The following is a 1,142,384-nucleotide window of genomic DNA, read 5'->3' as shown; positions in this document are numbered from 1 at the left end:
GCACAAAAAAGATTTTGAAAATACCTATGTGCATATACATCAATTGAAAGGGCCATAAAGACCGTGGATCCGAATTTATCGTAGGTGTCAAATTCCATTTGCACCCTTCTCAAAGTTTCCTTTAGAATTTGAACATCTACTGAACGTTCCAAAACGGTTCAAAACCATCATCAATCCACTAGGGAGGTCAAAAATAGGAGTTTGAGTTTTGGAATTGAAGATGGATACTATGCACTAGTCACAAAGTCAAATTGAACGTAATTTTTTTAATTTTACAGTTACTTTGGAGGGGGACTTGAACATTATGGATTCTTATTGTTTTTGTGCTGAAATTTTAAAGTAACTGAAATTTTTATTTCTGTTCAATTAAGTATGAAAAAAAAAGAGATAGAAACCCATTATACTATGGGGTATAATAATTACATTTAAGTTTCATAAATGAACACGATTTAATCGTCCACGTTCAACTTTCGTATATGTGTCACATTAATTACCAAAAAACAGCTATAGTCGGCCGAAAATTACAATTTTTCGGACGAAATAATGACATGTAGGTTGGCGTTTTGAGTTATTTATAAATTCAAGCTGGATTTTGTTGTAATCTTTCGATAAATTTAATGACGAGGGAAGGAACTTCCACCCTCATCGTCTACATTACTTGTTTAAATTTTACACAGATAGGTACCTACTTACCTTACTTAATTAATTTTACAGGTAGGTATATAATTTAAGAAAGCATATATTTTTGATGTCCACTTAAACACAAAGTACTTACCCTACCCAATCATGCAAAAAATTTACTAGTAGAGCTAGAGGCAACTAATTACGAAAACATTCTTTGCATATTAGTCTTTCACTCGTTGATTTTAAAATAATAGATAGGCTATCTAAATGAAAACATAGCACGTAGATTATTGTTACATTTATCTTACTTATAGGATCTTCAATTCTTCAGCTTGCGTCAATACATACCTTTAAGTGATAAAGCTTGAATAATATAAACATTTAAAGGATGGAGCGACTGCGTCGGTACGTGAGTATAATGAAAATATCCTAAGTAAGTATTCGTACCCAGCTAATTGAATAAGTCAATACTTTTCTTTTCCGTTTCGATATTTGGACACGTGCGTCATCCTTTTGACTTTTCGAGCACCGCGTAGTCATGTGGAAAAATATTGTTTTCGTCGTAAAAATCCATACAGAGATTTCGACGATTATACACGTTTCAAGTACCTATTAGAAGGCCATCATCGTTTCCTTTAGAATACATGTATGTAAGGTGAGGTAAGATTGCGAAGAGCCTGAAAAAGTTTCGATTCGGAAAAAAAACTGTATGAAGAAGTGCTGAGCATGTTTCAAAACATCAAAGGAGCTCTTTTTGAGGAAAATATATTTCAAACATCAAAGCTTATGTTAGTTGACTTCAAATTTTGATACCTATGTACTTCTTAATCTCATTCGGTGGGTTGTACTGCTGAGTGAATTTCTCGGTAGAACTTCACCCATAGGCGAAAAAATTCTTTTAGTAGTATTACTCTTATACGTTCAAAACTGACCCGATGATCTATCCATCCTTATGGATTTCTGCATATAAAACGTTAGCTTAAAATTAACAGAACGAGATAATAGACCTATAGTTTGTTTGGTACGTGACTTTATACACGTGTTTAATGGATTTTCGATACACTAAGCCTATACAATGATTAGGATCTATTCTAGTTCGCCATAGGTAACTGACCAACCGGAGCACCGCGCTACAAGCAACAAAAACCATATTTTTATCCGGTTTTTTAACTTTTTTTTCTAAAAAGCCTAATCTATTTTTCTTATTTTTAGACGCTCAGTTAACCGGTTCGTTGCATACATGCACGTAGATATTAAAACTAGCGTGATGGTGGGCTGTAAATGCATTTAAATTATTAAATTCGATACGTATATTTCAAGTGTCACATTTATTTTGAAAATGTCCACAGTGAAATTTATCAAAAGATAGAACAAGATAGGATTTCCACCTGCTAGAATTAAAATACCGTAATCTAAAGGCGAATTCGAGAATAGACACTCGGTTAATTCGTTCTGAGCGCATGAAAAAAATAAGAATCAATTTTCAGCAAACTACTGAATTATTATTGCGATACTCTTGTGCGAAGAATTTTAATCGCTGTCAATAATTAATCTATCGATTGGTTTCTCAATGTCGATCCTTGAAATTCCAATATTTTTTACTGAGTTCCTCGCAAACCAATCGTGAAGTTTTTTTGAAGTCATCCAAATTGAAAGTATATAGGCTCGTTTTTATTTTAGCATACTTAGATAGGTGTATAAAAAGTACATACAATCTTGGAGTGGTTCCAATGATGCATACAATTTTTGAAGCGAATAGGTACATTTGATATGATATAACACAATTTTACCAATAATTCGCAATCATTAGCATTTATTTGCCTTCGAGTCATCATTAATCTGTCATTCAAATGTTATGAATAATGCATTATAACGGTTTTTTTGGAGCAATGGAAGATTCCTGTAACGTAGATATCTAATTCAAAGTATTGCAGAACATTCAACCTAGGTAAATATATTCGGAACCTCCAGCAAAAATTTCAAATGCTGAAATTCATTTTTTGATACCTATTTGTCTTTTGAGAATTTTTGAACATTTAAATTTGGCTTATTTCTTATGAAAAAAATTGATCAAATGTCCATAAAAAGCTGAAATTTGGTTTGTAACGTATTCTCGACCTCCCGAGTGAATTATCTAGTGAATGGTTTCGAATCATTCTGGAGCATTAAGCAAATTTTTGTATTCTTCATATTTTCGAAAAAATGCTGAAAATAGCGTGAAAATAAAATTCAACGCCTATAAGTGAATTTGAATTACCAGCAACACTTGGCCAAATTTCAGCAAAAATTTCATAAAATTTGAAAAAAAAAACTTAAAAAATTGTATGAAAATATTAAAATATCAATTACCTACATTTTTAAAAAGCATTAAAATCATTTCAGACAATCAAAAATCATTGACGAAATTCCATTGAATTTTGGAAGAATTTTTTTTTGGGTGTTTGTAATTACTTGATTATTACACCCGTCGTATGAGATTTAAATCGAGTTGGTAAGGTAAAGTTTTTTAATTAGGTCTAAGAATTTTTTAATTTCGGAAGGGTCGTCTGGTATGAATAGGGATCTTTCAATTGCATAGAAATCGTTAACATGGTTACACAACTGCACATCTACCAATTAATTTTTACCTCTTCGTTCCCTGTAGTGTTCAGTTTTTAATGAAATTGAAAATCTGTAAAAATTTTGCCTATGTTGCATCAAAGAAAAAGTTAGATTGGTAAGTAATTTTGAATTAAAATCCAGGAATTTTTCAACTTGGAAATTTTTTGATATTTTTTCAAATTTTTTGAAATAGATTAGAGTGATTGAGAAGAAGATGAAGGCAAGTATTTTGATACCTACATTTTTTCAACTTTGAGTGACGATAGGCAATTTTTGGTGGAAAAAATTAAAATACAAAATGAGCAGAATACTAAAAAGAATGTAAGTATCAGAAAAATCAAAATAAGCATTTTAAAAAGCACAGCCATCGCGTGTTATAGTTGTCCTGAAACTTCTCAAAGAAATTCTCGAGAAATGAGAGGGAGGATGAAATCTGAAGAATACTCGTACTTCCGAATTGAATTTTCAAAAGTCCATTTTTTAGAAAGTTGTAAGTAAAAAAAATCACGTTGGCGAAAGAATAGCGATGAAGAAGGAAAGCTTAATCAGATGTCCAAATAAATTTCAAAAGTAAATCGAGGATATTTCAATTTTTCTGGAAGCTCTGGATAGATTGAGAATGATTAAATTTAGGGTTCTGTGTTGAGTGACCGATATTAGCGAGTGGGGAAAAAACAAATTTTCATTAATTCGGCTACATCTTATGGATATAACGACTTTTAGAACTCAGATGTCCGCAAATTCATCAAAAATAAAAAATTAAAAACATCCTGGACATCGGAAGGTCCTATCTTTTCAGAAATTCAATTTTTCTTAAAACCCTAGCTGGACATTTCAAGTGTTTCCCAGATGAGTAAACCAGTCACCGCATCCACACAAACTAGACTTCAGAACAATGCTTAATTGAGTTCCAAAAAATACGAAGTCCATCAACACAAACTCCAAGTCAACTCAACTACGTATTCAATTGTCTTCAAGGTTTTGTGTGTTTGGTGCAAGTTCAGTGCCACACGTATCCAGCAAAAATACTCGAATAGCCGAATGGGTACATACATACAAAACGATCGCAGATTCTATCGCCTCATTAACTTCCAGTTTCAAATTTTCATGTACCAACATCATGTAGGGCATGCTTAATTGCTTAAGTATGCGAAACTGAACAAAAAATTTTTTTTACATCTACGCCTAAAACAAAACCAGGAAATTTGGCTATAAAATTACTCGAGGAAATATTTTTTTTTCGTTGTTTGCAAAGCAACTTGCCGCAAAACATCTCGTTTACACATCTTTAACCTTAATCACGAAATCGTGTTTTGGAGAAATATCTTAAGTGCTTTTTGTGTTCAGAAGTTGTGTTTTTTTTCTACATGTACAAAATGGTACATATTTGTTAAATACATTTTTTAATGCTATAAAATAATAATAGGCATAGACGCGAGTATACTCGTACCTATCTAAATAAATTTGTAAACTTTGAGCCACGTTGGTTGAAAATTTTTTAGATTTTCTTATTCAGGATAATGGCGTAAAAAGCGAAATAAAAAATGAAAAAAAAATATTAATTGTTTTACGAATAATTAAAATCATCCGCAGTAGGTTGAAAAAAGCGCAAGGTGAACTACACAGTCGAAATATTTTCATCATAAATACTCGATGAGTCTAAATAATTTTTTTTTTCTTAATTACGATGTTCGAATCTCCACGTGTGATACAAATTCAACGTAAGGGCAAGCTTGAAAACGTATAAGATCTTCAACGAATCTGGCGGGAAAAAAGTGAAGTAGACTCGTAGTGAGATGAAACAGCTGAAGTACCTACCTACCGTAATATCTACATAGTCAAGATTGCAATCATTTCCACGAAGTTATGTAAGTTATCAAAAAAATACAAGAGAGCGAGAAGCTTAAAAAATATACCTATAGATGCTCGATGCTTAATCCAGCTAATCGAGCAAACGATAATAATTTCATTGGTGAAATAATTTCTGAATGAGAACAGGCTTTAAAATTAACTCCATTAAACTACCTACCTATTATTTCTCAAGTTTTTGAACGTGTTCGAAGTAGGTACACGCTGATGCTGCACATGCGCGTGTCACGCCACTGTATAAAAGAAATAAATCTCAGGTTTTGAAAATTTTTGAATTAAAAAGGCAAATTAATATTCAAGCCACACGCGGGCAACAGATTATGACGTTGATATGGGATTTCAGCGCGCAGAACTAGTTATTCGGCATTAAATATAAAAAAGACGTAGCGGCGGAGCTGCTAATTTTTGGAATCAGTTTGGCCGAAACCCGAAACGTTCGCATTACAAGGTCATGCGAACGATTATCGCATTTCTGCGCGGAATCATAAGAAATACCTATCTAGCAATCGATGGCTTATAGGTACTTACAATTAATACATATTAAGGATGTTGTAATGTGAAAAGGTGCAAGATATTTGCGGTGTGTCGATTGACGTCATTAATTTGAATATTTTTTACAAACGCGGAATTATCAATACACAGAAGCCTACTCGTACATGTGTTTTATAACCTCGTCTGCTCGCGATCAGATGTGCGAATTTCATATTAATTATAACAAACAGGAATGAGGGCATTTTTGTGAGGTCAATAAATTTTTTCGCGGAATTTTTTAGTAACGCCTTCTGGAAGAAATTGATAATTGTAATAAAGAGTCAATTCAATCTATCAAGGAACCTTCTGAGGTGTCCGTTTCAGATGGCCTGAAATATCATAATCAATGTTTCAGCTTCGCAAATTGATTTTTGCAATTTTTGACGAATTTTTGAAAATCAGAAATCAAACATTTTAGGCGATTTAAGTTCGTAATTTGAAAAAAAATGTTAGGGTGGATCGCCAAAAAAAAGTCAGCGGATGCTTACCAAATTCAGCAGAGACCTCTATTTTGAGTTGAATATTACTCAGAAGAAATTTCAGCTCTGGATGTGCCCCTGCAAGGGAACTGATCCGGTCCCTCAAAGTTTTTTCGCTCTTGTCGCTTCCCAACCATTTTTGGGGAAAATGGTCCTGTTTCAAATGAAAGTAATTGAGGTTCAGCGTCAACCTATGTTATTTACCGTCAAAATCCAAGACCTTTTTTAAGGCTCTATGAACAGTTGAAAATTTGAAAATCACTTACTTTTTGAGAATATTCTCTTCGAAAATGTTGCATTAATTTAGTAAAACATATTGTATTGAAGTAGGTAATATCATTCCTGAAACTAAGAAAAAATTTTGGAACGCAATGGTACCAATTTTTCCCCAACTGCTAATTTTAAAATAAAGGGAAAATTTTGCAAGTTATTAGATATTTTTTCGATTTTTTGAAATTGGCAGCAATGTCAAAAAATTTGGTACCACTGAGTTCCAAAATATTTTCTCACTATAAGGGATAATACTTATCTTTCAATTATTTTGGCTAAATTAATGTGAAATATTTTCGAATAAACATTTTTTAAAACACAAATTTTTCTAAAAATAATAGTCCGGCATATGACAATAGGAGTAATGGCACCCCCCCTCGCCGATCGTCCGGGACAACTTTTTTCTTAAAGGAGACATCCTAAGGAACATTTTAAAGCAAACTTGCCCGAAAAAAAGTTGGCCTTACTTACAAAATGGCGGCCATTTTGATTGACAGGTCAGCCGAAATCGCAGATTTTGCGTTTCAACATAGGACTTGCACGAAATTTTTCAAACCTTACAAAGGTAGATCAAAAGATCATGCAAAAATTTATCGCCTGTCAAAATTTCAAGTGCTTAAGTGCGTTTTTCGATTTTTGGTGAATTTTTGAAAATACAATTTAGGCCAAAAATGAGGGAAAAAATCAAAATTTTACCAAATTGACCAAGAAAGCTGAAATTTGGGATATACTCTATATTCGACATGCCAAATCGATTGAAAACAGTTTCAACCCGTTTCGAGCAGTTCTGGAGCCTCCAGCAGATTTTTGAAATTCAAAATTCCCACAAAATTTCATCAAATAGGAGTTGTAAAGCTGAAATCTATTCTAAAAACTAATTTCAATACGCTACGAAGTACTGCGGGCGAATTTCAAGTCGTTTTGGAGCCTCCAACGACTTTTTGAAAATTCCTAAAGCCTCCAGCAGATTTTTGAAGCTTTAAATTTTCACAAAATTTCATCAAATGGAGATGGAAAGCTGAAATTTACTCTACATTCCAACTTTAACAACCTCTGAAGACGACTTCAGGTGGGTTCAAGTCATTATGGTGTTTTTTGGGAAAATTGAAATTTCTTAAAAGTAGCTGAAAGCTTCAAAACCATTTGAAACCACCATGTAATCTGCGAAGCAAATTTCAGCTTGTCAACTCCATTTGATAAATTAATGTTGCGGGAATTTCAAGTTTCAAAAATTTGCTGGAGGCTTCAGGAATTTTCAAAAAGTCGTTGGAGGCTCCAAAACGACTTGAAATTTGCCTGCAGCACTTCGTAGCGTATTGAAATTAGTTTTTAGAATAAATTTCAGCTTTACAACTCCAATTTGATGGAATTTTGAATTTCAAAAATCTACTGGAGGCTCCAGAACTGCTCGAAACGGGTTGAAACTGTTTTCAATCGATTTGGCATGTCGAAAATGGAGTATATCCCAAATTTCAGCTTTCTTGGTTAATTTGGTAAAATTTTGATTTTTTCCCTCATTTTTGGCCTAAATTGGATTTTCAAAAATTCACCAAAAATCGAAAAACTCACTTAAGCACTTGAAATTTTGACAGGCGATAAATTTTTGCATGATATTTCAATCTATTTTTGTAAGGTTTGAAAAATTTCGTGCAAGTCCTATGAATTTAAACGCAAAATCTGCGATGTCGGCTGACCTGTCAATCAAAATGGCCGCCATTTTGTAAGTAAGGCCAGCTTTTTTTGGGAAAGTTTGCTTTAAAATGTTCCTTAGGATGTCCCCTTTAAGAAAAAAGTTGTCCCGGTGGATCGGCGGGGGGGGGGGGGTGCAATTACTCTTATTGTCATATGCCGGACTATAAGTGATTTGCTAATTTTTTAACCACTCGGTAGAACCCTAAAAGTGGTCTTAAATTTTGCCTGCTGCATCATAGATCGACGTCAAATCCCAAATACTTTCATTTTTGAGACTGGGCCATTTTTCTTAACATAGGTTAGGTAGCAACAGGAGCGGAAAACCCGCGATTTTTTCGAGAATGTCTCTTTTTGAGGGCCCATTTCTTCCTTCTAGGGCATCCCCGAATCTAAAAATTTTTCTGAATACTCAACTTCCATCTCAAAATGAAGATCTTTACTGAATTTGGTCAATATCTCCGTCTCTTGTTATTTGGCGATCCAGCACCATTTATTCAGTGAAAATGATAGAATTGATCCTGAAACATCAACTATATCTTCGGTTTATCTATAACGAATTTATCCGCATTTGGACCGATTTCCAGGAGGAGACCTTAGTGGGATTTTTTATTAGGTACTTTGAAAAAAAATACACGCTTATTTTCGCTTACGTTTAAATTACAGCCAATCAACTTTAAAGGCTCAATTTTGAGACAAGTACGGATTAACATAAGATAGGTACGTAATTTTTGGACAATTTTTGAAAATTCAAATCGTCACTGGATTCTCAACGTTCCATTTTAGGGGCTGAAATTTTTTACGAGGTAAACTACAACTCTTCATCCATACTATGTGATAAGAAGAATGAGCAAAATGGGTGACTGGATGACCAAGACATTCCCTTGTTAGGTTGGGTACTTAAGGTTACCTACATTGAAAAATTCAGTTGTGGATGTCATTTTTGAGTAAACCAAATATGAAAGAAATAAACTATACCTAACTCTAAAAAACTCCTTTTTTTTTGAATACGCGAATGTAAAGACCAATCCTGTAGAAATAAATTAAAATTAGAACTTAGCTGGGCTGACTGAATTTGTTAATTTACTGCCATGTTTCGTCGCTGACTGGCAATTTCAGCAAATTCTTGTGCGATTTTTTTATCTACCTGCATCATACGAATATTACCTACAAAAATATACATTCACATGGAAATCTATATGTTAAGTAGACCAATATACTGCATATATCTACCAAGTACCCACGGAAGGACAGTACACCTGGTTTTGGGAATGTTTTCATTTTAGAAGCACGTACCTATTTATTTGATTGCTAAAACTGTTAAATTATAATGTACCGCCAAAATCACGGAACAATTGGAAATTCAATTCATACCTCATCGCGAACTTGATAACCCTGAATTATTGCTCGTGTACGATATAAAGTGTTGATGTTCTTTTTGATTTAAAAATTTACACGTCTATATTTTGTCTACTGGTACCTGTAATTTAGAGTAAAATGTGTGAAAAAATGGGTTGCTTTATAGTGATAGACACCTAATATCTATGCTTCCTCTTGAAAACCCGTTACCAGCTATTATTACGATCATGCACACGAAGGTGCCTAAATCTATAGAGAAATATAAACAAAACCGAACTCTTGCCATGTGAGGAAGTTTGAATCTGGTCAGGTGCTCGCTTCGTAGGTTATGAAAAAATTTCTATTCTTGCAACCACCAGCCTGCTGAGAGAAGAGGCAGTGTAACGTGTCGTGAAATGTAAGTGATCAAATCGAATGTATCTACATTTATGATAGGTAGGTAATGAGTAGTCAGGACATAACTTATAGAATCTTAAACAATTCGCCTTTAGAATAATAAAGGTTGTTTACTACTTCTACGACTAATGTGCTATATGTCTTCGTCTGCAAAAGTTGGCTTAGATTAAATCATTTCTTATTTTTATTTATTTTTTCTGATTGTACAACGAATGGAGGTTACAAGAATAATTACGAAAGAAGACTGAAGATACGATACCACAATATGTCATGTTAACGAATTGCGAAAATTCTGTGAGAAATGCAGTAAAAATTAAATAAACTTGATGCCATTATTGTAATGTTTAGAAGTCAGCTCGGTACCAACTTATATTAATTATTTTTAACTTGGGTGCCTCATTATTAACGCGTTTTGAGTAGGTAATCGAGCGAGGTGAGAATTTTTTTTTGAGTGGGCACTCGGGCAGGTTGTTGATCTTTTTTTTTTGGAATGTGGTAGAGGGATAAATCGAATAATATTTTTGTTGGGTTTTCCTCTAGTCATCCATTAATAGGAAAAATATTACTCGGGAAGGTATACGACACCATTAGCACTTCTTCGTAAACTTTTACCGCATCCTCATCCCCAGCCCAGTTACTTGCATCTTTTGCATACCCCCTTTATTTTCAGATGATTCACAAATACACGTAGGTATCTACATAGGTAACTTGATAATATGTAAACATTTCGATGAAAACACTTATTCATAGGAAGTCTAAAAGTAGCAGGATAGGTTATAGAGGTACTAAATTTAATACGACTGTATCAAGTTTATGCGGAGTGATTGCGGTGGGCGAACATAAAGATATTTTCATTTTTTTTTTTCAAGACATTCGTCAATGTGACCCTAACAATCGCTAAGAATAATGTTTACTTCGCCTTAATGGAGACGAACATATAGTAAATACGAGTTCAGTCAGAAATACTACTTCTATAATACCTCTAGTAAGTAAACATTGACAAAATAAAAATTATCGTAGGTTCATATTAGGTACCTATGTATCTACCGCTCGAAGATTCGAGTGAGGTGCATCAGCATAACATGTTCACATCAGATTAAACATTAAGTAGTAGGTAGCCGGGTAGTTGTGAAGCATAATATACAAAATAATGTGATTCAATATCCAGCCACCAAAAGACGTTGGACGTTAATCATTCAAATATTTAACCGCAGGTGTGTGCATCGCGGTAATTATGTTTCCTTGACTGTGACCGTGGGAAATCATGGAGCCAATACAGACTGCTAGGTACGTGACCCATGAGACAAACTTACGTCTAGATAAAAAATCGATTTTTTTCATCAGTTATGGCTCGAATTTTGTGATTTTTTGGACAGTTTTTGTGTAGCTAATTCTCAAAAAAAAAAATTAACCTACGAATGGCTATATTTTAATCTCGACTAAAAATACTCACGACTCACGTAAAAACAAAATTGCTAAAATTCACTTTATTCCGTGATTTCAACCCATGAAAAAAATCGAAATTTTAAAAATTGAGGTGAAAATTGGAAAACTTTCTCAATGTAGTTACTTAAGTATTTGAATTTTTGACCATCCAAACCGTTGATGGTTTTGAGAAATTGTGTTCCTTTCTTCGTCGATTTTTGGGATTCCCATTTCTAGAAAAATATTACCTCAAAAAGAGCTGAAATGAAAGTCTACTTGCATATAAGCTCGGATCACCTATCGTTGTGACTTTCTCATTCAACATCTGTCCCTGCCAGTTTGATTTCAAAATTTTTTTCGGAGATGCTTTACGAAAAAATGAATTTTCAGAATCGAAAGAATGCGATAGGACAGTTGAAAACTATCACCGTGAGTCATACACGTGTAAAATTTGAGTTTTAGCCAATTGTACGTCAATGCATTCTTGAGTGGTATTTTTTTTTAAGGTGACTTAAGAAAGAGCTGTTTTTGAAAATTTACACCCAAATCAATCAAGAAGATTACCTATTCACAATAACCGTTTATTCAGACTTATCCATTGTGAATTTGGTTTTTGTCCTTTCTATGGCAATTCATTTGAAGCTGGAAAATTTAATAATCTACTGGAGGCTCAGAAATGACTCCAAACCTTTTCCATATGAAAAGTACATAAACCGCGAAGTTCGTGAAAAATGCAACAAATAAAATTCAACTTCTAAAAATTTGCATGCAGGGGAAGTACTTCAACTGTCAGAAAGTGAATTTTTGGAAATCAAAGATCTAAAAATGCAATACAATCAACATTTTACCAAATTAACCTAGAAAGCTGAAATTTGTTATGCATCCTATTTTTGATCCTCCAAATCGACTAGAATTAGTTTGGAATTGTGTTGAACAGTTCATGGAACTTCCAGCAGATTTTTGTAGGTAGGTAAATTGAGATTTCCACAACCACAAAATTTTACCAAATCAAGTAGAGAAAACTGAAATTTCTCCTGAATTCTAAAACATTAGAGTAAGGTATAAAGTTAATTTTACCTTTCAAACTTCGGTAACATTTAATGGAAATTTAAACTTTTAAAAATCCAGACTGGAGGCTCCAGAACTGCTCAAAACATTTCAAAATAATTTCCAGACGATTTCGAATGGTTCAAAATAATATACCTACATTTCAAATTTCACCTTTCTACGTCAATTTGTTAAAATTTTGATTTTTTTTCATTTTTGTCCTAGATTTTTAAAAATTTACAAAAAGTCAAAAAAATGCACTCGAGTACCTAAAATTTTGACTGGTGATGTGATTTTGAGTGCTTTTTTGATTCAACTATGACTGGTTCAAAAATTTTTCGGCCCTTTGTGATACCTCTCTCAAGGGTGCTCGATGAGAATGTGTGTAAATCCACATTATTTTACTGGAATATATTTCTGTACTTCCCTCAGTAGGTACCTTAAATTTGCCTTCGAATGCCTCTTCGACATACATAGAAAAAGCTCCTAATTTGCCAATTTATAATGGTTTTTCGGTAGCATTGGAAAAAAAATTCAAATTCAGGGGCATCATAATCGAACGTTCTAAAAATCAATAATTTTGCATTTTCCGAATTGAGAACAAGGTGGAAAAGCGAATAGATTCATAATTCACGATAATCACTACCTATAACTTGACAGAATAACGGTCAATAGACGAACAGACGTTGAATGAAGAAAAAGAAGCGATTCCCATAATTATAGAAATGTACCTAAAATTATGGGAACCGCGACGTCGTCGTTATACCTACTCTATGAATAGAATAACTGTCAAAAATATGTAGGTATGTGTACAACAAGAATACCTGAAATTCACTTTTCAATTAGAATCAGTAGGTTTTCATGATTTTAACTAATTACCCCAATCAACGTCGTCCCTTTCCTCTACCTTTGTTCCAAAAATAAATAAAAAAATAATCGAGTAAAGTCATCAGGTACTCGTACATACATAGAAGAAACAAATTTCGAGAGGAAACAGAGAGAGTGTGTACGGAATGCCAGTGAACTTGAAACTAGTTTAAATACGTTTAACGATGGTGTGTCCAGTTTAGTCTCTTCTTCGGTGTGTAGAAAACGCGAAGTACATAATTCTTTCTATGTAGCGTGAACAGGTTCGCCGTTGTTGTTAACTTTACTTCTGTGCTCGCATTTAGGTCACCGATCATCTTTATCTCGGCCATTTCACTTACCTTCCGCAATCAGGTGAGATTTTTTACAGTTTTTCCAATTTTTTTGTAAAAAAAATGACCAATATTTTGTTATTGTTCGCGAGTTCACCGAGTGTTGGGTGTTTGGTACCTGAAAGATAAGTACCTATATTTGATTTTGATGTCGACGCATGTCATCCAATAAAATGCTTGTTTTCATTTTCTTTTTGTTCATTTTTTTTTTTTTTTTTTGAGAGAGAGAATATTGCTTATTTTATTAAATAATTAGAAGTTCTATGAGGTTGAAATGAACTAGCGTGGTAAATTTCCCGGTTCTTAATTTTTTTTTTTTTTTTTTTTTTTTGTTTACCTACCTACTATGATTTTTGCTTCTTTAAACTGTTATTTTCATCTCCCCAACAAGCAGAAAAATTTTTAAAATCGACGAAGCTAGATCGAAAAAGCATGCAAAAATATACTACCAGCTAAATTTCAGGCGGCAAAGTACATTTTTCGACCTTTGGTAAACTTTTGAAAATCAAATTAGAGCAAAGTTGAAATGATAAATACTCTACTCTAGACCCACCAAATCGATTGGGAATTGATTACGGTCATTTTGAGTACTTCTGGAGTCTCTAGCAGCATTTTGGAAATTCCAGTTTTTCCAAAAACGCCCTACAATCTGACCAAATTGACTTCAGCACGTACCTAAGTATGATCTCCGGTGGTGCTTGTTAGTGACCCACACTTGCCATTTTTTCAAAATCGGCATCTGCCAGTTCAAAACCATTTTTTGTCCAGCAATTTTATAATTGAAAATTAGAAAAATTTACTGTGCCTGCGCTGTTTAACATAAAAAGCTGAAATTCAGTGTACTTTTGATATAACGAGTCGTATGCAGGTGGTTTCAAACCGTTTTGCAGGGTGCAGTGATTTTTTGTAAATTTCAGCTTTCAATTATAAAATTGCTGGACGAAAATATGGTTGCGAGCAGTTAATTCGGATGGATTCGAAGGCGTTTCTTTGGAAACTGGAATTTTCAAAATTCTGCTGAAGTCTCTAAAATGGTTTGAAAGCATCGCCAGTCAACTCAGCACGTTGAAATTGGGGTGCAGTGTGAATTTCAGCTTTCCATCTTTGTTTTCTGAAATTAATTGGAAATTTCGAGTACCAAAAATCTGCTGGAGACTCCAGAATTTTTCAAAATGGCTGGAAACCGCGTTTCCAATCGATTGGCTAGATCTTGAGTAGGGTATTTATGCCAAATTTCATCTTTCCAAGTCAAATAAGTAAAATTTTGAATTTTTCCCATTTTGGGTCAAAATTGTGATTTTTAGAAATTCACCAAAGGTCGAATAAGTAATGCACTTCAGCGTTTGAAATTTTGACTGGTGGTATACTTTTGCATGCTCTTTCAATCTAGCACTGTCAAGTTCAAAAATGTTTGGAATGCCTCCCTTGTTAGCATTGATAATGGCACATTTAAGAACCTTCCTATAGTACATAGGTAGCTACATAATACTCTATTGAAAATTCTCTACCATAATCTCATAATGAGTCATGTTTGCAATCAACTTAATTTTATAGTGAACGATAATTAAAATATGGCTTACCTACGTATACGTGAACTGTGCTTGGAAATATGATGAGCCATTAAATGAAATTGAAAAATTTTATGATGGAAAATACACGCTAATTTATTTATGGTCACACCCTTGTCCTGTCGTTTCAAGTGTCATCACTTGACATAAATTGAGTTGTATTTTAATTTTCAATCTGGTATTAAGTATCAATTTTAATTTCAGGAATTGAAAATATTTCAAAATGGGTTTCACATTGAAGTCATGCTTCATAAGCTTATTCATCACAGTTCACCTTGCAATGGGCCAACAAAAATCTCAGAGGGAATTGAGTAAGTAATTTTACTTTTTAATTTCGCTTTTTCAAATAATTAGTATGTACTATACCTACCAAAGATTGATCTAATTTAAGATACTCGTAAGTGGCTTTTTCTTGAGAAGTGGACAAAACTCATGTAGATGGAAATGAAGGCAAAGACAACAAACTAATCTGACTGAATAATAAGTAGGAGTATAATGCAGTTGAGATATAGAGTTAAAATGGAATTGCGATCAGATGAAGTATGTAGGTATCATCATCTTTCTCATAAGCTTCTAGAACCGCTATTGTAATGTGAAAATTAAACCGGTTCCCTGATTAAAACATTTTGCCAAATCAAAGTGCCGCCGCTGCTTTCCGCATAACTGTAATTAGTAATGATATCTTTATAGACAATTTACTTTCACTTCCTGAGAAGTACCAAGAGTGGCCACAATTAGAAAAGTTATTTTCTTATAGTATTTCATTGCACATATGATACAAATAAACTGCTGGTAGCGTGATTAAAGCACCATTATATGTACTTACTTAATCGTAATTTTTGTATTGTTTGTAGGTCAAATTATACTCACTTGTCATAAAAATGATCCAAAATTGAACGAATGTCTGACTCATTCAGCTAATCACTTGGCAACTCAATTCAGACGAGGTAAGTAAGCAGTTTTTTGCAGTAAATTTTTATTTTATTTTTTTACCAACCAAAGAATGGAATGGCTGGAGCAAATGTTCTCTGTAAAAAAAAAATTGAAAAACTGAACAGTGAACAGACTAACTTACATCTGTGTTCCTCAGACCAGTTTGAAAATAGCATTAGCTATATGATGATTAGATGTATGCACTCAATTTACACATCAGTAATAATGTCAATAGAGCATAAGCCAACATTGATAGGTACCTACCTATTTATTTCAAGATTCCAGACAGAATTTTATGTTATATAATACATAATGAGGATGTCGTTGAAAAATTCATGCTAATTAACCGTTCAACATTATGCAAAAATGATTGCAGCAAAAGCAGAAATGAGTGGGTAGGTATAAACTACGATGTAAAGTTCACAAAATTGAAAAGTTCATCCTGCAAAACATTTGATAATGTTAATCATGATACACATGGCTTTCAACTCCAATGCTCTTTGGGTATCATTGTACATACTGTGACTCAATTCTAAAAGAAACAAAACCCAATTCCCGTTATACTGATAAGGTTACATGCTCTTCAACTTGGAATCATTGAAGAACCAAATAGATTCTAGCAGTACCTTACCTAGCTACCTAGTTTCTCATTAACAAATTATGTGTTATGAAACTACAAGTATAATCTTACTCTTGATAAACAGGTCTAAAGGTGTTGTGGGGGAAAGGTCTCTGAAGCTTCTCTAATAATGATGCTGTCACTGTTCAGTTTGTAATAAGTTCATTACCGGGTACTCATAACTGTATAGGAATAATACATTGTCCTATTCAAATGTCTATACAGGTATTCCAGAATTAGGAATTGGTGATGTTGAACCTGTAACAATTGATGAAATTCATTTATCTCTCGGATCTGGACCAAATGGATACAGAGCAACTTTCAGAGATATTGAAGCCTATGGCGTTAGTAATTTAACAGTTAATTCTGTCAGGTAAATATTATCTATAAATTTGTGTGTGGTTGCCATCATACTGTTTTTTCCTACTTCTCAATGTGGTGATAGTTGTCATCTCAAAAAAGTCCATAAAATACCATTTCAAATAAATTGAATAAGTATATTTTTTCCAAAGTTTATCTATTATAGATACCTCATGTGAGTAAATTTTTAAAAATGCCCGAAATTGAAGAAATAAATAAGCCTTAAAAAAACAACTTTCTCATGAAAATTGAGAGGGTATTTGTAGGTACCTATACCTATCTACTTTTATAAATTCCATTTTCAGTTTTTGAGAAAAGTGCATACTCTGAGCCAAATTACCCTGATTTTCACTCTTTTTGCAATGATTTAACTAAATCTTGAATGTCCCTAGATGTATCACAATGTTTTTTCTTCTTTTTTTTTTGTGTGTTTATGTGTCATTTTAATTCATTTTCAACATGTTTTCATGCAAGTTTTTCCAAAATTTCATCAATTTTGGTGATTTTTTAAAGTGATTTTTATCAATTTTTTAATGATATTTCCATGTTATTTCAATTTTTAATACTTCTAGGTACCTATTTAAATTTTGTGAGGTGTAGCCTATATTCAAGATTTTTGTTCAAAACATTGAATTTTTGTTGTTCACCTCTTTAATAATAAATTTGATTAGACAGAAATAACACTCCCATACTTACCATGAAATTGTTTTGTTACAGATCAGATTTAAATACAATGCAATTCCAGTTGAGTTTTACTATTCCTAAAATATCAGCCCTTGCTAAATATCGTAGTTCTGGTGTTTTAATCATGGTTCAAGCTTCAGGTGGTGGAGATTACTGGGGAGAATATGGTAATTATACAAAGAAAATTTGATTTACTTACTTGAAAAATGTTTTTTTGCTATTTTCATATCTCATCTTTAAAAAATGCATTATTTGATCAATTTTAGATGGTGTGCGAGCCAAAGTCTACATCAAGGGAAATACTGTTGCTAGAAATGGGTACAGATATCTCGAATTGGATGACCTGAAAATGGATTTCAGTGTAAAAGATATCCAAATGGGTATTAAAAATATTCACAATGGAAACACAATTATTGGTAAGAAAAATATTCCTTTGACCTGTGAATACACATGTATGTATTATCCACAAATTTAGCCCAATCATAAACCAATCATTGTAATTTCTATTCTACAGAGGCTGCTTTGAACTTATTTATCAACTCTAATTCTCAAGAATTGTTGAAGGAAATGAAACCATCAATTAAAAAGAAATTAGTTGCTCAAATGAAACACTTTGTCAGTAATCTTTTCTCTCAAGTACCTGTTGACTATTGGATTGAAGGATAAAAATTTCTCACAGGTGTTTCCTAGTTGTGTGAATATGGCTAATCAAAAAAAAAAAAAAATTTGATGCATTTGTTATTATATATTTGGCTCCAAGAAGATAATGCCTATAAAATTTATTTATAAGAATAAGAACTCAGAAATTGAGATATATGAGCATTTATGGCAGTATAAATCAACTCTAGTAGCCTAACACTATGTCTTCACATTCAAAAGGCTGATATTTTGGAAACAAATTTCTGAAATAATGCTATCCAAAATTTGTTTTGTAAATTTATAAAATTATTATGTACTATACTTATTATTTAATTTTTTTTTACTCACAAATTCGAAATTTCTCATTATTAATAAGGTGTTATTTATTAAGACCTATTATTACTTTTATGGAGTTGTGAATCTCCAAAAACTGAACATCAGTTGTTAGTAGATGCATTTCCCAATTTTGTAAACATTTTAATTAATGAAATGTAATTATAAGGATCAATAATACTTATGGTTCCTGCAGTTTAATATTACAAGTAAGTAGTACATATTATTAGGGAGTTTTATCAGTGATACAAATATAACAATGATGTTGTTGTAAAAAATTTGTAAATTTTTGTAGCCTTGATGACGTGTTTCTCTATTTATTACGTACCTTTTTTTTTTTTTTTTTTTTTAATATCACGTTAATTTTTACTTATGATTGAAGAAATAAATTTTTGTTTTCCTAAATCATTGCAATATTACAACTTTTTGTTCTTTTTTGCATTTTAAAAATTAAAATATAGGTATCGTTTCAAATAATAATCAGATAGAAAAGAGGAGAAGGATCCAGACTCAGACACTGAAATTTATTGACCTCTTCATAAAATTCAATAGTAGAAAAAAAAAAGAGATTGTAATGAAGAAAGACACATATCACAGTAGCCTAGTAAAATAAATGAGTAGGCAACTCATCTGACACATCTGTTATGAGAGCAGTGTCAGTCTATTTAGAGTTAATTTTTTAAACATTTGTTGATTTAAAAAGAAATACACTTTTACCTATGTACACAAAATAAAATGAACTTATGCAAAAATTTCCTTGAAGGATAGGTTTTTGATAATTCTATTGACCATTTCTAAAATTATGGAAGCTGCCACTTTATTAATGAACAGTTGAACACCTTGTCATACATATGGTTAACAATTTGCCTATATTTTTGGCGAATTTTTGGAAATTCAAATTTGGCTTATTTCTGATTTTTTAAAGAAAATTAAAATTTAATCGAATTGATAGGTACAAAAAGCCAAAATTTAGTTTTTATCTTATTTTTAACATTCCGAGTCGACTGGTGATGGTTTTGAACCATTTTGGAGCCCTTGAAGAATTTCCGGATTCTCCAGTCTTTGAAAAAAATGCTGTAGATAAGTAGAGCAAAAATGAAATTCAGCACCCATAAACTTATTATAAATATTTACCATCTACGTATGTGACCCTTTTGATCGATTAAGGCTCGTATTTTTAAAATCCTTTCACGTCAAATCAAGTCAAAAATTTTTGTCATTTGATTAAGTGAAAAATATGAAAAAGTTGATTGTTTACAGACGAGTGAACTAAAAAAAAAAAAATGAAATTTGGTTCAATTTTTGACCCCTCCCCTTCTTTCTAGGTAATTGCGGTACCATAATACTTATTTGTCGAAAGGTCACAAGCATGGTAGGTAACTTAAATCTGATTTTATAACAATTATGCTGAATTTATTTTCACTCCACGCCAGCGCTTTTGTTTTTTTTTGTTTTTTTTTCAAAAACTGGAGAATTCTAAAATCTCTTGAAGGCTTCAGACAGGTTCGAAACAATCACCAATTGACAAATTTACTCGAGAGGTGGAAAATAGAAAACAAACCCCTTGCTTGCTAATTTAATGACATTTTAGTTTTTTTAAATGCATAATGAGCCTTTAAATTTTCAAAGATTTGCCAATAAAATCAAAAATAAATTTCAGCTTTTGAGACTTTTACTGGCCGTTCATTTTGGGATGTTATTTCGATAACCCCTTACCCAGTTCAAAAATGTTGCGCCAATAGAGATACTTCTTTTGTGAGGAGAAACAAAATAAAAAATAAAAATAAATAAAAAAAAACTCAAAATGACGAATTTTCAAAGAAAATCTTTATCAGTTTGTTGTTTGGGATGCTATTTCGATGACCCATTACCCAGTTCAAAAATGTTGTGCCAATAGAGATACTTCTTTTGTAAGGAGAAACAAAATCAAAAAAAAAAAAAAAAAACTCAAAATGATGAATTTTCAAAGAAAATCTTTATCAGTTTGTTGTGAGGAAATGAATCCTCAATTTCCAAAACAAGTAAGTATAATGACTCAAATTCAATTATTTTTTTTTTTAAAATCACAATCCAGTTTTCAATATGAAAATTTTAGGAATTTATTCATTAAACTATTTCAGGGTATTACGGTGAAATTATAATTTCCAATTGATTTATGTAATTTTTGCGTGACAGAAAATAAAAAAATTAATCTTCAGCATTTGCAATAATCCAAACATTCGGGGATCTCATTGCTAGGTAATTTTTTATATCAAATTTTCATTAAGAGGGATGAAATTGACCTATTTAAGATCTGAAAAACGATGCTCACTGGTATCATGACGAATTCGTGATTCATAGTTGCAGATAGGTTATTTCTATAAGGAACTTATTCGTGTGCTGGTAGCTGGTTTTACTAGGTAGGTAGGTACCTAGTATAATCTTCTTGTCACGCTCTATAAATTGATGAATATTTTGTAACTAACTATACCTACTTGTAAATTTAATATTGAAAACGAAAAGATTCGTTTTCAAACATGTAGGTACATCATATTATATTAAGTATTACCCACTTAGTTTAATTTCTTAGAAACTTGCCATTTTTTTCCAATGTTCAATATTCTTTCATTTGCCCTTTGATAACCTAAACTAGAATTTCAAGATCATGCACTTGACCAGCCGTGAGGGTGCCTATGTAAATAGCACAAAGAACTAAATGTAAAACGGGTGCAATTGAGTATCGCGACGCGACAAAGAAGAATGGATAGTCATATTTTTCTTATAAATAAATAGTAAATTTCACTCGTCGTCCTTGTGGCGAACATCCTTTAAGACAATTCAAAAAGTTTTAAATTGTGCTGTAACACCATGGAACGAAGGAAACCTATTTTCCCCAGTTCGCATGCTAAGGCTATTAGCTCCCGATATGCTTCTAAGGTACCTACGTGCTCATGTGTCTGTGTACCTACTTACAATGGAGATAAATGATAAAATAAAAACTGTTCCATCATGTGTGAGACTTGTGACCTTACAAAACGTAGTTTACACTCTACACATCAACGATTCGTGAAGGTGTACTCTGTCTATAGGCCACTCTTTTTCCTAATTTTTTCATTGTAATGTGTTCTGACTGGTATTAGGTAGGCTACCTAGGTGTATAGAGGTATATGTGAGCCTTAATTGCGTTATTTTGATAATGGATTCAATTAAGTAAATTTCCACCATGATACGAGCACACGATATGTACCTATTACCAAAATAAAAACTAAGTATTAATTGGAAACAATGTTGTTACTATAAGAAAAAAACGTCTATACCTACATGTATCTCAAACCTATCGTACTGTACACACACACCATATGCAAGCCTACAATATTGGATTTCAACCGCGACAATGTATAGAATGAAATCGTTCTTATATTTCTCAATCGTACACGTTTGTAGTGTGAGTTCTGGCCACTAGATGGGTGGGTAAGTAGAGGTAGGACGAGTAACAAAAAGCATTTTTGCTGCGTTTGAAAAGCATCGTACATACGAGTATGCGTATAAATACGATAAAAATGCGGTCAGTTTCACAAATTGTTTTTGTGAATGGGAAAATTATAAATTTAATAGGTCAGCCATACGTGTTGACGAGGATGAAAAAAGATATACGAGTAGTAAGCCGAACCACAACCAGTAACGTTATATTATTACTTATGAGGTTTCGGAGATGTCCAGTACAGTACTGCAAGCAGTAGGGACAGCGAGCTGAACGCGAGCTTACATGTGCAAAACGTTGGTTGTCATTTTTATGCAACCGATAACCGGTTACCCATAGGCTATATAGGTATAAGCCATAAGCCATAAGCATTATGGAACTCGCACTCGAGTAGATGTTCATTAAAATGAATCGCAGAGTGCACATGCTCCGTTTTACCTTGAACTATCCGCCAACCCATAGACAACGCTACTGTGTTGCTATTTTCTTTTTATTGTCTGCGATTCAACGACCGAGTTGTTTTTCGCGTTCTTGGAAAATTTAGATGACGACGCTCGTAGCGGTAGGAGTGGTTTTTCAACTGAATAGTGAATAATAAAACGGTACTTGTTACGTAAGAATTACGAGATGCGACGCGGTTTGCCTACTCGAGTATCAAACACAAAAATAATCTCTGCCTCTACCTCGACTACCTCTACTTACGTATCTACGAGTACCTGTATCTGCATGTACGTCTATGTTGGTAGTTAGTACTTTTACTTTTTCTTTAAAAGGGAAATTACAAAAACTAATCGTAAGTCTCGATAGTGATTATTCTGTCTGTGGCAAGCGATACGCATTTTCTTTATCAATAAAATTATACAGTGTACGTGCGGACTACGGAGTACCTACAGGATTTTTGTCATCATCGTATGTGTGTATTTGAGAGGTCGTTAAATTCTTAGGAAATTTCCTAATTGGATGCGTACCTCTCCCCCCCTCCTCCCACAAAAAAAAAACAGTCAGTTAATGAGAAGGTTCGGATTTCACTATTTTGGAAAAATAAGTGCGGAATTTCATGCATTGAAACAATTAGCACCATAACAAAACTTTGACCTTGTGAAACTTTTCCCTATTCCAATTGGCAGAAAAATTTTTGAACTTGGCTACGAAAAATCAAAACAAAGGTATCCAAAATACCTACGTCACCGAGCCAATTTTTAAATGCACAATTTTATTTTCGCCAAATTTTCAAAAATTTCAGTTTTTTATTTCTTTGCTATGAAAAAAAATCAAAATTTGGTGTCGATGAATGAATGAATGAATGAATTATTTATTTAAGGACGTTTCAGCATCTAGGCTTTTTTGTTGTTGGTTTCGAGCAGTTCTGTAATATTTAGTGGATTTTTGAGTTGCCATGCAGGTTCAGAAGAATTGTTTTGAAAGGAGTCGAAATTGAGTTCTGTCTCCATAAAATTAGATCAACAGTTTTTGTGATTCTTACTTACTTTTTACTTTTTTCCATTAACGTGCCTTTACTGCAACAAAGGCTAGAGGCACGGAAATTCTTTTGGATCAATTTAGCCCGAATTTTCAACATCCGTCTTCACGGATTCAATTCCGAGATTGGTTCAAGATTTTTTCTACTGAATGAACCCAAGAACGGGTAAAGGCAACAGAAGAGTTGAAAATCATCACTGGGGGTTGAAAATAGAGTTAAATCTAAAAGTTCGTTCGGTAAAATTTGATGGAAATTGGAATTTTCAGAAAATTTCTGGAGACTCCAAAGCTTTTTAACAAGGCTCGAAACCATTCCCAAGCCGATTTCAGTAGTTTAAAATAAGGTAACTACTACCTACCTACATAGTAGGTACATATACATACCAAATTTCAGCTTTCCAGTTTTTTGATCCGAAGTTTTTGAAAAATTTACTAAAAATGAAAATTTGTATTTTTTTGTGGTTTACGTAACAGTTTTTTTTTGGAAGAAAAATACCCCAACCGATTTTTTTTTTCAATTGGGCAACGGTTGATTGAGTGGTCATGCAAAAAAAACCACCGCGAAATTTCACGCGAAATTTCATGGTGCTATAAGATCCATTTTTGAAACTTTGGGAAAGTTTCAAAAATCAAATTTGACTCCAAAAAAACAAAAAAATCAAAATTTTATCCGATTGATCAAGGAAAGCTTGAATTTCCTATGTGCTGTATTTTAAACTACCACAGTTGAGTAGAAACGGTTTTGAGCTACATATTTTGAACGCTTCTGAAGCCTTCACGACATTTTTAGAATTTAACATCTGCCCAAAATTTTAGTCCTTAAAGTTGGAAACCGGAAATTTAGTTTATTCATATGTATAGTCCGGCATATGACAATAGGAGTAATTGCACCCCCTCCCCCGCCGATCCTCCGGGACAACTTTTTTCTTAAAGGGGACATCCTAAGGAACATTTTAAAGCAAACTTGCCCAAAAAAAAGTTGGCCTTACTTACAAAATGGCGGCCATTTTGATTGACAGATCAGCCGAAATTGCAGATTTTGCGTTTCAACATGGGACTTGCATGAAATTTTTCAAAATTTAAAAAGAAGATCGAAAGATCATGCAAAAATTTATCACCTGTCAAAATTTCAAGTGCTAAAGTGCGTTTTTCGATTTTTAGTGAATTTTTGAAAATCGAATTTAGGCAAAAAATGAGGGAAAAAATCAAAATTTCACCAAATTGACCAAGAAAGCTGAAATTTGGGATATGCCCTATTTTCGACATGCCAAATCGATTGGAGACGGTTTCAACCAGTTTTGAAAATTTCATCAAACGAAGATGGAAATCTGAAATTTACTCTACACTCCAATTTTAATACCCTCTGAAGACGACTTCAGGTGGGTTCAATTCATTTTAGGGCCTTCAGCGACTTTTTTGAAAATTACTGGAGCCTCCAGTAGATTTTTAAGCTTGAAATTTCCCCAACAATAATTTTATCAAATGGAGCTGGTAAGCTGAAATTTACTTCGCAGACTACATGGTGGTTTCAAATGGTTTTGAAGCTTCCCGCTGCTTTTAGGAAATTTCAATTTTCCAAAAAAACGTCATGCAACCTATAAAAAAGTTGCTGGAGGCTCCAAAACGACTTGAAATCCACCAGTAGTCAACTTCGTAGCGTATTGAAATTAGTTTGTAGAATGAATTTCGACTCTCCACCTCAGTTTGATGAAATTTTGGGGAAATTTCAAGTTTCAAAAATCTACTTGGGCTCCAGTAATTTTCAAAAAGTCACTGGAGGCTCCAAAAAGACTTGAAATTCGCCTGCAGTACTTCGTAGCGTATTGAAATTAGTTTTTAGAATAAATTTTAGCTTTACAACTCCAATTTGATAAAATTTTGTGGGAATTTCGAGTTTCAAAAATCTGCTGGAGGCTCCAGAACTGTTCAAAACGGGTTGAAACCGTTTCCAATCGATTTGGTATGTCGAAAATAGGGTATATCCCAAATTTCAGCTTTCTTGGTCAATTTGGTAAAATTTTGATTTTTTCCCTCATTTTTGGCCTAAATTGGATTTTCAAAAATTCACCAAAAATCGAAAAACTCACTTTAGCACTTGAAATTTCGACAGGTGATAAATGTTTGCATGATCTTTTGACATACCTTTGTAAGGTTTGAAAAATTTCGTGCAAGTCCTATGTTGGAACGCAAAATCTGCGATTTCGACTGACCTGTCAATCAAAATTGCCGCCAGTTTGTAAATAAGGCCAACTTTTTTTGGGAAAGTTTGCTTCAAAATGTTCCTTAGGATGCCCCCTTTAAGAAAAAAGTTGTCCCGGAGGATCGGCGGGGGTGCAATTACTCCTATTGTCATATGCCGGACTATACATATTTGTGATATTGTGAGTTGACTGCCGATAATTTTAAGACTTCTACAATTTCAGTTACACTTCGTGAATTTCAGTTTTTTACAAAATGCTCTAAAATCCTACTTTTCTAATATTGATTTCATGTCAGTTCAATACCATATTTCTCCAGATGTCATTATTGAATAATCATTAGTGTATCCTGAGTCGACTGGAGGTGATCATGGTTCCAAAAATTCACTGGGAAAACTTCTTTGGATTCTTTGTTTTTTGAAATCTGAAATTTCCAAGATGTTGCTAAAGGCTTAAAAACGACTTAAAACCACTTTCAGTTGACGAATTTTCTGAAGGCTTTACAAATGCTCAAAATAGTTGGAAACCCTTTCTAATCGACGCAGGAGACCAAAAACAGAGTGCATACCATCTTTCAGCTTTTTTGATTAGTTAAGTAACATTTCGATTTTTCACATTTTTGACCCTATGGGTTTTGGGAAAAAAATGACTGCTTGACGAAAGTCAAAAAATCCTTGTACCCCGCCATCAATAAAAGCATCAAACGTAAGATAAAACAGATAACAAATATACTATCAAGAGATGACTTTCGCAATTAAAATAACCTTCCCTATCATCTTAAGCAAGAACACTTACTTTCTGTCGCTCCCTCGCTTGGCGTAAAAAATTATCATCTCTCACGTAGGTGGTTCTATTTTAGAAAAAAAAAAAAAAAATGAAAATAAATAAGAATCTTTCAACGTCTTATCTCCACCTATAAATCACACGAGTCGTACATGTAAACAAGCGCAAGTAACGAATTTAACAGTTTAAAAGAAACGCTTGAAAAATTACATGACCCTTTGCAACCGGGTCAAAACCTTGTCCTAGTCCATCAAACATTTCTAGTTTATTTTATAAGTAATTGATACCACCTCGATTGGCCACCGTGTTGTTAACAAACATGTGCACGTTAGCTTATAATGAGTAAGCGAGAGATATAATTATATCTATGTCCCACCCGGCATCGTACAACCCCACCATCAGCAGCACTAGGCTCTTTCCGATAGTTAAAAGAAATGCTAATCCTGTTTCCAATAACTGCAAACGTTCGGAAGTGTTCCTTCGCAGTCAACAGTCCGTCAGAGAATTTCCTCCGTTTGTATTGAGAATTTGTCGTCACAGGTAATATTTTTTTAAAACGTATTTTCTCATAGCTTAAATTAATTGTTTAGAAAATCGATTTTTGTTTTTCCTTTTTATTGTCAAAGAGAGAACTCGTCGTATTTGTAATAAAAATTTATTAATTTGAGTTCGAAAAAAGTTCGTGAAGAGTGCTCGGCAAATTTTTCATTCTCAGAAAAAAAGTGAAATTATTTTTTGAAGTTCGTTTTCAGTATAGAATTAGTGTTAGTAGCTTGTTTTGTTCAATTTTCTTTCTTTGCGGAAAAATTAATTTCGGTGTGCACTTTTACACATTTTGCTCGTACCTATTCATTTTCAAAGGATGAGCAACTGTAGGTAAATAACGTGGACAAAATTTTGAAAAAAGTTCAGTTACCAAGTCTTCGGCCGCCTTGGTGTTACATGGATTTTCTCTTTTAGTGATTTCTCAAAACCTGCTGATGTGAATTTCTTTCCCAACTCATCTCAAAAAATACAACAAAATACTTGGATTGAGCAAATTTGAAAAAAATTGAAAAATAGATTTGAAAAATGGTTTGTTGAATCGTGATCTGACAATGAAGGAACCTTTTAAACTGGCATTTTCTGATTTGAAGGAAACCCAGGTAGATCTAAATAACATGGTCTAAAACCCTAGTAACCAAAATTTTGGGCGCCAAAATTCATTTTTGGATTTGATTTTTGGCAAATTTTTGATAATTTAAAAAATTTACAAAAGCTGTTTTGAGGCTAATGCCGATTTTTAAGCTTTCTCATGAAATCATGAAGTACAAATTTTTTCACTAAAATACGAGTAAATCAATGTGAATTATTCTTTCAATTGAACTCCCACACATTAACAACTACATAGTTTTGGACCATTCTGGAGCCTCCAGTGATTTTAACATTTTTTATGGAAACGTCAAATCACTTTGAAAAAACCAAAAATGGATTTCAGCATAACTTTGGTCAGTGTTTGTTGGACCCCTTTGAACCGTTTTAGATTAACTAGGTATCTTTAAAATGTGCTTTTTTTCAGTTCCTTGGAATTCGTAAATTGGTTTAAAATTCACTTTTGAACGAGCACTCTTGAAAAAACATTCGAGAATGTACCCAATAAGCTCCAACCAAAGTTATACAATTCAAAGTTCATTTTACCCTCCCCCCGGGGGGGGGGGGGGAATAAATTGAAGTATTCCCAGAAAATTGTTTAAAAAATCGGAGGTTTCAGGATGGTCCAAAACTAGTAGGTAGTTGTTGATGTGTGAGTATTGAATTGAAGGAATTAATCACAGTGGTTCACTTTGTTCAAAAAATATATATGTAGGTAGGTACCTGTGCCTATATTTCGTAAAAACACTCACAGGTACCTACTTAAAACATTTCTTCTGAACTTTTTATATTTTCTATAAAATCACCAAAACTCTCACACGACGATTATAATAATCATTTGATCATTACAAACATCCCCCCCAAAAAAAAATGGAAAAAAATTCCAACACTTATCAAAAAAATCGACCTGTCAAACCATATCTAGACTAACTTCTCGAAACTGGGCTCAAAAATCTTGGTAATTATACAAATTCAGAATTTATAAAAAAATGTAAAAAAATTGACAAAATTGTCACTGGCTGTATTTACTCTTTTTCGCCATTTTGTAAATTCTAGCAGTTTCAACGTCATTCGAGAAGTCAACGAACTTATAATACCTAACAGATGATAGTTCTCAAAATAGGAATTTTCGATCAGCTAGTAGGAGGTATCTTTATATGTTTTTAATTTTTGTAATTGCATTTCCAAACGTTGGAAAAATTGCCAAAAAGTGCCCTTGGTATTGTCCAATATCCACAGAAGTTTGAAAAAATATAGATACAAACTGCCAAAAGTAAAATTTTCAAACACAAGTTACTACTTACCTAGCTTACGCCCATCGGAAAGGTTGAGGAGAGGCAGTGATAAAAAAATATTAACCGGGGGGGGGGTAGACTAGACCATAAGGAAAGCAACTGCTACATTGACTTTGATGAATAAATTTTGACCAATATAATTTCAGAAAAATTAATTTTCTCAAGCAGAATAGTTCGAGTGAAACATGAGTTATTTTACAAAAACTTTGGAATAAATTAACACAATATTTCTCTAAATGGCAAAAATGGGGGGAAATGAATAATCTTGCAATTGGTAAGATTTTTCTCATCTATCGACCTTGTCTAAAATTACTTCAGAAATAATCTAATCGATTGAACGTCAAATGATAGAGTATTTGCACCTTAATCCACTGTAAATGGAAAAATGTACCGAATGAAATTATTCAAAACGAAATACCTAGGTAGTTATCTAAGTACTTAAGACATTTTTAGAAATATATGGAAGGTCGCGTAAAGCAAAACTTGGACAGCTCACACATAGAATATAGAACCTGTTCGAATAAACTAGATGTTACATAATCGATTATATCCTACGAATGCATATTAATTAGGGGAGGATTATCTCAAAGGTATATTCGAGTAGGTAAAATGTATTAAAATAAGCGATCATTTGTGATATGAATTTCTGAAAAAAAACCTTTAAATTTGCGAGCGATTAAAACGCATTGGGCCGGCTACAAGAATTGCTGCTTGATAATGTGGAGGGCGGCAGAGAAGACGTGGCGCAGGTAATCAACGACCTGTAGCTCTTAATAAATGAATGGAGTTTATTCGCGAAGGTAATGCTTTCTTTGAACACGTGTAAAAATCAAGTCTACTTACGAGTACCTACCTTATACCTATCTATGTACAATCTGCGAATGTAGTATACGGTGTTGTTATATATATGTTTGTCTCGGCGCTTCTTTATTGATACGCTTTATTTAATTAAAGGTGCAATAGGATGCAGTTTGTGCAACGCTTGTCCGTCATCTTAATTGTTTCATTCGCTGTACAAGATTACTGCGCGGACGCTAAGAGATTACGTAAGTACGATTACGCGTGCCTATTTAACCATTACGTAAAACAGGCTACGCTATAATGAATTTAATAATAGCATAGGAAGGAAACTCGCAAACTGATACACTAATTTTTTTTCACTATTTTTTTGCCAACAAAATGGAACTGTAACGATATTCTTCGTGATGTAATTGCGTTGTGATTCGATGATAAAAGATGCCTACCTGGGCTAATAAGCGCGTGTCGTGGACGGCCGGTTTAATTTTAAGTATATTTTGTAGCATAGCTAAAGGTTCCTTTCAAAGTGATAAGTAGATGCCTATTAATGAATTATGGGTATAGGTACCTGAGTATTTGGTATATATTGATAGGTTCACTGGTGGTAGGTTCGAAGTACGCGAATAGTCGGTGAATGAAAGGAGGGAGGGAGGGAGGAAGTAGAAATTTGGCAGATAGGTACTTTATTATTGTTTTTGTGAAGTTTGTCAAAAATATGGTAATTTTTTTTAAAAAGTGTTAACAGAATAGAAGTGAAGTTGAACACAGTACAAAATTGAGGTTATATATAGAAGGTGAAAGCAAAGAATAAAAATTTTGATTACATATTAAATTCTGCTTTGTTTAGAAATTTGCCAATAAAAAAAATTGCCATTTTATGATAATTTTTCAATTATGTTTGTAATTTTTTTTTTTTTTTTTTTTGGAAAACAATCAGTGAGATTTATTAGGTACTGCTTTATTCAAATCTCTAATCTAAAAACTACCAGTTTTAGGCCATTCTGGTGATTTCAGCAAGTTTTTAAATTTTCACCAGAAAGGAGGAGTTGCGATAAGGCCATTTTTTGGCACCAGCTAGTTATGTATCGACTCAACCACTCTTAAAATATTGTAATAAATGTACGAAATACAAATCCGTGGTTAGTTAACCCAAAATGACTATTTTTTGGGTTCCAGGGGTTCCCAAAGTTGCGAATAAAAACATAATTTTAGGTACCACTTAGTATTATTTTCAAAAACTTTTTTAGCATAAAATATCTGCTTGAACCAAACAAACATTACGGGAGGTTATTTTCTTACTTTAGACCCTCGGGGGCAAAAATTGGGGGTTTCAATTTTTTGAAAATTTTGGAACCACCATTTCGGACCTATCCCTGCGAACCCCGCTAAAAAGATTTTCACAGTTTATTAGTATCTGAAAGAAGTGAAAGACCTCCATCCTACCAAATTTTGAGCTCAATAAAATTTTTCGCTGGTACTCAAGAACCCAATTTTCCAATTTTTCATAATTTCGATATTTTGAGAACCCCTGGAAAACTAGAAATCTGAAATTTGCGCCAAACGTAACGTTTTGAGGTGTATATTAAATTATCCAAATGAAAAAGTTTAATTAAGCTCCCTGCATATTCGTAATTTTGAACCCTTTTTTTAGAGCCCCCCATTTTAGGCACCCCTAAAAATGGCGTTTGTGCATATTTTTTAAAATGAATTGAAGAATTTATATTTGAAACACACTAGCAAATGCCCGATAATTTTTCGTAGGATTCTTCCACTAACTTTCAAAATTGAGTTATTTTGAATCAAATTCTGAGATTTAACTATTCGACAAGACGTGAAAATAACGTTTTCATGATTTCAACGAAGTAAAAATTCCAGAATTTGACCTAAAATAGCTCAATTTTGAAAGTTACAGTAAAAATCAAATGAAAAATTAAAGAGCACATGCAAGTGTGTTTCAAACGTGAATTCTTCAATTTATTTGAAAAAATATGCACTCCTCCTTTCAAATCGTTCTGGAACTTTAGTTGGGTGAATAAAACGTGCATTTTTTGATTCTAGATAAATTTTTGAAAACAAAGAACAAAAAAACAGAATTTTACCTACCATTTTCGATGACTGAAATCGATTTGGAATGGTTTCAAATAATTTTGAGCACTTCTAGAGCCCCTAGAAAATTTTTGAAAATTCAAAATTTAATCAAAGTTTCCCCAAGTTGGAATAAAACTAAGAATAATTTTTTAAAAATGCTAATTTCTATTTTTGTTTATTGGAATATCCTCTAATATGCGTGGATGACTTCTAGACTCAAAAACCACTTTTGGTATGCCATTTAAAAAAAAAAATTCATTTTTTTAAAAAAAATTATTTTTGAACTAACATCCCTGGAATTTTGAAATAACTTCCTAAAACGATCTAAAGGGTTCCAAATAGGCAACATTCAAAATTACAGGTGCCAAAGTTGATTTTTGGCCCTTTCACACTTACACAGCAGTTTGAATTTTTCATGGGAAATTAAAATGTTACTAGTGACTCCAAAATGATCTAAAACTCGTAGTTTTCCAATTAAAAAGTCGAAATAAAATACTTAATTATTTACGCTGAACTGCTGAAGTATTCGTTTTGTTTTAAAAAAAGTTGAAATTTCAGGGAAAAGTTGAAAAATTCTTATTAAAAAAGCTTTTTTGAATGTCTTTAAAAATTCTCCAAAAATTAACTTTAGCTTCTAAAAATTCAGCTATTGGTACATATGGGCTTTAGTACGTATTCTTTCGATCTATAGCTTTAGTTCAAGCAAGATTAGAGTGCGTCAGTTGAAAAGCGTTTTTTGTAAGAAATCCAAGGACATGGAAAAAATCCCTCCGTGCAGGGAGATATTTCAATTTCTCAAAATCAAGCATACGAGTATAATTCGATTACGTTGCCTGAAAATAACTAAAGACTATTTAATGATTGTATTTTTTCAGCGAGTTATGTCAAAACATGTCGCAGAAAAGAGCCAGATTTAGCCAAATGCTTAGTGGAAGAAACAATGGAGTCTGTTCGACCATATTTACCAGTTGGTTCGTAAATTCCTCCAATTTTAACTAAGTACATTATTGCACTTGATAGATACTTCAATTAAGCATAATGTGACGTCAATTGTGTGCACGAAAATACATCAAATCCCCTATCACAATTTTTTTGACTGAATCTAAGCGGATAAGAAAATGTCGTGGAAGACCTCACAATTTTGTGCAGTATTTAGTTTGAAATTTTCGAAATCAACTCCAAAACATTTGCACTTGAACTGAATAATGATAAAAAAATGGCAAAAATTCAAAGAAAAAGTTTTTTTTTTTTAAAAAGTAAATTCATTTGCCCCCCCCCCAACTGAGGATTTCAACTCCGTCCAATAGTCTTTTTTTGTTTTGTCGAACTTTAAAATATTGAATTTGTATGTAGGTAAACTCTCCCTCGAACTCATAGTTTTCAAACATTTCTCACCCATTCCAAAAATGAACACGAAACTCAAAATTAAGGATTTGTGTTTCAACTTGGTTATTCTATTCTTACAGGTATCCCTAAAATGAAAATACCAGCACTGGAACCCTTAGTCATACCGAATTTAGAAATCAACAGACGTCAGGAAGCTCTAGATTTGAAATTGATCGTAAAAGATATTAAGGCTTGGGGTGGAACTAATTTCGTCGTTAAAAATGTCAAGTAAGCGGAAGTTTACCATTTTCTACGCAAAATTTGTAGGTAACTCGAGATAACGATTTGTGAAAATTTTGATTCACAGAGTAAGCTATGAAAAATTACAAGCCGAAGGTACCATTATTTTGCCTTTGATTCATACGACGTGCGAATACGACATTGATGGACGAATGTTAGTCATACCTTTGAAAGGAAAAGGAGTATTCAAAGGAAACATCAGTAAGTATAGAATTTTTCAGTGACTCGAATGCTGCATGGTATAGGATCGTGAATAAAATCGAAAATTATTTTCTTATTTTAGCGAATATAAGAGCCGATGTAAGCGGATCGGGAGAACTTACTACTGACAAAAAAGGACGTCAAATTGCTCAAATTAAAACCGTAGTCGTTAAACTGAAAATTGGAGACGCTACCGGTACCGCTACCAATACCGATGGTAACAGGAACAACGATGTCATAAGTGAGTTGATCTTCATTTCTCTTTCTTTTAGATACGCTATTTACCTCTGTGTTCTAATTATTACCGTCAAAAAACTCGCGGAATTTACCTTACGGAACCTTTGCGAAAATAAATAATCACGTACCGATGTAATATTTTCACAACTGAACTGGCTCAAGGTCACTTAGGCGAGTAAATTGGCGAGGAAAACATCTACTTACCCATTAACAACAACTAACAATGAAGATGTTTATCACGCACCTATAAGCTACATACTTCTCTGTTACTCGTATTTCCTCTAATTAAAACTGCAATATAATTACTCGTATAATACAAGCACTTAGAGAATCACAAAAATGACGACAAGTTGTAACTATAAGCGTCTCTTATGATAATTAATGTCCAAAATAACATAGTGTAGCATTTGATTTCGGTGTTAATTTGTTTTTTTTTCTTCGCAGCTGAAACGGCAATTAATTTCTACACGAATAACCGTCGCCAAGTATTAGATATCGCAACTCCGATAGCCGAAGAAATTGCTGCCGAATTTATAATCCAGTTTGGCAATCAAATCTTAGGCGCTGTGTTATTGGATGAAATATTACCAGATAATTAATACGCGAAATTTATTATTTCGTCTCATTGGTCTCATTATTTTTGACTCTCGTAGTAATAGGTGTTATTTGGTTACCTACACTTTTTCTAAAAACGCCCTCCTACTTATAATTTTTGCAAACAAAAACAAGTGCCCAAAACATACCTAACGGGAAACAATTTGTTTTTTTTTCTTCCGATTTTGTCACATGGTGACATTTTTCCACCAGTTCAGCGTGTTCGCCTGTGTGACTGATAAGCTATAATTATTAAGACTCGATGTACGTCGTTAAGATATAGGCTATGTAATTCATTTTTCATTTTTTTTTCATAATATTTTTCTGCGTGTGCGTTTATTATACTCGTACTTGTATGTGTGAGGAGCTAGCGAGAGCTTCGCCGAGAAATAGTGTTTTTCAACTTTTCTGTCGCAACTGATTCATTATTATTATTTTACTAGGTTGCATTGGTATGTAATACCTGTAATTACTTTTATTTATGTAAAGGTCTCACTGAATGCATTCTGTATTATTAGTTGTTAAGTTTTATTCTATTTTTTTAAACAAAAACCTTTTTGATAAGTATAGGTATTCGTATTATCGTGTAAGTTTAAATTTTCGTTGTAAAGATGTTCAATTTTTTTACTATTTTGCACATTATACGTATTTTAAAAAAGAAATATAGAAATTGTTGAAAAATAAAATTTAAAAGATAAATTCTATGTCCAGTTATTTAATTTTCTTCTCGATTTTTTGAATTTCGAACGATGGCCAGATGTCACATTAGCAGCCAAAATGGACACAAATTTTTTAATTCAATTGACAGGCTCATCAAAGTGTGCTGAGAAACTGTATTTTAAAATACATAAAATTTAAACATAATTTTGTAATTCGTACAGTCACCTAATCTTACATTTACTCTCTTAAATCACACGAAATTGAACCAGCTGAGCTTTCATAATTGCATACTTGAATTTGTGCTAAATAAAAAGTAAAAATTGCTTCCTTCAAAAAAAAGAAGAAGAATGAGATTCAGTATAAAGTTTTTTTATATTTTGTTGAAAAAAAGTATGTACTGTGGCTCTCCACATAAATAGCAATATAAATTACAGTCTAGTCTACCTACTAATTTTTGTCATAAACCAATCACAAATTTCTCTTGAACTGAACAATTTTTAGATGCACACTAGATAATATTGAATGCCTTTCAGGGCTGAAATATGCAACCCATACAAACATTCTAGTTAATCTGGATGCAGCTACAAACTGCTTCAGGAATAAAATGAAGGAGGTGTAAATACGAAACGATGATTTATGTATCATGTTAATGATTCTCCTGCGGAAATATGATCGGCAACACCATTGACATGTTTTCTGCTCACTAGCCATTCAATAATGAGACTAGATAAAACTCGGAAATGCAGAGATACATAAAATATTCAACGTAAAGAAGAAAAGAGGAGAGCGATTTCATTCCAGTTAAAATTGGTGAAACTGCAGTTTGAATTGAAAGGATTCAAACAGGCTACTCAATGATACAAGAAAAGATGTACCTACCGTCCTAAATGAAAATGAATTTGTTGTTTTAAAATTTGAATAAAATTTTAAAAAAATGTTTTAAAAGACAAAAAAAAATCAAAATTGGAATAAAGTTTCAAAAAGTTCTCAATTTGTAAAAGAATACCTATTTAGACATTTTCAAAAACAACAACAACAACAGAAAAGATCTTAAGGTTTTTGTTGAAAATTCTTCAACATTTTACATCATTTTTTCACAAATAAATCCTCTCAAGGTGTGTTAAACCCCTATATCACCAAAATTTCAGCTGACTAACAAGATTTTTCGATTTCTGGTGAATTTGTGAAAATTTAAAATTGATCTTAAAATAAATTATGTAACTTTAGTTATATTTATTCGCTACAAGTGATGAAAATTACTCCTAAACGTGATACCAACTCCGCCGAATCAAATTTCATTAGGTATTTCCAGTCAGTTTGCAGCCTTCAGCACGACTTTTAATTTCTTCGGAATTTTAAAATTTCTCGCAAGACCTGGACGTCAATTTGGGGCACTAAAAATCGAGCTGTACATACAGCTCATTTTCAATCTGTTTGGAAAATTTATTCACATTTGAGTCGATTTCCAGGTGGACATATCAAGAATATTTTTATTTTTGACCATCAATATCTTTAGTGATATTACTGGAGAATGCTGATCAAAAAAACATACTCGAGATTTTCGCCTGGAAATTGAACCAAATGTGAATAAACTCGTTAAATAGGTGGGGAATAAGCTGAAACTCGATATTTAGCTACCAAAATAAATTTCCATCCTCTCTGGAAACAATTTTAAAATGTTGGAGAAATCCTTAATCACGCTAGAGGCTCTAAAATGGCTTGAGATGGTGAAATTCGAACTGACGGGGGAGGGGTAGAGATTTCTAAAGAGATATACAGTCACCTGCACAAATTTCAAAAATTTCTTTACGGACAGGACATTTTTGTTTTTTTGAACTTTTTTTATAAATTCAGAAAAAGTCAAAAATCCTGCCGAAGTCTCCAGAATGACCGAAAGGCAAAAATGATGAAATTAATTGGATCAAGGTAGTTCGTATTAGTTGTAAGACTACGTACATCGGTAATTGACATCATTTTTTCTGTGAAAACTTACTAGGGAGGATCACCAAAAAAAATCGGCGGATTTTTATCATTCAGCAGAGACCTTCATCTTGATTTCAAAGTTATTCTGAAAAAAATTTAGCTCCGGAGGTGCCTGGATGGGTCTTCAAAGAAGGGATACTTTCGAAAAAATCGTGGTTTTTTCGCTCCTGTTGCTACCTAACCTGTTTTTGGAAAATTGGCCCAGTCCCAAATGAAAGTACATACTATACATACCTATTTGAGATTCTGCTTCGATCTATGCTTGTATTTCCGTCGGAAGTCAGAATCCAAGATCACTTTTAGGGTTCTACTGAGCAGTTGAAGATTTGCAAATCGCTTATTTTTCAATAAATTAGTTCGTGTTTTTAAATATTTTTTTTTTGCAAACTTGATCAATACTACCAATTTTAAAAAATATAAAAAATGTTTTAAGTTTTTGGAAATTTTTCTCAATTTTTTGAAGCTTTAAAAGTTTTTTGGAATCACTTTGAAATTCAAAATGAAGGTCTCTGCTCAATTTGATCCAAATCCGCCGACTTTTTTTGGCGATGAGCCCTAATACCTGCACAAAAATATTTTTTCCTTGAAAAGTAGGCTGCTCAAGCCTATACTTAAATCACCGAAAATAATAAATTTTGAATTTCAAAAATTTCTCAAAAATCGAACAATCTGCTCAGGCAGATGAAATTCCAGGAAATGGGGAGGGGGGTTAGATCACGTTCTTTTCAAAAATAGGAGTCCCGTTCAAATAGAAAGCAGACGTCTACCCTTCTTTGCTTGTTTTTTCTGAGATTGTGGTAAAAATACTCGTAAGTTGCATTTGTATCAAGTCATTAAAAAAAATTTTATCAAATCAAAATTTATTACTTACTTAATTTATGTTTACCACAGATTAATGATCGTTTTTTTCATAATGTAGGTAAGGATCTACCTGCACAGACGAACAGCTTATCAAAATATCACTAAAAAAAATTTGCAAATGATTTTCAGATATTTTTTCATTATGTACAAGCACCTAAACATGATTTTATTTTTGTTTATTTTTCTGCAACTTTTAATTTGTTTATATGTTCTCGCTTAAAAAGGTTGCCTACGCGTGCGTAACTTTTTTTTCGAATTGGTGATCAATTTCAAATACTTATGTAAAGAGGCGCAAAAATTTTGAAAAAATTGACTCGAGGCAGATAGATAGCTACTCTTTTGCCTTCGAAACTACAAAATAATAGTAATTATTGGAAACGAGTTGGTATTTTTTGGGAACGTGATTCATAATGGTGCGGAAATTTCGTACGTATTTTCGATAATTTCGCATCGTAGGTAAATAATATCTTTTCGTTCTGACCTTCTGATAGTTTGCTCTGGATAGCTAAAGGGGATCTAAATATAGTTTTTTAATTCTCCATAATTATTTGGAATGAAAAATTGAGAATTTTCGAATAAATGCGAATCTATCGGTTGCGTGGAAATTTTTCGCGATGATTTGAATTTAGTGCGATTAATTGATTGTTAACTCGCGTTGTTTACGTCCACTTTTCACTTTTGGTATACCTAGTTCTTGTTTCTATACGCAGACTTGAGTAGGTATATTATTTTAAAAATCTGCTGGATCAACATCTTTGAAATCTGTAGGTACCTCTACCTGAAATCACTTAAAAACTATATCCAACTCGATATCTTTGCAAGGCTGAACTTAGATTACGTAGGTAGTACGTAGATACTGGGTATATACGTAATAAACAATTCTTAGAATAGTCTAATTCAAACTCGATAGGTATAGGTGAAGTAAAAAAACACAAACAAATCTGAATATACATAGGTATGGTATGCTTGAAAGTTGAAGACTCATACTCATACTCGTATACATTTCAATACAAACTTGTGGTAAACGTGTGTCCTAGAGTTGACTTTTAATCATTTCACGTCTTACCTATATAATTTTTCCAATTGACATGAGAAATTAAGAAATGTCTTCGGTTTAAAAAATAATGATTATCGGGAAGAAAGTCTTGTCGCTTCCGTTTTCATTTTATATTATTTTCATTCGACAATCGTTGACGTTGGAAATGCTGTAATCATCCATTTCCAAGGCCAGTAAAACTATTTATTATCGAACGCGTACATATTCGAAAAAATTTCGTACATTTACTACTAACTCGGCGAATTAATCTGCATTTTCAATTATACCCGGCGTAGATATATATTTTATTATGAACTTGCGAACGAGAAGTGGAGGTCGCTGATCGCATAAAACGATACCTATATTTTCAAGCGTCACAACAAAATTGAAAAAAAGATGATTCAGGTATATTTTTTTTTTTTTTTTTTTTTTTTTTGGGGTGTTTATAATTACAAGATTATTACACCCGTAAGGGGGGGGGGGTTAGATTTGGTTTGTGAGGCCGATGTTTTCTACTAGGGAGATGAATTTTTGTATTTCTGAGGGATCGTCAGGGATAGTAGGTGGGTTTTCTTTTATCTGTAGTGTAAGTCTGTTTTGTTTTAGTTGGGGACAGTTGAAAAGTATGTGTTGGATGGATATGGGTTCGTTTCTGCAAAATTGGCATGAGGGTTTTGGTTCTTTTTGGTATATTTGTTTGAAACATAGGCAACAATATAATTTTACGATTTTCCAGGAAAGGCGTTTCTGACGTCATTTGGGCGATGGAAAATTTTGGCAAATAAACTAAATTTACAACTTTGTTGTGTGATGTAGGTAATCGTGCCATAGTAATATACTAATTAGACACCTGTATCAAAAAGATGTAAAAATATATATCTAGACCCATCCAGCATCATCCACCCAAAATATATGTAGTTATCATCGTTCTGTCGAAATTCGATTTTTTTTTTTGTCTTTGTATGCGTTGGAAGGAACGTATATTGTAGTTGGAAACGATTTTACAATCAAACAACTTGATTGTCTACAATTTATGTAAACTTTAATTTAAGTGTATATTTTTAATATCAAGGTTACGCATTCATTGTATGATTAAAGCGATTGAAATACGTTTTTGAACATGAACTATCCATTAGACGACTTAGCATTTACACCATACCTACATCCAACCTAGGTACAGATAATTTCACACCAGTGTACCTAGCTACAGGTTGGTACCTATGTATGTACTTACATTTACAACAGCGAATTTCCTAGCTCGGGCTGTTGTCGAAACGTAAGTACAAGTACTCGATTTAAGCTTGGCAATCTTCATCTTATAATCTGGCCAAGCAAGTATGATAACCATTTTTGCAAGCCCGGGTATTCGAGAAGTACCACCAGCAACAGTTTTCTACCATTTTTATTTATTCGAGTCCTAGGTTAAATAGCTCACAAAATGCCAGCACCTGAATACTCGAAGGTTGGCCAACTCCAGCAGAAAGTTGCATTTTTCTGACAACGAGACACTTGAAGAACACGTGATTTTTCTGTCGAGTTGAAATCAATATCAAGGTAAGAATTTAGCAAAGGTCGGAAGACAATTTGAATGGGCAGGTTTTCCTTATTTTTACTCGATTGGTTGGAAGTAGTCGTCTCTACAACGAAAGTACAGAGTATTTTGCCAATATAGGGGCAATTAAAAATAAGTAAAAATTTTTGCAAAAAAAAAAAAAAAGTTGTTTTACAATAATCTTAACTACTTACTCTAAAGCTTACTTCTGCGTCAGCTGTCTTAAATTCTTCACACTGACTGATATTTTTAAGTCGGTTATTCAAATATGTTGAATATGTTTTATGATCGGTGCCAACAATGTAGTCGGAGAAATGGATTTTTTTTGTCAATTGTCACTCGTGGCCTTGAAATTATCCTTGATTTTTTAAAAACATTTTACAAAGCGTAGTTTTCAGTTTTAAAATACCTAGTCGATAAATGTCGACGGATGAACAAACAAACAAGTCATCGCGATCATGACTTTGTCGTTTTCAAGTAGGTATATTATATTATGTACTCGTATACCTACTCAGCACCTACTATTCGTGAAATGCGACGATGGAAATTACCCAAGATGTGTGCTTGACCAGAGTAGGCAGATTGATTGTTTGTTCAACTACCTATTGCCATTTGTTTGGACTCGAGTTGAATCTCTGAAATGGAATTTTCCCATATTCAGGTTAGATCAGGAAGCTGCTTTTCAAACGTTTGGAACTTTTTATTCCTCTTTCTGATTTCGCGAGCCCCATCACGATTTCACGAAAAGTTCATACTTACATAAAAATTATAAAAATCTATATTTCCTGGATTTTTTGATTTTTCCAAATTTTTAAATTATGGTACCAAAATTTGACAAGATTTTGAAAATGGAGCTTTCAAAAAATCTCAACTTCGAAGTTTTGAAATTTTTGAAACTATTCTCAATCACTCTTAAGAGGCCAGCGACACGTAATGATTTTTCTTCTTTTTCCTAATTTTAGTATCCACAAAAAAATGTCGACCAAAATTGGAGGATTTTATCCTAGAAACAGCTCGCAGAATTCAACCCCTTCAAATCGTAGGCTTGGTAAACATGCATACGGGTGCTTGGCATGGTTTGCTAGGTAATCTTACTGGTGAGATATTTTTTTTCCTGTGGCAGGACACCCTGTATGTATGCTTCATGAAAGTGTTACAAATTTGACATACCGTAGGATTGATCAGTGGTCAGGTCCAATTAGATCTGATAAGAACTGATCAAACACAATAATGGGAGATCTAATTGGGTCAGACATTATCTGGCCAGTTATAAATTATAATCAGATCCGATCATTTTTCCTCGATTATTTTCTCCCCTAGAAACAAACTTCTACAATTGAATATCGAATCCGATCACATTCAAGTTTGACATCACGAACCTATCAGATCAGAGTGGAAATTTTTCACAAATTGAATTTTGGCGAAAGTTTACTGAAAACTTGCATTTTCCCTCCGGAAGTCTACCCTATACTCGCAACTATTAGTATTTTCGAGTCAATGTGCAACCTCTAGCAGGAGTATAAAAGTTGGTCAGAAATAGTCATTCCGGTATCTGCTAAAAAAAAAATGCATCTTGCCATCTTCGTTTCGGTGGAATGGAAACGATTTAACTGGAACACGCTGACGTTAGTCAAGGTCGTCTCGGTCTCGGTAATGGTCAGTGTTGTTGATTGTTTGATGAGTAGTCCGGGAAGGAAATACATAATATTCAAACGACGAGTAAGTAAATCTGGAAACAAGGAAGCATGAGCGAGACCCGGAGTGTGGTTTTTACGTACACCAATAGTGCTATAGTGCCTATTGCCTACCTATAAACGTACTCGTACATAGGTATTCTCGTATTCAACGAGTTGCCGCCGCCGTCTTCGTCCTACCTATCATTCCAAAGGTTACGAAACGCTATAGGCTATATCTATGTAATTTTCTGCTAGTTCGGTATCGGTTCGCCTTTAAGACTGATCAACCATTCGGGAATGTTGACTGTTGAATGCGTAAACTTGAATACGAGTATTTACCATCGACTGGTTATAATTATACGCGAATGGCTGATGATTCTGTAGGATTAGGTAGCTCTGTAGCCTATCAAGTACAAAATGAACACGATGCCATTATACTGAAACCGTATCGAAGGCACGAGTACTTTTTCCGACTGCTTGTACTCTTACTTTTTACCAAGTTGAATCATACGAGAAGTTGCATTCATTTTGTAAGTACGAGTACCTCTACGTAGCATGAATCTAGAGGGAAAATTCACACTTATCGCCTTCGTCTATGGCTCCGACTAGAAACGTCTTTGTTCTGAGACATTCCTTACATTACCACCCTAAATGGCTAATCTTCAGTACTTAATTACCTATCCAGATAGGTATGGTACATCTTCATCATTTTGGTAACCAGTTAATAACCATACTTACCTACCTATGCACATCCTAAAGTCTAGTTACCACAGCACAACAACCATTATAGGTACGTACGAGTACTTATATGTCTGCAAAGATGCATATAATGGACTATGGTCGCGATCATTTTACCATAAGGTACAATAATGCAAACAAAGAGACCCGATGCTGGTGTTGCATTATACACGTGCAATCGGTCGGTAATGACCCGCAAGGTCGGAACGTAAATCAAAACCGTCGTCGACGACGACGACGTTTTGTTACCAAATTTCAAGCTCGCGATTCTCGTTTCTTCGTCGTCGCGCCGGTAATATTCCGAAAAATCCGACGTCCCACACCCGCACCTCGTCCTCGCCGTAATTATCATTTTATTGTTTACCGAATGGGCAGGGGTATCTCGCGCGTAATAATATTGCTAATGAAATGACAGCAGGCTCGGTAAAAATTATCGCCGTCTTTTCAATTGTAACTGAAATCAATTTTTCAAATAATTAAAGCGGTTTTCGCGATAATATGTAATTAATTTGATAAAATATTCCAGACTCATTGCCAGCGCCATGCTGTCTATCTGTGCCTGTGCAGTGCGTACTGTGTAGGTAGAGGTACCCCAGGCTTGCTGTGATGTCATTAAACGCCAAATATGCCATTCGAGTTGTTTTTCTTCGCTTGATCAAAGATCTGAACGTGAAATTGCTAGATCTACGTACATTTCAAGGAAAGTAAGTGCCTACTTGAGCCGAGTTTTTCATCGAATGAACTAAAAATAAAAAAATCTCACTTCACCGTGAGAACCTGCGAGCAAGAAAAAAGCGTGACTTGACTCGAATCGAATTCGAATCACAAGTATCTGGGTAATTCTCAAAAAAAGTTTAAAAATCATGTAACCGGTGGTTTACTTGAATACTATTGACAATTGAAATTTTTTTCAGTGGTATTGTGTAGATACCAACTCGGGCATCATATGCATATAGTTTAACGGCCCCCAATCCCCCTCCACTATGGGTCAAGTCCCCCCAAACCCTGAAAACTCCATCGTCGTGGCCTGTAACCACTTAAATTTTTCAACGTCATCTTCAAAAATGAATTACACTATCACTTTTTTTGAAAAAAAAAAAGGTACATATTATTATATGATATGAGAGTAAATGACAGAACTGAATATAAATTTTTGGAATGATACTTATACCCTGAAACCGAGGTCATAAAGTGATGTAACCAGTTTTTGGTCCATCGCCCTGGCCAATTTTTGTTAATTTTTTTCTGGCTCTCCTATTCGATTTTTTTAGAGGTGAAATGGGTACACCGTATCGTTTTAGTGATAGTAGTGCTGCGCCTATTTCAAATCCATCAAGCAAATACAGTTAACCAGTCTGCAAATTGTAATCTGTGAAAATTGTACTGATTTCCTTTTTTCGGATCCATCGCCGTGGCTTATCATTCTCACGTTTAAAAGAGACATTTTTTTTCTTGAAAAAAAAAGAAAATATTCAAATAGTAAGTACTTGATGACCACAACTTTGAAAATTGAAAAATTATTGATTCTATTACCAGTAAAACAAATTTTAGTTCTTTTTTTCTTACGTCGTGGATAGTACAGTTTGGTATTTCGTCGTGGCTATCGTGATTTTTTTGTCCACGGCGAAGGAAAGTACCTACCTTATCATGTTTGAATACTCCCATTAAAATGAACCTGGTACCTACTTGATGAACTTTTTGTGAGCTAAAGGGTACTAATAACTGCTACAGTTATACCTATACCTACCCAAAAGTAGTGAACAGCCTTTTTTTCAACATTTGGCACCAATTTTTTTAAGGCCCCTTCCCCGCCCCTATTGAAGATGACTTGGGCCTGAAGTCATTTTTGGGGTCCTGGGTATGCTTAGAATCAAGTCCCTTTTGAAAAAAATTCAAAAAAAGGTTTTCATTTTCGAAAAATTTTAGTACTGAAATTTAAACTTTTTTTTGAGAATTACCCACCTACTTACTCAATTAACTATACTATAAAATCAAAAAAAAAAAACAACTATATTTTTCAGTCTGTTTTCAACCGATTGACTTGAAATTTTTTAAGAAAGTAAATGCGCCACCTTCCGATTTCAACGACACTAAACTGGATCGGAAAAGCATTTTCTAAATTCATTGTCACCAAAATTTTGAATGCTCAAGTTCCTTTTATCTCGATTTACAGTGAATTTTAAATAATTGAAAGAATTCGAGAATTCCCTACGTCATGATCTGAATTCTGATTAGGTCAAAATTGAATCCAAAAATGATCAAATTTGGACAAAAATATTGCAAAAAATATATAGAAAAGTTAGTTAAAGTGGCTTTAATTAAAACATGAATACCTACTTCAAGTAGGTACTAGGTACTTACTAAAAACACAAAAAAAAAAATGACGGAATTTCAGTATTAAAATGTAACAAAAATGTCACTGAGACCTCTTCTAAATACAATTATACGAAAGCATTAGAAAACACAAAACGTTACTTAAAAACTGATAAAATCTCCGTATTTTAGGAAAATTCAGAAAATTTGCATTGTTAAAAATAAATCATGTTTATGAATAAAAAAACACGAAAATCAATGAAAATTTCCAAAAACGCTTCAAAAACTGAAGTTTTTATTTCTTTAATAAGGGCGCGCAGGTAGAAGTCAATTCATCCGAAATTTTAGTTACAAAGGTTTTAGGACATGTTCTTTCGTAAGAGATAAAAAAAAAAAAAAAAAAAAAAAAAAAAAAACATTAAAAAAACACAAATTGCCAAAAATTCTCAATTATGAGTTTCATGATTTTCCTAAAAATTGTGATCCAGTTCAAATCAGAGGAGGAACTTTCAAGGTGTTCACTAGTGAACATTTTTTCCCTCGATGTTTTCTCTATCAAAATTGATACAAAAGTAGGGGAGAGGGAGGATGTTTTGGACACTTTTCTTTGATTTGAAATTGCGAGCGATAGGAAACACCTAGAAAGGTGGGGTTGGTCTCATTTGAAAGAGGATCTCAATGCGCCAGGCACATTTTGACGTACTCGAAAAATTTTTAAGTTGCAAATTGAACAAACCATTGGACTTTGAAAAAAAACACCATTTTGGGTGGATGCAATTACGTTTTTTTGAAGGCTTATTTTTGGAAATCGCAAATTTCAATCAATTAGGAATCAATTGTCAGTATCTGTCCACAATTTCAGTTGACTCGGATTGTTTTTAATATTAGTAAAGCAATATTGAAGAGTCGACTTTTTTATGCCATACTTATTTTTCAGCCAGTGCTGGCCTGCTCGAATCGACATATTTTCAGGAGGCAACTTCAAACGTTCTTGATTAGAATTTATCATTCCAGACTTATTAAAAGTCTTTTCTGGATTTCTCGGATAAAACTGAGGCATTCTTACACCTATAACATATCAAATTAACACGAATTTATGGCAGTGTCCAAATAAACATCCCCACTATGCCATTTCTACTTCGACTGGCTGTGGTAAAAAAGTATCAGCTTTTCACGAAAAGGTGATTAGTGATTATTGACGAGAAGGAATCAGAGATTTCATTTTACTTGGGCTCTTGACGAAATTCCTGACGGTTATTTCCCAGGAGCTAAAAATGTGAGACGAAAATTTTTTCCAAAAACAGCACTTCAAAACAAAAGCTGAAATAATTCTATCTCACGATTTGGTATCCGGTTAATGTTGTCAAATATCAGTTTGTTGTGGTACGACATTGCCACATAATAGTGAAAACCCCGTCAAAAAAAAGCAAACCAACTCCTCAAACCAGCAACTGTCCAAAACATCCTCCCTCTCCCCTAGGTATACGAGTACGTAGGTACTTTGTATTAAAAACTGGCCATCATCAAAAATTTCGTAGAACGTTTCCTTTCAAATTTGTAAAATCAAAAATCAACGCACAGTTTCATATACCTAGCTCTCGTGAGAAGTCGCCATGAAAGTAGGGTACCCATATAAAAATCGACAACCGTATCACCGGTGCAATTTAATGCTGCATGAGCTAAGTATGTGCTACATAGCGACGCCCTAGGTTTATAATAAAATACCTAAAGAACCAATCCTTATGTAAGACTGAGATAGTCTAATTCTCCGGTCGTTTTACTGTTATATTGTGATAAGAATTTTTTTACGTTTTTATTCCGAATGAGAAAGCTTTGAAAAGCTTTTAAAATCGAGTTACATTTTGAAAATAATTTTGCAATCAATTTCGGACCATCATCCCCTCACACCTAATCATTTTTTGTCGTAGGTGAGTCGAGAAAATTGTGCTATGGAAATGAGAAGAAAATGAGCATTTCGCACCAAAAATGAAATTTGGTGCCTCAAAATCACAAAAAGACTAAAATTTGGAAGGTCAACGGAATCTAAAGTGAAAACATCAACTTTGATACGTTGCATTCGCTCTTTCCTTTTCCTGTTTCCTGGCCAATTGAAATATCTTTCGAGGATGAAAAAGAAAAAATGCAAATAAATTGGGTGGAAGGAAAGGGAGTTGAAAGTGAATTTTATGGAAATGAAATACGACAGGGCGCAGTGGTACTTCGTCTTCTGATGAAATAACTCGGATATAATGAATGGTATTAGGATAATAATGATGAATAGGTCACCTATTCCTAAAACAAGAACGAAAGAGCACGTTGAAATATGTTGAAAATAGTTTGCATCAAGGAAATTATAAAAAAAAAAAAAAAAAAAAAAACATGGAAAAGAATTCTACGAGCTAAGCCGAGCACGAGCCATCGATGAATAGTTAAGCTAATAGAATCTGGCTGGATACACTGCATATACATACGTAGGTTAGGTTTGGTTGTGTATCTACTCGAGATTAGATGATAGTTTTGTAACTTAACTTGCAACTATTGAAAAATGTGAACCAAGCCGCGAGTTTACCTTGCCTGCGATTGCAGAATCGACAAACGGGCAGAGAGCGCCGGTGACGACAATGATGATAACTAGATGTTGAGCAAAGGTGGGATAAGATTGGTGTTTATATTCAGAACCTAAAGAGTGATATCGAATCCGCGAATAAACGTTTCGTTCGTAAGTGAGACAGGTTCAGTAGCATCTTTCTTCGGATACATCAACTGTCAGGGTTGTGCGATCAGTTATTCTTCGCCATCGCCGCCGCCGTCTTCGGTACCTACATACCTATACCTACCATACACAACAGCAACAGACAACACATCACAACCTTACCACCATCATTCCTCTTCTCGGTCTAGCAAACCTAACATATGCATACACATGTTGTCTTCTGGCTATATCGATATCTTCGCGAATGTTAGGCAATAATATTATACAAATCGAACTTCGAGAGTGAAAGTATTTTATCATTTTTTTTCATTTTAAATTTTCGTAATTTTGTGATAATATTGCATAGTTGTGCACTTTTTGGGTAAACTCGCCCAATATGTATTCTTATTCGATTAATGCCCAAAGATCGATATTTTTTATCGTTGTGTGCCTTTTTTCATCGATTAATGCCGGTCTTGCGAAATCACGTGAGTTTTACCTACTAGTAGTCAATATTTTATTTTATTTTTACTTTATTTATTTATTTATTTCTTTTTGGTTTTTTATTCGAGTGATTCATCTTAGGTATACCTATTTATTCTATTTTGTTCATTTACCTACCTATCAGATTTTTTAAATCGTTTTTGCTAACTTCCGTGTGCTCATCCAAATTTCCAATCATTTTGTGTAAATTTTACAATATTTCATCGATTTATTTAAGCAGGCCAATTATTTACCTATTGATAAATTTTGGCTCTTTCTTTTTGAGGTACCCAAAAAATCCACAAAATTTTGCATTTCCCAAATGCTTGGTTTGAAAGATGGATGTGAAGAGAGGGTGGGAGGGGAAATTGAAATATAGTAGTTTGCGGAAGTATGCACTGTTCAAAAAACAGTCCAATAAATATTTGGTCCAAAGTGACCTTCATCTTGAATACATACTTTGGAACGAAATTGTGGTTTGGTTTTTTCCCTTTCCTTTGCAAAAATGCCAAGTTACACGTGCTGAATATAAATTTTAAAAAAAGAAGGAAGAGAAGAAAAATGACGAAAGTGGTAATCAAAATAGTACCGAAGTAAGTGGTGCTCTCGCTATCTTCTTCCCTACTATTCGCTTCGTGTTTTTTCAACCTCATTTCAGGAATATTTTCTTCTCGAATGAGTTGTACCTACCGCTGCAAAAAAGCACCTCTCGCTATCTTAGTTGAAGTTACGAAAGCTCGACTGGTGTTTAGATGCCTGTAATAGTTAGGTAGACCTGTCACGATGATGCGGTTAAATGACGTGCATCGTGCATTCGATAATATACGTATAAAAAATAAGCAATTTTCCTCTCGTCGAATGTAGAAAAAAAAAAGTTCAATGAAACACGCCGGTTTAAAGCGAATACAGTTAAATATCAAACGTACATAGCTACATACCTATCTAGGTAAAATCTAACATTTGTATTTCGACATTTCAGGTACCTACTTATCGACGTGTAAACAATCTGACCCACAGTTTAATGAATGCGTGAAAAATGAAGCCTCAGCGGCGGGAGTATACCTAGCCAAAGGCAAGTATTCTTCGTTTTCGTTGTAACATTGCAATATGCATACCTAGACCTAGACAACCGTATATGGTAATTCTCTAAACGTCGTTGATAAATTCTTACATTCGTAATGTTGCGATTACTAATTTTGTTGCTACAGGTGTGCCCGAGCTGAATATACCCGCCATCGAACCGTTGATCATTCCAAAAATTAGTCTAGAACAAGGAACCCAAGCTATTAATTATAAAGCAACGTTGACGAATTTGAAAATTCACGGTCTCAGCAGTTACAGGATCGACGATTTATTGTAAGATTATTTTTCAAATATTCGAATATGGATTTATAGATTAGGAAATTGGATGTAATTGAGTTTTGTTCTCAGTATTAACATGGAAACCAAGAAATTGGATGCCAAAATCACTTTCCCAGTTCTATACCTGGAATCAGATTACGATATCAAAGGCAGAGCGTTAGTTGTACCGATTCAAGGAACTGGGCCATTTACTGCTAATTTGAGTAAGAATGAATTTACTTCTTATTAAGTTTCAGTTCCCTTGAGAAAATCTCTCTGGCCAAGTGATCAGCCACAAAATTTTTCTAGCTCGATTTGGGAGTTTGAGAAAAAAATTAAAAAATGATGAATTCAAAATTTTTTCCTCCGCATTCTCTTTATTCTTATTCACCTTCCTGCAGTTTGGTGAAATTTGATCAACGTTTGAACATTCTCTCGATGCTTCAAATTTCTCTTCAAAAGCTTCCCTATTATGGTAACTGTTTTCTAAAAGTTCCTCAAAGATTAGCAAAGAGCAAAACAAAATATCAAAATTACTAAATAGGATGTAGAAGAAGGTTTTGGAGGACATTGGAAAAAAAACTATTTTTAAAACAGTTTCGTTATTTTTTGATAGAGTTAGATAATTTGTAAGAATCTTCAGAAACTAGATAACAGCTGAAAACAAAAATACTGAAATAGCTTCGTACCTAGCTACCTACGAGTAATTTTTCATTCTGAAGAGTAAAGAACGAGTACATACCTATAACTCTTTTATTTTTTTCCATAATGTGCTTACATATGTAACTCAATATTTAAAAAATGAGCGAGGATTGATTTCTTGCCAAAATTTAATGATCGTTTCGTTTTCAAAAATTATGAAATATTGATTAGAAAATGAAATTATATATTTTTTTAAAATTAAGTAAATTATAAAATATTATTTTCTGTTACACTTTGAAATAATTCGTTTGAAATTACGAGTACCTAACGCTAGTTTCTAAAAGGCAAAACTTTTCCACCAAATTCACACTCGTTGGTACCTCAGATGAAAATTGATCGTAAAAAATTCTCGTATATTGATTAAAATAAAACGACAATAAAACTATGTCCACGATACGTGGATATAATCTAAACTTCAATAGATAGATACCTATAGCTTGTGTAGGTGACTCACATCGCATATTAATAGGCCTAATGATCAGCAAAATACTAATGGATAATAATTTTTCCGATTCTCATCAACACAGTGGCATATTTTAAGGACAAACAATACCAGCTAACCGCAAAAATTACCACATTTATACCAAAACAAAATCATAATCTAAGCTATATGGCGTAAAAATGCAAACAAAACCGGATCATCGATGATATCTTACACGAAACCGAATTCTTTAATAAATTGCACCTAATAACTCGTTAATTAATAACTTTGGAGGATAAAATACTCAGACATTTTGTGCGCTATGCGGGTTAATTGCTACGCCTGCATTCTTACCGAAAATCACTTTCTAAGGAACCCTCGATTGAAATTGGAAACAGAGGAGGGGGGGGGGGAGTGGAAAAATTCGAAATGAAAAAATGTAAAAAAAAAACTTCTTACAAAAAGGACATTTTGTATGTAGGTACCCACCTACTTAAATCTTCTCGCGTGTATTTATAAATTTGGTAATTTATGATCGAAGGTGACCTTGTATTCTGGTTTTTTTCTTTTTGTTTATTTAATCTAATGCTATCGTTAATGCGATATTACCTCCCCGAATAATGTGGTAGGTAAATCTGTTGGTTTAAATGATTAAAGGAAATTGGCGAATTTCCTATTAATATCCGGGATATTGAAATGGCGCCGATGACGGCCGGCAGATGATTTTGTAATAGGTACCCACTACCCATGCATGATCGGTTAACCTTGAACTTGAAATTAATTTATAAATTTAAATTTCAGCTGACGTGAAAGCCGATGCACATATGAAAGGTAAACTATTCAAGAGGAAAGGTTTAGAATACGTCGAAGTTAAAGACACAGCTGTCAAATTAACGGTGAAAGGTGCATTCGCGCATTTCGGAAACTTATTCAATGGTGATCCTACCCTAAGTAAGTAATTGTATTAATTTCTTCCTTCTGTCTATTTGGAAAAAATTCTAATCAATCGATTAATACATTTTTTCGATTTGTTGTATAGGTCGTGCTACGAACGAGTTCCTAAATCAGAATTCTAAAGATATTATCGACGAAGTCATGCCTGCTATCGAAGAAGTAACCAGTACGCTTTTAGATGACATATGCAATAAAGCTTTCAAAGCCACACCGTGGGATAAACTGACGCCAAAATGATTTTGAAGTTGTATATATTGAAAATGCTGCACTCTGTGTGACGAGTGAAACGACTACACATGAAAAAAATCACACCGATGTATAAAAAATAAGAACTTTATAAGAAAAAATTATTCATAGCTTAAAATAAACGGAAATATCAGTTTAATAAGCTCGTATTAGGCATTTAAAGTGGTGTGAAGTACTTGGATTTTTTTATTATTTCCGATGACAACTTACGTGAGCTTTTTTTTTCGTGTGCAAAAGATTTATTTTCATACTTTAAAATGCTAACCATCTGTGATAGATAAAACTTACGGGAACGAATTCCGGTTTAACGAAAGTTGAAAACATGTTGTAAATATTGCAAAATGTACGAGTAACTTAATATTTCATTTATAATAAATGTATTTTTACGTTTAATTCGGAATATTTTATTTTCAACGAGCAAATCGTCTGTAAAGATTTGGTGGAATGAAACTTCAGTCTACATACTTACATATAAACCGACAGGTATTTCATTGTGAGCTTTGTTTTTTTAATAGGTAGGTACTTTCGTCATGATGCGAAGAAGAAATAAATCTCAGATTCAAAAGAAAGCATTTAGTGTATTTCACAAATACTCGTAGGTATAATAGATGGCGTTTAAAAAATTAACATTCCGGCTGGTTGACGCGGTTACGTAAATAACCCAATAACTATGTTGTTAATGACACCATTCGATCTCCTGCAGACAAGGTTAGACTGGTGATCATTAGACAAAAATGCACCGGTATTCATTTTGAATAATATAGATTCCTGAAAAATAACTGTTTCCATCTACGATGCAGATGCATTAATTTCAACTGAAGCAGGAAGTACAGATTTTTTCAGCGTCACGTACATAATTAGATCGTAACCTATTGTATTTTCAAGTAGGCAGATAAAAATGTAGGTTAATTTTGAAGTTGTGATAAATAAATAATTATCGAGGAAACACTGAAATTATATTTAAAATACATCGATTGAGAAACGTTTGAGTAAATTTTCACTCATGTGTGATATTTTTGAGAAAAATATAGCGTACTGTTTTGTGGCAATTACTTGTTGTTCAGAGTATGAGACTTCCATCTCTTTTTACTCCTTAAATTATCAACGATGCAACTTTTTCATCACTTGTGATGACTTTGGCCCTGACTATTCGACAAGGAGCTCTAAATTCTATTAAAATAAATTTATACCTAAAAAAATTTGTTTTAAAAAAAAATGGTCGAGCTCAGTGGGCAAAGTCCCAGGCTACAATCGTCTGAAAGACTTAAGTAGAAAATTGAGAGCCATCGAGCATTCGACGATTGTCGATTGTGCACATTTAATCTTACTTTCTTCATTTAAACGTTGATTGGTCAAAAAAAATTACTCTCAAGTAGGTAAATACTTTCAAAAAGTTACTTTCCGGACCGTCAAAATGGGTCGAAGTTTCACAATAAATTTAAATATTTCAAAGAAAATTATTATTATTTATTTTATGAGCCATATTATACAGCATCTTGAGGAATATGTTTTTTGAGAATTTTTGAAAAATTTTGAGCACAAAATTGCAGGGTTTTGATTTTTTGGATTTCTGAAAAAGTGATCATTCAACCGATCAAAATGAGTTGCCTACAATTTTGCGAAAAATTCAAAAATTTCAACGAAAATGTCTTTTGAGCATTTTAAAAGAATTTTGAGCCCAAAGCTTGGTGTGATTTCTTCAATTTTTGAAAAAAATGTCAAGCGATCTATCGAAATGGGTTGAAAATAAAAAACTTGCCAACTTCAAAACATTTTTGAAGCACTTTCTGATAAATTTTGAGGATAAAAATGAGTCAATTTTCGGGGTAGTTGTGAAAAAGTGTCATGACACGTCTGTCAAAATGAGTCTCCTAAAGAGAAAGTCAATATCCAACCCTATCACAGTAGATGGTCTTTACCTTTTTGCCTATTAAATAATTTTTTATGTATTCTCTCTCACGCTAATCCAAAGAAATTGAAAATTATTTCATCATCTAACTAAAATTCAGATTTCCTGCACGCACTTTTTATGGATGATGAGGAATAAGTTGCCTATACGACTCGTGCACAGGAACATATGTACGAGTATTTAAAGTTCAGTTCCAATGCAAATTTTTGAAAATATGTACCAACTAATTATTTCTGAATGAGTACTGTTTATGTTTGTTGAACTTGAATTTCAAGTAAAATATGTATGTATGTTAATTTAGTCAAATTTTGATAACATTTTATCCACTTTTTGGTAGTTTTAAATAATTTCAATACTTTCTAAAACGTTTCTATGTGATTTGAAGAAATATGTTTTATCGATGATTTATGCACTTCCATAACTTCGTGTAAATTTTGGTGAAATTTCATCAGTGTTTGGTAATTTTCAATGATTTTAATTGTAGGTATTTTCGTAATTTTATTTAATTTTTTTTCAGGTTTTTCACTATGATTTAAGCCTATTGGCAAATTTCACCGAAATCTCATCAATTTTCTGTAATTTTTAATGCAGTATGATTAAAAAGTTACAAGAGGGACGAATTAATAATTTTCATCACGTGTGGCGAGTTAGTTGGAATCAAACTTGAAAAGGTTCACACTATACTTGACAAAAATTGTTCCTTGAGATGTTGAGACGAAAACCATAAAATTTACGTTTATTTTTCCTAGGAAATGTGGTGTACTTACCACAAAACTCCCTTGTAAATTCATATTATGTGTGTAATCATTTTCCAGGAAACAGAATGAAGAAATTATATAATAAGTATCGACGTTAATTGCGAATAAAATTCATCGTTTAGTTTCGTCACTTTATAATTTAAGAATACATCAGCAAGTCTTGAAACATTTTGCTGCATTTTTCTCTTTCTTTTTCAACATTTTTAAATAAATGAGGTAGAAGTAATGTAAACAATTGATCACAATTGAATTCGGATGATTTTTCCCAACATGAAAATTATTCACATAAATTAATATTGAAAGTAGAACAAAATATACATGCAAGTAATATAAAATGATACAAAACTTCCCTCTTAATGTAGGTACTCACTTTCAAATTAAATAAGCAGGTAGGTACATATTAAATTAAAAATAAAACAACTGACATTATTATTATATAAAATATCACTTTTAAAATTTTTTTGTAGCATTTCACCACAACGATATGTAAGTATCTCAATTTGGTATCAAGTCTTCCAAACTGTATAAGTCTAGGAAACCTTTGATAATTTGCATCATTACTTCGCCTATGGTGTCTTCGATGAGCGGATTAATTTCTTGTAAGATATCTCTCCAGTTTTCGTTGATAAATACATTAGTTGTTTCACCTGGATAAACATTATAAAAATGAATTAATACCTAATGAAATAGATAACTATTCATTGCTCATCATTAGAGTGGATTGTAAAGAGGGGAAAAAATGGAGCCTTTCATTTTGAGTTGAAAAGTGACTCAGAAAAATTTTTAGCTCCGAAGGTACCCTTGAAAAGGAGATATGCGTCCTCAAGAGGGTTCTTTTCAACAAAAAAAATCAGGGGGTTTTCACCCTAATATGTTTTGAGAAAAGTTGCCCAGTTTCAAAATATGGTAGGTATATTTTCGAGATTTTTAGAGATCTACTGAGAGGTTGAAAATTTGTAGTTATGCTCATATTTTGAAAATGTTTTTTTCTGAAATATTTTGCATTAGGTATAATTAAGGCTAAAACACCGAAAGATATCATTTCTGAAAACTGAGGACAAATTTTAGAATGCAAAACAAAAAAAAAATATATAAGTTCTCGATTATGTTTTTCAATTTTTTTAATACACACCTAGTTCACCAGAATTTCGGGTGTAGAAATTAATTTTTAAGATTTTTGACGAATTTTTGAAACTTTCAAAAAAGTAATTTAAAGAGCGATTTTTAAGCTTTTTCATGAAATATAAATTTTTTGGAGCAAAATTCTTTCAATTATTCAATTCCCAACATATCAACAACCAGTAGCTTTGAGTGATGGTTATTCTGGAGCCTACCCTCATTTCTTAAATTTTCTACAAAATTTGCAGTTGATTTAACCAGAGAATTGTACTTACTTAATTGTTTATTTCCATTGAATAAATTACTAAAATGAACTTTAAGAGATCCTATTTTGAAATTGATTTTCCTTTCTTTAATTCCGAGGAACGTTGAATCGGCTTTTTTGTTGTATTTTCCCAGAAATTTGACGTTGGCAAAAATATTTGCTGAAAAGTTCAGAGATTAAAAAAAAACATCGATTAAAATTGCACACAGGTAGGTATTCTTTTGTTTTAAATTCACGTTGATTCGTTGAAATTTGACTTACTGAAATTTCCTTCGAATTTTCCATTTCCTTTAATAGGTACAACGAGCACTTTGCCGGTAATATTATAATCACTGAATACTCTAATAGCTGGGAATCCAACATCAATCGAAAGACTCGGTTCGTCAAAATTAATTCTGCAAAAATAGGCGACACGTTGCGAATTTAGGTGTTCGTGCGAGTTGAAAAAGTTGCCTATTCAGTTTGCCGTAATAACGACACCGTGTTAAACTTACTTGGCGCTGGTCAAGTTGAAGTTCCTGGCACCGTGAGCTATGATGTTTTTGAAATTAGCTCGGAAATTTACCGATGCGCTACCTTGGTCTAAAACAACCTGAGGCACGTGGAATGGATCTAAAGGTGGAATTCTCATTTCTGGTATTCCTTTGGCGAGGTTAGGTCTTATGCTGTCGATTACTTCGATTAAGCATTTTTCCAGATTCGGGTCGCTTCTTTTACACGGTTTTATGAAAGAAGCTGTCAAAGAAAAAAGGTAGGTATGTGAGAATTAATTTGATAGGTAAATAGGTACTACATAATTTTACAGTGATGAGTTCTGGCTTACGTAGAGATCTGCCATAAACTGCTGCTAGCAATGAACACAAAATTATTAAACTGCTACGTTGGAGCACCATTGTAATCAGTCTAAAATCATAGAATAGAATACCAAAGGTGTTAAATATTTTCACGAAATGAATTACCTGGATTTTCAAACAATTTTTAGAACTTCTTGAATGGTGGGATTTTTAATTAAACGATCAAAAAAGACGTGATTCGATAACATTTTTTGCATTAGAAACTGCCCATTTTGGTCGATTTTTTTTTTCACCATCACATTTCGATTCGGGTAATTGATCACAATTTCAACTTTTGTCTCGTTTTGCGAAGATTTGACCAATTTTTAAACGTTATATCCGAAACATTAAATTCCAAAAGGAGTGAAAATTGCTGTAATTTGATTCGCTGAATACTGTAACGATAAACATTAAATTTTACCAAAAGTTATAGCATAATGTGGGTGTTCCTAAAATTTACAAATTGATCTCAAATTTTCAGCCTCCCAAATTGACGTTTTAATTTTTGCAAATTTTCAAAAATCCGAAAATTAAAGTTTTCTAAAATGTTTTTTTGTTTTTAAAAATGCACTTTTTTCTAAAAATGATGAAAATCAGATCTGAAAGTAGTGTTGACCCGCCCCCCCCCCCCACTGAATTCCAGCATTTTCAGAAAATCTGGATCCTCCAGTGCAGCGTCATTTTAGATTTTTCCTGAATTTTAAAAATTATTGGTCAAAAAAACACTCTCGAAGTGTCTTTTAAAATACTAGAAAATTTTAAAATTGTGTTGTAGGCTGCAAAATGATTAAAAGTGGTAAAATTCTTATCCTGAGGGGGGCGAGAGTGGCTTTAATGTTATTTTAAAAGAACAAAAAATTTCATATTTTTGAATTTTATGTAAAAAACACACTCAAGATGTGCAAGGTTGAGAATAAGCTTAAACTTGATTTTCAGCTTCCTAAGTTGATTTCGGCACCTACCTGAAGGAATTCAAAAATCCTAAAAAGATCAAAAATCTCGTTGGAGACTCCAGAATGGATGGAAGTGGTAAGAAGGGGGGGTGATAAATATTAGCTGCAGATTAATGCACGTTATTCGCGTTTAAGAAATTGAAAACATGAATTTCAGAAAATTGAGTATCAAAAAATTTGTCAATAATTGAAAAACTTATTTGGCAAGCTGAAATTTTGATTTCCAGGATTTTGAACCATTTTTGAATTTTGAAATCACAAGTCAGCCCATCCAAAAATACCAGCAGTGGAACGAATTGCCCTTCTTTCTTCACTTCAACATTATATAAATAAATTTGAGGCATCGAATCACTGAAAATCAAGAAACTAAAATTCCATCTTTTATGGGCGAATGAAAAAATCTAAATCTCAAAAATTAAGTAAATTCGATTACAAACCTGCGTAAATAAATCAGTACCGGTATTTAGACCAACTTTATCGTCGCGAAATGCTTACTATAAGTTGAATAAAATTCTAAAAAATTAACTTTCGTAAACAAAAATTCGTAAAAACCGAACTAATTAGCAAAATTTCGATTTTGACGAAGAGCAAACGCGAACTTAACCCGCTCCAAGTTGGAGAGAAATATATAATGAAATTTTCTCGGAAGAGATTCCTTTTTGTCTAGGAAATATTAGAATTGTTCTAGATGATATACCATTTTGATGGTTACCGCAGAACGGTGGTAATCCTGCAAACTGCATTTTAATGAAAATTCTCCATCGTAAACGCGAGGCAAATAAACTAGAATATTGTTGACCTTCGTATTTAGCTATTCACACCACTCAAGTGGATGGGTAGGCAGGTAGTTGTAGTTGGTAAATTCTGTAAGTAAGTACTTTGTACTTATAGGTATTTGTAGCAGAGTTGTATCAGATTTGAACTCGTGTTAAGTAAAAAAGCAGCTCACGCGTATTTTCAAGTGCAGACAGAGACGTTGTTAAAATTTTGGGACAGGTATATCGTGTAAGATATTATGTTATACAAAAATATACTCCGAGTTTCGCTAATGAATGTGGAATATTACTTGTGTTTTGTTAGGTACACTTTGTAACAGGTAGTTAATTACCTACCTAATTTTTATTACGAGTACAATTATGCAGGTATGCAATTTATCAAATGCATTATCTCATCTCTCTGCCAAGGTTTACACATGTATATTTGATATATATTACAAAAAAAAAAAAACAATATTAGGTTTAAATTGATTTTTCCTCCTAGGCTGTATTATTATGAGTTGTAAGACGTGTTAAAGTCCTTGTCTTGGCAGGTTCCATCGATAAACTAATCGACGGAGTACCGATGTTTTGAAAATATGTACATAATATAATGCTATAGCCACACACATGCACTGATTCAAAGAACACGTTAGGTAGATCGTGACAGTGGCAAAATTCACTTACACGTATTTAAACATTATTGATAAATAAAATACCAATTTACATAAAACAAACCATCGAAAAATAATCGAGTAAATAAACAATAAAACGATAATCTGATTTTACTATCGATTCATTAAGCAATCTTGTAGTAAAAAATTTTCATTCGTTTGAAATTCGAGTTTATACGTTGTTTATTTTTGTATCTCCGAGCAGTAAAATCTCTCAAAATGAAACTATTACTTTGCTGTGTTTTTTTGATGTGCCTGATTTTTATGGCTCAAGCAGCCAGAGACATTAGTAAGTTCATAATTTGTTATTATGTTATTGAATTTCCCGAGTTAGGTACAGAATTTACGACCTGAGGTGAAATCTTCAGATACAGGGTTTTGTGAATGATCTTTTATTTATGTCTTTTCAAAAAAAATTCTTCCGCTCTTCCATTTGGTGGTTTTCATAGATGAAAATTCCTCGGAAATTTTTAGCTTTCTAACTGAAAATCAAGTGGTGTTGGGAGGACTTCGAGTTTGAATTTTAGGGGGGAGGGGGGGTTTATAATTACAAGATTATTACACCCGTAAAGGGGGGTAGATTTGGTTTGAGAGGTTGATGTTTTTTATTAGGGTGATGAATTTTTGTATTTCAGGGGGTTCGTCAGGGATGATAAGTGGGGTTTCTTTTATCTGTAGTGTAAGTCTGTTTTGTTTTAGTTGGGGACAGTTGAAAAGTATGTGTTGAATGGATGTGGGTTTGTTTCTGCAAAATTGGCATGGGGGTTTTGGTTCTTTTTGGTATAAGTGGTTGTGAGTTATTTTTTGTGTGGCCTATTCTTAGTCTAGTAACAAGGATTTCTTGTTTTCTGTTTAGGTGGCCTAGATTTTTCCAGGGGAGGGTTGTTTTTTTATGTTGGAAGAGTTTGTTTGAAGTTTGTTGTGACCAAAAGTTCTGCCAGATGGTAAATGTGTTACGAGTGTTTAGAGATTTAATATCATCAGGAGTGAGAGAGGTAAGAGGGGAGGGGGCTGCGGCTGTTTTTGCCATATCAACAGTTTCGTTTCTAGTGATACCTATGTGGCTGGGAACATACATGAAGCTAATTGAGTAATCATAATTTTGGAGGTTAAAAAGGGACTTATGTATGTCTTGGACTATGGGATGGTCAGAAAAAATGTTTTGAATGGATAGCAGTGAACTTAGTGAGTCGCTTTGGATTAAGATTTTTTCATTTTCTGATTGAATGGAAATTATATCTATTAGGCAATGTTTTATGGCAGTGAGTTCAGCAGTAAAAATTGAGGCACAGTTGTGAATTTTGAAACTGAGAACGTTGTCATTAATTGAGTAAGCACAACCAGTATGAATGTTGGAAATTTTTGAACCATCTGTGAAGCATAAGTTATATTCTGTATAGTTTGATAACAGTTCTAAGTAATGACTCTTGATTAATAATGGGGAGTGATCATGTTTTGGGTAGTTTCTTAAGTAGAATTCTATCTGTATAGGTTTGAGAGACCAAGGGGGATAAGATATTGGTTTATGGATTAGGTTTTCTTGGTCAATTTGTAGGTTGTTCATACTTTTGATAAATTCTGGGATTGGATCTGAAGTATGAAGGAAATGCTGAGAGCTGTAGTTGAGTGATTTTTGAAGAGGGTGAGATGGATTATTTGCAACAGTTGTTAAGAATTTGTTTGTCATGAGCATTTTCCTAAAATATCAGAGGAAGCTCTACAGCTTCACAATAAACGCTATTAATTGGAGACGAATAGAGAGCACCTATACAGATGCGCAAGGAGGAATTTTGAACAGTTTTGAGAATGTTAGTAGTTTTATTTGAGAGGTTTGTAAAGCGTGGACTTCCTTATTCAATTTTACTACGTTACATCAGAGCTTTGTACAAGTGAAGTAATAGTTGGCGTGATGGGTTACACTTTGGATTTTTAACAATTTTTAGTAAATTTAGACGTTTGTTAAGTTGAGCTTTTATGTTGAGAAAATGAGGAGTCCAAGTAAGTTTTTTATCGAAAGTAAGTCCGAGGAATTGGGTAGTTGGTTTAAAAACTAAAGGATGTCCTTTGAATTCAAGGATATGTTCTGGGTAAGTTTTATTTCTCTTAGTAAAAAGTATACAGTGAGTTTAAGATTCAAAAAATGTTAGTCCATTTGATTCAGCCCATTTTTCGATACAATTGAGAGTTTTTTAGATCATTTCTGAGGCTTGTTTGATGTTATTTGAGCGTATTGAAATGTTTATATCATCTGCAAAAATTTGTAAGGAAACAGGTTGGGGAATAATACTACAGATATCATCAATTAGGAGTATAAATAGGATGGTGCTAAGCACAGAGCCTTGAGGGACTCCATTTTCAATATCAAAAAGTTCAGAGTACGTATTTTCAATTCTGACTCTAAAAGTACGATTTGATAAAAAGTTTTGAATAAAGTAAGCTAAATGCCCTCGAATTCCTATAGAATGTATTTTTTGAAGTATTTAAAAAAATTTACCACCTTCTATAAACTCTCAATTTGCACGTGAGACAATTCATCACTTTATGGCTTTTTTTTACTCTCCCTTTGGGACCGTTCACTAATGTTGGTCTTCATTTTTGTACAGAGCCCTTCGAAATTAACAAAAATAAATGCAAGGAAACTCGTTCCATTTTTATAAAACTTTTCACTTTACGTGTTCGAATTTCCCTAAATGATCCCGATTTCGAGGAAACAATTTCTTTGACCCTCGAAGTAATTTTCGTTCCTCCTTACGGAACATCCCTCCTCCGTCCCACAATCAAAAAACACTGAAACAAATAAAGCAAAAAAATTCGAAGATTTTGAGCGACTTCTATATGAGAAAAACCCTCTCTGGTCCAAATCGATTTTTCTTCGCCGTTCTCCAAAAAAAAAAAAAAAAACTTGCGAGGAGCTAGGTTCATATTAGGCTACACTTTTCATCCAACTTTTAAAAAACCAAGATGGAAAATTACCAAACGTTTAGCCCCTCACCCTCGCTTCTTTCCCTACAATAGTGATTTGGCGATAGACCTGTATGAGTGAAAAATATTTGAACACGCTCGCGTCCAAATACTTGCAAAATATTCGCACAGTGATCTTCATAATCGAGTATTTATTCGTGATTTTGATATAAGTGAGTATCTACTTAGGTACCTACCAGCATTATTAATTATCACTACAATATATGTAATTACCTATCTTAAAAGATGGTTTCATGGTGAGAAAGAACCTTGCAGATAGATGGACTCTGCAGCGAGTATACCTAAGTACATTATAAACACGTCTAGATAATAGCTACAGCTCGTTTTTGATAGCTACCTTTAAAATTTATTCAGTAAATTTTCGGTAAATACTCGGTACTCTATTAATTAAACTCGAAACATTCGAAGGAACGCGTGAAATTAGAGCGAAAATTACGTGTAAAAAATCGGGCGGAACTGGCGCTCGCGTGTAGGATATATTTACAAAAATAATTACGTAAATATATAAACAGAAATTAGCTACATGTAACTGATATACCCACCTAAGACCTAAACCAAGTATACAAGTACATTACACGTAAGTAACCATTTTTTAGGGAAACGTAAGTACCTTTATCTATTCACTGGCGAGGTCTCAATTAAAGTGTAAATTTTCGCGTACGAGTATTTTTATTTAATAATAATTATTTCGATTTAAAAAATAGGTTAGACTAGTCAAATTCGAGAGAATTATTTGCTCCTAAATACCATTAGGTAAGTAGGTACCTAAGTGTTTATTTTGCGCACATTATATGGAAACTTGCGGCAAAAACAAGTAGATAGGCATTGTTGGGTACCTATATCTACGTATAGCGTGATTCTTTTACAAGCCTAAATTCATCATCACCCGAACGAAATTTTTTTCAAACAATATATCTACATTGAAGGTGGTTTGATTTTTTTCTTTTCAAAAAAGTATAAAAAATTGTACTTGTAAACACGACTAACTATAAGAATGGCGGACTCGATATGATTACGACGAGTTTAACATCTTTTAAAGCGTGTAATTATATTCAAACTGCTTCCATAACACAGTAGTCTGATGTTTGAAACTATTTTTTCTTACTTTTTTGTAACGAATAGGTGTTTGTAAGTAAGTGAATAAAGTCAAACCGGATTTGAATTAATTTTAATCTGTGTAATAAAATGTTCTAGGTAAATCGTGAACAAAAATAAAGATGATAATGAGATTTCCTCATTTTCCATAGCGTTGAAAAAAATTCGGGTATTGTTTTTACGACTAGGTATCTTCGTATGACCTCGCGTTTTGTTCGAGTTGAAGTGCAAAAATGGCGATGAATTTTATTTTGGAAATTCTCACTCGTTGTAGATGTCGAGGAAGTAATCAGAAGAAGTTGAGGAAGTTGAAAGGGAGGCCAACTTTTTTCAGTAAAATGAAAAATATTAACTTACGTATAGGTAGAGTTATCGTACGGATATTTTAATTACCGATGCATTCGTGTGTATCAGACACGTGCAAGATGGTACAAGAATGATGCACTTTTAAGTTGGTCTGCATGGGTTATAAATTTTAAAACTGACAGTGACAGTGAAGATAATATGATCTTGAAACCATAAACAATGTGCATCGTTGAAATATGTATATCAAAATGGAAATCACTTGAATTTTTTTGCACAAAATGCAAGTTGGTTTTTGCGAGTACACGAGGGACTTGTGTTTAAATTAATGGAAAAATTTTCTTTCGTTAATAACGTGATAAGTTTACGGATGTTTGCGATTGATAAAAATGACTCATTCTTTAAGTTTATCATGAAATTAAAATTTTGATCGACGAATACTTCAACTGTAAAGGGTGTAATTTAGTAGGTAAAATCCACTCGGTGCAAATCATTTTAAAAAATGAAAATTACTCAAATTTCAAAAAAGTAAAAAATTAATCAAGAAGTGGATGACTTTAAAAAAGAAACAAAAAAAACATGTAAATTCAAAATTGAAAAAAAAACTATAGAATCGAAGGAAAAAATAATTGAAAAAAATACATACCTGAACTTAAATTACGGATAGATAGGTAAATACAGAACAATATCCGTCACCTTTGGTTAAAAAATTACTTAATACTTATGTATATTGTACAACAACAAATGTAAACATAGACCTAATAACTGTTGACAGAATCATGTTACATGGCTGACTGGCAATAAATCGAATATTTTTGGATAATTTTTAATTTACATCGCGCTCGATGGTCGTTAATCGATCGACAACGGTCTAGTGTGTGCAGCTATAGTCGTATAGTATAATTCAAATACAATGTCAAAAATATAGGTATCTCGGGTAGGATATACCTACATATGCAAGGTTGCCTATTGAGCTTCGAGCACTTGGAATTGTATTGTTTCAACCATTAACGCGAATGACATTTGTGTAATCAAAATCACACTCGGTTGGCTCTTTCAAGATTATACCAACGTCATTTAGAATTACGCTTCAATTCGCCGCCGCGCTTTCAGAGGAGGTGACAGCTGATTAGTCACGATTATTGCGCACAAATACCCAAATATGTAGGTTTATGTCTCATCTTCTGAATCTGACAGAGGCTGTGTACTACTTGTACATATTTATGTGAAGCTGTGCACATGTTGTTATCAACTTTCAAAAAATAATTATTTTTTTCGATTTAGGCATTCGTAGGACCTATGGGGTGGCTTGTGGGTCTTAACAAAAGAAACGGTACCATATACTCTTCAAAACTGCTCGATACTGTTGGAAACCATTTACAATTAGTGGAGGGAGGGAGCAGAAGGTGGTGCTCAAAACTAGAGTTGTATACCAAATATGGTTTTTCTGGCTCAATTTGACAACATTTTGATTTTTTTTCACTTTTTGCTTACATTGAAAAATGTACTAGGATGATGATATATTTTTGCACGTTTTTTCAATTAAGATTTGCACAGTTCAGACTCCCTGTGTAAAGTGTGCCCGTGCCGAGAAGATTCTAAAAAATCAAAAAATCCAATTTATTGAAAATTCATGATTCTTGAATTTCTCGTTTTCAGAAACTAACGTCTCGAACCATTTTGGTCCCCTTGTAATTGTAGCTCCTAAATTCGGGGAAAAATTCAATATTGTTTTATATCGTTTTATTATTTTTTTAAATTCTCATTTCTGTGTCAAGACCTCAAAGTTTAAAAAAACACCAAAGATTAAAAATTGGAGCTTGTAAAAAAAATGCTGAATTTTACCAAACACCGCCTGTCAGTGCCCTGTACAAGCTCCAAACCTCTTAGGAAAAAAATGTGATGTGACATATTGATTGATTTTTACCAAACTTGGGAATTCAAGTTTCAAAACTGATATGTTTTTTTAACTCGTCGTTTTCAGCCTCACATGACCTCATCTCATCCTCGTTGAAAAAAATTTTCATGAACCACACGAAAAAAAGATTGAAAGAATAGGTATCTCAAAATAGGTTGGAAAATTTTCAAATAGGTATTCCGATTTTGTCCATTTTTATGAGAAAATACATTACAAAATTTGAATGATGAAATTTGGATAGAAAGCTGAAACTTGATTAATAGTCCGGCATATGACAATAGGAGTAATTGCACCTCCCCGCCGATCCTCCGGGACAACTTTTTTCTTAAAGGGGACATTCTAAGGAACATTTTAAAGCAAACTTGCCCAAAAAAAAGTTGGCCTTACTTACAAAATGGCGGCCATTTTGATTGACAGGTCAGCCGAAATCGCAGATTTTACGTTACAACATAGGACTTGCACGAAATTTTTCAAACCTTACAAAAGTAGATCGAAAGATCATGCAAAAATGTATCACCTGTCAAAATTTCAAGTGCTGAAGTGCGTTTTTCGATTTTTGGTGAATTTTTGAAAATCCAATTTAGGCCAAAAATGAGCGAAAAAATTAAAATTTTACCAAATTGACCAAGAAAGCTGAAATTTAGGATATACCCTATTTTCGACATGCCAAATCGATTGGAAACGATTTTAACCCGTTTTGAGCAGTTCTAGAGCCTCCAGCAGATTTTTGAAACTCGAAATTCCCACAAAATTCCATCAAATTGGAGTTGTAAAGCTGAAATTTATTCTAAAAACTAATTTCAATACGCTACTAAGTGGACTGCTGGTGGATTTCAAGTCATTTTAGAGCCTCCAGCGACTTTTTGAAAATTCCTGCAGCCTCCAGCAGATTTTTGAAACTTTAAATTTTCACAAAATTTCATCAAATGGAGATAGTAATGTGAAATTTACTCTACATTCCAATTTTAACACCCTCTGAAGACGACTTCAGATGGGTTCAAGTCATTTTAGAGCCTCCAGCGATTTTTTTGAAAATTACTGGAGCCTCCAGTAGATTTTTGAAACTTGAAATTTCCCCATTTCATCAAACTGAGATGGAGAGTCGAAATTCATTCTGCAAACTAATTTCAATACGCTACAAAGTGGACTGCTGGTGGATTTCAAGTCGTTTTGCAGCATCCAGCGACTTTTTGAAAGATTGTATGGCGTTTTTTTGGAAAATTGAAATTTCTTAAAAGTACGTAGCTGGAAGCTTCAAGACCATTTGAAACCACCATCTAGTCTACGAAGTAAATTTCAGCTTGCTAACTCCATTTGATAAATTAATGTTGCCGGAACTTCAAGTTTTAAAGATTCAAAAATCTGCTGGAGGCTTCAGGAATTTTCAAAAAGTCGCTGGAGGCTCCAAAACGACTTGAAATCCACCAGCAGTCCAATTCGTAGCGTATTGAAATTAGTTTTTAGAATAAATTTCAGCTTTACAACTCCAATTTGATGGAATTTTGTGGGAATTTCGAGTTTCAAAAATCTGCTGGAGGCTCCAGAACTGCTCAAAACGGGTTAAAACCGTTTCCAATCGATTTGGCATTTCGAAAATAGGGTATATCCCAAATTTCAGCTTTCTTGGTCAATTTGGTAAAATTTTAATTTTTTCCTTCATTTTTGGCCTAAATTGGATTTTTAAAAATTCACCAAAAATCGAAAAGGGCACTTTAGCACTTGAAATTTTGAGTAAGGTTTGAAAAATTTCGTGCAAGTCCTATGTTGAAACGTAAAATCTGTGATTTCGGCTGACCTGCCAATCAAAATGGCCGTCATTTTGTAAGTAAAGTCAACTTTTTTCTGGGCAAGTATGCTTCAAAATGTTCCTTAGGATGTCCCCTTTAAGAAAAAAGTTGTCCCGGAGGATCGGTGAGGGGGGTGCAATTACTCCTATCGTCATATGCCGGACTATAATACTTACTTAAACTTTTTAAACCTTCTGAATCGATCAGCGATAGTTTTAAACTATGAAGCTTGAAGCATCCACTACAGATATCTACATTTTTTTTTGCAATATTTGGGTCATTTTGGACACCTGAAAATTCTGTAGAACCTTTAGTATTCATGTTGGTAATTTTAATTTTTTGGGAAGCTGCCCTAGTAAGTCCGCATTTTATGAAAAAAATGAACAGATACCTACATTTTCTGATCCTTTGAGTGCCTACTCTGCTTTTGTAAATGATCCCAATCTCATCTTAATAATAGATATGTGTTCAATTTGTACTTCCCTACTTGATTCATATTATCTATACCTACTAAAATATGTATTCATATTTTAACTTTGTTACAGCAACGTTCCTAAAAGTTTGCCATCAAAGTGATCCTCTTTTGGACAAATGTATGAAAGAAAGCTTAGAACGATTAAGACCATTCTTAAAAACCGGTAAGACAGTTTTTACTTTCATTTAATTACGATAATTACGTATAGGTAAACTATACTAACGTAGAATAAAACACGCAGCAATGACCTAGTCTAACTCTGATCCTACTACCTCGTGTATCTATACTACCCATATTACACGTAAATTAAATTTTAGCCTATAATAAAAGCTGTCAGGCTTTCCAACATTGTATGTATATAAATGCGATCACTGTGTCGCTACTCAACGTCAAGATCAGATAATTAAATATACTCGAACCCATCTAAACGTGAACTACAGCTTATCGTACATTGTATTAACCTGTAGGCATTCCGGAATTATCGATTCCATCATTCGAGCCACTGGTTATACCTGAAATAACAATGAATCAAGGCAAAGGTTCCCTCAATTTGCAAACCACATTCAACAATCTTCACCTATGGGGTCTTAGTAATTTTGACGTGAAAGATTTCCGGTAGGTAAATTAATATAGACGAAGGCAAAAATTAAATTTAGATATGTGTTCAATCTAAATCAACTAATATCCGATTTATCATTTACGCACTTGAAATTATTTTTTTTTAGCTCGAAATTGGAAGATAATCTTTTCAAATTCAGAGTATTCTTTCCTTATTTAACGTCTAAATCGATGTACCGAGTTCATGGCCGTATACTCATGTTACCTATCGAAGGAAGCGGTTTAGCCGAAGGAAATTACAGTAAGTTTTGAATAATTATTCGATCCGGAGTAACTTCTTCCTTTTTTTTTTTCACTCAAAATTCTACCATTTTACTCACGCTTTTTTTTTCTCGTCTATATAGCCAATGTCGAGGGCATCGTTCAAATTCAAGGAAGTCAAAGAACAGAAGATAGTAAAACTTATTTCCACGTCGATAATGTTGTTATTAATTTGGATGTATCGCACGTTGGCGTTTATTTCGATAATTTGTTCAACGGAGATAAAGAATTAGGTTTGTTAAATTTCGTGTCAAATGACTGAAAAAAAGTGTCTCAGAATCAGGCAAACGTATACCTACTTAAATGTTTGTGCAATTTTGCAGGAGACGCCATGAACGCATTTCTGAATGACAACTGGAAACACGTAATGAAAGATATGAGGCCAGTTTTGGAAGAATCGATTGGAGCTGTAATGAAAGACCTTTTCAACTCGATGTATAATAAAATCCCCCTCGACGAAATTCTGCCGCTGTGATAGAAAAAGGAGCAGTTTCATTTGCATTTTCACATCTTCACGAAATGGAAAAGTCATCAAAAAAATGTCACGTCATTTCAATAAATAACGAGACTTTACGATAAGACTTTATTAAAAATGAGCACGCTGAATGTTTTTTTTCTTCTTATTTTTTTTTTTTTTGTAGTGTTAAAAACATTTGTATTTTGTATTTTCATTTAAGCTGCCAAAATACTCAGCTACATGTGTAGTTGTGTATCTTTTCGCTTAATTTTGTTATTCATGCTTCGTTTGACTGCACATTTTGTCTCTTGCGCGAATAAAAGTTTATTTCGTGTAAAAGAAATTATTTTTGATGAAATCGAACAAGTCAATCGGTTTTAAAAAACGAAAAACACGTTTCAGTCGCTTTTTGCACCCCATCGAGTTTAGAATAGATTCCTTTAGTGTACCGGGTGCTTTTGCTTTGGAAATTTTCCACTGTTTTCAAACTGAGTTTTGGGTTGAAAATCGAGATGAAGGATTTGATTTTTTACTTTTTCTTGCTGTGTAATATTTTTGAGTTCGGGTCGGCTATTCGAATAGGTAAGTACTAAGTAAAATTAATTTTTGCTATATGATCATTGAAGCTTAAGATAATTTTTTCAGATTTTTCAAAATAGATAGGTAATAATAAGTAGATCGATCAAATATTCATTATTTTCCATTTTTTCCCATTAAAACTTTTAAAAATAATAAAATATGTACCTACGTAATCAAAATTCAATCTTTTTGGAGGTCAAAAATATGCCATAACTTGACTTTTAGCTGCCCAAATTAATTTTTACACTTTCTGGAAACATTTTAAAATTCTAGAGAAATTGATAAATCGCGCTGGAGGCTCCAGAATGGTCAGAAATGGTGAAATTCCGTTCAAAGGAGTTGATATTCGATTCAGGACTAATTTTCATCATTTTTACTGAATAAATAGCTGGGTATATATACATTTTTTTAAAAGCATACATCACCAAAAACGTTCAATTTTGAATTTTCGAAAATTCGTCAACATCAAAAAATCAATTGGTCAGCTAAAATTTTGATTATGGAGGCCAAAATTGCGGGCCTTTTTGAGAAGTTTCCTTGTTGGATTTTTATGGCAATGACTTAGGTTGACGCAGAATCTATCTGAAATTCCATTTTCTGGAACGATGCCAGATTTCTCCCAAATGAGGTTAGGTAGAGGCTAGAGCAAAAAAAGTACAATTTTCTCTAAAATGACCCCTCTTTGATTTTCATCTCAAGGGACGCCTCCTGCCTTATTGGATAAAATTTTTTCCAGGTAACTTTCAAAATAAAAATTAAGGTCTCGTCTCCCCTGAATTTGGTCAAAATTCTGTAACATTTTTTTCCCACATTTCACAATGCATAAATGTTAGTCTCATCCCCTAGAAACCAAAATTCTTCATCAGATCCATAACATAGCTAATTATGTAGGTACATCTAAATAATTGAGTTACAATTTACAGATAAATAAGCAATAGAGTATCGCATTTTTTGAAAATTAACGAAATATATATACAATTATTTTTTTTATTTTTATGAAGGAGACATTTTGAAAGTTTGTCACCAGAAAGATCCAAAATTGAATAAATGCATAAAAGAAAACCTGGAAAGCTTAAGACCGTTTTTAAAAACAGGTAAAATACACCTATGCATAAATATTGATATCACCAAGGCATCTAATGCCAAAATTTTGAAAAATCGGAATTTTAAACAACGGTCCCATTTTAGGAATTCCAGAATTATCAATTCCATCATTCACGGAGCTACACATCCCTGAGATTGTAATTAGTCAATACACATCGTTTTTCATAGGATATGTGGAGATTAAATTCAGCAATCTTCATTTAACTGGTCTGGATGGATTTCAAATTGCAGATTTAAAGTAAGAAGATTCAACGTGATCAGCTAACTACTTTTTTTCTGTCACACGAAGATTTATGTTTGGCAGGCTGCGCTATCAACTAAGCAGAGAAAAAAGGGGGGAAATGATTTTTTAACGAAATTAGATTATACCTACTTGTTTAAAATAAAGTAGGTGGATTAGTTCTCGTTTGGTTCTTTCTGTTTTTACCCTATTCATGAGCTCGATTATCCAACTGCATGATTTCCACTCGACAAAATTATATCATCGAATGATAATTCATTTTATATCATGATGAGAGAAGATTTACGGTCAGATGTCAAATTCAGATACCTTCTTTGCTCTGCGAATATATAGCATACCTACCTATCGAATAATTATTAAGTATTTTGTAGGTATGTTTATGTATTTTACTAATTCACGTGTTATTTATTGCAGAGCTGATCTGGATAATAACGAATTGTATTTGAAACTTTGGTATTTGAGACTGAATTCGAAGTCCACCTTCCGCTACAGTAAAACAATCGTTATTAATTTCAACGGTGGTGGATCAACGGAAGGAGATTATGGTTAGTACGACAAGATTAAAAATTCTAAAAAAAAAAAAAAAAAAAAAAAAAAATAGGAAATCAGATTCGGTTCCTAACTGAATTAATTTCCTTTTAATTTACCTATCTAATGTATTTCCTCCCCTTTTTCTTGCTTCACAGCCGACATCGGTGGCACCATTCATATCAAAGGAACTCGAAATCATACGAATGAAGATGGTAATACGTATTTTTACATTCACAGCGCGCAATTAAGCTTGGATTTTTCGCAGACAACGGGCACTTTCAAAAATGCTCTAGATCCTTCCTCCGATGGTTTGCTTTCTTATTTTCAACATATAGGTACTTTTTTGGTTCTATTCTTTCAACTCAGTAATATATAGTGTGGTGTTTTTACAGTTAAAGGAAAGGCAGAAGAATTCGTGGTGACTCATTGGAAAGATGTTATGGAAAATATGAAACCGACTTTAGAAAAACACACCAGTGAAGTGATCACACAACTTTTCCAAGCTATTTTCAAACAAATTCCTCTCGAAGTATTTTTACCATCGTAGAGATGAAATGGTGATTAATTGCTCATGGCCTATGTAAGTTTGAGTTTTCGCTCTTCTCATCGTACAAGTCGTCACTAAATAGTAAATTTTTTTGAAAAAAAGTTTATAATTCCAAAAAAAAAATGAATCGATTTGAAATTAAATTGTGTTTTACGTTTAGATATATTTAACAGATAATTGAAATAATGTAGGGGAGCTCTTCTAAGTATATTAGAATAAATTCATTTATTCATTAAGAGAATTTATATTTTTTTAAGAGAAATTATATAAATAGGTACGAGTACCTACTTATCGATTGTAGTAATATTTTTATTTTATTTTTTAAAAGAAATCCCCGAATTGTTGTTTATACGAACCCGATCACATTAAAAAATCAGATAAAAGAGAAATCTATAAATGTTCTTATTTTGTCGAATATGCCCTTTCCTAGAATTTTTTTCAAACGTTGCGATAGGCCTGTTATACATCTGCCTATAGTAGGGAGAAAATTTTTATTATCTGATATTGATCCTCCTAATTTCTGATGTTGCGCTATTTCTTAGGGACTCGAAACCAAATTTTAAGCTGCTGAAGTTTGCTTTTCGATTTTTGGCGAATTTTTGAAAAAAGTAGGTACCTAATAGCCACATTTTGGAAAAATGAAATAAAAAATAAACAAATTCATCCAATTTTGTTATTAAACTGAAAAAATGTAACAAAAATCAAAATATTTTATACAATTCCTTAAATCTTAATTTATAATTTCAAAAGAAACCTACAAAATGGCACAAGATATGAGAATTTTTACACAATCGAGGTAAAAAATATACCTGAAAAAATAAATAAATATGCTTAAATGATAAATAGGTATAAGTACTTGGTATCAAAAACGAAGTCACGCTCTACTTTCAACCAACAATGGAGCATTTTCTTCCGTCAAATCGGTATCGGAACTATATAATAAATTTAATACTCTAGAGCTACCAATTCCAACATTGTTCTGATAAATATTTGGAAGGTTATCTTTGAACGTTGAACCATCTTTAGATATGCTTAGATTTTGATTACTTCTGTTCAACTTTTCGGAAAGAAATGCCTCAATACTGGAGGAAGTTGTGAGTTGTTGTTTTCTTGGAATATTACTTAAGCTTAAGAGTTCAATTATCACCTGGAAAATAAAATAGGTAAGGGTTGATTTTGAAAAAATATGCATGAAAATTTTCAATGAAAAGGAGGCAAAGTGAGCAACTTTTGAGTAGTCTCCAAAATGTTTCTTGTTTTCATCTATATTTCTCTGAACTAATGGTTTTTAAATTTTCCACTTTTCAAGTCTTTATAGCAAATAGGTAGACATAATTTTGAGAAATCTCAAAAATAATGGGGTCGAAATAATTTTTTTTACGAATAACGGAAACATCTGAATTAAATTTGATCTCACACTTAACGCAGTATAGAAATGTACTTTCGCTCATATTCCCATTACTTTACTAATTGGCTGTGTGTAAGTGTAAGTAACCATAAAAATATCTCAAAGGTTATCAAACAACTGATAAGTATACACCATAACTTCGATAATATTTCGTGCTCTTTTAATAATGAAGTTATTACGCCGACACTATACGGATTCGTTTTTATTCAGAGAACGTGTCGATGAGATTATTTTCAATTTTATACTTACCTATTTGAATCATCAGTTACGAAATCAACGTAAAAAATACTCACCATGACAAAGACTAGTATGATTAAAAATAAAGAGGCGTTTGCGAATGTGTATTGATCATACAGCACCCCAGAGACGGTGGGTCCAATGAAGGCCCCCAAGGCGAACGATGATGTCCATAATCCGGACACCATGCCGTAAGTTTCTATATCGTTTGGTAGACCGGATGATCTAGGAGCAAATTCAAATTAATAATGAATCTATTTTAAGTATCAGCAACGAATATGATGAAGATGAGATAACTTACATGGCAGTTTGTAAAGCGTCAGCGAAAGACGACACTAAACGAGCACCGATCCCTAAACCGTGTAGAAACAGGCCTACTATCACGAGGAGTAATGACCTGCAAGGGGAAGGGAGGAGTGATACAGTTTAATAAACTAAAAATTGCTACAAGTTAAATATTAGGTAGGTAAATAAATGATGGATGAAAAAAATCTTACCCTTGGAATGGCATAAAGGGTGCCGGTCCAACCAGACTTACTCCGACAATCAAGATCAATCCGCCAATAACAGCGACAGTCTTTGGTTTGAGGTATTTGTCACACAGCCAACCCCACCATGGCGCTGAAGAGCCATATGTGGCTCCAGTCACTATAAATACCAATCCTACTACCACCCGAGTTAGATCGTACTATAAAATATATAATTCACTGAGTCAATCTATTTTTGATAGCTCTTATCATGTTTACCTATTCGTTTTTAAATTCTTAATCAAACTCACCTGTCTGATGTGCGGCTCCAATGTGGCTTGAAAGAAACTAATTGTTGTAGACGTGCTCAAAATTGTAGCTGCGCAAACTGGAATACCTTCTACGTGGAGAATTTGTAGTAATTTACCTGCAGAAAAGCATTGTTTTTGTAAAGTGAAAACGTGTAGCTATAAATTATTCTAGATACTGGCAATAATGTTGGTGAAAAATTCGTTTTTTTTTTTCAATTTTTCAAAAGTCAATATTCTCAAAACTAGGTATCGATTTGAACGATTAGTTCTTCCTTTCTTTCTGCTATATGCCCCACATCCCTTACTTTTTTCCAGAAAAATTACGACAAATAGGGTTAACAAAAAAGTTTACACAGGTAAAATGAAAACTGCGTTGATGAACAAATTGAAATACATAATACCTACCTATGACTTTAAAAAACAAGAAATCTATATTTTCTGGTCACTTCGGAAATTTGGAGCTACTCAAATTTTATAATCGAGACGTTGGAACTTACATAGTGGATCCCTTGGATCCCTTTAATTGAAAAATAGGATGAAATTGATTAAACCTCCAAATTTGAGTGCACTACTTACCAGTAGTTTTTGTAGTCGTTTGGATTTCTTCATGGCTTGGTAAAACTACTTTTGTCAAGATTGCTGTAATAAATAGCAATGCACCAAGAGAGACAAAAGGTGTTGTATAGCCTCCCAGCTAGAAAACAAAACAAAACTTTCAATGTAGGGGTTGGGAAACTTCAAGAAACTAACAAATTTTCTAAAAACTTATAACTCATACTTCGTATAAAACACCGCCAAGTGATGGTCCTGCGATCAATCCTAAACCGAAAAATGTTTCCAAAGAGGCCTGAGAATAAAAATGATTCACCGTTACTTCATCAGTAGGTACATATTTTTGATTTGGAATAATTCAAAATTTTAAAGTTTAAAAAGATGCTTACAAAAGTCGTTGCTATATTTTCTGGAAATTCGTTTGCAATTATAGCAAAACTTGCAGTTAAAAAAGCTGCATTGCCCATCGCTTCTATGATACGAATCAGGAATGCGAAACTGATGAACCATATATGCTCGTCAATGAAATCCAATAAGCTGGAAGGAAAAATGATCAGTCTTTATTTCTAGCTCGGTGAAAAAAAAGAAAGAAATCGAACCAGGAACTGAGTAAGAAATAGTCAAACGTACCCAAAAAGTATTGAACAAACACCAGATATGCAAATTCCACTAAAAAACATTCGTTTCGGACCGATGTTCTTCACCTAAAAAGGAATATAAATAGGCAGGTACTTATTGTATAGGTTTCAATAGAAAAACTTAACTATAGGTACTTGTATAATGCATTTGAGAAATTAATGAAGCGAGGGGTAAAAAAAACCATCAATAAATTTAAGTTAGATAAGTACATATGAATAAGTCAGATAGGTATGATAGGTACTCACATGTTTACCATACCATGGACTAACTAAAAACACGACCAATTCAAATACCCCAAATACGAATCCATACTCAGTCGCAGAAGCTCCTTTGCGCTCTGCCTAAACATTTTTGAAAATAATATACATATAAGACATACAAGTAGGCCGGTAGGTACCTACCTACCTACCTATATTATTTTTAATCTACTCACCTCATCTGGAAAAAATGGTGCTTGCAACGACACACAAATAGCATTGCAAAAGTCAGCTGCTCCAAAAGCTGCTAATGTCAATATTTGTCTTCTGGTAAATTGTGAGAACTGCATGGCTCTTATTGAAATACTACCTTCAGTAGACTCTGATCATTTGGTTAATCAAACATTGATGCCAATAATAAGTCATATTTCGTTTCTTCACATCAAGATTTTGGATAGCTACAAGAATTTTGATCGCGCACACTTCAGACTAAAAATACACACAAATAAAATAATACCCAGTTAAATGTTTACCTACACTATAATTAGAAAATCGAATATGTTTTCAACACCTACCGCGAGTCACTCGTCACTACGTTTTAAAAAACCAGCACATTTTGCAAGTTTATTAGTTCAAAACACACCAGTCACACACTCTCGTCTCGATATACACTATCAATTAGTTCTCCTATAGTTAAATGCGTACAATATATTTGCTCTCTTATCTCTCCGGTTTAAGGTCCAAACTATCGATTCCTTCTCAGACTGTAAAGAAGAAATTACCTACATACGTACGAGTATAACGATAGACGAAAAGAAGAGCGAAAGAAAAATTATCAACTGTATAAACCTTCATTTTTCAATGTGCAATTCATCGACTCTTTTTCAAAAATATTGGGGTACTGAAATCTTTGGTTAAAAAGTCGAGACTTTCTCGCATTTCTTTGAATTTTTTCGAACTTTGACTGAATAATCGAAAGTTCTTTTTTCTGACAAAAATCATTCCTTAAAATCTTGAAAAATAATCAGAATTTTCTTCACCTGGCCAAAAAAACCGAAACTCTTAAATTTCTGGCAGAAAATGTTGACTTTTCTGAAAATTCGACAAAAATCAGAACTTTTTTCAATTTCTAGCGAGAAATCAGGATTTTAAAAAATCCTTGGTTAGAAAATGGAAGCTTTTTCAAATTCCTGGTAAAAATCAGGATTTTGGGCAAAAAATCAGGTTTTGTTTGCAATTTTGACAAAAATGTAGAATTTTTTACTCCAAAATTTGACTTCTAAGGTGAATATGCCCGGAGGAATAAAACAGGTTATCTTAGCTTTTGCTCTATATCTTCCTTCAACAAACATGAAATGCATTCATAAACCCTACAATATAGGTAAAGCAGATCACTTCAGGAACATTGTATCTGCAAATGAAATATTCGATGTGTTTTCAAACATGTTTTTCGAGAACGTGACGACATTTATGAAACTTTCATCGTCTATTTAAGTAGGTATGTTTATCAGCAGTCGATGAGTTGGAATTGACATTTGAAAGAATAATTCGACACATGCGTAGCCAGCCTTCCATATACTAAATGCAATGTACGTACATATCACACACAGTGTAACGCATCGTTAAAAGTGTATGAAAATAAAATCAATCAGTACAAAATGAATTTACTCGTGAGTCCAAAATTGATTCAATTACGTACTAAATGCAAAGCTTTCACGGATAAATGGTGATACTGTAGCTAGAAAACCCTGATAAATCATATCAAATTGGAATAAACGACGAAGATTTAATCGCAAATTTGCCAAATAAATCAAGGCTACAAAAGGTTACTGACGAGATACACTTCGTCATAATATTTTTCGCACGTTTGATTCGATTCATCCGCGATGGCGTAATCAAGTAGCACCCAGCATCAGTAATTCATATTTTATGTATATACCTATAGTTTACCTGCCCAATAGGTATCCGCAGTGAATTAATCTCTCTTAGTACATAGTTATGACTTAATTGCGTTACCACGTGTCGGCAGTAGGTACTTCTTCTAAGAAGATGAGCGCATACTTACCTCTTGCAAATCATACACGCACGATGAAAAAGCTACCAACTATATGTACATCCATTTGTTTTCATTGAAGCGAGTGATAAAAAGACGATTTAATATTATTAGTACTCGTATTACGAGTATCCATTGATATTTGCAATAGGTAAGAGGTAAAATGATATTTGTAAACATGCGGTGAAATTATTTAATCGTGCAACAATTACTCGTATTTTTTGTACGTACCTCTAACTCAATTTCTCATTATACGCGAAGAAAAATTGTTTATTCGATGCGAGCCAACAACGGAGCCATTGATAAAATTTATTTAAATGTTGACTATAAAAATACTGCTATAATGTTATCCGCAAATTGGATAAATAATAGATAAAAAGTGGCTCCATTAGTTTTCACGCTGATTTCATATCGATTACGTCTGCGAAAACCATCGACGTAAAAACTACATCAAGTTAATACTTTTGCCTATGTTTCTGTTGAAGGCTCAAAGACACCATAAGTGAACCACTGATGATGTTATGGGTATTGTGAAACAACATGTCAGATGAGAACAGGACCATCTAGAGATGCGGAGGGCAAAGAGGGTAGTTTGCCCTGGCTCGCCCTTTCTGAGGGACTTGGCAAAAGAAGGGCATGTGACGAAAGAATATCCTGTTGTTTTTTTTTTACAAATTCAAAAGCTTTTGCTCTCTCTTTTTCAAAGTAGAAATTTCTGAAAAAAAATCATTACCTACCTAGCTTTCAAAGTTTTAAAGTGAAAAAAAAACTACTCGTATGAAACGTATCATTTTCAGGTCTCTCCAAATACAAATTTTTGAGAGCTTTTGCCCTCACTTGGGTCTGTTCTCTTTTCTTTTTCAAAATAATTGACATCCTAAAAAGAATCTTGCAAATTCTAAAATTTTAAAAGCCAAAAACCAAAAAATAAATTCCTCGCATAAAAATACATCGTTTTTAGTTCTCTCAAAATACAAATTCTCAAAATTTTTTGGCTTCGCTTCGCTCAGCTCAGTCTTCTTTTTTTTCAAAATCAACTTCTTTAAAAAAAAAATCGTTTTTGGGCCTCTCGAATAATTTTTAAAAATTCTTACCTTTGCTTCGCTTGGGCCAATTTATTTCTTGTTTCAAAATTACATCTTACCAGAATCGCGGTTCTAACTTCTGAATGTAGCATTATTTGCCAGGGTATCATTGGCCAGTAGAAGTCGAAGATATTGCACCGTTACACTTTACCTTGTAGACCACAAGACCAGGTAGGTACTCTAATAATTATGAAGTACATCGTAGAATACACCTGTTTTACCGAAATATGTAGGTATGAATAAATAAATAAGAACTCAAAGCATTTCACCAATAACTTTGTAATTAAAAGATTCTAACGCGTTACCGAACACTGCATATTTTACCAAAGATACCAGATCACACGAGCCTACATTGGCGTTCGCATGATCTCAGAGATGAAAATCAAATGCTGTAACTTTAGAATAAGTGCATCGTGCATTACATGCACTTCACGGTCAAGGGCTGGGGGGACTATTCACATTGGCAGTATGGCCAGGTCCTACTCTTTACATGCTCCTCTGTACTTTTCTCCCGAAGATTCAGGAGAATTTCTGGAGGAAGGCACAGATAGAAGTTCGGTAAAATATGTACACACTCCCTGTGGACTTACTACTGCCCCACAGTGGTTTGCTATAGAATGGTAAGATGGAATAATTCTTTTTCGAGAACATTTCAAGTTTTTTCTTTCCGTGACGAGCCCAAAGAAAGTCGGAAGCAAGGCAACCTCAACGACAAGACCCTTCACTAAAATCACCGGAAAGGGTCAAATAGCAACGGTCTGATGTTGAGTGCCCCTCTGACCTTGACACAAACCGAAACGACATAAAACTGACTACCACTCCAACGAATTTTGCCCTCGACGACGTGAGAATTTACTAGAGCCAAAATTTCGTGCACAGCAACACTCATCAATGTGTGCTCAGTGACCTGGCACATAAAATATGCAGCGAACGGTAAGCGGAAAAACACATTACAAAAAATGGTCCGAGCATGCCAAAAATAATAAAATGATATTACGTTGAAAAAAGCAAAGAAAAACTTTTTATAAGGCCTAATGAGTCATTTGTCCTTGATCTTTACGCGGTTGATGTTGAGGGGAAAGAACAAAATATGACAATCATTTTGTTAAAGGGGTTTAACGAGAACAGCTGGTGGGTTGATTACTATTGGGTGGCTAGGTCATGCTCGGAAAATACATATAAATATTACTAATTTAACAAAGGAAAAAAATTAATCACGTTTCTATTATTAATACAAAATAATACAAACATATCGACAAGTAAGTAAAGAAAACCAACATAAGTGTTTGTCACAAAATTACACAAAATTCACAGGCACAATAATTATGGTTGAAACAAAAATTGTACTTACATACAAATCTACAAAAAAAAAGAAAAATTTACACTCGGAATGTTATTTAGTACATGTCATGACAATAATGGGAAATTACGAACACACAAACAAGAAATACCTATCTGAGATAATTCGTACACTTTTTGGCCAAATCTATCTTATTAATATACATAATTTTTTATTTTTTTTTCGAATTAATTATTTATACTTATAATGAACTGAACATACATAAAATCAATAACCTAAAAGGTAAAATAAAGAACACCACTTTACTATTTTAAATTTTTTTTTTTTTCAAATTATTTATTTAAGGAACTGAACATAAAACCAATGACCTAATCATCAAGGTAATTTTTTTTTCTAATTATTTAGGTATTTAAAAAGAACTGAACATAAAATCAATAAATGGTTAAAAATAAATGATTTGTCTTGAAATTTACGATAAAATAAACTTGAAAAAACTTCAAAATTTGTGAGTCGTTAATTGCAAGAAATTTCATCAACGTTAGTAGAGTTGCCTATCTCAAGTGTTGTCTGGCGCACATTGCGTTAATTTTTTTAAACCAAAATTCTATCTATAGGTGTCTTTATCTTCATTCAAATATTTAAAATTCCGGTAATGTTTAATTTATTTTGGTACCTATTTATTCAGACTTCATTGTTGTACCTATCTGATATAAAACAATCGGTTGCTTTAATTTAATTTAATTTCGTTTTACGCAACAAGTGTTTTATTTCACAACTAACTCTCGGTACCTACTCTATGATACGAGTATGTACCTATTTTTTTCCGATGTATGTACTATATCTTTATCGAATGCAGTAATAATATGCTGATATTCGCGATACAATACATACGTAATTATTATTCATTTCTTCTCCGATAACACCACAACTAATACTAATAGATACATATCCCATATGGTGACCTTGCGATACTGAAATTAAATAGTTTATCCAACAATGCGATCAATAAGGCCACCATATATTATTCGGTATGTATTTTATGCTTAAAAAAGTATATACCTAAGTAGTAGGTACTCTATTTTACATTTTGATTTTCGTCACTTCATTTTACTTATGGTATCTCAAAATTGAACAATACAGAGATACCTACTTGTGTAATTATTTGGTATTTTTATTAAATCGGAACGAAACGAAATCACCCTTGTCTCGTTATCGCAAGCAGCTTGAGATGTTATAATTACGATAATTAGTTTAATCGAAGTTTCATCGACTGAAAACGAAATTTCTTCATCGTTTCATCTTTATAGCTGTACTTCACTGGATATTTTTAGATTGTCGATGAAATAAATATATTTAGATGTACATACTCTTTTTTTTTCTAATGACGGCTAATCTTATCTTTACTTTTCATTTATTTTTATTTTTATATATTTTTACAATGTAAGAAATAATTCGGACGTAAGTATTAGAGGTAATTAATTAGATAAAAGACTTCATTACAATATGTAGATATATCTACCTATCTTATGTATGAAAAACTGGTCTGCTATTCTGATACGAATACGAATACCTATTGAGTAAGTATAGTAAACGATAATTTGGTAGGTAGTAGGAAATTATGGTAGGTAATTATCTTTCACAGAGATAAAATACGTATGTGCTTGAAATAAATGTGTTTTCAATGTTTCGCATTTCAAAGTTTATTTTCATGGATTTGGTTCACATTATGTCAATCAAATAGATACACTTTCTGACGAGCGAGGGAACCTTTTCCTCCGATTTGAACGAAACTAAACTAGGTCGAAAGAGCTGTTCCAAAAATTTAAACTTTTGACAATATATTTTAAAATTTTAAAAATTCAAAAAAATATTTATGAGGGTGATTTTTAAATTTGTTTACGAAATGTAAATTTTTTTAACGAAGTGAACCAATGTGAAAATAATGGGATATCTGGAGCCCACAGCAAATTTTCAAATTTCTTCAGAAATTTCAAATTGTTCTGGAAGGTCCGAAAATGAATTTTAGAGCGATGCCTAATGGACACCCTCTTGACCCTTTTATGAGTTCATTTTTGGCCCCTCCAGCAGGGATGGAAAGCTATAGCTGAAAGCTAAAAGCTGAAAGCCGAGGAAGTTTGGAGTTTTTGAAAGCTAAAAGCTTTATTCATTCATCTTCTTTCAGATTTTTTGCAAATTCATTTGGTTCAGTTTCTGTTTGAGTTATTTTCCAATTTTCACATTTTACTTTTCTCCTTTTTGCAGTTTTTTTTTTTTTCGTTGTGGTTGTAAATTTTTATTGAATAAGTCTCTAAAGTGATAGAAAAACAGTAAAATGAACAGAGGTAAAGGTAAGATATGGACCAATTATACTTCAAATCATTATGTATAAATCAAAATCATTTGTGTTTCGTCTAAAGGTAAGATACCAATTTATATTTCAAATTACTTATATTAAAATCATTTATTTTGTGTTTCATCTTCAACAAAATCTGCTAATTTGTGAAAATGTGAAATGTACACAATCAGCAGAACTTCAGCAGCTTTGGCTTTTATTTTGTTCAGGGGCGAAACAAGGGGGGTGGATGTACGGTACCTCTTGGCAGGTTTGAAAAATTAATTACGAGAACGAAATTTCAAAAATGATAACTTTTCAAGTAATCATTAGTTAAAAAGTCGGCGCTTTTGACTCACAATTAAAGCTAATTTAACAACTGATAAGGTATTCTTGATGTGTCAACTGAGAAATTGAGAACTTACAAATCGTCAACTTTATTTTTTACTTATTTATTTGAAAAGTTGACAATTTTCAATTGTTAAAATTAAATTCGATTTGCCAACTACGAGGATACACAATTTCAAATGTACGTATAGGTATATTGTACAGGAATGGGAAGCTAGCTGATAGCTAAAAGCTGAAGGCTGAGGAAGTTTTGGGATTTTTGAAAGCTAAAAGCTGTAGCCAAAAACTTTATGTATTCAGCTTTTTTTCCAGCTTTTTTACAAAATTTGGTTCAGTTTCTGTTTGAGTTCTCTTTTGATTTTCACATTTTACTTTTCTCATTTTTTCAGTTTTCTCGTTTTTTTGTTTTGTTGTTGTTTTTTTTTTTTTTCGTTGTCGTTGTGAGTTTCCATTTTCCTTTCTATTCAACCTTTCAGCTTGATCTTACAAGCATACAAAGACAATATTATCTTTTTTAAAAAACACTCGTTATATCCCTTCTTTGTAGATTTGATTTTTTCAAAGTTCATAAATAAATAGAAAGGTAGGTATGTAATAGGTATTTCGTTCAATTTCAAAAATGAAAAATTTGAAATAAAAAATGAAATTCTTGATAGTTAATTTTTGATTGTTTTAAAGGTTCAACTGCTCAGTTTTTACGAATTGTAAAATCCCCAAAATAGGTACGAGTACTTTTTCATCCGCATTAGGAAACATTTTTTAAAAATAAAACAGATAAAGTTGACGATAGAGTGGGGACTTTTGCACAAAGATTAATAGTTACCTACTTGGACTTATGATCTATTTTAGTAGGCATAAAAATAAAACAGAGGGGCGTTAATTAATTTTGTAAGTATTCTTTTACCGTTATCGTGATATCAACACAAAAGATAAGAGGTCTTCAGCTTTTTTCTACAATGCAGCGGATCATTTACGTTATCTTTTTTACTCGAGGATAATATGGCGAATATACCAAATGGAGTATGCGTTGTATACATTACATATCGACATACTGTACTCGTCTCATTGTACTTGTTGCATTCTCAGAATCAGAATGATACGTGCTCGGTCGAATGTCTGGTAAGTGTAGAGTGCCATGCGGTGGTGGTTTTTAGCTCGAGAATTAGTACGGTTGCCATTTCGACGCGCGGAAGGTAAAAAAATGCTAATTATCGGTAGGTTCGCGATCGTATTAGAAAATTGTTTCGAAACGTTGATAAAGAATACTAAAGTTGAGTGCTACGTCGTCGGTAATTTCGATAATCAAATTACAAGTACGAAATAACAGTTTATAATGGAAAGCAGAAAAAACCCCATCGCATACACGTATTAGCGGGTCAAAAGTTAACAAAGGTACGTAGTCTTAGTAAGTAGGTATTACTTATTTGTAATTCGAGTATCGAGTATATAATCTTGTATGTTGCACCTTCGGTTTATTTAAAGACACGTGAATTTTTTATACGAAATATAAATAAACACGGCGATTTTTTAATCAGATGAGAATTAATCGCATCCAAAATGTATACAACGAGTTTGATTATTCGGAACTTAAGTACGTAGGTATAAATTGTTTGCGCCTTGAACAATAACGCGATGATTCGTCGTACACTGTGGAATCGTCCTTATCAAGAATCGAAGGAAAATTATGAAAAAAATTACAATCTCGTTATCATTATTATCGACCATTCAACGAGAACGGAGATATCCGATTTAATAATTTCACTTCATAGCTCATTTTAACCATGCAAAGGTTAATACTCGGTTGCGCGTTAAAAAACCGTCCATTTTTTCGAAAAATGCTTGAAATTCGTTTCGATTTTACAGCCTGCTCGTCGTACAATTTCATCAGCGGATTCCAAATTTGCGCTTTCAATCATCGAATAGGCTTGTTCAAAAATTAGCGTCGTCAGTTTGCCCAACAATTTCAAGCAAACGAGTTATCACTTTCCGGTAGTTCAAAAGTGAGTATTGTTTTTACGAAGAATTTTACCTACCTATCTAATACCAATTTATAATATGAAAATATTCGTGTGTTTTTTCTCCCTTATTTGTCTTCGGGGTGGAATTCGTTCGAGGAATTTTCCAAATTTGTGGCAATTGAATTTGAAAAATCGTTCGATACTAGGAAACAATTACCCAGTTTAAAAAATTTTCAATATTGACTTTTGAACGGTTTTTATTGAAGGGAAAATTTTGAAATTTGATTGTACCGTACGAAGATGATTTAATTTTAGGAAACGAACGAATCGAAGATAATTAGGTAAACGCTATCATTAATGAGCGCCATTCATTCTTTTTACGTAGGTAGGTATACTTTAATTTTGCAATACAGAATAAGCCGATAACTCGGTAAATTTACATCGACTTGATAAGGGCTTGAAAATTACACGAATATGGCAATTTTTCAAATCATAGTTACCTAACTACGTAGATAGGTACTTATCTTATGAAACATTGTATCAATTATTCAATTCCAGAATATTGAAAGTTCGCGTTTATTGCTGTATCTATCGATTGGATCGATTACGCCACCGTATCATCGAAGAGGATTTTCCAAGGAAATGCATTGCACGTGCTGAAGACAATGGCCAAAGTTAAGCTTTCGAGACGTCAATTATTGACTTTATTTATCGTAGCATGCGTGAATTTCTTCTGTTCCGCGTGTGTTTCGCTGCAAGCTCCTTTTTACCCGAAAGAGGTGAGCAATTTTTTCGTTTTTTTTCTCACTCGTGTTGATTTTTGATTTTTTTTTTCATTTTTGTAAGTGATCATTTTTATCGACTTTTTAGGCTGAAAATAAAGGAGCAACGGCCACCGAATATGGTCTAGTGTTTGGAAGTTTCGAATTGGTGGGATTCTTGACTAGTCCATTGTTTGGTAAAATTGTAAATAATTACGTTTTTATTGCAATATTTAATTTAGTTGAATATTTTTCGATATAATTGGCTGATCTGTGCTGATAAGTTGTCTTCGAGGCGATTTCTCAAGCTTATTTGTTGCATTTTTGAGTGATCTGCGGATATTTTATCGAGTCCTTACTAATCCCATTAGATAGATTAGGTAACTATGTAATGTAGGTAACTTTTGGGTACTTTTTGCTAAAAATCACGAAACCATAATATTCTCAGTCAAATTTTTAAATGAAACGTTCTTTGAAATTCGAATAGGTATCAATAAGTGATAGTTCAGTCAAGTTCAAAGTTTTCAAAAGCCCACAAAACGTTTTTCTTCGGCAGAAATTTAGAAAGGAACTTCCTACATGTGTAGGCAAGTACTTGGAGAAGAGCTCAATATTTTATAAATAATTCAGTAGTGCCAACTAGTAGGTAACCAAAAAACTATCATACAAATAGATGATTCCAAACGAAATTGTAGATAGGTAGATACTATAAAAATTTGGAAAATAGGTACATACTTTTTTGTTTCCTTCTTATTCTTGAGAAGATTGTGAAATCCATTCTTCGCTTCATTACGTTATGGCTCATTTTTTCATTGAACTGAAAAACAAAAACGAAGCAGAAAATGATCTAAAGTTTTAAATACATAGGTAGGCACCTTTTTCGAGTAAAAAAATCCGCACAATGTTTTAAAATGTTCCTAGGCCTGGTATTTTATTCTCTGATGGATGACAAAAAATTTTGAACGACAAATGATCAACTTTTAATGTTCAGAAACTCTTCGTGAATTTTTTTTGAATCTTGTTTATTTTTGGAAAGATTACGAACGATTGTTTGGGAACCATTGAATTAGGTTAAAACAGTATGTTTCGTGATGATTGTTCCACTGCATTTGTATAGAAATTGTAAGTTTTTCCTCGCCATGTCAAAACTTTCTCAAAAAAGCTCATTTAAAAGATATCTGAACACTTCGTAGATGAAATATCAATTTCGAAAACTAAAATTGAAACGATTAGACAAACAAAAATTTTGAAAAACAAGTATTTCATCATCTTCACATGCATGCTTTCAAGTCGTTACGGAAAGGTACAAGACTTTAGGAACATACTGTACTCTCATACGCGTAAATATTTCATCACCGACGTTGAACTTTTCACATTCTTTATCAATATCTATAGAAAAATCTCGCATTTTGTTTACTTTTTAGGGTACAAAATACTTACCTTCTTGCGTGTGTTTTGCTACATATAAATGTTCTAACGATAAACAGAATCTCTGATAGGTACCTACCGACTTCATTTTGCGGATTTTGAAACGAAAATTTAATTCTATCTGCTTACATTTTAAAAATACTCGGGTACTTATAATCTTTATCACTCGTTTCAATGTTGTTTGAATGGCAATGAAACATGAACCGTGTGCTATGAAATGAAATTCTGTCGCACGTGCCTTCTCTCCTCTCTCTGGAAATTATACCTACCTGTCACCTATCTATGGAATAACTATATATAACCTTTCGAATTCGCTATGTGATCTAATAAGTTTGCCAATCGCATTCGTCCGGCTATTTGTTTCCTAGACAAACTGAAAGAATTAAAGCAGATAATTTTACTGATCTACCATTTACGACTTTTATTTTACTCATCACTTATAGGTGGATAGAGTTGGAGCGAAGTTTCTTTTAAGCGTTGGATTAATCGTCAGTTCCACTTCGACCATATTATTCGGGTTAGTATTCGAAAAATATGATAGGTACCTACTTATTTGTATGCTCGAATAAATATAAAGTATAATGATTAATGAAGCTTATAAAAAATGCTATTGATAATGTACTGCATAATTTATATTCTTGCCTATCAATCAATGCAGGTTATTGGACTTGATATCGGGTCGAGCTTTATTCATCTCTCTGTCGTTTTTGCTGAGAATATGCGAATCTTTAGGCGCCACTGCAGCCATCGTCTCTGGATTCTCATTAATCGGTAGCATGTTTCCGGATAATGTGGCCACCATTTTTGTAAGTACCTACCATAGTATATCTACTCATTGCTATTCTTTTTATAGTACCTACCAAATTTTCCATTACGAGATTACATCATCAACCCAATGCTTGCAAACTTATAGCTTACTTAGGTATGCGAGATTTCGTTGAAAAATTTTATCAATACCAGAAGTATAGTAGGTAACTTTCCTACTCGAATGAATTTTCGTATCGTAATGATTACGTTTGGGTATATGATTAGCTCACACCAGTTAGTGATGATAATTACCATCGAATTATCACATTTTCACGCTAGACCAGCTCACGTGTAATTAGAAGTGGCAATGTTAATTATATTGTCCACTCGCATCAGTGTTACCATTATGAAAATTTTAATTTTTGAAAATTTGTCATTTTTTTCTAATAATAAGTTTTGTTTGTTGATTTCAGGCAACGCTGGAAACATTTTATGGATTTGGATATATCGTTGGACCGACTATAGGAGGACTTTTATACAACGTAGGTATCGTGAGACATTTTTTTTTTGATGATTTAGGGTGGTCCTTATGGGAATCTTTTGAACGAAACCTCGAGCTAGATCGAAATAGCATGTCTTAAAAATGTTAAAATCTCCATAATCAAAATTTCAAGTCTCGCAGTTCAATTTTGGGTTTTTGGTGAATTTTTTGGAAATTATAAAAATTCAAGCTGCATTATTTATGGGCAATTTACTTACCTATCAACTTTTTCATGAGATTATATTTTTTGGAACGAATGAGCCAATGTGAATAATTCCTTAAATTCAGTTCCCTCAATAACTACCAATTTTGGGGCCCTCTGGAGCCTCCAACGATTTTTTAATTTTTTCCACAAATATCATATTGCTGTGAAGGACCAATAGTGAACTTTATAGTAGGTAGCTATAACTTTGATCGGTGCTTATTAGGTTTCTTTTCGACGATTTCAGGTGGCTATCGCAAAATACCAATGCCTACTTTGAGACTTTGAGTTCAAAAGAGAATTTTTGACCAATTTGTAGGTAGGTAGGTAGGTAGGTAGGTATTCCAGAAAAAAGAGAAAAATCAAATTTTCAAAATGTTACATAACGAGCAGTTTTTTTCGATCAGATATCATCTGGTGGTGTCTTCGAGATCATCCGGCTCGAGAAAAATCGTATTTTTACCTTTTTGAAGCCGTCTGCGAGTCATTCAAATCTCTCCAGAAATCTCCAATCACTCCGATGAAAGAGCTAAAACTAAATTTTATCAATTGCAGCTTTGGTTAATGATTTTGGACATTCTCTCTCTCAACACGTTTCGTTGTCTACCTACTTTGATTTTTTTTTCACTTTTGGCCAAATTTATAAAGTGGTCAAAAAATAACTTTTGAACTCGCTTTCCTAGAATTTTGCTATATCACCTTGCTTCACTTTGATCGGGAAAAATTGTACTTGGATTGTAGGTGTTTGTGGCAAAATGTCAGTAGTATGAATTCAAAAATAAATTTTGGAAAATTGTAAAATTTGAGGCTCAAAAATGGCACAAAACTACCAAGTATGGTGATGTGTGAGAGATGAATTGAAAGGAATTAGATATTCACATTCGCTTTTCTCACAATAATTTGTATTATAATGAAACAGTTCATGAGAACTATAATCTTTGAAAAGTTTTTTGACTCCTTAAATTTTCAAAAATTCACCCAATCCAAAAATCTTTACCAAATGAAATTCTATTGGAGGGGGGGGGGGTGAGAGTTTTGAGTCTGGACTTTTGATTTAGCTTCATTTCCTTCAAATAGAATAATGTTAGGTGAAAAAATGTTCTCTCGAATCAATATTCTTTGAATAGATATTTCTAAAAATATTCTACGAGTACAACTAAAAATGTTCACTCAATATTTCACAACATTTTTTCACTTCTCATACCCAGTTTTTTTTTAAGAATACAAACAAAGTTCCATTCTAAACTACCATTTTTTGTTGAATTGATGAGTTATTTGGGAGGGGGGGGGGGTAAGGCAATATTCCAGCTCTTAAATCTCTCATTTTAGGGTTACGCTAGTTCGGCTTGATTTGTATAGAAATCATATTGAGTCTACGCCTTTGATTTTACTCCTACTTTCTCAGATGAGTAAGATGAATTTCAAAGTCCAGAAGTTCCTCAGAATAATCCTGTTTTTTTTTTCTTAGGTGGGTGGATTCCCGTTACCATTTTCGTGCGTAGGAATTCTAACTGCAATGGTAGCAGTTTCATTGCTGATATTTGTTCCTAATATAACAGAAGGATATGGCTGTATAAGAAAAGAAGGTGAGTAGGTATAGCTAGCCTAGTTATCAATCACATCTATTTATTGTTAGTTTTTATCAAAAATACCCGAATAATTTTCATATTTTTTGTCTACAGGTGCATTTTTAACAGCTTTCAAAGATTCATCCATAGCTATCGATACCATCAGCGTGATGGCATTTGCGATAAGCGCAGGATTTTATAATGCAACTTTAGAGCCTCATATCAGAGTGGTGAGTTATATTTAAGAAGAATTTTTACTGTGGATTTGAATAAAATGCGAGGAATTAACTAATTTTACTCTCGTTGCGAATTTAGTTTCAAATTTCACCAGTATTAACCGGTTTCATGTTCGTCATAAGTGGAGGAACGTACGCCATCGTGTCACCCATTTTCGGCAGGATTGTCGATAGAGTTCTGAAACCCAAAAGTCTATTAATCGTGGGCTGCGTATTGAATATTATTAGTTTTTCGATAATAGGACCATTGCCATTTTTACCCATTCCATCGTAAGTACTTATCTTTACGGGTATGTGTGCGGCTGCTCACTTATCTGTTGCCTATCAATGATTACTTTGGCTTCTTTCATAAATGCGTTGAACATTTTACCAACTTGTACCTACACAAAGATGATTTTTTTTTTTTGTTGTTTTCATAGGACTTTGGGTATTTGTATATTGGCTTTGTTTATTCACGGATTCGCTCTGGCAGCCGGAAACGTAGCTACATTTATCGATTCCATCAGATCCGCCATGTAAGTTTTAATACGTATGAAAATAGGTACTCTCGTAATTTTGCGAAGCAACTCGCAGGAATAATTTCAACCATTTTTTTTTGTTCTTCTCTCAGTGAAGCCGGATTTCCTGAGAATATTTCCACGTATGGGTTAATGTCCGGTATTTGGACGTCAGCGTATGCATTAGGAGCTTTTATAGGACCCTCGGTGGCTGGATTTTTGTACGATTTTGTCGGATTTCGTTACGCAACCATTTTCGTTATAGTTATTCACGCGTTATTGGTAAGTTACGGTTGCGTTTATACAAAAATTACTGAAAATAGGTACGTTAAAAATTAGTGAAATGGGTAAGGTATAATCCTACTTACCCTGTATGATCGTTAACTAATTAGTTCGTGTATTTGTTAATTTTTTAATCGATTTTTTTAATACCAAGCTAGAGCTAGATACTTTAGTTTAAAAAAACTATTTCATGCCATGCTCAGATTATTTTGAAACGAGTTTTTAATTTCAATCTCACATATTGGTGATTTTTCTTCTGTTTCAGGCGGTCGTTTTAATTGTATATAAAATACAAAGACGAGGTAAAAAAGGTCGCAATTTAAATAACAATGTAATCCTCCAAGATAAAGATAGTATTGTTGAAGAAAGCGATACCAAAGGTTACAACGCGTTCGCGTCTACAATGTGTCTGATAACTGAAGCAAACCCTAGATTTGAAACACATGTCACTGAAAAGATTTCCACAGTGAATGGCAACTGTAAAAATCATTCTTACGGAAGTGTTTAATTACGAGTCATTTGTTCGTTCCTTGTTTGTATACCTAGTTTTATAATTGTGTAATATTTTGTTAATAAATTTTATTCATTTTTTATTCATCGACTTGATAGTTTTCAAATCAGCTCGATTTCAGATTTAGATTCTTTGATTTTGTTCAATTTTTTTTTTCATAAGTTCCTCGCATGAGCAAAGAAGAAAAACTCTACCCGAATCACCCTCGGAAAAGGTGGGATGAGTTATTTTTGGTTTTTTGTTTTTTTTTCAACAGTTGTATCTAATTTCTTATTATAATGTCCAAACAGCCACACTTGTCAGTTCTTCGATAGCCTCTGATGGTAGGTACTCGCGAACACCGAGTGCGTTTTTATGGTAACTTCTTTCTCGACTAATTAAATTTTGTTGCCAATGGTAAATTTTAATCAACGTCCCGATTTATTTCGAATATTTTTATCGAAGCTGATCCAGTTAATTTCGAGTAGGTAGACATATTTATTCAGCATTCATCATTTGTGACGATTGTTCGCTTATTTGTAAAAAAACAAAACATGTAAAAAAATGTACTAGTCCGATATATGAGAGCACTCATGTTGATAATAACCATACTGGTATAGTTTTGCAGGTATACTTAACGTTGTTTTTATGAAACCGGTGTTTTGATAATTATGTTTTCATAAAAGAAGTAGAATTGTAACGCGTGTTTGAGTTTTAATAAAAACACTGGAGCAATATGTAGAACATTACACCCAAATTTAATATTTATTACAAGCTAGGTAAAAACCGAAATTTTCGGCCAAACTAGATCGCCTTCATCCATCAGTAGCGAATGGAAACTGAAAACAATGTTAGTAAATACTTTTTTTTTTTTAGCAGTGTTTTTATTGTAGTATAGGTACATATGTGTAATACCCATAAGAAAGTACATAATAGGGTAATACCTATAAGAAAATAATGTAACCACCATTAATAATAACTTTTAGTAATCGTGAAAGATTATCTAGGTAGGTAATTAAGTGGTAAGAAATCAGAAATGTCACACCTATATAGCCATATAAATAGACCTACCTATAAGTATTCTAATGTGAAGACAAACGACATAGCACAGGTACGGTATGTTATGTACGTATTAGTAAAAGCGTAAGCAGTAAAAGCATGAACGTATGAATAACGAGCATATTGGAAGAACACTCGAAGGTATGTACCAATAATGGAGAGTTCACTGGTCAAATGTCTTCTCAGTGGTCTGGAGGAGCTGCGTCCATTTCCAGATAAGTAGATAAATATTAACATAGCGGTGAATTTTTAAAAAACAAAAAAAAATGCCCTACGCTAATTGATCGTTTAAAAAATCTAAAAAAAATCAGGTGACATGAAGGGTCAAGATGTCTTTATATTTGAGGGTTTTCAGGATGAAACTACCAAAAACCAAAAAAATTTCATTCAACTTTGGCAGAATTCACAAAAAGTTGCATTGATCGTTTTTAAAGCACAAGAAAATGGCATTAAATAAAACTGCCTAAAAACGTTAAAATTATTAAAAGTTGAAAAAATCTGCTGGAAAAACAGAAAAATGTAGAAAATTTTAACAAAGATTGTACCACAAATAATGTAGTGGCTCGGAGCAGGATAGTACATAAGTTACATAGTTTTAAAGGGCGACTAATAACTATCGGTAGGTAGTTTTAAAATACCTAATACGAATCTGGTCTGATTTTTTGTCCCTTTTTAGCGCATTTCACGTTTCAATATCCATAACTAAATTCACAAAATACTTTAGAACTCCAGGAGTTCGAGGGTTGCGTTTTATTGCTTCTATTTTTATTATTTTATTTATTTTTTGTGCCCTTCGTATACAAGACAATTTCTCATTATGCATATTTTATTCATATGGCAAGGTCAGGCTATATAGTTTTGAAAGATAATTATAATAAATCATTCAACTCAACAGACACTCGGAAGTTTCTAAAATTGAAACATAATGAAAACAAAAGAGAAATCGTCATGATGACCAATGATGTTTGAGGGGGTTGGTGCCCGAATTGGCCACCACAATCACTAATATTAAATCAGCACCACTATGTATGTAAGTACATACTAAAAATAAGTAAGCTTCAGTCGCAGGTATTCGCAATTCATATTTTCGGTTCCCATACGGATACGGAGTATCATTTTATAATTTAATCGAGTGATGATAAAATTGGCAAGGTTTGATTGACAACGGTTCGCGTCATTAAATAATAAATAGCCAAGATATAAGTAAGTAAGAGTTGAATCAGTGGGAACAGAAAGGGACCAAGTCAATTTTTTTTTCACGGATATTGGGGTTTCAAAGTACGGCGGATCGACTGCTGATGTCAGATTTCCGTAAAACTGCCGGGAAAGTGGTATTTGGGCGCAGAAAAAGGGCGGATCCGCATTTATGACTTTTTTGTAAAAATTTTTAAATTCTTTGAAAAATAACTAACATTTTTGAGAAGACCATTTTTTGAAATTTAAGTTAATCTCTGAACTGAAAAATGATGAAAAAATTAACAGCTTCGGCAAAAAGTCTTATACCTCAAGGGGTTTTTGGTCAATTTAAACGAGATAGCACTCTAAATGATGTACTTAGATGTAGAATCAAGCCCCATTCGTGCCCGAGCAATTTCAAAAGAAATTTTTTCGATTGGGTGCAGAAAGGGTCTAAGTCGACTAAGTCCCATTTGTTTAGGCAGCAACAGCGCCGGCGCACGTGAATATTTTTTTTCTAAACAATGCTAAAAATTGTGTCTTGGGGTCCTCTTTCAATGACCTTAAGCATGTTTACCAAAAATTTTTGATTTTCAAATAAATCAGTTTTTTGTTATTCCTGAAAAGTGCGAAAATGGACTTAGCCCCTTTCTGTTCCCACCAATTCAGTTGTTGTTTTATTCGGTCTATCGGCCTCCATTTGTCGCGAATTGATCGATATTTTCAAATACTTCCCGTAAGTAACTAATTCTGTATTGTGAAGAATAAGTTTCCAACTCCTGCAGTTCCATTCCATCCAAGCAAGGCTCTCTCTCCCTCTCTAGATTTCATACTCCACGAAGTGAAATCATCTTAATTATTGGTTGTTGGTTATGTAAGTTTGAATGTTCTGAATTATGTATTTACACCATCTTGATTTTTTCAAAAAAATATCAAGAGATTAAGGGTAGGTAAGACCACTATTTTCATCAGTTTTCCAATTTTCAAAAATTATTCACCGATGTAGGTAATTGCAATTGCACCTCTCTTACACCTGAAGCACAATTTAAAAAAAAAAGAGTGATCGAATTCGAAAAAAATAAATTCAAAGTATTTACAGGTACTGGTAGGTAGGTAGGTACTCCTCAACCATTTAACGTCCTAACCTCCTACAGAAGTTCAAAAGGCCAGTAAGAGAAAATTCATTGGCTCGAAACTGTACCTGGCATCATTCAATTTTTTGACAATTTCGATAGCTTTTGAGGGAAACTTTTCACATCATGACAATTGGGAGAAATTTCATTTCAGAACCTTCGGAATTTCGGTCAAAGAATAAAAACCTTACCTGCTCGGTATTTTTATGCAGCATCAAAATTTTTCAACCGGTTAAAATTTTCGTTTTGGAACACTACCAAACTTTTTTGATGATTTTTATACTTATTTAATTTTTGGAAGTTTTTTTGAAAATTTGGTGCTGAAGTAATTTTGAAGTTTTTACATTGAAATGAGATGCTTACATCTCATTTTCTCCTTCAAATTTCAAGATGACATTTCAATAAATACTATAAGGTGCTTCGCTTCCTGGGCTGCTCGCTTGGTGGGGCCATACCTGTGGGTAAAGTGGGGTTCGAAAACTGTCACTTTTATGTATTGCAAAATTACAACCAAAAAAAAACAATTAAATTTTCAATTAAAAATTCAAGTCTGCAATTGAAACGATAAATCGAATCAAAAAGTTTTCCATTTGTTTTTCATTTTCATGATTTCATTGTTTTTTTATTCAGAGATAAGTTTTTTCGCGATCAATTTCATTTCCAGATTCTAAAGTTAATGAGGATATAGAAATTTCGTTCATTTCGGAAAAAAAAAGAAGTTGGTACGCGAAGGAGATGAACATAGAGAGAAATAGCAAACAAAAACACAAATCCATAACGTAAAAGAAATGAAGCTTGCAAGGGCAAAAGCGATCGAAAATTTATATTTTGAGAAAAAAATTATATTTTTTGTTGAGGAGATTATTATTTTTACATCAAAATTTTAGAATTTGAATGTCGACTTAAAAAAAAATTAATCTGAAAAAGAATAGCGAACAGGTGCTTTCGAAAATTCGTATACTATGAGAAGCAAAAAAACGACATTTTTTTATGCAAAAAGTTTATTTTTTTGAAATTCAATATTTCCTAAATTTGAATATTAGGTACATAGGTAAATAGCTTAATTTTTAGAAATTTCAGTTTTGAATAAGAAGAGCAAACGAGGCCGAGCGAAGTAGAGGCAGAATGCTTTCACGCAATCAGTTAGAGGCCTAGGTACCTAATTCAGCAACATTTTCAGCGACCCGAATTTCCCTAAATTTTCCAAATTATTGAATTTAGATTTTTTAATTCATAAATTTGCCGACTTCAACATTTGACGATATTTTTCGAATGTAATCAATTTTTAAACTTTTTTCAAAACATTTGCACTATTTTTCAAAATTTTGGCAACATTTCGTCACAATTACAAAATTTGCCGATTTCTGTAGTAAATTTTTCGAAATTTTTTGGAAAAATTTCCCCGCAGTTGTCAACATTTCAAGATTCATGGTTTTTAAATTTTTCGAAAAATTTCACCCAATCGTAAAATTTGCCTATTTTGAAGGAAATGTGATCAATTTTTGGAAATTTTCCGACTTTTTGACCAGCCTGGTCGTCTTGTGCCTGCCACGTACCTAACCTATGTAGTTACTGTTTTATAAAATATAAAATAAATGTACTAGGCCTACATATGTACTATCATTCCGAAAGAGAAATAAATTAAAACGATTTGAGTATTTATAACTTTAAGCTTCTGAGAAGCATTAACGTATTTACTGAGATTAATGACCAAAATACTTAATGGACACTATGTCCATGTTTTGCACTTTAAACAACTTCAAATTTCGTAAATCTCTGTTGAATTATTCTAGGCATATTATACTTACATACCGCTACAAACAAATCTCAAATTTCAGTACTTACATGGAATATAGGTATCTGAGGAAAATCTTGGCTCAACCACATATATACATCTTCACGCGGATGGACTCCTATCCATCATTTGGATACTGACACTCTCCCAGCTCGGGGTTAAAGCTGTTAAATCCAAGGATTGAAGAACCGAATTTTAAAATAATTAAATTCGTCGAGAAATTAAACGCGAATTCAAAATTTACTTCACACTTTACTTAAGTGTAAATCGAAACGTCACTTCGAGAAATATTTAAATACAAATCATCAACTTCAAAGAAAAGAAAGTCCGAAGCCAATTCGACCTAATTTATCTACCACCAGAAAAAAAGTACCAGGTAAGCACTTACGTAGACGGTATAAGTAGTATAGGTACTGGAAAAGTACACAGGTGTGATTTAACGTACATACCTAAATGTGAGATATCGTAGCCCAGCGCCCTCGAATAAGTTATTTGAAGCCCCGCCATTTTTTTTTACCGAGTGGTGGGAACGTATAGGAGCAGTCAAGAGAACAGAACTTGGTAAACGTCGAATTGTATTTGAATTTCATTGGGCAATGCAACAATCATGGCTGTCATTGTCAACTTTTCAAACTGTAATCTTCACCTATGACTAACTAGTGGATTAGAGGAGAGAGCTTTTATTTATGAATACACGTACCTAGTACCTTGTGGTGCCCGGGTCTTTTATGGTAATTGTGGTGCCCGCGTACATAGAGGATCATATATATATGTATGATAAAGGTGTTTTGGAACAGTTTATTTTTTGGGGGGTTTTTAGTCATAGTGGTGCCCGTTATATAAACTTGGTACTTGTGGTGCCTGCCTCAAAAATTTTTTTTCACCTTAGAGTGCATTTCATCAAATTCTACATCGTTTTATATAAAAAGACCTTGTGGTGCCCGATTTGGGCGCCACAAGCCCAAAAACGGGCACCACAATGACTACGTATACTTAAAACGGGCACCACAATGACTAAGTTCAAATCTATAAGTATGTATTTAATACCAGCTAAAGTTGTCAGGTTTTACGAGAAAAATTTCTTCAACCATGTTATTGAAAATAAGTCGTGCCAGGAAGCCCCCCCCCCTCCGCAAGTTCTCAAAATATATCAGAAATTTGTAAATTAGAAATTTTCACGTTATTTACTTTCTACTCGTAATCCTTATTAGATTTAGTTCATTTTCATTAGAAATAGATACTTATACCTACTAAGTATTAAACATTTTTGACCCCTCTAGCTGCACACTGAAAAAAGTGAAAACTAGCCCCGTTCTCAAGAAAAGAGAAAAATGAAATTATGTTCTTACATTAAAAAAATAATCCTCGGATTTGGACTAGTCTATGAGGACCAAGCTATTGATTTCAGTAATTGACCACTTTCGGCGTAAATTGCCAATTATTGCCATAGTGAATTTTTTTTTTTTGGTGTTTATAATTTAAAAGATTATTGCACCCGAAAGGGGGGAAGGTTAGATTAGGAAGGTACCTATTGGGAAAGTTTAATTTTTAATTTTTTCAACTTTGCAGATCTTTGTGTAGGTTATGAACATTGTTGGGGAGGGGGAGACTGAGGGAAGGCTTTTCTTGAGGAAAAAAATCATCTAGAAGTATTCTGCTCATAGATGAAAATTTAATCTTATTCGATATTTTTCAACTTTGGGAGGTTCATACAAGGGAACCAACATCATTTGGAGAACCAATAAGAAACTTTTTCTTCAAAGTGTGGTTAATTCAAAAGTACAAGTATACTCTGCTTAGGAATAGAACATTTTCAAAAAATTCGTACAGAAATGAATTTTTTATTTTTTTGACTTGGAAGGGCTTTATATAAGGGAACAAACATCATTTGAGATCCGCAGGAAACTTTTTCTTGAAAATGTGCTTACTTAGGCCTATTCAGAAAGACTGTGCCCATTGCCCATAAATGAATAATTTTAAAAGAATTTCTACAGACATGGATTTTTCAAAGTCAGTCTTGTTTCCGAAAAAAAGGACAAAAAACGTGCTAAGTACAGGAAACCACTTATCTGTAGGAAAAGATAAAGAAGCCTTGACGTGAGATCTATACGAATCTATTTGTACCTACGTAAATACATATTATAAAAATGTCTCTTACCAATAGGACAAACCTATCATATCTTCATTGACGCTTGAGATAAGAGAAATGTGCATGTGTTGACTGTTGTGTGGTCTAGTGTTTACTCTTATTTTTAGTAAGTACCTATGTAGGTATGTAATGTACCTATTTGAAGATGGAACTGTGTACCGACGTTCCTTATGCTATCTTGGGCTCTACGTTTGTCAATACTGCATTTCTTATAACGAGTGCTGCACTTGCCATGCAGGTAGGACTGCACGTACCACAGCGAAAGAAAAGTTCATCTACACGGTACAGGATTTGGAAACTCAAAATTCGGGCTATACTCGGTTTTTTGTGCCATTTGTCATGCTGAAAATTTGACTACCTCCCCTCTCAGGCTCTCAATTGTGTCTTCTCGTTTTGTAGGAAATAAATTCTAAAAGATTACCTACATAAGTTTTTGGCTGTTTTTTTAGATTTTTTTTCAAAATTCTTTACCTAACCCTGAACTATTCTGTACCTATCTATCTAATAAAGTTTTTCCTCAATTCGCGAATGAAATAGATTACTTAGATTATAAATGTGCTTAAAGTAGATTTTATAAGTAGGTAGGTACTTTTATTGTAGATGATTAAAAGGGTAGGCTTATCTATGTACCTTATGTAACTTGATTATATGTAGTCAGGGTTGGGCAACGAGTTTTTTTTCAACTTCAACTCAGTTCTCTTTGTGCGATTCTTTTTCAGAAAAAGTTAAAAAGACCGATGAATCACATTCTTATTTTTCCAAACTCTTTTCAACTTGTAACTTTTTTTCACTACCCGGCCTAATGAATACTTATTGAATTTATTCAACATGAAATTCTCATATTTCATCCGCCCCCCCCCTTTTATTGTAAATTATCTATTTAATGAGCATTCTGTAAATTAGGACCAAGGCACTTTTCAGAAAAAAAAATCAGTTGAAAAGAATCAAACTCTTCAGAAAGAGTTATCAGCGTTCAAATTATTCTTTTGTAAGAAGAGTTTTAAAAGAGTCAAGTTACAAATTCTTTTCCGAATAAGTTGATTCGTTTTCAAAAAAAAGTTTGCCCAACCATGGGTATAATTTCAAGTTTATTAAAGCAGTAGGTATCTTCTAATCAGTAATCAGAATATATTTATTAAAAAATTAATAAATTCTCTAAGCTCTGATTATAATCTTGAGTTTAATGAAGGAGCACATTTGAAACGTTCGTATCAATATAGTCATTAAAAAATTTTGTAAATTCTTTAGGGAGTTTAATTAAGACCACAAGAACGGAGTCACAGTTGTAAAACACAGTTCATGATGGTCATACTTTTTCGATCATAAAAAATATCAAACTGAAAGTTGCGTTCTTTCAATTAAATTTCTAAAGTACAAATGACTTACCCTTCAACTTTCATGTTAACTTTTTGTTTGCATAAAAAAAGTTTGTTTTCGAGAGTTTCGTGTTTCTGTAGTTTTGTGATAAATGAAATGTGAACCAAAGAAAGTGTTCAATGTTGTTTCAACAATTATCAGCTTACAAACAAAATGTGTAGGTAACCACTGGACAAGAACCGACTCCATGCTACCCTATATACCCATGAGAACAAGAGATCCTTACAGAATTATCAAAGTGATGACTGATGAAAGAATCGATGGAAATTCCCTTCTGCGACGGGCCAATCCTTTCAATCTATAGTGTACCCATGAATACGATGTTTTCATCGTCAGTAACAGATATGGATATTTAACAATTGCAAAATTTGATAAAACTAAAATAAATGAAGAGATAGGTATTTGCCGAAGTTCCCAAATAAGAAGATAAAAGATACCTACCGTTGAAAGTCATCTAGTAGATTATGATTCGGAAAAAAATTATTTTTTAAAATCTCAACTTTCCTGTGAGAAACGTATTTGAAAACGTGTTTCAATTACATGGCAGACAAAAAAAAAAAAAAAAATGCAATGATTGCTATGACGACACAGCTATAGACAGGACACAACTGAGCAATTTCAAATTCCTGGCATATACCTAAATACTTCTGGGAGGACAGTATCTAATTCACTTACTACCTATACTGATGAAATATCTAAACAACTTAAAGGCATTTTTAAAGGATAATTCGTCCAATCCTGCATGAGATATCGACCTGCTCACTTCCAACCTTGACATAAACGTTGCGGCTGAAATAAAATGCACCAAAACAACTACATCTGTGGTGGAAAGAAAACAGTTAATTGGTTACAAATTCGAAAAGTATCGAGGACCATTCATGAAAGCGCTGTAAAATCCAGAAAAAATGAATTTCCTTGGACTCCGATTATGAGATATTAGGCAATTGCGATAGCAAAGACTTGAAATTATGGAGCTGGATATACCTACCGTATTACGATGGACAACTACAGACAAAGCATTAGAATATGACATTTATTTCAAGCAGCATTTAGGAAAAAATTTGGGAAAACTACAATGAGTTGACAATTCAGTGCACATCCATGATCTAAACCATCAAGGTCATGGTTGCCAAACGTTTTTTCCTTTGAGTGCCTACTTGTACAATTGTACATACATATATTTGAAGGATGGAAGCGGCGATCATTATCTCATCTATATTCAAAAGCACCTAATCTTATTAGGTAATATGTAGTTGTAATTTCATCTACAGTACCTATTGCATTATCAATAAACATTAACCATCCTCGCTCAATATAAGAATAAAATTGAAAGAATTTCTTTAAATTGATTGTACATTTTTTAAAATACCTGGAATATAAACTGGGGCTAAAGTCCCACATTTCTGGGAAAATTGAGCTTAAGAAAAAGTTGCAACATTTTTACCCATTTTTCAAAATAAATTGATAGTGGCATTATGTAGAGGCAATCTTTGGCTTCAAAACGTACTTACCTTAAGAGAGCTTCCAATGACGTTTAGAAAATGACGTGGAATTTTTTTTTCATCGGGTACAAAAAGGGCATTTTGCGATAGGATAAAAAATTTACCCTGGGATCTTGACACTTTTCTGCTCTCATTCAATTTGTAGCTATTTTTACAGACGGGTACCAGATGATCAGATCGGATATCAAAAATTTGTGATTCAAGAAGTAAAGTAAAAACCAACGGTTTTTGGTAATTTTTTCATTTTCCCAACTTACACAACATCTTTCCAACTTTTTTCAACTCACCTAACTTTCTCACCTAACTTTTCCCCAAAATTTTTCTGTGATGGTGGTTGTGGAGGGGGGGGGGTCTAATTTCAACATTTTACGACTGCAGGTGCGTTAAAGCCATTTTGGAGTCTCAAGCAAATTTTTTGGAATTACTGGAACCTCCAGCAGATTTTCGAAACTTGAAATGTTCGTAACATTTTTCGAAATGGAGTTGGAAATCAGAAATTCACTCTAAACTCTCAACTCCGAGTTCATGTTCAACGCCACGCTTTCAAGTCAACTGCAGGTGGGTTTCAAGTCGTTTCGAAGTCTCCGGTTTCTTTTTGGAAATTCCAGCTATCCAAGATGGTTGAGCTTAAAGCTCTGAAAAATGTTTTGTACCTAACCCTTGGAGGAGATGAAATAAGAACACATGAACATTTACGACGACGTCAGTATGAGAACTGTTTTTATATAATTTTTAAAGTATGAGAAAATATCAGTACATGCATTTCCACACAACCATATGTGTACATACGAGTACAAAGGAGATACAAAATCACCGCAAACCTCGACCCATTCCATCTCACCCTCGATTCTCGATGATTGGAATGTGTTCGCAGGCTAGTGTCTGTTTAAAACTAATTAATAGTAAGAAAACATGACGAGCATTAATAACTGCAACATAACTCATATTGACATAACTTATATTCCAGAAGTCGCAGGCTCGCATTTAGTTTTTTTTTGTTGTTAAAATAATGCATTATGTAAAGACCACAGACCCCCCCCCCCCCCAAACGGCGATAATTCGGATTCAAACCTCATCGATGTACAATGTGTCGATTAATTTATTTTCGAGGTCGTAGAATTCGAATCTGTACTTATTTTTTTGTAGGTGTGGGGGGTGAGGCGTGGGGAGTGGGAAAATTTCAAATTTTGCTTTCATTGTTGTGTAATATTATATCGCTTAATATGTTTTTGAGGTCGTAGAGTTCGAATCTGGAGTCATTTTTTTAGTAGGGGTGGGGGTGAGACGTGGGGAGGGAGGAATTTCAAATTTTCCATAATTATACTTATTATTGTGTAATATGTCGATTGATATGTTTTCGAGGTTGTAGAGTTCGAATCTGGAGTTGGTTTTTTGGTAGGGGTGGGAGGTGAGGGGTGGGGAACTGAAAAATTCCAAATTTACTTTTTGATGTTTTCTTATAAGTAAGTCCCGCTTATTAGAATCACGTATAATAGAACAATTCGGTTAATGGAATGAAATGCGGGACAGAACATTTGAAGGGTTTAATTCCAAGTCGGCCTAAGTCCATTTTTATCATTTTTGAGTTAGCAGCGCCATCTGGTGGTACAGGTCGGTTAACACCTTTATCACCTTGTCCCAACACCTGGCGTTACTTTTTTCGCTCAGGAGCGCTGTTTTGCCGGCTCAAAAAAACAGCTGATTATTCCAAAGTGGCCTAAATCATACATTTTTTAAGAGTATTTGTATAGAAGTGCGGTTGTGCCGGTTTTTTTCAAGTTTTTCAACGATTTTCGAGAGACGAAATTTGAAGGTGTTTCGAATGAAATTGTTTCAGAAATGTATTAAATTAATGATTTGTGAATTTTTTTTTGAAAAAACGCGTTTTTCAGCTCTTTTTCGAAATTTTTAACATCAGATAATTCCAAATGGGCCTAAGTCCACTTTTTCTGACTGTTTGACGCGCTCTGGAGCTGAAAATACGCAAAATTAAAAAAATACCAATGCGGAACTTTAAAGCAGAAAGATCAAGCTTCACAACCATATAATCACATCATTTATTATTGAAGCGGAAGGGCGAGAAAAACACTTATTTGTGTTTTTCTCGAAACGGAAAAAATGGACTTAGGCCGACTTGGAATTAAACCCTTCATTTGTATGTATCAAATGTTTCCGTTTATTGGAATAAAAAGAGCATTTTATTCGGTTAATAGAATTTAAAAATCTTCAAAAATGGGAAAAAATCATGAATTTTGACAAAATTCAACAACAATTGAATGAAAACATGTAAAAATGGCATAAAAACGCGAAAATGCATATTTTAAATTGGTGAAAATTAGTATAAGATGATGGAATTTTTTTTTAATTTTATAAAAATCGTACAAAAAATACGTGTTCAAAACATATTAAATTAAAAGGCTAAACGTAACTAAAATTCGAAAAAGTATTGGAATTAACTTTAAAACACATCAAAAAGTGATAAAATCTCAACATAATTTGGAATTCTGCATTTTTTTATTTAAAACATGAAAAAAAGTTTTGATTGGTAAAGTTGACCCATTTGACCCCTATTTTTACGTATATCTGTTGAAAAGGTTGAAAACCCCCTTTCACTCGATAAAATAAACTCATCACAAAAAAATCAAAATTCGGAAAAATTCAAAAAATTAACAAATTTTAATTTTTTTGCTGTGAGTGTGATTTTTATAAACTTTTTCATGAAATACATCAGAAAGAGGTCAAAATAAGACGACTGAATAAATTTAAACTTTTTTTGATGTTTGCATGGAATTAAAAATAGAATTTTTTCAAATTTTGTTTTTTTTGTGATGAGTTCATTTTATCGAGTGAAAGAGGTTTTTCAAATTTTTCAATAGATAGGTACGTACAAATAGGGGTCAAATGGGTCAACTTTACCAATCAAAACTTTTTTTTCATGTTTTAAATCAAAAAATCGCATTTTTTCGCAAACTTAAAATTTTTTTGAATCGACTTTGCGACAAGTTACCATCCCAATTTTTTAATATTATGTTGTTCTTGTTCAGCATGAACAGTTGTCCATAAAATATTTTTTCAGAATTTTCGAGAGTCGGAATGATATGAAAACTACGAATTGAAACTTTTTGAGCTGATTTTTTGAACCAAAAAAAAGTGGCAACACTGATTTTTATGATATCACCAAAAAGCCTTTCAAAACCCCTAACTATGGGGTAAAGTTTTATTTTGGTATTAGGTATCGCGGTTATCGAGTAATCCACTGCAGAAATGGATGATATTTTAGGTTCACTGAAAATTTTGACACCCCCTGGCTGCCGTTAAAAATGGGCTAGAGGGCTGCGATTTGAGCCATTGGTCATCCCTTCGGAAGGTCTTTCCACAGGAAAAATTTCTAAAAAATCGCCAAACCCACTTACCACTTCTTGGTCCAATTGACGTGGAATGACCCGCACATGAACTTTGAACCCTACCATAATAAAATCTATTTTTAAATCCTAATATTCTTAATCGTATTTCTACGTTTTTTTTTTTTTTTTGTTAAAATATTGCATTAAGCATCAACACAAGAAACGCCATAAAAGTTGTTATGGTGCAATCTGCCTCCACCTGCTTGGTGATTATTCTTAGGGTTACCTTTTACGCGATGTGATTTATCTTTATTGGGTAATAAAAGGTACCGAGTACGTGGGAAAGTATTCAGATATTAGGGTGTGAAAGACATCTGTCAATCGCCAAGGAGGCACGAGCTTCTGGTGATCGGAGTGTCTCTTCACTTGGTTTTTGCAATCGGCCGTGGCAAGATCCTCGTCGAAGTATGTGGTCAGGGAGTAATCTGTATACGAAGACAGGCTCCGGCCTAAGTAGTATTATTTCGTTGTTTTACCCACCTCGCGTGTGGACTAGATTAAATTAAAGTCTAATCATACTCGTCGGTTAATAATTCTAATGGTATTAATCCGACGATTATACCTAATTTTACGGTCTACTCGAGATGTACCTAGGCATTGAGAGAGCCGCTTTCATAACGTGAATTTCCTTGAAGTAAAGCAGCCACCGACAGCCACTATTATTGGGGTAGGCTAAGGGAAAGAGGTGGTGAGATGGTCAGCAGTGTTAGGTAAGTGGGTACTTACATGGTGGTGTCTCCACTATATTAACTATAAGTATATCGTAGTTAATAGATGAAGTCAATCGTCGTAAGGGATGGAGCAGAGATTCCTCACTTACGCATAAATTCATATAATTCGCTTACATGGTTGTTGTACATTGCGCAGCCAGTATGGTCTCAATTCCTTGTATAATTGGCATGATTCGCCCAGGAGAAGTACCATAAGTACTACCCTATTTGTTTAGATAGAGCACATTCGTCGAAGTAATAACATATCTCAATATGTTATAAATGTAGCCAATGTAGTGAATATCTTCTCAAAATAAACCATGTGTACATAAATAGTATTTAAATGTTGATTATTTATGTACTTGATGACTTAGAAGTATAGTGATTACTCTTCGCAACTCCCATCTGAGCTAGCTAGGAGTCGAATAAATGTCCCCCCTTAGGTGATATTTATGAGATGGACCATTAACTCGCTTGTTATAGAACCTACCATCATCTGCTAATCCCTATCATTTCTAAGATAACATTTTGGCGCCCAACGTGGGGCTTACTTTACTTAGCTTACTTCGTGCAAATTAAGTAGTGAGTTAGTCTCGAATCCAATGTAAAAATAATATTCTTCTTAAAATATCTTAGATGTGAATTTTTGAATATTTTGGTATTTTTCTAATATTTTTCGAACATAAAATACTTCGACTACGAGTGTTTCTTCGAGTGTAGAAATATTTTAAAAATACGTAAAATCTTCTTTTGTGTGTATTTGGCTGCGCTGGCAACGAAATACATAATAGGCAACCCTAATTCTTCATTTTCGATTAGTTACGCCTAAACATCTTCATAGTTGTGCTTTAGTATAGAAACCCTTTCCTTTATACTTACGTGCATGTACTATTTGATATCTTTAAAAATCCTTAACTGTGTAGTGAGTAGGAAATTGTGATTGACTATGTAGTATGAGACAGACGTCGTTATATTGGGCAAGATTTATAATCTGACGAGTCCCATAAATGATGGTCACCTCAGAACAATGGAAAATATTGCAGTGTACTATTCATTACACCCTTCTTTTTATTTCTGATAAAATTATGTGATGAGTGGTGACTTGTGACGTATATCATGAGTCACCAGGGAAAGCTGTATTTGATTGAGCAAGATTGTTGTGTAGAGTACAGTAGGCCTTCTCTCATTGAATTTCATATGGATAAAAATATTCACAGAGAAACTAATGCACTCTCATTAGGATTTCGTTGGTTACGATCACGAAATCATCTCAAGGGAATATTTTACCATATGAAAAGTCTGTGGTCTGTCTATATTTTTGGAGAAGTAAATATTCTCAGAGAAACCAATGCACTCTCATTGGGATTTTTGTTGGTTACGATCGCAAAAATCATCTCTTGTCAATATTTTACCATCTGGAAATGTTGAACCAGACTAGCAAAATGAGAAGAGATTATACATACTCGAAAGATAAATCTGACTAGCCTCACAGACACTTGCCAACCCTGAGAATCATGATGAAATCACAGTATGTCACGAATTACGTAATTTCAAAATTTCCTAGCAATATTAAAAATTAGCCAAATTTCTATGTAGGAAAAGATGAATTTTTTGTACCAGTCTGTAACTAAAAATTGCGTTCTGAGACAGAAAATTCAAATAAATGGGTGAGATTATTTGGTTTTTCACAAAAATGAAAATCTCCATAATTATAATCTTTCTCTACATTCATATCATTTTAATGACGCGAATGTAGGAAAAAGTAGATCCTTTGTCAATCTGGAAATTCTAAGGGAATAATTTTTCCACAGAAAAATTAATTTTTGGATGATTTCGAGAGAAACACTGGAAAAATGAAATTTTGGATTGTGAAAAATTGAAGATGATCACCACCATTCGTTAGATAGTTCCTACACAGACCACTAACTATTTGATTTTCCGATCTAAAAAATTTTTTTTTTTTTTCTTTACAAATCTCTGTAATTCTGTAATTCTGTAACTAAAAAACGAAAATTTAGAATCACAAAAAGTTAGGCTAACGAATTCGTTTCAAGCTGTCCATCTTTTCTACAAAAATGACGATTCTAAAAATTATTCAGGATTATTTTGGATTTATAAAAACGTCATACTTTGCGAGTTTCTAAACAGCAAAACAGACGATTTATAGATCCAAAACTATAAAAATTTAGGTTCTCAGATGGGAAGTCTCCTAAAAATCAGTGTACTTCTTATAGTCAGAACTATCAACATTTAACTCGTACCTATTAAATTAATTTTTAATCGATATTAATTAATCATGGAAATTAAAATAGGTAGATATCCAATCTCTCAATGTGTCGCGATTTTTGAACCTAGAAATTCAATGTATCTTTTTCACACACGAGGTGACTACCGAAAGGATATGCCACACGTGCCGAAAAAGATACCTACCTATTAGAGGTCAACAAAAGGTTCTCCTTTGTGTTAAAAATCACGTCGCATTCGATACTTATCTCGTGACTACGTACGGGATACAATATAAAGATCATTTGTACTATACCAATGCTCTTCACCCTCTCAGATCTATTAGCGTTTTCGAACCATTAAATGACTACGTAAGGGATATGTGTATGTACCGATGTACCTACACATGCCAGGTGTACTTAGCCTTCTTTCCAGATATATGGAAGACTACGTACGGGCTTCGAAAACATGCTAATTTAATAGACTTTGATTTAGTCTACACGATTCTATTATTCTTTCCAAGAACAGGGAAAAGACCCTCTTTTTTACGATGCCAGGTGAAATGTCAACTCGTAGATCTCTGCAATCGTTAAAGAATAGCGAAGGGTCAAATAAATATTTTTATGATAATTAAGGTGGAATTTGCTCGTAAAACGGCAAGAGGCTTCGCCCTCGTATATTACGTACTTCGGTAATGTAATGTATACCTCCACCACCCCGCCATCCGCCAGTACAAATTAACAATAGATCTGTCGGCGGTATGCTACAAAATCTTACGATTTAAACATCGTGTTCTCACGATTATTTTGGCAATAAAAATAAACGCCACATTTAATTTAAACCTTTCGTGTAAATTGTCGCGTGCCCAGGCAGATGATTGAACCCTCGCATTTGAACAAAGATTCTCACGCATTTCGATCATCGTAAAACCAAGGCGCCTATGATGACAATACACTTTTACTTTTTACCCTTTTTTATTACTTTTGGAAACCGACAATGCTTTGGTAAATTCCGACAGTCTCATTATTCATGTAACTCTCGCGAGTATCGGAAGTCTCTCGTTCGGAAGTATCTTCGTTCGGACTTAGGCACTTTTTTATGTATACTCCTCCAGCCCTGAATACACACAGTCGAGTAAGTAACCACAAATCGTTACATACTTTGGATATCGGCAATATAGATCGAAAATCCAATCGCGGTAAAGCTTCTAAAAACGTTACGATGAATAATGGTCAAGAAAATGAAAATTCGGAACACTCTTTCTTTAGCGATAATTACCAATTGCAAGACAATGATTGCGCAGTTGAAGTAGAAATTCACCACACACCTGATGAAGGTGTAGGTACTCAGGAAAATTCTAGACCTTTTGATCCGGAGATTTTTCGAGATATTGCTAATGATAATGTTTTCGTAACTTTTCAAAAGACTTGGGACTGGAATGAATCCATCCAAAATGCAGTCGTTCAAAATTTAGAAACAACTAAAAAAGAAATTTCCAACATTGATAAATTGGTAAAGGAAACGAAAAGAGCAACTATTCATTTATCCGATAGAATTACTGATGTAGCTAGCGAATCTGAAAGAAATATGCTGCACAGTACTGCATGGTATGACGAATTATCAGGTCTACTTCGCGAAACTAATATTTCTGTTGAAGATACGAAAAATGAAACCATGCATAACTCGTCTAAAATTCGTACTATTTCTGATGCTGTGACAAAATTAGATCACGATACAAAGGTTCGTGATTTAGGTACTAAAAGGATGGCAGAGGAAATGAACCGTATTAAGGAAATGATGCGTCGCAATCCTCAGATAGCTACTGTTACAAAATCCAAAACTATGGCTATTGATTCGGGATCAGTTATAAATGCTGGTGTCTATTTTAGCGACGACAAGTTATTCTTTCCGCACGAATTTTTAAATCATTTCGAGGACTATTTTTCTGAGACAAATGCTGCAGAAAAACACAAAATTATTGCATTTAAAGGCGTAATTACAACCTCAGACCGTGATGATTTTCTTGAGACAGTTAATGACGTTCGTAAATTCGATGAAATGAAACAGAAATTCCTAGAATTCTATTGGGATAGACATGCTCAAAATGAAGCGATGAAATTCTGCAAACTAAATTTCTCTGCATCGAAAAATGTAAAAAGCATGGCCAACAGTATGATTCGATGGGCTAGGACGCTCAGTCATCATCCACACGGGTACGATGATGATATTATCGAATTATTGATCGGCAAGGCTCCGGAACAATTTGAAACCAAATTGTGGGAAGAAGGTCAAACCCTAGATCAGTTTATCAAAAAGTTAACAATGTTAGCAAAAACTCAACGTGATCCGGAGAACGAGGTACCTATTGTCATTCGTAATAAACAGAAACGTAGATATAATGATACCAATACTATACCTACACCTGGACAATACACCTCCCCGACTCCTTCTCACGACACCTTGCTGAATTTTTGGAATATCATGAACCAAAAAGCCAGGCAGCCTGTTAAGAAAAATTTATATAACGATGCAGCTGAACGTTTAGGATTTCTTCAAAAAGAAAGCAAATTGCCTAACGAAAAGGTTACGACGACAGATTCTGCAAAAGATAGGTTAGACCAGCCGAAAGTAGCTCAGCCGCCTTCTTTTCCTAAACCGAATCAAAATTCACCCACGTCAAATACGAAACCTTTCAATCTAGACAAATTTGGCAATTTGGTTACAAACAAATTTAACAGCAATAATAATGCCAACTATAAACCTAAAAATCCATTAAATATACCTCCCGCAGCAGTGCAGACGGTTCAATTTGATGAAGATCAGGATAAATATGTTATTATTGATACTCCCCAGGAAGACTTGGTAGCGCAAGTCGACTTATGCAATATGCTCAATACGATGTTCACCGGTGACTTAGCGGACATGGATCTGCAAACGATCACAGGGGCTGTACAATTAGTGACGTCACAAATCTCAGATGCTAATGACAATGGAGATTTGACACCGGGAAACGAGACTCACTAGGCAGCCAAGGGGCAACTCCTAGTGTAATGAACGCCCCATTAGATGACGTATTGAGTGAATACATATGGGTCGGTGATGGTTTATCCCATTACATGGCTCGCAGTGAGGTCATATTGTCAACTCAGCTACCTGAGTATCTCAGAGACCAAATCCCTCTCGAGAAAATTTATAACAGATTGATAAATGTCCAATTTCCACCAGGATCGAAATACATTCTGTCAGCAGGACAGCTAGAATTTAACTATTCACGTAAACCTTACCGCGTGATAGAAGAACAAATTCATAAAATTATCGATCTGTTACAGGAAAAATATGCTGAGTGCATAATTTTACTTTTCCCTCTCGTAAAACCTAGAAGCCCTGAGGAGCCAGTAGTGAAACTATATCGATACATAGATTTCAAGAACATATACATAAAGATAGCTTCAGATAGAAACATCAAATTCTGGAAAAATCCATCTTTGAAATTTATACACTTAGAACACGTCAACTACGATGGTAAATGGATTGTTAGACCTAAAATAGGCTCTCGTACTGAAATTCAACCAATCGAGTCAAAATTTCACTACATACCGTCGATCCGTAGATATTTTCCTTCCATATTAGAATATCGTGATATTCGGAATGCCATAATTTCAGAACTGATAATACAGCAAAATTTTGATGCTAGGATGGCACTAGAGCCCACCGACATCATGCCAGTTCAAAACGTAGATAGGCATTATAATACGAAGTGGAGGGAATATACTCCGGAAAAAGTATTAAAACTCGCGTTAGATGAAATTTATTATGACCCGATTGTGATGTCTGATTCACCAATGAACCAAAATCTTGGCGAATTATTTATCGAAAAAGTTAATAACGTACAGACGAGTCGTAATTTATTTAGAAATAAAAATAGAAAAAACCACATTAAATCGATAGACGTGATCGATAATGCCGCGCTATTCAGCAATGAGGAACCCGATGCAAGTACTTCTTTTCAATTAGTGACGCAGCACACGAACGATCCTGCATGCGTCATACCAGTAATCATTGGTACTCGTAAATTTGCACTCCAATTGGACTCTGGGGCATTGCCCAATGTTCTATCTCGTATCATGGTCAAAACCTTTTTAGAAGAAGCTCCTCAATGGGTGAAATTCATTAAGTTGAGACGCAAGGTCCAGCTTAAATTAGCAGATAACTCATTGATATGTGCAGCTACTCATATCATCGAACTCCAAATGATACTAGGTTCTCAAGCGATAAAAGTACCATTTTACATAATAGATGCTCCAGGACAAACATTCATAATGGGTAGGATCTCTATGGACTACCTACACATGACTTTGAGTATTCACAAACGACGTGCAAAATGCGAACCGACTTTTTGTAAAGAATTCACCATTCCTTTTATGCATCCGGATGAATTCCAAAATGCACTGACTGTCTTCTCAATTTCAACAGATAGTGAAGAAGACACAAATGTAAGATATTATCAATATTCTTTAGATATGAGTGACACTAGGTACACTGATATTGATCGAGAAATCCATGAAGAACGTAAAAAAGCTACTCGTATTTTTAAAGAAAATTTAAAACTCGACCTCAATGAAGCTGTAAAATATGGCTCAATCACGAGAGAACAAGCTAAAGATGGATATGCTCGATTAGAACAATTCTCCGATATTTTCAGTCTCAATCCAGGAAAATATACTGGAGAGCAGGTTAAGTTCGATTTTATACCAGGAACCGACCATCTTAAACCTTGGAGAGGAGAAAAATTCCGCCCAAGCAAGAAACTTCTTCCAGCCTTAAGGAAAGCTATTGCGAAGATGTTGTCTTTAGGTATAATCAGATATTCGACCTCGAACTATATAAATACCCTAGCTCCTGTAGTTAAGAAAAACGGTGATATTCGTCTATGTTTAGATCCTGATGAATTAAACAAATTCCTTATGAATGTCCTAACTGAGCCTAATACGATATCAAGCTTGCTATACGACAATGCTGGTGATAGGTTATTTTGCACCTTAGATTTCACAGCAAGTTTTTGGCAACTTGTACTCGATCCAGAATCGTGCAAGTTCGTAGCATTTCAAGTAGAAGGTCAAATATATGAATTTACTAGACTTCCTTATGGTCTAAAAGTTTCCTCAGGTCTTTTCGTCCATATGATCAATCAAATAATAGATAATGAAGATGGAATCACGAAATATGTAGACGATATTAAGATTTCTGGCACTAATTTTGAGGAGACTATGAGTAGATTAGAGAAAGTTTTCCACTTAATTCGTGAGCACGGACTCACACTCAATCCAACAAAATCTCAGTTTTTTCGCAACAGAGCAGATCATTTAGGATTTGTCATTTCTGATCAAGGAATCGGAAAACAAAGCGAAAAAATTAAGAAACTGGACGATTTCGAGAAGAAACATACTAAAAGAGGAAAATTTTCGATAAATACCAAAAATGATATTCTGGCTTTGATAGGCAATACTGGTTTATATAGGGATTTTATTCCTGAGTATTCACAAATTGTAAATCCTATTTACGAACTCACAAAGGGCAATGTTCCTGTTGAATGGACAGAGATCCAACAACAAGCTTTTGAAAAATTAAAAGCTGAGTTTCGTAAGGATTTTAAGTTGCAACAAGTTCCAAAAGTGGGTGATCTATTTCTAGATACGAAATTATCGACAGACGCGATGAATGGAGTCCTCTTTTATATGGAGGAAGAACAGAAACGTATTATACTGTTCGTATCAATCGCCTTTAAAGACCATCAAAAAGATTTCACGCTTTTCGACCGTGAAATGATGAGTCTAGTTGAATGCGTACAAAAACTCCAAATCTGGTTACATGGCAGACGCGTACACGTAAGGTCAAACCTCTTACCTATCGTTAATCGTTATAGAGAGATAGCTCAAACCCACAGGAAGGCAGCACATTGGATAACTGTCTTGAACTGTTACGATTTAATTTATGATTTGCACTACTCTAATAAACAGTTGTATGATATCAAAGCGCCAGAACTCGAAATTAATAAAGTCAATGCTGAAATTTTAGATAGCGAGAGTGAATCCCACTCCTCTGAGTCAGAAGAGGAAGACGATTTTCGAACTTCAATAGAGCCATTCGAGCTGAAGTTTTTAAGCGAAAATATTCCTGAACTTCATCAGAGACTCAGAGATATCGCTTTCTATCAGAAAAAAGACATGACTTGTAGGAGAATCACAGAAATTCTTGAGGAAAAAGTTCCTCCGAATAACAAAAAACAGAGAGATATACAAAAGAAAAAGAGGCGAAAATTCGAACTCATATACAATGAGGAAGGAGACAAGGTTCTCCACCGAATATGGGATGACGAATCGAAAGTTCCATGTCTGCCGAATGAATTATTTTTCGACACGGTAGATTATTTGCACTGTGCTTACGGACATGTTGGATCCAACAAGCTAGATGCAATCTTTCGACGAATTTTCTACCACATAAATTCTCTTGTATATATTCGTGATATCTGTGGTTCTTGCATAATCTGCAAAGTCAATAAAAACTATGCTAATCCTAAAACAATTGAATACGCTCACATAGAGGCATTTTCGCTAGGGGATGTATTATCTGTAGACCTTTTTGGGCCTTTACCAGCCCTGAAAAATGACCCAAAATACCTCCTAGTCGTAAAGGATGTCTTTACGAATCGTGTATGGCTGAAAACACTATTCAATATTAAAAAGAGATCAGTCTGTATTCAAATGGAGAACGTACTCGATGAAATTAGGAGCCGCAGGGTTAAAATTTGAAAAGTTATCACTGACAACGGTTGTCAATTTATTTCTGATTCGTGGAATAACCTACTTGAGTCCTATCGTATACAGGTAGCACACACGAATGCATACAACCCTCAATCCTCATCAGTCGAAAGGACGATGAGGGGTATAGGTGATAAAATTCGCGTAAAATTGAATCAGAGCTATGATCCTCAACGATCCCACTCAGGATGGCACAAGGTCATCGAAGATGTTGAGAATGAATTAAACAATACACCGACCTCATTTGGCTTCAAACCCAATGAAGCATGGGGTATTGAAGATACTATTAGCTTACAAATTCCACACGAAAGTATGAAATTCAACTTCAGACGAGAACTCATACGTATTCGTGAGAAAATGACTAAACAGGAAATTCCTTCCGTCACTTCAGCTACCTGCATGGAAAGAAAATTAGATCCAAAAGATGACCTAATTATCGATGCTGACGATTACATCAGAGTAACAGCCGACGGTGCATGCTCGAAAAATGGCGATGCATCAGCCATAGCAGGTATAGGGATCTGTTTCGCACCTGACTCCCTATTAAACATTTCGGAACGAATAACTGAGTCAGAATATCCAATTTCGAATAATTTAGCTGAGCTGACTGCTATCCACACAGCTCTCAAAATCTTGAAGAAAAATAACATCAAAAAGGTAAAATTATTGAGCGACTCTAACTATGCGATTAAAGCCCTCAATAATACAATTTCATGCTGGCAGACAAATAACTGGAAAAATTCTCGTAATAAACCAGTCCACCATGAACACCTCTTTAAAGAAATTATCGAATTAAAGAAAGATTTTGAGAAAGTGGAATTTATTCATGTCTTTGCTAGAAGACACGAGTATACGAATATTATCGCAGACACTCTCGCTAAACAAGCAGTCTATAACATAGAAGAAAGAACCTTAGAGATTTTGGATATGTCTGATAAGCAAATTATAGAAACTTTTATCAGAGATAAACGCAGGCTTCAGCGCATTGAGGAAGAATGCAACTTCAATAAAAGCCACCCAGATCCAACATTCTTTCGGGAGGGAGACTGGGTACTTATGACGAACCATAAACAATCGTCATACGAAAAGCGTACATCCGGAAAGTTCTATCAAAAGAAAGTAGGTCCATTTAAAGTAATAAAACGAAATGGCCATAATTGCTATTTATTAGCACCAACTGATGGTACTGATCAAGACAGGGTATCGAATATTAGACAATTAACTCTCTTCATTACGAAAGATAATCTACAAAAACTGAAAGACGAGGTTTGTCTAAAATCCCATATTGATTCACGTACATTAGAACAACGTATAAAAGAGTTTCTGACAGAAAATCAACAGGAATCGGATGACGAAAGTGAAGAGGAAGTCCTCCCCTCACAAAATCGACAAACTGAAATCGTAATTACAAAGAAAGATTTCAAAAGAGCATCCGAAGCTGTTCTAACAGAAATAAATAAAACAGCACGCGAATATCGTGCACTTACCCGCGCACTACGTGCTGAGGAATCTGAATTAGAATCCTCCGACCTAGATGAGCGTATTCCAGCAGGTTCTACACTCGCTAATCCCGAAGCTTCCACTTCGAGAGGGGCAAGTGGTGACCCCCCTCAATCTCAAAAGAAAAGAGGGAGACCACCTAAGAATAGATCTGAAACTGAGCCTTCGAATATGCAAAACACATCTAATTCTTCTGAACCAAGCGATGAATCACCCCCTACTACTGAAAAACGTAGGGGAAGACCTCGAAAAAATAGGTCTGATTCCGAGTTCGTTAACTTAACCCAAGACTCAGATGAGACAGAAACACCTCAATCTCAAAATAAGAAAAGAGGTAGACCACCTAAGAATCGAGAACAATCCGATTCTCCAGACTCCATAGTACTCACTGACTCTGAATTAACTCTTGAAGATATCTGCCCGGAGCACATATCGCAGGAATATATTGATAACGTACTCGAATCTCCTCAATCTCAATCGAAAAAGAGAGGTAGACCTACTAAGGAAAGAGATTCATATGACTCATATGACTCAATCGAAAATATTATTATTGACGAAACAACAGATAATACCTGCTCAGAGCAGATATTACCTGAAATGAGTCATGATTCAACGAATTCTCCTCCTCATAAAATGACAAAACCCGATGACTCGCAGGAAATTTTGTCAGATTCGGCGATAGGTGACTCCCTTCCCTTTGAATCCCAGTCACAAAATACACCACAAACTGGGGCAAAAATTGCGAGACCCACGTCACTACCCTCGAGGAAAAAATCCGATCGAGTTCAAGCAAGATTAAAAAGAATGGGTCCAGATTTTAAATGGAATAAATTTATGGATATGAAGAAGGTTGAATATACGTCCGATGATGATAAACCTCCATACCCTCGATTCTATGATATGGAACCTGACGAAAAATCAGATTCTGAAGACCCCAAAGAATGTTCGATACATTGAACTTAAAAATCATTAGTATCTAACCATAACAATGTACTATCTAACCAAATTGTACCTATACGATTGTCCCAATTAGGTAGTACATTCACTTAATATAAGTACATATAAAAACATTAAATTAGAGTTATCATTGAATAACCATATACACCCCAGTGAAATGGACAATTAGATCCACACAGGGTATAATTGAGTAGGCAACTAGACCTACCACACAAACGCATTGCACGATAAACAGTTTTCGGACGATCGTCCAAAATGAAAACAAGCAATACGTAAACATATTACTTACTCAATTGCACTTAGAGCAATTGCCCTAATACGTAGGTAATATGATCATAATAGAAACACAATTACCTACCTAATTGCACTGATACGGTTGCCCCAAATGGTAGGTAATATATAGAAACGTGAATGTAAAATTCAGAAAACTACTTACAAAATTTCATATTTGGAGACTACCACTCTGGATAAAGCAAATGGAAATGCTTGACAAACATGTGTTTGTAGGACCGCATGCTAACTTAAACATGGCGAGCCCTCAACATGAGAATCGCATTAAAAAGTCATAAAAATTATGAACATTTACCCAAAGGTCGTCATCATAAATGATAAAAATTAAACCTCTTTTCTCGACAAATTTTCGCACAATCTCTATCACATCTTGGAAATTTCTCACTTTAAACAAAAAACATCCTTGATGTGGACATCATCAGCATTCAATCGAACACTCTCTTCAGACATTCCCGATGGTTAGAAATTTGAAAAGTCAGGTTGATTTGGACACGGACAGATCTAAACGAGCAACACTTTTTCAGTTCTTCGTATTTGTATATCATTCCAAATCAATAGGCTATGTCCCCTCCAATGTGGAAATCTATGATTTAATTCTTTATCTGGTTTTGATCTAGATTGAATGAAACCCAAAAGAGAGCTGGTATGAGACAAGGAAAACGTATTTGATGAGTTTAGATTGCAAGACATCATCGAGTCAACAACCCCTACGGTATTGTTTTTGCAGGTGTTGCTTTACATTCAGAAATTGAAATTTTTATAAAATTTCAAGAACATCGATATTGTCTTTGTAGAAATTACCCATCAATACGAAGTTCCACGTTGCTGATCCAGAATCTTCTATTTACTTAGAAGATCGACGATATCTTTGAGACAACCGTTACACGTTGTCAATTTGATATTCTCAGATATTTAATTTTTCTCGTTTTTCGGAAGGATGTCGTACACACATATCCGTACCCCTTTTCTGGGCCTTTACTTTAATAGAATGCCCACCACGTACATCAAACGGTAATTTCTTCAAAAATCAAAAAGTTAAGAATGTAAGAAATGAGTAAAAGGTGCAAAAGGTCGAGAAAATAATAATAATAATAATAAAAATAAAAAAAAAAAAAACAAATGTCAGTAGAACATCCAAGGCTCAATCCATGGAAGACACATACATTACACTATATCACTGTCCCTGAACGTGTTCCATTGGATGAACTTTAAATTTTAAATAAAAATAAAGACACGTAAACTTGGACAATGTAGATCCATCCCGTATCGTGGTAAAACATCCAGCACTGTCGCATTATGTCGTTAATTACCTGACAGTGCAAGAGAAAGCCGAAAACGGGTTCACCACGTTAGGCACAAGATCAGTGGATGGGCATATGGACCCACCACACACAGACACTACCTACCCAATTGTACAAAGATACAATTGCCTCGTGTAGATAGTATCAATAAATTTACGAAAAACAGTAATTAGAGTTATGATACATAACCATAAAGACATAAAACGCTAATACCATAGGAAGAGGGCATTGACCCATCAATACTATGTCCACATGATCCATGAATATGACTCTACAATTGAACACGAATTGTTATAATTATACATCACAGGATCATGATAATAAGAAATATAAACTATAAATTAAATAACTCGAAAATGGACAATACAGATCCATATCGACATATTACAGAGAGATTAGGAAATTAGACCTATCACTCGGAAATATGCTACCTACTTGATCACATTCAAGACAATTGCCCTAAATAGGTAGCATTAAAAACCTAGATAGTACTCCAAAATTCGACTAGGATTTTATTTTTTTTATCAATAGAAATCTTCTGGTTTTATTCTGTGTTGGATGGTGCAGAAGGCAATTTAGATCTATAGCACACTCACACTGCCTACACAGTTACACACAAAGACAGTTGTCCCATGTAGATGACGTAAATAAAACAATAAAAAGATGATCACTTATCAAATCCCTGAAAATATAGACAAAGATCTTAAAATCTCAGGCTTCGATAGGTGACTATAAACATAGAAACAGTAAATAGGCAAAATAGACCTATTACATACCCGTATTACTCAAATAATTGCACGCAAAAAGCAGTTGTCCAAATAGGAATAATACGGGTAAAAATAAAAATAATAATAGTAATAAGTAAATGGATAAAATAGCTTACTTACATAAGCCATGATAAAATCCAATAAACTCCGTGGATTCATTGACCCACATAGAGCTGAAGATACACCATTCAATATAGCACCGTTCCATAAATTCATAATGAAGATACACGAACGACACATTGGTGAATAATGAATAGGTTGACTAGTTTAAACTACATGAGAAGATTATTCCAAAGAACACAGATTCTGAGAATAATTAACACATTACGAGCACAATGATGCACTAATGTACTAAAAATTGAAAAACACCCTTAGTAAGGTCAGTTTTTAGAACGACGTCAGAAAGTTTTACTTGTTCTTCAGAGCTAAGACGATCGTAATCTTGGTTGTAAAGGACATTAGATCCTTAAGAAACACACCAATTTTCCCAACCTGTTGACTGGTTCAAAACTCTGCTCTCTTTCCAGGAGCCAACAAGATACTTAACTTTCCTACTGAGTCGGGAAGATTAAATCTGCTAACTTCTTATCTATGTAGGATACAGAACTACCGCTATCTAATAATCCCCTAACTATTATTGCTCAGTGCAGTCTCATTAAGCCTCTTAATGCACGACTCAGCCAATAAGTAACGTACAAAGATATGCTACTTATAATAAAACAAACGAAATAATGTATATTATCTGCTGGAGGAAACAACATAAAAATTGCTTACATTTTTACTCATGGAGTTCAAAGAAATTCCATGGACAGGTTGTGCCACTCCAGAACACCTCCCATAGCACTAACACATGATCTGAGAAAGACACCCCTATTGTGTAGAAAAGCTAATCCTTCGTCGATTACACTCTTCAAAGCAGTACCAGTAAGGCAAAATAGCGAAATGCTTTTAAAGAGGGTGTTTTTACAATCTTGTAGTATGTAACCTCATTTCACTTAACTGCCACAGGTGACCTGACCAAGGTCTTTTAGGTCGAAGTTTGCACAAGCAATCGCTAGCATTCTCTGAGCGTGGTTAAGTACTTATAGTGGAACAAGTCCCAAAGTGAGTCTATCGCTGTCAATCTCGTTTCACCTTGATGATATGACTGATTCCAGCACAAAATTTTCTCACTTCTCCCATCAGTTTCAATTTTTCGACTCGTTTACCATTTTTTAAATCTTAAAGTGATAATCACTTCATGTCATGCTTATTAATCAAATCCTTTTTTGTTTCAGGAAATATTAACAGAAAATATAAAAGCAACATTAGATTGCAAAAATAACAATCATAGGAATACATAATGGATCGATACACAATTTAATTAAAATTTCGTAGATCAAAAGGCAATGACCTCTTGACATGAAAGAGTGATGATCCAATTAAATTGCAAAGACAATTCATAATAATCACCGTAACAATCTTTAGACTGTTACATGCAACAGTTATGAGACTCTCGTATCTGTCTCACTTAATCGTCTTCCTGAGACGTGATTATTTATTAAAATATTTAAAAATAATATGATATTAAAATACTGCTAGAGAACATTAAATTACGGGTCCGGACAAAGATCTGGACCCCAGGTAATTATGTACCCTCTCAGAAAACAGCAGAATATTTATTAGCATTAACCCTACAATAGATAGTATACAAATTATACGTAAATATTGAAAAATCACACGCTCGAGCATTGGACTTGAGCCACGTGTGCATACACTTAAGGTGAACAGAAAACCCTAGGTGTTTAAAACTTTATTAGCTTACTCTGAAAAGCAGCCCTCGTATCGTCTATTTTTGTATTCAAAGAAATACAATAGCTAAAATGCCATTTAGAGCATACGCAACAAAATAGCACACGAGCATAAGGCACACAGATGCCGATATACCACGAGTCAAACCAAAACCACTTGTGGTAAATAGATAATAATAATATAATACGATCCTTTAATAGGCAGAACGCCAAGAGCGTTACATATGTCCACAAGGAAAAAGGGATAATTTTTTCGTAATAGGTATCGAAATACGGGATCACCTATCAATCCTCAACGACCACAACGATGTCGATAGAGAAGAATGGACAGAATCTTACGACTCTTCACCTATAAGAGCAACCAGTAGTAAAGGGCGCATCGTGTAAGTCACAACAGAGACAATATATCTAACAATATGTGGTAATAGTTCGACTCGCCACCAACCACTTCAATCCATTCAATCACAGTACTTTCCGACCCCTATTCAACCAATTTAAAATACCTACACCTTGTAACCGATGTTTACACACAATATAATACCCCTTCAAATCACTTTCCCTTCCTATCCTTTCTCATTTCCCTAAACCTTTCCTATTATCGCATAAAGACACCAATTTTGTCTCTACCGTTATGATACATTTGCGCCCTCACACAGGTATATTATTTAAATGGAAACATATACTCGCCTCTATTATTTGCCCTATACAGAAAGGGGACAATGAAAATGCAGATGTACCGCAATTTTATAGGCAAAGAAATAGGCTCATTATTTTTTCCCAGAAAATCAAGGAAACCACGAAAATCTCGATCCAAAAAGACAGTTAAATAAGAGTCACATTCGCATCCTCTCGATCATATGAACTGTGTCGTTTGTGCTGAGCAGACCTTCTCCCTGGACTTGGAACTTAGAAGCCAAAATTGAGGAAGCCTTAGGCATCAGATCCAGTCACATACGATCATCATTGTAACGAATCACTGACACTACCAAGAGACCTCAACTACTATTTGGTAATGTAATTCGTATTTCAGTTACTAATCGCGAGTGGCTTTTTAAAGTATTTTTTTTTCTTTTGCTTTGCATGAATCTTTAAAAAAAAAAATTCTTTTTTGCTTCACTGTCGCAAGTGGATTCCTGTAACACAGTACGCTATATTACAGAATCAAGGGACTAATTAATTTTTTTTTTTAAATATACTTTCTTTATTTTTCGCAATCGTATATATCTAATCGCGTCGCGAACCCTGATAGAATGAACCATTACGAGTTAGTTTGCGATAAATGCACGAGGCCCTTAACCCTTGTTGGTCCGTATACTGAACCCGGAAAGGACAAAATTTACGTGACTTCTTGCAAACACCTCTATCATCTTAGCTGTCTAAATAGACATCTTTCTGAAAGTCTCGAAATAAATTCTCGCAATGTAAAAATTGCAACTTGTGTTCATCACAACTGTCATTCAAAAATTACTGAAGCTGATTTTTCGATGGTTGATCACTCGACTAGAATGATCCAATACGTAAATCCTGATACTCGAGCACAGGATCCACAAAACCAATTAACAATGCAACGAGACTTCAATACTCGTATGCAAGCTTCAATGGTCACTATGTCACGCGAAAACTCGTCTCTACGTGCTAAACTAGACGATGCACAACGCGAAATTGCCAACCTTCAGGCAAAATACAATATGGCGCTAGACCAACAGATGACCAACATGTTTTCAAGCTTTCGATCCCATAATCTACCTTCAACCCCAACTCTAGAGTCCTCGATCGTGCAGCCTCATTCGCCAATCTATCAACCGTATCCGCAGCCGCACTATTCGACGGCACCTTCACTATTTTCATATGAAAATCCTCACCCAAATACCCCTTTTTCTACAACTTCGACCCCGACGTCTTCGGCATATTTGCCAATGAAACAGCAACCTTTGTTGTTTTGTGGCACTTTTTCGCCCGGATCGTGCTCAACTGAAACCTTATTCAAAAGACCAGAGCCAGTGAGTACACCTATTCCAACGGTATACCCACCATATCCGAACCCTTATCATTTTTCATCTTCTCTACTGAATTTGTCAATAGAAAGTAGTAGTCAAAAACGTCCAAGTGTAGATTCAGGTGATGACACTGAACCAAAGGAATTTTGGAATCCAAGTGGATTAGGATCTAGACGAGGCAAACCATGCTCTCGTGGCCGCTCTTCCAATAGCCCAAAACGTGCCAAACGACCGCAAACTCCAAAAAGGAGAAATACGCCGGCCGAATCTTGGACAAACCATAGACGCTATAAGAAACGCTTCGGTACAGAGTCTACGGAGCTCTTACCATTTTATCCATTAAACTACTACCCGCAGTACTACACTGCAGCAGGTCTTGAAGTTTTCGAGGAAAATTACGTCGCCGTAATTTTTGCTCACAATATTCTATCCATGGGCGACGGCCATATGCATGGTATTATCCAATACCTCACTGACCGCAAACCCTATGAAAACCTCATAAGCACAGAGCTATATAGACAAGACCTCCTACTACTTGACTTAGTCAATTATCTAAAAAGCTTCCAAATCCTCCCAAAAAGGATCATGATGGCCATTGGTACACATGACATAGTCCGAGGCACTCCTTATTCAGATTTCTTTGACAACATGCAGAAATTATGTACATTCTTTAAGGAGAGAGGTGTAATTGAACTAATCTTATTACCTCTCATTCCCCATAAGTCCCTGGATAAGACGCATTTTGAATTAATCGAACGAGCCCTGGCCTATGAGTGGGACAGGATTTTAGGAGCTAAAGTCACACGTATGCCGGAAGTATTCGAGGCAATCCATATGGAGATATCACAATGGAACGATTCTGGACCATACTATCTCTCACCCCAATATACTGATATCATTCGTGAAATCAAAAAACGTTTCATACCCGATCCCAAGAAAGATGACATAATCTTTGTCGATGTAGACGACACAGGTGATTCGGACGTCCCATATTCTGCTACAAAAGCGGACGATTTTAAACAAAAACAAATCAACCCTTTAAAGTTCGACAACCTACCTGGCATAGATATGGTGAAAGGCGAACCGATTCCCTCTACTTCTTCCGCACCCATCAACAGTATAGAGACTCCGCGTTCGAGCGAACCCCTTAGTCAGTTGACAACAATGGTCGAATCTATCTCGACCACCCTACCTAAACCAGTTCAACCACCTCGGTCAGGAGAATTGTTACGTGAACTTCTCCTCCCTGTAGCTATTATCGAACCTAATCTGTCTCGTTTAGTTATTAATGAACAGCAGAACGAGTCCAATGAACCAAATTCTTCGACGCCGCCTGCTACAAATCAAAGTTCATGGGCTGACGAAATAGAACGTAACACAGTGCGAGAACCTGAGAGTAGATCAGCTGATCAAATCCTGGACGATTATATAAACCAACCATCTCCAGACTCACCAGCAGATCGAGAGGAATAAAAATAGTAACAGTATCATAATACGCTACTAACTTATTAGAATTTTACGAAAAAATAATCCAATATAAAACGCATGTATATATTGGATTATAATAAATAACTTATACTAATGACTCATTTATGTTCAGTAGTACGTACGAGAGACATATGATCATCGTAGATATCGTCGTAGAGGAGCTGCATTACAACGGTGGTACAGTGAGACCGTGTCTCCAGCCACGAAGCCATCCATCAACGACAACCCATCAAAAACAAAGTAACTGATCCAGAAAACGTTTTGCATCTTTTACAACACAATCCATTTTTGTAAATATTTCTTCCTTTTATTGTTTCTTTATTTTTTCATTCCTGTTTATTTTTTGAAAAACTATAACGACCCGACCCTATGATGTGTCCCATTAATCGTTATAATGATATTTCAAAAATTGACACCTTATTTTTCCATTCACTATAATTTTGTACATATGTGTGTCACTAGTATTGTTTTAGTACTCTTAGTAATAGTTTAGATTATGCATTTTTTCTACTCAAGTACCTAACACTGCATGGCACCTGTATACGGAATTTCATCAAAAAATTTAACACACAGGATGACGCAACACGATTTACTAAATTAGGATATTTTTCACTCGTTTTAATTTTTTCGAAACCCTCATGATCGTCACACCTGCTCTGAAATTACGCGAATACCAAAAACAATATATGACGTAAAAAATCAAAATTTTAAGAACTGGCAAAAATACTAGGATTCTTAAATCATCATATACAATAGTTAGGAACTTTCATTTTTCAAAATTTTAGGCTAAATTTAGCAGATTATTACTATACCACATACTTGGATAGAGAACCAGCCTTATATACGTATTCTTATGAATAACGTGTTTTCTGATATCAGATAGCTATCACGTACAGTGGGCAATATACCTCCACACGTTAGGATTGTTCAATCATCGAACAAAACTATTCAAAACCTATAAGATACGTACTCGATTGCCACAATCAAGTGAATATTTTTCTGATTAGTTCTCCTCTTGAGTATACCCAAGTTTTGATAATCATTTGGCCTTTTTTACTTTTCAAAATTATTTTTTCAATCTCGAAAACCGAGATCTTCAACATTCTTCATCTATTAATTCATTTTTCTTTACTTTTCATTTTAAATCTCCTTGATAAAAATTCAAAAATTCAACCAAAACCTAAAAGCTTTCTTAAGCATACTCAATAAACATCGTTACCTCTTAGTTTAGCTCAAATACCTACCTTTCGATCCTCTTGTAATGTGATTGACATTTCTACTGCATCTCTTTTGGTATTGATTAAAACTCAGTGTTTCCATTTTCGGATGGATCTCTGATGGAAATTGATACCAGAGAATGCAGAAACTGTGTTCAATGCATTACTTGCCAAAATAATCCCGCCTCCGAACCATCTCATGGAAACTGTTTTACCCAGAAATAGTTCTGCACATCGCAGCAAAAGTACGGAGGGGCAGTGGTATCGCTAGGGCTAAGGAATAGGTAGAGGGGGCAGAGGGGGCAGATTTAGCTCATATTTCTTTCATGATCCGTGCTTTTTCTCCGTCTGATAAGCTCTCCCCCTGAGTAAAACCCACGAAGGGGCAATTGTTATGGTGCAATCTGCCTCCACCTGCTTGGTGATTATTCTTAGGGTTACCTTTTACGCGATGTGATTTATCTTTATTGGGTAATAAAAGGTACCGAGTACGTGGGAAAGTATTCAGATATTAGGGTGTGAAAGACATCTGTCAATCGCCAAGGAGGCACGAGCTTCTGGTGATCGGAGTGTCTCTTCACTTGGTTTTTGCAATCGGCCGTGGCAAGATCCTCGTCGAAGTATGTGGTCAGGGAGTAATCTGTATACGAAGACAGGCTCCGGCCTAAGTAGTATTATTTCGTTGTTTTACCCACCTCGCGTGTGGACTAGATTAAATTAAAGTCTAATCATACTCGTCGGTTAATAATTCTAATGGTATTAATCCGACGATTATACCTAATTTTACGGTCTACTCGAGATGTACCTAGGCATTGAGAGAGCCGCTTTCATAACGTGAATTTCCTTGAAGTAAAGCAGCCACCGACAGCCACTATTATTGGGGTAGGCTAAGGGAAAGAGGTGGTGAGATGGTCAGCAGTGTTAGGTAAGTGGGTACTTACATGGTGGTGTCTCCACTATATTAACTATAAGTATATCGTAGTTAATAGATGAAGTCAATCGTCGTAAGGGATGGAGCAGAGATTCCTCACTTACGCATAAATTCATATAATTCGCTTACATGGTTGTTGTACATTGCGCAGCCAGTATGGTCTCAATTCCTTGTATAATTGGCATGATTCACCCAGGAGAAGTACCTTAAGTACTACCCTATTTGTTTAGATAGAGCACATTCGTCGAAGTAATAACATATCTCAATATGTTATAAATGTAGCCAATGTAGTGAATATCTTCTCAAAATAAACCATGTGTACATAAATAGTATTTAAATGTTGATTATTTATGTACTTGATGACTTAGAAGTATAGTGATTACTCTTCGCAACTCCCATCTGAGCTAGCTAGGAGTCGAATAAATGTCCCCCCTTAGGTGATATTTATGAGATGGACCATTAACTCGCTTGTTATAGAACCTACCATCATCTGCTAATCCCTATCATTTCTAAGATAACAAAGTTATTCAAATTAAGTTATGTTTAGGTAAGTTGGAGGTGATTTTTCCAAAATCGGGTGTTCCGGTTCGGAACCATTTTTGAAGTGTAGTCGGTCTATAGTGGGTCAGTTGGCTCACTAAAGTAGATTTGGCAGATTTTAATGCCTTTTTTTTGAGAAACTGGAATTTAAAAAAAAACTAACAATTAAGTAATGACTGAATAAATGCCAAAATAAATGAAATATTGCTGGAATTTTAAATATTTGAGTGATTAAAAAGAAGAGAAAAATTCAATGGACGTTTAAAAATAAAAACTTGGCAAAAAAAAATGAACGCCATGCGCCAGACAACTTTTGAAATGGCAACTCTATTAACTTGGATGAAATTTCTTGCAGTTAACCTAACCTGTTATTGTTATTATCGTAGGCGAGAAGTAATACCATAAGAGTTCACGTTCTCTCTGAAGCCTGAAGCTATTGAGAAACAATCCGACAGAGAAGTTTTTTCATTGATGAAGAATATTAATGCCAAAATATAAATTAAACAAAAATAATTGACATTATCGTCATTAAAATTTACGATAAGGTATGAAATTCAAAAATAAAATAAATGCGAGAATAGTCTCATTTTCTCGACTTTAAGCTTTTGAAATTTTTGGCAAGTATTCTTGAAACTATCTCAGTTGTATCCTATGCCACATTGGGATTTTCATCAAGGTCATTGACCTTGCCAGAAGTGGGAAAAAGTCGAAAAACGTGAACATGGGCCACTCCAGACTTTGAAAGTGGTTCGTAAAACTTGATTCGAGTTGGATTTATTTTGTTCGAAAAAGTTTTCAAAAAATTCTAGTTCCTCGAATGCAAAACAGACAAATATTAACAAATTATCCTTCATGATTTGTAAAAATGAAAAAAAAAAAATCAGAACACCGACGCGACGTTAGATACCAACTGCCGCAAAAATTGAACGCCTGATAAAAACAGAGCCAGGCAACTCGATTAACACGTAAAAATGAAAGAATCGGGAATAGCAAACGTAATGATCGCAGGCGTCTTCATCGAATTAACAAGGATCTCGATCGGCGCAAGGATTCGGACAGCACACATTTACCACAGGACACGGAGGTGGCTTTTCGATACGAATAATCGGCTTCATGAGTTTGATTTTTTGCACATCAGAGCATATTTTAGGAATGCAAACTTCCATCGGTTTAGGACAAAACCTAGGACATTCCAAAGTAACTTGAGGCAATTCGGGCTTCGGTACGCAACATTTGACTGTCTGGCATTTAATTTTTGGAATAGTGATTGGACACGGCTCGCAACACATTTTGGGTGGTGTGATTTTTGGTAAACACGGTTTAGGTAGTTTCACATCCAATCTGCGTACTTTTGATTTGATAACTTCGCACGGTTGGTATTCGAAGCATAACTTGGGCACTGGACATTGCACAGGTTTCGGGCATGGTTGAGGTATATCGACCGATTTGTATTTCGTACAGGGCTTCGGCACTTTGCACGGTTCGCAGTGTATTTCAGGCCTTTGAACGCGAACGCATTGGCTTTTGCATTGCACTCTGGGCACGCGAACGGTTCCGGTGCGACAAGGTGTCGTCAAGTCGACCATTTCAGGATTACAACATAGTTGAGGAATTTCGACGATGGCCGGCGATTGTCGACGCAAATATCGACAAGACGACGATGGAGAGCAAGGACACGGTTGAGATGGCGAACAGCATTTGTGCTTATTTGAGGTATGTTTCTTTCTCGAAGACATGATTTGTGTGTGATTGCCCTCGCGTCCACAGATGTAGGTACCTATACGAGCGGGCGCGATTTAGTAGCATATTATTTTGCAGAAATTTGCGATTTTCTAAGCAATTTGAATTCAACGAAGGCGCGTGACGAATAACGTAAAACGATGAAAGTGTGAGGTACCACCTATGAAACATTGCTCAAAAATCAGAAATAGATTTATTAATAAAAAAAAAAATTTCAAACTTTCAAAAAGTTGAATCCTACGACCGTTTTTACAAGATGAAATCCAACTTACTTTTACACTTTGAGAGTTGAATAGCCTATTCTATGTGATCGCATCATGCCGCGAATCTACTGGACCAATTTCTTTGAAATTTTGAAAAAAGTTTGAAAAATTCCACCTTTTGAAAAAAATTGAAATGAAATTTGTGCACAGACTAGAATTAATTTTTGAGCGAATCTGAGCAGTATCGCAAATGGCTGAGCATTTTCAAATTTGTTTTTATCAGCCAACGTTATCATTCACGTGAAAATTTAATCAAAACCAAAAAAATAAAAGTAAAAACAAACATAGCAAATTTAAAGATCTCAAAACGAAAACCAAGAAAATATTATCCTCAAAAACTAGAAATGAAATCAAAATATTCTGAAAACAAAATCAATGTTACAAAAAAAATTAAAAACAAATCAATTCTGAAAAAAGCTTAATTGAAAAGATAAAAATTATGAAAATGAAATGGAAAGATGAAAAAAATAAAAAATATAAAAATGAAAAAAATGAAATATTTTCCTCCCAAAAAAACGTACCTAATTAAATAAAATAGAATAAAGAATAAAATTTTAATAACAAAAAAAATATAAAATAAATTTAAAACGATAAAGGAAAAAAATTATAAATAAAATAAGATAAAAATGGATAAAAAATTATGAAAAACAAAATGAAAAAATCAATTAGGTACCTAATTTTTTTCAGAAATGATAACGGAAACTAAAAACCAAAAAATAACTAAAAACAAACCCTGAAAAGTAAAAACTAAGTAAAAGACCTCAAAATGAACATGAAAAATCATCCTCACAACATGGAATCTGCAAATGAAATTGGTCGTGAAAAAACTGACTCTGAAATAAAAAAACAATGAGAAAATGAAAAACAAATGGACAAATTGTGTTTATTCATTTATTTCTACATTTTTTAGAACGGGTTACTCTCGCTTGTTTAGGATAGGTAAATCGCAATAATTAGAGTAAACATCAACAAAGCAGCTATTCAAAACGAGAGCTCCATTCACCAAACCAAAGTGGTTATTAACGAGGTGATTAATTTACACCAGCGTCCATACCTATACGAGTACCTACATAAATAAGTTTACCTTATACTCAGGTACACAAGCATATAGGTCTAGACATGGTCTAGATACTCAAGCATTTCAATAAGTACGCAGATAATATGCATTAGCATCATCTTGATATCGATAAATTTTAAATCGTGTAAATCGTATCGCGATATGACTATGGCTGATTAGCCTAATGCAGAAGTTCACTTCCTCATATGGGAAATGAATTTTCTGTTACATATTTGTCTTGCGAATTTGTTTGTAAATAGGTGCTTAATGCGAGTACATTATGTGACATACTGTGAGTATTCGCTTGATTACTTACTTAAACCGTCCATCGGCACGTATTATTACACGCGATAAAATGAACATTTTCCCTTCGTACATGAGAAGAATTTTTTAGCAGAGTTGAAAAATACTTACCAGTTGACGTTTATTTTTGTTGTTTATTTTTTTATTAACGCTTGCAATTAGACCTTGGTTGATTCTTACGCGACGTTCGCATGTTCGTGTTATATTTATATTACATCGTCGATGTCGATGAACTCGCCAATTTGTGGATTTCCTCGATTACCTAGTACATATAGGCTTAAAACGTTGCCGAAACCATAAAGAATTTTAATAATTTTTAAACGATCGATGATACCAAGATGATCCGATCAAACTGACTTGAGACTTCTTTCAAAATTTATCCTAATGGCGATGCAAAAAATGTTTTGAATTGTTTGCAATACGCTCGTCCAAGAAAAATCAAATTGATATGAATTCTCAATACAGCATTAACAGACTTGATGATAAGGTATTCGTGCTTATGAAAATAAGGTTTGACATTCATGTGAATTTCCACTAATTGAAGGTCATCGATAACATCACTACCTACATACTTTTTTTTTTGGGGGGGGGAGGGATTTTTAACCTAGTCAAATAGCGGAAAAAATGGGTGAGCACAAACATAATTTCCCCAACATTAACTTATCAAATGGAGTTGGCAAGCTGAAATTTACTTCGCAGACTACATAGTGGTTTCAAATGGTTTCGAAGCTTCCAGCTACTTTTAGGAAATTTCAATTTTCCAAAAAAAGTCATGCAAGCTTTCAAAAAGTTGCTGGAGGCTCCCAAACGACTTGAAATTCACCAGCAGTCAACTTCGTAGCGTATTGAAATTAGTTTGCAGAATGAATTTCGACTCTCCATCTTAGTTTGATGAAATTTTAAGTTTCAAAAATCTGCTGGAGGCTCCAGGAATTTTCAAAAAGTCGCTGGAGGATCCAAAACGACTTGAAATTCACCTGCAGTACTTCGTAGCGTATTGAAATTAGTTTTTAGAATAAATTTCAGCTTTACAACTCCAATTTGATGGAATTTTATGGGAATTTCCAGTTTCAAAAATCTGCTGGAGACTTCAGAACTGCTCAAAACGGGTTGAAACCGTTTCCAATTGATTTGGCATGTCGAAATTAGGGTATATCCCAAATTTCAGCTTTCTTGGTCAATTTGGTAAAATTTTGATTTTATCCCTCATTTTTGGCCTAAATTCGATTTTCAAAAATTCGCCAAAAATCGAAAAACGCACTTTAGCACTTGAAATTTTGACAGGTGATAAATTTTGGCATGATCTTTCGATCTACTTTTTTTCGGCAAGTTTGCTTTAAAATGTTCCTCAGGATGTCCCCTTTAAGAAAAAAGTTGTCGCGGAGGATCGGTGGGGGGAGGGGTGCAATTACTCCTATTGTCATATGCCGGACTATACCTATTGTCTAGGATAGTGTATAGTGAAGAACATACTGAAATCCCTCGCCCTTCCCCCAACAGTGGGTCAAAGCCCCCTCCCCAATCAGTTTTTTTTTATCAATTTTGAGTAGAATGGGCTTATAGATCATTTCATATCCTCTCAAATGCCTATCAAATGAGCTATCGATCAATTTCCTAGCCCATGGATGGAGGCGCTATGACCTGACCCCCTAAGATGTGATGTTAATAAATTTACATTTTATGAGTTGGGATTTAGAACCTGTTCTATTGATCAAATGATGTCAAACTCGGGTAATGGGATTCCTTCGGGAGTTAAGCTTGAACCCCGGAGTAGGGAGGGTCAAAGTTGAAAATTACAAACATTTTTTTAAAGGGCATAACATGGCCTCAAATGGATTAAAAGAGTCCAAATTCATACCATTGGTCAGTACACCTATTGTGATCAACAGATTTTCGCGCCATTTTCAACGGTTTTTATAACCAGGCTATTGTTCTGTTGCTGAAGCTTGCTCAAACTGATCTGCAGAGCTAAAATTTGGCAAACAGATTCTAGAGGTTGCCTAAGTAGGACATTAGGAGTTCTGTTCTAAGTATTCTGACTAGCAAACTCCCTGCTTAGTGCTTATCCCATTCCAAATTTGAAAATGTGGATTTTCGCGCCTTTTTTTAAAACAGTTTTTAACTTTGTGTTATTCTGATTTGAATTTATGACACGAGAACATATCCCAGCTTCCCAGGTCTATTTTCGACTGTTTACCATCAAAACTGGCCAAGTGGCCATGATAAGTGTAAGATGGCCATCATGATTTGTGAAAATGAATCGTTATCATGGGAATTTCATTCAAGATATCAAATTGGGTGAAACAATTTGAAAATTCTACACGCCATGACATTTTGACAAAAAAGGGAGCAAAATCAGTTCATTTAGAAAGGCTCTTGTATTGTGATAACAAATTTTTCAAACACAGAGCATCATCCAGAACCAGAGCCAGAACCAAATAATGAGTAACTAATAGCTAAATTCCTGAATAGAAACATTTCACCTTATTTTTCGTGACAATCGAGAGGTTCTGATTTTGACTCAGTTCATCGATTTCTTTTTACGAGGGGAAATCGTGAAATTTGTTGAGTTCTATGGAGAAATAATTCCGTATTTTTTTTTTATTTACCTAACTACTAAGTTGGCATTTTTTTACAATTTCAATTTACTTAAAAATTGTCCATTTCTGTTTCAGAATTCTTATGAATAATCCTGTTTTTCAACAAAAAAATCCTGCCCTGAAACTATTATGGCCTTTTTCTATGGACCCCTCTCAATTTGGAAAAATTGTACAAAAATTAAATTAATCAAAGTCAGCAGAAAAAGTATGAAAATTTCACATTTTGGGTCAGAATTTTTTAGATTTTTTTTTCAAATTGAAGTGTTAGTATTTTGGTGGTCTGGAGAAGTTTTTTCATAAAAATGAGGCTACTCACAGTTGAAAGGATTCCGATTAGAAATTGCAACTTTTGAAATCTTTTTTCCTGACTTCAATTTTTTATTTTTTTATTTTTCAACTTTGATGGTTCCATACAAAGGTCCCAACATTTTTTCAGAGAACTTGGGAGGTTTTCATTAAGAAGAGGGTCGTTCAGAAGAACTCGTGTCACAAAAAAGAGATAATTTTAAATGAATTGGATTTTTTTAAACTTGTTTTATGCAATTTTTGAACAGTTGTATTAAATTCCATCATTTTCGGCGATTTTCTCTAAGTAATTTCATTCGTCTTTTTCCCCGCGTGCTTAGGTACATAATTTCATGTGTTTTCGACACTCTTCATGCAATTTTAGCCTAATTTTACCAAATGTTTGTTGATTTTTCCATTTAAGGTACCTATTTAAATCATTTTCACGATGTTTTTTTTTTGATAATTTTTGATAAATAATAGGTATATATAATTATATATTTGAAATATTACTGCATTTTTGGAAATTTGTATGTATCTTTAACTTTTTTGGTGTTTCTGGATGAGAAGCGTGGGCTTCCCGACACGATTCAATTTCAAGTCGTACGTATACAGCCGAAATTTTCAAAAAAAATTTATTTTTATAAAATCGCATAAATGTAGGTAAGTTAAGGACAGGAGCAAAAAAAATGATGGAAAAATATTTACAATACCTACATGCAAACAGTAGGTAGGTAACTATTGTGAGATACCCAGGACATTTCATTCTTAGTTGAAGGCTTAGAGTTGCACTTACTGCTGATAATAAAAGGACATTGTAATTAATTACAATTTGAAACAAATGCAGTAAATAAATCATAATAAAAATAAACTCAGTCGACAATACTCGTATGTACAACAAAAATGCAGAAATGCATTATGCAAACAATGTGCACTCACCTCGGAGTCTTCTATGGTGCAATAATATATACCTACTACGAGTAATATACGTAATCCAAATACAAAATATACCCATTCTAACTTTCCTTTCATTATTACTCTATTAAAAGCTTTTTTAATTCAATTTTTTCTTCTTTATTTTTAATAAAACATAAAAATATGCATCATGTTGACTTGAATGTACTTCAGCTTCAAGGTAACTTGAAAAATAAAAACAAAAAAGACCAATATAGCACGAGTATAATTTTAAATCGAAGAAAAATGGTTTCTTCACTTTTCATTCTAGGTACTTCAAAATTTTCAATATCCACTAGGGCATTGCGGATTTTTGTCGATATTCTTCTTAATGGGTCAAGGGGGCTGAAACTGACTCAATCCACCCTCTCCCTGTTGATCATTGACCTTGAATCAAGTCCACTATCGCCAGAAAAATCGGTGCTACCTCGTACTTGGATTTGAAAATTATATCACGTCACGAACCCGAACGTGCGACTAGTAGACTTGCAGTTGGCCTTTCCAAATCGTTGAGGGAAATGGCTGCACTGCTGTGATCCGCACTCCGCGCAAACCGGTCTCACTCGCGGACACGGTGTGATCAGATGACAGCGAATTGCAACTTACTGCGTTACTTTGTAGTGGTGTTATCGCGGTGTGCGTGCGAATTGTGAATTTTGAATTTTTTACTCGTTTTTTAAAAAAAATTATAACGCATTAATCGTTGTTAACGTACGTATTTTTCTGTTAAAAAATTACTCCGTTTGGTAACTAAAAATATTGGAATTTTGTGCTCGGTAGTGTGTCTGATTTTAATTTTAATTTTTTTGTTTTCATCAGTGATCGAAGGTTTCCAGTTGGTGTTTGTGTCTATTTTTGGATTTCTCGAAAGGTAAGAGTTTATTTTTTCGAAATAATGCGTAATTTCTTAGCTAAAAAGGTGATTTTTATGAAATTTTCCATAATGGTTGGTTTGAGAGCGAAGAGGAGGGCGAAGGAAAGAATTTCAGATGCTTGGTGGAAAATTTTCAGCTTGTTGTAGAATGTTTGATGTTTTTCAGCTAGTTTAATTCTATTCTTTGATTGTGCATTTCATTGTGTTTTGAGTTGAATCGTTCGCAGTATAGAATTTCCATTTCTGAATCAATCAAATCGATGTGTTGCTAATGCAAGTTTGTTTTATTTGCTCGCTTGTGTTTGGGCCTTGCGCCTGTGCTTCGGGTTCTTATGAGCGAAGCAGTGTAGAGAAAATCCGGTCCTGGGGGCTGGGGAAAAATAAAGAGAACCGTCCAATTTTTGATCTTCATTTTAATTCGTTATTTTACTTTCTCAGATGGTCCGTCATTTTCTATAGGAGGATCGATATGTGGCCCCCTGAAAAAGTGTGAGTTTTGAGAAAATTATCCTCCCTTTTCCTCTAGCATTGGCTGAGTCTGCTGATAAGTGAATGAAATTAGTAAAAAAATTTGACTGAAATTGGTGAACTTGAAACTAGATTGGTCATTTGAAAATTTTTGATAATCAAGCACGTCTCCCTTGAAATGGAATTGATCACTTCTACGTTTGCACGCTGAGCTTTTTGCACTTGAAGCAATCCACGGATTTTTAAAAAATATTTTTTTGCTGCTAGAACTCGATGAGAGATGACGAATGGCATAAATCGTAGTCCTCAAAAAGCGTTGTCAAGAGAAATAGGGGTGCTCAAAGTTTTGAAAAAATGATTATGGCGGTAAGGTGTTCGATGCAAAGTTGATTAAAAAACCTCCAAAAGTGGTAAAAAATTGCTACTTTTGTTCGTTTGCAGATCCATAAAAACGCTTTTTGGAGACTTGGTGAAAATCAGTGCTGTCAACTTTTTTAAGCTACAAAAATAATTTTCGGGAAAATTTACTCCAAATACAACTTTTTATATTGATCAACATTTACCGAAAAAATTGGGTGACTTTTTTCCTATTTTCGATTTTAAAAATTCCAAAGATTAAGTGCGAGAAAAATAAAAAAAATAAAAATTTATTATATAAAATTTGACATGGGATGGCCTGACCCCTATTGTACGTTTCGGCTTGAATTATTATTTATGAAAATGTACAGTACTTGCTACAATTTCGTTCCGTAAGAATATTTTTCGAAAATTTGTCAAATCTGTACCTTTTTTTGGAAAAGCAATGAATTAGGAAGGAAGGAACTCATTCGAAAATCCCTCCCCAGTCTCCATAGAAGATAATAATTTTCAAAATAATATACGTCAACATTCGAACTATCGAAGTAGGCGCGCTGGTATTACGCAATCAACGATGATTAGAAATTGACAAATAAACATATAGCACACCTGCCCGCAGTGCAATTAATCTCGGGTAATAACACAATTTTATGAATGAACTATCGTAAAGAAAACACATCTAGCATTCCGAACGATAAACAAACAAATTCCACTGCGATAAATTCCTGTAGAAAACCAGAACCAAAGATCCCCGCGTAGTTTGCCTCGATTAACTCGTGATAATAGTCTGGTCAAAAGAAATTCGTATTCGTAATATCGAAGCTTTCTTCGATCTGCATCCACCGGAGCAACACAGACAAGCGAGCAGGAAAAAAACAAACCGGTTCAAATGGACCAAAATTGTATCGAGCAGTTTTCCTTCCAAGTCTTTTAAAAAAGAATTATGCATCGCACCGGGCACCGCAGCTGTAAGAGCAAGAAATTGCATAATGATAACGAGAGTAACGCACATAATACTCGTATGGTGCAGTGCAGAGGCACAGGGGCACGAGCAGTGGGCAGGGGCACAGTAGGCACATATGAGCTGTATAACGAGAATCAGAATACGAGCACTGGATTTACAAATACAAATACTCGGTCGCATTACAACGCTTCATTTATTTACGTACTCGTACTTTTTAATGACAACTTGCACACCTCTTTATGTCTCGTGTGGACTATTCGGGTGTGGTCGTTCCGTATGCGAGGAATGCGGTGAATGTAGAGAACAGCAACGCTTTCCAGGCAAGTTCCTCAGAGCATTCGGCATATAAACTAGCAATATGTACTTACCTTTACCTGGTAGTAGTGGTACACGACTGTATAACCGATAATGTACTTACTTATAATAATAAAAGTGCACCGCATTATGCCAATGTCAAGTTGAGCCCGCGTACAATTGGCGGCCGAATCAATTTACCTCTATTGTTCCAAGTCTTGGTATGGCCAATGCGGCGGCGCGAGCTTCGAACGAAAGTGTGCAATTAACACGATGGTAGGTAGTTTTTCGCCAAAATGAAATTTTATGTTGCCAGGAATTCAAAAATTTGGTTATCATAAAGCGGGATAAAATCTCAAAAATTTCAGCATCATATTTTATGGGGCAGGGAATTGGGGCAGAAAATGGATGGTGGTATTTTTTCAACTATCTGAGTTTCGCCACAGAGTTCAAAAATACCATATGATGTCTACTGTCAGATATTGATCGGCATCGAAATTATCGCCCCCTCCTCCCCCTTGCGTGGGACGCAGCCCTCTAAATTTTGTATCTGGAAGACGTTGAGAGTCGAAAATGTACTTTGGTAGTCAATTTTTTGGTTTCCTCCCTCCTCTACCCCCCCCCCCCCGTCTAATTGATCTTGAAACTGGAAAGCAATATTTATTGAAGGCCATATACCTACGCAGCACGAAAAATTATGGCCCCCCTCCCCCTTGACGCACCCCCATCCAACCAGTACTTGCAAGAAAATTATACTGGTCAAAGGTACTATTTTGAGGCACTCGTCCGATGTCTGTTCGATGGCCAAACCACGTGCGTTTCCAGACTTGCGAATCTGCTCCGATTGTACGAATGATGTAACCGGTTACAAAATAAGTTATCATTTCAACTAAGACGCGAACGCGATGGATGAGTTGGAGTTGCAGAAGAAGAAAAAACTGCATAAAATATTCATCACGCTGAGACACCATCGCGCATCGTCGTCAGCACGATGATGACGGCGGCGCTTCGCACTTGTACGAAGCGCCAAGCGCCAGTGCGGCGGTTTTTCATTTTTTTTCATAACCTTACCCGTCACACATGATGAATGGCCGGGAGACGAAAAAAGAAACGTTACAGTTGTTAATAATAATGATAATGATAACAACCGCGATACATAATATAACGACAGCAATAGCATAGCATCGCAGCTCGGTGCGTAGCGGCATGACATGGCAAGGTAGATGAGCGTACATATAGGTAGACCTGTACAGTGTACGTAGTATACACTATACACTACAGCCGCATCACTAAATAAGATGAGTTGAATGAAACGTGAAGACAGGGACAGGAAGTGACGGGTGGCGACGAGTGACTGAAACGCTGGGTTGCAATCTATTCGAATTGGTCAACCCGAAGATATTATTTACTCATTGTTCGGAACCCATGCTTTGTATGTGGCAACGCAGCCAGGTATATTGCTGTTTCGTATTATTCATTATAATCAGGTGTTTGTGGCATTTTTTCCAGCAGCGAGAAGCATAGCGTGGCCGAGCACTCGTTCTAAGTACGTTTGCCTAATGTCCGATTGTCCAGTTCACCGAGTCGTCTCGTTGAGGTAGAAAGATCCGAAAGAAATTGAACGAAATTCTTTTAGATAGGATGATATTTTTATCTGCTGAAGAATGAATTTTGGAAATTTTTCAGTTTGGTTCCTTTGAATCAAATTCTCCTCCACGTGGAACAGGTTCTTTTCATTTTCTTTTCGTATCGATTTGACAATATCGAAGTTTTGATCTAATTGAGCTGATCAGGTCCAATCAGGTTTCCCCATTAGAGTGATTGGATCTGAATAGATCTGCTCAGACCACGTTTGATCAAATCAAATCAGATCAGATCAATCAAATTTGAGTTTTGATGAGATCAGATTTGATTGAATCCAAACATCCTCTGATCTAATTTTATCCAACTATGAACCTCGCGATTATGCAGTGACCAATTTTACTCTCAATTTTTAAAAAAAGTAAGATAACTTCAAGGGTAGTTCGCCACAAAATTTATAGCTGCCCAATAGCAAAACTACAGACTGGTGTGTAAAGGTATCAAAATCACGATTTTTTGGAGAATTCCACCAAAAAAAAAATGGAAAATGTGCAAAAAAAGAAGTAAAATAGGGTCATTCCACGTCAATTGAACCAAGAAGTGGTAAGTGGGTTCGGAGATTTTTTGAAATTTTTCCTGTGGTAAAACCTTCCGAAGGGATGACCATCAATGGCGCAAATCGCAGCCCTCTAGCCCATTTTTAAATGCAGCCAGGGGGTGTCAAAGTTTTCAGTGATGCTAAAATATCATCCATTTCAGCAGTGGATTACTCGATAACCGCGATACCTACCAAAATGAAACTTTTTCCCATAGTTAGAGGTTCTTAAAGGATTTTGGGTGATAATCATCAAAATCAGTGTTGCCACTTTTTTTCGTACAAAAAATTAGCTCAAAAAGATTCAAAACGTAGTTTTCATATCGTTCCGACTCTCAAAAGTTCTGAAAAAAATATATTATGGACAACTGTTCATGCTGAACAACATATTAAAAAATTGGGATGGTAACTTGTCGCAAAGTTGATTTAAAAAAATTTAAACTTTGCGAAAAAGTTGACCCATTTGACCACTATTTTTACGTATACGTTGAAAAAGTTGAAAAACCCCTTTCACTTGGTGAAATTAACTCATCACAAAAAAATCAAAATTCGAAAAAATTTAAAAAATAAACAAATTTTTATTTTTTTGCTGCGAGTGTGATTATTATCAACTTTTTCATGAAATACGTCAGAAAGAGGTCAAAATAAGACAACTGAATAAATTTAAACTTTTTTTGATGTTTGGAATTAAAAATTGAATTTTTTCGAATTTTGATTTTTTTTGTGATGAGTTTATTTTGTCGAGTGAAGGGATTTTTCAACTTTTCCAATGGATACGTAAAAATAGTGTTCAAATGGGTCACCTTCACCTATCAAAACTTTTTTTAATGTTTTAAATCAAAAAACCGCATTTTTTCGCAAAGTTTAAATTTTTTAAAATTGACTTTGCGACAAGTTACCATCCCAATTTTTTGATATGTTGTTCAGCATGAACAGTTGTCCATAATATATTTTTTTCAGATTTTTGAGAGTCGGAACAATATGAAAACTACGTTTTAAAACTTTTTGAGCTAATTTTTTGTACGAAAAAAAGTGGCAACACTGATTTTTTTTGATATCACCAAAAAGCCTTTCAAAACCTCTAACTATTGGAAAAAGTTCCATTTTGGTAGGTATCGCGGTTATCGAGTAATCCACTGCTGAAATGGATGATATTTTAGGTTCACTGAAAACTTTGACACCCCCTGGCTGCCGTTAAAAATGGGCTAGAGGGCTGCGATTTGCGTCATTGGTCATCCCTTCGGAAGGTCTTTCCACAGGAAAAATTTCAAAAAAATCGCCGAACCCTCCTACCACTGCTTGGTCCAATTGACGTGGAATGACCCAATAGTGATCCTTGTGACATATCAAGCGTTGAAAAATCATAGGGTTCCTAAAGTAGAGACTAAAGGGGCCCAATAATTCTGAAAAATATGATTGCTGGGCACTTGGGCAGCTATATGTACGTACAAATTCGAGAACCAACTTTTCTAACCACAAGTTGAGTTTCGTGGAGTTTGGGATTGGGGGCAACTTCAAGTTTGTGCATTCAAAACTTTCGAAAGAGTACTTTTTGGGCTAAAAAATTTCCCAAAAATGATCGAAAAATACGATTGCGCAGCTACAACTTTGGGGATGGTCTTTTCTAGTCACAAGTCGAGTTTCGTAGGGTTGGGGGCAACTTCAATTCTGCACATTTGAAAGGGTATTTTTTGGGCTCAAAATTTTCAAAAAAAATTGCACCCAAAATACCCTTTTGAATAAGCATAATTATTCGAAATTGGGCCCAAACTCCACGATACTCGACTTGTGACGAGAAAAGACGATTTCCAAAGTTTTAGTTGCCCAATATTGCATTTTTGACCACTTTTGTGAACATTTTTCGAAAATTTGCATTCTTTAAAAAATCGACTGAGTAGTTACTTACTTACTAAATAATTGAAAACTTTCGATTTTATACGAGTATCTGGGTAACTTTTCAAAGTCTCTATTACCCATTTTCTCACATTTTTCAGACTTAATCTGTCTAATACTCCAACGAAATAAAATCGATGGTATTATAACGCGGAAGTAATGAATTCGGTAGCACTACAAGATGAAAAATTCACCGCCTAGATCGAATCTTAAAGCCATAAATTAAACCGTATAATCGTTTAAATATGGCGAATGAGATAACGAATACCGAACCAGTTGGAATCATCTTCGGAACGGGTTTAATAGATTTTTTTTAAACCGTAGCTATCTCGTATACGATAAGACATGACGTCGTTTTAAACTTACTTTCGTTGAAATCCATATCGTAGAATACTTTATAGATTTTATCACGATGGTATAGGTTTTTTTTTTTAGTAAGTTCAACGTATATAACTTGTGTGAGTACACTGAGTAGGTATATATGTGGAGACTCATCTGCCAAATCTCGGTAACCGGTTTGCAACTGTATCTCCTTGGATTGGCAATTCTTTACCTATTTCGAGTCTCGAGATGTGACGACGATTTTATAAACACTTGAAAATTGTTATCATTACAATAGCTATAAACTTTTAATGCACGATTTCTCGTTCTCATCAGGTGGCTGTTCAAGTTGGAAGTCAGGTAGCTTGGTACATACTTACACGTACCTATCTCGGGTCCACATCCACGTGTCTGCAATAACATTACTCTCAAGAAGTTTACTCTAGGTACTCTACAATAACAATTCGAGTTCTCAAAACAAAGAACACCCATCTCCCGTATATACTTACATACAAGATGATGTGTCGAAAAAAAGTCCGTAGAATTTTTTTTTCTAAATAAAAAGAGGTGATCGTCTATATTTTCAAGGTCTTCGACAACCCGCATTCGAAACCAAATACAGAAGATGATGGTCGATCGCGCGATGATCTTAGTTGCCGGATTTTTCATCTTCGCTCTCTATTGGTAGTTTAAGAATGCTGTCGCTTGCAGCCATAGGTGCTTAAGTAGCGTGTTCTTTATTTGAAATTTCCTCTTGGGAGCTTGAAATGGCGCGCTAATACCGACTCGTCCAAATTTATCGATCACGATACGAGTATTTTCGGTCAGTAACCCTCATCATCGTGCCGCGACCGCGCGTTCATGAGACAAAACAATAGAGACACGTTGAATGACGACGATGAGGACGTCATAAAAGGTGGTGCGTGCACGTGTTTTTATAGTATATTCTTTCTTAGAGGTACCTGTAAAAGTACATACATACAAGGCACAAAGGTGGACGAAATAAGTAACTTCTTTTTCTTATATTACTACTGCTGTATGTATACTACGAGTACAACCATCGCATGGTAATCGTAAGTCAACAGTTTCCGGCCTGTAAGACAGGTGTCTTGGGATTTTAAATAATACCAGATTTTTCTTTCTTCAACTCCTAGTCTAGGTCTGGGCCTGGGCGTCTACCGAACCAGAGGGTAGGTTATCCGTTGTACTCATACACCTATTACCTTATACATGATTACCTACACAGTACACATAATATGTAAACTCACACCAGCACCAGCATCTAGAACTTGTTCTCAACATTTTCAATTCCTTCTCCCTGTATAATGTACTTACTTACTTATGTAGGTATACGTAATACATACTGTTGTCTTACTGCTGCCTCTGAAATTGTGAATTTTATTAAACCAGTTTGGCGAGAGTAAAATTTATGAGCAATACGTTGGCAACGTCGCGTCACCAATACCGTCAACAGTGTCCTTTAGGTGTCTTTGAATAAAACATATGGGTGAATTTCAATCCGAGCTCATTCAATAAAATACACTGATAAATCTACCAATCTGCTTCAAACTAAAAGTTGGAAAGAAACGATCGACCGTGCAGCAAATGCCTCATTAGAACTCATCGAGGCATTTAGCTCGTAACACTGTGGGTCGATTACATCATTCATTACAGCTTAGCAGGCACTTGCATGGGTCATTTTAAAGAATTTAAAAAGCTCCGACCCGGTTGATACGAAGGTAGAGGTACTAGAGGGCAATGACCTTTATTGGACCACATCGGATCTAGACATTCTCTGACGTGAATTCGATTAGATCTGACCAGATTTGATCCGAGTTTTGATCGGACTAGATCTCTTCTTTCCTGATCATATCAAATCATTATCCTCTGATAAATCAAAACAACAAAAAAAAAAATACAAAAAACAAAAAATGCACAAAATGTCTCGATGATTGGAAAATTTTGTTGAAAATCTTAAAAAATGAAATCTCGCAATTAAAGTACTTATAATAAAAACTATAAAATCGGCATTAGAAAACTCTCCTCAATTGGCAGGAAATGAGAACTATGAAAAATTGATCAAATTTCATCATCATCAAATTAAATCTTTCAATAAAAGTGAATAAAATTTAACAGAAAACTAGCGTAAAATCACTTAAAAGTAGGTGAAAATGTATGAAATTTCTCATAAATTGGTTTCGTTACTTTTTGTCATAATTACTAGATAAGAATTTTATGAATTTTCAAGCTTTTCCAAGATTTTGATTGTGTTTTATTACGTTTTTTTTAAAATTTTGTCACTTTATGATCAATTTATTCGCCTAATTCATCAAATTTTGGTTATTTTTGGTATTTTTTATGCCACCTGTGTTTTTTATTATGTAGGTAAATACACTGTAAGTAAGTGCGATCCTTCGGGGCGCCCCTATAGATCCTACTGCACACTACTCGTTTCTCCGAGGATCGAGACTCCGTTCAGAGGTTTAACGAATCAGCCAGAATAACTTTAATGGTTGAGAAATAAACTTCATATTTCTCTACCGCCCTGTAGTTCGTGAGATTTCAATAGAATTGATCGTAACATACACACTTTATGCAAGTTTTGCAAGATTTCATTCGATGTGGATCGATATATATATATACTTTCCCCTTTCCAATATTTATCATCATTTTGATCTTTTTTGAAGCAAGTATAGCAAAATTTTAATTTTTTACACGAAAACTGATCCACTAATCTTGGACCTTGGTGTAATTTCTTTCACCTATTAGTCCGGCATATGACAATAGGCGTAATTGCACCCCCTCCCCCCCCCCCACCCACCGATCCTCCGGGACAAATTTTTCAACATAGGACTTGCACGAAATTTCTCAAACCTTACAAAGGTAGATCGAAACATCATGCAAAAATTTATCACCTGTCAAAATTTCAAGTGCCAAAGTGCGTTTTTCGATTTTTGGTGAATTTTTGAAAATTCAATTTAGGCCAAAAATAAGGGAAAAAATCAAAATTTTACCAAATTGACCAAGAACGCTGAAATTTGGGATATACCCTATTCTCGACATGCCAAATCGATTGGAAACGGTTTCAACCCGTTTTGAGCAGTTCTGGAGCCTCCAGCAGATTTTTGAAGCTCGAAATTCCCACAAAATTCCATTAAGTTGGACTTGTAAAGCTGAAATTTATTCTAAAAACTAATTCAATGTACTACGAAGTACTGCAGGTGAACGAAGTTGACTGCTGGTGGATTTCAAGTAGTTTTGGAGTCTCCAGCGACTTTATGAAAGGTTGTATGGCGTTTTTTTGGAAAATTGAAATTTAATAAAAGTAGCTGGAAGCTTCAAAACCATTTGAAACCACCATGTAGTCTGCGAAGTGAATTTCAGCTTGCCAACTCTATTTGATAAATTATTGTTGCGGGAATTTCAAGTTTCAAAAATCTACTGGAAGCTCCAGTCATTTTCAAAAAAGTCGCTGGAACCTCTAAAATGACTTGAACCCACCTGAAGTCGTCTTCAGAGGGTGTTAAAATTGGAGTGTACAGTAAATTTCAGCTTTCCATCTCCATTTGATGAAATTTTGTGAAAATTTAAAGTTTCAAAACTCTACTGAAAGCTCTAGTAATTTTCAAAAAAGTCGCTGGAGGCTCTAAAATGACTTGAACCCACTAGCAGCCAACTTCGTAGCGTATTTAAATTAGTTTGCAGAATGAATTTCGACTCTCCATCTCAGTTTGATGAAATTTTAGGGGAAATTTCAAGTTTCAAAAATCTACTGGAGGCTCCAGTAATTTTCAAAAATGTCACTGGAGAATCCAAAATGACTTGAAATTTACCTTCAGTACTTCGTAGTACCTACCCTGAATTCAGTTTTTAGAATAAATTTCAGCTTTACAAGTCCAATTTAATGGAATTTTGTGGGAATTTCGAGTTTCAAAAATCTGCCGGAGGCTCCAGAACTGCTCAAAACGGGTTGAAACCGTTTCCAATCGATTTGACATGTCAAAAAAAGGGTATATCCCAAATTTCAGCTTTCTTGGTCAATTTGGTAAAATTTTGATTTTTTCCCTTATTTTTGGCCTAAATTGAATTTTCAAAAATTCACCAAAAATCGAAAAACGCACTTTAGCACTTGAAATTTTGACAGGTGATAAATTTTTGCATGATCTTTCGATCTACCTTATTTGTAAGATTTGAAAAATTTTGTGTAAGTTCTATGTTGGAACACAAAATCTGCGATTTCGGCTGACCTGTCAATCAAAATAGCCGCCATTTTGTAAGTTAGGCCAACTTTTTTTTGGGCAAGTTTGCTTTAAAATGTTCCTTAGGATGTCCTCTTTAAGAGAAAAGTTGTCCCGGAGGATCGGCTGGGGGGAGGGGTGCAATTACTCCTATTGTCATATGCCGGACTATATCATAAGTAGTATAGATACAAATTTCTGCTATTTTATATTTCGAAAAATATTGATTTGATAGTCATTTTGAAAACGAGTACCTACCATGCGTAGTCAAATTTGGGTTCAGTGATCCGTATCATGCGAAAAAATCTGTTTTTATAAATGGGTACGAAGTTACGAACTTGGTTTTATATTAAAACGGTACCTGCCAAGTCTGCCTAATTTTATGAAATTTTCAAACAAATGAACAGCTTTTTAAGTTAGTAGCTACCATCTAATTCGAGCCAGCTCTCACATTTTTCCACCGTGTATTCATCATTAACGGATTACTGGAGTAAAGAAACCTCACACATATTATAATACACGTAGGTAACCTATAATTTGAAAATTGCCAGCACTTGAGCGCATACCTGCATTCGATTTAGTAAAACATCGTGGCAAAGGGAAGCTGCAAACAGTGCAAAGATTTTAACCAAAGTAACCAAATACCCGGTCCGTTAAATTCGCACGAATGCGCGAAATTATTCACATTCGCCGAGTCAACAAACTATAACGAAATAATCGATCCAGCGATCCGATTAATTTTTGAAATTCTGAGCGAGCTATGCAGAAGGGCATTCGAGCAAGACGAGCACATGTTCGACTTCAAACCGTTAATTTGTGGCAGATGATAGAACAATCAATTTAAGTAATCAAATCGATGAAAAATTCTTGGTGTATAGTTTACCTACTACAACAAACCATTCGTAACGCAAATTAGGAAGAACTGCTCGGTATTTGTTGATATTTTTTTTCTTTTTCCGTAATTACGTAATAATGGAAATGAAAATCGTACTGGTATATAGTGGAAGAACAACAGAGACATAGGGAAAGAAAGAACTATTACCTTGCACCCGAACAGCGCCGCGTATAAGGTCAGTGCGAATAATTTAAACAAAAGTGTATGTACTCGGCGCACAATGAAACGAAGGTCAAGAATAGAATAATACACACTTACGATGAAGAGTATTATTATTATTATAGAGCTTATAAAACGGCTGGACGCTTTATATAAACCAGTAAAAGATAGCCAGGTAGCGTAATTTACAGAATGGCGAGTATATACGAGTAAATTGAAATTTTGACGCAGGTAATTAATATTTGGAAACGACGTCGAGACAACGTGTCGACTGGCACTGGCAAAATTTATTGAAAAATGAAATAATAAGCTCTTCCCAGAAGTTAGTAAGGTACGAATTTTTTTTCAAAACGATTAGCGTAATTGCCAGCTAGTTTATTACTATTTGAATGCTGCTGTGGCGATATTATAACTTCCTTTCTGATAAATGAGCACGCTAATTGCGGTTTGCCAGTCCACATGACGCGGAGAACATCTTGCTGTTGATCTCCTCTGCATTTCGCCCAGCTCTCTTCAAAGTCATAACGAAGAACTGGTGCTTAGATGAGCGATTCTTACCTTTGAAATTCCACTTCTTCTACTATACGAGTATACTTAGTGGATCTTGAACGCCTGTAATTGTTGCTGAGGGGATTAAGTTTTCATAATAAGCGTTCTATCGCATATGATTGCGCGCCAGTAGCTCTACTTGGAGGTAATTTAATCAGCGAATTATTAAAACAGGTGTCTACAGCATACCTCGATCTCGATCGCCACCAATTGCATTCGTGATTGCAACATCAGCAGCATAAGGTGGTTGGTTAGGTATAGGTAAAGGTACTACGAACATCAACATCACAGTTGTTGAAGCATGTAGTATAATATTAATGTACCTATAGACCTACCTATCTGAATCTTTACTCGTATGCCTAGCTACTGTATTACGCTGCTCGTTCGTAAAATGCAAATTCTTACCCAGTTTAGAAACGTGAAACTATTTTCAGGGCTTACACAGTTTTTAACTAGAACCAACGCGACGTCATCAAACCTTAAGGTTGCGTTTTCATTACTCCAATTACGAGTATTTCATAGCTGCCGAGCTCACTTATAAAATACTTATATAAAATTCACCTATACGACTGCAAAATGTAGGTATGGGTATAGGTACTCGTATTTACCGTTAACCAGTTTCGCGAGACGGAGAAAAAAGTTGAAAAATTATCAAATTAAATATCGATTAATACGATAAATAAATAAAGAACCGTTAAAGTTCCTCGGTGACAAGATCATGGATCGGTCAAACATACTTACATTTCCAGCATTTAAGGCCATTCGGTATTCGGTTCCATTCCTACGTCGACAGACGACAATGACATCAATATTTATATGATCTCCTCTCAAAGGTCAACTACTCGGTATATGCGCGATTATTCCTTCAAAGGGCACCCTGACCATATTAAAAATACACAAATAGGCTTACTACAATTCACAAAGTTTCAACTTTTTCAACTTCTTGATTCGCAATTCTCAAAATGGACCGAAATACCTACGTAAGAAACGATGTCTGGCATTCAACGTACAAAAAGACGAATGAAGAACCACTTGAAGTGTCTGGTTCCAAGTTCAGCGAAAATAGATGATGTTTAATAAATTGAGTCCTGCCAATTTTTAAAATGCCTTTCTGAATAATACATCACTCCAGTGGATTTCAATCGAACAATTTAAACGAGATTTCTTCATACATGCAATTTTTATAAAATATTACACTTTTGCCAGGGAAAAAAATAGTAAATTCCAATTTCTTTTTTGATTTTCGAATTTTATTTTTTGAAAATTGTCAGAAATTGAAAAAATTGATTAGAAAAGCTGGAATTATGATATGTAATAAGAGTTTTGAAGGACGCTACTTTATAGTCCGGCATATGACAATAGGAGTAATTGCACCCCCCCCCCCACGATCCCCACGATCCTCGGGACAACTTTTTTCTTAAAGGAAACATCCTAAGGAACATTTTAAAGGAAACTTGCACAAAAAAAGTTGGCCTTCCTTACGAAATGGCGGCCATTTTGATTAACAGGTCAGCCGAAATCGCAGATTTTGCATTTCAACATAGGACTTGCACGAAATTTTTCAAACCTTACAAAGGTAGATCGAAAGATCATGCAAAACTTGATCACCTGTCAAAATTTCAAGTGCAAAAGTGCGTATTTCGATTTTTGGTGAATTTTTGAAAATCCAATTTAGGCCAAAATATCAAAATTTTACCAAATTGACCAAGAAAGCTGAAATTTGGGATATACCCTATTTTCGTCATGCCAAATCGATTGGAAGCGGTTTCAATCCGTTTTGAGCAGTTCTGGAGCCTCCAGCAGATTTTTGAAACTTTAAATTTTCACAAAATTTCATCAAATGGAGATGGAAAGCTGAAATTTACTCTACACTGCAATTTTAACACCCTCCGAAGACGACGTCAGGTGGGTTCAAGTCATTTTAAAGCCTCCAGCAGATTTTTGAAACTTTAAATTCCCACTACATTAATTTATTGAATGGAGTTGGCAAGCTGAAATTTACTTCACAGACTACAGGGTGGTTTCAAATGGTTTTGAAGCTTCCAGCTTCTTTTAGGAAATTTCAATTTTCCAAAAAAAAAACGCCATTTATAACCTTTTAAAAAGTCACTGGAGGCTCCAAAACGACTTGAAATTCACCAGCGGTCAACTTCTTAGAGTATTAAAATTAGTTAGTACAATGAATTGCGACTATCCATCTCAGTTTGATGAAATTTTGGAGAAATTTCAAATTTCAAAAATCTACTGGAGGCTCTAAAATGACTTGAACCCACCTGAAGTCGTCTTCGGAGGATGTTAAAATTGCAGTGTAGAGTAAATTTCAGCTTTCCATCTCTATTTGATGAAATTTTGTGAAAATTCAAAGTTTCAAAAATCTGCTGGAGGCTTCAAGAATTTTCGAAAAGTCACTGGAGGCTCCAAAACGACTTGAACTTCACCTGCAGTACTTCGTAGCGTACTGAAATTAGTTTTTAGAATAAATTACAGCTTTTCAACTCCAATTTGATGGAATTTTGTGGGAATTTCGAGTTTCAAAAATCTGCTGGAGGCTCCAGAACAGCTCAAAACGAATTGAAACCGTTTCCAATCGATTTGGCATGTCGAAAATAGAATATATTCCAAATTTCAGCTTTCTTGGTCAATTTGGTAAAATTTTGATTTTTTTCCTCACTTTTGGCCTAAATTGGATTTTCAAAAATTCACCAAAAATCGAAAAACGCACTTTAGCACTTTAAATTTTGACAGGTGATAAATTTTTGCATGATTTTTCGATCTACCTTTGTAAGGTTTGAAAAATTTCGTGCAAGTCCTATGTTGAAACGCAAAATCTGCGATTTCGGCTGACCTGTCAATCAAAATGGCCGCCATTTTGTAAGTAAGGCCAACTTTTTTTGGGCAAGTTTGCTTTAATATGTTCCTTAGGATGTCCCCTTCAAGAAAAAAGTTGGCCCGGAGGATCGGGGGGGGGGGGGGTGCAATTACTCCTATTGTCATATGCCGGACTATTAAAAAAATGCTGCTTTCATCTGAGTCGGAGCTCAGTTACTTCATCGCCGATTTTGCTAGCATGAGATCACATAGAACGTGGCTCTTGAAATGCAGACGTGAGACATTCAGATGGGAAGAGAAATGTTTCAACCGGACGCATCTAAAATACAACACCAGCTAAAAAGTCAGATGCTACGCTATATTCCTCAATTTTTGGCGAATTTCTGAACATCTTTATGTTAGGTTAAAAAATGGTAAAAAAACAACAAAATTTCACCAAATTGACCCAAAGAGCTGAAAATTGGTATTTCATTTTTGACCTCACAAATCGATTGGAATGCACATGTTTTGAACCATTTTGAGGGGAAAGCCTTTTGCAAATTTTCGAAAATTGAAATTTCCTTGAAGTTTTATTCAACGAAATTGGAAAGCTAAAATTTACATTATACCCTGATTTGAACATATTGAAGAGATTTCAAGTCGTTCTGGAGCCTCCGGCGGTATTGTGAAAATTCCAGATTTTCTAAAAAAGCCAGACTTTCAACTCACATCTCAAGAATGAAGGTCTTTATACGAGTAGTACTGAATTTAATCAAAATAAGGTAGGTACTTACTCGGAAAATCTTTCCCTCCGATTAGCTTCTAAAGCAAACCGTGTTAGCAACAATATTGTTGTAAATTTACTGATGCAATGATACCGTTATGCAGGTATCCAATTTCAAATATCTACCTGTTCCTGTTGTACGATTAGTATAGCATGGAAACGCATGGACCATCGTATATATTATGTTGATGTCGTATACCTAAGGTATTCAATACTATAATAGAGATTCGAGAGAAGACGAATAGAATCTTTTAAAAGGCCCAGAGAAAGGTGCTTCTTGTGGCCAGCTCTCGTACCTGTACCTATAGCTACAACACAATGCCAATGGTGTAGATAGTTAGAAAGAAGGTACCTACCAAATCGCGCGTATTAATCGGCTATTAGAAAGTGAACTGGAGGAATTCGGCGCAGGGTGTTATTGGAGGGTTTTTCTTCTTCATAGGTAACGAAGAAGATGTACGCTATAAAACTACAAATGTCGATTTGTCAATGTAATACCGAACAGCCTACTACATTAAGTATTACATAATCAATTTTACTATACATATAATCACATATCTATATACTCACTTATGTACCTAATACCTATGTATAGCTCGTTCTCTTACTATTTATATTATAAAGCGACGACATATTAATACATAACGTCAACCTTGTTAACAACACGTTGCTATGCATCGATGTCGTTTGCATTAATTATCGATACGATGAGAGTATTTTTAATACACCACGAACAACCTCCCTATCCACTCTGAGCCACATCGATAGAATAAACACACGTAGATATAATACGTAATCGAGAACCCGAAGAAATGGCTATAACGACGAACGAATTTTCAATGGAATCTACGCAGTGATCTGTTTGTATACAAGAGAAGGCGAATTTGTCGTGACTTTGAGAAATTTTCATCTATTTGAAATGCAACTCGAGCTGCATGAAAGTCGTAAAATTGGTTTTATAATAATTCCTGTAGGTGAGTAATGGTATGTTTCGTGCGGTATGCAGCTTTGCGTTCGGTGGAAAGGTTAAGTAGTAAGTATATGGTTTCCGCGAGTGAAGGTTACGTCGATGCTGCGCATTTCCATCCTTGAATTTTTTCGAACGAGTTCGAGCTATTTTTAGGCAAAAATTCTAGGTTCATCGTTTGGTTCTGAGTAGCCCAAACATAAACAAGTTTAAATAGGCGCCAAGTAAGGTGTTTATTCCGCAATTATAATTTCCATTTCCGATCAGCACTCTTCAAGTACAAGACTTCAGACGACGATGAATGTACCTGAAATAATTTAACACGTTGTGGGAAAAAATTGCGCACCATAAAAATAACTTGTTGATTATTTTCGCGACGTGAACAATCACACGTGCAAAGATAAGGCTTCCTCTGAATGGAACAAATGACCAGTAGGTACCTAATTTTTGACTGTTGATTTCGAATTTGAAACGTACAAAAATTGGTATTCAATTCACACACGGAGTTATTTTTAGTAATATTCCGAGTGCTTGGTACCTAGGTATGTACTTCAAAATGTACTTGGACTTTGGACATTGCGTATCAAAAGTGTACCACACGATTCCGTTCGATAACCCTGAAAAAGTGCAATGGCTCGTATCGTATGGTACTTGACTAGGAAATTCATCGTATCATTCGACACTTTTGATTATTCGGTTCCCAAGCATTTCAACAATCACGTTTTCAAATGAGAACCTATGAAATTAAACGTGCTCGCCGATATCTCGTGCAAAGAAAGTGGGCACATCTGGCGATGGATGGCGTCTCGCGCAGCGGAATCATCCGTGATTTATTCTTATATATTTAATACCATCTTAATATACGATGGTCATCTTTTAATCACGTTGCACTTTAGCAACTACGAGGTACCTACCTACTTTCTAATTGTAGCGTTTAAAATAAAAGGCAGAAGCTTTAAATATGAAAAACGGACGGTTTTTTTGAGATACCGATAGGTAGGTACACGATGAAAGGTGATGATTGTCTCGACTTTTTACCTGGAAATTAATAGTAAATACCAACACCATGGCCATTCACCTAGACATTCGCTCGTTACTCTTGAATACGATAAATCATCGTTTTGATTCTCCAAATCTTTCGCGTATCTAAGTATATTATGAAGTTCTGTAGGTACCATACTTGATAAACTCTTGCTGGCATCAGCACGAATAACTTTTGACCAGGAGGAGGTGGCGGAGTAATTTCAATTTTCATCACGTTGTTAAATTTCTAACGATGCTGCTAAAAGCCCACGATCCTTGACATTTCAAGGGGTCAGAAAAAAATCACAGAAAGTAGTGTATAAATTTCAGTTGAACGGTTTCGAGTAGAGAGTATTGATTGAGAAGAAATTTTTAGAGCCATCTCAATTGATCATTTCTTAACAGGTACCTATTTTGAATTTTTCCTCAAAAATTTGAAGTCCAGTCAAAAATTCACATTTGAGGAGTCCTGTTCGGCTAAATTTCCATGTTTTTAGAAAAATTCTGGAATTAATTTTGGGAGAAAATAATCAGTTTTGAAAAATTTTGTTATTATCAGGTACAAGAGTTGATGAGCTGTTTATGATTAAATATCATACATCACGATGTGTTTTATTTTTAAATACCTACGCTCACATCGTCAAATACCATACTTTGCTAATGTTAATTACATTTACGTTGAATGTCGATAGGTACGAGTATTTCGTTGCTACTGTATGTTGATATACAAGGTTTGAAGTACTCGTTCGTTTCTTGCATAGGTGTCTAATCTATACATATATCCACCAGGTATATTGAAACAAGTAATTAAGTAAGTAACACAAATATTTCGTATCTAGGTACACGTTCCACGATTTGAATGATGAGAAAATGTAGAGAATTTTCAACCAAACAAACTACTCAACGATAGCAGCGGTGCTAAGAAGTTGCTCTGATACATTTTTAATTACCGAGTTTGGTTCACTGTAACTTCACTTTAATGGATAGTATTCGTAGATTTTTTCCTTTTTTTCGCTTTGTTCGTCGGTTTTCTCATTTCTTGACATCGTTTTGAGCAATATCTATGATGAAGAATGGACAATCGAAGGATCGAGAAATTAGTCCGGAAATCGTTCGGTTTCCAACTTCGATAAGTCATAGGTACCTAGGTACTTCATTTTGCTTTCTCTCTTGTCTCCACCGGATTGCGGTGGTTTTTTGTGAATGGAAATTTGACCTTGTTGGTCGAAATTGAAATATCCTGATCTATTGTGATCTTGCGATACAATTGGGTTTATATGTACCTACGTTTTGGATTGAAATATACTTAGGTACATTTTAATTGAACGATCACTTCGGCGTTGTTGAGAATGTATCCGTAACCTCGTTATAATTATACATGTACCAAGATATACTGCCAATTACGTAGTTATTAATGTAAATAATATTACACCCATAGATATGCCATGCTGCGGCCTTTCGCTCTTGAAACACCAACTCGTATCGTTTGACATTTTTGGAACTTGTTGAATCACGATAAGTGCAATTGTCCTTTAAAAATTTGCTCCTTAAAAAAATACAAAATATTGATTCGAATGCTGTTATCATAATCTTATATGTAATATATATATATTGTTTAAGTTAGTAGGTAGATAGGTATGAGCGAAAGTAACAAAGTAGAGCGCGTACTTCTTTCTTTAACATCGGAATAAAATTATTACAAAATATCGGACGAATTGAAAAATATTTGTTGTATTAGGTCAAATACGATAAATACCTCTTATTACATCATTGGAAAGATTTACTATAAATCAATAATAACTCGTGCAATGGCAGTATAGGTAATAGGTATAGCGGTAGCAGCGGTACTACTTTAAATCGCCCAAAGGATTAATCAAGTTTACACGGTGCGCCACACAACCCACCTCCATCACCCAATACCCAATACCCATCGGTTGTAGATTCTTTGAAGAATTACTCAAAAAATACGCGTTACTAAATAATTCGTGGAAACAACTAGCGGACTTCTTATTGGTCAGATTTTGTAATTCCCAAACTCGAGCGTGCTCCGAGCATGCAAATATTCTTCGTATAGTGTGTCCTACGTCGTTGGAAATTTTCTGCGAATTGTTCTAGTAATTATTAGGATATGTAGTTTACAGACAATCATCCCATCAGAAAAAGGGGTATTCGCGTTTATGTTTGAAAAAAAACGCTTTACTTAGAGGTACCATGTGTACTTCAACTTATAACATACGAGTAGGTAACGTGTTTTTCACTTACAACAGCGTAAAAATACCGATTTCCGGACTGGTTTTTATGCATGTACTCGTACCTACCTACACGACATATAGGTTAAGGATAAGAAAGGTGGTATTTTTTTTTCGTACGCAGATTAAGGCGATATTTCCATAGAATATTGAACGGAACGTGCATGAAAGAGAAGTGAACCGGTTAACATAGTAATAGGTAGCTCTTAATGCACTAGGTATGAACGAACATATCTATCTACTATAACTACGCTTATATTATATATATATATTATATAGTGTAATATTTTTTTTCTTACCAATAACCTATACCAAGGCGAATACCCTTGCGGTTGAAGCATTGAACAAGAAAATCGTCCAACGAATATGTGATAGTTGTAACGCCAGCACGTAGACTCGAACAGTTACCGTAGACTGGACCATCTTCAATGTTTGGTAAATGGTAAAATATCGTATGAAATCGCGAAGGTCCATGGAGTTCATTCACACTGTTAGTTATTCGACTCAACCATGAAATTCATGCGACGATATGTGGAAAAAGATTTTCAAAATGAACTCTTATGCAATGCAACAAAAATGAGATAGATACTACGGATGCTAAATGATTTTTCAAACATCGGATATCTTTAATTGCTCACTGTCTCTAATAAGCCCAAATCACCTCGACTTTTGAATATGAATTAAAAAAATTTTAGACCTATCTTCGAAAATTCCAAATTGGAGGGACTTTGGATTCGAATTTCAATGTCTATGAAGAAAGTTCCTCCCCCTCTCCTCGAGTTGATAAAAATAAAATTAGGGCTAATTCATCCAAAACAAACTTCATTTTTGCATCAGAATTTCGAGTATTCTAAATGACGCCTTTTTGTTTGAATGGGTTCTCAAAATTTGACCCCCCCCCCAAAAAAAAAAAGAGAAAAAATTAGTGTAATCGTTAGACTTGGAGGGATTACCTAGAGGTCAATATGTGTCGAATGATCTCCTTAATAAGTAATTTGGTCAATAAATATCCCTTTAGCGGGGAGATTTATAGAGTACCTAGCTAGCTCTGATAGGCATTAGTCTCGAATAATCTAACCAATGGGTCATTCCATGTCAACTCAACCAAAAAAAAGGCGATTTTGAAAGTCATATGTCTTTCGATTTCGCTCAAATTTGTGTTTACAATATATACCCATCCAGTAAGTAAGAACCCCGCAATTAGTTTGGTCCCAGCCCCCTCAGGGGCGGTTGGGGGGGCTTCCATTATTTTCACATTGTCTCGAGGTACTCAACTTCAGCAGCCCATTCCTCTGAAACTATGATACTTTGAACAAAACTGATTTTACAGTTCGAAAGGGCATTGCATTTACAACTTTTAAAGCATTTTTAAATTTCCAAAAGTTGAAAGTTGAACTTTCAAATTGAAAGTTCAAATTTCAAAATGGCGCTGTAAGTGAGAGCTACCATTTAAAATTTTGAAAAAATTTCCATAGATGTACCTTTTGATGTTTTTTCGAAATATTCAAGTTTCGAGATGGGATCTCTTAATGGAGGGGGAGCACCCCACCCCCCAATTTCGGGCGAAACTTTGGAAAGAAAATCTGGGGCATGTGATATAGGTATCGAATTGTATGTTTTTGGTGACGCTGAACACGAATATGACGTCAGATTTTTGATAGGACCCATCCATGGCCCCCAGCACCTCTCCAAAGGGGGTAAAAGTCCAAAAAAGTGTTTTGTTCGTACGACACATGGAATGGTATGTTTTATTAGAATAACCACTAAAAAATCACAAATATTGCTGAGGGCAGAGGAAATTTTTTTCTTCTCAGAAAGAGTTAGGTACTAAAAAGTTCTGTCCAAAAAATAAAAATTTACAAAAAATTTTACAAAAACTTTTCTTTATAACTTTGGCAAGTGACGATTTGAGTGACGAAGTGACGATGCTGTTTTTCTGAATGTAAAAAAATGAAAGTAAGTACTTTTTTTTTTCAAATTTTTAAATCGTAGCCCTGAAAATCAGCGAGCTTTTGAAAATTTAATTTTCAAAAAAGCTCATTTTCCAGAAATTGTTATCATTCTACTTACTCGAATTTCTGAAAGAAGCGACAGACTCCATAAATAGTACACATAGCTTTGCTGCAAGCTCGGAAAGAATTTTCCGAATGCGGAATCGAATAAAATCTCGCGAGTCTCGAAGGTGTGATTTATTGAATTGAATTTGCAAGTAAAGTGTATCTACTTACTCTAGGTTGATGTCATCCAATAGAGTAAAAAGGTAAAATGTAAGTGCGTACCTACCATATCTTTTGCAAAGACGATTGATAAATTATCGTTATCGAGCGCTTTGATAAGTGTGCGCGTGGTATGGAGCTTAATCAGTATCTCTACCGCAATCGTCGATTCCATAATTGAGTTGGCTTTCAACGTTCAACATCTGAGAATGAGATGGTGATGGCGATGAAATGGTGTGCGACGTAGGTAGTAGATAGCTTGATACATGTGTACGTACATGGCAGCGTAAGAAGAGTGTAAGTGTATTATATGTACAGCTATAATGTGCATACAATTTACCGATGATATATTATTAAAACGAATGAATATTACGACAAAACATAAGAAAAAGTACTACAGGTACCTACATAGTACATACCACATAGGTATAAGTAAAGGCATGCGTTATATCCATGGTACTGTATATTAGCATTCTTCCTTATAAAGTTATCGGCGAATAATCATCGCGATTGTAGATAAATTGTTATTGTTAGATAAATCGCACTGCGAGCTGGTTGATTTACCTAACGTATGTGTACTCGTACGTCCGTTAATTAATGATGCTAATGTCGCCAACAATAGCTGACACGAGTAGCTGATAGGAAAATTGAAGCCGAAGCCGAAGCCGAAGCCGACCATCGTTCGGTTATAATTCATTGGGAAAAATTCTGAGAATCGGACAGAGACAAGGTACCCCGGTACCCGGTATCCGGTACCAATGACTGTACGATGAAGCCGCACCAACCATCGTGCAATGTACCGCAAGCGCACCAAAGAGGTTCGTTGTACTCGCGACCACCACAACCAAGTCCAAATCCGCAGATATTCCTCTCGTATGTACTTTTGCGAACTAGCAACCAGCAATCGACGACGATGACAATGTGTAGGCGTCCGGCACTACCTTGCAGTTATCCAGCCAACGGTCGAGCACCTTTATTATTATGAGAAGTCGAGTCGTTGGTCGGCGTCATCGTCCAACATATACGAGTATATATGCTGCATGCATAGATTGCAACAGCAGCGTACCTACCTATAAGAATGCGCGAACCCTTTTGCCTTTGGCCACACGTACTCGATACCTATTTGTACCTCTACTTATACCTTTGTCCAGTACATCTGGAGATAAGGACCCCCTTTCCCCATCCCCTTTCCTATAGTGTCGCTCATATTTTTTAAAAAAACTCAATTAATTTTTCAAGGATCGTCTCGAACGAATCATCGATGTGGTTTGGACTTGGTCTTTTGATGTCGAGCACGCGTATTAGTCAATGCCAATGATGGTTATTTTTTCCGCTTCTTCGCCAATGCATTCATTGTTGACGATCGGTTTTCAACGCCGGTTCCATTGTGTATAGAAAACTTGCATGAAAACATATTGTCGAGAAGAGTTCCGATGAAATATATTGCTATAAAAGAAGACTGATGATTTCTGTTGGTTGGTAGTTCATTTTTACTGTCTATCGATATTACGAGTACAGCGAGGAGGTATGAGTCATAAGAATGCGATGTAGAGTGTAGACCATAGCATCGAGTGGAAATCTCCAACTAACGTCACTGTGGTCAATCCATACATGAGGATACAGTCAGATGTCTTCCTCGTCGAATGGAATGAGTTGTGCTCAAGGGGGTGACTGACCATCACCAGAGTTGGGAATAATTCGGATCACGATTCGATTTGAATCACGATTCACGATTCTGACCAAAAATGTGGTGATTTCATTCGTGATTCGAATACTTTTCTTGCTATTGGGTTTCTTCAAATATCAACTTTGAATAATGCTAACATATTGAACGAATATTTCAGCTGACTGAGTTGATTTTTCGATTTTAAACATTTTTTGGAAATTCAAATTTGACTAATGCGGACAACTCGTGCTTTTCTTTCAAAATTCGTATTTCACTGTTTCGAGGTATTCTGGAGCCTACAACGTGATTATCGATCCCTCCAAAATGGGTACTATTAGTCCGGCATATGACAATAGGAGTAATTGCACCCCCCCCCCCGATCCGCCGGGACAACTTTTCTCTTAAAAGGAACATCCTAAGGAACATTTTAAAGCAAGCATGCCCAAAAAAAAGTTGGCCTTACTTACAAAAGGCGGCCATTTTGATTGACAGGTCAGCCGAAATCGCAGATTTTGCGTTTCAACATAGGACTTGCTCGAAATTTTTCAAACCTTACAAAGGTAGATCGAAATATCATGCAAAAATTCATAACCTGTCAAAATTTCAAGTGCTAAAGTGCGTTTTTCGATTTTTGGTGAATTTTTGAAAATCCAATTTAGGCCAAAAGTGAGGGGGAAAAAATCAAAATTTTACCAAATTGACCAAGAAAGTTGAAATTTGGGATATATGTAGTAGATTTTTGAAACTTGAAATTTCCCCAAAATTTCATCAAACTGAGATGGAGAGTCGAAATTCATTCTGCAAACTAATTTCAATACGCTACGAAGTTGACTGCTGGTGGATTTCAAGTTGTTTTGGAGCCTCCAGCGACTTTTTGAAAGGTTTTATAGCATTTTTTTGGAAAATTGAAATTTCCTGAAAGCATACTTAGCTGGAAGCTTCAAAACCATCTGAAACCACCATGTAGTCTGCGAAGTCAGCTTGCCAACTCCATTTGATAAATTAATGTTGCGGGAATTTCAAGTTTCAAAAATCTACTGGAGGCTCCAGTAATTTTCAAAAAAGTCGCTGGAGGCTCTAAAATGACTTGAACCCACCTGAAGTCGTCTTCAGAGGGTGTTAAAATTGGAGTGTAGAGTAAATTTCAGCTTTCCATCTCCATTTTGATGAAATTTTGTGAAAATTTAAAGTTTCAAAAATCTGCTGGAGGCTTCTGGAATTTTCAAAAAGTCGCTGGAGGCTCCAAAACGACTTGGAATTTACCTGCAGTACTTCGTAGCGTATTGAAATTAGTTTTTAGAATAAATTTCAGCTTTACAACTCCAATTTGATGGAATTTTGTGGGAATTTCGAGTTTCAAAAATATGCTGGAGGCTCCAGAACTGCTCGAAACGGGTTGAAACCGTTTCCAATCAATTCGGCACGTCGAAAATAGAGTATATCCCAAATTTCAGCTTTCTTGGTCAATTTGGTAAAATTTTGATTTTTTCCCTCACTTTTGGCCTAAATTGGATTTTCAAAAATTCACCAAAAATCGAAAAACGCACTTTAGCACTTGAAATTTTGACAGGTGATAAATTTTTGCATGATATTTCGATCTACCTTTGTAAGGTTTGAAAAATTTCGTGCAAGTCCTATGTTGAAATGCAAAATCTGCGATTTCGGCTGACCTGTCAATCAAAATGGCCGCCATTTTGTAAGTAAGGTCAACTTTTTTTTGGGCAAGTTTGCTTTAAAATGTTTCTTAGGATGTTCCCTTTAAGAAAATAATTGTCCTGGAGGATCGGCGGGGGGGGGGGGAGTGCAATTTCTCCTATTGTCATATGGCGGACTATGTGGGTTCAGATGGTTGGTTTTAGTCTACGAACTGCGATCCCTGCGAATTCCGAAAATTTTATTATCAGGATCTGCCAGTTCATTAACGTATACTTAAATCTGTTCAGACTCCCCCGGAACAGATTTCGGCCACTTTCGAGACAAGCTGAAGCCAACAGCAGAAATTATTGTTTCTCCAGCACACATGGAATTATTGCTTTCAACTTCGGCAGCTGAAAATTTGCATCTGAGGTGTTGGTGACATGAACTTTCTGCGAGTCAAATTTCAACTAAATCGAAGGTGACAAATTGACGAGTTTCCATTGTAAGTTTTGCATCTCAAAATTCCCAATAAAATACCTACCTCGAGTTTTCAATTTTCAAAAATTTGTGAGAAATCGAATCTCGACATCTGAAATATTTAATCGAGAAAATTCAAAAGCATTGTTAGTAGGTAATATCGGATTTCTAAAAGTTTTCTGAGCCTGTAGGTTCAATAATACTCGAACTTTCACAATCTTGATTTTTTGTTTCCCCAATCTTCATCCACTGCGATTGGGAATCAAGCCTACAAAGTTGGCTGTCACCTTCTTCCTCAAGTCCAAAAGCAAGCTAGTAGACCACTCACCAATGTACGTAGCTACGTACTACGTATCTGCGTACATAGTATTATTATAAAATTAGCTGCTCGCTAATTATTAGGATACGTTGTAACCTGTTATATTACAATATTGGACATTGTCTCATTATAGCCAAGTCAACCTGTCACCTTTCCAAGTATTACAACAATAGAAAGTGTTAACCTAACGTATAGGATTATCGCATATATATATAGCCTAATAACGTAATAAGCGTCGCGTCGTTAACTCGTTATTAATTTTTAATCGAACCAAGCATACCGAATTTTGATGCAATTGTAATGACGGCGTCCAATATACAAATACTCGTACACAGGTCGAACTAGGTAGACATGCACATATAAGCAAAGGTGGCTTATGGATATGTAACTCACAATACTTCACTTTTACTCGCCACAATAAACCATCGAAAGTCTCCCCCATTGACGCTGCGCCGTTTTCATTCTTTACTTTTTTTTTTTTTTTTTAATCATCTACCTATAAGTATCTTATCGTTTTATAAACACTAAACAGCAAGACGTATCCGACACGGTTTATAATAAAATTGCATTAAAAGTTAAGTAATACAATATAGAATGACAGCATTTTAGGTAGGAAGTACTGTCGTATGTGTAGGTATATTGTGTACATTACATTACTACATACGAGTGCTATATATACTCGTAAGTACGTACATAGAGGTACATAAAAGTGTCTGTGTACTCTGCACACTGCACAGCGACCAACGCAACGTAACAAAGTGACTGGTGATGGCTGATTAGGCAGTCGTTGGCGGGCCGCATCGATCCAAATATAGAAATCCGTACGTATTTCCTGCCAGATCAATCAATAGGTACCTTTTTCCTATAGGCAGATCAATTGCATCGTGTTGCACTGCGCCGCCGCGCCGTAGGTAACCAAGGTATCGATTAACGGTAGTGATTTCGCTGATAACTGATCAGCACATCGAGAAAGACATTCGTCCACATAACGATGGGGTTCTTCAAGTTTCAAATGTCCATTTGCAGCCGATTGTAAAATTTAAAACAACATCAAATCATGTGTAATATGTTAGGTATAGTATAGGTACATAAATGGTGCACGTATGACTGTAGAATTTTCAGTTTGTTTTGAGCAGTCTCTTCAATTAGGCACCTTTTACCTTACTTCGTTACCTATATGGCTGGTCAAATTACAGCAATTTTAATCGCTAATAAATTGAAAATTGAAAGACGTAAGAATTCACCCAGAAATTAATCAGCTTCTAATTACGGATCAAGAGTTCAACAGCTCGACAAACCGTTTTTGTCTGCACTACTTCACCGCAATCAATACAATATAAACCTACGGAAGACGAAAAAGTGTTCAGCGAATATTCATGGTACATAACCACAAGAAACCGATTCAGACGCTATTTTTACAATCAGTTACGAATTATACGGAGACTCGCGGCGCGGCGCGGCGTTTGTAAATAATTAATGATAGAAATAATTTCCGAATGAACCATTAAACCAGTTTCAAAGTTAACGGCCTTGCCGAGTATTAAAAGCGTTTTGTCATATACCTAAACGAATTACCAGTAGGCTGCATATGTGACTTGGAAAAATAAACTCGCTCTGAAACGTGTGTACGATTCACGATTGTTAAACGAAATACGAATAAAAAAAAATTATTCAACATTCCAACAAATTTCGCTTTCGTCGAAAGCGTTAACCGGTTTTGATGGGTGTTCATTCGACAGAGAAAGAAACGATCCGGTGTCGTGGTTGCGCTGCAGATGATTAGAAATTCGGGTTCGATAAAATTCGCTTATTAAAATTTACAAATTCACGAGATAATATCAGAGATACCTACATAATTTGTATGAAATGTTCGTAGGTACCTACCAATGCATAGGAGCGTAGGTGTCTTTATGACTTTCTTTGTTAGAATCTGGGAAAATTTTCCGAATGATTTTGAAAGTTATTACTTACTTACTCGTATTTTAGATAAATTGATTGAAAAAACTAAAGGCGAACTAAAGGCAATGAAGGATGAAGTTTTGTTTTGAAAGTGCATAGAAGGAAAGAGCATGTCTTAAAACGTCCGTAACCAGATTTCAGGAGCCATAAGTTCACTTTTGAATTTCGGTGAATTTTTGAAAAACATTCAAAAAAAGCTGTTTCAGGGGAGATTTTTAAACGTTTTCATGAAACATGAATTTTTTGACCAAAGTGAACCAATATGATTTTTTTCTCAATTCAACTCTTACATTTCAGCAACTATAGCGGTTTTGGGCCATTCTAGCTAGAGCCTCCTGCCACTTTTCAATTTTCTCCATGAATATCAAAATTGCTCTAAAATGGTTAAAAATTAACTTTAATAAAAACCTATATTCAATCGAGTTATAATGTGTCATTTCGAATTTTATTTTACCTATTTTGAAAAATTAACTTTAGCATCTGTAAGTTTAAAAATGAATTTCTGATCTATTTGGACAGTTTTTGTGGTACATATATACCTACTTTTAAAAAATCTGAAATTTCCAAAATTTAGCTGGAGGCTGCGCATTAAACCTGATTGACAACACCAGCAATCGACTCGACATCTTGAAATTAGGATACGCATCAGATAATTTAGGATTGTCAACTTTGTTGGGTAAAATATTGACAAAACTTGCAAATTTCAAACACCTATGCCAGAGGCTCCAAAACTCTTTCAAATTGATTTGGGTAATATAAATTGGTTTCGTAAAATCGTAATTTTTTCTCATTTTTGGTCTAAATTTGAGTATAAGTATCAAAAATTCCCCAAAAAGGAGGAGTTGCGATAAGGCCATTTTTTGGCACCAGCTAGTTATCGACTCAACCACTCTTAAAATGTTGTAATAAATGTACAAAACACGGATCCGTGGTTAGGTAACCCAAAATGACCATTTTTTTGGGCTCCAGGGGATCCCAAAGTTGCGAATATAAAAATGATTTTAGGAACCACTGAGTATTATTTTCAAAAGGTTTTTCAGCATAAAATATCTGTTTGAACCAAATAAACGTTATTTCAATTTTTTGAAAATTTTGGAACCATCATTTTGGACCTACCCCTTCGAACCCCGCTAAAAAGCTTTTCACAGTTTATTAGTATTTGAAAGACCTCCATCCTATAAAATTTTGAGCTCAATAAAAATTTTCGCTGGTACTCAAAAATCCATATTTCCAATTTTTCGTAATTTCGATATTTTGGGAACCCCTGGAAAAATAGAAACCTGCGATTTGCGCCAAACGTAACGTTTTGATCTGTATATTCGAGTATTCAGATGAAAAAGTTGGATTAAGCTCCCTGTATATTCGTAATTTTGAACCCTTTTTTTAGAGCCCCCTATTTTAGGCACCCCTAAAAATGGCATTTGTGCATATTTTTTCAAATAAATTGAAGAATTTACATTTGAAACGCACTAGCAAAAGCTCGATAATTTTTGATATGATTTTTCCAGTAATTTTCAAAATTGAGCTATTTCGGATCAAATTCTGTGATTTAACTATATTCAAAAATACGTTAAAATAACGTTTTCATGATTTCATTTCAATTTTCAACGAAGTAAAAATGCCAGAATTTGACCTAAAATAGCTCAGTTTCGAAGGTTACAGGAAAAATTAAATGAAAAATTATCGAGCACTTGCTTGTGTGTTTCAAACGTAAATTATTCAATTTATTTGAAAAAATATGCACAAACGTCTTTTTTAGGGGTGCCTAAAGTGTGGGGCTCTAATAAAAAGTTCCAAAATTATGAATATGCAGGGCGCTTAATTCAACCTTTTCATCCAGATTATTGAATATATACATCAAAACGTTACGTTTGGGGCAAATTGTAGGTTACTAGTTTACCTGGGGTTCCCAAAATATCGAAATTACGAAAAATTGGTTTGGATTTTTGAGTACCAGCGAAAATTTTTATTTAGCTCAAAATTTTGTAGAATGGAGGTCTTTCAAATGCTAATAAAGTGTGAAAAGCTTTTTAGAGAGGTTCGAAGGGGTAGGTCCAAAATGGTGGTTCCAAAATTTTCAAAAAATTGAAACCCCCCAATTTTTGCCCCCCCCCCCGAGGGTCGAAACTAAGAAAATCACCTCGCATAACGTTTATTTGGTTCAAACAAATATTTTATGCTAAAAAACTTATTGAAAATAATACTCAGTGGTTCCTAAACTTATGTTTTTATTCGCAACTTTGGGAACCCCTGGAGCCCAAAAAATGGTCATTTTGAGTTATCCAACCACGGATTCGTATTTGGGATATTTATTACAACATTTTAAAAGTGGTTGAGTCGATAACTAGCTGGTGCCAAAAATTGGACTTATCGCAACTCCTCCTTTAAAAATGTTCTCGAGCACCTGAAATGTTGGCTGGTGATGTATTTTTACATGCTCTTTCGATTTAGTTTTGTCTGGCTCAAAAACTTCTCTGGCATTGAGCTGCCTCCCTTATTAGACTTCTTTTTGTACATTTTATAACAAATTTTGCATCAACAAGGGAAAGGAGACCGCAAAAAGAGGCGACTCGCCCCTTTGCCCTTCCCTTGGTTAGACCGACGCCTTCAAGTTTTAAGTTTTTCCGATCAATCAGAAAAGATTCCTAGACGGAGCCTTTCTAAAAACGATTCTCAGACCTTTGAAGGAGTGATTCGAGCGTCTGTCTTTGAACATCTCATCTTATCTTTTCGGCAATCCATAAAACGGACCACTCCTCTTCCTGATTTTTTTCACCTCTTTTCACTCGGACGTAGAACAATTCGAATATTAATAAAACATGTTGCAACCCTGAATCGTAGCTGTTGCAAAATACCTGTCCACTCTTATATTACCTACTGTGCAAACCGTAGGATGATTTTCATTTAGGCACGAAGCAGACTGCAGACTGTCTACAAGTCCATTATAAAAGTAGACGAAGAGATTTACGAAGATATACGATATATACGAGAGGTATATAGTGTGTGTTTTATATTCGTTTTTTTTTTTTTTTTTTTTTTTTGTTCGTCGATATGTACGAGGAGTATCTGTATCTGAACGTAGAGATGGGTATCAATTTGTAACCTGCGGCGGTTTTCACTTTTCTCATGTGTCTTTGCTATAGCAGCTATACCTAGTCGAATTCATGAATGAAGAATACGATGTAGCTTCTAGCTCGCTATTGTCCGCGATGTGCACACATACAAACGCACCCGTAAAAGTATTTTACTCAGTTCCGTTGGAACAGAATAAGAAAAATCGAGGAACGTGTTTAAATTTTTTTAGCACGTTTTGTATGAGATGAGCTGCTCATTAAGATGGTCTATTCATTAGAAATACCTAAACCTATACTATACCTACAAAGTACCAAGTACCTACATATACTCGCCGTAACGAATGATTCTCAAATACGTTCTCGGCTTTAAAGAAAGCGCGCCAACTCCAGCTATGCGCTTTGAATAGCGAATAGACGATATTTTTCCAAGTACTCGCCAACAAGTGGAGTTTAAATTAATCATGAAATCGAGCTGATGAAGTTGAACTGTTGTTCGTCATTCTATAATACCGAATACGAGTACCTATATGAAATAACCAAAGATCTGTTGATTCACCAGAAAACTTGCAATGATCAATCTTACGACTTGATACCGTAGTAAAGGTCGAATTCGAAGGTGTGGTCGTGTCTTACCCGTCATATTTTCTCATCGCCACGAAATTCCACGTTGATTAATTCTATGTAGACGAGTTGCAAACAGTATCCCACGCGTAGGGATCGCGCAGGTACCTTGATGGAGAACGATTCAATTTCCAATAGAGCAGAAAATGCTGAGTTGCAATAGAGTTCAACGATTTTTCAAAGAGCAAAATACGAATTCAGCTTCGAATAATGTTCGAACAACCATTTGTTGAAATTTTGGCTGAGAAGATTTACGTTTTAAAGGGTTCTTCATTCAGTCCCTTCAATCGAACTAGGTATGCAAATATATTAGCTTCCAAGTCGAAGTGCAACTCGCAACGGTATCAGAAAACTCTTCCCCTCCACACCGTTTCCCGACCAAAAAACCAGCAACCGATCGCGAGAGCACTATTCCAAAGCTTACGAGTCCAAATAGAAAAATACTGCTTCAAATAGGTAATGAAATTAGAGCTCCCTTATAAATTACCATAAAAAAGCTTCAATTTTGAATTTGCTAAAATTCGTAAAAAATCAATTTGGGCAGCTAAAATTTTGGTTATTGGACGAGTTTTTAGACCATTCCCTTCTGTTAAAACCGGAGGTGAACATCTCGAGAGGTTCTCTCGTTAGCATTTTATTAAATAAAAATCCAAATGAAACCATTGAAACCACAGGCATCGAAGAACGATTAAAATATACACCCAGTTCCGCAGAATGTGGTGGCTTTTGTTCCGCTCAATGGGCAATTCTTATAGACGAGTTTCACTTTGAGAACGTGTTTACATTTGATGCTAAAAAGTGAACCTTTAAGAGTGTCAAGTTTATGGGCGAAATAGTATACCTGAAATGGAATTACGCTACGGTTACAGATAATGCACATTGAGCATATCACACATTGCAGCTTCTTTGTTGGAAGTTTTTTTTTTTTTAATTTCATTTGTTTGTATTGAAGTCAAATATAGGTACGAGTACAGTACAAGCTCAGCTTATCATATTCTGAATATAAGTAAGTGTAGGTCATATGGTGTCGACGTATAGGTATCGCACTCATAAAAATGGTCTGGTTGAAGAATTTCTATATCGAAATTTCTCACCAAAGACCATTTACGACTATCGTGTGATTCGTGGGTAAGTAACAGAACAGAACGGCGCGGCGGCACGTAATACGTAATCGTTGTCATTTCAATTCCGAAATGACTTGCACTAATATGCATGGATGACTTTCGACCTTGACTCGAGCTGACGATAAAGCGATCTTCGAATGTGACATAATAAGGTTGAAAATTGTGCCAACCCGAGAATTTCCAGATCGTTCACGATGCATTATGTTCTGCATTTAATCAAAAAATATTACGGGTACTGAGAAGTTCAACATTTAATAAGGAGCTTTATTTTATGACTGCTTCGGAAAATTAAATCGATGCTTTAATTGAAAACAAAACTCCCAACTCCGTTCAATATGTATCAATATCGATACCTCTACCTATCTTCATTTAGACGTAGATATCGCCAATGCCAGCAGCTGATTTCGTTGAAATATGATTCACGCCAATAATTTCGCTGTAGCGATCGCTTCTTCATACCTTGTGATTTAGATGGAATAATTTTTTTCACGCAAATTACTCAGAATGCATTGTAGGTTGTACCCAGGTACGACTGACTGCGAATAATTACGAGTAAATATTCATTTTAACTTCGTTTTCCCGCGGCGACTATTTTTCATATTTTTACAACGCACGGGTTCTAAGGGAATCCCATAAAAAATACCTTGATATCACGAATCGAGAATCATCTAAAAAAAAAGTAGGTAGGTAATAGGTATCGCCCATGGTAAGACGATACTAGGAAACTCGCGTCCGGGAAATTTCGAAATTTTTTAACCTCGTGTAATCCAGCATAATAATCGAGTGACCGAAATTAATACCTAAATAGGTACTTTATGAAATTATGATGGCCAAAAGAATCGAGTGAGAGGGTTTCGTCAATTGACAAAGTAATTGCTTAAGGTGTCTGGATGTCTAGTGTCTGGGTTATTCGATGGTTTTGAAAATCGAATTTTGTTTAAGGAACGTGTTCCAAAACATCAGGTATTTCATGTATATACTTCCGAAATGGATTTGTAAACTTTGGATAAATTTTTAAAAACTAAAAAAATTGAATGTTTTTGAAATTTTATTGAATTCTGTTCTGATGAAAGTGGGATAAAATTTATTTTCCAACATCAGCATGGTTAATCTGGCACCTCTCTTGAGATTTCGATTTAAGTGCAACCACGTGACTATGAATTTTCAAGAATCAAAGCTGAATTACGATTGAACGAACTTTTATTGCTTCGATCAATAGTATGTAAAATTTCAATTTTTATCATTACACCCCCCCCCCCAATCATTGGAGTGACTTTTAATAGTACCTAGTTTGTGGAAGCTTTTTTTTGCGAATTTTGTTGTACCCCCTTCCGAAGTAGGTGACTGATTATTTTTTTTAATCTCTGAAAATTTTATTGTTCCAGCTTGAAATTAAGGAGTGAGCTTACATTGGAAAAATCATCAAATTAAAAAAAAGAAAAAAATTTGATTTATCCAAAAATTTCCCAATTTTTTCTCAAAGTTATTTTCAATAATGCTCTTTTCAAGGAAAAATATGCTGTTCATTTTTTGTGGAGCCTCCCCCCCCCCATCAAAAAAAAGTTTGGATTGAACGTCATAACTGATCAAAAAATTTTTGCTGAGAAATTTATGAGTTTTTTTGGTTTTTTAGAAAATTCTCCCCAAAGTTTTGAAAAGTGAGAATTTTTTTCCTTTAAAAAGCTAAAATGTTTGTGACAACTTTTTTAAGGTCATTGGATTTTTCGAACTGTGGCAAACTTCTCCTTCTCCCCTCCCAGTTCATCGATTAGAAACGGTTTGAATAGTTTTTCGCAGTACTGGGGAGCTTCCAGCATAGGTCTATTTTCATAATATGCTGACAATGAGTCCATTGAATGCGTTTATAAGTTCTTCTGGAGCCTCCAGCTGGATTTTGGAAATTCCAAATTTTGGGGGGAAAAGTTTTAAAATCTTCCAATTTTACTTTAGCACTTATAAAAATGGGATTTGTGCTTGTTAGTTACGTATTTGAAAAATTACCCCCTCCCCTCCATCATTCCAAAATAAGTTGGCTGAAATTTTGTAAGAATGTTAAGTTTCAAAAACCTTCCAGAGGCATTCACAACTTTTCAGCAATAGTTTGTAATCGTTTACATTCGATTCCGGGTGTTGGAAATTGGGTACATTCCAAATTTCAGCGTTCTGAGTTAATTTGGTGAAATCTTGATTTTTTTCCATTTTCAGTCCAAATTTGATTTTCAAAAATTCACCAAAAATTGAAAAAACGTTTGAGCATTTAAAATTCTGTCTGCTGGTTATGTAGGTACGTATAATTTTCCATGCTCTTTTGATTTCGTTTTGATGAGTTAAAAATTTTTCTGCAGGTTGGAATACCTCCTTAGTCAGGTTTTCACTGATTTCCATGAATTTTTGAGCCCTCTGGGAATTTGGTTCTTCAAAAAAAAATTACGTTTTCCGTAAAACATGGCGAGAAAATTGTCAACTACCTACATCTGTATGATTTTGGGGCTCGTGGGGAAATTCTTCTTATCCCTCTTGAACCATTCATTCGTGGGGAAGATTCAGAAAAATATATTTAGGTACTCTTCGAAAGACTGTACACCCTGCCATTTCACGTGAAAGTGACAATATTACCAGTGTCCTTTTCTGGCGACTCGTAAATCAAATTTAAACTTCAATCAAATTTCGACGACAGCATTAATACATACAACTGTCGGCAGTTGTGTAAATTCAAACATTCGACATACCTCGAGATTAATTTTCGAATGATTTGAGAATATAAATCTTTAATCCTGATACTCGCTTATTCGCTCGACTTGGCTACGTTTTACGATTGTTTTTCAGAAGGAAATTTAATGTTTTCGATATGATTTAATTACACGTAAGTACAATTACGAAGTGATGCTGGTAATGTCGCGGCTAAATAATTAATGTACCTACCTGCGCAAACATATTGCGGTCTGCTTAGTATAATTTTTACGAGTATGACTTAATAGGCATGGCGTATTGTGTGAAATTTCGTTTTGGTAATTATTGAATGACGTGACCGACAACCAGTTCACTTATCTTTCACCCGAGAATGCACACCATGGGCACGAAAAATAGCCCCCTGTTCTCGTGTGATCGAGATCGGAGCGTTTTATCGTAAATTCTGCACCGCAATCGCGATAATTATCAAAAAATCTTGACCGATACCTACTTTAATAGTGCTGTAGCAGATATAATCGTAGGGTTTGGAAAAAGGGCTGGTTTTTCGCACATTCTTAAACATCCATCCGGCCACGAAACCAGGAGGTAATTAAGGAAGTTTGAAGATTCGATAAATTACTTCATACGAGATTATGTGGATGTGATGGAATAATGAAGACAGAGAAAGAAAGATCTGAAATCATATGTGGTGCAGTTGAACGTGTTGTTCGAGTAGTATAAGGGCGTTAATGTACGGCGTCTTTTATAAAAGATGCGTGGTTCTTTTGAACAGGAATTCGTAAATTGTGCTGGGATGAGTTTTCCCATGAAAACTAGTTTTTTGCTTTTTCACATAAATATTTATACAAATAGGCAAGAGATGGATGAGGATCCTGTACCTGAGGTATGTAGAAGTACTCGCGAGTATTATATGCATAATACGAGTATGTAGATAATGTAATTCGCTTCCGATGCTAAATAAGTATCAACGTGTGTGCTTAAAAAACAAAGAAATCGACCAGGTAATTAAACAAATTCACGTCGAGTTGGTATACTACATAATTCGGAAAGTTTACAAGGTGCTTGCAATGGTTAATTAGATACCTACCAACAGTACCTATTCTGGCAATGTAGGTACAAAAGAATGCTTTGTACAGGCAGAAGGTTTGTATACGTACTTTTACAACTACACACCAATTACCTGCAGTAGGTGCAAAACAAAGCAGTGTATTCGGATCGGATTGGATTGGAATGGAATTGCAGCGAGTGTGGCGATGAAAAATTTCGGCATGTTAACTCGATTTTATTGATCGATGATTTCATTGCTGCTGCAGCCATCGAAGCATATTCAGTCACGGATGGTTTCATCCGGCATGGGCAACGTGTACCGTACTCGTAAGCCAATATTTACCTACTCGTATTTTGTCAGTGTCAGCGCTCGGTGCTCCATGCTCGGTGCTCGGTGTTTGGTGCAGAATTGGCATTCGATTTGTTTACAAAATCCACACTAAAATACTATAAGCTCTAGCACGTACTACACCGCAACGGTTTCATTTCATTTCACCTCCTTTATTTTCGCGCCAGCTTGAGCGATTCTCGCGTTGCTATGGCGCTGTGTCTGGTGTCCAGCGCTCAGTGCCCATCGCTAGTCGTCTTTTGTCTTGGTTTAAATTGAAATTTTTATCGATCGGCGATTTTTTTGTGACTCGTACCTATGAAAAAACAACCGAGTGACCAGTGTGAGGTAGTGACCACCCTCTAAGCGTAGTCGAGAGCCGCCGTCTACCAATCTACCATACAATATCCGGTGCTCGTTTGTTTCTTACGAATAAAGGTAGAAAAGGGGGAAAACACCTTGTAAACCTGTTCGTTTCCATCAGCAGCACTTCAGCCTAGGTAAATTGTAGAGGAAGTTGCAAACATAAAAACAACTCATTGTATTCCGTTGGCGAGGTACTTCGGTACTCACTTACACACTCTTAGGATATAAATTTGAACGTAGAGTTAGAGTATTCGAATGCGAATAATCGTACGTTAATTAAAGTAACTTATTTAATTATCGAACCAACAACAACTCTCTAAAGCGAATGTATTATTTTCTATTTCAGAATCGTTATTGCAACCAATTTGGAAGCCGGTTACTCGCGTAGAAAGCGAACACATTGCCAATTTGCTCCCGTTTAGGTAAGTTTTCGAAATTTTTAATTTCCATCGCTCATCTACTTGCATTTGGTGAATTCGCCAACGCATCGCAACCAACACCATTAGATATAATCATCATCGCCATGATCGCTATAAATCGTCATCGTAAATACTCGTACCTACGCTGCGCTACCAGTACCACCAGCGTATAGGGGATAATTACTCGAATAAGTCGAGTGCCACAATTAAAGGATAATTACCTATAGCTATATTTTGGACGATGATGAGTCTCCTTCATCAAAATGTAAATCACTTGCAGGAAATTACGCTAGAGTATAACTAAATTCGGTTTTAAAAATACTTGCCGTGGTACCATCTCTATGCTAAAAAGCTACATTATAGATGTAGCTTCGTAGTAGGTACTTACAAACTATACGCAGGTAGCAGGTAGTCATCTGTATACGTTTCAACCTTGACAATGTCTTTCTAATAGGCACCCTATGCCAGTGCAGGCTACTATAAGTGTCGTGTTGTGTTGAAAAACAACTCGTCATTATCATTAAAAATGTAGATACCAAAAAAATACATAGAGCTGACTAACTTAATACATTTGCAACATAGCTGTACCTTTTTTTTTTTTTTTTTTTTTTTTTCAAAAAAATGTTATATTATTCAATATTGGCTGAACAATCACTTTACCGTGGGGGGTTTATAGCAACTAGACAGCTTAACATATTGAAAATACAAAATGTGATGAAAAATACATATAAATGCAAGAAGAACACCGATTGGAAAACCTTATAAATTCGACAATGTAGAAACATATTTACGTGAACATTGAAAACGTTGAGAAAAATTAAATAAAAATAAAATGAACAGGTAACAATTTATACAACAATTATAGCTTGGGTAGAATAAGAGAATAAGAACAATATGAACATATCAAGATAGGATGATAAATTCGATTTCTCAGTAATATTTTAGTAGCAGATTAATGGCATAGTTGAATGTTATAATCGATTTATTTGAGATGTTGGGCCTGTTTGTCGAGAGTTTTCAGCTTTCCACATTTTCTTTACAGTTTGGCGAAGGTATTTTAGATGGTTTACATCCAAAACATTAATCGGAAGGTATGGGCGATCTGCAGCGTGAAGGGGGCAGGTTTGAAAAACGTGTTCAGGTTTTTCCAGTTCACCACATTCGCAATGTGGATGAGTTGATCGGCCAAACTTATGGAGGAGATAACGAAACGTTCCGTGGCCACTAAGGGCCTGTCCCAGGTAGAAGTCGATTTCCGATAGGGGAACGGTTTTGGTTACGTTTGAAATTAGATGATGAGTCCACTGACTGCATTCAGCCTTATTCCAGATATTTTGCCAGGAGTTCTTCGTACAAGTATTAAGAGTAGAACGTAATGTAGAGCCTTTACCTCCAGGCCACTCCACTTCAGGGAAATGGCAGAAATTATGCACAGGCAAGCCATTTTTGAGTAGCCAAAATACACTGCGCTCAGCTATGTGTAAATGCAGAGGTGGTATACCGGCTATGACTCCAGCGGCTTCGACACTGCTGGTTCGATAGAGTCTTGCGATGTTAATGGCCATTTTTCTGCGTATTCTTTGCAAAGTCAGTTGGTTATCGTGTAAATAAAGACGGTGATAGAACAGGGATGAACAGTATTTGAGTGTGGCAATAACTGTACCAAACCACATAATACGCCTAGCTTTGTTTGAATAGCCGATAATGTTTTTACAAATGTTCAGTAAAAGAGGCACGTATTTCATAGATTTGGCAGTTATGTAATCTATATGTGGCTGCCAGCATCTAGTGGGATCCAACATGACCCCTAGGTACTTGATGGACGATGATGGTTGAATCTTTTGGTTTCCAATGAATAATGGTTTAATAGGAGAGTTGACTTGAATCTTCTTCTTAGCGTAATCTATAACAATATATTCAGTCTTGGTGGTGTTCAAGGTAAGTCCACCTACTATAACTGACCATTAGCAGGTATTAAATTCTTTGGCGAGTTGAGAGAAAGGGGAATAAAATGACACATGGGAGCAATGCATCTAATAAGCATGATTGGTCACTTGAGCTGAGCTACTTATGTATTGCACATAGAGATAGCCCTAATACTAATAGTAACTGTTATAATGTCTGTGTTTTGATTTTCATTCTCTACGACTATAAGCTACGGTAAATTATTCGGTGTAAAATTTTAATACGCATATTAAATCGGAAAAATAGCGTTCACTTTTTTCGTAGGCAGGTATACTGCTCATCTTCAGAATTTCAAGGATTTTATTTCCGAGTCACCCGTCGCGTTTACGTAATATCTACCACGATAAATTCGTAATATCTATCTGAATCTTTGTCAGCTGGCTGCGCAGCCAGACAGCTGAATGGCTAGCGACTGATGTTGAAGTAATTAGTAGGTATCTATTTAAGGGGAGAGGGGAGGATTTTTGCACGATTCTGGAATTTAGCATTATCTTATATATTACGAGATGATACAGGTTCATTTCGCCTCTAAATATCGGGTACTTTTGCCTAATTACGAGTGCGCAACTAAAAAATTAAAGATAGACTTTGTAAAAAATTGTTGGAACATTTTAATTTCTGGTCAGAATCCTTCTGAAAAACTCGTTAACTATACGTACTTATTTAAAAAAACAACAACAACAACAACAACAACAACAACAAACAAACAAACAATATTGGTTTTATAGCACGTACTCCTCCCCCCCCCACGGTCAAACAAATTGAATAACAATAAAATTGAAGTCAATAAAATTTGTTAAAAATATATAGTGTTACTTATTCTGGTCAAAATATTGCTATAGAACCCCCTTTATAGTCCGGCATATGACAATAGGAAGGAGTAATTGCACCCCCCCTCCCCGGCCGATCCTTCGGGACGACTTTTTTCCTAAAGGGGACATCCTAAGGAACATTTTAAAGCAAACTTGCCCCAAAAACAGTTGGCCTTACTTACAAAATGGTGGCCATTTTGATTGACAGGTCGGCCGAAATCGCAGATTTTGCGTTTCAACATAGGACTTGCACAAAATTTTTCAAAATTTACAAAGGTAGATCGAAAGATCATGCTAAAATTTATCACCTGTCAAAATTTCAAGTGCTAAAGTGCGTTTTTCGATTTTTGGTGAATTTTTGAAAATTCAATTTAGGCCAAAAATAAAGGAAGAAATCAAAATTTTACCAAATTGACCAAGAAAGCTGAAATTTGGGATATACCCTTTTTTCGACATGTCAAATCGATTGGAAACGGTTTCAACCCGTTTTGAGCTGTTCTGGAGCCTCCAGCAGATTTTTGAAACTCGAAATTCCTATAGAAAATTCCATCAAATTGTAGTTGTAAAGCTGAAATTTATTCTAAAAACTAATTTCAATACGCTACGAAGTACTGCAGGTGAACTTCAAGTCGTTTTGGAGCCTCCAGCGACTTTTTGAAAATTCCTGAAGCCTCCAGCAGATTTTTGAAAGTTTAAATTTTCACAAAATTTCATCAAATGGAGATGGAAAGCTGAAATTTACTCTACACTCCAATTTGAACACCCTCTGAAGACGACTTCAGGTAGGTTCAAGTCATTTTAGGGCCTCCAGCGACTTTTTTGAAAATTACCGGAGCCTCCAGCAGATTTTTGAAACTTTAAATTTTCATAAAATTTCATCAAATGGAGATGGAAAGCTGAAATTTACTCTACACTCCAATTTTAACATCCTCTGAAGATGACTTCGGGTGGGTTCACGTCATTTTAGAGCCTCCAGCGACTTTTTTGAAAATTACTAGAGCCTCCAGTAGATTTTTGAAACTTGAAATTTCCTCAACATTAATTTATCAAATGGAATTGGCAAGCTGAAATTTACTTCGCAGACTACATGGTGGTTACAAATGGTTTTGAAGCTTCCAGCTACTTTTAGGAAACTTCAATTTTCCAAAAAAAGAAAAAACGCCATACAACCTTTTAAAAAGTCGCTGGAGGCTCCAAAACGACTTGAAATTCACCTGCAGTACTTCGTAGCGTATTGAAATTAGTTTTTAGAATAAATTTTAGCTTTACAACTCCAATTAGTTTCAAAAATCTGCTGGAGGCTCCAGAACAGCTCAAAACGGGTTGAAACCGTTTTCAGTCGATTTGGCATGTTGAAAATAGGGTATATCCCAAATTTCAGCTTTCTTGGTCAATTTGGTAAAATTTTGATTTTTTCCCTCATTTTTGGCCTGAATTCGATTTTCAAAAATTCACCAAAAATCGAAAAGCGCAATTTAGCACTTGGAATTTTGACGGGTAATAAATTTTAGCATGATCTTTCGATCTACCTTTGTAAAGTTTGAAAAATTTCGTGCAAGTCCTACTATGTTGAAACGTAAAATCTGCGATTTCGGCTGACCTACCCATCAAAATGGCCGCCATTTTGTAAGTAAGGCCAACTTTTTTTGGGCAAGTTTGCTTTAAAATGTTCCTTAAGATGTCCCCTTTAAGAAAAAAGTTGTCCCGTAGGATCGGCGGGGGGGTGCAATTACTCCTATTGTCATATGCCGGACTATTAAGAATTGACAAAATCTCTCTCTGCGCCTTAGTGAAAAAAACTGAAAATAAAATTGAGAATTCCGAATTAAAAACATAAGAAAAAAATTAAAAACTCTTAATATAAAATGATGAAAAAGAGACTTCTTGAAAATGGAATTTATGATTCTGATTACTTATTAAATTCTACACATGAGACACGAATGAAAACTGAGAATAGTAAAAACTAAAATTATGCGTTTGGGAACTTCGATGATGAAATTTAAAACTGAGAATGAAATAAAAAGCGAAATCTCAAAATTAAGAATCATTGATTAAAAATCAAAATCATCAAATGAATGTTTGAAATTTGCCACATGAATCATTCGCGAACGAAATGAGTATTCAGGAAAAATTCAGAAAATATCCGAACAGATTTTCATGGATCCAGAGCACTTGATGAGCGATTTTCAAGTACCTAAGCGAATCATTCGCGAACGAAAATTCAGAAATTGTCCTACAATGTTTTCGCCTCTACATAATATATACAAATAGGTATTTTAGAAAATGCAAAACGCTTACTAACAAGTCGATTAAATCGTTCGCAAACTCCGGCAATTTTTGTGATCGAATCATTAGCGAACGAAATAAAAATAATGCTGAGTAAAGATTCGTTAATTTTGCGAATTCTGCGATCAAAAATTGTCTAGTTTTCGAAAGAAAATTCTAAAGATGTGCTAATCAAATAAGTTTTTAAATTTCAACAGAAATTCGAACTGTCAAAATTGTTTTTAAAAAAAGGGATTGAATGAAATTTTGCCTCTAGGTTGAAAAATGTAATATTGTACCTAATCGCGCTTTGCATCCTTCATTGCTTAAACAAGTGGTACCTGTACTTGGCAAAAGCTACATACGAGTAGATACAGACAGTCAGTTGTGAATTGGCAGTGTAATAGAATTCCAAAAACAATTAGCAAAAACCTTTGCAATGAGTATACCTAATAGGAAGAATGAAGATGGAAGGACGTTGTCGTTAACTAAATGGGTTTTCTCAAACTTCCCCGCATAATTACGAGCTTTTTTATGAAAATAGGTACTCGAATATGTAGATGTACGAGTGTGCCTACCTATTTACCATCGCATACCTATCTATACTTTATTGTTTTGAAATGCTTACTTACTCCATTGTCAAATGAACTGAATTCCGCATAGCGCTCTTCCAAAAGTTTGCTTTGTATACACACACAGTTGGACCGGACCACCAAAGAATCTATACAAATATCTCAATAAGATACCCAGTACCTGTACTTAGAGACGTACTCAACTACTTCCGATTAACCTTGATCATCACGCGTGATGATTGTAATTTTTAAATAGATTTACTCCATAAACATACGCGTATCAATTAACAACTGATTTATCTGAATAGGTAGTACAATTTCCTTGTGGTACATAATATGAACTATTTATAAAGAAGTCCTAGTCCTAGGTGTATAATAAACACAGATGATCCTTCTTGATAAATTTCATGCTTCCTGCGAATGTTTAAATTGTTTCTTTCCCATATAGGCGCGTATACGCGTAAGTAATCTTAGGTAGGTAAACGATAAGATGAATTGAATTTCCCTCCGGAAGATGACATTTTTGAATTTTGATAACATGATTTATCTAGTTTCAAATTTTCCACCTAATTTCTCCTAAAACTTGAACACCCTCCTCGACTGAAAAATCAGAAAGATCAGAAAAAATTTAATTAAATTGAAAAAAATTTCATTTTTTCATTTTTTTTTTTTGCCCAAAATTACCAATTTAAAATTAACTTGCTTGAAAATTGAAATTATTTGGGTTTTTAATTAGTGTATCTATTATCCAATCTAAACATAACCATACAATAAAAGTTCCATAGACATTTGAATGACTCGAATCCCTCCACACCATGGTTAAGATGTACACAAATGACAGGTTAAAGATTTTTCCATCAAACAAATTGTTCACACAACGTTTTGACTGCTATGAGTCAGAGCACATGGTTTTTGTTTCAACTTCAGTTCCTCGAAGTGCTCGAAAACTGTTTTTAACGCATAAAGCAGCACGGCGTCTGTAATTTTTTTTTTTTAAATGGCATAAGTAGGTAAACAAAAATGAAGAATAAAAAAATTGATAAGTATTTGGTAGTGATGGAATATTTAAAGAACCAACATTAATTGTGCGCAATATGTAAGTAAGTAGGTTTTACTAGCGATTTTTAAAAAAAATAGATACAATAACTTACTAAAAAACAGAGAAAACAAAAATTCGTCATCGCTTTTGAAGGTACAATCTTTGAAATATGTGAGTTGGAAGTAATTTAAAATGAATGAAATCTGGCTAATCAGGGTCCCAAAAATAAGACCTCGTATCAACCATAATGCGGGTATCAGAAGCGATGGGTTTTTCTGAAAAATTTCAAAGAACATGAAGAAATTGGGTGAAAAATTACGTCGCATATTACATAGAGGTAAATTAGGTAAGGTAAGGTACTGATAAAAAAAAATAATGATAAAGTGACAGCATTTTAATAATTTCCACAAAATTCATAATAGGTAAACTCACTTGTTCAACTCCAAGTAGTCCGATGAAGCCAGAAAATCCCAAAATTATTATGAAAGATACTGCTATCCAAAAACGCGGTTTGGAAATCGAACCTTGAAAAAAAAAGTAGAAAAATTTAAATTCAAACGTAGGTACATACTTATGGAAAAAATAGGATTTCACAATTAGATAATTTTAAAATGAGTCGTACATATAAGTATTTATTAAGGTAAGATTTACTTAAATTGGCGAATGTGGCTATGATGCAGAACTGAATGAGGAACATCTATCGCAAATACGAAAAACAACTTGATAATTTACTCAATATACGTACATCCCAGTTGACCAAATGCTAGCAAATTTTGTGCTAGCGTAAATGGTGCCGGAATTTGAGACACTTTTTTAAAAAAATGCTAGCAAATCAGTTGCGATTAGGTCACATTAGAGTAGCAGAATTGCGCACAAATAGCTAGCACGTAGCTGGCACAAAGCTAGCAAAAAGCTAGCATTTTGTTGGCACTTTGCTCTGCATTCTGCTACGTACATGCGACTAAATCGCGACTGATTTGCTAGCAATTTTTGCAAAAAGTGTCTCATATTCCGGCACCATTTACGCTAGCGCAAATTATGCTAGCAAGAAGCTAGCATTTTGCTAGCGTAGAAAAACTTTGATCAGTAAAATAATTACTATTAGTTAATTTTTAAAAATTCTGGGTGTTTACCTTTAACAGGTGGTAGTTTTCCAGGAAATTCCAAAAATTAGGCGACTGTCCCAGCTCAGAGCTAGCATAACGCTAGCATCTTGGGACAGTATAAGAAGAGTGATGTCACTCTTCTTACTTTTCAACAAGATACCACCTTGAGCTTATATTCAACTTGATGACACACTTTATCTAAGAGTAGCAAACTATACCATGAGAGAGATCGACGCTAGCAATTCGCTAGCATTATGCTAGCGCTTAGGTTGAAAAATCTCTTTATTAAATAAAAAATGACGTTTTTTTTGAAATAGAAAAATTGTCAAAATTTAAAATTTGAAAATGAAGTATCAAACAAACCATCAAAATTAAAAATTTCAAAAACATTTGAACAACATTTTAGTCCACGGCAATGGGAGTAATTGCACCCCCGCCGATCCTCCGGGACAACTTTTTCCTTAAAGCGGACATCCTAAGGAACATTTTAAAGCAAACTTGCTGAAAAAAATTGGCCTTACTTACAAAATGGCGGCCATTTTGATTGAAAGGTCAGCCGAAATCGCAGATTTTGCGTTTCAACATACTCGTAGGACGTGCACGAAAATTTTCAAACCTCACAAACGTAGATCGAAAGATCATGCAAAAATTCATCACCTGTCAAAATTTCAAGTGGTAAAGTACCTTTTTCGATTTTTGGTGAATTTTCAAAAATCAAATTTTGGCCAAAATGTGAGAAAAAATCAAAATTTTACCAAATTGACCAAGAAACCTGAAATTTGGGATATACCCTATTTTCGACATGCCAAATCGATGGGAAACGGTTTCAACTTGTTTTGAGCAGTTCTGGAGCCTCCATCAGATTTTTGAAACTCAAATTGAAGTTGTAAAGCTCAAATTTATTCTGAAAACTAATTTCAATACGCTACGAAGTACTGCAGGTGAATTTCAAGTCGTTTTAGAGCCTCCAGCGACTCTTTGAAAATTCCTGAAGCCTCCAGCAGATTTTTGAAACTTTAAATTTTCACAAAATTTCATCAAACTGAGATGGAGAGTCGAAATTCATTCTGCAAACTAATTTTAATACGCTACGAAGTCGACTGCTTGTGGATTTCAAGTCGTTTTGGAGCCTCCAGCGACTTTTCGAAGGTTGTATGGCGTGTTTTGGAAAATTGGAATTTCCTTAAAGTAGCTGGAAGCTTCAAAACCATTTGAAACCTGCGAAGTAAATTTCAGCTTGCCAACTCCAATTGATAAATTAATGTTGTGGGAATTTAAAGTTTCAAAAGCCTACTGGAGGCTCTAAAATGACTTGAACCCACCTGAAGTCGTCTTCAGAGGGTGTTAAAATTGGAGTGTAGAGTAAATTACAGCTTTCCATGTCCATTTGATGAAATTTTGTTGTCCCCTTTAAGAAAAAAGTTGCCCCGGAAGATCGGCGGGGGGGGGGGTGCAATTACTCCTATTGTCATATGCAGGAATATTTTTAATGATTTTTGTATGCGCGCTGAGGGATGTAAAAGATACCTGCTCGCATTTTGCTACAATAAATAACGCAGAAAAAGGTTTATTGGTGAGAAATGCGTATAAGATCTGGTAGCACGTTCCTATCATTTGACTACAAAAAAAACGCCAAGTCACCAGATGCAGAAACTAGAGATATGCTTACATTTTTCTAGAGCCAGATGGCTAAGTAAATGCTAGCTCAGAGATGCAAGAATATTACCTGAAGTTTCCTATCATCTGTGAGCAGGTACAATGGTACATATTAGTCAGTGATACGCTGGCATTAAGCGAGCAGGTATAGAGTGAGGCAAAAGCTAGCTGAGATATGCGAGAATATTGCTTGAACTTTCTTGGCATAGAATTGCAAGCAAATATCCATCAGTAATACGCTAGCATCAGGCGAGCATGTATGAAGTGAAGTAAAAGCTAGCTGAGATATGCGAGAAAATTGCTTGAACTGTCCTAGCATAGAATTGCGAGCAAGTATCCGCCAGTAATACGCTAGCATAAGGCGAGCAAGTTAAAGTGAAGTAAAAGCTAGCTGAGAGTCGCTGGAAAACAGCTCGAAAATTGCTAGAATTGAATTTGCTAGCGAAAAACTGCAAGAAAATCGCTTACTTTTAGCGAGACAATTATTGCTGGCCACAAAAAGCGAGTAAATTGCTAGCAACTTATCAAAACGCGAATAAAACGCTAGCTTTTTGCTAGCATGTGGTCAACTGGGCACATAGTTACCTATAGGTGTAGCACGAAATGTAAAATCAACGTAGATAAACCTACCACAGGAACACTCAAAATTATAATTGCGCCGGTTCTTTGAGAAAATATGCAACAAAACTTCTCGGTCATTTTTTAATTTTTTGGAATTAGCACTCGACGAAGTACTTAATATTCACTGCCACAAACGACAATATCAACACTAAACCTTAAAGAATGAAAGAGATACGAGTAAATACCTAAAACTATGCTGCTCAAGTGCTATGTTCAGTGTTGTGTGCACTGAGGTGTAACGATTAGGTATAATCGATGTTGCAATGTTGCATCGATTATTTCGTCCCAAAATAATCGGAGATAATCGATTAATCGGCCAAAAAATCTGCTGTTCCATGATTGATTGGAATTGAGTGACGTCAGTCATCGTCATCAATGTTTTCTGAACCATTTTTCATTTTTATTTTTTCACTCAAAAAGTAATTGTAATGAAAGGGTTGAAGAGATAATGAAAACATTTGAAACATCAAATAACAAATTAAAACCAAAAGGAAGACATAAAATCAACATTTGGATTAATTAAAAAAAAATTAGCCAAAGGTCCGATTAAAACCGATTACGGACGATTGAAATTCATCGGCGATTATTAATCGGGATAATAATCGATTATAATCGTAATCGTTACACCTCCGGTTGTACACACTACTCACTCGTTGTAGGTATTTTAAAATTGTAAACAGCTGCATATTCGAGCACTTATCGGTACCAACTCACATAATATGTAGGTGTAGGTACCTGGTACATTCAAACCAGGTAAATAATAAAAGTTCGTTCATTCCACCATCAGTAAAAAAAAAACTAGGTCTACTGGAAAAATATCCGTTTATATTTCCAGCAGTATTCACTCATCCAGGAAAAACTTTATAGTAGGTATTTATTTTGAGATTAGGTACATTATCAATTCCTTTTCAGAAAAATACGCACCTACTTACATATACTCGTACATATTCAGAAAGGGCCCGTTTGGGAAGTTTTTTGGCTCATACAGGCACGTAACCTTAGGTAAACGATAAGATGAATTTCAATTTCTGTACAGAAGATAAAATTTTGTGGATTTTGATGACACGATTTAATTTCAAATTCTCCACCTAATTTCTCTTAACACTTCAACATATATACGTCGACTGAAAAGTCAGAAGGTATTGGAAAAAATTCAATTACTCGTAGATTGAAAAAACTTTTATTTTTTCTAATTTTTTTGCCCAAAATTATTTAAAATTACGATAGTTTAACTTGTTTGGAAGTATTTTGGTTGTGCCATCAACATTAATTTAATGGCTCGAATCACCCGACACTACGGTTAAGATGTGTACAAATGGTACCTAATACCTATGTACAATAAGAATACAGGTACCTACAATAATATCTTCTTTATCGCAAATGCATTTCTTACACAATGCTTTGAATTAGATCAGATGATTTTTGTTTTAAATTCGATTCCTCGAGGGCGGCGAGATCTGCATTCAACTCATCTGCACTCAACTTATGCATCATGGCGTCTGTCAACACAAAGTTTTGAGTCACATCACCTGATTCTTGGTGTAACTTGACTTCCCTTCGGAGGGCGAGCTCTGCATCATACGCATGCCTCAGCATGGCGTCTGTCAACGCATATTTTCTAGCCACATCGCGTGATTTTTGATGTAACGTTAGTTCCTTTTCGAGGACGAAATCTGCATTAAACGCGTGCACCAGCGTCGCCTCTGTCGACGCAAATTTTCTAGCCACATCACTTTTATGTAACTGCAGTTCCTCGAAGTGGTTGAAAACTGTAGTAGACGCATTCATCAGCATGGCGTCTGTAAATTTAAAAAAAAAATCGGCATGGATAAACAAAAATAAAGAATACAAAAATTAATATCTGGTAAGGATGGAATTTAAGGCGAATAATTGTTTGCGCTTCTGATTGTTATTACTAGAAGCGCAAACGATTGAAAATGAACACATTTTAAGAATTAGGTATTGTATCAGAAATGGACACTTCTTGACTATTTTGTCGAAAATTTACGCTTTTATTTTTGCTAAAAAAAATTGACGCTTTTTGACAACTCTTCCAACAATGGACGCTTTTGATAACTTTTCTAAAAATTGACATTTTCTGACTTGGGAAAATTTGAAGAAAAAAAAACAGAACTTTGCGAGAAGAACAAAATTTTCAAAACACGAATTTATCATGAAATAAGTGATTTGCAAATTTTTAACTGCTCAATAGAACCCATAAAAGTCCCAAAACAGATTGGGTAGCCACAGGAGTAAAAAAATTACATTTTTTTCAAAAATGTCCCCTCTTTGAGAGTATTATTTCTCTCCTTCAGGGGCACCTCCGGACTCACCGGAGCTACAATGTCTTGAGTAACTTTCAACTCAAAGTGAAGGTCTCATGCAGGATTTAGTCAAGATCTACTGACTTTTTTGGGGGATGATCCACCCAAATGTAGGTATTTACGAGATACTGTTGGAGGTGCCAATGTAAAGAAAATGCCTCGTCCGCATGAATTAGTATTACCGACCGTGCTTGCGAATATATTACTCACAACTGGGATCTGGGAAGCCCTGCTTTCTAAAAACGCAATCGACGAAAAGCTCAAACATGTACCTACGAGTAGTTAATAGTCGCATTCACAGATAAGATTAAGAAGTAGCCTATCAGTTAGCGATTTAAAAAAATAGGTATCCTACCATATGGGATTAGGTATACTTACTAAAAACAACGAAATAGAGACATTGCCCAGTGCTTGTAAAGGTATTTTGGAAATTTGTGAGTTGGAAGTAGTTTAAGAAGTATAAAATCTGGCAAATCCCGTTCGAAATAATGAAAATGATCATCAAACATAATACGGGTAACAGAAACGATGGGTTTTTCTGAAAAATTACAAGGAACATGAAGAAATTGCGTGAACAATTACGTTGCATATTACACATTTATATAGGTACATTACATATGTATGTAGGGACCAATACCCAAAGTCGCAGCATTTTAATAATTCCCACAAATTCATAGGTAATACTTCTTACTTGTTCAACTCCAAGTAGTCCAATGATGCAAAAAATACCCAAAATTATTCCGAGAAGTATTATTTTCCAGACACCCGGTTCGGAAATCGACTCTTGAAAGAAAAAGTAGACAAATTTTAACTCAATGTTACGAGTATACTTACGTACACAACTATAACACATTATGGGGAAAATAGGATATCACAATTAATTTTAAGATGAGTCGTATTAGGAGATATTTATTGTGGTAGGATTTACCTGAACTGCTGATGAATAAGGCTAAGATGGAGGCTTGTAAAATGAGCATCTATCGCAAATACGAAGTACAACTTGATAATTTACTCAATATGGGTACCTCCCATAAAATGTAAAACTATTTTAGAAAACTTACCACAGGAAAACTCAAAATTATAATTGTGCCAGTTCTTTGAGAAAATATGCCACAAAACTTCTCGCCCATTTTCAAAAATTTTTGCAGTTAGCACTCGAAGTAATACTCGCACTGCCACAAACGACAATATCGACACTAAACCTTAAAGAATGAAAAAGTTGAATATTTAAACCTAAGTTATGCTGTTCAAATGCTGTTGTGCACGCTTTTCACTCGCTGTACTTCAAAATTGTAAAAACAGCTGCATATTCGAGCAGTTATCGGTACCAACTCACATAATATACATATGTATGTAGGTACCATACGTGGCATAGTTATGAATCATAGACATATGTAGAATGAATGACGTAGGTAGAGGTACCTGGTATACATATGTACAATTACAAACCAGGTAAATAATAAAAGTTCGTTTATTCCACAAGCGATAAAGAAAGCTAAGTCCAATGAAAAAATACCAGTTTATATTTTTCCAGAAGTATTCACTCATCCAGTAGGGTATAAAAACTCAAACTTCAATTTCCGAATGAGACTTCGCATATTCTACACGTCAAACCTCCAAACACAAAAAAGTGCTCTAAAAACCGAAAACAATTGACTTTTTTTGAGGACAAAATAACTAGTAGGCTTTTCCTTAGTATATCTTATCAACATTCAAAAAAATGGACATTTCAGATTTTTTGCCCGGCGCAATAGGGAGCTGGAGCCTCAAAACCCCCATTTTTCAAAGTTGACGGGAACAATTTTTTAGCTCAAAATTTTCATGAAATGCTCGAAAACAATTTTTATAGTGATTTTCGTTTTTCTCGCCAAATTTTAACCTTCTTTGATGGGTAACAGGGCCACGTTATCGAAATGTCATAAATGTACATAGGTACATTCTATATTTTTTTTGAAGAAATGGCCCGGATGCGTAACTTTGAAAATCACTACGGGCCATTATGCCGGCCGTTTTCCACAAAGTGGGTCTCTATCAGCGTGGGATGAATGGATGCAATCATGAAGGTGCGTATTTTTTCTCCCGAAGGTCGTATTGCTTCCGGAGAGCCGTTTCAGTGTGAAAAAGAGCCACAATTGGCAAAAAATTGTCTTTATACCTATATGCTCTGGAACGCAACTGTGTCAAGCAAAAAATCCGAAATGTCCATTTTCTTGAATGTTGATGAAATACTGACGAAAATTCTACTCTCTTTTTTTTGTCCTCAAAAACAACCCACTCATTTGACACTTTTTCGCACTTGGACTGTAAACTATGAATAGGTATACCTAAAATTTGTAAAAATATGAAGTCACAATAAGTATTCGAATAATCATTCATTTTGTTAAAAATTTTCAATTGCGCATTCTTCACCAGTTCGTAGATAAGATTAGGTATAACTTCAACTTTTACTTTTCTGTGTTTGTGTACCCACCTAAGCTGTATATATTCATAGGTAGGTAGAGGTACTTACTCGTAATATGTATTTTGCAAAGGAACGATCGACCTATGAATGAGACTTATGTTCTTTGGAGAGAGAATTGCCCAAAACAGCCTTAATAATTTTTTTTATTTTGGGAGAATTTTCAAAATTAATTTGAAAGAAAAAATGCGATGATGTTGGTAAGCGTCTTATTATTTAAATTTAAATATCGAGAATTTACAATTAACACGCCACGATTCACAGTTAAGGTGTATCCACCGAACACAGAAGGTAGGAACAATACAAATTGGAACAATATTCTTTTTATCAAACTAATCTCTTACACAACGTTTTGAGTCCGATCACACGATTTTTGTTGTAACTCCAATTCCTTGTAGTGGGAGCGAACTGTATGATGCGCATACATCAGCATGGGGACTGTAAAAATAAAAAAATGGGCATAGGTGAACAAAATAAAGAATAAGAAAATAATTTTTGGTACGGATGGAATTTAAAGAACATTTGTTCCTTTTGAGAAAATCCTGCACAGATAAGTAGGTGGCACAATTGGCGTTTTAAAAAATTAGTACTTACCAAGAGTCAGTGCATACAGACAATTTTTTCCTGATGTAAAGCCACTTTTCATATTTGTGATATGAAAGTAGTTTAAAATCCATAAAATCTGGTTCATCAAGATGCCATTAGCTGAATTGTAAATCACCCATATTGCCGGTTTCATATACGACGGATTTTTCTGAAAAATTTCAAGGAACACGATGAAATTGCGTGAACTATTTACATGGCATATACTACGCAGCGAACAGGAACTATAATTAAGTCACAGCATTTTAATAATTTCTACAAATTCATAGGTAAACTCACTTGTTCAACTCCAAGTAGTGCGACGATGAAAATAAAAACCCAAATTATTGTTACCACACAGACCACAGGAATGGAAATCAACCCTTTCACGTACGCACATAAATGAAAAAAAAAATAAAATAAAATAAAGTATCATAATTTACGTGTCAATGACAAAGTCGTTTAAGTATTCATTGTAGTAGGTTTTACCTGAGCTGAAGTATAAGGCGTCAAACTGGACCTCGATGACAGATATCTATCGCAAATACGAAAAACAACTTGATACCTAATTTACTCAATAGTAGGTTCCCCAAAATCTAAAACTAACATAGTAGAAAACTTACCATAAGAAAACTCAAAATTAAAATTGCACCAGTTCTTTGAGAAAAAAACCAACAAAACTTTTCAACCATTTTCAAAAAAAATTTAGAAGTATAACTCGAAATAATACTCACACCCAAAAACGACAAAATCAACTAAACCACTAAGAATGAAAAATTTAAATATCTAAACCTGTCCACCGAGGGGAACCCTATTAAAATCGCTCAGGATCATCATCGTCATCATATCTTTACAGTTTTTCAGCACCTAGGTATGTACTTATGTAGATACCAGTGCTATCTGGTACCGTGAACAGAAAACTACTATTCCCGTGAATTATCAGCTTCGATTGGCCGTATCAAACAAATCGATCATAATTAGACATGTGCGCCGCCGATTTCACGCCGGCGCGCCGCCCCCGATAATTTAAATTTTGACGCGCCGATGTCTTATCGGCGTGAAACGGCGCGGAAAATGGTCTTTAAAAATTATCTTAGAGCCCTTAAAACCCCACATTTTGGTACTAATGTCGAATTTTTAAAAAAATTTCAATTCTCTCCTTTTAGGTTTTTAGATTTTTGGTCAAATAGTGATCAAAAACTTCAAAGTTGAAAATGGGGCCCTCAAAAACATCCATTACCAAATTTTCTCTTTTTTTTGGGCAAAACTAAAACTATGGTGTACGCCGTACGCCATGTTCACGCCGCCGCGCCGCCGTCAATTTAGAATCGGCGTGAAATTCGGCGCACGCCGTTAAAACGCCGCCGCGCTGATAAAAATTGACCTCACGCCGCCGCTGTGCAATTTCCTAACGGCGCACATGTCTAATCATAATTATGCTGTTCAAGTGATGTTGCACGTTTCTCACTTGTTGTAGAGCATTGGGAAATCTTACAAATAGTATTCGCTGCGCCGTACGTCCATGTCAAATAAACATCAACAAACCACTTCGTCCTGCGCTGATTGGGTGGCGACATTAGCGCTCCAAGCGGATGCCCGGCGAATAACAGAATTTTGCTCCGACCATACTCAGTTGCAAGTTCGTTAGTTGCTCCGTGGTTTGTTAGTGGTGATTTGACATGAATGTACGGCGCAGCGAATACTATTTGTAAGATTTCCCAATGCTCTATCCGCAAATAACATCAAGTGTAAATTCAACTTTTCTGTGGTTGTGTATGTTGTATAAATATATGGGTACCTAATATTTTGCAAAAGGGACGATCGACCTATAAATGAGATTTTGATTTTTGGAGAGAGCATTGTCTAAATTTAAGCATTTGGGAAATGTTCTTTCGGGAATTCGAATTCTGGAAAATGACCGTGAATCCAAAATTTCAGGTGCCCTAATAAATTTTCATATTTTGGGAAGAATTTTCTGAAATATGTAATTTGAAGGATAAAATGTGACGATGTAAGCGTCTCATTTAATTTAAATATTAAGAAATTGCCTAATTTTCAGAATAATATTCTAAAAATGAACTATCAAAGCGACCCCCCCCCCACGAATCGATTGTTACCATTGGCAGGTTGATCTGGATCCTCTAGCAAGAGTTGACTTTTCTCTAGCAACTTCAAAGCGCCCCAGAAATAATTGTTGTAATTAATTTTTGTTGCTGAAAATTTAATTCTGACGTAAGTTCAACATTCCGAATCGAATAAGCAAAGGAGAACCGCAAATATGAGATGACGAGTTTAAAAGTTTATGCAACAAGTATTTTTTACAAGTTGTAAAATCTCAAATTTGAAAAAAATTTCAAAATAGTGAATTTTTAAAATAAATTTCTTGAAACGCCTTTCACCCCCCCCCCCACCCTTCCCGCTACCGAAGTTGACCCTACGACTCGATTATCACTATTTTCGGGTTGATCGGGATTCTCTAGTAAAAGTTCACTTCTCTCTAGCAATTTAAAATCGCTTTAGAAGGCATTATAATTAATTTAAGTACCTAGCTGAATATTTAATCCTTCCATAAATTCGATTTCCCGGATCGATAAGGGCAGTGAATCGCAATTCCGAGGTGGTTAGTTAAAAAACGTAAGCAGGTACCTATTACCAATCTATTTTTTTACAAGTTGGAAAATCTCAAATTTGAAAAATTCCAAAATCGTAAATTTTTGCAGCGAGTGTAAAAATTTGCCCTTGAGTCATGCCATTTTTGGGGCGGAGGTGTGTTACTTCAGGGAGAGGGAGTGCAGAAATATTCGTAGATTTGGGGACAAAAATTAACAACGTTGATTTTTCTTCTTTTTTTTTCATTTGAGATTTTCTAACATCTAACTTGTAAAGAAATACACAATTTTCAACTCTTCACCTCGAATTTGTAATTCCCCTTGTCCAATCGAATTGAAAATGTTGTATTTGTATTAATGCCTTATCTCATTCTCAAAAATTTTATCAGTATACATACATTTTTCAGTATTTTCAATGATATAGGTATGTCTGAAGATCGCTTCAGTTTGGTTAAACCAAAACAAAACTGAAACAAACAATTATTTAAAAAAAGTCCCCCACCAACTTTGAAAAATGAGGGTTTTGAGGCTCCTGCTCCCTATTGTGCCAGGCAAAAAATCCAAAATGTTCATTTTCTCGAATATAGGTAGGTACTCTTTTTTTTTGTGTCCCCAAAAACGGCTCACTCATTGACTCTTTTCCGCGCTATGGACTGCAGACTATGAATAACTGAATAAGTATGTATCTAAAATTGTAATGTATATCGCACCTTGGGAGTATAATAATGGTTACATTTCAAAAAAGTGAAATTTTACAGGACAGTGATTTTCTTTTTTTTTTTTTTAAACTTGATTCATTATTTTTATCAACTTATAATTAATTGTGAGGAATGAATAGCACCTAAAATCTTAAAGAGGAAATATTCAATGTTTGGAAAACATTTTGAGTTATAACCTTTCATTAAAGTTGATGTGGAGGCGAAAGGAAGCGTCCAAAAAAAAATTCATATTAACAAAGTTGTAGAGAATTAAATTTCCAATCGACATAATGTCGTTTTTTTTTCTAGAGTGCTTAGTTTTTTGAGTTCTTCTCAAAAAACTAAAATTTCATTGCATGTGCAAATTCATTTTTCTGAAAAGTGATCAATTAAAATTTTTTTTCCATTCGGTACAAACCAATAAAAAATGCACTTTTTGTGACTATTTCTATCTGACAAACATTCAAAACAATCAAAACTGTTTGTTTACACTTTGTATGTACGAAATTTGCTAAAAAAAAAAAAAAAAAGTGGCGTTTTTTGAGATGTAATACCCTTATAACTCCAAACAACTTGCAATGTTGTTGGGATTTTGAGTTAGGCCATTTGCGTTTTTTACAAGATCTAGATAATGTACCAACCTCAAAGTGTTATTTTTGGTTGAGGGGGGTCATATACAAACCCCAAAAATGCAATAATGTCAAATTGATTTTTTTTAGACGTAACCTTATTACTCCCGAGGTGCGATATGAAGTCACAATATTCGAATAATCATTAATTTTGTTAAAAATTTTCGATTGCGCGTTCTTCGCCAGTCCTTAGCCGTGTAGATGAGATTAGGTATAAATTCAACTTTCCTGTGTTTGTGTAGGTAAGCTGTACCTACCTATAAATGCATAGGTAGGTACCTAATATTTTTCAAGGGAACGATCGATCTATCAACGAGACTTGCAGTTCTTAGGAGAGAGAATTGTGCAAAACATCTAAGTGAGTAAATACAATCAAAATGTCAGCTGACTTGACCAATTTTTTTATTTTTGGGCGAATTTTCGAAAATAATTTGAAGGAAAAAAATGTAACGATGTAAACGTCTTATTTAAATTTATAAATATTGAGCAATTTCCTGCTTTACAATTAACACGCCACGATTCACGGTTAAGATGTAAGTACTGTACACAAAAGGTATGGTACATACAATACAAATTGGTTCATACAGTATCTTTTTATCAATCGAATTTCTTACACGACGTTTTGATCAATTGATTTTTTTGGTAATTTAAGTTCTTCGTAGTGAGCGTGAACCGTGTGATACGCATAAATCAGCATGGCTTCTGTAAAAATGCAAATAAATGGAAATAATTAAAATACAAAATTGGCACTGGTAAACTAAAATAAATACCTAATAAAAAAAATTATTTCTGGTATGGATGGAATAATTTAAAGAACATTTGGTTCTTTTGAGAAACTCGTGTACAGATAAGTAGGTACTTAGGTATAAGTACAGCGTTTTAAAAAATTAGTACTTACCAAGAATCAGTGAATACAGACATTCCTCGATTGTAAAGGTAGATTTTATATTTGTGAGTTGAAAGACGTTTAAAATGCAGAAAATCTGGTTAATCAAGATGAAACTAAATGGAGTGAGAATCAACGTTAATGCGGGTTTCATATACGACGATTTTTTCTGAAAAATTTCAAGTAACATGAAAAAGTTGCGTGAACTATTACGTTACATTGTATAATACACATGGACTAATAAAGTCACAGCATTTCAGTAATTTCCACAAATTCATAGGTAAACTCACTCGTTCAACTCCAAGTAGTGCGAGGATGCAAAAATAAACCCAAATTATTGTACTCGTAAGCATTACCCAGACACCAAGTTCGGAAATCATCCCTTTACTTGAGCCGTAGTATACGACTATTACGATGCAGAGCTGGATGACAAACATCTATTGCAAATACGAAAAACAACTCGATGATTTACTCGATAGTAGATACCACGAAATCTAAAACTAACGCAGAAAACTTACCATAAGAGAACTCAAAATTATAATCGAGCCGGTTCTTTGAGAAAACATGCAACAAAACTTTTCCGCCATTTTCACTATTTTTTGGAAGTAGCACTCGAAGTAATATGTACTTACTCACAGACACAAACGACAGTATCAACTAAACCACGAAGAATGAAAATGAAAAAGTTGAATATCTAAACCGAAGCTGTTCAAGATGATGTTGGTGTTGCACGCTTCTCACTTATTGTTGTACTTTGAACTTGTAAATTGGAGCAGTTATCGGTATCAGCTCGTATGATTTGTGCTTCGCAGAATGAATGGCGTAACTTACATACAAACTAGGTAAATAATAAAAGTTTGTTCAACTAGGCCACTAGGCTCAATGAAAAAATGCCATTCATATTTCCAGAAGTATTCCCTCAATCTGTAAAAACTGCTTACTATTCATTTTGAAACTGCATTAAGTATCCATTACTTTTCAGAAAAATACGCACGACTTACAATCTTACATGGATAAGTATTTAAAAAAGGCCCACTTGAGAAGTTTAATTGCTTGTTAAACGGACAAGAATTGCCTTTTTCTTAAATAGGGCAACCGTGAGTTTCATTCAAAACAAAATTTCTGGACTTAGACCTCTGAATAGATATCTAAAATTGTAAATATAACGTCACAATTCGAATATGTAATCATTCACCTTGTTAAAAATTTTCAATTGAGCATTCACTGCCAATCAGTAGATAACACTAGAAGTAAATTTAACTTTTATGTGGTTGTGTAGGCCTTGGCTGTATAAATATGTAGGTAGTAGGTACCTATATTATTTTGTAAAAGGAACGATCGACCTATGTATGAGATTACGATTTTTGAAGAAAGAATTCGGATTCGGGAAAATGGCCGTGAAACCAAAATGTCAGGTGCCCTAACAAATTTTTCTATTTTATAAGAATTTTTGAAAATAATTTGAAGGATAAAAAGTGACGATGTAAGCGTCTTATTGAAATTTAAATATTGAGAAATTGCTTAGTTTTCAAAATAAAATTCTAAAAATAAACTAGGTATCCAAGCGACCCTCCCACCGAGTCGATTGTTACCCTTTGTCAGGTTGATCTGGACCCTCCAGCGAAAGTTGACTTTTCTCTAGCAGCTTCAAATTGTACCAGAAATTGTTGTAATCAACTTCTGTTGTAAGTCCGACATTCTGAATCGAATGAGCAAAAGAGAATCACAAATACGAGATGGCGATGAGTTAAAAAGTTTTCAGTATTTTTTATACACGTTGTAAAATCTAAAATTTGAAAAAAATCCAAAATTGTCAATTTTTGAAAAAAATTTCTGAAAACTCTTCCCACCGCCCGAAGTCGACCACATGAATCAAATTGTCACTGATCTGGATTCTCTATAGTAAGAGTTGACTTATTTCTTCAGCAATTTAAAATCGCTTTAAACGGAATTATGATGAATTTAAGTTGCTGAAAATTTAATCCTCTCATAAATTTGACCATGCCAAGTCGATAATGGAAGTGAATCGCAATTCCGAGGTGGTCAGTTGAGAAACGTGAGTCCTATAGGTAGAGGTACCTATCTTTTTACAAGTTGAAAAAACTCAAATTTCAAAAAATTCCAAAATTGTAAATTTTAGCAGCAAATGTAAAAATTTACTTTTGAGGGAGAGGAGAGGTGTGTTGACTTTAAGGGGTGGAAGAAATATTCAGAGATCAGGAGCAAAAATTTACAATTTTGTTTTGTTTTTTTTTCATTTGGGATTTTCAGACTTGTAAAAAAAATACACGTTTCAACTCTTCACCTCGGATTTGTGATCCCCCTTCCCTTATTTTCATCTCTATATTTACTCTTTTGTAGAGAATTTAATTGGCAAAACTTCCTCCATTTTCAAAAATTTGCTTCAGATCGACAAATCAACTTCGGTTTTTCAAAATTCGATTCAAGGTCTGGGTATGTTTAGCATAAGTTCAAAATTGTTTCGAACAAAAAGGGATTGAATGTGAATGGTATTGAAGCTTTACATTTTCGCTTCTTGAGTTCAATATTGACAATAATTTGCAATTTTCCAAATTTTTCTTCATCTGACGTGAAACGATAAAGCACCCGACTCCGGTAACATATCTCAATGACACGACATTTTACAAATTTTCGAAATAATTTGGCTTATTGGAAATTGATTGTTTTTTAATGAGCTCGTTGCCAACTCGTTAGAAAAAATTTCCAATGTCCAAATAAACATACCTAATTCAAATAAATATAGTCGTTAATTTTTTTTTAAAAAAAAGAAGAAAAAAGACAAACATATTTGTAATTAAGTTCAGCGGGTGGAAGGAGTATAAGTAATTTTTGAGTCCTTCAAAATTTCAAAGCCTGCCGCATTGGCCATTTCGCTTAATAAGAAATTACAAGCGGTTTAAAAATACCTGCTACTTTTAAATGCTCAAATTATGTAAATGAATGATGCGATGGCCACGTCGGTCGCAAGTCGCAACTTCAAAACAAATAACTTACGTATTATACTTGGATATCATTACGTATCAATGTATTAGCTTTGACTATATATACAGTCAAAGTGTATTAGGGAATGGAAATATTATTAATTATCGGTATTGTCCATTCTCCTTTCGTCTGATTAATATAGTTCCCAGCCAAATTCAAATGTCTGATGGAGATTATTTTTCAAAAAAAAAAAAGTCTGCGCGTTATCATTATCAATTATACCTTGTAGGTACTTAGGAGCATATGAATGAGAAATTCATAATTTAACAGCTGAGCTGATAATTCGATAAGATGTTGGTATCGCATTCTGCGTCGGTGTAGAGTGGCAAATTTTTATTTCTGCGAATTGCAAATTGATTACGGTCTGGAAAAATTGTTAGACAGGAATGTGTGGGTGGAGCGAGACGCGTAGAGCAATCAGCCTGTTAATTATCGTATCAGTTTTCAATATCATTATTTCAAATCAGCATTTTTTCTATTTATAAAAGGGAAGGTTTGTGTGGTGAGTCATTATCGAAGTACAAATGATAACTCGTGATTCGGTATGGTATAGAGTATAGATATGTAGCAGAGTCCTGCACGGTATAGTTAAAAGTTATCTGCGTTAGTTGCGCCTCGAGGGCGGATAGCTATAGTTAGTAGTCATCCTAACGGCAGGTTATAATCGCACCGGCCGGTGCGATTAATATTTGTAACTCAGATAACGTAACCATTGACTAACTTGTAGTTAAAATAACTACACTACCTGCGATTATACCGCGTTCTTATCGGAAAAATAACGTTTGCTTCTTTCTTATCTGTTTGATGAGTCACCAAAATGTATTGATGAGACATCAACAGAACCGAAGCTAACTTACCGCTGCATCGGCAGGTAGTTATAGTTAGTTATTTGTCGGTTGCGCGCGCCGACAAAACTAACTACAGTTCGTAACGTGTAGTTGAATTAGCCGATAGCTCCGGCGGTTATTCGGCTATTTTAACTATACCGTGCAGGACTCTGATATGTAGCAGTGTCTGTGAAGCAGTTGCCTGCATGGTAGGAGTATGTGCCACCTTATTGATCAGGAATTATATTAATTTCAATTTTCAACAAATTTTTACCAGCGGTCTGTAGGTACGGTTTGTATCTGTATGAAGATGAACGCCGATTTTTATAGAAGATATGATGAATACTTATCTACCTATAGCATGTCCTATTGAGCTACCAATGTACCCATAACACATACACATACAGTTAACCAATCTTGTACTTGTACGAGTACATAGCAATAGCATGACTTATGCGTGCGTATTTGTAGGTTATGAAATATGACATTAAGGACAAAGTGCCTACGTAACGGCAGGATGTGGTTTGTTTTTTAATCGCTTATAAAAGAATGATTGTATCCATTCCTTTTGTTTTAATTAAGTCTTTTTGAATGCGCGATGTATCATTTTTGCTTCATTGAATAGAATCTCTATTTTAGTTCACGCGTTCACTATTACAGATGCCTCGTTAGTATGACTATGAGCCACTTCATTCATAACAATGGTCGATTAAGATGAAAACCTTAACCGAGAGTCCTCTGCTGAATTAGGTGCTCATATACTACGACTATAGATACCTGGTAGGTTTCTATTTCCGTCAATAAGGCGACGATTTAGCAAAGTGGCGCAAGTCAAAGAAAGATCGAGGAGATCGTAATTCCATTCAGAAAGCTTTTTGTAAATTTTATGCCAGATCTTAATAAGTACATTCGAAGACGATAAAATTATTATTCAGGGTATCCTTCTACCTTAAAAAAGTTTACCACAAATTAAAAACCCTCGGAGGAGACAAAATCTTCTAAAAGGCCAATGACGAGTGATGGAAAGGCTCAATAAGTCGTACGATCTTTCGTTTAGCCAAATCTAACTATATGTACTATAGTACGAGTACCTACCTATGTTTTTACACAGAAGGTTGGGTAGCTCACTGGTGGTGTTTTTTTTTTTTGGTAAATGAGAACTTTTAATAAGACTTTACCTCCTACCCTCAATAAGCTATAAATCATTTCAACGAACAAAGTGTAAATAAATAAGTACCTACGTAATTAGGTGTATTTTGCTGATGGTGAAAAAATCCCCCTACGCTAAGTATGTAATAAGTGCGAGTTCGAGAAGACGCGAAATAATAGGTATATCAAGTACATTAACACCTAGATTACAAACAGAGATTTCATATCATTAATTATATTGACAGATCGTTATTAAATTATTTTCGTCTATAACGTGCTACGATAAAAAGAGCGTTGACCTTCGCGAGTTTGTGAAGTGATGAGAATTATCGTTCTTTCATCGCATCAACCCAATGAATCTTCTTTTATTTTGGATGATGGACTGTCAAAAAAAAAAAAAAAAAAATGGGAGGCTACTTTTTCACGTTGTTTTCGCATAACGATAGGTGTAAATTTGCGAGACATTGATTAACGAAGTTGCTGCTGTTGTTGTTGTTTTTTGCTATTTAACAAATCACAAACATCCAACAAACTTCTTTACACCGAATAAAACATCGTTCTCGTTTGCTTCTCCAGTAAGGAAATGTCAGATTTTCATGGATTTAAAACGTTAGAAATTATCCTGAAAACCTGAAAAAGGTCAGGAAATTTTGTTCTTCTAAAACGTCAAGAAATTTGCAATTTTCATTACAAAAATTGTGAAATTTTCAAATGCTTTCTTCACATGGCCTTATTAATAAAGAATGAACTACGTACCTTATGCTGATGGTATTTATGAACAATTCGTTTCTTTTTCTTCTCCTTTTCGAGGTTCGATTAATAGAATCCTCTCAATTGCATGTTCGTTCCATTTTGACTAAAAAAAATTACACATTTTTAACCCCTAAAACTCGCAAATTCGTGGTCCTTATGCATAGACCCAATTGGGGAGATTCTGATATCTAAATTTGATTGATATGCTTACTTCATTTTTTTAGTGGGTGGAGGAGGGTAAAAATTTCTTAAAATGAAATGATTTAGGCATATTTGGGTTTGGGATTTACTCATAAAAAGTCACCCCAACCCCTCTTCTCGATCATACGTTGATATTAACATCTAGAAAATCACCATCAAGGACATTTGAAAAAATGTGAGACAGATCTTACTCTTTTCTGTGCAGTTGGAAAATAAACACATTGATTTTCTCCCTAAATAAGGAGGTGTCTTTGAATCGAACAGTGCCAAATCGAAAGAACATGAAACAACACATCATTAGTAAAAATTTCAGATGCTAAAGTGCATTTTTCGATTTTTGATGAATTTTCAGAAATCAAGTTTGAGTTAAAATTTTGAAAAAACCAACATTTTACCAAATTGATAAATAAAATAAAATTTCTCGAGCTCTCTATTTTAACCGCCCTTCCACCTTTAAATTGATTGTAAACTGTTTCAAATCATTTTGGAGCAGTTTCTGGAGCCTCCTAAAATTTTACACAATGAAGTTTAAAAGCTCAAAATATGCTTTAGACACCCCAGTTTCAACCTCTGAGTCGATTAGGAATGGTTTCAAGCCATTCTGAAGCCCCCAGCTACACTTCAAAAATTCCAAATATTCAAAACCGTTCAAATCCACTTTATAACGCATTCACGTAATTAATGCTTGCCAGTGACCCACTTGATCAAATTACCTACAGCACGCCATTTTTTCAATTTTCAAAATATGACTGCAGGTTTCAGAACGACTTGAGACCACCTCCCATCAAGGAAGTACCTATGTTGGAATTGAAGTATTCACTTATTCAATATTCCTATTTGAGCTTTTTTAACGTCACTGGGTATTTTTTTTGAAAATTTCAACTTTCAGAAATATGTACTGAAGACTCCAGGACTGCTCAAAACGGTTTGAAATTACATATTTCTAATCGATAAGGAGGCGAGTCAAAAATAGATTAAGTGCCAAATTTAAGCTTTTATAATCAATTCGGTGAAAATTTTGATTTTTCTTTAAATCTGGCTTTTTATATTTTCAAAAATTCATCTAAAATCAAAAAATTCACTTTGGGCATATGAAATGTTGGCTCGTGGTGCATTTTTGTATGTTCTTTCAATTTAGTTTCATCCAGTTCACAAAATTTTCTGATAATCGAGTACCTCTTTTGATTCATCAATACATCTCATTGTCAGTATTATTACAAGTGCATCGATGAATTGAAGATCTGTGTGGGTAGGAGATAAAAACCTACTAATATAATGAATGTAAGTATGTTGCAGGTTGTTCAACTCAAAAATTAGGAGATATAGGTACGAGCGAGGCACCAAGAATATAAATCCCGCAATAATAATGAAATTATGTATATATTCACCACTTTCACATCCTTCGCGTGTTCGATCAAAAAATAAAGAATTAATATTTGATTAGGGCGATGCGATGCAACGTTTTGCATCGAAGATGAAATCGGAATCGGCAAATCACACGTGGGAGGACATCGTAGTCTGCCCAAGTGCAGATTTCGCTGATTCCAGAAGACAACTGCAATTTCTTTTTTGGTGTGGTCTATATGGTGAGGAGGAAGGAGGGAGAGGGTATAGCATAGTATTTCGATAGATCGGATCACAATGTAATGCAACGACCCAACAGCAACAGAACAGCAACCATCAAGTCTGAAATGCGAACGAAAGCAGCCTTTGGCAAATTTACAGTACCTACGTTCAAGGTCTCACGGTCAACGTATTGTTGTACGCAGAAGTACAAGAACTATCGTGAACGTGAATACGAATATTCGTGTAGTAAGTTTTGCCATCGCGAAAGGCATAAGGCGTCGGTGGTTTTGAAAACCGACTCGACTGATTAATTAAGATTGGAAAGACGAGAGGGAAAGTTAAACGTACGAATGATTACGCTTGAGTCGTGGAACGCGACGCATACTTCTGGTTAACCTTGAACCTCGCCTCGTCCGAGACATTCGGATGTCTAGAAAATCCGACTATTACGATATTTCCCACGCACGTAGTAATTTTTCGTGCATTTTGCAAAGGATGAGGATGAAATTATGAGAGAATTTCACGATGGAGTGATATCATTTTTTATTACATGTACCATGGAAAGGAACTACTGCATCAGATAGGCACCTAAACATGGGTATTCGGCTATTCGCATGACTGGAACAACAGGAGTTGATGAGTAGATGCATCTATGTTATCCCTAAGTAATACGAATACTCTAATAAAGCCTAAAGAAAGAGGAGTAAATGGCGATTTTGGTTAATTAGACTTATAACATTGCAATTCCAACAAAATTATTTGTCTCGATCTCTCAAATGACGATTAGTTAACTCAGCCTAATTGCATCAACTGGACTATGAGAATGATTAGATCTGGTAAATTTATCAATTTGTATAGGAAAACAACAAAAGATAAACTTTTTCAGACAATAAAAATATGTTGAAAAATCAAATTTTTTTCAATTTTTTTTAAATTGGCAATAAAGCATGATAAAAAAAATTGGCTGGAGTGAAGCAAATAGCGTTCATTCGCTGACTTATTCCTTCCCAGCAATCTCTTGAATCACAACATTGGTTATTCAACGAACGATTAAAATACGAGCTGAGATACGAGACGATGAGACGAGGGCGTCGTATAAATACACATACATATAATAAACCTACTTTTAAATTGGTTTCACAACAAAATGCGTTGATATGTGTGCCTAACTGCCTATGCTGTGGCGAAGACGGCGTCCAGGCTGCGCCACGCGCACTACCTTTTACGAAAGACACGCGTTAGTGTTTTACTTTACATAATTGAATGTTGATATGTATGCTCGTAGCATTGCTTGATGAAATGACGACTTTACCTCTTACGAGACGACTGCAGTAGTAAGTAGTAAGTTAGAACTCGGACCACGTGTGACCATTAGAATTACGCCTGAAGAATGCTCTTTCGAATGCAGAATGTTGGACATGGGCATGGCCATTGCCGCCGGAGTAGCTTTATTATATAATCGGCTCGAAGAACGCGTTGCTATTTCATAAATAGACGAATGATTCGAAATTTTCGCAGCTCGTGAATATCGTTAGGTACCTACTACCTACCTAATCTGGTATTTAAAAAAAACAAAAAAAATTGAGACAAGGCTGAAAAATGTCAAAATGACCAGTTCTACATAGACAATGAACGATTCCTTTTTTAGGAAAACAGCCGGTGGAATTTTGCCAAAATGATAAAAAATCAACAATGAATCGGTCATACGATTATTTTGGAATCGATTTCGAAATTGTTACGTATAAATTAACGGTTAACGGTTATTCGACGGAACGCAAACGCGTCGAAATTCGCCTACGCTTTAATTTTTACTCATGACCACACATACACGCTCGATGCACACCACAATAATGACAGCCAACGTTGCACCCTACGTCCCCGAAATCATCCGCGATACGCATCGACTAGAGCTAATTAATTTTACTCATTCGAGTCCGATAAGCGAGCCAAAATTAAGCAATATGCTGTTATTGTTGATGTTTACATAGAAAATACAAATAGGTACTTAGATAGAGATACCTATGTTTACCAGCAAAGATATAGGTACGGATGAAAATTTCATTTCGAAAAATTCGAGTTGAAAACCAAACTGTAGGATTGGGCAATGTTTTTGCTCGCATATTTTTAGATATCCTTTCATGAGAAGGCTAAAAAATTACGAATCCGGGCATAAAAAATCAAAAAAAGGTCCAGAAGTAGGTACACATTGCAAAATATTTACGAGAATTATTTTTATAATTTGATTCGATTGACATAGAAAGCTTAAAATCTTTTCATTCATGAACGAATTGACCAATAATTGTTGGTGAATCATTCACGCGAAAGATTGATTTGTGTACTTAAATGACTCGTTCACGAACGAATCAGTTCATTTAATTAATTTTTGGTAAATCATTATTTTTTGGTAAATCATTCTCAAACGAATTGAATAATGTTTTGTACATGGTTTGCGATTGCGAATGAATTGATTCGTGCGAGTGACTCGTTCCCGAACGAATCGATTCATTTGATAAATTTTTGGTAAATCATTCACGAACGATATGAATAATTTACTCGCAAACGAGCTGATTCGTATAAGTGACTCGATCGCGAAAGGTGAAGTCGACCCCTTTGACCCCTATTTTTACATAACTGTCGAAAAAGTTTAAAAAAATCCTTTCACTCAATGAAATGAACTCCTCACAAAAAAATCAAAATTCGAAAAAATTCAATTTTCAATTTCAATTATCAAAAAAAGTTTAAAAATTTATTCAGTTGTCTTATACTTTGACCTTTTTCTGACGTATTTCATGAAAAAGTTGGCAAAAATTACACTCCCAACAAAAAAATAAAAATTTGTTCATTTTTTGAATATTTTCGAATTTTTATTTTTTTGTGAGGAATTCATTTCATCGAGTGAAAGGGTTCTTTCAACTTTTTCGACAGATACGTAAAAATAGGGGTTAAATGGGTCGACTTCACCTATCAAAACTTTTTTTCATGTTTTAAATCAAAAAATCTCATTTTTTCGTAAACTTTTAATTTTTTGAGAGTCGGAACTAGATATATAAAAAATATGTTTCTCAACTTTTTGAGCTAATTTTTTGTACGAAAAAAAGTGGCAACACTGATTTTTATGATATCACCAAAAAGCCTTTCAATACCTCTAATTATGGAGAAAAGTTCCATTTTGGTAGGTATCGCGGTTATTGAGTAATCCACTGCTGAAATGGATGATAAGATCACTGAAAACTTTGACACCCCCTGGCTGCCTTTAAAAATGAGCTAGAGGGCTGCGATTTGCGCCATTGGTCATCCTCTCGGAAGGTCTTACCACAGGAAAAATCTCGAAAAAATCGCCGAACCCCCCCCCCCCACCACTTCTTGGTCCAATTGACGTGGAATGACCCCTCTGGTACTATCGTTCATTGAAACGAAGAAAAAAAACCATCGACAAACTACGTGGTGTTTGTAGGTATTATTATCAATTATGAATATTTTGCGTGTTCTACGTGAGCATAATCTGTACTTATGGCTACAGTTAGGCAGGTACGAGTATGAATCAAGCGAAACCTAAATGGTGTTGGTTGCGAAGGTACAGCTCCATTTTTAATAATATGTATACGAGTATGCTACCATATGCATTTACACTAAATGAAGGACGTTCAGTATACGCATATCTAACATAGCTGCACTTACGTTTACCTAAATACACATCTCTACATAATACGCGGCGCTAAATAAATAATATTTACCAAATATTAAATTTATAATTTTCAAACCATTTACACGAGTTAATAAGCGGTTATATGGTGGAAATAGTCGTATTTTCTAATTTAAAATTTAAAAAAAAAACTATACCTACTCTGCAATAATACCCTACCTAATATTTCTGGTTGGTAATTTTTGTTTTCAGATGAATTTTAAGCTAGAAATTCGAGTGCCTGATAGTTGAAGCAAAACACCCGAACACGACATGAAACCAAGATCGTGATACTACAATTTGAGAAATATGAGTCTGCTAGAATAAGTAATAAATAATTTTCGAAAAAAAATAAAGGAATTCATTCGTAAATCTCACCATGAAGGACCATACGTCGATTTCTTTGGAAAACGAATCAACAAAATCACCCGATGAATCAGATTCGGTGACGTCGAATCAAAAAAATGGTAAGATCTTCGAGTACGAGTAGGACCTACGCGGTCACATGGTTTTTGTTTGAGTAATACCTGATAGCGGTTTGTTTTTGTTTGCCGATATTAGGTACAGACAGCTCTAGAGTCGAGCAATGCCCCATGGGTGATGATACAGAAAAAGATGCCCGAGGCAGTCCTGTATCGATTAACGAAGGTACGCTGAAAATGAGTGATAAAGTCGAATTGCTGGCTTCGTCGGGTAAGTTTGAAACTGAATGTGGATACCTATTACCTATTATAATACGTATTGGTATTACGAAACGTCTAAATAGCTACGAAATTATACTTACTAATGTATCTAACTAAACGTTTGCAGAAAAATCAACGGTACCTGGTATAGACAACCCTGCTTTCGAAGGTGATCACCATTTACAAAACGGTGGCACGCCAGCGCCAGGTACGGATCACGTAATGGGCAACGGTCTCCATTTGAATCACAATGGAAAAGAATACCACAACCAGAAGGACGATTCGGACTATAAAACGACCGAAGAGATGGCCGAAGCGGTCAATTTAGAATTATTAAATATGGGCTCGAACGTAACGAATGGTCTTAATGGTATTCCAGTCAAGAGTCCTAATTCAACTGTGATAAATATGTCTAACCCTTACGACGAATATTTCATACCAGTCAACGAGCATCGCAAATATATAAGGTGCCTATTTACTTATAATTTTTTTTTCTTAGGAAGATATCTTCTGCATGAGTGGTTTGCAACGTGAAACCGCACATCAGTACCTACATATAAATTCTCGTCATAGGTACCTACCTACCTACCTATTAATCATATTGTTAACTAACACTATTGTAGTTATTCTTTGCGTAGAGGTGAGAAATTATACGTCACCAAGACTAAAAGAGATTTGGAAAATTCGAAAAAAAATTGTTGCGTTTGGTTGGTCGGACTTGTTACCGTATTAGTTGCCATATGTTTAGCCATTTTAATTGCTAGTGAGTATATATTTTTCATACCACATATCAATAAATCACCCACCAATTGATTTTTGTTATTTTATTCGATTTGAAAACATTCGTTTCTACGTATATTTTCAGGTAAATTTTTAGATCCCATGTCGGACGATAAAGACAGAAGATTTCCAAGTGAAGATGTACTCGGTGCTGGTGTAAATTATCAAGGCGAAATGCCCTCTTCAACAACCATGCCGCCTTCTAAAGCTCCTGATATTGTACGACCGCAGTCTTTACCCGGACCTGATGCAATTTCTCCGGCTCATCGTAAGTTATCAGTGCGACCCATCCTCATCATTTCGTCGTATCACTTCATTTTAAACATTCTATCGTCATTTTCATTAATATCATTCTGATACTTCGCAGTGAAAGGAGCAGTCGAAGGAGAGTTTACTCTTTCAGAACTGAAATTCTCGCCTGCCTTTCATGACCACGATTCCGAAGAATTTAAAACACTAGCTGGAGCCATTGAAAACGAGGTGGGGAAAATAGTTTTAAAAATTTCATGCCCTGGTATCTATTTTTCAGTTGTTTAATTCAAAATGTAATATTTCAGCTAAAGCACGGTCTTTTCGATCAGTCAACTTTACAATATGGAGCCTCCGATATCCACATCAGAGTGATTAATCTAACGTAAGTTATTCGTTTCAAAAGTGCAGGCATTTTCATTCGCCAATTCATTTTTTCTAGATTTTTTCCTCAAAAAGTTTTTGTCTCACCCAGTATTAGGGATTTTTTCGAAAAGTTCTAGGTATGTTGAGTACATTGTCCGATTTGAAGATGAACTTGGTCATAAATGCGAATAGGTTCATTACTTCATCTTTCTCCAATCCTTTTTTACTAATAATGCTCTTCAGCTGTGTACTTACATCAACACTTTAGTTAATTTGAATAAAAAATAAATTGGTTACCTAGCCAACTGCAATGTAGGTAAATAAATAATGCTAATGAAAATTATTTTAAAAGGGTGCCATTTATCGGCACGACAGATTAAATGATTTGAACGACAAAAAAAAAGTGTTTTGCACGACAGATGCTAACGTCCCAAAACCACTTTTCTAACGACGGAAACAGTTTTCAACCATTGAACGACAACAAAAATTCAAGTGCACGCCAAAAAAATCAAATGAACGCCAGCGTATGCACGACAAATTGAATGAAATGCATCGACGACTTTAGGCAATGAACGACGACATAATGATACAAGCGACGAATTTATTCACAAAATTAAAATGTCCAAAAACGATTAATTATTAAAGATATCAACGTAAAATAAGAACAGTATGAATAATTATATGAGAAGCGCCTTGTTTGGCCTACCCCTCTTCTTCTTCTGCCCTATAGAGGCACATTTTTTACTTCTATTGCAAGGTGTCCACTCATTTCTGAAAACGATTTTCCCTAACTTTTCCAGGTTTTCTAGATCAATTTTTCCATTTTTCCAGACCATTTTTTCAGATTTTCTATGCTTACCCCATACTTAAATTAAAGAAGAAGTTTTTTGGGGGGGGGGAGGTGTAATTTTTTTCAAAGGCGTCTCTTTGGACGGGATAGGTACTTCCTCGGATATAAAGAATAGCTAAACTTTGATTATCAACTTTTTAAATTAAAAATAAAATAAATAAATAAAACATGCATCAAGTTTGACCAATTGATACAATATTCATACGACTCATGAAAAGTTTTGTTTTCTTTTTCGGATTTTTGGAGGCCTCAAAATGTGAAATTTGTTTATCTTAAAATGAGAAACAAACTGAGCAGAGTGAAACAAGGGCGAGAACTTCTGAAAATTTTCATTTTGAGATGCCTAAAAACGAGTTATTTTTTAATGCGAAGAGTTTATTTTTTGGTTTTTTAAATTTTAGAATTGGAACGATGTTTTTTTGAAGGAAGTTACTTTTGAAAAAAAAGAAAGTTTCCGAAAATTTGCATTTCAAGAAGCATAAAAACGAGTTTTTTATGTGAGGACAAGAAGAGAACAGGAATCTTCTACAGCCCATTGATATGACTTTGTCCAAATTGGTAGTGAGATGGCCACCTCACTCGAAAAAGGGACACAATTCAATCGGGCAATTGAAATAATTTCGTCGGGCTTTCCCATGTTCGTCGTGCATTCCCTTTCTCGCGGCGTGAATTTTCTATGCTTGTCGTTGGAGGTCTGTCATTCAATTCTGTCGTTTTAATGACCAAAACTGTCGTTAAATCGCTGTCGTTCAAAAACACGATTTCGTCGTGGGATTTTTCTGTCGTGCAATTCACTTAATCTGTCGTTCAATTAAAGTTTTCCCATTTTAAAATAATTCCAACAGGCCAGAAAAAGTCGTGCAATACAGAATATCATGGGTATTCAAAAGAGGAATTCAAAATCCTCCAGATCCGATAAACACGAACAGCCTAAAAGAAAGACTTACAGAATACATCAGAGTAAATAACGGTTCAATTAACGAGTACGAAGTTCCATTGGATAAAATATATTCCAAATGTAAGTTACAGGAATTCTAACGTACCTACCTACTAAATTATCAATTTATTTACCATAAGGTAATGTGATATTTACGTACCTATTAACATTTGGAAATTTTTCATTGCTTCTGCAGACATGATCAACGACTGTTCGATTAACAATGGAAATTGTTCTCACATTTGCCGTTTTGATTACTCAAAGATGCTGGATTTCTTATGCGATTGTCCGCCTAATATGAAACTAGATGAGACTCAGTTCAACTGCGAAGGTATTTCTTATTTTACTCTCAATCAGGCCAAGTATTTGGCGAAACGAGAATTATTAAAAACGTAGTACCTACCTAACAAATTCTCAGAATTTGAAAAAAAAATTCTTCTAAAATTTCGAAAGAATGAAGTTCCGGAATTTTTACGATCATTTGAAACCGATTTTAAATATACTTACACTTTATTTTACTTCACCAATTTTGAGCTCCTCGTTCCGGTTTCATATCAAAAGTAGTCGAAATTGGACTGTTTGTATTGAGCCATTCCTTGACAAATCAGCCCAACTTTGGGCTCAAGTTTTTCATTTTAGAAGATTAAAAACAAAAAACAAACCTCCATCATTGTTCCCTTGACTCACTTTGGTGTAAGTTGGGGGTTGTTTTTTTCAGCAGTTGAAATTTCTGGTCACAGAGCCCAACTTTGGAGAGAATATGTTTGCAGTGTTTTGGAGGCAGACCTAACTGAGAGTGGTATCACAAATATTCGCCAACAATTTTAAAAATTCTAAGTTGTTTTTTTTTGGAAACTGAATTTTTCAAAGGTTGCCACATTTCAAAACTTTAGATAAGTAGGTAATTTAAACATTTGAAAAAAAAATCAGGAAACAAAAACATTTTTATGAATTTACGATATATTTATAACTACGGAGCAGCAGTTCTGAGCAATTGAGTCGAAATTTAGGCATCATGATGAGAAATTTCAACTGCTGAAAAGAAGATCTACCCCACCTGCTCAAGGGGGTTTGGGGGCCAATGATGACGATTTTATAACTGCAATCATTGGAAAATTGAGAAAAATTGAATATAAGTTCCGGCACACAAAGACTTGCTCTATAACCAAATTTTCTATGCCTTATAAGTATTTTGAATAATTGTTTGATTTTTCTCAACTAGATACCTACTCGAAATTCAGAATTTTTGAGATTTAAACAGACAGACACTTTCGATTTGTTTTGATGATTGTTCCCTATATTGCCAAAACGTACTTGAGAGCATGCTTGGAAAAAACATAATAAATAACTTACATCTACTTGAAATTTGCAGATGACTTGACAAAACCAGAGCCAGAGCCAGAACCTACCACAGCACCTGAACCAGAACCTAGTCCTAGTCCCGAACCACAACCTAGTCCTGAGCCAGAGCCTAGTGCCGAACCAGAACCAACTACTTCACCCGAACCTAAAGCTGAACCAGAACCAACTGCTTCACCAGAACCTAAAGCTGAGCCAGAGCCTAGCGCTGAGCCAGAACCAACCTCCGAGCCAGAACCCAAAACAGTACCAGAACCTACATCTGAGCCAGAACCATCTGTAGCAGTATCTTCATCTACTCATGAACCTCTAGCTTCAGCTGAACCAGAACCAAATTCAAAAACGCAATCTCCTCTTCAGGTGCAACCATCGTCTACTTTAGAGCCAACTCCAAAACCAGTACTTATCTCCCAAGCTGAATCTAAAGCCGAGCCAGAGCCAGAACCAGAACCTAAATCTAAACCAGAACCAAATGCTGAGCCTGAGCCTGAACCCACATCAGCACCAAACCCTGAACCATCATCTCGGGAGCCAAAATCTGAACTGGAGCCAAATTCTGAACCGGAACCAAAGTCTGAACCTGAGCCAAAATCTGAACCGGAGCCAAAATCTGAACCGGAGCCAAAATCTGAACCGGAGCCAAAATCTGAACCTGAGCCAAAATCTGAACCTGAGTCCAAATCTGAACCTGAGCCAAAATCAGAACCAGAGCCAAAATCTGAACCGGAACCAAAATCAGAACCAGAGCCAAAATCTGAACCCGATTCTAAACCAGAGCCTTTAACTGACCAAGAACCAAAATCAGAACCCGAACCATCATCATCACAATCACCTCAACCTGAACCAACGCCCTCACCAACCTCTTTAGACCCTAAACAAGAAACGTCTGCAACTTCTGAACCTGAACTTGGATCAAAATCTAAACCAGAGGCCACTGCGGAACCACAAATTCAACCACAGGCTATACCAGAAGCAGTGCTCTCAACAGATTTTGGAATCACAATCGCACCAGAAAACCCAGCTCCGGAACCAGAACCAAATTCTGACAATCGTGAGAACAAATCCATAAAAAATACTGTTGAGGAACCTATTCAAACAGCCATCAACCAAAACAGTATCGGTTCAACTGACACAAACATTAGCATGAGTGAAAATTTACCTTCAAACACGATTAAACCAGAAGTTGCTGATATGCCCTACTCCACTATTATTCCAACCGAGGTACCAGAATCTTCACAAGAGGTAAAAAATCCATCTTCAACTTCAACCACCGAATATCCATACACTTTTCCGAGATTCCGCGAATATGATTCGTCGTATTCTGACTCTACAGTCCGTAGCAGCTCCGAAGAGATAAATCCCGGCACCATAGCACCAGAATTTATCTTGAATCAGATGAACAAAGGTTCTGCTGAATCTGCTGATGAAAATCTATCTGCATTAAATCGAAATAACGAGGCAACTACAATTTTGCCGGTATCGGCACCTGCGGATGATTTGAAAGCAATGGAAAACTCCAATTCTCCCCTCAATACCGAATCAACCACTCCAGTTTCATTGGTTAACGACATTAGCACTTCCACCATCACCCCAGGCATACCTTTATCAAATCAAAATTCCATAAATTTGCCATCCGGTACCTTTGACGAGGAAGATTCGCTAAAAAATACACTCCCTTCCACCTCGACTCTGGTCCCACGAGTAGATGAACAGGATGATGATAATGAATTTGACCCGGAAGAGGAAAGCAAGCAAAAAAGCGGATCAAACAACGAACTTCTCGACAATGCTCTCAACTCCGGTAAAAATTTCTCAGTTCCAAATACCGATTTGAATCCGAAACGTAATACATCAAAACGAGAAAGTAGAAAACTTGTTGAATCTGATAATATGCTTGTAAGCGGCGAGGTCAAACAAAATTCCAGGGAAAATTTTGCTAATATCAAGCCTGCTGCGTTAATTGCGCCCAAAAAGCATCACGAAAATCGAAATTTCAAAGATTTGGTCGGATTCATTGATAGAAAAGTGAGACCACATTTTTAGTTTATTTAGATAGTGTTTCATTTTTTGTTGTGTTTTTTCTATTTCTTTCTTACTCCAACGAACAGTGAATAACTTTTTGTTACCACTGTGATTATTCGAGTCACCTATATTACTCTTTTTAGTCTTCGTTACTTTGAATACCGATTTTAATAGGTACCTACCTAATAAAAATGATCTTTCGAATTATATGTATATTTGTCAATTAATTACCTACCCATGTACTACCATAAAGTTTTTAATTTTTTTTTTTTTTTCATAATTTACCCATTACAAAAATATAACATGGGATAAACTTATTTCAAGTCTTCACACCTATTCATGTTTAATATCTTTTCCTTTACCTACCAGTCATTAAATTTTCGTGTGTTTTGATATTAATTCTAATTACTTTTTAAAAAAAATAGGTAATTATTATACTTATTGTTTATGTATGTATCTCAATAGATACTTATCTAGATTATTTTGTTTGCATTTTATTTCTTTTTCAATTTTCATTCACCGTGCATGATGTAAAATCGAGCTGTACCTATTTATGTTAAGTTGCTTCTACCTTCTAGAACGTTTACTTTATTATTATAAAATCGTATGTACATAGATGTTTGTAAATATTCTCGTTATTTTATGTATTTGTTATTGTAGCATATTTTGTGGCTGTAACTTTATACGGAGTCTTCAAGCAACAATGACTGCTGTGATGCTTGTTCGTATTTTGTATGTAATATTTTATGAATCTAACTTACTAGGTACTTGTATTTATCATTATTTTGGGCGAGTACTACGTATTTTTTTATTACTTACGATGAAAAAAATTAGTAACAAAATTATGCGAACGAAGCCAATTTCTATAATTTTGAGAAGTCGATGAAATTCCATTCAGCAAGCTTCTGAATTTTGAATTCTCTCATAACTGACCGTACCTATTGCATTTCGCAAAAGTATATTGATCAATAGGTAGCTAGCTACCTAACCCATTTGTTTTAAGTGCCATTTCGTTTATTTCGTCCCTTTTTATTTTTATTTTTGTAAAATATCTACTGAATTGTTGAAATTGTACTACATTGGTATAATTTATTGTTTCTTTTTAGTACTTATTACTAAAATTATTTATGTATTTTATTTTGTGAAATAAATTTTCAATTTTGAACTCTTGGGTTATTAGTTTTTTTCAACTTATTCAATCATTTCGCAGTTGAACAAATTTCACCAAAAAGAGCTTAACTGAGTAAAAAAACTATATTTTGAGGAAACCATGGTCGAAAATTCGGCACAACTTGTTTTTTTAATTTTAGGGTGAATTGATTCTTCAAGTATACCAATCAATTGATGTACGAAATATTATGTACTCTTGTAAGAAGGGTACCTAAACCTATCTCAACTCGCATAAAATTTTTGAATCGAACAAAGCTATGACTGAAAGAAGTGCAAAAATATATCACAAACCAAAATTTCAGGTGCCAAAATGCTTCTTTCGATTTTTGGTGAATTTTCAAAAATTAAAATTGTCGCATTTCAGAAATTACATAATTATATATTTTTTGATGTTTTTCAAAACACAAAGAGCCTTTCAGGATAAGATATAATTACAGTGAAATCCGCACTTTCTCCTATTTTTAAGAAACTTACCCAAATGTTAGTTTTGATGTAAAACTATTACAAACAACTTTCGAGTCGACGCTCCCCCACCGCCACAACTTGAAAAATGCGCCCATATGTGCTCAAATTCGTATCGAGAGTGAACGCAACCTGAGAGATGAGCTTTAAAAAAATGAAAATTTGGCGGCCACTTGTCCACGCTTTCCTTATATTTGGCTATGAAATCCAGCTGTACATAAACACTCATTCGGAATTTATTTTCGTTTCACCGAAAAGTAAACAATTACGGCCACAATTTTCATACATACGCAGCTCAAGCACTCAAGCTAATTTTCTAATGGGTTTCTCTTTCCTCAACTTACATTTTTGTATAGATACCGAGCCGCAACAAATGAATTAGTACGGTTTGAAAACACGCCAAACTTATTTTTGCAGATGGAAATCATCTTTAGACCTGAGGCACAAGTACTTAATATTCGCCTAATACAAATGTAAATTCAGAAATTAGGAAAATATACGAGTATCTCGAAGAATTTTGACGAATTGAAATGAGCCTCTGCAATTGGGATCTAAGTGTAATTCTATTTACAGGTGGGTATGTCAAATGAATGGGAAATGATTCATGTATTCCATCTCATCGTTATCTATTCAGTATTCATATAAAAATCTTTGTAGGTATTGTGATTACTGTTCTATAAAGTCAACCATTTGCTGTAAATTTGAACCGTAGGTTTCATTCGTATTGCTGTCTTGCAAAATGATCGCTTTGTAACTCCCAAATGTTCGTCTGTAGGAAAGGACAATAAAACCATTCGTTGTGGACATCTTGATATTCGCGATCCTCGTCATCCTAATCAGGCTTGGATAATTCCGGATGATCTTGGTGAAAGCATCGAAGTATGTATATTTACATACGATTAGGTCTAGGTACCGTACCTAGACCTACGAGGGGATACCAACACGTTTGTCTGTAGCTCACAAATGACTGATTTTTCTACAGACTCCCATCATATCGCCAGAGCCTCCGAAAACCATTTCATATCATATTACTGCTGAACGACTGCTGTTATACCCTAAGTTACGTCGTTTGGCCATCTCAAATAACAATTTCATGCACAGGTCCGGCTGTGATCGACAAATCTACGCTAACGTATTCAAAAACTTGACCTCGTTAGAAGTTTTGGAATTCTATTCTTCAGATTTAGAAGATGATTGCGTTATAGCATTGCCAAAAAATCTCAAAAAGATTGATCTCACTAACAATGGCTACACGCAAGTGGATCTGCACTGGTGTCCACAATTAGAAGAGATCAATCTCGAGTATAACTTTTTTATGAGTAGCATGCCTAAACTTTATGATCCACTTCCCCCCTTGAAGAAGTTGAGTTTGACAGCAAATATAATGGAAAATATGACGATTCTTGATATAGCTCCATTATGCAACTTGACAACGTTAGAAATGAATGAGGTTCCCGGTTTTCATTCGAACTCTTATGGAGAAGTCGTCATTACAATTAAAACCCATGATTATTATTGCTTATGTGATATGTTTACAAATTGGGCGAAAGAATATAATATTTCAGGAGTATCGCTCGATTGTAACCGAACTGATGATCTCGAAGGTACCTACATAGATAGATAAGTATAGTTTCCATCTACAACTGATTTGTTTAATGTATTTCACCATACTTCGAACGTTTATCAGTATTGCTCCAGGAAACGCCAACTGCTCGCATACGAATAAAACTTTCGAAGAGGCTAAAAAAATGCGCCAAGAACGATGCACTCTTAAACAGAGTTCAGCAATACCATCAACTTCTAATGTAATCAAAATTGCGTTCCTCGTCTTACTCGCTTTGTTGCTGATAGCTTCGCTTTTGTACATGTTTAGTCGTCTGGTTTTGAGGAAAAAACCAGCTGGTGAGTTTTAATTCAATGTAAACCAAATTAGGTGTAAGATGTAGGTAAAGGTAACTACAGATTAAAATTAGGTAATTTTTTCATTTTGAGCACCTTGTCTTTATTTGATTCAAATCTTCAAGATGAATATATGGTCAATGAAGAAGGTGAAGGCGAAGAAGAACTATTGGATGAACCATCTGATCTACCTGAGTGAACTGATTCGAGGTACGCGGGGCAAGAAGACGAATCAGCGGATGAACCATCTTTCTATACGAAGAACAAATTCGAAGTACCTATGCGGGTTAAAAACAACAGTAGAAATTGGATAAAAATGGACTTTAAAAAAAAGCAAAGACGTATCCAAGAGCCTGCTGATGTTTTCGAATTGCTTAAAGCTTTGAAAGAAATTTGAGTTTGAGGTGCCATTCGGAGAAAAGAAAGAAATAATTTATTTACCCACCCAAGCAGAAAAATATAATTGTGCTTTTGGCTAGAAATTTTTGGTGTTTGTTAAGTACAATTTTCATTTATTTTTTTGCGTTTTGCCAGACATGAATTTCTAATTGATTTCTACCTGATTGTAAAAAAAAAACAAAAAAAAAACAGTAGGCAAAGACATTTTGATTTTGACGAAGTGTAAAAGAACTGAGACGAAGATAAATGTTCAATACATATAGTTGCTTACTTATTGTAAAGCCTCAATTTTTAATGGTAGGTACCTAATAATTTAAAAAAAGTAAAATTAATCATGTTAAGGGGGTGCTCTACCTTTTGTTTGTTTACTTTTTAGCATACCCGCAGGCAGAGATTAGATATTTTTCAAACGCATTTTTTTATTAGTTGGAGAGAATGAAAGTGAATAATTATGAGTGAAAACGTTATTACTGTATTGAAACGATATAATAAAACTTTGAAACAAGCTAAACGATTAAAATATAATGAATTCAGACGATTCTCTATATTCGAGCATTCATTGTCAGTCATCAGACACTTGACACATGATTATTCTGAAACTACTGAACAGAATTTGATGAAATTTGAATATGTTGTGCAGAAACGAATTCCCGACAACTTGACGTTGCCCTTTTTTTGATTAATTTTGTTAAATCAAAGTTATAGCCATTTGAAATTTTCAAATGGCAATATCTCCAAAAATACAAAGAAATTTGAAAAAAGGGCAACGTCAACCTCTCTGGACCATTTTTATGCACAATATATCCAAATTTCATCAAATTCTCTTCAGTAGTTTCAGAATTATGGTGTGATGACTGACAATGAATATTTTAGGTGGTTAGTACCTCGAAATTCAAGGAATGCCAATTCAAAAATAAATTTTCAAAGAATAATTTGCAACAAAATTATAGGAACAAAAAAAAATTGGAAAAAATAAAAATATTCAATTTTCAAAAAAAGGCGTAACATTGAGCGGTTTTTGATGGGTTTTTGGTGGAATATCGAAGTAGTATAAGTGATATTATTGGCTATAAAAAGAATTGGCGTTCCTTCAAACTAGTACATCGTGATTAATGAGATAGACATTGATAAACATTCATCTGGAGTCCAAGTTACAAAATTCAGATTCGAATTATCTCGTGTGCCTCAAGTTTATATTTCATTTCCATCACATCAATCAGTATCGATAATTTTGTTTTAGCGTTTCGTGCTCTTGGTGCTGCATAAATTACTCACGTATGTACTATGTAGTATGTACCCATCATTTTCGTAGATTGTGTAGGCCTATATCAAGTCTTTTTTTGATAGAATTTTTGATTTTGAATAGGTAAGTAGTTCTTTGCCAGTAATTAGGTAAGTACTTTTTCACCAATTTCTTATGAATCCAGAATCGTATTCAACAAATCGTACGAATGGCCTGCGATTAGTGTAAACGTCAATTGCAAATCTAGAATCATTATAATTTTTGTTCTAAAATCATAAATAAGGTACGAGTTTTCAAAAGGAAAAATTTATGACCTCTTGCGGTATTTTGCTTTGAACTAGCTGACCGAATCATTGATTTTATCATCATTTGATTTTGATACAGAAAATCTCTCATATTATAGCACAATACATAATGGTTTTTTTGCATTTTATTTCTTTCAGAGTTGCCTTATTGTGTCACCTGTAGGTACAATCGACCACAAGAAAATGGCGAGATATTCCATCGCTGTACTAATAATATTGATTGCATTTCTCACGCATTCCCTTGGTAGGTAGATCAAAACGTTAATGCATATTAATGTGTTGAAATTTCTCAATGGGTATTTGCTTGAGATTTTTTCAAATCTTATTTTTCGAATTCCCTGTGCATATGTATTTAGAGTGGGCGGGGGCAAGGGTACGTGGTGGGGCAAAACGCGAGAGTAGGCCTACTATACGCTCTTATGTTTCATAGATCATTTAATGCCTGAAAAAAATAATTGTTTCAATTTTAAGAAAAAATTGTCATTTTTCATCATCGCCAAGGATGATGATGAATTGATGATGAATGCATGACATCCCTTACATCTTCATAACCTAAAATATGATTTTTATAGGTGTGCATGTTTCATACAAAAATGAATCTTCTGTGGTATTTCACTTAAGAGAAAACATCACTCTGAGCTGTACTGGAGAAGATGAAGTCGTATGGAGAGTTCGGAGCATATCCACAGTAAGCTCCCAGTTACTTTTACATATAGGTACCTCACTTTAATCAAACGTATAAGAGCACGCAAACGTATCTAATGCTTATTATTTTTGTGAATTCAGAATTATAGTGTAAAGGTGGAGACCCCTTACAGGAAAATAATTGAAATAAGAAATGCCACAGTTGAAAACATTGGATTTTACGATTGTTATTCAAAGGGGAATCAGGATGACTTGATGAGGCTTGGGCTGGTGCCTCGTAAGGCAACCGAATTACATATCATTATCTATTTTATTTTCTACCTTTTTAGTCTACATTCCAATCACCAAAAAGTGTCCAGTTGGCTCGCGTGATTTTTGGAAGTTTTGAAAAAATGACTCGCGACTCATTCAACTAGTTAAATTCTCAAGAAGAAATCAAAAATTTCTATCGAAAATTTTCTCGAGCAGTTTCTACAAAATTCTAGCTGAAGTACCCAAACATAAGTATTCGAAGTGATGAAAGTGTCTATAGAAGTAACCCGTAAACATTTATTTGCATTAGAGCCACTTTGAAAATAAAGAGAGTTTTAAAGCTCCACCTTCACATTGTGCAACTGTAAAAATCTAAAATGGGTGCGTCTTTTCTGATATTATAGACCCATACCTATCTACATAGCAAAAGTAAACTTAATTTTTTGAGTCGCAAAAATGCGAGCCAGATTCGATTTCTAGAGCACTTTTTGCAGTTGGACTGTACACTATACTTTTTACGAAAAGGAAATGATTTCTCATTTAGTTTTAGCTTTGGTTGAAGAAACTCATCAGTAAGCCTATACTGAATGTCACCAATGATTTTTTTTCAGATGTATACGCGTACTTAGAGATGGGGTATAAAATCCATGGGGAATCACAACGTCCCGTCGTGATTCCTCCGTGATCAATGATGAATCAATTAAAATTCAGCATACATTACAAGATTCTTATTTGATGTACCTACTACCTAGTACCTACCTACCTAACCTAACTACCTAAAATTCAAACTTTTTGAAAATCTGTTATAAATCTGAAAAATAGAATTTTGCTTAACATACACGATGTTACGGTGTTATTCTAATTTGTATTTTGATTTCATGTAGGTATGCATGCCTATTCAATCTTTAACAATGATACCTATTCGTTGAAAAATTGTCTTCGATTTTTTGACTAAAACCAATTTATACAAATGAAAATAACGGTTCAAAACCATTTCAAATTGATTTAGGTGGTCGAAAATAAGATGAATAATACATATGTATACTATACCAACGATTAATTCAGATCGATTCAACGAATTTTGATTTTTTTTTTTTGCTTTTTTGAGCCCAAAATGTACTTTAGCAATTTAGCATCTCATATTCAGGCTGGTGATACATTTTTCCATGCTATTTTTTTCTTGAAAAGGAGATTATTTAGAAAAATTCTGGCGCAGAAACGAAGAACTTTCATAAATTACATTTTTTTTCATTTTTTTGATTGTTTTTCAACTTGGGGAGGCCACCGGCACCATTCTTTTTACGGATCTTAGGAGAAAAATAAAAAATAGGGAATTATTTTTTCACCCGAGATAACAACTTTGGATGGTGGATGAGGAAAATTCCAGCAACGTTTCAAATAACGCGACTAAAAAAGTAACAAAAACGTTCGATTGGATAGCAAAATAGCACTTTTAATGATGCTTTTCACCAGCAAAATATACATAAAAAAGAATTACAGTAGCAATATGATGGATTTTGAATACCTAATAAAACTAAACGTAAAAAAAAGTACATACAACAATACGCCGCTTATCGACAGGCGAACGTCCTACACTATTTTTTCCAACAATACATAAATTATTCAGTAGGGGCTGCATCGGGTTTGTCCGCAGGAGGTACTTCACTTCCATTCGCAGGAGCTGTATTAGGTTCGGAAGGTGTTTCAGGAGGAGCTAAATATAAAAACAGAAGAATAATTAGGACACTAGTTTACTCGTAAAAGAGGAACAAAGAGGTTTTGCGCGATCACGAAGTTTGATTGAATCGTAATCTAAAAAAAAAAATCACAAAAAACTGAACCAGAAGGGTTTTGGCAGAGCTGATTTTTGAAATAAAAGAAGAAAAACTCGGATCGAAATTTTTCTAGCCTCTAAAATATATTCGTGAGCTTTTAATGTACAACTATTAGTAGAACAATTATTCAGAAATATCAGTATTTTTTGGAAGGGAAATGAACCCTTAGAATAGGAAGTCTTGAAAAAAAAGAAATCTCCGATCAATTTTTGCCAAAAACGGTTTAGATTATAATTCACTCATAAACGATTGAGAATTATCGCGTAGTACTAGAACTTACGTTGCTGCGGATTAGGTTCCGGCACAGCTTCCGTTGGTGGTATATTGCCTGACGGACTACGTCGATCCATAACTTGGGGATGGGGAACCATATTCGGAGCCTGCGTATAAGCACCTTCTTCGGGAGGCATTCCCGGCTAAATAAACATAAGTAAAAAACAAACACGTGTAGTAAATTGTATAAATATACAAAGCAGTGGCAGCATAAGGAAGCAGCAAATGATTTATCAACTCTCTTTTTAAATGTTGAATTTGCTGAATTGATTTGAGACCAAGTATTTGGTAAAAACGTGAGAAATAAACGTAAAATATATACCTGAGGAGCGGCAGAATGTTCCATTCCAGATGGAGACATATGAGGCGGATAATGAGCATGAGGTCTAGCCGGCGCCATATGACCAGGAGCGTTATACGGAGGATAGGGATTTTGATAATACGCATGAGGCGGATATTGAGGATACGGGGGTTGAGGATAATTATACGGATGCGGAGGTCTCGGAGGGAGCGGCTGTGTCGCGCCTGGATACTGATACGGTGCCGGATATCCAGCTTGAGATTGAGGGGGCGGTGGCGGCGGTCCAGCCATAGGCGGATGCGGATGAATGGCTGACGGGTGTATCGGCTGCGGAGGAGGAGTTTGACCGGTTGGGTGCATCGGAGGCACTGCTGGCTGCACGGCTGGCATTTGACCGTGTACCGGACCATGCGGATGACTAGCGTACGGTGGACCGCTATGTCCAGTTGGCGAATAAGAATGTCCGGTTTGGGGTGGCATCGGACCCGGAGACGGCGCTTGCGGGTGGAATGCCGGTTGAGGAGGATACGGATGCGTCATAGGTGGTGGCGGTGCGGCCACAGTTGGAACAGCAGCCGGAGGCTCGATTTTGGGTGTCGTTTGTAATGGAGTGGTTTCTGGCGGGGTGACTGTTTCTGTAGTCATCGAAGGAGGTTCGGTTTCCGGTACGGCCGGCTTGATGTCTTTATTTTCAGGCGCCATAGGTGGCGGCGTCGGGGCCGGCGTTGATGCCGCCGAATTTGTATTAGCCTGCAAAAAACGAACCATCGATGTAATCACGAATACAGAAACGGCGAATTTGAAATAAATTATCGTCGTACTCGATCATCCAACGATGCCGGAGGTGGCGGAGTAGGTACCGGAGTTTCGACCGGAGCAGATTCCACAGCAGCTCCGCCGCCTGCGCCGTTCGTAGTGACAGTCGTTTGAACTGTAGGAGCACTGGCCACAGTCTGAGGAGGAAGTCTTTCGTCATTGCTTGTTACCGACGATGGAGGAGTCGGAGGCAACGGATTTTGTTCTCGAGTGCGATCGCGACGTAATACTTCCAATTGCTGTTGGACCATTTTTTCAAACATTTCTTCGTCGATGTGTTTCTCGCAGTGCTAATTAAGTATATAAGAAAAAAAAATGGAAATTATCAAATTCAAATATTTGAAAGACATGAAAAAAGTACATAAATTACGGAAGTATAGAAATTACTTTTTTCAATTCGCCGTTGAAAGTTTCGCTACTTTCGATGAATTTTCTTTTCTTCACTTCAAACTTGTCCTCGATCATGAGCAATTCTCCTTCCAACTTTTTCTACACAGACACATTTAAATTACTAACATTTCCAAAGGTTCAGGATTAATCACAATATGAGCACATACCAAATGCATGGTCAAGCTTTGGACTTGACGTTTCAAAACCTGCATACGGGTCGTAGTCACCACCGATCGTACATCCGGTACCACGGAATCCGAAAATATTTCACTAATCAAACGATGATTACGCATATATCTTGCATACGCTACGTGCTTGGCGCTCAAACCGTCGTCCATATCTGAAAATAGAAAATTTAGAGATAAGTAAACTCGCTACACAAAAGTTGAAGAAATACGACATCCAACAGTACAGCAGAGTAAAGACAGGCAAGGAGACCTCTCGAGATGCCCCCTCCGATTTGAAGGAGGCCGCGACCTTCGGAAGGAGCATGATCTGAAACCACCATAAGCGAAATTTCAGCTGCTCAAATTGAGTTTTCGATTTTTTGGAGAATATTTGAAAGGTCAAAATTGACAATTTTTGCTTTTGACGATTTGTTTTTTTTTTTCGAGTATTTGTTGGATAAAAAATGTAAATTTAGTTTCATCGCAAATTTTCATGATTCGTACCTTAATAAATATTTTTTTGAAAAAAAAAATAGAATTTTGAATTTTCAAGAATTTGCTCAAATTTAGATGGGGAGGGGGGTTCACACCATCCTCTTTCCAGAAATTACGTTCCCCTTCAAATCAAAGCCGGGCAGCTCACGACGTTTCTTTGTGAGAAATAATTCATTATTTCATCTTTCCAGAATGTTACTTTAGAACAAAATTCAAAGCAACAAAATATTTCATATTCACCTTCCTCATCCTCGGCTGGCTGAATGTCGATTCTACGATCCACCGCTGATTGCTTTCCACTCGAGGATGAACGATCGTGACCGTCTTTTTCATCAGATACTTGAGCTAAAAAACAGTTTAGGTAAATTTTCAATGCTAAACTTTGAACCAAAAAATATAATGCGTACAAAAACGTTGACCGAAATCACAAATACGTACAATCTTTCGATTTGCCTTTCGTTTTAGTCGCTAAATATGCTAAATATGCGGGCGAATTTTCATAAATTTTCATCTTCTTTTCATATTCCAACTAGAAAAAGAAACACCGATTCAATAGTAAAAAAAAAAGAGAGAGAAACAGCAGCAGACTATACGAAAAACTACCTTTTCAGCTTCGTATTCTTCGCAATATTCAGTTTTAACTTCTTCAGGCAATTCTCTCCACATCTGACCGATAACGCGACCAATTTCCCAAATTTTTTTATCCGGATTTTCGGTTTTCACCTGATCCCACATTTTACGACTGTATCGCATGTAAGGCATAAGTGGTTTTTCCGGCGGTTTCGGAGGTTTTGGACCCCTGCTGTCATTCTAAAAAAAGCACACATATTTCATTATTATTACAATTTTCCAAGAATAATAATCACATCTGGTTGAACATCGCTATTAAAATGTTATTTACCGCATTTCGATTAATTTTCTGCGGATGGAATGAAGGATTACCATGAGGATTGATCACAAATGGATTTTGATTCGCTGATTCTCTCTGTAAGAATGAAACATTTCAAATTATTCGTCTAGCAGTAAGATATTTTTTGTGTAATTTTTCATCGGTAACAAAAGTGAATCTTGATTCGGACTCGTACGTCGTACATATAAACTCACTCACCGATGATCCTGATCCTGCTCCACCACTCGCACGCAGACGTTCTGAAAAATATGAATAATTGTTGAAAAATTACATGAAAATAATATTCTTAACACATTGAGACAGTATAACAAATTAGTTCAAGTACATAAATGAAAAGCACAAAAGCACCGTGAACAGATACTTACGTGGAGAATTAGGTACTTTCTAACCAAAACACCACAATTATTAATAAGTAATGTAAGACATTAAACTAGTTTTCATGTACGAATGCAACTAATCATGTGAAATAAAAGCTGGAAAATAAAACATGCTTTTTGACATGAATAATTACGAGTAAAATATCTCGAAGCAATAAAGGAACGATTTAAGCACCCATGAAGCCGGCGAACGAAGCACGATTGAAACCAAGTTCGAGTGTACAAAAATTTATAACTTGTCGTCCGATGCATAACACAACAAAAACACCTTATTCCAAATTATTAATACGATTTTTCGATTCAAAACACCTATTCAAAGATATTTCAGTGTGATTATTAATCGAATGAAGATTACACGAATACATACATCATACTGCATTGACGATGTATGTATTTGAAAACCAATTCCAAATACTCATGCATTTTTTAGAAGACTGATTTCAAGCATTATTATTCAAAACACTTACAAACGTCAAAGCGAAATATGTATTATGGTTGAGATGCGACACTATAGTAAAATAATACACAATACTGTATCTATCGAAGTTAAACTTTTCAATTTGTAAGTGCTTTTGCAATAATATAGGCTATCATTAGTGGTATGAATTAATTACGCCCTTCAACCAACAGCGTGAAAAGTGCAAACTAAAAAGTAGCTCACCTTTCAAAATGTTGAACGATGGAGAAGGGCCCGCATAATGCGTTTCTAAAAAATTGCAAAATTCAAATCACAAAATAAAACAAAACTCAAGCATAAGCGAGTAACATTCTCAAGCATAAATATCATCAATTTATAAGTATCAAAGAGCTTTTCTTCGAAAATTTTTCAAATTGCCGCATATAAACTACTGCAAAAAAAAATCGACATTTTTTTAGATGTTTTGAGCTAAACTGAATTATAACACAATCGATTACACATAACCAATAATCAAACTAACGAAATTTACTAATTCGTTTCGGATTCTCCATGATTACGCCAATATTTAGCAAGCGTTAATAACAATTCAAAATAATACACAAAATTTCAACAAAAAAAAATGTACATAGATGTTTGTGAATTCACTCACGATTCGATGGTCCTGGTGAAGGAGTTATCTGCCGATAGTTTTGAGGTAAAGCCATCTTCTGCAAAAACAATGTTTTTCGGTTAGACGATTATCACAAAATACAAGTCAAACAGAATTAACTAATGCAAGATTTGGTCGTTTTCGGAGCAGTTAAATATGTCAAGTACAGCAAAACACCGAAGATGATACGTTTATATGGAATATCTTAGGGTATACTTGCCGGTATTAAAATTTGATGACTGAAAGTGATCGCAGCTAGAAATGGAAATCCAAACTACCTGAGTAACAATAGAACGAATTACTTCAATATTCACTAATTAATTCGTTAAAAACTGTCGCTTTTCTATCAATTTATGAACAAAAAAGCTTGAGAAAATTGATTACAGCTCCTCCATTTTTTTAAAACTTTGAAAAATCAACAACAACAACAACAAAATAGATTACCAAATTCGATCCACGATTATAACTTTGCTTATTGTTGACTTTGTATTCACCTTAAAGTAGAATTTGCTTTTTCTATTTTTCAACTCATTGAAGTATCGTAGTCTTCCAATGCCTTCAAAAGTGCAATTGATGCTGTCGTAATATTAACAATGGTATGCCAACAATAATAAACTTTCAAAATAAAAATTCAAAAATTTTTGTAAAATTTTCCGAAAAGTGAAAAGTTGAAAAGTTTTCCATTTCTTTGCAAGTTTCATAATTTTAAATCAAAAGTTTGTTCTCATTCAAAGTAATTTGATACTGTACACGAAGAGGAACAACATAAACCAATAACCGTAACTCATCGATCATTACAAGTAAGATTCTTCGATGATTTCAGTGATTCAATGTTATCAATATTATCATACTTTCGTTTCATAATTTTCTAAATTAGCACTTTTTTTTTAAAGAAAATCATGGACGTTGAAAACATCCAATCGTTGGATCTGCTCGAACAGCGACTCACTCGCTTAGAACAGAAGATGCTGGGTAAAGGTAGCATAAACGATGTCGATATAACCAAAGTGAAACCTGTAACGAATGTCCTGCACGAAGTTGATACAGTTTTGATATCTAGTATCTCCGGCAGGGAAAAAATTAACACGTTATTGAAAAAGGTCGACGTATTACACCAGTTATTAGATCCATCGTATCTAGATTCCTTCAATAACGTAGATGCTAAAATAGAAGCGGTTCTGGAATCGGAGAAAGACATCTACAACTACGTAAACCAACTAGATCGTCTGGAAGCTGCTTATTCGATTTTAAACGATGAAACCATCGAACAACTACCTAATTTATCCGATAGAATTAATAATTTGATTTCTAATGTATTGAAAAACAAAGAACAATGTGATAAGCAAACTGCAGAACTAATTGAAATTTCAAATAGCTATAAGAACTGCGTGATCCAGATTTCTGCGTTGCTGGTGCAAATGGATTCATTCATTACTCAGTTGGAAATCAATTCTCAGCCAAAGACTCCTACAGATTAAAGCTTCCTTATAATGCAAATGTATTTGTGTACGATTCGTATAGGTAATTAGTGGATTTGTTGGTTTGTTTTATAAAGAATTTTTCAGTGCATTTTTATTTTGTAAAACACATTTCGATGTTGTCAATGCGGGTATTAAGTTGGAGTTTTGAGTTATCAATTTTGTTAACTAATGATTAATAATCGTAATAATATTTTTAATTTTTACTCCATTTCAATAAAATATTTTCAATTTTTCAAGACTTTTTTTCTTTCAAAGCATTGACGTATTGGGATATTGGGATTTGTCTCTTATGAGTGTGGATGGAAAGGAGTTTTCAAGGTGTTTTTTTTGGAACGGTTGTACTTTGAATCATAATTAAAGTAAATATGCTAACCATGGAACAGTCAGGCACCGTTCTTCAACTTCGAGAGTTCGTGCTCAAATAATATTGTAATTAATTCCCTTCATTACGTATCTTTTTATAAGGTAGGTAAATTTGAAAATTCAAGTTTGTCATCGAAATAAAATTAAAACTCGAGAAAAATAGGAAGGGAATTGAAAAAAATATAATTTTCAAAGCTTTCGGTTTGGATTTCCAAGCCCAAGAAGGGCATTAGAAATTACCAAAATAGCTTTTCAAGTGGTATGAATGAATAATGTTGCTCTAAAATCCTAAAATCTAACGTATACGTCACTGCTTTAAAAAAAATTTAGCTAATCAAATATACATATAACCGGAAAATAATTAAGTAGTTATAATTTGTTTTTCTTTTTGTAACTTATTACTTTTTTTCAAATTTGGATTTTTTATGCATCTAGGTATACTTGAAGAATTACCAACGGCGATGGCATCGAATTGAATCGTAAATTATTATTCCCTTTCCGGTATCAGTTTCGCCAGTTTTCAAGATTTCGCGAATAAGTGGTGCACTGCGAGAAAATCCGCCGAAATGCGCAATGTTAAGGGCACCGCCCATCCATTTCGAACTTGCAGCTTATCCTTTCTAATCTGTCGATATTTTGGTCGGGAGAAAAAAGGAGGAAGAATTCGTTACATTTTATTATGTTTAGGTATACTAACGAAAAATGTATCTACAATCCGCATCTAGACTCATTTTACTCATCAATTTATTTTGTAAAAATTATGCCATTTTACAGGGACTGGATATGACTTTTTAAAAGTTGGTCCTTTTCGGTGAAGATGATGTTTTGTGGTACACGTGTAATTTCGTAACCTGTGAAGATGTGCCAAATTTCGCTCATAAGTAGGTACGTACTACGTAACGAATATCGTGAAATATTTTCAAACGTTGTTGTTGTTGTACTGAATTTGCAATTTGTGATTGGCCACATGACTTCGGATTGTAATTCGATTGAAATTTGCATCTAGGTGTCTTAGATGAACGGACGATGGAAATACTAACCTGTAAAATGGGCGAAGAAAAGCTAAACCTACCAAGATAGCGAAGATATAAGGGTAACATTTGAAGCTGAAAGTTTCAGTTGAAAGCCCATATAAAGTTTTTTTTCCGAGCACGATCTCTTAAATGAAGGCATTACGCTTGCGTAAACTCGCGTTTTCATTGAGGGAATAGACGTGTCCTTTTCTCGCTAACTAATCAATACGTTGGAAAGCGAATGACGTCAAACGCTTTTCAGGACTTTTTATTGGTCGCGAAACCATCGTACGGTTTGGACGAATTCGCATGAATGAGCGGAAAACGCGTTGCTGCAAAAAAAAGTAGTAAAAAGGGAAGAAGAAGATTGAAATCGTCGCGCGCGGTTGTACACTTCCGTCGTCGTTACAATTTTATACATATTTCGAAAGTTTGTAGCAGCAAAGAGAGAAAAAAAAGAAGACCCGAATCGTGAGTATAGACATTTTCGCGAAATAAGCCATCGCTTGGCTTTTGATCTTGGAGTGTTTGTGAAAAAAAAAAAAACGCGCGTTTGTTGGTGTCGGTTTAGAGACTAGAACGTCGCGCGATTCGCGTAAAAAATGTAGCGCGTGTTGTCGCGCTTTTCCTAACAAAATGGATGACTCGTCGCGTTATTATGTTCATTATCGTTGAAAATTGGCCGTTCAATTTGGTACTGTACAGCTTTGAAAATGATTTGGTGTCGTGTTTCGAGCGAATTATCGTCATCGTTTTATGTTGTAATCTTTTAATACGCGAACGTTCGTCGTTTGCCGTACTAATCCGACGATACAGTATGGAAACCGAAATGCCCGATTTATCGCATCTCACTCCGGAAGAACGTAGGGTCATCGAAAACGTATTGATGAGGCAGAGGCAAGAAGAAGAACAAGAGAGGCTTATAGTCGAGTAAGTTCATCCGCAAATACGAGTTTCGCTTCTCTTTCTCCTTATTATGTATTTGTATTTCTCATTTTTTTCCTCCACTTTTTACATACACGTGTCATCGTATATACCTTTCTACACCATTTTCACCTGTATCGTTTTTTCATAATGTTGGCATAGTTGCAATATAGGTCAATGTTAATCAACGTATTTGATTGTCATCGCATATGTACCATGAACGTCGATCTAATTCCAAAATTTAGCACTAATTATCCGGTGGTCGATATTCCAAGTCACCTACATACGGTACCTAGACCTACAGTGTTATGGGAAGGGGCGGAAGGTGTGATTCGTGTGTGATCATACTACAAGCGTTTTCTTATCTATGAATGTTACGAAACATTCTCGATGTTATCCTTCAATTCTCAAGTACCTATCTAAATACTTACAACGCTAAAAAAAAAATGTAATTTCAAAGTAAGTACGAGTATGTTCTAAACCAAGGGTTTTTTACCCACTCTATCGCCTCCAAAAGTTTGACGAAAATGACTCAGGGAATGAAATTTACCTATTTGAATTTCAAATATGAAGTATATCTCGTGCGCAATGCTCTTAAACGTTCTTCCTGAGCAGTGGTCGAGTGGATTTCTAAATACAGAATCGTCGGTATCGGTCCTCATGGGTTACTGACAATCAGACAGAATAAAATTCCCTTGTCCATATCTTACATTCTTACCCTTGATTTTTATCCATCGATCTGGGTATTTTAGATATACTGACTGCTTAAAGGCTCTACAAGGATTAATAAATAAACTAATAAACCCAATGAGTGAGATCTAGTTGGAATTCTGGAAAAATTTTTTGGTTTCGAAAAAAAAAATGAAAAACTTAATCAGAGTGATTAATGAATAGATAGGTACACATTGTTCCTTTAGAAAATTAATCTTTTCAAAATGATCTCAAAAACAATAAAGAATTGATTTTTTTACTCGCACAATGCTAACCTTTGGAAATTTTTTTGGATGAGATGGGTACTCACGCCCAATTACCTATGTATACAAGTTTCATTCAACCTTTATATGGCGGGTTTAAAACTTACAGGAACGGTTATAGATGAATTTTTCGAGTTCTCAACCCCCCATCCCTCCCTCCCTCCCTCCGGCTTCTTTTCTCCTTCAGTAGATAATACAAAGCAAAGGTGGAAAACAAGAAAATCTAAATGAAAAAAAAATCAATTAAATTCTATCCGTTGTATGCCCAAATAATCTTTTTTTTCAGTGAAAAATAAGAAAAATAAAAAAAGTACATCGAACTACAGCTGTTCACTTCATCTTTGATTTTGGAACTCTTTTTTTCTTCCTAAAATACGAGTATATCACACTTTGTCCAAAATTGAAAAGGTTGTGACGTGTGTTCATTTATCTGTGGAAATATGGAAGATAAGTCGATAAGTTACCAAAATTCCTGACTAGTTTTTAGTGTTCTGTAGGTACATACCAACATTTGACTACTTCAAAATGAAAAATGAATAAAAATTACGTTACTGGCGTTTTGTCTTTCCAAGTAGGTATACTCTCCGCAGTGTGAAATTTTGCTCATGAAAAGAGACAGGGTGGGGCACTTTTGGCGTTTTTGCAACTTTCAAATTGCATAAAAAAAATGGCCAGAGTGACTCTTGTAATTTCTAGAAGTATTTTGGCTTAAAAATTGTTGCTAGAGAGGCTCAATCAATTTATAAACTGATATAAAAAGTCGTTGATTGATTTGTGTGTTTTTTTTTTTTTAGTAAATAGGTATGTGTAGAAGATCCGGTTGTAAATGATAAATTCTTTTCTTGTAAGATGTTCAGAAAATTTACAAATATGCATTTGGGGTGTCTGAGTCAGTTTCAAAAATCTTCAAAATCACTTCTGATTTTATAGGGTTTCTAGAAACAAACTCTGAGAAACGAAAAACATTGATGTAAATATCCAATTCAATAGTGTTTCGCTATGTTTTGATTCGAACGAACTCAATCTTGAAAAATATAAAGAATATGAAAAATAAGTACATCTCCCGTACTCGTCATTCAAAGGAATCACTGAATTAATGCAATCAAATTTGAACAAAATGAGCTACTTAGATAGAAAAATGGTTTCTAAAATGATGGGTTGGTCGAGTTCATTTTAAATTTTTATCAAATTTTTGGAAATTTGAAAAAAGCAAGAAAAAGTATTTAATGAAAAATTGTTGTATTTTACCCCCCCCCCCCCCCAAAAAAAAAAAACTGAAAAAATATCCACTTTTGCCGGCCATTATGCAGCCTCTAGTGAGTTTCAAATTTTCTGTAGAAGCCAATTTTACCTTGTTCTATGGTTATCAAATTGAAAATTCAACGCCAAAAAACATTCATTTCAAAATCTCTCGTAATCTTCAACTTTTCACTTCCACCCACTAATTGAATCTTGAGTGGTTCGGTACCCTACTTAAAAGCATCGAGATGTTCCCTGAAAAAACCAAACATCTCGCTGAAGGCTCCAGAATGGTCAAATGTACGGTTATTTTCGATGGCGAAAGGACGGGGAGGGGTGAAATGACATAATTTACCCACAAAATTGGATAAAGGGAAAAAACTGGATTTTTTCGAAAATGCTTCCCCTTTGAAAGCACATCGCACCTTCGGAGTATAAAGTTACATCTCAAAAAAAACCTGATTTTTGACTTTTTTGCATTTTTGGGGTTTGTAGGTATGACCCCCTGTAACAAAAAATTACACAATGAGTTGGGTTTGGGTACACTACCTAGATCTTGTAAAAACGCCAATGGTATAAGTTACTCAAAATTCCAAACAACTTCGCAAGTTATTTGGAGTTTAAAGGATTTATTTTTTTTTTTAAAAACTCCCTTTTTTTTTAGTAAATTTCATGCATACAAAGTGTTGAAAAACAAATAGTCACAAGAACAGTATTTTTTATTGGTTGATAGCAAAACACAAAAAAATTTTAATGAAATCCCCGTCATAATTAAATTTTAATTTTTTGAGAAAAACTCAAAAACATTCGCATTCTAGAAAAAAACTAATGGCATTATGACGATTGGAATTTTAATTTTTTAAAGTATTCTTATTCTGAATGAAGGTACGATATGCAATCTTTAAAATGAGTTGCTATTCATTCCTCTTATTTAATTATAAGTTGATGAAAATAACGAATCAAGCTTTTAAAAAAAATCACTCTCCTGTAAACTTTCACTTTTTTGAAATGTAACCTTATTACCCCAAAGGTGCGATATCTCCTCTATGACTTTCTACCCATAATAAACATCATGATTTTGCATGCTTTAGCAATGTCATAATACTTAGGAAAGCTCACTCAGAATTTTAGGTGGTAATTTTTGATTATTTTCACCTCTTTTTTATCTTCCTCTTACGTTGTATGTTACTTATTCGAATATTTCAATTAATACAAAACAGTAATGATGTTTTTTATTTTTGCTTTAATTTCATAGGAAAAAACGCGAAGAAATGAAGATCCTGGAAGAAACGATTCAAAAACAAAGAAACGAAATGCACAAAAAAGCCGGCTCAGACATGGAGGCTACTTGTCACATATGCATGAAGACGAAATTCGCCGATGGCATAGGTCACATCTGCAATTACTGCAATATACGTTGTTGTGCCAGATGCGGTGGGAAAGTTACTTTACGCTCAAACAAAGTGAGTACTATATCAATATCAGCCAGTGTTACCTATTTTCTTAAATTTATTGCGGTAGTTTTTATAATTTAATATGATACGAATTACGATTCAAATGATTTCGATGTCTAATCGATTAATATCACGACCACTGAATGCACGCATCATAGTACACATTTTGTCCCAGTATTATTGACTGTGGAACTATTTTAAACATTTGTTACCCAAATACTTACAAACTTTTTTACGAAATAAAATTTGATGACCAAGTGAACCAATGCGACTAATTTCTTTAATTCAACTGCCACAAATCAACAGGTCAGTCACTAGTTTTGGACTTTGGTCCATTCTGGATCTTCGAGCGATTTTTAATTTTCTCCAGAAATTTCAAATTGCTGTGGAAAGGATAAAATTGAACTATATGTGCCGTTCACTTTGATTAGTGTTTATTGGCCTCTCTCAACCGTTGTAGATGGTTACCGCAAAATTCCACAAGTCTGAGCTCAAAAGTGAATTTTCAAAAAAAAATATTTAAATTTCAGAACAACTGAGAAAAAAATTAAATTTTTAAACAAGGTGCATAATTAGCTGGTTTTTTCAGAAAATATCGTCAGGTTTGCCTGAACGATCACTTTCCGAAAATAATCACAATTTGATCTTTTCAGCCTCTCGAGTGCGCGTTTTGAGAGTTCTGGAAAAATTTGAACACTCGAAGGAGGCTCCAGAATTTCAAATTGCGATTGTTTTCGAATCGATTGATCGTTTTTAGACACATCTGATGATAATTTGCCAAAAACCCAGTTCGTTATGTACCTTCTTTGAAAAGTTTATTTTTCACTTTTTCTGTAGAATTTATAACAAATGGCTGGTCTTTCCAGAGCGATAATTGGAGTTTCTGGAGATGATTGAAAACTCACTGGAGGCTTCAGAATAGCCCCCAAAACTCGTAGCTGTTGAAATGTTTACATGTGGGAGTTGAATTGAAGAAATTGAACGCATTGGTTCACTTTTCTCAAAAAATTTTCCATTACATGAAAAATTCTGAAAATCAACGTCGAATCAAGTTTTTGGATTTTGAAAATTTTTCAAAATTCTTCAAAAATAAATGTCAGCTTTTGAAAATTTGGTTGTAGGAGGTTTAGGATATACTTACTTTTTTATTCTAGCTTGGTTTCCTTCGAACCGCAAAGTGTGAGTTGAAAAGGTTACCTTGTGAGATGTGTCACCAAAAAAGTCAAATTTTACCTTTGATGTGGCTAAAAAAATTTATTTTTTGGTGCATTCCTGCAGACACTGCATTGCAAGTGCCCATCGTAATCAGAAGAAACAACAGTTCTCCTACCTTCGATCTTTCGTTTTGAATTCCAAACAATAAAGTTTCAAAATCGACCAATTTTTTCCTCCATTTAGTCCTGTAAGTCCTGCAGTTGTCTGTTTGTATCACTTTTCAGTTTTTTTTTCAATCAGACTTCAAACTTTCAATTCATTTTTCCCATTTCTGGAATTTTGAAAAAATTTTGTTGAAAAGGGCTCATTTCCTGACTGTTTCAGAACTTGAATTACACGTTTTTGAGAGCTTTTGCCTGGCTTCGCTCGGGCTATATTTGCTCTTCTTTTTCCAAATAAAAAACGTACTGTTCAAATTCAAGAAATGTTCAAAGTTTCAATCAGAAAAACGAACTCCTCCCTGCATAAATATATATTTTTTTTACTTGAAACATGAATTTTTGGAAAATTTTGGACTCGTTCCACTCGGACTCGTCTGTTTTTCTTTTTCAAAGTAATTTTTTTTTTTGGAAATCATCATTCAAATTTTAAGATTTTGAAGCAAAACAATAAATTCATAATTCTTTACACAAGACAACTTCGTTTATATACGAGTACCTATGTACCTCTCGAAATGCTATAATTTTCAAGAGCTTTCATCTCTCTTCGCTCGGGCTCTTTTGCTTTTCTTTTAAATTTTGAAATTTAAAAAAAAATCATCATTCCAATTTTAAAATTTTGAAGAAAAATAATAAACTTCTTGTAAATGACTCATCACACGAAAATACATTATTTTGTATACCTCTCGAAATACTGATTTTCCAGAGCTTAGAGCCAGTTTGTTTCTCTTTTCCAGCTTTTATTTGTATACGTTTTACTAAAAATATCAGGAAATCAATTAGCAAGAATCTTGAAGGTGAAAATAAAATTGAAAATTGAAATGATGAATTGTATTTTCAACATCCGTTTACTTGAAAAAAATCTCGAGATATTGGAAGCCACCTACAAAAGCGAAAAATTTGAATATATAATTTTGCCTCGCCCACCCCTCCCTGCCTTCTGAAAAATTTCTTGTGTTCAAAAAATGACCTGCTAAACGTCCTGCTAAAGTCTTGCTTCTTTATATTACTCGTGTTTTGAAGTTTTGTTAAATACCCTGTGTCCGTGTGCGAAATTCGCAAAAACACCGCAAGTTACCTACATTTTACTAAATTGTGTTTCCAATATTTATACCACTCGTATTCGGGCAGAAGGTTTAAATTTCTTTAAACGCGATGCCAATGGTTACGAGTATTACTGGAATTTTCCTCATCGTGTTTGGAAGAACGAGCTTATTCAGTTTATCACGATGAAAAAGTTGGACTTTGAGGTGCGGACTGCGGGGGTGGAGACCTTGCTTCGTCGTTGCGTATACACGCAGCTTTCGTCTCGAATTTATACATACCTACTCGTATATAGGTACACATTTGGAGCGTAAATAAATATTATTATGTATTAAAATAATATGACCCAAACAAAGCGGAGTGGAAAATCGTTAATTTCTACCTACTGAAAGTTCGCATTCGAAAGTTTGACGTCATCGATACGGTACTTTTTTTCTTCTTATCTGTGCGCTGTGTGGCCGCGTGTGTATAGTGGGTCCTGTGTATATCTATAATACTGTATAGAGTATACCCTATACCCCATACCACATACCCTGTACCAAGACCTACCTACGGAATGCGGAGTGTGCGAGCGAGCGAGCGAGCGTCGTCATCGTCATCGTCATCGTCATGTGGTTCGCTCAAAATACGAGAAGAGGGCGCGAAAAAATACGCATTTTTGGTTATTTTTTCTCTTCTGTGCTGGCTGCTGGCTGCTGGCGGTTCACGTACTCGTAGCATTTTGCTACAGCTCGTATAATTTTACGCACCTAAGTACATTTGGCGCCAGGTTTGTTCGTCGATGTGAAATTTTGACCTTCAAGACGACCCGACTTTTGCGATCGAATGATACGTAGACGTACAGTGCCCTACGTAGCAACTGCTGCGAAAGATGGGGGAGGGGGGTCGATATGATGAGGCAGTGAGAAGAATTTCGTTTTGTGTAATTTTTCAAAACTAGAGCGTAGTATTAGTAGAATTCATTTTGAAGAAGAACTACTGTGAAAATGAAAGAAGTTGTAGATGATGCGGTGGACGGTTGTGCACCTTGTACTTATATATTTTTCAATGGGTCGTTGTTTTGCGTTTTGGAAAGAATATCGAAGAAGAAATGCGAGTATAGTCGAGTGAAAAAATAATGAGAAAATATTACGGATATTTTTTCAGTACAGAATTTGTTTGCCATCCTTTACCCTGAGGTCGTTGATTGGGGGGGGGGGCAGTAGATATGCCGAATTGAAGCAGTCAATTCGAAATGCGGTGGTATCGATGTACTAGAAGTGTACATTAACGCGGTTTGATTTAGTTATTTAATGAAGAGTTGAAATAGTATATAGTGCCAGACTGTAACGGTATATTTGACGACAATTGCCTGTACCTACTTCGTCTCACCGAGCGTCATTTCGTTTTAGAAAATCAGGTCATCGCGAGTATACGCGGCGGCGAGGTAGGAGAGAGAAACGGAGAGACAGGGAGACAGGGAGACAGGGAGTGAGAGAGAGAGAAACAAAAACGAAAGAAGAAAAATTCTAGCGAGAAAGCTACGAAAAGTTAGGGCGCGGTTATATGTATTTTCCAGCGACAAAAGCAAACCTTCGGTGTTTTGAAGACGCGAGAGAGCGCGAGCGCAGGGGCGAAAAGGTGGCGCGGAGGAGAGCTGCAGGGCAGGAGGACAAAATGAAAATTTGCGAAGGAACGAGGATGGGCGACGAAGCAACGGGATTCCGTGTCCTGAATACCGGCTCGGTCGATCGATATCTACGTCATTATTTCTCATAGAATGGTGACGTCATTGTAACCTCATACTACAGCACACATTTTCACATAGCACATAGCACATAGTACATAGCCAAGCGCCGAGCGAAAGCCATAGCTGTGGCCTGCCAAGTCGCCTCGACTTGGAGTTGGTGGAGCTTTCGACTTTCGTCCCAGCGACCCGCATCGTCGTCGCCGCTGCCGCCGCCGCCGCCGTCGCTTCCTGCGTTGCGTTGGGGGTCTTATGGGTCGGGTCGCCGCAGCGTAGTGTGATTTCACCCTGTTACACCTCTTCTATTTTGCAATCGGATCCGCCCGGTTATGCGAGAGAGGTCGTTGCACCGATCGCGCACTGTCGGTATTTATACGCGCGATTTTGCCGCGATGAGAAATTTTTTTCACTCTCTTACACGGCCTCCTCCGCGACCGCGGCCGCGGCCGCGACTGCGACTACGACTGCGACTGCGGTACGAGCCAACTTCTCCGCGGCGTTAGGCTATATGCCTATTGCCTATGCGGACGAGCGATCCACTCCTCTCGACAGAGGTATGGCCTCCTAGCGTTTTCATCCCTCTCCTCTCTGCCTGCCCCCTTCTGCGTCGTCTCCTCAACCTCTGCACAACCTGCCACCACCTTTCTTCGGCCCCCGAATTACCCCTGCCCCTACCAGCCGACCACCGATCCGACCATCGCTGTATCTGCTGCGTATATGTGGCGCGGTGACCTTTTGCGTGTACGTACACGTAGGTACATCTACCGTACCTCTACCTCTACCTCTACAACCTTCGTTACGCTACGTAAAATCAGCCCGAATTACCTCTTTCAAGTGCGAAGTACGTAGACCTACTACATATCTTTGTACATGCAGATTTTCCCAAAACATATCTCCCCTTCCTCCCTCCTCCCGCCAGAATGGTCATTTATTGAAAATTCCAGTGATTCGATGACCAAGTACATGTACGAGTGTGTGTACGAAAACAATCGTCATACTTTTTTTGGAACGGAATTTTTCAAAAAACCAAGTCTCAAGTTTGATTATTAATCTTTTCTTTTGACCGCCTTTGGCACTGGGTCAAAGACTCGAAGTGTGGCACTGTGACGACGCGGTGCAAGCGCCATTTATTCAAAATTGAAATACATACTTAATCTTGATTTTATTAGGGGAATCGAAAGAGCTCTCTAAAACACACCCCAACGATCATTTCAGGTGCTGAAGAATTTGGCCCATTTTTTATGAGAAAAAAGTCCAATTTTGATCAAACTGAGGTAAATGGCTGAAATTTGGTTTGTATTCTATTTTCAACCTCTTGAATCGATTGGCGATGGTTTCGAACTGTTCTGGCGCCTTCAGCAAATTTGCAAATTCTTCAGTTTTTGAAAAAAAAATCATTTTTCGACTCATTCGATCGATTTAGGCACATACGTACATATTTTCAAAATCCTTTTGTACTGGTTAAAATCTTGACGAATCTGAGTTTATAGGAGCTGAATTATTTCATTTCACCCTACTCGCAGCATTTCATCAAAAAATGTAGAAACCGAAAATCCGTTGGAGGCTCTAGAGAGGTTCGAAACCATCGTCTTGTGATTTGAATGGTCAAAAATTGGACACAAACTCAGCTTTTTATTTTTTTTTTCAAATTCACCAAGCAAGTGTCGTCAGGTGTCATGGTAATAGCGTGCTATATAGTCCGGCATGTGGCAATAGGAGTAATTGCACCCCCCTCCCCCGCCGATCCAGCGGGACAACTTTTTTCATAAAGAGGACATCTTAAGGAACATTTTAAAGGGAACTTTCCCAAAAAAAAGTTGGCCTTATTTACAAAATGGCGGCTATTTTGATTGACAGGTCAGCCGAAATTGTAGATTTTGCATTTCAACATAGGACTTGCACGAAATTTTTCAAACCATACAAAAGTAGATCGAAAGATCATGCAAAAATTTGCCACCTGTCAAAATTTCAAGTGCTATAAAGTGCGTTTTCCGATTTTTGGTGAATTTTTGAAAATCCAATTTAGGTCAAAAATGAGGAAAAAAATCAAAATTTTACCAAATTGACCGAGAAAGCTGAAATTTGGGATATATTCTATTTTCGACATGCCAAATCGATTGGAAACGGTTTCAACCCGTTTTGAGCAGTTCTGGAGCCTAGCCTCCAGAAGATTTTTGAAACTCGAAATTCCCACAAAATTCCATTCAATTGGAGTTGTAAAGCTGAAATTTATTCTAAAAACTAATTTCAATACGCTACGAAGTACTGCAGGTGAATTTCAAGTCGTTTCGGAGCCTCCACCGACTTTTTGAAAATTCCTGAAGCCTCCAGTAGATTTTTGAAACTTGAAATTTTCCCAAAATTTCATCAAACTGAGATGGAGAGTCGAAATTCATGCTGCAAACTAATTTCAATACGCTACGAAGTTGACTGCTGGTGGATTTCAAGTCGTTTTGGAGCCTCCAGCGGCTTTTTGAATAGTTAATATGGCGTTTTTTTTTGGAAAATTGAAATTTCCTAAAAGTAGCTGGAAGCTTCAAAACCATTTGAAACTACCATGTAGTCTGCGAAGTAGATTTCAGCTTGCGAACTCCATTTGATAAATCAATGGTGCGGGAATTTCAAGTTTCAAAAATGTACCGGAGGCTCCAGTAATTTTCAAAAAAGTCGCTGGAGGCTCTAAATGACTTGAACCCACCTGCAGTCGTCTTCAGAGGGTGTTAAAATTGGAGTGTAGAGTAAATTTTAGTTTTCCATCTCCATTTGATGAAATTTTGTGAAAATGTAAAGTTTCAAAAATCTGCTGGAGGCTTCAGGAATTTTCAAAAAGTCGCTGGAGGCTCCAAAACGACTTGAAATTCACCTGCAGTACTTCGTAGCGTATTTAAATTAGTTTTTAGAATAAATTCAGCTTCACATCTCCATTTGATGAAATTTTGTGAGAATTTAAAGTTTCAAAAATCTGCTGGAGGCTAAGGGATTTTCAAAAAGTCGCTGGAGGCTCTAAAATGACTTGAACCCACCTGAAGTCGTCTTCAGAGGGTGTTAAAATTGAAGTGTAGAGTAAATTTCAGCTTTCCATCTCCCTTTGATGAAATTTTGTGAGAATTTAAAGTTTCAAAAATCTGCTGGAGGTTTAAGGAATTTTCAAAAAGTCGCTGGGGGCTCCGAAACGACTTGAAATTCACCTGCAGTACTTCGTAGCGTATTGAAATTAGTTTTTAGAATAAATTTCAGCTTTACAACTCCAATTTGATGGCATTTTGTTGGAATTTCGAGTTTCAAAAATCTGCTGGAGGCTCCAGAACTGCTCAAAACAAGTTGAAACCGTATCCAATCGATTTGGCATGTCGAAAATAGGGTATATCCCAAATTTCAACTTTCTCGATCGATTTGGAAAAATTTTGATGTTTCCCGATTTTTGGCCTAAATTGGATTTTCAAAAATTCACCAAAAATCGGAAAACGCACTTTAGCACTTGAAATTTTGACAGGTGACAAATTTTTGGATGATCTTTCGATTAACTTTGTAAAGTTTGAAGAATTTCGTGCAAGTCTTATGTTGAAACGCAAAATCTGCGATTTTGGCTGACCTGTCCATCAAAATGGCCGCCATTTTGTAAGTAAGGCCAATTTTTTTTTGGGCAAGTTTGCTTTAAAATGTTCCTTAGGATGTCCCCTTTAAGAAAAAAGTTGTCCCGGATGATCGGCGGGGGGTGGGGGTGCAATTACTCCTATTGTCATATTATAAAGTAATAACTTTTCAATGCAATTTGGCGAAATGTAACTAATAAAAATTGCGTAAAACATCTTCAAAATGACTTATTTATTTCAAATTTCTGTGCAAGAACTCCTCTGCATACCCCAGGACATTCAAATATTTTTAAAATTTCAGGAGAGCCGATTTCCACATTTTCATCATCTAAGTGAATGGGAACTGAAAATATTGCTTATTAAATATGGGAGTATTTTTCTGATGAAAATGGGCCAAATCCGAGGAAGAATATAAAAACATATTTTCATTTTGACCTTTTTTGATTTTTTTTTTCAATTTTTCCAACGAGGCTCAAATTCCACGTTTTCATCGTGTGTGTGTGTGTGTGGGGGGGGGGGGGATACTACTTGATGATTTTTTTCAGTGAAAAAGAACCAAATCCGAGGATATTTTTGGTTTTCGATTAAAAATAAATTTTTCTCCAAAACATATTTTTCTTATTTTGAACGAATTCGTCAACGATTTTGATACGATTTTATGTAATTTTTTGAACATGTGTGGGACATACTTTATTTTTGTATCAATTTCCGTACGATTTTTACGAAGATTGCGCCTATTTTATTTTAGTAGATTTTTCCGCGATCATTTCTAACAGAATTTTGCGCTTATTTGTGGGAAAAGAAGGTGTGATAATTGTTTAAATCTACATTCCGACCAATTTTTTTCATACTTTAAAATGTTGTTTTCAATCCGTATGTGTAAAATTACAAATAAGTATGTTTGTTTTTTTTTTGTTGCGCAGGTGATCTGGGTATGTATATTGTGTCGAAAAAAGCAGGAGCTTCTGGGTAAAACCGGCCAATGGATAAATCAACGAATGTCTTCCAACGAACCGGTCTCGAAACCCGAACAAGATCGCGATCTATCCGTGCTTTCGGACAAACGAGCCAAACTGGAGCGTACCCAAAGCGCGGCCGAAAAGGAAAACCAACCACTAGAGCGTAGCGGCAGCTTACTCAGACGTCAGTATTCGCACCAAGAACAGAGCAGCCGATCGTCCGACTCGATGACCAGAATGGAGAAGAACCGCAGCCGTGAAGAAGAGATGAGACAGCGCAAAGAAATGGAAGCCAGACAGTCGACCGGCAGGCACATGCGTCGCGGAGAAATCAGCGGCTACAAAAGCGACTCGTATACATCCGAGAAATCTTTAGATCGACTAGAAAATCCACCCCAAAGATCGGGATCCTCTACTGTGATATACCCTTCTCCTTCTCGAAAACATAGACGAAGTTCGAAAGGAGAACCACCTCTTCGTAAAGATAACCAAATGGGAATCAAATCCCAAAAGAATTTACCACATCAGTCTTTCTCAAGTTCGGACGATGAACTGAAATCGTTATCGGAGTGTACCAGCGAAGAACGCGATTACGACAAAAGTAAGATTTTTTTTCACTTATTTTATCAAATTTACTTACCTCCGTTACTCCTTCCCCATCCATGATCCATCCAGTCCTTATTCGTGTCTTCGAACACATTTTCCCCCTTTCCTTCGTGCTGTTGGACTTTTGTACCCTGATTTTTTTTTTCTTTTTTCGCAGTTTCTTTTTACCCTTTCGTCGTTTTGAATTTAGTGGTTTTCTATAGACTACTTACGTAATTATTTGATCGTTTCACTTAGTTACCTCGTACCTATAATGAACGTGCTGTTATAAATTATGCGGTTATCACCTTATCGTTAATAATGTTTCCTTGAAAGTATCAAATTCTTGATCTACGAGCTATTCTCATAAACCATATACTTAACCATAAGTACTTTGTTTTAGGTACTAAAATAAAACGAATGTAGGTTAGGTAATATCTATTAGAGGATTATTAATTTATTAGGTATTATTTAGGTATACGCAACGCGAGTACTTATTTTATGATGATATCCATTTTTGAAATTTCTTTCGGATGATTTTCAACATTTTCAAGAAAATCAATGTTTATAAAAATAGGTAAATGTGCTGAAAATAACTCAAAAGCAGAGTTTTCTCAAGAAAAAACCAATCGCATTTTTTTCAGGATATTGTTAGTCTAACAAGGTCTTGAGGTGTCCGCCTCCGATTTGAACGGGACCACGATTTTTGGAAAGAGCATGTTCTAAAACTCCCAAATCCAAATTTTCAGCTACCCAAGTTCATTTTTCGATTTTTGGCGAATTTTTGAAAATCCAAAATTGACTATTTTGGTGATTTATGCTTTTTTAAAAAAAAGTACATACCTTGATCAGTAAAAATGTTCAACATAAGTCCTAAAACTGATATTAACCCCCCAAATCCAAATTTCGCCATTTATAGCCATTCTGGAGCCTCCAGCGCGATTTTTCAATTTCTCCAGAATTTTCAATTTGCTCCAGAAGGCGTGAATATAAAGTTGGGCAAATAAAAATCGAGTTGTGTGTTATACTCGAATTGCTTAACGAATTTATTCACGTTTGAGCCGATTCTGGAGGGGACACTTCAAGAGTGGGTTTTTGACCAGCTTTTTTCATCATAAAAATATCCAAAAATTAAAGGGAGGCCCAGGAAAGGCTGGAAATGGCGAAATTCGCTCTCGTGTGGTTAATTAATGACGAAATACAGCGATTCGCGCAAATTTCGAAAATTTTCTCGCAAACGGGAAATTTTTGAGTTTTGAATAACTTATTTTTATTTTGAAAAAAAGCTGGTCAAAAAACTACTCTTGAGGTGTCCGCTCCAGAATCGGCTCAAATGTGGATAAATTCGTTAAACAGGTCGATTATAACACACAACTCGATTTTTAGTTGCCCAACTTCATATTCACGCCTTCTGGAGCAAATTGAAAATTCTGGAGAAATTGAAAAATCGCGCTGGAGGCTCCAGAATGGCTATAAATGGCGAAATTTGGGTTTGGGGGGTTAATATCAGTTTTAGGACTTATGTTGAACATTTTTACTGATCAAGTACGTACTTTTTTGAAAAAAGCATAAATCACCAAAATAATCAATTCTGGATTTTCAAAAATTCGCCAAAAATCGAAAAATGAACTTGGGCAGCTGAAAATTTGGATTTGGGGGTTTTAGAACATGCTTCTTCCAAAAATCGCGGTTCCGTTCAAATCGGAGTCAGACACCCCAAGAGGTTCCCTTGTAAGCTCTATAATTTTTCTTCTCTTCATTCTTCCTTGTTTTCCTAGGATTCTGGCCAAGCAGACTTTGAATCCTGTCGATTCCGATCTTGCTGTTTGGCTCAGTGAAAGAGCATGTCACTCACGCCTCAAAACCCAATATTTCGAGTTGATTTTTCGATTTTTGTCAAACTTTTGAAAACGAGGGAATTTATAAATAGGAAACTCGAGCTCCTCGAGATAATATTAAATTTATATACCAACTTTATACCCAAATTTTAATATGTTGAGTCAATTGGTGGTGGTTTCAAACCGTTCTGTAGTTTCCAGACATGGTCAATTTGGACCACTTTTTAAAAAACTGGAATTTTCAAAATTTGATTGAAAATTTCAGATTGACTCGAAGCAACTTTTAAACAACTCAGTGCGTCAAAATTGTGGTATAAAGTAAATTATAGCTTTTCAGCCTCATTAGGTAAAATTTTGAGAAAATTTCGACTTTCAAAAATCTGCTGGAGGTTTCAGAACTGCTCCAAATGGTTCGAAAACGTTTCCAATCGATTCAGCTGATCTAAAATAGAATATAGTCAAAATTTTAGCTTTCTAGATTAGTGTGGTAAAATTTTGATTTTTTCATCATTTTTACATAAAACTTGATTTCAAAAATTCGCTGAAAATCAAAAAATGCACTTTGGTCCCGAACATTTGACTGGTAATTATTCTTGTATAATGTTTTAATTTAGCGTTATTTGGTTGAAAATGTTTTCTTCTGGCTGCAATACCATTTCTTGTTAGTTTTTCACCAATAAGTAGGTAGATAGATTTTTTGTGATGAAAAATTTCATTTTTTTTTTTTTTGCATTAAAAAAATCTATTATCAACGGAAAAAAAGGGAGATAAACGTCTAAAAATTGAGCCAGTAAAAAATTACACAATTTTCAAATTTAGAGAAAACATTTTTTTTTTGGCATTGAAATTTTTTAGCATACCTATTTTTACCGTTTCATTTTTTGATAGTATCTGTTTCTTTCTCTTTTTTATGTTTCTCTCTAAAAATTTGCTGCAAGTTGTCCTGATCCTTCCTTTGCCTCTTTGCCTCCTTCATCAGTTTCGAGTTGGTTTAAAAGTTGAAAATCTATCGTTTCGAAGCTTTTTGCATTAGCTCTGTCTGAAATAGAAAAATTATTGTTAACGACACGAGCTATTTTTGAAGTTGAAAAGGAAAAAATTCCACCACATCCTGTGAAAGCTTTTCTAGTCAAAGTTTTTATTGCGAAAGTCCAAGTTCATGGACAACATTATCGACCGTTTCAAAATCGTTTCACCTAAATTACGTATAAAATAAGTACTCGTGTGTTATTATTATTTATGCACAAAAATAAAGTAACAGGAAAATCCTTCTCAGGGAAAGGTCTCCCCGCGAAATTCTTCCATTATCAAATTCTTCTCGTACAAAATTCTTTACCGGTATAAGCACAAACATTCGAGAGATATATTTTCAAGGTCCTTTTTTTTTCGATAGTCAAAGTATAAATCAAGCCGCTACATCTTTACGTATTTGAATCTGAAATGTGAATTTTTCAAGCATTTTTGAGCCCACTTTCGATAACTTTGAATATTTTTATCATCAGCATCATCGAAATCCATCTCAAGCTTATAAGGACCTAAATTGAGGAAGTTGATAATATTCAAGATTTTTTAAAAATTTTAATGTGGGTGCTTTCGGTTGCTGATTTCAGGTTTTGCATTAATTTTTTCTCCAACCTGAAAATTGCCCCCTCCAAAAGGCGAATAAAATATATGTACCTAATACGTAATATGTACTTCACGAAGATAATCGTGACGATAATGTGGAAACAATTTTATTGCGGAAGAATTTTCATACTAATTTGTACCAGGAAGAATTTCATTGGGAAACATTTGTTTATAGGAAGAATTTTATAAGGCAAGAATTTCACCGGGAGAACTTTCTTTGAAAAGAATTTTCCCCGAAACGAAAATAAATCTACGAGTAAATTATAATGAGGGATATGGATTTAGGTTTAAGATAACTTACTATTCGCGATGTCGGTTACCTTGAAGTTGAATCATGCTAATGTAGCGGCAAAAGTTTACATAATTGATTTTATATACTCGAGATACTATATTTTTACGATTACAAGCCAGGCGAAATGTAAAAAAAAAAAAAAAAAAGGAATCTACGCTAATTGCGATGTACCCGTATTCGCTTTTTTGATTTTTTTGGACGTTTTATCATGTCCCTTTAATGCGTGTTTATGGTTAAAATAACCTACGTGTGCCTAAAATGTTTATAAATTTTTCCTTTCGCCAACATCTACGCTCTTAGTAGTCTCCTTATGGAAAAACAAAACTGAGTAATTTAAGCTCAGAAAATTTCTTATTTTCGAAAAAAATTTCGTTTTGACGAAATGAAATGCGATCGAGTGTTTTTCTCGAGGTATTTTGTTAACCTTGGCCGCAAATTCGAGGTTCCTTATAGATATAGGTAATTGGCAAAGCATACGACCTTTAACAAAATGTATTGATATTACGAGTAGAAACGCTTTCCGGTATTATAGCAGTCAAACGTATATTGGTAGTGATGTAACAAGGGGGATTGGATAATAATGATTGGCGTGTTCCGTTTGACTCAAAAAAAAAAAAAAAAAAAAATCAGCTGGGTTTCCATTTTAGTCATGTTAGGTACCTATTTTGTTCATTTTCTTCGCATTTTATATTTTACTTTATATAAATTTAGAACTATAAGGTAGTCAGGATCAGGATCAGGAATTCTGCGTATACAGCTATACGAAGACGATTTTCTTTCAAAATGAAAAATATCGTTTTCGTCAGCGAGAGTATAGAATTAGAGATATGGTTTGTTTTTTAATAGTTTGAATTTAGGATTTAGTCGTAATACTGTAGTTAAGTATGTAGTACCGCGAGTACGATTAGTTTAGTCCAAAATGAGTAGGTACCTATTTATTCTTTCACAGAATTACCTACTCACGGGTTGCAATAACCTATTGGCTATCGCATAATAGGTTACCTACCTATGTACCTATTTATGAGTACATTATTAGATATTTAGGTAATATTTGTTTATGTGAGGTAAAAATAACGGCGAGAGGTAAGTGTAATAATTTTTTGTATTCTTCGATTTGTTATTTAAAAAGGTAAAAAATTGTATATTTCATAATATCTCTTACGACCAGGTGCAATCGATCGATCAGTAACTGATGATACACGTAAGAAGGAAGCGATTTTAAATGAGAAAATTAGAAAGTTCTTAGCGGTACGTTCACGAGTTTTAATGGTTTCCTATTTCTTTTTTTTTCTCTTATTTTTTCCTTTCATTTTATTTTTTTCATTTTTTTTGGTGTTGGTGAATGAAGCATGTTGTTTCTTGATGAATTTTTTTTGTACCTTAATTTTTCGTTTATGTTTGTTTACGTATTGTTTGGCTGTATAATGGTCCTTTTTTTTTCTTTTTTAACCCGAAGATGTTACCTCACGTTGAACATTACCTTTTGCGATAACTATCCGAGAATGAATTATCAGCTACGAATTGATTGTTGTCAATAATTTGCAATAATTTATATTTCCTATTTAATATAAAATACGTACAGTAAATCTAAGTATCTAAAGAGTATACTAATACATAAATATTTGTGATTGGTACGATTATAAAGTGTCCAAGTTGACACTGTCGTATAAAAGAGGGTGGTTACGATGCTCATAATTTTTCTGAGCAGTCTCCCACTGAAAGTGAACTAAGTACCTCAACCTCACCAATTTTCGTTCAAATCCAGGAATTTTTGTTGGACAAATCTGAATCCAAAAAATATGCAAAAATAAGTACGCCGCCAACTAAAATTTCAGGTGACAAAGTGCATTAGTGGATTTTCGGCGAATTTATAAAAATCACATTTTGACTAAAAATGAGAAAAAAAAATCAAAATTTTACCAAAATGACCAGGAAAGTTGATGTTCTTGATTGATTGGAAATGGCTCAAAATCGTTTTGAGCAGTTCTGGAGTCTACAGTAGATTTTCGAGAATTGAGATTTCTACAAAATTTTACCCAGTGAGGTTGGGAAGCTAAAATTCACATCGGGTACCCCCTAACTTTCAACCTACTGAGTCTACTGAAAATTATTTCAAGCCAGTCATTCTAGAACCTCCAGCTGCTGGAAATTTCAGGTTTTCAATATTAATTTTAGCTTTCCAACTTCATGGGATAAAATTTTGTCAATTTTCGAAAATCTTCCTGAAGCAGAACTGTTCAAAACGCTTCGAAATCGTTTCCATTCGATTTGGAGGGTCCATGATAGGATTCAAGTATAATTCCAGCTCTCCGAGTAAATTTGATAAGATTTTAATTTTTTTCCCATTTTTGGTCCCAAATCTGATTTTTAAAAGTTCACCAAAAATCGAAAAATATATTTCGATACCTGAAATTTCACTTGTGATGTGTTTTAGCATGCTTTTTGATTTAGCTTTGGTCAGTTCAAAAATGTTCTTTCACTTGGAATATGTACCTCTCTTTCACTTTCAATCCAAAATTTATAAAAACAGAGAAAATTTCTGTATAATTAAAGGCTGTCTTTGTCTGAAATTTGAAGTACGCTGATGTTTCGAATGTGTTACAAGGGTGTTGGAACAGTCTGTAGGAATGGTGGAGTGCAATCCTCAAAACGTTGGAAACCAGTATTTCCTCCAAGTAGATATGGGTATTTGTCAAAAGAAGTGACTCAACATCGATCCAAATTTTCACCCTACAAAATTACATAAATGTTGTCTATATGGGTATTTACTTACTATTCAGGTAATACTAGATAGATAATTGTTATGAAATGGAATTTGATTGGCTCAATTTTTTGGTTGCCAATACATACGAAGTGTTGAAAATACGTAAAAAGAAAACTGACTACGCGTGTTGCTGCTCATTTTCAGATTCCATTTTATAAACTAAAAATACTTATATAATATAATGTAATTAGAATAACAACATCGTCTAATGTAATATTATGTTACTTTAACGATATAGAGGTAATTTAAAAAATTTAAAAAAACTGTATAAATTACCTACACCAAAATCCCCAACATGTATGGCTAATTTTAGGGGAGCATTATCCACGTTTACCGATCTTATTCATTTATGCATGCGCATTGTGCATTCGTAAATAATATTTTTCTTTCTGTTTTCGCACACAGCGTCGCAGTTTTTTTCTTCTATCAAGTATCTACCTTTATCATTCGTTCCCTTTCCATTGTTTTTTTTTTTTTATTATTTTAAAATTAGTTACATATTTATAGTTTTTTTCTTTGGTGCAATTTTTTATTTTTTTTTCTGTTTCTTTTTGCGATCATTACGCAGATATTCATTATGAAAATAGTTTATCTCGCGACAGCGACGTGAATTTGCATCTGATATCGTCGGAAATTAGTGAGAATTTACGAAGGGAGGCGAAAACTGCTTTTGTAGCATTAGCGGAGGCACGCAGACTCAAGAAAATGGTTAGGTTTGACGGGTCCAGACAATCTACCAAAGATTCTGGTATTGATATGGGAAGTTCTATTTGTACGTCTATTGAAGACTCTAACAGTTTTTTTAAGGTATTCCTACTAACTTAAATACAAATACTAAGTACCACGTACGTTTGTAAATAACAGTTTTTATTATTTTTTTTTTCAAATTAATTTTTTGGTATTGGAAACTCGATTGAATTTCGTTTTGGTATCGTTTGTGATGTAATGATGTATAAACGAGCAATTGTGTCGTATTTTATAAGTTTGACCAGTATTGACGTCTTTTACATAGTCAACGCCAGCATTTCATTGGTAGCTTTTCAGTAGGTTTTTTTTTAAAAAAAAATGTTGCAGAGATGCCGAAATTTTACTTTCCTTTGTCTCCTTTTTCTTCGATCTTTATCTATACTCGTATGAGTAATTATCTTGGTTATAATTTTGTCGTTAGGAATTCTCTCTCAGAAATATTTCCAATTCAGGGTATTGTTTTAATGATCTAACTAAGCAGGTAACCTTACTATGGTTTTTTGATTCTGTGTGAGAGATTTTTGATTACCTACATCGGAAGTATACATACGTATCATGTAGATAGTAATAAAAATGCTTTGAAAACAATGCGATAACACGTGGCGATTCATTTGCAACAATATTCAAACGCGATTTTCGCTTCACAATGTAGGTAGGTACTCGTATTTTTTATAATACATATGTAGAACTGGTTTTGAAGGTATTCAGACCATGCTCTTTTCGAAAAATTACGTTCATGTCCAAAATCGGAGGTTATAAAACTTCGAATCGAGTGGTTTATTTTCTATTATTTTTTAAAATTGATTACTTTTCCAGTAAAATTGATAAATATTTGTAAAATTTGTTTTTTGACTCGTATCGACCTCCCCTCTTCCCCTCACAAAGTGAAAATGAGCAGAATGAAATTAAACTAAAACTGAATAGTGCTCCCAAAAATATAATAAACCATAAGTCTTACGATTTTTTTTTCAATTTTCTTAAAATTGGGGGAACCACAGGGCTTTTTTTAGGGGAGGGGGGGTTGAATTAAAAAAATAAGTTTATATTCGTATTCGGTGATTTCGAAAATGTGTCAAGCAATATTTCACTTGATATTTTACATTTTGTCCAGAATTTTGAGGCTCCGTCTCCTCCCCCCTCAATCCCATTTCACGAAAAATTCACAGTTGTAAATACATAATATCGTACTTTTTGGTGTTTTTTTGTCAAATTTTCAAATAGCCTCAAAATTTGTCAAAGTTTTGCAAATTGAGCTTTTTAAAAAAGGCTCGATAGTTGGAATTTTTCAAATTGTTGGTAAATTTTTTTGGCAAAATCGTAGGACCTAAAATCAAAAACGGCAAATTTGACGTGGAATCGATCCACTGAAAATAAATTGAAATATAATGAAGTAAGATAAAAATAAACTATATTAAGTGCATCAAAATCGATTAAAAACAATTGAATAAAATTTAAAAAATAAATAAATAAAAACGTGAAAAATGACAGAAATAGGTAACCAAAAATTTAAGAAAAAAGAAAGTTTTCAAAAAGTAATAAATTGTAAATTTGACAAAATGTCTCAAAAATGGGCGAAACGTCGTAAAAGTCACTGAAAACTTCAATAAAGTATGTATCAAAACTACTGCAAATCATCAAAATACGTAACGATAAATTTGAATGAAAGTTCACAAAAAAACTTCATAAAAAGTATCAAAAATGCATTAATAACAATACAAAAGTAGTAAAATTAATGTAAACTGCTAAAAAGCAATAAAGTTTTTACGAAGTTGGAAAAAATGTAACAAAATTTTCAATTTGACTTTAAAATGTGAAAAAATTCAAATCGCTGCAGGTTATAAGAAAAAAAAAGATGAAATTTCGGTGAAATATGATAAAATGTACAAAAAATTGTGTAAAACAACATCGAATCAAAACTAAACTCGAATAAATTTAATTCATTTGAAAATGAATCGAAATAATAAGGTAATACATATCAGGAACATATTTTTTCCTCTTTTCAAATTTATGACAAACTGTCGAAAATTCATTGCAATTTTTTACCAAGTTTTTCAAAATCAGACTCGGTATTTTATAGTCTAACATATGTACGAACTTGAAATTATTTTTTTTTTTTTCAATTTCAAGTTTTCCTCGCACAAATTTTGAGCAGACAGCTAATGCAAAAAACATATCCATGTCGAAAGGCAAAAAATTTGAGGATATTTTTTAGCTATAAACGCGATGGTGTCGAGTATTTGAATCAATTTTCTAAATCGAAAGCTCTCATTCGAACAGTATTGTATTTTTTTTTATTTTTGTGTTTTTCAAAGTACCCTGATCCTGTCAGTTGTTTAAATCAAAAAAAAACTACTCGAACAGTTCGAAGTTCAGAATTTTTGGAAAAAGTCGAACTTATGTAGGTACTTGGCTTGGATTTTGTTACGTTTGAAAAAAAAAAAAAAAAATCAAATCGAGTGATTCTTTTATCGATTGTATTACTAATTCGTTATACAGGGTGTTCCAGAATAACCTTTCACATTTTGGTGAGCACTGATCTGCGTTCAAATGGTGTTAGGGGAATGGTAAAAGCGGTTCCAGGTAGCCAACACATGCCGAATTATGTTTCAGTATTAATTTTTTACCATGGAGAAGTGGACGGCTGTGCAGCGCGCTTTTATTGTAAAGGCCTTTTTCAAAAATAATGACTCTTACATTAGTGCAATTCGTGCCTTCCGCAAACATTTTAAACTTACCGGTAAAAGTGAAGTGCCATCGAGGCCAACAGTGAAATTATGGGTAAAAAACTTCGAGAAAACCGCTCATGCTTGTAAAAATAAGCCTACAGGTCGGAAAAGATCAGTAAGAACGCCAGAAACAACGGACCGAGTAAGGCATTCAGTACAGACTACCCCTACCACTTCAATACGTAAACGAGCGTTAAATTTAAAAATCAAACCAACTTCTCTGCAACGAATTTTATCTGAAGACCTCAGTTTCCATCCATATAAGATTTTAATCATTCAAAAGTTACAAAAAACTGATTTTGTGAGAAGAAAATCATTTGCCGAGGATATGCTTACAAGAATTGATACTGGTGAGATTCCATTGAACTCGTTACTCTTTACTGATGAAGCTCATTTTTATCTAAACGGTGATGTGAATAAACAAAATATGCGCTACTGGTCGACAGAGAATCCGATGATAATACACGAGAAACCTCTACACTCCGCTAAGTTGACTGTTTGGATGGGCGTGGCTAAATTCGGTATTCGGCGTTAACATCTCGTGGCGGCGCCACCATCGACTTGCTGAAAGGGGGACTTTTTGCAGAGAATCACATTCATTCGCATCTCGACAAGTCGTGTGTGCGCGTGTGTAAGCGTGCGTGAGTATGGAAATGTCCCCCTTTCAGCATGATAACATGTGTTTCATGCATTTCACCGCCAGAGTGCAACACATGTTCGTTGACTCCGAATAGTGGGACCGTATGTGTTTGATGAAACGGTGAACGGTGAGAGGTATCGCAAAATGATAGACGAGTTTCTCATTCCTGAATTGAAACGCAGACACAAGTATAGAGTTACTTGGTTCCAACAGGATGGCGCTACCTGTCATTCCGCAACGGACACGATTTCTTTATTGCGTGAGCATTTTGGTCATCGAATAATTTCGCTGAACACAGAAATTTCATGGCCACCTCGATCCCCTGATTTTTCAGTATGTGATTTTTTTTTATGGGGTTACCTCAAGTCAAAAGTATATCAAGATGATCCTAGGACTCTGAAACAGCTCCTAGATAATATTATTCGTGAATCAAGACTGATTAGAAGAGAAATGCTCAACAAAGTGTTCAATAATTTTAAAAAACGTTTGGTCGATTGTGTCAAAAATGATGGAAAACATCTTGGTGGAATAATTTTTAAAACTTAATTTATAATGAAAACTCAAATATATGGTCTAAAAACGGCACATTTCTACTTCATTTTGGTTATAAAAAAATTTCCGTAACCATTTTTCTCTCAGAGCTACTAATAAAACAAAAGTGAAAGGTTATTCTGGAACACCCTGTAAATGATGCGTATATATTGAATAAACAGCACACGCATAAGCTGCGATACATTATTAAAACATGCTCACCGTTGTATATACATTATATTGATTTAGCTGTAAATTATTATGAAGCGCACATCGACGGCTCGAAGTCGAAATTTCACGTCAGTGTTAATTTGAAACAAAATTGCTGCCAACGAGTCGTATTCAGTCAGTGTTGTCTCGTGTATACCCCATAGACATAATCTCGTCAAAAAAAAAAAAAAAAGAAAAGAAAATGTCTATAAAAATACATCAATACTAAACCGAGATCATGCTGGGTAAAAAATTCTTTTCCATTTTGGACTTTTTTTTCTTCGTCGTGAAAATGGTAGGTAGGTACCTACCTAAGAAAAAAAAAAGCGTTTCTATTGTTTTAGGTAGGTACCGCATCATTTACCCATTGGAAAAATCTCTCATCGCTACTAAGTCGCAAAATTGATTACTTTACTACTACAGCATCTGATGCTACACATACCTACTTACCTACCTACTTAGAAAGGTGTACTTGTATGTAGAATTAGATTTAGAATACCAACTATATAGACGTTTGTATAGATGGTCGTATTCGTTGTATTATTAGGTTAGGTACTAATAATCGTATATTTTTCGTATTCGCGTTAGATATACTCGTACATTAGGTGATTTTTTTTCCAATTTTCGTTTTAGTTTGTTCTTTTCTTTTTCATTTTCTCCCCGATGAGATTATTCTCTCTGTTCAAAGCTAATTTACTACTAGATACGATACGTAGGTACTTCACTTACGTATACCTATCAAACTCAAAGTGGTTTTATTTTCTAATCATATCGCTTTAACGCTTCTTACTCACATTGTGTTCCTATACTGTATACTTAGTAGGTACTTTACTTTACCTTTGAGTGTTTACATACGACGTGTACTTGAAACGTAGAAAGTTAGCCTTTTAGCATGTTGCAGTTTGTGGTACGCTAACTGCATTCACTTTTCATCTACCGCTTGAGCTTTATTGTGAGCAAACTTTTAGCATGTGAAACACATTTACCTAAGTGGATTGTGGGTAGTGATGCATGGCATGATGGTGTTCTTTGGAGGAGCTTTCTTTGATTACTCGTATTATTATTATGGTAAACTAATTATCTATAGGTACAGAGATTTATCTACCTGAAAAGTACCTTCTATTATGTATATACGAGTATCTATTAGGTATAGGTACCTCAACACCTACCATAAATTTATGTGTATACTGTATAGCCTGTTTGTATGCAGTCGTTACGTAGCTCAATAATCTATTCGAAAAATCGTGTTGATATTTACCTACCTATCTATTTAATACACATATGTATTATGCATAGGTAGACATTTATTAATACATTGAAGGTAAGTTTATGTAAATCGCGATCATTCGTTTCGATCAACTAATTAAGTCGTTGCCGAATATTGAGGTTATTTATTTACAGCTCGATTTTATTCAATTTGAGTTCTTTCTAGGTACTCGCTCTAGGTAATGCAATTAAAAATTAATAAAACGGTGTTTGAGGAATGAAATTATGAAAAAAATGAGACCCGCTCAAATCGTAAAATTGCGCTCACGCCCTCTGATTTGAACGAAGTGAAGTTACATTGAAAGAGTATGTCGTACAGCTTCTGCAACCAAAATTGAAAGTGCCGAAGTTCATTTCTTAATGTTTGCCGACTTTTTTGAAAATTTTGAAAATTTTAAAAAAGTTGTAAGTGGGGTAATTTTTGAAATTTTTTAAACAAAGCGAACCAATGCGAATAATTTATCAAATTTAATTACCAAAGATCAACAATGACTAGTTCTGGGCCATTTTGGAGCTTTCGACGAGTTTGTAATTTTCTTCGGAAATTTCAAATCGCTTTGTAAAGGCCAAAAATGAACTTTAGCACCTGTATCCTTGGTCGCGGGGCTTATCGGGCTCCCTCTCTATTGTTTTAGCTTGGCATCGCGAAATTCTAAGAGGATGAACTTGAAAAAGAATTTTTGACCAAATTTAAATTGCATTTTTAGAGCCTCCGGCAAATTTTCAAATTTCTCCAGAAATTTTAAATCGCTGTGGAAGGAATAAACACGAACGTCCCTAAAACAATCAAGTTGTCTAATCTAAAGTTCATTTTTGGCCCTTCCAGACTGGTTTAAAATTTTCAAAGATATTTGAAAACTCGCTGGAAGCTCTAGAATGACCAAAAACTAGCCATTGCCGATGCTTGAGAGTTGAATTGCCGGAATAATTCTTTACCTATACATTTCATGAAAAGTTTGAAACATTGTCCTGGAAAACGTGCTTTTTTGAATTTCTTAAATTTTCAAAAATTCACTAAAAATCCACAAAATGAACTAGACTCTTTCGATCTAGGTGGTTTGGTTTCGATCAAATCAAAGAGTGTAAGTTGAAAAGGTTCTCTTCTTAGTAAAAAATTTTGTTTGGGGATCATTCCACGTCAATTGGACCAAGAAGTGGTAGGGGGGTTCGGAGATTTTTTTGAAATTTTTCCTGTGGAGAGACCTTCCGAAGGGATGACCAATGGCGCAAATCGCAGCTGTCTAGCCCATTTTTAAAGACAACCAGGGGGTGTCAAAACCGCGATACCTACCAAAATGGAACTTTTCCCCATAGTTAGGGGGTTTGAAAGGCTTTTTGGTGATGTCATAAAAATCAGTGTTGCCACTTTTTTTGTACAAAAAATTGGCTCAAAAAATTTCGAAACGTAGTTTTCATATCGTTCCGACTCTCAAAAATTCTGAAAAAAATATATTATGGACAACTTTTCATGCTGAACAACATATTAAAAAATTGTGAGGGTAACATGTTGCAAAGTCGATTTGAAAAAATTTTAAGTTTGCGAAAAAATTCAATTTTTTTATTTGAAACATGAAAAAAAGTGTTGACTGGTGAAGTTGACCTAGTTGACCCCTATTTGTACGTATCTGTTGAAAAAGTTGAAAAACCCCTCTCATTCGATGAAACGAACTCCTCACAAAAAAATCAAAATTCGAAATAATTAAATTTTCTATTTCAAACATCAAAAAAAGTTCAAATTTATTCAGTTGTCCGATTTTGACCTCTTTCTGAAGTATTTTATGAAAAAGTTGTTAAAAATTAGCCTACACTAACACCAAAAAAATAAAAATTTGTTCATTTTTTGAATCTTTTCGAATTTTGATTTTTTTGGTGAGGAGTTCATTTCATCGAGTGAGAGGGTTTTTTCAACTTTTTCAACAGATACGTACAAAAGGGGTCAAATGGGTCAACTTTACCTATCAAAACTTTTTTTCATGTTTTAAATCAAAAAATCGCATTTTTTCGCAAACTTTCAATTTTTTTAAATGATTTTTTCAACATGTTACCATCCCAATTTTTTAATATGTTGTTCAGCATGAAAAGTTGTTCATAATAGGTATATTTTTTTCAGAATTTTTGAGAGTCGGGACGATGTGAAAACTACGTTTTGAAACTTTATGAGCTAATTTTTTGTACAAAAAAAAGTGGCAACTCTGATTTTTATGATTATCACCAAAAAGAATTTCAAACTCCCTAACTATGGGGAAAAGTTCCATTTTGGTAGGTATCGCGGTTATCAAGTAATCCACTGCTGAAATGGGTGATATCTTACGTAGGTTCACTGAAAACGTTGACACCCCCTGGCTGTCTTTAAAAATGGGCTAGACAGCTGCGATTTGCGCTATTGGTCATCCCTTCGGAAGGGGTCTCCACAGGAAAAATTTCAAAAAAATCTCCGAACCCCCCTACCACTTCTTGGTCCAATTGACGTGGAATGACCCTTGGTGGACGGAATAATTACTCCATTCACTAGGGAAGCTTTCGATCACTCAGTCACTGATTTTGCTCGTTTTTATTACTAGCTCGTGTGGACTCGTGGAACAGCTTTCAAAAAAATTCAGCTGCTCGAGCGAAAAATTGAGAATTCTTTGGCACAATTTGTGTAGCCCTAGTTTGAGATGGGTCTTGTCTTTTTCCTAATTTAATCTCTGTGAAAATATTTTTGACCATTCGTACCTTTAAGAAGGCAAAAATGTCACCATCTCGTATTGGTCCCCAGTACTGCTACATGAAGACCTAGCTATTTAACGCATTTAAAGACTGTTTGAACATTTCACGGTACCTGTGCGTGTATGTGTGCATAAAGTAAGCACTACAGATGTGAAAAAACAACCACGATGACGAAAAGGGTAAATAAACGGAGGAAAAAATATTTTTTCTTTCTTTTTGAAGTAAAAAAAAAAGACGATGAAAGTTAGTGAGTTTCCACGAAGTTTATGAAGAGGAAGAGGAGTTGAAGAAAATGGTGTAGAAGTTGGGAGGTTGCATGCGAAGACGTTGGGATCGATAAAAGAGCGATTTGTACTCGCTGCCCTTTGTGTGTCGAGTAATGCAAGTTTGAAATTAAACGACGTGCCCAACAAGGGTGGAAACGCACCTCTGTGAAATCGTTCTGTTCGCAATTTTTAACGACGACGACGACGACGACGCAACTTTGGCTGGTTTTTTGTTCATTATTAACGAAAACAACTCGTGGCAGAAAATAAACTGCATTGAGGAGGGAAGAGGCAGCTTTGAAGGATAAAAACCAAAAGTAGTGGGTATTTGTAAGTTACTATAGCGTAGGTATGTATGTGCGAGTATGTAGTGTGTGTTTACATTTATACAGTGAACCTAACTTTGAAACAAATTGGCATTTCGTGGGTTTTTTGGGATCGAGTATAGTTGTGAGGTGTGCTTTCTTTCAAAATAATTGACGAAGGTTTTTTGTTTTGTTTTGTTTACGAATACTTCTGACGAAAAATCAAACTTGTTGGTACATTTTTCCAAATTGTCAACTTGGAACTGGAACCTGGAAAGTAAAACTTGATCTGTATTTGTGTACGACGATGTGGGTATGATGTGTGAGCGTAGCCGAGCTGACGACTTGGCTGGATAATTTCATTTATGGAAGATACCTACATGTTTGTGCACGTCCGCACACGTAAATCGAGTGGAAAATGGCGGCTCGGCGCCTCGGGTCGAACAGCAGGAAGGGTTGATGTTTTCTTATAATGATCTTTGCTTGAAATATTACCGCGCCCACATGAAAATAAGAACTAGGTTAAATGGGTTTGGCGTTAAAGCAGCGCTGGTGAGACGGCCGCGTGTTGTTTTGCACGGAGCGCCGCACCATGCCATGCCACACCGTGCCACCGCAACCGTCACCTTTGCCTGCCATTCGTACCGTACGAGCAATTCGATTCGTGTACCTACTCGTACTACGTGTGATCGTGCTGGAAAAATCGTACCTTTATGCCATCAAAATACCTCCAAAATTTCGAAAAATTTTCAATTTTGGTATAGAAATTTAGACCAGATTAATTGCTTTCAAAACTCAATGAAGTTTGACAAAAATCATTGACGAGTTAACGTATGTATACCTAATACAAGTATTGGTGAAAATCGGCTTTGCCAGTATTCAATACCTTTTTCTTCTATCAGAATCTCAAAGATTCAAATTTTGGGAATATTTTTATTGGAAATTAGATTTCCTTAACCAGTGGTTGTTAATATTTTTACCAGGAAGAATTTGCGGTAATTTTTTTACGTGTGCGTAAGGGAGGGAAGGAAGGAATGGCCATTGAAGTTGCTTTTGTTTTAGTTTTTTGTTCTCTAAGGTTCTTAGGGAGGGGGGGGGGATACAAAAAATTTTTGGGAAAATTTCAATCAATCAATGTAGCGATTTTTAACACTTTTTTTAAAAAAGATGTTCGTAACATGTTTTTATCGAAGATGAAAAATTTTGTTCATTCATTTTCACAAATTATTTTAATAACCACCTATGTATTTTTTTCCAATAATAATCGTGTTTTTCAGAAACATTTTTTCGTTAAAAGTTTTTGCATCAACTAGTGACTATTCAGTGGTCAGTTTGTTTAAAAGTTAGGTTGTATATTTTCGACTATTGCAAAGATTTTTCCCCCTATGATGTATTTTATTGGTTAAAATTATCAGAAAAATTGTGAAGGGTATTTTACATTCATTTTTCATACAGCTGCGGTGATGTTGGTTGTTCGATTTTTCTCGCCTTTGAACCCTCTTTCACTCTCGTATACCGCGTCGTTCATTCGACCTACCTACTGCCATTACCTTTTTCGAGATGGATTTTTTCGTTTCATCTTCATTTCATGGTTGCCCTTATTTGGCCCATTTCTTCCACATTCTACATTTTACAGAATCAGCGCGATGTATCATTTTAGAAATAATTTTCCCCATTTTCTGCCTGTGAGAGTGAGACCCAATTTCGAGTTCATTTTTCTAGGGTATTTTTATGGTATCGAGTGGTCAAACTGAACTGAAAATTTCCACAACAGGTGTGTAGAAGAGTGACGAATTCCCCTGACTTCCTCTTCGAGTGCATCCCGCGTCTATTTTTTATTTCATGTAGCAAGTACGTATTAAGGTACCTGTTCGTAGATGGTGGTGGTGGTACGAATAATTTGAATTTATCGGTTTAAAAATAGAATTAAAAATTTTCTCACAAGTGCATCCCAAATTGTAGCTACGAAATGACGACATACAGTATATTTACTTATAAGAGAAGATGATATTATAGACTACCAAATGACAAATGTCTGTGTCCGTGTACTACATTCTATCGAAACATTATATTTAAGAGTTGTTATTTGGCTCAGTTAGTGCGACTTGGTACGAACGCTACGCTGATCTTTCGTACTAGTAATTTCAAAAAAAAAAAAAAAAAAATTGGTCGTTTGCGAGTCGTAGTGTAATAATAAATATCAATGTTGACTTGTAGAATCCATTATCGTGGAAAACTAGTCCGGACGGAAAACATTTAGTCGGTCATATGATATTGAAGAAAAGTGGCTGGGATGCGGACGGTGGTAGTTCTAGCGCTACCATGTTAGGTTTGAAAATCGTCGGAGGAAAATTATTGGAGAACGGTAGACGCGGAGCTATTATTGAAAGAGTTAAAAGAGGCAGCGTTGCCGACTTGGAAGGACAATTAAAACCGGGTAAATGATACGATGTTTGGCGAGCGCTTCTACGAGTATTTTTCTTCTATGGAAACAGAATACTTATTTGTCTCAAAAGCTGCTGATCGTACGAGTAGTCCGATTAATTTGAAATGGCGTCAAAAATCTAACCCTTGTACTCTTTGCCCATGTCATGTGCATTGTTTTATTTCAAAATTGATTTATATATACGATATTTGTGATTCTATTCTGATGTAGGTACTCGTCGTTCAACTCTTTGAGACCCGAGAAGAATTGGAAAATTTTCACGTCATGAAAAATTCAAACTTTTGTGCAGAAGCTTTTTGTGAAAAACTTTCAAAATTTATGGAATCCTATTTTGGGAATACAAATAATATTACACCAAATTCAGCCAAAATGTGTACTGGTTTCAGAATTTTTTAGTCCATCTCCTCCAAAATTCCAGAATGAAATGTGATTCAATCTAGTAAATTTTCACACGTTAAAAAGTTTGAACTTTTGTGTACGAACTTTTTGTGAAAATTTTCCAAAATTTATAAGTGCTTATAGTCCGGCATATGACAATAGGAGTAATTGCACCCCGCCCCCCCCCCGCCGATTCACCGGGACAACTTTTTTCTTAAAGGGGACATCCTAAGGAACATTTTAAAGTAAACTTGCCCCAAAAAAAGTTAGCCTTACATACAAAATGGCGGCAATTTTGATTGACAGGTCAGCCGAAATCGCAGATTTTGTATTTCAACATAGGACTTGCACGAAATTTTTCAAACCTTACAAAGGTAGATCGAAAGATCATGCAAAAATTTATCACCTGTCGAAATTTCAAGTGCTGAAGTGCGTTTTTCGATTTTTGGTGAATTTTTAAAAATCCAATTTAGGCCAAAAATAAGGGAACAAATCAAAATTTTACCAAACTGACCAAGAAAGCTGAAATTTGGGATACACCCTATTTTCGACATGCCAAATCAATTGGATACGGTTGCAACCCGTTTTGAACAGTTCTGGAGCCTCCGGCAGATTTTTGAAACTCGAAATTCCTACAAAATTCCATCAAATTGGAGTTGTAAAGCTGAAATTTATTCTAAAAACTAATTTCAATACGCTACGAAGTACTGCAGGTGAATTTCAAGTCGTTTTCGAGCCTCCAGCGACTTTTTGAAAATTCCTTAAGCCTCCAGCAGATTTTTGAAACTTTGAATTTTTACAAAATTTCATCAAAATGGAGATGGAAAGCTGAAATTTACTCTACACTCCAATTTTAACATCCTCTGAAGACGACTACAGGTGGGTTCAAGTCATTTTAGAGCTTCCAGCGACTTTTTTGAAAATTGCTGGAGCCAGATTTTTGAAGCTTGAAATTCCCGCAACATTAATTTATCAAAGTGCAGTTGACAAGCTGAAATTTACTTCGCAGACTACATGGTGGTTTCAAATGGTTTTGAAGCTTCCAGTTACTTCTAGAAAATTTCAATTTTCCAAAAAAAACGCCGTACAACTTATCAAAAAGTCGCTGGAGGCTCCAAAACGACTTTAAATTCACCAGCAGTCAACTTCGCAGCGTATTGAAATTAGTTTGCAGAATGAATTTCGACTCTCCATCTCAGTTTGATGAAATTTTGGGGAAATTTCAAATTTCAAAAATCTACTGGAGGCTCCAGTAATTTTCAAAAAAGTCGCTGGAGGCTCTAAAATGACTTGAATCCACCTGCAGTCGTCGTCAAAGGGTGTTAAAATTGGAGTGTAGAGTAAATTTCAGCTTTCCATCTCCGTTTGATGAAATTTTGTGGGAATTTCGAGTTTCAAAAATCTGCTGGAGGCTCCAGAACTGTTCAAAACGGGTTTAAACCGTTTCCAATTGATTTGGCATGTCGAAAATAGGGTATATCCCAAATTTCAGCTTTCTTGGTCAATTTGGTAAAATTATTTTTTCCCTCATTTTCGGACTAAATTGGATTTTCAAAAATTCACCAAAAATCGAAAAACGCACTTTAGCACTTGAAATTTTGACAGGTGATAAATTTTTGCATGATCTTCGGTCTACCGTGTTGTAAGGTTTGAAAAATTTCGTGCAATCCAATGTTGAAACGCAAAATCTGCGATTTCGGCTGACCTGTCAATCAAAATGGCCGCCATTTTGTAAGTGAGGCCAACTTTTTTTTAGGCAAGTTTGCTTTAAAATTTTCCTTAGGATGCCCCCTTTAAGAAAAAAGTCGTCCCGGAGGATTTCGGGATTTAATGCGTATAAACGCAACGAGTTGGTCCAATGTTGGTATCGAGGTGAGTTCAATAGTATCTTACATCGACTCAAAATTCCAAAATGAAATTTGACCCCAGTGAGTGGCTTTCACATTATAGATTCTTTGAACTTTTATATCATAGCTTTCTGGGAAAATTTTTTAAGATTTATGGAATCTCATTTTCATGAAAAAATAATATTTTTCATGAATCGACCTTGAAAACTCCATTTCCAAAATAATTTTTTTTTTCAAAAAAAATCCCCACCGTCAATCGTTGTATTTTTGACCTACATTTTTTTTGATTTTAAAATTACCTATGTCACTCCCTCATTTGTATTAATTATCACAACTTGTGCAGAAAATCGTTTTTCATTTTTTTTTTTTTCAAAATTTCGGATATTGGATTCAAAAGTGTTTGATATAAAGTACATATTCAAAATTATCTGGTTCGTAAGCTGGAGTTATACGCAGAGAAACTTTTCAGAAAATTTTCGCATCCCTGCATCGAAAATTTATTTTGAAAATCGGGATAGGAATGAATGTCAATTTTGAGTATTTCCTGAAATTCCAAAATAAAATTTTAAAAATCTGCTCACCTAATGAAGTCACGTATACTCCTTCCCATATAATGAAATTTTTCAATTTTAATCCGCCAAATTTTTCTCAGGTCTCAAAGAGTTAAATTTGACTTGCGATTAATTTTTCTATCGTGTTCTGCACTGACGAATAAGTAAGATTCTCAGCTACGACGACACTGATCGAGAATCGTCTGCGTGTTCTTTTTCCATAGCAGAAAAAAATCGTCATCAGCCAACTATGCTGGTCGCCCTAATAAACGCCACTGAAAATGGTATTTTTTTCCAGGTGACGAAGTGCTAGAATGGAATGGTCGTTCGCTTCAACAAAAAAGTTACCAAGATGTTCACGATATTATCGCCGAATCGAAGCAGGAACCGCAGGTTGAGTTAATGGTATTGAGAAAGATACAACCGCAAAAATCACTAGCAAAGCAACCCTACCCTCATCGACGAGGTAAATAGGGTTATCATTTTATGGTTTGCCTACCTCACTTTATTACTCTTTTAATTGGCCGGTTTTCGTCTAATAACTTACCGCCAAAGCGCACTCGTCATTTGTATGTCCACTCGGGTATTATACAAATTCTTACTTATCATCATAAATATTCTCACACACACACACACACAATCGCATCACATTCAACTACACTCGCAACATAATTTTCTTTTCCTTCACTTTTGAGCATCTACAATAATTTCCTTATACCTACCTACTTTTGATTTGATACCTTACTTACCTATCTTACACTATTTCTATTTCTTTCGCTCTTCACGGTCTATTGTGTCCATTTATAATGTCGATATTATCTGTACTTTATACTCTTAAGAATAGGTAGCCTATACATATTATGTAGGTATACCTTTATTACATACCATATTTGTAAGCATATACTTGCGCACATTAAGCATTATTCTTAGAGTAGCTGTGTAGTTGCTATGTACAGTAGGCTTAACATCATCGTACTATATCTACATTTTTATTCGTATACTTAATTTGGTAATTATGAGTTATGCGGTTCATTGCCCGTTTTAGCCATCGCAGCCAAAAGCAAAGAAGCTCATTTCGTTATAGTATGGTTTTGCAAGTAGATTCAAGTACGAGTAGGTAGGTACTTACCTGAATAGTTGTTACTCATCCAGATGGTGCCTGCTTACTTTTCTTATTTTTTATTTATTTTTTCTTAATCGGTTCCATTTTTAATACTTGGTAATTTGTTCATCGTTACCTATAATAAAATCATATCGCATCGATATTTTTTTTCAAATACCCCTTCCTCTTGGTCTCTGGAAAAAATCCCATCAACATTCTGCTTATACACTCTTCTAAATTCTAAATGAAGGGTTCAAATTGAGAATGAAATTATAAAATTTGTTGTTTAACCGTATGCGTGCGTATCAACTACTGATCGATAACCTCGTGTCGCGTCACGTCGTAAGAGATAGATAATGGCTAAAAAATAAATCAGGTTGAGATATGTGTATTATTTTTCTATATTATGTATTATGTACTTTTCATTTTATTACGCAATTTACGTGTGTCGTGTACCTACTTAATTTATTCACTCTTGTATCTATAAGTTCTACAAATAATTTAATCAGATCGATTGATTTGTAATACGAGTAAATACCGTATAATTATTTATAATGTAGCTAAACGATAAAAATTAAGTACCTACTACAACCTATGAAATTATTACAATAATGTAAGGTATTCTCGCAAATTCAATTTAAAAGTACAGAAAAATCGGTATCGCAGTGAGAAAAAAATAGGATCAACCACTCGAGCATCCAAATACGAGTTACTCGTAGAAAAATGGTATTTTTTACGAGTTGAAAATCTCAAATTTAAAAAAAAAATCAGAATCATCCATTTTTCAGACAGTTTTTCAAGATTTTCTTCGCCTCCAAAAATCAACTTCTCGAATCAAATGCGATTATTTTCGAGGGAATGCAAAGACTTATATGTAAATATAAATTGACTTTCCTGCAGCGCTTTCAAATTGTTCAAAAGAGCCTCTCAAATTTAAAAAAAAAATCAACAAATTATCTAAATTTCCCTTATCCCTCCTTCCAATCAACCTCCCAAGTCGAGTGCGACCATTTTCAAACCAACTTGGAGCCTCCAGAAAAACTTTAATTTTCTCCAGCGATTTCAAAACTCTTCAGGGCCACTAATGAAAATTTAACCCTGTGACTAGTTTTGAAGCAGTTGCGATAGGATTGAATTTTCTATTGTCGAAGTTCATTAAAACGTCTCCTAGAGCAATATGAAATTGCTAGAGGCTGGAGGGAAATGCAGCTTTTTCTGGAAGCTCTAGGTCGACTCGAAAATTATTGCAACCAATAAAGGGAGAGGGGCTGACTCGGAAACACGAGCCAATTTTTAGATTTTCATCTCGAGATTTAATATTTTTGCAAAAAATCAGCGAAGGCTATTTTGTTCATTTTCTAAAATTTCTTAGGGAGCTCAAAATTTGGTTCTAGGTGTGTGTCATTCTTCTCTCAAGTGGTTCCTTCCTAAAGTTGAGAAAATGCGAGAATAAAAAACAATTTTGTTACTGTGCGATGCTTATTTATACCTATACATTAAGTGTTTCGATGTATCTTCTACCTACCTATTTATTTCAACTCTATACCTATTCACACTAACCTTTTCCTATTAAAAACCGAGCATCCAAACTGCATTTTACCTTACTACAGATGACGAATATACTCGTAAAAATTAAAATTGAAAAATTACCCGATATTCGCGATTCACTTATTGTAAAAAATTGCCTTCTTCTTGTTACAGATTCGCTGGACAGGCGTGATAAAATGAAACCTAGTGTGATGATTACGTCACCGGGTAGTCCGGACATAAACACCATTTATAGATCTCGTAATTCTAGATTTATGCAAGGTGCAAATTCCAGCATCGGCGGACGTATTCAGGTTAATATAATTACTCGCTTAAAACGACAATTAAAAAAAAAAAAAAAAAAACGATGAAACATTTGTTAATTTTAATTATGAAAACTATAGATGAAGTTGTGGTTCGATTCGAGTACGTTGAATTTAGTAGTTACCGTAGTCTGCGCTGTAGGATTAATTCCAAGAAGCAACGGCCAACCCAGAAATACGTATGCTAAATTATATCTACTGCCGGATAGAAGGTTCGAATCGTTGCTGTATTATTATTTCCGACGAAAAGAAAGTTTTTTTTAGGAATAACGACTATGTTTTCTTGTGTTCTGCAGTGAAAAATCTAAACGAAGAACGAAAACATTGGCGAATACGAACGAGCCGAGGTGGAATCAAAATTTCATTTATTCTTCCGTTCGTAGATCAGACTTGAAAGTAAAAATGATCGAGATCTCTGTATGGGATTATATGAAAAATAGTTTCAATGATTTTTTAGGAGAGGTACGTGCCAGGTTCTCGTTTAATTTTAAATGCGACTTCTTTCATAATAATAATACAACCACGAAGAAATGTACAAGATGAACTAAGTAACAAATATTTTCGCTGATACATAAATTCTGTTTCACAGGCTAGGATAGAATTAGCTATAGCGCCATTGAACAACGAAGCCGAATGGATTCACTTAGGTCCACACGAAGAATTGGTTATGCCAAGAGTACGTGTTTTTTGCTATTAATTTTCTTCATTTTGTTGACTTTATTTACAAATGTCTATTAATTTTTTTTTTTTTAATCCCTCGTAGAATGATTTTGGATCGTATATTCCTTCGGATCATTTATCACCCCCTTCGACTACATCTCGTCTTTCGGATTCTGACACCTCGGATTTCGATGACTCAAATAGAAGAGTTGCTGACGGTGCTTCTATTAGTAGTTTAGGAAGTTCGACGAGGTAATTGTTATCAATTTTTTCATTTCATGTGTTCGATGCTCTTATACGGGTTGGCAAAATGGGCAGGCCAATTGTAATATTTTTAATCCTCTCGTATGTTTTACAGTCCGCCTCCTGATTACGAGAAAAATGAAAGAAGGAAATCTCGTCGAGATACCATTTCGCCACAAGATTACAATAAAACGTCATCGTACAAAGGATCGTTATACAAACATCAATCATTGGAAAGAGATGTTTATACGAAGGTATCTCAATTTAATTCGAAATTGTTCGCTTTAGTCGTTATTAGTGGAAATTAGAATTTTTTGACGATTTATGTGCTTTGAATTTTTCAGACGAGCTACAGCGGATACCCTCAAAGATCAAGATCAGCAGCGCCTACAGATACACCAAGTTTGCATTATCGTTCGCGGTCAAAAAGTCCGACTAGAGTTTACGAAAGAAGTCTTTCACCTACCAGTCACAGGTACCTACTTAATTCGAGTTTGGTTTACGAATAGAAAATTTACCCTACAGTTGTATATCATTCTATTTTACTCATGAACGAAATTCGAAACTGCCCAAAAATTAGGGAATAAATAAATAGATGGTAGAAATCAGCGACTTTGAATTAAGTAGTAGAAATCGACATGTCACCCCACGTTTCATTCCTTCCATCTTTTATTTATTTATTTATTTATTTATTTATTTATTTATTTATTTTTTTGTAAATTGAAGAGGAGTTTGAAGGGCTTAAAAATTTTTTATCAAAATTAGAAGCATTTAATCCCCCCCACCCTCGGTATCAAAATCCCCATACAAAAATTTATTTTTTAAAAACAGCGATAGTAAATAGGTAATCTTTGCTATTTTATTTTTTTCAAAATTTTAAATGGCAGATTTCAATTTTCGAACTTATCATGAAAAGCGTAGCTTTTGCCTCGAAAGTCCAATTCTGACTTTTTTTAGAGACTCATAACAAAATTCAAATCTCCAACCAGTTTTCTTTAAAATCCCGCAAACAGATTTGCTCGAAATTCAACCAGTCTTGAGATACGAGCATTCAAAATACGGGAATAGTTTCTCAAGAAATCGCCTGTACAAAGAGATGTTAATAAAATTGCATATTCGGTTCGCCGTAAATAATCCGCTCTGTATTTACGGCAAACTGAGTATGCAATTCTATTAACACCTTCAAAAGGGTTCCAAACCTGTTCCATTTTAACTGGAGCTACGTAAAAACAGGGGTGGGTGGTACGATTTTGCTCGGATTTTTTCATGAATTTTCTACGATTGTCTGTTCTGCGAAAATTTCTGTCCCAGATCTTCGGTTGGTGACGGGACAGAGAGGGAAAATAGCCATTGTAATAATTGGTCTTGCAAAATTCGAAAAGTCAGCATATTAATTTTAAAAATGTGATCTCAAGATTTCTGTTGAGGGAATAAACCGCCCCCTCCGTCATCTATTTCGATCAAAATGCGAAAAATTACAAAAGTGAAGTGGCATATCGATTGCTACTGATTTGGAGGTACTGAGTTCGGATATGGACTTATGTTCCAGTACAATTTGAACATGATAAGAATGTCAATAAATCCAAATTGCTTTGTGACGAGTCGTTTTTCATGCTTTTGAGGGCGTTGAACTGAAATTTTCACTCATTTTTTTGGATTTGTACCCTCGGTGTCTCTCTTAGGTGTCCTCCTAATTTTGAGAATTGAAATTTGATAATTTTTTGGCAATTTTCAGTTCATTTTTAGTATCTACATATGTATTTTACAGTTTTTATTATGCCTCGTGTTATTTTCGCTAAATTTTATTCTACGTTGATGAATTTGAGTAATTTTTGTACCCTTTACTCTATAATACAGTTTTCACGAAATTTCACTCAAAATCTAAGATATTTCATCAATTTTAGTATTCTGGTCGATTTTAATTGTTTTTAATGTAATTTTAACAAGCTTTAATGTTGTTCTATGCAATGTTTGCTGAATGTGCTAACGTACATAAGATGTAATCAATGTTTTGGTAATTTTCAGCAATTTTTATATCGACTTTATGCTCTTTTTTCTCATAATTCATGTAATTTTTCCGAATTTCACTTATGTACTCGTATTTTACTCTTTCAGTCGCGTCTTTTTAACAACATTTAAGTAACTTTTGCAAATTTTCCTAGTTTTTCATGAATTTATGGTAATTTTTATAATCCGACAAATTAGCTTAACAAATTTTGTGCGATATTTTGTTCAATTCCGACAAGTTTTCATGCTATTTTGAGAATATTTAATCAAATTTATGTAATCTGGAGAGTTGTATCATGATTTTACTCAATTTAGTTACAATTTGGGATGTTTATTTGTTATTCTGACCAGTTTTAACGATTTTTAAACAATTTTTTAAATGTTATGCACAATTTATCATTAGCTTTCAAGTGGTTTTTATTCCAATTTTAAAGTTTCTATAATGCTTCAGATGATTTTTTTTCATAATTTCGTTCAATAATTTTAAAGCAATAATTTTAGTGAGATTCTATTTTATAATTCTGATTGCTGATTTCTTATCTACATTATATTTATGGTGACTTTCAATAACCGGTAGGGAGGTCGATTTAGCAATTTTTGTTGTTTTTTCTACATTTTTGGCAAATGATTATTCAGTTTTGAGAATGTTTAATTACCTTTCAATAATTTTCAAAAAATTTCTCCCAAATTTTGAAACATCAGTGCATAAAAATGCACGCATCCAACGCGTTGCTATGTGATGTTGATTTCCCATCATTAAATGCTAAACGTGACGGTATGATTTTTTTTTTTTGCAGAGCTCAGTCGTATGGATCAGTTTACCCAGTTCCAGCTTACGGACCAAAGATGTATACTACACGTTCGGCAACGTCGACTCCGATATCATCGCCAAAAAGAAGACTACTCCCAAAAATTCCCGTTAGTGTGTCACCAGCATTACGTGAACGAATCGCTCATGTAAGTTTGGCGTTTTCAAATTAGCCAAAGTAGATACTTATTCAATTAAGTACTGTATACTCATCTCTAGTATCCTAAAATTTCTAAAAAATTATTCAGTTGATCGTGTTTATTTATTTCAATCTTATTGAAAAATGGATTTTCTCATGTAAAATAGTTCTTAATAATTGTGTAACATAATTTTTAATTTCCTCCTTTTTACCCTAATTAATACCTACTTACCTAATTACATTATCCTTGAAATAATTTGTCTCGTCGTGTTACGTTGAAATGTGTTGATTTTTAAACATTTAGGATCTAGAAAATCGAGGTTTATATTTTAAGAATCGAATGAGACAAACTCGTCCGAGTGGAGGAAGATTTTCGGGATGGAGCCGTCACCACTACAGCGGTCTGAGCGACGGTGACTTGCCGCACCAGCACAGATCTCTATCTCCTCCCAGCGCTCGTGAATTGGGTTTTCTTTGTGGACCAAAAAAAGAGGGCGATGTCGAAGATAGTTATAGCATAGACAGCAGCACATTTTCCACGCAGTCGGAGCAGCCGCAAAAAAGTCGTTTCGAGTTGGTGTTTTGATTTCTATAGTAAAGGTGGTTAGGTGTTACGTGCTATCGAGTGCGTTTAAAAAGGCTTTCTACATTTTACAGCGATTACGGAGCTAGAAGAGGTAGCTCGCATCAATCTCCTTCAACTTCGGGACCAGCCATGGAATCATTAGAAAGAAGTCTATCGCACAGCGACATGCCAAGTGATAAAAATATAGGTTAGTATAACGTGTTTTTGCCTGTGTAGATACCTGTGTTTATTTGAAAATCTCGCATTATTGCGGTTTTTTAAAACTGCGTTTTCACGTCTGTTTTTGATTTCACAGAGAGTAGTCTGAGTGATTTAACGTTACATAGTCTGCCCCCTTCGAATGAGAGCCAGCGTAATAAATGCAGTCCGAACACCAGTGAAAGAGGCAGCGTTAAAAGTATTCCTGGGGCCAGAGGAAGCCCCGACTCATTAAGCAGTCTGCCAAAAAAAAGTAATTCTACTTCTCAACTTTCCGCCACTGGTAAGTACTCGAACATTAGTTCGATTTTCATATTCGTGTTTTTCGATAGGCTATTTTTTGTGGAATTACCTACTATTACTTATTTATGTATTTTCTTCATTCGCTCGCGAATTACGAGTCCAAGAGTGACAACACAAATTCAGTTTTTTTTTTTTTTTTTTTTTTTTTGTTAGGGAAGGGAAGAGAAAGTCTGTGATTAATTTGTACAATCAGCATAGATGTCTACTACATATTCGTTTCAATTTTGACCAATGACTTATGGGTAAAATACTTCGTAGGTTCTTTTATACTACCTGCTTTGCAACAATATCGATTCGATATATTTTTTCAAAAAAAAGACGTTTGAAATACTAATTAACACAGACACACACCAAAACTAACTGATGTTGAAATTATGGTACCTAGAGGGTTTAAAAAAAAACGAAATAGGTATAATTTTGAACAAGATTATGGTAATAAGTCACTCGATGTAAATTTAATAATCATGGTTTTCCAATTTTCGGAGGGGTGGTGAGTTGGAGAGAAGTCCGTCGGAGTGTTTTTAACTTTTAATAGGATGAGAGGTAAGCTGAAACTACAAAAAGTTGAAACTACAAAATCAAGCCATTGCAGTTCACAAAATTGAAAATTAAATTGAATTGGCATCGATTGAATCCTATTAAACAGATGTACCCACACACTTTTACGATTAGATACTTCAATATATTAGTCCGGCATATGACAATAGGAGTAATTGCACCCCCCCCCCCCAACGACTTGAAATCCACCAGCAGTCCACTTTGTAGCGTATTGAAATTAGTTTTTAGTATAAATTTCAGCTTTACAGCTCCGATTTGGTGGAATTTTGTGGGAATTTCGAGTTTCAAAAATCTGCTGGAGGCTCCAATAATTTTCAAAAAAGTAGCTGGAGGCTCTAAAATGACTTGAACCCACCTGAAGTCGTCTTCAGAGGGTGTTAAAATTGGAGTGTAGAGTAAATTTCAGCTTTCCATCTCCCTTTGATGAAATTTTGTGAGAATTTAAAGTTTCAAAAATCTGCTGGAGGCTTAAGGAATTTTCAAAAAGTCGCTGGAGGCTCTAAAATGACTTGAACCCACCTGAAGTCGTCTTCAGAGGGTGTTAAAATTGGAGTGTAGAGTAAATTTCAGCTTTCCATCTCCCTTTGATAAAATTTTGTGAGAATTTAAAGTTTCAAAAATCGGGAGTTGGTGAGTTGATTCCCAAAATGAAAAAACTGTCCGAATTGATTCCCACCTTTTCTTTTGACATGTCCGAATTGATTCCCACCTTTTCTTTTGACATGTACGAATTGATTCCCACCTTTTCTTTTGACATGTACGAATTGATTCCCACATTGCTGGGATGGGAGGAATAGAAATCGGAATTCAGTTTAGAATGGAAACTTTTACAGGAATTGGTCGTCCGATTGATGGTTGCAGCATACTGAGCCCAAAGTGCTGGCAGGAATTGAGATGATGTTGAGATGTAGTTGTCGTAAACATACCTATGTCTCAAATTCACACATCTTATCATCGTTCGTTTTCTGTTTATGAATCTCAGTTATATTTTTGAAACATTCAGCCACATCTTCAGGTGGGAGGAATGAGCGAATACTGAATGAGAGAATGCTGAATGAAAGGGCAGTGAATGAGAAAACTGAATAAAAGTATTGCTGCGCCATTCGGAGATAAGAGTTATCTAGTTTGAAATTGATTCATACATTGTCGATGGATACGAATTTGTTCATGTAATAAAGTGCATTTGCATAACAGATAAATAGGTAAATACCTATATGCGTACTTCAGCACAAACTCTGACATGAAATGTAATCAATTCATTCATACGCAATAAAAAAGTACATGGGAATTAATTCGTACACTCGAAAATAAAATGTGGGAATCAATTCGTACATGTGAAAAGAAAAGGTGGGAATCAATTCGGACACCTTCATTTCAAAAAAAATCAAACGGGAATCAACTCACCTACAGCCCAAAAATCTGTTGAAGGCTTTAGGAATTTTCAAAAAGTAGCTGGAGGCTCCAAAATGAATTGAAATTCACCTGCAGTACTTCGTAGCTTATTGAAATTAGTTTTTAGAATAAATTTCAGCCTTACAACTCCAATTTGATGGAATTTTGTGGGAATTTCGAGTTTCAAAAATCTGCTGGAGGCTCCAGAACTGCTCAAAACAAGTTGAAACCGTAACCAATTGATTTGGCATGTCGAAAATAGGGTGTATTCATAATTTCAGCTTTCTTGGTCAGTTTGGTAAAATTTTGATTTTTTTCCTCATTTTTGGCCTAAATTGGATTTTTAAAAATTCACCAAAAATCGAAAAACGCACTTTAGCACTTGAAATTTTGACAGGTGATAAATTTTTGCATGATCTTTCGATCTACCTTTGTAAGGTTTGAAAAATTTCGTGCAAGTCCTATGTTGAAACGATAAATCTGCGATTTCGGCTGACCTGTCGATCAAAATGCCCGCCATTTTGTAAGTAAGACCAACTTTTTTTTAGGCAAGTTTGCTTTAGAATGTTCCTTAGGATGTCCCCTTTAAGAAAACAGTTGTCCTGGAGGATCGGAGGGGGGGGGTGCAATTACTCCTATTGTCATATGCCGAACTATATGCATAGGGAGGATTTCCTCCCAAAAAAGTGTCTGCGGATCTTGATCAAATTCACCAGAGACCTTTATTTTGGTTAAAATTTACCGAATTTTTTCCTTCGCGATCTACCCTAATAGACAATAGATAGGTACCTATCCTTGGTATTTACGTGTCTATTAATCGGAAGATAGGGAACTATGGGTACCTCTTGTATGTATTGTATCAAGATTAATCAACGATAAATTAGGTATACAAAATGCTTCAAAAAATTAATGCAAAATAAACATCGGAATAATAAGTAATACCTAATCCATCTTCTAAATAAAAACCACAACTAATATTAAACCGATTCAATAAAACCGGCGATTCGGTGATTACTTTGTACTAAATATATGTAAAAATATTTTTTCGGAAACACGATGGTAAATTACGAAGTGTTAGATCAATTTAGAAGCCTCTGCATGTGATCGTATAATGTGAGAACAAAACCAAATGATAGATAAGATATACCTAATTACTAGGAAAAAATTCACTTTGATTTCAGAGGTTTTACACACCTAATTGATCTTACACTTTGCTCAATTATTATTCATTATGTGTGATTGTGCGAGGGAATAATTTTTACGATAAATATTGACAAAAACGCTTCAGTCAAATAGTATTATAAATAACCTCATCATCAGGTATTTGTACCGCAGTAATTTAAAAAAAAAAAAAAACCTAAAAACTTTGATATTTTAAAAATATAAACGAGTACACTGATACTTTTACCTACGAATATCATTGTTCTGTGGGTATTCTTAAGAAACAAACTAAAGGTACAAATAAAAAAAATACGGCGCTAAGTAGACGTTAATTTGTTTTGTGTATTTTCAGCATCATTTTGGCATTTCACAAATACGTACTACCATTAAAATATTATAATATCTATTACCTACCTACCTACCTACCTACCTACGTAATTGAAATTAATAATATCGTTGAAATAGAGCACTTCTTTTTTCGAATTACTCATACCTATAGAGCTATAGATGTATTGCAATCGCACAGTCAACTTCATTCAAGCTCTCGCATACTTCTTTTGTTTGTTATTTTTTTTAGCCTCAAAATACTTACATAAATGTGCGGTTATATGTGGTGTGCAATTGTTTATGATTTTTATGCTTCTTTTTCGTACCATGTGTTTTCTCATCTAAGTCTGTAATCATTTGTGTTCAAAAAGGATTTTTTTTTCTTCGTCAACGTAAGTTTCCTGAAAGATTAACGCGAACGAGACGATTCACATGGTGTATGGAAATACTCGATTAATCGTTTTTATTTTATTTTTTTTTGTTTTTTTTTTCTTTTGGTGGTGCATTTTATTTTATTTTGCGATAGAGCCGATATTCATTTTTGTAATCGCAAACAATTACGATTCGTGTTGTTTATGTTCTAAGTCGATGTGTTTTTAATTTTTTTTTTTCGTTTTCACAAGCCTTTAAAAAAATTGAAAAATGTTTAACAATTTTTTTAAATTGCTGTTCGCTAATTTTTTTCTTTTTTTTAATTCATCATTGGAATGCAATACCATCGCCTGTAATAATGATTTACTATTTTTTCGACGCATGATTTCACAAATTTCTCGAACCATTATTAATTTTTAAAATTTTGATCCTTGAGAACACTTTTTTTTTAAACGCACTCAACGATATTAATATTATAGGTAGAGAGAGAATCACCAAAAAAAAAAAAAGTAAAAATTTTAAACCAGACAAAAAGAAAACTTACCTGATGATGAGGATAAAGATTACGATAGAATATGATTACCTATCTACGTATTTAATTGCACGCCACTCGACGGTGGAATTTTCCACTAATTTGAGTTTTCGTTTTCTAATATTCCTTCACACCATTTTGTGTGTAGATAAATTTCGAAGAAGAAGGAAATGAATATTTCGGAAAATTCAGGGCCACGTGCTGCCGATATTGAAACCTAGAAAAACGAAGGGCTCTATTTCATTATACTAATTTTTCGCTTGGCTTTCTTTTTTTCTATTTGATAGCTTACGAAGCGTTTAAGTCTAAGTTATTTTTCTCTTTCGACTGTTATTTTTTTTTTTTACTTCGTTCGTTTGATTTTGATTTATTCTTTAATATTGTTTTTCTTCTCTTTTTTTGGCTTTGTATTTTTACATGTTTATTGTTTATCTTACTTACCTACTCTTACCTGGTTACCTTATTAAAGCACGCTTTTTACAAAATCCCGCCCACACAACATATCAAAATGCAAACTGGTTACCCATGAATTGTCAATTTTGATGGCAGATTTTCTATGCGATAGGATATTTCCAAGTTTTCATTAAAGTTTAAGGTTTTGGTTCAAAGTTGAGTGTGTGACTCGGATACGAAGAACGAGATGGCTCGAGTGACAATTATTTCGAGGTTGTTTGAATTGAACGTTTCGAAGAAAATCGCGAGAATAATTCTAATGATTGTTTCGATGATTGATACGTCTACGTTTTATAGAATTGTGTACCTACCTTGCTACTTTGAAAATTTGTTTGAAAAGAGTCATTTGCACAAATTTTTATCTACCTACGTCATCCTTATTATTTCCTCATCGATTATCTTCAACTTAAAAGTTACCTACTGTTATTTGTAGGCGATTTGGAAATTAATTAAACATGTTTAGGTAATTTTCTGCATTACGAAATTTGCCACTTGTAATGCTGTTTCACTCTTCGAGCAAATATTCAAAAAACCTAACTAACGCGAGAGGTACTTTTTATTTGGTTGTTTGAACTGCGTACGCATTTCACCTTAAATAATAAATTTCGATTCGTTTGAAACCCAGAAAGACTGTTTCGCATTTATTTCGTTCTTAAACGAAAATAGTATAACGTTATTAACGTTGGATTGATCGTAACGACATCGAGTATAAGTATTAGTTTAGTCAGAAAAATTTTCTATTGATGCATTTGTTGCTCTCGAACGCAAAAATGACGAGTCTCCGAGTCGACTCATCGAATACGAAGTGATTTTGAGTTACCAACTTCGACAATTTTTTCGAAGATTTCCCGCAGTAGGAAAATAGACCTAGATAGATGTTTTATCCTGATCATGATGAAAAAATGAAAAAAGGTTCGTGAATTACGTAAACTATTTACTTTTTGCTAGTGGAGAACAAAATTACAATAAAGCCCGCCGAGTTACCTATTTTTTTTTTCGTAGTTTGCATTTAACTACCTATTTTATACCTAATATTCTTTTTATTATTTTTCAATTTATTTACCTATAGCTACGTAGTTGCATTTTATTTCTTCTTTCTGAAAATTAATTAAATTACGTATTAGATATTACCTGTTTAGATATTATATAGCTTTTATACGTTCACTGCCAAATCTATTCTAGATCAATCACTGCCTTATATTTTTGTAGCACACGAATAATAATTACATAATAGAAGCTTTTTATTTTTACTTACCTTTTTTTTTTGCAATAGAATTTTAATTTTCAGTAAGCAATAAGGTAGAAATTCTTTTGACACTTTTACTCTGTGATGAGCATTTCGACTAACTCTTTTTACTATTTTTAATACGTTTATTCGATCTCTTTAAAGTTTTTTTGGGCTTTAATGATTTTTTTAAATTACCTAATTAATTGTTAAACGCTTTTATGTTATATTCGTTTCTTTGTTCTTGGCGAATTTAAATGCTAACGATGATCAACTTTGCGCAAAGTTTGTGTGTTGAAAAAAAAATCCAACTGGAATCGAATCGAATCGAATCGACAAAATAAACACATGGCAAAAAAAATTTGCGATTTTTCCCGCTCCCACCCCCTAAAGTGGCGACCTCGGGTGAGAAAATAATTCCCTATTTTTTATTTTTTCCATTTTCAAAAAATTCGGGCTGCGGTGGACCCCTCAATTTTCCAAAATTTGAAAAAACCTACTTCAAAGAAAAATTTTTAAAATTTCAAAATTTCGAGTTCCATCATCTCTAGAAGGTCCTTTTTGAGTAAAAAAGACTTTTATGACGATATTAGCCACCTCCCATGAAAACCAAGCTGACCCCTCCAGGATAGCTGAAATTCGTATGTGGGATGTCCTAAAATTAGTTGTTTTTGGTCTTTCCTCCTCCCAACCCCACAAAGTGGTGTCTTTTGGTGAGAAAATGATTTTTTATTTTTTCCATTTTCAAAAAATTCGGGTTGCGGTGGGCCCCTCAATTTTCAAAAATTTGAAAAAAAACCAATTCAAAAAATTTTTTTTTTTAATTCCAAAATTTTGAGTTCCATTGTCTCTAAAAGGTCCCTCTTGAGAGTCTTTCTTGAGTAAAATAGACTCTCATCACGATTTTAGCCCCCTCCCATGAAAACTAAGCTTACCCCACCAGAAAAGCTAAAATACAAATTTCAGTTATTCTGGTGGGGTCAGCTTGGTTTTCATGTGAGGGGGCTAAAATCGTCATGAGAGTCTATTTTACTCAAGAGAGACCTTTTAGAGACGATGGAACTCGAAATCTTCGAATTTTAAAAAATTTTCTTTGAATTGTTTTTTTCAAATTTTTCAAATTTTTCTTTGAAGTGGGTTTTTTCAAATTTTTGAAAATTGAGGGGCCCACCGCAGCCCGAATTTTTCGAAAATGGAAAAAATAAAAAATAGGGAATCATTTTCTCACCCGAGGTCACCACTTTAGGGGGTGGAAGCGGAAAAAATCCCAACTTCAAAAAAAGGACCACCCTACCACCCTCCCATTTTCTGGAGGATATCACTGAAATTCGGGAAGACCATCGACAGGTGCTTGTCGAAAAATCTGACCACGGCTCCAGTTTACATGGAGTAGGTTTAAAAATGATGTTGTGTTAATAGAATTGCATACTCAGTTCGCCGTAAACACGAGTACAGCGCGGATTATGTATGTATTTACGGCGAACCGAGTAGGCAATTTTATTAACACCTTTTATTTTATGCGATTTCTTGAAGAACTAGGTATCGAACTTTAAATGCTCCTGTCTCGAGACCGGTTGAACTTTGAGCAAATCTGTTTACGGAGTTTTAAAGAAAATAGATTGGAGTTTTAAATATTGTCATAATAATTTATTGGAAAGCTTGCAAATGAACTTTCAACGTGAAAGTTCAACTTTTGATGATAAGTGCAAACATTAGGTAAGTGGCTATCATTTAAAAATTTGAAAAATTACTGAGAAGACCATATTTCAATCTCGTTTTTTAACCTGGAGAGGAAGAGAAGGATACAAAAGCCCTAATTTTGGTCAAAATTTAAAAAAAAAAAAATCATTTTTTTTTAGGAAAAAATCAACCAATGGCTGAGCTTGATCGTCGTTTTATATTGTTTTAAAATTAATTTAGATATCAATTAATATATTTATGTCTACTAATAATTAATAAGCGTGCGAATGACGCATTTTTTAAACAAAAATAGATTATTTCATGCTACTTGTATTTCAAGTTTTTTTTTCAATATTTATGTCATATTTACAAATAGATGTGTATCTACTACCTAATCTGCTAAAATTTATGCTATATGAATTAAATTCATAGCCACATTGAAATCAGTACTTACATTTACTCGAATAACTATGAACACATTAAAGATTCAATTTTGAAAAACGTTCGTTCTAAAACTTTATATTGGTAGCCTACACTAGACACTACCTAATAACGAAGTACTGTACTTACTCGTTTTTAAATCTATCGCATTTTTCATTTGTATGTTTTTCAATTGTTCTTTTTTTCTTTTTTTTTCAAGGATAATTACTTAATATTATTATGGTTGTACGAGGAATTCACACTATTGACTTGAAAGTTTACTTAGTCGGCTTAAAAATTATTACTTACTAATTTTTTTCTAGTTTTTCTACTTACCTAAGGTATACATTACATGATTTACTACCTATTTTAAAATGGACTTTTTTTTGGACACTTTGCCCTTTTTTTGCTTTATATTTCAGCGCTATAATATACTTGTACGTATATATAGATAAAAAATAAATATTTATTTTGTTTACAATAAAAAATACTATTATTAACGATGAGTGTTGATGTGTTGAAACACGGTCGCGAACCAGTCGAAGGACGCGGATTGTATACCTACCTACGTGTGTATTTTAGTTGATTAAAATTGAAGTTTATACCTGCGATCGTGAATTTATTTGCTTTTTAATGACGATTGTCGACTGTCGAGTGCCCCATTCGTGAACCTTTGCGATGATGACCCACTGTACGATGATTAATTAAACGTAATTACTCGACAAGAATGATTTTTGAATTATTATCGTACGAGTACTATACTACCTACATGTACATATTCGTAATTGTACCTTGCGTCTATTTGCACGTTTTTTAGTTTGCGAGTTCGAACGAATCGATGCCTGGTTTTAATTTGCTTTTCTTTTCTCGTCGTCGTGGTTTGTGTTTTTTTAAAAAAATTAGTTGTATACGAGTAATTATACTCTTTTGTTGTTGGTAGATTTTTTTTTCTTATAGGTTACCTATCTTAAATGATGAAAATGGTAGTACGTATTTTTTATCGCCTTATGTGCTAGTACGTAGGCTACTTTTAGTACACCATCGCCGGTGATACGATGTACATAGCCACATACGATGAACGAAAAGAATAAGTCTACGGATGTTGAGCGTGTTATGTTGGGTAATGTTAATCATTCGTAATACCTACCAATTTAAAGTACAAGTATCTAAAAGAAAATATAGACTACGTACATTTTTTTTTTTTATAATGAATTAGAATATGCCCCTCCACCCCCTCAACCTCTTCAGAAATTTTAATATCAAAATACGAGCTGACACTGCGACGTTACATTTGCCCAATAATTTAAAATTTAATACACAACACATAATATCACGATAGTTAGGTAATCTTACAACTCGCACACATCGATATAATAATTCGAACATATAGAGGCCTACTTGAATACTTTTATTCAATTCGACACAAAAACAAATAACATATTTTATATATTTAGGTATAGGTACATAATGTATGGCATATTACATAACCTATAATAAGTACCTACCTATTGCTAATAATAATTAGGTATAACTAACAGCAGCAGAAATATAGAAATAATCCCTTACACACCCTATATTTATTACTATAATTATTTATTTACTCTTAAAGGTCGAAAACGTAGATTAGGTTTCGGTTCAAGTATAAAAAGTTCATTCACTGTACAAAGAAGTGAGGAAATATTTCCAGACGAAGTACGCCATTTGGTTAAGCAAACTTCCAGTATATCTAGTGATGGGGATGGCTCGCAGGATGGCGACAGGTTCTGGTTTATTAAAAATTTCTTTTTATTGATTAAAAAAAAACATACACGAACAAAAACATATTAACAAAAAACAAAACAAAACAAGAATATCAGAAGACCAAATATGAAGTGTCGTCGTCGTTCGAAAATGATACCTTTGTTGTGTGTGCAAGTGTAGGTATATTGTAATGGTATTTCGTTGTCGAGCTTTTATTTATCATTTTTAAAGTACCTTCGCCGCGACGGCCAATTGAAAATTGGTACGACGAAAGCTTTGACGCTTCGTGAATTGAGTATAAAAATTAATTAGACAGCGAGCAACAATTTCTCCTTATGTATCGAGTACCAGAAGGGCTAAATTTATTTTGTATTTTATACTCGTAAGATATCGCTTTTCGTGAATTATTGTCTAACCCTGCTTAGGTAAATTTATTGGTAGGAACGTAAACGTATAATATTATTATGGTAGTGAACCAACTGCTATATTTACTTGTACTTGTCCAGTCAATGTATTAATTAATATCATATACCTTTGCTTAAAACTACAACATAATGGGGGTAAAAATGAAGGCTTCCATTAGGTATCATCACCTTATTCAAAACTATACAACTTTCAGATAGGTACCTATCTGATTCAGATTTTTATTTTAGATTACATAGACGGTTACTTTAGTAATTAATTAATTAATCCTTATTACCATTATCAAGGGAACATTCAAAAATATCCGAATTATAATATTCGTATGTACTTAATTAAATAACAGAAAATAAACAATGTTTCGCGATTAAATAAACTACAACCTAATTTATAAAAATAAAATTCTAATTTTTAATAATATGTATGAATCAATTGAGACGAGTAGGTATCATTGCTCATGATTACATATACATAATAATATGGGCTATTGGGCTATATTTTTTTAATTTTTTATTTATTTGTAAATAAATCTTATTCAAGCCGATGGCGAACAAAAAACTTCGCCATAAAAAAACTACATATTATAGCACATTATTGCAAGGTGTCCACTGTCTGAAAAAGTTGGAAAACTCGAGAAAGTGAGCGGATTTCGCCCCATTATGTCGACTCTCCCTGACCAGATACCAGTATTTTCAATCATTCTGAGCATCTAGCAAAATTTTGATTTTTTCAGTTCGTATCTATTTTTAAATTTGCTCGCGAGGGAAATATCTCAGCTGGCAGAACATTTTTTGAACCAGATAAAGCTAAAGTGAAAGAGCATGCTACAATGTATCACCAGTCAATATTTTAGGAGCTAAAGTACCATTTTTGATTATTGATGAATTTTTAAAAATGAAAGGTCTAAAATGGAGAAAAATCAAAATTTTACTAAATTTTGACTAAGAAAGCTAAAATTTGATATGCACCCTATCAGAAAAATGAACATCTTGGAAGTTGAACTACCTACATGAAATGTTTTCACCGAGAACTGTTCGCATTTGTTCTCTATTCTTGTAAACGTTAGTTCTAATCCCTCCCCCAACCCCCCCTCCTCAAAAAAAATTCCGTGAAAGTTTTCCTATCAAGTAGAAAAGTTGTGAAGTAGCTTCATTTTTTTGTCATTTTTTTTGCATCCTTTGAAAAAAATACTCCAACTTATGTCCAGAAAAATAAAAAAACATCAACGTACTTAAGTAGGTAGGTAGTTGTACAGTATTCTTGAGACCAAAAGACCAAAAAACAAAAACGTGATATTTACTCGTACTTATTGTTGTAAAAGTATTCGTGTATATAATTTGTTTTATACGTAATCTAATTTGTTGATTTGACCGAAGTAAATTTACGATTGTAAACGTTTTAATGAATGAATTAGGTATTTTGGCCTTCTTAGATGAACGTAGTGGCACGTCACGTAGAAAGCGTAGTTCACCTTGCAGTCTATCCACGATTGTAAGATCTCAAGAAGTAAATCCGACATTATCAGGCAGTAACAGCAGCATAAATTCAGACATATCCCGGTCGTAAGTAACGACTATCTCAAACAAATTTCTTTTCTTCTTTCTAGAATTTTTCAAAATCCTGCACGCATGAATTTTGATCACCCTATTCCTATCTTTATTTTTTTCATTTTCTGTTTATTCATAATTTTGTTTTCTTTCGACTGTTTATAGTTTTTGATTTCTTTCGTTTCGTTTCGTTTCGTTTTTTTTTTTTTTTTTTTTTATTTCATTCTTACCTAGAAAAAAGCTTGTAAAAAGGTTTGAAAATCTTTTCTTTGTAGATCTTTAGTAGAATTCATCATCGTGATTAAGGCTGTTCGATGTGTTTTTTTTTTTTCAAAAAATCCCTCTTATATACGTATTTATTTTTTTTATTTTTTCGAAAAATCTCCGAGTACCTATTTTGTACTTTTAAAAAAAAACTAGCCTGTTCATTTGAAAAATTGAAACATTTACCTAAATTTATTTGAAATTGAGAGTGATTTTAGTTTAGTTCAATTTATCCTGTTTGAATTATGAATTTCACCTTCTTTTGAAACGCCTTCGAGTAAGATGTTGGATGCTGTGTACCTAACGTGTATTATCGTGCCAAACATTACGATACCTGCGTATTTCCCTAGAATAATTGTTAATTTTTGAAACTGTTCAATACCTGTATCATTTGCCTACCTTTAACCTACATTGCACTTTTCTTTATATTAATTAAGTACCTACCTATACCACTTACCTGTATTTTTTTCTCTCTTTTTAGAATAGTTATCACACATCTTGTCATTCATCTATAGGTACATACCATTACCTATATTTTTTTTTCTATTTTTCCTTTATAGTTTCTAAGTTGCATAAACGGAATAAATATTTTTGCCCATCGTAACACCTTCTTTTAGGCCAACTTTTGAAATAGACGCGGGAAATTACACACGTATCTCTCTATATCGAGCCTGGTTTAAGCAAATGACTATTATTTTTTTGTACCGTTGCTCTATTATACTAATTAATGCATGTGCGCTTTATTCTTTTCTGTCGTGTATCATATTAGGTACTATATGTTTAGATATAGAACGACACCTTTCGAAACGCGTGGGAAATTTGCTCTCATTCATTTTATCTAACAATTTTCTTGAGTTTTTCATTTCATATTTGGTCTTCAGAATTTCTCATACATATTTCATAGATACACTGGTCGTTATTACCTTTACCTATTTAGTATTTGGGTGAATTTTAAGTCGAATTTTATTGGCTGTAAATTAATCATTGTTAATATGTATTAAATATACAGCGCTGTCGCGTTGAAGATGGCCGAAGAAGAAAAATATCAAAATTTTATCGGAACTTTGGGACCAGGCCAATTAGTTGGTCGCCAGGTACTTGGTACTCCACCGTTGGGTGAAGTCGAGGTATCCATTTCGACGCAAAAAGGCAGACTCGAGGTGGAGGTGGTACGAGTAAAAGGACTGCAACAAAATCCAGCTTTTAAAAATCTTCCAAGTGAGTATGAACGAAGCATAGGTGCATAGGTACCAGTTTCTGGCCGAACTTGGTCGTCTAATTGATTGATCGCTTGTTTCAGCTCCTTATGCCAAGCTGTACCTTGTCAAAGGAAAGAAATGTTTAGAGAAAATGAAAACTAAATCAAGTCAACCTACATTGGAACCGATTTATCAATCCAGATTTTTGTTTAAAACTAATCCGGAAGGTTGTGTTTTGCAGGTAAGCATGTTTTATATGAAATAAGCACAAATAAAAGCAATAAAAACACTGTAAATTATCAAATAATGATAATATTTTTGTAAAATTCGTGAAAAGTGAATGAAAAGTGTTGAAAACACGGGAAAGTAGTGTAAAAACTCTCATAGTAGTGTTAAAACCTTGGAAAATTGTCAACAATTATGAAACTGTTGTGAAATTTGTCAAAAATGCATGAAAAGGGTTATAAAATCTTGTACAATACTAAAAAAAAACATCAAATCAATAAAAAATGGCAAAAAAGTAATGCAAATTCTCTGAATTTTGTCAAAAATGCATGAAAAAGTACCGAAAAAAGTGTTAAAATGATGTAAAAAGACTTTTGAAACAAATATTGAAATCATTAAAAATTAGAAAAAGTAATGAAATTGTAACAAAATTAACTGAAATGAAAACTAAAGGAGGAGTTGCGATAAGACCATTTTTTGGCACCAGCTAGTTATAGACTCAACCACTATTAAAATGTTGTAATGAATGTACGAAATACGAATCCGTGGTTGATTAATCCAAAATGACCATTTTTTGGGCTCCAGGGGTTCTCAAAGTTATGAATAAAAAAATAATTTTAGGAACCACTGAGTATTATTTTCGAAAACTTTTTTAGCGTAAAATATCTGTTTGAACCCGATAAACGTTATGCGGGGAGATTTTTCCATTTTCTACCCTTGGGAGCAGAAATGGGGGGGGGGGTCAATTTTTTGAAAATTTTGGAACCACCATTTTAGACCTACCCCCTCGAACCCTGCTAGAAAGCTTTTTACAGTTTATTAGTATCTGAAGGACCTCCATCCTACCAAATTTTGAGCTCAATAAAAATTTTCGCTGGTACTCAAAAATCCAATTTTCCAATTTTTCGTAATTTCGATATTTTGGGAACCCCTGGAAAACTAGAAAACTGCGATTTGCGCCAAACGTAACGTTTTGAGGTATATATTCAATAATCTGGGTGAAAAAGTTAAATTAAGTTCCCTGTATATTCGTAATTTTGGAACTTTTTTTAGAGCCCCCCACTTTAGGCACCCCTAAAAAAGGCGTTTATGCATATTTTTTCAAATAAATTGAAGAATTCACGTTTGAAACACGCTAGCAAGTGCTCGATAATTTTTCATCTGATTTTTCCTGTAACTTTCAAAATTGAGCTATTTTAGGTCAGATTCTGGCATTTTTACTTCGTTGAAATCGTGAACACGTTATTTTCACGTCTTTTCGAATAGTTAAATCTCAGAATTTGATTCAAAATAGCTCAATTTTGAAATTTACTGGAAAAATCCTACGAAAAATTATCGAGCACTTGCTAGTGTGTTTCAAATGTGAATTCTTCAATTCATTTGAAAAAATATGCACAAACGCCATTTTTAGGGGTGCCTAAAATGGGATTGGGGGCTCTGAAAAAAGGGTTCAAAATTACGAATCTGCAGGGAGCTTAATTCAATTTTTTCATCTAAATAATCGAATATACACCTCAGAACGTTACGTTTGGCGCAAATTGCAGGTTTCTAGTTCTCCAGGGGTTCTCAAAATATCGAAATTACGAAAAATTGGAAAATTGGATTCTTCAATACCAGCGAAAATTTTTATTGAGCTCAAAATTTGGCACGATGGAGGTCTTTCAGATACTAATAAACTGTAAAAATCTTTTTAGCGTGGTTCGAAGGGGGTCCAAAATAGTGGTTCCAAAATTTTCAAAAAATTGAAACCCCCATTTTTGCCCCCGAGGGTCTAAAGTAAGAAAATAACCTCTCATAATGTTTGTTTGGTTCAAACAGATATATGTTATGCTAAAAATGTTTTTGAAAATAATACTAAGTGGTTCCTAAAATTATGTTTTTATTCGCAACTTTGGGAACCCGTGGAGCCCAAAAAATGGTCATTTTGGGTTAACTAACCACTGATTCGTATTTCGTACATTTATTACAACATTTTAAGAGTGGTTGAGTCGATAACTAGCTGGTGCCAAAAAATGGCCTTATCTCAACTACTCCTTTTTATTCAATCAGTTTTTCCATGCCTGCTAATTTTTTTCAATAAATAAGAAGTTTTTATTTCTAAAAATCAGGTAAGAATTATAATTTTAATAATTTCTTAAAAGAGGTACCTAATTTTCAGTTTTTAATTTTTTTTTAATTTTCTTACTCTTGGCCTGTTGAAATGTCTTCCTGCTTTTTTCAAATTTGGAAAACAAGTTATGCTCAATTTTTTAAAACTTTTCATCCATTGTTCGGTTTTCTAATTTTGTTCCACCATTTTTTAGAGTTAAATTAGTACATAGGCTATGCGATTAATTTTTAATTTTGTTGAATTTAATTTATACCTACCTGTCTAACGGTTTGTTTTTTATTTACAGATAACGTTGTGGGGCGATTATGGAAGATTAGACGCCAGAAAAGTGTTCATGGGTATCACTCAAATAGCTTTGAGTAATTTAGATTTAAATAAACGCACCATAGGCTGGTATAAACTTTTCAAAACTTGTATGTTGGTGAGTAGTGGAAGTGGGCCGTTACAAATCAGTTCATCGTTGTGATACTAACGTAAAGTGTACTATTATTCATGCCGGAAAAATTTTGTCTGTTTCAGTGATTTTATGTTTGTTGTACGGATAATGTTGTTGTATATGTTGTACATTCTTGTATTACGCTTTGTATCCAACTTTCAGATATGCACCGAAGTGCATTCGTTTCATTTTCTGTTCTAATGACTTGGGTTTAATTTTCATTTTTTTTTTGTCTCCTTTCCGTACAAAACAACAACCAAAATATCGTCGTATATAGTTATTATTAATTTTTTATTCGGAAGTTTTTTTAACGACTTATATACCTTACTTAATACCTACTCGTATTATACAATATTGTGTGAAATGTTGGACGTGACGTGATTGATCGACGACGATCGCTGCTACAGACATCAAAATTTACCTACCTAGGCGCACTACTGATTCTCGAGTAAGGCGTTTTACTACATGGCGTTTTTTAGGCCCTTTCTGCGATATAGAGGCGCATACGTATTTTATTTTTCCACTTCGTATGTACTCGACCGACGGCTCTATAGCTTCGCTGTCTGTGCTGCTTGTTCATTCGTAGACGTACTAAAATTACGGAATATACTCGATACCTACCCAAGTACTCGTTATAAGACAACTACATTCTCGATACCTATGTAAGTGTACCTAACCTATATATTTTTTAAATGTATAACGATGACAACTGGATCGCGCCAATTTAAAATAACTACGTACCTATCTATATAGGAAAATTTGTCAACTTTAAAGTTTATTTTTATTTATATTGAATCTTGGTTACCACAACAATTATTATGTAATTATTTATACGAGACATTTCTATAAAAATTCTATATTTGAGGGTACCTACTTTCTTTTTTATACTGCGTTTATATTATTTACTATTATGTAAATGTTGTAAAATTGTATCAATGTTACTAATAAAATTGGAATTCGTGTCGTTAAGTTAACATTTCTATTGACAGTTTACTTTTTAGAAGAACACCGTGTATATAAATGGTGAAAAATATAGTAATTATTTGTGATGACTTTAATTATTGTTCCACGTGTTAATTTGTTTTTCTCTCTCTCTTTCATTTCGTTTCTATACAATGTGCCTATAAGGTTATCTACGTGAAACAAATTTATACGACTGTGAATGCGATTAATTTATGTATCATGAGAAATGCATACTCTGTATATGTTGTGGCCACCGAGCCTAACCACGATGCTCCTCCACTTTTTTGGTGAGCTTTTTCAACGGTATCTGTCGTCAAAACCAAGGCAGATTTCGGTCTCATATTGAATCCGGTATGCGTTGTCGGCAACATATCGCTAAAAATATTCGTAAAAAGTAAATATTAGATTTGCGTTAGCTCTTCCATATAGAAATAATAACGTGCTCGAAAGTCAACAAACCCAGTTTCATATTCTGAATTAACGCTCGCAATGTGTACTGATAATGAGCTGGGTAAGTGTTTGATGTGATTTTGAAGGATAACCTGCTCTTGTTCTGAACCTAAATTGATTAGAACTGCGTACGAGCTAGAATCTTGCAATTCTCTGGAATTATACGTAAATACAAATAGAAGTTTCTAAAGTAATTCTTTAAAGTTCCTTCTATATCATAGGTAGGTACATAGGTAGCTTTTTCAAATTTCTGGCAAAAATCATATTCTTAAATTTTGCAAAAACCAATAATATTTTTGAAATTTTGGCAAAAATCATGAGGAGCACCTCAGATTTGTGGAAATTGTTTTGTGCCGGGTCAAATCCAAAAAATTTTTCAGCAAATACTTAGATATGTACTTACATATAATATTTTGAAAAAAAAAAATTAAAAATTCATCTTTTGCAAACTTGTAAACAAAAGAGACTAAAATTGGGTCTGGGTCAGTACCATATTTTTGACCTTCCAAGTTGATTGGTGATGATTTCTAATTGTTCGGGGACTCCCAGCACATTTTAGGATCCTCCAATTTTTGGAAAAACGCTGTCAGTAGTGTAAAAATGAAATTCGGCACCCATAAATTTAGATTCACCGATCACCACCTTGTGGGTCTTCCAACTGATTCAGATAAATATTTTCAAAATCCTTCTATGCCGGTTTAAATCCAAAAATTTTTCAACTTTTCAATTTTTTGAAAAATAATCGATGGAGAAAATTTTGGATTTGGACCGGAAAAAAGTTGTCACATAATATCTGCCTAAATCGATCGAAAGAATCACAAAGATGGTAAATTTCAGTTTATAGGTGTTCTGAATCTCGTTTCGACCCTATAGGTAGGTACTTACAGCATTTTTTTAAATACTGGAGAATCCTAAAATCTGTAAGAGGCTTTCGAACGGTTTGAAACTAAAAAATTAACGCCTGGAATCTTTGTTGGGGTGCACTTTTAAGTTGTCTATTAATTCCACTTTGTCCTGCCCGAAAATTCTCACGTCAATTGTGACATTTCCCTGGTAAGGTGCATAGAATAGATGGGTATAATTTAAGCTAAAAACTAAAAAGTAAAATACCTGGTGAATGCCAAAAGCCATTCCGAAATGATAAATATTTTAAAATCGCCACGTTGAAAAGTAGGATGAGATCGTAATTTAACCAACTGCTTAAAGACGCTATAATGACTCCTGATAGATTTCTGTTGGTCCATTAAATTCAGTCTCCAATAATTCGGATTCACTGGTAACCACGGTTTCGAATTTGTAGTGAAACCTGCATTTTTTTTAGAGGTACTTGAATTAGGTTATTCGAAGCGCAGTTTAACAGAAATATTCAACTTTAAATTGGTAGGGTTTAAAATGTACCCGCATTTGGAGACGAATCCCACTGGAAAGGGGTCCGTTCAGGATCGCGAGTGTATTGGCGAAAATGTTTGAGACCAGCATTCAAAGCTTGCGGATCTAGAGTTTGATCCCATCTAACTTTGCCATCCGACATACCAATTTCTTCTCCATTGTATGTGATCGCAGTTCCAGGTAGGAGTAAATTAATCATATTCATTCCGTCGACCAATTCTTGACAAAATCTGTTAGCTACTCTGCTGTTATCGTGGTTTCCTATCTACGAAAATTCTCATGTTACGTACGATCGTTACGAAGTTTTTTTTTTGTTTCCTTAAAAAAATGTTTGTTTATACCACCCAATTTGGCCAGCCATTTTTCGGCATGCCATTGAGCCATTTGAGAATAACGTCAGAAAATTCTTTCGCACTGGAATGATCATCGATATCTGTGATTAGCAGGAAATTAAATGGCATATGTCTTCCTTGAGTTTCACCGTAAAATTTCATCGTATCAGCAAACGTCGTGTACGCTTCATGGATAATAACTCTGAAAAAAAAATGAAAAAAAAATCTACGATATTTATCCTATTTTTATTTTATTGAATGCGTATCTGAGCCATCTGATAAAGAAATACATTACTAGAAATATATTTCTGGGTTTAAATTAGTGCTAATTTTATCACAGGTAGGCACCCATCCAACTTACCGCTGTTTGCCATCTTTTTCGGAATATCGTTCCACAATATCTTGAAAATATTTGGTCAACACGTAGTTCTCGGGCCAATCTTTAGAGAAAGTGTGAATTAAAGAATCATGAGCTTGGACGTTTGAGGAAAAATTCTCGTTGATTGGTTCACTGGGAAATTCTGGATGCTCGAGCATATACGCAACAGAATCCATTCTGAAACCATCAGCACCTTGATCCAGCCAGAAAATGAATATACGCTGGCGAAAAAAAGAAAATGGATTGAAAATTTGATAAGTTGACGAGTAGGCTCTAAAGGAATAGGTACATTGAATTGGTACCTCCATTTCTTCTATTAAATCATCGCACCGAAAATTTAAATCTGGCTGCTGTTCAGCGAATTGATGCAAATAAAATTGCTTTCGATTATCGTTATATTTCCAAGCTGGCCCATGAAATAAGCTAACCTACACGTAAATCGAATGGTAAAGCAGATTTTATGGGGTAATTTTCAAAATAGACTTAATTACGTTGCATTATATTTTAAAAGAGATGCGAAAGAAGAAAAATTCACCCAGTTGTTCGGTGGAATAGGTACTGAACCATTCCAACCGGCAGGATCTTTCCATATGTAGAAGTCTGTATAGGGATCTATCCTTTTGATGGATTTTTGAAACCAATCTGATTGATCACTGGTATGATTTGGGACAAAATCCAATAACAATTTCATACCTAAATAAAAAGTAATTGAATTGGTACCTCCTATCAAATTTTGAATAACTGAGTAAATATTTATATTGCTCACCTAATGCGTCCAATTTCTGCTTGAGTGATTTAAAATCATCGAGTGTTCCAAAAACCGACGCAATTTTGTAGTAATCTTTAACATCATAGCCAAAGTCTACCATAGGAGATTCGAAAATAGGAGATAACCAAACCGCAGAGATACCCAAATCTTTCAAGTATTCGGCTTTTTCTTCAATTCCTGAAAAAAAATTATAAACAAATTTCTCTAATACCTAATTACCTAATTGTGCGCGTAAATGCCTAAATACAGTAGTTGAGTACCTGTTTCATTTTTGATTTTAAAAAAAAATCAAAAGGTCACATTGAAATTTTTATCAATGTATCTACCTACCTAATTTTAAGTACCTAGTTTTACTACATAAAAATACTGAATCCGCTCACCTTTCAAGTCACCTATGCCATCACCATTGCTATCTTTGAAAGATCTTGGAAATATCTGATATATAACACCAGTTTGCCACCATTCCAATGGAGATTCTTCAGTCACACCAAAAGCGATTACTAATGGTGAAAATAACACCCAAAATGCAACGATTACCCGTCTGCATTCCATATCCAATTAATGAATAATGACTAACTATTGTGAACGCGACACGACGATCCATATCGCGGTTTAATTCTTTACTTATTGTTAGGTAATACTCGAGTACCTGGTTAGATAAACTTACACACTTATGTACCTATAATGTGCTGCGATAGACCAAGTACACAGACACTTAACGTTATCAAAGTTAAAATAAATTTAACAATCTTACTCGTAATTTGGTAAAGTCTAAAAAAATTTAAAAAACGGAATTAATGAGCGGCGAGGGACATGGAGGAGAGTATAGGTACACAGCAGACTCCTAGAGCAAGTTAGTACCCTGGTGTTATTTCAAAGCAAGTAAGTAAACAACGTCACGCTTCTTTGAAAGCCTTTTTCACTTTTTTTTGTGGGAGGAGGGGGTATGCGAAAGTTGATATTTAAGGTACCTGCCAAATTTTTCAAAAATTCTTCACGTCTGATGTCATACTTACGCTGTGTTATTTTTATGAAATCACTGCTCAAGTGAAACGAAATCGAGTTTTCAATCAGTGGGTGTTTTGAGACCCAAGTTAGGACCAGTGTATGAAACAGACACTGTTTTGAATCAGTGTTTGAAACAGACACTGATTTTGAATCCGGTTTTGAAACAGACACTTTTTTCAATCGGGTAAATCAAATTCTAATTCATTGGGAGGCGGCGATTGTTTTATTTTCCTGTTTGACTAGGTATGCCAGTATGCCACTGGTCCTTACTCTTCCAATGTTTTCGGCGAAAAAAATTGATGCGAACTTGAAAATTTTTCATTCTTGGCTTATGACGGAATTTCTCAAAACGTCTGCCTCCGATTTATTTCAGAAAGAGCATGGTCTGAAACTCCCATAATCAAAATTTTAGCAGCCCAAGTTAAGTTTTCAATTTTTGGCGAATTTTTAAAAATCCAAATTTGACTAATTCAGACGATTTATGCTTCTTTAAAAAAATGATCATTGTAATGGTAAAACCTTAACTTTCTCTTAAGAGTCCTCAGACTACTTGTACCATCTGGCTCTGAGGCCACTTACTCGATAAGGCCGTTTAGACCAAAAGTCCCAAGGTATAGAAATACCTATCTCAGTTCTACCACACACAATAGTACTATCATAAATACCAAACGCAATAAATGGCCAAAGCAATTTACTCTGAATATTTATTCAAGCACTTAAAACGATATACAGTACATGTTGCTACAATGTACAATCATTACCATTCATATAACAACGAAAGATTCTGCTTAAAGGCATGAACGTTCTCCAAGCTAGCGTAAAAGCTCTATCTTGCTCGTTAGAAGAAGATTGGAAAACTGCGAAGCAACTCTGTAACTTACTCTCGGCCGTCAGCTTCCCTGAACCAGTCCACCAGATGGCGTTGCATCTGGTTCAGTGCAGCCTCCGGCCTGGGCATCAAATTACCACTGTAGAGTGGTAACATGGAGTCCCAAGTACCCTCTACATCATTTATTCAGTAGGTAGGTTCCTAAGAATACAATGAAACTTAGTCCTGAAACTAACATATCAATTCCTCGAATGCGAATTCCATGCACGATTTTCAATTCTTCTAGAATTTTGAAATGGCTCCAGAATGACAAAGGAACTGTGAAATAGTCAATGAGCATTGCTCCAGTTTTAAAAAATTTCTTGCGAATAGAAAATTTTTGATTCTTTTACTTTTTTTCTTGGCATAAAAATTCTGGTCAAGGAAATCGGTCTAAATGTGAGTAAAATCGTTAAACAGGTCGAGTATGAGTCACAAGCTCACAACTCGATTCTCGGCTACCCAAATTAATTTCCAACTTTGTGGAGAAATTTCAAAATTTTGGAAAAATTGAAAATCGCGCTTGAGACTCCAAATCTAGTTCCAGAACTGAGTAATTTAGTCATTTTCACCATTTTGTCCGAAATTTTTTTTTTTTTTTTTGACATTTTTTTTTATACTGGGCGTGTATAATTGCCAGGATTTTTACGCCCAGTTTCGAGGGGTTAGTCTAGATTTGGTTGAAAGATTGATTTCTTTGATGTACCTATTTATGAATGTTTTCCATCTGTTTGATGTTGTCAGGAATTGTAGAGTTGAGGTCTGAAATGTTTAAGGATTGGCGTTTTGTTTTGAGGGAGGGACAGTAGAATAGAAGGTGTTGGGTGGAGATTATTTCAGAATTACAGAATTGACAGGTGGGTTTAGGAGCTTTGGTGTACAAATGGCTGTGAGTTAATTTGGTATGACCAATTCGGAGGCGGGTGATTATAATTTCTTCTGATCTGTTTAGGTGACTAAGGTGCTTCCAAGGGAGGATTGATTTTTTGTGGAAATGTTTTATTTTTTTAAAGCATAGGTACTTAATCGTATTTCAAAAATTGGCGAGAAATCGAAAAATCGAAAAATCGACTTGGGCAGTTGGAATTTGGGATAATGACGGTTCCAGACCATGCTCTCTACGAAAATCGCGTCCCTGTTCAAATTAAAGGTACCTAGGCACCACGAAAGGTTTCCTCAAGTTGAAAATCAAATCATCGAGTGGATTTTGTGCTCGAAGAAGAAAAAAAATGTGGAAAATACAGAGTTGTAAGTGCTATGTAGATGTAAGTACCATTATGACCCTTCCAAATTTGAAGAAAGTGCATCGAGATTCGAGAAAGGAATTTTTATGAAATAGGATCCATTGATTAGTTCTCGTCGATTATTCCCAACGTTCACTTAAAAAGTCTACTTCGCCTCGAGGTTCGAATTTTAAATCGCTCTTGCGTTAGATTACCTAGAATTCCTTTAGTTCGAATGAGTCATCCTCTGTGTATGTTATCTACCCCGCTTGATGGCGTCATAACAATATGACATCCTCTTCAGACCTCCACCACGTCCACGTTAGTTCTCCGTCAGTCCTTACCGTCGGGCGTCGGTCGTCGATTGTGTATATTATTCTTATCTTATCTTTTCCATCTACCATGCATCTTGCTTAGGAGTCCATCTTGACCGGAATCGGAGCACCTTATCGATGACGTCATAACACTATTTCTCGATGTTTTTTTTTTCAAAGTCTCATTAGAGAAGTGTTTAAATTTTAATAGGATAGACATTTTTCAACTTCTTGTAGAAATAAATGAATTATGTAAATTTTGATAAATTTCTCGTCGAATGGTGTGAACAATTTTTGTTTTCGTGTAGAAACAAACTACTTTACGGATTGCTATGACTATGAATGAGTAATGTAAGTCGAGTACACTTTGATTTGAGTTGAGTATGTAATTTTAATTTCTCAAAATTTTTAATGAGCACGTAAGTGTTTCAAAATGTTTACAATTTTATTATTTTTATTCTGTTCAAAATGGGTTTTTGATTTTTATACCCAAAGGCTCGCCGACTCGCCGTTTAGTTCACTTTTCAAAATTCATTAAAGCTCTAAGTTCAAAGTTGTAAAAACCTGTGATGCAGAGTAAAAATCTAAAAATCAAATCAAACTTTGAGGCTTGAGCTTTAATAAATTCTAAATGGTAAACGCTATAAAATTCTGAACATTTTGGTATCACCTTGGTATGTGATGTGTGTTCACTAAAAATTTCGAGATTTCGTAATTTCAATTCAAAATATACTTACATAACAATCTGTGAACAAACCATTTGACGAGAAATTTCATTTCAATTGAGAAAAGTCCTCATCAAAATTTACGTAAATTCACTTATTCCAGTCGAAAAACAATTTTCTCCCATACAAGTGATGAAGCGAAAAATAAAACAGAAACAAATTTTTTAAAAACATTGAGAAATAGTGTTATGGCTCCAAAAAACTTCTAATTCTAATGAAACTTTGAAAAAAAACATCGAGAAATAGTGTTATGACGTCATCGATAAGGTGCTCCGATTCCGGTCAAGATGGACTCCTTCTTGAGTTGCTTTTTTGCACGTTTTCGTTCATGTTCAATTGTTCATGTCAATAAAATTCCAATTTTTCGTTTTCATTCGGAGATGTACCTATTGCGTGATAATGTGCGAACTGTACCTACGTTAAATTTTCTGTTCTCTTCGTTTGGTGTTCGTGTTGATCTGGTTCTTACAGTCGATGATTTTTTACTTTAGAAACAACTGAAAGAAGTGAACCAAAGCAATTCAAGATTCGAGTTTCTTGTCTCCGGACTTCCAGAGTACTTATTATTTGTAGATTAACGTCCTTTGCTCGTGTTATTGTTGTTATAAAACATAAATTCGTGATGAGTGGTGAATTCTCGTAATGATGGAATTTTTATGAAATTTCGTCATCATCGCGTTCGAAAGACCTTCGTTCAAATAATTCATCTGAGTACGTTTGTATCATCACATCAATGTGTTACACCACTGCTTCATTCTCCAGAGGTGAGTTTCCTGAAAGCTGAATTTTATTTGTATCGGTTTCTGTTTTTTACGTGATTAAGGCCGGATCGAGGTCCATGCCAATGGGTTCGGGCTTCGGGCACACTGTACCAGATTATAATTAACATTTATGATTCGTAAATTTCTATACGTAGCCCATTGCACAGTGCACTTCGTTACGTCGAGAGTTTAAATTAAATGAAATCCTTGAATTGATATTTTGATAGTATACGTTGGAATTTGAGGATTGCAACCTAAATGCGGAGAGTCTTTCCAAATTTGAAGTTAGAAATATTGCCCTCACAACCTGAAGGAACTCATTTTGATGTAAAATTTGACATCGCAAAAAGTTGAGTTGTGACCTTCCGAAATGCTAAAACAATTAGTAATGCCGACGGTAGGGTAAGGGTACTATAGAGGGTATGATCATTGTCCGCCATTTTGGTTACGGTGATAACAGTTTTCAACGGACTGCTACCCTCCCCTTCATCCCTTCTTTACCTTACCAGTGGTTGTTTATCTCACTTCACCCAGAAATAACCAAAATGCCGGACAATTATCATCCGACGGCCCTATATGGATCCTAATATTCGAAAAATTTTAAAATGGAACAAATGCCCTAATCAGTTGAAAATATATCTCCATGATCTTACATACGAGTTTATAGCTTAGGTACTTATTCTTTCGTTCTTGAGTGTTGGTCTGAGACGTTTTGAATTGTTTGTATGATGCCCTTATTCATGCCTTATTCTGAACTTTGTAGGGCATTTCATGGCTTTAACAGTGGATTGAAAAATAGTGTGGTAATTTGCTGTTTATTTCAACTGAATATAACATTGAAATGCATCTCGACTCGAACTCCTCTAAACCTCTAATTTTAAATTATAGGTAGTTTATAGAATCGGATTGTAGATTTCGGACCACTTTGAGCCTTCATCTGTGGAACATTCTCAACGTTAGTTGCTTTATCGTAAAATTACAAATAAAACTACGAGTATGAGTGTGTTCTTGTATTAAGTATAAATGTACAAGTACATATTTAGGCAATTGAGGAATATATTATGATTTTTATTTTGAATAGATATCTACTGATTTACTTTGAGCAGTCGAGTGAATCTAAAAGTATGCTTCAAATCGATTGCAGTACGATGGCCGATTTTGGTCGCATTCTAAATAATTTGCATGACGCATTCAACTTATCCCTGTAAAACCATACAGACATCAATTATTATAGTTTGTAGTGTATCGACTAGATAGATAACGTTTGTTGTCTATGTGCGATTAAGTTTTAATATCTTCTGAGACAATAAATAGGTAATAATTTAATCGTTCATAGATATTGCCATCGAGGTAATTCCATGTCGTATCGCTGAGCTTTTTGTGCTTTGCTTCTGGTCCACGACGATTTTTAAAAATTTTTCACTTGAATAGAACTCGATGAAAAATTGAAGAGATGGTGATGCTCAAAGTTTTGAGGAAAATATCCGAAAATTAGCTGTAAAAGTGTAAAAAGAGATGTTTTTCCCCATTGTGCCCATACTAAAAGAATTGTGAAAAAATCACCGAAGTACTACTTTGCGTCCTGATTAATGATATTATATCAAAAAATAGAGGTGAAGTACTCTCAATTTTTAAAAATTCCATTAGGGCAAATCAAGAAAAAAATGTCGGAGAATTGTAACCGAATTCAGTGAAGGTCTTCAATCTGAGTTTAAAATTGCTCAGAAAAAATTACAGCCCCGGAGATATCCCCGGAGGGAGATATGGGTCCTCAAACAGAGGACATTTTCGAGAACAGACGATTTTTCGCTAATGCGCCTATATCCAACTTGTTTCGGAGAAAATGACTCAATTTTAAAATACATTTTGAGATTCTGTTTCAATCTAGGCTATTGACATAATGATCCGAAACCACTTTTAGGGTTCTACTGAGCGGTTAAAATTTGCGACTCGCTAATTATTTTTAGATAAATTCGTGTTTTGAAACATTCCTCATTAATTTGGTCAAAATACGCGTAAGATTTCATCTATCATTATAATTCTGAAACTGGGAAAATATTTTGAAACACAAAGATGCCAATTTTTTGGCCATAGGTAATTTCCAATTTAGAAAATCGAGAAAAATGATCAACAACTCGTCAATTTTTTGAATGAATTTTGAGAACTGTGTTTTGCGCCATTCGTAGTCTCTCATCAAGGTTTACCCACACAAAAAATATTGAAAAATTCGTCGAATTCAAGTACAGAAAGCTCGGAGGTTTGACATGAAATGGTCATTCAACCACTTGACTAATCATGAAATCTGGAACTTACCCCACTTCGTATTCAGAATTTTCACTAACCAAGACAATCTCGAAATTCCCATTTATTTCTTCTGAAATAATATTCTCGATATCAACTGACTCCTCTTCATTATTAACATTCATAATGATCACATAAACATCGTTCGGCAGACCTCTGCACAAAAGGAAAACGTGAGTTGAATTCGATCTTTTTTTTGGTAACTCGAGAACGTAACAATTATTTTGCATTTTGGTATACTTAGGTGTGTGTGTATGTACTTGAAAACTTACCGCTTGAATGCAAAAATTCGCTCTGAAACATTGTACATTTTGAAATCACCTCGGCGAAAAGCTTCCCTCGATCGTAATTTAATCAAGTTTCTGTAAATATTGTAATGACTTCTAAGGTCATACTTTTGAGCTTGAACATTAATTCTGTAATAATTTGGATTCACTGGCAACCAAGTTGTCCCATCTATCGCGGAAAACCCTATAGAATATTTACAAAAAGTGATTGATGTTTTTTAGCAATACGTAGGTATAACAATACCTAATATTATGAAAGTGGTAAGAAAGAACTTAAAACTTAAAAGTCGTTAACACCAACCTGCATGATGTGAAGAATTCCATTGAAATGGAGTTCTTTCCGGATCTCTATTCACAGTCTCATACAGAAGTGGACCCAGACCTAGTGCACACACATCAGTAGTTTGCTCCCATCTGATTTTTGTATCTTCCATTCCAATTTCTTCTCCTTCACAAGCGATAGGTGTTCCAGGTAATAATAACAAGAGCACGTTAATAGAATCTACACTACTTGAATCAAATCTGTTCGGAATTCTCGATGTGTCGTGATTTCCAAACTGTAGAATTCAAAGCAATAAGGTATATGTAAGATGGTAAAATACGTATTGCAATTTTCGATCTGAGATTGTAATAATTAGATAGGTACCATCCAGTTGGGGTGTTCTCCCTGGGGCATGTTTTCCATCCATGTATTAATGGAATTTTGATAATCTTCAGCACTTGAGGCGTCATTTAGAGCATGAGCATTCAAAAGAACGTAGTTGAGTGGAATATGAGCTATTGGGTGAGATTTGTTTCCATAAAATTTCATCATGTTTTCCATCGTGGGCAATGTACCAATTCCTACCATAAGAATTCTGTTGAGTTTTATCAAAAAAGAAAACCATCTGATTATCAATGATTTAAGTACATTACTTACTACTTAGGTTTTTTTTAGGTGGGTACCTACTTGAGAACTTATCAATTTCTTTCTACTTTTTTATTTCTTCAATTTTTCTATCAAAATTACTTAGACGCTAGATTCATTTCAAAATGTTTTCTTCTTACTTTGCTACTAGTCAGAAAGAATTTCTCACCTCGTTTGTCCATCTTTTTGCTTGTAAGAATCTACCACTTCTCGAAATCGGCGTAACATTTCATATGTTTCTGGGAGACATTGCGTATATATGTGATCAAAAGCTTTGTAAGCAGGTTTCCCATTGATCGTTTGATCTGAAGTGATTGGCTCATCTAAAAATCTGTTATCCTCCAGCAGATAAATTGTTGCACTCGTTCTAAGTCCATCTACCCCTTTGTCTAACCAAAAACGGATTAAATTCTGTTGGAATAAGGTTGCACATTTTACATAAATGGTACTTAGGTATTATGATTATTTTATTCCAAACATTTTGTTTAAAAAGTACGAGCGAGATAACCTACCATCATTTCTTCGACCAATTCTTTGGAACGATAGTTTAAATCTGGCTGTTTTTCAGCAAACTGATGCAAATAAAATTGCTTTCTTTTTGGGTGGTACGTCCACATAGATTGTTCAAATGGACCTACCTGCGCAACCGCAACTTATGCAATTAGATGGGATGTCTTGAAATCTACTTTTTTGCGAACATGTGTTATTTATTTTGTTTTTCATAAAATAGGTATTATGTATTGTGAACGTGAATATCAATTATGATGGTTTACTGTACCCAGTTGCTTGGAGGAACAGGTGTAGTTTCATTAATCCAAGCTTTTGGATCTTGCCAAACGTAGTAATCTGTATATGGTTCAATTCTCTGCACTGATTTGATGAACCAGTTGTGTTCGTCACTGCTGTGATTTGGTACGAAATCCAGAATCAATTTTATTCCTTTTGTTTGAATAATTTATGTTATTTCCATCAGTACACATAAGTAATTAATATGTATGTTAGGAATTCGAGTTATTAGTGAAGTACATAAATTAAAATACTTAATTTTCAACTGTCGTTTTGTGGTTTTAGAAATAAAAATTTTCCAATGAAGTGCTCACTAAAAAGTAAACAAGCGTACCATCATTTAAATAAGTTTTAAAGATTTTGATTTTTTTTTTTTTTTGAAAACAAATTGAACAAAATTGGAATTTATTAACGCTACCATTTAAGTTTGAATCAATATTATGCAGAATTCCTCAAAATTCATTTACTCTGAGAGTCGTGGAAAATTAAGCTTTCAAAAATGGGTTTTTCAGAAATCCTGTACTAATACCTAGATGATTCAATTTCAATTCTTTATTGCATACGTGAGCGCCTTTCGACTTTCAGATTGGAACCATAATTTACTTACCAAAAGAATGCAATTTGTCCCGCAATGATTCAAAATCAGCCATCGTTCCAAAAACAGGATCTATTGATTTGAAATCTGAAACATCAAATCCCATATCCACCATTGGCGATTTAAATATTGGAGATAGCCATATTGCACCCACACCTAAATCTTTGAAGTATTCTGCTTTTTCCTCAATCCCTATGTGAAAACATTGAATTTATTTTGAATTTAGTTTCGTTTTGAATATTAATATCTGCTAGGTTGCTACTGAAATTATTGCTCACCTTTCAAGTCACCAATTCCGTTGGAATCACTATCCTTGAAGGACCTGGGATAAATCTGATAGATGACAGATTTCTGCCACCAATCCAATTCATCTTCTGACGATAATGTGCTAACATGAGTTGTTCCAGATGTACAAAATATCACCAAAAATATACTGAAGAAATACATTTCATCAATTTACCGAATCCACCTGTACACTTTTTAAATAGGTAGATAACTAGATACTAGATACAACGTTGAGTGAGTTCGTGAATGGTGTTGTTTGAAAACTGAAGCGAGCATTGAAAGCAATATAGACAGTTACAATTTGAAAGAATACTCTTATTACCTATACCTATTCGCTAAAGAAAATTTGTTTTGTACATAATTAACATGTTACGGTATGGTAATGAAGTTTTAAATGTAGAACATCTGACGCGACAACCGAAACTTACGTTAATTTAGATATGTATGTAGTGCCTACATTCAATTTTTTTGTTTTCAGTAGCTATTATGCAAGTGCTTAAAATAAAATTGTAAGCTAAAATATACGAGAAACGAAGAAAATTAATTAGCTCGTGCAAAAATAATTATGATGAAGTAGGTACACGTAGGTAATGGAAAGGAATTACAATCTTGAACAAAAGCTAAACATTCCTTGGTTAGTTGGAAAATATGTATTACGAGTATAAGGTAATTTGTTAGTAGGAAACTGATGCAGTTTTTGTGGTCGCATACACAAGTGGATGGAATACGTAGCATAGAGCGGATATTTTAATTTTAGATGATAAAACTGGATTTTTTATCTTGAATTTTGAGTATAGAAAATTTTTTGGTTTTAATTTGAAAAAAAAATCAAAAAAGCTGTTTTATGAGTGATTTATCCAATCTAAGTAATGCGAATGATTTTTCAATTAAACTCCTATCCAATAACCCACTAACAATTCCATCAATTTTAAAATTTTCTCCAAAAAAATTCAAATCGCTCTGGAAGAGCTAAAAATGAATTTAAGCACCTAATATCTTTGGTTGATGCTTATTGGGCACGTTCTTGGCCATAAGTAATTTTCAAAAAATGCGTGTGATACATGTAAACAGTTGAGAGGATGCTCAAAAAACAATGCCCAAAATTCTGGGTATTGAAGTTCTTTTCTGTACTTTCCAACTGAATTGAAAATGGAGTGAGTACATATAGTTTGAAAACTTGTTGGAGGTTTCAAAAAGGCCAAATTGAGATTGTTTTCGAATCGAATGATGGCGTTAGGACACGCCAGAATATATCTAGTGATAAAACAGCTCCTCTGTTATTATCTGTTGTTTAAAAATGTGATTGTTTTACTTTTTCTGGACCGTTTAAAATGATTACGTGCATTATTTATGGGTAGCAATTTTACAGAATGAAGATGTTGCACAACTCGAGATTTTTTATTCAAGGATATATTTTCAGTTAGGTTTATAGGTGCTATAAATTAAAGATAAGTCATTACTTTCACATAATAAGTATATAAAGTAACAATCACCATCATCTGGATATTGATATCAGAAAGAATGTTTCAGATGGATTTCTGAGCTTCAAGTTGACTTTAAAATGATGGAAGATTTTGGCCTCATTCTAAAGACCCCACTTGATGCATTCAGTTCATCACTGTAACACCACACAAAACATCAAATTATTATCAAGTTGATAGCTGTTCATAGTACTTTGTTCATTTCTTACTTAGGTATACTGTTCTTGTGTGATAAAAAGAACCTGAATAAGTAGCCATTATGACTAGCATTGATGTCCCATGAAGGTACAAAATATTTCATCATCTCAAGCAGTGATCTTACTTACCATCTTACCTACTTGACTGTTTTTGAAAAATTCAACTTACCCCACTTCATATTCAGAATTTTCGCTAACTAAGATAATCTCGAAGTTGCCATTGGTTTCATTTGCTATGGCATTCTTGATGTCTACTGACTCCTCTTCATTATTAAGATTCATTATGATCACATAAACCTCATTAGACAGATTTCTGTTGAAAGGGGAGAATGCGGAGAATTTATCAATTTGTAGTGACGGAAATTCGATGGAAATTCTTTTTATTTTGATGTAAGTACTTGGACATTTACCGTTTAAATGCGAACACTCTGTCTGAAATTGTGTACATTTTGAAATCACCTCGATAAAAAGCTTCCTTCGATCGTAATTCGATCAACTTTTTATAAATGTTGTAATGACTCTTTAGATTGTACTTTTGGGCCTGAACATTAATTCTGTAATAATTTGGGTTCACTGGTAACCAAGTTTTCCCATCAATTCCGGAAAAACCTGCAAAAAATATGCAAACAAATTGTTATTAATGAAATAAAAGTGGAAAATATTACCGACGTGCCCTAATTGTTCATAAAAATAAGACTAACCCGCATGGTGTGAAGAATTCCATTGAAAAGGTGTTCTTTCTGGATCCCTGCTAAAACTTTCATACAGCAATGGCCCAACATCTAATGCGTATACATCAGTTGTTTGCTCCCATCTAATCTTGGCATCCTCCATTCCAATTTCTTCTCCATTGTAAGCAAAAGGCGTTCCAGGTAATAATAATAAAAGCATGTTCATCATGTCCACACTACTCGAGTCAAATCTTTTGGAAATCCTGAAATGGTCGTGATTTCCCAACTGGAACATATGGATCAGTTTAGTTTGGATATTACAAATTCAACAACTGGGGCACACATGCGCTTTCATTAGCCAATTTCAATAATTACCACCCAGTTAGGCCATTGTCCAGCAGGCATATTTTCTATCCATTTATTGAGGTGATTTTGGTAATCATGGGCACTGGAGATGTCATTCAGACTGTCCAAAAGATGATAGTTAAGGGGAATATGAGCGATTGGATGAGATTTGTTTCCATAAAATTTCATTGTATTCTCTATTGTTGGTGTAGTACCAATTCCTAGCATGAGAAGCCTGTTGATGTCATTCCAAAAAGCCAGAACTTGACTCATTATTGATGATTGGTACTTGTAATTATTAATATGAGTAACTAAGTATGAGTTGATATCTTTTAGTTAAGTTTTTCAAGTACATATAGGTACACTAGATTCATTTCAAAAAAATTTCCTCACACAAAGCTACTAGATTGGAAAATTTCTCACCTGGTTTGTCCATCTTTTTGCTTATAAGAATCTGCCACTTCTCGAAATCGTCGTAACATTTCATACGTTTCAGGTTGACATTGTGTATATATGTGATCAAATGCATTGTGAGTAGGCTTCCCATTGATTGTTTGATTTGAAATCACTGGTTCGTCCAAAAAACTTTCATTTTCCAACAGGAAAACTATAGCACTCATACTAAGTCCATCTACCCCTTTATCTAACCAAAAACGGATTAAATTCTGTGGAAACAAACGTTCCACAATCCATCATCATTCAAGAATTCCGAGCTGGGTATAAGGTACATAATTATATGTACAAGATGCATAGTGTAACTACATAGTAATATACCTACCAACATTTCTTCAACTAATTCTTTTGAGCGATAATTTAAATCTGGTTGCTTATCAGCAAACTGATGCAGATAGAATTGTTTTCTTGTAGGATGATACGTCCACATAGATTGTTCAAATGAGCTGATCTACATGAAAATGAATTATGAAATTAGATTCAGTACCTTGAAATCAACTTAGCTCTTTACATATGTATAAGAAACTACATCTAACCTTTTAAAAAAAGAAATGTAAGTATTTTTAGTGGTACCTAGACCTACATACACATAGATAAGTATAAGTATGTACTTTACCCAGTTATTCGGAGGAACTGGTGTAGTTTCATTGAGCCAAGCTTTTGGATCTTTCCAAACATAATAATCTGTGTAAGGGTCAATTCTCTGCACTGATTTGATGAACCATTCGTGTTCGTCACTGCTGTGATTTGGTACGAAATCCAATGTCAATTTTATTCCTACAAATTGAATATTTTACATGATTTTCATTAGTAGGTAGTAGGTACCTATGTGTTATAAATTTAGTTGTTCTTCGAAGAAGACCATATGCCAACATGGGCGAGGTAAAAAATCATTGAAAAATATCGGCCAATGCGCTAGACATATTTAATTTTTTCAAATTTTTTCTGGAAGTTATACACAGGAATGTGTTTTCAGAATTGTTTTTTCACATTCACTTACCTAACGAATGTAGTTTATCCCGTAATGATTCAAAATCAGCCATTGTTCCGAATAGAGGATCTATTGCTTTGTAATCAGAAACGTCATACCCCATATCCGTCATGGGTGATTTAAAGATTGCAGATAACCATATTGCATCAACACCTAAATCTTTGAGGTATTCTGCTTTTTCTTCTATCCCTATGTTGGTAAAAATAATAGGTACGTATAACTTTTTAAACTGTTGTTTCCTGTTGAAATTATTATACCTACCTAATGTATGTAATTACTAATTAGGTAGGTACAATTTGAATCAATATGCATGCTCACCTTTCAGATCACCAATACCATTGGAATTACTATCTTTAAATGATCTAGGATAAATTTGATAAATTACAGCTTTTTGCCACCAGTCCAATTCATCTTCAATTGAAAAAGTACCGCTCTGAATTGTTGCAAATGTACAAAATATTACCAAAAGAATACTCAATAAATACATTTTTCATCAATTCAATCCACTGAATTCACCGAGAGTCAACACGAGAAATTTAAGATTAGAAAATTTGAAATTGCTTTTTTGAAACAAAAAATAAGATGCTCTATTAAATCACGTTTGATGCAAGTAAATGAAAACCTGCTGTACTTATTACCAAATTCTGAACATAACTGCATATAACAAGCAGAGATTTGGGAAAAAATTCAAATACTCGTTGCGGTATTAAAAAATATGCGTGGAAAACCACTAAATTGTGAACAAAAGCTATTGATTACTTGATTAGTTACAAAGCATCATTATTTTGTTAGAAAACTAGTTCGCGTCTGTTTGAGAATGTGAATAGTGAAATCTATAGATTTGCTCAATTAATTTTCATTATTATGAAAAATAGATCCATTTTTCACGATTTCATACTAGATGACAGATAAATATGGGTCAGTTGTGGGATTTAATGTGACACGACAGAATCAAGTTGGTAGAAAATTTCACTGCGTAGTTTACAGGAGAATTTTCAGCTACCCGACCGAAAAAATTAATTTAGAATCAGCTGCCAATTCTGATGTTTTTATAAATTGATAATTTCCAAGTTGATTCTGTGTACAAAGTCCAAGAAGCTCAATTGAGATATTCATGTTTTTCATGGTGTTTCAAAGTGAAAAATGAAAAAACGGATTCAGCGGATTGAAATTTTGATTCTCTGGTTTTGGAGCCCACTGAAATGCAACTGCTGGAGATTTTTTTGCTCAACTTTTCGACAGTTTTGATGTAGAAGAAAACGTGGTGTCTCAGAAATATTTTCAGTTTTTGGTTGAGTATCTACGTGTCTATATACGTAAGTACCTATTACCTAATTTTCGAAATCGAATCATTAAACAGCTAAGAAGACTGAAATACATTTGAAAAAGACCGAGTATTATTAATTTATTATTTAAGCAGTTCAGTTGAATTTTAAAATATTTTTTTCCACAAAACTAACATAAGAGTCTGTTGTAGGAAGGAACTTTGAAAAATTTGTAGAAGTACAAATTTTTCGAGTAAGTACGAGTACATTGAAAAAAAAAATCTTTAGTTTTTTTCTTAACTTGAAAGTTGAAGAAAATATAGGAGTAGATTTTGAAAAAGTGTGTGGTTCGAAAAATGACCATGATCTAGAACATCACTGCAAATTTTTGCTCGTCAGCACTATTGCAACTAGTAGAAGGATTTTTGAACAGAAGAAAGTTTAATCAAAAAAACATGCAAAAACACACCATCAGCCAAAATTTTGTGCAAAACGCGGGTATTTTCTGGTTTTTAGTGAATTTTTATTAATCACATTTTTCCTCAAAAGTGGAGAAAAAATAAAATTTTACTAAATGGAACTAAAAAGCTGAAATGTAGTAGATACGTACCTTATTTTTGACCATTCTTTTGATAGGAATGGTTTTGAGCTTTTTATAGCAGTTCTGGAGCCACCTGCAGATTTCTGAATGTTGAAATTTTCGCCAAATTCACTTTATGCTATAAATTCAACATGTTTAGTTGATTAGAAGTGGTTTCAGTTAGTTCTGGAGCCGCCAGCCATATTTTTGGCTGGGAATTCCAGGTTATCAAAAAATGGTACAAAATGTGTCGAAATAAATTTACTTAAGCACTTATGAATGCGTTCAATGCACGGGAGTGACAAACTTCACCAATTAAACGTCAATTTTCTAAAATTGGGTCTCACCAGTTCAGAATCATAAATGCTTTTAAATCTTCTATTTTGAAATTGACGGAGAAATATATGTAGGCTACGTTTCCGAACATGGCAGAAACAGATTTTGGAAAAACGACACTTATACATCGCGGGAAAATTAATTAATTTTGGCGTTGAAAAGGTATCTACACTTGGTTCACAGAATAAAGGTACCTACTGTATTACACAATTTGAAATTTTATTAAATTCGAGGACATACATAATATTTTCAGTTCATTATGAATGCATAGATAATAATAAAACTAGGAATAAACTTTTGGTAGGTAGAGGTACTAAGTATAAGAATACATTTGAAGGGCGGTTTTCCAAAAAGCGATAAGTCAAAAATTATGATTTCGAGATAAATGATGTTTTTGGTGCCCATTCCAAGGCGCGATGCACTTGGAGTATGCCACCTATCCTGCATGTTGTATTGGATCTACCTCAACACCTACATGTTGGTTTCGTGGTGTAACTCAAGTTTGCAGCGCTTCTGCGGCAGAAAAAGTAAACTGACTTATCGCCTTTTGGAAAAACGATTTTTCACGTTTTCACTTATATGATGGAACCAGTGTTGCAAATCGATGTAAGTCAACTCTAATTCACAATACAAAAGTATATGACCAAAAAAATTGATTACAAAAAATTTTACCTGTATTTTAAACAAAAATTAAGTACCTATTACAACATTATAAATTGAAAAAAAGATTTTTGATTAAAAAAAAAATCTTACCACTATTTCTGCAATAAATTTAAGAAAAAAAAGTTTTTTTATTGAAAAAAAAATTTTTTACCTCCATTTTGGCGATAAAATTGACAAAAATTAAGTATTTATCTGCAGCACTATCATTAAAAAAAACTTTTATCTGCATTTTGGCAATAAAATAAAAATGAAAATTAAGTACATATTACAGTACTATCTATTAAAAAAACCATATTCGCAGCTCTATTTTGGATATAAAAGTAACAAAAACGAAGTAATCATGACTTATTGCGTTTTGGAAAAACGACTGCAATCCGCAGCTTACAGAAAAGCTGGATTGTGCGTAGATAAATAGGTATTTTGGGTAGGTTAGGCATTAAATAGGTGAGATACGACCTATAGAACACAATGGCGTGAAAAACTCAATTTTCAAAAAAGTTGACTTATCCACTTTTGGAAAACCGCCCTTCATTTATACGAATACCTCGCTTCCACATAATAATTAGTATATACGTATCTAAAGTACAAATTATCACACTTGGATGATTTGGACATTGATTATTATTAAAGAACAGAGTTTCAGCGGAATTTAAGTGCTTCAAATCGACTGTAAAACGATGGCAGATTTTGGTCTCATTCTAAATACCTCGCTTGATGTATTCAGTTTATCCCTGCAAAACCCCAGAAAATATCCAATTATTTGCGAGTGTATGATTAAAAGAACACACATGGCGACTTCATATCGCACCTCGGGAGTAATAAGGTCACATCTCAAAAAAAATTGATTTTGATGTTTTTGCATTTTTGGGGTTTGTATGACCCCTCCTCAACCAAAAATTACACTTTGAGTTGGGTACATTATCTACATCTTGTAAAAAACGCAAATGGCCTAACTCAAAATCTCAACAACATTGCAAGTTGTTTGGAGTTATAAGGGCATATCTCAAAAAACTCCACCTTTTTTGAGCAAATTTCGTACATACAAAGTGTTAACAAATAGTTTTGATTGTTTTAAATGTTTGTCAGTTAGAAATAGTCACAAGGAGTGAATTTTTTATTGGTTTGTACCAAATGGAAATTTTTTTTTAAATTGATCACTTTTCAAAAAAATGAATTTGCACATATCATGAAATTTTAGTTTTTTGAGAAAAACTCAAAAACTAAGCACTCTAGAAAAAAAACTAACGACATTATGTCGATTGGAAATTTAATTCTCTACAACTTTGTTGACATGAAAATTTTTTTGGACGCTTCCTTTCGCCTCCACATCAACTTTAATGAAAGGTTCTAACTCAAAATGTTTTCCAAACATTGAAATATTTCCTCTTTAAGATTTTATTTTTCTAATTGTTCTTATGCTAAATGAAGGTAGGATACCATATCTTTAAAATGAGGTGCTATTCATTCCTCACAATTAATTATAAGTTGATAAAAATAATGAATCAAGTTTTTAAAAAAAAGAAAATCACTCTCCTGTAAAATTTCACTTTTTTGAGATGTCACCTTATTACTCCCGAGGTGCGATATGGTCAGAGTCAATGTCTCAAGAAGGGACTTTAATTTATCATTTCAAATTGTGGTCTTACATTAATACTATTTTACCATTTTTGAAATTGCAACTTACCCCACTTCGTATTCAGAGTTTTCACTAACCAAGATGATCTCAAAGTTACCATTGGTTTCATTTGCTATGGTATTCTTGATGTCTACCGACTCCTCTTCATTATTGAGATTCATTATGATCGCATAAATCTCGTTCGATAGATTTCTGCTCAAAAAGAAATACCCGTTACATTTGCAGATTTTTGATGGCTCCTGCATTCAGCGAAAAATCGTTCTATTTCAACGTATTGTAGTTGGACATTTACCGTTTAAATGCGAAAATTCTGTCTGAAATGGTGTACATTTTGAAATCACCTCGACGAAAAGCTTCTCTCGATCTTAATTTAATCAAGTTCTTGTAAATGTTATAATGACTCCTTAGGTTATACTTTTGGGCTTGAACATTAATTCTATAGTAATTTGGGTTCACAGGTAACCAAGTTTTTCCATCTATGCTGGAAAAACCTTTGGAACATTTGTAGAAAAAATATTGATGTTGATAAAATAGAAATGTTGAGTACCTACTTATTATATGATAAGGTACTACGAGATAAGTCCTCGAATTACTCATGAATACAACACTGACCCGCGTGATGTGATGCATTCCATTGAAATGGAGTTCTTTCCGGATCTCTGCTAAACGTTTCATACCATAGTGGTCCAACACCTAATGCATATACATCGGTTGTTTGATCCCATCTAATTTTTGCATCTTCCATTCCAATTTCTTCTCCATTGTAAGCGATAGGGGTTCCGGGTAGTAATAATAAAAACATGTTCATCATATCCACACTACTTGGGTCAAATCTGCTGGCAATTCTAAAGTTGTCGTGGTTGCCTAACTGAAAAAAAGTTTGGATATATTGTACCTACCTACGAGTATGTGAGAATATTATTCAATTCAAATTGAAAATTAAGAATTCTATTTATTATAATAATCACCACCCAGTTGGGCCATTGCCCTTGCGGCATATTATCCATCCATTTGTTAATAGAAGTTTGAAAATCTTGCGCACTAGAGGTGTCCCTTAAGTCGTCCAAAGGGTAGAAATTGAATGGAATGTGAGCAATTGGGTGAGATTTATTTCCATAAAATTTCATCGTATTTTCTATCGTGGGCATGGTACCGATTTCTAGCATGACAAGTCTGTTGGTTTTAAAAGAGTGAAAAAAGAGGATTCATCAGTATTCTGATGATTATTTATGGTCACTTGGTCGCTATTCAAATTTATGACTGGGCAGTGAAAACTATTCAGTTAGTTCACTATTGACTGGGGGAACTTTTTACCTTGTTTGCCCATCCTTTTGTTTGTATGAATCAGCAACTTCTCGAAATCGGCGGAACATTTCGTAGGTTTCTGGGAGACATTGTGTATATATGTGATCGAAAGCTTTGTAAGCAGGTTTTCCATTAATGGTTTGATTTGAAATTACTGGTTCATCCAAAAATCTATCGTCTTCTACCAAATGAATGATAGCATCCATTCTAAAACCATCTACTCCTTTGTCCAACCAAAAACGGATTACATTCTGTGAAAATTATGTAGTAAATTCACATTTATCCAGGCTCAGATACTATACTAAGAACTTTATAAATTTTGTTGAAGAAGCTTGAGCAATTGAATTACATGATGATAGCTTGAAAGAATACTTCTGAATACTTACAATCATTTCTTCAACTAATTCTTTAGAACGATAATTCAAATCTGGCTGCTTTTCGGCAAACTGGTGCAAATAAAATTGTTTTCTCGTGGAGTGGTATGTCCACATAGATTGTTCGAATGGACCAATCTGTCGAAGAATGGGCTTGTAAAGTTTGGATTGGTACATATTTAAAATGGCTTACAATTTTTGAAGGTGGTAACTTTACCCAGTTATTTGGAGGAACTGGTGTAGTTTCATTTATCCAAGCTTTTGGATCTTGCCAAACGTAATAATCTGTATATGGGTCAATTCTTTGCACTGACTTGATGAACCATTCGTGTTCGTCACTGCTGTGATTTGGCACGAAATCCAGAGTCAATTTTATTCCTTGTTTGTGAATGGTTTTCATCAGATTCATTAGTATGTGTAGTAGGTATGTGTTATGTGTCGAGTTATTGTTCAATTGTCATGATCAAAAATATTGACCTATTTTAAAGATCAGAGGTGCTCACATAGTTGGTTGAAAAAATCATCCAAAAATACCCACCCACATACGCGTGTTCCATTTAAAAAAATTTTTTTGACGATTATAGGAAATTTGCCCTTTAGAAATAGGCCTACGTTTTTCAGTTGTTATAGAAAGGAAGTAAAAGACATAATATCTGTTTTATTTGCTCACCTAACGAATGCAGCTTATCCCGTAATGATTCAAAATCAGTCATTGTTCCAAAAAGAGGATCTATTGCTTTGAAATCCGAAACATCATATCCCATATCCGCCATTGGCGATTTGAATATAGGAGATATCCATATTGCATCGATACCCAAATCTTTGAGGTATTCTGCTTTCTCTTCAATACCTGCGGAAGAACATTCGACTTTTGAAAATTTTGTTTCTCATTATTGAAGTTCATAAATTACATTTTTATGCTTACCTTTCAAGTCGCCAATACCATTGGAATTACTATCCTTGAATGATCTAGGATAAATCTGATAAATCACAGCTGTCTGCCACCAGTCCAATTCACCTTCCGTTGAAAAGGTACTGCTGCGTGTTATTGCAAATGTACAAAATATCACAATTATCACCAAAAGAATACTCAATGAATACATTTCATCGATTCACTAAATTCGCAGCGAATAAATGGTCAAAATTTCGGATCACGTTATTTGAAATAGGTATGTTATTTTTTATTTTTCAACCAGACGAACTTTTAAAATACATACTCGTAGATAGGTGTAGATATTGCAAGTTAATTCACAGATAATATTTTTTGAAAACTGACATAAGTTTCCACCTATTTCTACGTTTTGAACGTTTCAAGTAAGTAGGTATAGCGATTTGAAAAAAGTTCATGCATCCATTGCCCGCCACAGAAAATTATTTTGTAAATGAGCGTGTTAAAGTTAATGAAGTTTTAAATGTAGAACGTTCCGACGCGATGACCTACATTAATGATGACAGATTATTGCGTTTTTTGTTTCTACTAGTAGGTACCTACCTATTAGATATGTGCTCGAAATGATTGAAGGGCCTCGCACGTGTGGAAAACAACTAAATTTGTGAACAAGAGCTATTGATCACTTGATTAGTTACAAAGTACGAGTATCGTTATTTGTTAGGAAACTGGTTCGCGTCTGAACTGAGAAATTTACTTCATTAGCTTGAAAAATTATTCTGTTTGTCCATGATTTTAATACTGAGTGACCGATAAATTGTAAACCAGTACATAGTGAGATTTTATGCGAGAGTCAATGTTGATGGGGAATGCCATTGCTTAGTTTACAGTTAGGGCATTTCAGCTATACTTGCCTATCGAATCAAAAAAAATAATTTTTAATCTGTAAATTGTTGATGTTTCTATATTTATGTAGTAAATAAAGTTGAATTTTGGTCTTATGTGAAAAGCTGTGGTGCTAATTCAATTTTTTATGTTGATATCTATTTTCATGATCATATTTTTAAAAATTGTACAATTCATTTTTTTAAAATGTTTGACACCCTTCGGGATTTATTGATGAAGTAGAAATCTTGTAATTCAATGCTCGTGTTATACAGTAGGTAATTAGGTATGTTCTTCTCATCCTATGGTTCAAAATTGATTTCGACTTTTGCTTCTCAAAAACATAATTTCCTCCTGCAAAATTATGGACAACATATTCATCCAAGATTCATCCATCAACTGATGAACCTCTAGCTCGAGTACGGTACGAAACTTCCATAATCAAAATTTTGGCTTCCAAATTGATTTTTCGATTTTTGGCTAGCTCTTGAAAATCTGAAGCTGCCTTCTATTTAGGGTAGCTTAAAATCAACTCAAGTTGTATTCGGAGCTTATGCTTGATCTATTCGACGAGTTAATCCACATTTGAACCGATTTTTAGGTGGACACTTTCGGTGTTTTTTGTTTTTTGTTTACCAAAACACTTGGGTATTTATACTTACTCGTATTTGAGGAAAAATTCAAAAAATTAAAATTCTTCTGTTGTAGGGAAAATTAAAATGTTTACGAATGGCTGTATCTAGTCTAAAATCATGCTCTCGAACTGGAATTAGGTATATAATTTCAAGCCATTCCGGAGCATCCAGTGTGGTTCTCGATTTCATTAGAATTGAAAAATTTCTTCAGAATGCGTGCAAATTAATTAGTGCAAGTTCTAAAACTCGAGCTGAAGCTTCGTATACTTAGACATATTTAACGAGCATATTTTCAATCATACATAGATAAAAGTAGGAAACTCTAGTCTATAAAACGTCCTCTCGAGACTGTGTCCTCCTAATAGAAATTCACAACACGCCTGATTTTTTATTCCCGAGGCTTATAATATAGATTTATTCATAAAATGATTAGATAAGTATTCTTATTGTTGGAAGAGGTTTTATTTTGAAAAATTATAAAATTGTATAACATTTACCTACACGAAAGATGAAAGACTTGTGAAATGATCACATCTATAAATTGTCAAGTCGGTACCTCTGCCTATCTGTGCTTTCAGATGGAGAAGGAACCATTTTTGCAATTCCAAAAGGAATGCCATCTTTATTACTTACGCATATTTCGTGAACAGAAACGATGCCTCGAGTAGAATTTAAACAGCTTGTAGAACAATGCTAGATTTCGGGCTCATCCCGAATTTGCTGTTTGAAATATTCAGTTCATCGCTGTAAACGTTATGATAAATAGTATAGTGGAAAATTTGGTATAAATTGATAAAAACACTTTTTTGTCTTCAACGCCCCAAAGCATTTCATTTGATAACATGCCATGCTCACTCATAATTAAGTTGAAAATTTAAACTTACCCAACTTCGAATCGCGAGTTTTGACTGGCCAAAGCAATTTTGAAAACTTCATTGGGTACATCAGTCACTGTATTTTTGATATCAACGAATTCTTCTTCGTTATTGAGATTCATCACTATTAGGTAAATTTCGTTATGTAGGTTTCTGTGCCAGTAAAAATGAACATATTATATTATTGATTTGGTTTCGAATTTAGAAGTAGACAGGATATATTAGTAGGCAAGTATGTAGGTTGATAAAATATTCGTGAAACATTTTGTACTTACCGTTTAAAGGCGAAAATTCTTTCCGAAATGATGTAGGATTTGAAACCTCCCAGACGAAAAACGTCTTTCGATCGTAATTTAGTCAAATTCTTGTAAATGTTGAGGTGACTTTTCGGATCATTTTTTTGTGCCTCTACATTCAGTTTGTAGTAATTCGGATTCACTGGTAGCCATGTTTTATTCTTCGTATCGGAAAATCCTGAAAATTATTTCAGATTAAGAAATTACCTATTGTTTCTGAAATTTGGGGCGATTGATAGGTAGGTATGTAGGTCTAGGTCTGGTACACATTTGCGAGTAGGTATTTCCAGTACAGACCTGCATGAATTGAAGAATTCCACTGAAGAGGAGCTCTTTCTGGATCTCTGCTCATATTGTTGTACAAAAGTGGGCCGACATTTAATGCTCCTACATCGGTTGTTTGGTCCCATCTGATTTTCATGCCTTCCATTCCGATTTCTTCTCCGTTATAAGTGATTGGTGTTCCAGGTAATAAAAGTAAGAGCGTGTTTAAAGAGTCCACGCTACTGGGATCGAATTTTTCGGCAATTCTACGATTATCGTGATTTCCTAGCTGTAACGTTCAATAATGAGCGCAGACTTGCAGGTTTATTTGATTTGTTTTGTTTTTATACATTTAGGAAAGGTAAATTCTGACGGGTAATTACCACCCAGTTTGGCCATTCTCCTTGCGGCATGTTATTCATCCAGTCGTTTATGGCGTTTTGAAAATCTGACGCGTTCGATTCATCCTTCAGCCGGGTCAAAAGGAAGAAATTGAACGGAATGTGAGCTATCGGTTGAGTTTTGGTCCCAAAAAATCTCATCGTGTTGTTAAGCGTCGCGTAAGCTTCTACCATCATCAGTCTGTTAATTAAACCATTTTGGGAATTTAATTTTTAAATGCCTTTGTTACATTTTGATAAATTTTAGTAATTTCTAGATGGGCACAACTTTCAATTCGAAATCTAATTCAAAGTTTCCAAATGAGTCACAAAATGTCGAAATTCGGCGTCCAGTCATGTTGAAATATGTATTGGGGTCATTCCACGTCAATTGGACCAAGAAGTGGTAGGAGGGTTCGGCGATTTTTTTGAAATTTTTCCTATGGAAAGACCTTCAGCAGAAGGGATGACCAATGGCGCAAATCGCAGCCCTCTACCTCATTTTTAAAGGCAGCCAGGGGGTGTCAAGTGATCCTAAAATATCATCCATTTCAGCAGTGGATTATCCAATAATCGCGATACTTACTAAAATGGAACTTTTTCTCATAGTTAGGGGTTTTGAAAGGCGTTTTGGTGATATCATAAAAATCAGTGTTGCCACTTTTTTTCGTACAAAAAATTAGCTCAAAAAGTTTTGAAACGTAGTTTTCATATCGTTCCAACCTTCCAACTCTCAAAGATTCTAAAAAAAATGCATTATGGACAACTTTTCATGCTGAACAACATATTAAAAAATTGGGATGGTAACATGTCGCAAAGTCGATTTAAAAAAATTCAAAGTTTGCGAAAAAATGTGATTTTTTGATTTAAAACATGAAAAAAAGTTTTTATAGGTGAAGTTGACCCATTTGAACCCTATTTTTATATATCTGTCGAAAAAGTTGAAAAACCGCTTTCACTCGATAAAATAAACTCCGCACAAAAAAATCAAAATTCGAAAAAATTCTATTTTCAATTTCAATTATCAAAAAAAGTTTGAATTTATTCAGTTGTCTTATTTTGACCTCTTTCTGGCGTATTTCATGAAAAAATTGATAAAAATTACACTCACAACAAAAAAATAAAAATTCGTTCATTTTTTGAATCTTAGAATTTTGATTTTTCTGTGAGGAATTCATTTCATCGAGTGAAAGGGTTTTTTCAACTTTTTTGACAGATACGTAAATATAGGGGTCAAATGGGTCAACTTCTCCTATCAAAACTTTTTTTCATGTTTTAAATCAAGAAATCGCATTTTTTCTCAAACTTGAAATTTTTTTAAGTCCACTTTGCGACAAGTTACAATCCCAATTTTTTAATATGTTGTTCAGCATACAAAGTTGTCCATAATATATTTTTTTCAGAATTTTTGAGAGTCGGAACGATGTGAAAACTACGTTTTGAAACTTTTTGAGCTAATTTTTTGTACGAAAAAAAGTGGCAACACTGATTTTTATGATATCACCAAAAAGCCTTTTAAAACCCCTAACTATGAGAAAAAGTTCCATTTTGGTAGGTATCGCGGTTATCGAGTAATCCACTGCTGAAATGGATGATATTTTAAGATCACTGAAAACTTTGACACCCCTGGCTGCCTTTAAAAATGGGCTGCGATTTGCGCCATTGGTCATCCCTTCGGAAGGTCTTTCCACAGAAATAATTTCAAAAAAATCGCCGAACCCCCCACCACTTCTTGGTGCAATTGACGTGGGATGACCCTTTTACCTAGTTTTTCCATCTTTTTGCTTATAAGAATCCAACACTTCGCGAAATTGTCGAAGTATATCGTAGGTTCCCTGAAGACACTGCGTGTATTTGTGATCTACCGCATCAAATGCTGGAATTCCGTGAATGGTAAATTCTGGATTAATGATTGGCTCGTCTAAAAATTGATCATCTTCTATCAAAAAAGGAACTGCGTCCATTCTAAAACCATCTACTCCTCGGTCAAGCCAAAAACGGATCACGTTCTACCGAAAAAAAAATCACAATTAATCTAGTAAGGTATGTTGGTTGTCAATTTTTTTGGAAAATGTTTGGATCATGAATAAAATACTTGCCTTCATTTCTTCGAGCAGCTCGTTCGAACGATAATTCAAGTCTGGTTGTTTTCTGGCGAACTGATGTAAATAATACTGTTTTCTTTCCGGTACGTATGTCCAGGCCGATCCTTGAAAAGCGCTTATCTACAAAATGAACGTGAAAGATTTGACAACATACTCACTAATTTGGAATTCTTCGACAATTATTCATCATACCCAATTATTTGGAGGCACCGGTGTAGTTTCATTGATCCAAGCTTTTGGATCTTTCCAAACATAATAATTAGTGTACGGATCAATTTTTTGCACGGATTTCTTGAACCATTCGTGTTCATCGCTGCTATGATTTGGCACAAAATCCAGCGTCAAATACATACCTGTCAGAGAGTATTCGGTCAATTAGGTATTAGGCGTATTAATTGTGCAGTGTATTGCTGCGTAGGTAGAGGCACTAGGTAGACACAGTATCTACTTATATAATGAAGAGCTACTTCGATTTTTATATTGAACTTTTCATTCATAAGTTACAAAATATAATCTGTGGAATTTTTACAGGTTTTTAAGATGGTAGGTACTATTGGCAAAATTCACCACCAATTTCATTCATTTTCACGTTACCGTTTAATATCGACAGGTTTCGAACCTAATCAAGTTTTATACAACTTTTATAATGTTTAGGAAAATTTCAAAAATATTGAAAAATTGCTATAAAGCCGAAAAAATGTCAAAATGTGGGGGGGGGGTGAATTTTGTCAAAAGAATAAACTTTTAAGCAAATTCTGTTAGAAACAGGACTTTCGTTTGGCAAACTTTGAAACAAAAAGAAGACTTTTTATTCAGCCAAGGCAAAAAGCAATGCTTTTTTGAACGTTTTGACTAAATAAGCGCACATTTCTTAGCAATTCTAGCAAAAATTACGACCATTTGATTATTTTATCAAAAAACTAATTCCGGAGAATTTTGAAGAAAAAACATAACAATTTTTTGTCAACTCGACAAAAATGGAAACTTTCTGACAATTTTGAAAAAAAAAATGGGAATTTTTTGACAATGTTGACAAAAGTATGAATTTTTTAAAACAATTTTGGAACAAAAAGTGGACTGCCCAAAAAGACGAGACGAAAAAAATGCTTTTTGGAGGGGGAAAAAATTTACGGACTTACAACTTTAGAGAATTAGCGATTACCCTGAAAAAGTCGTGACAAAAAAATACCTTAGCCTACGCATTTTGTAGTTAACAAGCGATTTCTGGAAGTTTTGCGGTAAATGCCAAAACGATCAAGAGGCGGCCAATGAGCACTGCAGACCAATGTTAAGTTACAAGTGCTGAATTCCATTTTTAAATTTTCAAAAATTCTCCAAAAATTGGAAAATGCTGTTTTGATTTAGCTTTGTTTCGTTGAATTCGGAGAGTCTCAACTTCAAAAGGTTCTCTTGTGAGTTCTACATACAAATTTTGGGCTTCTTGCCAAAACGAAAGTGCAGTAAACAAAATGATTTTTGGTATCGGTGGGAGTAATTTAATTTATTTGCTGTTTGTAATATTTTTTCAAAATTTTTACATCTTGTCTAAAATTTTAATTCTATCAACGAAAAAAAAAAAAAAAAATTATAAAAAAATTCAAAACAAGCGAGTGAAAAATAATAATTTCAACGAGGTACTCACCTAGCGAATGCACTTTATCCCGTAACGATTCAAAATCAGCCATAGTTCCAAAAATGGGATCTATGTCTTTGAAATCTGAAATGTCGTACCCCATATCATCCATTGGCGATTTGAAAATAGGTGATAGCCATACTGTTCCTACGCCTAAATCTTTTAGATACTCTGCTTTTTCTTCGATGCCTGCGGAATTAAAGTGATTTCGATATTTATGCAATTTTATTTTTTTAGTCCATGTATCAAACTCCTGAAACGTTTTACATACCTTTTAAATCTCCAATTCCATCGGAATTACTGTCTTTGAATGAGCGTGGATAGATTTGATAAATTACTGTTGTCTGCCACCAATCTAATGTAGTATCCATAGCTATGAAATCAGTTTTCCAAAACGCGAAAAATATCAACAAGAAGGTGTTCCACGACCGCATATCACTATAAAAATGAATTGAATTCGTGAAGTATAATATTTAATAATATTGTTTAATTTCCTTACGTTTTGTAAACACTATTATCGCGCACTTGACACTTGGCTTAAACTGCTTAAAGTAATGCCGAGAACGTAGTTGCACACCTATAAGTTTATGTACGTTGTACAATGTACACTCTAGTTTGTCGTTTATCCATTGAAAGGAGCCTAATTATATTATTCGGCAGAGTATACATTTATACAATATAAATGTTGTGTTTGAAGAAAAACTTGGTATTGTGCCAAAAAAATATTTGTTCTGTAAACCAGTGTCGTATTGGTATGTAAATGAAGTTTTAAATGTAAAAAACGTCCAACGAATGTTAATTTTCAGGATTAAATGCGTACAAGATGATAGGTACTATAGGCGGTTTAAATTTGCGTCCAATTCGTATATTTTTCTCGCGTTGAAATTATATTGAGTAGATCGATGAGCTTAATTAATTCATTTTGTAAAAAATTGCGGATGACAAATTTCCGGCGGTTTATTTTTCTATTTTATTTGCGAGTTTAATTTTCAAGGAGATTTTTCAAAAGTGCAAGAAATTTATTACTATTTATTGCTTAGGATATCTTTTTTGTTGCAAAAACAAACCACTGAAATTATCAACTGTTCTGTGTATTTCAAAGTTTTGAGTCTCTTAGGCATCTAATCGACTCATTTTTCAGTTCTTTGATATCGATATCTCCGGAGATGAAGAATGATACACAAATTCACCAGAAATGGTTGTACCGACTGGATAAAAACAAACAGTATCGAGCAGGGTCATATTTTTCAGAATTTCCTCAAAAGCATTCAAATCATTATTTTTAGAATTGAAAAAAAAGAAAACTTGAATTATTATTTTTAAAAAGAAAAGTAATTAAGGCGTTGCGTATGCAGCCGAAATAACTCGTGTATAGTAAAATTTTACCGATGAATTGTTTAAGGAATTACAGCCTATTAGCATTAGTAGGTGAGAAATAGATAATTATTTTTGCAGACAATACTCACATTTGATAATAGAATCCCAAGTGAATCCGAAAACCGAACAGTGATGTAGACTAAATGAAATGAAAAATAACGGATTTCAATTTCTCAACTTTCACTCGCAATCGAATGTGTAAAATAAAAACTGATTTGCGAACACAAGTTATTTATTTGTTAAAAACAATTATCACTCGCAAGATGATTAACAGTTGCGTGAAAATATGAACCGGAAAGTTTTAATGATAAGCGCGGTAATTATTAGTTTGAAATTTGCGATGATAACGCATCGCTAGCTATATCAAGGGAAAATCATTACGAGTATAATACATATTTAAGATGTGGTAAAATTCCTCATAACCCATAAGCGTAGGTATGGGAAAAACTGCTTTTCCTGAAAAATTCATGTGGGCTGAATAACTTATTTTTTCGAATAGACTAGACTAGTCAAGTACTCATACCTACGTATTACGTATGCGTTTACTGAACAGGTTCTGTGTGGGATTGAATTGTTTTCACTCCTATTTAAATGGATAAATTTCGAGATATTAAATCGCGTGTCAAATGTTACTCGTGTTTTTTCCCGTAATTTTTGGTTTGAGAATCAGTGTTGCGTAAAACATAAAAAAGAGGTGTGAAATTGCAGGAAAATGTTTTACAAATGTCATATGTAAGATAGGATCTGTAGAGATGCAGTACCTACCAAGTGTAGCTTAACATTTAAATTGCTTTAATTTTGAAAATTAAAATTTTAAATAATTGACCGGTAATACGTATGTATTCATCTACATTGTAGGATAGATAATTAGGTATACATATATGAAGTGTAATGTAATCGTGAATTTTTTGCTCTAATTCTCGAAGCACAGCTGTAGAAAATTGAATTTCAGATTCATTCCACTCGTAATATTACATATTTCATGCATTTTTGAGAATTTTTTTCCAGACTAACAATGAGGTAACTGGTATTTGCTGAATGGAAAGAGCATGCGAAAATACATCATCATCACCCAAAAGTTCGAGGGCTAAAATGGATTTTTCAATTTTTGGCGAATACGTATTTGAAAATCAAAGGGTAAAAAATGCGAAAAATCCAAATTTTACCAAAATGGTCAAAAAGCTGAAACTTGATAATGTGCCTACCTAGGTACCTTACTTTTGACTACTAAATATTTGTAGATTAGAAACGGTTTTGAACAATCAGCCATTCTGAATTCTGGAGCCTCCAGCAGATTTTTCAAAGTTGAAATCACAGAATTTACCCATTGAGAAATCTAAATTTTAGTTGGGTAGGGGTAGGTGCTTTACACCTAAACATAACTTTAACATCTGAGTTCATCGAAGGTGGTTTTAAGCCATTCTGGGCCCTCCAGACATATCCTGGACATATTTTTCAACATGAGCATTTATTTTAGGAAAGAACAAATCTCATCTTCCCGGAGTAAGGTTACATCTCAAAACAAATTGATTTTGACATTTTTGCATTTTTGGGGTTTGCATGACCCAGTGCAACAAAAACAACACTTTGACATCTTCCCTAATAGTTTTGAATTTGGTCTCTTATTCCACCTTACGAGATGAGTTGAGGAGCTCATTGCAAAAGTAGCCCTTGTCACATGAACTTTTAGACACGTTTTACTCGATTGCACCTATTGCCAACTGCGGAGATCATGTTGTAATGATGAAATGACCGTCAAGTTAGTCTACCCTGAGTAGCCCTGAGAGGAATTGCTTTATAGAGTTTACATTCATGATACTGGGTACGCTCAAGGGAGAGCTTTGGAGATTGCATAGGTTCATGTGACAAGGGCTACTTTTGCAATGAGCTCCTCAGTTACAATATTTGAAAAATATTTTTGCTCAAAATAACATGAAAAAGGACATTTGAAAATACCTCAGAACTTCAGTAAATACATATTAAAAATATAATAGGATACTTATCTATGTTTTCACTTTAAAAATGTTTGTATAATACAGATATCATTCTGTTAGCAGAAAAATTCATTGAAAATTATTTTACATTTTATTTCAATCGCAAAAATATTTTTACACAAAATATATACCTATTTCTTTAACTTTACTCGAATGCAACAAATTCACGTTATCGATAAATAATGACTTGAATAATTCATGATAAGAAATAATAATATCTAGGTATCTAATAATAAATCACACTTGAAAGAAATATCAGGTAAAAACAAACAGGTAGGAAATAAAAATACAAACAACAATGGTAACATCAAGAAAAATACGTATTTACAACAAAATGAAAAGTAAACTCAATTCCGCTTATTTATTTGAGAGAGTAGAAGAAATCATAGGAAATGGTGGAGTATACCAGAAAGTAATAATACTGATACAAGTGAAAATTGAGATATTGATGAAGCCGCACCTGTACTTTGTGGTGATGAAGTTTCTTTTTTCAGAATTCCTTGTAATACTAAAGCAGATTTTGGCCTCATATAAAATCCAGCGTCATTGGTATTGATCTGATCACTATGGGTAATTCGGATGATTAAATTAGTAGATATTAAACAATTTTCAGTAGAAGTTTGTGTGATACAATAGCTTACGTATAGGTACTGATTTTTTTTTTCAATCTAGGTTTACCTACCCAATGTTGTACTCGGAATTTTTACTAGCAATGTACACGTTCAATTTTCCAGGTAGGTCTGGCATACAAGTATTCAAGTTTACATGTTCTCCTTCGTTATTCAAGTTCAGTATAATGATGCACATTTCTTCTTCAGGTATACTTCTGCAAAATGTTGATTCAATCAAAAACTCAAAAAATGATGAAATTGGTATTTTTAGAATGGCTCAGTGCAGAAAACTGCTTGAGTCATAATATTTTGTACTTCTCATTTTATTACCTTTTGAAGGCAAAAACTCTCTCGGATACAACATAGGTGTTAATATCTCCATGCTGAAATACAGTATTCGATCTCAGTTTGACTAATTTTTTGTAAATGTTGTAATGACTTTTGGGATCCTTTTTCTGGGCTTCGAGATTCAAAGTGTAATAATTTGGATTTACTGGCAGCCACGTGTTTCCGCTTATAGTTGAGAAACCTTGATAAATATTTCAAAAATTGGGTATTAATTGATCATGCGATGCTACACTTTTTAGGTTGGGTTTTTAAATGCAAATTGTTTGAGTTACCAGCATGAGGAGAAGAACTCCATTGGAAAGGTGTTCGTTCCGGATCTCTGGAAGGTGATTCTATATCTGAAGATTGGTCTTGCCTTACTTTGGTATCCTCCATTCCAATTTCTTCGCCTTGATATGTAATTGCAGTACCGGGTAGTAATTGAACTAGCATATTTATTCCATCAACGGCGCTAGGTTCGAATCGAGTTGATACTCTTGAGTTATCGTGGTTTCCAATCTAAGAAATAGTTCAGTGATTTTTTGTTCATAAAGATTGAGAATGAATATGAATACATACAGATGTAGTAAGCTTGTGGATGATACTTACTACCCAGTTGGGCCATCTACCCTTAGGCATATTGTCTAGCCATAAATGAATTGTATCGTTGAAAGCTTTCGCATTAGATGAGTCATTTAGTTCTGTTAGTAGGTAGAAGTTGAATGGAATTTGAGCTATTGGGCTTTCTTGAGTACCATAAGATTCGATTGTATGTTTGATATCAGTGTATGCTTCAGTTAGCAGCAATCTAAAAAAAAAATTTGAATGAACTGCATAAGATCATTCATTTTTTATGATCGAGTGCTTCTTGAATGCATATTTTATGGAGAGGTTAGTCAGAATGTTTACAAATTGATAAATAATCAAACCACAATGTTTCTCTCAAAAAGTCCAAACAAGAATAAGAAATTTTGAAAAGTAGCCCTATTATTTATCTAATCACTTCAAAAAGATTGTACTTTGGCAAGAAAATCCGAAAAATTGAGTAAAGCCTAAGAATTAAAAGCTTTAAAAATCATTGAAAATTATCAAAATTTTTGTAAATGTTGCATTAAAAAGTACCTATTAAAAACAGTGCCTTTTTATGCACTGATTTAGATATATTTACCTTGTTGGACCTCCTTTTTGAGTGTACGAATCCAGCACTTCTCTGAATTGACGCAAAATTTTCAGGGATTCTGGTTGATCTTTAGTGTAGATATGGCTTAATGCGTCGTAATCTTTTTTGCCAATTAATCGCACAGCAGATGTTTTATTGTAGGGAGGCTCATCTAGAAACTTGTCATCTTCGACTAGATATGGAACGGAGTCTGTACGAATACCATGAACTCCTTTGTCTAACCAGAATTTCAATACATTCTGCGAACATATATTGTAATGACATAATTTATGTTACTACGAGAGGTACTAGGTAGGTACTGCAATGTACTGGGAAAGCACATTCAAAGAAAATTATTTTTCGCATGTTTGGTTACAAACCTTCATCTCTTCCACCAGCTCTTTGCTACGATAGTTCAGATCTGGCTGTGCTTCGCCAAATTGGTGTAAATAGAACTGTTTTCTTTCTTCATTGTATTTCCAAGCTGATCCGCCAAATAAGCTTACCTGCAAATAATGAAAAGGTACTAAATTTTATAAAATTTTTGAATGGATATTCTACCCATAAAATTGACTGTAAGATGTAAAATAAGCTTCTCTTTCAAGCTTGGAGATCAGAAATTCCCCATTTTAAAATCATTTTTGTTTTCATTGAAGTACCCCTTAAAAAGCATGGAGTTGTCAAAATTCGATTTTGTTCTCTTCAGTTTCAATATATTATTATTCACGTTACAATTCCACAGTGATGAATGATTTGTGGTTTACGAATGGTGCTAGGCTGTGTGATAGGAACTTTGCATCGCATAAGCGAGGGTAATTATTGGTTTGAAATTATTATAACGCGTTTGCGAAAGTAAATTACATATTTACGCGATAACACGTGATAAATTACTGCCTCATGGCAATGAAAAGTAAATGACAATTCAACTAACGTGTATGTGTCACGTCGCATCACGTCGCATCGTATGTACTTGTATTTCTGCTTCTGCCTATCTCCTACACATGTGGATCTAACTGTTATGAGGAAAAATGTTTTCTATTTTTTGATCTGGTATGATCTGCACACCAAGTACATTATACACATACCCAGTTATTAGGAGGTGCTGGAGCAGTTTCATTGAGCCAGCCTTTCGGATCCCTCCAAACGTAGTAGTTTGTGTACGGATTGACTTTTTTGACGGATTTTTTGAACCATTCGTGCTGGTCACTCGAGTGATTCGGTACAAAATCTAGGATCAGCTTGATTCCTGCATCAGACAATAACAGAGCAACGTATGGAATATAACAAGGTCTTCAGGTTTCTGATGGCATTTTTGCAATAAGTGTAAAACTTTCAATTTTTTTTCTCGAAAATGAAAACAAAACACCAGTCCAATTTTTTGATATGTTATTCTACATGAAAAGGACTAATGTCCGGTTTGCGTCATTCGTCATTGTTTGATGACCTCTACACATGATCTGATTTTGAAAAAAATCGAAGACCCCCTCGTGCAAAAATCCAGGTGTGAATTTGGATGAAAAAATTCATCGCATAAATCACAAACGATAATAAGGGCTCAATTTGACTAAACGTATACATGTGTGTAAAAGAAGAATACGACAGCAGGGTACTCATTGGTACTCGTACCTCTACCTATACATTTAGCGGCAAATTTACTTATTATATAATGAAGGTTGCTCGCCGTCACACATAGATGAGCCCGTATGAACTTGTGTGTTGGGCGCCATCGACGGTGGACAGCGATGACAAGCGACGCCGATACAAATCTATAATTATCACACATTTTTAACCAGTTCACGTGCTCGAAAGTTGAACGTAATTAAAATTACAACCTTGAACTAGATTTGTGCAAATTTCCTAAAAGTACATTACATAGTATTGGCTTCGCGTAGACGGTATTCCTGATTTCACGATGACTCACCCAACGAATCCAATTTCTTCTGTAACGAGACGAAGTCCTCCATGGTACCGAAGATCGGATCGATTGCGGTAAAATCGGATATATCGTATCCCATATCGATCATTGGGGATTTGTTAATTGGCGAGAGCCATACAGCACCGATTCCTGTATCTTTGAAGTAGCTGGCTTGCTCTTCGATCCCTGTAATGATTGATGGAAAAATATTTTTCATTACATTTTTGTTGAACTATTATGAAGAAATAAATTATATTTGTTTTGAGGAGCCCTGCTTCTCGATGTTGATATACCTACATGTTTATATTTTCACAGTTTGATGAAATTATTTTACGAAATATTTTGTGCAATGCCATAATGCCCAAAAAATATCGAAAAAGCAAATTTCAGAATTTTTCCCTCTCATTCTATGAATTTTTTTCATAGAACTCTATTTTTTAAGTCTTTTTTTTCAAAATTCAAGTAATTTTCGAAATGTTTAATTCTGTTTTTCGCTTGTCTAGTTTTTTTTTATTGAGTTCAGTTCATTTTCCCACAATTTTCCCAAAACTCTTTCTTCGATTTTCGACGACATTTCATGGAGTTTCTATACATTTCTGCATCTTTTTTAGTCATTTTTTCACCACTTTTCCATTTTGAAGCAGAAGCGTTTTTTAATTTGCAAAGAATTTGTAAAACATATTGCGCCTTTAGATGGTCCTCCGAAATTTTTTTTACGATTCTTCTTCCTCCTAACCTCAGAGTTATGGTTTTTAATGGGGATTGTTTTTTTTTTTAACAGAAAATATTGAGACAATTTTGACTCATTGTCAGAAGTAAAACTTAATAACGTTTTTGGAAAAATTTTAGGTACGTATTCTTGTTTTTTTGATTTTTTGATTTTTTGATTTTTTATTGTGCAGGAAAACCAACAATTGTTTCAAAAACCGAAAATTTTTTTATTTATTCATTTTTTGAAGAGATGTACACATTTTTTTCATCACTTTTTTTTCATTTTTTCAACTTTGAAGGGCTATTGATACCACTTTTGGACTTACGAGAAAATGAAAAAAATAAGGAATTATTTCCTTAGGTATGAAATTGGACAACTTGGAAAAGAGGGACATGAAAAAACTATACTTTCACGAAAGAACCATCTCTAAATTCGTTTGATTTTTTTCCTCAATCAAAATTATTTTCTTTATCTGTAGGCAGATAGTTCAAATTATATTATATACCTAGGTATTTTTATGCTTTGCCTCGTCACGATAGTTCTTGATTTGATCTCGAACTGGCTTATATATTTTTTTACATTGTTTACGTTTTGGATCGTCAGTTTGTCACAATCAGCGTCAAAATTCTTGAAAATGAATGTTTGGAAAATTTTTAAAAATTCAGATTTGTGCCAAAAATGGCGAAAAATTAATATTTAACCAAGTTGACCTAAAAAAAGCTGACATTTGGTTTGTTTTCTACTTTCGAACTGCCAAGTGGATAGGAGCTGATGGTTTCGAACCATTTTAGAGCCTTCAACGGATTTTGATTTTTTTTCATTGTTTTTTAAAAAATCACTGGAGAAAATGGATTTGAACCAGGGCAAATGAATTTTGAAAATCGGTGTCTGAATCGATCGAAAGTATCTCGAAGGTGGTAAATCTGAGCTTATAGGCGCTGAATTTAATTTTAATCCTGTTTACAGTGCTTTAACGAAAACTGAAGAATAAAAAAAATCTGCTGGAGGCTCCAGAATGGTTCGAAATTATCAAAAATCGCTTCGAATTGTCAAAAATAGGGTAATAGAAATTCAATTTCAGCTTTTTATGTCAATTTGGTAAAATTCGTCGATAATCAAAAAACGAATTTCAACACTTCGAAATGAATTTTGGATGATGATGTATTTTGGGGTCCTCTATCGACTTTTTTTTAGTCAGGTTCAACGGTTCAAGAAGTGTGTATTAAAGTCAAAATTTTGTACATTAAAGTAAGAAATTTCAAGCTTATTAGTGAACAAGTCACATTTTTGTACTTGGAATTGGTCACCAAGTTTCCAAGTAGGCATAGGTAGAGGTACCTATGATACAAAGCACGAGTATGAGTTCGAGTAGGTATTTGTAATGTACTGATAGTTTCCGCTTATTATTCATTCTTCCACATTATGTATGTGTAATTATGAAGTACAAATAATAAAGTTACTCATGATACTTGAACGTAATTTTTGCTTACCTACATATAAGTACCAAAAATCTTGTCTCAGTTTGTATTTGTACTGAATCACCTAGTGAACGGTGGATTGTAAATATTTGCACTAGAAACGCTATTTCCGTCGGTACCTATAACATTTTTAGGGGGGTGTTCCTACCTTAAACGTCCAGCTGAACGTTATTTGACGTGTGATGGTGACGAATTGATTGTTTCTCCGTAACTCCCTTGACCGTAACATTGTTTCGACCTTCCCCTTTGAAAGTTTCCACGATTGAATTTAAACTCGGATTTAATTTCACGGTATCTCAAATTTTCATTTCAATTGTCAATTTAAATTTCAAGATACATAATTAATACAAAGTGCGAATAATTGAAGGATTTTCAGCGAACGTGCTGCTCATTTTTTATTTTTTCAACGTTTAACCTAATGCTCGAATATTTTAAAATTCGGTGTTCAATGTTGTTTATCAATAATTATATGAATTGAATTATTATTTTGAAATTTATTGTTTCGGATCATAAAAGCTTAATTTCATTTGTATTTGCACCCAGATATTTTAAAATTTACTATCCTTGATCCGAATGGACCAAATTTCCTTTTGTAATGAGTTCCTGTTCCTATCTATTCTATATCTTTATTGTATTTTTAAAACTGTCTCACCTCTTTTGACCAAATATTTTAAAATACATATGAATCAGTGAGAACAGAAAGGGACCAAGTCACATTCTGGGAAATTTTTTTTATGGATAGGGGGGTTTCAAAGTACGGCGGATCGACTGGTGATGTCAGATTTTTGCAAAACTGCCGGGAAAGTGGTATTTGGGTGCAGAAAAAAGTCGGATCCGCATTTATGACTTTTTTGTAAAATTTTTTGAATTCCTTGAAAAATAACTAACATTTTTGAGAAGACCATTTTTTTAAATTTAATTTTATCTCTGTACTGAAAAAATACGAAAAAATTAACAACTTTGGCAAAAACTCTTATACCTCAAGGAGTTGTTGGTCAATTTAAACAAGATAGCAGTCTAAGTGATGTACTTAGATGTAGAATCAAGCCCCATTCGTGCCCGAGCAATATCAAGAGAAATTTTGGCGATTGGGTGCAGAAAGGGTCTAAGTCCCCTTTGTTTAGGCAGCAACAGCGCCGACGTATATGAATATTTTTTTTTCTAAACAGTGCTAAAAGTTGTGTCTTGGGGTCCTCTTTCAATGACCTTAAGCATGTTTACCAAAAATTTTTGATTTTCAAATAAATCAGTTTTTTGTTATTCCTGAAAAGTGCGAAAATGGACTTAGCCCCTTTCTGTTCTCACCGATTCATGTATAGGTATATGGTAAATGGTTGTTGGGGTTAATGTGATTATTTCTCACTTTACCTCCTTATCTTTTGTATTTTTTTGTATTTTTCTTTTCAGTTTATAAAGTGATATTTATATTTAGTTTTTATTCTCCCTTAGTTAGTTATAATCGATCTCTCTTGTAATTGGCTTCTGGCTGTTGGAGAGACCTAAATTGTATAAATAAATAAAAATAAATAAATAATTTTTTGGTAAATTACCGGTGGTTTTTTGTAAATTACCGGTAGTTTTTGGTAGATTACCAGAAGTTTTTGGTAAATTACCGTTAATTTTGGGTAACTTTTTTTTTAAAATTACTTGATAATTTTGTAAAATTACTTGGTAATTTTGTAAAATTACTAGTAATTCTTGGTACAATCAGTCTGTTAGGGAAAAGTCGGTTGATCTTGCGCGCCGCGCAAGATTTTTTTATGTTGGAAGAGTTTGTTTGAAGTTTGTTGTGACCAAAAGTTCTGCCATTTTGAAAAATGTTTCAAAAAAAGTGAATCAATTTGTTCGTAGAAAATTTTTATTTTAAGAAAAGTCGGTCTTCTCAGTTCTCACGCTAAATGCATGAGTGTTTTTCATGAATTTTATCGTTTCATTTCATTACGTATATTCGTTTTTATAAAATTTGAACTCATATGCATAGCATTTGCAATGCATTCACATAATACTACATATTACAATTACATATGCGCTCTTTTGCCGAACTCTGACGTCATCACGCTCATAGGTCTTTACACCACACAAGGCATGATGTTCCGGGGAACTGACGGGGAGGTAAACCACTTTACGCAGCAATGAAACGCAAACTAGTTATCAGTGCTCAACCTTGCTTGTTCGTGTGGACCCTATGTTTCAAGTAAACTCTTGAATCGTACATATGAATTGGTATCTGTCCTCTGTAGTTGTTAATGTACCTAAACACCTATACTAAGTAAGTCTAAGTATACATAAATTGCTATGTTATGATGTTCAGATTTCAGATACCCGTATATGTGATACCTAAATCTACCTACTAGTTATATGTTTTTTCCAACTAAGTATTTATTTATTGTGATTCATTGTTTTTCTTCGTAGGTACGTGTTCGTTTTCGCTTTTAAATTAGTCGACAGTGATTATCTGCAGATCGTGAAAACTTTTATTTTCGTTTGGTAGAAGCTGTGCTGTTGAATGAGTAGACTGACGCCAGTTATGTGCTGAATAAGTAAGCATCTTGAAATCATTCTACGTAAGTTCTCTTTTATCTTGTGTACTTGGTTGTATTTGGTTCATTCAACGAGGTCGCAGAAGAGGGAAAAGCACATGTAGACTCGTTGGTTTTTTTCCGGGATCGACTTCAAGTTGAGAAAGGTTATTTTCAGAGTCGATTGTGTGCTGATTAGAGAGCTTTTGCGAATGCCAGACACGAAGATTCATCGCATAATGGATGTATGTATGTACTTAAACTTATGTAGTATGTACTCGAAATTCGTATGACTCGAGTGTGACTATTCGTAGGCGTAGTCATCATTTGCTAAAATAATTCTGAAGAATTCCCGTCGAGAGGATGTGAAATAGCAGAAAGCGTATCCGTATAGGTATTTCATCGTTCAATGTGACCCATCATCCTTTGTCAGCCAGAGATTGCGGCTATCTTACTAGGGATTTCTTCTGATCCTTAAAAGAGAATTAACATTGTGTAGGGAGTCCGAAAAAATAATTCTCTTGAAGAGGAAATCGTACTTGGTGCAATTGTGACAGAGAAATGAAACTTGAAAAACCGAGGGAGATTTTTTTTGGAAATGAGCAGGCATTTGGTCATTTTATTTTTAATCACTCGGAAAAAATGCGTTTGTAGGGTTTTAAAGGAGATTGAGGTTAGTTTTAAAAGTTTTCAAGACTCCAAGTCGAGCTTTTTCTGTAGATAAACTTGATCTTCAAAAGGTTGCCAAATTTCAGAGCTATTTACAAATAGAAACTTGAAAAAAATTCAGGTAGGTAACATACATTTTTATGATGCTTCAGATATTAACTCTTTTTTTTTTAAATTTATTTGACCCCCTTCAACGTCCCTCACTGGCCCCCTAAACTAATTGAGAACAGTTTCAAAAATATTTGCCAAAAATTTCCTCTTTTTTTCGAACACTCTGATCTTAAAAGCTTCTAAAAAATCGAGAAAACATTTTTAATGAGAAATTTTATATTTACGTATAACTGAAAAAGTTTGAAAAAGTAGCGAAAACATTACAAGAAAAGCTCGATCAAGACTTGTTTACAAAAAACAGAACTTTTTGAGAAATTGACAAAAAAAAGACACCTGGTCGAAATTTTTGTCCAAATGATTTCAGTTGCACTATACAGATATTGTGGTACGTCGGACTTCGGACCAGAGGAAAACTAATGAACTTGCAACAATCTAGTTACTTATAGTAATTATGCATCTGGCTAAAATTACTGATTTTGTTCAGGTTTCGGTTACAGTTTTCGGTTTTTTGCGGTTACGGTTAGCACCCCTGGTTTTATAATCTTGATGTGTTTTCATCGCTTTCTCATTTCTGGATATTTTTGATCGAGTTTTTCAAAATTTACTAAAAATGTTTAAAATTTTATTCAGGTAATTTTGTAACCATGATATTTTTTGGTGAGGAAGTAGGTACCGGGTAGATATTTCTTCCGTAATCCCTCTTTCTGGTCTTGAGATTTTGTGGGACATCCTGCAATGAATAATTAATGAATTTCCTAAACAGCCTCGCTACTTGGTATGATAAAAATGGTGACAGCTTATGAATTTTTTGAAAAATCTAATGAAACTGTGTTCGCAAAATCACTAATCCAATCCTTTCAATTCTAGGTTCAAATGTAAGTTCAACAACACCAAGAATTAGAAATGACCGAAGTCACGTCATCGTCACAAGTGTACGATATTTTCCATCCCACTCCAGTATCGCTGCAACAACTATCTGCAATCGCCGTGAGCCTGGAAATATGGCGACGTAGACTGAATGAATACCGCACAGGTAGAAAATTGCAAAAATTATATGACTCATGGCTATGGATTGTGCCAAATACCTGTAGTCCAGTAGAATTAGCAGAAAAAACAGGGCCTATATGGAAAGACTTCCGGGCAAGCTGAATTTTGGAATATAGGGGTATTTTGATGTGCTGAACACGAATCCGGCGCGTCCGGTCCTCTCCAGGCTGTGCGTTTTCCCCCACTGTGGATCCAAGCCCCCCAAAACACGTTTTTGGCTTCTATCTTCGCAAATAAAGGACGTAGCGCGTAAATGAGGGCAAAATAGTAATCTACGTTGAATTTCCTATCAGGAAACATTTGATTTGTTGCGCCAACCCCCAGGGGGGGTGAGCCTAATGTCACTCAAAAGGAACAACTTTTGAATTTGAGTCATAATGAAATGAGCATGAAAAATGTGTCGCAATGTACCATAAACAGAGATGAAGTGCGTAGAAATCAATACTGACCCCCTTTCAAGTTCCCTTGCGGACTCAGAGACTTGCCCCCTCCCCCGCCCCCTCCTCCTCATAAAAGTTACTCTATCACTAGGAGTCAAAACTAAGCTCAATTGAATAAATGACAGCGAAAATGTGAAATTAAAATAAGTTATCACATTGTCGTCGTCGTTTCCTTATAAGCGGTAGGCCTATTGGCCTGTCTGCTGCGGTGTGGAACCTGTTGAGGATCACATTGCTGACCAAAAATGTTGGCGCCATTTTTACCAATTCTCCCCTTTTGTGGATCACTGACCCCAAATATCGTTTTTGGCGTCTATCTCCTTTACTATCGCTTTAATCGAAAAAATACCTCAGTACAATTATTTCGTATGTAAAATTTTCTTTCATATGAGCTATATAACATGTCCCCAACCCCCCGCGGGGGGGGTGGACCCTCGAAATTTTAAGTTTGGGAATTTTTGGTCGCAATTATTCAAAAAACGTAGAATTTATGCTACGAAATGTACGAGTGAATGCATTTTTTTAAATTTTTAAACAACACAAGATAAATTTATCACATAATCACAAGTATTACCTATCAAAATGAAATTATTGGATATAAAAATGGTAATTATTGTTTAAAAAAAAGACAATTAAAAAAAAAAAACTTGATGTTACTGTAATAGACGTCATCATCGGTATAGCAGTAACTTTTCCTGAAAAATCAGAAGCTTATAGCATATTCATTTGATGGATTATTTTGCAGGAGATATAATACATAAATTGAGCCATTTTTTTTTCTCGAAATCAATCTCGCGGATACCGTAATGTTTTTGGTACCATATGGAAAAAATTTTTATCCCCTTTCCAGTGGTATCTATAGTTATTTTCAAGATCCGCATATGTGATCCCATTTATAAACAAAGGAAAATTTGGGACAGTTTGCCCCCCCCCCCAAACGATTCTCAGGATAGTATAAAAGTTATGGCAAGTTATACGTAGATCAAATTGCACATAAAATGGCTTTCTATCCGAATTTTCGGCTCGTAAAATTATAATTTTCTCAAAGATGCGGATCTTGAAAATAATTGATACCTCTAGAAAGATGATTAAACTTCCTTCCATGGTATCTAATAGAATATTTTTTTGAAAATATGTATCACAACTTTTTCACGATATTTTTAACTATGTACTTTTTTTCAACCAAACTTTCAGAAAGTTCTCCAAATCTCCGCAGTTTCATTCTCACTGTTAGAACACTCCTTTCTTCACAAAATACTCCTATTCACTCGAAAATGATCCGCAACAGTTTTAAAAAGCAATGTACACCTTGTACAAGTACATAAAACAGATGATAATGATCATAACCTGGATTCAAAAACATTTTACGCATTTCTGTCATGGTTGTGCTTGTGCTCGAATTCTCAAATTTAAAATTTCGAGGGTCCACCCCCCCCCGGGGGGTTGGGGACATGTTATATAGCTCATATGAAAGAAAATTTTACATACGAAATAATTGTACTGAGGTATTTTTTCGATTAAAGCGATAGTAAAGGAGATAGACGCCAAAAACGATATTTGGGGTCAGTGATCCACAAAAGGGGAGAATTGGTAAAAATGGCGCCAACATTTTTGGTCAGCAATGTGATAACTTATTTTAATTTCACATTTTCGCTGTCATTTATTCAATTGAGCTTAGTTTTGACTCCTAGTGATAGAGTAACTTTTATGAGGAGGAGGGGCGGGGGAGGGGGCAAGTCTCCGAGTCCGCAAGGGAACTTGAAAGGGGGTCAGTATTGATTTCTACGCACTTCATCTCTGTTTATGGTACATTGCGACACATTTTTCATGCTCATTTCATTATGACTCAAATTCAAAAGTTGTTCCTTTTGAGTGACATTAGGCTCACCCCCCTGGGGGTTGGCGCAACAAATCAAATGTTTCCTGATAGGAAATTCAACGTAGATTACTATTTTGCCCTCATTTACGCGCTACGTCCTTTATTTGCGAAGATAGAAGCCAAAAACGTGTTTTGGGGGGCTTGGATCCACAATGGGGGAAAACGCACAGCCTGGAGAGGACCGGACGCGCCGGATTCGTGTTCAGCACATCGAAATACCCCTATAAACCAAAATTCAGCTTGCCCGGCAGTCTTTCCCTATTCGATGGCTAATTCTACTGGACTACTGGTTAAAAAATATGCTTCCTGATTTACCGTCCACGATTTACAAGGCGATAGAAAAAGTTGTCTCAAGATTTGAACAATCTATAAAAATTTGGCAAACTGACCATTATGATAGAGGATTTTGTCATCAGTACGGTCATGAGAGCGATGTTTTAAAAGACTTCGATGATTTTGTGTGCGATTGTGACGGCTCTATTCATTACCTCAGGACAGCCGAACGTATGATGCGTTGCACGAGGTTCACTCCAAGGATGAAGTTGACAATTGCTTGTTTGTATTTCTTGGAAGACGATATCAGACGAATTTGGCCTTCTGTGTCAGCAAACATGAACGTGGATTTGATAGATTTCTACAAATGCCCACAACTGTATTATTGGATATGCCGTCTCACGAATAAATTAGACAAAATACCAACTGGGGACAATGAAACTATCGATGAAAAAATGTTTGAGAAGAGCATGCCCTACAACGGACCTTCGATCGAGTATTTTTGGAATCGTATACCTCTGGAAACACGAGCGCGAAGAGCGGTCGGTTATGAATTCATTAGGTTCGTACTGTCAAAAATGGATGACGAAGAGCTCGATAAAATCGTGAATAATAGTAATGGAGTCAATAGAGATGGCTTGTATTGCTCATTTCTGCAACTTCATTGCGACGAATGGATTTTCATGGGAACTTGGTTTCACATTAGGAACATTATAAAGGAAAGTAATTTTATAAATCTTATCAAATATATGTTTGAGATTGAGGATGGCTATGCTGAAGAGGATGAGCTCTTTTCATCGGACATGTGGCAGTATTTGTGTTGTCAGATATGGAAGCATACGCCGCTGAATTTGAAACGATCGGTGATCAGAGTTATGTCATCTGACAGCAGGTGGTTCGGTTCTATCGATATTGAACATCTTCATTTCGTTGGCGGAGATGCTTTCAATAAGATAAACGTCGGGTTGCTATGGACTATTCTGCAAGATGCATCGTCGGAAGAAAGAAACTTATTCTGGCGTAATTGCTGGAGTTTTTTAATTGAAGTAGTTCGAATCAAAGATTTGCAACAAGTAATAGAATTTTGCTTGGAGAACGCAGATGAAATTGAGCAATTCAAGCAGGAAGTCCTAGTTAAAAGCGAACGTGTCTTTCAGTTCTGTGTGGAATTATTGGAAGATTCTTGTCTCAAAGAATTGAATGCATTAGTGAGTTTCTGTTGTGCCGAATTACGAACATCGAGAAATCTTAAACAACGAATACTGCAGTCGGTTTTCCTCGACGGAGATTGCGAATTTAGATCTTACATTATCGAGGTGCCCAATATTGGGCACCTCGATGAATTTGTCAATGATGCTTTCGACAACGTTGATGTATCCACCGATTTTAAAAATCTGCTGATATCGTCATCTTCAGTAATGAAACGTTTATCCTGTTTGATTTGGGACCAGCGAGTTTCTTTTGAAAAACTCGTCGAATTTGTTGATACCTTTGCTTCAACGGAAGAAGCTCTGAAGCAGTGCAAGGTGAGTTTGATTGATTCGTTGAAAGAGGATGTGAATACAAGATACAAAGGTTATACATTTGAATTGGATACGATCTTACTATGGTGCTTCGGAAATATTGAAGGAGTAGAAAAATTCAAAGTGAGCTGCGCTATGTAGTGGAGCCACATGGCCATATAAATCAAAGTCAGATCGAATTTGTCATTTTTTTTCTACCTAAATCCAAATTATGTTACGAGTTTTTTTACGCACTTATTTCTTTTTTAAATCAGCTTTTACTTTAATGATGTTTTGAAATTTTTTCTGAATAATTTCTTACTGCCGGTTTTATACTTTCCAATGTTTTATAGGGAATCAATTTCGGTGAATTTTCAAAATTTTTGTTGCTATTTTTACGATCCGTTTCACAATAAGTTAGTAGGTATTTATGTTTCACGTATTTCTGTAAGGTCAAGTTTTTTGTCATTTGTTTTCTATTTATTCTTCATTTATAATCGTGAGTTCTCTGGTTACTCAGTTGGCTATATTTTAACAATGTTGCGAACTGATTTTTCACAAGTTTCAAGTACGATATTGTCTCATATTCTTGAGTAATTATTATTTTGCAGTTATTCTCGATAAGTTTAGCTTATTTGTCAAGTTTGAATTGTCATCAACTTGAACTTTTCTTTGCTTTATTTTCTAATTCTCCTATTGAAATTAAAAAGTTTTACTGATAGCCTAAATTTGATTGATTTTTTTCTGAATATCTACTTAGGGTTGTCAGATATCTTAAATGTTATGATTATAAAGAAATTGATTAAATTACATAATTTTCGAAATATATTTCCATGATATCGTCAACGATTTTACGTTTATTATAATAAATTATCTCTCTGAATAACGTTTGAAATTTTGAAATGAAACATTTGAAAATGAGTTGTTCTTTTTTGCTAGGTATCGTGTGATATGATGCCTGACTGAGTGAGTATTAGATGCTTCTCTTACGATATCAATGATTATCAGATGTCCAACCTGTGCATTCTATTGCAAATTGAGACAAAAACGAGTTCTAATTGAATGATAAACCCAAAGTCAACCTCCCCAGGCTTCGAACAGACGAACATTACACTCCGAGAGAAAAAAATATGCCCACAATAAATTTTTTTCAAGTCTTCGGCTACTTCTTTTATTTTCGCAATTATCACCAAAAAAATTGACACCTCTGCGTTTCGAAATGCTCGTATTTCCAAATTTCCTAAAGATCTCAACCCTCCAAGTCTCGTTTAACTAAAAATTAAAATACTAGAAAAAAAAATAGCTTTTAAGACAAAAATTGCAAAAAAGGTGTCATTTTTTTGCCAGTGGGTTGGTATGTAAGTAACGTAATTTGCAATAAATCCCGCTTTTTGCTAAAATACAGTTTGAATTTTTCTTTTTGCCAAAAATTCTCACTCGTCAGGAAAATTGCTGAAAAATCACACCTTTTTCTTTTCCAAACATTGCCCAACAGTCTTGCTTTATTGCCAGAAATTTCCAATATGTAAGGTACAGTCTCGTCGTTTTTCCGAAAATTTTAAAAGGACCCCGGTTTTTCGACAAAAATTGCAAAAAAAAACAAAGTCTTGCCTTTCTCCCCAAAAATCCCAAGTCTCGATTTTTTTCCAGAAATGCCGAGAAGTATCCTGCTTTTGCCCATACGTAATTGCCAGTATGTGCTGCTCCTTGCTAATTAAAATTGCCGGGTGTCTTCTTTTTAAAAATTTTAGGCGTAGAAATAATGTTTTTTTCAAAAATTGAAGAAAACTTTTCGTGTTTCGTAAAAATTTCCAGGAAGTAAGATTTTAATATTTTTCAAAGATCGCCCAAAAGTAGTACTTTTTTGGCAATCATTGCCAACAAATATTGGTTTTGCTAAAATTATCAAAATGTCAATTTTTTTCTTGAATGAACAAAAATTCTTCGCTTTCTAGCAAAATTGCGAAGTCTTACTTTTTAGCCATCATTTTTTTACAAAAATTTGGTTAAAAAGTCATCCGCAGTTGGTACTTGGGCGAAGCCCAATGGGGGGGGACCAAGTCCCCTCCCCCCCAACACAGACGAAGCACAGGAGCGAAGCAAGGGTGCGAGTAGTTCAAGCGAAGACCAGAACTCGAAAAAAAGACATCCGCAGCTGCGCAGGAGGTAATTGGGTGAAGCCCAAGCGGGTGCAGGTGCAGGGGGGACTCCCCAGAGACAGACGAAGCACGTGAGCGAAGCGAGGGTGCGAGTAGTTCAAGATCCCTCAATGTTTCTGGCACAAAAATTTGGCTCTTATGTATAGTGGCAGACTGCTACGACTTTTTTTTACTGCACTATAAGGAAGTAGAAAGCTTAACTCTTAGTTCATTGGGTGTAAGTTTTTAACTCAAAATTTCGAGTAACTAAACCCAGATGGATCTAGTTTCAAATATTCATCGTCTTGATATGTTTTTTCAAATTGCTTCATCGGATTTGTTTGCATTTCGAATGAATTTACGCTTCGTTATGGCACATTTAATGCGTTGGTATTTTAAATTAAACTTTAAAGTTGGGATGTAAGTACAATCTATGGTGGCAGTATCACGAAGACGTTTTGTATGTATGGGTATGAGTATCTACATAGATGTGACGAAGTCTCTAAAAAACACTTGTTCAAACTTTCATTCGGCTGGCTTAGTAATCAACCATAAGCTCGGCATTGAAGTATCATTGATGTGTATAAAATATATAGATACCTATATATATTTTTTTTTTCAAAAAATTACTCGTCATGTCAGAGCAGGTGTTTGCTGTATATTTGGGCCATGTTGCCGAAAAACCGCCAGCAAACGTTTCTGCATGGAAAAAATTTTCAATTAAAATCGATTAATTCGAAATTTATTTTAGTACCTATTCGAAAATTGAATGAAAGAAAGGAGAAGAAGAAGAAAGCTTAATTTGCGGTTACGAAAACCACTGACTGAAATATCTCCGAGGAAACAATTTTAAAAGAAAAACATTTTACGTGTGCGAACGTTTAGACGACAATTTGTGCGTTAATAAAGGGCGGAATTTCGCTTACCTATACCTGTGTAATTTTTATTTACATGAACATGCGAAAAATGAGATGGATGTTTCTGAAAAATGAAACTCATTACGTGCAAATAATGTATAATTGAACCGAAAAATTGCATAATTGACGTGGAAAAATCTTCTACACGTTTATTAGGAAGAAAAATTCCGTCCTTTAGTTACCTGGACATATACCTGTACTTACCTGCTTTGTAATTGGGGTACACTTTGCTTTTTTTCTAGACGCGTCTACCTTAATTAACTCGTTATAGTTAATTGTTTTAAAATAATTTTGCATTCGAGTTTACGTAATTTTCTATAAGCTAGTCGGAAATGACGATTAAAAAATCTTCGACATAATTTGTACGCCAAAAAGTGGCAAAATACGAATTTATTACGAGTATTATAAGAGATATAATAATGATGGTGACTGACGAGAGAATTTATAAATATTTACGAGGAATTGAATTATTCTTAATGGGTGCTAAAATTGCTTCGAATTTGTGAGATTTTTCTGCATCGAAAGTACGATCAGTGAGATTATGTGTGATGACGAAATAAATGAGTCATTTTGTGTGATAAAAAATATGCGATGTATAGGTACCTAAATCAATTGTGTTGCCTATATCTACACTACATATTACAGGGTGCCCAAAAATATCGAGTACCCCTAAGAAAGTTTTTCATTAAAAATATAGGTTGGCAACGTGAAATAGATGCATAAATGATCGGTGGAATGTTATCTTTCCAGACCATCAACCAATCATGTGCTATCATTATTACTCGTATCATTCACTGTGACCAACCAAAGTATTGTAGTAGAAAACTTTTTTAGGGGTACTCGATATTTCTGGGCACCCTGTATGTATTAGAGTAGGTACATAATTCACAAAAGTGATGTTTATTGGATGCATAATTATTAGTTAAGTAGGTAGGTATCGGTTTTTTTGTCAAGGTTTTTAAATGTTTGTTTAAAAAATTGTTCAAAATCTTCCTTCTTGAGTAATTTTTTTAAAATTTACTCTGCTTATAACCAATTTTTCAATTTTACCGACTTTGCCGTGAAACGGAAAAGTAAGGTATTGTATTTGTCATGATGGTTGAGGATTTGGGTGGGGGTGGGTTTTCTTGACGTTTTGGAGTGCGCTGATCACGATAAGACATATGGCGCAAAACGAGATAAGTTTATATCAGGGGTGGCCAAAAGTCGCGCCCATACTTGAAAAAAAAAATTTAGTACCGTAGCGTGACCGTGCATACGTAACGAAACGCAAATGTGCTTGGTAATCGAACACGATGTTCTACACGAGATGATAACACAACTACCTGGTTGCAAACACCAACCTACACCAACCAGTCCGAATAGAACCGAATCGAGCCGATGTAGGACGAAGTTATGCGCACTCGCGCTCGTTGCCAATGCTACGTTCCGCGTACGTGTTCCGAAGGCATTCTAACTTTTAGGGGGGCGCGACTTTTGGCCACCTCTGTATATAGATTTATTTATATATTTACTAGGGAATGGTTAGAAATGTTGGTTGCCGTTTGGACCGAGCGGTTGCCTACATGTAGCATATGAAGGGGCTACCTACACGGTATATTCACTTTTTCTGAAACGAGCCTTGTTTTAAAAATTCAGGGTTGCCAATGTTAAAAATTTAAATTTTTTTCAATTTCGAAAATTTCAAATTTTTTCAAAACTTATTAGCGATTTGGATAGAGGACATCAAGACGATCAAAAAATGTTATTCATACTTTTTGCCTAACTCTAGAACTGAAGGGGCTTCGTAAATTTGAAAAAATGTACTGTCGTTCATTTAATTTCTTATGGTAAAATAATTTTTTTCAAATTTACGAAGCCCCTTCAGTTCTAGAGTTAGGCAAAAAGTATGAATAACATTTTTTGATCGTCTTCATGTCCTCTATCCAAATCGCTAATGAGTTTTAAAAAAATTTGAAATTTTCGAAATTGAAAAAAATTTAAATTTTGACATTGGCAACCCTGAATTTTCAAAACAAGGCTCGTTTCAGAAAAAGTGAATATACCGTGTAGGTAGCCCCTTCATATGCTACATGTAGGCAACCGCTCGGTCCAAACGGCAACCAACACTTCTGACCATTCCCTAGTTAGATATGCAAATGGTACCTCTACGTCACCTTTTATATACTCACGCGTTCTCTTGGTCACCGAAATCGGTGACGGAGGCGTTTTGCCGGTGACGAAGACGTTTCCCTGTGTATAACAAGTCCAAACAGTTTGTTTTCCCCTGAAACGTAAAAGGGCAAAACTTTGTCCGGTGACGAAAAGGTCATGTATACACCTACTGTATACAGATTTTAAAAATTTTGTTCCATCAACACTAACATACCCTCGACGTCACCGCATATAAACAGTACCTTTTGGTCACCGCTTTTTAAATGCTTCCAGTTGTGTTATATTTTCGTATTCGTAGCCAGCGTAGTTGTAATCTATTAGGCAAGGCAGCAGGTGACAATTTGGTATAGTCAATATCTTTTTAAATACACAAGGTCACGAAAGAGATCAGTTTATAGTCGGAGGCAAATTGGTACCATTCTCGTAAATTTTTTTTGTATAAACTTAAAGCATGTAAATCAAGTGGGGAAAAGAGTATAAGCACTATTACAACTGTGCTGGTTACGAATATGAAGTAAATACACCTCCGGAGGCATTTAAAAGCCTGGTGACCAAAAGGTACTGTTTATGTACGGTGACGTCGAGGATACTTAGGTCCATATATTTATATATAGCCGCATACAGGTAAACTCATAACGTTTTGTATAAAATACAAACTCACATCCCACCTATAACTTCGTTGCTGTGCATGCGCTCGACGCGTCACCCCATAGGCCTGATAGTACTCGATGTTAGGCCGCGTTATATTCGTTAACTTGATTAGGTCACCTGTGGAAAGGTATTTCATTGCCAAAACATCAATTTTTCAGAAAAGCTTTTTTTTAAAAGTCTCATACGTCTCTGTTTTTCGCAAATGCTTTTTTAACAAAGCATCCTACAGAAAAATAACCAGCTCTAAGCAGAAAGGAAATTTAATTCTCTACGATTTCCTTCATTGCATTTTTTTCCTTGGATGCATACTTTTCCCATAAAATCAATGTTTAGATTGAAAAACACGAAAATTTGGACCTGTATAATCAACTTAAAATTAAAATTCAACAGTCAAAAATTTATTTTAGACGATTTTTGACCACGCCATGTGAAAGAGGACATCTTGAACCACCAAAATCACCAAAAAGAACGTAAAAAACGTAAAAAATGATTCTTGGCAATAAAAACCTTTTCCTCATATCCTCATACCTGTTAATTAGGCTATGTACTCATTTGAAAATTGAGTCAAAAGTGAAATTGTATAAACAGCAATCTCACGTCCCTGCTCAAACTTTGCCAGTAGACTCCCCACACCTTGTAGATTCATATGGCACCTCATCGAAAAGTCACGTCCTAAAAAGGTTACGAGTTTGTCAAAACGTTATGAGTTTGCTGGTTAATCTATAAAAAAGTTACGAGTTTACCCCCTAGAATATTTATATATCAATTTATGTATAAATTTGTGTCACGCTGAACTCAAAAGCTCCGAACTTTAAGTCGAACCTGATGATGGCAAAATATTGCTTTGATACTGAACTAGAGAAATTTTTAATTTGGTCGAAATCGGTTCAGCCGTTTACGAGATATGAACGTTTAAGTGTGTTTCAACGTTATGGATAAGCAGAAATTTGTGTAAACCCTTATATCTCGCAAACGGCTCACCCCCAACAAACAGATGGGGTGGTTAGGGTGTGTAGGTTGCAGATTGGTACGCCGAAGGTCGGGTGTTCGAATCCCGCGCGAGTCAAGAGGAGAAAATTTTTTGTTGATTTTTTTGTTAATTTTTTTGTTAATTTTATCCGTCCAAAATTTTTTTGCCATAAAAAATCAAAATTTTTCAAAAATTTCTAGTGTAATTTTTGTTTTAACAAAAAACATTAAGTTTTTGGTAAATAGCCAGTAAATTTTGATAATTTTTTTTTTTTTTTGTTAATTAATAGTAATTTTTAGTAAATAAAATGATTAGTTATTTTTGGTGAATTACTCGTAATTAAAGTTGGTCGAAAATTTTGGTAAATTGCTTGGGTAATTTTTGGTAAATTGGTAAAGTTTGGTAAATTGGTAAAAACCTTTGACAGTAAATTACTGGGGTAATTAAAATTCGGTAAAAAAATTGGTAAATTAGTGAGGAAATGTCTCGTAAATTACTGAGGCGAATGTTGGTAAATTGCTGGGGTAATTTTTGGTAAAATGGAAAATTGGTAAATTAATGGGTAATGTCTGGTAAATTACTGAGGTAAATGTTAGTAAATTGCTGGGGTAATTTTTGGTAAATTCGTAAATTTTGGTAAAGTGGTAAATTTTGGTAAATTGATAAATTTGGGTAAATTCGTAAATTTTGGTAAATTTGTAAATTTTGGTAAATCGGTAAATTTTGGTAAATTGGTAAATTTTAGTAAATTGGTAAATTTTGGTAAATTGGTAAATTTTAGTGAATTGGTAAATTTTAGTGAATTGGTAAATTTTGGTAAATTGGTAAATTTTGGTAAATTGGTAAATTTTGGTAAATGGTAAATTTTGGTAAATTGATAAATTTTGATAAATTCGTAAATTTTAGTAAATTGGTAAATTTTGGTAAATCAGTAAATTTTGGTAAATCGGTAAATATTGGTAAATTGGTAAATTTTGGTAAATTGGTAAATTTTGGTAAATTGGTAAATTTTGGTAAATTGGTAAATTTCAGTAAATAGCTAAATTTCAATTCTGGATAAAAATTAAGCCATTAAAAACCTCTAAATTTTGGTAAATCGGTAAATTTAGGTAAATTGGTAAATTTTGGTAAATAGGTAAATTTTGGTAAATAGATAAATTTTGGTAAATAGGTAAATTTTGGTAAATTGGTAAATTTTGGTAAATCGGTAAATTTTGGTAAATCGGTAAATTTTGGTAAATTGGTAAATTTCGGTAAATTGGTAAATAGGTAAATTTTGGTAAATAGGTAAATTTTGGTAAATAGGTAAATTTCAGTAAATAGGTAAATTTTGGTAAATACGTAAATTGGTAAATTTTGGTAAATTGGTAAATTTCGGTAATAATTTTGTTTTTTGTCAACAATTTTCCTGATATATTATTCCACTTGTAATATGACGGTTACGTCTTCATAAGTACGCTAATTTTTATTTGAAAATCAATTTCATAAAAGTGTAATATGATGGCTACTTATGATTGACTATTTTATTTTGTCGATGTTTTCGACTTTTCGTATTCATTAAATCGGTAAATTTGGGTACTTCCGCGCATTTTGATAAATTGGTAAATTTTTAAGTAATGTCTGGTAAATTACTGAGATAAATGTTGGTAAATTACTGGGGTATATTTAGAGCAAAGTCGGTTGATCTTGCGAACTGCGCAAGATGTTTTTTATTTTAAATTTTACTTAAAATTCGAGTAACATTGATTTCACAGAAATTTAAATACTTAGGTAGGGAAGTGATGTTGTAGAGAGGTACTCAAAGAACGTTTAGCCGGCTGATTGAGAAATATTCTGAAGAGCTTCAAAGATTGGAAATTGAAACTATCAAAACTAAGAAATAATAATGATAAAGTTCAGTAAAATGATTAAGTTTTTTTTTGTTGCTCAATGAAATGGATTAGGTATGTGGTGAAATTCTAAAACATGATGTAACATTTTCAAAACCATAAAAATTGAGAAAATTACCTTTTAAATCGCCAATACCATCTGTATTACTATCTTTGAACGATCTAGGATATATCTGATAAATCACACTCGTCTGCCACCAATCCAATTGCGGATTTTCGTTGTTTTCGGCGCCGATGAGCACCGAGAGTACAAATAAAATTGGTACCTTCCACAACATGTTCGAACGCCGACCACTTCTCAAAACGCGAAAGGAAATAAATTCAGTCGAATGTTATGGTTTGGAAAAATTGAAACAGATGTCACCTGTCTTCACGCATTGCATCGCCGGATTTCGTTCCCGAACGATTTTCGGTGTTCACCTTGAACCTCGGTAGCGTCATTCCAATTTAGTCGCATGTAAAGTGTGTGTAGATTTATGAACGGTTGTGCTCATTTCGCAAAATGATTTGAAAAAAAAAATAATAATAATAAAAAATAGTCAGCCAAGCTAGGCTTAGCTCTGACATGTGCGTATAGCTTTGGCCACAATTTTTTTTTTGAGAGGATGGAACATTTTGATAGATAAATGTTGAGTGAGTATAGGTACCTACGTGCAATTTAAACTGCGAAAAAAGATGAAATTTCAGAAACATAATATGTGGCGAAATTCAATGAAAATCGCATAAAATAGTGTTAAATCATAATACATATTAGTTGAAATCATTGAAAATCACCAAACGGTTCAGGTCGATTCTAAAATTATAACAATCGATTATTTTTTTTTGGGGGGGGGGGGCAATTTGGAATCTGTTGCGAAGACTGATTTTCAGATTTTTTTCTCCTTCTCGAGATTCGAATTCTTTTTGCAGACATGAAATTGATGAGAAATTTTGGCCATTTTGGAAAATTGTCAGAAATTGAAAAATGAACTATGACAGCTCAAAATCAGGTTCTGAGGTTTGGTAGAACATGCTAAACTTGAAATTTAATTCAGTTTTTTAAAACGCCAGAATTCAAGTTGAAAAACTTTGCTTTTTTTTTTAATTGGAAAAATTACAGACTGAGAAGAAACATTTTAATTTAAAAATGTTTCTCAGCTATTTTCAACGGTGATTTATCCAATTTTTTCAACACTCTTCTAAATTTTAGTAGGTAAATTTAATTAATTAAAATGATTTTTTCAACGTTTTTTCCAACATGTTTTTGACACTTAAGTGACTTTTTCATTTGCGTAATTTTCGCCAAATTTTACTTAGAATTTTGTGAGTATTTTTGGTGATTTACAATGCTCTTGCTTGAGTTGGAAGGGGCTTCAATATTGTTGGTATATTTATGAAATTTTTACTCAATTGAGGCTCATAACTGCACGAAATCGAAGGCAAGTTGAAACTATCGATATGGATACTTTTTCGTGTGAATCGAATACCTGTATCCAAAGTACATACCCTACATATTTTATTAAAAATATCCGAGTGTTCAAAAAACAGTTTTTTAAATTTTTTAAATTTTCAAAAATTCGCCAAAATTCTCGAAATTTCAGTAATTTGTACATGCTCTTGATTCGATCTACCTTGGTTTCGTTCAAATCAAAGTGTACCTATACGTTTAAAAGGCTCTCCAGTATGTAATTTCTCAATAAGTAGATAAAATATTTGTAAAAATCAGATAAACTCGAAGTATTCGCAATTGGATCTCCATTTTAATAGTTTTTAAAAGTCTTGTCTTATCATTATGAGCTCCTTCAGATCGGTGTGAATAATGCACAAATAATAACAAAATCACAAAGTTATGTAAATCAAAAAGATAATTTATTCTTCAAACGTAATTCGTAAAATTTATACAGCGATTTACACTTTATGAACATAGCCTTACGAAAATAAATGGTAAGCTAATAGAAATAAATAATCGCGCAATTTTTTCTGTTTTCTATTCATCGAAATATATCAATTATATACAAAAAAAAATCTTCACGCATCTGTAAACCAATCAAATAGATACGTGTAAAAAATTGAAACTGGTTTCGTTGAAAATGTTCATAGGGATTTACTTCCTTTGGTACATTGACTAAGAAAAGAAAAAAAATACATTGTAGCATAAAAAATGAAAGATCGTTATTACGACGCCATGAAAAAATTTCATCGAGATGTGTTACTTTTCAAAAAATAAAAAAATTTCAGAGAGGAGAGGACTCGAACGATTTAAAATTCGTAGACAGAAATATTTGATAGATTTAATAAATTATAGCGTAACGAATAATAATACAATCACACGAACATTTACTAAAATTAAATTTTTGAAATAATTTAAGCACGAAAGAATATACGAGAAAATTGGTGTACTTGTTTTTGTCATCTCCTTTGATTGCCCTGTACCTAGATACGTAATTAGGTATTAATATAAGGTAGTTACATGTCCGTAGTCGTAAATGAAGCGTCGTATCATATGCATACATGAGATAAGTACCTACTTATAAAAGTCATAAAACATAAGTATCACGTATAATCCAAAAAAAAAAAACACAAGTGCCCCGTCAAAATAATTTAAAAGAAAAACACGTAAAGGTCTAATAAGTAATAAATTAAAAAAACCTACAACCGAACAGGAGAACAAACAACAAAACAAAAAACTATATAGTAAACAGGTAGCTTTACGTAGTAGATATTATTGTTACTTGAAAAAGGACGACTCGATTTTACAGAAGTAATGGTTCGTTTGTATTTGTGTTTTGATTATAAAAAGGGAAATGTTTTGTACAATTAGGAAAACCCCTAATATACGAATAAATAGACCATAGACCACCGCGGCGCTGCGGCGTAAAAAGATATTAACACATTACACATATAAATTTGACTACTTGGCAGAGATTATGTACAAAAAGTAACAGAAATAGTAGGTATTAAAAATAAATAAAACAAAAAAAGGGTAACCCCCACTTCACACATAACAGAGGTAAATAGGCGAACAAAGAAAGGAAATAAAATCGCGATTAAACGCGTAATGACTAAAAAAACTTTCACGTTCCATGTTCATAAGACGAATAAGAGACAATCGACCATTCTAGATTTGGGCGAAAGGCGAATTTTTGCAAAAATGTGCTGAAGACGGAGAAGCGCCGACCTCAGCATAAATTTGGTTATAAGGGTCTCCACGGAACGGATAAAAAGTGCGGTTGCGAAGTGGGGGAGTTATCTCAGTAGGCGGTAGCGGCTCCGTGATGATGATTGTGCATCAAATGATGATGATGATTGAGATGATGGTTGAGCGAATGCGCGTGATAATCGGACGCCGATGGCGGCGGCGGCATGTTCGTATACCAATCGGGTAAATTGGTGGCGGGCGGAGGCGGACCGCTGATGCCGAGCGTCGTTATCGAACTCGGCGACTGTATGCTGGTGGTCGATGGTATGCCTCCGGCCGAATTGGTAACCTGAACTGGTTGCGATTCTGTAACGTTTGTCGAGCAAGTCGACGAACTGTTCGAATCTTCGGTGTCGTCGTATCCGACCGGCGACGTTTTTCCGTTTCCGTGTACCTGTAACGTGAAAACGTGAAAAATATAGTAGGACTGTCAAAGACTCGAAGACTCGATAATTATTAGCTTTTACACGAGTAAAGTAATTAAAATTAGTTTAAAGTGGACTCGCATCGAACTTCTGCAGATATGTTCGCCTAGCTGTTCGGGGTGTGGAAAATTAGCGGCCAAAATAAGTGAGGAAATGTCGAGGAATTTCACAAAGTCGAATTTTCAACTCTCAAACTGGGTAGGAGTTGGAGTGTCCTACAGTTTTGAAAATCTCAGATTTTGCTTGCACGAAATTTTTCAAACTTTACAAAGGTAGATCGAAAGATATAGGTACCTTATTTTCGACCTGTCCAATCGATTGGAATCGGTTTCAACCCGTTTTGAGCAGTTCTGGAACCTCCAGCAGATTTTTGAAACTCGAAATTTCCACAAAATTTCACCAAAATGGAGATGGAAAGCTGAAATTTACTCTACACTCCAATTTTAACACCCACCTGAAGACGACTTTAGGTGGGTTCAAGTCATTTTAGAGCCTCCAGCGACTTTTTTGAAAATTACTGGAGCCTCCAGTAGATTTTGAAATTTCCCCAAAATTTTATCAAACTGAGATGGAGAGTCGAAATTCATTCTGCAAACTAATTTCAATACGCTACGAAGTTGACTGCTGGTGGATTTTAAGTCGTTTTGGAGCCTCCAGCGACTTTTTGAAAGGTTGTATGGCATTTTTTTGGAAAATTTAAATTTCCGAAAAGTTGGTGGAAGCTTCAAAACCACTTGAAACCACCATGTAGTCTGCGAAGTAAATTTCAGCTTGCCAACTGCATTTGATAAATCAATGTTGCGGGAATTTCAAGTTTCAAAAATCTACTGGAGGCTCCAGTAATTTAAAAAAAAAATCGCTGGAGGCTCCAGAATGACTTGAACCCACCTGCAGTCGACTAGATTACGTGTTGAAATTGAAGTGCAGAGTGAATTTTCGATGTTCAACACTTTTTGGTGAAATTTTATGAGAACTTCAAGCATTGAAAGAACTGCTGGAGGCTGCAGTAATTTCCAAAAGGTCGCTGGAGGCTTCAAAAAGACTTTAAATCTACCTGTAGTCGACTTCATGGAGTAATGAAATTAGTTTACAAAATAAATTTCGGCTTTCCAACTGCATTTGACAAAATTTGAAGTTTCAAAAATCTGCTGGAGGCTTTAGGAATTTTCAAAAAGTTGCTGGAGGCTCTAAAACGACATGAACCCACCTGTAGTCGACTAGATTATGTGTTGAAATTGGAGTTTAGAGTAAATTTTCGATGTTCAACTCTGTTTGGTGAAATTTTATGGGAATTTCGAGCACTGAAAAATCTGCTGGAAGCTCCAGTAATTTCCAAAAGGTCACTTTAGGCTCCAAAACGAATTGAAATCTACCTGCAGCCGATTTCATAGCACGTTGAAATTAATTTACAGAATGCGTTTCGGTTTTCCAACTGCATTTGACGAAATTTCAAGTTTCCAAAATTTACTGGAGGTTTCGAGAATTTTCAAAAAGTCGCCGGAGGCTCCAGAATGACTTTAATTCTCCAACAATTGACTTGACAGCCAGTTGAAGTTGGAGTGCAGCTCGAATTTCGGATTTCCAACTTTATTTGATAAAATTTTATGGAAATTTCGAGTTTCAAAAATCTGCTGGAGGCTCCAGAACTGCTCAAAACGAGTTGAAACCGTTTCCAATTGATTTGGCATGTCGAAAATAGGGTATATCCCGAATTTCAGCTTTCTTGGTCTATTTGGTAAAATTTTGATTTTTTCCCTCATTTTTGGCCTAAATTGGAAAATTCACCAAAAATCGAAAAACGCACTTTAGGACTTGAAATTTTGACAGGTGATAAATTTTTGCATGATCTTTCGATCTACTTTTGTGAAGTTTGAAAAATTTCGTGCAAGTCCTATGTTGAAACGCAAAATCTGCGATCTCGGCTGACCTGTCAATCAAAATGGCCGCCATTTTGTAAGTAAGGCCAACTTTTTTTTTAGCAAGTTTGCTTTAAAATGTTCCTTAGGATGTCTCCTTTAAGAAAAAAGTTGTCCGGGAGGATCGGCGGGGGGGGCTGCATTTACTCCTATTGTCTTATGCCGGACTATTACGATTACAAAATATCGACGCACCACCCATGAAAATTAATTTTTCGAAAAACAGTTGAAAAAGTATTTTTTTGTAACCCAAAAGAATAACACTTAGGGGTGAACAACTCGAAATTTAAATAAAAAGAAACTTGAACCACCCTAGTGGAGGCTCTAGAACGGCTTAAAACCATATCGAATCGACTCAACGAGTGTAAATTGAAATGTAAAGTAAATTTTAGCTTTCCAATTTCATTTGGTGAGATTTTGTGAAAATTTCAACTTTCAAAAATCTGCCGAGAACTCCAGAACATGCTCAAAGCAGTTCGGAATCGTTTCTAATAGTTTTTTTTTGTGGAGAGGTGGGAGGGAGAGGTGTCCACAATAGAATACATAGCAAATTTCAGCTTCCGAACCCATTTGGTAGAATTTTGGGTTTTCCCTATTGATTTTCAACAATTTCCAAAAATCGATAAAATGCGTTCGAGCACTCAAAATTTTGGCTCGTGATGTATTTTTGCTTTTTCTTTTGATTTAGATTTGTCTAGCTCGAAAATTTTTAAAAATAATCGCCAAATCTGGAAACAAAAGTGCAGACGGTGTACCAAACTTGAAATTTACACGTCAATAGGTACATGAAAAAACAAAATATCTATTGGACGAATGAGTTGCCTATTTCAAGAAATTGAAGGAGTTGATGTAAAATTGATTAAAATGCATTTTCAACAGCGAAACGAAGTGAAGGTGACGTAGAGTTGGGTGAATTTTTAATTTACAGCGATGATTTTTGATTTTTTCAGTCTTTCGGCTTTTGAAAAAAAAACAAAAAAAAGAGCATCATCATCATTTAATTTCCGATTTTGCTTGAGCGAAGTGAAGACTAAAGCTTCAGAAAATATACAATTTGTGAGATGCAAAAAAATCATTTTCGATAAGTTTCAACGCCAAAATTTTATGCCTTTTGACTATTCCATTGAAAAGACATTTTTTATTTTTTGGAGAGAATTTGAAAGTGAAACAACGTTATTTTTGAAGTGAGAATTCAATTTTTCATACTCTCAAACTTTGGTTGGATGAAGGAAAAGAAAAATGATCTAGCCCGAGTGAAGTAAGAGTAAAAACTTTTGAAAAGTTAATATACAAGAGGCTTCCCAACTTTCTCAACTTTTCGCCTAATCTTTCTATAGAGGCAGGGGTGACATATACTCCCCGTTCTACACGCCACTTATGATAATATGTAGATGAAAAGATATCGCATATTTACCTTCATATGTTTTCTTAATGAACTAGGATGGGTATAAGATTTATCACAGCCAGATATCCGACAATTGTAAGGTTTATCCGATGTATGAACGTGGGAATGTTTCTTTCTATCAGAACTATTTGCAAACCTCCTGTCGCATCCTTCGAATTCACATCTGAATGGTTTTTCTCCTGTCAAACAAAAAAAAAAGTAATATTTAGCATTATTATAATCATATCGATTTCATTGTTTTAACTCTATACGTCAAAGTGAACGTCATCTTAAGATACTTTAACTCTCTTATATATGTAGAGTATTTTAAAATATTCATCAAACATTTACACGTACTCGTACAGTAAATAAACATCTTATATAAAACACTACCTATAATGTATCGTTGAGATGGATGAAGAGAAGAAAAAAAATAAAGAAGAATTTGCCTGCAGGATTATTACTACTCGTATATGCTTTGCTTACGCATAACACGTCAATATTGAATAAAAATAAAAACAAAAAAACCTCGTAGACCGCATAGTATAAATACGTTTGTATAACCTCGTCGAGTCGTCGGTATATTGGAAGTACTCGCGGTGAAGGGAGTAAAATAAAAAAAAAAAGAGAAGAAGAAGAAGGCGCTTTTCATTAAATAGAAGTCGGCGAAATTCGAAATGTACATTGTCACGAACAACCTATCAAATACACGCGGCCAGACACCTTGTGATTGCCTTCGGTTAGATGAAACCTTTCGCTGTCTAATTCCACACACGTACGAGTATTTGTATGTCTATGTAGAATATCGGAGTAATACGTACGTCGTCGTCGTTTATTTTCTCTCTTTCTCACTCGCTCTCATACTTATATACTCGTATAGCTTGATTCTGTGGAGACCCCGATCTACTCCACACACCGAGAGAGATGAGACGAGGCTGTCTTATATGCGTGTAAACGAGTCCACACGACGAGCTAGTATACCTGAGAAAGATTTTTTACAAAAGCCCGAGATAGGTTATCATTTACGTTATGTACGCTTGAATTAAAAAGTCGCTTATTTTCACATATCGAAATTGTAGACAGTTCATTATAATACTAGTCACACAAAAGGACGCGTTTTACGCTTTTTTTTCCCATTTTATTTACCGAAATTCCTCGAATAGTACCACATTTCTCGAAGGGTATTATTTTTAAAATGATTTTTACGCTTAATTACATTCGCGTCCGTTTGATGATTAACCTTCCAAGTTGGCGTCCGAGTTGGACGTTGGTTTAGGTTCAGGTATTGATCAAATACTCGCCATTCGAATGTGAACGAAAACGTGATATGAGAGTTACAAGGTAAACTAATTTAATGTATTGACTGAACTCGATTGTACCTTTGAAAATATCCTGTCTTCTTTTGAAATGGTACAAGAAGCAAGGTTTTTTCTTATTTTGCCTTTTGTTGTCATTTTTAAAAAAAAGAATGGAGAACAATGGGAAGGGTAAGAGATAATTCTATGAACGTAGTTTTGATTGTGGTCTCCTAACAATTAATTTTTTTTGTAGGAATTGTTTATTCATTCTGGTATTTCATTCTTTCATCTCATTTGTAACGATTTGCTAATATTCTGTTGATTTTAAAATTTGGAGTAGTTTTCTAGTTACATTTCGGAATGATTTTAGAATCATTTTGATGCTTTACTGGTGATATTAAAGAATTTACAAATCAAGATTTGAAGACACAATGCGCAATATTACACAATATTTCTGCATTAGGTACGTATTTCATAAGTTTATCAAATTTTTAAAATTTTTATACGCCAATAAAATTTGATTTTTTTATATTTTTGGCTTAAATTTGATATTTTGAAATTTGAAATTTACTATAAATCGAAAAATGTTAAGCATCTTAAATGGTTTGTGATGTATTTTTGCATGATTAGAGTTGGCTTTGTCTAGTTTGAAAATTGATTATTTTCCACTTAGGAATATCTACTAGAAATCGACACGCCATGCTGTATTTTCGTAATTTCTCGATTTTATTTTCAAAATTGGTAGCTATGCTTGAATAAGGGTCGTTAAAAGTGGTTGCATCAAAAAAAAAATTTAAAAAAATTACGGAATATTTGAGCTCAGCACCCTCAAAAACATAATGAAGTCTACTGAAAGATGACCTTCAAATTCTTTCTATCATGCTAAGGAACGTTTCATTAGGGGGGAGGGGCAGAAGAAAAAACAATATTACAATTTAGCAATATTCGAACCGAATTTAATGATAATCATTTTGCGGCTTTATTTTTACATTTTTTAGGGGCTTTCGGAAAAAAAGATCTACTCTGGACTATCTTTTCAGTCTTACACAGGAAATCAATACTGCCTTTCAAAATAAAGAATTTGTACTCTCAGTCTTCTTTGATCTTGAAAAAGCTTTTGACAAAGCATGGAGATACAGCTAATACTTCAAAAAATACATTCTATAGGAATTCGGGGGCATTTAGCTTACTTGATTCAAAACTTTTTATCAAATCGTACCTTTAGAGTCAGAATTGAAAATACATATTCTGAACTTTTTGATATTGAAAATAGAGTCCCTCAAGGCTCTGTGCTTAGCACCATCCTATTTATACTCCTAATTGATGATATCTGTAGTATTATTCCCCAACCTCTTTCCTTAAGAATTTTTGCAGATGATACAAACATTTCAATACGCTCAAATAACATCAAACTAGCCTCAGAAATGATCCAAAAACCTCTCAATTGTATCGAAAAATGGGCTGAATCAAATGGACTAACATTTTCTGAATCTAAAACTCACTGTATACTTTTTACTAAGAGAAATAAAACTTACCCAGAACCTATCCTTGAATTCAAATGACATCCTTTAGTTTTTAAACCAACCACCAAATTCCTCAGACTTACTTTTGATAAAAAACTTACTTGGACTCCTCATTTTCTCAACATAAAAGCTACGTCTAAATTCACTTAAAATTGTTAAAAATCCAAAGTATAACCCATCACGCCAACTATTACTCCACTTGTATAAAGCTCTGATACGTAGTAAAATTGAATAAGGAAGTCCATGCTTTATAAAACTCTCATAAAACTACATACTAACATTTTCAAAACTGTTCAAAATTTCTCCTTGCGCATCTGCATAGGTGCTGTCTATTCGTCTCCAATTAATAGCATTTATTGTGAAGCTGCAGAGCTTCCTCTGATATTTTAGGAAAATTCTCATGACAAACAAATTCTCAACAACTGTTGCAAATAATCCACCTCACCATCTTCAAAAATCAGTCAATGTCTACAGCTCTCAGCATTTCCTCCATACTTCAGGTCCAATCCCAGAATTTATCAAAAATATGAACAACCTACAAATTGACTTAGAAAACCTAATTCATAAACCAATATCTTATCGCCCTTGGTCTCTCAAACCTATACAGATGGAATTCTACTTAAGAAACTACCCAAAACATGATCACTCCCCATTATTAATCAAGAGTCATTACTTAGAACTGTTATCAAACTATACAGAATATAACTTATGCTTCACAGATGGTTTAAAAATTTCTAACATTCATACTGCTTAGTGCTTATGCTTACTCGATTAATGACAAAGTTCTCAGTTTCAAAATTCACAACTGTACCTCAATTTTTACTGCTGAACTCACTGCAATAAAACATTGCCTAATAAATATAATTTCCATTCAATCAGAAAATAAAAAATTCTTAATCCAAAGTGACTCACTAAGTTCACTGCTATCCATTCGAAACATTTTTTCTGACCATCCCATAGTCCAAGACATACATAAGTCCCTTTCTAACCTCCAAAATTATGATTACTCAATTAACTTCATGTATGTTCCCAGCCACATGGGTATCACTGGAAACGAAACTGTTGATAGATTAGCAAAAACAGCCGCTGCCCCCTCCCCTCTTACCTCTCTCACTCCTGATGATATTAAATCTCTGATCACTCGCAACACATTTACCAACTGGCAGAACTTTTGGTCACAGCAAACTTCAAACAAACTCTTCCAACATAAAAAAACAACCCTCCCCTGGAAAAATCTAGGCCACCTGAACAGAAAAGAAGAAATCCTTATTACTAGACTAAGAATAGGCCACACAAAAATTACTCATAACCACTTATACCAAAAAGAACCAAAAACCCCCATGCCAATTTTGCAGAAACAAACCCACATCCATTCAACACATACTTTTCAACTGTCCCCAACTAAAACAAAACATACTTACACTACAGATAAAATAAAACCCACCTTTCCCTGACGAACCCCCTGAAATACAAAAATTCATCTCCCTAATAAAAAACATCAACCTCACAAACCAAATCTAACCCCCTCCCCTTTACGGGTGTAATAATCTTGTAATTATAAACACCAGGGAAAAAAACATTTTTCACGAAGTGGGCAAATGTGTCTTAAGAAGGGGGAGGGGGTGTTGAAAGATCTTATTTTATTAGCTTTCATTTTTGAAGTTGAAATTCGCGAGTTTCAAATTTTGAATGAGTAGGTAAATTATACCTAGGTATAAAATTTCTCCTTATTTTAATCATTTTCAAAACCTCGAAAACATATTTACTCAAAATCCAACCATTTTTGAAATAAATGAACGTGCAATTAAGTCGAGGTTTCGGAAAAGGAATTTGGCTAAAATCGAAGCCCCGGATTTGATTTTTGATTTGAGCTAATGTGGGATAAAGTTCATTGGTAACACATTATAACAATATCGATTGAGAGGACGAAATTAAATTGATCGAAATGGAAAAATTAATAATAATCAAACTCCAGAAAAATACCGCGTCGAAAAATAATTATTCGTCAACGATGAATTTGTAAAATTCGTTTCTAGAACGTGATCATGATCAGTGGTTTCACACGTTGCGATAAACGATAAACGGTAATCTCGGCGTTGAAATTCGCCTTCAACGTAACAGAGAACGCAACCCGCCGAGTGATATGTTAATAAAATTGCCTACTCGGTTCGCCGTAAATACGCTAAAATACGAGTACGATGTCGGCCGCGTTTCGAAGATGCTGCGAGTGGTATTACGAGTTCGAGGTGACTGTTGGAGGTAAAATTGGTGTGTTTACGTGGTTATAAGATTGTAAGACGACAAGACGACAGTGTTGTTACGATTACCGTAATGAGAAAGCAACAATACGACGAAGTGAGGAGAAGAAGAGAGCGGAGCAGTGCGAGTTTTATATTATAATATGCGCGTATACATTTATTTATACGAGTATAGTATGCCACAAAAATATGTAAATATTAATAATATACGAGCTCGACTCGGCAGCAGCTTTGCTCAACAAACTAGTCATACGAGTAGGCCATTTTTTCGCGAAGGCGTGGCTAATAAGATGGAAAAATGTCACGAAATAAATGTGAAATCCAATTATTCGTGCGTATAATGTATTTACGAACGTATTGCAGCAGGTACGAGTACAGGTACATGATACCGTACGCATTCGAGCGAGAAGAGCGGAAAATGAGCAGAAGTGGGCGAGGGAGGGTTATACCAGGTGTCATTATGCTTGTACGAGTATAATGTGTACGCCTATAAAATGCGTATGCGTATGCGTATACGTAAATGAAATGCCGTAAGAATTAATTAAAACTCGCCGCGTACGTGCTGAAGAAATTATTATTATTCGTTCGTGTAATCCGCGCGGAATTAGAGTACATGGGTTTGGGTAAGTATATACCGTTGCCATGGCCCGTACGTACGATACGTACTATACAAAGTATATAGATGAATTCATTAGAGTATACGAGTACTATGAATATCGAACCAATTACCTTCGAGTTAGAAACGTTTAATTGGACGAATTAGACAAGTTGGATATGCTCGACATAAATACACGTATAAAAAACATCTACCCAGTCAATGTCCGTCTGACATCCCGCCATCATCGCCATAGCAGAAGGAAGTTGAAACGCGTTAATTTGTACAGGTTTTTTGAACGTGGATACGAAGCACACAGCACTACAACAATCATACCCTACCTAGTATACCTACTACACAGTCGTTTATATAACTTTTTACTTATATAGTTTTTTTTTCGGCTACGCAGGAAGCAATAACTAAAGCGAGATGAAAATTGTCCAATTGAGATTCGGGTGTCGTGTCGTGTCGTGTTAATTTAATTATACGGCTATTAAGAAATTACTGTAGAAGGACCACCTACTAGCTCGGGGTGTTGTAAACAATTAGTCGCCAGTAGTTCGTCTTCTTTGTGCTGGACTGCTGGACGAATTTCGTGGACGGAAATTTATTGTTTTTTTACCAGTCTGACGTATTGTTTGTAATTTTCTGATACAAAGTAAAATTAGCGGTATCTTTTATACCTATATATATATATTTTTTTGTTATTCCGAATGGAGAATAATTTTTTACCTTTTTTTATTGTTTTAGGTGTGGTGGAGTATAATCGTTGCTGCGGTAAGTGAGCATTGATTTATGTTGACTCGTGTGTGTTTAATTTTTTTTATACAACTAGCGATGGTATCAGAAAGATGACAGAAAATCATTTTAAAGGCGTGATATCGAATTACTTGGAGGTTGATAATGAATTTCCTCGAAGGTTCTTTCGAGTGTTTTATTTTATTATTTTTTTTTTTTCGGAACTTCCAACTTATGATTTTTTTTTCTTCTTAAGAATGTGGCTCCATTTGCATCTCTTCGTGAACGACTTTAAAAAATCAAAAAATATACATAGTCAACATTTTGAGCGTCAAATTGTAGGTATACACATTTCGAAAATTGGCAAAAATGGACAACAAATTGGTATTACCAAGTTCCAAAAAATATTCGCCGAGTTTCAGAAGTGATAGCTCGATATTCGAGAAGAAAATATTTTCAAGCCTAGAATTTCAGCAAAACCCTAAAAGTGGTCTTGGATTTTGACAGAAAGAACTAGACCGATGACGCATAATCTCAAATTTCATTTTTTGGAGTTGAACCATATTTTCCAAAATCGCCTGGATAAAGTCTAGAGCGAAAAAACCACGAGATTATTTTTAAAATTTCTCTTTTTAGAGAGTTTATAATTATCTTCTCTATTAGGTATACTTTACGGGGTTAAAAAAATATGCAGGATGTCTTTCAACTCAAAATGAAAAATTTCCACTTAATTTGATCAAAATTATTCACCTTTTTTTTTTTTCGTGATCCGAATGCTATAGGACTGTTTGACAATTTTACCAAAAATTGACATTTCTTAAATAGGTACCTTTATTTTGTCAACAATTATTGCTTTTTAACAACTTTTCCAAAAATTGGCACTTTTCAACTTGGGAAAATTTGGCAAAAAAAAAAACAAAACCTTAAGTAGGTAAACACGTTTGGCAAAAAAAACAAAACCGATTGTTTGGCAATTTTGAAACAAAAAGAGGTCTTTTTAAACAAGTGATGAGGCGAAAATCAATCATATTTGCATGTTTTGGATGAGAGGGGTTACAAAAAATTATGGACTTACAATTAGTATCAAGAATTGGCATGCCCCCAAAAAAGAAGTAACAGAAAAAGGCCTGAATAGGTAGATGCCTTATTATAGGTACCTAAAAAATTGGTCATTTTTTTCCAAATTGTTCTAGGAGTCTGATTTTTGGATATGTTGCGAAAATTTTGATTTCCTATCGATTGGTTTGTAGTTTAACTCTTTTGGTCTTTTTCTCCCCCTATGCTTCCTCCCAAAAATTTGGACATCCCCAAATATTGACCCAAGGTCATTATTCCCACTCAAACCCTTTAATTCGTACGTCAAACTAAGCCTAAATAATACCAAATTTGAGGGAATTTCGTTAACATCCCCATTTCACTAACAATAAGATGATTCTATGTTCCAGCGAAAAAAATATAAGTATACTTATCAGATATGCGATCGAAATATCGATGGAAATGGATTCCTGGGGATCCCAAAAGGGATTTTGTGATTAATCCCACCCCCGATTCTGGAATCACGATAGGATGTAAATAATAGCCCTATTTTTCCTTTGTCTTAAGGAAAATCAGGCTTAAAAAACTATACAAGGGTGAGAGAGGATTTGGCAGTTATTGGGAGTTTTGCAAAAATTAAAAATTATGTAGACGTGAAAACATGAAATACGCGAGTTTTTTACTTCTAGAATTCATTTCCGATGTAATTTCCGACTGAAAAATAGACCCTCGTGATTTAGGGGGGAGGAGACAAAAACCAAATTATTTCAATGTTGGCGAGTGAAGTAGGTACATGTTGTATTCAACGTTGCTGATTTCGCGTCAAACATGTTCAAGAGAGAGAGGATCCAACCTACCTTTATAAATTTGATTACAATTACGAGTATAGCCAATAATTTATGCACAGGCACAGTGCATACATATCTTGGATCAATTCTACCTGTACTATCGTAGTGCGTTTGTGGTACGTGTGTTTTACATAGGTATTATACTGTACAGTATATGTAACTTGGTACATATCTCTAATATTTTTGATTGATTAACTGAGAGTTGGAAATGCGATTAGAATTTCGATCGGGGCGTGTCTTAATTAACGGTATACAATGACTGTACAATTTTTCAAGTTTTGACATGCGATATTTCGCCTGATTAACCTTTCACGTGTTTATCGATCTATTCGGTTTTATATTACTTACGATATAATAGATAGATGTAGGAGAAAGAGAGAGAGCCTTCACGTTTGCTCGTTTGATAATAGTTCGATATAGGTACTATAAGTCATCGCTATTGTTGCGGGAAGTTATTAAATATATTTAGATACCGTATACTATAATATCCTAACCCAGATCTACCCCCGTCCTTCCAGCTCTGCGTATTTATGTACTATTTACAAAAATGAAAGAGAAGATTAGAAGAAGACGTGCTAAGAGGTTTTTAAAATTGCGTGTTGCATATACTCGAACGTTGAAGGAGAAATTTTATGAAAGTGCTGTTTTTCTAACGAGTATCAGTACCTAAAATATAGGTTTGCTTCTGTATACCTACTTCACATCTTTCACCACTTCACCACTCTGTCTACAAAGAGGATATATGTATCTATGTATATAGCCGTAGCCAGAGGAAAAATATAATAATTTAACTAAACTTGATTCAATTATATCGGTGTGTCGAAGTGGCAGTCGGAGAACAGAGCATTTCCTTTCCTTCGTCGAATCGTACACTAATTTCATACATATCGACTGAAAATTACAACGATGCGTGTCATTTCATATTTTTTTAATCCGGCCGACGACGCGACGTAATATATTTCACACATTCGATGGAAATATACCTTTACCTACGATAAAAATGTACCTAGGTATCCGTGTAACACATGTGCGGTTTAAGATAAAAATTCATCGAGAACTAATAACCACAGCTAACTACGCAGCGCAGCACCAGGTGAACAATCGAATATAGATGTATTTTTCCGCATTTCGAATTGTAGGTAGGTATACTGTGGAAAAAATAGATTGGTTTATTAAACGCGTTCTCGATAGTGACGGTGAAAAATTCGATAAATTTGTAACGCAATAAGTACATCTGTTAAAGAGTCGTATTCCGGTAAAGATCTTGAACGGTTTGATAAGCGAATCACTCGACGAACAATAGAATCGTATAATAAGATTACGGTTTTAGAAGTTTTTTTTTTCATTTCTTTTTCGTTTTGTCTCTTTCTTATTAGATGTATGCGTTATCCCGATGAAGAGATGATAATATTTCAGATACCTTTATGTACATATAGGTGCTTTTAGACTCTAGGTGGTTTTTACACGATGATACTTAATCTCATTTGAGCACTAACAAAAGAGATATAATTTCCATTGATGGAAACATTTTTGAGTCAGATAAGATAAAGCTAAATCGAAAGAGCATGCAAAGTACATATGTCTTAAGCCAAAATTTAAGATGCTAATGCATTTTTTGATTTTTGGAAAATTTTTTTAAATCAAAAATATTAACATATTAAATATTTTGAGCACTTCTGCGCTTACAGTGAAATTTTTGAAAAGGGTCGTTCCACGTCAATTGGACTAAGAAGTGGTAGGGGGGTTCGGCGATTTTTTTGAAAATTTTCCTGTGGAAAGACCTACCGAAGGAATGACCAATGGCGCAAATCGCAGCCCTCTAGCCCATTTTTAAAGGCAGCCAGGGGGTGTCAAAGTTTTCAGTGAACCAAAAATATCATCTATTTCAGAAGTGGATTACTCGATAACCGCGATACCTACCAAAATGGAACATTTTCCCATAGTTAGGGGTTTTGAAAGGCTTTTTGGTGATATCATAAAAATCAGCGTTGCCAGTTTTTTTCGTACAAAAAATTAGCTCAAAAAGTTTGGAAACGTAGTTTTCATATCGTTGCGACTCTTAGAAATTTTGAAAAAAATATATAACAGACAACTTTTCATGCTGAACAACATATTAAAAAATTGGGATGGTAACATGTTGCAAAGTTGATTTAAAAAAATTTCAAGTTATTTGCGAAAAAATGTGATTTTTTTATTTAAAACATGAAAAAAAGTTTTGATAAGTGAAGTTGACCCATTTGACACCTATTTTTACGTATCTGTTGAAAAAGTTGAAAAACCCCCTTTCACTCGATGAAATGAACTCCTCACAAAAAAATCAAAATTCAAAAAAATTCAAAAAATGAATGAATTTTTATTTTTTTGTTGTGAGTGTAATTTTCATCAACTTTTTTCATGAAATACGTCAGAAAGAGGGCAAAATAAGACAACTGAATAAATTGAAACTTCTTTTGATGTTTGAAATTGAAAATTGAATTTCGAATTTTGATTTTTTGAGGAGTTCATTTCATCGAGTGAAAGGTTTTTTTTTCGTAAGTATCCAAAATTGAAATAATATTTTCTAAATTTTCACCACTTTTCAGTCAGACATTACTACTTTTTCACTACATTCACTACCTGTTAGATACCCTGTGTAGTGCTTAGATTGTTTTGATAGCACTTGTTGAAATTCTAGGATTTCCGAAAAACCGCTGTGCAGGCTTTAGAACTGCTCAAAACTGGTTGAAACCATTTTAAAACAATTTGTGGAGGTCAATTTTCTGATTTCTGGGGCAATTTTGTAAAATTTTGATTTTGAGAATTTTTGGCGTTTGATTTTTTTTTAAATTCAAAACGAAAAAACAGCTTTTAGGGTACTTAGTGTGCATTAATAGTTTATGTTATATGCACGCAACAATACGCGTGTGGGGTGCTCATTTAATTAATTGTATTAGGTAATGGCTTTTATTATTATAAGTACCTACCTAAGTATTAATTTTCCCCCTAGTAATTTTTTGATAATCATCATTAGTAGGTAATGAAAAAGAACGAGAATAATCTTGACCGTCCTATCCTAATCATATCAAAAAAATTAAAATGGAAATCAGATGAGATATATTTGTGTGAGTGCTAAAAAGTGAAAATCACCTATATCTGTGATGTCTACGTTACAAATCAAAATATTTCTTAATTAATTCAAAAACTTATCAAAATTTTTTGGACCCCCCCCCTCCCAAAAAACCGCAAGCTTAGTGCATCATCTCGGAACTTTGAAAAAAAAATACGAGTAAAATAAACATTCGTCCAATTCAGCACCTCGTGGATAACTGATGATGGCAAATTCCCTATAGGATGAGACCATTCATAGACTAGTATATCTACAGTAAAGATAACGTGAACGTAATAGGCAACTATAAATTGAATCGACCAACTTGACAGGAAATGAAAACGCGGTTCGGCACTGCGGCCGCCGTCGTGGTTTCCATTATGGTCGCTTACATAACATTTACACTTGATACGAGTGTAATAGGAGCATATTAGCGCAAACTCTCGAGTACAGAATGATAATGAAAAAACGGTCGGACTCGCGACGCGAATCGTATTGTAAAATTTCCATCCTTTGCGCCCTTTCGCATTCGCGGTATTGACAAGGTCTCTCATTGGTACATCCCCACCGATTTAAGGGTATATTTCGCGCCGAAGCAGGGCGAACGCTATCATATACTTAGTTCGGGTTCGGGTTCGCGAACAAACATACAAAAATATACTGACGCGAGTATGCTACACTCATACACTGCAAACGAGCGATCGAGTATAAAATGATAAAAAGGCTATTTTAAAATATTCATCGCAGTTTAACGCGACTCGTACGAAAGGTACCGGTTCCGCCTCTAATGCTATTGTACGAATTGATACTCTACGAGTAGGTATCTTTTTGTATAGTGATGCTAACCACTTCACCTAACACACCTCGTACTTCACCTCGCCATCGTATTTCCACATATTATAACACCATTCGCCGTGCAGTAGCCCATGCCCGCGCGTACAAAAAAGCCACCAAAAGAGCATCGTCGTTGTGCTAATTCCACTCGAAGAGATTCATTGTAAGGCGACGAATATTTACCATACACTAAAATATACACACTACACATCGCAATCGCATGGTCTACGGATGAGCAGGAGCACGATTTGGCCGAAGGGATCGCGTCGTCGTCGACTCGATCGCCTCAATGTTATTTCGTACATCGTTGACCAATAAATAGGGTGCTGTCGAGTATAAACCATAACTAACAACGAATTTGACCCCCGAGTGAATGGCGAAAAATTTCACGCTAATGCTCCGTTTATTGCCGAGCATTCGTCCGTCCTCTCGAGTAACTTATTATAATATCTGCTTGGTTTTGTATGTATGTACATACGCGTATTATTAACTGTTACTGCGCGTAATACGCCATGAAAACCCCTCGCACATCCAATGAGCGTGTAATAAACTTGGATATACCCCGAAGATGAATATTATATACTAATTTGGCATATATTTGATTTTGCTGCAGTGTGCTTGCTTGTAGTGATAACGCACCATTCTTCAAATCTGAATCAGACCTATTCAGGTATGGTATGATTCAAGCAAGTATCTCCTATTGAATGTGATTAGGTCTAAATAGATCTGATCGATCAAAACTTAGATTTGACCTGACGTCTTATCAGGTTAATTTAGATCCAGGAAATTTCCAGATCTGATCATAAGTATAGACTCGTATTTGATCAAATCCAATCATTTTCCGTTGAAAGATCTGTATTGACTCGATCAGATCCGAACATTTCCTGGATCCTAACTGATAAGACTTGATCAGTCCCAATAAGGGAGACCTTGATAGGATCTAACAAAATCTGAATATCTACATCTGATGAGGCTAGATTGATCAAGGCTAGATCAGGTTTGATTAATCAGACCAGATCAGAGATCTGTACATTTTCTGGATGCAATTATTACATCTGCTTGATCCTGATTAGATTCTGTATATGATGCCTAATTAAATCAGTCCGGATCTTTTTTTTTTTTTTTGAATAAAAATATCTACCCTTATAGTCCGACATATGACAATAGGAGTAATTGCACCCCCCCCCCTCGCCAATCTTCCGGGACAACATTTCTCTTAAAGGGGATATCCTAAGGAACATTTTAAAATCCAATTTAGACCAAAAATGAGGGAAAAAATCAAAATTTTACCAAATTGACCAAGAAAGCTGAAATTTGGGATATACCATATTTTCGACATGCCAAATCGATTGGAGACGGTTTCAACCAGTTTTGAGCAGTTCTGGAGCCTCCAGCAGATTTTTGAAACTCGAAATTCCAAATTCCATCAAATTGGAGTTTATTTATTCTAAAAACTAATTCCAATACGCTACGATGTACTGCAGGTAAATTTCAAGTCGTTTTGGAGCCTCCAGCGACTTTTTGAAAATTCCTAAAGCCTACAGCAGATTTTTGAAACTTTAAATTTTCACAAAATTTCATCAAATGGAGATGGAAAGCTAAAATTTACTCTACACTCCAATTTTAACACCCTCTGAAGACTACTTCAGGTGGGTTCAAGTCATTTTAGAGCCTCCAGCGACTTTTTTAAAAATTACTGGAGCCTCCAGTAGATTTTTGAAATTTGAAATTTCCCCAAAATTTCATCAAACTGACATGGAGAGTCGAAATTCATTCTGCAAACTGATTTCAATACGCTACGAAATTGACTGCTGGTGGATTTCAAGTCTTTTTAGAGCCTCCAGCGACTTTTTGAAAGGTTGTATAGCGTTTTTTTGGAAAATTGAAACTTCCTAAAAGTAGCTATAGAAGCTTCAAAACTATTTGAAACCATCATGTAGTCTGCGAAGTAAATTTCAGCTTGCCAACTCCATTTGATAAATTAATGTTGCAGGAATTTCAGGTTTCAAAAATCTGCTGGAGGCTCTAGTAATTTTCAAAAAGTCGCTGGAGGCTCCAAAACGACTTAAAGACTAGGTACCTGTAGCTGACTTCGTAGCGTATTGAAATTAGTTTTCAGAATAAATTTCGGGTTACCATCTCCATTTGATGAAATTTTGTGTGAATTCCGAGTTTCAAAAATCTGCTGGAGGCTCCAGATCTGCTCAAAATGAGTTGAAACCGTTTCCAATTGATTTGACATGTCGAAAATAGGGTATATCCCAAATTTCAGCTTTCTTGGTCAATTTGGTAAAATTTTGATTTTTTCCCTCATTTTTGGTCTAAATTGGATTTTCAAAAATTCACCAAAAATCGAAAAACGCACTTTAGCACTTGAAATTTTGATAGGTGATAAATTTTTGCATGATCTTTCGATCTACCTTTGTAAGGTTTGAAAAATTTCGTGCAAGTCCTATGTTGAAACGCAAAATCTGCGATTTCGGCTGACCTGTCAATCAAAATGTCCGCCATTTTGTAAGTAAGGCCAATTTTTTTTGGGGAAAGTTTGCTTTAAAATGTTCCTTAGGATGTCCCCTTTAAGAAAAAAGTTATCCCGGATGATCGGTGGGGGGGGGGTGCAATTACTCCTATTGTCATATGCCAGACTATTATTTACCTAATTCGATCTGAGTTGATCTGATCAAACCTGACTGGATCCCATCATTTTCCTCTGAATTTTTTTGTTTTAGAGTTCATTAGTTCATTAAAACAATAACACTTTCGAAATGTCTATTTTTTCCCCTAAAATATGGTCCATAATCTTCTCTTAATTTTAAGCCGATTTCAAAAATGTGAAAACACATTTTCCGAACTACTTGTAGTAGAGTCTGAAGTCGAAGGGTTGACAGTATACACGCATACCTTACTTCTTAAACTAATTTAAATGATGTAATCTTTCAAATTTATCAGATTTTTTCAATGGTCGACTACGAGTAATTCGTGTAAAACAAGACAGCTTTTTCTTTTTGGTTGATTACGTAATTCGGTGACAACGAATGCTATGTAATAATTCCTGGCGATCGTGTTCGATATTCTTACGTCGTGTATTTGGGGTAAAAAAACAACTACCTAATCGAAAGATAAAACAACCACCTCCCGAAAAAAAAGTCATCTTTAGACACCGAGGAACATCTCCGGTGCGGTAGTCGGATGTGTGTCGACCAAAATCGCGGCCGCTTGTCGGTGACAAATCAGACGTGTATACCAGCAGTTAAGATAAACATCGATAACCTGCCCACCGTCGCCCGGCCGAGTCCGCGTCCGACTCGCAATCAAAGAAACGTAAACGTTCGTAGTACAGCGGGTATTAGATGAAAAATAACAAGATTAAAATGCGAGTTATACCTCTATATCCTATAAGACAGTCTTATGGTCGTCTCCTTTAACTTATACATATCGGTGTATAGAGATGCTATCGCACTATACTACAGTATACCAATACCTCCTCACCATACCGCAACTTCGGAGAGCTCAGACCTGTAAGATCCATTACAAATGACACCTTAAAACCCTTCCAACCATATACCAAAATCAGCTTCGAATGATTTTGTACTTTTCGTAGATCGCTATAACGTCTCCGGTCTTCGTATTATTTCACCGTGAGGATATCACTGTAGCACTAGCAGAGATATACATACAAACTAATATACGATATACATAGGTACAATACTTCTTTAAAAGTGCCCTTCTCGCTTTTGTCTACCTCTTATAGTTTTAAAAAGGTACCACTTACAAGAAAACACGTCATTTAGAATGTTTGTATTTGCGTGTGCCTTTCATTTCATTTCATTTCATCGATGCAGTTCCCAATTGTCGCGTGTAATTGCCGAATAATCCGTATCGTGATTTTATAATCATTTGCCAAGTCATCGTGATTTTGCATTCTTTCATTTTCCCTCAGGTTTTGCCCCGTTGCCCTTCTTTTTGTTAATACTATCGTGTTTCTCGTCGTATAGGTGCACTACGAGCTCGTTACCGTTACCTACCTATGTGCTTTTTATGCAGGTGGAGGTTTATTCATTTCCGAAATCCAAACGATCATTAATTTCTGCGCAACGTACGCGTAACGATCAAAAATATTTCAAAAGTAGGTATATGCTTGAAAAGATCTCGTCATTTTATTGATATGAAAGTAAAATAGTACATCTTTCATCATTTTATTTTTCATAAATTTCCGGTCCCAAACAAATACCCATTGCTGAATACTCCCAATTTTTGTTCAACCCCGAGACAGAAAAATCAGATACAAACCTAAAATTTATTTTAACAACTCTAATTTGATGGAATTTTGTGGAAATTTCGAGTTTCAAAAATCTGCTGGAAGCTCCAGAACTTCTCAAAACGGGTTGAAACCGTTTCCAATCGATTTGGCATGTCGAAAATAGGGTATATTCCAAATTTCAGCTTTCTTGGTCAATTTGATAGCATTTTGATTTTTTCCCGCATTTTTGGCCTGAATTCGATTTTCAAAAACTCACCAAAAATCGAAAAACACACTTTAGCACTTGAGATTTTGACAAGTGATAAATTTTAGCATGATCTTTCGAGCTACCGTTGTAAAGTTTGAAAAATGTTGTGCAAGTCCTATGTTGAAGTGCAAAATCTGCGATTTCGGCTGACCTGTCAATCAAAATGGCCGCCATTTTGTAAGTAAGGCCAACTTTTTTTGGGCAAGTTTGCTTTAAATGTTCCTTAGGATGTCCCTTTTAAGAATAAAGTTGTCTCGGATGATTGGCGGGGGGAGGGGGTGCAATTACTCCTATTGTCATATGCCGGACTATTACTAGCGTACGAAAATAAATAAATGCGTATTTGAAACTGTTTGTTTAGCAGGGCTGATTAGATCAGATACAATCCTGGATTCAATTTTATCTGATCAAGTCAAAGTTTTGATCCAGTCACACCGTATTAGATCTAAAATTTTCTCATGGGACGAATTTTGAATTCGAAATGCAGATTTTCAAAACTATATCGTCATAAATGTAGGTATGTAGGTAGATAGAACGAACGAATAAAGAATATAATCTCAGCAAAATTTGGAAAATTTTACGAGCAAACTAATTTACAAAAAATAATAACTGGTTTCTTCATTCGTATTTTAGACCGAGTTCAACGCAATATTTCAAAGTTTTATAGCTTGTGGTGATTACTTTTTGAAAATTTATTTTCACATTACGACACTAAAAATCAAACACAGGTACCATATACTTTACCTCGACCGAGATCACACAAACGTATTACAAAAAATCATCCAGTTGGTGTAGTTATTTTTGATTTACAGTGTTGAACGGAGACCTTGTTTTGTGAAGCAAGCACAATATACTTTAAAGGAGTTGATAGAAAATGATAAATTCTTGATCCGAATCATCTCTGTGATGAAAATAAACAAACAGTAGTAGAAATTGACTCGGAAGAGGAGGGCTAGTGGATGACAATGAACTTTTTTGTAGGGTTTTGAACAGATGTGACGTCACAGAGATTATTGAAATCAAAATTTCGTGGTTTAGAGAGCCCTCCTCGGGGAAATTTTCTTTCAAAACGAAAGCAGAAATGGACAAACTTCAATTGAAATTGAGGAACCGCAGCCTCTGGCTATAATTTAATCAAAAATTGAAGAGCTGGAGCTGCAAGCTCCACCGGAGAAGAATTTCGCAGGGCCTTTGGGATTTTTTAAAAGCTTCCTAGTCCCCGGAGGATCGTGAAAAAAAGGCCTTTGAAGATTGAGGATGGAGCCACTTTCTAATAAGCTTCTTCGCAGCTTCTCTGGACTCTGTTTTAGGAGCCATTGAGTCATGTCGTGTACCACATGAAATTCAATTTCACGTTGTTAGGTACAGTTTTTTTTTTTAATTATGCAAGTTTGGCCAAAATCTGGTACGATTACGTTTTCAACGGCTAGATTTTGCTAGTCATGCTGATCTTGATTCAACTATACACATTTTCTATAGTCAAAACTTGCACGAATCTTTTGAAAGATTCGATTCGAGATCAAAGATTTATTAGCCTCACGTACTCAAATAAGCTTATATGTAGGTAGGTAAAGGTATCGATACAGAGAGCTCTGCTCATACTACAAGTACCTAACGCATTATGTAGGTATTGTAACTATTTACTCAAAATTCGATAAGCTCGTTTGGCGTTTAAAACGACCGTTTGTACGAGAAGATGGTATTATAGATGGACGTGTCCGAGAGACGGCGGATGATCCGGTAGGTTATTATTAATGATGGATATATCATTTAATACCACCTCTTTGTGATAACAATAATCGTAAAAATGAAACAGCTTGCGCTGGAACGCGATAAAGTCAAGACTGATACTGATAGTTATCTCGTCGAAACAAAGTGCTTTTCATCTCTATTGTGTTTTACGATACGATGAGATGAATACTTTCGTAGATAAGTTGCGTTTTTCCTCTCTCTTTCACTTTACCATATTATACTGATAGGTATAGATAGTTAGATACCGAGAGTCTAGATGCTAATTCTTTTCCTCGTTATTTTCTTATACAGTGATTATTTCCCATCTATCTATTTCTATTTTACTTTTCTTCTTTTTTTGGGATTGGTAAAACATTTGGCGTCGTCGAAACAGAAAAAGAAAAAACCTCGTACCACTCTTCTACTTATCCAAAATGGCGACGTTCGGATCATTTTTCATTCTAACGATTATTAATTATCAATCGACGACCCAGTCGGCGCGTATCCAGTGGTAGTTGTTATAGGTAAGTATACGACGACGACGACGACGTACAAATACAATTTGAAGGATTGATTTTGTTTTTACTAAGTAGATATCTGCTGTACGTATGTTGTAGTTGTATGCACCGAGCTGGCGTGCACCACTGTCAATTCTATAGCCAGCTCCGAGTATTGTACGTGCATTAATCATAGTCCAATTTACTTGCCAGTATATGGCATCAATGTACAGACTACAGACGATGTCCATTTCTCTAATCGATCACGATTTGCACCTTGTATAATATTTTACCAATTCGGACCGTAGACGTAGCCTATGCAATGAGTACCTAAACGTTGTAAACTGTAAAACCTCAACAATATATGTACTATAGGTTGGTAGGAGTATTTGAGCTAGGAAGAAAAGTAAAGCACTTCCGATCGGTAGGTACCAAAATGTGTCCGCGCGAGATAAAAATTTCTCTACGCATTCTTTGTAGGTATATAGGAGGGTATTCAAATTGTAAAACTGGCAGCAACAGTAGGATGGAAAATGGAAATACTCGACGACGAACTGACGAAGGCGAAGGTGTCTCAATTATGGTACGAATAACACGAGCACACTGTTGGGCAAGTGGGCAAAGAGGGAGGCTGCGATCACATCAATACAAATTACCATTTAACAGGTTAGCTAGCGTACATAAGTAGTTTATATAAAATGAACTCGAAAATGCACGCTGCCGTACCCTCGGCCTTATAATCGTACGTACGTACGAGTAAAGAGAGCCACAGACCACGGTTACACGAGCACAATAGTGCCAACAGTAATCACTCCTCCCTACAACTCTTGACACAGTTATTCGCCACTTCCATGAAAAGAGGATTATTCGGGGGTGTTTCTTTGTAAAAAGCAGTTTTCTCGCTGCCGCGAAAGCGATGAATCCTATGTATATAACCACCTGGCTTCAACCACGCATACTATACACCCGATCCCGAAAACTTTGCACTGCAGCCAGCTCTGCATGCAACTTCATACATATACTCGTATACGGATACTGTACACTGTACCATACTATACTATGTGTCTAGTGTCTATGTACGCGTGCATTTGTGTGGGTAATGTGTATAAACGCAGTTGCGCATTTTATCTGCATTATCTATTATATTCCTCAGTGGGATGCACTTCAAAAGCCTTCTCGAGCGTAGCCGTATAGCCTACTATTTCGCTATTTTCTCTCTTTAGCCGCCTTTAATGACCCAGTCAAACCTTCTCTCGCCTTCTTCCCTTTTCTCCGGGAGTCCGGGGTTAATACGCAATCATTACATATATCTATTATGCGACTGTATACCGCCCGTCGTAGATCATATTCGGCGATGAAAAAAACAACAACAACAAATAGTGATCGGGTTGCTGGAAATCAAATTGACGTAATTTTGTTCGAACATTCTTTCATCGTATTACTTATAATACTAATTCGTTTGTGGGGGATGATGTTTCCTATACCTATTCGTACAGATGTATAATGGAATTGAATTTGATGGAAAAGGGTCAAGTCAGAGAATGTGAATTTGGCAAGTGAACATGAAAAATGAAACACTCTTAAATTTTCAACATTTTTTTATCAAAATTTGAAAAAAAATATTAATTCCTGAAATTTTGAGAAACACTTTAAATAGATTTTCCAATACATAATTGAGTAAGTATAGGTGATGCTTTTTTAAGCATTAAAAAAAAGTAAAAAAATTGCTAAAATTCTTCAACATTGATTTTGGTGAATTAAGTAGGTACCTACTGATAATTTTCGATGACTTGGTAGGTAATCATTGGGAGATTATCAGTAATTTAATTTTCAACAAATCCAGCAATTTTTGATAAATTAACTGATATTTTTTTTAGAAAATTACCGGTAATTTGTTGGCATAGGTATTTTTGATGTTCTTTTGATGATTTTTTGTGAACTACCAATATGGTAATTTTTTGATAAATTACCTACGTTCAATGTTTTGAAAGATTACTGATAATTTTTTGAAAAATAAGGTAGGTACCTACCTATTGGTAATTTTTGGGAAAACTACTTGTGACTTTTTTTTTTTGGAAAATGACTGGTAATTTTTTGTACATTTTTGGCAATGTTTTGGTGAATTAGTGGTAATGTTTTGGAAAATGATTGGTAATTTTTTAGAATGTTATCAGGGTCATTCCACGTCAATTGGACCAAGAAGTGGTGGGGTGGTTCGGTGATTTTTTTGAAATTTTTCCTGTGGAAAGACCTTTTGAAGGGATGACCAATGTCACAAATCGCAGCCCTCTAGCCCATTTTTAAAGGCAGCCAGGGGGTGTCAAAACTTTCAGTGAACCTAAAATATCCATTTCAGCAGTGGATTACTCGATAACCGCGGTACCGACCGAAATAGAACATTTTCCCATAGTTAGGGGTTTTGAAAGAATTTTTGGTGATATCATAAAAATCAGTGTTGCCACTTTTTTTCGTACAAAAAATTAGCTCAAAAAGTTTCGAAACGTAGTTTTCACATCGTTCCGACTCTCAAAAATTCTGAAAAAAATATATTATGGACAACTGTTCATTCTGACAACATATTTAAAAAACGGGATGGTAAAATGTTGCATTGATTTTAAAAAATTTTAAGTTTGCAAAAAAATGCGATTTTTTTGTTTAAAACATGAAATAAAGTTTTGATAGGTGAAGTTGACCCCTTTGACCCCTATTTGTACGTATCTGTTGAAAAAGTTGAATAAAAACTTTCACTCGATGAAATAAACTCCCCACAAAAAATCAAAACTCGAAAAAATTCAATTTTCAATTTCAAACATCAAAAAAAGTTTAAAATTCAGTTGTCTTATTTTGACCTCTTTCTGACGTATTTCATGAAAAAGTTGATAAAAATTACTTACACTCACAACAAAAAAATAAAAATTCGTTCATTTTTTGAGTCTTTTCGAATTTTGATTTTTTTTGTGAGGAGTTCATTTCATCGAGTGAAAGGGTTATTTTCAACTTTTTCAACACATACGTAAAAATATGGATCAAATGGCTCAAAATTACCTATCAAAACTTTGTTTTATGTTTTAAATCAAAAAATTGCATTTTTCTTGCAAACTTAAAATTTTTTTAAATCAACATTGCAGAATGTTACCATCTCAATTTTTTAATATGTATAGTTCAGAATGAACAGTTGTCCATAATATATTTTTTTCAGAATTTTTGAGAGTCGGAACGATGTGAAAACTACGTTTCGAAACTTTTTGAGCTAATTTTTTGTACAAAAAAAAGTGGCAACTTCACTGATTTTTATGATATCACCAAAAAGCCTTTCAAAACCCGTAACTATGGGAAAATGTTCTTTTTTGGTCGGTACCGCGGTTATCGAGTAATCCACTGCTGAAATGGATGATATTTTAAGTTCACTGAAAGTTTTGACACCCCCTGGCTGCCTTTAAAAATGAGCTAGAGGGCTGCGATTTGTGCCATTGGTCATCCCTTCGAATGGTCTTTCCACAGGAAAAATTTCAAAAAAATCACCGAACCCCCCTACCACTTCTTGGTCCAATTGACGTGGAATGACCCATCAGTAATATTTTTGAGAATTACTGGAAATTTTTGGTGAATTACTTACTAGCAATTTCTGTTGGAAAAATTACTGATAATTGTTGGTAAAATACTATAGTTGTTGATTTTTTGGAAATTTCTGGAAATTCACTGGTAGTTGATATGCTGAAAAGTTTTTGTTAATTATCTGCGACAGAAGCTTTGAAAAAAATGTTATCTGACTAGAGACTGAAAAAAACGACGAATTCTTGACATTATTAAGAATTTTAAAAACTTTTAAAAAATTGTGTAAATAGAGTTCCCATCATTTACTTCCATTCATCAAGTTGAAAGCAGAATACTTACACCTACCTAAATATCATCCTTGATTCAAAGTTTTGCTTGCAAAGGAGACTTGACCCTTTTTTTTGTATAGTGTAAAAATTTCCATCACTTTTGTGTTCAAAATTTTGCACTTTTAAACGATCTTGTACGACCTACGAGTACGTTCTCTTTGGCAGTGAAATTTCCCTAATTTATCAATGATTTCATTTCGGCGCAGTGATATTACAACCAGAATCTATTGATCAACTTGATCTGTAAATACTGATTCAAGTCTAAAGGATGTAGCTCAAGTATTCAATTTATCTCTTATTCATAATTATTTAAAAAACAATTGGTACTTAAATTCTTCGATTTTCTCATCTTATCGAAGATTATTAGTACTGCAAAGTTCTATCACAAATTGGAGACACGTTGCGCACATATGTGAATTGTGAAATACTCGACTCAATTCGCACAGCCTCATTCAAAACCAAAACACATTATAACTTTCTCTAGGGAACAGTTTGCTAAGAACACGTGCGATCATTTTTATACGATTTTTTTTCCACAAAATGCGAATCAAGTAAAAGCCTAGGTAACATTAAAAAATGAATGAAAAACATTTCGAACAAACGTGCGATAGTTTACATTTAAACATTAATTTCATATTTACTCGTCATCAGCTTACGACCAATGATCCATCCATCGTCCATGGCATGTCGGCGAAAAAAATGCAATTACGTACAACTTGTAGATTGTAGAATACAACTTATACATTGTTGGAATTGTGCGATGATCATCGATCGATACGCGACTACTTCGCTTTTACGTGATCATCGAGTGGATTCTGATTGGTGTGTAGTGGTTTTTTATTCGCTTGTTGGGTTTGAGATGCGATCGAGATGGAGTTTTTATTAATATGCGTAAACCAGTTCTAATCGTATTTCAATAATGGTTCGACGAATCGACGCATGCGATTGGTTGTCGATTAATTGAATCGATAGGTAACGCGAACCGGAGCGATGCCTGATTGCGTTTTTTTTTTTACTCTTTATACAGTGTAACTTGCTCTATGACGTTTCTGTGAACTGGAAAAACCTTTTCTGAACAGCGTCAAGCGTGGTTGCCTATACGGTAGATGTAGGTCGTAATTTTTCAGACAAATGAAGTGGAGATGAGGGTATAGGAATCGATAATGAAAACAAACCTGGCATTAGCAAATTTAATTTGCGCTAGAAAAAAATTGAAAAATCGTAAATTTTATTCCAGATTATGATAAATTATCGGATAATTTATTCATACCGACGAGATGTTTATGTTAATTTGAGCTACAAAGTAGATGCGATCATCTTATCTGTTTTATAAGATGAATAGCTAATTTTTAGTGGGTATTTTCTCATATTGTGCTATGTATATGTATACGATCGTGTAACGATGAGAAACTAAACTACAATTTTACAGTTACATTTCGCGTAGTAAATATGTACCGAATGACGAGCACGATATATCTAGGTAAAAGCGTGTAAAGTGTAAGTAAATTGCTGTAGAAGAGCGAATGTTGAAAAGTAATTCATTTTACAGCAGCGATGTTGCGTTGTTTTTCTCGTTTTCCTCTTGTACCGTTTTTAATAGCTAGACGATATGATATGAGTAAGTTTGTTTGTGGTATTCGGTATTATTAGCTATGTATTTGCAGGTAGGTATGTAAGTATATGTAATGTATGTACTCGTATCTACGAAGTCTGGAGCAAGCGTTGGAAAAAATGACGTCTATGTGAAGATAACATTTCACTTTTTATGTCAACTTGTTTTTAGACTATATTGACGAGAAGATGAAGTGAAAGAGAAGATTGGTAGAGGTTCGTGTCGTAAATCACATTTCAAGCTCATTCTCAGCGGTACGCGAATAATGTATTGAGCAAGATATAGGCGTCTACGTACAACCTAAGCCAGAAGCGCCGAATAATTTGGCATATTGTTCACATTTTTTATTAGACAGAACACGTGGCGAATGATTTGACAACCTTGATGAGATGTATTACTCTTGAGAACATCATCAATTGGGCAGGAAGCTCAGCTTCACAGGTGCTTCAGTCTGTTATAGGATCGTGAAAATTGTCAAAGAGCATTGAAAAGTGAAACGAATAACCAAAATGAACTCTTGGATAGAAATTACGAGTATTTCACGAAGTAAAATTTTGTGAAAATTTCAAATTTCAATTTGGTGAAGGCTTTAGAGCTGCTTAAAACGGTTCGAATTCGTTTCCAATCAATTTGATGGGATCAGAAATCAGATTCGAAGCAAATTTCAGCTGTCTAGGTTAATTTGATGAAACTTGGACTTTTCTCTGCAGTTTTTGGCACCTTGAACTTGGAAAATTCACTTTAAAAATTGAAAAATACACTTCAGCACTTGAAACTTTGGTTGGTGACGTATTTTTTCATGTTTTCGATTTAACTTTCGTTAGGTTCAAAAAATTGTCTGCAGGTTGCGTGATGCACCTCCCAGTACAGCTTCAGTTTGGGGGGGAGGGAGTATCTCAGGCTAAAATTGGTATAAGTTGATTTTACCTAAGTAGGGACTTGACGGAGGTGTTAGAACTACAAAGTTCGCAATTTCAAAGGTTCTATCTGATACTTCGATTTTTCACTCGTATTTTGTAAAATAGGGGAGGAGCTCACCGGCACCAATTATTTTTCACCGAGGGAGGGGGGCTGAAAATGTCATGGCGTGATTTTCTCACTTGAGGTAACAACTTAAGGGTGTGGGAGCGGAAAAAATGAGAAAAAAATTGTCCACCGTACATAAATAAGGTACATCACCCTATAATGCTCATCGCCACCAAACCTTCGGTAGGTGGCCTAGGGGCACACGAGTACCAAGTTCAATTCATAACAAGGCACAAGCATTGGCCAGTGTGGGCGTCCTACACTAAGGCATGCGATACAGCCAAAAAAAAAACAATCCTGAAAAAAGATTCTAGTGCAATAAAAATAAGATATTACGTAGGTAAGGTACCAGGTATCTTGGTATGTATAACATCCATTCCACGAGGACCATTCAGTTCACAGAAAACCTCGTCGTAGATAATATTTGCAAATAAAAAAACAAAAAGAAAAAAAATAGTCGTCACTGGCAACATTAGTCCAGCCAGGTACCTCTTCTCGGCGTGGTATAAAAATTAATAACATTCCGGCGGCTGAATTATACGCTGGTTCTTTCAAATACTTAACTGGTAGTTAGCTCGTTCATAATTTTATGCGCTCATCCTCATCCAACAAGAATAGCAAGAAAGTCTACCGTAATTCATCTTCGCATATATAGCTTGTTATAATATGTAAGTCCACGTAGGTACCTATACTATTCGTACAAGTACACCAGTAGTATGAGCAGATATCTTGTTTCTGGGTATTTGCCATTGCCAAGCAACGCCATCGCCACCGTTTATCCATCTATTACTAAATATGTGTAAAAGGCACTATCACGAACCATCTTCGATGCAGATCCAACCGACCACTGCAACGTCTTCTTTGCAATATTCACTATAAATGTACGAGTACGTATTTATACTCGAGTGTGGGAATAATAGATAGGAGAAAGAAAAAAATTAAGCTTTTGTTACACTCGATTGCATATTGAAACGTACATTCCTCGATAAATTAAGCTCGTCCTCTCCCTCGCACATCGCATCAGCCACCCATCGCCCATCGCCCATTTCTATTCGACTAGTAGCCTACTTATATTACAGTTTAAACGATGTGTTAACGCAGCCGCGATAAATATTCGAAAAATGCAAATCTCGCGGGCGGCTATTTCATAAAATGATTTAACGTGACCAATGTTGCCTTCGTAGGTAAGGTACTTTTCAACCTCGGCGACGTAATCCGACATCCAACAACCTTTTCTCGTGTAATTAACATTCGAACGAGACTGAGAAAATGATAAAACAGCTCGCAGGTACCGACTTATATATACGTATAAAAAAGCGAAATGAAAAAAACAACAACAACAACTCATTTTCATATACTTACGTAGAATTAATCTGATTTTTTTCTCTCTCGAATTTCATTTCAATTCTTCGTCGTCTCGATATATTTTAATCATACAACACACGGCGAACGAGGAATTAGTTTTAATTCATTTTTACCTCGTTCGATGAGTAGATAAATGTGAAGTGGATTTTTTCGCACATTTACATCGATTATCAGAGTCACAAAAAAAAAAAAAAACGTAAAAGCTTTAGACAAACTAACACAGGTACATATTCGGTACCAAAAAGGCTTTTGGATTTATCTTCTGAAAATTCCCATTCAATCGCAATTCAGTTAGCTAGGTACACACAATGTTAACCTAACTAATCCCTTGTTCCATCTCTCACCCTTCCTCTATCAAAAAAAAAGTCCAATATGTATCAAATCTGCTCGTGAACAAAATTTTAATAAAAAAATGAAACTCATTGCCTATACTTTTAACAACACTCATCTAAGTAAACAATAATTGCCATTCTTCGGTAAAAGTGTTTCCATTTTATTAAATTTGCTTCGATGGTTTTATTCAATTTTCTCTCCATCTAAACTACTCCATTCTAAAGTACACATCACTTTGACGAACCTACAACTTTATCTAGCTTAATACGTTGGTAGGTACCTACGTAATTTGATTTTCGAGACAAAATGGCTCGATGCAGAAGCGTAACGAAATATGATCTCTAGAAGTAAGTAAGTACATCATCCTCGAGTCGAGCTAGTTTCAATTTTATTTGGGTTTGATGTCGAATGTCGACCCAACCTTGGATCATGAATTTCTAAATGTTGAATTTCGGAAGTCGCACGTAGGAGTGATCGTGAGATGTGGTATGACAACCTTCTGTGGGCAATATGCTTGTAATCTGTCTTCTATAATTCTATTCTTCACACGTATAGGATGAGTTCGTTCAAATTCTAGGAGATATCCATATTCCATACTCGGGCAACGTTGAATTTGAGGATTGAGGATGATAAAAAGATGAGCTCTGCATTAATTACGTGTTTTTGGTACTTACGAGTACAAGTATATCGAACGATTGATCTACTTTCTCGAATTTTGTTAACCTTATTTTATTGCGTTCTCTCCAAATTCCTCCTCTTCAAAAACGTAAGATATGAATGATGGTGGAATTGATGAAAAAAATTGATAAAATATTCTCCCTACTGCCAGCCTTTTCATTTCAGAATGAAACAAATCAGAATTTTATTTCCAAAGTAAATTTTTAGACTGATTTTGTATCATCACGAGTAGGTATACCTACTCGTGATGATACATATTTATCAATATTGGCCATGGAGCAAACGTGTAACTCTCAATTGGAGATAAATAAATATGATGATGGATATTCTGAACCAGCATACAATTAGAAGTTCAAATCAAATCATTGATGGAAAATTTGAAACTTTCTGATATACTTATTTTTCCTAGAACCACGATTTTTGGTGACGAGTTGCTTTACTTATTCTCGAGCACGTACAAAAGTGTGTGCTTCCTCGTTTATATTGAGGATCGAGAGCATGTTTCCATTGTTTCCGTTGGTATTTGGTTAATAAAAATAGTGCAAACAAAAGACAGCTATTTAGCATGTTTTTGAAGAAACATGGGACCAGAAGGCGCGCATTCGTGATTTGAACGCAATCGAACGAACGTTTATATACCTATCTACTCTGAGAATAGAGAAAGAGTACACCATATAACCAAACTACATACATCCAGAGATATATCGCTGCCGCAGATAAAAACACAACAAAACGTACTCACTCGCATAAAATTCGATTTAGTGACACGCATTATGCACTAAAACCAATTCCAAGAACGAAGAAGGTGGAGGAAGAGGAGAAGAAGAAGCTCTGGCAGTAGCACCAGCACCAACATCAGCATCAGCAGCGAGTAAACTAATAATTGGTTCGTGAAATGTGAAAATTCATTGTCGAAGACGACGATGACGATGACGATAGATATACATACGGGAGATGAGTCTGAGTTTAAAATGGTCCAGCGTAGCGGATAATGAAGCCGAGTTATAGGATAAAGGGGAGCGGGGGAGCTAGTATAGGTATAAGGTTGAGAATTGTGAAAAAAAGAGCATTTCCTCGCTGGACCGCGGACTGGGGGTATGAAAAACGCAAGCGCGAACTCCTATAGCCTATTCCTGACCACCCTCGTAAGATGATTGCGTACACCCTCGCACAGATACACGTTTATATAGACAAGACACACACACACACACGAGCTAGTACAATGGATAAAGGTCGAAAAGTCATATATCTCGCCTGTCAAAGAATAACAGCGTTGATGCCACCTGGAACTATTAACTAGCATTTTACAAATGCTATTCAATTCCGAATAGTATAAGATTGAATTATTAGATAGATAAAGTCCCCCCCCATCCCCCTTTTTTCTCCCCTTTTCATCATCTCTCCGTCTCTTTCCATCACTCTATCCTGCGTGTCGTGCGAAATAGCAATGCTGGCGTAGGATACAACTATCTAGGCACAGATAACTTTTCAAATGGGTTTTATGTTTTTATCGCCTTATCCTATCTATAAGCTGTATCCTTCGCGGATCGCGATCCGATAAAATGTTTAATTTTCCTATTTTTTTTCTTTTTTTTACCGCCACGGACCTTTTTTTTAGTATTCGAAATTATCACCGCCTGGGCGATTAATGATTCGTCGAACACGATCGCCGTGTAATGGGATAATCGTGGATGACAATTTGAATCTTTTTTTTTCATCTCGGAACGTGTTTATATGCCATACCTAAGTATATTGTATGTTGGAGTTTATTGGTTCAATTAATCGGAATGCGTGCGTAAAGGATAAGTCCGAGTGTACCTGCTTGGGATAGGATACATTGGATATAGGTAGTTTATTTTGATAATATTGTGTGAAAACGAAAAGAAATCTCGACGTTAATTTAATTTCTGCCTACGTCCGGCGCCCCAGTTTTGTTAATCTTTCTTTTTATGTATGGTAGTGGTGGTGTTGCGTGAAAGAAAAATCTTTCCTGGAAGGTTTTCGAATTCCTTTGAAGAAGGTTGCATCGATGCGGTCACTACCGGTTCGTTTCCTCGTATTTGACCTACCCTACTCGGCAGTCATTCTTATACATTGTACATCCCTTTCGTGGGTATTTTTCTTGGAAAAGTGTACAAAGAAATCCTGTATTTGGAGTAATTTCGAGATGATCTAATCGCAGATTGACGCTGGTCTACATTCTCGTGCACGAGAAATTGAGCAAATCAAAAATCAATCGTCGATATTATTGCTGGTGAACTGAAAAGAAAGATGGGGGTGGGGGAAACAAACAATTTCGAATTCGCTGTTTTGATTTTTTAGATCAGTTGGCAGATTGGCAGATTTATAGTTTCCATTCAAAATTGTAAAAATTAGTTGGACATGTTGAAAAAAAAAAAAAAAAATGAAAATGATGAAAAAGTTGACTGAAAAATTATTCCCAAAAATATACAAAAAATCCATTTATAGACATTTTTTTTCAATGTTTTCTTTCAAAAGAATAATTTCTTCAATTATAACGTCATGGTACTTTTTTGTTCTCCCCCCCCCCAAAAAAATGATGACAGAACCGTTTTTAAAAAATTCAAAATTTCATCCTTGATAATTTTTGAAAATTTTGAAAATGTTGCCCCTTCAATTTCTAAAATAAACATTTTTTACAACAACTGAATTTGGAGTTAAAGTGACTCCATCGAAGAAACTCGATTCCGAATGTACGAGTACTTACTTTGTTACAATTTTTTTTCCATATTCGTAGAAACTTCTCAAATATCAAAAAAAAAAAAAAATTTGGCACCCAGGGCTTTAATTTTCAATTCCAACTTGTATTACGAATAATCAGTCGTGTTTGAAGTTAGGCACAAGCTTCGATTTGGACACGAAGTGAATGTGATGTCAAGCGTGAAAGTCTAATAGTAGTTGGTAGAAATACGATAAAATTAACACGAAGTGAGCTTATCGCTTACCTATCCTAGTAGGACGCTTATCGAGCTAAAGTATCGTACATTTTCATTTCGTATAACGTTATAACGTGGAACTTACCTAGAAACAGAAAAAAACAAAATCGAATTAGTAAATAATGAACGATCCGATCGACTAGAAAATTGTAAAGTGTCTCGAATAATAATAATATGGTTTGCGGTTTACGACTAAGTGCACTTGACTTGGTATACGAGTAAATGGTGAGCAAGTCACGTGACTAAAAACTACTATCATTTATCGGGTATTCATTGCGACGATGTGGACGTATGCTCTATAGCTGAGGTCTACCATATAATATTCGCAATGAATACTACATACAAAATAAAAACGCAAACGACTCGACTCGTTTTTATTAAGGCGCGTTAAATGTAATATATCACGGTTAATCCGTTTAATAAGACTAAATAAGAAGGAGAAAGAAAGCCCTACGATGCGTTAGCGGTAGCGGTAGCGGTAGCGGTGGCACGTAATAAAAATATAATTTTATTAAGTATACTATAAGGGCAAAAATACTCGTATACGGCGCGTTGTTGTTTTTTTTTCTACATTATTTCGAAAGAGAATGGTAACGGGACGGGGCAGCGTACGTAACTCTTGTAATTAATATGCGTATATACGAAAAAGGGACCGATAATTTATTCGATAGAGAGAAGGCTGAGAGCGAAGTGCGGGTGTGAGACGGATTCGAGGTGCACGCGACAACACGTATGTGTCGATGGCAGCCGCAGCTCTGCACTCTTTGCACATGAGAAGACCGCTCACTGAGCCGAGCCTTAGCTTTTGCTTTAGCCACCGTCGTCGTCGCTTCATCCGACCGGTTAAAAGTTATGAATTAAAAAGTAAGCGAGCGTGCGCTTTTATTACTCGTATTTACTCTCTATCCTATGTATTTGGTCGGATTATACGTGTAAGCTGAAAATGTGTTATACGTGTGAGCTAATGTGTTATGAAAAGTAGGCAATTTCGCTGCCTTATGTAAACAAAATTTGGGCAAAATGAGCTCGGTCGATGTATTTTATTGATATTGACTGTCGAGGTTGCTGGTGTCGCGATATTTTATCAATTTTTTAACAAAAAGGGGAAACAACGTATCTGTGCATTATTTCGACGTTAGAATGTGACATAATTCCCTCTCCCTCTCCACCTGATGAAATCGATTAAAAATTGAAAATATTGGCTGAAAAATGTTCGAAATTGTAATTTTTTATATCTATACTGAATTGAAAAAAATACTTTTCAATTTGGAGTAATGAAAAGAAAAAAATTGACAAATTGAGAGAGATGTGAAGCAACAAAAATAGGATGTTTAGGAAGATCATGTTTCGAAACAAATGTAGGTGTCCCAAACTTCAGAAAATAAACAAGGTAACCAATTTTTTGGAAAATTCAAGCTCAAGAGATCAAAACTGTCGAAAGGGCCAGCTTGAGGCTTGAGAACAGGTCGAATTACGATTTGATTTTAATCAAGATTCGAATCCAAAATTACGCGATTCCATTTCGAATTATTTTTTTGGCATCGATTCGTGGTTCATAAAAATAATGATATCAACTTTGAATGTTTCAAACAACTTTTGCCAAATTCACCTTAATTTTACTAAAATTTCATCAATTTTTGGAAATTTTCAGTTACAGGGTGTCTACAGATACCTATTTATTGGCCAAAAAATCGCCATTTTTTCACAACCCGTTAAAAAAATTCAGCTTTCAAATTATTTTTGCTCCCCCCCCCCAGATCGTTTTTTCTCCCTTTTTTTTGATAACTTTGGGGAGTTTTTATACCTAATATTTGATGCATTATTCAATTTCTGATGCTTTTGTTTTCATTTTTCACATTTTTAACTTTATTTTGTAAAATTTGGGTAAAGATCTGTTCCATCTTCAGAAAAATAAATCGTGGAAAATTCTTGGATTGTTATTTTCATAAATCTACTTTTACTGATGAATTCAAATTTGTGATCTGTCTCGAGAAAACCAACCTAGTGTCCAAAACGTAAATTTTACAGGAAGGGCATTTGAAGTTTTGAGTCTAATGTATCAGGCGATCTAAAATTTGTAGGTCCGTGAAACTTGCACCACTTTTGCCCCCCATGAGTACCAACATAACCCGATATATATTTTTTTTTTTTCAGAATCATCACATTCAAGGTTGCCAAGTCCATTAATCGAAATTTCCCAAAATCAATTGTTTTGATTTTTTTGAATTTTTCGCCAAAAATGTTGCAAAGACTACCCAAGTATGAATTATTAATGAAGAATGAGTCATTATTATTAAATTTATCACGTTTCTTAACAAATTTGTTCAAGGTAAAAAGAGTTGATTTTTCCAGCTCAAGCCTTACTCAAATTTCAAAATATGGCACAAATCCTACAAATGTGGGCCGATTGTTGTAAAAATTTGCATTTCGACTCCCCAGAACATACCATTCAAGAAAATCAAAAAAAAAAAATCAATTTTTACTGTAGTTGATATATTTTTTTGACCTCAGATTTAGGGTCAAGAGAATCGTTCGCGAACGTTTCAACCCCCACGGTCGGATTCAGCATTCAAAGTACTACTAATATCCACCATAAAAAAGATATCGATTTTTTGGACACTAAGCTGATTTTCTCGTGACAGATCTCATTTAAAAGATTAAAATAATTATAGTAGGTGTCTATCAATTTTTTTATTAATTAATTTTTTGTCAGAATTTCAACTATAATATGATGAAACTTGGGCTAAAAAAATCTCATCATTACGTCAATGAACTTGATTCCTATGAAAGCCACAACACCCTCAATCCTTCTCCGTTCATAAGTGTAGGTATAATTTGTAAAACCTACATACTCGTATTGGTAATGAAAGATAAGCTGAGTTAAAGTAACATCGTTAGTTGTTTTTTTTCGCTCAAGTATTGTAGAATATTGTGCTTTAAAGAAAAAAAAAAAAAGAAGTCGACGATAAGCATCTTTCAAGCTGTGCAGCAGAAATTGGTACGTTTAAAAAAAAATTAAGACGTTTTAAAAACAAATAAAATTTCTTATCGGTTAACTCGAACGTGAAATGTATGTAAATAAACGCGTGTAAGCGCCGTTTAATGGACGAATCGACTCGAGGAATACGAAAAGAGATGATATCGGATTTGTAGGTATTTCATTGAAAAACTGTCGAATCCTATACCGGTTAAAGCTCGTATACTCGTATATGACCGACTAAGCGAGAAAGAAAACTAAACTCGGCGCGGCGCTTCTCGCAGCCGAATTCATGAAAAGAGGAAAAAGTTGAAAGGAAATGATAATTTCATTGGTAATAAATTGTATACGATGTCGCGCTTAATTACGTATTCAAATTAAACTTCTTTTTTTTTTTCGTCTCTCGTCAAGAGATGAGATTTGACGTGATGGTGCAGAGGGTTTAATATACCTACTTGTAGGTATACTTCAGAGTGAGAGAGACAGGGGGATAGAGAGAAGCAGCGCAACATATTATACGACTCGCCATCGCCAGCCAGATTAAATAGATAATATTTTTCCATCAATAAAAGCGACTGTATAAGCCTAAGACAGGCAATATAGTGAATCGCGAAACATTATACGGAGTACATATAATAATATTTAGAAGAGACGACGACGACGATTAAAAAATGTTTAAATATTAATCGAATATAGCCGCGAGATGAGATGAGTCGAACAGACGACGAATACGTACGTATATAAGACCACGAAAATACGCTACATTTATTATTATTTTTTTTTCTTTACTCGATTCAAGAATATTTCCAGCTGCTTTACGCGTACCTATCGCGTATATACAAATAATGCCCATAATATCTACATAAGTTTACCTATACCCACAGACACCTGATAAACTTGAAAAACGAGTTAACGTATATATTTAAGGTTATAAGAGCCGTATAGGAAGTGCTTTTCTGTATTGGTTATGGAGCTTGTTGTGCAAGCCAATCAATACGAGACGTACTCCTCAACTCATCGAAATGTGTTGATTAATCGCGCCCTAAGCGTTAACCAATAAAATTCATCGATTGGAAAACACTCTCGAATGGTTTTTCTCGTGCTTATATAGGCAGTCTAGTTTTTTTTAATACCTATTGCCTATGCCAACTTGTACTACGAGTATTTCTTTCTTTCTTTTTTTGGACTGTTTTGGCGAAATGGAAATTGAATTCTTCAGCGATTTGCATACTTGCAACATACGCGTGTTTATGTACGCTCCACGCATATTAAGACAGATGTAAATTTCATTTCGAATACATATTTGAAGAAAAAATAAAACACACCACTTGGAAATGATATATGAACGTTCATAAATAAAATGTGTGTACTTTGTATAGGCTGCACGATGTGACGAAATTATTGCGTGTGAAGTTCGCAAACTGTGGAATGTCGAAGAAGGATTCGAGCATTTGCTTCGATTTGAGTCTGGAAGAATTTCACGCGTGTTTGAGGATAAGCGAATATGTAGGTACTCGTATTTGCCAAACAGTTTGAAAAATACGCAACAGTAGCTATATCTACACGTGATTACCTATACTACGAGTACGTACGTGAAGGTATTTTCGAAATTTTTATCACATTTTCGTCGTGCTGTTTACGAGCAAAATAGCCAACATTATTCGACTTTACTAAAAACACGTACGTACCTAGTTGTGGAAAAAGAAACAAGATTTTTTAAACCAAGATAAACTTATTGGGCTAGTTTTTCTTTATCGATTCGTGTTACTCGAAGGCATCGCATGGGGTTGTACGATCCACCTGGATTTCTTATCACGACCTATTTTGTATGTTTTTCATTTTTTTCAAATACTGATAATCATTTCCAAGTGTCACATTTGATCAACAAGTATAGTTATTGACGGACGAAAAAGGTCGTGCCGGTGAAATTCAAGGTTTCGAAATCGTTTTCAATATTTTATGCTAAAAGTGATAAGTATACTTTTTAAAAAAATGTCTACTTTAAAATTAGAAAAAAAAATCTTCCAAAGTTTCCATAAGTTAAGGGGCTCGAACATGAACAGCAATATTATTTGAAATAGGTAAGTTGATATTGAAAATTTTGGCCTCGAATGTTCTCGAGGAAGCATTTAATTTTAAAAAATGGAATATTTGGATTTATACCTATATTGATATTCTCACCAAGATTGATTATAATCAACTGTATTAATAGTTGAACTGTATCACCCTTCACATACATACCTACATACTTATCTATAATATTTCCTTCTTTAAACTTCCAATATACACTTTGTTGACCTGCTTGACAATCCCCTTTTCTAACACATGTCCCTTTGATATCTTAATATAAATGCAAATTAAAACCCAATAACCCAAAGTAGGGTCTGAACTTGAATTACACAATGTAGATATAAGTCTGCCCACGCCATCCATATGATAGTCTACCTTCTACCTATGTTTGTATTTCAAACATGGTGGACGTTCTACAGGTGACTCTAATGCTAGTGATAGTATTCGTCATAAACAACGACACTGACACTTTCTCCGAAAAATGTGTATATTCTCGAGTTGATGACAATATTACCTACTCCACTCCTCGTATAACTTCATCGAAGATGATGATAATGATGGCAATAATAATAAATGAAAAGATATGATAATTAAGCATATCCAACATCTGTGCGTACGATGATATGATGGAAGGGTAGGGGGGAGGGGAGACGAACAAATAAGAAATGCGAAAAAAAATGAAAATTATCTCTCTCATGTACCTATATGTAACATGGGAAATTAAACACCGTTTTTCGATTACTTTACCTACTACCTTCGTAATATGAATGAAAAAAACCATACAGAAGAAAGATGATCGTGTATAGTGTAATGATATCTGTGTGAAAGGGAATACCTATTTTGTCCAACTTGATTACTACATCAGCGCTCATATGTGGCGCACATTGAGTCTGAATTCAGAAGTGAAGGCAAGAGGGGACGATGATCGGTAGGTAAGGTAAGCATTTTTCTTTCTAACAAGTTGATGCGCGGCTTGTCCCGAGTGCACCCGTATTGTTATAAAAATAAAAACTCGAAAATTTACAGATGAAATACATATTAATAACCCGTAGGTTTTAAGCTGATTATGGCAGGTATAGGTATATTATGCTTCGAAATGGAAGCGAGTCGCCGGATAATTTTTCATTTTCGAGTGTCTTTTTTCGTATTATTTATAATTTTATGGTATCGTATTTTTATTCGGTGCAGTAAAGTGTACTGTGACTGAGTATTCTTGTATTTTTTCAGTTCAGTTGTATTATTGAAGATGGCAATAAGCTAATCCCCAATTGATCTTATCTTTTTGTTTTAGGTGAATTGGCAAGGTGTCCAATTATTGCAACGAAAGAAGATGAAAATTGGTAAGTTTATTTTTTTATTGATAAGTTGTCGAAAGTGTTTGAAAGCCCCGATTGACTATTTAAGTAATAGGTACACTATAAGTAAAGTAAAACTTTATTCTCTCGCTATTGAGAAAATTTTGGAAGTACATAGATACAGTGGAATTCGATTAATAATCCGTTTGATAAAGTCATCATTTGTTTAATACCTACTCGTATTAAGTATTGAAATGTCTTGGTCTCGATTTCCTACGTACTTTTAACCTATAGGTGATTAGGTACCTAATGTTGAAATTCATCGTTTAATGAATCATCAAGACTTGAAGGGACGTGGTTTCAAACTCTCGTGTGTACTCAAAAAGTGAGACCCTCAAAATCATTTTTCAATTTTTGACAAATTTGTAAAAAAAATTTTAAAATAAAAAAAGTTGTTTTAAATGCAATTTTTAAACTTTTTCATTAAATTAATTTTTTTTAGCTAAGTGAGCCAATGTGATGATTACTTCAATTCTACACTTTAAAAAGACCTGACTTTGAGCTATTCCGGAGCCTCCAGTAAATTTTCAAATTTGTTCAGAAATTTAAGATCGTTGTGAGGAGAGGGGGGAGTCAAAAATGAATTTTGGCATCTATAACTTTGATGGGTGCTTATTGGATACCCTTTTCTATTGTTTTTGGTGATTATCGAGAAATTCCAGTTACTTATTAAATTTTTTTGTTTTTTTTTTTGAGAGAAGACAAACCTTAAGAGAGGTTTGGAGCGTCCATGTCGCAGAGGCCGGACTCATATGTGGCAGGCTGGAAGCTGAGGATGAGGCTAAGACCAAACCTAACACCTTGGCGTGTGCACAGTGTCAAAGCTGCAACCTCAATGGGCTACAACATCAAGCAGTCTCAGGACGTAGGGGAGAGGAGAAAACAATAGCAAAATATCCCTGAAGCAGCAGCAGGAAGAGCAGCGAAGCTTGCAACCCCGATACTCAAGAGTCATAAATACTGCTAGTGCTAGACACGAATCCTGTACAAAAGCGAGAATTTGGTGCTATAACCCGAACTTTGGGAAAGTTGGCTTGATGGCGCAGAGGGCAGCCATCCTCATCAAGCTATACTTCCTTGGGCTAGAAACCCATAGAAGTGAAAAAAAAAAACAATTTCTCGAGAAAACAAAAATAAGAAGAAACCAGCTGGAAAATCAGGGAACCCTGTTGGGCAGCAGGTAAAAAAGTCCACGCTATGGAAGATACATCATGGAGCAATTCTTCTACATTTTCCCAGATGGGCTGAACAGATCACCGGGTCAAAGTTCAATGATGATGACAATATTGACCAAAATTGGCAGTATTCCAAAATATTTCACCTGCTTCAGCGAAGAAATCTTTCCATGTTTTGGCTCAATTAATGCGAAATATTTGAGATTGAAAAATTTTCAAAATACAAATTTATCCAAAAATGAGCAGTTTGCAAATCTTCAACCACTCAGTAGAATCCTCAGAGTGGTCTTGGATTTTGATGGCAATGGCCTAGGTCGACACAGAATCTCAAATACTACCGTTTGGAACTAGGCACTTTTCCCCAAACCAAGTTGAGTAGGGGATAGAGCGAAAAAATTACAATTTTATCGAAAATACCCTCTCTTCGAGGACCCACATCTCCTCACAGGGGGCACCTCCAGTGTTAAAATTTTTCTTAGTCACTTTTAAATCAAAATGAAGGTTTCCGGTGAATTTGGTCAAAATTTTACAACATTTTTTCTTTTCACGATCCTTCTGGATGTTTAAGTTTGTTTGGTGATATCAAATTACAGAGAGGATCTGATCGTCAAAACTGGTCTCTCTTGAATCCAATCTTCTGGAATCCTTTGGAGGCCTCCCTGAATGACCAGGAAGTTGCTTATCATTTTCAATGTGGCTGTGCAGTGTGTAGTCGCTCATTTCTGCGACAATTTTCAACCCTTAGATGATTTTAACTACATCATTTCGCTAAATCGTTCAGAATTATGTGTACAGTTTGATCAACGGAGTTGAGGGGAAAACGAGCCAAAAAGATGGAAAATTCGCCGACCAACAGTACTCGTAGTCGTAGACATAGGCAAAGCCGAAGTGAGGAGGGTGGCGCGTAGAACTGTCATCATCAAATGTTAGTCATCTGCCGTTGTCAGCCGATAATAATAACGCACCCACGTTCCATGTTCGTTTGTCGACGCACAGACTATGTCGCAGTCGTTTTAAACGACGCACACCCCTTGCAGGACATGGAGGATGGTAGTATGTTTTTCACCGGTGAAATTGACGGAGGCAGGGTGAAAGGACAAAATACACTGACTAACGAGTACATACACTATACACTGTACAGTATATACGAGGCGATTGTCTATCTTGCCTCTTGGATTTGGCGTCGCGTCGCTGAGGGCTGGGGTAGGAGCAGGACGGAAGGGGGTACTCTTCGGCGAGTAAATGATCGCTTAATTTTTGTCGTAAACGAGGAGGGTTTTCGATGGGCTTTGCTCTCGTGCTGTCGAAAAAGTTTTTCCTGTTTAACTGCGATAATCGACGTGTGGTTTGTTTATTTATTGGCGTAACGTCGCTCGCTCGTTCAGTCATTCAGCTTGCTTCACAATACCTCTACCCGGCCACCTCGCTTCTCTATGTACAAATACAAAAAGCCATAGTGAAAAACGAAAATATATATATTGGAATAACAAAAAAAAGGGGGGAAATGGAAATACTGGCACCGTACAGCACGGTACGTACGCGGGTCCAGGTCCAATAATATATGTATGTATCTACTGTACGATTCTTTAATCGACTTCTTGAACGGTGGTCAACCGGTTTTGCGCATTCCTAACATTCCGTTTATACCTGCAACAAATTTATTTAACCAACGATCCTAATTTCCTTTACGATTGTACAATAGCTTCGGGGTTTCGTAAACATTTTTCAAAATTATATTCCTGAAATACGCGTAGGTAGGCAACGCAGGTATTACGTAAGCAAATGTACGAATAACTTTAGTCTATATTTTGTGAACTCTCCGCAGACAGCGATGATAATTTACAGGTTTGCATATTCCTCTATTGTTCGAATGGCAGAGAATTTGCATCATTCCAAGATCAGGGAGTTTGTGGTCTGTGATAACTTTTGATTCGAGTTTGCTGTTTCGATAAAGATGTCTATAGGATTTATTTCTAGTTCCTTTCCTAGATCGATACAAATTCTGTTTGTGCTGGGCTGGAGTAACCATTGATAATTCTCAGAAATATTTTACTCAAAAGCAATTGTATCACGATAATTTTTGTGACCTCTTCCACCCCTTTCTAAGGCAACAGTATCGGTACTGATCCGCACCTCTCTCCAAGCCCCTTTCATCAATGTGATCATTTAGCTACCCAGCTTTCGTATAACTTCGACTGTTCTATCGTTGAAATACGTAGAGGTTTCAAACAATTTGGATCATATTTTGAATGACTTTTTTTTGAAGATTTTCAACAATTTCCTGAAATTTTTTATTCGTTTTGTAAACATTGGTGTTTCTGTTCAACGATCAATATCAACTCTATAATAAAAGACGTCGATCGAATGGTGTGAAATTTAATTTAAATGTGTGACTCGATTTGGCTTATTGACGATTAGAATAAGCAACGCGTCAATGTAAACAAATCGTTTTTACCACCACCCTATCTGACTGCTGCTGTTGCTCTTTCTCAGTTTCTATTACGATTACGAATAGGGTGAAAGATTTTTTTTATTCCGTTCTATTTGAAGTCTTGTACAGTATGTGCGATAAATTACCGTAGCGTATGTTGCTCGTCACGTAATAATCGAATAAATACGCGAAACGGAATCCCCCTAAGCTAATGCATTTCAATAATACTTACTCGTATGGTCGCAATGAAAAGGGACGCTTTGCCGCAGCAATTCGAGAAAAAAAAGTATATCATATCGTATGTTTTTTTGCCAACTAGGTATTTACTTATTGCGGCGAATAACTATTTGTCGATTGAAGGATGCAGTAACAGGTATTTTTCAATTTTCATCCAACAAGCTATACGCTGGAAAGGTCAGCTCGATGGACTATTACACCGATACACCGCACAAAGAACAGAGAACACAATCTACAGATAGTTGTATTTTGGGATTTTGGGTTGTTAAACCTTCTCTATAAATGTTTGTCTCATAGGTACATATGTTCCTATGTATACTTACAAGTCGCAGATTGTAAAAATTCTTGTAGTTTTGCCCCGTAGATTGATATGACACCTTTTATATTGCTAGACAAGGTTTCGCGTTTTGACAGCAGCGATGTGTTCGGTGCGGTTAAGATTATAGAAAAGTGAACAGAATAATGAGTATTGGACGGAAATTCGTCCTTTTAAGTGGCGGGTTATTTTTGAAAGGCCACCCAAAAATATGACACACAAATGCTTATAGTCTATTTGGTATATTAACGGTATTAACCGCGTAAAAGAACACGACACTACACGATTGCAGTTCATTTGCAAGATTGCGATAATCGTCAGAGTTCAAGAATACTTCTTAATCCTTCTATACATATAAGGGGAAGAAGATGGGATCTGATCAGGAAGTTGACCTTATTTGAGCAGATCTGATCTACGATCAGTTTGATCTGGCCAGACGTGATCAGATCCAATCATATTTTCCTAGGTTGATGGATATGTGGCACTATAAAGTAAGTACTGCCGAGAAGACTATCGCAACAATGATTCTGAATTGTCAATTTTGCATGGGTAATGGGTATTCAATACTGTGGTAAATGATTCATACCCGAGGGTAATTTTTCATACTCGAGGAAACACGTTTGCGTCATCAGAGAGTGCGATTAGTAGATAGGTACTCGTGTTATAATTTAACATTGTTTAGTCCATGATTACGGAAAATACCAACCTGTTCGATTACAAAACAACTGGAAAAATTCATATACATGCGATTTTTTTCTATTTTCGGATTATTTAGAGAGAGTATAATACTCGCGGCTTATAGGAATGCAAATTTTTTTCATAATTTGAAAAAAAAATCAATTTTTCCATTTTTATTTTCCATGTTGTGAAATCGTTACTGCAAAAATACGACTTGTCACTGTCCTCCTTGTGTAAATTTTATTTTAAACTAGGTACGCGTTAGAAGTGGATTTTAGCCAAAGCCAATTATCGTGTAAAATTTATTCGTGATATAAATTAAGTTTTCAACGAACGTTAAATACTGGTATTTATATACAAAAATGGACACCTATGTGGAAGGTAAATAAAACTAACAATGAATTTGGAAGGTTAATTTGAATAATCTTGAAATACGTGCGCGCGCGCCGAACTACGAACTGAACCGCCAACGCATTATTTGTGGCGAATTTTTCTCGAGAAAGACACCAATTGTTGATGGTATTATACGTGTTAAGCAGTCTACATTCAGAAGTAGGATTAGATAGCTGTGGACGATTTTGCGAATATTATTTTTTTCATTTATGGTATTGGAAATTAGGATGATGATGAGCTACCAATCATTCAGATCGGAGTAAGCCGGGCAGGGGTGAGGAGTCGTGATTTGATTCGCTATTGCACCCCCCCCCCCCGGCTGATCCTCCGGGACAACTTTTTTCTTAAAGGGGAAGTCAAAAGGAACATTTCTAGCCCTTTTCCTTAAAAAAAGTGGCCCTAATTTCAAAATGGCGGCCATTTTGATTGACAGGTCAGCCAAAATCGCAGATTTTGCGTTCCAACATAGGACTTGCATGAAATTTTTTAAACCGTACAAAAGTAGATCGAAAGATCAGGCAAAAATTCATCACCTGTCAAAATTTCAAGTGCTAAAATGCCTTTTTCGATTTTTGGTGAATTTTTGAAAATCAAAATTTTACCAAATTGACCAAGAAAGCTGAAATTTGGGATATACCCTATTTTCGACACGCCAAATCGATTGGATACGGTTTCAACGCGTTTTGAGGAGTTCTGGAGCTTCCAGAAGATTTTTGAAACTAGAGATTTCCACAAAATTTCATTAAATGGAGTTGGAAAGCCGAAATTCATTCTGCAAAGTAATTTCAATACGCTACGAAGTCGACTGCAGGTAGATTTCAAGTCGTTTTGGAACCTCCAGTAACTTTTTCAAAATTACTGGAGCCTCCAGTACATTTTTGAAACTCGAAATTTCCCAAAATTTCATCAAATGGAGATGGAAAGCCGAAATTAATTTCGCAAACTAATTTCGATACGCCACAAAGTCAACAGCAAGTGGATTTCAAGTCGTTTTGGAGCCTCCAGCGACTTTTTGAAAATTACTGGAGCCTCCAGTGGATTTTTGAACCTTGAAATTTCACAAAATTTCATCAAATAATGGAGATGGAAAGCCGAAATTCATTCAGTAAACTACTTTCAATACGCTACAAAGTCGACTGATGGTGGGTTTAAAGTCGCTTAGGAGCCTCCAGCGACTTTGTGAAAGGTTGTATGGCATTTTTTAGAAAATTGAAATTTCCAAAAAGTAGCTGGAAGCTTCAAAACCATATGAAACCACCGCGCAGCCGACTTCATCTCGTATTGAAATTAGTTTGCGAAGTAAATTTCAGCTTTCTAATTCCATTTAATAAAATGTTGTGGGAATTTCAAGTTTCAAAAATCATACTGGAGACTCCAGTAATTTTCAAAAAGTCGCTGGAGGCTCCAAAACGACTTGAAATCTACCTGCAGTCGACTTCGTAGCGTATTGAAATTAGTTCGCAGAATGAATTTTGGCTTTCATTTCCATTTGATGAAATTTTGGGAAATTTCTAATTTCAAAAATCTGCTGGAGGCTCCAGAACTGCTCAAAACAGTTTTCAATCGATTTAGCGTGTCGAAAATAGGGTATATCCCAAATTTCAGCTTTCTCGGTCAATTTGGTAACATTTTGATTTTTTCCCCTCATTTTTGGCCTAAATTTGATTTTCAAAAATTAACCAAAAATCGAAAAAGGCTTTCTGGCACTTGAAATTTTGACAGGTGAAATTTTTGCCTGATCTTTTGATCAATCACATCGTCTTACATTTTTAATATTGAACAGTTGATTTTTAATTTTTTTAAAATGATGATTCTGAAGGATTTTTATGAAAAATAGGTACTGACAATTTCCTAAAATTTCGCACTTTTTCTTTTTTACACAACAAATCTTCTAAGAAAAGTGACGAAAGTCACTTTTTTTGGCCATTTCCGCCGAAATAGTGACAAAAAGTGACTTGCAAGTGAAATAGTGACAAAGTCACTTTTTGAGTGACCAAATTTCATGCCTATTCGTTGCTTTTCGAAACGCGAATCATTAATTCATGAAAATGAGTCGAATTGCTTTTTTTCGTGATTTTACTCAATCTTGGCTGCATTTGAAATTCTTCAAAATAGTAAATTGCGGGCCTTTTTTGTCACTGGGGGGGGGGAGGACGTTAATTCTCGAAAGTTGATACTTTTTGTACCTCCCCCCTCCCACCATCAATCCCAAACATTCGAAGAGAATTGATTTTTGGCTTATCTGTTTGAAAAGTCCTCTTTTTGTTTCAAAATTGTCAAACAAAAGTCTTGATTTTTTACCGAATTTGCCCAAGTTAGAAAGTGTCAATTTTCGGAGGAGAACAAAAAAGGTCAAAAAGCGTAAATTTTTAACAAAATAGTCGAGAAGTGACCATTTTTGGCACAATTGTCAAAAAGGGTTAATTTTTGCTAAAATTGTCAAACAGTCTTGTTCTTGCCTCTAGATTGCCCGAAAAATCCTTTTTCTGCCAAAATTGTCGATATATCACGATTGAAATTAGTCGATAACAAAACCAATTCGCATAATGAGGGAACCATTGATCCAAAATGTCACATAGAGACAGAGAGTTGACGGAGAGAAAATAAGCAAAAATGGCTATCAATGCTGCTGACTGTGCCATCGCCATCGAATATTGCAACCCGATCTACCGTTGTAATAGAGACAGAGCTGAGCCGAATGCACAGAATATAAACTGAGCAAAGACGTTGGATTACACACAGTCACAGACCCATACATCATTATACGAGTGTACTATAATTCCCAGCTATATGGCTTAGGATCAGATCACTATGTACAAACGAGCTGTCATATGAAAACAGGATCTTAATTCAAATTCTTCGCTGTAGTATCTCCTCGTACCTCGTACCTCGCCTCATCGATGGTCTAGTAGTTGGTAGTACGCGATGAGGGAGCGGGTGTTGGAAAAAATAGGAGGCAAAAACAATAACTTATACGTTAAAAGCTATAAGTAATAAGTACTCAACTTATGTATATTATGCAGATGTACCTAGACCTATACTAATGCAAAGAGCTACAGTACACGGGCGTCTGTTTGATGCGAATCGATCGAATGATTCGTTATATGATGATGTGTTCACGGTACAACTTGGCGTAGAATTGTGCAGAAATAAAACCACATTCGCGCGGATCTCATCGTCAGACTAGAGAAGTAGATTGCTCGTAATTAAAATATATAAACGAGGTAATAATAACGATAACGATAATCACGATTATCGTTATAATATCTCCGGTATGAATCGCCATAAAACGCAGTGGGTCTGGTTTCGGTTTCAGCGAGAGCTAATGAGATTGTGTGCATTGGTGTAGGAACTCGTATTATAGCCGAAGCAGTGACCAGTCAAGTTCAACCGAGCGATAAACAGCGTAAGACCTCATCACTGTGCGATGTGCATTGTACAATGTCGATGGAATTTCACCATTTTTTTTTCCTCTCTGGGTCTTCATTTTCATACAAATTCATCTACATAGGTATACGTACGAGTATGTAAAAGTAAACGGCGCGAGCGAGTGTTTACGAGTATTTGTGTGTTATGTAGGTACCTACCTCGTATATAAGGTAAAGTACGTGTAGAGGTACTGGTTATACCGGAAACAGGTGAGTACATTACATACGCAGATACGTATACGCGAAGGTTATGCAGTATATTGTACACGTTCCTCGAGTATTAAGTATGATATAGGAATTGGTGGGGATAAATTTGCAAAAAATTAATATCAGAATCGATGCCAGCCAGCACGTAGGTATCACATCATCGAATAATTATCCGTTTATTGAAACGATCGAAAAAATACGTCTAAACCAAAACCAAACAAACGGGAAGAAAGAGACGAAAAACTTGTATCTGTAATCTGTAGTGTATAGCCTACGAGACAAAATTTTTTCCCCAACGCAGCTCGATGTACGAGTAAATTGACGTCGCGCGTGTACGAAGATTGAGAATATATTATGTACTCGATGCTGCCAGCGACAAATTAATTAATTAAAAGCTGCGGATCAGCGTTCACATCCATCCGGTTCAGACGGCAGCAGAGGCTGTCGATTGGACGCGACTTGAGATAGGAAACGATGGCGAGACTGACGATGATCGAGTTGTAGGAGTGGATGATTTTCGCATTAACCCGCAGCTATTTGGATTGGAAAACTATCGATCAATTCGACGATTAGGAGTGATTTCGGTACCTATGCACAGAAGTCCATGGCGTATATAAGAATGCTGGCTTCGTCGTGTAGCCTATTAGATGGAGAAGCGCGATCGCGCCGGGGTCAATATGTCAATTGGGTATTATAGTGTGCTCTAAAATGTTGTACAAGTTGGCATTATATCATCGCGTATGAGTAAATGTATAGCCTGTGTGTATGCATAACGCCACAATGTACATGTTACCTGTACATGAGTACAGTAAGTATATATGGTGTAGGAGTGAGAAAGAAAATAATAAAATAACTAGATAGATGTTCCATATAGTAGGTAAGCACTAAGCATATGTACATATTATAGAGAACTGAGTAGTGGGCACACAATCATTAATCAAGCCGGAGAACCGTATTAAAATTACGAAGACGACTGAGGCGCTGCTCGGTGCGGGGTTAGGTATAAAAAGAGATTTAGGTAGGTAATGTTACTTGTCGTAGATATACGTGTAACTACAGCCAGCTCGTTTGTAATAATGGGATTTACACCTTGGTTTTTGTTCTCTACTAAATAGAAAACAACCGTCGAGATAACTTTTTTATGTAAAACAATTTCCAACCTTATCAAAGGCTTTTAATTTGTACCAACGCGAACGTTCACATTCGATAGAAGGATCACGCATAGAACCAACAATAACGGCGCTGCGCTGAGGGAACCGGACCCAGCTGTGGGGATTTCCGATCGGATTTTTCGCCAATATAAACCAATCGTCGTACAATAATATGTCAACGAATCGATCATCCGCAGTTGACGGATGTTGGCTAATAATTTACGAACATAGATATTATTGTACCCAAGTACATAGTTAATTTTATAATGTACCTACGGAGCAAGGGCTGCCTCTCAGTGTGAGCGTAGCTGCTGCGTTCTTTTTTAACCTGACCCCGATTTTCTTTTGAGCTATTCATCAACTCTTTTGTTTACCTTTGTAAATTACCAGTTAATTGCGGCAATAACCATTCGCTTTCTATTCTTGTGTTTTACTTGTATTCGGACGGACGACGCAGAGCGGTGTTGTATCGTTTGCCTTTTTATACGCATACCGAATACCCATCTCGGCATATCCGCTTTTGTTTTCTAGTCGACGCTTTCTTTCCAAGCTTTTATTCATCGCGGTAGCGCTCATTCGGGTACCCGAAGCTAAGGCTGCCTTAGCTCGCGCTTCTACCTCGAGTCTCGTCGTAGAAAAGCAGAAAAGCTATTATCTAATTAAGCTTACAACAAACCAGCCATGCTAACATCGTCTGTTCTGTTTGTTCCATACCTACTGGTGTTATTGTCTATAGGCTATACGTAGACATAGGTATACGTAACGAAAGTTTCATCGTAATGCAGTTCAGGCTTCAAGCTGTTGGTATTCGCACTTTAATCATAGCTGTCGTAGCTGTGACGGATTGGCTCTGGTTGATGAAAAAATTGATTTTTTCCCCATTGTTTTTGTAAGTACATTATAGCAAAAAAAAAAAAACACATTTCCAAATGCTAAGATTTTCGTTTTTCGTTTTTCAATGAATTTTTGAGACATTAGGTAAGTATCGAAAACAAATGAAAGAATTTGAGAGGAAAAATGAAATTTGACAAAAAGAGAGAAGATTTTAAGCAATTTTGTAAAAAAAAAAAAAACAGGGCTTTTGATTGGCAAACTTGAGTATTTTTAGGCAGGAAAAGCAAAAATCAAAAACACAACAAATTTCTTAGAAATTTTAACAAAAATTACGACCATTTGACTATTCTATCAAAAACCTACTTCCTGAGAATTTTGACAAAAAAACGTTCCATAGGTAAGTACAAATTTTCGTCAACTAACCAAAAATTGACATTCTGACAATTTTCACAAAAGACGGGAATTTTCGACAATTTTGGCAAAAACAGGATTTTTTGTGCAATCTTGGCTATAGAAAAGGATTGTTTGAAAATTTCAGCAAAAATTCGCCCTTTTTAACAATCTCACCAAAAACAGTCACTTTTTGAAAATTGTGGCAAAAATGAAAACTTTTTGACTATTTTGGCAAAAATTGACGCTTTATGGCCTTTTTTCTCACCCTTTTTGACTCGAGCAAATTTGCAAACAAAAAAAAGAGAAAAAAACATTGTAAAAAAGTTTGACAAAAAACTAGACTTTTGTTTGGAAATTGTTTTTGAAAAAGGATACGACGAAAATCAATTTTTTGGCAACCAGTCTCTTGAAATAAATTTCGTCATTTCGAGTCCATCTATGACGTCCTGTTTGAATTTTCATTTCACCCGTGTTTTTCATGATTTTATCAAAAACTGGAAATTAATTTTAGCCTTTGAGAATGTCGTAAGTTTGCTTATCCGGAACATGTTCAAGTTCAATTCGAAAATCAACGATGGCAGCGGACTCCTGATGTAGGTCATTTCGAAGGGAAATAATTGGATCTGATCAGGTATAAACTGCAGGTGTAATACGATCAAAATTCTGATTCGATTATAGATCTTTTCAGATCTACGTAATTAGATTTTAGAAAAAAATCCAAATTTGATTACCGCATCGGTCTCGTCAGATCTAGTCACCCCCCCCCCACCCTCCCACCCAACCTTGGTTTAATACGATGAAGTCTAGATAGATGCAGTTGATAAAAATTCTGATCTTGATTACATCATGGTCAGATTTAATCCGTGAAGAATGTACGGATCTGAACAAGTCTAGTGAGATCCAATCGAGAGTCTTCTCATTTTGAATAATGATCAAACCGAACACATCTAGTCCGATTGAAACCTTGATCTGACCGAATGTGACTATAAATCTGATGCGGTCAGATCTGGTATCTGGTCTCATCAATCAGGTCTTTTCTGTTTAATTTATGATCAGGTTAAAATAGTTCTGGTCTGATCAGACGTGGTCAGATCTTGGAATGAACAGATTTGATCAGATACAATAAATTCTCTCCAATTTGTAATGTGATCAGGCATGAAAAGTTCCAATTCGATCAAAACTTTGATCTGACCAGATGTGATTAGATCTGGTCGTCAGATCAAACTGGAATCTATGCAATGCAAGGATCTGATCAAGTTATGATCTGGCATCTGGCATCATCGATCAGGTCTCTCGTATCGAATATATTATGACCACATCTGATCAGATCCAATCATTTTTTTCCCTACGATGTAATTGAAAATTGGGGAAAATCCAACTTTTTCTAATTGCCTATTACGTAAAAGAAAAAATTGCAAAACTAATTTCTTCTCTCATGACACAGTTATCATCAATTTGAAGTCAACTTCAATCCAGAAGACCAAATTCTCAAAATATACGTTTTTAGACAATTTATTTATTTTTAAAATAATTTTTCCACGAAGGATCAGTAGGTAAGTACTCGTACTTGACGTACGTAGTGATGACTATGCTGATTGGATCGTTACTTACAAAAACTTTGCTTATCTCTTTCGAACAACTTTGCCCTCTGGTAAAATATTTTTTGAAAAATCCATCAATTTGGCACTGGCGTAAGCGAAGAAATTGTACCCACGATAAACTTTCTAATACTATTAGATAATTTTTATGTTTTTGTACCTATATGTGCGATAAAAATGGCCAAGTCTTAGGTACATAGATGGATACGTAAGTGGAGGTACTATCGTGTACATGGGTAATATCGCATTTTTCGTGAAATGACGTTGTTTGAAATTATCGAACGCTAGGTATTGGTAAATCCAAAATGATTGCGCGCATTGACTTTTCCACATCGTCAAAAACAAAATGTTATAAGGTATACCTACGTTCAAGGTAAACTTATCGTACGTACAAGTACAAACGAAATAAAGATAAGTATTGAACAAGCTTGAGGGACTACCGAATGGTCATTGGTCAATGGTCAACCATAAAATCGAAAATTTTTGAATTGACCGTTGGGCATCGTTTTGAGGTTTTATAGGTAGTAGGTAGTAGGTACCCGAGGGGTCGTTCAAGACTCGAGTAGGTAATTGAGTATCGGGTTAGATGAATATAACGAGTAAAGACTCGACGATGAGGTAGGTAGTAGGTACAATGTGCGGTCTGACAACAATCTCACAAAAAAAAAAAGAAAAAAAGATTCTTTGTAAGAGACGAAAATTAAGATAAGAAGGGATATCGCGCAAATAAGATAGATATCTTCTTTCCCGGTTAGTACACACACACGGTATACTCGTATACGGTATGTGTATAGATGTCTATTTGTATACTCTATGGTGGATGCTGATGCTGTTGCACAGCACAGGTAATCATTATACGTGCATTGCGGTGTACAGTATGACCGATGTTATAGTGTTTGAATAGAGCGAAGATTATACTTGTCTACCACAATGTTGAAAGGCGTTCTAAAAGATATTCAGATAAACCTTTTGATGCGCTATATCCGCCACTCCCCGCTCATTCCAGCTCGTAGTATATTTATGCTCATTCAACCGGTCCTTTATTTTGTTTTTTCTGCTTGCTCTGCGCGTGCGTGTGTTTGTACATTTTGGCCAAGTTGCCCCGTAAAGCAAAGATCTCTCAGGACATAGGAGTATAGGTAGTACACAGTGCGGAGAGCTGAAGAAGAAGAAGAAGAAGAAAAAAAAAAGGAACCAGAATCCCTTTTTATATGTATACGACGATGAGTACTTCCCCTTCGATCGAAATGTTTTGGTCTCTTCTTCGAATCGCTATTTATATAAATATCGGTTTAAAGTGGATGGATCTGTGCGTGCGTATGTGTGGATTGTGGATATTCCTTTTGTAATTGAGTCCTTTCTTTCACCTCTTCCCTTTTTTCCTCGCGATAAAAACGTTTATACATATTACACAATGCCAACGGTACCTTGTACACACGTATCTCGACTATGCAATGTGAATGTGCTGTACTTTTCTACAGATTTGTAAAGCCGCACGATTCGTACCTCTACCTATATGTATACAAAGTCTTCGATGAGAGAATTTGCTTTATTTTCGGCCATATAATAATGTATATATACGAAAGAAGCGTTATAAATCGCGGATTACCGCAATAAGCATGCGATCCCGCCCTCGCCATCTTTTCTCTTCACACATCACGTACACGGCGCAGGTCGATCTCTTTTTGTTCGAAATTTGACCGAGTAACCCTAAACTTTAGATGTTGTGAAAATTCACATAGGCGAAGGTCTAAATTTCCGCTGGAGAATTTTTCAACCCGCGCGCGCTTCGCATTCCGTTCTATTTGAAATGTATTCGAGACAAATGTAAATCATTCTCCGGTCCAGTACGCGTATTTCTTCTTCTTTTTTTTGTTTTTGTTTCTTTTCTTAATCATAGCGCGCAGCATCGTTGATCTGGAATTCCAGATAAGCCTAAACTCGCGTGCCTTTGCTTATCGTGCCGCTTACGTATACGATTAGACAAACGAGGGTGAGTGCGTGAGCAAAGAGTATGCGTACGCGAGAGCGCAGTTTTTGTTTTGTTTTTACGCTGCTCTTCGGTAGGATACCGCGAAGAATATACCGAGGAAAAAAATTTATCAAAGAATTTTGGTGCACATCTCCAACACATAGGTACATATTTAAACCGGTTTCGAGAAGAATATTAATTTTTAAATCGCGCTAATACTGATTGGTATTTCGGACTCGATCTTTTAACTGCAGACCTAAGTGTATCAACTAATCAACAATACTATACTAACATCATATTTTGGTATTGGTACTTGATGGAAATACTGAATTGTGAGGTACCTAATCGTGAACATGCACTATGGACTAAACAAATGTCAGATGTGTTCATCTGTAACCACAAACACATGTCACATCGGTTTCGAATGTCTTTACTCCTACTTATGTACCTATTAAATTATAAATTAGCTCAGAAAATTAGAAAGTGGTCAAATTAAATTGCTAAAATGTTGCTGACTGAAGCTGGAAAAATTACTTTATAAAACTCGTGGAAATTATTTTAAATTCGAGAAAGAAAATGTCCAAAAAAAAGTTGTCAAAAATGGAGGGGAAAAAAGTCAGCAGAACCGTAGAAGTGGTCTTGGATTTTGACGACAATAGCATCCCAAAACAGGTTGGTTACGATAGGAGCAAAAAACTGCTCTTTGAAGACCTGTTTCTTCCCCTTCAGGTGCACCTCATCCAGAGCTGAAATTTTTTCTGAATAAGTAACTAACAACCCAACATAAAGGTCGCTCTGCTGGATTTGATGAAAATTCGTAGGTTTTTTTGGGCGATCCACCACAACCATCATTCCTGATTAAATCAGAGATCCAATCATTTCAATCTGGATGAACATTAGGATGGATGTCGCCGAAAAAAAAAAATACCGCAGGATTTTTGACCAAATTCATCGAAGGCCTTTATTTCGAGTTAACAGTCGTTAAACGAAAAATTGTGAAAGGGAGATACCTAATATTGGTCCTCTAAGAGAGAGTATTTCCAAAAAAATTCACGATTTTTTGCTCTAGCCCCTGTCTAAGTCTAACCTGTTTTCGGAAAATTTGTCAAGTTCCAAAAAATAGAATTTATTTGAGAATCTGCGTTGTCCGAGGCCATCGGCATTGAAATCCAAGACCACTTCAAGGATTCTACTGAATGGTTGAAAATTTACAAATTTCTTATTTTTGGGTAAATTCGTTGTTTTGAAAATTTTTTAATCTCAAATATTTCGCATTAATTAAGCCAAAACATGGAAAGATTTCATTGTTGAGACTAGGGAAATATTTAGAATGTACAGGGGTGCCAATTTTTGGTCAATGTTTCCAAATTTCGAAAAATGAAAAAAAACAAAAAAGTTGATAAGGTTTTGGCTGTTTTTTTTTTTTTTGAAATTGGTCATAATAATTTTTAAAAAAGTGGCACCAATGCGTTCCAAATATCTCCTTTCTACTAATCGGCTGAAAATTTGTAAATCACTTATTTTGGGTTTTGTGTTCTGAAAATAGTTTCTTCTCAAATACTTCACATAATTAAGTATGCAAAAACATCAAAAACATTTTAGAATACAGTGGTGCCAATTTTTCGGTCATTATTTCCAATTTTTTAAAATAAAGTACTATTTGATAGAGGTAAGTTTCATGGGCACTTTTCTCTATTTTTTGAAATTTGAAAAAATTACGACAAAATTGGCACCACTGTATTCTAAAATTTTGTTCTAGTTTCGGGAATGATATCTTTCGATGGTTTAGCATAATTAATGCAAAATTTTTGAGAAGAAAATATTTTCAGAAGAAGACTGAAGACTTTACCCAAAAAAGAGCAATTTGCAAGAAGTAAAAAACCGTGTTTTTTCTCGAAAATTTCACCCATATCCAAATTTCAATTCGGTGACTTATTCTGCAAAAGTGGAAAGAAACAAGTCGAAAAAAAATCTACAAACTGCTCTACTTCACATAGTAGGTACTCGTACCAAACCAAGCTATTACAGCAGACAGCGGCGAGCGTGGCGACAACACTCCAAACCAGAATTTAATCAAAAATTTACATCGAGTAGCGGGCATATCGCGTATACTTTACATATTAAACATAATACCGGTATTTTATTCCTATATTATTATCTAGAAAATGCGACTGTTTAAATAATGTCCACAATTTACAACGTTTTTATTATTACAGCGTTATTTAAAAGCAGAAAAAAATTAAACGTCTCCGATAAAACGCGTGTACACGAAATGAAATTAAACAAAAAAGACAGGCGCAGGCGGAGGGAGAGCTAACTATACGAGAAGATGAATCTTGAAACTGTAGACCAGAGACTGGAATTATCATACGTATATTTTGGTCATTTAATTCGAGCCAGCGAGCAGGGTACCAATGTACCATACGCTGCAGCTCATTGCCAGCCATATTACGAGGTCGTACATATATAAATTTAATTTCGTAGATAGGTATACTATACGAATGTAACGTACTTATCTAAATGTTTGGTTGTCTCATAGGCTGCTCGCATGTACTCGTGTTATATTGCTTACATTATGTACCTTCGACCATATTATACGCGCCATTAGAAAAATAATGTAAATTCATATTTTAATATTTTTTATGTTATTAGAACTGCAGTTTTCGTATTGAGGAAAAATAGTAAATCGAGTTGAAAAGAGCAAAGGCGTAGAGAGCGAGTTGGAAGATACTCGTATACCTATACCTACCTAATATTAAGCAAGTGAATTCTAAATATTTGACCCTACGATGACCTAAAACGAGCCCTCATTTAGTATTCGGTAGAAATTAATTATTCTACCCGAGGTAGAATCGAGAATCACTGGTGATCTTCCTTCCAGCACTCTCGGTAGTCACTTGTCCTCTGTTTAGCTGCGATGATGTGGGTGCTGAGACGTCTCCTAGCTCGCTATCTTGTTCCTTCTGTGTTCTCTTGGCACATGTTTTGAACACAGGTATTTCACCTTTGCAAGATGGAATTTGCCCTTCTGATCCTTCCCTCGTCTCTTATGCTTGTATAGAAGATGATCGTACGGTGATTGTTTTTGGCTTCTGAGTCATGGTCAAGTCAAAGGAAAAATATTTTCGAAAGGACGATGAAGTTCACTGCACCTACTTTTTATCATTATAGACTACGGACAAAAACGAGGAAAAATAAAAAGGGGATGAGAGCGATATTATAGAGAAAAGCGAAATACGGAAACATACGTACTCGTAATACAAATTTTTATCCAGATAAAATGTGGGAGTTGTCTTTTAACCGTAGTTTGAAATGGGTGTAACCGATATGATGATGCACGTCTCGACCAGGAAATTTACGAAATTGTGATTGACAGCGCGCCTTCAAAGGGTGCGGATGCGGAATCGGCGACGCTCGAGCCCGAGCTCGACGCAACGCATCGCGTATATTAACAGGGGGATGCGGATTCGCCGCAGCGTTTTTGGGGTCGTTTTCAAAATTATTACCCATCGTTATGAAGAGTGTTTTTGAAATGCTCGACACAAAGATGATATTATGTTTTCTTATTCGAGGCGAGTTATGAATATCCTCCTTCCTCCAACGAACGATGAAGCAGATGAACGAGAGATTTTTTTCCAGCAACAGAAATATATGTATCTACTCGATTAATGGAATAGTAAAATTTTTAACGATGTGATTCGGCGTAAACTTGTATGGTACAAGCACCCCTTGCTGACTCGGGTGTCTGTCTGCGGATGTAAAAATTAAACCGACGGAATTTCGTCGTAAAAATATGAATTGTAAAATTTTAAAAAATTAATGGCAGGTAGAAATAAGTATATATACCAGATCATAAAAAATAGAATGATTTCTGTTAGCATGATAAGAAGGTGGTAAGATGAAAAGATGAATAAAACAAAGACGTAGTCGCGTATTCGCCCTGTAGAAAATATCAAACATGTCCAAAACGATTAAATTTGATCAAAATTTTAATCAATATTACTCGTACTTATGTGCTGATAACATAATATGTTAAAATCTGATATGGTTCAATCAGATATGATCAAACCGGTCTGAGCAAAACTTTACTCAAAATTGCATTCTTGAAATAGGGTCATTCCATGTCAATTGGACCAAGAAGTGGTAGGGGGTTCGGCGATTTTTTTTTGAAATTTTTCCTGTGCAAAGACCTTCCGAAGAGATGACCAAGGGCGCAAATCGCACCCCTCTAGCCCATTTTTGAAGGCAGCCAGGGGGTGTCAAAGTTTTCAGTGAACCAAAAATATCATCTATTTCAGCAGTGGATTACTCGATAACCGCGATATACCTACCAAAATGGAACTTTTTCCCATGGTTAGAGGTTTTGAAAGGCTTTTTGGTGATATCATAAAAATCAGTGTTGCCACTTTTTTTCGTACAAAAAATTAGCTCAAAAAGTTTCGAAACGTAGTTTTCACATCGTTCCGACTCTCAAAAATTCTGAAAAATATATAATGGACAACTATTCACGCTGAACAACATATTAAAAAATTGGGATGGTAACATGTTGCAATGTTTATTTTAAAAAATTCTAAGTTTGCGAAAAAATACGATTTTTTTATTTAAAACACGAAAAAAAGTTTTGATAGGTGAAGTTGACCCATTTGACCCCTATTTTTACATATCTATTGAAAAAGTTGAAAAAAATCTTTCACTCTCGATGAAAATGAACTCCTCACAAAAAAATCAAAATTCGAAAAAATTCAGTTTTTAATTTCAAACATCAAAAAAAGTTTAAATTTATTCAGTTGTCTTATTTTGACCTCTTTCTGACGTATTTCATGAAAAAGTTGATAAAAATTACAATAACAACAAAAAAATAAAAATTCGTTCATTTTTTGAATTTTTTTGAATTTTAATTATTTTTGAGGAGTTTATTTCATCGAGTGAAAGGGTATTTTCAACTTTTTCAACAGATACGTAAAAATAGAGGTCAAATAGGTCAACTTCACCTATCAAAACTTTTTTTCATGTTTTATATCAAAAAATCGCATTTTTTCGCAAACTTTAAATTTTTTCAAATGAACTTTGCAACATGTTACCATCCTAATTTTTTAATATGTTGTTCAGAATAAAAAGTTGTCCATAATATTATATTTTTTTCAGAATTTTTGAGAGTCGGAACGATGTGAAAACTACGTTTCGAAACTTTTTGAGCTAATTTTTTGTACGAAAAAAAGTGGCAACACTGATTTTTATGATATCACCAAAAAGCATTTCAAAACCCTTAACTATGGGAAAATGTTCCATTTTGGTAGGTATCGCAGTTATTGAGTAATCCACTGCTGAAATGGATGATATTTTTGGTTCACTGAAAACTTTGACACCCCCTGGCTGCCTTCAAAAATGGGCTAGAGGGCTGCGATTTGCGCCCATGGTCATCTCTATTTCAAAAAAATCGCTGAACCCCCCCCCACCTTTTCTTGGTCCAATTAACGTGGAATGACCCAATACTCAATTCTGATACGATCCAATCTGAGATCGTATCACGAAAGTCTAACAAAGCATGATTGATCTGATCAAACTTTGATTAAATTTGAATCCAAATGTACGGAAAATTTATTGGATACTCTTGATGGGATTAGATCTGATTAGATCTGTTTGCTCAGATTATATCTGAATCCAGACATTGCTGGGATTCAACTTTGATCAAAGTCTTGATCAGATCAGATCTAACTGAGAGTTGATATGTGTATTGTGTACGTTGCCAAGAAGTCGCGATACATCCACTAATTTCTAGTTAGGTGGTTTACAGTTTTGTAAATGCCCAAAAAGCCACATAGTAGACGGCATCATCAAGTCGCGTCAAGTCTACAGTTCATTGAAATGAAAAGTGCTAAACTGCTGGACAAATTTCTCAGAAAATATAGAGGCCTATACATTTTGCACTCTCAGACTTGAAAGCATAGTCTAGGACGAGTGCATACCTAAAATACTTTCAAGGTATGGTATGCACTTTCGGAAGCGAACAAAAAGTTTATTTTAATAGTCTAATACGTTTGTATGCACAATTATAGTGTTTCTTTTCTCTTCCTACTTTCCTTTCATTGGCATTTTCTTTTTGTTCAATTCTTTTTTAAAGAAGACAAATGCGTTTTTATACGCGCAAGTGTGGTAGAATGGTAGTCTGGGAAATTTAAATGGTTAGTTTGACGAAATGGTTGTGTGACAGTGATTAACGATCGTCGGCTTAATTTAATAACGAATTGCAAATATAGTTGGTATTATCTTGGTTTAATTTAACATCGATGTTTTTGCTCTGTAATCTACCCCTTTATATCGCGCCAACTTGACTTCTCTCCGCAGAATAATTTTCTAGGTCATTCGTACAGGGTTTCGTAATCGTAATGAAATTTGTCGAGCAACGATGATGCTGCCGGGTGAATAAAAATCAATTCGAGAAATAGAAAAAAGCTTTGGTAGGGTCTGTGGGTTAATGATCTCAGTAAATCCTTTCTTCCTTTCATTTTACGGTACAATTTCTTTAAGGAGAATATCATCTATATCTTTATACGGATATTCAGACATTCAGACTTGAGACTTGGAAATTCCTGACGCATTCTCGACACTCGACAAATGCACGAATCAAGTTGTACTTTAGCACACCAGATTAGAGTTGATTGGCTGATGACAATACATCAAAGAAATGCGACAAACAACACTTCACACGCGACACAACAACCCAACAGAACAGAATCAGATTCTAGTATCTATGTACCTATACGAGTATCTCGGGTATCTCGAATAAAAATAGTACAACCAACACTCGACAGCTCTCAGCTACCCAGCGGCCGTGTGGTTCGGTGTTCATCAAAGTGTACCGCTCCGTGGCAGCGATTTTATAAAAATGTTACAAATTTAAAATCTCGTTGCCGGTAGCGTTATGGTACTTTCGGGGTGCGACAACCGACTTTAATGTGGACCAACTCTCGAGACCAGCACAAGAGAACCGTCAACGAGGAAAATCCATTGAAACGATGTGAGGATTACCTTCGGCTTAAAAGTATTTAACGAACACTCGTTTTTTTTTTTCGCCGCTTATCCTCTTTTATTAGCCCATGTACAGATTCTCTCACCCCATTGTGAATTTTCTTTGCAAGTTCATTGATGAAAATATTGCTCATTTTAGTATACTACATATGAAGATGCGAGGTTTGTACTTTATACCTGCCTACGCCTATAGTAGATTTGGAAGGAATTTTTTCCGACTAATTTATACTCATCTCAATATTCTTAACACGAGTATAAAGATACATCATTAAATATAACAGTGACAATGGAGTCAAAAGCTTAACAATTGTTCGGCCTACTCGCTTTATGTATTTTTGAAAAAAAAAAAAAAAATGCTTTGGTACTTCGAAGTAGGTATTACAGAAAAATATGCTTTTGTGCGTCGATTTATTTGCGAGTTTTTCTGCGGAACAGAAAAGATTAATGAGAAGTCTGGCTAGTCTTTTTTGACAACGTGTCGTCTGAGGTTGAGAAACCTTTTTTGAAAAGTTTGGTGTTTGGCATTCAAATTTAGAGACTTAATTATAAGTTATTTATTTTTATTTGTTAACAGATCTTTTCAAATTTCCTATTGAATTTTTGCTTTTGAATGATGGGTGGGTAAGTCTGTTTCTGGAAATTTCTGTTCAGTTTACAAAATTTTAAAAATGATGCGAAGGATGCTTTTCTTATCATTAATTATTACGACCACATCAACGTAGTTTCAACATTAAGTAAGCTGCATTTGTTTTTGAAAGAAACGATTTTATTTCGAAAAAATAAAAATGCTTTTCATTATTGTAATATCGTATAATGACTCCTACGAAAGCCAACTATGGAAAATCCTACTAGATACCTATTAGGTAAGTTGAAAGTTGAAATTGAAAACACTTAGCTTTATTCATTCGTGTACCTTCTTACCCAATACAAAGTTATCGAAATGGACATGAGCTGCAGAAAGAAGACTTAATAGTTACCGAGCCATCTTGTATAAATTATGAAATGTTTATACGCAAACTTGAAACACGTTTTAGCTTCGACAGGACGCGCACAAAATAAAATACCTACTCGGTGGACTCTCACCGTGAAAAATTTCGCGCTTATTACTCGCATCGCTCTGTCTTGTACCCAACGAACCATGAATTTACAGGAATTTCAACGAATAACGCGAGCCTTCGTCGTACTCTTCATTGAAAACCAGCAACAATAACAACAACGATAGAGAGAATAGCCGTGTAACCGCGAATTCTCTGCAATAATGGAGAATTCACCTATGAATAATGAATAATAAGCTTTGGTGTATAAAGTGATTTTTTTTGTCGAATTCTGAAAAATTTTCTTTGAAAATGTTGTATTAGTTACCAGGAAAAAAAGATATTGAGAATTCAATTCAATATGCTGCAAAAATGATTTGTGAAAGGCACTATAGTAATTAATCACTGCATTTTTTTTTTTTTTTTTTCAAAATCCAATGTAGGTATAAATTAGAATAGAAAACTAGGTGAATTTCTCAGAAAACTTCTTGTTCACTAATCGAAAAAGTTTTGTGTTAGACAAAAATTCCTATTATTTTTAATACATTTTCGTCATCATTTCGGAATCAAAATAAGGCAAAAATCATTGATCTCTTATAGTTTAGTTCTTCAGAATGCCTTTCGAAAATTTATTCAAAGAATTCAGGAAGCATCCATACCTAAAAAGTTGGCCAATAGGTAGTGAAAACCGAACCTCTTTTGACTTGAAAAAAATATTTATATTATAGTAGGTATAGATTGCAAAGGGGGAGGGATGTCGGAGAATATTGACCAAATTCAGCGGAAACCTTCATTCTGAGTTGAAAGTCCCTCAGAAAATTTTTTAGCTCCGGAGTATGCAAAAACATTTGAATATATCAGTTTTGAAACGTGGAAAATGTTTTTGAACGCAAGAGTGCCAATTTTTTGCACATTTTTTCCAATTTCAAAAAATTTAAGAAATAGTCGAGGAATTTATCAATTTTTTTTAATTTTTTGAAATTGGCAATAATTGTCAAAATATTGACACTCTTGCATTCAAAAACATTTTCCACGTTTCGGAAGAGATACCTATTGATATTTCGGCATAATTAATGCGAAATATTGGAGAAGACTACACAATACACATAATTACTTATTTTCAAATCACAAATTTACCCAAAAATAAAAGATTTGCAATTTTAAACCGCTCAGCAGAACTCTGAAAGTGGTCTTGGTTTTTGATGGATATGGCCTGAGGATCGAAGCAGAATTTCAAATACACACTGTATTTTGGAACTGAGTCCCCCCCCCCCCCCAAAAAAAACAGGAACTATACCTTTTGGGATATTTATTTTGGTTTGAACTCGTCAAAAAATGTCTTGAAAGATATGGGGCTTCCATTCAAAATTATTAATATGCGCCAACATTTTGAGAGAAACAGTCAAAATTATATAATTTCAACGAAAATTGTCACTAGAAAGCTGGAAGCCTTTTTTTAAACAACAACGTTGGGCGATCTTTTGTGGCTAATAGCCGAACCTAACCTAACATAATCTAACCTTAGCGTAGTCACAAATTTTATTTTTATTTTTTTAGTTTGTTTTGACTGTTGAGAAACAGTTATTAATCGATCTAGAAAAGCGAACCTATAGAAAATTTTTTTGAAGACCTCAATTGTAAAGCTTCACAACTTTTTCACAAAAAATCTCAAATTGAAAAAAAATTGATTCCATCTTAATGTTCAAATTAATTTTTTTCATAATTCATAAAAAAATAATTGAACTTGCAAGTTTGAAATCAAGTATCTCTCGATACTTTTCCTCGCTCTATCCGCTCAACTGCAACTTCTGGAATTGAAAAATAAATTCGCAGATACAAAATGAAACGTGACTCGTGGTGAGTGTGGGGTTTCGCGGCCCCCTTGAATTTTCGAATCTATTACGAGTACATGCAATGACAACGTTGTTGGTTTCAACGTTTTCATCGCAATCGCGATAATTTCACCCCACTCGACGTCGACGAAGAGGACGAACAAAACAACACGAATACACGCGTTGTCGTCGATGCTGCGAGTGCGAGATGAAGAAGGACAAGGGCTGGGCGGAGTAGGCCATCGAGCAGGAAAATGGTAAAATGTTTTTTGTGCAAAGGGATAAACGCGCCCGCGGATCAATAAAAAGGGTGTAATAAGGGATAGTATCGCAGTGTCCGCCTATAGGCCGTAGGGTAGCCGGAAACGACGCAACAGATACAGCCAAAGCCAGACAGACAAAACAGTTTAAGCTCTGCGTGGTTACATTCACACTGACCAACTGATACCTACGTCTATACCTACTTACTGGACTCGAAAGTTCGGTTTGCGAAAATTTTTTCATAATTATTATTCCATCCCCGTACCGAATGTTTATTGAAAAATTTCGATCAGTGATCTTTGCAGATGGCTGAATTTTGTTACATATTTTGAGATTATACCTATACTTTTAATGGCGCCTCGAGTAAGAATTATTTGGTAACATTCAACGACACACGAACGCATTTCATTTGTCGCACATTTATGATTTAATATACTGGCAATATGGCCGTCGCTACCCTTCTGTTTTTTTCTGCCTCGATGCACCCCTGCACCCCTATATATGTATAGTATAAAACATGTAGATACAGTCGCACTATAGCAGGGGTAGGTAAATTAGACGCGCGAGAATAACGCAATCACGATGTAATTAATCAGAAAATTATAAACAACGGCAGCCCAGCCCAGCATTGTAGAATATTTTGTGGTTGAGCCGCAGACGCCGAAGCCGACGCCGACGGCGGCGGTAGTTTTGCGGTTAAGATGACACGCGATACGTCATCGATTTCACTTTAATCGTATAAACTAACACTATCGTCTATCGTATTTTGCATAGGACGACGTAAAGATATAGAGTACGAAAGTACGATTGTCGTCAGCAGTATTTGCTCGTGTCCTATTCCCATCTTATCCTTTCGTGTACATAAATTGTGAGTAGGTATAACGTTGAGTTTGAAAGAAAATTTACGAGTTTCGCCGCATCAACGCAGACACATGGTAACGTTGAACCTTATATGTCGAATAAACTGTAGTATAGGTAAGGTACCTCTACCTATACGTTGTATATATAGACATATACAAGTTGAAGTTAAACACTGGCAAATTACTCAGTAGACTGTGGTGTGGTGTACCTCTATAGGTACATATTAAGTATACTTATTTGCAAGTAGGTACGACGTATACATAAATACATATATACAAAATGTTGTGTATGTCCAGAATCATCGTACAAACGTGCCGTAACGAATTGAAAACTGGGCCGATATGACGTGCACATTGAGCGACTCCATTACAAGAAACCGTTTCAACTTATACAATGTAATGTAGGTAGTTTACGTTTATACGCATTCTCGACGTGTTTTCATTCGAAAATTTTCTTCGTTGGAAAGCAAAATAAAAAAAAACAGTCGTTTCGTATTCTCAGGTCACGTGACCGATTGTATGATGACGAACTCGTGAAATGAAGATTTGAGTTGCATGAGGAACAGACGTGCAAACTTTTGCCCATTATTGGTCCCTTCCAAATTCGGTGCAACTTTTGAAAAATGAAAGAGAATGGCTTGAAATGATCCCCCCCCCCAAATTGATTGGCAACGATTTCAAATCACCCTACGCAGTTCTGAAGGGATTTGTTATTATCACATACAGTTAGCAACCTACGCGAACGAATAAACTCGAAACGTTCACTGTTCACTCACTTATCAGTTATCTTTACGATTACAATATATAAAATTATAAATAAGTATAGCTAATTTCGTTGGAGATTATAGTCCGACATATGACAATAGGAGTAATTGCACCCCCCCCCAGCCGATCATCCGGGACAACTTTTTATCCTAAGGAACATTTTAAAGCAAACTTGCCTAAAAAAAAGTTGGCCTTACTTACAAAATGGCGGCCATTTTGAACATAGGACTTGCACAAAATTTTTAAAACCTTACAAAGATAGATCGAAAGATAATGCAAAAATTTATCACCTGTCAAAACAATTTTTGGTGAATTTTTGAAAATCCAATTTAGGCCAAAAATGAGGAAAAAAATCAAAATTTCACCAAATTCACCAAGAAAGCTGAAATTTGGTATATACCCTATTTTCGACATGCCAAATCGATTGGAAACGGTTTCAACCCGTTTTGAGCAGTTCTGGAGCCTCCAGCAGATTTTTGAAACTCGAAATTCCCACAAATTTTCATCAAATTGGATTTGTAAAGCTGAAATTTATTCTAAAAACTAATTTCAATACGCCACGAAGCTGACTGTTGGTAGATTTCAAGTCGTTTTGGAGCCTCCAGCGACTTTTTGAAAGGTTATATGGCGTTTTTTTGGAAAATTGAAATTTCCTAAAAGTAGTTGGAAGCTTCAAAACCGTTTTAAACCACCATGTAGTCTGCGAAAAGAATTTCAGCTTGCCAACTCCATTTGATAAATCAATGTTGCGGGAATTTCAAGTTTCAAAAATTTACTGGAGGCTCCAGTCACTTTCAAAAAGTCGCTGGAGGCTCCAAAACGACTTGAAATTTACCTGCAGTACTTCGTAGCGTATTGAAATTAGTTTTTAGAATAAATTTCAGCTTTACAACTCCAATTTGATGGAAATTTGTGGAAATTTCGAGTTTCAAAAATCTGCTGGAGGCTCCAGAACTGCTCAAAACGGGTTGAAACAGTTTCCAATCGATTTGGCATGTCGAAAATAGGGTATATACCAAATTTCAGCTTTCTTGGTCGATTTGGTAAAATTTTGATTTTTTCCCCTCATTTTTGGCATAAATTGGATTTTCAAAAATTCACCAAAAATCGAAAAACGCACTTTGGCACTTGAAATTTTGACAGGTGATAAATTTTTGCATGATCATTCGATCTACCTTTGTAAGGTTTGAAAAATTTTGTGCAAGTCCTATGTTGAAGCGCAAAATCTAGTCAAAGTGGCCGCCATTTTGTAAGTAAGACCAACTTTTTTTTGGGCAAGTTTGCTTTAAAATGTTTCTTAGGATGTCCCTTTTAAGAAAAAAGTTGTCCCGGATGATCGGGGGGGGGTGCAATTACTTCTATTGTCATATGCCGGACTAGTAGGAGAAAGAATAAAGTTATTGATTAATGCTTGTCAGTGATCCAATTATAGCTTTCGAACTTCATTGAGTAAAATTTTATGAAAATGTCAACTTTTAAAATCTGCTGGAGCCTCCACAGTTGCTCGAAACTGCTCGAGACCGTCTCCAATTGATTTGTAAATCTCAAATTTCTAGGTCAATTTTATAAAATTTTGATTATTTTTTTTTTTGTAATTTTACGGATGAAATTTGATTTTCAAAAGTTTACCTGAAAGTCAAAAATTTGCCCAATTTAGCCCCTGAAAATTTGGCTGAGGTATATTTTTTCGTGTTCTTTCAATTTAACTTTGTCCGGTTCAATTTTTCTGCCAGCTGTGATTCTTGCTTTTTGGCATCTTGCGAAATTCGCTGTAAGGTCATCGAACTTCTTGCATTTGGAGTCAGCGATTTATTCGATATTTTTCATGTTGTGAAAAAATTGAAAATTCAAATTTACAATCGTTTTTTTTTTGTCACCAATTTTTTTAACGGGTGGCAACTCTGGTTTTTACTACATCTTATGAAAAAAGCTTCTATGTATGAACCCGCGCAGATTGGCAAGAATTTCAAATTATGTAGTACCAACCATTTTGTAGTTTTCAAGTTGATTTCGTTCGAACTTAACGAAATCTGTATTTTCCTCAAAACTTCGAGCATCCCTGTCTCACCTGCAAAAATACACTTTGAGATCTGCAGTTTGCGCCATTCGTCATCTCTCATCGAGCTCTATCCGATGAAAAATTGAACAAAAAATCGCCGATCCAAAGTGCAAAAAGTTGGACGATTTGACTCGGAATGACCCCTATATATATACTCATTGATGTCAACTTGTCCAGTGTTTTTGTTGACTCTGCTCCAAAATCAACGTTCTTCATGAACCATATTTCAAGCTTAGGGTGACCTTGAGTGGAGCTTTGAGCAAACAAGCAACTTCAGTGCTCGTATTTGGAAGCGATGAAAAAAAAAAACATGGAGATTCATCTATCGTAGCTCAACTGCCCATTCTGTACGAATCATAGGTACCTACACGGTTATATGTACTCTGGTATTGTTCGTCGAACAAAACACAACGAAACACGAAACAAAAAAAAAACGAAACGAAATGAAATGAAAAAAAAAGAACGACAAAATCGTAATGGGAGATAGGCAATCTCGCGAGGTGTATAAATATAACTATCAAAAAACCGGTACTGTTCTTAATATATGCGACAAATGAAACCGTATATGTTGTCATAAAAGAATTATTGTCGCAAACAGTTATTCTGCTCTGTAGTAAAGCTGGATGCTGGTGTCGAGAGGTGTGGTGTGGCACGCTGCAAACCAAACCAGCGAGTGGTTCTTAAGAGGATCGAGATTCGAGCTGTGAATCTTGGCGATATGCGATACAGTGTGATGGATGTTGCGAAAATGATCGATTATGCGCGAATTAAATGCTCACCGCGTAGCCTTTTAATATTCATTTCGCTTCTTATTGCTATTTGCAGAATTCGGGAGCTGTATCCGGAAAGAGTTGTAAAATTGTGGGATGTCCAGTTGTTGGCTCCAGAGTTGGAAATTGGTGATATTTTGGAGCCCCGAGAGATGAGATGGCCTTGCAGGATTCCTTGGAATCGGTTCATTGTGCAATTCTATTGCAAATTTGAGACTGAATTTAAACTATTGGTGGTTTTCTTGAATTAACGAGATGGAAAGGTTGTTGAATCTGCGACGACGTATACTATAGGTACCAGCATACGTACGAGTATTACCATTATCGGCATCGAGTTGTTGGATGAAATAAATTCCATCCGGCGGAATTAACATTTTTACCTTATAAAAATTAGAGTTTGATGAGACGAAGATAAGCTAGAAAAGCGGGGCTTCGCTGGCACCATTGCGACGAAGCACGCGTGGCATGAGGATGGCGCTATACGCGCGCAGTGCACTCACACTGACACCGAGATGCGGATCACGTTTATCATTTCGCGTAAATCTTAACGCCAGCTTCAGCGCCGCCGATATAAACTGGACGAGTTGAAATTATAACGAATTATGATTATTGTCGTCGATGTCGCCCCAACATTTTACAGGTACCCTGTGTACTCATCCGCAATCCACACTTGTATTTATGTAATTTCACTTATTCGGGTACTGGTATTGGAGACTCTTTTGCTAGAGCCTGGTGGCGGTGGCATCCACGAAGAAATTTGAGAACCACCGTAGAACAGCTTAAAAGTTATATTCTTATCAAGATATTTGTTAGACGGTTGTTGCCCTATTGTCTAGTCAACATTTCTGCTTCGAAGTTGTAATCTTTTTTTACATTTTCGTTTTCTGTTTTTTTTTTTTTTTTTTTTTTTTTTTTATTGGTACAGATTCACTTGTAGCAACTTTTGTTATGCCCACCAATCGTTAGAACTGCTTCATCACTTGGCCCCGGATTTTTCTTCTTTTTATTTACCTACCTATTTCATTTATGCTGGAATTGTATCTTCAAATATTTACGACTTGGAAGAGATATTGCTCGCGTTTAGTGCTGGTTTTTATTAGCGTTATTTTGAAATAATTGCCCATTAAAGTTGGGTGAAAAAATTCCCGATGGAATGCGCATCGAAGACGTCGCGATCGCGTCACAGCACTGATTTCATCCATCCTCCGTACCATATATTACGAGTCAAATGCGGAAAATTCGCTGAAAATTGATAAACTACATAGACAGCTTCGTTGTTTTCCAGTCACCATTTGTTCGTGTATTGGTCGTAAATGGCACATGACTGATCAACGCGATCAATTCGAGAGTGATCATTCGGACGTGTTTCTGTTTAGAGTAGTGCACGTCTAGAGATGCTATAGGTAAATATATCGTGTGAAGTCGGAACTCGATGAAGTGAAAATCATTCCACAAGTGCGAGAAAATGATTGGCATCGATAATGCAATGAACCAGACAACGTACTGGTAGATATAAATACATAGTATATCGAAGATGCCATTCGTATACTTTCTCAAATACAGATGAAGATATATCTACACTAAATCAGTAAAAGACTGCTGCCTATCGCTTGTCACCTCTTGTAAATGAAAGAGATACATCCATGATTATGATAAGATCGTTCGACGAATCGCTATACGTACCTATTTATGTAGCTCGCAGGCTCGATGATCGACCATTGATGGGTTTCACATCTTACGATCTCTACGGTCTACTAATTTAAGTGGAATGTACGAGTACGAGTAACTTTGACAACCAACGACTATCCATCCGCTGTTGTAAAAGTTGCTGAGGAGAATTTAATGTGCCCTCTTCTCCCCCCCCCCTTGTGTAAAATGAACAATAATGATTAAGCATAGAGTACCTACGAGTATATTCTATTTGCAGATGATCCGTTCTGTTTGAATGAACTTCGGTTCGCACTAAACTCGAGCTATTACGAGTAACTAAGTATAATTATTATACAAATTCAAAACCGCTCTAATTTATTCCATTTCCAATAGTCCTACCTATCGTTGGACGAGGTTCAATGGCTGCTGTATTAGTTGTGCGAACAATCCACCCTACCCCCTTCGATCGGTTCTTTTTTCCTCACCTTATATTATGGATAGTGTATAGATAGATAGATAGATGGCTACACATATAGCACGATTATTACGATTAAGGGTACCTACATGAGCATATAGGGGAGCCTCGAGCTATGTGTTGTAACCTACAGTGAGTGGTAAAAACGAACTGTGTACCACGACTACGAGTGTAGTATACCCTTTTTGGGCGAGATAATTTATATTTATCAAACACTTTAAACGCATCCGATTCGAGAATGGAAAACAATGAAAACTGTACTTGACGAGGAAGATGAACGCGTCGAGTTTCGTTCACATTTTCCAGTATGATCGAGCCATCCAATGGCTAACTTTGTGTAGGCTGAGCTGCTGCGGAAGTTCATAAAAAAGTGTGGGCGTGAGGGGAATTCCCTTTTCCCCTCCCATGATGAGTGCTATTTTTGAGCTATTAATTCAGTTAGCAGTAAAGTAACTGAAGAAATTTTAGATTCTGGTAACCGAATACTACTCACGGAGACAGTACGAATATTAGGGTGTATCGTCTCCCCCCTCTCAAAAAAGTCGACGGATTTTGACTAAATTCAGCAGAGACCTTCATTTTGAGTTGAAAGTTACTCAGAATTTTTTTTAGCCCCGGAGATGCCCCTGGAGAGGAAATATGGACGCCCTCAAAAAGGGGGTAGTTTCGAAAAATCGTATTTTTTTTTTGTTTTTTTCCCTAATACTTACTCGACATGTTTTATGAAAAATTGCCCAACTCCAAAGTCGATATTATTTTAAGAGTACGTAAATAATTTCAAATCACAACCACCTCCCTACTCCTTTTTGGTCAGGACTCCTTGGCCAAAACAGATGACGACGAAGGTGTTCAATTTTCATAAGTTTGGGAACCCCCGAATCGGTTTTGCAATTGGATCTCAAAAATGTGATGGTGGTTTCGGGATCAGAAAATGGTACTCTTTAGAGGGAATATTGCAAAAATTTTATATCCTTCGAGTTCTACCGTTTGGCGATTTTGAAACGATAGAGCTACTCGGTGCCCTTGCAACACGATGACAAGAAATGTTGCAAATTTTATGCAAAATAATTTTCATTCCACGAATTTTGTAGTAGGTTGCTTGGTTTTCGAACTATAGCGAAAAATATGCGATTTCAGCTGACTCGTCAATGAAAATGGTCGCCATTTTGTTAGTTAGACCATATTTTTTTGGGGGGGGGGGGAAAGTTTGCTTCAAAATGCTCCTTTTAGGATTTCCTCTTTAAGAATAAAGTTATCCCGGAGGAGAAGATTAGAAGGGGGAGTTACTCCATAAATACCATGTGCCGGACTACGTATAAACGATTTGCAAATTTTCAATTGGTCACTAGAACCCTGAAAGTAGTTTTAGATATTGGTGGCAGCAATGGCCTAGTTCGACGCAGAATCTCAAATACTTTTTTTTTCGAAAGCGGGTAATTTTTCTTTAATCAGGTTATAACTCTCTTCCAGGGACACTTCGAAAGCTGAAAAATTTTCCAAATTACTTTCAACTCAAAATGAAGGACTCGCTTGAATTTGGTGAAAATCTTGCGAAATTATTTATAGAATTTGAACCGAGGTACACCTCAGATCAGCTCCAAAGTACGAACGATACGAACAGATTGAACTTTTCATTTCATGTAGTGGGAAGTGTGAAGAAGAAGTTTATTGAATGGATTTAAAGGGGTGCCATTACTCGAAGGGAGGGTGTGTATCTGTGTGTTGTTGTACCTACTACTGTAATGCGCTATACTATCCGGCGGCCGGGCGAGGCTGGGCGGCAAAGCGAAGGGTGAATTTGAGGCCGAGGGCCGAGAGACAAGGGTAAAGGGATGCTACGTATAAGTGAGATAGAGAAAGAGGACGAACAAGCCGAAATGCCCGGCTTTGTCGCGTAATAGCTGCGGATAATTCCCGCTCATGTTGCTGCTGCCCCCGCGCTTTAATATATAATACTCGTACAATGCCTAAAAATAGCGTATAAATCTGGCTTTGTCTGCGGCCTTAAAAAGGGGATGTGCCGCGTGAAAAACAAACGTTTTGCCATTTTTACGCATTCAATAAAATTCTTCCTCGCGTTTAACCCTTATACACAGTATAAATATATATACGCGCGTACTTGAAAATTAGATTTTCCGCAAAAGAGATTATTGTTATACTAAAGTTGTGTGGTATCTTTCGTATACTCGTAGATATACTTACATACAGATGAACCCAAGATTGTAAAGGGATTCCCCATTCAATTTAACGTTGAATCGGCAGCAAGCAACGACGAAGTAGCGACGATGAGGCTTAAAGTAAAGAAATTTTCCCTGGGAAATGTTTGCTGTTTTAGAAGTGCTGACCAGAGGAGGGTGAAAGGGGGAAATTACGCGAGGTTAATGTTCAGATTACGCGGGCTGTTGTAATATCGAGCGTAACGTTTAAACTAATGTTTTTATACAATATTTATGAGAGTGAATACCTACATTGTACTGATGTGGTCGAATGTACCTAGTTTTTTTTTTTCTATGTGGTTATTTTGAACGTGTAGGTATACGAATGCGACGTGGGGCAATAATTAGAGGTAATGGGTAGAAAACTTGGTATATATTGTACAAGGTAGGTCTAGGAATATAGAAGCCAACACCTAAAGTAAGCGTAGTATCTAAGGCGAATATTGAAACAGTTGGGCTACTGCTCTCTCGAGTATTAATTAATTAAGCGAGTAGTTTAGTAGGTATGTGCAACGCTTTACGAGCAATTTATAGCCGACTGCAATAAACTTTGCGTATAAGCATTAAGTACTTACACTGTATGTACTACACGTATCTACAGTATGTTCCTAAAGTCCTTATCAGTTGTGATTAATTTTTGAAAATTTCAACTCCACTAATAAAACTGTGCCTTGTGAGGCGATGTTGCCTCTGTTGAACTTTGGTTGAGATACACCTTCAGAGACATATTTTCATCCCACCAATCACGTTTTATGATTTTCGAGACACCGGCCAAATTTTTGCATCGGTGCTGAAATCATCTCCCGAATGAAATCTACAACACTGATAAAATTATTTCTTAGCGTTTATCCATTTGATTTTTTGTAACTGACGAGGACTTTTCAGACATACAGTATGCCTCTCCAATAAGACTTATGTAGTCTTTTTTTTGTAGGTATCTAAGGATAGCAAAATATGTATTTATCTATTGCCAAGTTTTCATGTCGTAATAGTTTCATTTAGAGCACTCGAGTTGTATATAGTAATTTTTATTTTATTTTTTTTACCGTTCACCATCTCCTCGCGACGATCAATAAGTTGGATTCCCCTCTCGGCTCTCTCTCTATCACTCCCATTCTGCCATTCTGCCATTACATGTACTATATGGGTACAAGAGCTGGGAATGATGTGTAGTTGTTATGGTTAGGATTGGAAAGCGATGCGAGAACAGCACAACAAGAGTAGCATTTTGTACACACGTGATGGTAAAAAAATACTCGTATAGTTTATACAAATACACGCGAATGCAAAAGCAAACGCAGACTTGAGAGACTTTCGTATCATACTCGCAGTCCAAGTGTCATCTCGCTAGGCAGCTTTGACAAATCGTGACTAGTTTAGCCGGCGAGATACATACGAAGAAACGCAACTCAATCTCCACCAATCATGCAGCTTCTCAAACTAATAAAAACGGCGCCATCCGTGGTCGCCGCCGCGTAGTGGCGTAGTATTTTGTGTACAAGGCGTACAAATAATTAAAAGAAATAAACACTCCTGTTAACGCGTTTAAATTATTATTTTACGCGTGATTTTGAAACGATCGTGTCGCGTATTTTCATTACATCTACTATCTGTATTCTGTATAGTGAGCTTCACGAGCTGGGAAATTCTTCGAAGGTAATAAGTACACCTATACTTCTTGTGCTATTACGAGTTCTTGCACTTGGTAATTTGTGAGCTGGTTTGTTTCACTTTGGATGAGATAAGGAATTAGTCTGTTCGACGAGAATCTTATTTAATTTGCCACTATTGGGTACATCTACCTACCATATTATACAGCATGCGGAGAAAATGTCATATGTAGTTTTTGACAACACCAACGCTGATTTCTCGATTGGATTACCTAACAAAGGAAATATCCCAATCGGCACAACAATTTTGAACTGGATAAAGAGAAACCGAAGGAAGACCCACCCCAAAATATTCCACCAGCCAAAATTTCACGAGCTCAAAATCATTTTTTCGATTTTTGGGAATTTCGAGAATTCAAATTTGGGCCAAAATTAGAAATAATGAAAATTTTAGCAAAATTAACCTAGAAAGCTGAAATTTGCGTTGTATTCTGTTTTTGATTTCCCGAGTCGATTGGTGACGCCGAACTTATTTCGAACCGTTTTGGAGCCTCCAGCGGATTTTCGGTTTCTCCAGTTTTCGAAAAAACCCTCCAAACAGGGCTGAAATTGAAATTCAGCGTCCATAAACTCAACTCAAATTTGCCATCTTTGCTACCCTTTCGAATAATTTAGGCACGTATATCAAAATAATTTTGTGCCGGTTTGAATACAAAATTTTCTCCAGTGATTATTTTTGAAAAAAATATAAAAAGTAAAAAAAATGCCAAAATCATAAAAAAAAAACTAAAATTTGGTTTGCACCCTTTTTTTGACCTATCGAGTCGAGTGGTGATGCTTTCAAACTGTTCTGGAGCCTCCAGCAAATTTTCAGATTCATCCAATTTTGAAAAGATACAGTAAATAGGCTAGTGTGAAAATGAAATTCAATACCCATTATCTCGAAGTTTCTACCTTTGTGATTCATTCGAGTGATTTAGGCTCGTATTTTCAAAATCTTTTAGGGCTCGTTCAAATCCAAGATTTTCTCTAGTGATTTCATTTCTGAATAAGTTAAAAAATCATAATCAGCTGAAGGTCTCAGAACGGTTTAAAACCGTGACCAATATCGACTCGACAGATCAAAAAATGGGTAGAGCTTACTTTCAAACCAAATTCCAACTTAGTCTATACATCAATTTGCCAAAATTTTCATTTTTTCTAATTTTGGGCCAAATTAATCAAGTTTTTAGAAATTCGCCAAAAATTGAAAAATGCAGAATTTCAGATCCGGAAATTTTGGATGGTGGTATGTTTTGGGGTCCTCTTTCGATTTTCTCTTCTCTGGTTCGAATTTTTGTACCGGTTGGAATACTTCCCTGGTAAGGGGGCTGATGTAGCTGATCCTCGATGGGATTCAATTTCACCTGATCAGACCTAATTGCCAAAGTTTTGATCGGGCAAAATTTGTTCAAACCAGATCAGACGTGATCAGGCCTGACCATCAAAATTTTGATCGAATTAGGTATATCTGATCAGATTGATCAGACCCAATAGGGGAGACCTTATTGGATCTGGCCAGATCCTCAGACCTGATCTGATCCATTTATTTTTCCTTGGGTACCATATTCAGTACCAAAATGATGAAATACAAACGTTTTCAATTCCGTTGTTCAATTCGAACACATAATTCGACAAATCCCACAAATTTTCGACCTAATAAATCAGCTTTGAGGGTGGACGATTCATTGAAAGGCTCATATCTGAGCATTTGAAAACCTGGCATTTACACTTGATCTTCAAGAACAACCCTCATCTGATCTTCAATTTCTGAAACTCGTCCGCGTAAACTATATCAAAATTCTATTCATCTTAGTGGCTGTGATCGCCTATGATAAACTCACCATCAAAGAAATCATAAGAGATAAGTACCTAGGTATATAGATAAAGATCTACACATTTTTAAACGATTCGTGCATCTCGAGGTGTAAATTAATTGTAAAAGGTTAAACGCGTCCGAGTACGGGTAAATCGATACAAATTGTCGGGATTATACCATCGGATTATAATGCATAAAAGGATAATTTTAACGCTGTGTCAACAAATTCGATACGCGTTATCGATAACAACTTAATACTGTTGGCGCAGGATGTAAATAGATACGCGCTTGTTCGCGTCTTGCGCCTTCCGGATTCCGGATTAACCCTTGTTTATACTCGCTATACCTATTTGTATAGGTATAATATTATTATTATTATCGATCGAACTAAACGAGCCGATAAATCGGTTTCCACTATTAGTACCAAAAATTCCTAATGCGGTAAAAAATAAAAGCAGCACGTATCGAGTTACTCGACGCGACGACGTTTTTTTCTCCTTCTTGTGTTTCTTTGCTTATTTCTTTCTTTCAATAAGGTTACCCACAGCAAAAATCTCCATTCAGAACGATTGTAAATATAGAAAATTTGTTAGTATGGGATTAGATATCCGGTTTGCGTGGACTGCATGAGAATGAAATAATTAGTTCGCGGTTTGTGACATTATTGTCGATTTTCAAAACAGAGGAAAGGTTATATAGGGATACCTATATACCTAAAAGTAGGTAATATATAAAATCAAAAGGGGATAGGTACGCGAAGCTTGGGTTTACTTACGTTTTTTTATACACGCATTATTTACTGAACCTCGAACATGCATCGATGTTTACCTTATAGGTAAATCTACAGACAAATTTGCGAACATGTTTTGTCATATATGTATGCTGCACGTTCATACAGAACAGACTTGCCTAGACCTACGACGAGTACATTATTGCAGTAAGCATAGGGAACCAGTTAACCGAAGGGGGAGGATGAAAGAAGAAGAAAAAAAAGGGGAAAAATCAATAAATTGTTCTCGGCTGTCCAGCTTTCTGCGAGTACTACGATAATGCAAATAAATGGTTCACATGGTCATTTGTTAGAGTGAAATAGAAGGCTAGTCGATATTTCAAAATGACAAACGTTATGGCAACTTTTTCTTATTGGTGTACACATACGAGATACACAACGTGTACGTATGTAGAATAACAGTAATACCTCAAACTGGTATACGTACGACCTACTGTACATTTATATAAGTAGTAGGTACCTACTACCTATACTTATGCATAATTTCTCAACATCATTCACCCTTTGAATTTAAATCAGTCAAAACTGTACGTTTAGTAGTTAATAAACTGCTATAATCTCTGAGAAAATGGCGAGTACCGAGATAATTTTTTTGGTCAAATCACAAATGAAACATTCAGAGATCGTAATAGATTTTTGGAATATTATTTTGCTAGTCTGTAGGTACAAATAGATCGTTGAGAGCATCGATTCAAATATCAAGAGTAAGTATAGATATGTAATCAGTTGAAATATGCCCTGAAAAATATACCTGTACCGTTATCACCGAGTTGTTTGAAAAACACTTTCTTTTTGGTGATTTTTAATATGTAATTGGCGATAAGTATTCTCTACAAATTACGAGTACTTGTGAGATGTACATATTTATGCGTACAATGTCTGTGACTGAATGGCCTGCGTCAGCCTGCAAACTAGAATACAATCGGAACTCGAGCGACGACGTAGCAGGCTATCCATTTTCTGTGTGGTAGAAGGAAAAACCTCATATATTTGTATTTTGTACGGTTTACGTGTATGCAATGAATTATCGATTAGTGAGAAATATTGTCGTGAACAATCGAGTTCTTACTAGTCACGCGTTTCTTTTTCTTTTCCTTATTCGCCATGTACTTTCAGCTTTTTTGCACAAATAAATATACGTGCGTGTACTCGATCTTTTACCTACTGCCTAGAACCTGAATATTTGTATTTTATTTTCACGTATTCTTGGTTTTTAGCCAAATCACTTATTTCCATTGCCCGTGATCGTAGTAATTTTTTTTTCGGGCATAAGAACCTTGGGTATTAATTTATCATTCTGTTTCCATGATTGAAATACCTATCTTACTGAAAAAGTATTATTTTCTTCATTCTTCGATGTTTCAATAAAAAATCACAAGTTTATCAATTTTTCAATTTTCGCTGTAATTTTTCATCTAAAAATTTGTTTGATAGGTATCCATTTAATTTAAAAAATGAGTTCCATTTTTAAAGTAGGTAAATATTAATAAATATGGGCAATTCGGCATTGAAATGGATCGTGAAATGGAAAAAATGTCCAGAGATTTTAACTGAATTCATTGGTAACCTTCATTTTGACTTAAAAGTAACTCAAAAAATTTTTAGCTGTAGAGGTGATTTTGGAGCTGAGGTATAGGTCTTTAAAAAGATGATCTTTTTGAAAAAATAGTGATTTTTTGAGATTCTGTGTCAACCTAAGCCATTGCTATCAAAATCCGAGACCATTTTTAGGGTTTTATCGGGATCATTTTAGAAAAATTGGGATTCAATTGAGAAATCTTTAAAAGAAAACATTATTTTTGTACGTTTTATGTCAAATTTTCATCTGCTAGGGGGCAAGTACCACTTATGTCTTCCCTTTGAGCTTCTGTATCAGATCACTTTAACGATTAAAATGGAAAATTACCTCGATTCTCTGTTAGGTACCCTACCTATTTTATTTTAAAAATGATAATTTTAGTAATTTTTAGAATGTTTCAATTTTTTATTTTAAGCACACTGATCTACCGATCTATAATTAAAAATGGTTTTCAATTTCTGTTTGTTTAACTTATACTATAATAGATATTAATTGGAAATTGTTATTTGTTGCCAAAATAGGGCTGTTGGTATTAGAAAAATCAATGATTTTAAATTAGAAAACATTTAAGTTATGAAGTTCTCTTCAACTACCTATAGTTACCTACAAATGAACAAATGAATGAAACAGAAACATGAAAAAACGTTTTTTTTTTCAAAATTAGAACTAAGTATTTCATAATTTTAAAAATTTTAATCACGGATTTTTATAAGAAAACATTCTTTAAAAACGTCTTTTGCATAGAATAAGTAAATAGAGCAAAATAAAACCGAATTGAAAAAAAAATGGTCACGAACTAAAGTGTACCTGTTTACCTATACCTTAGTTTTACTCCAATTAAAATTTTCAGGGATATTCACCTAGTGTAGGTACATTATTTTTGAAAAAAGCGGAAAAAGTGATTGAAAAATCCTAATAGGTACCTAAATCGAAATTCAGGTATTTATAAGCGAATTTGTAATATCTACCTGAATGATATTTTTCAAATATTGATTTCAGGGAAAATGTATTTTTATAACTCTTTTAATGCAAAAAAAAAAAAAAAAGTTTTAGGATCTGATTCTGTGAATGTTTTCTATAAATTTTCAATTTTTGGCCGAAAGAAGTAAATTTTGATCATAGGGCAACTTGAGATATGTACGAATGAAAAGTTGCTAAAATTGAATTTCCAATCGTCTACATGATTGTCATTGTAGGTACTTATTTCTTGAAAGCTTCATTTCCGAAACATTTGCAAAAAAAATGCAGGTTTTGAATTTTTAAAAGAGATTCTCAGAATTTTGATGAAGCTCTCTGGAGGCTGAGTAAAGAGTTGGTATTGTCAAAAAGAAACATTAAAACATGAATCCAAAAATGAAAAAAACCATCAAAAAATTGACTTTTGGTAATCGGCATACTCAATCGAAAAGTATCTGTAAGTAAATATGTACTTACAAGTGATAAGAAGATGACTTCGGTGGCAGTAAAAGGCACAAGTAACTATAGCGCAGGGGTTAAAAATACACAAGGCACTAGGCAGCCTAAAGCGATGGATGGCGTTGTTAAATATTTACCTAGTCCAGATTTAAAGACGATTCGTAAATATTTGTTTTTGGTAGCTTGTTAACACCCTATTATTAAATCCTTAAGGGTTCTCGAAACCGTTCCAAGTACACTTGAAAACACGCCTCCTACATAATAGGGGATTTGTAAGTGTGGAGCGGCATTTTAAAAAGTACCTATGCACTTTGTGTAACATATCGAGCATTTATTGTAATGATGAATAAAATGTCCCTAGTTATTTTTATGGAATAGGTACGTACTTACCTAATTATTATTTTACTATAATTTTTTATAGCATGTACTTCAAAAGTTGTTTTTAAATGAGTGTGCTTTGGATTGATAAGTTATCCTTAGATGATTACAAAGTAGGCCTAAATCAAATTACGTACGTACCTAGGTGTCTACTCGTAAGTTGATTTTTTTTTTCAATTTTAAAATTCAATCTCGAAAAAAATTTCTTCAAAAATTACTTCGAGCTCTGCTAAAATTATACAAGTGATTTAAAAAAATTCAAGTTCAAGGTTTTTGGCCTCAATACGTTGATTGAGTTTGTACGTAAAACAAGGGGAAGTGAATTTTTTTTTAGATCTGCCTATTTCACGACAAAAAAGGAGTGAAACGAGGTTAGTTATTCTCAGTGGGAGGAGGGGGGGGGGTGAATAACTGTCATTTTGGAACTCTGAAATTCAGAAATTTGAAATTTTTAGAAATTGTCGACAGTTAGTAAAATTTTAATATTTTCGAAATTGAAAAAAAAAGGTGGAGAGCGAAGGATTCCAAGATTTAAAAAATTATTTTGCAGAAATATAATTTTGGAATCCGAACAGCACAAAGAGATATTACTTAAGCATCTCGTCATTTCGATGCGAAAATTGAGAAATTATCAAATTCAAATTTTTAAAATTAAACTTCAAAAATGAATGATTGAAGTGATAAATAATTTTATATTTTTTTTTACAACTCAAGAAGTATGTATCTCGAAAAGAAAATTTTTGTTTGTTTTTTTAATTTTAAAAAAATATTGAATTATAGCCCACGGGGACATAATATTGAAATTCCAACTCAACTTGTTTTTTCCAAACGTTTTAAAATTGTTTAAAATTACGTTTTTTTAAACATTACTACCCTTCATCCTCCAAGTTGAATTTTTTCATGGATTTTAAAATAAATTTTGAGCACATTTGGGTGACACGCTAATGTTGAAAAACTGCGTCAAGTAGGTAGATTATAGTAATTTTAATCAAAAATTAGATAATATTGATTCTTTAAAATTTTTCAGTATTTTTTATTTTTTAAATCGGCATAACCCATTTTTTCCTTCATTCTGAGTATCAACCATAGACTTTATCTGATTGTGAGTGCAAATCCCCAATTCATCGAGGATAAATTATGAAATTTTTAAAAAATCATAAAATTTTTTTTCTATTTTTGTAATGAAAAACTTGTAAAAAAAAATGTAATTGGTAGGTGTTCAAAATGAACACACATTTTGATTATTAGGTAAGTATTGTAAGGGGACAATATGCCTTCACTGGCTAGACAGGGATATTCATCGTATCTCTCTCAGTGGGTTTATAAATCTTTCATCTAAAGGAAGTACTGGAGAATCCAATCAATAGTTCGATTCTACAGTACTTTACGTAGATGAAAGCATATACTCGATGCACTTAGGTAAGGTGTTAAGTACGTGGGAACCACCCAAGAGGTGTTTTCACATCGTTCCATTAAGGGCAGATGTGAAAAGCTCACAAGTTCGTAAAGCTCAATTCCTTCTCGACTCGAGGCTAGAAGCCAAGTTGAGATGGAATTGATCTTCACTTGTCGATTCGCGCTTCGTCTGGTAGGTCTGACCGCGGAAAAGTAATAAGGCCACTCACTCCTACGTAAGAGTTGTGCTTGAGTCCCAAGTCCTCTGCCTTAACGTTCGTGTTTAAGGGAGAGTATTCGCGTTTAAACTTAAGTCCTAAATTCGCTACCCAACGCGGGCAATTTGATAGTTACACGTAGGTGGGTAAAAGCGATCCTACTTACGCCACTATTTGGTGGAATATATATTGGTTATACGCGTAGAGTTTTATATGTTTTAGACTTAAGTTTCGTGTTGTAATTTTATTCCAAAATTATAATACACTTTTCGTGTTTATCGTGTGTTCTTATTTCGCGTGCGGTTCGAATTAATACAAGGTAAACTCGACTAAATCTGTTTAAATTTATACATATTGGTGTTGTAAAAGCTGAGCTAGCAGCGGGTAAGTACTATTTTAAAAGGTGATATATTACATCTCTTAGGGAGTTAGATTCATCCTGACCTACTAGGGAAATATTCTTATCCTCCTATCATTGGCAACGCCTCTATATATCTATTTAACATTGGCGCCCAAACGTTCCTTTCTGTGAAAAGATTTACGACATTGACTGCTTGTTTAAAGTGACAGTTTACTCAAAACGTCATAGTAAACCTTTCCTGAAGGGTAGCACGTACTTTGCGAGACGTAATTCTATGCTAAAGGCTCGTAGGCCACACATTTAGCAAAGAATCGTAACTTTATTATTTAAAATAAAGGTACTTCGAAATTTTCAATAAAATTCGAAAATCCAAAAGTCTGATAATTTAAGAGTTTGAAGATTTGTTGGACTCGAAGAAATTTCGAAAACCCAATTAATTTCTGTGTATTTGAACTGAAAAGTACAAATATTCACGAAAATAATTATTCCAATACTCAATGCATTTTTTATAAAGTGCTTTATTAACGTTTTTTGCTACTCGTTTTTTCTACCTACTCAAGGCTCTACTTAAAGTGAGTAACTTCAGATCAACATTTAGTTGAACTGAAAGGTAGAAAAGTTCCTCGAGAATCGAAAAGTGCGGACGACCTAGCAGAATCGATAATATTCACATAGAAAATACTCACGAGCATCCAGTTTTTCTTCTCAAAATAGCTCATTGTGAAGAAAAATTGTGACTAAATTAATCTAGTCATAAAAATCTATTGTGTAATTGAACTAACTGGGTACAATTATTCAATAAATTTATCCTCTCCTCTCTATCTAGTGGAAATTTTTTCGAAAAAATCTACCAGATAGCTTCCTATCAAAATTATTTCTTTCCTGTGCTTTTTACCTACGTCAAAATAGGTAACCTCCACCCTTTTTGTCAAAACGTAATTTTATACACTGTTATTTTTGTTTTAATTTGTTATTTGATTCGTAATCTATTTGATTACTTAATCTCAATTCAAAATTTCTAAAAGGGATTTGCAAATTTTCAAAATTTCTAAAAGGGATTTAAAATTTTGAGTGTGCTGTATCGTGGATATTTTTTTGTTTTTTATTTAAATTAAAATTCGAAAAATAGGTTATTGTTAAAATATTGTTACGTATTCACATTAACCGCCACGCGCCCCTACCGCCACCCAGAATCGTGTAGTTTTTGTCAAACTACCTGCGACGTTGTATACAACAAACCACCCTCTCGAACAAGGGTGAAACGAACGTGTTTCTTAAGTGCTTGTTGACAGTCGCGAAGTACCCTGCAGAGTTGATAGACTAATTGATTCTTGAAAAACCTTAAAGGTTAACAAATCAATACTAAGATAGCACACGAAGTCTGCTCATTAATTTTTATATTTATTTAAATACAGACACGAGTCTGGAAACCTTTTTCTCACCCTTACGTGTAGTTATATGAATCAGGACGGTCCTGCTTTTAATACCAGAAGAAAAAAGGGAGAAAAGAAGGCGAGTAGCATTCTGGAAGCTAAAAGTTTAATACCTACGAAGATTTTAATTTCGAATAAAATCGAAAAAAGTACAGAAAGTACTCCAGAACAAGGAAAAATGTCGGACATTGAAGATTATATGCCACACATTTCTCACGAGTCATTTTTTGAAAGCCAGGTTAGTGACAATCAAAATGCAAGTACTTGTCAAATGGATACTCAAGAAGTATTTGACAAAGAAAATGATCCACTAAATTTAAGTTTTGAAAAGATAATAGAAGAAGAACCTGAAAGGCTTCAACGACCTTTTCAACCTGGTGAATATAAGGAAACATTAGATGATAAGACTTACGAATGTTTTTATAAAACTTGGGAATGGCAGGATGATATGCAGAAGGAAATAAAAATAAATTATGAACTTCAAGATAAACGCATCTTAAGAAATGCAAGATTAGCAGGAGAGGCTAAAAGCCAAGCTGAAGCAGCTATAAAAAAAACTGAGGCAGCCACAACCAAGACAAATAAAGTCATTCAAGACGTCAGTTTATGGTACGACGATATTGACCATAAATTGAAAAAGAGTGAGAAAATCGCCAAAGAAATTTCAGCAGATTTATGTTCTACGAAAACTAAAATTAGGGATTCTTTGAGAGTCAGAGATGAGGGATGCCAGAGGATGTTGGAAGAAATTAAAACTATTCAACAAAGAATGACAGCACCTGCATCTGTTCGCGGCGATTTACAATTTATACCTCAAAAGTATAAAATGATCGACCCAAATTGTGTCAAAAATTCGGGAATTTATTTCTCCGACGAAATGAGACACTTTCCTCACGAATTCTTAAAGGAATTTGAGGATTTCTTTGAAGGAGTGGGATGCTCTGAAGCTCAGAAAATTATGGCTTTCAGAGCTGTGATTTTAACTAAAAATAAAACACAGTTCAAAGAAACCATAAAAAATATGAGCACCTATCAGGAAGTCAGAGATCAATTTTTATCATTCTATTGGAATATTGAAGCGCAAAATGACGCAATGATAGAATGTAGGTACAATAATGTACACGTCGATGACATAAAAAGCATGGCGGTACATATGATAAGATGGGCGAGAACTTTGAGCTATCGCACATATCATTATGATTCTGAGGTCATTCGTGTTCTAACGAATAAAGCCCCATTAGAATACAGATCAATGATTACTCAACCAGGTCAAACTATCGATCAATTTATTGAAAAACTTAGAGTTTTATCAAAAATTGACGTAGATCCCAAAAATGAGGTACCCTACGTAATAGGAAAAAGACCTCAGGTAACGGTTCAACAGCAGAAGCTGCCATGGACCCCAGCAGCTCAAAGTGCTCAAAACCCAACAAATACAAATAAAATTCGTGTACCTGTATATGCGAAAACTCCAGAAAAACCTTCAACTTCTACGAGCGAAGAAAGCTCAAAAACAGCTGAAATTAAAACTGAATCTGGAGTCCAAAAAGGGCCTAATGGTGAAATTATAAAGAAAAAATTTAAACCTAAGAGTCCTTCGACAGGTCAAGTTATACCAGTGCACCACTTAGAATACGATCCAGAAACTGATCAATATTACGAGTTGAGTGACACTGAGGAAGAAATTCCACCTATGAACGTCCAGGCATTGGGTATTTTAACGGATATTTTAAGTAACCCCAATGCTGACCCCCTGGACATGCAAATGCTAACAGGGGCACTTGTGAATTTGGCTAAAGCCAATTCGCAGGCGGGAAACGGGAGCCATTAGAGGACAGCGGGGCATCTTCTAATGACTTTTGGGCCCCCAGTAATATGTTCGAAAATTACATATGGGCTGGAGATGGCATAGCGCATTTTTTAAAAAGGGGCCAAGTACAATTTCAAGAGCAAATACCTGGTTACTTAAGAGATCAATTGTGCTATGAGGATTTATTCGATAGATTAAAAAATGTGAATTTTCCGAAAAATAAGAGATTCATATTATCTTCAGGTCAAGTAGAAATTAACTACTCAAGAAAACCTTATAACGTACTTGAACAATTATTACGAAAAATAATTGCAATGCTTATAAATGAAAAAGAAGCAGAGTGCGTAATTTTACTTTTTCCTATAGTAAAGCCTAGAGCCGTAGCAGAACAGGAAGTCACTATGGCTAGATATATCGCTTTTCGAGAAATTTACTCGAGAGTATGTAATGATACTAGGGTCTTTATTTGGAAAAAACCAGCTTACAGATACCTAGAAATGGAGACTTATCTCAACTCTCACGGTATAGAACGCTCAAGACCAAAAATGAGCGAATCTGGATTTGTGATGCCAAATGTGGATAAATTCCATTATGTAAAATCACTAAAGCGCTATTTTCCATTAATAGCGACGTATCACGAGCTATTTGTGCTAATGTCTGAAGAAATTTATAAATTTGAAGAAATTAGAGCACAACTTACAGCTACAGATGGACGAAGGAGCATAACTGGACCCCTAAAGGACATTTATGAGCCTGAAACAGCTCCATATATTGACCCAGGTCATAAAGAAACGGAGTTAGATCAAGAAGACGAGCTTTCAGAAGAAATGAAAAAATTAAATCACGAGGAGAAAAATTCCTCAATGACTTTTCTTCAACCTGTAAGCGTATTAAAACGCAAACTTGAGAAAAAACCAGTAAACGTGGTAAAAAAGCAACGTGTATCCTGGGCAAAGCAACTCAACTTGGTAAAATGTTTCGAAAAGGATGAACCCCTGAGGGCACTAGATGCGGTTGATAACGCATTAATTGACCCAGAGCAAATTTGCAGACATGTGGGGCCACAATTAGTGACCCAAACTGTGAACGACCCTACTTGTGTCATTCCAATACACATAGGCAAAAAGACCTTTGCTCTACAATTGGACTCAGGGGCCCTACCCAATGCAATTTCGAAAAAATTATTGACAACTTTGTTAAGGGAGTCACCTGAATCCATCAGATTTATTCCCCTCCGACGTACAGTCCAACTAAGGTTGGCTGATAATACAGTCATAAGGTCAATGAGCCATTTAGCTGTAATTCAACTTGAATTCGGCACTGAGCTCATTGGAGTGCCATTTTATGTACTCGAATCGTCAGGAAGTACATTCATTATGGGGAGAATATCATTAGAATACATAAAAATTCTGATTGATATTCCAGAAAGAGTAGCCACCTGTAGGATGGACCCCAATAATGAATACGTAATTCCTTTTATGAATGCTGACGAAGCTCATGAAGCTTTTACCATATTCTCACTGACCCAAACCAGCAGGCAGGGTCACAGAATGGTTATAGATATGGCCAAGCATACAAAATTGGCTGATATCCATAAAGAAATTAAATTAGAAGAAGAAAAAGCTCGAAAACTTTTTCTTGAAAATTTGAATAAAGACCTATGTGATGCTGTGAAAAATAAATCAATCACACCAGAACAGGCTAAATTGGCAGAAGAAAAATTATGCCAATATAAAGACATCTTCAGCTTGAATCCGGGATGCTACAAAGGTGAAGAAGTGGACTTTAAGTTCAAACCTGGTAATGAACACCTGAAACCTTGGAGAGGTGAAAAGTTCAGACCAAGTAAAAAACTTTTACCTGGCATCAGAAAAGCTGTAGAAAAAATGCTTGCGCTTGATATAATTCGACCTTCTCACTCGACCTATATTAACACGCTCGCACCTGTTGTTAAAAAAAACGGGGATATTCGGCTCTGCTTGGATGCAGATGAATTAAATAAACACTTAGAAAATGTACTAACAGAGCCGGATACAATTGAAAGTATGATTTTTGACAATCCTGGGGATATCCTATTTTGTACTCTCGATTTTACTGCTGGATTTTTACAAAGATTATTGAATAAAAAATCCAGGCAATTTACTGCTTTCCAATTAGAAGGGCAAGTTTATGAGTTCACAAGACTACCTTATGGTACAAAAGTATCAAGTGGACTTTTTATACTTATGATCAATGCAATCATTGCAAACAAAAAGGGCCGTACCAAGTACGTAGATGATTTAAAAATTTCAGGAGAAACTTTTGAAGAGTGCTTGGACAACTTAATTGAAGTTTTTGAACTCATTCGTGAGAGTGGCTTAAAGCTCAACCCAACGAAAACTCAATTTTTCAGGAATCGAGCTGATCATCTCGGCTTTGTCCTCAGTGACAAAGGCATTGAGAAACAAAGTGAAAAACTGAAAAAATTGGAAGAGTTTGAAAAGAAAAATACCAAAAAGGGTAAATTTTCTTTGAAAAAGAAAAATGACATTTTAGCCCTAGTTGGACTGACGGGATTATATAGGAATTTTATTCCCGAATATTCCCAAATTGTGAAGCCCATTTATGAGCTCACAAAAGGTGAATCTCAAAACGTAGAGTGGGGAGAAGAGCAGCAAAAAGCTTTTGAAAAGCTCAAGGAATTATATAATAAAGATTTCAAATTGCAGCAACCCCCCCGAGAAGGAGATTTATATTTAGATACCCAAATATCGCACGATGCGATGAATGGAGTATTATTTTTCAGACGTGATGAGGAAAAACAAATCATCATGTTCGTCTCAAATGCTTTCAAAGAGCATCAGAAAGAATTTACATTATTTGATAAAGAAATAATGTGTCTCGTAAAAAGCATTTTAAAATTGCAAATGTGGTTACATGGAAGAACTGTTCATGTGAGATCAAATTTATTGCCAATAGTCAATAGGTTTAGAGAAATTTCGCAAACTCACAGAAAAGCAGCTCACTGGATTACAGTGCTCAACAGTTTCGACTTAGTATACGACATGATCCACTCAAATAGGTCACTTTATAAAATTAAAGCACCTGAATTGGAAATTAAAGCCTTAGAGCTTGACAGTTATGAAGCTGATATTGAAAGTTCGGACACTGACTTGGGAAATTCAGATACTGATATCGAAAATTTTGGTTCTGATCTCGAACCCATTTCAGTAAATTTTATGCAAGAACATATTTCACAATTGCATAGAAAATTAGAACAAATTGGTAAAATTCAAAGCTTTGATGTTACGTGTCAAAAAATTATGAGAATTTTAGAAGAAAAAGTTCCCATAAATAATAAGAAACAGCGTGACATTCAAAAATTGAAAATGATGAAATTTGAAATTCAAAATTCCAAAAACAATGAAAAAGTTCTACACAGAATTTTGGAGAATGGACTGAAAGTTCCATGCCTCCCGGACGAACTTTTTTATGACACCATAGATTATTTACACGATTCTTATGGTCATGTAGGGGCTGCGAAATTGGATATGATTTTTCGCAGAATTTACTACCATCAATGCTCATTGGCATACATCAAGGAAATTTGCAATACATGTATCGTATGTAAAGTCAATAAAAGCTATACAAATAGCAAAACAATAGAATATGCTCAAATTGAGGCATACGCTATTGGCGATGTACTCTCAGCGGACATTTATGGACCCCTACCTGCTTTAAAAAATCAACCAAAATACCTCTTGGTTGTGAAAGATATTTTTTCAAATAAAACCTGGTTGCGCACCTTATTTCAAATTAAAAAGAAAGAAGTGTGTCAACAAATGGCTACAATCATAGAGTACATAAGTAATAAAAATATTGAGATCAAAAAGGTCATAACAGATAATGGGTCACAATTTATCTCAGACTCATGGTATAATCTATTAGAAAACCATGGCATAAAAGTGGCGCACACAAATGTGTATAACCCACAATCATCATCTGTGGAAAGGACGATGAGGTCAATTGGAGATAAAATTAGGGTCAAATTAAATAAAAATCACGATCCCTATAAAACTCATCTGGGATGGCACCTACTCATTACTGAGGTTGAATTGGAGTTGAACAACACTCCAACCTCCTTCGGTTTTAAACCTAATGAGGCATGGGGAATTAAAGATAAAATTTGTGAAACCCTACCTCAACAATCAATGAAATTTGATTTTAAATTTGAATTGACAAAAATTAGAAAAAAGATGTCTGAGAAAGAAATTCCCTCGACGACATTTTTAAAATGCATGGAAAATAAATTGGATCCAGAAAAGGACTTAATTTATGACACTGATGGCTACGTCAGGGTGACAGCTGACGGGGCTTGCTCCAAAAATGGCGATATAAATGCCATAGCTGGAATTGGAATCTGTTTCGCTCCAGACTCCAAAATGAACATTTCTGAAAGAATTGTCAATAAGCATTATGCCACTTCTAACAATTTGGCAGAATTAATGGCGATTCATGTGGCACTTAGAGTACTAAAAGAGAATAATATTAAAAAAGTAAAACTTTTGAGTGACAGCAATTATGCTGTAAAAGCTCTAAATTATAGCATATCAACATGGCAAACGAATAACTGGAAAAATGCTAAAAACAAACCAGTTCATCATGAAATGCTATTCAAGAAAATTCTAGAATTAAAAATGGAATTTGAAAGCGTAGAATTTATTCATGTTTACGCCAGAAAACATGAATACACGAATATAATTGCTGATAACCTTGCGAAAAAGGCTGTCTACACAGTCGAGCAAAAACAGCAATGTATAAGTGAAATGTCTGAAAGACAAGTGATTGAAAATTTCATAAGAGAGAAAAGGCGATTAAAAAGAATTGAAGAAGAATATGCTTTCAATAAATCGCACTTAGACCCCATCTTATTAAAACCAGGAGATTGGGTCCTTATGACAAATCATAAACAATCGAATGCGGAACGAAAAACTACATCAAAATTGTATGAAAAAAGGACAGGTCCTTTCGTAATAATTCAGAGAAACGGGCATAATTGTTACTTATTACAGCCTAAGGATGGAAGTACAGTCAATAGGGTGGCCAACATACGCCAACTCACCCCATTCATTTCCAAAGAAAATTTGGAAAAACTGAAAAACGACACCTGTCTAAAATCAAAATTAGACTCTCGAACTTTAGAACAGAAAATTAAAGATTTTTTGACTGAATATGAGAAGGAACTTCAAAACGAAATTGATGAAGAATTTGATGAGTTTTCAACCCCAAATTTCGAGCCAATTTCAAAAAGCGATCTTAAAAACGCTTCAAATAATGTTTTGAAGGAGCTCAGTGCCAATGCGCGTGCACAACGTGCAGCGGAAAGGGAGGCTAAGAAAGCTGAAGGTAATCTGAAAACTTCAACTCCTGAAAACACTGAAAAAGCTCCAAAATTGGATCTCCCTGAACAGCCAGAAATTGCTGGGGCAGTCCAAGAAACCCCAACCCTAAAAAAAGGGAGGGGGAGACCCAGGAAAATAGACTTTGGTAAAGTCGAAAAAACTCCTGAAATAATTGAAAATAAAAAAAGTACTATTGATACCAATAAAATTCTAGAAGAAATTATTCAACTAGAACCCACTCAGGATGACAAAATTTTGGAAAAATTAGGCCCAACAGACCCAAAGAAAGTCCAAAATTTTGAAAATTCTAAAGACTTAAGTACAGGGGCACTACTTGAGGATTCCTCACTCATAAAAAGACCTAGAGGAAGACCCAAAAAGTGTACTCCCCGTGAGCCCACTGGTGAACCCACTAGTGAGCCCAATATCACTGTAAACTTGGCTGATTCGGAACCAAAAGATGAAAATGAAAATCTCTTTGGAGAATTACCAAGTCTTGAAACTGACGAGGAATTGAGCGACTCAACCTCAGAAAAATCAGTAATCAATCAAGCTATCACAAAATCTGATTTTAAAAAGTCAAATAATGACAAAGTCACTTCAACCCCAAAGCGTTCAAAACGCATATTGGAAAGAAAAATGCGCCTAGGGGAGGACCCCAAAGCCATTAAAAGACCAAGATTGGAGTTGAAAAAACTGGACTATGGTTCGGATAGCGATGAAGACCCTTACTCATTATTCTTTGAGGCAGTTATGGAAGCCTACAACGAAGAATATCAGAGCCTAAATTCTATGACAGTTTTGGAAAATCAGGATACTGACCAAAATGCCATAGAAGTCGTGGTAAATCCATTCAGGACAACGGACGACGAAGATTCAGAAAGTTCAAATGACTCTGAATTTTATGAAAGAATAAGTGAAACCATAGAATTGGTCAGAAACGCGACTGAAGAAAATTCACCTGATAGGAACTCTGAAAGCTCAGTGGTCACTGTCATAGAAAATGATCAAAGCACAATCATTTTCTTTGAGACAGAGACAACTCAGGAGGACGCTAGAATAAGCGTTCAACCAACTAAAAGGTTGATACCAATTTTTGCTTCGGCAATATTTATTGTAATTGTATTTAGCATATTTCATGCATTTTTAAATAAAAAATCTTATGATGAATAAAAATATATACTTGTCTACTTATTTCAACTTTTTCAGCACAATTCTCACTCTCTTTTCGAAAAAGACAGGAATGAAGAAAAAATGAAAAAGGGGAAAGAAGAGACAGGTATGAAAAGGAAAAATTCTAATTTGTTAAAAACAATAAAAACGCATTCGCTCCATAAAAATTATTAAAATTCTGAAACCTTTTCTCAGGTACTATTTTGGGAACTTTAGAAATAAAATTTACAAAAATTAGTGAAGGAAATGAGGAGCAGAAAATAAAAAAAAGGGGGGCGAATGAAAAATCAAAATTCAATTAGGATTTCGACTATTTCTAGGAAATGTAAAAACCATATAAAAATGGCCCATTTCCGATTCTTCGCAAATTACAACAAAAAATGATAAAATTACCCTTTTGTTGTGTTTTCGTTTTTTACTCCCTATAGAATTTTGGACAAAATTCACCAATAGGAATATCTCAAAAAACTCTAAAGTTTTCACTTTTTTGACCAAAAAGGCAAAAAGAGAAAATCAAAACTTGTTCTCAAAAATAAAGATAAAATTTTTTTTGGGAAGAATATTTTGACAAAACTTTTCTGATCAACTTTGAAATCATTTTTCAGAAAGAAAAATTTCAGAGTAACTTCTTAAGAATACTGAGGCTAAAAACTAAAAAATTTCAAATTCATAAGAATGGAACCTCAAAATCGAAAATTTTGAAAAAGTCTCTGGATTTTCAAATTTAGAAGAGTCAAAAAACTAAAATTTTATGCAGCTTCTCGAAACAAAATTTGAAAAACCCAACAGAATGCTGATTATTGACGTAAAAATACCAAAAAATACATTCTAAAAGAAAACAATATTTTTTTGAGAGAATTCAAAAAATGGGAAAACTTTCAGAAAAAGCTGATCGAAATTAGCGTCCCAAAATATTTTTTCAATTTTTCAAATTGATCCTAAGTTATAAAAACAAGACATTTGCCTCACTCTTCAGACGAAAAACTGAAGAATTTGCCAAAAAAATTTGGCACAAGCATTCAGAGTTGTCTACCTAATGAAAACTCAGACCTCGGAGACAAAAAGAGCTCACCTAAACATTTGCTCTAAATTGTCAAAACAAAAATCAGAAAGCAAAGAAGAATTTGCTAAAAAATTCATCATCTTTGCCCATTTTTCTTCATTTCGGAAATAAAGAGAAACCTCTCTGAATGGGGGACACCACATCCGCCCTCAATTCGCCCCAATAGTTGCCTTAAAAATTAGCCTACGTTTGTACCTCTGACAACTTCAGAAAAAAGAGAAACTTCAAAAATGAAAATTTTGAAATGAAATTTTAAAAAGTCAAAACACCCCATATTACGTTTGCTCCACAAAAATTAAAATTGTCAATTTTTGAAAAAACCGTCCAAATTTTGAAAAAATTGCTAATCAGAGTTAATAAAAAATAATCATTAAAAAATTGAATTGAAAATTCATACTGGGTTAACGGAGATTTTCTCTTGGCAAATTCATAATTTTTTTAAAAAGGAGAACTATGGGATACATTGGAATGGCTCGAAAAATTCAAAATTTTTCCAAACAATCCAAACAGCAGGGGGAAAACTCAAAATAAAAACCTCTGTATAAGGAATGAAGAAAACTGCATCCAAAATGCTGAAAAACTCATTCAAAAAACCACTTTTTTCTCACTTTTGGAAATTTTTTCTCGAAGGGCCCAGAGAGTGGCTTTTTCTGGTAGAAAGGCCACCCTCTCGACACTTCGATGAAAAAACCAAAAACTCATAACCTGAAAAGAGTTGAAAAAATCTACAAGTATTTATTGTATTTAAAAAATTACATTAAATATGAATAGGCATGGAAAAAATTTCGTACCTCAAACCCCCAACCCTCCAGATCATAAATGGATGAAGTTAAAGCAATTTTTTGAAAAAATTGAAAATTCAAAAAATTTGAAGAATTTGAAAAAATTTGACAAAAATAAGTATACGTTGAAATCACGAAACCCAGGGAAGAATGGAAAATATCCAATTCTCACATACACCCATACCCATAGAAAGACAAAAATTTGACAAAAAACTCATTTTTCAAAAATCAAAATTTTTCTTGGAAAATGAAAATGTTCAAAAATGGTCGAATGTAGAAATTCATTACGATCTAACATAATGTGAACAGTCAGGAAAATAAAAAGCCTTCAAAAAATGAAAATTTGAAAAATTGAAAATTTTTCCAAAAAATGAAAATTATAAAAAAGGGCTAAAATGGACGGATATAGGCTAATAATTAAAAACGATCGATCATAAAGTTGAAGAAATAAATTCTCTTCGATTTCCTTTCCTCTACCCATACCAAAAATGCACTCTAAAGGGGTCAAAAATCACTTTTCGCTTTCTAACCCATCAAAAACTGAATTTTCATGGGAAAATAATTACTCTAAAAATCTCCCCTGAAATTAATGCTAATAGTCAATTATATTGACATGGCAAAAAGACACCTGCCTATGAGCAAAATAAGAGGAGATTAAAAGTAGATTGAAAATTATCAATTTATCTACCAGCCATCGGACGACAATGTTATCTGCAACGTCGCCGAGGCCGATAATTTCCTCGAATTTTGCAAGTTCTAAAAGAAGATATCGCAGATAAGAAAAAAGTTTAGCCAAAACCGGATGGGTTGAAACCTAATCACAATAAAATAAAATAATAATACCCCCGACTGACGCAATATTGGATATAGATTTGAGTGATTACTTGACAAACGTTCGAAGACTGTGGTTTAAAAAGCATCTTGTGCATGAAAAAGCAAAGTTTGAAAGTGTTTTGTGAATCGTGAAGTTATTAAACGTAATTTTCATCGTGGGTATCCTGCTACAATTTCAAGAGCAGTCCTATTTAATTGAAAATTGTTCGATTGATAATCTACTGTAAGTATTATTATCACTCATACATACCTATACCTGTTATGTACTATTTATTTTGCATTATATGTACCTATACGTGTATGTGATAGTATAGATAGGGTAGTAGGATGAACGAATCACAAGCCAGCCGGAAGTATTCGATCATCCTACTAAGCCAAAATTGAGATTTGCCATTCTCGGCATGAGGTAATTTTTCTGCTCATTAATACGAGCAGAAAAATTTACACCCATTCAGAACCCTCAAAAAATGTTTCAAAAACGGAATTGTGAAACACTCCAAAAATGGGAAACTATGGCTGACTTACCCCCAACCATATCAAAAAACTTCCCAAGTACTCTGCTAGAGTACAAAAATCTGAAACGATTTCGATAAAATGACACAAAATCTGATAGATTCGATCATTTTGAAACTAATTAATTCAGAAAAGTCGTCACTTAGTATTTACGACAAAAAAGTGAAGTGGTCCCTGAAAAACTTCGAACAAATTCAAATCAGAACCAAATTTCAATCTTCATTTGTCTTGAAAATAATTAAAATTAGTAAAAAATCATCCAAAAGGCGATTGGCCAAAAACTAAATTTGAAAATTTAGGAAAATAACCTAAAAATCAGTTAAATCTGAATAAGTAGGTACTACCTACCAAACCAAAACTATCTTACTAAGTAGAAAATTTTCTTAAACTAATTTTGCCTCGAAATTTTAGTATTGAATTACTCAAAAAATAATCCTATTTTGAACCTAGGGCTAAAATAAAAATCCAAATAGGTACCTACCAAACAGATTTTTTTTTTTCTCTTTTCAAGTTTTATTAAAATTACTCCTTTTTTTTTTGACTCGAACATGATAAAAAAATACCTGATAGGTAAGATTTGGAATTGAGAAACTAAAAAATTTACAAACAAGTAGGTACCTACCTACTTCAATCATTTGGCAAATTTACCAAAAATTTTCTGTTTATTTTCTCCAAATGAAATAAAAATTAGAATTTGTTTAAAATACCTTATTCTATACACACGAAGACAACTTTTCACAACAGTTCAGAAATAAAATTATTTTCACCAAATAGGTACCTATTAAAAGAAATTCTGAAACACTTTATCTCAAAATTATTAACTTTTCACCAAAATGAATAATATGGACAATTTTGAGGAAATTTTAATACTAAAAAGTTTAAATCCAAATGAAATTTCAGTTAGGTAGGTATACCTATCTACATCACACAAAATCCGTCTGTTTATTTCACCGATCTAAACGATAAAACTTCGTGAAATATTTTTTATAACTACATGAATTTTGAAAATTAAAATGATTCAAACAAACAAAAATCCGAAAAAACCTAATAAGTAGGTACCTACTCAATACAAAATTTTGAACTTTTTACGATCTTCTTTTTCTAAAACTACTGAAAGTAGAATTCAAAATGAAACATTAACAAATTCTAAGAAAATTCGAAAGATTAAAATGAATTTTTTTTTTCAAAATCAAAGGAATAGGTATACGTACCTACCTACTTCCTAACTCGAAACTAAATATTCATGAAATGAATAAAAAGGGACCACAAAACTTTAAGTCAATAAAATTAAAGTCGTATTGAACTGACTAAGTTAATTAAAACCCTTCGATTCCCCCCCTTTTTTCTTTTCTTTTTTCTTAGATGCCGAAAAAAGGTGAAAAACAGCAGATCGACTCGAAAGAATGGAAGGTCAAAGTGAACTTACCTCCCACGCCCAAAAATCCGATCACAATAAAGGGACGCCCAACATCGAAATTCATGGGCCTCGTCTTGGCTGGATATTGGTTATATGACTTGGGGAAGACATACATAACCACGAGAAAAGAGGATAAAAAAGAATGATTTATTCGAGTTACTTTGGTGTTCTTTGTAGTTGTTATTTTTTGTTTTCTTTTTTCGGTGACTCGCACCATATTGTGTATACTCATACCCAGTATCTTTTCCTAAGTTTATGTTAAAATAAAGCTAAAAAATACGTATGAACAACGTGTCGCCTACTTCATTTTCACCTATATAACTTAAAAGGTTACCTACAATATTATACATACACTCAGCGCGAAAAATAATGCCTATAGGCTAAATTACTCCAAACTACGAGAACATGGACAACAAATTCGTCCATATCTGGTAAGTACATAAATCTGTCGAGGTAAAACACTGTCAAAGAATAAATCCTTCGACACATCGAATATTCACACTTTGAAAATCGATAGGTACCAGACTTTCCAATACGAGAGTCTGGACCTTATAAAAATTAGCTCTTTTGGGAAGGGATCTCAGGGAGTAAAAAACACATTCGGGATAAGTACTTAAAAATCAAAACTAAATTCAGTTAGTATTCTATTTCGAAGGTGATAACTTCTAAATTTTTATTCAATAGAAAATATCGTGCAGTTTTAGTAACTTCAAAAGTCAAATACAATTACTCCTAAAAGAATTTAATTCAGTTTACATCGATAAAATTTTTCGAACAATTAATTAATCGCGAAAAATAATTAAAAATTTACAGCGCGGTAATTAAAACAAAATTTATTCGTACACCACCCACGGTGTGAATCGAACGTCAACCGGTTCGGTAAATTTTGAGTGAATCGAGCTGAACGCGATTGATAATTATTATCAATTTTCGGTCAAAACAGTTGTATTTTTTACTTTCAAAACATTGTGTTTTTTCGATTGCAAAAATTGAGCGAAACAATTATAAGTTATACCTGAAACGCCTAAACCTAGTATTGAAGAAAGTGGAGTATTCCAAAAACTGGATGTACGAATTATTGGAAGATTTCTACAGAACCGAAGTAAGTACAAGTGCATTTAGCTCACTAATTTTACCGGTTCGATCAAAAAATTGCCACTAGTTGCAAGGATCAAAATTGGATAATAATTTCAAACACGTTTAGAAAATCTCGAACATTAAAAATGTCAAGTGTTAAAAACCCTATAAATTTTGGAAACAAAACACCAGAAATGGTACTAAATTTAACTGTTTCGGAAAAGTGCATGAAAAACACACAAAATTCTCCCATTAAAAGTACACAAATTTCTCTAAATGAAAATGAAATTCAACGTTTTGTAAAGATTCGCGAAAAGAAAGAATTACCTACAAATCGTTCAAGTGTTCCAAAATCCGAACAATAAATTCGCACCATTTCCATCGAAATTCTCAGTTTCAAAAAGTCTACCAACTTTGAATACCGAAATCTTTTCATAACTATTACAATGAATTCCAACTAGTGCATTTTGAAGTAAATCACAAGCAGATATTTGTGAACAAAGTTGTGGATTCTAGCCAATAATCTTGAAACGCTCAAGAACCAAGAAAGTTGATCTTTTTTCAGAAAAAACTAGAAATTCGAACACTAAGTTCGTGGCAAACTTTTGGTATCATATTAAAATAACCGAAAACCCTAATTTTTGGAATTTACCACTCAAACTTGAATACTCAAAAATTCCGATTATTGGTACCAAATTGGCTTATTTATTTTTTCTTCGAACCCCATTATCAAAAGTTGATTTTTTTTTTATAAAAACTGTAGAAAATTGATTGATGATTCGAAAACAGTGTTATCAGAACAAGCCATAAAAATGCAAATTCTGTGTTGTTCCGAATTCACCCCCATTTCACTGACAATTAAAAGTATTAGAGTGAAAATTCTGAAAAATCGAATCAAATCTTGACCAGGTTAAAGTTTTCTTTTAGGAAAAGTTGATTTACTCAAAAATCACACATTTTGCCTCGAACGTCTATAAACTTTCAAATTGTACCCCAACTAAGGTATTAATTTAAAAAATTCATCACTCAAGTTTGGGTTAATGTCTAGAATTTTTAATTCACAAAACAAACTAAAAGTTTGAAAAATTCTACTCGAGTTTACAACCCAAAAAATGCAATAAAATACTCAAAGTAAAAATCTTTTTGAAACTTTCTTCGTAAATTAAAAATGATAAAATTGAAAACTTCAGCGCAGATCTGAAACCAAGTGTCAAAATTTTGAATACCCATCAAATCATTCATAAAAATTGGAAAACTGATAATCAACTGAAAAATGATTAGATTCAGGCTAAGCGGAAAAAATTGAATTTTCTTTAGTAATCAACAAATTTGTCCCATAAAACCCGCAAAAAATTAAACCATCACACATTTTGAATTTTTTTTAAAAAAAAATATTTCAGTATTACCGATGATTTAAGATTCAGATTATTTCGAAATTTAGAAAATATTATCTAAACTAAAATGAGATCAAAATTGAATATTCACACTTTTTTCAAAACCTCAACGAAATAATCTCAGCTACCAAAAAACCAAAACTCGAAAGTGAATTAAGTATAGAATAAAAAGTTCGAAAAAACTTTAGAAGAATAATAATAAAAATTCCTAATTTTTCGACTACCTAATTCTACACATTTCGAGAAAATGATTTTTGTTTACCTTAAAAGAAAAATAGAAAAATATAACAAAAAAAAAAAAAATACTTAAGATAAAAATGAATCAACAAAAACGTTGAAAAACTAAAAAATAAAAAAGCTTTGGCAATTAAATGACTAGAAAAAATAATAAAAAGCTGAAAATTATATTTTCAGAAAAAAGTAAAATATTTTTGGTAACTAAATAATAATCAAAAAACAATCAAAAATTAAAACTGAGTATTTCGATAAAAAATAAAAAATCTTTGGTTTCGTAAAAATTAAAACTAATAAAAATTGAAAAAATTTATCAAAATAAATCACAACCCAATAAAAACCAAAACAATAAAATGATTTAACAAATCGTAAAATATTTCATCTTTGGCTAATTTTTCGAAACAAAATGTAAATGAATACCCTTTACTGCCCAATAATCCAAAAAATCACTAACCTTGACCGATTTTGAATCGTTTTAAAAGTTCCAAATACTCCTAAAAGGAATAATCAAGACCCAGTAAGCGGTATTTGAATCGAATAAACTACAAGTTTTACACAACTTTTAGTTGAAAAATGAATTCATTTTTGAAAAAGATGAAAAAATAATTATTTTTTCAATAAATAACTAATCATAAAAATTTGTTGAAAATTTTATTTTTTCAGATGGAAATGAAGATCTTATTGTGCGACGAGTGTACGGAATCGTTGGCCGAGCCAGGGGAGCACGCTCCAAAGAACGAGAATGGGGTGAAGAAAGAGGATCCACCGTATGTAACGGTTTGTAAACATGCGTATCATTGGGGATGTATCCACTATCTTTTCAAAACGACTACAACCCCCTCTCGCATCATTTGCCGTCACCCAATGTGCAATCGAAGCCTCACGAATTTCGACTTCGTCCAATTGGATTGTCCTACTAGGACACAGGTGGTAAACCAACCCCCCAACAACGAGCACATCAGGCAGATGAGATCGACGATAGGCCAGCTCCAAAAAGAGGTCGAGGTCTTGAAAGAATTGATTAAAAATCTACAAACCAAAAATGAAAAACAAGCTACGGAATTGAAAGAAAAAATCGATGCGAACGCCGTGCTTTCGAGCTCATTGACCGATCTAGAGCGCCGATTCAATCTCCTAATGGACCAGAAATTGAATCAGTACATTCAAGCTGGACCATCGACCCCCTCCTCTTCGATCACGTCAGGATCATACTCGAAAATTCCAGCTTTAATGGAATTAGGTACTTCGTACGTAGGACCGCCAGAGTACGATCTCACCGGCGAACCCCAGCGTCAGATCCGATTCGACGCCCCGGGTGTTGAACCTATGGATACGATGAGCTCGCAAATTTCGATTCCTCAAAAAATTGAGTACTCAACACCGCTAAATCAGTTGTACCCGACGCAAGAGTATTATAGAGATCGCAGTTCATCCCTACCTTCAGCGAACCGAGGAAGACGAGGAATCAACGAGCGAAGAGTATTCAGAATGCCGCGAGGTACTACGAAGCGAGGCCCGCCACCGAGAGCGCTATCTCCGCGCGAAAATGAGCCCGAAGTACCTGAGGAAAAGAAAAACCCATCCGCCGAACAGCCCCGGTACCACAAAAAATACCTGTCGCGTTTTGGCAGATCTTCCAACGAACTCGAGCCCTATTATCCAATGAACGCGTACCCGTTTTATTTCACCGCCGCGGGCAGACAGGACAAAGCCAAAAATATTCACATGGTACTTTTTATGAACCAAGCGATGATGATCGGGGACGGACATATTCATGCGATGGTACATTGCATGGTTGATGAAGAAAAATATGGCCAATATCTCGATAATACCATCTATCGGCGAGACCTCTTAGCGTCTGATCTCTTTCGATTACTCGATTCAATGATAATATTACCGAAAAAATTATTTATCTCGATCGGTAATTTTGATGTGGTCTGCAATACATCTTACGATGACTTCACCGATGAAATGACGAAGATCGCGAATCTCCTTAAAGAGAAAAAAGTAACGGAGCTGATTCTAGCACCATTAGTGCACACGCCCCAACTTAACAACATCGCTTTTGACCACATCAAATTGGCACTGGAAACAGACTGGGGATTGTTAGCAGGTGCGAAGACGACGCGAGTAGACGAATTTTTCGAACAACTGGATAAAATCCCACCGCCCAGAGATGAATTTGGTCCATACCACAACATCAAACGCTACGAAGAAATTTTGGACAAATTGGCCGAAAAATTCATCCCCCTTCCAATTTCTCTGCAAGAAAAAATCAAGAAAGGGAAAGTACTTCAGCCACCGAGTAAAGATCGACGACGCATTGAAATGCTCCGAAAGGGCCTAATTTCAAAAGACACCGAATCGAAGCCGACCATGTCAGTCCCACCAACCATCAAACAGGAAGAAATGGAAACTGACGATAAACCCTACACTCCGGATCAGTTGGCCGAATTAAAACGGATCGAAATAAGAAAGAAATTAATCGAACAGAAAACAGCTGAAAACGCCCAACTAGGCAAATCCGATGAGCACCCTGTAGGAGCTTCGACCAGCTCAGAATTGGCACCCGAAGATGCGCAAAATACGACACCGCAAATGCCAATTTTGACACCTCGTACCGACTTAAATCCGGCCACGCTGAACATGTCATCGACCTCCGCTCAGGCTATTAACCTGCCAGAAGTGACGCTTACCGCCATTAACGGTCAACAGGTGATACCACCCCTCACCTTTGGGATGAACTGGCAAACATTATTTGACCAGCATGCGCAGAGTTGGACCCAGGAAATGGAGCACCAAACCAGCGCGACGACAAACGAGTCTGAACAGGCTCCAAAAACACCGAACGTGTCGCTCACTGAAGAGCCCATCGTCATTTCTAGTGACGAGGAGAAAAAAGAGGGCTAATGGCTCATATTTCAACGCTCTATCGACTCAAGGTAAATTGCACAGAGTTTTTTGAATTTTTTATATCGCGTAAAAAATACCCAAATACTTGAACTACTTTTTCAAAAAAAACTCGAATTTTGGAAGAAATACCATCCAAAAATTACCTAGGTACAAATACGATTAAAAAACAAAAAAAATTCGAACTAAAGTACCAAAATTATAAAAAAAAAAAAAAAAAAAAAAACCCCAAAACATGTCGATATGAGCAAAAATGACCCTCTCAAAAAATGTAAAAATCAATCACGTTATTTTTCCTTCAATTTTGTTATTTCTTAATTTCAAATCAGCTTCGAAAGCTTTTATTTATTTATTTATTTTTTTTCTGAGCTAAATTTCTCTGAAATAGAAAGGAAAAAGTCAAAACTTATAATTTTTCGTTTTTTAGATTTTCTGAAGTTTTGAATAATTTTATTTATTGTATAAAAAGTGATTGATTACAAAAAATTACCCCCTAAATTTTTTTTTAGAAAAATCAGACTGATTTTTTAATGGAAAATGGTTTGAATTAAATTAAATAAAAACTCGAAATATTCGCGAATTTTCTACCTCTTGACTCAGTTTAAAAAGCACAATTTTGGCTTTAAAAGTGCTTAGGTAGTCTTCAAAAAATAAAAAAATAAAATCGTCGTAAAAAAGACCACCCAGCTGGAAGACAACATCCACCTTCCCACAACCGGTACCGTTACGCTCGCGACCTTCACCAGTAACCTAGTAACCGCCAAAACCACCTAAAAAACTGTGTCAACCTACATTCCATTTTCCATTCATCGATCCGACCATTAAAACGACCCGTAGAGCAGAAAAAATGAACATCCAAAAATGTAAATAAAGTTAAGATGTAATTTATTGAATATTTATTGATAATTTTTTTTTCATTACAAAAAACTCTACGCATTAATTTATCTATACATTTGTATAATTAGGTTATAAAATAGCACAAAATATTTTTTTTTAAATTTTTTTTTACAAACATACAAAATTTGTACTCTAAAACTACGATACAATAATACATGTATGTAAATTTTTCTTACAAACTTAAAATAAATTCAATTTATTTTTTGAATGTTTACAATTATCTTTTTTTATTTTTTACAAACTTATATTAACGTAAAATACGTTTACAGAATCAAAAAATTCAAATTCAAAAAAATTTTTTTTTTTTTTCCAAAAATTTACAAAAATTTTAATTTTATTTTTTTTAAAATTCTTTTTTTAATTTTTTTTATTTTTTAACAAAGATATCACATTCAGGGCACAGAAGGCCATGTTGACTCAGACCGTAGACGGATAACATTCCTTTCAAAAATCTAGCTATCTTTGTCTTCCTGTGGAACAAAAATGGCATAAGTTTACTCAAATTTTATTTTTAATTTCTATCTAAAATTATTTTCTAAAAGAAAATACAACCTGGAAAAGAAGTCCATGAGCCAAGAAAAAGGATCTGTGCATTATTAGTTAAGGAAATCTTCTTTGCCTTCTTACTGGAACAAAAAGAATTAGGTTAGACCTCTCTAATTTTAAAATTAAAATTAAAATTATCATTTTAATTATCATTTTTCCTACTTATTTTTTTTTATAACTAATTTAAACTACATAATCGTAAAAATGCTATAAAAATAAGCCAAATTTTTAGATTTACTCACCTTATTGTAAATACGAAAAATATCCCAACAGACTGGTTCAACTTTGGCTCAATCCTATTTTAAGTTTCACCCATCTTTCTCTGAACTGGTCCTAAACAAAAACAACATTTTTTATTTAATTTATTTCATAACTTTAAAATTTTTTTTAGAAATAAAAAATGTACAGATATTTTAAATCGATCATGTGTTTAAATTAGACTGATTAATCCTAAGAAACAAAAATGCTCTTAAATTTTACATTATTTAATAAAAATGTAAATATGTTTTTGTACTTATCTTTAGTTTTTGATAAACAAAGTAATTCTCTTGCCATCGTCGTTGACCAAAATACACCTGCAAAGAAAAAGAAAAAACTTGAAATTAATTATGAGAAATAAGACTGACTAGAAATTAATTTATTCTTAATTAACTATAAAACAACGTTAAACAAATAAAAAAAGAAGAAAAACAACGTTGCTTAGAATTAAGTTTGTTTAGGTACATTCCTATTTATTTTCATAATTTTTCTTAAAAATTTATTTCCCTTTAAACTTTTTTAAATTTTTCAAAATTTTTTTTTTAAATTTGTTTTATGTTTCATCGAATAGTGGTGGTAAGTAGTTTCGCTTTCAACCGAACTCCGTGTACAACAGAAAGGTAGCGCAATTTTTTCCAAAAACTTAGCACTCTATCATAAAAATAAAATTCCAAAATTTCAATTTTTTTTGAAAAATGAACACTTTTTCAAATAGAAAAACAATTCATTTTTCCTCAACCTTTTTTTTCATTTTTCAAACTTCCCTAAAAAACAATTCTTTTTTGGATTTTGAAGAAATGACAATTTTTCTAATAGAAAAATAACTCACTTTCTTCAAAGTTTTTTCGAATTTTTTAATTTTTTTTTCTTTTTTTCTTATCAATGATCAGTTTTGAACATTTCAAATGCTCAAATATCACATCAAACTTTGATAAAATTTTTTCCTTTAGAATTTTTTTTTAAATTTTTTGAACTTTTTCTTTTTTCAATTTTTTTTTTTAAACTATAAAAACTCTACTCAAATTATTCAATGAATGACTTTCCAATAGAAAACCATCCATTTTTCAAAATTTTTAGTAAAAACAATAGCTATACTCAAGCCAACCTTACCAGCAATTTTTTCTTCAAAAATTCTTGGTCAGACTATCCAAAGACAACAAAGCCAAACAACCACGAACTTCTTGAGCTTTTTTCATCTTCTCCTGAAATCATAAAATTGAGGAAGGGTACCTTTTAGATTAACCCTCCCCCTCAAAGATTAAATCGTACTTAAATACTTACCATTTCGGCCATGACCCTGCTGTGGAGTGACCAGATCAAAGGTAGCATCTGATTGGTTTATTGATATCTTCGACTTCGGTCAAATATTGATGATCAATTGTAGTTACTCTTGGTCAGTAAGAGTCAACTCACCAGCACACTCAAAATTCACCTCACTTTTGGAATTATAATAAAAACCAAAGAGTTTCAAAATTTATTTTGGGATTACTATTCCCCGCATCACTCAAGCAAAGTACGGGGGGCAATAGGGTCACATCCAGTGAAGCACAATGTCACCTTTTTTCAAAATTTCCGTGCTTTCCTCTACATTTCCTCAGGGGATACTTTAGAAGTAAACCCACGTTAGGGGCAAATGTAAGGGGACAATATGCCTTCACTGGCTAGACAGGGATATTCATCGTATCTCTCTCAGTGGGTTTATAAATCTTTCATCTAAAGGAAGTACTGGAGAATCCAATCAATAGTTCGATTCTACAGTACTTTACGTAGATGAAAGCATATACTCGATGCACTTAGGTAAGGTGTTAAGTACGTGGGAACCACCCAAGAGGTGTTTTCACATCGTTCCATTAAGGGCAGATGTGAAAAGCTCACAAGTTCGTAAAGCTCAATTCCTTCTCGACTCGAGGCTAGAAGCCAAGTTGAGATGGAATTGATCTTCACTTGTCGATTCGCGCTTCGTCTGGTAGGTCTGACCGCGGAAAAGTAATAAGGCCACTCACTCCTACGTAAGAGTTGTGCTTGAGTCCCAAGTCCTCTGCCTTAACGTTCGTGTTTAAGGGAGAGTATTCGCGTTTAAACTTAAGTCCTAAATTCGCTACCCAACGCGGGCAATTTGATAGTTACACGTAGGTGGGTAAAAGCGATCCTACTTACGCCACTATTTGGTGGAATATATATTGGTTATACGCGTAGAGTTTTATATGTTTTAGACTTAAGTTTCGTGTTGTAATTTTATTCCAAAATTATAATACACTTTTCGTGTTTATCGTGTGTTCTTATTTCGCGTGCGGTTCGAATTAATACAAGGTAAACTCGACTAAATCTGTTTAAATTTATACATATTGGTGTTGTAAAAGCTGAGCTAGCAGCGGGTAAGTACTATTTTAAAAGGTGATATATTACATCTCTTAGGGAGTTAGATTCATCCTGACCTACTAGGGAAATATTCTTATCCTCCTATCATTGGCAACGCCTCTATATATCTATTTAACAGTATTCCTATTTTTCTCTGCAATTATTACCTATTTTTACAGTTGTTTCACGGCGACTTTTCTTTTTAAATTGATAAAAAAAAATATGGATACGCATATATAGGCATACTTCATTATACATAATAATATGTATAGTTCAAATAATTTTCCAACTTCAACTTTAATGATTTACCTACGATGATTCGCCTACGCTCCATTATTTAAAAATTTACCTATCATCGTTATTTTCTTCTTTAATGTTTCAACGTTGAATGACAAAAAAACATCAAGAAATTCGCCTCCACCATCGTACACGAATGTTTAATTATTTTCATACTCACACTCGCAATTCTTCGAAGCGCTGATAGTAAGAAAAAAATGTTATATTTTCATAGCCTATTTGTAAATTGTTAGATAGGCTTTAGGTTTGTAATTTGTTCAGTTGAGGACATTTCAAAACTTAGATATGAAAATACATAGCGATTGGTGGGAAAATACCTAAATGAAATTCAGGCCAAGGTATCTAGACCTAATTTAATCTCTATAAGACGATCACTGACCGATGAAAAAAAAATTTCATTTAGGTCTTACATGAAAAATTAACTGCACTCGAGATAAGTGCGTTTATCGAAAATGGCAAACATGAAAAATATACGTGACCAAATATAAATCTACATTGCAAGTACTCGAATAGATATAGGTAAATCTTGAATCTAGCGCTTGTCCACACACCACAGTCGCCAGTAATAAATTATTTTTTTACGCCAATGTGTCCAGATACTCGTCAAGTGATATACTTAAAGTGAAACGAAAAAACGAATTATCAGTAAGCACCTAAACGAAATTCGACCACCACAGCGTACGTAGGTACTAGGTACGTTTATGGTGCGTTATCAGCGTTTGCACACCAAAGTACTCGTAGGTAGATTTATCAGTCATTTTTCCTACTGTGAATGTCGAATGGTAATAACTACAAATTACAATGTGTAGGAATCTTTTGGTACCTTATATATATACCTATAATATTTCTGTATAAATGAGTTTTAGTGTAAGGATCTTGAAAGTTTAATTTTGCTAATGAATCGAGTTATTATGATGAGAGGAAGAGCGAAGTGTAAAATTTTAGGGCGCTGTGGGTCGTGGAGGAAATAAGTTGCGAGAAAAAGGGTTACCCAGGGCATAGATTCGAGTAAAAATAACATGGTAAATAAACTTTGATCGTCCCTTTCGTAATAATAAACATACAAGCCTGTTATTGGTATAGGTACTATAGGTAAATGGTAAAATTGAAATATAAACTCACCGGTATGCGTTCGTTTGTGTATCTTTAAATTCTCCGATCTGGCGAAAACCTTTCCGCAGCCGGCGAACATGCAAGGAAACGGTTTCTCTCCAGTATGCACTCTTATGTGATTGACCAGTTTGTATTTCGCCTTGAAAGGTCTGCCATTTCTCGGGCATCCTTGCCAAAAACAAGCGTGCGTGGTACATTCGGGTCCTCCGACATGGTCCATAGTCAGATGACCGACGATATCGCTCATACACGTGAAAGTCTTGCCGCAGGTTTTCCTCGCGCCCGATGGCTGATCGACCCACAAACAGGTGTGCTCCTCTTTGCTGGGGCCCGGCCTCATGTACCTGAGGAAAGCTCCGTGAGGAGGTGCCATGTGATGGTTGTATTGGAAAGCGTCCTGAGCGTAAGCGTCGGTTCGCGTGTAAGGATAAATACCGGGATGAGGCTGATGGTGATGGTGATGATGGTGAGCCATCAGAGGATCGTCCAGCGGATGGATATTCGAAAAGAATACTTCGCCTCCGGCAGCCGGAGTCGAGCCGGCGGTTGCGAATTCGTTGTGGTCCCAACGTTTGAGGAAATCTCTCGGGTAACCGGCGTGATGGGTGTTGAGATGAGGTGCCATCGGATGAGCGTAGCTGGTCGGCGTCGTCTGATGGTAGTGATGATGGTGGCCGTGATGGAACTGAGATTGCTCTTGTTGAGCCAGCATTTGAGCGTCATCTTGAGGTGGCGGCGGACTAAGTTTGATACCCATGCTCGCGTTTAGAGTCGAGTCCATGAAATTGATCATTTTCGGACTATACTTTTGGTACATTCCCCGCGTCTAGTTCGATTCCTCCTCGACTTTGATAAATAGTTCATATCAGCACCGAATTTTTGTGAGGTCCCTTCTTTACGTGTATTTGCGTAGAAATTCACTGGCCACCGCGTCTCAAACTCTTCACCGATGAATTTACGTTGAGATTGAGAAGCAACATTATTTACTCACTGTATTCTTTCTCAATTAAATATAGATTTTCGACGACAATTTTCCACGATTTCGATCACGAAACTACAAATACATACATTCAGATGTATAGAAACAAACGCACGCAATTTATTGAAACGAATTCGATTAAAACTTACGTTAACAATTGGCAAAATACAATAATAAATATACTAAAAGTTACTCATTTATTACTCGAAACTCGCGAAATTTGACAAGAAAAATTTTAAAAATAGTTTTTTTGAAAAAAAATTTCAACGAAAAAATTACGCACGATTTTTACGATTCGGGGTAAAAATAATTTTGGAAAAAAAATTCCTCGGGGGCGCCGCACTGAAAATTTGAGTGAAAAATTCGCGATTTACTCGTACAAGTTATCACAGCAGGCCGTTACAATCCGACGGCGTTATCACCATAGGGAACCCCGTACGACTACTAAAAGCAGAATATTCACGAGCCAAGATTGCCAGTGCGTCGACTTCATGGGAGGGATGCTAACAACACCCATGTTTCTGTTTACTTGGCTGACAAGGTCCCCTCTATTCGAGTGGCACGCTGAAAAGGCGAAGCATTCTATTGGCCGGTATCGTGTTCGTCAAGCCAATAAGAAACACCCATCAAGTGGGCGCCACCAGGAGTGCTACGTTCGCTAATGATATCAACCAAAAACCACGCTTTTTTCAACGACGCCTATTTTATTTTCTCATTTTTTTCATCTCACATTTCTACACTGTACAGTGTAGATACGCTAGATACGCTCTCGTAAGTGATCTTGGACGGATGCTGAGCGAGTAGTGGATATCTTCGGGCTACGGGCTCACGTCAGCGTCACAATGTTTCAATTCGAACGTTATCAGTCAGTACCTATCGCTGTGGGTCATTCCATGCCAAATTGGGGAATTTTCAAAATCAGATCATGTTTAGAGGTCATCACTCGATTACGAATGACGCAAACCGGACATTTTTTAGATTTTTTTGGCGGAGCTTTGGGGCTTCAAAGTTCTCCAAAATCGCCGAAAATGGAAAATTTCAGTTGCTAATTTCTCCGGTTGCGCGTGGTTTTTCAAATTGTAGTACTTTGAGAGAGCAATCGACGAATGATGACAAAATCAGTGTTGCCACCTTCAAAAACCTAAAAAAAATCGATTCAAAAACTTGTAATTTAAAATATAACCACGATGTCCGCGAGTAAAAGTTCTGAAAAAAATCGCAGTTTTAGTCCTTTTCACGTTGAATAACATTATGTACTTATCAAAAAATTGGACTGGCATTTTTTTTTTTCATTTTCAAGAAAAAAAATTACAAGTTTGGCACTGATTGCAAAAATACCTACCTACCATCAGAAATCTACAAAATGAAAATATTTGAAAAAAAATTTCCCTCCCCTGCAAAATGTCAACGAATCGACGATGGATTTTCATGCTGAAATTTCCGTTGACTAGGCTACAGCCTCTCCAAATGAACCGATTTGTTTGAGATTTTGCACAGTGATAGCAATCATGATATTGTAAAAATGACTTTTTTCTATGGTACAACGAAAAATGTCTATCGGGGGGGGGGGGGGGGTTGAGGAGAGAAGAAATTTCCAAAATAAGAAAAAAGAGGTCAAAAATAATTTTTTTTGGAAATGGCATTATATTTCGAAATAACACGCTAATTTACATCACTTGTACAAAATTGGACTCATATCAGTTCAATATACTTAGTTTTCTCTTGACTCGAACATTTGTGATTTCAAAAATGGTCTCAAAATGCTAATTTCCGATCTTCTTGTATATACATTATTTTTCACCGTAGATAGCTTGTAAAATTACGAGCAAATTAGAGCTTTTGTTGAGGCGAAGAACATATTAAAAATTCATAATCATATACGTTAATTTTCTATAATTTTCTTGAGGGAAACTCTTCGTTCCACTTGACCCACCCGTCTGTCCCACTTGAACACATCATCGGATCAAGTGGAATGAAAAAAAATTCTGGAGCCCAAGTTTTTGGACTGAATTTGAAAAATGAGAAGTCATCTTGTATAGCCAAAAGATGGGGGGTCTCAAAGTTGAAACATGTATACCGAGTCACAATTTTCGGTCAAGTAAAAACCGTTCCACTTGACCAGGTTTCACCCCAAGTAAAAAGTTTTATGCCAGTCCAATTTTTTGATAGGTTATTCTACATGAAAATGACTAAAACCGAGATTTTTCCGAATTTTTACTCGCGGACATCGTGGCTATATATTTAAATTAAGTTCTTACTATAGTTTTTAAATAGATTTTTTTCGGTTTTTGAAAGTGGCAGCACTGATTTTGTCATCATTTGTCAATTACCCTCTCAAAGTACCACAATTTGAAAAAAAGTTCAAAATTCAATACCACGTACAACCGGAGCGATTAGCAACTGAAATTTCTATTTTCTGCCATTTTGGAGAACTTTGAAGCCCCACAGCTCCCCAAAAAAAATCGAAAAAATGTCCGGTTTGCGTCATTCGTCATCGTTTGATGACCTCTATACACATGATCTGATTTTGAAAAAAATCGAAAACCCCTCGTGCAAAAATCCGCTGATTTGGCATGGAATGATCCTGTGTAAACGATGCGATGTTTTTTATTCTCGCGCCTATATCGCTTGAATTTGAAAGAATGAAACGAGCTGTGAGATGTTTTCCAAACGATTTCCTCGTGTGCGAACAACTTGCTCTTCGTGAATGTATGTAGCTTATATACTTAAATGTAGTTGTAGCAGGACGAGCAACGAGTACCACAAGAAGCCGGTTTTCAAACTCGCACTTCTTCGACAAAATGGCGTTCATGGCATTCTCATATCATCCGACAATGTTTATTTCTCACCTTAACACGAACCTGATCGCATTCTACATGGCTGGCGAAAAAATTCATTTTTTGTCGATTTCTTTAAACGTTTTGCATGCCATCTTGAGAGAATTCTGTTTTTAGATCAAGTTCATCATGTTAGTGGAGATTTGAAAGTATAGGGTACCTGCGAGTATTTGAGTAAAATCTCTTGCGATTTTGATTTTGAATCAACAAATCCCTGTACCTAATCATATGAAAAATTGAAGAAATGGACTGCAAATACCGGTAAAATTTACTCAACTACCAAATGTACCCCGTCCTCCTCTCTTGAGCTAAAATGTTTAGAAATCGAAATAAGTACGCATGTTATATGTAGATGGGTCGTTGAGAGACTAAGGCAAGTGCAGAGAAGTTTTCCTCGAGCCCTGCTTTTCCTTGGTCTTGTAATAGACTAATGACGTAATGAGTGGTGCACCGTACATCAGAGTGCACAACTTACACAGAGAAGACTCAAAGAGGCAATTTGCTTCGAACTGTCCAAATTTTTGAGAGGGTCTTGAAGTATAGATAGACATGTGTAGGTTAGGTTAGCACATCAGAGTGCACAACTTCTAAGTTGAATAGGAGAGCAAAAAACCAATTAAATCAATGCTCCAAGTTCTTGGAAAATTTCGAAGCGTATGTTATATGGGTATACTGTTTATAGATATCGTAATATCTTAGAGAAGATATAATGCAAAATCTATCAGTGAAAGTCAATAGAAAATTAACGAATTTCTGTGATTTTTAGTGAGTATCCTAATCAAGTTGTCCTATGCACTGATTTTTCGCTCGTGTTTAATTTTTCTACGATTTTTCAACTTTTATCTTTACTCTTTTTCGATGCTACGATTCTCACCGTGCATCTCAGAGAATCAAGCTTTTAAATACTTGATTGAAAAAAAAATATTAAGTATGTTTACAAAAATACGTATCATGCTTTTTTTGTTTTTTTGTATGTATGAGCATTGATTTTTTTCATTTTTGTTAGTTCTAAACGAAAATTTATTAAAGCCCAGCAAAAAGTCTCGGATTTAAGTGAATCTAAATTAATCCACTTTTTTTGAAAAATGTTCGATTTTATCCGTATACAATTGAATCGGAATATAATGATGAGATCCGACTGGATCTAAGTGGATTAGATTGGATCTGCAATAAAAACCAAATTCTGGCCTTATCACTCATCAAATTCTAAAAATAGCACGATGATCCAAACTATCCAAACAAATCTAAATAAATCCGTATTGATATGTTTGGATCGGATCGGGTCTTATTTTCATCGAATCTTATCACAATAAGATGGGTGTTTGAATACAGCTATTTTTTCGTATCAAATCGAATCTATAGTAATTTAAATCTAATTAGCTATAATAATCTGATTCGGCATAGATCCTATTGAATCCAAATCGGAGGAGATTTGATCCATTTAGGTCCTTTTAGATGTGTTCTGATCCCATTGGATGGGAAAACTTTCTCAAAAACCTTTGATAAAGTTTAACATCTTTTTTCCTGGAAAGGCACGCCATTCTTGGAAAAAATTGCTTGCTGCTGTCGAATATCTTATTGTGGGTAGGACTGAGTGGGAGGGGGTCAAGAATTGGGTCAAAGGCATCTTAGAGAAATGGATTTTGAAGATACAATTTTTTTGTTCCTTTTGAAAATTCTTCGGGTGAAATTCCCATATTTAGGTAAGTATAAAAAATTTGGTTTTTTGGATTTTCTTTTTCAAATTTTCAAATTATGGCCCTAAGATTTTAGGTTTCAAAAAAACGCTCAACTTATACGCCTCAAAAATATTTTCTCCAAGTTGGAACAGTTTCGAGCAATTAAACTCCAAAGTTGGGTATTTTGATGAGAAATTTCAAGAGTTGAAAAAAAGTTAAACCTCGCGCCATTTTAGGGAGCGTTGTAAGAATCGTTTATTTTTCTATACTTATGGTAATCTTTTGTGAGACTACAAATGGTCTCTCAAAATAGGTTGACTGTTCTATTTATTTGCCATTGAGTGAAGAAGCCCTTACCCCTTGAGAAATAAAGTTTATTTAATTCAATACTCGTGTTTAAAAATTTAAATCAAGGAAAATTGGTGGAATTCCATTAAAATTTGGCAATTAATTCCGCGATGAATTGTTAACAACGTATTGAGATGATATAAAAGCACCAAAAACAGCATTTATTGAAAAGTAATGGAATCACAGTAAAATTTGACAAAATGTTGCAAAACAGTTCTTATAACATGCACAATTCATTAAATTCGCAGAAAATCAACAAAAAACATGCGATAAAATTTCCGTAAAATTTTGAGGAACTTGCATAAAAATGTCAAAAACATAATAAAATGATGTGAAAAGAAAAATACTAAAAAAAAAAAAATCACCGAAAAATCCCAAAAAGTAAAATTATAATTCGGAAAAATTCAATTTTCAATTTCCATCATCAAAAAAAGTTTAAATTTATTCAGTTGTCTTATTTTGACCTCTTTCTGACGCATTTCATGAAAAAGTTGATAAAAATTACACGAACAACAAAAAAATAAAAATTCGTTCATTTTTTGAATCTTTTAGAACTTTGATTTTTTTGTGAGGAATTCATTTCATCGAGTGAAAAGATTTTTCCAACTTTTTCGACAGATACGCAAAAATAGGGACCGAATGGGTCAACTTCACCAGTCAAAACTTTTTTTCATGTTTTAAATCAAAAAATCGCATTTTTTCGCAAACTTAAAATTTTTTAAAATCGACTTTGCAACATGTTACCATCTCAATTTTTTAATATGTTGTTCAGCATGAAAAGTTGTGCATATAATATATATTTTTTTCAGAATTTTTGAGAGTCGGAACGATATAAAAACTACGTTTCGAAACTTTTTGAGCTAATTTTTTGTACGAAAAAAAGTGGCAACACTGATTTTTATGATATCACCAAAAAGCTTTTCAAATCCTCTAGCTATGGGGAAAAGTTCCATTCTGGTAGGTATCGCGGTTATCGAGTACTCCACTGGTGAAATGGATGATATTTTAGGATCACTGAAAACTTTGACACCCCCTGGCTGCCTTTAAAAATGAGCTAGAGGGCTGCGATTTGCGCCATTGGTCGTTCCTTCAGAAGGTCTTTCCACAGGAAAAATTTCACTTCTTGGTCTAATTGGCGTGGAATGACCCGTTACGTGATGTGTCATTTAATAAAATTTATCAAAGCTGGTATCATCGAGTGTCATATCCGTACTCATTGAATGCGGCGGTGCCATCGAATGTCAAATTTTGATCCTTATCACATCGTATCACTTTTCACCCCCTTTTCTCCTGGCATTGTGCCATCCTGACGGAAAATTAAGGCATGCATCTGATAAGATCAGATCTCTGACCCGGACCTTAATAGATAGTGCTTTCCTGTCGTAGTCCATTTTCAACTCTCGGAACAAAGTAAATTGATGGATTCTCATAGACGAAGAGATAAGTATTTTAATTAGGTACTCTCTTAATTTCTGGCCCTTCGACATGCGAAAAAAAAAATCATTTCCCGTGGATCAGCCCACTTCACTGGAGAGGGTTGTGCGGAAAAACTTATACCTAGGTTTTGGCCACTGTAGATATGCATGAGGTTTTTTAGGTTAGTTAATTCACTTGTAAAACATTGGAATTATAACCGTGCCATACTGCTATATGGCGTACATATTATTATAAGAAGTTAATATTAAACGTAATATTCTGAAAATATACAGCAACCGTTCATCAATAAACCGATAATATATTCTGGATTTTGTTATCTCAGCGGGACTTGGGTTTGTTTGAAACTCGTAGCTCTCCTCCACTCAACTGCGTAAAAATGACTCCAGCTACCACCGCTTTCTCGTGCACCTCGCATACCCAATACCCATAACGCGTCTTTTTATTTATGACGGCTGATACTTACTTTTTTCCTGACCATATATTCTAATACTGTACAGTGTTGCTTTTTCAGAGCCTTCGTACTCATTGGCATATTTGTACTAGAATGACGCGCCCGTCTTGTATTTTTTTTCTTTTTTTGAAGGGTGTTCTCGGATATACCTACTCGAATATTAATTGGTCCATTTTGAAGAGAGCAGAGGAAGAAAATCTTCAACGTTTTTAATAAATGTTTAATGTTAAAAAGTCTATCTGCTTAATGACGTACTCGTATTTTTTATGCGCTCGTTTTTCAGCTTTCATGTATAGTGGACCGAGTTACGAGTATAGTGTGTTTGTACGAGCTGTATACCTAGGTGTAGGTAAAGGTATATGTGGGTATGGTTATGTATTTGTAACGTATATCATGAAAGATGACGTATTTATTTTAAGAGAACTAGTCGTGTAAAAAAATTTCAGCTATACGTTCGGTTATGAATTATTTAAATTACTCGCGTTCGCCGCGACCAGGCTGGGTCATTTTTCTGATGCTGGTAAATACTCTGGACAGTCTTGCACGTACTGTAGAGTGTAGATATCGACCATGTACTACAGAACTAATCTCACAAAGATGAATGGGTAATTTACCTAATGAATTGGTGTTTCTTACCCATCCGAATTTAATGCTCGAGTATATGAGTGTTAGACATTAACTCATACACAATACCTATACCTACATCTATCGATGAATACGAAACTATCCGCTTCATTTAACTTTATAATGTGGCTTTTGTATTTAATTGGCAATTTAATTGAAATTGAGAGAGATGAGAGAAAAAACAATCGTCCTACTACAAAAATGGTAAAAATGATATAGAGGATATTTATAAAATAGAGACGATACAAACCGATACTACTATATAGTTATAAGCTTGTCATCTATACCTATACGATATAGGTACATGTATAAGATATGGGAACTCGTATTTATGTTGAAGGCATACTATATGAATACATGGTACACGATACTCGTATAGCATAGCACGAATCGAGTTTAGCTCGATTAAAACCGAAAATATATAAATAAATTATTAAATTCATTTAGTAATAACAAAAAATAAAATTGTAGACCAATAGCAATAATTATTTTTTTATGACAAACCGAAAAAAAAAATCAAACCTGTTTCCAATAATATAAGTGGCTGTATAGCTATTCGTTCGCATTCCTATTAAAAAACGTTTTTAATATTCATAACACGATAAGAAAGAAGAGAAAAAAAAAAGAGGAAAGAGTCAGACGGTAACGATTTCAACCGGTTTTTGTTTATGAAGTAAATTTTTTTTCATTTTTCATTTTTTATCTCGCTTTAATTCTCATTTTATCGGTGTGACTGAAACATATACACCCATAAAATGGTGGAAGTCAAAATATAACTTATGGTTTTATAACGTGTTCCAAGTTAGCTTCTTCCACCGACAACCGTTAATGATGAAAATAGTAACGAAATTTTCCAAATTATCACCGCCAATTGCCTACAATTCAAAATGTACGAGTACCTACAATACGATAAATCCTTTTAGACGTGTTGGGTCTTCTCGTCTCTGCACCCCTTTACTTCCTGCTAATGTACCTACGATGAGTAAGCTATCCTGCACCACCTTTGGAATGAGAATTTCCTCCATTTTTAGACTCGATCGAGCCACATGACAAATTCTTATTTATTGCTAAATTTTTTTTCTTTGTAGATGGTAAAACTGATGTTGAAAATATTTTTTATTTGGAAGATGGAGGGTATTGTTTTCTCTTGATATGTAAAACAAAAATTTCCCTAGTTAATCTATAAGTGTTCGAATACCCTAATTTTTTCCAACCAGACGCGGATTGTTTTCCTTCTCAAAGTGTTGATTTTTTCTTTCATCACGTAAACAAAGCCTCTATTTATTTATTTTTCTCTTTTTACGATTAGTTGTAGGTATAAAATGAAGCAAATATTCAAATACCTACAACGTTGATGAAAAAATTAGATATACAAATACTTGGCCTACTCCGCAGCTTAGGCTACTTAATTAATTTAAAACTAAGGTATTATAACGATGTTTTATCGTTGCCATTGTTATTTTTGTAAGTAAGTATTTATACGAGGCGAATAATAATAACGTAAGTGTATATAATTTTTTTCAGGTATAAATACGCAGCGCAGTGGGTGCGGGTTAATGCAAATTTTATGTACCCCAACGTGGTAGTGCCGTGCAACGTAAATATACATGGTAAGCGTTAAAAAGTCTTAATTTATTGCATTAACGACCGAGCAGGTAGTTAAATATATAGTATATATTTTATGATAAATACCATAGTCTGAATGTACGCATGTACCTAGTTGATGGTATAATACTAGTGCAATGCATTATTACGTGCACTTGTAACAAGTGAAAAGTGAAATACACGCATATCAGCGCCGATATGCGCCTATGTACTTACTTTAGTAAACTTAAATGTAGTTTTGAACTTCTAACCTGATCTGGTTCTTAGATAAAATCAAAGAGTACGGGTAAATTTTGAGCCAAGTCGTTGTTCGTTGAATGAAAACTAGGTATATACTTTCAGAATGAAACACGAAAAAAGAACATCTTTTTGGTCTTTTGGAATCTTTGAGGAGAAACAAGTATAGTAATTTGAAGAGTTTTTGGGGCTCATAAACTCTTCTTCAATTTCAATAATGTTCCCATGAGATAAAAATGGTTCCCTGATTTTTCACGTTTTGAAGAGAATGTCAAAAAAAAGAAACAGAATTTATGTGTGAGCGAATTTTGTCCAAATTGAAATTTAGTCAGACCTACATATTCGAATTGATTGTATTGGTGATTTCTTTTAACAATTTAGAAACAATTTTCTAAAATCTATTCTCCTTGGTATTTTTTTTTTTTTTTTGAAAAAATTACAATTTGCTCAAAATTGTACCTACATTTCAATGTGAAGTTGGAAAGAAATTAATAATGCACATGTTGGAATCGGGACAACAGTCCGAGGCGTATACATAAAGGATAACTAATAATAAATTATCATCATTTCCTTAAAAATTTTAAATAAAAAGCCATAAAATCAATTATGATTGATATTTGCTAATTTGTCTGCTTATTTTTTCTTGAATTTGACATTTAAAAAAAAATTAATTCATCCTATTACTTTCACATCAAAATTTCCATAAAATGTTACTTGAGAAATTTGTGGATTGGACAAAGTTTAAATCGAAAGAGCATGTAAAATCACCAACAGAAAAAATTTCAGCTGCAAGGGAGAATTTAGATTTTTGGGAATTTTTGAAAATCAAATATGGGCCAAAAATGGGAAAAAATCAAAATGTCATAAAATTGGCCCTAAATTCGAAAATTTGTTATTCCGTTCCTTTTTTTGGACCCGCCAAATCGTTCGAAAACAGTTTTAAACCATTTTGAGCAGTTCTGAAGCCTCCGGCAGTTTTTTGGAAAGATAAAATTTCCACAAAATGTTAACAAATGAAGCTATACATAGAAGCTAAACTCAACTGTAAGTGTACGTCCTAATTTCAACAGTATTTTGGGAATTCCAGATTTACAAAAAGTGCACTGAAAACAGTTCAACCTCAGAATGTCAAAAATTAGACTTTAACTGGATTTTAGCTTTTTTCTAAAACAGCACACCTAACAGAGAATTTTCAAATTTTCAGTTGTGAACTACCAATCACGTCGTTCCGTGCTAAAAGTTGATTTGGAAGGTTTTTGTAGCCCTTTTTGAAAATCTGAAATTTCCAAAATACAGTGGCGGATTTGCGAACAGCTTGAAACCACGTTCAGTAAGTTCAGCACACTGAAATTATGCGGTTAAAATGAAGTGTAGCTTTCCAACTTCATTGGGTCAAATTTTGGGGAAATTTCAATTTTCAAAAATCTACTGAAGGCTTCAGAACTGCTCAAAGCGGCTTAAAACCGTTTTCAATTGATTTGGGAGGTCGAAAATACGATTTATGAACTTACACTTTTCAGTTTTTGGGTCAATTTGGAGAAATTTTTTTTCGATTTTGGGCCAAATTTAATTTTTAAAAATTTACTCAAAGTTGAAAAATTCATTTTAGGATCTGATTTGTTGTCTCAGGAACAAACTTTTAAGATGGCAAAAAAAAAAATAAGAAGGCGATGATGAATTATTAAAAATGGGAAGAAAACCCTTTCCTCAATTTTGTAAGTATTTGAAATGAAAATTGGAAAAATTGAAATTTTTTTTGGATTTTGCCAAACTTGAGATAAATGATAAACTTGAAATGGTTGTGAAAAAGTTTTCAATTTTCGAAATTTTACGAACGTTTATTATTATCGAGTATGTTTCGACAAAGTGGCGATACCGAGAAACTTTTTTAGTTTAGTTTGAAGCTTAATTTTTAAGCATTTCGTCATTTACTCGTAGGTATGACAAAAATTACCAATAGTGATAAAATTTAACAAGGATATTGGTGTATGTACTTATGGCAAGACCTTGTTTTTTTTTTCCTTCAAGTTATTGTTCATACTTTATCATAAAACATTAACAACGACAATTCGAAATGTACGTAAGATTGAAAAACATTGATAATTTTCAAATAGGTATTACCTACCTTCTGACCTTTTTCTGGAAGTTTACTTTCAAATAATGTTTAAAAAAATTCAAATTTTCAATACCTAGGTAGGTACTTCATAAGTAAACTTTATCCAAATCATAAAAATATATTTTTCCCCCTTTTTTTATGTAGATTCTTGCAATTTTTAGATCCAAGTTGTAATATCTACTTAGCTTTCCGGCCATTTTAAATGAAAAATGTTTGTTGGAAGCTTAGAGTTACTCTGTACCCTAATTTTCGTATTTTCAACTTGCTGAGTTGACCAAAGGTAGTTTAAAGTCATATTTCCCCCCTCCTTTTATTCTGCTAGCGTGTCACTTTCGGAACCATATTTTTTTCAGAGCTTTCGTACTCGTACGTTATCAAAAAAAAAAAGGAGCGAAAAATAATGTGAATCTGTTGGTAAAATTTCCAAACTATCGCTGGAGGCTCTAGAACGGGTTTCAACCATCTTCAGTCCACCCACCGAGTTTAAATTAGCGTGTTGAGTAAATTTCAGCTTTTAAACATTATATTTTGGTAAGATTTTGTGGAAATTTCAACTTTCAAAAATCAGCTGAAGGCTTCAGAATTGCTCATAATAGTTCGTAACCGTTTTCAATCGGCTTTCGAGGTGAATTTGATGAGATTTTGATTTTTTCCTTCATTTTCAGACCAAAGATTCTCAAAAAGAAATGTTGGTTGATGCTGCATGTTTGCAAGCAAGGTATTTCTTTTTAGCAATAAATCTCAAAAATTTCAAAAATTTACTCTTCTGTCAATTTTTTTAAATTTTTGAACAAATTGGTTTTTTTATTTTTATATGTACTTACCTACTTGTATATATAGATAAGGTGAAAATTTTAAAATGAAGTGTTTCTAAACGATGCGTAGAAGAGACTCAAAAGCTATTCTCGATTGCTCAGAACCAAGAATTGAAACTAACTACAAGGAAACCTGTGTCCCCTGGAGATTTGTACGGGAAGTGGTCTCAGTGGTAACCCTTGGCCCAAGTACCACGCAATTAAAATTCTAGCTTCTAGTTTAGAGTTTAGCTGCCGCAGTAAAATTTTCAAATTTTCAAAAACCGCTACCGCGACGCTCAGGTTTTTCCCACGGCGTTGTCGTGGAAAAATTTCGACCCACGCGCTTGAACAAAGGCCATGTTTTATTTTCCCTTTCAACTTAACTTTTCACATTATATTTTTCGAAGATAATTCAAATTCTTCATTTTTCATAAAAATTTGAATAATCATTAAAAAATAAAACATGAAAAATTTAGTCGAATGGCAAAACGAAACAAGTCCCTTGTGCGAGCGCGTGGGTCAGATTTTTTCCACAACAACACCGTGGGAATAACCTGAGCGTCGGGCTGGCGATTTTTGTAAATATGAAAATTTAAAATTTTACTGCGGAAGCTAAACTCAAAACTGGCAGCCAAGATTTTAGTGGTGTGGTACTTGGGCCAAGGGCTACCAGGCTACCACTGAGACCACCTTTCACCCAAATCCTCGAGAACACTTCATAAGGTTCCCTATACTTGTATAGTAAGAATAAGGGTTTTTAAATTTAGTAATTATCATGATCAGGACTACATCATCATCAGCAGTGTTGACAAGTTATTGTAAGCGAAAAAACGACCGAGTGGATCACATCGTCTAAATTATGAGCGTTCTAAGGTTCATAAGCATGGAGAACCGATATATTCGTAACATCTCTTGCCTTTACAGCTTACCTCTGCCTCTACCAATACATACTCGAATTCAATATCCGTGTACAAATACTTGAAATATTCGACAACAGATTAGTTTATGACGAGCAGGATTCAGAGTTTATGTTTCACACGAGTTATGTACCTATATAGAATCGGTATAGATGTACATATGCCTAATGGAATGGCCAAATATGCAAATACATTTCCAAAGGAAGACAGCGAGAGGTGAAGGGGGAGGGGAAAGGTAAAAAAAAAACACATACATATACACGCAGAAAAAGAAAGAGAGAGAAAAAAGTCGAGGATTGAAACGTGTACCCCTGTAGGAGGAAAAGAGATAGGCTGACGCTGAGGGGACGGAACGGAACGGTATACGGTCGTGGCATATACGCACGCAACGCCACCGTACTGCCGCCGCGTCTATTTTTCATTAATTTTTATTACACCGAAGCGGGCAGCTCGAAAATATGTGGATAAGTGGAAGATATTATTTTAATTTCCTCGAACATTGAGAAGATTTATAGGGCGCAGTTGACTCGTATGTATCCACTATTCGTGCAATAAATCACTGACCGGTCAGTAGTTTTCGTGCTACCGAGTAGACCTTCCATCATCGCGGGAAAGGGCTTCGCTGGAGCTGCAGAGTGCAGAGTGCAGAGAACCTGCGGTAACCACCGCGGACCGCTCGTACACCCACTTTTACTACCTTTACCTGTTGTAGACGCGCAACTGATTAATGTGCCGCGTTCGAGCTTCGGGTTCCACCGTATACACGCGCATATTTTTTTTCCTCTCTTTTTTTTACGTGTTTCATCGTTTCGACGTACGCCCTGAAATCGAAGCTGGAAAATTCGATCCATGGGTAGAACCTTAATACACCTAGCACTAGCTGTAACTAACGACCGTCGTCGTCGTCATCATCGCATCTTGGCTCAATATTTGTTTAGGTATTTATTGTTTCATTCCTCGATGAATGGAAATTCCCGCATCGCGACCTTCCCTGACTCGAGATATACTTATTTGGTTGGACGTTGGAAATCTCTGCTTGCGAAGAAACCTTTGTTAATGAGGGTCTTTTTGGATTTGGTTTGAAATTGTCGATTTGACGCAAATTTGTGCTTGTGCACGGAATAGCCAGGCTACCAAGTGTTTTAGTGTTGCGTAGGTGATACGACGACGACGACGACGACTGTTGGAATGGATAACCACGATCAATAACGAGTTATGGTAGCATTGCGGGAATTACATGTTGATTCTGGTATTCAGAAGTTACAACGTTTCAAATGGCTACTTAATGTTATAGAATGTAGTAGCTTTATATGATGTGATCCTACTGTTATAAAATCTGCGGTCAATTTATTACGCCTTTTTCATCGAACGATAAAGTACTCGGGTACCTACTCGTACGTCCGGTTACCTTCAAAAATAAACATCATACCTACATTATAATATTAATGCTCTTATATAAATATGCGAAATTTTACTTTATCATTTTGACAGCAATTTCAAATCAATGGCTTATAGGTTCCAACTTGCCTCAATAAGGTACATACATAGTTCTTATTTTGTTGCATTTTTATTAATTTCATTAAAGATCGATACCTATATTCTATCATCGCATGTGTATAGTGAATTTTATTCTACTATAATAAAGGATGAAGGGCATTACCCTGCTACACGACGATAATAATTTTATACCCAGTATAACTGCTCGTATGCGTGAACATGTATATTTTATGCATAGGCTGCGTAAATCTTGTTGCTATGTTCGTCTAAAATTAATCGCGATCTAGACACGAAATCATAAATAGGTTCCAGTGAAAAAAAGAATAAATCCAAGTTCGAATCACTTTGCTCTCAGATTCCTTCAATTGTGTAAATAAATATCTCGAGTCATCTCTCTTTTTTTATTGAAGGAGGGGGCAGGTTTATGGAGGCTTTAATGAAGAGATGTTTTAGCTATAATGCTCAATGATCCTTGAAAGTCATTCAATTTTACTCGAATACTTTTCTATGGTCATTCCCACTAAGTACTTAAATACCTGTTGATCACAAAAAACTTCCCAAAATGTTACCAACCACAGTTTCAGATGCTCAAAAAGTTTATTTTTCGATTATCTTTGAAAACCAAGTACGTATGGGTCAAAAGTAGAAAAATCAAAATTCAATGGGACAATCTTTATGGCACTTTTTGAAAATCTAGAATTACCAAAACATAGCTGGAGGCTCCAGAACAGATTAAAGGGATTAAATTTTATGGAAATCTCAACTTTTAAGAATCTGCAGGAGGCTCCAGAACTGCTCAAAACGATTTGAAATTGTCTCTCTTCAATTTGGGTGGAATTTTTTTTTCTTAAAATGAATCGAAATCGTTTCCAAACGTTGAAAACAAACTGCTACAAATTTTAGATATCTATGTAGGTTGAATTGGTGAAATTTCAATATATTTTTTGCGCCGGGTGTCTTTCTCTTTCTGAAATTTATGTTGAAAACGGGGGAAAAAATTGTTGAAATTGTTCGTACCTACTACGAGTATATAGATAAGTATATAGGTGTGTCCTTTTTTCAAAAACTTGGGAAAAAGTCATGATGAATTTTTGAAATTACTGTCATACTTTCAAAAACCTTAAAAGAGTGATCTTCGAATTTACCCTGACGTTTTGTAAGATTTTCAAAAACTTGGGAAAAAATGTAATAAATTTCCAATATTTTGTTTGACTTTTAAGAACTTGAAAAAAATTGTAAAAAAATTCTTGACATTATATAAAACTTTTAAAAACTGAAAAAAATCACAAATTTTTGGAATTTTATTCAAATTGAAGCGCACTGGGAAAAAATGATATCTTGAATTCTGGAGTGGTTATTTACTAACAAGTATTTACTCATTAGGGAACGTTTTGAAAAAAAAAAATACATATTTTATGCTTGTATTGATTTCCAAATTGTCAAGTATTTATTTCTTGAAAAAAATGGAACTATTCCGAAAAAAAATGGGGCAATGGTTCTTGTTAGCTAAAATCAGAATAGCCTAAATTCTCATTCAGACTACAAACCGTTGCTCTTTTTGAAAAATATATTGGTTCATTTTTTCCAGGGATCCTTAATCAATTTATGAATCAATAAACGTACAAGTATACAAAATATTTAAATCACAAATCCATGGTTTAAAACTTTCTTTGAAGAGATTTTACAGCCATTTTTTTTCAATATTTGGCCCTAGTTTCATTTTTTGAAATTTATCAGAAATCTAAAAATGCGTTTCTTTGATTCAAAAATTTTTCCATCAGTTTGGTATTTTTAGTTAGTTGGAGAAAAGATTATTTTCATTCTGACAAAATTATGTAATTTTTTTTATAGATTAGTAACAATATTCTGTAGACTTGATGACTTACCTATGCACATCATTTTAGAGAGTAAGTGCATTTATGAAATGGAATGAAAAATTTTTAAAATCCAAAGTTCAACATTTTCAACTCCAACGATAAATTTCCAATTTTTAAAAAATTTTCAACATAGGCTTTCAGAAATTCAAATTGGATATGAAGTACTTACTGGTACATTTATTCTGAAACTCAATTTCATCGAAATAAATTTCATGCGAGTTGTCCCCAGTCAAAAAGGGTCTAAATCATCTTGGTTTTTTTCAAAAAAATCATCTGCTGAAACAGTTAGACCTATTATTTAAATTTGAAACTTGAACGCTATCCATAAATTTAAAAATAAATAGTAATACCTAACTCCATGGATTTTGTAAGTCCGGATAACTTTTGTCTTATGATTCATAATTTCATTCTTATTGTTGATTTTTCGTTCTGAAGAATAAATTAAAACTCAAGCCAAACTGCCCTCTTTCCTTCCCCATTCTCCTTGGCGCTGCTATTTTTTTGAATCATTCTTCGTCAAGTTGTTAATGTAGTAGGTGTTTCCAAAAGTAATAATCTGAGGTTGAAATTTAGGCTTAATGTTCCTAATCCAGCCATTTTTGGTTCTCAAGTCGAACTTCTGCTATACTTATCAGTATTTTTATTGAAAGGATCAGGGCATCTCAGATCAATTCAAGATAAGTATAGAATATACATAGATACCCTTGAAATAATTTTCCGAGTTTGTCTGAATTTAAGATGATTATGATTTTTGTGAACTGAAAAAATATTGTTTCTTTTCGTTACTGTACCTATACCTACTTATCTGTCTGCAGATAGAACGAAAGATAATCACACGTGACCATCTTTCGCTAAAGTTAGTTTCAAGAGTCTGAAATTCAAAATTAAGCTCACAGCTTCCAGAGGGTGACACAAACAAAGTTGATTTATGTAGGTCAGCGAGTTATTCAATTTATTTTGTACTCGCTTTTTTCCTCGAATTTTCATAGGCATTCTCATCAACGATGGCTTACTCTTTAGTGATCACTTCAGTGACTGGTCTACTAACATGAAAGCCATACGGATTTTTACGATTTATTGCCCATCAATCTCCTTTGAGATCTATTTTATCGAAATTGTTTGCGGTAAGGTGTGGATATTTTCAAGTGATAAAGTTCTTATAATTTTTGAGAATTTGGTAGTTAATGTAAAGTTTCTCCAAAAAACATCATGCACCTGCCTAAGATTCATGCTCAACCTTAGACCTATGTACTTATACTTAATCAAATCAAAATTGAGTAGGTGTATTAAAATATCTCTTACCCGAACCAAATGAGTTGAAATCCGATGAAAATAGATACCTAGAGACACATCTCAGATCCAATATCTAAATACTTCAAGAACAATTCACTAAAGGAATCACCTAAGCACGACACAGGGCACACCATCGTGTATATCACCAAACTAAATAACTGAATTCGAGGCAAACATTTTTAAATTTAGAAGAAATAAAAACTGCAATGATAACTGGACGCTCCCACCAGCCACTGTGTTAATCGGATAAAGAATTTTTTAAAAGTTCATCATGCTGGAGATTTACACTGTCTGTACATTCTACCAGGTCTGGTTTAAGTTAGTAAATTAGAGGATTATCTAATGTAAGTAAGTACGAAACGTACACGAGTATTGGGTACCATAAAAGTCGTTTAGGTTAAACGTTTTATTATGCGAAACTAATGAGCCTATAATGCGAAGCTCAATTCTGGTAGATACTTTGTATGTCTTATGGAAGCCTGGTCGCGGATAAAGTGTTTATAGTCAAATACGAGTAAGCTTGTTTTGTGCGTGAAGAGCGGAAGCGCGATACTAATTTCGTTTAAATATTACGTTCCATTCGCGGCTTACTATAGTGCTTGCCTTTGTTCAATGTGTGCGAAAATTGGTGATTACGATTGCAGACGCAGAGGTAAGAGATTCTACGGGTATTTTGCATGTGAATAGATATATGTACTTACCTACGGAGCCTGGTGTGTGATTTTGAAACTTGTCTCCATATTGAATACAGGGGGATGTAACGAAAACCTCAATCGTGGAAACATTTTCAATTTATACCTATGTCGCCTTGAAGATGAATCAATAACTGAACTCGTTCAAAGTTGATTCAAATCATATCTACCCAAGGAGAAATGATTGGTTCTGATCTGACATGATCAGACCTCTTTTATCACAGCTGATTAGATTGTATCTGAGAGATTCAGTGATCCAGACATTTTTCAGATTCAATTTGATCATAAAATATTTAGATTTGTTTGGGTCGTTTCAAACTTAATCAGATCCATTTATTTTCCTCCTCCAAGCTCCATCTGGATCCAGTGTGACTAGATCAGATCTAATCAGATCTGGCCTAATCAGAGTTCGGATCGGACTAGATCTGTTCAGACTTGAACATTTTTACAAAAATTGCTTAATGAAATAAAAATCAAATTTTTTTCCAACTTTTTTCTCAAATTTTAAAACTTTTTGAGGAATATAAAAAATGATGAATTCTCGGAGGAGCAGTTCTTGAAAATCGCTTTGTAATCGCTACACAGTGGTCCAAAATTGCAAAGTAGCGACCAAAATTCGAAAAATCCTCAGATGCTGAAATTGACTTCAGCAACCCGGAAATCCCCTACTTCGATACCCATTCGAATCTTTCAAAATTGCATATTTTTAACCCCCCCCCCCCGCTGATCCTCCGGGACACCTTTTTTCTTAAAGGGGACATCTTAAGGAACATTTTAAAGCAAACTTGCCCAAAAAAAAGTTGGCCTTACTTACAAAATGGCGGCCATTTTGATTGTCAGGTCAGCCGAAATCGCAGATTTTGCGTTTCAACATAGGACTTGAAAAATTTTTCAAACCTTACAAAGGTAGATCGAAAGATCATGCAAAAATTTATCACCTGTCAAAATTTCAAGTGCTAAAGTGCGTTTTTCGATTTTTGATGAATTTTTGAAAATCCAATTTAGGCTAAAAATGAGGGGAAAATCAAAATTTTACCAAATTGACCACGAAAGCTGAAATTTGGGATATACCCTATTTTCGACATGCCAAATCGATTGAAAACGGTTTCAACCCGTTTTGAGCAGTTCTGAAGCCTCCAGCAGATTTTTGAAACTCGAAATTCCCACAAAATTCCATCAAATTGGAGTTGTAAAGCTAAACTTTATTCTAAAAACTAATTTCAATACGCTACGAAGTACTGCAGGTAAATTTCAAGTCGTTTTGGAGCCTCCAGTGACTATTTGAAAATTACTGGAGCCTCCAGTAGATTTTTGAAACTTGAAATTTCACAAAATTACATCAAATGGAGAAGGAAAGCTGAAATTCACTCTACACTCCAATTTTAACACCCTCTGAAGACCACTTCAGGTGGGTTCAAGTCATTTCAGAGCCTCCAGCGACTTTTTTGAAAATTACTGGAGCCACCAGCAGATTTTTGAAACTTTAAATTTTCTCGAAATTTCATCAAATGGAGATGGAAAAGCTGAAATTTACTCTACACTCCAATTTTAACATCCTTTGTAGACGACTTCAGGTGGGTTCGAGTCATTTTAGAGCCTCCAGCGACTTTTTTGAAAATTACTGGAGCCTCCAGTAGATTTTTGAAACTTGAAATTCCCGCTACATTAATTTGTCAAATGGAAGTTGGCAAGCTGAAATTTACTTCGCAGACTACATGGTGGTTTCAATTATGCTTTTGAAGCTTCCAGCTACATTAAGGAAATTTCAATTTTCCAAAAAAAAAAAACGCCATACAACCTTCCAAAAAGTCGCTGGAGGCTCCAAAACGACTTGAAATTCACCTGCAGTACTTCGTAGCGTATTGAAATTAGTTTTTAGAATAAATTTCAGCTTTACTACTCCAATTTGATGGAATTTTGTGGGAATTTCGAGTTTCAAAAATCTGCCGGAGGCTCCAGAACTTCTCAAAACGGGTTGAAACCGTTTCCAATGGATTTGGCATGTCGAAAATACGGTATATCCCAAATTTCAGCTTCCTCGGTCAATTAAGTAAAATTTTGATTTTTTCCCTCATTTTTGGCCTGCAGAATTCGATTTTCAAAAATTCACCAAAAATCGAAAAACGCACTTTAGCCCTTGAAATTTTGACAGGTGATGAATTTTTGCATGATCTTTCGATCTACCTTTGTAATGTTTGAAAAATTTCGTGCGAGCCCTATGTTGAAACGCAAAATCTGCGATTTCGGCTGAGCTGTCAATCAAAATGGCCGCCATTTTGTAAGTAAGGCCAACTTTTTTTTGGGCAAGTTTGCTTTAAAATGTTCCTTAGGATGTCCCCTTTAAGAAAAAAGTTGTCCCGGAGGATCGGCGGGGGGGGGGGGTGCAATTACTCCTATTGTCGTATGCCGGACTACTTATTTGAGGGCTAATTTCGAGGTTAAGAGAAATATGAATACATAAGTCGACTTTGCGATCCAAAAAATCTCTATTTTCAAAGTTTCATGTTTTGAACCCCTCATTTCGAGGTCATGGGGGGGGGCAGACCAAAATCGTATTCAGTGACCTATAAAAAAAAAAACATACTCGAACATTTTACAGATTTGCCTTTAAAATTCGATTTTTGGCCGCTACTTCTCATTTCGGACCACTGTGCGCCTTCTGCGCCGTGTGTTCCATGAGCAATGTTCATAAATTTGACGAGCTCACATATTGTTTATGGGAGTTTGTGGTGAGAGAGAGAGAGAAAAAAAAGATATTTTTCATCCGAAACAGGTCGTTGCAGTCGCAATTAGATTAACGACTCTGATAAGAGCGCAAGAGAGCTACAATGTGGTAAAACTCAGTGTGACATTCCTGTCCATTGTGGCGGGTTCGGTACCTAATTAATACCTACTTTGGCCAAAAGACACATTTGCGCGACGTTTTCTAGTGTAAATAATACTTCATGAAAAAAAAGAGTAGGTAGCGTAAAAAAAATTCGACTATGTTTTAGAACTGACGTATATCTCACAAATTTTTTTACAAAAAGGGAAGTAGAGTTTCCTTGAGGAAGAAAGGAGTATGTTTGTCATGGACTAGGTTTCTTTTAGGAATTTTCACGAGTTTGTCCCGCTCCTCTCTTCCTTCTTTGAATAGAAAATTTTTACTACGGTCTTTTCATGCACATTGATTCACGAATAACAAAAATTATTTACTCGGTAGTCACGAGGAATTGTACTGTATTAATACTTACAAATGCCTAGCAACTCGAGCAACTTTATAGCCGTACGTATAAATGTCTGAAAGGAGAATGTAGGTATCTAAATTATGCTAGATCTGTATCAAGCATTTATAAATGTAGACTAAGTAGGTAAGTATGCATTAGAGAGCAAAAATCTGCGAGTTTCAGTGTAAAAAAATTTAACTGGATCGTCGTGTAGATAATTATGATATCAAACCGGAAATTTGATGGTTGCAATAGGGAAAAAAATCTGCGGCTCTAGTTTAGACTACTGATACTTTATAATATGCAAAATAAGTGGAAGTAGCTTTTTCAACATTTGATAAACGTATACGACACGTGATTCAAGGACCAACATCAGCATCCACAATCCACATCCAGTAGTCTAGTCTATAGTGGAAGTGTCTGACACATAACAGCCACCCTTTTTGGAGTGGTACACGAGCTTTCCATCCTAATTATTCGGTCTTTTGATATGACACGACAACGAATATTATTTATAAGGATATTAAATGGGAGAATTTATCGTTTCGTCGATAGTCTGGTTGAAAATGTGTATGCAATTTGTCGAAATTGCGAATCAAGTTGGAACTGCAGCTGTATAACCTACGAGTAAGGTATAAATAACTATGTGAAAAATTTAAGTATTGTACATAATTTTTGGATGTATCTAACGCTAACGCTAACGCAGGGCAGAGGAAGCGTTTTACGAGACTCGAGCCAGCAGTCAAATTTCCACCGATGTAATGTTTTTTTCTTTCGCCAGGAAGGTTTAAATTATAAGGCAATAAAACACGATACGATTTACGAATACAGCGTATCTCTATCTACCTTGTTAATTTATTCGTCGTCAAGATTTATGGTCGAAATGTGCAATTTAATTTCATCGATGGCGGGCGAATTTTTATATTTGACTTATTCAGCTGCGCATTGCTCGTGCTTGTAAATTTTTTGTTCCGTAATTATGATTTTTTTTTTTTTTGTTTTTTCATTTTTTCATAAATTTATGAATATTCTACCTAAGTATAAATAGCTTTGTATGAGGAAGCCATATCAACTTGCCAATGTAGCCCAAGTAGGTACCTAACTACCTATATGGTAATTAGTAACTACCTCTACCTATATGGTTTTCTGCTTTTTTTTTTCAATTGACAATACGTGCTTAAAAAGTTTGAATAATGGACGAGCTTAATTTTTTGTAAAAGTTACGTTTATATAGGTTTTTTTTTGTAAATGGCTACGAGAGTACGTATATTATTGTACTTTTAATGTTATATACACGAGTTCTCAAATGTGAACTTTTTTCAACTCGTAAAAAAACTAAAACTTGTAATAAAATTGCGATAAACGTGTACAAGTTTCACCTTGGAGTTGGTATTTTTTTGTACAAAATTTAAACAAACAAGTGGTTGAACTTGTGAGCGCCTGAAAAAATATTTTTAAACTTTTTGCTCGACTACCTATAGTTTTCTGATAGTGTTAAAAATTAAGTACCTTTTCTATGTTTTGCTGAAAAGTTTGACTAAAATATACCTATCATGTAAGTTTTCAATCAGTTTTCGTGGAAGTTGCTCGATAAAAAAGAAATACTGCGAGAAAAAAAAACAAAATTTCATTTCATTGTGAAATGGTCGACGTATAGGTATTTCTTATGATTGGTGAAAAAATATGCACAAAAAGGAACAAGGAATCTCTACTTAAGTGAAAAAAAAAAAAAATTTAGGTTAATGAATTGTTGAATTCAGTCGGAAATTTGAAAATGAGGAATAGAAGGGAAGTTTCAAAATTTTATTCAACCCCAATTTAGGAAGTGTTGACTTTCATTTCAGAATGTGTGTGCCTACCAATTCCGTAGAATTATCTACGAGTATTCCTGAATAAAATGGATATAAGTAAAGGAATTAGAAAACTTTTAGTTTAAAATTTTAAATAAGTACCTAAGTCAAATACTTTGAAGACAACTGAATGCTCAATTTCAAGAACTTCTCGATCAGCAATTTACCTATTCCGCTCGTTTTTGTTTTTTGTTTGTCACAATGCAGCATGAAAATCTATAGGATGATTCTCAAATTCTCAAAAAAATTTGGCCAAACCCATAAATCTCATCATGTTTAAATTATTAGGTACAATCGTATTTAGAGGCCCCATTTTGACGTTCGTGACGATAGATAGGTAAGTAATGGGTATTTTGAGTCCTTTATTCCTTTTTTTTTTTTTTTTTTTTTTTTCAAAAAAAAACTGTCTTTGAAATGTCAGAACGCGCGATTGAGTGTGCTTCGATTTTCCCGCAATTTTATGCAATTTTTTGGAGACCATTTTAAATCAATTCAAATTTTTAAAAATTCACAAAATTCTGATAAATTTGCTTTCTGCTCTTTGAACAACTCGTAAACGAAGTGATATTTTTCCCAGCGGGAAAATCCAAACTAGTAGAAAATTTTTTGAACTGGACGAAGCTGAATCGAAAAAGCAATACCTATATATTATATCAAAATATTATATCACAAATCAAAATTTCATGGAGCTGAAGTGCATGTTCTCGATTTTTCATAAATTTTTGAAAATTAATTTGGTTGAAAAAAAAGGGGAAAAATCCAAACTTTACCTAATTAACCTGAAAAACTGAAATTTAGTATATACCCGATTTTCAAAGTCCTAAATCGATTGGAAATGGTTTCAAATCGTATTGAACAGCTCTGGAGCTTTCAGCAGATTTTTGAAAGTTCAAATTTTCAGAAAATAGGCGTGCTGAGTTGATTAGGAGTGGTTTCAAATCATTCTGGTGGCTCCAGCAGAATTTTGGAAATTCCAGTTCAATAAAAAGTGCCATAAAAATCGTCCAAATCAGCTTTTAATAGCACGTGCATAAACGGGAGTTGTGCTTATTATAGCGACCCCACGATGACCGATTACAAAGCAATTATTTTTTCAAAATTGGTTTCCGCCAGTTTGAAACTGTGCATTTCACCAGCGATTTCATGAACTGGCAGAAGACGATTTTGAAAAATTGATGTACAATTCATCAAGTAGGTCACTCAGACACATTAAACGCATTCGTATGTATGTTGCTAATAACTGGAATTTCTGAATAATTGCTGAAGACCTGAGAAGTCTTGAAATCACCTCTAATCGACTCAGCTAAGTTTAAATCATGTTATAAAGTAAATTTTCGCCATTTAACTTCATTGGGTAAAATTTTATAAAAATTCATAATTTTCAAGACATTTTCTGGAGGCCCCAGGACTGCTCAAGAACCTCAAATTTTGATTATTGAAAGGATATGTTTCTGTTTCTGTATGACCGTTGAAGATCATTTAGCATACTCATGTTTCATGGGCACTCGCGAGTTTGCAAGTAAGTACTTAGGTGTATTGTCTACATTTCTGCCTATCTAATTCAATGAGTCTATTTATAGAAGGTCAAAAAAATTCTGCGCTAGGCCATGCCACTATACCTACTCGCAGTGCTTTGTAAAATGGCATCGTGCTGATGTGTAGATATGGATCGTTTGTGATATTTAACACGAATTTAATGACAGGATATTCGAGTAATGTTGACGACAAAAATATATAATTAATTACCAAGAAAAAATAACTTATACAATATTATTTTGATACAAAAATTTAAAAATACTGCTGGAAAACCGGTATGTATCCTACACAGAATACAAAGTACGATGATATTTCACATTCGGCTGTATTCTTTCGTAGAATCGTGGTAATTAGTAAGTAGATACTTTAGGTAGGTAGGTACACGTATTTGTGTGCGTACTCGTATGTGTTGGAGCATACCATATACAAGAGATACGAGTATTTATACGCGTACAAGGTATATATATTATCCGTTTAAATTATATTTTCGCGCAATTATCGTAAATAATGCGTGTATGCTTATGTGTATGTTTGACATTACGCGCTCTACATTGTAAAAATGTGTAGTGTGAACGATTCATCGCTGCTCGGTGCTGACTGCTGAGGGTTATTGGTTCGTTATATCTCATACCTAAAATACATTGTAACATTGTACATTGTGTAAGTAAATGCTACGCCAGTCGATTTTTTGGTTACCTGTACGTATTACTTACGTATTATCGTAGTCGAATGTCAAACGACTAAACCTATTGGTGATGGTGTCATGACTGCCATGAAACGTTTCGTGGTTGGATCACGAATGTCAATAACTACCTACTTGGTTATACTAATTATCGATATCCAGACCTATGACAGTCGACGTTACAGTGTCAACTCTCTTAACCGCAAACTTGTAAATGAACTTGCCGCAGAAGTAAAATTTACGAATCAGCCACGAATATCTATAGGCACCTTGTTTATCTGCTTAATTGTTTTATCAAAATATACGTCAACGCATCACGCACCATGAAATGAACGGCAACTTTATTGCGTATACAATGAATAGGATAGCAGTTCATTCCCTCATCGCCCCTTCTTTTTCCATTTTCTTTTTCCCCCTTCAAGTTCAAAGCCATTCAAGTTCACGATCAAAGTGTTATCTCAATGTTCCCACCTTGTTTTTCTTTGATAAGGTGATGAAAAAATACAAAGAGAATAAGCAAAGTACATATCAATGTATTATTTTTCAAGTGTTTTAAGAAGTGTTACAAACTTTTCGAAAATATTGGTATGAGAATGTGTTTAGTTTCATTTCATGTGAATACTGTTCTCGTATGTACAAATGGCTATGAAACTACAATTACAAAATAGTCCGGCATATGACAATAGGAGTAATTGCACCCCCCCCCCCACCGCCGATCCTCCGGGACAACTTTTTTCTTAAAGCGGACATCCTAAGGAACATTTTAAAGCAAACTTTCCCCAAAAAAAGTTGGCCTTACTTACAAAATGGCGGCCATTTTGATTGACAGCTAGGTCAGCCGAAATCGCAGATTTTGCGTTTCAACATACCTATAGGACTTGCACGAAATTTTTCAAACCTCACAAAAGTAGATCGAATAAGATCATGCTAAAATCTATCACCTTGTCAAAATTTCAAGTGCTAAAGTGTGTTTTTCGATTTTTGGTGAATTTTTGAAAATCCAATTTAGGACAAAAATTAGGGCCGGAAAAAATCAAAATTTTACCAAAATGACCAAGCCAAGAAAGCTGAAATTTGGGATATACCTACCCTATTTTCGACATGCCAAATCGATTGGAAACGGTTTCAACCCGTTTTGAGCAGTTCTGAAATTTATTCTAAAAACTAATTTCAATACGCTACGAAGTACTGTAGGTGAATTTCAAGTCGTTTTGGAGCCTCCTGCGACTTTTTGAAAATACCTGAAGCCTCCAGCAGATTTTTGAAACATTGAATTTTCACAAAATTTCATCAAATGGAGAAGGAAAGCTGAAATTTACTCTACACTCCAATTGTAACACCCGCTGAATCAAACTGAGATGGAGAGTCGAAATTCATTCTGCAAACTAATTTCAATACGCTACGAAGTTGACTGCTGGTGGATTTCAAGTCGTTTTGGAGCCTCCAGCGACTCTTTGAAAGGTTGTATGGTGTTTTTTGGGAAAATTGAAATTTCCTAAAAGTAGCTAAAAGCTTCAAAACCATTTGAAACTACCACGTAGTCTGCGAAGTAAATTTCAGCTTGCCAACTCCATTTGATAAATTAATGTTGCAGGAATTTCAAGTATCAAAAATCTACTGGAGGCTCCAATAACTGTCAAAAAAGTCGCCGGAAGCTCTAAAATGACTTGAGCCCACCTGAAGTCTTCAGAGGGTTTAAAATTTGAAATGCAGAGTAAATTTCATATTTCCATCTCCATTTGATAAAAGTTTCAAAAATCTGCTGGATGCTTCAGGAATTTTCAAAAAGTCGCTGGTGGTTCAAAACGACTTGAAATTCACCTATAGTACTTCGTAGCGTATTGAAATTAGTTTTTAGAATAAATTTCAGCTTTACAACTTCAATTTGATGGAATTTTGTGGGAATTTCGAGTTTCAAAAATCTGCTGGAGGCTCCAGAACTGCTCAAAACGGGTTGAAATCGTTTCCAATCGATTTGGCATGTCGAAAATAGGGTATATCTCAAATTTCAGCTTTCTTGGTCAATTTGGTAAAATTTTGATTTTTTCCCTCATTTTTGGCCTAAATTGGATTTTCAAAAATTCACCAAAAATCGAAAAACACACTTTAGCACTTGAAATTTTGACAGGTGATAAATTTTTGCATGATCTTTCGATCTATCTTTATAAGGTTTGAAAAATGTCGTGCAAGTCCTATGTTGAAACGCAAAATCTGCGATTTCGGCTGACCTGTCAATCAAAATTGCCGCAATTTTGTAAGTAAGGCCAACTTTTTTTTGGACAAGTTTGCTTTAAAATGTTCCTTAGGTTTTCCCTTTTAAGAAAAAAGTTGTCCCTGAAGATCGAGGGGGGGGTGTGCAATTATTCCTATTGTCATATGCCGGACTAAAAGGTGATAGAAATGAAGTGAAAGTAAGCCCATTTCTTGGTGAGACAAGTTTATTTAAAATTTGTGATAATGAATAAAAGATCTTGAATTTTTTTTTAATGTTTGCAAGTTGTGGGAATTCTTCAACATGGTTCTATTTGACGTCTGGATAACATTCTTCAATAAGTCCAAAAACATTTTGTAAACAAACCGAAATGCAATTTTTTCAAAGGGGCATAGGTAATAGATAATTCGATAACTGAAATGAAAGAGTGAATTTTAAAACGTAATAAAATTGCTAAAAATACAGGAAGGATTGGGGGTAGATGGTCAAAAAATGTTGGAGAATTTTTGCTGATCAAAGGACATCGTCTTGAGTCCATTAGAAAGAAAATTGTATCAGGGACCCATTTCACCCCTGATTCGGCCACTCCCTTTTTTCCAAATACGGAGGGAAGGAGAGAACACAAAAAAAGAGTACGTGCTCAAAAGAGCACAAACGATTGTTGCCACTTTCACCCCTGTATCTGAAAATGGTCGGTTTGATATTTGTGAAGAAATTTGAAACCTCGCTTGAGGCTCCAAAAAGCTCAAATTGAAATCGTTTTCAAGTCCAATGATCTCTCAGCACCAGGAGATCTCTTTCCTAGAAACCTGCTTGTTACGTACCTTTTCTGAAAATTTGATTTCTTTCCTTTTCTGGAATTTACAAAATTGGTTAAAAATTCAAATTTTGAACTCATACTCCTAGAATTTTGCAGTAAGCACCTAAAATGGCCAAGAAAGTGCCCGATGAGTGCTGACCAGATTATAGGTGCTGGAGTTCGTTTTTGGTCCTTCCCAAAGTGATTTGAAATTTCTGGAGAAAATTAAAAAATCTCTGGAGGCTCGCTCCCTAATGCTCCTAAAGTAGTTGGTAAATTTTTGATTTATGAAAGTTGAATTTGAAGGAATTATTCACTTTGGTTCACTTTGCTGTAAAAATTTATATTCCATGAAAAAGTTTGAAAATCGCCCTTGAAACAGTTTTATTAAATTTTTAAAATTTTTAATAATTCGCCGAAAACCATAAAAATGGACTTAATTTTCCGAACCTTGGGTTACTTGAGGTTTAAGATGTGCTTTTTCGATCTACGTACAGATTCATTTCGTTCAATGTTTCTTCTGTTATAGATCCAATTGATCCGAATGAATTCATTTTAAAAAAAATTATTGTTTCATATATTTTTGGATCAGAGTTGAATCCAATCAGATCTCATCGAATTTAATCAGATCCAATTTGATTCGAGAAATGGTGCGGTCCAAATGGGTCTTAGATCGAATCGAATCTTGTTCAGTCAAGGCAAATCCATCAGTTGCTCAAAACCAGATGTTGAAAATGAAAAATTTATACATACCTACCTATTTGAAAAATATGTTTCGCGTGGCACCCATTAAAAATGAAATAAATTTATTTAATTTACGACGAGATTAAGATTAATAAATAAATAAACAGAACATGGATTTGGCATTAGATTTCGCAGCTGAATGAAGCGTTCCAACAACACGACTCGATTTGATGAAAATTTTATAAACTGCTCTCATAAAGAAAGAAATTTGAGTGAGAAGAAGGCGGACGACTTTTCCTCTGATTTATGAACGTTAACATGAAAATCATAACCACGAAATATAAATTAGGTAATACTCATAGGTATCTATGTAGTCATGTTCCAGAAAAAATAACTTTGCTATGTAGGTAGGTAGGTAGGTAGGTAGGTAGGTAAAGGTATACGCGTACAATGTACATCGTTGGCTACAAAAAAAAAGATGTGAAGTAGTGGGTAGATAAGTTGGCAAATTACTCAAAAAACCCGCCTCCCTTCTTTCTATCCTCCACGCTAAAAAATCGTATAATTTTCGAATACTTGGTTAGTCAACCTCAAACTCGCAGAGCGCTAAATCGAATATATCATAGAAATGACTTCCAACAATTTTATCACTAATAAGAAAAAAATGCCGCAAAAGCAAACCGAACATCCCAACACCCGATTTATGTAAATAAAACCGCACGACAACGTTGTTATAAATATCTACGAGAGTAAATATAATGTAGTAAGTAAGGGTACCTATACCTAAGGTACTTGTCGTATACGTATATGGGTATGCTGAAGAGAAATTGAGAGGGTGCCGGATCCGAGGAGAGGGCGTTTTATCGAACCCGGAGGAAAAATCTTGACTCGGAGCCACCCCTTTGAAGAGGATAAACGACTGGTAATCTACCCTTATAACATATTTTATAATAGTCGGCGCTTTGTGACACGTTCCTTCGAGTTGGAACCAACAAGCCGAGTGCAGCGGCGATAATCATCTACAACTATAAAACTCCCAGATATACAAGATTATCGTATATTTAACGATTTCTACTTTGCATGAAAAATGTTTCGACAATAAGACTCGGTTCGGTTCAGCTCTCTGGCTCAACTCTTTGCATCCCCTTCGAGTTTTAATTTAAATGTTAATTTGTTTTAAAACTATCCGTTCCGGCGTTGAAATATATTACCGATAAAAATATTCTATATTCTCCGCTCGCTTCTCGAGAATTGTGTGTCTCAGCTCAGCACACAGCACACTGCACCGTCGTCATCATCGTCGTCGTCGTCGTCCTACCTTTTATGACAAATGGATCGAATTATTTTATTAAGATTAAAGTTTTCCTTCTTCCATTAATTAAATAAAAACTTTTTTACGAGCGTGATTACCTTCGAAATATTCGTGTATGTGATAAAAATACCTAATAACGCTAAGTTGATATATCAACGTCATCGTGGTGCACCTCTCTCCCTCCCTCTCATTTCTTCTTTGTAGGTAAATATACACCTTATGCACACCTTTTTTACAGCCGAGTATTTATACTAGGTATAATAATGTATTAAGTACCCGCGATGATTAGGCCTATTTTATCAACGATACAATTTGTCTGTTATTTCATCTTCGTGTTGATGTTTTCAATTAAAGAACACAAAGCCCAGATTGCGATGACTTGCCGTATTTTCATTCGATGTCAGGAATTTTGATCGGTAATTTCCCTAATTTTGTTCGCGCTTTTGAGATTTCTTCGATGTTTTTTAAGGGCTAGATGGATTAAATATACGACATACGTGCTAAAATATTCATTTTTTGCCCTTCCTGACCAATTTTGAAGTTTTGAAAAATAAAAATAAAAAAATTTCTGGAGGCTTTAGAAATTGCTTAAAACTAGTAGGTAGGTATAGTTGTTATTTTGACGTATTAAAGTTGGATTGAAAGAATTTTCCACATTGGTTCATTTTGCTAAAAAAAATTTAATCTGCTTCACAAAAAAATGTAAAAATTGTCCTTAAACTCGTTTTTTTGAATTTTTTGAATTTTCAAAAATTCACCAAAAATTAAAAAAGTGAACTTCATTATCTAAAATTTTGATTTCGCAGGTCTTAGGATATGTTCTATCGATCTAGGCTCGTTTCGTTCAAATCGAAGAGTCAGGGTATACTATAGTTCTTCCTGTACCTACCACATTCCATTCTTATTCGCATCTTTATGAAAATATCAATTATTTACTGCATAAAATACGAGGGATATTGGACTCTGCGATGAATAAACCATGCACACACCCTCGAGGGGCAAATCGAACACGCGCTATGATTTCATAATTCCTAAGCACCTGTGAAGAATACCATATTCCGCTATTGATAGGTAAGGTACTCGTATAGGTATATCTAGGTATAAGCGAGTCGAATTCTTTAATTGAACAATACTATAAAAAATGTACCATTTTCGAAAGGTAGGTGTAACCGTGGTACGGGTATAACTCGTATAGTTAATTTATAAAACGCAAAAAAAAGAGAACCGCTAATCAAATTTGATGCCTACTATTGTATAAATTTTTTATTAATGGATTCGCGAGCTGTAAAAATGATGCTAAGAGTATATAAATGGATTCTCGATTAAGAAACAGAAGACGTATTATTAACACCTTTTTTCGGCGCGTTCTTTTTCATGTATTTTACCTTCTTTTCTCGCAGCACTCAGCGGCCTACCTGCGGACGCAATTATCAATTAATAAATCGCCGTAAAATATGATTTATTGTTAGAATGAACCGACCTGCTACGCGGATTCACACCTGTTATACTAACTTTCCCTTAATTACTCGAGTAAACGCCGATGTTTTACCACAGCTACCCTGATTGGTTGACAATACGAATAGTAGGGGTGAAAAGTAATACTCGTATTTCGTTCATATCTCGATCGCAGTGTAGGATAAGAAAAATTTTTCAAACAAAAAATGTTCACTTGTTACTATAGCTTCTTCAAAGAGTTTATGAAACTCCCAGAACCCCAGTTTCGGACCATCGTCTGTGTTCCAGCCTTTGAAATTGAACGAAAAAGTTCTCTTGGAAATTAGCCTTTCTCGAAAATAAAAGCGCTGCTGCCAGATTTCAATAGTAAATTCCTCATAATGACGGAAAAAGATATGGTGGGACGATTTCTCAAAATTACATTTTTTGCTTTTCTCAAAGAAATTACGCACGAATTCACTTTGTTCAAAGTCTACGAATTTTAACCTTGGAAAATTTTCATGAACTTTGGGTGTGAGGGAAGCGAGTAGGTAGGAGCCACAGTGTTGTGGAATTTAAGACTCATCTCTGCGCGGTAATTTTACGATGAAATGAAATTTTTTACTGATTATTAATCGGTTATAATAATTAGGTTTTAGCAAACGGCATAAACAAGTTTTACTATAGGCCAATCGACGTGATTAGGCAAATATAATCTAGAAAGTAATATCGACTAGAAAAAAATCTTCAAAAAAGAATTATACCCCCGGCTCCATAAAGTCTTATAGGAAACCATTTTTGAGTGAAAGTGAATCTAGCGATGCAAATCCAGCCCCATAAAATGTACCAACTTGATATAGGTATCGAAAGTTAAAAACCACCTCTTTTCGTACGAATCGATGTTCTAGATAAGGAGAATTTGGATAAAATGAGAACATTTGCAAATTGAGGAGGATGCATTCTTCTCCATTTTAAAATAAAAATCTTGTTTTTCATCGATAAAATGATATCTATTGCATCCAAATTTTCCTATGAACATCGATTCGGAAATTTCAAAAAATTTGATGATCTAATTTTGATTACTATAAATTGAAAACAAACGCATCAGAAATCATCTAAATTAAATTGAAATACCCCAATTGTTTATAGTCAAATGAAAAACTCTCTGTCTTCGAGAAAAAATTCATTTCGGATAATTCAACTTGATTACCTATAACCTATGAAAAGAATTTACAAGCAACAATTTATATTAGACAAAAAATTAACATTATAATTCACAATAAATAATTCCTTATATGTACATATGTTATGGGCTAAATTTTTTTCCTTTAGGTAGTGCTATCCTCAAATTCTTGTAATGCTGCGCGAGGGTGCCTTCTTTCGAACTCATCACAATGCGATGTACCTGATGTATGCTGTCTTATAATCTGCTTCATTTCTACCCCCAAAATCGATGGGAATATCTCGAGGATCTATCTCCTTTCGACCGAGTGTGACGAGTGGTCAGTGGTATTTCCTGATCTGTGGGTCATTCCATGTCAATCTCAACCAAAAAAAGACGATTTTGAAAGTCATATACCTACCCAGTAAGTAAGAACCCCGCAATTAGTATGGTCCCAGCCCCCTCGGGGGGCCGGTGCGGGGGGGCTTCCATTATTTTCACATTGTCTCGAGGTACTCAACTTCAGCAGCCCGTTCCTCCAAAACTATAATACTTTGATCGAAACTGATTTCACAGTTCGAAAGAGAATTGTATTTAAAACTTTTTAAGCATTTTGAAATTATCAAAAGTTGAAAGTTGAACTTTCAAATTAAAAGTTTAAATTTCAAAATGGCGCTGTAAGTGGAAGCTACCATTTAAAATTTTGAAAAAATTTCCATAGATGTACCTTTTGATGCTTTTTTCAAATATTCAAGTTTCGAAATGGGATCTCTTGATGGAGGGGGAGGCCCCCACCCTCAATTTTGGGCGAAACTTTCGAAAGAAAATCTGGGGCATGTGACATATCAAATTGTATGTTTCTGGTGATGCTGAACACGAATATGACGTCAGATTTTTGATAAGACCCCATCCACGGCCCCCAGCACCTCCCCAAGGGGGTAAAAGTTCAAAAAAGTGTTTTGTTCGTGCGACACATGAAATAGTATGTTTTTGGTGACGCTGAACACGATTATGACGTCAAATTTTTGATTGGACCCGTCCACGGCCCCCAGCACCTCCCCAAAGGGGTTAAACCAAAAAAAAAAAATGGTTACATTCGTGTGACACATGAAATAGTATGTTTTCGATATCGCTGAACTTGTTGGGGGACGTGGATGGGTCCTTATATACTGAAATTCAATACTTATCTCATGACGATAACTTTGCTATGAGATACAATTTTCTACCAATTCAGCGTTGCCGACCAATTTTTCGAAAAAAAAATCCTATTTTGGCGGGAGAAAATTATGTCCTTGTGCTGATCGAACGAAACGGAGATAAATTGAAAGAACATGTCCATAAACTCTGCAATCAAAATTTCAGTTGGCGAAATTCATATTTAGATTTTTGACGAATTATCAAAAATTTGAAAAATCCAAGCGAGGTTTTTAAACATGTGTCTCAAAGTCTCCAACATCAAAATTTCAGAAGATGAAGTGCATTTGTGGATTTTTGGCGAATTATTGAAAATTGAAAATTCAAAAAAGCTAATGTGAGGGCAATTTGTAAACTTTTTTATTAAATATAAATTTGTTACGACACATTAACAAATATCATACTGGTTTTGGGACATTCTATTTTCAATTTTCTCCAGGAATTTGAAAAAGTCAGAAGTGACCAAAAATTGACTTCAGCACTTATAACTTTAATCGATGCTTATTGAGCACCCTGTCGGCCGTTTCAAGTAGTTCCCACGAAGTCCAGGGGTATGAATTCACAAGTGAATTTCTGACCAAATTGTAAATTTCAGAAAAATCAAAATAAATCAAATTTCGAAAAAAGTAATGTAGGTATAGGTGATATGAGGAGCGAGTTTCTTAAGGTTATATCTTCTGTTGTGTCCACTCGCATTTTTGGCCCTTCAAGAGCGGTTTTAAATTTCTGCAGAACCAAACCTCGTGTAAATGGCCTTCTTGCAAATAAGTAATGCCGGGGGCAGAAAACTGGAAACTATTTTTTCGACAAATTTTAACGAATCAGATTGTCATCTTTAAAGTCGAGAAAAGAAATTGAATTTCAAAACTTAACAAGTGCGTAATATGTACCTACTTGAATTTGCAAAGTTGATAATTTTCAAAAATTCTCCACAAACCAAGAAATTATACTCGGATAGCTTCTCCCAAAAATTTAAATTTCGTGCTTTGGCAAAGCTAAAGGTTATGAAGGGTAACCTTTTGGCAGAAATTGAAACGCACCATCACCACATGATTTTCACGAAGAAATATAAAAATATATAAATTACGAGAGAGAGGAAACCGAAATGCTCACACCTCTGAACATGAGTCACGGGTACCTAATAAAGATTTTTATCAGCGAGCCACAAAAATATTCATTGAAAGAGCCGCTAACGGCTTGCCGCAACCAATGTCAACTCTTCATCCCTTTTTTTACTGCGTAGCTCTGCGAGTGAAATATTTGTAATTTAAAAAATATTCCAAGTATTTATAAACGTTGCATTTCGAACCTTTCTTGTACGATTTATTCGTGAAGGTGCAGATGTGGTATTTAAATTTGGGAGATAACTGAACCCCAAGTTACGGTTGTACAAGTAAAAGATCGGAATGAATTGCGATACATCTAACAGGAAAATACACAAAAAGGACGAAATATCATTTCTTGTCTTCAACACACGAATTGAAAAACTTGATACATTCAAAATAATTTAAAATTTGAAACGAGTACCTAACTTACAATAATGAGCCTTCATTAGTAAGTATAGGCACGTGATAGGCTGCTGTTGACGTTTATTTTACTCGATTAGTAGAACATAAGGAAGTACGTATTCCAATCCAACAAAAGGAGACGTGGAATATTTCTCCACCTATATTTTATTCGCCATTCGCTCTTAAGCACGTGTACGTTCCGGTTATTAGAGAATTTCGATTACGAAAAATACGAAGGGTAAACATAGCGGTAAAGCCGTGACCAATATTGAAAAGATCAAATCGTCCAAAACCACTACAAAAGTCCAAATCTAAAGGTACAAAAAGAAACAAAAATACCTCCCTCGATAATTAACTCCGGCTAAAGATTTCGATTGAAACGCGTGTCAAAATTTGTCTCACAAAAAACAACAACAACAACAACGACGACAACAGTAATTTTCTCTCGAGATTTTTTCGTTTTTTCATTTCTTTTTTTTTTTGCGTAAGATAAATTATTCAGACCTCCAAAGTAGCTTAAGCCTTGTCAGAAAAATCTACCAGCGTGGAAACAATACAACCTGCTTGCGAGGTGGAGCTGGCGTAATTCAAAAGAAACGTAAAACGTATACAGTGGAGCTCTTTTGACATTGGCAACACGACGAGAAAAAGACGATTGTGAAAGAGAAACAATTTAACAAGGACGTAGCGTTGTGAAAAGGGTAAAATGGTCAGTCGAGTTGGCTTGGCGTTTGTTTCAAGACGAATGTCCACTGTCCAGCGTGTTTAGTCGAGTGAGGTAGTTTGGACCCGGGCAAGGGGTACAAGAGGGTAGTTTTTTTTTACCGTATAACCAAAAATGTCGACAAAAAAACGCCCAAATACAATGATAACAACGGAAGGGAAAGAAAGAACATAAATTACGAGCACGATTTAGGATTTGACAAATGCTACATTTTAACAAGAATGCACAAAAGAAACAAAAGCAGAATGTTTTGAGAAAGCTCTTTTTCTTCGAGTTTATATGTGTTTTTTTTTCTCTCGCTTTCTCACTTCCACATTGTAAGTGGTATTGTTCCAAAGTGATGTAAGGCATTGTACCACGAACAATACCCACCTTATTTACTATTTGTTTGTCTTTTGTAATTGTTGATCGGGGTGAAAAACGACCAGAAAAGCAAAAAAAAAAAAATTGATTGTAATTTGTGAGTAAATGTTCTCGCCTGATATACAAATGAAATCTAACCTAGAATTCGAGCTGAGAAGAAAGAAGAGGTGAGTGAATCGATATTTTTTTCTGCCTTGAAAATAAAAACAGAGAGAGAGAGGGAGCGTGCAAGAAGATGAAGAGATAGACAGAAGAATCTATAATGTTATTTTTGATACGTGTATAAGGCTCAGGTAAAGGCATATAGGTACATATCGTATATGAGTTATACTCATCATAGAGGTACCACCGCGATACTACAAATAATAATATAATAAGCCTATACCTAAACCTAAACTTAGTTAGACTATATAGTAGTTTACATACTGGCAGTCGCAGACCTACGGATACGTGAAAGAATGATGTTGTGTCTCGTATCGGTTACGAAAATTATGTGCGGATACCCGGACCTCGGACAACAGGTTGTCTCGTTTTCGATTAATCACTTGGTTGTTGTCCCTTTTGTAAGTAATCTATCCTATCCGCACCATTAAACGCATTCCTCGCGAACCTTTGATTTTCAAAATGGTATTCTTATGTGGGAAAGAATAGGAATAGGAACGACTTGGGTTCTGAAATCCTTTTGAAAAATGATTTTTCCCAAAACGTCATCGTAATCGGTTTTTTTCTCCTTTTGCGCCGAGTGTCGGATTTGTAGTCCTAAATCGATGATTTTTGTCGCGATAAGAGGTATAAATACGCCGCATAAGCGTCCCATCTTCGATGATAATTTAATTATAATCGTAGGTATATTTTTTTTTTCTTGGAAATCGTTCAAAAAAGGAGGTACAAATCTGATATAAAAAAATATTGGTACCATTATCGAAGTTATTAGGTATTCTTTGAAAGTGATTTTTTTCCTCTACGATTTCTTAAACTTTTTTCACACAAATAGAATGTCTATAACTCGAATCCACATTCAGGGATGAGACTAAAGTGACAAAAGAGCAACTTACTCTCCTCTAGCTGCTTCTATACGGAATTTGAAAAATTTTAGGAAATGCACCTACATATCAAAAGTTGAGAAAATGCAACAATTTGAAAAAAATGATATCTCAAACTTCTAATCACCATAACTTTGCCCCTCCCCTCTTCAAATCCGAACAGCAATCCCTTTCAGTTTCCCAATTCAGACTACAATTTGTGAAATTTTGATCACAACTTGAAATTACCATTTTATGAGAGTTGTCTTCATATACTTCAAGGGAAGTATCTGCTAAGCAGTGATCCGCTTGGTAACGGTAACTCAAGTATGCTGACTCAGAGAATTACTCACTGGAAAAAAGTAGATAATCCAATCGAAAAATTGAGGATCCTACAACAGTTTAGCAGCTAAAATTTAAGGCCCTCTTATGCATTTTTTGATTTTGGGTGAATTTTGAAAAATCTTTCGGACATCGATGTACGATAAAAATTTAAATTTTCAAGAAATTGACATAGGACGCTGAAATGTTGAATCCATTGGAATCACGTTCAAACGGTTTATAATTTGAGCAGTCTTGGAGCCTCAAGCAGATTTCTGAAAATTGAAATTGACACAAAAGTTTACCGAATTTCTCCAACGATTTCATGATTAAAAATTTGAAAAATTCAACAAAAAAATCTGAAATTCAGCTCACGCCATATTTTTAACATGCTAAAGCCTCTGACATTTTTTTTGAAATTTGCATTTTCGAAAAAAAAACCTATTTTTAAATCTGTGGGTGAGGGTTCAGAACCGTACATTTTTCAAACCATAATCACGTTTGGAGCTTAAGTATATATATACTTACGTGTTAAACTTAATTTGAACCGTTTTTAGGATACTTTTTGTAAGTAAATCTGGAATTTCCAAAGTATTGTTGTGGGCTCCAGAACGACTTGAAACCGTCTTCAATCGACTCAGCATGTTGAAAATTATGGTATGAAATATCGTATCTGCAGATTTCCAACTTCCTTGGGTAAAATTTCGTAGAATCAGCCCCGGTCAAAAGTTTTCTGAAGGCTCCAAAACTATTCAAAACGATTCGAAACTGCAGTTTTTAATCGATTCGGGAGGTTTTAAGTACCTACGATGTCGATATACATACGTATCAAATTTCAGAGTTTCAGGCCAATTCACTAAAATTTTGATTTTTTTAAAACTAAAATTAGACGTTTAAAAATTAATCAGAAATCAAAAAATGCACTTCAATACTAGAAATTTTGCCAAATGATGTATTTTTGTTTGCTCTTTCAACACAAGTGAAAAAATAAAAATTTTATAAGGGTAAATTTTATCGAAAGTTCATCAAAAAAAAATGAAAGAAAGAAAAATAGCTGTCTGCCTCCGATTTGAACGAGACCGCCATTTTTGGAATGAGCAAGGATTGGAACCCCTATAACCAAAATTTCAGCTGCCAGGATTGATTTTTCAATTTTTGGCGAATTTTTAAAAATTCAGAATTGACCTTGACGATTTGTACTTTTTTAAAAAAGATGTATTATATTTATTTTAGTCCAGCATATGACAATAGGAGTAATTGCACCCCCCCCCCCGCCGATCCTCCGGGACAGCTTTTTTCTTAAAGGGGACATCCTAAGGAACATTTTAAAGCAAACTTGCCCCAAAAAATAGAACTTGCACAACATTTTTCAATTTTTACAAAGGTAGATCGAAAGATCATGCAAAAATTTATCACCTGTCAAAATTTCAAGTGCTAAAGTGCGTTTTTCGATTTTTGGTGAATTTTTGAAAATCGAATTCAGGCCAAAAATGAGGGAAAAAATCAAAATTTTACTAAATTGACCAAGGAAGCTGAAATTTGGGATATACCCTATTTTCGACATGCCAAATCGATTGAAAACGGTTTCAACCCGTTTTGAGCAGTTCTGAAGCCTCCAGCAGATTTTTGAAACTCGAAATTCCCACAAAATTCCATCAAATTGGAGTTGTAAAGCTAAAATTTATTCTAAAAACTAATTTCAATACGCTACGAAGTACTGCAGGTGAATTTCAAGTCGTTTTTGAGCCTCCAGTGACTTTTTTGAAAATTACTGGAGCCTCCAGTAGATTTTTGAAAGTTGAAATTTCCCCAAAACGTCATCAAACTGATGTGGAGAGTCGAAATTCATTCTGCAAACTAATTTCAATACGCTACGAAGTGAACAGCTGGTGGATTTCAAGTCGTTTTGGAGACTCCAGCGGAAAATTCAAGTTTCAAAAATCTACTGAAGGCTCCAGTAATTTTCAAAAAAGTCGCTTGGAGGTTCTAAAATGAATTGAACCCACCTGAAGTCGTCTTCAGAGGGTGTTAAAATTAGAGTGTAGAGTAAATTTTAGCTTCACAACTCCAATTTGATGAAATTTTGTGGGGATTTCAAGTTTCAAAAACCTGCTGGAGGATTCAGGAATTTTCAAAAAGTCGCCGGAGGCTCCAAAACGACTTGAAATTCACCTGCAGTACTTCGTAGCGTATTGAAATTAGTTTTTAGAATAAATTTTAGCTTTACAACTCCAATTTGATGGAATTTTGTGGGAATTTCGAGTTTCAAAAATCTGCTGGAGGCTTCAGAACTGCTCAAAACGGGTTGAAACCGTTTTCAATCGATTTGGCATGTCGAAAATAGGGTATATTCTAAATTTCAGCTTTCGTAGTCAATTTGGTAAAATTTTGATTTTTTCCCCTCATTTTTGGCCTAAATTGGATTTTCAAAAATTCACCAAAAATCGAAAAACGCGCTTTAGCACTTGAAATTTTGACAGGTGATAAATTTTTGCATGATCTTTCGATCTACCTTTGTAAGGTTTGAAAAATTTCGTTCAAGTCCTATGTTGAAACGCAAAGTCTGCGATTTCGGCTGACCTGTCATTCAAAATGGCCGCCATTTTGTAAGTAAGGCCAACTTTTTTTTTTGAGGACAAGGGCTACAAATGTTCATTGTAAGAAAAAAGTTGTCCCGGAGGATCGGCGGGGGGGGGGGGGTGCAATTACTCCTATTGTCATATGCCGGACTAATTTATCCTGTAAGAATGGTGGAAATTAGTCTTGAAACTACTATCAACTCCTTCGAACCGAATTCCACCATTTCTGACCATTCTAAAGCCTCCGGGGCAATTTTTGATTTCGTCATAATTTTTATGCATATTTCTCTAGGCGTTGAAAAGACATTAACGATTATGATTAAAAGAAAATTTAACCATAGACCTCGAAAATTTACTAGATAAGTAGGTATATGCTTGTTTAACAATTAGGTATAATACTTACGTTGGGTATTTTTGATTAACTAATCTATGTGCAATCAATTATTTTGTTTGTTTCAGATGGACATCAGTCAAAATTTCATGAAAATAGGTGAGTACGATTTGATTGTAATTTTCTAGAGAGTTAGCGAAACTTCCTTTCTCAAAACTATAAAGAGTTTTTGATAAAACCACAATAATAAAATCAGAAACCTTTTGGTTAGGCCTACATGATGAAATTGGAGGGCAGTTCTATGTTTTCCTTAAAATAGGTACTTGGTACCGTTTGAAAAATATGAAAATGCCTATTACCTAATTAGACAATCATAGAGTGATTGAAGCGCCTTTGAAATTATAATTTTATTATAATCATTCTAATTACCTACTTGTTCTCTTTTACTAAGAACCTCTGAAGTAGGAAGGTATGCAATTCACAAATTATGCAAACATTTTTCCCTCGCAATGCCCCTTTAGTCAAATAAGTCGTTTGTTTATTTACACTACGAGTTAATTTGCATCTTGAGAAACATTTTCGTAAATTGAATACTTACCTCGTAAGCGTAACGAACGGTAAACGTCGACGCAAAATTATAAATTAACACGCTAATATAGCCCTCTCCTTGCTAGATCGAATCTCGCCAAGTCGCGAATGATAGATACAAATAAAATACAGTACGGTTGATAGGTCATCTAATTTAAAATTCAATAACGATAAATGAGCGTTCAACTTTACCTTAGTCGTAATATTTATACTTGGCCGTGTTGTAATAAGCGATGCGGCACGGTACCGAGTTATTTAAATTAATTTATACGTACGAGTATTTTTGTAAATTTTTTAAAACGTCGTGCAAAATACGTATATACTTGTATACCTGGATACGCACCAATGAGATTATGATGAATGGAGAGTGCGAGTTAGCGAGCTAATCCGATGGTAATTCTTATATTACAACTAGTTCATACTTCATATACGTGGAGTTGTGGATTCTTTCAAATACTGCGAATAATTACTTATGTAGCCTCAGCAGAGCAGACAGGACACGCATAATATTTACGGTTCTTACTAATCAGCGAGAACGTGAGTCGAGTGGATGCGGGATGCGGTTATTACGAGTTGAAGAGATTCGTATCAAATATATGAATGAAACTATGTAGCGTAGATATGCTCGTTACTCGATATAAAATAAACTGAAAAAGAAACATAGGTACCTATTACAATTTACAGCCAGAAAAAAACACACATACACAGTACACACACCACGAGTAAAGAGATGAAAAAAGAAGCATCTATACCTTGCTCACTTGATACGTACGTACCATACCATAAATAAAGATGACTCTATTTTCGACGCATAAAAAGAAGGATTAAACGACAAATAGGAGTATTTACCGAACAGCTTTAGTGTAATTCGCACCGGGGCGTCTGCCTGTGTGACTCTTATATGAAGTTATGTAGATGGAGCAGATATACCTAATACTTATTTAATATAGATGGGATGTATCGAACAGCCGCAAACTGTCCCATATCCTATATACCTGATTTTTATCCACTCTACTCCGTCCTTATGATATGATCCTATACACCTTAGGGCATTCTAATCCGAAATCCGAGCGTGGAAAATGCCTATACCTACTATTACAGAGACAGACTCGTCGCTCGTATACACCCGCAGAAGAAACATCAGCCACCCCCATAAATATGGAGGAAATTCGCCAGCATAATGATCGCCTTCGATATTTAATTAGCGTTAAGAAAACTAGCATAAGAGCAAAGCGTATATTAGGTAAGGAGTGATATAGTCGTACGATCAATTACGATGACTACGACGACGTAGCCATATTTTTGGGGATCCGGTTTTCGGGCTGAAAATGCGAGTGTGAGAGAAATGAAAAAAGCCACGAAGGAAATCCGAGGGAAAAAACGGAAGCGACAATCGAAACGAATACTCTAGTAATGATTAGTGATGGTAAAATGGGAAAATAACATCTTTCGGTTCAGAGTTCGTCATTATAATAATAATACCGGGCGCGCAACAATAACAATAATAACGAGTACACAATAAATAATAATGGCTACGATAAATAATAATATAATAATGCGATTACGATCGAGACGGGATGAGAGATGTGTGGGAGAGAAAGAGATGGAAAATTGGTATATCTGTCGCAGGCTGATGGCTGATGGCTGGTTCGAGTAGTTGTAAAAAGCTGTATGGTAGTGTGTAAGTGCAATAGTATACGAGTATAAATACTGTGTATAGGTTTATACGTTTATATAGGTACCTAATACCTATACAATGATACGATAGATGCATGTAGTGTGAGTGTGAGTGTGAGTGTACTGTATAGATATATATTAATGTAATTGAATGGTGAAGATACCGTTCTCTCTGTTTCCATTATTGAATTTGTTTCGCACAGTGTGTGGTCAAATAATGTACTCGTTAACTAACTCTCGCCCCGCGTTCTACTAGCTGTGTTTTTTTTTTCGTTTTCCCCTGCTTATGGTTCGTAATACACGCTCGAAGGTTGTTGAAAAATCGCCATATTTTCCAATCTATTGAAAATTTATTCTAATTCGAATAAGCGGACGAAATTATGTGCTTTTTTACCCCCATAAAGCTCGAGGATTCTTTACTTATAGCTATCTAAGTAGATAATTATGTGTTATACGTACATTGCAAGGCTGATGGTTGAAAATGTAGATAAATCAACATTTTTTTTCTGTTTCTCATTTGCCACTTGAACCTCGAAACCTCGATTAAATAAAGTTATCCTTTAAATTTTGAAATTGTACGCGAAACTTTCCATTTTTCTAAGAAGAGAGGTAGAAAATTACCCCAACTATGCATGTATTAGAAAACTTTTTGAACAAAACAGAAAAATCTAAAGACTACAAAAATATTTTACTGGCCATACTTCTATTTGTAATTTTAATTTTATTCTTCGATTTTTGGTGAATTTTTGAAAATTAAAATTTGACATACGGCATTTCTTTTGTAGGTAGGTAACTATATACCTACATATCAAAATTTGATCAAATTGAAGTGAAAGATCAACGTTTGATTCATACTATATACCTACCTACCTACCTCATTTTTCATTTTAGTCATTTCACGAATCAGTCCGGTTCTACGAATTCCGCTGAAAAGTTTGTAGGTTTCATACACACTAGAAAAGATGGAAAACAGCTATTATTAATTTTCCAACGCACTTTTGGAACGGGAAGAAAGTGTATTTTCAAGATAGGTGAAATGCCCCTGTCCTCGAATTTTTGAAATTTTGATGAAACATTGTTGAGTAGGTACCTTTTAAAAAAATGTTGAGGCAAAAAATTTCCGCTACCCCGCCCCCTTTGCCAACAATGGCGAAAACACGTTTTTTTCAGGGTAAAAATCATACTCTCTAAATTTGAAACAGTGAAATTTCACTGCTTAGCAGTCACGACATTTTGCCTTCTTAAAAGCAGTCAGTCAAAATGATTTTTTACTGACCAATTCAGTACATTTTCACTGTTTTGCAGTAAAAAACTACTGCTTTTAAAAAGGCAAGATGTCGTTACTGCTAAGCAGTGAAATTTGACTGTTTCAAATTTAGAGAGCAGAGTTGTGACTGTGGCCATCAGTATAGATATTACCTATAGGTACTGAAGGAATTTGTAAATGTTTCTGGAAATTAAATTGAAGAGAGAGAAATAGATCGAATGAATCAAATTATACGCTTCATTTTCGGAAGTTGGTAATACTTATAATTAATGTGTTATTCGACCCACTACACTCATATATATCTGGAAGAACTAATACTTTGCAGGTTGTGTAAATCACGCGTGTCTGTGCAAAATGACAGCGTGTCTGTCGATATGTCAGTATAGCTTAATCGCATTAATAGTAATACTCGTAGAATAAAAATTTGGTAGGTTCGCTTGTTCGGATTACCGCGAAAGTGATTGAGAAATGGTTACAAATTACAATAACGTTTCACTCGATCATCTGTAAGCCATCTTCTCGAACAACAATCGACAATCGTTTGAAAGTGTACCTATTCTATTCCACCAATTACCACTTCAAATCGAATTTATTTCTACTTACTTACCGATGCTAGTCAGCTACATAAACATTTATTTCAGCATCAGCGAAGAGGAGGTCCATTATGAACGGTATTTATCTCGAATTAAATAAATACCTACTTAAGGTTCGATGGCAAAGTTCTCACGAATGATCCATTTTTCTCCGTGATTAGTGTACCATTGAAGACAACATCGCCTCGAGATGAAAAAAATAACCTCAATTTGCACATTTCTAACCTTTGAACTCGTCGAGGCTTGAGAGAAATTACACCGATAAATTTCAAAAAATTTCACGAAAAAAGTTGAACTGAACACTCGGATTGTGAAAAAAATTGAATTTGAGTGATCACTCATTTTTTCCAAAAGATTTTATTAATTTCCAAAACCAAATTTACAGATGTAGACAGAAACAAAAAATCAAGTTGACCCTGGAAGTCCTGGAGTCACCTGAAATTAAAAATTCTTTCAGCTAAAAAATGTAAGCTGCACAAAAACAGCATCGTTTTTTATACCTACTTCAACCAAAAATGAAATTCGATCAAAACCGAAAATTTTGGAGTTATTTTACTTTCACTCTATTATTTTATTCCAATTTTGTTGAAATGTAAAAATTATTTCTTTTCGAGTTGTTGACGTTGTTGAAAAAGAGAATGATATTTTTCGTTTTGAAACATGAAATTTTTCCTTATTGCTAGTGTTATAAAAAAATTGAGATCAACAATCGAAAAAATTTTCAGATGACGAAATTTTACAAACAAATTTCCTACAACATAATCTTTTGGAGAAAATTGAGGAAAATACTCAATTTCCAAGATGAGTGATCACTCAATGTGGTTGTACGACCTAACTTCTCTTATGAAAATTCTTTAAATTTATAATTAGTGAAATTCTCTCAGGCGATAATGAATTAAGAAACAAAAATTTCTGCGTTTTTTGGGAGGCTTCCATGGTTGATTTTCTCGTATGTATTATAAATTTTCGTCACTACGTCGATTCTAGACCTTTGACAACGTTCTCAGAAAAAAGTTGTACGACTATCTGAGAAGGTTTTCAGAACCTTGCCAATTTATAACACCTATAATAGTCATTAGTTCATTACTAATGATGATTTATTGATCGTGCGAATTCATGTTCAGTGCTTATCATAACTCCCTCGAATAATTGATAAAAATCAACGTTAGTTTCCATCTGAATTGATGTCATTCTAACTTTCGAATTATGGTGAGGCAAAATGTCAGTGGCTAACATCTGGAAAAACCAATATTGCAAAAAGGTTTTACAAGCTGTATAAAGACAAGGACTACAAGGAGCGGCACGTACTAATCCGTTGTCAGCAAGTACATACAGATATGTGAGACACTTTCTTGTTTGTCAACAGCTCTAATGAATGGAATCGATTCTCGGATACGAATACGTACGATTGGAAACAGCAGGATGGAAAGACAAAAAGAGCAACGATAAGCTTCATTAGACAAATGTTCCTCTGTTATTTAGATGCGAGCAAAAGTTTCGAGGGTGAAGAGAAAATCCGATGAAAGAATTACACCCTGACCTAGGTTTATAATAAGTACCTAACAGATACATATACGTATAGGAAGCGCGAAATAGGAGGAGTCGCTAATTAGGGACGAGTATAGAAGAGAAAAAAAAGGTTGCATCGTGGGTGAGTTCTATCGGCTGGAAGGCATATACATATATCAGAACTAACTTACACTAACGCTGCTGTACGTATTTGAGTAGCTTTTAACACTTGTACCGGTACGTGTAACGCGTGCTCTCTGTTCTGTTCCCCGAAGAATAAAACGCGAACGTGCGCGTAAAATGTGTTGCATAACATCTGCTCTGCTCTACTCCATATTCTAAGAAGTTGACCGACGTTTTTTCATTTTTCTGAATGGACCATGGACCACCACCGTGTTCGAAAATGACCACCGGTTGTGACGTCATTGCAACGAGAAGGGAACCTATCAATGGGTATGCTTGGCACGAGGAGCATTTTGTTGAAGGCATATAGTGGATCGTGTATGAATGAAGGGCATGGATTGCTGCTGAAGCAAGGTAGCCTCTCTATAGCCTGCCTTAATAAACTTACTTGGTGGGAAAAGAGGGAGGGCAAGACTGGGAAAAGCTAAAATTTTACAATCTGTTGCCTGTTGGTTTTGAATTCAGCATTGAAATTTGTTTTTAGAATCTCATTTTACTAAAAATATTGAAGGATACTGTGTTGTTTTTCCATGCAGGCCTTTTCCCTTTGATTTACCACTGGTAAGTAGTAAGTACCAGTAGGCAGATATCTAGAAACTTCAAGGTGATAGGTAATGATATCGAAGCGACGAGTGACGATGGTAGTGAAGTAGGTACCTACTAAATATACCAGCGATATAAGTATAATATAAGTATGTAAGATAGAGATACTAAATATGAGTGACGATAAGAGCATCGCGTCGTAAACACTTGCGTTGATAACATGTTGAACAATTTAAGTTGATTTGCGATGCGGCGCGGCGCAGCGCAGCGCAGCTCGACGCTATCTACGGGGTGATCGTAAATTCAACGACCACGATGTGGCGACCGACACATTTCGACAGAATTAAAACTCGGCGAGAAGCGTCTTTAAATCTCGAAAAATTAATTAAATTAACGAGTCGTAAAATATACAAACGCGTGTACGCGAATTGGCGAATACGGTAAGAAAAACTGCTGCAGACGGAGGACCATCCAGGGAGACAACGAATGAGACGCTCGCTGGCGTTCACGCAGGGAAACGAGTACACCGAAATTAATTCTTTCGCATTTTGTAAGGCGAACGGACCCTCATCGTCATGCGAAACCCTGAAAAAAACCTCACCCCCTCCCCCCGGCTCCTTTAAAATTAAGGCAAAAAAACCGCAAGGGACGCGGGATGATGGCAAGGCGCGGCGCGGCGTTTTAAGTTGAAATAATGTTTTAATTTTGTAGCCGTAGAAAAAGAAATTAGTAAAGAAGTATTTAGCGAGTGCGAGCGAACGGACTACGGAGGCAAGCATACGTCATCTTATTCTTGACAACCGGTAGTAAACAAGATAGTAGGATGCCGCCTTCGGCGCTTTAATGAAAAACATAAATTATTATTTTCACAAAACGACGACGTGCACTATACCCGCTCTATACACAAACCAAAAAACTCCCTACCGAGCGACTAGTGTAATTAACACGCACGATGAAATGCAAACGTCATCCGAGTCTCGAAATATTGCGAAAATCTGCCGCACTAATTCGATAATATGGCAGAAGGCAGGAGCGGGGCCGCAGTCGCAGTTGCAGTACGCCAGAACGCGTGTCTCACTCAACAGCATCCAGTCTGCCACTGCCATTGCCATTGCTCATCTTGCCTTCGGGCTTCAACCATCGAGCCGTGTCTTCTTTATTTCTTCACTCAAAATACAGTATCCTTATTCTTGTTTATGCACAATACATACCTAATAATATCAAATTAGAAGGCTGAAATAGTTCGATGTAAACCCCACATTTGACCTCAAAATCAACTGTAAATGGTTTCGAACCGTTTTGAGCTATTCTGGAGCCTCTTCGGCCATTGAAAATTTCAGATTTTCAAAAAGTGCCATAAAAACTGTTCTAATTGCCTTCAGTATCGTACAAAACATGATTGTTTTATTAAATGTATGTACCATCATTTTCCGAAATCGATTTCTGCCAATTTGAAATCGTTCGGTATATTTCTCCTTCTCCAGCAATTTCACGATTAAATTGAAAAAAATCTTATATTTAATTTATGGCTTATTTTTGACATGACGTGTCAACTGGAGATAATTTTGGGCAGTTTGGAAACCTTCGGCGATTTTCTATTGGCGATTGCAGGTTCCTAAAGAATATTATAAAATCTGTTGAAATTACTCTTGAAAATCTGGAATTTGCAAAATATATTATTTCTGGAGTCTTCACAACGGTTTGAAACAACCTTTAATCCATTCAGCATGTTGAAATCGGAGCATAAAGTGAATTTCAATTTTCCAACTTCGTTTTAATAAATATAACGTGAAAATTCAACGTTAAAAAATTTGCTGGAGACTCCAGAACAGCTCAAAACGGTTCGCAACCGTTTCCAATCGATTTAAATTGAATGGTCAAAACCAACAGATTTCAGCTCTTTAGGGTAATTTGGTGAGACTTCGGGGTTTCCTCATTTTTGGCCCAAATTTAACTGTCAAAAATTCGCCAAAAATCTAGAAATGCGTTCAAGTATCTACAATCTACATTGTGACTTAATATGACCAAAGTTGAGCATATCGTGGTTTATTTTTGGCCTGACCAGTGCCAGTGCGATTTGAAACATCTTGCGAAAACTCAAAAATCGCTGCAAGGTTCTGCGTATAGAATGGTCTAAAGCTATAGTAGTTGTTAAATATTGATGTGTGGGAAATTTTTTTAGATGTTTGCAAATTTGCCAATATCTTAAAGAATTTTTCAGATTTTAAAAAAATTTCCCTAAACCCAAAATTGAACTATTAGCTTCTGAAATTTTGGATACTTGGGTTTTACAACATGCTTTCTCGATCTATCTTGGTCTCGTTCAAATCGGAGATGCGAGTTCAAAAGCTTCTTTCGTAAGGTCTTCTTTTATAACGTTTCGAAATGCCCCAAATACAGCATTACAAATGAATAAAATAATGTGAAATGAAATTCCTATCAAGTCGTGAAAATAGGTTCGTTGGTAGCGTAAAAAAAACAACAACAAAAAAACACACACAGCTGGAAAAGTGATAGGTATAGTCTTCAACGAGGCCAAAAAATATACCATGTCACGACATATTTGGTGAGAAACATTTTAAAGCTACATATAGGCAGCAGATAAGCAGGTCTTGTAAGTAAGCTCGATAAAAAAGGACCCTCGCTGACTTACGTAGGTATGTACCCCGATATGAGCATATTTTGGGTGACGTTCATCGCAAAAGATGCTATCTAAAAATGGTTCGATTTATCGGTAAAAGCGTCGTGTATGTTTTCTATATCTAGAGTAGGTACCTATTATAATTAACCGATGACGTTCAGTGTACCACCTCACCTTTTTTTTTCCCTTCGTGAGTCATAAATCATGATTTTTTTATCGTTATTCCAATTTCTTCAGTTTTTTTTTCAATTTCTACGAGTAAGGTCGAAATGATAGTAATTCCACTTACGTAGTTTTTTAAAATCCTTTTTTCGTTTTTTCAATGGCTCGTGTGTAAGTAGATAGGCACATTTATTCTTTTTCTGTTGAATTATTTTTAAAAATAAGTACATATAATAGGCGACAGAACTTTGGAAAATAATGGTCTTTTTCGGTCTCTCAAAAAAATGTTGGTCTCTTTGTACAAAGTCTTCCAAAATTCAAAAAAAAAACAAAATTGAAGCCTTTAAGTGAAAATTATTAAAGAATTCTTACAGACTTCAATTTTTCGTTTATTTTTTCAAATTGAGAAGCTCCAAAAGGTCAAATTGTTTAACGAACCGAAGGATTTTTTTCTTTTTGGAAAAAGAGAAGGAGATTATTTTCGTTTTGTAAAATGTGTTTTTGATAATAATCAACAATTAGGGTGTTGGAAAAAATGCCATCTAATTTCAGACATTATGCCGGACTTTTAAAAACTTGAAAAAAATTTTAATTCGTTGAAAATTTTATTTGTATTAAATTGGACTTCTACGTGGTAACAGGTTTAAGAACTTGAAACAAAATTAATGAAATGCTGAGAGGCCCAACAGATAGGCAGAAGACCTTGAGAAGCGAGACAGACGGGTCATTGACCGGGAGAAGTGAGACAGGCAGACATACAACCTTGAGAAGCCAGACAGGAAGACAGACGTTGATCAGGGCCGTAGAGAGCCAGCGAGGGCCTGGGGCAAAAAAATTGAGGGCCCCATGAAAAATTCCCCCTTTCCCCCAACGAATCCACGGGTCAATGACCTTGAAAGGCGAGACAGGCAGGCAGATGACATTGGAAAATCCCTTCAATTCTTGCGAAAAACAAGTATGATTCAGAATTTTCCTTGGAGCGGATACTTTTTTCCCTTTTTGGGAGGAGACTTTAATCAGGAAACCAAAGAAAAGATTTTTTTGGAAAAAGGGTCAAATGGAAAATTTTTGAATAAGTAAATCGAACTTTTATCAAATTTTTTGATTTTTGTTCAACTTGGAGAAAAGGTTCCCTGCACAATTTTTTTTCCTCTTGTTTTTTCTGCATACATTGTTTATCATTAAATTTTTGCTGTTGGAATGCAGGATGGAAATTCAGATTAGTCATATTGGTCAAATTTTCATTTATCAGGGCAAAATTCAAGAACAAACTACGAGATTACCATATTCAGAAATGAGTAGCTCTGTAGGTATCTCGGAATAATATTCATATTGTAACGCATTAAAAATGAGTGAATTTTCGAAAAAGGTGAAATGAACTCATTACGTAGGTACTTACACGAGTTCTATATACATGTAGTGCATTTTTCAATAGCCATAAATAACTTGTGGTGGGACGTTTTGGTAAAACAAAAAAACCACAAATGAGATGCCCACATTTCGGGGAGCACATTATTATAAAAGACGGGTAGATATACTTTGAATAAATTGTGTATAGGTATACCGTTGATAGATGGATTATTCGCGGTGATTTACTTTTGATACCGAAACAATTCTCATCAATTATCATCCTACGGTTGTAAACCTAAAATGTAATATCTCTACCACGATGTAGCCGGCCAATATACCTCGAAAGGTTGGGGAGTCGGTGCGGTGGCTCTCGATGGGCTACATTATACCTATACCAGTAAGTATACCTATACGAATTTAGATGAGATGCTTATAAACTATGTATGGTATTTGTTCTTCTTCTTCTCGGTGTTCTTCCGTTTCGAGTATATTACGCTATACATCGTATCGTACTATATACGTATATGTAATATATTTATGAATTATGGGGAATTATAACGTTTAAATAAACAAAGAACATCGTCCAGAAGTTAAAGTATATGTACTGAAGAGACGCTAAAACCCGCTGCGAAGTGTCATATAAAAAACATAAACGAAAACATGTTTTAATAGTTAAATTATTAAGTAAATTAAAAGAATGGTTCGAATGTAAAAAAAAAAAAAAAAAAAAAGCTGAAAGAAAAAAATCTCAAAGTATAAAGATTTGATTCGAGTCTGCGTTCCATAAGAAGAGTCCAACTAATTCACGTTTTCCAGCATGGCACGATGAGGTGAAGAGGAGAACGAACTCGATCATTCTATGTAATTTTTCTCCAGTTTTAGGACGAGAATTTTTTTTTGAACGGTTACGATAATAGCCTATCTACTATATGTGCAAGTAAACGCACGCTGTATATTGGATGATGAGTTTGTGTAAGTTCATTCTCCATTTCGATCTCGATGTATTTAATACATACATAACAAATACACATAGGCTATATTACGAGTACGAGTACGCGTAGTATAATATAGTGGAGAGTGGAGTCAGGAGTGGACGACGGACGCCTTCCAAATGCTATTTATCATTCCGATTCGACGATGTTAGTTCATACTTTTCGACCATTTTTCGGGACTCCTGCGGGGCGACTTGATGGTTTTATCATTTGTACAGTCGTATATTACGTCTCTTATTTTAATTCTTTTCGAAATTTATCGACTGAAAAAAAAATCGAGAGAAAAATACGCGTATATCTACTTCTTATACACATACTTAGCAGACACTTTGTTACTAAATATTTTACGACATTTTTTTTCTTTTCTTTTTTCATAAGAAAATGTTATTTTTTTGATATACTAATTTTTAAATTTATTTCTCTTTTTTACGCTACGTTTTAGTTTTTGTTTTTTTTTCTTCCTCAAATATATTGGACATAGTTTTCGTTCAAATTACTCGGGTGTCATTTAATTAAGTGTTTCTTGTCGAGCTTGGACAGTTTACTCGAAATTTTTTAATTTGGAATGTAGGTATAGGCAAACAGATAGTGCTCATGCCCAAGTAGTTGTTCGGAGTTACCCATAATGGGTAGGTAGTATAGGAAGGTATGTGAAAAATGATTATCTTTCTGCCAAGTTGTCTCATAATTGTTATCAGCCGAACCCGTGTTGATTACGAGTATTTGTCCATGGCTAATCGAACCTATTGGTGCGTACTACGCAGATAGATATACTTATTTGTACCATTTTTTCTATTATCACAAAAAATGAGGCACAGTAAAGGAAGCGTTGATAGCCCAGCGGATAGTATATAAAAAAACAAATGTATACCTTCAAATTTCCAATGTGCGGTAGTATGAAAATTGCACGCTTCAATTGATGAAAAATTTAAAATGGTCTACCCCGAAAAATGTCGTTTTCGGTCACGTTTTATTATAAGCTGGACTCGTAGTCCAATTTTAATACCAGTAGAAAAGAAGATTTTTTTAGCAATAAGTACTTACATTTTTGAAAGAAAAAAAAAGTTTGAAATGTGGAAAAAAGTGATTGGGCAGCTGAACTTCGAAAATCTTTCATTTTTTTCGTATTCTCTCTTCGAATTACATATTGAGGCGACTTTCTGATATGGGTGAAAAAGTGCACGTTGAGAGCCTCGATCCATAATTTTAAAAAAAAGTTGTAAGAGACCTACAAGGGAAAGTCTTAGCAATTTTATATTCGAAAAGTTTTCACAAAAGGTTTTGAAAATACGAAAAAAATAGCATTAAAATCAATAAAAAATCATCATACTTAAAAGAAAGAAATTTTAACAAAATTTGAAAAAATTGCATAAAACATCATTAAATAAATTAGGAACATGAACAAAGCTTCAAAAAATTGCTCCAGAATAGTGATGAAATTTTTGTAAAGTTTGAAGGAACTTGGTTAAAAATTGCGAGTAGCATTAGAGGATAGAGGAGGGACTTGAAAAATTGAAATCACGTTGTAAATTAACAAAAAATTATCATTTTTCAGTAGAATTTTTTGCAGAAATTATGAACAAGGTAGGTATTGAAAACATGGTAAAATGATATCAGCACAATTTCATAAAACATTACTTATTTATTTAAAACCAACAAATGACATTGCGAAAAAAAACACGTCAAAAGTTTCAAAACCACTGAAATCAAAAGTGAATAAAAAATTATGAACTTTTAGTTAAATTTGGCAAAATTGCATTAAAAAATGTCAAAATAGCATAAAAACATCAAAGAAACATTTTAATTCACTAAAACAGTGATCGAAGAGGCCGGAATGGAGTTTTGGTCAAATTTTGATAAAATAAACCAAAAGTTCATAAACCGTCCATGAAATTATTCAAAAACATGAAAAAAACGTTAAAACCATTGCAAAGCAGTAAAACACAATGAAATTTCAATAAAATTTGAGATAAACTAAAACATAAAAATCTATGACAAAATTATTTGAACTAATCGAATTTTAGTAAAATTGATGAAATGATGAAATTTCGCGAAAATTGCATAAAAAATTGATTGCTGAAACCTTTTCTATTACAATTAACAAAGTGTTAAAGTTGAATAAAACAATAAAAATGAAAAATGAAAAAAATTAAAATAAATGCCAAAAAACTTTCAACAAAAGAAGGAGTATCGATAAGGCCATTTTTTGGGCCCGGGCAGTTATCGACTCGACCACTCTTAAAATGTCGTAATAAATATACCAAATATACGAATCCGTGGTTAGTTGACCCAAAATGACCAATTTTTGGGCTCCAGGGGTTCCCAAAGTTGCGAATAAAGAAATAATTTTAGTAACCATTGAGTATTATCTTCAAAAACGTTTTTATCGTAATATATCTGTTTGAACCTGATAAACGTCATGCGAGATGATTTTTCTATTTTTGACCCTCGGGGGCTGAAATTGAGAGGTTTTGATTTTTTGAAAATTTTGGAACCACAATTTTGGACCTACCCCCTTGAGCCCCACCGAAAAGCTTTTTACAGTTTATTAGTATCTGAAAGACGTCCATCTTACCAAATTTTGAGCTTAATAAAATTTTGCGCTGGTACTCAAAAATCCAATTTCCCAATTTTTTGCAATTTCGATATTTTGGGAACCCCTAGAAAACTAGAAACCTGCGATTTGCGCCAAACGTAACGTCTTGTGGTATACTTATATTCAATTATCCAAATGAAAAAGTTTTATTTAGCTCCCTGCATATTCGTAATTTTGAACGCTTATTTTAAAGCCCCCCACTTTAGGCACTCCTAAAAAAAGGCGTTTATGCATATTTTTTCGAATAATTTGAAGAATTTACATTTGAAACACACTAGCAAGTACTCGATAATTTTTCATTTGATTTTTCCTGTAACTTTCAAAATTGAGCTATTTGGGGTCAAATTCTGAGATTTTTATTTCGTTGAAATCGTGAAAACGTTATTTTCACGTCTTTTCGAAGAGTTAAATCTCAGAATTTGACCCAAAATAGCTCAATTTGGAATGTTACAGGAAAAATCATATGAAAAATTATCGAGCACTTGCTTAGTGTGTTTCTAAAATGAATTCTTCAATTTATTTGAAAAAATATGCATAAACGCCTTTTTTAGGGGTGCCTAAAGTGGGGGGTTCTGAAAAAGGGGTTCAAAATTGCGAATATACAGGGAGCCTAATTTTACTTTTTCATCGAGATTATTGAATATATAGGTACCTTAAAACGTTAAGTATGTTTGGCGCAAATCGCAGGTTTCTAGTTTTCCAGGGGTTCCCAAAATATCGAAATGACGAAAAATTGGAAAATATGGATTTTCGAGTACCAGCGCAAAATTTTATTGAGCTCAAAATTTGGTAAGATGGACGTCTTTCAGATACTAATTAACTGTAAAAAGCTTTTTAGTGGGGCTCAAAGGGGTAAGTTCAAAATCGTGGTTCCAAAATTTTCCAAAAACTAAAACCCCCAATTTTTGCCCCCGAGGGTCGAAAGTGGAAAAATCATCTCGCATAATGTTGATCAGGTTCAAACAGATATATTACGCTGAAAAAGTTTTTGAAAATAATACTCAGTGGTTCCTAAAATTCTTTATTTATTTACAACTTTGGGAACCCCCGGAGCCCAAAAAATGGTCATTTTGGGTGAATTAACCACCGATTCGTATTTGGGACATTTATTACAACATTTTAAGAGTGGTTGAGTCGATAACTGTTCGGGCCCAAAAAATGTCCTTATCGATACTCCTCCTTTAGGTTGTATTGCTAAATTTCTATCTGTTTAGTTAGGACATAGGCATAGGCCTAATATATTTTCTCTTATCACTTTCGAACAACATAATCTCCAGATCCGTGATATTTAACAATAAATGGAGGATTTAAATTAATTTTCATTATACTGAAATCATAGAAAATAAATGTTATCACTCGTGAGAGCGATTTTCAAGTTCCAGTGATACGGTTTATCAATCGAGAGTTGAGACCTTGTCAGTTGAATTAGTTTTCCCATCTCATTCGACATTCGAGTAAAACGATTCGAGATTTAATTAGAAATAACGCGAAAGGCCAGCATCATTCAATGAACGACTCGCGATCTTAATCCCCTTATCTAGCGCAACGATCGCGAAAATCCCGACTCGGTGAATATTTTAAACGGCTATCAACGAAAACCTCGTATCTACCGTACGCGTTATCTTTGTTAATTATCGCGACAACGGTATTAACAAATTGGTTTAATTATACACCATTTGCATAATTTTTTTATTTAACACTACAAATACTCGTACGTTGCCGTTGATATAGCTAATCAGATTTTATAAATTATAAAACAGTGTGAGTTCTGACAAGAAGTGAAACGCTACAGTCAACCTCAACTTGCCAAATACACCAGTAGATAGGTAGGTAGGTATAGTAGGTACTACGACCTGTTTGGAATTGAGAAGAAAAAAAAAGAGCAAACCGGGCGAAAATTGTGTAGGTTCGTATATACTGAAACGGCCATAGTGCGGAATAAAATACCGCATTAAAAGCAGTTCGCGATGAAAACGTTTGCTGACGAAAAAGATAATGACTAGGTATTTGCTTTTTTTTTGTTAGCGAGTTGACCGTGTTATGATCGTTTAAAAATTCTTCGTGAAATATTACACTGGCTAAATGATTACTTTAATTGGTGCGCATGCTGCGTTAAACTCGCGCTAAATTAATAAAATGTTTCTATACCTACTCCGTATTAGGTACCTACTGATATATCCGTACATGTTCATCCACTCTTCTTCTGCTCCATCGCCATTGCCTCGATATAGTATAAATTTTGTCACTGTCCAAACGTCCACTGTCTTCATTTTTATACAAGTATAACTCGAGCAATCTACCGCATTTAATGAGCGCATACAAGTTTCAAGATTGAGTATTCTAGTCCAAAGATGAGACAAAAAAGAGCAAAAAAAAAGTCACAAATGAATTAACATATACTGCGATAATCGTCTAGTCCACTGTAGAAAACATAACTAATGTTATGAATGTTATGATACTCATTATCCACTCGAGATACGCATTAGGTACCTATGTACGTATATTATTGCGTATACTAATACGTAAGCGAGTAGGTTCAATTATGTACAAAATACACACAAGCAGATGCCTAGATAATTTTATTCAGCATAAATCTCTCGTAAGTAACGATTGTATATTTTTGTATCCGCGAGTACAACAATTTTTTTGAAAAATAATTCTTCACCATCTTGATGAGTAATAAGCTTGCATCCGGGTCATTCCACGTCAAGTGAACCAAGAAGTGGTAGGGGGGTTCGGCGATTTTTTTGGAATTTTTCCTGTGGAAAGACCATCCGAAGGGATGACCAATTGCGCAAATCGCAGCCTTCTAGCCCATTTTTAAGGGCAGTCAGGGGGTGTCAAAGTTTTCAGTGAACCTAAAATATTGTCCATTTCAGCAGTGGATTACTCGATAACCGCGATACCTGCCAAAATGGAACATTTTTCCATAGTTAGGGGTTTTAAAAGGCTTTTTGATGATATCATAAAAATCAGTGTTGCCACTTTTTTTCGTACACAAAATTAGCTCAAAAAGTTTCGAAACGTAGTTCTCATATCGTTCCGACTCTCGAAAATTCTGAAAAAAATTAAAAATATATTATGGACAACTTTTCATGCTGAACAACATATTAAATTGGGATAGTAACATGTTGCAAAGTCGATTTAAAAAATTTTTAATTTTGCGAAAAAATGCGATTTTTTGATTTAAAACATGAAATAAAGTTTTGATAGGTGAAGTTGACCCATTTGACCCTTATTTTACGTATCTGTTATCCTGTCATGGGTGACATGGGGGATTTATACGGGAGTAGTACCATTTTGTAGCTCTCGTCGAGGCGAACACAGCGCGCTGCCTACAAGCCCCCCTATCTATTCATGGGAAGAAACTACGGGCGTCTAAATTCTAGAAAATGAGTAGTGATGTTAAAATGGTCAAACAAGCAGGACATCATGAAAAAAAAGGGGAAAATTGCAGAACTTTCTGAAGGACACCTTTTTCAAATATTTTAAAAGTTGGGAATCAAATAAAACCAAAATTCATCACTCTTTACTGAGAAATTGTTATGAAATACAGAAAAAATGGCTCAAATAATTTCATTTTCTGACTTTGGGGAGGTGAGTTGAGTTTATAGCGTTTTTATTAGTTTATTCATCAATAGCAACCTCTGGCCTGTATTTTGATATGTCGCATGATTTTTTCATCGCGCATATTTCGCGCATTTGCTCAAAATTTTTGGGCGCAAATGCGCGCATATGCCCGCAATTGCGCGCATTTGCTCAGCGAGCATATGCTCATAACATCACTAAAAATGAGCAAAACCAAAAAATGAAAATTTGTCCAAATGAAAAATTTGACCTAAGGAACTTGTAGAACATTTTTTTAGATGAAAATTGCAATTTTTGAGATTAGCCTACCTTCATTTTTGAAGGATCCATGCAAGTTTGAAGTTTTGAAACAGATCAATTTCTGAAAAATTTCAAATTTACTCAAATTGATCTCTTTCAAAACTTCAAAATTGCATGATTTCTTCAAAAATGAAGGTAGGCTAATCCCAAAAATTGCAATTTTCATCTAAAAAAATGTTCTACAAGTTCCCTAGGTCAAATTTTTCATTTGGACAAATTTTCATTTTTTGGTTTTGCTCATTTTCTAGACTTTAGACGCCCGTAGTTTCTTGCCATGAATAGATAGAGGGGCTTGTAGGCAGTGCCCCTTGTTCCCCGTGATGAGAGCTACAAGATGGTACTACTCCCGTATAAATCTGCCATGTCACCCATGGCAGGTTACAAAAAAATCAAAATTCGAAAAAATTCAATTTTCAATTTCAAACATCAAAAAAAGTTTAAATTTATTCAGTTGTCTTATTTTGACCTTTTTCTGACGTATTTCATGAAAATGATGATAAAAATTACACTCACAACAAAAAAATAAAAATTCGTTCATTTTTTGAATTTTATCAAATTTTGATTTTTTGTGAGGAGTTTATTTCATCGAGTGAAAGGGTTTTTTCGCGGTTATCGAGTAATCCACTGCTGAAATGGACAATATTTTAGGTGCACTGAAAACTTTGACACCCCCTGACTGCCCTTAAAAATGGGCTAGAAGGCTGCGATTTGCGCAATTGGTCATCTCTTCGGAAGGTCTTTCCACAGGAAAAATTCCAAAAAAATCGCCGAACCCCCCTACCACTTCTTGGTCTAATTGACGTGGAATGACCCATCCAATGCCGTATGTATTTATGAAGAGGACTCGATATTATGGAAGTACCTTCAGTCCAGTTGAAATATTTATTCAATTTCTCATCGATGATTTGACCAAATTCGGGTTCATCGGGTTGATCAAAATCGCTACTAACGCAGTGTGTCATAGCACGAACTCATTGGATTTATCAATGAGTAGATATCCAACAATAAAATTTGGCCCCTGAAATTTGGGTTACGAAAATTTTAAGATATTTTGTAAGTCTCATCCAGACAAAATTCTAACCCATAGTGAAAACCCTGTTCCCTTCCAGTTCCACACATGTTTACAGCAGCCCATCACTGGCGGTACATACTCGTATCATCTGTTACACTTTTCACAGACGCCCAACAGCGGCGGAGGTCCCAGACTCTCAGGAGACTTGTCAGACAAGACGACCGAAAAATGGTCATCATAATCGTACGAGTACTACAACTCATTGATGATTGTGCGGACTACGGATGCCGTATACCGTATAGCTGTGTGATGAAGTAATGTAGTGAGTACCAGCGCGCATATATTTTCACTGTAAATGAAGCCGTACTGTGATCTCCCATTGGGTGTCCGATAAGGAATGCGTATCTTGGGTAAATACTAAAAATGCAATCTGTCCAATTAATTTGGTTGTAAAGTTGTATCCACTACCTAGTAGTCTGTCAACTAGATATAGTGCTCTATTCTACCATAATCGGCGCGGCCGCCACATTGAAACTTGTTTCATTCACTAAAGTAAAGACGCTCCATGCCACTTGCCACGCCTCACCGCGCTTTGCCATCATTGCCATTGCTATTGCTATTGCTATTGCTATTGCTATCCAGTAGATATCCATTACAATGCTCGTAGACGTTCTTACAAATGCGCTTATTGTTTACCATGTTACGTCTTTATAAGTACGATATGTAATGCATCATCAGCGTGTAAAGGCGCCGCTTCATACAAAGTATGATATAATGTACCTTTTTGGTGCTTTTTATGAGGTATATGTACTTAGATTAGAGGGTGGATTGCGGGGGAAAAAAAGTCGGAGGATACTGACCAAATTCAGTGTAAAGGCCTTTATTTTGAGTTGGAATTGAAAGTCATCCAGAAAAAATCTCAGCTACGGAGAAGCCCATGGCGAGGAAATAGGGGTCCTCAAAAAAGGGCGTTTTCAAAAAAATCGTGAAAAACGGTATTCAAGGTTCTGCGCCAATGTATAGGTCATTACCATCCATTGAGCGGTGAAAAATTTGAAAATCGATTATTTTTGGGTAACTTCGTGTTTTGAACATTTTTTTCTTCCCAAATATGTATTTCGCATTAATTGTGCGAAAACATCAAAAAGTATTTCTGAAACTGGAAAAATATTTTGGAGAACAGTGGAGCTAATTTTTTGGTTGGTACCTATTGCCAATTTCAAAAAACTCGAAAAAAAAATGAATATAAGTAGGTATAATAGCCATATTCTTCTCAGAAAGTAAACGAAATCCACTAATCTAAATCAACTTACAAAGCTTAATTTTGGTAGGGTATAGGTATAGGTATGTAAATACCAATTTTGGATCCCTTCGGATCGATTGAAAACGGTTTCGAACCGTTTTCTCTTTTACCTAATGTTAGCATAAGTATAAATGAATTTCATAGGTAGGTACACAGAAAGTCAGCTAGACTTTCAACGTCAATGCGTTTCTTTCAACTTTTTAGGAATCTTTTCATTCTAGAAAATCACTTCAGACGGAGGAAAACGATTGGATCTGATCAAATCTAGTCTGATCAAGATCAGAGTTATTCAGGTCCGAACAAATCTAATTCTATCAAAATTTTGATCTGACTACGTCTAATCAGATCTGATCTGGTCAAATTGGATTCATGTTATGCCTGGATCAGATCAGATCAGCCACAAATCAGACCTCATTGACGACAGGCAATCGAACAGTTCGAAATTTAGGACATCCAGCGACCGATTGTCGATGTCAGCAATGGTCAAACATTTCGAAAAATTAAAAAAAAAATCCTCGACATTTCAAAAAGACAAACACAATAAAATTCGTGATTCATATAAACGTTTTGAAAAAACAAATGCCCGTAACGTTCGTTGTGACCACAATTACACGGGTTATCAAGCTTCAACTACTCGTACGAGTAAGTAAATGAAATGGATAAAAAAAAAATATATGCCCGAAGGGGCCCACCACCGGTGAAATAAATCTTCAAAGGCATAAAACTCTTACGCGACGCGTAACTCGTAAGAATACGACGAATAAAAAATACAAGTATATGCTGGTGTAATCATGGTGGTGGTTATTTGCTTTTGAAAAATTACCCAATAAATTGTCTGTAGGACGTTGAATTTTTTTTTCTTCGCCATAACTGCACACTGCGCTATAACTACGCTGCTCCAAGTTAATCGTGTAATATATTACAATGCGTTGACAATAAAACGTCATCGATGTAACAAACACACCTCGTTTCATTGCAAGTATCTTCACCTTGGTATATACCTTCGCACTTTCCGTATAGCGTACTATAAGTATAACATAATATAAATACTGTGAGCTATAGGTCAATAAAAAAAAACAATAAATACGAACGAATAAAATTAAACAAAAAAAAAATGCAAATAGGGGAACCATCAATTTTTACCAAATCCACCTGCATGTCTATACTTTTGTCCAACTATGTATATGCCTACTCGGTACCTCTAGGTAGGTACTCACTTACAGCAGGACAGGGTAATGATCGCAGGGAATCAGTGAGAAACTTTCCCTCGACCAAAAAATATTGAGCCTTTCATCGTCAAAAAAAAAAAGAAGAAGAAGAAAAAGAAGAAACAAAAAGGAAGAATGAAAAAAATACTACAAGCGAAACGATCATCGTATTATAATACGTTTTCATTTTTAATTTGATAATAACAACAGATGGATGAAACATATACACGAGTATACATTTGTATCTACCATTGTGTAACCGAATCTCGATTATAAATGATTTGCTCGTTCGGCAACGACGACGACGACAAGGACGTAAAATAAAATAATACTTAGTAATAAAAAAATAAATCGAAATACGTAATACGTTTTATCCCTTGGTTTTTATTTTTTTATTTTCCTTTTTTTTCATTTGACAAATGAGCGACGATGTAACGTTGAAGCAGAAAACACTACACACCATTGTTGTCTTGGTCGGCGATTGGTTGAAAATGACGGCTGTTTTCATTCCCACAAAACACCCCCTCGACCATTTTTGACGTTTTCTTAATAACCTTAATACGTTAAGAGAGGTACCTGTCTTTTTCTACCACAAGAATAGGTAGGTAGGTAGGCTACTCGTATAGCATTTTTTCCCTCCACGCTATATAACGCTTCTCCTGTATTTTTATTTTTACTCCTTTACACTCCTTATTTTCGCTCGTTCATCTCTTAGTTTGAGAGTTATTTATATTTTCATTCTTTTTCGCCATGTCGGCGAGTTCGCGAACGTAAAACGAATCTCCCTCTTCGAGATCTGTTCGCATTATTCGGAATAAAATTGCGAGCATCTAAAAATTCAAAGATCAAGCGCTTGATTTCGACGACTATCTTCGATAAATTTTCACGAATTTAAATCTAACACGGGTACGGGTAGCTTAGGTAGGTACCTAATTAGTCTTACGGCAGTGAGTGAATGGTGACCTGGTTTTTATCCACGAGTAAGAGATAATTTATTGACTCGTGATCGAATAGTTATATTGAAATTGTAAACGATCAACGAATACCTGGAGATTACTTCAAATTTTTCAACTCGTATCAATGCTTTCTCCAATGCGTTATGCGTTCGAGTTCGAATCAAATATTTGGATTGGTTGAGGTAACGATTCCCGATTTCACTATAATGTAATCCGTGCCACACAAACCCCACCAAACTCGTACAATTTCTCTCTTTACTTACCTACCTATTTTGTTACAGCAGTGTTTATACATTAGATACTGACATGTCTTGCTCCGTATCAGCCATCATAATTATGAATTTAAATAAGTATACGATTGGGTACCTACTTACTTCCCTTCCGGCACAAAAACTTTTGAATCAAACAAATGGAAATCAAAAGAGAGCCTCAAAATATACCACCATCAGCTATAAAATTACAGGCGTTGAAAATTCATTTTTGGATTTTTGGCGAATTTTTAAACGTTTAAATTTTGGCCAAAATTGAAAAAAAATTAAAATTTTAGTAAATTACCCAAGAAATCTGAAATTTTGCTTAGGTATATAACTATTTTCAACCACCAGAGTTAAATTGGTGATGGTTTTGAACCGTTCTGGAGCCTCCAGCAGATTTTTGGATTCTCCAGTTTTCGCGAAAAAATGTCGTAAATAGGATGAAAATTTAATTCAGCGCCCGTTAACTCAGAGTTGCTATCTTCGTGACCCATTCGAGCGATTTAGGCCAGTACATATTTTCGAAATCTTTTTGTGCTCGTTCTAATTAAAAATTTTCTTCGATGATATTTTTTTGAAGAAATGGGAAAATGAAAATTCGCTGTAGGCTTCAGAACTGTTCGAAGCCATTACCAATCGACTAACGAAGTCAAAAATAGAGTATAAACCAAATTTCAGCATTGTAGGGCGAATTGCTAAAATTTTGATTTTTTCTAAATATTTACCGGAACTTGAATTTTCAAAAAATGAATTTCAGCACAAAAGCCAAAACCTTGAACAATCAATATAATATATATTGTATATATATAGCTATTTTGAAAATGCTGTTAGCCTGTTACCAAAAATCCAACTGTTACTGAAATCTCATCGAAACTGAGTAGTTCCCTGGGTAATTTCATATGTCATCGATGACTTTTCAAAATATTTTTTTTTACGATCAGGTATACTTTATCGATGAAAAATGACGATGGGCGCCAACCACAGTTCTCCAAGTGCACAATTTTTGAGGAGAAATACCTGCGAAATCGCCCAATCTTCGGATTTTAATTAGCCAGTCCACGTTGTTTCATATTCTGCGCTAAAACCTTCGTGATATCATTTTTAGATCACCACCTCATCCTGAACCTCTCCTAAAATGGACGGAATCATAATTTTTGAGTGAAATTTTCATCTTTGGCAGTTTCCACACAAGTTTCATCCAACCTTCAGGGATCCTATTACCGAGGGTTGTTTCAAAATTGGGAAAATATTTTGGAATACAGGTGGCAATTGTTTTGATTATTATTGCCAATTATTTTGAAAAACTAAAAAAAATGGCTGAAAACTTACCCTAGTCGTACAGTTTTTCTGTAAATCGTTCAAAGGTGGAAGGAAAGAATAACGTGAATGATGATGACGATATAACTGAATGAAACGTCCTCGTAAAAATTATTACGACATCGGTGTTGCGGTAACTATAAAATTGTTCAAAATGTTGTAAAAACGGTTAAAATACAATCAAGATTTTTATGATTTTTTGAAAATAGCTCCGAAGTACTGCACCTCTCATTATCTACAGCTCTAGAAGTTCAAATCTTTGAAATCTTTGTCGAATTAAATTTAAGTATTTTTATAGCCCCGACAGTGCATGGCTCAATGTCAGAATTACTGTAGGTTCATAATTTTTTGTACCTCCTCCCCTCCCCGAGGAACCGAAAATAATGAGTTTCGCCTTATCTGTTTAAAAATCTTCTTTTTGTCCCGGTGTAAGTAATCAAAAATTATGTTTTTGCCAAACTCGATTGTAAAGTTTTTTTTTTTTTTGCCCAATTAGCCCCAGTTAAAAAGTGTCAATTTTAGAAAAAAGCTTGACAAAATTGTCAAAAAAAAATGTCTAAAATAATGTCAAGCAATCTTGTTCTTACCAAAATCCCCCCCCCCAAAAAATACTGTTTTTGCCAAAATTGTCTACAAATTCGAGATCGTATTTGTATTCTAAAAAATGAGAAAAGTAGGGTCTGTAAGGGGCACGTTCGATTTTTGATTAACAAAATTTAAACAGGGGTTTTCCGCTTTTCCGGTTCGATGATTTTCAATCTTACCTAAACGAATATTTAGTATAAATAAATAGAAAAGTTTTCGAGACAAGAATACGTACAACTGTTCGTTTTCTCGATTGAGGCAGGATTTCAACGACTCGAGCTGTACCTATTTGGATAAGTACATCTACGTTGTAGACAACCTATCAAACTGATTCTACGGAATAGAAAGGCTCGATTTCTAAATACGCCGTGTTATCCGATAAAAACTTACGCAAGATGGAAAATTTTTTCTTTTCTTTTTTGTTTTCCTTTGAAAAGCAGCAGCAAACATTGTCGAAAGGCCAAAGCGTACAATAGTTTAAGAGTCATTCGTACGTGTTTTCCAAATGGTCCCGCTGAGACTTTATGCATATACGTAGTATATATTTTTTTGTAAGGGGGCACGCAGCCAAAGCAAAAACAGCTTTTAAAGGTCAACCATGTTGGTTTGAATATAAACCACCCCATGTAACGTCATAGGTGGTCTGTAACGTTTGTTCGGTGGCACATTCCGTGTTTTTTTTTCCTCGTTTTATTATTATTATTTTTTTTATATACAATGGCGCAGATTTAACGCGAAATAAAGACCATTTTAAGGATGATTAGCGAGGTCTATTTAGCGCGATAATTTGTTCGCGTTTAATGATCACGAATCCGCGTGGTTGCTTTCAGTCGCGTTTGTTGGTCGTTTGTTTCGAAACAAAACCGAACTTAAAACCTTGGCGAACCTCCGAGTAGTTGGAGCGAAATCGCCATCGCGTCCACTCGATTCCCATTTTCTAAATGCTCTGGCAATTCACAATCGTATGCGCGAATGAGAGATACATTTACGTATATATTATTTAATGGACGATTGCTGATCGAAGAATCATCAGCATTGATTTCCCGCAGCGGAGGTTGATAAACAGGGTTTGCCCTATTCAATACCTAAGTGTAATATTGCGTTGACTAATGTGAAAGAAATCTGTAGTAAAATACTCCAAAATGTCAGCTTTTATCTGCGGAACCCGAGAAAATGAAACTGGATTTGTTAACATATCAAAGGTAGATGCAGAAATTAGAACTATTGCCTCGGGATTTTAGCTTCAAGTTGATAAATTGACATTTCAAGGTAACCTTACGAACCCAACTCTAGAATCCAGTAGGTATTCACAATTATTGGCGAATAAGTAAGTAGGTAAGTGTAGTATAGAATTTTCATCAAATGCCCTAAAAATCTAGTGAAAATTTTGCTTAAATGGAAGCATTAGGTTATACGGATTCATTTGAAAATTGATCAATTTCGTAAATTTTGACACCTCGAGATTTTATGTACCTACGTACGAGTATAAGGTGCCTTTGATATCTATGGATAAAAAGGAGAAAATTGTCGAGTTTTTTTTTAGTATCATGCTGCATGGAATGGAGGATATTCATTCGTTGGTTTTTTCCAACGGTTCGTAACGAATCGACAAAACAAAACACCACAAACAAAAAACAGAAGAGTACAGGAATAAGAAAAGGTTTCGTGTCGTTACAACGCCTTCCTGCGACTGACTAGGCTAACGGTGAGGTAGAGATGTACTCGCAGGCGCGTACGCGTATGGTATAAAGAGGTAGATGCTTTAAGTGGCGTTTTTCCGGCTCTTTAAGGAGGACTGCAGAAATCAGTGGAACAAGTACTAGTACGAGTACCTATGCATTGTGGATGGTTGAAGCTGAGAGGCAGAGGCGAGTGACGCGGACGCGGCGACGAGTTAATCGCGCGTCGAATTACTCGTAAAGTAAAGTACTCGGCAACGGCAACGGCAACGGTTGAGCCTGTGCCCCTGCCCTACAGTTGGAATGGATAAAGGCGGCGCGGCGCATTTTATTTACGGGTAAATAGAGCGTGCAGTCACTCAAAAATCAATCGAAGAGTAACGTAGAGGCATTGTAGCTACCGGACAATGGGCTCTCTCGAAAAAATACTTCACAGCGAGAGGTTGCATCTTTGTGAATACATCGGTTGGTGGGCCGCGTACCGGTCCACGATGCCGATTTGTGCCCCCCGGGGGTGCGCGCGAAAGTCAACTCGACGACGTGCTAGTGTCGTCATTTTTACAACTCTACGAGTAGCTTTAAATGCCGATCTGCGATCGTCGAAACGTAAGAGCGTTTACTTCCGGCCACGGCAGCCACCGCGATACCATAAGCCTAGCCAATTGGAAAAACGGAAAATTACGCAGAAATCGACCGCGAAACCGGATTAAAGCGATTACTCGTCCTGGTTACCGCGTTTAAGTTTGGCTACGTTACTCGTACCCAGCTCTTTTTTCCGTATCTAGCTGTTTTCTGTAATTGCGACTCTGTTCGAATCCACCAGAACCTACGAGTATAATTTCTCTACTCCATTCGACTTCAATTCACTTCACTAACCGCATCTATTTGTTGGGAGCTGTTTGCGCTCTGATTTGTCCTATAATTTGGGTAGATAATTGTTTTGAAAATTACAGCTCAATTCATTAAAAACGAAGAAGACTCGAACGCAATCCTGAAACATGCACTTGCATCGAGTTCTATAAATCGAATCACATTCTACGGTATTTCAAGAACTCAAATTTTGCTACTTTCTCAAATAATCTTTTGAACTGACACCCTCCGATTTGAAAAATGAAACTAACAAGGGAACCTCTTGAGGTGTCCACCTCCGATTTGAACAGGACCGCGATTATTGGAAAGAACATGTTCTAAAACCCCCAAATCCAAATTATTAGCTGCCCAAGTTCATTTTTCCATTTTTGACGAATTTTTGAAAATCCAAAATTGACTATTTCGGTGATTTATGCTTTTTTTTTTTAAAAAGTACGTACTTGATCCGTAAAAATGTTCAAAATAAATCCTAAAACTGATATTACCCCCCCCCCCCTCCATCCAAATTTCGCCATTTCCAGCCATTCTGGAGCCTCCAGCGCTATTTTTCAATTTCTCCAGAATTTTGAATTTGCTCCAGAAGGCGTGAATATGAAGTTGGGCAGCTAAAAATCGAGTTGTGTGTTGTACTCAACCTGTTTAACTCAAGAATGGTTTTTTAAAAAACCACTCTTGAGGTGTCCCTCCCAAAACCGACTCAAATGTGGATAAACTTGTTAAACAGATCGAGTATAACACACAACTCGATTTTTAGCTGCCCAACTTCATATTCACGCCTTCTGGAGCAAATTCAAAATTCTGGAGAAATTTAAAAATCGCACTGGAGGCTCCAGAATGGCTGGAAATGGCGGAACTCGGCCTCAGGGGGTTTGTTGTGTTCAAAGTACAGCGATTCGCGCAAATTTGGAAAATTTCCTCGCAAACGGTAACATTTTGATTTTTTTGGATTTCTTATTAAGAAAAAAGGTGGTCAAAAACCACTCTTGAGGTGTCCCTCTCAAAATCGACTCAAATGTGGATAAACTCGTTGAACAAATCGAGTATAACATACAACTCGATTTTTAGCTGCCCAATTTCATATTCACGCCTTCTGGAGCAAATTCAAAATTTTGGAGAAATTGTAAAATAGCGCTGGAGGCTCCAGAATGGCTGGATATGGCGAGATTTGGATTTGGAGGTTAATATCAGTTTTAGGATTTATTTTGAACATTTTTACTGATCAAGTATGTACTTTTTAAAAAAAGCATAAAATCACCAAAATTGTCAATTTTGGATTTTCAAAAATTCGCCAATAATCGAATAATGAACTTGGGCAGCTGAAAATTTGGATTTGGGGGTTGTAGAACATGTTCTTTCCAAAAATCGCGGTCCCGTTCAAATCGTAGGCGGACACCTCAAGATGTTCCCTTGTAAAGTTTCTAAATTTTTGAAAATTTGAAAAAAATGTTGGATTTTTCCGTGAAGTTTCAGATTACTCTGGAAACTTCAGCAGAGCTCAAAACTAGTAGCTTTGGAACTGGAGGGTTGAAATGAAGCAATTATTCAAGTTCGTCGGTTTATTTTGTTCGAAGAAAAAACATTTCACAAAAAGGAACTGAGAAATCGTCATAAAACTCACAAGGAAACCTTTACAGCTCTTAAACTCCGATTGAGCTAAAATTTGCAAATTGCGAAAATATAAAATCTTGGTAGGTACCTATATTAATTTTCTTCAAAAAGAGTAAAATTTCAACCAAAAAAAAAATCTAAAAACCGGGTTAAATACAAAAGTTAACACCCCTCCCCCCCGATTCGTTTGGCACCAGTTTCTCTAGCAGTTTCAAATCCCTCTCTACATAGAAGGCGAAGGCGTTGTAATCAACTTCGGCAGCTGAAAATTTGAAGAAGTGCAAAAAAGGTAATTTTCACAACTTTGACTATCTCTCCTGACCACAAATAAAACTAACTTGAGTTCAAAAAACTCACACTGTTTTTCGTTTTAGGCTCTATATATTAAGTGCATTTTCAACCCAAACACAAAAAAAAAAGTTTCAAATTGTTGCCCAATGTTACAAGTAGATATTTATGCCAAAACATCGAACGATTTTTCTCTGGGAGGTTCCAAAACCGTCAAGTATCGATACGGTGGTGTCAATTTTTTGGCCATTATTTGCTAATTTCAAAAAAAAAAAAACAAGAAAAATGGCCAAAAGTTAAATTTTCAACCAGTCTGTAGAACCTTATACTTAATGGTCTTGGAATATTGCAAAATATCATAGGTAGCCATTTCCCCCAAAATAGGTTAGGTTGGAGTTGGTGAGAAAAAAATCACGATTTTTTCGAAAATGCCTTCGCTTTGAGAATCCACATCTCCCCTTCGGGGAATTTCCAGGGATAAAAAATTTTCCAAATAACATTCAGCTAAAAATGAATGTTTCCAGGAATGGAACATATATCGGGCAAATCGACGAGCAAATATCCATTTAGTGTCGTAAATTATTGGGCATATATGTAGATATTGTGCATGAATTAAAAATTGATGAGTTTCGATTTTAGCTAATTTTTCGTAATAAGTATTGTGTTCTTTATTCCAGTGCACTTGTAACCTAAATCATACAATGAAACGAAAAACTTGGTTGTTCATTGATATCTGGTTCAGAACTCAGCATTACCGACAGCAGTCATTAGTTGATTTAGACCCATACATCATGATCGCCAAGTAGTTGCAATGATGCTGAATTTGAGACGAAGTGATGCAGTTGTAGTTACATAGTTGGTGATATCATGGGTACGTCGTACATTAGTAAATATTATACTCATATAGGGCAGAATCAAGGTAATATCTATACCTATACTAGTAAGTATGTGATATACGGCGTTTAATATCATTTTTCGATATAATTTAGTAGCAATTTCGGTTTGACGCATAGCACAGTGGAGAGTAAATCTTATATAGTTGATAATATGTGTACTAGAATGTTGTACGGTGTGGTGTGGTATGGTATGGTGTGGTATGGTATGGTGGTCGGGTAATAGGTGATGGGTTATGGGTATCGTAGCGTCGAGTCGGAGTCGGAGTCGGGCGTTGGAGCGTAAGCGTATACGAGTGGATCGTGATATACCGTCAAATCACGAAGCGAGGTATTATTTATTTAGTTAATAAACAGTCGCGTTGTAAAGTATATTATAAGCAAAATATAGTATAGGTAGGTATAAGTTGGTGGATAGGTAAAGGGAGATCTCCGTTCGAGTAGTCTGTCTTGGCATTTTGAAAAATGGCCTCCGCTTTTGAAAACTCGGTTCGGCTGTGCTCGGTATACGAGTACCAGTACGTCTACGTATATAACGACGTTATAGGCTATACTATACGTAATATGTAATATAGTGATAAGTAAACGTGCTGTAGACGTTATGGTATACTCGAGGTAGGTATACAGTATAGAGAATATCGGTGAGTATATTGGTAAAAACTTAGCTAGTTAAAGAGCGGCATATAAGGTGGGATCGGGGGCCCGGGGTGACTGCCCACTGCGCTCAAATTGGCTCGAAATACCATCTCTATAATATACTTAATACGCCACAGCACACACATCGTATAATGTTTTAATGAAATCTTTACAACGAGCGCGTTTTCCTACTTCCATGTATGTACATATACTTCTACTCGTACCCTGCCTCCGTCCGCCTTGTCGACTCGTTTGTTTTTTTAGCTCTTGCTCTTAGTCTTACTCGCTCCTGTTGTGTACGAGTATAAGTATAACCACGTTTTTCATCTAATCGTAATATATTTTCGCTTCCTTCGAAATGACATTAAATTAGTTTAAAAGATATATTAACGTCGCGGCGCAGTGCAGCGCAGCGCTGCAGCGTATAGTGTGGCCGCGGTGGCGTGCCGTTTTTCAACACGGTAGCCATTTTTGCTATAGCTATAGCTATACTCACTCGTACGAGTAGATGCACCAAAGGTAGTGTGCATATACCTACTCGCGATGTGTTGACATAGTGCATAACTGCATACCATGCACGAGTACGCGGTGATATGAATTCTTGGCAAAGCGATTCGATTATTTTAATCATCGACTGTATTAATATACTTAATACGATACCTACCTACGTATTTGTATTTGTACTCGTATATGAACATATAATGAGTACCTACATTACGTAAGCACTCGGATTGCCTTTAGGTACTCTGCAAAATTACTCGTGTTTCATCTTAAGTACAATTACCCACCTTAATACCTTCTCAGTTCTCACTGATTCTTGACGGAGAAATAAATTTGCTCTGTATATCTATAGCTGCTACTGTCATAAAAGTCGAAGGCTGACCTGACCCTTCATTTGCTTCAGTAGGACCGATGGTCCATGTTCCCTCAGAGTTACATTCTTTAGTGCTGGAATTTGGAATTTACTGTCACATCGTACATATCACTTCAAGGCTCTAGATTCGCATTCAGCTAAACAAATTGCCTCGATCTAAACTGGTCGTGTGATCATTTCCGATCAGAGTTTTCTTTTTGACGCTTTTCTTTCTTATTTTTTGTAATGCCTATCATACCTAAGTCTACAGAAACATCGTACACCACTATTTATAGGGAGGGGGGGGGGAGATGCAGGAATCATAAATTCCCAACTGACTCATTTAAAATATACCTACTTCTAACAATGGAACATTTAGAACTGGTACCCTCCGATTTGAACGAAATCAAATTGAATTGATTGATAACCCAAATTTTGAGTTTTGAAATTCATTTTTGATTTTTGGCAAACTCGGTATAGCAGGTTAAGATGTTCAAATCAACCTTTAACGGCTTTTCAATCGAAACGTGAGAAAGGATCGAACTTCTCGAGGTGTCTGCCTCCATTTTAAACGAGACAGTGATTTTTGGAAAGAGCATTGGTCTGAAACCTCCGTAGGTAACTAAAATTTTGGTAATCCAAATTGATTTTTAGAGAATTTTTGAAAATTCAAAGTTGACTATTTCTGAGGGTACGAAAAAATGTACATTTATTGGGGGGGGGGGAATGAAGGAGATAAGTCTTGAAACTGGCATGAACTCACTCGAATCGAATTTCACTGTTTTCTCTGATTCTGAAGACTCTGGTGTGATTTAAAATGTTTCCAGAATTGTAAAATTTGAACTGCTAAAAATCAAGCTACGAGTATAACTATTAGGTGTCGATTTGAGAAAATCTCTTCACATTTGGGCGGGTTTTTAGGCGTATATCTCGAAAGTTTTCATTGTGAGCTCAAAAGTTCGACTAGGATGAAAAAATCTCATCGAAAGAAACTGTAAACGTACTCGTATATGAATGCATCGCCACGCCAATTAAAATACAAAATTAATCTATGTAAAAAAAAATGAAATTTGGTGTACCTACTTACACGATATTCAAACCATTTTGAGTAGTTCCAAAGTCTCCTGAGTCCTGAAGATTTTTTGAAACTGAAATATCCGTAAAATTTTACCCAAGAAAGTTGGAAAGGCAAAATTTTAGTACATTATACTCCAATTTCAACTTTCCGAGCCAACAGGAGATGGTTTCAAGCTGTTCTGGAGCGAGTAGCTATATTTTGAAAATTCCAGGTGTCCAAAAAAAGCCACGAAAACTTTCCAAATTAACTCGAACACTTACGATCGTGATTATATGTAAGTACCCACTGAAGTCAAATTGGGCAGATTTTAGGGCGATTTTTCTCAAACTAAAATTTCCAAAAAGTTGCTGAAAGCTCCGAAATAGCCGAAACCACCTCCAAATAGGCTCAACCTATTGAGAGTAACGTGTGTACGAAGTAAATTTTAGCTTTTCAACTTCCTTCAATGGGTAAAACTTTCAGAAATCTGTTTCGACCTGCAGAACTACTCGAAAAAAAAGTGCATAATGTACCTACCAAACTTCAGCTTTCTGGGTTGATTTGGTCAAGTTTTAATTTTTGTCTCATTTTTAATCCAAAGATTTTCAAAAATTCACCAAAGTTCGTAAACGCACCTTATCATTTGAAATTTCTGCATACTCTTTCGATATATACTTGTAGATTTTCGTAATGTCAAAATGGCCACTTTTGGATAAAAAATTGCTACTTTCGAAAGGAAATTTCACTCGCAAATCTGGTTCAAGTATTTTAAAAAAAGTAATGTGTTCAATACTTGAAAGCGAAATTTTCTCTTCTCTGGATACATGTGACTTTGAAGCCAATGTATGTGATCTATGGATCTATGGCTTGTTGGGTTAAATTTACCGAAAAAAAATCTTCAAGTGGCCACATTCGGGCATTTCTCTTCAACCGGGTCGGATTTAACACTAATGTAACGTGGAAAAAATGCTAGAATTCAAAACTCTGCTCATAAAGTTTTTGAATTTTTTTCATGTTGGCTCTACTTATTGGCTTCCAAGCTAACAAAATTTAGGTACTTACACTAATTAAATTTTCAATGTTGTGGACCTTTTTTGGGAGGGGGAGGGCTAGAAAAAAATTGAATATCTATCCGAGAAAACATTCAAAAAATTTTCAATTTTATTCATGAGTTTTTACGGGTTTGAAAATCACATTTTTGTAGTCGACAATTTTTAGCTCTCCTCCTTGAAATCCCTTCCTTCCTTCCTTCCTTCCTTCCTTCCTTCCTTCCCTCCTTCCCTCCCTCCCTCCCTCCCTATGTGCAAATAAACATATACCAGAAAAAGGGAACTATAAAATTTCCTATAAAAATCACATTTTTGTTCCTCACTTCCAAAGTAATTGTGCTGTAAGATCTAAAACATTTTCTTTTCATAATCGCTATTTTGGGCCAAGTTTCGTTTGAAAAACTCGTCAAAGGTCTGTTTGACTACCATGACCTATTTTTCATTCAAAATCCTGTGTTTTTTTTCGATTCGGTCCAATATAAATATATGTACTTTGTACATTATGCACTTTAAGTATGAGGAGCTACATATAATATGCTTCTATATAGGTCTAGGTATGATGGTGACGAAGTGACGAGGTGACGACGTACGACGCGACGCACAGGTAGTAATAGCGAAGGTAAAAAAAAAATACTTATGTACGTGGAATGAAAAAGAATACGAAATTAATGGCGGCAAATTATTTAGTTAGGTACATTGTGGATGTAATGTTTAAACACAATGTTTTAAAAGTCTATTATCTTGATTGAAAAGGAAGCTGCGTTGCTCGGAGTTAATTTCGATTTTTATCCGAAGGGGAGAGCGGCGGCGGGGAGTTCGGCGCGGCGTTAAGTTAATTAGTATAGACAGCGGGTCGTATAATGCCGTCTCGGCGGATTAAATTTAAAAATAATAAAACGATAATATTAACATCACTATCGAAGGTGGTAATAGGCCTAAATGAAATTAACCATTCTACTCGCAGCTCGTACTAGCGTAAGGCCTATACTCGTATAGCTACGACACCATAGCGGTGGCGATGGCGATGCATGGTTTTTCATTGTGTCAAGTTTTTTCTCATTTAATATCATCTATAGCTATCTGCGCGTTCTTCTTTCTGTTGAATGCGGTGTACACTGTACACTGTACCTGTATAGCATTCCCTATACGTATAAAAATACAAATGTAATTATGCATAGACGCCAGCAGATGTGTGAAGATCTATCACTATAGATCGAGACCGTTAAACGATAAAGGTATCTATAGGTACAATTCTATTCCGAACGATCGATTTGAATAATTTTTCTCAGAAGTATAACTCCGGTAAGAAGACGTGGATGAAAGTACCTACGCATTGATATTGTAACGAAACGAAATAAAACTAGCTTTTATTCCTTCTTCCTGTACCAATGGTCTTGGTCTGAAATTCCTCGTCAGAGCTAGCGACATGACAGCAACAACAGCGCTAATTCTTGATTAATCGAACCAATATCGTATGACTGATATGTCGATTGGTTCAACCAGTTTTGATCGAACAGGTTCTACTTCTAATGTAAGCATATCATTAGCATTTTACTTTGAGAGAAATGCGTAAATACGTCCTATAAATACTTGTATGTACGATCGATTCTCGTATTTTTGGAAGTTGTTTTTTCGACTGCGGAAAAAATGGCTGCGGCCAATAACCGTATCCCGAGTTCTTGTGGTTGCATATCTCCTACTTTAATAGGTTGTTCGTTCTCATTCTCGATTCTCGTGATTTGAACAGGGTGCGGGCGACGTTTAAGAAATACTCCCGGTTTCACGACGATGGTAAGCCTCCCAGTCCCATTTCAACACCGATGTGAATTATTTTTTTGTCTCAAGTTTTGCCTGTTGAGTAAGCTTAATCCTCACGGATGCTAATTACTCGGTCACATTTTTGAAACCAGTTCGGCGATTCTGAGTTATGAAGAGGACTATGAACCCTCATAAAAAGCACATATATGAGAAAAATTAATTTACCTATATTAACTACATATTGATTTCGTGTTTCTGAAAGTGGTCCGCTCATTCTCATCTTCATCAACAAAAATTGTTAGCATATCAGTTTGTAAAAATGAAGTCGAGTTTCTGAGTTATCAATAATTTGTACATTCACGAACGATTTTTCTGCTCGGAGTGAGTTAATCGTTCACGAATCAGCTCATCTTCAATTCTTCTTATCGATGGATTTGAGAAAGTCAATTTTTTCCACGTCTTCTTTTCGTGGATTTGATTCGTTCGCCAACAATTTTTCCCCTTTGAGCAATTCTCTGGAATTTTTTCAAGCCGACTTTTTAAAATTATTTTCATTTATAGGTAAGGTTTGCCGATTTTTCATGAATTTTAGGGAGTTCTTTTTTGTATTATTTTGTGCAATTCTGATAATGTTATTCGTCAATTTTTTTCGTTCGCTTCGCAAACTTTCGTGATTTTTAACCATTTTTGAACTGATTTTGACTTGTTTTTACTTTTTTTTTCAAGTTTTAACCATGTGAGTCGAGGTCACTATATTTTTTCATTCTCTTTTCAAATATTGATCCTAGCGGAGAAATTGTCAAATAAAACTTATTCTACGGGAAATTTCCTATCAGATGATTTTTTGGCAATACTTATCTCATTTTAATTTTAATTAATTACGTAGGTAAGTTCATTGTTGTTTTTGAATAATTTCTGATAAAAATCAGGATTTTTTGCCATTTAAAAAAAACAGGACTTTTTGTAATTTATTACTTACTAAAAAATTGAAATTTTTCAAATTTTTGACAAAAATTGAAACTTTCTGAATTTTAGGAAAAAATCAAAACTTTTCTGAAATCTTGACAAAAATTGAGACTTTGAAAAAAATGCTGCCAAAAAATCAAGACGGTTGGAAAACTGAGACATTTTCAAAAGAAATAATCAACTTACTCATCGTATATTCATTCCTGAAAAAAATTAATAAAAGATTTGAATCACTCGCTTAAAAATCAAAATTTTCTCAAACTGGCAAACATTGCAACCTTTTGAATTTTTTTCAAACTTTGATAAAAATTAGCCAAGATTACCCAATTTTTTGAAACTTCTGAAAAAAAATCAGGTCGATTCCAAAAATGTGACTTTTTTGAATTTCTGTAAAAAAAGAAGACTTTTCTCAAATTCTGGCTAAAAGATCGGGACTTTTTCTGACAAAAATCATGCTGTTTTTTGAAACTCTGAAAAAAATCAGAACTAGACTTTTATCACTTTCTGGAAAAAAATCAGGACTTTTCAAAATCTCTGGTTAGAAAATCGAGACTTTTTTGCATTTCTGACAAAAATCACAACTAATTTGAAATCCTGAAAAACAATCAGGACTTCCTTGACTCTGGCAAAAAACCGGAGCTCTTTTAAATTTCTGGCAAATAATCTCGACTTTTTTAAAAAATCGACTAAAATCAGGACTTTTTTTTTCAATTTTCGGCAAAAAAATCCGAACTTGTTTGAAATCTTAATAAAATCAAAATTTTCATAAATCTTGCAAAAACCAAGACTTAATTTGAAATTTTGAAAAAAATAATGATTTTGGGCAAAAAAATCAGGCCTTGTTTGGAATTTCTACAAGAAAGTATAGGACTGTTTATTGTAAATTTTGCGCAAAAAATACATTTGATGGGTACTTTCGATGAATCTTCTCTCTCTCTTCCTCTCATCACTGGAAGATTGTTTGATTGGCATAGAAGATTGATACAAATATATATTTGTAGTATTTGGTAGGTTCCTGAAAGCAGTCTGACTGCGTTTTATGGCAATTGAATATGAAAAATGAATGGCTTCGGAATCAAAGAATTGGAAATTTTGGCAAATTGATCGAGTGGCTGGCGATCGCAGCCAGAGACTGGACGGTGTCACCTTGTAATATGTCCTATAATGACTATCGATTGTAATAGTCGTGTGAATTTGAAAATGCATCGTCTATGATACGGTAAGTCTTAGTAGTATCGATCTGTTGTTCGCTTCAAGAACGCAAATCATTTTAATGATGATCTGTAAAAGCAGATATAGGACGACGATACTAAGCGATTATTTTTCTATCATTTATATTAGCGACGATGGTACGACCACGTACTCGTATAGCACCTGCACGTACCTACATGCTAGCACACTGTTCACTATACTGTATAGTGTATGTATTCGTATGTATCTAAGAGTAAGTATACTGCAGTGTAGCTAGGTTGGTTCATTGTAAGGCGCTTTTATTACACGGAGCGAGCCCTTGGGCCGAATTACGCCATCGATAATTAACTTTCGTAAACGAAACAAAAGACGTATTGATACGCGAAGGAAAAACACAAAACTCGTTGTTTTGACAATCGTTCGGCCGCCATGTTGGAATTGTTTTATTGTTTATGGTGAAAACAAAAGATCGTGATCTACGTACGGTGTATTAGTACGTCTACGTATCTGTACTTTGTGGTTGACTATGACTACAGAATGAACCTCCTAACACTCCTTGTAATTTTAGCCGCTATGTTAATTACTTATCTAGTACAATTCAACGTAGGCATAGATACAAATGCGAAGTACCTCTACCTACCTAATCTTTAATACGAGTATACTATAGACAGACGCGCGTTCAATGTTCATTGCTACTCGGGTCGTAAAAACAAAACAAAATTATCCGTTTGCCATTCGATGAGCAAATTCCGATGTGTAATTGAGCTTCGTACCCGGTACAGGTAGGTAATATGTAGGTATTGTGTCATTGAATGGCATGCGCTGTGCCCTGTGCCTTTTCATCATTTTATGTTTGGCAAATTCCTTACTGACATTCTCCGAACTGGTATATTATTCATTGGCATGTATGGTATCGTAGATATCCATTACCTACTATTTGTGTAATAGTTCATTGGAGGTCTAGATAGGAAGTACACTATTGACTGCTCAGTGCTCACTAATATCCAGTTATCTAACGTGTCGTTTCCTTGTTTGAGAAAAGTTAATATAAGTATCTAAAGACAAGAACTGCATGAATGATGGAATTGATGGATAAGCGTGGTGAATATTATGGTGATTACTAAGTGGGTATTTCGTGTCAACATTGATAGGTAAGGTAAACTCGATGAGTATTACAAGGTGCCCAGAAATATCCAGTACCCCTAAGAAAGTTTTTCATTAAAAATATAGGTTGGCAACGTGAAATAGATGCATATGATTGGTGGAATGTTATCTCTACTCTCCAGTCCAACAACCAATCATGTGCTATCATTATTATCATTCACTGTGACCAACCAAAGTATTTTGGTAGAAAACTTTTTTAGGGGTGCTCGATATTTCTGGGCACCCTGTAGACTCATAATGATCTTATTGGCAGGTAGGCTACCTAACAAGAGAACTTCTTGAAATGTCACACTCCGATTTGAACGGGACCGCGATTTTTGGAAAGAGCTTGTTCTAAAACCCCCAAATCCAAATTTTCAGCTGCCCAAGTTCATTTTTTGAATTTTGGCGAATTTTTGAAAAATCAAAATTGACTGTTTTTGGCGATTTATGCTTTTTTTAAAAAATTACGTACTTGACCAATAAAAATGGTCAAAATAAGTCCCAAAACTAATATTAATTCTCCAAATCCAAATTTCACCATTTCCCACCGATCTGGAGCCACCAGCGCGATTTTTAAATTTCTCCAGAAGGCGTGAATATGCAATTGCATGGGCAACTCAAATGTGGATAAACTCGTTAAACAGATCGAGTATAATACACAACTCGATTTTTAGCTGCCTAATTGCATATTCACGCCTACTGGAGCAAATTCAAAATTCTGGAGAAATTTAAAAATCGCGCTGGAGGCTCCAGATTGGTGGGAAATGGTGGAATTCGTTCTCGGGAGGTTAGTTGTGGACGAAATACAGCGATTCGCGCAAATTTCAAACATTTCTTCGCAAATGGAAAACTTTTGATTTTTTTTTTAAAGCTGGTCAAAAAACCACTCTTGAGGTGTCCGCCCCAAAACCGACTTAAATGTGGATAAGCTCGTTAAACAGATCGAGTATAACACACAACTCGATTTTTAGCTTCCCAATTGCATATTCACGCCTTCTGGAGCAAATTCAAAATTCTGGAGAAATTGAAAAATCGCGCTGGAGGCTCCAGAATGGCTGGAAATTGCGAAATTTGGATTTGGGGAGTTAATATAATCAGTTTTAGGACTTATTTTGAACATTTTTATTGATCAAGTACGTACTTTTTTAAAAAAACATAAATCACCAAAATAGTCAATTTTGGATTTTCAAAAATTCGCCAAAAATCGAAAAATGGACTTGTGCAGCTGAAAATTTGGTTTTGGGGGTTTCAGAACGTGCTCTTTCCAAAAATCGCCGTCCCGTTCAAATCGTAGGCGGACACCTCAAGAGGTTCCCTTGTAAGATCAATGGGATCTCATAAGACACATTCTGATTTAATTGGATAATCATTATTTTTCTTTATTAGATTGTAGATATATTGACTAGGATACGATTGAAATTAGAATTTTTTTGTCGAGTAGAGCTGAAAATGAAGAAATAACGAGTTCAAAAAAAAACTAGACAGCTAAGCAAAGCTTAGCTGCAAAGTGTGCGTAGCTAGCTGCCTTTTCTACAGCTATAACCGCTATTACATAGCTAAGTAGTACATGTCTCTAATTTTTCAGAATTCTCATTATCTTCATATATATTACATACAATAATTGAAGAGCTCTATTCCAAAGTGGGATGGATTTTTCAAAGTAAATTTTTCGACAAGTGATTGTTCTATGTCCAAAGAAAGGAAAGGTGCACCGACCTTTGGAAACAGAACAAATTTCAGTATCAAAAACTTTAAACGCATTTTTTGGAGGAAAAAATGACTTAACCCACTTTGGAATTGAGCTCTTCAATTATTCATATCATTTTCAAGTTCACATTATCTACAACTTATAGAACTTTTAATCAATTTTTGGAATTCTCAGTGTCTCTAAATGACAAATTTTCATATTTTTTTTTAGAATTTCCATTGTCTTCAAATTTATAAAATTTCAAACCAATTTTCAGAATTTGCCTTTGATTCTAAAATTATTAAATCATATAAAATATGTTAAGAATTCGCATTGCCTCTAAATAACACGAAAAAAATATGGGTACCTAATTTTTACAAAAAATGTTGACTACATATTTAGCACAATAACCAGATCCCATACAAAAATACATAATATAAGTATGATAAAATTTGTTTTGAAAATCAGCAATTTTCAACTGTTCAGTTACAATAATAATTTTTACTGTAATCTTATAGTAAAAATCATCATTTTAATAAATTTTTCTATAACATTAGTAAAAATCATTTTGTTTTAATAATTTTTACTAAAGCATGATAATAAAAATTACATTAACCAAGTTGTGTAAAAATTACTCATTTTAAAGTAATTTTTATATCATAAAAAGTAAAAATTACTCATCTCAAGGTAATTTTTACTGTACTTACGGCGCTATAGGTATAGTAAAAAGTATTTGAATAAGTGAAATGAAAATTCATTTAGCAAAATGATATCATCATATTTCATAACTTTGTTTTTATAAATCAAAATAAGGGGCTACAGGATTCAAAATTCGTTTTTTTTTGCACCAGCATCATGTACTCACTCCACAGCATTTACCTATCCAATATTTCCAACGAAAAATCCGTCACCTATACCTACCTACCTGATGGGGATTCGAACCTGGGACCCTACAATTCCTATTCCTACCTACATGCCCTAACCATTCGACTACGAGTTCACATGGTGGGTTAGGGCATTAAAAGAATATATTTGTTGGGTAAACGCCCCACCAAACCACTCCCACTTGGAACATACAGCTAACAGATGAGGGGTGTAACAGGGTACAATGAGACAGCTGATTTGAAAAGCGGAGATGGAATAGACTGGGGGTATAGCAGGGTACAATGAGCGGCAGGTGTTTTGCAAGTCCCCTTTTCCCTTTTTTAGGATTTAATGCATTAAAATAATGAACTAAAATTGCAATTACTCAGCAATTACCCATCCGAATTGAATGAAAAGTAATCTATTCCCTCCGCCTTAATGATTCTCAAATGGTGTCCAATAGGTACAAAAAACGGTTGGATAGTTTAAGAGAACATTCATGTATAATGAAATTTCATTTCTCAAAGCGAAACCAATAGTGTGCTACGCACACTAAAAACAAATTTTAACCAAGCGAGGTTATGCTAAATTAGCAAAAATCGACTTCCTACTCGACGTGTTGAACTTCACATTTTCACAATTTTCGTGTTTTTTTTTCTTTAAAAATTGTGGTGGGAGGGCTGTGAAAGAAAACTGAAGGGTCTCGGCATGTGTTAAAACGCAATGCCCTCGAAAATCTAACAAACAACAGTACCCACTCCCCCACTCGTAGGTATCTAAAATTCAGAAAAATTTAGCTAAATTGCTTAAAACATCGTTGAAACAATTTTTAAATTACAAACATTGTGAATCGCCAGAAAATGATAAAATTTTGGTACATATTTTGCAAAAAACATCTCGTTTTTTTTTAATTTTTAAAAAAATATAGAGTACAAGAAAAAGCATCAAAGCCCATGGAAATCACCCAAAACTGATGGCATTTCAGTAAAGTTTTGCAAAAATTGCGCAATAGGTATTAAATATAGGTACTCGTTCATACAAAAATTGAATAAGAGCATTAAAATCGATAAAAATTTCCAAAAATTTATGAAATTTTAGTAAAATGGCCAAAACTTGTATAAAAAGGTGTTGAAAACACACAAATAAGACCATTAAAATTGATGAAAAAATACCAAAAAGTAATGATATTTCATTAAAATTCTACAGAATAATATTGCAAAAATTGAAAATAAAAACATCACTAGGTAATACGTACGTACGACTTGGAAAAATATATTCATTCATTCATTATTCGTTTAGCAATAAATGCTAGTTAAACTTGGATGAAATTTGGCAAAATTATACACCTCGTATAAAAAATTGAGTAAAATGGTAGCCTTTGATCGGCACCACGTACGAACTCAAAAATGTGACTCTCAAAAAAATTTTCATACGCGTCATTTCTTACTACTCAAGCATAGATACTTACGTACCTAGTGGGTAATTTTTGCTTGTTTGCTCAGAAAATGGGAACCGAGAAACAAAATTTGGCAATTGTAAGTTTCGACGTTAATAGACATTTTACCAAGACGTACTTCCGAATTGACCACAAGTAACGTTCTACGAGTATAAAATGAGCATTTTCAGTCCGTACGTTGCTCCGCACAATTCGTTAAAAGTCGGTCAAAGGCTCCAACAAATAACAATGGTTACCTATTCTTCATTAAGAATGTAAAAAAGTACAGTACAAAGTTGAGAGTGTTTATTAGTTGACGGAACCGTTTGGCATTTCATCACCAAGACGGAATCATTATTCGCTATAAACATCGACAAAAGACGCAACAACGAATTAAAAAAATATTTCAACGCGTTAGCTAGGCTTGGAAAGCGCAACGCAGCCTCCGGGGCAAAACTCAGCGGCATATCTGGGCACAATACTCGACAAAAGAGTACAAAAATGTTAACGCAATAATGAAAACATTTTTCGAGTCGATAATAAGGTGCATAATTACGATAGGACAAATTTCCCCACGATCGAATCTCGACTGCGTTTATACGAGTATAGGTAAGGTACATAAGGTGTTACAGGGTTGTAATATGTAAGTACCTACTCGTATGTATATGAGAATACGCACCTGAAAAGAAGAGGGACGGAGAGACAAAGAGGGAGAAAAAAATACTATAAAACGTTCGCGTATTAAATAAAAATAATAATAATGAAGAACAAAAAATCGTTTTCAAAAGAGATGAGACGTCCTATAGCTCGATTCAAAGTATAGGGAATTACTCTACATACTCGTAAAGAGGGTAATAGTTGTTCGATATGAAAGGCTCTTGACTTCCGTTACTATATTCGAGTACCGGAAGGAGGCGTTATTTCGCCCAACTTCGACTTAGTATTGTTCTCGATTGTTCTAAGGCAAGTCGCCGCGTTACAATTGACGAATAATTTGTGACAGGTTTCACATCGGCCAACGGGCGCGAAATTCCCATAGCTTTTTGCGACTTTCTTATAAAGCCGCCTCGACCTTTACCTACCTACCTATATTGATCTAAAGATTGAACAGATTTTTTAAAAAAGCCAAAGTCATTACAATAGATTGACGATATTTATTGTTGTACGCGACTTTATTATTATTGTACTTGTATTTGCTGGAATGACTACAATCGTACGACATTTAGGTACATACGTATAAGGTGTGCATACTGCATGTACCTCGGAGTGAGCATTTGAATGAGGCAGTGCAAAAGGTAGTTTCGTTTACTTACATCCGCAGCTGACCCTTTTTATCGTGGTGCCTACGATGAAAATAGCCAGTACTGTTTTTTTTTCTTTCTTTTTCACGAGCAAGGTATTATTTTTTTCTTCTCAGTTTATAAATACGAGTATATGCCAACGACTTCTTACGGTATAAGTGAGACTGCAACTTGTAATTTGAGACTTATTACACGCCTCAATTTAGACCTACTCGTTGTACTTAATTGTTTGACAAGTCAAAAAATTGATGAAAAAATAAGCAAACTTGCTCGTCAACGGTCTCGAGAAAAAAATCGCACTCGTAAAAGTAATGCCAAACTTTTGTCAAGTACAAATTACTTACAATGAGAAAACCTGCAAACAGTTGTGTTTTCAGCAATCAGTGTCGAGTGCATATTCTATCTTATGCATCTGTACAGATGCGAACGGAGACAAGTGCATCGTAATTCTTGCACTAAATTAACCGCTTTCAAAGTATCATCTCTCGGTTGGATTTTGACGAGTAAATTTTTTCGATATCTTAATCGTTCACGGTAAACGATTAATCACGTCGTCGTCGAGAACACGGTAAATACAAACTCTGCTAAGACGAACGTGTTGATTCAAAATTCATACTTTGTATGGTTTTTTTATTGCACTTACTCGTATTTTGGGAATGCGATGCGGGCACATCATCGTCGCGTCAAAGTACCTCGACGACACGACCTTATTTCTTAGTCGATGAATGGCCCATTAAATATGAATCATGATGCAATAAAAAGAAGGGAAAATACCGCCGATTCACCCCGCATCGCAATTAATTCCCGAACGACAGGGACGCGTTTAATGAACCGTGAAACAAGTACCGATGTTATTTTTATTTTATTTCATCTCATCTCCGCCGCCTCTCCCGTGTCTTTCTCGCTCTTTCGTTTTGTTCTTCTCAAGTGGCCTTAATTGCACTCAAGAGCCGAGAGACTCGGAGCTGGTGATTTTTCGATGATTTTTCTTCACTTTATCGCCGCATCGCTCATTTTTCAGTCGTAAAATGTCGATAATATCTGCGTTTGGTTTGTGGAGTACGAGTATACCTACTTGTTCAATCCTATTCAATTATTCATTCGGTGCATTTTTTCGGGGGGGCGGGGGGGGGGGGCAAAATTGCACAAATTTCAACCACAACAAAAACAATTGAAAAATCGCCTTTTAGGTCAATTTTTGTACTCGAATCAATTGATTGAGCTGATCCGAAAGTTGCAACCGTTCTTTTCAATGTTTTTGAAGACATGCTTGAGTGCAAACGAGACAGCTGATGTCTAAAACGGGAGAAAAGAAATTTCCGAGATTTTTTCCCCGCCCCCCCCCCCTCCCCAAGTTATTGATTTATCTGAAAAAATTGATTAAAAATCTTTCGATAAATTGATTTTGTTTAATTTTTTTGGGTTTATCTACAAATTGGGAGAAAATCAAAAATTAGTGAATTGTTTTCCCATAAAGTCCAACAACTTCGGGGAAGCGAAAGCTCAAAATGATACAGGATTCGATGATTTTATGGGCCAAATTTTCAAATAAAGACTATATACCTACTATAGACGCACCTCAGCTATAAACAATTACTTAGGTAATCCATACATAGCTTAGGTAGACAAAACATATAGGTATAGGACTATAGGTACGTGCACGTAACAACGTATGACAGAGAAAAGAGCCAGACTAGCATACCTGGTCGCCGCGTACCTACACACAATATCATTGTCGGCATGATTAATTAATTACGATCGAACAAAAAGTATTTATCATTTATTTGGACTTGGAGTGGAAACTTTGTCGGAGCCAGCAGCCATAAATGATGACTCCATGCCGAGCTCTATCATTTCATTACTGTTGAAACAATTGTTCGATTTCCATTTACAAGGCGCACAATTGTTCCATTCCCATTACACGCTCGTATGCCCTGACAAAAGACAACTTAAAATTAATTTCATTGTGTTTTTTCGATGCGATGCGATGCGATGCGATGCGATGGGCTTTTCTCCGCACGCTGGCTCGCTCGTCCTCTTTCTCCATCTTTCGTTCAGCGCCGTTAATGATAGATAGGTGAGCGGTTGTGCGCGGTGCATGTGCATAACAGACAGTGTTGAATGTAGCTCGTGTGTTGTGGTATGCTTATTGCACATGTCTACCTTGTGCCAGGATCTGACAACGTTTTTCTTTAAATATGAAGTGACTGGGTGTAAGATACGTAGGGATTTTCTCCCAAGCGTTTTTTAAACGAATTTTCAAAGACTTAAACGTTTGGAGATCCTAATTTGACCCATATATATCCTTTAAAAAAAAACATCAAAAATTCTGAAATTTGGTTTATATTTCATTTTTGACCTATTGATGAGCGTTTTTTTTGTGTGCATGCCGAGTTGAAAAAAATCCAAAAAAATAGCCAAAATTTACACATATTTTTCGATTTTTTGAAATTGACAATATTGATTAAAATATTGGCATCTCTGCGCTCCAAAATAATTCCCCAGTTTCAGGTATGATATCTTTTGATATTTTGACATGTATGATGCGGAACATTTTGAGAAGAAAAATTTTCAAAAAACGAATTAATCCAAAAATGCGTGAATTGCAAATTTTTAATCGCTCAGTTATAGAACCCTGAAAGTGATTTGGACTGGGCCATTTTTCCAAAATGGTGGGGTAGCGGCAAGGCCACTCTTTTGAGAGCCCATTTCTCCCCTCCACGGGCGCCTCCGCAACTAAAATTATTTCCGAGTAACTTCGAGCTCAAAATGAAGGTCTCCGCAACCCCAAAAGGAAAATAATTGGATCTGATCAGATCTGGTCAGATCAAAGTTTTGATTGATTTTAATATTTGTTTAGACCGAATTAGATTGCCTGGCATTCTGTAGATCCAATTAGATCTGTTCAGACTTGGTCAGACCCAATAGGGGAGACCTAATTAGATCTGAGTCCGACATATGACAATAGGAGTAATTGCACCCCCCCACCCCCGTCGATCCTCCGGGACAACTTTTTTCTTGAAGGGGACATCCTAAGGAACATTTTAAAGCAAACTTGCCCAAAAAAAAGTTGGCTTTACTTAAAAAATGGTGGCCATTTTGATTGACAGGTCAGCCGAAATTGCAGATTTTGCGTTTCAACATAGGACTTGCACGAAATTTTTCAAACCTTACAAAGGTAGATCGAAAGATCATGCAAAAATTTATCACCAGTCAAAATTTCAAGTGCTAAAGTACGTTTTTCGATTTTTGGTGAATTTTTGAAAATCCAATATTTAGGCCAAAAATGAGGGAAAAAATCAAAATTTTACCAAATTGATCAAGAAAGCTGAAATTTAGGATATACCCTGTTTTCGACATGCCAAATCGATTGGAACCGATTTCAATTTGTTTTGAGTTGTTCTGGAGCCTCCAGCAGATTTTTGAAACTCGAAATTCCCAAAAAAATTCCATCAAATTGGAGTTGTAAAGCTAAAATTTATTCTAAAAACTAATTTCAATACGCTACGAAGTACTGCAGGTGAATTTCAAGTCGTTTTGGAGCCTCCAGCGACTTTTTGACAGGTTGTATGGCGTTTATTTTGGAAAATTGAAATTTCCTAAAAGTAGCTGGAAGCTTTAAAACCTTTTGAAACCACCATGTAGTCTGCGAAGTAAATTTCAGCTTGCCAACTCCATTTGATAAATTTATGTTGGGGAAATTTCAAGTTTCAAAAATCTGCTGGAGGCTTCAGGAATTTTCAAAAAGTCGCTGGGGGCTCCAAAACGACTTGAAATTCACCTGCAGTACTTCGTAGCGTATTGAAATTAGTTTTTAGAATAAATTTTACGTAGCTTTACATCTCCAATTTGATGGAATTTTTTGGGAATTTCGAGTTTCAAAAATCTGCTGGAGGCTCCAGAACTGCTCAAAACGGGTTGAAATCGGTTCCAATCGATTTGGCATGTCGAAAACAGGGTATATCCTAAATTTCAGCTTTCTTGATCAATTTGGTAAAATTTTGATTTTTTTCCCTCATTTTTGGCCTAAATATTGGATTTTCAAAAATTCACCAAAAATCGAAAAACGTACTTTAGCACTTGAAATTTTGACTGGTGATGAATTTTTGCATGATCTTTCGATCTACCTTTGTAAGGTTTGAAAAATTTCGTGCAAGTCCTATGTTGAAACGCAAAATCTGCAATTTCGGCTGACCTGTCAATCAAAATGGCCGCCATTTTTTAAGTAAAGCCAACTTTTTTTTGGGCAAGTTTGCTTTAAAATGTTCCGTAGGACGTCCCTATTAAGAAAAAAGTTGTCCTGGAGGATCGACGAGGGCGGGGTGTGCAATTACTCCTATTGTCATATGCCGGACTATTTAGACCGAATTTGATTGCCTGGCATTCTGTAGATCCAATTAGATCTGTTCAGACTTGGTCAGGCCCAATAGGGGAGACCTAATTAGATGTGGCCAAATCTGATTCTGAAATAGAAGTATAGGGATGGTTCGTTCTCTTAATGTTTTCAAAATTGATTTTCAAACTGGAAAAATTGAGTTCTGTTTTCAAAAGTGATAAACTTATAACTATAAGTGATGCCATTAAATACCTAAAAACGTAGATTCTACCTACTAATTCAAAAAAAATCAAAGAAATTTCATTTCAAATAAATTGAGCAGCTAAGCTTTGTATTATAAATTGAAACTGGAACTAACAAATTAAAATTGGTTATTTTCTGATTTCTACACTTCGTAAATAAGCACGAAAAAAAAACATCATTCAAGATAACGTGAGTTTTTTCAAACAAATCTCTTATCACGATTTACGTCAAAATTTCTCATAACGGTTTTGGAAGAGATGTGCAAATCGGCGTGTTTTCAATCTCTCCGACATTGTAGTTGTTTTTCATCGCCCTTATTGACGTTTTTGGGAGTTTTCCTCGGCATTCTCAGCGTAGGTACTCGTACGAGTATTTCTTAATTCTTAATTAACGAGGTGCGAGTATTTTTTCGAAACACCTTGTATCCATCTGTCTTAATTATTTTGTCGCAGCCGAGTCAGCCGTCCTGATACATTGTATGCTTATTGCTGTGTATACATTGATATCGCGTACACCATACAATGTATGCGTGTACGTAAGTAAGTTCTTAATTATTGCTCAGAAGGAGGAAGACAAAAAGAAGAAAAAAAAACGAGTCAACTCGTAAGTTATATGTACGAGTACAAATAAGTACTTACTCGTAGTTCGAAGGCAATGCTGGCGTTTGGCGTTAACGAGCACTATGCAGCCAACGATGGACGTGAGCGCATTAACTTCATTTCTTCATCGTCGGTACGTATATTATCGGTGTTTATTTTCAAGCAACCGGAAACAAAAAATGGCGCCTTCGTGCGCATCAAATAAATTAACCGAGTAATGCGTTCGAAGACAGAGAAGACGAGGAGCGAAGAGGTAGGAATGAGAAAATGTATCGAATGTGTGGGAGTAAGTACCTACCTAATACCTTACCTATGGTACATAGATGAGGAGGAGCGGGTGTGCACTGTGTACTGTGCACTGTGTAGGTCTCTAGATGGCATAAACAGAGTGGCATGATCGCATGAAGTACCTCTACCTGCCTACTATGTACGGTGCTCAGTGCACACTGTTTACTGTACTTACATGCAACGAGTTAGCTGCATAGAGTAGGTCTAGGTGCAGTGCATACGAGTATGAGTGTGTTGAGACACGCCTTGTGCCTCGTGTAAGAGCGACGAGGCGCGGCGGTTGGCGTTTTTTCTTTCTTTTTTCACCTAGTGGGTGGTTATATTCTTGCTAAGTAGTCAGCATAGTAGGTATTAACTGCACTTGTACTTACTTGAGACTTACAGGCGTATAATTTGGCTAACTAACTACCCATAGTTACTCGATTACTCGGTGAGTGCCTACTGAGTCTATGAACAGTATAGACAATGGTGCAACGAGCAAAATATAATTTTATTTCCTGCCTCTCAACGCCGAACGCGTACCTAGATACCTTGATTTACATCTACAATGTGTAATGTAAATAAGTACGTGTAATTTAACGGTCTAGCGTATCGCGATTCGCAAATATGGCCGAGTGGAGTGGTCACTGGTCAGTGGTCAGTGGCCTGCGCACGAAGATACTCGTAAAAGATAAACTGCGGACGTGTTACCTACTCTAGAATCAATCTGAAATTAGCTCTGGCCTCTTGTAAACGATGCAATCGTAAGCGACGCATTCTCAAGCTACGTAACCTGAGTCGTAATATTTGTCTTCTTCTCAGGATTTTCCTTCGTTTCAACGGCTCGCAGCTTCCAAAGGTCGGGCTATTTATTACGTGATTTAAATTACGTATCCGGCGTAATATTCGGCGGCACGATGTACTGAGTAAGGCGATCGGCGAATCTCCGCTACCATTGTACAACGTCGTCTTTACGCAGTTCATCTTACGCGTACGCACGGTTGCTGCTGCTGATATCCGGCATGACATTCTGGCCATAGTATTTTCATACCTTTATCCAGTAGCGATATTATAATTTGCTACGCAAATTCCGTACATTTAATGTTCCATTTTTTCTGATTGTGTTTTGGGTTTTTTCGTTTGTTTACACAGATTTGGCACTCGTACGATTTCCTTCGAGCTAGATATTGCTAACTTTCGTAACAGAATATATGTATGTAGGAGCGAATCCGTCCAAGACTTGACCGTCCAAATGACAGAAGAAAGCAGTCTCTTCGAGGAGGATTCCATCAGACGGTGAGTCAGAATTTATTTGATTTGAGGTAATTCGCTAGAAAATGTTGGTTCATTGTTTGGACCCATGAAGCAGAAAAATTCTACTTCGAGAACGATATGAATTGTACAATAATACTCAAAAATACATATCCACATCCAGCAGTGTTCAGATACTTAGGTGGATAGCGTCTACTTACCTATAAGCTCAGTGGCAGATTTAAGGGAAAAGGCCTCGTAAAGGCCCATTTCAAAAATTATGATTTTTATCCTCTCTTTATCTTCATTATAACTCTATACCTATCAGAAGCTGGAATGCTTCGATTAATCAGGGAACATCTCCGAATCCTGTGAATAGGGATGACGAACCAAAGTGGTTTCTCAGCGAGGAGGGAGGGGAAGTGCAAAATCGCTGAAAATTGCCGTCTCTTTTTATGTTTTTAACTCAACTAACGAGGGAACGTCCTCTAGATGCAGGGCTTCGAATTCGATTTGAACGGGACCATGATTTTTGAAAAGAACACGGTCTGAAACCAATAAATACATATACGTAACCAAAATTTCAGCTATGCAAAATTTTTCGATTTTTGGGGAGTTTTGAAAGTTTATCGGTAGGTAATTGACCATTTTGAGGGGGTAAATTGCTTTCTTAAAAGTGTATCGAAAAAAAAACACATCATAAATTATGACAAAAATTGATGTGAAAGTTTACTTCGAGCGGAGAATAATTTCGAACCCTCAAGTTGTTCAGAGGGCTAAGCTAGGAATCCTTGAAGTGTACAGAAATTTTCGAAAAATTCTGATTTTTTTTTTTGCACTTTTTGATAGCGACACGTTGTGGTACCTACCAGAGCAATACCTCAATCACGTCCCTCAAAAGTTGCGAATTGAGTTTCCGAACCTCCTGTACCCATTGAATTCAAGCGTTTGAAGATTGACGGAGATTACAATTTTCCATCATTTTTACAACACTTTTCCATCATTAAAAGTTCTTTTCATTAAAAAAAAAAAAAACGTCGCTGAGTTTATGTTCAACAGGGCAAACCCCCCCCCCCCCCGATTACCACACTTTTCGCAATCGTTCATTTCGTTTCGCTCAAATTTACAAAATTCATATTTTTCTAGGTACCTACATACCTATACTCATTTCAGCCAATTCGAAAAAAATTCAAGCAAAAAAAGTGAATTTGAACGGTTTTGTCAAAATGATTGTGAAAAGTGTGGTAATCGGAGTATTTTGATCTACTGAACACGAATACAGCGTTTGTTTTTCGTAAAAGAACTTTTTCATGCTGGAAAGCTCTGGAAAAGTTCTTTTAAGTTGATGAAAAATTGTAATTTTCACGATCCTATCCATGTTCAAGCTTTTGGTAGAGGGCTACAAGTGATGATAAATTTTGAATTCAATGGACCGAGGTGGTTCAGAACTTGAATCGCCACTGTTAAGGAGGGTTACGCTCAACCAACTAAATTTTTTTGAATAGTCTCCCACTCGTTTCTGGTCACTTTGGAAGAACTTCCAGTGACGTTTTTCTATTGCTCCAGAATTTCAAAATTTCTCATCGAAAATGTTTTGTTCTGAGGAAAATTTTTGTACTTAAGTAGGTACGTAGTTAGTTTGTGCGAATAGTTGTGTCTCACCTAAAACCACTCCCTCCTCACTCCCGAATTTCTAAATTTCAAGCCATTTTCCATGGAAGCATATCCAGCACGATTTTTGATTTCTCCAGAATTTTAAGCTTTTCCAGAAAGCGTGGAAATTTATTTGGGCTGCTAGCAATGTAGCTATGGCTTATTCGTGAGCTTTTTAACGAGTTTATCCACGATCCGAATTCCAGGCGCGCACCTCAAGAAAGCTTGACTAGCATATTTTTCAATTCAAAGTTTAAATTCAAATTTTTTATTTTATACCCTCGAGGTGCCTGCCTGGAAATCAACTCAAATCAGAATAAGCTCATTGCGCTTTACACAGGTTGGAAGTGAGTTAAAACTCGATTTTTAGCTGCCCAAATTAATTTCCACGACTTCTGGAAAAATTGTTTACTTAATTCTGAAGCATTTTGAAATCGTGCTGGAGGCTTCAAATGACCAGAAATGGTAAAATTATGTTCGAGGGAGTTGATATTAGTTTAGTTTCAAGAAGTACCTAATTTCCATAATTTATACTGAATAATAATATCTATGTATTGTATTCTTTATTGCCAAAAATGATAAATTTTCAAAATGGCATGAAAAAGTGTTCAAAATATGTTAAAATTAGATACATATAAGAAATCGAAAAAGAGCATTCAAATCAATTAAAATTATCTAAAACTGAAGAAGTTTCGAAAAAATTGCACAAAATGTAACGAAAATAGAATAAAACACCGTTAAAAATATCTGAGAAACCAAATGATCGTAAGGTCAAGCGACATTAAATAAAATCATTAAAAAAAAAAAAAAAAAAAAACACTAAAAACAATAAAATCACTAGGGTACAAATTAACAAAAAATGATGAAATTCTAGTGAAATTTGACAAAAACTCAATGAAAACATATTCTAAAAGTATTAAAATTATGTATGTAAGAATACAAAAAAATCATTTCATGATTTCAATGAAAATTGCCAAAACAGCTTTTGATTATTCCTTCCTATAAAATGGTGGAATAATTAAGCCACCATAGCGAATAGGTAGGCTGATAGTCAAATTCTCTGTGTCGTGACTTGTGATAATGCGTTATTTTCCATTTTACATATTCGTTAGGGCTCTCGGTAATGGTCTCTATATATGTATTTGTGTGAAAATTACATTACGCGTAAAATAAACTCGTTCACGCGTCGTACGTACGTACGTACAATATATTTAAAACATATACGACCATACGAATATTTTAATTTGCGTACAGCCTAATTTTTTTCTCATGATGACGTCGTTTGTTTTCGAGTCCGCGATAAAGTTTATTTTTTATTTTCAACGTACTCGTACTTAGCATGGCCCAAGAGTGAGAGTCGAAAAATTATACGAAACTTGGGTATAGGTTATGTGCCTGTTTGTACCTCTGATATGTAAATTAGGCATCGTGCATCTGCCTGAGAGTTGATTCAGTTGCGTAAAACGTGTGCAAGGCATTAATTAAACCCGTGTCTCGGCTTATACTTTATTGCCATGGGATGGATCGAATTTGGTTTGGTTATAGGTACCCGTATATGTATACTGCTTTAAAGCTGTGTTTTGTGTTGCAACATATCTAGTACGTCTTCTGCTTTTTTAGGGAGGGGGAGGATTCTGGAAATTGAAAAAAATCTGAAATATGAGAAATTGATTTACCTATAGGTACATTTGTTTAATTTGAGAATTTTCAAGCAATTTTCTGAAACTTTGTATCCAATCGATAATGATGTGGGTAGAAAAGGTAATGAAGCTCCCTTTTAATTTGCAAATAAACAACCAAAGAAAATTATGCAGCAATTGAAATAGTGAACCGAACTGTCCGCTTCAAATAAATGCAGAATCAAAACAAGCTATTCTACCCTTGCTTTGTACATAAATGTACGTAATAAATGGGGTGAGTGAAATTGTAAATATGGTTACGATTATTGTAGACTTTAATACGCCAGATCGTGGATATATCCACAATGATACGAGGGGAAAAGATGATAAATCTTTTTAATCGTCGCTTGCGCGTGTTAAAGAGTTTTTCGAAATTCAATATTGTCCTTTAACCCTTGCAAAGTTTGCAAACTGTAACCAATGTAAAGAAATGCTACCGCATTCACCCTCGATAGCCATTCGGTATGGCATTTGAGTAGATTACTCCCAATACGTGTGTGTACGAGTACTTATACCTATACTTCTGTCCATATGTATCCTATACCCATAATGTATGAACATAGTCGACTGGTTGTTGCGAGTAGAGTACATTTTACGCTTAATAATTTAATTATCTACGAACGTCGTAGGCTTTAATTTAAAAAGAGAATGATATTTTTGTTTAGCATGGTAAATGTCGTTCTTGATTCAGTGTTCGTTCGTGGACTGTTCTGTTAGGTACTAGGCTCTATCATACGCGAGTGTAGTAGGGTGGTTCTTATACTTATTTTTGGTTGAAAAAATTTTTCTTGTGGAGGGATACCTACCTTATTACACTGCAAGTGCAACTGCATGCTACCTTAGCCTTTTAAAGATGGAATGGAAATAAAAATTGTGTCATCTTTCAATTTTGAAATGCGTGCAGTTATCGAGTCATATTAATTTTTCTTTCAATTTCACCTGTGCAATTATAATTTTTAAGCAATTATACTTAATGGGAACAGTTTTCAATATTGCTGCCTTCAATTTTTTGAACTGCATATAAATTGTTGAGACGATTCAATGAAAGCTTTCGTTCAACCATGAACCAATTCTTAGGTAGAGGTACGTTCTTGAGAATAGGTACTTATGTTAAATGATCGTCAGATAGGTAGATAGGTATGAATACTGCGTGCTATGTATGGTACCTATATACGATTATACGAGTTCTTCGAAAAGCCATTAAATTAACATCTACTTGATTTAATCCAGTTCAAAGTGTTTTATTATAACCAGTCACATTATCTACAAGGAAAAAACTCAATTTTTACCCCGCATTGATCTGTAGTTCATTAGTTCCTTACATTGCAGAAAGTACGACTGTGGATGCAGGTCTTAAAGTGAACACGTTTTTCATTCCGGGGTGAACGGACACCTTATCGCTGCAAGAAATTTGAGAATTATGATAAATGACCAAGTTTTCTTAATTCTGTTTTATTATACCGATCTATGATGCATTGTATTAGTAAAATTTTTACCCATTTTTATAGCCTGAATTTTGACTTGCAATTTCTACTTTCATGTGCGCTGGAAGTCCTTTGATTGAAATATGTAAATCCACTATTTCCGTTTCAGTGCCCAAATTTGTTATCATCAAAAAAGTTTCGCGATCTTCTAGTGATCTATTTGGGGAACATGTGAAACGTCGTGTTTAATTATTTACCTAGGTCTATACTTATCGAGTGATTTGTCTTCATGAAACAAGTACCTATTACCCTACCTATAGGTAACTAAAGGGTACTCTAGATATAGACTTGAAATTAGATTTGAATCATTTACTAACCTCGTGAAAGCGAATACCCAAGCAGAAACTGTGAACAACTTTACATCTCCGTGTCTCAATGTTTCCCTTTTGCGTAAATGTGACATTTTCTTGAACATGTTATAACGACTATTTTCTTCGCGTTTCTGTTTTTCCACATTCAATCTCCAATAATTTGGACATACTGGTAGGTACGTTTTATGATTATTTGAAAAACCTGAAATAGGTAAGTCATTTTGAAACAATTGCATTCAACGTCTGTAGCATAGGCTATTTAAATTGTGTTGTGTAGGTCCAGGTACGTACCTATTTGTTCAAAAAATTAAGTCATCGAGTTGGTACCAACCTGCATTGAGCGAGTCATCCCACTGCATAGGAGTTCTGGCAGCGTCTCTTAGTGTTTTGGTGTACGTATCCAAGTGTGTATCTATATGCTGATCCTCTCGAACCTCGCAGCCTGTCATTGCAATTTCTTGGCCATAATAATGATAAGCTACACCGGGAAGAAGCATCACCATCGTTACGTACATATATTCGTATTCTTCGTTGAACCATAATCCTTTTCTGTAACGGTCGTGATTATCCGACTGCAAAATTGTATTTTAGCCACTGTTAGATATTTATTACTTGATTGAATCTGTACTTATCCAATAGTCGAGTTCTTCTCAGCTTTGATGCTTATTAAAATGGACCATCTTATCTATCGGTTCTGTTAGCATAGGTACCTAATTAATTTGATACCAACGTGAATACGTATTGTTGCAATCAATTTTAGATTCTGTTAGTTTAGTTACTCTTACTACACCTTAAAAATTCGTTTACCCAGATTATTGAAAATTTGTGATTTTTAATGGTTTTTATAAAATTGATTTCATGAAAGTAGATTTTTTCTCGTATTACAATTCCGTATCTTTAACCCACGTGCACGTACCTATATAGATCTACGCACAAGCAAGTAAAGTACCTACATTACATTGTAAATATTATACTTACATTCCAATTCATGGTTTCACCTGTTGGTACTACGTTAATTGCACTAGTGATTAAATGGCGATAAAATGATGCGTTATAGTACTCTTTGATTCCATTTAAATAAGTGTTCAAAGGAAAATGTAAAATTCTTTCTCCGTTAGTTCTGTAATATTTACGAAATGCTTCGTACTCGGAATAAAGCTCTCCGATCAGCACTCTAGATTATAACAACGGTGACAAGTAAGTACCAAAAAAATGAGCATTTTTTGAAACGATTTCAGTATACTTATGAGTATGAATATTCGATAGTGATGGAATTCACCTTTCGTAATCTCCGAATTTTTTAGTTATTCTGTGGACGAATTTCCTTAAATTTTTAATAAGTTCGTATGTTTCTGGTAGATCTACTGTGTAGATATGCTCGAAATCCATGTACATCCTGGGATCTTTAACTGTAGAGAGAGGCGGTTCATCTCTGAATTGTTCATCTTCAAATAATCTTTGTATCGCGTCAAGTCTGAAACCAGCCACTCCTCTGTCGGTCCAAAATTTGAAAACTTTCTAAAAATGGGGAAGGGGAAACATTTAGTATGAAAACCTATTTTCATGTTGTCAATGAGATCAGTATATTATGCAAATACAGATAGGTACGTGGGTATAGATACTTACTTTTTTTCATTTATCACTTTTTTGTTACGGAAATTGAGATATGGTTGTTGCACAGAGGCCTGATGTAAATAAAACTGTTTCCTTTTTTCATTCCATTCCCAAGTAGACCCCTCGAAAAAGCTGAGCTGCGGATTGAAATCGAAAATCGTTTTTAAAGAACTAATCCGGTATCTTACTTACGAGTACGTCGCGGTCGCTGTCTTTAATATAGGTACATTTAAAGTCTTCATTAAGGTGGATGGTTCAAAGAAGGGGGAAAAAACATGGAAGATTTTGACCAAATTTGGTGGAAATCTTCCTTTCAAGTTGACCTAGGTCATTGCCATCAAAATTCTAGACCGTTTTTTAGTGTTCTACTGAGTGACTGAAAACTTGCCATTGCTTGTTTTTGGCAACGTTTGAATTTTGAATTTTTTTTTTCTAAAATATTTCACATAAGACTAATAAATATTGAATGATAATATTAGGTACTGCCAATTTATAAAATCGAGAAAAATAGCCAAAAACTTGACAAATTCTTTCGTTTTTTTGAGATCTGAAATTTAAAAAGTTGGAGCCAAAATCACAATTTTTTCAAAAATTGCCTCTCTTCGAGGTTGTGGACTCATGTTTCCCCTCCAGGAGCACCTCCAAAGCTAAACGATTTTCTCGTTGACTTTCAACTTGAAATGAAGGTCTCAGCTGAATTGGGTCATAAATTCTCCTACACTTTTTTTTTTTTGTTGCGATCCACCTTAACATACCTAATATATCAAACGATATAAGAATCTAGTAAAAAATGAAGAAAAAAAAAATACTTGATACTAACCCAATTATTTGGTGGGATAGGTACTCCATTCTTGTCATAACCTTTTGGATCTTTCCATATGTAATAATCAGTGTATGGATGTTCTCTATTGATCGATTTAATGAACCAAGGGTGCTGATCACTGCTGTGATTTATTACCATGTCTATCATCACTTTGATTCCTTGCAGCAGAAATTAACGAAAATTCATTTTAATAATCTTTAAAGGTATAGGTACTGCATTACACACAATTATTAATCATGAAAATTAAGGATCATCAGCTGACTTGAATCGTTTCGGTAAATGTCGATTAGGTACCTACTTTTGGAAATGAAGCTCATTATACTTATGTACCATGCATAATCGAAAATATTTGACTTGGGTATTTCTAAAATTTGGAACTAATTGCCGCAGGTAGCTTTTGAAACTTCTTATGGTGTGTGCTTTTTTACACTCTTAGTTTGCCTAACTGGCATTTGATCTCAACGCTTTGGTTTGGCCACAAAGCAGTGGGAAAAAAATTAAAGAGTGGTAGGTGCCTTAGGTTGATAATTTCAGCGGTGATAAAATTTATCAGACGATCAGTTACAAGATCCTCGAATTTAGATTCATATTTGATCGATTTTTGAGACACATTCAAGCTGCGTTTTTATTAGGTATCACATTGTTAAGTGTACTGTACCTCCACTTTCTTAGCTACACGTATTTGTACGTTTACATACCTCTGGCTTTTGCTTCTGATATTAATCTATCAAAATCATGCAGCGTTCCAAACATCGGATTGACGTCGAAATAATCCTGAATATCGTAACCATTATCTACCATAGGGGACGGGAAAAAAGGAGTTAAATAAACCACGTCTATTCCAAGATCTACAAAATGGTCGAGTTTTGAAGTTAAACCTGTCGAAAAAACACGTAAGTAGGTAAGTAAGTATTTGTAAATGGTTCATTATTGCCAATTTAAAAAATTGTTATAATTCAAACCGAGTGATTTCATCTTGCGAATACCTCGATATTTTTCAACTTACCGTTCAGATCGCCTATTCCATCTCCGTCGCTATCTTTGTAAGACGATAAAAGTAACTGGTAGATTTGCATATGTCTCCACCATGTCGTATCCATTGCATCCACGGCAATATGTAGCGAATAAAGAACTATTAAGAATTTCACTCGGAACAACATTTTGACCGTTTGAAAATTGCTTCTCGTCAAGTAAGAACGACTTTAAAAGTAGTTATTTATTGGAAATCGTCCATTTATATGTGTGAATTCGATAGGTATATCTACCTATTGCACATACTTTAAAGCCTATCATTAATTCATTGATGCGATGATACACTTGAAAGTCATAAAATACCTTAATCTTCTTAAACCTCATTGTTTCATTGTTATAGATATAGGTATACGATAAACAGCCCATTCTGTAAAATTCTAACGACCAATTGCATCTTCAAATTAATCCGTTCGGTGTTCCCGAAATTCGATAATCTCGAGATAGGCACTCGATGCAAAATTCTTTAATGTACCTACAGCATTCAAACGACGTCATACGTGATACGCGTAGTATACATAAGATCCTGCAACAGATGAAGACCTTTCTAGGAATTCTTTAAAAGATCTACTGATTAATGGTAGCCTTTTTCTTCAATACCTATTGCCTTCACTACAACTCAAAGCAAGGAAAAGGCAGTTGCACTTCTAATGGAATAAAATCCAACTCCCAGTTGCATTTTTTTAGGTAAATAAGTAGGTACTTACTCAAAAATTTCAATTCGACCTTGAGACACATTCAAGTAGGTAGGTAGGTAGTGGAAAGTTTTCCAAATTGGTAATTTTGCAAATTGTGAGTAAATATATTTACCTAAGCGATAAATTAATTGGTTATCAATTATCATCAATTAAGACCATTAATCGCAAAATCAACATTTTTTAAACAATCGTGTACTTTACATCTTTTTGGCATTGTGATATAATGCTTTTAAACGGATATGATCGTCTTGAAATTGAATTATGGTGAGATTGAAATGCTTCCATTGTGAAATTAAACGAGTGTTCTATTTATTGTGGGGTTTCACACGCGTTTGCTTTCGAGGTCTTATTGAAACAAACCCTTTTACTAATTTCGACCGTGCTGCAAATTTCTAAGCTACCTATACATTTGACTTTATCGTTTTTTCAATTTTCAATCAAGGTATGACAATGCATTTCCAGGTATGATCATAAAATCTATTGTTGATTTTGGTGCGAAACCATTAAAAAATCCAACTACATAATATTATTCTCTCCAGTCCTACCCATACTAAAATAATATGGTTGATATTCGCCTTATCTTTCTATAGGATGGTCAACAATTGAATGTTTCGCTCCTAGCTTTATGGCTCTGTGTAATTTGGGTTGACTCATTAAGAAAAAACACCCAGGTAGGTTCTTTTTTTCAGGGTTTTAAAGTCTAACATAATGTCAATAATTTATCAAACAAATTTCTAAATTCTCAAGTCAGACAAAATAATGTGCTTACCTATTATAAAATCTTAAAAAAAAAAAGTCTGACATACTTATTCTCTAAATTTGAAACAGTGAAATTTCACTGCTTAGCAGTCACGACATTTTGCCTTCTTAAAAGCAGTAGTTTTTTACTGCAAAACAGTGAAAAATCTACTGAATTGATCTGTAAAAATAATTTTGACTGACTAATTCAGTAGATTTTCTACTGTTTTGCAGTAAAAAACTACTGCTTTTAAGAAGGCAAAATGTCGAAGTCAGACGAGATGATAGAACCCTACATATGAATATTGGTGGTTATTACATTTTTTTCTAGCTTTTAAATGTCTGACATAATACAATGAACTCGATAGAATTTTTTTCGTTTTCAGAAGTCAGCGTCTCGCAAATTGCGTTTCGCGGATCAGCGTGGGGCTGATTTGGGACAGCCCCCGCCGTAAAAAACATATCCATGTCAAAATAGTCTCAAAGCCTATAATTTTAAGCAGCAAGATCATCTCGAGTGCTATACCCAGGGGTGTTTAAGAAATCACATTTTCAAAAGTTCATTAGCATTTTTGAAAAAATAAATTTCAAAAGCAAGTGGTACGCCTGCTGCGAGTCACCTCGAAGGTAGGTTCTAGGTGGTAGATAAAAAATTTATTTTGAAAAACCATCCCGAGTTTTTTTATTTTCAAAGTTAGGAGGCATCAAAAGCCATCGATGGTTTTTCGATGGATTATGACCAATATCATATAGGTGAACGACTCAACGACAAGAATCGTTCTCGAACGAGGCGTCTTTGCGAAGGGATCGTAATAGGGTTGTCTGGGCATCCCGCGAATTTCTAAAAAGCACGCTCGCCGCCGTCGATTCATTTCATTAAGCGTCTATTGTGTGGTAATTTCGATACGAAAAGCAGTATCCTTATCAATGACACATAATTTACCACCGCTGATGTAAGTTTTATCAACAACAGCAGCAGCAGCAGTAGTAACGACGACGACAACTTGTATCTAAGTAATACGGGAAACCGCGCAATATATTTTTCGTTCGTCAATTAAAGCATGCTTCAAACTTAATCGGGCTAATTCATTTTTTGATGAGTTATATGTACGTACCTCTCTCTATCTACCTACGAAGCAGTATGAAAACCCATTCATTCCTTAAGGTGCCATTACCGATTACGTGTGTTCACATTTTTATTCTTTTTTCTTCAATTTCTATTGGTTTTTCCTCAGTTTATAAAAATTGATGAATTAATTTTTTGGGCACCTACTTAATTACATCCGAATGACAAGTAGGAATAGGTAATCTATAGAGTATTATTCTAACAAAAGAACTTCAAAATCGCTCAGTCGCCAATTTTGCTCATTTTTTACTGAAACTTGGTGTGGAGAGGGTTGGGTTCATAAGGTAGCTCATAAAATATTTCTGCCACCCAATTAGAAATTTCTGGAAATATCGTTTTTTGTCACATTATAACTAGAAGAATTTCTCAAGGTTTAGTTTCATTAGCAGTGCTAACACTGCTAATCGAAATTACGGTAGTTGGAGCATGATCAAACTAAATGATTCTCAGAGTTGAAGCTGTTCATCAATATGGAACTTTTCTAGATTTTATGGCAATTTTTTGACAAAATTCTGACTAAAAATTCGCTGAAAATTCAGATACTTTCAAGTTGGTAGGCAATTCATTTATTTCACTGAAAGATTACAACCAAAAATCTCAATTTTTTTGAACCAAATCTTGAGAAAAGTATGGTAGGTGTCACGAGACCAATAAAATACATGATATGTATTTTGAAATTGAAAATTTATTCCAAACAAATTTGAATTTGAAACTCATAGGTTGTATTTGGGGTGAAAAATTGTTTGAAATTTTGTAGCGCCTAGGTATACATAGGTATAGGTGTATATGTAGATTACGAAATAAAAAAAAATGAAAACTACAATATTTTAAAATCTAGGAATTAAGCATTGAAAAAAATCACTGAAAACATATTATAGTTGATTAATTATTAAATTATGATTTTACTTCGTCTCTTCGTCCATTTAAATCAAAATCAGTTTTTCATACATCTATACCATTCTACCGTCTATTTTGTACATTATTACATTTTCGTTCACAAATCCAATAAGTTAGTTGGACGATTGTGTTGATTTTTAATGATGTTCCTTGAGTTTTTGTGATGCTTGATGGAATTCATACTAAGTATACGAAAATTAGAAAAGTCCTACAAAACTTTAATATTTTCGACAATTTTGCGTGAAAAAGAATTTTCTCTTTTTGAAAAACTCGATATTGAATAGATTACATATTATAATAGTACTGAGGTGATCTGCGTTGTTACTTAGATGCGAAGAAGCTGATCATGGAGCGCAGAATGCACGCCCATAAATGAGGTGGAGATGGTGGAGTAAAAAATGCACGCCTAGTTTTGCTACCAAACCAGCTACCGCGGGTTAAACAAGCCCAACAATTCCAATGTTTATATGGTGAAATTAATTATTGATAAATTTATGGGGGCGGGTTCGAGCAACACGTTAGGGTCTTTTTCTTCTTAAACCTTCGTCTTAATTAACGGGCAACGGGCATTTCGAACCTATGCAAACGCGCGTAGTTAGGCAGGCTACACGAGTGCTCTGTAACTCGACTACCATAACCATATAGCGATAGGAATGCTTCGAGGCATCCGAGTTCAAAAATATCCACCAAGTTAGATGTAGCTATAATTAATTTCATTTTTTTTTTTTTTTTTTTTTTTTTTTTCTTCGAATGTTGTTCACAACTTCAACTACCTATACCTACCTGTCCATTAAGTACATGATTTTTCGAAGCACCCATTTTCAAAGCAGGAATTTGTTGAGACTGGGGTGAAAGCTGCGAAAAAGACCTTACTTAAATCGCAAAAAAAAGGCGATCTCAAAAGCACGCGTTGGAAAATACTTAACACCATACCATCTATGTACTTTATTTTCTTTTTTGAAAAAATATATCTACGTACGAAACGAATTTTTGGTTAACTTTGCCTCCTGCCGAGCTTCCGAGTGCCAATTTATGTTATCATTTTCAACGCGTTCATTTCTCGTCGTCTAAAGCGATTTAGAAAATAGATTTTTCGTGTTTTAGTTGATTTTCCTTATTTAATAGCCTTTTTATTTTATGAAACTTTTGAAAGTTGACACGATAGATGGAAGTTTATTCTATGGTTATAATGTGCGCCTATTTTTATGCCACGAATAGGTAATATTACGATTACTACGCTATCCTATTTGAGTAACATTAGCGAATTTTACTGAGAAATACCTATGCTACGTTCAGATATGCCAGCAGCCAGCTCAGGAGCAAAGATAAAGGTTTAGAAACGTAACATATTTCGAATTGTTAAGTCGATTGGTTAGTTTTAAAATATTATAAAAATCTACATAAGTTCGATATAAATTTCGGGATGTAATTATTTACTCGTCGTTTGTTATATAAACAGAAACAGGAATTTTCCAACCTCGTGTCAGCCAAACTTGGCTCATCTATAGGTGGTTAGATGAAGGTAGCAAGGTACCAGAGCCACCAGAGGAATCCAGGATCGAGATGTAGCGACGGCTGTGGGTAGCAATAAAAATATTATAATATAGTTTACGCGCAGAAGAACGTAGAGAGAACGCATTTCCATGCCAGAGAAGGGTGAAATATACCTATGATGTGTAGGTTATAGGCAAAGGTATATCGTACTCGCACATAAGAAATCTATTCAAAGTATGAATAGTTCGTTCGCAGGTGTATAAAAATGTCATTTGTTTTAGCTGTCAGATAAATGGTTACGAGTTGACCCTTGACCGTAGATACGATTACAATTAGATGCGTATGCTATTGCTAGCAACTTTACCAAGCAAAGATGCTATTAGGAAGAGTGAAAGAGAGAGAACCAGAGATAGAGCGGCGAGATTTAATCAAGATAACAAAATATTCATGAATCATAACATTTCCATATAAGTTTCATTTTCTTATTTCTAACCCTTCTGCTGTATTTTAATAATTCTAGCTTAATTTAAGGACCATGGACCAGTCGTACGAATTTAAATCATCTTATATACGTACCTACCTATTTGAAAAAGCAACTGGTCCGTTTCAAGCGCAGTTTTAATGATGTTTAATCATTTATACGTATCAACTTAAATAACTTCTTATGATGCCGTGTCAGCAATTTTTATCGTATGTATACCTACTTGTGCTTAGTGCTTACCTATTAAGTATTGATTCCTCGATAAGTCTACAGTCTCGTTCTCTTCACATCTTGAATATGATTATGGTTATTATTTGAATTCAATTATGAAATGTTCCATCCAAGCATAGGTATTGCTTACAAATCGAGCTCTTTTAATCCTTATAATTAGGTACAGTTTTGAAACAAACAAAGCCAGATCGAAAAAACACATAAAAATGAATCACCAGCCAAAATTTCAGATACTCGAGTAAATTTTTCGTTTTTTCGCGGATTTTTAGATATAGGTAAATCAAAGGGCCAAAAATTGTAAAAAAAATCAAAAAGTTATACCAGACTCGACTAAAAATTTAAAATTTGGTACGGCTATTTTGAACCCTTCCAAATCGATTGGATACAGTTTCAAACCGTTTTAAGGAGCTCTGAAGTCTCCGGCAAATTTTTGAAAGTTGAAATCTCTCAAAATTTTATTAAATGAAATTTGAGAACTAAAAGTGGAAATGATTTCGAGCCGTTCTTCAACCTTCAATGATCGTTTTGAGAATTCCAGTCTCCCCCTCCCCGCCCTCAAAAAAACACTATAAAATCGTTCTTAATAATGATTGACGACGTTAGACAGGAAAATCGTGAGAAATCAGTTTTTGGATTTTTGAGGGCTCTATTTACTTATAAGTGTTTTTTCTGTAATAGCAGATCCCAAAGAAGGAAAATTATTTCAACTGGCACAAAAAATTTGGAACCGCACAAAAGGAAATCGAAAGAGGACCTCAAAACATACCATCAGCCAAAATTTCAGGTGCTGAAATTCATTTTTCGATTTTTAGCGAATTTTTGATAATTCAAATTTGCCCCAGATTTAGAAAAAATCAAACCTTCAGAAAATTGGCATAGAGTTCAGAAATTTGGTGTATACTAATATCCTATTTTTGACCTTCCCGGTCAATTGGTAACGGTTTCGAACAGTTCGGGAGCTTTCAGCGGATTTTCATTTTTTTCATTTCTTGAAAAATTATCACCGGAGAAAATTTTCGATTTGAACGACAACGTCGAGTTGATATAGGCGCTGAATTTCATTCTCACCCCATTTGTGGAATCTTTTCAAAAGTTAGAGAATCCAAAAATCTGACGAAGGTTCCAAAACCGTTCAAAACCATCACCAATTGACTTCAAAAGTTGAAAATTTAGGGTGCAAACTTTTCATATGTATTTTTCATATGTATTTTTTTGTTCAGCCATTCGAGGATGATTTTTTTTTTTTAAATCGCTTAATACTGAAGAAAATTTTGGGTTTGAACCGGCACGAATAGATTTTGATGATACGTGCATGATAGATCCTAGTTTGTGGGTGCTGAACTTTATTTTCACCCCACTTACAACGTTTTTATGAAAACTGGAGACAACGAAAATCCCTCTTGAGACTACAGAACGATTTGAAACCGTCTCTAATCGACTCGAGATGATGTAGAAAATAGGATATAAACCAAATTTCAGCTTTTTGGGTCAATTCGCTGATTTTTTTTATTTCTGCCAAAATTTGAATTTTTAAAAATTTGCCAGAAATTGGAAAATGAATTTTAGCAACTGAAATTTCGAATGGTTTATATGTATTTGCATGGTGCCTGTTAGTGGCTCGTTTGACTGATAAGATTCCCTAAATTTTTCCAAAACCAATGTTCACCAGCTCAAATCCCTATTTTTCTTAAGCGATTTCATAATTGAAAATTTGAAAAATCAACTGTTCCTGTATCATATATTCGTTGAACGAACAAAAAAAAAAAAAAAAAAACGAAATTCAGTTTGCAGCATTTTAATTTTCTAAGCAAACTGTTTTAGATTGCACAGATGCAGTGATGAGAATGAAGGGATAAATCATGTCAGAGAACTTACGAGTATATATGTGTATGCTTAATTCAATCAATCCCAATCGATCAAAAGGTTACCAACGAAAAGATGATTTTTTGTCACCAACAAAACCTTCCCACTGCTTTAAAAATGAGAATTGAAAAAAAAGTAGGTACAAGAGCATCGAAGTTAATAACGTAATTATAATATTATTTTTAACAAACTGCATCGCTTAATTTTGGTATTAATTTGTTTCGCGTCGACAGGATGTGTCTATGTGTTTTTTGCTTGGCTTCATGGGTGGGTCGAGTTGTTTCAAAAGAGTAAAACTTTTACAAAATCACCGTACGTGGTCCGATGACAATTGTCAGGCATTATAGCGTACAATGCGTACGTGGTATTGAAATGAATGACGAATAAAAAAAAAAAAAACACGTTGATTAAGAAAAAGGAACAAAAAATACGCAGATAATGGTTTCGAAATCGATGTATTTGTTTAGAAGAGGGTCACTTCACTTGTGATGTCGATTTCGAATATGCGAGCATGAGCACTGAGCAGACAAAACACTTCATGTTGCGCATACATTAATCGCGTGAATTTGTGAAATACAAAATATACGTAGGTACATAATATGATGTAGATGTTAATTTACATAATACATATATCATATCAATACTGATGCAATTCATAAGTATTTGGTAGGTACTTGTTTTCCGCTTGTCTGCAGTCTCCCTCTCTTCTCTGCCTAATTAGAGCTTTTGTTTTAAAAAATGATATCACAGAAAATCGTTTACACGACTAAAGTAGATGGATGCATTTATTTTAGCCGCGTAAACAATTTTCTATGATATCATTTTTTAAACAACAGGATCAATTAGGTAAAAAAGAGAGAGAGACTGCATGCCGATTGGAATGAATCGATTTACCTAAATGGCTATTAGATTCCTATTCTACTTCTGACGTGAGATCAAGTAATACTCGTAATTCTGTTCCGAGATATGTACTTGGTGCATAGATATATTTGTACACTTAATACCTACTACATATTTTAGGAACTAATGCAATTCATAAGTAGGTACCTATGTGATAAGTACCTACTTGTTTTCCGTGTGTCTGCAGTCTCCCTCTCTTCTCTTTCTAATTAAACCTATTGTTTTAAAAAATGGTATCATAGAAAATTGTTTACGCGGCTAAAATAGATGCGCAGTTTTTAAATAACAGGTAGGTACTATTGGGCAAAGAAGAAAGAGAGACTGAATATACAGATGGAAATAAAATCATATCGAGTATTAAATTTCAGCTACGCTTTTTCTAGGATCAAGTAATTCTGTCCCGAAATTCGAATTCGCAGGCCTTGCTTGAGTTTTGGTTGATAGAACGATGGCTGATAACGGCCTCATTGTGAAAATTTTTGGAAACTTTGGTACGCTTCGAATTTGATCTCTGCGAAGCAGATAGTGAAAATACACGCGTGAGTCAATTACGAAATTAGTGCTGAAATAGCTGCGATGAAGAAAATAATTACCCGCTTTGATACCCGGCATTAACACTGGCTACGGCAACTTCTAAATTTTCTGGCAATTCGGAGATCACATCGTGCAAATCGATTAGTTCGATTTCGCTTCCCAAGTTCAAAACGGTCACATACGTTTCGTAAGAATTTAGCGATCTGATCGGTGTCATAACAGAAAACAACAACAACGTTAAAAACTCTTCTAAGATAAGACGTTAATAGAATTGCCTATCCTGACGCCGTAAATCTTTTCATATCGTTTTTACGTGAACGTCTTCTGCTCAAGTTACTGACTGCTACTCACCTAACGAATGCATAGACCCATTCGGACACGATGTAGGATTTAAAATCTCCCCATTTCATTGTTTTTCTTCTTCTGATCTTGGAAAGCGCTTTGAATATGTTGTATTTGCTCATTTTTTCAGCCTTTTGCGTTTCGACGTTGGTTTTCCAGTAATTGGGATGCACTGGTAGCCAGGATTTGTACCTCGACGTGAATCCTTTGGACAAATTAAATCGTAAATGAACATTTTATATACCCATTTTTTGGAATTGAAAGATATCAGCTTGAGGAAGGATCAGCCTTTTTTGTCCAAAGAATTTCAAATATTATTTTAAAGACTTTGAATAAAGGCACGTAATAATCCTTGGTTAGTGATTATGTAGTATGTACTCGTATGTTTTACCAGAATTCATTGTATCGTCCCATTGCATCGGAAGTCTTTCACCATCTCTTGTAACGCCAGTTCCATCGTTATTTGGATCTTTCCTTTGATCAATTCGAACGAAATTATTCGTCATACCGATTTCTTGACCATAGTATATACACGCCACTCCTGGCAACATCATTATCGTTATGGTAACTATGTCCATGTACTCTTCGCATAGTCTGCTACCGACTCTAAAATTGTCGTGATTTTCGGCCTAAAAGAGGAGGTGCGTGATTTAAGGGCATCGTGTAAACTTCTATTCGCCATCATTTTGGCAAATAATCTACGCTGAAATGTTTTCTTACCACCCAGTTTGGAGTTGCTCCTTTGGGCATCGATTTCAACCAGTACAATATTTTTTTGTTAAAGGAAGATGCATCCAGAAAACTATTCAAACCAACAAAACCAAAATTGAAAGGAAAATGAGTTATGCCATAATCTTCCGTACCGTAGTAAGCCATCGTCATATTGGGATTGGTGTACGCTTCGGCTACAAAAATTCTGCAAAAAAAATATATATATATATGTGTATTTCATTGGTCAATCGCGATATACGAGTACGTGGATGTCCGATGTGTAATATGCTTACTTTTCATATTCTTCACTTTTTTGCCTGCTATACTGATCGATATAATCTCTAAGTTCGTGTATGAATTCGTAACTTTCCCACAAGTCAGTTGTATACTTATGATCTAAATCCGCGTATACTTTAACGACGCGATTATTAGGATCTGCGAGTGGTTCGTCTCTCAACAATTCATCCTCAACAAAGTGTTTGGTGGCGTCTAACCTGAAACCGGCTACACCTTTGTCCAACCAGAATTTCAAGATTTTCTGTCGAAATTTCGAACGTGTGAGGATTACGTATGGAATTTTTATTCGGTCCCTGCCAATCGAAAAATAGTGTAGGTACTCACTTTTAATTCTTTTTTCAATTCGGCGCTACGTAAGTTGAAATCTGGTTGTTTTACAGCGAACTGGTGCAAATAAAATTGTCTTCTTTTTTCGTTCCATTGCCACGCGGTGCCTCCAAATATGCTTATCTAAGTTAGTAAACGGGTGAATAAGGTAATGAAAAAAGTCCTTCAATACGAGCACATATTATGTACAAATAGGTAGATGTTGCACTTACCCAGTTGTTTGGTACAATGGGATTTCCTTCCACGTCGAATCCTTTTGGATCAACCCATAGATAATAATCAGTGTAGGGATCTATTCTATCGATAGATTTTTGAAACCAAGGATGTTCGTCACTGCTGTGATTAATAACCAAATCGGCTATAAGTTTTAAACCTAAATGAAAAGCATCGGGTTATTCGGCGAATAAGTATAAGAATATTTAAAATAATTTTTATGCAAATCATTCGAAATAAAATGTGTTTATTCTTATTTTGTTACATTGTTCATAAATCGTTTCGCTTAGTTTTCTAGTTTATTTTAGGACAAAGTAAGTTTCATTGGGGGGGGGGGGGGTGTACCGTGTATTCTACTCATTGGAGCTAGTTCAAAATCAAAACGTGGGTCTCTTCATGTCTAACTTGTAATATTGTACATACATACCTCGACTTTTTACTCCGCGCATTAATTCATTGAAATCTTCCATGTTTCCGAAAATGGGATCGATATCGGTATAATCGGAGATATCGTATCCTAAATCGTTCATTGGTGACCGAAAGAATGGCGAAATGTAAAGAGTTTCGATATTCAAATCAACAAAATGATCAAGTTTTTTCGTGATCCCTGAAAAAAACAAATACATACAAATAACGTGTAGGCGTAGGTAAGTAAACCTCGAGCAAATAAAACCAAAAAATGAATTTCCAAAGTAGAAGAAAAAGAAATGCACGTACCTTTAATATCTCCGAGGCCATCTCCGTTGCTATCTTTGAAAGAAGAAATGTAAATTTCGTATAGAGTCGTGTGTCTCCACCAGTCGGTATCTATTCCAGCTAGAGAATCGCCGATGGTGAAACTCGTCAGCAGTAAAATCGCTAATTTCAAATTCGCGTCCAACATTTTTCCTTGTGTCGATTCACCCGTCACAAGAATTAAAACTATGAAGAATTATGACGATCCATTCGACGTTATATATAATGTGAAATAATTATAAGTGCTTACTTTCGGGTGCTTTTAATTGTTTTTAAGGTCTCGGTTCTCCAAAAAATATAAAACTCGAGATAAAAAATTTACATACGCGTAATTAACAAGTGTCAGGCACTCGAGCTCCTACGCTCAAGCACTTGGATAGGATTAGTGTTGTTAGGTAATAGGTGTATGGTAACCGTTCTTGGTATAGGTAGATATCTAATTCATAATTTTCCGTCAATTAACTCATGGTAAACTACCGAAGTATGTGTAGCAAATACGTAAGAGATCTGTTATTTGTGCAAATCACATGAAAATGTAATGAATACTACTTGTCTGATCCGTTTTTCTATCACACGTACATATCTATAGCCAGTAACTGGCAAAGCTAGCCTGTTTTGTATGACTAGTCAGGATTAATACCCACTTAGGTATTTTGCCATTGATGGAGAGTGTCAGACGCGACAATTATTAGTTTGCTGGGATTAAACAATGACTTCATTTTGAAAACATTTCCACAATATTCGCTGTTTAACGCTCGAGGTAATTTTCCCCTTTACGTGCTTATAGACATTTAATATTGTTTTCGAAAAAATTGTTTGAAAATGATTTTATGTCGTTTTTCCATTTTTTTTTGTATATATATACCTATATTTTTTTATTTTCCCCCCTTTTCTGATTATAAAATTTTGAGGAATAAATCGTTTCAAGTCAAATAGGTAATTTTGCACAACAACAATGTACTTAGATATATTTTTTTGTAGGTACTATTTTATGACCTTTTTTAAGTGATCCAACTTTTGCCATGCTTCGCTTAAAACTGAAATCTTGGAAATTGGGGTCAGTTAGAAGTTCCATTCGATTTCCATAAAACTTTTATCTACGAAAATTTGGTGAATTTTTTTGTTGATTTTTTGGTCAAGCTGTCTCTTTTTGTATGTGCCCTCAAATAAACTGTAGTGAGCAATCTGAGAAACGTGGAATCGAGTTGGTTCTTTTTTTTTTTAGGGATTAGTTGTTTTAGTTGCTATTCTTTTTTTTGATGATTTCTATTTCTCTAGGTTCATAGGATAGGATGCACCTATAACTTCAATTTCTTCAACTTGAAAAAATATTGTATGGTAGGTAGTCAGTAGCAGAATGTAATCTCAATAATGCGGTTTAAAGTCTAGTAACAGTAACAGGAAAACCCGGCGTAAGTAACGTGTTATTTTGCAAATTGTACATACATACATACATACATACATTTGTAGTTACGTTTACCTACTTGATGAAATTGAGTTGATTGAAATTTGATACGAGATCTTTCATCACTCGGTTTTCAAAATTTATTTGTTTAAATGCACGTGATACGTCGTGAATTTTGTGTGAGAATGTCGTAAGTTCATTTTCACAATGAAGTAATTGAATAAATGTTTTTGCGATAATATCGACTGATTGGATTATCCATCAAATAAATTAAAGCTTGTTGAAAACTTGCACATATGTAAGTATGTATGTTCGTATATGGATACTTCAATATAGAATTCAAAATTTGAATTGTACACATAATTTACCTATCGTCTAGAGTTTCATTGAGACAATAATTAATTTTTCCATTTATCAAAGATAATATACCTAGCGATAAAACACGAGTAGTTCGAGTGCTAATCCTCATAAGTATACCTATGTAATGTACGACTTCTTTAGGCGCAGTGAAGTATTAAAGGTAGATTAATAATATGCCCACGTCCGCCGTCTAAACTTTTGGGTGAGAAAAAATTTACATGTATGTAATGTACCTATGTCGTCGTCGTCGTTTCCTTATAAGCAGTAGGCCTGTTGGCCTGTCTGCTGCGGTGTGGAACCTGTTGAGTATGAGCCTGAGGTATCCGTGAGTTTCCTCCTTGGTCTCCCTCATCTGCTTCTCTTCCCCGTGTGTATATTGAAGGACCTGTTTTGGTGATCTTGTTTCCTCCATCCTTTTGACATGATTTCTCCAATTTCCGAATTTGTAAGTATTTCCTTTCGTTAGCGTGTGTTTTTATTTTAACCAGGGGTTCACCTCCGCCTGGGATTCCATAGTTCCATCCGTTTTCTGTTGTTTGTGAGTTTTGAGTAAGGTTGATTTTCGTCTGACTTGGTTACCAGCCATGCCAGATATATCACGGTGATAGGGCTGCTATCTAGGCCTCCGCGCTTGCCTGGTCCTCTTTTAGTCGCCTTTTACGACAGGCAGAGGGTACCATAAGGATATTCTTGACCCGTCCCTACACGGGGGAATGTACCTATGTGTACGAGATATTTATTTAGTAGGTACTTACCACTAATCGGACATTAGACATACATAATACATAATTATGTACCAGTACCTATTGTACATATATTTCGACGAGTCGTCAAAAGATTATGGGTTGTAGTAAAATTGAAGTAATTGCGAAGAACTTTAGAAATATCTGACAAGGGAACCTCTTGAGGTGTCACACTCCGATTTGAACTGCAGGACCACGATTTTTGGAAAGGGCATAGTCTAAAACCCCCAAAACCAAATTTTCAGCTGTCCAAGTTCATTTTTAAATTTTTGGCAAATTTTTGAAAATTCAAAATCGACTGTTTTTGGCGATTTATGCTTTTTTTAAAAAAGTAAGTACGTATCTAATTGATCAATAAAAATGGTCAAAATAAGTCCCAAAACTAATATTAATCACCCAAATCCGAATTTCACCATTTCCATGCCATTCTGGAGCCTCCAGCGCGATTTTTCAATTTCTCCAGAATTTTGAATTTGCTCCAGAAGGCGTAAATATGAAGTTGGGCAGCTAAAAATCGATTTGTATATTACACTCGACCTGTTTAACGAGTTGATCCACATTTGAGCCGATTTTGAGAGTCACACCTCAAAAGTAGCTTTTTGACCAGCTTTTTTCAAAATTAAAAGTTTCCCGTTTTTGTGGAAATTTATGTACTTACCTACTTATGAACACCCGTGTTACTTTTCAGAAAACGAGACAGGAGGACTCAAGAATGCATGTATACGGACAAAGGATCGCTAATTTCCAACGGCAAAAATCTATGCGACTGCTTGGATGAAAATTGTTGCGGATGTTTCTTTCCTTGTGTAAAATGTAAATCTACGAAGTGTGGTCCGGAATGCAGGTTATTAGGCTTACTTCATTTCATTATAACATTGCGTAAAATGATACACGCCTTACGTCTTATACAGAGTGTTCCGTGGTGGAATAAGGTGTTTCGCCTAGTAAATGTGCAACTCATACTGACTCTATAATAGGTTGATATGTTTGCCTAACCTGTGGATCAGCGGGGCTGGACAAGACTCGATTGAGAAAAAATATTTCTCACTTCGAAGAGTGATTTTCAATTTTATGTGGCTCAGAAACAACAGCTAGAGAGATGCGATTTGTGTTTTTAAAAAAATGGTGCATTCGATGTGGGTTTTAATGATATGGTCATGCATCTTGATATGTGAACAGGGAAGGCTACAGTTGGGCAAAAAGGTAACTAAAATTGAAAATCACTCTTTGAAGTGAGAAAATTTTTTTTCAATCGAGTCTTCTAAACCCGACAATCCGCAGGTTAGGCAAACATATCCACATATAGGCTCAGTATGAGTTGCACAGTTATACTACTAGGCGAAATGCGTTACTTCTATACCTCGGAACACCTTGTATGTACCTAGTACCCAGACCCAACTATTCAGATATTGTTTCGTTGCATAATGAGCTGGTTTATTATTTGTTTTCAGGCAAAAAAGAAAATACACGTACGAGCATTATCAAATCGAAGGAACTGATGCTGTGGTGAAAAATCGAAATGTAAATGTATCCGAATAAGCGAATCATTCGAATTGTTACCTTGTAAAAGGTTCTTAGACCTTTTTTAAAATGCTGTATATCTAACCTTACCTATCTTTGAACTAGTTACAAGCCAATATTGATTCAAGTAGGTACATATGTATTAGTTTAAGTCGATAAGTAATAATTTTATTAATTTTATATTACGTAATCTATTATTCTGTACATTTATTTTATAGGTACTATAAATCAGTTGAGTTAGGTACTAACTTATTTGATGAGAGAAATTTAATTTCTTCGAAACTTGTGTAGGTAGGTATAGGTATTCTCAGGGACCTACGTGACTTTACAAGTCATCATCGTAATTGGTTTCGCTGTTATTCAAGCCTTTTGTAGAAGTTGATATCGGGGAAGTTGTGGTCGATATTTCAGAATTATTCATATTATCGTCAGTTTCCATGTCAACTTCACTGGTAGTCATCACTATTCCTGCTTTTGGCCGGAGTTTAATCTTATTTGTGGATATTACTTCCCTAATTCAAAAACAAAATGTAAAAAATACATACTTAGGTATACGTTGAAAAAATTATATCGTTTGTATCGAAATCTATGAAATTGTAATAATTTTTTACCCAATGTAATGATCAGAATTGACACTTGGTATAACCACTTTTAAAGTATCGGGTAACGATGGACGTATTTTTTGCAAATCAGTAATTATGATCTCACTTCCGAAATTGACCGTAACAATGAATGTGGAATGATCGACAAATGTTCTAAAAAACAAAATAAATTACCTATGAATAAAAATTACTCAATCATTGGCATAAATTAAGCTAAGTAGGTAGGTACTCGTAGATATTAGTTACGATCTGCAGTACCTATATGTAAACTAAAATGGTTTCACGTTTCAACTCATTTTTTCTTTTTTTGTTTTTTCTGTTCGTTTCTAACAGAAATGAGGAAAAGGTCAATAATTATTCACAGAAGCGAGGCTTTAAATTTATACCTAATATGTATTATCCAAACCATAGCAATAGCCCTTCTTCATTACCTAACTTATAAGACTTCAAGAAATCTCGAGATGATTACAATGTGCCTTTTTCGAAGTTTTAAAACTTTTGTTTGACAGCAATTTGATATGTATTTTAATTTTTCAAAATTTGATTGGCCCATTATTGAGGACCATTGCGTCAAATTTAAAGATATGGATCTTTTCAAATTCATCGTGATGAAAATTAAAGCACTCACCTGACAAATACTAGAATCCATTCGTCAATTACATCCATGTGAAAGTCGCCTTTTTGAAAAACGATATTTTTTCTTAAACGGGCTAGCTCTTTAAACACCTGCAAATGCGTTATACGATTCGATATTTTGCTCTGCTCTTGCACGTTCACTTTCCAATAACCTGGATTCACTGGTAACCATGTATTCAATCCAGTCGTGAATCCTGCAACGAGAATTTTTGAATAAAAACAAAATGTCAGTATCAGCAATAGGTAGGAATTAAATCGTATTTTTTGCTTTCGGAATTTTTCGTTTGTTTTTCACCGAAGGTGCATTTACCTGCATTTTCTGAGTCATCCCAGTGAAAAGGTGTTCTGCATACATCTCGAGAAAATTCCAGATATCGATAAGGCCCAGCGTATAATGCTCGTGGATCTACTGTCTGATCCCACCGTATAAATGTATCTTCCATGCCGAGCTCGTCGCCGTTATATACGATAGGTGTTCCAGGAAGAAGTAGCTGGATCATATGCAACCCATCTATCAAGTATTGGCCATATCTGCTGGCAGGTCTTGAATTGTCGTGATTTCCTATCTGAAATTTAAATGAATTGGTACATGTACCTACCTAGTACATACACATTTGTTCGCTTATGCGTAACAAAGATCAAAGCTTAAAGTACCCTATAAAGCTCTTTTAGTTTTCAATTTTTTTTTTTTTTTTTTTTTTTTTTTTCAATTAGGTAACATATGAGTAATGTAATTGCTGCGTATATTCTCTTTATTCTCTCCTGGAAACATGGTATGGTATTATCGGAAAACTACAAGGACACTCATTACAATTGATCAGGAACCCAGAGTCTTGTACAAAGTGAACCAATTTCTGTTTACACTTACCACCCAGTTTGCCCATCCATGTGAGGGCATTTTTGAGTACCACGATTGTATTTGTTGTGCTACGTGAGTGGCGTTACTCGATCGTTTAACGGTATCGATGAGCAGAAAATTGAATGGTAGATGCGCAGCGGGTTCTTCTTTCGTGCCATAAAATCTCATCACTGTGTTGAGGTCAGCGTAAGCTTCCGACATCATGAATCTAAAACGCGGTCACTTTTTTACTAAGTAGGTGCATATTACGTAAGGATGGTTGGAAATTTTCTTATTCAAAAATTAAAATTCTTCAGCGCACCTTTTCCTTCCGCGTTTAGAATATTTTTCTAAAATAGCTCTCCAGTCCTGCAGTACTCGAAAGGTTTCTTCTTGGTTTACGCTATATATATGATCGAGATAATCGTATTCTTCTGGCGCAACATTCGGTTTGTTTGATAAAGGTTCATCGGGATAGTTTTTATCTTCGTATAAATAATTTACAGCATCTAAACGAAATCCATCGACTCCTTTGTCTAACCAGTAAGTTAAAATATTCTGTAAGAATTTCAATTGTTAAGAGAAGCTGATAGGTTGTTAGGTAGGTAGAGGTACCCACCACTTTCAATACAAAAAACAGAAATAAAAATTTAACCTTCATTTCTTCGTAGACGACTGGATTACGATAGTTTAAATCAGGTTGCTGAACTGCAAATTGATGTAAATAATACTGGCCTCTTTCTTCATTCCATTCCCAAGCACTTTTACCGAAAGCTGAAATCTGTAAACGAAATTTTCATAATAGATATTGAATTCAGTAATTTACTACTTATGTGCACAGGTAAATGTGTGTTAAATTTTACAATAATTTTCGTAATAGGTAAATAATACCTAAGCGCCTAAACCAACATTTTTTTTTTTTTTTTTTTTGAAACATGGAAATTAAAAAATAACTCCAATGTTTGAGAGGGGGCGCAATGCGAGTGAAATTCCTCTGCAGAAGCCTGTATGGAAACAACACCATTGCAGATAGCTTCTAAGTATATAAAAGGTTCGATTAGCACAACTGTGATGTAGATACCTAAGTACTACCTAGTGCTTGAAACTATCCAATTTTTGTTTGATTGTTTGTTTTTGTGCAGGACTAATAAGTATCTAATAATGATTTGATTACAACAAAATACCCAATTATTTGGAGGATGTCGTTTTCCTTTCACGTATTTTGCGTTCTTCCAAATGTAATAATGCGTGTAGGGTTTAATCTTTTTAACTGATTTTTGGAACCAATCGTGCTTATCGCTGGTGTGATTGGGAACATAATCGAGGATCACTTTTAAACCTTTATTAGGAAAACGAGAGAAATGAATAAAATTGTCAATTTCCAACGCAGTTGGTAGGTTTGGGTAACGTTTACCTTTATGATGAGCTTTTCTTAGTAAATTTTCAAAATCTTCCATAGTTCCGAAAACAGGCTCTATTTCTCTGTAATTTGAAATATCGTACCCGAAATCAACCATAGGAGAAGCGCATATAGGAGAGAGCCATATTGCTTCAACTCCGAGGTTTTTGAGGTATGTTAATTTTTGGCTAATTCCTGCAAAATTTTGTTCGTCATTATAAATTTTACTGATAGAAGTTATCTAATCGTACTTATTAAATTAAATTCTTTCCGGTTATGCGTACCTTTAAGATCACCGACCCCGTCACCATCACTGTCTTTGAACGATCTGGGGTATATCTGGTATATAAGAGATGTTTGCCACCATTCCAATGTTTTTTTTGGCAATGCACATTCCGAGTATAAAAGTACGCTTTGGAATACCAATAACAAATTCAACAGCTTCATTTTTCTCAAGCTGTACTTGCTAGAGAAAGCGCGATACCTACCTAAAATTGGATTATCGAGTTATGACAGTAGCTAATGGTACCTAGACCTACCCAACGTATGCACTTTGCGCAGTGCAGACTAAAGACTATACAATGTAAAAACTTTTAGTCTTGTAATAACTGCGAGTAACTTACTTCACAAAAAGTAGGTATATTTGACTAGGTATACCGCAACAGCGAAAAATACAATAATAACCTCACTATAGGTAGTAACTGACGATTCACGGCTTAAATTATATTTTTATGAAGAGTTATCGGTATATATGGTACAGATATACCTTTTCAGATGATCGGTATCAAGTGTTTTTTTTTATGAAGTTTGGTACCTAAGTCGTATAAAAATTTAATCCGGACATTGAAAACGGTATAGGTATTAACTCACGCGAGATATCCGATATCCTTACTTATGCTGCAGCTTAATTTTAATTGTATGTTATCAAATCTCTGTGGCCTCTTGAAAATTATTTATGATTTTCAAATCGAATAACGTACAGTAAACGTGGCAAATAATTAGGTATGTAGGTATAGGTATATATTTTGGGATATTATAAACATTAGTACAAGATCAAAAAATTTGTGGCCAATTTCCTCTTTTTTCCCCTTTTTTTTTCAAAAAACCAACGACAAACGCTGAATTTTAATCGCTATCTATCAATCAAGCCACACCTGGGGTTATCCTTATTCCTTACAATGGCGACATTTATTTATGACACTGTTAGTAGGTAGGTACATACGAATGTTTTAAGAATAATCGATAATTGTGCTAACAAATTGATAAATAGCTCGATGCCAAAGACAGTTTCGAATAAAAAACTTGAGAGACAATAAAAAAAAATGTTGATTTTTTAGCTTAAATGATTGATACTCCATTCGTTATCAATAATTATAAACGCTCACGTTCTTGAAATCGATCATTTTATTACTCCGATCGATGGGTACGCTGAGCAATAAGGATTTAGAAAAAAAAGAAAGAAATACGTGAATAGTTATTACAGAAGTGGTATAAGTACAAGTTAGGGTGGGTCATTTTAAAACTTTTTTCGAATTTCGATGTATGTAATAGCAAACCTCAATAAACACGGGAAAAATTTTGATTTCTTGGTAGGTACCTACCTAAACGTTTGAACGCTCCCCTCCACTCCAGCTCAATGTTTAGAATCAAAGAGAGTTTATGGCAATTTAAAAATGGTTATGGAGGGCCGAGGGACGAGAGTAGAAATAGACAAGGAAGAGGCGAAATTTGAAAGCAAAATTCTTTTGAAAAAGGTTTAATCATTTATGGCTCATTTGTTCGCGAACGGCTGATCAGATATGAGCGCAAGACTTTTTTGGTCCAAATCACAAATTATACCAATACGAGTAAGTATACCTACCTGGATATACTCGTACATATTAAAATTGCCCCAAACCGTGCTTTTCCAACTTTTCAGGGCTTCTAAAAATGTTGAAAGCTTCAAATAATAAAATAAAATTTTTTCATACCGGCTAAAAATTTAATTTAGGTAATTACAATTTTGACAGAATGAGGATCTTTTTAGTGTTTTCAAATCTTGTAGGTATGTAAAATTTTATAATGTGAAATTACGAGAAAAGCAACGAATATAATTTTCTAAAAATTCGATTTTTCCCTCCCTCTGCTAGTATAATGCTCAGAAATTGTCAATGATGGAAGAATTGTCCCGCACTAACAGTTTTCCCATTTCTAGGAAGCACTAAACCCCAGAAAATTCTTGAAAAGTTCCAAACAATGATGGCCCCATAAGTTTCAAAATGTTTTAACTTCGGAGCTCAATGACGCATCACAATGGGATTTTTGGGAGCCAACGCCCATTTCGTTTCGTACAAGGACCATCACATACGACAACTTTATTGTGCATTCGTGTCGTGTTACAGATTTTGGAGCCTCCAGCTATTGGTAATTTTGATAGTAAGTTACATCTTCAGTAATTTTAAATAAGTATGCATTTAAATTTTTTTCACACGAATTTGTTTCTTCAAACAAATTCTACAATATGTATAGGAAATTCAAAATTCAAACAATGTAACATATAACCCAAAATCAATGCAATTTTTTAAATTTTAATTTCTTATGGATTTTTTAAATAGGTACTTATGTAGGTAAAAAGTAAGGTTGAGCCAAAAGTTGTAAATTTATGTGAAATGCACGAAAAAAATGACTAGAAAGAAGTCAGTCAAATGGTCTCTAATGTTTTTTTTTGTCAAAAAAGATATTATGTTGGTTAATTGGGACCACAATACATGAATACAATGTTTTGTGTACCCACTCCCACCACCTCAACATGCCATACATATAAGACTTATACGAAGGGTATACCATACCTATGTACATATGCCCATTTCACAGCAAATTTAATTCGTTAAAGAAGAACTGAAAATTTGCTAAAGGCTCCAAAATCGACTGAGATTTGATTTCCAATAATTATTCCAGGAACTGAAAATAGGCAGCAGATCAATTTCTAAATATTTCGTCTTTAGAAAGAAAAACGATACTTATCAGTTATCTGAAATTATCGGAAATTATCTACATAACATTTTATTTACGTGTCACTGAACGAGTAGGTAAGAACACCAATTTCTATTTTTGATTTTCAACTTGATTGAATGACTATGTAGAAGTACTGTATGAAATAATTAATTAATTATTTCCAATTTATACTTTTTCTCCTCTTGGAATTTGAAAAGTACATCCATTTTTTCTGCTGTTGTCTATCTTACATTTCAATTTTCAATTTTCATCCTACATTTCATTTCATTCCTACTGGGGCTGGACCTGGGGCCTGCGAGTAGCGAAAAGAATCGGAATAGAAAATTAAATTCAGATGAAAATTGAAAGGAATGTAAATCAAATCTGGGATGTCAGGAATCAGGATCAGTCATTCAGTCTCCACTCTCCAGTCAGATCAGGAATAATTTATAATTTATTCAGGATGCGCCATACTTTTGACCGTATGACGTATCATAAATTCATAATTTCGTCTGTTTGTCGTGCTTGTGTCGGTCGGGTTTGATGATCTAGGTAAATAGGTATCGTGTCTGAGTTTGTGGTTCTATGTAATATTTGTGATTGATAAGTGTTTTTGTGTTTTAAACACAAGTTGTCATAAACTAGTTTTGGTATTTGGTATTGAGCTATTAAATTTTACATAACAGTACAGCGAAATGTTCATCATTTGGAGTATATTTTGATCCCTAATAGTTCAAGATACAATTCGCTTTTATCTTACAGCCGCTGAGAAATGGATATTGGCGAGCTCCTGAATTACAAAGTGAGTACTGATTATCACCTTGTTTGACATAAATTTTCACGCATTTTCTGCTAACGACGTAACTGTGTGTTGTTTTCTGTAGCCGGCGGTAACGCCGAAACGACCCTTGACAGGAGATCGTTCAATACCTGATGAAGAAGGCACTGATTATGAGAGTAAACGTAAACAGCGAAGAATTGAAAAGATAAGGGAAGCCGAAGAAGCTAGATACAGAGAGCATATATTACGCGAAGAACGCCAGCAAGACATTAAAATTAAGCAGGAAAGCGAAGAAGAAAAAACCAACGAAGTTATTCAACAAATATTAGAAGAAGAATCGACAGAAGTGAGCTTTTGCCTTCTCCTTTTTTAATAAGCGCGTTTCGTCGTCTGCATTTTCAACGAAACTTTGAATACCTTAACTTTTCTCTTGTATTTTATAGAGCGATGTTATCGACGAATTTACTCTCAAAAAGATGGTACTTCTATTTGAAAAGCGTACTTTGAAAAATCAAGAAATGCGGATTAAATTTGTAGACACTCCCGAGAAGTTAGTCATTTTATCTTATTTTATGTACACCTAACCCGATGCTGTCAGATAAAAACACAGTCTACTACATTCGATGTGTTTTTCAATTTTTAGATTTATGGAATCAGAAATTGAACTTCACGAAGCCGTACAAGAACTTCATGCTTTAGCTACAGTTCCTGATTTATACCCCATTCTTGTCCAATTACAAGCAATTCCTTCGCTTTTAGATTTACTATCGCATGAGAATACGGACATATCGGTAGCCGTTGTAGATTTATTACAGGTATAAATTCGTTAATTTTGCTAATTGAAATATCGCGATGATTTAGAATTTTTGCTAACGTAAATAATCTCAATCTCGTTTTGTTTTGCGTAGGAATTAACTGACGTTGATATAATGCACGAAAGCACAGAAGGTGCGAATTGTCTAATCGAGGCTCTATTTAAAAATGAAATTTGCGCTTTACTTGTTCAAAATTTGGAAAGACTCGACGAATCGGTCAAAGAAGAAAGCGACGGAGTTCATAAATCTTTAGGTAACTATGATCGAAGTGTTCGAAATTTTTTTTCAAAAAGCGAATACGATTGATCTAAATTTTTTTTCATTTCAGCGATTTTCGAAAATTTGATAGAATTCGTTCCAGAAAAGGTACCGGAAATAGGAAAACAAGGTTTAATGACCTGGCTGTTGAAACGACTCAAGGCAAAAATACCTTTCGACCAAAATAAATTATACGCTAGTGAAATTCTTTCAATTTTGCTCCAACAGTCGAAAGAAAATAGAGAACTGTTTGGAGATGCGGACGGAGTCGATATAATTTTACAACAGTTGGCGGTAGGGTAACCATTATCATTTCTTATTCATTGAAGCAAGTTGAATCGATGTCTCGAGTAAAGTATCCATTCCATTTTACGATTTAGTTTTTCAAGAGACACGATCCTGGTTCGAGCGAAGAAGAAGAAATGATGGAAAATTTATTCAATAGTTTATGCGCTAGTTTGATAGAAAAACAAAATCGTGATAAATTTTTGAAAGGAGAAGGATTGCAACTGATGAATTTGATGCTGAGGTAATTCTTTTAGATTTCTGAAATCATAATTATATATGTACAATTTACCTACTGTTTCGTTTATCGACTTTCAAAATAAATTAATATCTTCCAGAGAGAAAAAACTCAGCAGAAATGGATCTTTGAAAGTATTAAATCATTCGATGTCCGGTCAACACGGAGGTGACAACTGCACCAAGTTTGTCGACATTCTTGGACTTCGAACAATTTTTCCTTTGTTCATGAAAACTCCGAAGAAAAATAAGAAACGCACCATTACCGTAGAAGAACACGAAGGTAAATGATTTTGATACATATTGTTTCCTTACGAACATGCGTCAAGATTTTTTTCCTCTTGCAGAACATGTTTTATCCATCATAGCCAGTTTATTGAGACATTGTCGTGGAACTCAACGGCAACGATTAATGAACAAATTCACCGAAAATGATCATGAAAAAGTAGATCGTTTATTAGAACTGCATTTTAAATATTTAGATAAAGTCGAACTAATTGATAGAGAAGTCGAAAGAATGGCGAGAGTGAGTATCGAATTAAATGAATTTTTGTTCTTATCAAACTTTGTATTATTATTAGTCGTTTAATTACGATGCCATGTATAGGATGAAGATACAACTGAAGAAGACTTTGAAAATGAAATTTACTTCAGACGATTGGACGGTGGTTTGTATACTTTACAGTTGATCGATTACATTATATTGGACATCTGTACTGTCGGCCCGGCTTCCATTAAACAACGTGCTATTCAAATTTTGAATTTGAAAGGAGGATCTTTGAAAACTATCAGACAGATAATGAGAGGTACGTTTATAAAAATCTTCTCCTTGCTTCATTCGTGCTTGCGCACTTTGCAATATTCTGATTACTCTTTTCGATTTAGAATATGCTGGAAATATTGGGGAAACTGGCAGCGCAGAATGGCAAGCCGAAGAAAGAGAGCACGTGTTGCAGTTGATCGATAAATTCTAACTAAGGAAAGCATTTTTATACTTCCGATATAATCTGAGAACCACTCGAATCGAGTGAATGAGTTCATCTTGTAAATTTGATAATCTTTTATTTTTCGTGTAATTACATATTAAAATACAGTTGTTCCAACACTGGGAAATTTTTTTTTTGTTCAGATGATTAATCTTTAATCCTCGCACTACATTTAAAATGAGGACGGAATATTGTGTCTTATAAAACATAAGAATAAAGGAATGTTTATCGAGCTAGAAGCTCCGAAACACATCATATGTGACCCGCTCTGACAAAACCGACCATTTCGACAAAATTTCAAAAAATGTTTTTTTCTCAAAAATCTGATCTTTCAACCCTTAAAACTCATTTTAAACATCATTATTTTGGACACTTTTTTTTGTCGAAACGGTCGGTTTTGTCAGAGCGGGTCACATATTTAATAAGTCCTTCGGTGATTGTAAATCTGTGTTGAATTATTTTGGATTGAAGATACCAATAAGGACTTAACAAAATGTAGTGTCTTCGCCTAGTAATAAAAAACATGTCGAGATAATACGCCTTTTAAAATAATTATAACAAAAGAGTAAATAATAATAAAAATATTGCAATAAGGTCACAAATATAATTATTCATAAGATCACTGTAAATTTCAAAGTAAGCTCGTAGAAATACTTCAGATGAATAACGAACGCTAGACCATCGTGTCTTGGCGAATAAACTAGTAGTTAAAAATACTGTCAACTTAAAATTAAACACATATAAGAAAACTGAGCGAAAAAATGAATCGTATCACTGGGAATAATTTCAAACTTAATAATAATTGGTAGATAATTTTTTTTAAAACTTATACAGGAGTAAAATAATAATACTTGAAACACAGCGAAACCGTCAATTTTTTCTAAAACACTGCGGCACGCTCAACTGCAAATCAGGAACAGTAATCGGTGAAATATTTAAAACTTCTCGAGAATGTTGCTTTGGTTGTTGTTGCGGAATAATAAGATTCGAACTAATACTAGCCTGGTAACCTGAAGAAAAATGAGTATTACTGCGTAATGGTCCGGCACTATCTTCGGCACTAGAGGTGGAATTAATAACAGACGCTTGCAAGGTCCGCTGTAAAGTCGTATCCATCCAATTCAATCCCAATTTACGAAATTCTCGTCTAATATCGGTGGCGTATTTATCATCCGGCTCCGATTGATGATCATCATTATCGTTGCTCTTACTCTGGTCACCATCATCTTTGGAATGAGATTCTTTCGAGGTGAAATTAACTTGAAGCATTTTTCTGACGAATTCTTCTTCATCTATAAATTCTTTAGGTTCATTTTGTGTGTCGTCTAAAGCGTACGCTTTACTAATTAAACCTTTCCGAATGAGTTCGTCAACCGACGGTAATGATGTATAACTAGCATCTTTGGATGGTACGTCGTTGGCAGAGTCGTACGAATCTTCTAGTATTTTATTTTCTTTCTCCGGCGATGATTGCGATTCAATGCACTGTTTCAAGTATGCGATAATGTCGCGATTTTCAGCATTGGGTTTCTCAGAGGCATTGGACAAGGAAGAGACAAATTTGTGTAGATAAGCTGATGTGGACATATAAGCGCTGTCTTTCGAAATATTAACTTCAGATTGGTCTTCGGTGCGATTTAATGTTTGCTGCGAATGGACTGTGTAGTCTAGATTGTCATCGAGAGAGTTCTGATATAAAGGTAACAATCTTCGAATCGCAGTTGTGATGAAGTTCTCGTAAGAAGTATTAGAATCATTCAACTCGGAAGCTTTGGGAAAATTTCCGAATGATTTGTTATCGCAAGACGAGTCGATCGATTTAAAAGTTGTCAAATTTATATCATCGGATTTGGCGGTCGCGAGTTTTAAACATTTGAATAACAACTGCTTAACGTGTTCGGTATCGTCGTGATTATTTCCAGCATCGTGGAGTTGATTTTTCTTCGGCGCTGTCTCAGTTGGAGAAACTTTCTGGCGTTGAGGAGAAATGTCATCGGTAGCATTCGAATCAATCGAAGTGGTTCGCGACGAGTCGTCTATCAGCGTTGTATTGCAAGAAGAAACATTCAAGTTATCTATACTTTCCGGACTCATTAATAGCAGTTTACGTACATAAAAACCTATATCTTTTGGAGCTACCGTGGAAGATGGTGGTGTTACTTCTCGACGTTCATATTCTTCGGAAGAGATGTTCTCAATCGCTTTGTTGTATTCGGGAGGACTATAATACGAAGATTCGGTTAATTTGTCTTGATTTTTGAATATCGTCCTCCAGTCTTTAACTTTTTCAGCGTGCTGTTTAGAAGTACCGCGCACGTATCGTTTATCCGAGGTATTATTTTTTATCTCAATTCTACAGTCGGCGGATGGAAGAACATTAACGACCAATTTAACCGGTTGCGTGACATTTTGCTGAAAATCTTTACTAGTCGAGCTCGAGCTATTCGTACCATTCTGTTGAGTATTGGAGATGTTATCGTTGAAAGTAGAGATGACAGATTTTTTATCCTTCGAGACAGTAATTTGAATAGCTTGATGACGAGATTTGTGTCTGCAGTGTCGATGCTTTGGTAATTTTTTCAACTTTTTGTTCGATTCGCGAGAGGTGTCGTCGTCATTGATTGCAGTTTTGGGTATAGGAGAAGGGCACAGCCTGTTTCGAGGTGATATTTTTTTAGATGAATCGTCGCTGTTTGACGGAGGAGAATTTTTATTCGAACTAGAATTTGTTATCGGTTTTTCACTGCTTACTGGCGAATCTTGTTTTTTATCGTGTTGCGTTTCTTCCGTCAACGAAACAGTTTTTGAATTATTCGCATCTTTTGGCTGGTTTAGTTCCTCTTTCAATAATTTCTTTTTCAATTTTACTCGTTCCATGTCATTCATAATTCCTTTAATCTCATTTTCTTTGCGAGAAGTACTCGATGAAATGATGTCAGTTGATGATATTTTAGCTCTATGAAAACGAGCGAAGTATTCGGAGAATCGAGGCGTTTTTTCAGTCATGCTGATGCCGTTCTGAAATGATAACAAAAGAAATGGATTATCGATCGTAAGCACGAAAATTCACATACTGATTGAAACACATAAGCTCACCGGTAAAAACATTGTTTGCCGATCTAATATTTTGTCCTTTTGCTCTAAAATACGGATTCGATCGTGTACCAGGTGATTGTACATTTCGTCAATTTGTGTCTTACTCGATTTATCATTAATCAAAGCGTGATCGTCTATAGCCTTCTGTGGAGGAAGAAAAAAATCAGTACGTCCGACTATTTTTAAAACTATAGGTTAAGTACATAACTTTCAACTCACAGAATGAATCAGTTTAGGTTTATGAGTATTTGAACAAGGTGATTTTTTTCGGCATCGAGGACGGTTATCGTCTCTATATTTTCAAAACGACAAGATTAATAATAATTCTTACGAAAAATAGTAAAACATAAATAACTACATATTTTAAAGTATAACGATTCAGAAAATTTACCCTTGCAACGATTTCAAATGCTTCACTTCGGGCGAATGTTTTCGAAAATTCAGTATCGTGTGCTGCTGTTCGATTCATCGAAAAAAAAAAAAAAAAATGAAGACGTTTAAAATAATTATTCTCAAACAAATTCGATACGAACACTTCAATACTTACTCTCACACCGTCATCATCTGAATCGATAATTATATTTCGAGATGGTTTCTCTGGACTTGGTAATCTGACTTTCTTTTCGTTCAATCTTGAATTTTATCAATAAATGATAATTTCCGAAGTATGTAGTACATAATAAATCAGACACGATGAATGATTTATATGCTCACTTTTTATTTGTATTTCTAGCAGTGCTTGCGTGTTGTTCTAGAGATTTCAAACTTGATTTCTGTTCCAAAGGTTTATTCCTCTTTCCATCATTGTTGGTACTCGAAGCGCTTTTCACAGGGCTAGAATTTTGTAATGTTTTCTTGCCGACAGTTTGCGAGTTTCTGTTATTTATCTACAAAAAATTACAATAAATTAGTCACGAATTCCTTCAAACGTTACAGTTCGAACGATAACGCTTGGTTATACATTAATTTGTTGCAGATAGTGCCGTTGATTGATTTCTGATATACATTTTTCGTATTGTTGTCTGCTGTATTCGAGTTCCTTTTGGTGGTAATTCCGAATTTCAGACAGAACCTGGTTTTCAATCTCTTCACATTGTCTCTGCGCTTCTCGTTTCACTTTATCAAGAATCGCGGCGGACATTTGCTTAGATTGTTGCCGGACCTGTAAAGTTAAATTATGAGAAATTTGGCTGTCTTCAGCAGTAGCGAGTGATTAACGGTAACTTTTACTTGAATAATACGTTCTTGTCTTCGTTTGATCGTGTTACATTGTAAGAGTAATTCTTCTTTTGAGAGAAATGAATTTTGTTTCATGTTACGTACATTGATGGCAGGTTCAACATATCACGCACTTTTGAAATATATTGCACACAAGAAAAGATTGGTGGTTTTAATTGATAAATTTAATAAAATTTTAATTTTTAAATAAATTTTGTGTGATATGATAACAGAAAATCAAAAAAAAATAAACCGTTAAAAAAAACAACAACAAAAACACAAAAACAAAAAGGCAGGTACGTGAGCGTGATGTGTGTTATGTATAACGTTATGCAGAGCCCGTAACCAGATTGGGTCGCACCGTAACGTGAAATGTTGCGTTATCACGAGTCACATGTTTTTTAAAGGTTTTTTAAAAGTACACTACTTGACCTGTCATGCTCGCACCTTGCACAGCTATGGTGTTGCGGGGTGCGGAGTCTGCGGTGGTTGACGACATTTTTTATGATGAAAATTTTTAATAATTTTTCAATTATTTTTTTTCTTTTAATTAAAATTTCGTAAGGATTTTTCTCGTAAGTTAACGATTGTATTCATTTCTATCTGCGGAATAGTGTAAAGTTTATTGGAAGTTGATTTACGGGGTGTGATCTCTAATTTGTAGCAAGCGAAGTGTTCCTTGTCGGTGTCATCTCCACAAGCACACATTCTCTATTATCACTATCTAAGATTAATTTCGGATTAATTTAATGAATTCAAACACTTCGTTGGTTAAAACTCGTACCATTATTTATCGAAAATCGTTTTGAATTTTACGACGCTTTGAACCTAATACAAAGATCATTCAATCTCCGAGGTAACTATTCAACTGATGTATCAACTCTTGAAGTTCATTGTTTATATCTGTTGATTGATACGTCCACGTGTTTTTTTTACACGGGTCAATCAAATGTGTTAGATTTGTCGTTATGATGGTTAATTTTGTGATTTTCTGTTTCTGTGTAGATGGAAATGCGAGAAGGGTTTATGCGACCACCTCGGAACAGAGGTGGGTTAATGTGGCCGCTTGTTCCGCTAAGAGGACGCAATGTTATGGGTATGGAAAGGATGAGATTACCACCTCTGAGGTTTGTGTTTTTACCCTTCTATTGAACATACAGTTTTGATTTACCATTTACCTTCCTATGTTATTATAGTGTAATAATGAGTTATTATCGTAGTTTTCAATGATGAATCTTGACAGGCTCCCTCATCAGAGGTGAACCCATTACAATTTTTTCATGTTGAAAATATCCTGTTTTCTGAGAATTTATGAACGTTCTTAAGATGTATGATGTATGTTGTATTCAATGTTTTCTAAGATAAATATCGGTCGACGTGAAATGAACGAAGATTATGTTGAAGGTACATATACAGTACATAAATATGTAATCAATCGAGATGATGATTCCTGCAGGCTCCCTCTTCAGAGACGAACCCTTTAATATATTGAATGTTGAAAGTGTCCTGTGATCTGAAAACGTTTTATGTATAACATAAATTAGAATTACTTTGGACTCATCTTCTAGATCTTACTTTAAACATGTTTCGTGAGCTAAGTGAACAAATTTCACTTGAATGATGATTTGTACAGGCTCCCTCATCAGAGACGAACCCTTTATTATTTTGAATGTTGAAGTATCCTGTGATCTGAAAACTTTATATAGCATTATTTCGAACTGATCTTCTAGATCGAACTTTAAACATGTTTCGTGAACTAAGTGATCGAATATTACTTTAATGATGATTTATACAGGCTCCCTCATCAGAGACGAACCCTTTATTATTTTGAATGTTGAAGTATCCTGTGATCTGAAAACTTTATATAGCATTATTTCGAACTAATCTTCTAGATCGAACTTTAAACATGTTTCGTGAACTAAGTGATCGAATATTACTTTAATGATGATTTATACAGGCTCCCTCATCAGAGACGAACCCTTTATTATTTTGGATGTTGATGTATCCTGTGATCTGAAAACTTTTTTCAGTATATGTAATAATTTCTTTAGATCTATCTTCACGTATTACTCTTATGATGATTTATACAGGCTCCCTCATCAGAGATGAACCCATTATTTTTAACGAATGTTGACAATATCCTGTATTCTGATGACATTGTAGTGTGTTAACGAAATGTTGCGATGTAAACGATCATAGTATATTTTATTCGTATGCCTAATGAAGTATTATTTTTCAGACCTGGAATAATGCGAGGTGGGCCGCCAGTTCCTCCTTTCGTTGGCCGAGGAATGACTCCCCCTCATGGTAGGCCGCGAGGAATGGCTCCAGTCATGTTACCGCGACCTCCTATTCATCCACCTGGACCAATGGGACCACTAGGCCCTAGAGGAATGTTACCTAGACCCATGTTACCTCCTCGGCCTCTTGGACTCGATGGCGGTAATTCGAGCGATGCTGGTCCAATCCCAATCAATGGTGCTTTGAAAGAACCAATGAAGAATGCCAAAGATGGAAATATTCCGAAAAATGTCTCTGGGCAAGGACCTATTCAAATAGGTAACCGAATGCCGAATAGAAATATCAAAGTACATAATCGTCCCAAAGGAAATCAAAATACTGGCCAAGTAAGCGATTTGGAGAATTCTTCCAAAATTTATCTCTCGAATTTGCGTATCGGCTGTCGCATAACCTTTTTGTTTTCATTTGTGTTTCAGTCACCGTTACAAAGTATGCATTCTGCACCTCATCATCCGCAACCGTCGCCGATACAGCAGAATTCTTCCATGAATGCGCCTCATATGCCAAAACACGTGCATCCGATTCCATCTCAAATGAGTGGCGGTGGACTTCCTCAACAAGCTCAGTCTCATCCTATGCAACATCAGCCTTCATTACGGTGTGTATTGCATCGATTGTACTTACGTTGGGTGTTCGTCGAATCGAAACTTCTCAAAGGAATGCTTTCTGTATTGCCTCTAATTTTTCGACTTATCAAAGTCTCTCGATACTTTCAGTGGCGGTAGAAACGGACTGAATCCCAGAAATAGAGGTTCCGCAGGAATGGGTACGTAAACACGATGAGAGTCGCTGCTCAGCATCAGCAAATCGATTCGAACGGATGTTTGTGTTTTCAGGTCGCGGCGCCTTGATGAATATTCCTCAAATGGGTGGCGGTGTCGGGAACAGAGGTAACACGATGATGAATCGCGGAGGCCCGCCAAACCTCGGACCTCGAAGTGGTCCGCCAGTACCTCCTGGTCGAGGAAATATGATGGGAGGGCTACCACCTCCTCCAGTGCCATACTCGTCAGCACCTCCGCCTCCTCCTTCGTCGTATGCTGTACCACCTCCGGTACTCGGTTCTCAGGGTCCAGTGAAACGAGGTGGTCCACCGATGGGCATGCCTCCTCCAATGCCGCCGAAACGAGTACGTTACGATGCGCCTTTACCAGCAAACGGCTACGGGCAATACCAGCAGCAGCCGCCACCTCCGCAAGCGTGAGTAAAATGATCGGCTTCGATGCGATTGAAATTACTAACTTACTCGTAATCGGTATCGCTTTAATTTTCTGTATAATGTTTACAGAGCTTATTCATCGTACGATGTTCCTCCTCCAGTCGATATGTACAACAATGCGCCTCCACCTCCGTTGAATGTATCACAGTCGCAGAGTTACAGGTTCGTGTGGAATTTTTTCAGTGAACGTGTCTCGAAAAACATAACTAATTTGATTCGATGATACGTATTTTCAGCTCCCCCGATTACAGTTATCAGTCGGGTCCGCAGAACAGTTCGTATTCGATGAACGCTCCGTATTCGTCGTATAGTAACGATCCGAGTTATTCTTCATACGGTGGCGGAGCTTCAGGCTACGACTCGTCAGCCGAATATCATCCAGCTTCCAATAGTCAATCAATGGGTCATCCTGGATCGGATCCATACGGTTACAAAGCCGGTTAGTGCGTGATATTTTATCGAATTCTAGATTAATTTATCCCCAAAAGAGCGACTTGTTTTTCGATTTGCTTCTCATCGAAGAATTCATTTTACTTTTGGGAAAAGCGTTATTCATATGCAGCGGTGTTACATCTTTTGTAATCGATGTATCATGATGAAGTTTATGAGACATTTCTCATCTGTGCCTAAAATATTACTGCGTTTCCCGTAACTGAATAATTGTCGTCGTATAATCTGGTGTACGATGATTCTATACGCTACGGAATATGAAAATGGTCAGTTTTTGACATGTACGCGAACTAATTAATTTCACGTTATATGTACAAACTGATACAAGCAAAACTTGAAGTTTCTACGCTGATTTTTTAGTTTGAACATTATTAATGTTTTTTTTTTTTCATTTTTGCAAACAGCGGCACCGGTAGATTCGTATGGAGGGTATTCCAACACGAGTTATCCTAATCAAGGCGGTTACGACGATTATTCGTCCGGTTACATGGACAATTCTGGATACGGCGCTCCTGCACAAGGTAAAGTACAAATATGAATATTTTTCATCTTAGCTGTACTCGAGTAGGATATAACTTTCAACGGAAATTTTAATTTCGAGTAAATTGAGTTGAAATTCGCCATCAACTTACGAGGTCATCCATTATCATGGAATAACTCGCATCTTTGAATTTGACATTATAGTATTGTTGACCCGAATTGAACTCGAAATTTGCTCCGTCGGAAAAATATGTCCAATTTCGGATTATCTTATTATTTTTGACATTTTATTGAAATGTCGGTGTCGGTATCGGCAACTTCATAGAAGTACATATTAGAAATGTGCCAACTCTTGAAAGGGTTGTAGATTTTATCTATCTTTATCTTGATTTATCATTTCATTTGCTGAAAGAAACTATCGGTATTCTCTCCATCTGTGCGTTTTTCCCCCCAGAAATATGATGTGGTGTAACGTTTAGTCTTACGTAAGTCCACGAATATTGAAAAAATTCAGGAAAAAGTTGTGCGAATCGTTAACGAATTATCAAGTCGAATAAATAAATAGTTGATGAATTAAGATCATAATTATATCAACAAACTGAATACTACATATTATTACCTTACATCAAATTTTGAATATTGGAAAGCCTACGATTATTGTTTTGAATTTTTCAACGTTTTATCGAATAGTATTTCTTTTTATTTTCTTCCACGTATTTTTAATTTTCAATTTCATGAACTAATTATTTTGACATAAAACCTAAATTGAATACAACTGAAGCGATTACCGGTGGATTATTTTCAAAAAAATATTAGTTCAAGTATTGGAAATGAAAGTTGTTTTTATGAAAATAGTGAAGCTAGATTTTGTATGTTTTATTCAGATTCAAGTTACAGTCAGTCAGTAGGAACATACAATAATTATTCGTATTAAAATATTCGTGCTGCGGAGTTAGGTAAGTGGCACTCGCGTTTAGGTTCGTAGTTGGCTAATTAGCGATGATTTGCGTCGTATCAATTTTGATATCATTTTTCGTTCAAATTTACTACTAAAGACAAAGAAATGCAAACACGATGCTCGTAATAAAATAATATTATAAATTTTACGGATGATATACATATGTGCGATCGTGTATTAATTAATAGTTTTACTTATTGAAACTTATGCGTTTAAATGACATACTTAGATACTTATCGCGAGACGAATTTCATGAAAATCACACAAGAAATGACCTATCTATCATTATTTCAATTATGACTTACGAGTACAAAAGTACGCGAGTGTGATACGTAAAATTTTATTTAGCCAAGTTATTAATTTTGTTTTTGTGTGTGTGTGCCTATTTTTAAATGTTGAAACATTAGAATCAGCTGCTTTTCAAGCTGAATCATTAATTGGATTTTTTTCAATTTTTCCTCCCCTTATAATCGTGTATGTACTTATTATTGATGTTTTAAATGAATGGTTTACTAAAATCAACAGACCTAATGCGAATAAGTTACAATTTTTTTTTCATTTTATCGTTCAATTTTTTTTCCTGTTTTTTAATTGTATATAGAAACAATTTGATAAAGAAAACACTTTTATTTTATAGTTCTGTACGAAATATTCACAATTAAAGGTATTTTAATTTTTGTACTTCTACATATTCATTATGTTACATACCAATATTGAAACAAAATCGCGAAATCCGGCTCATCCGATGGAGTTGAATCATATCTAAAATGTAATATTTTCTTTTTAATGATGTTTTTCGAGAAATTCTCGATCGGTAATTTCCATGCACAGAGTTGTTTTCTAGTATTTAATTTAAAAAAACGTGAAGTTCAAGTTACTAGCATCGGAAAGAACTTTGAGAAATAGTGCATTTGTTTGGAAAATCGTTTCGTGTTATTCAATATCATTTTTTTGTCCCTTAATTTATTTTTACGTATTGAATTTATTTCGAAGGAATGATAATTATTTAATAAATTAATGCTATTAATTTTCCAGATTTGAAATGAAAAAAATTTGATGAGGCAAAAATTTACATTACGATATTTTTAACTCGTGCTAATAGTAAAATTTTCGATTTGAGCCTAGAAGAAAAATTTTTCAATTATTTATAGATATGATTTCAATTTATGGCGTATTAATTCTTGTATAGAGTTGTGTAGGAAGAATGAACTTTAAAACAAACGATCCAAACCGTAACTATCCGAGCCAATGGCCCAGAATTAGTATTTTTCAAACTGTATTTTATTATAATACCCGAAAATTACATGCATATTTAAGGTGTTTGGCGTAACAAGGATGCGCTTTCATTTCAAGCTTATTCAGTCTACATCGAAAACCAAACGAAGATTGATTTGTTTATAGAATGGAGAAGTAAAGTATGGTGTTTTTGTTTTCAATTTACAAGTCTACAGTGCCAGATCCGGATTTTTAATTTTTTTCCCTCCCTTTTATGCGACTAATTCGAGTCGTAACTTTTTTTTTCAATTATCTTTCGATTAACTTAGTATTTTTTGTCCCTTCCTCCCTGAAGTATGAATAAATTCTCGTGTAGATGATTATCCGGCTCTGGCGAAATGCAATTTTCAGATTCGTACCTCGTGGGAGATCGTTTGTATTGTGGTAGTATTAATCGAACATTAAAGCGTTATTGGTTTTTGTATGCTACATGCTTCATGCACACCTGTGGTGTCGCTTTGGGGTCGTGACTAAATTGAATCCTATATAATTAAGCGCTTTGGTATTTTACAACCGTTATGTTATTATAACGAATCATGATAGAGGAAGTTCGTTGATTAATTTTGAGTATTTTTTAAAACTTTATTCAAATTGAGAAACCAATTCGCATGATTGGTTTTAAAACTGATGCCTGATTGAAACATTTATTTTTAATAATGAATCGATACTGCGTGTATTTTATCAATTTTTTCCTCTAACGAAAAAATTTAATTAATTAAACGATGAAAATTTAGTATTATTGCAGGAAAATTTACCCCTAATTGACAAATAAAGTGGATTTCAATTCGCCTCAAATTTAATCAGAAGCGGTGATAGATTAGTAGTGTTATTAACAAGATGTGATCACATAATCAACATGGAATAATAGTTCCATGGGAACGAAGAAGACGTATTTTTACTTTTTAAAATTATGAATTTTACTCGAGAGCATGATTCATGATCATTTTATAGATTTTTTTTTTGGTTTTAAGGTAACCATTTTCGTAGAATGACAATACCTATGTACTTGTATCGAATTAATTATTTTATATTCGACGTTTTTTTTTTTTTCATTATCGTGATACAGTTTTGATTTAGTAATTTTTCATCAATCGTCATTTTTTACCAAGTATCACACCTATTGAAATAATAATTGTATACCTATGATTTTATCTGGAAATGTTTACAATACCACCTTAATGGTTCTATGCTCTCGATTTTATTCGCTTACATTTCATTTCATCTTATAATTTTAACGCATTTTTATTTGTGAAATTTGAAATTGGTAATTTAAAAGGAGTACCTACCTACGTCTAGTAAAGTAACGCTTTGCGGGTGTATAATTTCGAACTTGGAGATTTAAAAACTGAACCGAATTTTTTAATATCACTTTATGTTGAAAGTTTCGATACTAATGTGTCATTAATTTTTCAGCGGGCTGAGGCAGTTTCATGCAAATTAGAGCCGAAGTTTTACCAATCGGACAATTGGAACAAGGATTTCGTTTCTGTTATCTGAAGTGAGTCGAGCACATTCTCAATACTAGTTTTATTCGTTTTATTGTGTATGTGGTAAAATGTAGCTTTCATTTTGAAATTTCGCTATTTTGCGCACCACCCTTACAAAATTGTTGAATTTTATAAGAAAATTTCTACCAGCTCTTACAAAGCTGTGCTAGGAATTCCCTCTCCTCATCCGTTTGAAAAAAACGACGAAAATGATTTATTAAAATATTTTTTAAAAAATGCTCAAAATTTCTCATATTTTTTGGTCAGAACTCTTCTAAATACTCGTAACTGCCTCTTCAAGAAAAAACTTTTCTCGGCCTTCAAATAATATTTTTGATTTTTTTGTCATTTTGGGGCACTTCATACAAGGGGACCAATAATTTTTGCAGAATAAAGAAAAGGGTTGATAATTGGTATGCTGAAATTGTCTGACACGTTTCTCCCATGAAATTCAGCTTTTTAAAAGGGAGGGAAGTGAGAGGAGAAAAATTCACTAGTACATATACGTTCTTTAATTTTTTTTTTTTTTTTTTCAATTTTTCAGAAGAAACAAAGAAACGAGTGTTGAAAAGTGTTGTTAGACGTATGAAGTATCGATTGAAACTAGTGTGAAAACCCAAACTAGGTGAGTTGATCCTTTCTATCTCTCATAATCATGATGGATGATTAATGAACGTGTGCTATTTGTTCGACTCTATAAAATTGTATAGTTTTCAGATTGAAAGAAGTCCATTTCTGTTCACGTTGACTTATGGGTGTTATTGTTATGATGAAGTTACATATAGGCAGTCGGCAGTTGAAAGTGACGGAATTAATAGACGAAAATGGCGATATCTCTATCTTTTATATGATCAAGAGTTCAAATGAACGTAATTGTTGATAAATTTGTTTATTTTTCAAATTTTGGATGCTGTCGTTCTGTAATACAATGTTTAATGTTGAAGTATATTTTTTCAAAATAAATAAATTCTTTGAACAGTTATTGATGATGAATAATTAACTTGATACTTAGTCATAGGCCTCCATTTCTATATGACAATGCCTACTGTAATAATTTATATTCTAGTTTCTCAATGATCGTAAATGCAATTTCCGTTTGATAATTTTTCGTCAATTGTAATTTTCTGCGACTTGACCTATCGTTCAATAATAAATGTCAAATGTCAAAAAATGTGAAAATTTAATTTATATTTTAAAAAAAAAATAACCAGTTCTTCAAGAAGTTGACAAACAATAAAATTGCAAGGTTAATACGAAAGTACATAGAAATTAATGAGGATTCGTGTGATATAAGTTTTAAAAAAATATGTTATACAAATTTACACGTCAACAACTGTGCAATTCATTTCGTGAGTCATTTCTTGCATCATTTTTCAAACGATGGACTAAAACAAAAAACCTACATGCCAGTAACTTGAACGATGTTTGTCTTCGGAATAAAACTGAATAATTCGTCAAACACGGCGTAAGTTCGTAGAACGGTAACATTGGCGATTAAAATCAATTTTCGTTTAGCTCGAGTGATGGCTACGGTGAGACGTCGTTTATCGCTCAGAATTCCAACATCCTGAAAAAATTTCAAATATGTAGATACAAATACATACGTTGAACAAAGTAAAAAAAATCATTTTTCATACCGCTGCACTAGATGCTTTGGTGCAGGAATAAATGATCACGTCTTTATCTCTGCCTTGGTATTGATCTACGGTGTTAATTTCAATAGGACACTCCGCTGGAGCCATATTACGAAGAAGTTTTACTTGTTCACGAAACGGAGCTATAATACCGACATCGTGATTCTTATCGAAAACCTGTAACACGTAGTAAGTATTTCGGAATCGAACCATCAGTCATACAGGTTCGATATTTAATAATTGGCGAAAAATAATTATCAAGGTACCTCGTTCAAGTTGTGTACGATACTAAAAGTAATATCAGCTTCGTTCTGATTGGAATATTCGGATATCGGAGAAGCTGTCTTCATATTGGACGTATCTAATAAGATAATCGAGTGATCCAGATTGTTCGATAACACTAATTTCATCCAGTCTGGAACTTGGCTGTTTATTTTGGACGGATTGCTAACGATAGTAGCTGAGCTAACAAGTTCGTTGGCGCATTCTAGCGCGTTTTCGTATGCGAACGAATTTGCTAGTTGCATTATTTGCGAGTTCATTCGATATTGCAGATTCAAGACAGATGTAACTGGCGATCTGTCCAATTTTTTAAATAAACTCTCGCTTAAACCTAGAAGACTGGCAATGAAATTGAAATATTACATATCAAAAGTTTGAGTATGAAAAGTGTGCATAAATTTGATAGGTATAATTATCTACCTAGCTTTTTTCGACTGTACAACTGGTGGAAGTTGATCCGGATCACCAATTAGAACAAATTTTTTACTACAGAATAATGGTTTTATCACAGATGGTTGTAAAACTTGAGTAGCTTCGTCTACGATACAATAATCGAATCGACGTTTTCTGAATACCACGTGAGAGCATCCCATACAAGTGACCGCTATTACTTGCTGTAATTAACGTACAAATGTGAGCACAAAAATTTCAAATACGTGTTCAAATAGGTACACCTACACCTAATTCCATTTCGTACCTTTTTATTGTAGAAATTCTCCAAATCTTCAACAGTTTTAAAGTTATGTTTTTCCAGCACGTGATCTTCGCAGTAGTTCTTCAGCGAATCGTGTACCCTTACGTAGGACCCAAGTCGCAGAAAGTCAACTTCGCTATCTTTCAAACGCAATAAAATATTGTCGACAGCCGAATGCGTATGGCTGGTAATCAGTACGGAGTAATTCAACGATACGAGTAATTTAACTAATGCAACGACGGTCGCTGTTTTGCCTGAAATAAATGCCGATTTCGAATAATGTTCGAGATAAGGTTTTTCTAACGCTGAAAAAGAGAGATTACCCACCAGTTCCGGGCATTCCTTTGATGAGCGTGTAATGGTCAGCTCGTAAAGTATTCAGAATGGCGTTTTTCTGAGTTTCGTTCAAAGTACGCAAGATGCTGTGATCTTGAACAGAACAAGCCACTTGAGAAGTGAACGAAGGAATCACAGAGTCTATAATTACAGATCGAAGATTATACGCGGGAGCAGTATTTTCGAATAGCAGAAGTAGGCTAGAAGTGTTAAATCCTAGTAAGCCGTCGAACATGGAATATTTATCCACTACGTAACACTCCTTGTCGTCTTTTTCCAACATTCTGAAAAATATAAAATACGTGAGGAGAAAAGTAAGAATATTTTGTATCGAACGGTACAATTATATGTACCTGTCAAGTTTCAAAAATATATCTCGTTCTTCTATCGTATCAACGTATCCGCTGGCTATGGCGTATCTACGTCCTTTGCTAACAACTACGTAATCGCCTTCGATTAAGGAGCAATTGTTGAGCGCTCTAACATCCCCATCATTGGAGATTCGTCTCATCTTATGTAAAAATCTACTTCCGAGGACGTCGGCGCTTTGCAAGCGTAAATTGCTCACGCAATATCCGCGTGCTTCTCTGAAAAATAGACAAAGAAGTTATTCAACTTGAAAATACGGAAACAGTAAAACAAATCACTAGATTTGAAACGGGTAAATTATGGATATCTAACCTTTCGGCAACTTTCACGTGCCACAAATCAGATATATCAAAAGTTCGATTTTTCTTTCGTTCCCATTCTTCGAGTTTGAGCAAACCGAGCCAGAAAAATACGTAGCGGATGTGCGAATCGGTCAAATGAGTTAATGCTTGAACGCTCAATTCGTTCAACGGATTACTTTTTGATAAACTTTCTCGATGTTGCTTACTGTGTAAATTTTTTCACTCGTCAGTAATTATGCAAAAATGAAAGAAAAAAGCCGCGAGCCCGAGTGTAACTGACCTAAGAGATGCCGAACATACGGTTAAATATGGACATTTAGCGCAACCATTATGATGATTGATCGGCTCCGGTAGATCGGGCAATTTAAATTCGGTCTCCGATATCTGGATTGGTGTTTCGTTGGTAACAATGTAGTTGACTAAACCGTTTCTCATACACATTAGTCCGCTTCGTTCGGCATGTTTAGGATTTATTTCAGTTATCTTGTTTTCTCTGACGAATCGTAACGTACAGAAATTAATATCGTTTAACTAATATTCGTCGATGGAACGAACCGAAGAATATAGAAACCTGAGATAGAATAATAATCCAGCGTCAACGTCGGTGCCGATCTCACTCATCATGATCAAATACAGTATGACTTGTCCTCTGTGTTCCGAAGAATTGCTCGCTCGACCAGTTTTTAATTCCAATGGTAAAATCTGCACATCAAAAAGCGATTCGGTATTTCAATGAAAAAATACTCGATTACGAGAGCGATCAAATTTTTTCAAAAAAATACCTTAATTTTATCGTTTTTTCGAGCTTTTAGAACGACATCAGTTTTTCCTTTAATTCCCAGCTGCGGAATCCAAAAATTCTCTTCGATGCTCAATATCTGTAGAATTTCTCCTGACCACGTTTTCGAATCGTTTCTAAAAAAAAAAAAAATTTGATTTTCGTTTCCTTCCGAAAACTTTTTGTAAAGTTGGTGAAATCGTTCTAGAAATACTCACGAGCTATTTGATCCCTTCATATAAGTATTCACAAATGAGAAAATTTTAGGCGAAAATTCTTCTAATTGAGATCTAATAACTGTTACAGCAACATCACATTCGTAAGCTGAGTATAAGGTGCGTTTAGAACTGACTAGATTGTCAACCACTTGTTGTATACCATCCAATGTGTGGATTTCTTTTCTTAAAACCTTGAAGGGGGGAATCGTATTTCAAACACATTATTTCATTTTGTTATCGCTGCAGTAATCGTACTCGTAGAGGTAAATTATGCGTACCTCTTGCAGCAACTCGTGAACCAGAGACCCGACTATCATGGAGACGTTAGGTGGATCGAAGCTGGGAAAAATGTAACTGAGAACAGAACGTCTTTGACAAAATAACGAACCAACGATCCCAGTGCCTGTGATCAAAACATCCGGATGTACGGTGATGAAGCCTCGCTCGTTGTTAACCAGCCAGTGATTATTTTTCGGATCAAAATGAGCTTTCACGCAAACAACGTCCCCTTCCTTAACCGGGGTATCCAACCTACGCATAACACGCAATTCTTAACTTGATTCTGTAACGTCTGATGGGTCTACATATTGATCTCACTCACCAGCATCCTCTCAGCACGCAAGTGGTTGTTGATGAACCAACTGTCTCGGACGGTTTGGCGGCTTTTTGTAACGTCAGGGTCAAACCAATAGCGGAATACTGAACAGAATTTACTTTGCAGTATGTCCATTCGTTCAGGTTCAAATCGCTGCAATCAGTTTTAGTTAAATTAAATGATAAGCACGAGAAATAATCGATTCGTTCAAAATATACCTTACCAAGTCGAAGCTAACCAATCGTCACAATCGCTGTTTAATAAATCAGCCAAATTTTCTATATCGACTAGACATTTTGGAACTTCTGAATCAGAATGACTTTGCTCCGAGGATTTTTTCATCGCAGGCGAATTTGCCGGCGGAATTTTGTTACTTTCACGACGTTTGTTCACTTTCACCTTAACGCGCAACGGTTCGTTTCTGGAATTCGTACCGTTCGTGATTTCAGCGATTTCATTTTTCAATAAAGAAGGAGATAGTTTCGGACGTTTTGTGTCCAGTTCAGTTTCACTCTTTCGCGGAGTATTAACAATTTTTTTTGAAGGAGCGAGCGATTGTAAATAATTGTAGTCTTCCGGCGATGAATTTTCCAATTCACCCAGTAAATCGGCAAGAACGTCGTCGGTTTCGTATTTTCTTTTTTCACTAGCGCTGACGCAAGATTGAGATTTATCGAACGATGATCCACTGCTAACACAGTTGTAGTTGGTCGATAAAACTGGTCTGCTGTTTTCAGTATTTTTTTTACATGCAGTTACTTCATTTTCCAGCAAAGCCTGTTTTTCATATTTCTTTTCGATGACTGCTTTCCCTACTGCTGTGTAAGACAGTTTTCATCTCGTTGAAATAATTATGAGGAACATACTCGATACATAGAGAAAAGCTTACGTTTCGATAAAGGAGCGTTTCTTGAATTACTTTCGGCGGCGATCGTCTTTCGAAAATTACTTGAGAAGAAACTTCGAATGGATGTCTGTCTGTTCGTATCGCACTGTTTTGATAGTTTCTGTAAAAGTAATAATTAGTGTTTAATGATAATTATTTTTTATTATACAAATACATACAAAGAGAACGAAGATTGTTACCGCTTTTGATTTTCCCGAGCTCATTTTACCAGCGATAGCACATTCGTGCTGTTTTCGCTAGTATTCAGTTGATCACGATAACTTCAGTTTTGAACGAGCATTATAGTTTATTCGGCAATTGGTGCAGTATTTCTGTAGAGTAGATAAATCAACTTTCAATAATAGGCCATTTTTTGAAAAAATGTTTCATTAATTAACAAGATGAAACGATGTTCGAAGTTCGAACTTGGAACTTATGAAAAATTTATATGTGGACTTGGCGGGAACCGGGAACACTTTGTTTACCTTTTTTTTTATCAAAAAAAAAATCTAAAAATTTTCGTTCGCGTCTCACGATTCGTGAACGGATCAGTAGATGAGACTGAGAGGGACCGTGACAGATCCGTGAGGCCGTGACTCGTTCAAAAACAAGAACGAAGTGATTTGCAAGTTCTGAAATTTTTATCCAGGATTTCATTCATGTCTGTAGCGAGTCGCACGTGTTGTGATAAACTGATAACAATTTTATTTTCAATTTTCAGTTTTCATCAACCGTTTTACTTACTCTCGGTTATTCATCCTCGAATAGATTATTAAAAATCTAGTAATTTACAAATTAAAATGTTGATTGTGCATATTTATTAGGGATAGTTTATCAAAGATTGAATCATGGCTCCTATGGCAGAATACAACGAAAAGTTGGAGATAGTCACTGAAGAAGTATCAATATGCAAACTTCTCACCTCGAACGACTTGAAAGTCAGAAAACGTGGAATATCTTCTTTGAAGAAATGGTTTCGTGAAATTGGCTCGAAAAAAGGTACCTTCCTTAATTCTCTTCTTTTCGTATTTGTTCAGGTAAATTTTTAATGTGTTGGAATATCATTAGGTGTAGAAGAAGATGATTTTATTCGTATTTGGAGTGGACTTTTTTACTACGTTTGGATGTCTGATAAACCATTGGTGCAGGTAATATTCTGCCAAGATGTTAACATATCTGTTTATTCTTTCTATTTCCGGTCTAATCAGATACAAATTCGTAGGAAGAAGCCGCCGAATGTGTTAGCAGTATGATGCATATCCTAGATAATTACGAAGCAGCGATGTACTATGTTAGAGGATTTTTTAATTCATTAGTTAAGCAATGGGATCGTATAAGCCATTACAGAATCGATAAATTCTTGATGTTAGTTCGTCGTTTCTTGAGACAAATCCTTATGCTGCTGAGAAATCACGAATGGGATATTGAAAAACTTGAAATGTTTAGTAAAGAGTTGTATGCCGCAATTCAAATTTTACCTTATAGTTTAGCTTTACATGTGAACGAAATTTTTAATGAAGAAGTTGCCAAAGTGAGTTCGATTGTCTTATCCTGAATTGCTGATGATTGTGTAATATGCATGCATTTCTATTTTACTACTTCTTGTATCATTTTTCAGATCTCTAAAGGTAAAATATCAACTGATGCGTTGGTAGTATTATATAAAGGATACTTCGAATGTATTGCGAATCTGAAACCGACAATGCAAATTGTGAATAGTATTCAGGCGAATATTTTCGGTGGCTTAGTTCGTCAGCTTAAATTGTGCATTAAACAAAAAGCTCTAAGTGAAGACTGCGATGATGAGGTAAGCTTCCGATTTCTAAATTGTATTGGAAAACATTGTGCATATTTATTTCTAGGTTTTCACTCATATTTGTAGACTAATGACGAAAAGACTGGCTTCGATGACGAAAAAGTGAACACAAGTGCTTTAGATCCAAGACCCGGAGGTGTAGATGTTTTTCTTCCTTATATCGAGTTTGATGAACACGTTGTCGTGAAATTTATTGAGCAGTACATATCAAAACCGGACGTTCCCATCAAAGCTAAAAATATCCTAAATCAAATTATCCCAATGTTCACCAGCATTTCGGTAAATATTTATTGACAATTTTCTTAGTTTTCGCCATTGTTGTTTATTATCTCAAGGTTGTTTTGTTTTCAGAAATTAAGATCATCAGTTACCGATACCGATAAACTTATTCGTGAGATGACAGAAAATCCAAAATTGAAAAAACCCAAACAAACCCTGACAAAATTGATAAAAGAATCGTGTCGAAAATTAGAAGAAGAAGATGAAGATGAAACCCAGCACGAAGAAAGAGTCTTGAAAAAGTTACGTAACCTGACCGATTTGATTCAAATACCTGCTGGTAAATCTACGTTCACGGTGGTGCAAGCGAAAACAAACATAAAGGAAACAACGAAAAGAACCTCCATCTCAAGCGACTGGAGTGTTACAGAATCTGTTGAGAAACCCAGTCCTCCTAAGAAAGCCAGCATTAGTGGCAATTCGGAGAACTGGGTCGTTGAAGAGAATAAGAAATCACCGATTTTCGAAAGTAAAAGCAGAATCGTTGATCCAGTGCCCATTACAGAACAGTCCAAATCAACAAATGAAAATGACGAATCAGACATTTGCTTGGAAATAGACGAAAACACAATTGAAGAACTTGCTTCGACGCACGAAGACGAGCATAAAAATGAAGATCAAGGCACTGCGACTGCTGAGAAAGAAGAGAACGAATTGAATCAAAAATGTGAAATCTCGTCGGACTCTGAAATCAATTATGAGAAAAGATCAAGTGAAGAACTTTGCAACAACTCACTTTCTGTTTCATTTTCCGATAAACCTGCTGTGCAATTGTACGAAGAAGATGATGTTAAAGATAAAGCCAACGATGCAGAAAGCGAAACCATTGTACCAGCGTCGCTTGTAAAATCACATCCAAAATTGATGAAAAAAGACCGAGACTACGTTGTCGTTGATTTTCAATCTGAAGCTGATGATGAAGAAGTGTCTCAAGAACTCCAAGTGCCTCACGAACCTGAAAAGGCTACTGGAACGCTCCGTTGTAGAGAAATCGAATCTACTCCTGCTCCCGTATCAACCCCAGTTTCTAAAAGAACGAGAAAACCCCGTGAAAGTACAGCCGAGCCTGCCAGAAAAAGTCTCAGAATTGCTGAAAAACAGAAAAAAGTCCTGTTTAAATTGGAAGATAACCGGTGTCAAGGTTAAAATTGAATTAATTTATCTAAAACGTTTTTTTGTCAACGAAATTTTAATAAAGAATTGAGTCTTCTTTTTCTGCGCTTTTTTTCTTTTGGTAAAAAATCTCTTCTTTGAAATGTTCATTTTGAATTCATCACGTTGCAGATATTCCGTTGTATGAAAAAGTTCTTAAATCGAAGCCAGAATTACATTTCCTTAGCTCAAAGAAACCCACCAGCGGTATACTTAAGCCATTTGCTGTTACTACTCCGATCAATCCTTTCTATTTTGTTAATGGCGAAAATAAATTCAAACGAAAAAGGAAATAGAATAAACGAATATTTAATTCGGTGCTGATGTAAGTAAATCAAAATCGTGCTAAGTATTTCTATTTTTCTGTCTTACCTTACCTACATGTACTGAATCGAAAAATTCGGTTTTTTACGTAGTTTATCTCCTGTGGAGAGAATCAATGTGATTTAATACATTTGTTTTTTTAAATAATTTTTTTGTACTATGCTCGATGTCCGTATAATTTTCTGATATCCGTTGATTTCATTCTGTTTTTATTTTAGTTGAACTGGAGTTTGAATTAAATTGTATTTTGATACAAATCCTTTTATTTTTTGTTGTAAGTACCAACTCAAATAGGTACTTACGAGGATCATGTGCATGGTGCATAATATCAATAAACAATTCGAGAAGACGTTAAAAATTAAATAATTAGTTGGAAGACTTCATCATAAAAATTATCAGAGCTTGAAAGCTTTATATTTTCGCTGAGAACTGACGTATTTTATATTGTATTGTTCCTCTACACATTCACCACACCACGAACTTTAAATTACCAAGGTGTTCAAAATAGCGTCCATGATGCAAATTAAATAAATAAATAAATAGATGCAAATTGGTGGGGAGTAATTACGATAGATATGATAGTGGTAGTGGTGTATAGTTTATTATTATTTTTGAATAAGTATTATCTTTTCTTTTCTTTTCCCAGTAATTATCTACAAATTATTCTATATTCTAATATTTCAAGTTATGCAGTTTCGTGCATCATTAAACTATGATTAAAAATACAAAGTATCTGCTGGAATTCGTTGCAGTTGAAAAGTGTTATGGAGTCTCTTGGTGACGTCGCGTTATAAAAACATTCAAAAGTATGTTGATACTTTCATGGCCTCGATATTGAATATTGGGCATCTGTAAACCTTATATTGCAATTCATTTCCTCGTATTTAAAGATTGGAACTTTCATCCAAGCATCGATTCATTCTTGTTGGCGTTCATCTTTGCAGCTATGGATCAAATCAAATCTCAAGTAGGTAACATTCTATTTTTGAAAAACCTTTCTGCGTATTATTTTAATTATCGCGATATAAATTCTTATTTAGATCATCACCGTTGTTAACACGGTTGATAAATTGAACATGCAAGAACGCTTAGAAGCAGTCAGCTACTTACAGAAGATTACCGAAGCATACAAAAGCAAATCTCTATGTTCAGGTAGATACTCGTATTATTTGAAACTCAAATTTTAAATTCGTACAGTTATTCGAGTGTTGTTTTTCTTTTCATACATCAATTCAGATTCACCTGTAAACGCTGAATCTAAAAATCTCATAAAGAACTACAAACACAAATGTCGTAATCATCTGTGCTTCACGAATAATGTAAAACATTTGAAGAAAATCGTGTGTTTCAAATGCGACAAACGTTTGGAAAGCGAGTTCCAATTATTCGATCATTCTCAGACGCATTTAGATTATCCATTATCGTGTTTACTATGTCGGTGTATATTTCGTAACGTCGAAGATTACAATAGTCATAAAGCGACAGATTGTAACCAAAACAGAGGTCGATATGTGTGCAGAGTTTGTCATCATTCGTTCCCAACGAAGAAGACTTTTCAGTCGCATTCTCTAGATAACCACGGAATGAAATTGTACGATAATTGGTACGGATGTAAATTATGCCAAGAGATGTTCGAGCAGAAAAAGTTACTGTATCATCATTATAAAGAGGCACATTCCGAGATGAAATGCCAGTTTGAGAAGAATGGCGTCAAGGTTGCTAATTCGAAAATAGATTCTCAAGTAAAGTGAAAATTTATTGTTTAATTTCAAAATCAAAACAATGTGTTCGAATAACTTACTGATCAAATGTATTTTTTTTCAGCCTAAAGAGAAATTAGTGGTAAATGGGAACGAAACGTCGAACGATGAAGATACAGAAGACATGGAGAAGTTTCAGTGTGTTCATTGCGATAGGACTTTCAGAAAGAAGTCGTTTCTTAGCGTTCACATAAAGCGTCATTTATGTAAGCGATTAATTCTCTAGACTGTTTTTTTTTCTCTCTCGAATATATCTCAATAACTGAAACTAACCTTTGTTCAACATTAAGATGCAGGGGATTCGGAATTCGTATGTAAAGTATGCAAGAAAACGTTCACCGTGTATCGTTACTACAAACGTCATCTTCAAAGCGTGTCGCACCAGAACAAAAATGGCGAAGATAATCCTATCTTCAAATGTGATATTTGCAAGAAACTGTTCTCCAGTCGTGACTCGTTATCGCGACACCAACTCAGGACACATTTCACCGGCGATAAAAGACTGAAATGCCCGTTATGTGATTTTAAAACAGCTTTGGCTACTAGTTTAAGCAGACATGTCAACTTACACACCGAGAATAGGAAATTCATTTGCGATCAGTGCGGTTCGTGTTTTCATACGTTGTCTGCCTTGAAAGATCATACGGTTTATGTGCACTCGAATGAACGTAACTACAGTTGTGAAATATGCGGCCAAAGGTTCAAGTTGAAAAGTGGATTAAATCGACATTTCAAGACGCATTCTAACGAGAAAGAATTCAAATGCTTTTGTGGACAAGTTTACAAGTTTCGTACGAATTTAAGGAGACATTTGTTGACCGCTCACAAAATAGTTAGTATCATTTTTTCTTTCAAGTTGATATATTCTGTTTGTATTGCAAATTGAAATGAATCTAATTCTCCTTCGTTTCCCTTATGTAGACTGGAAAAAAGAACAACGTAACTCGCGTTACAACCGAAGAAGAAGGCTACGCTTTGAACTCGCCGAAAGTAGTCAAACAACAGAAAAACAAACAAACGAAAGACATCGTCGACACGACAAATCAACTGGACGAATTTGACATTACCTCGTTGAGCGGTTTAACCGACGTAGACTTATTATGCGCCGATGAGGTGCTCTGCGACACGTATAACTTTTCGAAATCATCCAATGGAAGTGTAGAATCCCAGGAAAGTTTGAATTCCATCCTGGCACCAGCTCAAGTTGTCGATCACGTCTTACAACAAGCCACCGAGCAAAAATCATCCATCATGGATCCGAAACACTACGACATGTTGGCCCAAACGTCGGCCGCTAATTACGTCGATAATAATTTGCCACCGATGAATTTCCGTTCATTCTCCTGTCGCCAGTACTTGCCACAGAATTTCGGCGATGTTCTGAATGCCGAATATGCTTCTCAAATGGCTTCTACGAGTAGTAAATTCGATAACCAGTATCTCAGCGCTTCGTTCGAAGATACTAGTGGCATGATGGAAAACGCATGTAATCGTCAATACGCTTCTAATTATTTATCGGTGCCTGAAATACCAGTCGACGATGAGAATACATTTTCGTACAGTAAATGGTTAAATGAAATTTAAACGTGTTGGTAAATAATACCTATTCTGCAGTATTAAGCGCTTTATCTACTCAATATGATTAACGGAATTACACCGAGTGAAGATTATTCTTTGGATGAAAATCGTATCTGTTAATAGATCATTTTACCTGGATTTTCGATGACGATACGGCTGGCCGATTCGTGAATTTTTTTCACACGATGAGAAGAAGAGAATGCATAAATTGACGTCGTTTCAACTGCGCCTTCAAATTTTGCGATGTGTTTAAAATGACGATAGTTCGATGAAATGACATTATTTTATTTCACATCTTCGACATGTGTTTTAACAGTTGTTTGAACAAATGGTACAGCTTTGACTATAATTAAGTACCCCTTCAAAATCGTTCGACAGTAGTGGGAGGGGAAAGAGGAGTTTGCTCTTGTGTATACGATTTTTCTCTTACGAATTACGAGACTTCTCTTGACTATTGCATTTTTTAGAGATTCTGATCGCGATTATTGTTGATCATGTTAATCGAGGTGGTTTTAATAATGATGCTACAAAAATAAAAGGAAATATGTACTTGAAACGAAACTATGTTTTACCACTGAATTAATTCCGTTTCATTTTTTCGTGTATGATTTTGTGTTACTATTTTAAATATTATGTACTTGTGATATTATTGCGTATTTTTTGAGTAAAGTAAATTTCGTTTACGTTGATTTTCCCGCTTGATTTTTCGGTATAATTTTACTGTAAGATTAAATTCTATACGTATTCGGGCATGCCTGTGTACCCTGAAAGAAAGGTTTTGATCGATTGAGATATTGTGTTCTTAAGGGGAGGATTTTATTTTGCTATTTCACTCGAGATTTTTCAGATGTTGACTTTTGTCGATTTTTATGCTGTTTTTTGTTTGGTACTACCGAATCATTATTTTTGATCGTGTAAGCGATTTTCTATTCCCGGGGAGGACATTCACGATTTTCAGGTGTTTTACATTCGTCCTAGAACTACATAGGTAATTGATTTGAAACTTGGTACGAAAGTGAAGGTAAGCACTTGAAGAGAATGATCCTGGATTTTTTTTTAAAAATCACCTCAACGACGACTTTGGAAATCAACTTGAAGAACTTGAGAATCTGAAAATAAGTATCTTTCAATTTTTTATGAATCATTATCAACCATGCAGCAGGGCCAATTGAACAAATTCTCAACGATAATCGCTCAATCCGAATTGTTCAAATACTCTGAATCAGATCACTGCGACCATACGATAACTTTCAATTCTTTAAAATCTGCTCGTGATCATTGATCTCAACAAATCGGAATGATAGCGATGAACTGATGATACCATAGCTTAAAAATATTCAAGCTACTCTTGGAACTGATTTTAAAAAAATATTAATTTATTGATTTTGATGGTAATAAACCAAACGAAAGAAAAAAGTGAACCAATAAAATACATCAACTACTTTATATTGTTCTTGACGATTTTTCAAATCAACATTCATTTTTTAAATTACGGATCTACAGTTAACTATACAATTAAAATAACTCCAGTGACATGTCTTAAACATTAAGTAACGAAACATCTTGATTTACTTATTGTTTTCTAATAGATCCTTAGCTTCGTTAATTTTCGCCGCAATATATGGAGAACCACCACGATCAGGATGATTCAAAGACATAATCCTCTTATGAGCTTCCTGCAAAACAATACATAAAAATACACGCACATTCGTCAATTTCTCAAAGAAGTGGAGAGCGAATGAAACTGCCGCGAAAATGAAAACCTGAATACAAACCTTGACTTTGAGTTTGGAAGTAGTTGGTGAAACACCTAATATCAAACTAGCTTCTCGTTTGGTCATCGTTGATTCAAATCCGCCTTTATAATACTTGCTGTTCGCAAAATTCTAAAATCACCAAAAATGCATATAGTTAATACCTACTTTTAAAAAACTGAAAGTGAAATACAACCTTATTGTTAAACTTACAGATGATTCGAAGCTGGAGAGCGCCTTTAACGATTCTTTCATGGTTTTTGAGAATTGCGGAGAAGCGCGTATGATACATCTGCCGACATAGCCTGCAGCGGCTAATCCAAGACCAGCTAATATCAAATTGGTACCCTGAAAATGAAAATTTTTTACATTTCAGAAGAAATCAAAATCATTACTGTAGTCACATACAGATTTTTGTCGAAGGCTACTTACCATTGTTTTCAAATCATAGTATCATAAAACACAAATTCCAATCTAATTCATATTACGTATATTACTTTTCAAAATAGTAAAATTTCGTCAGAATTACTCGCGATTTAGAATTTTTCGTTTCCAAAAAAGAAAGCTTATAGCGAAATTTCGTAATACTTTGTCTTCTTATCTTTCTTATCAGTGACTTTCGTGCCTCCTCTCCCCCCGTCGATCACTCATTACCATCCCCTCTCCTTACCGTTTATGAAGTTTTTGCTTTTCTCCATCCTCCATCCCGAATGTCAAAAAATATTTTTCGTTATTTTTCTCCCGCGGATTTTTCGTTGTTATTTATTTTTTCCCTTACATCGGTATCGGAAAATTTTGCCTCTGATCGTAGTGCTCGTTTTCTGTTAGGCCATCGGAAAGTACGTCGTTTCCCCTATTTTCTTGTAAATAATTCGTGGAAAACTTATAAATTGAAGAAACAGTTTGAGAATAGTGTGTATTTTGAGTGTAATCGTTATTCATAACTTCATTGTGCTCCGATCATGTCAAAAGTAGCTTACGACAGTGACCGAGGTAATCAATCATGAATACATTAATTTCTGCGGGTCTCGATTCAATTTTATTGCATATTAATATCATACATCGTCTTCTTGTTCAGAAAAAATTCAAGATTTTCTACAAACATTCAAAGGAAAAGATAAAGATGGCCCTGTGTTTGTATACGCTTCTCAAATTACAAATGTTGCTCATCGTGAACAGGTAATTATTGTTTTTGACATTCTACCTCTGTCATAAAAAATACGATTTCACAATTCTGTACTCGTGTTGTTATAGGTTGAATTGGTGATTAATGTAGATGACTTGGAGGAATTTGATCCTGAGTTAGCGGAAAAAGTTTTAGAAAACACGAGACGATACGCGAATCTATTCGCTGACGTAGTTCAATCGGTTCTTCCCAACTACAAACAAAGAGAGGTGCGTTTGAAGAGTGGTTGAAAAGTCTAGAATTTCGTTAGAATTTCTCTTACGATAAACTGATTTACAGGTGGCAGCGAAAGATGCTTTAGATATTTATATTGAACATCGGTTGATGATGGAACAAAGACAGCATCAGAATGGCGAGCAACGGGATTCCCACAATCGTTATCCTCCGGAGTTGATACGTAGATAGTGCGTAGTGTGATTATTCAGTAACGTATTTTTCTACGATAAATAATCTTAATGTTAATTTGATATTTCATTTTCGCAGCGAGGTGTATTTCAAGGATTCAGGAAGTCGTAAGATTATCCCCATTAGAGATGTGAAAGCCGAACATATTGGTCGATTGGTAACAATTAGAGGAGTTGTTATGCGATGTACCGAAGTAAAACCGATGATGGTGGTTGCTACGTATTGTTGTGATATGTGCGGCGCCGAAACATATCAACCGGTAAGGAAATTCATTAGTTCGTTCATGCGTTGAAAATTTCGCTGAAATGATCCTACGGTATTTAAATGAACATTTAGGTAAATTCGATGTCTTTCAAACCGGTCACGATGTGTCCGAGTCAAGACTGCCAGCTGAATAAATCCGGTGGGAGATTACATTTGCAAACTAGAGGATCGAAATTTATGAAGTTTCAAGAGCTGAAAGTGCAAGAATTGGTATGCAGCATCGATATCGTATCTATCGGTATCATTTCGTTTTAGTGAAATACTTAACTGCGATTCATTTCAGAGCGATCAAGTTCCCGTAGGAAATATACCTCGTTCTCTAACAGTATACTGTAGAGGAGAGAAAACTAGGCAAGCGTTACCAGGAGATCACGTTTCTATCACTGGTATATTTTTGCCTCTTTTGAAATCTGGTTTTCGTCAAATTGCGCAAGGATTATTATCGGAAACTTACTTGGAAGCTCACGTAAGCTGATATTTGATGGGAAATTATTTATGTTGAAATTCAATTTTTAAATTTGTTTTTCATTTTGCAGGATGTTCAATGTTTGAACAAATCAAACGAAGGCGGTTTGGACGACGAATTAACCCCAGAAGAAATTGAAGAACTCTCCAGTGGAGACTTTTATTCGAAATTGGCTGCTAGTTTGGCTCCTGAAATATACGGTCACGATGACATAAAGAAAGCTTTACTTTTATTACTCGTAGGAGGTGTGGATAAGAATCCCGAAGGAATGAAAATTCGAGGTGAGCTGTTCGCCTTTTTTAATTCCATTCTAAAGTTAGTCGCAGTTTCATCTTCGTTTTATAATTTTTTCAGGTAATATTAATATTTGTCTGATGGGTGATCCTGGTGTTGCGAAATCTCAACTTTTATCCTACATCGAAAGATTGGCAAAAAGAAGTCAATACACGACTGGTCGTGGATCTTCCGGCGTTGGATTAACTGCAGCCGTAATGCGAGACCCTTTGACTGGTGAAATGATATTAGAAGGCGGAGCCCTAGTATTAGCTGATCAAGGTATTTGCTGTATCGACGAATTTGATAAAATGTCCGATTACGACCGAACAGCTATTCACGAGGTTATGGAACAGCAAACGATATCGATCGCCAAAGCGGGTATCATGACAAGACTGAACGCTCGTGTTAGTATTTTAGCCGCTGCGAATCCCGCTTTTGGTCGTTACGATCCTAAAAGAACGATCGAACAGAACATTCAACTGCCAGCTGCGTTACTTTCTCGTTTCGACTTACTCTGGTTGATCCAGGACAGACCCGATAAAGATAACGATTTAAGGTAAATATATTTTTCCCGTCTACGTAGTTAATGCGAATTAGCTTTTTGCCAAATAACTTTATTTATTGAACGAACGTGTTCGCAGATTGGCTCAGCATATTACATACGTGCATCAACATTGTAAACAACCGCCAATGGACATAGTGCCGGTATCCATGAGCGTTATGCGACGTTATATAAATTTGTGTCAGAAAATAGTACCCGTTATTCCGAGACCGTTGACCGAATACATCGTCGATTGCTATGTGGAAATGAGGAGGGAAGCTCGAAACACTAATGATACTACTTTCACTTCGGCGAGAAACCTTTTGGCCATTTTACGTTTATCAACAGCTTTAACTAAATTAAGATTGGCCGAAGTAGTAACGAAAGATGACGTCGCCGAATCTATGAGACTTCTAGAGATGTCCAAATATTCCCTCAAGCATTCCCAACAAAGAAACGAAAAGTAAGCTTAGAGTGATATTTTTAGTCTTCATTTTACGCTTTCAAAACTTTCTTAATTGCAACTAACTTTTTAAAAAATATTTTCAGCGTTCTACGCCCTATCGATCGAATTTATCAACTGATCCAAGATTTCCGTGGTCAAAGAACTGTAATTCAGTTGAAAGATATTAAGGAGCATTGTTTCAGTAAAGGTTTTCAAGAAGGCGATATCAACGAATGCATCGAAAATTACGAAGCACTGGACGTATGGAAAGTCACCCATAATGCTTTACATATTTCATAAAAATTTTATTTATTTTTTTTAACAATTTATTTAATCGAACAAGTGTTCATTTTTTAATATAACTATTTAATTTGTACGTTGTTGCTCATTTTGTGGATGTGTACCTTCTGCTTTAAAGCTCCTTTTTGGTTTTAGTCTCAAAATGACATCGAATTCGAGCTTGGAAAGTTGTAGTTGAAAAACATGCTCGATACCCCAGAAGTCCCATGATCATTCAAGTTTAGCTCGGTTTGAAATTCAATCCCCTTTCCCCCTGGCGCCTTCCGTAATCACTTAGTAGAGTATTGCCTGCTGTAAAAAATTTTGGTAATTTTCAGTTAGCCACCATAGTTTGGCGATTCGCAGTAGCCTCGCATATTTCTTAGAGTATTTAACCTGCTTGAAACTTTTCCGTGCAAATTTCATTATGTTGCGCGAATGTTATGAAATGTTGAAAAATGCTTTCAAATCTGATTGAAAAATATAAGATGTATTTTACGAATCTTTCAGTTGAATTATGAAACTGTTTATTACAACAAAAATCTTAAAAGTAAAAATATGAAAATATATATTAACCTGGAAATTATGCAGATAAAGCAATTACATAAAACAAAAATCGTAATTTTGTTAGCTACCTACTAGATATGTAAAAACCAAGAAAACTAAAAAAAAATGAATAAAAAGGAAGTAATGAAGTAAAACTGAATACAAATCGTCTACGTTATTTTTTTTTTCATGCAATGATAAACATCTTACAATCTTATCCGAGAGCGATTAATCAGCAATCACTCGTTACTGTAAAGTGTAAATAAATGTTCACTTTTCAAACAACCAGGTAGTTCAATATTAATCGTAATGCGATAGGCAAGGTGCTTCAAAATAGTATAAGCGTACGACTTAAAGCTATAGAAACAGAAAAAAAAGAGATCATGAAGTATCAGTAAAATGTACTTAGTATTTTTTGATTACGCTGAAAACTTTCAGTAATAGTTGAATATAACGACGCTTTGATTCAAATGGTAACTAACCGTCTGGTATAGATAGATACTGGCAACTTATTAACATTACGCAAAATTTGATAGAAGAATCCAGCTACCAACTACGTAATGGGGAGTTCAGCGACAGGAAAATCGTATGACTAGAAAAATTTATGATACAAACACTATTTGCAAGACGCAACAAAAAATAATGAAGGCGAAACACTCGAAATCAAAGTGAAAAAAATATGTAGATACATTTAGTTACATAAACAGGAAATGAAAGCGAAACCGACATGAAATCGAGAGTTTTTCATGTTCTCAGATCAAGAGCGAAATTGTTCAACATGAGAGTTGAATTTAGAGAAGATATAAGTACACCGAAGCTTGGATGACTTTTTTCACCAAAAAATAGCACCAAATAATGGTCCACCAAAATAAGTTTTTTCGGCTAGACAACGACGACGATGACGACTACGAACGAAGAATTGTCACTGCAATAACCAGTGAACACTTCGCAAAATAGTTTCATCAGTGTGCGTTTTGAGATGTACTTGTAGTTTACAGTTGGTAATGTAACCTTTGTTACAATAAACGCAAATGTAAGGTTTTTCTCCGGTATGAGTACGAGTGTGCACTTTTAATTTATCGTTGGTGATGAAACCTTTACTACAAACGGCACAAACGAAAGGCTTTTCACCGGTGTGAGTTCTGGTGTGTAATTGTAATTTATATCTGGTGATGAAGCTTTTTTCGCAAGTCTCGCAGCTGAAACGTTTATCGCCATTATGGATTCGTACGTGCATAAGTAGTTTATCGCTGGAGATGAACGATTTGTTGCAATGTTCGCACATATAGGGCCGTTCGCCGGTATGAGATCTGATGTGCACTTGTAATTTATCGTTCGATATGAAACATCTTTCGCAAAGATAACACGGAAAAGGACGTTCGCCGGTATGAATGCGTAAATGTACTTGTAGCTTGTAGCGAGTGACGAAAGATTTTTCGCAAAATTCGCAACCGAAGGGTTTTTCGCCGGTATGACTGCGAATATGTAATTGTAGTTTGTAGCGGCTGACAAAACGTTTCTCGCACGTATCGCAATGGAAGGGCTTTAAACCGAAATGAGTTTGATTTATGTGCGACTGTAAGAGCTCTTTAGATGTAAACCGTTTGTTGCAGTGGTCGCATTCGAAAGGTTTTTCGCCGCTGTGCGTTCTGAGATGCGTTTGCAGCTTGTGATTCGATATGAAACTACGGCCGCAGGTTTCGCAAGCGAAAGGTCTTTCGCCGGTATGCATGCGAACGTGTATTTGTAACTTGGAACGAGAAATGAAACGTTTTTCGCACAGCTCGCAACCGAACGCCTTTTCTCCGGTGTGAGTGACCGTATGCAATCGCAACTGCTCCTTGGTGCAGAATTTCTTTTCGCATTGCACGCAGGCGAACAGTTTCAATCCTTTGTGAACGCGCAAATGCGTTTGCAGTTTATCTTTGGAAATGAAACATTTGCGGCACGTCGTACAAGCGAACGGTTTCTCGCCGGTGTGTATTCGTACGTGTAATTTTTGTTTCCAGCGTGTTATGAAACGTTTGGGACAATATTCGCAGCCGAACGGTCGTTCGCCGGTGTGAATTTTCGTATGAATATCTAGTTTCGACTGCGACGTGAAACGTTTCTCGCAAGTCGAACAAACGAAACGTTTCTCTTGCGAGTGTTTTTGTTCGTGCGTTTCCAGTTTCTTCTTCGATTTGAAAATTCTCTTGCATTGAGAACAGCTGTAATTATTCGGCGTATCGTGGGATAACATGTGCATTTTCAGACTATTCTTCGTATCGTATTTTTTGCTACAAAATTCGCAAGGAAAATACTTTTCTTCTATGTGAACTAACGAGATGTGCACTTGTAGAGCGTTATTATCGCAGAACGTTTCGCTACAGCAATTACAACCGTACAGTTTATCCTTCAGATGCGTAATCGCGTGTTTTTCCAGTAAACGACTACTGGCGAAATCTTTATCGCAATTTTCACAATTGAACGCTTTCTGTTTGGCGTGTACTGTGTTGATATGGCTTTGCAACATATCACGATTAGCGAAACTTTCCGTACAAAGTTTACATTTCGCCAGACGAATACGTTCTTTGACGTGTTTATCTTTCTTAACGTTGATTTTCGGCGATGATTTTTCTTTTGTTGCAACGTTAGTTTCACATTTCGGTTCACTATCGATAGAATCTGTACGCTTTAAGGTTGAAGAAGAAATTCCGTTTGCTACTTCGACCGCAGCTCCTTCGAGGTCGTTTCTATTTCGTAGTTTAGCAGCTTGGTTTTTTGAAGAATCGTCGATAGGAATTTCTTTTTTACACGCTGTATCAGAATCTTCTTTCGTATTAGTCTCGGCAGCGAGGTGTTTGTCACGAGATTGAGAATACATTTGGTCACAGTCCCGCAGTTGTATACGCGTAGATGATTCTCGCTTCTTGTAAGACAGATTTTTGCTGGCTTCGCCAACGGCAACATGAGGTACGAAAGTATTACACACAGGTATGACCTGGACATAAACAGATTCACGCCGTATAAACTACAAGTTCAATTTATACTCGTACCGAGACCACTATAACAATAAATAACATACTAGGCTCGAGTTTTGCGCATCTTCGCAATTCAGTTTGAGATCCGAATTTTCCTCTTTGATGCACGTTTCCAAAATGCCTTCCATCGGTTCGTACGCTTCTTCGTTATACGCCTTCGAAAACATAACATAGATCGTATAATGGTCAATCAATCGTATTACGTGTGTTGAAATACAACTCACAAAATCCAAGATTAGTAAGGCACGAAACAAACAAACATATACTAACCTCCGGAGATAGTTCAGTTTCTTCTTTCATAGCGAAGCTAATTCTGACGACAGTTTCTGCGAAGATATGTTACTTTCAGTCTCAACGTTCGCCATCAATCATCTTCAATTCAACATTTTATACCTTTCAGGTGTTTCGAGAATACGAGCGTTTCTCTCAGCCTTGATTAGTTTTTTTCTAAAGTGATTCATTTCGAGGCCGAACATTTCAACAAGTGCCGAAAACTTTTAATTATACAATATCAATACTTCTCGGTTAAAAGAATCTCTCAATATATACAAAATTAACGAATTAGTCGACGCAAATTTACATAAAAATCTGAAAAGTAATTTAGGTAATAAAAAATTGATAATTGATTTTATTGATAACAAGCGAAGTCGAGACCAGACCTTGTTTTGTCTCCCGCAGGTGGAAGTGGTGCCTGGTGCAATACAATTTTTCGCATTCGATATTCGTTTTCATCTTTCAAGTTCCTATATACTAAGCTTCAAAGTTCATTCTCCAGACATTACCAAGTTGAAAAGTAGCATAAAAAAGCATAGGTACTTTGAGCATTTTCAACGAAATTTTTCACGCTTTTAAAGAATTTCTCCCATTATTACGCAATATTTCATTAAATTAATCTAATTTCAAATTTTCATTTGAATTTTGATCAGGTCAAAATAATCAAATTTAGGAATTGAGATTTTACTAGACCTAATCAGACCTGTTTGATCAGGTCGGATCAGATCCTTGAATTCTTTCGATCCAATTCTATGTGACCAGATCAGCGTTATGATCCGATTGGACACCTGGTCACTTGATCAGATGCTACGAGTATCTTTCTCCACTGCGTACTTACTTGAGTATTCTCAAATCCCAATTCCCCAATACCTACAACTATCAACACAGAGTTCCAAGAAACACCACCAAATCAGAAAAAAAATCCAAACCGACGCTGAAAATGCCAACTTTATTCAAATTACTTAACGAATAAGTAAAGAAGACTAAAAGAGGAGAAAAAATTAAAACAAATTATCTCAAAACTTAATAACTGAATATAAAATTTGGTAAAAAAAAACAACTATAAATAAAATATTTCGCGAAATGATGTACATTCCGGTAAAATAAAATAACATAATCGGAACGGAATACTAAAAAAAAACAATACATTTACAGTAAAAAATACGTAAACATCGCACAAAATAATCAAAATTTTAAAACTTGAGTAACCTATAGGTAGATACACTACACTAAATAAAACAATAAGAAAAACAATGGAGAAGAAATAAAGGCACATTCGTTTGCACTTGAAATTCAAAATTGTAAAAATTGAACAAATTTTTGATATCAAACAGTCAAATATTCTCTGCATTGCTCAAACGGTGTCTTCTCGAAGTAAGTCTGAGCGATGGTCTAGGCTTATACAGGTCACTTTCGTCGTAATAACAATTCATTATACTTTGTTTACGTCTCTCTTCAGCGGTCTTCGTATCGGTTGCTTTTTTCACTGGTGGATCTGCCGTTTTCCTATGGAAACCAAGTGTATCGATTACTATACAAATTAATATTCGAATAAGGTCAACTAGAGGGATGGAAATTTCCGAAGATGATAGGGGTGTTTTTTTTAAGAGGTTTGTTTTCAATGACGGCCACACACTCGCAGACGAGAGGGGAGGGATATGGATGGAAAAGTTTTCAATGACGATAGCCATTATGTATAGGCATGCATTTGGACTTACGTAGTAGCAGCGCCTTCGCTGGTGCTTGTTTCCAACGTATCTGTGTTTGTATCGTTATTCAATGTAATATTTTCTGTAATTAAATAATAAAAATTAACGAAACAGTTTCATAAAGATGTGTACAGTTTGAGCAAGTGTAAATTTTCAGTAAGTACTTGTTTTATTCTTGGGTTGCGCTGCTGCTACAGCTTTCGTTGCTGCTGCTGATGATACTGGTGTTGCTGATTCATTGGTACCTTTCGAATGCGTACTACTCGTTCCCATTGAAGATACCTGAAATTATATCAAATCGTGATTAAATACATACAGTTCATTGAAATATCAAAATTTCGTAAAATTAGCACAAAAATGGATATTCTAAAAATGTTGAAAATTTCTACAGCTTTGAGTAGATGAAATTATCTTTAGATTTGAATCATCGTGCAAGTCCGTCAATCAAAAAAACTTCAAATCCGAACATGAGCTCGCATCAAAAATTAAAAATTTGAAAAATGAAAAAAAAACGGCGACTCTGGCTGAAAAAACCATCATCCAAAAATTAAGAAAGCTGTGCCCAATGAAGTTTATATTGAAATAAAAGAGTATAACTCACCGAACTACGTCTGCCATCCGAGCTCTCAGATTCACTCTTTTTATGGCTAGCGTTTGCAGTGATCATCTCTCCGGCTTTCTTAACCTTAGAAACTTTTTTACGAACTGGCGAGGCTTTAGTTTTTGCTGCGGCGACGTTGGCGGTGTTTTCAGTCAACCCATTACTAACGAAATCGTTTAATTGGCCTGAGGTTAATTTCATTTTGAGCGGATTGACGAACGTTCTCTTAATACCCAAAGTTTTCTTTTTCTTCTTAACAGGTTCGGGATTTATCTTACATGATTCAGGATTATCCATTTCAATACCCGAATCATCGGCGGGTTTTCGTTTTTTGTTGAGTATTTTATGATCGGCAAATCCATCAGATTCGGAGGTTTTCTTAATCCTCAACATGATGCTTTTATCGCCTAATTTTTTATTAATTATTTCCGAATTATATTTACAAGGACTAGCTTTTGGATCATCTGACTTCCTTCGTATAACTTTTGCTCCTAAGAAGTTGACGAACATGAAATCATAAGCTTCCGGATAATCCATTTCAATAGAGAGATTTTCCACTTCGAAATTATACGATTCATTCAAGAGTTCATTGGCAAATTGCATGAAATTACTGTTGTAACTCGGAGTAGGTAAGTAGCGAACTGGATCTTGAATTTGTTCTAATTGATCGCAGGCTTGCCACGTTTTACTTTTACCATCGGAGATCGACTTGATTTTAAGTTTCAGACTGAGCCCGGTGTCTTCTTCTTCTGCCATCACAGTTGGGGTTTTGTTTTCAGTTACGCGGTCATCAATTTCTTTGGATTTATCGTCGTTCTTGGTCCGGCTCAGTTGCTTAGGTAGTGGCGTTTTGGCACCGTTGGCTTTAATATCAGAATGGACGATTTTTATGGTGTCTTCTTTCGTCGAAGGTGCCTTGGCAAGCAGTCGATTGGGTTTAGATTCCTCAGGAACGTTACCCAGTTTGAAATTAGGATCTGTGTAGGAATTGGCGAGATCTTCGAGTATCAAGTTAGCTCTTTCGTCTTCGATGATCGCAATATTATTAATTTCAACGCTGTCGCATAGCTTGGTGTTGTTGTTTGCGGCACGACCGATGTTGTTACTACAAATGCGATCAGTTTCTTCATCCTTTACCGTGCAGCTTCCGTCAATCAACGAATACTGACGATCTACTCTTCTTATGTTCAATTTTACATCTGTCAGTGTTTCAATGATAGCATTGGTGAGTTCTTTGCATTTTTCGTAATTGCCATTTTTACCAAATCTTCTCATCACAAAATAGTCGACCGTTCGACGTAACTTGACTTTATACGCGGTTGATTTATCAGTATCGGTGGCAGTTTCGTTGGTGCTCTGCTCGGAGCCCTTTGATTTGAAATCTTCTTCGTATAGTTTGCGTAATTTCATAATTCTTCTAATATCGGCGAAGTTTTTAGCTATTTTTGGTTTTTTCAGGACGGGTTTTGTAGGTTGGAACATCTCGTTCATCATGTCTTCAACGTGATCATTCGATTGGCCGTTAGCCTTTTCGGGGAATATTTTGCAAGCCGAGAAATTGGCTACGGATTTAGTATTGTTTTGAAAACTCTTGTCGGGACTAGATTCGAGAATCAGTTCCAGATCGTCCACTGCGGTTTGAGTTTTGTCTTCGTGATTGGGTAATTTTTCTGAGCGATTTTTCTCGCGTTCGGAGTCGTTTCTCTTCGTTTTATGTGAAGACGAAGATGAAGACGAGTGTCTGTGTTTACTCGATCCTTTATCTTTATCAGATCTGCTCGATTTCTGAGATGAGGTGTGATGAATCGAAGACGAATGGGAAGTAGAAGGTCCGCTGCTATCGCGATCAGAAGAACGTCTATCAGTTTTTTTCTTTTCGTCGATGTTGCATTGGGAACTAGATTTTTTCAGATTTTCGTCTTTCTTTTTGCTTTTAAGACTGTCGTCGTTTTTGCTACTGCTTTTTTTGTCGTCCCTCGGTTTATCGTATTTGTGTTTGGAGTCTTCGGTTTTAACAGATTTCGAAGATTTTTTATCATCTGACGAAGAAACCTTGTAAGGATCCTTCTTACGGTCTTTGTCTCTATCATCTTTTGTAGAATGTTTCTTATCATCTTCTTTTTTACGATCGCCCCTGGAATCTTTACGATATTCACTTTTATCATCTTTCTTGATATCATCCTTCTTGTGTTCGCTTTTAGACTTACGATCGTGTTCGGAGGATTTCGAATGATCTCTCGAATGATGAGATTTATCATCCTTTCTGCTATGGCTGCTTTTTGACGACGATGAATCATGCCTGTGTCTATCCTTTTCACGATCTTTACTTCTTTGTTCGGCGCGACATTTATCATATTTACGATCTTTATCGCTCTTGTGTTCGGATTTCTTTTCGGTGTGTTTTTCTTTACTTTCGGCCGGTTTATCATCCTTGTACTTTGATTTCTTTTTGGCATCATCTAATCGATTTTTATCTACATATTTATCGTCTTCTTTAAGTGGTTTTGTTTCGATCGTTTCAACGGATTTGGTTTTAATATCATCTTCGAGAACTTTCTCAATTTTTTCAAAATTCACCTCTGGCACCTCTAAAGCTGCAGGTTCTGCAGCATCTGAAGCAATTGAATCGAGAAGTTTTTTATTTTTAACGTAATCGTCGCTATCGTCCGATGTTTCGTAATTAATAGTCGGTGTTTTTGGTATCTCCAAAGGTGATATGTGAACTTTTACTGGCGCCGGAGGAGTCGAATGCGAACTGTGAACTGAATCCACGCTATCTTCGTGTTCGGTAATGATTTTTGATTCGTCGGCTTTACAGATAATATCAATGTGGTCTTCGACTCCTGGTATCTCTGGTTCATTGGATGCTTTCTCAAAAATTATTTCGCTGAAGTTCGAATCTGCGCTACCGATAGACATGTCGTTGTCGGATTTTTCATTCGGTTCGAACGGAGGTGACATTTCATCGTCGCTGGATTCTGAATCGAATTCCGGTAATGGAGGTTCTTTCATTTCGACTTTTGGAATGTGTTTTTCGAGTTCTGATTTTATCGATTTACCTGGAAAATTTCAACATGTTTTTTTATCAAAGGGGAAACAATCAGTACAAAACGATTTGTTGAAAGTAGACCAACCTGAATCTTTAATATTATCGAATGGTTCGAATTTGATACTCGATGATTTATCACGACTGCGTTTATCATCAGTTGATTGCATTTTACCAGCGGAAGAGTCATTTCTTTGATCATCCATTTTAGAGTATTTGCGAGACCCATTCGTACAATATTTTTCGGCGTCTTTTTTCGTGTCATAAATATCTACTGTAGAAAACCCAGGAACACCGCTATCAGGTACATCTCTGAAGAAACTTTTTTCATTGGACGATTTAGTTTCTCTTTGACTAGGAGTATTATCGATTTCTTGATGTATACCCAAATATTTATACAACATATTTTCAACTTTCGGTACTAATACTGTATTGATACGAGGGTTCACTAGTTGATCGACAATAATAGCGATCCCAGGTTCAACGAAACTGCACCTAAACACAAAGAAAATAAACAGTTTACTCGAAATCGGAGATTTTTCACGACCATGATGAACTATATTGAAACACATACCCGTTCACTTGTCTACGTATATTTTCTCGAGTCTGATTTTTATGCAGATCTGGACCCCATTTCACTTTGGAAAGAAATTTCGATACTTGAGTATCGGCTCGATGGCAGAGATTTTGGTAAGCGGGCTACGGACAAAAATTAACAGTGTTATGATACAAAAGTTGATGATGAAATCTCGGCGCAAACTTTTACAGAGTTTGGACGGTACTCACTTTGGTATCAACATCAGCGATACATTCTTTTCTGATTTGATCAAAAATTCCTTGCGATTTCAACTGAGTTACTATATTTTTAATTAGTGTCGGATCTCCTGGTATATACTCCATAGTAGATTTTTTTCGTACTCAATATTTAGGGTTCATTCTACTTCACTTGTGCGGTTCTTGTTATACTACCTGAAAATATATTGAAAAAATTATTTGGGTGAATTCACGTACTCGTTTGTTACTTCTTCTAGAGCGGTAATTTAATTAAATTCCAGTTTGATCAATAAGATAGAATGTTGTGTAAATGCGTCATCGGAAACGAACGATCTCAATGGTAAATCTACCACTAGCCTTATTATAAAGATTTTTGGCGATATTTCTTTGAGAACAAAAAAGCAAACCCGTTTAGATATGTAAACTGCTGAAGCTCAGTTTATAGCTCTCTCTCAGCAACTTGCAAAGAGGTGGTTTGTATCAAAGAGATGGCGAAAAATTTATTAAAATTGGAAACGATTCCAATTAATTATTAAGATAATTTAGCTGCCATAAAGACGGACAAACCTGAAACTTTGCTTCCCTTGCGTAAGGTTCGAAGCTATTAAAAGAAATGAAATAACCAGTAAGTGAATACCATTAGCCAAATGGCTGATGGTTTCATTAAACCACTAAGAAGAAATGATGAATTCATTACCTTCCAAATTTTATTAAAGAAACTGAACAATTACAGACGCTTACCTTGCATAATGTATTCATTACAGCTTTCGGGTTGAATGTAAAAATTTGATGAACGGTGTTCACTGAATCACTAGAGTAATAAAAAGAAGAAGCATTACGATACTAAATGACACAAATAATGATTTATTACACTAACGAATATTACTTTATATTTACCTCGCATTTTATTAAAGGTTAATTCAATCAATCGATAAAATTCAAAACGGTATCAAAACTTCAAAATTATCAATTAATTTTTCGTAAAATGTTTATTTTCACAGAATACGAACATGTAGGTTTGTTCGTTTTTATTACTCGGTCTAACCGGGTCTACACTTTCCTTACTCTCCTTACTCCGCTCTCCACTTTTTACCCCTGATTTAACCAAAGACCTATAACAGGTCTCTGGATTTAACCTTACCCGGGTAAGAAACCTGGTTAAAAACGAACAAACCTTATGCGTGTGCCCGATGATTGTGTTCGTTCGGTGACTTTAGTTACTCGTTCACTTGCTAGGAGCGCTCTCTTGACGTTACGTTACGTCGTTTGGTCGCATGGTCGCAACGTACCCGTATTGTGGAATCCAAATCCATGACGTGAGGGATTCACTCGTCACGTTATCTCTCTTTCCCGCAACTTCATTTGCTGGTTCGGTTCCGGGCTTTTGGAATCCGTGACAACACTGGATAAGGTTTCCGTTTCCGCAGTTTCCGCCGCTCCTTGCTGCCCCCCACTCCTTTCCTATTAATTTCGTCATGAAAACAAATTGCTGATAAATAAATTGATAAGATAGGATAGGATAAATTTCAATGACGACTGTCGATTATTTATTACATTATTTTTGTTTTATTACAAATTGGCGAAGAAATTTATAGTGCATAAAAAGAATCTACTCGCTGCTGTGATCAAATTGTTATACGAAACTCCCAATTTTTTCGAAAGTTGATTAGGTATTGATTTCTTCAGATCTCTGTCCGATATGTCAAGTGCCACAGGAGAACCGAAACCAGAAAAGATACTGAAGAAAAGAACCGAGTTGCCGATTTATACCGAAAAATCGTTGAAATCTGTTCAGAATAAGTAAATAAATAGTTTACTTGTGTTTTCAAAGGCATTCAATTGCGAGAACAATGATTCATTGCTTGATACTACTTTAATATTTTATCACAGCGATGAAGCTAGAAACGAATTGATATTACATGGTGTGCAGTTATTCAGATCAGAAGGTTGCAAATTGGTGCGCTCAGTACAGTCAGTATCCGATAGATGCTCTACTTTTTTCAGAACCGGCGTCGCTCATGCCACATGTAATACAATCTTGGTTTTGAAAAATTGATACAAATAACTATGTATTTTACTAAATCTAATTTGACTTTGTTTAGCAAATTACGTGACCACGGTGGATTATCTTCGTGAAGATCGTAATATATTGCAACGAATTGGAGCAATCAGTGGAGGAGTTTTATTCGGCTACATTCTCGGAATAAGGAAAGGATTCTTTAAGCGTTTATTGTACACAACTTCGGGAGGCATTTCTGCTGCAGCAATTTGCTATCCTAACGAAGCTGAAGAATATTTGAAACATTCGTCGCAGTTGTCTAAAAAATATGCGATTATAAGTTATCACTTTTTAAATGGAGGTACCATAAACCATGACATTTTGCTTTAAACCAATTTTTGAATGAATTTCTAAACATATGATTTCTTGTTACAGTTTCGAAAGACCTTACTGGTTACGAATTACCTACATTTCCTTTAAAACCCGCGAGTCAGGAACCACAGGTAAATTGACTACAAATCTGTATTAACATTCTGGTCTATTATTTCATCTGTTCTATTTCAACTTCTGATCTTGACGTAACTTCAATTTCAAACAGGAATCTTCGAAGAAAGATTGAGATGATTTTAATTCGTTTTGTGATGTGACTGCGTGAATCGGCAATCTTTGAGGAACCGTTCAGGATTTTTCATTAGGTAGTCGGAAAAAGAAGGTTTATTTAGGAATACAGTTGTATGTACATACTTTTGCAAGAGAATTTGTTAGGTATTATTTGTTAAACTGTGTATCACTACCAATTAAACTATCGTATCATTTATTTTATGTGCAATTTTTTTTAAATGACGCTTCGTATGCCTACTGAAACGATGCTTCGCTCCGTAATTTCAGTAAAAATAAAAATATGAAATATGTATTTCCGATGAGTGGCCAAAAGAAAACCCAATTCAAATTCCAAAATATCGATCATTCTACATTCTACTCGTAATATTTTAAAAACAAATTTCTTGATTTTTTTTGTTGAAATTTTCAACTTTTAATTATGTTTTGAGAAAAATTTGTAGATTTTGAAATGAGCTTTGCCAGGTTATTTAAATATATATTATTAAATCAAATCAAATTCTGAAACTGAACTGGAAAATTTTTACAAAAATTTAGTCCGATAGAAAAATGACGCGAAATAAGTTACCTACCTAGTACCTACCCAGTTCGACGTAAATTCTTTTGAATTCTAACAGCAGAGAGTATCGAAGTAAGGAGGTGAACTCGAATGACAAATTGAAAATTGTTTTCGTTATTTCGTAAAATCCGTTTTAATGGAAACACACAAATTTACACAGCGCAAAAATCGTACTGAAGTACACATCATCAAAGTGATAAGATAAAAACGGACAAAAATGACGCATAAATAATACTGTTCTTCAATAACACAAATAGTCAGTAGGAATCTACTTCGATAGTATTGTGCACCAGACACATACAAATACACAGCAGAAAATCAATACTGCATTTGCTACGTCCACCATTTTGTATTAGGACCAGTCCCTGCAGAAATTTGTGGCGTTTGCCAGGATAGATTGCAGTCAAAGTTGGCATAGTTATCCGCTGGTAATGCGTGTTCAGTAGACATATTTTCAAACATTGTTCTTTTATCCATGACGGGAGGTCGGTAAAAGCCAGCTTCTTCGATTTTTCGTTTCTTTTTGATATTTGGATAGTACTGCGTCGTCGATAATCGCTCTGGAATGTTGACTGGAAGATTGCTCATAGTTGACGGCATGCATTTAGCGATATTCTGATGATCGAGAGGTATACCATTGTGCTGAATATTGGGCGCTATCATATGGCTTGACATGATCGTTAACGTGTTGGGTTGCTGATGCACCATATTCTCGATTACCGGCGAACTTGTGTTGGTAGGTAGAGGCGTAGAGGGTACCTGGGACTGGTCCGAATTCATAGTTTCACTCAGTACCTCGAAAGCTGAATCCATAATTTTAAGCAACTGAAACAGATATGAAAATGGTTTAGTTTATACCTGACAAGACATACGTACAACGATTCGCTAAACCTGAAAGGCAAAATACCTGTTGAACCGCGGCGTCAGACAGATGATCAATTTTCGTTACCCAGAAGTTATTAAAAACGTCGATTTTCTCTTTTAATTTTAAACGTTCTTGTTGAGCTTCTTGCTCTCGTTGAAGTTCTAAATTTTTCGTCAAAAAATTAATAATATCGCTTTCTTTATGTTCAGTGTCAGTCGGCTCCGGCTCCGGCTCCGGCTCCTGCTCCTTTGATATTTCAGTTTTCTCTTTGCGTTTTCTTTTCACCGAAGGACTACCGTTGCTGATAGTTTTCGATGCTCTTTTATTTTTCTGAACAGGATGCAACGATAAAGACACGGAGTGAATATGTTGACACATAGTACCGTATAAAAGGTAATCGTGACACGTGCATGAAAACATATGCAGACAAATACTGCAAGCCGAACACACAGCACCGCAATTTTCCGAACATTTTTCCGTTTGTAATTGTTTTACAGTGAAATATTCGCAAGAATTAGAAGGCGATTCGAGTACCCAGCTCGTAATTTCACCGTAAGTGTCGATATTCTTTTTAATTTTCTCTCGATCAATTTTTTGACCTTTTTTATGCTGTTTTTTTATATGCCTCTCGGTATTGTTCAAACGAAACGTATTTTCAATGTTGACGAGATCTTTTCGTTTTAACAAATGAATTCTTTTACAAAAATTCGTTCCTTCTACTGATTTATCGGCTTTCACAGATTCTAAAATGGAAGCTATCGAAGCCCCTTCTCTGAGTTTGTTGGCCAGAAATGTTCTTTCACTGGCTGATAAGTTCACGTGCACCACATCCGGCGTATGCCAAATGTGAGTTTTATAATAAACTACTTCGTGTACGTCGTCGAGTTTTTTAACAGTCAGATCTATACCAGCCGTGCATCTTTTACCCAATTTACAGGTTCCTTTGATACGAAAACTGCGTTTGCCGTTACCATGACCAGAATAATGTCCGGAACGATGACACTGATAAATTAAACGTTGATCTCCGTTTATTAGCGTATGTTTTCCGGCCTCTTTAATGAACAGGCAAACGTTTGTTTTCTCTTCTTCTTCCTTCCACGCGTCGAATTCTACAGAAATTGAAAAAATATATTAAATTTCTACTGGAGGATTATTATACGGTTACAGCTTCAACTTAAAATATGTCACTAACCTGCTTTCGAATTGAAGGTTTTATTTTCGATATCAATTTGCACTTGGTGCTCCTCAGTAAGATGTGTCCTCAAAGCATTTATGAAAAATGATCGAAATTTACAACTTTCAACGATACAAAAACAATTGCCTCCTTCCTCGTCTTCCAACCCCTGGGAGTGATACTTAATCAGATGCCGTTTCAAGTTTCTTTTGTACGCAAATTCTGTCTCACAAACGCGACATTTGAACGGTGCGACTCGATTCTTATCCTGTTTATTATCTAGAAAATATACAATGCTAAGTTAACGAATCGAGCGATACATCTAGTTGCTAGAAATAAAAATCGAATTTACTTTGAAGAAACGGTTCCGGTTCCAACTGGTGAATTTTTTTAATATGTTTTTTTAAACAATTTTTATCTGAGAAGCTCTTTTGACAAACCGAACAAATGAATTTTGGTCTTTCAGCAGGCAACTCAAATTCTGGGAAAAAATGTGTATCATCGTGTATGCCGATTTCTTCATGTTTGTCTTTTTCATGCTTGATCTCCACTGCATCAGAAGCCAACGCGGCATTTCGCGAAGATCTCCTTTTCATCCTGGCTATAAAATGATCTCAGTTGCGGTTTTTCGATGTTCTTTAAACATGGTACATCACGCACTCCTAAATTGGAGCTCAAGAAAAATAATTCATGATTTAAAACTTGAAATGATGAGAACTAGTAAATCGGATTTGAAAGATTGATAAAACCAATACAAATTAATAAAAGTAAAAACTTGGAATTGAAAAAAATTTGAAAACCATTCGATGTGAAAACAGTGAATAGTGAAACCGAAACTTGATTTTCTATTATCAAAACTCGAAATGAAAACAAAAATTTTTAGAGAGGGAAGGACGTGCAGACAAAATCTGGACAAAAGACTACAAAAGACTGGAGAGATGGTTAGGTGGGGATGAAAAATTGAAATTTTTATTAAAATGCTGTTGAAAAACGATAAATTATAAGTCAAAATAAATTATTTTTTCGCTGATAAGAATGATAAAGGACCATAAACAAATTATTGAATTTTTGACGAAATTTGAATATTTTTTGACCGATTTTCCTAGAGAAAATTGAAATTTTTGTCAATTGCTGTTTGGTCAGATGGGTTTTCAGTAGTTTTTGGTTCAAATTTTCACACTCCAGAAGAGGTCGTCTTTTTTGCACTTGTAAGTACGTATTTCTATTATCTGAAAATTGAACAGGTAAGCTGAGCGATGTTCATTTACCCATAATTCCATTTTTAGGAAAATCGCTCATTACAAGTGCCCAAGATGGTGAGCCACTTTGACGAAAAAAGTGGAGTAGTACCCTGCGGAACTGAATGGGGAAGATGGTGGCAAAACGTTGATGAAGTTCACGTCGAGATCATATCATTCAAAAACTTAAAAGCTAAGGATGTCTCGATAAAAATTACACCGAGCACTATCAAATGTAGTTACTTAGGAGAAATTATCTTAGAAGTAAGACGCGGTTTGTAGAATATTCTTCATTTTGTCAAGAGCTATTTTCTATAAAAACCTATTTTTAGGGTAAGTTATTTCGTCCGGTTCATGCTGATGAAGCAGTGTGGACTATAGAAGATAATGGCTCTTTGTTGAACATCGTTCTTCCTAAAGCTGACTACGCCGCCAAAGAAATTGTATGGGAAGCACTCACCGCCGATGAAAAGTATCATGCAGATCCTGTCACGTTGCATGAGATGAGAAAAAAATTAGATTTGGAAAAGTTTCAAATTGAGGTAGCTATTGTGCCATTTCCTTTCATCGTTGCGTACACTGGACTCATCTAATTTTCGGTATTTTTGTTTTTTGTTCCTAGAATCCTGGATTCGATTTTAGCAATGCAAAGCTATCTAAAAGCTATGATAAAGCTCCGGAGCAGAGTTGAATGAATTCAATAATGCGTATATAGCATATGATTGAATATAATTGTTTTATTGGTCCTTGATGAAAACGAAATGAAGAATGGTACACTGGCAGTGGTACAAATTTTGTTCGATTTGATGTGATTCAAATAGAAAATTGTAAAATTCTAACGAGCCTACAGTGTAATCTAAGAATATTGCAATACCTATACATACTTTTATGATGATTTTATGTATAAGGTTTTGTAATTACAATATACTGAAGATGAACCAATTTGCGAATCATTATTTATTTTCTTTTTCACTCTTGTTTAAAATTCCGCTCTCTTTTTCTTGTTTTTATCAATTTTTTCTCTTTTCTCGTCAATAACTTTTCAGTTTCACTCATGTTCATGACCAGTCAAAAAAGAAAACAAACCCCGGAACTGATAAGAAAAATGAACCTTATCACTTGATACGATCGAAGAAAATTGAAATCATTTCATCACTTCTTTTTAATTACAAATTATTATTTTCTAAATTTGAAACGTTCACAGTTATTAGATATGTGTTCAACGATTCAAAATGGCATTACCTTGGAAGAGTAAGCTTCTTCTGAATATTGTTGTTCAGCAATGTTGTATGGTGAATCGTTATCTATGCACCTCTGAAAATGAAGTTAGAGTAAGATTTGCCCCTAGTCCTACAGGTTTGTATGAAACTATAAATTTCGGTGATTAAATTAAGCTCGCTTCATCACCTTTCTCTCTTTTCCTCTGTTCACATTTTGACCCAACATCTCACATGTTTACAGGATTCCTTCATCTTGGTGGTCTAAGAACAGCTCTATACAATTACCTTTTTGCCAAAGCAAACAATGGCAAGTTTATTTTGCGGATAGAAGATACCGATCGAACAAGATTAGTTGACGAAGCCGTTGAAAAAGTAGAAAATGACTTGGAATGGGCTGGTTTAATACCAGATGAAAGTCCTCGTAGAGGTGGTTCGTATGGACCCTACTTGCAATCGGAGCGATTATCGCTGTACCAGTACGTTCCACTCAACGTTTTTTTAAATCGCGTATGATTCGCATCTACTTTCATTTTAGAGTAACCTCGACATTTTGAACTAAATTTCAGAAAAGAAGTTCAAAAGTTATTGGAAAATGGTACCGCGTATTATTGCTTCTGCAGCGATCGACGTCTGGATTTAATGAAAAAGGATGCTATTAGACGACGCGAAGTACCGAAATACGATAATCGTTGTAGGAACTTATCCGAACAAGAAGTACAAGAGAAATTGAGAAATAGCTCCTCGCATTGCATCAGATTCAAAGTAACAAAATGTGCAATTTTATAATTTTAAACGGACATCAGTAAATACCCCGGTACACTGTTATTTATTCCGGTTGATTTAATCGACAGTTGACACCGTTTCAAGAGCCGGTGGAAGATTTAGTTTATGGAAGTATTGTTCACGATGTTGCAGCAGTGGAAGGCGATCCTATAATAATAAAAAGTGACGGTTACCCTACTTATCATTTCGCCAATGTTGTTGACGACCATTTTATGAAAATCAGTCACGTTTTGCGTGGTGTCGAATGGCAATCGTCCACACCAAAACATTTATTGTTGTATAAGTTAGTATAAATACGTAATTTCGAAAAAGTACTTATTTTAAGTGATGAATAAGCTGATTGATTTCACGATTACAGAGCATTCAACTGGACGCCTCCTAAGTACGCTCATTTACCATTACTCATGAATGACGATGGCACGAAATTATCGAAACGAAACAGCAACATGACTGTGGAAGCGTACAGAAACGATGGAATGTACCCTTCCACTATTCTCAATGTTATCGTTTCTGCCGGAGGAGGGTTCAAGACTGAAGCTCATGCCAAACTGAAGCTCAGAGAAGTTGACGAATTGATCTCCAAGGTGAACTTCGCCGCACTGATAATTAAAACCGATGGAACTCTCATAGGTATAACGAATGAGAAGAATAAATCTAATATTCATTCTTTTGAAACAGTTCCAGTTGAAAGCAGTCAATCCTCATAATTGTCAACTCAAATACGAACTGTTGGATGAATTGAATCGCCTAACGATTAGAAAAATGATTACCAATGAAGAAACATTGAATCAATTAGTCACCGAATTGAGAAATTTAGTTATTAATCAATTCGCAGGAAAGTAAGTACCTTGATGTATCGGCAAAATCACTTGCCTAATCTGAAGCGATCGATTTCTGATTAATTTTGAAATTATTTTAAAGGCAAATAAATGAATCATCACTAGACAATGACAAGTTGAAGCAATTATTAGTGTGGAGCAGTCAAAGAATTTGTAGATTATCGGAACTCGTTGGAAGTAATTACTCTTACATATGGATTTTACCTTCAGAAGATGCTTTATCAAATCTAGAAGAAAAGTATTTCGGTAATGCAATCCACATTATTATTAATTTATGGTTGAAGTTTATATATTAAAATCACCCTGCTCATCGTGAAGGTTTTCGAAATGGATAGATCTCGGTATTGAGTAAAACTACATATGTATGTAGGTACGCACTTTCTGCTTCATTAATTATTGAACTATTGCTAATTTCAGAATTATTGAACCCACTCGTTAGTCATTTCAAGAATGCAACTGATTTTAACGAAATACCGTTCACCAAATATTTCAAACAATTTGCTAAAGAACATCAAGTTGAATACGGTCCTTTGCTGAGATTTTTAAGAGCATGTTTGAGCGGATTGACGGTAATTATTACCTACATAAATCATGTTGTGTGAAATTTCTCGCGGGTTTTTTATTGTAAATTTTTATTATTTCAGCACGGACCTAGCGTTGGTGAAATGATGATTCAGTTGGGACAATCGAACGTAGTAGACAGATTGCAAAGAGCTGAAAACTATTTCAACTCTAATCGCCATCAGCAAGCAGATAATGTAACGTTAAAAAAGTAGTAAAATTAAATATTTCGGCGACTTTTTCAGTTGTTTTTTTTTCACCTTGGTTTAAAATTAGGAAGGTAAAAAATGATCAAATGTGCAATTGCACAAGATGTTTGAAGTAAAGGAGAGAGGTTGTATACCGCGTTTTTGAGATGAAATTATCAGAGGAGGCAAGGAACCATATCAAAACGATGAGTATTCGAATATTTCGTGTGATATTGAATAATAATACAATCTTCGAAAATAAAATTCAAACAACAAACACGTTTTTCATAATAGCTTTTTTATAACAAAACCACAATAGTACATCTGAACATTGTACATTCAACTGATTCTTAAATTAAATATAGAAAATTTTAAAATAGAATCTGTATACATAAAAATATTACAGTAAATGCATTCAAATACAAAGCGCAGAAATTCATGATAAGTAAGACACCCTAAGTTGAACGTTTGTTCCATCGTAGACATGCTTAATTGCTCAGCACACTTGTTTTAAAACACTTATAATAATAAATCACAAATACAAAAACTTATTTTATCAAAAAAAAAATCCCAAAAAATAATTTGTGGTAAGAACATAAATCTTTGATCACAATCGGAAATGAATTTTTAAGTAAGACGAACTAAGTAAATTACTAAAATCAGATAAAGAAAAAAAAAATAAGTTGGAAAAACAACAGTACTAAGTGGAAATAACCAAAACTATACTGTTACATAACAAACATGAACTCTTATTAAAAAGACTCGAGACGCAGAATGATTTACAAACACATACTGTTTCAATTATCCATACTTTTAATATATGATTATCTGTGAGGGAACACAGAGATGGTAAAGTAGCATAAAACTTGAAAGATCGAAAAATGTAGAAGAGGTTCACAATTGTTGTTTACAAGCCTTTGTTATTTAAACCTTTTACTTTATAAATCCTAACGAGCCAATGTTCCGTGGTATAAGCTTCTTCCAATTTATCCAGTTCAAAGTATTTATTTCCAATTTCTGAATTTCTCACTCTATCGTAACCGGAAGCTTTATCTGTAACAAAATACGGAAAAAGATTACTTTAAATATTTACACCAATAAAGTTAATTTTAATCATTACGCAAATAACGTACTAGCTTCGGAGTAAACTTTGCCAAAATTGTAATAGCATAGTTTATACATCAGTGAATTCAACATAGTAGGCGAACCACCGCTATCCACGCGAAATTCTCCAGAAGGCGAATAATAATCCCATTCTTTGATATGCTTGCCTCGCTCCGTCGAACCACCGATACGCACCATCCACAAGAATTTATTTATATCTGATAATTGAGATACAAATGTGAATACTGAGAGCGTTGCTCTTTTAGTACTAGATACTTTTCGGTATTTTATGATACTTGCCATCAGAAGAATATCCAACCACTCCGCCAAAAATTACCAGAACATAGTCGACGTCCAATTCACGCATTATTTCGTAAGCTTTATCCTCAGTCGATGCCATAGCCTGACCGACTCTTGATATATGAGTATTATTCCACGTGTTATTATCCACAATTACGGTCCGATTCGCCATCGCTGTTATCTGATATCCGTAATCCCACCACGACATGATACGAGCATCCTACGGATATTCATTATTGATTAGTAAACAATAAACATAAATTTTCCAAAAAAAATCGATCGCACGACATGACTAGTACCTGCGGAGTGTTACGACGTAACCAATAATACGCTTCTCTAAAATCATCGAAAATAACTTGAGATCCGTCATGGGCTCTGGCAGATAATACAATACTGGGAGAACTATAGGCTTCCGATGTCACCCATATGCAATGATGCACGTACAATATCAGCATTCCACTCATACCTATAACAAAGAACATGGCAACCTGCGCAACACAACGCATTTTAATCAGTTAAGTTTTAGTTATACACTCCGAATCAAAATTTTAAGGTCACTCACTTGACTTTTCAACTCATAATCGCTTTCCGCCAATTTCTTGGATTTTTTGTCGAGATTTTTCGGAGGATCCAAATCTTTCATGTAAGAAGACAGTAACGACGAAACAGCAACCCCTGACAAGATACACATAACCGGCGCCAAAACTAACATCAATCGAACCATTACTCCCTAAACAGAAATAATATGTTCTATTATACCGTTTTCAAAGTAATCGCCACAGCAACATGAATAACTTACCGCAAAGTAAATACTCGTCACGCCGTACAATATAAGAAAAATATTAGCGTCTGACAAACGATGGAAACAGAAGTACAAGCCAGTGGGAAACAAGAATACCAAACTCTGCAGATCAAAGTAAAACGACGACCAAGACGTAGGCTGATGTTCAGAAACAGATGCGATAATCGGGATATGATTTTTAGCGTAGGATGGATCCAATAGAGTGTAAAATCTACCCGTCCAAGGCGCAATTTTTCCTAAATTGAAAAAAAAAACACATACAAATGGAAATTTTTATCGACAAGTTGAAAAACTATAATATTTGTAATGTAAAATAGTATTACCAGAAAGCGCTAGAATACTTCCGAGGCCTAAAATCAAACCCAAGCTTCCGCCTAATAACCCTTTGTACAAAATGTCGAATTCTTCTCCACTCAATTTACTCCTGAGGAAATTCGTAAAAGCAACAATCTGACATAATCCGAACACTCCTAAAGCCTGAAACAATCAATTAATCCAGATTAAAAATAGGCATAATTTCAGATCATTCATGATTCGAACTTTATAACGAACTAATACGAACCAACATATGTTCGGAACTTTGAACCGGTTGGAAGCCAACAAATGAAATTTGCATAGATAAAACTGTTCCTAAGCAATAAACGACACTATAAGCCACATAAATACGATTAGAAAATCTTCCAGTAATCATCAACGCCAACACGTGTAATGGTATAAGATTTATGAGAAATACGTAGCCTCCCCACGACGATACCTGTAATTCAAATCAGTTATTAGACAGAGAAGGAAGGCAAATTATGGGATATATGAAATAAGTATTTAAAATGAAATCGTTACCATGTAAAAATACGCCAACGCAGTAAATAATGCCCAAAAAATGCTACCGGTTTTGACAGATTTGATCCATCCGTAGTATGTCAATAACATACAGAAAATGGCAATAGCTGCGAGAAAAAACAGCATATTTTTGAGAAAACATATACAAAACTATAGCAAACGTATCGCGTCGTATTTATTTATTACCTTCGTTATCGTAGGAACCAGCAACAGATCTGGAAATATAACCCGGAACAATTGAGATCAAAGCAGCTGCTACTAAGCCGGCGCCGGTATTCTGCAATTCATAATATAGGTAAATATAGGCAAGTTCAAAATAAAAAAGAACCTTTATATTGAGCTAATAAAAATCAAATGCTTACTTTCAACTCTTTCGTCAGCAAATAAGTAACAATTGTAGTGAAACTGGAAAATAGAGGAGCCAAAAATACGCATATGTTACGAATATCAATAGTAATATTGACAAGCCTCGAAATATGATAAAGCATCGCTGATGTCACCATTAAACCAGGGTAAATGGTACCTATAGCAATCGTTACGATTAACATTCAATGTTCCGAGTAAAACTGCATAAATTAAAGTAAAGATAGATAGTTACCACCGATGATTCTTCCCAAGGGATACCATGCCAGCTCGTCGAACCAATTGTGAAAATTGTAAAATCCATTTTCGGCAAGATACTTGGTCGTTCGATAGTTAAAATATGGATCGAACTCATGAATTACGCTCTCGAAACGTAACACCGAAAACAACCGAATCGCAAACGCTGTAAGAGTCACCACATCAGAAATTGAACAATATGTTTGTAAGTGCAATGAAGTGCCGAAGTCCGTCAAGAACAGCACACGAAAGAGTTGATGGCACATATATATCGAACTTACACAGAATTGCAGCGAGAGTTAACACCCCAAGTTTCAGTACAGTTTCTTGTTTATCGGTTGACAACCGAAAAAGTGAAGTATACTTTAACGCTGTCATCTGCAAACATAAAGTGAATTGAGCAACTGAACACCGGAAATTATCAACAAACGTTTAGACAATGGAATGATTATTCTAAAATATTGATTATTCGAACGTTATAAAAAGAATTACTTGGAAAAATCTTACTTTCGGCAGAATGTATCTATTCGCCGGCACTAGTTTCAATCACGAATAATGGAAGGATGAATGGTATTTAAATGAAAGTGTACTCGAACAATGGCCAAATAAACATAGTGTGGAGTACAGATACTAAAAACTGAAAAGAATTCTCACATTTTACAACTTTAACGTTATCAATTTTATATCTATTCGTATGTTAAGTAGAAGCACAAATTTGTATCCATAATTTTCGTCCATAGATTTTTTTACACGGTGGCGTTTTGAAATTCCAACTCAAACATTCAATTCTGCATTGTCAACAAATGGAAAAGTAGCCATAAAACAGTGTTACCAATGAAAAAAATATTAACATTATCTGCGTCTATCAGTGCTATCTACTGGAACTTTAAACAATAAACTAATAAACAAAGCTTTGAACTTTAAAAAATTATCAAAATTCGAAAGTTACATGATAACAATTTTCCAGTTTACGGATTCGGAAGACAATTTTTGATACCGGAGCTCAAGATGGACACATTCAACTATATCTTATTCAAAAATCCAGTAGTCACATATTCGCTGGGAGCTGTAAAATATGCTGTAGGTAAAATTATCTCTCATCCTTATTTCATCATCTTTTTAAATATCGTTAGATCGGAAAATCACCCCGTGATTTTCCTGAAGCACAAATGTTTGTGTTTTCTAAAATTTTAAAGTGTTTTTCTAATTTCGTCAAATTCCAGGCCAACGCTACAGGGAATGTCATGGGATACAAGAGTGGCCCTACAGCTACCGAAGTACCAATTTTAACTAGAAAGGAATTATGGAACATTCTCTCCATAAATCGCAACTACATTAGATTAGCCGGACTTTTTGGTGCTTCTGCTGTTATAATCGGAGCCTATGGAGCACACAGTAAGAATCGAACGTTAGAATTTTAAGATTTTCGGCTAGAGATGGTCTAAAATATTATTGTACTTGTACTTGTAGTGATAAAGTTGACTAATTCAAATGTCTTGATTTTCTTCGAGTTTAGCTCTGATGACTCAAGAAGGCAAAGAACACGAGAAAAAAGTTTTCGAAACTGCCAGTAAATATCATTTTTACCATACATGTGCACTGTTCGCGGTCCCGTTTTGTAGATTTCCGAAAGTTGTAAGTCATCATGATTTCTCGATGATGTGAATTGCGGAATCTTGTGTGATTGATTTTTTTTCTTCGTTATTTGCAGACAGCACTTGCCTTCATTGGTGGAATGATATTATTTTGTGGATCGTGCTATCATCAAACTTTAATGGAAGATCAAACATTTAGAAAAGTTACTCCTTACGGAGGCTCGTTATTGATATTGGGTTGGATAACTATGATGTTATAATAAACTTTGTTCGTGCTCAGGTAGAATATTGTAAATAAGTCTCGCATTTTTTGTGTGATTTTACCTGCCTATGCGTTGTTTTGAAGATCTTTGTATTTTTTTTCTGATTAGTCTCTGAATAAATGTTTCTCGGCTATTCTTTACTACGGTGATTTGATTTCTGTTTTTTTTTTCACGTTCTACAAACGGTTAATTATTCAGTTTGCTTCTAAAAAATGGGACCGAAAGTTTGTATTAAACATGTATAAAATAATCGTCTTCAAATTTACGTTTTTTAAAAAGTTTTTTTCACGCATCGCATGATCAATATCATGTCATTCGTCCATCAAGTGATGAGAAAACTGAAAGTTTCTCGATTTTCAGTTAGCAGCCTTTGTGATGTTGATTCACAAAAATGTGAAATAAAAAGAGAATTATAATAACATTTCTATTCAATTATAATTGCGAAACAGATAACTCCCTATACATAATGTAATATATGTAGTTATATACAATAACTCGTAATCTCTAACAGCGAAGAGAAAGAACGATTACAAAAACAAACTAAAACGTAATAGGTATATAAAAAAGAAACAAAAACTATTCAATTCTACAGTTCGGATAATTACTTCACACGCAAAATGTGGACTAGGACAATTTGTCACGTTGGCTTCAAATTCATGTTTAACGAACAATTAATCGAAAGTGTGAAACAAAAGTGTTAGTCATCTAATAAAAGCAATAAACATCAACGTTTTCAAAGATTCGAGTAATTCGTTCATTTTGCATAAACTTGTTGTAGATCAGAAGAATTACTGTAAAATGATTGAATAGAATATGAACTCAAAAAAACAAAAATAGAAACTTATGGATACGTAAGGTGATCAGAAAATTTGTTGTCAAAGGGAACATTAATGAATGTAAATTATAAAATATAAAGTAACTGATTTTAGTAGAAAATCTGAAAGTAACTTTGTAAATGTCAATTGAGTAGACGAATGAAACACTAGTAATACGTATACCCATATATTATACCTGAACAACGCCAATATATAGTGGTATTGAAATTAGTGTATTACCACGTATTTCATTGTTTACGTTTGACCATTTAATGTATTCTTCGATGTTGTCGTTGGTATTCAATATGTACTTCGATACCATATTTTCTTTACAAAGGAAGGCTGACAATTCGTTTACATTTGGGTACTATGCGGATGTTCACTAGACTGAATTAATGGACGAGCCCATTCTACAAAATCGTCAATTAATACAGGCCAGGCACCTTCTTCGTCGTAATTGCTTAAATCTTCATTAATGACGGAAGAAAAATCCAACAATAAATTCCATGTGTCTTTTGGGATTGAGCGTTTATGGTGCTCCTGCAACATAAATCATATAATGTTGAAAAAATAACGTTACGTATACGAAGCGTTCGCCCTTATGAATGATAAATAACTCACTTCTAAGAACCGACACCATAAATTCAAAAATTTGAAACGTCCTCGCATTACAATATTCCAATACGTAATTGCCATATCTAAATCTAGGCCTTTTTGGCATGGATTCTTTGCGTAATTAAATGTAAATTGGTAGAAATCCTTAAAATTTAAACTATCTCTCAACTCAGCTTCCAAAACAGGCAGTTTCATCTTCAACTTATCAATAGTATCAGCACTGAAATCAAAAAACAATTGCGCATAAATAAAATTCTGAAAACAACAACTTCGAATAAATTTACTACTCCATTATTTACCCAATTTCCATCATGCCACGAACAAATTCATCTTTGGTGAATTCACATTGCGCAGCAGCTTTAAATTTCCAAGCAATGATCAACACTAATTTTGAATCCGGCGATAAATTTAAATCATCCAAGAATTTCATCACTCCGTCAGCAGTAATTTTGTCAGGTTCCGAAGGATCTGTTCAAGCAAAACATTTTTTATGCCGTAGTGGAAAAACAATGATGTTTAGAGCAAGTTATAAACGCAAAATCAAACCTTTATAACGCGAAAATAATGTGTCTAATTTTCTTCTATCCATGCCGTGACTGCTATGTGCTATGGTATGTTGTAAGTTATGAGCAGTATTATACAGATGGTGAGAGCCACTATTGGTTAGATTCGACGAAGTATTAATCATTTTAGGATCTTTGATAACACTCAAATATCTGGTAGGATTTTGATAATAATCATCTGTAGCTGGTTCTAGTTTCCAATCGTTTTGAGACAAACAATATATAGCGACTACCTCCGACGTTTGCGTGCAGGCAATGAATTTTTTCACTTTTTCTCGCTGGGCTGATTTTAATTTATTCTGCAATAATTGATCGAAGATTTGGAAGATTATTCGAAACTTTGGTAGTTAAGAATTCGAGTGACTTAGCACCGTAGTAAACAAATTACGATAGCACATGCTTACCATTTTATTTTACAAGCCAAAGCTGGAACATTCAAAAATTGAAAAAGAAGTGTATGAACTATCAATATGAAAAGAATGTACGCGATTTCAAATAGTATTAGACATGGCATGCAATCGAAACAGAAGCAATGTTGGGAAATGCCAGTTAACCAGTAAATCGCGCCTTCAATTTTATGATGAAATTTTAAAAATTTAATCACAATTTAAGTAAAACTTTCTAATTCGTAAGAAAAGATCTATAGAAAAGAAGAAGTATGTTTTCGTAATTTGTATTTTCACTTCAAAGTTCAAGAAAAATAATAATGATCCATAAAAATGTCTTTAAATTTTGTAGCTTTTCGCAAATAATTTTTCACGCACATTGTTCAGTGTTGCCAGTAGATGAGTAGAGTCTCGCAACTCGCAACGTGGTGTCACGTCACGTCACTTCTTAATTTCTGCCCGGAAGGCCCGGACCCCGGACCTAACCCAAACCTGAAACCATCGGATAATCTACGCGGTACGACCGCTACCGTACCGGGTACAGTCATTTTTCAATAATTTTTTTTTATGCAAAAGCAAAATATTTAAATTAAAATAGAAAGATGTTTAAAATGAAATTTTGAAAACATTAGCTCAGCCCTCAGCCACTTCAATGATCATTCAATTATTTTGTAGATTATTTTACGAATCGTCCTCATTCGGATAAAAAAAAAATTGTCAATTTTATTTCAGCGAGCTCAGGAGTCAGGAGCTAAGAGTCTAAGACCATTTTATTAATTTTACTATGAGTTGAAAAAAATCGTAATTCTACGTGAATGATTGAACAGGTGATGCAGTTATGCTTTGTAAATTCACCATCCTCAACTTTCATGAGAGCAAAAATGAGCAAAATGAAAATAAGGTTGCTCATTTTCAAATTCACAAATATGAAGCGATTAAGCCACGACTCCACGTGAATCAAGAAAGCATAAATAATATAATATCAAATCGAACCGATGAATGAAACGGAGATGGGTATTTTCGTAATTTATGTAGTACAATTACCCAACAATTTACAACCATCAATAAAATGAAATAACAAAACTCATAAAAAATGAAGAACTGTAATAAACAAATGAAAACGTTACCAGAAGGACAGAATGAAACAAAATGAATACATTATACATTTAATTTGTAGCACAATTAGGAAAGTGAGTTCTAATGTGAGCCTTTACATGCTCCACAGACGCATACTTTTTATCACAACATTGGCATACAAATAACACTTCAATATTCTTCCTATATGCCGAGGGTGGTGGAGAGTGAGGCCTCGGGATTTCATCGACTTCCGGTTCTTTTTTTATAGAAGTTTTAGAGGTACGGCGCGATGTTTCCGCATCATCAATTGTATAAACAGGAGGAGCGCCGATTGACTTGTCCTTAGATTCTTCGAATAAACGTTTTTTTCCGCTTCTAGTTACCAATGGTTCATAGTCGGGTACCTTTACTTCAGGACTTTTCCCAGATGTTCGAAGAGACAGCCTTTTATTACAACGGATTTTACTTTGTGGAGACAGCCTTTCATTATTACGGATTTTACTTTGCGGTTTGGGTTCCGTTGAGATTGTGCGTCTAGGTATTACGTCAGAATGCGTTTCTTTGCAACGCTGATTATTCTGAGGCGGTTTACTATGAGGTTTGGACACTGCAGAAACTGTTCTCCTCGATTTAACGCTAGACGGTGTTTCTTTGCAACGCTGGTTATTCTGAAGCGGTTTACTATCTTTTGATGGTTTCTTCGGAGCAGATTTCTTGGGTAACGTACTTTTCCTCTGAGCGGGCGAGCTAGACTTTCTATCAATAATTCCGTTCCGAGTTCTTCTCTCAGGCGGCAAATGTACTCGATAATTATGCACGGATGTTCCGTTCATGTTTATTTTAGGAATTTTAACACACAGAGTATCGCTGATGTGATACTGTGGACAAAAAACTTTCAAATGAGAAAAAATAACGATGAATTTCATAGGTAACTAACGTACGACTTACTTCTTCTTTTGGTTTGTTTTCGTCGAATGGACTACCGAGTTCGTCTTTGTCTTTTTTGGAACTCTATTAATAAGGAAAAAAATCGTTATTTGTTTAACATATACGTTTTAATGACGACTATATCAGTAAAAAATGTTTCATTTGCAACGCACTCTGGTTGATTCGTAATCAAAATTTTCTTCGGCATTTTCATCCTCAAATCTTTCTTGTTTGACTAAATCTTCATTAATGTATACTACATGGTTTGTATCAGTTTCCTATAGAAATATAATATAGCTTACTTAAACGACTATCACATTTTTAAACAAAAGAAATTTCATCTTTACCTCATCACTTCTACTATCTTCATCGACGGAACCATCTCCTAAATTTTCAATGATCTTTCTACCATCTTCATCGTCAGAACTCTCCACTAAATTATCGACGATGCTAACAACATTGCTCATTTTTGGAGACCATTTTGCAAGAATGGGCGTTAAATCATTCAGTTTTTTGGGGGTAGAGTAAGAAAATCTGAAAATCATAGAAACAAAACAATTACAGTTTATAAAACACGCCCATTTGTTTGAAAAAAAACAAACAAATATTCACGACGAAATAATTACATACTCGATATTGGATTCACTTGAAATATCATTGCCACTCATTGGTATGTTTTCCAATCCTAGAGATTTCTGATTTGTATTTCGTATATTCGGTTCCATTACATCGTCATCAAGAGGACTGTAGGAAACAAAAATTGGAATAATTACTAAAAACTGTTACCTAACATGGATTAAAAAATTTGGATCATTTCAATGGAGAGAATTGAATTTGATACGATAAAAAAATTCCTACGACATAATTCAAGTTCTGCGTACTGTAGGTAATTTTGATTTTGCATTTCTAAAAAAAAAAAATTAGAAAAAAACTAATCATAACAAACTACTTACTTCGCATCTTCATATAGAGCGCTTATTAATTCTTTGTGTGCCTGATGAAACAAAAAATGATATAATAACAACTCCTCAGAAAAATTTAATGAATATTTGGAAACGTCCCCATTATTACGGAAATAAAAACTTACAGCATGTTTCCGCTCTTCTAACGAACAATCTGCTTCTTTTAACAAACCATCGATTTCTGAAGTTGCACCATTTCCTTCATCATTCTGCTTCTGTTTCAAAGACAAAAAATATTGTACCGATAGTATCGTAGTCTACAAACTTCATATAGTTGTACGATGTCTGTTACATGTATCACCTTTTCGTTTTTCATTTTTTCAGCAGCCGGTTTCCTGCTCGTCTTCAGAGATGAAGTATGCTTGAAAATTGTTGGAATAGCGTTCGGTGCCAACATTAATCTACTACCTTCCATTTGAAGTAGATTTTTTTGGAAATGATGCTGAAAACATTACATGAAGTTATGAAGCGTACATTTTTACATATCAAACAAAAAATTCGTTAGAATACTTGGCAGATTCGGTGCGCTGTCGTTGCTAATGGCCGTCGACAGTTTTTAATCCATAGTTTTCTTCTCACAATATCCGAGGGAAACCTGAACAGTCTACAATTATTGTGATTATGATTGCATCCTGGAGCTGAACAAGATCCCATCGTCGTTAAAGTAATGTTTCGAATTCCCTAGAATATTATCTATAGCAAATAGTGTTTAAAAATAAGGAAGGTATCTCACATTTCACACAAATGGCCAAAACCAGTTAGTAAACCAACTTCCAACAGCAAACATTCAATCACGCCGGAATAATACACAAAATTTAAATTACTGATAAGCCGCGTCTTTTTTTGTTGTTGATTGTTTGTTTCCTTCCCGTTCCCTTCCTATCAGACACTCACGTATCGAAAACGTGACGGCAAGAAAACGAAATGAATTGATGTTGTTGTTACGGTTCTCCGTACGGCCTTTTTGTTATTGAAGTTCTTATCAGTTACACCGGAAACAAAATAAAACATTTTCCATTTTCTCGTTTTCGTTGTGTTGTGTTCCAGCCGGCTCCCTTTTGTTTTCGATTATTTTCGATAATTATTTTCGATGAAGCAAAGTAAAACCATTGATAAACCAAACGTAAATTAATTATTTTTCATTTCAACTGTTTCGCTCGAAGTTTAAAATTACATCGGATGCCTCCAACCCTCCATAATTTTTCAAACTGACGGTAAGCTTTGTTTTGCTTCTTTACATGAATTATTCATGGATGATCGAGTGTTCCACTTAGAATTGAAATTTTGAGTAGCATATTTGTTTCATAAGAAAATTTCATGTTTCATGACAATCGTGACTAATCAAACTCATAATTTTTCCAGTGTTTGAAGTATTTTATATCGCATTCGTAATCGCATTTTGAATCACCTCTCGAAGAATAAAGCAATTCGCAGCTCCTTAAGCATGGCATCGGTTTCTGAAATGGACGTTGACCCGAAAGATGACGAGCAACCATCGTCTAGCACTTCAAAAGGCGAAAAAAAGCGTTTCGAGGTGAAGAAATGGAACGCCGTTGCTCTCTGGGCGTGGGACATAGTTGTGGACAATTGTGCAATTTGTAGAAATCACATTATGGATTTATGCATCGAATGTCAAGCTAATCAAGCTTCAGCAACTAGTGAAGAATGCACCGTGGCTTGGGGTGTTTGTAATCACGCTTTTCATTTCCACTGTATTTCAAGATGGTTAAAAACACGTCAGGTTTGTCCACTGGATAACAGGGAGTGGGAATTTCAGAAGTATGGGCATTAAGGTATTCATATTTGAAACAATTTGAACATTCGATTTGGTGAATTTTACTAGATACCTAATGTATAACTATATTCGATAAGAAATGTCGAGGATTCCTAGAATTTTTTGTTCTTATTTACACGTACTAAGTAATGCGCGTTTTCTTGTATTATCGTACTTGCTTAGTAATGATGTTTCTGTAAAATTATCTATGAAGCTTTGATTTTTTTAAATAAATTAATGTAAGTACCTACCTATGTACTTGTGTTTTTCTTTCCTTATCATGTCGATATATTATTTGCTTGTGAGACTGGGTGATTAATTACTAGTCGTAAGTGAAATAAAAAATTATTTGACAGCGAGACCAATGCTGCAAGAAGTTCATCATGTTCCCTCACTTAAATTTGAGAAAAAACGCCTGGAAGTCGTTTATTAGGCAACTCTTCCAACACCGTGCATACATTTTTGCGCCAGGACTTCAAAAAAAAAATCTGCGATAACTTTTTGTACTTTTTGGAAAAATTGTGTAAAAAATTGAATAAAATTGAGAGAGAAAATCGCTTAAAATATCACGAATAGCTAAAGTTAAAAACGTTGTAAAAATTGAGTGAAAAAAGTTACGATACTTGGAACTTTTTTTCGTTATTTTTGACATAATTTTGCGCGAAATATCTACTCATCATTCAATGTCATGTTAATTTTTCCGGTGAGTTTCAAGAATTTTGCTTCGTACAAAAGTCTTACGGAAAACTTGCACTAATTCTTCTAGCTTAGCTACCTTAATGTTAAAATCTTTTGTAGGTAGATACTTCAATTTTTTTTTCAATTAAGCATTAATTCGAAGGGACGGGGAAAGGAATGTGAGCTGTTTTCATGTTCCTCCTATGTGTAGTCACTGCTCAGACAATATTCAGTTTGATATCTTCCGGTTTGTGCGATTTCTTTGTAAGTAGAAAAATCACCACACACGAGTAAGGTCATTAGGATTTTTCATCATTATGAAACACCTCAATCCAAATTACAGTATACAGTTAGTACGTATCGCGATGATTATTTACGAATAAAAAATGGAATATGTAAGCAGCACTGCAGAGTGCAGATATCAGATTCTCGGTATAAGCATGAGAAGCACGAGGAGTTAATTCTTCCTGATTTGTATGAGAATTCGGGGTGGCGCGGCGAGTACCTACTTACCTATTTTTACAATAGATAATCACACGTTGAAATGTCAGCGCGATTTTATCGAATGATTTTGCGAAGGAAAATAGGCATTCGTTACGTGTAGCAGAGCGATTCGCGGTTCGACTCGTATCTGTATAATTAATAGACAAAGACGATTTTTATTTAAAACGCGTACCTAATTTATAATTAGGAATACGCGATCGAGCTGATAGAAACACGTTATAATATCGCATCCGCGTTCGCTCTTATTCACGATTTTTCTTTTTCGTCCACAAATCGACGCAAGAATAGAAGTTACACGTTTTGACGGACGTATTGAAGGTTATTATATAGTACCTACATACTCTTGCTCGGAAAATTTCGTATAAATGTTCTCCTTAGATGAATCAATGTTTACTTATAGGTACTGAGATCTGATCTGGCACAGCCACAGTTATGGTGTTTTAATGACGAAATCAAATTGCGTTCATCAAACGAACGAAATGTATGTCATGTACCTAGTAATGAAGCACCATTAACAGGTATAGCCTACCAGCGAATAAATTAAATTATAATAGTTAAAACTTCTTCAGTGAGACTGATAACAAATAACATATTGTAAAGTCAGTAACGCCTGCTCATTTAATGGAAATATTTTTCGCCTCTTGCTCATCGTTCATTCATGCGTGTAAATTAGACTTTTTCTGCAGGTGCGTTATATTTATATGCACAATGAGAGATTATTGTTTATTTACAGCTCATATATTTTTGAGGGAAAGGCAGAACGTCGTGTCTATTTGGGATGATTTTGGTACATTGAGTAGATATTAGAGTAAGTTAACTAACTTCATTTTTTTTCACCTAATTTTCTTCTTATCAGCTAGGGTTCAAAAATTTAAAAAAAAAAAATAATAATTTTTAAGAATTATTGAACTGGCGAAGCAACTGCTGCACAACGTTGGATCCGATATAAATCAGTAAGCTCGATCCAAATCAAATTTTTAATAAAAGTAGGTACTTATTTCATTTCACATTTTGATGAATATTTTTTTCAATGTTTTGTACCTACTTACTTATTACTGGGCAGAAAAAAAAAGGAAAAACTGATATGCAAAGCGAATTTTGTTGCAGGATCAATTGGATCATACAAGTAATGATATAACGTAATCGAATAGAGGAATTTTAACGGGTTTTGCTATTTTTATCATCGAAAACCATCCTCATAAAGTATTGCAGCTGGAATAACTTTGCTCCTATATCAGTTTTCAAACTGTGCCTATACCTAAGAATAATTATTCTCGATCTCGCAAAGGATTGGAATTTAAAAATTGAATTTAAAAAAAAAAAAACTTGAACCGGAGGGACATCTGTACACAACAAATAAGTACAGGAAAACGGTGCAAGTACACACACGAGCATGTTCCATTAATTTTACGACTCGTGAAAAGTACAAGGACATGTGGCGCATGTTCTTGCATATATTTAAAAATCACTATTGAAATGGTCATAATAGCATCTTGATTCGTCAAAAAATGAAACTAGGTGCGACCATGTAGTATTGCTTTGTTTTCACTCTGTAATAATTGTTTTGAAATAAAACGTCAATCGATCGGTTAACGTTCTTTTTTTCGATTTATGACAAAATTTTCATTTTTTAGAAGCCATAAATGTAGTTTTATTGCAACCTATAGGTAGATACGTAATATAGGTAAATAACAAAATTGCAATGTTTATATTTCAGGTAAATTATGCTGAGATCTGAAATAAGTTTCGCATGTACATAATACATAATTATGTATAGACGTCCATGGTACTAGGACTATAGCACTGCTGAAATTTTTTGTCTAGGTAGGTAATTGGAAATCTAAACCTAAAGATTGCACATCTACATAAGTAAAATAGGTCCTATTATTGAAGTATTGAGGAAATTTGAATTAGTTGCTTTCAATAACTTGTTTGTGTGACGCGTTAATAGGTGTACAATACACAATAAGTAGGTATATATGGTGAGTGTAGATATTACATACACAGGTTTTTCGATCCTTTTAACTATATACATACATAAGTGTATAAGCTCTATTATTCTATTTTGTTACCTTCAATTTTTTGACTTAGTACATCACAGTCATCGAGCCAAGTTAACAAACAAAATGTATAACCATTTTCATCGATTAACAATAAGCTTTTATATTCTTCTAAGTACCTATCAGATTACGCTATTAAAATACCTAAATGCTAACGTTTATGCGAGTACCTACGTTTTTTTTTTTTTTTTTTTTTTTTTCTAATGAAATGCTAACAACATGCTGGCTTTGTTGCAGTATTATTAAATTTAGATTAGATGATTCGATATAATTATAAAAGTATTAGACGAGTAGGTGTACCTCGTACGATTTAGGTTTGATCGTTAATTGACAACTTCTTCATATGGATACGTATATGCAAAGTAAGCACGCAAGTGTTCTCGGTAAATTACAAACGAATCTCGAGGCACGCGTCAAAAGATGCAAAACAAAAAGCTCGACAGATATACGTAAGTACATGGTATATGATATTGTAAGTTTCATTGTGAAATAATCTGTCAGTGTGATTGGTATTTGTGGAACCGGTGGAACAAATAAAAACAAGGCTTTAGAAAAATCAAAGTAAGTATACTCGTACATACCAATGTCGAAGTAGGTACCTACCTATGTACTTATACCTCAACCACCAATCAAAACTGATTTATTTTTATTTACGTTTGACAATTATTATTACGAGCATTGAGCTATGCATTTATGATTAGTATAATAACTTTCTGTAAAATGTTCAGATACACGTGTTACTCGTTCAATATAAGTATCGTAGGTATAGGTACCTAATACCTATCTATCATCCATGTTGACGAATATCTACTAATTCGCTTACTAGCGGAGAAGTGACGAAATGATGTGTCATGGAGGAAGGGGTGAGACTGAAATTTTCTCAACTTTTCTCGCCAGAATTTCCCAACTTTTTACCCGAGACACCCTTCCGGATTTTTCATGCCAATTAGCCAGATGTGGTTAGAACAAATTTTGGAAGGGGGAGTTGGAAACCAAAATGTTGAATGATTTTAAATGTTCAAAAACGATTCTTTTATGTAGATACTTGACAAAAAATCTCAAGTGTTCTATTGCAAGGTTGGTATACCTACTGAAATCAAAAATTCGCAATTTTTTAGTGTTTTTTGTTTTTTTTTTTAGATTTTTGGCATTCTAAAATAAAATTCAAAAAAAGAAGCAGAACATTTTCAAACCTTCAGAAACGCGAGTGAAGCGATGAGGGCAAAAGCTGTGAAAAATTGAAGGTTCGAAACGTTAAACGTCAGTCTTGAATTTTTGGTGATGCAAAAAGTTATAGTTTTCATGGCTTTAGCATTTTCAGTTTTCAGGAAATTATGTTTTCAAAAATGTTAATGGGGCGAGGCTCGAGCAAAGCGAGGGCAAAAGCTCTCGAAAATTCGCCAATTCTTCATTATTTTGCAGGGTAAAACTTTTATATATCGTACCTACCTACCAAATGCAACAAATTCTGGCAAAAATTAGAAATTATTGTTTCCAAATTTTTGGGGAAAGATAACACATTTTTTGATACATTGCAGAAAAAGTTGGAACTTTCTGGCAGTTTTGACTGGAATGCATTGGAAAGACCTTTTGTTTTGTTGGAAAATCAATAGCTCGTGACTTTTCGTATCTCACGCCGTATAACAATCACCTGCCCTACCGGCCACAAATCTCTAATAGACAGAATATTTATGTCTGCAACAGCTTTTCAGCTATTCAGCCATTCCGCTATTCATTAGCTGTCTTTCAGATATTTGGAAAAGTTGTTAAAATATTCTGTTGAATGGAATATCAAGCAACGTCTAATAGTTAGCTATAAGCCCAAATTTACAATATCTATTAGAAAAAAATTATATATAGCTAAAATATATTGTCACCAGATATTAAATAACTAAACAAAAATTTATAGCTACTAGATGTCTAATAGATGTCAGAATTCACTCAGTTACTACCAAAACTTGAACAATAACTTTAGTACTGCTCCAGTTGTCATGATAGAAGGGAGAGTGTGCATCGGAAATAAGTATTCTCGTTATTTTATGCTTGAAAATGGCCGCAATTGCAATAAATTACAATTAATTGAGTTCTTAAATTACATTTAAAGTTGATATTTCTTCAATTTAGCTTTTTGATAAGAAAATATGTATCGTAAAACGTGTTTATTTATGTTAAATGTAAAGAAAACTCAAAGTGTTCAAAAAGTGACAAACTCCGAGTGATTCAGGTTCGATTTGAGAAGAATTCGCGGAAAATAATGGAAAAATTGAGTCAGCAGCATGTTTATCTTACGTAGTAAGTAGGTTCATAACTGACATGAAATTATGAAACTCATGATTATAGGTAGAAATAGTTTATGAAATATATGATAATATGTAAGTATAGATCTGTATAGTACCTACCTAACCATGAACTTCTTATTTTCATGTTAATTATATTAATATGTACTAACTTACTGATAAAGTGAATATGCTGCTGACACCATTTTGCTATTATTTCCGCAAATTCTTATCCAATTATACCTGAATAATGTAAAACTTTGCCACTTATTATAATACATGTAGATGTAGATATTACCTATTACTTTTTGAACACTTTGAGTTTTCTTTAAATTTACTCAAATAAACAAGTTGCAGATTGTTAAAAGCACTTTCATTTTGCAGGGCGAATTTCAGTCGTTTTAATAGCTGAGAAGCATCCAATAGATATCTGTAAAACATTATGGCTACAAGGCATTGGAGAATAGATATCTATTCTTTAGCGCATTGCAGCCATAATGCTTTACAGATATCTATTAGCCTTGTATTTACCATGTAATACTACATAAAAGGTACTTTCCAGTTATTAAAACAAGGTAATTTCAGCTATTCCAGTTATCCATTAGCTGTATCTTTGGCTGAAAAGAATATCTAATAGATGTCTATTAGACGTTTGTGGCCGGTAGGGTGCAATCTACGAATTCATCTCGTAAGATAACGAAGTGAAATTTTTGAACGATTATCATCAAGCTTTTCCAATCCCTCATTTTTGTAATAAAAATTTTTAAACAGCACGACTCGAAGTTGAAACAGCTCGACTTCAACTCAAAGCTCACTCTAGCTCAGAACTCAGAAGATTTCCACGTCTCCGTTCGGTTTCATTGTTGCGTTTTTTGTGTAGCCAGAGCCACATAATAATACATATGATAAAAAGTATGTACCTTATTCTTACAATATAATAATGTGTAAAATGAAATTAATTGAGACATTTCGCGACGCTGTTACGTGTTAATATTCGTATTTGTGTGATAAGGGGAAACACACCTGGTAGTCGCAATTAAATCGGCTCATTCTTATAACTTATTACATGTACGTAGTACATACATCCACATTATACACACATTTATTCGCAGCTATATCCATATGTAGGACAATTGATGAAACGTGACGCGGTTAATTCTCTTTATACTGGAGACAGTCGTCGATGCCACCGCCACAGTCGACTCGATGAGCTGGACATGTTCATTTAAACGCGTACGGGTATGTAAATGTATATCTACTACCTATGTACTCGGCTATAGGTTTAGGTACCTAGTACCTGCCTTCTACCCAAACTGTGAATTATTACGCGTTAATAGGTCCCTGAATCGTACGTATGAGGTACATATGTACATAGACTTATTAGTGTATCTGTTTCTGTATAGTAGGTAGGTACCCTACCTTCTACGCCTGTATACATTGTAGGTAACTCTACCTATACTTACTCATATTCTAGGTATTCGTATACGAGTATTACATGTGTGGGTGTTTATGGATGTCTTACAAGTACAAACGGCAGGTGTCCTTGTGAAAAGTATGAGAATCAAAAACTCGGCAGAAAAGCGCGAATACGAATTGATTACGAAATTTATGGGAATCGTCAAATTTACCTATAGGTAAGTACCTGGCAGACGGTTTTTCTATTTATTTTTTCAAATTTTTGCAACAATACACCTTGAAAGTAAATCATTGTCAAATTGTACTCATACCTATTACCTACTGATGATCGGCGGTTGTACAATACCTGCGCAATGTGCACCTAGAGAACCATGGGTAAGTATACCTCTACCTATATGTATGGATATTGCATATACGTACCTATGCGATCATTTATTGTGTATTGCTGGACATGGGCGAAGGAAATATGCATTTTTAGCATGCTAGTTAAAAACGAATTTAATTAACGCGATCCTCGTGTCGCGATTAGCGAGTGACCTCCGCAAAATCGCAATGAGTAATGTAGGCCTACGTATACAGATAATGGGTGTCTGCGTTGTAGAGTGTCACATATGTACATAATATAAGTAGGTAAAGGTATGTATGCAGCTATAGCTATCCATGTCAAGATGAAGTGACAGTTGCTGCACGATGGGTCGTAGAATTTTTTCATATTTTTAGAGCATATGCTGAAATTTATTTATCGATTTTTGCTGAATTTAAAAAAAATTAAATTTGACCCATTTCTCGTGACAATTAAAAGATGAAATGATTGGGTTTAATGTTAACAATCAGATTCAATCATTTTTTTCTTAGGATACTGCGCACACTAAAAATCTTCAGCGAATTTCAAACGAGGCTTACCCAACGATTTTCTTTATCAGCATTATTTTACAATAATAAAATAACGTCTTCGTAATGCAGTTTTCATTTCAAATAAAGCTTACCTAAGTGTAAGTATTTCATTAGACCTATTTTAATCACTTTACGTTTGGGACTCGTATTCATATTAAATGCATAACGACCAAATCAGAAGGTCCGTGTAATTTACAATGAAATGAAAAATAATAACATTATAAGTTAATTCTTTGTTTGATGGTTAGCGGTGTCCCGTGTCCCGTGTCCGCATTAATAACGTCATGCTTAATTACGTGACATTTTTACTAATCATTCCATACAGCTGGCTTGCAGAAGTACCTATGTGTACATGCAGGACTCGTACGGGTAACCGGTGCCCGGTGGTGGCGGTGGTGGTCACCACTGACCACTGACCACTGACAGCACCACGCAGCTTCCACAGTCCACACCGATTTCACGCATATTTGCTTGCTTATAATGTCGTCGATGGCGGTTTGGTGTGCGCCGTGCGCCACAGATACCAGTACTTGCCTGTATCATTTCATTTTTAAAGGTCGCTCGGCTACCTATCACTATCATTTATGCGAAACTTGTCCGCGCAAATTTACATGATAAAGCGATCGGATTATGGCTTTTTGAACTTGTATATTGTAATTGAAGTAGCATTATTTCAAACAGCGTTGTAGCTGCTGATGAAGAATGCAGAATATCGGCCCTTGACTCCGATTCTGAAACTAATTGACGGAAATTGAGCAAATGTCGTTCGCTGGACTTGTCTATAAAATGTCAACTAGGTATGGAAAAAGTTGGGTATTAAATTTGATCGATTGTTTATTCAAAAAGGGCATCAAAAGCAAATTTTTCTAGTAGGTACTTACATATCTATTCTCATAATTCTGGGAATTTTTATTTTTCGGATTCTCTTATATAAAGTCTGGGCTCGGGGCAAAGTCACTATTTACCCCTACCCTTTTTTGAAAGCTCTGAACTTTTGGCTCACCATGACAGCATGTCAGCTACGTGTCATAATCAAATTTTGAACTGCTGAAGTGTACGCGAATTGAAATTTTGATTCTGTTAGAAATACGGCGGCGTATGGCATTTTGAGTCAATTTTGACGAGTGGTTCGCAAAAAAGTAAAGGGTTAATAAAGAATGAGCTTCTTACTTATCTGCAAAAATAATACATACCTACTTACTTTTTAGAAATGAGAGGAAAGTTCAAAGTTTTAAAATTGTTTTCAAACCAATTTTCATTTTTTCTTTTTAAACTCTCGTTAAGTACTTACCTACTTTCTAAATTCATATTTTTTTGTAGATTCAAAAAGACATCGAGGAAACGATCGATGAGGCTTCGTCGGTCAAACCTCGAAACAATTTACATTTACGCGCATTTCTCATTCGTTAAATTGTCATCGATTTCAAACCATTCTATTTCATTTGCATTTGTAATTTGTTATCGTTCGATTTTAATTACCTATACCGATGTAACGTATTTGGAAACTTTCACTAGGTACTTCCTCAGCGGTAATGTGCTTTACTGCTTTTCAATTTGTTTACAACTTGTTCTTTTCAAAACCTATACCTGCCTGCGTCTAAGTTCTCAATTTTGAATCTTAATTTCACGTTTATCCATATTTTAACCATTGTCACGTCACGTAAGGATTTTTTAATAGCGCAAAGACTTTCCGTTCCCATGCAGAAGCCGATAAAAATTTGAAAATTTAAAATACCTACTTACTTATCTACTCTCTAGAAAATTCAACGTAAAATTTGTAATTTTCAGATAAATAAAAAAAAAATGAACAATATATTTGTTTGCTCGGTTATCGTTAAAAGAATGAATTACGCAATTAATTTTTCCTCTTTATTTAGCAGCTTGTTTACATTTATATCATTACTTGTTAAAACTGTTTACATGTAAAATAGGTTAACAAATGAATGGAATGGATATAGGATACATGCTTACATTGCAATTGAAGTTCAACATACAACTCATCGAACCTCACATTCGCACTAAATGGCAGAACAAAGCAGCGAGGTCAGCGAATATACGTACCATATATATTTATTTTTTTCAATAATGCAGGCGTATTTTTATTTTTTTTCCCCGAAATGACGGCTCGGCTACTATAAATTTTAAAATGTTCTTGTTCAGTTCATTTCAGTTGTTTTTCTATCGATATAAGGAGAAGTGTCTCAACCAGCGGGAAACATTTTTTTTCGAATCGAACGAAATTGAATCGAAAGAGCATGTAAAAAAACGTCGTTACGCCGCCAGAAGTCAAATTTTCAGTTGCTAAATCGTATTTTTCGATGAATTTTTGAAAATATTCGGCTTAAAAAGTGGGGAAAAAACAAAACTTTGCTATAAAATACTTAGGTACTCGATTGAAAACGGTTTCAACTCATTTTCAGCAGTTTTGAATTTGATTTTCAAAAATTCACCGAAAAGTCGAAAAATGCATTTTTTGATTGAGCTGTAGGTATAGGGCTCAAAAATCTTTGTGTTTTCGATTTTTTGGCGAATTTTTAAAAATTTTAAATTAACTATTTTCGGCAGTTTACGCGTTAAAAAAATTATGCTTAAAAAAATATTTAAATAAAAAAGATTGAAATCAGTCCTGAAACTACAGGTAGGTGCATACGAAATACGAGTATAAACTCCTGCGAATCAAATTTCACCATTTCTGGCTATTCCGGAGCTTCCAAGCACAATTTTTGATTTCAGCAACAGATTTTTTAAATTTTCTGCAGACGGCGTGGAAATTAACTTGTGAAGCTAAAAATCGAGTTGTGGCTTATTCTCATCCTGTTTATTAAAGGGTTTATCCACGTTTGAGTGGATTTCGAGGCGCATACCTTCATCAGCGCGTTTTTTCGACCGCTGTAATGAAAAATGCTTGTTGAAAAAACGCACTCGAAGTGTTCGCTTGAATATTAGCTCAAATGTAGATAAACTCGTTGAAGAAGTCGAGCATAAGCGACAACTCGATTTTCAGCTGCCCAATTCGCTTGCCATTCTAGAGAAATTTTCAAAATCTGTAGAGGCATCAAAGATCGCGCAAGAGGCTTCAGAATGACTCAGAATGGTGAAATTCGGATTCAGAAGGTTGGTGGTGGACAAGATATGAGTAGTGAGATATAACCGAGCTCTAGACCCCCACATTTTCAAAGGAGCAAAAGGAGCAATCCTTTTCCTATGGCTCCTTTGAAAAGGTGGTCCCAAGCTCGGTTATATGCTTACCAGGTTTTAAAAATTTAATTCTAAATGTTGCGCCGAAGTCTCCCCACTCCCCTCTCTCCCTCAACCATACATTAGCCCAAATTGAAGCTTACTTTACCCCTTTAATTAATTAAAATATTCGTTTTATCCCTACTTTTTTTCAGGATGGGAATATTTGCTCTCTTTCCCCCCATCCCCTCTGACAACCAAACACAAATCCAAATATACAAGGTACATATTAAATGGAAAAAGAAATTATGAAATTATAATATATACTTGTTTACATACTTAAATTGTACAATGTTCTAGAATATACATACATAGGTACAATAAAAAAAAATTTACAAAAATAGTTTACGACACACGCCGTTATTTAAAAAATTGCGGCTGTATGTATATCTCAGGTGTTTTATGATTCCTAATCTGGGCCTTTTTTTAAAGGCGAGTACACAGCTGTTGTGATTCTGAAAAAAATAAATATATTAGAATCACGTATTCAAGTTTAATGTATTTAGGTGGAAAGTAAAAATGATAAGATTTTATGACATACCAACTCCAAAATTCGCATCCCACATCCTCTAGAGCGGTCAGCCACCACAGGAATGAAACTCGCCATATCCAAACCAAACGCATTGCAATCACAGTAGCATTTTCTGTGTAACCCCCGAAGGGATAACTTATACACAAAATCTTTTGCCTGAAAAAAATCACATTCGATGAAAATTGGCAAAATTAAGGGACACCTAATAACAATAAATTATTATTTTGCTTACAATTATCCTTTCCTTCTTTTTCGGTGTTGATGGGCAAGGCCTATAGGTAATCCTCTCCACAATTGTTCTTCGTTTTGGGGGGGTTGGTCCTCGGATTGGCAGTGATAAGTATCGTATGTTATCCTATACAAAAAAAAAAAGTGTTAGGTACTCATACTACCTACTAAAAGAACATTATAAAATTAACAAATATTGGAATATTTACCTCATCGTAGATTTCGCTCCTCTCTTCTGTGCTAAGGTCTATCAGCACTGCATGTAACCCCAAGACAAACTCAACATATTCGTCATCATCATCATCCAAGTTGTTGAATATCTTCAAAAAGAGAAAACAAGAAAATTAATTATTTTAGGTAATATTATTTGGAGCAAATTCGCATTTTTTAAAATGATTTTATGTTGTCCAAAAAATTTGAAAATTGCATATTTTTTGCACAATTCAATGTACAAAAATTTTTCCAACTGTCAAGTTCAAAAATACATTTTTCAAATTTAGCAAATTCAAGTATTTTTTTATAATTCTGTGGTGCAGAATAAGTTTTAAAATCGTGTATTTCATGTTTGAAAATTTTTTAAACATTAAAGTTGCACAAAAAACAAAGCCATTTTTCCGATTCTACGCATTTTTTCAAGTAAACTACTTTCCTCTATTTTAATTTTCAATGTTTCAAGTTCAATTGTGACGAATTCATGGTTTTAATAATTTAATTCTACCTCAAAATTGAAACATCACATATTTTAAATTCATTTTCATGAGTAATATTGGTATCATTTCCAAAAAAAAATTCAATCACCTACTGAGGATATGTTTTTTATATTAAAATCGTCTATTTTTCATTTATGTTCATGTAAGAAAAATTTTCAAATACGTACACATCAAGCATTTTTCATTTTTACACAAATTCTCATAGTTTTGATAATTTTAAGTTGCCGAAAAATGTTGAAAGCGTGTTTTTTCCCTTCGTTTTCGTGTCAAAAAACTTTTTAAAGCGCAGAAACATGCATTTTATAAATTTTACTCGAATTCACGTATGCATTTTTAATAATTTCTAAGCTGCACAAAACTTTAAAATCATATATTTTTCAGTTTTTTTTTTATTTGTAAAAATATTTTAAAACGCAAAGTGTGTGATGCAGGCGTTATCCACCAAGTAATTGTAGCTCAGAACTGAGCTCACCCATAGTCAAATTTAATTTTTCGTATTTAGAAAAAATTACTCATATGTGCTTGAAACTTCAAAAATTAAAATATGGGAAAGTAGCTTACTTGAAAAATGTGTAGTGACCTATAAATTTATAAAACGTTGAAAAACCCTCGAAAAAATGCTCCAAATTGATAGATTTTGTTCCATTTTTTATGTTCTTGTATCATTTTGCAAAAAATGGTAAACTGTATCAAATTGGAAAATTCAAAAAATTGAAAGAATTGGAAAAAATGACCTTTTTTGTTCAACTTTGGTGTTTAATGAATTTTCAAACAAGAAATACGCGATTTTTAAACTTTTTCTGCATCACAGAATTATAAAAAATACTTGAATTTGCTAAAATTTTGAAAAACGTATTTTTGCACTTTAAAAAGATTTTTTGACATAAAAAAGAAGGGAAAACGCGCTTTCAACATAATTTGCCACAAATTGAAGAAAGCCCATAAAAAAAACGAAAAAAATAAGCGATCACATATTTAATAAAAATGAAAAAAAAATGAAAATGTACTTACGATTTTATTATCTTCCATGTTTCCTATTCTCCAGATATTTGAACGAAATAAAATGTTTAAAAAAAATCTGAGAAAATTAAAAAAATCTGAGAAATTGAAAAAATCCCAGATATTTGTAAAAAAAAAGATATTAAAAAACGTGATAAGTATTTATTAAAATGAAGAGAACGGAAGGATCGACCTTTAAAACACACTTCACTAAAGCATACTAATTCTGTTTTAGTGAACCGATTGTTTCAATGGTACAAAATTGAAAAAATTCGTTGAAAATGTGGTGGTAAAAGGTTGCAGGGGGATGAAACGAAGTCTTTATTTTTCAATAAACTTCTTACCTCAGTTTACCTGGCCACCCAATTTGGAGTGTTAAGCAATAAAATAGATATGTTTATGACCTGAGTATTGACAGGTCAGTTCATTAGGAAAGAATACCTACCCTATTTTGCTATCAAGGTAATTTTATTAATCAACTGCCGATTGCAATGTTCCTTGAGAATGGGATCTGCTGTGTATTAGGGACAATTCGCCTACGTACGAGTATAAATAAACACACGTTTTTTAATTTTTGAAAAAAATCTATTTCAAGTTTATTTTACAATGTGTACATACAATTTTATGTCTAATTTACAAAATCTGTTTTACAATTCCATCAAATGAGTTATAGGAAAATATATGGTCATAAATTATAATACAAAATGCTTCAGTATCAGTAGCTACATTATTCTTACATCTAAATTCAAAACGTATATTTATAGGCCCAGTTAATGCAGAATTCAAATTCTCTTCTTGATGAGAGCAATTGAACACAATCATAGGTATGGAGCTGATGAATTCATCCATTCCATAACGAGTGTTTATGATTGGTAAATTATAATAGGCTGAGTGAAATTGGGCAAACATGTGATATAAAATTGAAGTCTGTTTCTTATCAAAATCTATCAAGGGTATTTCACAAGGATAGGATCGATCATTCAACTCTAATCTATAGGACTCCAATGCCAGATTGTCAAATTTACTCATTCGTTTTGAGTAATCATTTTTCCTTTTAGTTTGGAAAAATACTATTACGTATCTAGGCTTTAAAAGTGAATTACTCACACGGACACACCAATTATGATGTGTTGTCTGCGGCAAAGAAGGGCAATTATATACCTGCCAAGATCTAAAACTCAACAATATGTTTTTATTACCTTTTATTGTGTTTAAAAACTTCAATTTTAGCGCATCTGACGGATAAATTACTGGCATTTTCCAGCTCACTTCATTAAGGGTTATTGAAGGTGTAGGGGCCGCAGTGCCATCAGCATTGGCAGCAGGGGCGACACCCCCCAAATAAAATACATTTGCATCATTTCTAGCTCTTGTAATTATTAGCTCCTGTGTAGCATTTACCACAACTTGCTTACAATCTTCAAATATTCCAAGTAGGCAGTCCATAGGCATGTATAATTCAAAGTCACCAGTTGTATCATTGTAGCATGATTTATATGACTCAGAAAATGAAAAACCGAGGGATTCATAATAATTTTTCAAACTTTCAGCACATGTGAGGTAGTTTTTCACAGAACTGACCAGTCCGACATTTAGGTTTCTGTCTAGTACTTGATTATTCAACTCGTATGAAATTGTATTAAATAGGTACATGAGACCATTAAAATCGAATTTGTAATTTGTACCTTTAGCATCGGATACTTTTCCAGAAATGTATAGGTATGAGCGACAGGGGAGGGTGAAAATTTCCTTATTTAATATAGGAATTCGTATTTCATCATTGTATGTAAGACTGGTAGGCGAATATGGACGAAATGTATTCCAAGTGAAGTACTTGATGCTATCATCATACTCAACTGACTCTGATAAATGCAAATTTTCACTACTGATCATTTTAACTGATTAAACTAGAACTTTGAACCCAAGTTTTTTCAAAAATTTCTTATTACTTGCTGTTATCTTCTGATTGATCCGTTTTCTATCCTTTTTGAATGGGCAGTGCAAATTTATACCAATTTCACCACCTTTTATACGTTTTCTCAGGGGATTTGAGTAATTTGAGTGATTATTATAGGTAATCATGAGTAATTTATCAAATTCTTTCAACCAATAGAAGTATAATGGTCACATAATTATTTCCAAAATTAATCAAATTTCCATCCTCATCCTCCAAATGCAATACAATATCACTTAAAGTATGAATACCTTTTGAAATGGAAACATAAATAGGATGAACTGGCTGCTCAACAATTAACGTGCGTCGAGGTGCAGACACAGTGAATGAATGTAAAATATGTGACAATTTATCATTTTTATATGAATTTGTGACACAGTTGGCACTTATATTTATGTTATAGTGCTCGGAAGATTTTTGAACTTGAACTTTATAGGGTGCTTTATAGGTATACATGCCTAGGGTGCGAAGTGTATTTACAGCATCGAAATCTTGATAATATTCTGGGAATCCTAATAGGGTCAAGATACTATCTTTCCAACCAAACTCCAGCGGATATTTTGACAAAATTGTACATTTATGAGATTTTTCATTGAATTGAAATTTTATGGTGTTTGACTCAGGAAAGTGGTCAGTTATCTGCTTTACTATGTTATCATAAGTATAACTTTCACATTCAACCTTGAAGGCATTTTTATTGGGTACAATGCCGTCGTCATAGTGGAAGAAAAAATTATTATCCTTCTCCAAAATTATGTCATTAAATACTGTAAAAGAAATCAATGCAATCTCATACTTTGCATATGGCTTAAGATGTATTGGGGGGTGGATTGAGTTGATAAGTGTGGACCCCTTCCCACAGATATGAAGTCTGAATGAGCTCATTTTAAAATGATGAAATTTTTTTAATGGAACCCCTTATATACTAATTTTTGAGCCTTTGATTGTGCAATGCGGGTGGTATTGCTTAGCTAAAAACTTAAGAACAAAATGACCGCAATTCACACTATTTATACCCTGATTTCCCATACAATTGTAATAAATTTGACAACCTTTTAAATATTGCATCAGTTCTGGTAATAATGGTATTCTACCAAAGCTATCAAACACAATCACTTCATTTTTTTGTTTACTCATCGCCTGCCAGTGTGTCCCCCCTCCATAGGAAGTATCCAAGTTTAAAATCAGACTTTCATTTTTAAGAGGCCTCTTAGGAAGTTCATCACGACAGAATATACCACGAAAATGAGGAATTTTCAGTTTCTTAACATAATACATCATCTGATAGTCATATAGTGGTTTTTTACTTGAAGGTAATTTTACTAAAATTCGCTTTTTTCTCTTCCTAGTGTTTTTCATTATTCAAAAAATAATCCCAAACCTTGTTTGTGCTTATCAACGTAGAGTCCACTTCCTATGTGAGTCCGATTCTGGAATTCTTTTCTGAGTTCGTTGACTTTTTTTGCAGTTGCAATTACACTTGCAATACGACCAACAATCCTACCTGCCCGTGAAAGCGCACCCAAGATAGGTATTATTGCTAAAGCTCCACCACCTCTAGGTAAAGGGATAACTCTGGCTGGTTGCTTTCTAACACGAACTCTTCTAATTGAGGCGAGTGATTCTTTAACAGCTTTACGAAAATCTGTTTTTGATTTTCCTTTTATAGCGTGTCTGGCTTTCTTCACAACTTGGCTGAAAGTGAGCCCTCCTCCTCGAGTACGTTTTCTTTTTCGCATTTTTCTTCCGCGGCGAGTTTTCCTGGGCTGCCTTTTACCCCTAAAACCTGATCCAGTTGTAACTTTTGCCAACATTGCTGCTGAGATAGAGTGAGCTGCTAGTTTTTCACCTAAGCTGGAGTCTTTTGCTTGACCTCTTGACAGAGCTGCTTTGAGTAATTCCTTATCTGCTTGATTTCTCAAATCTACAGTTTTATTCTGAGAGTATGCAATGTCGTGAATTTTACAAGCTTCGTCCATTCGATTAATACCTTTATCACCTCTGGCAAGTCGTTGTTGTAATCTGGTTCCTGGTCCACAGAAATTATATCCTGGTATGTGAGCTTCGAAAGGTAGATGATCAATTAACCAATTAAGAACACCTTTACCACGTTTCACTTTTTTTGAACAATATCTAATCACCATTGCCGAACTTGAAATGATGAATTTTTAAGAGTAGTACACCTATTTATACTTTTTTATATATTTTTTTGTTTCAAAGGGGGTGGGGGCATTGCTTCGAGTTTTCTATAAATACTCTTAAGATAGGTGGAGACATGTTATTTGTGAGACAAGTGCGAGTGTAAAAGTATAAGTGATGAAAATTCTAGAGCAGGGTGTAAAATTACCAGTACATCATTGTATGCTTGAGGGGGGTGATGAACGCTCAGTACATGGGTACCTTTTTCCCAACACAATTAGGGGTCTTCTAGTAGGACCATCTGGTTGTGGGAAAACCAATTTGATGATTACTTTGCTGATACACAAGAATGGGCTCAAATATGAAAATGTTTACGTTGTGAGTAAAAGTCTATTTCAAGACAAATATGAAAAATTGAAAAAAATTTTCAGTTTGCTACCAGAAATTGGATACTACACGTTTGACACCCCTGAAAAAATCTGCGAACCTCAAGATTGCAAACCAAATTCTATCATCATTTTTGACGATGTAAGCTCATCAAATGAGGCAAATCCAAAACTACGCTCATATTTTTCAATGGGCCGTCATAAAAATTTATCTGTATTTCTATTGGTTCAGAGCTATTGTCGAATCAGTAAGCATCTAATTCGAGATAACGCCAACTTTATTACACTTTTTAAACAAGATACTCTGAATACACGCCATGTATATGATGATCACTTGAGTGCTGACCTAGATTTCAAAAAATTTCAAAAAATTTGCGCCCTATGTTGGAAAGAACAGTATGGTTTTTTAGTGATTGACACACAATCTCCTATAAATAGAGGTCGTTTACGTTGTTCCCTATATCATTTCATATCCTTAAGCAATGAAAGCAAGACGTGAGAAAGGAAAGCTCAGGGCTAGAAGGGTCACAGCACCCCCCTATTTCAATAGGGAAATTGCTGAAAAAAAAAGAACTGGTCAACATTTCTGATGAAATTAGGGAGAAATTTGAGCTACTTCAAGACACAAAAATTAACAAGCAACGAAAAATTATGGAGAACTTGGCACCTATAGTACAACCACTACAAGATTTGAAAAATAGTTTTAAAAAACAGCGAGATGTAGAAACCCAAACCAGCAGTGAACAAAATTTGATCAAAATAAAAACAGAAACCCACCCAGATAATCAAATGAATAAAACCACAGATGAAAAAATCAATGACTCCAAGGAGGGTCCTAGGTTACTCAGACAACGACATAAGCCCACCATTTCCTATAAAATTTCCAGAAAAAAAACTGACAAGATCGGTTCGCTCATATCACCTAGTGATGACCCCATATATGGTATAAAATTTGATAAAAAGCTTGGCTCATTTACTATAGGTAACACACCTATATACATAAACCAATCTAAAATTCAAATTCAAGATCAGTTTTTCAAAAAAACACCAGGGTTAATGCAATTATTAACGACTTCTCAAAAGTCTTACAATAATGTACTCCCTGAAGATCTAAGTACATATAAACAGATACTAACACTTACAAAACCTCATTTAAGAAGTGATGGTCGCCTCAAGTGGCAGAGGGGGGATAAATTTCAATTTATTAAAAGTTTATTCTCAACTCCAAAATCCGGAGGTTGCATATCCGACCCCAGAAAGGCTCTAATCACCCCTTCAAATAAAAAATATCAGCTGGTTTATTATAATGATTTCAACGAGTTAATCAATCGAATGAAGGTACTTGTTGGCGAGCAAAACGCTGGAAATCACTCAGAAGACTTGAAAAGAGAGCTACATTCCATTATTGAAGAATTGATTGAAGCTGGTATTATTGCATACAGAGTATGACTTCGGCAAAACGTGAGGTGGCACTTGAATTACACAAGCCAGCAAGAAGAAACTACTTGAGAAGAAGGGTTGAGATAAAAGGTCTCTATGACTTGTTTGCTGCTGACTTGGTTGACATGATAGCTTATGCGGCAGATAATGAGCAATTTAAATATATTTTGACAGTTATAAATTGCTTTTCAAAATATGCTTGGTGTATACCCCTGAAACTGAAATCTGGTCAGGAGGTGGCTGCTGCATTGAATTCAATTTTTTCTACTCTCCCAAAACCCCCAAAATACTTACATACCGATCAGGGTACCGAATTTTACAACTCTGACTGTGAAAAAATTTACAAAAAATATAAAATTCACCACTACTCAACTTATAGCATAGTTAAGGCAGGGATAATTGAAAGGTTCAATCAAAGTCTTCGCCATTTAATGTTTCGCGAGTTCAGTGTGAGGGGGTCATATGAATACCTCAAAATTTTACCCAAGCTTTTAGAAATTTACAATAATAGGTACCATAGGACCATAGAATGCACTCCATCACAGGTTAATGAACGCAATCAGGCTACAATATTGAAAAATATCATCAAAAATACAGGACCTGTTAAGCAGCCTACTTTAAAGCCAAAATTCAAGGTTGGAGCTAAAGTAAGAATTTCATATCAAAAAGTCCTATTTGTTCCGGGGTATTTGCCAAGGTGGTCAACTGAGATATTTACAGTAGTAAAAGTTCAAACAAATACTCGTCCAATTACTTACATACTGAAAGATTTGAAGGGTGCTGAAATTAAGGGTACTTTTTATGCCGAAGAGTTGCAAGAAACGAAACATCCGAATGTATACTTGATTGAAAAAATTCTTCAAACTCGAGGTAATCAATTGCTTGTTAAATGGTTAGGATTTGACGAATCAGAAAACAGCTGGATCCCAAAATCTGACATTTTACCAAATAATTAGTAAATTTTTCAAAAAAAAAATGTTGGGCGGATTGATACTTCTGTCAATTCTTCTTCTACCTAGTTATAGGTACTACAGCTACCTGAACCATGCAGGTGCGAGTTAGTTGCGCACTGTGTTTTTTCTCCCTTCCAATAGTATACTTTATAAACTCGTCAGTAGGTACTACAGCTACCTGAACCATGCAGATGCGAGTTGGTTGCGCACTCTGTTTTTTCACCCTTCTAATAGTATACTTTATAAACTCGTCAGTTGTACACTCAGTTCTCCGAAGTATACTATCGTTTAATGATGTGAGTTGTGTTCGTTTCGCTTATTGTCGGTAGTGTGTGTTTCATTTATGCCAGCTCTCAGTTGCTTTGTGAATATTTTATAGTTGTGCACTGTGCTTGATCATTTTTTTACAAGATGAACCTACTACTAAATTCCGATGTTTCCTTTATAGAAAATTCTTTGATCGTTAAAATGGGACTGAACATTGATGATGATTTCCATCCAACAGTCGTCATAGCCGATGATGAGGGGTTTAAAAATAAAACATTTTTCAAGCTAAAATCTTATGATTGGTTTAAATTTATCAATATTCCATTTTTTGAAAATATTGAGCCTAAATATCCATTTGTGCAAAAAAATCAAGTTGAAAAACCTCCTACCAATGAAAAATCAACTGTGGAGCTTACAACTCAATCACTGCCAACCCAAGATATAGTTGAAGAGCCTAATAATACAGACCAGAGAACTGAATACCTTGGCATCTATAAACTTATCTGTGATAAAATTTCACTTCGTGTTGTTGATTTAAGGAGCTCTCAAACTATCATTGTAATCAACGAAGCACAATTTGAGGAGTTGAGTGAAATATTGCGTGACTTAATTTCATTCAGATTTGATCACCTGCAGCGTTATCAGATTTATTCCATCTGTATTTTCTCAGAGTTGGTAAATTACTACATTCCACACCCTGGGATAAAAAAGCAGCCAGTTGAAGCGATTGAAGATGAAGATTTGCCAAATTTAACCTACATTTCAAAAAATGCGTTCGATAGACTTGACAACTCGGTTTGCAGAATCATCCAACAGGAGATGAGAATTCTTGCTCAAAATCGCATATATAAACTGGCAGATAGAGTGAAATACAAGTATTTCTGTGACTGGCATCGTACAAATCACATATACTTCCCACAAGCTGAATGACTTCAAGCTCATTGCTTTCAATTTTGTGTGGCATTGTTATTATTTATTGCCAGATTCATATGCATGTAAAAAAGGACAATTTTACCATGGCGAGGCAGTCAGCTGCATTTTTTGTAGACTTCTCATTTTACTGTGACTGGCGCAACTCAATCATCATTAAGGAAATTGCTGCACGCGACTTGAAGGGTCAGTATGGATTTCATCACGTATACCTACCACCCTACACCTTTGATGTCTTACCTGCCTCGAATCGCTTCTCTGCCAAGTGGCAAGTTGAACACCTGCAAATGATCGAATGGGACAGTGGTTACATGGAGTACAACGAACTAGCAAACATCCTTGATGAACTTGGCCAACACGCTCATAATGGAAAAATATTTGTGAAGGGTGATGAAAAAGCAAGATACCTGAAAAATAAACTAAATAGGTATAATGTGACAGTAATTGAGATGGGTGAAGAAATGAAAACACCTTCATTAAGAGAGCTACGAAAAAAATATCCTGCCATTGTAAATACGAGCAGATGCGACTTTAATCATAGTTGCTGTGTATTAGTGCACATGAATTTAATGTTTCAGTGGTATATTGAAAATTTTGCATCAGATTTTACGTAAATAAATATTTTTTACTGGAAAACGTGTTTTTCTCTTTTAAAACTATGATTAGAAATGAAACTATTTTTTTCTTGAAAAGGTTTATTAAATCATAAAATTCAATACAAGTACAGGTAGGACAAAAGTCAGTTTGCAAGTTGGCAAAAATTGAAAAATGGAATTTTCACATTTTGAAAAGTTCTAGTTTTTTGTTAAAAAATCAAAAACCAACAATCCTAGAAACAATGACTCTAGGAATAGAAAACTGACGAATTCGTGATTTTTTGAGGATACAAGCTGACTTTTACCCACCTAGGTGCATAAATAAAATAGAACAGGTAAGTACTTAAGTAAACTGTACAATCTTATTGAAATTCACTTATTTTATAATGACCCCAAGGAAGGGTTTCAATGCCATTGGGTAATAAAAATCTCTTATCATCTGAAAAGCTTAGGGCTTTTTTATTTAATAATTGTGTATAAATTATATGCTTATCACTACGAAAACTATACATTGGCTTAAAAATAGAAGTTCTATTTTCTAAACATTTTTTATAATCTTCCATTGTCATATCTTTTTCAACGACACATTTTTTAATACCTTTACATTTCTTTGTGATTCTATCCTCTACATTGAAACAGTATGACTTTGATTTCAAACCAATAAATTCAGCCATGATCCTACCTTGACACTCATCTTTGAATTTTCCAACAACCTTTTTATTAACAATTGGAAAATTATAGATATTTTCTTCTGGGTAGTCACTGGTGTCGAAATAAGTAGGTATGAAGGGTAAAATATCTTTATAAAAATCATCCGTTTTGATATCATATAAGAGGGAGTCAGTATCAGTATAACAAAGCTCAACTCTCTCTTCATACAGGGGCTTGATTACAGAGTAATGAAAATCGTACATAAGTAGTTTTGAAGAGTCCAAAACAGTGAAACCTATGTAAATTGGCTTGTCATACATTATTTTTATTTTGCTCAATTCTACAGCTACCAAGTTCTCATTAAAAATAGTGCAACTATTGAATTGCGGTAAATTTATGTAGTACTGGGCCCCCCTTTTATTACTTTTAGATTTGAAATGAGTCACCAGTCTAACATCAATCCGTTTTTCCACCGATTCCATTGTTTTTCCAAAAACCGAATTATTCATTAATTTCCAAAAATCTTTTTCAAAATCCGATTTTGACTGAGCTCTTTTAGCAGTGTTTAGGTCTATGTAGGGTTTTAACCAACGAGATTGTTTAAATTTCAAGATTCGATGTATTTTGATCAATTTCAGGCCTTGTGAGAGACATTGTTTCAAGTTAGAATAATGAATGATGTAATTTTTCTTATCAAAAACATTGGCAATCAATTTAGGCTGTTTTAATTTTGAACCAGGAGGAATCATAGATTCTGGACAGAATGGAAAATCTTTATGATCATCGTGTAAATGTTTTGGGTACTCCAAGTCTACCTCTAAGATATACCCTATTTCAGCATCATCTCCAATTTCAAACACATTAAAATTGCACACATCCTCAACCCACTCGAATTTACTATGAGCGAGATAGCTATTCAAACTGTGGCCATATAAGTTGTTACAATCCAAATAAACTAAATGATGAGTGGGTTTGGAGGGGTCAAATTTTTTCATATAAGTGTTATTGGCTGTGGCTTGACGTTTTGTACATTGAGAAAGGCCACCTCTGATTCCTTTTTGAATAAAATGTACCATATCTATATCTGTGAATAAATCCAATGTAATTTTAGTATATTTCAGCATCGCATCCCAACTTAGCCCTGGAGAAGTATAGTACTGAGCCGGATCCAGTTTATAAGTATCTAGACATAAATCCCTAAAATTTTCAAACACGTCAGTCAACAGTAGAACATCAGTTTTTAGATATAAATCTGAGTAGTCACCTAAATTTTTGCAATCAAACTTGCTCCAAATGTTCTCTGCTCGCTTATATTCCTCATTTGCTATGCCAGATTTTGTCAATTTTGAATAAAATTGATCTTGTGAAGGTAAATGCTCTAATTTGAGTTTTTCTTCACAATCTGTAAATTCATAAGGAAACACACCTTTCATACGCATCAAATTAAATTCTTCCTCATCCTGAAAATGACATTTCAAAGTTTTTAGTTGGCTCGGAAGTAAATTTTTCACAAGTTTGTCCAAACTGGCAGCTAAAAACCTACAAGAGTCCAAAAAACGGAGTTTGATGTGATCTTTTTTAAATATCCCTTGAGAATCGATGCAATCTACACCTATGTATTTCGTAAATGAAATGTATTTTTCTTTAGTGCTGGCTATTAATTCGACCCTACTTTTATCATATCCTATTTCAGGTATTATAAAATGAGCGTCATAATTAGTCAAATTATGCATGATCACAGGCACAAAATCAGGGCGATGTAAATTTAGGTTGCAAATTTGGTGAGCACTACCTCGATATAACCCTGTGAAATGATCGTGATCTCGTACAATGATATCATCAACCTTATATTCTGTCTCACAAATGTAACACACAGTAGCACTTACAAATTGGTTTTCTTGTTCAGGTGTTAACGGTTTCATCGGTACAGTCACGGACAGGTACAAGTTAGCTCGTTTTGCTTCGTCTCGCAGGTACATCCAGAACTGCTTTACACAGTCAACCCCCCTATACAGGTGATATTTATCTAATTTTGAATCAAACGAGCACTTGGTATAGCAGGCAAAACTGAAAGGTTCGTGTAGTGAAACATTTTCTGTATGAGATGTAGTCGGATCATTTGAACAAGAAGAGAATGGTTTTAAATAGGCTTCGAAATCTGCATAAATCACAAAAGGGACACGCAGCATTTTGTGTTCATTTTTAAATTTTATTTTTGCCGAATCACCCTTAGGTAAAAAAGTAACAATATGATTACAATCGTTTTCCTCGTGTCGTTTTAATCTTTGGGAGGATTGAAAATTTATTAAACAACCATTGCATAAGTATTTTTTATGCTGATTTGAGTTTAATTGAGAAGAAACAAGTCTACCAAGATTTCTTATCCAGCAGTAGTGACCATTACCCAAATCATTTTGAATGTATAATAAATTTATGTGAATTCGTTCTGGACTGACATTTTTTGAAAAAAATAATGGTCCTATAATTTTTTCCCCATCAATACCAAAAACATTGACACTGATTGGATTATTTTTTTCAAATTTTTTTAGGTCTCTGAGTTTAACTGGGAATTCAATACCTTCGAAATTTAAGACTTCTTTATAATTTGGATAAGAACTCATTCTGGTACATTTTTTGTAATGAGGTGCCGGATGTAATGCTGAAATTAATGCCCAAGCAAAACAGGCTTGATCGTTATTCTTAATGTTCACAACAGCCCTTTTAAGAAGTACCCATTTAGGTAACTGTAGATATGAGCTGCCTTTAAGAGGGTTATACTTATTTAAATTCACTTCTAAAAAAAGAATTTTGTCTAATGACCAACCAGATCCTTTGCCCTGAAATTCCTCGCTCTTAGTTTTTATTGTATTTTTAAATTCTTCGTACGATTCATTCAAATCACCACTTTCTGCGCAATATATTACGTTCTTGGTATTGAAAGATTTTATGTCGATCATATCTATGGGTTTATTATAGGTCGCAAATAATTCAACATTATACTTGAAATTTCTATGTTGTAAAGCCATTTCCGCAATAATTTAGTTGACTTTTGTGTATACATTATTTAGAAATTCTGGTATATCATGAAATACTTCATTTGGTGTAATTCAATAGCTTTTTATCCGACTCTTGAATGCTGATTTGACCTCTTCAACCTTAGAATTTATGGTTTTCCAGCAGCAGTTATTTTTGTGTTCCAAACTCCGAAGATGTCCGCCAAACATTGATAATTCAATGTCTTTATCACATTCGTTGCAGTGCTTTATGCTGTAAGGCTTGAATTTCTTGGGTGGTTGATGAGTTTCAATTTGACGAGCTGGTGCTGGCCTCTTTGACCTCTTCCTCTGTGAGACACAATTTAATTGATCAACGTGTGTTTTATAATTATCTTTCCTAGTGAACTCATGCTGACAGTGGTTGCACTTGAAAGTTTCCCTTCGATTTCTATGCTTTGCATAAATATGACGTTCTAAATTGAATCTCCTATTAAAAGATTGATTACATTCATCACACTCGAATGCCATTGAAACAAAATGAAAAAACTGCTCAAAAATTGAAAAACCTCGAGAGAATACAATTCTATGTAAAAGTTCATATACGTAACACTTAGCACAAACTTAAAAAAGTTCACAGGAGCATAGCAAGAGAATGCAAAACATGAATGAAAGCAGCCCACTTCAAAGTTTCGTTTTATAGTTTTTTCACAATATCCGCCCTTTTACACGCCCCCAAACTAAGGTAAGATTCCCACCACCAGAGATCACCACCATCACTCCGCCTTTACTTGACCAATTAATTCAAAATTTATAACCTAAAAATTCCGTTTTTCAACGGATTTTCAAAGACTTTGACAAAAATGTTAAGTAAATATCAGAGTCATTTTATTTGTTTTGCTTATGAACTGTAAATTCTCCTTTAAACAGATTTCAAACCATTTTTTTTCTGAAAAATGTATACCTAACAGTACTAAAAAATATTTAAAAACACGTATTTTTCAACATATTTTCAGAGACTTGAAAAAAAATATTGAAATTTGTTTTTTCAACAGATATTGGAGATTTTTTTAGTAAAATTTCATGACGTGAAAAAATGATGAATTGTTTACTTTGATTTTATTTTAAACTGATTTTTTGCCATTTTTATTTCAATGCATGATGCAAAAAATGAGAAACAAGTGCATTAAAATTCAGGTTTCAATGGATTTTTAATGGCTTTTAATGGGAAAGCTTCACTGATGCTCCTCAACTGTCATAGTCCGAGGAAAGTTTTAGGATAAGAGTGGGTAATTTCAACTCTGCAAATTGGACAATTTTTCAGATTTTCATTACAATTTTTGCACACATAGTAATGTCCGCAAGGTTCATAAATGAAGAATTTTTCATCATCCATGCAAATACAGCATGTTGTCATACCTTCATCTTCGAAAATTTGACCAGGTTGTTGAACTAGAATATGTATTTTGCTCCTCTTCGTGATTGAATAATGACCACCTCGAAAATGAACGTAATGGGGGTCCACATCATAAGTACAGTTTTCTTTTCTCATGTCCCTTGGAAAAGCACAGAAGAAATTTCTATTATAATTATCATCATCTATGACTATTCTTAGTTTATTTTTTACCTTAACACATCTCAATAGAACCATGGCGAATAATTTATGTTGTGAGGTGTAGGTAAGTCACTTGAAATTGATTTTTACACAGATTTTCATTATTTTTTTGATGGAAATTTATGACGTGAAAAATGCTAACTGAGTTACTCTCTGCTTTCACAAAATGACCAGATTTCACTAAAATGCTCATTTTATATTTTCTACATGCCCCCCCCCCCCCAAAATAGATTCATTAATTTTGAATCCCTAGTGAACGAATTAAAATAATATATAAAGGAATGAACTGAAATGAAAATGTGAATCATGGCTCGTTTACTGTTTTGCATTGTTGTGTGTTGCGTGTGTATATTGAGTGTAAGTTGTTCTCTGCTAACTCTTTTTGTGAATTTTAACACAAGCAATGGAAACGAGGTTGAAATTGCTTGTAAAACTTGGCATAATGTGACATTGTTGACCTGGTATGGGCCAGGAGGTACAGCTGCTAGTCTTATGAATAACAAGGACATTGAAGCACATGATACTAAATGGGAAAACAACAGAATTGCTACTTTACAAATTAAAAATATTCATGATGGAACGAAGGGGCGATATACCTGTGGAGGGTACTCACCTGATGGTAAACTAGTTGAAGAACATATGCATATCCATGTGGTTCAGTATGACGATTACATAGGTAGGAAAGTATTTTATACCAACATAGGAAAGAACACAACTGCTCTACTACCCTGTTTTGCCGAATCAGTAACTGCATCAAAATATATTTGGTTTTTTAATAATAATTTGGTTCATTTTGAGAATGATAGAGTGAAAATAAGGGGGAATAAATTGGAAATCAATGACGTCATTGAAAAAGACATAGGAATTTATGAATGTCATGCTTATGAGCGTATGGATCAGCATATCTGGAAAAAAATTGTACCCATCAAACTTGAGCAAATTATACCAGTCAGAATATTGAAAGATAGGTATGAAGAGTTTAGACTACCTTTCAATAAAACTGTGTGGCTCGAATGCGATACCATAGCTGTACCTCCACCTAATATTACCTGGTTTAAAAATACTTACCCTTTGTGGAATGGTAAACAAGGTGTTATTATTTCATCTCCAAACGAAAATTCAAGCATGTTGGAGATCAATCTAGATAAAGATGCCGCCTATGGAAAATATACCTGCAAGGCCGAACAATACTCTAATAAAGACGAAGTAGTTTTTAATTTGAAGAAATACGAGGGTTTTGTTGCCGGAAATATTAGCTGGGATAATATCGCCTCATCTAAACCAGCTACAACGACCTTTCAACCCCCTGCTACACACCCAACCAAGACTACAGTAGCATATGTACCAATAAATGAAAACATCACGTCAGTTGAACAAGCTCCGATAACTCTACCTACCCCTGCTACTCACCCAAACAGAAGTGTTCTCGCGAATGTACCTATGAATGAAAATATCTTACTGTCTGCTAAACAAACTCCAACGATCTTCCAACCCCCTGCTACCCTCACAACTAATACCATTTCTGTACCTACATCAATGAATGAAAGTGAAACCACTACTATACCTCCGAGGTCAGAAACTGTTTCAATCCCTACTGTGAACCAGACAACAAATACTCTCGCACCTAATACATTTCCGAGTACATCTGAACCAATGCTTGAATCAAATAAATGTTTGGAAAAATCTTCAAATTCATCAAATTCACAAATTCGTGGTGAAACATTAATTTTAGTTTTCATACTTTTATATGTGACTCTCATTATTTTAGTTTTTATGTTGCTTTGTTTTGAAATAGCTGATGTAGCTAGAATCTATGTACTGTAGACAGAACAAAAACCACCTACTAAGAGCAGAAGTATCTTTCAGTCAAGGTGAAGTGTGTGTATGTTTTTTTTTTTTTTTTTTAAATAACAAACTCGTACATATAATGTTTAAAAGGTTTATTGAATGTGCTGAAAATTCATTTAACATACTTAGAAAGTTGATAAGGTGTAAAGTTTACATTGTAGTGACCTTAAATATAAATTTTTCTAAAACTATAGTTATTTACAAATTATTCCCTCTTACATCCACATGACAGCTCAAAAGTGCTCTTAATTACCTTATCATGAATGAAAAAATGTACCAAAGGATGGAATGCATACCTCTCACACCAATACATCAAGTTATCTAAATAATCGGGAGTATATCTGACAATGTCGTAAACTTCAATTTCTAATTTTGGGTATTCTATGTTATTCACTTTTCCACCCGAATTTAAAATTGTGTAAGCTATCGTAGCTTGATAGCTTTTTTCTATTTCATTTTTTGGTCTATATACATCCAAAATTTGCCAATAATCAAGCGCAAAACCAGCAAATGCTGCAACAACACATTTTTTTGTTTGACTATAGGTACATTTTTTGTTAATTGGGGGGTATCCAAAAATTTGCCAGACACACTGACTTATCAGAAATCGATTATTGTACATCCTATGAAAAACTACACATCCTGCGGCACAATATACTGTATCACAAGCGAAATCCCGCCCTAGAAGCTCTACATTGAAGTATAGTGACTTTTTACTCAACTTATTCAAAATTACTGTTGAGTAGTAGTCACAGCTCCCCCCTGCGAGAACACTTCCTGTTGCCAAGATCAGGCTTTCTAAATCATCCAGCAAAAAATCGCAATATATCAATGGTGGATCAATTTTCTCCCCCCTTTTTTCTAGATCGTTGTAATTTTTAATATAAACCTTGCTATAGAAATTTGCAATCAACATTTTATAAAAATATGAAAGCTCATACTGTTTTTTTCTAGTCGCATAACGAACTGCAGTCCATAAATTTACAATGCTGACACCCCCCTCCTCACCCACTTGCTCTATTCCCTCATGCTTTGCTATGTATTCATTCAAAACAGATTCCGGAACGTCTCCAACTTCAAACCACCTCCCCCTTCCCCATTCTGAGATAACTACTTGTGCAAAAAAACATACTTTACAATTAAACTCTGGAAAAATGTTGAAAATCTCATCCAAGTTTGCAGGGTTATCTTGATATTCTGTTTTGCACAGTTTTTCATGCACTATTGTGGGCTTACTTTTAGTATAAATTGACCAAATGTGTTCACTTATGAACCATACTGGAGGCTTGAATGTACAATTAAATTTATATACATCTTTAGGGTCGTTGAGAAAAAAATCATTTAAAAAGAATGGAAGTTTTTTCAACGTTTCTACAACATTTACATCGTTTAAAACATTTATACACCCATTATTGTCCAAAATGTTGACTAAATTGGAAATTATTAGTCTTATATTATTAAATACCAAAGGCACATCGTAAGCATCAAGTCCTGTTAAAGAACAGTAGTCGGCTTCATATCTCGCATATAGTTCCTCTCGGAGGTATGGGCGAATGTCCGGATGCGGGTTGGATCTCAAGTAAGTCCAAAGTGTTTTTCTACTTCTCGGCACGAAGCTGCGACGTAATGTAAGACCACACATCTCCATCAAGGTCTTCGGTTTTGGAAATCTTTTCCACTTAGGCGGACAGGCACAAAAAATTTTATTGCAACATTTCAGATAGTAGTGCTCACGATTTCTTTTTAAAATCCGCAGTTCATCATGCAATTCCACAGCCATGTTGGCAAAACAGCAGCAGCAGTCTCAGAATATGTAATTGAAGATTACGTGAAAAAAACGAAAACTGTTGTAAAAAGAGTAGCAGCAGTACTATGAACGAGAACTGTTATAAAAAGAAGATCTGCAGTAGTGTTGAAAAAACTTCTTAAAACTGAGGTGAAAATACTGAAAATAAAATGAGCACTAAAAATCAAGTAAGCTCAGTTAAATAAGAATTCGAGCATAAATGAATATATTTTGGATCAAACTAGTCATTTTATATATATCAAGGTATTTTTCTCTAGGGTAAGGTCCACCTTGCTATCCATGCACACCACACACACAAAATTCTGTGAGCACAGGCTCTCATTTACGTAAATAGATCCGCCCTCTCACTAAACTCACTGCTAGCACACATAGTTCATGAACTGGCTTTACATACGTTGGTAGGATCCACCCTTTTTTACCAACCCTAATGCAAGTTATAGTAGGTATCACTTGATAATCTAGAAACTGTTCTGATCAATTAAGTATGCGGCAAATCAAAGAATTTCAGTTTGGAATTGTCAACCAACGATTTTTTCAATTATAAAATACTTCATTTCATCTCAGCTGTATAAAGTTTTAAAGGCGGTGAACTGTTTCTTATAAAAAATATACTTAGCAGGGTACTTTCCAAACCCAATGAATGCTTTGTGGTAACGTTGCGGCAGATTAATTAAAGATATCACATTCGTTGTAGGTGGCAGTCTCGCCGATTGAAATGTGAACATCTACAACATACCTGAAAAATTCCCCTTCTTAAAGGATTTTTAGGTAGCTGCTGTTTTAACGGACACTTGCCTATACTTTGAAAAGGATTTATTTTAAATGGAGTAAATATAGACGAGTATTTTGTGTACCTATGTACTAGGGTAAGGGAACTGAACTTATTAAATTGATGAGAATTTATCACTTCAAATTGGGGGGTTGAAAAACCTATGCACGATGCTCCGCGGCAAATTAATTAATTAAACACATCGCATTCTTGTATGTAACAGTCTCACCGATTGAAATGTGAATGTCTACAACATAACTAGAAAAACACCCTTATTAAAGGATTTTTAGATAGTTGCTGTTTCAACGGACACTTGCTTATACCTCCTTGAAAACGACTTTTTAAAAAATGGCTTAAATATAGAGGAGTATTTTGTATTCCTATGTACCAGGTTAAGGCAAATAAACTTACTAAATTGATGAGAATTGAACACTTTTCAAATTGTGGCATTGAAAAACCTACTCATGATGTTCGGCGGCAAATTAATTAATTAAAGACATCGCATCGTTGTGTGTGTGACAGTCTCACCCTTACAAAAAGTAAACCTTTACAACATAACCAGAAAAATACCATTCTTAAAGGATTTTTAGGTAGCTGCTGTTTCAAGGGGCGCCTACCTGTACCTTGAAAACGACTTTTTATAAAACGTAGTAAATATAAACGAGTATTTTGTATTCCTATGTACTAGGTTAAGGAAACTAAATATATTAAATTGATGAGAATTGATCACTTTTCAAATTGAGGCGTTGAAAAACCTGATCACGATGCTCCGAAGACAACACTGGATCTAAAATTTGTTGAATGTTGCGAATTTGTTGCTGAAAACGTATTCTATCCATCAACTCCTGCTTCCAGGGCCCCTTACGCGCATTTTGATAATATTTTACAAACTCGTCTTGTTCAAAATTGAACACAGTAACCTCCGAATCGAAACGAACCTTTTTTTTCGACATTGAAACAGTCTTTCATAAGAACAGGTAAATGAACACTGAGATTCTATTTTTTTTTTTTTTTGAATTGAAAAACATCTAAAATCAGTTCTAGTTGGTGCGATGATTGGAGGGGGAGGGGGTAGCAGGTGAATATTTGTTCAGTAAATAAGTACTCTGAATAATAAGTTGGAAAATATTTATTTACATATTTATTTTAATAGGCTCAAATGCATTAATTAATTTACATCTTAAGTTGAAATGCCTTAAAATACGTTATTGTCAGTTATTTTAGGTGAAAATGTCTTAGAATGTTGGGTTGTCAGTTACGTCAGCATCTAAACATCGTTCCTGTTCAGCCACATAATGTTGCATTTTCATGATATCGATGTATGCAGGTGACATATGTTTAAACTTTGTTGTGAGACCATTTACAATACTATCATCACAAAAAGTTGTTACTTCATAATAGACTCTATCAGTAGTATCAATCTTTGGGTCAAATTGTTTTAGAGAATGATAGTATAGTTTTCTTATACGATGGTCTAAATTATCAGTGTCATGATAATTCAATTTCTCAAGAATAGCAGACTGTACCTTATTAAAAACGTAATCATACAAATTTCTGCAACTATCAGCCTTATGAGACAAATCTTCACTAATTGAGGGTATGCAGTAATACAATTTGACTAAATTATTCCAAGAAGCTAATTGTAAAAATATAGTATTAGCAATAACAATTGACTTTACACTGTAAGTATATCTAAATTGTACCGTAAGGTATTTATTGATCATGAGTGTTTTTGATTTGTACTCCTCCTCGTTAATACCTTTGAAGTAGTTATTTATAATGTTGATATTTTCTTCGGACATGAGCTCTTGGAAAGTTTGAACCTTCATGTACAATCCAGGTCCTTTTGGCAGAGAATTTTTTGCAAGGTAGATTGTTGGCTCGAACCAATTATCAACATCTAAACCAGTATGGATTTGCTTCGTATTGCTTCTGTTAATGGCATAAACTTGGGTTAAAATCAAATTTTTCTGATTTTTCCAAGATTTGTTTACTGAAGGATCATTCTTACCAGCTGAATTTTGATCAAGTTGTTGGTTGACAGATGATGTCGAGGTACTAGCAGTAGCACTATTATCGTTATTGAAACTCATAATGATCGGTGATAGTTACACTTTTTCTTTAAAACAAGAAGTTCAGATCAACACTATAAAAATTGAAAAAAAAGTGAGAAAAATATCACGAAAACTCCGCGTTAATCTAACAAGTGGATAAAAGAAGTGACCAAATAGTAATGATTGCACCTAATTTTTCAACGATTATTTTTAGAGAGACCAAATACTCCCACCCTGAAAAAAAAGTAGGGATAAAACGAATATTTTAGTTAATTAAAGGGGTCAAGTAAGCTTCAATTTGGGCTAATGTATGGTTGAGGGAGAGAGGGGGGGTGGGGAGACTTCGGCGCGATGTTTAGGTTTACGCTTTTGAAACCTGGTAAGCGTATAACCGAGCTTGGGACCACCTTTTCAAAGGAGCCATAGGAAAAGGATTGCTCCTTTTGCTCCTTTGAAAATGTGGGGGTCTAGAGCTCGGTTATATCTCACTACTGATATGGCAATTCGTGTAGATTTCAAATATTTTCTTACAAACATTAAGTTTTTGATTTTTTTGGATTGCTTTCTTCATAAAGTAGGTATCTAGCCTGTGCTGGTCAGAAAAACGCCATCGATAAGTATGTCGTCTAAACGGTGGTCCAAATAAGGGTAAAACCTTCAAGAAAGTCAATAATAAGTCACAATTAAACTTTCTGAAAAATTTTGAATTTTGAAGAAATCAAAAATCTCGCTAATGGCTCGAAATTGTGGAATTCTAATTCGGAGGATTAATTTTAGACAAAGTACATACCACCATTCGTGCAAATTTCAAAAAAAATTTCTCGGCATAGAAAAACTTTCATTTTTTTGAATTTTTTCATTTTAATTCTAGCCAGAGATTGAACTTGAGATGTTCGCCTTGAAACCCGATCGAATGTAAATAAACCCTCCAAACAAGTCGAAAATTAGCCACAAGTTCAATTTTAGCTGCCAAATCAATTCTCTTTTCTTTCTGGAAAAATGTAAAAATTACAGAGAAATCGAAAATCGCGCTGTAAACTCCAGAATGATAAAAAATATTGAACTTTGATTTTCATCACATTTTTTATTCGACACTCAGACGCAGGTACTTACAAGGGAACCTCTCGAGGTATCCGCCCCCGATTTGAACGGGACCGCGATTTTTGGAAAGAGCATGTTCTAAACCCCCCAAATCCAAATTTTCAGCTGCCCAAGTTCATTTTTCGATTTTTGGCGAATTTTTGAAAATCCAAAATTGACTATTTTGGTGATTTGTTTTTTTTCAAAAAAAGTACGTACTTGATCAGTAAAAATGGTCAAAATAAGTCCAAAAACTAATATTAATTACCCAAATCCAAATTTCACCATTTCCAGCCATTCTGGAGCCTCCAGCGCGATTTTTTTCTCCAGAATTTTGAATTTGCTCCAGAAGGCGTGAATATGAAGTTGGGCAGCTAAAAATCGAGTTGTGTGTTATACTCGACCTGTTTAACGAATTTATCCACATTTGTGCCGATTCTGGAGGGGACACCTCAAGAGTGGTTTTTTGACCAGCTTTATTTCAAAATAAAAATATTCAAAAATCAAAAATTTACCGTTTTTGAGAAAATTTTCGAAATTAGCGCGAATATCTGTACTTAGTCTGCATCAACCCCCCCCTCCCCCCGAGGCCGAGTTCCGTCATTTCCAGCCGTTCTGGAGCCTCCAGCGCCACTTTTCAATTTTTCCAGAATTTTCAATTTGCTCCAGAAGGCGTGAATATGTAGTTCGGCAGCTAAAAATCGAGTTGTGTGTTATACTCGATCTGTTTAACGAGTTTATCAACATTTGAGTCGATTCTGGAGGGGACACCTCAAGAGTGGTTTTTTGACCAGCTTTTTTTCAAAATGAAAATATCCAAAAATCAAAAATTTCTCGTTTGTGAGAAAATTTTTGAAATTTGCGCGAATCGCTGTATTTTGTCATTAATTAACCACACGAGCGCGAATTTCGCCATTTCCAGCCTTTCTTGGGCCTCCCTTTAATTTTTGGATATTTTTATTATGAAAAAAGCTGGTCAAAAACCCACTCTTGAGGTGTCCGCTCCAGAATCGGCACAAATGTGGATAAATTCGTTAAACAGGTCGAGTATAACACACAACTCGATTTTTAGCTGCCCAACTTCATATTCACGCCTTCTGGAGCAAATTCAAAATTCTGGAGAAATTTGAAAAATCGCGCAGGAGGCTCCAGAATGGCTGGAAATGGCGAAATTTGGATTTGGGGGCTTTATATGAGTTTTAGGACTTATTTTGAACATTTTTATTGATCAAGTACGTACTTTTTTAAAAAAAAGCATAAATCACCAAAATAGTCAATTTTGGATTTTCAAAAATTCGCCAAAAATCGAAAAATGAACTTGGGCAGCTGAAAATTTGGATTTGGAGGGTTTAGAACATGCTCTTTCTAAAAATCGCGGTCGCGTTCAAATCGGAGGCGGACACCTCGAGAGGTTTCCCTTTAGGTAGGTATACTTACTTTTTAAGAATGAAAAATCGCGCAGGTGAATCGCCGAAAAAAACAATTTCGGGGTTTTGGACACGTTATATAGGGGCTCTTTAAAAATGACAATAACTCCGTTTGTTCTTTTCAAAAAAGAGAAAAGACCCCGCTCTGAAGATCCGTCGAGCTCAACATGTTTCTGGGTAGTCTCCTCTCAAAGTAGAGACATTTCTTGGTCAATTTTTAATCAACATCGAGGGTAATATGGTTTTTTCCACTCATTCTTCAGTACAGCGAGGGCCAATGGGTTCAGGTTCACAGAAGGTAGTTATTTGCCGAGGTGACTATACTGACGAGTAGGTACATATTTATTTTATGTACGAGTATAGAACAAGGGATTAGACGGTGGATTACGTATGAAATGACTCAACAGCATGGCAGGGGCCCATTAAAAACGAAATCAAGGTTAATTATCGTTTCAATAAAGAATATAGCGAGCTTTAAAAAAAAAACAACTCGCCGTAATTTCGAGCAAAACATACTTTTTAAATAGGAACACATACGCAAGCCATCATGCAGCCAGGCTTATATGGCCCTTGAAATAGTACATATCGCGAATGGTACTGTTATTGTATGGGTACTAGGTAAGCTAGCCGTAGCGTACTCAAAAATGACTTACCAAAGTACCCAGCCCACATTACGTACTCGTATATATGTACTTATAGGCCATAGGCCTAATGATGATCGTGAGACGAGAACTAGATGAATACGACGATGATGACTAAGGAGAATGATGGTTATTCATCGCGATAAAAATATCGCATTCTAATCGTGTGTGGCGATTAAACAACAAAAATTTAACTTACAATTTGTTCTTACGAAATGATATCTGAAAAACTAAACAGCCAAACAGGAAATAAAATCGAATTAAAAGCGTAACGCGGCGATGAGATTTTTCAGACTCAGTAAACTGGTTGCTGGACTGCTGGCTGCTGGTGCTTAACCTTGTGCAAATATATGAACTGTTTTTCGCGGTTTGCGCGCGCAACGGGAAATTATCACCTATAGTGGACGCTACTTATTCTTATCGCTCATTTAGGTCTCCAAAATACACATACACACAAGTTGGCTTATTATACTACGAGTAGGTGGCGGTGGCGTTCTGGCGTTGACGAGCAATGAGCATGTGAAAGAAAAATTCAAACTATACGCAATACGTTTATACTTATACACATACGCATACCAACTCGTAACTCGTTCACAACGTCTACTCGACTCGACTCGACTCGTCGAAAGTAAAAGTTGCAACGTGATCGTAGTACGGTCTACGGTACACCTGTGTACGTGTGTAGCCAATAGCCATTCACGCATTTTTTTTTTTTTATTCAAATTTTTTCACATTTGCACCGCCTTTTTAACGCGTTTTTTTCGTCATTTTTCGTACTTTCGAACAATTCTCTTTTTTTCCCCATGATTTTGTGATCGAATCGTCGCGAACCCATGTTTTGAATATGTTCGGTGTTTTGACCAATATTCTGTTATTTTTAAGCTCGTGCCAAGTGATTCTCGCAGATCGAGGATACATACCTAGCGACGACCGCGATCAAGGCTACATCGATCCAAACACTTATATAAGAAACAATGCCCAAAATCAGCACGTTCAAGAAGTGCTGCGAAAGTACAGCCAAGATGGCCGTTACAGCTCGTCGTCGTCGGCCAATCCGTTAACGTCCATAAACAAAGAATTAACCGTCAGCACGCCTGATCCTCGATATTACGATACATCGGCTAAACCATCGGATCCTAGATTTTACGATACATCTTCGTCCAGACCGTCGGATCCGAATTATCGATCTAGACCTTACGGCGCCACCGGCGCCGGCGCCGGCATCGGCGTCGGTGACGACAGAGTTGATATCAACAATGTCGGCGTCCCCGGCTCCAGGTACAGAAATTCGAATTACGGAAACGGCGCTTACGGATCCGGATCCGGCTCCGGATCGGCTGGATATGGCACGGATCGCGATCGCGATCGTGAACGTGAACGTAATCGTAATAGATACGACGTGTATTCGGACAATAACGGAGTTCGCGGTGATCCTCCGCGGCAGTATTTTGAAAATGATCCGCAGTACGCTCTCAGGGAGGATGAAATTTTCAAAATTTTGGCCCAAATCGATGTGAGCGCTTCGCAGCAGTGTAACATCAACGTCAGAGCTCAGTGGGATTTTGAGACTAATGTCAACGATGTGTCGCAAATTAGAGCGGTAAGTTGGTGATCACATTATGTGTATAAACACTATGTAGATTGTAGATACATATACAAAAACATATTTCGTATACTTAATGGGATGCATTGAAGAAAATAAGTTCGTAGGATTTTAACCAAATTCAGCGGAAACCTTCGTATGCTCCGTAGGAGCCTCTGGAAAGGACGTATAGACCCTCAAAAAGAGATAATTTTTGGAAAAATTGCAACTTTTTCCCACTCTAGTCCCCACCGCCGTTGTACCTATCCAATATCTTTTGGGAAATATGGCCCAATTCCAAAAGATGGTATACCTATCTGAGAATAGAGATCCCTGGTTAACCTGTGCCATTGCCATCAAAACCCAAGATTATAGCTACCCAATAACAAAACTGCGAGCACCGCAGGGATTCAAGTCTCAAAATTTCGACTTTTAGACAATTGTGCCCCCCCCCTCTTTCTCAGTGAAAAATGTGCCAAAAACTATAAGTGGATAGTGATCTTCAACATTTAGAGTCAAAAAATCATAGGGTTCGTGAAACTTTTTTTTAAGCTCAAAATTTTTGGAAAATTTCCCAAAAATGGTCGATTACAACTTTGGGTAGGTATCGTATTTTCTAGTCACAAATCGAGTTTGGAGTTTCGGCGCAATTTTTCAACACGGTGTTTTTTGAGGTCAAATTTTCAAAAAATACCAATGATCTAAAAATAAGATTGGGCCGATACAACTTTGAGAATTTTCATTAAAGGATTACCTACGCTACTTTCCTCCAAAACTCCAGAAAAATTAAATTCCAACTAGTAAAAAATATTCGCAAAATTGCGCAATTTTTCGTAAATTTTGAACCCAAAAAGTACCCTTCCGGACACGTCGACTAGAAATCGCGCCCCAAACTCTCAGAAACTCGAGTTGTGACCAGAAAACATGATTTCTAAAGTTATAGCTGCCCAATTACATTTTGTTGAACCATTTTCGGACAGTTCTTCTAAGAATTTTGTGCCCAAAATGTACCCTTTCGAACGCGCAGACTCGAACTCCAAGAATGGAAACTCGACTTGAAACTACATAGATTAGCCGGTTTACAAAGTTGCAGCAACCCAATCGCATTTTTCGAACATTTTGATCCTTGAGACCATTTTTCGAGAAAGTTTGGCTCCAAAAAATTCACTATTAGGCAGCTTAAATTTTCTGCGATTTCACAAGGCGCTCTTTCCAAACCTTAATAATCATTCACTTACCTATAGGTAGTTGATCCATTTTGTTTGAATGAGATGAAAATTGTCAACATACGAGTATGTACTAGAAAGAGTGAAGTGTTATTTTTTCACGACGCAACGTTTTCATTAAATTGGGAGATTTCGTGTGGATTAATAATTTCCTAGTTAGGTGCATGAATTCACGCTTATGATGCTTAAATAATGTATGTAATTGTGCATGAGAATATTGAGATGAAAAAAAAAGGTTAAAGAGAAGGTCAAAAAAACATGAAAAATCCATCATTTTGGTTTATTCAATTACTTCCAACCTGAATGAAAATACGAACTCATCGTGCGGATTTTAAAGAATAAAGACATAAAATGAAGCACAAATATCTATCTTTGTACATATAAGGTTCCCACTCAAGTTGTAAAATTTTAACGAGTAAGTTGGAAGAAGCGAATAGAAATGATGAAATGATTACTTCAAATTAGATCTCAATTACTTACATCGAAAATCATTAAGACTTTACGTCGTTGTTACGTAATGATTTGGAAAAATTGAAAATTGAAAAAGAAAACAAACTAAGTGGAAAAATTATAAAAATAACATCTCGCCGACGTTTACGTTTCATCTTAATGAGATTTTCGCACATGATATAGATGTTTGTGGCTCGAGGGAGAAAAATAATGAATTTTGTTGAAATGGTGACCTTGACATTGCGCTAAACTGATCAAATCAAAGATAGGTATCTGGATAATATTAATTCGGTTTTGCGGTATAACGTACTGAAAAGTATCCACCCCCTAGATCTGCTCGCCGAGCCAAGCCGGCCAAGCCTCCGTAACAATGAAAAAAGAAATACCTAAAAGTTGCAAGGTATAGATCATCTCGGTACACCCGAGGCTGGTTTTTTTATTTTTATGGTAGGGTGTGCGACGTATAGCGCACAGGTGAGGTGTAAAGATATGTGTACCTTACCTATATCCTAACCTAAACTATAAACAACCCGATAGTTCAATGTCGAGGTGATATTAATTTGAGACTGGCGTGTAAGTGAGAAAAATTTGGATACACGCGAGTGCGAGTAAGTCGATGGCAAAAAGTTGCTTATCTAGAACTACTTTGGGCCCGGGCATGAATGGAATAAAAAACCGCCGTCTCATCCGACTTAAGTGTGTGCGAGTATCTAAATAATTAAATTACGACGCTCGATTCGGTTGTAAATGAACAGGTTTATCAGCCTAGGGCGGCTGCTCGAGTAAATTTTACACTATTTCGATGTTCTCGTGCTTATTATACACATAAATGTTTACCTATTCTATAAATGTGGACAGATCTGTCTGCGCGCAATGTTCATTGAAAGACGTAAACGTTTTAGCGTAGATTTTCAAAAACGCTCCGCATCTTCAGCTCCCTCTCGATCTAGCCCCTTCATCCGATATGGGAAGATGTAGTGACAGTGACATATATGTACATAAATGTTAACGTATGTCTTCATAATATTCGTAATTGCATACCTCTTCCTAGATGGCGTAGGTAAGGTGCCTGCTTGATTCAAAATAACAACAACCATACAGGTACCACTAACTGGTAAGACATTAAAATACGCACACAAATGCGATGAGCTAATCGAACATGACCAGGTCGCGATATAGGTAGAGGTACCTACCTACAGTACGAGTACATTGCATGTTGAATGTTGATGTATGTGTTTGTTTGACAAATGCCAACAAAACGAAGGACAATTAAAATGTTTTTTGTTTTTGTTTGTTTTTTATTTTTTATTTTTCCAACTCACACCTTATGATGACCAATGTTAGGTGTAGCCTATCTAAATTTACTGTTTGTTGTTGATAAGTGAAGTTGGGTATAGTCAGGGGGCACAGACAGGAACTACATACAAGTAGATAGGTCAGTATTACGCAAAGATGTGTGAGACTGAGATGAATACATAAGTATAGTTATATGGAATTGTGGATAGATTGGTAGCAGCAAAGATTTTCTCGACTTCTCATTCTGTTTAATAGAGTTGACTTTTTTTGAGAGATAGAGAGAGAGATTGAGGAACAATTTGGTCAAAAAGAACGAGCCTTTTTGCAATTATTGCGCAGAAGAGTATCTTTATTGACAATGATTCGAGATTTTCGAGATGCATGAAGAATAAGTAGGTATATTGTCAATTCTACCGTAATTCTATCAACTGCAAATCGTATATAATAATTGATTCTGAAAAGTAATTTGAAAATCATACGCTCGAATAAATTTTGATTTACATACCTACTGACAAAGGCTCGAGATGTCCGCTTTGATTTGAACCAGACTGAGATTTTTGGACAGAACATGACCTGAAATGCCCAATGCTCAAAATTTCTGCTTCCCAAATTAATTTTTCAATTTTCGGCTCTTGATCTAAGCAGACCATGATCCTGATTAACCATGGCCAGATTTAAGATTTGATACTAGAATCAGACCTAGGTACTCAGATGTGATCAAATTCGATAGAGGAAACTGGATTGGATCTGACACAAGACCTCAATAGATCTGATCACTGATCTTGATGAGACTTGATCAGATCCGATCATCGAAAGAGTACCACAAAATATACCACCAGCCAAAATTTTATATGCTGAAATTCGTTTTTCAATTTTTAACGAATTTTCCAAAATTCAAATTGAGCCAAAATTGAAAAAAATCAAAATTTCAGCAAATTGACCAAGAAAGCTGAAAATTGGTTTACAAGTACCCTATTTTCGACCTTCTGAGTCGATTAATGATGGTTTTGAACCGTTCTAGAGCCCCCCAGCGGATTTTAGGTTTCTCCGATTTTCGAGAAAAAAAACGCTATGCATGAATAGGGTGAAAAAATCCAGTACCCGTAAACTCAGATTTACACCATCTTGTACATAAACACCAAATTTCAGTTTTTTTGTGCACACGTTCGCAAACGACGATTTTTTTCTCGAAAATTCATTGAAGGAAATTTCGGATTTGAACCGACACTGAAAGATTTTAATGATACGTGTTTAAATCGATCGAAATGGTCGCAAAGATGGCAAATTCGAGTTTGCAGACTCTGGATTTAATTTTCATCCTATTCGCAGCGGTTTTTTTTTTCAAAAACTGAAGGAACATAAAATCCTCTAAATGCTCTAGAACGGTTCGAAACCATCGCCAATCAACTCGGAAGGTTGAAAAAAAAAGTATAAACTAAATTTCAGCATTCTAGATTAATTCGCTGAAATTTTGATTTTTTCCAATTTTAGCACATAATTCAAATTTTCAAAAATTCGCCAAAAATCGAAAAAATGAATTTCATTGCCTGAAATTTTGGCTGGTGGTATATTTTGGAGTTCTCTTTTGATTCCCCTTTGTCCGGTTCAAAAATTTTAGTGCCGGTTGGAATACTTCCCTTATTAGTGTTGAAACGGTGTTTTATGATGGAGAGGAGGGAGTAAAAAGCAAACTTGTTTTTTTGTTACCTAATGAACATTTTTGAAGAAGTCAACTTGCTCGGAAAAAATTGTAAAAAAGATTTATACCTACTGTTGATCGTTTTTCTTCAATTGAAAGGTTCGCAGAATTGAGACAATTCTTAATACATATTTCGTTCAAAGGTCATGTTAAGAGTATTATGCGAAATTTGGAAATAAGAATGAAAAAGTTGAATCGAAAAATTTTGGTGCCGAGACCAGTTTTGCAAAATACTTACTCAAAACAATATAGTGACCCGATATAAATAAGTTCAACTTGAAAAAAATAAGCGAGAATCACTCGAGTTTTGAGTAATTAAAGATGAAAGCGAGTCGAGTACTTAAGTATTTTTTTTTTTTGTTTACCTTACCTAGTGTAGATATTATTTAAATAGCATCTTACCCATCGTCGGGTACTTAATCTAATTTTAACGAAAACAAGTTACCTACTCGCGAAGGTATTTGAAGATTACGAGCACGTAAAAAATCTTATTCCTAGTAAGCTTAATCGTTTAATCAAAATAATAGCCGCTCGAAATACTCGTACCTTGTTAAAATGAGCGATTTTCATAAGGGACACGTCAACGTGTACAAAAGGAAGGAAACATCCAGATTTGATTTATAATAGCCCATGCGAAGGAAAATTTTTAACTAGTCACGAACTTGTAAATATTCTTAGTTGGATACTAGTTATAAGGTAGCACGAGTGATGATGTTTAAATGACAATGAAAACACTCGAATGAGTTTACTATTCGAAGTACGTTTTCGAATACCTACCTACATGCATGTGTGTAACTGACATCGGTTTTTTTTCTGCAAGTACCCCCGTGGATCCTTCACAGAAAATTTGTTTACTTACGTTGAAAAAAGCAAACCAAAATGGTAAATTACGAGACGTTTGCTTATCTTCGTCCAAATATCAATCTGGCGCGTTGTGCCTAGTGCCTACATTGTAATCGTGTTACGAATAAATTAGTCGCATCAAATTTTCGTTAGAATCATGCTTGATTCGGCGAATTCTCGGTTGGAAACATTTTTACAAATGATTTATTCGAGCGTTTGCTCGAATTTTGCATACACTACCTCTTTACGAGTACCTGTCCAGCTTCCACGTCCAGGGATGTAATGCTTTATTAACTTAATTCGTCAAAATGAATAATCACGTTTTGCCGAGTTGTGCACCTACTTATATTCTCAAAAGTCAAAATACCCAGTCGACCAGCCGTACATAATGATATGCATACTCGTACGAGTATAATACGCTTGCGCTAACTGACGTAAAGTTTTTTCATTCGTCAATTTTATTAATTGTAACGCAAAAAAATGACATATCGATTCGATTGCTCCGTGTCATTATTGATGGTTCAAAAAATTTGCATATCAAGAGCATATCTTCTTCTCATTTGTACACCAAAATCTATTATAGTATTTATGTGCCTATGCTCGTTAATGCTGCAGTATAGATAGAGGCACCTATAAAATCATTTAATATCCCATTCAAAATGAACGTAGTTGTTGCTTTGTTGTTCAATTGATAAGTATATTCCTTTTTTACTTCATCATGGTTCATTTTACTCACATCAGACCAATTTGTCGATCGTAGCAGCATAGATTTCTACGTACGTCCCACCTGCCAATAATGGATAGGTAGAGAGAGACAGAGAGAAATAGAGAAATAACCCGTCAGAATTGACGATGGTATTTTGAAAACTTGCCGAAAAGCGATGAGTAAGTGTTTAATTCAAGTTCGCGTAAAATTACACCACGTCGACGGTCGATTGGGAAAGAAAAAAATCATCCAAAGCTAAATTGACGATGCATTTAGCAGATTGTTTGCTTCGTAAGTATCTTCCAAAAAAAAAATATATATATGAAAAAAATACCCGAGGTAGGTAAAGGTATACTACTGAAGTGTATAGATAATACGAGTACACACATATGCAGGTACCTATAATATGAGTAAGAAATTTTATGAATAGGCAATTAATTTGGAACTTAACAAGGTTGTCAATTCGTCAGACAATTGACTTTGAAAATTCACCATGTCACCTGTTTCTTGGATGAATTTTTTTCCTCATTTCTCGACGCTTTATGCTGCTGCCGATGCCGCCCTGCCGGAACCCCCTTCCTTGGCCATACCGTCAAACGTCAGCGTAATTTTTTAAGGTATTTTTTTCCTGCTGCAATGTGTAATACCGACGTCGTCGCCGTCGTCGTAGTACTTGTTGGTTCGTTCGCCAACCGGCTAATATAATATAAAATATACGAATAAAAAAAAGTAAATTCTCATAAAAGAATACGACGTGTTACGTGATTCGGTATTTATCGGTGTCCTTCGCGTACATCACAACCTCATGAGAAAAAAAAACGTTGGTACCTAACCTAACAAACTGATGAGTGAGTGAATTGAGTGTCAGTGCATGTATTTGTACGTAGGTACCTAAATGTCTGTGTCCGATTTTCAAGACGTATCTACCTATGTAAGTCACCAGTACAAGTACACCAGCGTGGCTCAGCATAATACACGTTAAATCGAGTATTATGATGATAATGATACAAATATTTACCTCATCATGTGCCAGTGCCAGCGCCAGCGCCACGCGGATTATATGCCAGAGACATACTACCTATACCTATACCTATACGTATGTTTGTAAAATTGCATAAAATTGCGTTTGCGACGATCCACCGATGTACGAGTGTCGAGTACTTAACTTACTCGTACACAGTAAATAGTGGGAGACGTATTATGGCATTTCTGACCGACGGAATTAAAGTACGGGTACCTCGAATACCAACGTTTTGTATTCAAATTGCGACGCTCGCTGTGATTTATTATTATTAACTTATTATAATTTTTTTTTTTTCACAAATTCTTCCCTCCTCCATCGCTGACTTACATTTAAATATGTAAGTACCTAACTATACCTACCTAGACCAAAAGTTGGCATTACGTTAAGGTTGTTAATAAAAGTTTGCAGCTGCGGTGACATTGGCACGAATTTTTGACCGGATTCGTACCTATTCATGGTATAGGCTGATAAATTGGCCATTGATGGAGTGTGGACCGCGGAGTGCAGACTCATTAGCGGTTTATCGATACCATCTCAGATAGGTGTTTCTAAACGGTTCAATATGCGCGTATTATGGCTATGATTTTTCCTCAATCAATATTTTAGTCATCGTGTTGATAAGTAATCTCAGTTCCATGGATATTGTAGTCTAATTAAGTACACCTTTTATAAATGTATTTACGTTCCCATACCTATCTATACCTAGCTATATACTTACCTGTGCGAATTCTATATTAAAACAGAATTAGTGGGTATTCGACTCGCGCTACACGTTGTTAATTGACGAGAAAGAGAGAAAGGAAAACATCGCAGTTCGCAGTCTCTTTTCATAGCTATAACTAGGTGCTTGATTTCCTTCACGATAAAGATGCTAGCGAAAATAGGTACCTTTCAAATATTCCAGCTTCAAAACACCCGAAAATAGACTCGAACAAAAGAAAACTCGTAAGGGAAATTTCCCAACCACCGTGAAAATTTTTTAACTAGATACACAGAAATTGGGAAAAGGACACCGAAAAACACCAGCAACAATTTTAGGAACTGAAATTCATGTTTCAATTTTTGGAAAATTTTTAAAAAATTCAAATTTAGTCCGTTTCTTACGAAAAAAATAAAAATTACAAACGAAACAAAATTTGATCAAATTGACCTTAAAAGCTGAGCAAAAATTTTAAGAACTTAAATTCGTGTTTCAAATTTTGGCAAGATTTTGAAAATTCTAATTTATCCCATTTCTTATGAAAAAAAGTTGAAAAAAAAAACGAAACAAAATTTGATCAAATGGACATTAAAAGATGGAATGTAGTCTGTATCCTACTTTCAACCGTCCAAGTCGATTGGTGATGGTTTCGAACTGTTCTGGAGCTCCCGGCAGATTTTTGAATTCTCACGAAAATGAAATTCAGCTCCTTATAAATGTGAATTTAGTAGGTAGGTACGTTTCTGACCCTTTCGATCGATCTAGACACATTTTCGAAAATTTGGGAACCCGAAAATTCCCCGAAGGCTTTACGAATATTATAGTTTTTTTTTAAGATTATGAAAACATCAGCTTAAATCGATCGAAAAGGTCACAAGTATGGGAAAAACCACAAATATAGCAAACACTTGTTACGGAAATTTCAAAATTTCAATTTGGCAAGATTTTCAGGGCATTCAACGTCCCTTCCTCATCCGCACGGCTTGTTTCCAAAGGCGTGCCGAATGAGGGAGTGTGGGAAATGTCTCACCCTCCCCCCCCCCGTGTGTGAGCAGGAAAAATCAAAGAATTACCAAAAACCGTGGGTTTTTACTTCTCGAATAGTAAATTTTCAAAAGTTTTCGCTAGTTAGAGGGTTGAAAAATTGACTACCCATAATCCACATCGAAAATAATGTTGTTTTACTTTTGAAAAATTATTTTTTCCTGAGACTTATCCACGTCCAACTTTCAATTTAGCGTTATGGTGGTGAAAAATTCAAATATTCAAAATGAGAGACGCCCTTCATGCTTCCTTTGAATCTAACTTCATAAACATCCGGCAAAAGTTTAGGTACTTATGCGAATTTCATGGCGTTTGAAAAACTGTAATCCTATGTTCTTTCCGTTTTTTTGTGTGTTGAGTTCATATTTCAAAGGTCTGGAAAGTTGGAAAAATTGCATAGTCTAGACAACTGAAAAAATTGAGGGAAAATAATTTCTCTGAACGACTAGACATTCTGCATTGGTGCCAATAAACTTGGAATTGGTTTGTGAACGGCAAATCCTATTTTAAAAATTAAGTATATCATTTGCGCGATTTACTTGATTTACGGAATAAAATGATAATTATTTTCTCTTTTTTGCGTAGTTTGATTTACATCGCGACGCGTTAAGCCTGAACGTCTGACGTACTAGACGGCATATTTGAATGAGAATCGTATTCATATTCGCACACACAAACAGATATTGTATGTAGGTACGACAGTTTCAGACTTGAAACAGTAGGTAGGTAGTAGGTACATACGTGTAAATAAACATCGTCTACATACAATACATTCACGCAAATACGAGTACATTTATAATATGGATAAGACCCATACAGTGAGTTGAACGATTGAACGATGGGCGAAGATGGAACGTGTATGCTACCATAGCATGCAACCGGCGCGACGCGTACTTTACATGTATGACCATTCTTTTCTTTGGTCTTTCGTTTTATTCTCACGAGTTTAACCTTCAGAGTTATGTTATTATACTCGTACTTATGTATTTTGTAACAGCAGCCGATTTAAAAGAAACAAAACAGAAAAGAAAGAAAAGAAAGAAACAACTTTTGCTAGGTGCTAGTCTCATTATACTTAGGTAGGTATAGCCAATTCGTTATCGTTATCATCGAGGCTTCATTCTGCATTTTTTTTTACTAATTAGGTATTGATATTGGCACTCTCACTTCAAATGTCTCATTCCTTAAATTTGCTGTTAATCTATGAATGTTGACGGAAAAATTGATGCAGTCGATCGTTAGATTAACTCACCTAGGTGTGCACATCTCATCTCACAAGAGTACCTCTTGAGATGGAGATGTCCACCTCCGATTTAAACAAAGGCTACGATTTTTGGAAAGATCGATAGTATGGTCTGAAACCTTTCTACACGAAATTTCATCTGCCCTATTTCAGCTCTTGATATGTTTTTGATTGGTTTTTGTCCGGTTCAAAAGTTTTTGGTGTCGGTTGGGATTCTTCCTACGTTTTAATAGGCTAAAAATATTCTGGTCAAAAAAACACACTCATGTTGTTTGCCTGGAAATCGACTCAAACGTAGATAAATCTTTGAATAGGCTCAGAGCAATCCACAGCTCGATTTGCAGTTGCTCAGATTCATTAATTTATACCCCTCTTGAAGAAATTTTAAAATTCCGGAGAAATCAAAAGTCACGTTGAAGGCTCTAAAATGGTCAAAAAACCACGAAATTCCGTTCAGGAGATTATCATAGATGACTGCAGTTTTAAGACTAATTTTCATCATTTTTACGCATAATTATTATTATCAAAAATGGTCAATTTTTAAATTCGTGAATAATAAATTTGGGCTGTCTGCTGACATTTCCGTTATGAGGATTTAAGACCAATTTTTTCGCAAAAAAATATGGTCCCGTTCAAATCGACGCCAAACATCGACCTCTCAAGAGGTTCGCACTTCTCGAGGTCGATCAGATTTCAAATGCTAAATAATCAGATGCTCGTTTCGTAGCCCGAGGTACCCAGATACCTATACGTATTTTATTCCTATTGATCATCGTCTGATTTTCAGATTTAAATTTGAGGAAGCGTGATTTGTTCTGTCTTTGCCTAAGTATCTATAAAAATTGAGGGTGCGTATGAATCAGAAAAGTGTGGGTGGGTAATAAATAAATAATCGAATAAGTGTGACGAATCAGTCCTAAAAAACAACACGAGCGTCAACGTAATTTAATATACCTATTTGCATATTTATTTTTGCTACTTAGGTATTCGTAGGTATATCTTATTTTGACTCATGGAACTCGTTTTCCTTTCGATTTTCAGCTCGAGCAACAGTTGGCATACTCGGAATTTCAAAGGAGAGTTCACAACATAGTGGGAAAAATTGACAAATGGGATATCAGAGATCGAGAACTGCTACGTCAGCTACGTTATTTGGCAGTAGTTGGCCCTTCAGTATTACCACCGGATCAGCTGAACAGAGTAAGTGTTACTACACCTCACAGTTCACTCAACATGTTTTTATAACATTCTTCGAAGGCGATCAAGCTCATGTTCGTCATCTCATAGACTCTTCCCTCATCCTTTCCTTTTTCTTCCTGGAATATACATTTGAAAATGAAAAAAATCCCCATCTTTTGTCAAAGCTTTGCCTTCAAAAACAGTAAAACACAAAAAATTCGAATAAAACATTTTTCGTGACATTAACTAATTTCGAGCCAATTAAGGTTCCGAAATGTATTCGTAATTCAACGAACGAGACTACACGTTGATTATGATTTGAATGTCAACCATTTAAACTATTATTTTCACACGAAAATCACATAAATGTACGCGAGCCCTTACGATGGAACCGGTTTCGTTTTTTTTTGAACAATGTGATTTTTATTTACGTAATCGGTGAGCGACGATTGACTCACCGTGAGTCATCGTTCGCGAGCTCGATTTAATTACACGTATTCTCGGAAAAAATTTCGATCAAATGAAAAGTCGGATGGAAAACGCTGGTTTTTTGAAATATTCGTTTTCCTCGTTTTAAATTCAAACCGAATCAATTTTTATCGGTAGAAAAGTCGACTCGTCGAGGTCGCTTACGTGTAGGTTACCATGTACAAAAATTGTAATACTTAATAAGACCGCTAACGTACCTACCTCTACCTATATTTGAACTGATGCGATACCGCGGATGGTAATTACCAATTAATAAACGACGTAGCGTACATGAAATGAAAATTAGAATCTTCACACCTTCGTGCTGTAGGTAGGTCTAGGTACACGGCACATGTACCAATTCCGATTCGTGTAGACAACCCGTCCCCGTCCGCAATAATAACAATATTGTATCTGCGAGTAACTATACGAAGGTCAAGGGAGTTGGGATCTAATGGACGCGGTCTCTGCGCCACGAGTTTCTTGAAAATACGATCGCTTTCGTACGTGTCGTGTCATGTCAGTAGGTAAATGTCGTCGACATATCCGACTTGAGTAACTACGAGTACTTCCACTTAACTTCCACCTTCCTATAAAAATATTAAATTAACCAATTCTGCGAATAAATTACTCGAACTGTCTATTATTTAGGTAGATAAGCATCTATAGCTATCTTACTTATTTTATTGTACGTAGGTACCTATCGAACAATTTTTTTTTTGTTGTTGAATTATTATCGTTATTATTTACAGTATAATCGCCTGATAAACGATATGCTGGCCATTTACAATACAGCTACAGTATGCGACCAAGAAGATCCGCTAAAATGTGGTTTGCGGTTAGAAGGTTAGTTATTGGCTAATTTTTATATAGTTACCTATTCGTATTTATTAGCTATTCTAAGTGTTTGTCGTATTATTGCCCGTGTAATTACCGATGCGAGGTTTCCTTGGCCACGATGAGATTATGGCTTGGCTACCTATAACCTATGTCCTACGAATGTATTAGTTTTTTGACCATTGAGGAAGAAGGATTTTCCCAAGTGTAAACTTTAACATCCTATACGAGACTTTCAACTAGACCGCTAATTGAATACTTGCGATTTTCACAGATCTGAACGTGATCATGGCCAGAAGTAGAGACTGGGATGAATTGCAACATGTGTGGATCGAATGGCATCGTAAAACTGGACAAAAAATTCGAGAACTTTATGTCCAACTGGTAGATTTGAGTAACTATGCGGCGCAATTGAATAGTAAGTGACGTAATAATGCTAATTACTTACTATAGGATGGGCTGTTATTTATTTTATTTCGTTTGTTTGCGCTTTGTTATTTTTCTTTTTTGAAAAACTAGAGGTGGAGTAGTGAACATACTCGTACAAAAATAAACCTAGGTACCAAAAAGTTCATCACGTTTTCAAGTTGATTAAAAAGTAAATTTCTATTTAATTTAGGTACAAACTTCGCTTTTATCAAAATAAAAAATAAAATTGTTTTTTTTAGCAATTTTTTGATTTTTTTGTTTTCAAAGAAAAGAACAAGTTTGAATAATTTTACCTGTCTAATTTCAACCCTTTCTCTCTCTACTTCGACCATTCTAGGAGGATATCACGAAATCCAGGGTTTTTCTCCAATTTTATTTAGCATATTTTGGGTTTAAATGCATAATAAAAGGTGAAACAAAATCCACTTTTAACAACAATTTTTGATCAAAAAAAAAAAAGAGAAAAAATGCTTCAAAATTTAAGATTTAAAAAAAATGAAATGGTTCATTTACTTAGATAGAGTGCATAAAAGTCCGTACTTACTCTATTAATGAACTCACCCTACCTTAGTTTATTAATTATAGGATAGGATCTCGATTTATTTAATATTTTCGTATTTCTATAGTACTTATTGATTAATTGACAATTTTTCAAATTTATTTATTCATTTTTCATTTCCAGATTTCACCGACACATCGGAATATTGGATGTTCCCTTTCGAAATGTATGATTTTAAGAATGAAATGGAAAGGGTGTGGGATCAAATTAAGCCATTGTACGAACAATTACACGCGTACGTAAGGCGCAAACTTCGTGATTTGTACGGACCAGAAAAAATCAGCAGGGAAGCTCCGTTGCCAGCTCATATATTGGGTAATTGAAAATACGTATTATGAATACTACATTACTACATTTACCGATTTACACACTCGTAAGTACGACTATGAAGAGACAAAAAAGAGTGATACTATCTCGTTGCGCCTTTCTGAGTAGCGCCACGCCGCGCCGTCTTCTTTCATAATCCACCCAGACAAATTACAACTAACTAATCATTTAGGTATATGTATCTACCGAAATCGAATACTAGATATTGATAAAAATACCTATGCAATTATCAGACTATCTCGCATGTGTAGTTCTAGTTATTGGACTGTATATTGTAGGTACATACATACAAATAATTTGCACATATTTTCAAATAATTTCGCGTCATCGTTATATTGGTTTATTATCGTAATATCACACTCGCACCCTTTTGATTCATTACTAGTAGGTAGGTACATGCTAGGTGGTTATGAAGTGCTTGCTTCGGTGACAAAATGATGCACCTGTTGGTTGTTGACCTGTTATTCGTTCGAGCTGGAGTTTTTGTCTTTATATCTAGTTAGTACCCCAACCTGGAGTGTTCGCTCAACTTTGAAACTTGATAATCCTCGCATTCGATTGCTATTCGCCATTTTTCACGAAAACGATGGCAACGACGCCAATTCTGAATAGTATTAATTTTTGTTCGTGACCTTAAATTTATACTCGCGTTAAACCTAAGTATATTTTCAATTTTCAGGCAACATGTGGGGACAATCCTGGGAAAATATTCTCGATGTAACCATTCCTTATCCTGGTAAAAATTTCTTGGACGTTACACCGGAAATGTTGAAACAGGTAATTGTTCGACAAAGTTGATGCACGTGAGCGTACCTACTTAATACTTGTACAAATACCTAGTTACTCTCAACAACAATTGATTACAGTTTATTCTCTAAAATTTTAAATTCGTACTTATAAGCCGATCATTTTTGAAAACAGGGATACACTCCGGAAGCTATGTATCGAGTAGCTGAAGAATTCTTCGTCTCGATGAATATGAGCGCGATGCCTCCAGAATTCTGGACTAAATCTGTGTTTGAAGAAGCACCTGGCAGGCCGGTCATATGCCAGCCATCTGCTTGGGATTTCTGTAACGCCATTGATTACAGGTGAGTGTGATAGCACTAGCAGAGCTCTAAGCAACTTTCATACGACTTCTCGTACTCTATGTATACTGTCTTCACACATTAACCGGATTTCTTCGTAATTTTGCAGAATTAAAATGTGCACTCACATTTCGATGAAAGATTTCGTCACCGTTCATCACGAAATGGCCCACATACAATACTTCTTACACTACAGAAAGTTACCAAAAGTTTACAGAGACGGCGCTAATCCTGGTAAGAGAGACGACTACCGAGCAGAAAATTCCAGCATTTCACATACCTAATTATCTACGTATTTATTGTTATTTTTTTTTTAGGTTTCCACGAAGCAATCAGCGAAGCGATATCACTATCTGTATCGAATCCTAAACATATGCAAACTTTGGGCTTAGTTTTAACCTCGGTCGACGATGTTCCTCATAATATTAACTTTTTGTTCCATTTGGCCATGGATAAATTGACATTCTTACCGTTTAGTTTGGCTTTGGATATGTGGAGATGGGATATATTCGGCGGAAATACGCGTAAAGAGCGTTACAATTGTCATTGGTGGGATTTAAGGTACCTATTCAATATACATACAACTTTACCAACTCGTATATATACCAAATTCTAATGTGAACCAGAGTAGGACAAATGATGGTCCACTCGATAATCTTGGTCGACTTGAGAATTACGCTTACGTGTATATTTACCTAATGTATTTTCATAATTTCATTAGGTACTACGTGATACACTTGCTTATCCGTAATGCTAATGTTGTATTGTTTTATGTAGAGAACGATTGAGCGGAGTCAAGCCTCCAGTTTTAAGATCGGAAATCGATTTTGATCCTGGTTCCAAGTACCACGTTCCTGCTAATATTCCCTACATTGGGTAAGTGCAAAATACCAACCAATCTTAACTATAAGCTAGAAAAAATTGTATACCTGCGTAATAGCTGCTCTAAGACTCGATAAAACATTTCTTAAATTGAGCATACTCACGTCTGTCTTAAGTTTTCAAGTCATGACTTTCTATTCCTTAAAAGGCCTCGAAAGTATCCTTAATTTATTGCGAAGGTTTGTTTTAACATTCCAGCTTAAATATTCTTAAATTCTACGTAGGTAAGCAGCTAAGCACCTACGCTTATAACGCTGGTACAGTATGCGCCTTCGAATCTAAACTCTGCAATTTTATTAACGTCACTATTTTATTGCCTCCGCGCGCCGTAAAGCTCCCCTCCTGCAGTATGTAGAATGTATCTAATCTGCTCACTGTAGTCTGTACCCTCCTCTCTCTCCTTCGCCTTCTCCTTCCAGTATGTTACCAGATTTTGATTGGGGCACGGTAGGAAAATGCCTTCAATCAGGCAGCATGCAAAAAGTGACCTTATGCGTCGACTGGTCGGTATCAAAAATTATTTGAAGGAAACGGCCGCTTGGGTACCTATTTAAATTTACTCGATCTGTAAACATGTTGAAAATGCTCGATCATAGGTAGGTACTCGTATTATTATTTCTAATTTCCCTTTGTTCCTTTCCGGGCACATAAATTCAGAAAATTTCGTACTTTTTCAAAAATTATTTTAATGAGTCACGTTTTTTTTTCTGGAAATTGGCTAAAGTCATTTTTTTGCTGAAATTGTCAAAAGTCTCGCTTTTTGCCTAAAATTGCGAGAGTTCTCTTTTTAATCACCTATCAATAAATCTCGTTTTTTAACATTTTAATTGAAAAGGATTTTTTTTTAAAAATTCTTTCTGCATCAAAATGTTTTGCTCGCGTTTCGTCACTTTTTCGGATACTTTTTAGCTTGTACTTTTTCATATTTTTATTTAATTTTTTTCGAAAAAAGATGAGTTTGAGCTCTGAAACTATCAACATAATTAAAAGTCGATGAAATATCTCAAAAGTGTATAAAATGTTGCAAAAATCAAAAGGAATGTCGATGAACAGAACAAGGAGCAAAAAATGATTCGTAAACGTGATTCATGGCTCAATTTTTGATAAGAATTCGAATTCTAATTTGGAATCAATATCGTGATTACTGATTAGAATTTAATGTCGTCACCGTGTCGATGTCCAACATGACTATTTAAAATATTAAACTTTCCATTCTGTCAAAAGCTATAAAAATTATTCCTACAATATTTTGTTTTAAATCGAATTTCCATGACACATCGTAACGTTTTCAAATTCAGATTTTTTTTTCTCGAATTTTATTTTTGTCATTCAACAAAATAAGTAAAATAACAACTTATTGTTTCGAAAAAAAAATGTATATATATACGAACTTATTAATACGTAACATCGTGTTGATATTGCAATTTTTCCTTGGCAAAAACTCGAAAAGTGTGATTCATTGGGCGTTGTTTTAGATTGCAGCTATAATAAATTACGAATCAGTTTTATTTTTCGAATAGGCATTCGCGATACGCGAAAAGAATATAATTGTTCAAATTTACATTCGTTAGAGAATCGAGATTATTGAAATTGAAAGACTGACTGAACTTGAAATTGAACTTGGCGGGTGCATCGGCTGCGATTGCTAGTTCCGAAGAACAAGTACCTCTACTTATCATGGGTAGGGTAGGAAATTACGAATTCACGATATACGAGTAGCAGCACGTACGATGCAATGTGCATGTGCGGTACTGTGCGATGTAAATAAGCGTGCCTACGAGTAGAAAATACCAACATCTATTAAATTTATGTACCTATAGGTAGTTGAATATACAGCCTGAACGGTAGACGATCAAGATTGGATAACATCCAGTAGTTTATGAATGAAATACTTAATATAACGTTAACTGGTTAGTCATCATGCTTCGTTATTTTCTCTGCGATGACAAAGTTTCGAATAGGTATGTACCTAACTACCTATACCTATCCAACTCATTTGTTATGTACGAGCTGAAGTTGTCTACTCGTAGGTATGTTATTTATTTGAAAAACAAAAACAAATTTAGCGACAATAGGTAATCGAAGGAAGATGAATTAGGTATTCATTTTATTGCCTCAGATTCGATATTTTTATTGATTAAAATTGAATCGTTGAGATAGCTAAAAGTTGTGAGTTTTTCTCAAATTTCGAGTACATTCATTTCTTCCTGCAAAGGTCATCAAAGGCTACTAAATCAGCAAAGGCGGAAAGGCCCCAATATTAAACATACCATAATTTGTTCGTTTCAACTACTCGTATTTCATTTCTTCGTGCAGTTCTATAATGACTTTTTTAATTCAAAAAGGTCATGAAAGGCTACTAAATGAGTAAATGTATCAAATCCACAAAACAACTGATAATAAACGTAATAAAGTCTCGGCAGTTTGTTTTGTTGCGCTTTGACGACTGCATACTTACAATATAAGCAGGGCATAGATATGACTTGAGGCCTATCTGCCGTATTAAATTACACCTACCAGCATCTCGTTGCACGGACGTATTTATTTCGTGCCATAAACGCCCGTGATTGTCGTACAAGAGAGTGAGAAAGAGAAAAAATATAAGGATAAAATACAAGTTAGGTACCTACCTAAATTGAAAATAAAGATAAATGTTAAAAATTACACCGACGACGGTGGAACGCGATAAAGGTACCAACGTAATTAAGGATAAAATAATGCAGCGGCAGCAGTTGATCGAGTTTGACTAATTTCAGCGTTTTAGCGCGATCAATTACGATTGGCGAGCAGATTCTAGGCGCTAGCTGTAGGCAAGACGATACCGCGAAGGCGAAAATTTTCATTCGGAAACGGCGTATACTATTTATCATGCGATTATTTACGATCGAGCTCGCCTTCTACATCGACCATCGCCGTGAAATATTCGCTTTCCGTTTCGAAAAATTATCTCATGTTTCGTGAACCGCGATCGCTATCTAATTCGTTCGATTTTCTAATTTTTCTCGTAGGTACCTATCTGTATCTGCTATTGCTGTTCGAATGTTGATGTCTCGTCGCTGACCTGTTCAAGTCAATATAATGTCTGTCTCTGTAGTTTTGTTGTCATATTATGCTACCAGCGGGTAGCTGAAGCAATTTTAGATACCTCAAGTAGCCGAAATGTTGCACTTATCTGCTGATTGATAGTCGCTACTCGCTATACTACGAGTAAAAGACGTTAGATATTTGGTTTGCTCGATAGATAAATAACTTATGTATGTCCATGTACACGAGTCCGCAAATATGTAGGTATTACTGCTGGTTAAACTACGTATTTGTCACCATTAAATTATCTGCGAGACATCTCGAATACTGCACTGTAGGCCTATTGTGTGCACGTCACGCATACGCGTACGTCTACGTCTACGTATTCGTATTCGTATTCGTATGGTTACATAAAGACGACTTCTTTTCTCATAAATCTGGTAAATTTGATCGACGCTGCTATTACCGCTTCTGCCACTGTCGACTGTTATTTGTTACGCTAAATTAAACACCTTACTACCGCTTACCTCTTACTGCTTCTTTTTCGAACAAACATTCGTATTACAACTACCTACCGCCACCTCCACCTCCGCAGAGTTGAGGGCCTTACAGCACGATGAATCTCGTAATACCTACCTTGGTAGGTTGAGCTACTCTGCACTTGTTTTCGATTCAATTCGATTGAAATGTACGTCGTCGTACTGTGTACTGTATTATCGTTATTGTTAGGTATTATTATTCTTATTATGATTATGATTATTATTATTATTAGATATTATTACCAGTTCTTGTATTTTCGTTACCATTTTACGCCACGTAATCAAATAGATTTCACACTGGAAACGGCACTCATCACGTAAATATATTATCTACACGACACGAAATGTACATAGGTACTCGTACATATGTACTTGTCGTCATCGTGTACTTTATGTCTGTTATCTACATGCCTACCTATTTCAGTATTTCGTAATCGCAATTCCTATTTGACAATATCAGCCGGATGCATTTAGTGAAGCATTGCATACTTACCTATGTTAGTATGTATGCAGGTACCTACTTATGTACTCACAGTCTCATCTGTCAGTTCTGTTCTGAAGACACTCTGCATACTCTACTTCCTTACTAAAACTCGTGAGTTAGTATTTGGAATAAAGTTTTCAAACCTAGGATTTTCAGTTCATGAAAAAACTAGAAAACTGGAAAAATTCAGGGACCTATGAATCTTTTTAGAAGTTACAAGATTTTGCAATATTGGTACACAATTTGAAATCAGGGTCAGAGATTGGTTTCGCTTGAAAATGGGGCAACTTTGTCAGAAATACACGAATCTGACGAGGAAACATCTCGAGGCGCCCGATCAAGATTTAACCGGACCGCGACTACCGCGAGTTTTGGAAAAAGTGAGCTCTGAAACTCCAATAACCCTAATTTTAGCGACATGAATTGATTTTTCGAGTTTTGATAAATTCTTGAAAATTAAAAATTGACAATTTTTGGCAGTTCGTGCTTCCTTGAGAAATTTATACGTATTTTATTCGGTAAAAATAATTAAAATATACTTAGTCCACTCTCTAAATTTGAAACAGTCAATTTCACTGCTTAGCAGTCACGACATTTTGCCTTTTTAAAGCAGTAGTTTTTTTTACTGCAAAACAGTGAAAAATTACTGAATTGGGTCAGTAAAAAATCATTTTGACTGACCAATTCAGTAATTTTTCACTGTTTTGCAGTAAAAAAAACTACTGTTTTAAAAAGGCAAAATGTCGTGACTGCTAAGCAGTGAAATTTGACTGCTTTAAATTTAGAGAGCAGAAACTAATTGTGTGGAAAAAATTTAAAACAAAAGAAAACTTTTCTCAGAAAAAAGCATGACGAAAAGTGAACAAAATGGGATCATTTTGTAGGAGAATTTTATCAATTATCGCCCTAACATGTTTATTACAATTTGTCCCAGATTTTATGATTTTTTTTAAAAATAAAATATGTTGTTACAAATTTTTATTTAAGTGGAACAGTGTGCATTTAATTAGATTCTATCGGATCCAATTAAATCACATTTTGATGAAATTGGATCATATTGGATCTACATTCTACAATGAATCCAATTAGATCTGATCAGTGATCACAAAATCAGACTTTATCAGGTCTGATATGATCCGAAAAATCGAGCTATTCAAATAGATCGGATCGGCTTCATGATGTTGAACGTCAGCATTTTCTCCATTTCAAAGATTTTGTTATCACGAGTGTCGAGTACTGATTTTGCAAATTTTGGGACATTTCAAATCCCTCAATCCTTGCTTCCCTCCCTCCCACCCAATTCACCGTGGATCCACGTAGATAATATGTCCCAGCTGTAACCAGATAGGTACGTGATTCATTTCAATATCTTTTTATCTTTTGGGGTTCACTTTTAAGTTTTTTAAAAACGTTCAAAAATCACTGAAATATTAATTTTTAAAATTTGACCCCCCCCCCCTCCCTCCTTGAAATCAATAATATGAAAATTCGATTGAAGTACGAGTATTTTACTTTTAGCCAAACAAACTTTTGAAATGAAATGATTTAGCTGTTGACGAATTTCTGAAATAAAAGCCAGCACAACACTCTCCTCCGAACTGCAGGTCACCCTGAGAGCGGTTCCCTACGTTTAGAAAAAAGGGTCTTTGATCTGGTCAATTTTTTCAGTAAAACGATGAGAATTCGTTTCAATTTAGTTTTTTTTTTTTAAATATTTTTAGAAATCAATACAGGTAGGTAGTTTTACTGCATCGAAATTATGATTTCATATTTTTGAGCAATTGAAATGTGCCAAAGAAGTTTTTTCAGAAGCTATTCATTAGTTGGAAAGTAAAGTTGTCGACCATTTCCTTTCTAACGTCAATTTCTCTGAATTATAGAAAATTAATTTTTTGCATCCAACTTTGCTTGAAATTTTCGATAAAAAAAATCAACGTTTTTATAAATTTAAGAAATTTTATCCATTACTCGGGCAGATTATTTTCACATTTTTTCGAATCGAACATCAGAAGAAAACTTTCTCGCATACTTGGTGCTATTTTTAATGGAAAATATGTCGGATAAATGCGGATATACTTTTAAATAAATTATTTAATCGACAAAATATCTCATTTACCTACAAATACATTGTACTTATATAAAATAAATCGTAGGTAAACATCTTTAGAAATACACATAGGTATACCTGCTACCTACCTTATTGAGGAAAATTGACTTTGGTGCTGAGGCCAAGTTGTACTTAATTTTCTTAATTTTGAAAATAAAATACTACTCGAATTACAAAAAATTACAAAAAAAAAAAAAAAAAAAAAATAGCACGATATTTACACGCAACTTTGGCAGGAAAAAAAGAAACATATAGAAATGAGAAAAAAAGTTCACTAAAAAAATACACCTTATGTAGGTATTTGGTAACCGTAAAGTAAATTATAATTAAATGGCGTAATTCGAAATTTTTGAGCTTAAAAATTAAACATAAATTAATAATAAAAAGAAAGTCTTATACTAAGTAGTTTGTTTAAGACAAGTAGTAACTTCATCGATCACGGATGTAGTCATTTGCCAAAAGTACCTAATGGGATTTCTTTTTTTTTTTTTTCATGTCTTTCTTTAGCATACGCACGTTTCGAAATGAAAAAAATTACAAATATAAAATATGGATATGCAGATATACACGAATCGGATATTATCTTTACATACGCGTGTCTACTTATAGTCGTATATGTGGAAAAAATTTAATGAAATTGCGACAGAAACTCGATAGGTTATAGATTAATTTTGAGGTAAGCTACCAGTGTAGGTTCGAGTATACATGTGTCATCGCTATGACTAGAAATACGACGCTAGGTTAAAGGTAACGTTGCACTATTTCCGGTCAACGAGCGAAGTTTTACTTTCAGAGCAACTCGCACAATTTACATTATGAATAATAACTAAGTGAAATTATTTATATTAATATGAAATATTTCGTTTTTCACGTGCGGTAATATGTATATATTTTTTTATCATTATTAAGTAATCTCGAGTGTGTATACCATACCTATCTAGAAATCGGGGTTCGTACTAACTTTTGATTTTAAAATTGCGGAAGAAGGAAAATTATAAGAAAGGTACAAAAGAGTGGCAAGACGACTAATGCAAAAAAAAAAAAATTACATAATTTATATCTACCTAAAGGTAATAGAATGGTAAATTTGTACTTAGAGGTTACGAATAAAAATGGTAAACGTTAAAGGTAACCGCGTATAGTGTTTTACAATGGTATGTACCTCTACCTACCTAATAATTGAGCTAATGATTATTTGATATAAGTACTGGTGATTAAGTAAATGAATTGTATTCCCTTTTATTACGATTCATTTACTACCGAACAGTACGAATAATTATACCAAAAAAAAAAAGAAAAAAAAGATGACCAAAGTTGAATACCTATACGAGTATAGTAAAACGAAAAAAATTAACTATCCATTGGAAAAGGGAATACCTACCGAGTATTTTAATCGACTCTGGGTCTTGATTTATAAGCAGATGAAACAAACTCGTTAAATCAATCGGTAGTACATAATATGATGCAGAGGAGACGAGTGATTGATTTTAGGTATTCCATAATCGCGAGACAATTTCTAAATGCTTTCCAACCTAATGCAGTAATGTAGTACATCTTAAAAGACGACTATTTACAAAGGCTTCGTAAAGGGCTGTATATCGATGGCGCTCTGGTACGATTATTGGATCGTTACCGGACCTGATCAGTGATCAGCTGAATACCTAATATGATAGATTAGCCATGGTGCGATTCGTCGCTGCTGCCGAAACTGGTATGAGAGTAGCTGCTGGAGCCGCTGTCATGGCCACCGTCGCCCTCGTAGCCTCCGTGAGCGTCGCCGGAACCGCTGCTGAATCCGTGGTCGCTACCGCCACCGTAATCGGCACCTCCTGCGCCACCTCCAAACGATCCGAAGCTGCCGGAGAATCCGCCGCTACCGCTGCCGCCGCTTCCGTGACTGGCGATGAAACCGCCGTGCCCACTGCCGAAGCTGGAGCCACTTTGACCAGATGAGCCGCCGCCGTAGCTGTATCCTGCGAAGCTGCCGCCGCTTCCAGCGCCGCTACTGCCTCCGCTCGAGTAACCGGAGCCGTATCCTTCGTCTTTGGGTAGATGGATCGGTATGTGAACGGGGATTTTCACTTCGACTGGGTAAGGCACTTTGATGGGCACTTTGACTGGAACTTTGACCGGATAAGGAACTGGTTTTTCGACCGGGTAAGGCACCGGTTTTTCTACAGTCACCGGATATGGTTTAGGAATGTGTACCGGGTACGGTTTGTCGACTGGCACTTTTACCGGATACGGTACTTTCTTTTCGATATGAACTGGGTACGGTTTTTCGACCGGAATATGGACCGGATAGGGACGATCGATAGGAACTTTTACGGCATACGGTACCGGTTTGTCGACCGGGAAAGGAATTCTTTTCTCGACGTAAACCGGATACGGTTTAGGAATGTGTACCGGTATGGGCTTGTCTACTGGAACTTTTACCGGATAAGGAACGTGTTTTTCTACGGTGACCGGGTACGGTTTAGGAACTGGCACTTTGACCGGAATCGGTATGTGTTTTTCGATATGCACCGGATACGGCTTGTGCACGGTGACTGGCACAGGCTTGTCGACCGGAACCTTTACGTAATACGGTACTTTCTTCTCGACATGGACCGGATACGGTACCGGCACTTCCTTCGTTATGTAGATGGTCTTGACGTGTTCGTAGCCGCCTCCGTAGGATCCTTCTCCGCTGCCGTAAAGTCCTCCGTGACCGCCGCTGCTACCTCCTCCTAAGCCTCCGCTGCTGCCGCCGCTACCTAATGAAAAATGAGATCCGCTGCCGGCCGAGTAGTGTTGGCCGAACGACGATCCTTGGCCACCGCTACTGCCACCGAACGATAGTCCAAAACTACCGCCGCTACCGCTCGAACCGTGACCCAAAATGTCACCGCCTTGACTTCCGAAAGAATCTCCGCCGCCGCCGTACGATTCCTGGGGCTCGTTGATGGGAATATCGTGTCCACCTCCGAAATCTTCGAAGCTGTGGCTACTGCTGCTGCTGCTGCTGCTGCTAGAGCCGCCGCTGCCGCCGCCGTAGCCGAATGAGCTGTGCAGGCCTCGTTTTTCGGCCTTTTTGCTATCCGTTGCCGATGTGGCTTCGGTTTTTTGGTCGCCATCTTCGGTGCCCTCTTTGTAATATTTGGACGATTCCAATTTGATGGCTAGTGTCGTCGTGACTAGCATTGACGCCACCAGCAATAATGCCAAGCTCGTCTGAAACAAAATATGTAACGCAAATGATGCCGTTGTAAGCGTAGCTAGCTATACAGGTAAAATGCGCGCGTGTGCTCGTTTTTGGAAAACATAATGTACACGTAAAGGTACCGGTTATCTCACCTTCCCCTCATCTTCTCCCCCCCCCATTCAAATCACTTGATCGAACAATAATACTCGAGTAAAGGTCAGCGTCACGTATCATTGTGAAAATTGTAACTACCCAGGGGGAAACGATTGGATCTAATCACTTCAGAAAACAGATTTAAGTAATTCGATCAAAACTCTAGACCTAATTAATTGGATTCGGCAAATGTCCGGATCTGATTGTGATCCGGTGTATTTAGATCATGATCAGATCCCATCAGGTCTCCTTTATTGGACTTTATCAAGCCTGAACAAATCTAATACGATCAAAACTTTGATGTGACCAAGACTTGGCCTGGTCAAATTGAATCCATGAAATGCGCGAATCTAATGGTCTGATCAGATCCCATAATTTTCTGTTCAGTATAATATTAAGCAGGTATATCAACTTACAAAGCAAACAAAATGCATAAAACGTGGGTCCTTAACGTAATATTAAGAAATTTAACTAAGTATAGATCGAAATAGCATGTCCTAACCCCCCCCCCCCCCTTTGAACAACATTTTGGATGCTAAAGTTCATTATTGGATTTTTGCATAATTTTCAAAAATTCAAATAATACTAAAAAGCTGTTTTAAGCAAGATTTCCAAACTTTTTCATGAAATACGAATTTTTCGAGAAAATTGCACCACACTGTGAATATTTTTTAAATGCAATAATTACCCACAGATCAACGATTATACTACCTGCGTATAATTTCGGTCCATTCTGGAGCCTCCAGAGATTTTTTTCAATTTCCTCTAGAAATTTCAAATCGTGCTTTGAAGGGACCAAAAATGAACTTTGAGACTTTAGACTTTGGCAATGCTCAAGTTTAGGGAACCCTTTCGACCGTTTTAGCAATTACTATACGAAATTTCAGGGATGTGAGTTCAAAAGTTGATTTTTCATCAACTGGTAAATTCCCGAAAAAGTAGGGAAAACACAAATCTTCAAATAAGGCATAATTATATGTACCTTCATTTTTGAGCTCACATCGCTGGAATTTCACAGTTATAACCACCTAAAATAGTCGAAAATGTGCCACATAAGCAACGGGGAACAAAGTTATAGGCACATGAAGTTCATTTTTGGCCTTTCCCTTTCCAGAGTGATTCAAAATTTCTGGAGAAAATTAGAATTGTTCATATTGGCTCACTCATGCTCAGAAAAATTTTGAAAATTGTCCTTAAAACAGCATTTTTGAATTGTTCAAATTTTTAAAGTTGACGTAAAATCTAAAAATTAACTTTAGTTCTTGAAATTTTGGTTACGGAAGTTTTAGGACGTCATGCTCTTTCAATCGTACCCATAAGTATCAAAACACCATTATCTACTTACTAAATTTTTTTTTGAAAATTCAGAATTTTTAACCTTTTTTTCGTGAATTTTTTTTTTTACAAAAGGTCTACCTATCTACTGATTTTTCGTTTGTTTGTTTTTTAATTTTTTCAATTTGCATTTCCCTCAGGTACTTTATTTTTAATTTTTTTCTTTTTTTTCTTTTTGCAAAAATAGCAAGTATAGATGATTTTTTGGTTATTTTTCGAACTTTATGAATCCATTTTTGCACTCGATTTAACCTACTTATAGAACCTTTTTTGAGAGAAAGACGAGGACATTTCTGATAAGTTTTGGAGTATAGGTTCTTTCTATTCGTATACACGAGTACCAATAAAAAAGAAGACTTAAACTTCGTTAAGTCCAAGAACAAGTTACTATTATTATACTCAGTACGTAACTCGCGCATTTGAACAATTTAGGCTACTAACCTACCTATGTAAGTATAGTTCGCCAAATTTTAATTTGTTCCTCTATTTCGGAATCATTTGCTACCACCTGCATACGCGATGCTGTAATTCTATCCGACTCTGCAATTCGGTCGTGTAAATAACCGTATAATTTGTACATAAATGCTTCGGGTATGATTACGATTAATCGGTCGCCCTCTCACCCATACTTCCCGGTTCGTGAACGTTTAACGTTCTCACACCCGAGAGCATTGCTACCGTAATTGTTTGTGAAAATAATGATTTTTTGAAGCACATCGCAGTCGCACCAATAGGTAGGTAATGCATTTTAATCTAGCCTACATTTCTATATTACACAGGTACGATATTATTATTACCTACGTTACTAACGCGAGAAAAAAGTAGCTTCGCACAAAAAATACTACGAGTACCTATCTAATCCATTTTGCCTGCATTGCGAAATTTGAAGGGGACATTATTTTGGTCAACACTTCAAACATTCAATTTGTCGAACAGAATTGCAAATATGTTTTGGGGTCAACAAAATGTTTTATGTCAAAAACTGAGAGCCTGAACTTGGCAATTCGACGGGAGGGGGGAGGAGTGAATTGGTTTAAAATACTCGATTGTTCGCAAAATTATGAAAATACAAATCTTCGCGAATAAAATAACGTCAAAATTGTATTTTAATCGAAAAAGGAGTAAAAAGTTTTTAGCTTCTCTTTTCAAAGGCATTGTAAACACTTGAGATTGTTTACCTACTCCGTTTGTACATATGAAAATCAAGATTTTTTGTGAAAGTGAATTTTCTCGATTTTTGCTCATCTTTTTACTATTTGATATCTAATGTACCCACTAGAGTAGATTCAGTCTGAAGTATAACTTTTTTCGATCTATTTTAATGCGAATTTGTACGAATTTTAGGTATAATTTTTTAGTCTTTACCATTTTTGCAACAAGAAAGCACTAGCACTATATCTAAGCACTTTACCTGTACATCAAAAAAATAAAATGGAAAATCATTCCTCGTAATTTTGGCGAAAACACATCAAAAGCGATCTTTTAAAAAAAATGTTGGTATCAAAGTGTATGTAAGTTTTAAAGCATTCATATAGAGGTGGTGTCCATTCATCTCGTACTTAACTGCATAATAATAAATAGACGAGTGAAATGTTGAAAAAATCTTACCTTGATAGAATTCATTTCACCGGATGAGCAAATAAATGTTCAAACTCGATATCAACTCCAATTTGTAGCCAAATGAAGAAAAACTCGCGATAAACTATTACTATACGATATTCACGTCGTCATCGCCATTCGCGTCTTATTAAATTATTGAAAACTAAAACGTAAACGAAAACGAAAACCAACTGCGAACTGTGTGAAAGAAAAATTGTTACTTGTTAACGTGCATAATGGAATATTTCTATATATAGGTACCCCATCTGTACTTTCGCTGATGGTTTTCGTACTCCCTTCCAAAGGTACATGGTATGGGCTATGGAGTCCAGCGCTGGGCTTCCGCAGCAGCAAAATAGGTATCTGTTACCTACCTATGCATCCGTTTTCGCCCGCGTTCGCCTCTCCGCCGCGCTGTAATTAAAGCAGTCGCTTAATTAGATAGCGCTTAGGTGTGCTCTAATTAAAAGTAGGTACCTTACCTACACTAGCTACGAGTATTATACAACAATACCTACTCGCTATCTAGCATTTTTCCCCTTCCCTCCCGCTGGTCTACCTAATTTAAGAAAAATTCTATCTGCAATTTTTTCTCCACCAACTTCGCTCTTATTACCTAATCGTATCAGTGTAAGTTAGCCAGTGCATGATTTTTTTTTCACTTTTTTACGAAACGAAAATTGCATCAGTCGTATCGACATCGTCGTACGTACTATAGGTACGTGTAGACTTACAATGTTGTATGCATATCGCTCGGATACTTTGTTTATCTAAAAAACATCAGTTTGCACAAATCAACTCTATCACATAACTGTAGGTCTTGGGTGGTTTGTTTTTTTGTTGTCTTAATTATTTTTTTCCCGTTGTTTTTAATACTCGAGTTGCGAAAGGTTTTATTTCATTTTGTTGCAATTTTGGACGTTTTAGTTCCATTACGTATCTACGAGTACTTATAACTTTTCATACTGTTTTCTAAGTTTTGACATTTTTTCACGAAGTCTTTTAAAACTTTTTTCTCCTTTTTATTGCCATAGTTTTTCAAGTTTTTCAATAAATACCTACCTATTATACTCACATTTAATTACTTTTTATGCCATTCTTGCAACTTTCAGTTGTTTTAAAAAATGTTCATTTTTCTTTTATTATGGTTTTGCTAGTTTTACATATTTTCACAATTTATAATTTTTTGTATTTTGAGCAATTTTTACGCAATATTTTTCTATTTTCGCAAGAATAGTTGATAATGGTCTTCAAAGTATATAGTTTGGCATATGACACAATAGGAGTAATTACACCCCCCCCCCCCCGCCGATCCTCCGGGACAACTTTTTTCTTAAAGGGGACATCCTAAGGAACATTTTAAAGCAAACTTAATTTATCTAATGAGGTTGGCAAGCTGAAATTGACTTCGCAGACTACATGGTGGTTTCAAATGGTTTTGAAGCTTCCAGCTACTTTTAGGAAATTTTAATTGTCCAAAAAAACGCCATACAATACAACCTTTCAAAAAGTCGCTGGAGGCTCCAAAACGACTTGAAATCCACCAGCAGTCAACTTCGTAGCGTATTAAAATTAGTTTGCAGAATAAATTTTGACTCTCCATCTTATAGTTTGATGACATTTTGGGGAAATTTCAAGTTTCAAAAATCTACTGGAGGCTTTCTCAAAAAAGTCGCTGGAGGCTCTAAAATGACTTGAACCCACCTGAAGTCGTCTTCAGAGGGTTTCAAAATTGGAGTGTAGAGTAAATTTCAGCTTTCCATCTCCATTTGATGAAATTTTGTGAAAATTTAAAGTTTCAAAAATCAGCTGGAGGCTTCAGGAATTTTCAAAAAGTCGCTGGAGGCTACAAAGCGACTCGAAATTCACCTGCAGTACTTCGTAGCGTATTGAAATTAGTTTTTAGAATAAATTTCAGCTTTACAACTCCAATTTGATGGAATTTTGTGGGAATTTCGAGTTTCAAAAATCTGCTGGAGGCTCCAGAACTGCTCAAAACGGGTTGAAACCGTTTCCAATCGATTTGGCATGTCGAAAATAGGGTATATCCAAAATTTCAGCTTTCTTGGTCAATTTGGTAAAATTTTGATTTTTTCCCTCATTTTTGGTCTAAATTCGATTTTCAAAAATTCACCAAAAATCAAAAAACGCACTTTAGCACTTGAAATTTTGACAGGTGATGAATTTTTGCGTGATCTTTCGATCTACCTTTATAAAATTTGAAAAATTTCGTGCATGTCCTATGTTGAAACGCAAAATCTGCGATTTCGGCTGACCTGTCAATCAAAATGGCCGCCATTTTGTAAGTAAAGCCAACTTTTTTTTGGGCAAGTTTGCTTTAAAATGTTCCTTAGGATGTCCCCTTTAAGAAAAAAGTTGTCCCGGAGGATCGGCGGGAGGGGGGGTGTAATTACTCCTATTGTCATATGCCAGACTAATAGGATCATTTTTTTTTAAATTAAAAATTCCGCAGTTTTTGTCTCTTTTGGGTGCAGTACCTTGAATCATCTTCCATACAGGTACCCTTAAAATTTCCGCATTTTAAGAGAAAATAATTCCTTTTTTTTTATTTTCGCGTAAGTACAAATAGATGTGTCGGAAACACCATCCCCTCCCCAGTTCAAAGAATTAAAAAAAAACAGAACAATTTATTCGCAAATTTCTCATTTCTGCATCAGAATAAAATTCGTTTGGGTGAGCCTTTCCTAATGACAAACCAAACTTTCCTTCGTCCTCAAACAAAATATTGGTCCCTTTGTATGGAACACTCCTCCCCTCTCCCCCCCCCCATTGGAAAAAAATTGAAAAATGGCGGCGAGATCTCCATTCTGAAGAAAGTTACGGTAAATTATAGTATGGATAATGTTGATTGATTCAAACTTGATTATGAAATTTCGTTTTTATGTCCCCAAGTTACCAAAAAAAGTACGACAGAATGTCTCATTATAATTTTATGAATCATCTGCAGCGTACCTATCAAAAATTTTCGACAGTTCCTCGCACAAAGAATAACCAGATGAATAATATACTCGTATATGTTGACATTGTTGTCGTACGTAGGAATTGCTTGGTGCTTGCACATATTAAGTGTGAGTTCCTCTCGTTCCCTCCTTTCCATTGGCTCGCTTTTTGAACAGGTACCTATGCTCTGCTATCTATGAATGAATACCTATATAGGTACATATTCATAAAGTAATCGATCATCGATCACCGATTAATCGGTTCAATGCTAATGTAACGCGATCGTGAATCAAGTTCGGGTCTCGGTCGAGGTGAATAACTTTCTCGTGACGAAATATTCCCTTTTCATTTTGCGTTACGTCGCGTCACGTCAGAGAGTACCTACCTAGTTTTATTCCTCTTGTTATTATCATTAGGTATTATTATTTTATTAGTGTTGTTGTTGTTATTATCGTATTACATATTTTTCGGATATTATGTATTACCTGGACGTAGGTCTAGGTACAGTACAACTAAGAAGCTAGACCTACATAATATTATGACGAGTTTACCGGGCAACTTGATACAAATATTTACACCTAACTAGGCATAAATAGGAACCTACATCCATTCGTCGAACCATATCGTACGTTAGTGATACCATACCTACGAATATTGGTAAAGCTTTCGCCATGGATGTCGATGTCGTCGTCGTCGATGTCGAAGCCGCAGCAATGTAAAGTAAAGTAAAGTAAAGTAAAGTAAAGTAAAATGAAGTGAAGTGAAGTGAACCTTTCTCGTCGTATGAACTAATTAATACCGTAGAATGGACTAGCGAGAGGTACCTAAACCTACTCGTACCTGTAATATAATTACTTTCCACGACGATAGTTCGAGTCTAAAACGAATATTTACTTTGTGTGTCTATGTAATCACGATTTTATCGCGCATTCTGAATTTCTGCTCGTCGACCATCCACCGTCAACGTATTTGGTGCGTTGAAATAAACATTAAACCAGAAGAATAATGAAGCCGGTTAATACATTTCGTAATGTGGTCCTTCTTCTTCTGCGACCGGAAATAAATGCCGAAATATAACCATAATATGTGTATACGCGAAAAGCCGGAATGAGTTACCTAATTACTCCACTCGACTGTGTACCATCGTAGCTCAAAATTAGCCTAGAAAACTCGTAATAATAAAATATGAATTGACAACGTTGCGCATATTTGTACTTTGGCTGACCCCCAGGCCCCAAGATGCCTTTGAGTGGGTATTTTTCAGTGATTTTCAGACTTTTCTTCAATTTTTAGCTTCGTTGAAATGACTTTTTATAAAATATTACAGATAGGTACTCAATTTTCGATTTCTAATCATTTTTGAATATAACTTTTTTTTTTACAAATTCATCACAAATGAACATCTTCCACCATTTTTTCATATATTTTGACATACGTACATATTTTTCTACAATTTTCAATACCGATAGAGATTTTAATGTTGAATTTGAATTTTGAAAGTGTTTACGTCTAGGTTCATATTTACGTTGCGTCGTCACATCACGTCGTCGCATATCACATGAGGCACTTCTCGCACCTACAATTTATCGCATTCACATCGGTCGATAGAGGTAGTCATGTGGACTTAATAACGAGAAAGTACGATGTACCTGTATATTGGCGAAGTTACCTCGTATAGTCTGCGTCTACGTCTGCTTGTATACACCTAGTTATATGTAATAGTTATTGAAACTGATCCAGAATGGGAAATAAAATTAATTACGCTTCACAATGAGAGTACCTAGTATTACGAGTGTAGGTGTGTATATGTACCGCGATATTTAGCGAATAGCGATAATGAAACGGGAAAAGAAAATTAAAAGCGCAAACCTGTAAGAAAAATAAGGAACAGATAGAGTCATACCTATCGAAGATACGCATAATAATGTTTAGATGAGTAATTTTATAACCGCGCGGGTTTTAGTTGGATGTTCATATCGCATCTTATAATGCGTACCTACTCGCAATTGTGCCTCTCCAAAGTATACTTACGAGTACATACATAATCAAGTAAAGGTGGTCAACAGCATTCGTTTAAAACTTCTTCCCCTCCCCTCACCTTGCCAAAGCTTAGCTGACCAATGCGGTTTTTTACAAATTATTTAAAATTTGAAACTTCCCAATTTATGGATACTTTTCAACGAAAAGGTAATAACATATTTGTAGGTATATTTTAATGGATAATTTTCTAGTGAAATTGATAAAATGTTGTTTCTAAATTGAAAATGGGACTTCTGAAACCAAATTTCACTAAGTATTTCGAGCTAATTAAATCGCGCGCCTCGAACTGCAAATTCTAATTTTCCCCAATTTTCAAATTCCCTCCGAGCTGTAAAAATTGGTTTGAGCTGAAGACATTTTGATTTGCATGCGTCTTTGAGATGCCCGACTCGAAAACCCACTGTTCTAGCAGATTCCAGCCGAGCATTCGCTGAAGAAAAATCAATTACTGTCAGGGACTCTACATTGGTTCAAAAATGATGGTAATCGATTCGGGAAGTCGATTGTACACTTTTTGGGCTGTTTGTACCATTTTTAAAAGTTCACAAAAAGTTTAAAAATCAACTTCTCGAACTTCAAATTTGGTTCTGAAATGTGGATCACTTGTTCTTTCATCAATAAGCCAATTTTCGGGGGAGAGGGAGTCCGAATAATTTCTAGAAAATTTGCAAAAAAAAATCAACGCAATAATTTCTTTTTTATTTCAAATAGGTATATAGAAGAAAATTGAAGTAATATTTTTTTGAATTATTGATGAAATGATTTAAGGTAAATTTAATAGTACATATATGCGATGCAGTCATTCAAAAAATTCTGCACTGTATCTAAATTACGTCGCGTCGCACTGCGACGGATTAACTATAAACCGCGAAACCGTACATCTCTTCAATTATACCCATCTCGCGTCAATATAATAATTAATGGGATATATAATTTGAACACGGAAATGATATGGTGCTGGTGCATCTTACATGGCCGCAACATACCTCTAAAGCAGTGATACGTGTCGAAGATAATCCCTTGAGCGATGAAAAAATTCTCTCGTACCTATGTATATTTTGTACTTCAGTATGTACTTGCCTATCAAGTATGTACGATTATGCTATGTGTCGATGGGAAATAATTGGATCTGATCAGTGATCAAATTCGATTAGATCCGGACTCTTCCTGGATACAATGTGACCTGATCAGACCTGACCAGACCTGACCACAATCTAATCAGAACTCGTTAGAGGAAAGTTGTGATTGAATTATATCTGCCTGAACAGGATCCGTTCCAATAGAGGAGACCTGATTGTATCTGACCAGATACGAACGGAAATCTGGACATTCCCCGAATAAAACTGATCGGAATCAATATACGGGGACCTGCAAATTAAATCTGACTAAATATGAGAAGACCTGAGATCAGATCTCATTGTTTCCCCCTTAACTTTAATTGAGATGTACCTATGCATGGAGTTGTAGACCTTAAGGCTCGCAGTAAGCGCCAGGGCATGGCAATTCGCGATTACATAATAATCAGATGCACCACAACCACACGCCACACTACCACCGCACGTCGTCGTTGTCGTCCGCATTAAAATGCAACCAAACTTGGACATTCTTCTTAGTACATCTTCCTCGTGGATGCTGTTCTTATTCATACGAAAGAAACGGAGACGGACAACGATGGAGATATGTACTGACCGCTGACGTCTTCTGACTGGCGGTCATTTCCGGACGCTTAACGCGAGGCAAGATTACATCCGACATCGACACGTGATTCGAGTAATTAGACACGAATGCGAGTACCTACCTACGAGTATATAACCAAGCTAGCTCTATTGCTTCGTCTCTTCTTCGCATAATTTTTGCATCCTAACGTTGTACGGTGCTGCAACGTCCACATCTAACTAACTAACTGCAAATACATATAATAGTGTTGCGCATGTAGATAATATGTACCTACGATGAGTGGAATGTGCATGGAATGTTTGCGAGTGCGAAAAGGAACACGATACTCTCATATTATTTTTGCCAAACAAATGGACGAGTACCAGTTCTTATTCAATTGAATTTTTTCGACACCGAAAGAAAAATACAGAGTGGACCATCAACAGGCGGAAATTAATCTACAAAGTGTGAAGTGATTGCGATTGCGATTGTTATATCGTAAATCAAACGAAATAACGAATACAATGCAATAGTATGGTATCAGCTCGGTACGTAATTAGTACTTTTCCATCGCATACCTACGAGTAGAAATTAATTATACAGCGCAAAACATTGGTAAGGCTAAGGCACCTACCTATATATACACTCTATACAGATATAGGCACATCCATATATTGGCTACGATCTACGAAACACCAATACTGACCACAGAGTCCACGGACACTCAAACACTGTATCTTAGATCAAGATGGTACCCATTTCCAAAGCTACCTACTTACGGTAATATATATTTGGCTCTATACGTGAGGGAGGGTCGCGAAAAAAAAAGTCGGTGGATTTCGATCAAATATAGTTCACCAAATTTTAATTCGACCCTTAATAAAGGTGGGAAGCTAATTCCATTTAAATCAAAAACTCTCAACAATTACTTCACAATATAGCGAGGGACCAACAGAGCCGTCGAGAGGGGGGGGGGCAAATGGGGAAGTTTGCCCCGGACCCGCGCTATCTGGAGGCTCCAGAAAAATAAAGGCCTGTGATGAAAGAAAAACATGATTTTTTACTTCTCGAAACACGAATCTTCGAAAGCTTGTGCCCTCGTTTCGCTCGGACTTGTTTTCTTTTCTTTTTCGAAATCAAGATGGAGATTCTTTTTAAAAAATTGAGTTTTAAAACCAAAAAATAAACTCTTTACTTACAGAAAACAAACATTTATTTTATGCCTCTCAAAATATAGGGTCATTCCATGTCAACTCAACCAAAAAAAGGCGATTTTGAAAGTCATGTCTTTCGATTTCGCTCAAATTTTTTTTACAATATATACCCACCCAGTAAGTAAGAACCCCGCAATTAGTTTGGTCCCAGCCCCCGCAGGGGGCGAGTGGGGAGGGGCCTCCATTATTTTCACATTGTCTGGAGGTACTCAACTTCAACAGCCCATTGCTCCAAAACTATGATACTTTGATCAAAACTGATTTCACAGTTTGAAAGGGCATTGCATTTTAGAACTTTTTAAGCATTTTGAAATTTTCAAAAGTTGAAAGTAGAACTTTCAAATTGAAAGTTCAAATTTCAAAATGGCGCTGTAAGTGGGAGCTACCATTTAAAATTTTGAAAAATTTCCATAGATGTACTTTTTGATGCCTTTTCAAAATATTTAAGTTTCGAGATGGGATCTCTCAAATTCTCAATGGTGGGGGAGCACGCCCATCCCCAATTTTGGGTGAAACTTTCGAAAGAAAATCTGGGGCATGTGATACATCGAACTCTATGTTTTTGGTGACGCTGAACATGAATATGACGTCAGATTTTCGATAGGACCCATCCTCGGCCCCCAACACCTCCCCAAAGGGGGCAAAAACTCAAAAAAGTGTTTTGTTCGTGTGACACATGGAATAGTATGTTTTTGGTGACCCTAAACACGAATATGACGTCAGATTTTTGATTGGAACCCATCCACCGCCCCCAACAATTTTTTTGGACTTTTACCCATTGGGGAGGTTCTGAGGGTCATGGGTGAAGTCGATTCGAAAAACTAAGGCAATATTCGTGTTCAGCAATATTGAAAACATACTATTTCATGTGTCACACGAATGTATAACCATTATTTTGCGGGGTCGCCCCCATTGGGGAGGTGCTGGGGGCCGAGGATAGGGTCATATCGAAAATCTGATGTCATATTCGTGTTCAGCGTCACCAAAAACATAGAATTTGATATATCACATGCCCCAGATTTTCTTTCGAAAGTTTCACCCAAAATTGGGGATGGGCGAGCTCCCCCACCATTGAGAGATCCCATCTCGAAACTTAAATATTTCGAAAAAGCATCAAAAAGTACATCTATGGAAATTTTTTCAAAATTTTAAATGGTAGTTCCCACTTACAGCGCTATTTTGAAATTTAACGTTGGTTGAGTTGACATGGAATGACCCAATACACATTTTCGAAAGCTTTCGCCATCGCTTTGGCTTTGCTCGAACCTCCTTCCATCTGTTTCTCGTTTTAGAATGAACAAATTTCACATTCGAGGCCCCCAAGCATTTAAAAATGAAATAAAAACTTTTGTAAGTCATACTGTAGTAGGTACCTATTCTATCAATCGACAAAATTGATATTTTTCTTCCGCATCAGTCGACAAATTTTCAGCCGACACCACCCCCTCTCAAAAACCTCAATGTACTCTTTCTGCAAACATGAAAAATCAACCCATAGGCCATGGCCATATATGTACTTAGGTCTAGGAACGTCATAAAGCGATCTATGCAGGTATTTGTTTGCAGCCAATGGTTGGTACCTAAGCGCCTTGTATTATATGTATGCATACTGATGTGAGAGTACCCATGTGAGTTATGTAGTAAAAAAAAAAACCCTGATCGATTCGAACAATTATCGATTTGATACCGATATCTATGCTATAAAATCGAACGATTGCACGCTATAATTGAGTCAGGTCGGTGGTTATGCTTACTTAATTACCTACTGCGTTAGTTGTTGTAGTGTAGCCGGTGCAGCGCGGCGCATTCAGCAGCCCGAGGCGGCCGAGGCGCCCGATAAACAATACTGTACACTGTACATACAGCTACAGCTACAGGTGGATAGAGGTACTTATCGCACAAATGTATCATCATCGAAATTGTTATACAACCACGACATCGACATTCGCATTCAGACGGATGCGACTGGTTGAAATTTATTACGAATAAGACGTATTGTAAGCGAGTACATATTTTACGTCGGTATTTCGTCAATGCGAGCAGGAAAAAATCGCATAACGTATATTTTACTTTCGCATTAATTACGAAGATTTTGCGCATGAATGCTGCACAACTGTGGCCGCTTTGGGCCGATGCCGCCCTGCGAGTACGTACCTTATGGTACACGAATGCAGTACCCCATGCCACCTCAAATATTATTTTCAAATTTACCATCCAACGTAGTGCGAGTGCCTTATCTCACTGCCCAGCACCCTACCTACAATATACATTTTACAGTACCTATACCTATAGCTACCGTAAGTATGCGGCCCGCCGCATTATCACCAACTTATCAAGCTAAATGTGGAGATAAAGATACCAACCAGGTACCATACCAGCTGTAGATGAGGTAGATGTTCTCGTAATATTATATAATACTCGTAGGTACGACGAGCACTGGATAGTATTCAACAGCTCAAAACACCAGCTCTATCGTTCGTTGCGCCCACACAATAGGAAACGAGTAGATATCTACCAAATGTACGCCGATGCACTAATGCAGTTGCGAATGCAATTAGTGAAATACCAGCGTACTCGTATCTGTATATGGTACTCGTATAGCTTGCTTAATGAGATGGCGCCGCGCGCCGAAATCCGGAATTGGTTTATTTTCTGAAAACATTCCATATGTTGCGCCATCATCGTGTTTATTCCCCCCCCCCTTTTTTACGGATGGCCGATTACGGATATTGAAGCCCAAAATTGAAGCAGTTTCTCGCATTATGTCAGAAAGTCAACGGATAAATTATTTTTTCATTCAAAAAGTGTGATTTTTTACAAAATTTTATTTACGTAGGCAATACCAGAAAACCCTAAATGAAAAAAATACTCGTAGATCGGTTTTCTTAAAAATTTTCAAAACCCTGACATAGATATGAACTTAATGTCAGACGGTTAAATTATTTTTTTCAAGTTTGAAAAAGTCAGTGTGACGCGTCAATGATTCTTAGAGTATAAGCAAACGACGTTGATAAGCCAGACATATAGGTTAATGACCTCAAGAGGCCAGAAAGAGAGGCAGGCTACTTTGAGAAGCTGAACAGACGAGTCAGCTTGACACTAAGAAGCCAGACAGCTGGGTCAATGATCTCAAAAAGCCAGATAGGAAAACATACGACCTTAAGAAGCCAGACAGATTGATTGGGGGGGGGGGGGTAACGAAAAAGGAAATTCAACAATAAGGGCGATTGATGTAATCGCTTCAAAACGAACCTTTTTCATACTCTATTTATTTTCGAATAAAAAAAATAACAAAAACTTTTGAATCTTCAAGATAACAAACCTAGCAGCCGAATATTATCGAGATCGCGAACTTTAAATATAACAAAAACATAGCCAAATATAATTAATAACCGCGAATCCGCGACACTCCCGACGAAAAAAAAAAAAAAAAAAAAAAAAAAAACGAATTTTTAAATTTAAAATAATAAGTATAAACGAGAAAAATTACGATGTTTCCAAGGGATACAATTTGTTAATGGGACGGGTAAGTTTAGAATTTTTAGTTTCAACGATTGCTGATCTAACATTACTGTCTGAGCTAACATTAACATTAATTACTTTACCAACTTTCCACTCTCCTCTAGGACAAAATTTTTTATCACCTTCGATTAATACGATATCTCCTACTTTAGGAACTAAATCTACTACATTTTTCTTTTGTTTTATACTAATATTACGTTCGCGAAGACTAGTTAAATATTGGAATTTCCAAACGTTCCAAAATTGATTAATAATATTGTTAGATCTTTTCCATAAATTTACGATTACATCGCGTTTAATATTTTTAACATTATCGATATCCGGAATAAAATCGAATTTGCTATTCATCAAATCATTAGGTGTTAATACATTACTATCATTTTCACCGACATAAACGATAGGACGCGAATTAATTACAGAAGTTACTTCGTACAACACGGTTCTTAATTGATTTTCTGTTATTATACAATTAAAAATTGTTTTCTTTAGCGACATTTTCACTATACCGATTAACCTTTCGTAAAAACCGCCATGCCACGGGGCATATTCAGGTAACAGTTTCCATTCTATCGAATTATTTTTACAAAAATCTATTACATCATTATCAGAAATTATTTGTTTCCAAAGATTTTCAAAAACCGATTTAGTTATTTTAAATTGCGGCGCGTTGTCACTTATTACAAATTTTGGAATTGTGCGTAATGCTATAAAATTACGAAAAGCGAGTAGGAATTCTTGAGTGGTCATATTCTCTAAAAGTTCTAAGTGAATCGCACGTGTAATCATACAAACGAAAATACTAACAAATACTTTTTTCTGGACTGAGTTATCACTGACTTATAAAGGACCAAATGTGTCGATACCACAACAGGAAAACGGACTGCTTTGATTTACACAGAATTCAGGTAACGGAGGAATTGCAGGATATTTATATGGACCACCATCATAGTATTTGCAGTTAGCACATTTTTTTAGAACGTAGTACACCGTCGATCTGCCTTTTGGAATCCAGAAATTTTTTCTCAATTCAGAGAGAGTATGGGAAACGCCGACATGATAGTTATCGATATGAATTTTTTCAATTAATAAACGAGTGAAGAATTCTCCATTTGTTACTTTTTGGAATTTTCGTTAAATTATCATATAATAAATCAATTAATTTCTTTTTATTACCAAACTTCTTTTTTACCATTTCGTATGCGATCGGATAGTTTGCAGCAGTGGTACCCATACCTTTCAACAATAATTCAGCTTCGCCTACCAGGTTATTTCTCAAGTACGTAAATTTATCAGTTGCTTCTAAATCAGTATTATGTACAGCTGAGTTGAACGAAGACCAAAACGATTCGAATTCAAGTAGATTACCACCATATTTCTTCAACTCCAACTTTGGTAACTTAATCGTAGCTTTTGAAGAAGAACAACAACTACCGCTACCACCAGATTCAGTTGTACACTGTCTTTTAAAACCTGGAACTGCACTGCTATTAGAGAATTTTTCGATACTGTTTTCTAATTTACCTTTAATGGTGATGTAGTCATCTTCGAATTTTTCTATGAAAGGGTCCAGATCCGGAACTTCGAAGTTGTCAAATTCGTCAAGTAAAGCAAGATAATTTTTATATATATCTTCGACCATTGTCAATTTCACTTTAACTTCGTTAAAATCTGCCGTCGCCAGCTTTTCACTTACGTATGACATACTTCTAGTTAGTGAAGAACGAAGTCTGGACTTTCGGGTGGATAACGCTTTTAGCTTTTCTGCATTTTCGCTGGTTTCCGGCATTTTTGGAATTTACCAACGAATTCGGAGGACGAAACGAACGATTATTTAGGATCAGCCTGCTACCATAACGAAAAAGGAAATTCAACAATAAGGGCGATTGATTTAATCGCTTCAAAACGAACCTTTTTCATACTCTATTTATTTTCGAATAAAAAAAATAACAAAAACTTTTGAATCTTCAAGATAACAAACCTAGCAGCCGAATATTATCGAGATCGCGAACTTTAAATATAACAAAAACATAGCCAAATATAATTAATAACCGCGAATCCGCGACAGGGGGTGTGGAAGTTGGTTATAGACAAAATACGACTATATTTCAAAAACTTCCTTTCGAACAAGAACATTTTAATATTCGGAATTTTTTCATATTATACAAAACGAGTACGTCTGGTCAAAATAACGCAATTTTTGGTGTCCACCTAGAAATCGGCCCAAACCTGGATAAATTCTTTAAATAAGTCAACAATAAACCACAATTCGAATTTTAGGTGCCTAATTTACTTTCCACGCTTCCTGGAGAAATTTTTAAATTTCAAATTTCAAATTGCGTTGCAGGCTCTAAAATGGCTCGCACTAGTGTAACTCGGAGATTTGAAGGAGGGTTAGTTTTAGATGAGATAACTCAAAAACTTTCTCGTAAACAGAAAATTTTTGATTTTTTTATGCAAATATTTAGGTATTTTGAATAAAAAACGCACTTGAGATGTCCATCAGGAAATCAAGCGAAATATCGATAAACTCGTTGAATAGCTCAAGAATAAACCTCAGCTGAACTTTTAGCTGCCTGAATTACATTATAATGCAATGTGCTATGCAGTGCAGCATACGCCGCGCCGGTCAATTCAAACGAGAAGTTTTAAATCTGGTATTCTTCTCTTCGACCTGCCTCATTCCTAATTAACCTCAATCTAATTAATACATAAATCGCCTCGTTCTCGAACATAAACACAGATCAGAAAAAGAAAATTCCTGACGCGACAAAGTGTGAAAAGTACCTACATTGTCACTTTTTTTTTCTCGTAAAACATTGTTTGTTGGAGACGTTGATAAAATTGCAGCTTTGTTTAATCGAAGGCGTTTCGTTCCTCGTTCTGCAGTCTGTTGGTTTGATGGCAGTAAGTACGTACACGACGTATAAATCATTTATTTATTACATTTTTGTACAAAAGTTGATAATTTAATTAAATAAATCCGAGCTAACTGAATTACGCGCGAAATAAATAATCGAATAAATAAAATAAATAAAATTAGGTCGAATTACAACGACTTTGGGTATACCTACCTATGTAGGTACCTAATCAACATAGGTAAATGGTAACTTTAGAGCATGTAGGTACTAGCGTTAAGAAGGGGTTTTCTTTCTTGGTATTTTTGATACGCGAAGAGTTGATGGAAGTTTTCTCGAAATATGAAAATTCATCGCAGTTTGTCAATACATTCTGTATATCGATTGAAAAAAAAACAAATTGAAACCATAAGTTACTCGAGTGACAATATTTTGTTAATTTCCATCCGCCATCAAAAGTACCAAGAATTGCATTGTCAGCTATCTTCATTGAAAATGGCTACAGTAATTGCAATCCACCTACGCGAAGGTTCATATGTCTAGTACCATATACTAAGTTTGACTTTGAAAAATTAAATTAAATCAAACGAAGGAATACAAATTACATGATCGAAGGAAATGTAAGTATGATGGGTGAAAACAAAACGAAATGACAAAAAAATTCGTACTAGGCGATCGTTTTATAGAGGAACTTGGGAATTTAATGAGCATCGCGTTTAAAAAGACTGGTCCAAGGCGACGAGTATTTGCTAGAGTGAGAAGGATAATGATAAGCTTTCACGTAGGTGGGTTCTTCGTGATAGTGGTAATTTTTCTCGTGAGTGGAAACAACGGGTACGGGCACGGGCACGGGCACGGGCACTTTGACCGGATATGGTATGTGTTTCTCGACTGGTACGCGAACTGCATATGGTTTAGGTATGTGGACGGGTCTATCGACTAGCACTTGGACCGGATATGGTACTGGTTTTTCAACAGCCACGTGAACCGGATAAGGACGATCGACTGGCACTTTGACCTGATAAGGAATGTGCTTTTCTACCAGTACTGGTACTGGTTTTTCGACGGCCACGTGCACAGGATAAGGCTTAGGTACGGCCACTGGAACTGGACGATCGACTGGAACTCGCACTTCGTAAGGGACGTGTTTTTCTACAGTCACCGGGTACGGGTGTGGAACTTGAATGTAGACCGGATAAGGGACTTTTTTCTCAACGTGCACGTAATAAGGCACTGGAACCTCTTTGGTGACTGTGATTTCTTTGACGTGCGGATCGAGCTGGATACCGTGTGGCGGTAGCGATGGTGATGGCACCAAAGTATCCGGAGTCGATGATATTACGTGTACGTCTTCGTAAGCAGCCGGAGTTGGCAAAGGATGAGGATGCGAATGTGCTGAGATCACGGGTACCGAAGACGGTTTTATGATCACTTCGGGGTACGCGGAAGTTGACTCGACATATGACCCCGCAGAAGAGTACTCCAAAGGTACTGGAGTTGACGAATATGTCGCGAATGAAGGTAGATGAGGTGCAGCGTCAGCGTCAGCGTGCGCTATTTCCACCGCTTCTAAACCGTAAAGGCCACGTTTCTGCGGAGCTGTTTGGCTGCCATCGTCGCTGCGTTTTTGTACTGTTTGCTTATGATGCGAGATTTTTGAATCGTCGAGTGACGAGGTCTTCTCGTTCGCTGCCAGCAAACTGCCCACCAATAAGAACCATACCTGCGATTTGTGAATTTTGTCCGATTAGTTTGCGTATTTTTCAGGATTAAGCTCATTAGTCATTATACTCGACATTTTTGCCACCAATATGTTAACTGTTTGAATAAGAAAATACTCCGATCGAGCTGAAATTTGGCTCACTTGTAGAGTATGTCATCCAGACCTTGGAGTCAAATTTTCAGCTGCCAAAGCCGGTTTTTTGTTTTTTTGACAAATTTTTGAGAATATGGGAAAATTGATTTTTCTCCAGCAAATTTCAAATCGCTCTAGAAGGTATTGTAATCAGCTTCGGCTGCTGAAAATTGAATCCTGTCGTAAGTCCGACCTTATGAATCAATCCGGGCAAGCAAATCGCAAATCCACTTTTTTCGAAAATCTAAATTTTTAAAAATTTTATAATTGTCAATTTTTGCAACAAATTTCTCAAAACTCATGTTCCTCAAAGTTAACCTCTCGCCCCCAATCTCGGCACGGCTCAAAAATACGTTTTTACAGGAACAAAAAAAAATTGATGTCGAGTGGATGAAATTATCCGGTTATTTTTGGGACAGTAAGCATTAAGTTATGAGCGATCAAGAAATTTGAAATACCTATGTTGTAGCTGGAAAAAAGTCGATCTTTTCTAGAGGCTTCATATCGACCTAAAACTGGTTAAAATTGATTCGAAGGGTCGACTTCGAGAGATAGCAGAAATTCGGAGTAGGTACTTTTTTTTGCAAAAAATGACGATTTTGATTTTGTTGTTTTTTTTTTTTTTTTAAATTTAATTAAGATATTCCACCTTGCAAAAAATACACTTTTCCACTCGTCGCTTCAGATTTGTGATTCGCCTGCTCTAATTAAGTATGTCTTTTATGTCATACTCGTAAATTCGAACCTATGTACATAATTTTCAACAGCTATCAGAGTTGATTGCAATTTGAAATTGCCGGGGAAAATTCAGCTTCTGCTAGAGGGTCCACATCATCCCGAAATTGGTGGAAATCAATTTGGGGCCTCAACTTCACCGGTTAGACAAAGTTTCGAGTAACTTTTTTCAAAATTTGACGATTTTGTATTTTTTTAAAAAACTTTTATTCGCGCTTTTCAATTGCAAAAAAATACACCATTCGAGTTATGTAGGTTCGTTTATTTTTAGGATACCCTGCTGGAATTCGATGAAACATTACATGTGTTCTATTTACGCAGATTTTGGCAGCTTTTCAAAAATCTGGATTACGGACGTTTTTCAAATCTCTTATTCCAAAACCTTTTTAGGTATTCATCAACTTTTAAAACCTTGAAAGTCTTATTTTTTCTAGTAAAATCTAAAATCCGTTTTTAAAAGCAACTACGTGAGCCGATTCTCGTGCAATTCTAAATCTTCCAAAATCCAGATTCTCAAAAATCTGCCAAAATCCGTTTAAAAAGTAGGTACACATCTAATGAATTTTTAGATTGGGTCTTTTGAAGAAGAAAAAAAGAAAAATCTAATCAAATTTTCATTTTCCCCATCAATTCCTCCATTTATATAGAAGGAACATGCAAAAAATGTGGGGAAAAATGAAATCATTTTGCTAGCTGAAAGGCTATAAAAGGTTGCAATATTATAATCAAATTCGACAAATCAATATTATAAGTAGGTATTCTGTTTTTCCCTAATTTTGGAGCATCGTGAGCGGGAAATGATGAAATTCCATCGATTGATGATGGTTACCTATACTTTTACCTACCTACAGACAAAAAAATGAGCTTTCGAGTGCAAAATTTTGGTTAGGTAAGTATGGGACTTTGAAAAAAATGTTATGTAAGTTTTATACTCGAGTCCATTAGAAAGGAATTTAGAAAAGTTGCATTGTATTTTTAAATTTTGACTTTTTCTGCCCGGTCACTAACATTGGTTGAAATGTTATTCATATTTAATTTTGATTTCGCTCTCATGGTTTAATGTACCTACACCTACTACCTATTGAAGAATAAATTAATCATTTGCGACTGCATTCTTCATTTTCTACCTATACTGCGTTGAATTTACGTTTCATTAAGTAAATTTTGAAGCCGTGTTAAAATTTGAAAAAATTTTCAACGAAAACTCATTTGTAGACCTAGACCTAAGTAGGTACTAGTAGATAAGTGCCTGAAATATTCTAAAACTTGAATAGCTACTTTAAATCTTCCTAGTATTGTAAAGATAATTATTATCGATTAAAACAAAAACCAAAGAACTGATGGAGAACTCAACAAAAAAAAAAAGATGAATTATTACATGGATAGGTATCTATGTATGTACTTACCACAAATCGAATGATCATCGCGAATGGAAAATTAATTCGTGAAAAAAATAACAATCACTCGAACTGGTATCGGCTGAAAGATAAACTGATAAGTTTTCGCAAAGAAGCAATTAAAAAACTAATTATAAGAATTAAAACTGGACGAAGGGTAGGCAATGGTGGTATCTCCTTCCTTTTCACTTTCGATTTGAAAAAGTACTGGTTACCGATGCGGTGGTAACAGCAACGGCCATATGTGGAGTCACTTGATCCACATTAGCTGACCTTATATTCCAATAAATCTACCAAGTATGCGAGTAAATATGGAGCTACGAGCAGGTACTTTTATTATAGGCTACGTGTTGGATATCGACGCGATGAGAGCAATGATTTTTTTATATTGTCGAAATCTCAGATGCTTGTGATAACTGTGTGATAGGTAAGATATACAACATCCATGGTAGGTAGGTCTAGGTATACCTAGTACCTACTCGTACTTGGTATATTACATACGAGTATATCTCTAAGCTTGCCTTCAAATATATCTGCAGTTCGCCTGTTTAGTGTTTACATAACAAATTTAGTGAGGGGTCCAATGCGTAAACGTAACAATAATAATACAAATAAGTACATAGGTATGGTACTATTAAAAAAAAACATACGCATACGCACGCTCTTGACTCGAGTTTCCAATTTTTTTACGTAATTAGTTTTTAGTGGACATTGTGACACGTCAAAATAGTGGTATGCAACATGCTCGGATTGAACTTATAGTTTTCTTTTCTTTTCTTTTCAGATACTATTTCGGAACGATATTGGAATTCCAGATTTTCAGAGCTTTATGTAAAGCTGCAGGTCAATATGTGGAAAACGATGCCCGAAAACCTTTACACAAATGTGATATTTACAGAAGCAAAGAAGCCGGTGCTATTTTAACGTGAGTATTCTCCTATTCTCCTTCTCATAACTATCTAGCTTATCCTCAATTAAGCACGTTTGATTAAATTCTTATAGTATTAGTATAGGTATATCTACCACCTATTTATGTACTCGCGAATATTTTGCTCCACAATAACTTCGATTTTTATTAAAAAATTAAATTTTACTTTTTCCTCCACGAACTGAAGTTCAGTTTTCTTAAAATTTGCCAAAATTTTAAAAATGAAATCAGATTGTACATATTTTTGGATGTATTTTTTTGATTGTTTTGATCTTTGCACACCCCCCTCCCCTACCGATCGTCCGAGACAAATTCTTTTTTAAAGGAGACATACTTAGAAACATTTAAAAGTAAACTAGCCAAAAAAGTTGGCCCCAAGAACAAAATGACGGCTATTTTGATTGACTAGTGGGACAAAATCGTAAATTTTGCTTTCCAACATTTCGATTTTTGATGAATTTTTGAAAATCAAATATAAGCCAAAAATGAGTAATAATAACCTAGAAAAGTGAAATTTGGCATAGGTATATTCTATATTCGACCTGCCAAATCGATTGCAGACAATTTCAAACCGTTTTGAGCAGTTCTGAAGCTTCCTGCAGATTTTTGAAACTTGAAATTTCCACAAAATTTCTTCCAATGAGGCTGAAAATCCGCAATTCAAGTTTCAAAAATTTACTGGAGTCAGTAGTTTTCAAAAGGTCGCTGGAGGCGCCAAAACGATTTTAAATCTATACCTACTATAACGTGTTGAAATTTTGAGTGTTATAAAACTTGATTTGGGTCATAGATTCTAATTTGAACATTTACGTCGAATTTTCAAAAAAAAGAAAAAAGAAGAGAAAAAATAATTTTATAGATAAGTACCTATAGATACAGTTTTTCAGTATATTCATAAGCAGCAAGCCTGCTATTACTTTACTTCTTTGGTAGGTATTTCTCGTATAAGGATATGTCAGTTTAGCCTGGTCATTGCTCTAGATTAAATCCAGTAATAAATCGATTTTAATTTGAAGAAAAAAAAAACTGGATACTTATATAAGCATATTTATGGCACATAAATCGCATTTTTTTCGCCAAAAAAGTCCACAAATGTTGAAAAGATACCTACGTAGGTAGAGGTACGTGCAATTAGCCGGTACATAGATATTGTTACATTATTATATAAAAATGTGACTAAGTAGATTATCTAGGTAATCTACTTATGATTGGTAAAAATGAGTGCGAACTTTAGTTCGTAATACCGAGGTACCTACCTACTTAATTTTAAATCAACAAATGGTTATATAGTGCATCAATCTGTTCAAACGTCAATTTTTTTTTTTTGAAAATTCGATGATCACGAGTCACGAAACGAAAATTATTACAAAATAAAATAGGTATACCGAGAAGACTAATTATTAAGGCACGTCTCGCGTCGTCTTTTACGAGAAGGCATTGTTCTGTAATCGAAGAATGTACTTCTCTATCTACTCTCGTAATGGTTATTATACTTATTAGGTCCCTACGAGTATTTTCCATGTTTACTGTCAGCACGAGTATTCTTATAGTGTCTGCTTTAATCGTCTTCTTTCGTTTCAAAGACTCGATACTTACGTGCGACATAAAAGTGATTTACCAATAGTTTACCTTCCTGTTTTGTCATAGCAAGAGCAAGTAGTTATGCATAAGTCCGAGATCGTTTCTCATCTCTCTTTCCCTGATTGGTGGCTAGCTGCTATACTAGAAAAAAATTGATGTTCGGGAATGGGATCGAAAAAGTAATCCACATTGGTTGACTTTGGTCAAAAAAAGTTTATGTCATGAAAAAGTATGAAAATCAACCTTGACGCAGCTTTTATGAATTTTTTTGATTTTCAAAATTTTTTCAAAACTTCCAAAAATGAACTTTAGCTCCTGAAGTTTTCATTACCGTGAGTTTTAGGACACGCTCTTTTGGTCTATATTGGTTTAATTCAAATCGGTAACTTGTCAGCTTAAAAGTTTCCTTATGAGACTGATGAATTTCTTCAATTTGGTTGCAATATCATTTTTAGTAACGAAGTTCCTGAGGTCATTTAGAGATATTCAAACAATTCTCAAGCCCAGCTCACCCCCCCCCCCCCACCAATAAACTTCACTATACCTACTTACGGTGGAAATTTCGAATCAAAAAATAATACAGGTAATATTTTATATTTTCAGGCGTCTTATGGAAACTGGTTCGTCATTACCGTGGCAAGAAACTCTAAGATTGGCCATCGGTGAAAATAGATTAGACGCCAGTGCTGTTCGAGAGTACTTCAAACCTCTAGAAGAATGGTTAAGAAATGAAAATTTACGTACTGGCGAATTTGTCGGTTGGGTTTACGGTACGTACTTATTCGATTTACAATCGAGATTCAAGCGATTAATCATCATTCGAATTTACTTATGGCATTTTTTTTGTGTGTTTTTCTATTCGATTTAGATGGAGATTATTGCAAATACAGTATTGAGACTGCGAATTTACAAGTGTACGGTGGATTTTACAATAACTCAAATGTTCTTTCATTTTCATTAAGTTTATTATTAATAAGTTGTCTAACAGTGATATTTTCCCATACGAGATGGTGGCGACAGCCTCTTTAAAAAAACAAAAAACTGACATCTGGGCATAGAGGGTGACTATCTTGGAGCATAATTTTAGCCTCAGCTACCATAAACTTATACTTTTTTATGACAATGAGGCTGATGAGTTGAAAAAATATTTTAAAAATTTACTAGGTTACACGTACCTACTCGGGGGGACATGGTTAGATCTGATCAGATCTCCCCTTTTGGGTCTGATCATGCCTAAATAGAGCTAATCCGATCAAAGCTTTGATCTGACTAGATTTCAGGAATTGTCCGGATCTGATCAGATCTAAAAATTTTTTGCCAAGTAGGTAAGTAGGTATCGGTTTTATCTAATATTTTACATTTGAGATTGGTCGCGAATCATTACCTGTTACCTATACTCGTATATTGAGCGTGGACTCGAAGGTACTCTTACTAAAGATCACCTAATCTCGATTTAAAACAAACCTTGAAATAAGGATTAGTTGAAGTTGCGAATCCATGGCTATTTGATGGCCAGGCTGCCATCAAACACTCAAAATACTGGAGAGCTATCACAAAGTATCCCTATGCGTTAAAGTTTGTTTTAATATGAATCTATAAGTACATGTTACTTATGCGTGCACAAGCTCATGTTCATTTACCAGTGCCTATTTAGATCTTTATTTACCTATTATATCTGTATAATATATTTCTTAAATGAATAAGTCGATCGAATTTGAACTGCAAGTACCTATTTGCTACCCTACTAATAAACTACATAGGTTGTTCTCATTTTTCATGGTTTTGATGGATTACAAAATAATATCCTTGAACCTTGATAAACGTCAAATTTAAGTGTAATTTTAAACTTTGTAATTTTTATTAAATTAATAAATGATTTTTAAATATTTTTTACCAAACTGATTTTATAATTTTCAATTCGAGTACCTACCTACGAGTATATAAGTTTACGAAGGATATTGAACCTGATACACCATTTTTAATCATCAAATTCAAGAAGAAATAAGCGGCAGGATATCATCATTGGAGGCTAAAAAATGAAGTTACTACGTATTTCGATGATACAAAAATTAAATGGTAAGTATAATATTTGCATTAATATGACAAAAATTTGAAAAAATAATATATGTACAACCAAATAATATGACAAATATGCGAGCATTTAAAATTGAAAAAAAAACAGATTTTTAATTTTAACACAAATTCTTATTGAAATGATTGGATCTGATTAGTGATCAGGTCTGAACAGATCTAATCCTTAAAAACTCTGATCTATAATGACGAGATCTGTTCAGATCTGATTGGATCTAGGGAATGACCGTAGATCAGATCTGGACTGATCTGTTCAGATCGGGTCAAATGCACTCGGGTCTTTCCAAAAATAGATAATTACGATCCGGTTTAAACAGACCTAATTCGATTAAAGCTTCGATCAGACCAGATCTAATTGGATCTGGTCGGGTCAAATTGCATCCACAGTGTGTTCGGATCTGATTATAGATCTGATCAGATCCGATCATTTTCCACTGGGATTTCAAATTAAACGGTGCAAAAGCTTTTTCAAAAAAATAAGAAATAAAGCGCGACTATCCCAGTGGAAAATGGATTGTCAGATCTGATCAGATCTGATCCGGTATGATCAAGATCGGATATATAATTCAGATCTGGTCAGATTTGGCCAGATTCAAGTAGGTCTCCCTCATTGAATCTGATCAAGTCTAAGCAGGTCTAATTCGATCAACTTCGATCTGAACAAGTCTGATCAGATCTGGTCAAGTTAAAGTTGATCCATGAAGTAGGTTACTGATCAGATCCAATCATTTGCCACTTGGTAAGCGCGATCTATAAACTTAAAAAATATGACGGTGGTATGTTTAGTCTTTAAAATTGATATTTTTTGGTATAAAACCGACTTAAATAATCTAATAAAAATTGATACAAAAATTATTTACAAAAAAAAAAATCACGTTTTCAAATGAAAAGTGCTCCGAAAATTATTAGTCACACGTGATAAGTACCCATACAAGTACACAGTAAGTCCCCTTTCAACACGAAAACATAAAATGATCGCCTCAATACGAATTAAACTGCTAAAATTTTAAGGAAAAAAATCATTAAAAATCACTCTTATAATACACACGAGTAGAAAAAATTGCGACCACGCGTATATAAGACGCTTTTGTAACATGAAAATGCGTCGTCGATAGGTATAATACATATCAAATAATTAGTCGCCAAACGCTGAATAGGCTTAAATTCTTAGGTTTGGTAGGTATTACAGGCAGAGAGATCAAGCCATCGAACTAGCAGAAGAAGATGATGTCGACGATTCTGAAGACGATGACGACGAATCCTTACACGCTCTACGCGGATCTTTTTTCTTCGGATAATAAATCAGAAAAATGGAAACGACCACCACCAAAAGTATGCAAACCGCGTTCGAGTAAATCCACAAATTCGACGATCCTTGATCTTCTTTGTCGTCTGCGAATATTTCAAAAGCGAACACTCGATATCAAATTATACAAATAGGTATACATATGTACATATCTACATTGACACGAGTTTCGAAAACAAAACATATACCAATAAATATACGTACCTAACTTCACACTATCTTTCTCTTCATTTATTTCTACGGTTTCTTTGGTGTTAGCAGCAGCTCGAGGGGGTTTACTTTGAGTCGGGAATCCGCTCTCGTCGATTAAAACTTTGTGTAATTCGGAAAAGGACTTATTCATTTTGTCGAGCTCCAAACTGCTGGACGAGTGATTATCAACTGTATCGATTCGCTCGGTAAGTGGCTCAGGCTGCGATGATGAGTTGTTCGAATAAGTTTCCATCGATATATCAACTTCATCCGAACTATCCGATTCGTTGAGAGGTTTTTGGGTTTCTGTCGAAAGATCCACGTCCATCTGTACAAAGAAAATTATTTGCAATTAGGTATCGATCAGTTTCATTACCTATGTTACCTACGAGTATTTACATACAATTCGTAGTTAGATATTTGGTTTAATTGGCACTTTCACGATTAAGTAGGTACGTAATAAATTCGCAAATTCTAACGACCAACGGTGATTAGAATGGGCTTATATCGTCGTTGGTTCATAAATACATCGTAGTTTAAGTTCTTATATCTACTTATTAGGTGAATTTCAGGCACAAATATTATGGCCAAAAAAATAACCTATCTCGTTTGACATTGCAATAGGCCCTATCGATGTATGTACCTATTTCCAAACATAATACTTATTGATAATCGTACGTAATAAATAAAACATAGTACTCACGATAGGAGGAGTAACAGATTGAGAAAATTTGTTGACTCTTCTAACATGTCGTGTATGTATACTTCTGGGTAAAAGGATAGTTTCGAGACTTTCATCATTTTTCTGGCCAACTACTCCGTTTCTGTGGACAAAAAATATGCACGAAAATCAATATAAATCCTAATAACACGTACCTTAGGTACCTATAAGTATTAGAATTGCGGATGCGTAAAATTAACTTTTTGCAATCCAGTGTTTAGTCCACACAGTTATACCTAATTTAGATGATGAACGATCCAAGACTTATGCCATGTACGAGTATACTTAGGTAAAATAAAACACTTTTCCAAATTCCAATTTCCAACTCCCACCTTCTTGATTATTACTGACTAACATAAATACTCGTATAGAAGCCCTTACGAGTAGGTATGTAAATTTACGATTATAAGTATACATTAATAATTAATCCTACGTGCAGATTAAAAACAGTGATAATTCTATAAATTCAACTCACTTTTGAACACAGCATAAAACCACACTCGTAATGACCACAACCGAAATACACTTGAAATTTGAAAACTCCATAATTATCTCGTGAATTTGTCGTCGGCAACCACGCGCAATAATCGATTTGTAAAAATAAACTCCTTATTAGTATTTGCACTAATTAAAAAGCCAACCGAATTTTTCTTCTGTTTTCAGTCGCGTATCTAAAGGAAAGCGGACATAATAGTGACTTTATAGGAGAGATTCATCGAAATAAAACTATATAAAAGCGCGTATTTTCATCGCGATTTCGTCTCAAAAGTAAATATGTAAAAGCACGCTTCTTCGAACAACACTAATAGACGAGTATTTTTTGCGTAACGCGTAGAAGTGTGAGATGGATCTAGAACTTACAAAACCTCGAGGGGAAGATTCTTTTTTGCATCTTATCGCATCGTATAGCATTTATTAAATTTATCTGTATGTAGATTAGGCGCGCATTAGCACAACTTGATAACATATCGCAGATAGTTTGAAATCGAAGATGAATAGGTAAGTTTAGCTATCTAGGTATGTATAATGTATATCTACGTATGTATTTGTACAAAAATACCAAAAGGATTTATTTATTTATGTTTTGAACCAACCAATATGAACTTTGCGCAGTATCCTATGTATACCTAACTAATAACTACCTACCTGTACCTTATATATGGTGTTGGGTATTGTGAAAATTAAGTAGTACTTCAATGCTCAGAAATGATTGAAAATGTCATTATTTTATTTGTCTCATTGATAATAAAAAATGACTACAAAATTGATTACAATATTATAAAACCGATTTTCAATACCTATCTTGAGAATTCTCAATCAATTATTCGAGATCTTGATGCAAGATTTTTCGTGACATCCTCATCCACCTCTTCTAATGTGACAAATAAGTATGTAATTAATTGTATACGAGTAGATACATTGTACTATAAGCGCACATTTCTACAGCCTTGAACTGACGCACGAACTGGTTCGAAACAATTAACATTTTTTTACTTATCGTGAAAAAAGAAGAAATAAAATTTGCCGTATGCTCGTATCATTATTTTTAATCGACGATGAGAAAATTTTTATCTCTTAATTAAATTACTTATTGGTAAATTTTACGCTTATTAACTGACAAAGGGTTCAAACACTTGCGCTGTCATTATTGATTGAAAATTTTTTCTTTCATTCGTACGTACTCACCTATACGTGTTTTTTTTTTTTTTTTTTTTTTTTTTTTGAAAATTATGATACATTGGAGATTTTATTCTCTCTTCAATTCAGTTGGTAAAAAGTTATCGAGCACAGTTGCCAAGTATCTGTGTGAAATTTTGCAATAATGAATTGAAGCGCATCAGTAAGTACATTTGCATAATTACTTATGTAGGTATATTCATACGATGCATTGCTTACCTAATATTACTAATATTTTCACCGCGGAAGAGTGTCTAAATTTAGCTGTTTATAATTGTGTCCCAATTTTCATTATTTAAAAATTACCCGTATCGATTTCATATTTTAGGAGAAGCATCGAGTAGGGTATTAATTAAACATATTTTATTTATCCGCAGGCATGTTCAGAATATTCGTTCACGTAAAACGTTTTAAAACCTTTTTGACCAACTATTTTAACAATTTGGAGAAGCTCAGAGGTCTGGTGGTAGCCAGTTTTGCCATATTTTTCTGTATTTTCTTATTTTTCGTAATCACTTGGGGCTGTGTTGCGTAAGTACCTATTGTAATATTTAATTTTCAATTCGACGAATTACCTGGGACCTGAATTACGTATTCTCCTGAAGGGGTTAATTAGTAGAGGGTTTGCTTTAACTTCTGCCTCGAGTGAGTAGGTATAGGTTGGAAGTCTAGCTTCACAATACTTCACTATGGTTTTACTTGAGAAATTGGAATTCTTTGAAAATATCGAATTAACTAATCAAAACATATTTATCTGAATTCAATATCCACACTGGTGGGTGCAATCGAGTTTTCATTCGATAAGTAATAGGTACTTTAAATGTTCTCGATAAATAGCTCTTGCAATAGCGACCTATTCGTTTTTCAATTTCAGGAGAAAAAAATTGAAAATTTTCGTTATCTCCCATATTATACGTAGATGTGTATACCATACCTACATATACAATCGTTCACGTTCATGCTCGAGTAAAAATAATTGATTCTTTAAAAATGAGAAATTAATTAATTTTTATCGTTGAAATCGATTAAATATTTTAATTGATGAAAATTTGTTCTTTTCTTATCTTATCGACTTTTTTACTTTTCAAAAATAAAATCGAACGTTGCGACCGATGGTCACTTGGGAATGGGATGCATTCACTACGTGCCTACTTTGTTACCTATTGCACCTTGCATAAACGCCCTCGTTATCCCTTTCATCAATGGTTTAACACTTTGCTACGCGATTGCAGAATTCAAGGTGTAGTATCCATAACGAATGGAGATGGAAATGGTATGTTGAGCAGCGCTTTTAATAGCTTCGCCAACGGATTCGCCGTATTCAGAGGCAGAGAACAACAAGCCGGAGTATACTCGGCTAAATCGGTAGAGTCGAATTTCATGTCCAAGAACCGAATTCGAAAACTCATCATAGATACCGACGGAGGCGTAGACGATGCGATTGCTGTTTTCATGATACTATCGGAGCGTCTAAGGCCGGCTCAAGTTTTAGCTATTACCACAGTATTTGGGCATACGGATGTAAAAAATGCCACCAAAAATATCTTAAGAACGTTAAAAGTATTAGAAAAGGATCGAGATGTAAGTTGTCCTACGCCGCGCTGATGTTCCATCGGTGCCTGTTCGTCTTTCGCTATAGGCAAACTTATTTACACGATTACCTACGTTTTTGCAGATTCCTATTTATATGGGTACTACGGTGGGTATTTTGAAATATCCGGATGCCAACGAAGAACGCGAATATTATTTTGGTTACGAAGGTTACGGTGAGACTGGTTATCAGGGTCCATCCATTGATGAATTACCAAAATACCACGCAGTATTAGCCATAATCGATGCCGTCAAAAAATACCCAGGTTCGGTTCTTATCATTCGCATACGTACTTATGCATCTTTGCATCGTTGTTTGCGAATCAATCTTATGAAACATTTTATTATTACAGGCGAGGTAACGATTTTCTGCACCGGACCTTTGACGAATATTGCATTAGCCATCAGAATATATCCTGAATTCGTACGCGATGTGCGGCAAATTTACATTTTAGGAGGAAGTGTTTACAGTAAGTACCTATGTAGTACATACGAGATGTCTCACATCAATACCTGATCTGATACTAAATTAAATTTATTCTATTTGCACTTTCTAAAATTTTTCATTTTTTTTGTGTGTCTCAGGACTCGATGCTATGGACACTAGTAACGAATTCAATTTTCAACAAGATCCGGAAGCACTGAAAATTGTATTCGATCCTAGGATACAGTTGACTCGTAAAATTTATTTCGTTTCTTGGGAAAACGTGTCGAAAATGCAAATTTCGCTGGTATCGTAATATAATTTTATACGTTCAAAAAAGTTATATTAAATTCTGTATTATACCTGTATGTATGTGTACAAATGGTTTTTTTCTTTTTTTCAAGTGTGAAATGAAAATTTATTTTCATAAAATTTGATTTTATTGCTTAAGCCAACATTCGTGATGGTTTATAACATAGAACAATCGTAGAATAATTTTTCATCGAATCTAAAATTGAAAACTGCGTTCAAGATTTTTAAAATCTTGGCCCAAATCGAACGAATACATATCTTTCATCATTTCTTAGCCTTACCACTTCTTCTCCTCTCTCACTCCAATGAATTTATCATCATCATTCCAAGACTACTCGTTCTACTTGAACATCTCGAAAAATATTTCTCTTTATTTATAAGTTTTGTTAAAAACAAAAACAAAAAAAAAAACAAAAACAAAAAAAAACGAAAACGAAAAGGCAACGTTTTTATACGTAATGAACAGGGAGAACCAATTAACACGTATTTACGGCGAACCGGGTAGGCAATTTATTTAACATAGATGTTTTATCTTGCGTAAGACTTTTCATTAGGATCCCGCTGAAGTTTTTTTCTCATCTTTTTGTAAAATTAAATTGAAAATTGATTTTAGCTATTCAGAGAACATATTTAACATAGGTATACGCAAAACTCATTTAGAAATCTGTAAAAAATTTTCAAATTCAAGTACTGATAAAATAACACAAAACGCGCTAGTCCTGCTTTTTATAGAAATTAATTCAAAAATCATTCATAGAAACTTATCTATGTTTCAGGACTGGCGCGTTAACGTTTTGGGAAAAATTAAAAGTCGAAAAATTACCACCATAAATAAACTAGAAGCAAATTCCATTAATAATACGAAAACGAATAAAACTATCAAGCGATGGATTTGTCCGAGCGCTGTACTCGCTGCGTATTACTTGAAACCGCAAGTGATACCGATCAAACCGAGAATATCTCTTCCTAAGTTTAGCATTCGCAAAAGAAGTAATCCTTCCGGCGACGTAGATTTTAAACCGTTGCCAAAGCTCAATGAAACGGAGTTCCAAAATATCTTAATCCAATATCTCACCTAATTATCTTGATTTCTAGAAAACAGTATTATAGGCCAAGCAATACGAGTTCCTAATAAATATTTTTTAAACGAGAATTAATTAATTTTGAAATCAATTCTTTCAGTTTAATTAAAACTACATAATTATTATCACGCTGCAGGATTCGAAAAGTACCTAGGAGATAATTATTAATCAATAGCATGAATAGTTAAGTGTACCTATCTAGATAGATTTGATAAGTGATTGATAATTTTTATAATGACTCGACCCAACGATAGTGCATCTATATAGAACACTCGCCATCTCCCTTAAATTATGTTTTTAATTTTTTTTCAAATTAATTTGGCAAAATATGTATTGAAAATTCAGTTTTTAAGTCAACACGATCGTACGTTTTATTGCAAAAATAATTCCTGAAAAATTAAAAAATCTTAACGAAATTACAAAATTTCTTCGGTAAGTAATCTTAAATCGTTCAATTGCAAATAATTTTCACGCGTTAAGCGATAATCTACGACTAAAATACGAAACTGTGGAACTTCTTGGTGAGGTTATCGTAACAACTTTTTATAATACCTACCCACATTATTGAGAAATAATATTAAGTACCTAGAGGGTGAAATGCTCAAAAGTAACGTTGGTAAGCACGATCTTTGCATTTTGTTTCTGATATGCAAATAAGCATACCAAGTGTCTCGAAGAATATTTTTTCTATTATATGTTTCGTGAATGTAAATCACATTTTTGCAATTCCTTTTTGGTTCGATTTCCGTGAAACTATATCTAGGTACCCGAAGAAAAGATAGAAAAAACTCTCGGTGAAATTAAATGTAACGTAAGTTCAAATAATTTCGAAATTTTGTGTAACATGGCGCAAGAGTTGAATGAATCACGAAGAATTATTACTGACTTCTATTGCAAGCGAGTCGAAAGATTTGTCGTTACGTACTACGAAGACAACTTCATCAACGGTATTTCCCGAGAAGTAAATGAAACTGATGCGGTATACTACTTTTTTCAAAACTTGTTTAAAAACAATTTGTGCGAAAAAGCTAGTATTGTACTGAAACGCTACAAACTTGCGTATAATCCCAGAACAAAAAAATTTCAAAACTTGAACGATGTGTGTGGTTTTTATACACCATTATAATCGTAATAGTTGGAATGAAGGAACTGAATGATCCTCTACTCCGTTTTTGGCAGCAGACTGTAGAAGAATTTGAGTCGCTCCAATGTAGTGTTGTTCGTCTCTTAGCTCTTTCATTGCAGTAAAAATCCCTCACGATTTTCGTTCCGATTCGATACCGCTTCAGTACAGTCAATGTCATTTAAAATACCAAAGTCGAAAATCAGAACAAAAATAAATGATTTATTCACACGGGATAGCGATTATAAAATACAAATACAATCGGCGACGTTATAAATACCATCTCATTTGCAATTATAACGCATCGTAATCATATCGGGTATATACAGCGAGAAACTTGGGGAATTTCAAATTCACACAGGTAATATAATAAATAGTATTTAGTATGTTCGCGTATATTCAAAATCTCTAGATAGAATACGTTTCGCTTCACATAATGTAATCGACTTCGTATCGATTATACATGTTCTTCGCATCGTTTTCTATACGAGGGTATCCGGCAACTAGCGTATCTTGATTGCTAATATACAACGCGTTATAAATCTTCCAATAAACATCCCTCACTTTACGAGCAGGATGAAACAGGCCCTGAAAAAAGAACACAAGAACAATAATTTGCGTTAATCTCGAAAAGATCTGATAAATCGTAACGACGAAACGAAACAAAAAAAAACTCACTTGAAGCGTATATTGAAGAATTTTAATAGGACCTAAGGCTACTCGTAAGCCTTCAACACCGTCTAAAAATGCTTGAACTAAATGCGGCGACGTCTCGAAAACGTTGGGCCACATGTAATTTAATAAATGTATAAGCGCGTCCTCGCAACCGAATCCGTATACTCCCAGAGCCATGTGCTTGATGGCCGAGCATGCAGTCTGTCTGTGAACTAAATCTCTGCGAAACGAAATAAAAAAATCAAATCGTTAATTAACGAATCCGCACGATTGATTCGATATCATATAGGCAACGTACTGAAACCATTCTTACCTATCCATCAAAGCATCTTGAAGTAACGGCGTGACTGCGTAAATGTAATCTTTACCCATTTCGCCGATATATTCGAATAAGAACGATAGCGATTTTAGCACGCCGTTTTGCACGTTCAACTCGGGTACACGATATTCGTTCATTAAAGCTGGTAATACGGTAAAAGGCGAACAAGTTTCCGCAACGATGGCGATCGCTACCGTCGTACAAACACGATTCTGACGTTCTTGTACTTTTAAATTATTTAATAAGGTGGCTAGTACATCGTGAGGTCTGAAAATCAATCGTATACATACGCGTGATTAAAACGTCGATTTACGAAAGTAACCGATATAGCGACTGAATAGAACGAACTACGTACCCGATTGCTTTGGCGATATAACCGAAAGTATTCACTGTTGCTCTACGAATAGCTTTTTTGTGCGCTTTCAGTAATTCCAGCAATTCGAAACAGATTCTCATCCATTCTCTGGCTGAAACGTATTCGGGGCCTCTGTCGGCGATACGACCCACCAAATCTATACAATTTTCTTGCACCTGGAATCACGACCAAAAAATTCAGTTCGTTAAAAAAAAGTTCCAAACTTGGCCAAAAATCTACCACCTCGTTCGATATTCGTACTCACCTTTTCGTGGCGATTCTTTAAAATGGGCGTTAATCTTGGTAATAAATCTTTGATAGGAGGCGTCATTTTTGTCATACCGATAACATTAACGATGGCTTTCAAAGCGCCCAATATACTACCTAATACTTCCGGATATTCTTCTCCCAAATATTCGTATAACACAACTCCTAAATGACCCATCAGCTTTTCCTAATTGAAACAAAATCGGAATTAAAATCAATTTCACTTCTTAACGATATTTAAAGTAAGTAACACGCGCAATAACATCTATAATACGCACTTCTTGACAGGTTTTCATCACAACGGCGATTCTAGATATAAGATCCGCGGCCTGCTGACGTACTTTGGCCGATTTATTATTCAATCTCCACAATATAGTACCGCAAATCTGCGGCAAGTACGGTTTTACTCGACGTCCGAGCTGATTTACAATTGTGCCAAAACCATTCAACATGACCACATCCTGAAAAAAAATAAGTACGAAAAATTAATATTTTATCGGCTCGTTTGAAAATTTATAATCACACGATCGCGTTATACGGGACAGATAGTTACCTCAGTGGTTTGTTCTTGAAACGCGTACAATATACCATCGATGAGTTGTTCTTCTAATCGCGAATCGACGGCAGCTGCTCCTAAATTAGTCATGGTTTTTTCGATAGTCTCCATAACCATTTTACGATACTGTTCGTTTTCGTCTTTTAAATCGTCGACGATACGATTTATTATTTCAGAAGATCCTACTTTATTGGCTATTTCTACAGTTGTGTCCACCAACTATTGAAAGGAAAAATACAAATCACGTTATCGTAAGAAAGCTCGACACAGACTAGATAAAAATGGAGAACTGACTTACCTGTCGGTAATTTCTACGATCCAGCGCCATACGATGATTCCAGAAATGTTTGAAAAAGTGAGGTAAAATTTCATCTTTGATATACTGAGCTTCCACACCATCGGTCGCACAACACTGTTTCACTACCTGTCGACAAGCGAAACGATACGATTAATTATCTCGATTAACGGAAAATTACACAAGGTTCGCTAATTACACCAGTTATCAATTTCGTACCTTTAATACGATTTTTTTCATTTCTTCGTCCGGAGATTGAAACTCACGAATCAAAATCAACATCACTTCTCGCGTATAATAGTTGGCGTATTCGGCGTCCATCAACGGGATCAAATAACCGATAGCTTTCAAAAAAGCAGCCAAACCCTGAAGAAAAAAAATATGTCACAATCAGAAAGAAAATGAAAAAAAAACACGCCGCATCATCGTAACATAAGATATTGTACGTACCTTTCCTCTGTGCGTACGAATACCTTTCCATAAAGGTTTTAAAACAGAGTCGAAACTTTCGATACCGTAAGGCGTAGCTGCTTCAGCTAGAGCTGCGATAGCTAAGGCTGTAATCGTTCGAACTTTCTGCTGTTCATCTACCAAACCGTGTTCGATAATCTCGACCAAAGCTTTCAAATGCGGTAAAATAGCGCATCCCATTAGAATGGCTATCTGTTGCACGATTTTAATACCTGGATAACAAATAAATTGTCAGCAAATTAATCGGAAATACGCGAGTGCGCAGTTCAAAAGTAGAAAATATCCACTCACCGGTATGTCGAGCTTGCCACGATTTCTTGCTGCGACAGACAGCTTTCAAAAAAGGCAACAAAGATGGAATACCAAGAGCAGATGCGACTACGGCGAACGCTCGGGCTGTCGTGTTACGAACGTACTCGTCGATGTTATCGATATCGGGTCTCATAGTCGAAATCATCGTAGCTAACCCGGCCGCTTTTGCTAAATTCGAAATAATTTCACGACCTTCGACACGAGCATAATAATCTTCGTCGATCAACAACGGTTCAATTACAACTAAAATCTGGAAAAATACACGCACGCATTAGTCACAAATACACAGTACACAACTCGTTGGATACGATACGTACGATAAGTAGCGCAAAACTTACCTTATGTACATACGGTCTGACTAGATCGTCCAATTTATACAGCACACGATCGATAACTTTGACTAATAAATGCCGTTCTTGATCTTCCAACGTCGGCGACATCAACAACGGTAAAATCTGATTAAACAACGGTCCGGCTCCGAACTCTCGGGCTTTGTCCGTTATCTGTCTGAGAGCCGCTTTACGCATCGGTGGCGTGCCATTTTTGATTTTCAAAAGCAACTTCATAATCTTGCGTTCTTTCTGTTCTTCCGGACTGAGCAATTCTTCGTCGACATCGATCAATAATTTGTCAAAGTACTGCGCGTCTTCCGGCTTCAAAAATGGTAAATTTCCTTTGGGCTGATCGTCGACGTACTTTGCCGATTTATCTTCCGACTGGATGAAAAAGCCGGTAGGAGTACCGGCGATAGGTGTAGGCGTAGCCGTCAGCTTTCGACTAGGGGTTCGCAACGGAATATAGCCGGATGGCGGTTGCAAGATTTTATAACCAGGAGGGAATAACGCTTCTAGTTCATCGTCGCTCAGCGGCCTGTTCCTTTCGTCGATTTCCCTCTCCCATCGATATTGCTGCAGTTGTTCCGGAGTCATAGAACCCAAATGACCTGGAGTCGGTGTAGCCATAGCCATCGCTTTAGGACCCATCGGCGTAATGCCACCCGGAGTCATCAACGGAGTAGCCGATGCATGAGGCGTAGCCGGAGTAGCGGGAGTCATCGAGCTCATCATTGCTCCGGGTGTCACAGTACCCGGGGTACCGGCCACTTGGTTCGACGGCGTCTCGTCCCATCGTGATCGTCTTTTACTAGCGCCCGGAGTAGGAGTTTCCTGGATTAAATCGCCTCCGGTCCGATCTGTTCTCGGCGTTTCGGCCCAACCACTGTGCGCCGGAGTTTCTGTAACCAAACAAAAATCACGTTCGTAAATTGAAATCAACCAAATTATCTTTTTCCATTCGTCGCAAACTCACCTCTTTCCGTCCTTGGCGTCTCATCCCATCGATTACGACGCACCGACGCTTTTTCTCCGCTCACCAGCGGCGTTTCTCGGCCAGGAGTCGCATGAGCTGGAGTCGCGTCCCACATTCGAGCACTAGGAGTAGCACCCGGTGTTTCGCTACCTTTGGCGTACGCAGGCGTTTCATCCCATCTCTGCGTAGCCGGCGTGGCAGCCTGTATGAAAATAAAAATTTGTAACATTAAAAATAAATGTTCAAATAGCAGAAATATCGTAAATAATATTCAAACGAAAGACACACATACATCATCTTTCTCCCAAGTGGATTCAACTGGCACAGCGAGGGCTTTCTTTTTAGCAGGTACCGCGGCTACACCATCCGCAGTTTTATCCCAACGGCCGCGCTTTTTACCGACAACTGCCGCCGGTTCCTCACTGACGACCGGTTTCAAAGTTCCATCTTTCGCTTTTTCCACCAATTTTTTTCTGACCTGAATCGAATAAAAAGTAATTAAATAACACGCACATTCGGAACTTTTTATCAAATTGAGTAAACCTATCTATCCAACTTACATCTGATTCTTCTCCACGGAGCTGCTGCTCCAGCATAATCTGACTGTACGTTCGGGACCCGACATCAGGAGTTTTACCACCTACACACCAAAACAAAACACCAAATTTCAAAAATCGTAGTAAAAATTTGCATACATTATAGAAATTTCTCTTTCGTAACGGAAATAGAAATTAGGACGAGAAAATTAATTTTTCAACTATGTTTCGTCATCTTGAAAGTTTACCAACAACAATATTGAAATTTCTTGGAGAAAAATTCAAAATCGTATTATCTTTTAGAAAGTAATTGTCATAATTACAATTTTTTTTTGTTTCCAATCCGTGATTCGTGAAACGATCAAAATATCAAAATTGATACATTTACCCAACATTTTGTATTCTCTCCTTTTTCAACGAGAGAATAAAAATCAAATAGCAACACGGTAATAAAGGAAAAAAGACGAAAACAACTTCGTCTTTTTTCCTCATAACGTATAATGTTGTTTGGTAATTTTAAAATTAACGCTACCAACGTGTACGTACTGGTTCTTCCACATTTCTTCTACAGCGACATCCCATATTCTACGAATACAGCGTCAACCTTTTTTATATAAACGACCTAGAAATTAAGCTGGGTTTTTAATTAATAATTTTTTAGCTTGTTCCATTCAACACACATACGGTTTTCACACATTCTGGAGAATTAGAATACGAAGGAACCTGGCAGTAAAATTACTTTTCATTTGCCGGACATAGATAGTGAATATTCACGTTGTAAAACGCAATAATTACAACATTTTTTACGAAAAACGAAAAATAGAATCAAAAATTAAACGTAAAAAATCATAAAATCTTAAAAATTACTTAATTAAAAATCATACACTGAAAAAAATGGTTGAAGTCGACAATTAACCAGCCGATCATAAGCCACGAATTTTTTTCTTAATCAAGTGAAACAAATCCGATAACATGGGAACATGTTACAGGTTAGCTTCGAATTTTCTCAAAACACATTCGATCTATGCAATTCGAAAAATTTATCGATCGACATTATCGATGCATCCTCTAACTGGAAAAAAATTCGTTTTAAAAAAAACTGTCAATCAAACATAATTTATAAAACAATCGTAAAGCTGATTACGTAAAAGACAACGCGAATATGTCACTAGGAACCTGAAGACAACATCGATGAAACCATCGTGGCACTTCGTAAATGGTGCTACTCCGCTCAAAAGAAAAAATAAATAAAATTAGTGTTTTTTCTCCAATGTCCACTAATACTAATGTAAATTAATACTATAATAAGCTACGGTACTGTTCTTTTTGGGGTGAAAAGTAATCATTATAATACGATTTGCATCGAACAAGGGGCAGGCATGAATATAATCGAAGACCGTTGGGTGGATCCCTCGTGCCACTATCCTTTATATGTTTATATAAATTCACGAGTCGAACCAATATATAAATATTATTATCGGTAATACATACACGTAAAAAGAATACAATTGACGAAATAATACAAGGAAAAAGGAAAACAGGAGTATACACAACACACTCATTCTATCAAACATTCATCCAGTCATACAATTTTAAATCCCAGCAAAATATTAGTAAAATGTTCACATACGAACTTATAGAATACAACTTGTAGCGCATAATGATTGCTAAAATTATGTAAAATAAAATGAAAACAGAACAAACGTTTATCGTTTCCAATAATATTTGTTCTGTTTTCCCTTAAAAGAATACGTTATGTGTAAAATAAGCGAATCGAAAATTGAAGTAAATCGGTACAAACCTTCAGCGAATGGATCAATACGTTCGGGAGAAATTATCATCCGTCTTCTGTGCGCTCGGTATTCATCTTCTTTTTCCGCGATGGTTTTCGGTCTTCTTTCCGCGAAGGGATCGTACGCGTTATCCGACTAAAAGTAAAAAAGAATTATCATAAAACATCCAATTTTCTTTTAGAAAACGAAAAAAACTTGAAAATCTGCGCTTACTTTTGGTACGTCATTGAGAAGAGCGGCACTTGCAGTATACGAACGCTTATTGGGCATATATCCGACATCATTTTCATCTTCCTGCAAAAAATTATACTTCGAGATAAGATTTCGAAACTAAACAACGGGAACAATAACCCTTGCCAATTAAACTTATCACTTACGTCTGCATCGTCGGTCGTGGCAATTGAAGTAACATATCCTTCAAATTTTCCAGAACCCTCGTATATGTCACGATCGTAATATCCACTTTCACCCAATCCTATTCCAGTATTTTCGGAATTCCCATTGTGAACTTCCTTCTTGCGAGACTGGATATCTCGTATCTGAGCATCGATTTCTAGAATTGCAAGAAAAAACGTATGCTTGATTAGAACAGAGACATTTCATTATTCAAATCAGGGAATAATGTGACCAGTTGGGCCTCAAAATGAGCAATTAACTTTGAAATACACTCACCTTCGTGCGTACGAGGTATATTATTGGTCATAATTGCGAAATCTTGTTGATCTGTCAAGAAACACTTTACATGAAATGATACATTTAAAACGAATATTCAAGTCGGCGGAATGTATAACAAGTAATCTTAAGACGTGGGTGAAAACGTAGCCTATGTCGGTACCGAAATAAGAAAATTATCTAACGAATAAAAATCACAAAATAAGTTTTAAAACCCGATTTTCTCGCGAAACATTTGAGAAAACGGCAAACGGCAAAAATTTCCTCTGCTTATCGAAAAACACACAAGTAGTGCATAGTGCAACAAAATGGCTGGCGCAGCGGATCTTGTTTTGGAGAAGTTTTTCAAATCGAAACTAGGAACGCTAGTGTATTATATTTTTTTTTGGCTTTTCAGTTGAGTTTCTAGGAATAATGCTGGCAAATCAGTTACATACACAAAGGCTAAAAATTGCGCACTAGCGCTCCTAGCTGTTGCATCGGAACGTCAAACCAACATGTGGACTGAAAAAGTTGTTGAATTCTTGAATTCTGATTCTGAATTTTCGATTACTGACGAGTGATATGCACCGATTTAATTAATTTATTGCAGATTAGTGTTTCTTTAATCTAATTAATGTTTAATAAATGAATTAATTGCGTCGTTCAAGTGCTGTTTATTGCAATTAGCGTTTTGTTGTTGAGCATTAATACTTCGAAGGTGAGTACACCGGTACAGAGAAAGACTCGTCTTCACGCTTGTAAGATTCAAATACGTTTCTTATCGTGAGATAAGAAACCTTTTCTTCATTCCTGTACGATTCCTTATGTGTTTTGTTATAAATTCTCGGCAGGATTTTCATAACCATGCCAGAAGCGGAAGTTGTTAACCCCTCCGGTGGAAATGAAGCGGCTGCTACTCCGATGTTGAAAATAAAAATAGCCGAGCAAATCGAGGTATGTGAAACATTATGCAAGTTTGCATCATATAAGAGTTGAATTTCACGTCTAACGGTCTGTTTTATCGTTACACAGTATTACTTCGGAGATTTCAATTTAATGAAAGATAAATTTTTGAAGCAAGAAATCATCAAAGACGATGGTTGGGTTCCATTAACTACTCTTCTGCGTTTCAATAGACTGGCTGCGTTGACAAAGGATGTTGATGTTATTCTGTCGGCGTTCAAAGAAAACCCTAGCGAACTCGTAGAAGTACTTACATTCGTATCATGTTTTCTGAAATATGTTGAAAGTTTGTGTTTTATATTGAACACGTGTTTATAGGTTGACGAAGACCGAAAATGTGTGCGACGTAATCCAGATCGTGTGTTACCTGAACAAAATGACGATTGGAAAAGTGTTGTTGCTCAGAGAACTGTGTACGTGAAAGGCTTTCCTACCGAAACTGCTTCGTTGGATGATATTCTAAAATTCATGCAGGCATTTGGCAAGATCGATAACGTTTTTGTAAGATTGACTTTTTTTTTTTTGCTATACTTAACAATGTTTTTCACTGTTCCGATGCCGAGAAGGTGTACGAAAAAAGAACTCGGCGTATCTTGCGAATCAATTCACTCGTAGGAAGTGAATTGCATCGCAGGTGTTGATTTTGCTGACCCTCTGTAAATCGCTAGACGTTCTCTTTTTGTTATTAATTGTTACTTGGTTTTAATACTCAATAATGTTACGAAATTTTCGTAGTAATTCCTAACGTACGTTTTCAACTTTTCAGAGAAGGAATTATTTTGATAAAACTACAAAAACGTGGAAATTCAAAGGCTCCGTATATGCAGCTTTTCCAACGAGAGAAGAAGCGGAAAGTTTCGTTAGCATTAAATCAGTGAAATACGCCGGAAATGAGCTCATTAGGAAACTACAGTGAGTTTGAAGATTCTTTCGATTTTTCACTAACGAAATTTCAATGAATTTCTTCGTGTATTTTTATTTAGATTGGATTATATAGAAGAGAAAAAAACTGAACGTTTGGAGCAGAAACAGAAATCCAAACAATTGGTAAGTAATTATTTTTTCGGCTTATTTACACTAGTATGAATTTTATCGAGTGATTTGAATTTACAGAAAGACGAATTGTTAAAAGAACAACAAGAAATGAAAAAGAAAGAATTGAGGAAACTCCCTACTGGAGCCTTGGTTCTTGTTACCGGTTTAACGAACACCATAAACAGACATCAATTGAAAGATGCTGCTAAAGCATTGGACTGGGATGTTGCTTTTGTTGAGTACAATCCCGGAGACCCAACCGCATATATTCGTCTTCAAGCCCAAGATTCCGCTAAACAAGTAATTTGATCGATTGTTTTTGAAAAGTCGTATCTTTTTGTTATTCGATCTAATGTCAATTTTTTTAAGGCTCTATCGAAATTGGAAAATAATTCATTCAAAGTAAACGATATTGTCCTTCAAGCCGAATGCGTAGAAGGCGAAAAAGAAACCGAATTATTGAAGAAAATGGAAGATGATAAGAATACTATTGTTATGCAGCATTTAATGAAATCAAAATTTAAAGGTCAGTGTTTATTGTTTATTTCAATATTAGTGCTGTTAGTTTTTGATTTGGTCAAAACCTAATTCGTTTCTGTTTTATTTCTTCGCAGGAGGAAAGAAATTTAAAGGCAAAAGATTCAACAAAAGAGATAACGCTGCCAATGATGACAAGAATGAAGAAGAAGACGACGACGACTCTCCAATGAGCGAAGATGCTAGTGACGAAAAAAAAGAAGAAACCGCTCAAGATGAAAAAAAGGAAACCGATAAAGACGAAAAAAAAGAAACCACCAAAGGTGATGGCGAACCGAGTGATAATGACAGCAAAAAACGCAAACCTGAAGACGATTCAGAAGAATCTGCAAAGAAATCGAAGACCGACTCTGCGTAAGTGGAATTTGTTTTGCTTGTTGTTCCAGGGTTGTAAATTCATTTCCTTTTTTTTTTTTCGATGAAATGTTACGACCAATATAATTAACGATAGTGCATAAGTCATTATGATATTTATATATTTTTATTAAATAAAAGTGGATATTTATTTTGAAATTTGTCGTTTTTTTTTTTTTTTTTTGTCGAGCATTGTCTACAGCGTTTTGAATATTCGTACTTAACATCGCATGACTTTAATTTTTTTGGAAAATTCGTGTAGAAAAGACATTTGGGTTTGTGAATGTTCTCTCGATATCTTGTATGATGAAGTGTGGAATTCAAGTCACATCGAGTTTTCAACGATTTCGGTAGTCTGGAAAACGCAGATGGCAGAACCTCGCTTAAGATCGCTCTTTGTTTCACGTATGTATACGATATATCTCAAGAGTTCATCAAATACCTTGAGCTGAAATAGTTTGAAATGGGTATGTTTGATGAAATGCCGCTATATTATGTCGAAATTACAGAGAATAGTATAATCGTGTAAATTATTAACAAAACACGAAGATCAGAAGATGTGATCACCTTTTCTTTGTATTTCACAAAAATCAGTTGAAATTTGTTTGATTTTTTGGTGAAAAATCTCGAGTCCCATTAGTCACTTTCAAAATGAATTTTACTACGTATGTACTTGAGATTCCCGGACCAATCGTATGCTCCCTCTCTGGTCGCTATTCATATTTTCCTCGTTACGTGAATGGCTCTAAATTGCAGAAGAGAGGGCTTCGGTCATTGCATGGCCAGGTTTTGAAAATGATTTTTAAAAAGGAATGAATTAGAAGAATTATTAATACATCTTGCAAATTTTGAAATTTTTAATTTTTCTTGTCATTTTTATTTTGTTTACTTACCTAATTATTTATTTATTTATTTTTAAACGAATTGTTGTTAAACCAACAATAAATTGAAATCGTTTTTGAAAATAAGCGAAATGGGAGAAAAACGTATAAATTCTGATTTCATCAAAGCCCTATTGTCCAATTTCTTCGTATTTCAAGAGCATTAATGGACTGTAATTTTTGCGATTTTTCAATTGGAATTTCAGAACCTCCCAATTTTTTACGGTTTGTCTGACTTGAAGCGGCGTTAAAGTGCTATGGTTCAATAAAGTTGGATCTTTTTAAAAGATCTCTCTTATTAATAAATTCAGCTTACCTGCGAAATAGAACATTTTGGATTTTTGAAAAAATCTGAATTTCTATGTTCGAATATGCGTTTGAGTATTTAATTTCTCTGTTTCAGTTCAATGCTCCCTGAATAGGTATATCCGATCCAGCGTAGTTATAGGTGTAGGTACTATTCGACAAAGCCATGGTGAAGAAATCTATCGAATCGAATCATCTGCTAGGTAAAATGCACTTAATTTGATGCTCAAAATTTGAGGATACCGAAAAAAACCTTTTTCATTTCAGCCAAACTGTTTTCGAAACGTGCGAAAAAAATAATACCTACGTATATGGTCTTAGTCGATTAATCACAATTGTGTATTGCCTACGACAGATGTGAGTAAATTCAAAACGATACGCATTAATTCGCAATTACTCTGTGAGCATTAAGCGTCCAGATTGTAGAATTGTTCTCCAGTTGATATACTCGTACGTATATATATGGTGAGTATTTTGATGGATGTTGCGCGAAGAGAATACTTACGTGCGGTGTGTTGACCTAGAAAATTTCGAAGCCTCGTCCTTGGCAAAGATTGAGGTCAAAGTATAATAAGGTCAGAGAGATCGGTGCGAGGAACATTACAACTCTCAGTCTCACGAACATTTTCTTTCTCTTTTTATTTCTCTTGGTACGTTTCGTTGCTTCGTTCCCACTCCCGAGTGCCGACTCTTTTTTTACGCTGTCGTTGTTCGCGGATCCGTGTTGATCGAATTAATGATTCCAATTTACCCTTTACTTTCTATTCAATGTCTCGAGTAAATGTGTTAATCGTGCTATGTTGCCAAATCATTGTTGTAAAAGTAAAACAAAATAAGATTAATGTTTCAGCGAATCGCAAGATTTTTGCTCGTCATTTAAAACTGCCATTTCCTCGCACCGGTCACCTACCTACGAGTATGTATTGTCAATTTGTCTGAGGACGAGCAGTTCGCATTTTGAAAGTTGCAAGTTTTTTGGAATCTTTTTTCCATATAGGCAGATATCGGCTGTTCCAGATGTTTTTTTTCTAATTTAAAATTTCTCGGAAGGGATCTTTTTGAATGAGTATATTTTTGATATAGGTATCGACTAGAGTCGGTGCTGTTGTGATATTTCTGTTTTACGTTTTACGAGTTGTAATCACTTCTACGAAGTAATTTATTCCAGCTCGCGATGTATTTTTTCAGATCGAAAAACTGCAATAGCTATACAAGAACTGTGTGCTGAATGAAGAAATTTCCTACTTCTGTGTTTCGTATTTTTCGATAGGTATGTCCCCAAATTTAACTTAAGATTTGTTCATTTTGGTACGTATCAGTTTCGTTTGGTCTTTAGTTAGTAGTTTTTTGTTTTCAATTTTATTTGTAAGATGCGAAAGGTACCTATTTTGCTAAATCAGCATTGCAAGGTTTGAATAATGCTGACGAGTGCACTACTGGTAACTAACTAATTGTTAGTGGGTACATGAAAAGATGCACGCGCATCTTGCTTTACTAAATATTGTATCCGGGTTAATGAAACAAAAGTGGAGACCGGTTTTCTACCTCGTTGTCTATCAGTCCGTCAGCATGGTTAATGTAGGTCCATGAATCCTTCTTGTTCTCTATCCCCGCCGCGCCGCGCCGCCGCAGCCCAGTTTATTATCAGGTATAGGTACTTGCGCTTCTCCGCGCTTCGTGGACTCTGTTAGTGAAAGTATTTCTTTTTTACCAGCAAACATGCGTATACGAGCAAGAGAGTAATTCTCGAATATACGTTTATATGACGTACATTACAGAGTAGACTTACAACCGTGTACTTACAATTTAAATCACAATAATACGAGGTACGAGTATGTGCATCGTTCCTGCAGATATACCGTCCTACAAGTATACGATGTGTAGTACATGTATTTAATACGTATGATGATACTGTTCACACAAGTACGTATCAATGTACACCTACTAGTTAAAACTACCTACCTACATAGGTGCAATAGGTATACTCATATTTTCACTATCATTGTCGTACAATACTACGCAGATAGGTCTCGATTAGGCCTACTTGTGAAGATCATGACGAAGAGCAACTTTCTAAGGGATTTACCGATGACGGTTTTATGATTATACTTCTTGGAGTACCTGCTGTTGATCATTTTTGACCAGTATTTCGTGGTAACCTGCGTATCCTGCTTCTTACATACTACTATAAGAATAAGATATATGAATTCGTTTTCTTCTGAACATTTTCATTTTGTATGAATTTTTTATCATAAAAAACAATCACATAAAATGCGATTTGTGGTGCTTAGGGATAGTTTTAAACTTCTGATTTCGAGAAAAATTTTATATATTTTTTTTTTATGCATCTACACATGCATGCTATGGCAAATGACATTTTGAAAATGAAATGATTTTCAAAATGTTTTTTGAATGAAAAATTCGATGTGAGTTTTGAACGGCCGAGCAGTTGAGAGGAAAATTTTTTAATATTTCAACGACGATAAAATTACGTTGTCTTTTTTAAAAATATTTTAATTACCTTTTGAAAAATAATAATTCAAATGGGAAAAAAACTTACCATCTGACATAGGTACTTACCTACTCGTGATATTTAGTCGAAAGTTGTGAACAAGTTGAACCTGTCCATTTTCTTCTCTCAGGTGGGCATGAAGATGTTTAAAAATACAATTTCTAGACTTGTGGCGGTCCAATTGCACGTGTATAGAGATTTTAGAACTTTTTTTTTTATTTGACTTTTTTAAACGCGTTAGCAGGTGGAGTATGACCTAGAAAAAAATTGAGCTCCACAGAATTTTATTATCTCTGTTCGTGTTGAAATTTGAGCTCTAACAATATATGACTGAAATTTAATGTGTTTATTTGAGACTGAAACTGTGATGGAAAATTCAGAACATCGTCAGAGAGACTGAATTTTTGGTTTGGGTTCGAGCATGGTGAAAGCTTTTTCGGGTGATGTGAGTGGCCTAAAGATTACCTCGTTAGTCCAAGTCTTATTTACTCAATTTTTTGAGCAAAATCACAAAAAATATGATAAAAATGAAACGTTTTCGCATTTTTCATCGATATCAATATGCAATGCACTAGTATGTATGTCTTTGTCTATGTACCTTTTCTATGTACTTACTTATTAAAGTAAGTAAAGAAACCGGATGTGAGCGAAGCGACATCGACGACGACGACGACGACGACGGTGGCGGCGGCGGCTCTGGCTAGGTATAATGTGACAGATAAGCAGTGTCGTACTTTGAAAGGACGCGGACACGGACGCGGCGTGACAAGATTCGTGTCTAGTCATCCGTACCGAAATCGTAGTAGAATAAACGACCTACAAAATCACCACCGCTTTAAATTGTGTCATTGACTTGTGCTGCGGTTCTTATCTGTGGATTATTTCAAGTTTTTCATCGCCTCTCTCTTTCCGATTCCGATTACCGCGATGCCGAGAGCCAAGCCATACCATGCCGCAGCCGCAGCCCTACCAATTCGGATCGGATTAGATTTGTACGCGTCTTTGCTGCTAGTCTTTAACACCGTGACTTTTTAATTACCATTACTACATACATATTATCTACTTCGAATGTAATTAAATTATCTGTAATTTAGAAAATCGTTCGATACCTACGTTTAAGGTAACTCTATACGGTAATAATCCAACTTCCAAAATGCTTTCATTGCCTGTCGTGCAATCGCGAAGACTATACGAGTAGGTAGAACTATTTTTTTAGTAGATCCTGCTCCTCTCACTGCCCCTAAGCCTGGCATGATTGACCTCACTCATACTCACTCGGCAACTTACTTTTACTTTTACTTTACTTACCAACAACTTATCTAAACTTTAATAACATAAAATTAAAATAAAACTATCGCAGCAAAATTTAACAAAAATTTTATTAAAATTATTACGAATACACAAAGAAAACATTTTGCGATCACATATTTGTAAGAAAATGTACAAAAGTGTTTCCCTTTGGTTGTTAAAAAAAAAAAAAAAAAAAAATCAAAATATTTTACAAATATTTAACAAGCACTTAATAAGATCATACCAAAGACCGAACACTTTAAAATACAAACTATGAAATTATTAGGAAAAAAAACATGGAAACAGCCCTTTTATAACCACCAATACATTGTACCTAATTAATAAGTATTTTGCGAACGAAAGTCGTATACATTTTTTCACGATGAGGAAACATTTTTTTAGTCGCGTAAAATAGTGAAAGTTGAATAGCATCTTAACCAATTAAGCCATATATTTATAGTTCGATTCTCGAAGTATAATTACATCCTAGAATTTACATTACACGTATTCTATTTGAATTATTATACACGAGGGATGATTTTTTATAGAACCAAAAACATCTATTTTGAGGTAGGTAACTTTTTACGTAAGTACATACATATTTAATTAATTTTACGCGCGAATATGTGTGAGTTATAAATAATGTTCCAGATAATTGTGGAAGCTATGTGTATGCGAATTCGTTATTGAAATTAATATCGATCTAGTAGGTAGTACTTTTTTCGAAAATAATTTCATTTACTTACTGGCCGAAATTAATAAATACTTGGTTGAAATACTTTTTAAAAGTAAATTTGTACCATTGATTACGTAATAATTCACGCGGAACAGAAAAAATAAAAAAAATATAGAAGAGAACAAAATGTACAAAAATATCTTTTAATCTAAAAACATATTTACACATATAAAAAACAAATAGGCCCACATAGTATGCGGGATTTAAAATTTACAAAATAATACAGTACAGAAAAACATCTACTTGTTACATATGTTCACCCCAAAGGCCCTTGGTTTTTAGTTCGACTTTTTTTTCAAATTCGTCTAAAAACTTTTTTAAAAAAATGTAGGTAATCACGGGTATTGCAATTTCGAGGGAATTGTTCAACGTGTAAAATATTTACCTAAACGTTTGATTTTCAGTGATTTTTTTTTTATTATTATTATAAAAGGGGCCTAATTGAGATCTTGGAACAAACGAATAACGAAAATTTATTATTAATCTGTACCGTAAAGCATTAAAAAAAACGCAACACATTCTGCACAACAGTGCATACTAAATAAAGTTTTACTTCGATATTTACACTAATTTCAATGTTTAAAAAACATGGTTCAGGCAGGTAAGGTACGTAATTCCAACAATTTATTATACGTCAATTCGTCAAATTTTGTCTCGCAATTATGTGGTCAATATTTTTGTATTTGAATTGCACTTTCACATGGGCTCTCAGCCATCGTCGTTATACTCGATCACTCGTACATATTTTATATGCTATAAGGTGCCACTCACATCACACAAGATAGTTCAAAGTGATCCCGCCTCTCCCACCACACCCTACCCTAGTATTTGGATTCGAAATGTTCATTAAAGCCGCGTGCAGTCGAAATGTTCTCCCGGAAATCTATTGTAAATCGCCCAGGATATTAAAAATATGAGTAACACGACTAAAATGAGTTCGTAAATTGATAGGTATATAAATATTGAACTATCATTATTACTATTTTAAATGATGAGAATTACGTACATCGCTACATATTATATTTTCACAGGTAGGACATTAAAGGTACCCGGGTATAATAAATATACCTAGATTGGTATTTAATTTGCTTACACGCGTGTAATATTAATACCTATTCGGTTCGTACGAGTATGAACTTAGTTTTCCCAAATTTACTGTTACTTTATTATAAAGGCGAATAAATAAATAAAAAATAAGGAAAGTCTATTTAAAATGAGATAACTATTTGACATTGTTTTGTGAAACGTTTGATTCTGATGACGCATGACGCATGCAAGAATATCCTATTTCCGAACTCGATACTTATGCAAGAATGTGATACTCGTACCTATTGTACTCCCGCTCAAAAATCTAATTAAATTCGAAAATTATAAAATTAATTTTTTACTTAAAATCACGATAAAATTTCAGCGAGAATTTTTTATATTTTTTCAATAAACTTGCAAACTTTTTGAATTCAAGTTTCATTTATGTCGTCGATACCGTTTGAACGACATCAACGTTCTGAAACTTCCCTCCCACCCTGTCACTTCAAAAAGAAACTTGGATGCGCCTTTGATAAGTTATTGGGGTTTCCCTGTAACAACTGATCTTGAAAAAATACGAAAGACATTTGTAGGAAAATGAAATTAATAGATAATTTTTACTCCTTAAGAACAATGAAAGGGAAACAGAATCAAAGTTATTCACTCGCAATATCAATAAAAGTTCTTATCGTCTTTAATCAGTAGTCTTTATCACTTAAATACCTAAGTAGAAAGTTTTCGTATAGTGAACATAGTCAGCATTTTCAATAAGTTACGTAGCCTAGTGGGGAAAAAAATGTACACGTCAATAAGGCGAGAGAAATAGAATCAAATAAACGACATTTAAGGTAAATTCTGTACAAAAAAAAAGAGAAAAAAAAACAAATGTAAAAAGAAATACGAATAAAATAATAGTAGTAGGTAAATGAAAAAAATGGGGGAGGAAAAATTTTAAATTAAAAAAGAAAGAAAAAAGGAAACAAACAAACGAACGAACGCTCTGATGAGGAGAACGAACGAACGAACGAACGCGTAAACAAACAATACGAACAAACAAACTAAACAAACAAACAAACAAACGAACAATATAAGAAACAAACAAATAAAAATAACATGACATAAGGTATAATATGACTAACATTGAAAGTATCATCAGCGAAAGGATAGATAAAGGTACGAGTTAATCACGGCCCACTCGTTTATGAATCTGCGCGTGTTTGATGAGATGCGCTTTTTGACGGAAAGCTTTGCCGCACACTTCGCACCTGAAAGGTTTTTCGCCGGTATGCGTACGCAGGTGGACTTTGATGTTGGACTTGTTGAGGAATCCTCGATTGCAGATGTTGCACCGGTGTACAGTCTTTTCTTTGCCGAGATTGCCGTCGTTGTAGACGATGCTGGAGGCGACCTTGGATTTGGCTCGATTTCGCGACTTTTTGCTGGGCGTCGTGGTGTGCGGGAAGCTGACCTGCAGTTCGGGCGACGGCCTGGTCGAGCTGTGCACCTGTATGAAGCCGATGTCCGAGGTGCTGACCACGTGGCAGGGCGGACTGTGCGGCGGGTAGGTGGTGGAGGAGGACGGCGACGGGCACTCGGACACGATGCCGTGCCCGATATCCTGAGCGTATTCCTGTTTGGGAGGGCCGTTCTGCAGCCGGCTCTGCAGCAGAGGCATATGCGGAAAGGTGGTAGTGGCGACGACGGTGGCGGTAACCGCGGCGTTCAGGTCGTTGCCGCCGCCGCCGCCTCCGGCTCGACTCTGACCATGGTGAGGTCCTGAAGGCTGTTGTTGTGGTTGCTGCTGCGGTCCGAGTTGCGCTTTGAGCTGTTGCTGAGGCGTGTACGCGGACAGGACTTGCGAAGGCGTCGGATTGACGACGAATTGCGAATTGGTGACGAAATCGGCCAACGTGTCCGGCGGACAAAGAACGTTGGTAGGGCCGCCGCCGCCGCCGGGTCCGTTGGAGGCCTGATTGCTGTGCAGGGTAACGGTGGTCTTGCTGGACGTGGGCGAGGTGCTTTGGCCGCAGTGGCTGACTATGAAGGCGTCCAGGTCGAGCCAGCTGTCGCGAGTGTCGTCGTCGTCGTAGGCGTGATTGCCGGGCACGGTGGTATCGGCCATGGCCGAGCTGATGATGGCCGCGAAATCGTCGTCGATGCAGTCGTTGTGCAGGCCGTACTCGAGTCCGGCGCTTTCCGACTTGATGCTGTCGATGGTGTTGTCCATGGTGGACGAGCTGACCACGTGATCGGTCGAGTAGTACGGCACGTCGTTCTGGTTGGTCGTGTCGACCGAGTTGTTGTTCGTTTCGACCATGATGCGCGCCGCCGAATTTGGCGCCGTCGCTATCGCGTGGTAATGATGGCCGGAGATGCCGTTTATGCTGAGATGGCCGGTGTAGCCGGTGAACGGCGGCAGCGGTTTCAATTCGGCCAGCGTGTTGTTGTTGTGGTTGTTGTGGTGTAGCGTAGGGCCGCCGCCGGGGCCGGGACCCGACAGCGTAGTCGTCGAGCTGGTAGTGGTGGCCGTCAGCAGCATATCCAAATCGTCGATGGTGGGTTTTTGGTCGTTGACGATGTCGTTGTCGTCGTCGTCGTCGTCGATATCGGCGGCGCCCAACGTCAACTTGGTGTCTTCGCCGATGAGAAAACGTCGCACGTCCGCGTTGGTGAAGTCGTTGTTGCTGTTCCAAGGATTCATGAGAAGCGTATCCACCGGCATGCCCAACATTTCCGAGTCACCGCCGCCGGAGAGTTTCATTTTATTGTGCGTGCTCGCTACCTTGTTGCCGGAGTCGTCCGGCGGCGCTCGATGCGGACTCAGCCACGGAGGATCCAACGTTAGATCGTCGAACTGAATCGTCGTGAAGATTTCCGTTTCTTCTTTTTCTTTTTCCTTTTCGGATTTTTCGTTTTGCGGACGGTTGGCGGCCGCGCAGCCAGCAAATACGCTAGTAAATAAACGCGGTTCGATACCCCGTCCAGCTTGTTCGGTGAAGGTCTCCGGGCTATGGTAAACCACTCTGGAAAACGGTATTTTATCGCCGACTAACGCTAATTCGGCCAAAACGCCGCGTCGCCGCTGCGGCTGCTGCTCTTATTCTCGCTGACGCTGCTGCTGCGGCCAACTTTTGTTTCGGTTCGGTTCGGTTCGACCTTACCGATTGCAGCGCTATTTTCACGTCTTTTTCTTTCGTTTGGACGGACACCGTAATTGAAAACGTTTTCTTCTTCTTTCTCCTTTTCTTCCTCTTCTTCTTCTTTTTCCACTCCTTGTTTCGGAACTCTTTTATTATGGTCGACGTCGTCGTCGTCGTCGTGGTCACGGCCTTCGTTAGGTGTGCTCGGGATATTTTAAAGGATCTAGCGTAATCCTTACGAATACCATCTTGCGTGAATGCCCCGCGAAAAGCGTACATTCGACGACATTTTCCACTCGTTTTCTTCAAACCGTCACGATCTCGATCTCGGCTTATCTGTAACACGAAAAAAGAAAAGCAAACCCGAGAATAGGTTCATTTAAAATACGAATTTTTATACACTACTATTTACAAATATGTACATTATACAAAATATTTAGGGTTTTGGATACGATAGGTAGGTACATACGAGCTATAGGCAGTCATATTTATGCAATAGGTAGTATTATTGGTGATGATCGCATCTATGATTTATGCGCAAGAAAGCAAACTTCCATCGATCGCGAAAAAAAAAGTATTTACAGAACAGAAACTAGGTTAGATACGCGAGATAGAAAAGGGCTGAAGCCGAAGTAGTCTCACTGCTTAGAATGCAGCTCCTGGAGGCAAACAATACTTGCTACTTACGAATGAGTATCTAATTGAGAATTAAAATTACTCATTTTTCAGCGATTTCAAGCTTTAGAAACAACCATGAAAGAATTGCAAAAGAATAAAGCAAATTAACAAAGATTGGAAATGATGATAATACATACATATTATACCTTTTCAATTGATTAGAGCTCAGAATAAAACGAAGCTAAATAGATTTTTTCGAGTTTTTTACAAATTGGAAACAGTCATCCAGAGGAGAATTATTGAATCGGATCAGGTCTGATCAGATGCAGACGGCTCATGTATCCAATTTGACCCGTCCAATCGGATTGGATCAGGTCAGATCAAAATTGTTAGGTACCTACCAGCTTAGATCTGTTCAGACCCGATTGTGATCCATGTGACCAGACTTGAAGTAAAGTAGAGAGCAAATGTCAAGTTTCCCAAACAATCGCAGAAAAAACAGAAAATGCAAAATGTTCTAAGCGAAAGGCGAAAACGTGCTTTAAAAATATCCAGTAGATAGGTTGGGTATACTATATGTATGTACATTCTTCGAAACACGAGCTTTAGTAAAAGATGAAAAATGTACCTGCTCGTGTAGGATTAATTAGGTAGATATGCTTTTTATTTCATTCGTTTCGTGTTTCTCGGTTCATCGATATCGAATTCACTATCGAAGAGGTTGCTGGGGAAAGGGACACCGAAATTTTTTTTACCGAGTACAGAAAAATCGAGACTGCATTTTTAAGAATACGCCACCGAATAAAATTTAAACCCAAACGTTGAATTTTATTTTTTGCCGAAATATTGAAAGTTCAAATTTGGCCTACTTTCCACAAAAAAATCAACATTTCATTAATCGAGGTAAAACTCTAAAAGTTGATCACATCTACTCTACTTTTGATGAGTTTCCAGCTGATTTTTAGATTTTCAGGATGAAACATTTTCTGTCAAAAGGGCCGAATCAAAATCCAGCACCTGTAAACTCGCATTAGCCATTTTTAGCTATTTTTGCTAATAACTGAGTTCGCGAATTACAATTTTAAAAAAACAAAAAACAATCGGTGGAGAAATTCGTAGATTTTAATCCGCAGAAACAGATTTTGAAAATTTATGCCTAAATCGACCGAAAGCATATTCTACCACGAAGACGATATATATATGTATTCGTGGATAGATGCTCATTTTTATTTTTATTTTTTTTACGACCATTTTTCCGAAACTAGAAAATACGAAAATCTGTTCGTAAATTGCAGAATAGCTCAAAATCGTTACCAATAATCGATTTGGAAGGTCGAAAATTGGATAGGTATAGTTAAGCCAAATTTCAACTTTCTACCTCAATTCCATAAAATTTTGCTTTTTTTCGTGAAAATAAGGCCAGGTTTATATTTTTAAAAATTAATCAACTATAAAAGAACAAAATTTAGCTCCTCAAATCCGACCTTTCTATAGAATACGTTTTCAATTTTTATTTGTCCAATCCAATAATTTTTCTACATATCGGCAGAGATTAACCTTATTTCTTCTAAATTTTTCTCAAAAAATGATTGTTTTTATTTCAACTTTTTCATCACAAACAATTAATTTTTGAAAAAATCCGAGTCTTTTATCGAAAAAAAAAAAAAAAAAAAATGGAAATAAAAACAAAATTGAAAATTTGTTGATGAATATTAAATTTGTAGACGTATCGAGTGAGATCTGCTGATATTTTATTTGAAGAACCAAGAAAATATAATGTAAAATATATAGAATGATGGACATTTTACACTACTTATTGCATAGCGTGCACATAAGTATATTAACGAGTAATTATATTAGGTAGGCTAGGTCTATAGGTCAGTATTGGTACAAATGGTACAGCTATAGAAGTACTACAGTTCGTAAAAATTTACATTTTCAGCGTGAAAAAGATCTCGTGTCGTCTATGTAGGTAGAGGGTTAGAAAAAATATTGCATTATGTGGTTTCATGATTTTTTTCCTGGCAGAATTTTAAAAAGAATTCAAAGAAACGTCGCATCACGATGTCAATTTCAGATCATTTAAAATTTAAACGAACTCCTATTACCTGGATGCAGTTTAAAATTTCATCTCTGTTAGAGTTTTTTGAAAAAGATCATTGTTTTATAATTTTTTTTGCAAAAACTTTAAATTGGAATCATTTTTAACGAAAAGTTTTACGAATTTTTTTGATAATTTCAATTTTATTTTCAAGAAGTGTGAAAGGAGATAAGCTGGGTGACTAATTTGAAGCAATTTTTACCAAGGTTTTTGATATCATCGTCGTAATACATTTTTTTTTTTTTTTTTAATTCTCACTTGCAACTTTTTTGCGGGAAGGGACAAGCAAAGTACAAAAACTGTTCATTCGAGCAATTTTTACGCTGAAAATGTCCACACTCACGTAACGACGTACACTTTCCAGTGTCAGCGTGGTAATTACCATACGTCTACTAAGCTGTAGTACATAATACTCGTACGTACAGCAGTAATTCGTATGCAGGTACTTTTTCCCCAATATCTGTATTCTGCAAATTGATTAGCAATTTTCATCGTGTTAATTTACAGACAAACGCAGCCTTTGGAATTTTTTCCGAAAGAGGAAACAAATAAACAATGAAAAATGAGACACTTTTTACAATTTTTAGATTCCTTCTGCACGAAACGGTGGAGGTTTTTGTAATGAGCAGATATACGAGTACATATGTATGAGTAGGAAATTAAAGTACAGAGAGGTCAGAAATATCGGATACCTACGCCGAAGAAAGTTTTTTGATAAAAATTTAGGTTGGCAACGTAAAATAGATGTACATTATCATATATGATTCCGTGGAATGTTATCACCTCAGTCCAAAACCAATATCATGCTATCATTATTACTATTCACATTCACTGTGACCAACCGAAACGTTTAGCAGAAAACTTTTTTGAGAGTACTCGATATTTCTGCCCTCTCTCAATAATGTGCTTACCTATACTCATTCGTCGGTGCTGTTGAAATTTATTTTATTTTTTAAAGGTCAAGTGCGTTATGTGAACGCATACCACACTTCGTAATATAAAATAATAAAATGGAAACGATGTGAAATTAATGAAATGCGAAACAAAAATCTACTACACTAATAGGTAACCGAAGTCGTTGAGAGGGATTCACGCGTGTGCACTCTGGACGTACTCGTCCCGCCTAAAACTCGTATTATTTTTCGCTATAGGTAGTAGGTCTAGGTACATCTTTTTATTTTATTCGTAATAAATTTAGTGGGCAGAATCAGTGGGAAATAAAAAATAAGTTAAGCGATGAATTCGAATCGTAAAACATTACCTGAACGGTGTACGAGGAACAATTTTGACGAATGGACAGAAATAGGAAATTCTTCTGGCTGATGATCGATTCAAAATGGACTCGTTTGTCCTGCAATCAAAAAGAAAGAAAATTGGAATTGAAAAAAAAATGAAAACCGATTAAATCTACATTTTAACAACTAATTATACACATTGTTGTTGTTGTTGTTTCATCGAATCAATCTAACCGCGCGGTGTAGTCAACAACGATGCTTTACAAAAAAAAAAAAAAAAAAATTAAAGAGGGTAAAGTAAAATTAAAATATAAGCGTCGCGACCGACGAAGCGTCGACGCGGGAGAAGAAAAAAAGAAGACGAAACAGGGCGCCACAAAATTCGACAATCGTTTAAACAGAGCAACCAGTTTTTCATCAAACAAAGAGGTGATGCCGCCGACGAAGCTAACCCACTGACCTAGTTCTCAAAGCATTAAACAGCAGTAGTATTTTCTGTATCTGTACTTACGTAGCGTAGGTAGAGGTACGTCTACGTACGTATGTACTACGTAGCAACGTACTACGTATACGCACGAGTACGAGTACGAGTACGATGAGTCGAGTCGACTGTGCTACCAGCAGCAGTGGTAATCAGCAAAATCGTCAGCAAATGCATTGGTACCTTGCTTTCTTCCTACCAACAAACTTAACTAGTTCACTGTCTCTTTTGACGAACCGTCGTCTGCTGCCAGCAGCTTCGCCTACATACGCTTAAGTACCTCATTGTACGTACCTTTATTTTGCTCTACCTTCATACCCGATGTACCTACCTACCCATGTCCTCCATGTCCCATACGCCAAAGGATCAACCGCACACTCAGCATGGAACTCGAATAAACTTTCGCAAAGGATTCGAGTAATTGAACGAAACCTAAGCCCTGTTCAGCGTCCACGTGAAACCATCAAGTTTAGGGTGAGTGTACTCAACTAGGTATACCGAAGAGGATTTTCACTAAATTGCAGACTCGTGAAGTCGCAGTCGTATCCAAAGGGTTAAAATATTTGAAAGAAAACCGATGTCACGTTTGCGGTGACGTTGACGATGGCATTGTTCATCATCATCATCGTTCAAAGGCTAACGATGATTTCATCCGAATAAAGAATTAGGTGGACGTAGAGACGTAGAGACGTAGACGCGGACACGGACATTATTACCTATTTAAATCCGGATCCGCGTAAACGTAAAATTTAACGCTTACGCGCTTCGCTTAATTACAAACGACCTATGGCGGACGTATCAACTTCGTCGACCAAAAAATATTTGTATAGTGTTCCATGTTGATAGGTCCGGTAGGTCTAGGTACGTTAAATAACACGCTAGCTGTTAACAATCAAGTACCTGTACACAAGTACTCGTCGTACGTAGACGTACACTGTACAGTGAGTAGGTACTCGTAATGTAAATATGTGTGATATGTGAACCGGTTCTGGCTTTTGAACCCTATATTATAGTTATGACGAATAGAAGATTGCTACTCGATGAATTAGATACGTACGTGTTATCTGTTGATTACCTCTACCGGGTACTTACGTTACTACGTTAAAGGGTTAGACTCACGTAATTACCAATGTATACCATACCTTTACCTGCCTAGTAAATTTGAAAATGTTAATTACCTACGCAAAATAAAATAATTAACATCTCCAAGTCCAAACAACCACCATCACTCCTTCCGCTCTATTCCTTCGTCCTTTCAAAATAACATTGTGTAGACTGTAGGCACAAACATTTCTGGGGACTACGAAAATTCCAGAGATTTTAGCTTACGAGTATATACACGTGTAAGTAAGTATGTATCAGAGCTTCAGCTCAACTCCCAGCTAAGCTCTGAGCGAATCTTTTGAAATCATTAGAGCTATGAAAAGGCTACATCTCTCAATTGTGATTCCAACAGTTTTTGAATTCTTGCATAAGAGCTCGCAAGAGAACATCTCAAGCTCCCTGCCTGCCTCTGCAGCACCGCAATTTTTTGGAAACAGAGCGTTGTCCAAATACCTACCCATAATCGAACTTCCAACCGCCCAAATTGATTTTTTCAATTCTGGGCAAAGTTCTAAAAATTAAAAATTGACCATTTTCGGAAAATTATGATTTTAAAAAAAAAATAGATGCGCATTTATTTTGTAAAAATGATCGAAATTAGTCTCGAAACTACCTACATAATAGGTATCAACTGTCTCGAACCGAAGTTGACCATTTTCAGTCATTCTACAGTCTCTAGTGTGATTTTAAATTTCCCCAGAACTTTGAAATAACGTGAGAATTAATTCGGACAGCTAAAAATCGAGTTGTAGCTGTTTCTGAACCTATTTAACGAGTTTACCCAAATTTGGTCCGATTTACAGGCAGACACCTCGAGTGTGTTTTTTTGGCCAGAATGATTGCGAGAAAAAAATCTAAAAAAGCCAAAAAAAAGGTTGTTCGCGAGAAAATTTGAGACGAAGCCTGTCTCGTCTGGGACCATCTTCCGAATACAAAACGTCACCATTTCGAGTCATTTTGGAGCCTCCGAAGCAATTTTCAATTTCTCCAGAAGGTGTGAGAATTAATGCAGGCAGATAAAAACTGAGTTGCGATGCTGTCTGGGTCTCTGCGAGTTTATCCGCAGGTGGATGCTTCATGCGCGTTTTTTTACTAGAATTTTTTTCCCGGTTATTACCTAAGAAAAGAATTTTAAAAATCAAAAATTTTCTGTTTATTGGGAAATTTTTGAAATTTTTACGAATGACTTTGTCTCGTTTAGAAGAAACCCTATAAATCCAGATTTTAAACCATCGCCGTTTACCGAATAAATATAGTACCTACCTATAACACTTTTTAAAGAAATCACAAACCTCCGGAAATGGTCAATTCTGAATTTTCAAAAATTCGCTAAAAATTGAAAAATCAAACTCCGTAGCTAATTTTACAAAATTAACCAAAAACTGCACAAAACAATTAGAACCTCTTCTTTAAAAAAAAAACAACAAACAAATAAAAATATTAAAATCACTGCAAATCTCCAAAAATTGATGAAATTTTAGTAATATTCGACAGAAATGTCACTAAATATAGGTATGTACATAGTTGAAAAGTTTTGATAAAGTTTCATCCGTTTTAAGGATTTTCAATAATTTTATGAGTTTTTGTGTTTTTTTACAAACGATATGGTGTACCTAATTTTACATAGGTACGAGTAATTGGTTTTTAACCACGTTTAATACTAGGTACTTTTATCGAGTTTTAAATAATTTTAATGCGAAGATTCAGTTTGCACCGCAGATTAGCTGACGCCGCCTCAATCTCAGTCCACGTACGACACGTTGCGTTTGTCACTGGTAATTTCACCTCGCCCTCGCAGTGTTTTCCGATAAAATGTCGTCGATCAAATTAGTAAGTATCTAAATAAGTAACCTACGCGTAATTAAACAAGCGCTACGAAACGTCTACTCGGTGCGATTTTCAATGCAGCCAAGGCTACGTTTAAGATGGTTCATTGGCCAACAGTCATTGGTTTTTTGCTACGCACACGATTCTTCATCACAATTACTCGAGTGGAACCCACCCACGCTTCTGCTCCACGCGCTGCAATCCCAGCAATTAAGTAGTAGGTCTAGGTACTAAATGCATTTTGGTACCTCCAAATAACTCGCGTGACGAATATTGAAAATTCTATCTACCTTCGATCGGTGGTTGATTTTTCACATGAAAGCTGTAAGGGTACGCAATACACATTCTAGTTGAAGAATATAACTTTCCATATTTCAGAAAAGTGGCCGATCTCGCAGCTTTAAAGGGATCTTTTTGAACGAGGACATTTTCGTTTTGAATGTAGTACGTACTCCTAATCGAGCTAGATCGAAAGGCCGTGTTCTGAAGCCTCCAGACCAGATGATAAGACCGGGTCAGATCGAAGTTTTGATCGGATTAGAACTATTTAGACCCGATCAGATACAATTAGTAGAGACCTGATTGGATCTAACCAGATGTGGATTTTTTCTGGATCCAATTAGATCTGTTTAGATTTGATTAGACCATTGGAGAAAGCCTGATTGGATCTGAACAGTAGATACGAGAATGTACCGCATTTATAGATGGTGGAAAACTGCTTTTCGTTGTTTTTTTTTTTTTGGTTTCTACCCTCCAAAGTTTATCCCCGTCGGTGAAAAATTAGTGCTTCCGATGAGCCGCCCAATCTTACAAATTATGAAAAATTCGAAGAACCTACCAGACAAAATTTTTTAAATTGTGAACTGTCTATGTAGGTATGTACTTACTTCAGTTACTTCCTAGTTCCTACACCTCTGCGAAGTCCTTACTTAGGTAAAATCAACTTGTACCAATTTTAGACTTCTGTCGCTATCCGCATCGGTAACCTTTGGATTAGAGGGCAGATCTCTTATTTATACCTTACTTGTGAAAAAAAATGTTAGTTAATGCTCTAAAGTTGTCAGGTATCGTGAGAAAAATTTCTTCAACCATGTTAGGGTAACTAATGCCTGGAAGCTTCCCTCCCTCTTCAGTTCTCAAAATGTATAAGAAATCCGAAAAATTGAAATTTTAACGTTTTTTTTACTTCCTAATCCTTAGATTTGGTCTATTTTAATTAGAAATTTAGTGAAAATTGTTCCCTTTCTGAAAAAAAGAAAAATAAGTACCTATATGTACATAGTATGTCATATATTTGTACGTTCTTTATTTAAAATTTTCAATTTTTGGATTTGGTCCGTTGTCATCACAAAAAAAAACTACATATTTAATGTTTTTGATTTGCCCCCTCCCTCTTCAACCATGAAAAAGTGGAGCTTGGTTCCTACCTCAGTTTTCAAAAATAATTTGATTTGTTGAAAGATTAAATTTCATAGTCATAGTTACCTTGATTTTTCAAGTTTTATTCCAACCGGATGAATTGAACTATAGCCAAGATTATTGCTCGGAGGACCAAGATATCGATTGATTTCAGTAATTGATCACTTTCAGCGTAAATTGCCAATTGTCGTAGTGAAAATAACGCATCCAACAAGTAAGGAGGTTTTTTCTCGAGGAGAAGTCATTTAAAATACCTAACTTTGAAAAGAAGATTGAATTTTTGAAAAGAATACTAATTTTAAAAAAATTTGTAGTTAGATGTACGAGTAAAAGTACTCTTCCTATAGAAATGGAACATTTTCAAAAACTTTTGATAATGGGGTTATGTAGTGCAATTCTATGTAATACGACGCGGAAATGAGATATTTCCAAACATTTTTTCCTGATTTTGATTAATTCTTATTTTTTTAATTGGGGGGGGGGGCTCCTTTTCAGAAAGGCAATATGGTTTGAAGGGCCGGGGAAAGCTTTTTCTTGAAAAGTGGATCGTTGGGAGGGCTACCACCGCCACTTTTTTTGGAGATAAGGGTAATTATTTTCTCATCCGAGGTAACAACTAGGGGAGGGGAGTGGAAGGTGGAAAATTTCAACTTTGCAAAATAACGTAAGTACACCCTACTGAACAGATCTGATCAGGTCTCATCAGATCTACTCGTATAAATCATTTTCCTCCAGAAATCGACAACGTTCTTAGAGGAATTTGAGAACTCTCGCGTTAACGATTTTTTGGAGGGTCAATTGACTTCTAGCATGAGTTGAATGATGTTGGGGCTGTTATCTATGGATATTGGATAGGCTAAGAAAATCTTCTGGGGACAACGTAGAATGAAACTTTGATCAAAAATATGCAAATATTGTTAGGTACCGTGAAGTATGCCAATCGTTGGCATTTGTCATCTACTAAGCTATATGTAAACAATGTATGTGAGTTTAAATGAGTTGATTTATAAATATACGTATTCGACTGTGCACTTGTGTTATAGACGTATTGGCGTATTTGCAATCCGTACTACACGAAGCTACGTCGACGTCCACCATGGAGAGCTACAGCATGTGCTACAGCTGTTATAGGATGAGCTGGTGGTAATGGTAAAGCTCGCGCTCGCCATCGCCATCGCCATGGCTAAAGGCTAAAGCTAATAGTAATCTAACATAGTAACACAATAACCTAGCGTGCGAAGCGAACCTACGTAGAATCGAGTTCCGACACTGCGACTCCGACTCCGACTCCAACAGCGACACCAAGACAGAGTTGAACGCAAAGGTAAACATAACACCGCAATCGGCGATCACCGAGGTTTGCCTATGGCAATTGGCATTACCTATGTACATTGTACATACTTACTTACTAGTACGAGTAGCATATTGTAGTATGTCTATGTAGGTACCTATGTATGTGTTGTGTGCTGTCTGTCACTGTCAGTGTTTGCTCTCTGTGGAGGTGCGGGTACGTAAGTAAGAGTACGAGTACGAGTACGAGTACCTGTGGTACCTAGACCTCTGTGTACGCTGTACGTACCACTGTACCAACACCAGCACCACGTAGAGTAGACAAACACACACCACACACCGTACACCGCATACGGACGCAGTCGCAGTCGCAGTCGTAGGCAAACGATACATGATAGATCAGGTGGCCGGCATTCGGACCTCAGGTGCGTTACTAGGTTATAGCTAAATGTTCCCGTTACTTGGTAGGTGTACCGGAACTATTAAACGCGCATCACATGGGCCAGTGAATCCCAAAATTGACGCATGTTGGCGCTCACGCCTCACACGGTCACACGACGCGCGACGCCCGAATGCCCGGACCAGCGATAGCGATAGCGATAGCGATGGTCATCCCTAACTGCAATTACCTACGAGTATTTGCCAAACTACGAGTACCTCTACCTATGTCAACAAGCGACCCGGCGCGGCGCGGCGACCGACGTCGATACACTTTGAAGGACGTAAAATGCAATTTAGGTGACGAATTACCAACATAATCGATTACTCGGATGATTCGTGGCGGCGGCGCGTGCAATGTGCACCATGCGACGCCATCCGCATAATTTCGTGGCCGCTTCAATCGCGTAAAGCGAAATGTACGTTCGTCTGGAGTGCCATGGTACCATACTCCCACATTCTACTCGTTTGTGTTTCAAGGCTTCCAAAAACCGCCCGCCATGCCATACCATACCATCGCAGCGTTTGCAAAAGAACCAAGGAAATGCCTACATGATACGTACGTAAAATAATCCCCAAAATCCTGCGAGTTTCAGTGGAAACACTTTCGGCATCCGGCAATGTTTCGACTTGACTTTGTATCCAGTGTTCAAGTCACTTGCGCCGGCGACAGCACGTACGTCGTACACCCTACGGCCTACAGCTCTGTTATTACCGATAGTTGCGTACTCTCAACTCTATCACTTAAGTCACCGCAATGCGAAAGATGAAATAGGTATAATTAGAATTTTTGGGCATACTGAATGAGAATTTGACTTTATTTTCCATATATGACATTTTCAATTTTTTGTTTTGCAATATTATGTTAGCGATAGTTTTAGACTTACCTATCCTTTTAGAAAAGTGCATTTTTGATTTTTAAAACTTACAAATTTTGAATATTTTTGATTTTTGAAACTTACAAATTTTGAATTTAGGCGTATACCGAAGTACCTATTGTACGGAAAAGTTCTTTTATCACAATGGACTGGTGATGAAAACTACAATTTTTCTTGAAAATCAATTCGAGAAATAAGTTTTTAAAATCAATAATGTAGTTAAAAAAAAACGAATCAATACACCCCTTTTTTTTTGTTTCACTTCAAGTACGAATGAACGAATGCGTGTAGCGTTCGCTTCAGTCCCACGGGTACCCGAGATTTCAGCGACGAAATCATGATAAAATTTCAGTAAAATTTGGTAAAATTCAATGAAAATTGCATGAAACGTTGCTCAAACATGTTAAAAGTGACATCGAAACACTTTTAAAAAAGAATTTAAATCATTTTTCAAGGTAACGAAAAATTGATTGGCGAAACTTTGGCAACAATCGCATAAATTATAATTAAAAATCAATCGAAATGATGAAAGAAAACACGAGAATGATTAAAGTTACAGTACCTATTAGAAAGAATCAAAAACTGATGAAATTTCAACTAAATTATCTCCTATAAAATTACAAAGAACGTCGTTAAAAATGTTAATGAAAATTAAAATTCTACAAAACTCACCAAAAATTGTAAAGAAACGTCGTTAAAATAAAGTTTAAAATGGCATGATAATACTAACAACGCGGGTTTAAAATCTTTAAAACTTACGAATAAACGAAAATTTTTTAGTAAATTTGGTGAAAAAGTCTAAATATTGAAACAGAAAAAAAACACACAAAAATAACATTAAAATCAATAAAAATCTTCGAAAAATACGACTAATCAAACATCAAAATTTATATCAAGTCAAGTACCTACGTAAAATATCGTTAAAACATGTTGAAATGGCTAAAAAAAAAATTGAAAACATGATAAAATTATTGATAACCATCTACTGAAAATTTCATCAACATTTACCAAAATTCACAAAAAAAAATTCCTAGGAACGTCGTTAAAACGCATTGAAATGACATAAAAATAGGTACATTTAAAAAACTAAAATAATTTTTTAGAAAAATACCAAAAACTGTTGAAATTAGAAGAAATTGCTGAAAATTTCGTTAAATATGAAATGACATTATCGTACTTTAAATGCATCAAAAATTACTAAAATCTAATGTTTCAATAAAATTTGTTATAATTCAACAAGATTTACCCGAAACATCCTAAAATCACGCTAACATGTTATCGGAACATTAAAGAAAAAGAAACATCAAAATCAATCGAAATATAGTCAAAAACACGAAGAAAGCACTAAAATAACTGAAACTTACCAATACTTAATTGATGAGAGTCGAGCAAAATTTTTGGCCCGTTTCTATGATTTTGGTGTTTTTATATTCCATTAAAACACATTATCTGATAACATCTTATGCAATTCTTGGTAGAGACCAAATTTCATCAGTTCTAGAAAATTTTTGACGATTTTATAATGATTTTTTTTTAGTACATAAGTACCTATTTTGTTTATTTGAAAAAATTGTTCAACTCCATTAAATTGATCATTTATTAATCTAGGAAATCCAAAAACAGGTTTTCAAGAGCATTAAATAGCTGTAGTAAAGAAACTGTGTTTATACAATTACCCACCTTTACCGGGTCTAATTTTGTAAACACTTCAATATTAAGAATCGGTTCCATGAAACGATAGCTTAAAATCTCCACTGTTAGATGTAGATACATCTGTTTAAACAGAAACACATTTGGCGAAAAAAGTTAATATTATAAAGTCGAAAAAATGCAAAAAAAACAGCGAAATTTAAAAATCTGTTATCTGTTTGCAATTTCCCACATCGACCTTATGACAAATTTTTCTGAAATTTTATCTTTTTCTAGATAATTTTGATTGATTTTTTGCTTTCTAAGAGTCCTAATATTGTTTTTAACGTGTTTTAAAGAAATTTTGTCAACCTAATGTTTAACGAGTCTTTATCGTTTTTTTGAAATTTTCAATGAATTTCAAAGTAGGTAAGTACTTGAATTGATAAAATTGTTTCTGAAATTTCATCAATGGCAAATTTTAGTATTCTTACGCAATTTTTAAGACATTTCAACCATTATTATTCTATGCAATTGTTAAAATCTTGGATTTATCTCAAATTTTAAAATTACTGTTTCAATTTAAGGACGTTTTATGTAAATTCCCATGAAGGTAATCAGTTTTTGGGGATTTTTAAGTTAACGATTGTTAATAACCTTAATAATATTTCGTGCTCTCGTATTAGTTTTTAATATGTAACTTTTGCTGATTTTATAATGTTTTGAACTTTTGAAACGTTTAACTAGGACCAATATGCCATTTCTACATGTTTCAACGAAATTCCGCGTAATTTTATGTGCATAAATTTCAATTTTTGGTAATTTTCAGCGATTTTGATGTTTTTTTTTTTTTTTTTTTTTTTAAATCATTCATGTATAAATAGATTTTCAACTACAAAAATCGAACCAATTGTTGTCTTTGTGAAATAATTTTCAAACTAAAAATGGTGCTGAAATTCAACTGTCGCGTCGCTCGCAAGTAGGAAATTTAAAGCTTTACAAATTCTTAGTACCTATTTCTGTTTTTTGTGGGGGGGGGGGGAGAATTTTCAGTTTTTGTTGCATTTTTCAAAATTGAATTGCGGAAGTTCAGGGCACAGTAAAAAGTGAATAAAATGACCCTGTTTTAAGTAGTGTTATTTTTAGGAAAAACTTGGTTACAAATTAATTATCTGTTACGAGAACGTACCTATAACTTAGGTAGGTAAAAGTATGCGCAAAACTACACTCGACACCATCTGGGGCATTCAATACTGGTACTAATGGACTAATGCTAGATTGTATTATCGGTTCATACATACCTATCCTACTATGACAACAATAAGGTGCCTTTTTTTTCAAAAATGGTCAGCTAATAAATCTACCGTTTGTACCAGAAAAAAAAAAAAAAAACGCTACGTTTTTATATTGTGTAGTACCGCCCATTTAAAATACATATATAGATACCAACATACTCAGCTCTATAGATGGGTTAGAGATGTTCGAATTGATTTTTTAAAAGATCAACAAGTTGTATAGCTGGTTTTCTTCCGCTATACGAGCAATTTTTTATCTAACAATACATACAAAAAGGATACCTAAAAATAAAGTACACAATACGTGAGATGTAAAAGGAAGAAAAGAGCAACAAGACGAAAGATGGTCAAAACAGTGAAAGAAAGCGGAAAGCAGTAAAACAGCTCTACGTAACACGCGTCAAAAATACTGAACAAAACAAAAAAAGCAGCAACAACAACAACGACAAAAAGACCAAAAAACACGACAACAACGGCAATAGGAGTAGGTATATGTATAAGGCAAGGCAATGCGATTGGCAAAAGCGGAACCGCATTTCAACCAAATCAAAACAAAACTAAACAAAAAAACGTACGCAGTCGAGTTGTTGTCATCGAGATTTATTTACGGTATTTTGTGGCCCATTACCTATACGAGTAATTCGTAGTCTACGCGTAGCAGATCATTCGATCAAACAAATAAACTCAAAATGCAAAGCAAAGGACCAACAGTCAACACTCACCAGGGGTTGCGGATAGCCGACGCGGACGCCAACTCTGTATTGTGCAATTTTTTACGCTGCTACGTAATAAATTTTAATAAACCGTTTAGGTTTAGGTATACCGTATACAAAAGAAGAAATGCACTCGTAACAGTTGTTGACAAAAGAAGAAAGGTCGACCTTTGAGTTGGTGTTTTCTTCCGTACGGTGTTTTTTCTCACGGAAATATCGAGTTCGAGTAAAAAAATGTCGTCACTTGTCAAAGCGTCAGTCACACGGATTGTCATTGAGCTTATACATCGTATAGATTGGTTTTGGTTAGTATCCTACGTCCTACGAGTACATAAATGGCAAATGGCCACCCTAAATTGTGTGTATCTGTATAGTCCACTTCCACTTGATGCATCGCAGCTTGTTTCTCAGTCACAAGACACTTTTTTTGTTTTGTTTCTATTAGAAACCAGATTTTTGGACTAGTTGCGTTTCTCATTTTATATAGCCTAATTAGATACCGCACACTCGCAAAATCTAAGGAGAGCAACAAGGCCTGCTGAGAATATCACGATTGCGATTACCATTTCAATGATTATTGATATTGTCCTCTTCAGTTAGGTATCTTTACCCACAAATAAAATATCTAATTTAAATTTAAAAAATGAACTTATCAATTTCTTGAATCAATCGAGTGACGAAAAATTCTTCGATAAAAACAGCAGTTTACCAACTTCAAATAAGTACTTTACTCATGCATATTCGGCTAGTGCTAGATACTGATTTATCGAATATAAGCTTTTGACAAAATTGAAGGTTGATATGCTTGGAATTTACATACATTTAGGTACCTACCTACAAAACGGAATCGTTTATACTCTCGTAGCAACTGAAATTAGGTATTTCAAAAGACACAAATGACCGCAAATTGACAACAGTTGGTCAAAACCTATGATGGTATGATGAATATACGCAATTAACTATCTTAATTGACCAACATTAGGGTTGAAGAAATAGCTCGCAAAAATGCATTCCTGTTTTATGCTTGCGCAGTGGGTTATAAGGTCAGTCTATGTATGGCCAATACCAGTTTTACTAAAAACACCTCCAATTTAATGTACATTCTGGCAAACATTTTAACAGACTCGGATTCAAACTTTGTTTCAAGGCTGTTCAAACATTAAGAAGTTCATCACGGAAAAAGAGGTATTACAATAAATTATTTATGATTTTTAATATCTGATTCTAAGTACCTCTATGTAAATACATATGTTCATTTTTTACCGAGAAAAAAAAATGAAAATTGAAAAATCGCTGTATATTAAATACTCGAAATACTTGGTTAGGTACTTGAAATACTCGTACTTGCTGGCCCTAATTTTCGGTCACTCAGTCACCCACTTTGCTAATTCTTCTTTCAGAGTTGCAGCTGTTGAATCGTTCATTTCAAGATTTCAGGGCAATTTTTTGGAAAAAATGGGGTAATTAATAAACTTATTTCCTCTCGTGCCAGAAGCGTCGTTTAAAAGCGAGTTTGTAATTTTTGCCAATCTATTGCTACAAAAAAGATTTTCCAGACCTGTGGCTGCTCAATCAAAAATTTTGTAGGTAATTTTAGTTTTTTTTTTTTTTTTTTTTTTTGAAAAAATTGGAACCTGAAAATACAATTTTTCTTACTCATGTTGAAAATGGTCCTCAAAACGTGTTTACAATTAGAACGTTATTACTTGGAAAAACGTTTCCCAAAGTTACAATTGCCCAATCGCACATTTTAGGATTTTAGAATATTTTTTTTTATAAAAAAATGAATAATACACTTTTTCTCACTCATTGACATAAGCGGTCCGAAAAACGAGTCTTTAATTGGATAATTGGAGCACTAGCAAAAACTGAAATGTTTCCAGACTTGCGGAGCTGCCAAATTACAAATTTCGTGATTTTCTTTTTTTTTTTTTTGTTGAAAAAGTTAAGACCTGAAAATGCAGTTTCTCTCAATCATGTTGAAAAAATCCGACTTCGAAAAAAGATGACCAAAGTTGTTGTTGCCCAATCACACATTTCAGGATCTCAAAATCTTTTTTTTGAAAAAAAAAAAAAAAAAAAAAAAGTAATAAACTAAAGAAACACTATAATTTTTCTCACTCAATACGAAAGAAGTTCCTAAAACGCGTTTTGGTTGAAATAAATGATCTAAATAGAAGATAGCTTGTTTAAGCAACTCAATCGTACATATTTCAAGCTTTTAAAGCAATTTTTCTATATATATATATTAGATTAGGCCTCTCAAAAGTACACTTTTTCTAACTCATGTTGAGTGCAATGAATACCTAACCAGAAAAGGGGTCCGAAAGTAACACGATTTTTATTTTTTAATAAAAATGATGAAACCTGGAAAAAATTGACAAATTTAGCGCAAAGTCAGGTTAATAATGTTCCTATAGGTAAGGCAACGTGTATGTATTATACATTGCGAATAGAAAAACCTGCATTTGACCACAAAAAATCAAATTTTCTTGCATTTTTGAAAGTCTTTTATCTGTATATTTAAAAAAAATACATATAGGTACGTACCTTACCAGTAGAACTGTCGAATATGATATTTTTAAACCAAAATGACAATTCCACTTCGTTTGGAAGAACTAAGGACGAGCTGGAGCTGGCGATCTAAAAATTTTATTAGAAGTTTTAAGAACATGAGATCGAATCAGGCACTCGTCACTCGTTGGTTTCGAAATTTCACGCGAGGGCCGATTCAGCAACCAGTCGTGTTCTTTTGATTTTTGAAGTCAACTTAGAAGAGAATTATGTGGAGAGCAAATGCAACTTCTGAGCTCGATAGTTTTTTAAATTGCTATTTTATGTCAATTTAAGATTTCAAATTCAAAGCTGCGTCATTTCGTGTGACAAAATCATTCGGAACCCGAAATTTTGTTAGAATTATTTGCATCGGGTACTTATTTAAAAATTATTTTTACAGATATTGCATCATTTGTCATCGATCGTTTAAATAGGTACTTGTAATCTTGCGCAAAATTAAAAGAAAAAATTGATCGCCAATAATAGAGTTGGGTAGTTTAGTCAGTTTTACATGAAAAAAGTGTTTGTTATAGCCTATATGCTGGACAGATTATGAAACAGAAGAAATTTCACGTTTCGAAAACTCGTACGCACTGGATACAAATAATATCTGAGAATTCTTAGAAATTGACCGGTGTTTTTCTACGAAGGTAGGTAGGTAAATAGTTATAGTTGGCAGTGTACCTATAGGTAAGTATTCTGATTTCTGTTGGTGCCTGCTTATGGATTTTTTATGACTCGATTATCGAGTAGAGATGATCGTACCACGCGTAAGTATATGCCTACCAATATTTTTATAAAAATAGAGCCAAAGGTACGTGGTACGTGTTCAACTTTCACCGGCCATAGCAAACATACTCGTATAACAGCAGGGCAGCAGGGCTGCGTACATGCAATGATGCTTTCGCTATTCTCTGGGCCTCTGCTAACTAGTGATGTATGTATAATCTTACTCGGATGTAAAATAAGTCAGCCGAAATTAATTCCCAGAGGCAAATAATCGAATGTGATCGGATCCGGACAGTCCATAGATCCTCCTCGTATTCGACCCAATCACCTCCAAGTTTTGATTGGATTTGATCTGTTCAAACCCGATCAAATCCAAAAGGGGGGTCTGATTGAATCTAACTCGATCACCAGGCCCGAATAAGTCTAATTTTGATTAGGCCAGATCAGATCCAATTCAATCCAATTCAATCCAATCCGATTAAACCATATTTGACCTAATGAGACTGAGATCCAATCATTTTCCCCAGAGTGTACTCCTCAATTTTCACATTCCCAGAATTGATGCGCAAATTTAGAAATACGAGTAGGTACCGAGTATCTAACCTGCAAGTATCGCGATTTGGGATCAAGAGGGACGAGCCTTTACTGCGGCGAGTCATCGACAGCAAAATTGAATCAAAGTTATCACTCTTTGTATACAGAATGAATGCAAAGAGTGGACGTTGAAACATTACCTATAGATAATGTAGGTAAGTACTGTGCGTGTAAAATTAGCAAAAGTCACGACCAACGACGACGAATACCCCATGTCGCAGGTGTAATATTGATAAGATTCGCCTAACCATGCATAAACATATGTGTACTACGGTGAAATACCTAATACAGAGTAGGTGAATATACTCGTAGTTGAATAATGAAAAAACAAAAAAAAAGAATACGAGGAGTAACGAGTAGAGGTAACAGGTACCTACAAGTCTAGTACTGTTGATTATTTATGCAATTTTTCACTTATCAGCCTATATCACAGCCGTCATGCCCTCTACGACAAAACTGGGCTCTTCCGTACACGTTCAATTTTGAACCAATAAAACGCTGTTCATCGTAAATTTTTCACAGTAGGTAAATTTGGTAAATTGTTGGAAAAGTACTGCGGCTAAATCATAAACGTACGCAGAATCGCAGATGGCAGATTGCGCAGGGCTAGCTGTAGGTAGGTACGTATATTTAAGCATAATAAAATTACTCACCAAAAATTGATAAAATATCGAGTACGATCTAATTGCGATAGTATTAACAGGTGGGTATCCAATCAGGGCAACAAATGTGTTTCGTAAGATCCGATAACTTAATGATGGGAAGAAATTCACAAGTTTTCACCACCAGCACTGGTTATAATGTAAAAATACTGCACTTGAAACGATCGGCTGATAAAAAAAAATTATTCGATAGTTGGATTCTAACACTTGGTTTGAACTAAGTAAGTATAAACTCGCGCAAATAATATCGTCGAAAAAAATTAAAAATCAATTACGAAATGAAATCCGCGAAAATTCACCAATTTCACAGTATCACTTTTAAATTCGAGACGACGAATAAAATTGAAAGATCACTTTGAAAAAATCGTTAACCGGCATTCGCGGGAAAATACTCGAGTACCTATCTAAGTACGAGTATACGTAGGGAAAATGAAATTTGTATCGACGAGAAAAATTCGGCAGTCGAGAGCGTTTGTCGCGAGTATATAATACGAGTAAATACGAAACGTCGAACGAAATCACTTTACTACAAAAACGAGAAAATTTCAAATTCGAGATGAAAATTTGAAAATGGGAGGGCGAGGGTGAGGGCGCGGGCGCGAAAAAAAAATGGGAAAACTGAAAATTCGGGCGCACGTACGAATACGTCCGTGTCCGTCACTGGAGATGCGAACCTCGAGCAGACAAACGACTAGCGACTACATAACTAAATAATACTCGACTCGTGAGTTTGGAAGACCAATGCCCTTACGGCGACGCAGCGTACCCGCGAACCCGGCTTCGCCCAGCGTGAGCTTCACAAGACGTTCGAGCTCGAGCAGCGAGGTAGGGGAATGCCCGGTATACTAACCTACATTTTCGCCTGCTTGGCTATGGCATGGGCTATGGCTATGGCTTATCATCATCACTACCTGTACCTCTGCTCTGCCTCTACCTACCTACCTAGGTATTCTACTCTACGAGTACACGCTGTATTCCTTCTCACCTCGCACCTCCGGGCCTCACCTGATGCCCGGTTCGGCTTGGTTTGGTTCCTATGCGTATACTGTATAGAGTAATACACATACAATACCATCGTCGCGTCGACTGTCGAGTACCTCCGTGTACGTACGTACGTACGTACTTGTACAACGTACTCGTACAATAATAAAAATAAAAACACAAATAAACTGCTCTGGTTGTCGTCGTCGTCGTCGTCGTGGTTGTCGCTGACACCTCCACGCCTTTTCTCTACCCTCGTCCATCACCAGCAGTGACTGGGGCAGTAGAGCTGCTGGTACTGGTAGTGTGCCATCGAGGTATCTGCTATCACCAACTCGTCGACATCGTCGTCGGTCGTCGCGACCACTCTCCGCTGGTCGCTGGTCGCTGGTCGCTGGTCGCTGGTCGCTCGCTGTTGATCTTCTTCTTGTTATTGATGGTCGTGGGCTGCGGCTGCGGCTGTCGATATCAGTCGCCTCGCCTAGCCTTAGCACCCGCACCAGCATTTTCCTTTTCCTCGGTTTTGTTGGCGACTCGAGTTCTACGAGAACAGTGACCAAGACCCAAGACACCGCCAACCGCCATGCACCACTCACACCCAGCCATCATCGCCCATCTCAAAAAGTCGCATACCTACCTATTACGAGACTCAGATTACAAGTACCTAAGTATGTCTATGTATCTCTCGTTGCAACGTTCGAAATCAATTCATTTACCTATGTATGTAGTATGATACAGCTACTGTACTAGTTTGATGGATGCTCGTTACGTGATCCGTGTCACACGTCACGTCACGTATTTTCATCTTACTGTAGAGTGTATAGATCCACATGTATGCAAGCAGCATTCGAATCGTCTTCGCTTTCGCTCACTTTTTCATCAAAAAATACTTACTTTTGCCCGATGGAGTCTCGTTAGTGGCAGATTACTAGCTGGGCACCGCAGATGACCAGACAAAGAAAACACATGTACCTACCACTACCTACTTCCTCTATATCATACCCTGATCACTAATTGAACCCAGAAAATACTAATTACGTTCGAATTTACATAAAATTCTACCAACTTGATCAAGATTCAACTTTTGCAACAAACGACTTGAACTCTACACCCGCATTCAAGTCTCCGAAGTCACGCTCTGTCTGCGATTGTACATTTCGCGTCCTCTTCGCTCTTTTAAAATCAAAGTTTCTCATTTTACGAGTATTATCGATAGGTATATTCTTGAACCTCAATTTTCTTCTTTTAAGATTCGGAGTAAATGCAGTTCGTTCTCCAGGAAAAAAAATGCACAAACTGAAGATATTACCTAAGAATGAATGTTCAATGCTCAGTGAAACAAATACCTTACAAAGTCTTTTAAATTGGTTTTTGTAACTTCCCCCTTCTCCTCCTCGCCACCTCATTGAAAAATAAAAAAATTCTTATTGGACATTCTTAATGTTTGCGACGTGATTCTTCAGAACTTGGCCGTAAAAATCTTGCAATTACACAATTGCCTAATAGGTATATCATTATATTTTTTAATTAAAAAAAAAAAGTTTTTTAATCCCTCAAACAACAATGTTGATTCCACCGTATAAAGCCCCCCAAACCTCGACATTCTGTACAATTTTTTGTGAATTTTGATAAAAATTTCACCAGTTCTTAGTGATTTTTGTCAATTTTAACGATATTTCTGCATTTTTACGTTCTTTCAATACTTACTTCCCTATTTTTTCAACAATTTTTACGCTATTTCTGTCAAGTTTTCTGAATAGATAGAATTCGAGCACAACTCTGATCTGACCACATCGAAATTGAAACCATGGAACGTTTGGATTTGACCAGGTCATATCCAAATAATTTCCTCCTGGGCTTACCTATAACATTTTAAATGTGTGTTTCACAAATTTTTCAAAAGTTCCAATTTTCGTCAATTTTTTCACTTGAAAATTTCATCTCATTTAAAAGCGTTTCCTGACATTCCTTTTCGAGTATTCATTACGTTGTTTTTTTGTTTATTTTTCGACATGGGTATGTTTTTTGTGACGGTGGTCTTTGCAATAAATTTTCAACATTATGTCAGACTTTTAAAATTTTTGAAAAAAAAATTGATCGAATATTTTTGCGAGGCGTTTGATTATTTTTTTAAATGGTCAATTTTTGATGTTTTGATCAACATTTGATTGAAGTTAGACTTTTATATTATGAGACTAACTTTTATCTAATAGGTAGGTATAATAAGGTATGTCAAATTTTTAAAAAATGACTTTCTGATCTTTTTGTCGAAATTTTGAAAAATGTCATTATCCATGATTCAAAATTTCCATCGAAGAGGAAACTTTACCCTCATTTTTACTTTTTATTTTCGAACTTGGAAGGACTCCAAAATCTGAAAAATGATGAAAAAAAGAAGGGTCATCAATTTCCGTTTGAAACCGAACTACTCTAAGCAGTGGGAGCATGAAAAAGGGAGGCTGCTTCAGAATTCAAAGACTTTTTGTCTCTGTAATAAAAAAATTTGCCTTAAAAGGTCGAAAATGAAATTCATCGTAAGGTCGGATTAACTTTTTTTGGGCGAACCTTTGTATCAGTTTGGGAAAGAATTCTTAAAATCTGTGTCTGTCGGATCAAATTAAAAGTTTTTTCTTCCAAATTTCAGCATTGTGAGTTGAAGTGATTCGTTCGAGAGACGAGAATGACGATTTTTTGCTTTGAAAAATAAACGAACTTGTCTGGTCTTTGCCTGTGGGATAGCCTACATGCAGCACTTTTATGCCCAAGCACACAGAACTCGATGTACCTATTGTGAGTATTTGTGTATCCGCGATTGCAAGGCGGCGAGGCGGCGAGCGGCGAATGATGATTCGGCGATGTTGCGTTTATGTATAGGTAGTATGTAGATGACGAGCGGGTGGTGGTGCATGCTGTACAGACGATAGCTGGGGCATGGCATTCGCATGGATGGCGCGGTATGGCGGCAGCCAAGTGCCAAGTTCGCCGTAAATAAGAGTATTTCGCATTCGCCGATGACGCTACAACTACGAGTATACAACATCAACATCCGGCAAGAGAAAGTGTTGAAATTCAAGAATAAGGTAATCTTCGCCGCCATCGCCTCCGCCTCCACCCTCGCTCTTACTGCTCACTGCTGACTGCTCAGCTACATCCGACTGAGCGACGTCGCGTCGACGTCATTTTAGGTTTGCTTCGGTGCTAGGTATCTCAATAGGCAATACTTGTGCGATACTGCGAGTAATGTTCAAGTAGGTACCTAGATCTACCTTTGTAAAACAACCATAGAGTCCAAATTCATAAAAATGAGAAGATTTCTCGTTCTTTCTCAAATTCTTTAAGACCAATTTGAAGAAATCTTACACAATTTGGATGATAGGTAAATGCTTCTTGATACGCCTTTTCAGACTTTCAAAAGATTCAACGCAACAAATATACCTACTTTTTAATCGGTACATCATTAATGCCTCCCCCTCTCCAACCTTTTCGGTGGAAGAATTTCTTCGCTCGTCCGCTTAGTTTTGAAGTCTCGTCGCATCATTTTTTAAAAATTTTGAAATCATCCGCCGAATTTTATTGAAATGGGTGAATGGAGTCTGAAAGGCTCGTGTTATCTACGTAGGTACTTACTTGATAGGTTTAAAAAACTCAAAATCAGTGCAAAATGTTACCATCAAATGGGCAAAGGAAAAAACACAGAAAATTGATCAGCTATTGCGTCAACTGTCAGTGATTTCTTTCCTGTGTTCTGACCATTTTATCGTCGAACGTACAAAAATTCGACGATTGATGATCATTGATCATTCAAATTCAGAAAAAAGAGAAGAGTTGAAATCACATTTGACATTCATCGATAGTTATTTCCCCCGATGGAAACATTTGACTGCCAAAAATCACGGTACGAATGATTTCACAATGCCAATTTGTCAAAATGTCATCACTCATCGTTGACGCCGATAATTTGATAATTTTTCCGAGCAAATTGGTAGGTAGCTTACGTATCGAGAACTGCTAATATAACGAGTAATTCCATCGCACCAACGCCGGCACCGCACCGTAAGAATAATACAGAGACAGAGATATTGGCTGTCGGAATCTCGGGCTATGCTTATTACTCGCTCTCGAAATGAGAGCAGCTGAGCAGACAAATAGGGTAAGTTTCGCGCTCACTCTCGAAATGACGTCATAGACCAAACATGGCGCAGCGCAGCGCAGGAGCGCATATCTTAATTACACGTACGTCTACCTCTTACCGAGCTACCAGTCACCTACTCTACCTAGATGCGTAATATGTGTCAACTGTCAGAGACTGTATATAGTGTATCATGTATGGTGTATGGTGTATAGCTAAAAGGTGGAGGCGGAGGCGGAGACGGAGGCGAATGCATTACTTGCGGTTACGGGACTACGGATACATGAAATCGCAACCCAGAACTTAAATGTAATAGACTTACCTCCGCCGGCCACCGCAAAGAGTAGACTTGTAGCCAGCCTGTAGGTAGCTGCGAGGTACGCGGATTAAGATATAAAATACGAGGATGTACGTACTACGTAATAATGTGTATCTAAAGCGTGAATCGTGAGATCGGTGGTCCAAAAGTTACCAGAAGATGACCAAGGAAGGAAAGGATTTTGTTGAATTTCCACGAATTCACCGATTACCTATACCTATATAGATACTGAAGGATGAGTTTAAGCAGAAATCTGATTACGTATTACTTGAGGAGAGAGAGAGGCCTGTACTTAACAAAGTTCCTGCTCGAACCCTGATTATTATTATTTTCGCCAGACTAGGACAAAGAACTAGTCAAACTAGGATTACAATGAATAGCGTCATTTTGATGATTTCATTCCATTGATAGATACGTCTATACGTCTGTATAGACGTACTACGTACGTATGTAGTACCGGTTGAATATACATAGGTATTCGGTATGCATAAAAAAGAGGATAGAAGGAGACAATGATCTCCTCACCTCATCCTCTGGTCAGCTTTTCAACTTGAAAAAGCAATAATAATATTTCAGAACTTAGGTACCTCTCCTACAATGATTACAAGGTAATCTTAACCAGATGTCTTCTTCCGAATTTTTTCAAAAAGAGCCCTAAAACCCTAAAATGTGTGATCTCGGATCTGTGGAATTATTTTTAGGTGCTATTTTAAAATCAACATGTTTTGAGGGTCATTCCATGTCAATTCAACCTACTTTTTGAGTCATGTCTTTCGATTTCGCTCAATTTATTTTTACAATATCTACCCACCCAGTAAGTAAGAAATCCGCAATCAGTTTGGTCCCAGCCCCCTCAGGGGCGGGTGGGGGGCTTCCATTATTTTCACATTGTCTCGAGGTACCTACTCAACTTCAGCAGCGCATTCCTCCAAAACTACAATACTTTGATCAAAACTGATTTCACAGTTCGAAAGGGTATTGAATTTTGAACCTTTTAAGCATTTTGAAATTTTCAAAATTTGAAAGTTAGTTTCGAGATGGGATCTCTTAATGGAGGGAGAGCACCCCCTACCCCCAATTTGGGGCAAAACTTTCGGAAAAAATCTTGGGCATGTGATGCATCGAATTGTATGTTTTTGATGACGCTGAACACGAATATGACGTCATATTTTTGATTGGAATCCATCCAAGGCCCTCAACAATTTTTTTTGACTTTTACCTATTGGGGGAGGTTCTAGGGGCCATGGGTGAGGTCGATATGAAAAACTATGGCTATATTCGTGTTCAGCGATACCGAAAATATATGTACCTACTATTTCATGTGTCAATGTCACACGAATGTAACAATTTTTTTTTTTTAGGTTACCCCCCTTGGGGAGGTGCTGGGGGCCGTGGATGGGGTCCAATCAGAAATCTAACGTCATGTTCGTGTTTAACGTTACCAAAAACATACAATTCGGTATATCACATGCCCAGGATTTTTTTTCGAATGTTTCGTCCCAAATTGGGGGTAAAGGGTGCTCCCCCTCCACCAAGAGATCCCATCTCGAAACTTGAATATTTCGAAAATGCAGCAAAAGGTACATCGATGGTATTTTTTTCAGAATTTTAAATGGTAGCTCCCACTTACAGTGTCATTTTGAAATTTGAACATACAATTTGAAAGTTCAACTTTCAAATTTTGAAAATTTCAAAATGTTCAAGAAGTTTGAAATTCAATACCCTTTCGAACTGTGAAATCAGTTTTGATCAAAGTATCGTAGTTTTGGAGGAATGCGCTGCTGAAGTTGAGTACCTCGAGACAATGTAAAAATAATGGAAGTCCCCCCCCCACCCGCTCCCTGAAGACATGACTTTCAAAATCCCCTTTTTTTGGTCGAATTGACATGGAATGACCCAGAAACAATGAATTTCTGGACCCAGATTTTTTTGAAAAGAGTTTATCTTTATCAATTGAACTGACGACCAAAAATTGGAAAGGTGCTTTTTGTTCTTTCTCGTAGGGCTCAGATTTTTTCTGCGCGGCCTTCCGTATAGCAGTTCCAAGAAATGAAACATCTAACGATGAAATCTTTTGAATTGACACTCTTCGAATTGAACGAAACCAAGCCAGATCGAAAGTGCCGTAAATTCCGTAAACAAAATTTCAGGTGCTGAAAAGTTCATTTTTGATCGAAGAATTTTTGGAAAGGGTGATTTTTAGGTACGGGGACTTCGAGGCATCGAGGAGACCTCGTCGGGGCCCCATATGTTTGTTAATACGTTTAAACCAAAAATGAATCATTTTCCATTTTTTCAAACAATTTGAATTTTTCTAATAATTGTGTTGTGTTTTCAAAAGATCTCAAATTAATTTTTCTACTTAGGTAATAGGTATTCTTGAAAAATTACGTAGCAGAATGAATATTTGCACGAGCGAAACCAGAGCAGACGCTGTGAAAAATTGATTTTCCAAAGCGCAAAACGACAAATGTTTCTCAACTGCATATTCCCACGTTTTGCCAATATTTTTATGTCGGGTAGGGGTTGGTGAGACACCCCCCCCCCTTATCCCCCTGTCATGGCTGTCATAGCACACTTGTGTGATTTCTGTACAGCGACAACTTCAGTATTGCGTTTTTGTTTTTGTTTTTTTTTTTTAAAGTGAGCTCTCAAAACATTTTTTTTTTCCTTCTAATAATGTCAAAATGAAATAATGTTTACATATTTGAATTTTGCGAGTTCCATTTTTTTCATCAATTTATGTAATTTTTAAGCTACTCGTATTTTAGAAGCACATAGACCATAGGTCCTTTTGAGCAGCAGAAACTTCTCCTCGTCAGTTACCCTATGAATCGTCATACCTAAATTCCTTTAAAAAAATAAGTTAAAACGAGCAAAAGATGAAAATAAAAATGAAAGAAGCCAGAAGGATTGAACTTGAATATGGTTGCGAGACATGATCGTCATCGTTACGCGTTTGCTGAGAATTGTAGCGATGGCGGAGGAAGGGCGGCGACGGCGACAGCCACTGCCACAGCCACTGCAGCATCGCCACCATTTCAAGATATCCGGATCCGGTTCGCAGAGTTGTTGACCTACTTCCGGGAGCGCCTCGGTCCGTGGCCTGCTCGTCCGCAGGTTCGTCTATGTAGATAGATGTACGAGTACGAGTACGAGTATATACCTCTGGTCTGGTTGGCTATATAGACCTAGCTGTTGGTTCGACTTGGAGTTAGCCTATTCGTATTCGGTTTCTGTACGTATAGGTACGAGTACAATTATTCCATCTTCTTACGCACACAGACGACTGCTACCGAGTCTGAACCTCGGCCTCAGCATGGACTGGTACTCTGGTAGACCCAGCATCATACCTTGCTTCTTCACCAATCACCACGACGACGCAGCGCAATGCTCGATGGCTCGATGGTACGGCGCGGCGTGCGTTTGAAAAAAAATATCTCTTTCATTTCTCGGCGATATCTACGAGCGAGTATTCTGGTACGCGAGAAGCTGCACCTACGAATATACGCCGCGCTGGAATGGAAATAAGTTGTAAGTGCGCATTTCTGCTTATAAGTATATTTACGTACCTAGCTGTGCGTACCTGGCCGCAATTACGAGTACGAGTACGAGTATGCTATCGACAAAACCAGCATTTAATGACGAAGGCAAAAGAGTAACACTTTCGATCTCGTAGCAGTCGCGGTCGCGGTCGCGGTCGTGGTCGTGGTCGTGGTTGCGCTCTGCAAATGGATGCGAAGTGAAGTGAAGTGTGAATAGCATGCCGACTTCTCTGACTACGAGTATTAAAGAACAAGAGCGCAAAAGCGAATGGGCGAATGGGCGAATGGTCGAGCGCGGTACGCGGTGTGCGACCTACGCGTACTTTATTATTGGGTACGAGTATTTTGCACTCGTTTTATTTGTATCACAAGAATTGGTACAAAAATAAATGCTAAACTGCATGGTAGAGCCTGCTACTCGTACGTCGTACGTCGTACGCCACGATTTCCAGGAACCACCGCAGCCAGGCAATCCGAATCAACGTTCGTTTTTAACCGCAGACCGGAGGACTGCGCCTATCGAAGTAAAAATGAAACCAATCTCGGCTCATCTCTTACGTACGCAGCTATGACTACGAGCTAGTAAGTCAGTAAGTATTTAGGTTCGAGCAACGAGGATTACATATTTCGCATTATTGGACGTATGACGTCTCACGCCTCTGTCTCTGTCTCTAATCTACGGGTAGGTACTTATGCAGACGACGAGGCAAAGGAGAGTCGAAGGAAGAAAAATGTAAAAAATAGCGAAAAAATGGACGAAAAAGTGGAACACTGCGACGGCGACGGCGACGGCACGCCTACCCTTTTGAGAATCGCCCGTATAATTTGTACTTGTAACCGAACGGCTATCAAATATTGTCTATACCTAGATAGAGATTCACCTGCTGCCTGCCCACTGCCTATACGCATCGAGTTCATAATACAAATATACCTACTTCGTAGATGTAGGTATCGCACGAATGTAACTACTGATACCAAAGTACCTAGTTACCCGTTGGTATAGGGCTACAGCAGCATTGACACAATTTATCACCCTACGAGTTTCTTACAAAAGTAAGTAATTCAACTTTTCAAAGCAACCCAGTTACTTTTGGTAATTTTTTTTTTTGAAATTTTCAAAAATTCAACTTTTTAAAAATAAGGATTGTTTTCGACAAAAACTGTGAAAAAATGTCACTTGTCTGCCAATAACTGAAAATTCTCGTTTTTCAGTCAGATTGCTGCTAAGTCTCGCTTTTTTTTCCAAAAATTATCAGGATGATTGGAAAAATAGGTGTTATTTCCTTTCCGAGGAAAGTTTTTAATTATGGATTTGTTTTTTGGTCATGCTGACTCGATGCTGGATCACGCAAGATCATCCGAACGATATAGGTCTTCAGCGTTATCTCGACTAAGCCCGAGCTTTATGCTGAAATTTTCCGCAGCCTGCAGACGCCCGGCTTCGATCAGATGTGTCTGTATGGACGCGAGTCATCTAACCAAAATTTGATTTGATCAGGTCGCTGCTGGTTGGTCTGATCATCCGGATCAGGTTTTCAGCCTATTGACTTTTGTGTTCATCCTCTCAGCTCATTGACCCGTCTGTCCTGCAGCTTCTCGAGGTCGTTTGTCTTCCTAATATCTGACCCATCGAGGTCATTGACCCATCTGTTTGGCTTCCAACTGGCCTCTTGAGGTCATTATCCTCTGACTTACCTATCAAGGTCACTGACCTCTCTGTCGAGCCTCTCATGGTCGTCTGTCTTGTTCAGACCTGACCAAATCTGATAAGGCAGGTCTGATCGAATCAGATCAGATCCAATCATTTTCCCCGGACTTCGGTTGAAGAAAAGAATGAGAAAAATTGATCCCCCCCCCCCCCGCTGTACGTATTACATATCAAACAATTTCTTGATTTTGGTGAAATTCTGAGAAAAAAATGAAAAAATTGAGAAAGCAAAAATCTGACAAAGATCTTTTGCAATGTGTGAAAATTTAATATGTCCCATTCCCCGAGTTTCTCTCATCATCGACCCCCGTGTCTTTAAAAAAGTGATTATGTATCATAATTGAAATTTACTCCTTGATCCGGATCTCTCACAATCTCATGGGCCCGTCCACTCTCAAAAATATGAAAGTAGGTACCGATTAAGGAACTAATTTCAAATTGAGGTATATTTGTTGGACAATGATAGAACTATCAGATTAAAAAATTGGTATAAGTGATCGGAATCCTCAAAATCACAAAATTTTTGAGAATAGGGTACCGTAAGATCGAAAAAAAAAGAGATTGATCGAAAAATGACTCGAAGCGTGGAAAAGTACCCCACAATTTTTTTTTACCATTTTCATCATTTCCATCACGAAACTGCTCCATGTTCTGACATGACGTTTCAATAGGAAAAAATGTTACCAATTTTGACCTACATATGTATTACCTATGTTGTATGTAGTAAAATCAGTAGGGAAAATTTGGGGAAAATTGCAATACGTAGAGGTATTCCTGTAGGTGTTTGTACTCGCGTCGACTAGCGAAACGTGCATTTTGAATTTGCCTAACGCCGCGTCGGAGCAAGGGTGATGAACCGGTTCCAATTGTTTGTATTACTTACTTGGCGTTTGGCCTCAACATTGATCGTAAAACATAAACATAGGCGCGCATAAGCGCACGCAGCAGCAGAAAAGAAGGAAAAAAGAAAGTTGTTGCCGGAATGAAGCCAAGTTCAAGAGTAGGAACATATAACTACATTTACGAGTAATAACTACGAGTATCTAGGTATCTACGCCTAGCATGCGCGGTATCTGTGAATATCGAGTATTCTCGATGGTAAAAATTCACTTTTTATTGCTATTTTTGCGATTATAAAACTTTTTAACATTCGCTTCGAGACTGGTTATCGACGAGTTCCAGTTTTTTATACCTATATGTACCACTACCTATCTCTACTTACTTTTAAAATTGCAAAAAATATGAATTTATTTCTCTACGTACGAGGTACTATTTGATAGGTATTGATATTTATTAAGACACTGAAATACTCCATTTCGGGCACATCACATTGTTTTTCATTCGACTCATCATATTTACTTGGGTACTTACAGCGATTTTTTTTATTTTTTAACAAGTATTTGCCAAAGTGACTAGTGAGCACTATACGAGCACGAGTAGGATCGATCGAGCAAGAATCGCAAAGAGTATCGTGTAAATCGAAACAAATTACGAACACATCCACCTCGATGAACCTGGTCTTCACGCACGTTCGTAAACCAGCGCTTATTATATGGCATTTGGCAGTAGGTAGGTAATAGTAAGTAAGTAGGTAGATAGTATAACTTTCATTTTTAAACGCGATAGCACACTACGAGATACTTCGCAATCTCGTCGCACCACACTATTATTATTTGCATGAATAAAAACAAAACGTGTACAGCATTCTGTATCTTACACTCTTACAGGAGTGGCTGCTGGCTATTTGGCATATTATGGCGGTAGCTGCAGATTCGGTTAGATACTTAGATATGATTTTTTTATATCGAGAGAGGAGCTTCGCATGGGACAGAATTGGAAACTGGATTCCAGCAAAGTAAGATGTTCAGAAAACGAAAGCTCTACTGGATTGCATTAGGAATCAAGCATGCGCGTCGATTGCGGTGACTATATTGAGAGGAAATCTTTGCAAGTTCTTTATTGAAGTTTTAGTAGGTAATTATCAGGGCTAGGATTTTTATGATAATGCTTTTTTTTTTGTAGCAACACCCTATACGGCGTAAGTAACTAAATATATTTTCTTTGCGTTTCATTCCATTCTGAGGCGAATGGTGAAAGTTGATAGTGCTTTTCTTTTGGGTGTAAATGCTTTAAAATGCTTATTTTGAGCCGAAAAGGCGAAAATTTTGTTTTTTTGGGGCTTCTTTTCGTCGTTAGCGCGTTTTTTTTGGTAAAAAAATAGGTAAAATTGAAGAAATTAGTTCCAAAAATACGAAAATTTATCAACTTTTTGCACATTTTGAAAAAAATAAATAATTGTTAAAAAAATATTAGTTCAAAAAAACAAGGGAGGAAAAACGGAAAAATAACAGATTCAGTTTTCATTTTTCAATTTTTATTTTACTTTAAGTACTATTTATTTTTATTAATTAGTTTCAGTTTTTTTCCTTTTTTTTTCATTTTCTTCTTTTCGTTTATTTTGGTTCAAGTTGTTCATTTAAGGGAGGTATCTTGCTGGGATTCTGGGTCTGAAAACCCCTTCATTTTGATACGTAACATGATACCTAGGATAGGATTTGATAGCGCTTTTTTTTTGATTTTTTCTTACATATTTTCTATTGCTTTTTTATAGCGCTTAAAACACGTTTGATAGCGCTTAAAAATCCTAGCCCTAGTAATTACTCGTATGTTTAAAATTATTGTCCAAACATCTATTTTTTTTTTCAAAAAAGATCATCATTTTAAAAATAAAATAATCTAGGTATAGATATTTTTGCTCATATTTTCCTATAATTTAATTACTCGTATTTTTTGATTAAAACAGCCTTCAGCATCGTTATAGCTAACTCATGCTATCATTCCATTCGATCGTCTTCGGATACTTACTCGCTCACTCACTCAGCCAAAGTCCAGATCCAGGTCCAGGTTCTCAGATCCACTCTCACTTTGATTTGAATTTGAAAGAAAATACTCGTCGTACATGCGTCGACGCTCTAACAACAAACCGGTATTCAAAAAGGGCGTAAGTAACCAGTTTCGCGGCCATAATTTTGTACCAACTTGCGCTGTACACGAAAAGTCGGCGCGGCGCGGTGTCGGCATAGTTCAACTTTGACGCGGAGACAATGCTGCGATATCGAAGATCCGATGATTGATTTTAAAATTTCAATTCATACTTCATAGGTATCTCGAATTGCACAGCTCCAAAGAAATTTGGTTGCCCTGCCTGAGCGAGTAACTCCTGTCCTTATACATAATACACATTATGTACCTACTTTATTTCAAAGGTAAGGTATTGGATGTAGTTTTCGTTTCGATCTACATACCCTGAAGGGTGTGTAGGGGTTAAATTACCTATTGCAAATGCACCATGACAACTTTTGTCCTACTTTCAAAAGGTGACTCGATCGCTATCAATAAAAATTCTTGTCCGCTATCGTACATACATATGTATGTACCACAAAGGGAAGTGATTTCTGCGTATCTAACTAACTGTGAGAAGATCACTCTACTCGTATTAAAAAATTTTAGAAAAAAAATAAGCGTGTTTTCCTAACACAAAACAATGACAGATTCATCACAATGTTTATATACTTATACGCTTTGAGACAAAAAAAAAAAAAAAAAATAAGGAAACAAAACACATACCTACACGGGAAAGCACGAGACTATTTTTTAATGTTTTCCCATTCCCACCCTTATGAAAAAAAAGTTAACCGTACAAAGAATCTGAATTACCGGTATAATAAAAAACCAACCGTGAAGTTTTCGAATAAAAAAGAAATGTTTCGATTTTGTCATTTGTGGATGTGCACATTGGACAAACGCGGATGGAGTTGAGTATTTTAGTGGAATAATAGACCGTTATTTTTTTAAGTACTTTTCGTCGACCTTTATCTATTCGGTTTTGTTTGCGGAAAAAAAGATGCGGAACTCGATACTTAATTTAGTTGTATAAGATTACTCTGCTGCAGGGTAAGGGTAGCTGAATTATAAATTCTTGGACTGTCCGGAGATTCTTTGTGAGCTGGGGGAAAAAACGTTCATGTTTTGATTTTGCCTATGTGTAGTTTTTGTTTGAAAAGAAATTGGGCTAAAACCCATGCCATGGACCAACGGCCTACACAATTTAACCCTTTTCCAACGCGGGAGTAACGTTAACGAATAAACGTACAATAAGACTAAGAGTAAAAATGTACCTACGAGTAGTTATACCTATAGATAGATTCGCGAATAGGAAAGTGAAGAAAGTACTCGTACAAAATATTGAAATACGAGTTAATCTGCTGAAAATTTGCAATTTGTTCCAGTAGAAACAGAAGCTGAGAAGCCAGCGATTTCAGTACTCGTATTTAACCTTTTTGTATTATTTGGAACAATTAAAGAGGCTACCGCGTGACGTTTCGGTTGTTAAACTTGTAATACAAACGGAGAAAAAAAGTGGAAGAGAAAGAGCGGCGGACGTAGGACGTAGGACGTAGACTGCAGTTGAGGCGGTCGAAGGAATGGAAAAAAGGAGCATCTCGAACCTTGGCGCATAGGCAACCAATGAGAAAACAAATTCATAGAAACGATTGTTAATTGTTATAAGTAGAGCATGATATGGATAAATAATATAAACCAATGTCACGTGATAATTCTTCATCATCCAATCGTGATACTGAAAGAGAAAGCGTTCCCGCATGCTCTCTTTTTCTTATAGGTACCTTTACCTACCTCCCTACCATAGGTTGTCTTTTTTTTATTTATATATTTTTTATTTAATAGTATCTAAGAGTAATTTTTATCATCATTTTGTAAGGTATTTTTTGAATGAATGCCTATTGCCTACCTAGGGTGGGAACCACTCGCACTTCTACACTGTACGATTTGACGAACGAAACTGGGTTAGATCGAAAGAGCGAGTTCAAAAACCCTAGCCAAAATTTTGGGTTTTTGTTTTAAACAAAAGTGAACCCAACAATGTCAATAATAATTCCTTCAATTCGAGTTTCACACATCGACAACTACTGAACCCTACGGCGATTTCGATTTGTCAAATTTTTCCATAGGCACCTACCTGACTTATTTAGTTGATGCTTATTGCTGGGCATCCTTTCGACCGCTTTAGACGGTTACTGCAAAGTTTCAAGAGCGGGGGTTCGAAAGTAAATTTCTGACCAATTTTATCAATTCCAGAAAAAGCAAAAAAACAAAACAAAACAAATCTCAGAAACAATCGCAATTTCGACTTTTTTGGAGCCTTCGAGGAGTTTTCAAATTTCTCCAGAAATTTTGATATCGCCCTGGAGGAGGAGAGGAAATGAACTTCGGAACATCGGAACTTATAACTTTGATCGGTGCTTATCGAGTTCCTTCTTGAAAATCTCTATATGGAGAAAAAAAGGCTAAATTTTACTACAATACTGTTAAACGTTAAGATCAAATGCAAAAACATTAAACTAAATTAAGCCTTTCAAAAGGTTCTAAAACTCGTATGGCTTCTATCTCTCTTAAAACACTTTGAAATTGAACACCTCGCATTTTATACCACCTATGTAGGTCTAGGTACCTTTTTTTCATGCTGTCGATACCTATAGCTACAGAATACCTTTATAGGTACGTTGGTAGATTGTCATCTTCGCTTGGCTATTATTATTTTTTCAAAATAGAATTTTTTAGACGTTGAGGATTGCACACGTATTTTTTACCTCTTGAACTAAGCTATAGACCACTTGTTGGTTTCAGATACCAGAAGATTAACGACATTTCACCCGTTCCCGCATCAATCCTTTAGTTTCGTGGGAATTTTCAAACACAAACAGAAGAAACAAGCATACCTTAGAGGTACCTCTATACCTACGTGTAGGTGTTGCCAAAAACTGAGCAAAGATATCGGAAATTTACTTCACAGTCACACTGGCCATCGCGAAAAACAAACATCAGAGCCTATATTTAGTACCTAGGCAAGTAGGTATACACTTATACAGGTCATTAGGTTATCCGAATAAAGTTGTGAAAAAATATGAAAAGATCGTGGTAGGTAAAATTTTAAGTAAGTATGACGATACTAATTACGCTCATTATAGTATTTATACCTGCCTGGATACTTAATATGTACCCAACTTGAAACTTGGTAGAGCTATACCTATACTCGTACAAAAGACGTATGTGCAGGAGTGCAGGTACGTAGTACGTACTATATCAGTATATCTACAAATAAGTATAGTAACCCAGGTATACTTATTACGTATGTATTTGCATATTACAGAATTACTCACTCGTAGTGTATCGGTTTATTAGAATAAGACATCGGATTTATACAAGTTTTTTGTAAACGAAACAAACTTTTTTAGTGTAAAACTAAATTTTTTAATCTCACTTTTTTTTGGTTGAAATAGGTTGCCTCGAATGTCACCCCACCCCGAGTCTACCTACATGAAAAACAAACGAGGATGAAAAAGAAAAGTGGAACAAAATTATTCGTAGTTAATTTTTTCTATTCAGAATTTTCATTCGAGTTTTTTAAATTTTGATTTTGATTTTAATTTTATACCTACCTATCTAATTCAAATTAATTCGCTAGAATTTTATTTGTTATCTTGATTTAATTGTTGATTTTGATTTTGATTTTACTCGATTGAATCGTCATTTTTTAAATTTCATTATCGTGTTCTGGACTGGTTCAACTTTTATTTGCACATTTATCATTTCGATATTCGGATTTTATTTTTTTGTTTGATTTAATTTTTATTTTTCGATTTAATTCGATCTTTTTGTAACTTTTGTGTTGAATTCGCTAGGTCTACTTATGATTTTTGAAAAACAACTTTAGTTGCGCAATTGCTTTTATTAAGACAATTGTTCGCTTTAAAAAAAAAAAAAAAAAAACACTTATTTTTATGCGAAAGAATAAGTAATTATAAGTTAATAGAAGGTGATTTCAGTTGGAAAATTCATTGATTCGTCAATTCCATCAATAAAAGTTGAAAAATGAAGATGTTTTGAAATTTTTTTGACGAAACAAGTACTGAGGTAGGCAGTTTTTTTCCTTTAGTTGATACCCAAGTACAAATATATTTTTGCAGAAAAATTTTTGAGACTTGAGAATGAGAACGAGAGCGTTGACGATGGCCAAGACGGGGGTGGAAGAAATACGAATTAACATTACAGCGAAAAGTAAAGAATCGTTTTAATTTATATGGCATTTTTTAAGAGCAGACAACGATGTCCTATATTTTGGATACAACGCGAAACCGGTTATAGTGGGTTAGTGGGATAAATGGTTCGTCTCGTCTTTCGCATTAAAATCGAATCGCTAGAAAGAAATGACAATGCGACTTCTTTCTTTCTTTCTTCTTTCTTTCTCCATCTCCACTTTATTATTCCACGTAGGTGCCTGCCTCTGTTCCTCTGCCTGCCTATGCAGACGGCGTTGTCGTTCGTATCTCATCCGAATTAATATCTAAATTACAAATCACTCGCGCAAGCACAAACTTTATTAATTATCGTTGTTGCGATAAAAGAAAAATACCTATACCATATACCTATACACTATACAGACGTTTCACGATTTGTAATGAAAAGGAAACCAATAATTACTAAGTAGGATATTGAAGCAAAAGATCCGAGCAGACTTCTACGCAAATTAGGTTTTACATCGAGTAAAATTAAAAGTGATGATCTTATTTTGTCTGGCGGGTAGATAGATGAGAAAATAGAAATAAAAATGAGCGAAATAATTCGAGGAAGAGAAATAAGCGTACCTAGTTTAAAAAACAAACAAACAAAACGAGATCTCGTTAAAAATTTCTGTGAAAAGCATAGACCAATTTTCGTTTTTGTCTGTAAGTAATTCATTTTTTAAAAAAAAGTTTCCGCTCGCAAAAAAATATTTTTTGCAATTTCTAGCCGAGTATGAAATTAGTGATTAAATTGAGAGATTTCACCGAGTGGCAGCTAATGCAGCCTCACTTTTCGAAACTTTATGACAGTTTTTGAAGAATTTTGGTCTCATAAAAGTACGTACTTTTTCTCACTCGAGTCAAAAGTGACTTAATTAACATGTAGTAATAAGTACATATAAAAGATTACTGAGGTTGCAGCTGCTCTTCGATCAAAGTGAAATGAATTAAAATCGCGATGACTGAGTTAACTGATCCTTTGTAAGAGAGAATTGAGAGAATTTCAAAATCAAAATCTCAGTAGATCGATGTAAGTATTTTTGAAAGAAGAGGAAGGGAAAAAAACATTTAAAGAAATTCCGATAGTGATCCTCTAACCGTTTCTACTGTCATTCAAAAGTCAAAACGTCGAGACTCTTGGTGAGATTTACAACCAATAAAAATGTTTCTTTTCTTCCTTGTTTTTTTGAATGCAATCGTCGACCTTTTACTAACGGATCAAGTACACGGGAAAAAATTTACTGTTGTCTATTTCTAGCTCCGATCATTCCGTTTTTTTTGCTTTGTTCTCTGTGTATTTTTTTATGTGCAAGGCTCGTAAAAAAACGACCTACGCACAGTTTTGTGTAGGTACCTACGCAGGTACCTACGAACGCGATTGCATAAAAACTGAAAAAAAACAGCGAGTTGAAACGAGTAGTATTCAATTTAGCAGATTTTTAAAAATTAAATACATAACATCGTTCCAGCTTTTTTTTTTTTTTTAAATGAAACATTTGTAAAAAATTAAAAAAAAAAGAAGGAAGAAAGCATCCATTTTGCGTACCCGTATTATAATATCATCATTTTTCCAAAAATATATTAGAGTATCATTTCAACCGGACTTCAACCCTATAACTTCCTACTCCCTCTTCTCTTCTTGGATACGCCAGTAATACCTACTTCCTACAGCGTGGATTAAATCAAGCTGATCATTATGGTTTATGGTTACCTGAAAAAAAAAGATGGCTTAAGTCTGTACAATTCACACGCTCGAAACATGTTCGAGACCTTTACAACACCTACTCACTGTTGAAAAATCTACTGCAGTAATTACAAATGCATAGGATAAACATACTTACACATACAAATTCTAATACAATACAATTCAATACCTACAGTGGACAACATATTGCACCCAAGGGCGAAGAAAATATTCAAACGGAATTCATCTCGCGGCTCGTATAGGCATCTTGATTCCATTGAATTGTACCTATAGACCTACTGATCACTACAGTGGGTGACACGAGACGGTAACAATGGGCAAAAATTTTAGCGAATATCGGTATTATTTTAGCTTAAATAACGGCGGGCCATAATACTCGCATGTAGTAGGTATTCCAAAATCTCTCGAATAGGCAAGACCAGCGCGCATTTACTGAAGGTAAAAAACAAGATAGAAAGAAAGAAAAGGATGCAAATTGGTCTTTGGAGAAGAGACAAAAACATACAAATCAACCATTAATTCCGTGATTTTCGTGAAAGGATCGAGACCTCCTACGGTTCGGCAACACAGCAACACAAAAGCATTGGACAGCAATAGTAACAGCGTGAAAACGATATTTGTGTGTTGTATGCGGTTGAGAAATTGGGTCAAATTCAACTTAGCCTTTTACCAAAAATGTAAACATTCGTTGTGGTATTTTTTCAAAACCAACAAGTTAAAATATAAAGATAGATCTAAAAAAAAAAAAAAAAAAAAACAGAATGAACTGCTAAGATTTCCGCATCCCTTTCAAGCAATAAAACGGAGAAATCTAAAAAAAGAAATGCATTATACTACACTTGTGTGAAAAAGCCGCCCGTTTCGAATTTCCTCGTTCCGTGTCCGTGTTTGATTTATTTTGGTTTTTTTGTGAACGCGGGTTTTCTTCGCTTTTATCTATCAAACCCTGTTAGTTTACAGAAAACAGTTCTTTTTGTAACGTTTCGATTTTTTTACCTTATTTTTTGTTTTGTCTGAACCAATGTAACAAATACAATCAAGTATTGTCCGTTTCGGTTTCCAATGAAATTGCCTTAAAATCAAAAAACGCGGAGCACTTAGTCCGGATGATTAGAAGTGAGACGAGGAAATCATTCGAGTTCTAAAAAAGCTAATGCGATATGGGAAAAATACAGATAAAGATCAACAGAAAGGCACTAACGAACGTATGAAATATCTACGTAAACATCGAAACCTCGCATAGCGCATACAGGGTGTTGATAAATAGATTGCATAACCAAAAGGTGCAAGGAAATACTTTCATCGTGGAGCATCGAAAAAAAATTTTTTTTTAATGATTTGAGCTATCATTTTGAATAACGTTTTTTAAAGGATGACAATAAAAATGGAAACAAAAACTTAATTAAATTTAATAAGTACATATTTATAAGTAGATTTTTGATACAACAATCCTTGATTAGGTATTCAGACTTGCGTTTAAATGTATCACAAATTCACAATATTTACAATTTTTTGAAAAAAATTACGAATAGTATTTCAGTACTTCTTCGTTTAACGATGGCAACGTATTTTCGTTTATTTCGACGAATCGTTTGCGTTGTCTACTAAAATAATAAATATCACCGGTATAAATATCGAACCATAAAGCGTGAATGTGTAAATCGTGCGTTTCCAGCCTCTTTTTCAGAAAACCGTAGCTAGCTATGTTTTGCATTTGTTGCAGGCAGTTAACCTAATCAACAAAAAAATGAATAAGTATATCGTATAAATGCAAATGCCTATTCAGTATTTATGGGCACAATATTCGCAGCAATATCTAGTTCACAAGAGGTTATTTATGCGTCTGATTTTTATCTCGTCAAAATAATCCTAATCAAAATATTTATTTAAAACACAAAATGGTGCATTCAGAGTGTGATGAGGATCATGTACGTTGTTTGGGTGATATGATAGGTGTAGGTACCTAATATACACTTGGGTGAATAAATTACGCACGTACTTGAGATAGTTTATCTTCTATGGTGAATTTATTTTCTGGATCAATATAAGCTACAACTTTCCTCATAGGTGTTTCCGATTGAAAAATTAATGGCGATTCGAATCCAGCTAATTCTAATTGCCGATATTTATCTAACGACGACATGGCATGAGTGCACAACCACGCACGAAGAGGAGAAATTCGTCTATTGTCTTTGCTTGCAAATTCTTCGTCTCTTAAACGATAAAGCAAATTCATTGCCTAAAAGAGAAACAAAAAAACAAAAAAAAAGAATTAGTACCTAGGTAATTTATTAAAATTGAAAAAATCAAACCATTCTCATTGCAGCCAAAAATTCGAGGATTTCTTTGATCTGATCAGGTCTGAATTAAGTGTAATCTGGTAGATCTATTAAGTAATCTCTTTTTGGGTAGAATGGGATTTAATCTGTTCAGATCAGCGCATTTCACATCAGATTTGCTCCGATATAGCCAAGAGCTAACTCCTTTGATATGATCTGATCATGATCTGATCTGATTCAATAACTTCGCGCCTTGGCTCATAAAGTACTTATCCTAGATTGTTTTCCATTATATTGTATTTACCTTGCAATCGGAATGCCCGCAAACAATAATGTGTCTAATATCATTAACAACGCAGGCCAGTTCCAAAGCAGCTGGCTCATTTGTTGTTAGTTCATCCAAGAAATGCTGCGAATGTGGAATAATATTTCCCGCGTTTCTCACTGTGGCAAAAAATAAAAATAAAATTAATAAAATCGCAATCTCGACCTGATTGACTGTTTGTGTTCACATAATCAGCCAATCAAGGTGAGCTTAAATTACCTTATCATTATCTACTTATTTTACTTCGCTCGTCGCCTTCCTTAATTAATCGGTTCTGTAAGGTAGGTATAGGTACCTACCTTGTACAAAAAAACCTTAATGGATTCATAGTAGGATTATGCATAGATCCTTTTAAAGTTTGTTCGTAGTAGGAGCTAGCATCCCAACAAATTTGTGGTAACACAGTCGGCCGAAAAATTAAGCGCCTGAGAAGATTCAAAAGGTCCCATTCAAAATCACGATTTCGAAGCGTCGTTGCGCAGAAAATTTAAAGGTCGGTCGAAAACAGTGAAACAAATTCTCTCATTAGTCTCAAAAAGTCTTACCTAGTGTCATAGAATTGCTTTTCAATATAGGTACCTACCTACCTATCTACGTCTACCCAACAAATGTGACGCGACCAGCGATACCATACCATAAGTCGGGAAACTTTTTTTGAGATAATCGCGTTTTCATGGAAAAAGTCAGAAAATATCAAAAAAAAATTTTTTGTCGATTCATATACTATGAAGCCTATACTTTGGAATGGGTGTACCCACCGATCTCAAACACGTCGTTTTAGTGGTGAAAAACCGGTTTTACAAAAGTGCTTTTCATAAAAAAATGTCAAAAAAAATATTATGATGTAAAACCATTAAAAGGTGAAGAAAATCAAAAAAAAAAAAAAAAAAAAAATTTAAAAATGTTACAAAAATAACCCAAACTTTCAAAAACGTTTTTCTCAGAATTTTGGTTTTTGAATTTCAAAAAATACGCAACTTTGAAATTTTGTCAGATTTTAATATTTTGAAAATCTGTTTGCACCATTGAAAAGAGGAAGAAAAACACTACCAGAAACCACAATAAAACGAAAAAAATTTTTGCCGACATATGGTATGGTATCGCTGGTCGCGTCACAAATTATTGTAATTGCAGTCATAGGTCAAGGAAAAAGTTGAATTCATTCACGACGGTACCCAGAGGAAAATGATTTGATCAGACCCAGCCCGATCAGAAATTGTATCCATGGAATGCCCAGATGTGCAGATCAGACCTGATCAGATCCAGTCACGGTCACTGTCCATGTCCCGTGGGTAATTATACTTCCACGAGTCCACACAAAATTTGAAATTCTATCTTTTACGTAACTTATGAAATAAACTTTCATTCGTTTGAAATGAGAATTTTCAAAAATTTTAACCTATTCTTGGTATTTTTATAATTTTTTCATCTTCTAGTCGAACATACCAATAAACATATCGCCGACGTTAGTTTCGGTGAATCTTGAAGGGATCATTCTGCTGTCCATGCAAGTAAAAAATACAGCTTTGGGCTGGAAAAAAAAAGAAAAATAATGAAATATCAGTAATTAGGATAGTCATTTTTCGTCGAAGCAATACAATATGACGAGCGCAGAGAAATACCCGAAAAAACAGGATAAAATATGCAAACGTGGGTACGGTACAGAACAATGAGAACATGAATGAATGAATCACTTCGCAAGTCGACCCAATAAAAATTTACATGTGCGATAAATTTAATCTATGTAGAATCATTTTTCTTTTTTCTAACGCATCAAATTGTAATACTTATCGAATGTACTTCAGTCAATGTTGCCTAAACTCATACGATAACTCTCTACAGCTGACTTGAGATTGCAATTTGGTAGGCAAACTTCCTATGAACGAGTAGACTTGTTGATTCGCAATATGACGATGAATGATGCAAAAGTAGGCCAAGTTGATCGTTTTCGCGCAAACATAATAATGCATAATTTTGACATTCTTCGCAATTGTTACTTTTTTTTTACTTTCATTAAACGTTGGGTATAAAACTAATGAAGTATTGGTAACATTGCCTGCAAAGTCAACAGGTGTAATTACTAATACGAGAGCGAAACGGAAATGAAATAATTTTTCAATTCGGTTGAATAACTTGCGAGTACTTACTTCTGGATTATTTCTCACAGTAATGAACTGTTCGACCATTTTTTCACGATCCGTTTTGATGTACTTTAAAATACCGCGAAATATTCTATCCATATCTACACGATACTAACCGATTAAGTGGTTATTAATACTGATACTGATTTCAAACATATTCCGATCGACATGAACGTTTCAAGTCATTTTCACAAGGTCAAATAAAATATTTTAAAAGCAAAATCAAACAAAACTCTTGTTAAAATGAAAATTGGATAGAACACGTGCGAACGCGTTGCGTCGTGATAATGAAAGTAGCGTTCCAATAATTTGAATTAGGCTCGCACTTTATTCATTTCTATTCTTGCGACTTGATGACGAGAAAGCCTTGAAAGTTTTCTTCCGTGGTTAGACATATGTAGTTGGAAATTGTCGGGATTCTTAATATTATAAACAACGAAAATCTTTCACATCTAGCGGGTAATCCAAAACTAATTATTCGCTAAAAAAAAATAAATGTTCTTTTTACTGAACTCCTTTCACAAACTTCACATCCCGAAGTACCCAACCTACCTACTTATAAAGAAATAGAACAAAAAAAAAATGAAATAATTTTTTTAAAATGATACAAAAACATGAATATTTTAAAATGATATAAACAACAAATAAAAAATCACGAGCAATAAAAAATTTGTAAGCAATCTTAAACAATCGTTTTGTAAATCAATTACGTATAAAATTAAAAAAAAAAGTAAATACTTACATAATGTAGGTACACGATACTTGATAAACAAAAACAAAACAGAGCAAAAAAAAATTAAAATTAAAATACGTAAGTAAAATGTCATTTCGAAGTATAAACGATGAAAGGAACTTTTTAAAATAACATAACTTACACGTAACAACAGATATGATTTCGTCAAATGGTAATACATATAAAAATTTCTAACCGACCTTTCTTCAAGTAATTATACAATAGGTATGCAAAATTATTTTCACAAAAGCTTTTTTTACAGCTTTTAAAAAAAGAAACGAAATTTTTTGTTTTTTACCACTTGTAAAAATAGGTAGTAAAAAAAATTGCCAAAATACAGATTTATGAATTTAAGTAATACCAAAAATCATAATGCGTAGAGCATTTTTACGGCAACAGTATAAATGGACATAAGGAGAAATACAAAAATGAAAATGAATAAAAATCTCGACTCGAGCTTCACAACCTAATTCAAATAATTCGCCGCGCAATCCTCAAATTTACCTAATTTATTCAAAGAGTCTAATTGCTGCTTCGCTTTGGAAGAAGAATCGAGACGGTACGCCTCCGAATAATAATGTTTAGCTTTGCAAAATCTATTCCATCGATGATACAATACACCTTGAAGAGAAAACATACAAACATCAGTACTTGACAGGCATGTTTCGAAAAATTTCAATTTCAGCGTTATCAATTACCTAAATTATACAGATACGTGGATTGCTGCGGATTCAAACTTATTGCTTTCAGGAAATGTTTCTCCGATTTATCATATTCGTTTAATTTGCCCAGCACGTTGGCTAAATTGAAATGAATATTTGGTTCGAGAGGTAAATGTAACAACGCATTGTACGATTCACTTACCGCTTCTTTCAACCGACCTAAAAAAAAATAAATAATGAAAATTATAAAAAAACACGATTTACTCGAGTAGGGAAAAATGTATCTATTATAAAAAAAATCGCTCACCCAATGAATCCAACATTACGATTAAATTACTCCAGGCAATTTTATGAGTCGGTTTTAACTTGGTTGCATTTCGCCAAGCTGCAAGAGCTTCACAATTTCTTCCAAGTTCAAGGTACTGAATGAGTAAATAAGTAAATTAATACGCGTCATTTTTTTCCAACTCGATATAAATTATGGAAAAGAAAGTTACCAAATTGCCAAGATTGTAGTAACAATCCGGATACTTCTTACGGTATTTCAAAGCCTCCAAATAACAATATTCCGATTCATTTAACGACCCCATACTAGAATAAACGATTCCTAAATTCATCCAAGCTGTGGAAAAATCCGGACGAATTTCCAACGCTTTATTTAATAATCTTTCCGCCGCGTTGAAATTTCCTTCATCTCGATAAATATTGGCTAAATTATTCATCGCTAAATCGTATCGAGGATGTAAACTGCAGATGGTAAAATAAAAAATTACATTTGAAAATGAATATGTAGTAGGTACGCACGACTCGAGAAAAATGCTCACTTCAACGCTTCTTCATAGTGTTGAATAGCAAACTTTTTGAATCCTCTATCGGCAGCATTTTTCGCCAAATTATAATGCACTTTAGCGTTCAAGGGACAGACTGATAAAGCACTTTCGAACAGCTTTCTTTCATTTAACCAGTCACTAGTTCTGTGAATAGAGCGTAACATGAGAACAATCAACATGAACAGAGTTGACGCTCGTATGATCTGAAAATCGAAAGAAATTATCTTCAAGTTCGTCGATTTAAGCTACATGAACATTTACATAAGTATATCAATACCTATCTAGAATCAAATTGAACATACTTTACTTAAATTACGAAATATCATTGAAAATCTTTGCAATCCTGCGACAATAATTAGAAAATAACCGAAAGAAGGCAAATACAATACTCTCTCGGCAATAACGAAGCCAACCTTGAAAAAAATATTGGACGCGGGAGAGAATAAAATAAACATCGAGGAAACGCCGGTAATCAAAATTCTGTAACGAAAATCATCGATCAAAATGGGCTGAAAAACCATACAAAGCTACGCGCAAAGAAATGACAGTACCGCTGTGTGATTCCATCACTTCTGTACATGCTGAATAATAATGCGCTCAGAGCCAACCAAAATATGACGATGAAAATAATTCGATAATCCAATATCTTGGCGTTTAAATTGATCAAAGGTATACATCCCATCGACCAGTCAAAGCACAGCCATTCCGGACACATTAAAATCCAAATGTTAAGAAGATAAATATAATTGTAATTTAAAACCTGAAAATGGAAAACATCAGTTGGATTAATAGAACTAAATTACGCCAATAAATCGACAATATCACGCTTATATCGCTTACTCGGGTAAAAAAATTTTCCTCAAACGAAGCGGGATTATCTATTTTTTGAAATTTTGGTAACGTAGATCCCATAAGCCACCATCTAGTATACAACGCTGCGCCGGTCATCGTGGCTAGTACCATATGTCTGATAATTAGGCTAGCTAATGACCACGTACGTAGCGAAGCTCCAACGCTGCAACTTTTACTAGAAATTTTCGACGCCGTTTTCGAACCATGGTTCTCCCACAAGTCGAACCGAATAAAATTTGATACATTTTTGGAAGCAGACGATTTCCGCACCAGCGTCACCATGTCTCGGATTCTTCCTACGGTCAGCTTATTCACAATTACGATGTCGTAAATACTGATCACACCCTGCACAAAAATACGATATTAGGTACCTTACCCATATTGCCAACGAATACGCGTAAGAAAATTGTGCAAACCATTTGCACACAAATAGGTATAGGTACTTACAATAATGGTAATGCCTTGTTCTTTACATAACATCGCAATGATACTAGATACACAACTCATTGACGTATGTACGAGGGTAGAAAATAGAGATCGCTCGAAGGTACAACCATGATAGTATATAATGAAAGACAAAAATGCGAAAAATGCGCTAAGTAATTCCGCTTGACCGACAATTCCAGCCACCTTAAAGTTGTTAAGCACATCAAAAAAAAAAAAAAAAAATTAAAATAGAAAAATTATTCCATATATTTTTTAAAAAGATATCGGCATCGAGATGACCAACATATCACCGTCTTACCGATTCTGTATGAACAGGATGAATAGCAAATAATAACGCGCAAAACAACGAGCTTCTGGGACACTTCATTTCAAATAAAATACTGTATACTACAAACGTCAAACACGATATCACCATATGCAGAATTAAATTGAAACAATGAAATACGTATGGATTTAGTTTGTGATCGCTAATACGATGTAAGAATCTGCAACCAAAATTCACGCATGTAATAATATATGCAATTCAGACTATCATAAAGTACGTATGTAAGTTCATTTCGATTTCAATGCTCGAAAAATATTACCGGAATGTTAGTATTGTCAGAGGCCTATACGATTTGTGACTAGCAGTATGAGTGATCGAAGTTCCCCAAAAATCGTGAAAAAAAACTTCGTACCACTCGACATCTGGAGAAGTGACATCTTTATTATTTATAACCGCTTCGTGATCATCAAAAACGAATGCTCCATTCAACGAATTCGAGAACGAAATGAATGCGGCGATACTAACCACAACGACTGCTGAGAAACCGCTCAATTCTATAATTTGAAAATTCAATGTTTAGGGAACAAACGCCGCAGGCATTTGCAAAAGAAAATTCTAGTTTGAATAGAAAATTACTTGGCAAAGGGATAACCGAGTCCCATGCTTCAAAATTGTTTTTCTTCGAACTCATCGTTTCCAGCAGTACTGATAAGAGATCAAATACCAAAACGGTAACTTTACACAATCTCGTCTCACATTATGGATTAATATGAATTCATGGCCGATATGAAGGAAGAAAAATGAATGATACCATGGCACCGGAACCTGAAAATATTCGCAGAGAGAGAGTTGAACGAAAGTGTTTACCGGTTTCTTGCAGAATGTTATAATTTTTTATCAACAACACACTCACCTTCAATTTGCTTGCATCTCATTCTTACGAAAATCTTCTCGGACGATGATTCGTCGGGGACCATAGCAGGCCAACTTTTTCATGTCTGAATTACAGAAAATCTTTTCAATCGTATAAAAGTTCAATTATTTTCAATTGCATCGAGCTACTCTGCAGCAATAAACATTGATTGCGACTGCGCATCCTGAAAGGCCCGATGTCCACCAGCAGCGGAGCGAGGAGGGAGCTACTTCATAACCAATCAGAGAGCGAAGCAAAAGCTTTCAACTTTTCGTTTTTCCAAAATCAACTCAAAAGTTGAATTTTTGATTTGAAAAATTTGAAAGACCAGTACTTTTTGAAAATACTAGTATGAATATTAATTACACGCTGTCAAAGAGAGGTCGTTATAGTTATAGACTGATAGTAATGAAATGAAATTATCGTATCGGATGAACTGTGGAAATTGGATAATTACTCAGTTGCCCATCGGTTTTCCATAGCATAACCGGAAAACTCAAAATAAATGAACTTCAAGAGAAAACGTAACTGGGTAAAAATTTCACACCTCCGCAGTAATTCCAAATTGAGAATGGCGAGTTTCACAGAATGGATCTTGTGAACTTCACATTTCAAATCCGCTACAACCGTAAAGATCCGCGAACTGAGAAATTCAAAAAAGCTCGTAATATTCATCTTTCGAAAAACATATCTTTGCTACTGCGCCGTAAGATCAACGGAGCAGTCCTTGCACCGGCAATTGATACAATTACAAATCAAATTCTCAAATTCAAATCAATCAGTCAGTCACACTACTTCTCTCAACTAAGATCATAACATAACAAAAAACACATTACGATCGTTTAAGCATTTTTATTGGCCTTTGTAGTACCACCATAAATGAAAAATACAAATAAAAAAATGCACAAATTAACAATTAACTAATATTAAAATAAATTTGTCAAGCCAACATTACGAAGCGCAATATAGTATATGTAGATGTGAAGAATCGAATTTCTAAACTGTGTTTAAAAATAAAATAAGACGAATTTTTTTCTTTAAAATTAAAAAAAAAAGGATCAGAGAGGGAAGAAAACTATGAAAATGGAAACGTCGACTGATAACGGATAAAACGCACACACGCTTCTCCACTAAGGTAATATAAATTTAGCGTTTTTTATCTACTTCATTACCGAACTTAATTATTGAAAGTAAATAATATAGTTGAGAAGTATACACGTTAAAAACGATACAAAAACGATAAATAAATTAAAAACGAGAAAATTATTTTTTCTATCCTTCGAAATACTTTCCGGTGGAACAATGGTAAAAGTAGCCATTTTGATAATATGTAAGGAGCGGTTAATGATGGTATCTTCTTAGGCACTAATATCGGACCCTGAAAGGTACCGTTACACGCGCCCAGGCCTAGTTATTTCTTTTTCTGTGCTTTTTCTGCGGCTTTAGTCACCTTACCCGAACTGAGGTCTTTATGAACCACGCTCTGCAAAAAAAAAAAACCAAGAGACAATGATGAGATCAAAATTTGTGAACAGAACGACTTCACAAGCGAGTGTAATCGAATCGTACCTTAATTACTCCTACGGCGACAGTTTGCCTCATATCACGTACAGCGAAACGACCTAAAGGTGGAAATTCTTGGAAAGATTCTACGCACAACGGTTTTGTTGGTACCAAATTAATGATGGCAGCGTCGCCTGATTTAATTGCTTTCGGATTCTCTTCGGTGGTTTTTCCTGGTAAAAACGAAAACAGTGTACGTAAATAGAGAGTTCAAACGGCCAACGGAAAAAATTATGAGAAAGCGTACACATCACGAAAACAGATAAGGGGAGTAAAGTACACGGACACGACTGATAACACGTAATGTTATACTAAGAATCTGATATAACACTCACCAGTACGACGGTCACATTTTTCTTTAATGGTGGCGAATTTGCAAGCAATGTGTGCGGTGTGGCAATCCAATACAGGGGTATAACCGTTGGAGATTTGACCAGGATGGTTCAAAACGATGACCTACGACGTAAAATTCACGATAAGAATAACCCGCACAGACTAAAAATAAAAACATACAAAAAAATGCGACCAGTACCTGAGCGGTGAAATCGGCAGCCGCTTTGGGAGGATTATTTTTGGAATCGCCAGCCACGTAACCTCTACGCAATTCTTTAACGGAAACGTTCTTGACGTTGAAACCGACGTTGTCTCCGGGGAAAGCTTCTTGGAGAGCTTCGTGGTGCATTTCAACGGATTTAACTTCAGTGGTCAAGTTGGCCGGGGCAAAAGTGACGACCATACCGGGTTTCAAAACTCCAGTTTCAACTCTTCCCACTGGTACTGTACCAATACCACCAATTTTGTAGACGTCCTACAAAGAATGAAAATCTCGCGTCAATAACGACGAGGCAAAACATACTCGAAACCCGATGCAATACACGAAAGTAATTTACTTGTAACGGAAGTCTCAACGCTTTTTCAGTTGGTCGGCTTGGCGGTAAAATAGCATCCAAGGCTTCGATTAAACATTTACCATCGGCTTTACCTTCTTTACGTTCGATAGCCCATCCCTTGAACCACGGCATTTTGTCCGATGCTTCCAACATGTTATCACCATTCCAACCAGAAATTGGCACGAAGGCGACAGCAGCCGGGTTGTAACCGATTTTCTTGATGTAGTTGCTGACTTCCTTTTTGATTTCCTCGAAACGAGCCTACGAACATATCACGAACACATTAAAGTTAGAATAAACACCAAAAACCACCAATCCAATTAAGCATGAATATGAACTCACTTCGCTGTAAGGTGGTTCGGTAGAATCCATCTTGTTGACTCCGACAATCAATTGTTTTACACCTAAGGTGAAAGCTAATAAAGCGTGTTCACGAGTTTGTCCGTTCTTCGAAATACCAGCTTCGAATTCACCAGTACCGGCGGCAACGATCAATACAGCGCAATCAGCCTACAGACAGAAACACGTGTTGAACATGTGGCAACGAACTTTTTTTCAATTCACCTCTTACAGTACAGCTCAATTTCACGAAATATAGTAAATTGAACGTAAAAGTACACAAAAACGAATTTAAATAATCGAAAACATACTTGAGAAGTTCCGGTAATCATGTTCTTGATGAAATCTCTGTGTCCGGGAGCATCGATGATGGTGACGTAGTATTTAGCGGTTTCGAATTTCCATAAAGCGATGTCGATGGTAATACCACGTTCTCTTTCAGCTTTCAGCTTATCCAATACCCAAGCGTATTTGAAAGAACCTTTACCCATCTAATTGACCAGAACAATACGTTAATAAGCAAGAACCACAAGGCGACAAAACAAAATTAATAGTACGCTTCTTACTTCTTGGGCTTCCTTTTCGAATTTTTCGATCGTTCTTTTGTCGATACCACCGCATTTGTAGATTAAATGTCCGGTAGTGGTAGATTTACCGGAATCTACGTGACCGATAACGACGATGTTAATATGTACCTTTTCTTTACCCATCTTGCTAGAGTATTAAATTAGACACAGGATAACGATTATCTGTAATGAGACCAAAAAAAACACCAAAGATGAGACACATACATTGACTAAATTGCATCAGCACGGCTAAAAACCACGTTACAGACAAAGTTGATAACAAGTTAAACTCACTACTACCAACACACCTACATTCAAGAAACAGACTTACTCACAACTTCGATAAATCGCGACATTAGAAATTAACAAAAAAATCCGGATATAATACAATATGAATATTGAAAATGAAATTTCGACACGCAATGAATCGTGAAATTTAGAGCGACTCGTAAGCGGCGTAAAACATGGCGACCATGCTTTCAAAACGTGGCACACCATTCACCAATAATCATAATTATAGCAGCAAAAAGCACTCCCGAAATTTCATATTAAACTACAAAATTTGGAATTTCACTCTCGCACAATACACGCATCGCATAATAATTAATATAACTTCATAATTACACAAAAATTAATAAAGACAGCCGGCGATTATCGGAGTGCGAGTTGGGTTACGAAAAGCGGCGAATTATAAGTTAGTTTAATTACACAACTAAGATAGATATTATTCAATCGAACGTTAATTTGAATGAATTAAAGCATTAAGAAAACGATAATTTACCTGAGAAAATAATAATTAACGAATTAATAATATAATATAAAAATTGTAAATCCGACACTTACAACTTCGTGTTGTGTTCGAAGAACAGTTCACACATAAAGAAGGAAGAAATGTGAGCTAGAGTGTGCGATGAGAATTTCGAACCGCCTACTGTTGCAATAGCTACGGACCGAATTCAATCATACCAAAGAAATGTTGCTTAAAAGCCACACATAGCATGCCAAAAAGTGTAATAAAATCTGGGAATTCCGTGCAGTTTTGGTTTCCGTTTCTGGTACGTGACTGCGACACGATGTGCAATTGTGCATTATGACCAGTTTCTTTTGACCCACCTTGATCACTTCCACATCAAACGCCGGGAAAAATGTCAAAAAAATACGTGTTGAAAAATGATAACATCAAATTTTTGAATTTTTGGTTGTAAAGTATATTGTAAAGAAATCTGAAAATAATTTGTTTTTTGTAATGATGTTTCATTTAACGTTATTAACGTCTGCTATAAAAATGATATAAATGACCGAAATTATGTTAGTACACACACGCAGCTCAGATTACGATTGTTGATTCAAGTAATATCCGTCATTCATAATTAATTGATTGATAATAATGAAAGCAAATTCAGCTTCGAATTTTGATAGATTTCGAGAGTAATTTTGTATTAAAAGTTTATTTATTTGTTACTCTATTTCTTAGTATCAAGCATTATTTCTTCAGCGCCTACATCATGGAATTATTATATCATAAAACCAATCAAGTAGTATTGGAGATACGAGACTGTTTTCAAAAGTTGGGTCAACTGAAACATTCGAATATTGATACCTCAACTCTCGAAGATGAAATCAAAGAAAAAATAAATCTTGTCGAAAAGTAAAGTAGTGGTATATTTATTTTTTTCTACTGTTATTTAATACCAGATTTTGCTTATTAAAAACATTGTTTTTAGGAATTGCGATCGTTTGGATATTCTTGTGCAGAAAGAACCCGTATTAAAAAGGCAGAGTTCGAAATTGAAAGTGGATCAACTGAAATATGACAATACGCATTTTCAGGTTTTATATTATATCTATATCACCTATTTTCCTTTACTAAGCATCATAATTTTCATTTTTCAACACTATCCCTATTCATAGAGTGCATTAGCTAAACATAAAGCTGAGAAAAATCGCAAGTTGATGGAACAGAGAGAAAGAGAGGAGTTACTTAGTCGGCGATTCACTGAAAATAAAGCTTCTGGCGATACAGCAATTTATATCGATTATTCCGTTCAGCATCAGAATTCGTTAATGGTGACAATAATAATTTTGAAATATAGTATGTTATACCGTAAAAAATGAATCGTAATCAAAATATTATTGTGTTGACCAATTTTCAGTCAGCAAATCGAGGTGTTGATGACCTGATCAGTTCGGGATCGAGTATTTTGGATAATTTGAAGTCGCAGAAGAATAAACTGAAAGGCGCGCATCGTAGAGTTCTGGATCTTGGTAATACTTTAGGATTATCCAATACTACAATTAGGTTAATAGAAAGGAGAGCCAGAGAAGATAAATATGTATTGATCGGCGGTATTATATTAACCTTAATTGTCATGATATTAGTGATTATGTATTTAATCTAATTTTTCTCGATCGATCACTCGCGATATTCCGAATAATTCCAAAAACATGTATTTCACGATACAGAAATATTTCATGAAATGAATGACGTCATCTTCAATTTATTTCGAAATGAGTCAGTCAGTCCGCGTTGTTTGTTGAACATGTGCGTGTTCTCGCTAGGGTAATCGAAAAGTTCAAAATCTGGTGTTGATGTTGCACGATGCTGAGAAAAAGTGAATCATATCGCCAGTTCTCAGATATCAGCTAGTGTTCGTTCTCTGGGCTAAATTGTTCACGAATACAAATAATTATCGGCATGGGAAAATGTTGAAATTCACTTTTTTAATTTCGCTTTTCACGTATTCAGAAATGAAGAAGAAAAATATTGAACTCTGAATATTCGTTTTGGTTATTAAAGTTTCCTCGCCTATCAATATCACGTTTTTAAACGTAAATCTTACGTTTCTGATAGGTACGTCGTAATATTTTCGTGCAAAATTTTTTTCCTCTATGGTTTCTTTTTTAACTTAATTAGTAACCGGTATTTTGTAAGTTGAATGCTCGAATGAAATTGGGCGGAGAAACTTCATTTTGATGAGATCCGTATTTCGAGACATTCCAGTTACGTTACTGAAACCGACAACTAGATGTCATTTGCTGACTCTGGCGGTTGAGACGAGAGTCTGATTTCCTTTTGTTTTGCGGTTCACGAATCACCATTAAATTACTCGCTCAAATTTGAGATTTTTTTTTCACATGCGCGTATACTTCAGTACTAATTTATTTGAGGACGAGTAAGCTCGAAAGGTATTTTAGTCTGAGCTTTGGAAGGCGAATTGTGTATGATGAGTATAGTTATCCTTTCCGGTCTCTAGGTGAATTCAATGTCCATATATCCTATCACATTTAAACCCCTTGGAAGAGGGCAAAAGAGTTTCAAAATTCAGTTTATTTACTCGTATTACTCGTATTTTGTAAAAATAGGGTTTCTCATATTTGCTATGCGATTTTTTTCTTCAATTTTTGTATTTCGGATTATTTTTACAGGTATTTATGAGTAATTCTTTACAGTTTTTAAGAAATGTCTCTTTTGTATATTCATTTGTTGAAAATGGTTAAAAGCTTGCGTTAGTTATTATCGTATTAACTATGTATTATCTGATTTTTCTATTTTCATGTCTTATATTGTACTGTTGTAGCTACCTAGACGTTAAAATTTATCCCTTATGCAACTTCAAGATTTTTCTGTATTCCTTCATCTTGATGGCAATTGTGATCCTTTTTTTGTTGTTGTTTGAATTTTTAGCTATGATGTTCGTATGTATCTACCTAATAGCATTTTTACGAATGAAATTCAATTATTCATTGTTGATCGTTATTTTTATAGTTGTTCTTTTGAGGAAATAGAATATTTTCTATAACATATGATGGACTCATTTGCTAATAAGTTATTATACTGGGTGTAAAACACTAATCGATGAGTTCCGTTGAATGATTGGAATAGGTATAAAAATTAATCGTATGCATTAAATTCTAACAATTAGGGATTCAAATTGAGAACAACCCTGCACAAAATGCGTTTCATAGTTAAAGAAGTGTATTTTCATTATTTTTCAACATTTTTGATTTTAGGAATGCGAATTCAATGTGCGAATAATCATGAACCCAAATTCAGATTGATCATGCCTTTTGCGGAAGAGTAGACGAAGTGCGAATCGTAAAAAAGGTCGAAAAAGGAATCTACTGAAACAAATCCAAAATTTTAGGAGAGGCGAACAGATCTTTTTACGTAGGTAAATTTTGTTCCTTGTATGTGATCCAACTAAATTGATTCAGGATCCGAGGGGTTGAGATTTGGAGGGCAGCCTGTGTGTTTTTGGCAGTTTTTCATTTTCATCTCCTTCCGATTCCTTTTCAATTTCGAGGAAGTGTAATCAAGCATCCGATTTTTTTTTACAGCGAAATGTGTTCTTCTTTAACAAAATGGTCTCATTTTACAACATTTTACGTACATAACGAATCAGATAGATACGAAGATTGAAACGCCTTCCAATATGAATATTTTTACGATAGCCTTTGTCGCACTAAAATTTTGAATTAAGATTGAGATTGACGTAATTCTAAGGATTTCAAAAAATGAGGATTCTTTCTGTTGTCGTCATAATCATCATCATCATCATCAGTGTACATGTAATGTAGTTAGGTGGCTAGGTGCACATGTAAATAATGCATTTTCAGTTTCGTGGACAGTGCATTACAAACTGTGGAATTGAAGTTTGAACAAGTAGAATTGTGTAATGTACTCAGATCTTACAGAGTACAGAGAACGAGTAGAACGTAACGCAGCGATGTATAAATAATTACACATATTATATACTCTTTCCTATTGGATAAGATGAGTGATGCCCTTCTCACGTTAGTTTTTCCCCTCTTGCATTTGCGTGAGTCGTAAGGCCAAGTTCTTTGTAATATTATTTCAACATTAGCCATTGCCCTGATTGCCGTCGCTGTTGCTGTTGTGTGTGTCGAATGAGAGTTTCATCGTTGGAGGGGAAGTCAAAATTTCTTCATTAACTGTAGCCGGCTGGCCGCGAACAGGATCGCGATTTCCGTGCTCTCTCTCTTCGCTCGTGACGCTTACCGCTTACGTTTTACATTATACATTCTTAGTTCATCTATCTTCGCCTATCGTCGTCGTCTTGTTTCTCGTTGTGTCGGGCCGGTCTGCGATTCCGTCCGTATGGTACTTAAAATTCTACTTGTTGGTTTTTTCCAATGATTGTGACCGTTAGCGGATTTGGTATTCGGTCAGTACGTGTTATTTGTGCGGCTTTTCGAGCACTATAAAATTTCCGCTTGGTTTTTCGAATTTTGTTAGTTTTTTTTTCGATTTTTTTGTGCATGTTGAATGTTTTTTTTTATGCTTACTTAATCGTATCAGTTCGAAATCAAATTACATCAACGTAAGTACTAAAGACCTCGTAGAATTTAGGTAGACATTGCGTTTGATTTTATTACGTTTTGAGGAAAATACCTACCAACTGTGATGTCGTTTCAACGATCGGAGTAATAGGCTATTGTTCGAGTTACAATTTTGATTTTATTACAGGTAAGTCTAGGTACTCGTTAATGGAAACGGAGTATCCCATTTTCGGATATTGCTCCTTTTTTTCTGTCACAATAGCGTGATGTAAAACAGTCGCTCTACTAATGTTTGGCAAATTTCGTCCTTATAAATTTACTTCATTGTATTTTTCATAATCGTTTTTACCCTTGTCTACAGTACATTCAAATCGGACCGATCAAACGCGTTTCAAGTAGAATTGTAAGAAAACGGAGATAATGTAGGTACCTATAGATTGATAAATAGATAGAAAACCATCAGTATACATTTATATCAGAATGTTCGTTCGTTATAATTACTTATTTTGTTGTTCGTATTAACGACTCGAGCCCATATTACTTATAATAACTACTTGTAGAAATTTTTTTTATCAGACATTGATACATAGCGCGATAAAATTCATCGTTGACGTGACGTAATTTATTATTTCATTACACGTTCGACCAAAATTATGGCATAAAGAAAACGGTTTTAAAATCGTGGTGGTAGTCTTCCGTTAACGTAACCTAGCCGATTTCTTGACTACCCCTAGAGTTGGTGAATCCTTTAAAAAAAAAAAAAAACCCTTAAATGCCTATAAGAATGGTCAACATGAAGTAGGTAGATACAGTGAATTCGTGGTTTAATACGTGTGGAAGTTTTACGATTACAATAATAGACTATTGTATTACGAATTTACGATTACGAATGTATCTATTGTGTTGTGTACGGTGTTTTATTATTGGTATATGTACTTGCAAGTTGGCTCTTGTCATTAGATTTGGTCGTTGCATAATTCCTCCATTGAGGCTGATTTGAACCAGTTTGAGGGCCCCACCTATTAAGACACTGCCCCTATTTTTAAAAACGTTGGTTTTTAGAAAAATGCAAAGGTTTTGAATAAGATTTCCTCTTGAAATGTAACACAGGTAGGTATCAGGTGGATTATGACGGTTAAGAATGTGTACAGAGTTGTTATTTAAACATCAGTTTTTTGAAGAAAGAGACCTCTTGGCTATAAGACACTTATTCGAAGGAACCCTTTGATGATGATTTTATCAAATTCAAATTACCCGAGTAGCTGATCAATGTAGGTAGTAGGTACCTACCTACGTAGTTTCCGACATTTTAAAAGTTGAATTTTTGGCCGATTGAAAGTTGAAACTCGCCCAAAACTGGTGCCGAATTGTTGATTGCTAAAAACGATTGAACAATCACGTTCATTACTTTTCTTTTTTTAACACATTCACAATCGATAAAAATTCATTTCACACAGTTTCATCATTCGTCGCATCCCCTTTGTAGCATTTTTGCTTGTGCAGCCCGCATATTACGTTTGTGTACCTCTTACCTACCTACTTATATATTATGAACTCGTGATGTCACAGTCACACACTTCAATGTAGGTACATTATATTTCTCTGTTAGATTAATCGTTATCTTCGATTGTATGAAACGAATCATCCCCTCGTGTTCCTTTATTCACAAAATGTATTATGATTTCGAGAAATTGTTGATCTCGCTTCGAGTTGTCGTTTTGTATTTTTATGCTTTTGTATTGTACCTACATGATCAAAAAAATGGCGCCAAAATCTAGTAATGATACGTCTGCTGTAAGTTACGCGTGCTTTGAAACAAAATGAATACTTATTTGAAAAACTTGTAGAAAATGGTATATTTCTAATCATTGCGTGTTTTTTTTTAATTTTTATTTTTTTCTATTCATATTTTATTACCCATTGTTATATTAGGTATGTATTATGTATTATGTATTCATTAAGTATTTGGGCCTAAGTATGTAGGTATGTGAAGTGAAAAGAACTGTATGACTCGTGCATAGTCTGCTAAAGGATAACGAATATTTTAGCCAACCAGAAAGAAATAAGTCACCAGCTACCATGGATGCGTGTGGTTCTCGTGCATGTTTTTATGCTTTTTTGCCTGTCATGACTAGATCCACACTCATCCATTACCTGTGACACGACACTACTCGCAATTCGTCGCTTGTCGCTTTATTCTGCCTTTTTGTTTGTATTATCTTCTGGCGAAAGAAACGGCTGCCAAGTTTCAAGACAAATCATCCCAAAAAGGATAGAAAAGATGTGTTAAATGGGTACGACGCCTTCCACGAGAATGTGACAGGATTTTTCAGACGGTGAGTTTCATTAGACAGATCAACTTGAGACCAATGATGTATTCACCTACACTTTCTCAGATCTACATAGCTATCAAACGAATGCATGCTATCGAAGTAATGCGCTCGTGCGTATTCGCAAGAAACAAAGAATCCGGGATTAAATCTGCCAAATGACGTGATTTTTCTGAATTTTGTTACAAGCTTGGTCGTTCAGATCGGACTTTTTTCGATTGTGAATTCGCGACCGATGACGCGATCGGACAACGTGTTGCTTTCCCATTTGTGCTCGTCTCGTATTCTCATTTCAATATCCGATTCCGAGTACGAAGCGTCGATGTTTTCTCCGCCTGATTTGAATTGTTAATAGAAGAAAAACACAGTACCTAGTGGTCAAAGCGTATATACCTACTATGCTATCTGATTATAAATTCTTCAAAATAATTTCTTCTCGAATTCGAAAGCTATAGTTTCATGAACTTGCAATACCGTTTGCTTGGTTGACTGATAATCCCACTAGGTACATTATGTTCTATAACGCACGTGTTCGATAACGCATAACGCCACCGGACTGATTGAATTTCCATACCTTTACAGATAGGTAAAGTAAGAGGAGCTAACGCAAGTAGGTACTGTAAGTCTGGGCAAACGTTACAATATCGGCATGTAAATAATTCGTATTTCGTATGTACCTATATTATTGATATTTGATTTTCTGCTTTGATCTTCATCGATATAGGTAAGTTTTCAATTGAGTAAAATAATATAATTCACGATTGTATAGATAAGTAGGTATTTGTTCCCGAGAAAAAAAAGGAAACGAAAAAAAATCAACGAACTTTTATTATCTTCAATTAAAAGCAACCTTAGACCCGGATTATCTGAAACTACGTCACGTGTCGAAGTAATTAATCGATAACAGCATTAGTGGGGATTTTTTCTTCTTTTTCAACAAGTATCTACCACATTTAAAAAGTTTTAATTTCTTCATATTTTTCCCGGTTTTCTTTCAATTTGACGACCTTTTTTTCGATTTAATAAATTTAATGCGAATGCGTGAAACTTATTATGGCAAAATCTGATGCTTTAGACTGTGCACCGTCGTCGTCGTGATCACGAAGGGTACTCTCCATGCTCAATTTCTTCTTCAACTATTCGCTTGTAGCTCAGCTCTTGACATACCTACTCAGAGGGTAAAAGAAAGAAATCAACATTAAGTAAATCAAATCTTAAGAAATCCAAGGATTCAAATTCTGCAACGCTGCAGAAGTGCAGATATTCAAATCACATGATTTTCAAACTTTTTATAATCTACATAATATGTACTTAAATTAAATTTATGTTTATATTATATTTTAAAATTTTAAATTCTGTTCTATTCTACATATATTTTTCTCGGAAAAAAAAGAAAAGGTACGGCGTACGGCAATGGTATTAGTAAATTGGTATTGGAGATGGTACTTAATAATTGGTAATCATCAGTAGGTAGGTACTTCAGTGTTCACTTGTTCAGTAGAAATAAGAAAACTAATCGTGGGGATCGTGATAATTCGGACATAAGAGATCAAATTAGTCTGAAATTAATATGCATTTATGTTTTATGTTTGAATTTTGATTAATGAATTTAAACAAAATAATTATACTCATTTTTCATTTCAAATTAAAAAAAATTATTTTTGAATTGAAATTTGAAACCGATTGAAACCCAAAACCCGTGAGGCACCAACGCTTAATTTACGTCAATAATACGTCAATGATGCGTTTGGTTTACCACAATTATACGTCAGCGTATTATCGCCCATCAATTTCGCTTTTGCACGCTGAAAATATGTGGGTGAATACGTTAGTTGAACGCCCAACTTACGCTGTCGCAAAACAGTGGTTTATAAGCTTAATATTCAAGAGTAAATCTGCAGTAAAAACGACAAAAAAACCATTGAAATTTCATAGTAACATCGGCAAAATTTCAATGGTTTTTTTGACGTTTTTACTGCAGATTTACTCTTGAATATTAAGCTTATAAGCCACAGTTTTGCGACAGCGTAAGTTGGGCGTTCAACTAACGTATTCATCCACATATTTTCAGCGTGCAAAAGCGAAATTGATGGGTGATAATACGCTGACGTATAATTGTGGTAAACCAAGCGTATCATTGACGTATTTTTGACGTAAATTAAGCGTCGTTGCACGCAGGAAACCATCAAAATTTTGCCCATATTACTGTATATTTCAGCATAAATCATTGTATGCTGGTGTATGAGCCAATGAAACGTCATACATACGTAATTTGATAAGGGATCTCCAATACTGTAGAATGATCATATAACTGTCGCATAAGCCATTGTATATTTGTCGTATAAACCAGTGTACACTTGTCGTTTCAACGCCAGTTATAAGCCACTCAAAGATAGCTGACCAGATATTAAATTCACATTTATATAATTTTCTAAATTTAAATACTTACAAAAATTTCTTGCCTTGGCTGGGAATCGAACCCAGGACCTTTGGTTTAGTAAACCATAATCTTGTGCATGCAGCCATCACCTGGATATTATTATTTGGACACTAAACTTGTACTCATGTAAGAATAGGTATATGAATACCATGCACTCAACTACGATCCTATGATGGAAACATCATATGCTCAAACGACAAAATCACCATTCACAAAAGTTGATGTTTTTGAAACGTCAGTATGCAGTGATTTAGTGCTTATTTAAGGCCAGGGACGTAGCGAAGTGACTTTTCTGGTTGGGGGGGGGGGGGGCAAAACCCCTAAGATTTTCAACTAATTTGACTGAAAATTCTCAACTTATTCGACTGAAAATTCCCAAGCTGGGTGAAAAAAGAAGGTATTTAAAGTTACATAAATTTTATCAATAGTTTCTTGGAATTGTGAAGTGTAAAACAAATCAAATTGGCCCGAGCGAAGCGAGGGCAAACGATTTTCAAAATTTGTAATTTTAAGAAGCAAAACAGCTGAAATTTTACTGTAGTACAAACTGCAAATTTACGACAAAAATACCATATGCGTAAATTTGACGTATTTTAGGCTGATTGACAATGTCATATTTACTGCAATTTTTTGTCAGAATTACCCTGGCAAATTCGACGTTACTACGTCTCACCAACCATGGCGTATGTACCACAATTTAACGTTGCAAAAACTACATCTTAATGAAAGCGTTTTCCAAGAGTAAAAACTATGATTTAGTTACCACACATTTATGTCAATACTACTCGTCACAACTTTGGCGTATAATTGACATACCTGTGATGCGAATTTACGTCGAAAATACGGCAGTTTTACTCTTGAAAAACGCTTTCATTAGATGTAGTTTTTGTCAACGTAAAATTGTGGTATGTATGCCATGGTTTTTGAGACGTAGTAACGTCAAATTTGTCAGGGTAATTCTGTCAAAAAATTGCAGTAAATGTGACATTGTTAATCTGACTAAAATACGTCGAATTTACTCATAGTATTTTTGTGGTAAATTTGCAATTTTTACTGCATTGTGAGTACGTCAATTATACGCCAAAGTTGCGACGAGTAATTTTGACGTAAATGTGTGGTAACTAAATCATAATTTTTACTCTTGAAAAACGCTTTCATTAAGATATAGTTTTTTCAACGTAAAATTGTGGTATGTACGCCATGGTTTTTGAGACGTAGTAAGGTCAAATTTGTCAGGGTGATTCTGACAAAAAATTGCAGTAAATGTGACATCGTTAATCAGCCTAAAATACGTCGAATTTGCACATAATAGTATTTTTGTGGTAAATTTGCAATTTTTACTGCATTGCGAGTACGTCAATTATACGCCAAAGTTGCGACGAGTAATTTTGACGTAAATGTGTGGTAACTAAATCATAATTTTTACTCTTGAAAAACGCTAATATTACTCCTCACAACTTTGACGTTTAATTGACGTACTTACGATGTAGTAAAAATTCCAAATTTACGTCAAAAATACCTCATGCAAAATCAGACGTTTTTTCAGAGTTCAGTTCATGACGTATCAACCATAAAAATATCACAAAAATACTACGCGCGAATTCGATGTATTTTAGGCTAATTGATGATGTAGTATTTACAGCAATTTCTTGTCAAAATTACGTCTCCAAATTCGACGTTAATACGTCTTACAAAACCATGCCGTATGTACCATAAGTTTACGTTGAAAATACTACATCCTAATGAAAGCATTTTTCAAGAGTAAAAATGATGATGTAGGTACGACACATTTACATCAAAATTACTCCTCGCAACTTTGGCGTAAAGTTGACGTACTCGCAAAGTAGTAAAAAGTGCAAATTTACGTCAAAAATACTACTCGCAATATCGCAGTATTTTGAGCGAACGTAAAATTGCCGTGTATACGACTATTATACCACAATTTTACCATGGTTTTTATGGCGTTTTTTAGGCGTTTGGTACGTCAGCGTACCTATCAGCGTAAAAGGCCTCACGGGAACATTACTCACGTGAGTCATGCGTCATCAGGCGTTATCACTTATCAGCCATTCAGCTGTTTGTCCAAAATACTTCACTCCTTATAATAATTTATTATTTCACTTTTTTTCAATAAGTGAGATGATTTTCAAAATATGTTGAGCAGCGTCAAAAGATGATATTACTCTAGTATATATATTAAAATTTCAAAACATTTCGTCCACCATTTGTCCAAAATACTTATGATTTTGGCACTGATAAGGTCTATTGTCTTCCATGAGTCTTGGAGCATGGAGCATGGAGCATTTATCTCAACCCAACCTCACGTTCAACTCAACATCATTTTTTCTCTGCAGAACTAGAATAATCGTTGAAAATAATTCTCCATGCATGCGAGTAGTTTTTTGTAAATAATTATGCACAATTGCACGTTTCCTTGTCGTTTCCGTTCATCCGCTGAGTTCTTAATTTTGTTCGTATTCGTAATCGTAATGTTTTTGAAAAAATTAATCGTTTATGTAATACATTGCTACGTAAGTATCTCTCTGATGGTAAAGGTAAACCGTGCATTCTATCTAGGTTTTGAATAATCTTTATCGAAACCGGTTCAGCTATTCTCCAACCTGCTTCCGAAATATCGCTGAAAAATAGACTAAAATATCAAGTTGACAACCATAATCGCAAGTTCAACTGTTTTCTGTCTTCTCTCCCGTAAACTTGTTGCTTCAGTAAAAGAAGAGGAAACGTTAGTTATCATTTCCGATTTTACAAACTAGGAATCTGTTCATGCATATCTTTTCACTTTTTTTCAGATGCTTTTGACTGTACAACTATAGTTGAGATGATTTATATTCGGCGTTAGATTTGTTAAATTCGGGTTTCATTCGGTTCGCATTCGCAAAGTACCTACTTGGAGCTAACTTGAAGCACATTTTGCACAGTTGCGCTGCGATAACTAAAGTAAGAAATTGCTGCTGTTGTCTTGCCTACCTATTCAGATCTTTTTACAAAGGTAAAATGTAAATGATCAAGTTAATAACATCCAAAGAAGCGGACGTCTCGATATGAAAAAAAAGAACGAAAGAAAGAAAAAGAAAAACCAGTTTCCGACGTCGGCTCAGGTATGCGTCGTCTGAAAACTGGTTTTAGTTTTTCTCTTGCTCTGTGTTTCTCTCTTTCTCTCTCATTCGGCTATAAATGTCGAGCTCTTATATTATATTTAATGGAGAAGAAACTGGTTTTACCGAGCGAGACGACGAAAAATATACGTTGGTTTTCAACGCGATACATACTCTACACACGTTGGTAGAAAAAAAGTCCTGAAAAAATCTTCTATGTCAAAGAACAAGAAGTAGATTGTTTAGGTTTAGGTACGAAGTTATACGAATACAAGTATGTAGTATGTGTAGGCGGGATTTACATTTAAGCTGAAGCGTTCCGCGCTCCGGTCTCACAATCAGGTATGCGTTTACAGGTAGAGGTAGGATGGAAGGCAGAAAGGTACTTCTCTGCTGTAATAACTGTACCTAATACGCTACAAGCAGCAAGCAGTGGCTGTAGCTGTAGCCTAGTATTTCTTGTTCACATACGTACACCTTACAGACACAATCGTGGACCGTAGTTTTAAGTATTCCAGTTGATCCAAGTTCAGCATGAGCTGTAACGTAAAAATATTATGTTTCTTTTTTTGTTTTTTTTTTTGTAGCGGAAACTATAAGAAGCTCTCACCTCTCAGAGAACAACGCCATCGATACTTACAGCCGTTATAGAATAGCCTATGGACGTTGACGGCAGATTTGTTTCTATTTGCGTTAATTAACTACTCGTAAATCAGCGCGATAAACGAACTGTTTAGATTATGCGGGAAGAAGAAGCGAATTGATGAGAAAAAACCGCGTTGAGATGCGGGTGAAGCGTTTACCGGTGTCGATGTCCACATTATTGGGTACCACTTCATCACATGTAACCGCAATCAACTATCGTGGAAATCGCTTATTCGTTTCAAATGTAAGTTTATTGTAGCGGTAGAGTAGATATGGTCCTTGATGAGGGGTTGATTATATGTAAGTATATACGAGAAGGTTGACGCGGACGTATGCGTCCAATTAATGCGAATCAAGAGTTGCTAGTACCATAGTAGACCAGGCCTATACCGCTATACGTAATGTAATCGTGTGTACGTACAGTTTGTGCTAATGCTAAATCTAGATATAGGTTGTAGGTACTAGGTACTAGGTACACGAATGGGGAAAGGGTAAGTACCCAAGTGAAGTTCACATGCTACTAGCAGTTAACGAGGGTTACGAATTGCGCACCTCTACCCCTATACATGTGCGTATAACTGCCTACCTACTATCTTTACAAATCAGCGACAGCGACCCCGACCCTGCGATTCGCATCGTAGGTAATTGTAAGTGTGTTGTAAGTACAGTATGTATATGCACATCTATACATACCCTTACGGTTTACGGCGTACCTATACCTGTATACGAATGGCCGTGGTTCGTTGTCGTCATCTTCGTCTCAGTCTTCGAACAATAATGTAGTTTGACCGGTTTTTACCCTATAATTTTCACGATCGCGGCGGAACTATTCAGCGCCGAGTCTTGTGTATTGTACACCTGGCGTTTTCTTTTTCTTACTTCTACTTACTCTCGGCCTCTGCTAATGCAGTATCTACTCTTTAGACTTGAGATTCGTTATTCGTTGTCGTTGTATCTTTCTCTCCTAGCTTAGATTTGAACTCGCTGTACTGGCTACGGGAACGGGCGCGGGGTTCTCAGATCGTCGTCCTATCACTTTGTCGTAATACCGAATACGTCTTTACATTAAGCGTTGGCATAGGTAGTAAGTAAATGAACGATCCTTGTTGTATTTTAACCATTTTGGAACGGGGGGCTAAGGATCTCAAGTAGATAGATTATAGATTCACTCAGTTCCTGTATCACTGAGTATGATTGCGTTTTCGAATTTTAACTGTGAGTGAGACGAAGACGAAAGTAATACGATGACGAATCGCGTAAAATAACGTCGATCGCGTTGATAATGATTCTTGACGGAGTTGGGCAAATACGCGAGTCGAGGCGAGTAATTAACATATTAACAAATGACGATGCTAACGATTGAAGAGCGCCGTTCAATTCAATTGATGATGATGATGATGATGGCAGCGATGCGCGTGTTCTGGTATATCGTGCACTAAGTAGAAGTACGTATACTCACTGTTTGTACATTAAATTTGTGTACGTTGACGCAGTGGTAAGAGTGCAAATACGAATTTATTCGTATGTAAAGCAGCCACCACCGCCAGTAATGTTGAAAATTTGAAAATAAGTGAAAGAAGCGGGTCCCTTATAAGCGACGCTGGTAATATGGCGTCGCATCGTGTCGCGTGATTTTTGATTAAACTTGGCACGATGAAGGATGAAAGCTCCCCTATGATGAGCGTAGTAGTAGCGTAAGTAAGTATGGTAGCGTCAAACATCATGCCAGCGATCGTAAAATGTAAAATATTAAGAGATTGTTCTCGTCGTTTGCGCGCATGTAATATCTACTCGTAAGTGACTAAAGGATGGCGATTCGGTATAATTTTCACGATATACCCGCATCATGAGCCGTACGCCGCGCCGCCGTACGTGGCTTTTTTAAGGACGCTTCGGCTTCTGCCACAGCCGCCGCCGCCATCGGTCGTCGTTTAATTCAATAATACACTCGCGTCATTGAATGTGCCACAAGGTTGCCGACCTATTTAGTTGGTCAACTGAAAAGCGTAAACGTGTGTAGCCGATGCTGATATTCGCGAATAATTATTCGTCGTATGCGAGTACGTTGCCCGCCGGATTAGGTCATTGTCAATTTAACGAGTAACTACGATCGCCTATTATTAGCGTACTATAGGTCCTTTGCTTCCTTTGCAGGCATTGGTATACCTCTTACCTACGTTCGAAATAATTGTCAAGGTAGCTTTTGGGTTACCTTGTTTTGGTATTATAACTTGCAAAAGTGGCGAATGCCGCACGTTCAGAGGCAATGGGGCATTCGATTTTTGATGCACAAAAAGTGACTTGATAACTCGTGTGAAATGCGATTCGTGTATTTTTTCGATTCAGGCTTCTGGCACTGTGGCACTCGTCATTTCTTTTCTCAACTATTAACCCAACTTTTTCCACTTGAAGAACTCCAATCGAAAGAGATGAATACACCGTCGTACACCATCGACATTATAATGATACGCAGTAAAGCACGGCTGTCTATGTCTTCTATAGAAATTATTACATGCATAATCATTTGGCGAGACTATTGCATGGTAGGCAATGTGCAAATATTTTGCTGCGTTTGTACTTCTTCGTTGATATGCGAGCCACGTAGGAACGAATAGACGATCCAGTAGGTATCAACGTATCGACTCGTACATGTACACAAGTATTATTCTCTCATAGAATTACTTACGTTGTAACATCGAGTAATTTTCAAATATTAATTGCGTTTTGCGTGTAGGTCTAGTACATAGGTATACGTCTACGTATGCATTATTCTTTACTTCAACAATCATTCGAATAGTCTGTCCTCTGTTGCGTGCTTTTGCTGAGTTTTTCAAGGCGAACAAATAGCAAAAATCTTTCTAATACGAGATGGCGATTGCACCTTGCACCTTTGCACCCGGGAAAAGGTATGCAAAATCTCGACTGCGTCTGCACTGTCTGCAGTATCCAACGTAGATGCAGAAACCGCCAAAACGGGTTGTTGGTTGGCGTAGTTCGCTTCGCTATAATAAACAACAGCGAATAATATTCAGCTCCAGCTCCAGCTTCAGTTCAGGCCTCGAAGTTCAAGCTAAGTCGACCAGACAAACGAATGCATATATACTCGTACAATCGTGAATACGCGTACCTACCTACAGTCCACAAAAAAAAAAAAAAAAAAAAAAAAAAAAAAAACTGAAGAAGAAAAGAACCAGTTTTCAACGATGCTGTTTACCTGGCGTCCCATAGAAAGGTGGGAAGACACGAGGAGATGGAAATTATAATGGCACGATGGATACACCGGTGAGGGTGTGGATGACTGGATGTGTGGACTGTGTGTATACCATGCCTACAACGGCTACAACAACTCACGAGTGTAGAAAACTCGGATAGATGAACAAAGAAAGAGAACCACAGAGTGAAGAAACGAAAAAAGAAGCAATGATTTTGGTAAATAAAGGTTCGTGTTCCACAAGAGGCAAGGCGGTAATAGAGGAGAGAGTAATGAAGTACTAGACTGCTATGGCCATGTCAATGTTTTCAAAGTCGATCACGTTGCCGGTTACCTTAAGTTCATCTTCATACATCTACGTGGTACTTGAAAGACTACATAATATTAATCGGATATATATGCCTTAGCTACCTATTTGTATCTTGCCTGTAAAATTGCTCATACGTATACGTATGTGTGTACAAGAATAGTTCACATTCAGCTTCGATTTAGAAATTTTCCAAATTGTATTTGATACCAAAATTTGGATGTATGTATATATATACCCAATTTCGCATTCTTGTATGATTGGTATGTTGAAAAAGTTTGAAGACTAACTGAATGAAATTCTTCATTGACATTTGCTAAGCAGCTAGCAGATTTTTATGCAGTAGGTAGTAAGTACCTACTCCTATTTTTGAATTTCTCATTCCTGCGAGCCTCCCTTTTTTTATGGCATGTGCCTGAGTACTAATGCAATGAAACTAGAATTTTCTTGTACCAAATTCCAGTTGGTTTACTTACTTACCTACAGTGAAAGTTGAATTAGAAGGCATGCGGTGAATTGCGCTTCTAACGTAAGCGGTAATTGGCTCTGGTTATGAGAGTCTGCGATTGCCTGTCTCTCATTTATAGCTGTGCAGTGCCGATGCCGGTGTAAATTGTAAAATGAGAATGAATTTCGTGGCTATGGCGTCGTACCGATGCCGGTGTGCATGATTTTTTACCGGTTCAGCATCGAGTCGAGTCGAGTCGAGTTGAAGCAAAAGCAAACGCCTACCTTGATTGCGTCTGCGACTGTGTCTCGTCTCTTGTTTTTACACTTTTTATGTGTATGTGTTAGGTTAGGTGTTACTATGTGCAGCATCGGAAAGACGTGTTCGCGTTCGGTTCGCGGTCTTTTAAACATCGACTTCGGTAAACAGGGTGAACAGACTCTACATAGAGAGGAGGGTATGTGGTCGACTACTTCCAAGGTTACCTCGCATTCCATTACGTGTGTAAACGATAAAACGAAGCGATGATGATTATAATGATGATGGTGATTACAGTCCATTTCTAGTTTCTATAGGGGAGAACTAGGCTCAGGGTACCTGCCCATTTTTCTTCTTTTTCGGTACAGATTATTCGTTCCTGCACTCTTCTGACCTGACTGTTCGAAGGAACGAACGATTAATAAAGTCTCGTTTACAGGTTAGGGTGAAGTACCTACATAAGTTTAAAATATTGCAAAAGTAAATTATAAAACTGAAATATTCCAATTTTTCTGAAAGAAAAGAATATGACTTGAATTTCCATTACCTACCAGTTTAACAATTTCATTGAAAAACTGCAGAAACGATTTCTTCGGGATTACCCCGACAGACCAGCCTTATGGTTACGCGGTTAGTTGGTATAGGTAGTTAGGTATAGGTACCTACCATGAATTTGATGGCAAAAAGTATTTTTCGTTTATTCCTGTAGTGTTGCCACTACACTTTTCTTCATGATACAATTTTGATATTATTTATACGATGTAGCTCTGCGACCTGGAAGTTGAAAAATTGAAAGATGATAATCAATTGAACAAAAGTTGAGTTTATTATAACTCAGTTTGAGTTCAAGTTGGAAAGTTGTTTTGTACCTATTTTGTTTCACTCACGGTTCACGATTCGTACTGAAATCACTCGTTAGGAGTTTCATTTGAGTTGAAATTTTTCAGTTCGGTTAGTAAACGCAGAGTTTTGTACAAATAAAATAAGCAATCGTCGAGTTGATTCTCGATTCCTATCTGTATCTGAATTCTCGATCAAAATCAGACAAATTGGCATTACAGTTGAATTTTCGAAGGTATCCGATGTATACTTGAAATGGCATTCGAAACTAAAAGTGAATTTCCTTCGTAGACATTTTTCTAATATTATTTGACGTGATTTAAAAGTTTACAATTATTCACAGTGCTCAGGAAGTCAGGATTACATTGCTGCAGACCATTCAAACAATACCACCATCAAAAGCTTCCAATGAATTCATCCGGTCTAGTGAACGCCTACTGTACATTGATATGCATACCGCTTCACATTGAAATTAATAAAAATGCCTAGCGCAACATTACAGGCGTTTCACATGAAAACAATAAGTGATAGTTTACGCATCTTTTTATAAAAAATTAATAATCCAATTATTAGGAGTTTTTTTTTGTTGAAAAAATGAAAAAAGAGGGAATAAAAACACAATATTGGAGTTAGAGCAACCATTCTTGAGTAAATTTTTCTTTGTATTGATAATTTTATTACATATTCATCTTTGATCTCGTGTAATCACCTTGTAAAAACTTGGGTTGGTTGAGTTCATATTAATCCCAACTTTTCTAACGATAAAATCGATTGAGGACTATCTGAAAAATTTTTCTTTTATGGGATAATCATCGTCATTTATATTCCCAACTTCCAAGGAAGTGAAGTGACCTCAGTGTGTTGTGGTTTTTTGATGAAGTTGATTTCTAATTTTATTCAGTAAGAATTGGTCGCATAATTTTTCAGGGTACTTTCTAACAGGTAGCAAAACTAGTGAATTTAGTCAAAAAGGTAGTGAAAAAAAATGGAAAAATTCAAATGCGTTCCTTTTTTTCCATGTTTAGGTATTCGTTGTGTTATTTTCTTAAAACGTATGTACTTAATGCGTTCATTTGTGTTGTTTTTTTTTGAAAATTTTCCCGTGAAAAATTCAATTTTTAAAATTTGTGTGGGGGGAAGGTGAGTGGAGAGCTTTCTGTGATTAAAAAAAAGTAGTGAAAAAATAATGATAAGAAAAACCTAATCCAGTAATCCTGTACAGAATATTTCACGGAGTGATGCCGAATCAAGAGTATTTAAAATCCCTTTAATTCTGTTTGGTTTATTTGCTCGGTTTTTACTTTTTGTTTTTTTGATTAGCAAATTGATGATTGGAAATGAATAATTATTAGATATGAATCGTCAAGTTGAGTTGAATCTCTTCAATTTTAAACGCATGTCGTTTTCGGTTTTTGACATAAGTATGTTGTGGAAAATGGAAATTTATGTTGTCTTGTAAAGATTAAATAGTATAATTAAAATTATATACTTTTTGTGCATCAGATTTGCAAAAAGCAAAATTGATCGAGATTTATTTAAAATAAAAATTGAAAAATAAAATTTTTTTAAAAGATTCAACTCAATATTTACGTTAGTTATATCATCATCCCAATTTAGTCTCAGTCCCAATGTTATGTTATGTTCAATTATCGTCTGACGACGACGAGTCATCAAACTTTTGTAATTAATTTTCTCTCTTCCTTAGTTCTTTACTCTAATGTCTCTAGTTACTGTTTTGAAAATGCATGTTGATTGTTGTGTAATGGATTAATGAAAACGCGAAAAATATGTATTACAAAATCATTCAGAAGTTGAGTAGCCGAATTAAACGAATTACTTTTGTTACTTGAAGAATTTAGCAATTTACCCATCCAACGGACAACGTTGAAAAATGATTTAATTTTTTTAAAAATTTTCTCGTTACGTCGTTACATCACATCTCATGAATTTGATACCGATACCCGTACCCATATTTGCTCCAGAACGTCACGGTTTATTTTTTTCTATGGAAACCGAATACTTGCCACCCGACTGCAATGGAACATGGATATTGGATGGAGAACTGGAAAGTGGATTGGAAAGGAGTTGACCGGCTGACGGAAGGACAACAAAGGAAATGAACAGTGCCAACAGTGGAACACCTGTGAAATGACTGAAATAAGTGTGACACAGTCACATTGCCCGTTGCCGTTACTGGGTATGGCCTATGGGTAATCCCCTGATCGCGAATTTTCTTAATGATTTCTAATTTCTATCCCATTGCCTCTACAAAATATAAGCTGATGATCGTCGATCGATTTAATGAACATTGTACGTAATACGTAAACGTAATCTACGTAATGAAATCGGTTCGGTCACAATGAGATTAGCAAACAAATGAAAAATGACATACATACTTGCAGTTTTTATTTCACTTTATTTAAATTAAAGTAAAAAGAATCTCGATATCTGTTTTATCTACTATTATCAGTGAAGTGACCTTGATCATTCGGTTGGTGTTTGGCGCAGTTCGCCAGTTCGCTTCACGTGTTCGGTATTGGCGAATACTCTGAAAAAATGTTCATTGTACGGTGGAATAGTGGAGTAAAATCGGTCCGCGTACAGTAACAGTAGTAACAGTTGAGTTGAGCGTTGTGTATGTGTTATAATTCATTTCATTTCATTCGTAGTGTGGTGAAGGACGTGAATGGTTAGCGGTGACAGTTTCGCTGAGTGACCGGTGTTGTATTTTTTTTTTCGAGCAGTAATGACAGTTGTTTGGGTTTTACCTCACTGATTGAGCAAACTGGTTAGTACTTAATGAAATTTATTATTCGCTAATTTGTTATTGAAATTATTTAATCAACGACGTTTACTAATCGTACTCGAGCGTATCAGCAGCGTACCGATGCATTTTCATTGTTATTTTTCTTTTTACTTTCCTTTTTCTCATTTTTCGCAAATGGTACTGGTAAGGTTATTCTCGTTGGTATGTCAGTTAGAGTTAAAAATGTAAAAATGCATTTTCGCGATACGCGACTCGTCGGTTTTCAGTCATTTCCGATGCATGATATGATGACTGATGTGATAATACGCGGATATTTTTATCACCGCGTAATGTAATCCGTAACTCCGTACGTCAACGGTCAAATTCATTTCACCCTTTTCACCATGCTGGAAAGTGGACTACTCGTCACAATTTCTGAAATTCTCGTTGGTGGTTGGATAATCTACAGAAAGAGGCATGTGATTTTGTATTACGGTTTACGGTCTGCTCTGCTCAGCTGTTCTCATCGTTGGAGAAGGTTGGAGTAGGTTAGTTGATGTTAGCAACGCCTTTGGCCCGTATGAAATTGGAATTTATGTGTTGTACTTTTGATTTTGATCGTGTTTTTTCGTTAAGGTGTACTGAAAATTTTGATAATGTTGGAATTGTTGGATGTCTTATTCGTTTTCGAAAAGCCCATCAAATTGCCCCCGGCTCCGACCATATTATACTTACTTACCCTCTTACGTCTTACCCTATTTACTTTGATTTCCTCAGTTTCATCTGTGATTAGGTATATAACTTATAAGCCATAGTTTAATTAACGATAATCATAATCTAAATCACATGTTTCGAGGAAAAGATGCAGTCGATCTTCTTATCTCTCGATACGTTGATAAGATCTCGACTAAACCTTACCCAATGCTTAAGGTTCTGTCATCTACAGGATGCCTGATCAATTCGAAGCACTCCTGTAAGTAAATTTCTGCGGAAGAAAAATCGTCAGGGTAATATTTCCGAGTGCAAATAATTGACTAATAACGGTAAGTACAGGGTGTCGTGTCCAAGAATAAGGGATTTTGATGTCAGATTTTATATATAAAAAAAAGAGAGAGAAAATGCCGCGCTTAAAAATTGGAAAATTGAATAGGCGTTTGAGTGATTGTTTCAATGATACACGAGAAAAGCTTTTATTTTGCATTGAAACAGTAACTTAAACGCACATTTTTTTGATTTAGTAAGGTATTATTCAATTTTTTAATTTTGACTCGGGGAATTTTTTTTCCATTTTCGTCCATCAAAACATTAAAACTTCTCATTCTTGGACACCCTGTACATTCTTTATGTTGGTTAACGTGACAATTTTGGTGAAAGTGTGGCAGTACTCTGAAGTGCTGAACCGAGGGTAACGAGTGAGTGCGATACAATGAGCTCCTTTTTTACATAAGTATTCTGAAAAGTAAAAAAGGTGTGACTGTCTACTAGTCGCGAAAAGTCACGAAATCGACTAAAAATATAACAAAGGTCGAAGTCAGTCACGAATTTTTTCAAAATTTCTGGAAATCATCGAGTTTTTGGAAAAATTCTATTTCGTTTGTTCTGTATTTGTCGATTCATTAATTTACGAAAACTTTGGCCCTCGCTTTAAGGCTCCAAATTTCGAGGAGAGGGTCTTGAAATCAACATAGATTTTTTTTTGGAAAATTGTTCGATTTGAGCCAGTGTCCCGAAAATGGGGAAGGGAGGGTGGAGCCGCCTATAGTAATACTATAGGTCTAGGTAGGGCATTTTTCGAGTGCACCCGAGGAAAATTTCAAAAATATCAAAAATGACCATAAACACTTCAGGCATCCTAGCGTGGATACTTTTTTCGACTCAAATTACTTTTTATCACTATTTTCTACCAACGGTTACTCTTTGTTACTCTTTTCAATCAAAAGTTAGTTACACTAAACTTCCTAAAAAAATTAATCGTCTCGTTGTTTATATTTTCATTTACCTAATTTCCTTTTTTGTCGAATTTTGAAAAGAAAAATCGTTGTTTTTCCGACTTGACTGATGAAAAAAATGTGTGCCAAAAAGTCCTCTCTCTATTTTTGAAGAACTACATACAATGCATTTACAAAAAAAAAAAAAAAAAAAAAAAAAGGAAAAATCGTTCGAAAAGTACGATAGAAGCGCTTCTCGTTGGTACTCTAAACTGAAAATTTTCCAAAAATCTTATGTCTCGCTTCGCGGTTTGAAGTAATTTTTGATGAATTGATTTCGATGTGTCTGTACAAATTCATCAAAAAGTCTTACTTTTGGCCAAAAACTGAACGCAATTACCAAAAATTAATGTAATATTCTTGAAATTGAGGGATAATTTATCAAAAGTGCAGAATTGCAGAAAGTATCGTAAAAATTATAAGTAAATTGACCTCCCAGTTACTGAAAGTTACCATAAATTGGTGAAAAAATTATAATAATTGTGCAAAATTACACGAAAATTGATGAAAAATTGCAAAAATGCTCATTTATCAAAATGAAAAAAAATTGTGGAAAATTCTCGAAATAAATAAAGTATTAAAATGAAACGAAATCGTGAAAAAATCAAAAAAACATACCGAATAAAACTCGTAAAATTATCATAGAAATTACTCGAAAGTTACTAAAATTGATAAAATTCAGCGATACCTATGTGTAATCAACTCAGATAATAGGTAGTGAAAAATCCTGACGTACTTCATAACATTTTTGCATTCTTTTCTTAGTGATCAGCACGAAAAATTCTATGAGAATCGCTCATCAGAGTTGAATTTCAAACATGCGATTTTTAAAAAGATCCAAAATCAAATTTATTGGTATAGGTAGTCCAAAAGTTATCAAAAGCTCGTCCTTTTTAATTTTTTCGATTTAATAGAGACCTTTGGATTCGCATTTCTTTACAAAAACTCGAGTACTAAAAATATTGTCAACTTTGACCCCCCCCCCCTTGATGGAGAAGATTGAAAATTTGAATTGGAAAAGTGAAAAATGTAGGTGTGATGAGGATGACCTAGCATGCTAACAACTAAATTGACACTTTTTGACTAGGGAAAATTTGGCGAAAGAAACCCCAGAACCTCGTAAGCAAGTTTCGCAAACAACAAGACTTATTTGGTTACTTTGGAACAAAATATGACTTTTTTTAAGCAGATGGGTGAGGCGAAAATCAATTTTTTGATGTGTGGGTTGGTAGGGGGCTCCAATAATTATAGACTTTCAACTTTCGAGAATTATCGTTCCCTCAAAAAAGAAGCGTCTATAAAGGCCTGGGTGTGGGTAAGTAAATTGTTTTTGTTTTCGTAAAAGAAAGAAAAAAAAAATATTACGCGATACTGAAATGAGAATATTTTTACGTCCGAGTAATAAATATGAAAAATATGTATATTGTGTAGCATTGAAAAATGATTCTGGTCAAGTTGTGTCCTTCCTGATTTGTAATGATGAGCCAGAGACAGTTGCTACGAATGCTGATAAACGAGCGAGAGAAAATCGATAATATACGTAGTAGCGTGCATCGCGATCGTAATATTTGTAATTTTCTTTATGTCGCGAAGATGAATAATTTCATCGCTAAGTAAGTAAGTACTAAGTACGTTGATTTTAATGCCATGTGCGCCGCCGCATTGCTACTTGAGTAAATACTTTTTGTAGCCGGCTAGTCGGTGACTCGGTGCCTGTTACCTCTTCGGTAGCCTCGGTTAGTACCTATGTTTTGTGCAGATATAATTTTTTTCCGTTATTACCCTCTTCGGCAACAGTCAACCGTCTGAACCGTCTGAACCGTCTTGAAGAAATCGTTAGTTGACTTGTCTCTTACTCTTCGATGACATTTTTCATTCAAAATCGTTACGTTCAGGTTCAATTACCATTACTTACCAAGCTTGTCACTTGTCAGCGTAGCACTGACGGATTTATTGAGAGAATTTTATATTGTAAGGAAGAATAATTATAGTCTATAAATTAATACTCGCTGTCTTCAAAATGACTTAGTTATAATCTGCGGTGATATATTGAGGTATTGTGTTAATAGCTTAAATTCGTACGCGTATCGTATACATTGCTCGAGTAAATAAAATACCAGCACCAATCTAACTACTATACCTACCTACCTAGTACCTACTTACACGATTGTGCTAATAGAATAATTCTACATATTCGTATGTATGTAGAATGTAGATGTACCAGTACCACATATTTCGCTTTATCGTATACGCTCACTAGTTAAATTTGAGCGAGATTAACACATTTTTCATAACATTTTGTTAATTTATTTTTTCGTTGTTTTTTTTTCTTCTAAATTTCCGCTTCCCTTTACGAGGCGATACGGTACACAAAACCCATTACAACGAATCAATTCTCGCGGATATTCTTATCACAGCCGGAGCTACTCGTGCTTGTGATTATCGATTGGCAATGAAAGCGGAATGGACGGAGGGCAACAAAACATTTCAGTTTTATCTACATCTCATTAAAAACGTATTTACCAGTGTAATTGCTCGTCGTGTGTTGATAAAAAAAAAATCGATTAAATTACTTACGGCTCATTTAGACTTATTTTGTGAGTTTCGCGACTGGTGGTAATGGACTCTGAGCAGCCTGAGCCTGAAATAGCAAGTTTTGAAGTGTCTCAAGTTAGAGACTACATTTCGTTTGAGGATACAGCGAGCTTACGATAACTATACACATAATGTATTATCAGCCTGCCATTGTGTATGGTATAACGCATTGATGGGATTCTGTAGACAGAGGAGGCTATCGACGACAAAAATAGAAGAAACTATTCGCGTAATAGTGTTGATAAAATAATTACTCATATCGCAGATATCTACGAGAGTTAGATACCTGTGCGTTTTGTTGAAAGATAACGTAGAAAAACAGAAAGAGAAAGAAAGAACAGCGATTAAGATACGTAATCAGTCGTTTTGTGTGATGGTTCTTTGTTGGTAGGTACTTAATGTACATCTACATACATTTGTATATGTATTATCTTTACGTCGTTTTATGTTGATTTCAGTTCTTAGGAAAAAATTAATCGGCCATATGTACGTAAACGTATAGGTTGGTACAATGGTATCTCATAACATTCAAAATGATATCGAAAAGTCATACTCGTACTACTTATATCTATCACAATCAGTATCACACAGATGCGCTGACCGGCTGGGCGGCTGACGTGTTCCGCCATGTCGTTACTCGTTAGTGAGCGAGGTCGCAGAACTAAATTTTTTTGAACAAAAAAAAAACAACGTATTTCAGTCGGAAACAACCTTGCTGTTTGAAAGGAAAAATTTAAATTTTTATGCTCGATGTGCATCGTTGTGCAGCATGTGAGCGCTTCTTGTACCCTACCTGTACTTAGTACCATGTCACCGATAGAATTCTACGGTTTTTTCTAAAAACTAGAAAAATTGTATCAGTTTTTCCAACAAAACTACTTACTTATCAGTTTTCAACTTCTGTATGTTTTTTTTTTCAATTTTTTGCAAAAAGTACGTAATTTTTTTCAACAGTGTTCAACTATCAAAACCGAAAATGATTGGCGGAAAAATGATGAAAATGACCGCTCAATTTGAATATTTCAGAAAAAAAATGACAATTTGTACTAAGTAACGCAATCCTGGTTATTGTTATGAAACGACAAATACTTGCCCGTGATCAGATTCGAGAGAAATTCGTGGAATAGGTGTCCAAAAATATATCAGCAATTCAGCGTGTAAAATTCCATAATACTTACTTGTACATGAAGAGTTTCATATACTTACTCGTAGGTGTTGAAGTTGAGTAATTTGAATCAGGCTCCTGAAATAATACAAGATTTCGTTTCAATGTGGTAGAAGAATTTGGGAAGAAGTTGATTCGCATCGACCAAATTCGTGGTGCTCGTGATCTACTCGTTTGAACTTGAGTACAATTTATCCATTCGCAGCCATATTTTTCTTGAACCATCAACGAGCAGTTTCGAGTGGTTCTGCAGCTTCAGTTGAAGTTTTGGATTTGATTATTTTCGAAAAAAAGTTTTGTAACTCGACAGTTTGTGGCCCTTCGAATTTTAATCAATTCAAATAGGTACCGTTTTTCAAAATCCATTGGTACTTAGACTTAACCTACCTAGTCCTACCTACGAGTACTATCAAAACTTACTCCAACACGGTTTGGTTACCTACATTCGTAGACGTATCTGCCTATACGAGTATACCGTCTTGAAAGATGACTCTGTGGTTTTAATAATTACGGTTTGAAGCAATGTTGCGCACATTTTTGAAATACCTATCAACGTTCGTTTGTAAGCGTGCCTAAAATTTAGTCAAAAATGTATAATTGTATGTACTATACTCAAACTCGCGTAGTATGCGTATGTCTATGTAGTATGTACTATGTAGGTACTTACGCTTATACGAACGTTTAAGACTATAGGTGAGGTTGAGGTAGTAGGTAGGTAAGGTACTAGGTACTTGGTACCTACTCGTATGTGTATAATGTTTAATGTAAATCGTACGTTGATACCAGAAACTTGTAAAATGAAGCAGCAGCGTCTTACTGCCGTCACGGTCATGCTCAAGGTTTTTGTTGAATCGACTTTGTCTATGCTCTATGCGTGTATTCTTTTTCTCGACGCGACCCATCATTTTTTTTGCCATATGCTTTATTATTATTTATTTGCTAAATGTGCAAATTTAATGGTAATTTCTCAAGTGGAAAAAATGAACGTTCAAAATTCGTATTCCCTAATACCTAATACCTATTACGTACCTGTGGGCTGCGCTACCTACGTTTTTTGTATACTTACTATTAGTTGTACTCGTAGTTGGTAACGAGGCGATGGATATTGGATACGCGAGCTTTTCTTCATCTTGAACTGAGAAGAAATCCGTGCGTTTTAGCGCGCATCTCCCGATTTTTTTTCAATAAAAAATGTTCATTCGATCGCATTTGTAACAAGAAAAGTAAACCACGTTCTCGGATTTATACGAAAATTGGTGCGAAATCGGCGCGGCTGTGGGATTGGCCAGAAAATTGTCAAACTTTTCAGCAGTCTGCAATTTACAAGAGGAGGTTTTTTTTTCACTTTTGGATTCGGTTACCTACCTATGCAATGCCTCGGTTAGCTACTCGAAAGAAGTGCGATTTGAGTTTTTGAACCTTCCCGAGGCTCTGATCCATTGAGTTTGAAATTCGATAGCAGCACTTTAAGCCCTGTACGAAAGGAGGAGCGAGCGGCGACTAGTTGTGGATCGCGGGTGATAGTAGCTAGATTCGTTCTCAGCCGGTTGTACTCGTGCGAGTGATACCGCGACAGACGCACTTTTTACAATCATTTTGATCGAGTTTTCAAAACTCATAAATCTTCTTTACTCGTTTGAGCGAGTGTTTGACAAAATTGAAAATACGAATAAAGTATCTAAGCGAATTCGGACGATTTTATTGAAATACTCGTAATTGTAAGAAGTACGATAGTCCAGGGTTTTCAACCTGCAGAGTAGGTGCGAATCCTGCAGTTTTTGCTGTTCCTAAAATTGAATTTTTAATAGGTATAATGATAATACAATGCCCGAGAAATTTTCGTTTTAAATCGAAAGGCAAATGCCCTCGTAAGTTGTTTTATAAGTTTTAGTTTCCGGTAAATTAATTTTAACGAGGTAATATCGATAATAGCCGATAGGTAAAGTACTCGTAGCTAGAGCTACCATGCTACCTAGTACCTCGTACCTAGTTGAAATAGATACTCGTGAATTTTTTTCAATCATCGACTGCGCCGAACAACGCATTTACGTCTACGTAATGTAATAATAACTATGTAGGTACTTACTACTTAGGTAGGTACTCAATTCTTTGCGTTCGACTTGAATTGACTCGATTACCATTTACCTTTAGCAACGGAAACGACTCTAAATTTCTTCAATTTTTAATTACTCGTACATTTGAAAAATGTATTTTATATGTCTTTAGGTATTGTAGGTAGGTAGCTAGGTGCATCTACATACGAGTAGTTGATACTCGAAAGATGTGGAAAATTGAGAAAGTCATTTTTCTGTAAATTTGTGCAGGTAAGGTCAATTCAAAGGTACTATGCGGTATGCGCTGCCCGCTGCGCTCACAGTGCACGCCTGTCGTTGGCACTTAGCGCTTAGCATTAGTGTACGGTGCGGTGTGACGCGACGCGACGTATCTATTCGGTATTCACTTGTTGCATACGAGTACATGTATGTACTCGTACTTGTTGTACTCGTATGTAGGCGAATGTCGTTGAAGAGATCAGATACCTCGCTCACTCATACAGGTATGACTTAACAGGTAAACTCCTATACGTATTTTGATGCGACTTAACGTTTATCGCATCACGCATCACGCCCGTGTCTGGAGAGAAGGCGCAGTTTGTGGAAAGAATAAGAATAGCGGTATGCTCGATGCTCGATGCTGGGTGCTGGGTGCGTTTGTGACTGCATTGCATCGTTACTACGAGTGCGAGTAGGTACCAGTATTTTATCTGCAGTAGAACTTGACACAACAATGATCGAATGATCGTAGAGTCAACGACCGACGCGACGCGATGTATGTCGTAGTAAGTTACCGTAGGTACAGGACTGGACTACAGGTATTTTATACCTAGACTTACTCGTAGGTGCTCGAGTATTTGCGAAAAAGAAAGCAAAACTGTTCGGATCAATTACGACGATTAGGTACCTAGGTACCTTTGTGGTTGACGTTACCTTGGTTGAATATCGTGAATTTGCGGTGAGCGGCGCGGCGCGGCGTGATCGTGTTCAGTCTTTCGCATTCGTCGCTTCTTATCTCATATCTGTACCAGTGTAGAGTGTACCTGGACCTGCTACCTGACCTGTAACTTACCATACGGGCCCATATTGGGGGTTGGTCTAGTATCGAAATTTCAAAATTGAACGCCGATGCTGTGCTGATGACTGAATACAGATTGGAGAGTGTACAGTGCACAGTGCACAACTCACGTCAGCATACGAGTACATATACTCAATTATTACTCATACTGGCGGATGGTGTTCGCCAAAAAGTGAACAAGCTGATGATACATTCGAGAGTCTCTGTGGCAGACGTATGGACGTTTATATAAGTAACCATGCATTCTTATGACTGCGATTGCTCTGCTCTATGGTTGCTTTACGTTACATGTGCATGTACGACGTACGTAGACCTACTTGTGCGACTACGTAAACGTACTCGTAATTCGCTTCTTTTTTTCTTTTTTTTCATCACCCATCACCACACCACCAGCGACCAGCGACCAGCGCAATTCGCATCGGACGACTCTAGTCGCTAACAGTATCGACTGTCGAGTGTCGACCAATTGGTTTCTCGTTTCTCCTTCTCGTAGTCGGTCCATTTTTCTCGTTTCTCGTTTGTCGTTTGTCATTCTTGACGTGGTGATCGCGGTCGCGTCCCGTCCGTAGCGATAGTGCGAACCGCCAGTCGCGAGCCGCGAGCGCCTGGCGTATCTTCTCGCGGTTGCCGCGCCGGCGCCGCCGGTCACGTTTATTAATAGCGCGAATGACATTATGACGTGAATCGAACTTCGCAATGCGTCGTGGCGCTTCAAACACCCGAGTACGAGTTATACTCGTAGTACTCAAACCCATTCATTATGCGTAAAATGAAATAAAAATTGACTATTACGAGTAGTTCTAGTTACTAAGGGCTCGATACAATTGGTTCACATGGTTGTCGTACGTACTATACTCGTACTTACGAGTATTTTAGTTTCCATCGTGTACTCGGTAATATGTAATTAATTAGTACGTACGAGTAGTTAATAGTTAATAACGTCTTGTTCTTCGACCAAAGAGGCGAAGACCGAATGTGCGACTTGCCGACTTCAATTTTTATTATGCACAATTGTGTACCTATACCTATGTGCAAATGGACTGTCGCTGTAATTTTTTTAAATTTGCGCTGCACTGCGCAAGCTTTAGTCTGTAACTATAGCTAACTACTCGTAATATGCCTTATTGCCTATGTATACTTATAGTTTGCGCGCAAGTTTTTTTTTAGCATTTTACATGTCAGCTAACAGGATTGTTTATTTTTGTGCAGGATAACCTGGAACTGAGTCGAGCTTACTGAATGCCTTCAGAAACAAAATGGAAAGTGAGAAAACAGTCCTTCAGAGGCCGCCGCATCCTCGCGCCAAAGCCGGTATATTTTCAATAGCTACGTTCAGGTTTGTGAAATGGACACTTTTAAATTGAACCGTCTGCGCTCGCTGATTATCTATATTCGTATCTTTACCGAATGTGTATAGGATCCAGACATGTCCTCGATCCGATCGGACCCAATAGGGAAAACTCGATTAGATCTGGCCGAATATGATCATTTTTTCAAGTTCCAAGAAAAACTAATCAAATAGCATTAAAATGAAAGCGTCTGCGTAAAATGTACCCTCTGTCATTGTCATTATTTCTCGACAAATCTTCGCAATCGAAAAATCATCGCAATTACTTCATCGTAGCTTTAGCTTTTCCAATTACTCGCAATTTTCCAAAAACTCGAACAAAGTTTCGTAACTGAGGTTCTTCTAAGGCAATACGCTCTTTCAATTTATCAAACTCGATTTTGCTGAAACGAATTTCGATACAGTTTTAAGACGATTAATCGATGGTAGAAAACATACGAAAAAATAATGTATAAAATAATTTGGTCTTCTCGAATACTTTTCAGCGTGGATTTCAAGGTGGTTGTTGAGGTCAAAGTACGAGTGTACGAGTTAGCGAGTAACCATTCTCAAGGTGTAATTTTTTTTTGAAAAATTTGCGCAATACGTCGCAACAAATTTCATTAGGGAATGCACAAGATGATCCCCCGTAGTTGTACGTAGTTGTGTTTGTGGTCGCTTAATTCGGTATTTTGAGGTTTTTTTTTTGCCAAGTATCGGAGTCTTTATTTCTTGTGAGAACCTCGGACGCTTCTGGGACTCTGAATTTATTCTGCGATGAAGCGGCTGAAATTTTTAATCGGCACTATTTTACGGGTTTTATGACCTAAAAAATAAGACTCGAGCCCGGAGCCTCGAAAAAAGCAATTATCTATCGTAGATATTAACATTCTCAAATATACATTATATTATGTCTATTGTCTATGGAAATGTACTACTCGGGTGTGTGGTGTGTGTGTTGTTAATTTATCAGTATTCAGTTCACGTAGGTTAGGTTATCAGCGGGTCATGTCGCGCCTCCGAAATTATTTCATAATCTCGCAGATAAAACAGTCAAATTATTATATTAATTTTACTTATTTGCATTATGACTGCGAATACGAGTACGTTAGCGTTTAGCGTCATCATTTCATCAAATCGTTGCATCTGAACTGAAAGATTGCACGCTGTGCAGGTGTGCACTGTGCAGACAGACTCGTTCTTATACGTATAGGTACAACTAAATACATATTTTGTTTTTTCTCGTAAAACATATGAAATTATTTAAAGAAGTATTTGAAATTATTATACGTTGATGGGAAATGTAATACGAGTGTTTATTCGATAGATCTTTAACCATATAGCGAGGTCGTCATAAATTTATAAATTTCTCGTAGGTCACTTGTAGTTCTTGATCTCTGAAACTAAGTAAATATGTACATAAGTATAGTCGTAGGTAACTTTTTTTTTTGCTATTTTTAGTCCTTTTGTTTCCTTTTTTTTTTTTTTTTTGTTTTGTTGAACGATTTGATTGGAACTACCACTACCAGGTTTGGAGAAAAGAAAGTTGATGCCGTCAATAATGAAAATAATCGAGTGTTTACCTACCTAATATTTTTTTATACGAAATGTCATCGGTTAATCTAATTTTGTTTGTTTTTTCTATTTCCAGTTGGACGTTGGATTTATTTTTCAAAGGCCGCAAACGCGATCTCGTTGTTGGCGATCTCTATGAAACGCTGAAAGATCATTCGTCGTCCGCTTTGGGAAGTACCCTAGAAAAGTAAGCATTACTAGTTGACTCGTCACGTGTAGCACCCTACCTGATACCGGTTCGATAATTTGAAATAATAATAATAATAATAATAATTACGAAATAAAATGAAAATACGATCATTTTCTTAATGAATAATAATAATAACGATAATAATTTGCATTTCGATAGTATCGAAACGGATGAGTAACGGCGGCGTTTGGTTTACTTTACCTTGACGACTACGATCGTTTATTCAAATATTTATATTTATTTAGAATTTAACTTCAACGCGTTTATCATCCGTCCAAATAAGAGCGTTGGCAAATTACGTATATTTTCGTTTTTTTTTTCTTTCTATCTTTTCTTCTCCATGGTCTCTCATTATATTTGCATGCGCGCAATCTCGAGAGTCGTTTATGATGTTTTTATTCACTCGTCGAGTAAATTGTGTGTGCAAGATTAAGAGCCGAAGAGCGCCGTAATTTTCGTATTCGTATATTTCACCGTAGCGAACGCTTCAACGCAGTTCAGCTAGTAGTTCTGTTAGAATCGGATCGAATTATTGATAATTTTTGTCGTTTTAGCGACCGACCTGTTTGTTTTTACTTTCAATCATTTTATTCGTATTCGCACTCGTACGATGACTTTTAAAAATAGCTACTGTCACTGTCCCTAATTTCGGACACTTAACACTTTTATCGTATGTCGTTCGTTGGACCACACGCGATTTTTCTAAAATCACGATTTCCGTCCTTCTTTCGGACACTCGATTTGCTATTGAATATTTGAATGAATTGCTAGGTCTACTACATACTTATTTATTCGTCATTTAATCTCAATTTTGACTAAAATAATGATTTAACGAAGCATTTTAAACCATAATTCGATATTTGAAATAAATTTTATTCGATCGATAAGAAAAAATTCAGTATCACTGACATACATACTCGTATTTATCAATACTGAAAGACCTATGGTAATTTACTAGTCTAATTCGGACGAATCATTAGAAATTCTTTTTCTTTTTTTCCCCCCGTTTTAAACATTTGTACTGAAGCTCCGATCTGCTGGAGAGTGTTTTTTAATGAACATAATTTTACTAAGTGGGTGCATCGTATAATAATTTTTTTTCACATTTCGGACATTCATTCGAACATTCAATCGAACTGATTACTTCGAAGCAATTTTTGGAAAACATTTAAAAAGTGTGCGAACTCCGAAATTAGGACAGTTGACAGTATCCAAATCGTACGCGTTATTATTATTAGCGTTTAAAAAAAAAAAATTATACGTATCTTATCTGTCGTATGACATTAGTAGGTAGTATAGGTATGCGAATTATTCTGAAATTGATAATATCCAATACTCGTACGTAGACGTATTACGAGTTCGTAAGTAGAATATTACGACTAACCATAAGAATAATGTTAACGATTCGTCGACTCATCGAGTAATATGGAATGTATGTTGAATGTTTCATCTAGATACTGGAATAATGAATTGGATAACGCTGTCAAGGGTAAACGCGATCCGAGTCTATTACGAGCTTTGGTCAGAATGTTTGGAGCACGTATGATGATGTACGGCATGGTCTTGGCAGTCGTCGAGATTTTTTTGAGGTAAACGATTTTTTACTTTTGCGAGACTCGACGTACGTTACGTACTTACGAGTATACCTTCGTATTACGTACATTTATGCGTACATCTACATATGTGTACGAGTAATACGTTTTACGTTTTCCATTCCACCTTGCTGTAGTATGTGTGTATAGGTATTCGTAATCGTATAATGTGTACATACATACCTAGGTATATCTGATGATTTCGTTACTGCCGTCATCTACTTACTCGTGCCATTTATCAATCAAAGAATCAATTCCAACCCGACGGTTGATTACTTTTTTTCTTCCCTCTTTTAATTAAATTTTATTTTACCATATTTATGTACTCGATTTACGGTTGGTTTTGGTTTTTGGTTTCTAAATGAATATTTAGTCGTCTACGTAGCGTCCACCCTAGGGACGGGGGAACCCCGAGCCCCCTTGTTATTAGGATTGGTTGATGGTTGGTAAAGAAAAAAAATGACCAACGAGACGAATGAGACGGATGATACGGATTAGGTACTCTTATAACGTTCAAGCATCCCGCAAATATGTAGCGACGAAACCGCAAGTGCAGCGTTAATGCCTAATTTTAAATATCGTATGACGGTGTCGACTGTCGATGTTCATTTTCTCGTATCAAATGCCGAATGAGGAATGAACGACGAACGTGTTCTAAGCGCGTGGAAAATCAAAACCACCCGATCTGACGCCTAAATCGCCTTCCTACGTAGGTAAAGGTATGCATACTGCATAGGTAACCGTTGCATTTAATGCCAACTTGTATCTATTTCTATCTCGTCTCGTGTTTCTCATATTACTCGTATGTATCTCGCGTGAAAAATATTTATTAAATTAAACGCGAACGCGTTTGTTTACGGTACATACTCGTAGGTAGGTACAGGGTTTCTGCCATGTTTACATTCCACTTTGAAATGGCGATGTGGTTATCGTTGATGAAAATTTATCATCGGGGTAATCGATTTTATTGATGAATTTTTTTAATCGACGAGTCGACCAACAACCAGTAGTTTTATTGGTACCTGTAAGATGTACATTTACATACATACATCTATGCTGATCCGGGTAATGTAATCAGTAATGTTTGTTTGCCTTTTGATAGGTAGTTAGGTACTCGTTAGACAGGCAATGGTGAATTTTCACTTTTTACGTATAGGTATTATCACTGTGTTATTCTTTTCGCAACTCGAGTCTACGAGCCATATTTGGAGTTGGATTTTCAACTTGAAAAAAAGATCTTTTGAGACTACACTAGTTGCTACATACGTAAGTTTATCTGATCGTCAACTCGAAAGTGAACGCAATCCGTTGACAGAGATGTTTTTTCTATTGTTCGTCTTGATTTTCGATATCACTGTCATGTCGTGTCGAGTCCGGCGTATTGGGTCATTACTTCGTAAGTCATTAATAATAAAGTTCCCCAAATACGTTACGCGCTTATGGCTCATTTCGAACAAAGTTGAAACCAGTAGCAACTATTTTGGCACTTCGTCGTAATCGTTTTATCGTCAGGGAACTTTATCGCGTGTGTAATGTACATAGTACATACATATGTACGATATATGTATAAGGAAAACATCGTTGACCTTTTCGGAAACTTACGAGGATTCCTTATTGGATTTTTCGGTAGCCTATTAAAGCTGTTAAAATTCGATTAATCTGTTTATTCGAACGTGTTGTTTGGCTCGGTGTACGAATGTGGTTGAATTCCGTTTTTGTTTCAACTCTGAAGCGATTCGAGATGGTTTCAGGCCATTTTGGAGCCTCCGGCGATTTTTTTTAAATTCCACTTTCTTCTAAAGTGCTATGAAATCTGCCAAAATAACCTTTAGCGCCCATAAACGCGTTCTGTACATTGTGCGTGATTCACCTGGACCGATTACACGCCAATTTTTCCCGAATCATACCTGTTCAAAATCGTAATGTTTTCTAAAATTTTTAAAAAAAGATAAGTACGTTTCTGAGCTTGCAGAAACCTAATCTGCAAAAATGATGTGAAATCGATCGCGTTTATTGTGCTACAGTTTATTTGTTGTACGGGTTTTCTTTTTTTTTTAAGAATATTGACGGAGCCTCCAGAACGACTTGTAACCACCTTCAGTCGACTCGGCATGTTGAAATAATGGAGGTATTAATCGGTATATTTAAGCTCTCCAACTTCATCGAGTAAAATTTTATGGGAATTTCAACTTTGAAAAAACGCTCGAGGGCTCGAGGCTGTAGGACTATGTACTTATACCTACTCAAAACGGTTCGAAATTGTTTGCAGTCGATTTGATGGATCGAAAATGCGTCATGTACCAAATTTTTAGTTTTCTACGTCAATTTTATGAAATACTCGTAATTTTGTTTTCTTTCATTTTTGGTCCGAATTTTGAAATTTTGTTTGGTGGTATATTTTTTTGTACTTCTCGGAGTATTCAGTCGGTTTAAATATCTTCCCTTTGTGAGAGGTTTTTTTTCGAAAGAATACCTACCTATTGTATTTGAAATCATCCTAATATCGTCTTATTCGAAATTCCCATCGAATTTTATGTGGCGTAGTCCATTTAAATTACGTTTAGTTCATTTTTGGCGAACAAGTGTGTATAATTATGTAATATGTAGGTATCCACTTCGGAGAAATGAATCGATTTCGTTCTCTACAAGGTCGCCTCTTCAGTACTTGGTGAAGGAAAGTTGAATTTTCGGTGGCTAGTGCTAGAGCTACAAAAACTTCTCTAGAGAACAAATTATTTATAAAATATCGAATTTGTCTGAAATTTTGTTTGTTTGAACGTCCGCTTTAAATTCACTTCTCGTTATACTGTACTTACCTATACTTATGTATTTAATTAGGTGATTTCTTTCGATAAAAAATGTCACGGATTACGATGACGAATTTCAAGTACTAGTAGGTAGCTACTAGCTAGGTACACGTACGTTCCTTCGGGGATTTTTCCGATTATTTCCGTAGATTGCGTACATCACTTTTTTTTGTTTATTTTGGTCAGTTCTACCAGCTGGTAAAATACTATAGTTTGAAACTAGGGCACGCAAATGTGTAATACAGTGTACGACTGTACGGTATTACGTATACGTATGTTAGTGCCGAGCTGTCTGACTCCGAGGCTGACTGCGAGTTTTGCTTTATTAATGGGCAGGACGCGTTTTCGATTTTTCTTCGTACTACTTTCATTTTGACCAGTTGGAAAGCCCAATTTTTGGGATATCGAAGAAAAAGATGTAATATACTTATTGTTAGTGAATGTAGGTGCCACTGCCATGCGATTAGTCACCGCCCCTTTTGTGGTTTGTGACGTGTGACGTCAACGTTATTAAAAAATTTTCCATCAGTTGAAATTCGCGGAATACTTTCGACGTCGTAGAGTCAATAAACGAAACACACCTATCTACATATATTTTGTGTAGGTATACTTATGTAGGTTTAGGTATCTGATTTTTTCCTCGCGTTTTCCGAGTACCCACTGCTACCCAGTACCTACCTATGTCCTATACATATCAATTCATGTACCTCTGTACCTCTACCTACATTGTACGAGTACTATACATACACTGTATAGGTATATGTGTACATTGTGTACTGCGTGGAGGCACTCGGGTAGATTAAAATTTGAAAGAATCAAATTTACTTGTTACGCGTATTCTTTCATGGCCCATTGAAAGCGAACGATGTTAATTAAAATTTTCGTACCGATATAGAAACGCGCCAATTTTAATATGCACTTATTTTACGAAAAACCGAATAATTATTAGGTAATTACCATGGCGGAATGATGGCGATAAATGATAATATTTTATGGCTCGCAGTTTCTTCGCGTCGTTTACGACTCGTTTATGGGCAATTTTTGTTCATTGTTACAGCAAATCATTATGCTACTCGTCGGTATCGCGTATCGCGTATACTTATTGTCTGTAAGTTCACACATTTATTAGCAAATGTTCGAAAAGGTTATTTTCATGCTCAAATCAGTCTAGCATCGTGTCACTTTACGATCAGCGAAAATGAAAACTGCGGATATTCCTTGTAGATCTTTAGGTACATTACATTACATAACTACATATGTATATAGCTAGGTAAACTACACGTGCTCGTAAGGTGTTTGGGAAACATTGAACTTGTTGTTTTATTTTTTATATCGATGCCTCTAGTTTACCGCGGCTGCATGGTTCAGCAGTGCAATGTAGGACCGACAGGTGACCGAAAATATTGTTCATTTATCAAATTTTTGAACATTCTGTCGATATTCAAATTCAAAAAATCATTTTCATATTTCACTTAATTCAATATATTGGAATAAACGAGCTGTTTATTTTTATTTGAAGAGCACAAATGTACGGTAAATTCGTAATTTCTCTCTCTCGCTTTGGTTGCAAGATTTCGTGCACTCGTAGTATCGAAATTTTCAATTTATTTGCGCTCTATTTCGAAGTGAGGGGAGATTTATTCCGCATTTCTGACTACCTAATAAAAAAAAATCGTTGAACACGCGTGAATGTCATCATTTTGGATTTTCGATAGTATCTATTTTAGTATAAAAAGTGTGTCCATCATTGAAAAAAAATTCAGTCGCAATTTTTTGATACATAATTTGAAAAAAAAACACCACATTCGACATTTCCAAAAAGCGACGAAATTTTTGCAATAGATATTTTACAAAATTTGGCAAAATTAGCCCGAAACATTATGAAAACACGAATGACATAAACCGCTAAAAAGGAAAAAAACATCTTTAAAATCGTTGCGAAAATGATGAAATTCGAGCAAAATTTTTGAAAATTCACCAAAAATTTCCGAAAATATGGTTCAGAAAATGAAACTATCGTCGAGAATTTTTAGTCTTGTATCGATCGAGTTGACCCGCTATAAGCTAATTTCAGAAATTCCAAAGACCTTCATTTGGTGCAAATTTGAACATTTTTTCGATTTCGCTCGCGCCTTGCTGAAAAATATCTTTCGTACAGTCGCCTAAAAGTGTCCGATTGAATTGAATTTTGATTTTCGTCCGAGTGTTTTATATTCTTGCAAAATGCCTCGCTGAATAATGGTGTTTCTGGCTTCTACTCGTATTTGGGGGTGGTGGGGCCGTAGGCAGTAAAATCGTTTCATCAGTGTGGTTTTTAAAAGAGCTTTGTTTTGTTTTTTTGTCACGGAGCGTTGTATTCTGTTTCTTATTTCGCTCTGCTATGTATGTACTTGAATATTATTGTATCTTACGAGAGATCCTCTACAGCCAATCAACTGCGATCAAGCGAAAATTTGGCTCTTTGTGACAGCGCGTCATTCCCACCGAATTCAGACTCGCCCAAGTTCGGTTTTTGATTTTTGGCAATTATTGAAAATTGCGATAACACCTCTTTGGCGTACCGATCAGGTTCTTACAAAATAAGAAGCGAATCTCGAATGAAATAATTGTCTGAAAATCGGTTTATACAATATGTGTACCGATATTTCAAAAGGACCCATTTGGTCAGCGCCGAGAAGGGTATACCTAGATTTTATTTTTCAAAAATCAAAATAAATTTCCAGTGTTCTCCGGTGGATCTCAACAGTGTTTGAGTGTGAAGCTGTCCATGAAAGCTTCACATTCGCGCGCCGTTTAGATCAATTGGAAAACTTTGCAAGATTTTGCCAATTTTTGAAAAATAAAATCTACACCCTTCTCGGCACCGACCGAATGGGCCCTTTTGAAATATCGGTACACATATACGAGTATGTCGAAGCGAGTCTTTCCAATAGATTTTGAACATTCTCGAGCTGGGTACTGAGAAGTGATCTGTAGAAATTTTCGTACGAAAATTTCAAAATCTCAAGTTTGTGGAACAAATTACTCGAAACGGTTCCGAAATCTCGCAAAAAAGTTGATCCAATTCGAGTATCCTGGTTTGCTCGAGAAAAGTCGTTTTTTGCCGCGTGCTCCAAATCAGCTCAAATGTGATCGAAATTAAATCAATTCGGCAAACCCACCCACGGGCAGCTCAAAATTTGGTTCAAAAGTGTGCTTTGTGCGCGAAAATTCGCCCAAAATCCAAAAATTGACACGTAAGGCATGGTTTGGGCCTTGGGGCTGTGTCGTGTCGCGTCCGCGTCGGTGAGCCGAATTCCAGCCTAATTGAAATTGACTGGTTGTAAAAGTTGCCTTGTTTGGTTGACAGATAATCGAGTACACGAATTGTGAAGCTTCATGTATCATACGAGTAGTTACAGTTGTCTAACATTATACTTACCTAAGTTTGGTTGAATGTACATAAAATGTACCTAGTACCTAGACCTACGATCTACGATCTACGATGTCTTTATCCATTTACGAGTGTCGCTGTCGAGTATATCCGATATTTCCCCAATAAGGTACCATACTCGTACGCTACATTCTCGTACTATTTTGCTTTAATTATTATAAATTCACAGTGTGCTGCAAACTATATTAATCGGCCAGACTGTACTGTTCTTCATGCCTGAATCCAAGTTAGAACGATATGACCTGTACTTATCGTCGACCGGCGTATTCCTATGCAGCGGGTTAAGGTCACTTTTCTTTACTATGTACGATATGGGTACTTCTCAGTGTGGCATGCAGATCAGGGTGTCCATTTGTTCAGCCATTTATAGAAAGGTAGTTGTTTTCAGGTTTTACGTATTAATCTACATACACATACATACCTTTACCTAGCGCATACATATTATGTAGATAGTAGATACATTATACACCTATTTCTCGCTTTTTCATTTTTTTTTCACACTAGATTTCTAGAATATTTTTGTTTTTATTTATTTTTTTTAAAAATTCGTCGTATTTTTTTAAAAAAATTATAGCGATGTTTTATTGATTTTTATTTTTTCGTATCTCTTTCGGATGTTTAAACTGCAAACTTCAATTTTTTGTTTGTTTTTTGTCTTTTTTTTTCAATTTAATTTTTTCACTCTTTTCTTATGTTTTAAACGCGGAAAAACGAAAATTCTGTAAATTTTTATTCACTTTCCGTATTTTATGTATCATAAAGGCGCCTACTTCTATATTTTATCACATTTTTATTAGGTAACGTAACGTTCGAATTGTCTATTTTACTGGTAACCTACTGATTTACTTGTGTACCTACTACCTAGAAGCTAGCTAGTTGCAGTTGCCTATTACTTCTATCATTAATTTCATACACTCGCACTTCATAGCCTAATCTACATCGTACATACATAACGAGGCTTTTACTTTCGCTCGCTATCATTTCCATATTAGAATGCTTTTGAACTTTGACATGTTGCACTTTTTGCCTATAATACTCGTAATTCAAGTAGGTATGACCAAAAAAATAATGTAGAAAAAATTCAACAGCATTCTATGGAAATTCGTCATTTTGATAATCATAGTAGGTACTTTGTCTGCTCGCTTATCTAGTAGTCTACCCCGATTCTTTTTCTCTCAAGTTTTGGTTTCTGGCTATTACTCTTCTTTTTTCTTGTTTCTTTTACGTAGTCATTAGCTCGTTAACTGCTCGTATCTCTAATACCGTGCCATTTTTTCATTCAACTAATGCAGAAATGCAGAAATGCATAAACCTAATTACCTATACCTATACCTATACCTATTTAAATGTTGCTATACGCGTACCTTCTTACTTACTCGTTATCAATTGATATTTTTTCCCTTCCATATAACGAATGCTGCGCATTTTTACGGTTATTTCGAGTAAAGTTACCCACTTGTGTGTTTCTGTGATCTGTACTCGCGCAAATTATTGTTTTTTTTTTTTTTTTGTTTTTTTGTATTTTCAGCCATTTTTCGTACCTATACTGCTCAAATTCGATAGTCTTTACTCGCACTATACTGTGTGTAATGACTAATGTGTATTGTGTATGTACTTATTTGTGGTGGTAAATTTGCGTCTATACGTATTAACGCGTGCGTGATTGTGGTGTGTGGTGTGTACTGTGTACTGCTTAAACGAAAATAATAACGATGGAAACCATAAAACATGTCGAGTGGGTACTTATGTTAGACTTACTGTACACTTGGTCGAGCTGTTGCGTCGTATGTTGCAGTTGTACTGTACTCGTAATTAGTACACGCACTTCAATTTTCTATCACATTAGATAGGATATCTAAATTTACTGCGAACAGCCTGCTAATTGTAAGCAGGCCCCAAGCGCATGTAAGTGTTTCTTTGGCGAATTTGTTCTCTTTCCAAGGAAAAATGTAATACAAGAGTCTGTGCCAGCCTGCCGGCTGCCAGCTGTTCTAGCTGTTGTTGGAAGTGATGAAACGCTGGACTATATTCACATTCACATTTCTGTTGATTTGACTCGCGAATCAGGAAACAATTTTGTAGAAAAGTACTGGAGCTAGAATTTTTAGGCTATCCCAATATTTAATTTATTCCTTATCCGTGTACTACCGATGGGCGATGGGTGTCCGACTGTCCGAGTACTGTAAAAAACATCGTCGATTAAATTATCTAAAAATACGAGTACATCGCAAAGGCCTCAAGTTCTTCTCTGTTAGAGTTGACATTTTAAATTCAGTCGAGGGACAAACGACCGTGATTTTCATTGAAATGGATCCGGAAAAAGAGAGGACTAAACGCAGATTCTAGATAAGGTACATAGTACATACATATGTATTAGGTTGTAGTGAATAGTGATCTCTTGATTGCTGAAAACTCGTCACGTTACCAGGGTGTTGTCTCTGTCGTGTCGTGTCGTGTCTACAGGTTTAGTGGAAGTATAGTGAAAAGGTAATGATTTTGAAAGTCGAAAGTAAAAGTAGTGAAAATGTAGTGATTTTCAGCAATTTTGCTCGAATGGGAAGTGGAAAATCCGATTTTCCACACGTAAAAAAAATATAAAATTTACTGTTAAGAGTGAAAAAAAAATCCTCCATCTTTCATTTAGAAAATTTTATTCTCGAAATAATCAACTTAAATACAAAGTCTAAACCAAAAAATGAAAAAAATTGACGGGGGTGGGGTTAAAAATACTTTGTAAAGTACCTTAGTGATTTTCGGTCAGGGTCAACAAATTCCTGTACACACCCTGGTTAAGCTGGAAATGGTGGTAAACACTGCGCTCGTTGCTCACTCCTCTATTTCCCCGCACTCGCAGATTTTGTTTTTTAATATTGAAAATGATCTCACAATGACGCAACATCAATCAATAATGATGTCACGATGACGTCATAGAGAATGACAATGGAGAAGTACCTACATATTTGCGTAAGACGAACCGAATGAGATAAGAATTAAGCCATAAGCCATGTTTTCAGTTCAGCACGAAGCAAGCAGGGTAATTTTTTTTGAAGTGTTTACACACCTTTTCCCTATACATGAAATCGCAGGGTTTGTCCTTACGATGATGCAACATCAATACGATATTGAAAAGCGTTGAAAAATGAAGTTGAAAAAATTTCATACCTTCAGAGGAGAGAATGATTGAATCTGATCAGATCCTGCCAGGTCCGATCTACAAGTCTAAACAGTGATGTAATTGGATCTAGAAAATGTCCGGTTCCGGGTCTGATCGATCGTCTATGATCATTGATCAGATCTGGTTATATACAATCAAATCACAATTTTTTGATACAATTGTTAAACGGTTCTAATGTCTAATTTTTGCCAAAATCGTTAAAAAGTTCTTTTTTCTGCTTAGAAATTCACCAAAAAGTTCTGTGTTCTGTTTAATGTTTATGTGAAAGAAGTCCTCTGGCCCTTTTTGTAAAGATTAACGAAGAAGGTCTAATTTTTAGTAAAATTGTCTAAATTTTCCAATTTTTGTCAAAAAAGCATTTTTTTCGAAATTATTGCCGAAAACTAGCTAAAAAGCTCTTTTTCTGACTGCAATCGGCTATAAAAAGTCCTGTTTCTTACCAAAATTATCGGTTGAACTACACGAGCTTTTTAAAATTTTTTGTTTACCTACTTTTTTCAGTTTTTCTATAGTTCTCGTTAAAAATGAGAACGTTTTGGTCCCAAAAAACTATGGCTGAAACAAATTTAAAGCCTTCTCTTTGCCAAATTGCAACTTCCAGAGCTATTCGAATGTAAGTACATGGGTGGTAGAATGTCGATATTTGAAGGGTCTGGAAAACTGGGAAAAATTGGGGAAAATCATTTCCCGGAAACGGTATAGATAGACTGACACCCTGTTACCCATATTATCGCTGAAATAGATGTTCCATGTATGTATCCTCAATTCTCATTAGGTAAATAGGTATCATCGTGCAGCGCGTACATTACACGAATGAGAGCCTACCTCCTCTCTACTTACCTACCTATGTACTTAGGTTAACATAATCGTTACTCGTTAGGTTATACTTGTAATAATGTAGTGCATTACGATGTTGATTAAATTTGAGATTTTCATTAGTTACATACAACCGTACTGTATTCGAAAAATGATCGAGTATTTCAGTTCGACGGCCACCACCATGGTGGCGACCAACGTTGACGCCACTGCCAACATCATTACCAATACCAATACTGTACCTGATCAGATGCCCTTTTTATACGCTAGTGGTATTATACTCCCAAGCTTGGTCTTCAGCTTCGTATCGCATTGGCAAGCCGACAACGTTCTGCAAATTGGTATGCGAATTAGAGTCGCAGTCTGTTCTATCGTTTACCAAAAGGTAAATTCTATAAATTTTCTTTCTTCATTTTTCGTTTTTGTTTTCGCTAAGCCACGCGCTGCCCATTTATTACAATTACGCCATTACGCCGCCGCCGCCGCCGCCGCGCGTTTGCATGAAAGCTTCGTTTCCCCGTTTTCATCGGCACAGTTTTCATATTGTACAAATTAAGTACATACCTAATTATGTTGTATTTACTCGTAACTTACCCACACGTATTAAGAAATAGGCATGTACATACTCGTATTACGGGGCGCACCAGCCATGGTATGGTATGGTATGCTATAGTATAGAGAGACATGCTATATACGTACTCGTATACGTAACATAAATGACAAAATTTTGATTCGAGTACGACCACGACGATGTGTCATACTCGTAACATAGGAGTACCTAATTTTCACGAACGCATGCCACATATTCGTGTTTGTACTTGTATTTTCGATTCGAAATTCGAATGCCCGCTTATTCTGGAATCTGGAATGTTTTGAAAGAGAGACGTTTTGGTTAGCTTTCAGCTTTGATTGGGTACACCAGCGAGGTATCCACCAGCCACCACAATGCAGCAGATGAATATGCCATTACAATGCCTGTAGCCGTAGCCTACTCGATCAATGCTATCGCGCAAATACTCAGAAATATGGCACGGCATCTGTTTGCTTTTTCCATCGTATGGGGTTGCATTAGCGGATTATCTCTTCCTTAGAGAATTTCAAGGTTTTTGAAGCAAACAAGGTCCCTCTTTTGTTCTATTGCGAGTTTTTGCTAAAAGCATTGTTTGATGTTTTACAGTATGATACGAGTACATGGTGCTGTGCAGTGTGCAGTGTGCACTGGAGGAAATTTATCGTGCGAGGAAGATTGCGGAAACAAAAAAAAAGTATTGTTTTCTAGTCCCTTGTTCCTTTTGAATTCATCAAACTGCGTATTAGTATATTTCTCACGTTGGTTCCCATTCGCACGAATTTCGCATTTGCAATCATTTTCGAACAATAGTCACATGTAGTGAGATCATTGCCACAAATGAAGCCTGCCATCAGTGCCATAACCCATCGGCCATCACATTGACATTTCTGACCTAAATATGTACATACGTGTAAATTGTACATAAATTCATCTGGTAGACTGGTGGGTGTGGGTGAGAGCAGAAATGATTCTGGCTTGAAATTAAGGGTTTATTTCACAACAAAAAGATGTGTAATTACTCGTACGTACTCGTACACTGATAGAAAAAATTCGTAACGATTACTTAATTTTTACGTAAAAGTTGGACAAGGGTCAGATTTCGTGACCATTACATTTCTGTTTTAAAATGATTCCTTCAAATGGCAAGTATTCTTCAAGGGATCCAAATAGCAAAAGTTACAAAAAAAAGTGTATTCATTTTCCTTCATTTGTGGACTGGTTACTGTTAAGTTGAGAAAAGATCCGTTGACATTTTCGTATGCATCACTAAAAATAACAATACCATTCAACATTTATACAGTAACAGTTACTTTATTTTTCTGTAATTCCTACCCGATGTTTCAAACATGAATACACAACGTTTTAGTAAACAAACCAGATGTTAAGACATTCGTTACAGGACACAAAAAGGTACAAATACGAATGCATCAAGGAACCAGTACTTTTATTTTCCATCAACATTACGTAAAAATGCAGTAACCTTTACGAAATCATCATTGTGGTAGATACCTGAATTTTTGTAGTCCTCGCTGTTTGTCAGTACACTTGATACCAACATTTTTCGTAATACTTACATAAGAAAATGGTAAGGATAGCGCTACATTAGCTGTAGTTATTGTGTGAACCTTATAGTAAGCAGTCCAAGAACAAATGAGAATGACTGCTCTTTTTCTTGTAACTGTTGCCTTTTAGTTCGAACAAACAATACTTGCCATTTGAAGGAAGCCTTTCAAAATGAAAATGTAATGATTATGAAATCTGACCCTTGTCCAACTTTTACGTAAAAAATGAGTAATCATTATTAAATTTTTCTGAAGTTTTTAGAGAAGCTGAAAGGAAAAAAACAATAGCTTTCTGTCATAAGTATTACATTATTTATTCGTGAAAATAAATTTATAAACACTTCAAGTTTAAAGTTTAAAATTCTAATTAACTATATACCTACACTTAATAAGTAATGAATATCAAAAAAGCACATACGTACATCATAAACAACAATGAAAACTAAACAAATTATACTTATACAAATTATCAATATGCAATTTAAGTGAAATCACTTTGTACAATATCCAACGATTTTTAGCTATTTTTGAGGCGATTCATATTTGTTCCCATTTTTGCAACTTTTAAAAATTTCTTATATCACTCTGTGGATTTTTAACTTGAAAAAAACTTTAACCTGATAAAGTATGTACAGTCTTTGGCTTTTCAAATTTAAAGAACAAAACAAGAAGGATCCATATTTGTACCCTCTCCTCTATTTTAAAAATTAGTTCAACTACACGTAGAATAAAAAACGAGATTCACACGTGACTTTTCGAATTTTTATAAACAATAACATTCAACTTTTGTCCTTGAAAAATTGAGCTTTCATCTTAACACTTTGATTTTGAACTTCTCAAGTTTTAATTTTCAATTTCTTTAGGGCACCAAAGAGGGAAGGGGGTGTTTGAAAAAATACCCAATCCTCAAACTCAGCACTTTCAAATTGATAACAACCAATACGATGCTCTATTTTTATAAATTTCTCGAATTTTGACCAAAATTAAAAGCTCTTGCGTCTACTTCCTTTAGTTAAGGTTGAAAATTTGTTGTATAGCAATGAAAATGAAAAAGTATGAGCACAGCAATTTTTTTGAAATTTCAAAAATATTGTGGAAGCTTTCAGCTCTTATATATACTCATCATGAAAAATTCAGCGTACCTATTCAAAGTTGGAATTTGAGCTTTTCGAATTTGAATAATGGCTCCTATTTTATTATCTTTTGAAATCGCATAAAGCGCTTTATAAATAATTTCCTAAAACAAATTTTTCAAAATTTAAACTGATATGTGAAATTTATGAAAAATTTCTATCATGTATACTAACAAAACTTGAGCATTAATAGGGTGGATTGGAAAATATTCACATTCTTTAATTTCGCTGAAATTGGAGTATGTCGGAGATTTTGAGCTGAAATGACCCCAAAAAAACTTTCAGCCCCCACGTGCCTCTGTGGTGTGATGGTGACCCCCAAAACATGGTCATTTTGTGGGGAAAACGCTGTATTTTGAATTTGAAAGCACCACTCCCCATTTTTTCTGAACGTGGGTAGCACACAAAAGATGTTATTTGAGTTGACGAGTCGAATGGATGTAATTGGTTTTTTGATTTTGAAAATTATTCCTTGAAAAATTTCCTACATTTTGGATCATACAAAAATTTTATTTAGTGCCACCTTTGAGCCCCAAATTCTCAAAAACCATTTAAAAAAAACTCAAAATCACTTTTTTAATGTTTATACGAAAAATTTTCCAAATTATTTCACAAAACTCATTATTTTTAAAAAATCAGTGTAATTGTACTCTTTTCATAAAAACATTAAAAATGTGAGTTTGCCTTTTTTTGGAAATGGTTTTTGAGAATTTGGGGCTTAAAAAGTGGCATTCCATGAAATTTTTGCAAGATCCAAAATGTAGGAAATTTTTTAAGGAATACTTAATTTTCATTTCATGATATTTCTTGTATAGGAACAATATTTAAGGTGGTAGGGGAGTTTTTAATTTTGGGGCTGCACCCTCGGAGAAGGGGAAGGGGCAGATATTGAAATATCAGCTGAATTAATTACTTCTTTCAATGTAAAAAGTCAATAAGTCATGAATAACCTCGTTTGACGTCTAAATCGACCCCATTTTCAATTGAAATAGCAAAAAAATGACGATTTGTAAATTTTCAATCGTTTTGGGGGGGGGGGGGTTAGCGAAGACCAATTCAGAAAACCAACTATACCATTCGATTCGTCATCTCAAAACGCACTTTTGGAGTGCTACTTGTTTCCAGAAAAAATGGGGGTTGGTGTTTATAAATTCAAAAAAGTGTTTTTTCCAAAATAACCGCACTGAGAACTTGAAATTTTTTGACGTCATTCCAACTCAAAATCTCCAGCATACTTCAATTTTGGAGAAATCATAGATTATGAATTTCCTCAGATCCACCCTATTAACCATGTATACAGGATGTAATGTTTCCCTACCATATGGTACCAATTTGTAAAATTTAGCATGTCAAGATCATATAGTCGCCACAATTTGATTCAATCAAGAATCATAAAAATGTATACATGTTATTAGGTACCTACGTAAAAATTATTATTACACCCAGTTTTTAACAACAAAAATGCAATTGTTCATCAGAAAAAAAGTACTTAAAAAACATTGTTCAAACTCCTTTTTTTTGAAACATTTCCATTTTTTATTATATCCTATCTGTCCTATTTCATATGCTTGAAAATGTTCATCAAAAACGTAATCAAATTCATCATAACAGTAGGACAAAATTAAAAAACCAAGATCTGGATCTGATATTATTGTATCTACAATGTAGAATGATAAGCCTTCAAAACTAGAGGTAACAAGAACAGTATCACGTTTGATTTTTTTATCAAAAAATCTAAAATATTTCCTCACTGATACACAATTTTCAATATGAGTAGGAATAGGAAGACACAATTGAATGTTTTCAAAATCTGGTAAATCGTGGATTTTAATTTTAAAAGCCATGCCATAAGTATATGGATTTTTAAAATTTTGGTTCATCAAAAACTTGTAATTAAGTTTCAATTGATTTTTTACAGCTATTGTATGGCATATGTTGATACGACAAGTAGTTGCTTTAGACGTGGTTTTTCCTTCTCTATGTTTACTTTCAAAACGCATCGATGAAAGTTTCCAAATGGGGCCCATCTCACGCATAACTTGGGGATAATGAATCAGAAAATGATGTTTAGGTTTTAATGTACCAGGAAATATTTCATTCAATTTTGTGAGATACTCTTCAATAAGAATTGAAAGGTAGTGATGTAGGTTAGGATGAATAGAGGTAGACATCACAATATTCAAAATGGATCGCAGAATGATGTATAATTTCCAGTGTTCATCATCTCGATTAATGAAAGAACCGATCATAACACCTAAATTTTTCATAAAACAGGCCATTTCAGAAGAAGACATTTTCAACCGAGATTTAAGATGCTGCTCTGATATTGCAGGAGGTCTGTTATCTGTCTCATTATAAGGAAATCCTTTGATTTTATCATTTAGAATTTGTAGCGAAAATAATTTTTTTTCATTAATAAAAAAACCCAACAACATAGCCAAGTCATATGGACAGACTCCTTCTAATAGATCATGCATAGCATCTACAGAAATGTTTTTAGTGACATGAAAGTTGGAAAGCACATTTAGAGCACATTTTTCTTTGATGCCAGTTTGGGCAGGATTCAAAGTTGAAATGGAAGATTCATAATTTTCTAGAGTACGAAGTATGCAATTTTTTTGTTTGAAATGTAAATGGATTTCGGAAGATTCTGTAATGCAAAATCTGCAAGGAAAACGAGCTCGAAAACTTTCTACAAAACCTAATATTGTATGAATTCCTAGATTATCTCCAAGAAGTAAAGCCAGAGAAAAATATATAGTCTTCTTTTCACCATTCAGATCAAGCTCAATTCCTTGTTTTTCCAAATATTCAAGTTCACTAATTATCTTTTGCAAAATTACTTCATTAGAAAACATCTTGTGATCAAGAGAATTGAATAAAGAAAACAAGAATATATTGTCTAACTTGGACGAATACGAAATAGGAAGACAAGGTATACTTGCATAAATAGCTCCACACTTGGCAACCCCAGCATGACTACCTAACGGATTATTATTTTCAAAATCGTCGAAGTATAAGAACAAAGGAAAAACTTCTTTATTTTTGTGAGAGGCTACATAATTTTTCCAAAATTCCCCTTGAATAAAATTTGAAATTATTTCAGAAGTATAAAGAGAGTTCATATATGCAGCTGTTTCATTATAAAAGTTTGGAGTTTCAAATAATCGCTTTAGAACATCTCTGATTGGAATGAACTCAGCTGTGCATTTAACTCGAGTTAATGTAAGCTCTCCTTTCACTTTTCGATAGTCGTCACGTTCTCCTAGCAAAATCTGTTGTGGAGGTATGTAAGTACCTAATTGAGAGAAATGTTTCAATTGCAGGTATTCAGAATCTAATTGAGAGAAGAGAGCCTTTTGTTCTTCAAAAACATTGTTAGCTTTTTCAATTTTTAAATGATCATCATATTTAAAACTGAGAACTTGCATAACATCTTTTTGAATTATTTCAAGTTGATTAGTAAACAATACTACCACATCGTCAATAATATTACCTATACGTTTACGTGAAATGTCACTGTAATTATGCAATTTAGCGAGGAACATAGTTTTAAAAGATACAAAGTTATTTACATTACATATAGGTGAGGGACAATTCGATGAAGCGTCAATGGATTTTTGTACATTTGATTGAGTATCTGAGTAGGAAAAAGGTTCAGAATCACAAGGAGATTCGTCTAAATAGGATGGCGATTCATCAGTTTTGTGTTTAGACAGGCGATGTTTTCGAAATGAATTAAAAAAAGGAAAATTTCTCTGACAGAAGTCTTCAGAACAACGAAAGGATGATGATCCTGAATGAATCTCTGAGATATGACGAAGTAAACTAGCGTTATTCTCATAAAGAGAATCACATGCAAAACAACGTAACATGCTTACAATATTTTACGAAGTATTTACTTTTGATAACAAAACATTTACGTGATTACCAAATTTGTCATCGTCATTTTGGATATCATAGCAAACTTTCTGAAGAAAAAGCCATACTTGATACGCTTGAATAGGGTACTGTATGTCGATGGAATAAAACGTTTTGAAAGCAAAATCGACAGCACCACAAGGGGAATCAAACTGAAATCTTTGATTTTCCACAATGACGTAATATGCGCGAAGATCAATGAGCGGTCCAACAAAAATCACGAATGGCTGGAAAGGTAAATTGAAAGCAGCTAACTCCTGTTTTTTCCTTGCGATTTGGGTTTCAACATCACATGGATTCTGAAATATGTAGATATTCTTCATTAAATTAAATGAAAATACATTGTACGTGATGACAAAAAAAAAAAAAAAAAAAGGCAACATAGAACTTCCTACAAATAAGCTTTTTTTTGGACCCATAATTTTTGACTAACAGAGTGTCTATACTGGCAAGAAAATAGCAATAAAGCAAGAAAAAGGCGAGAAATTGACGTGGGTGGCAAGAAAGCAAGAAAAAAGTGTAGAAATTCCTTCGAAAAGCAAGAAAATTTCCAAAAAATTCACATCAAAAATCTCTGAAAAATTGAAGTTACCCCACCAATTTTGAATATTGTTCTACTTTTCAAATTACAAATTTTCGAAAGCTTTTGCCCTCGTTTCGCTCGGGCTATTCAAAATGCTACTTTTAAGAATTTTAAGAATTCAAAAATTAATTGGGAAATTCCAGAAATACTCGTACTGCCTAAACCATTTCTTTGAAAAGTGCAAATTTTTCATTTTTTCTGAGCAGAACTACTAACTTTTTAAAATTTTTGATACTATTGTGCTCAATGTGCTCCGGTGAAAATATCAAATAAAACAAACAAAATGGTTGTTTTTTTGTTTTTTGGACCAATTTTTTCAAAAAAATTTCGCTCGAGCAGTAATTTCACCTTCGTTGTTTCAAAAAAATAATCATTCGTCATTCTCATTATGAAAGATTTTCGAAAAATTACCTAAAATATCGATTTTTTATTTCTAAAAATCTGGTTTCACCCTCCCCCAAATAACGTGACTTCGATCCATGAATTTTTGAGAAAAAATTTTGGAGAGGGGGACGGTAGCGAGGATCATTTATGCCTAGCAAGAAAACAGCACAAGTACATTTCAAAGAAGTCTGAAAACTGCCAGGGGAGAGGATTTTTTTTATGTTTTCATACCTACTAAAAGGATGACATTTTTCCATACTTTTTCCCATTGCACCTAACTTTACGAGTATAATTATATGTATAGTTATGTACATTTAAAAAATATTGCATGCTCAATATGACACTCACTTCGACATGAAGCACAAATGCTTCTTGCATTTCTATGTGACTGCATCGTTTTAGAGTAACTTTATTCTCTGTTGAAAGTCTTTTCGGTTTCAGTTTTTTTATTGGTAAGGTTGTAATCTTGAATACAGTTGGCAGCAGGTAGAAAATTACTCCGTCTTGTTTTTCTAAATCACAAAAATAATTGGTCATCGTGAGTAAGGTATTGTTGTTATTGGTCAACTCATTCAATCTGAAAATTCATTAGAAAATTAACCTGGCTGAAGTTTTGAAATGTCTGCTAACAGCTTATGATGCGCCTTCTGCTTAACGGAAATTGAATCTTTCAGGATTTTGAGAAAACTTCTACGAAGAGCCGACCATTTTTCAAATAATGAGTTTTCCAAGTTTGCCTTACCCTCATGGAGCCTGACAAAATCTTGTCTTATCTATTAAAAAACAATCATAATTACTCAAACATGTACGCGCAATTTGGTTAAAATAGTTTTAAAAAACTAAAAACCCAAAAATATTGAACCCACCAGCCGTTGACTAAACTGTAAATTCAAGCACCTATATCTCTTGAAATATTCGTTTACAGTTAAACCTTCTGATATCAGAATATGCCGACGATATTCAAAAGTGTTATTCCACTTCTCCGAGACAGTTTCTTCCGGAGTAATATTATTTTGTAACCAAGTGTCTTGCTCGACTATATCGTTATCTATAGAAAAATTGATTATTATCATACATGTCACATATGTATACTTACGAGGGAACTACCTGAACCAGCAGAAACGAAAATGAACGAATCAAAGCTAGATCGAAAGGGGACCACCTCAGGATCCCAAATCCAAAATTTCAAATGCTAAAGTTAATTTCTCGATTTTTGGCGAATTTTTGAAAATTGAAAAATCCGAAAAATTATCAATTAATACCAAAAATAGAAAATATTGATGAAAAATGGAATTTTCTCGGGAAGTGGTTCAGATGGCGCCCCTAACTCATTTACAACTATCGAAATTCGTAAAACCTCAATTCCAGTCATTCTGGAGCCTCCAGCGATTTTTCATCATTTCTCCAGAAACTTGTAATTGCTGTGATATGGCTAAGAATCAACTTTAGCACAAATAACTTTATTTGGGGCCTATGTGGGTTGCCTTTAACCATTTTTTGCGGTTGTCGCGAAAATCGGCGTCTGCCGGTTCAGATGTGTATTTTTAGCCACTGGAAAAAAATGACAAAATTTGAAAATGTTAATGGATGCTCCAGAATGGTCGAAATGGATGTTTTGCGTATTCGGAATGTCGAAAATCGGTCAGAGCTCGATTTCGGATAGGTAGCATCGCAAAAGATGAAACATTTAACATTTTCAAATTTTGTCATTTTTTCCAGTGGTCAAAAATACACATTTGAACCGGCAGACGCCGATTTTCGTGACAACCGCAAAAAATGGTTGAAGGCAACCCACATAGGCCCCAAATAAAGCTAATATTTGTGCTAAAGTTGATTTTTAGCCATTCCACAGCAATTTCAAGTTTCTGGAGAAATGATAAAAAATCGCTGGAGGCTCCAGAATGACTGGAATTGAGGTTTTACGAATTTCGATAGTCGTAAATGAGTTATAGGGACACCATCTGAGCCACTTCCCGAGAAAATTCCATTTTTCATCAATATTTTCTATTTTTGGTATTATTTGATAATTTTTCGGATTTTTCAATTTTCAAAAATTCACAAAAAATCGAGAAATCAACTTTAGCATTTGAAATTTTGGGTTTGGGGTCCTGAGGTGGTCCCCTTTCGATCTAGCTTTGATTCGTTCATTTTTGTTTCTGCCAGTTCAGGTAGTTCCCTTGTTAGGTAGGTACCCATTTAAAAGGTAAGCACTTTAAAAATATATTTGAGAACCACACGTACTTGAATTAAAATTGGGATTTTCGACGTCGTCGCGTTTTCGTTTTGTCTTTGGTAGAATACCACTTCCCCTTAAACTTCTTTTTACATAATCGAAATGATCGTGCAATTTTCCCGAAGGACCACCGGTACCCGGTTTATAGGGAACATAATACGATTCTGCATTTTCTTTAGAAAATAGTTGCTTGATTTGATTTGCCATTTCTTGAAATTTATCATCAGATATCCTGAGAAGAAAGTGATAAACAAGTAATATAATTTTTTTAATGGGAACATACGCCATGTGAGTATATCAATAGAATGAAAACCAACTTGAATTCAGATAATTTTCCGGAAATACTATTTTGTAGCGCATGATCCAATTCTTTCGCGATCAGTAGATGCACCAATTTAGTTCTATGAGCTGTAGATAATTCATTCCCGTTGTTTTGATAGGTTAGCCAGATTACATGACCATCACTTTTAGTTTGCAGAAATGACAAAAACTCCTAATTTAGTCACAAATTGTTAAAAAGAGAAATATATAGGTGAACTCTGTTTAATTTTATTACACATGCATGTTATTAGGGTGGATCGCGATCGGATAGACTGTATTTCCAATTAAAATATCAGCAAAAAAACGCCAGATTCGCGACTTTTCAAAGATGGGGGAGGGGTTAAGCGGGGACCAAAATTAAAAAACTAATTTTGACATTCGATATGTCATCTCAAATCACATCTTTTGATGGCCATCCGTTTTCGAAAAAAATGGGCGCACTATCTCGCTTTTCTTCCTGAAAATGTCAAAAAAAATGCCAAAAAGTTTCGTTTTTTGCAATAAGTTGAAATAATTATACTAAAATTATCATTTCTCAAATTTTTTCTGAAATGTTTCAAAAAGTAAGTAAATATTGTTTTTTTTTTTTACAAAAATATCGGTACTTGTAAATTCAAAAAACATCGTTTTTTCGCAAAATAACCCTATATTGGGGGTCACCATAGACGATGAATTTTTTCAGATCCACCCTAATAAATGCATATGTAACTATAGTCGGCGTTTTTAATTAGAGAAATTAAATTAAAGCACGTGCTAAATGATTGCAACTGATAAGTTCAGGGAATCTTATGTTTTGAATATTTTCTATACCTCAGCAAGTGGTGTCAAAGTTTGGCGAATGCATAAATTGTTGGAGGTTGTAGTAATCTGCGATTCGAATTGATTTGGTGAAGATGAAGAATGATTAGTAATATTGCCCAAGTGAGTAATATTTTCCGTCCTATGAATGTTGGCTCTTATCATAGACTGGGCAATAATATTGGATGCGTTCTCGAGATATTCATTACTTTCAACGCCTGGGTCAAACGAATATTGCAATGATTTTGCGAGGGACAATTCTAGAGCAATATTACAGAAAGGTGCAATTTTATATTAGAGAGGCCAAGCCCATATTTCATCTTTAAAATTAGTCAAATACAAAATTTTATCTCGTTTTTAAAATTACGAACCAATCACGTTCCATTACTTTCAACTGGAGAACCCATGGAATACAATATCACTACCAACACTACCGATAAGATTAACTGTATGTATTTGAAATACCGATAAGTTCAACTATACGTATTTGAAAAAATTTGAAACGAACTACTCGCCACTAAGTCAACACATTAAATGAAGACTTGGTAAAAATTAGGTGATTATGTTTCCAAAAAAACCTCCCTCGAACTGCTATCTGAATAGCAGAAGTATAGGTGTCGTAAATTTTTTTGTGAAGTCAGGACAGGAAGTCGGATGATTCTAAATGAATACTCACTAAACCAAAATAGATTTTTCAAAAGTAAAAAAAAACAAAAAAAACGAGTAGGTATAACGAATAGTCTTTTCGGCAAAGCTATGCTAACTGTAGGGAAGATTCTAAGAAAAATTCAATTGTTAGAAAAGGTATAGAGCAATGTGGTGTTGTAAATTTCTAGAATTCATCATTTCAGTTTTGCAAAAAAAAACCTTTGTAACAATATGATTCATTAAATGTACGTAGTAAATATCGCGACTTGTCAGGGAATGAAACCGGTTTATTATCTATGCACTTTTACAGACCTGCACTATAATATACCCTTGGCGCCAAACATCCCCATACCTAACACCTACAATGCAGTTTGAAAAATAAACACAGGTAAAAAAAACATAGGTAGATGCGACACGCGACATAACTTTCTTATATGTACCTTTGTGGTGAATACATTCTTCAAGAAATTTTAGGCCTTAGGCGTGTAATAATTCGTAAAAATTATGCTAAAAACGAATTAGGAAATCAATACAATGTTTATTTTGTAGTACACAGCACATACGCTGACACTTTAGGCTGGTGTTTTACTTGTATTTTTCTTATGAAACAAACCTCATGGGATAGGCGAACAGATGTTTAATACGCATTAAATAAGCAATAACTTAACTGAGAAATTGATTCAAGTACGTGTGTTCAGGCTTACTTAGTTTCAAGTCTCAAAAAAACTACGTAATGATACACATATTAAAAATGTGAAAAGTTTAGCTTACCTCAATGTACCTTCTGTAATCAGTTCATCAAATATGGACAAAATGGTTAATTAATAATAAACAAAGAGAACAAAACACTGATCCACTTTGCTGGCACAACAAACATACGTAACATACTGGCACAAACTAAAACGACGGTTATTTTGAAATTCAACATTTGCGTAAAATAAATCGCGAACTTATGTATCAATTGCTAAAAAATGGGAATTTAGTACTGTGCATAATGTAAAAAAAAACTGAAAAATAAGTAAAATTTCCTGAAAAAAATGTTGCATGGATTATGTGTGTTGAAAATTGAACAGTTACTCATTCTCCAAGCTATCATCATTTTAGAGAGAGTATTTAATACCTTGATTAAAGTAAGGAAAACTTGGGGAAAAAGTAATATCTTCTGTAAAATTTTTGCATTTGTTGCATAATAGAAAATGCAACATTACTGGAATTTTTTTCTGCAACTATTACCTTGAAAAAAACACTAGTATCGTGTTTAATATGTAAAAAAAACCGGATGTAACGTAATGTTTCAGTAAAACTGTACTGAATTGATTACCGCGTACAAACAGAAAAGGTTACGGGAGTTTTACGTAATTCTTACAGTATTTGAACGGCTTTTATACCTTTTTTAGGATAAGCGTTCCTCGTTTGCAGCAATAAAATTTACTATTCTGATTTCAGTAATTGTTACTGTGATTGATATGGTAATGTAAGCCAATTTTCACATAACTATACCTGAAATACTGAGTTACTGTTTCTTTAAATTATGCTGCAACAGTTGCTTTTCCCCACTTCGTAATTGTTAACTGAAAATTCAGTTCTACTTGCTCTTAAATTCAGTATAAATTACTTGAAATTTTAGGTAATCATTCCGTCAAGTATTCATTCCGCGATTTTTCTCACTGGTTACAGAAAACTTCTTCTTGAATACAAAAAACTACGAAATAAATACCAAAAAAGAAGTGTTTTACGATTTTTTCCGCGATTTTTCGTAATATTTACTGTAAAAAGGCAACACTTACTAAAAATATTGTAAATGATGCCGAATTTACAGTAAATTTTACGAAAAATTTCTATCAGTGTATCTGAAATGCTACGAATTGCTTCGAAAGCAACATTTTCCAATTTCCGCAGGTAGCATAACGGTAAGTATTGAAGTATCGTGAATTTCGTGGTTGTTTGACGACATCGAAACAGATAAATCCCTTTTTGTGAGTGGAGTGAGTGAACGCCGGAAGCGCCATCGCCTTATCAACCGACAACGTCGCTTCGCAAAAACTGTGTCAGCTGATAAATTAAATTGACTTTAGATAGGTACCTTTTATCGGATCCTGCCGCCAACGTAACTTACATGTTGAGATGATTCGCGCTGTCCAATTCAATTTTCCAATTTTTACTACCCAGTACCCAGTACCCAATAGGACTGATTTCACTTTGGAAATCTGCGGGTATCATTCGGGCCGAGGGATTTGATTTCAACACGAAATCTTCGGTTACTAATTCGATCGAGAGAGAATTTGTAGGTTTGAATCTGAAAATCTGCTCGGCACTTTTTTTCCGTTCAAGAACATTAGGCGACTCACCCCTTCGAAGCTGAAGACCAAAGTAAGCATGCTGTATAAATGAATCGCACCACCTCGAACTCGATAACTGACTAATGGATGAAGCCCCCCCCCTCCCCCTACCTAATCTTTGGTCATCACTACTTCATCAGATATGTTAAAATTCAATACATGCTGACGAATCGGCAAACTGATTTATTAGGCTATATTAAGCAGATTTGTGAACAGGTTTTCCTCTGGGTATATGTAGACAAATGATACGATTTCGCCCTAGAATTCAGATATGCACGTACACGAGTATCAGATCAGAACAGTCTGACATTATATGTATCAATGCCTGTATCTGGTCAAATCTAATCAAACCTAGCTGTTTAATGAGACGTTATCGAAATAGGTTTGAACCAGTTTTATTAGGTACTTTTTTCCCGGGAGGATTGGATATTATTTCATTTGTTCAAACGGACACTTTTCAAATCAGATCGAATCCAAAAAATGTCCGGATCTGATCTGACTGGGTTCGTTGATTCAAATAATATGTACTCCTACTTCGTAGGTACGTTTGAACAAGTCTAAACAAGTCTGGTCATTTTCCCTCTCAAATCTCAGGAGACGACAGATTGGCGTACGCGTAAGTAATTTTGGATCTGGTCTGGTCTGGTCAGATGTGGTCGGATGAAACTAGATCCGCGCGGAATGTCCAGATCTCCATGAATCGGATCTGACCGAATCAGATTCAGATCCAATGAAAGCCGTGTAATCCAGTTTGTTGGGATCTTATCAATCAGATTTAGATTTCTCCAAATGAGTATTGGCATAGGTAGGTAGGTAGGTACTTATCAAATCAAATGCGAGGAATGTCCGGATCTGATCTTCTCTACCAAGTCATATCTGCTCAGGTACGGTTACCTACTCGTACTTGTAATTTCTATTTTTGTGACCTGATCAGATCGGATCACTTCCTTCTGGACCTACGTAGTCTCATGATAGACTATCATTACTACTCGTATGTAATGAAAAATACGTAAGTACGTACTCGTACCAGCCAATCTCCATCAGTGGTCAGTTGTTTGTTTCTTCCATCTCGTCTTCTCGATTCTCGATGACTGATTGACTGCTACGACGACGACGCGATGGTTGATCCCTCCATCGAGGTGGGGTCAACTCGTAGTAAGTATGGGCATTGGGCACTGCAGCCGCAGCCGCAACCGCCACCGCGTATACTTACGTACGATACATCCGATTTAGCGAAACTCGTATTTGATTCTGCTCCAACAGCGTACTGCTACCGTATTGTATCGGAGGTATGATCGAATATTTTACCAACTCCAGCAGCCCCAGCCTCGAGAGTAAAAAAAATGCGTACTTTTGCGCGGCCGGCATCGTGTTCGTTTCGTGCGTGTACTCTGTGGTCGCTCATTGGCAAGATATGCAATCGCTAAGCACCGGTATGCTGCTTAGGGTAGCCCACGGCTCGCTAATTTATAGAAAGGTAACACCGCATCAAGTAGCAGTACATATCGTGTGCCAGGTGTTGGGATTTTTTTTTTTTTTTTTTTTTGGGTAATCGTATGTATAAGCTTTCATTTTTTTTGGGTTGCCTTCGATGGTATAGACCTACTCGATTTTTCGAGTTGTTTGACATTTTTTTGCGATTTACATAATATACTATGTGTTAGTGGGTACGAGGGTACGTGTTTTTTGTGTAGCTTAGCGATCGAATTTATTGTACGCTACGTAGGTAGTCGTGTGATGATTGTACGGCGTACCTATTTGTGTGGGGTTGGTGCCAAGATTAACTTTTTCTATCTTTCTTTATTGCCTGATGCATATGCGAAAGGAAGCCCAAGCCCCCTCTAAAAGTGCAACATTTTACAAGGTTTTCACGACGAAAATTGCACTAATTTGGGAAAATTTCGATAGAGGTCGCGGCGAAATTTTGACAAATTAATGCAGGGATGTACTCGTCGTAGTTCGGAATTTGAACATATGTACCTAATACTTACGCGTAGGCCTATAGTTTTTGAACCCTGATCGTAATAATTTGTTCAAAATAAAGCGCGTACCTATTATTAGATATACTCGTATGTGTGTATGTAGGTATAGGTAAAGTACCTCTATGTACCATCTACCTATGTAAAATATCGTGTAATTTTGTATCGCGTAGTACCCCCCCCCCAACCTTGTTAGTATCACGTGTCGTACCTCTACCTAGTATCTACACTACACTCTACATACAGTGTATTTACTTGTAAGTGAAGAGTTCTGGGTAAAGGGCTTTTTCAATCATATCCGTAATTTGGTGTTGGAAAATTTTCGAACTCAGCCCGCAGCCCGTTGCTGTTCTTTCCCCGAACTCTTCAAGTAGGTACCTACACTTATACTATGCGGTATGTGGTATTCGTGCGGGTATGTATATTTCTACGTAGGTATATAGTCTAGTCTTATGTGTATGTATTTGTATATGTACTTACATGTATTATTGTTGTACTCGTACGTTGATGATTGTACCGTACCGTACCGTATCGTACCATTATGGTTTGCTGTCGTAAGTGTGTAAAGTGTAAACTGTAAACTGTAAATATGGTACCTATTCGTATGTTTAGTGTATTTCAAGCGCACTGTATCAAGAAGATGATACAAGGTTTCGACGACGCGGTCCAAAATAACCCTAATACGAGTACTCGTGATAGGGATCTAGTCGGATCGGCAGTAGGGCTACTGATTAGCGCCGCCGTTAGAAGTTTAGTTACTCATTGGGAATTCGAACGTATGACCGCCTCCGGTATGCAAATCAGAGTCGCTTTAAGTTCCGCTCTTTATAAAAAGGTAAAGCTCGAGCGAACCACAACCGTAGTCCGTATAGCTATAGAGTTACGAGTAGATTATAGTATGTACTATGTACCTTTACCTATTACGAGTACGTAGAGATATACTCAGTGCTCACTGCTCACTGCTCAGTCTGCGGCCACTACGAATTACGTATCTCCTTATAGACGGGCTGACTCGATTCTGTAGTCTGTACTGACACTGACACTGACACTGACACTGAGCAAATCTTCAAGTTGAAATTTGCTCATGTCTGCAACTTGAGGTGTCCTTAATAGACTCCTCAGAAAAGTCAGCCTTCTTGGGATACCTCTGATGCGAGTGTCCGTTTGTTTAGCGATAGGTACATAATATTTAGGTTATAGGTACATATAAGTGACTGCTCTGCTAGGATGGTAGCTGTTGGCAATGGCAATACGTACGTAGGTAACTAGGTATGGTATGCGTAATTGCGTAGTGTGTTGTGTAGCTAGAGCTACTGTACTGATCGTCGTTGCGTTGCGCTGCCTGTGTGTGCTGTGCAAATGTTGGGAGTCCACCATGTAATGTAATGTAATGCTGAATGGCAAATTGTAATGCTTTGGTACAGAGAACCCTTTCTTGGTGAGATCCGAATCGTATTAATACTTTAAAATCAGCAGCATCACCCACCACCGATTCCAAATACTCGAACGCAACGAGATGCTTAAGCCCTGGCGAGGAAATAGGTATTCTAATTTCCAAGTGGCGCAAAAAAGTTTGAACTGGACTAGAGCGAATCGAAAAAGCACCCCAAAATATAGCACCAGTCAAAATTTCAGGTGCAGAAATTCATTTTTCGATTTTTGGCAAATTTTTAAAAATATGTACAAAGGGTCAAAACGTTTTTAAAAAAATCAACATTTCAGTAAACTGACCTAGAAAGCTGAAATGTGGTTTACAAATTGGTGATGATTTTGAACCGTTCTGGAGTCTCCGGCGGATTTTCGGTTTCACCATCTTTGCGACCCTTTCGATAGATTCGGGCGCGTATTATCAAAATCTCTCGCATGCTCTTTTAATCAATTCGATATATTTGTCAATCGAGATACATATACCTCTGGCTCTCCACTTCTCCAGTTAGCTTACTTGCGTGGAAAAGGTCTGCGAGATAGCCAACGTTGTTTTTCTTTTACTCGTACTCGTACGTACCTATAGCTCACGCTCACGTACGTTGACATTCTGCCTAATTGCCTGATGCCTAGCTGCCTAGCTGCCTAGCTGTAGCTACCCACAGTTATCACTTGCCAGCGCCGCTACCGCTACTGTATTTAATCATCGATAAGTTTATTTGCTCAATTTAACCCATGCTTATACTCGTAGCTGCAGGTACTACAGTATATACCTACATAGCATTTGTTTACTGTTTACTGTTTACACGCGATTAATTTGATAGCTGTTATTCGTTGACTTGTAATTAATCGATACAGTCAACCCATGCCATGCTACTCGAGTGATTCTGATTACCTCTTCTCTTAGCTGTCTGTTACTCGTATTTCTGCTGCTGTGTTTTCTTTTTTGTTTCCTATCCGCTTAGAGGCATTATGATTAGAGATGATTAGCGATTAGCATTTACGAGTATGCCTATGCCTATGCCTATGCCTATGCCTATGCCTGTATGCGCAATTTCCTCAGACTCCGGCTCCGGCTCCGGCTGCAACCAATCAGGAGATTATCCAGCAGCCCCCACCCTGCAGTTTGCTATTTTGTTGGTTTACCTGTAACGGCTGTAAATGTAATTGTTTGTTATTCTCGTACCTTTGCATTCCAATAATTAGATGTTCCATCTGCATGTGAGCACAGAGCACACTCACTGTATCCACCTGAATCCAGTTTGTCGTAGACATATTGTACATACATATGTATATTGTATATGTACCTCTAGCCTCTAGTACCTATTCACATTTTTTTCACAACCCATAAACCCAATCAACGAGATTTCGCTTTCGCGCTTTTTCTTTAGGTTTTTTTTTACGCCGCTGTGAGATTGTACGAGTAGGTAGGAATTTTGGCATTTATTACCTATTTAGAAACGGCAAAACATTGATTTAAATCGATGTGAGGTTTGAGGTTTGTGTTTCGAGTGGATGCGAGAGTGACAATTTGGACGAGTCGAGAACTTTTTTCCCACGAGTGGGCCGAAATAATAAATTTCTCAATGAAGAAAAATAATGTTTCTAACACTTCTGTGATTGGGAAATTTTCATTTTGAGGAGCGATACATACTAAGTATACGTAATTGACTAATTGATTGCGAATGTTGCGAAGTATACGCGCCTATCTACTAATACGAGTACATACGTTCGAGTGTAATTGACTATACGAGTACCTACTTAATATAAATAATGGTCTTCGTCTTCGGATATACCGAGCACGTTTTGCAATAAACAAACCAACTTTTCGTATCAAACAAGAACCAAGTTTTATAACAGATTTACGAATACGAATAGTTACTGGTAATTATAAACCATAACATACGTATAGGTACATGGTACATATCATTTCTTTTTTTGTTTTTTGAAAAGTCGGTTTGCTTACTGTGAGGGTGTGTCTAGGATCTAGGTATACCTATAGGTACTTACTTGATATTTTTTTCTGAATAAACGAGACGTCGCGTCGCGCGTAAATAGGTATATTTTGACAAAATGCTCGAGATTTTTTTTTTTTAACGTAGTGTCCGCAACTCCGCGTTGCCTTGTTAGTGTTGACTTTGATTTCAAAGGTCTGTTTTTTAGTCTGCGTGTCTTATCCGTGGAATTGTTTTATTCGACGTATTTGATGACGATGAGAGAGAAGCATCTTTCACAATTTCGTTTTGGATTTTTCTTTTTTTTTTTTTCAATTTTTTTCTTTTCCACGTATGCGGATGAGGAGATACGAGAGTATCCTGAATTCGTGTAATTCGTAACTCGTTGAGCGGCATTTGATGGGATGGGTTTCCTTGAAATATTATTGAAAATTGTACCCCAAAAATATGTTATCGTAACCTGCGAGTCTGTGCATTGTGCAGGGTGGGTTGTTTTTGTATGCAAGTGCGAAGTGCGAACTGCAAAGTAATGAAACCGACTGTAGTTGGTCTTTCGCACAACACTCTTACTCTGTAGTAGGTATAAGTTTGTGAATTGTTCTTCAATTACGCATCGCATACGTATTTCACGTATCACGTACACTTACTTACTCAAATCAAATGTATGTATGTATTAGAATAGATCTATAGAATGATAGTTGTACATTTTTACTTATTATGTAGATTTACCAATTGGTGTAGTTTTTTTGCAAGTATTATGTACTCACGAATGCGCTTTCATTATTCAGATTATCAATACCGAGAATTATTAAGGGATTTTTGGCTTATTTTGAAAAAGATAGCGTGGCTACTAAAGACCAGTCGTATATTTACGGAGGTATCTTAATAATTGTGTTAGCGACTTCTTTGGTGATTTTTCATCCGTATCAGATATCCATGTTTCAGCTAGGAATGAACATAAGGGTTTCCTGTTGCGCGCTAATTTATCGTAAGGTTGGTGAATTTTCTTTGCTTTTTTTTTCCTTCTTTATTCTTCTCTCTACTGTAATTTGTACATAGTGTATTAATACCTATCTATCGTATCTATTCTATACCTACTCGTAGTATACGTATCACGTACTTTACTTATACCTTATATTATAGTCTGTAGTCTGTACCTGTACCTAGATTTGCTGCTTAATTACCAGTACAAGCTACAAGAATACCTACCTTCTATATACCTACTTTTCGCATTCAAAACACACATTTTTCAAAACTACTCGTAAATTGATTTTTCGATTCGTAATGAATGAATGATGGCTGATGGCTTTTTTGAAACTTTTTAATTACCAATGAAACCGGGTGTTTTCGTTTTATTATGTACTTGTACTTTTCGGATGAAATTGGTAAAAACGCAGTGTTCCGCGGTGACATTGGATTTTCTCACCCCTGATGTGGGTGTCCATGCGAAGGGGAGGGGTTCTTTGATTGGCTACGAAACTATTTATTGTAATTCATTCGTCGAGTTGATAATTTCATTTTTCAAAATATGTCAATAATGAAATTTAAGAAAAACGTTAGACTGCGCTCTAAATGTGGAAAAAATGTTCACGATGGTAGATGAGAAATACTCGCAGTTCCTTCGTCTTTTTGCAGCATTGGTCGAGGTACGGACTACAGTGTTAGTGGGCCTATCGTATGTGAAATCTTACCAGCAATATGCAACCGAATACTGATTCGTAATAAAAATAAAGAATGTGCACGCGTATATCTTACGATGATAATTATGGAAAATATCTATGTATCTACACTCTACAGGGTATTTCCCGAGTAGAAGTGAGAAAATTTGCCCAGTAAGTGTTTGCAATTCATACCGACAAGGAAACCCCCGAATCATACAAAATATACCAAAATAGATCATAAACAAAAGAGCATGTCCTAAAAATTTCGTGACCATAATTTCACGGTTCCAAAGTTTATTTTCGAATTTTTGTTCAATTTTTAACAATACCTACGTATAAAAAAAATTTGAAAAAAAAAACTGTGTCAAAGATGATTTCTAAACTTTTTTTTAACCAAAATGGATCTTAACCACTAAAATAAGCCAAAAACCGTAACTGTAAAACAACCATAACAACTACCGAAATAATTGATTTAAAATTTTTTCAACAATAACGCGGTAACCAATTCATTTCATTTCAGTTGTGGTTGATTCTTGATCCGCAATTTTTGTCAAAGTTTATGAAAATTAATAAGCTTCGATCAATTTTTACGCTGTGTGCTCGTTTTCAAGCACTTTTAACGATGTTTTATACGATTTTGGCAACATTTAAAATTGGATTTTTAATTGGAGCCCCCCCTGAAAAATGTGATACGAGGCGTCAAAAAATAATCGTCAAGGTTTCATTCCCTTTAGTTGATTTTAACCCGTGTCTGAATAGCCCCAACGTTTGGAACGTAATGTCCACGCGTGACTTTACAAATCTCACCTTGACATGTGGTGGAAAAATTGTTGATCGAGTGGAATGGAAGGTCGAGTTCTTGCAAAAGTAAAATGGAATCTAGTAAGTTGAGGAGTACTCATCTAAAACAACGATATAACTCGTCAAGTCGAGCTTTTGAAAAATGACTTTGGGTTTTGGTCAGATTTCTGAACAAAGTTGTCTTAGGTATACAATACATATTTTATGGACAAAATGCATTTGTTTCGTGCAACCACCAAATCTCCATTTTTATCGTGTTGTTTTCAAACAGTGTCTGGTTGAAAATCCTGTATTGTTTTTGAAATTCTTTTGAACCAGCCCAATGTTGTACTAGTAGCTTGAAGGTTATTAGACTAGGCAAAGGTGCCTTACCATACTGAGTGAAATTTCTCACTTTCTACTCTAAAATACCCGTACTTAGTGTATGTATGTATTATGATTAGGTACATTATGCTCGTAGCATAGCCGGTGTAGGGTAGGGTAGATGCAGAATTGCAGATAGATAATACTTACTTTCTGTATTTACTCGTTATTATAATGTTGCGTAGGTACATTTTAGATACATACATCTACAAAGTTTTTGTCCACGTTGAAACTTGAAAATAGTCTTTATGTATGGTGGGGGGGGGGGTGATCTACCTGTCCAAGTGTCCAATTTGTTGAATTTTACTCTTATAACGGGGCTATGCGACGCACAAAAAATGTCACGCAGTTCAAATGTACGAGTATAATACTAGTACCAACCTAAGTACCTACATAATTATTATATGTTTTGTACGTTTGATTGGTCGAGTAATTTACTTTTCGGTTTCTAAAGTGTTGGTTTCAACCATTCGTATAATAATAATTCTATAATGACTACCTAGGTGTTTATAAAAATACGTACTACGTACTACGTAATCGATTCGTACGAGTAAATTTCGCAGTTCTCGATGTCGTTCTTTATCATTCCTCTTCAAGTCTTTTACTCGTATGTTCATACTCGTATATCAGTCTATTGTTTGTATTCTGCCAAGATTATGGATCGTTTTTTGATGCCATACCCAACTACCTATGACTATGAGCTATCGTATTTAGTTAGGTAGCTAAAATTAAGTATGTTAGCCATGGTAAATTTACCTACTCGTGCATGCGTCGCGTCGAACGGAATCGACTCTACTATTCTATCGTACGTAAAATCGCTCTTTTGGTTCATCGGTCATATTCGTATTTCTAGACCTGACGATTAGGTGCTTACTCGTAAGTCGTAATATCAATAATACCTGTCACACTTTTAATATTTCGTTTTTTTTTTTTGCGAACGGCGGACAGTTATAAAGTCCAGCTGCTGCAGCGGAAAGAAATGCCTGCCAATTGATGGGTAGTGTTCTGAAATACGTACGAGTATGTATTTTTCCGGTGACTCGCTGCGGGTGCGAGGTGAAAAGTTCTTCCTCAGTTGGGCTGAATTTCAACGAGCTCGTCTAACGGTCCTGCTCACTGCTCGGTGCTCTTTCAAAAAAAATATTCCGCTTTTTGCTTAAAGGTACTAATTTTTCAAAAAGTCGTTCAAAAGTTTCACTTTCATAGCAAACATTAAATACGGGGATATTTTTTCATAATCTACCATGTTTGAAAATTCGTTTTATAGATAGTAAATGTATGGGTCATTTCGTGGTAATATTTTCGGAAGAGACGGACATACTCGTATTTAAATCTGTAGAAGGTCTGTTGCTTTGTGGTTTTGAATTTTATCAAATGCTCTAGGATAAATTTTGATGCTTTTTTTTCACGACATCAACATAGGCATACGAAATTGAAAAAAAAAACCTCTCGATACATTTAATACCTACAGTAATCAGCGCGCTAATAAATAGGCTATTTTTTGGCTTCTATCGTAAGTTTATCCTTTATCGTTGGCCTTTTTTTAAATTAACCCAACGCCCTCGACACCGCTACCAACGTCGCATGTTTTACTCTTACTCACCCCGTTCGCGTAACAGAATGCATCATTTTCACTCTTATATCCTAATCCTAACTTTTACTCGTACCTGGCTCTGGCTGTAGATATAGCTCGTAGTATAATTTTCGTTTTTCCAAGCTTTTAAATTTTATTTTGCGTGTGTAAAAATACTATATATATGTAGTAGATAAATACTCGTACTCGTACGTTACCGTGCACGTGAATAAATTTTTCGTTTTCGATCGTCTAATCGGCTCATTTTGGCTGCCGCTGGAAAATGTGGTTTTTCAAATTTTTGAAACTGAAAAATTCGGGTAAGATGAATGTCAGCAGAATGTATAGTGACAAGGACCCATTGTAGGAGGAATGGGAGCGGAGGGGTTTAACGCGTCTCAAAATTTTCGAAAACTCCAAACGATTCCCTCGATTGGAGTGGGGGGGGGGATTCAATAACCCGCAAACTTGCGAAATTCATGGTAAAAACTTCGACTCCTCCTGAATTTCTTGGCCGAGCAAAATTTGAAAGCAATTTCCGCGACTGATCGAGTATCTGGTCGTTGCTTTGACACGCGCAGATACTCGTAGTTTACTGTTCAACTAGCAACGATCGAATTTTATTGAAGTTTTTGTGACACGAAAAATTCAGTTGGCTTTTTGTAGATACGTATAATGGATTCTAAAAAACCCAGACTTTGAAAATTATAACTGGCACTCGAAAATTTTTGTCACATGTTAGTAATGGGCATACTTCTCACTTCGAATGCATATGTATTATACAGTATGTAGGTACTATGTTTAGCTTAACCTAGCAAGTTGTACAGTGCGGCGCTAGTGCCTCTTGAGAGTAAGTTTTAGATAGATAAGGCTCGAAAATAGCTACACAGATGTCATCAAGTCGCGTCGGGGCCTCACGTCCATTGAACCGAAGTTGATGAAAAACGGCTGACGCAATAGAGCGCAGTCAAATTTTGCTACTCCTTCTCTAATTTCAAGTAAAAATCAACCGCAGTAAAATTTTTCCAATGTAACTTTGTGACCTAGGTAACTATCCGAATGGGTTAAAATTTATCGAGAAATTCAAATATTTCGACGACAGTGTTTTTTTCAGCACTTTTTAAGAATTTTATGGAGTTGGGTAAAATGCGAGAAAATGAAGAATGGCCATCTCAACATTTTCGAGTTTTTTTGAACAACTTTAAGCCCGAAAATCGACTCAATTTCTCGAAAAGTTGAAAAAATTTCCTAAAACGAACTAAATCAAGTACAAATCTGAAATGACGGAATTTTTTTATTTTCTCAAAATTTTAACCCATTTCGATAGATCGCGTAGCACTTTTTAAAAAATTCAGAAAATCACGTCCCGTTTTTGGGCTCAAACTTCGTAAAAATTGATTTAAAACCCATCTCGTCGAGATACGAGTATTTGAATTCCTCGATTTTGAGCGGTCGTGTGACTTTTATTTTCAAAAATTTCGAAAATTAAAACCCAATTTCGGGCTAAGAGGCGCAACTTGGACATTTTTGTGCTAAATTTGTCTAAAGATGCCTCTCGAGGGATCCTAGCATACTGTTGTGCAACTGGTAAGCTGAAGTAAACATACTCGTAGTACATATAATAATTCAATACTAACCTGACGATATCGCGAGTTCGGAGAATGCAAAATACGACTTTTCTGATATTTTGTCTTTTACCTACCTACGACTCGACTACGGAAAACCAACTGAATTTTTTGTTGTGCGTTGTGCAGAAATTGCAGGCTTGCAGCCAACTCGATAAGTACCTGGGTACTCGTTACCAGTTTGAGTTGGTCTGTCGACTAGAATGACTGTAATGATGACTAAAATCATAGCTATTTGCTAGCTGACTAAATTGCACATCGTGCGAGTGCCACACGTGTACGTACTGCGTACTCGTAGTACATAAAATTTTCGTTATTATGTACCTAGGTACATAATCCGCCCTTGTAAGCTCTCTATTGTAGATTAGGTAGAGTTACGCACTTTTGTTTGCAGCATGTTTTCATTTTGCATTTTTTGATTTGCTTGCGTTGCCTCCGTTTTTCTTTTCGTTGTATGTTGTAGATTATTTACGCATTACGCATAACGCATTACGCGGCTAATTTCTATTTGTACATATTTAATAATTAAGAATTCAGGTCTAACTTTTAACTTGTACCTAACTTAACTCGATATTACAGTAGCTTTACATGTCGCAGGTGTATGGTATACTAGGTGTAGGTGTAGGTGTACGTACTACGTATAACTGTGTACCGGAGAACAGGATGCTCAATGCTGCGTATAACACGACGCACTTTTTTCAGAATTATTTTCCATGTGTTTTAGGCAAGGCTTACCTACTTATTTTCTTTCTTTGTTTTCAATTACGCTTTTACAAGTAACAATTGCGGTCAATATGTCCATCTCCATATCGTTCAATTGAAAAATTTTAACCGTTTTGATTATGTTTTTAATTGAATGGCTGGTCGTCGCTCGTCGGCGACCAAATAAACGCATTCCTCTCAATTGATCGAGTTTAGAAGCGATGAGACGTAGTTCGTCAATAGCTTCGAATTCGCTTTCGTCTTTCTTTGAAATCCAAAATTGATTAATTATGGGAATTGGAAACAAAAAATGTACGCGTACGTCGTTCGACCCCAAGTATGTACTCGTATGATATTCGCTTGTTCGCTTACTTTTACTCATTTATACTATTCGCCAATACTCCATCGAGGAAAGTAAAATAAAAGTCATAGGTACCTACTACCTACCTATTGCTGACGATAAAATTCACGGAACTCGTAAAAAATATCGTAAAAATGTTTCGAGATTGGTGTGAAAAATTGCTGTTTTTCTTAATAAATAGATACCTACCATTCGTGTGTCGTGTACCTAGTACCTAGTTACCTACTCGAGTTGATAAACTTTCTTGAAAGTAAACTGGCACATTAAAAAATTGGTTTCAACTATAAAAAAAAATGTTTTCCGTAACGTAACGTTTCGGCTGATAAGATTGTCTGAAAATCATTTGGAATGGATTGACGAATACCTTTGAAAAATTGCCTCTCTTCCGCGAGAAGGCCGAAGCGAAGAGTGTAGAAAAATGAATTTTGGAATTATATAATCAGCTGCGTATATCTACGAGTACCTACATTTAGGTAAGGTGTTCTACTTTGAAATTTTCACAAATATAGGCGAAGGCCAATGCCAATATAGGTGAGTGGTGAGCGATAAGCGATAAACGGCGAGTGATGAACGGAAAGATAAACATAAGTAGGTTCAGGTAGGTATGGGAATCGTAAAAGTGGCCATAACGGTGCCGCTGAGCGAAAAATTCGAAATACTGTACATATTTGTATTTTACGCTCTGTTGCGAGCGTTTTTTTGAGCTTTTTGAGAATCATTATGGAGGTTATCAACGAAATACGCGTAGGTTCAGTTTTAAGAGTTTTATCCAAGTTGAACTATATTTTATGAAGCACGTTTTACTGTTTTGAAGAAGGAAGCATCCGGTTTCTTTGTAAAAATTCGAAACTGATAGTGAAGGGTACGATGGATACGATGCATCTCTAGTTTCTGTCTCCATTACCTATAGCTACGTTTACTGCCGGTGCCTGTGCACTGTGCAATTTGCACAATACTACGTTAATGTTGGAGCTACCTAGTACCTACACCTAGTCTGCCTGTGCCTGTCGCCATCAGTTATTGTATCACTGTATCAGCTACGAAAAATACATTAGTTTAATCGTTTACTTTCTTACTCGTAACTAAATTTATATGAGCTTCCTAAGAGCTACCTTTACTCAACTTTTATCGTACTTGTAGTGGCCTGCTTAGATAGAGGTACATGAGCTATATTCGTATGTTTTAGTTGGAATATATAGGTGTACTTAGTACTTAATTACTTACTTACTTACTTACTTACTTACCTATGGTTAATTACCTACATATGTTTAATCGATTGAAATTTCAATTCTTTAAATAATACGTTGTTTTGTTGGATATTTTCAGGCTTTAAAATTAAGTAAAACGGCTTTAGGTGAAACGACCGTGGGCCAGGTAGTTAATTTGTTGTCGAACGACGTAAATAGATTCGATATAGCTGTGATATTTTTACATTACTTATGGTTAGGTCCATTAGAAACAATCATTGTTACCTATTTTTTATGGCAAGAAATCGATTGGGCTTCTTGCATCGGAGTCGCGGCGCTCTTACTTTTTATACCGCTGCAAGGTACGTATATACGCTACGCGAACGCGTAAAATGCATGTACCTACTTACCTAGTACCTCTACCTACCTAAGTACCTACATAGTAAATCTGTCGCCTGTGCCTGTGCCCAACTCTGGCAACTTACGCCAATCATTACCTAATTTGCTCTTTTACTCCTTCTTACAGGTTATTTAGGCAAAAAGACGTCGGCTCTTAGATTAAAAACTGCAATTAGAACCGACGAAAGGGTTCGTCTAATGAATGAAATCATTTCCGGTATACAAGTAATCAAAATGTATACGTGGGAAAAGCCATTCGCCGCCTTGGTCGCCAAAGCTAGAAAGTAAGTCGTCTCGTTGTCGATGTCTTCGAGTTGGAGTACTCGGTACTCGCTCGCTTTCAAGTTTTAATTACAGGCCGCGTCCTGTCTACTAAACGACAAACGTGTAAAATTAATTTATTGTTTCGTTTCGTTTCGTTTCGATTTGCAGGAAAGAAGTGAACGAAATCAAGGGAACGTCACATATTCGAGGAGTACTGCTATCGTTTATCATTTTTCACACGAGAATAGCTCTATTTTTCAGCATTTTTTCATACGTAGTCGTCGGTAACACGATCACAGCACAAAAGGTGAGACCTCGCTTTACCCATTCCTAACATTCCTCGATTATGATTTCGAATTACGCACCTACTCGCGTATCGGACGATGAGAATAGTCAGTTCAGAAATCACGAATCACGAATTTGATCAATTTTTTTTCGAAAACCTTATTTTATACATTTTTATAAAGACTAGTTGAAAAACTTGAAGTACATAGTTTCGTTAGGTAATTATAATTTCAATCCAAAAAGCTATCGAATGTGCTGCTCGGTTCAGTCGTTCCGAAGCTTTCGACGAAATTCAGCCTTTTCTGGCTTCTCCAGAACAGCAAAGAATCATCTTCCACGTTGATCTCGATGCTTCGAATGATTTCAAATGGGTAATCGTTAGCTTTCTGGATATCTGATTGACTTGTTTTTTTTTGTTCTGCCAGGTATTTGTAATTACTTCCTATTTCAACATTCTACGACAGACGATGACGGTATTCTTTCCGCAAGGTATTGGACAAATAGCCGAAGCTTTGATATCGATCAAACGATTACAGGTAAAGTAATGCCTCTGTAAAAAGTATTCATTCGTTTTAAACTGATGAGGTAGAAAATTAGAAATGGAAGTGGAACTTTTCACCCAAATTATTCTTTTATCGCGATAGCTTCAATTAAGATTCCTTTTATGAAGGTAGCCTACCTTTTGAAAATTTAAAATAGAAAAAAACTTTCAACTTTGTGGCTCCTTTTTTTTGAAAATCAGAAGAGGAGAAGCCGTAATAAAACAAACAAATTTTCATAGTGTTCATTAGTTGAAATGTGACGAACACGGTTTGAAAATGATTAAAAATTGATATAAAGTTGCAAAATTTGAGGAAAAATAACAAAAATTTTTAAATTTACAAACAATCGTCAAAAAGTACGAACAAAATCGTTCAAAATTACGAAAACCTAAAAAATTAGCTGAAAATCACTTAATTACTTTTTTTACTTATAAAATTAAGCAAAAATTATTTAAAGGTTTGTTAGAATTCCATGAAAATACTCGTAGTTGAAAATTAACAAAAGTCGAAAAAAAAACTCTATGGAAAATCGTGGAATTGGGATCATTAGGTACATATAACGCGTACAGTTTGTTGTTTTATCATTTTTTGTCCAAATTGCTCGATATTTTACGGATTTTCTATTCGTTTTCGATTATTTATATGACATTTTTAATTAGTTTCGGAGATTTTATTTTCAATTTTGATCAACTTTTGCTCAATTTTACTGAAATTTTATCAATTTTTTTTTGGTAAGTAATTTTTGCAGATTTTTATGTAGATTGTAATGTTTACCTCGAGGTACATATTATAATAAATTCACGAGCAATTTTCGCAAAATTTGCCTCGATTTTGCCACTATTTGTTTCGTGCATTTGAATTATTTCAATGTTAGTTCTATTGTTATCTTGAAACTGTGATCGATTTTTGCAAAGTTGGAATTTCATTTTAGTATGATTTGATCAGCTTTTCGTCACTTTTAGCAATTTTTCGTAATTTTAGACATTTTTAAAACGTAAAATAGCCGATTTATGATTTTTTTTTTAGAATTCAGATCCTTTTGCATTTTATCTAGTTACTCGAACGGTTCCGAGTGAATTTCGAAGTCTTTGCTGGGTTTATATTTTTTCTCGAATTCAGGGTCATTACCCTTTGGCCTCTATTACAGCATTAAAATCAAAAATCCTAGCGAAAGGCCGAATTATACTGCTTACTGTACTTGAGCTTTCATAGCTTTGCATTTGAGCTATAAGGGTGGAACTTGTATTGACTTTGAAAATAAATTCGAAGTTGAAAAATATAGAGGTGTTGCTTCTTAGCCCTTTCCCTCTCTATGTGTAATCGTTGTGGAATTGAGGCAGAAATTGTTGTCGTTGTTTTTTTCATTTATTTTTATTTTTTTGCGAAATACAAATCATTCTAATGTACACGAAGACTAAATGCGCTTTTTTTTTTTTTAGACTTTCTTGATGTACGAAGAAAATGAAATTTACTCCAAACACTCGTTCACACGAAACGGAATGAAATCATCTAAAGAAAACGGCGAAGCGAAATCCGCAACAGCGACGAAAGTTGGCGATGATAAAGAAGTCGAAATGAAACCGATGACCAACGATATTCACTCGAAAACTACGGAAGAAAAGTTGGCCGTTCACTTGAAAAATGCCACCGCCAAGTGGAGTGAAAATTCGGCCGAAAATAGTCTCAACGACCTGAACATCAAAGTGGCCAAACGAAGTTTACTCGCGGTTATCGGTCCTGTTGGTGCCGGAAAAGTGAGTAAAAATGTTATTATACACGACGGAAACGGTAAAAAGTTTTTCTACTCGTAAATGCCTCGATTCACGCGTATTTTTTCTGTTTTGTCGTTTCGTAGTCTTCGATTCTTCAAGCTATATTGAGAGAACTTCCGTTGAAAAGCGGCGATATCAAAATTTCCGGTACCATTTCGTACGCTTCGCAAGAACCTTGGCTGTTTGCCGGATCTGTCAGACAGAATATTCTTTTCGGTTTACCTATGGATAAGGAACGTTATCGGCAGGTAAAATAACGTACCGTATTTCGAATGTCGAAATTACCAACATGGTCTCCCGGACGAACGAATTTACGTAGTAGGTATTCTATTTTTTATCGATATTTTTCAGGTCGTTCAAGTCTGCTCTTTGAAAACAGATTTCGAGCAATTTCCTTACGGCGATAAAACCATAGTCGGCGAACGAGGAGTCTCACTTAGCGGAGGACAAAGAGCTAGAGTTAATCTTGCCAGGTAGGTAACTTAATCGATGCGGTTGACGGAAACGTTTCATTTCATTTCGTTTATTCCGTGCTCATTTTTTCAGAGCTGTGTACAAGAAAGCCGATATATACTTATTCGACGATCCATTATCTGCAGTAGATACTCGCGTTGGTAAACATTTATTTGAAGAATGCATCGCAAGTACGTGGTACCCTACCTACCTTCTTCGTAAATGCTGTTGCTGTTGCTGTTGGCGTTGGCGTTGGTTTAGAAACGTCGCGTCGACGATTTCTTTATCATTTTTTAATCGTCGTATTCGATCAACTTCTGGTTTACAGATTATCTGAGCGATAAGACGCGTATTTTAGTTACTCATCAGTTACAGTACCTGGGAAATGTCGATCATATCGTTCTGCTCGAACAAGTAATTAATTTCTAATCCTACTCGTGTGCCTATTCTTATTTATAATGGCGGTTTTACGAGGACACGAAGAGAGACACGATCTACATTAATCGAACAAATCTACGCTGTTCGATGTTTCGAAGTACCGGCGACTGATTTTAATGATACTCGTACATTATGTGTCTACGTATAGCGCGATTGAATTCGAACGTTACCATTTCATATACTTAGATATTGAAGAATTTTATTACCTAATTTTAGTTTATAATTACCTACTAATTAGCTTAACTCGACGTTTTACTACAGGGATCAGTTACGGCAGAAGGTTCCTTCCAACAACTGCAAGAAACCGGATTAGATTTCACCAAACTCTTATCGACGCCCAAAGAATCCGAAGATGGCAAAAGTACCGCCGAAGAAACACCCGAAGAAATCGTTAAACCGTTGCATACTCGACAAATCTCAGTTCAGGTAGGTCGAGTCGAACAAGCGCCATCTCGTAAAAAATTTTCGCGAAATAGAAATGTGGAAATTGAATTTGTTGTTTTCGTGTTTGTAGAGCGTAGCGTCGTCCATGGAAGATGGACTGGCCAGTGATCGCGAACCAAAACCCGTAGAGGAAACCGTCACTCAAGGTTCCGTAGGCATGTACGTGTATCGCGCCTATTTCGCAGCCGGCGGACATTGGTGTTTCGTATTTTCCATGTTCTTTTTGTGCTTTTTCGCGCAAGTTTTAGCTTCAGGAAGCGACGCTTGGATAACATATTGGTAAATTGCTAATGCTAATTATGTACCTACACCAGACACCTAGCCTACCTACTCGTATTCTAAATTTTTCCAAAGTACGAGTACGACTAGGTAGTAGGTACGTTCTCGGTAATACGAGTACGTAATATTGCGTGTATTTACAACTCGCGTTTATTTGTCGATATTTCAGGGTGAATTTAGAAGATGGTCATTATCCGTGCAAAGATCCGGAAAGAGCGAAGAACATGACGACCTGCGACAAAACACCGTTATTCGATGTGTCGCGAGAATGGTGCATTTATATCTTCGCTGCGATTACATTCAGCATGATTATAGTCACCTTGATCAGATCGTTTACTTTCGTTAAAATGTGTATGAATATTTCGATGAATTTGCACAACGCCATGTTCAACGGCATCACCAGGGCGTCTATGTATTTCTTTAATACGAATCCGTCGGGTACGTATTTTTTTCGCACAGTACATCGTCGTCTCGTAAGTCGTGCCGATTGTTCGAATATCTAATATTTCCTTTAATGCTTACTTGTAGGCAGAATATTGAATAGATTTTCCAAAGATATGGGCTCCATTGACGAAATGCTACCTTCGGCATTGATAGACTGTGTTCAGGTAAAAATTTGATGCGTCTCCTCTGTTTTTTCTTTTTACTTGTTTTCGATCCGTTCGAGTTCGATTTTCAATTGAAATTGAAACGAGTACCTATTTTGTATTTTCAGATCGGATTCACTTTATTGGGTATTATCGTGGTTGTTGCGTTCGTGAATCCGTACCTGTTGATTCCGACCTTCATCATCGCATTTATATTTTATAAATTACGACAGTTTTATTTGGCGACTTCTCGTAGTGTGAAGCGTTTAGAGGGAATCAGTGAGTTTATTTTTCAAATCTTTCGCGAATGCTCGCGCACGAGTTATCATCTTATTTACATACTCGTACTTACTACTGCTACTGTATTTTACAGCTCGTAGTCCAGTATTTTCGCATTTGAACGCGTCTCTTCAAGGATTGACGACGATACGAGCTTTCGGAGCGCAAACTATTTTAGAAAAAGAATTCGACAATCATCAAGTGAGTGAAATTCAGCTGAAAGTCGACCGCAATTGCAACCTAAACCAACGCCGTATTGTTGGATTTGTACGATCGAATTATTCTTCCACGTTTCGCTTTTTCTTTCAGGATTTACATTCGTCAGCGTGGTACTTATTTTTAGCGACGAGTCGAGCTTTCGGATTTTGGCTAGATATGTTTTGCGTTTTATACATAGCATTAGTTACATTCAGTTTTCTACTCATCCTCACCAGTGAGTAACGGGTGTTGCATTTTTTACGCTACGTTATCGTTCGACCATTTTCTGATATCGTTTTCTATGCAGGTACTAGCGGCGGTAACGTGGGTCTAGCCATCACTCAAGCTATCGGATTAACGGGCATGTTCCAATGGGGAATGCGACAGTCAGCCGAATTAGAGAATCAGATGACTTCGGTCGAGCGAGTATTAGAATACGGAAACGTCACTCCCGAAGCAAATTTGGAATCACCTCCCGGTACGTATAAAAAGCTGCGTGTCCGCTCGTTGAAATATTATTATTTATCGTAGCTCGATAAAATTTGAAATTCTACGTACGTTTCTGAAATCTCTCTGCATTCAGATAAGAAACCGCCAGCTTCTTGGCCCGGCAAAGGAGAAGTCGTCTTCGAAAAAATGTATTTGAAGTACGAGCCGAACGGACACTTTGTACTCAGAAATCTCAATTTTACCATCAAACCCGAAGAAAAGGTACCGGAGGCGGATTCGTACCATTTGCATCACTAGTAGGCCTACGTAGTATCTCGATTTGGAATTTAAAACGTCAATTACTAATTTATCGACAGGTGGGAATCGTCGGTCGTACCGGAGCTGGTAAATCATCGCTGATCGCCGCTCTATTCAGGTTGGCCGAAAATCAGGGACAAATCAGAGTAGATGGTATCGATATAAATACGGTAGGATTACACGAAGTGCGTTCGAAAATTTCAATCATACCTCAAGAACCGGTGCTGTTTTCCGGCACGATGCGTAAAAATTTGGATCCTTTCGACGAATATCCCGATCACGTGTTATGGAACGCCCTAGAAAAAGTGAGTAAATTATACGCGTAAACGATAATCGAGATCGACTGCTCGCATATAATGACTCGCATTTCTGCTAGGTTGAATTGAAAGAAGCTATTAATGATCTCACTGGCGGATTGAACGCCAAAATGTCCGAAGGTGGCTCAAATTTCAGCGTTGGACAACGACAATTGGTCTGTCTAGCCCGAGCTATCGTGAGGAACAATAAGATATTGGTTTTAGACGAAGCTACGGCCAATGTAGATCCGCAGTAAGATGATTTTTTTCCATGTCATTTCTAATGTTACTTTTTCGATATCTCGTCTCGATTGAATTGAAACTAACTACCTTATTTCTTCGCAGAACGGACGCCTTAATTCAGATGACGATTAGAGAGAAATTCAAAAATTGCACTGTTTTGACCATTGCTCATAGACTGAACACTGTTATGGACTCGGATAAAGTACTGGTAATGGATGCCGGAACTTGCGTTGTAAGCGTATTTACTAAATAATATTTGTATTATTTAATTTTTTCAAGATAGCGTGTGGTAGTAAAGCGCTAAAATTACGACCATTTTTTTTTCTTTTCAAGGAATTCGACCATCCTCACTTACTGTTACAAAACAGAGAAGGATTTTTGAGTAAAATGGTGGAGAATACCGGACGAGGAACTTCGGAATTATTGCACGATATCGCGCGCAGAGTAAGTTTCCTGATCACGATTTTTTTTTACAATGCGACTTTTCCGCTCCCCTCCCCTCTTCTCATCGACCCTCTTGATTTGATGATTGTGTAGGTCAAGTATCTATAGGTATATTAATTTTATTATTAATTCGCCGTTGTTTTGGCAGAGTTACAAGAACCTCGCGGATAGTATCATTCCTCACATAGATGAAGACCTACCAGACGTATACTTGGATATGAAAAAAGATTTATAATACTCTTCGACGTTCGATGAACTTGTTCAAGTTACCGTTCGTTAGCTTTCTAGGTTCCCTGAAATGGCGGTACGCATCTGGAGAATACTTTTTGTTTTGTTGAGTATTAAGTAATTTAAATTAGTATATTTCACTTGTTACAACCGCAATAAGATCCACTTTGGTGCCTCAAGAATCGAGTGTCAATTTTGTTGTGATTTCCTGATAAAATAACAAATATACGTGATGAAATTGTTCAAATTATTGTATATTTGTCATTTGTCTAAATTAGTGCGGACAACATATCGAACGTCGTGCCGGCGTAATAAATTATTTCGAAGAAATTATGTACATATGTAAGTTATAGTTCGTCGCTGTGATCGGATATTTTGTGAGTAATTTTCATCGCGTTCGAATCGTTGTACTCGTATTTTTATTGCTATTTATCTTCGGATTTTATAATTAGTTGTAGACCGACGCGTGCATGTATAGGATAGCTAGGTAGATTTACATTTTGTATTGAAAATGGTAAGTTCAGAGAGAATGATGTTCGCGTTTCGCGGATTATGATTTCAAACGTAAAAGAACATCATCTTTCAACTCGTGATGAGATGATATTCTATGTTAGTAGTCGTATTGGCTGCTGATTGATTTGATGCTGATGTTTCAAAAACCGAAAAATCATCGATCAAAAGTTCAGTCGTTCGTTGAGGAAGTCGTTGAAAATGTAAACAGTCGTGAGTCTAGTGAACATCCTGATGAGATCGTAAGTTGATAACAAAAACAAATACTCGAAAATCGGGATTTAAAATTAGTTTTACTGGTCAGCTTGAAAAGCTGAGAAAGTGATAAGTATGAATCCGAATAATTTGATCTATTCGGTTGTCTTCACCTTTTCAGATCAGTTCTAAATCAAGCAATCTGATATTTCGATAAGGAAGCATTTTGATATGAAATTCGTACTCTGTAGCCTAGGAAATGTATATTTTGATATGCCACTTGAAATTTGGGTCAATTTTTGAGTTTTGGACCTCTCCTTCAAAAATCCATTTTGGGGCTCACGCTAAAATGATATCAAATTCGTATTCAGGAGCGTCAAAAACATCTATTTCGATATGTCTCGTGATATTCGTGGCAATTTTGGAATTTTGAACCTCCTCCTCAAAAGCCCCTATCGGGGTTTCCTCCAAAATAGAATCAAATTCGTACTTAGGATCCCCAATAGCATATATTTTGATGCACAACCTGATATTTAGGACCATTTTTGAGTTTTGGATCCCCCTTCTCTCTTCAGAAACCCATTTTGTGGCTGAGGTCAAAATATTATCAAATTCGTACTTAGGATCTTCGAAAACATACATTTTATGATACTCTACATACACATAGTACAATTTGGACTTGTTCATGAGTTGTACACCTTCCCCTCAAAAGCTCCTTGTGGGATTTCCGCCCAAATAATATCAAATTCGTGTTCAGGATCCTCAAAAACATATATTATTTTGATGCGCAACACGATATTTAGGCCCATTTTTAAATTTTGGACCTCTCCCTCTTAAGCCCCTCTTGAGTTTGGGGCTGAAATATTACCGAAATCGTGATCAGCAGGTTCGCAAGCATATATTTTGAATTGATACTTCACATGACAAGTAAACTCATTTTGAAATTTAGCACCCACCATTCCTCAAAGCCCCTATCGACTTGAGCGTCAAAATAATGTCACATTTGGGTTCGAGGAGTTCAAAAACATATTTGTATGTATATTTCGACACCTCGCACGATGACATTGCACTAATTTTCAAATTCATCCCCCCCCCCTCTCGAAGCACATTTATTCAAAATGTCCAAGTAATATGACGATTTTTCAGCTATAATGTTAAGCATCTGCAGAAAAAAGTATTAGGCGATTCGCTTCCAAATGCCGAAATTCGAATATGGCTGCTAACATAAAAAAAATCATCTTAAAACTGAATGGTAAGTAACAAAATACAAGATTTATGTTTATGATGTCGAAAACGCCTTCGAAATACTCGATAGGCAACTTATATAATTGGTCGAATTAAAAACACGGCAATTTTTCACCCATAAAGAATGCTCCTGCAAAAATAATCTATAGGCAACTCAATTAACACGGCCAATCGGAAGGTATGTGCAATGTGCTGTATGGAGACACTAATTTTTGTTATTTCACAGACATACAGCGCTATCTGTCGAAATAAAACGGAACCAAAAATTGAATTTGAAAAAGTGGAGAAATGAGAGCTAGATATGCGCGTGGCGCTATCTATCGGAATATTACGAAACTACGTCAAATTCGAGCATCCTGGACTAGGTTTCCAATCATAGTTCCTTAATATTCCGAGAGATAGCGCCACGCGCATATCTAGCTCTCGTTTCGTCATTTTTACAATCTCGATTTTCAAAAAAAAAAACAGAACGAAGTTTATTTTTTCTCCGATAGATGGCGCTTTGTGTCCGCTAAAGAGATGAATCAAATTACTTTAAAAACGCCGTGTTTGGTGTAATTTTTATGCCTTGTGAGTAGGCAACTTCTTCGACACGCGTAAAATTCAACGGTTTTTTTCCTATTTAAAAGGCCTCCTTATACCGCTGGAGAGCGATTTTCAATTAAACAAAGGCCGCTCACTTCAATTCTATACTTCATTTTACTCAATGATGCCAACTTACGTGCAATAGTATATTACAACACAGTAGACGAAAGTGAATGAATTCACTTTTGACTACTATCTTGTAAGATATTTTTCATTATAAATGCTACGAAAAAATGGAGCATATTTACTCCCGTTTACCCACCGCGAAAATTTTTTCCTACTGTGATTGAATAAAATTCCTCTTTCCATCCCATGGAAAGAGGAATTTTTTCAATCAAAGTAGGAAAAAGTGTATTTTCGCGGTGTGTAAACGGGAGTAAAATGCTACATTTTCGTAGTATGTATAATGAAAAAAAAACTAATTACGAATCTTCTTTTTGTTTCCAAATATTTTTTGCACAAAGTGCACGCAAATATATTTTTCATTACGTGATATCATGAAAACGCGTTTTCAGCACCGTACGCGCATGCGCAGTTCAAGTTAATTTCAGTCCTAGGACCGAAAAGTAACTTTTCAGTCCTCGTAAACGCAAACGCACGCAACAATACTTGTCGCGTTGCCAATAAAAGAGCTGCTTTCGTGCGTCAACGCAGGAGTGGGAAAACGCACTTTCATGATATCAGTCATGAAAAAAGTCACAGTTGATTCATAATCGCCAAGATGAAGTTGCTGTAAAATCAACCTTACTATCTCTTTTTACACAGCATTTCTTGACGACAGTTTTCATTATGCGACTTATTCCATCGGCTACTCCCACGTTTGAAATGCCTCTCAAAATGCAATTGTATTATTTTCAATTTGAAAATTTTACAACAGGAGCTGAAAGAAGGCTTTAGTATATGTTTTGGTATTCTTCAACGATATCTAGGTATAAACCTTTAAAAGGGTGTTGAAAAATCCAATTTTCTTGTACCGATCAATGGCATAATTTTTGAAAATTCTACATTTAGGTACTTCTGCTACTAGGAACAAAATAATCAAAGATGCAGTATGTATAAGGGTAGGTACCCATTAAATTCATCCAGTTTTATGAAAAAAAAGAAAAAAATACTTATACCGCCATTAATTACTGACAACAAACAAATTATGGAATGCGATGAAAGTAATTTTATTCAAATATTTCAGTATTTGTATGCAACGTATAATGTATAGTAATACGCGTACATTTGATAATAATTACCGTAGGTAGGTATAGTAAGTATACTTAATCTATATTTTGTACTATGTACCTATTTCACGAATCACTAATCACAATGATTCGATTATTTGTTCGCTTCGACTGACACATAAAGAAAAATTTCAACACACGACATCAGTTCTTAACTTAATACCTATAGGTATATCACATTTCTAATTGTTTTACCCTGACCGACCTCGAGATACGAGTACCTATCAAGAAGGTATCCACTCATATTTCGAATATAAGTATCCAACTGCTACATAGGTATAATCTTAAGAGTATAATAGAATCGCTTTTGAATTGCGATTGGGCGAGAGTACTTCGCGAGAAAATTTTTAAGATAATTTTTTAAAAAAATAGTACACAGATGAATAACAGAAGCGTAAAAAAAAACACACATAAACGAGGCTTGAAAGGATAAAGGCAACAGGCACAGGCGATTATCTTTTAGCAAAATATAGCTTACAGCAATATCGTACCTACTTAATTAGAGTTGAATTAAGGCGTCTGATGAAAAAATTATGGTACTGAATGAGGCAAATATTCGCAAGTAGCTACATAGGTATCAATTTTTAAAAAATGATTTAAAATGATGATAAAATTATACATTATAAGCTGCATAAAAAGGAATATGACGACATGCGACGGGGCTCAAGTAGACTGATACTGTAATAAAATCGAATAAAAAGTAGCTAAAATGGTCCAAAATGTCGCGAGCCTAATAATATGTAGGTATAAGTGATTCAAAATACGCGAAGGGGAAAAGATTGAGAACTGTCAAAAATCATTCAAACCAAAAAGTTGAAAAAATTTCAAAAATATTTATAGAAAAGGTACCCAATTAACATTTTTTAATAGGTACCTACTAAGTAGGTATACTTTATAACGTCAATGGATTTTAAGCATCAAAACTGTTCTTGCTCGTGACTGTTTTCAACAATCGGACAATTTTTACGACAATTTGAATACCTAAGCATTTTCCAACGCTAAGCTATTTTACGCTGTTTGGATTAACATTACTGCATTATGTACGGTGTTTGGCGCAATTTTTTGTTCCTCTAGAGCTATAGACGCTTCCAGTGCGAAGATCTACCTCCGCCTGTAGTAGCTGTACACTGTACACGAACAGTAACAGTGGTTACAATGAGTATTGCTGCAAGTGCTGGAATAATACCTACGATTAATACCTGAAACTATAAATATCCATACAACGGTGCTATAATTTTCATTAACAAGGACGAGTTTTTGTAGGTAGCGTCAATATCTAAAGCAACCGTCTGTTTTTACTCAAAAGTCGTTCACAGCCTATTAAATTGACCAACAAACCGAACAAACGCTTCGTCTTTGATTAGAAAAAAGTTACCTATATTATGTACCTACTCGTATATTTCGTTCATACGTATTTTAAAATTTTGACTCGGGGTGAGATATTTTTCGCTCATTCGATTTACCCTGTCATTTAGAATAAGTATCTATTCGCAGAGCAGATACCTCATACCTGCACGGACAATTATCAACGTTCAAAAATATCAAATGCTCGAATAAAACAGCCATCCAGAAAGCATTAGTAATTATACCGAGTATTGTCATATCGTTTTAAACGGTTGGATATTTAGACCGGAAATACTAATTCTGTAGCCAGACTCTTGTGGTCCACCCAGAAACCCAGCTTCAATTTCAGGAATCTCTTAGGTACTCGTTTAATGAATAATTCGTGAATTTATAAATAAAAAATTATCGAAAAGAAAAGAAAAGAAAATTATACATACTTACCTACATAGACATACTCGTAAATGAGTTAACGACGCGTGAAATTATTCTAACGTAAAACTTAAACAACAAAAATACGAAATATTACAATATTCTAGTGACTGGATTATACACATAAAAAAATCTCTAGCGTAATTCATCAGGTATGTATGTATAATATTAATAATAATAATTATTATAATAATAAGTAATAACAAAAATACATAGGTAAATATTTATTAGGTACTAAATATTTACAAAAAGTTCATTCATTTTTAAAATAGGTATACGATCAACATAAATACCTATGTAGCATATCGCATTTTGTAAAAACATATCTCCCAATTTTAGTAGGTATATTTTCAGCTCAACTTGTACGTTAAATTATTGAGATACATTTTTCGCAAAATCAAGTACGGTACAAAGCAAAACAAAAAAAGGAAATATCAGGGAAAATAATCATGTACCGACTCGTGTAAAAAAAAAAAAAATACAAAAAAAACCAAGAAATCAAATGACTTTTGTCAACATGATCGTATTAAGACTAAAAACAAAATAAACGAAAAAAACTCGCCCGCGTCTATTTAACGAAAATCGGCGAGTATAAGAATAAAAGAAAAAGTTTAAAAACAAATCGAAATAAATTTAAATTTATTATAATGTACGTAATAAGTATATCTCTAAACATGATTATCAAAACTTACGCTGAAAATTGAAAAAGAAACAAAGATTAAAAAAAGAAATCACATTTTTTTCTGATTCGTAAAAATTTAGTTGTTATCCAATCCGAAATTTGCTCGCTGGAAGTAGCAACATCCTCCCTCCTTAATTCCAGCAGGATAAAAAAAAAAGTGAGTTGGAATTTTTATTACTGGGATCGTGCTAATCAAAAGATATAGAAATTTGGTTAGGTAATAGCACTGTCTACCAAGATTTATACTGCAGATGAACTCTATAGCTACACCAATACAAATACAAATTCGATGGATTCGATACAAGTCAAATTACCTACCAAAAAAATATACATATATATATAAATGAAAAGAACCTAAACCAACAAAACATTGGATAAGCACCTGCGTAAGAAAAAAAACGAGTAAGTGCGACAAAAAAAGAAAAAATCTACTTATACGCCAACATATGAGCATATCTGTTTCCTTGTAAGTATACCATTTATGATTTACCCTTATAATTTTTGTACTGCAGATACGCGTTACCAAAATATGATTTGGTCCGTTTTAAACTCGCTATACATAAATAGATACTTATAGTTTACACGCATGTAGAAGTATTAGGTGATATCGTTTTGGAAAAAAAAATCGAACTAGTACCTGAACAAAAAAATAATAATAATTGACCAATCACAGATTAATTGAATAATGTATTCGAAAAAAAAAAAGTTAACAAATAGAATACCTATTCGAGGGTACATAAAGAGTACCAGCCCCCGTATATACTCTCCCCCACTCAACTGGTATACTAAAAATCTCAATATGTGCCTGCGACTTTCGAGCTCAAAACGTACTTACAATCGCACGCGTGTAAAGGTAACTAAACATACATTGTAATTGGGTACCTGGATTACGTAAAAAAAAAAAAAAAAGACAACGCAGAGCAACTATTGACATCGTTTCGTTTCGCGATAATGTTTCAAGGCGAATGCGAGGGTAAGTGGTAAGTAATTATACCTAACTTATGCGACCGTTGACATACCTATAGACCTACCTACTCGTAACAGTATAGGTACATTGCATAGTACAATCGGATAATTCGCGTCGTCGCAAGTAAATCAATACGGCAGAGACGGAGACATTTTTGTACTCTATATAAATACGAGTAGACCAACAAAACGAGAAGCGAAACAGAGATTTCGATGAGCACATCGCAGTTGCAGTTTCTTTTTTTAGGTACATTAATTAATTCAAGTGCCTGACGCGAGTTGCAACAGACTGCCGTTGACTTTGAAATGGTTTTTTTTCTTCGCCCCTCCCCATAGCCTTATTTTACCTCTCGATTTGAAATCTAATAGGTACGAACCGAGAAAAAAAGAAACAGAAAATTCGAGATTTCGAATTACCGCGTAACTAAAAAATTGTGTCCCGATTTCCCTTAACTTTTTTAAAACATTAATATTACTAGATACGTATGTGTAACGCGTACTATGTATACGAATAGGCACAGAAAGCTAATACAACGAAAAAGGTCAACAATAAGTAAAACATCGAGATAACAGTAATTAATTAAGCTATATTATTTAAACTTGAGATTTTTGTACTCTGAGAAATTAGTGAATAGTGAATTTTTTGCTGTTTTTCGCCAACGCGAACAGTGTGTTAGAATCTCCACTTAGTACTTACGTTATCGAGGGAAAATTTATACGAGTATTTTACGTCGGTGCTTGGACGACATGAAATTGGACACAATGTTTTCAACATGGCAAGTAGGTAGCTACTAGCTAGGTACACATTAAGGGAGCGATCTAGTAGGCACATGCACACTTACACAGTTGGACAGTGCAATGTCTTTGAGAGGAGAGATTCATTCACATTCACGGTAACGAAGAATCTGCGAGTAGGTAGGTAGGTAGGTAGGTAGGTAGGTTGGTTGGTAGGTATAGGTACTCATAGATGGAGGAGAGAGCCAGAAAGTAGACGACGACGATGACGATGACGATGACGATGACGTTGTTGATGTTGAAGAACTACAAATGGTGAGTAATAGCATCGGTAGGCTATTACTTAATCAATTGGGTAATACGCGAGCTCGGGATATAGATGAATATCATCCAACATACTCGTATTATGCGTACGTTTCGTATCGATTGACTGCAAATTAAAATATAAAGCGCATTACGAACAAATATACCTATAATTATAGGTACCTTACAAACACACTCCTCACTTTCCTCACTACTATATGGTATAGCTATCTAATCGTACTCACCTTTTTTATTTATTTATTTTTTCACGTAGGGCGTACGACGCGACGACGGCAGGTAGATAATTAAAAAATTGGACTAGACAAATGGTAATTGAAAAGTGTGTACAAAGGTAATAGAACGGCGGTTAACAAAATGGTGAACTTGTGCTCTATCCGCAGAGCGCCTCCCACATGTACGGTGATGTCGTTCGGCGTAATCAGCACTCTGTCGATTAAATGGATAATGCCGTTGGTACATCGTACATCTGCTTTGTATACCGCCACCCATTCGTCGTCGTTCCATTTGATCGAGTAACCTTTGAAAATTAAATTTTAAAAATTAAACATTACCTACCTAAAAATTAAAAATCGAATTTCGAAAATCCGAACAACGCGACGAGGCGCGACGCGACGTGAGCAAAGGCACTGGACAGTGGACAGAGACACCCCAGCGGCCAGCGCAGTGTGCCAGATTGAATAAAATTGGTATTTAGCACCCACCAACTGCATTTAGAAATACGAGTATTCCTTCGGTTTCAAAATCAAAAATCATGTCTTTCGATGATTTGGTAATTTGTTGTAAGTTATGTACCTACCTACCTACCTAATTCAAATGGAAAATATTTGGGAGAAAAAAATTTAAAACGCCAATTCGCTCGAAAATAAGCGATTTGAACATTTTCAACCGCTCAGCAGAATCTAAAATATGTAGGTATGTACTAATCTTTCGGAACTGGCCCATTCCTTCCCAAAACGGGCTGCGGGAGGGCTGGAGTGAAAAAAACGATCATTTTTTAAAAGAAATTCCCTCTCTTTAAGAACCCATGTACTTTCTTTCTACGGACGTGTTCGGAATTTTAATTTGTCTGGGAGACTTTCAACTTGAAATGTAGGTCTTGGTGCAATTTTCACTCAGCCATTGAAATTTTCCAGTAATAATGAGGTCATCTCCGTCAAACGGTATATAGGACATCGCATGAAAGTAACGTAGTATTAGGATATGTATAGAGGGTACATACCTTTATTTTCGTCTTCTTTGACGCGAATGGTAAGAGCGCCGTTAGCTGCCGGTAGGATGTACGAGCTGTTGGCAATTCTCTTCAATTCGGCCATAGTGAAATTACCGGATACGACCAAATGTCTTTCCAGTACCTGAAAGTTATCGTTATAGGTAAATACGCGTAAGACAAACATTGGTAGGTAGTCGATACTTTTGGTTACGAGTGTCGAGTATACTCAACTCATCGTAGATAAGCCAAAGCCAAGTCACTCACCGAGTAAGCGTTAACCGGTATCATCAAATCATTGTACAAAGAAGGCTGAGCTATCTTGAGATATTCCCACGCGACATCGCGAGGAGCGAAAAATGTATAATTTTGAGTCATATCGTCCAGTCGATTGTTGAAATTTTGATACTTTCCGAGCGTATGGGTCATGCTGTAAAACAATAAGTACAACAAAATGTAGTTTAGGGTTAGGGTGAAGGTGTGGCAGTAGCAGTGGCTGCAGCAGCTCTAGCTTTCGCTAATCGTGAGCTGTACTGCTGTAGATGTAAGTACTAAGTAGACTACATAATTACTTGAGCATGGGATCGGTAGCGACTTTGCGGCCAACCGTAGCGTAAGGAATACCCAAAACACGATCGATGATATGAATGACTCCGTTAATAGCTGCGATGTCAGCGTGTAAAACAGTCGCATTCACACCTCCGCCTTCTACCGTCATCGTGCGATTTGTGCCTTGGACAATGACATTGAAATAAAGCTTTTTTCCCGGGTTCAAGCTATTCACCTGCGTAAAAGATGAAACAACATTAACTTGAAATGAATCTACTACAGCATATAGGTAAGTCAGCGCACAGTACCCCGCGGTCACCGGGGTGACTTTATATTTTCAAGTTGGAATACCACAACCCCCGAGCTAATTTAGACGAGAAAAATAAGATTCACTTTTCTCCTCCTAACCCAACGAAAAACAACGAATTGAATCCGACGATAAAGCCGTCGAAATGAGAGAAAATTTTGATCGAAACAATCGCCAATGTCCGGATACGAGTAAAATCAACTTTGAAATTATAAAATACGATCGATTTTCGGTCCGGAGACTGGAGAGCACTTCCTCAATGTTGAAATTGTTGGAAATCGAAACTTGTTAGCACCTTGTGGCTTGTATCGTATTGTATGCGTGGATTTAATATATCCACGCGAGTAAGTGCTAAGTACCTACCTACCTACCTACGACAACGATGGTCGTTGGTACGAGTAATTCTAGGTACTCGTACAGATACGAGTAGGTACGTCCGTCGTTGTATAAGTACGAGTATATTATTGTATCTACGTCGTATTATAGTACCTACCTCTTTTGAACCTCTTTCCAACATATTGTTGACTGTAACTTTTTCGTTGACTAAATGTAGATTTAGAATGTTTTCGAGTAGCGTGACATTGGAAACGGCTTTTTCCACATTTTCATTCTTCCAAGCCGCATTCGAAGGAATAAACAAGGTGAAACCGCCGTTTTGACTCAATTTTGAACGGAACACTGCGCCGGCGTATTGTAGTTTTTGTTTGAAAATCGAAATCGGACCGTCCACGTTCTGCGTAACAAACAAACATTTTTTCAATTTTACCAATTACATATAGGTATAGGTACCTATAGGTATGTTTAAATATGTATATTGCATCTAGTCCACCTATACGAACCTCGTCTATGAATTGTTGGATGGTTTTATCGATGATCATTAACGGATTTTTGATCAAATGAACGACGCCGTTCGATACCGGTATGTTGGCCGAAACGATTTCCGATAAAACTACTCCGGACGAATGGTTTCGATCTCCAACTAATGTATCACTTCTCACATATCCTGTAAACCATACCAGCGTAGATTAGGATTAGCTTATATTGTATTACTCATCGACAGACAACGCAAGTATGTACACTAACTGTATACAAGTAAACATTACAAAAATGGTGGATATGGAAAACAAATAGATAGGTATATTCGAAAGACAAATTACTTTTTCCGGTGCTTCGATCCCAAGGAAACGAAATTGTAACTTTGACTAGATCGGTGAAGGCGGTAGGACGATATATTTCGTATTCGGGCGTCGGGTTCAAAAACAGTACTTTATCGGGTATCACGTGGGCGTCAATTACCTTCGAATCGATCGCATTCGAGGTGGACTTTTTCTACGATAACAACAAGAAAATACATCAAGTACCTATATATGTATAGGTAGTAGGCACATACATAGAAGAAAATATATCGTATCAAAACTCGACTCGTCGACTTGAAAACGTCTCTATACCAAGAAATAATTGTACCTATATGAGCTTCGAATACGAAATACGTATGTAGGTACTCGTATATTGTATAAGTATACGTACCACCAAACCGTCGTCGATTGGAATTAGGTAGGTGTTCGGGCCTCTATCTCGGAATAGGTTTTCTTTTTGCCAAGCTTTCACCGAACTGTAGAACACGCTGCGAAAGAAAAAAAAACACGATTCATTAACAAAAAGTGCAGTAATCATCAACGCAACGGCGCATTCTGTCAATTATGTAGGTAATTCACAGAAAATCCAACTCGGGAGAAAATTGTTGACCTCACCGCGCGAGTCCATTTCGTAGGATTTATGCGCAATTCGTCTTCTTCGACCATTTCGTAGGTTAAAAAAAAATATCGAAACAAATAATCTGGAGACAGTTCCAGGAATAGATATTTGAAACCAGGGACGGAACTAAGAGGGTGAGGGGATGGAGCACCCCTTCTTCCAATTTTGTCAAATTTTGAAAAAGTCGGCAAATTTAAAAATTTTTTAGACTCGATAAAAAAGCTATACGAGTATTTTGCCGACCTTTTTTGGAACTCGAATCACACATTTTTGAAAGCTTTTGTCCTAGCTTTGCGCCGACTAAATACCTATACGTAAGTACCTATGTCGGTATTTTGGTTTTTTTTTTCTGAATTACTGCTCGTGTGGAAAAATGTCTGTTCTCGGTACTACTTACTTGACTTTCAAAAACGTTGACTTATTCGACTTGTAAAAAAATACCTACTCGATTTACTTTTCGAATTATCTACCTATTATTCGCACTCGAAAAATGTTTAAATCAAAAAATGAACGCTTTTTTATATCTCGAAACTCAAATTTTCGAAAGCTTTTGCCTTCAGTTCGTTCTGAACTGCGTGCTTCTTTTAAAAATTGGAATTTCTAAGAAATCATCGTTCAAATTCTAAAATTTTGAAACCGAAAAAATCAAATTCTTCGCGTAAAAAATATCGTGTTTTCACATTTCAGAGTACGAATTTTTTCAAGTTTTGCCCTCGTTGGGTAATGGTATACGCTCGGACTAATTTGTTTCTCTCTTACAAAATGAAAAATCCCACGTTTAAGACTGTCGACACGTACCTAGATCTGTTTAGATTCAATCACGTCTCCCAATTCCCAAATTTGATCTGATCCGATCTGAACATGTCGGAGGAAAATGATTGGGTCTACTTTTGCAAAACTGCGTCGGATTTTAGCATTTGTTTAGCCGAGGAATAATATAAGGCGAATATTCTTACGTTCTTACCTCGTGCGATGAGTCAGTTGAAACTCCTCAGATTTTTCCAGAAGTCCCCAAGCGTTCGGATTTAATTTTGTGACATCGTTATCTTTCATTCTTAACGGCTGCAGCACCTCGCTGATGATATGCAACGCCTGCGAGAACAAAATGCACGCTTATTAGATAGGTAGGTTGCTGTGGCCGACGGCGACCTATGTAGGTATTTCTCGAGTGTAGGTAGGTACTCGTAGTTGGGTACGCAAAAAAGTGCGTACGCGTACCTTTCGCTTTGAAGTAACCGGTGTGTCGGTTGAGAAGGATAAATCAGGATTGATGCGAGCATTGTTGATATAAACTTGGTTAGACGAAGTTCGCGTCAGCCATAAAGGCGGATTGCCAGTGGCCACCGTGTTTATGCTACCTCCAGTGCCGGGCAAATCGTCCAATTTGTACGGTATATTACCTGCGTGACAGAAATACCATACGAGTTTCATTTAGGTACCTATTACCTAATACCTATACCTAATCTACGAGTAGGTATAGAAAGCTAAGTAACTCGCACTTTAATCGTAGATCAACAGCTGAACAGCAACTTACACATATGGTAGAATAATAAATAGTCGTCTTTCAGCGATTTGTTTTTCAGTTTTTGGAAAGCTTCGTTGGTGGGTGCAAATATAGTCATCGGCGCGTTCTCCAACATGGCGGTCGCCAATTTGTTTCTTTCAATCATATCGTAAAACTGCGCAAGAAAAAACAGAAGAAAAATCTACATCAGCTACAGTAGATAGAGGTAGAGGTACAGGTACGTACATAGTACTACATATACAATATTATACATTACACACATTTCCACAGGTAATAACGTACTCGTATAATTTATACGAGCGCAAACAGGTAAATTAAATTTCGTCAACTCTATAAGTACCTACGCAGACCTAATCACTGCAGATTCATTTCCACCAATCATCGCGTAGGTATGTCTATGTACCATGTAGTGTACGAGTACTACGGCTTATTTAATTCAAATAATACCTTCGCCTTCGCCTTCGCCTTCGCGGCGATATTTCATTATGTAATTGCGACACTGGTGCCGAGTCGAGTCTAGTCGGGTCGTGTCTTACCCTTTTTCCGTTTGCCGTTTGCGTTAAAAGGCACCATTCAAAGGGCTAGATCTCGAATGTCGATATAACGCTCGTAATGAATTCTAATAACAAACGAACGCATCGTAAAGTTTCCTTTCCATTGGGTTGGTTCGATGGTTGGCAATTCGCATTGGCATTAGTCAGCCAAACCATCGAACGAATATAAAATTTTACGCGACTCCGACTCGGGGTTAAAAAATACGAGTAAGTATAGGTTCCTAGTTCCTACTGTAATAGCCTACACCCATTCTTATAGTCGAATCGACGAAGGGATTTACTCGTACTTTCAGCGTCTATTAATCGCAACAGCAAATGAGCGAGTGAATCAATTATTTTGGCCAAATATGACTGTAAAACGAAGATATTGGGGTGACTCACCAAGTTACGATAGCGATAGTTTAATCGCGTCCCGTCGTCGTCGTCGTCGTCAGCCTATGCCATGCCTATACTCGTAATCTGCAGAAAAAACCACGGACTGAAAGCTTCAAAAAGAAACTTGACTTTCGGCTTCTAACTTCCAAAAGAAAAAACTGAAACTTTTGGCTTTAGCTTTTGGCTTTTGCAATTAATTCGGCTAGCTTTTGGCTTTTCTAAAAGCTGAAATTTTGAATGAAAAATATTAAATTTTAGAATGAAAAATAAAAGTGGTGAATTTTGATTCAATTTTTCTCGTAAACGAATAAAAATTTCATGTTTTTAGAATGATAAATTGATACTTCGGAGCATCGAAGCCCAATTTCTCAATTTATTATAATTTAGAAAATTTCAAACAATTCAGTTAGTAGAATTAAAACAGTAACAAAAACCATGAAAAAAAAGCTTAGTAAAAAGCCGTATGAAATGAAACTTCTAGCTGGCTTTTGACTTTTTCAAAATGAAACTTAGCTAGCTTTTAACTTTCAAAATTTGGTGAAAAATATGAAATTTTAGGCTTTTTTAGGCTTTTGGCTTTCAGCTTTCGGCTAGCTTTCAGTCCCTGGAAAAAACTGCTGCGACTGTGGAACCTGGCCTCTGCATGCCCCCTCGCCCATTCCATTTCATTCATACTTACTACGTAGCAGTTGACAGACTTTACACGGTCATGTACTCGTATTATAGTACAATGTTTTACTCGGAAGGTACAGGTGCAGGTACCTGAACTTGTTAGTAATATTCAACAAATCCGGTTCCGGTTCTTCATTCACCAAAATGATTATGTAATAGGTGGCTAATTTTTACTATCTTATTGCATTTCATTAATTAGCCCGGCCGCGAGTACCGAACTAATTTCATCGAGAAACGCGCGTCATTAAGTATATTATAGTGAAGGTATTTGCACATAACTGTGCCATATACCGCGTTGTGCGTTGATAGAAGGATTACCTTATCGCGTGATAATTTTTTTCGTTTTTTACTCTTTTTTTTTTTTTTTGATCTATAAATACGTCGCATAAATCATAGCGAATAAAACACGAATGGTCGAATGACGAAGGTGTCATCTCACGGTTGATAGTATACCTAATTACCGAATTACCGACCATCCACCATCGAGAGGCGACTGGCAACTGAAATAAGTGAATTTTCGGAAACGTTGATTCGAAGCGAGTTGATACAAAGTCCAGAGTTCCAGACCCCTAGACGAGACGAGAGAGGTACTAATAACACTAACGTACTCGTACTCGTACAAGAAAGAACGCGTTTAATAAATTGCCTACATGGGCCATCGCAGGCAGTGTAGGTGCAATGTACAATGTACGAGTACATTCAACGCAACCATTTACGATTGATATTTTTATTAGGTATTTTTGTTTACCCAACAAGCAAAATGTTACTGCCATTGCCATAGTATTACATACACTCGCATTTCACTTCAACTCGAGCTAATTTGAGTCTCTCCGTTTCAATCATGTTTTTTCACCTCCACTATTCTAATTATTCGCCCGTAAAAATATATAAAGAGGTGTAAGTACATACATAAATATTTTATAGTTAGAAAATATGTTTTTGAGATGTCCGCTCGAAAACCACTGCGATTTTGGTGAAAATGCTCGAACAGATAAGCCAAAAACATTGTTCTTTAGCTCATTCTGGACTCTGGAGAAATGTTAATACGAGTACTAGCCTCGATACACGCTAGTGCTACATACATAATACGAGTATGCACTACATATCTACGAATTGAAAAGCTTAATTCATCGTAAATTTACGTTTACATTTTGAATAGTGTGCAGCATCGCACGGCGCAGCGCAGCGTAGCGTATTCGATTAATTTCGCTCGGCAATTGTCGCACATTCTTTCTCTCATTAGCATGTAATTACGAGTGGTAGCCTACAACTTGACCGCTGTAATAATACCATCCGGCCCCGGCCCCGGCCCCGGCCGACGGTCATCACCGTCATACTCGCACGAGTACATAGTAAGACGGGCTACGGCTACGGCTACAATACGATTTGCGTATAGAAAATTGATGGGATTGATTGATGATAACGGGTGGTCGCCGCGCCGCGCCGCTCGGTACACGGGTACATGTATTAAGTACTTACGAGTATATAAAAACTTTTCTCCATACACGATTCTAACGTAGGTTAGGTAGGTTAGAGACTCGTGACGAGAGCCCAGAGGTAAAGGGTTAAAAAGGAGTGGGTAGGTCTAGGTATTTTTTAAAACTACCTTAATCATCGTAATGATAGAACAACAAAAATTGCAATTGAGAATTGTAAAGGTTCCTAGTTCCTTTCATTTAGCATTTAGCATTCGCATCTCGCAGTTCGAATGCTCGAATTATTGGTACGAGTGTGTAATGTGTATAGCCTATTTCGTATTCGTATATCTTTTATGATGTTGCTACGAAAACGAAGACGAAGAGGCGCAGGCTGCTGCGGCCGCGCCGCCGTCATCGCCATAAATACAACAGCACCAGCGCATAAGTTGTAATTAAGACAATAAAACAGATAATTAATAATTGCGATAATTGCGCTAATTAAGAAAATTTTCCATCTTTTGTTGTTTAAAAAGATATGTGTAGATGTATACGTACGAGTATTGTACTTGGCGGACGTTTTGTCTTGTCTTGTCTTGTCTAGTGTTGTAGTGTCGTGTCATATTATGGTAGTATGTATGTACATATAATATGGTGTTGGCGATAGCGATAGCGATAGCGTCTAGATACGTATCTGTGTGCTATAATACGAGGAGATGGATACTCATACTCGTACTCGTAATTTGCAGTTTTTGTACCCATTTCACGTCTCACGTCCATGCAATGTCAAACGATTTAAACTAGCAATTAAGACGGGGTGAGATACTCGTAGCCGTAGCATTAGCAGCGCCACGCCAGCGTCAGCGTCAGCGAGGAGGACCATGCCCGTAAACACTTTTAACAATTAGGCTATAAACTATACACATCTTTGACGACTTACGAATAAGCGCATAAATACTACACGTTCGCGCATATTCGCTCCGTACTCGGCGTGCGCGAATATGATGTATTTTGTATTTTTCTAATCAGTGCAGGCTAATAGCCAAAAGCTAACTCGTCGCTAAACGCAGGTAAATGCCTCTCGTTGCTCGTTAGAGCAATATCTCGATGCCTATATTGCGCTGTCCATTCAATTTTGGCTCGACTGCGCTGTTTGTTTGTGTTTACTCAAATTGGAAAATTGTTGGCATCGCAATACGAGTAGGACCACACTTTATTTGGTGGTGACAGATAAGTAGATAATATATGTACAAAGGTAAAGTAGGTGGCCATGGCCCTAAGGCTACCTACCGTAATACCTTAATTTGGAGCACAATTTTTGGGCTACTCAACAAAATCCCTTCGATTGAATTTTTCTCCACGACCTCGAATCAATTTTAACCATGTAAAGGGAGGAATTGCGCCATTTTCCGTCGCTTAGGTGAGGGAAAATTGTTCTCCTTCTACCTTTCGCTCAGTTCTCTTACGTAACCACGCTATCTAGCGGTTTAGTTCGCGTCAGTGAAGTGTTTCACGTTATCCGATCACAACTTCAGTCAACCACGGACTCACTAAGCGAGAGCTTAGTTTCCATTCAATAGATAGGTCGAGGTGCGGAGCCCTATCAGTACGTTCGACGTATGGAGCACGTACTTTCCACCTAATTATTACTGGGATATGGAATATCTTTTACGTAATAGACTATTGGATCGGATCGTGGTTACTCAAGAGATGAACTGCAGCATCTTTAAATTCTCTTCTTAGAGTCATTTATGCCAGACCTGCCCTATCCGGCATAAATGTCCTTCTTCCCTGGGTGGTGTTTTTAACACACATTTGCGACTACTTGTACTCGCTTCCTTTATTCAAATCGTAATTCTATTTACGTAATATAATCAGACTATGTACAATACAGTGCTTAATTAACAATAAAGCTAATGTAACGTTATAGTCGACCGAGTATTCACTTTATTCATATTTCTCTATATGCATAATTTATATTTCATATTATCTCCGAAGAGTAGGTATACGAGGCGGTAAATCGCCAGTGCCTATCTGTGCATAGCACTAGGTATAGGTCTAACCAGGTTGTAAGGGTGAAGTTAGACCATGTAAGACTTTAGCACCTAGGTGCGAGTAATTACTGTCTTTACATTTGGCGCCCAACGTGGGGCTCGAGTGCCATAAATGCCATAAGATTTCCATAGAAATTTCGAAGATCCAAGGACCAAACACCATCAAGGTCAACTTCAACACCCACACCTACTTTTCACATGTGTGTGTTTAGTTCATAAGATGTTATTCAATAAGATTCTTGGACCATAAATCACCATAAAGAAGTCATTTACGTAAGGATTCAATCCAGCAGTCAATGGACGAAAATATGGTACCATTTATGGTTCGCATTTATTTCATATGTATTTTACGTAATGGAAAATGAACCAGTTATTTCATCAGTTCGAGAAGATTTCATGTTTCGAGAAGATAGGAATGTTCATTACCTATTTATCAAATATGGCAGTAAAATACGAGTTATATTTGCAGTTTATTGCACGAACATTTTCGACCTATAAATAGATGGGGAATTTGACGTTACATTATCTCAATGTGTTCAACAACGCGAAATAGGTACCTACCTACGAGTCAGCGATCACATTCGAATAATCGGCATTGTTACGACGAAATTACGTTCAAACATGTTACCATGATAACGTATGAACGTGATTTTTGCTGAATTTTATACAATGGAAAATATATTCAAGTTTTTATGGGAAAATACCAACTCTACAGGCATCGTACTTTGGCCTAGAATCCCCACCAACGAGATTACTTATCTCTCACTTTCGACAGAGCTCCGAGTATACGATTCGATATCCGAATCATTATGTTTATTTCTCTTTTATGAAGAAGTTCTCAATATCGTTTCACTTTGCGTAACTTAGCGTTTGCTTTCATTATACTTCCAAACTTACGTTTTTCGTTAGTTTTGTTACAGATACATTGTGTCTCTTGCGTAATTAATTGCGTTCCAGTTCAATTCCAGTTCCAGTCAAACGGTTCAATTATTGAAATGGATTCCAACCAATCTAATAACGTGGGAAATGTCAACGGACAATCCAATGGTCAAAACCAAGGTAACGTTCCAGTCAATCCAAACCAGTCTGGATACTATGTTCAACCTCAAGTTTTCAATCCAAACGTGACTCAGTGGCCTCATCCGCAATATTTTGCCAGTTCCACTCAAATCATGCCTCCGAATGGTCAACCTCCGGTGCCATATGGAACCCCTGGTTTCTACTTTCCAAATCAATCTATGGTTTATGGTCCACCTCAACCAATCCAATACATGGCTCCTCCTCAAGGTAATCCTCAGTTGGTCCAGCCATCTCAAGGTACGGTACAATCTAATCCTCCGAGCCAAACTCCGAGTCAAGCCAATAATTCGATTTCCTCAAATGGCAATCAAACAGGGAATACTACTGCAATTCCGAACCCAACTGTATCTCAACCTAGTACCTCAACTCAAAATATACAAACGAGTTCGAGTACTCAGGGACAGAATACAAGCGTTGCCCAAGCCACTCAACCTCAGCCAACTCCTCAACGGGTAGTAGATGGTCAAGGTCACAGTTATCACCCCAAATCACGTAATTTTTCCAAGTATAGAGAAGATCTGAAAGCAGTCAACCAAACTAAAGATCTTCCAGTTGCAAAGGCTTGTGCTAGGTTCGTATCAGCTAGAGGGTATAAAATAGGCAAAAACGTCTCTAAAGTTCTAAACTTACGTAATAATGAAGAACAATCTCGTACCAGCCATGCACATAATAGTTTACTCGATGAGTTGCATGAATCTATGAATAGACGCCCACAGAGTCAACTTCCTCAATATCAACCTTCTCAACAGCAACACGCTGCCACACCACCTAATATTTCCGATCATGAGGAAAGAGAAGAAAGTGCTTTTACACTTGAGCAAACTCTACAGTGGTGTGATTTTGACAATAGGGCTGCGTGTGAAAACATAGGCAAGGATGTCTCCAATAAAAATTTATCAATAGCCGCTATTCTAGATCCTCCTAGGAGAGAAGGCCAGGCAGCACGTCGAGTTTATAATTTTGATGCTCTCGATCATTCAATGGGATTTGATGGCGTTGAAATAACGGTTCCGACTCCAACCGAGAATACTGAGCTACAAGATCATATCAAATGGTCACTAGAATGCAATGATGATCGTATCAAATCTATTGAGGATATGCAATTACGGATACGTTCTCTTGAAAAGGAATTGTCAGATACTAGAGAGGATATTAAAGATGTATATAAGAGACTATCTACCCAAATCGAAAGAGGATTTCTATACTTCCGCGAAGCCATGATCAAAGATACCCGTACAATAAAGAATCTATTCCACGAATCATATAAACAAACACAACACATCAACCACGTAGCGTTAAGTGGTATGAGATTGGGACTTGCTGCTACTGACGAGATGGCAGAAATTAGACCTATGTGTGAAGACTTGTTGGATGCTGCAGCGGATACATACGAGGTTTTACAGCCTATGATTAAACGTTTCAACGAGATTAGTCCAGTCCCATTATTTACATCAAATGGTATTCCTAACCCACCACCACCTACTCCACACCCTCAAATTACAAATCCCACAATTCCGGCAATTATATACCCACAACCGCCACCAGTATACAATAATACGATTCCATCAAACACTACAACATCTAACGTTACGTCAAATGTCATATCAACTGCTACGAATGTATCAACTCCTAATAACGTTACTACCATCAACAATGTGGTTGATTTAACTCAAAATCAAACTCCACCAGGTATTGAAATTCTTAAGGAAAGTGGAAGGTTAGCTCAGACCAAGGAAGTTATGGAAAGTATGATTAATAATTCGGGATTAATTTATAAAAAATCGAATGGAGAAGAACAAATTGTGGAATTCCAACTTGGAACAAATCCTCTCATGAAAACACCTGATGCTAATCCCAGGCAACGGCAATTAAGTTATGACTTAGACATTGCAGAGAAAAATAATTACAAATTGAAATCAAAGAATATTTTCGACAATAGACACAGGTTGACCAACACCAACTTATTTGAAGTAATTTCCTTTGTCCTCAAATTTGAACAACAAATGTGTAATAAAGGTGCCTCCAACTCTCAATATATTGAATTTTTCAACGAACTCTTAATCAGTGAGGCTGCCATCAACTGGAAAGATTCACTCAAACGATCATTTGCTTTTTATTATAATCATCGTACGTCATTCATTCTAACTATGTGGAATCAACAACAACACGAATGTGCAAAAGCACATTTCCGTACAATCAATTTAGCTACCGATTCAACTAAGAGCTGGGCTCTAGATTTCTTAAAATGGTACACTATCCTGGGAGATACTAATATGACCGATGACGACCTTATTTCCACCTTACACTCAGTTGTACCTCACAATATGCAACATCATTTCGGTCTTGAAATTACATGTAATAGAGTAGCATTCGAAAAACACATCCGAGACTTAACCATTCGACAGTTACCTACATCATTACGACAACCTAATTCGTTATTATATCAATCTACTCCGATTCTGCCTGCTAAAAAAAACAAGAAATACAGCAAATTTGGCAAAGGTTCGCAAACCAACTCCAAACCTAATCAAAACACCACTGGGGCATCCAGCCAGTCACCATCGGGAAGTTCTGGCAATCAATCATTCCGAACACAAGTTAATCACACGGATATCTCTCAGCCATCATCCTCTCAAACACAAAATGACGGAGATGATTTTCAACAACATAATGATGAAAGTTCAAAAAACGGGGAAGACTCCGACTCCTCCGACGCAGAGGAGGGGACGGGGAACAACGATCAAGAATAAATAATACATTACGTAAGAAAAAAGAATTCCCATTTTCGGAATACGAGTTTTTCGGGGATTCTTTAGCCCAAAAATTGTCTGAAATAGCCGAATGCGATGTTACGTCTTCTTCAATTTTACGTAATGACATTGCACTTCGCGATTTACTACATCAAATTAAGAACAACAAATATAATAAAAAACACGCTATTATTTCATTTGGTCAACGCGAATTAAATAGCAAATTCGTGGATTTCAGTCAATTTGCTAAACTCTCAGATCAATTAATGGCTACTCTCATCGATAAGAAATTCAAAGATATTATTGTTCTATTTCCATTAGTTTTACCACCGAAGAACAATTTGCATCATGTACAAACCATACGATGGCATGCGTTTCAGAAATTATTTTCTGCTTTATCAAAGTTACGTAATGTACGGGTCATTTTCGAAACTTCATTAATTTTCACATCAGTTAATCCACATCCTTCCATTGATGGTAGTTATATCGTCGATGAAGATATGCATGGTAACGTAAAGCCTGATATAACGAAATTCTTCAAAAACAATGCCGGTATATTCTATCCAATACAGCAACTGAACGAGAAATTGAAAAAAGTTTTCACAGATGTAGCTTCTGATTCCAGTCCGGTGATCATTCGTCCCAAATCCACAAGTACCTCTGAAAAAGACAGAACTATCTACGATGAGTTATTTGAAGCCAATAGACTCAAGGAATACGATTATTCAAAACCTGATCATTACGATCCAACGTTTGATTTACCAGTAAACGCTTTCACTATTGACTTCCAACCACCTATACCAGAACCAGAGTATGAATTCGATTACATCACAAACGCGACACGGGAACAATTAGCAATTTGGTACCATACATATAAAGCAGCACATCTTAACGCAAAACGAATCCATAACAAGATCATAAACACTGATGAAGATAATATCGAAAAATTAGTCGACATTGACGATCTGGAAATTGGTATCTACGATAACTCCGACGGTTTCTTCAAACACATACCATCTTCCAACGTAATTGATCACAAATACAAGCATGATGGAAAACGCTTCATTAAATCTAAAGATCTAGAGGATAACAAGCGAATACTAGCCTCTGAAACACTAATCGTAACGAAGGAATCAAGAGTTTTAAGCGATTATGACCTGTATCTTAAGTGTAAAAATATCGATATCAACGACTTTGAATTACCTTACACTAAACTGGTTCAAGGAGTAGCAGGTTGTGGCAAAACAACGTATATCTTAAACAATATTCGGCACAATGGATCAGATTTAGTACTCTTTCCAACAAAAGAAGCGGCTATCGACTTCCGTACACGTTTAGCTAAGAAATTAGGACTGTCAAGTGATGATATTGAATTTTTACGTAATTATCGAACGATTGATTCATATCTAATGCACGGAAACGATTACCACTACGAACGTATATTCATTGATGAAGCTTTATTGGTTCATTACGGTGCAGTTTTATTCGCTATGATGAAGTCACGAGCTAAACGCGCGGTGTTAATTGGAGATGATCGTCAAATTAAATATATCAACCGTTCACCTTTAAGAAAAACACAATACCAATTAATACCTGATCAATTAATTGATGAAAAAGAACATTTATCAACCTCCTATCGATGTACGCTTACCACGGCTAAATTACTCAACGATTTATACGAAGATGGCATGTTCTCAACTTCCATAGTTCACTCTGAGATGGAAATATTCGATTATTATTCAATTGATACTATTCCACGGATCTCTGGGGCACAATATCTTGTTTTTACGCAACTTGAGAAAGCTATCCTGGAGAACAGAAAGTTCAAAGTTAACACGATACATGAGTATCAAGGTAAACAAAATGATCACGTTATTATCGTACGCCTTAACAAACAACGCAATCCTGTTTATGAAAGTTTATCTCACGTAATAGTAGCCCTAAGCAGACATCGTAAAAAATTGGATTATCATACCGTTGATTCTAAAGATCTGTTATCATCATTTATTCAACGAACGAGTAACTTTACAATTCACGACTATCGCAGTGTTAGAAAAGGTGATGGAGAAATTCCATGGAAAAATCATAACGAACTCACGTTAGATTACCACAATTCGAACATCAATTATATTCTAAATATTACCCAAAAAGGTGCTCAAAATGATCAATCCGTGTTATCTCAACTGGACCGAACTGAAGTAGAGATCAAAACAACAGTAGTCAGTGTAGGCATTGGAAAAGGTAGTTATCCCGCACAACTCGACACTGGGGCAACCCCTAACATAATATCTGAAGAAACAGCTAAGTATTTGATGGAAAATCACTCCGAAGATATGGATTACATTCCATTATCTGAACCAGTGAGTTGCGTATTAGCTAATGAACAAATCGTAGAAACTGCTCATTACGCATTGGTACCAACCTTACGATTTGGCAAACACACCTTGAAAATTCCCTTTTACGTGATGAAAAATTGTAACCAAGTATTTTTGATTGGAATGCAAACGATGATTCAACTCGGGATTGATCCTAGAATACACAAAGGAGTAGCTTACTGCCAGCCTACACCAAAACACGATATTGATTCAATACCTTTTCTAAAACCAGAAGAATACATTACGAAATTGAAATTAAATCATGTATCAATCCAACAGTCATATCTTCCAGATACTTACATGCTACTGAATCGAGCCAATACGTTACGAAAATATTACAAACTGCCTGAGGGTGTTACTGATACAGGTCCAGAAATTTATCTTAATCGATTACGAGCTGACTTAGATGAAGCTGTATTTGAGAAGCGAATCACTCCTCAACAAGCGGATCATGCATATAACATCTTAGCTCCATTTAAAGACATTTTCAGTAAATTTCCAGGTCGTTTCAAAGGGAAAAAAGAGAAATTGGAATTCAACTTACCTGAGAAAGAAATTATTTACAAGTGTGGAAAATACAACCCTTCTAAAAAGATGATGGAAGCTGTTAAGCGTGAGATACAAATTATGCTAGCAATTGACGTAATAGAACCCTCTAATTCAAGATATATCAACCCTATCGTTATTAACATAAAAAAGAACGGTGAAATGAGAATTTGTTTGAATCCAGTGGATCTTAATCCAATCTTAAACGAAAATTATAATGAAGCAGGTCTTTTGGATCGTATTATAACTGAATACGCCGAAGCCAAATTTTTCAGCACATTGGATTTTGTGGCTGGATTTTGGCAAATCGTACTTGAGGAACGTTTTCGTAAATACTGCGCATTCCAAATCGATGGTAGAGTATATCAATTTATAAGACTCCCGTACGGCCTAAAGATATCTTCAGCATTGTTCGTAAATCTCGTAAATGACATCATTCCAGACAGAAAGGGTATAACCAAGTATGTCGACGATATCTTGCTTCGTGCAGATACTTTTGAAGAAATGCTAGAATTACTGGTAGAGGTATTTGAAATCTTACGTAAGAATGGACTCAAATTGAACGCCACCAAATCCAGATTTTTCAGAAGAACTACGGATCATTTAGGATTTGATTTGGAGCCCGGCATTATCAAGAAACAATCCAAGAAAATACAGAAATTTTTAGAGTATGTTGAAAAACATACTAATAAAAAGACCGGTAAATTTGAGTTGAAAAATGCCAACGAAGTACTGGAATTGATTGGTTTAACGGGATTGTACAGACGTTTTATTCCCTGTTATCAACAGATCTTACGTAACCTATACAAACTAACTGAAAAAGGAGAAGTTTTCGTATGGGGACCTGATCAAGAAGAAGCTTTTGAAAGATTAAGAGCCGAATACATCAAAGACTTTGTACTAATTTCACCAAGAAAAGGATACGATTTATATTTGGACACTTACACGTCATCTGATGCCATGAACGCCGTCTTATACCAAACTGTCGAAGGTCAAGATGAAATAGTTATGTTTACTAGCTTTAGCTTTAAGGAACACCAAAAATCGTATACGTTAATCGAACGTGAGATGTATAACTTGATGAAAACAATTCGCAAACTCCAATTGTGGCTTCACGGAAGAAAAATCCACGTAAGAAGCGACCTAAAATCAATTGTAGCTAACTTCGAAGTAATGGCCGAAATACACCGAAAAGCAGCCATCTGGATTACGCAACTGAATTGTTACAACTTAATCTATGACTTACGTAAAAAACACAAGCGCTGGTTTGGAATTCAAGCTCCTGAGATTACGTTAAATTACTGTAACTTCGCCAATTTGGTATCCATCGAACAGAATGTTGGAGATAAAATCAGAGAACGTCTCATATCAAGTTTACGTAAAATTGATCAATTCCAAAAGAAAGATAAAACCTGCAAAGGAATAACATATCGATTAAAACTCCCTGATGAAAGATTAAACCAACGCGATTTAGAAGCTAAGAAGAGATTAGCTCTGCGATTCTCAATACATACTCAAAATGGTAAAGAAATCTTGATGTTCAATAATAAAGATGAAACGGTGGTTCCAGTCTTGCCAGATGAACTTTTTACTGATACGATGACCCACTTACATGAGGTATTTGGACACGTAGGTGCGAACAAACTGGATACTCTTTTCCGACGGATGTATTATTCTGCGAATTCAAAACATTACGTACGTTATCTCACTAGTGCATGCTTATATTGTAAAGCGAATAAAAATTATGGTATGAAGAAACCAATTGAATTTGCTTACGTTAACGCACATCGACTAGCTGACGTCTTATCAGTTGATTTATTGGGTCCTATCGCGAACGAGTCTGACGAACCAAAATACGTATTTGTAGCTAAAGATGTTTTCTCTGGAAAAATATGGTTACGTTTACTAATTAGTATCAAACAAAAAGCGGTAGCAGATACAATGGAAGAAGTCATTAAAGAAATAGCAACGTTAGGACATAAGATACGAAAAGTAAATACTGATAATGCAGTACAGTTCAAAAACAACATCTGGAAGAAATTATTAAAGCGTCATCGTATACAAAATGGAAAATCAACCCCATACAATCCTCAATCGAATATTGTAGAAAGAACGATGAGGTTAATTGGAGAACATCTTCGAGTAAAAATCAACCTTGATAGTGATGGAGCTTACACTCACCATGGTTGGCATCAGCATATCAAAACCATCGAAAATGAAATTAATCATCGTCCAAATGAAGTTGAAATAATCCCAGATGAATTGTGGCAATTACCAGGATTTGAAACCGGTTTACCTGTAAATTATGTACCTATCAATGCCAAATTTGAATTAAAAGCTACCAGGCGTAAAATTAAAGAAAAGATTTTACCTTCGGTAACCAGTGCTGAGCTTATGGAAACACCATTAGATATGCTAAATGATGTATACACTGCCAGCGATGGATATGTGTGGATTTTTGTGGATGGAGCCTGCGCTGATAACGGAAGCGAAGACGCAGTAGCCGGCATCGGAATCTGCTGGCATCCAGAAGGTACAAAAAATGTCTCTGAAAGAATCAATCACGAGAAATACATCAATACGAATAATTTAGCTGAATTAGTAGCTTTGAAAACAGCTATGGAAATAATGTTACGTAATAAAGTCACCAAATTATTGATATTTTCGGATTCGCAATACCTTACTACTGCAATCAACACAGAATACAATAAATGGAAAGCTAATCAATGGAAAAATTCGTCAAACAAACCTGTGTACCATAGAGAATTATTTGAAGAAATCGTAACATTGAAAGTACAATTTGAACATTTCCAACTCCACCACACATATGCAAGACAGACTGACTACGGAAACTGTATAGCCGACCAGTTAGCACGTAAAGCGGTTTATACAGATGATTTTGACGACTCCAGAATTGATGAGATGACAGACCATCAGGCATTAATCAACCTAAATGCAGAAAAACGTAAATTAAAAAGGCAACAAGAAGAACAAAAGTTCAATGATAAGCGAGGAGATTTACGATTACACCAACCTGGTGAACTTGTGATGATCACAAACCACAAGCAATCTTCATCTGATAAAGGAACAACTGAGAAATTATATACGAAACGGTCTGGTCCATACCTGATAGTCGTACGAGCTGGAAAAAACTGCTATGAATTAGTGCACATCAAATTTAGCGAAGATAAAAAACTGATAAGCGTTAGACAAATTATATCTTACCTGACGTTACACCAACAGGAAATGCTGCGTAAGGAGCCTAAACTCCGTTCGAAATTCAACAACAGAACGCTGGAACAAAAAATGCTGGAATTTACAAACCAGAAGGAATTACTCGAAGAATTTGTTGCCAAATCTCCAACCAACCAAGCCAAAGATAACAATGACAATTTCAAAATGATAAAAAGAAGTTTACGTAATAATCTGTCGACTGATAAGCAAACTGAATTCGATTCAATCCTGAAAGAAGTTGTCAAAAACAACACAGAACGAGACTTGATCAAATCCACCGCTAATCAGAGATACAATCTACGAAAGCGGAATAAAAGACTAAATTATGACGAGAGTATTGCGCATGTTTCAACCAAACAATACAGAAAGCGGTTTCTAGCTATCAATTATCTCGTTGTGAAAATCCTCTCTGACACTCAACGTACTAATTTCATCAAGTTATATTCGTCTGTGCGAAAACCTGAGTGGATTTTTCAAGATTGATTTTGTTCTGGTGATCACTTTACGTAATACTAATTGAACGTGTTGAATTTCGCTTGCGTAAAAGTCTTCCAGTTTCCAGTTCGTTATTATTTACGTAATTTGTTCCAGTAATCTCAAGGTAAAGTAATCCTTTCATATACCTCGGTAAAATGCTATTACGTTACGGAAATCTGACCGCATATGTAAATTCACAGATGGCTGATAACTCAACGAACGGTTATTCTATCTCTCTTCCAACATGTGGCATTTGTAAATTTGCCCTTCTGCCAACTCAAGCTCTCGTGAGGACTTCATCTTGTTCGCATGTGCTTCATGAACGTTGCCGCAAAGAGATAATCTATGATTTCGGACCCGATTTCCGCATTCCCACGCCGTGTATGGTGCCCATGTGCACTGGGCAGTTGGATGATCGAACCATTTATCCAGTGACTTTTACGGTACAGCGGTTTCCTTTATTGATCGACGAATCGGACTATCTAGAAAGAATGATGGATCTTGAACGCCAGCTGTCGGAATTACATGTCGAACATACAAATATCCGTAGAGAAAGAAGCCAGTACTTAATCGAGCTTCACGAAGCTAATCATCGAAACTTACTTACTGAACGTAGAGAAGCTGACACGGTTAATGAACTGCGACTCCAGATTGAGCAATTGTCAATAGCAGCACCGAGGCCACGAAGCAACGAAAGCAGACCTTGTGACAATCGAGATGTACTTGCCGACTGCCATCATGAACTTTACGTAATGTAATGGAAGTAATCCGTGAATTAGACCTACACATCTGTTCTCAGATACCGAAGACGCTATTGGATTCCAACTCCTTCAAACAGGATCATGATTACGCTTACGTCACGAGATATTTAGCAAATTCATCAACTGGAGGTACCACCACTACTTACTTTCTAAATGGCGTAATGTGTATGGGCGACGGCCTAGTACACGGCTTGGTAGACCTTGCGATCAGCAACAACCGGGAAAGACAAAAAAGATGGAGGAATAATTCGTTGTCCAGAGACGGCATCACGAGGGAAAGACTAATCGAAAACATTGATCGATATCTGACCAGGGTACCACGATCGATTTTACTCTCTTTTGGCGAAGCACAGATTGATGATGCAGCACGTAAACATGAAACCTACGAAGATATCGAAGCGATAATAAAACATCTTATCTATCGAGGAGTTCACCAAATTTTCATTGCACCTGTCCCAAATAGAAAAATTGGATCAATCAACCACCACGCAAGAAAATGCTACAGGGGTTTTCTACAAAATCAAGGAGACGGCGTTATCGTACACTACCTACGAGGTTTAGAAGAAATCATTGATCAACAAGTTCCTGATTACGTTATCGGTTCCCAATCTTTGGTACTATCACCAGAGACATATCTACAGGTAGCTCTGTTCCTCATCGAGAGATTCGTCGCACACACAGATTAAAAACCTAACAGTAACGTTACGTAATAGATTAGAATCAGCAATAGATCTAGAATTATTAGTACCATTATTTTTTACGTTATAACTTACGAACATTACTGGTGTTTTATGCATTATTTACTTTGTAAAGTGGATGAAAAGAAGATACTGGAAAACAGCCTATCCATGTTACGTAAAATAAATCTAAAATAAGAAGAAATATGTCAAATTTTAGTTATTAGTTATAATTTACATCGAGAAGAAGAATAAAATTATCATTTTTCATTACCAGTATCGAATCATTCCAATAACATACGCGTTCTATTTACTTTGGGTAGAAAACATGAGGTACCGATGAAAAAACCCAAATATCGTAACCAAGTAATAAAAAATCAATTCAATTAAACACTGCATAAATTAAAACTTCAACGATAATAAAATTTCTAATAAACACCAGTAAAACAAAAATACAAAGTAGAAAAATATTCAAAGTAGTTATCAGCTGAGAAACCATTTTCCAAAACACATGGAAAGAAGTGGTGGGGATCTTTTTCGTAAACCAATCAGAAATGTCTTCTAACACATTTCAAAAGTAAACAACTAGTTGAATGTGTTTCGTTCGAATTTGAGTAATTGCTATTTCAATGTTTTATTGAAGTAAATTAAATAAATTATTAAAACACCGGGTTGAGTTATAACGGGAGTATTCTAACCGGTAACATCGTTTATAGTGGCGATTTTAATATCGTGTCGAAATGGACAGAACCAAAGAAAAGGACCGAGAAGGTAAGCACCAACAATCACTAAGATATCAGAACAAATGATCCATACACCAATATTAATCATTTGGAAATGTTCAACAGACGTAAAGCCGAAAGTATACCGCGAATTAATGTCAGCAGCCGAACCAATCCAAAATCTAATGACGGAATACGGTAGAAGAAACATCGAACTAGAAAAATCAATTGCCATGAAGAATGATAAAATCGCGACATTGGAAAAAGACCTAACCCGCATGGAAAAACGATTCCATCTAAACGATCAAGAGCTACGTAATACAGAAAAAAGTTACAAGATTTTAACCGATGATTTCCGAAAGGAAAAAATATTCCAAGAGAACTACCGTCAACAATTGGAGAAGAACCTAAAAGACAAAGATGAACGATTACGTTACGAAGAAGGGGCAAAAATCAAACTGGAAAACCGAATTGCATACCTAGAATCAAAGTTGGAAGAAACCGAACGCGAATGTAATCAATTAAGAAAAAAATTCAACGATGAGCATACAAAATCACGTAATGCAAATCGAGAAAAGTACTCACAAGAAATCACGTCATCGTCGAAACAGCATCATGAATCCAGTAGGAAAAGAAAGACACATAGCGACGAAGAATCAAGCCGTGAAAACCATAAACGCAAAAGCGAAGAAAATCGAGAAAAGCCACGATTACGTTATATTAACTACAACCCGGTGATGTACTACGAAGGAATACTTTTCCATGGCAGTAAAGTGAAGACGCAGATGCCTATCGAAATCGACGTATTTTCTTTAATGAAGGACTGCAAAAAGCGAGGTTTCCAGTTTAATCAGTCATTATTACGTAACGAAGTAAAAGACTTTCATTTCGAGTGTCAATGGGATTATGTATCTACGTATCTTCACAAACGTCCAAAAGGAAACATCATACGTTTATTTTACATCAACAACTACCTCACAATTGGCGACAGTTTCTTGTACGCCACAGTACGTCAAGGATTACACAAGAACAAAGTCATGCAGTCAATTTACGTCGGGAGCGAACTAGGAGGAGGTACTTTGTCTCCAGGACAAATTAAAAGACAATTAGCAGAAAACTTACGTTATGTTACAAGCAAGGTGATGATATCATTCGGCCTACATGACATCGATACCGAAATTTACCAAAATGCGTTGAATAATACTCGACAAACACTGGATCTAATTATCAAAATGGGAGCGAAAGAAATCATTGCTTTCCCGCCGATCGAACCATTCCAAGATGAAGAAATGCAGCAAAAAATTACGTGGTTCAAAGACTGGTGGAGAAATATAGGAAAAGAGTATCCAGATGTAAAAATTGAATATCTTGAGATAGTAGAAGAACTCAATATCAAATATCCAAGACCGACCTTCATTGACTCTCGACGAAACGTATTTATTATGCCGCAGGCGTATTTCGAAGCTGTAAAATATCTCGCACCAAAAATTCACATGTAACTAACGTAATTAAAATGATTGGAACCTATTGTACGGTGACTACATCCAAATGTTTAGCGATCGTTTAATTGGATGTCTAATTACATTACGTTATGTTCGTACTAACAGAAAAATCAAATTTTACGTTATGAAAAATCGCTCCACCATGAAAACCCATTATACGAAGAAATTCGGATACTATACTTATAGAAGTCGATGGTAAAATATTTTTTTCTTTGCCATAGAAGAGGTATTTCATGTAATGTTTGCTACATATAACTTAATTATAAGAATTTTGTTACCACAGTCGCTCATTCCTTGTCAAATCGAAGATATATTGTTGTTATTACGTTAGAATTTATTTTGTTTGTGAGTCATTTAGCTGTTTATTTACCAAACATAAAATAAAAATCAGAAGATCTATAAAATTCAAATTATTACACCGGCACCTCACCCACCAAACATAGGCAAATGAGACAATCACCACAACATCACCTCGCTAGAGGAAATAGATAATAAACAAAAAGTTGAAACACATTGTGTAATCAACCGTAAAGAAGCTAAGTAAGACATAATGTGCTTTGTGATGATACTCAACTAACTCGACGTAAAATTTTAATAATATCTGAAAAAAGCAACGAAGAAAAACGACGGAAGGTGAGCATTATTCCATTACAAGTTTACTAAATAAAAATTGAGCATATAACTATCGACGACTGTATATTTTCCAATAGTGCGACTGAAGATTAAAGCTGATATTCCAAGAAATCCAATTGATACGAATACGACGAAATTTTCCAATCAACGGAATAAGGTAATTGCAATTAATAAAACAATACACATGATAAACAAAACAAGCATTTACAACAATCTGTGTATTTGTTGATTAGAATGGCGAGCAAAATGATACATGATTCGTTAGGCCTAACCGAATACGAAGCTACTATCAAAATGCCGATATGTGCAATATGCCTGCTGTTAATAATCGATGATGAATACGCAAAAGGCATTGCAGTCCTTGATCGATGTCGGCACATTGCACATCAGCGATGTATTAACAAAATGACCTGTGTAATCATCAGCTGCGAAAAAACTGAAACTCCAGGAAGGTGCCAAATTCCCAAATGCAAAGAAATCTTCGAAGTGGAAAAAGTTCGTACAATTAGGATAGCAACTGATGATATGGCAAGCGTAATTGCACGATACGTGAACTACAATCATACTTTAAAAGCCCAACTTAAGGAGTCAGAACAGATGATCGAAGAGATACAGCAGATGGTGAATGATCAAGGTAACGATCTAGAGCAAAGAGATCTACGGATTCGACATCTTGAAGAGGATCTAGAAGGCTTTAGAAATATTCTATTCGACAAAGAGATGAAACGTGTTTATGAAGAAATGAAAAAAGAAGACGGAATCGAGCTGGGGAACGAGTTAAAATTCGAAACAGACCAATTCGGGATGAACCCTCACCTGAAATCGGCATTCGAGAATAACGTAACATATCTAACTTCAGAAAACATGCAACCGTCTACCTCGAAACCAAACAACGTAATCACAATTGAATTCGAAAACGACCCCAAATCCAACTCTATCGAACCATACCAACATTGGAAAAACCTAAAAGAAAACAACAATTTCTATTACGTAAAGTTTAAGGAACCGATTGAAATCAGACCGATGATAATGCACAACAGAGAAACATATGAGATACCCATCGAATATAATATCAGCGAATTACGAAGAGAGTGCTTCAAAAATGGATATAATTTCGATAGTAACGTAACAACAAGATATTCCAATGGATATACCAACAAAATCCAAACTGACTTTATCACGCAGTATACTTATGAACACCCTCGAGGATACCACATCAAATGCTATTTCCTCGGAAACTACATGATGATCGGCGATGGGGCTCTCTGCGCGATGGCTTGGGAAGGGCTGTATGAAAACAAGCCATTACGTGCAATAATGATGAACTCGTTACTGTTAACTGGTACGCTATCACCGAAGAAACTAAAGAACCATTTAATACACGCGATCAGACAGCTGCCACCAATGTTAGCGGTATCAATCGGGAACCATGATGTCAGGAAAGAAATTTTTCGTAACGTAATCAAAAACACGAAACAACTTCTCCATCTAATGATCAGTAAAGGAGCAAAAAGAATCCTTCTAATCCCAATGGTCTATTCCTATGCAGCCATGGAAAAGTATGCAATTAAAGCAGAGAGGTTTAATAAATGGCTAAAGGAAGAAGCGGTGCTAATAAAAGGTGCGGACCTTATTTATATGGAGCAATTTGAAGAATTATACCAGAAACATCCGATACCTTATTTTATAGATCGCCAAGAAAATATGTTCCACACATATACCGCGAACTATGAAATGGTATCCTTAATAGCAGCAGATATACATGATGAAAGCGAATTCTTCCTAACCCAAGTTCCCGAACAACCTGATACTATAGCAGAAGATAGATACAGAGAATACGAAGAACGCATAGGTATCGAAACATTACGTAACGCATAAATAGTAGCAAAATCCGAGCTACATCAACGTAGTACATCATAGCCGAATGAAGAATACAACATGCATATCCCATAAGATAATGTGTTTACATATCAAATATAAGAATAACGTAACAAATTAGTAAATTCCAGCAGTGGTGGAACATAATAATACCAATGTTAACGTTACGATAGAAATAAGCTCAGAGTCCATAAGCGTATAACCTTAAGAAATTTTGTAACAAAATATTCCAGCAGTCGTGGAAACATATCTGATTCTATTCATTATTTTAATCTTACGTAATGCATCCAATAAATCCAATGGTCGTGGAATAATTCAGGTGTATCACTAATTAGTATTCTAAGTATATGTTGAATGTTATTTTTCCGTTCGTTACCTATTTTATATTCAATAAAATAAATTTATCATCATGAGAGCAATTTCTATTTATTCCAAAGGAGCAATTTCATCTGTTAGTACATATCAAGCAATACACAGAAAAATCGTACAAAGTAATCGAATAAAACAACAATGTTAGAACAAAGTATAACGTGAAAATTGAAATCACAGGCAACAATCTTACATTCAACATACAAAGCACCAAATGATATCTTATTGCGTAAACGTATAACATCGTGATAAAATAAAAATCTAATTACATCAAGAAGTTATTAAAAATAGTATATTGAAAACAAGTCACCAAGACAACAGCTACACGTAAGTAATAGAAGGCAAACATTCACTACATAATATATTCCGAACTACAAATATGAAATGTTCAACAGAAATCCAAACACGTGTAGCAGCACATCATCATCATATACAATTGCCAAATTCATCTTACGTAATCCGAAATCGATCATCTTCAAGCATATTCAATTCCGTTTACCTTCGAGCTTCGAGTGTCATTTTCGTAACGTAATTCATGGAAGAAAAGCAGTATTCTGAACCAACTAGGAAGAAAATGGAGGCAATACGAGTAAACATCATTACTTGTTCAAGCTGCAACAAATCACTTGGGCAAGGCCCAGACCAAGACCGGACAAATACGAAACTAAAGCTAACTTCGTGTAGACATATCTATCACGAAAAATGTCTAACCAATCTGTATACGGCTTATGCTCCTGGGACCGAAAAATGCGTATTTTCCAGTTGCAACACACCGCTGATTCTTGCATCTGACGTCGAAATACAAGCAAATAATATCCAAATTACGACCGTAAAAGATGATTCGACGTCACCGGCAACTTTAGTAGAACAACTATGGAAGCTACGCAAAGAGAACCAAGAGCTGAAAATAGAAAATAACGATTATATGAACGAAGTCGCTAAATTAAACTCTGACGTAAAACATCTAAATGATCGAGTAAAAGCATCAGTAGAAAAAATCATATACCTGAAAAAATGTGAACCAATCGACAACGTAACACCGGAACACAAGCATGATAATCCGATCGATGAATTTATACAACCTTTAAGCGATGAAGAACACATCCCGGTAGAATCAACATCTAATGAAAAAGAAATCGATGAATCGCAATTTGAACCGAGATACGAAGACACATCAGACGAGGATACGAATTGGAAACACGACCACCAAAAAACAGAAAAAACAGGCGAATTCAAAATTCCGCTGGTTAAATCAACTATTACGAAAACAGCAAAATTACCTGCTAAATCTTCACCGAAGAAATCACCCCCGAAAAAACCATCATCGCCAACCAAAACCAGCAAAACTATGATTCAAATACGCCGCAAGTCTCCTGAAAGAAAACCGATTAATACAAAAAATCTAAAAGTAATACTTAAGCCATCAGGTTCACGATATGTACCAAGAACACCTTTACGTAATACTCACCGACGCAATGCTATCAATCGATATAGAACGAAATACGAGCAGAATAAGTTCGAGTCCATTATAGATAACAACCAAACACGTAGCCCTCTCAAGCCAGGACATTTCGGAGCAATTCGTGACGTAAAAAATTACCGAAATCGACTAACAATCTCGACCTATGACAAAAAAGAACAAGTAGTTCATTTACCGGTAACCAGAGAGATTTTTCAAGAAGAAATCAGAAGAATGACACTAAAAACATCCATACCTGATGAATTCGGTTCGACGTGTAGAAAGTTTCGATATAACCTATACACAACCGGAGCTACACTTACGTTACGAAATAAAGGAACGGAGACTATTTTCTTTTTGCAGCAGTACTGGATGCTGGGCGATGGCCTGGTACATCAAATGGTCCATTTTGCGATAGCCGGTGATCAAGCTTATACTGAAAAATTGGAATACAACGATTACGTGAATGGTTTTATATCAACAACAGACTTAAATAGATCAATCTCAAAAAACGTAACAAAATTACCTAAAAAGGTGCTGATATCGATAGGTCATAAAGATCTCCACGAAAACACTAACGAAGAAAAATTGAGAGACGATTTTAATGCACTGATTAAGACGTTGAGTACTTCGGGCGTAAAGAAAATCTATGTCATACCACCTATAAAACACACGGTACATAGTGATAAGACGAAGAAATTTAGAAATTGGCTAGAAGCTATCAGCATTTCGAAGAAAGATACACATAATACAAACTATATAAAACAGCTTGAAAGCATACTAGACCGAACGTTACCGGAAAAGATAGTCGATAAATGTCCTTTTCTCGATCACCGCATCATTCTGGAGGCTGTTTTGGGTTTGCTGCCTCTTCTTGCTGAGTAAACATCTGTAGACACGAAATCACGTTACAAAGTATCGAAAATCAAGAACCTTATCAATCTTACGCAATTTATACTTCCCGGAATGAAACAGACATCGCAACATGAACTACAGCTCATCCCATGGAATCTGAAACAATAAATAAATTCATGTTAGTCATAGAATAGAATAACGTAATAATGTACAAAGTTTATACATACTGTAATAGTCAATAATCTTCATCACTAATGTATGTCCATTAAGCATTTTTTGATTTTCGTTCGATACTTTGATTCATAAGATGTAACGTGACTTTTCTTTATTTTACACAGATATAGCTACTGTTTAGATATTATTTCACTTTATTCTACGTTTATAATTTTTCCAGAAGTTGGATAATTTTCTTTTCTCTTTTTTTTATATTTTTTTTGTATCATCTGTTCATAAGAAGATGCTTATATTATTTTACTTTTTTATTCTTTTATACAGCAACATGTAAACACCCGGGGCAAAGGATAGGGCACATAGGTCATTCTCCCTTTTTAGTTGTTAGAGTGGTTACATATTCCTATAAGTAATCACTCGGGGCAATGTAAAGGGAGGAATTGCGCCATTTTCCGTCGCTTAGGTGAGGGAAAATTGTTCTCCTTCTACCTTTCGCTCAGTTCTCTTACGTAACCACGCTATCTAGCGGTTTAGTTCGCGTCAGTGAAGCGTTTCACGTTATCCGATCACAACTTCAGTCAACCACGGACTCACTAAGCGAGAGCTTAGTTTCCATTCAATAGATAGGTCGAGGTGCGGAGCCCTATCAGTACGTTCGACGTATGGAGCACGTACTTTCCACCTAATTATTACTGGGATATGGAATATCTTTTACGTAATAGACTATTGGATCGGATCGTGGTTACTCAAGAGATGAACTGCAGCATCTTTAAATTCTCTTCTTAGAGTCATTTATGCCAGACCTGCCCTATCCGGCATAAATGTCCTTCTTCCCTGGGTGGTGTTTTTAACACACATTTGCGACTACTTGTACTCGCTTCCTTTATTCAAATCGTAATTCTATTTACGTAATATAATCAGACTATGTACAATACAGTGCTTAATTAACAATAAAGCTAATGTAACGTTATAGTCGACCGAGTATTCACTTTATTCATATTTCTCTATATGCATAATTTATATTTCATATTATCTCCGAAGAGTAGGTATACGAGGCGGTAAATCGCCAGTGCCTATCTGTGCATAGCACTAGGTATAGGTCTAACCAGGTTGTAAGGGTGAAGTTAGACCATGTAAGACTTTAGCACCTAGGTGCGAGTAATTACTGTCTTTACAACCAAATGATCTTACGAGGAACTTGAAAGCACTTAGTACTAAATGAGGCCAAGTGTACTTACTTTTCAAAGAGAAAAAAATATTCGAATGTGGAAAAAAGTTATCGCTTCGGGGCCCGGGGGAAAAGTATGTAGGTAAGAATAGGTAGTGAAAATCAATTCGTTTTGAAATTCTTTTCAGTTACATTGCAGTTACTACCTACCCAGCGGGAATGGGAAATAGGATCCAACTTGACTCGATCAGATCTGCCCGGAATGCTCGGATCAAAGTTTCGATCGGATAGACCTAATCAGACCAAAATAACTCGGAGACCTGATTTTGGAGCTAACCTGATCTGATCTGATTTGATCAGACCTAAGCGAAGCTGGACATTGCCCAGATCCAATATTATAGATCTGCTCGGACTCGATTACATCTAATCATTTTCTGCTGGGAATGGAATACTCGTGAAAGTCTGGAGCATTTTTCAATCACTAGACTATAGGTAAAGTTTTTACATTTATTTGGATACTACCCATTTAAAAATGTATCAAGTACCAAGCTTGTAGTTGTAGATGCTCGTACGAGTATTAGATTATTAATCTACGAGTACTGTGCTTGTTATATTCTGATGAGAGAGTGTAGTATATTACTCCTGTGTGTAATGTAGCCGTACGCTGCCTTTGCCCCTGCCCCCGCCCCGCATGCCACATTGTATCGTCGAGCCAATAAAGATACGTTTAATACGTAATGGTACCGCGTACCGCATCGCATTTTCACACACACACAAACACGCCATATTAGACTATCAAAAAACAGATTAATAATTTAACGTATACTACTACTCGTCGCATCGTGGTCGTTGCCCCTCACGTTTTTTTTTTATTTTTGGGCGGCCGACCGCGGTGACTTCTTTATTCTTCGTTTGTTTATTATCGAATTGTACTCTTCCTCAGTTCCTCCAGTCCACCTTCTCTGTCAACTGTTCTGGACTCGTAAATTCAAAAGCATCGCGTGAAAAGGCTTACAGAAAATCAGGCACCGTCCGCCGTCGGTCAACTTTACGAAGCGTTGGGTTGCGTCCGTTTCATTCGATTGTCGAAATGATTAATTGGACTGGAATGTACTCGGACTCGCTACTCGAGGAGTCGAGGTTGCAGGAATACCGTCATCATGCGGGTAGATTTAATTAAAAAATTATTACGACGATTAGCGCGCGGTACAGCCATCAAACACCGCTCCTGCGCCTCCTGCGCTCGCGCTTCACTAAATTAAGTAATTCGAAAAAAATTTACGTACAGTGGAAACTTGGAAAGGTATTTGGTACTCCGTACTCGCATTTATGATCGAGCTAGACTATTCATAATTCGTTCGTTCTACACCGTGTACTGTGTACTGTGTATAGTGTATAGTATAGAGCGTAGGTACCAATAACTATGTACGAGTACTTCGTAAGCATACCTACTTAATACTTAATTTATGGCTATATGTCTCATCTCATCGAGCGAGCAATTGAGAATATTTTAGACCTTCGCCTTCGCTGGTACGCTCGTAGTACCCTATGTCCTATGTAGATGATTGTACTCGTACGTACAAGAGAATTATGATGAGTCAGCTCGAGCTATACGAGTATGTGTAACGACAAGCCGAAAAATTGCAAACAGATGACTCGAATTTGATGATCAATTTACTTTTCCCTACGCTAAAAAAATTCGCGAACCTAATTGTCGTTGTCCTATTTCCCCTCCTCGTTTTCACGATCATCTAACAGGTAGCAAATTTAAAAACGATTTCAAGAAACGTAGGTAGTCAAAATCAGGGTGAAAATGACACGAACGCGCATTTCTCTGGAATTTTCCGAGATTATTTTTCTCAACAGTATTGAAATCGGTCCCAGGGATAGGGAAGCGAGGGCAAAAGTCAAAAGCTTGGAAACTTTATGGCCCGAGAGGGAGAAATTTGGGCTTTCATTTCGAACGACGCGTTTATTTAATGCCTACTAAAACGATTAGTAATCCCAAGTTCTCGAGATCGCTTTTTTTCCTTATAGTTTTCGAGTTGAAAACGAAATTCCGCAGATAGGCAGGTACCGGTACCTACAGCGAGTAGGTAGCTGGTAGATATTAAATCTACATTCGTGCCAGCCCTAATATCGTGTGCGCGATGAAAATTGAAAATAATTTCTTACTCGTATTAGCTCGTTGAAGAACGAAGCGAGTTTTTCCACCGCAAGTATTATTTTTACTTCGCCTATCTACTCGTACGTATACTCGTATGTAATATGTATGGGTAGGTCTAGGTACCTTTTACTTCGGTTTACTCGATAAAAAAGTTTTGCTTCCCTCGACTTGTGTTGGTTCGTGCGATTTTGTACGTAAACGTATTATTTGTATATAGGACAGCGTGAGAGAAATCTTGTTTTCGCCCTCGCCCTCGCCCCTTACTGAGTTACTGACACGAGTAATGTATAGATACTTGCCGCGTGAGCAGTGTTTTTCTGTTCGCTTTTTCTAAAGACTCGAGCTTGAGCCTTGAAAACGTGTGTCGACAGTGAAATAAACGTAACCGTACCTACCACCCGCTTAACCGTCGCGGCGCGGTGCGGAGCGGTGCCGGTTTTTCACCCCGTTCGCGTTCACGCCGCTGAAATTCACCCTCACCTACCTACCTACCTACGTCAGCAAAGGTCATGGAACGCGAATTGTTCGTCGATCGATCGACCGGTCGGTGCACGTTATTCCAACTCGTACTCGTGGTCGTGGTCGTGGTCGTCAATAGTTATACTTACTCATACTCTTATATAAGTACCTACGTCTACGAAGCTAAAGCTACCAGTACCCAGAACACCAACACCCTTTTATTACAATCGTGCAAATTGCCTATGTAAATGTGCTCTAAATTCGCCTAAAATCTCTGACCAACTGCGACTGCTGACTGAGTGAACTGCGGTGTAGGAATGCAAACTGCCAGACCGCACGTGAGCTAATGCCAGCATTTTTTTTTTTTTAACATGTACGCTAAAAGTTAAAATTGGTCACATTATTTTGAATTTTTCAAAATTTTTGGACAACTTTGAAATTATTCCACGACTTTTATAACAGAAAACCTAATTTTTGCGTATAATTATTTTATTACGACGCGATGGAGGTTTGAAATTTTTTGGCAGCGTAAAAAAGGGTACCGAGGCATTTCTCCGTGTATTTAAATTTTTTGCAAAATTTCTAACCGTTGACAAAAAAAAAAATTATTAACGTTCAGACGATTCTCAAGTGTTCATCGACGTTTATGTACAAATATGTATATGTAGGTACATAAGGTACTTATGTTGCGTACGCCCGCTCCACACCACACCATCATCACCGTACTATATTACCTGTCAATGTAGGTATGTAGTATGTATAAGCTGTGTAGTGGCGTATACTGTATAGTATACCACGTGACAATCGCCTTGTTTTCCCGTCGTCCCAGTCGCAGTCGCAGTCGTATCGACGGATATCCACACGTTAAAAGAATTGCATAAGTAAAACGCCTGAAAAAGAGCTCTCAGCTGCTAACGGAGCAAATCAACTCCAAGTTACCCGTCTTCGATTGGAATGAGCCATGAGGATGCAATTTCGAAAAGAGCACGCGGTCTCAGTCTGAACTTTCCTCTCTCCCCCTTATTCTTCGGTAATTTTTTTCCGCATTTCAGGGTTGTCAACGTAAGTCTATTTGATCAGATCTTATCAAATACGATCATTTTCTTTTGTTTGTTTGTTTTTTTTTACAAGAATTTTGGAGGTTGGAAATTCAAAAAAATCAAAAATGGTCTGTTTTTAAAAAGATTATATCAAAAATTGAGAAAATAATTTTATCCACGGGCCGCCCTTTTCCTACGTATTACGAGTAAATTCGCGCGTATATTAATCAGATACGTATCTACACGAACTGGAGTCCACCATAAAACAACACTTGTAACTCTCCAGCTACGAAAATTATCGTACAAAAAGTAGGTATAATACATACATTACATATACTCGTAAGTAAGTACGCGAGTATAATATGTGTAGGCAATTAGGCATCTAGGCAGAGGCAATAGATAATCGGTATCGCTGCAAATACATACAGTGCGATAATTGCGAAATAGAGTACAGAGTACACATTTCACACGCGTACGCATAATTTACACTTATTATTACTATTCGTATTTATGTAAAGAGTGATTTGTTTCACATTTTTATTATAATTTATTAAGTATTTACTCGCATTATCGCATTATTACAAAACTAAATGTTAAGATACTTGTATTTTGTAAATCATTTGGCTAGCATCTAGCATTCCGCGCACAGATCATATTTTTCGTGTCGCATGTCGTTTGTCGTTTCATTATCTTTGTGAGTTGTGTTGTGACAATGAGATTGCGATATAATTTGCCGGTCTATATCTATATGGGTAATGGGTATCCGAGCACACCTACCTACTCGTTTGAAAAAATATTTCACGCGAAAAATTATACATTCGTATTATTCGTATTTTAATTTTATAATTTACCAAAATTCTAGAATGAAGAAAATATGTGTTCGATACGATAAAATTTTGTCAATTTTTTTTTAACCCACCTAATACCTACGAGTAGTTGCTGTCGCGCACTAAGCGTACTCATTTGGTTAAATTCGTCGTCATTTCAAGGGTATACCAGAGATACCTAGGCTTGCGCCTCTGAAAAGCCAAGCCAAACTACGATATTCCAACGGAAATCCAGTAGGTACTTTGAATTCTTCGTACGAATAGAATACAAATTGAAGACGAGCCAGTTTTTTTGCTTGGAACGAAAAATAAAGTGGATAAATGGACTCGACAGTAGGCCTATGCCTATACCAAAAGAATGACCTATCGACCTCGAGGCGAGGGTCTGAGCGAAAAATGGTAAAAAAAAAGTGGGGGGAGGGGAAGGGAGGAGAACGAATCCGTGCAAAAGGTTTAGGGTGCGTGAAAATATAAATAACGTGTACGGTAGGACTGGAGGGTTGCGCGGTGCAGCGTAATAAGTTATAATAGGTATTGGCAGGACTGGGCTCGGGCTCGGGCTCGGGCTCGCAAGTCGCATGGCAACAGATATAGACCTCCACCGAAACTACCAAAAGACCAAAACCAAATACAGGGTGCGGTGGTCTGGTAAATACATACCATAATACATATATAGGTATTAGGTACTAGGTATTATGTATACGAGAATACGCGCGTAAATAAGTATAAGTAAATATGGGCATTATAACATACAATACTCGTATACATACTCGTATAGGTAGCGTAGACCTACAGTGGTACAATACTACAATAGTACTCGTAGGTACATCTACATACACACATCACCACACTGCACCGCACCAAATATCCTATTCGGTATTCGGTATTCGGTATTCGATATACGAGTAAATGAAACCGATAACCGGTACGCGAACAATGGGTTTCGAGTAAGCAGCAGCACCCAACACCCAGTACCCAGTACCCACAGAGGTACTTGCATTCCCCATCGCCAGTGAAAAATTTCAGCCGGCGTGGCGCCTCGTCGCTTTATTCCGCTACTGCTTTCGTTTGCTGTTTGCCGGCTGCTGCTGCCGCTGCCGCTGCCGCTGCCTCGACCGTACAATTGTTTAGTCACACCTTGTTAATGTTTGGTCCATATGATCCTTTTACGCGCTACGTGCATAGGTATATACAACATGCATTACTTACACTTTTAATGTACCTCCACCTATATACAGTATATTCTTATCGTCATCGTCAGCATTCATTATTTTGAAGATACCGCATGCTCTGAAATGCACATAAATGCTCGATATTTTGCGATAATTTGTCGGTACTATATTACGCGTATCATTACCACAACCACAACCACCGCCACCGCAATAACAAGCGATGATCTCGGCTTACAATTTGCAATTGCGAATATTGCGATGAATCAACTGTTCAACACATTGACGAGAAGGTCCAACATCATCCTATACCTAAGTACCATGTAATGTACCTACGAGTACTTGTCGTTTATTTGCACAGTCAAATAGGTAAGAGTAATTGGCGAGTACCGACTAATAACAGACTGAGACTGCAGCTTCACGCTCGATATACTTACTACTCGTACGACTATTGACACCTTACGTGTAGGTGTAGTACATAACTACATACGAGTATAAGGGGAACCTTTTGAACGAGCACTCTCCGATTCGAACGAAACCAAACTACCTAGTACCTACATTTTATGTACCTAGCTATCTACCAGATCGAAATTCGAAAAATCATGGCATGTCCTAGAACGTTTCCTCTACCAAAATTTCGGATACTAAAGTCCATTTTTCAGATTTTTGGTAAATTTTTGTAAATTTAAAAAATGCAAAAACTGTTTCACGAAACGTAAGTCGTAAATCATTTTCAGCGAAGTAAATCGAACTGATGTGCATAATTCTTTCTGCTTAACACTCGACAATACTTTCCAAAACTCACGAACCAAAAAAAACTCTAGCATTATGATTATTATCGTTCAGCGTCCATTTCAATACCTATTTAACCTATTTAGGACAAATTTAAAAAGATCCGACCGATCGAACGTAAAAGTGACGCATGTACAACAAAGTCTAACCAATATGTTGTTTTACGTTTACGGATGGGAGCAGAGGTAGAGGCAGAGGCAGAGGCACAGGCAGGCTGCAGCAAAAACGCGCCAATAATTAATCGATAATCAGTCGATCATAAAATTAAACATCAAAACGCTTCTCACGTCTGCATCGAGACTTGCAATACATCGTACGAGTACGAGTACGAGTACGAGAGTTTAAAAATATGAACTACAAGTACGACCGGAAGCATACCTAGCCCAACTTTACCTACCCTATACCACACCAGGTGTAGGTAGAGGCACATCGCACAAAATAAATACGAGTACCTACTACCACCTACCTACATATTAGACAGAAGTATTAAACTACGTAGTACGTGTCTTTTTACCCCTTTATACCCCGACGATAGTCTGTAATTATCGCATTCGTACGTGTAGTCCATAAACAAAGCATCGAACTAATACAATACATTGTATGTATAACGAGTATACATTACATCTACATAGTACATACGCATGCGAGCTCATGAATGGTTCCGATATCTGCTGAATTTCATCGCAACTTTTTTTTTGTACATAGAATCATTCAGAATTACACCTAGGTCCCTTTTGCGAGAAGTTGCAAAATTGCGATAGACAGACGACATCGGCACAGGCATTATGCGCGCCAACACGCCTCGCCTTAACAAGTCTTTTCTGCCGTCTGCCGATATACTCGTAGTTTGAGCACTCGAATGCGATATGCGATATGCGATAATCGTCTAACTACGAGTATGGTTCCTGCAGATTCCTCGAGATGGGTTCTTCGAGACTCGAGTGTTAATTCGAACAAAATTTCCTCTCTTGTTTGTGATTTTTTCACGATTTTCTCGACAACAAAAACAAGAATTATAGGTAGTAGATATGAAGAGGAGGATGTATATCTGACTCGTAATGCAGGAGGAGTAGGTACCTACTCGCAGGTGACGTTAAAACAGACTGTTTATTTATCAGGTCTACATTCAAACTCGGATGATTTTACCATGGCGATGGCGATGGCGATGGCATCGTCGTCGCTCGTCGCTCGTCGCGTCCCAGTCCCATGAAATCGAATCGATTTACGAAACGACGAATCGTTCCAGCGTAATGATCGCGTCTTTTTTAGTTCAGCTGTCTGCGTGAGCGTGATATGTACATTGTACCTACTTCGCTATAGGTATACCTATAAGTGTATAGAGGAAGAGGTCGAGGTACCATACACTACACCATAACCATAGGAAACCACGACGACGGCGACGGCGACGGCGATGACTATGACGTCATCGTACAATGAACGCTCGGTTTCCGGTGAAAAGGTGCGTTCGACGGCCTCGAATCCGTACAAAAACCATCCCAAGTATACCTATGGCTATAGGTAGGTAAGTACTAAAAGAGTCAGAAGCGAGCAGAAACCACTTTATGAGATACAAGCTGTATCAATTGGCACGATCACAATTACCTACTCCGAGTCTAATAAGCAAATACGTACGAGTATGTACGAGTATTTCAGTTTACAGAGTTGATAATTGCGAACAACTTGCGCATCAATTCTTAGCCCCCCCCCTCCCCTCAGCAATCGCACATGGTCCATCCGAAACTCAGCCTGCCATACCTGGGACTTGACTAGCGCACAATAGTCTCCCTGCACTGATGCTGGAAGATCTGGTTGGATCGCTCCTATTGAACCGGATTAGGTCTGACCAGATCTGGTCTAGTAAAATTGGATACGGGGAATGTTCGGATGTGGGATCTAATCAGCACATCTCATCATCAGACGCTTTTCGCTATCTTCCAACACCTTCGTTTGTATTTGTAGGTACGAGTGAACTTGTAATTTTAGGTGTGTAGCAGGTATAGCAGGAGATTTATGAAGAGTTGAAGATAGCTGGCTTAATATCCTGTCAAATGACAACGACGTTGCCATCGCCATTGGAATGATTTCGCATGTTTTACGCGCGGAAACCATGAAAACAGAATTTTCGATCATTGTAACGAAACAAATCGAAACGAAACGAAACGAAACGAAATAATAAAACAAAACGAGAATGACACACCTTGTCGCCAAACCAAGCACTAAGCAGGTAGGCACTCGAGTAACAACTTTACGCGATTTGGCGAGACTTTTGTCTTTCGACAGTAACAAAATCAGCTACTGGCGCTACTACGAGTAGCCGAGTATACGTGAATAAAAAAACAATACACGTAGGTACTCGGCTAATAATGTACTCGTATAGCCTATAGCCTATAGCCTCCGGTAGACAAGAAGACAGTAGCTAATACGAGTAAAAGTGAGTCCAAAGTGTGATGATCGAACCTCTCTTCGAACGAATCTTCAACACACATCGCTATTGCCTATTAGGTGTAAGGTGATCGCTGATCGCATTCCAAGGTCCGAACAATGGACCGCGTCGCGTCGTCAACACGACACGACACGACACGTGACAAATGATTCCAGTCGGAAAAACAGGATCTGAATAGCGATTAGCGTTCTTATTTTCCAGTATACGATTGGACCACGACGAGTGGCCATTTTTTGTAGGTACCCTTCGAGTTGGAAAGCGAATACCAGAGGTCTGAGCATAACTGGTAACTGACGAGCCCAAAGGCTGAGGCTGAGGCCATACCCAAATTTTACCACTTTGCAACCGCGCGCCACAGTTACCAGTACAAATATAAACACAAACTGCAATACCTACCAGCTCCATATCGGCTGGTACTACTTAGCTGACGATGACGTAACCAGCTACCACGAACGGCGCAACTACGAGTACCAGTAAAATGAACGTTGATTGCAACAGGAAACTATTCATTAAGCATTTTATTCGAGAGAACAGCGACGGCGACGGCGACGAAGAAAACGCGTCTCCAATTCTCCATTTATACATACGAGTAAGTTCAATTTACCCCGGCGAACACGGTGTGACCTATGGCATGGCATGGCATTGGCATCGTGTCGTCGAGGCAGGTTGAGTCATCTACTTCTACGTACAAAAGCGGTAGAAGAGATTTACCGAGCGACCCGTGAATTGTGAATTGCGGTTGTGGCCAGTGTCCAGTGGCCACCCTCGTAACATTTATTGCGCCAATTATACATACGAATACATTTTCCACGAAAAAAGAGAATATAAAAGCTCGCGCAGTTACTCGAGTAACCCCTGATAGGCTGATAGGAAAAGCTACGACTACACAAGTTGCACGCGAATAAGGGTGCAGCGAAATAAAAACTCTCGGGTACCGCAAATTTTTGATAAGTATAATTCTCAGAGAAAATTGATTCGAGTTACGCGAACGTTTCGTTGAAAATCGAGTTTCCCATTTCGAATGGGTGAACCGGTGAAAAAGTAATTTTCTATCGTTATAACCTCATCTCCCTCTCGCGGATACCCGTATCCTTCCGATCATCCCACGTAAGCTTTACATATGTAGTTATGTACATATACTCGTATTAGTTGAAAGTTGAACGAGGCAGAGAAAACTTCAACCCGATCTTGGGTGGGTTGGGTATAAAATTTGAGAATTTTTCAAAAACTCCATTAGGGCTTTTTTGCGCAACGATTAAAATGCCACGATCTAGTCAGGGGGCATTGTCAGTGATTTTACGTAGGTACGTGCAGTACGTGCCACGGTGCCACACGGAGACGCACGTGTACTCGTATAGGCCATTGGACTACCACATACGAAGCATTGAATACGAAAAGGTACCTGTAAGGGAAAAGGGAAAAGAGAAAAGAGAAACGGAAGGTAATATCGGTGCGAGTATTTTGCTATTGCTTTCATTATCGGTATTAACACCACTGCACCGCCGCGCCACGCCGTCGTTCTCTCTGTGTGTGTGTGTGTGTATTATTCTAAATCGAAACGGCTGTCAGCTAGCACCAGCTCCAGCAGCTATACTCGTAGTCGTAGCACGCTAGCAAGCCTTATACGCCTATTACTATCATCAACCCCCATCTTACGAGTATGTCTATTCGTATGTAGATGTATATGTGTATTGTGTATACTACACTAATACAGCACTACTTATTATTCATTATACGCGTACATATCTACTCGCTATACCCAATACCCATTACCCAAGTTGTGGCAACTGGCAACCCCTTTTGTAAACATTTGTCGCACGACGACGACGGTCGACAAAATCATTCTACATTTCCACGGTCCGTTGCGTGAGACATCTCACCACCGCCTGGTGTAAGTTTTCAACGACTTTTCTAGGTTCAATAAATTTACCAATACCAATAAGTACCTCATTGATAGGTACATCTATGTACAATACATACAGTACATACGTATCTATATCTACGTTAGAATTGATCTAGTATTGTGATCGCATCTCAACCGTATTACGGTACTACGAGTAATATGGCATAGCAGGTCCTATACCGCGTACCTACCTCTGTTATACTCGTATCTACATTTAATCGATTACCACCACGACGATGGAGATGGCGCGTGCGATGCGTGGATGGCGCGAAGACTGACATCGCGAAAACGTCGTAAAATAATAAACAGACAAAATACGCGTCGAGAACGGCGAGAAAAGCGGAGAAAAAAGTAAGATGAAAGCCGTCGAGGATGATTAATTGGCAAAGTAAGTCAGCCCGAACGTGAATGGTGCGTCACGTCGCGGCTTTGTCGCGCACGGACACGTTCAAGCTCTGCAGACTTACTCGTCGTCGTCGTATCTTATCTTCCAGCTCCAGCTCCAGCTCCAGCTCCGGATACCTATTACTCGTACCTACGAGTAAACCTACTGCAGCATACCAGCTCTACCTTTCTACCTATGGTATATGGCCTATGCCTATGACTATGCCTATGCGGTGCATGGTAGCGTCACCATTAACCATCGAGTACTGCGAATTCATTTTCATTTCACCCGAACACACGCCACATCACGTTTCATCGTTCCGGACTCCGGTTACCCTGTTACCCTGTTACCCTACACCGCCATACTGGCGGACAGTCGGACACCTTTGCTCTCGCGTCTCGCGACTCGACGCGACGCGACGCGTTCCGCAAATTTACGAATTCGCCATCGACCATCTCACACGCGCACCATCCATCTGTGATCTGTATCTAATACGAGTAATCGAGTATCTGCCTGCCTTAGTGTCTATAGTCTACGTATATACTGTCTAGCGCCTATCTAGAATGTCGTTTTACGTGTTACCTAACTATAATCATTATGATTTTCTAAAACAAAAAACGCCGAACGTGATTTCATTAAAATGAGAATAGGTAAAGGATGAAAAAAGCAATTCCGACGAAAACTACAGCCAGTCTTAATATGTTTGTACATTGTGGTGGATCACGAAAAAAAAATCGAACGATTTCGACTAATTTCAGTAGAGACCTTCATTCCGAGTTGAAAGTCATTCGGACAAAATTTTATCCAAGGAGATGCCTCGGACTCGGAGGATAGATACGGGTCGTCTAAGATGGAAAAATTTCGAAAAAATCGTACTCGTAGCGCATTTAGAATTCTAACGAGCAGTTGATGGAAATTTACAAACAGCTTACTTTTGGGTGAATTCGTATTTTTACCCCCCCCCCCCCCCCCATCAAACATTACGCATTATTACTTAAAAGTATCTAATGACAAAACGTTGAAAAGTAGGTATGATTTCTATTCTGAAACAGGAACAGTACTTCGGAACGCGGTGGTTCCAATTTTTTGGTTATTATTAGCAATTTAAATTTTTTTCAAAAATAATCGTTGGAAAAAATTTTGGATTTGAATCAACGCAAAAAGATTTTGAAAACATTACGCCCGAGTCATTCGAATGAGTCGCAAAGATAGTAAACCCGACTCCTTTTCCCCCCTTGAAAATACGTATTTCATTTTGAAAGTCAGGGCTTTACTTCCAAGATGACCAATTTGGCAGTTTTAGAAAATGATAGAACGACGAATCCGTACTTAGTTAACGAGAGGAAACTATAAAAATTATAATTTTAGTTTTTTTTTCTTTTCAAAATGTACATCATCTTGCAAATTAATTAACACGTGTCAATCAATTTGGACGATACTGCAGATATTCGCGGTCTTGAGCGAGGATCGTATTTTTCAACGCATAAACAATTATTATACGCATAAGGTAAAGGTATCTGGTGTACAAGTAAATGCATACCTAGAGATAGAGCGAGGAGCGAGAGCAGGACTCAAGCCGGCTTTCCTCATTCCTCACATCGATATAAGTACATATATACATAATTGATAATTTTTATTACATTTTTGCACATCGGTGTCGTTGCACCACTTCTTGACGGAGGATTGTTTACGTTTGTCGTTTAGCGTTTACCCTTCGTTTCGTTTGCCTTTGCCATAGGCTAAAGGCTAAAGGCTAAAATATGCCGTAAATTGCGTCGCGTTTGCGTTTGAATATGGTCGACTGACGCCAACGCAAACGCAACGATTGCGACGCCGCGCCGGCGGCGTCTAGGCGCCTTTCCTCATTTCATAGTATGGCTATTATAATGTGGGTACGCCGTACGCCGAATTGCCAAACACGTTTAACTTTATCGATCACAAATTGGCCGGAATTCGCGAACCAACCAGCACCAACACGCTCAATGTAACGTGATACGTTTACGTAGACGACAGACGTACACGTGCGTTGCGTAGTTGCAAATTGCAATCCAATTCTACTCGTAGGTAGGTACCTAATATGGTACTTGTTTAATATTGGAAAAATTTCACCAAATTTTTTCAACAAAGTGAACAAGGCGCCGCAGGAAGCAAGGAAGAAAGGAAGCAAGGAAGGAAGCAAGGAAGAAAAAAAAGAAAGAAAGAAAGGAGAAAGGAGGGAATCACGCGATACAACGCAAATCACAATCGAGTTGAAATTTGCGCTTCGCTTGACGATTTGCGCGTAGATTAATTACCCGATCGAGTGCATCGACGCGACGGTGCGACATCCGAAACACGAGATGATTCATTCGGATTGAGGAAGCAACGAAGCTGTACAATTGCTATACTCGTAAGGTACTTGCTAGTACCATACCATACTACCATAGTTGTAGTCGTTCAGCCAATGGCAAACAACCTGCGACCGCCGACCGCCGACCGCCGACCTACGATCTGTGACCAAGTGCAACTTGCGACTTGCGAATAGCAAAGATTAATTAATACTTAATAGGCATAATCCTAATGGCAAACAGCTCGTTGACTTTGACTTATCCAATCCAGCTATACTAGCTACAGTAATACAGTATACGCAATTACGAATTACGATTAAGTACGAAGACGACGAGCACACGACTCGGACTCACTATCAGCGCGCGCGCGCGCGCGCAATTCAATGCAATTGTACAACTTCAACAGTATAATGCACCCTTTACAGCATTATCAACTGAAATTTTATCCAAACTACATAAGTACCTACAACAAGAGGTAGGTTTTCGAAAATGTAAATTGCGAATAAGTAGGTATACTCGAACAGGTACCTAATTGATAAACAGAGAGAGCGAGAGAGAGAGGAACTCGCCGCGCCGTTACGGATGATTATGACAGAATGACGGGCATATCCTTCGTCAACAAGCGACAGCTCGCTGAGCTCGCGATCGCGATACGACACCATCTCGAAACGTGTTCAACCAAGCTTTTGAAAACAAAGAAAAAACAACATTGTACACAATAGTCTACACGCGAACACACTCGCCGCGCCAATCGCCAAACTTATATTTAGCAGTACTTATTACGAAAAAAAAAAACATCAAATAACAATAAATACGTAAGTACCTAAGAAGGTACCGAGTATAGTCGAATAAGAAGAACAATTCAGCTGTAATACGATTCGAGTGATTCATTTGCATCGATAATGATCGTTTTTGTAAAAAAAAATTGGTACACAAATTTGCAATACATAGTTTTTGCTAATTAACTCGAGCGGATCCGCGAAAATGGTGTTTAAAAGCTACAAGGAGAGAGGGAGGGCAACGATCGCAAAGCTGCGTGTTCGTCGTCGTATAGGTTTTTGCTCGACTAGAATCGTGTCAAATTTTCACCTAAGAATATTCTTTTCATAAGTACTCGTAGCTCGTAGGTATGTACGAGTATTAACGTCAGACAATCGTATACGTAGGTACGCAATTTTGCGAACTACACTTCGTTGGCCTTTGGCACGATACGAGCTGGTAGACTGCAGCGACAGACAAGTACACGATAGACTGCCACAATAAACGGAAATCAACAAATTAAGTATGAAACAATGAGCAGCTAATGAGGAACAAGACAGACGTATTTGCGAGTACATAGAAATAGAGGAATAGCTGGTATGTCTATGTACATATTTCCTTCAGCTTACACACTTCGCTTGGAAACAGGTACCTAGGTACCTACCTATTTCGTATTTCGCGTTTGCATCTTTTCAACTTTAATTTATCAGTATTTTTTTAATCTATCGGTATCATTTTGACGAAAATTGTCGTAGAAGCTGCATTAAAAATGCTCGAAATCTGCTTTTCCAATGTAGGTATGTACTTAACTACTTATAGCATAATGACAAAAAAAAAACATAAACGAGAAAAAATCGAAAACACCCAACACGGGATACTCGTTCTTCAATTTAAAGGAAACTATAAACAAATCATTTGAAATCGGCGAATGTCGGTTTGAGACACCTCTCTTGTAAGTTAGATGGAAACTCGCTGAAAGCTCCCGAATTAGTCTAAAACTGATAGCTTTCGAATTGGCAAAGGGTTTGTAAAAGACTGGTTTTTAAAAAAATTTCCATTAAACTCCAGAAACGGATTTTGGAACGTAGAATTTTGGTTATCGGGGTTTAGAATATGCTTTTGAATATTTTCAAGTCGGAGAGTGTCAGTTTAAAAGGTTCCTTTGTATAAGTTTAACTCTAAAGTACCTATGCGTACCTTTACCTACGAGTATATTTTCTGAACAATGCATGCACATGCACATGCACACGCAAATGATACTCGGGTTACAGCCCGAGTATTTGTAGGTATACGTATCTGTTTAATGGAATTGGAAGCGGAACGCTATACTGCTTTATGTACATAACATACTCGTACGTATGTATATATGAGCATAGAAGATAGGTACATAGGTATGATGCATTGTATTGTGCATGCAAGTATAACTGAAGTACGGGTATGGGTATACGGTACAGTTCGAATGTACACATTAATCCATTTATACGCGTACATCAAATCTACCAACAATCTTAATCCTTCCTCATTATCACCAGTCGGCAGTCGCCCTTCGCAGTAAAGAATATCTCTGTCAATCGGTGAAAGTAGGATATACGTAGGTAGGTATACAATACAATATTATATACTCGTATAGCGTAAGCTGCTAAGCTTACATTCGCAGTCTATACGAGTATATTACCTTTACCTACGTAACATTCCAACATTCGAAATGAAAACACAAATCATACGAGTTAGCGAAGCAAAAAAGTTGTTTTTTTTTGGAATTTCACGCCAAGTCATCCTGAAGTACAAATACATACGTACGTACGTCTACGTACTTACCTATTTAATTCTTTAAAATTGATCAAAAAGTCGATCGGCGACTCTTCTAGAAGATGAAAAATATTAAAAAGCATATGATAGGTACCTACATCAAATGGAGTATCTACGTAGTATACCTATTAATGCGGCAGATTTTACGGACTCGGAAGAAAATAATCGGATCTCATCGAATCTGGTCAGATCTGGCGAGATGCAATTAGGTCTCCCAACCCAACTCCCATATTAGGTCTGATCGGTTCTGAACAGATGTATAATTGGACCGTTGGACTCGGAGAATGTTCGGATCTGATCACTGATCAGATCAGAACAGCTCGAATGCGATCAAAACTTGGATCTGGCCAGATCTGATCTGCACATTCAGGCATTCCCCAAATTTGAGCAGACGACCCGATCAAATTCAATTATTTTCGCCCGGAGCATTTGATCTGATCAGGTCTGAACAGATCTAATCCGATCAAAACGTTGATCGGGCCAGGTTTGATCAGGTCAGATTGGATCCATTTTCTGGTGGGAGTGCATTAATAGTTTTTATAGCGATTTTCAACGATTTTATGTTATTTTCTTGATTTTATACCATTTTGTTAGGTTTTAAATTATGTAGGCTACGGTATGTTTTATGTATTTTTTTTCGACTCTTGCCAAGCGTTGCTGCAATTATAATTATCAGCGGTGTATTTTCACCATGTTTAATAAAATTTTCACTGAATTTTCTTTTGTGGCTCAAGTTGCAGGTATTCGACGAGGTACCTATAGGTACTCCCCGCCCCTCGAAATCGTGGCTACATAGTATGTATACCTACAGCTACGCACATGTTGCAGCTAAACGCTAAACCTTCGCTTAGCTGACTAATTTCATTTTGTCTTCTTTTCTGAATTTTAAATCTTCATCTTTTGTATACCTAATACAGTAATACACCCATCCTATAGTGAAAATTGTTTAAAACGATCAATTTGAGATGGTCACGTTCGCATATCTATCCGGAATAAAAAAAAGAGTTGGAGAGTCACAGGTCGCAGCAAGAAAGGATCATGCTTTGTACATGTATTTACTCCTTTTTACAACGAATGAGTCGTATTTTTGAGTCGCAGAATCGCAGAATGCCGAAATTATAAGAGTCACAATTTCGAGTTGGAATCTATTTTTGATGTACCTCAAGCTCTACCTACGTAAGTATTATATTGCTGCAGTTCCGTCTGCCAGTACGAGCATACGATCTGGTGTCCATTTCGCATCATTAACCAGTTTTTATGGCAATGTGCGTATACTGTATGTGTGCGGTACACATACGAGTACGAGTATGTACCTCTACCTATAAGAAGGTATACCTAACAAAACTCGAGTCGAGTACGAGTAAATAAGCGTAGTAAGTATAATGTACTCGTATACTTATATATAGGTATTAGGTATATACGTATAATATGGGATGAGGGATGACAAAGGTACAGCACAAGCGACGCGATGGAAGTCGGGTGTCGGGTCGGATCGGACTAGCTTTATCAAAATGATAAGGTTTCTTCACATCGCAGTTCGCACCTGTTATCTTTTTCACTTTACCATCGCCACATGCATGGTGCTAGGTATGGTGCAATCGTTGGTTTCACAAAGGATTCCTTGTTAATGCGACTGGGGCTGCCGCGAGTAACCTAACGCTAACCAATAGCCTAACCATTCAGGCAGATACGCGTATACCTTTACCTACTCTCTGTCTCTACCTTTACTTGTACCGTGTGGCGCGGGCGTACGGTACTTAATACTTTTATAGTCGTACGCGAGTAAATATGTACGACCAACGACAAAAAAGGCCACGACTCGTAATAAATCTTTTGAAAACTTGCGGAGTGTGGGTACTGGGTAGACCACTAGACTGTGGTCAGCAGCAACGCGAATACAGGTAGTCTGATGCGCCGATGTAGCGTGGTCGCGTCGCGACGGTCGCGGTACCCGGTACCTCTACTACCGTTACCGTAAACGCGAAAAAAGGGAGGAAAATTAGAAGAATACAAATGAAAATGAAAGATACTCGTAGTAGTAGGTAGAGTAGGGATACCTATACTCATCGTAAGATAAAGAAATGAAATGTATAAAGAAGGATCAGAGGAGTACTGAACCGATGGATAGACGAATGAACTGTGGCACTGCAGCAGCGGATAGATCGCGGTCACCGGTCGCGGATGTAGCTGATGAGTGCTAAGGTAAGGAAGGTAAATAACGTAAGCGTACGTATTGTGTACCTTGCGTCAGCTGCTGCCGCTGCCGCTGCCGCCATCATCTCTCCGCCAGTGCCTTCTGCCTGCTTGCCACAGCTGAGAGCAGCGACACCGACAGCACAGCACTACAGCAGGGCAATCGTGTCCGTACGAGTAGATAGAGATACCTACGAGTACGAGTACAGTAGGTACTATAGGTAGAGGTACATACAATAAAGCTAACGCTAACGCTAAGGTAAAATACGGTATGATACGATACGATATGGTAAAGAGTTACGTGATATCGAGAGTAAAATAAAGGTTCACCCTATTGTCTGTGTGCGGACGTTACGGTTCGTTTGGCAACTGACACGCTGGACTAAGCTCGCCATCGCCAGCGCCATGAAACAGTCAACGCCTGCGGAAAGCAACCAGCCCTCGATCGTCGATCCTCTTCTTCTCGCTCTCGTAATGAATGCTGAATGAGAATGCTGCTCTCGCCTGCGTCTCCATGCCCCAACTCCCAACTGCATCAAATGCATACGACATCGACATAGACCACCTAAACCTCCCAAACCAAAAACCTAAACCTATACCTATAGTTAATATCCATTACTTACTCGCTAGTATGTAGGATTGTAGGTACTTGATACTTCAACACAACATACAATATACATACATAAGTGCTATGTGAGACAGAATGAAAGACAGAAAGTAAGAGAGAGAGAGAGTGAGAGAGAAAAGGAGTCGGAGTCGGAGTAAGATCAGATAGCCAGTCCTCTCCTCTGCGCCTGCCTAGTGCCTATAACCACATTTAGCTACCTTTCGATTAGGCGATTAGCGCATTTCGCAGACAAGGCCCATGGACGCGGCAGGGTAGGTGCTAGGTGGGTGGGTGCGAGCGTATTGCTCTTCCGCAGCGTACCTACAGTACCTACACCTAGGTCCTAGGTACTTTTTATGTATTTATTTTTTACCATTATTATTTGTCTTGGCAACTGTTTCTCATAAGCGTAAAACGTTCGCGATTAGACGTTAAAAAAACGAGTCAATAAAAAAAAAATTACTCCGATACCGTACCGTAGGTAATAGGTACCTACTCGACACTCGTATTAGGGATAGCGGTTTTGGTGGCTAAAACTGCGCACTCACCTCGTGTCACTGCGAGTCTCATATTTCTGCGTTAGTCGTTACACCTTGCTTTTCCAATCAATTTTTTTCACAAAAAATATTCCTCTTTTCGTCGTTTCGTCTTGATTCCTCTCGCTCTTTGGCTCTTTTCACGCGCATCAATTCGATAAAAAAGACTCAAAGTCTAACTAGAACTATACAAATTTCGTCTTCTCCAAAGCAACGATGCAATGTTCGTTGCTGGTACAGAAACTAGGTACCTACTTGTATTATACATAAGCAAGTATGTGATGATGACTACATCATCAAATTCTGTTCCACGATTGATCAAAAAGATATTTATCATTCCTAAAAATTGGAAAATATTTTGGAACGCGGTTGTGCCAATTTTTCATTAATCATCATTTACCAAATTGACGATTTCAAAAAATTAAAAAAAAATTCGTAGAGCTTATTTGGCTATTTTCTCGATTTTCTGAAAATAGCAATAGGATGACTAACACATTAGCCACTACCGCCCCGCCCCGCCCCGCCCCGCCCCGCCCCGCCGCGCCGTACCAAAATACTTGCCCAATTTTCGAAATAGATAATATCTTTCAATATTCTGGCATACCTACCTTATTTTTTAAAAGCATTTTGAAAAATAAAGGCGAATGTACCCTATTATGTATTTAAAGCATAATTATTATGTTTCCAAAGCGCACAAAGTCCAAAAAAATATTGGTAAGAAATTCGTGGTACTTACGAGGGAGGTGCCCCAGGTGACATGCACCGATTTCAATGATTCTTGCACTATTGGATAGAGGACATCGAACATAGTCTGCCACGAAATTTTCAGCTGCTGAAGTATTTCAGCCTTCCAGGGCAATTTTTCGATTTTCACATGGCAATTTTGAAAAATTGGCCAAAAATAAACGGCGCAGGTCGCATACCGAAACCTCTCATATTATTTGGGCATTTCAATACATATGATGAGAGACTAGCCCACGGTGAAATTTTCGGCTGCTGAAGTTGATATTTCAGGCTTCCAGGGTGATTTTTTGATTTTCTCGTAGAAATTTTGAAAAATTGGCCAAAAATAGTCGGCGTAGGTCGCATACCGAAATCTTCCATATTATTTGGGCATTTCATTACATATGATGAGACTAGTCTATGGTGAAATTTTCAGCTGCTGAAGTTGATACTCGTATTTCAGCCTTCCAGGGTGATTTTTCGATTTTTTAAAAATTGCTATCTGAAAATCGAAAAATTGCCCTGGAAGGTTGAAATATCAACTTCAGCAGCTGAAAATTTCGTGGCAGACTATGTTCGATGTCCTCTATCCAACGATGCGAGAATCGTTGAAATCGGCGAATGTCACCTGGGGCACCTCGCTTGTTAGTACAATTTGGAAACGTAGAAATGATCCAAATTGGCTGATTTTTTGATATGTTGTAGCCAAGACCCTCGGGCATAACATATCCAAAAATCAGCCATTTTGGGCCGTAACTTTATTCTGCATGGCCTTGAAACCTCAGAATCTTTGAAAATGGACTTGGTGCGTTTTGGAAACATACCACTAGATACTAATACGCGAATATGTATGTATTATGCATGTTCGCAGCTTAACTACGTAGGTATTACTCGTATGTAGTAACGTACTCGTAATTCTGGCACCCAACTGCACTGAAGCGGATACTTAGGTAGGTACCTACTTCTACTTATATACTTATTACTTACTACTTAGACTTACGTAAACGCTTGTATACGTATACTTATTGTACATATAGGTATAAGTAACGCTTAGGTGCATGTAAGTAAGTAAATACGAAACAGACACGCATGACATATGTACACGATGAGTACAGTGCAGAATACAGACTGTATTCGTTTACTCGGTTTACTGGCGGGTACTGGGTATGTTCCATCTATGATCTATATTATTAATTTACAAAGCAAAATATACATTTCACTCGATAGTACTTTCTTTTTCTCATCGCATTTCATTGTGAATGTGATAGATATATGACTATTAGATTCTACGAGTATGGCTATGCAAGCAGGCACTAAGCAGAGGTACATTACATGCTTGAAATTTAGTAAGTACATAGTAAGTACATATATCCAGTTCCAGATATGACGAGAGCCAGACATATCCGTATACTATATGTACATATTCATCGTTCGTGTAATACCTACGTAGACCAGCAGGGTAAGTACAGGGTGCCCAGAAATATCGAGTACCTCAAAGAAAGTTTTTCATTAAAAATATACGCGTAGGTTGGCAACGTGAAATAGATGCGTATGATTGGTGGAATGCGTTATCTCTCCAGTCCAACAACCAATCACGTGCGATCATTATTACGCGTACTCGTATCATTCACTGTGACCACCCAAAGTATTCTAGTAGAAAACTTCTGGGCACCCTGTAGATATAGATATCTAGATAGGTACGGTACACTATAGGACGTTACGTATAGACAATATTACGCGTACAAGAGAGGGAAAAAAACATACATATTCAACGCAAGTACAATGTACTTTGAATTTCAATTAGATTCTCTGAGAAAGTTCACTCTCCTCCGATTTGTAAAATACCTATACGAGTATGTATCAAATTCAGCACCTATTTTCTCTTCTAGATTGATTTACAGTATGTAATGTAGGTACATACATGGATTTGCCATTGGTTTTAAAGTTACCACTTTCCAGGACAAAATGACCCCAAATTTTTGATCAGAGAATCAGATTGAATATTGGATTTTTAAATTTCGGCCAGTAGCCACATCACATCTGTGTGATAACTGATGTCTGATATCGCACTAAAGAGTGATAGATTGTAGCCAGTAGCCTATATAACGTTAGGTTTACGCCGTACATCGTTAATTGAAAGGATTACGGTATAGGTACGCGTTATATGTAGTATATGTATTATGTATAATGGTGAAACTTTATGGGGATGGCGGCTTTACGAGTTTTCTTTAACTATACAGAGCTGCGAGTAAACTAACATAAATGACAGAGGGGGCGCGAGCACGACCGACGACGACGACGACGACGACGACCGCATTGATCGGTTTTCTTTAAATATACCATACCTACCTACATTATACCTAATCTTGACACTGTTCACCGTTCACCGTACGCCACCGCTATTCTGGCCGCAGGGGTCGCACTCGCATCGGCATATCATTACTTAGGCCAACGTTAGATAGATAGAGATAGGTACATCAAGTGTTTTCTTCGCCTCGCTCGTCAATCACTTTTTACGCAATGCGAGCCGTCAACCAATTTTTTCTCGGCAATTTACCGTAATTTTTGAAAAATCAAAATCCTATATTCCTCATTTTTTATTTAGGCACCTATACGTTCTCTATACTGGTACATAAAGTACCTACGACAGTACGACCTACGAGTACAAAATTATTATCTACACTATCGCATAATTATTGCCCGCAACTAAAACAGCATTCAGAAATGCTTTTTTGGAATAAATCTACCTAGGCACCGAAAATCGGCAAATTTGTACTTATGCGCCTATTTTAATCGTTGAATTCAACTATCTACAACGAATCTTGTATCTACAATTCTACATATCTAAATTAACTAGGTACTCGTATAGTTGGAATAATATTTTCGTTGGCCTTTCGACTTGGAGATTCCCACTGGTATTTCCTTTAAATGCGTTGAATTTGGAATAGGTACGGGTACGTAATACGTATACTGAATGGCCACGGGGCCACGCCGGCCACCTGTAGGCAAAATAAGTTGAGAATATGGGAAAAAGCCAAAAGGTACCCAATTGAAATATTGTAACTTGTAAGTAGGTGTAGGTCTAGGTACTCGTATGTAGATGTACATAAATGTAAATACACATATACAGAACATACTGTATGGTGAAGTGTGACCCAAGGGGTACGAAAAAATTTTCATTTCGGTATACAGGAATATTCTCACGTAAAAATTCACGCTGGTTGTTCTTTGTCATACGTAAGTACCTATTTAGCAGACGTCTAAGACTAAGACAATGTTAAATTTCGGATTAAAAATCGACTATCGAGTTACACCCGCTCTCCGAAATCGTAGGGTGTTAATATGACCTACATAGATAAAGACACGCCGCGCCCGCGCCACGCCGTCTGGTTGTGCTACTGCTACACTGCTACAAGATCGTACTTGTATGTGACCAAGTAGCAGCTTACCATAACGTGTATAATACGTATTATTTTGTAGATTATTATCGCCCGGCTTAAGATAAGATAGATTAGCATCTGCATCTGGTCTAGTTATTTCCGTTTTCCCATAATTTTCGAATCATTTCATTTCAAAAGTATCTAAGTACATATAATATGTTATCATTTCAATTTCTTGCTCCTAATTCTACGAGGGGAAATTAGTCACCTGTTTAAAGGGAAAATGATTTTCCTTTTTCCTGTAAAATTTCAAAACGTGACAAAGGGCATTTTGATATATCGCTCCTCATACTCATAATATGTGTTTCATTGTTGACAGCGCGCCTGCTTAAATCAAACACAAACGCGTGAAAGCTTATCGTCAACGTTTTGATAAAATTCCTGATAAGAAACATTACGTACCTGCTAGGAATGTTGTTCTATTCAATCATACACATCTGTCGTCTTTTTTTCTACTTTTTTTCGCGGAATTTTTGTAATTTAAAATTGACTCTTTCACTATACCTATTCAGTTGTACATATTAAGTATACATATGTAAGTAGGTAAGGTACTCGTGAAGTAAATGCATTTTCCAACATGGAACGCTCCACACGGCTCCGCTATGCAGTCCAAAAAAAACTGACTTCACTGATCCTCTGGGTCGAGGCCCTAACTCACTCGCTGGCATCGTGGCATCACTCCCCAAGCAATCTTTGAAAATTGCGAGTGTTTGGGTCAAAAATGTATTGTTTTTCAAAAAAAGAAAAAAAATTGTCCAACGAAAAAAATAAGATTTTGGAAAATTGAAAAATGAAATTCGTAATCTTTTTTCTCACGTTTCCGAAAAATGTATTTGAAGAAAGACCATGAAATGCCGGAACGAATCGAGGTCAAAATTTTGAAAAATGCCAAAAACGGTTTCCAATTATTAAGGCTCCGGCATTTTCCAGATTTTCAATAACTGCAATTAGAAAAAAAAATAAAAACAATCAAAATTTCAGTTCGTGCTCCAAAAAATTTTCATCTCTCCTGGAAAATTTCTTTTTCCAACTTATGCTGGTAGGGTTTCTCTCGTTGCATCACAATTAGTAGATAAGTACTGTAGTACACTGCACCTAATGACCAAAAAATTGACACCCTTTCATCGCAAAATACTCGACTCCCAGTTTCAGAAAGGATATCTTTATCGTCTTTTCTTTGAGGACTCGCAACTCTCCTCCAGCAGTCCAGCTGCATCTTCAGAGCCACAATTCTTTTTCCGATTGACATTCGACCCAACTCGAAGGTCTCCGATGAAGTTTATCAAGATTTTCCGACTTTTCCTTCACAATCCACCTTACTGCTCATACAGCGTTGCGCGTCAGTTACCAATGTCAATGTTGTATGCTTTGCAATCTTGTTCTGGAATACTTATGTAATCGCATTTTTTTTGTTCGCGAATCTTATAAATCCAGCCGCATCGGCGCGGCGGCATCGTGTTACCCGTTTAATTGGATGCATGATTACTTATAGTAGGTGACCGCGTGCGATGGGCGCGTGTCTTTTCAACTTGTAAGTATTTTTGATGTTTGTTTACATCGACTCCGCAGATACGAGTAGAAGCAGATCATAAGACAGCATTTTCCATATCTCAAATTCGAAATCAAACAACCACCTTCGTGCGTTCTATTTAGTAAGCGGGCGAGCTTTTAATTAAAGGCGCACGTTCGGTAGGTAGTAGGTACCTACTGGCTACTACCTAGTCCTAGCTGTGAGTCGTGACCTCGTGACCAGGACCAATCAGGGCGAAAGAGAAAATGAAGGAATTTCGCCGGGGCCTGCACTTTTCCAACGACCTGTATAGTGCCCAACTGGCCATCCAGAAAAATGAAATAATAAATTGAATTGTCGGCAACCCAATATCGGATGAGGGGCCTTCTTAATTTTTTCCTGGGCCAAGATTTTCTCTACATGGCCCATTGGCCCTGGTCGTGGGGCAGCTTCAACACTCGATGATGTTATATTAATCGATATATTTTGATATGTACATATATACACCCAAGTCATAATACACGTGTAGCCTACCTATACGAGTATCAAGTATCTGTAAACTTACTTCGGATAAATCAGGGCTGGTGGAGAGTCTGCTCTGTAAATCTTCGTTATTCCTTTGACCAACCACAAATGCACCGTGAAACACTAGTAAAAAGTAACCGACAAGCACAGCCGTTCGCGAAAACGACGACATTTTCAGGAAATAATCGTTCTCGTACGTAGTCGACATCGACATCGACAAGTTCTGATTCGCGTCGCGGCTTTTAAAAAAAGTATCAAAGTCGATACGTTCGCGATCGTTAGATCACATTACGAGAATAAAATCGATGTTAAGTTAGAAACGCGACTGGACCTTCGCAGTTCGCGATTGCGAATTGCGATTATTGATACAGAATCGAAAAACGGAAAACCCACATCCAAAAACAACCACTGTACCTAGAAAGGGTTAAGGTCAACGACGACTAAAAACCACCGGTCGAGGATGTCGATCGGGCTAAAAAAAATTACAAAAAAAAAACGACAACACAACACGAACAAACGATCAACAATTACAAGTTACAACTAATAACAATTTTTTTTCTACGAATATCGACGCAAAATAAATACTCGGGTATAAGAAAGCGAAAGAAATATATGTGCGCGAAATAATAGAGTAGCGAGAGTAAAACGCAAACACGCAACGAACTGTTGGAAACTGAAATCTAACTGTCGGTGTCGCTCCTCGTTCGGCAGTAACTTTACGCTTATGCCTTGGCTCGGCTTCTACTTCACCCAATGCCCAATCTGCCCAATCCAATACCGAATACACGCACTCGCACTACGAGTATAGTCGCGAGTCGCGACTATTACAATAGCGCTGACGCTGAGAATGAGAATATACAGCCCATACCCATTCGAAACTCATACCTTACTCGAGAACACAATAAGCAAAGCATGGCAGAATCGAAATTTCAAGTTGAAGACGAGGCGCCGCGCCCGCGCCACGCCACGCCACGCCACGCCAAGCCAGTGTAACAGTGGAAGGGATTCAACGATTCATCCGTCATCGGCGGTTACGCTCGAAAAATTGTCCGTTGCGTCGTCAAAATACGAAATTTTCAATTTTCAATTTTCGTTCACTTTTCGAAACTTCCGAGAAGCCCAAATTTTCGAATATATACGTAGCAACCCTACCCTCCCTTCCTTCCACCGCCACCATAAGATCCCACAATCTCACCAAAAATGAAAAAATTCGAAAAACAATTTTACCGTAGGGCTTATATGCACTTTTTTTGGTCGCATTTTTGCCATCAGCGGATTAGTATAGAACGGAATTGGGAATTCTATAAATATAAAATGCAAAAATACGAAGATGTTAGGTATATACGAGAATCGAATATCGATAGGTCAACGCGACTTCATTGTGTAAAAAATTAACGCTGAGAGGATATGAAAATAACGGAAAAGCGAAAAACTTGAAATGAAATAGGCAGACTCTTTCATTTCAAAAAAACTCTATCGAGTTAGTAAACGATTGGGTAAACGATGCAAACGTGATGGAAAAGAACATTGGTTATCTGTCCGGTGATACGAACAAATAATAAATATACTTAATAGACGTTTTTACTAAAGATCTAAATAAGTTTAGCATAAGTACGAGAAATATAGGTACTTAGTACTTACACCTTCATGTATATACTAAGTATAATATATTTTTTGAGTTTTTGACTATAAAATCAATACTGCATGCGAATATTTTTCTTTTTCACTAAAATTTGACTCGCGTAATTGACTACTTATTTGAATTTGAAAATAATTTGCAGCTAAGCGTAATTAGCACGTTTTTATTTATTTCGTTTTTATGGAATATCGACGATTATACGCGTCTTGTATAGGTATAGGTAGGTATACTATTCGGATTCGGATTCGGATTCGGATTCGGATTCGGATGTTGTATTGCCAATTGCCATTGCGATGCTTTCACCAAAACAACAAAATAAAAAAGACGTTTAATGCTCTGATTACTTACAGATAGTTGTCGTTTTTTTTGCCCTAATGCTAATATCTATCTATAGCTAGTCATCCGAGTGCATATCATCGCAGATTTAATTCCTTTGTTGCAAATTTCTCCGCAGCTGAACACTATAGCGTAGGACTCGTATTTATTTTGAGCGAGTATTTGTGCAACAAAGAAGAGACACCTATTCTCTTTTCGGTTTATTCGATTCTATCGTTATTTTTCCGACTCGACTTGCATAGGTAAGTAGGTAAGGCACATAACCCATATCTTTGACGTTAGCATGATGAAATGATGAAGCAAAATATACGTAGGTACATACATACGGTACGTATAAGTTCGCAAATGTATGTATGTGTATTTCGAAAATAATATGGTACCTACGTACAATAATACAACTCATCGAGTAGACACCCGGGAATAGTGCGATAACTTGAAATTTACTTCACCAGCGGAAAGTATCAACGCGTCATTATAATCAATTTTCTTAATACCTAGTGTTGATCTCAATGGTTTTACATATTACAAAAAAAAAAAAAATAGATTAAATTTAGAACCCCATCGACATTTGCAACCACACAAAGATTTATTATTCATTAATTATCAACTATCGAAGATCTCAGAACTAAAGTATAAGAATACCTATTTACGAAAACGTTGAATCTAGTGTAGAAATTCATCGCAAAGGCTGGTATTCCAAATCTTTGAATCAATATAATCAAACTCGAAAAATTGTTCGACATCCAAAGCGCACTATTGTTATTCTTGAAAAAACTCTTCTTCGGGAATACTACGATTCTCGCAAATTTTTTTCCAAAATAATGCCGAAAGTTTTGGCTTTCTCGTTCGCTTCGGATCGTCGTAATCTACGCTTACAATACCATATCTATCGCTGCAAATAGTTAAGTAGGTAATTAAAATAAACACAAAAATACTGATGAAAAGTTGTCGTCAATTTATAGTTTTGCATTTTTCAATTTTTCGACAATTCAAAGTTGACCATTTTCAGCAATTTATTTTACGTTTTTTTTTTTCAAGTAGGTACTTTTATGAATTTATATCATAAAATTGATGAAGAGTAGTCCCAAATATGGGGAACTTTTTTTGAAATTCTGGAAAAATCGAAAATTGCGTTGCAGCCTCCAGAATGATCTGAAATTCGATTCGAGAGAGTTGATATATTATTATTTTCAGAATTGATTTCCATTTTCCATCATTTTTACTAAATAAATATACGGTAGGCCTATACTATATGATTTTTTTTTGATGATGATTTCAGACCAGACCATTTCTAAAAATCGCGATCCCGTTAAAATTGAAGGCGGACACGGGACACCTCTAGTGAGGCTCACTTGCTAGACCATAATTATGTGTAAGTATACGAATACGGTAATTTTAGCTCACCTATAGCCATTCAACCATTCGAATGCGTCCAGCAAAGTCCATAAGTGGTAACCGATAATGTTGCATTTGTGCTCGTTAATCGCCTCCAAAAGATTTTTCAGATAGCCCTGAGAACAGACTAGACTATAAAGCGACAATGATTTCATTATACGAGTAGGTATATTATACTCGAGCGAGAGCGAATTTGTCTTCGTCGGTTCGTACTTCTACCTACCTTGTAAAAACTGATTCTTTCGATGTCTCGAATTTGACCATTATCGCAATAACCATTTTCGTAAACGTACACCGGCGGATTGTTGAACTCTTTCTGTATCCATAACAGCATTTGTTTGAATCCGGATGGAACCACCTATGATAAAATGAGACTTTGAAACCGTACGTAGGTAATAGGTAATAGGTCTACCTATTTCGTAGAAACCAGAAATCAACGTTATTTGTAAGAATGTGTAGGTTAGGTGGGTACTTCTGCTTACTCTAGACCAATGGGCACCAGTAGATGGCCATTCTTTCCGGAATTCCAACATAACTTTGGCGTAACGCATTCGAAAAGGACTCGATTGACCATCTACGAGCGGCGATACTACCGCACTACTGTAATGGTTTAAAGCAAAAAAGTCGCAACTACCTAAAAGTGAAAATAAGAATACATATTATACTTAGTAAATCAACTCGTAAGTAGGCAACTGCAAAAAAAAAAAAAAAAAAAAAGTTACGGCTACGAAAATTGCGAATAAAAACTAAAATGAACGCGAGGGCGCGGGCGGGCTCACCTTTAATTTGTTCTATCTCTTGCTGCGAAAATCTAGGTAATTTTGATCCGTGTTTGGGATCATCTTGGGAATTTTGATCAATCAATTCTCTCATAATGGGAGGATAGTCGCCGTGACTACTAAAAATAGGATGAGCGAACCAACCCATCTGAAAATACGAGAGATAGGGACGAGCGAGTCAACAGATTGCAGTTGCAGCGACGACGCAGCGTGACTTAAGAATTATTATGTAAAGAACAGCTGATTTACGGTAAACTGGCGAGCAACTTGCGCAGCCTGTTGGTCAGCATCGTTCTCGGATTTTGGTTCGAAATTCATTCCAGATAAAATTATCGATATTTTTCCTACAACACGTACGAAAACGGAAAAAGATCATGTAGGGGAGATCAGAGACTCTGTTCGAGGTATTTTTAGAGGTTTAATAGCACTCGGTCAATTCTTTAAATTAGGTACCTAACGTAGCCCGTGCCCGTAGGCCGTAGGGGCAGTTCTTACCATTTTGTTGAGCGTAGAAGGATTCGCGATACATGCGATAAACTGCGGCGTGAGCTTTCAAAATATTATGACCAACGATGTAATCCGCGTCGAAACACTCGAGCGATAAATAAGGAGCGTATCTACGATCGGTGTAACCGTGAACAATTTCCAATGGTTCGTTAAAAGTTGTCCACCATTTCACCTAAATCAATCGACAAGAATTTTTCATTTGAAAAATGTACCTACTCCGTACTCGAACCTCCCTGTGGTCTGGAGGTCTACAGATGGCAATCAACAGTAAATACAAAGGTGGGCGATAGGCAATACTCTAGACAGACTGCACCTTGTCGCCGTAACATCGAAACATCAGTCTAGCGTAATCTACGAAGTAATCAATTAACAAGGAATTACACCAGCCCCCGAGTTCTTGAAGTTTTGCTGGCAAATCAAAATGATATAACGTTACCTGAAATAAAACAAACGTTATTAACATTCGTCAAAATGAGCTATTATGCCACCATAAGCCAAAGCCAAAACAAATAACAACAGCGGTATCCACGAAGACGATCAACGCAGCTATGGAGAACTCTTTTCTCTCTTTCTTTTTTTTTTCATGTTCGAAGGAATCATACTTATTCTTGTGATGGCTGTCAACTTGTCAACTTACCATGGGAATTATACCGTGTTCGATAAGTTCGTCTATTAATTTGCCATAGTGATCTACGCCCTTTTGATTTATACAGCTGATATCGCCGTTTGGTAAAATACGACTCCAACTGATCGAGAATTTATACGAGTCAAACTACAAAATTGTACATAGGAATAAGAACAAGTGAAAATGAAAATGAAAAAAAAAAAAAAAAAAATAGGTAGAAAGAAAAAAAAATCAAAACGAAAAAATAACAGATTTTTTTTTGATAATTTTCATCGCATTTATTTTAATTCTGAAAAAAAGTTGGTATCATTGAAAAATATTTTCAAAACCTTTTCACGTACCTAATTTAACAATATTTCGCGAAGATTATCGTCGATTTTTAGTCATTTTTATTGATTTTACGTCGTATAACAATACTATTTTATGCTTTACAATCATACTTCCTAATCAGTTTTTGAAATTCTCCCGACAAAAATTTATCAACGACGAAGATACTCACTTTCAAATCTTTGATTAATCGCACATCTTCCGCGAACAAATGATAAGCATCAGCGGCGACGCCAATTTCACTTGCATCTCTTACGAGCTCCGGCTGCTCGCTCAGCAATCGATCCCAAATGCTCGGTCCTTTTCCTATAAAAAATGTTGGCACAAACGTAGGCGTACGAGTTAACAACCAGTAAATAGAAGAAGTACATACAAGAGCACAATTTGTATATGCTGAACTGCGTTCTCAGTATTACAGCGACAATGCGTTCATCTTACGTACCATCTTCGTCGGAAGCACCTTCAATTTGAAATGCGGACGTAGTTACGCCTAGCAGAAATCCGTCCGGAAATACGCTCATTTTACGGACAATTTTTCGGTTACAAAAACCAAAACCGAAAAGCGAAGTAGACAGTAACGCGCAATGCTACCGTAAAACGTAAACCATAAGAATAAACAGGTAGAGGTACACGAGTATTACATAACCTTTTACTCGGATTATTACATATACCACTGACTTTCAGTAAGTATGGTCGGTGAGTCGGGCTAAATATGAAAATTGATAATTTTTTATCGTCACCGCCGCGCCGCGCCGCGCCGCGCCGGTCCGATGGTTCCTACATACCTATATAGGTACTCGTACAATTTTCTACCAGTTAGGTAGTTACTTTGTAGAATTTTTAAATGGCGAATCGACACACAAAAAGAGAACGCGATCGCTAGGTGTAGGTAGGCTATCGAAAATACGTAACTACTCGTAGGTACTCGTAAATTGGAAAATGCACTACTTAGTACTTACTCGCCGTATGTAAATTGCTATCTCACCTTTTAACTACGACAACGACGATCATAATATTGGTAGAGGTACTTACCACAGCACAGAACACGATTACGGTATGGTAGGTGGGTGGGTAGGTGGAGGACTGGAGGTACACTGGCACATACTCGTACAAGGATTAACGCGGTAACAAAACGATAAAACGAAATTCAAAAAAGAAATGAAAAAAATTATATTTAATAAAGCTAAAATAGGTAGGTATCATTAAAGTTTAAACAAAAGGTGATCGCTTTTAATTGGACATCAACTATTGTTTACTTGCCGCCAGCATGCTCGATGTTAGCGTAATTATATCGATATTAATAAGAAGGGCAAAATGATAAAATACAATAAATAGGTACGTATAAATAAAATGTGCAAACGATTCGCATTTTGATTAAAAATGTACAACAAAAATGAAGGAAAAAATATTTTTCATTAATAACAGACTCTACTTGGAAAAAAAAAATAAGAAGAAAAAAAAAGAACCGTATAGGTATAAAGAAAACGTTTGACGTTTGTCTCATAGGTAATACATTAAACATTATAATGTCTTATGCGATAGTATGGCTAAAAAATACTCGCTGGTGCATAAAAATCCGTTAACTATTTGGCAAAATGATGACGAATAACCCAACCGCCAGTGAACTGTCGCGCAAAATGACCCATACGACGCGAACGACCTGAAAATAAATATCGTAAAAATATTGGCGAACAAAAATAATCTCGCAAGTACTAAGTTAAAACCTACTCGCAGGTACACTAATTTACAGCGCAGTTACGACTTATTACGAGTGTATAGTGGATGTGAATACCTACGATAAGTAAGTATTTCATTTTCACAGTAGCCCTATTTATCGAAATCAAATGAAAAAAATACCACCTGATTTTAGTAAATGAATTTTAGACTTGAACGAATATGTACGGAGAATTCGCCGATTATAGTGCAAATTGCAATTAATTCCATCGAATACGATTTTACTCGTGAAAACTGGAAAACTAAGTACATATAACAATAGAATTTCTTTGATTCATAGTCATCATACTCGTACGAGTATATGTAGGGATCTACGACTACGAGTATTAGGTGGAATTATTCGAGAATGAGAATTGAGCGGCGTTGTATACCACTGGCCACCCAATTACGCGTAACTTAAACAAAAAATGTAAACACTGATAAGTCTGCGAAGTGTATCCGTTGGTAGAGAATAGAGAATGATAAATAGAGTCTACCAGTATTTTTATACGTATGTACTATTACCAAATTAGGTTGATTTGCTTTACGCGTAGAAACAAATGCAAGTATGTATGTACGTTGTACATTCACGATGCATGCAAACAGGTGCCGATGGTGCAGTTCGTTTCACAAATATCAAACGAACCTTACGTGACAATATTCAGAGTCAAAAATATAAAATTTAACGTCAAATTAATGTTGATCATATCGACTGATTTTTTTGTACAAAAATACAATACAATTTCGCGAAGAAATGCTCGATACGTAAGCATCCTGTGCACATGCATACGAGTACAATATCCCACACGATTATGCGAACTATGCGGGTGAAAAGATACTAGATAATCCATATCCATATAATAAGTACATACATTATAAATGAGTAGCCCAATATTATTTAGCAGCGCGAAAGTGTACGAAAATGAAAAAAATTCACAAACAATCGAGTATCCATAATACAAGATTTTAAAAATGGTGATGTACTATACGTGTATTATGTAGGTACCTGCCATTGTCACCTGGCACGATTTTCGATACTCGTTAGAGAATCACTAGTAAGTATAGTGTTCACTTACGCATCGAATTTACCCGCTTCCTCGATACATATTCGATTTAAAAAAAAAAAACATGCAAACGTTAATTCCATTTTCAAGCGCAAATTGTTAATTAGTAAACCATAAAGCGTGAAAAAAAGCAGGAAGAAGAAGAAGAAGAAGAAGAAGAAGAAGAAGAAGCAAAATCAAACGATTTTCAATTTACTATTATTTTGTCCAAGCTTAGATCTCTCCTATTGGATCTGATCGCATCTGAACAGATCTAATTTAATCTAGGAAATGTTTGGATCTGATCAGATCTGTTAAGGTCGATACAATCAGATCTCCTTAATTGGATCTGCCAAGTGGAAAATGATTGAACCTGATTAGAGCGTAGAGCCAATATAGCGAAGACCCAAGTGCCTAATTGGATTTGGCCAGATCTAATAGATCTAATAGATCTAATCTTGATCTGATCAGATCGGATTAGACCTGCTCAGATTCAATCATTTTCCTCAAGGAACATGCGGTATTATCAACAAATGATCGAGTTGATGAATAAAAAATAAACGAAACAGAAATTTAACACTCAAAATGACCACAAAAAACGGTAGATTTGCGGAACAAAAATAAAATTACTGCGATGATACTGATAGGTTTGAAACGACTTCGTTCTCGCGCTATTACAAAATCTCAAGTAAATATGCTGATCTGCAATATCTATAATTATTGGAAAAAAATTTCAAGTTGAAAATATTTTGATCTAGATGTGTAAGAATGAGAAAACTGACGAATAATTACGAGTAAATATCCTATTTTGCTCAAGTTGCCCTTTATAAACCAAAAAGCGCGTGATTTGAAAAATATTCGTACGAATGTAAAGGTAATTTTAGCAATAGGACTAAAAAGGTACGAAAAAATATTTGCAAGAAGCTAATACTTAATAATAATGAAAATTCTGGCAAAAAAAAAATTAAAAAAATTACGAACGATATGGAAATCGTTTGTAATACGGACATAGCAAAGCGATACCCATACGCAATGAAACCACCATCACCACCACCCTCGTTACCATTCGAGTCTAATTCTTTCTGTTTCAAGTTTATCGTGCGTGTACCGTGTACTGTACTGTACTGTACTGTGTAGTAATATGTACTTACCGTAATATTAATACGCAGCACATCGCACACGAATAACAAGAAAAACAAAGAGCTAGAAAGGAAGGGAAACTAATCAAAAAGCAAATGATATCAGCATGACGTATAAACAGCCCACTACAGCGTATTTCCAAAAATTATTCAAATTTTATACCTATTCGTTGGATGGACGAATTAAGACGACAATCCGATACGACTTTGGCGTACTGCAATCATAAAAAATATCCATTAAGTATGTATACACAGACCAAAATACAATATGGGTAAATTACTTACGGTTAAAAATTTTTTGAGTCCCGAAAGAAAAAAAATTAAATTTTCTAACCCAAAAAATTTCTTTTAAAATCGTACGTATTTTCTTGTTTAATTTGTTTTTCATTTTATTTTTCATTTTTTTCGTTAGGTACGAATTAATTCAACAGCATTATAATGCCTATTTCATTCCGACAACGTAACAAGTAACATTGTCGCGTCGGATAATCTAACAAAAAAAAAAAAAAAAAATCAGAGGAAACGTGTTAAGAATAAGAAGAAAAGGGTTAGTGAATCGAAAGAATTTATAAGTAATCAACACGCAAAAAACACACACATCGAATTACAATTTATGTAAAATCGTCAATCGTGTTAAAATGTTTATTTTCAATCGAAAACAAGCTGGATTACTGGTTATCAGGCGAAAATCGTAAATACTCGCGTAGTATACGTACATGAAATTCGAACAGAAGGCTACCCGTATAATCGACGCATTACATACATAGACGTAATAATATTATATTATCGCGTAAAAAGTGAAGAAAAAATATTATATAATACACTAGATGAATGAATATAAGAAAAAAAATGAAAAAAATAAAATACGAAAAATTAGTAGGTATAATTTTACCACTAGAATTACTAGAAAAATAAATCGATGAATAGGCTGTCGAAAAGTTATATCGAACGTATTGTTGTAGCAGCAGTTAGGATATTGAAAACTTCAACGATATAATATACATAGATACTTTTAATGAAAGACTACTAATTTTTTATTCAAATTCAACGAAATATAAAACATCAAACTAATCAGGAAACGAACAACTTTCTCATAATACCAAGCGAAGCGATCACCTGTTCTGTTAGGATGAAATTCGAGAAATGACTTTACAACTATGATTTTTATTCAACTTATCGGGTCTTTTATTACAGATCGGGCCAAACTGACGCGTAAAGTAGAAACTAGAAATGTTTTTCCGTGTCGTAATAGGTAATTAATTACGATTCAACTTTTTTTTCTTTTTTTTTTTTTGATAAAAAAATTATACGTTGAAAAATTGAATTTTGCTTCAATTTAATTGATAACTAAATGTCTCACTCGTAATTTCCAAAAAGATGACAGTCTGCAATCTGATTCAAAAGTTTACGTATTCGGTAGCGCAGAAACTTGAACATATCACTCGCAATAGGTACGGACAATAAAAAAGATTCTTCGACGGCATTCGAAAAAAAATTTACGCGTGGCCATCGTCACGAGAAAGAGAGACAGAGAGAAAAAAAGAATGGAAAAAATTTACTGGTATAGAATGTAGAAGGGATGAAAACTGAGAGAAATTGCGCAGAATAGTATGCGATTAGTCGATCATATCACGGCGAAGCATTAATGAGACAACCGCAGTTTGCAATCGCAATAATACTCGTATTTTACTTTACCTACGTAATTATGTAACGAAGGCGAAAGGCGATAGGATCTAGGTAAATTTTTTTCCGAAAATTTTTTTAACCGGTGGAACCATTTTGAAAAATCTGAATCTACTCCGTAATGGTACGTCTTTCCTTACTGCCGGTTTCCAAAAAAATCATACACGAAAATAGCGTTTTTAAACATCATTCGTTTACACATCATTAAATACGAATACCTACGTATTTTAAGTAGTAATAGCGATGTCAAGCGGTTTATTTTCGGCGACAAAATGCAAAACATTTCTAATCAAAAATCAAAAAAATATATATACCTATAAATTTTTGACATCGCTATTCCCACAGATACCTAGCTAGTGAACCTAGCACACAGTAAAACTAAAAACTTGGAACGTGTAGTCGTGTACATTGTATAATGGTCTCTACAGCCTACGGTATGGTCAGTTATATTGTACGTAGGCGCAAGGGGCACGCAGATTTCGAATTCAAAATTAAATAAAGAATACGAATGCCTAGCTATAGTGGGTGGTAGCTCTAGCTGGTAACTACATACCAACTCAAAACATAGAAAGGGAAAGGGCTCGAAAAATAATGAAAAAGCAAACGATCGTGAAAAGCTTTCGGGTCCGGTATCGGTATCGGTAACTACGAGGAAAATGAAAACTCGCGAGCTATCTGCTACACAGAACATGAAAAAAAAAAAAAAAACAAACAAACAAACAAACATCGGTGATGTAAAACCTGAGTATTAAATGTAATCGCCGTCAGTCGCAATAACATTCGATCACAATGTTTGTTTAATATCGATACGAGACGATCTCTTTTCCAGAGTAAGATTATAGTTGACCGTGACCACGCTCTTCACTCGATCTACATATATGTGTACATTACATACATAAAACAGGTCGTCTTTTCCAAGCGTAAAATGCATAGATAGTAAGGGTACATGGGCACAATACTCATCGCTGTACTGAGTACTCATACTGGCGTTCGTCAGCGTAAACGACTAAACGTCGTCATTTACCACTCCACGTATTCGAGTCCGTTAAAAATAATACCTAGTATCCTTAAACGTAGCGATGGTGTACTCGTAATTTTAACTCGAATCGATAATACGAACGAATTGTCGTTGTAATATTACTCACTTCTATCGAGATTACGTTGCAGGTGGGCTGAGATTCGGTGTCGCGCGTCATTGTATTCCAAATGTAAACCCAACCTCAGTATCGTCGGATTTTGCTCCACCAATTTCGTGATTTCCATTTCAATTTTATTACCCAGCACTTGCGATCTCTGCAATACGAAATTGAAAACAAAAACAAAAACAAAAAACAATGAGAAAATAAATTACGACGAACTCGACCAGTGCCTACGCTAAGCACTATCTACATAGAAGTTTTCGGATCTCGAACCCCAAAATTCGTAAAATTTTAATCCTCGATAATCGATCCGAGATCCTAAATTTTCAAAGAAAAAAAAACCTATCAGAAAAAAATCAGCTTTTCTAGAACATCGAATATACCTGATTAGACGCTCTGAATTCTTCGATAACTTTCTGTTTGAGCAATGCTTTGACCAAACGAACAATTATAACAGGGCTGATAAAATTTGTTTCAACGCTGCAACATAGAAAGTACGAGTTGAAAATAAATTGAAGCGAAAAACATTCGACCGTAATCAGCTGTTCGAGCCAAATCGCTTACTTGACAACTTTTAGCGTATTATTTTTCTCCAAAGCATCGGCCAATTTGGTGGCTGTTCGGTCCGTAAGGCCGGTATTGCTGAGGCTTAACGTTTCTAAATGCGTATTACCAGGCAAAGCGGCAAATAACTGTTCGAACTTTTCGTCCGAAATATTCTTCGGGGGAAAAAAAATAAACCAACTATTTAGTAACGTGAAAACAGAAAATACGTAAACCGCATAACTTTACTACCGTGTCGAATAATTACTTTTATATTATTCCAATTTAAATCGGTTAGCTGATGATCGTCATCTTTTACTCGTCTTATCGATTCGTCAGGATCGGTATTATTGGGCGGTTCCGGCGGGAAAGCTTTCGGCTGCGTGGCTTTCGTAATACCATCCCAGCCTAAGCCGACTGGCTGACCTTTATTTAATAAAGAAGCGTGATACTGGTCTTGATTCATCATCGAATGGAATCCTAATATTGCTGTTAATTCGAGACAAAAATCATCGTTAATTCGATCGAAAGAGTGGAATAAGACATACATTATTCGATACGTGAGCATCGAGCAACTCGGTAAGAAAAAAAATATAAATAAAAATAAAAAAAATAGCGAGTAATTCGGCAAAATTTGCCAAATTTTATCGTCAAATCATCGATAAAGTCGCACGCTAATACGATTTCATTGAGAATTAAGCGCACTGTTCAACTTTGATGTTTGCGACGCGACGATTCAGTTAACATTTCGCTTTCGTCACGATAAATTCTGGGAAAATTGCTTCGTAATCGGTAATTCTACTTGAAGCTCTCGAACGAGCACTATGAAACGAAAAATCGATAAAATCCTACGTACATATCGAGTGTAGGTACTTATTTCACATATGTACATAGGCCACGGAATACAGATCTTCGAATACCTTCGGCGATACTGCGACATTTTATGGTCGTTTATTAACCTCGCTAAAAGAATATAAAATGCGTCTGCTAAAATTTATTACCAGTAGTCGTGACTCGCGGACTCGAGCATATAATTTTCAAGCTAATTCTCGCGGATTATCAAAGTTATTTCAGCGGTTCTAAAATTATAAATGAATGAAAAAAAATGTACGAGTACGAGTGGAAAAACTTTCCAAACGTGAAGAGTAAGAGATAAGCTTTGATATACTAGGTATTTTGTTTATCTCGCTAGAGTCAACATTACGTGTTCAGAGTTGGTTTTTTTGAGCTCGAGTACAATATATTGCACAATAATACGCGAACGGCGAATATTTGCAAAAATTATTGTTACATCGTCGCGCTGCCTCGTTTTCCCGTTAATTTTTGTAAACGATTCAAGTTCTCAAGATGGCCATAGGTTTGATAACGAGCGTGAAAACTAACAATAAATATTCCCTTATTTAACAACAACTGAGACGAAAACGACGACGAATTATCAACGTAAATCGGTATGACGACAACCGAAAATAGATGTCGAAAACATGCGACGATCTATACACAAATACGAATAAGAATAATACGTGTTACGAAAGAAAGAACGAAATAAAAAAAAAAAAAAAATACTCGACAGTAAACGCAAAATTTAAAATAATCGTACGAACCAGCAAGGTCAATAATTTCCTCTTGCGACGCATTATTCAAAGCAACTTCGTATTCGTCGTCGAGATCAATTGCAATTTTTTCATTTTCTCCTTTTTGATTAGCATTTTGAGGAGGCACCCACTGTTGATGATTCAAATACACAAACGTAACGTAAGTTTAAATCAATCGCAGGAAACAAACCAAAATTGTTCAACTAGTATACGAGTATAACACCTTTTTGCCTCTTACGGTACCGGCTACGTAAGGTTTCGCTTCGGGTCTGTCTGGCGTTTCTAACGCTTGTTTGTTTATGTGTTCGATTAATTTCTTCCTATTCAAAGGTCCGGTTGGTTCTTTGGAACATTCGTAGCTGCATCTTTGCGAAGGAGGTAATAAACTATCCTGAAAATTGAAAATTTTCGTCGTTGAATTTTTAACAACTACAATCTACATACACAAGTATAAGTACAATATGTATAATATGTACATGTTTAAAAAATGGGAAGCCAGGGTAGAGAATAGTAGGTTGGAAAAACTCGGAGTAAAAATAATGAAAATAAATTCGAAATCGACGAGTTTTATTTTTATTTTTTCAATTTTTGTTAGACGACTAGACGACTTTTGATTTTTGAGACAGCAGTAAAACACAAGGTGAGAAATGAAAAAACTTCCGCCATCGAGTCATTAAACATTTTTTTTTTCCTCCTCGCTAATTATATTCGTTTATATTACGAAGAAAATAAATGACTGACAACGGCGGCGGCGATCGTATTTATTATACCTACTGTCGTTCGTGCATGCGTATACTCGCAGTCGTACGTAGACGTACCACTGAGCTGCAAGACGTATAGGTGGTTTTTTTTTCTTTTTTTCAAAACCACTTCCAGGATTCACTAAACTAATACGCGAAAAGTTCACATATTTTGGCCAACGAATCCAAAACAGAAGCAAAAAGCGTTGCCAGCCGTAATCAACATTACTTATTACCGCATTCGTAAAGATAGACCGCGTTGCCAAGAATTAATATATGTGAGAGGGGTTTTGCGATAAGGGCCCTTGTGGTGATATTTCGATTTTTTCAGGAGAGAGAAAACATCGAATTGCTTCGATTTTTTCGATTTTTTTTTTTTTTGATTTTCGGGTGCAGTGTTGTCTTGCGCATAGGTTGGATAGGAAATTTTGACGAAATTCGTTCATCATCGCATGATATCCGTGATTTAGAAAAGGGACCTTGTGGTGAACAGCCGAATTTACACAACGTTACAGACTACCCCGAAAAAAAATACCGAGAAATTCGGATTCGCCATGAAATTTTACATAGGTAACAACAATAAAATAATTTTTCCATCGACCTTTCTTTCTTTTTTTTTAAAAATCAAAAACAAACAAAAACTTGGTTTTTCGATTTCCCAAAAATGTGAGTTTTTGAGTATTCATGTTCAAGTAATTTTTAAAAGGAGAAGTTGATGAGATAGGCGAAATCTGATTGCACCATTCGATTTCTCGTGAAAAAGTAAGTCGGAATTGCAAATAAAAAAAAAAAACATCGAATCACCACAAGGACCCATATCGCGAAACGCCTCTCATGTATAATTTTTAAATTATCTTCGTAACTACGAGTACAACAGTGTTCTGAAACACGCGTGGAAATCGGCATTCATTTTGAAATATATTCCACTCGTAAATACGAATTCGCGCCACCTATTCGAGTATAAAGTAGCTGAACTGATAGCGAATGCTGGATAGTGGATACGCTAAAGCCGTCGACAAATTCGATTTTTACTCGGCGAAGGCGAAGGCGAAGGCGAAAGCGAAAACGAAAACTACCGTCTCAATTCCGATCAAAATTTGATGCGGCAGCGTACTATCGTAGCTAATTGACCGTACATTTAACTCACATCGGGGTCGACTTCTTTAGCTAGGATTTGAATTTCTTCGGGAGACAGCTGGGCTAGTAGCTGATCCACGTCCATGTCTTCGTATTTTTTCATATCGGTCGAATTCGTGCTGACTAATTTGGCCGGCGTTGTCATCGTAGTGGTAGTTTTCTTGGATGATGTCTGTAACAACAAACAAGTTCGGTATTTAGAACATTAATCGTTCGTCCTTTAACCAATGTTACTAATCTTATCGTCGTAAATAAATGTACGAGTACGTAATAAACAAACGAAAAGAAATATTTCGCAACTAACGAGCTTGAAAATGTTGGTGAATATCAATTCGTATTCGCAATCGTAGGTAGTGAAAATCAATTTTCAAGACTCAACAAACCTGAATAAAAAATACGAAAAAAGGGTGGTAAGTTATTCTACCGAAATGACTAGTTGATAGGTTTAGGTACACTGATACGCGTCGAGCGAAAGAAATAGATAAATTTTACACTGTAAATGCTCCACCGAGTTTGTAAATAGATGAAGTAATTAAAATTCACAATATTATGTCACACTACGAACCATACTTGAAATAATTCGTAATCTCGAATAATGAATAATTACTCGAGTTTTATTTTTATTGATTGATTACGAAGAATGAAATATAAACAAAAACCCAACTTCTTATCGCGACTAGGCCTGGCGACTGGCGTCTACAAACACTGACGTCATAATATAAAAGCGCTCACGCGTCATGGTGGGTTTACATCGCAGTCGACAACAATGTTTCGAAAACAAAGTTGGAAAACAAAATGTTTGGGAAACAATGTTTGAAACATGATTGATTTACACCAAATTTTAAAACAGCAACATTTTTATCAGCATTTCTTTTCATGATTTTCTGATTAATTAATTCTCTTCATATTGAATATTTTTACTTTCTAATTTAAATCCTATGCAATGCCGTCTGTTCACTCACCTCTTTCTGGTACTTATATATCAAAAATTGTGTTTTGTTTGTTCGTTATATGCTTATCAGTAACCATTGCAAAAAAATGATATTGCTGCTGTATTTAGTAGAAAAGTAGCAATAGAAGCATTCCTGACATGATTTTTCAGCTTTTTAATGAAAAATAATACACCTCACAATAACAAATATAAGGAAAACACAGGGTTGCCACGATCCGGATCAACAATGATCCGGATCATTGATCCGGATCATCTTTTTGTGATCCGTGATCCGTGATCCGGATCATTTTTTCAGGCAAGATCCGTGATCCGTGATCCGGATCCTTTTTTTATACCATGATCCGTGATTCGTGATCCGTTGAATTTGCCATTTACGGATCACCTATCACGGATCATTTTTTTGATGATTTTTGGAGAAAAAGTGTGCTTCTTTAGCAATTTTTCTGAAAAGAAATGTGATTTTTTGTCATTTTTTCTCAAAACAGCAAAACTTTTGGTCAATTTTGGAAAAAAGTGGTATATTTTGGGATTTTTTACTGCTTAATGACAAATTTTGGCCGTTTTTCTAGAAAACAAACATTTTAAAATGATCCGCAGAAATTTGATCCGTGATCCGTGATCCGGATCACTTTTTTGAGCATGATTCGTGATCCGTGATCCGGATCATTTTTTACTTGGTGATCCGTGATCCGTGATCCGGATCATTTTTTACAGCTACGATCCGTGATCCGTGATCCGGATCAATTTTTGAAAAACCGTGGCAACCCTGGGAAAACACACTTAAATTACTGTTCATCTTTCATACCAATACCCTTAACCACAAATGTTTCTAAACATTGTTTCAAGTCGCCGGAAATTTCGGCGACCTGAAACATTGTTTACAACACGTTGTAAACACAGGTTTCGAAACATTTGGTGTAAATGAAAAACTGAAACTTGGTTGTAAACATGAATTTGTTTCTGAAACACTGTTGTCGACTGCGGTGTAAACCCACCATCACGGAAACCTATTGCCTGCCTATTGGTGAGAGAGGCGTGACGGCGGCGAGAGGCGCGAGACAGAGAATTAGTGAAGTGAGGGAAGTTTCAGAAGTTTCAGAAGTTTGTTGTTACTTGTTAGAAAATAAAATAATAGAAAATTGATTTTTCAATTTTCATTATTTTGTTTTTGAAATTTGGGAATTGGAAATTGGAATTTGCTTGGTTGGGTTGGGTGTTTGGGACTGTTGGTGTTGGGTTTGCCTTTGCCAATTCGATCAATTTTGTAATTTCTAAACAAAAAACTTTTTGTAGTCGATGTCAGTGATCAGTGACTGATGATTTTTCTAAAAAAAAATAAGATAATTATTTTCATTACCTATAAAATTACGATTAGCCGATTAGGTATACGATTACGAGTTACGACTTACGACGAGTACAATTTCATAATTCCATTATCGACCAATCGATTAGGTAAATTAAAAAAAATCAAATACCTAACGAATAAGAATAATAAAATTAACGTCTAATCGGAATCTAATGATACCTAATTAAATTATTAAAATTATTATCGAGAAGTAAATAGGTAACAAGATTGTCCAAATTTGTGCCATATCGGCCACCGGGTATACGGATGTTTTCCAAAATTATATCTTACCTGCACCTACAACAGCACAAAAAAATCGAAGCAGAAAATTTTCTGAAAAATGATTGCTTCCTTCTATAAGACTAATACTTATACAAGCATAAGAAAGAGTGAAAGACAAAACAAACAATCAATCACAAAAATAGAAAAAATGTGTTTGTTTTTTCTTGATTCTGAAAATCGACTTTCGAAACATTGGGAAGGTCTAGAGATGTGTGAATGAGATTATCAAAAATTTGTCAAGCCATGAAACTGTTGGACAGAAAAATATGGGGAATTGGGGATGGGTAATAAGTGTGAGATTGTAAATGAATACGTTCGGATATGAAACTGCGAAGATTAGAGAAAAGATCCAAGTTCACACGGGCCACTACATTTTGTTATTAAAACGAGTTTCGTAACTAAATAATCATGCAACTCTCAATTTTTCATTTCACTTTTAATCAAACTAATAAATAGGTAGTCAGAAACAACCTGTTTGCGATTTTTTTTAAATCATCAAAATCATACGTTAAGATTGTAAGATATCCAATTCCTCGCCACTTCATCGTAAACTAACATAAGTAACTATACATACTGTATATTGTATGTACGAGTAAATGGATGCATGCGGAATTTTTTCAATTAGGTACAGGTAGCAGTAGCACATGCTTCGAGAGAAATTTATTTTAGCGAATATCTGTCGGTATGATATGTACATGCAGATTGACCGTCACAGCCGTCACGCATTTCCAAACATATCACTCGTAGGTATATGTACCTTACCTACCTACCGACCGCCGAGTATTTAAAAAAATACAATTAATATTGATATTTGTTTTAGAGGTATGCCTACCGCGTCCATACAATTTTTTCTACCTCTGTACCTACCTACCTACCTACCTACCTATATTAAAGATCACGAGTACATCCGTAAGTACGAGTAGAAGGTAGGTAAGCGCAGCGAGTAAAAACTTAAAGATTGTTTACCTATTATAAAAACTGAGAAAAGAAAGTCGCGGTTTGGCGGCGGGCTTAATGGATGATTTCAATTACTCGTCATTATTAGGCTACGTAGCCACAGTTCACAATTCGATAATAACGATAAAAAATATATGTAAGTAGAGTATAATGTCTGATTCTTTTCAGCATCTCGATGTATTATAAAGTAAAAATAGAGCATTTAACCTTGAACGAGGTTGAGAGATTATCTAGTGTAGTTTATATTTAGAAAAACTCGTCGCATTCGCTGACAGAATTAGAATAAGCAGAAAAAATTACAACGGGTAAATTAACGTAATTCCTTCTGTCAAACTGCATGATGAGCATTAATGTTTTTACTCGTGCACGATGTAGGGTCACAATGTGTACAATGTATACTTAGGTACCTACAACTAAAAACACATCTTCAAATTCCGAAGATTTTCTCATATACCCGCACGTCTACGTACGTAGTAAAAGTTTGTATAGGAATTATAGGTACCTACACCTAGGTATTCAACAATGCCATAGGTATTTATATTATAGATATAATGCATATTGAACGGCTGGCAAATAATCGAATTCACTCTTCAATCTACCTATCTCTTTTTCGTTTCATGCTTTTGCTTATGTACATAGCTACATACATATGTACATTAAACAGTGGACATATTACTCTATCTATCCACGCTCGCATGTATATTTTTTTATCAACAGTTTCACTTTCAACCCATGCCACTTGCACACACACATATAGCTGACAGCCTATCCTGAGTTCAATAGCACCACACCTCAAAAAATTCTACCTAAATTGAACGTCAGTTAAGTTAATAAGGTAATCTCTTTGTTGGTTTTCTTGTGTTGAGTAATAGCGAGTAGGTAGGTACAATTATTTAATATGAGATATCGACACATTCCTACATATCTATATTGTCTGATGACCGATGCTACAAACTTGTTATCATCCAGGATAAAATGTTTTTTTTTTTTTTTTTTTTTTTTTTTTCAAGAAGACATTTTTATTGTTTCATAATATTAGTTTTTTGTGGTTCAAAATAGTTTTTTGCATTAAATTAAATAAATATTCTGTCAATATTAAAAAAAAAAAAACCGACCAATTAATTTGGAGGGTTGCGTATAAATCCCCGATATTAAACTAAGTAGTTCTTTCAGACTCTTTCGAACAATTTTGAAAAGATACAAAAAGTTTGCTCGACAACATATTGTTTGTTGGTAATACATGCGCAATTGCGCATATTATCTACCTAAGCGTTCGTAAACTTGACGTTTTTATTGCATAAAATTGTAACCTGGAAGACTCAAAATTTGTCCGGCTCCGATATGGCGATATAGGTATCGTTGATGGTAAGTCGCGTCACGATATTTGATTAGATCGAATTTTTATAACACCCGTGTACAGCTGAATGCAATTTTAAGTATCAAACTCGATCACATCATTGACGTTAATGACGACGTTGGTAAATTTTAATGAAATTTTACCGAATTTTGCGATGGTGGAAACAGTTTGCTACGTAAAATTTCATCAAATATGATCTTTGATCACATTTTTGATCAAGTTTGATCATATGTGATTGGATACATTTTTTGCAAAAACTGTACGAAGCTTTGATACACCCACAACGTGATCAAACTCGATGCAAAATTTACAGCGCACACGTTCGTTCAAAATACATATCTCGTTTTCGGATTCATATCGGTAAGAGGTGATGAGTATATTATGGAACTTGAAATGATGTAAGTGATTGTGTTTTGTTGAATGAATTTGAAAGAATTCCGTATTTTTGTTTGTGCTTTGTAGTCTTTACGATGTTAGGTGTAAAAATTGCGCATGTACGACGTACCTAATGTAAGTACAATATTATACGAGTATACCTACCTACCAAAAATGTGCGGATAATACACCGAAGCAGGAAGTCACTTTTACATTTACGGGACCACTAATTGCTCGCAGTTTTGGTACGGTTTAACTAAGTATAGGTAGGTACTAGGTACTAGGTACTGAAATCTAATGTAATGTTTGGAAGGTTTTAAGTTGCAAAGAAAGACGTATACTACTCGTAGCTGACGGCCGGCGCGGCGGCCTGCAGGCTGCAGGTGTCTAATAATACGCGCGGTCGCAAAAACAATACTCGAGGACCAGATAGGCGATAGCAGCAAATACGAGTAAGTAATTTCCAACCTGTGTCATCCATGATTGGTAGAAATCTTCTTCAGTGACCATAGCAGTGGCAGTGGCAGTGCAGTGTCGATTGCCGGCTCATTAAACGTGCGCGAAATTCACAAATTCTTTCGCGTCGCCAATTTATTTACGAGCGGCGACGACACGACGGCGGTGGCGGTGGCGGTGGCGGTGGCGGTGGCGGCAGCGATTTCGCTAAAGGCGCACGTAAGAAGGTATTTTACGACGGATTCTCGCTTTTTTCGTTCACATTCACATGGAAAACATGTTGACAGGTAGGCGAAGCCTACTTTTACTTTATACTGCGACGGCTATAAACGTATATAAATACGTATACGCGTATAAGTAAGATGAAATCGTCGAAAAGTACGAGCTACGAGTAAAGTATCAATTAAGGACTCGAACGCGAACGCGAAAGCGATAGCGACAGCGGCACGGTGCTCGATGATGCCGAATTAGAGATAAAGGTATTCGAGTTACTTTTGGTATCGGTATCGGTATCGTAATTAGTCGTAAAATTCGCCGATAAAAGTCGCATCGCGTCTTATTCGCATCGTACTCGTACTCGTATACACAATATGTACTCGTATATCGCGTACGCAATTCGCGATTTCGATAACTGTGTCGCGTCGCGTCGTCTATGCTTTTCGTCGTAATAATTCTTCGCTCTATTTTTCCCCTACTCCCGTGGCTGGTGGCTCGTATTTTTTACATCAAAATGTTTAGAATATATTGCGAGCGTCAGCGTTTACTGTTAAGCGTTGATGATACTGCCGAGTGCGAGTGCGAGTGCGAGTGCGAGTGCGAGTGCCGACATACAGCCGACAGTCGACAACGACAGCCTACAGATGCAGCCGCAGTCGGCAGTCCACCTACTGACAATTTTACTTTTTCGTTTTCGTAATGGCTCATTATCTCGCTTGTTGGTCGGTATTTTAGTTTTGGGCCGCGGTCCGGCAGCATCGGCGTCATCATCATCTTATTCATCTTCGTTGCCTTCTCAGGCCTTCACCAACTACCAATACGAGTATAACCGCATCCTTTAACACTATACGTACGCGTATAACCCAACATAATAAGAAACTACGATCGAGTATATAAGACTGCAACCAACACTCTGGCAGCAGAGTAATCGCGGCGGCTGCTGCTGCTGCTGCTGCTGTTGCTGTTGAGGTATTACGTTTACGTAGATATACTGCTTTAGTTAGTGGCTATACTTTTTGACAGTTGACACGTAATTTACACAGTAACACGTACTTAATTACCTAGTACCATCGCTATTCGTTGAAAAATGTAAACATCACAACAATTGTTTTTCATTTTTGTACGAGTACGTAGCCGTAGCGTGTGGTTCATCGTTGCGTTTTGCGTTCCTCAATCCTCAAAGCATCCGCCACATCCATTCACCATCTTCAACCACTTGGCGTGCGGCGTGAGGTGGCGTGGTGTGGTATGACGCGGTGATTGAAATTCAGACTATATACTTTTACAGACTTAGCTGTACGTCTCACGAATGGTAGGTATAAATAATACGTATTTAGGGCCAGTTTGACGCGATTGTAGCTTCCCAAGTTCAAATTCATTCGTAAAAAGGCTCAAATTTGGAAAAGGTACCTACCTAGCGACGTAAACATTTTTGAGCCATATTGGTCATTGGATATCATCCTCATACTATCGAACCTCTAGTTAAGGTAGTAGGATCATCGGGTCAACAATGTTTCAACACTTGTCCGAGCTGGGAAAGGCGGCCGGTTTATCGAGGCCAGAAATTTTTGATAAAGACTCGAATTCTGATTTTTATGGACCTTCGTGTTTTGGGGAAAACGACGCAACTGAATCTCGTAAGTCGTCAGGTTTGATCAGATCTTGATAAATCTGGTCAAAATTCAATCGGGTCTTCTCCTTTTGGCTTGATCAGGTCTCATAACCGGTGTAAGATCTGATCAGAACTGATCAAATCTGTTCACATCCGGTTTGATCTACTCGGCCAGGTCTTCCTGGATATGAGATTAGGTTGCCCCCGATTAATCGGCCAAGATTTTTTAAAATAAATGAAAAACAAAAAAAGAAAAGAAAGAATACCTAGGTAATGATTAATAGGTCACATCGGAAGTAGGAAATGTCTGGATGCGATGCGATAAGGCCAGATCCAACTATTTCCCGTTCAGATAAGCAAACGTTTGTGAAAATTGCTTAAAACGTTATAAAAATCCCCCCCTAAAAAAAAATTGCAAAAAATGTTTTCACGTTTAGAAAAAAAAATGTTGAAAATAGTTTTAAAAAATTCTGAAATATTGTCAACGTTAAAAAGTAAAAAATAACTATACCTCAGTTTGGCCAAAAGTAGTATCGTAGACTTGGAAGGTTTTTGCCTCGGACAATGTTTCTCTTCCCAAGACCTACCTACCTACCTACCTACCTACAATGAAAATACTATCGTCATCTATAGCGAACGGTGGCGGTGGCGAACAACTAATTTTCAAATGAGGTCATCCGTAGAATACAATAGCGATAGCCGCAATTTTTTTTCGTTTATTCCCTCAATTAAATACCTTGCTAGGTAGATATACTCTCGGCGTCTCGGCTCTCCCAAAACACAATCAGCACTCGGTTATTAGTACGTAGCTGGCTAGTGGCTAGTGGCTACTTGTTGGATAGTTGGAAAGTAAGTAAGTATACCGACATCGACACCGAGTCAATCTCGCGGCAGCGAATTTCCTATAAAGATGTTCTACGCAAATGCGCTTCGGAAATAGGTAGTCCAGAGTCCAGAGTCCAGAGTAAACTATTCGAGGTTAGAAAATTGACAAAATTTCCTCCAAATGTTCGAAGAAACCGAAACGTATCTTAAGCAGTTAAGCGATAGGTACCTATGTCGCGTCGCGACGCGTCGTGCTCGATTCTCACGCTCTGAGCGTCAAGTACTCGCCCTCGCCCTCGGCAAATACCGGCTATAACGTCTTGTACTCGTCTACTCGTAACTTGTCCACACAGTACACAATACACATACTCGTAGGTAGGTAGAGGTACTCATCTATCGTCCAGCCTGTTGCAGGATTTACGCTCGGTGCACGCGCCACTTGACTTCCATAATCGTGCCGGCGATGCCGTTGCCGTGCTACTGCTTTACGCTCCATACACATAGTCGAGACTTTACCTCATACCTAAGATATGTAGCTTTTCAGCTACGAGTATCTACATACACGACGAGGATAAGTATACGTAGTATGTACGAGTATGGTAGGTATTTGTACTTTGTTTCTCACAGACCGTCAATGGTGAGTCGAGTCGAGTCGCAGTCGTGGTTCATCTTTCTCAAGTTACGTAAGTGTAATTACTTGTACTAATTACCTACGGCTATACGTCTTACAGTCGCGCTGTAGACTCGAGTACTCACGATGAATACCTACACGCACTCGTCTACCTACCTAAGTATATAAATGTAATTTACTAACGACGAATTAAAATTTGTTCGTCGATAATGATTCCCTTTTCTCCGAAATTTGACAGGTACCTACCTACTGCAGAAATGTCAGTGCAAAAACAAATGTATGTATCTATCTGTATACCTACCAACAGCAACACTGCAACAGTAAAAGTATAATATATATACACATACACATACACACGTACGTACGTATGTAAATGTATTGTGTATCCGCGCCGCGCCGGAAGACGCTAATGACACTCGTAATACGGTATATAACGTTCACAAAATTATACTTGTCCAAACGCGAGCGACGTACGGGTATAGGTAATCACCGTATGCACCTGAACGGACAACTGTATCGAATGATTTCGACACCGCAAAATGTATAAACGAACGAGTTTTTAAAAAACAGAATTTTACCACAAGTTTTCCCCTATGTACACGTACCCGCCTCAACAAAAAAAAAATGATAGGTATATATACGAGTAGGCTATCTAACTTAATTTCGTTTTCTGCATGAAAAAAAAGTTTTTTCGAAAAGAAGTTTTCTCAAATTTGAAACTTTCATTTCTGAAAATTGAGGTCAAAAACAGATTTTGGATCCTGACAAACAATACTCGTACCTATTTGTTGAAAGATTTTTCCTCTTACGGGCAAGTTTTTTTCTCGAGTAAGTTTTCTACGAGGGACTTTATTTTAAAGCAAAGTCGAGTTAACTTCTGTTCTATAAAGAGTTTCCATTTACCTATTCCCTTTAAAATTGAACGCGTTTAATTTTTCTTCAAAATTAAGATCGTGTGTATACTTAGGGTATTTTCTATTCAAATGTTGCCAACTTTTTCCAAAAAATTTCAACTTTTCGCCTAAATTTTGTCTGCCTGATGGCAACGGCACCGCACGGCACGGCACGCTTTTGCCTTCAATAGCCAGATTTACTCGTACGTTTTGTAATTTCCTGGCAGGCATAGCGTAGTTTCAAAACGTCCAAAGGTCCACAGCCTATTGGGTCACTCGATAGTCGAATGAATAGTCGAATACCTAAGTAAATATAGAAAATAATCCGATTGCAACATCGACTGAGGACTGACTATGAGAGCTATACACAATCTGTAGGTAAGCTATGCGATAAAATCAAAAGGAAATCCGGCCGGTGCGGCGGCAGCGCGGCGTCTGTGTACATTTGTGTTCTGCTTGATGGTGCGCTATGAGCCTCATCCAGCAGCCAGCAGCCGCATTGCTCCAAAATAAATACGCACGCAGCACCGTCGAAATTGACTGCCGAGTAGTCGAGTACCAAGGCTCTTTACTCGTATTTACTCAGGGCAGGGTATAGGGCCATGGCGAGCGTTCAGCGGAGCCGGAGAGTAGCGGACAAAGTACTCCTATGTACCAATTGTCCGAGTCCGACTGTTATCGCATCGCGTACCACCTACTCTTATTTTTGATACGTGCTTTCGAATTGAAACTCGAAAGTGGAACAAAACGAAGACGCGAACAATAGCAGCATCAGCAAGCGGGAGAACGTTGATATAGCTGTAGCCGTAGCTGTAGCCGTAGCCGTAGGTGATCTCGATATAATTCGATTGTCGCGACCGCTTTTACTCGCCCGCGTCGCGTCGTATACCTAACCGTATTATGGTACCTATTACCTATTATGGACGATTGTGATCATTTTCGTTGACCTGTGATAAAATATTATGTTTGCACGTATGAAAGGTAGAACGAATAAAGCGGTTTTGGCAATAGATAAGTACTTACCCCAGCTCACACACACTTTACCGAATATACATCAAATACGCGACGATCAATATAATAAATTAACACAGTGCACGATTACGTGTCGAAAAGTATATATTTCAATTCACACAGAAAATACACGATAACTACTCAGTAATTATTCATAAAAGATACCACGAACTCGTGCGAAATAGGGAAAATATTGTACAAAACTTGGAGGGATCACTTAGAACACTAATTAATTCTACGAAATAACTTTTAACTTGGACCCGGAGGACACAGAGACTAAAAGGCACATTAACTTGGCGATTCGCGGACAACCGTTTATGAACTGCGAATTGGTCCAGTCGCAAAAGATGCTGCTAAACCTCTTTCGCGACTGTACCAATCAGTGTTACCCGAAATAGAAGGGTTAAATACTCTAATATTACGAGTTTCCGGATATAGGCATAAGTCTCAGTCTAACATATGCCCCAGCGTGAGTTTACTTAGCGGTCAGTGAACCAGCTGAGCAAATCATGGTAGAACAAAGGCTCGACTATGCCTTACCGGTAACTCGTCCATAGTGGACAGCCAATTGTCCGCTACGGACCTATCAGCTGCCCCCCATGGTTTCTCGGGTGAGAACAAAAGGAGCAGAGTAAACTCAATAAAATTTCAAACCCACTAGCGTGGTAAGTACCCAGGTAGTCGAAGCTGCGAGCCACTGGATTACCAAAACGACGGACGAGGTTCAATGAACCCAGTATGAACGTAGTTCAAAAACCTTTTTACCTACTAGCTAAAACAAATCCAAATTACGAAGAAGACTGAACTGGTATCTTTTTTGATTTCAGAAAAATGTTCCAATGGATCGAGAAGATGATCAAAACGCAAGTTCATAAAATTTTCTACGATATGTAGTCATGATGAAGAATTGCCAAGCTAACTCGTGCACGAAAGGTGAGAAATTCGTCGAACTATTGTATACTATTATTTCGATATATTAGAAAATATTCTATTTCATCTATTTCGTAGCAGCTGGATTAATTCAATATGATATTTCTGTATTAGTAACTCTTCCTCACTTACAGGTAGGTCGCTTCCATCGTCGGTGAATGGATCGTCCAATTCGTGAAGCGTACTTAAGTTTATTATCGAAGGTGCAGCGGTTACCTTTTTCTTGGTTTTGGTTGGCGGTTTTGAGCCACTAGGCGGTGGCCGTTGCAAATCCTTTTCATTTAGGCTACGCCGCGGCTGATTTCTCAAACGATCTTTTAGGGTCGACATGTCGTTAAATTCCAAGAATTTACTTGACAAACAATTTTACGACTTTTTTAATTGCTCTTAGCGAGCTACTGTAAGAAAAATTAAAGGGTTTGAATGGAATGTGCCGGCAAATTCCACTCGGTTCGCGAATGCGCGTTTTTACGACTTGTTCAAGGGCAAGTCTACCTCGTAGCAACCGCGAAGGGTTGGCGATCAAGCGTGACGAGGTGAATCGAGTTCAATTGAGCGGTTTCCCGCGCTTTTTCAAACTCGACGATTCGCGCCTTAAAATTACACAAAATCTACGCGAATTTCCGGGATTTGCCCTGAAATACACGTATATTACAAATGCAATGTATAATAAAAAGCGCTTCGCGGATATACACTTAAAAAATTAAACACTTTAACATGCGCAAATTCCGTGATGGAAAGCACTTGAACTTTTTGCATGCAGGAAAAAATTCTCGTCAGGCGCCAATGATAAAATATTATGTTTGCACGTATGAAAGGTAGAACGAATAAAGCGGTTTTGGCAATAGATAAGTACTTACCCCAGCTCACACACACTTTACCGAATATACATCAAATACGCGACGATCAATATAATAAATTAACACAGTGCACGATTACGTGTCGAAAAGTATATATTTCAATTCACACAGAAAATACACGATAACTACTCAGTAATTATTCATAAAAGATACCACGAACTCGTGCGAAATAGGGAAAATATTGTACAAAACTTGGAGGGATCACTTAGAACACTAATTAATTCTACGAAATAACTTTTAACTTGGACCCGGAGGACACAGAGACTAAAAGGCACATTAACTTGGCGATTCGCGGACAACCGTTTATGAACTGCGAATTGGTCCAGTCGCAAAAGATGCTGCTAAACCTCTTTCGCGACTGTACCAATCAGTGTTACCCGAAATAGAAGGGTTAAATACTCTAATATTACGAGTTTCCGGATATAGGCATAAGTCTCAGTCTAACACCTGTCTCGCCCTGTGACACAATGTACGAGTATGTACTATGTAGTGTGTAGTGTGTACCATCCTCTCATCTGAGGGCGTTGGAGTTGTTGATGGCGAATTACGAGGTTGTGACCACTGACCACTGACCACTGTCCTCAAGACTGATACAGCTGCAGTTAGTCTACGAATGTACTTAGCCAGCCTACGTCCCCTTCCGTATTAGAGGATATCAGATGTACGTGAGATCAGAAACTGAACCAGTCACTCAAAATCTGGAATGTTTCCGAGTCCGCGACTTTCCGTGTAGGTCTAGGTACTCGAACTAATTTTCTTCTCCTGCAGTCTCCACAAATTTCTAGCAGTGTTAGCCAGTAGCCATCTACCTACTCTAACGACGTCCATTTCCACTGGATAACGAACGAATGATTCTACAAGTACTCGTAGATAGGTATACCAATACCTACGAGTAAGTAGAAACAAATGAAACAAAACAATCGTCGCGTCGCGTCGCGTCGTCTTCGCGATGAATTGCGGGAAAAGACCGACAGGCGATATCAAATGAAATGAAACACCGACGACGCGGAACATACATCGTATTTTGTATGTGTATTGTGTATCAAGCGCAAGCCCTCATCGAAGCAGACGGTGGACGGGTAGATAGTACCTATACTATACTTACTTTCGATTTGCAGCAGTCGCAGTCGCGGTCGCGGTCGCGGTCGCCTACCTAATTAGCAAATTGGGCTCGAGCTTACGCGTGTGAAGCACCGCTTGGTGTTGGTGCTCGATGTCATTAACATGTCGCTGTCTCCGGTCTTCGCCATGCTACGAGTATAAACCAACTCCGAACTCGTACGAGTACAAGTGTACGTTGTACGTAATCGGTAATAATGTGTCTATAGATCCCGTGTGTACAACTACAACTACAGCTACAGCTACAGCTACGAGTACGTTTATGTTTATACTCTTCTTACAAGTATGGGTGTCGGGTGTCGGGTGTCGCGGGTATGCGCATACATAGGTACAGGTAGGTAAGTGGTTTAATTAAACTCGATGCAATTCAATTCGATTCGATTCAATTCACCTCAATTCATCTCAATTCACCTCACCGTCTCATCGTCGTTGTAATAACGCTTTTATTTGAAAATCACTCGACCATAACAGCGACGTGCCATTTAATAATCAGCCTTCGGCCGTGAACCAAACGTTTTATCGGCTAGGTACGTAAGTTCTAAGTACATACGGAGAGTAGGCCTACATGTTATTCGAGGAATTTCCATCATAGCGGATCCTCCAGCAGCCCTTCTAGCCCTTCTGCCGCTGCCGGGAATCGCACGTTTTTCGCCTCAAAACTCAGCCAAAAAGTTGTTTTTTAAAGTGCACTTTTCGAAACGTTTTTTCATTAATTCCAAGTCTCCGAGCGCGAAAATGTTGTCCAAATTCACTCCAAATGTACATTGGATTTGGACTCGGCGAATTCAAGTTATCTATAGTCAAAAAAACACCTTTTTCTCGATTTTTTTTTTGAAAATTGAAAAGAATTCAAAAATTGCGGAGAAGCAAAATAATAAGAACATATCCTTCGCATTTCTCGGAGAAAAAACTTTTTGTACGTAGGAAATCCAGTCAAATTTTGGGGTACGGAAGGAAGGGGAGAGTTCTCCACACGGTGAATTCATTTCCGACGCGGCTTTAGATTTCCATAATAGCGCTTCCTTTTATTACAAATCGGCCACTTTTGAGCTGTAAATTGAGTGAAAAAAAGTAGGTACCTAGGTAAACTTTTTACTACCTTTTTTGACTAATTCGAGTTGGTTGAGCTCGAATACAGAAAATTTAAAAATCTCAGAAGGCTCCAGAATGGCTCAAAACTACAGAACTAGTTTTCGATTTTATGGGAGTTGAAGGAAAAGAAATTATTCGCATTGGAAAAAAATGTTTCATAAAAGCGTTTCGCTGAAACCGATTTTTAAAAATTTTTCAATTTTCAAAAATCTGCCAAAAATCCAAAAATTCAAATCAAAGCGTGCGAGTTGAAAAAATTCCCTTGTATTAGGGTTGTACGTAGGTAACGATACAAGTAATTATCCGCATTGGGAGCAATTTAGTTCAAAGACACGGGTATGTAGATCATCAATAAGAGAATATAACAACAAATTAGGAGTAGATAAGTTCAGGAGGGACGAGGGATATTGTTTTTCGGAAACTCACGATCCGGTATTACGTAATTCCATATCCATAGATTTAGATAAGCCTACGTTACGCAATGTGCGTAATATTTTGAAATACGAGTACGAGTAGTAAGTAGGTACCCACGGTACGGTATACGTGCTTCGGCCATAAGATGGAGAGCGACGTTCTCGCTGCAAGTTTATGCTAATCGTGGGATACAAATACGAGTACGGCGATGTAGATGTATACTTAAGACTTTGAACAATGTACACGCGTAATAAGCTATACGTAGGTATATAGGTATAGGCACAGGTACTATATAGGTATAGTAGGTACCACAGAGCACGGTTCACTTACGTTAGATCTAGTGATCTACAGTTTACGTATGCATAAGTAACGAGTATAATACATACATATAGACATACGAATAAAGACTACGTCCCTTCACCTCTGTCGTGGTCGATGCAGCATCTGCTGCAGTAGTGGTTATGCCAGCAAGAGACAAACAGCACCTAAGTGCATCTGCAATTCTGCATAGGTACTATGCAAACAAACTTACTATAGGTAGGTACCTATGTACTTTGTACTTATACGTGTAGGTGTAGGTAAGGGTAGGAGGTGTACCACTGTATCTTATTCGCAAAGTTGCAATTTTTCACATCCCACCTCCCTCCCAAAATAATTTCCTCGCCTGAGAAAATAATTCCCTATTTTTTATTTTTCTTCTATCTGCAAAATAGTGTTGTGTGTTGTCGGTAGCCCCCCCCCCCCGTTGATAAATTTATCGGAGAAATTTTTTAAAAAGTTCAATTTATAAAAACTTTTTGTTTCTGCGTCAGAATTTTTCTAAATAACCCCCTTTTCCAAAAAAAAACAACAACAACAAACTTTTCGCGGTCCTTCAAACCATATTTTGACCTCCTAGTTGAAAAGCTCTTCAAAGTTGAAAAAAATCACAAAAAATGAGAATAAGTCAAAAGCGTGTGAAATTTTTTAAAAATATCGCATTTCCACACATCGAAGTTGTTCTATACATAACCCTCTTTCCAAGAAAAAACCTTTGTTCGATCCCCAGGGCCCAAATGATGTCGTCTCTCTTGTACGGAGCCCCCCCCCCCAAATTTAGGAAAAATAAATAAATACCTACCTCCCTTTAAAAAATTAATGTCTGCAGAAATTTTACGAAGATTTTTCATTTATGGACTGAATCCTTTTAAATAAGCGCTGTTTCGATATAAAGACCTTTCTTCGATCTCCCAAATGATTTTGATTTTCGACTTATATGTACATATGCAAAGCCTCTGAAAGTCGAAAAAAATCAACAAAAAAGTGAGAAATTGATACGTGTACAAATTTTGAAAATGTTTCATTATTGTAAAGAGAGCCTATACTTTTAGCCTAACCATATTTTCAAAAACTTACTTGCGGAGTGAGGGGGCTTCCTGGTGCTACTTATTTTTACTAACAAGGGTGGAGAAATATATAGCTAATAGGTACCTAGTTATAGGTACTTTCGTACACGAACGCACCACCTAAACTTAATTTACTGTAAGTTGTAGAAGATACGAGTATTATGTAAAGTTATAGCTCGAAACCTAAATCTCGAGTAAAAAAACTTTTGAATCTCGTATGCACTGGCATCGTCACTACGGTGTGTCATGTATAAATGCATCTACATATAGCTCATTAGTGGTCATCTGGTCAAGTAAATACTCGTATGTAGAGCTGAGCCAGTACACATTACGCACGTGCAACCCGCGTACAACGCGACGTGCCATGTGCATAGAAATGAAAAAAAAACCAACATCGCGGTCAATATATTAGTGCCCTGTGCACTGTGCACTGTGCACGTATCACAGTACATTGAGAAAAATCATTTTAGTAAAAATTACTGGAAAATGTAGTAAAGGAGACCCCTGGTAATTTTTTGTAGTATTTACTACATTTCATAGTACGTACTACGTAGACGTACCACTAAGAAATGTAGTAAAAATTACTTTTTCTACTATGTACATCTTTTAGTAGTATGTACCTACCTACTATAAAACGTAGTAAATTTTACAAAAAGGGTGACCAGAGGGATACTTTACTAGATTTTGCAGTAATTTGTACTAAACAGTTCGCTCAGTGTATAGGGTACCCACCCATCTTTCTTATTGTAAAAGAATAGTACCTATAATAGGTGCCCAAAATTGGCCATTCCCATTGCCCATTAGGTAATTATTATGAACAAACATGGGTGCGATGAAGTAAGTAGTTTTCAGAGCTACATACTATATCATCATGGAGATGAACCTTATTCTAAAGCCAAAGTACACGGTGATTTGGTGCCTAAAATACGCAAAAATCAAACTAAAAATAAGTAAAACTTGTACGCATAATAAGTAGAGGATATGGTACCCACCGAATTGGCTTCGTTCTCGTGTTTCGGATAGGCGCTCGTTTCGGCTTTCGGCTGCGGGCTGCTACTCGTAGAATGAAAGCAAAAACAAACTCGGACACGTTCTCGTTTTAAAAAGCAGCGAAAAACGAAATAAATCAACGACAAAGTATACGTTTACGAATTCGATAGGTAGGTTATGTCGCAAATCGACGTAATTTTAAATTTTAAATTATTACGCGTCGCGTCGTTAACATACGCTAACTCGCAACACGTTATTTGCGGCGTGACGTTTATACGAGTACGTACGATGAGGACAGCGTGAGGTAGGTATCGCTGATCAGCTTCGGCGATCGCAGATCACGTGCGTACGATAGGCTACGATACAGACGAATCGCTATTCGCTACCGCTGAACCGGCGCGGCGCCTTCGTATGTACCTTCCATACCTTTCATCATTTTAGCGGTAAGTCGGAAATGGGTATCGAGGTATGGATGGAGTCGGTACTCGGTATTCGGTACTCGGCGGCAGTCGACGAGTAAGACATGCAGCAATGTAACAGCCGTGATGCCACCGTCGCGTCGAACCGGTAGATTCGACATTCGAGACGCCGTGTCGGCAGTACGAGTAATTGGTCTAGAGGTATACGCATATGTAAATGCAATGGTCCTATAATCGTACGTACGTACATATGACGCGACGTATGTACCTTACCTAGGTACTCTTATCTTACGAGACGGCAGAGGCAGACGAATCGAATCGAGATGAAAATAAAATGAAAGCGATGACGCGTAAACTGGTTTCCTTTTCGCGCTTCTTACGGGCTCGGCAGAGACGAGAGGACGCCAGCGCCATCGCCAGCGCCATCCGACGTTCACTATCTGTCGAAAGATGCGCTTCGGCCTCGTGTCAACTCATCTCTTTCCGTATAGCACTATAGCGTCGCTCATCGTTCGTCGCTTTACGTCCACATTTAGGTAACATTGTTTTTACTGCAAACTTTCTGCCATCGAAGAAATGTTTTTTGGCATTGAAAGTAGGCTGCGGCGCGGCGCGGAACGGCGTAGGGTATGGGTAATGTAATGGGTATCTACCGTAGTGACTCACGATTAGGTAGCCCAGAAAGGTACAGTATGATACGATAGATTCTAATGGCAATTGCTCGAGCTTGACCAATGTGCCTCAGAAAATCATGGCAATACATGCCGACCTAAGTATATTCTACGGGGAGAGGAGCTTTGATCCAGCATCAATCTGCAGAGAGTGGGATCTGGTTAGGTCCGATCAAATCCGCACATTCGCCACATCGCCACATTGAATTAGACCTGATTAGACTCGATGAGGTCTGAATTTCATAATTTTCTCCTGTGCCCCCAAATGCATATTCGTACATGGGTGCCCAGAAATATCGAGCACCCCTAAGAAAGTTTTTCATTAAAAATATACGCGTAGGTTGGCAACGTGAAATAGATACCTACATATGATTGGTGGAATGTTATCTCTCCAGTCCAACAACCAATCATGTGCGATCATTATTACTCGTATCATTCACTGTGACCAACCAAAGTATTTTAGTAGAAAACTTTTTTTTAGGGGTGCTCGATATTTCTGGGCACCCTGTATGTAGATATTTATTTACCCATGTACCTATACTTATTTAGTAGGTTGGTTCCTAAAACAATTCAAGCAAAAAAGTGAATTTGAACATTTTTTCTAAAAAAATGATCTTGCAAAGTGTGGTACCTAATCGGGGTATTTTGACCTGTTAACCCGCGGACACCATCCTTAGTTTTTAGGCGATGCCACCACCCTTCGTGACAAATGTCACACATTGTTTTTTTATTAGGAAAATCCTCGCTTGAGCCTGCCAAACGCCATATATGTGAAGCGTTATCTCTCACCTCATCAAAATACCCCTCCCCCTCACCCCCTCCTCAATCCACCACTTGTATTGCATACCCTGTCCCTTTAAAGAATTCTCATTTTTTTAAAACAATTTACTCATTCAAATACCCTCATTAGCACTTGATTTGTAAGATTTTTTATTGGGAGACAAATAAAAACTGAAAAATAAACACGAATGTCTTTAGGTTCAATAATTTTTTTTTCCAAGGAACTTATTAAATTAATCATTTCCTTGGAAAAAAAATAATTATTGTGCAAAAATACATCGAAAGCAAGTTAAAAAAAAATTTTGCCCCTTCAAATAATTAAGTAGGCAACTTGCTCACCACGCGAGATAGACCAGCGGATATACACGCCCAGGTACCCGGGTGCCTACCAACGAAACTCCCTTCCGTCAGTTGAAGCGCTCTTGCAAAAACTGGTTTGTGACAATTGTCACGAACGGTGGTGTTGGCGGGTTAAACACGAATCCGGCCTTAGTATTTTGTGAACAGAAATAGGTACCAAAATGACGGAAAAGTGCTATAATGTTGATGAGAAATTGTCATTTTCGTGATCCGCCAATACTCAAGCCTCAAGCGCTTGCGGTCGCGGTAGAGGCCAGAGGGCTAAAAGTGGTGTTGAATTTGAATTCGATGGATCGTGAATTTTTCCGGGTAGTCTACCACTCAAATTGAACTTGCTCGCCAATTTTTGTTTAAATCTAGGATAGGTTTTTCCCCACTCCACCATAATGTGCAAGGTACCTACATCAAAATGTGGCTAACATGCTCAACTACGAGTAACTATACCTATAGTTTTTTCCTCATCTGAATCTGCAAATACGAGTAAAACCGAAACGAAGGTAAAAGCGTTATGCGTTAACATCTTATGGAATGCAACCTTTAATAAACTAAGTAGGGAGGGCATTTCAAGAAAGAAGGAGAAGAAATGACGTCGGTGTCGGTACAGCGCAGATTTGAATTTGCAGGGAGTTGAGAATAGAATAAACTTAATCGTAGTACGATATTGAAAATTGTACGAGTATATCGTACGTGACCCCGACCTCGTCACTTCGTCAGAAGCCACCTCCATGCATCATGCATCGCATCTAATTCAATAACTTTCAGACTCTTCGGACTCGTATTATTAGTATCGCACATTCGCACGTCAATACGTGGATGTGTTTTTTTAAAATTTTTTTTTTACAGTTTGGATGTGGCAGTTATTAGCAGCTATAGCTTTATCTACATAGTATATATTATAGCCGCTGCGTTAGCCATTAACAAATTGGCCTATTGCACTGGCTTTCGATCAAATTGAGCCAATGTAAACTCGAGCACTATGGATGCGCGAGATGCGGGTAAAATCGAAAAAAAGAAAAAAAAGAAGTCATTTGTACTCGTACTTACTTATTATACGAGTATATGTAGGTACCTACTCGTACGTGTACTTCTATCTATACGTATGAGGTATGACGGCGAGTTCTTCAGCGAATGGCGCGGCATCGGGCATGGCATAGGGCATGACCCGTAGTGGGTGGCACTGGCTATTTCGTCATTGCGAGTCGCGACGACAAAGACGCGACTGAGACAAGACACCTGCTTTTAAGCTTATTTTCTACTGTTGCTTTCTGTTGTACCGTACACCGTACACCGTACACCGTACACCGTACACCGTACACCGTACACCGCACGTCCGCGTAGATAATGTGTATTGGCAGACTGCAGGCTTGTAGGACCGCTCAGGTTTTGCGGTTGCTCCAAAATCAAGGTCCTACTTTGGAGCTTTCAAACGGTCCGGTCCGGTCATTCGGTTCTGCATTTTTTGTCTTTGTAGGTCAGTCCGGTCCGGTCCTGACCAGAAATTTTCATTGTGGTCATGGGTCAGCCCAGGTCCAAAAAACTGTCTTCATTTTTCAGAAAGAAAAAAGCTTCCCAACACATAAGATGAGTTGAAAAATGGGATTTTTACTTTCACAACATTGAAAATTTGAAAGAAATTAAATCACAATGGAAATTTAATCAAAATAGGCATCTAAAATGCATTATAAATTTGAAAAATTGGACATAACTGAGGTCCAAACCGCGGTCATTGGTCCGATTTTTTTAGAAAGGTCTTTGGTCTCGGTCTGTCCATGTTATTTTTTCTGAAAAGGGTCATCTGTTCGGTTAATATTTACGTACATTTTTTTTAGAGGTCCAAGGTCTGGTCCGGTCCAGTCGGTCTTGTGTGCATTTTTGGGTCCGGTCGCGGTCATCGGTCTGGTTTTTTGGTCCGGTCCGACAAGCCTGTGGCAGAGCGTATAAGAGTTGGTGAGTTCGTTTCTGAACTTACAGCATGTGTAATTGTGTACTGCATCTGCATGTGTAGGCAATTCCATATAGGTGCATAAAACGTATGCCATACTGGTACTTGCAACCACAGGTAGGATACTGGTACAACATTATATTTAGTAGGGAAGGTAGGTACCTACCCTATATCAAATCTGAAAGTACATATATGAATACATCTCCGCATTGGTACCATACCGAATTACCCATGTATCAATTTAACGGTACCGTCCATTAATTGATTTGGACGTACGGAGGACGCCGATGGCAATGGCGCAATGGCGCAATGGCGCAATGGTGGATTGGCGGGCTATTACGCGAACGAGGCGAGACCGAGATGACGATAGTGATGACGTTAAAGACAGGAAGAAAGTCGAGATGCATCCGTTTCTATGTAAAGACGGAACAACGGACTACACTACAGTAGCCAGCTTCAGCGGTTATTTTCTGAATGGAATACGTTGGCCTGCTAAACAAATAGGCTTTGAATATTGGAAATTTTGCCAAAAATCTCGGCGACTGCGACCCGCTGTCGCCGCCACGCCGCCGCCGTTCCCTTTTGTCTTTATACTCGTACTCGTACTTACTGTATATTTTGTTTATCGCGCGTTTGCGTTTGCGTATTCTTAATTTCGTATCATGCAATGTACCTAATCGAAAATGTACCTTATTCTTGTTTCGCGTTGCACCTCATCATGCCACCCAACCCGTGGTCATTGGCTACTAACTATACCTACTCATCAAATAGGTAGTTGATCGGCTTTACGAAGGTACAATATGTCCTACGTGTAAAGCTCGAACAATCTGAAGGCGCTGCTTCAAATGGTCAAAAATGAATTCAGTCGTTTTATCGACGCTGTTTCGATCAGTTTCATTCGCTCGTCGCTTCTGTTTGGTGAAGGCCAAAGATCTATTCCAATCCGATCCAATCCTATTGAGATCACATCTGTTCAGGTCTGGCCAGATCGAATTAGGTTTCCTCTATTGGATCTGATCCGGTATGAACGGATTAAGAACGGATACATCATCCGATCACAATTTCCATCTGGCCAGGCGGTGAAATTGGACCCACGGGATGTCTGGATCTGACCAAGTCAGAATGTTTACTCGTTCTAAGGAATAATTTTCTCAGTCTGTCCCCACTTTTCCGGGCTATTTTTTCCAATTTTACAAACCCTTCAAATATCAACTATACACTCAAATAGGAGCCAGGGGGAGGGGGAGGGATGTCACCTTTTGCCTAGTGCATAGACTACATACGTATTCACGAAGGTAAGGTATACACGCGGGTGGGAGATCGCACAATGATCCAGATAAACAATTTGTAGCCGCATAACCCACGAAGAGCTTCGAACATAAAAAAGTTTAAATTTTGTTTTGATTATGGTATTTCTGAGCACGAAAGGAAGGAAGCAAAAAATGGGAAACGATCTTTACGATCTTTTTCGGTGTCTCGTACGTTGATTTTTAGATTGCATGACTCCTTCCCTTCTCCCATTCTAGTAAAGTTATTTTTGGTCCAAGAGGCAACTCGTTGAAACTGAAATCAGCATTCTCAAAAATCTACTTAACTATGTCGCATTTAAATTTTTTTAAAAAATTCGTACCTCCCCTTTGTAGTCGGATTAAGTATTCTATGCCGCAGAAATTTTTCGCAGGCGCGGCTAAATTTTTCGTCTAGATCACTGATAGCAGTATTACTATTTCATTGTGTGATGAAAGAACGATGACATAGAAGTTAGAACTAAAACCCAAATTTTGGTTTTCCAAAGAATAGACAACATGCAGATGTGGTCAGATTTGGTTAGGTCAAATTAGATCCATTCCATGGAATGTTCAGATCCGATCAGATCAATCATTTTCCCCTGTGTAACACTGTAACAGCGTTGTTGAATGCTTCGAAAACAAATTCACCAATACTCGTTGATTTGATTTGGTTGGATATTTTTAATTTTGCGGCTTGCAAAAGGGAATTCAACCACGCCATCTCGCTCAGGTATGAATCAAATCAGACTATACTTTTAAAAAGGCCAAAAAAAATTTATCATTCGACTTGGACGCCATATACGACTCAAAATTACCAGCATGAACTGAAGAAAAAATCGAGAAAAAGTTACCAGACAACAACTGCAGACTGGGGATAACGTATTCCCTCATTTCAATTTTTATCGACTTGTAGGTCTAGGTACCAGGTACCTACTTCATCGCATTGCGAGCAACCCTAATCACACTTTTGTTTTAATTTTCCAACAGAGGACGCACCGCTGACGAGCTGCTGTGCTAGCTGCAACAATTTAATGAAATGCACGTAGCGGCAACGGCAACGACGCGAATGTCGTATAAATCATGTAGGAATTAGGATATTCGAATTAACGAGTTAATTTTTACTCGTGGCACAAATTACGCACATGTCACCAGCTCAAATTAGTACGTAATAGCGAGTGGTAGGTCTCCTCCAACGCTCGATGGATAGGTAGGTACCTAATAAACCTACTTTTTCGAATACTCGGCCGTCAGCAAGCGGCACGTGCGGTGCTTCGAAACGGCTGCGGCAGTTGGTAAACGAAAATTTTACCTACCTCTTTTATTTTGAAACTAGTCCTTCTGGTGACTGTTCTGGTGATTTCACCTTCGTACACTTCTTCGACGGTGCTCATTTTGGCGATTTTTGCACTCCAGCTAAGGTGTAGTAAGTAAATAGGCGTTCGATTATCGAGTACTCGCGAGTAACATTAATGTCGCATCCAGTGAACACAACAACGAGAAATTAAACGACAAAGGAATCGGTAGATATTTAAATAAAGAAAACTCAAAATCGAAGTAAAGCGACACCATCAACGCGCACAATTTAATAAAAACAAAAAAACAAAAAAAAAACAACAGCAAAATATAGACACAAAAAAGAAAATTCGCGATTCGAATCGCGCACGATGATTTTCATTCGATTTGCTCGTCCATGACGACTATTCGACGATGAATTTACAATGAAAATAACACGACGAACTCGGGCAAGAAACGGTAAAAAAAAGTTTGGAAATTTTTCTCTCTTTTATTATTATTATTTTAGTTGTTGTTGCTGTTGTCGACGAGATGCATGGCAAACATACGAGTATTTTAGTACCGCCATCTGGTAAAAAGCTGCGTAAGCGTGCGCTGTTTATAAAATAAAAAACGACGGCGAATGCAGATGCAAATACGAGTATATGTTTTACAAAGCGAGCGAGCGACGGCGACGGCGACGCGACGAATCCGAATTTCAAGACTGGCGGAGTAGAGCGGGCGTCAATTCTCCCTACGAGCTCGACTCTAAACTTTAACACTTGTTAATAGGTACCAGATCCGTAGAATGCTCCAACAAATTTACTTACTATTTTTATTTCGTTCGCGGCGAGATCTCGCGTATTATTGCTACTTACTTACTTAGTTAGTTACTTACGTTATGTGTATATGTAGGTATTTATCGTACAAACTCGAAGCACATATCGTACCTACTGACAAACAACAGTCTATTTTTTCATTCTGCGTGGACGTTAGGTTACGTTATATGCACAGTGTTGCGTTAGGTACCTACCTTACAATATTCCGATATTTTGTAGTTTGTACTTCTGTCTCGGACTTACAGCATATTATTTAGGATGTAAAATCAATAGGTAGGTACTTTTAATTCTTCTCTCTACTCTACCCCATCGAGCGAATGAAACTCTTCGAAGCTCGGCACCCAACGCCGCATGATGGTAAGAGATGGGTAGGTATAGTCCTAGATAGGTAATGAGAAGTTACAGTGCACATCGAAAACCTGAAATCGGTCGATTCCAATATTCATCGAGATCGTAACCATGTGATTGCTAATAAGTCTGTCTATGTTCACTATAAGCGGCCGGGACGAATGCTAAAATACAGATCAACCTCGATAATTACCTACATACATATATAGGTTTCTTCGAATCCACGGACCGATGTCAACCAGTGATTGCGAATGGGAAAGTTAACTTCGAAACTAAAAAACTATTTCGCTGTACTTTTTCAGAGTGCGTTTACGACGAACACGCGTATAATTCGACGATATTCATTCGATAAGTATTTTTTTTTATGGTTCTCCAATCCACATCAGGCGATGGAGGAGTATTTTATTAACAAAACATTTCATCACACACGTTACAAATAATTCTAAATTAGTACCTACCGGCTACCATGGAAATTTCCAGCTCCCTTCGTTTCTCCGATTAAAATATTAAAAACAAAGAAATAAACGAAAAGTAAAATGTGGAATGTGTTTCTTTTTCCAATTTTCGGACAATTGATTCAAAAATTTACAGCTGTTATCGAGAAATACGTACGACCAAAAAGAGCAATCCGAATAGGTACCTAATAGGGATGTTCGAGCGCTCTACAAAACGCTACAGAATTTACAAAAAATATAAAAAATTATTGGGGTTTTTGACCGCTCATGACAAACTCATAATGGACTGCTGACTGCTGGCATGCGTCAGCCGTCATGCACTTTTACAGTAAACTGTAATTTTTTTTTTTACTTCTGTAATGTAATAAATTATTGTTGGAGGTTTTTGTAACTTGTTGGATAGCGCTTGAACACTCCTATTAACAAAAATAAAATAAATATTAAGGTAATAATTATAAGAAAACGAAGAAGCCGAAGGTATGAAGTTATTGAAGTTACCTACTCAGGGTTGTTAAATTACCGTAATTTATTCGCTGGTAAAATACGGCGGTAAAATACGGTATTTTACCGTATTTTACCAATTTGAATATAATGAACTTATAGGGTTCAAACTTCAAACCTTCAAAAGTTCAAACATACAAAATTATTGTATATTATGTAATGGGTGGAAATTTCAATAATTTTCTGCTTGAAATTTGAAAACAATATGAAACTATAAAAGGGTTAAAATTAAAAATTACATTAACAACACTTGAAATTGAAAAACATTGAAGTTACTGAAAATTACTAAAAAGTAAAAACTAAAAAGTGATGAAAGATGGCCAATGCCAATGGGGGGAAAAAAATTAATTGTATATAACCAATAACCATGCATGGATTAAAATTAAAATTTAAAATCATTCAACATTGTCAAAAAATAAAAAATTGACCAATTTGGTTATTTTAAATAAAATGATTGAAATAACCAAAATTTAATGATTTTGAAGTACATTTTAATGACATTTCAACATGTTATCACAATTTGATGCAATTTTTTCTGATTTTTGACCAATTGTGAATAATTTTCTGGCAATTGTTTGGTAATTTTCAAGATATTTTCCTGTTTATATGTAGCATGTATCAATTATCATTAGCATTGATGCAAATTAATTGTGAATTTTGATGCCAATCATCTTCAGCTGTTGATTCATCCTTTCAACTTTCAAATAATGTGGCAAAAAAATGCTTTTTGGTAATTTACGGTAAAATACGGTAATAAACTTTTGGTAAAATACCGTAAAATACGGTAAAATACCGCCGTAATTTACCGACATAAATTACCTTACAACCCTGTACCTACTACAGGTCACATACTTAATTTCTAAAACCGAAAACGTTTATTACGTCATTGCGTCTTTTGAAATTTAAAATTTCGAATCACAAAAAAAAATAAAATTTATAAAATTAAAAAAATCACTCGATTATAAATTCGACCAATCAAATAGAAGCAAAAAGATTTCTTTTGACTTTTTCTTTTTGAGAAATCGTCAATGTTGACAACTTTGAAACGAAAAATGAACAAAGATGCATGTTGGCATCATTGGAATTTTGTTGATAAAATTTCTTTGTGTGATAAGAAAATGTAAACATTAATGTAAACTTTTAAGTTGCAAGTTTTCAAGTTGTACTTGTATTGTAATTTGTAATACTCGTTTGTAGCTGAATAGTGAATGTGAATGCTTATCAGCTGTAATTTGTCTGCTCTATTTTCTATCAATTGGAATGCTGTTATGTTCCAAATTCGGAAATGAACGCATTCTTTCGTCTTCGTCAGTTTTCATATTTCACGCGACCATTACTCATTGTACGAGTATAAATGATTCACTTGGCGTTCGAATTCGATGTCAAAAAATTGATCGCGTCAAATTTGATTCGTAAATACCACGAACGTCGTGCGTAACACTCGCTAGATGTACATACAAATACAAATGCATGAATTTCCTTCGACTTGTGTAAAATGTTAACTTACGAAAGCAACATCGTACTCATTTTGCTGTATTATTTTCCCTCAGTCGAATCGGGTAAATATCGCATAAATTGATTAAAAACTTTTACTTTTATATTTATTTTTAATTAGACTATTAAACGTTTAATACCCACGAGAAGAATGAAGAAACTTACGCACCCAATTAACACGTAATATGTATATTGTACATCTGTGAAAACATCGCGTTGATGATTTATTCGGCAATTCGGCATTCAACTTATTGATAAAAGATAGATCGTCGGTGTGATTTATTATTCGAATAACTACGCCTACGAAACGATATTCATTTTCGAGAGTAAAATTTGTGTTTTTTCGTCATGTCTGTAATTTCGCGGGCCCCTGCATTGCTCAACTTGGTACTGTAGTTTATCGAAACGGAAATAACTACATACAAATATTATATACGTCATACTAGAAGATGAACGTACGATCTTTCATCTGAAATATGTTCGAAACGATTGTTTGTCAGCTTGTCAAATGATTACCTATGTGAAAAATTGAGAAACAGTTGCAGAAAGTACTTCTAACCAACGTACTAATTAAGTACTGTCAATATCTGAAAACGAACGATTAGATATTTTCTTATTGAGTATTGCGCATTCCGCTAATGCTAGCACTAGTAGTATACTCGTTTACTCGTGTATATAAACATGGGACGTTTCGTTGACTCATTTGTGATTTTATGCGCGATATTTACACAAAATATGTAGTAATAACGTGTACTCGCTCGTATTTTAATATTGTTGTATTTGTTTCAGGTAATAGACTGAACGAGTATATTAGTCATTATGAAACACTGTCGTACGACACGCAACAAGTGCATGAAAAACATAGCCGCGCCAAGAGGTCGGTAACGCACGACGACTCTGTCGTGCATTTAAGCTTCTCGGCGCACAGTAAGCAGTTCGACATAAGACTTAAACGAGATCTTAGCACGTTTTCCGATAACCTAGTCGTATTAGATTCTCACGGAGCGGTACTGAATTCGTCGCAAACTGACACATCTCACATATACTCCGGTCACCTCGTAGGTACGGCTACGGCTACGGCTACGGCTACCTCTACCTGTATATTCAAGTTTAAATTTCCATCACTTTAGGATCTGGACGGGAAAAAAATTAATTTCCTTTTTTTTTATTCGATCGCAGGCGAACCAGAAAGTGTCGTGTTCGGATCGTTGCTGGACGGCGTATTCGAAGGCAAAATCATCTCGCCTTCTACCGGAGCGTATTACGTGGAAAAGGCTTCCAGATATTTTCCGCCGCGGTCGCAATCGTCGATATCGAACGCCGACAACGCCGCTTCGGTTACCTCCTCAACCGACACAAATACGACCAACGATCTCGACTTCCATTCGATAGTCTACAAAGAATCGGACGTCGAAGATCCTCGCCACCAACATGATTCGGGTAAACACTATACGTAGGACGCGACGTAGGCAATGCTTACAGCTTTCGAGTATTGGTACTCGTATATCGTTGCTTCTAAAAAATTCTTCGACCGCGTTCGCTTTTTTTTCGCCCTCGTAGATCATCCAGCCGGTTGCGGTATTACCGAACAAGTAAAGCAATGGATGGAATCGATCCAGACGTCGGCCGTCGAAGAAGAGGAAGAACGAGAAATAGCCGACGTCAAACGACAGCAACAAAGTGATACGAATTCCAAGTCACCGCCGCCGATACGAGCTCCGAAAAAGAAACGTAAGAAAACCGGAATCGGTGAAACGCCCTATCAAAAATACACCAAAGAATGGAACAGCGCCGGCAGACCTTCGGCTCGTTTCAAGAGGGCAACCCGAGCTAAAGAAAAGGATAAAAATACGTGCTCTTTATTTATTCAAACGGATCCGTTAATTTGGAGACATATTTCCGAACAGGTGAATCGAATCTCATTCGATTAGCTTATAGCGAATTACTGATTATTACGTACTATTCTCGATTTACGAATATTTAATTTTCGCGTTCGCCCGCAGGTGGGTCGTGATGCTGAAAAAACTAGAGAAGAAATATTATCGCTGATCGCGCACCACGTCACCGCCGTGAATTATATCTATCGTGATACGAAATTCGATGGCAGAGTAGAGCATAGAAATATCAAATTTGAAGTGCAGCGAATCAAGGTATGTTACTACTCGTAGTAGACGGAAACAAAGGTGGCTGTGTGTACTCGCGTATCGGAATCTTACTTGTCGAAATGTTTGCCAGATGGACGAGTATTCCGTTTGCGAAAAGCATCATCGAACTGAAACGAATCCCTTCTGTATGGAGAATATCGACGTGAGCAATTTCTTGAATCTGCATTCTCTGAGTAATCACGAAGATTTCTGTCTAGCGTACGTTTTCACGTACAGAGATTTCACCGGCGGTACTTTGGGCCTTGCTTGGGTAGCCAGCGCTTCGGGTAAGATACTCGTCGTCCATTTTGATTTATGATTATGACACGCCAACTCCTTAAATCTACGTATCGTCGCTGATCGCTGTAAACTTGTAAACCTTCAGGCGCTTCCGGCGGAATATGCGAAAAATATAAAACGTACACCGAAACGGTGGCCGGCCTCTATCAATCCGCCAAAAGAAGTCTGAACACTGGTATCATAACTTTCGTCAATTATAATACCCGAGTACCGCCTAAAGTATCGCAGTTGACGTTGGCCCACGAGATTGGACATAATTTCGGATCTCCGGTAAGATACTCGTATAATTTCACCGTCGTCGTCGCGTCGCGTCGCGTCGCGTCGCGTCGCGGCCTTTAACGTACTCAATTACTTATCGTGCTCGGTTTGCGTAGCACGACTATCCGCTATCGTGTCGACCGGGAGGATCGATTGGAAACTACATCATGTTCGCTTCGGCGACTAGCGGCGACCGGCCGAATAATAGCAAATTCTCGTCCTGCAGTATCGGCAATATCAGCAGCGTGTTGGACGCCATCGAAGAGAACAAAAAACGCAATTGTTTCAAAGGTGATTAGTCGCGTATTTTCAATTTGGTCGCCGTAATCGTAATTCTTAGGTCTATAGTCTATACCAAACAAATACACGAGTGCGATCAACGATGGTCGTTTGTTCGGTTACAGCTAGCGAAGGAGCCTTCTGCGGTAATAAAATAGTCGAAGAAGGCGAAGAATGCGACTGCGGCTTCAACGAAAACGAATGCTCGGATGAATGTTGCTATCCCAGGGTAGTATCGGACGCGGACAAAAATGCCAACATTACAGCCAGAGGCTGCGCTAGAAGAAAGAATACCGAGTGCAGGTGTGTAATTTCCGAATTACGAGTAGATAGGTAAACCAATGTACTCGTATTTCATTTCTTCTTACGCGTGTTTTTCCCCCTCTCCGCAGTCCATCTCAAGGGCCTTGTTGCGCTGCTCACAGCTGCAAATTCGTGCCGGCCGATAGAGAAATCGCGTGTAAATCGGAATCGGATTGCAGCCGAAGTAGCAAATGCAACGGAAGTTCGGCCGAATGTCCGCTGCCGCCGGCCAAACCGGATAAAACAAGATGCAACGAGGGTACCCAGGTAGGCAAAGGCGAAGGCGAAGGCGAAGGCGACGACCGAGCTATGTCCGCGTCCGTCTTACTCGTAGTACCAGAGTACCTATTTTAATCACGCGGTCGCGTGTATCTTACGTTTCAGCTTTGCATCGACGGCGAATGTCGCGGTTCTATTTGCCTAGAATGGGGTCTGAACGAATGCTTTTTGTCGTCGAGTAGCGTTCCGCCGGTCGACAAACGAAAGCTGTGCGAGTTGGCCTGCATGAATGGCACCAACGAATGCCGAAGTAGTAGCGAATTCGCTAGCATCGTCGGTTTACCACCGGGTGGTATCAGTCTCCGACCTGGCTCTCCGTGTGATAATTTTCAGGTTCGTAAGCTGGTTTGAAAATCACCAAAACACCGTACACCGTGATTCTGATTTGGTTTTTCTAGCCTTTTTCTTCTTCCCCTTCTTTTTTCTAAATTGCAGGGTTACTGCGATGTATTCTTTAAATGTCGCGCCGTCGACGCCGAAGGTCCGTTGGCCAGATTGAAAAACATGTTGTTGCACAAGCGAACGTTGTTGCAACAATGGGCGTTCGTAAGTTGCTCGTATTTCTTCGTCGCTTCGGCGGCTATTTATGGTGTACTCGATTTTCGTAAATTCCGCGCTAACACACCTACGTATTGTATGGATGTTGCCGATTGTAGGACAACTGGTGGGCGTGCGTACTAATAGCTGTGATATTTATATTCGTTTTGGGCATTTTTATCAAATGCTGCGCAGTCCATACGCCTTCTTCGAATCCGAAAAAACCTCCGGCGAGGAGATTCAGCGAAACGCTGCGCAGACCGATTACTACGTTACGAAGAATGGTAAGAATCTACGTACGATATCTATCGTATTTTCAAATTCGATCGCCAAATTGACGATTTTGTTTAATTTAGCGAGGTGCGGCGCCAGCCGTGCACAGGGGTCACAGCGGCGAACGTGGCCATCGTAGTCATCATCACGGCCAACACGGTAGCGGCTATTCGCAAAATCACAACCGTAACGTCGGTAATTACAGAAACGCTCCGCCGCCGTCGTATACTCCAAGTCAGCATCATCACGCTACTAAACGTAAGTATCAAAACGCTAACGCATAACGCTGTTCATCTCACGAGGCATATATGTATTTGTATTCCAATCGGTTCAGAAATTTTCGAACCGGCGCTGCGTGAAGAATCGAAAGAAGGCCCCGAAATACTTACATTAGCGCAGAAAATTTCAGTTGCTGAAATTCATTTTTCGAATTTCGGCGAATTTTGAAAATCCAATTTCGGCGTATTTCTCGTGTTGAAAAAAAATCAACATTTTATTTGTACCATACTTTTGACCTCCCGAGTCGATTGGTGATGGTTTCGAACCGTTCTGGAGCCGCAAATTTGAATTTTCAAAAATTTGCCAAAAATCAAAAAATGAATTTCAGCTTGCCAAGTTTTCCACGGTGGTGTATTTTCGGGTCTTGGTTCGATTTGCTTTTGCGAGGTTTGAAAATTGTTGTGCCGGTCGGAATACGTGCCTGCTGCCTAGTCAATTAAGTACACGTAGCCGAGTACTAATCGGTTTAATTTTGTTTCACGTTTCAGCTTCGGCACCTCACGCTACCAGAGCAGATGTGTACGCGCATCCGCACAGAGATCGCAACTCTTTTCATATGAGACAGCAAAAAGTTTAAATGGCTATGTTTTCTCGATACGCTGCCACGCTAGTCACATTCGAAAACGAAAACGAAAACAAAAACAAAAACCAGTAAACTTGGTTCTACAAATTCCTCGCAGATGTAAGTGTAACGTAACATCGATCGCAAATTGGACGAAGTACACGGTCATCTGCTCGTCATTTTGTTTCTAGACCGGCAAGTTGGCGGCGATACTTATATGGTTTCGACACCTGTCGGACAATTTCACTCTGCTGCGCAGCCCTACCAATTTTCTAGTCTTCGCTAGTACAATTTCATTCTACATATTTTCGTGCTTAGAAGGTACGAGTACAGCACCTACGCCAAAGAAACGAAAATACCTAAGCAACCGAGCTTCGGAAAGAAATATGGGGTAATCGAAGGATCTGCGCGATTTTTCGCATTGTTTTCAAACGTGTACGACGCGACGTCTACGTAAAAAAAAAATGGGATAAAAAGATTCGAAGTGAAAATTGCTAAATTCATCTTCATTCTCGTTTCATATCGATCGATTTACCGACCTACCGACCGACCGACCGACCGACCGACTGTCTTTCATTCTGATATCATTACATTCGGAGTTGGTTTTTCATTTGAACCGACGACTGCGGAAATTCAAATACTCACGTACACATATCGTAGTTACGTTACTTCGCTACTGTCGTCGATTCGTCGTCGAAGAAGGCGCCAAAAATGATGGGTACGAAGATTTGACGATTAGCATTACTGTTGTTGCCCGTTGATCGTTCGCTATCGCTGGTGTATTAGCCAACGCCGCGCCACTCCATACCGCGACGTACTCGCACAAATTTCGCTGACACAAATTTGCTCGACAAGTATTACGTTTTAGTACTCGTATCTATTTGTACAGTTAATTATTACTCGTATTACGTTACGGATTATCTACCATCTGCTACGTAATCAGTTATTTAATTATCGGATCGGAAAGCGCGATTGTTATTTTGCGTAGACAAATGCTTTCTCAGCTAATTTGTAATACTCTCGTAGTTCTCTTCAACAAACTTTCCCCTAGTTCTCTCGAATCATCTAGCAAATTATTATTTACTGCCATATTCCATTTTCCCCATTATTTTTCATTTTCGAAGGAGCTTCTTTCGAAACATTCCCCGAAATAATTGAAATTAGGATTTTTAAAAAACGAACGAGCTTCAATGTTTTACCAAAGAATTCTTTTTAGGTGTGTAACGGTGTTTTTTTTGGAGTTTTCCGCCATTAATTTCATTATCGTGTAGATATACATTTTGACGACATAATCATTTTTTCTTTTTTTAATTTTCTATTTTTGTGTATCATTGTACGTATCTTAAGGTCGTGTTTTCCTCAGTTTGATAAATTAATCGTATAAGCTTAGTCTAGACGCATAGCATAAAGACACTTTTGTACGTATGTATTATCTTTTTATTTAAGTACCTACGTATATTTATTTTCTGATTCGTTTTTTTTTTTTTTTTACTATTGTATATTGTCTGTCGTATCGCATTGGAATTTTGGGTTATTTTTATTTTATTCGTTTGTTTACTTATTTCAGTTTTGAATTTGCTCTATACAAATGAGGCATTCATCGCGTTTTATTTCATCTATTCTTATCACGTCTTTTCGTTTGTACTCGTACTTTGAAAAAATAACCTTGTTTCGAATCGCTCTCTTCCGGTCGTAGGTATTTTAAATCGAATTGGCTCGTAGACGTTCTCGTTTCACTTTCGTGAAAAATCTATACTCGCTGAAATAAGTATTTTCCGATTCGGTTATACTCGCATGTACATACATACTAATAGAACACCTGCTATTCGAACGCCGTAATATCGGTTCGGAGGTTATTTTCTCGAATCTTACTTACGTAGTATTTTTGTACATTTAATTAATCGTGATAATGAAGAAGGAGTACAAAATTTTTTGTAATACGTTAAAATACCCGATTATTATTCGAATCTAGCTATCGGTACTTGTAAGTATTTTCACAACGTTCGCGTAATGTTTTTATTAAGTATTTTGGCCGAGTTCTGTATCTCGTAAATTTAATCGTCGAATAACGCCAACGAATACCTACAGTTTTTGTACGCAACTCTTTTTGTATTTTACTCGGTCATCTCGTTTCTCATGTCGTTTTGCGTCGACTGTGTTCTGTTTTTTTTCTCCTACTTTTTATTTCGTAGGTACGTGCTCGTAGTTCTAAGATAGGTACCTACCTGATTACCACTTTTTATTTTAACTACCTATGTACGGTACCAACGATTATACGAGTACACTGTACAGGTATTTTTTTCCTACGTACGAGCGCGTTTGTTTGTTTTTGTTTCCCCCTCCCCCTTTTTGTAATGGTATTTTAAGATTTTTTATACCTTATTTTAATAAAATATGTCGACATTTTTTCTCTTAGTTTTTGCACTTTTACAAAGTTTCTGGCGCTATATGTGGCTGGTCTTCGATCGTAGATATTGATACGAGTAAGTCTCCGAGTACAACTACCGAGGAAGAAATTAGTAGATAAAATTGATACGCGGCGATGACTCGATGAGTAGATTAGAAGCGTAAAGCCGTAGACTCGTTCGCTGTCGATTGTAGACAAGACACAGACAGACGGTAGGCAGGAGGTACGATACTCGAACGTACGACAGGCACTTTGAGTTATTTTACGCGCAAAGAAAACAACGCTCGAGTGTTTTGCTTTCGAGAATCGAGATTGATGCATAGTGACACGATCTGCGTATTATACGAGTACAAAAATATACCTACACCTACCTACCTACCTACCTACCTACCTACTTACCTACCGTACCAATTCAACGTGTACATATTTACTCGTATGCGAAGAAAAAGAAGAAGAAGAAGAAGAGTGCGGTGCGACACGGCGACGACACCCAAACCAATTGCTAGGTTGGATTACTCGTTTCATCGTCGTACCGCGCCGCGCCATGCCATGCCATGCCATGCGCCACCACTTCACCCCTGTATCTATATTCGAAGTGAAACAGCCGATATAGGTACCTACCTCTACCTACGATAGCTTTTAGCTGTCATTGTCGCTCCGCGCTCCCGAGGGCGGTCGATTTCATTCAAAATTCAAATTTATTCGCCATTACTTTCAACAACGAGTGTAAGTATCTTATCTATAGTAAAAATATACGTATACTTATTCTTTTACGTCAACCTTATTTCTTACTAGGTACCTACCTACCTACCTACCTACCTACTGGTGCGAAAACGTTACTTTTTTGGCGCACCTTCTCCGCTTCGACTGTGACTCGAGAGATGAAACGATTCGAAGCGTACCTATGACAAATTATTTCGATCGAATCTTTCCCTCGTGTTTTTTTTTGTACCCTCCCTGTGTGTATACAGTATACACGTAGTGTTCGGTAGACGGTAAGTAACCGAGAATTTAAAAAACAGTTCGTTAGTTGTAACTCGTAAATCGTATGCGGGGTTACGAATTGACTTTTTTCTTAGAATTTACCTAGGTATAGATGCGGACAACTGAATAAAAAAATAATACGCTACCTACGTGATACTCGTCGTCAATGTGCTGAAAAAAGTGGATGGTGGGTGGTAGGAGGTGGTCAATGGTAGTCAAAATTTGTCATCGATGATATTTTTGTATTCGACGACGACTGATGGGCTGTTCCATAGGCAATACCTATGCATAGGTAGAGGTACTGTGAAGTGGGAATGGTCGGCCGGTGGTGGTGTCGCCGCGCCGCCGATTGTCGAGACCATCGAGCATGTGCCTTTGCCTACGCCTACGCTAACGAAATAACTTCGAATCGCAAAGTTTTTAGGGAAAAAACCGGCACAGCCGCAAATCTCTGGAGTGTTTAACGAGTTACCCTAATTTTCAACCAAATCTCTTTCACTTCACACCTCCAATTGTACATTTATACCATACCATCGTGAATAATTTAACATTTTTTAAAAGCGAAATTTCATTTTGAAAACAAAATTAACGTACCTATGACTATATACTGGTGTTGAAATAGGCACACGTACCTATTATGCTCGGTTTATATAAAAATACCTACAACGAAATCATAATTATAAAACAACTGCGAATCGATGATAAATTATGATGAAATTTTACAAAATTCAGCAGAAATTCCACGAAGCCGTAAAGCATTTTTGGAACTTTGTCTAATAAATCCGAGTTAATCGAGAGTAAAAACACTGCAAATATGTAACCGTAAATTTATGAAACTCGAGTCAACTTTTGACAGAAAGTGCAAAAAAAATAAAATTAAATAGGTACACGTTGAAATGCGATCAAAACGGCTAGAAAAAATTACAAAAAATTACAAAAAAAAAAACATAGTAATTACCTATACCTAAAGCATTAAAAAACGCTGAAAACTACCAAAAAGCGATGCAATTCCAGCAAAATTTGGAGATAATGACCAAAAATGTGTTTAAAAAGACGTCATAAAATTACATAAAAACGCGAAATCGATAAAAATGACCAAAGAGTGATGAAATTTCTGTGTACTTGATTCGAAAAATTTCGATGTTTTGGTTTTGGCTTACATAATTGAAAATGCAACTTTTTGTAAAAAAAATCATCGTTTTCTGCGAATTCTCTGCGCTTTTATTTTGATCAACTATACCGGAGACGGGCTTGTGCCTAAAGAAGTGTTTAGATCTCATTTTGAAAATATATTTCTTAGCAGCTTTCAACGTCTGTTCTTATCTAGCAAAGTTCGACTACGTTTATAATTTTTCAAATTTCATACGCTAATTTTAAAGCCTTCCATCGCTGGTTATAAACAGTCGTAAACAGATTTGTTTCAAGTTCAGTCGGTCTAGAGATGTGGGCCTTGGCAAAGAATCGTATCGTAAATGTGTGAAAATCACGAGGCTGCCCCTTCCTCAGCGTTCAGAGTTGGATCGGAAATTCCAACGATTGAACGAACCAATCGAAGGGAACTCGCAGAAAATACGTATCAGAGCGATTATGGAAAACGTACGGCGCGGCGCGGCGCGGTGATTACGTTATGGAGGTGGTTTACGAGTTGAAGACAATTCGACGGTGTTAATAAAATTGCATACTCGGTTTGCCGTAAATACTCGTACAGTCGTACAGCAGCGCGCGCGTATCGCGTATTTACGGCAAACTGAGTATGCAATTCTTTCGACAGCCGCGAGTATTTTTCTGCGCGATTTCTTTTTGAAGGCGCACGCCTTTACCTATATCTAACGACTGGTTCAACTTGGAAGCAAATCTGTTGGCGGGTTTTACAAAGAAATACATATGTAATACTCGTACGTAGATGGAAGATTCAAATTCAGCCATTTGACTCTGAAAACTTGAAACTTTTTGCTAATTTTTAGTGATTTTGAAGTGTGTGTGTGTGTGTGTGTGTGTGTTTTTTTTACTCGATTCGAACACGTTTTTCGATTGCGCAAATTTATTACAAAATACAAAAATAGGTACTCGTAACATCGTAAAAGTTTCAAACGTCATATTTTGAAGAGGTAACGAGCTCGTGCTAGGATTATTTGAAATTTGATCCGCGATTGTATTTTACAACGGAATCGGAATTAATGCCTTCCGCTAACGCGTTTTTCCCCCAACATTCGGGCTTGCACCGTGAATGCTCGTCTCAAAAGTACTCTTACGATGGCCCTTAAAAAAAAATAAATCACGTTCGGTGGTCGAGTGTCCAATTAGGTATCTATCTACTCGTATCTACTCGTATCTACGGTATGGTACGAGTTGATAATAATAAGTACGGTCTTACATACGTAGGTATTACTGTAGGTACCGTACGTAACAAAAATAATATTACTCGTACAACGACGACGACGACGACGACCGAGCTAGCCCTATACCCTATACCCTACACCCTATACCTTATACATAATATAGTGACGGCGGCGCGGTGCAGCGCTTTCTACCGTAAAATGTACGAATGAAATTTTTACCGCCGCAATTTGAAGACTCGCGAACAAAAGCTGTTTTCAGTTCCCAACGTTGGTAACTCACACGAGACATCGCCATCGCGATCGCCGACTAAAATTTATCGCGTCGCGTTGCGTTGCGTTGCGTCACCGTCGCTTCGCGCCGCTGCTCCAAGCTCTCCGCTATTTTTTTGTTGTGCTATATACAGTGTACAGTGTACAGTGTACGTCTTGTCGTTTTCATTTTCGTATTCGCATTCGCATTCGCATTCGCATCCGCATCGGCTGATTATATGTAGTATGGTACTCTCGTTCTCGTGGCGGTTGCCGATGCCTTAATTCTGCCAAAATGAACAAACTACTCGAATAGCTCGTAAGTACCTACGTCTACGTATACTTCTTGCCAAGTAGTAAGTACCATACACCATAAACCATACACCATACCATACCCGTACGGTACAGCTAGCCAAGTATGTGAGTAGCCGAGTAGAACTATAGGTAGGTAGTACCTAACTGTAATTGCCTCATTTTCCGTTCCGTTCTTTATTCTTCGTATACCAACGTCCTACGTGTGTATAAGTAGATGAGCACTGAGCAGTTTAAGAAATGGCAATAAGTAGTTGTTTTTCTTTGCCACCAAAAAACAGACAATCTAACTACGAGTAATTCATCTCGCAAGTCACCGTAGTATATGCAACTCCTCGACTACCTACTCGGTAAGTCCAAGACAGTACGAGTATATACCACATAGATCGTCGCTCAACCACTGGTTTCATTGTCGTCGATTTTACGCGTAGGACACGACGAGGACGAGGTAGTTTTTGGCAAACGTGAGTCTGAGTGTGTTGTTGAAAGCTTAGGTTTCTTGCAACTTGCCCAAAAGGTAAATCGTTATCGTTATCCATTTGTTGAAGGCACGTTGGAGCGCCTTGCAACTTGTCTGCACTTTGTGAAATCTCATCCTGCTGCTATATAGGAGTACGAGCCTACGATTGATTTTAAACGATTCCGAGCGAGAAAAACAAACATCAAACTTTCGTTACTAAGGGGAACTGCATGCTTTTACGGGTAAAATTTTGTCGATACGAGTAGCGTAATTCGAAAAAAGTAACTGAAAAATTTTCACTCTTCCTTCGTCGAATGCGAATTGCCGAATTGCCGAATTGCGAATGAATATGGTTGTGTCAAACGGTTTGCGAATGCGAACCGTACGCGACACGCGTACGGCGTACGGCGTACGGCGTACGTTATCTCGTTTATCGCGTAGGAGCAATCTTTTCGTTCGTACTCGACTACTCGTAACTCGTAACTCGTATAGGTACGCGATGCCGATGCGATTTGGCGGACGTTGGCCTCGTGATTGGGGTGTTTTCGCTATCGCTGTATATACTCGTACCTGGACCTACCTAAGTACTTAAGTATGTCGCATCAATCTTCGATTCGACAGACCAACGTACGAGTACCTACACCTCTCGCGTAGTCATAATTCTTGTCGACTTTTAGCCTTTGGGCAAACACAGCGTACAACGTGCACTTACCAAACACCCTATTTTCGTCTGAATTTAGGACAATTACCCTACCTACCTACCAACCAACCAAACAACCAACCAACTAGGGATCAGGTTGTTGATAATGATCATGATGTTTGATCGCTTATGAAGTGGCAATTCACTCTGAACGTGTGTACAGCTGTACACGAGTCATTTCGCGCGTTATCAGCGCATTACGAGTACGAGTACGAGTACGAGGTCGAACAGCAAAAACCCTGCAATGGAAACGTCCGCGTCAAAAGAAATACAGGAAATTTAGTGAGGAAGGATGTAAAGTTGAGGAAGACGTATGCAAGATACGAAATGTAGAATACGAGTATGCTACGTTACGCATCACGTTGACACTCGCTTTTCGTTGCGAAATGAAAAGAAAAGCACTTTTAAAAAATCTACTCGTAGTTACGTGGGCGAATACGTACTCGTAGATAGGTACGAGTACGAGTAGGTTAGCAAAGAAGGCAGATGGCTGTCGGTGAGGTAGTAGGTAGTTTTTGTTACGATAATAACAACAACAAGAAAAAGAAGAAGAAGAAGAACGACAATGATGACGACGACGACGACGACGACAGCAACAGCGACGTAAATGAAAAAGAAGAAGAAGAAGAAGAAGAAGAAGAAGAAGAAGAAGACGCAGCAGCAGCAGCAGCGATACGGTACGCTTAAGTAGAAGAAAATTTTTAGTACGTAGGTACCTACGTGCTTAATGTCAAAGTGAAAAAACGAAATTGATATTCAACTGGCCGAAACGAAGGACGTAGACGACGCGGCGTTGATAATGCGAAATCGAAGTTCATTTTTACGGCTATTAACGTTCAGATTCGATATTAATTCGCGCGAATTTGACTTTAAATTGTCGATGAAATGGTTGCGATTGCGAATTGGACGAGCACGGAATATGTATGTAATTTGTACGAGTACCTACATTTTTCGTTATGCGTTACGCGTTACACGTTATGGGTTATGCTACTCGTACCTATTCCAATGGCACGTCTTTCGACATTTATTACGACTACGACTACGACTACGACTACGAGTATACGAGTATCTAGGCAGGGCATCCGCCGTCGTTGTTGATATCGCTCAACGAGAGCATATCTACATAATATTTCGAAATTTTAACTTATAAAATACACCCTGCCTACTTACGTAGGTACTTAGGTACTTACTTACAGTCTAGAGTAACTACGCGTACGTACAGGCGTAAACGAATACGAAAGGGTGTGTGAATAAAAGCGACGACCGACGAGTGCGGTGATGACGATAGTGTACTCGTAGTTAGAAGTACTCGTAGATACGTAATTTAGAGACGATGTTTTTCTTACGTAGGTATACGATATACATAGGTTCTGTATCTGCATTCGTAATTCCAATTCGTATGTAGGTATACCGGGGGGGGGGGCGGGGGCGCTATAATCTTTATTCGGTATGCTAATGTGCCTATAAAATGTACATAATAGTTGTGCGCATTATCTATTTGCATTAAAATATCTGCTTTACGAATGCACGTCTTGTTTATGTCCTTACTAGGTAATAGGTAATCTATCTACCAATGTATTTTGGAATCTACGAGTATTACCCTTACCGACTCGTAGTAAAGTTCCCAGTGAAATACTCGTATTACGACGAGTCATACTCGTAGCTAGACCTACAATAGAGATATGTAGACCTACGAGTAAATGTGCGAGTACGAGTATGTTTTTCTTTATTCGCGTTGTTGGGCCGATTATCGATTGTGACAACCGCGTGGGGTACGTAGGGTAGGGTAACTCGGGAGTCATGTTACATCGTAGCGAGACGAACCAAGTACCTACCTACCCACCCACCCACCCACCCACTACTCGTATTGCTATTCAGATTTAGATACGTCTGTCGTCTTGACATTTGGCGAGTTGATGATACTCGTACGAGTAATTCGTCATCAAGTCGCCAAATGCCAACGTACAAACTACTCGCGTACCAACACGTCTTTTTCATCAGCAAATCAGAATGAATTTGTCGAACAAAACCCGCGTTTTCCCGATTGTCAAACTCTAATCAGTCGTGGGCTCATCACCGCCGTCACTTTTGGCAAACATCGATCAACATCAAATTTTTCGAACCCGTTTCTGGCCATTATAATTAAAATCACGTCGCTTATTACATATCAAGTCGAGGTTTTGAGTTTAAAGCTCGCAACCGTCAGGGGCAGACGGCAGTACACGTTTGCGTAGGTAGTAGGTACCTGCGTAATGTCGGATCCACCACTTTGAGAAAGGTGCATATTTATACCTATACCGCATACGTATTTTCGAACCGGATAAAGACAATTCGAAAGAGCATGTTTTACCGACGCGATGTCGTAACATCGAAATAGGCAGGCACCTATAACGAGTAAGTATATACGAGTAATTTTTGAAACTGGGGCAATATTTCTCGGTAGGTACGGTGATCTTAATTTTGATAAAAACTTGTCAAATGGTATTTTTAATTCGTTTAGGTACCTACGTACTCGTATATCTACACATCTACTCGTACCTAGATGCGGATCAAAATTTGGCCCGCAGCTTTACTCGTACACTGTAATCGTACACTTTCGACATATCCACCTACTTATATCAGTTTCAGTATGTCTACGAAACTTGGTACTCGAGTACCTAACGAGTATAAGTAGGTGGGTAGGTAGGTAATTAAAATTATGTAGTTGTAGGTACGTATATATATATACGAGTATTTCGCCCGAAAACTTTTTTTTAACTTGACGCGCGTAGGTAAAATTACTCGTATACGAGTATTTTCCAAAAACGCTCAATTTTATTTCACGCAACTTCGTACCTTCGTGGTAGGTTTACAATTTACATTTAATAAGCAAAAGGCGAGAAAAAGAGATGAAAAAAACAACTTTAAATGTAGTTACTCGTACTTGTACCCGGCCATCGTGCTGTGCCACGCCACGCCGCGCCGATCCAACTGCTTTACCTATAGGCTATGTACTAAACGTAAAAGTATCTACAATGTAGATAGCCAGGTAGGTATTTAACGCCTTATTTACTTATTTAGGGCCGCATTACGAGTAAACGAGTACGAATATAACTACGAGTTGCTATAATCTACGCGCAGGTAGGTATGGAGGTAGGTAGGTAGGTAGGTAGGTAGGTAGAGGTACCTAAGTAATAAGATGACGCGGCGTATTAAAAACTGACCCCGAGCCTGAGAGCCGAGTACGGGTTGTTATTGCTGTAAAACGTGTTACAGCTTTTATTCACGCAGTCAAAATTAATAGGTATTTCTATTCCATTCGTGTTTATGGAACGTCGCGTCGTCGTTGTCGTTGTCGCTAGTTTATCGAAAGCCAGTGCCCGCTGCCCGCTGCACGCTGTACCTACTACCTACTACCTACTCGTATACTTTGTCCAGTTGTGTTGCTGGTTTGGTAATTGGTGATATGGCGATACTCGTACAGTATTTTCATAATGCATGGCTCGTGGATATTGGATATCTTATTGCATAAGTTATGTCCAATCCAATCTACTCTACTCTACTCGATAAGCCTTTGATCGGCGCGGCGTGGCGTGGCGTACAAATAATGATACTTAGGTACTCGTAGAGTAGGTACTTACTTACATTATGCATGTGGCTAACACTGGCTACCTCGAATCGACACGACGCGACGAGGCGACCACACATTTTCGCTATACATATAGCTAGGTAGGTACGTCGTCGTTACCTACGTATTTCATCTAAGAAAGGACAACATCCGGTAAGAGTACGAGTAACCTTACTGTTAGGTTGACGAAATTTCATCCATCATCGCCAATCGTTGAAAATCAATCAGGCAGTCACTACGAGTATGTCTTCGGAAAGCAGGAGTATATTACTCGTATGTGCACCCCTACTACTGCTAAAAAAAAAAACTAAAAAAGAAAAAAGAAACAATCGGATGGAAAAAAAACGCCTTCCAAAGAATTTTTTGGCTTTGCTATGTAGTTGAGACATCAGCTGGGATCACAGCACGAGACATATATTCGTCGCGTCGGAAGCATCCGCTTTTGAAAAAAAAAATACCATCGTCTACGCGTCACACTACGTATTTTACGTATATTTTCGATAATAGAATTCACCTTGGTAGAGAGAGTGAGAGAAAGAGGAAATCAGCGAGTGCCGACATGTGTCAGAATTAAGTAGGTACGTAAGATTATACCTACACCTAGTACCTATTGAAGAACTTTTAAAATTACACGAAAGTCGATGAAAATTACTCGAAAAGCGATAACACGAGTACCTAGGTATATTTCAGTAAAATTTGTCAAAATGCGTACATAGCGAAAATTGCGTAAAACATGTTACGACGAGTAAAATTACTCGACAACGTGTACTTAGCCTATATAAAGCACTAAAATCACTGCGCATCGCCGAAACACGGTAAAATTACCGTCAACTTTGATAAAATTGAGAAAAAATTATTTCCGAAAATTTGAGTTTCGAGAAGTAAATCACGTTGATTTTTTGATTTAAATATTTTTCGAATGCGAATACCTAGGTACGTACGTATGTTTGTACGAGTTACGAGTATATAATAGTTTTAGAAAGTTGATGATTTTGAAAACGAAAAATTACCCAACATGCCTGAGCGAAGCGAGGGCTCGACGCCCGAGTTTTCAAAAATTCATAGTATTCGAGAAGTACCTAAATTATCATATTTATTTTTTTTTACAAGAAGCGAATTTCTCGCGGATTTTCCACGCGCAGAAATTCAGAAAAAGAAAAAGGTACTTACATACACGTAGGTATCTACATATGTAGCCGAAGCGAAGCGAGGGTAAAAGCTTTTAAAAATACCTACGCATTTCGAGTTGCAGAAAATCTTTAAAATTTGTCAGCTTTATCAAAAATTGTCGACTTTTTCAAAATTCGACTACAGGTGGGAGGGGGTGATTCGCCCCCTCTAGTTTATTTCCCGTTCCTGGAGAAAATTGAAAACTCGCTGCGAGCTTCCACATATCTGGGTGCGTGTTATTCGTTTCTCGTTTCTGATTTGTTTCTCGTGAAGAATGCAACCTGTTGACATACTCGTATAATCTTTCTCGTATCTACTGATAAATTTTAAGTAGGTATTTGTACTCTTTACTTACGACTTGGAGGAAGAAAGAGAGCAGAAGCTTATTTCGATACCATAATGCGGATAAACAACTACATCGTAGACGCGACGCGACGCGACGTAGCGTGTACCGTTGTTGGTGGCATTCGGCATTCGTGGTTAGCTCATTAATAGTACGATATAGTACGAATATGGTAGGATTGGTAGGGTTACTCGTGCGCTTACCGCTTAGGTTAGCAATATTGTCGCTGTTATCCGATTAGGCGATTACCAGTAAAAAATTAACCTAAACGACTCTATAACGTTGTTATACCTACTCGTATTCACGGGCTGTATGGGCTGTATTGGCTGTAGGCAGCTGTGATTCGCAGGGTGCGTACACGCGCGTATTACATTTTATACTCGTACAGTACGTAACGTAATAGCAACTTACTTACGAGTACTATGTAAAATACGTACGTACTATGTAGGTACTTAGCTAGAATGTACGGTATACTCGTACTCGTATAGTCGTAGTCGTACGTACCGGACGATCGAGACAGACTGACCGAACAACGCGGACGGGACGATATATTGCGAGCGTTCGCGTTCGTTGGTTCGTTGGTTCGATGGGCGATGGGCGAAAAATAAAACGAAATCAGCCGGTAATCGACCATGCTCGTATATCCTTTAATTACGTGCAGCCCGCTGCCCGCTGCCCACTGCCCGTTGCCCGCTGATGACCCCCCCCCCATCCCCCTCCCCCAACCAAACCTGCTGTACTGTACTGTACCGTACCTAGTCGTAGAAGAATTAAAACAGCTCTTCCTGTCAGTTTCGTCGCCGTTATTATTTACGGCGAATCGATAGGCAATTTTATTAACGCGATCGTCGTTCTCGTTAGGTAGGTAGGGTAGGTACCATTACCAAACGAAAGGTTCGGGTTCGGTTGTCGGTTACGGCGTGTGGCTAGCGATGGCGATGGCGATGGCTATGGCTCGTTCCTCCACCAACCGCCCGCGCCCATCCGAGTCCATTCGTGTGATTTTCTTCTCGCGGAGTTACGAGTTCACCATTATCACGTCGCGTCGTTAATTCGCACGTAATTTCGACGTGAGAACTATTCTTTTCCATCTTTATTTCTATTTCCCCCCCCCCCTCTCCTCTTCTTTTCGCATTGCCGTCATTTACCATTAGGTGCGCCCGCGCCCTCGCCCTCGCCCTCGCCCTCGCCCTCGCCCTCGCCTCGTCGCCGCGCCGCCCAACTATGGTGTCGATCGCATCGTGTTTTCTTTCTCCTCGCCTTTATTCGGCTATAAAATACGAGTATCCTTCCAATTGTCTGCAATGTCTACCTGGTATGCCAGTTTCACTGTAGCCATTCAAAGTGTTAATCAACTGGTTCTCGCTATCCCGCTGTTCAATATCGGATAGATCGAAAAAAAATCCAGCATTTTGACAAAAATTGACGAGAAAGTTTACTTCGAGTATAAGGGACTACCGAGAAAAATTTTGAGCCCCGAAGCCGTTCGCAAGTCTGAGACAGGAGTAGTATATCTACTCAAAGTACCTACATAGAGTCACTTTTGAAAAAAATGGATTTTGAAACCGGGCCATTTCCCTCCCCTCGCCCTCAAAAAAAGATCGGATCAGGGCAAAAGCGAGAAAAACTCGATTTTTTTCGAAATGGCGCCTTCTTTGAGAACTTTTCGGCCAGGGGCGTCTTCCGAGCAAGAGCTCTGAAATATGTACCTAGGTACTTTCTGACGACTTTCAACTCGAAATTAAACTCATCCTCGCTGAATTTGACCAAAATTGTACGATATTTTTTTTTCGCGATTCATCCTAACGACCAGGGATGATTATAAGTTTCGAGCTTTTCCCCACTGGTTCAGTACACGATTGTACCGCATTATACGAATAGATACTTGATCTGCGGTGGAGGGGGGCGGGGCGGGACAACGTTTTACACGAGCCTGTATTACTCACTCGACGGTTCCTCGTGAGATATAACTTCGGCGCATTGATCTTGAAAGATGCCGGAGTGAAGGTTTTTGTTACTTATACGATTTGCTCGTCGTACGGCTCGGCCTACCATTTACCACTTGCTAAGCTCTCGTAGTTACCTGGGTACCATTACCCAATACGTCTTGTGCATCCCAACATAGGTACTATCAAATTCCTCGATCGAGAAAACGCTGACAACGACGCTGACGTGCCTTGGGTGTGGTCGAAAAAAAATGTCTAGCCTTTTTTGCGGGTGTTTTTTTGCACCTTAACGGCTCGATTCGTATTTTATTTTGCTTCGCTGTGTTCTAGAATGGGGCGCCGATAAAACATTTTTTTTTTTTTTTTAAAGGCGGTTCGGTTGCCGTTTAAAAATCAACGTTTTCATTCGGCTTTGTTTCCTATTTATGTTTTGATTGGCTGTATTCTTAATTACGTACGGTATGTACTTACTACTTAGTTAATGCTTCGCACGATTCGCATTGATTTCTTGCCTCGTATAGGTTTATAGATTGTATGTACATACATTGTGTGGTACGTGTGGTGTTGTGTTATGTTCTATCGTATCGTATCGTATCCGATTGTATTGTGTCGTGTTCGGTGTTGGTCTTGGTATAGACAATTTCACGCGAGTGTATGTCTATGTACTCGTATTGTTGTGTGGCAGCGTAGCAGCGTGCGTCAGCCTTTTCAGTTTCTAAACAAGGTACCTACCAACTTACTTATACACGTAGATACATATGTAATATGTATATATAGATTGCCCCCGTACATTACGCAGCCCATGATATTTCACTGACTATTTGCGGACCGACTTAGGTTCGCACTAGCCAGGGGCTCGCTCCATTTTTTCCACGTGTTCTCACAGCAGCTTACTGCTGGGCCATGAGAAGAAGGTATATACTCCACCAGGTTGGAAAAAGACTTATATATTTAGACTTGTAATTCGATTTTCATTTTTTGAGGAGAGCTCCCCACTCGAGTGTATGTTTTTTAGATATTCCCCAGACTTTTCCCGCCATCAAAAAAATGTTTTCGTTGACTTTGAGAGAGGTGAGGAGCTCGATTCGTTCATGCATGTATTGCCAAGTTGATAAAATCGGATAATGCAGGTCTTTAGAGGTGTTTTGCCTTATGTACACACTGCGTTGGCTTGTTTTCGAATGTCTGTAGCAGTATAGCAGGCGAAAACAGGACAGTCATATGCATCTATTGTATTTCACGTTGCCAACCTATATTTTTAATGAAAAACTTTCTTCGGGGCTCACGATATTTTTGCGCACTCTGTAGGTATACTCGTATGGTAGGTAAATATCGTATTTATACAAAGCGAGTGTACCCACATATATGTACGCAAAATATAATAAGTAGGTAGGTAGGTACTAAAATTTTAGAAAATGGGCGATGGCGAGGTTATTGTTGAAATTTCGAATACTTATCGAAACAGTTATCAAAGTGTACCTACCTAATGCTAATCGTAAAAAGAGAAATAAAATTGTTTAAAACAACGCGCGGGTATTCGTATATTCGTATATTCGTACCTACTCGTATAATATGTATACCTACAAGTATACAAGTGAAGCCAACTGGTTATGCAAAGCTATTACCTATACGGGTACCTAAAATACGGAGGAAATGATCGGTTGTAAAATTAAGGCTAACTGCAGGGTATGCAAATTTATCAACATGTCGGTTAGTCATGCTACTCATGCTACGTGTGCGAGTACGAGTACGAGTACGAGTACGTATATTAAGGTCGAACTCGAATGCGAATTGCGAACAGGGTAAAAGTAGAAGTACCGTATACGAGTATTTAACCGCGTTTGCGAATTCCAAAAAAGCAATAATCGCGTTCGTTTAGCAGAGAAAATTAGCTACGTTCCTACCTACCTACCTACCTATACCTTACCTACGAGTACGTACGTAGTATGTACGTACACAGAAAAAATTTGCTTCTCGTTCGAGCTGTTGATATACAATATCACGTATCGTTTACGTCAGTACAGCGCGGAGCGGCGCGGCGCAATGCCTGCATCATTTATACTCGTATGTACTCGTAGGTCTAGGTACCTATCTAGGAGTATAGGTTACGTATATACGTACGAGTATTAGGCACTCGTACTAGCTCTAAGAGTCGCAAATGTTAGCATTGGAAATTGTCGGACCCGCCATCGCCATTCGAATAGAGAGGAAAAAACTGTCGCATCGCGTCGTTTATGTGGAAAAATTGCGTAAACCGAGCCAAATACTAATACATAAGTATGTACTTACTCGTAGTACTCGATTTTTAGCGCGCGTACCGATTAGGTAAACTTATAAAGGTTTTCAAGTTGTTTTTTTTTTTTTTGGCAACCAATTCTACACTGTTTGGCCTACTCTGCTCTTACGAATATTTCAAGTAGTTATCCTTATTCTATATTCTCTTATCCTTTTTCTCAAAGATAGGTACGTAATTATATCGAGCAGATGGTTTACCTATACCTATACCTACACTCGCGAAATACGTAATACACGTACGAAGCTTCGAGCTGTTCGAGTATAGGTAGGTACGTGAGATGTTCGAAAATTAAAACAAAATGCTCGCCTACAGCGACAGCGATAGCGATAGCGAAAATCGAGTTCTCAAATTTGTAGACTCGACTGTACATAAGGTGCATGTGTATACCTATAGATAGGTGTACATAAGTGAGAAAAAGTACGAGTACCTTCCGGCTTACGTTGGTATACCTTCGTGAACGAGAGAAAGAATCAACCTTTCTTCGTAACAAAGGAAAAAAAATTGATCAACGGAGTAAGAAATTGCGAGACAACGATCGCGATGTACCGATTTGGGCGAAAACGAAAGCACCTTCCAGAGTATCGTTTGCGCGTACTGCGTACTTGTATTGTACATACGAGTATCAGTAGGTATACCCTATACCTACTCGTACAACCTTAAATTAGGTCATCTTTCGAGCTTTATTTCGCGAGTTTACGACTTTTTTGCGCGGTTGCAGTCGGCGAGGTGAGGTGAGGTGAGAGGTGAAGCGAAACCATCGCCTTTGGATGATTCGCGTCTACATGGAGAAGACGGCGACAGTGGCGTGGCCTTTTTTATTTCGCATGTTTTAAGCGTTCATTTGTCCATCTCTCTATCCATGCACCCGCTCACCCACCCACCCATCCATCCATCCATCCATCCGGCCGGCCGTTCGTTCATCAACCGAATAATTTTGAGAAAAATACCTTCGTACGTTCTTACCTAGCCACCATTTGTTTTCCCCGTTTCCATCGTACATATCTTGTTTTAGTGTTTTTTTCCCTCGTAAATGAGTAAAGCATTCGAGCTTATTCACTCGTAGCTTATCATCCTGCAGTTATCTACGAGTACCTAATACCTATTTATTAAGGTGGATCGCAAAAAAAAAAGCCAGACCATGAGAGCATTTTGACCAAATTGAGTGAAGAGCTTCGTTTCGAGTTGGAAGTCACTCGAAGAAAATTTCAACTCCGCAGTTGATGCTACTACCAGGGAAGTTCTATGCAACCTAGGTATTTGGGGGAAAATGACGCCTAATGGCTCGGGTCGATGAAGAATCTAAAATATGTACTATCTTTTGGAACTGGGCCACTTCTCCCGAAATAGGTATGTACTAGATCGCAGAGTACATAAAGTGCTCGAGCGAAAAAACCACTATTTTTTAGAGAATGCCTCTTATTTGAGGAACCATATTTTATCTCGAGGGGCACCTCCGGAGCTACAATTTTCTCGAAGATGGGGCTTTTATCCGCAGTATTTTTTTTGTTTTTTGTTTTTTTTTAAATTATGAGCGATATTGTTATAGCGAGGTTTTGAAAAACAGCGTACCTACTCGTAATTTCGCGATTTCGCTATCGTTTACAATTACTCGTACATTGATTTGCACGATACCTGTATACTGGCTGTACTTATGCTCGTACTCGTGGTATATGTACGTAGGTCGTAGGTACTCGTACGGAGGCGTGACGCGTGAATTGTCGCGCGTTCAACACTACGAGAGTACATACATATAAGCGCCTACTTGAAAAAGAAATGCAAATTTTGTACTCGTATTTTGCTTTCCACAATGGCTCAAGGTTGCAGCTACCTATGTATGTACTTGTACCGGTGCGCGGTGTTTGCTCGCGAGCCCGCTGAAGCTGAACCTGCTTTTGCACGCGCTCCATGTTCAAAAATCAAAATATTCAAAAATCGCGTGACCTAGCACTAGCAGGCCGATATCGAGAGCGAGGACGAAAGAAAACCTCGTCTCGTCTCGTCTCGCCTCGCCTCAACCCTTCTTCATATGTTGGCGCGTCTTGGCGTGGAAGGTACGAATACCACCTCGCGTAATTTATAATAAATATACCTAATAATATAGGTAGGTACTCGTCGTAGCCTGAGTCGCCGCGAACGCAAAATCTAGGTAAAATCGCGACCGTTTAAAAATTACAAATTACATATTAAAATAAAATAGGTTAAGCGTTCCTTAAGTGCTTCGAACACATACGAGTACAGTGTACAGTACACCGTACACTGTACACTGTACACTGTACGCTGTACGCTGTACAGTATGTACGTCTGTCGTCCTTCTCATGCGCTCCGTACACTCGCCATCGCATAAATGAATCATAAGCCAGTGCCTCATCGCTCATCGCTAATCGCTTCCAGATATACATTTGACAACTTCAACTTGCAGGACGTTAAGCGAGCAATATGTATAAGACTATAAGTACAGTACACAGTACATATATAAGTTACTGTATAAGTGTATATTGTTTACTCGTATGTGTTTGTGTTGATAGGGTATATGCGTCAAGGTGACGTGACATGCAAAAAAAAGTATTTGTACCTATCGCGAATTTGGAGTTGAAAATACACCAGAAAAGATTTGGGGCTCCGAGGCCAATAGAAGCGGAGCAAAGAGGACTCGAAATTGCGCCATTTTCGAAATCACGCATGTTCTTTGACTCGGACCTGACCTAACCTAACCTAAAACCTAACCTAACCTAACTGTGGACTAAAATTTCTGAGACAACCCCCAATAGAAAAGGTAGGCTATAGGTGATTTGAGTTTTTACTTCACTCTGTTTATCATTGCCTGCTCGATTCTAAACCACTTTCAGTATTCTCGCAATTTTTCAATTGGTATTAAAACTACCTTTTCGTAAACGTTGTCAAAATGCTGGCAGTACTTACTGTGACAGAAAATTCTTCGCTATTTTTTCGGAATTGTAGCTACTCGTAGAAGCATTTTAAGGAAATTTGTACCTAGGTGAATTCAAATTTCTCCATTTCGCAACTTTTGAACACCCCTCCCACCCCGCCCCGCCCCGCCCCGCCCCGCCCCGCTTCCATTGTAGAGAACTGATGGGGTTTTAACTTGAAAAGCACACGCTGCAAATTTGTCACAAGACTGAAGACCACGATACTTTCTTCTTCTTCTTCTTCTTCTTTATGGAGATTGGTATCAGAAATTTCTACAACGCAAAGTATAATATTATACCTACAGAAAAAGGTGGATAAATTGTACCCTGGAAAAGCTCAGTTAAGAAAAGGTCAAGGGAGAGGGGTAGGAAACGAGTTAGTATTGAGTAACAGTTGGCGTGTACTCGTAGGTACGTAGGTACTACGTAGACGTACGAGTGAATGCCGCGCCGCGCCTGCAATAAACGTGAATACCATCGAACGCCGAGCGTGTTAATAAAATTGCCTAACCTGTTTGCCGTAAATACGAAGTACGTGGAATCGAGTTCTCAAGTGCTTACCGCTTACCTATTGCTTAACTTGTTCGCCGCAAATACGCGCAAGTAATGCTCGAGTTGGCGCGTCGAATAACTGGATGCGAATGCGAATGCGAATGCGAATCTATACAATTTCAATTTTTTTTCGGTTTTTCTTCACTTCAACTGACCCATACACCAATACGAGTATTGTGCATTTGTGCAAAAATGATATGTACCTACGCCATTCTACGCGTGGGTACCTACTACCTACGAATAATGTATAGCTATAGTAAAGATTAAAATGGGCCCAACTTTGAGCAAAATCATCGTCGAATTATCGCGTGTTTAGATCGGCGCCGCGTGAAGTCGCCGTCTAAACGCGTACGCAAACATTTTCGGCGCGTGCCTGCCATATCTAAAAAATGGTTTCAAATTCGGTTTTCATTTCCTCGGAGAACTCGAGAGTCGAGGGGGAGAGGGGGGTTGCGATTTTCTACCGAACGCGCGTTATAACGGATGTACATAATTGCAAAAAACTACGTCCTGTATTCGATGTTTGGCAATCTTTTTTTGCAGCACTCTTCAATATTCTGCTCGAGAATATGTAAGGTAAGTACGTATATCGAGTACATACTCGTATTACGTCGTATTCGTATTCGTATTATGTACGAGTACCTGTGTGTATGTGTATATAGGTATAGGTATAGGTATAGGTATAGGTACTCGTATTATACGATACGTCGTTGGTAATGCGATGTGTGTACTGTGTAGGTACGAGTACCACGAGCACGATGCGCAGCACTCGCCGTCTTACCTACGAGTACGGCTACGGCTACCTAGCTTCGATGTAGATACTCGTATGACGCAGATAGGATATAGATCAGGATGTAGAATTTAGCTTAAGGTAAGATAAATCGCCCAGCTAACTGGAATCAAGACGCGGCGTGGCGGTGTCGGTGTCGGTGTCGCGTCGTAAATCCACTTTAAGCTATCGTACGTACGCTTTTTACTGTACACTTTACGCTACAACGTACTCGTACTCTCGTATATTGGCGCTGGTGTTGGAGCGCGAGCGGGCTGGGTGAGGGCCGCGGAATTCCTCTATGTAACAGGGCATAAAATTGATCGTTTGGCTGCTGGTGTGACGTCATAGCTCGCCAGCGATACGCTTTTACGCTGAAAGCAAACCGTGTGGCATGGCATGGCATGGCATACCTACTGCTTTCCGGTGTACTGTACACATATTAAGAAGTAGGTAATAGGTATACTCGTATTTATTTGTATTTGTACATGCCTCGTGCAACGCAAAAAATGCAATATAAATAGACGACTTACGTATAGTCTCTATGTCTATAGGTATCCCCACAATAAATGCACCTACGAGTAGCTTTTGGCATTTTTTAGCCCTTTCTTACCAATACTTACTCGTACCGGTATGTATTCCGCATTGGCGCATTCGACCAACAACAAAAACGAAAAATACTCGTACATATACCTACTCGCTGCAAGTACGTATGATCCGAGGCGGTACCTAGTCACTCACTTTTTCGTTATTAGGTACATTACCTAACCATCTCTTCCTCCAAGTTCAAACCATACGAGTAAGTACCTACTACCTAGTAGGTAAAGGAAGCGAAGCGCAAGCACGTCGACGTCGAGTTGGGCGCTGCTCCGCCGAAATTGCTACGGTTGCGACCGCACTAGGCAAGAAATTACTCGTAAGGTTATACTCGTATGTGTTTGTGTATTGTGTATACTCGTACGAGTATACTCGTAGCAGCGGACAGCGACCTATACGTCGACGGTCGAGTCGTACGCGTACGGCGTACGGCGTACTCGTATAATGTACTCGTACGTAGAAGCCCACCAAAAACCGACTAGTGATACGAGCATGTACATTGTACATTATACATTATACTAACTCGTATAGTACTCGTAGATGCGAGCATCTATGGTATCCACTATACATTTACATACCCATCTACTTATCTACCCATACGTATGTACGTAAGTTGGTATGTGTATTTATTTACACTGGCTGACCTGCCATTGCCAGCATTAATTCAATTTTCGCACATCGGACGCCTGTTTCGAAAGAACGCGTCCGAGGCACTGTACACCTGTACATAAGTATACAGTGTATACGACATACGTATCCCCCCAAAAAAGTACCTCACGGTAAAAAAAAGGGGGTTTTGAAAAAGAACACGCTAGGAAGACTTGTCATGCATGTCATCATCCAAAAAAAAAAACTTACAAAAAATCTTTACAATTAGACAACTAGGTATTGAAAAAAATGATCTGAAAAAAATGACCCAAAACAAAAAATTACTGATATCTACTTTGCAGGGAGTTGGAGAATGATTGGTTGGTACATACTTACCTAAACTACGTAAGTAGGTACCTATTTCAGATTAGGCTGGCGGCCATATAAGCAACTGAACAGTTTCTATCATTTTACAACATGAATATTGCATCGAATTTTCATTGCAAAATGAACAAAAATTTTCCAACTTCCGCCCATTTCTTCAGACAAGTAGGTATATTTCCATTTCCAACATTCATGAAGTATCCATGATCAAATTTGATTAGTCATCATTAGAAAGTGAGCGGAAGTTGGAAAATTTTTGTTCATTTTGCAATGAAAATTCGATGCAATATTCATGTTGTAAAATGATAGAAACTGTTCAGTTGCTTATATGGCCGCCAGCCTAATCTGAAATAGGTACCTACTTACGTAGTTTAGGTAAGTATGTACCAACCAATCATTCTCCAACTCCCTGCAAAGTAGATATCAGTAATTTTTTGTTTTGGGTCATTTTTTTCAGATCATTTTTTTCAATACCTAGTCGTCTAATTGTAAAGATTTTTTGTAAGTTTTTTTTTTTGGATGATGACATGCATGACAAGTCTTCCTAGCGTGTTCTTTTTCAAAACCCCCTTTTTTTTACCGTGAGGTACTTTTTTGGGGGGATATCACCAATTTTTTCTGATAAATTTGTTTGAGACTACCTATGTTTGTGTTCGCGATGAAATGCAACGATCAGTTTTAAAGACCAAAAGGATCTATTTATTGAAAGTAGTTACTGATGAATATTTAAAAATAAAAAAAACTGCTTGTTGAAGCTGATTTGGATTTTGCAGTTTGATACAAAAATATGTATACTTGAATGAAATTCAAATTAAAATCAATTTAATAAATCCTTACTCTTTCAAAATGATGCAATCTCAAACTCGAATCAAATTAAATTTCATTTCATCGCGAACATGAGCATAATTCCAAACAAATGAAGAAAAATTTGAAAAATTATGATAAAGATGAAACTGAGAAATAGAACCACTATACAGTTGAAAAAATTTACTAAAGAATATAATTCAGTCTGTTTGGCCCATTAGCGCGATACCATTTGTTACACAATATGAAAATTTCCAAATTTAAAATTTAAATAAAAAAATTTAGTTCTTTGCATATTATCAAGGACATTTTTTTACAATTTTGAAACTAGACAAACAAAACTGTACCTAGAGAAATTAATTCTCTTTCGGATCACAGTCATCAGATTTTTGCTACAATGTTTCGTTTGTCTGGTACATATAACAATGCTGACTTCATTTGGTAACATTTTGTGGAAATTTCAACATTCATAAACCTGCTAATTTCAGCTTTCTAGCTTATCATGGTGAAATTTTGACTTTTTTTATTTTTAAAGTATTTCTTTTGGATTAAAAAAAAAGCAGAACCAATTTTCAAGGTCGAAAAATTCAAGAATATAAAACGCAGTGATAACAATTTTTTAATAAAAAAAATAAATACTTGAAAAAAAAATCCAACTTGAAAAAATTTTTAAACAAAGGTACAGATGGGATTCGAACCCAGGACTCCTTGAACAGTAAGCCGATGCTTTGGACATGCGCCACTTGGACTGTGTTGCCGAGCGCGCGTTTCAACTCCATACAACGCCGAATGCGCTGCTACGTACATTTATGATACGTTTCAAATCTAACGGCTATTCTGATTGATATAAATTGACGTTGGTTTGAGTTACTTGAACAAAGCTACAGACTTTTAAACAGAATCATTTAGAATGAAATTTGGAATATAGATTACTAAAACAATAGAGAAGTGCCTTTTGTATGTTTTAGCTCACTTGCAACAATACTTTCTGAATAATGAGCATTTAAAAATTTCAAATTCGTAAAAAAATTAGTTAAAATTCATTTTTTCAAAAATCCCTTCGTAGTGACCGTTATTGTGTACAAATACACCACCATGCAAAATTTCGTTGAATTTGACCGAGCAGATTTTCTGAAAAGTGTGCTGAAGAAATTTGAGAAAAAAAACGGTGAAAAAACGACATGTTTGAAGATCTCGTGCACTTTTGGTATTAAACGTACAACGTTCAAATTTTAGTATGTTGATAAGCTCGTCAAGATCTTCAAAATGACATATTAATCATTAAAATTGGTGCAGTCGTTTTTGAGATTGAAAGATACAAATTTTCGCGTTTGTTGGTCTCAGAAGAGTAGGCGTTTGCGGTAGAGGCGACGTTCTTTTTCCCAACCCCCTCGCCGTGCTACTGCCCGGCCTGATAGGTAGCATTAGTAAATGAAACGAAATTCCACAATTCCAGATGCGAGTTTATTCGCGCTTTAAAATGTACTCTCGTATTTAAAAAGATGACCACCTCTTGAAAACGACTCCCTGAAATTATTTAATCAGAGTAGGTCGACTCGTCTAATTACCTATGCCACCTTTGTGGTAGGTTACCGCGCATTTTAATCCACACATTGGTCGAAACTTGAAATGGGAAATACGAGTAGCCGAGTAGGTATACCAAGCGGCGTGGCGTGGCGTGGCGTGGCGTGGCGTGGCGGCCGAAATGAAATCGTGTTCAAACATTCTAATTCTAATTTCGGCCAAAACAGGAAAAAAAATCAACATTTCACCAAATTTACGTAGGAAGAGGAAATTTGATTTGTGCTCCGAGTACCTACTCGTATTTCCGACCTCTCGAGTTGGTTTGTGATGATTTCGAACCGTTCTGAAGCCTCCAGCAGATTTTTGGATCATTTAGTTTTTGAAAAAAAAACCGCTACAAGTAGAGTGAAAATGAAATTCGGCGCCTACGAGTATATAAAGCCACATTTATCATCTTTGTGACCCATTCGATCGATATATATAGGCGCAATTATTTTCAAAATATTTTTGTGCCGGTTTTAAACTCAAAATTTTAATTTTTTGCGAGTGATTACTGATTAGGGTAAGCTAAAGATTTTTCAGAAAGAAAAAAAAAGAAGAAAAAATCAAAATCCACCGGAGGCTTTACAAGCGTTCGAAACCATCGCTAATTTTTTTAGTAACTCGATCGGGTGTTATAAATAGAATTTCGAATACGCCAGATGCTGAAAAAAAAAAAGAAAAGAAATAGTAGAAAGAAGTTGAAAAGAGACGGTATACGTTGAGGTAAGTAGGTAGTACTCGTAGGTATATGCAAACACGAAATTGTTGCGATTTACCAGCGTACAAGAAAGAAGAAAGAAGAACAGAGGAGCAGGAGGAGGAGGGGTTGGGGTTGCAAAAACAAAAAAGAGAAGGTATAGGGTATACACATAATATTATAGCTATTCGTACTGCCATGGGTGGTAGGGGTTGGCGAATGTGCAATGTACACTAATTTTGCTTTTATCTCGGGTAAAAAGTTGTGTTTTTTCGTTTTCCGTTTCTCGTTGCGGATGTAAGTACTTGAGTACCTATTAGTAGTACCAGCACCGAGTACCTATAGGTACATATACACGTATCTACCTATTTGTATTTATATTTACGAGCCGATTACTATCGCGTCGTCGTCGTCGTAGACGCTAATTAGAAGCGCAGTTACGAGTATATAACTACGTGTAGGTACCTACTACGTACGAGTATGTACTTAACGCTCGCTTACACTACACCCACTCGAATTCGCGAGACAAGTACGTTTACGTTTACGTTTGCGTAAAACGTAAAGCGTAAAGCGTAAAGCGAGCATGAAGCAGAGACGAGACGAGACGAGGTGAGGTATATGGTTTCTCGACACTTGTATGTAGGTACCGTGTTTGCGTACTCGAACATACCTAATGAGAATAAGACGTAAAAAGAGTCGAGCCAGGCTGGGTAATCTCGTCGTGTCGCGTCGCGTCGCGTCGATAAGCGAGTTTTAATTTGAAAATGTTTCGTTTTTCGCGTATGAAAAGGGCTTAAAAAAGATAAATACGAGTAATAATAAAAAAGAACGAAAACAAAAAAACACTCGACTTACTTTCGCATGTTTGTGCATATCAGTATACGAGTAGGCGAGTACGTAGCCATTATTTATACTCGCTCGACGAAGAATTTTTTTTTGCGTTTTCGAGCCGCTCTATACCTACCTTGGAAAAGATGTTTTTAATGAAAAAATCACGTTCCATAATCTACGTACCTCTCCTCTACCTAGGTACTAATATGTGTATTTCCTACTCGTACAAAATTCAGCTCTCGACACGTCTCGACTAACGATAATTATTTAGACGCGCGCTTCTGCAAACCACGGAATTACGTACAATGTTACTGAAATAATCGAGGCTTCGTCGCTTTTTACAAAAAAAATAGTGACAAATATCACTTTTTCGAGTGTCAAAAAAGCCTCGTTTCTCGCAAAAAATTCCTAAAAGTTTCATTTTTTTTTCAAAAAAATACTTACTAAAAATTCTATCTTTTATCAACAATTGCCGAATAGCACCTAAGTATCACTTTTTGTCGATCGATGCTTTTTGCAAAAATTTTCCAAGGCTCGTATTGATAATTATTCTCGTTTTTTCGCCAAAAATTGCTAAAAAAGCTCCGCGTTTTGTCGAAATTATTATCCGAGTCTACTTTTTTTGTCAAAAATACCCGCCTTTTTGCCTAAATTGCCGAAAATTTTCTTTTTTTGCCAAAAATTTTTAAAAATTGCCAACTCTCGATCGTTTATCAAAAATTGTTCTAACTTGTCGTTTTTTCGACAGAAACTTTCTCGGCAATAACCGCCCAAAAGTTGGGCTTTTTTCTAAAACTGTACAATAAGTTACTATATCGATGTTCAGTTTTAGATTTTTATGAAAAATGATAAGTCGTTATTTTTTCGGTGATTTTTTTCCGCATCAAAATGTTTTACCCGTGTTTTGTCACTTTTTTGTTCACTCTTTCGAGCTTTTTGGGTTATTATTTAAGTTACTGGTTTTTTTTTGGTTTTTTGGAAAAAGGCGAGTACGAGCTTTGGAATTTCAAAAAACCGTCGAATAAATCGCGATCTTTAAAATGTCGAGATCAGAAAAACCTATCGCTTTCGTTAAAATCTAAGTCGTCCTATTTTTCGATCAATTGGTACAAATTATTCGAAGCTTTGGCCCTCGCTTCGCTCGGACCATTCGAGATACATATTTCAAAAATGTAGAAAATAGAATAAGTAATTAAACTCGAAAAATTACAGAAATAAGACGTAGGTAGCTAAGTACCCACCTAATACCCAAACCAGAAAAATGCCAATTATTTACCTATTCGTACCATTTTCTTATTCAAAATTCTGAAATCTTAGTTTTTGTCGACAAAATTACACGATAGGTACACCCTCTCTCCCCCCCCCCCGCCAGCATGGAGTCGATCCTTCTCTGGTTAGAGAAAACACGAACGTTTAAGATTAAGAAATCAAGTTGAAGTTGAATCGCGTTCATTGTTTGTACGAGTAGGTACGTTCCATTCGCCAAAATTACCTACCACACGCTTGTGGCGATGGCGATGGCGGAGTAATCATGTCGAGCTCGAGCGAGCGCCTTGGACACTGACGGGAGGCGAGTGAGGGAAGGATTTTACAATTTGAAAATGTGGCTCAAAGGATCGCAACTGCGACACATCTCACGGCGTATTAAATCGCGATAACTACGCCCTACGCCCTTAATCGGTTAGGTAGTAGGTACGAGTACATTACATAATCGTATTTGTTGCGTTTTCGCGATGCGACGCGACGTGACGCGACGTGATGTCGCAGAGTCCCTCTTCAACCGTCGTGTCGTAATTGTTTGCTTGTTTTGTTGATTGTTGTACGGTGTACGGGTGTACGGGTGTACGCGTATTGTGGTACTGTGGTATTGCGATTTGCGGTGTAGTGTCGCGTTACAGCGTAGTACGTACGTAGATACCTACATATTATAAGTATCTATAATACCTACTAATTGCGAGTTAGTATAGGATATGTCGATTGTAGATACGAGTAATACGTATACATCTGATTTGAAGTAGCTGGTACGTACTTTTCAGGTGTCTGATTATGGTTAATCATTTATGTGTAGATCAACGGTAATGAAACGTTATCTGTTTGCACGACTAATCGACTAATCGACTAATCGACTAATCAAATATTCAGATTAGTGAAGTGTTTGAGTGCATGTACATATAGGTAGGTAGGTAGGTACTCGTATTTTAAAAATGCATCCTCGTTCGATGTTAACTCTTTGCCGGAGTGAATGTTTCACCTTCAACATTTAACGTTCGGTGATTGGTGTTTGTTAATGGCGGTATTGCAAGTTGCCAACGACGAATGCCTACTGCCAACTGCCCCGCAAACACGCAAACTACGTAGCAACAACGTACGGTATCGACTCGGCCGCGGCCGCGGCCGCGGCGTGGTGACTGGTGACTGGTGACTTGAACAAAAACACAATTTAGGACGCGTTTCTTTTTCTTTCTTTTTTTTTTGTTGTTAGCGTTTTGACGTTTCAAATCAAGTCAAGTTGGTTGACATTGACGAGCGAGAACAAAAGCGGATCCGCGGGCGATACGATGCAAAAATACTCGCGTACGTATAGCAGAAGAAAGGCGAAAATAACGGCAGTAGACGCCATCGCCATCGCCATCGCCATGCACTGTACGCGATGACAATTATTGCGCCCTCACCCTCTACCTCTCCTTCCCAATTTCCATCCAAAAAGTACAAAAGTAAACGAGCACTCGCGCTCGCACATAATCAAAATTGAACTACGTACGTATTGTACGAATACCTATAGGTAAGGTACCTACGGCGGTGTATAAGTAATATTTATACTCGTAACAATGCGAATAGGTAAAGCGGATTGTTACGAGCAGAAATTACCAGCGATAGCGAAAGAGAATGGCAGGGACAGGGGGCTGTGCGACAGAAGTGTTGGAAAACACGTATGTGCGTATGTATAACATATAACATATTCGAACACACTGACGAGTGGGGGGGGAGGGGGAGAAGGGCTCGTATAAAAACGTAATCCCGCTTTTGGCTATCGCGTATGCCAGAGTGGATACTCTTGTACTTGCAGGTACATAAATACATACGTACATTTATGTATGTATGTATCTATCTATCTGCTCGTATATATACTGTAGAACATAGGTAGGTAGGTAGGTAGGTAGGTAGGTATGGGAAATAAAAATACGCGACCACGTCGTCCTCCCTCACACGACCACGGCGACGACGACGACGAGGCTACGCTGAGCGACGATAGAATAGAGCAGTCACGTTATCGATTGAAAATTGCCGCGAAGAAATAAGCAGGTATAGTTATAGTCAGTTTTGTTGTGCTGTGTTGTGGTGTGTTGTGTTGTGTTGTGTTATGTTATGTTACGGTAACCTAGAAGGTAGCTGTAGCAGGTACTAAGAGGGCACTGGGCAGGTGGATAGGGGTAGGGAACACGTAGAGTTGGTGACTACGCGACATTAACCGTAGGTATAAACCCCATACCCCATACCCCATACATGCGTTTCAGCACATCAGACTTGGCTGGCTGGCTAGCTGGCTGTTAACTGGGCTTATGGTTGACTGCCAAAGTCAATGCCTGCACTGCATAAGGCACCTATCTGCCTGTATGAGCCACGAGATGAAGATACCTATATGCAAATGAAATAACATCGTAGAAATACGAGAAGCCATTTCAGCCATCGCATCGCATCGCATACTATAACACGTATTTTAGCATTACGTTACTGTGCACTGTGCTGTGAGTACGTGTGTACTCGTATTTTTACTGTAGATTGCCGAGTATTGTCGCGTCGCGTCGCGTTCGTTAATTTTCTTAGCATTTTCGCCTTCTTGGCAGTTGGCATACTTGCTTTCCACCTGCCACCTGCCGCCTATCGCTCTCCTCTCGCTTTTGCTCTTTCCCCTCCTGTCGCAACATTTTACGCCATCGCTGCCGCGCCGCGCCGCTTCGCCGGTAACTTGATTCGTTATTCTCGTTTTTGTGTGTACGCGTGCTGCTGTATAGTTTCGTTATCGTTCTTCGTTCTTCGTTCTTCTCATTCTCCTTCTTTATTTAACCTTTAATCGGGGTAGTACGAGTATTGTGGCGAAAAAGGAAAAAAAAAACAAAAATGAAAAAAAAAATACACCGCGTATAGTCACGTTCGGGTTCGGGTTCGGGTTCGGGTTATGTACATTTCGCATCGAATGAACGCGATAAAAGTGCGCAAAAATTCAAGACGACGACGACGGCGACGACACAAAGCATACCTATTACCTACTCGTACATAGGTATTGTGCATGGGTTGTTTTTTCCTGACAGCCGTTGACTGCCGAAAAAATAGCTCTCACCTCTGGCGTGGCATACTGGCATACGTATCGCATTTCCGCGTTTACCTACTTGGACTTAGGTACATAGACGTACATACTTAAGTATCAAACATTGATCCGGCGCGGCGCGGCGCGGGGTAGGATTCCAACATCGTCGCGAAAACCTCTTCGCGAAGAAAGGCGAGTCGTAAAAGTCCGAGAGACTATATTTTTTGGATATTTTTCAGAAAGAAGACAAAAATCTTGGTACCAATAAAATTGCATATATAGGTACCCATTTGGTTCGTGGTGAATACGACTAGGTACTCGTACTACGTACGTCTACGTCTACGCACCCAATCTGTTTTTCTGTGCCAATGCCATTTCTTACTCGACTGTTGAACTATGTACGAAGACTAATTATCTCGAGACTGATGTTAAACTTGAAACAAAAAAATAGATACCTATATAGCTATTCGCGGTGTTTTGAACGAAATAGATCCAACACTCGAATCGAGTCTATATAAAAGGTTCAAAACTGAACTTTCCAAGTTGAAGTTTAGCTTTTTACGATGAACGAAGAAATTGAAAAATACCGTTAAAAAATCGTAACAAGTACGGCAAAAATTATTTTTATCCTCTTTTTCATCGAACAAATTTTATAAATGCGATTTCAAAGAGATTTGAGAGGTGGGAGACCGGCGCGGCATGGCATTAAGTTTAAAAGCCTCAAATTTTCGTAAAAGTTGAAAATAATTTTAAAACTGTATAAATAGCGGCGTACTAACTACCTATCGATTGTCGTTATTTTGAAAGTGCCGATCGTGTTGGTCAAATATTGGCTTCTTTTTTCAACCCAAATACATACCTATACCTATACCTACTTATCGACAAGTTAGAAATAGCACGTGTCACTTTGCTCGCCAAGTTTTCGAGGGGCTTGCCTCGTTTCTTATAGCTTTTTCAAAATATTGACTGCAGATAGGGAGGCAATAATTGGGAGCTGCAGAGTTCCCTCGATCGCGAATAAAGTTTTGATTTTAATTTAAATGCCGAGGGATGAGTAACAATAACAATCTAGTCGTTTATTTCAGACTAACGATTTGAAATTTAATCATTTTTACAGATCGGCGCGGCGCATCCAATGGCGGCAAAGGTGACGGCGACACCAGCGAGGAAGAAGCGCAATAACGACCGCCGCAGCAGCCGTAACGACGGCGGCACCGACCGCAAATCGTACCATTGTCGATCCGAGTATATCGTTGTTTGAGTTGCGGTTCAATTGTTTAAATAATGCCGTAGACGAAGAAACAGTTTGAAAGGTAATTTTCTTTTTCTATCGCCACGCCATCAGTGATATAAGTAGTACATAATGTACTTACATAGCCTACGTATACGTATGTATATTGTATATGTACGAGTAGAATATAGCTGATGTACGTATGTAGATACGATACACGAGTTGGCCGAGTAAAGACTAAAGAATGTATGTACGAAACACGAGTGGTGAGGAAGTTGAGCGTGCCAACAGCCAAATGCGCCAAGCTGCGTGTAGTAATAATATACGAGTATTACAGTATTACGAGTTTAGTACTCGTAGATACGTGTATACCAGTATTCCAGTATTCCAGTTGCGAAGCTAGTACCATACGTCAGCTATACATGTAGTTGTAGGTACTCGTATGCCAGTACTTACGCGTATATAGGTAGTACCTTAATTCTCACCGTGGCGCGACATTGGTTATTTGAACTGCAGGAACGAGAGACACAGCGCCTTTTGCTCGTCGCGTATCGCGTATCGCGTATCGCGACTCGCGACGTCGCGAGCCATCATTTCACGAGTTGAATGACAATTTTTCAATTTTTTGCGTGGCGTGGTAAATTTTTATTAAATCTAGCCAAAAACGAGAAAAAGGCTCAAAATTTATCGCATTGACTCGGAAAGCTGAAATTTAGCAAATACCCTACTTTCTACGCCCCAAATCGATTGGAATTGATTTCAAAATGTTTCGAGTAGTTTCGGAGTCTCCGGCAGATTTTTGAAAATTGAAATTTTCACAAAATATGTATTATCCGAAAAGTAGTTAGGAATGCTAGAACTTGGTCTTTCGTACACCGATTTCAGCACGCTGATTCGATCGCAGGTGGTTTCAAGCCGCTCTACCGGCTACCCCGCATATTTACGACAATTGGCAAAGATGCTTACCTATTTCGTTCAAGTGGAAGTGGGAGACTACTCGGAAAGAATTTGAGCTGCACCCAACCGCTTAGGAAACTGAGCTAGCGATCCTGAAAGTACGGTCATTTTTGAAAAAATCGTAGATTCCTGTCACTCTTAAGTAGGTATACTCGTACATAGATACCTACCTACTCGTACGTCTTAGTAATATCTTAGCAATGCCTCGGCCACTTCTCTACCGAGCATTTCATGATCGACGATTGACAAAAATTACGACTTATCGTTAACTTGATACGTATCTTAGTAGGTACCTAGCATTATTTTTCCACCGTTAAATTTTTTTTTACAAAAAACTGACGCCGGATTCGTATAGGTATTCAGCGGGTTGGAATACTACGCCATCACCGCACTTTTTACAATACGAGTATTTTCGACCAAACTGCTCGAGTTCTGTTTTTTTTTTGCTCGAAATTTTTTCCGGCACTCGCTCACTAGCTAGGTAGGTAGGTAGGTAGGTAGGTATAGTTAAGTAAGTAGCTATATACGTCTTGAAATGAGCGGGCAAACAAATGTTTTATCTGGATATTTCAACTCGCCGAATACTAATCCAGTCTAGTACTCGTTGTTTTTTTGTAAACGTACCTAATTTTGAATGGTCGAAAAGAGTGCTGTATACCGAGTTGAGAAGAAATCGTAATTTTCACGATCTGTCAATCAATCTACAAGTGGTTGGTGGTATGGTGGAGGACCAGACGTGGTATCGAATTTTGGATTCGATGAAACAAGAATGAAGAAGCCAGAAGATCCGGGAACGGACGCGAATCCGGAAATAGCGACCCGATCCGTCGATCGCTGTTACGTATGAAAAAACTGAGTGAAAATGTTCAGACGGGTTTTGCGCCAGGAGCATATTCTGCGAATAAACTCAGATAGGTATATGTAGTAGGTAGAGGTACTAGATAGGTGGATGAAAAATAGTTGTTTATTAAGCCGAATCCGTATGACGAGTAAAATTGGTAATTTTCACAAAAATTGTCGAGCAAGTTGAGACGGGTTTTGCGCCAGGAGCATATTCGAGACAAGAATCCGGCTCTAGATATACCTATACTCGTAGTAGATACGAAGATTTACCTGTATTTAAGCTTCTCACGTGGCTAGTAAGTTTGACAAGTTTGACTAAAATTGATAAGCGAGTGGAGGCGGGTTTTGCGCCAGGAGCTCCCAAAAGTGGCAAAAACCGCGATTTTTTCAAAAATGACCCCTCCGAGTAGTCTCGGTTAAGACCACTAAACAGCCGGGGACCTCAAAATTTGGTGGGTAGTCTTCTACTCGAAGCGACGACGAGGCCAATTCCCTCGCAAATTTTCGTCAAAACCCAAGTACCTACTAGGTGGGGTAAGCCTAGGTATACGATATGTACCTAGGTACATATATGTTTTCCTCTCACCGCGTAATGCGCAATGAGCGAATACGACCAATGTACGCTACCTCTGGGGGGGGGGGCAGGAGGGGGAGAGGGTATAGTTGGGTGCGATACGCGATACGTAGGCTATCGTTTTTGTACGTAATTATCGCATCATCGCCATTATCAGCGACGTTTCTCGTCTTTCGGCTGTCGGCTATTTTACTCGATGCCGGGGCCGGTCGCGTTATTTAGCCGTACTCGCCTCGTCGCCTGCCCTTCGTCACGTCGCGTCGCGTCGTGCCAATGGCAATGGCACGCTTATCAACGGCCGACTCCGACTCCGACTCCGACTCCGACTCGAGCTCGAGTATTCCGCGTTTGGTTGGCGCGGCGCCGCATCGCATCACACCGCACCGCACCGCACCGCTCGCCTCTTCTATTCGCTATCGCTGTCAATTCCAATTCCTCCCTCACTCGTCAGCCGGTCTGCGTCTGTCACCGCGACCTTTTTTTTTATGTACGTTCCATTTTACAACGTTACAAATGTTAATATACGCTACACTTTACAGTGAAAAATAAATATGTAATAAATATCGATAAAAACACAAAGCAAACGACGAAAAGCGACTGAAGTGCGAGTGGAAAAATGGGATAGCCGCGTACTCGCGCTGCGATTGCGAGTGACTCTCGGTGTGGCCGTGCCACGCCGCTGGCTGTCGTTTGTAGGAACGCGACGCGACATTTTCGAGCCTAATACTAATACTCGTACATATATACTCGTAAGTAACTGATTTCTTCATTCTGTAATCTGTATAGCCTTGTTCGTTAGCTCGGTGGCGCGGGCGTAGCGTGGCGCGGGGGTTTCTTTTCTCCTTCTGCCGCCGATTACGACGACTAAGTTAGTATTTTTTTCTTTATTATTTTTCCGCTCGTTTTACGCGCACGACTTTGCAACTTTCGTCTAGACTATCGGTTACCAAAAATGGCACGATAAGTGCGGCAGGGGCGAGGTGGAGCGGCGCGGTGCGGCGCGACGTACGTCTCGGCAAATCGATAATAACTAAAACTGGCTAACATTTTTGTAATAAAGCGCCCGCGGCGCCGCCGTTTTCTTCACGATGGCGATCGACGATAGCGCCGAGTCAGGCTATGGCTATACTCATTACATATATACGAGTACGAGTACAGTGCCATGCCAGTCCGTAGGCCTCCGCGTCGCGCGTCCTGCAATGACGATGACGATGACGATGGCGTGTGCCATGTCGTGTACCGCCTATATACCTACGTGAAATTCACGAGTACGAGTAATACGAGTAACCGAGAAAAGAAAATACGAGTAGGTACCTAGTAATTAGGTACATGTATCGAACCGATCGCGATCCTAGCTAAAGCCAACTTACCTACTGTAGGCCTACTGTATATACGGTATACGGCGGTCCTACACCTCGTTTGATCGCTAATCTACCAATTACGGGCTACGGGAGCAACATTTTTCATTTTGAGCTACAGCTATTCCAAGTGCATTATCGCGTCGGACGCGGACGCGGACGCGGACGCGGACGTGGCCTACTACGAACCCACGTGTTTCGCTCGTAACTACTACCTATATTTTCAAACAATACTCCTTGACCCTTCCCCTTCGCTTTCATATTCGTATCTTGCACTTGAAATACGAGTATACGTATTACGTACGTATACCTACCTTGTAGTAGTGCACTGCAGTATTTGCTCGTACATATGTATGTACGTAAGTATATGTATCTTTACGTATCGTGACATGTCGCAGACGTATAATTATCAGCCTACTACATTTATTTAAAAAGTAGCTGGGTACTCGGTGTTCTTTTTCTACGTTATTGAGAGATTATTTTACCTAAGTATTTATTTATTTTACGAGTAGGTATTTCATTTTCATTTACCCTAAGTACTTACTTACTCGTACCGGCGTAATATTTTCTCGGTCGGAGATTAATTCGATTGGGTTTTGCGTTTGCTAATTTCAGATGTCCTAATATGGATAAAAGTTTGCTGTTACGAGGGACCATAATCTTTTTATGCGTTGTATCGAATGCGATAAAAGAAACCTTTTCGGCTGTCGATTTGTAAGTATCACGTCTATTTGCTCGATGATGCTACGCGTATTTACTCTACCAAATAGCGCTGCTGCTGCTGCTGCTGCTGCTGCTGCTGCTGCTGCTGTAGGCAATATACCTGTCTTTTTTGTCTTCGATATAGGTACCTAACGAGATACTAGTAGTCGTAGGTACCTATGTACATACCGTGTAAGCTGTAAGCGAGCATTTATGTAATGTGGAATCTCGAATCTCGAATCTCGAACCATAACCTATACCACTTGCTCGCACATTAAGCCACCCGTCACCCGTCACCCGTCATCCGTTCCGCGTGCAGCTGTGCAGCTGTGCAGCTGTGCACCGTTACCCATCTCCAGCGTCAGGGTCTGCGCTATAATACTCGTACCTCTTACCTATACGACGTACTCGTGCGTGTTCCCAGTTCGTATTCGCTATTCGCCTACGATATATACCTACACATAGATTTGCTGCTATCGACACATGTTCGTACAGTCCCAAATACGAGTGCTTACTTTGAAAATTTGCGAAAATAATATACCAACTCGTGTTTTACATAATACCTATTATATTAGGCTAGGTATTACTCGTAGTTTCCAGCCAAATATGGTTCGAGCCCGCGAAAATAGCGAGTAGGTATAGCCTACAGGCTACAACCCTTACAGAGGAAACATTTGGATAAAAAAATTTACGAATTTGGTCCAAACTACGAGTAGTGTTGATGAATATAACGTAGGTACTTATCTATATCTATAGATAGTTTGACGTTTTTGATAGGTATCAATAATTGATAGTATATTATACTCGTATATTGCGAGGAAAAAATTAACCCCTTAGGCTGGAAGAAAATTGCGTTTTCAATTTGTTTTATGATCAGGAGCAGCCAGCGCGAAAATATCTACGATGAAAATAATGTAAAAATAATTTTTGTGTCCTTTTCCCAGATTTTCGACTCTCGATCGCATTGATTTCAAGTTTTCAAAGTGGATTTTGGGGTCGATGTCGCGGGTCAAAAAAATCTAGAAATAAAAAAAATAAAAATTCGGGGTCATTATCTTCAAAAATCGTCACCTGTAAAATGTCTAAAAATCGTGCTTTGTAGGATACGAATATAGGCAGGTAGCCGATAGTGCGGTGCTACTCGAGGAATGGCTCGAAAACAAAAATCCACACATCAACAAGGCAGTTTCATCCTACCTACTTCTACACTTTTACAGTCCTACTTACCATCGAATAATAGCCGGGTGCTGGCAGAATCTGATGTTACGTAAAATCATTTTCCTAAACTTACCAATAATCGCAATCGGGATTAACTGATCGAGTGATGAAATTTTTGCTAAAAAAACTAGGTATAGGTACTTACGAGTATACATACATAGCGCATAAAAATGACGAGAAACTCCCGAAACGTTGAAATAAACGCCCGCGCCACTAAGTAGGTACAGAAGGTACCTACCTACTGAAAAATGTATTATACGATGCGCATTATTCGGGCCGAGTGAGCTGCGAAAATCACATTACTCGTAAATTTCATCTTCGCAAAAGTACTCGTATCCGCGGGAATCACTCGTGAATTTATTAAGGAACGAACGATCGAATGATCCGTAAAAATGACCAATTCGGCAAAATTCTAGCGTTTTATACCTACTTAAATCAAGATTTATGTTTCGTAATCGCGTACCTACGTTCGATGTTTTTGCGAATTTTCGCAGTAAAAAATGTCTCGAGTAGTGGCAAAACACAAGTGTACCTATACGATACGTGTCGAGTAGGCACTTAGCTAGGTGCTTAGTGCTTACTTACAGGGCTAAATGCTTTTCTGATTCGTATAATATGTATGTATGTATTTGGTTGCAGATTCGACGAAGGCAAATCCGATAAAGAAATTTTAGATAATCTGTTGAAGAGAACTCGTTACGATAAACGATTACTTCCGCCAGTTGATGGTGAGTACCTCCTACCTCTACCTTCCTTTTGCCACCATTCTCATCAGCACTCTCTCTTTTCGTCTATATGTACATTGTACATTAGGGCGGGTCGAAAAAAAACGTAGGTCTCAGAATTTTCTGAAATTCACATATGTGGTTCCTTTTGAGTTGAAACCACCCCAAAAAAAAATTTAGCCCCCCGCGGCACCACGTGGCTCAGCCCCATGGTGCCGCGGGGGGCTAAATTTTTTTTGGGGTGGTTTCAACTCAAAAGGAACCACATATGTGAATTTCAGAAAATTCTGAGGCCTACGTTTTTTTTCGACCCGCCCTATTGTACATACATACCTATAACGAATAATATTACACGCCAAGACTCTCGTAACTCACACGTACATTGTACACACATTTCGTATGTACCTGTTTACAAGTAGGTACCTACTCGTGATTACGCTGTTTTCTGATTTTAGGTACTCTAACTGTGAACATGAGTGTACTTCTAATGAGTCTGGCCTCACCGGACGAATCGAGTTTGGTATGTATTTGTACTACTGTATGTACATATTATTACGAGTATCTAGATTCTAGATACGTGCCAAGTATGAACAGGACTAGATCTACGAGTATAAAATACGTGCAAATAGTAAGCGACATAACAGGGGGAGGATGAGATACATTCGTTTCGTACCTACTTGTCTGTAGAGATAAAAATTACCAACCTACTCGTACTCGTACTTGTACTTGTAAACGAGGGAATTTTGTCGCTGAATTATTTTAGTAGGTACTTACGCGGAGTGCGAGAGTGCGAGAGATGTCGTTTTAAAAACTTGTAGTCCTAGCTCCTAGATCCGCCACAACTTTATACCTAGTTGTGGCGGTATTTATTCGTTTATCGATACCTAATACGTATGTATGTAGATGTACTTATAGTATAGATATAACTAACGCAAGTGGGTAATTATTGATACTCGCGAGTATGTACATTGGCGTGGATCGTGATTCGTGAAAAAAAAGTCGACGAATTCTGACCAAATTTAGCAGATGAGATCTTCATTTAGAGTTGAAAATGGGCCCTCGAACGATTTTTTCAAAAATGCCCTCTTATTTTTTGCGGGTATCTTCAAACTCGAAACGAATTAAGGTCTCCGTCGAATTGAGTGAAAATACATGGACCGACTATTTTTTTTATGGCCGATCCACCCTAATGTGGGTAGTGGGTAGTGGGTACGTACGAGTACCTCTACCTACGACCTACGTGTACCATACTCATACTCATACTCATACTCGTACTCGTACTCGTATATGATTTAGAAATACGAAGTGGAATTCCTGCTGCAGCAACAATGGCAGGATCCCAGACTGAACTACGGAAATCAAAGCAAATACGAATACTTGAACGGTATACACCACCACGACGACGTCTGGCTTCCTGATACTTATTTTATAATGCACGGCGACTTCAAAACGCCTCTCATACCGGTTCATTTTGCTCTAAAGGTGTTTAGAAATGGCACAATCGTGTATTACACTAGGTAAGTGCAAACTGCCAACTGCCAACTGCAAACTGCAACCAAATCCGTTTTTAAACAAATCAAAAATCGTTCGCGGGTCTTGTTTTATACGAGTACTTGTACGACGATTGAAAATTTTAGGTGTCGGATATGTGTAGGCTATAGGCTAATACGAGTAGGTACCTATCTAATTTTCGTTCATTTGCAAATTATAGACGACATTTAATTTTATCGTGTCAAGGAAGTATCAGCGTATTTCCATTTGACGACCCGCTGTGTTCATTCGCCATGGAAAGCAGTAAGTAACTTACGCTTACACGTATGCCTAATATGTACCTATCGCTACTCTCGTTAGGCCTAATGCGCTCGCTAGTCGCTTGTACGGTATATGTACTGCAGGTTTTTCGAAAAGTACTAGGTACCTATATACCTATATGTAATAAGCTGTACCCAGCACCCAACTGATTGGTCTCATAAATTTGATCCATCTTTGTAGTAGATACTTAATAGGTATCTAATCCTTCATTATTATCGACAATTTCGTGTAAAAATTTTGCACAAAACATGTACGTAATTTTTAGACAAAATAGCCAATAGGGCCTTTAATGCCGCGAAATACGAGACACCGCCATTGCCATCGCCATCGCCACCCCACGTCACTCACCCTCTCACTGATTCATAGTCGTAGTAAATACGTAGTAACATACTCGCATGTATGTACGTCTACGTAAATGCATCGCATCGCATCGTATACGTACGCGCCACACGTGGTTAGGCGCACCCGCGTTTGCGCGTTCCACGTTAATAAAGTTGCCTACTCGGTTTGCCGTAAATACGATAACTCGTCGCCTCCTCCGCCTCCTCGTGCCTCGTACTCGTATTTACGGCGAACCGAGTAGGCAATTTTATTAACATCATCGGCTCGGCCGGCTCGCCGCGCCGCTCGCTCGCGCATTTTTTCTCACTAAATTTATTCGATTTCTAATACGTGCAATACGTATCATGCGAATGCAATAGGCCTACTCGGTATACTCGTGAGTAAATATTTTTTTTTCATGTTTCAGTATCATACGAAAAATCAGCAATCGAATACGTATGGAAAAATGACGAAGCAACGTTGAGAAAGTCGCCGTCTTTGAAAACATTGAACGCTTATCTGATAAAAAATCAAACTATTACATGCAAGCTGGAAAGTTGGCGAGGTAATGGCGAAATTCATTACAAAAAATTGCGATTGTTTGGAGAATTTATTGCAAAATTGACGAAATCAAAAACAAAAAAAGAAAACTCGGATAGTATTAAAATTGCACCAAAAGTTCGGTCCAAAAGATTCGGGCACAGTGAACTCGACGATATGTTTGGGTGATTGGTATCTCCCGAAATATCGCGTTGTTCTCGCGATTTTTAGATTAATTTAGGGTTCTGAACTGCATTTTCCGAATTTTATCAAATTTAAAAAAATCAAACGATCAAAAATTATTGGGAAAGCTAAAATTTCACCGAATCGAGCTAGAAAGCTTAAATTTGGTAAATGTCCCATTTTCAACGTCACAAATCGATTGGCATCGTTCTCGAACCGCTTGGAGCAGTTTTTTTTTTTTTTTTTTAGCCTCCGGCCGATTCTTGAAAGTTGTAATTTCTACAAAATTTTACTCCGTGAAGTTGGAAAGCTAAAATTTTATTCATACCCCGATTTTGACATTTCGAGTCGATCGGAGGTGGTTTTAAATCGTTTTAGTGTCGCCTCGGTCGTATTTTAGAAATTCCTAATTTTCAAAAAAAAAAAAAAAAAAGAAGAAGAAGAAAGGCCATAAAAACCTACGAGTATATTAATCGCGGCGATGTGTACTTATTTGCAGGTAATTACAGCTGCTTAAAGGTGGAATTAATGTTCACCAGAGATCGTGTGTTCTACTTTACGACAGTTTTTATACCGGGTATTATTTTAGTGACGTCTTCGTTTATAACATTTTGGCTGGAATGGAACGCCGTGCCTGCCAGAGTAATGATTGGTAAGTTACTCGTATTCGAGTAGTCGCGGAGTACCTCCTACCTCCTACCTCCTACCTCCTACCTCCACCTACGGCTACAGTTGCGATAAATATCATATAAAAATGTCTAAACCCTCGAATGGAAGTAATACGCTGATTATATAAGTACCTATATTTGTACCTCGACGAATAGATCCGCTTAATTTCCAGCAACTCGTACCTATTTGATTTTGGTCGACAACTACCAACCACCTACCACCTACATACCACCTAGCAGCTACCAGCTACCAGCTATATTATAAAGACGAATGTACGTATGTGTTGGCAGGTGTTACGACAATGCTCAATTTTTTTACAACTTCAAACGGTTTTCGCTCCACTCTGCCCGTTGTATCGAATTTAACAGCCATGAACGTTTGGGACGGAGTGTGCATGTTTTTCATTTACGCCAGCCTTTTGGAATTCGTTTGCGTTAATTACGTCGGACGTAAACGGCCGCTTCACAACGTCGTTTACAGACCCGGAGAAAATCCCGTAATACAGGTAAAAACTTTTTACCTCGTATATACTCGTAGGTACTTACATAATATTACCCGAACCGAAACGTTGACCGCTGCAGGCTAATCACCATCACACCTTAAATTATGTGTACGGTGTACCTGTACAGCGTATGCCTACCTACCTACATAATTAAGTAGGTACATACTGTATATGTATCATTTTTCATTTTTGAATCTGCATTCTGCCTGCAGTACCTATCTACTTACCTGTTTTGATACGAGCAACCTACGTACGCGTAATGTATGAGAAGAATAGCCTTTCATATATGTATAATGTAATGTAACTCAGTTTAACGTCTACGACTACGACAACAATATGTACCTCTACCTATCTACTCGTATTCTTTCTGTATGTGTTGGTGTAGGTATACTTACTTAATCGCTACACGTAGGTACTCGTAGGTACAGGATAATGGGTAATGGATAGTACCTAATGAAAAGTACACGGTCCGGCCCGCTCCCCTTTTGCCTTTGCCTGGCGGGTGGCGGGTGGCGGCGGGTTATTTGCGGTACGGGCACGGGCACGGGCACGGGTACGGGTAGCAGCCGTTAATCATCTTCTTAGGTGCTCCTTAATGATTTTTCTGCTATTCTGTTCGTCGTTCTACTCGTACGTCTACGTACATACCTACTTGTACGTGTGTTGTGTACCTAATTACAAAATGCCAACCTATAGGTACCTTTATAGAATAGTTACTCGTAGTTGGGTGTTGTGTATTGTGTTACATTTTGTATTGTTTTTGCGTACCTATTTATTAAATACCGCGTAATCGTAAATTACGTATCATCATCATCGTCGTCGTCGTCGTCATTGTTATTATTTTTTTATCTTTTTTTTTGTTTTTTTTTTGTTTTTGTCTTTTTCTTATCATTTTTCTTCATCGTGCGATGTCTGATTCTATACTTACCTACGTATTTGTACTTACCTATCTATCTGTATGTATATCTATTTTTTTCTCAACATTTTTGTTTTGTTTTTCCGTTTCAATACCTAGATAACTATACGGTTTGCATGTGTGTTTTGTGCATTTTTGTGTGTTTGCAGCGATTACCCGTTGTGCTCAGTCAAATTGGTATTTTTATGTCAACTCCGCTGGTAAGAACCAGCTTAAAAATCCGCTTATTCGTTTCGTCTTTTCCTTTGTATTTTTTTGTTTTTCAATTTTTTTTTCAACTTTTTAATAAATTACATTTTGTACGTAGAAATTCTTTGTTTTTACTATTGAATTTTTTAAAATTTATTCTACATTCGCGAAATATTTACTTACTTTTTTGGTAATTATAATTTTGCGTACCGTACCTAGGCTTCGAGGTCTACAATGCAGCTTTTTCACGAAGCAAACATTTTTCGCTATTTTTCACATTTTTGTTCGCGTCTTTGACTTTGTGCGTACCTCTCTACCTATACGTGTAGTCGCGTCTTTCGTCTCTTTCTCTTTTTTTGTTCGTTTGTTTGTTGTTGAGTTTTGTTTTTTTTTTTTTTTACTTTCCCTCTTTTTGAATTTTTTTTTTTTTTTTTGGTTTGTTCTTTTCCACTTTGGGGCGAACACTTATGTACCTGAAGCCTACCTATAATACGTACCTACATCTCAAATTGTATGCGCAAATCGCAAAATACCGTACTCGAATATTTTGTAGTCGGGTGTTACACAAAATGTACCTATTCGTATTGCATCTTAGTTAGCAATTAGACAACGGAATGCCCTTTCTTTTGTAGGCGAGACCTAGGATCTAGTGTGTGTGTGTGTGTGTGTGTGTGTGTGTGGTTATTCGAAGGGACAGTGTAAGTAGGTATACTCGCCGCTTATCGCATAATATACGATTTTGCGATAAGCTCCATTTTATTCATTTCAGCAATCTAAACTGAGTAGGTACTAGGTACATATGAAATGTACCTTCGTACCTGCATAAGTTGGTATATACCTACTTAGCTAACAATTAAAACGGGAATATGCAACACGCGACGCGTACGGTGACTATTAGATGAGGTTTACAAAGGTGCGAGGACTGACCAGTGACCAGTGACCATTTCGATGTCGAGCACAAGCCGCCGCACGCCCACGCCCACGCCTTTATTATTAGGCTACTACTGCACTTTCTTTTTTTGCCTGTCGCTGCTGCCACCGCCGCGCCGCCGCTCAAATGCTCCAATTTTGAAAGTTTTAGCCGGAAAGTTTTCATTTAATTTGTACTCGAAATTGCCGGCGCGCCGCGCCGCGCCGTCTGTTTGCCACGTTTTTCTCGTGACGCGTGACGTGACGTTGAAATACTCGTACCTACTACCTACTACCTACGATATATACGTAGGTACATACATGTAATTACGTATGTACTTTACGTTCGAAGAGCTTTTGGTATTGTTAAGGTATATGTGTACTTGTGTAGGTACCTACTTATAGCGCATGCTACAACATTGGTGCAACGAGTAAGTAGATGTACACATAAGTACCTATGTACACGAGTACCTAGCTGTATTTTCATTCACGTTGATCCGAATCGAGTGACCTACTGATTCACGTAGCATAGGTACCTATAAGTGATGAAAATGTACCAAACCAAAGGCATCTCACCAAGTATTGAAGATCCTGTACAAAAATAAGACGTATACCTACTTGTACACGTATTCTAATTTTTATATCTACTCGTAAGTCGAAAATTGAAAGCCCTCATCCTCACTGTCCACGCGACGCGTGCGGCGTACGGCGTACGGCGTACGGCGTACGGCGTATAGCGATTCGATGCGATGCGATGCTATGTATTACGAGTACATTGTACCTACAGGGTGGACAGAGATATCGTGAACCCCTCAAAAAGTTTTCTGCTAAATATTTCGGTTTTCGGTTGATCACGGTGAATGATACGAGTACGAGTATACCTAATAGGTAATGATAGTGATAGCGTATGATTTTGGTTATTGGACTGAGATGATAACTTTCCACTAACCATATGAAATATTATGCATCTACGAGTATTTCACGCTGCCAAACTATACCTAGTTACCTACCTATTTTTAATGATAAACTTTCTGCGGGGTTGACGATACTAGTATTTCTGTCCACCCTGCAGTACTGTACCTCTACCTACCTATAGACGCTAGACGCTAGACCTAAATTACTCGTACCTATACCTATTACTGGGTGAGATTTTCACCGAATGCAGTTACGAGTATATGTACTCGTATACGTATACGTATACCTATCGTAATGAGCACGTTGACTTGATCGTATGTCCGCAGGGTAACAATAATAACAATAAGAAACGCGATGAAAATGGCAGCGATATCACGTGCACCAACTGTACAACTGGTTGCACTCCAAACGCTTGCAAACACCAACACGAAATCAACAACGTTGGAATTTTAGGACCAACAACGGCCGACGTAAGTGCCTTTGGCTTTACCTCTACTATTCTACTAAGACGTACTACCCTACTTATCTATACGTATGTATACGTATACGTATACGTATACGTATACGTTTTTTCCGAGAAATAAAGCGTCGGTTATTCGCTGACGAAGGAATGACCAGAGCTCTAATCGAACGCTGCAATCGGACACCGCATTTGGACTCGACGATATCGTATTATTCGAAAAAAAACGCGTTTTACACGATTTTATTTTTTCGAGAAAAAAATTGTTGGTCATAAATCGAGAGGAAATTTGGACCGGGAGAGCGGGAGGGTTTGTCGACACGGTGAATTTATTTCTGGTGACGCGTTTTTCTCCCACAGGCTTTTATCGTTCGGGCATTGTCAGTTTTTCAGTTCAAAATCGAGCCAAAAAATTGTTTCTGAAAATTACGTTTTTCACGACCTTTTCCGACTGATTCGACGGCGCTTAGCAGAAAAATTACGTCCGATCTGGACTGCACTGGACTAGTTGTTTTTGAAGACGAAATTGAGCAAAAATGAATTGTTTCGAGAAACAAACGCATTTTATCGAAAATAATAGTCTCGTTTTTTCGGAAATACATAGGTAGGTATACGAAATTTTCACCATAAAGAAGCGACGAAGGCTTCGTGCGGACGCCAGATTCGGACTCCGCGGCCCGGCCTCGAGTTGGTTGAAAATCACGATGAAAAATGAAAAAATCCTACCACTTTCGACCTAACCAGCTAATAAAATATGTTAATTAGGTATATAGGTATACCAAGATTCGTTGCGAACTTGCGGGAGCAACGCGTCGAGTTAATAAAATTGCATAATCAGTTTGCCGTAAATACGAGGCGTATTATTTTCGAAAACAAGTCCAACTATTTCGATCGCAAATCGAGAGAAAATTTTAGCCAGGGGAGTTTCTCGAGAGTCGGATATTCTCATCCCGAATGCCTCCACCTGAAAATGTCCAATTTTCACACTCGAAAGAGGGCCGAAAAATTGCTTCTGAAAACTACATTTTTCAAGTACTATACGACCACTTTTGACTACCTAATTCGAGGTCGCTGCGCTCGAAGCAACGTCCGAATCGAGCCTCGATTTATATCACGTATACGTATATACTTTACTCGAGAAAATTTAATTTTTTGCAAAAAAAAATCAGTTTTCAATAAGGGAGCAACCCTGACTTCGAATTAGTCTGAAAACATATTTTCCTCAATTTTTTTTTGAAAATTTGCATATTTTTTTTTTTTTTTGAGAAAAAAATTTATTTGCGAATCGAGTGAAAATTTGGGCCAGGGAGCTTCTCGACACGGCGAATTAATTTCCGGATTTCTGCACAGATGAAAAAGTTTACATCGGATTAGCTCCGTTCACAATCCGATTAGATCCGATAAAGAATACTCGATCGAATCTGACCAAGTAACCAGATCGGATTAAATTTGATTGGAAACTCGATCGAATCCGATTGATTACTCGTATTATCCCTCGCGCACGTCCGATGTAAAGTGCAATGAGAAACCAGATGTCTGGCTCCAGTTGGCAGTTGTAGGAGTGTTTACATAGCTACTCGTTCTTGTTTTTCAGTTGAGGAAGAAAGAGCCACCGCATCCGATCCGAGTTGCCAAGACAATAGATGTGATTGCCAGATTTGTTTTTCCCGTCGCGTACGCTCTGTTTCTGCTCTTCTTCTTTTTCCATTACAAGGGATTTTCGTAGAAGCTGAAATCGTGTAATTTGGTGAGTAGCTACCTAAATATGTATCTACACGTACGACGTATATCCTGCATTTTTATTTTTAGGTACCTAATACCTATACGTAATGGTATAATATTATAGGTACCTACCAACTTATTAGGGCTGGTATTACGACAGACGACATCGACACTCCGTCAACGTTCCGTCAAATAATGACGGAGCAAAGAAGTGCTTCGACCTCGCGGTTAACGCTTTGTCAACGTTTGCAGATTGTCGTAATCGTAATACCAGCCTAAAGTATGTACATACCTTGGTTATTTCTACTCGTACGTCGTACGTCGTACGTCGTACGTTAAAAATAAGATCCCGAACAACTTGGTAATCGTAGGCTGATTAACTGCTCATTTTCAGACTATCGTTTTGACTGGCGCGGACGCGGACGCGGACGCGGACGTGGACGCGGACGGGCGTGCCAATAAAACAGTTTAGCGGTACCTACCTAGGAGATGCTACGTGTACGTGTACGTACCCTCAGGTCGTACGTATGTGTATACTGTATAAATGTTTCTGTGGCGATCGCATCGATGTGTATCGAGTAGATACGACCAGTAGTTATTACGCGTACCTATACCTACGTCTTATTAGTTGGATTCCGGATACCGGATGCCAAATGCCAATTGCCAATTGCCAATTACCTATTGGGCAAAACGAAGCGTACCTTATACGTACGAAAAACCGTATCCAGCTGCGGCAATGACGTGTACACATATTTCACAATGTACTGACTACTTACCTTCTACCTACTTAGCTGCCTATCTGCTCGTGCTCGTGCTCTCGTATTCTCGTATCTACTTATTCGTATTATTTGTTTAATCGTACGCGTACTCGTACTCGTACTCGTATTACTTCGAATGTAATCAAAACACTCGTATATTGTGTATTTACGTATGTAAGTATGTAATGTACATATCTAGGTATCTAATTTTAATTTTTATCGTTTTCGTTTCATTGCAGCGCAACGTAAGACAGTACATCTCTGTGTTTACTCGCGTCGCGTCACGTCCCCCTCCTCTGTATACCGTATCTGTCCAAGTGTCCAACCTCCCTCCCTCCCTTCCTTCCTCTAGATGCAGTATGTACTGTTTACTTACTTACTGGATTGCCGGTTCAATATGTATTACCCTACTAATTGTACATATTATAAATGTGCCGATGCCGATGTCGATGTCGTACCAAACTAAAAATAGTATTGTTCGATGTGCTGGGCAATGGGCAAGGGGCAATGGGCAATGGGCATGTTTGCAAACTCGGGTATGGTATTACGTACGTGGCCCAGCCGGTGCAGGCTTTCGTTTTGAAGACAGGCGATTTCTCTTACGGACAGTTTTGAAAGAAGATGTAATTGTAAGTAAAAGAAAGCGAAGCATCAACCTGCGCGGTGGTTACCTATACCTACAGCAGTACAGCTGTTAAGTGGACCGTTTGGTAATGGTACTCGAGCTCGACCGCGACACTCGCATGTACCTTGACAGGTAAGGTACCTACCTACATATATGTACTTTTGTAACCGTGCCCACTGCCCTGCCCCATCGTCATTGTTATTAGGTATCATAGCCCATATAGGTGCGGTATTCGTATTGCGAGTACCCTATCTACTTACTCGTACTTATGCAGTTATGCACCTACAAAATTGTAATTGTATCTATGTAAATTAATGGTAATGTAAGATGCAGATGTAGGTATACCTTACTCAAAACCAAAAGTAGTTACCAATAATTACCATACCATACCATACCAACGCCGCCGCTGTACCTAGTCTTACATTTAGTCGGCGAAAATTTTGTTTTGTACTTTTTAAGAAATTCGCAACGAGAGCTTATTTTGTGCCCTGCCACGCGCGCGTTAACGTTACTCGTGCAACGTACGTGTACACCTGTACACCTGTACACCTGTATAGCTGTACAACGTACAATATCAAACTGTACCACTAAACCACTATCCATCCACGCAACTTGATCCTAATACCTAGGTACCTAAAAAAATAAAACATACTGTAATTATATTACGTATACGTATCCAGTGTAGTGTAGACGTATCCCTACTGTAAATGATGAGTCATGTGCGGTAGCTGTAGTCTCATTTCCAACTATGGGAATGCGAACTACGGTACACAGCAGCTACACACTACACACTACACAGCTACAGCTATTCGCTCGTAGGTAGACTTGTAGACTTACTCGCCTACCTAGGTGGCTAGGTATCGCTAATACGATAACGATACGTAAGTAGGAAAAGTTGCGGTTGGTTTTTGACGACAAAAAGCAGAAGCACCGAAATTAAAGCTACTACATATATAAGCTTGGAAGAGACCAATCTAACCTTGAAAAGGTAACCAGCCGAATTGGCTAAGTTATTTGCTCAACATGATGTGATACTTGTACGGTAGGCTAATTCAGTCGCATATTAGGCCTAACGCCTAACGATAGCGATAGCGACATTGCCAGCCAATTTTTACAAAAAATAACACCTAAGTAGATATACAATACCAGCTACCACGTGTACTGCTACTGCACAGTGCACTTACACACTCGTTATGCTTTTCCGCAGTAAACCATAGTAAAATTGGACCCGGTCGCAAAATGGGCGAAAATTGCCTTCTCTCCTCAGTCCCCAGTCCCCAGTCACCACAATTTGTCCCACTCCCACTCCCACTCTCACACTAACTATACTCAGTAGCCCCCCCCCCCTATTTGATTCGAGTTTCAATATACGACGAGTAGGAGTAGTTACTCGTGTTCGTACAATCGATTTACCTATACCTACCTATGTACTTATTTATCGAATTAATGTTTTTATACTTAAATTAGTGTTGGTAACCGCAAATTGCAAATTGCAAATCGTAAATCGTAAATCGCAAATCGCAAATCGCAAATCGCAAATCGCAAATGCAACACCTATAAAAGTGATGATTTACCCGTTCACGAGGACTCATTTGTTACCTACTGCGCGGTTTGTGTTTTCTTAGTTATTAACTACTCGTATATGTACGAGTACGTATAGGGTACAGGGTACCGGGTACCGGGTACCGGGTACCATACGATTGCGATTACGATTACTACTCGTTATTTCATCGTTTATTTTTTAATATAAATGTACAACGATATTATTACAAATTACAAATACGATTAACTATTTATTACGGTTATACTTTTATTAATATTTATGTATTTATATTTTTTACCTATTATTCACAAATTGGCACCAATTTTTTTTTGTTTTTTCAAAGAAACTCCGAGCTTTGATATTGCCTTTCACCGACAGCTTGTCGTATGTATTAGTGTAACGAATTTAAAATTTGAGCTTTATGTCATCGTATGTACACACCGTACATCACGTATCCTTATCCTTATTCTTATTCTAATTCTTACTCGTACAATGTACCTACTTAATACTCGATACTCATCCACTCGTTTGTATCTTACCTATAAAATACCTATCTACATTCTACAGTACCTACTACCTATTGTATCTACTCTTGCTCGAGATACTGACGATAGTCGATAGACTATCGATAGACCCATACAGAATACAGATACTTTTTGATCTGTACGCGCGCGTATGCCGGCAGCCGGCAGGTACCTGTAGTCGGAGGCGTGACGAATGGGAGAGGGCACTGAAATTTTCCCGACTTTTTTCGCCAGATTTCTACTCCAGACCTCCCACACCCACACCCACACCCACACCCACACCCTCGCAAATTTTGGATGCTCGAACAAATTTTGAGTAGACTAGGTAGTACATAGGTACCTACCTACGTCTTAATGTTGAATAATTTTAAATTTTCAAAAACGGCGCTGGTCTATAGCTGGTTGAAAATCAAATTCAAAAAGAGAATAGAACACTTGTTTGTCCGAACAAGTTGGGAGCGCAACATTTTTGGAAAATTTTCGATTTTGTCCGAAGCGAAGCGAGTGTGAGAGCTTCAAATTCGAGAAGTGAAAACCCGCGGTTTTTTGAAGATTCCTCGATTTTCGCCGTTCATACAAGTTCTTATCGACTCGACGTTTTGCCAAATTTTTTCTGTCTGGATCGGGAAGGGGGAGGTGAAATACCCCCCCCCCCCTCCTGTCTACCAAACAACTTCCCGTGTGGCACGCTTCTGCCTGCAGTTCTGTATGGTACATATCAATTATCAACCCCAATAGGTACCGCAATAGCTATACCGTTGACCGCGCTGCATACTCGGAAATAATTTTTTTTGTTAAAACTGTACATAAGTTGGTCATAGTGAGCAGCAGCGCTGGGTATCTATTATGAAAATTCGTTAAAGTTAACGAATTCGTTAACTATTCGTTAACTTAACGAGAGATATTTTCTCACACGTAAACTTAACATGGCTTAACGAAAAGTTAACGAAAGGTCGCAGAAAAAATATGCGAGTTAACGAATTCGTTAACTCTAACGAATTTTCATAATTCCAGCCCTGGTGACTTGTGATTCGTGCATATGTCTATTTCTACGTGTCCAACCTACAAAATTTTAACCAAAAAAAAAAAGAAAAAAAACTCGCTGCGACGTGTGCATGATCGAAATTTTTTAGCACGCTGTAATACCTACCGCATTAATAATTTCAAAACAACAACTAACTACCTACCTACCTACCTACCTACCTATGCCAAAAAACTAAAAAAAAATTACCGTCATCTCGTATTCTAATATAGGTAGGTATAATTGTTTCCGCATGTAGAATATCTAGGTAGGTACCTAATTTTTTAAGAGACCTCCTTGCGGCTATACGATCGAGTACCTACATTACTTGTAAGTTGTACTTGTTCTATCCACGCTCACACATTTGCAACCTTTTCTACTTATCCATACGCCATACGCCATAAATGCGATTATCTACATAGGTACACTTACCTACGTACGATTGTATGTGTCTAATACCTATACGTTTACGTGTATACTTTAATACCTAGTACATATATGTTTTATTGTCTACAAAATACTTGTACTAATTATTTACTCGATTACGTAATAGAGGTACGTATTGTATGTTTCATGTTTACTTTTCTTTTCTTTTTTAATTTATTACGAGTATCTTCTTCTTCTTCTTCTTCTTCTTCTCCTCCTCCTTCTTCTTTTTATTATTATTTTTGTTTTTTTAAATTTATTTTTCGTTTTTAATATAATATAAGTTACCTACCTATTTATTTTGTATCGTTTAATCATACGGTATAACATTTTTAGACGACCATTATTTATGTGTAAAAAACCATTTTGTTAGTTTAATAAATCGTTGTTATAAAATGGGCCGAGTTTCATTTTTTTAAATGACTTATTTGTAGATCAATCGGGTACCTACCATACAGTTTGTTTGTTTGTTTGTTTGTTTGTTTGTTTGTTTGTTTTTTTTAGAAAGAAAAACGTCGCGAATTAGTCGCAGCATTCTTTAAAATATACATAATGGTTCGACAAAAAAAACTATCATTTTGAAAATTTTGCGGTTTAAAGTTCCTTTATATAAATCTGAGTAGCCTACTCTAAACCCTCGGGCTCGTGTTGTAAATAAACAGTTACATCATCTCGAACACGTGAAAATCTTTTTTGAATAAAATTCATCGCGTTGAAAAAAAAATACGACTAGGTACCTATTTGTATTTTTGAGTTTAACGCGATGCGATATATTATGTACTCGTATTTTTGTAAAAAGAAAATTACAGTGCGAAGTCGTTAAGCTCGTTTCTTCATTCCAGAAAGTCGCAACTCTTCGTCTTCACGCGATAGTTTGAATCACGGATAAGTTTTTTGGTCGAGTTGATTTGATTTGATGCTAGATCAGACATGATAAACCGCGGACCAGGCCTGAACTTTATTCTGACATATTCGGCTGTCTGATGCCCGGCTTCAGTCAGACGTGTCTGTATATGGACAGGGACACGGCTCATCTGGCCAAAATACGAGTACTATCCTATGATCTGATCGATCAAGTCAGGTCCGGTCCGGTCCGGTCCGGTCCGGTCTGGTCTGGTCTGGTCTGGTCAGATTATCCGCACCAGGTTTTCAGCTTATTTATTCATCCATCCGTCTGTCTGTCTGTCTTCCCAAATTCATCTGTCTGGTCTATCAAGTTGATTGACCGTGGCCGGCCTCTAAAGATCATTGACCTCTGTCTATGTGGCTTTTCAAAATCACTGACTTACATGTCTACCTTCTCGAATGGTTGTCTGTCTGTCTGCGTCACGCGGATCGCCTTGCCCCCGGCCCAAAAAGACATACTAGGTACTTACTACTTATCCACCTAACTTGGAAATAATTGAAAATGTCCGATACATTATACGTATTTTTGTAGATTTAGAAATGTTTAACGAATTGCATCGCGTTATCTACCACCTACCTATGTTTAATATTAAAGCGCCAAACATATTTAAGAGGTAGGTAATCTTTTAAACATTGAAATTCGACAGAAGCAACAATTTTTGTACGCGTATAAATGTGCACTCTGCACAATGCAGATGGCAGCGTGCTCGTACGCCGTACGCGTAAAAAATCAATATTTTCACGTCGACTCTACCGATGCGAGTTACAAAGTAGCATTTTTTCATTTTTCCGACAACTACGAGTAAACCAAACGATATTAGGTATAGGTACTCGCATTACGCCGTGAATTCTTCGATAGGTACACCACCTTTTAATTGGTAAGTTATTTACGTTGATTTGATTTGTTTGCTTTTTTGTTTGCTTGTTGGTTTTTCGCGCGCTCGAGCGCAGCGTGTCTACTCGTATAGGCGCCATCGCCATCGCCATCGCCATCGCCATCGCCATAGAATTTGGTACTGGATTACACGTGTACGCGTTGTACAAGTTCATGGGCTACATGGCTAGAATACTCGTACGCTTTTGCCCTGGTACACGACACGACACGACACGACACGACACGACACGTATTTAACTAGGTATTAGGTACTCGCGCAAATCGAAATCGCACACAAGAATAAACGTGGTTTCTTAATACGAGTACCTTCGACAATCCTATAGGGATATGCCTAATATACTCATTAGGTACTCCGTAAGTATTACGAGTAGTTTCCAGCATGCTTCTAGCATCTAGCTGTTTGCTTGTGTCATACGCACGAGTGTCGAGTATGTCTAATGTACATACTACATACAATAATATACATAAATGTACCTATGTCTCTACGAGTAACTACTCGTATGTGTGGCTGGGACACGTTGCAGCATCACTCTGACGCTGCGCTGTTCTGTGTTGCAGTATGCAGAATATGCAGTATGCCAACTGCCAACATTGTCGACTGTTTCTCGATGTGAAAATTTACTATGTACCTACTATACCAGTATACCTATTAGGTCCTAGGTAGGCTCTTGATGGGTATCGATTTGTTTTAACGTTTTGATCGATTAAGATTTAGTACATATTTATGACGATCGATGATGACTGAATGTGAATAAAATCCTTCAGAGCTAGCGCCATGGCGCCATTCGGTCGGTTCCACTTGCAAATTTCAACTACCTATGGTATACCTATGATGTCTCTACGAGTATACGTATGTATTAGAAAAAAATAGTGGCGCATTGCGTCACGAGCGCTACGGGATACGGGCTACGGGCCACGTGGTTACAAGTACGCAAATCCTACGTACTCGTAAGTTTACTCGACATGTGTCGGATGTGAATTACAATCGATCGTAATGATATTGAGAAATTTTCCAATTTCATAATTAGGTATGTACATATGTGACCCTGCCTGACAAAATCGACCATTTCGACAAAATTTCAAAAAATGATTTTTTTCAAAAATCCGATCTTTCAACCCTTAAGATTTATTTTAAACGTCATTATTTTGGACACTTTTTTTTGTCGAAATGGTCGATTTTGTCAGGCGGGGTCACATATATGTACATAGGTATTAGGCACCTATGCATAGGTATAAAATACTAAGGTAAGTGAATTGACCAACTTTTGTCTTTCATCAAAAATTAGGCTATTCTTACTCGTATCTTCAAAGTTTGGCGCGAGCCGCTTGAAGAATACGCGTATGTTAATAGATTTGCATAATCCGTTCGCCGCGCCGCGCCGTAGATTTACATTAAACCAAAAATGAAGTACGCGGTAGTTGTTCGATTCGACTCGACTCCGACTCGAGTTACTTTCTTCACACTCGGAGAGGTAATCTAGTAAAATACTCGTACCTGCGTAGGTCTACGTACCTAATAAGTAATAACCACGCCACTATATTGTCCATTTCTACCGTGAACCGTTACACCTGCTACACTGCTACACTGCTACAGGGAATCGCAATTTCTTGCAAAACTGTCAAACTTTCAAGACTTACACTTGGAGCCCACCAGCCCACCTGTTTGCAAACAGTAGATTCGACGGAGACGGCAGGGGCAGGATACCTACACCTACGAGTAGAAAACAGCAGTTTCGAAATCGGCATACTTAATTAACATTCAAAAAGTCAAAGTTTGAACCTTTTCATATAGGTAATACTCGTATGTATATAAGGTTATATTTTTTAAATTGCTACGGAAGCGGGAAGACCAACTTTAGCACCTATAACCTTGGTAGCTGCTTATTGCTCATCTTCACCCCTTGGCCCTCGGCCCTCGGCCCTCGGCCCTCACCCGTTTTGCGAGATTACAGCCGAATTCTACTCGTACGAGTGTGCGAGCTTGAAAGTAAATTTTCAACTCGCGAGCGCGGATAAGTACGAGTATTTAGTAAATATCATAAAAAATGGAAAAAAATCACATTTTCAAAGAAGGAAAAATTTGGGTAGAAATTTAGAAAATCAAAAGTTTACCAAATTGATCCGAAAAGCAGAAATTTGATACGAAATCTATTTTCGACTCGCCGAATCGATTGAAAACGATTTATTCGTCGCTTTCGAGCAATTCCGCAGCCTCGCCGAATATTTTGCAAAGTTTAAATTTCCACGCAATTTCGCCCGATCAAGTTGAAAAGCTAAATTTTACTATGTAGATCGATATATTCGAATTTAAACGCGCTGGACCGATCGGAGGTGGTTTCAAGTCGTTCCGCAGCCTCCGGCTCCGGCCATACAAGTACTTTCGAAATTCCAAAAAACCGTCGCAAATTTGGAATTTGTTAGTAGCACCGTTGATCGTTCACCACATCACCACACATCGTTTTTCCAAAATAGGTACCTATCTATTTATTACATACGAGTATCTGCACTTACGAGTATTAGCGACCCAATTTTGTGCAATTACACGCCGTCTTTCTCATCAAGTAATTACTGGTTGCAAATTGCTATACGAGTAGTGTTGTCATCGCGAGTGTGGTTTTCTATTCGCTCTTGTTGGCTGTTGCAGTTCTCGTTCGTTTTATCGCTGGTTTCATGGTTTCGCTGTTCATTTGTTTACCTACTCGTATTTTTGCCATCTTCTTCGCGTATTTCCGTATCTTTGAATTGTTATTCATTTTGCAAGCTCGTTCAACCAACACTCGCTTATTGAGCGTGATTCATTAGTACGACTTGTAACTCAAGTAGGTAGGCTATCGCTATACCGGGGAAGAGGAAGAGGAGGAGAGGGTGCGGGTCTGCGGGTGTTACTGAAAATGTGCATTACATTCGATTGAAATGTGATTTGTTTATTGTCTGTTTTGTTGTTCAAAGCATACCGACACCGAGAGTAAGATGGACTGTTGAAGATAGAGAGACCACTGGTGCGGGTGCGGGTGCGGGTGCGGGTGCGGCGCGGCGCCACGTCACGCCGGAAAACCATGTCACATACGACTACGACTACGTGCACGTGTATTGCGAACGACAGAAGCAGCGGTGGTCTAATCGAGTGCGGCCACGGCCACGTCCACTGGCACTACCGCCATCGTCGGCTGCAGCTTTTAATTAAGCGTGGACCGCGAATTCCGCCAGTCCGCCAGTCCGCCAGTCACGGTAAGAAAGAAGCACGTTTTTGTATGTACCTACATCTACATAATACGGATGCGGCGGATAACTAGCAATAATTTTTAATCCTCGCGTAGGCGTTTGTTGGTTTCCGCAGTCGCAGTCGCAGTCCTAACCGAATCCATGTGCGGATGCGGCGTTAAACCAGCATCTACGAGAAAAATTTACTTATCGTAGGTATGTACTCGTAAGCTGCCATAGTCTAGTGTCAATGGTCAAGTGTAACGACACTTTGGGTGTTCGGATGCATTCGGTGATGCACGTTGATAGTCGAAGTGTACTCGCATTATTTCAGTATTTCACGTACGTCGTACTTGTTCAATAATTTTTGCGATTGTGATTGACTCCTAGTTTAATATCATTAAAAACATTTGTTCTTGGTCCAAGTTTGACAACTTTGGTGACTAGTTATCAAAAATAAAGTATTAATAGAGTATTTAAAAGTCCTTCGTTAAAGTTATTTTGTTATAGAAAGAAAGTAGATAAACCTAAGTTTGGCTTTGGCCTTTGGGGAAAAATTATTTTTCCATCTCTTCTCTTCTCTTAAGTAAACTTGAAAAAGTAGAAGAAAACACATCGAAATTTGAATAATTTGTGATCTGAAAACTAAAAGCACTTCTTGAGAAGGATGAAGATGAGAAAATGATATGCACGCTAATGTTGTACTCTTTAGTCTTTTACAAAGGAAAATTATCGCTGGTTTTGATAACGTTTCTCGTACCTAATGATTTATTGCATACGCATACGTAATTTTTTTCCGCAATTAAAGTTTGACTTTGATGATACATTCATCATTGATCATTCCTCACTCTTAATAAAATCACTGGAGTATTACTGTATTACCTATATGTACATATTAGTTTGATAAGTAAGAGTGGTCAGCAAAAGTTTTCCAACAATCCAACGTACCTATACAGTTAAGTACATACATCGCGCTTTGATTCTTCTAAAACACTAAAACAGGCAGTAAGTGTATTATAAAATTTTGAAATCATTTCAAAGGATGAAACTGATGAAAGGATTTCAGGATCACGATCGATAAGAGATGAATGAATGATCATCGAATGTCGATTGACTATTGAATTAATAAGAAGCTCGTGAAAAATTATTCCGAACACCCAAAGTGTCGTTACACTTTAACGATAAGTCTTCAACTCTCACTATAGTGTCTAATCTACATACGAGTAGTCTAGTGAAGACTGAAGATTCGTGCTTTCGTGCTTCGTGCATCAACATCTACAAATGCTTTGTTCGAACGTGGCTAACTGGCTATGGAGATGGAGACGGATTCGATCAACGACAAACTACCTACTTATCGTAATCGTATGATTTCTGTATTTCACACAGATCAAGATGAAGATGGCTGGCACGCCAATGACAATGGCCGGCGATACTAGCGCAGGAACCGGGCAACCACGCGAACGCGAACGCGAACGCGAACGCGAAATCGAGAGGTCCTACAGTAGCGACGCGTTCCGAGAAAAATTTCAAATGAAAAAGGAGCTCGGCTTACTGGAGGGAGTCGCCATCATTTTGGGAATTATTCTAGGATCGGGTAATAGTATATTACGTGACAGGAGCGGAAAGTATGCGATTAACGAGTGCGAAGTTTAAGGAGCGAGGCGAAGCCGAGTGACTTAAATCGCACGAGTTAATCGCGTTACTGTCCAATCCTGTCTCGTATACTATTTTAATTTCATATGAGAGGAAAATAAATGCTGAAATTTTTAAAAATTGTTAATTTGTAATTTGTAAACATGTGCGGAAAACAGTTACTTTCCTCCCTAGGGAGGAAAGTAACTACTTTCCGCATGTGTTTAGATAGCTGCGTTAAAGACATATTTTCCAACCACAAAACTGTTGAGGAAACTACTCATTTTCCGATCATATGAAATTAAAATGTTGAAAATTTCGAGTAGACTACTCGTAAGTAGAGATAGAGATAGAGATACTCGTACCTATAGCGGCGGACAACTTTGTTACAGGCATATTCATATCACCGAGCGGCGTTTACGAAGAGGCCGGATCGTCCGGCTTCACGTTGGTCATATGGGTGCTATGCGGCGTTTTGTCCATGATAGGCGCCATGTGTTACGCCGAACTGGGCACTTCTATACTCAAATCGGGAGGCGATTATGCCTACATTCGTGAAGGTTACGGCTCGTTACCGGCATTTCTTTTCTTGTGGGACGCTGTCGTTGTGTTTGTGTGCGTATCATTTTCTACCTCTGTCCTCTACCTATATACTCGTACCTAATTACCTACTCGCTATTTGACGACTAATCTTTCATACCTACCTATACTGTTACGGTTACTGTTACTGTTTGACGATTTGCAGACCAACTACGAACGCTATAATGGGCCTGACTTTCGCCAATTACATCACGCAACCCTTTTTCCCTGGCTGTGCTCCGCCTGACGCCGCCGTTAGATTGCTGGCTGCCGTCATCATTTGTTAGTACTCGACACTCGACACTCGACACTCGGCACTTGTACCGCGCCCTCTAGGTAGGCTATAACGCGTTGATTTTCGCAAATTTTACTTTTCTAGGTTTTTTGACTTTCATAAATTGCTACGATGTGAAGCTAACGACGCGAGCTCAAAATATATTCATGTTTGCCAAAATTGGCGCCGTGTCTGTGATCATAGTCGTCGGACTAGCAGCCTTATATTTCAGTAAGTACTCGTATCTACGTAGATGACTAATTCTAATTTCAGCGATTTTATCAACCTACACCTAGATCTAATTATGGTTCGTCGTTCCACCAGATAAAGGCGCTAATTTTGAGAATCTGTGGCAAGGCACAACCAACAATCCTGGCAAAATGGCGATAGCGTTTTATTCGGGAATATTCTGCTATTCCGGATGGTACGTAACAGCAGGCTAACAGACTATACAATATACCTACATACATAGGTACCTATACAGGGTGGCCAGAAATATCGGGTACCCCAAAGAAAGTTTTTCATTAAAAATATACGCGTAGGTTGGCAACGTGAAATAGATGCATATGATTGAAGGAATGTTATCTCTCCAGTCCAACAACCAATCATGTGCTATCATTATTACCCGTATCATTCACTGTGACCAACCCGAGTATTTAGCAAAAAACTTTTTCAGGGGTACCCGATATTTCTGGACACCCTCACACCCTGTAGTTCCTACAATCGTAGGTACCTACTCGTACCCTGATCGCTGATCGCTGATCGCTGATCGCTGTTTACTCTCTCTCTGTCTTTATTCCAGGAGTTATTTAAATTTCATGACCGAAGAGCTAAAGGATCCTTACGTGTAAGTCTTTGCTGAACCTACGACCGTAGGACCGTACACCGCGTACAATACGAGTATGTATTTATGTAGGTACTTACAGCTGTTTTTCCTTGTCTTTGTTTTGGGCAGCAATCTTCCGAGAGCTATTTACATTTCTGTACCGATCGTCACGTTGATTTATGTACTGGCCAACGTCGCTTATATATCTGTACTAACTCCTCAAGAAATGATATCATCTCACGCCATCGCAGTCGTAAGTACCTACCTATACCTACAAGTAAAATACTCGACACTCGTACCTTCAGGCTTCAGCAAAGACTGCGGTCTGCGGTCTGCGATGTGTGTACTGCCGCGTAAGCTTAAGCCCAGCTACGAGGACGAGGACGAGGATGAGGATGCGCTGATGCATTTTGTTTACGACTATTTGTATTTACAGACATTTGCCGAGCATATTTTTGGCTCATTCACGTGGATTATGTCGTTGATGGTTGCCGTCGGAGCAGCCGGTAGCCTAAGCGTACACATTATGACTTCTTCGCGGTACGTACCTACCTAGTACCTACAAGTACATACATACTCGTACAAGTATGAGGAGCGATATTGCCGATATTCCAAAGTGCCCTTAGTCCATTTTTTTCGAATTGCGTTTTAAAAAAAATAACGTTCCAAAACGCGCCTTGTCCATTTTTATTGAATTTTTTTTTTAGCGGTATCTGCTATCTGGTGGATGAAGTGTAGGTATACTGTATACGGTATACCTAGCTGCACTCCTACATCATAGTGTTAAACTCGCCTAAATATAGCCTTTTTACCAGATTAAAGGGGAAATTTCAAAAAGTGCGCGTAGGGTGTTTCGGAATATTGCTCCTCATATCTATGTACTCTACTCGGCGATCAACCAGTGTGCAACATGAGCATTTAGCGTAGCTTCAGCCATGATTTCTTCGAAGGTAGTTGTAGCCTATAGATATACTCGTACTCGTACCTACCAAGTAGATAAAGGAATATTTCGAACGCGAACAATACGAGTATCAACATTTTTTGCAAAATTCTATGAAAATACATAGGTACACAATTACACATAGGTACCGAGACAATCAAATAAAAACACTTTCGAAAGCATTAATCGTATTTCACATTGCGAAAGCAGTATTCTGAAAATGAAACAATTTTCCAATTTACCTTATTTACCCGCCTTTGTAAATTAATTTCAGCATGTGCTTCGTGGGTGCTCGAAGTGGTCATTTTCCAGTCATGTTATCGTATATAAACATCCATAAGCTAACACCTACTCCTTCTTTGGTGTTCATGGTAAGTGTGTAGATGTAGAAAGTAGGCTTTTTCTGCTTTTTCCGGCTTGGTTCGAAAGATTCTCTCGAGTCTCAATTTCAAGAGATGAATTCGTACAGGGTATACACGAGTGTAACAAAATTGTTTGTGTTTTTTTTTTTTTTTTTTTTGTTGGCAGAGTATTTTATCGTTGGTGATGCTATGTACTAGCGATATTTACGTATTAATTACATATTCGAGTTTTGTCGAGTCATTCTTCATAATGCTATCCGTGTTCAGTGTACTACTTTCGAGATGGAATAATCCTAATTTACAACGTCCCATCCGAGTGAGTACCATCGACATAATACGTATTACGTATCAGGCTGCCTACAGGTTTTCTGGATCAAGATCAAGTATAGGCTTACAGAAAATCAGTAGGTAATTTTTCTGTCGAGTCTCTAGATATTCGGCGAATAAAGTACCTAATAAACGATCGGTTCTCTTCTTCTAACCTAGGTATCTATTTTGTGATTGCAAACGTGAAACGTGAAAAGTTAGGTTACCTACCTATCCTATACCGTATAGGCATAGGCGTATACCTACTTGTTTTTCGATTTTCAGGTGCCACTCGTTGTTCCTATAATTTTCGTTATCGTGAGCTTATTTTTGGTAATACTGCCGTGCTACGTGCGACCAGTGCAGGTCGCAATTGGCGTATCAATAACGCTAGCCGGTTTGCCAGTGTACTTCCTTTTCATACAATCTCCTCGCAGGTCCAGCTGGTTCCATAATGTCATCGGTAAGTTAAGTACATACATATTGTACCACAGTACCTACTCGTACGAATAGATCTGAACCAACATGTTAGGTCTAGTCTAGCGTACCTAAACCTATAGATACATGTCTATTATCTACTACGAGTACCTAGTTGTCTCAAATAAGTATGTACTTATATTGTAATTTTTCCATTTTACAGAGGAGTCGACGCGGGCTGTTCAAAAATTATTTTTGTGTACTTGCGAAGATGATGCGTGAAAGCAGCGCAGTTCTGCGCCATACTCGTACCGAATTATATTCCGTTCTGTTCTGTTCTATTCTATTCAATTAATTTCATCTACGAGTACTACATGTTACCGCTCCGAGAGGGTGCGATTACACTCGTAATTACCTATTGCAATTAAGCGCGATCATTTTGCGCAGAATTACCTTTTACGAGTCGCATGTCTAGGTACTTGCCCGCAGCTATTCCATACCAAGGCTCATATTGCGGTAGAATAAAAAACACGCGCAATTCAATTATATTTGTAAGTACGAGTACCTATGTGTATCGGACTACTTACGTGCTACTGTACGTACGGTACATCGCTCGTACTTGTAATTCAATCTCCACTCCCTTTCCCTCCCCCCACCAATTCGAAAATGATCTGTCAATAAAATCTATTTTTGCAGTTGTTTTTTTTTTTTTGTTGTTGTTGTTGTTCAATGGCAGAGCAGAGATAAACCTAAAATCTAAATCTCGCTACTCGACTAAAGTTCAATCCGTAACAGAACTCGCAACAAAAAATTTTTAATATACAGTTAAACAATGGGAGAAAAAAAAAGGTTGTAATTAAACGCTCGAAAACACAAACTGATACACCACAAATGCTTATACGTATAATTTTCTACACATTTGCTTCAAATGAAATGAAACAAAACAAAAAAAAAAGGTATAAAATTAAGTAACACGTAAGTGAGGACTACGTCATCAACAAAAAACAGACAAACCAGTCAATTTGTATGTACAAACGTATAATATTCGTAACCTATACATCGACAAACAGGCTCGCAATTAAATTGTACTTAGGTCTTTAAGATGAAAACTACGGCACCACGAATACGAGCGTAAAACCAATCAAAACCGATTTCATCGACGTTTAATTATTATCATTTATTAATATTATTTTTTTTTTTACAAATAAATTTCATTTCAAACCCCGCTATAACAAAAACGACGCTTCAACTTTCGCAACGAGAAAACGTTAACCATTAACTGTAATGGTGAGTAAATCACGATTCTACCGTTCCACCAAACACACAAACACACGCAGTGCAACCGTTAAAAAAAACTAAGTAGGTACATTACATTACAAAAGATTCGCCGAGTCGTCAATGGCCGGAGGATTATTCATTACTCGACTGGAAATGTACGAATTCCAGACAAAAAGACGGTCGTAGGTACGTATTCAAAATTTCAATATGTATGTACGCCAAGTATACATACCTAATTACCTATAATTTACTCACGCGGGTAGGATAGGTATTAGTCGAATAACAAGATACGTCGTCGCATCGCGAGTACGTCGCTATGTACATTGTACACGAATGAAAAGGTAATGATAGCGGCGATAATAATAATCGTTATTATAATAGTAGTAAAGTAACATAAATCGTAATCAATAGCTAAAGAGAAAGGAAAAATTAAAACGATGCCGTAAAAAAAAAAAAAAAAAAAAAAAAAAATAGATAAAATAAACAACACAAAACAAAATAAAATATACATCATCGTGAAAAATAAGTAAAACGTAGAACGAAAAATAATTACGAAAAGTTTATCACTCCAACATCAGTCATACGTGATCGTACAGCTACGAGACTACCGTATACTGTATTGTGGTTTTTGGCACGTTTGTAACACGTCTTTTTCATTCCTGTTCGCCGCCATTTCGCTGATATTTTTCGGTCGTTTCAAAATGAACCGGATTCGGTTTCGGTTTCGATTCGATGAAAATTTATGAGATCGAGAATGATTTTGAAAGATTACGACGCGTGATCCGGAGGGAATGATTTTCATTTTTACTCTAAATAAAAATTCGTCACCGCTTTCCATCGCGTTACATTCGATTTCGACAAATCGTAACCAGGATTCTTATAAACGCACGTATTAGACCAAAAAGCTTTTATCCTCCTTCGAATAAAGACGAACAAAAAAAAAGTTGGCGATAATGGCGGCGACAGAAAATGTACCATACATATGCTCGCACGTTTCGCGTTCAAACTATACATAATACATACATATAATCCTAATACGCCGTTCATGCGGACGATTTGTACATTCGCGTGAGAACGAAAAAAAAAAAAATCGTCCGTAGCTCACAGTTTAGGAAGTACGAAATCGGAAGGCAACAAATTGGCGACACCTCCGCACGTAGGAGGGTACAATTCGGGAGGCGGTGGTCCTGGTGGCGGCGGCGGCGGAGGCGTATCGTCGTCCGAGCTTTCGTCGTTGGTGGCGCGAATAATTTTAACGCGTACTTTATGTTTCTTTTTAACGTTAGGCGGAGGAGATGGTTTTCGCGATCTAGACACCGGCGAATCGTTCAACGAAGCCGATCCGGGCCTTATTCCATCGACAAACGAGACCATTTTACGGGCACTTCCGATGATGGTACGACCTAGAGGCGTTACCGGCGTCGATTTCTCTCTGTATAGGAAAAAAAAACGAGAATAAAATAAAAAATTGTCGCAAAATACGCGTCAAGTAAGAGGGTCGAGCGACGATACTAACTTGAAACCGGGAGATATTAAAATTCCTTGCTCGGGAGATGGTTTAATCGATATGCTGGCGTTTGATTCTTCGCTTTCATCCTGAAATCGCGAATGATTTTCCATTAATAACGTAATCCGAAATAATCCTCGTCACAAAGCGCGTGCAACTTTCCAAACAATCGTCGAGCGAAAAAGATATTTCCGTCTTACCGTGTTATCATCCGCGTAATTATGAAATTCGTCGCCGTTAGGAGTGACAGCCGGAGATGTTTGATGTTCGTTTTTCAATCTCAGTAACTTTTGCAAAGCCCTTTCTTCCTTGCGTTTTTCCTTGGCCAGTCTTATAAGTTTTTTCATGTCCTTATCGGGAGTGCCTGCAAGCAAAAAAAAAAAAAAACACGAATACGATCGACGATTAGTTTTACTAGACGACGACAATGATTCGAGTACATCGCATCAAAATGAAGGGGAAAAAATCAGCCAAAGCAAAAACTAAAATAATCGGGTAATTTATCGGACGTAATCCGATATACTACGAACGAGTATATTTTCTTCATTTACCTGGAGGCAATGACAAATTTGAGATTTTGCTTCCAGCAAGTCCACTAGGAGAGGAGGTACTAACTAAACGCATTTGAGTAACAATTTCGTCGACGGTCGTACGAAGAAGAAAGGATACGAGGAGAACGCGCGTAATTTGAAAAAAAAAAACGTCGTCGAGAAAAAAACGAAAAAAAAAATAAATAAAACGAAAAATAAATCGAGTTAAACGATTTTCTCCGAAACCCCAAAAAATAAGAAAAAAATGATAGCGTGGGAATGTCGATAAAAATGATGGATAGTAGTACCTGGTGGCGGCGGCGGTGGAGGATCTTTGCTTCTGGATTTGGTTTCGCCGCTGACGCTCGACTTGTGGTGTTCTTTCAAATGCGACAAAGAGTTTGTTTTCGATCCGGAAACGGCGGGAGCAGCCGCAAACGATACCGGCAAATTGGCAGTCAATAAGGACGAAAAACCAACGCTCGATGCGTTACCACTGGCGTAACTGTCATTGCTCACGGCGCTACTTGCGGTGGATTGTTGCGAACTGCTATGCTGATGCTGCTGCTGCTGCTGCTGCTGCTGCTGATGGTGGTGGTGGTGGTGGTGCTGGTGATGATGATGATGATGCTGTTGCTGATGCTGCTGTTGATGCTGTTGCTTCTGTAAAAATGCCGTAGAAATAACCGTAAGCGGTGTAATCGAAAATCACTATCGACTGTCGGGAAACTCGATAAAAATTATAAAAATGAGGGAGGAAAAAGAAAAGACCATTTACCTTGGAGGATTGCTGACTAGAAAGAGACTGCGAAGTTGAGGGCGGCACCTCGGTGGGTACGATTTGCAGAACGTTGCCAACTTGAATCGAATGTACTTTCGATCCAGCCGCATCTGCGATTCGATACGACTGATTTTCTTTACTTTGATGCTGATGTTGATGCAGATGTTGCTGCTGTTGTTGCTGTTGCTGCAAAAGAACAATAATTAATAAAGTAAAGGCAGGCAGGCAAACAAGCGAGCTATGTACATATAACGGGAATTTTCATTTTATGGCCAGCGATTAAACATTGATTTCGATTCTATCGCCGCGAAGGCGGCGCGGCGGGGAAAATATATTTTTTTTAATCTACTCGTATTAATTAGTAATATTCGAGCAATTACCTGAGGCGTTGGTAATCTTTGAGACGAAGACGAAGGTGGCGGCAACTGATGAGGCGAAGGTACGGCACCGATATGCGGTCGCGAATGCGATTGCGCTAGAGACGCGGCACGAGCCATATTCCAAGAGTCCATAGGAGCGCCGCCGTAATAACTACGATCGGCGTTGGGCGGCATGAGATGGGCGTAAGGATGGTGCATAGACTGCGGCGTCATCGACGGGTAGTTGGCGTTGCCCGGCCGCGCCACCATGGAATTATCGTACATCGGCATTTGGTAGTAATTGGGAGGCGGTGCGGACATGTTGATGGGCACGGGCACGGGCACGGGCACGGGCACGCCGCCGCCGCCGCCACCGGGTGGCTGCATAGGTACTCCGATGACGGATCTCGAAGGCGGTACTACTGCCGCCGGCGGCGGCACTGTCGGCTTCACTCCCAATTCCAGCTCCAGCCTTTCGTCGAGCGAAAGCTGTTTCGGCGAGATCTCTCGGCTACGTTCCGCGTAAGGATTTTTGTACGCGTTGGTCGAATCGGCGACGCCTTTTCTAGCTTTGTACGATCTGTGCGCCGCGTTAACGTTGTCAGTGGCGGCGGCGGCGACAGCGGTAGCGTTGGAGGCGACCTGGATCGGCAGCATTTTTGCGGGATCGCGAGTGGCGGATGCGACCGACGGATACGTATTTTGAATAGCGTTGTATAAATTCTGGATTTGGGCGTTGTCGACGTGAGGCGTACGTCCTCCGCTACTGTCCAGCAGGGCCAACACGCTTTGCAGCGGATCGCAATTAGCGGCGCCCTTTTCGTTCAACGTCCCCAGCGACTCCTTCAATTGCAGTAATTTTTCGCGCAACGCGTCCACGTGATGATCGCCGTTCTCCTGCAACCGTTCGTACTGCTGACCGGCTGACGAGTGCGCGATGGCGGCGGCGGCGGCAGCGGCGGCGGCGCAACTCGCTCGTTGTTGCTCTCGAGGATCGCGACTGAGAGTACGGCCGGCGGCCGCTGAACCGCCACCTCTCCGCACTCTGTCGTCGATTAATTTCTCAATTTCGCTGGCGAATTTGTTGTCCGCCGCCTCTTGTCCGGTACCGCCGCTAACGTGTCTATCTTCTTTTTCCATTTTGATATTGCCCAGTATGCGGTGAAAATCGGCGCTGTTTTCTTCGGGAACAGAAGCGGCGGCGGCGGCGGCGGCGGCGGCCGCTGCGGAAGGCGACAACTTATCGCGTTTGCAGTAATTCTCGTTGGACGTCGATTCGAAGGACCGATTGACGTGACGTCGCCGCATTCCGACAGCGTCTCGAGAGGCGGACCAAGACCTGGACCTGGACTTTGATCTGGATCTGGACCTGGACCGCGACCTAGACCACGATCTGCGACGATCGCGTTTCTTCGAGCGGTAATAGTAATCTTTGCTTCGTTTGCGACTCGCAGAGCGCGACCGCGACCGAGAACGAGACCGCGACCGCGATCGTGATCGCGTTCGACGATCTCTGGAGAAACGCTTCTTACCGCGGCGTTCGTCTTTACGATGGTGGCGTTTTTTATAACGATCTTCGGATACGGACCGTCTTCGCTTATCGTCTTTGGAATCGTGGTCTTTTCGGCGCGGATCTCGTTTCGCCACGCTGGCAGCGGAAGAGGCAGCGGCGGCGGCGTCGTTCGCATTATAGTCTTCGTCTTCTCGACGACCCCGCGGCGCACAAGCTTGTTTTTGGTGGTCCTTGGTGGAAGGCGTCTCATCGCCGGCAACTTGGACCTGCGACGATGCAAACGATATGTCGGGTAAGGCGATACAAGGTCTAGCTTGGAATTCTTCTTTTTCCGACTTATTCGTCGTCGTCGTCGTCGTCGTCGTCGACGATAATGACGACGACTCGAGCCGCTCCGACTGCGTCGCTATCTCGAATGTAGTTTGACCATGTTCGGCTGAGGCGGCGTTGACGGTGGCGGCGGCGGCGGCAGCAGCAGCAGCGGTGCGCAACCCAGCGGCCGGCGGAATTTTCTGCGAAGATGACGACGACAACGACGACTCGGCCGCCATATACGATTCACGGCCTTCGGTCGAGTGGTCCAACGAATCGAATATGTTCGAATGTACAAACTTTTTGGCCGCTTTCGTTCTCACTTCCCGTTTGCCCAACGTGAAACTGCTGAACATGTTGGTGGCGCCTTGCAACTGCGGCATGGTTACGTCGACCGCCATAAATTTACCGCGATCGCTTTCGTTACCGTCGTCGCCGTCGTCGTCGTCGCCGCCACCTTTGTTGTTGCGCTCGCTGTTAGATTTCAATGCGTCCGAAAGCGGCGACGGTGGTGGGGGCGGCTGTGACGGCGGCGCTGTGGGCGGAGGAACCGGCATAGGCGGCGATTTGGTGACGGAGCGAGCGAAAACGCGCTCTTTCGCAATTTCGCCGCCCGTTTGGTAGTCGTCGTCCGCATCGCTACCGCAGGCCGTCGGCGAATAACGTTCTTCACGCGCTGTTGTGGGAGTGCGCGGCGTCTTGGTCGAATCGTACGACCGATCCATCTGCGGCGAGTCGTCTTCGTACGCGGCTGCGACCAACGAGACGCCTTTTTGGCCGCCCAACAGTTGTACTTCGAAACCGCCGCTTTTCGACGATTTAGGCGTACTGCTGCGTTGATCGCCGACCCGCTTCTTCGGCGGCTGCTCCGAATCGAACGAATCGTACGCGGCAACGATCGCTTCAGCTTTCAGCGGAGTCGACGACCGTCGAGCTTTTCGTTCGTCGATGTTTTTTCTCTTTTTTTTCGAATCTTTCTTTTTCTTCTTCGACAAACGTTTATGCTTCGACGTTTCGTTCGAGCTGCGACGACGCTTTTTACGTTTTTCCGCGTCGGTGGAGGCGGTGGTGGTATTAGTTGGGGTAGTAATAGTAGAAGTAGTAGTGGTGTTGACGGCGGCGGCGGCAGCGGAGGTGGTCGCTTCGCCAACGTCAATCGCGTCATTTGTTGGATCGATTTGATCGTCATGGGCATGGACATGGGCATCGGCAACGGCGACGCCAGCGGTGGTCGCCGTAAAATCATCTCTCATAGAATGTCGGACGGCCGAAGAGTCAGTCGCCCCGCTCCCATTCCAATCATCGAGATTTTCTTCAAAAAACGAATCCGTCGTCGCGGTTTTCGAGGTGCCGGTAGCGTCGGCGGATACCCCGTCGTTCGAATTTTTCGCATCGCGCTTGCGTTTCTTTTTACGTCGACTAGTCTCGTCGGAAGACGAGTAGTCGTTCGTATCGCGTCGTTTTTTCGCCTTCTTTTTCTTTTTTTTCCTTTCGTTGGACGATTTTTCGGATTTGGGCGTTTCCGGAACGCGGCCGTCTTCTAGCGATGCGGCCGCAGTCGCGGTCGCGTTACTACTTTTGGATAGTGAAAATTTGGCGTCGGCGACGCCCATTTCGGAGACCATCAATTCGTACAATGTGCGCGCGCTCGCGCTCGTCACCGTTTTCTCTTTTCGATCTTTCGAATTTTTCTTTTTGCTCTTCTTACTACTACTACTACCACTACTACGTTTCTCTTTGGAAGAGGATGATTTTTTGCCGGCGGCGGCTGCAGCTGCGAATGCCGCTGCGGCCACAGTTTCGTCGTCGATCGGTTCGGCAGCGGATGCCGCCTTTTTTTTCAACGTCTCCGCCAACGATTTTCCCAACAATTCCATTATACCGCTCTTCAATTTCTTCTTTTTCGAGTCGTCCGATTTGGAAGATTTCTTACGTTTACTCTTCTTGTCGTCCAAATCGGAATCCTTATTTTTCCGCAGCTGCTTCTTTTTGTTCTTTTTCTTTCGCTTATCGAGCGACTGTTTGCCGTCGCCGGTCAACTTTCTCTTACTTTTCTTGCTCTTCGTCTTTTTTGACGATCGTTTAGCGCGTTTCTTGCGAGTTCCGCTATCGGCGCTGCTATCGTTATCCGAACTCGAACTACTCGAGCTCGAGCTGCTACTCGAACTACTGCCGCTGCTGCTACTGCTGCTACTACTGCTGCTGGTGGTGGCGGCGGCCGCCGCCGCCTTGGCTCCAGCGCCAGCGCCGCTACGTTCGCTAACGCCGCTGTCTTCCGAGTCGCTGTCGTTCGAATCGCTAGACGAATCGCTGCTGCTCGCGTCGTATTTGTTCTTCTTGCCGCCAGCCGAGTCCGATTTTCGCTTCTTTTTGTATTTGCGATCTTTTTTGACTTTCGAAACGCCACCGCTGCTGACTACTTTTCTCTTCTTCGTTTTCTTTTTGCTTTTCGCCGGCTCGTCGACATTTTCGCTTCCTCCTTCGCCGCCACCACGACTGTGGTCGCGTTTTCGTTTACGCGAGCCTTCCGGGTCACGTTCGCGATCGCGATCGTTATCCGAATTTGTCGCGTTCAAATTCGCGGCTACAGCAGTCGTCGTCGCCGATTCTTCCTGCCACTTGGCTTTATCGTTCGACTTTTTCTCGCCGGTGTCTTTGGAAACGCTGCAGACTGGCTCGCTTTCGGCCCAAGATTTTGATTTTCGAGCGGTTGTGGCTTCAACGTGATCGGTGATGTCGTTCTCGCGGGGTTGTTCGCTCGTCTTGAACGCTGCCGCATTTGACGCGGAGCGATCGCTACTCGAGCGCGTTTTCGACTTGCGCTTCTTACGAGGAGAGTCGTTGGACGACGAAAGTTCGCTTCGATTCTCCGATTGAGGCGGAGGCGGCGGCTTGGGCCCTTCGAAAAGAAGAGATGGCGGCAGCGGTGGCAACGGCGGCGGCGGCGCCGCCGCCGCACTGTCAGTCTTTTCTTCGCGTTTCGGCGCCTCGAACGAAACCATTTTCAAAAATTCTTCGTATTCGGTAACTAAGGTACGATCGTTGTTGGAATTTGGTTGATCGTGTTGACGAACAACAACGCCGCTGTCTGCGTCGCTAGTTCGCGTAGATTTATTCTGCGTTTTGTCGCGGTCCGTTTTGTCACTACCACCAAGACCGCCGCTCTTGCGGTGCCGACGAGCAACGCCCTCCGAATGTTCGACTTCTCGCGATTCTTTCGTAACGCTCGACGATTTACTTCGTCGACGGTTCGATTCGTCGTGCCGACGAGAAGCGGATTTTTCTCGGCTCTTTTTGCGCGACTTTGACTTTTCTTCGGCCAACGACGAATGCGGTTTTTTACTGCCCGACAAACGTTCCGCAGCTCTGTCGCCGCTGCCGTCTTCTTTTCTCTTGGCTTTCTCTTTCTTAATTACCACCACCTGTTCCATTTCGTCGTCCTCGTCGTGGTACAGCGGGTGGTACTGACGTTGGCGGTAATGACTGTTGTTGGCGTCGCTTCCAACGGCTGCGTTCAAACTCGACACAGGTTCGAAGAGCGTCGAATTCGCTTCTTCGCGACTCGTATTAGCGTAATTATCGGTACTCATATCGTCCATCTGGTCGTCGCTGTTCGAATATAACCAAGTGTTATTCGGCGGCGGTGGCGGAGGCGGCGATGATGGAAGAGGCGGCGGCGCTGCTGCTGCTGACGATGCTGCTGCCGCTGCCGCTACCGCTGCGTTTACGAGTCCAGTGCCACCGCGTTTAGGACTATCTTCGTAATCGCTATCCCATTTCGAACGAATTACCACGCTAACGTCGGCCGCTCTTTCCTCGTCTGTGATATCTTCGAATCGCGATTTTCGGCCCACGGCAGCGACTATCCCACTAGGCCCGCTTCTAGACGCCGACGTTTTACCAAACGAAGCGCTTCCCTCGCCGTTGTGTTCCACGTTATCGAGAAGATTCTTACCGTCGACGGACGACTGGTCGCCGCCGAGGCTGCGAGGAGTTGACCGATTCACGGTAGCGTTGTCAACATTTTGATGTTGCGGCACCTCGGCAGTGTTTGTACATTCGACGAATGCGTTTTCACCTCCTTCCATTTCTTCTTCTTCGATGTCGATATCGCTGTCGTAATTATTCCCGATCATGTGTAACGGACTTTTCGGCCACCATTCTAAGGTCGCGCCATTCTTCTTTCTTTCCTCGTTATCGAATTTTCCTCCTTTCAACTCGACGCTCGCATCTGCGTCGTCGCATATTTTATTCGTCTTCAACCTGAAAAAAAAAAACAAACAAACACGAACAAACATTAAAATATGTATACGTATAATGGCAACGAATATCAAGCCATCGGCAACACACTAACGAGGAAAATGAGAATAAATGTTAAGCGTGAGTAGTGGAATGCGAGGTGGGCTTTCCTAATGTTTTACAGTTTTCCTCTATTTACACGTAATATTTTCCGCGCAACTATTCGGCAACTTAGATCGTGAAAATACTTCGTAACAACTTTCAGTCCACTCCACAGAATGTGCAAAATACCTACGGATATTGTGAAAACAATTTTCGCGAACACGTGAAATTTCGAAAAAATATATTAATTTTATTTATTACGCGAGTAAAAAAATTAAAATAAAATTGAATGAAAAAAGTGGTTGAAACCGAAAAAAATCGTACGTACCTATCGATTGCACGAAAATTTATGAAAACTTTCAAGAACAACACGATTATCAAATTTCTGTTCCAATTCCGGAATCGCTTATTAAAAATAACCCAAACTTTCGTCATCGCACGTTACTTCTCCCAATGTTGAGTTAAATCAGAACAGAATAAGGATATATTCCAAATTTCCGCAGTTTTCGCCAAGATTCACTAGTGACTAGCGAATGGGAGGAGAGCCCCGACCGTCGTACCTATTCCGTGAAAAGACATCGCCGACACAACGTAATCGATTATCGATACAGCTTTCGTATTTCACGTTTCATACCACTGAAGCGATTTTAACATGCAATACCCATCGTTATTCCATAGCATTGTTTCGATACGTTTACGCATTCCACTTACACGTAAAATTTTGAAAAATGTCGTTTAATTTGACTTTTACGAGAACAAACGTGTATTTTTCAACAGCCTGTGCAGAGAGGGCTGAAATGACTCGATAACGGGAAAATTGGTCCGTATTATGATTGATGAACAATCCAACAGCGATGACGAATGATTTTGTCTCATCCTACTCGCTCCGAAAGCTAGTCCATATTTTCACTAGCCAAAAAGAGGCGAGAATTACTAGTACAACTCCGAGTATGCGAGTTCGGTTCGATTATGCTGCGATTAACGAAGACTAGAATAAAACTAGTAAAAACTAAAAACCACGTCGTACGGTTTACCTTTTTGATCGCAGAGAATTCCAAAAGTGCTTAATCGAAGTAACGATATCATCGGGTACGCTGTCCAAGAGTTCGACTCGAGAAATGAAGTGTAACGTGGCATTGTTAGGATTTTCACAATACTTGATGGTCGGCTTGGCATTCGTGAATAGCATCATATGACTAGGAAATTCGACGAATTCTTCCGATTCCGGATCATCGTCAACACGATGCCACACCACAGGTTGCTTTATTTCCGCCGGCAAATCCAACATATTCGTCTTCCTCTTTTTATTCTCGTCGGCGATTTCTTTTTCAATCGAACTATAAACGAAACGCGCGTAAAAAATATACATTAATCGAGAAAGCGAAAAATTAAGACGAAAGTAGAGAAATTTTACTAACGCGCTGCGTCTTCTGCCGTGCTTGTCTTTTTTACGTTTTTCCAATTCGGAAAGCAAATAGGTTTTGTTTTCGTTATATTTAATGCGTCTATATCGGTCTAACTGGAATCCGGCTTCCTTGAAATCACTCCAGCTCTTCAATTCTAAAGCGCGAACTTTGCTTTTACTTTTATCGCCGCCGCGCTGCTGCGAACCGGAACGTGATCGCGACTTGTTACGAGACAGCGAACGAGTACGAGATGTACGTCGTTTTTTCTTGCCATCGGCGTGTTTGGATTTCCGATCTCGGTCTCGCGATCGGCTTCGACTATGTCGTTTACTCTGGCTACGGCTTCTTCTTCGACTACTCTTACCTCTTCTTCGACCGCTGTCCGTATCTACGCACGATAACGCCAAAACATAAGGTTACCGATGAAAAAATGAATAAAAATAAAAAAATAACCATTAATAATCGTTCCTCGTTACCTGCGTTTGCGTTTGCGTTATCGTTAATCGGGGTTTGTCGGTACGTCGTGGGAGTATCTCGGATCATTAATGATTCGCTTCTTTTCATTTCTTCGATTTCTTCCATTGTTTCACGAGCTTTTTCCATTTTAATAACTGTACATTTCAGAGAGATGAACAAACAAACAAACAAACGAATGTGTTATTCGGTGAAATACATACGCAGACTCGAGATAAACTGTATGTTCAAAAAATAAATATGTACTTAGAATTTATTACCTTTCTTACTGCTTCTCTTTTTGAAATGCTTATCGTCGAAAATTCCAGCCGCCGTACCCATTTCGCCAATTTCCGATTGGGAACGACGACCATCTTCTTTGACATCCGCATCGTTGTTATCTTTTCTCTCTTTGGAACCGGTTTGCGCTTGTTTTTTAGCCGCCATTTGAGCAGCGGCTGCTTGTTTCGAAATGGAAAAGGCCATTAGCCGTTTTTTTGCCTGCGCTTTGCCGAGTACAGAAGAAACCTTGGTTGGGCGATTCTGAGTAATAGGTGATTCGTTGCTTTCGGCCTGATGATTAGTTTCGTCTTCTTCCATAGGTACGCTGGGCGAATACCTGCGCAAAAAAAAATCGCACCATTGTAAACTCGCATCGTAAGAACGAAAGAATTAATACGAAAATAACTCGTATACTCGCCTATTGACATCTTCGTTGAGCGCGCTTTCCGCAACAACACGCTGATCGATTACGGAATGTTTACCTCCGTCTTCCGCGACATCGTCCGTAGTATCGGCGGCGGAATTGCACGCATCCGAAGTAGTCTGCGCGGGCATTTCTTCGCCATCGTCGTCTTCTTCCTTATTTGGTACGGTCGCGTAATTTTCAAGAGTCGCATCGTGGTTCGCGACGACTTTCTGAACGTTTTTATCGATATTCGAGCGTTTCTTGCTGTCGACCGCTGACACAATGGTAGCCGCCGCCGCCGCCGCCGCCGCTGTCGTAGAAGTGACGGTAGCTGGATAAGCAGAAGCGTGGTAATCAGAAGGTAGCGGAGGATTATAGGTACTTGAAGTAACTGGTTGGCTCGGCGGAAGAGGTGGGTTTTGAGGTAACATTTGTTGGGTGTAATTAGCGTTGGTATAGGCGTTTATACTACGTCCATCATACATCTGCTGCATAGTGGTTGTCGCGTACGGATAATGATTGTATCCTTGGTACGGATTGTACGCGGTCGCGTATGATCCGCCGGCGGCCATTCGCTGTTGGTTGCTATAATACGATACGTAATCGTGGGTCGCGTAATTGTTGGCCGTCATATACGAATAGTTATGAGCGTGCGACATCATCGACGGATCGTACTGCATGTAACCGGCAGCCGCCGCAGCAGCAGCCGCCGCCGCCGAATATGATAACTGATTGTTTGTCAACGTTGGCGCACTGTCGCTTGACGGATTATTGCCATCGTTCGTCGTTTGTAGTTCTTCGTTGGTCGGCGGTAGTGGTAGTGGCGCCGGCGCTAGCGCTGGACCTGGAGCTGGGGCTGGCGTTTGCGTTGGCGTTGTCTCCGCCGTAGGGCTTTCGTCAACGACCATATCAACCGGCGCAGGGGGCACGTCTTCGTTAAGCGGCACTTTTTTCGAACAATTCGTATCGTTAGAAATGTTCGTCTCGATTTCTTCTACGTTGGAATACTGTAGCGCCTGCTCCATTTCGCCTGAAACATCGCAGTTACAAATAATTTCGCGAAATAAATGTGGCGATACCAAACATACGGGGAAGAAATAATATTTTAAAAACTGAACGTTGAAAATACGGAATATTCATCGCACGACTACGAACCTACAACTGTAACTTCAACGGAGCTATGCTCAACGACGTCGTAAGATTCGTTTATTTCACTGTTGCTAACATTGGCCGGGTTTTCAAACAATTGATCTTCCGCTTTCTCTGCGCCATCGACCTCGACGGTGTTTTCAGTGAAATCATTTGGTAACTGTATATTACACACGTCTTCTGTTGGAACAGCGACATTTGAAGAGTTCTCATTACCCGGAAAAGGAATATCTTCCGGCAAGGGAATATCATCCATTATACTGAAACATCGACATAATAAGCTCGGGAACAAAATAGACAAATGAAATGTGGATTTCGGTTGAACTTGTTGCGATAAACACAAGAGTAAACAAAATACTCCCTATCAAACCGAACATTACACACATCGACTCGCATTATCAAACTAGAAATCGAATAACATATTGCACAATTTTAGAATTGAAAATTCATGCGCGGTGTTCAAAATGTTCGCGCATCACTGTTGAAAAGTACATTGATACGAATAAATGATAATTACCAGAATAACGTATACTTACAATGAGGATTCAGGCACCAAGACACTCACGTTTCCTCTTGTTCATTGATTGCAGTCAACTTCAACATGAATCAAAACTAAAAACTTTTTGTATAACTCTGAATAATCATCAAAGCGGTATAATTTTATCGTTTCTACTGTTTCAACAAATTAATATTTCACCGCACGCGAAGGATAACTCAAACATTATTCTATCCCTGCTACCATCTTGATTTGTAAATTGATTGTTAGCGCACCGTATGAACACCGTGTGCCTATCTCAGCGAAACCACCAAACATCATCGTCCAAAAAAATAACATTTATTAATTAGTTATTGTATTATTCGATAGGTTCGCTAAATGATAATCATTGTTTTTTTTTTCATTTTCACAGGTGGTACGGTACGGTGTACCGCGCATTTTACCATTCCCTACATACATTTCAGCAACAAGGGATATTTATCACGTATGTATTGCTGTTTTTAGTGTTGGGGGGCGTTGTGTCTGCTCACCTCGGCTTCGCCTCGGTTGCGCTGGTCGCTTTGTCGTTCATACTATGTCGGTTAACTTCCCTCGGCCTTCGGCCTCGGTGAGTACAATTTTTTTATAAACAACCGCAAGTGCTACATACACGGTAAATGTCCAGCCTCCGTCTGAACTCACCAAGGGGAGTAATGTCGATCGAGTGAAATATAAATTATGAACGGCTCGGCTTCGCCTCGCCTAATTCGGCATACTATTCGAAAAATAAAAATAATATTAATAAAATACACTTGAAAAAAAATTTATGGTAAAAAAAAATTTTCAAAAATTTGGAATTGAGCGGGGATCGAACTCTGGACCTTCCGATTACTAAGCCTTCTGTCCTGCCACACCGCCATCGCTGCTGGTTGCTAGAACTCGTTTTCGAACGCTATAGAAGCAGCGGAACAACGACGAAAACGAAAACTACTTATATACGCGTGCGCGCGCATGTACGCGTTGCTGAAACGATGTAGGGAATTCGGCGTTAACATCTCGTGGCGGCGCCACCATCGACTTGCTGAAAGGGGGACTTTTTGCAGAGAATCGCATTCATTCGCATCTCGACAAGTCGTGTGTGCGCGTGTGTAAGCGTGCGTGAGTATGGAAATGTCCCCCTTTCAGCATGATAACATGTGTTTCATGCATTTCACCGCCAGAGTGCAACACATGTTCGTTGACGCCGAATGCTTAAATGCGTGTACCGCTGGTACCGCGGCATCGTAACAAAACAAAGTAACGGTTATCCGCAGTTATCCGTCCGTCCGTGACATGATGGCATGCGTGAGCGAAAGGATCGTACCCGAATCTGTAACTTACCTATTGGCTATTTCTTTTCTTTCAAAAATAATTATGAATCATGAAAATTTGAAAATGAAAAATAAATATTCAAAATTCATGATTTTTTAAAAAATGTCTTCGTTTTCTGGACTTGAGCTTCTAAAGTCACCTTGAAAAAATTCAAGATCCCATAGCTGCTGCCAACCATAAACCAGCAGCTGGTCCCGTTTTCCCCTAGTTTTCCCTGCTCCCTGCAGTCAGGGCAAAACGAAAAAACAGAAAATAATGATGGGCTCAACTGGCTCAAGTCATGAATTTTGAGAAAACGGACCAAGGAGCTCATCCTCAAGAGAAACTATGCCGTAAAGTAAAATACTATAAATTGGTAATTAATTGGTTGAGTAAAATTTATTGATTTCGTAACTCTAACAAACTTCAATAAAAACGTAACATCTTTTACGCATGTATCATTTCATCAATGATCAATAAAAGCACGATGCAATCATCGCCATCGTGTACTATTACATTATTCTGTATTGAAATATTTCGAGTATCGAGTACGTTGTCAGCCCCATTCTACAAGCATTTAAAATGAACGATTCTTCGGGTAAAAAATGGCTCTCATTTCAGATCGTCGGTAAATCTTCTGTCCATTGAATTTTCAACCTTACTCATATAACCATTGTAAAATTCACTCGCTGACAATGATTTCTTACCGCTGACAATTATTTCGCGAACGCATACCCATTTGCCGTCTTTACATTGCACTCGAAGAAGCGCTCGTTTGCGACTGAACTCCACAATTCCAGGGAAAACATTTTCTTTCGTTCGCATATTTTTAATAACTTTTTGATTTTTTGGATTGAATATTTCTATTTCATCGACAGATACATCTAAAAGCTTTACGGTCATATCGAACCAGCGAGTTTTCAGAGGAAATAAATGAGATAATGCTCTATACTGATTGTAAATTTCTTGAGCAGATTTATTGTTCCAATCGACGTCGGCCATTTCAGGAACAATTTTTTTCGCTACATTAGATAATTTTCAAACATTAAAAAAAATTCGTGACAAAAGTATGATTAAATATGTACTCAAATATAACGACTTACCATAAGTAGCGGAATCCTCCGGCTGTGGCACCGTCATTAAGACAGATCGAGGCAAATTTCTGATACATTCCATCAATAACTGCGCTCCAAGAATAGCTAAGCGATTAGTAAGCTCGGCTGCTGTCTCATCAGTTTTAATAGGCACACTGTACTGTCTCACTATATCGCCGGTATCAAACCTAATTAACGGACGCATCGTTCGAACTAAGTGAATACGTACATGTACCATCGCTGAATAGATAAATAACTACAAAGTGCTACCGCAATGTACCATCTATTATCTAATAAAACGAGAATGCAGAGCAGAATTACTTGTCTGGTTTGATTTTCATGATTGTTACTCCTGTAGTCGAATCACCGTTCAATATAGCGTGAACAATTGGAGCTGCTCCCCTCCATTTTGGTAATAGACTACCGTGTACATTTAGAACGCCTCTACAATTAAAGACAATACTGTAGAACAATTAATTCGCAAATTCGTCTTTACATAAGCGATTCTTCACGGCGAAACGTACAATGGAAATGATTCTATAATACTCTTCGGAATTAGATACCCAAATGAAACTACAACGCCCAAGTCAAACTTATTCCGAACACACTCCGCATCAATCGGCCACGGATGTATTTTGAGTTTATTAGATTCGGCGAAACGGTAAACCTTATTTTTTTCGTTCTTCCAGTCAACGGCGTTTGTAGTGGTAACATCCAATCTGCTAATTAATGTTTCAGTTTGTCTGTAATTCAAACGATAAGCGTATTACTGTTAGTCTCATTTACACGTCGCGTTACGTTATCGTACAGCCTACTTTACTCTTGCATATGATTCTGATGTTATAAATGACGAATTTTTCATCGTATCTACTTACAATTTCGAGTATAAAGCTTGTAAACTTTTTACGGCAAAATCATCGGAACCGAAAAACATAATTCTCCAAGGGGGGTCTTCTGGAAATTCTGTACTTTGATGCGAACAAACTCGTCGCGAGAATGTTGACTTATTTATTTGAAATGATAACGATCGTACAGAATTGGCAATCATTTTCTTGAAAGCGTACGAAGACACTCGACGCATCGCCAAATCCCGAACCATTTTTCCTTTAGATCGAATGATTTAACACGAATAATTATAATCCGATACGAAGCGTATCCGCCTCTCCAATATTGATATACATACCGCCGTTTTTCTTCTTCAAGATGATGTAATGTGAACCTCCGCTGTAGCTGTAAGACTCTACCGGCAGCTAAATTGCCAAAAATGTTTCATTCATCTCATACATTCTACAATTCTACATTGTTTGTCTGACAACGAACGTTGGGGTAATGAATTAACTATCCTAATGTATTCCAATAAAACTGATGAGAATGTCCAGAATGAAGTGGAATTCATTCGAAAAAAGAAAAACTCAACGCAACGCATAGAAAATTCGAAAATGTCGAATGGATTCTGAAGGAAACCGAAATTCTTATCATCTCGGCGTGAGCTGCTTTTGATAATAATCAGCTGTGTTGCATCGATATCCCCGCGGTTTGCCGCGGTACGCTTCCGCAAAACACAGGAAACGTGAGCGTGAGCGACTGTGCACGCTTTACGCGACGAAAACGTAAATTATTAATATTGTTTGTGTTTGTCTTTCAACGACCCGGTCACTAACGCTGCGCAGGTGTTTGTTCTTATCAATTTTAAATTTTCCACGGATTCCACCGGTGGAGTGTGGAGTTTGAAAATTCAGAAAATTTTGAGAACAAAAAGTCATTTCAGAAGATAAATTTAACATATTATTTGACAAAACCCGAATTTTTCTTCTCAGTTGCTTGGAAGTATCTTCAATATTAATTTGTGCAATGTATCCGGTGTTTCTGAGCGATGCGGAGAGAACGTTCATTTGGGATGGTGTAGAGGTTGGTGGCGGAGAAAATTTTACAAAACAACGTGAAATTTGTCAGTCTAACACGAATTTTTTTAATAAAGGTTAATTTAAGATGCGATGGAAGAAAGAGAAGCGACTATCGTCCTATGGAGTTGGAAACAGATGTCGTAACTCACGCAAACGGATCTGCTAGACTGCGCCTGGCCAACACCGATATATTAGTCGGAGTAAAAACTGAAATCGATGTACCCCTCGCGGAATCGCCGAATATGGGAAAAATCGAATTTTTCGTCGACTGGTAAGGTATTAGATTTGATTACCGTCCGTTCGTAAATATTTACGTATGCGTATGCGTATGCGTTGAGCCATCTCACGTACAACTAGAATATTTTTTTCTTCTTCAGTTCAGCAAACGCAACACCCGCATTCGAAGGTAGAGGAGGAGAAGATTTAGCCAATGAAATTTGCAGCACCCTGTTGAAATCTTATAATATTCTTCCCCTGGAAGAACTATGCATCGTTCCCGAGTTTAGTTGCTGGAAACTTTACGTTGATATTTTGATTCTAGAATGCGGTGGTATGTAATATGTATCTCTTATGGATTACGAATCACCGAATCGGTTATGTAGATATGTGCCGAACGCTTTCAACACTACGCTCGTGTCTGTTTAGGTAATTTATACGATGCAGTTTCGTTAGCAGTCAAAGCGGCGCTTCATAATCTCAGAATACCTCGCGTAACGGGGAAGTACATAGACGGCGCGAATGTGGATCTTCAACTTTCCGACGATCTGTTCGATTGTTGGAAAATCGACGTCTCGAAAGCTCCTTGTCTAGTTACTCTATGTAAAGTACGTGCGCGTAATAATTATTACTTTTTATCCTACCTTTGAGAGAAGTGTAACCAGGGCTGTCTCTCTATTCGCTCTCGCTGTGATTCCACAAATCCTTAGCTATTAGAAATTTGATTTTTTTTGTTCTACCTTCAGTTTTACAGAGTGAATTCACATCGTCGGAATTGCATTCGAATGTACTCGTAATTCTAAAACGCATTTGCTCAACATAAGTCGCTAATGTGTGATTTTTGTTTCGTTACAGATTGGTGAATTTCTAATTGTTGATCCTACCGTAGAAGAAGAAGCGTGTAGCTCGGGCAGTATTGTTGTATCTGTAACCGAAAAAGGTTTATTAACGGGAATTGTTAAAATCGGCGAAGGTAGTTTTCATCAAAAAGCCATTTGTGAAGCGGTCAAGGTAAAATTAACGCTAACAAATTATACGTGTTTTCACAAATGGTCAATTTTCTTGTAAATTACTCAATTTTTTCTCGCAGTTGGCGTGTTCCATTGGCATTAAACTTAATGAAACTATCGGCAGTTCTCTCAAACTAGAAGAAGATCTCGCTTCTCACAAGGATCGTTGCGGTTTTTTAAAATGATACTCGCATTATGTGATTTCCGTGTATTTTGTTTCTTTATTCTTTGTTGAATTCAGTCTTTCTTTTTCTTAAGAAATTTGATTTTTCAAATATTTTTATTTACGGGCAACGGGCGTAGATGCTATAATTTGAAAATATACCGAATGTCGTTTTATATCCGCGTTGCTTAGTTTCTCTTTTTCAGTTAGCAATAGCACACCTATCGATCGTTTCATCGAAATTTGTACTTGGTTTTCGTCGTACTCGAAGGTTCGATCCATGTTTCAAAAGTAAGGTTGCTCCTTCGAAATGAAAATAACAAGTAAACGTAGGTATTGTAATAATAATAGAAGTAATAATGACGATAGTAATAATGAAAAGAAAAAGTAAACAAATTCAACAAGATAATTTGAATAATATTCAAACAATGTAAATTATGTAAAAACACGAATATATAACGAAAATTATAGGTAAAATAATTTACTATTCTTTCTTTGTATGTATCTCAAATACCGAGTAATCGAATCAACGAATTGTATTCAAAAAAAATGTTTTATTGTCATTCCTTCGTCAATGCAGCATCATTCGAAGAAACTGACGAGTCTTTTTTAAGCGATTCCTTCGCACGACTATCACCCGCATCCACGAAATCTTCATCATCCTCATCTTCATCTTCGGAATATTCTAAGCAGCCGTTGGACATTTCAAGCATGGCCCCGTGACTCAATTTCAACGACTTGGACGGTGGCGGCCTGAAACTAACCAATATTTTTGTTGTTTATCAGGAACAGGAAGTCGATTAATTGCGCATCACGGCGCGATCCAGACAGCACCACTCAACAATTAACTACCCAATATTCGCCTCTCCCACGCCAAGGCGAAGTACGTAAACAAATTTCTGACGTAATTTTATACTCGTTGGTGCGCCAGCGTGCGTCGCAGAATAATATGACAAACATTCGACTACGTGTACCAGACTAGCCACGCATATTATATGCTTACCGACGCATTAAAACAAATCGTAGCAGACGACAATATTTATAAACAATTTTAGTCTGAATCGGACGAATATTGTCACGAGTCACGGTCGTACATATGTAATACGCCTATATGAGCAGTACATCTACATATACATATTATACGACGGTTTCTTACCTGCTTTCTTCGTCGCTGCAAACAGATGAAGAAGGACTACTTTCTCTAGTATTGATGGGACTAGAAGGCGGAGAAAATGCTTGCATAAGTCTACCTTTACTTTCATTCCAAATGTGAGACTGAAAGAAAGTAAGAAAAAAATCATGGTCGTTGATAGTTTTTACGACTGCGCAAACCGTAGAAATAATAATGAATACTTTACCAAACGGCCATCTCTTCCGAATAGCAATAAAAAAGTATCGATAAAATCCCTCGATTTCTCCTCCCATTTTCTTATCATATCCATTCGTTTTTCCTCGACATTTTCTATCACCCGTTTACTTCGATCCTTCAGTTGTTCCATTTTATTTTGGAATCTGAATTTTTTCTCCTACAAGAGGAAAAATGAAAGTAGGTATAAAATAACGTAGGTAGTGGCGAAATCGCAACATGCATCATCACTTTTGACTCGCCTTTAAAAAAGAAACATTTAATTCTTTGGCGCTATAGCCGCGAGCTAGATTTCTACGCACGTAAATATCATAATCGCGAACGATTCGAGCAACGATATCGGACGTGGAGATACCTTCGGTTCGTTTTGTGGCAACAAACATGCCTTTTTCTTTTAGCTTCGCGTACACGTCGTCGCTTTGATCGCTTTCGTAAGGTATCTCATCGTGAGCTACGAAATCAATCTGAAATTTGAACGCAGACAATAAATACGCGATCGTATACAAATTTACAGTAAGAACAAAGGAACACGTAGGAATACGCGTCGCGTCGCTTCGAATGTTGTTACTGTCTTGTTAGTTTCATTTTGTCGCTTACTTTATGTTTCTCGAGAAAATCGTCGTCAATTTCCCAAGGCGCGTCGCGTACAATTTCGTCGACATACCGGCAATGCCGAACCGCTTCGTATCGTTCTTCGTCCATCATGACGGTGCGGCCTTTTTTCTCGTGAGTCAGAGCATCGTTGCAAACTGCGAATAAAGAACGAATTGCACTTCGGCCAACTCTTTTAAACTAGAAAATTGCGCATTTTTATTTTACCTCCGACAATTAAATAAACGTTCGGAAACAAGTTTTTTGCTTGCATGAGTTGGCGTCCGTGGCCTTCGTGGAAAACATCGTATATTCCATCCGCATAGACTCTTACCTTCCTTCTAACTGTGAACAAAATACTGCAATAGTATAGAAATGGAAAATGCAACTGCGAACGCTTTTTTCCGGCAAATTGAAAAAAGTCCGTAGATTTGGATCGAATTCAGTCGTCAAAGTCATTATCATTAAAATCGTTGTTTTCCAGATTATTTGTCTCGTTCAACTTTCAGTCAAAGAACCTACCTAAACCTAATTCTTCCTTTTTTTTTTTTTTTTTTTTTTTTTTTTTTTTTTCAGCGTACGTTATGTACTTTTGTAATATTTACCATTTCCAGAAACTGCGTCTTCGTAAGCTACGCGTTCGCAGTAATTGCATGCATCTCGTTCGCGTATAGCGTCTTCTTCGTCGCTGAAGGGAGCCGGCTTGATCAGCGTCTGAATATGGGAAACAAAATACAAAATCACTGATCGAATTCAACGATACCCATATCGATAACTCTATGGAAGAGGCGATGAAATCAATAATCGATCGTTTCTAGGATTCGACATTTCATTAATACGTATTTTAATAACCAAATTATACCTATGGTTCGCCTATGTTCAAATTGGCCAATAGCTCGTCGCTTTCGATAATTTGACAGCTTCGGATTCGCGGGTTCGTCATAATGACGTAGGTATTCGTTTACAATTTTATTTTAAACAAAAGTGACGTGTGATTGTGAAAGAATAGCGAGTGGCGTCCGCGACGCCACCGACGCGACGCAACGCAACGCTACGTGACTAACATATAAAATTTGGCAAAATTTTGATAACAAAATACACTCGCTAGCTTACTTAATGAATAATTATGTTAAATATTTACATACGAGGTGTACGAGTATATTTGTAGGGCACGTAAACAAGCTCAGCTAGCATTGAAAAAGCACGAGTACGGCGGTAAAAGAAAGGATAATAATCGAGATACTTGTACGTATGGTAGTAGGGTCGAATTGGCAATGGCAGTGTAATTCATAATACGGATATTGGATAGGTAGAGGTACTGGTAGTCGGAAATGCAATCGAGTACAATCACCTTTTGACTTGGGTTGGTTGTTTGTACAGACACACTACACAGTGACACATACACACAATGAACATTGTGCGTAATAAATAATGGTCCGTACGTGTAAATGTATTCGTATGCCATGCAACGCGTTATATGTAGATATTTGATTTGCGGGGTGGTTTTCACTGATCATCTTGCCCGCATTTCTTAGACTGGAACTGAATTTTCGGCATTTCTATCATCAGACCTCAACATGTGAAATTCGATGGCAACTTCCCAAGGTCTCAATGGTCGAGTACACAGTCCAAATTATTTTTCCGGGCCATCATTCGGGAATCTAATAATTCATAGAGAAAATTTGCCAATACACAGCGACCTTGTGCGGTACCTATCTTGAATTTTGCAAAATAGCTTAGACAGATACGCAGTAAACCGACCCGGTGGTAGTAGTGCTTGGTTAAATTCTTAGATACTGGCTTAACCTCAGTTCATCCGATACCTACCCAGCAGCCAGGAGCCAGGAACTCGCAAGCAACGCTGTTACGAAAAATTTACGACTGTTTTGATGTAACAGAGCAAGAACTATCGTTAGTACTTCATATCGCGTTACACGACCGTGAACATAAAACGAAGAAAAAACCACAATCACGAAAAAAAAACCAGTTGGCCTTCCGCAAGAAAGTACCCGCAAAATAAAATACCCGGTAATGAGAACAATTTCAAAGTACAGTAGTACACATGGTCTCCAAACGTCGACACTGAGAGAAAAACGCTCGTTTTCTGCGGATTTAAAACAACTTTGAATATTTAATAATAGCACCTAAAACAAAGTGACGCTACCTAGGGGCTAGGATTCATTTTAGAAGGATGACATTTTCAATACCACCTATATAGGTAGTAATACGAAAATGAAAAGCGATCGATTCTCGCCAAGTCGCGATACTGATTTAGAGCAGGATACATTCTCATCTCAATATTCCGTAGGTATTGAAATTCAATTACATATAAAACGACATTTCAGTGCAACGCGGACCATACTAACCACCAACTACATTACGAGTATAATATGCCACTGAAGAGCTTTTTTCAACGCATCGATCAAATTTTAACCGTTGATACGAAAAACTGTACAGTCTTTCGTTTCGTGACATGAAAATTCAAGTTTTAAGGGTTTAAGAGGTCACAATAATCATGGCACAAGCCAAGTGATGAAGGACAATACGTAAGTAAGTACATTGTTCTGATTTCAAGAAGAGATCTCATTTTCGAAAAACATGAATTCGATAGCCTTGGGAAAAACGCTCTTCTGTAGAAATTGAGTAACTCGGAAATACGAAAAATTGAATTATAACCTGGCATATAACAGTTGTGACGGGTTTTACATCCTCCGTTTTGCTAACATTTGCATCTGTTGTAGAAGAAATATCATTTCCATTCTGATTTTTTGAATTTTCGTTACTTCTTCGTTTCGGCATGATCTATAAACATTCGATTTAAAAATTAATACGCAACATTAATTTCAAATAAAGCGTACGACAAAAAGAACGACGAAAAAACTAAATAACAAAAACATAGTATAATCGCACGAAATGAAAACTTGAAAATAAATCAAGCACGAACAATCAACAATCAATCCTAGGTATGAAACGAACGTATTCGACATTCGTTAATAAATGAGTACACCTACACATACATAAGTTACATACAAAAATGCTTGTTCGTTTTGAAAAAAATCACGATACACATTCAACACTCGAGAAACATAGAATAGAAAAAAGTTTACGTACATTTCAGACAAGAAGAGGTTATTAAATAAAGAAAAAACTACTAAACAACTGCAATTTGCATTAGAAAATTTTAATCAGAAATTGTATGCACCCAAAACTGACTAGCGTTTATAATGTATATCACATTAACTACATCGTACCATTTAGCATAGTCTTCGATACTAATTTAAATTTGAATTAAAACGTCACAATTTGCAGATGATAATTATTAATAAAAAATATACTCGAACAAATTTAAATTCAAGACTCCAAAAGTCAAAGTTATCAATCCATCCGAATCGGAAGGTGATAAATAAAATGACGTGATCGTGATTGAATTGACGGTGATTGGCGGTAAAGTAAAGTTGGTCGAAGGGAAAGGGGAAAGAGAAGCCTAGAGAAGCCAAGATTTTTTACACCGTTGCCCGTTGGTCTGTTGCGGTATGCGGTATCGTTACGGTTCCTGCGGCTGATGCGGATTGCGTTTGCGTATCGATTTTGTTTCGTTTCCGTGAGCTGTTTGAAGTGTCTTAGTTTTGTGTAACGGTAACGGTACTAACGGTACTAGCCTAGGGAACGTTCCTTAACGGTACGGCCGAAGGCGTGAGATGAGATGCCGTACCGTATACCGGTATGCGCCATGCGGTTTGTGGTGTGCCGTGGGGGTTGGGAGATTTTTGTTATATGTTGTTATGGTCTGATCATGGTTGATTATTCGGTTTGAGAACGGCGAATAGAAATAATGTCGAAAGAAAAGTCTATGAGTTGGTACTTTTGTAATTTGTAATAATTCTTGTATTCGCAATTCACTTTTAGATGTATATTCGTTAGATGTTATTGATTCATGATCATCTTTCTATTTCAAGCATCGAAAATTCATGGTCTTTTATGAGTTTTTCGTGAAAATCAGCTATTTTCAAGTCAGTTAAACTTGTGATGCCAAGTGTTGTGATTTCCCTCATTTTCCATTTTGAGTTGCACCGCTGAAAAGTGATAGGAGATATTGCACAGGTACATTATTGAAATCCGTCGCTGATTTTTTATTTATTCGTTGTAAAAGAAATAGTTTATAGTATTTGGTTTTATTCAACTTTCGAACGTTAGTTTGCATGGAAAAAGCAACTAATTCACTTTTGTGCGATAGCGAATGTCGTCCGAACCTCGAATCAATATATTTGAAGATACTGATACTGTTCAACGATTATTATCCGTTTATTCTTTTGCAGGAAGTTTAATGTAAAATGCTCTTTGAATGATCAGTATCTGTCGAGTGGTTCGGTTTTACGTGCAACGCGAGTATCGATTTCCTCGACTCAAATTAGCTGAACTTGTCTTTTGCAGATCATCCGAACAGTTTTCATTTTCAACCCACTCTCCTGATTGACGAATATATTGGGAAAATAACGATGCTGTGGTAATCATACGGTAGTCATTCCAACGAATACGTATAACAAGATGAGTACTTCGGATAGGTCGTTTATTTTTTTGGAGAGAATATCGCAGGTAAATTATGCAGTATGCGGTTTTCTAGTAAACTCGCACTCGTGTTTGTACGCTCGAATTACCGTTGATTTTCATTAAATTTTCAGAGACAGCAGAAATTTTTAGATGATATCACGCCATACACATTCGCAAGATGGCTGTGTGCTGCTTTTTTTATACTGACTTTTTTAATTAGAGTCTTCGTATCGCAGGTATTTTACAACTAGTTTTTTATTACAGCGAAGGTAACGAAAAGGGGAAAACATTAATCGTTAATCGTATTACGCGCATTCGATTCTAGGGTTGGTATATTGTTACGTACGCGTTGGGAATATATCATTTGAATTTATTGATCGGATTTCTTTCACCCAAGATCGATCCGGCGTTTTCAGAAGATTTCGAAGGTTCGTGTCGTACATTGTAACGGGTTACTATTCATATTGTCAAAATTCGCGTCGTCAGTTTTTTTGAAATTCTGGTCTGTTGTCCTTTAGAAGATCAAATGCCAGGATTGCCGACCAGACAAGACGAAGAATTTCGCCCCTTCATTCGACGGGTACCGGAATTCAAATGTTGGTGGGCGGTGATGAGATCCACGGCATTCGCAACATTTCTTACTTGGTTCGAAGTGTTCGATATACCAGTTTTTTGGCCTATTTTGCTACTGTACTTCATCGTCTTGTTCTGCTTGACTATGAAGCGACAAATAAAGGTGATTGTCGAGTCGTAACGATTTCACGAGTTTTTCAACTTTTTTCAATACTACATATCTACATATCGCGTGTTTTCTACATTGTTTTACAGCATATGATAAAGTACCGATATATACCGTTCACGTGGGGTAAACCTAAATACCAAAGCGCGGATTTGTCCGCTGATACGAACACTGTCAAGAGATAAGTACTCGGTTGAATTCGGTTCGTTCCCCTCATTATGCCGTATCATCATTTTTTTTATCTGTAAATTTACGTTAAATATATTATTTTTTCTCTGCTTTTCAGATGAAAGCAACTTTTCCTATGGCGTTGTTCGTGTTGCTATTATTATATCTTTTTATGAAAAAGAAAACCCATTATTAGGTTCATTTTGTTTGTCACTGCTACAAAGTTTTTTTTTTCTTTCGTTTATCATATTTCTCGTTTATTTTATCTTAATTTTTCTCTTTATTGTATTGTGTGCATGTATATGTATGTACGTTTGTTTTTAATTTATGAGTGGGGTTTTCATGTAGAATTTTCTCTATACAAGTAGAAAAAAGTGAAACAAATTTTAAACGTTCTATTTTTATTAAATTTCAAGTCGCCATTAAATGTTCATTTTTTTCATGTTACGTATAATATTCATTTTTACGAGAAGGTACCTTTGTACCCTTGAAATTAATTTGTAAAATGCATTATTTTTAAATACGTACTTTCTGAAAATCACGGTGTGCATTAATTAAACGATATACATTTTACATTCTAAGCGGCGAGATTCCTACATTCGTAATCCTTATTTAAAATTGTTGATAGGTTTTTTTTTTTTTTTTTTTTTTGTTTCTCATTTGATGTTAGTACAATATAACGCGGACGGCGATTTAATGGAAACAACCCGTGCAACATACTGAAAATAATGGAAGCGTAGCAGAAGCGTTGCGAACAATGATGTGACGTATAGAACGCCATGTCTGCAGAATTACCCACGTAGCTTCTTGTACCATCCTGAGAACGTGTTTGAAATGTGAATTTATCTGTTTTGTTGAACTCTTTCCTTTGAAATAAAAAGACGTAAGTTGGGTGTTATTCAGTTTCGTTTATTGTAAAATCAGTGTTGGAAAAGTGAAACTAAATCGTGAAACTGAAAAGCATATTGGCTCACGAACTGATAAATACGATAATAGTACATAGTACATACTCGGCTTCTTGCGCAATAGATTCTCTGGTGAATCTAGAGCAACGTTTGAAACTTGAAAGTACTCGTAACGATGATTTCATGGTGTGCGAAATTTCATCACAGCTGAGGAGGTTAGAAAGAGAAATCGAGTTGAAATGAATAATACTAATACTCCAAAAAAGACAGCACGGAGTAATTTTTATTTCACAAAATTTTCAAACAAGAAGATTGAAAGTAGAAGCAATGATGACATTTTTGTACATACGTTCCTAATTCTATTTAATGCTCAATTCGAGCGACATCAACTAGAATCCCACCGACTTTTTCGCTTTTGTTTACGATCAGCCGCCGTATTCGACGAATTGGACTGGTCTGCGCTACTTTGCGCAGCGGATGAAGTCGAAGTCGAAGTCGAAGCGCTCGCCACTTCAGCGGGCTTGACAAATTGCACACCAAATTGCACTTTATTACGAGTTTGTTCCCACGTGTGATCCTCGCTGGCAGTAAACTAATCGAGAAAACGGTCAACATTCATTTTTTGCCGGCGGGTACAATAATTTTCGATCACAAACGAATCTGCTTACACTAATACATACCTGACTCTGGTACTGCGTTTTGAAAGCCGCTTTCAAAGCGGCAAGACGTTCCGAGCCGGGACCGGATTTTTGCGACGCAGGTACAACGCCTTCGATACCCGATAAAACCGAACACTGCAAATTATTACAACATCGATTACAAGTACAATGGCAATGGCTGTGCGTTCATCGAATTGACGAAAACGACTTCCAAGTACATTTTTAAAAAAAATATTAAATCAATTTCGAAATACGCTTACATCTTGCGTCGATCGCCCAGGTCGTTCACGATATCCCAATCCAGCGCCACCCATAGTCAGTGATTTTCCTTTGCCTGTTTTGAATCGGCTTTTACGAAACCAGGCGTTCTAAAAAGAATACGAAAAAATTATCGCAACAGCGCGATTGCGTCGGACTTTAATTTTCCAATTATAACTAGGTACGGGCGACTACCTGCATGGCAAGATCCATCAAAGCGCTAGGAACTTCTTGATTGACACTCTCTAAATTCCTCACCAAATGTCCGGCGAAATCTTTATCTTTTTCAGTGATTAACGTGTAAGCCGTTCCCTTTTCACCGGCTCGACCTGAAAACGACGCGCAACTCACAAATCGGAAAACATACGCCAGAAAGCGAATTTACGTACGTAAAATAGAGGTAGGTACTGAGACGAACCTGTCCGCCCGATACGATGCGTATGCGTGTCGATATCGCGAGCAACGTCGTAATTCACTACAGTCTTAATGTGAGAAATGTCCAAACCGCGAGCTGTAATTCATTTTTGCAAAAATAACAATCACAAATTCGGCCGATTACCAAGGGCAACGAGGCTAACACAAAAAGCCAACTAACCGGCAACATCGGTGGCGATTAAAATGTTCACTTCTTGTTTCTTGAATTTGGTTATAACTTTGTTTCTCTCGGTTTGATCCATATCGCCGTGCAAGAGTAATACGTCGTATTCTTTCACGGTGAGCGTATTGGCGAGTTCTTCAGCTTGCAGCTAAAATCAGCCATACGTAAACGTAAATACGTAGCAGGTAGATATAGGAATAGGTATCTTGAAAATCTAAAGAAACCTTCGTACCTTTCGCGTGACAAAAATCAGTACAGATCCGATTGATAGGAAGAATACGAAATTACGTTGCAACCACGGCAATTTGGCGGCTTGATTCATAACGCAGACAATTTGCGTGACGTCGGCATTCGCTTCGCCCACATCTCCTTGCACAATTCGAATAGGATCGGTGAGAACGTCGCGAGCCAATTTTTCCACGCGTTTCTTGAACGTCGCTGAGAACAGTAATGTTTGCCTGTCCGGTCTGGTGTGATTACATATCGAGCGTACTTGCGGTTCTGCAGAAAAATAAACGGCCGTCCGAGATTACGCAAATTCAAAAAATTTACAAATTGGAAGAAAAAATCAAAAAAAAAAAAAAAAAAAAAAAATACCAAATCCCATGTCAAACATTCGGTCTGCTTCGTCCAACACCAGAAATGTAATTCTGGTCAAATTAGTAGCTTTCATTTTAACCAAGTCGATGATTCGACCAGGAGTTGCTACCACAATTTCTGCTCCGCTTTCCAAGCTTTTAGATTGCTCCCATTTAGAACCACCGCCGTAACAACATATGACGTTTATATTGTACACTTTGCCGAAACGTTTCGCTTCCGCATAAATCTACAGGAGGAAAAAAATGCATCCGAGTCAGTTACACGCTTTTCATAATGATAATAGCGTATTTATTTAGTAGTATGTACTATGTACAATTGTACAAGCGCAGCTTGATCACCTGTTGAGATAATTCGCGCGTAGGAGCTAATATTAGGCCAATAGGCCCGTCTCCAACCTGTAATTCTCTCTGATCCATAATGTGCACTAGCATGGGCCATATGAAAGCCGCTGTTTTACCGCTTCCGGTCTTGGCGATACCTGAAAAAAATTATACTCGTATAAATACGCGCTAGATAGGTAGGTAGGTGAAATGGATCGCGGCAAAAACGAGTCGATGTCGAACCTAAGACGTCGCGGCCACACAACGCAGCAGGTACCGCTTGCGCCTGAATCGGCGTAGGTTGACTATATTCCGATTTTCGAATAATCTTCATCAACGGTTCGTCGAAGCCGAAATGCGCGAAAGAAGTGACGGGATTTGGTGGATCCGGTCCGGTAACTTTGATCCCCAAAGTTTCTCTCAACGTTTTCACCTGTTCCTTACTCAAACGAGCAATTTCTTCGTGCACCGCGTAAAAATTTTTCTCGAATGGTTGGTAGCTGATGGTGGAATGGTCAACAGGAGGCAACGGATCTATGATCTGAATTTTAATCGTGATTTTTTCATTAGGTCTGGTAGTTTTTCAATTTTCAGAAAACACGAAACTTTTCTTCGTACCTTGCTTTTTTTCGGCGCAATAGGATTGCCATCCTCGTCATATTCTATTTCGTTATCTGATTCGTCCTCTTGAAGTCCAGCTCTAGGATTTTCCTCCATGTACCTAAAATCGTTTCATAACAGTAACACTCGCGACGTTACAGGCGACGACGGCTAGCGGGAATACGAGTATATTCCTAATTACGAAAAGGTACTTTACCGATAGTAAGATTCTTCGACATCTTCGCCTTCGATGTCGTCCCTAATATTACGACTTTTTTCCTCCTCGCCTTCGACACTTTTACTGGTTTTGGCCGCTTCTTTTTTCACCTGAAATTATCCGACGATGACGATTGAAAAAATAAAAAATCCAAACAGATAGGTACGCCTACATCGCCTTATTTTGAGAGAACATTATAGATGCGCCCGTTGTACTCGTTTTCGAACATTACATAAATCGACTCGACACGCTCGCACATACGCGTCGAACGTCGATAGCAGCGGAAAATCAAAATAACAAACGTCATAAATTACCTGTTTTTCAATACCAGCCATAAAGGCATCCAACGGGTCTTCGTCTTCGCCTGATTCATTATTGGCCGAATGCTTACCAGTTGGACTGCCGGGAGCGGGAATATATTCCAAGTTGGTACTATCTGTTTCGTCGTCTTCTTCGAAGTACCTAATCGACGATAGAAATTTAAATTTCATCTACAACTTTCGTAGACGTTCAAGTAAGAGAGTAAAATTAACTCGACTCACTCTTCTTCCGTTTTCGTTCTTTTTTTAGGAATGCCCCATGCTGCGGTGATTGCGTTATGATTGATCGAATTTAACGTAGAATATCCCTGTTTACTGAATGCAGAATTCGGAGGCGGAGGTAAAGCGGCGGATCGAGTAGAAGTAGCGGCACTTCGTTGAAGTGAAAATCCCGTTACTCCAAACTTTGGCGTTTTACTCATTTTCTTCGCACGGATAATGCCACTGGTCTAATACTCGAGAAAAATGTGTTGAGAAGTGTAAATTTTGCACTCTGAAATGACGCAGCACTTTATTACCTAGAACCTAGAAGAGATGACTACAAAATTAGGCATCATAAGCGTCGATGTACATATTATAACTAGATTACATAATGCGATTGAAGAAAATATGAAAATTTACACTCGTCAAGCACTAACCTCACATCGCAAACGCTGCAATTCGGATCTGAGGAACAACAACAGATGATATCCAACTTATACTACCATCTTCAACAGCACAGCCTCAGCCTCTATGATCGTAGTTTTATAGAAAGATGCGATGCTACTGATGCATCTCGATTCATCATTCAAATTATAGTGAATATATGAAATTTGAACCGGATTTTCAGCTTTACAGTGCGGATTAGAATTCACAAATATTAATTCAATTACTCAGCGACAAATCCTTTTACTTCAGTTCATCGATTTCATCAAATTTGGACCATCTTCTTGATAACTAGAGCGATGAGCGAAGTCTAGCGAAAAGGGAATTTTTAATTTTTTGTTTAGCAAAAAATTCAAAACAAATTACACACATCGTTGCCAGATTTGTCTCGTCACACGATTTGTATTTTGTTTCGTTACTTTCGAGTCTTTCGAGTTTCGTTACGTTCCTTGACGTATCGCTACTTCGCTAGGTTTTTTTTCATTTTTGCTTTGCGTTATTTCATTATTTGGTTCATTGGTTCTTGGTTGGATACGGTTACGGTCAGGAATGGTGATTGGATGGAGAAGAAGAGCAGAAGAAGGTGAAACCCAGAAGACCATGACCATTTTCACGCTTACGCAGCATATTTTTTATTTGTTGTTAATTGTTATTGTTATCGTTAAGGACTTGGGAGTTAGCCAGTTGGGAGTTGGGACGTTTTGTTCTTGTAATTATTTTGAATATAGCTCATAAATCTGTAATGCAGTAATGCTACTACCTAGTACCTAACCTAAACCTATAGGCTTATTCGCCTTTGCCTCATGCTTTTATCTTACCAAAATGAAATACCAATTACCTGCATATTGCATAATGCATAAACATACATAGGTATACCTAATTTGCCTTATCCTCCATAAAGGCTGCGTTAGGCTTACATTACTGGTTCAGGCGAGGTCGAGGCCTTTTTGGCCCTGAATGCCCTCATAGACCATAGTGGCTCAAGCTCGGGTAGGCACTAGGCATATAGGCTGATAGGCTACATAGTACATGGTATGGTACATGGTACTACACACTACACAGATACCTACACTTAAACCTCAAATTCGATTCGGATGATTCGGGACATAAGAATAATAGGAAGTGTTGAACAATGAACAGTGAAAACTGAAATTCACGTTGCAAATTGCAATACATACATTTGTGTTGTGATGTGATTGTGATTGAGCAGGAACTGAAGGCAGAGCCGTAGAGGTACGTTATTGAGTTTGTATGATTGATTAAAAGTAGATACTTTTATTTTATTCGTTAATTTTTAATTTAAATTATTGTAAATCCTTGATGCAATATACGCAGATTACAATTACAAATCATGAATTTGAATACGAATAGGTACATTGTCTAGATAGAATAAAAGTATGGTGTATGGTGTACGGAACTACGGATACGTCGGATAGGTATACGAAAAGAAGAACCGAAATTACGAATACAGTGGCTCCGCACCCTATCTGTGATCTGTGACTTTCACCCTACCAAATTGAAACTACCACCGAACCACCCCCAACCAGTGAACCACCAAGCTCAAAGCTGCGTAATGCCTTTGGCCCTTTGCCCTACTTCGACGTCGAGTTTTTATTTCACAAAAGTTTCAAAAGATTTCAGCTTTCCACTACTATCAAAACAAAAGTAGGTACACAAGTTGCGTTGTTACTGTGCTGCAGTCTTGCTTTGCGCCTCTTGCTTTCATTCGGGAAGAAATGGAAATTTATATTCGCCCTGTTTCTTTCGATTTCGAAGCATGTTAAATAATTTGAGCACCTTGTTGAGGTGTCAATAATCACTCCGAGCGTAGGGTAGGTGGGTACGAGTATTAAGATATTTTTTGACATTTTTCAAGAATCTAATAGGCACTGTTCTAGTATTAGGTAAGTAATCATTTTAAATACCCTAATTAAAAACCATATGTTAAGTATACAGTGCCCAATTACCTAATTACATATGTATATGCGTTACGCAGGCTGCTTACCTACACCATCGTTTTGGTGGTATTATCGAGATTTGACTGAACGCTGACGTGTATCGAAAAGTTTTCAATATGCCGTCTTCGAGACACAAAATCTTGAGTCACGTATTCAGTGGCATTTGTTTCAAACTTAATCGCACTAAACGACTCAGCATGGACAGCTGCGAGTTGGAAACACCATTAAAACGATGTTTAACAACATTCGATATCACTTTATTAGGTGAGAGCTAGCTGTATATGTATCTACTCGTATACAGCCATCAGTACCTATTGAAAAGTACATATTTTCGTTCAAGATGGTGTTTTACCTGATCGCAGTGATCACTCGATTGTACAAGTATACCTACTTAATTTCATTATTTTCGTGATGTAGGAGTTGGACATATGGTTGGAGCTGGTATATATGTATTGACAGGCACGGTTGCAAAAGACTTGGCGGGTCCGGGTATAATGCTTTCATTCGTGTTGGCTGGCATCGCGTCCACTTTAGCCGCTTTATGCTACGCAGAATTTGGCACCAGAGTTCCAAAAGCTGGTTCCGCGTACGTTTACACTTACGTAAGCATCGGAGAGTTCTGGGCCTTCATTATTGGTTGGAATATCGTGCTGGAACATATGATAGGTACCTGCCTACCTACCAATTACCATTAAGCGGACGAATAAAAATGCGACATGCGTTTACGAGTGAATTCGCTGTTGGCGTGAAATTATTTCAGGTGCAGCTTCTGTGGCTCGAGCGTGGAGCGGATACGTGGATTCTTTGGTGAATGGACAAATTAGCGGCGTTACTAAAATTATTTTCGGCGATTTTTACGAAGGATATTTTTCCAAACATCCTGATTTGCTTTCCTTCTTCATTTGCATTCTCTATTCGACAATTCTAGGTCTGCACGTTATACGTTATAGGTTTGAAGTGCGCAAACTTGCGCCGCTGCTACTTAAGTTATTTTTAACCTACTGGTTTTTTTTTATTTTTTTTTTTTTAGGACTCGGAGTGAAATGTTCGGCGCTAATCAATTCTTGTCTGACTGGGATTAACTTGGCGGTTATACTAGTGGTGATCGCGGTTGGTTTTTCGTATGGTAAACTAGACAATTGGTCATCGGCGGACGCTGGTGGTTTTCTTCCGTTCGGCCTATCGGGAGTAATTTCGGGAGCAGCTACTTGTTTTTACGCTTACGTCGGTTTCGATTGTATAGCCACTTCGGGCGAGGAAGCGCAAGAACCTTGTAAATCTATTCCTATCGCTACCATATTGGCGATGACTGTAGTCAGCGCGAGTGAGTTTACTTAATTCCACTGGTAATCGATAAATTATAGCTATACCTATATGGTATATGCTATACTTACACCCAGTTCTTACACGCATTTTTTAATTGATCCGACAGTTTACGTACTTGTTAGCGCGGCGCTCACGTTAATGGTACCGTATTCGCAAATAAATCCCAATGCCGCTCTTCCGGAAGCTTTTTCTTGCGTCGGTTTACATTGGGTGAGCTACATCGTGATCCTCGGAGCGGTATGCGGCATGACCACTTCGTTACTAGGCTCGTTGTTTTCTCTTCCTCGTTGTTTGTATGCTATGGCCGAAGACGGCTTAATATTCAAATTTTTCGCCAATATCGATAAACGAACGCAAGTAAGATATGTATACATTTTCTCGCGTAGCAGTAGGTATAGGAATAGGTAATCCTATCATCATCCGTCTACTCTACTCGTATCTAACTATCGCAATAAAAATTTGCCCATCTGCCTAGTTACCGCTTCTCAACATGGTGGTATCCACTTTCGTCACTGCGCTGATCGCTTTATTTTTTGATCTGGAAAAATTGGTAGAATTCATGTCAATCGGAACATTATTAGCTTACACCATTGTAAGCGCTTCCGTTATTATTCTGCGATATAAACCTTCGGTCGTTGCTGCTTGCGCCAATACGACACCATCGTTGTCTGTTGATAATACCTGCTCAACGCCGCCAGCAGACGTTGAAGAAACCACTAATAACCAAGTACGCGCTCTTTAAATACATACATATGTCTCCTAAGTAGGTATTAAGCAGTATAGAAACTGGAAGCTCTCGGACCTCGGTACAAGTCGCGATTCAGACTTGAGATATATCATAGGTAGGTCTAGGTAGAGAACAAACGTGGGTACACAAAAAAACTAGAAAAGCTTATATATAAAATAGGTGTACCTATACTCGTACATATCGTTCTTTTGGTACATCTGGAGCATTTACTCCAATTTGCCTATTTATAAAATTTTCGGAAAATGTTACTTTTTTCTGTTTTTTTTTTTAAAATTATGTGTGTACCGATTGTTTTTTTATTTTTTTGTGTGCATTTTATCATTAGATATTATCTTTCGTTTACATACTCGAGTACCTATTTATCGTTTTGTAGATATTTTCTGTAGTCAATACGCGGCATTGATTTCTGCTGAATGCTTTTTCTGTAATTTCGTGAGCGTTTCGCATGTTCAAGTTTTTTAAAAGTAGGTAAGTTTTTTTTTGATATAGGTATCGATCGTGTTTTTTAATTAGGAATTTTTCTTTTTTCAGTTAGGTACATATTATTACATATGAAGTCATTTTTTTTTCATTTAGTTTTCTCGAGCACCAATTGAGCTTGATTTTTGTTCGCTTTTTTAAAGAAGATATATTCACAAATGTTTCTCAGTATGATACTGAATGTACTTATAAATAGGTACTTATCCTGATGTTACGTGATGCATTCTCAAGTAAGTAATAAGACGTAGGTAGGTATCTAATCTATTTTACTACGCCTTCTTCCTAACAACATTTTTGTTAGGCTAAAAATTGTTCACGCGAAGTAGGATTGTTGCTAATTACAATTACATAGTCTAAAATGTAATTGAACTTTGCTGAAATTCACGCGTGTTGTGGAATAATAGAATTATAAATCCAACAGCGCAAATTGCACTTGAAAATATTTAGTAGAACTTGATAAGTTCGATTTTTGAACTCGTTTGAAAAAAGAGCGACTATTTCAGTCCGGTCTAGATATGTATGTAATTAATTAGCAACAATGCACGTAAGTATGTTATGTATTATTAACTCGCGCGCAGTGATTCCTACCGAATTGTTAGCTTCCATCGTAGAACAAGTCATTTTAAAAAGCCGAATTCACTTCGGAAGATTGTTTGTCAAGCGGACGAACTTTTCCTCCTGGCGCAGAACTCAATTTAATGATGAACACGTTGATTAATGTTTTTTTTCCTTTTTTTTTTTTTTTTTTTTTTTAAATCTAATAATACAAATAGGATGTCGATGTGATGTACGTTGGTGGAAAATTGAAGAAAAGTTTTTACTGTCTAAAACCTTTGGTGGGAAATTATAAACCTGGATCAGCAGTTTCAACAGCCGTGTTTGTTTACATATTTGCTTGCGGATTGCTTTGTAGCAATGTTTACGCGTTTGCCTACACCAGTATGGATGACTGGTTCATCATCAGCTACGTTAGTGTGGCCGTCGTCGTAATGATTTTATGTAAGTAAAACACGATGATGTACTCGGTATTGTAAGATAGACGAGTACAGATGGGTACCTAATTGTAGTGGCATGGCATTGTCATTGTTTTAAGCTCGTAAAGAAAGTACCTAGGTATGTATCTATAGCCTATGTGTATACTTCCGTAGGTATTATTGTGATCGAAGCGCACGAACAGAACACAACTGGTTTGAAATTCAAAGTTCCTCTAGTGCCGTATTTACCAGCCCTGAGTATTTTATGCAATGTCGAATTGATGGCCAACTTGAATTTTCTTACTTGGATACGTTTCATCTTGTGGATGGCATTAGGTACCTAACGGAAAAATAAATAAGTACCTACCGCATTACATAGTACATACCTACGAGTATATCCACTATACCAATCTGCATAAGATGTACATGTACATACTCGTAATGTACAACAGTCATCGTTTTAATATTTTGTTGCTTGCATCGAATGAGCGCGAGTGTTGGCGCGTCCGCATTGTGTTAGGTATTACCTATCGAACGTTTTTTTCTTGCAGGACTTCTATTATATTTTGGTTACGGAATACGAAATAGCAAATTGAACGATTCATCGTCACCTTATTTAGTGTTGCTATCGTCGTCCGAAGGTGAAAAAACTAATTGGGGAACGATCAGCAAGAAGAAAGTCAGATCGCATTTATCGTCATTGTATGACGACGACACAGAACCGATCATCAACGACGATTAATATGTACCTAATTGTAAGCCCAACTTTCGATGATCCCCCCATCGCCGATCACGAGCAAACTTCTCGTGTTCTTATCAATTACCTACCTATCTGCCTGCGGATTTTGAAAATATTCAAATGGCACTTGGGCCATAAATTCGTTGGACGAAAAAATGTAAGTATATTTATATGGTATCTAACCTACCTGACCGTTTAGGCACCCACTAAACCAATTTGCATGTAAGTTTGTATATGTACACTTGTCCACAAATTTGCCTGTCCACCCTGTCTGTGTATACATATGCGTACTTGCTCCCATTGTTTAGTATCATGTTGTTGTATGAATTGAATACCTACCTTACCTACCTATGATGAAATATTTTTTGTACATTATTTAAAAATAAAGTAGATTCTTTACGTTCGTGTTTGTAGTACATACGAGTACATACCTACTTCTACTTCACTGGAATAAGTAATCGCACGAATTTCAACGCTATATTTTAGTATAGGTAAGTGCAGGGTACAAAGTAACAAACCATCCGACAATTCAACATGTTCCTTTCACGCACGTAGCTTCTTTCGGGTCAAAATACGTACCCGGACGACAGGTTTTGTGAGCTGATTTCAAATCTCCGTCGCATTCGAAATAGCGGTAACAGTTACGCGGATCGGCAAAATTTCCTGGTTTTTCGCAAACAAATTTCATTTCCGACGAAGAAATACTCGCACTTTCGATGCAAACGTGTTCGGAGTAGATGTGACCAGGTTTGCATTTATAAAGGCGCGGTTCTAGTCTATGATCGTGAACGTCGTTTTGTACGCACACGAAATAAATATTCGGATTTTCTAAAATAGGTCCGTGCTGTAATGGTCGCATGCACGGTTCAACGGGCTTTTCTTGACAAACACGATGTGTAAGTTTGAAGCGACAGGTTGCGGTTAGCGGATCAAAAGCTCGGTCTTCCGGGCAATTATGCTTCGTACTGATCCACGCATCGTCTCGTTTGATACACATGTGGTAAGAGTTACAGTCATACGGATCAGGGAAGGCGCCAGTGTCCTGTTTAAATTAATCGTATATCGAATCATTATCGCTTATTCCTATACTTATTCATTTTACATTTTTTTATTTTTGTGCCGTACTTATTTTAATAAAATGGATTCGAAATTCAAAAAAAAAAAAAAAAAGTTTTATAAATAACGTTGGAACTAGGTATGTAGTATTTAAACAAATATGTAGGCGGATAAGAGTGAATTTAAAAAATGGACCTGGAAATTCGATAAAAATAATAGACAGTAGATCGGTACATATTAAAACGACTCTTATAAAACGCGTTCAAAATCTCAGAGCGACGTTATCTAAAAAACTAAAAAAAAATCCTATTCCGTAGCTTACCTCGCAATGTAATGTTTTCAAACCAAATATTTGGCAAGCATTCGCATCATTAACGCAACTACCTTTCTCCATTGAACAATATTGACCCTTTGAATTATCGCAATAGTTTATCAGGCTGACTTTGAAAGAATTTGTTGGTATTCCAACACAATGAATCAATTCTTCGCACGATGCGCACTTGAAGCCGTTATCCGAGCATTTGGAAATATAACCGTTTACTTCGGGCGAACATAGCTACATAAAAACAAACGGTAATTATCTATAATCGAGCCATAAATGAATCGAAAAGTCGAGAGTCGTGAAAAATGCTAAATGCTTGTCCGTAAAACGCAATATGTAGGTAATAGTTCCTGCGCTACCATAAAAACGCTCGCTATAGGCCTATATCTACATAGGTACTTAAATTCTTGCGAGTTTTCAAGTTGCTGCGAAGTTGATGCCAAATTTTTTTTGAAAAAAGAACCGAATACTTTCTCGAGCCTTTCTACAAAAATAAGTGTAGGAAACGTAGAAATGTGAAAAGAACTGTAGGTTTTTTTTACTTACCGCAAATCCGAAAATAATGTTGACCAGTGTAACTGTGAGGAGCATTTTTTGTCTTGTTCCGATGGTTTAAATCACATACAAGAATTACTATCGAGATCAATTCGACTTACCTATTCACTTCTCGACAATGAGTTGCGAAAAATTCACTTCAACTTGGCAATTTAAAATAGCTAAAACGTTTATTTACACGCTACTCGTCTTAAATACACTTCCATTTAAAAAACAAACAATGAAAAAAGTTCAGTCAACACGAATGAATAGCCACTTAAGCAAAAAATAGCAATCGAAAAAAAAAAGGTAAAAAAGAAGAGAAACGGATTAGATAACGGATTTTCAGGTGTTTTCATTCGCATGTATACCTACGCGTACATAATGTATAGGGCTAGGATTTTTATGCGCTAAAAAAACAGTTTTAAGCGCTTATAAAAAGCAGTTAAAATGGCCAAAAAAAGCAAAATTATGCGCCAAAAAATCTAAAAAAGCAAAAATAAGCGGTTTGTAAGTGCATCATGTGGCATACCAAAATGCAGGCATTTTTAAGCACAATGCGAAAATCCTATTGAATTTCCTATCAAGTTTAAACTGAATTATTTTAATCAGAAAAATATCGAAAATCATTTATTTTAGATTTAATTTTTGAACAAAAACATGAAATGTACCTACAAGTGACAGATTACAACATTTGGGTAAATAAAAACTAACTGATTCAAAATTCAAACATTCGTTTGCGAAATCAGAGATCAAAATGTTTTCTTTTTTTTTTTCAACTAAAATAGTTTGAAAGTGATTTATTTTGACAAAACAACAAAAATTTGAGTTTTAGAACGATTTTTGTCGTTTTTCTTCGAATTATGCCCTAAAGTACTTAAAAAAGCACTAAAAAAGCAGTTATCAGCCATTTTTTGCTGAAAATAAGCAGTTTTAAGCGTTTATGGTCTAAAAAAGCAAAATTATGCGCTAAAAAATTTTGCAATTCGGCTTAAAAATGCATGAATCGCAAAAGAAACATTGTTATGCGGTATCTGCTGCAGCGCATTCAGACAAGCATTTGCATAAAAATCCTAGCCCTATTAATGTATTATTTTTTTCGACGCCGGAAATCGAAGACGCACCTCTCGGCATTTAGCACTTTGAGAACAAAAACCACGATTACTTATTTCAAAAAACACCATGAAAATAACCCTACGAATGTGCAGATGGAAGAAAAATATATCGCGTCGAACATCGCACAAAAACGACGACACAAAAAAAACAGATACACCGGATTTGTCTCAACATTGTTGGTAGGTTTACAACACAGTACGCATACAGTCTTTAAAATTTGGTTAAGGTACAAAACTAATGGAAAAAAAAATACGAACAAAACGATGATAAAAATGAACATGAGTCGCGTAAAATTAGATAAGGAACAAAAAAAAACCTAAATAAAAAATTCTCTCGCGAAAATCTGAAACGAAAAACCTAATATGAAACAGGTAATCGAGTATAAAACAATTTGAAAAGTCGGGATACTAGCGTTAATTCGAAGTTGAGATTTCTGGTTAGATTCCAATGTCGGCGATGATGACGATAACCTTACCGAGGACGACGAATGAATCGGTATCGCTCCGTAGTAACGTTCAGCACCACCGGAGAAACTTAACGCATCCATAGTCCGGAAATGAGACTGGTGCGTATACGGCGGCGAATGATTTTTCGAAACATTCGGGAATAGATGCTCGCGCGTTGCGATATCAACTTGCGAAATACTATCGAATTCGAAATCACTGTCCGGCGTTTTCTTGAAAAATCCACCGCATAATGATTCGTAGCCAGAGCTGACGGTGGGAGAAGTACGAAGCGTATCCGCGTAGTCGAATTCGTCGATTTTCAATTTGGACGGCTGTATTAACAATTTATCACATTTGAACGAATGCGGCGGCGGCGACTGTTTGGACGAAGACGGCACACGCTTCTCGCATTTGCCCAAATTCAAATCCGAAAACTGACCGCATAACGGCGCATTACCATAAAAACTGGCCGACGAGTTTGATTTCGCCATCAAACGCTTCATTTCGCAGTCTTCTTTTTTTTCATATTCTAGGTCAAACCTGGATAAGAAACCGTTTCGATTGATTAGTAAAATGTTAAACAAAATCTATTTTACGACAGCGAACACCGCTCATTCACCGACTAACCTATTTTGTAAATTGTAGTTCAACTTTTGAAGTGTACAACGCCTTTTCATTCGATCACTTACAATGGATTTAATCGCAATAGCGATAACTACCGCAACGATCGAAAATATCTGAAAAATGTCGTTTTATTTTAGAATAATGAAATCGTAAAACAACATCTTTGAAACGAATGTGAGAATGAAATGGGTAACCGACCTTCCAGACTGGAATTAAATCGTCGCTGATCATCAAACTTAACATCACAAGCAAAATGCCGACAATCGACTGCAACCTAACTAAGAATATGTAAGGAAGAAATGCGGTTGAGAGCACGAAAAAGTAATCCAAAACCGGGCCATAACACATGGGCGACGTCACACCCAGTAGAAATTGTTCGAAATCGTAGGTTGCGAATAATTCGGCGACATGTTCTATCGACGATCTTGTTCTAAAAACACACGCAACCACCGTACCGATCACCATGAAAAGAAATGCGAGTATTTTTGATTTCGTAACGTATTTCTGAAAAGTAATAGGAGCGATTAAAAATTTGTCTCGATACAAAACAAACGATAATGTCTAAACTGATGAAAATGAATTCGAAACGAACTCTAGCGGGGATACGACGATCTGTTGCGTTTTTATAAACTTTTACACCATCGGTACTAAGTCCGGGGTCCGACTTTAACTGCAATTTTTTGTGAACGAAATTCTCGCAATTTTCACATAACTTGTACGATTTTTCAAGTTTTTTCCTGTTGAAATGCGAATATGATTTAAATAATTCTTATAAAATATTTCGGTGAAAATCAACTCTCGAATCGAGAAATCTCACCTAAATATTTCTATTTCTTCGTCGTAATTTTTTTCTTGGAAGGGTACGTATAATGCGAGTTGTTTTATTTTCAACTCTTGATTAGCATTGCAAAATGAGCATAGGCCATTCGAATTGAAAACATAACTCGTTTGACTGCTCTCCGCCTTAACATATTTCCGATTTAAAGTTTCGTCAAACTGTTCAGGAAGAACTTTGCTATAATCGCCATCCTAAAATTAAAAAAAAAAATCGATTAATTTTTCTGTTTTTTCAATCAAACAAAGCGTCAAAAACTTACTTCTTTGAATCCATTGAACTGGAGACATTGCTCGCAAAACCATTCTTTTCTATTCTTAAACGGTACTCTAAAATTGGTGTTACAAAACCAACAATTCACTGTCACGAAGGAATGATTCCTAAAAACAAAAAAACAAAAAAACAAAACAAGAATAAGTGTGTCGATTCGAATGTACAAGATTCGTAGTGAAAAATAGAACACATCATGAAGTTAATTAGTTAAACAACGAGTGGATTCTTACTTGACAAAATTATATAATACGATCAATAAAAATAGAACTCCGAAGGACCAAATCAGAAAGTAGCCGGTTTCCAAAATCATGTTCTTGATTGAAAACACGAATAGAATTACTAGGCGAATGAACTCCTAAATTAATTTTCAATCTTCATCATGATTATTATATTACTATTCTGCTGATAAGGGATAACATGATGAACTATGTATGATGAACAATAATGTAAATTCAAAACACCCGTATTGGCCGTATTATGAGTTTCAAGCCTTAATTTGTACTAATAAGTTGAATTTAACATAACATTGACTAAAAACGACCGTAATTAATTAATTAATAATAGCGATTATCACATCTTGTGAATTTTAAAAAAGCCGGCACCGAGCGGCGAGCATCCAATGATCCAAGCACCATTTTTTTCGATACACACCAGACACCACAGATCACTGAGTGGGTTGTGTTCAACATCTATAAACTAAGAGAGGTTGTCTCATAACCCGTATCCGGCGTTGGCGCCTGGGAACAGTCCCCGCTTTTCCGCACCGCGGCGCGTGACGTCACTGGAGGAAGCCAACTTCTTACTGAAGCGGTAATAGCCCATTTTTCGTGGTTTTTTCGATTTTTTGGACAAACGAAGGGGTTTGGGTAAAATTTTAATAGAACTTAATTTCAAGATATTCAAATTTTCTATCGATTGGTGTAAAATTTATTGAATTTCGTGGAATAATGACGATTTTACGAGCATTTTTATTCGTGAAGTTTCACCAAGTGTTCAATTTAAATTGAAATTAATCGAAATTTTCAGTGAACACCTACGTATTTTAAAAATCCAAAATGTTCAGAATTTTGTGCTCTTTAATATGGTCTATCATTAAAAGCCCTAGCTTCTAACAATAAAAAGTTTTCAAAGTTTGAATAAGTAAAAACATGCTGTGCACTATATAGACATTCGGATTGGAATCAAAAATACACAAAATTTTCAGTGGATACACTAGTATTTTAAAAATTAATAATGGCCATAATTTTATTCTCTGTAGCGTGGTTTTTCATTCGAAAACTAAGCAATTACCGTTCAAAAGTTGCTATCAAGGTTCAAATTATTATACACACAGCTAATGAAAAAAAAAGAGAACTTCAGCGATCTTTTTAGTTTTTTTTTCTCTCGAAAAACGCAATTCATCTGTTAGAAAAATTCTATAGAATGAGATTATGATTAATAATTAAATAGTTCATTTCAATATTCATCCATCTATTAGCAAAAATCAGGAATTCAAATACAGAAATAAAGATACTTTTACAAAAACACAGAAGATACAAAAAGTTGAACGAAAAATAAATATTAATAACCAACGAATCACTGAACTCTGAAGAAAGGAAAAAGAAAAAGGATGATTGATGATATGATATTATATTTCTGTATCTATTAGTCTTTTATCTGCATACTTTGATACTGCCGATCACACTGAATGACTGAAACAAAGCAAAAAAACATCATCAGGTTCAGAATATTTATTCAGTGTTGTTCAAGATAATATCAAATATGTAATGAAATAAATCACATCACGAAAATGCATTTTCATATTTCATCTTTTACTGAAATATTATGAAAATCAGAAATCCGTCATCCGTCACCACTTTCTACAAATCTACGTACGGAATTGTACCAACAATTAGCGAAAAAACACAGATCTAAGTTTTCACAAATTTCCCAAAGATGAGACATTAAGCAAAATTTGGATCCAGAAATGTAATTGATTAGATAAAAATCAATTTAGAATCAAGTAAGCAGCAATAAAAATGTAATGTGAATCATAATCATGATAGTGTCATTACAACCAAGCCCCCAGCCCGTTCAATTTTATTCTAGCAGTTGGCACGAATATGTTCAGCTCATTTAGTAGAGACAGATTTTGAATATGAACATGACTTGAAAAGTGAGCTGCAAAAACTTGATAAAATTGTCTTAATTGTCCATCCAAAAGAGAGCTAGAAAGAGATGCTGTGTTATCAGTCAACTTACACAGCTTACACTTACCCAAAGAAACTCCCGCATCTTCAGCAGCAGTTCAGCAGAACGAACGAATGGAACTGAAACGAAAGAAAACAGTTCAGTTAACAATTTACATCACGTTCAATAATAATAATTTGAAGCAGAAAATATCCAATGAAAAAAATCAGATCTCAATCTCATTATAAACAACTGCTCGGAATGTTACAATATGAATACATATAATTAAGCCGAATCGATGTTACGTACCAAATAGAATGTTTCTTCTTCTGCTTCAATTCATTTCTTCTTCGATTAAATATATTAATTAATTAAATGCAACGGATTTTTGAAAAAATGATTCGTAAAAATTTAATCAACACCGCTCAACTCCATTATCACAGTGCAAAATTATGTAAACAAGCAATACCTACTTATTTTCTTTCCTCCAGTGACGTCACGCGAGTCGATGGGCGATTGAAAAATTTTTTACCTATCTTCTAAAATGAGACAACCTCTCTTAGTTTATAGATGTTGGGTTGTGTTAGAGTTCGACGAGTACCCGGATCCGCGATTCTTACCCGGGTCTGAAAATTATCCGGTTCCTACCCGGGACCCGGGTAGTAAAATTTTCAAAAAATGACGTCATTTTGAGTAGTTCAAATAAATTCCGCTAGGATCGCAATATAAAAATGAAATTTTTTCGTCACCTTGATTTGGCAACGTCGCATTTTTCATTGTTTTTCACTACCCGGTTCCGTACCCGGGTAGCCGATTCCTTTCCGGGTTGAACCCGGAAAATCGGCAATCCGGGTACCCGTTGAACTCTAGGTTGTGTAGTGGATACTGGTTACTGGGTGACACCATTTTATCAAGGGCCGGAACCGGAACGCAACCCGCGTCGCATTCCTCGCGTTTCGTTTCACTTTTCGTTTCCGTTCCATATCCATATTCTGTTCTCACGTATTCTCACAGACTGGCAGACTTTGATCAGTTGATCATAGCGCTATCTAGTTTGATGTTGACACTCTCCAGATTCTGAAAAATCCTCTGTTTACCACTAGACGTTAAAGTGCACTAGTTTTTTTTTCCGGTGCAAAAACTCGGAAGCCGTCGGGTATTGTCGGAGGTACTTCGTTCAACTTGTATTTATCATTTCATCGTAATTCGTAAGGTGCGATGATTTTATTATTTTTATCAATGATGATCTTCCCTGACACTGGTTTTTCAAATTCAAATTTTTGATGTCAAGTATTTTTCCACAACTAAAGCATACTAATGATGTTCATATGAACTTACTCGATAGTTGATGTTGATTGAAAAACCACTGTCACTGTAGATGCGAAGATTATTGACATAATCACCGCGAACTGAGAATGAAAATATGAAAACACAGTAAACAAGTTGAATTAAGTAGATTATTACGTATTTCCGAGCTTTCAACAATTGTTTTTCAACTCATATAATCCAAATTTGCGTACTTATGTGATATGATATTATGTTTTGTGGAGTATGTACAGTTGGTGAACGATAAGTATCACCACTGTCGGGCTTAACTTTATTAAAAAACTACCTTGAAGTGATGATAATTGAACCATCTAACGATTAATATTATGGAAATGTAGTACGTAATGGAATGTTATATAATTTCTTTTCATCTTTATAAAGCAGAACAGAGTTTGAGTTATCAGTTATCACACTAGAAAAATAGAACAAGTCGAACGAAGTATTTCCGACTGTACCCGATGACTTCCGAGTTTTTGCACCGGAAAAAAAAACTAGTGTACTTTAACGTCTAGTCTGTTTACCGACAACGGCAAACGTTATGATCTTTTCTGTACCATTTTTGTAATTTTTAGAAGGAAAACGAAATTTGTTTCATGTCGTAAAATAAAGCTTCGCTTATTGAAATGTTTTTCCGATTGTGATAAATTTTAATAATCATGTTAGTGTTTTGTTGTTAATGAAATACGCGGTGACAAAAGCTCGACTAAATCAGTTTCATCATAATTGATGGGGTTGAGTTGAGACACAATCGCATTTAGTCAAAAATCTGCGATCCTGATTCGTAGTTGGAAAGCTGAGAGTAAGTTCTTATAGTCGGTTTTAGTTTTACCAAATTAATTAAGTACTTCGTGTTTTTGGCGTGAAGTATCATCTTACCATATATTTTCAAATTTATGAGGAAAGGCGATGCGAAGGTGTCAAAAACATGCTGACTGTGAAGCTTTAGTAACATCGGCATTTTTGCATCGTGTGTGTATCATAATTATGGTTAGAAAGGATTGTGTTTCAATTTCGCTCTTCTTACTTCTTCAAAAGTGTCGGGCCCGCGTATCAAGTATATAGCGTGTGATGGTTGAGAGTTTCACCAGCATCCTTTGACATATCGTACAATTTTTTGTAGCTGTTACGAAATTCTGAAGACAAAATGCCTCAAGGAATCGTTTACCCGCAAGGTTGTCGTCCTGTTACGGATGAACTGGGTGCCGACGAGTTAATTCGGCGATTAAAGGTAGTAGTGTTTTAAATGAAATATTGCAAGTAAAGTCGAATGTGATAGCGGCTGCTAAATATAATGTTTGTTCGATATTCGTTCATTCCGCAGACCTTGGCTCATACGTTTCAAGCCATGGCACAAGATACCGGAATTTATCAGCAGTATATTCCACTGGCTCTTCATCTTGCGGATGACTTCTTTTTACAACATCAAAGTAAAGATGTTCAGTTGTTGATCGCCTGTTGTATCGCTGATGTTCTTCGCGTGTATGCTCCGGAAGCGCCGTATAAAGATCCCGATCAAATCAAAGTACGTACCGTCGTTTTGTTTTTTTTTGTTTTTTTTTTTATACAACCTTCGTCACTTTGAATTAGAAAAAATCGCTCCGCGAAGCGAATTTTGCTACAGTATTTCTCCGTTCTTGCAGACTATATTCATTTTCATCATCAAGCAACTGTCTGGTTTAAAAGACCCGAAAGATCCGGCGTTCAAAAGATATTTTTATCTGTTGGAGAATTTGGCTTATGTTAAATCGTTCAACATGTGTTTCGAATTAGAAGATAATCAAGAAATTTTCTGCACTCTGTTCAATTTGATGTTCAACATCGTCAAGTGCGTATACGTATTATCAAGTTCTCCGAACATACTCGTATTTTTTGTTCGTGGGTACGTATTTTCGGTTTGTTGTTTTACAACGCGTAACTTACATGTTGTTTCAGTGATGAACATTCTGCGAAAGTAAAATCTTTCATGCTCGATATCATGTGCCCGTTGATTAGCGAGTCGGACATGGTATCGCACGAACTGCTGGACATTATATTAATAAATGTCGTCGAGCCTAACAAAACCCAACGAAGAAACGCTTACGCGCTTGCGAAAGAATTGATTAATAAATGCTCCGATACTTTGGAACCTTACATTCAAGCGGTTCGTATTGATTATATGCGCGTTCTTTTCCAGCATTAATTTTGTCATTCTCGTTTTAATAATTTCATTTTTTTTTTTTTTTTCAAATATAGTTTTTCAATCAAGTTTTGTTGCTGGGCAAAGAGGAAACTCATTTGAGTATTACAAATAAAATGTACGACTTGATATACGAATTGAATAAAATTTGTCCGAGCGTATTGTTGGCCGTATTGCCGCAGTTGGAATGTAAAATCAAGTCGACGCAAGAATCCGAACGACTGTCCGTTATCAAATTGCTGGCGAAAATGTTTTCAGAAAAGAACAGTAACGTCGCCAAAAATAATCCTCAGCTGTGGAGAGCGTTTCTGGGCAGGTAATGTCGTTAGTTTTTTATTTTTTTTTTTGCCTCCGTTTCGAACCGAACGCGTCGAATCTTTCTGCGCGCAATTGTTTTGTTTCGTTCTGCTTTCCGGTTGCAATTCGAATGTACCCCATCTGCGAATGATTTCAGATTTAACGACATATCTTCGGTAATTCGTGTGAAGTGTGTGCAGCATACTATGCATTTTCTACTCAATCATCCGAATTTAAGGGAAGATATTGTGGAAGTATTGAAATCTCGACAACACGACGTCGACGAAAATGTACGATACGAAGTGGTATTAGCGGTGGTTACTACGGCGAAACACGATTTCGAGATTATATCTCAAAGTACCGATCTGTTGGACTGCGTTAAGGAAAGAACTCTCGATAAAAAAGTAAGCGACACGTTTTCACCAGCGACGCGGCGCGGCGCGGCGTGCCTGGTAGCAATCGCCAAGCGCGAGGTTTAATCGCCTGTAAAAATTTTCAGTTTAAAATTAGAAAGGAAGCTCTCAGCGGTTTGGCTATGATATATCGAAACCATTGTAATCAGCAAGCTGTGTCCAAAGCTACCATGATGGCTGTTACTTGGATCAAAAATAAAATATTGCACGGATATTACATGCCGAGTACCGAAGACAGGTTAGCGATGCGACGTTACGGCTTTATTAACCAGTTTCGTTTCGTCTGTATAAACTTTCGTTTCTTTTCTACGAGTAGATTATTGGTGGAGAAATTATTGAACACTTCGTTGGTACCATACCAGTTGCCGCCGGAAGAGAAAATGAAACGGTTGTATCATTTGATGGGCACTGTAGACGATAATGCGTGTCGAGCGTTCGTCGAATTGCAGAAACATCAAGCTTTGTGAGTAACATATCGTACGAGTAGATATGTGTTATATCTAGTTATCTTGGACGGAATTTGATAACGATTAAAATATCGCGTGATATTTCGTCTGTCGATTAATAGGGTTCGTAACCACGTGAAAGAATGGTTGGAAATTCACAGGAAGCCAGCGACCGCGGAGAGATCGAAGGAAATTTCTTCTCGTATTATGGTCTTATCTCGTTTTCTTCCCGAACCTTTGAAAGTGCAAGAATTTTTGCACCAGTTTTCGGATAATTTGTTGCGAGATCAAGCGTTATTATTAGGTATATACTCGTATTACGATCGCTGCGCCATTAAAGCGCCGATATTGTTGTTCACTCGCCATGGAATGAATTTCTAATCGAGCGTGCTTTTTATTTAGGCATGGAAGCGATCACTCGTTCGGATATATCGTGCAAAGACTGCGCGGAGACGGTAAATTTGATCATTAAAAAACTTGGACAGCCGATTATGACGAATCTGTATTACAATACGGTGAAAATGTTACTGGAAAGGATGTCTTCGGTGATGATAGACAAAAATAATTTGAAAGTGAGTCGAAACGATTCGAGAGTTTCGGTTTAAAAAATGATCGTAGACACGGCTCAACTTGACGCTAGAAATGTCGAGAAACCGTCGTATTTTTACGTGTGGTGTTGGAATTACAACGAGTCTCAGTTTGTACGCTACGCTCGTGAAACGTGGCTCTGATTTAAAATGTACATTTTGCGTAGGTTCTAATCACGTACGTTGAAGACTGCATCCAGAGCGGCAATTTAATCGAAGAATTGTCTTTGAACCCGGTATCGGCTGGTGAAAAAGGTCTCAAGTTATTGGTGGTAAGTTGCCGATGTCTGAAACTACAGAGTATTTTAAGCATATCGTAGGTACTTACGACGATATGGTATTCTGCGTGACTGCGATGGAAATCAATTCGTTTTACGTTTTCAGATTCTTTCGTATATTTACCCGTATCATTTCTTGCATCAAGACATCATATCTCAGTTGATCAATTTTCTGAATTTTGAAGAAGAGTACGTCGTGCCTAACGTGTTATCCGTGTTGACGTTTTTGGGAAAACATAAATCACTGAGTGAGTAACTACGAGTATATGTTAGGCAGAAAAGTTGCTTTTATATCGCACTATTATAACTCGTGTACGCATGGTGGAGGGGGTAGAGGGAGGGTGAGGGTGAGGGTGAACGGAGCAGAGTGAAAATGATGCGCACATTTTGGTAGTACATAATTTAATGGCCTTTCAGCGCAGCTCGTAAAATCGCGTAATACTGTATCCCATTTTTACTCGATGGTATGCGAATGTGTTTCACTTTTTGCAGGCGTATGTTTACCGCAAGAAATGGACCGTTTGATACCTTTATGCAAAAATTTCGCTCTCACCGGAACCAAGAAACAAGCTAAACAAGCGGTACGCTGCTTGTACGTGAATGTTTTCAAACAGAACGAAAATATTTTCAACGATATAATCGAGGTAGGTAATCGAAAGTTGCCGTGTATTCTTTACAATATTTTTTAATTTACACGACTGCGCGATCGTCATCGTTTGAATGTACATATGTGATTTTCAGAAAATAAAAGTAAATTTGACGCCGACCTCGGAACATTATTTGGTTTCAATCGTGACTTTAGGTCATATAGCGCAAAACGTTCCTCAACGATATATGGCCCTAATAAAAAATCTCATCTCACGAAAGGTAAGACACTATAATACATACGTCTGTATGTACAAGTAGACTATTCGTTGCAGTATGCCTGCGCTGCACTGCGCTTGTACGTCGTACGTCGTACGTCGTACGTCGTACGCGTGTCACTCAGAAATGCTCTCGCTTTTCGTAGATTGTAAGGGATTTGTTAGTCAAAAAAGAAGAGGCTGAAATGGAGACTGATCCTCAAGGACCGATTTTGGAAGGCGATTGGTGTCCTGAAAGTGATATCCCACTTATCACCTTGTGCAAGGTAGTACTTATTAATAATGCGTATTATAAAAAACGGCGAATTAGTGAATAGCGAGCTTTTAAATTGACTGCAACGTTACGCGTTAATTTTTCAGATCGAAGGTATCAAAATGATGGCCAGATGGCTTTTAGGGTTAAAAAATGACGAAGTATCCGCGCAGAAGACTTTTCGTATGTTTGCCGCTTTCGTCGCGAAAAAAGGAAATTTATCCGGTTCAGAATTGATAAGGTAAAACTGCGAATACTCGTACCTACCTACCTACCTACCTACCTACCTACAGGTTGGATCATTCGACTTTATCTGCAGTGAAGATGATCGATGAAATTTTGTTATAGCAATGCTGAAATGTCTTGGTTGAGACTAACCGCTGGTTATTCCATGTTGAAAATAGCCGAGCAAAAAGGAGTCGGCGATCAGTACACAGCCGAGCAATTCTATACTCTATCTCAACTTATGTATGTAAGTATACGCGTAGATTGTGTGGTATTGTTTTCGATCATTTTCAGTCGATTGTTGAAAAAAAAAATGTATGGAATATGTAATACCTATTACCTGATTACCTGTTTTCCAGGACGAAGTTCCAAAAGTACGTGAAATATTCAACAATAAACTGCATAAAGGCTTGACGCGAGGTCTGCCGCATCGAAGTATTCCGATCGATTTTATGGGTTTCTTCGCGTTCGGAGGGCTAGAAAAAGATAAACAGCTAAAAGAAAGTATCAAACAACATATGATCATCAGTATTCAAAAAAGAAGAGAATTCATTAAAAATCTTACTCAGAGCAACAGCAATAGCAGTACGTAATACGTATAGTATAAAAATGGGCGAATAAAAAAATTACTTTCGCAAATCAAACTGTTTACCTACGAGCGAAGCGAAAAAGCGAAATGTATCTTCTGCGATCGATGGTAATTGGTAACGCTTTCATTCTCATTTGCAGATCCGTACGAATTGGTTTTGAGTCAATCGCATTCTATTCTGCCCGATTACATGTTGGTATACGCGATAGCAGTGTTGGCGCATTGCCCGCAGTTCACTGATCCTAAAAGCGTAGAACAACTCTTAACTATGAAGTCGTGTTTATGGTTCATTATGGAACCGTTGATTACCAAAAATGACTCGTACTCCTACGGCATTTACAAAGGAATGTTGGATAGGATTAAAACTGTTAAAGACGCTTTAACGCCGGACGACGAAACCGCCAACGAGGTACTATCTACATATCATTATGCTTTCCTTTCTAGTTTGCTCGTATTTTACCTTTTGGCTTTTGACCGTGTTTAAAAGTCGATACGCCAATAAGAAAAAGCGTGTTCGACACTGCAAAAATAGTGCCAATAGTGTTTCGAAAGTCGAGTGCGCTGAATTAGTCCGCATATACAATATGTACGTAATATCTTTTCTCCTTTTTAAAAAAAAATAGAAAATATGGGCTCTTTGCGATCTGGCTGTCACGATTATCCTGACAAAAACCGTCAATTTCGAAATGAAAGATGGAATGAACGAAACGAAAATTTCGGCATTGTTCTATAAGAAAGTAGACGATCCGTTATTCGCCAATGATAAATGTTATTTGCCTACAGAACTTCAATATCACGTAAGCAATAATTTCTAAATACATGTACATACCTGTACCTACCTATCTTCGTGAACAGTGTCAGCACGCATTTCACACTTGTCATTATTTCGTATTGCAGGGAGAAAAATCCATTACGAAAAAGACGCTCAGTACGGCTAATTACGTGAAAAAAGAAACTGGAAAAACGAAACAAGAGAGCATAGATTATCAAGATGTTCCAGATAAAGTAAGCGGTGCCGAAATTTCTCCTTTATCAGGGTTGTCTCGACCACCTCGTTAACTGGTCCTCTAAAAATCTCGACTCGACTGTTGGCAATTTATTTCCGAATTCCGTTTGTTTAGGAAAATTGTTATTTGCGATTTCAGTCGAGCTTTTTAAAAAAAAATGGTTTTTCTTAGTATGGCGTTTTTTTTTTTCAGCGGGTATGAAATGAGTTATAATAACTCGTAAACTGTGTTTTAAAAAAAATGAAAGGTTCGTTCCTTAGAGACACCCTGGTAGCAATTTCTTTTTCTTTAAAGTTTTTGTAAATTATGCCAATGCGAGCGTATATTCGGATACTCGATTAATTTAAATTTTGCGAATCTTTTAATTTCAGTCCGAAGACGAAGATAGTGAAACAGAAACCAAAAAGCGTCGCATAACTCGTTCAGCTGTGCGATAATGAATCCGATGTGAACATCGAAAAAAAGTTTGTTTTTTTTCCTTCAGAAATGTGTATGTATTTTTTATGTTATTTTACTCGGTTTGATTGTTTGTATTTGATTTTGTGACGCTCGACCAGTGCTATGTGCATTGCGTGAGGAAATTCGGTTCTAATTGTTGCGTTAGATTTGAAGTTCATTTTTTCGTAAATAATTATTTCGGTTTTTTTTTCTTTCGAAAAGATATACATACTTTGCGAATAATTTGAAAATAAGTGTTCGCGTTCGTGTTTACTTTTGCTTCGGTGACATTTTCCTAAGTTTACCATTTGCTATTTGCTTTGGGCATTTAGATCGGAATCGTTATATATATTTTTTTTTCTGCTTCACAATTTTGGTCCGCGTATTATGTGATTGTAGTATGTTAATGTACCTATGTATAACTACTCGGTATGTTGAAAACAAGAATACCCTCTCCCGTATGCAGTACTGCCTCCTACAACTCTCCATTTTGCGTCAACTTGTGCAGTCTCGCACAGACAGGTAGGTAGCTAGGTACTTCGTAATCGCGCTATGTCTGAAAGTTTCTACATATTTATGTCCCCTCCTCCATTTTTTGCTTTTATTATATTATTATATCATTACTGTTACTACGAGTAGTGCTAGATTTTTAGTATTTAGTTAGTAACTATTATTTTTATTTCGTATTATCGTATATGAATTTGTATTATTTTTACAGACGGCGATTATTATTCATGATTTTTTTTTATTTACCTTTTTTTTTTTTTTTTTGGAAATAACTATTTACGAGTATTAGTATTATGAATTTTGCTATTCTGTTTTCACGCACTTGTATTTCGCTTGGTTATAATGATGATTTTACGTGTTTCACGTTTGATATTCAATTTTTTTCTTCCTGTGTACTATGTTTTACGTTGTGAAAATGTTCAAATTTGATGTTCATTTAATTGATTCTAAATAGAAATCTTACTTTTATAAATGACTGTAATGTTTTCTGATACAAAATTTGGCCGAGGGAGTAATCGACTAATCGGCAATGGAATAATACCTACGGAGAAAACGTTTATTATTCAATACTCGATAGAGGTAAAATTACGAATACGGTAACAACGGTACAAATTATCGAATAACACAAAATAGTACAAGCGATAGGAATATTTTGTAATTGTCTCGCAATTACGAGAGAAGATCGGCGACGCTATCTGTATAATAGTGCGGAACCGAGAGCTGATGGTCCTCTCGGTCGGAAGACTGATAATTTTTTACATCGTCCAACGAATGAACGCCACTCAACACTAGTAACGTTTTGAAAGCGCATTTATTGCCCATCAGTATATCGGTGTTGCATCTGTCTCCGATGAATATGGTTCGTTTCGGATCCGCGTCGAATTTGGAAATAACGTAGTGAGCGAGATAAGTACTCGGCTTGCCGACGAGAAAGGGTGTTCGGCCGCTGGCTACTTCGATGCCGGCTACCACGGCTCCTGTTCCGGGCATCGTGAAACCATATTTAGTGGGGAATGTTTCATCTTTATTCGTGCAGACGAACAGACAAGACTCGTTTCTTTTCAAATAAGTAGTAGCTTTTAGCATTTTCACGTAATTAATACGCTCGTCGAATCCGACTAATACGGCGCCCACATTTTCCTCGAATTTAACGCGTAACGAACCTATGTTTTCTAAAATATTTTCGTATTGTTCTTCCGCCCCGGCGCCAAAACTCGCAATTCCGACGTTGTTGAGCTCTTCTTCTAGCGATTTCATTCCCACAACGTAAACTGACTGCGAAGGAGCGAGAGTTTCCTTCAAGTAGGCTGCAGCGAGCGACGACGTATTACATACGTCATCTTCCGAAGCGGTGAATCCAAACTTATGGCATTTATCGAGGAATTGCTTTCTGGTTTTACTGCTGTTATTCGTTACGTAACATACACGTTTGCCTCGACTTGTGAAATTATTTAAAACCGCGGCTGCACCGCTAATTGCACCGCTATCGTTCCACAGTACACCGTCGCAATCCGTTAATACCGTATCAAACGAATCGAGAAATGATTGCTTTTCTTCGTTTGAAAGGGACCGAAAATAAATAGGAGACATTCCGCGTGATCGCAATCGAGTGGCCTGTAAAAAAAAAAAAATCAAAAACAATAGTACAATATTGTACTACAGCTTCCAAGCGGTGTTGCGGTAATCCGCGTTGTTTGCAGGAAGCAGGTTGGATTCAAGCGACTAAAACAGGTCCTAGGACTGCAATTGGATACGGCGATAGCCGAATCTGACGAAATTACTAAAAATCGAAGAATACTTTCTACGGACTGACTCGTTAAATTTTCAAATGCTCGAATAAAATGCCAACCATTCAAACCATTGCGCTGTACATTCGGATGCCTCTACGCATTTAAACGTCGATAGTAGTTATTTACGACAGCGATATTATAGCAATTTCTTTCGAGTTTATCTATCACAATCTGCAATGAGAGGTCAATTTTCCACTATCTTCAAACACGCGTTACTATAATCCTAAATTTAATTTCAAACGATCTTCAATTTTGATACAGTTTCAGCAATTTCTTCTCTCGTTTCATTGCATTTTCAAGTTTTTTCCAACGTAAGCGCTCCCCAAATTCAATCAATGCGTAAAATTTACTCACGTGTAAGTTGAAACACAACGAAATCGAAATGTGCAGCAGAATTTCAGTCTTTAAAAACAAATTTTATGGCAAATTTCACAGTCGATTAGCAATTAAATGAAACTGATCTGATTGATTGAGATTCGACATTCAAATCGAACTGATATAGATGAGATAAAAATTTGATAAAACTTGTATCAAAAAAAAAAAAAAAAGTTGAAAAACAAAAACATAGATTTAAAAGCCACATCGTAACGATAACGAAAGAAAGGTTCCGTTCACGTTTCATTTTTCTCCCACCTCACGTGTCACGTTCACGTTTTGTTAAAGTTATTAAGTTAAGTTACGTACCGTGTGGCGCTACCTACAGCGGCATTGCTTTTTCAACAACAAAATTATAACAACAAACTGATAAGAAAAAAATCTCTTCAAATACGCTTCAAATCAAATATTTTTCTCAAAATTGACCACGTGCGATTAATTTATTTTATTTTTTACTGCTTTACTTTAATTTCAACTGTGAAGCGACCACCCGCTACCGTGGATGTAAGTAGATCTAGATGTATAAAAATTTCTCAATAAATTTCGCAAATATTGTGTTAAAGTTGTGAGATTGGCAGCGCCAGTCATGGGTAAATTGAACGTCACTCACTTGCGATATTTGACGAAGGAAGATTTTCGTGTTCTTACTGCGGTATGTAATGTTTTACGTGTTTTACGAATACTTTCGTTGGCAGGATAGTTCGTCACGCTTATCCGTATTTAAAATTACGTTACAGGTTGAAATGGGTATGAAAAACCACGAACTTGTACCTACCATGCTGATCGCGTCGATTGCTGCGCTTCATCATGGCGGTGTGCATAAAATCTTGCAGCAACTTAGTAAACAAGAACTGGTGGCTTACGAAAGGGGAAAGCATTGTAAGTTCGAGCTTCATCTTACATCCGATGAAGTTTATTCGTAAGCGGAGATTAACGTTAATTATTCCGAATATTTGCTTCTTCGTAGACGACGGATATCGCTTAACAAATGCGGGATACGATTATCTAGCGTTGAATGCGTTAGTATCGAAGGGCGCAGTGCATTCTTTCGGTAATCAGATTGGAGTGGGCAAGGAATCGAACGTTTATACTGTTACGAATCCCGAAGGCGAGGAGCTCTGTCTCAAATTGCACAGGTTAGAATCGAACCACATTCGTACGTATTACGTATTCACGCTAAAACTAGGGCGCTAAGATATTGTTTGTGTTTCATGTTGCGTACAGATTAGGACGTATTTGTTTCCGAAACTTGAAGGAGAAACGAGACTATCACGGACGACGTCATAAAGCCGGATGGTTGTATTTATCTCGAATATCGGCCGAAAAAGAGTTCGCTTACATGAAAGCGTTGCATAGTAGAAATTTCCCCGTTCCCACTCCGATAGCTTGCAATCGGCATTGCGTTGTTATGAATCTCATCGGTGGCCATCCTCTGTACGTATTATAGACGCATATTTGTAGGTGACTGTACGATTTCGCGATTACGAATTTGTGGTCGATACGGAGTTGGAAATCAAGTTTTTTATCGGAGAGTATTTTCAATGATTATATCGTTATTCTCGCGTTTTTATTTCCAGTAATCGCATTTACGAAGTTCCCGACATCGAACAACTTTACGACTCGCTCATGAATTTGATAGTGAAACTGGGTAATTGCGGCGTGATTCACGGAGATTTTAACGAATTCAACATCATGTTGACAGAAAACGACTGCGCTCCGGTAATCATCGATTTTCCTCAGATGGTATCTATTAGTCATCTCAACGCTAAACAGTAAGAAAGTTATACTCTCGTTTCGCAGTAGGTACCCCGGAATGAAATTGGAAGCGGGATGGATGCTTTCGAATTCGATGAAAATTCCTCCCTCGATCCGAAAATAGGTTCGAACGGGCGGGCGGGCGGGCGGAATAAATTCCGACGCGACTGTTTCGATTTTTAACCGCTTGAAATTTCATCCCGACTTGCTGCGCTTTGCTGCTGCTGCTGCGGCGGTGTTACTTCACATTTCCATCTTTGTTCTGTCATCTTGCAGGTTGTTTGAAAGAGATGTAAACTGTATTCGAGAATTTTTTAAAAGAAGATTCAATTACGAAAGCGAGTGTTTTCCGAAATTCGACGATATAGAGTAAGTGTTGTTCGCGTTGGTCGCTGAACTGTTTTGGTACTCGTAGTTTTCGAATACGCGGTATTTCATTCGAATTTCAATTACATTTACGTATGTATTTAGGAAAGAAGATGACATGGACATCGAGATCGGTGTCAGTGGTTTTTGCGGAAATGATTCTAATCAAGATGACACCAAGTCGGAAAGCGAAAATGAAAATAACGACGACGACGACGACGATGACGCGCGTGAAAATGTTTCAGTTGGTGCAGAAATAACGACAAAGGCGGCGGCGGCCGACGACCTCGACCTCGACCTCGACGTGAAAATCGATGCTTTGGAAATGGACGAAAAAGGCGCGGAAAATGCAGTGCACGAATCAGCGGACGAAAAGGATTGTGGCGCGAGTATCGCGGATAGTTTTTCGGATATTCGTAGTTACGCAACTTCGACCGCTTCGACGATAGCTCCGAATGTAATACACGCGAGAATTAAAAAATCCCTTCACAAGCGAGAAAAACTGGACGCCCGTCGTAAGTGCGTGGCGAAAGGCGAAGCGAGCGCCGTTGTTCGTAGACGAAAGGAGAATCGTAACGTAATTAAAGAATGTACTAGCGCCGGATCTCTGTGGGCCTAATCGATCCCGACGGTTATCCGAGTATTAGAGTACGCATACCGCGTACGTAATGTAATGCTCGTACGAGTACGTTAAAAATGAAAATAGCCAACCCAATAGAATTTCGAATATCGCGGATGTACGTTCTAATAGGCGATTATTAACGCGTACGAATGCGAATCTGTCTACTAGCGTTGATTCGGTAGCTCCGCTTCCCTTCTTCTTTTTGCGTTGCACGAATACGTATTTATTTATCAATCAGATAGCGGTACACGGCGGTATTGTATTCCCGAGTCGAGTCGAGTCGAGTCGTAAACATTGCGAGTATTCGCCGGTGCCTGGTACGTCGAGGAATTATGTAGAAGAAAGGCGAGGCGTGTAACGTTTTGCGATCGTTGTAATTTATTGTCGCGGTAATTCGTAGTGGTACGACCATGTTTTGTTCGGTTAAATTTTTGAAAAATAGAAATCGATTTTCAATACGAAATGCGTATCTAATTATTTTTGCATCGTTTTCGGAATAGCTGTCGTTACGCATTCTGCGATCGAAATGCGCAATGTTTTCTGATTTTAAAGAAGCGCCGAGATCCCGAACTGAAAGTTGCAAGTATGGTTCATATCGTGCAGAGAATTATGAAATTTTTCGGTAAAGGGAAAACTAACGAACGTCTGTCGAAAGAAAATTCGCGCAACGCGGTATCCGTACCGTATTTCTCGAAACGATTCAAATTTCAAAACCAAAGTGCCAAGGCGAACGATGGCGGCGTAAATAGCAAACTCGAAACGAAATTTGGCAAACGAGAGGCGAATTCGTTCTCGCAGTACGCTCCGCTTCCTGCGATTGGTAAGCAGCCCGCCGCGATGGCGAAAAAACCGAGATTGTTACGCGAGAATACGTATACCGTTTTAAATCCGGTCTTGGTGAAAGGCGTCGGCGATGTGACGTCTTGGAATTCGCGGACGAGGAGATGGAAAAATTCTACGCAGAATAGAAATCCGGCGTTACGATGGGTGGCGAATGAGCGAGAAAATAAGACGGAAACGGATGCGCCTGCATCCAAACTTGCTGGAACCGCATTTTGGTTTGAATTATAACATTTTTACAATCGGTATGTACGAGTATATACTGTGTGTACCGTGTGGTAGCGTGAAAAACGGAGAAAGGTTTCGAATTCGATCAAACCGCTTCGTAATTCGTAACACTCAACACTCGTCGCCCATCGGTCATCAATGAAGGATCAAGAAGGATGATATACGATATAGTATCTACTCTACTCGTATCGTGCGCGGTGCGTGTGTGTAATACGCAATAAT

The 1,142,384-nt window shown here is 36.1% G+C and overlaps 78 protein-coding genes and 10 long non-coding RNA genes across 157 annotated transcripts; 36 read left to right on the top strand and 52 right to left on the bottom strand.

The window, feature by feature from the left end:
* The first annotated feature begins 13,345 nt into the window (after positions 1 to 13,345).
* LOC135833923 (protein takeout-like) lies at positions 13,346 to 18,461 on the top strand. Of its 2 annotated transcripts, XM_065347752.1 has the most exons (7): positions 13,346 to 13,511; positions 15,262 to 15,368; positions 15,912 to 16,004; positions 16,835 to 16,982; positions 17,687 to 17,820; positions 17,920 to 18,069; positions 18,168 to 18,461. In XM_065347752.1, exons 2-7 carry the CDS (start codon positions 15,281 to 15,283, stop codon positions 18,317 to 18,319), a joined length of 765 nt encoding a protein of 254 aa, XP_065203824.1. In that variant the 5' UTR covers positions 13,346 to 13,511; positions 15,262 to 15,280; the 3' UTR covers positions 18,320 to 18,461. The 2 variants fall into 2 exon arrangements, with proteins under 2 accessions (XP_065203824.1, XP_065203825.1); XM_065347753.1 differs by lacking the exons at positions 13,346 to 13,511; positions 15,262 to 15,368 and adding an exon at positions 15,480 to 15,601.
* An 8,436-nt stretch (positions 18,462 to 26,897) lies between these two features.
* On the top strand, positions 26,898 to 35,214 carry LOC135833918 (circadian clock-controlled protein daywake-like). Of its 2 annotated transcripts, none has more exons than XM_065347745.1 (7): positions 26,898 to 27,085; positions 29,926 to 30,017; positions 32,733 to 32,828; positions 33,324 to 33,471; positions 33,551 to 33,684; positions 33,767 to 33,925; positions 34,366 to 35,214. In XM_065347745.1, the coding sequence occupies exons 1-7, from the start codon at positions 26,913 to 26,915 to the stop codon at positions 34,518 to 34,520; spliced, it is 957 nt and encodes a 318-aa protein (XP_065203817.1). In that variant the 5' UTR covers positions 26,898 to 26,912; the 3' UTR covers positions 34,521 to 35,214. The 2 variants fall into 2 exon arrangements, with proteins under 2 accessions (XP_065203817.1, XP_065203818.1); XM_065347746.1 differs by lacking the exon at positions 26,898 to 27,085 and adding an exon at positions 29,734 to 29,771.
* Positions 35,215 to 47,987: 12,773 nt separating this feature from the next.
* On the top strand, positions 47,988 to 52,566 carry LOC135833919 (protein takeout-like). Its single transcript, XM_065347747.1, has 6 exons — positions 47,988 to 48,514; positions 49,489 to 49,581; positions 49,718 to 49,865; positions 49,941 to 50,074; positions 51,775 to 51,924; positions 52,013 to 52,566. The coding sequence occupies exons 1-6, from the start codon at positions 48,424 to 48,426 to the stop codon at positions 52,162 to 52,164; spliced, it is 768 nt and encodes a 255-aa protein (XP_065203819.1). The 5' UTR covers positions 47,988 to 48,423; the 3' UTR covers positions 52,165 to 52,566.
* A 2,391-nt stretch (positions 52,567 to 54,957) lies between these two features.
* On the bottom strand, positions 54,958 to 64,714 carry LOC135833922 (protein takeout-like). Of its 2 annotated transcripts, none has more exons than XM_065347750.1 (6): positions 64,466 to 64,714; positions 57,048 to 57,127; positions 56,719 to 56,959; positions 56,486 to 56,619; positions 56,235 to 56,384; positions 54,958 to 55,487 (listed from the first exon to the last, which is right to left on the bottom strand). In XM_065347750.1, the coding sequence occupies exons 2-6, from the start codon at positions 57,115 to 57,117 to the stop codon at positions 55,336 to 55,338; spliced, it is 747 nt and encodes a 248-aa protein (XP_065203822.1). In that variant the 5' UTR covers positions 57,118 to 57,127; positions 64,466 to 64,714; the 3' UTR covers positions 54,958 to 55,335. The 2 variants fall into 2 exon arrangements, with proteins under 2 accessions (XP_065203822.1, XP_065203823.1); XM_065347751.1 differs by lacking the exon at positions 64,466 to 64,714 and adding an exon at positions 58,448 to 58,741.
* On the top strand, positions 59,559 to 69,484 carry LOC135833921 (protein takeout-like). The gene is made up of 6 exons (XM_065347749.1): positions 59,559 to 59,728; positions 68,070 to 68,162; positions 68,467 to 68,614; positions 68,725 to 68,858; positions 68,962 to 69,111; positions 69,202 to 69,484. Exons 1-6 carry the CDS (start codon positions 59,659 to 59,661, stop codon positions 69,351 to 69,353), a joined length of 747 nt encoding a protein of 248 aa, XP_065203821.1. The 5' UTR covers positions 59,559 to 59,658; the 3' UTR covers positions 69,354 to 69,484.
* A 142-nt stretch (positions 69,485 to 69,626) lies between these two features.
* LOC135833920 (uncharacterized) lies at positions 69,627 to 72,702 on the top strand. Its single transcript, XM_065347748.1, has 6 exons — positions 69,627 to 69,917; positions 70,916 to 71,008; positions 71,103 to 71,256; positions 71,674 to 71,804; positions 71,946 to 72,098; positions 72,183 to 72,702. Exons 1-6 carry the CDS (start codon positions 69,848 to 69,850, stop codon positions 72,335 to 72,337), a joined length of 756 nt encoding a protein of 251 aa, XP_065203820.1. The 5' UTR covers positions 69,627 to 69,847; the 3' UTR covers positions 72,338 to 72,702.
* Positions 72,703 to 72,994: 292 nt separating this feature from the next.
* LOC135833917 (MFS-type transporter SLC18B1-like) lies at positions 72,995 to 76,881 on the bottom strand. Its single transcript, XM_065347744.1, has 12 exons — positions 76,724 to 76,881; positions 76,385 to 76,637; positions 76,197 to 76,292; positions 75,943 to 76,016; positions 75,702 to 75,849; positions 75,539 to 75,607; positions 75,337 to 75,454; positions 74,761 to 74,876; positions 74,480 to 74,670; positions 74,284 to 74,379; positions 74,039 to 74,207; positions 72,995 to 73,484 (listed from the first exon to the last, which is right to left on the bottom strand). The coding sequence occupies exons 2-12, from the start codon at positions 76,496 to 76,498 to the stop codon at positions 73,212 to 73,214; spliced, it is 1,464 nt and encodes a 487-aa protein (XP_065203816.1). The 5' UTR covers positions 76,499 to 76,637; positions 76,724 to 76,881; the 3' UTR covers positions 72,995 to 73,211.
* An 8,158-nt stretch (positions 76,882 to 85,039) lies between these two features.
* On the bottom strand, positions 85,040 to 97,574 carry LOC135833916 (uncharacterized). Its single transcript, XR_010556587.1, has 2 exons — positions 97,190 to 97,574; positions 85,040 to 86,802 (listed from the first exon to the last, which is right to left on the bottom strand). It is a non-coding gene; the product is annotated as an uncharacterized LOC135833916 (long non-coding RNA).
* Positions 85,870 to 92,079, top strand: LOC135833915 (MFS-type transporter SLC18B1-like). The gene is made up of 11 exons (XM_065347743.1): positions 85,870 to 86,003; positions 86,095 to 86,190; positions 87,857 to 87,930; positions 88,072 to 88,219; positions 88,634 to 88,702; positions 90,372 to 90,489; positions 90,586 to 90,701; positions 90,787 to 90,977; positions 91,127 to 91,222; positions 91,318 to 91,486; positions 91,752 to 92,079. Exons 1-11 carry the CDS (start codon positions 85,890 to 85,892, stop codon positions 91,992 to 91,994), a joined length of 1,434 nt encoding a protein of 477 aa, XP_065203815.1. The 5' UTR covers positions 85,870 to 85,889; the 3' UTR covers positions 91,995 to 92,079.
* Positions 97,575 to 129,123: 31,549 nt separating the features above from the next.
* Positions 129,124 to 129,837, bottom strand: LOC135838223 (cornifin-A-like). The gene has a single exon (XM_065353848.1). It carries the CDS (start codon positions 129,835 to 129,837, stop codon positions 129,124 to 129,126), a length of 714 nt encoding a protein of 237 aa, XP_065209920.1.
* Positions 129,838 to 135,858: 6,021 nt separating this feature from the next.
* Positions 135,859 to 214,081, top strand: LOC135833913 (cytadherence high molecular weight protein 1-like). 5 transcript variants are annotated; one of them, XM_065347739.1, is made up of 13 exons: positions 135,859 to 136,014; positions 136,123 to 136,174; positions 174,195 to 174,270; positions 205,884 to 206,137; positions 206,232 to 206,363; positions 206,481 to 206,820; positions 206,977 to 207,116; positions 207,219 to 207,401; positions 207,501 to 207,613; positions 207,691 to 207,767; positions 209,444 to 209,616; positions 209,732 to 209,866; positions 210,908 to 214,081. In XM_065347739.1, exons 4-13 carry the CDS (start codon positions 206,050 to 206,052, stop codon positions 212,935 to 212,937), a joined length of 3,411 nt encoding a protein of 1,136 aa, XP_065203811.1. In that variant the 5' UTR covers positions 135,859 to 136,014; positions 136,123 to 136,174; positions 174,195 to 174,270; positions 205,884 to 206,049; the 3' UTR covers positions 212,938 to 214,081. The 5 variants fall into 5 exon arrangements, with proteins under 5 accessions (XP_065203811.1, XP_065203810.1, XP_065203814.1 ...); XM_065347738.1 differs by having other exon boundaries at positions 135,859 to 136,174; XM_065347742.1 differs by having other exon boundaries at positions 135,860 to 136,174; positions 206,992 to 207,116.
* On the bottom strand, positions 179,425 to 184,740 carry LOC135833911 (uncharacterized). Its single transcript, XR_010556586.1, has 4 exons — positions 184,313 to 184,740; positions 181,572 to 181,617; positions 181,353 to 181,444; positions 179,425 to 181,195 (listed from the first exon to the last, which is right to left on the bottom strand). It is a non-coding gene; the product is annotated as an uncharacterized LOC135833911 (long non-coding RNA).
* On the bottom strand, positions 185,468 to 192,051 carry LOC135833908 (uncharacterized). Of its 3 annotated transcripts, XM_065347735.1 has the most exons (9): positions 190,291 to 192,046; positions 190,157 to 190,202; positions 189,968 to 190,050; positions 189,680 to 189,839; positions 187,689 to 189,523; positions 187,556 to 187,604; positions 187,319 to 187,410; positions 187,006 to 187,165; positions 185,468 to 186,102 (listed from the first exon to the last, which is right to left on the bottom strand). In XM_065347735.1, the coding sequence occupies exons 5-9, from the start codon at positions 187,755 to 187,757 to the stop codon at positions 185,693 to 185,695; spliced, it is 780 nt and encodes a 259-aa protein (XP_065203807.1). In that variant the 5' UTR covers positions 187,758 to 189,523; positions 189,680 to 189,839; positions 189,968 to 190,050; positions 190,157 to 190,202; positions 190,291 to 192,046; the 3' UTR covers positions 185,468 to 185,692. The 3 variants fall into 3 exon arrangements, 2 of the variants coding, with proteins under 2 accessions (XP_065203807.1, XP_065203806.1); XM_065347734.1 differs by having other exon boundaries at positions 189,968 to 192,046; XR_010556584.1 differs by lacking the exon at positions 187,556 to 187,604 and having other exon boundaries at positions 189,968 to 192,051.
* Positions 194,051 to 195,201, bottom strand: LOC135833910 (uncharacterized). The gene is made up of 4 exons (XR_010556585.1): positions 195,008 to 195,201; positions 194,780 to 194,926; positions 194,502 to 194,658; positions 194,051 to 194,305 (listed from the first exon to the last, which is right to left on the bottom strand). It is a non-coding gene; the product is annotated as an uncharacterized LOC135833910 (long non-coding RNA).
* A 4,756-nt stretch (positions 214,082 to 218,837) lies between the features above and the next one.
* On the top strand, positions 218,838 to 220,058 carry LOC135833906 (uncharacterized). The gene is made up of 3 exons (XR_010556583.1): positions 218,838 to 219,082; positions 219,181 to 219,316; positions 219,903 to 220,058. It is a non-coding gene; the product is annotated as an uncharacterized LOC135833906 (long non-coding RNA).
* A 660-nt stretch (positions 220,059 to 220,718) lies between these two features.
* On the bottom strand, positions 220,719 to 226,336 carry Bap111 (Brahma associated protein 111kD). Of its 2 annotated transcripts, XM_065347729.1 has the most exons (14): positions 226,143 to 226,336; positions 225,923 to 225,980; positions 225,517 to 225,561; positions 224,677 to 224,717; positions 224,470 to 224,553; positions 224,172 to 224,378; positions 224,007 to 224,097; positions 223,809 to 223,913; positions 223,074 to 223,246; positions 222,904 to 223,005; positions 222,522 to 222,806; positions 221,722 to 222,450; positions 221,407 to 221,542; positions 220,719 to 221,005 (listed from the first exon to the last, which is right to left on the bottom strand). In XM_065347729.1, the coding sequence occupies exons 2-14, from the start codon at positions 225,975 to 225,977 to the stop codon at positions 220,911 to 220,913; spliced, it is 2,148 nt and encodes a 715-aa protein (XP_065203801.1). In that variant the 5' UTR covers positions 225,978 to 225,980; positions 226,143 to 226,336; the 3' UTR covers positions 220,719 to 220,910. The 2 variants fall into 2 exon arrangements, with proteins under 2 accessions (XP_065203801.1, XP_065203802.1); XM_065347730.1 differs by lacking the exon at positions 225,517 to 225,561.
* Positions 226,337 to 226,546: 210 nt separating this feature from the next.
* On the top strand, positions 226,547 to 227,639 carry LOC135833905 (nuclease SbcCD subunit C-like). 2 transcript variants are annotated; one of them, XM_065347732.1, is made up of 2 exons: positions 226,547 to 226,722; positions 226,800 to 227,639. In XM_065347732.1, exon 2 carries the CDS (start codon positions 226,822 to 226,824, stop codon positions 227,398 to 227,400), a length of 579 nt encoding a protein of 192 aa, XP_065203804.1. In that variant the 5' UTR covers positions 226,547 to 226,722; positions 226,800 to 226,821; the 3' UTR covers positions 227,401 to 227,639. The 2 variants fall into 2 exon arrangements, with proteins under 2 accessions (XP_065203804.1, XP_065203803.1); XM_065347731.1 differs by having other exon boundaries at positions 226,549 to 226,722; positions 226,816 to 227,639.
* A 900-nt stretch (positions 227,640 to 228,539) lies between these two features.
* Rim (Rab3 interacting molecule) lies at positions 228,540 to 288,807 on the top strand. Of its 9 annotated transcripts, XM_065347717.1 has the most exons (23): positions 228,541 to 228,651; positions 228,773 to 229,709; positions 233,172 to 233,379; positions 242,030 to 242,666; positions 249,739 to 249,977; positions 260,788 to 261,007; positions 264,091 to 264,258; positions 266,596 to 266,735; positions 266,826 to 266,956; positions 267,041 to 267,206; positions 267,334 to 267,420; positions 267,508 to 267,656; positions 267,763 to 267,901; positions 267,992 to 268,122; positions 270,452 to 270,611; positions 270,906 to 271,174; positions 271,241 to 271,374; positions 271,483 to 271,668; positions 281,418 to 281,568; positions 284,789 to 284,997; positions 285,080 to 285,219; positions 287,600 to 287,734; positions 287,833 to 288,807. In XM_065347717.1, exons 2-23 carry the CDS (start codon positions 229,420 to 229,422, stop codon positions 287,833 to 287,835), a joined length of 4,092 nt encoding a protein of 1,363 aa, XP_065203789.1. In that variant the 5' UTR covers positions 228,541 to 228,651; positions 228,773 to 229,419; the 3' UTR covers positions 287,836 to 288,807. The 9 variants fall into 9 exon arrangements, with proteins under 9 accessions (XP_065203793.1, XP_065203792.1, XP_065203789.1 ...); XM_065347714.1 differs by having other exon boundaries at positions 271,259 to 271,374; positions 287,600 to 288,807; XM_065347716.1 differs by lacking the exon at positions 281,418 to 281,568 and adding an exon at positions 283,401 to 283,530 and having other exon boundaries at positions 287,600 to 288,807.
* LOC135833899 (maltase 2-like) lies at positions 288,590 to 292,647 on the bottom strand. The gene is made up of 10 exons (XM_065347722.1): positions 292,412 to 292,647; positions 292,029 to 292,208; positions 291,798 to 291,955; positions 291,565 to 291,690; positions 291,245 to 291,483; positions 290,893 to 291,085; positions 290,561 to 290,816; positions 290,273 to 290,468; positions 289,172 to 289,315; positions 288,590 to 289,087 (listed from the first exon to the last, which is right to left on the bottom strand). The coding sequence occupies exons 1-10, from the start codon at positions 292,581 to 292,583 to the stop codon at positions 288,898 to 288,900; spliced, it is 1,854 nt and encodes a 617-aa protein (XP_065203794.1). The 5' UTR covers positions 292,584 to 292,647; the 3' UTR covers positions 288,590 to 288,897.
* Positions 292,648 to 297,936: 5,289 nt separating this feature from the next.
* LOC135833903 (maltase 2-like) lies at positions 297,937 to 301,078 on the bottom strand. The gene is made up of 7 exons (XM_065347728.1): positions 300,938 to 301,078; positions 300,595 to 300,836; positions 300,165 to 300,375; positions 299,820 to 300,075; positions 299,504 to 299,702; positions 299,244 to 299,387; positions 297,937 to 298,132 (listed from the first exon to the last, which is right to left on the bottom strand). The coding sequence occupies exons 1-7, from the start codon at positions 301,040 to 301,042 to the stop codon at positions 298,060 to 298,062; spliced, it is 1,230 nt and encodes a 409-aa protein (XP_065203800.1). The 5' UTR covers positions 301,043 to 301,078; the 3' UTR covers positions 297,937 to 298,059.
* Positions 301,079 to 301,194: 116 nt separating this feature from the next.
* LOC135838221 (maltase 1-like) lies at positions 301,195 to 302,253 on the bottom strand. The gene is made up of 3 exons (XM_065353846.1): positions 302,085 to 302,253; positions 301,819 to 301,998; positions 301,195 to 301,364 (listed from the first exon to the last, which is right to left on the bottom strand). The coding sequence occupies exons 1-3, from the start codon at positions 302,251 to 302,253 to the stop codon at positions 301,195 to 301,197; spliced, it is 519 nt and encodes a 172-aa protein (XP_065209918.1).
* A 1,241-nt stretch (positions 302,254 to 303,494) lies between these two features.
* LOC135833901 (maltase 2-like) lies at positions 303,495 to 306,872 on the bottom strand. Its single transcript, XM_065347724.1, has 10 exons — positions 306,548 to 306,872; positions 306,239 to 306,418; positions 305,855 to 306,015; positions 305,564 to 305,689; positions 305,209 to 305,450; positions 304,816 to 305,020; positions 304,471 to 304,726; positions 304,180 to 304,378; positions 303,939 to 304,082; positions 303,495 to 303,709 (listed from the first exon to the last, which is right to left on the bottom strand). Exons 1-10 carry the CDS (start codon positions 306,714 to 306,716, stop codon positions 303,637 to 303,639), a joined length of 1,755 nt encoding a protein of 584 aa, XP_065203796.1. The 5' UTR covers positions 306,717 to 306,872; the 3' UTR covers positions 303,495 to 303,636.
* Positions 306,873 to 308,389: 1,517 nt separating this feature from the next.
* Positions 308,390 to 314,185, bottom strand: LOC135833900 (maltase 2-like). Its single transcript, XM_065347723.1, has 10 exons — positions 313,314 to 314,185; positions 313,059 to 313,238; positions 312,606 to 312,766; positions 312,401 to 312,526; positions 312,024 to 312,265; positions 311,678 to 311,882; positions 311,322 to 311,577; positions 311,002 to 311,200; positions 310,758 to 310,901; positions 308,390 to 309,804 (listed from the first exon to the last, which is right to left on the bottom strand). The coding sequence occupies exons 1-10, from the start codon at positions 313,489 to 313,491 to the stop codon at positions 309,732 to 309,734; spliced, it is 1,764 nt and encodes a 587-aa protein (XP_065203795.1). The 5' UTR covers positions 313,492 to 314,185; the 3' UTR covers positions 308,390 to 309,731.
* A 1,052-nt stretch (positions 314,186 to 315,237) lies between these two features.
* Positions 315,238 to 321,971, bottom strand: LOC135833902 (maltase 2-like). Of its 3 annotated transcripts, none has more exons than XM_065347725.1 (11): positions 321,817 to 321,971; positions 320,622 to 320,788; positions 320,360 to 320,539; positions 318,910 to 319,070; positions 318,712 to 318,837; positions 318,377 to 318,621; positions 316,616 to 316,814; positions 316,266 to 316,521; positions 315,948 to 316,146; positions 315,682 to 315,825; positions 315,238 to 315,541 (listed from the first exon to the last, which is right to left on the bottom strand). In XM_065347725.1, exons 2-11 carry the CDS (start codon positions 320,782 to 320,784, stop codon positions 315,469 to 315,471), a joined length of 1,746 nt encoding a protein of 581 aa, XP_065203797.1. In that variant the 5' UTR covers positions 320,785 to 320,788; positions 321,817 to 321,971; the 3' UTR covers positions 315,238 to 315,468. The 3 variants fall into 3 exon arrangements, with proteins under 3 accessions (XP_065203797.1, XP_065203799.1, XP_065203798.1); XM_065347727.1 differs by lacking the exon at positions 321,817 to 321,971 and adding an exon at positions 320,850 to 320,981; XM_065347726.1 differs by lacking the exon at positions 321,817 to 321,971 and having other exon boundaries at positions 320,622 to 320,976.
* A 1,832-nt stretch (positions 321,972 to 323,803) lies between these two features.
* LOC135833895 (maltase 2-like) lies at positions 323,804 to 347,384 on the bottom strand. The gene is made up of 10 exons (XM_065347711.1): positions 347,201 to 347,384; positions 327,740 to 327,919; positions 326,904 to 327,064; positions 326,199 to 326,324; positions 325,828 to 326,078; positions 325,269 to 325,467; positions 324,953 to 325,178; positions 324,663 to 324,861; positions 324,404 to 324,547; positions 323,804 to 324,285 (listed from the first exon to the last, which is right to left on the bottom strand). The coding sequence occupies exons 1-10, from the start codon at positions 347,358 to 347,360 to the stop codon at positions 324,105 to 324,107; spliced, it is 1,827 nt and encodes a 608-aa protein (XP_065203783.1). The 5' UTR covers positions 347,361 to 347,384; the 3' UTR covers positions 323,804 to 324,104.
* On the top strand, positions 332,035 to 334,397 carry LOC135833897 (uncharacterized). Its single transcript, XR_010556582.1, has 3 exons — positions 332,035 to 332,192; positions 332,336 to 332,463; positions 334,090 to 334,397. It is a non-coding gene; the product is annotated as an uncharacterized LOC135833897 (long non-coding RNA).
* A 1,524-nt stretch (positions 347,385 to 348,908) lies between the features above and the next one.
* opa (odd paired) lies at positions 348,909 to 461,539 on the bottom strand. Its single transcript, XM_065347709.1, has 3 exons — positions 460,061 to 461,539; positions 354,016 to 354,185; positions 348,909 to 350,654 (listed from the first exon to the last, which is right to left on the bottom strand). The coding sequence occupies exons 1-3, from the start codon at positions 460,866 to 460,868 to the stop codon at positions 350,313 to 350,315; spliced, it is 1,320 nt and encodes a 439-aa protein (XP_065203781.1). The 5' UTR covers positions 460,869 to 461,539; the 3' UTR covers positions 348,909 to 350,312.
* LOC135833893 (ARL14 effector protein-like) lies at positions 360,408 to 577,235 on the top strand. The gene is made up of 8 exons (XM_065347710.1): positions 360,408 to 360,436; positions 391,129 to 391,177; positions 469,931 to 470,016; positions 502,485 to 502,515; positions 532,103 to 532,296; positions 552,859 to 553,002; positions 576,334 to 576,489; positions 577,097 to 577,235. The coding sequence occupies exons 6-8, from the start codon at positions 552,959 to 552,961 to the stop codon at positions 577,182 to 577,184; spliced, it is 288 nt and encodes a 95-aa protein (XP_065203782.1). The 5' UTR covers positions 360,408 to 360,436; positions 391,129 to 391,177; positions 469,931 to 470,016; positions 502,485 to 502,515; positions 532,103 to 532,296; positions 552,859 to 552,958; the 3' UTR covers positions 577,185 to 577,235.
* Positions 455,078 to 460,029, bottom strand: LOC135833894 (uncharacterized). The gene is made up of 4 exons (XR_010556581.1): positions 457,394 to 460,029; positions 456,268 to 456,600; positions 456,032 to 456,105; positions 455,078 to 455,949 (listed from the first exon to the last, which is right to left on the bottom strand). It is a non-coding gene; the product is annotated as an uncharacterized LOC135833894 (long non-coding RNA).
* LOC135833889 (maltase A3-like) lies at positions 557,506 to 559,596 on the bottom strand. The gene is made up of 6 exons (XM_065347706.1): positions 559,364 to 559,596; positions 559,063 to 559,258; positions 558,416 to 558,656; positions 558,091 to 558,286; positions 557,786 to 557,929; positions 557,506 to 557,689 (listed from the first exon to the last, which is right to left on the bottom strand). Exons 1-6 carry the CDS (start codon positions 559,477 to 559,479, stop codon positions 557,608 to 557,610), a joined length of 975 nt encoding a protein of 324 aa, XP_065203778.1. The 5' UTR covers positions 559,480 to 559,596; the 3' UTR covers positions 557,506 to 557,607.
* LOC135833891 (maltase 2-like) lies at positions 569,515 to 575,629 on the bottom strand. The gene is made up of 10 exons (XM_065347708.1): positions 573,120 to 575,629; positions 572,830 to 573,009; positions 572,402 to 572,562; positions 572,187 to 572,312; positions 571,859 to 572,103; positions 571,575 to 571,770; positions 571,246 to 571,483; positions 570,864 to 571,059; positions 570,572 to 570,715; positions 569,515 to 570,489 (listed from the first exon to the last, which is right to left on the bottom strand). Exons 1-10 carry the CDS (start codon positions 573,283 to 573,285, stop codon positions 570,336 to 570,338), a joined length of 1,806 nt encoding a protein of 601 aa, XP_065203780.1. The 5' UTR covers positions 573,286 to 575,629; the 3' UTR covers positions 569,515 to 570,335.
* Positions 577,236 to 577,308: 73 nt separating the features above from the next.
* Positions 577,309 to 581,420, bottom strand: LOC135833890 (maltase A3-like). The gene is made up of 11 exons (XM_065347707.1): positions 581,265 to 581,420; positions 580,926 to 581,129; positions 580,657 to 580,836; positions 580,427 to 580,581; positions 579,898 to 580,023; positions 579,565 to 579,800; positions 579,273 to 579,471; positions 578,715 to 578,970; positions 578,397 to 578,598; positions 577,778 to 577,921; positions 577,309 to 577,678 (listed from the first exon to the last, which is right to left on the bottom strand). Exons 2-11 carry the CDS (start codon positions 581,086 to 581,088, stop codon positions 577,492 to 577,494), a joined length of 1,848 nt encoding a protein of 615 aa, XP_065203779.1. The 5' UTR covers positions 581,089 to 581,129; positions 581,265 to 581,420; the 3' UTR covers positions 577,309 to 577,491.
* Positions 581,421 to 584,161: 2,741 nt separating this feature from the next.
* LOC135833880 (beta-catenin-like protein 1) lies at positions 584,162 to 587,103 on the top strand. The gene is made up of 11 exons (XM_065347692.1): positions 584,162 to 584,416; positions 584,499 to 584,741; positions 584,839 to 584,945; positions 585,039 to 585,210; positions 585,304 to 585,463; positions 585,539 to 585,762; positions 585,849 to 585,997; positions 586,092 to 586,273; positions 586,338 to 586,516; positions 586,598 to 586,796; positions 586,876 to 587,103. The coding sequence occupies exons 1-11, from the start codon at positions 584,387 to 584,389 to the stop codon at positions 586,962 to 586,964; spliced, it is 1,734 nt and encodes a 577-aa protein (XP_065203764.1). The 5' UTR covers positions 584,162 to 584,386; the 3' UTR covers positions 586,965 to 587,103.
* Positions 587,033 to 591,656, bottom strand: LOC135833873 (general transcriptional corepressor trfA-like). 2 transcript variants are annotated; one of them, XM_065347682.1, is made up of 9 exons: positions 591,591 to 591,656; positions 591,303 to 591,423; positions 591,034 to 591,234; positions 590,787 to 590,959; positions 590,620 to 590,704; positions 590,464 to 590,528; positions 590,292 to 590,364; positions 590,073 to 590,216; positions 587,033 to 589,994 (listed from the first exon to the last, which is right to left on the bottom strand). In XM_065347682.1, exons 2-9 carry the CDS (start codon positions 591,384 to 591,386, stop codon positions 587,847 to 587,849), a joined length of 2,973 nt encoding a protein of 990 aa, XP_065203754.1. In that variant the 5' UTR covers positions 591,387 to 591,423; positions 591,591 to 591,656; the 3' UTR covers positions 587,033 to 587,846. The 2 variants fall into 2 exon arrangements, with proteins under 2 accessions (XP_065203754.1, XP_065203755.1); XM_065347683.1 differs by lacking the exon at positions 591,591 to 591,656 and having other exon boundaries at positions 590,464 to 590,525; positions 591,303 to 591,541.
* Positions 591,657 to 591,756: 100 nt separating this feature from the next.
* Positions 591,757 to 600,442, top strand: LOC135833882 (basic salivary proline-rich protein 3-like). Of its 4 annotated transcripts, none has more exons than XM_065347694.1 (13): positions 591,757 to 591,865; positions 591,955 to 592,146; positions 592,296 to 592,417; positions 593,530 to 593,917; positions 594,008 to 594,189; positions 594,308 to 594,357; positions 594,428 to 594,791; positions 594,880 to 594,972; positions 595,047 to 595,249; positions 595,665 to 595,781; positions 596,625 to 599,471; positions 600,005 to 600,085; positions 600,171 to 600,442. In XM_065347694.1, exons 3-11 carry the CDS (start codon positions 592,296 to 592,298, stop codon positions 596,672 to 596,674), a joined length of 1,569 nt encoding a protein of 522 aa, XP_065203766.1. In that variant the 5' UTR covers positions 591,757 to 591,865; positions 591,955 to 592,146; the 3' UTR covers positions 596,675 to 599,471; positions 600,005 to 600,085; positions 600,171 to 600,442. The 4 variants fall into 4 exon arrangements, with proteins under 4 accessions (XP_065203766.1, XP_065203767.1, XP_065203769.1 ...); XM_065347695.1 differs by having other exon boundaries at positions 591,788 to 592,146; positions 596,625 to 596,696; positions 599,387 to 599,471; XM_065347697.1 differs by having other exon boundaries at positions 591,788 to 592,146; positions 599,387 to 599,471.
* Positions 600,443 to 600,621: 179 nt separating this feature from the next.
* On the bottom strand, positions 600,622 to 606,034 carry Dna2 (DNA replication helicase/nuclease 2). Of its 2 annotated transcripts, none has more exons than XM_065347679.1 (17): positions 605,755 to 606,034; positions 605,558 to 605,675; positions 604,892 to 605,486; positions 604,675 to 604,821; positions 604,352 to 604,604; positions 604,074 to 604,264; positions 603,860 to 603,992; positions 603,649 to 603,779; positions 603,358 to 603,570; positions 603,088 to 603,282; positions 602,760 to 602,993; positions 602,398 to 602,690; positions 602,074 to 602,324; positions 601,797 to 601,990; positions 601,361 to 601,715; positions 601,098 to 601,271; positions 600,622 to 601,027 (listed from the first exon to the last, which is right to left on the bottom strand). In XM_065347679.1, exons 1-17 carry the CDS (start codon positions 605,776 to 605,778, stop codon positions 600,860 to 600,862), a joined length of 3,669 nt encoding a protein of 1,222 aa, XP_065203751.1. In that variant the 5' UTR covers positions 605,779 to 606,034; the 3' UTR covers positions 600,622 to 600,859. The 2 variants fall into 2 exon arrangements, with proteins under 2 accessions (XP_065203751.1, XP_065203752.1); XM_065347680.1 differs by having other exon boundaries at positions 604,892 to 605,483.
* Positions 606,035 to 606,248: 214 nt separating this feature from the next.
* LOC135833875 (ribosomal RNA processing protein 1 homolog) lies at positions 606,249 to 609,350 on the top strand. Its single transcript, XM_065347685.1, has 7 exons — positions 606,249 to 606,553; positions 606,623 to 606,702; positions 606,777 to 607,085; positions 607,173 to 607,361; positions 607,437 to 607,649; positions 607,722 to 608,790; positions 608,934 to 609,350. The coding sequence occupies exons 1-7, from the start codon at positions 606,403 to 606,405 to the stop codon at positions 609,095 to 609,097; spliced, it is 2,175 nt and encodes a 724-aa protein (XP_065203757.1). The 5' UTR covers positions 606,249 to 606,402; the 3' UTR covers positions 609,098 to 609,350.
* A 337-nt stretch (positions 609,351 to 609,687) lies between these two features.
* On the top strand, positions 609,688 to 613,152 carry LOC135833879 (zinc finger protein 93-like). 2 transcript variants are annotated; one of them, XM_065347691.1, is made up of 7 exons: positions 609,688 to 609,931; positions 610,016 to 610,092; positions 610,166 to 610,277; positions 610,362 to 610,867; positions 610,950 to 611,091; positions 611,176 to 611,717; positions 611,807 to 613,152. In XM_065347691.1, the coding sequence occupies exons 2-7, from the start codon at positions 610,072 to 610,074 to the stop codon at positions 612,467 to 612,469; spliced, it is 1,986 nt and encodes a 661-aa protein (XP_065203763.1). In that variant the 5' UTR covers positions 609,688 to 609,931; positions 610,016 to 610,071; the 3' UTR covers positions 612,470 to 613,152. The 2 variants fall into 2 exon arrangements, with proteins under 2 accessions (XP_065203763.1, XP_065203762.1); XM_065347690.1 differs by having other exon boundaries at positions 609,688 to 610,092.
* Positions 613,153 to 613,893: 741 nt separating this feature from the next.
* Positions 613,894 to 614,820, bottom strand: LOC135833888 (mitochondrial import inner membrane translocase subunit TIM14). Its single transcript, XM_065347705.1, has 4 exons — positions 614,650 to 614,820; positions 614,431 to 614,565; positions 614,239 to 614,349; positions 613,894 to 614,139 (listed from the first exon to the last, which is right to left on the bottom strand). Exons 1-4 carry the CDS (start codon positions 614,650 to 614,652, stop codon positions 614,032 to 614,034), a joined length of 357 nt encoding a protein of 118 aa, XP_065203777.1. The 5' UTR covers positions 614,653 to 614,820; the 3' UTR covers positions 613,894 to 614,031.
* A 143-nt stretch (positions 614,821 to 614,963) lies between these two features.
* Mcm7 (minichromosome maintenance 7) lies at positions 614,964 to 618,176 on the top strand. Its single transcript, XM_065347686.1, has 11 exons — positions 614,964 to 615,210; positions 615,296 to 615,396; positions 615,472 to 615,612; positions 615,683 to 615,807; positions 615,887 to 616,067; positions 616,145 to 616,282; positions 616,356 to 616,538; positions 616,609 to 616,819; positions 616,893 to 617,370; positions 617,456 to 617,818; positions 617,905 to 618,176. The coding sequence occupies exons 1-11, from the start codon at positions 615,180 to 615,182 to the stop codon at positions 618,098 to 618,100; spliced, it is 2,148 nt and encodes a 715-aa protein (XP_065203758.1). The 5' UTR covers positions 614,964 to 615,179; the 3' UTR covers positions 618,101 to 618,176.
* A 374-nt stretch (positions 618,177 to 618,550) lies between these two features.
* Positions 618,551 to 622,271, bottom strand: LOC135833874 (oocyte zinc finger protein XlCOF6-like). Its single transcript, XM_065347684.1, has 3 exons — positions 621,919 to 622,271; positions 621,693 to 621,803; positions 618,551 to 621,608 (listed from the first exon to the last, which is right to left on the bottom strand). Exons 1-3 carry the CDS (start codon positions 621,946 to 621,948, stop codon positions 619,548 to 619,550), a joined length of 2,202 nt encoding a protein of 733 aa, XP_065203756.1. The 5' UTR covers positions 621,949 to 622,271; the 3' UTR covers positions 618,551 to 619,547.
* A 580-nt stretch (positions 622,272 to 622,851) lies between these two features.
* On the bottom strand, positions 622,852 to 629,218 carry LOC135833871 (titin homolog). The gene is made up of 9 exons (XM_065347678.1): positions 628,949 to 629,218; positions 628,793 to 628,862; positions 628,064 to 628,246; positions 627,852 to 627,976; positions 627,366 to 627,772; positions 624,232 to 627,290; positions 623,795 to 623,912; positions 623,640 to 623,712; positions 622,852 to 623,427 (listed from the first exon to the last, which is right to left on the bottom strand). Exons 3-9 carry the CDS (start codon positions 628,175 to 628,177, stop codon positions 623,256 to 623,258), a joined length of 4,068 nt encoding a protein of 1,355 aa, XP_065203750.1. The 5' UTR covers positions 628,178 to 628,246; positions 628,793 to 628,862; positions 628,949 to 629,218; the 3' UTR covers positions 622,852 to 623,255.
* Positions 629,219 to 629,538: 320 nt separating this feature from the next.
* On the top strand, positions 629,539 to 630,867 carry Mic26-27 (MICOS subunit 26/27). Its single transcript, XM_065347699.1, has 5 exons — positions 629,539 to 629,851; positions 629,942 to 630,078; positions 630,154 to 630,411; positions 630,486 to 630,553; positions 630,649 to 630,867. The coding sequence occupies exons 1-5, from the start codon at positions 629,751 to 629,753 to the stop codon at positions 630,667 to 630,669; spliced, it is 585 nt and encodes a 194-aa protein (XP_065203771.1). The 5' UTR covers positions 629,539 to 629,750; the 3' UTR covers positions 630,670 to 630,867.
* Positions 630,868 to 631,332: 465 nt separating this feature from the next.
* On the bottom strand, positions 631,333 to 634,117 carry LOC135833878 (uncharacterized). The gene is made up of 4 exons (XM_065347689.1): positions 633,619 to 634,117; positions 633,285 to 633,545; positions 632,135 to 633,201; positions 631,333 to 632,052 (listed from the first exon to the last, which is right to left on the bottom strand). Exons 1-4 carry the CDS (start codon positions 633,860 to 633,862, stop codon positions 631,561 to 631,563), a joined length of 2,064 nt encoding a protein of 687 aa, XP_065203761.1. The 5' UTR covers positions 633,863 to 634,117; the 3' UTR covers positions 631,333 to 631,560.
* Positions 634,118 to 634,320: 203 nt separating this feature from the next.
* On the top strand, positions 634,321 to 635,446 carry LOC135833887 (nudC domain-containing protein 2-like). 2 transcript variants are annotated; one of them, XM_065347702.1, is made up of 4 exons: positions 634,321 to 634,474; positions 634,553 to 634,768; positions 634,837 to 635,046; positions 635,127 to 635,446. In XM_065347702.1, exons 2-4 carry the CDS (start codon positions 634,580 to 634,582, stop codon positions 635,193 to 635,195), a joined length of 468 nt encoding a protein of 155 aa, XP_065203774.1. In that variant the 5' UTR covers positions 634,321 to 634,474; positions 634,553 to 634,579; the 3' UTR covers positions 635,196 to 635,446. The 2 variants fall into 2 exon arrangements, with proteins under 2 accessions (XP_065203774.1, XP_065203775.1); XM_065347703.1 differs by having other exon boundaries at positions 634,324 to 634,478.
* Positions 635,447 to 635,602: 156 nt separating this feature from the next.
* GluRS-m (putative glutamate--tRNA ligase, mitochondrial) lies at positions 635,603 to 638,147 on the top strand. Its single transcript, XM_065347693.1, has 9 exons — positions 635,603 to 635,860; positions 635,966 to 636,200; positions 636,291 to 636,486; positions 636,576 to 636,790; positions 636,866 to 637,091; positions 637,186 to 637,346; positions 637,429 to 637,592; positions 637,764 to 637,915; positions 637,991 to 638,147. Exons 1-9 carry the CDS (start codon positions 635,737 to 635,739, stop codon positions 638,120 to 638,122), a joined length of 1,605 nt encoding a protein of 534 aa, XP_065203765.1. The 5' UTR covers positions 635,603 to 635,736; the 3' UTR covers positions 638,123 to 638,147.
* Positions 638,148 to 638,372: 225 nt separating this feature from the next.
* Stt3A (catalytic subunit 3A of the oligosaccharyltransferase complex) lies at positions 638,373 to 642,509 on the bottom strand. 2 transcript variants are annotated; one of them, XM_065347688.1, is made up of 14 exons: positions 642,231 to 642,509; positions 642,020 to 642,116; positions 641,737 to 641,904; positions 641,501 to 641,661; positions 641,325 to 641,415; positions 641,139 to 641,245; positions 640,864 to 641,055; positions 640,625 to 640,778; positions 640,299 to 640,537; positions 640,062 to 640,229; positions 639,799 to 639,987; positions 639,500 to 639,719; positions 639,229 to 639,417; positions 638,373 to 639,148 (listed from the first exon to the last, which is right to left on the bottom strand). In XM_065347688.1, the coding sequence occupies exons 2-14, from the start codon at positions 642,114 to 642,116 to the stop codon at positions 639,003 to 639,005; spliced, it is 2,121 nt and encodes a 706-aa protein (XP_065203760.1). In that variant the 5' UTR covers positions 642,231 to 642,509; the 3' UTR covers positions 638,373 to 639,002. The 2 variants fall into 2 exon arrangements, with proteins under 2 accessions (XP_065203760.1, XP_065203759.1); XM_065347687.1 differs by having other exon boundaries at positions 642,246 to 642,509.
* A 128-nt stretch (positions 642,510 to 642,637) lies between these two features.
* Positions 642,638 to 643,736, top strand: LOC135833885 (transmembrane protein 256-like). Of its 2 annotated transcripts, none has more exons than XM_065347700.1 (4): positions 642,638 to 642,818; positions 642,962 to 643,133; positions 643,255 to 643,373; positions 643,450 to 643,736. In XM_065347700.1, the coding sequence occupies exons 1-4, from the start codon at positions 642,747 to 642,749 to the stop codon at positions 643,591 to 643,593; spliced, it is 507 nt and encodes a 168-aa protein (XP_065203772.1). In that variant the 5' UTR covers positions 642,638 to 642,746; the 3' UTR covers positions 643,594 to 643,736. The 2 variants fall into 2 exon arrangements, with proteins under 2 accessions (XP_065203772.1, XP_065203773.1); XM_065347701.1 differs by having other exon boundaries at positions 642,658 to 642,822.
* Positions 643,737 to 644,006: 270 nt separating this feature from the next.
* Positions 644,007 to 646,291, bottom strand: SCCRO (defective in cullin neddylation 1 domain containing SCCRO). Its single transcript, XM_065347698.1, has 5 exons — positions 645,994 to 646,291; positions 645,573 to 645,888; positions 645,326 to 645,494; positions 645,033 to 645,246; positions 644,007 to 644,951 (listed from the first exon to the last, which is right to left on the bottom strand). Exons 1-5 carry the CDS (start codon positions 645,994 to 645,996, stop codon positions 644,766 to 644,768), a joined length of 888 nt encoding a protein of 295 aa, XP_065203770.1. The 5' UTR covers positions 645,997 to 646,291; the 3' UTR covers positions 644,007 to 644,765.
* Positions 646,292 to 647,062: 771 nt separating this feature from the next.
* LOC135833868 (uncharacterized) lies at positions 647,063 to 649,807 on the bottom strand. Of its 2 annotated transcripts, XM_065347676.1 has the most exons (10): positions 649,675 to 649,807; positions 649,452 to 649,579; positions 649,243 to 649,383; positions 649,067 to 649,156; positions 648,933 to 648,973; positions 648,610 to 648,723; positions 648,327 to 648,513; positions 648,153 to 648,257; positions 648,001 to 648,063; positions 647,063 to 647,930 (listed from the first exon to the last, which is right to left on the bottom strand). In XM_065347676.1, exons 3-10 carry the CDS (start codon positions 649,354 to 649,356, stop codon positions 647,142 to 647,144), a joined length of 1,503 nt encoding a protein of 500 aa, XP_065203748.1. In that variant the 5' UTR covers positions 649,357 to 649,383; positions 649,452 to 649,579; positions 649,675 to 649,807; the 3' UTR covers positions 647,063 to 647,141. The 2 variants fall into 2 exon arrangements, with proteins under 2 accessions (XP_065203748.1, XP_065203747.1); XM_065347675.1 differs by having other exon boundaries at positions 649,452 to 649,779.
* Positions 649,808 to 649,965: 158 nt separating this feature from the next.
* On the top strand, positions 649,966 to 650,969 carry LOC135833870 (RING-box protein 1A). Its single transcript, XM_065347677.1, has 2 exons — positions 649,966 to 650,155; positions 650,304 to 650,969. Exon 2 carries the CDS (start codon positions 650,386 to 650,388, stop codon positions 650,731 to 650,733), a length of 348 nt encoding a protein of 115 aa, XP_065203749.1. The 5' UTR covers positions 649,966 to 650,155; positions 650,304 to 650,385; the 3' UTR covers positions 650,734 to 650,969.
* A 22,202-nt stretch (positions 650,970 to 673,171) lies between these two features.
* LOC135833867 (uncharacterized) lies at positions 673,172 to 676,657 on the bottom strand. The gene has a single exon (XM_065347674.1). It carries the CDS (start codon positions 676,589 to 676,591, stop codon positions 673,277 to 673,279), a length of 3,315 nt encoding a protein of 1,104 aa, XP_065203746.1. The 5' UTR covers positions 676,592 to 676,657; the 3' UTR covers positions 673,172 to 673,276.
* A 7,066-nt stretch (positions 676,658 to 683,723) lies between these two features.
* Positions 683,724 to 685,833, bottom strand: LOC135833866 (uncharacterized). Its single transcript, XR_010556580.1, has 2 exons — positions 684,609 to 685,833; positions 683,724 to 684,529 (listed from the first exon to the last, which is right to left on the bottom strand). It is a non-coding gene; the product is annotated as an uncharacterized LOC135833866 (long non-coding RNA).
* A 2,273-nt stretch (positions 685,834 to 688,106) lies between these two features.
* Positions 688,107 to 740,448, top strand: LOC135833857 (angiotensin-converting enzyme-like). Its single transcript, XM_065347663.1, has 13 exons — positions 688,107 to 689,399; positions 700,654 to 700,812; positions 702,012 to 702,105; positions 702,371 to 702,514; positions 703,208 to 703,399; positions 704,091 to 704,188; positions 704,333 to 704,502; positions 704,609 to 704,733; positions 704,817 to 705,060; positions 705,277 to 705,375; positions 736,826 to 736,966; positions 739,154 to 739,320; positions 739,419 to 740,448. Exons 1-13 carry the CDS (start codon positions 688,644 to 688,646, stop codon positions 739,577 to 739,579), a joined length of 2,550 nt encoding a protein of 849 aa, XP_065203735.1. The 5' UTR covers positions 688,107 to 688,643; the 3' UTR covers positions 739,580 to 740,448.
* LOC135833858 (keratin, type I cytoskeletal 9-like) lies at positions 711,502 to 718,152 on the bottom strand. The gene is made up of 2 exons (XM_065347664.1): positions 717,816 to 718,152; positions 711,502 to 714,748 (listed from the first exon to the last, which is right to left on the bottom strand). Exons 1-2 carry the CDS (start codon positions 717,828 to 717,830, stop codon positions 713,210 to 713,212), a joined length of 1,554 nt encoding a protein of 517 aa, XP_065203736.1. The 5' UTR covers positions 717,831 to 718,152; the 3' UTR covers positions 711,502 to 713,209.
* LOC135833863 (tetra-peptide repeat homeobox protein 1-like) lies at positions 732,113 to 736,186 on the bottom strand. Its single transcript, XM_065347671.1, has 2 exons — positions 736,051 to 736,186; positions 732,113 to 733,777 (listed from the first exon to the last, which is right to left on the bottom strand). The coding sequence occupies exons 1-2, from the start codon at positions 736,066 to 736,068 to the stop codon at positions 732,755 to 732,757; spliced, it is 1,041 nt and encodes a 346-aa protein (XP_065203743.1). The 5' UTR covers positions 736,069 to 736,186; the 3' UTR covers positions 732,113 to 732,754.
* A 154-nt stretch (positions 740,449 to 740,602) lies between the features above and the next one.
* LOC135833864 (uncharacterized) lies at positions 740,603 to 743,689 on the bottom strand. Its single transcript, XM_065347672.1, has 4 exons — positions 743,336 to 743,689; positions 742,843 to 742,963; positions 742,152 to 742,467; positions 740,603 to 742,033 (listed from the first exon to the last, which is right to left on the bottom strand). Exons 1-4 carry the CDS (start codon positions 743,404 to 743,406, stop codon positions 741,840 to 741,842), a joined length of 702 nt encoding a protein of 233 aa, XP_065203744.1. The 5' UTR covers positions 743,407 to 743,689; the 3' UTR covers positions 740,603 to 741,839.
* Positions 743,690 to 743,721: 32 nt separating this feature from the next.
* Positions 743,722 to 747,986, top strand: LOC135833862 (uncharacterized). 2 transcript variants are annotated; one of them, XM_065347669.1, is made up of 7 exons: positions 743,722 to 743,859; positions 744,915 to 745,068; positions 745,770 to 746,118; positions 746,213 to 746,393; positions 746,481 to 746,597; positions 746,713 to 746,858; positions 747,640 to 747,986. In XM_065347669.1, the coding sequence occupies exons 2-7, from the start codon at positions 744,917 to 744,919 to the stop codon at positions 747,940 to 747,942; spliced, it is 1,248 nt and encodes a 415-aa protein (XP_065203741.1). In that variant the 5' UTR covers positions 743,722 to 743,859; positions 744,915 to 744,916; the 3' UTR covers positions 747,943 to 747,986. The 2 variants fall into 2 exon arrangements, with proteins under 2 accessions (XP_065203741.1, XP_065203740.1); XM_065347668.1 differs by lacking the exon at positions 743,722 to 743,859 and adding an exon at positions 743,973 to 744,700 and having other exon boundaries at positions 747,640 to 747,985.
* Positions 747,987 to 749,270: 1,284 nt separating this feature from the next.
* On the bottom strand, positions 749,271 to 756,940 carry Sf3b1 (splicing factor 3b subunit 1). 2 transcript variants are annotated; one of them, XM_065347661.1, is made up of 19 exons: positions 756,628 to 756,940; positions 756,333 to 756,508; positions 756,169 to 756,249; positions 755,964 to 756,090; positions 754,187 to 754,266; positions 753,919 to 754,104; positions 753,627 to 753,828; positions 752,657 to 753,552; positions 752,298 to 752,568; positions 751,986 to 752,218; positions 751,755 to 751,901; positions 751,539 to 751,664; positions 751,238 to 751,459; positions 750,963 to 751,145; positions 750,683 to 750,871; positions 750,418 to 750,593; positions 750,057 to 750,329; positions 749,747 to 749,963; positions 749,271 to 749,656 (listed from the first exon to the last, which is right to left on the bottom strand). In XM_065347661.1, exons 1-19 carry the CDS (start codon positions 756,656 to 756,658, stop codon positions 749,498 to 749,500), a joined length of 3,975 nt encoding a protein of 1,324 aa, XP_065203733.1. In that variant the 5' UTR covers positions 756,659 to 756,940; the 3' UTR covers positions 749,271 to 749,497. The 2 variants fall into 2 exon arrangements, with proteins under 2 accessions (XP_065203733.1, XP_065203734.1); XM_065347662.1 differs by lacking the exons at positions 755,964 to 756,090; positions 756,169 to 756,249; positions 756,333 to 756,508; positions 756,628 to 756,940 and adding an exon at positions 754,709 to 755,854.
* A 180-nt stretch (positions 756,941 to 757,120) lies between these two features.
* Positions 757,121 to 759,657, top strand: La (La autoantigen-like). Its single transcript, XM_065347666.1, has 9 exons — positions 757,121 to 757,327; positions 757,461 to 757,563; positions 757,642 to 757,818; positions 757,891 to 758,073; positions 758,339 to 758,484; positions 758,556 to 758,619; positions 758,686 to 758,907; positions 758,977 to 759,133; positions 759,222 to 759,657. The coding sequence occupies exons 2-9, from the start codon at positions 757,474 to 757,476 to the stop codon at positions 759,500 to 759,502; spliced, it is 1,320 nt and encodes a 439-aa protein (XP_065203738.1). The 5' UTR covers positions 757,121 to 757,327; positions 757,461 to 757,473; the 3' UTR covers positions 759,503 to 759,657.
* A 4,901-nt stretch (positions 759,658 to 764,558) lies between these two features.
* Positions 764,559 to 769,210, bottom strand: ich (ichor). The gene has a single exon (XM_065347667.1). The coding sequence runs from the start codon at positions 769,008 to 769,010 to the stop codon at positions 767,430 to 767,432; it is 1,581 nt and encodes a 526-aa protein (XP_065203739.1). The 5' UTR covers positions 769,011 to 769,210; the 3' UTR covers positions 764,559 to 767,429.
* Positions 769,211 to 769,287: 77 nt separating this feature from the next.
* LOC135833865 (uncharacterized) lies at positions 769,288 to 789,072 on the bottom strand. Its single transcript, XM_065347673.1, has 3 exons — positions 788,950 to 789,072; positions 773,370 to 773,459; positions 769,288 to 769,725 (listed from the first exon to the last, which is right to left on the bottom strand). The coding sequence occupies exon 3, from the start codon at positions 769,666 to 769,668 to the stop codon at positions 769,288 to 769,290; it is 381 nt and encodes a 126-aa protein (XP_065203745.1). The 5' UTR covers positions 769,669 to 769,725; positions 773,370 to 773,459; positions 788,950 to 789,072.
* Positions 789,073 to 809,872: 20,800 nt separating this feature from the next.
* CAHbeta (carbonic anhydrase beta) lies at positions 809,873 to 813,572 on the bottom strand. Of its 2 annotated transcripts, none has more exons than XM_065347658.1 (5): positions 813,239 to 813,572; positions 812,538 to 812,622; positions 811,071 to 811,210; positions 810,487 to 810,726; positions 809,873 to 810,219 (listed from the first exon to the last, which is right to left on the bottom strand). In XM_065347658.1, the coding sequence occupies exons 1-5, from the start codon at positions 813,329 to 813,331 to the stop codon at positions 810,010 to 810,012; spliced, it is 768 nt and encodes a 255-aa protein (XP_065203730.1). In that variant the 5' UTR covers positions 813,332 to 813,572; the 3' UTR covers positions 809,873 to 810,009. The 2 variants fall into 2 exon arrangements, with proteins under 2 accessions (XP_065203730.1, XP_065203731.1); XM_065347659.1 differs by lacking the exon at positions 813,239 to 813,572 and adding an exon at positions 812,714 to 813,113.
* A 238-nt stretch (positions 813,573 to 813,810) lies between these two features.
* Positions 813,811 to 818,178, bottom strand: LOC135833852 (protein O-mannosyl-transferase TMTC4-like). Of its 2 annotated transcripts, none has more exons than XM_065347654.1 (13): positions 817,935 to 818,178; positions 817,658 to 817,846; positions 817,341 to 817,575; positions 817,055 to 817,241; positions 816,757 to 816,939; positions 816,298 to 816,654; positions 816,009 to 816,217; positions 815,760 to 815,937; positions 815,452 to 815,681; positions 815,125 to 815,374; positions 814,935 to 815,049; positions 814,664 to 814,846; positions 813,811 to 814,586 (listed from the first exon to the last, which is right to left on the bottom strand). In XM_065347654.1, the coding sequence occupies exons 2-13, from the start codon at positions 817,710 to 817,712 to the stop codon at positions 814,432 to 814,434; spliced, it is 2,337 nt and encodes a 778-aa protein (XP_065203726.1). In that variant the 5' UTR covers positions 817,713 to 817,846; positions 817,935 to 818,178; the 3' UTR covers positions 813,811 to 814,431. The 2 variants fall into 2 exon arrangements, with proteins under 2 accessions (XP_065203726.1, XP_065203727.1); XM_065347655.1 differs by having other exon boundaries at positions 815,452 to 815,660; positions 817,935 to 818,172.
* A 593-nt stretch (positions 818,179 to 818,771) lies between these two features.
* On the bottom strand, positions 818,772 to 822,284 carry LOC135833853 (elongation factor 1-alpha). Of its 2 annotated transcripts, none has more exons than XM_065347657.1 (9): positions 822,136 to 822,284; positions 821,293 to 821,475; positions 821,038 to 821,217; positions 820,730 to 820,897; positions 820,388 to 820,648; positions 820,030 to 820,305; positions 819,833 to 819,953; positions 819,504 to 819,670; positions 818,772 to 819,417 (listed from the first exon to the last, which is right to left on the bottom strand). In XM_065347657.1, the coding sequence occupies exons 2-9, from the start codon at positions 821,434 to 821,436 to the stop codon at positions 819,346 to 819,348; spliced, it is 1,389 nt and encodes a 462-aa protein (XP_065203729.1). In that variant the 5' UTR covers positions 821,437 to 821,475; positions 822,136 to 822,284; the 3' UTR covers positions 818,772 to 819,345. The 2 variants fall into 2 exon arrangements, with proteins under 2 accessions (XP_065203729.1, XP_065203728.1); XM_065347656.1 differs by having other exon boundaries at positions 822,074 to 822,230.
* A 113-nt stretch (positions 822,285 to 822,397) lies between these two features.
* Membrin (golgi SNAP receptor complex member 2) lies at positions 822,398 to 825,094 on the top strand. The gene is made up of 5 exons (XM_065347660.1): positions 822,398 to 822,642; positions 822,767 to 822,940; positions 823,017 to 823,122; positions 823,204 to 823,359; positions 823,446 to 825,094. Exons 2-5 carry the CDS (start codon positions 822,798 to 822,800, stop codon positions 823,689 to 823,691), a joined length of 651 nt encoding a protein of 216 aa, XP_065203732.1. The 5' UTR covers positions 822,398 to 822,642; positions 822,767 to 822,797; the 3' UTR covers positions 823,692 to 825,094.
* Positions 825,095 to 825,648: 554 nt separating this feature from the next.
* LOC135833851 (uncharacterized) lies at positions 825,649 to 827,387 on the top strand. Its single transcript, XR_010556579.1, has 2 exons — positions 825,649 to 826,780; positions 826,955 to 827,387. It is a non-coding gene; the product is annotated as an uncharacterized LOC135833851 (long non-coding RNA).
* A 15,327-nt stretch (positions 827,388 to 842,714) lies between these two features.
* Positions 842,715 to 902,999, top strand: LOC135833850 (probable multidrug resistance-associated protein lethal(2)03659). 3 transcript variants are annotated; one of them, XM_065347651.1, is made up of 28 exons: positions 842,715 to 842,976; positions 853,024 to 853,150; positions 854,793 to 854,903; positions 856,361 to 856,495; positions 866,853 to 867,114; positions 894,994 to 895,216; positions 895,381 to 895,537; positions 895,686 to 895,824; positions 896,228 to 896,338; positions 897,784 to 898,098; positions 898,200 to 898,364; positions 898,468 to 898,589; positions 898,663 to 898,760; positions 898,898 to 898,983; positions 899,269 to 899,433; positions 899,522 to 899,730; positions 899,900 to 900,168; positions 900,259 to 900,338; positions 900,446 to 900,596; positions 900,691 to 900,797; positions 900,906 to 901,029; positions 901,102 to 901,272; positions 901,378 to 901,505; positions 901,601 to 901,846; positions 901,918 to 902,090; positions 902,183 to 902,312; positions 902,414 to 902,524; positions 902,673 to 902,999. In XM_065347651.1, the coding sequence occupies exons 2-28, from the start codon at positions 853,071 to 853,073 to the stop codon at positions 902,757 to 902,759; spliced, it is 4,155 nt and encodes a 1,384-aa protein (XP_065203723.1). In that variant the 5' UTR covers positions 842,715 to 842,976; positions 853,024 to 853,070; the 3' UTR covers positions 902,760 to 902,999. The 3 variants fall into 3 exon arrangements, with proteins under 3 accessions (XP_065203723.1, XP_065203724.1, XP_065203725.1); XM_065347652.1 differs by lacking the exon at positions 866,853 to 867,114 and adding an exon at positions 887,370 to 887,574 and having other exon boundaries at positions 842,716 to 842,976; XM_065347653.1 differs by lacking the exon at positions 866,853 to 867,114 and adding an exon at positions 862,908 to 863,112 and having other exon boundaries at positions 842,716 to 842,976.
* Positions 903,000 to 906,440: 3,441 nt separating this feature from the next.
* On the bottom strand, positions 906,441 to 968,563 carry Fas1 (fasciclin 1). The gene is made up of 13 exons (XM_065347650.1): positions 967,721 to 968,563; positions 916,349 to 916,493; positions 916,033 to 916,214; positions 915,779 to 915,906; positions 914,587 to 914,683; positions 914,217 to 914,388; positions 913,899 to 914,062; positions 913,553 to 913,792; positions 912,776 to 912,987; positions 912,471 to 912,633; positions 912,216 to 912,348; positions 911,221 to 911,513; positions 906,441 to 911,102 (listed from the first exon to the last, which is right to left on the bottom strand). Exons 1-12 carry the CDS (start codon positions 967,892 to 967,894, stop codon positions 911,281 to 911,283), a joined length of 2,043 nt encoding a protein of 680 aa, XP_065203722.1. The 5' UTR covers positions 967,895 to 968,563; the 3' UTR covers positions 906,441 to 911,102; positions 911,221 to 911,280.
* Positions 916,503 to 927,289, bottom strand: LOC135833849 (uncharacterized). 2 transcript variants are annotated; one of them, XR_010556578.1, is made up of 4 exons: positions 927,215 to 927,289; positions 926,891 to 927,047; positions 926,002 to 926,802; positions 916,503 to 925,899 (listed from the first exon to the last, which is right to left on the bottom strand). It is a non-coding gene; the product is annotated as an uncharacterized LOC135833849 (long non-coding RNA). The 2 variants fall into 2 exon arrangements; XR_010556577.1 differs by having other exon boundaries at positions 916,503 to 926,802; positions 927,215 to 927,279.
* Positions 938,351 to 944,091, bottom strand: LOC135833847 (uncharacterized). 3 transcript variants are annotated; one of them, XR_010556575.1, is made up of 3 exons: positions 939,882 to 944,091; positions 939,420 to 939,786; positions 938,351 to 939,314 (listed from the first exon to the last, which is right to left on the bottom strand). It is a non-coding gene; the product is annotated as an uncharacterized LOC135833847 (long non-coding RNA). The 3 variants fall into 3 exon arrangements; XR_010556576.1 differs by having other exon boundaries at positions 939,420 to 940,036; positions 940,129 to 944,091; XR_010556574.1 differs by having other exon boundaries at positions 939,420 to 940,308; positions 940,399 to 944,091.
* Positions 968,564 to 969,497: 934 nt separating the features above from the next.
* On the bottom strand, positions 969,498 to 974,312 carry LOC135833845 (myrosinase 1-like). 5 transcript variants are annotated; one of them, XR_010556565.1, is made up of 12 exons: positions 973,731 to 974,312; positions 973,461 to 973,594; positions 972,974 to 973,108; positions 972,650 to 972,772; positions 972,325 to 972,508; positions 972,079 to 972,173; positions 971,830 to 971,977; positions 971,533 to 971,684; positions 971,274 to 971,408; positions 971,060 to 971,166; positions 970,298 to 970,547; positions 969,498 to 969,615 (listed from the first exon to the last, which is right to left on the bottom strand). XR_010556565.1 is itself a non-coding variant. In XM_065347644.1 (11 exons), the coding sequence occupies exons 1-11, from the start codon at positions 973,807 to 973,809 to the stop codon at positions 970,415 to 970,417; spliced, it is 1,425 nt and encodes a 474-aa protein (XP_065203716.1). In that variant the 5' UTR covers positions 973,810 to 974,312; the 3' UTR covers positions 970,219 to 970,414. The 5 variants fall into 5 exon arrangements, 2 of the variants coding, with proteins under 2 accessions (XP_065203716.1, XP_065203717.1); XM_065347644.1 differs by lacking the exon at positions 969,498 to 969,615 and having other exon boundaries at positions 970,219 to 970,547; XR_010556566.1 differs by lacking the exon at positions 969,498 to 969,615 and having other exon boundaries at positions 970,409 to 970,547; positions 971,060 to 971,182.
* A 122-nt stretch (positions 974,313 to 974,434) lies between these two features.
* Positions 974,435 to 1,009,072, bottom strand: LOC135833846 (tropomodulin-like). 10 transcript variants are annotated; one of them, XR_010556569.1, is made up of 11 exons: positions 1,008,494 to 1,009,069; positions 984,028 to 984,189; positions 982,364 to 982,531; positions 982,150 to 982,270; positions 980,817 to 981,037; positions 980,570 to 980,724; positions 980,389 to 980,485; positions 980,012 to 980,159; positions 978,883 to 979,005; positions 977,347 to 977,398; positions 974,435 to 974,948 (listed from the first exon to the last, which is right to left on the bottom strand). XR_010556569.1 is itself a non-coding variant. In XM_065347646.1 (10 exons), the coding sequence occupies exons 1-9, from the start codon at positions 1,008,569 to 1,008,571 to the stop codon at positions 978,917 to 978,919; spliced, it is 1,239 nt and encodes a 412-aa protein (XP_065203718.1). In that variant the 5' UTR covers positions 1,008,572 to 1,009,069; the 3' UTR covers positions 974,435 to 974,948; positions 978,879 to 978,916. The 10 variants fall into 10 exon arrangements, 4 of the variants coding, with proteins under 4 accessions (XP_065203718.1, XP_065203719.1, XP_065203721.1 ...); XR_010556568.1 differs by having other exon boundaries at positions 974,759 to 974,948; positions 978,879 to 979,005; XR_010556571.1 differs by lacking the exon at positions 1,008,494 to 1,009,069 and adding an exon at positions 989,754 to 990,394 and having other exon boundaries at positions 974,759 to 974,948; positions 978,879 to 979,005.
* Positions 1,009,073 to 1,011,717: 2,645 nt separating this feature from the next.
* LOC135833844 (disintegrin and metalloproteinase domain-containing protein 10-like) lies at positions 1,011,718 to 1,019,711 on the top strand. Of its 2 annotated transcripts, XR_010556564.1 has the most exons (16): positions 1,011,718 to 1,012,154; positions 1,012,879 to 1,013,151; positions 1,013,269 to 1,013,529; positions 1,013,650 to 1,013,996; positions 1,014,093 to 1,014,239; positions 1,014,325 to 1,014,520; positions 1,014,619 to 1,014,803; positions 1,014,908 to 1,015,082; positions 1,015,196 to 1,015,373; positions 1,015,463 to 1,015,640; positions 1,015,758 to 1,015,985; positions 1,016,088 to 1,016,198; positions 1,016,309 to 1,016,473; positions 1,016,546 to 1,016,720; positions 1,017,230 to 1,017,423; positions 1,017,495 to 1,019,711. XR_010556564.1 is itself a non-coding variant. In XM_065347643.1 (15 exons), the coding sequence occupies exons 1-15, from the start codon at positions 1,012,091 to 1,012,093 to the stop codon at positions 1,017,316 to 1,017,318; spliced, it is 2,772 nt and encodes a 923-aa protein (XP_065203715.1). In that variant the 5' UTR covers positions 1,011,718 to 1,012,090; the 3' UTR covers positions 1,017,319 to 1,019,711. The 2 variants fall into 2 exon arrangements, 1 of the variants encoding a protein (XP_065203715.1); XM_065347643.1 differs by having other exon boundaries at positions 1,017,230 to 1,019,711.
* Positions 1,019,712 to 1,023,275: 3,564 nt separating this feature from the next.
* On the top strand, positions 1,023,276 to 1,070,179 carry pHCl-1 (pH-sensitive chloride channel 1). Of its 4 annotated transcripts, none has more exons than XM_065347627.1 (14): positions 1,023,276 to 1,023,601; positions 1,049,255 to 1,049,450; positions 1,053,716 to 1,053,814; positions 1,055,660 to 1,055,748; positions 1,056,201 to 1,056,265; positions 1,057,042 to 1,057,262; positions 1,057,457 to 1,057,539; positions 1,058,306 to 1,058,443; positions 1,059,101 to 1,059,253; positions 1,059,561 to 1,059,775; positions 1,060,838 to 1,060,888; positions 1,063,028 to 1,063,171; positions 1,064,756 to 1,064,908; positions 1,065,278 to 1,070,179. In XM_065347627.1, the coding sequence occupies exons 3-13, from the start codon at positions 1,053,726 to 1,053,728 to the stop codon at positions 1,064,885 to 1,064,887; spliced, it is 1,380 nt and encodes a 459-aa protein (XP_065203699.1). In that variant the 5' UTR covers positions 1,023,276 to 1,023,601; positions 1,049,255 to 1,049,450; positions 1,053,716 to 1,053,725; the 3' UTR covers positions 1,064,888 to 1,064,908; positions 1,065,278 to 1,070,179. The 4 variants fall into 4 exon arrangements, with proteins under 4 accessions (XP_065203699.1, XP_065203703.1, XP_065203701.1 ...); XM_065347629.1 differs by lacking the exon at positions 1,023,276 to 1,023,601 and adding an exon at positions 1,032,360 to 1,032,544; XM_065347630.1 differs by lacking the exon at positions 1,023,276 to 1,023,601 and adding an exon at positions 1,046,959 to 1,047,134.
* Positions 1,070,180 to 1,071,421: 1,242 nt separating this feature from the next.
* Positions 1,071,422 to 1,080,813, top strand: LOC135833834 (Y+L amino acid transporter 2-like). Of its 3 annotated transcripts, none has more exons than XM_065347625.1 (15): positions 1,071,422 to 1,071,564; positions 1,074,531 to 1,074,809; positions 1,074,899 to 1,074,998; positions 1,076,169 to 1,076,376; positions 1,076,807 to 1,077,029; positions 1,077,160 to 1,077,275; positions 1,077,373 to 1,077,498; positions 1,077,592 to 1,077,691; positions 1,078,070 to 1,078,114; positions 1,078,223 to 1,078,346; positions 1,078,530 to 1,078,633; positions 1,079,308 to 1,079,404; positions 1,079,562 to 1,079,799; positions 1,079,882 to 1,079,918; positions 1,079,987 to 1,080,152. In XM_065347625.1, exons 4-15 carry the CDS (start codon positions 1,076,175 to 1,076,177, stop codon positions 1,080,006 to 1,080,008), a joined length of 1,434 nt encoding a protein of 477 aa, XP_065203697.1. In that variant the 5' UTR covers positions 1,071,422 to 1,071,564; positions 1,074,531 to 1,074,809; positions 1,074,899 to 1,074,998; positions 1,076,169 to 1,076,174; the 3' UTR covers positions 1,080,009 to 1,080,152. The 3 variants fall into 3 exon arrangements, 2 of the variants coding, with proteins under 2 accessions (XP_065203697.1, XP_065203696.1); XM_065347624.1 differs by lacking the exon at positions 1,079,882 to 1,079,918 and adding an exon at positions 1,080,342 to 1,080,813 and having other exon boundaries at positions 1,071,426 to 1,071,564; positions 1,079,562 to 1,079,711; positions 1,079,987 to 1,080,164; XR_010556563.1 differs by lacking the exon at positions 1,079,882 to 1,079,918 and having other exon boundaries at positions 1,071,423 to 1,071,564; positions 1,079,562 to 1,079,881; positions 1,079,987 to 1,080,046.
* Positions 1,080,814 to 1,080,948: 135 nt separating this feature from the next.
* On the bottom strand, positions 1,080,949 to 1,095,204 carry LOC135833827 (serine/arginine repetitive matrix protein 2-like). Its single transcript, XM_065347610.1, has 13 exons — positions 1,094,972 to 1,095,204; positions 1,094,442 to 1,094,695; positions 1,093,299 to 1,094,316; positions 1,092,880 to 1,093,217; positions 1,092,622 to 1,092,756; positions 1,092,158 to 1,092,533; positions 1,091,774 to 1,092,076; positions 1,084,595 to 1,090,661; positions 1,084,212 to 1,084,400; positions 1,083,742 to 1,084,096; positions 1,083,104 to 1,083,267; positions 1,082,913 to 1,082,992; positions 1,080,949 to 1,082,828 (listed from the first exon to the last, which is right to left on the bottom strand). The coding sequence occupies exons 2-13, from the start codon at positions 1,094,689 to 1,094,691 to the stop codon at positions 1,082,498 to 1,082,500; spliced, it is 9,606 nt and encodes a 3,201-aa protein (XP_065203682.1). The 5' UTR covers positions 1,094,692 to 1,094,695; positions 1,094,972 to 1,095,204; the 3' UTR covers positions 1,080,949 to 1,082,497.
* A 1,436-nt stretch (positions 1,095,205 to 1,096,640) lies between these two features.
* LOC135833839 (methionyl-tRNA formyltransferase, mitochondrial) lies at positions 1,096,641 to 1,099,043 on the bottom strand. The gene is made up of 6 exons (XM_065347637.1): positions 1,098,538 to 1,099,043; positions 1,098,230 to 1,098,458; positions 1,097,879 to 1,098,097; positions 1,097,676 to 1,097,798; positions 1,097,364 to 1,097,542; positions 1,096,641 to 1,097,282 (listed from the first exon to the last, which is right to left on the bottom strand). Exons 2-6 carry the CDS (start codon positions 1,098,451 to 1,098,453, stop codon positions 1,096,873 to 1,096,875), a joined length of 1,155 nt encoding a protein of 384 aa, XP_065203709.1. The 5' UTR covers positions 1,098,454 to 1,098,458; positions 1,098,538 to 1,099,043; the 3' UTR covers positions 1,096,641 to 1,096,872.
* Positions 1,099,044 to 1,099,065: 22 nt separating this feature from the next.
* On the top strand, positions 1,099,066 to 1,100,823 carry Rrp42 (exosome complex component Rrp42). The gene is made up of 6 exons (XM_065347639.1): positions 1,099,066 to 1,099,262; positions 1,099,333 to 1,099,529; positions 1,099,636 to 1,099,808; positions 1,099,904 to 1,100,082; positions 1,100,330 to 1,100,485; positions 1,100,565 to 1,100,823. The coding sequence occupies exons 1-6, from the start codon at positions 1,099,206 to 1,099,208 to the stop codon at positions 1,100,667 to 1,100,669; spliced, it is 867 nt and encodes a 288-aa protein (XP_065203711.1). The 5' UTR covers positions 1,099,066 to 1,099,205; the 3' UTR covers positions 1,100,670 to 1,100,823.
* A 148-nt stretch (positions 1,100,824 to 1,100,971) lies between these two features.
* LOC135833838 (choline-phosphate cytidylyltransferase A-like) lies at positions 1,100,972 to 1,106,016 on the bottom strand. Of its 5 annotated transcripts, none has more exons than XM_065347632.1 (9): positions 1,105,856 to 1,106,016; positions 1,105,281 to 1,105,406; positions 1,103,210 to 1,103,318; positions 1,102,833 to 1,102,949; positions 1,102,611 to 1,102,762; positions 1,102,256 to 1,102,477; positions 1,102,006 to 1,102,173; positions 1,101,804 to 1,101,922; positions 1,100,972 to 1,101,406 (listed from the first exon to the last, which is right to left on the bottom strand). In XM_065347632.1, exons 1-9 carry the CDS (start codon positions 1,105,856 to 1,105,858, stop codon positions 1,101,208 to 1,101,210), a joined length of 1,215 nt encoding a protein of 404 aa, XP_065203704.1. In that variant the 5' UTR covers positions 1,105,859 to 1,106,016; the 3' UTR covers positions 1,100,972 to 1,101,207. The 5 variants fall into 5 exon arrangements, with proteins under 5 accessions (XP_065203704.1, XP_065203707.1, XP_065203705.1 ...); XM_065347635.1 differs by having other exon boundaries at positions 1,100,972 to 1,101,400; XM_065347633.1 differs by having other exon boundaries at positions 1,105,716 to 1,106,014.
* Positions 1,106,017 to 1,106,419: 403 nt separating this feature from the next.
* Positions 1,106,420 to 1,108,957, top strand: LOC135833843 (protein RER1). Of its 2 annotated transcripts, none has more exons than XM_065347641.1 (7): positions 1,106,420 to 1,106,705; positions 1,107,036 to 1,107,197; positions 1,107,284 to 1,107,388; positions 1,107,478 to 1,107,580; positions 1,107,671 to 1,107,888; positions 1,107,981 to 1,108,093; positions 1,108,178 to 1,108,957. In XM_065347641.1, the coding sequence occupies exons 2-6, from the start codon at positions 1,107,150 to 1,107,152 to the stop codon at positions 1,108,074 to 1,108,076; spliced, it is 570 nt and encodes a 189-aa protein (XP_065203713.1). In that variant the 5' UTR covers positions 1,106,420 to 1,106,705; positions 1,107,036 to 1,107,149; the 3' UTR covers positions 1,108,077 to 1,108,093; positions 1,108,178 to 1,108,957. The 2 variants fall into 2 exon arrangements, with proteins under 2 accessions (XP_065203713.1, XP_065203714.1); XM_065347642.1 differs by having other exon boundaries at positions 1,106,921 to 1,107,197.
* Positions 1,108,534 to 1,113,504, bottom strand: LOC135833830 (ATP-dependent RNA helicase DDX42). 3 transcript variants are annotated; one of them, XM_065347614.1, is made up of 16 exons: positions 1,113,175 to 1,113,504; positions 1,112,759 to 1,113,061; positions 1,112,531 to 1,112,678; positions 1,112,217 to 1,112,326; positions 1,112,018 to 1,112,120; positions 1,111,643 to 1,111,940; positions 1,111,418 to 1,111,557; positions 1,111,077 to 1,111,305; positions 1,110,712 to 1,110,980; positions 1,110,477 to 1,110,627; positions 1,110,300 to 1,110,392; positions 1,110,077 to 1,110,210; positions 1,109,884 to 1,109,991; positions 1,109,645 to 1,109,758; positions 1,109,314 to 1,109,556; positions 1,108,534 to 1,109,171 (listed from the first exon to the last, which is right to left on the bottom strand). In XM_065347614.1, the coding sequence occupies exons 2-15, from the start codon at positions 1,112,956 to 1,112,958 to the stop codon at positions 1,109,350 to 1,109,352; spliced, it is 2,304 nt and encodes a 767-aa protein (XP_065203686.1). In that variant the 5' UTR covers positions 1,112,959 to 1,113,061; positions 1,113,175 to 1,113,504; the 3' UTR covers positions 1,108,534 to 1,109,171; positions 1,109,314 to 1,109,349. The 3 variants fall into 3 exon arrangements, with proteins under 3 accessions (XP_065203686.1, XP_065203688.1, XP_065203685.1); XM_065347616.1 differs by lacking the exon at positions 1,108,534 to 1,109,171 and having other exon boundaries at positions 1,109,230 to 1,109,556; positions 1,112,759 to 1,113,074; XM_065347613.1 differs by lacking the exon at positions 1,108,534 to 1,109,171 and having other exon boundaries at positions 1,109,230 to 1,109,556.
* A 1,059-nt stretch (positions 1,113,505 to 1,114,563) lies between these two features.
* LOC135833832 (cationic amino acid transporter 4) lies at positions 1,114,564 to 1,119,809 on the top strand. Of its 2 annotated transcripts, XM_065347621.1 has the most exons (10): positions 1,114,565 to 1,115,085; positions 1,115,178 to 1,115,403; positions 1,115,557 to 1,115,805; positions 1,115,900 to 1,116,067; positions 1,116,170 to 1,116,463; positions 1,116,572 to 1,116,822; positions 1,116,941 to 1,117,192; positions 1,118,467 to 1,118,692; positions 1,118,842 to 1,119,003; positions 1,119,219 to 1,119,809. In XM_065347621.1, exons 2-10 carry the CDS (start codon positions 1,115,256 to 1,115,258, stop codon positions 1,119,407 to 1,119,409), a joined length of 1,941 nt encoding a protein of 646 aa, XP_065203693.1. In that variant the 5' UTR covers positions 1,114,565 to 1,115,085; positions 1,115,178 to 1,115,255; the 3' UTR covers positions 1,119,410 to 1,119,809. The 2 variants fall into 2 exon arrangements, with proteins under 2 accessions (XP_065203694.1, XP_065203693.1); XM_065347622.1 differs by lacking the exon at positions 1,116,941 to 1,117,192 and having other exon boundaries at positions 1,114,564 to 1,115,085.
* A 60-nt stretch (positions 1,119,810 to 1,119,869) lies between these two features.
* Positions 1,119,870 to 1,122,449, bottom strand: LOC135833842 (uncharacterized). The gene is made up of 3 exons (XM_065347640.1): positions 1,121,331 to 1,122,449; positions 1,120,785 to 1,121,018; positions 1,119,870 to 1,120,448 (listed from the first exon to the last, which is right to left on the bottom strand). Exons 1-3 carry the CDS (start codon positions 1,121,373 to 1,121,375, stop codon positions 1,119,936 to 1,119,938), a joined length of 792 nt encoding a protein of 263 aa, XP_065203712.1. The 5' UTR covers positions 1,121,376 to 1,122,449; the 3' UTR covers positions 1,119,870 to 1,119,935.
* A 139-nt stretch (positions 1,122,450 to 1,122,588) lies between these two features.
* On the bottom strand, positions 1,122,589 to 1,125,288 carry LOC135833833 (uncharacterized). Its single transcript, XM_065347623.1, has 7 exons — positions 1,124,843 to 1,125,288; positions 1,124,602 to 1,124,719; positions 1,124,322 to 1,124,533; positions 1,124,097 to 1,124,241; positions 1,123,703 to 1,124,008; positions 1,123,508 to 1,123,617; positions 1,122,589 to 1,123,420 (listed from the first exon to the last, which is right to left on the bottom strand). The coding sequence occupies exons 1-7, from the start codon at positions 1,124,920 to 1,124,922 to the stop codon at positions 1,122,751 to 1,122,753; spliced, it is 1,641 nt and encodes a 546-aa protein (XP_065203695.1). The 5' UTR covers positions 1,124,923 to 1,125,288; the 3' UTR covers positions 1,122,589 to 1,122,750.
* Positions 1,125,289 to 1,127,903: 2,615 nt separating this feature from the next.
* Positions 1,127,904 to 1,136,658, top strand: pds5 (cohesin associated factor B pds5). 2 transcript variants are annotated; one of them, XM_065347611.1, is made up of 23 exons: positions 1,127,904 to 1,128,906; positions 1,129,228 to 1,129,335; positions 1,129,429 to 1,129,629; positions 1,129,748 to 1,129,932; positions 1,130,040 to 1,130,247; positions 1,130,340 to 1,130,599; positions 1,130,738 to 1,130,984; positions 1,131,080 to 1,131,231; positions 1,131,310 to 1,131,456; positions 1,131,562 to 1,131,743; positions 1,131,842 to 1,132,011; positions 1,132,194 to 1,132,298; positions 1,132,411 to 1,132,552; positions 1,132,797 to 1,132,948; positions 1,133,046 to 1,133,171; positions 1,133,314 to 1,133,433; positions 1,133,528 to 1,133,661; positions 1,133,769 to 1,133,892; positions 1,134,005 to 1,134,230; positions 1,134,375 to 1,134,643; positions 1,134,858 to 1,135,031; positions 1,135,132 to 1,135,239; positions 1,135,613 to 1,136,658. In XM_065347611.1, the coding sequence occupies exons 2-23, from the start codon at positions 1,129,252 to 1,129,254 to the stop codon at positions 1,135,676 to 1,135,678; spliced, it is 3,582 nt and encodes a 1,193-aa protein (XP_065203683.1). In that variant the 5' UTR covers positions 1,127,904 to 1,128,906; positions 1,129,228 to 1,129,251; the 3' UTR covers positions 1,135,679 to 1,136,658. The 2 variants fall into 2 exon arrangements, with proteins under 2 accessions (XP_065203683.1, XP_065203684.1); XM_065347612.1 differs by having other exon boundaries at positions 1,129,143 to 1,129,335.
* A 70-nt stretch (positions 1,136,659 to 1,136,728) lies between these two features.
* Positions 1,136,729 to 1,138,486, bottom strand: LOC135833840 (glycerol-3-phosphate phosphatase-like). The gene is made up of 2 exons (XM_065347638.1): positions 1,138,331 to 1,138,486; positions 1,136,729 to 1,137,800 (listed from the first exon to the last, which is right to left on the bottom strand). The coding sequence occupies exon 2, from the start codon at positions 1,137,774 to 1,137,776 to the stop codon at positions 1,136,856 to 1,136,858; it is 921 nt and encodes a 306-aa protein (XP_065203710.1). The 5' UTR covers positions 1,137,777 to 1,137,800; positions 1,138,331 to 1,138,486; the 3' UTR covers positions 1,136,729 to 1,136,855.
* A 230-nt stretch (positions 1,138,487 to 1,138,716) lies between these two features.
* Positions 1,138,717 to 1,141,557, top strand: RIOK2 (RIO kinase 2). Its single transcript, XM_065347626.1, has 7 exons — positions 1,138,717 to 1,139,003; positions 1,139,089 to 1,139,230; positions 1,139,319 to 1,139,487; positions 1,139,576 to 1,139,785; positions 1,139,929 to 1,140,123; positions 1,140,383 to 1,140,475; positions 1,140,578 to 1,141,557. The coding sequence occupies exons 1-7, from the start codon at positions 1,138,938 to 1,138,940 to the stop codon at positions 1,141,089 to 1,141,091; spliced, it is 1,389 nt and encodes a 462-aa protein (XP_065203698.1). The 5' UTR covers positions 1,138,717 to 1,138,937; the 3' UTR covers positions 1,141,092 to 1,141,557.
* The last annotated feature ends 827 nt before the right edge of the window (positions 1,141,558 to 1,142,384 follow it).

The sequence above is a fragment of the Planococcus citri genome, chromosome 2 (genome assembly GCF_950023065.1).
Source record: "Planococcus citri chromosome 2, ihPlaCitr1.1, whole genome shotgun sequence".
Classification (NCBI taxonomy): Eukaryota; Metazoa; Arthropoda; class Insecta; order Hemiptera; family Pseudococcidae; genus Planococcus; species Planococcus citri.
Note: the sequence above shows the minus strand (reverse complement) of the source record. Positions and strands in the feature narration are given on the sequence as shown.

Excerpts from the sequence above, each read along its gene's own strand:
- LOC135833902 (XM_065347725.1), bottom strand. The coding sequence starts at position 320,784 with ATGCGGTCGTGGAACACCTTCTTGTTGATATTTTTCGCGTTTTGGAAA. Across the intron at positions 315,826-315,947 it reads AGAATTTTCGCCTTTAAACG|AAACCTACATAACGAAATTT; the intron begins GTAAGTACAAAA and ends TTACTGGCACAG. Across the intron at positions 315,542-315,681 it reads AACTCGCGATTCGAAGTTGG|CGATGAACTGAATATTTCAA; the intron begins GTAAGTTTAAAT and ends TAACGTTTACAG.
- LOC135833918 (XM_065347745.1), top strand. The coding sequence starts at position 26,913 with ATGTCCCACCCGGCATCGTACAACCCCACCATCAGCAGCACTAGGCTC. Across the intron at positions 32,829-33,323 it reads TCGACCATATTTACCAGTTG|GTATCCCTAAAATGAAAATA; the intron begins GTTCGTAAATTC and ends CTATTCTTACAG. Across the intron at positions 33,926-34,365 it reads CAGGAACAACGATGTCATAA|CTGAAACGGCAATTAATTTC; the intron begins GTGAGTTGATCT and ends TTTTCTTCGCAG.
- LOC135833893 (XM_065347710.1), top strand. The coding sequence starts at position 552,959 with ATGACAGAAGAAAGCAGTCTCTTCGAGGAGGATTCCATCAGACG. Across the intron at positions 553,003-576,333 it reads GAGGAGGATTCCATCAGACG|AAAACGAGACAGGAGGACTC; the intron begins GTGAGTCAGAAT and ends GTTACTTTTCAG. Across the intron at positions 576,490-577,096 it reads AAGTGTGGTCCGGAATGCAG|GCAAAAAAGAAAATACACGT; the intron begins GTTATTAGGCTT and ends ATTTGTTTTCAG.
- pHCl-1 (XM_065347627.1), top strand. The coding sequence starts at position 1,053,726 with ATGGATAAAAGTTTGCTGTTACGAGGGACCATAATCTTTTTATGCGTT. Across the intron at positions 1,056,266-1,057,041 it reads CACCGGACGAATCGAGTTTG|AAATACGAAGTGGAATTCCT; the intron begins GTATGTATTTGT and ends TATATGATTTAG. Across the intron at positions 1,057,263-1,057,456 it reads ACAATCGTGTATTACACTAG|ACGACATTTAATTTTATCGT; the intron begins GTAAGTGCAAAC and ends TGCAAATTATAG.
- LOC135833873 (XM_065347682.1), bottom strand. The coding sequence starts at position 591,386 with ATGAAACAAAATTCATTTCTCTCAAAAGAAGAATTACTCTTACAATGT. Across the intron at positions 590,705-590,786 it reads GCTAGAAATACAAATAAAAA|ATTGAACGAAAAGAAAGTCA; the intron begins GTGAGCATATAA and ends ATAAAATTCAAG. Across the intron at positions 590,365-590,463 it reads CATTTGAAATCGTTGCAAGG|AGACGATAACCGTCCTCGAT; the intron begins GTAAATTTTCTG and ends TTGAAAATATAG.
- LOC135833844 (XM_065347643.1), top strand. The coding sequence starts at position 1,012,091 with ATGTTAACTTACGAAAGCAACATCGTACTCATTTTGCTGTATTATTTT. Across the intron at positions 1,013,152-1,013,268 it reads ATACTCCGGTCACCTCGTAG|GCGAACCAGAAAGTGTCGTG; the intron begins GTACGGCTACGG and ends ATTCGATCGCAG. Across the intron at positions 1,014,240-1,014,324 it reads TTGAAGTGCAGCGAATCAAG|ATGGACGAGTATTCCGTTTG; the intron begins GTATGTTACTAC and ends AATGTTTGCCAG.
- ich (XM_065347667.1), bottom strand. The coding sequence starts at position 769,010 with ATGAAACTCTCCGGCGGCGGTGACTCGGAAATGTTGGGCATGCCGGTG.
- pds5 (XM_065347611.1), top strand. The coding sequence starts at position 1,129,252 with ATGCCTCAAGGAATCGTTTACCCGCAAGGTTGTCGTCCTGTTACGGAT. Across the intron at positions 1,131,744-1,131,841 it reads AGATCAAGCGTTATTATTAG|GCATGGAAGCGATCACTCGT; the intron begins GTATATACTCGT and ends CTTTTTATTTAG. Across the intron at positions 1,132,012-1,132,193 it reads TAGACAAAAATAATTTGAAA|GTTCTAATCACGTACGTTGA; the intron begins GTGAGTCGAAAC and ends CATTTTGCGTAG.
- LOC135833905 (XM_065347732.1), top strand. The coding sequence starts at position 226,822 with ATGGACGTTGAAAACATCCAATCGTTGGATCTGCTCGAACAGCGACTC.
- LOC135833885 (XM_065347700.1), top strand. The coding sequence starts at position 642,747 with ATGGACACATTCAACTATATCTTATTCAAAAATCCAGTAGTCACATAT. Across the intron at positions 642,819-642,961 it reads TGGGAGCTGTAAAATATGCT|GCCAACGCTACAGGGAATGT; the intron begins GTAGGTAAAATT and ends GTCAAATTCCAG. Across the intron at positions 643,134-643,254 it reads CGGAGCCTATGGAGCACACA|CTCTGATGACTCAAGAAGGC; the intron begins GTAAGAATCGAA and ends CTTCGAGTTTAG.
- LOC135833845 (XM_065347644.1), bottom strand. The coding sequence starts at position 973,809 with ATGAGCGTATTTCCGGACGGATTTCTGCTAGGCGTAACTACGTCCGCA. Across the intron at positions 972,773-972,973 it reads AACACGGTATAATTCCCATG|GTAACGTTATATCATTTTGA; the intron begins GTAAGTTGACAA and ends GTTTTATTTCAG. Across the intron at positions 971,167-971,273 it reads AAAGAATCAGTTTTTACAAG|GGCTATCTGAAAAATCTTTT; the intron begins GTAGGTAGAAGT and ends GTCTGTTCTCAG.
- Dna2 (XM_065347679.1), bottom strand. The coding sequence starts at position 605,778 with ATGAGCTCGGGAAAATCAAAAGCG. Across the intron at positions 604,265-604,351 it reads TTCACGAGTTGCTGCAAGAG|GTTTTAAGAAAAGAAATCCA; the intron begins GTACGCATAATT and ends CCCCCCTTCAAG. Across the intron at positions 601,991-602,073 it reads AGAATTTCTACAATAAAAAG|CAAGTAATAGCGGTCACTTG; the intron begins GTACGAAATGGA and ends CGTTAATTACAG.
- LOC135833900 (XM_065347723.1), bottom strand. The coding sequence starts at position 313,491 with ATGTATTCATTGAGTATTCTTTTGGTGATAATTGTGATATTTTGTACA. Across the intron at positions 313,239-313,313 it reads TGGTATTGGCGACTTGAAAG|GTATTGAAGAGAAAGCAGAA; the intron begins GTAAGCATAAAA and ends GTTCTTCCGCAG. Across the intron at positions 312,527-312,605 it reads CAGTTCCTCCAAATAACTGG|ATTGGTCCATTCGAACAATC; the intron begins GTAAAGTTACCA and ends ATTCTTCGACAG.
- LOC135833850 (XM_065347651.1), top strand. The coding sequence starts at position 853,071 with ATGGAAAGTGAGAAAACAGTCCTTCAGAGGCCGCCGCATCCTCGCGCC. Across the intron at positions 895,825-896,227 it reads ACACGATCACAGCACAAAAG|GTATTTGTAATTACTTCCTA; the intron begins GTGAGACCTCGC and ends TTGTTCTGCCAG. Across the intron at positions 902,313-902,413 it reads TGGATGCCGGAACTTGCGTT|GAATTCGACCATCCTCACTT; the intron begins GTAAGCGTATTT and ends TTTCTTTTCAAG.
- LOC135833878 (XM_065347689.1), bottom strand. The coding sequence starts at position 633,862 with ATGAAAAGGAGATCTTCGCGAAATGCCGCGTTGGCTTCTGATGCAGTG. Across the intron at positions 633,202-633,284 it reads AACCTTCAATTCGAAAGCAG|AATTCGACGCGTGGAAGGAA; the intron begins GTTAGTGACATA and ends CAATTTCTGTAG. Across the intron at positions 632,053-632,134 it reads CTGACGCCGCGGTTCAACAG|TTGCTTAAAATTATGGATTC; the intron begins GTATTTTGCCTT and ends TATCTGTTTCAG.
- LOC135833862 (XM_065347669.1), top strand. The coding sequence starts at position 744,917 with ATGTTCAGAATATTCGTTCACGTAAAACGTTTTAAAACCTTTTTGACC. Across the intron at positions 746,119-746,212 it reads TATTAGAAAAGGATCGAGAT|ATTCCTATTTATATGGGTAC; the intron begins GTAAGTTGTCCT and ends ACGTTTTTGCAG. Across the intron at positions 746,859-747,639 it reads CGAAAATGCAAATTTCGCTG|GACTGGCGCGTTAACGTTTT; the intron begins GTATCGTAATAT and ends TCTATGTTTCAG.
- LOC135833882 (XM_065347694.1), top strand. The coding sequence starts at position 592,296 with ATGGAAATGCGAGAAGGGTTTATGCGACCACCTCGGAACAGAGGTGGG. Across the intron at positions 592,418-593,529 it reads ATGAGATTACCACCTCTGAG|ACCTGGAATAATGCGAGGTG; the intron begins GTTTGTGTTTTT and ends ATTATTTTTCAG. Across the intron at positions 594,190-594,307 it reads CAACATCAGCCTTCATTACG|TGGCGGTAGAAACGGACTGA; the intron begins GTGTGTATTGCA and ends CGATACTTTCAG.
- LOC135833827 (XM_065347610.1), bottom strand. The coding sequence starts at position 1,094,691 with ATGGATGATATTCCCTTGCCGGAAGATATTCCTTTTCCGGGTAATGAG. Across the intron at positions 1,094,317-1,094,441 it reads CGTTGAAGTTACAGTTGTAG|GCGAAATGGAGCAGGCGCTA; the intron begins GTTCGTAGTCGT and ends GCGATGTTTCAG. Across the intron at positions 1,090,662-1,091,773 it reads AATTCTCTGCGATCAAAAAG|GTTGAAGACGAATAAAATAT; the intron begins GTAAACCGTACG and ends TTTTTTTTTCAG.
- LOC135838221 (XM_065353846.1), bottom strand. The coding sequence starts at position 302,253 with ATGTATTTCTTCAGTATATTTTTGGTGATATTTTGTACATCTGGAACA. Across the intron at positions 301,999-302,084 it reads CGGAATTGGTGACTTGAAAG|GGATTGAGGAAAAAGCAGAA; the intron begins GTGAGCAATAAT and ends GTTTTCACATAG. Across the intron at positions 301,365-301,818 it reads GGACAAATTGCATTCTTTTG|GAATAAAATTGATTCTGGAT; the intron begins GTAAGTAAATTA and ends TTCAAACAAAAG.
- LOC135833919 (XM_065347747.1), top strand. The coding sequence starts at position 48,424 with ATGTATTCTTATTCGATTAATGCCCAAAGATCGATATTTTTTATCGTT. Across the intron at positions 49,866-49,940 it reads TACAGGATCGACGATTTATT|TATTAACATGGAAACCAAGA; the intron begins GTAAGATTATTT and ends TTTTGTTCTCAG. Across the intron at positions 51,925-52,012 it reads CAATGGTGATCCTACCCTAA|GTCGTGCTACGAACGAGTTC; the intron begins GTAAGTAATTGT and ends TTTGTTGTATAG.
- Mcm7 (XM_065347686.1), top strand. The coding sequence starts at position 615,180 with ATGTCAAAAGTAGCTTACGACAGTGACCGAG. Across the intron at positions 615,397-615,471 it reads ATGTTGCTCATCGTGAACAG|GTTGAATTGGTGATTAATGT; the intron begins GTAATTATTGTT and ends GTGTTGTTATAG. Across the intron at positions 617,371-617,455 it reads GATAAAGATAACGATTTAAG|ATTGGCTCAGCATATTACAT; the intron begins GTAAATATATTT and ends ACGTGTTCGCAG.
- LOC135833867 (XM_065347674.1), bottom strand. The coding sequence starts at position 676,591 with ATGGCTTTACAACATAGAAATTTCAAGTATAATGTTGAATTATTTGCG.
- LOC135833868 (XM_065347675.1), bottom strand. The coding sequence starts at position 649,595 with ATGGGATCTTGTTCAGCTCCAGGATGCAATCATAATCACAATAATTGT. Across the intron at positions 648,514-648,609 it reads TCAAGTGAATCCAATATCGA|ATTTTCTTACTCTACCCCCA; the intron begins GTATGTAATTAT and ends TATGATTTTCAG. Across the intron at positions 647,931-648,000 it reads AAAACAAACCAAAAGAAGAA|TATCACATCAGCGATACTCT; the intron begins GTAAGTCGTACG and ends TTTTGTCCACAG.
- LOC135833871 (XM_065347678.1), bottom strand. The coding sequence starts at position 628,177 with ATGGAGTATATACCAGGAGATCCGACACTAATTAAAAATATAGTAACT. Across the intron at positions 627,291-627,365 it reads CGATAATATTAAAGATTCAG|GTAAATCGATAAAATCAGAA; the intron begins GTTGGTCTACTT and ends GAAATTTTCCAG. Across the intron at positions 623,428-623,639 it reads AGCGAAGGCGCTGCTACTAC|GAAAACGGCAGATCCACCAG; the intron begins GTAAGTCCAAAT and ends TGGTTTCCATAG.
- Sf3b1 (XM_065347661.1), bottom strand. The coding sequence starts at position 756,658 with ATGACCAATAATATACCTCGTACGCACGAAG. Across the intron at positions 751,665-751,754 it reads TGAAAAAAATCGTATTAAAG|GTAGTGAAACAGTGTTGTGC; the intron begins GTACGAAATTGA and ends GCTTGTCGACAG. Across the intron at positions 750,330-750,417 it reads TATATCGCCAAAGCAATCGG|ACCTCACGATGTACTAGCCA; the intron begins GTACGTAGTTCG and ends ATTGATTTTCAG.
- Membrin (XM_065347660.1), top strand. The coding sequence starts at position 822,798 with ATGGAATTATTATATCATAAAACCAATCAAGTAGTATTGGAGATACGA. Across the intron at positions 823,123-823,203 it reads ATGACAATACGCATTTTCAG|AGTGCATTAGCTAAACATAA; the intron begins GTTTTATATTAT and ends CCCTATTCATAG. Across the intron at positions 823,360-823,445 it reads AGCATCAGAATTCGTTAATG|TCAGCAAATCGAGGTGTTGA; the intron begins GTGACAATAATA and ends ACCAATTTTCAG.
- LOC135833879 (XM_065347691.1), top strand. The coding sequence starts at position 610,072 with ATGGATCAAATCAAATCTCAA. Across the intron at positions 610,278-610,361 it reads AAGCAAATCTCTATGTTCAG|ATTCACCTGTAAACGCTGAA; the intron begins GTAGATACTCGT and ends ACATCAATTCAG. Across the intron at positions 611,718-611,806 it reads TGTTGACCGCTCACAAAATA|ACTGGAAAAAAGAACAACGT; the intron begins GTTAGTATCATT and ends TCCCTTATGTAG.
- LOC135833917 (XM_065347744.1), bottom strand. The coding sequence starts at position 76,498 with ATGCAGTTCTCACAATTTACCAGAAGACAAATATTGACATTAGCAGCT. Across the intron at positions 76,017-76,196 it reads GTCCATGGTATGGTAAACAT|GTGAAGAACATCGGTCCGAA; the intron begins GTGAGTACCTAT and ends ATTCCTTTTTAG. Across the intron at positions 74,208-74,283 it reads GACGCTTTACAAACTGCCAT|ATCATCCGGTCTACCAAACG; the intron begins GTAAGTTATCTC and ends ATTTGCTCCTAG.
- LOC135833853 (XM_065347657.1), bottom strand. The coding sequence starts at position 821,436 with ATGGGTAAAGAAAAGGTACATATTAACATCGTCGTTATCGGTCACGTA. Across the intron at positions 821,218-821,292 it reads TCGAAAAGGAAGCCCAAGAA|ATGGGTAAAGGTTCTTTCAA; the intron begins GTAAGAAGCGTA and ends CTGGTCAATTAG. Across the intron at positions 819,418-819,503 it reads TCGCCGTAGGAGTAATTAAG|AGCGTGGTTCATAAAGACCT; the intron begins GTACGATTCGAT and ends TTTTTTTTGCAG.
- LOC135833846 (XM_065347646.1), bottom strand. The coding sequence starts at position 1,008,571 with ATGAGCACCGTCGAAGAAGTGTACGAAGGTGAAATCACCAGAACAGTC. Across the intron at positions 980,725-980,816 it reads TAAATTGGAATAATATAAAA|AATATTTCGGACGAAAAGTT; the intron begins GTAATTATTCGA and ends TTTCCCCCGAAG. Across the intron at positions 980,160-980,388 it reads AATTCAGAGCGTCTAATCAG|AGATCGCAAGTGCTGGGTAA; the intron begins GTATATTCGATG and ends TTCGTATTGCAG.
- GluRS-m (XM_065347693.1), top strand. The coding sequence starts at position 635,737 with ATGGCATTACCTTGGAAGAGTAAGCTTCTTCTGAATATTGTTGTTCAG. Across the intron at positions 635,861-635,965 it reads ATTTGCCCCTAGTCCTACAG|GATTCCTTCATCTTGGTGGT; the intron begins GTTTGTATGAAA and ends ACATGTTTACAG. Across the intron at positions 637,092-637,185 it reads TTGACGAATTGATCTCCAAG|TTCCAGTTGAAAGCAGTCAA; the intron begins GTGAACTTCGCC and ends CTTTTGAAACAG.
- LOC135833920 (XM_065347748.1), top strand. The coding sequence starts at position 69,848 with ATGAAGGATTTGATTTTTTACTTTTTCTTGCTGTGTAATATTTTTGAG. Across the intron at positions 69,918-70,915 it reads CGGGTCGGCTATTCGAATAG|GAGACATTTTGAAAGTTTGT; the intron begins GTAAGTACTAAG and ends ATTTTTATGAAG. Across the intron at positions 71,009-71,102 it reads AAGACCGTTTTTAAAAACAG|GAATTCCAGAATTATCAATT; the intron begins GTAAAATACACC and ends GTCCCATTTTAG.
- LOC135833833 (XM_065347623.1), bottom strand. The coding sequence starts at position 1,124,922 with ATGATTTTGGAAACCGGCTACTTTCTGATTTGGTCCTTCGGAGTTCTA. Across the intron at positions 1,124,720-1,124,842 it reads GTATTATATAATTTTGTCAA|GAATCATTCCTTCGTGACAG; the intron begins GTAAGAATCCAC and ends TTTTGTTTTTAG. Across the intron at positions 1,124,242-1,124,321 it reads GAAGAAATAGAAATATTTAG|GAAAAAACTTGAAAAATCGT; the intron begins GTGAGATTTCTC and ends GCATTTCAACAG.
- LOC135833840 (XM_065347638.1), bottom strand. The coding sequence starts at position 1,137,776 with ATGTCTCCTATTTATTTTCGGTCCCTTTCAAACGAAGAAAAGCAATCA.
- Fas1 (XM_065347650.1), bottom strand. The coding sequence starts at position 967,894 with ATGTCGATGTCGACTACGTACGAGAACGATTATTTCCTGAAAATGTCG. Across the intron at positions 913,793-913,898 it reads TCCAACAATTCATAGACGAG|AACGTGGACGGTCCGATTTC; the intron begins GTTCGTATAGGT and ends TTTGTTACGCAG. Across the intron at positions 912,349-912,470 it reads TACCGGTTAACGCTTACTCG|GTACTGGAAAGACATTTGGT; the intron begins GTGAGTGACTTG and ends GATAACTTTCAG.
- LOC135833901 (XM_065347724.1), bottom strand. The coding sequence starts at position 306,716 with ATGTATTTATTGAGTATTCTTTTGGTAATATTTTGTACATTTGCAACA. Across the intron at positions 305,021-305,208 it reads CAAAAAGATGGACAAACCAG|GCTTCTCATGCTAGGAATTG; the intron begins GTGAGAAATTTT and ends TGACATCAACAG. Across the intron at positions 304,379-304,470 it reads GAATTCTTCACACCATGCGG|GTTTTTCCGGAATTGATGGG; the intron begins GTTAGTCTTATT and ends TATTTTTTGCAG.
- LOC135833857 (XM_065347663.1), top strand. The coding sequence starts at position 688,644 with ATGTTCGGTGTTTTGACCAATATTCTGTTATTTTTAAGCTCGTGCCAA. Across the intron at positions 705,061-705,276 it reads TGTCATTGGTGGGATTTAAG|AGAACGATTGAGCGGAGTCA; the intron begins GTACCTATTCAA and ends TGTTTTATGTAG. Across the intron at positions 705,376-736,825 it reads GCTAATATTCCCTACATTGG|ATACTATTTCGGAACGATAT; the intron begins GTAAGTGCAAAA and ends TTTTCTTTTCAG.
- LOC135833913 (XM_065347739.1), top strand. The coding sequence starts at position 206,050 with ATGAAGGACCATACGTCGATTTCTTTGGAAAACGAATCAACAAAATCA. Across the intron at positions 207,117-207,218 it reads TTTAGCCATTTTAATTGCTA|GTAAATTTTTAGATCCCATG; the intron begins GTGAGTATATAT and ends GTATATTTTCAG. Across the intron at positions 207,768-209,443 it reads ATCAGAGTGATTAATCTAAC|GCCAGAAAAAGTCGTGCAAT; the intron begins GTAAGTTATTCG and ends TAATTCCAACAG.
- LOC135833834 (XM_065347624.1), top strand. The coding sequence starts at position 1,076,175 with ATGAAGATGGCTGGCACGCCAATGACAATGGCCGGCGATACTAGCGCA. Across the intron at positions 1,078,634-1,079,307 it reads CACATTATGACTTCTTCGCG|CATGTGCTTCGTGGGTGCTC; the intron begins GTACGTACCTAC and ends AATTAATTTCAG. Across the intron at positions 1,079,712-1,079,986 it reads ATTTACAACGTCCCATCCGA|GTGCCACTCGTTGTTCCTAT; the intron begins GTGAGTACCATC and ends TTCGATTTTCAG.
- opa (XM_065347709.1), bottom strand. The coding sequence starts at position 460,868 with ATGTACCAAAAGTATAGTCCGAAAATGATCAATTTCATGGACTCGACT. Across the intron at positions 354,186-460,060 it reads ACACAAACGAACGCATACCG|GAGAAAAACCATTCAGATGT; the intron begins GTGAGTTTATAT and ends TTTGTTTGACAG. Across the intron at positions 350,655-354,015 it reads CATTAAGAAAACATATGAAG|GTACACGGAAACGGAAAAAC; the intron begins GTAAATATGCGA and ends TTCACGTTACAG.
- LOC135833915 (XM_065347743.1), top strand. The coding sequence starts at position 85,890 with ATGGCCAAAGTTAAGCTTTCGAGACGTCAATTATTGACTTTATTTATC. Across the intron at positions 87,931-88,071 it reads ACTTCGACCATATTATTCGG|GTTATTGGACTTGATATCGG; the intron begins GTTAGTATTCGA and ends CAATCAATGCAG. Across the intron at positions 91,223-91,317 it reads GATTCCATCAGATCCGCCAT|TGAAGCCGGATTTCCTGAGA; the intron begins GTAAGTTTTAAT and ends TTCTTCTCTCAG.
- LOC135833903 (XM_065347728.1), bottom strand. The coding sequence starts at position 301,042 with ATGTGGACGTACCACCCAAAAAGAAAGCAATTTTATTTGCATCAGTTT. Across the intron at positions 300,837-300,937 it reads AATTGGTCGAAGAAATGATG|AATTTAATCCGTTTTTGGTT; the intron begins GTAGGTTATCTC and ends TTATTCCAACAG. Across the intron at positions 299,703-299,819 it reads GAATTCTTCACATCATGCAG|GGTTTTCCGCGATAGATGGG; the intron begins GTTGGTGTTAAC and ends AATATTCTATAG.
- LOC135833880 (XM_065347692.1), top strand. The coding sequence starts at position 584,387 with ATGGATATTGGCGAGCTCCTGAATTACAAA. Across the intron at positions 584,946-585,038 it reads TTTGTAGACACTCCCGAGAA|ATTTATGGAATCAGAAATTG; the intron begins GTTAGTCATTTT and ends TTCAATTTTTAG. Across the intron at positions 586,274-586,337 it reads TACCGTAGAAGAACACGAAG|AACATGTTTTATCCATCATA; the intron begins GTAAATGATTTT and ends TTCCTCTTGCAG.
- LOC135833889 (XM_065347706.1), bottom strand. The coding sequence starts at position 559,479 with ATGTACATGGATTTCGAGCATATCTACACAGTAGATCTACCAGAAACA. Across the intron at positions 559,259-559,363 it reads AAATTCGGAGATTACGAAAG|AGTGCTGATCGGAGAGCTTT; the intron begins GTGAATTCCATC and ends GTTATAATCTAG. Across the intron at positions 557,690-557,785 it reads AATTCAGGCTATAAAAATGG|CGATAAGGTGTCCGTTCACC; the intron begins GTAAAAATTTTA and ends AATTTCTTGCAG.
- CAHbeta (XM_065347658.1), bottom strand. The coding sequence starts at position 813,331 with ATGGATAGAATATTTCGCGGTATTTTAAAGTACATCAAAACGGATCGT. Across the intron at positions 812,623-813,238 it reads CTGTGAGAAATAATCCAGAA|CCCAAAGCTGTATTTTTTAC; the intron begins GTAAGTACTCGC and ends TTTTTTTTCCAG. Across the intron at positions 810,727-811,070 it reads GCGGGCATTCCGATTGCAAG|GCAATGAATTTGCTTTATCG; the intron begins GTAAATACAATA and ends TTTCTCTTTTAG.
- Mic26-27 (XM_065347699.1), top strand. The coding sequence starts at position 629,751 with ATGTCAAGTGCCACAGGAGAACCGAAACCAGAAAAGATACTGAAGAAA. Across the intron at positions 629,852-629,941 it reads TTGAAATCTGTTCAGAATAA|CGATGAAGCTAGAAACGAAT; the intron begins GTAAATAAATAG and ends ATTTTATCACAG. Across the intron at positions 630,079-630,153 it reads CGGCGTCGCTCATGCCACAT|CAAATTACGTGACCACGGTG; the intron begins GTAATACAATCT and ends GACTTTGTTTAG.
- LOC135838223 (XM_065353848.1), bottom strand. The coding sequence starts at position 129,837 with ATGTCTTCGAGAAAGAAACATACCTCAAATAAGCACAAATGCTGTTCG.
- Bap111 (XM_065347729.1), bottom strand. The coding sequence starts at position 225,977 with ATGGCTTTACCTCAAAACTATCGGCAGATAACTCCTTCACCAGGACCA. Across the intron at positions 224,718-225,516 it reads ATCGTTCAACATTTTGAAAG|AACGTCTGCGTGCGAGTGGT; the intron begins GTGAGCTACTTT and ends CATATTTTTCAG. Across the intron at positions 221,543-221,721 it reads AACATTCTGCCGCTCCTCAG|CCGGGAATGCCTCCCGAAGA; the intron begins GTATATATTTTA and ends ATGTTTATTTAG.
- LOC135833888 (XM_065347705.1), bottom strand. Across the intron at positions 614,350-614,430 it reads TCTCCAGCTTCGAATCATCT|AATTTTGCGAACAGCAAGTA; the intron begins GTAAGTTTAACA and ends TGGTGATTTTAG. Across the intron at positions 614,140-614,238 it reads CTTCCAAACTCAAAGTCAAG|GAAGCTCATAAGAGGATTAT; the intron begins GTTTGTATTCAG and ends ATTGTTTTGCAG.
- LOC135833842 (XM_065347640.1), bottom strand. The coding sequence starts at position 1,121,375 with ATGCTCCTCACAGTTACACTGGTCAACATTATTTTCGGATTTGCG. Across the intron at positions 1,121,019-1,121,330 it reads ACATTATTTTCGGATTTGCG|CTATGTTCGCCCGAAGTAAA; the intron begins GTAAGTAAAAAA and ends GTTTTTATGTAG. Across the intron at positions 1,120,449-1,120,784 it reads TGAAAACATTACATTGCGAG|GACACTGGCGCCTTCCCTGA; the intron begins GTAAGCTACGGA and ends TAATTTAAACAG.
- LOC135833852 (XM_065347654.1), bottom strand. The coding sequence starts at position 817,712 with ATGAGTTCGAAGAAAAACAATTTTGAAGCATGGGACTCGGTTATCCCT. Across the intron at positions 815,938-816,008 it reads AGTGATGGAATCACACAGCG|AATTTTGATTACCGGCGTTT; the intron begins GTACTGTCATTT and ends TTTTCGTTACAG. Across the intron at positions 814,847-814,934 it reads CGTAATGTTGGATTCATTGG|GTCGGTTGAAAGAAGCGGTA; the intron begins GTGAGCGATTTT and ends ATTTTTTTTTAG.
- LOC135833830 (XM_065347614.1), bottom strand. The coding sequence starts at position 1,112,958 with ATGAGTAAAACGCCAAAGTTTGGAGTAACGGGATTTTCACTTCAACGA. Across the intron at positions 1,110,393-1,110,476 it reads AATCGCCACCGATGTTGCCG|CTCGCGGTTTGGACATTTCT; the intron begins GTTAGTTGGCTT and ends AATGAATTACAG. Across the intron at positions 1,110,211-1,110,299 it reads GCATCGTATCGGGCGGACAG|GTCGAGCCGGTGAAAAGGGA; the intron begins GTTCGTCTCAGT and ends CGTCGTTTTCAG.
- LOC135833875 (XM_065347685.1), top strand. The coding sequence starts at position 606,403 with ATGGCTCCTATGGCAGAATACAACGAAAAGTTGGAGATAGTCACTGAA. Across the intron at positions 607,086-607,172 it reads TTAATGAAGAAGTTGCCAAA|ATCTCTAAAGGTAAAATATC; the intron begins GTGAGTTCGATT and ends ATCATTTTTCAG. Across the intron at positions 607,362-607,436 it reads GTGAAGACTGCGATGATGAG|ACTAATGACGAAAAGACTGG; the intron begins GTAAGCTTCCGA and ends TCATATTTGTAG.
- Rim (XM_065347712.1), top strand. The coding sequence starts at position 229,420 with ATGACTCGTCGCGTTATTATGTTCATTATCGTTGAAAATTGGCCGTTC. Across the intron at positions 233,380-242,029 it reads TTACTTTACGCTCAAACAAA|GTGATCTGGGTATGTATATT; the intron begins GTGAGTACTATA and ends TTTGTTGCGCAG. Across the intron at positions 271,175-271,240 it reads CCGCAAAAAAGTCGTTTCGA|GCTTTCTACATTTTACAGCG; the intron begins GTTGGTGTTTTG and ends GCGTTTAAAAAG.
- LOC135833923 (XM_065347752.1), top strand. The coding sequence starts at position 15,281 with ATGGGTTTCACATTGAAGTCATGCTTCATAAGCTTATTCATCACAGTT. Across the intron at positions 15,369-15,911 it reads AAAATCTCAGAGGGAATTGA|GTCAAATTATACTCACTTGT; the intron begins GTAAGTAATTTT and ends TATTGTTTGTAG. Across the intron at positions 17,821-17,919 it reads AGATTACTGGGGAGAATATG|ATGGTGTGCGAGCCAAAGTC; the intron begins GTAATTATACAA and ends GATCAATTTTAG.
- LOC135833843 (XM_065347641.1), top strand. The coding sequence starts at position 1,107,150 with ATGAGTACTTCGGATAGGTCGTTTATTTTTTTGGAGAGAATATCGCAG. Across the intron at positions 1,107,389-1,107,477 it reads TTAGAGTCTTCGTATCGCAG|GGTTGGTATATTGTTACGTA; the intron begins GTATTTTACAAC and ends ATTCGATTCTAG. Across the intron at positions 1,107,889-1,107,980 it reads CTATGAAGCGACAAATAAAG|CATATGATAAAGTACCGATA; the intron begins GTGATTGTCGAG and ends ATTGTTTTACAG.
- LOC135833832 (XM_065347621.1), top strand. The coding sequence starts at position 1,115,256 with ATGCCGTCTTCGAGACACAAAATCTTGAGTCACGTATTCAGTGGCATT. Across the intron at positions 1,116,823-1,116,940 it reads ATATCGATAAACGAACGCAA|TTACCGCTTCTCAACATGGT; the intron begins GTAAGATATGTA and ends CCATCTGCCTAG. Across the intron at positions 1,117,193-1,118,466 it reads AAGAAACCACTAATAACCAA|GATGTCGATGTGATGTACGT; the intron begins GTACGCGCTCTT and ends TAATACAAATAG.
- LOC135833864 (XM_065347672.1), bottom strand. The coding sequence starts at position 743,406 with ATGGAGTTTTCAAATTTCAAGTGTATTTCGGTTGTGGTCATTACGAGT. Across the intron at positions 742,468-742,842 it reads AATCTGTTACTCCTCCTATC|ATGGACGTGGATCTTTCGAC; the intron begins GTGAGTACTATG and ends TTCTTTGTACAG. Across the intron at positions 742,034-742,151 it reads GAAAGATAGTGTGAAGTTAG|ACGACAAAGAAGATCAAGGA; the intron begins GTACGTATATTT and ends AAATATTCGCAG.
- LOC135833908 (XM_065347734.1), bottom strand. The coding sequence starts at position 187,757 with ATGGGCGAGAAGTTTTGTGGCATATTTTCTCAAAGAACTGGCACAATT. Across the intron at positions 187,605-187,688 it reads TAATTTTGAGTTTTCCTGTG|ATGCTCATTTTACAAGCCTC; the intron begins GTAAGTTTTCTA and ends TATTTGCGATAG. Across the intron at positions 187,411-187,555 it reads CTTATTCATCAGCAGTTCAG|AGTCGATTTCCGAACCGGGT; the intron begins GTAAATCCTACC and ends TTTTCTTTCAAG.
- LOC135833922 (XM_065347750.1), bottom strand. The coding sequence starts at position 57,117 with ATGGTGCTCCAACGTAGCAGTTTAATAATTTTGTGTTCATTGCTAGCA. Across the intron at positions 56,385-56,485 it reads AAAATTCGAAGGAAATTTCA|CAAATATTTTTGCCAACGTC; the intron begins GTAAGTCAAATT and ends TGAACTTTTCAG. Across the intron at positions 55,488-56,234 it reads CAATGGAAATAAACAATTAA|GTGAAACAACTAATGTATTT; the intron begins GTAAGTACAATT and ends ATGTTTATCCAG.
- LOC135833887 (XM_065347702.1), top strand. The coding sequence starts at position 634,580 with ATGGTGAGCCACTTTGACGAAAAAAGTGGAGTAGTACCCTGCGGAACT. Across the intron at positions 634,769-634,836 it reads TAGGAGAAATTATCTTAGAA|GGTAAGTTATTTCGTCCGGT; the intron begins GTAAGACGCGGT and ends ACCTATTTTTAG. Across the intron at positions 635,047-635,126 it reads TGGAAAAGTTTCAAATTGAG|AATCCTGGATTCGATTTTAG; the intron begins GTAGCTATTGTG and ends TTTTGTTCCTAG.
- La (XM_065347666.1), top strand. The coding sequence starts at position 757,474 with ATGCCAGAAGCGGAAGTTGTTAACCCCTCCGGTGGAAATGAAGCGGCT. Across the intron at positions 757,564-757,641 it reads AAATAGCCGAGCAAATCGAG|TATTACTTCGGAGATTTCAA; the intron begins GTATGTGAAACA and ends ATCGTTACACAG. Across the intron at positions 757,819-757,890 it reads ACCCTAGCGAACTCGTAGAA|GTTGACGAAGACCGAAAATG; the intron begins GTACTTACATTC and ends ACGTGTTTATAG.
- LOC135833874 (XM_065347684.1), bottom strand. The coding sequence starts at position 621,948 with ATGAAAGAAGAAACTGAACTATCTCCGGAG. Across the intron at positions 621,804-621,918 it reads AAACTGAACTATCTCCGGAG|GCGTATAACGAAGAAGCGTA; the intron begins GTTAGTATATGT and ends ATGTTTTCGAAG. Across the intron at positions 621,609-621,692 it reads ATGCGCAAAACTCGAGCCTA|GTCATACCTGTGTGTAATAC; the intron begins GTATGTTATTTA and ends GTTTATGTCCAG.
- LOC135833895 (XM_065347711.1), bottom strand. The coding sequence starts at position 347,360 with ATGTTGTGGAAGGTACCAATTTTATTTGTACTCTCGGTGCTCATCGGC. Across the intron at positions 327,065-327,739 it reads GAAGAAATTGGATTCGTTGG|GAATCAAGCTGATCCTAGAT; the intron begins GTGAGTCATCGT and ends TGTCTGATGCAG. Across the intron at positions 324,548-324,662 it reads AGAGTTTTTGCCTTCAAAAG|AAGTATACCTGAAGAAGAAA; the intron begins GTAATAAAATGA and ends AACATTTTGCAG.
- LOC135833839 (XM_065347637.1), bottom strand. The coding sequence starts at position 1,098,453 with ATGGTTCGGGATTTGGCGATGCGTCGAGTGTCTTCGTACGCTTTCAAG. Across the intron at positions 1,097,799-1,097,878 it reads ATTATAGAATCATTTCCATT|AGGCGTTCTAAATGTACACG; the intron begins GTACGTTTCGCC and ends CTTTAATTGTAG. Across the intron at positions 1,097,283-1,097,363 it reads GGAGGATTCCGCTACTTATG|CGAAAAAAATTGTTCCTGAA; the intron begins GTAAGTCGTTAT and ends TATCTAATGTAG.
- LOC135833865 (XM_065347673.1), bottom strand. The coding sequence starts at position 769,668 with ATGTACGCTTTTCGCGGGGCATTCACGCAAGATGGTATTCGTAAGGAT.
- LOC135833891 (XM_065347708.1), bottom strand. The coding sequence starts at position 573,285 with ATGTTGGACGCGAATTTGAAATTAGCGATTTTACTGCTGACGAGTTTC. Across the intron at positions 573,010-573,119 it reads TGGCCTCGGAGATATTAAAG|GGATCACGAAAAAACTTGAT; the intron begins GTACGTGCATTT and ends TGTTTTTTTCAG. Across the intron at positions 572,313-572,401 it reads CCATTGTACCAAACAACTGG|ATAAGCATATTTGGAGGCAC; the intron begins GTAAGTGCAACA and ends TTACTAACTTAG.
- SCCRO (XM_065347698.1), bottom strand. Across the intron at positions 645,495-645,572 it reads ATTATTTTCGCGTTATAAAG|ATCCTTCGGAACCTGACAAA; the intron begins GTTTGATTTTGC and ends TTGCTTGAACAG. Across the intron at positions 645,247-645,325 it reads CGTGGCATGATGGAAATTGG|TGCTGATACTATTGATAAGT; the intron begins GTAAATAATGGA and ends TTTTGATTTCAG.
- LOC135833921 (XM_065347749.1), top strand. The coding sequence starts at position 59,659 with ATGAAACTATTACTTTGCTGTGTTTTTTTGATGTGCCTGATTTTTATG. Across the intron at positions 68,859-68,961 it reads TTTAGCCGAAGGAAATTACA|CCAATGTCGAGGGCATCGTT; the intron begins GTAAGTTTTGAA and ends TCGTCTATATAG. Across the intron at positions 69,112-69,201 it reads CAACGGAGATAAAGAATTAG|GAGACGCCATGAACGCATTT; the intron begins GTTTGTTAAATT and ends GCAATTTTGCAG.
- LOC135833838 (XM_065347632.1), bottom strand. Across the intron at positions 1,102,763-1,102,832 it reads CGTTTATTTAATTGTCGGAG|TTTGCAACGATGCTCTGACT; the intron begins GTAAAATAAAAA and ends CTTTATTCGCAG. Across the intron at positions 1,101,923-1,102,005 it reads TCGGAAGAGATGGCCGTTTG|TCTCACATTTGGAATGAAAG; the intron begins GTAAAGTATTCA and ends ACTTTCTTTCAG.
- LOC135833870 (XM_065347677.1), top strand. The coding sequence starts at position 650,386 with ATGGCATCGGTTTCTGAAATGGACGTTGACCCGAAAGATGACGAGCAA.
- RIOK2 (XM_065347626.1), top strand. The coding sequence starts at position 1,138,938 with ATGGGTAAATTGAACGTCACTCACTTGCGATATTTGACGAAGGAAGAT. Across the intron at positions 1,139,004-1,139,088 it reads ATTTTCGTGTTCTTACTGCG|GTTGAAATGGGTATGAAAAA; the intron begins GTATGTAATGTT and ends ATTACGTTACAG. Across the intron at positions 1,140,124-1,140,382 it reads AGTCATCTCAACGCTAAACA|GTTGTTTGAAAGAGATGTAA; the intron begins GTAAGAAAGTTA and ends GTCATCTTGCAG.
- LOC135833890 (XM_065347707.1), bottom strand. The coding sequence starts at position 581,088 with ATGAAGCTGTTGAATTTGTTATTGGTATTCCAAAGCGTACTTTTATAC. Across the intron at positions 580,582-580,656 it reads AAGAAAAGCTCATCATAAAG|GTTTAAAAGTGATCCTCGAT; the intron begins GTAAACGTTACC and ends TTCCTAATAAAG. Across the intron at positions 579,801-579,897 it reads TCGTCTACGAAGAAATGAAG|AATATTTTAACTTACTGGTT; the intron begins GTTAAATTTTTA and ends AAATTCTTACAG.
- Stt3A (XM_065347688.1), bottom strand. The coding sequence starts at position 642,116 with ATGACAGCGTTAAAGTATACTTCACTTTTTCGGTTGTCAACCGATAAA. Across the intron at positions 641,056-641,138 it reads CGTTGGCGTATTTTTACATG|GTATCGTCGTGGGGAGGCTA; the intron begins GTAACGATTTCA and ends TTTGAATTACAG. Across the intron at positions 640,779-640,863 it reads AAAGTTCCGAACATATGTTG|GCTTTAGGAGTGTTCGGATT; the intron begins GTTCGTATTAGT and ends TGATTGTTTCAG.
- Rrp42 (XM_065347639.1), top strand. The coding sequence starts at position 1,099,206 with ATGTATCCGGTGTTTCTGAGCGATGCGGAGAGAACGTTCATTTGGGAT. Across the intron at positions 1,099,809-1,099,903 it reads TTTGATTCTAGAATGCGGTG|GTAATTTATACGATGCAGTT; the intron begins GTATGTAATATG and ends GTGTCTGTTTAG. Across the intron at positions 1,100,486-1,100,564 it reads CCATTTGTGAAGCGGTCAAG|TTGGCGTGTTCCATTGGCAT; the intron begins GTAAAATTAACG and ends TTTTTCTCGCAG.
- LOC135833899 (XM_065347722.1), bottom strand. The coding sequence starts at position 292,583 with ATGGAATGCAGACGGGTAATCGTTGCATTTTGGGTGTTATTTTCACCA. Across the intron at positions 289,316-290,272 it reads TGGCTTTTGGCATTCACCAG|AGAATTGCAAGATTCTAGCT; the intron begins GTATTTTACTTT and ends GTATAATTCCAG. Across the intron at positions 289,088-289,171 it reads AATTCAGAATATGAAACTGG|CGATATGTTGCCGACAACGC; the intron begins GTTTGTTGACTT and ends GAATATTTTTAG.